The 1,153,433-nt window shown below is 40.3% G+C and overlaps 1 protein-coding gene across 4 annotated transcripts; it reads right to left on the reverse strand.

Annotated features, from left to right (window-relative positions):
• Nucleotides 1-271,058: 271,058 nt before the first annotated feature.
• Nucleotides 271,059-824,143, reverse strand: GRM7 (glutamate metabotropic receptor 7). 4 transcript variants are annotated; one of them, XM_030570392.1, is made up of 11 exons: nucleotides 823,425-824,143; nucleotides 636,029-636,245; nucleotides 551,751-551,892; nucleotides 546,345-546,499; nucleotides 495,811-495,951; nucleotides 461,094-461,294; nucleotides 450,604-450,743; nucleotides 388,719-389,654; nucleotides 330,703-330,949; nucleotides 320,310-320,402; nucleotides 272,118-272,195 (listed from the first exon to the last, which is right to left on the reverse strand). In XM_030570392.1, exons 1-10 carry the CDS (start codon nucleotides 824,001-824,003, stop codon nucleotides 320,332-320,334), a joined length of 2,829 nt encoding a protein of 942 aa, XP_030426252.1. In that variant the 5' UTR covers nucleotides 824,004-824,143; the 3' UTR covers nucleotides 272,118-272,195; nucleotides 320,310-320,331. The 4 variants fall into 4 exon arrangements, with proteins under 4 accessions (XP_030426255.1, XP_030426254.1, XP_030426252.1 ...); XM_030570394.1 differs by lacking the exon at nucleotides 320,310-320,402 and having other exon boundaries at nucleotides 272,051-272,195; nucleotides 823,425-824,070; XM_030570395.1 differs by lacking the exons at nucleotides 320,310-320,402; nucleotides 330,703-330,949 and having other exon boundaries at nucleotides 271,059-272,195; nucleotides 823,425-824,070.
• Nucleotides 824,144-1,153,433: the final 329,290 nt, after the last annotated feature.

Here is a 1,153,433-nt window from a genome sequence, read left to right on the forward strand (position 1 = left end):
AAATCCTGTCTGATGCCATTAAGGTCAGTGGGAGAGTTCTGTTATTTTCTTCAATGGAGCCAGGATTTCAACTCAGAAGTTAAAGGACCAGCTTCTTTGATGCTCAATAGGGGAGTGTCTCCTGGTGCCCTTTCCTTCCACTGCTTGTCTGGGTGTCAGTGCCAGATATAGTTAGTAGTCGTTGAATCTGCAAGCACCAGACAGCAGTGGCCCCATATCCTCCGAGATAAATGGTGTTGAGGAAGTGAGACATTTGGTTAGGTGATTAAGACAAACCCAGGTATCACTGTAAAGCCCTACTACATTAACCTTGTTCTACTCCTAGGAAATCATGCCACTACACTTGCAATGCTAAGTATGCAAACAGTCTGGGAAATTATCACATATAGCTTTCTTTTCCACTGTACTACTTTAAAATGCATCAACTCAGTCTCCAGACTGCACAGTAGGTATTTTTATTATTATGATCATGATGCCTTCAATTTAAATCTTAGGACTGAGTTATCAATGAAATTTGAAATATGATAAGGTAAAACTATAAATTCAAGGCTTAAAGTTGATTATTCGTAATTGAGTTACAGCTCATTTGTATGTCATCTCCATCCCATCTGTATAAAAGCAGTGCTAAGTTCTGACCACACCAAAAAGAGAAAAAAAACGTCATTTCTTTCCTGTTGGTTCATTTTTAGTTCTAGCTTCCCACTCTCCCTCTGAGTTGTGCATATGGGGAGTAAGCTTTCCCACCTGTCCCATTATTTAATTCTCTGACCCTCATCCCAAATGTCTGAATGCATGACAGATAATACCCCATCTTTAAATCTTGACAAATGAATACTAATATTGATAGAAAAGCAGTATAGATCTGCCCCCAAACTTTGGTTAGAGAATGTTGCAGGAATCAAAGGGGAAACGTTGTCTAGTGCAGTGGTGGGCAGCCTGTGGGCTGCACACGGTTCTTCAGGGTAATTTGCTGGAGGGCAACAAGACAGTTTGTTTACATTGACCGTTCGCAGGCACAGACGCCCACAGCACCCAATGGCTGCAGTTCGCCACTCCCGGCCAAGTCTAGGGATCACTCAATTCCAGGAATCACTTCTTCAGATCAGGTAAATAGTCATAGTTCCATGCCTATGTTTGTTTGTGAATCTAATTCTTTAATGGTGATTATGAATTTATAATAGAGAACATTTCTTATAATTTACTATAACTACTATCAGAGGGGTAACTGTGTCAATCTGGATCTGTAAAAGCAGCAAAGAGTCCTGCGGCACCTTATAGACTAACAGGCGTACTGGAGCATGAGCTTTCGTGGGTGAATACCTACTTCATTGGATGCATGTACATCACCCACGAAAGCTCATGCTCCAATTCGTCTGTTAGTCTATAAGGTGCCACTCTGCTGCTTTTATAGCTACTATATTTTCCACTATTTGTGTCCTACATTTTCTATTGTATTCATATTGTAATGGGGTGTTTTTATATCCCTAAGTAATGCTAATTTCTGAAATATATCAATTGGTTCTGAAATTACTTTATGGAATTTTACCTGTACTTATTGCATTAGGAAAGATAATTTCTGATTATGGATTAGCAGCCTCTGCTATATTCATATTTCATATGTATATCCATCAGTCAAAAATACCTGATAGATAAAAGCTACAATTGGTAGATGCTCCAAAAAGTTATAAATCTTTTAGCAAAATTAAAATGACCGGTGGAAGAAGCAATGAGGGTATTTGGGCTGCAACAGCTCTGGTTCCATGTAGAGTGGTGAAGTGGTAGGTACTGCTACAGGACTTTGGAAAATACATTGCCAAGCTACTGCTTAGAATATTGAATTAGTTCCTCCATTGAGGTTAAAGGTATTAAGCCAAATTCTGCTCCCATTGAAGTCAACAGGAGTTTTTATAATCACTACAGCTGGACCAGAATTTGCCCTATTTCTTCATGTCTATGTGTACATTTTTTATGAGATAAAAGGCCTCCTTTTCCATTTCACCCAATTACTGCTATCCAACTTGGTAATGGGGTAATTTTCATCACATCAAATGCACTCAAAGACATCTCTAGTCAGAAAATTGTGGCACATTTATACTACTGCATAGATAACAGGGTTGAAGTGACCTCCTGTGTCAGCTATTCTGTCCACCTAAATCACAGTAGGATCATTTCATTGCTTGCTAAAGCATCACTAATATTGCTGATTCTCAAGCCTTGCACTGAATATCTTTACTGACATCAAATCTTCAACCTTTCTTGGCTGCTAATTCATTGGCATTCTCTAATTGTCGGTATATATCTTAGTTGCATTTATTCTTTAATTATCTTGTAGGAGAAAAAATGAGTTCATGCCATTGTTAATAGGAGCACCATGATATTTACCCTCTTTAGCAATAAATATATTGCAAAGTCATCAACCCTATTAATTTTTGATGATAGAGAATATTACGTTATGAAGGTTCTAGAATCTGAAATGAATACATTTAAATTCATTGCTTATATACAAACCACATCAACAATCTTAACACTGAGTTGATTTTTGCTATTACTATGGCAATAACAATTCTGCCGAATTTCAGTTTACTGACTTTCAAAAATCCAATTTAGGATTAACGTGACAGCAACAACTAATGTGAAAAATTACTTTGAAATTTTGGGGGTTTTGAATGTTATCTCACAGCACTTAAGAAAGATGTTTCACTGCAGGCTTAAAAAATCCATACATCTCAGAGAAAAGAGGCAAGCAGTTGACTATTAAAGCACAATTTTACCCAACTGTCAAGTTGAACTGGGTATCTTGCTTTATTGCAATCTGATCATTGCAAGCAATACTTTCACATTAATACACTGCTTAATATTGATGGATATGTTACTGGATCCAGAGAAGATAATATTGTCACCGATATTCTCTTCTTAATGCTCATTGCAGTTTCATGTTTTTTCGTTAGTTACAGCAATGATTCCATCTTTTTTATTTCCTCAAACTTGATGAACAGTACCAGTGATTTGACTTGGAAAAATGAAAACACAACCCATATGATGGGAAAAATGATCCAAAACATGGATATTCTATACAAGGGTGAAGTTTGGAAAACAGCAATGCCAAAAAGACCTAGGGGTGATAGTGAACCGCAAAAGAGACCTGAGGTCAGATCTTCTGTTGGTGTAAATTGGTGTAGCTCCATCAACTGTGGACTTGTATTGGGATAAGGAGAAAATAGAGGCAAATTGCACAGCATGGAGAGGAATAAATCCTATCGTAAGTGCATGTGAGAAAAAAATGGCTACACTGTTTACCTTTCCCTGTCTTTCATGTAACTACTTTTCTAGCCTCTGCAAGTCATTTCTCACAGCCCCAGAGAAAAACTGGACAAGGCAGGAAGCTGTGTAAGAGGCCCCACTCTGAGCAGCATGCTCTTTTCCAACTTCAGCAGCTCCACCATGAAAAGTCATGGACAGCAACTTGTGGATCCTCTGAAAAATCAAAGGGGTCTGGCAGTTATGGGCAGCATTTGGCTGTTGACCCTTCTATGCTGCAGTGGTTGGTGGGGAGCTGGAAGGAAGAGAGGGGAGATCAAAAAGCTAGCTCCTCACAGTTGGGCAGGATCCACAGAGTTTCGGCTGAGTCTCTGGAGATGCTCTGCACTCTGCACTCCCTCCATTTCTGGCTGTAGGGGTTGGGATTAATATTCAGAATCCATTGTAGCCCAAGAGATTGTACCTTATTGTTTTTCTTGGCTTTTTGTGTAAAAGGGAATCATGTGAGCTAATGTGATTTTGAGCAGCATGAATTTGATCCTGCAATACGCTGAGCCCTTTTGCCCTGATTCAGCAAAGCCTTAAGTTATACATGTGCCTAAGAAGTGGTCTGTTGGATTGTGACCAGACTGCTTAGCATATTACAAGGCAGATCCTTTTTTCAGAGCAGAGAACTGAGCCTCTCTTGTTACAGCTTTGGAAGGGACATGCTTAGAATAACGCAGTCCCTTCTAAAGTCCTCATGCTGCTGGAAAGATGTAGTCAAGTTGGAAGAAATTCACAGATGAGTTACAGGAACAATTAACTGACTGGGGGGGAAGACTTGCTAAGATTATAAAAAGAACCAAATATGTAGACTGTCTAGATGCTGATTAAAAGAAAAATATCAAGGAAAGAATTCCACTGCTGTAAACTCTCCTGAATTACAAAAGAACTAAGCCTTATGCCGAAATATATCAGTGCACTTTGGAGTAATGATTTTTCTGTGACTTTGAAATAACTTCCCAAGGGAGATAGTGGAAGCCCAATCCACTGAGGCATTTAAAAAGTCAGATTTATGCTGTTGTGAACTGAGTGAATTTGGCTCAATGTGTTCAGTACAGTGCTTCATCCCAGGAGTTAAAAAGTATTTACAGGACTATTCAAGAGAGGCAGGATGGCCTTGGTGCTAGTACAAGTCTGTGTTCAGTCTTGTGTGGTCTTGGGCAAGTCACTCAGGCTAGATTATGAAATCTTTACTGAAGCTGGTGAGCATTTATTCACATGAACAGTCCATATCTTCTCTATGTATCAGTTTCCCCATATTCTAATGGGGATTATAACACTGACCTACCATACAGGGTACATACAGATGTGAGTTCATTCATTAATATTTGCAAAGCAATTTGAGATCCTTAGATGGAATCACGTAAGTGGAAAGCCTTATTAATAATGGGTCAGATTCTTAGCTGTTGACTCATTTTCTACTTGTTCTTTATTCAGGCAGATTCCAATTGAAGCCAATGGGGGATTGTCTGGGTTTCATGTATGCTTGCTGGGTAATATCATGAAGGACTCCATGTCTAAAAATAAACTGGCCTTTTATTATGAGATCAACATGCAGAGATACTGCAACTACAAGTATTCTGACCATATGCACGCCAACTTCTGGTTCCTCCTCTTAACTCTTCCCTGCTGCAACTTGTGCTCCTCCCTTCAAGTTTGATGCAAGTTGCTACAGCATAAATAAGGATTACAAAAATAGAGTGAGGAGTTTAGGACTTGAACAATGATGATGATCAGTAGTAATCCTAGTAATACAAATGACTAGTACATTCCTCAATATAATCGTTCTGGAGAGTAAAGACCTTCATGATTCTATGTGTTTAATAGTCTCATGTGCGTATAGTACAATTCTGATTTCATTTAGAACCATAGTATGGTTCTATAACAAACCCCCTTCTCGTCCAAAGGACCTGATCCAAATCTCATTGAATCAATGGAAAGATACCCCATGACTTGGCCTGTGATATTTGTGAGCTATACAGAGGCCTGCAATGGTGATCACCTTACACTCTTTGATGAAACTCAGAATGCTAGTTATGCGATTCATAACAAATTACTGAAGTCACAGCTGGGAGAAGAATTGAATTCTCTTGTTTTCAGATAAGTGCTCAGTAATACAGCTAATGGGAGAGCCTTATTAGCTTAGCCCAGTGTCTGCTCTTTTGAAATTAAATTTCCTGCTGCTACTCAGAGCACTCCAGAGATGAATGGCCAGGATTTGTGATCAGTTACACATTCATTGCATTCAGTGTAAAATGAACACAGGATATGATGTAAATTACCATTATACTACTGACCTCAATGGAGCTACACCAATTAACATTAGCTGAGATTCTGACTTGAAAAGGTGCAAAAATATATTGAGAATCACCCCCAAGTTTTTTAAATGATTTTGTCTACACAGAGTAAATGAAATGCGGGTGTTTTTAGCTTGCTTATCTCAACACAGGAGTCAATACTTTCTATTTAAGAAGGCGCTTTAAGAGGAAGGAAAACGCAACCTAAGTTGCTACTGTCTAGCTGAAATTACTCTTGCTTACAAAACATTTCATTTAAATGAGCCTTTATATACAGCTATGGTTTGGTACTACAAAGATGGACACCATTACAAAACTTCAAGGTAGACACAACTAGAATCAAATGACAATTTTTTATAAGCTTTGACATTTGTCTGACACAATCCCTGAAACCCTCTTTCAATTTTTAGAAAGTCACCCATCACCATGATATCTGAGCCCTACCACTGAGTATTCAACATCCCCTTGTTAGGACATACCTGAATGTTTCAAAATCCAAACAATGACATAACATGTCTAATGTTTGCTGCTGTAAAGTATTTCCCATAACCACATATTTCTATAGTAGTGATTGTAACAACACAGCACCTTATTAGTTCAAGCTGGCCACTATGCTTTAACATTACAAGTAGAACAAAAGTTTTCTGTTTAAATTATTTTGACTATATTAATATGCGCAAAGAAAAATATCTCAGCCTCTGAATAGGAAGTTGTGAAATTAATTCCATGTAGAATTGATCCAGTTACAAACTGTAACTGTCATAAGCAGAACTCCCAAAATCTATTACGTCAGTTTATGTTGTAACTTGGGCTGAAGACATTTAGTGTTGATGAAAATGACATTACACCATATTACTGCCTATCTAGTCTCCTACTATGAACTACACATTTTTATGATGATTTAAAAACACTTGAATCTACACACTGCATACATTTCAAAAAGTCAAGTCTTATTCCCAAGGGAGTAGTTTTCTAAGGAAAGACTCTTGGAAACTCTTAGGAATTTATGACCCAGATAAAGCAAGGTAATATACGTGGACAGATACATTTATTTAACAAGACTTTGAAGATATGGACATGACCAAAAATATATACTGCTTAATGAATGTTAATGTTATTCCCCAGGTTATTTTGACATAAGATCTATCAAATCTCCCATTGACTTCAGTAGAGTCAGGATTTCACCCATAGTGAAATCAGCCAAGATACAAATAATGGACCAGACTGTTTCTTGCACTATACACCCATCCAGAGGCATAAGGGGGAGCAAGACCAAATGGTGGAGTACAGGGATGATAATCTGCATTGTGGATCACAGTATGGTCTCTGTGTGGCTGCTGCTCCCTCTTCTATGGTGGGACACTGCTAGGCAAGGCTGGGGAATGTGTACATGCAGGGCTTTGCCTACCTCCATTCGATGCATTAGCCAACAGAACTGAACCAGTGCAGATGAAAAAGTGATCTGCTTCTGGTACTGTACAGCAGCAGATTAATTCTCTCTGGAGCAAGGCAGGGAACCAAGGGACAAACTTGAACTCACAGGATCACAATTTGTTCTCTGATCTGCTTCTGGGACAATTCAACTAGATGTTTCTGTGTACTCAGAACAGGGGTTGTGATATCTAGTCCCATATGGGAGGTTGTTGCTCTTCTGTTGTGAAATGGAGAGTTGCCAGAACAGTAAAGCAAAACCTAAAGAGGAGCCACTGAGACAGAAGTGAGAGCTGCTTTGGAGATGAAGAGCTCCATGAAGATAAGTTTATCTGGCAATGGTGAAAGAAGAGAGGAAGGGGGGTGTGCGGAAATGTAGATAGAGTTCCTGCAAGAGGCTGGGAGAAAATGTGCTAGCAAGAGTTTGATCCAGTTCAAGGTATGGAATGGGAGATTCAGCACCATGAAACATAGAAGAAAAGTGGCCCAAATTCAGATCTGGGTTTCAACTACTCCCAAAATGCAGAGGCGATGAGATCTAGGTTTTATTTAATCTCTTTAAATCTGTTCCCTTAAAGAACATCAATATCACTTCCAGGTAGCATACCAGGTGACAAGAACGAACTTGAAACTCAACTAGTGCGTAGCTCATGACAGATCCAACACCCCAGCCCCTTGGTTTTGACCTTCCATGCCCAGGGCTGCTGACAGTGGGTTCGGTCTCTGGTGAAAAAAATTTTTGGGTCCCCCTGCAAGGGCGGACTGGCTAAATAGGGCCAACGAACCTGGGGAAGCAGGGCCCCAGGCCCCCTTCCGGACTGCCAGGCCCCGGTAATTTGTACCAGCTTCCCCTCGCCCTTGTTGGCTCTGTCCATGCCATCTGTGGGCAAAGCTCAATCGCTTCAGATATGGCATGATCAGATGTGCTGCTAATGACTATAAGTGGGCCTTTGTGATTCTCTGTTCTGCTGCTGTGGCCTACTAGAAGATGTAGATCATATCCTGCAGGCTGCATCCATTGATAAGGATTGCCTGGTTCCCTCATGGACCTGCACAATGCCCTTCCCTCAGTCATTGAATAGGTTAAGATATTTAGACTAACATCATGACTTGAATGTCAGTGTATATGCAATCACAATAATAAAATAAAAACTCATTATAAAGACAAATTTATTTATGTATTTATTATGAGCCATAGTGTTTGTATTTCTATTGCAGTAACACAGTGAGGCCCCAGTATTACGCACACAGTGAAAAGGCAGTCACTTAGCCAAAGCTCATCCAGTCAGAGCTGGAGGTAATCAGAATCTGGATTCAGAATTTTGGCACTCTGAAATTCAGAGATAAGAGACAGGTTTGGTTTGGTTTCCTATATGCAGTGGTGATGCTGCTGCTGCTGTTTGTTGTTTTAAGAGAGAAAAATGCTCAGTTATGGGGGTTTAATTCCATCTTGATTTTTGTGTTAAACCATTCAGTTCATGAAAAGTCATGATACTACCATAACTACTCAATAGAACTTCATCCCAATAACTGTCACTTAGCTGTTTTTATTCTGTGAATAAGAAGTGACTGGAGAAATAGCTAACCCATTAAGAATTCACCTTCTTAAATATAATGCACACAAACCTATTGTGTTTATTTAAAATGAATAATATCTTGATTGCAAACTCTTCAGAGCAAAATCCTTGTGTTTATTTTTTTCTGGTAACTGCCATGCCCTTTGTGTGTGTGTGTGTGTGTGTCTTTAAATATGTTAAATAACAGTACATATATGTCTGTCTCTCTATTATCATCTCTACTGCTAACGCATTTCTGAAGTGCCCATTAATGTAGAGTCTAGGCACTGGCTGTAATGTTGAATTATATTTCTGTAACAATATTGCGAACCCAAATAAACCCCTAAAAGGCCATTAATATATCCTCACATAATATATAAAAGTTGAACTATAACATTAAGAGAAGATACTCTAATCCAGCATGAAGCAAGGATAAAAGAATTCAGCATATATCATGCACATGTTGGTTTTGAAAAAAAAGGACCCCCTCTTGCAGACATTTCCTTGCACAATCTTAAGGCATTTCCATACCAAAAGTTAGTGCATAACAAGCTTCAATGTAGATCCACCGTGCTCCAGGATGCTGTGCACTAACTCCTCAGTACAACGTCCCTAATGTACTTTGTGTATTACTGTGTGTTTTGTAAGCCAGCTTCCCGATAGATTCCATAGTCATCAAACTCATGTCATGTTTTTTTAAAGCTAAAGGGACCATTATTATCCTTGACTCTGCTGTCCCTGTGTAACACAACCCTGTAATTTCTGAATCAAGCCCATAAGTTCTGTTTGGCTATAGCATATCCTTTAGAAAGACTTGATTTAAAGTCTTCAGGTGCTCAGAATCCACCACAGCCCTAGGTAAGAAGTTCTAATAGTTAAAGTCTATCTGGATTATATATTATCTCTACTGCAGTCAGAAAGGAACCAAGACATTTTTGTGTCTGGGATATACACACATAGTCAAATATACAGTGCTTTTTCTCGTGTAATGGAAGTCACGGAAAGATTTTAAATGTACTAAAATTCCCTCAACCTCTTCATCCCCTGCTGAAGCTCTCTGTTTCTCTCTTTCCCCCACCATTCCCACACAGATTTCGTTCTCCAGTGCTTTACCCAATCTTCCTTCCTGCTCAGAAAGGTGAAACCATGTGATCAATGAACAGAAACCATTCCATCATGACCAATCACACAGTTCTTAAAGCAAATTCCATAAAGAGGCTACTGGAAGGGGTGCTTGTTGCAAACAGTTGCTGAACAACCCATTGGGTCAACAAGTGTCTAAAAATCCATCCTCCAGCAACTGTGAACAAAGAAATCTTTGAAAATCATTGGGTAGGAGAAAAAGGCCAAAGCTGATAAATAAATAATTCAGTATGAATAGTTCAAACAGTTATTTGGCCCTTACTACTATCTTTGGTTCATTTCCCATCCTAGTCCTATTCTGGGGAAAGGCGAGGAATGGATTCACTCTTTTTCTTTCATTCATGTGTTGTTACTAGCCTTCTGATGGTCTGTACTCTGGCAGAGTGTGCTTGATTTGGCTATTGCTTTTGATTGCATTGTCAATGTTTCCATCATTAGTGTGCTGTACATATTTTTTTCACCCCTTGAACTGGTCAATAGAGCATGTCAGCTGTATTTCACGTAAGTTTTAACCTATATGGAATGCATGAGGTAAACCGCATCCATCTTCCTCCTAGGTAAAGATGCCTAACTACAGTCCTGGACCAAACACAACTGCTGCAATACTAAACATGAGTGGCCAGCTGGAAGTCTGCTCATGGGCTAAAGGGAGCTTTCCTATGAACATGACAAGACATTTGCTCAAAACAACAGATCTCAGAGCACCAGGCTGGCTTAATATAGAGCCAACATATTTCCGTCTGTTTTACTTCTATCAGCTTAATTTCAGATTAAACATAATTGCTATCTAAACCTGTAATGGTTTTTCCCTCATCTATTACTCCATTTTCAAGAAGGTGTATCTATGCCAAGAAATCTCTTGCCTTTGGTGCTATTAACTATTGATACATGAATTTTACTCAGACCCAATTGGTGATTTCCCTCTGATGTTTAGTCTGAGCAGACTTTCCTTTTGGCTGCTAGTGGCTTACTTCAGCAAGTCATGATGCCATCCAGAATCTCTTCCTGATAAGATGTAAATGCTACTCTTGATCAGCAAAGCTTGCTATGTGAATTGGAGTATGTAGTTTACATCAAACTTAACTTTAGCCTGCTTTGACTTCAGTGACCTCTGGGAGTTTATGACATGGTAGACTTTGGCACTCAATGGCAAGTACAGTGCACTTCTATTTGATAATTCTTGATTGACCTTACATTACTCATGTAACATCATATTTATGTTAGATGGCACCATTTTATGAGGTGATGTGACACTAAGTAACACAATGTGACGTTCGAAATGCAAAATGGTGCTCTGGAAATGTGACATAACTTGTTCAACATAAATATACATTCTTAGCTAATCAGCATCCAGAGACATTGTTTCCAGTCTAGCAACTAATGTAACTTAGCAGACAGGAAATCACCATAGCAAACAAAAGCATTATTGCCTTTTTCGGCTTGAAACTGGTGAGAAGTTATGGGACAAAACAAAGTTTGCTCACTCTGATGAAGGAGTATGAACACTTTTAACTGGTTTAGAGAGAGAATAAAACCCAAAACGTGCATTTGGTAGGTCAAGGCAACCTTATTATGCTATTTTAAAAGGCTGCTCTCACTTTCTGCAGTTGTGCTCCTATTCTCATCTATATCACAGGACTCATTGAATCCTGAATTAGTGCTATCAGATTTGCATCATGAGCTCAGAAGATGGTCTGCTGGTTCCTTTCTTTTTTCTTTCCTGAGATGGTGTCTTGTATATTGTTTACTCTGTCTCTATATTTGTACATGTGTAAGTATATGAACAGTAGAGTTGGTAGAAAAATGCAAATTTAAATATTTTTCTTAAATAAACAGAGACACATTTTTAAAAAAAAAATCTTCAAAATTAATTCAATTTTTGAACATCTCTCCAGCCTGTTTCCTCCCAAAAAATGAATTTGGAAAGTTGTTTTTTTTTTCACAAAATAGGGACACATTAACCCTATGATTCTGATTTTTCCTGAACATTTTTGCAAAACCATATTCCCACTTTTCAACCAGCTCGGATGTGTACTCCAATTGACTTCAAAGATAAGAACATAATTAAATACTATGCTGGATTGATACCATTAGGTAAAGGCACTCAAAATGCAGTACAGAGTCCTACACAGACATTAATTTATTACCTTCACAACATCTGTATGAGATAGAGCATGTAAGTAAGCCCAGATTTCACTAGTAGGGAAAATGAGGCATGAACACTAACTTTTAACCAGATCTCAACACATCCTCCAATAATGAAGTTGCAACTTCATGCTGTCACTCAGAAAGTCAGAGCCAGAATCATAATTCCAAAGTTCCTACTCCCCAGTCTCATGTTTATGTCTCTAGTTTAAAAAGCTATAATAGATTATTTTAGAAAACCAACACTGAACATTGAGTATTTTGTTTTCCTGTAGCGTCAGTGTGTGACTGCATGTAACCAAATGCATGCATGTAATCAAAATCATAAAAACAGAACACTTCTCCAGAGTCTCAGTATTACTTATGAAGCTTTCCCTGCTCTGCACAGTCTCTGACTGTGTCAAACAAGGAAATCTCTGGCTACCGTTCTGTGAGCTGGCTGGGAAGAATCATATCCCTCTGTCTTTGCAGATGCTTCATGGAGCACTGTCTGCTGCCTGCAGTTACAGTGGGAAGCATTTTCCCCTCCTCTTCTGTGTTTTTTGTGTTATTTTTCTTCACATTCTTTCACTACTTTCTTTCATGTTGCTCATTTCTCCACAGGCTCAAGTTCCTCTGAAAATTGATTTGCTATATTTTTCTCTCAGCTGTGGGATGGACACAAAATCACTGACATTTCCTTTTCCCCACCCACACTGGCCTCAGTATTAACCTTGAATATGCTTAAACTAGTATTGCTTTTATTGCTGTTTCTCATTCTTGGTACCATTTGTAGGTCATTCTTCACCAGCAAGGCAAAAGCAACCTCCTCCAATAGGCTTAATTTCTGTGCTTGTTTTTCAATGCATTGCTTTTATCTGAGCCTGACCAAAGAGGGGTGGGGGGGATACCCAGTATCTTTGTTTACATTGATTTATTTATTCATACTGACAAGACACAAAAATCATCAGTAAATTATATTATTTCTGAAATTAAAGCATGAAGAATTCTATCCTGGACCTAAAGATAACCAATAGTTACACTGGAAAAACACATTTTGTTGTGGTGAAAATATGGGGTGTTCAGTGCAAGACATAAATCGGGAAAGTTCCAGCTGAGTCATGAACTATGATGAGTCATCTAGTCCACCCTCAGCTGAGCACAGGTCAGAAGGATCCTTCTGTATGGCTATATGGCCAATAGAATGGCTTCCAACTTAGTAAAACTGCATTGCCATTCAATAGTAAAAGCAAAACTACAAAGAAACATGAGGGAGGGGAAGGGAAGATGATCAGAGAATAAAATGAGTGAATCACAAAAGGTGCAGAAGTTCCATTCAGGTAAGGTTGGAAGCTTGCTTATCTGAATAGCTTTGAACTGCAAATAAGGCAGAATATCTTGAATGATAAGGTTTTTTCATTCAATTTCTAACTCTTCTTCTGAGTCAGAAGATATTTCAGAACAGATTTTGTTGTGGTATTTTGATATTTCCACTCTGTTTTTCCTGAAACTAAAGCAAGAAGGAATTTTGTTTTTGAATATAAACAATTAAAGGTTGGGTTTGGTTTCTTTTGAGCAATAGGCAGTTTAAGCCAGCTCACTCATCCCTCATGATGAAGTAGAACATAAGAATGGCCATACTAGGTCAGAACAAAAGTCCATCTAGCCCGGTATCCTGTCTTCTGACAGTGGCCAATGCCAGGTGCCTCAGAGGGAATGAACAGAACAGGTAATCGCCAATTGATCCATCCCCTGTTTGCCATTCCCAGCTTCTGGAAAACAGAGGTTACTGACATCTTTCCTATCCATCCTGGCTAATAACCATTGATGGACTGAAGGATGAAATACAAGGATGAAGACATCTTAGGTTTATCTGTCTTCTCTTGAAGAGGAATTAATGAAACCAGCAATATGGTGGGATTTGCCATCAGCCAGGTTGTACTTTCAGAAATAAACCAAATAAGATATTTATTTTCCTTTGTAAATGAAGAAGGAGCCCTCTCTGCCTATCACTGTCCATCTGCCTTTAATGGGCTTATCGCTATAATATCCATGTGATATACATATAATGAAAACAGCAAAATTTCTATCCAAAAGGAAAGTACTCTTCATCTCACCCTCATTATGCTGGTTTCTCCCTGGTGGTTATTTTATTATTATTATTATTTATTATTTGTAGTACAGTAGCTCCTAGGAACCTAGGCATGGACCATGACCCCGCTGTGCCTGACTCTGTACAAACACAAAACTAAAAAGATGATCCCTACCCCCAAAGAGCTTACAATCTAAGTATGAAACAGATGGGTGCAAACAGACAGATGGGGGAATACAAGAAAACAATGAGACAATATTAGTCGTCATGATAGGCAGTAGTCCTCAGCACACCAGTTGCCAACCATTGTCAGGTTTGTTTTAGGCATCATGGAAAAGGAGAGTTTTAATATTTTACTTTTATTTCATTGACTGTTTCAGTATCAAATGTTGCTGTCATCAGGGAAGCCCTGCACAAAGAAATGGATCTTTCCTTGTCCACTGAAAGTCACAATAGTTGGATTTTGTGAGAAGATCCTGCCGCTGACCACTGAGAGTTTCACCCTGGTCTTGGTTAGCCATGACATTGTTGAGGAGTGCAGATTTTATGACTGTGTGCTGAGAGAGGGGAAAGCCACTGAGATGCAATGCTTTAAATATAGGAACCAGAGCATTGAAACAGAGTTTGCACCTGTTCTCCAACAGACTGAGCTGACATTTCCTGGGGCACAGCCATTCAAATCAATCTGAATATAGCAAGCTCAGCTGGTTCACTCTATGGACTGCCATGTGACATGTCCAGCATGTTGGAACGTACTGCCCAAACTGTGATATTTCATGCTTTATGCCCCCTTAGGCCAACTGGGCTTGTCAACATTTTCAATGACCGGTGATGAACACAGTTAAAGGCTTTATGTTGACTGAACCATTAAACAGCCACCTTCCCTGGCTTACTGATGTTCAAAGGAAGAGCCAATAATTCAACACATCTAGAGAATAGCAATGCCAGAGGTCTATACTATATAACCTGCTTCTACCTGAGGACTGTGCTGAAATACTGATGGATCATAGTTAAAAAGTGGGTTGTTTTTTTGTTGGAATGATTTAATAGCTGTTTTACTGACAGGGACTTTTTTCAAGAGAACCATATGTTTCTGAAATTTCCATGTTCAATATAACCCAGGGCTGATGCTTCATTTCCAAGTATACTAGCTTGCCACAATAAGTTACCAACTCAACAAATACGCTGCAAAATCGAATGTTACATTTAGAATAACACAGTGCCCCCTAGTGGTCACTTATTGCCTAATTTCCTTTGCTTGACGGTGTCACAGTTGATATGCAAATAAAGTTGGCCACCAGAAGTACATAATCAGATGGCCAATTAGTGATCAAATGTTGGCTTCTTGAAGTCCAGATAAGTCAAGCCATGAATTGCAGACTCAAAGCAGGGAACAATGTAATTATAATAAACATTTTACCAGTTCAGTTTGTCAACCAAAGTTCTGGACAGGGATAGCTCCTGGGAACAGATGCATCCACCAGCTGCTTATTGTATACAAATGTCATCACCTTTAAAGCAATGATAAAGAGGTCATAGCAATTATGGAAGTGTCAGGCTGCTCAAATTTAATGTTAAAATACAGTGAACCATTCTATTGGTTAGATTACCTATACAAATACATTTTTATTGATTATCACTGAACCACAGGGCTCTGCCTCAAAGCACCTTAACTTTAGAAAATATCTCTTTTATTTAGTTTTCTAATATATTAATATAATATATTTAAAAATAAACTGCACACTCACATGAACAAACACAGAAAGGCACGCAAACACAAAAACATGCTGGACACCCTGAAACATTGTGTAGGGACCGATCCTCAGCTGGTGTAAATTGGCATAATTTTCTTGCCGTCAAAGGTGCTATGCCAATTCACACTAGCTAAAGCTCTGGGCCCAAATTTCTATACTGTCTCCTCGATGCACAGATCCAGAAAACACTTTCTGAAAGGAGGGAATTATAAGATAAAAGAGAAGAGGATAGTTTGATGGTGATAGCTATAACAAATTGACATAAGGCTTGTCTGCTCAGCTAGTTAGTGCACAGCAGGCTAGTGTGCTGTACAATCACATCCTGTCTTGCTGCACACTAACGAGCCATATAGACAAGCCCTCAGTGGCAAACAAGAGAGGTGCAGGGTTACAGATAACGAGCCATTGCCAAGTAGAAGTGCCATGCCACCCCAGCTTTGAAAAGTCTTGGGAATGGGGCATAGCAGAGGCTCTAACAGGAAGATGGTAGTAGATAGAAGTGAGAGGTATAGTGGATACGAAAATCAAAAAGGTATGGGGGAAACATAAAGAGTTTTTAGAACAGGACTCTGAATGGACAGTAAGTCAATGAGGGTGATAAAATGTACTTTTATTATCATATTAACAACATCATTGTTAATATGCTGTTGGGGATGCATTTTAAAGGCTTTTCCAGATCTTGAATGTTGTTTTCTAAAGTGGATTTAAACGAAAGTGAGAGTTAAATGTGTCATCCCCGATCATATTAACAAACTCACTGAATATATTTTTCCTTCTTTATTGTATCTTTTGGCCCTATGTTCCTTTTCATTAGGTGGGTTTTTCTTATTTGTTTGTGTTTTTTCAATAATAATCCTGAGTCCATTACAGTTCATGGACAAAATATAGTCAGGCATAATAAAATTTAATGCATAAAGTAAATATATCTGGGGATTTGATAATAATATATTTTCAGACTAAAACTTGATGGACCTATAAACATTTGGATTTCCTATAATCCAAAGACATTTTATAAAAAGATATTCAGAAAATGTCCCCTTTCTGATGCTTTCTGCCAAATGTCAGTCCGATTTTCATTTCTGTAACGACACTGCTCTTAAAACTGAAATCTTTGCAGACCCTTAACTACAGTGGTACTACTGAGCATCTCTAAAACAATACATTTCCATTTATTGTGTCAATATTAATGGTTAGCCCATGTCTCTACCAGGCTGTCTTTTGCAATCGCCATGAGTAAGCTCTGTTGAAGTTTGCATTTTAAATTTAAATACAACAGAGGCCATTATGTTTTACTGCCAGCATAAACAAATATATGATTTATTTATTTATATGAATTAATCAGTATTGCAGACAATAACTCCAGTCAAACGATACATTACCCTGATGTCTACTATGATTCTGAACTAGCAATTGCAAGCTAAATGGCTTCACAGTTAAGGCGCTTGATCCTGGAAGGCACTAAGCTGCTGACACGCTTGCTGATTTCTACTAGAGAGCTGGGCACTCAATGTCTGTAGGGGAGACGATTCATTCATTGAAAGAGTTAACTGGGATTTGCTACAGTATTCAGTTCTAGAGTTGCTTTAGTCAGTGATAAACACTGAGAAGAAGGATGGATTTGTGGTTAAGGCACTGGATTAGAACTCAGAAAATCTAGCTTTAATTCATGGCTCTATCTGTGATGTTTGAAAATGTCACTTAATTTCTGTGTCTCTCAGTTTTCCTTTTCTCCACACTTTTGTCTCTAATGTACATTTTGATTCTAAGCTCTCCATTAGTGGCTCTTGTATTATCATTTTGTACAGTACAAAGTCTAGTGTGATGGAGCCCCGATCTCAGTTGGAGCCTCTAGACTACTGTAATACAAATAATGAATAATATCTACACTCAACAGACATTCAATCCATTGTTCTAAAAGCTAATGCTAGGAAGGGGGGAATGATTGATTGCTTGTGTAGCTGGAAAGGTGGGGAATGTTCTCATCTGCAAACTTTTCTTGCACAAGTCCACTGGTCAGCACCATTCACTGGTTGGAGCACTTAATTATATTAGACATTTTCAAAATAAATGATTACATGTGATATGTCAACACTTCTGACAACATTGATCATGATGCAGGTATTTTTTAGTTAATCAGAAAAATACTTCAGTCCCAAAAGTCCACATGCAGAGAGTGAACATGACACAAGCAAAGGACATATATTGTAACAAAAGCAGAATTTAGATTCATTAGATTGCAGTTTTCCACATATGTGCCACTTCAGTGGTTCACAGCATGGATGAAAATAAATTAGGACCTTCTGAAATGTATAAAGGTGCTGTTTATATGATAAATAATTCAAAAAATTGCTGTGTATCTCTTTAAGAGTTTGTTTACATGGACTTTAGAATATGAGATAAGAATTTTTTTTCAGATTGATTTTATTCTGTTCTTTTATTTTTAACATTTCTTCATTGAAATGAAAATACAAAGTGTAACATACAAATTCCTGCCAAAACATTTAGATTTTTGTAAGCATTAGGCCAGTCTCTGCCCTCCCTTATTCCATGAGTAGCTCTGTTGAAATGAATGGAACTACTTGTGAAAAAGTCTGACCTAGAGAAAGAAACTATTTAATGGATTTATACCAATGTATCTTGTCATTTTTAAAATATTTTAAAATCTTGTTATTTATCCACCTGTAAACTATACATTTCTTAGAAGAACATTATGAAATCTCTGAAGTCCATTCGTGTAATTATGGGACTTCGTTTCTATTTGATATATAACATTGCAAAGAGAAAAAAAAAGAGTATGAAGAAGATTCTCCTTGGGAAGGTCAAAAAACTCTTTGATTCCCCATCAGTATTAATTAAAGGTAGAAGATAGTACAAAAAAAAACACATCAAAAGGCAGTTCAGAATATAGAGGAAGATAGCTCCCCACTGCCTTCCCCTGGAGAAGCATGCATGTAATATATCACCAAAATAAACACTTACAAAATCTTAACTCAACATATAGGTCACCCCAGCTAATCAGAGTGGAAAACTTGCTGAGTAGAGCTGGTTGAAAATGTGTCCTACACATTTTTTTAAAATCTGTTTTGTTTGTTTTGTTAAAAAATTAAAATTTCAACCAGTTGTCCAAAAAGTGGGGCAAAAAATTGCAAACATATCACAGAGAGTTTTCCCATTTTTTCTCCTGATGTTCAAATTTCAAAAATTTGTCAAGATTTGAAATTTCTATCAGCTGTATTACTAGATCTCGTCTTGGGTTAGTCATTTCAGTAATAGTCACTCTACTACTGACATTTTTCGTGGGGAAAAATAGAATCCAATAGAATCCAATATTGTTTCTTAAAGAGACATCCTATGGCATGGTGAGTTTTCCATTTTTTATTAATTTATGTAATATGAGCCACACAGTCTGTGACAGTAGCTTACTGTGAAACAAATGATTTCTAAGCAACAGAGTAACAAATATACAAATAACATCCTCTTTTGGCTTTTATGACCTCTTATTATTCTCTTCTGGATTAAATGACAAGTCTCATTGCACTGACTAAAGTAACATATAGCTTCTGTTTTGTAATTTAATACCACACACAAAGTTGAATGATGTTTCCCTTTTAATACTCAGTATTTGGAATAACATGTTGTCAGTCAAAAGACATGTGGTAATGTGGCAAACATATTTGGGGGAGAACATTCCCAGCACAAAACATAGCACAGAGTAATACCATAAAGGGATCATTAAAGCACCCATTTATGTCTGTACCCTAGAATTAAAATAGATAGTGCTCAGACTCTATAATTACTATCTGCACTGGAAGTAGCGCCTCTGGAACTCAGTCTTTATCTTTTATATTACAGTAGCACTTCAAAGCCCTAACCAGCATCAGCAGCCCAGGGCACTATGTGTTGTACAGATATACAGTCCCTGCCCCCTGAAGATCTTACAATCTGAACAAGCAAGACACATAAGGGGTGGTAGAGAGGAAGTAGTATTATCCCCATTTTACAGAGGGGCACACAAAATGAGGTAGAGCGAGATTAAGGCCCCAATCCGGTGAAGCACTTAACCGTGTGCTTAATTTTACATATGTGAGAAGTCCAATTGACTTCAATGGGACTACTCGTGTGCTTAAAATTAAGTACATGCTTATGTATTTTGGCTTACGCAAGATCTTGTACAAATTCTCTTCTGGAGCTAGGATTAGAACCTAGATCTACTGAGACCTCATCCCTATCTTAACGGCAAGATCATCCCTTCTCTCAGGATTGTGGTGCCCTTATACTAGGTGTTGTATAGACACAGATCAGGTGGTCACTGCCCTGAAGACTCAAAATCTAACTTAAGGGAAGAAAGTCACAACAATGGGTATAGCACAGTAGGAAGAAGTAAGGGAGGGAGAAGGGAAACAGCACTAAGAGAATGTATCATAGACCATCAATGTGCATACCTAGATGTATTATATTGTAACATGTAATTAAACTAGGTACTACCTTACCATGATTGGTAATGTAATAAAATCCTTATAACAGCTGCCCAGGTCTTGCTGCTATCATTAAATACACGCAGGCACTCACACCATCAATCACTCTTTCCAGGGGATATAAAACAGGCATAGAAACTGAGTGGACGGCAGCTTTAAGCAGGGGAAATCACAAAATAGTCGATGGGAATGCATTTAACAAAAAATCTCAAATACATAAACATATACATAGTAAAAAAATAGTTATTCATGGAAAAGACAACTTGTATTTGGATTTGTTTCAGTCTTTGTGAGAAAAAGGTGTTTAAAATAATCCCAAACACAACTGACGTGAAAAGGTAATTAAAAACTAAGCCATGTTCAGATTTGACTGCGGACATGCCAGCTATCATCAAATGGTAGGATGTTAAAGTAACAACAGATGTTGTATCCTTAGACCACCATGCAAGGCACATGAACCAGCCCAAATCAGTGGGTAGTAATGGGGGCAGGAGAGGAATCAGTCCCTCCCTTCAGGCTGCAAACGGACTGCAAAATGAAGGCTGGCATGGGCTCTGCAGGGTTCTTCATGGTGGGGGGAGTATGGAAGGATCCATGTAGGAACAGATCAGTCCAAGAACTGTCCAACATGGCCAGCCTCCACTTTGAGATTTCTATTTGTATGTATTAGAACAAAACACACAATTTATGTGTGTGTGTGTGTGTAGGTGCTATTAATTTATTACATTTTGGGGTCAGATTCTGCTTGTGACAAATCAGAGCTGACAACTTAATTCTTTATTACAGAGAAATTGTAGAACAGAAGATGTGTTTTTTGTTGTTTTTTTAAACTCTGAGTGAGGATTATTAGGTGCCAGGGTCCATCTGTGCTGAATGCTACCTCAAAGAGGTTAACTCACTAAAGCCACTGTTCGACTGTCATTTTCAACAGGAAGTCGATTCTGAGTATCTGTAAATTCCATTCCATTAGAGGCAACTTTCAATATGAGCTTCATTCTTGTACTCCTTTAAACATTCAGATATAATGATATTACTGTATATGAATCAGCAGATCTCCAGTACATAGGAGGAAGGATATTAGCTTTGAAGTAAAACGCTAATAATGGGATTCAGTGAATGGTGAAAAAATGCTTAGGGTATTTATGGAACACATAGTTAAAGTCTTCCTTAATGATGTAAACTCTGTAAAATATACTCAGCACCTGTTAACATATAAATCCAAATGTTTTGCTGTTACATTGCACCTTTGGGCCTAAGAAAAGCACTTATTTAAAAGGAAAGTTGCATAATGTGCTGACAGCAAAGCTCACTCACACTGCAATATCCCTTTAGTCAAGGACCAGGGTCAGTGTGGGTAAAACATGTTCAAACACCATCCTCTGGATGGTGAGATTGGAGGACATACATTTTCAAAGCGTCACATGACAGATGTATGTTCAGATGTATGGTTTTATATTGGTTACTATTTAACCAGCTTTGTCTGTTCATCTTTCACGCCTGAAATCTTATATTTTCTAGGAGGGAAAAAAGAGTGTTTTAAATACCCTATGATTTCTGTCACAAAAGACTTGAATTTTTTTCCTGATAATGTTGAGCCCCCTATATTTCTAGCCCAGAGAATGTGTTACTCTCTTTAAAACACATGGTTGCTATAACTACCAATCTAATGTGCTCCTGACTTACTATTTAATATGGCATGTGGGCTTAATCTAGAAGAGAGCTTGTCATATAAACTCATACACATATCATTAAATATATACACTGAGAATAAATCAGCAGTGCTCTATCATCTTCATCTGAAAAATGCTGCTACTGCCAGTGCAGGACCAAGCTGAGGATGGATCTTCCTGGATTCTTCTGCTTGGGAAGAAGTCTAAAGAAAAAGCCACATTTGGAAATGCCAGATCCTGTCTGGTTTTGCATATACCTTAAAGTCCTGAAGATGTAATAAAGGTTGGGTTTTGAGACACCTGAAGGAAAATGATTAAAAATGCTTTGCCTAATAATAGTCATAGCAAAGCATGTTCCTGGGAAGCCTCGATTATTGTTGATGTTTTGTTCCAAAAGGAGAGATTTTCAAATGTGCAAGTCACTGCCATTTGTATCTTTCAAAAATCTGCCCTCAATAACACACTAACTGCAGTATTTATATGGGGTCTTGACAACTGAATGCATTTCAAGACTTCCATATTTTCATGAAGTGAGTTAATAGTCCTTTGACCCTTTACTTCCAGAACCTTGATTACAATGGGTTTAAAATTAAATTACAATCTTCCCCTCACCCCCTGCGAATAGTGTTATAAAGAAAAGTGTTGATTTTGGTTGTCTGTTATTTGTGGTTATATTATTAACAGGGAGGAGTTTATGTTCAGAATTGTTTCATCTCAAGTTGACCACTCAGCTTTTCACTTTGGGCCCAACCTTCTGTCTTTACTTATCTAAGACTTACTTTGGGTCAACGCCTTGACTATGGCCAAAGTGCACACAGTACATGGGGGTGGGGAAAGGTGACACAAAGGAGGTTTAAAGTCACCTTTGCTTACCCATAATCCTCCTGCAGCTTTGTGAAGTGCCAGTCCCTGCTCTGAGTTTGAGCAGCTTTTGAGGCACTCCAAAGTACACTGACTGCAGCTATCCTTGGCGTCAGGGCTGGTGCAAGGAAGTTTCGCGCCCTAGGAGAAACTTCCACCTTGCGCCACCCCTACACCCAGCTAACCCCGCCTCCCTGCAGCAGCTAACCCAGCCCCCCACCCGCGGAGCCCACCATCTCCCTGCCCGGGGACCCCTCCCCTTCAGCAGCTACTCCCCTGCTGCAGCTAAGCCCGCCTGCGGAGACTAAGGAAGCTAACCCCACCCAGGGAGACTCCCCCCCTGTGGAAGCTAACCCTGCCTGGGGAACCCATCCCAGCTCACCTCGGCTCTGCCTCCTCCTCTGAGCACGCCGGTGTCACTCTAATTCTCCTCCCCTCCCAGGCTTGCCGCACCGATTGGAGGAGGCTTAGAGCAGGAGCTGTGCGCTCAGCAGAGGAGACAGAGTGGAGGAGATCTGGGGTGGGGAGAGGTTCCCTTGTGCTCCCCCACCTGCTGTTACTGCAGGTGACCCTCCCCGCACCCCCCATCCCAGCTCACCTCCACTCCACCTCCTCACCTGAGCGGGCTTTTAGGCGCCCCCAACCACTAGTGCCCTAGGCGGACGCCTAGTTTGCCTAAGTGGTTGCACCGGCCCGTTTTGGCATGATCAGAAACTAAAGCCAAGGACAATGTCCCATTTCCCTCACTAAATGAAAGCAGGGTGTGGTGCATGAGACTCTTCACTGGCTCTATGCCACCTGATGATCACCAGTACACGGAGTGAACTTCCTGGGTTTGGTTAAGCCAGTTTATATTAGAGTACTTTGTTGTACAAATGCATTCAGCTCAGAGGCTTCAATGGGAGTTTTGCCCAAGTAAGTTATTGAGAAATGGTTGTGTCCAGTATTTGCAGAGGTTATCTCCAACTATGGTGTAAACAACATCATAAAAGATATTATCCTATACGTTCACCGTTGTGTTAAAACATTTTAATTGCAAGGTCATATCTACTAGGGTATGATTGGCCTGGAAAATCTTAGAAAATGTGCAGTCACTTTCCTATTGTCAAAATATTGTTCGTTAAGACTTATTTGGCTGGAGTTCCTCTGCCCTGTGAACATATGAAACATTTGTGTTCACCAAAAACATTCTGCTCTAATGGAATCGTTATGATCATCACATCCTGCTCTTTAATGATGCACTGACCTTTTGCTAAATCGATAGTTGTCAATATTTCCCAAGTTAGTTGTGTGCACCTTATGGGTACATTATTTCCTAGTAATTTGTTAAATTAGCTACTGGCTGTATTCCTGTTTGTCTCAAAATAGAATCACTTGATGCAATTTAACCTTAAAACCTTGGAGAAAAAGAAGTAAGTTGCAAAGTGAATCTTCCCTTTCAGAGATTTCACCTTTGTTAACAACATTAAATGCACAAGTATAAACTAAATTAAATAACATGCCATTAGCAATCTTAAAGGGATATACATAGATAACCAAAATGCTTGTTTTGGGGGTGTTTGTTTGCTTGATTAAATACCACAATATATTTTTTTAAACCTTTATCTCAATTATATCATGTAATGTTTTCTCTGTTTCAATAATGCATTCACTGGAGAGGATGTAGAAGCTATGGAGATACCCCTTCCCCAGTGCTATGATAGAACTCATGTAGTTTTATGCCTGGACCCATAACTAGTACCCTCTTTCACATGGCCACATTTCTGTATCATACCGTATATCTATCTCTTAACTGAATTCATTTTAATCAACAAAAACTTTGCTTGTAGAACACCATTGCTTATCTACAGCCTTATAGATATTAACTAATAAGTCCTTACAATGCCCTTGAGAGGAATGGTGGTCTTATGGTAAAGGCACTAGGACTCAGGAGATCTGGGTTTTGTTCCCTTTGTTCTCTTCCTCTGTGACCTTGGGAAAGTCAAGTCAGATCTCTGGGCTTCAGTGCCAAATCTGTAAACCGGGGGGAAATAATATTTCTTTTGCTTAATAAGATTGTTGGGGCAGGGATTCAATCTTATTATGAGTGGTATCTTACGTGCCAGTATTGGTCAGAGCCTCTATGTGTTACTGGAATATATAAAAAGAAAAATAATCCATGAGGTAGATAAGTAACTAGATAATGGAATAGTACCCTCATTTTATAGATGGGGAAACTGAGGCAATGAGAATGTGGTGACACCAATTAATCTGTTGCCAGAGCTAGAATTAGAAAGTAGGAATTTCTGGCTCCCTTTCCAGGCTGTCTATTAGCCAGGCAATGTTGTCTCTCTGTGTTTCAAAGCTTATCATTTTCAATAAGACAATTTCAACCACCAAAAGACAAAGATATTTAAACAGCAGTTTTTCAGGCCATCTTTGGATGACACATTGGAGAAATGAGAGTTTGCACCTGACAATAGATACAGTACAAATGAGTATCTCGTTAATATGTGAAATTCTCAGAAATAATAATGTCACTCCGGAAGAACACCTACTGAAAATGATTACTGTGACAGGAGAGTCATTTGAAAGCATTCCACACTTTTCAGCACACCTCATGTCTTTACAGATTTACTTGTTTGTTCATGCACACATTCAGAGTTAAGCTGTCAAAATTGTCAAACTGTGAAAGTCATGCAGTGGTAAGCCTTTTTAATGCTTGACGAAGTGTGCAATCAGAATTATACAACATGACTAAATTCTTTCTTGGCATATGTAAATAAATGCATAAAGAATAACTTTATGTTTAATTCAGTTGTTCCTAATAATTTGTTTGTATGAAAGATAATAAAGTGCAATGATTTTTAAATTCATAAATGAAGCTAATCCCTAGTATGCCAAAAATATGGAAAGCTTTCGAGAGCTTTTGAATCTAAAGCTTAAATTGTAAATATGTGGCCATGCTCGAAATTGGAAGGATATCATTCATAAAGGGCTATATTGAATCTTTACGTTCAGCCCTGAGTTAGAGTGGTGGGAAGCCCTGATTCAGCAAAACTTTAAGCTTCTGCTTAAAGTTAACCAGTGCCCAGTTCCACAAAGGTACTTAGGCATCTGAGTCTGGAGTTTAGAGCCTAAATCCAAGTTTTGGCTATACTGCAATCCACAGATCACCCGCAGGACCCTTTAGAGACCTAAACTCACTGAGTGCCTACGTTTTCAGGGTAAAAGTTCCCTAGGTGCCTTTGTTTCTGCCTCTAGGCATGCACTCTGCTTCCTCCAGACACTATCTCCTACTTAAACCCCAGAGTGATGCACAGACTGGGGAAAGATAGGTTTTCATCCATCTAAGGCCTGTTACAGTAGGCACGCTCAGAGGCTGCCTACTGGATAAAGTTCCATACAAAATCTGGCCAAAGAAGGAGCTGATGGTGGTCATTTTATAAATTTTAACCCAGTGGTCAGAGCACTTGCTTGGGATGTGGGAGTTCCAGATTCAATTTGCCTCTTGGCCTGGGGAGGGATGGGAAAGGATTTGAACAGGGGTCTCCTACCTGTCCTCAGGAGAGTGCTCTACTGAGCTATAGGATATTCTAATATGGGGTTCCCTCAATCTCTCCCATCAAAGGTGTTCCACTGTGGATGAATAATGAAAGAGTGGGCAAGAGAGAGAGTAAGAATGTCTCTGTGGTCAGGCCACCCTAGGTCTGGTCGCCCTATGCCAATCACTGTTACATTATTTATCCACCGCAGAACAGCTTCAACAGGAGAGATTGAAGAAGCCCCACATCAAAATATCCAATAAGATCAGTGTTTATATTACCATCCTGAGACTCCTGTTCAAATCCGTTCTCTGCCCTTAGGCAGAGGGGGGAATTGAACTTGGATACCTCACATCACAGGTGAGTGCTCTAACTCTCAGGCTAATGGTTATAAAATTGGCTCTTCCTCCTCCAGCTGTTTTCTGTGGAACAAGGTAGGTGCCTAATTCACCCCGCAAGAAGGACCTAAGCCACCTGACTCCAGGTTCCTGTTCATGCATCACTAAACAGAGATGGACATTTCCCTGCAGCCTGGACTTAGGCTCTTAGCTCCAGAAGAGGGACAAATTTCAGTCCCCTCCTGTTGGCAGGACCTCCAATTCGCTAGCTTAGGCAGCTCCCACCTAATGTGCTGGCTTTTGTGGATCACATTCTATGGCACCTCTTTCTCTCCATTCATTAGACAAAGCAGTGAAGTGCCTAACTCAGGCTTTGCGGTGTTCCTGTGATTTCCTAGGTGCTACAATGCTCAGCGTTGCAACACTTAGGTCCCTTTGTGGAACTGGGCCCAGGTACTTAAGTCCCACAATGGCATTTGAATGATCAGATTCCATAAAGTGACTAATGTGTTAAAGTGTTTTTCTGAACAGGAATGGCTTTATGTTTGTGTTTAAAGCTCAGCATAGACTTATGCTTTGCTAAATCAGAGCCTTACATTGCATCTGAGTTGTGCTATCCAAGTTTTTATGTGTCCACTCACTTTCTCTAGCTCTATAACAAGAACAAACTTTCCCTATCACAAGCACACTGTATACAATAGTAGAAAATCTGAAGACTACAGACTACTACTTGACCAATATTTTTCAGATTTACCAATACATCAGCTGTGCAGAATATTTTTCTGTTTAAGAAATAACTGGGCATGGTAGGGCTGTAATACTGGTGTCAGTTCTAGCATTGTGATCCTAATTGGTCTGCTTGTTATCCTTCTGTGCTGTGTTAACTTTGCTGGGGAGGCAATTACCAATAGCCTCTTCTTGTTATTAATTTTTATTATTATTCCCATAATTCACTATGTGCTTTCCAAACAGAAAAGAAGGTATGGTTCCTGCCCTTAGGAGCTCATAATCTCAAGACCAGCAGAGAATAGGGGGAATGCATATTATATATACACAGAGTATTGTAGATATTTTCATGTGCAACAGCATGTGTAGAATTTGACAGGACCTAGTTAGAAACTGATTTGTTCTTTCTAAAGTTTGGTTCAGGGATGGGACATTAGAGCCAACTGAGTGGTGGGGACTTAATTTTCTTTCCAACTTTAGTTATTGTAGTGGGGTGAACACCCGTTTCAGCCCTGAAGGGGTTGGAAAAGACCTGCAGAGGGCTGGGGCTGCGGAAGGGAGCAAAACCTTGGCTGATTGGCGGAAGTGGCTGCAGCTGGAGCCATGCCCCAAACTGAGCAACTATCCCTTTTAAGAAGGCCAGGAAAGCCAGCAGCTCAGCAGGCCTTCTCTGGTCTGAGGGGGAGCAGGATCTGGCTACCTGTAGAAAGGCACTGGGTGTGAAGCAGGACTGGGGAAGGGCTAGAGGAGCAGGGAGGCTGGCAAGCCCCAGGCTGTGGGGCTTGGTTTCAGGACCATAAAGGTACTGGGTGATAGAGGAAGGAGTGGCTTACCCTGCAGTCTGCCCCCAGTGAGTGGGGGCTAGATGGGGACTGGCAGTAGCTGTACACTGAGGCAAGGTGGGGATAGGTGGGTGGGGAGACCCAGAACCAGAGAGTGTGGGGATACTGCAAGGGGGGCAGCAACCCTGAGGAAAGGGGCATTGGGGTCTGGGAGGGACATGGGGCTGATGGCATGTGGGACATCCACCTGCAGAGGGTGCTCTGGAGCTGGTAAAAGAGCTAATTCCTTGCACCACCTTGCAGGAGGTGGTGCAGGGGTGAGTCTGCTCTGTCACAGTTGTGAACAGATCTTTGTGCAACAGATCTTTGGCATCACATTCAAGGTGGGATAAAGAAATTCCATCAAGGCATCTATCCATCTCCTTGAAGCCTTTAGGAAATTGCAAGGAGCAAAATTGAGCCTTGAACCATAACTTTAGGTTTTATGGGTTTCTAAGGTCAGAAGGAGAATGGATGGATGATGTAAACTACTCCATTTTCCAAAAGGGGAAAAAATGTCTATTCAGCCTTAACTATGCAGTGTTGGTATAGCTGTGTTGGTCCCAGAATATTAGAAATAAATGGTGGGTGAGGTAATATCTTTTATTGGACCAACTTCTGCTAAGAAAAACAAGCTTTGTACATACAGTTTTTCTTCAGGTCAGGTCAAATCTGGTGAAGAGCTCTGCATAAGCTCCAAAGCTTGTCTTTTTAGCAACAAAAGTTGGTCCAGTGAAAGAGATTACCTCATCCATTTTGTCAACCTTAGTTACTCATTTAGCCCATGTCTTTTGGCTCAACTACTTAGCACCTGTGGTGGAGATTTAAGTCATTCAATTCCATGGACTATAGGCAATGCAAGCTGCAATTTGGCTGAATGTTTAAGCTCAACTCAAGTAGAAGATTAAAGCCTCTAATGGTCATATATGGACTCATCTGGTATGCTGTATGGGTTTTTGAATAAGAACTCCACTTATAGATGGTTAGGGGTGATTTATTGACCATGACATCTCAGATGCAGACATCAGGAAACAAAATGCCAGATGTGATAGCCCCAAAATTAAGTAAGAAAGGCCCTAGTATAGAGGAAACAATACTTATATAATTATCATGTTGATAGTTAAAGACAATACCATGGGCATGTAAAGATTAACATTGTGAAGAGATTTAGAGCAAACATATACATTCAATCCCCCCAATAAATGTTTTGGTTTGGGAATCTCGGGCAAGGTTTAAACCAGCATAAGCAATTGGAGTCAATAGAAGTTGATACTGTGTATCTGGAGGCAGAATTTGGTCTTCATAGGTGTAAGGTTAGTAACAGCAAGCTGGAGGCATCGTTGAGAGAGAATATCTGGGGAATGTGAATTAATACAACTAGTCAGTGTGCTTTAATAAAGGGTAAATCTTGTCTGACACAATCTGGACTTTTTTTTGGGGGGGGAGGGGATCAAATGAGAGAACTGTCTGAAGGTTTTTCAGGTCATTTAGAACTTGGTGTCTGGCTCCTACTAAGCTTGTACTTGCACTGTGTATTAAGCAGAAAAGAAAGAAATATATATCGTGCTTCTTTGTTTTTGTCTAGAAGTTATGTCCAGACAGAAATTCATTTCATTCCAAGATATTAATCTGTATTGAGTGCAAGGTCATATGCTACACTGACAGGAAAGGAGCAGAGTCTTGCTTTTTTATTTTAAATGCTTCTTCACAATTCAATCTAAATGGGGGGGGACTGATTTTCATTTTCATTCCAATGCAAAAATAAATCAATAAATAAACAAAGTAATTTGCTGTTAGGGTATCTTTTTAATTTCTCCTCTAGCATAAAACCACCAGTCATTAGAGATAAGCCTGAATATGAATGACCCTAAATTCCAGGGGGTATTAAAACTCATTCAGTAGCCACTTTCCACAAATGATCCCTTCTCTTCCTAACAGACTGTATCCAACAACCTAAATTTGGGATGTTATAAATCTAGACTTGGGTACAAATATGGGATCAGATCTTGCGCCCGCCCTGCCAAATCCACTCCCTTGTTGGCAATTTGGAAGGAAAAAACAATTGGGCAGGTGGATGTAATGGGGTGTGTACCTCACCTAGGTTCTGAAAGGGTTAGTGTGGACCTGAGCAGCCAATCAGGCTACCTGGCAGTAGCTGAAGGGTGGGCCAATCTTAATTAAAGATGAGTCCCAGCTGGGAGAGGAGCTGGATGATTAGTTTAAAGAGGGGGAGTTTGGAGCCAAAGGGATCTGCAGAGGGACAAGAGGAGGAATTCACTCTCAGAGGCTAGATAGTGGAGAAGAGGTCATGGAGGGAGCCTGGAAGAGAGCCTTGGGGCCCTCTCCTAAGTAGCAAAGTCTGGCAAGAGGCCAGGAGAGACTTGAAGCTGCCACAGGGAGTACAGCAGGCTTTGGTGATGAGCCTGGATAATAGGGCATGAACTGGACTTCCAGCGATAGAGCAATAGGAGGTGCCCAACTGAAGAATGGGAGGACAAAAGCAGGTTTATTTTTGTACTTCTCATTTGGAATTTTGTTGGGAGGGGCATTTGCAGGTGTGAATCCTGGTCTGAGAGAAGACTGAACCTAGAGGGTCTGTAGGGTGAAAGCTTGGGAAAAGGCTATAATAGGAGGTAGCAGGGGAATAGACAGCCCTTGCCTGCTCATTACAAGGCCCTGGTCTCTGATCCTAGGCTAGCCCCTGCGGATTGAGAAGTAGGATACATCACAAAGACACAAAGCTACCTTTTCCCTCACCTCAGCTTCTCCAAGTGCTTCTCTCCTGCTCCTGCGCCCATCTATTTAAAATGACATCATAAAGCCATGTATGCGGTGTTGTTGTAGCTGAGCTCTGTGTGGTTTGAAAGCTTGTCTCTCCCCACTACAGAAGTTGGTCCAATAAAAGATATCACCTCACCCACCTTATCTCTCTAATAAAGCCAAACAGTAGAACAATAACTCTAAATCGTTTCCTTGTTTGGCATTCTACAATTGGGCATTAATCACTTTCCGTTACACAGTTTGACCAACCAGAGGCAGTAGCAGTGTTTGCATTTTAACAATATTCATACCTATAAATGCTAATTGTTAGTCTCCTCTAATCTCATGCTCCACTACAAGCTAAATTGGATGGGTTTTCCTCTTAAATTACAGGAACAGAGCAGAGTCAACTGACAGTCTCCTAGCAAAGCTCAGATCCTCCTATGTGTGTTTATGGGGCTCACTCTGGTTCTTTTCCTCTCTTGGAAACTAGGCTTTATTATGTCAGTTAAATCAGTTTGTAAATAGATGGGTGAAACCCTCAGATGCAGAGAAAGCAGTTGAGGTGGGGGGAAAATTAGCTTTATGTCTCCATTATGGCTAAACTATGCTTGTTTATCCTCACACCCCTGTAGGTTTTTAGGTCATACCTACAGAATGCTGCATGGTACTGTGTCAGCATAAAACACTCATCACACTGATGGTGCCCTACTGATGAGAGAGGAATATTTCATAACAATAATAATTGGGATTAATGCACAGAATCTGAATTAGATGGATATGCTGCTGTGTTCCACCCCAAAGGAGGCTGCATTTCAGTGGCTGGCACAGTGTTCCCTGTATACAGTCTATACAATGGTTTAAGAGCCTTTTAGAGGAACAGCTATAGGTATGTAACTATTGACTATATTATTAACTTGTCCCTTTTCCTTTCCTGCTTAAGTGGCTTTTGTCATGTCACCCACAAGAACAGCGCAATGGCAATGCTGGCTATCCAACTATCAGACTCCTTTGGATGGACACTAATGATAGTACTTGTTGCTTTGCCCCCATCACTGAATGAGCTCTTCAGAAAAGCCCTAGAAATGCTGTTAAGTATTTGAATACCTTCCCACCTTAAGTTATATAAGCCATTACTTCTTTAATCAGCCTTTTGTGTTACTCGAGTGACTGCTTGCGAAGTAGAAGCAAAGAGAATCAATTTCGTATGGCTAAGGAAGTATAAAGCTGAAAAGAGGCTTCATTCCAGAAGGTGGGAAGACAGATATATTTTTCTGTAGAATTCCATTAGAAAATGTATCATGCATTTTTAAAAGACTCTAGCTGAATTGCTAGAGGAGGTTATTCAGAAGACAAAACAAAGCCCAAACTGTGGCAATATGTGAAATTTCCTGCATACACTTATCTGTCACTGTACTGAAATGCTTTACCTGCTTTTCCATTAGATAGAACTTGACCCTCCTAAAATGAATAATTAAGGAATTACTAACTACATTACACTTCCGTGTGGGAAATCAGTGACAACTCTGAAAACAAACTGAATTCATCCTTCAGAGTCTGCTCCCATTTCTGTTGTCTCAATGGCCTTGCTGGTTTCAAAAGCAACAGCATCAGCCCCCCATAAACTGCAGGGAGATAGGGACATTTGGGAGCTTTTCATAGGCAAAAATAAGCTCGGGGCCTTGCTCTCAAACATGAACTTAAACAGATGTACTCATTTAAAAAAAAATCTCCTGTATTCTAAGATGTCTGTTTGTCTCCCTCTGAAGCTTTGGGTTGTGACAATCACAACCCTTTTCTCATCATGACAATTTGCTCAATGTTATTTCCTTTTTTTTTTTTCTGGCCAGCCTCAGGTGATGTGACAAAATGAGTCACACTGACAACTCCAAAGCCTGGCATTTGCAATGTATATAAACCAGGACACTACAAGCAGCTTCCCACCACACTGCCCTGCCAATGTATCTCAGACCTTGTCTTCCCTACTGAAAAATGAATGGGAGGTAAATAGTTCTATAGAACCCTCCGTGGTTTGAACTCAGCAAGTGCCTGTTCTTCACTGTGTTAACCTCAACACAGCAAGGAGGTTAGTTAACCCAGGTAAAAAAAAGCAACGTATTTTTTAGCAAGGAAGACTTCAATCCTGATACAGAGGGTAAAGTGATGGGGTGCGGTTGGCACAGAGCTGGTGCTAGGCATAAGCAAACTAAGCAATTGCTTAGGCCACTGAGCAGCTCCAGGGCCCCCTCTATTATTAGTATGTGTTGAGTGTGTGGGGGGGTGTATGGTAAAATATTCCTACTTAGGGCCCCCAGTGGGCTAACATTGGCATGTATTTTCCCTGCTCTCTGATAGAAACAGAGGCAGATCTCTCCCTCCTCTTTGTTGGTGTTGTAAGAGTTCCTCCTCATTCAATCCACTTAAACCACCATGTGGAGGTTAACATCTATGAAATCCTCCCCTCACTAGCTCTCTGCAGGGAGACTTTACTGGTCAGAAGCACTGCCCAGGATTCACCCTGATCAGTGGGAATTTTGCCATTGACCTCAGTGCGTCTAGGATTTCACCCATGGAAGTCAGGTAGAGGTGTATGTGAACAACTACTGTAGTATTTCTAGCCCAACAGGAAGATGACTCTACCCTCATTTTTTCTCCTGCAAGAAGCATCAGCAGTTGAGTGCTAACTATTAGCTATTACAAGCAGAGCATCTATAACTGTCTTCTTACACAGGATATGCAGGGGAGATGTTATAGAAAAATACAGTTGTGAACTCCATCCTTTAGCCAGGATCCTTGCTCTAACTCGATATAATCCAAAGTGTTTATCAATAAAAGTCACAGCAGTGTTGTACTGCTTAAAATATATTTCCTTCCCCCCATATGCAACATTGCACAATTGCCTATTTAAGTGTGCGTGTTTGTATTTGCCTTCCTCTAAATCAGCAGCTATTGGACCCAGGTCAGAGGCAAGGTGCTGGATTGTATAGATTGATGACCTAATTCAGCATGACAAATCCTCTGTTCTTTTGTGAAGTGACATTTTAAAATGTGCATTTTTTTTTAAAATATACACCCAGCTAAAAATCAAGTGACCTACAGCTGGCATTCCCTGCACCAGTGCCTACAGTTAAAGCTTTGCTGATCTATTTTTAGCGGGGTTCAGGTCAAATAAAAATAAACCCAAACCTTTGCTTACACTTGACCCAAACATGGATTAAATATTCTTCAGCTGGTCTAAAAATTCATTTCATGTTTACATGCCCTTGAATTTCAGCTAGGACTGACAGTGGAATAATGGAAGAGTGGAACTGATACTCGTTGACAGTCTTGGACAAGCCAAGTTCTGTCCTGAATGATCATGGAGCGTGAACTTTCCTAGAGATAGTGGATGTGATGAGATTAGAGATAGCTGCAGCATCAGCCTCCCTGCACTTCCAGGGCTGTATGTGGTTTGCAGATGAACAATCACCTCCACTCTCCAGGACTGTCAATCCAGAAACACCTTTCACCAATTCTAAATGTACTTACATTTTTAAAAATGGGGGGGGGGGGGGTAGGGGAAATATCAAGTTGTTAAAAATGTCACTTTGCATTATTCATCTACCACTCACAATAAAAATATCAAAGATCAGGAGTCTGAGGCTGCTTTTCTGTAACAGTATCCCCAACTTTCAAACCTCTCTCCTGTTCACCCAATTGACTGAGCTAGATAGCACTTAGATCAGTCAAATTGCTCCTATTGTGTGCATTAAAAAAAAACCCTACCAAATTAACCAAATAAAACATTTATTTTAAAACATCTCAGAGAGGCTTAAAATAGGCATTATAGGCAGAGCATCTATTCTTAAGCTGCTATTTTACACTGCTCATCCATTCATAGGTTCAAACCTCAGGCTGTGTGAATGTCACATCCGAAATTATGGAAGTTTATTTCAAATGAGTCACCCAAGAGTTTGGTGGTGATTTCTGAGAAATCCTGGGTCCAACAGAGGAATCACAGTGCGATAAAATCTTCCTCTTAATGGGTGCTACCAGTTGCATGAAAATCATATTGATGAATACATACATATTTTTACTTGTTTCTGTTTTTAAAGTGATCCTACATTATGATGAGAAATCCAGTTTCAACCTCCTTGATTAAACACCACTTGGATTGATCTCTGACTGGCTATTTAGTTTATGTTCACCACTCACTATCTTATTATGCCACCAAAACTTTTGGTGACCACATGGCAGTCCTAGGTAAACTCGCTTCATAATTTGCTGGTCCTTCATCATAATACCTCCATACCAAGAAAGACATTAAAACTGAACCAGTGTTAATGGAGGCAGTTGCTGAGTTAGGATCCCAGTATCTTCATTTCTGATCTTTTCCTGTTAGTGTAATGTGGAACAACTGATGAAGAGGATAAGTGGAAAATGTCAATTTCCTGTTCTTCAGCCTTCCTTCGCACCTGTGTCATTACTGTATGTTGAGTTGGAATGCCCAGGTTTTTCTAGATCTTCAGCTTTATAGCAAGTTTGATGTCACAGCATCTCCAGAGTGACTGCTGTAGGGCTAGTGACTGCTGCTGGTATAGGATTGTCAGAATCTTTTGACCATCCTGCAGAACTGGACATAAAAAGTAAAGTGTTGGATACTTTTAAAAATGATTGCTAGCTAATTTGTTTAGATTGTTCCAGTTCATTCTATTCATACCTAGTTAGCAATCAGGAACCCCTGTTGTGTCCATATGCCTCAAATTTGGAAATCTTTGAGGTTCAAAACAGATGACTAACTTCCTGTCATATTTACACTTCTGATCATCTCTGAAGTTCCATGGTTTTGCAGGAGTAGAAATCTCATCAGAACTATCCTCTCAGAGGATGGAGTTTCAGGACTTAGACTCATAGACTCATAGGTCAGAAGGGACCAATCTGATCATCTAGTCTGACCTCCTGCACAAGGCAGGCCACAGAACCCCACCCATCCAATTTTATAACAACCCCTATCCCAGGACCGAGTTATTGAAATCCTCAAAATTGGTTTGAAGACCTCAAGCTGCAGAGAAATCACCAGCAAGCGACCCGTGCCTCACGCTGCAGGGGAAGGCGAAAAACCTCCAGGGTCCCAGCCAATCCGCCCTGGAGGAAAATTCCTTCCTGACCCCAAATATGGCGATCAGCTAAACCCTGAGCATGTGGGCAAGAGTCACCAGCCAGCACCCAAGAAGGAATTAGCCTACACTTGCGCAAATTTCATCTGCACTTTGCTTGTGAACACACTAGCACTTCCATGTTCCCTAGAAATAACCAGTAGCCTCTAACTGTAAAAGTATTTGAATAGCTTGTGAACACAAAACCTAAAGATTACATGCACAGAGGTGACAGACTATTTACAGTCTAGATTACATAACATGAGTTGGTGGGTACTCATACAAGTTGTTCTATTGACTTCTGTAGAAGTACTTGCGAATAAGTCCTCACTGTTTTCAGTAAGGGATGTACCATGTAGCCTTGAGTGTGTACAGGTATCAGCATGCACATGTATAAAGATATACCTATCTCCTAGAACTGAAAGATCATTGAGTCCAGCCCCCTGCCTTCACTAGGGAGACCAAATTCTCATTTTGCTCCAGATTCCTAAGTGGCCCCCTTAAGGATTGAACTCACAACCCTGGGTTTAGCAGGCCAATGCTCAAACCACTGAGCTATCCTTCCCCCCACTCATGTACTTACATCTGCCAAGGGAAAGTCCATGTTTGCATTTTGCACATATGGGGTAAAATCCTTGCCCTACTGCAGTTAATGGGAATTTTGCTATCTGGCTTCCATCGGTGAAATTCTGGCCCCATTGAGGCCAATAGAAGTCTTGCTGAATAGTTACTACAGTATTTCTAGTCCAACAGGAAATCACCCTCATTCTCGGTCCTGGAAGAAGCATCTTAACATTCACGTGCTATTCCAAATTGAACCAAACCCCTTCAAGGGTCTTCCTCTCCCATCTTTAAGGCAAGAGTATCTGAAGTGTAAGCATATTCTCCATTCATTAATTTGAACCAAAAAAAATCAATATAAGTGAAACAATTTTGAGCAAGTGCTTAGTAATTCATTTAAATCCATGAAGGCAAAAGTCCGCTAGTAGTTTGAGACCATTTAGTGAATTCAATTACCTGTCATTTGTCTTCTTTTAATGCAAAAGTTTTAAAATATTGTATTTTAAAACTGTGGTGCAGATGCTGAAGGGAGTAGATGAGACAGAAATTCACATCTTAATCAGGAATAAGTCATATACTGTACAAACTTGGCATAGTACAGATCTTTTCTCCAAGTTAATTAGGTTATCATGGACTAGAGTTAGATGATTGAATGCAGAGAATAGTCTTGAGTCTTTGCTGAATAAAAAATTATTCTTGCTCTCCAAAATAATGAAACTGAGGAAATGATTCCTGTAAATTGGTAATGATATGAGCTCTGCTGTAATGAATAATACTGGAGTTAAATCCCACCTCATTAGAAAACACTAGATTTAGAGGAGTCAAGTGTTGCTTTTGTTAAGGAATTTATATGGGAGTCAGGATATGAAGTATGTATGCGCTTTAATTTTAAAAATCTGTTTGCTAAGTTTCGTACACCCACAATGAAATGGCAATGTAGTTCATGTGTAGTCATCTGAAGGCAAACATTTTTCCCCTGGCTTTTACTTTATTTTTGCACTGTTCAGAGAGTAGAATTATGAGCTAACCTGTTCCAGAAGTTAAGCATACAGTTAGTTTTGGGTTCCAAGCAGGATCCTGGCAATAAACTTATCTGGTGATTTGTTTGACAACAGATAAACAATGAGCCATCAAAACCCTACCATAAAAGCTAGTGATACTTAATGTCAGTTACTCACTTTGGCAGTTCAAATACCCTGGCTCTAAGGAATGACACCAAACCACAGTGGTATCCAGATAAAGCAACAAAATATCACAGTGTTAAAGTCAAGGATTAAAACAACAAACAGAACTGCATGACCAAGATTCTCTAATAAATGCCATTAAATGAATGTTGGTGCTTTGGCATATTTACATAGAAGGAATGCTAATATGGTGTGGACCATGAAAAAAAGAATGACATGTATATACAGTGGAGTATGATGAACAGGAAGAGGTTAGGTGTGAGGGGGGAATGACAAACCCTGAGATTCTTAAGGGTTCTGGAATAAGGAAAAGGGGGTTAATCCTTATTCTCTTTTGATGCAAGAACTGGTGAAGTCTGAAACCATTTGACTTGCAGAGCCTGATGTAGTTTAAGCTAACTTTAGGTACCTGTGTTTGAAAATGTTTAGCACCTAAAGAAAAGTGAGGAGATGGATCATCCAATGGTTAGGGTAGTGGGACTCTGTTCCCTGCTCCACCACAGACTTTATGACCTTGGGCATGTGTCATAAACAGATAGCTAAGGGTTAATGTTCTTTTACCTGTAAAGGGGTAACAACAGTAACCTGAAACACCTGACCAGAGGACCAATCAGGAAACAAGATTTTTTCAAATCTGGGTGGAGGGAAGTTTTGGGTGTGAGTTCTTTGTTCTTTGTCTTGTGTCTGTGCCCTCTTGGCTCTGAGAGCGATTTTTCTATCTCCAGGCTTTCTAATCTTCTGTTTCCAAGTTGTAAGTACAAGGATAGTAAGACAATAGGTTTATATTGTTTTTTTGTATTTACGTGTGTGTAGTTGCTGGAATGTGTTAAATTGTATTCTTTTTGGATAAGGCTGTTTATTCAGTTTTTTTCCTTTAAGCAATTGACCCTGTATATTGTCACCTTAATATAGAGACTATATTTTATGTCCTTTTTCATTCTTTATATAAAGCTTTCTTTTTAAGACCTGTTGGAGTTTTTCTTTAGTGGGGACTTCAGGGAATTGAGTCTGCAGCTCACCAGGGAATTGGTGGGAGGAAGAAGTTAGGGGGAAAATCTCTTTGTGTTAGATTTACTAAGCCTGACTTTGCATACCCTCTGGGTGAGGGGGAAGAGAGATTAGCTCTCTCTTGGTACTTGTGTTTCCAGGGCTGGAAACAGGGAGGGTAGAATCTCTTTGTTTAGATTCACAGAGCTTGCTTCTGTATATCCCTCCAGGAACCCAGGGAGGGAACACCTGGAGGGGAGGAGGGGGAAGAGAAATGGTTTATTGCCCTTTGTTGTGACACTCAAGGAATCTGAGTCTTGGGGTCCCCCAGGGAAGGTTTTGGGGAGACCACAGTGAGCTAGGCACTGTATAATTCCTGGCTGGTGGCAGCAATTACCAGGTCCAAGCTGGTAACTAAGCTTGGAGGTTTTCATGCTAACACCCATATTTGGACGCTAAGGTCCAGATCTGGGAAGAAATGTTATGACAGCATGGCATCTAATCTCTCTGTTCTAGTTTCCCCTCTGTCCACAGGGGTGCTGTGAGCTTAAATGCATTATAAATTGTTAGATGTTCAGATACTTTGGTAATAGGGGGCCTTATAAGTGCTGGAGCTGGAAAAGTGGCTTGTTTTTTCTAAGTTTACTGGGTGCCCTTAATCCCCAGAGATGTAGGAGTTATCACTTAGCATCTTTAAAATACAATCAACACCAGTTTCAACATTTTCAAAGGGTTGAAAAGTAATTCAAATGAATGAGAGGGGAAAAACAGTGGAAAACCTTCAGCACTCTGGATGCCATAGCTAGTTCACAGTGTGCCATGCAGAGTAGCATTTAACTCAACAAATATGCTTACAAAAAGTGAACACATTCATGAGTCTTTTCATTAACTATAGTTAGTTAATGTCTAGGTGTATACAATAATAAGAAGCCCAACAATCTTTGGACCACATAGACCTTTTCTCAAGGAAGTTTCTGAGGTGTCTCCAATCTCGATACTAACTGTATGATAAATTTTCTTCCACTGCTGAAGTTAAAAAAGAACTGTGTTCAAAGTATTGGTCACAGCTTATGTCTGAAAAGTGACTGGAAATTGATATTCCTCGACTCCTTTGCTGCACTGAAGGATCTGCTAGTGCTTCTCTTTTGAGACATTTGAATGCCAAATTTCAATGTAGTCTCTAAGAAGTCATGCAAAATGTAAATGTGTATACATGATTCAGACTTTAGAGTTAACTGTCTCATCTGCCAGTACAAAAACACCCTTGGAATTTCTAAACATTATAGATGACGTTATTTTCTAACTCAAAAAGTGTTGCAGCCAACATAGGGGAATTCTATACGTGACCTAGTCTTGACAGATAAAGAGGAACTGATCACAGAAGTAAAAATTAATGGTAGATTATGTGCAACTAATAATGGAATGAATCATCTTTATAATGTGCAAATAGAGTAGTGTCTGAACCAGTAATGTATACATGTGCTTTAAGGTGGCCAATTTCACAAAGTGAAAACAATTATCAGTCAAATCAGCTGGGAGGAAGAATTTAAAAAAGAAAAAAAGTGACTGATAATTGGGAACTGTTTAACATCATCCTACTGGAAGCCCCAAAAGCCACAATACAGGAAGCAGTCAATTTTGGTTAAACAACTAATCCGGTTTTGGGGGAAAGTGAAGACAACTATTCTTTTAAAAAAAAATATAGCAAATAGAAGAAAGGCGTAGTTGATAGTAATGAATATAAATCTGAAGCTAGGAATTGTATAAAATTGGTAAGAGAAGCAAAAGGACACAAATAAGTCTATGGCCAGCAAACTTAAAGACAATAAGAAATATTTTATAAAGTAAATGGGGGTGAGTGGAGGGAGAGTCTTGACAATGGTAAGGTCCATTACTAGAGGGAAATGGTAGAATTATCAATAATGCAGAAGGTTTCATATTTCTGTTCTGTATTTGGGGAAATAGAAAAAGATAATATAGTCTCAGCGTACAATATGATAACACTTTCCATTCCACTAGTGTCTCAGGAGGTAAACAGAAGCTACTAAAGTCAGAAATTTTTAAATCAGCAGATCCGGCTAGCCAGCTCTTTTAAAACTCTTGGATGCAAGTTGAGAAGCTTGCTGGACTGTTCATGTTGATTTTCAATAAGTCTTGGAAAATCAGAGAATTTCCAAAAGACTGGAAGAAAGCTAATGTTGTGCCAATATTTAAAAAGGGTAAATGGGATGACCTGGTTAATTATAGGTCTGTCAGCCTATCATTGATCCCAAATTCTTAAACCTTGGGTCAAGTGCTGTAGCTATCGTTAGAAATCTCACTTTGGTACATAAGAATGGCCATACTGGGTCAGACCAAAGGTCCATCTAGCCCAGTATCCTGTCTAACTACAGTGGCCAATGCCAGGTGCCCCAGAGGGAGTGAACCTACCAGGTAATGATCAAGTTATCTCTTCCTGCCATCATCTCCACCCTCTGACAACAGAGTCTAGGGACACCATTCCTTACCCGCTCCTGGCTATTAGCCATTAATGGACTTAACCTGCATGAATTTATCCAGTTCTCTTTTAAACACTGTTATAGTCCTAGCCTTCACAACCTCCTCAGGTAAGGAGTTCCACAAGTTGACTGTGTGCTGTATGAAGAAGAACTTCCTTTTATTTGTTTTAAACCTGCTGCCTACTAATTTCAATGGTGACCTCTAGTTCTTGTATTATGGGAATAAGTAAATAACTTTTCCTTATCTATTTTCTCCACATCACTCATGATTTTATATACCTCTATCATATCCACTCTTAGTCTCCTCTTTTCCAAGCTGAAAAATCCTAGCCTCTTCAATCTCTCCTCATATGGGACCCATTCCAAACCCCTTATCATTTTAGTTGCTTTTCTCTGAACCTTTTCGAGTGCCAGTATATCTTTTTTTGAGATGAGGAGACCACATCTGTACGCAGTATTCAAGATGTGGGTGTACCATCTATTTATATAAGGGCAATAATAAATTCTCCTTCTTATTTTCTATCCCCTTTTTTATGAATCCTAACATCCTGTTTGCTTTTTTGACTGCCTCTGCACACTGCGTGGACATCTTCAGAGAACTATCCACGATGACTTCAAGATCTTTTTCCTGATTCGTTGTAGCTAAATTAGCCCGCATCATATTGTGTATATATAGTTGAAGTTATTTTTTCCAATGTGCATTACTTTACATTTATCCACATTAAATTTCATTTGCCATTTTGTTGCCCAATCACTTCAGTTTTGTGAGATCTTTTTGAAGTTCTTCATAGTCTGCTTTGGTCTTAACTATCTTAAGCAGTTTAGTATCATCTGCAAACTTTGCCACCTCACTTTTTACCCTTCTCCAGATCATTTATGAATAAATTGAATAGGATTGGGCCTAGGATTGACCCTTGGGGAACACCAATAGTTACCCCTCTCCATTCTGAGAATTTACCATTAATTCCCATCTCTTGTTTCCTGTCTTTTAACCAGTTCTCAAGTCATGAAAGGACCTTCCCTCTTATCCCATGACAGCTTAATTTAAGTAAGAGCCTTTGGTGAGGGACCTTGTCAAAGGCTTTCTGGAAATCTAAGTATACTATGTCCACTGGATCCCCCTTGTCCACATGTTTGCTGACTCCTTCAAAGAACTCTAACAGATTAGTAAGACATGATTTCCCTTTACAGAAGCCATATTGACTTTTGCCCAACAATTTATGTTCTTCTATTGCCTGGTCCACACTACGCAGTTAAACCGATTTTAACAGCTTTAAATCAATTTAACGCAGTACCGTCCACACTACAATGCACTTTATATCGATTTAAAGGGCTCTTTAAATTGATTTCTGTACTCCTCCCCGACAAGAGGAGTAACGCTAAAATCGATATTAACATATCGATTTAGGGTTAGTGTGGCCGCAAATCGAAGTTATTGGCCATTGGGCGGTATCCCACAATGCTGCTCTGGACAGGAATCTGAACTCTACTGCACTGGCCAGGTATACAGGAAAAGCCCCACGAACTTTTGAATTGCATTTCCTGTTTGGCCAGCTTGGAGCTCTCATCAGCACAGGTGACCACGCAGAGCTCATCAGCATGGGTAACAATGCAGTCTCCTGAGAATAGAAAAAGAGCACCAGCATGGACCACATGAGAGGTACTGGATCTTATCGCTATATGGGGAGAGGATTCAGTGCTAACAGAACTGCGTTCCAAAAGATGAAATGAAAAAACTTTTGAAAAAATTTCCAGGACCATGATAGAGAGAGGCCACAGCAGGGACTCAGTGCAGTGCAGAGTGAAAGTGAAGGAGCTCAGACAAGCCTACCAGAAAACCAAAGCAGCAAAGGGAAGATCAGGGTCAGGGCCAAAAACATGCCGCTTCTACGCTGAGCTGCATGCAATTTTAGGGGGCTGCTCCACCACTACCCCCCCCTTGTCCGTGGATTCCGAGGTGGGGGTTATAATCTCAACCATGGATGAGGATTCAGCGGAGGGGGAAGATGAGGAAGAGGAAGAGGAGGAAGAGCTTGCAGAGAGCACACAGCACTCCATTCTCCCCAACAGCCAGGAGCTTTTTGTGACCCAGACGGAATTACCCTCCCAGCCCTCCCAAGCCACTAGCCCAGACAGTGAAGCGACCTCTGGTGACTGTACCTTTGTAAATATAAAACATGTTTAAAAGCAAGCGTTTTTTTAATGATTGATTTGCCATGAGGGCTTTGGATGCATTAGCAGCCAGTAAAGTTACTGGAAAAGTTTGTTAACATGTCTGGGGATGGAGCGGAAATCCTCCAGGGACAGCTCCATGAAGCGCTCCTGGAGGTACTCCAGAAGCCTTTGCAGAAGGTTTCTGGGCAAGGCAGCCTTGTTCCCTCCACCATGGTAGGACACTTTACCACGCCATGCATGTAGCAAGTAATCGGGTATCATTGCATGACAAAGCCTAGCTGCGTATGGTCCCGGTGATTGCAGGCATTCAAGAAACATCCGTTCTTTATCTCGCTCTGTTATCCTCAGCAGAGTGATATCGTTCATGGTAACCTGGTTGAAATTAAGGAATTTAAGTAAGGGGACAGAGAGATGGGGGAGGGGAGGAAGGATAGCGCTGAGCTTTTTAGCGTTTGGCCGGCAGGAATCTTCCCAGCTACCAGCCACGCGGTGGGGGGGGGGGAGAAGTTTGGTGATTAGCAGTGATCTTCCATGATACCAGCCATGCGGTGGGGGGAGGGGTAAAGCAATTCTAGAGAATTGGATGGGGGGGAGGGGTTGGCGTCTGCTGCTCCTTGTTAACAGGAAAGAAGCAGCAAAGGTAGAAGGTATGCCTTACCATGACAGCATGCAAGCTGAATTGTGATGCCTGGACCTGCGTCTGTGTTGATCTGTAACACCATATCCACAGGCACTCAATATTAAAAGATTCCAAATGCGACCTTGGAGTGAAATCACATGTGCTATGTAAGGTGAATAGTGTTGTTCACTGTGAAAGAGTATAACCATTGTTCTGTAAAATGTATCTTTTATAATCCTTCTCTCCCTATTTTCCTCCACTCATGCAGCTGCACATTTTTCAAGCCTCCCTACTCCATCCCCAAGGATAGCTCAGATAAGGCGGAGGAAGAAATGGACGAGAGATGAAATGTTCTCAGAAATCATGGAAGTAATCCGCAATGAAAGAGCTCATCTGAGGGAGTGGAAGGACGTGGTAGCAAAGTACAGGAAAGATGCCAGTGAGCGTGAGGATAGGAGAGACGCTTGAGATGAGAGGTGGCGGCAGGAAGATCAGCGGTGGCGGGATGCAACGCTGGAGCTGCTGCGTGATCAAACTGACTTTCTCTGACATCTGGTGGATCTTCAGGAGGAGCAGCGGGGTCACAAAGTGCCACTGCAGCCCATGTTTAACCACCCTCATTACTCACCATGTTCCATGTCTTCCTCACCCAGACGTGTAAGAACACGTGGGGGAAGGCTTTGTGCACCAGTCCACTCCACTCCCGTGGACAGTCCAACCAAAAGGCTGTCATTACATTGAAATGTGCTTAATGGCCTTTTTCTTCCCTCCTATCCTCCTCCCAAACCACTCCCGGGATACCTTGTTAATTCTCTTCCTCTTTTTTATAATTACATGCTTTTTAAACGAAGGGGGAGGGTGGGTTGGTTACAGGGAATGACTTTTAAGAAAGAATACATGCTTTTTAAACGATAGTGACTTTATTTCCATAAGCAAGCTGTAATCGAAGGGGGAGGGTGGGTTGCTTACAGGAGTAGTCAATAAAGGGGGGAGGTTCATGAAAGGGAAACAAACACAGCAGTCACATCGTACCCTGGCCCATGATGAAACTCGTTTTCAAGGCTTCTCTGATGCGCACCGCTTCCTGATGAGCTCTTCTAATCGCCCTGGTGTCTGGCTGTGCGTAATCAGCGGCCAGGTGATTTGCCTCAGCCTCCCACCCTGCCATAAAGGTCTCCCCCTTACTTTCACAGAGATTGTGGAGCACACAGCAAGCAGCAATAACAAAAGGGACATTGTTTTGGCTGAGGTCTGAGCAAGTCAGTAATGTGCACCAGCGCGCCTTTAAACGGCCAAATACACATTCTACCACCATTCTGCACTTGCTCAGCCTGTAGTTGAACTGCTCCTGACCACTGTCCAGGCTGCCTGTGTATGGCTTCATGAGCCATGGCATCAAGGGGTAGGCTGGGTCACCCAGGATTACTACAGGCATTTCAACATCCCCAACTGTTATTTTCTGGTCCAGGAAGTAAGTCCCTTGCTGCAGCCATTTAAACAGAACAGCGCTTCTGAAGATGCGAGCGTCATGAACCCTTCCTGGCTATCCCACGTGGATGTTGGTGAAACTTCCCTTCTGATCCACCAGTGCTTGCAGCACCATTGAAAAGTACCCCTTGCGGTTTATGTACTGGGTGCCCTGGTGCTCCGGTGCCAAGATAGGGATATGGCTTCCATCTATCGCCCCCCACAGTTAGGGAATCCCATTGCAGCAAAGCCATCCACTATGACCTGCACGTTTCCCAGAGTCACAACCTTTCGTAGCAGCAGCTTAATGATTGCTTTGGCTACTTGCAACACAGCAGCCCCCACAGTAGATTTTCCCACTCCAAATTGATTCCCGACTGACTGGTAGCTGTCTGGCATTGCAAGCTTCCAGAGGCTATTGCTCCACTGTGAGGGCAGCTCTCATCTTGGTATTATGGTATTTCAGGGCAGGGGAAAGCAAGTCACAAAGTTCAAAGAAAGTGCTCTTATGCATGCGAAAGTTCCGCAGCCACTGCGAATCGTTCCACACCTGCAAAACTATGTGGTCCCACCAGTTTGTGCTTGTTTCCTGGGCCCAAAATTGGCGTTCAATGGGTAGAACCTCCCCCATTACCAGCAGGAGCTCCAAAGCGCGGGGGCCCGCGGTTAGGGAGAAATCAGTATCCATGTCCTCATCACTCTCATCGCCTCGCTGCCATAACTGCCTCCTCCTTGCCTGACTTTGCAGTTCATGGTTCACTATAGACTGCACGAGAATGCGCAAGGTGTTTACAACGTCCACAATTGTGCTATTGATCTGAGCAGGGTCCATGCTTACTGTGCTATGGCGTTTGCTTTCAGTTCACCCAGGAAAAAAGGTGCGAAATGGTTGTCTGCTGCTTTCAGGAAGGAGGGGTGAGGCTGTACCCAGAACCACCCGCGACAATGATTTTTGCCCCATCAGGCACTGGGATCTCAATCCAGAATTCCAAGGGGCAGGGGAGACTGCGGGAACTGTGGGATAGCTACGGAATAGCTACCCACAGTGCAACGCTCCGGAAATCGATGCTAGCCTCGGACCATGGACGCACACCGCCGAATTAATGTGCCTAGTGTGGACGCGTGCAATCGACTTTATAATATCTGTTTTATAAAACCGGTTTAAGTTAATTCGAAATTACCCTGTAGTGTAGACATACCCTTAGAGTCTGACAGTTTTTATTCTTAACTATTGTTTCAATTAATTTTCCCGGTACCAACGTTAGACTTACCAGTCTGTAATTGCTGGCATCACCTCTAGAGCCCTTTTTAAATATTTGTGTTACATTAGCTATCTTCCAGTTGTTGGGTACAGAGGCCGATTTAAAGGACAGGTTACAAACCCTAGTTAATAGTTCCGCAACTTCACATTTGAGTTCTTTCAGAACTCTTGGGTGAATGCCATCCGGTCCCAGTGACTTGTTAATATTGAGTTTATCAATTAATTCCAAAACCTCCTCTAGTGACACTTCAATCTGTGACAGTTCCTCAGATTTGTCACCTACAAAAACCGGCTCAGGTTTGGGAATCTCCCTAACATCCTCAGCAGTGAAGACTGAAGTAAAGAATCCATTTAGTTTCTCTGTCATGACTTTATCATCTTTAAGTGCTCCTTTTTTGTCTCAATCATCCAGGGGTTCTGCTGGTTGTTTAGCAGGCTTCCTGCTTCTGATGTACTTAAAAAACATTTTATTACCTTTTGAATTTTTGGCTAGCTGTTCTTCAAACTCCTCTTTGATAACTTCTTTGCCTTTTGCCAAATCTGGTGTGTGAGTGTTCTGAAAACTAACGTGCTGGGTCATCATCCAAGACTGCTATAACTTGAAATACATGCAGAATTGCAGGTAAAACAGAACAAGAGACATGCAATTCTCCCCCAAGGAGTTCAGTCACAAATTTAATTAATGCATTATTTTTTTAAGGAGCATTATCAGCATGGAAGCATGTCCCTGGAATGCTGGCCGAAGCACAAAGGGGCTATGAACGTTTAGCACATCTGGCAGGTAAATGCCTTGTAATGCCAGCTACAAAAGTGCCATGTGAATGCTTGCTCTCACTTTCAAGTGACATAAATAAGAAGTAGACAGCAGTATATCCCATAAAAGTAAACAAACTTGTTTGTGTAAGTGATTGGCTGAACAAGAAATAGGAGTGAGTGGACTTGTGGGTTCTAAAGTTTTATACTGTTTTGTTTTTGAGTGCAGTTATGTAACAAAAAAAATCTACATTTGTAAGTTACACTTTCATGATAAAGAGATTGAACTACCGTATTTGTATGAGGTGAATTGAAAAATACTATTTATTTTATCATTTTTACAGTGTAAAAATTTGTAATAAAAATAATATAAAGTGAGCATTATACACTTTGTATTCTGTGCTGTAATAGAAATCAATATATTTGAAAATGTAGAAAAGCATCCAAAATATTTAATACATTTCAATTGGTATTATATTGTTTAATAGTGTGATTAATTTTTCATGGTGATTAATTTTTGTGAGTTAACTGTGATTAATCAACAGCCCTAGTTTTTTATCACAGTGTGGTAGACATATCCTGAAAGGTAGGAGTTACATAGGAGATGAAGGGGAGAAGATTTGAAGCCATCTTCACTCTGTTGCTTTACCCAAGGGCCTTCCAAATAGTTGTCAGGCATTGCAGCTGACATTTCTGTACCTGTAAACGCAAGCAGTTGGTCACCCTGCTGTAGCCTAAGTAAACATTGCAAAAGCAGATGTTCTGAAATCCAGATCTTCTCTGGTTTTATGCTAGCAATGAGGGTTATTCTCATCCCTTTATTCAGGAACTTCCTGGAGAAGAGCAGAATAAGAGATGCCAGCAGATATAGCTCTGCCAGACAAATAACAACAAGCATGAAGATGTTTGATTACCCTAGACCTCAATTTCTTCAAACAGTTCCCTGCATTCTTTGCTTTATCCTAGGGGAGGAATGTAATTCTGGAAAATTAATTTGAAAATGAGGTCCTTTTATAGGGCATAAAATGAAGACTCAGTTGGCTACCTATCACTCCCATGCTTTACTTAACCTTTGAAAGTCATTTTTATTAGTCACAAATAAAAGCTTGCACAAAGGTTTGGCATTGTTTTCCTTTCCCCTTTGTTTAATGCCCTGTGGGTACGAAAAGACAGCTCTGGTTCAGGCAGAACTAATAGAGACTTCCCCAGGGACAGGGCATTAATTTTCTGACACTGAGATAAACAGCTCAGAAGCCTCAGAAGTTTGGATTCCATGTGGGAAAAGAAGCAGTACCCGGTTAGTTTGAATGTGATGTTTGCTGCTAGCTGTACCATTATTGCTTCATTTCCATCCTCCTGAGAGAAAGCTGTACTGGTACTAGCAATGAGATCTGTTCTTCCATCTGCTGCAGAGGGGGTTACAGGAACATCTGTCAGTGTTCCTTCACAGAGAGTTTTAAGTCGGCTTCTTTCTTGTGTTTGTCTTACCAAGGGTATTTGCTTTCCAAATAACCAGACATCATCTCTTCATCCGCATCACTGCCATTAGCCTATTATAACAACCCAATGCTGATTTGAGGCATTTTCCAGTCAATAAGCCGAGGGTATATGGTGGGGAGACAAATCTGAGTGTGATGTTTCCATTATACCCATCCCTCTGCTTTCCCCTTCCTATAGCATTATAGCCTATGCTATTGTTTTGATTTTAACGTTCTTACGGTTACTGCAGTTTGTGCAACATTCTTTTCAGAAAGTTAGCACATAAATGGGCAGCACTGTAAATGCATTTTGCCCTTATGTTCCAGAACCATCAAACGGCACTGAAGCAGACAAAAATAAGTAGCATTAGGTAGCCTCTGATCTTTTTGATTAACAAGTTGTTTCATTTTTTGAGTTCCCTGATATGTTAAAATTGGCACTTCTGTTAGCACAGGAGAATGGGAAAGAAAAGTCACCCCACTGCCTTTCCTCCACATGTTTCTAAAATACTGTCCAAGAAAAGTATATTGTTTCCTATCACTCTGCTATAGCAAACCTGACATGTCCTCTAGACTGTTATAGTCCTAGAGCAGTGTTTCTCAAACTGGAGTTCCAGCACCGGCTAATTTCCCTATATCATAAAAATTAATCAGTGTTAACAGAGGAGATAATATATATCTGGATGTCTTCTATTATATTTCTGTGGTTGTGCTGGGCATGTAGATCATTGGCAATTGGTTAATTCTTTCTCCCTGAACAGAGAAATTATCTCAGCTGTTAGCCCTCATTGCTGGAATGCCACAGAAACTAGCAGTGGGTGGGCTCAGCTGAAGGGAATTAGTCTATCCTGTAGGCTACAAGATAAGTGAGTTCTGAGGTGTCTCCCACTCTAGATTATGTTGGGTTAAGAACATTTTGGGATGAGAGGAAAATGCTAATGATAGGAAACTTATTTGAAATTCTGTCTAGGAGAGATACTTTTAAGTTATGGACCTGATGTAGGAATTAATTGCTCAAATTCTCTGGCCTGTGTTATGCAAGAGATCAGACTACATGATCATAAGGGTTCCTTTGATCCTTAGAATCCACGAAATAATTCATGTTCACTGAATTAATTTTTGTTTGTTTTTGTTATTTCTTATTTGAACCACAAACCCAAGAGTTCTGTCACCACCCCTTGTCCTGCTTGAGCTTTCACACAGATATTCCCCCAAAGAGGATTTTATTTGGTTATACTAATCTATTTTTTAGCATAGATATTCCAAATGGTAGTCTGGCATATATCCAATGTGCCATCCAAATTGCACTGTTTGGTCAGTAATGCATGCTGGCTACACTACACACTCATCGTCGGAGTCTTTTTTCACTCTCTTCCTAGCCTCGCTGAAACCATTAGAGTGTGTTGTCCTTATTTTGCTTTTGGATTTAATAATTATGATGTAGCATTAGTTACCCCAGAGGGACAGCAAACCAAACGGAAAAGCCTTTTGTTGCACTCCATTTCCATTTATTGGTGTCATCCTAATTGTCTGTGGATATCTTTGCCTGACAACCAGTGTGCATCACTTGAAATCCTGACTTGCACTATGTAACATTGCATCTCATTGTGTTAGTTATAGCCTGATGTGATGAGATTCAACAAACATTACAATTTCTAAATGATTAAATGCAAAGCCATGTTATACATCATAAATTCAGGGTGACACTTCAGAATTACAATTTGCAGTGTCCTTTTAAGAGACAAACCTATCCTGAACATGTACCGGATCCAGAAGATCCTAATGCTATTATCTATGTGCTCCCCTGATAATTGGCAGCCTATATATTTCTGTCATTTGACTATAACTCCTGAACTAAAATTCAGCTAAAGCAGTGATCTCATAATAATCTGAGTAGCTGAAATTACACATCCACCAGAACACATTGGTTACTGGTGTGATAACTTTACTTTTGCACCTAGACTTAATTTACTAGCTGTTCCCTCCTAAATGTATGCTGCAAGTATCCTTGGCCAGTGCTTGACACACACAATCAGTATTAACATCTCACTTTTAACCAAAGTGATTTATTATAGTAGTTACATTTTAGGAGAAAAGAAAACAAGATCTAGAAGTAGCCTTGCTGGAGTTAAGATTTGCCAGTCTTTGCATTTAATAATAGCTGGGGCTTTCTCCACAAGTCTGTCTAAGCACCAGGAATGTACTATTTCCCCCTGTTTTACACTCTGTACTCAAGGTCCTATTTCTCTCAGCCACCATCCTTTCAGTAAAAAAACTTGGCTGGAGCCAAGGCTGTTGAATTATATGAGGCATTCCATCACCTTGCAAGAAGTAATCATGGTGTTTCTTTAGGGCCTCAGCATTCTGAGCTTAATGATTGCCATACCAGACCAAGGAATCAAACCCTGATGCTCATAAAGGAAATACATGGAACAAACCATTTTGTTAAGGCAGAGATTCTCAAACTGTGGTCTATGGACCGATGGCGATGATATAGGGAGTTGGTTGGCACATAAAAGGTGTTGGCTTTTCAGTTTCTCACCCACTAAATCTCATTAAAGACAACTACAAATACATAAAGTGCTGAAGACTAATATTACAATTCCGTATAAGTAATTGCTGTAGTTTCCATAGAGGTGTTATGGCAATTGGAAACAGGAGGAAGAAAGCTGTGTGAGAGAAGAGATGTCCAAAGGATAACATTTTTATTGAATCTGTTCCACTCTATAAATTCATCCCATCCCATGAGAAGGTCCAAGAATCCAACTCACCTCTCCTAAGTAGCAGTGAAGCATATAAACCACTATGCCACCATGCTTTTTGTATCCATTGGAGGGGGGAGTTCCTATTTAAGCTAGTATTTCCTTTCTAAATCTAATTTGGAAATTACAGGTTACACCATAATCTTCTGCAGAATATGAAAGAGGAAAGTTGTTTTCACACACTTGCAAAAGAAAGTTACGCTGATGATAGGTCGTTTAGCAGCACCACATCTATAATCTTCTCTTTGAATGTAATAAGTATGAAACCTGAGCCAATTTAATCAGATCTTAGTTTATGAGAGAGTAAGTCGCAATGTTTATGGTTTATGCAGACCTTCCATAACACCTGTGTGACTCTGTGATCCTTCTCTCCTTTTGGGAGAGAAGTAAGTGGATGTGGGAGAAGGTACAGTACATAGTTTCCAAAGTGAAGTAAGTTTGTGGAGCATTTAAAATCCAGAAAGATAATTTTTAATTGAATGTAGAAGTAGTTTAGGTGTGTCTGTAGATGACAGAGAGTGAGGGATAGCTTGTTGCTTGACCCATAAGGCTGGTTTCGCAAACTGCACCTGAAAGACCCCCATTCCCTGCAGAAAGCATATGATGGTTTTGCTGCTTTCTTCCATTTCCACTAAAGAGGACGGCTATGATCTCAACAGCAGCTCCAGCAGAAGCTGCAACAGGAATGATAGAATTATAGGGTTAGAAGGGACCTCAAGGGTCACCTAGTCTCACCCCTTGCCAAGATGCAGGATTTGTTGTCTCTAAACCATTCAGGAAAGATGGCTATCCAGTCTCCTTTTGTAAACCTCCAATGAAGGAGCTTTCACAACCTCCCTAGGCAGTCTGTTCATTGTCCTAATGTTCTTACAGTTAGGAAGTTTTTTTCAAGATTTAATCTAAATCTGCTATGCTGCAGTCTGAACCCATTGCTTCTTGTCCTGCCCTCTGTGACTAGAGCAGTGTTTCTCAAACTGGGACCACCACTTGTTTAGGGAAAGCCCCTGATGGGATGGGACAGTTTGTTTACCTGCCCCGTCCACAGGTCCAGCTGATCACGGCTCCCATTGGCCACTGTTCGCCATTGCAGGCCAATGGGAGTTGCTGGAAATGGCGCAGGCCAAGGGATGTACTGGCTGCCGCAGGTAAACAAACCAGCCCAGCCTGTCATGGGCTTTCCCTACACAGGTGGTGGCCCTAGTTTGAGAAACACTGGGCTAGAGAGAACAACTTTTCTCCATCTTTTTTATGACAGCCTTTCAACTATTTGAAGATTGCTGTCATGTCCCCCGTTAATCGCCTCTTTTTAAAACTAAACGTACCCAATTCTTTCATCTTTTGCTCATATAGCTTGCATTCCATCCCTCTGATCATCTTTGCCGCTCACCTCTGGACCCTTTTCAGTTTCTCTACATACTTTCTATACAGAGGTGACCAAAACTGGACTCCATCTGAGGTCTAACCAGCACTGAGTAGACCGGTATTATCACCTCCTGTGACTTGCATGCTATGCCTCTGTTAATGCAACCTAATATTGCATTTTTTTTTTTGCATCAACATCACATTGCTGATTCACGTTGAGGTTGTGCTCCACTACAACTCCCAGATCCTTCTCAGCTGAGCCGCTGCTAAGACAGTTATCCCTCATTTTGTATTTGTGCATTCGTTTTTTCTTCTCTAAGGGTAGCATCTTACATTTGTCTTTGTCAAATTTCATTTAGTTTTCTATAGCCCAGTTTGCACCACCAGCCAACCTGGCCATTCCTTGGTAGTACCATCCACATTTGGGGATAAATTAGCCTTCTGTGAGTCCTCTACTGAAAAGGCAATTGCTAATATCTTGGGCCACTGTGATCCCTCCCCAGATGCATTTTCCATTTCTAGTGTTCATGCACACTGGTTTACTCCAGTAGAAACCAACATTAACTAAGAGTAAATGTAGCCCATTACATGTAATGGTTTCTGATTACCATAAAAGAGGTTGTTATTACCCATAGTCTCGGTTGAAAGTGATTAAGGCAACAGTGGGACTGCATTTCGGCAGAGGCAGGGTGAAGGGGAGGACATATTCTGGCAATGGGTTGGAGGTTTTGACAGGCAAATGATCAGGTACAGTAAGAGATGTGAGGGGAAATGTTCAGTTCAAGGTAAAGGGTGATTCCAAAGTTTCTGACCCTGAGGATAATTTTGAAATCTGAGTTAGGAAGAGTGAGAAAGGAATCAAGCCCTTACAAAGATAGTACTTTTTAATCCAGAAAACTTCAGGCTTCGAACATATTGATGAGAAGGATGCATCTTTGGAATACAGTTTAGTAGTAACTTATCTCTATAAATACACTAAACTCTTTCCCTGCAGAAATCAGCTGGTGAGATAAAAATACTTTACACTCAGTTCACTAGCTTTTCTTATCTCAGGATCTCAAAGTGCTTCAGAACAATATCTAATTGTCTCACACTGCCCTTGGGACTTACATAAGCATGTCTACAGATGCAATATAAGAAGTAGGTATCATTGTTAATATTACTTCATCTGGAGAAACTTGATGATGAGTCCTATATTCTCACCATTGGAGTATTCCTGAGTAAAGGTCAAAATATATTCTGTTGGAAAACTTTGGGATCCTTTAAAGTGATTGTTTTAAGACAGCGGTTTGCTGAACCATTGGATGAGAAGGTGGCTTAAATGCACAAACCTCTTCTGTGTTTTCTTGAATGCAGAAAAAACAGAGTTGCCCTTTTTTATCCATTGTGTTCTGAAGAATACCCAATCTCTCTTTCTTCCTATTTGAATTTACCCCATTATAGATTTCAAGAACTGTAGAAGCAACGTTCAATGTTTTACACTAAAGAATGTGTTTAGGAACTGTGATTTCTGTGAAAATGCAATGCTGTTAGCAATGTACTGTAGAGACGTGGATGAACAAATATGGAAATAGACACATCAGAGAATACAGGCAGTCACTAGAAGAGAGATACTAATTAAAAGTGACAGCCCCACTTCTGCTTACATCCATTCTCATACAATTTGCTGAGGAGAGAAAGTGAGAGTAAACACAGAAAGATCATTTATCAAAAAATATCCTGTATCAAAGACCAAAGCTCTATACCATCAAATGTGCATCACTGGAAACATAAGGGTCCTAATCTTTGCTGTTGTGAATCACGTAACTCCACTGAAGTCAATGCAACTATGACAATTTTACACCAGCTGAGGATCTGCCCCACAGACTGCAGTAGCATAGCAGAGAATCTGTGCCATTCCTAATTATACTTCCCTGAAATGGCAGTTGACAGAGACAGACACACCAATACACACTTTAAAAGAAAAGATTGTAGATTCAAATTTCCCAATAAATTCCATCATTACTAATGGATTACCTGGCAGCATCTCATAGTAGCTATAGTCTAGATCCTGTCTGTAATACATTGCCCTTGTTTATTGCTACCCCTTTGTGTTGTACTCTTTGCCCCACCCATATTTCTGTTAGCAGTGGTGCATGTTTCTATGGCTATTGTGAAAGCTGTGGGGAGACCAAACACCTCACTGTTTTCCATTACCCAAAGAAAAGACCAAGGAAACCTTTCCATTATTGTTTGTGTGTAGTGAACATCAAGCAGGGCATTTGTCCTCTAGTACGTGAGATCATCATAATCCTATTCTTGTGAAGGGTGACCAGATAGCAAGTGTGAAAAATCGGGACAGGGCTGGGGGGTAATAGGAGCCTATATAAGACAAAGCCCTAAGTATCAGGACTGTCCTATAAAATCAGGACATCTGGTCACCTTACTCTTGTGTCTCACACCTCAGACTCCATCAATGATCACAGTTGCCATAAAAAAAGAGTTAGGAGTTGTTAGTATTGCTGCTGAAGAAAAGTCATGGTGAGAAATAACATGAATAACAGCTGCCAGAAGCTAAATATCTCCCCTTCCCTCACAAATAGGTCTTCAGCCTGCTTATTGGCAATTCCTTCATTTATGACCCTTTTCCTCCCACTGAGAGGAACTCCTCTCAGACCATCCATAAAGCTGCTCTAACAGTACTCTAGTAGGTAATACTTTCATTTTCCCACACTCCTTCCTATCCTCACACCATGTCAAGACCAACTGGGTAAATGTATTTGGAATACCTGGGAGGAGAAAAAAAGTCTTTGTGTTTTAAAGGAAAGGATCAAGAGTCTCAGCTCTAGATTCAATTCTTAATTCTACCACAGACTTCCTGTGTGACTTTGGGAAATCATTTATTCTTTCTGTGCCTCAATTCCCAACCTTCAGCTTGTATGTTGTATTCCTTTCTCCTACCTTTGTCTGTCTTTCCTGCTTTGAACACAAGCTATTCAGAGCAGGAACTAAGGGTTAGAGCCTCTAAGTGCTACATAATTATACCTGGATAAGAACATAAGAATGGCTCTACTGGGTTAGACCAAAGGTCCATCTAGTCCAGTATCCTGTCTTCTGACAGTGGCCAGTGCCAGGTGCCTCAGAGAGAAAGATCAGAACAGGTAATCATCAAGTGATCCATCCCGTCGCTCATTCCTAGCTTCTGGCAAACATAGGCTAGGGACACCGTTCCTGCCCATCCTGGCTAATAGCCATTGATGGACCTCTCCTCCATGAATTTATCTAGTTCTTTTTTGAATCCTGATATGGTCTTGGCCTTCACAACATCCTCTGGTAAGGAATTCCACAGGTTGACTGGGTGAAGAAATACTTCCTTTTATTTGTTTTAAACCTGCTGCCTGTTAATTAAACCCGCTGCCTATTAAAGCAGTTGCACCACTGACTGGGCTTCAAATGCATTCTGCTTTCATTTTCATAAAATTTACCATTTAATAGCCATTTGAGAATCCCTCCTGTTGCTTTTCCCTAGATGCTTCAGGCTTCACTTTTTGAACCCTAAGACTTGCTGTGATAAAAGGTTCATTAAAGAATTTAATTCTTATAGAGAGACAAGGTAGGTGAGGTAATACCTTTTATTGGGCCAATTTCTGTTGTTGAATGAGACAAGCTTTCAAACTGTATAGATAAACCTGTTCTTAGGGTCTGGAAAAGGTACGCAGATAGTCAAGACTAAATACAAGGTGGAACACATTGTTTAGCCTAAACAGTTTACACATATCGGAAGAGACCATTCATGGTGAAATGGCCAGTTAACATCTCTGCAGTTATAGGACAAAAAAAGGTGGTATGTGGCAGAGGGGTTAGTGGGTTGCAGATTGTTGTAATAAGCCATAAATTCAGTGTCATTATTAAATCCATGATTCTTAATGACTAGCAAGGTTTGAATATAAGTTTCCATGCTTGTCTTTTAGAAGTGTTGTGCAGGTTTCCTTTGAGGACAATGACTGAGAGGTCAGATATGGAGTAATCATTTTGAGATAAGTGGTTGCCTGCAGGTTATATGGTGTGTTTTATAGTCGTTTTTCTGTGAGAGTTCAACATTCCAAATCTTCCTGTATTTTTTTCTTAAAGATGTATTGGTCTTCACATAAGGCGTCACTGAAAACTCCCTTGGATATTTTTCACTATGTGCGTGAACAGTATACAGTGTCTGACTCTAGACTCATTATTTGTCCCATGAAAACAAGTACCCTATTTTAAATAACTTGCAGCTATAACAGTAAAGAAACATTTTTTGTAAACGTTAATATTCAGGAGGAGAATGATTTTGGAGAGTCTTGCAAATTGACTCAGAAGCGGATATATTGTATATACTTCCATTAGTCTGTTATCTGAAAAGCTTTTAAAACATTGCTGGATATTTTTATTTGTTTGTTGCCAAAGACCATTTGGTTATTTCTTTATACTCGGGGGATTTTGAAACTGCCACTGTAAGAGATTACAAAAAATCAACTCAAGAGAAAACAGGTTTTTTTTTAATTTCCCTATGGGGTATGCTTGTCTGGGCAGGAAACTGAAATTTGTTCAGGGCTAGTCAGACTATGAAATGAATTCCCATAAGAATTAAGGACCATCCCACACCTCTGCACCTTCTGTGTGCAAGGCACACTTCTTCAGCTCGCCTTCTCCAATATAATCACCTAGGAGAATGCACATTAAAAACAAAATAGAACTCTCCCACACAATACCTCCACTGCACGCACAATCCTCCCTTGGGGAGATGATGAGAGCGAGATTAAACAGCACGTGAGAGTTGCTTGAGTACTGTGTTTATGTGGGTGGTATAAGAACTGAACTAGGATAAAATAGTATTTGAAGAGTTGAGAGGATAATTTTTAAAAATGTCCACAAAATAGAATATCCCATACAGGTTTACTAGCAGGAATGTTTACAGACTTGATAAATTTTAAGTTAATATTAGAGAATATTTACATAATGCAGATTCTGAACTTGAAAACACAAGTATGTGGGCCAGAAAAGTAAATCTAAGAATTATGCTCGGTAATAAAAATGGTATTGTGTGACCTATGGTAGGTGTCCAATCAAAACTAATCGACAGGGCTTACATTTTAATTGGAGTATCAAATATTTATAATGAACTGCTTGCAAACAATCAACAGACCAGGGATAAAAAAGAAAATCCCTAGTCTATGAATACATTTGAATAACAAATGTCAGAATATCATAAGCTGTTATGGATAGCAAAAGAGGAAAACAAATCAATGACAAAATCTCTTATTCTTAATTATTTGTTTTGTTCTATTATTTAAGAAAAACTCCCCAAGAATAGAAATTAAAAAAATATTAAAGAGATCACTGAAATCATTGAATTTATTTACTGAACTTTATTTTCATAAGAGCTGCCTGATCGAGAAAAAAAATTTGGTTCCCAAAGAAAATCCTGGCTGTATCAGACTTAAAATTATATCTGCCTTCTCGTGGTACTTACAGTCTTTTCCACATTCCAATAGTTATGGCGTCTCACATCCTGACGCATTTATCTCCTCAGTTCTTGAGAGCAGGCAATCCATGAATATTGCCAACAATCCTGTGAAGTCTGTGGAAGTTTATCATAATCCTGTCCCCCTCAGAGAGCAAGATTTTTTGTAAATCTCAGTGAACTACTTTCTCCTATGTATGAAACAAACAGGGATAGTTTCAAGGAGATTGCATCATTCATATGCTGGGTAAGGCTGGCCAAGCATACAAAAATTTTGGCCTGCAAGTCTTAACAGAAAATCCTTAATTAGAGTTACCAAAGGCTTTCAACTGATTAGGTCCAGTGAAGCATATCAAATAAGAGCAACTGTTTTTATCCTGGATTGAATTGGGTAAATCACTTAATCTCTCTTTGACTCAGGTTCCCCTCAGTAAAACAAAGATACTTCCTTTCTTCTATCATTTGCCTGTCTTATCTGTTTAGATTGCAAGTTTTTGGAGCCAGAGCCTGTCTCTTAGTACATGCGTATAGAGCCCTGAACACAATGGGTCCCTGATCTTGGTTAGGTCCCTGGGCACTAGCATAATATACATAGTGTGACAGACCCAGGCCAGTGGAGTACAGGAGTCTGGTAGAGGGCAAATATACTGGTCACTGAGTGAATAGTTTTCTGTTCCCTGAGTGACCAGAGCAGGGGCTGCACTACAGTAATCAGGAACTTGCTAGAACCAATTAAGGCAGACAGGCTGATTAGATCACCTGCAGCCAATCAAGGCAGGCTAATCAGGGCATCAGGGTTTAAAAAGGAGCTCACTCCAGTCAGGTGGGGAGGAGCTAGAGGAGAGGAAGTGCGTGTGAGGAGTTGGGAGCAAGAGGCACAAGGAGCTGAGAGTGAGAGGGTGTGCTGCTGGAGGACTACGGAGTACAAGCGTTATCAGACGCCAGGAGGAAGGTCCTGTGATGAGGATAAAGAAAGTGTTTGGAGGAGGCCATGGGGAAGTAGCCCAGGGAGGTGTAGCTGTCACACAGCTGTTACAAGAGGCACTATAGACAGCTGCAATCCACAGGGCCCTGGGCTGGAACCTGGAGTAGAGGGCTGGCCCAGGTTCCCCCCAAACCTCCCAACTCCTGATCAGACACAGGAGGAGTTGATCCAGACTGTGGGGAAGATCACTGAGGTGAGCAAACCTGCCAATAAGCGTAGGACCCACCAAGGTAGAGGAGGAACTTTGTCACAATAGTTAAGAACAAGAAGAACCTGGTCATAAAATTCTATGATGATATCTCTAATACTTCAAGATTTTTCTTTATATCATTTTTATATTGAACTGTATAAAATTAGGTGCTGTATAGGCATGCAGATAATGTTTTGTTCTTTCTGTGTAACTCTGGGAAACTTCTCTGAATGCTAGTGAAAGCAAAAGCCATTAATTTCCTTTGTCACACGTGTTTTAGTAATTAACCTCACAAAGGATATTTTTAATTGGGTTTGGACATTCATTCAATAGAAAAATATGCAGGGTCTGATCCTCAGCTGGCTCAACTTGTCATAGCTCCATTGATGCCAGTGGAACTATGACAATTTATACCAGCTGAGGATCTGCTCCCTGGTAGTTGTAAGAGTGACAGACTGCAGGGAGAAGCTATCTCTATCGATAACACTCCGCCTTGACCAAAGTTTTGTCTGACTCCTATTTAAAGGAATAACTAAATCAAACTCCTTCTTATTTTGTAATCGTTTAAATGTGAGGCATGGAGCAACTGGCTGGAGGAGTTCTTATTTCAAATAATTTGTCTCCCAAATGGTTTTTATTTCAGATATTTGCTCTGTGCACATTTAAATACAAAATTGTGCCTGCTGTCCAGACATATACTGTAGGAATATGCTTTCCCTCTCTTACCAGAAAGATTTTTTTAATTTAGTTTTTATTTTGCCTGGTCCAGTCCACTCCCAGTAGGATAAATGTCAACCTTTATTCTCTAGCAACTACACTACACTTTTCACTTGGATGACTCCACAGAAGAGATGTGCTACCCATAGGATAGCCACCATTTTGCAGGCTCATAGACAGAATATAAGTGAAAATAGAGTCATGGAGCTGAGTAAAGTCCACAGAAGCCAGGGAAACTGAAAAATAAGGCTGTTTGTTTATTGGTCCCCTTATGCCTAAGTATTATGTGGAATCTTAGAGCATAGTTGAACTGTAAGCAGTCTAGGGGTATTCTCTTTCTGCTGCAAAATACCTAACCAGAGTACAAATGGCTATGTGTAGAGTATCCGTTTAAGTTCTCTGCTTTTTAAACGTGTCTTAATGAGCACAAAATTTAAAACAGTCAAATGACATTTGCTTCATTTAACCTGGATATGCTGTGAATCGATGGAACCATTAGATTAATACGTGTCTTGATGTTGAGCTGTGCTACTTAGGCCGAAGCCACTGAGCCAGACACATCTCCTGGCAAGGTTCCCAACTAGGATCCTTTTCTATTGTTTTCAATGGATGTTAACAGTAATAATAACTTGTACAGCAACTTCCATCTGGGAATCTCAGTGCATTTTATACATACCTTGTGAACAGAACTTTGCAGAACTCCTGTGAAGCAGGCCAAATACTATCCTCTCAATTTTACACGTGAAAGCAAATGAGGCAGAGAGATTAAGTGACATAGGGGCCTGATTCTTCTCTCTCTTATACTGATGTAAATGAGGTACAGCACTAGCACACGTACAGCATAACTCTTCTAACATGAGCGCATGCATACACATGTATTTTTTTTGTTTTCAGGGAGAAGGGTGGAGGTAAAGGGACTCAGTTAACAAATCCTGTCCTCTCTCCTTCCTGCAGCCATTGGCATCCCATGTGCGGGGGCGGGGGGGAACGAGTAAGAAACGGGAAGCCCATGCAAGGGTTCCATAACATTATGCACAAATATAGAGAGGAGGTGTAGGATGGGTGGGCTCATGATCATATGAGGAAGAGTAGCCTTTCCCAATCTCCATCCTCTGTAGAACTCCTCACTACATGACCGTGTTTACATGAGCTGTGGGTGGGGACAGGATTCACCACAAAAGGTATTGCATCATTATTAGGATCTCTAGTTTTGATGTACAGTACCTACTACAATGGAAGTCCCTAAGTTTAATGATGTCCCCACTCACTGGTGTGTTAGGATCACTTTGTGCCACCTCTCAAGTCCAAAGTAGACCTAAGCTTACCTTAATTGGCCACTGGTGTATTCTCCATGTGTTGTGGAAACCTACTATGACCTGTCCACAGTATGCCGCAAAGGGGGCATGGCCAGGACTCCCTTACCCTGACAGATTATTGGCTGCAATAACAGCCCCCGGGTGCCAGTAGCAATTGAAACAAGTTAGAGCAGCCTTCAGGCTGTTCTAATTTATAGCAATTACTGGACCGACACTCTTGCAGCCCCAGGATTGGGGAGGAAGATACAAAGAAAGCTACATTTCCTTTCACTCCTTGCTACTGTGTATTTTCACCAATCCCTTCTCAGCTACACTAGAAAATGTCAACCCATGTCTTCACTCCTTTTTGGAGGCACTTAACACAAATTGGCTGAAAGCAAATTGTAGTAGTAAGGAAAGTTTAGTCCATCGAGAGAGGCTGTCTGTAAAGATATATTAGAAAAAACTCCAAAAAATTAAAGAGCTGGGATTTGCTGGTACCAAACCAGGTATCTGAAAGTATTTTTGGTATGATGGGATCTAATTAGCTCACTGCCTAGAGAAGTAAATCAAAAGAGATGGGTTATATAAGCAATCCTACTCATTGTGGGCCTGAACTTGTGAGGTACGAAATGCCCTCAGATTCTTTTGTTTTCAGTTGGAGTTGCAAGTGCTTTGCTCAGCATCTTGCAGCACCAGGCCTTGTATCATCAAATGATTAGTCAGATGGACTATATCCCTTCATGGTCCTAGCACTACCCCTGAGTATTGCAGAAGGGAAAGTCTGTCAATATCTTGGATAGTCAGCAGCTCACTGAATAATATTTCTGAGGAAAGGGCAATGTTTTCATAAGTATTTTATAAAGTAGCATTTGTTACAGAGAACAAGGAAAAAGAGAACTCCTGAATTATTTCTCTCCTGGGAAATGTTTTCCTAAACAGTGTATCTGCGCGCTGACATTCTAATGCAATTGTTTCTTTGTTTCTCAAAACAATTGGTTCAGAATATATGGAAAATTTTTGCTCTTTTTTCCAGCAGCAAAACTACTTGTACTGGGGTAGTGTATGAGAAATACCAGCATAAAAATGATTGTAATCCAAATCTGATCTTCCCCAGTCTCTTCTCTGCAATAGGCCCTTACCTCTCCAGGGAGTACATCAGCCGCATGGTGAATCCGAGAGGGAACTAGCATGTGTGTCCCTGAAAACATTAGGGAAAGACATAAAATAAGTCCCTGAGCTTCCCCTCCAGAAGATGACTCAAGGCTAAGGAAAGGATCAAACTAGGATTTGCTGGGAAGTAGTTCTGTGAGGAGGGCTGCTTACAGGACACTTCCTTCTGTCCTTTGAGGCCTGGTGGGGAGACCTTCACCTCTGCAGCTAGAGTCCCAAGATGAGGAAGTATGCTGTGACCTACTTGGGGTTGGGGTAGAGAATCTTCACTTCTCCCTTTTGAAGGTCCCAGGGAGATCTTTTCCCCTCCCCCTGTCCAGCGGGGTCCTAGAGACTGGAAAGGTAGGGAACATTCAGCCAGCAGTTGGCCAATGAGCCCCAGCTGGCCAGGCACGTCATGGCACAGCTAGGAGCACACATCAGTTTCTGTCACTTCTAACTTGTGGTAGCAGCAGCAAGGGGAGGGAATGAGCAAATGAATACTCAAATAGCATGAAGACTGTACACAATATTAGTCCCTAGTCATATATTTGAGTATGGCCAATATTTGTGCTTGTTTGGAAAATGAATTATTGGATGTGCTATTCCCCCAAATTCAGCAGCCACAATAATCTAACAATATTTCTGATGCATCCACTTTCAGCAGGCTTTTGGGAACAAATACCTCCATGAATGCCTTAATTAGAGAACCATTCCCCCAAACTATCAATATTATACTATTATAATAGCAGTGTAAGTACTAAATAGGTTGCAAAGCGATTACCGAATGCCAGTTCACTGGATAAAAGATGCCAGACTGAGAGTTCTATATTTTATATGCTGCAGAATGAGATTGTCTTCAAAGCTTCAGTTGGAGCATACATTTTGCCACTGGAGGGCGTTATGGTCCCAGAAAACAGAAAACTATTTTGTATTGATACAACAATCGAATTAGCAGGATTTATAGAGCTTTAATCTTATTTAGAATGTAGATTACCCCACTTCATTTAAAGTACGGGGAGGAATGAGGCAATTTACATGTGTTTGTATATTTAGCATGATTTATGCAAAGATAAGAACATCTCGCTGAAGCTTTTGGACACTCTACCTGAGTCTCATTCACAAATTTATTGTAACATCAGACACGTTAAAAAATTTGAAGCTCAGCATGGTCCTCTGTAAAATTCAAGATAATGTGAAATAAACGCTTCTTCTTCTCACAAACACATAAAGTTTCTTTATTTTTCTCTTCCACCAGCTGCTTTAAAACAAATATTAGCTGATAATGAGACCAACCATCCATTTGATTTTCTTCAAGCTTTTTGCTTCACTTTTTAGTCACAAAAACCAGATGCCACTCTCATTTTTGTATTTGTAAGTTCTTTGTGGCAGGGATCATCTTTTTGTTGTATTTGTACAGCACCCAGCACAATGAGGTCCTGGCTCATGACTGGAGCTCCTACATGTTGCCACAATGAAAATAGCCTCTCAGCACCACCATAATGCCCATACCCCAGTTCTAAAAGACTCTGCCAGAGGAGGATTTATCTTACAGAAGTATTGAATTTGACATGTGGACTGGAATCCAATATCAGAGGGGTAGCCATGTTAGTCTGGATGTGTAAAAGCAGCAAAGAGTCCTGTGGCACTTTATAGACTAACAGACGTCTTGGAGCATGAGCTTTCGTGGGTGAATACCAATAATGTCACTCCTTGGGACCCTCTTTGGTTTTTTTGAAAAAAAGGTGTCCAGTTTCTCAGTTGTAGCAATGAGGGTGTGGGGAGAAGGGCTTAATCAGGGAACTGGTTACAATTCCCACACTGAGGCCAGCCACATCTTGTTCCATACGAGCCAAATCCCTGACCCAGATTGCTGTAAACCATGCTACTTGGCAATGACCACCAAAGATCATTAGCCATCTTAGAACCATGTTCTGGCAACATCTGTTCCCTCCTCCTCCCCCGCCCCAATTCAGTCCCTATGGTGGCTCTACAACCACAGAGGACTTCTCCATGTTGGGGGAATCCCTTGCTAGGGAAATGTGACCACTCTCTGCTGCTTTTGTGACACCTCAGCAGCTCACCAGGAGCAGAGCAAGCTTCAAAATTTGGCCTTTAGTTTTCTTACCCATCCTTTATCATCCTACTCCCTTAACTTGGGAGATCAAAAGGCATGTTATGGATAAAAGTCACAGTAGCAATGAATATATGTTCGATATTGTGAGAGGAATAGCTTGTGCCTTCTGCAGTGCTGCTTCTTGTGATGAATCAGATGCTTTTCTAATGACTTCATTCTGATTTCTCTTAAACAATGACACTGATTATGTTCTAAACCTGTCTGTGAATGCCTGCTCTCCCCTTTCTCATTAAGCCACTTAATTTCACTACATTTTTTAATACTATGTATTTATTTTTTTACTATTCCTGATGGGTGGTTCCAAATGCAGATTAGAACATATTATACCCATTTTGTGGGTTTGCCAACATGTTTTTAGTTAACTGTATGAGTGGGTTGGTTATTTGTTTCATCGCCTTGCTCAGGTTTGTACGAATTAGTGATAATGCCACTTCTACAGCTTCTTTGTGAAACCATAAGGGTTGATTACACATGTGTTAAGAGAGGAGCCATATGAACCGACCCATGTGTCTGCATATACTCCACTAGACAGATGAGTTGGAGACTAAGGGCTTAATCCTGCTAATTGCTTAGCATTTCCTGCACATACAGAGCACTCTTCACTCCCCTTGCAGCACTTGCTCTCCAGAATCTTGTAAAAGGTCCTCCTCACCTTGTAGGAATTAGGCCCTGTGAATGACGATGTCATAATCCTAATGACATCTTAATACTATATTATGAGACTAGCTACTGTAAAATGTTCCATGAGGTATTTCACATCTGGGCAAAATCTTAATAAGGGCATAAAAGCTATGATTGAAGACAATAATAATAATAAATTATCTCTGCATGTACACATTGGAAATTGTTGCAAATTTCTGCTATTAAAGGGGGTTAAATCCATATTATCAAACCAATGGCACAATCTGTCAGTTATCTGTATGTACTATATTTTCCAACAGCATGCACCTCCTGGACTCCTCAAAACAATACTAATATTTTCTCAAGTGTTTTGTCATGAATAAAAGGAGGCTAGCATAAAGCTGAATTGAATTCAGATGCACAAAACCAAAGAGCTATATTAGAGCCATGAAAGCCGGTGGAGTTATTCTGGATTTATAGTGGCATAATTGAGAGCATACAGTTATCTGGCCAAAGTGCTTAGGGATAGTATTGATTTTAAATAAAAAATTAGAAGTGGAGTAAAATATTATGGGATGAGAGTCTTTATGAGTTTCTGATGTGTTTTGTTTTCCACCAAGTTCCATTCATTTTGTTTATGCTGAATTACTGCAGGGAAACAGGAATCTTAGAGTTTTATAATCAGACTCTTTGAGAGGATCCGTTTTTGTCCTAGGTTGCTGTTAAATATCCAGGTAATTCATCTCGTGATGGTTGTCTGTGAGTGTATAGTGAGAGATTGGCTGTTACAGCTGCCTTTGCTTTGAAAAATAAAGTCAGAAAAGGCATTATGAGGGTCACTGGTGAGGTGACAAAGTCCAATCTCTCATTTTGGATGAGATCATAATTCATGTGCACCTTAAATTTTGACCTCGTTAAACAATAAAGCTAAGAAAGACTGATATATCTGGGAGATTTACTGACCACTCTTCCAGAAGATGTGGGCTTTGTCACAGCTTAGTCCACAAATGCTTCTGTGAACTATTTAAAAAGCTATGTGTAAAAAATAAATGGCAGGTCTCCACCAGTTATCTTTGGCCAATAACAAGTTACTTTAGGCTTCCACATGAATCACTGAAGACTTCCTACAAGACATGATGGGATAATTGAGAATTACTGTTCAACACATACATACACTGTACTATGCCTTATAGGGGGATATTGCTCTTTAAACCATACATTATCAAGTACCCTGTTTGATCAAATAAATTACTCTGAGCTTCCTAATACTCTTAGATTACTCACAATAGAAGGCTGATTTTGTTCTTATTTTTAATTATTCTTCTCGTAGTGAGCCTTTGGAAGGCAATAAAGGACGGATACTGCTTTAGTGAAGCACCTCTAGTGATCATGCTTTTTTATATGCTCACACTGTACCATTTGGGGACAGATGATGTGAAGGATAAAGAGACTTTATTAGTACTTAGGGCAAATCATGGCTTTGTCATAAGCCCAGTATATAGACCTGTGAGTAGTTGTTCTGCCCCAATAGCAGATTAGGAAGGAGACTGACTCAGGGTCACAATTTGTGTCCAATTTCTCCCACCACTTGCTCTGGGTGGAGGGATATATCCCATGCTAGCCGTATTCCCAGCAGAGAATACGTTTCTTCACACTCCCAGGCAGCTGTCCTGGCCATCTCATTGTGTGATAGAGCCAATGCTTCTTCCACGCCCCTTCCCACCCACTCCCTCTCCATTAACTATTCTAATCCATCCTCTCCTACTCATGGAGGAGAAGCCAGAACAGAGAATTAAATGGATGCCTTAATGAGTGTGCAGGATGGGCCATTTTCTGGCCTCTAGAATAGAAAAGCAGCAGCAGTAGATACTGACTGGCAAATATATATAATTTCCTGTCAATTATTTTTTTCAATAGGTTCTTTTTTCCTCAAGAATCAATGAGAACTCATCCATAGTATTGATATAGCCTGGGTACTTGAGCAAGAAGTAGAATATTTTGAGGGAAAAAAGAGGGTTCCCTATTTCAATAAGGAATATGGCTTTGATGGATATAGTACTTGCTATAACTTTGATCACTTTCAAATCTATTTTACAGGCAGTATACATCTTGCAAAGAAGCAGTCGTTTACAACTAGGGAAATCAACACATTTAAAATGATAGTTTTCTGTAATGCCTGAGAAAAGATATGCTAAGTTACATGAACTCTGGGCCATGCAACTGCCTGTCAAATGTCAGGGACTCAGAATTGAAAACTCAACATTTATGCAGAGGTGCTGCTCAAACAGCACTGAACAGTGGTGACATAATCCTGAAATGCATTTGCATTGCATTTTCTATATATAGTTTTTTCTTCTCTGAGGAACCAGTGCATCTCACAAAGACCCACCAGGAACCTCTTACTTTTTTTTCTTTACTCCTCATGATCCCATCCTCCTTCAATATATTGTGCTTCAACCAGTCCCACAATGACAAAGGTGCAATGAATGAATGATTCAGTGATGATGCTTGGAATGTGTCTAAGCATACATAAGTTGGCATAGCCTTTAAATGTTCTTTGCAATGGACCATGCAAAAAAGGTAACCTTGTATCAGTCATGCACAGTCTTATGATTTTTTTTAATTCACCAATGCCCATTTTATCATTCACAGGGCCCACTGTTGATAATTCCCAACCTTTTATTGACTCAGAAGCAAAAAGCCTGATTAACTCCCATTAAAATCAATGGATCAAGACCTTAAGGGTTAATTCTTCTTTCACTAGTGTAAATCAGAAGTAACTACACCATGGGAGTTATACTAGTGTAAATGATAGGAGAATTGGGCTTCTATATTGGGGATACAGGTCTCCAGCATGACAATAAAGATGGCCTTTTGAAAATTACTTAAGCCGTTAAGGGTCACGTTGTCAGATATGCATGAGCATTTTCCTACTTCCAATAATTTGTTCCTTAATTTTTTTCACCCTTGGGGTCAGATTGAAATTGTGGAGTCAAGTAGAGAATCATAGATATCATACAAAAATAATACATAATCTATTGCTATCTTCATATTGCCATTTTTTGTTGGATAAATTCCACATACGCAAGATATTTTGCACTGGATCTTTTAAAACAATGAACTTCCTAAAATACACTGACATTCTGCTTCTGAGAACAAAGTATAAAATAAATGAAAAAAACCCACTTCTGTAAATGCAAATACTGAAAACTTAATTTGCAAATGCAAACAAGATAAGCTGCCAAGTTGCCAATATAGTTATCTAATTTGTTGACACAGAGATCGCAGGCAAGATTCTTATTTAGTTCCATACATCTACATTTGTTTGCCACCTGATCAGAACTGTAATCCAGCTACCTCAATCTTAAAGAAAATTGCTCTACATTCTTCTAATTTCTTAAAGCCAAGTGGCAGTGTGTGAGTTTCAAGTTCCATCACTGACATTTTCTGCTGGCTGAATCTGTTTACCTTCAAGGTTCCCTTCAAAGACTATTTGTTTTTCCAAGCATTTGGGGGAGGTGGAGTTATGATGGGTAGAGTAAACTTGTTTGCTCCATTGATTTGAATATTAAGTTAGTTGTGTTAGGGAATTAAGTATGTCTTTATTTACGGTCTATTATTATCATCCATTTTAAGAAATATCTCTGTGATATTTTAACTGAAGCCTAAATATATTATCTTGATTCTTGGCTTCAGGCAAGAGAGCTTGGCATTGCTCACCTTTGCCGTGACCTGATCGAGGGGCTGCCCTGCACTGATCTGGACCCCAGGGCAGATTTTCCCTCTAGAGGTTTATTTATTTATTTATTTTCATATGTTAAGGTAGTGTTGAAATGACCCAATGAAATAAGCACACTCACTCCCATAGGGGCACTGTACCTCACCATTAGGAATCTGGGGCAGCATAAATCTTCTTGTGTTGAATTTCATCTCACATGGAGAGTTATAGCCCTCACCAACCTCCTTAAAATTGCCGTTTGGCCAAGCCACAAAAATTCATTCCTTTTAATCGTCCCTCTCAAGTCATTCTCACCAGCCACTTAATCATTTTGTTGCTTGTCTCTATATTCTCTCCAATTTGTCAAAATGAATGGCTTCCACCAATTGGTGGCGTTGAGAAGGTGGAGGGTATATTTAACATGACAGTTATCTGCTCCACAGAGAAAACGGATTTGTTTTGTTTTTCAAAGAAATAGGACTTTATATTTTCATCAGATTAGAGACTAGACTATCCTGCATACTTACAAGACATTACACAGAGCTACCTTCTATTGCAATATTTTGTTCTTTGCTTTATTCTTCTGTTGCATGCATCTGATGTGTGTGGCAGAAATATAAGTGTTCAGGTTTTTTTATGCTCTGGAAAGGAACTCATTTCTCCATAGCTTGAGCAAAGGTTTGGCCTCATTACTTGCTATTTTCCTAAAGCTCATCCCATTTATCACCACATTTCACTTTAGATAAATACACCTTGAAAGTATTTTCTAAATTAAATGTCAAATAAAAAATTGCCTCATTGACTATTGGGGTATAAAGCAAATCACAAACATAAATGTGCATCTAGAGGAGTACTGTCACAGTGAAAGGTATTCATTCACTGGGGAGAAATCTAAAATTATTTTCTTTTCGGAAAGGAAGCACAATTTGAATGATATTCCAATGTTATATTACTTTGACCTCTGGCAAAGCTATGAGTTTTGATGAAATGTAGCAACTGTGCATCACACCTTCCTAATGCACCGATAGGCTTCACTTTGATTTATGGCAAGCAATAAATACATTTAGGAAACCATCTTTTTTACTAAAACCTGCACAAATAATCATCTTTACTGAGTAGTACTCTGCCTGGAGATCACATCAAAAGGTTGTCCTCCACCTTTATTAGAAGACCATCTGTTTGATCAAATCTCGTAAGTGGTTACTTAAATCACATTTTACTCTATTGCCATTGACTAAGCAGGCAAACAATTTAATATCATCAATATATAAGCCCTCTTTCAACCCTTTGTCTCCATGATATCTGCATCTCATCAGCATCTAATGAATCAACTCAATTTCTTACCTACCTTGAAAGACCTTCCAAAGTTTCCATTACATTAATTTACCTGGCAGGTTGGTTTTTGAAGGCAATGAAGTCACCAAGGGCCTCATCCAATGAAATCATTGATATCTTTCCATTTATTTCAATGGCCTTTGGATTAGGTCCTAATGCATTCCAATCTTTTGACCTCAATTTGGTATTTAATATATGGGGGGAGGGGAAATAATCCAATCATTGTAATGTATTGCCCTGTATTATATTAATAAATCTCTATCCTCTGCACTGGGACACAACATTCTGTAATAAGTATAGGATGGCAATACTCATAACCTTCTTCAAAATTTGTAATATAGCAGTGTCCGTCCTAATGGCTTTCATTCTTTCAAATATTATAGCAATTTTAAAACATCCAATCTAATACCAAGTCTGCAAACATTTAAATGACCAAATAAATCTCAGACAAACCTTCATGCTTTCATTCTCTTCGGTGTCTAGTTCAGTTTCTCATAAATTTCCTGAACTAATCCACTCAGTTCTGGACAAAGGTCATTGCACAGGAACTATACAGGGTCATTTTAATTTAATTGAAAGCTTTTGACATAGCTTTGGTATCTGAGCTCAAACACCATAGACTTAATGCTGAGTGAGCCCAAACCACAGCCTTGACGCTGTTTCTTTTGTCCTTCTCTCCCACCTCCTTCCCCCCTCGCCTAGCATTTTCAAATAGATTCATTCTGGATTTTCCCTGGGTGAAGTTTTCCCTCTATCTGTTTTTAATGAACCCCCTGAGTTCTGTGCTGTTTTTCACTTTCCAGCCTTTCAGTTAATGGCACAACGTATCTTTGCAATTTAACATTAACACATCCAAATGGCATTTTGCCTGTATTTGCCACTAAGAATGTGTTTTTTGTCTCTAACACTCTTTGCTCTAAAATGCCATATATGATCATCTGGCTTAGAAATAATATCTCTGTGTCTCAATCTTCATAAACCTGTAACCCAAAGCACCTTTGGGTTTAACATTTTTCTACCTAGAGAAAGGTCTGTAACCAATGACCCCTTAATGAGAAATTTGCAGCCCCAAATCAGACTTCCACTTCCACTTTGTTACACCTAGAGAATACCATGCAGTAAATTTTGATACGACCATCATTCATACAATTTTTTTAAAGCCAAATGCATCATTTTAATATTGTCTGAAGTGAGGTCTTGGATTTTACCCAGCATGAAATATGGTTACCCTGAGTCAACAAGGACAAGCTAAAGAAAAGCGATCCGTCTAACAACTGCAGTTCAACCGCTCATTAATACTACACAGAAGTCACACAAGATACCCCAAAATACTAAAATATTTGTGTGAATGAGGTCAGAGGAAAAAAGAAGGATGATATAATTCAAAGTTTCTGGTCATGCAAATACTTCATGGCCTATTATCCAGAGGCTCCTGTTCATTTCAGTTTGAGTTATGGATGCCTTTGAAAATCAAGCCCATATACTGCTTGTGTTCTTTCAGCTCCTGATTCAGAAACGATTTCAATGGGATGTAGTCTATTCCCACCGGTACTAAGCTCCCATTGCTTTGTGTGGAAATTAGAGCACTATCATCTCTCAGGATTTACTCAGCTACACTTTGCAATATCAAGCCCTATAACTTCTAGATAAAAGCCCTTAGTCACAAATATTCTCAAAGACTTCATCCCTACACTGAGGTATTTTAAAAAGTTCTCCTGGACCATCTCCATTTAGAAAACCTCTTCTTTATTTGAATCCCCAGAAAGGTTCTCAGCTCCTAACAACAGCATATCAGTAGCTCAGATATTAGTTCAGGAGATGTATTAGTTTAGGTAGTGGGATCGACTAGTCATGTGAAAAACCACAGTAACATGCAAAGTTTTAACAAACTAAACATATTTTGGCTGTGTTTTCCCATTAAATGCTTGGTAAATTTAATCTAATCTCTGCACAATGTTTTATGTTTCAAATAGAGCATTTGCTGAGTTGTGACTTACTTTTTAATTAAATGTTACGTAGTGCAAGGAATATATTTCAACAGTTCATCTCTTTTCATAATGCTGGATAAATTAAATATTAAGTTATGATTAGTTTATTATTAAGTGCCTTTCATCCTCAAGAATCCCAAATTGCTTTACAAACACCCCATAGACATTACTACTCTACTACTGGAGAACTGCCGCATGCAGGGTGAAAAATGGCAAATACTCAGTACTGGTCTTCACCACTACTCAGCACTTTAGGACAGAGAGTGATGAATATCTTTTCCAGTGGGGAATTTTATATATGGACAGTGTAATTATATAAGTATTCCACTTAAAATTGACTTTCAGAGAATGGTTTGAGAGCTGTGCTTTGAGAGGCATTTAATTTTGATTTCTTTCCCTAAGGGTTATTTATGTTAGGTTTAGTGTACAAATGATATATCATCCTTGCTATATCATAGCAAGATATCTTAGATGGAGGTCATTTCTAGACTACTCACAATTTACCTGTAACTTCTATTTTGTTATCAGTTACTTATGAAAGAGCTACTGCATCCTGGCATTTTTTAAAAAAACATTGGCATAGATTCTCAACTGGTGTAAATTGTCATTGTTCCATTGAAGATTTCAGCAGAGCTATATGATAGCTAACATTATCTGATAATCTGCCCTATAAACCCTGATCCAAAGCCCAGTTATGCAATGGGAGTCTTTCCATTGCCTTCACTGGGTTATGAATCAGTCCTATGTATTTACCATATACTTTATATTTTCCTTTCCAAGTTTGCTTAGTAAGGAAGATTTTATGTTCAACAAAAGCTCTCTGTTTTGTAAGCTGTTTTCTCCTTCTATATGATTGATTCAGTAGTCTCAAAATGGAATGTTCAGGATTTCAAAATTCACTACCATGCAAGAGGCATGAATTAATCAGACAGGACAGGCAGGCTAATTATAATGGAGAAAGCCTCTATTTATTTCCAAGTATCTTGTTAATCAGCCATAATGGAAAAGGAAATAGGGAGAAATGACATGGCAGTTAGGTGAGTTTTTGGTAAAATATATATTTTAAAAAATTAGTTTAAGTGTCTTTAAATCACAAAAATGTAATTTAATTTAATCCATTAACAATATGTAACTTGATGTTCTTTCCCATTATGTTTTCAACAAAGGAAGTAATAAAACGTATAGTGACAAGTAGATAATGTTTCTGTTGCAGACTTATTACCCCAAAACATGACAGTATTTATTTGTTAGCTTTAGTTTGCTTTGATATTAGATTTTTTTTTTAACTAAAGAAAGACTCGGGGGGGGGGAACAAACTTCAAGTAATGTTATACTGAAGTCTAATCTAATAGGTTACTCTCTTCCTCCATGAACTAGAAAGAGGTTGGATGTAGTGTAAATCAAAGCAGAATTTGGCCCAACAGAGATATATGACTATGGCTATTTTCCTTTTCTCACCCTTCTGAACTACTGTGTTGAAACACAATAACTTTGTACATAGATCAACAGAAATAATCAGTTCCATATGGTATATTTTAAAGTTAATTTGGGACAGAAAATCCTTATTTGATACTTTACTGATATTTTACAAAGAGGATTTATTATGTAGGTATATAAATACTAATACTCACCAGTGTACTGTCCATTCATGGCTTTAAAACAGTAGAAGACTGATACCTATTGGAATTACCTGGGCTTGAGGACAGCATTTCTTAGTTGAGTTGGGGAAACTGCATTGATGCCTCTCATTTTGGAGGAATATGCCCCTCATTTGCAAGAGAAGTGCACAAAATAGATATGGGGTTAGCTCCTGGGCTGCTCCTGGCTCTGGCCAACAGCACTTTGTTCCATCTGCTTACAGCGATAACAGTATAGCTTCTTCCTCCGATGCACACTTTGCTACAATCACCTTTGCCTTTGTCGCTTCAAGACCAGATTGCTGTAATGTGGTCTACCTTGTGACCATTCAGAAGTTGGAATTAATGCAGAATGCTGTGGTCCATTTAATTAAGTGGAGTTGCACACAGGACCCTGGATGGGCGCCTATTCAGAGTTCCTTTTTTCTAATTTTAAAGACATAATAAATAATTGTGGGAAATGAAATGATAGGCTTGTCAGCTGCAATTGGAAAAGTAAGGGGTTCCACCCTCAACCCCGTCACAAAATGTCACCCAAGCAATGAGTGCACATAGAAAAGACTCCTTTTAAAAAATGCAGGATATTGCAATGCAATAGGTAGCACAGAACCTGAAAAAGGGAAGTGGCAGTAAATAGAGGGCTGCTCTGAGTTATGCCATCCGCAGTCATCTCCCAGGGACTATTCTGTCATCCAGAGTACAGAACCATCTGTCCCATATTGCCCACATCCCCGTCCTATGTGGGGGCACATGGTGCGCAGCTGCCCAGGCTGGCTTTGTATCACCAGTGGTTTCCCTACATCAGAGCAATCTTGTTACAGGAATATTTGGTTGTTTTGCAGTGCATGAGCAGCATAAATCAACCCATAGAGCTGAGGATCCAGATATTTGCCCCTGGAGATATTTAACAAACGTTCCATTAGTCTTCATAGCTATTTCCATTGGATTGCTTTCCTGCCGTTATTTTCCTAGGGTTTTGTGTGTGTGTTTCCACTGGGTCTGCTTCAGACTGCTACCACCACAAAACCTAACTGTACCTATCTTCTTTTATATGAAAGCTGTAATTAAAGAAATATTCTCCACCCATCTCTAAGAAGGAATTTAAAAATATGAATAAAAATGCACATTCATTCCTCTCTCACTGATTCCAGTAGCAGTTTTTATTGAAAATAACAAGAGTAGGTGATGGGGAGGGGAAAGGAAGGGAAATTATGCCAGGAATATTAACAAAGCTGTTTTGTCAGAATTTGTTTTGCACCCTAAAGCTGATTATTCTAGGGTCTTGAATATACTGAATCACAGGTTTTGTAGAACATAATTTAATACATTTTATCCCATTCAAACTACCTGCAGGTGAATTATGTGATTACCTCTGACAATTCTATTTCTCTGCCCATTTCTGTGTATGGTCAGGGTCTCAGTGGAATTATTGCTATTATTCTATGAAACAGCAAAGTTTGCAATGCCAAGTCCCATCCCAGAGGATCAACTGACTCTCTTTCTCTGCAATGCTACTGACTAAAGTGTTTCATTTTCTTGGCACAAAAAGCAATAATCACAGCTTATGAGAGCTCTGAACAGTAAAACCATTCTTCTTTGGATATATGTTAGGCCCTAATTTTGGCAAAGATTTCTATGTCAGCCAGACTCCATTTCAGGATCAAGCTTTCAGTTTCCACTCAACATACGGCAATATTTGCTTTTCATTTAGAATCTGTTTTTGGAGGTTTATGTTTATCAGGATATATGGAGTTTACTGATTAGAAAAAATGAAGTGTTAAAAATCAAGCTTTGATCCCCTTAAGTTGCATAGAGATATTTAATAACAAATATCTTACGAGCTAGAAATTTAATCTTACAGTACTTAAGCCAAGCAGTCTAGGAAAATTATGATTAAGGCTGGAATTATGGGGAATCGGAATGAAAGGGTAACATAAAAAGGCTGAGTTTATTTCTACTCCAAATAAACCAAACTTTGGTTGAATACAGCATTTCTTTGAAATAATACTTGTGGGAAAAGTCTGGGCATAGATCAGCAAAGGAGTTAAAAGTATTTGCTCACAGAAATAGGATATTAAAACAGATAAGAACAAAGAAATGTTTTGTTTTGGTTTTTTTCGTCATAGTGCCTGACACTGGAAACCCAATAGGCGGTCCATTACCTGGGACACAGGAGGATTTGCTGCTGTTTCATGGGGTATGTATACAGATATTTAAGTCACTATTGTCCACATTCTCCACCGGTAGCATGCTGGAGATGCTACACTCCTATCCACTCTACCAAGACATGTTACAGCAACCTAAAGGAGTGGAAATGTTACCATGTGCCCTGGGTTACTAATCACAGAGCTTAAATAACAATTAATGAACAGTCAAAGCAAACAGTCCATGAGCAACCTATGGGCTGAAATCCTTTGGTAGAAACTATTTGGCTAATCCATATGATATTAACAGACCTCAAGATTGCTTTGAGAATGAGTCAGTACCCCAACCCAGGGGCTACATTTGTAAGCGAGATTGACAAAAGAGAAGATGATGGTAGGATTAATGAGGCAATGCGTGGCAGCTGTCTTGTGTGTGTTTCTTCACCACAGGCAGCATGCTACAAGCTCAGATTCTCCAACCCAAAGATTTTGTGCCTCCCTGCTCTTTGATGCTGCTTGAAAACGCTATAGGAGGCATTTTTTTCTGGCTGTTTTCTGACCTGTCTTCTGGCATCAGGCCCTAGCTTTGGTTGGTGAAATTTACTTTACACAGTTGCAGTTTCAGTTACCCCTCTTCCAAAAACTCTGGAGATTGTATTTGGATCCATTCTGCATCCAAAAGACAGGTCTGATTTCCAAATTGTTGAGAAATTTAGCCCATAACATTTTAGAAAGGTATCTGAAAATTGAGATAGCTCTATTATTAAGGGACTGGAGATTGTTTTGCTTTCACCTCTGCAACCAAACCATTAACATGCATTTGAGTTGGTGGTTTTGAATGTGGTTTTTCAGGCATTAATGTCCTAGCTTCTTCCTCATTCACTTTTGTGCTGCAATATTGTTCCTAGAAAAATGTCTTTTCGGAGCACTGCTTTGTAGTGTCAACAGAAAAAAAATGATGGTGCTGCTGACAAGGGTCCTGAAAAATGATAAAGTAAAACAAGGTAGTGTATTTGTGTGTTATTCATATCAAGCCTTATTTTAAAGCAACCTAAACATATTTTCTAAATATACACATTTAAATACCTATGATCTTGGTGCCTCAGAACATAGATTTTCATTTAGAACTCAGACAGACACCCTAGTGTCTGGCTTGCAAAGGTTAAACCCCTTTGCATGTATAGTGCTTTCTTCTGGAAAATGGAGCAAATTAAGAACCTAAAATAGAGCATGCGGGGCCATTTTTGATCATTTTGTTCATAATGCTTAACAGTTATTCATTGTATTGATTACTAGTGCTATTAATATTATAGTAGTGCCTACAATGCACTAGCCATTGCCCACACTCCCAGTAAGGTTCAAATAATTGGTTAGAAATGTGCAGCTGAACCGTCTTTGATCTAATCATTGTCCATATCTCTTAAAAAAAATAAATAAAAGCAAGATCGTGATACTCTGTCCATGTTTTGACCACAATGCACCACTTAGGAGCAAGACTAAGGTCCAGCTTGATACTTCCCCCAGCAAAGTGGAGCTACCAGCTGGCATAAAGTGTGGTAGCTGGCTCCTACCCCAAATGTCCCAATAGCTGGTGTTGGAGGCTCACTGGGCAGGGCAGAGTAGACATATGCCAATTTTCAGTTAGTTTATGGGGCCTAGGGTACAATGGTGCACTGTGGGATACTGCCCGGAGGCCAATACCGTCGATTTGCGGCAACACTAACCCTAATCCGATATGGTAATATCGATTTCAGCACTGCTCCTCTCGTCGGGGAGGAGTACAGAAACAGGTTTAAAGAGCCCTTTATATCGATATAAAGGGCCTCGTTGTGTGGACGGGTGCAGCGTTAAATTGGTTTAACGCTGCTAAAATCGGTTTAAACGCGTAGTGTAGACCAGGCCTTAGAGTTGTTATGGCAACTTACACCTTTTCATGTTCTCTGTATGTGTATATATATATATCTTCTTACTGTATGTTCCATTCTATGCATCTGATGAAGTGAGCTGTAGCCCATGGAAGCTTATGCTCAAATAAATTTGTTCGTCTCTAAGGTGCCACAAGTACTGCTGTTCTAGTGGAGAGAGCCACTATAGTCTTTCACCCGTTTCCTCTGCTAACATTGCTAAACATAATAGCAGTTAGGACCCAATGGGGAAGTGGTTTTGTAATAAGGAAAGCTTATCCACTAGGGACTGGACTGAGAGAACTAATTCAATTCACATACACCATCAAAACAGCCATTGGATGGTAATGGCTTTCAACTCACTAATGACCTGGGCTTTGCATTGTAATTACTTTTTAATTAATCAATAGCCCTTTGTCAGACAGGGACACCCTTTCAACTAAAATGCCAGAATATGTACTAAGAACAGTAATGAACTGCAAACAGAGGTGAGTTTGAGCTAGGATGACACAGACTCAATCATAATAGACATTTGAATTGAGATATTTTTAGACAATTTCTGTCATTCAAAACACCTAGTGCATTTTTTTGGTAAATTAATTTATACTGCATACTAAAGACTAAAATGATATTAAATACAAGCAGTATATAACTCCTACTGTTTCAAAGTGATGCACATGAGTTTAGATAGGCAGATCCCAGTGATCTTTATTTTTATCTTGCATGTCATTTTTTTATTTTAAATGTCCCTTCATAGTTCCTTCATTTGACTTTAGCATCTTTTTAATTCAGTCTTTATTATATCCAGACAATAAAAACCATCCTGAAATGCTGAGAAGCAGTTACGCTAACTTATATTAATGTTGGTATTATCTAGAGACAATCTCACTTTTTTTCAAATTTTGATGAAATTTAAAATTTTCAGAAAGATCAAGAGAAAATTTGATAAATACCCCAAATGTCTTTTCTCTCTTTTTTTCTGACTAGCATTTCTATTATTAATCGTCATTATATATTTATGTGGTATCATACATTTACAATTAATATAGCACTTTACAGAAGTATGATAAGACACATTCTCTGCTTGGAAGAACTAATACTTTATGGGATGGATTCGATGCGCAATGGGATGAAGTATAAGGAGCCCCTCACATGCGCACCTTGCACATGGTAAGTGGAATTACGAACTCTTCAGTCAGGAAAGCACAGGGACAAGTGCAGAGTTAAAGCCAGGCCTCCACTGCTTATGCTCAAGCTGGCCAGAAGCAGCCACATCCCAGATTGGAATAGTAGTACAAAGATTCTGAATAACTGGCAAATATGTAATATCCATCTGGTTCGATTTAACCATGTAATGTTACTATGCTAAAATAAAGGTAAATGCACAAGAAATAAAGCTAACTCTCCTTGAGTTGTTGCTAATAATTCATGTAACTCCTACTTATTGTATACACTTTAATGACTGTGATAGAGTTGAGATAGCTTATTTTAGTTGGGAGTGTTTTGTATTAGATGCTGTGAGGCTTTCAAGGGGAAACATCTGCTTAGCATCAGTATCAAAAATAAAACTTTCCTTTTGATGTACTTTACCTCTTTGCTCTCATGAAGATATTAGATGATCTGCTATCAGTGAATATTAATGAAGTAAATTATCTCAGAAAATATCCTGCTGTGTTCTAACTACAGGAGCCAACATGCCTCATTAGACTGCTGTTGATTAGAAATGTTAAAGTGGCTTTGTCTTTCTTTTAATTTTAATTAAAATAAATTTGATAAGCTATATTTTTTTTTAAAAAAAAAAAGGAAAGAAAAATTACAACTGGTTAAATCTCAAATCTTTTTAAGTTAGAAGAAAAGTACCACTTTCTTGTAAATAATTGATTTGGGCTCAGTTCTGCCACCCTTCCATCAAATTTTACCTGATGTGTGAGTAGCGCCATTGATTTCAATTAAACTGTTCATGGAGTATGTTACCAGTCAGTGTGGATAGGGGTTGGCAGAGTCAGAGACCTTGCTTAGCCTGCTTTTTCTTTTATTGCAGAATTTCACAGCAGCCAAAACCTTGGTTAAGAAACTTTCAGTTTTGGGGTAGATCCTAAGGAATCAATTTAAAAGGAGTAAGCTACATACTCTTAATCAAAGCTGTTACTTACACAGAAAAACAGACTGGGCTTGATTTTGCAAACTCAATGCATGCAAGTAGTCCCATTGTTTCCACTGGGAATAATCAACATGGGTAAGGACTACTTCCATGAGTAAGGCAAGCAGGGCTTGATCTCAGAGCATGATGGCTTTTGTCTTTTAATCTCCACGGAGAAGCCAGTTGGTATACATATTTATGTGAATCTGGGTGATTCTAAAGCTGGCACTGTGATTTGAACAAAAATAGACCTTATTCTATTGTTGATTAAGAATGAGCACATCTTACAAGAAAAGCCAAAGGAAAACATTATCCAAGAAAATCTGTACCCCCAGAGAGAACAGTCTGGGGCAGTCTATCCTGGAGTCATAGAATCAGAGGCTATGCCTACACTACCAAGGCAAGTTGACCTACACTAAACAACTCCAGCTACGTGAATAGCATAGCTGGAGTCGACGTACCTTAGGTCGAGTTACAGCGGGGTCTACTTCACGGGGGGTCGATGGGAGAAAATCTTCTGTCGACTTACCTTACTCTTCTCGTCAGGGGTAGAGTACAGGGGTCAACTGGAGAGTGATCTGCAATCGATTTGGTGGGTCTTTAGTAGACCTGCTAAATTGACCGCCAGTGGATTGATCTTAGAGCGTTGATTCCCTCTGTAGTGTAGACCTGCCCATACAAATATAGGGATGGAAGGGACCTCCAAATTTCATCAAATCCAACTGTGATGAGTGTTTGTCTACTCTAACCTGTTCTTGAAAACCTCAAATTATAGGCATTCCACAACTTCCCTTGGCAACCTATTCTGATGCTTAACTATCTTCACAGTTTGAAAGCTATTCCTAATATATAACCTGAATCTCCCTTGCTGAAAACTAAGCTGATTACTTTTTGTCCAGTCTTCAGTGGACGTGGAGAACAATTGATCATCGCCATCTTTATAACAACCCTTAACACATTTGAAGAATGTTATCAGGTCCCCTCTCAGTCTTGTATTCTCTAGACTAAACATGGCAAATTCTTTCAACTGTTCCTCATAAGTCATGTTTTCTAAACCTCATCATTTTTGTTGTTCTCCTCTGGAGTTTCTCCAGTTTGTTCTAATCTTTATTAAAGTGTGGAGCCCAAAACTGGATATAGCACTGAACCTGAGGCCTCACCAGTGCCAAGCGGAGTGAAACAATTATCTTTGCCTCTTACATTTGTCTTACATGCGCCTGTTAATATACCCCAGAATTACATTTGCCCTTTTTCACAACAGGATCACACTGTTGACTCCTATTTAGTTTGTGATCCACTGTAGCCCCCAGTTCCTTTGCTGTAGTATTACTACCTCTCCAGTTATTCTCCATATTGTATTTGTGCATTTGATTTTTCCTTCCTAAGTGTAGTTCTTTGAACTTGTCCTTATTGACTTTCATATTTGATTTCAGACCAATTGTCCAATTTATTAGTATCTTTCTAAATTTTAATTCTGTCCTCCAAAACTGCTTGCAACTCCTCCCATCTTTGTGTCATCCACAGAGTTTATAAACATACTCTCCATTCCATCAGTCAACTGCCAGAACTCTGCTTAATGTAGGAGATGGTGAATGAAGACGATTCCTGCTCCTTGATTCTGCTATAAGTCCAGTAGGTGATGCAGCGGGGCTAAGGCAGGCTCCCTACCTGCCCTGGCTTTGTGCGGCTCCGAGAAGTGTCCAGCATGTCCAGTTCATAGGTGCAGGGGCAGCCAGGGGGGCTCCCCCTGCTGCCCCCACCCCGAGCACAGGCTCCGCAGCTCCAATTGGTTGGGAACTGCGGCCAATGGGAGCTATGGGGGTGGTTCCTGCAGGCGCAGGCAGTACACAGAGCTCCCTGACTGCCCCTCCACTTCAGAGCTGGACATACCAGCTGTTTCCCAGAGCTGCCTGAGGTAAGCACTGCCTGGCTGGAGCCTGCACCCTGAAACCCCTCCTGCACCCCAACCCACTGACCCAACCTTAAGCCCCCTTCCATACCCAAACTCGCTCCAGGAGCCCCACACCACCTCCCATACTCAAACCCCCTGCCCCAGCCATGAGACCCCTCCTGCACCCCACCGCAGAGCCCACACCCTCAGCTGGAGCCCTCATGCCCTTTTGAGCTCCAGACTTTTGCTCCAGCATGGTGAAAGTGAGTAAAGGTGGGAGGAGAGCAAGTGACTGAGGGAGGGGGATGGAGTGAATGGGGGCAGGGCCTCAGAGAAGGGGCAGGAGCGGGGCCTTGGGGAAGGGGTGGGCTAAGGGTGTTTGGTTTTGTGCAATTAGAAAGTTGGCAACCCACAAAGGTTCCATAACTATCATTGCTAATCTGGCCCTCACTGTTTAAGCAAAGAGAGGTTTGCTTGAGGAGTGCGTAATGGAAATGAAAAGACAAACTTTAACTACAGTATCAGAGGGTAGCCGTGTTAGTCTGGATCTGTAAAAGCAGCAAAGAATCCTGTGGCACCTTATAGACTAACAGACGTTTTGGAGCATGAGCTTTCGTGGGTGAATACCCACTTCCTCAGATGCATGCATCTGAGGAAGTGGGTATTCACCCACGAAAGCTCATGCTCCAAAACGTCTGTTAGTCTATAAGGTGCCACAGGATTCTTTGCTGCTTTAACTACAGTGATGTGACTAGTGTGATTATAGTCATCATGTATATGCTTAAAAGTAAGTACATCTCTGCATCACTGACACACATTAACATGGTTTGTGTTGTTGTTGTTTTGGAGTCTAAACAGCATTTTATAGTACAAGTATTTACTACAAATAGTGTATCACAAACACAGTAGCATAGTTACAAAAAGATGGAGTTGCTTTTTGTTTGTTCACGAGGACAAAAATGTATTACAAACAACATCCCAAAAAATGAATTCTAGGCCTGGTCTATACACAGATTCTGTAATAGTATAACTATGTCGGTTAGGGGTGTGATTTTTTACTGACATGACTATATCAGCACAATCCACTAGTGTGGCTGAAGTTATGCTTTATACAGGAATAGCTTATTCTATTCCCTTAATGGAAATAGCTAAACCAGTATAAAGCATCTTGATTAGTACCTGATCTATACTAGGAGGCAGAGTTGATGTAAGATAGCATCTTCAGCTACGGGAATAGTGTAGCTGAATTTGAAGTATCTTATTTAGACTTACCTCCTGTCCTCACAGCGCAGGATCGATGTCCACTGCTCCCCCTGTCGACTCCGCTACCGCCGCTCGCCCTGGTGGAGTTCCAGAGTTGACGGGAGCGTGTTCGGGGATCGATATATCGTGTCTAGATGATCTGGTGGGTAGTGTAGACATACTCAAAGATATAAATATTTCAACAGTAGAGGGGCTGTGCTGATGCAGTTATGCCATTTCCATTAACTTTCTAGAGTAGACAAGGCCTTAGTGAAATTAGTATATACACAGAGGCAAAACTCACATACAGACAGTAATGATCCCATTGCGATAACAATCATTTTCTCAAGCTAAGAGAGTATTTACAATTTGCCTAACTCTATCAATGCTAGCAGTCTTTCAAAACACCACCGGTTCTTTTAGCAAGAATTTTGCTTTCCAATCTCCTTTAAAGAAGCCAGGCCATTTTGTTAAAACAACTTATTCAGGCATTAGGTAAGACAAATTTACTGTACACAAACTTGTTTTAGCAACCAGGGGTGAAAACTCAATGTAATAACATAGCATTGGCCCCTACTGTCACCAGATGCACAACATATTAGAGCCAATTATAATGTTCTCTGAATAAGAGGCACACAAGGGAAGTGGAGTGTTAGAAAGTACTTAATCACAATTTCCTTTGGGATTTAGAGACTAGGCAAGGGATAAGATTCATGGCAGATTACATCTTTTGTTGTGGGTAGGATCTAGGCAGATTAAGCACAGCATTCCTTGTGGTTACTTTTGTTCTCAAAATGTAGATTTGGGTCAGAAAGACTCTTTAATGCTCTAATAAAAAAATCATGATATGATATAGAAAAGCTTTACCCATCAATGGAGAAGCAAGAAATCAAGCAAGTTTGTTCTCTCTCTCTGTCTCTCTGTCTCTCTCTTTCCCCTTGTTAAATACATATAATTAGGTTAAAGTAGCTCTTCACATTTACAAACCAGAAATGAAAGGATAATCAAAGCACAAGAACCAAACTTAGGAAGTCCATGCCTATGGGCTCATTCCTACAATGTGTGGAACACTCTAGCCCAATCCTGCAAACCACCTAAGCACATGTTTAACTTCAAGCATGAATAGTCCCACTAAGTTCAGTACCAAAAGCCCTCTGCTGGGGATGTTACAGAACTACTGCCCCCCTGGGAGCACTGGGAGCCATTCTGTCCTAGGGGAGGTGCATGTGCCCTTCATGAGGTGCAGCCTGATCCATTTTACACACTGGTCTTGCTCTGCAAGCTGGAGTGGAAATTACAACAACCAGGGCCGGGTCTTGCTAGTAATCCATAAAGATGATGCTTGATTACGTTTCTGATCTATGGTGCCCAGGGCAGCCCTCACTGGAAATGTCAAGGTCAGGACAGGCTGCACAAGGGAGAGCAGATACTTCCAAGACTGGTGGGTAACATTGAAGTTAAACTCCCCAACCAGTCACAAACTGTGCTTCTGATCTCCCAGGCTCTTTACCAAGAAGCAAAAAAGAAATCACACAGCCCCCTTTATTGCATTCCAGTTCTCTGGCTCCCAATCAGCACCTGGACAGTGAGAAGTTATTTTAAACCCTACTCACATATAAAAAAATGTTCTTCTGACCGCAAAGGGGTAGCCACATTACCAGGTCAGTATAGGTTTGAATCGTCCCCAAAATACCATGTTGCCAGCCAATCCTTTATTATAAAGTGTGGTTCTCAAACTGGGGCCTCCACTTGTTCAGGAAAAGCCCCTGGCGGGCTGGACCGGTTTGTTTACCTGCTGGGTCCGCAGGTTCGGCCGATCGCGGCTCCCATTGGCCGTGGTTCGCCGCTCCAGGCCAATAGGGGCTGCAGGAAGTGGCGGTGAGTACGTCCCTTGGCCCATGCCGCTTCCTGCAGCTCCCAATGGCCTGGAGCGGCGAACCGTGGCCAGTGGGAGCCGCGATTGGCTGAACCTGCTGACCCAGCAGGTAAACAAACCGGCCCAGCCCGCCAGGGACTTTCCTTACACAAGCGGCGGCCTCAGTTTCAGAACCACTGTTATAAAGAAAAAAGAGCAAGAAGAGAGATGTTAAATGGTAAAGCAGTCACATACACACAAAAACTTCAAAGTCCATATATCAGGTTCCTAGCAGTATTGGTGAGTTTGCTGGCTTGGAAGTCCCTCTGGAATACATCCGCAGCTTGGATGGGTCATTCAGTCCTTTGCTCAGAGCTTCAGTTTGTAGTAAAGTTCCTCCAGAGGTAAGAAGGAGGATTGAAGAGAAAATGGAGAAGCAGGAGCTGCCTTTTTAGAGTCTTTTGCCATTCGGCTTGTGCTTCCTTTGTTTCAAACACAAGCTGCCCAGCAGCACATGGCTTGAAAACCTTGGAGTTCTGTCCATAGGCATGCCTTGCTGAGTCATGAGGTGTATCCTTTGCCTTCCCTCAATGGTTCAATTGTATAGCTGCAGGTGAGGCAGGGTGAATGCAAAACTGTCTGATGGTGTCACTGTCTTAAACAGATAGTTAAGGGTTAATGTCTCTTTTACCTGTAAAGGGTTAACAAACAGGGAACCAAACACCTGACCAGGGGACCAATCAGGAGACAAGATACTTTCAAATCTTGGAGGAGGGAAGCCTTTGCTTGTGTTTTTTGGGTTTTGCTTTGTTCTCTCTGGGCTCTGAGAGTGACCACACATACCTACAGGCTCTCTAATCTTCTGTTCCAATTTTGTAAGTATAAAGGTAGAAAGGCGGTATAGTTTTTTTATTTGTTTTTCTTTATTTGCAAATGTGTATCTGGCTGGTAGAGGTCTAATGTGTATTTGGCTAAAAGTATTTTAAATTGTATTTCTGCTGGAGGAGGTTTTTTTTCTCCAATTTCTATAAGCTGACAGACCCTGTAATATTCCATCTTGAATTTACAGTGATTTTCTTTATTCTTTTTTTCTTTTATTAAAAGTTTTGCTTTTAAGACCTGTCTGATTTTCCCCCTTGTTGAGGCTCAAGGGAATTGAGTCTGTACTTAACAGGGAAGGAGAAGGGAGGGGGAGAGAAATGGGGGGGAACCCACCTGATTTCTCTGTGTTGTGATTCAAGGAGTTTGAAACACGGTGATCTCCTAGTGTACCCAGGGCAGGAAAGATCTGGGAGGAAGAAAGGAGAAGGGGGAATCCCTTTGTTTAGATTCACGGAGCTTCAATCGGTATATCTCTTCAGGAGCCCAGGGAGGGAACACCTGGAGGGGAGGAGAAGGGGAGGGAAATGGTTTATTCCCCTGTGTTGTAAGACTCAAGGAATTCGGGTCTTGGGATCCCCAGGAAAGGTTTGGGGAGGGACCAGAGTTTATCAGGCACTCTACTCTAAGTCCTGATTGGTGGCAGCACTACAGGATCTAAGCTAATAATTAAGCTTAGGGGAATTCATGCTAGTACCCATATTTTGGACACTAAGGTTCAGAATTGGGAATTATACTATGACAGTCACCCAGAAGCATAGCACAAGTTTTGTAATATATACATATCTATAACCCAAAATATAAAGGTTTCAGAGTAGCAGCCATGTTAGTCTGTATCTGCAAAAAGAGCAAGAGTACTTGTGGGCACCTTAGAGACTAACAAATTTATTTCAGCATGAGCTTTCATGAGCTACAGCCCACTTCATCAGATGCACAGAATTCTGCTCATGCTGAAATAAATTTGTTAGTCTCTAAGGTGCCACAAGTACTCTTGTTCTTTTTCCAAAATATAAAGGTGATACAAATATATACACGAGATTATATTTGGCAAATTATAACGTTTTGCCAGATATCTTACATGGCATATCTGGCACAACTCATTGCAATTTTACAATATTAATATTCATAATATCCTCAGGTGTCACCTAGATTCCATACAGCGTCACAATCTTATATGAGAATGTGTTGAAATATACGTAGGCCCTAAAATCTATTTTCTAAAAATAAGTTGCACAATAGTCAAGGGAGGCCTGCTAAATCTGAGTGACGTGAAGTGAGACAGCTCAGAGGCAAGTTAGAGATATAAGTTAGGACATACCCCCAGGTCACTTTGCAAACATGTTTTGATCCTAACTGGTTATTACAAGTGTTTTAGATAAATAGTTAATGTTTAGGCAAATGCTATCTAGATTGACAGTTATTGATATGGTATTTATGCAGATGCTAATTAAGATGATGTTAAATAGTCAATGAGAAAGTAGAGAATATTTAATTATAGTGAAATGGTGGGTTTAATGTTCATTAATTAAGGAACATGTGATTATAAAAAGCGTAGCATGCTAGTTTTTGAGTCAGTGTGCCCTTCTACCATCAAGGCACTGTTAGAGACAGAATTATACCAATTGTCCTCATTTAGACTGATCATCCTTAAGTGCATAATTTCATCTTAGAATGTGAGTATCGATACAGTACGTGGTTATATTGTAATGCCTGTTTGCTTAACTCAGCATTAGATATTAAATAAAGTCTTTAATTTTGTCACTTGTGTTATTCACAATTCTCCACTAAATTAAATTAGCTGTAACCACCCTGGAGGCTCGAACCTTTGGCTTTATTTCTTATTTTAACCATTTAATTGGGAACACACACATCAAAAGTTGCATGCTCCTTCTCAATAGCCCATAGACTTCAATTCAGCCAGTTTCTTAGTAATGCTCTGCCTGCACCCCTGTGGAGTAAATAAATATTATTATCCTCATTCTCGAAGACAATCAAACTGAAGCACAGAACACTTAAAGCCACTTTTTTTGTAAGTGGATTATATTTGGGGGTATCTTCATTTTTGGGGTGCCTTTTCGAGGCTCCTGAGCCTATTTTCAGAGATGCTGAGCAGCTCCAGCTGCAGCCAACAGTGTTCAGTAACTCTGGAAATCAAGCCCAAGGTGTGCCAAAATGGACACCCAAAATCAGAAGCTGCTTTTGTAAACGTTGGCCTAAAGTCACACAGAGATGCTGTGGTGCAGCCAGGCATAGAACCCACATATTCAGGAGCCCTGTCCTGCCTTTAATGACTTGGCCACAATCCATCTTTTAGCCTTATTACTTGTAGTAGGGTCACATGAGAGGCCTGTCACACAATCAGCTTCAGTCCTTGCACCCAAAGAGCTTATGGATGCTCTCTCAAATTTGTCCCAGAGAGGACAGTCATTATGAAGAAGGATGAGCTTGTGGATAAAGCTCTAGCCTATAATTTAGGAGATCTGAGTTCAGTTCCTGGCTTGTCCACAGCTCTTATCTTTAAAATGAAGATATTACTTCTTTTGTCTATTCTGTCTATTTAGAGTGCATGCTTTTTGGGGTAAGGACTGTCTCTTACTATGTGTATGTATAGTGCTTTGGAGCCTTCTAAACACTATCATAATACAAATAATAAGCAGTAATTCCAAGAGAGAGAATAAATAATGAAACTATTTTTTACAGCTTCATTTTAACCCTATTTTAAACCTGGTTCATTTCAACAAAGTAGAAACAAATACTTGCTCTTTTATCTCCACTTGAGTAATAACATTTTGGAATTTAGGGGACTCTTGATAAAGACTGTATTCTACTGAGTCCGAGGCGGATGCTTGACTCTCTGAAAGATAATTTTGAGCAGCAATCAGGATTTGATCCCTGTTATTGTGCTACTACCTTAGTCTTCTCTCTTTGGCATCTCCTTATTGAGATGAAATAACTGTTTTGAAAAATGGTTCTACACCTTCGGTGATTGCATTATTGAACCTCTCAATACTTTTCAACTTGTTCCAAATCCTACTCTCAGACTTTGCAGGAGCCTCTGGAGGCAACATTAGAGTGTAGGCATCTGCGAAGCCAGAATGAGGTTGTTTGTAACTGCAAAGCAAAATGGGCCAGGTGTGAGTCTAAAGGGTATATCACATGTTTTCCACCCTAGGCTGTACAGGGATTTGCTCACGAGAGTTTTAAACCATGAAAAATGGCTCATTACAGCCCTAAGAGATAAGCACTTCAATCATCAAAACATGCTATGTAAATGTTTCCACTTTCCATCATTTCTTCCATCCAGCTGCTGTGCTCCCTTTTATTTTGATGCTTGCAGGTACTGTTCTGCAGGGATTGAAAACAAATTTTAGCGCTCCCTATCTGTAATAGGGTCAGCTCTCTAGGCAAGAGCTGTCATTTAACTGGACATGGGGAAACAATAAGGTAACATCTCCTACCTAATAAGTAACTATTTATGTGCAACTGGCTGGGATTCAGATTCTTAACATCAGTAATCGAAAGGATGTCATGTGGCATGCACTAAATGGTTATGCCAAATGTGTTATAATGGCAAGCCAAAATGCTTATGCAATTAGTGCAGCCTTGGCCAATGGCCACAACCAGCAGATGTCTTGTCTGAATCCTCAATATACTTGGAGGAACAGTACATACAGAAAAAAAGAACAGATTTTCTAAAATAAGAAGGAAGTGTTGCATTTCAATAACTTCTAACATTCTGCATATATAGGGCCAGATCTTCAGCTGGCATAAATTAGCATTATTCTTCTGAAGGCAATGGAGCTAGAGTGATTTACAGCCTATCCTGTATAGTGCCTTTCATAGAGCTTATAACACTTTAATTGATTCAGCTTCACAATACTCATATAAGGAATGATTGATACATATGGGCATGCAGTGTTGAAGTGCCTGGCCCAAGGTCACAGAGCCAATCAAAGGCTGATCTGAGATAGAGCCCAGTAGTCCTGAATCTCTTGTGCTACATTAGATTACATGGGTTACAGAGGAGCAAGACTTTTAAGGGAGATGCTACAGTGCATCTCATTACTTTTGTAACCTTGTTGACAGTTCTGCACATATCCTCTTTCTGAAGTGCTTGCTCAACAACCAGAATCTACTTTAACTGTACCGATTTTGTAATGCTTTCATAAATTCAGACATTCTCAACACATAATATAGATTTATTATTAGAGCTGGACATTTGCGATAAAAAGAAAAGGAGCCAAATGTGCTAAATGTATTGATGGCTTTGTCCTATAATATGTTTGATATATTGCTGGAAAATTGGTGTTGTGCCTATTCTTCATTTGCTTTTGCTGCTGAGTACCAAAATCAACCAGCCATAGGTATTTTGAGGGTCAATACTAAATAATGGGAAATGGATAAATACAGCTGGCATGAGCAACCTGAGTGGTAATATGAATGGAGAAGAGAGAAGGAAGGATGTGTAAAATAGACTGTGGCTTTTAATGGAGCCAGTGGACTGTTTTTAGGCCCTGCTCCAGTTAAAGTGAATTGTGGAGTTTTGCCCTTGTCTTGAATAACAATATGTTGGGGGTGGGCAGGGTGGAGCGGGAGGAAGAAGAGGGGAAGTTTGTGTATTTCCAGTGTTTCTAAATTGAGAGTTCATGGCATTTTGTAACATTTTACATTCTCCCTACAATGTCACTGAAAATGACGTAGGGCAATTCTCATGTTTGATACTGTGGCTGGATGTTCTGTATGTAATGCAAATGCACTGCATTGGATGGTGTATTTACATATTTCATTGGGTGATCTTTGCACATTTTCTACATTGTCTTACACAAAGGGTTAGAGATGGTTCTGAGAACTGCTGGAATAGAACAATCATCTGGTCAAAGCACCAGATAAAATTCGTATTAAACATTGGTGTAATTTATAGACCATCTGAGTTTACGTGTTCATTCCTGGGATCGAAACTAAACCAGAAGTAGAAAATTAAAACATATCCGTTCTATTTTGTGTTTCTTGAAAAGGGAATTAGATGTTGTATAAACTTTGATCTGGCTGTACTACAACAGAGTTTGTTTTCATAAAGCGGCTTCAGGGTTTAAGGCATCTTGCAGCTTATAAAGTAGATTTTTAAAAGAATATATTGGGCAATGATTCTACAGGCAAACAGAGTCACCATTATTGATAACCTAGCTACTCCACAGACTGGAACATCAGACTTATGACAGTGAAAAGAGTTTGCCAGGAATCTTGAAGCCACCGGAAACCATGAATCTTTTCAATTCATGGACATCACGAAAACACATTAAAGGTTTAAGAGCCTGAGCTGAAGTTGTTCACACAGCCCTCCCAACTCACATACATACCATTCCAACTAACACAAGCCCTAGCCAGAGTCCTATCTTCCAGTTGGCCCTGCAGGCCTATCTTCATATTCAGATTAGCTGGTGACATCAGGAAGAGAAAGTCCAGAACTTTTGGTTGGCTTAGTGATCTGACTTCTTTATGATCCTTGCTTTTAGGGATGGGTGGCCTCCTAAGCCACCTCCTCTAGATCTTCTCCTTTGGCCTTTTACCCACCCTCCCACCATGAACTTCAGGGTATCTATCCAGCAAGAGCTGGTGCCTCATCAATCCATAAATGGTCATCAGGAAAGGCCCGTAAATCCCAGTCCAGCCCACAATGCCCCATGTAATATCCATTTTTTTCCTTTTCTCATCCGAGCAGTATTGCCTGAAATAGATCTGCAGTGCATGTAGCAATGTATGGATTTATATGGATTCACAGAAGGTGGGTTTTCAGTTGAGTGACTCACACTCTTCATGCCAAGCTTGTGCTTGGAGATCATTAACTATGACCCAAATATGTAAAAATCTGTATTTTCTTTAAATCCCAATGCACATTTTCAAAGTTAGAGTTTTTTGCATATTTTTGTAATACTAGTAGTACAACTAACTTGAAAGCCCTGCCTGAGGTCAGAACTCTCACTTTATATGCAGTAGACAATTTGGAAAGGATTACCATGCCTCTGTAAAGCTCATATTTTCCTGCCATTTGTAGTTGGCATTTAGCACAGATCATCATTAAAGTTAGGTTAACAAAAGAAGGTAGTGAATGGTTTTGCCATTTGGATTTTGTCTTATTGCTAGAATTTTAAAGAGGGCTGAAAAATATTTGAAGGAAAATCTGACACGCCTCATGCAACCCAGAATGGTGTGGATAGTTCTAAATCTGACAGAATTTGTGCAGTTTTATTGCGTTGGAAAGGGGAAGGTTCCGGTTTTGTGAGCTCAGGCAGGATTAAAGACCGCGGAAATAAGAATGTAAGAATCATTATAAATATCTGGCCAAATTGGTGAAATTAGAGACTATGTTCCCAATCCACAGTAAATCAGCATAGTTCCATTGAAGTCAATGGGGCTTCTGTATGTTTGTTTGTATTAACAGGATTGGAGTCACAATATTGCGATTTCTAAAACCACTCATATGACCTCCAGCTGGAATGTCAATTTACAGCAACTCGGCAGCTCTCCCTTGAGTCTTTCCCCCTGTTTAAATATCACTGTAACAGCTACCTATTCTCTTTAACTTATAATTGCCTCTTTTAATTAAGCACTTGATGATGGACCTTATGAAAAATTCTATATAAAATAAACTGTATTGTAAACATGCTTCTTACAGTGAGCTTTTATTAAAGGCTATTGCAGTGTTTCAACTCTTCCAGTCTCCTTTCTCAGTTTCTGAATCTGCCACCTTTCTTCTTATTCGGTAGTACCCATTGAAGTCAATGGGACTTCCCATGAATAAAGTACTTCCCAATGTAAGGGAATTGTACAGTTAGGACCCACCCCTACATCCCACTCCCCATGGACCTATACCATTTGCAGAGTATTATGGCATGCAGTGCCTGTTCACTTCTGCATATTCATCCCCAACATCTGCCTGTGTAAAGAAGATTCTTACTTCCCCTGCATATGCATGGGATTCCACTCACAAAATGAACCTTAAGGGATTTTCAACACGGCCAGCTTTCAGCTATCTCAAGGCAGTTAGCTCTATTTCTCGTTCAAATCAGACTATAAAGCTGAGGCACTCCAAATTTAAAAGAAAAAAAAACAACCTCCCCCTCCCCACACCTATGTTTTTCAAACCAAAAAAAAAAAGACAAAAATACTTTAGTTACAATTTTGGGAGAAAGTTCAGGAAGTTGAAGGGGGCTCTTTTTTTAACTGAATTGCTTGACTACGCCCCTAAATTACTTTCTGCAGATTATTTGCAACAAAAAGTCCATAAATAATTAATCATGTGCCCACAAAAAAAGCATACAATGGCTAAAAGCCCTGCATTCTGCCAAATGTGTCCCTTACTGTTGCCAGAGTTAGAACTGGGCCATTTATTTAAAAAACAAGTCTCTAATAATGCAGCCACTAAATGTATAAGCACATCTGCTTGCATGGGTCAATTGACCTTCGAGCACCCCACACAATCTTTGGACTCTGTACATCTATCTTCCTATTTGGATGCACTGCTACTTTTTTGTATGTGCCACTGCCCATTGTCACACACCGATAAAGATGCATCTGAGGGTCACAAGGAGTCTTTCTGGGGCCTGCTGGAAACCTGATCCACAGAATTTTACAAAATGATGCGTCTCTCCTGAAAAAATTCTAGACAAAATAATATAAATGCATTTTGCGAGCAACAAATGATAGGTTTCATATGCTTCTACTGATTGTATTCTTGCACCTTGGGATAAGAATAACATACATTCATTTTCAGAATCACATGTCAGAAAGTTATTTCTTTTATTTTCCCTTGTGCAAAAATATTTATTATGCCTTTATATCAAAGAAATGCCGCCCCTTTGAAGAACACAAATAGTGACTGTAGTGTACTGACAACATGAAATTATTTCTGTAACCCATGAAGACACAGTGACAATGGATATTATTCACTGTCAATTGGGTCTCAGAAAGTACTCTATTAAATTGCCTGCTGAGACTCAGTAATGGGTTTAATCATTTAGGCACCTTCATTTACAATATAACTCAGTCTTTTGGCCCAGCAATCTAAAACTCCTTTTGAAGAGACACAGAGATTAAGCAAACCACGTGAAATATCTGTTTAAATAGACACTACACACATGTATAAAGGATGTGTGGTTTGCAAAGCAAGAATTCAACCTGCTGCAGTGCATGTGCAAAATCTTGTTTAAGTAAAACAGATCAGTTCTTCCATTCGTTTTGATATGCAAGCTCCCAACATCCCCCAAGCTTCTTTTGATCTCTGCAAGTTAAAAAATACAAGTTAATATACATTCAGAGTGATGTTGTTAATTTTGTTTATTGTCCTCATCAGTTTGTGGTTGCGCCATGTGCAGGGGTGATGTCAGGTTCCAAGCTGACTTGAGCCAAATGTAAATTAAACTCAGGGGTTCACAGGTTTAACTCAGTTCAGGTGCTGTAAAACATGGGCAGCTGCAACTGATAGCTGATTGTTGATAAATGGAAATTGTTACAAAAATATAGATTTAAAATGCCAACCGTGAAATGGATGCTAGCTATTTGTTGCTAGTTAATTCAGCAGTGTCACTAGGTAACAAAGAGCGATTGCTCTGTGTGTGTATCATTATATAGCCTAGGGTAGAGTGTAAAACATTAATACTTGCTCTGTGGAAGCATCAGAAAACTATTTAGTGGGCACCTCTTTAAAAAACGGAAACAGCTTAGTTAGCTCCAACTCACAAAATGACTAGTGATATGGGCTATTTGTTTCCACTCTCTTAATTCTTCACAAGCTAAGCTATAGTCACTGCAGCAGTTCTTGGTGATTGCTTTCTAGAACTTCGGATGACTGATGAATGCAGTAATGCCACACTCTCCCCACAAGAGCTCAAAGTGAGAGGGGACCTGCTAAAGGTGAAGAAAAATTAAACAAGTGGAGAGGGAAGAAAGGCAGCTCCATTTGTTAAGGGTTTATTACCATTTGAATCCTGTACTCTACTGGTTCCACTTTTTTCTTTCAGTGTTGAATTGTTTGCTGGACTTTTACCCTTGCTGACTTTCTCCATACCATGTTGTTAGTCTCACAAACCTATAGCTGCTCCCCTACACATTACCAAAATGCCATCTCAGTGGAGCTTTATTTCATTTAGGATTAGATACAAAATATGTCTTGAGTATTTTTCTTCAGTTTCAATTCATTTTAAATTTATTAGTTTACTAGTGCATCTCAGGTCAAAACAATATCACGTGCTGCTCTAAGTAATTATACAATCTAAAGACATTACAGATGTGCACATCACTCAGTCTTTGAGAGGAACCGAATGTTGGTCAGACCTTCGACTTGGGAGAAGCATCATATCACTACACTTCTCGTCAAAGTGCCCCAGAAGATTCTTCAAACTGCCAAAGAAAATCAATGTGTCTGCCAGAAAAGACCCCAGCAAACAAGAAAAGTTGGAACAGGCACTGGAAACTGCATTAGTAGAGCACAGCACAGATATTGAGGAAAACTGACAGAAGCTCAGAGATGTCACATATAGTAGGGCATCCAAGGTTCTAGTTTTGTAAGATAGAAACTCCAAGACTGGTTTGATGAGAATGGCCCTGAGATTGACCAGCTATTGGAGACTATGCACAACACATACAAATCCTATATTTTGGACAAGAAATCAGCAATGAAGAAAAGCAGGTAGCATCAGGCCAAACAAACACTACAAACCTGATTAAGTCTATTGAAGAACCTCTGCTGGGAACAGAAAGCTGTAGAACTGCGGGAAGCGAATGACAAGCATGACATAAAGGCCTCCTACAAAGGTCTCCATGATGCGTATGGCCCAAAATCCAGTGGTACAGCCTCTCTCCTCACAGCAGATGGTAACCAGCTGCTCACAGACAAAGGCAATATTCTCTAGTCTCCTGAACTGTCAATCAACTATGTCTGATGGAACCATTGACTCACTCCCACAACATCCTGTCCTGCATGGATCCTTCTTTAAATGGGGTTACTAATGTGATCAAACAGCTGTCCATGGGTAGCTCTCTAGGCTTCAACAGCATTCCACCTGAAGTGTACAAATGTGGAGGTGCCCACGTAGTCAGGAAATTCACAAGCTTGTTCAAAAGAGAAATCAAACCAAGAAATTTCCCAACATGTAGGTCTTTGTTAAGAAGACAATAATGTATAAAATAACACAACTCAGTACATGGTTTAGAATTTTATTCTAAGAACATTTTTGAAGATTTCACTGAGTACCTAAAGTTTTGAAACCATCCATCTTTGGTTATATTTGACTATTTTCCATGGCTCTTAATCGCTTTTCACTTCTCTCAGTTCCTGGTCTTATATTGAAATCCATAGTCCATAAAGTGAGACCACTTCAGCCCATTCATAGAGTTGAAGAAGTTGGAGAGGGAAAAGACCTGTTACATTCTCCAGTCCATCTTTCTGCCCAGAATAGACTAGTGCTTTCTAGAATACATTGTGGAATTCTTTATCCCAGAGATCAGCAACCTTTGGCACACAACATCAGGGAAATCCACTAGAGGGCCAGGACAGTTTGTTTACCTGCAGCATCCGCAGGTTTGGCTGATCACAGCTCCCACTGGCTGTGGTTTGCCATTCCGGGCCAATGAAGGCTGCGGGAAGCAGCAGCCAACACATCCCACAGCCAGTGCCGCTTCCTGCAGTGCCCATTGGCCCGGAGTGGCGAACCGTGGCCAGTGGGAGCTGTGATCGGCCGAACCTGCAGATGCTGTAGGTAAATAAACCTTCCTGGCCCTCCAGTGGATTTCCCTGATGGGCCACATGCCAAAGGTTGCCGATCCCTGCTTTATCCAGTATTACTTTAAAAATCCCAAGCAATTAGTGCTTCTGCCACCTCTCTTGGGAAATGATACCACAATCTAATACATCTCTCTGTCAGAAAAACTTTCCTGATAATCAACCCCTAATTTTTCTCTCTTCTTATTCTATTACTGTTCTCCATTTATATCCCTGTGGGCCACACTAAGTAATTCATCTCCCTTCTTGGTGTTAATGCCTTTGAAATCTGTCACATTTTATATTAAGGTTTGTTTCTATTAAGGTTATCTTTACAAGGGGTTAAAAATGATTGCTAGATGTTATAAAAAAAATTACAGACATGAGTAGTGTGTGCTGTAGGTAGTAATAAGCACATCAGAATGATGATTATGAAAGACGTTTGACTCTGTGACAATCTATTAAACATTTATTAAAATGTCTAATAATCGTTTACTATCCCTTACAGGCTATTTATGAATGAAACCTTAATGTAACCTGTAACTGAAACATCTACAGACTCTTAACATGTGTCCGCTTATTAAGTGCTTAGCCAAGCTGTACATACTTAGGTCTTTAATCATTCCTCATCAGGGGGGCATTCTTTCCTAATTCAGTCTATTCAGCTCATTTATCATTTTTTGTTGCTTTTCTCTAAACTCCTTCCACCTTCTACATTTTTTTCCATTATTGTGGTGTCCAGACCAAAACAAAATATTCTAGGTGTAGTCACACTTGTATCATTTATGCAATATTGTCTATTCAATACCTTTGAGAAAGATTGGTAGACACAATATATTGTTATGTGTAACTATTTCAATTCAAGAGACACCTTCATTTATATTTTCTTCTGCACCCTGATTTTAAGAGTAGCTCTAATTTGTAAATGTTGATAGAACTTGTTTTCAGTTGTATAAAATCAAATTTTCACTTGTCAAAAGATATGAAGTGACTTTGTTACAAATAAATGTTTCAAAAATACATTCACTGGACCCCCTTCTGTTTTGTACTTTTTTGTAGATCACACTAGGACCCAGCTGGAATGTTTTACACCTTTTCCTTCTTCTTAAATTATATGTATCAGGTGTTCCTCAATTCAGTATTATCATTTTTTTACATTTATAAAATATCTTTCAACTGAGTTTCGTTTGTCAGATACAAGAGGAGTACTGTTGCAGATAGTGACTCACATTTTTTCCAGCAACTTTTATCTTTTGTTTCAAAGGGTTCCAAAGAATTTTGGAAGCTTTACATGCCACTGTATTCTTTATGTGTCCATACAAAGTACATGATGGGGTGTGCCAAAATTATGAGTCGGTTATGCAAAACCACCGTAGTGGTTGCCAATAAAACTTCTGCATCACAACATCAATATATTCTATTCAGCACATGCCACTGCCATGTAGGTTACAGACATGGACTATTTTCAGAATGATTTTAGAGCCTTTTTAAAAATTCTTTTTGGGTCTTAAAATGAAATAACCTCCAAAACCTTATTTTACTTTAGTGTCTATTAAAGTGTCACAACTTTGAAGTCTAGAGTCCATATCTGGGCTAGAACCAGGTGCTGGATCCCACTGGGAAGCTGGGAGTTTTCGAATCATAATTTGGACGATCAGAATACGCACATGTGGCGTTGCCATGCATGTGTAATGTAGGTAGCCCAAACTCATGCCGATAAAACATTTCTGCTACACCTCACTATCATGAACATTGTTCTGTAACCACTGGTCCCACAATTTATCACATGAATCAGCAGTTTATCACTTGGATAACAACTTCACATGGGGGGGGGCATAAAAATGAAAATAATTTTTGTATGTACACCATCACACACCATCTCTCTGATCTTGATCAGTTGTAATCCTGGTTCATGCCTATATGGGGCACAATTTTAGTCCTAGTATTTATTCTAGTGATATGGCAAGAATGATGTTCCATTTAACTTTATTTCAAACCACCACAATGAAAGGCCAGTATACTCAGCCATGGTAGACCTATTTTTCTTGATCAGTTCCTGGTATGAGTTAAAACATTTAATTAAAACTGCATGTCACTTATAAATATTTATTTCTTCTTCAGAGCAACATACATTCATTCTGAGGATCACCAGAAAGCTTGAACAAGACCTTCAATAAAAATTTAAAGCTGCACAGCTTACATTTTCCTGATTACTCAAGAATAAAATATAGGGTAAGTCATGAATGGACATTAAGCACTGAAAACCTCTGAGGACCAGGTTTGCTTGCCTGTCTGTGTAAAGAACAGAGAAGACATGTCCATCTTGTAAATAACTGAGATCTATTCAGTGCATGCTATGGCAATAATTGGAAACCACTGCACCTAATATATCTCATTATGCTTTCTGAACTATGAGTTTTGGATTAAATTACATAAATCAGATACTTTGTAGGCTCATTAACATTTTATGATACATATATAAAGTCGTTCCTGTTGGTGTGATGTGTATTATGAATTTGTTTTCTTGCTTTAGCCACAGGCATTGAGATGTTGTAAGACTAATAGATTACTTCATTAACGTCCAAGTTGGAAAGTGCTTACTTTAAACATATTGGTGATCTCTGCTATGGTGTTTTTTCTTCCCAAAGGAAAAGTAGGAATTGGGAACTTGCTTCTCCAATCTATTTATACTTTACTTTAAGGAATAAAGCTGCTATTGTCAAGCAACGAGAAATTCATTCAAAATAATAGTGAGAGACAAACAGAAAATCTGTAGGTTCAGTTCAGATAGAGATGGTATTCTGAATTTTTGTTTCAAATTTTGGCCAAACTTTTGAAGATTTTTTTATCTGATCTGAATAAGGGTTTGCTATTCTCCAGAAACTACCTGGTCTCTTTTAATCCCAAGGGGTCTTCCATAACATCCACCTATCTGTCAGCAAGGTGAAGAATCTTTCATTACTCACATTGACATTCAGCTATACTTGATAGTCTTACAATAAGCACAAATCTGTGTTCTCCATAGGCTGCTCTGCCACAGAAATACATTCACCCCACCAAGAACGATAATACAAAGCCAAAATGAAAGCTATTTTCCCTGCGATAGTAAACATAAATGTTTATAGTTTTTCTAATGAAAGTGAGCTTTTGCATACCACAGGGTGAGTACATACTAGGAGGGCAAGCATAAACTTGTATGGCACAAATATAAGTGCTGCTCACTATTCTGCTCTAAGCTTCAGAGGGTTTCCTTATCTCACACGGTGCTGAAACAGCTGGGGAACTGGTGGTTCCTGCTCATTTCAAATGTTAGGCACATATTATTATATTATGTGGCAGGCAGTAAGATACACCTTACAAACTGCCAGACCAAGTCTAGGGTAAGAGCAGAGGCTCCACTGGATTCTCATTCCTGGCCCCTAGATCTTATGGAACCTCTTCCCTGGATCTGGGATGGTGACAATAGTGCAAGTGTGAGGGAGAAGCATGGAACTTTCTCTGCTGCATTTAGTAGGCCTCAGCTACAGAAAAGAATCTGTCCATGATATCTGGGCATAGCCAGTCCTCAGAGTCTGAAGCAGAGTTGTGCAAAATACTTGCCTTGAAACTCAAGCTTGCTCTGGTTAATGTATTTCTACACTATAGCCCAAACTCATGAGAAGTACACAGATATTAAGGTAAGAGTTGTAATCACCACACAACCGAACAAGTCCTCAGATGGTGATGGACATCAGTATAAAACCTGAATTGAATAGATCTGGTTTTCTCTGCCCCACTTGGAGAACTCCTGGAAGGTATTCCCTTGCAGATTCAACCCCAGAAAGTGTTTGCTTTGGTTCTAATCCCTGTGAATCAAATACTTCAGGGTTTGTACAGCTTTGGCTTAATCATTAACATTTTGTGCAAATGGATTGTGCATATTCCTTTTCTTTAGCTATTGCTAAAAAAAATCTACTTAGTTAATTTTATGTAACCTTTTAAATAAATGAAATAAAGGCATGAGCACTAACAGCTCTGTTCTTCAAAATCCCTCTGTCAAGGTATACTAAACTCTGTTAACAGCCCAACTGTCTGATTCACTTCCACCTACAGGCTGTCTGTGTATGGGTTATAGATCAGATGATTTATTTTTCATCCAGTTATTTTTCACTATGTCCCACACAGCTCTGCTTCAGGATATCACCGAAAAAACCAGCTCAGCAAGACTCAAACGGAGATTAAGCACATGAATTAGAATAACCTCTGAATTTATATGAGGTAGGCTGAACGTTATAAAGGTTATTGAACCTCATGCTGCAAGGCACCAATTGGAGCAAATCTGGGGTCAGAAAGATAACTAGGACTCCCTGCCCCTTGTAAAATATCATAATGTGCATTGTGATTTATTTTCCTTTCCTTTAAATCTGCATTTGTAAGTCACTGGTGAGAAAAGGCTACTGGACTAGACAGACAACTGGTTTCTTCTATTGTAGTTCCTCTGGCCGTTCCTTTAGGGTTTTAATGATCAAACTAGCATCACCCCATCAGTGATCATTTGAGTTTCTGCCTCATTTCTTCATTAACCATTTTTCAGAAAAAATGTTCAACTTTAGTTTTGGGATCATTCCTCTGTGATGCAGTATGTCACATCTGGTTGGGTTTCTCAGTAGCCCCGTGGAATACATGCTTTGTGAAAACAGGATTGGTAATGGGGGAAAAAGAGAACACGGACAAGATCATTGATGAGGGAGGGGGCATGCTCATGGTAGACTTCTTGCTGGTAGGGATCTACAGTGCAGTTTTCGCCTGCGGAACAAGCAGAAACCATTGAATGAAAGAATCTGGGCTAGTATTTACATTTTTTATATATAGGGTTGGGTTTTCAGAAGCATTACGCAATGACCTAACTGCTCCCATTGAAACAAATGGGAGCTTTACCATTGATTTCAATGGGATCAGCGATAGGCCAAAGGTGAGTGCTTTTGAAAATACTATCCATAGTGAAGACAGTAGAGGCAGATTTTCAAAGGTGCTCAGCATCCACAATTGGGCTGCCAGTTGTGCTGGATCCTAAACTCTTTTGAAAATCTGGTTTTACGAGTATACATTTATGGCTCAGTCTTGCAAGAAAGCCCTCAGTATCTGTGACTAAGGTCACTTCATTACATTCAAGGGAAAGTTTTATGGTTGTCAGGTTCAAGCAGACATTTATTAATTGAGCAATTTATTCTGACCTTGATGGAAACTATCACTAACAATCTAATACATAAATTTGATGATAATATTTCAAGACTAGACTTACAGATGAATTGAATTTATCTGCTTTTGACTGTTTTCCATGGTAGGGTTTTTTAAATCTTGCACGTTTTCTTTCCTATTTGCACAGATGCATATATCATGCTGAGAACAATGCTACACCTAATTTGCTTCAGCAAATGAGATCAATTAAAAATAACTCAACAAAAATGATACTGAATCTTCAATTACTTCAAGAAGATGAAGAGCCAGACATACAGTAATTGACTTGTTCATCTTCTTGTCCTTTAAAACTCTGACATTAAACAAATTTTAACCTCGGATTTATTCATGAACTGGTATTTGCTGTTTATTATTTGCATTCTGTGAATGGTATCCTAAGTCACGTGTTATGATTTTTGTTCTCTGATTGAGTGACTTAAACTTTGGAAGAGAGAGGAGCACTTTTCTGTTCATAAATGTTACAGAAATGTTCAATTAATCTAGTATGTGAATAACAAAAAAGGTTTTGAAAAAGGATTATGAGAGTATTATTGGTATGTATAATCTCCAGAATATTTGTTTCGTTCCTACATTAATGATGACTTCCATTTGAACTGCTGGGTGCATAGCACTCCTGAAAATTAGGCCACTTATTAAGTGTCTAATTAGTTACTTTGAGAATGCAAATTTCAAAATACCTCTTTTATTCTGTCTAAACCACTGAAGGAGTCAGAGAATTTATGTTCAAATGAAATGTGATCTCCTTCCTAATATGTTCTACCTTGCTTGTAATCTGCAAAACGTTTCACAATTAAGGTCCCAGTCCTGCAAACTACTCTGTGCAGTTTGGACTTCTGAACCTATGCAAAGTCCCATCTAGTACTGCATGGGTTCAAGGGCCTACCCACATTCAATAGTTTTCAGGATCAGGACCCCAAAGTTTAGATGTCAGTCTAAAATGTATCTGAATTGTATGGTTATGTCAAATTGTCTGTGAATTATCATAAATCTTTGTCATGGTCCTTTGGCACTAGGATGTCCAGTGTTGCCTAGAATTTAGGAATACAGAGTCAGTTAAAAATATGTGGGTATAAAAGTTTAACCAAAGTCTTTCAAGTTTCTCCATTTGAATAATGGGTGAAGATTACCAGTGGGTGGGGGCGGGGGTAGGGAAGTGAACACATTGTTCTGATCTGTCTTTTCCTTTTAACCAACTCTTGCATAAGGCTATTGTGCCTTTACCTTTGCCTGTGATGCATTTTAACACCTCCTTCCTGACACTAGCATCGTGTGGGTCCCAAGAGGGTATTATGTTAAAGAACAATCTTATAAATACAGATGAAGTAGCTACCCTTCAGACTAAGGAAAATGTAGGTGCGCTATACATTATGCCTCTTCTTTTACATTTTCTCAGACTCATTGGCAGTGCAATTTTTCAATGGAGAAAAGCAACACAAACTATCAAAATAAGCAGCATGGCACAGTCAAAGGAAATATATCTTGAATCTCTAAAATAGGATCCTGCCAAACTCCCTCTGTTAAGTTCATTTCCACCAATAAAATTAGCAACCCTCATGTCACTAATTAGAAGGATTTTACAGAGAATGCACATTTCTAATTAGTGCTGCATTACACATGCTACTAATTCGCAGTCAAACTCTTTTTGATGAATAGTGAACAGCTGTTCCTGATAACACCATGATATTGATCTTCTTCCTTTTAATTTCAGAAGACATTCTCCATTGGGTTCCTGAAGGGTCTCTACATTAAGATAGACGAATTAGGTCAGCTTCCTGGAAGATCCCTGAGCTGTGAATTACTTGGGCATTTTATCTTGAAAAACAAAACTCATGAGAAGGGACAAAAGCAAATTACATTTACATACAGTACAGTGGTTTGAGCACAGTAATGGGAATCAGACATTCTCAGCACTGCCACTGACTTCGTAGGAGTGACTTAGAGAAAGTCATTTTGCACCAGATTCTGAATACCTTCAGTCAGGCTGATCAAATATCTAACTCCATGGTTGGGACTAGTCAGAGTGTTAGGGCTTGTCTACAAGGGGCACTCAGGAAAATTAATAGCAATTAACTAAAGGTGTGAATTTGAAGTAGATTAGTTAAACCACATTAAACCCCTGTGTGAACACCCTCATTCAGACTTCAAGTGGCCTTAATTCAGCCCAGTTTAATTCATTTCCAAAGTGAATTAAATGCAATAGGCAGATGTTCAGTTCATGTAAATTGTCATAGCTCCATTGACTTGAAGAAAATCTGCTCCCAATTATTCAACCTCAGTAACGTTATCAGAATATCACTTAAAGGGCCCATCCTATGAAATGTTGAGTAGAAATTATTTTTTTCCCATGGAAAATTGATTTACAAGTGTGATTTTGTAGATATTTTAGTTTATCCACAATTTTTGGGATGAAAACCTTTTGTGTGTTTGAGTGTAAATTTCCATTTAATCTAACAGACATTTTCCATCAAAAAGACATACTAATGAAAAACATCCAACTAGCTGTAGTGTTCAAAGCATCTTGGTCTTTAACTTCATTGCCTCCTTGTTCCACCATTTTACATGCATACTTTGTCTGCCATTATGGAGATGTAGCAAAACTTAATTGATGAATAGCTATTAAGATTTTTTAAGTCCTTGGATGAAAGGCACTATAAAAGGCAACATTGTATAATTGTTTATTCAGATGAGCATATTGTCATCTTCTAATTCAATTATTAAATTCATGTCCTTTTGTTCAGTTCTAAAGAAACATTTCAACCTTCACATAAAAAGGAAAAAAAGAAAAAGCTTTTATATTTAATGGGGGATGGCACACTAATTAGAGATGAACCTTCATCAGAAAACAGAAGTATTTCCACCAGAATAATTGTGAGACTTCCCTCTTGTTGCAGTCAGTGTAATCTTGAGGCCATTGCATATATCTGCTTTCTTTGATCAGACAATTAGGGGTTATCATTTTGATCCATGAAACTTCCAAAGTCCATATGTATCACATAAAACACCTCAATTTATATTCACAAGTCCTAGATTGGATTTCAAAAGCTTCATATGAAAGATGTCTCACCTCAGAGAAAAAATAATATGGGTCTAGAGATGTGAGTAAATGAGTTTGTTTTGGGACTTTGATTCTTGCAGATTCTTCTTGTTTTTTTTTTAACACTATTGAATATCTGTCATAATCTCCTGTGAGGTATCAGGATCACACAGGAAATCTATTTTTCTGTCTCTTATAACCCAAGTGAGATGGTTGCCTTGTCTACACTTCTAAAAAAGGTGTATTTTTTTACCTCAGGGTAAGTCATGCACATGAGCTATGAAGAAGTAAAAACACAGTAGGACCAGGGACTTTATTTCTACTATTAAATCACTGAGGTCAATACGTGGAGAGGGGATTGGGATATTTACCTTATATTTTACTTCAGGTAGAACTAACATGCCTGGTCTTCAATGTGTTTTTGACTAAGTATAGCAATGAAGACCATGCCAGCAGCTCACTTTCATTGTAAGAGACATGACTGTTACCTTGAGGTAAAAATGCATGTTTTTTAAGCAGTGAAGACAAGGCAAGCGTTTCAGTCTCACCTTGAGACACACCTACTATTCCTCATGCAAAGTGGAGAGATGATCTTGTGGTTCAGACAGTGGATTTGGAACATGGGGCTGGAGATCAGTTCCTACTTCTGCCACAGACTTCCTGTATGGCCTTTAGAAAGTCACTCCATCTCTCTGTGCCTGAGTTTCCCATCTATCAAGTGGGGTAATAATATTTACTTTTTCCTACCCTTCCTCTATCATGTCTATTTAGATTGTAATCTCTTTGAGGCAGTTACTCTTACTTTGTTTCTGTACACTGGCTATCACAGGGCACTGATTTACTGTAATACAAATAATAAATACTAATAACTGCAATCAGAAGTTCATTTTTGATACCTTAAATATTATAATATTCACAACGCCAATATTACCCCATCGGACACCAAAATCAAACATCTTTAACAGGAAAGTAGTCTATTCGCATATCTTCAAAGATATTTTTATATATATCGGAAATGATCATCTTTTATTTCCTTACGAAACTCATACAATAAGTACCTGTGTTTTGTGAAAGCAGATGGTGACTTTTTTCGCTTGATTAAGTTCAAGGTACAGCAGTAGGACATATTGTACCTTGAACTTAATCAAGTGCCAATCTTTGTGAAAGCTGGAAACTATAAAGTGAAACATCTTTGTTTGCACATCAGTCAAAATGTTTTCCCCTACTTAATACACTTCTCCTGAGTGAATTCTTTTTAAAAATGTGACTAGTAACACAACACTTCTATAGCACTTTTCCTGCTCAGATTTTTCTACATACATTAACTAAATGATCCTCCTCACAGCACCCATGTTAGGTAGATAAGCACACATTGATATTATTCAATAAATATTTGTATTGCGGTCACAAGCAAAACATAACTATTGTCACTCAAATTTTGTACCTCGAGATAGAGAGGCATTGAATTTAAGTGATTTGCACCCTCAAATCTGCAGAGGCAGCATTGGAACTGTGGAGTTACTACCTCCCAGTCCTCTACGCTAATTACTAGAACCCTCTTTAAAAGATACATGGCCAGATTCCATCCTCATTGATGCCCATTTCCTCAGATCTTCTGCTGGTAGTGAATGGCATAGCTACAGTGAATCCAAGGGAGTCATGATCATTTGCCCCAGTGGAGGGTGTGATGAATGTCTTTCTACATGTTACAAAACAGAATTGAGAGATTTTGATTAATCGTGAAATTGTCATTTTCTGGGCATTGTAATCCTATCTAAAATTTAACAAATTACATAAAAATAACATGGTGAAAGATGATAGTACAGTGGGATTGATATTTTATGTGATTCTTGTATGTGAAATGTCAGACTTTTTTGAAAAAAAGGGTTCTGCAATAGTCAGTGTGACCCTGTGGGATATTCCATTGGCAAATGCAATAAAAATCAATTTTATTGTTCCTACTATGAAAATTGATACTTTTTTGAACAAATATCTATTGTCTCCAGAGCTAAGAAGATACCACAATATGTTGAGTCTGGTTCCTGTAGATATAATTATGAGAATGAAATGGAGTACCAAAAAAACACTGCCCTGTGGGTTCATTTTTGAGAAATGGTGCCAAGGGGATTAATTTAATCATTTAGGGATATTAAGCAGAAATTAATTTTCCATGGTTGTGGTGGCTTAGCAGATGGAGAAGAATGCACAATGGAGTGTCTTTGTTGATGCTTTTAAAATAAATATGCCTGTTGTTATGTGTTTATATTACAAAAGCAAAGTCAAATAAATGCACAGACAAGCTTTACTCGTATTATTGAGAGTTCCATTGTTCCAGAGGAGTGTAGCTATCGACCATGATCTTCATCCCAGAGCATTAGACAATCTTTTAGGTATCTTGTGCCCAGGTGATGGAGTGCTTTGAAGATAAGGAGCAAGACTTTGAGCTTGACTGAAAATTATATGGAAAGCATAGGTCTGATGTGCTCACAATAGTCTGTGTTGCTGAAAAGACACACTGCAGCATTTTTGCTAGTTGGAGTTTTCAAGCTCTAAAGGTTTCATGACCAGGTATATTGCATTGCGGTATTCTGGCAGAAAAGTGATGAAGACATGAATAATTGAGGGGAAGTCTTCATCTGCCAGAATGGAAAGGAGAATCCTAGCCAAACAGAGATGATAGAAAATATTATTCTTGACTATTGCTCTAGTTCTGCCTCTCTTCATGCTACACTATAGAGATTCACCCTAGAAACTTCTCCAGTTCTCCTTTCTAGTTTCCTACTACCATGTTTAAAAAATAGATGTCACCACTGCACTCTCACCTATCTTTGTGTCCACAACCTTTAAATGCATCTCCTCCTATTTCTGTATATGGTTGGGAGCTACCCATGGTCTGAGGGCTAATTCTTTGTTCATCTGAAAGCCCCACTGAAGACAACAGGAGCTTTTGGTATTTAATTGACAAACCTTGGTGGGTTCAGTTCTTCACCAACTCATCCAGTCATTTAGCGGCTTATTCAAATGCATCTAAACTAGATGTGTTTGGATAATAGTGAGAAAATGATTATAGCCCTGATTGAACACTGAAATCCAACCTTTCATTGGTTGGTTTAAAAAACTCTTGGATTCTTTTGTGCTTATGTAACATCGATAGACCACCGGTCATCGGTGGGCAGGATCGAACCAGTGACCTCTGGAGCTTAGCGCATGAGCATCTACTGCATAAGCCAAAAGCCAACTGTCTCTTAGCCAAGGAAATAGAGCAGACTCCTTTACCTCTGTCTCTAAGTGGTCTCAGTGCACTAGATGGGACCCAGGATGTGTGTGGGTTACACTTAGTCAAATTGTTCCAAGCAGATGGCATCTTATCAAGAAACCATTTTGTATTAAACACACAGATATACAATTAACCATACATGCCAAAATAAAAGATCTAAGGAGTCAACCTGTATTCTGGGTTTTCTCCATTTCACCTGTAATCATGTGGATGTGCTTATATTTCTAAGATACCACCAAACTTCACACATTTAATATTTTCTGATCCTAAAATGCTGTTTTGTTCTTGAAGATAGAATTCTTCAGAGTTAACTTCCAGATTGAAAATGCTTTCATAATTATTTTACAAGAAGCGGTTTGCAAACAGCTGGAAGGATTTTGTTTGAGGATTTCCAACATTCCAGACTGCCTCCAGCATTTTAGATCGTACAGATTCTGTTGTCTCCCTGGAAATGACACATCTATTTTTGAGGAATTACTCATACTCCAAGCCTTACTTTTCTGCACTGTTTGCTATGGCCAACAAAATCAATGTAACTCTTGGAACAGTAAGTGACAAAAAATCACTATAAAAGACAAGTTTATCACCTGGATGTGACTCAATTTCTGTTCACCAAACTAGATTTCTTCAGGTAAATTATGGATAAGTAATCTGTGCCAACTTGGATTTTGACATTACTATAATAGTATTATTAAAGTTGAGTGCCTCAAACAAGCCAGTCAAAAGAATGAAACCTTGCTTCTTGAGATAACGTTCAAAATATTTATTAAATGTTACAATTGAAAAAAAAAGACCTTTACATTGTTCTAGTGCATTTATTTACAAAATATTATGTGCAGAGGGACACACGTAATCTCTTAGCTAGAAATCATTACAAGCAGAAGCACATTCTGTTCTCAGAGGAATAGAGGGACTTTGGCACTATAACATCCATTTGAAAGTTCAATGGATCCTGAATTCTTATTGGATAATAAACATGTGTACGTTATATACAAGCAGGCTTGAAAGGCTTAGATGAAAAATATTTCCATTGTTAATAATTGAAATGGATAGATAGGAAAGTAAGGAAAATGGTGCTTGAAAACTTATTAGAGTTTGATTTAAGGCTATTTACATTGTATATTTTAACATATACAACAATTTGACAATTTGTGTTTTAAAGGTTATAAAGCTTTAACTTTTTTAAACTGTCATTAAATAATTATTATCTGGCCACCACCTCTGTGATTTCGCACAACTGAAAATTTAACTCAATAAAAATAGAAAAAAAATGCTTAAAAATAAACTTTGATATAATTAGGTAAAATAATAAAAAATACTAAAAGTTAATTCTGCCAACCTTATATACAAGGTATTGCTCTTGTGGAGTGATGGACTGTGCCCCACTGACAAACTTCTTGTACCATATACCTTGTCCTAATATCCTAAAAACATTTGAAACTAGATCAAATAAAATTAAAAAAGAGAGTCACCAGAGGAACTTGCCGAACTTAGGATATGGATTTTTTAGCAGCATCACAATACCATATAGTGGATAGAAAATTGTCAGTGACCATATGGTAGTACCTAAGAAACCAGGCTATAGCAATATACAACAGTAGACGATTAGAGGACAGTATCAGTCATTAGCTACATCACAGCCTATAGTCTTCTAAGATTTCCTTCAGACCTTGAAGGACAGGGTAGAGGGGAAAGGAAAAGCTGGGAGATGTGGAGCCAAATTAAATGTACTCCGTATGAAGGAGTACGAGCCCATTTCTAGTGACTAATTGTATCAGTTTTTGGGATTCTCTGTTGCCAGTGCTTAAATTCCCACCCACAAATGACCCTCTAACTCTAGCCTGCTATCCTGTATTCCAACAGGGACTGGGCAATCTGTCAAGTGATCCATGCCTGTTATCCAGTGCCAGATTCTGGTAGTCAGAGGTTTAGGAACATCTGAATATGGGGTTGCATTCCTAATCATCTTGGCTAACAGACATTGATGGGCCTATCCTCCATACATTTATCTAATTCTTTTTTTAACCCAGTTATACTTTCAGCCTTCACAATGTGACCTGACAATGAGTTCAGAGGGCATTGTGTGAAGAAATACTTCCTTATGTTTGTTTTGAACCTGCTTCCTATTAATTTCATTGCATGAAGTCTGATTCTTGTGTTATATAAAGGAGGTAAATAACACTGTGTTATTCACTTTCTCCACACATTGATTTTATAGACCTCTATCATATAATCTCTTTGCCAAGCTGAACAGTCCCACTCTTTTTACTCTGTTCTCATATAGAAGCTGTTTCATAGCCCTAATCATTTTTGTTGCCCTTGGGCAACCAGAACTGCAAACAGTATTCAAGATGTGGGAGTATCATGGATTTTTATAGTGGCATTATGATATTTTCTGCCTTATTTCCAATCCCCTTCCTAATGTTTCCTAACATTCGGTTAGCTTTTTAGACTGCCCCTGCACACTGAGCAGATATTTTTAAAGACCTGTCCATAATGATTCCAAGATCTCTTTCTTGAGTGGACAACTAATTTAGACCCCATCACTTTGTATGTAGAGGTGGATTACATTTTCCAATGTGCATTATTAAATTTCACCTGCCATTTTGTTGCCCAGTCACCTAGCTTTGTGAGCTTCCTTTGAAACTATCCTCATTCAGCTTTGGCCTTAACTATCTTGAGTCATTTTGTATTGTCTGCAAACGTTGTCACCTCACTGTTAATCCCTTGTTCCAGATCATTTATGACTATATTGAACAGCATTTGCCCCAGTACATATACTTGGGGGACCCTGCTATTTACCTCTCTCCATTGTGAAAATTAAACCATTTATTCTTACTCCTTTTTCCCTACCTTTAGTCCTTCAGGTTAAGGAACTTGAGTGGGAAGGCAGTTTGAACTGTTTGTTCAGTAAGAATTGACTTGTTATTCAGGTTTCTGGGATCTATAGAGTAGCATAATCTGGTAGTGGGAAAATACATTCCTTCTCTCTGGTCTTGTTCCTCTAGCCTGTGCTGACTAGAATCCTTTCATGTTGTGCCAAATTAAGACAGTGTCCCTCCTGCAGTATCAGCCGTATAAGTAGGCCCAATTCTGCAAGGTGCTGTGAACATCCTGAGAGCTCTTGACCACCCTCAACACCCTACAGTGACAGATGAGGGTCCCGGCACCTTCTAGGTAAAGACTTTAAAGTAGGTTCTCTAGACATAGCATTTCTTTTAGCATGATGAGTTTTCTGTGCTCATTCAAATGAAAGGTGTTTCCACTGCACACATCAAGAAACAGTTGCAGATGTTGCCTACAATAAAATAAAGCACAAAATGAGAACAGGAAAAATAACTAATAAATAAAAACAATTAATGTTGCCCTTTGAAAGGAATTCTGTTGTGTGTCTAATGTAGTTAGAAATATTGACTGATCTTGGAAATTCTTCAATACAGGTGGACCACTTTAACTGCATGGACCCCCAGTAAGGTCAATGGGGCTCCAGGTACATATAGGAATCCACCTGCATGAAATAAGATGCAAGGGTAGTGGGAAGAGTATCACTTATAAAATCATTCCTTTAAACTGTTTATCTATATGCCCTCCATCCAGCAAAGCACTTAACGTTTAAGTACACAAGTAATCCCATTGGCTTTAATGGGACTACTTATATTGCTTCAATAAGATTTTACTTCCACGGGACTATTCATGTGCTTACAGTTAAGCAGGTGCTTAAGTGTGTTACTGGGTCTGTGAGCGCAGCTTGGAACCATAATCACTCACGGATTGCAAGTCCATTCTCTTGGGCAGAGAAATCTGCAGCAAATACATTTTTGAGCTCACTGGAGCTGAACAGCTAACTCATGAACTGCTGTTTACAGCGGAGAAGTGTGTATTTTGAATCCCAGTTGTTGACATTAAGTGCCTGTTCTTATTTCTGGCTTTAATCTGTTATACATGGATAAAAACATAAATTATAATGACTTCCAAAGAACTAACATATTTATCTAGGCAGAGCTGTACGTTCATAGACAGATACGTGCACCCACTAATATCCTGTAAGGGTGAACACTGCAAAGTTCTGAATGCATTCAAATCCCAGAGATATTAATGAGATTTGAAATCACTCAACATCTCTTGGGAAGTTCCCAGTTCCTTGCAGGATTAGGCAATTATAGACTTTATTTGCTTTCTGGAACACTATTATACCTTTCAGACAATGGCTATTCATAAAGAATGTTAACTACAACCATTTCAGCCTCTCTCAACTGAGCATTAATTCTGTATTTAAATTAATATGAGTGTTTTTGGAAAAAATTCTTTGCCGTCAGAGATACATTTTAAGAAATTAAGGATTTTTAAAGCAGATGTTTTCACCTTATCTATTTTTTCCCCATTTAGAGCTCTCAGGAGAAAATACTGGGAACATTTGGAAATATAATGCTTCAGATATACTGGCACTAATATACTCTGGCAACACATACAATGTGCTCATTTTTTAAGCCTGAAGTTTATGCATAGAGTGTAAGAATGTATTACCAAGCTCATATATACTGCAAATGGATTCCTCAACTGACAAACTGTGAATCAACAGTACAATACCTCTTCCCTCCTGTGGAGCTAGAGCATATCCTTCAATTGCCTCTGACAATTTCTGATAGATTTTTGCCAGTACAGAACATAGATTTAGCATAGTATTAAGGTACAGTAAATTATCAGTACGACCATCTCATTTTGTTGCCTATTTATACAGGGTTGGTAAAAAACAGTCTCGATATTGCTGGAAATTCTTTCTAAATATTTAGGGGTATAAATATTTAGGGGTTGCCTTGGTAAAAGATGCTGTTTCTGACTGGAATGACCACAGGAAAAGTTCTTGATTCAACCCTGAGTTATGGAGGCTGCTGTCAGAACAGCCCAGACTATAGTCCCCTTGCTGATAGAAAGTCCACATGGAAGGGAATTGTGATGGTAGCCTCTGCTCAGCTGGGAGGCCTACAATTAGCCAGGACAGCCTGAAAGTGGATAGAGAAAGGATATGGATAAGGTGGCTGGAGGCTGCATATTATCGTAAAAGCATGAACATGACCTGACTTCTGCTTGGGAGGAATCACATCCGGACACAACAGCCACCACTTGGGGAACCTTTTTCCCCCCAACCCTTTTTAAGTGATACATGTTGTCAGTAGACTTGCATGTTTGTGAGTTTTTTCAGTGTGCTTTCCCAGCTCTATGCAGATAGCTGGCTGAGCTGAAATGTTGTTGCCTGGGTAGTGCTGTTTAGGCTGCTCAGGGCTTCTGTCCTGGAAGTGTCAATGTTATTAGGAGGTAGTGCAGCATGTTAGTTCAGCAGACTTTGACGTTACTCATAAAGAAATACCACAGGCCTGGTTCAGGGACAAAAGTACTCAGCCAGGTTTATTGCTGTCAAGACAAGGTCCTAGCGTCCTGGCTCCATGGTTATAGGTATGCTAACACCTGAGTGCTCTGTGGTAAGAAACAGCTCAGTCAATGACAGGACTCTTCACTGCTCCCTCAGCTGAACAAAGAATTAAGGCAAACTAGCCCTACATTTATAGATGAAAACAAATAACTAATATACACAACCTACATACCATCTCACATATTTTATGACATCTGTTTGTTACCTCTCCTTGTTCCTGATATCTTAGACAAAACATCCCAATTCATTGTTTGGTCAAACCATCTTATCTTGTGCTAGATTGGGATGTATCTGTACTAGCTGGAATATATTTACATAAATATCTAGTGCCTAGTACACTGACAAGTATTTTGCCAAGTTCATGTACTGGACAGTGAATTTGTAAACATCTGCTTTAATACCTGGCCTGACTTTGGTTCACAGCCTCTGGGTCAGGCCTCAGATCTTTCACCAGGCCAGTGCTCCCAACTCTCTCTCTCTGTCTCTACTATACTACATTATTGATCATCATTTTGATGTTTATGTTTCATGGATTCCATGCCTATATCTTTGATTGAATAAACTCCACACTGCAGGTGCAGGAAAGGGTTAATTCTCCACATGGGTACAAGGGCTGAAGCTAGCCCTGTCCCACAACGCCTGTCAGCAGCATAAAGGCTGCAGGGGAAGGCCTTCCAACTGATGCTGCAGCCCTGTGGCAAATAGGTTTTGGAGGGTGGACTGGGCAGACCTGACCTAAAAACTCTAGTAGCAGCAGATTACAAAGGAAGCTTGGATGAGGCTTTATGTTTTCTTATTATCAATACATTCAAATCCCAGAAACACTGTTCACAGGTGTGTGGCCTCATACAATATTTTTTTGGTATTTTGCTTAATAAATCTAGTTTATTCATTTTCACTGAAAATTGCCTTTATTTCCTAATAAGAGTCAACTACAAACCAAGGAAGAACAAATGTACAGCCTGAGGGGAGAGCCCAGTGTCTGTGCCTCCTTTGTAGCAAGCTGCATCTGAATACAAGATGGCAGATCCCTCTCCAATTAAGGGTGATTATCTCTAATCAATGGTGCAGAGAACAAATAATCACAGATCCAAGCCACCTTGTGGCCTCATTTGCCAGGGTTCAGCTATTCTAGGCAGAGATCTATAATTGGATCGGCACAAACACAAAGCCTGCACATGTATCTGACACCAGGATTGGAGATGTAACTTTGGACTGAACTGTAGAAATAAAATAATCTTTAGATGATGTGACCTGAGAAAGTCACAGAATGTTCTCCTTATTATGGAGCCATTATTCTGCAGCAGGGTCATTTGTTGGTTATTACAGAGCTGTAAAGATTAGAGATGTTCAAATTCATTATAGTCAAATAAATATGGAAAAAAACTTGTGATTTCTTTTTTTTCCTGTTGTTTTTCCAGTTCTTACTGAGATGGCAAAAATTATTTAGCTAATGAGTTTCATCCTGTAAATTATGTTGCATTGATTTAAATAGAATGCTCCAAAACCCCAATCTATGCACTGCATTTCTTCCAAGCTATTTACAAATAACACACACTATATAAACCTAAAATGTATGTCTCCTGCATTGGAACTACATTGCATAATGCTTTATTGGCATTAATAATGAAGAGCCTGATGCTCACCTCCATCGGTGCAGGCAGAAGTGAGCAGAAGTTGAGTGGACAATGAGACAGAGAATGCAGGAGATGAGAATCTTTTACTGTATATTTCCCAATTTCCTCTACTCCATAGGATCAGGGATCTATGGAACAGAGTGGGGCCAGTAAGCAGCCAATGCCAATGTACACCCGTGTGTTGTTCCTGGCATCATTAGTGCCAACTCCACACCAGTTGGGGAGGGGCCTATTGCCCCATACTGCCCCCTAGTGGTGATAGAGTGCCAATAGCACATATTAAAGTAAGCTCTGTTTCCAGCAGGAGGAGGGATGCATCCCTTTTCAGGATTAATGTCTCCTTTCCCTGTGGATTTGTGGCACCTGCAGGATGAACAGTCCTACCTCCCTTGATCCACTGAACACTCCCTAACCCAAGGAGAAAGTTGGAAACCCTTCTGAGGAACCTTGAAAGCCTACATTACAAAGTGCTACTGTGTCTGAACAGAGTTGTCAAAAAATCAACATAGCTCATGATACCAAGTGAAGTTTAGTGGTTGACGTATACCAGGACAAACAGTGATCAGCTTCATGCTAGCTCATTGTGATAGAAAAACTAATTGGTCAAGTGTCCATCCTTGAGAGCCATGCTCAGAAACAGTGAATCATTGCCATTTAGACCAGGCCAATGAGGAGTTTTCTGACCTGTCAGTCCCCATTTACTATGGGAGGGTATGGTACAGATGTATATTTCTGGCCATTTGTTTTGTAAATGGCAAAACTAGAGTTTATTTATTAAAGATATAATATAAAAAACCCACAATCTTAAAACAGAGAGTGAATTTTTCAAGATCTGCCTCTCCACATAAACCTTTAGCCTGAGACCCAATTTAGAATGAATAAATAATCACTGCTAGTTCATTTTCAATCTTTCCAGCAGATTAACTGCTTGTCTGAACACCTGAAATAGGAATGATGAGGATCTGAAGAGATTAAGGAACTCCATGATTACCTCATCGGTTTTAGTCTGCTACAGCATAGTGAGAAGTTACTCCTCTGATCACAATGTCATGCTTAGTCCATGGGTATTGCAGTTCCATTTTCATGCTACATGAGACAGAAGAAGCCTGTTGCTCTTGCATTTTCTATTCTAAGTACAGTGTGGAGAAAAGATAGTGATGGTTTAAATTATTAAAAATAAGGCACTTTTAACATTGCTTTTGAATTACAGGCAGGCACCACCTAAACCACTGTGACAATGTCTTGTGAAATGACAAAATATGAAAAATTCTTGCAAATTCTGAAATGTTGAATAGAAGTTTTATGCAATTTAGGCCTCAAGAACACTGTTTCATCACGTCTGTCAATAAGGACAGGTTATGCATTCAGAAATTATTAAATTTCACTTAGAGAAACTATGAATTTTCATGACGTTACCTATTGGAGAAATGGTAGATTTTTGTCTGAAGAAATAAAAGAAACTTTTGCAATGTTTGTGTAATGTCTCCAGGAAAGTTTCCTTTATTTCCAATGTAATATTTCTCTGGCAGAATGCCATATTTATAGCAGTTTTACCATATTAATATCCACACATGAGAAATATGTTTCTTACAGGTGTAGTCTCTCTAGCATGATTTAGCTGCATAGTTTCCCAATTAGCGCAGTAGAAGTCTCAGAAATCAGAGGATATTTTGATACAGTTTCAGTGTTTCTGAAAACTATCAAGATGAAATTTTTCACTTAGATTACACTTCCGGCAAGTGTCTGAAGGCACTTTAAAAAGTTTAAAGATACAGTGTGAGTGGAAATTCTCTGAGAAATAACTAGAACAGTTGAGTATGAATTATGGAATTAACACAGGACGAGGAGAGAAGAACTCCTGAGTTATACTCACAGTTCTGAAAATGATTTACCCTGGAGACATGGGCAAGTCAGTTGACTTGCTTGTGCTTTGATTTCCCTATCTGTAAAGCTAGGCTAGTACTATTGGCTAATCTTCCTCACAGGGCCATTGAGATGAAATAATGTTTGCAGAGCTTGAAAATGAAATGTGCTAAGTATTAAAACCATTATTAACAGTGGTAAATATTGATCAGATTGAAATAACTTTAGCTCTAGAATCTAGCATGAAACTTAACCCTTACTTAGCCCTGTACATCAGGAGGAGACTTTTGCCCTGATTCAGTGAGATAGTTTGGTATGAATAGTCTCACAGGCTTCAGAGAATAGTCTCACAGGCTACAGAGAAACTACTCATATACCTAAAGTTAGAATTGCTTGAGTATCTTGCTTTAGGGGCCTTTGGGATTTAATTCTATGTGCGAAAGTCCAGCTTAATTTCAAGTCATTTCTCTGTCTTGATAGCCCTTCTCAGTCTTTAAATAGCCCCTGTGAAGCCACCAGCTGAACACTCCATTTTTTTGTTTAAAACAAATGTTATTCAATTCATAGAGGGACTGATTCTGCTCTCTTCACTCACATTGAATAGTAAATTGCCCTTTGAACAGTCTCCTTAAAATCACCTCACAAACCCACCTAACATACAAATGAAGTTATAATTGCAATTAAAGCTATTAAGGCTTACATTGCTGTGCAATAACTCATGCTTAGGTGTTGTGACTAACACAGCGTATCAGTGTGAGTAATTGTCCAATATTTCAAACCCTTGTGTATCTTATTAGCGAATTAAAATATCATTCATGCAGTAAATTATTCCTTGCAAATCTTGGTATTTTGTCAACATTTTTATTTGTTTTAAATTATGTAGTAGTAAAAAGAAACAAATATGGCAAACTGATGTTCTTCCTGAAGGTATATGGAACCTGCCTTTGGGATATACAGAAGTTACACACCAAAGAGAAAATAGATGAACTAGGCATTTCCATGTGTACTTTGTATTTATTTTAGTGTTCCACTCCCTTAGTTCCATTTAAGTCAATTCATTCACTGCAGGTGCCACAGATAGAGCACCCATGCCAGAATTCTGCATTACTAGTCTTCAGCCGATGGCACCAATTGCCACTATACATCTACTAGGTTTATTCATCAGCAGCAGTCAAAATCCTATGGCGCACAAACATCATTTTGAGGACCACCAGTAGTGCATTTAGTGACGTAAAGATACATTACGCCAATGAGGATGTAAGGCTGTTGATCTGGGCATAATGCACACCTGACTTCATTGTGAGCTTTTCCATTGACTTCAATAGAGCCAGGATTTCATCCCAAATTTTTTCTAAAGATCAGAGTCTGACTTCAGATGTGGATTTATGGCTATAGATTTTAATGGGAGTTTCACTTGTTCTCCTCTCAGTCAGCTAGTGTTTTTCGCTTTATGTCTTTTTCACACCTTTCACTTGATGCTTTCTATTCTGAGGTCCATTCTGTTTGGCTGGAACAATCTCACATTTCAGATCCACCAATGTCTCTTGTTCTTAAAACCAAATTTTTCCAATGATCTTCTCCTTGTCTCCTCTCTCCCCTCACTAAAATATTATCCTATGACTTGTGTTTGTCTTGTCTATCTCAGGCCCTGTTCCTGCAATGAACTTTGGGCAGGAAAACATAGCCCACAGAGGAATTTGGGACCCAGCATGGGCACTAGGGTCCACCCACAAGTATCTAGCTGCTGGGTGCTGGCTGATGAGTCTTGCCCACATGCTCAGGGTTTAACTGATCACCATATTTGGGGCTGGGAAGAAATTTTCCTCCAGGGAAGATTGACAGAGTTCCTGGAGGTTTAGCTTCCCTCTGCAGCGTGGGGCACAGGTCACTTGCTGGAGGAGTCTCTGCACCTTGAGGTCTTTAAACCACGATTTGAGGACTTCAATAACTCAGACATAGGTTAGGGGGTTGTTACAGGAATGAGTGGGTGAGATTCTGTGGCCTGCATTGTGCAGGAGGTCAGACTAGATGATCCTAATGGACCCTTCTGACCTTAAAGTCTATGAGTCTATAACATTTTGTTTTTCAGGGAGATGAACATAAAAGTCTTTCTGTCATGTACTAGTAATAATCAGAGTCTACAGACATATAAACTCCAGGTGTCACATTTTGCTTCTACTTCATTACATGGTATTTCACTTAAATTTATGGGTTCAACTATCTAGCAGAATGAAGTGCTTTTTGTTAATATTCAGATACTACCTTGTTTTAGCCTGAAAAAGAAAACTGTGAGGAGAGCTGCCTTTGTAACGTTACTGTTATTTATCTTAAATATTTCTTAACTGAGTTTTATCATTCCCAAACAACACTGAATATTAAAAGGTTCAAAGAATTCAAGGAGCAGGTTTGAACTAATTCCTACGGGTGAAATCTTGGCCTCATTTAAATCAATGGGATTTTTGCCATTGCATTGACTTCACTTTACTATATTTCTGAAAGTGTTTTGGGTTGGATAGATTGGGCAAGATTCTTAGCTGCAAGGTACAATGGGACAGAAAGCTGCCAGATCTGGCTAGCTGAGACTTCCCTGGTGTGAGAGCTCTCTCATATGGCGCTGGCTTCTGCACCACCCTCTACATCTCCTACTCAGCCCCAGTGCTGAGGCCTGTCACGATGGGGATAGGCATGGCTGGAAAGTGCTGGGCTCTGGCTATTCCCAGCTGGTATGTAGTTTCTTAGGGACCATAGCCAATTAGTGTAAGTCAGAGAAGCATCCAAGTTGCTTTAGCTAATATTAGTGCAGATTCACCCTGTGAATCAGGTAGTGGTAATAGGTTCCTTGCCAATCCCTTTTTCTCCTCTGCCAAGCTAAAGCTGGGAACATTGGAGAAACAGAACAATTATCAAATAATGCCCTGTGCCTGATTATAATGACACATACTATACTTAAAATCCATAGGCTTATCTGATCATCAGTCTTCCTCCATGATTATATTGTCAGAGATATAAGAGTAACCGTGCATTTAGTTCCTTCCATACGACAAGCCCAATTATTAAATCATTTCTGCCCAAGTACAATTCTTGTCAAACTTAAATTTAAATGAGATCAAATATTGCAGGAAAAAATACAAGACGGTCAATGAAAGAGAATGATTGTTCCTTATCTGCCTGCTCAGAAAACCAGATTAAAATTCTGGCAGTTTCAAATTCTGCATACATTTTACCGGACCCCATCCATGCTTTTTCAGACAAGGATTGTTGAATTGTAATAAGTGATAGAGTTGAACTCTAGAGGAGGGTGGAGATGTAATCAACATTTTATAATCTCATAATAAACTTGCTCACTTTTGTGGACAAATAGTTGAGGCCTTCATGACTGGGAGAAGCCAAAAATAACATTTTCAAACTTGGGTTGCCTAAAGTTAGAAACCTATAAAAGTCCCCTGATTTTCAGAGGTGATAAGCATCCGGTGGCTCCTACTTAAGTCAACTTGAGTTGTGGGTGTTTGAAAATCAGGTGCCGAAATAGATATAGATAACTCATTTTAGGCACCTGCTTTAATAATTTGTGGTGAACTTTTATGCTGTCCCTGTAAGAGGCACAGCAGAAGAGGAAAAAAGGCCCCAGAGGAGAGGGGTAAGTCAATTTTGGGCTGCTGTAGAGGTCAATGCAACCTTCACTGTAATTGAAACAGCCATTAGGAGCTGCTTATGAGTGGACTACATCACCTGGGATGCACCAGGGTCTCCTCTCTGATTGAACCGCTGCATTGTGTTATGGAAGTCCTATGACTGTGGTGCATCATTGAAGATATAGTCTTGCTGGGGTGCTTGGTCCATAGATGAGAATGGAGGCCTATGATACCTGAAGTGCAGCTCCCAAGAGGCATTGTGGAAGCTCAGGCAAATGCAGTTCAATGCTGACCCAAAATGAAACATGATTCAGTTCACCAAGCCAAACCAAAACACCAATATTTCTGAGCAGAAAAAGTTTGGAACTCTCCATGGTTGACAACTCTGTTCCTCAGGCTCAATGGGATGTCCTATCATCAGGCTAAAGCTCATGTGTGCTGGAGACGGTGCTTTCTCAGGGACTTCGGAATGAACTGTCACAGGAACTAAGGACTCCAAATCTTGCCACCTTCAAGGTGCACTTTCACTTTTCCTTGTCAAACATGAACACAGAGCAGTGGGTACATTAAAAAACAAAACATATCAATCCCCCTCCCAATCCTACCAAAACTAAATACTGTACTGCACACACAATTATCCTTCTGTGGAGAATCTGAGAGGGAGAATGAACCGCATGTGACAGATGCTAGTCCCAGTGCTTAATGCCCTTCTGGACCAGGCTCAAATACCATGGTCTGAGAGTAGTATAAGAACTTTGGGGGACTATAATAGAGCTTTCAAGACAGGAGGGACATGGATCGAGGTTACCAGAAAAAATTTCTTCAGAGTAACAGGCAACAGAAATGACTGACATTCAGCTAAAGGATATGTTGAACCTGAGCCCAGTGGATGTAAATTGGCATGACTACACTGGAATAAATAGATCTATGCTGATCTACCTCACCACATTTGTTCCCTCCAGACACTCAAGCACCCAACCTGACCAAAATTCAATTGATTGAATCTGTGAGGGAAATACAAAATTCCTCAGTGTGACAAATCTTATCACTTGTCTCCTTCCCATCCTGGCTTGACATTCATCTAAGTTTTGGACAATCTTACTGTGATAACATCTATCTTTTGATATTTTTGTTGTTACTTTTTCCTCACCAAGCTTAGGAGAGAATGGAAAGAGCGCTATTTTAATCAACCCCACTTTCTGATCAAACGTGATGATAGACTCCAAAGTATAGAGTGGGCATCTACATTTTGTGAATGGAGCTGCAGAGTAGTGTCTATGGATTTTGTAGCTGCACTCTTTGAGGATTTCCGCTCTGACATTTTGCCCCAAAGGACAGTATAATTCAGCTTGAATGTGTATGTTTGACTACAGATCTACCACTTAACACTGCTTCCCACAGAAAATAATTTGCATTTGTATTTTTCTTTTTATCCTGTGTTACGGGTGACAACATACAATATCTATCCTAAGATGAGAGAGATCTGTAGGAAGGATGTGGAGATGAAAATTTCTTCCTATTTATTTTTAATAAGCTCTATATAAATAATGCAGTTTGGAATTTAAGATCAGAGACTTCTTACATTTATATAGAAGGTTTGTAATCCTGTCATAAAGTAATGTGTATATATATATGTCATTCATTTTGCAAGATTTTGTTCTGTTAATCGGGAGGTACATTCTTTATCATCCTTTTCTCTTTACATTAGGACAAATAGCTAAACATCTTATTTTTACAGTGAAATTCTGGGATTTGGCTTTGAACAGTACAAAATAACTAACAGGTGAAAGGAAATCCTAATGATATACCCTCAGTTACTCTGAAATATTTTACAGCCTGAACTACAAATATGGGAAATTAGGGCCTGATTCTTACCAGGTATAAATGGGTGTAGGGCTACTGAAGTGAAAGGAGCTGTGCTCATTTACAGCAGCTGAGAATCTTGTTCTTACCCCTCACTTTGAACCACAACTATTTTTCATTTTGTGTTCCTAGTGGTGGCTACTATTTTAATATGGAAAAAGGGATATGAATAAATCATGATAGAAGCATGTCTTTACTATACTGCCTGCGATCTTATATATATATATATGAGACAGTTGTGTATTTTTTTGTTTCTCAAGATAACAGAATTAAAAGGATGTTAATATTATTTGTGCTGAGAGATGATCAAAACCAAAACTACAGTTCCAAACACTGTTGTCCTAAGGGAAATTCAACTCCAGATTTTAACTGTGCAACTGTTCCCCAGATATATAACAGGCCAAATAAAAGCCCAGGATTTGAACATCGGGGAAGTTCAGGTGAGAAATTCTGGCCCCACTGAAGTCAAAGGAAAAACTTCCATTGACTTCAATGGGGTCAGGATTTCACAACAGGTCTTGATCCAATTTTTGCAACTTCGGTCTATCTCTATTTGTGATATAGTATCAGAGGTGTAGCCGTGTTAGTCTGGATCTGTAAAAGCAGCAAAGAATCCTGTGGCACCTTATAGACTAACAGATGTTTTGGAGCATGAGCTTTTGTGGGTGAATACCCACTTCGTCAGATGCATGTAGTGGAAATGTCCAGGGGCAGGTATATATATGCAGGCAAGCTAGAGATAATGAGGTAGTTCAATCAGGGAGGATGAGGCCCTGTTCTAGCAGATGAGGTGTGAAAACCAAGAGAGGAGAAACTGATTTTGTAATTAGCAAGCCATTCACAGTCTTTGTTTAATCCTGAGCTGATGGTGTCAAATTTGCAGATGAACTGAAGCTCAGCAGTTTCTCTTTGAAGTCTGGTCCTGAAGTTTTTTTGCTGCAGGATGGCCACCTTAAGGTCTGCTATAGTGTGGCCAGGGAGGTTGAAGTGTTCTCCTACAGGTTTTTGTATATTGCCATTCCTAATATCTGATTTGTGTCCGTTTATCTTTTCCGTAGCAACTGTCCAGTTTGGCCGATGTACATAGCAGAGGGGCATTGCTGGCATATGATGGCGTATATTACATTGGTGGACGTGCAGGTGAATGAACCAGTGATGGTGTGGCTGATCTGGTTAGGTCCTGTGATGGTGTCGCTGGTGTAGATATGTGGGCAGAGTTGGCATCGAGGTTTGTTGCATGGATTGGTTCCTGAGCAACAGTTCCTATGGTGCGGTGTGCAGTTACTGGTGAGAATATATTTCAGGTTGGCAGGTTGCCTGTGGGTGAGGACTGGCCTGCTACCCAAGGCCTGTGAAAGTGTGGGATCTTTGTCCAGGATGGGTTGTAGATCCCTGATGATGCGTTGGAGAGGTTTTAGCTGGGGACTGTATGTGATGGCCAGTAGAGTCCTGTTGGTTTCTTTCTTGGGTTTGTCTTGCAGTAGAAGGTTTCTGGGTACACGTCTGGCTCTGTTGATCTGTTTCCTTATTTCCTCATGCGGGTATTGTAGTTTTGAGAATGCTTGGTGGAGATTTTGCAGGTGTCGGTCTCTGTCTGAGGGGTTAGAGCAGATGCGGTTGTACCTCAGTGCTTGGCTGTAGACAATGGATCGTGTGATGTGCCCGGGATGGAAGCTGGAGGCATGAAGGTAGGCATAGCGGTCGGTAGGTTTTCGGTATAGGGTGGTGTTAATGTGACCATCACTTATTTGCACCGTGGTGTCCAGGAAGTGGACCTCCCGTGTAGATTGGTCCAGGCTGAGGTTGATGGTGGGGTGAAAGCTGTTGAAATCATGGTGGAATTTTTCCAGAGTCTCCTTCCCATGGGTCCAGATGATGAAGATGTCATCAATGTAGCGTAGGTAGAGAAGGGGCGTGAGTGGATGAGAGCTGAGGAAGCGTTGTTCCAAGAAAGAAACCAACAGGACTCCACTATAGCAGACCTTAAGGTGAATGGCTTGCCAATTACAAAACCAGTTTCTCCTCCCTTGGTTTTCACACCTCACCTGCTAGAACAGGGCCTCATCCTCCTTATCCTACCTCATTATCTCTAGCTTGCCTGCATATATATACCTGCCCCTGGACATTTCCACTACATGCATCTGACGAAGTGGGTATTCACCCACGAAAACTCATGCTCCAAAACGTCTGTTAGTCTATAAGGTGCCACAGGATTCTTTGCTATTTGTGATATAGTCCACCAAAAGCATGGAAATTCATTTAATCCATTACTTTTTGCAAATCATCTGACACTTAAAGCTCCATCTCTAGTTCTGCACAGCTCCAGTTCAATAACAGGATTGTTATGTATTGAAATTAAAGGGCACATTTTCAAGTCAGATTTTGCTTAGCTGAAGCAGCACACATGCAAAATTATTCACTCACATACTTGTGCCTTCGCTTTTCAAAAGCAAAACTACACAAACATGGCATAAAAATTCCCTTACTTGCATTTGCTCTTCCAATGATGGTCATGCAGAAGCCTGAATTTGCACCAGTAAAAGTGAATGGCCTTTCTGGGTACAAATTCAAACTCTTGGATGTCCACACATTAGTTAATATAAGTTGTCAAGGTTCCTTCCCCACTCTGAACTTTAGGGTACAGATGTGGGGACCTGCATGGACACTTCTAAGCTTAATTACCAGCTTAGATCTGGTATCGCTGTCACCACTCACAAGCACTACTTTTCTTCCCTGAGTAGTCTTGAGAGACTTCACCAATTTCCTGGTGAACACAGATCCAAACCCTTTGGATCTTTAAACAAGGAGAAATTAACCATCCCCCCTCCTTTCTCCCACCAACTGGTGGATCCAGATCCAACCCCCTTGGATCTAAAAATAAGGAAAAAAATCAATCAGGTATTAAGAAAAAGGCTTTTAATTAAAGAAAACAAAGGTTAAAGAAAACCCTCTGGGAGAGATTAGCATACCAGCTACTCTCACAGACAACAGATTCCAAACACAGAGGATGTTCCCCTGGGCAAAAACTTACTTAAACAAAAAATACCCAAATACCCAATTTTGATAATTCCCTTAATGGTACCAAGACAAGTTACAAAGAAAATAAACAAACCTATTTATCCCTTTCTGAAACTTACTACTCTGATAAGAGCTGGTTCCTTGATCTTTGTCACTCTGGCTGAAACTGAGACGCTAAACCAAAGGAAAACTTCCCTCCTTCCTTTGGAAACATCTTGTTCCCCCATTGGTTCCTCTGGTCAGGTGTCAGCTAGGCTAGGTGAACTTCTTAACCCTTTACAGGTAAAAGAGGCATTAACCCTTAACTATCTGTTTTGATATAAGTGTAACCCACTCCTGGGTGTGGTGTTCTGTCCCATCTAGTGGCACCAAGTCCACTTAGAGAGAAAGCGATTGAGTCTGCTCTACAGCCTTAGCTAACAGCCAGTTGGCTTTTAGCTCATGTGATACAGGTTCATAGGTTCATACACTAAGCTCCAGAGGTCCCGGGGTTCGATCCCACCTGCTGAGGACCAGCGTCTGTCAGCATTACATAAGGACACAGGTGGTTAGTTTCCTTCAGAAGCCAAGGGTGTGTGCACCTGCCAATGATAGGCATAATTATGTGCAAAAGCAAGGCTGGCCTTTAAAAACAATAGGACTATTTGTCCAGCAAAATTATCTGTTGTGTAATTGATCTCATCTTGTATCATTGTCTAGTGATGTTTTCCTTTGGGTTAGGGCTAGGGGAGCATTATAAACAAAGAAATTATCATTTCTGTTCTTATTTGTCCCCAGATTGAAGACTACAATCAGATAGGCAAGAAAATAGCTCCTAATATTTATGATCTTTTTATAAATCATTACCAAAAAATCAGATATTAGAAAGCTTCTAATTCTCAACTGCATTGAGACTGTAAGATGTCTGTTACTAAGGGGATTTCTATGTCAGTAGTAGGTTATTTCATTTTGCCTTTTCTGTTCATGGCTCCTGTCTCTGGTATCTTTTGTCTTCCTAGAAACCTTTTTTTGAATCTATAAATGAAAATGGTTTTTTTTCTTTTATTGTAGGGATAATTTAGAACGTTAATTAAGCTAACTGCTTATGTATGTAAATAATGGCAATTTCTCCCTACCTCCTCACCCATATCTAAAATAATGAATGGGCTTTGTTGCACAGATCTAACATAAGAACATAAGAACGGCCGTACCGGGTCAGACTAAAGGTCCATCTAGCCCAGTACCTGTCTACCGACAGTAGCCAATGCCAGGTGCCCCAGAGGGAGTGAAGCTAACAGGTAATAATCAAGTGATCTCTTTCCTGCCATCCATCTCCATCCTCTGGTGAACAGAGGCTAGGGACACTATTCTTTACCCTTTCTGGCTAATAACCATTTATGGATTTAGCCACCATGAATTTATCCAGTTCCCTTTTAAACATTGTTATAGTCCTAGCCTTCACAACTTCCTCAGGTAAGGAGTTCCACAAGTTGACTGTTCGCTGTGTGAAGAACTTCCTTTTATTTGTTTTAAACCTGCTACTTATTAATTTCATTTGGTGACCCCTAGTTCTTGTATTATGGGAATAAGTAAATAACTTTTCCTTATCCACTTTCTCAACATCACTCATGATTTTATATACCTCTATCATATCCCCCCTTAGTCTCCTCTTTTCCAGGCTGAAGAGGCCTAGCCTCTTTAATCATTCCTCGCATGGGACCCTCTCCAAACCTCTAATAATTTTAGTTGCCCTTTTCTGAACCTTTTCTAGTGCTAGAATATCTTTTTTGAGGTGAGGAGACCACATCTATACACAGTATTCGAGATGTGGGCGTACCATGGATTTATATAAGGGCAATAATATATTCTCAGTGTTATTCTCTATCCCCTTTTTAATGATTCCTAACATCCTGTTTGCTTATTTGACCGCCTCCGCGCACTGCGTGGACATCTTCAGAGAACTATCCATGATGACGCCAAGATCTTTTTCCTGACTCGTTGTAGCTAAATTAGCCCCTATCTGTACATGCCAGTATGTACTATTGCAGCAGTTCTCAACCAGAAGCCATTTAGGGGGGCTGTGCAGCCCTGCGGCTGAACCCTGGTGCCCCAAACCTCAGCACTGAAGCAGAGAGCGGCATGCGGGATTGAAGCTGGTGCCCCCCTACCCCAAGCCGGGAGCAGCATTCCCCCCAAGCTGGTAGCGGTGCGGGGCTCATGCAACTTCCCCCCACCCAAGGCCCCAAATCTGGGAGCGGTGTGGGGCTGAAGATGGCAAACCTCCCCCCAGAAGCTAGGAGTAGCAGGGTGCTGAAGCCGGAAGCCCCAGCACTGCCCTGAGGAAGCTGGGAGCCCCCACCTACCCAAACACAGCCCTTAGCTCCCCCCTCCCTGCACCCTAAGCTACTCCCCTCCCTGCACCCTGAGCTACCCCCCTGCTCACACACAGCTCCAGCTCTCCCCTCCCTGCACCCTGAGCTACTCCCCTGCCCGCACACAGCCCCTAGCTACCCCTTCCTTGCGCTCTGAGCGATTTTCAAACTTTTTGAGCTGAGTCCCCTCCTTTGAGTTATATTTTTGGTTGCTCCCCCTACAACCCAGACAGGCTGGGTGGCCTCGTGAGTGAGTCAGGGATGGAGGTGGCGCGCCCTCCCTGGACCCCGCTGTGCAGAGCTGGCTTGAGCCCCGCCAGCCCTTGCATCACCAAATAGAAGTAAAACTATGCCTATACCCAAGGGTCCCGCCCTGGCCCAGAGTCCCGATTTCCCCCCACCCTGCCCCATTGGGCCCTGGCATTTTTATAGCACGTTGATGTGGGCCTCAGCAAGAAAAAGGTTGAGATCCCCAAATCTAGTCTGACCTCCTGCACATTGCAGGCCACAGAACCTCACCCACTCACTCCTGAAATAGACCCCTGAATCTCTGGCTGAGTAACTGAAGTCCTCAAATCATGGTATAAGGACTGCAAGATTCAGAGAATCCACCATTTACACTAGTTTAAACCTGCAAGTGACCCATGCTCCATGATGAAGAGGAAGGCGAAAAACCCCAAAGGTCTCTGCCAATGTGACAAGGGGGAAAATGCCTTCCTGACCACAAATATTGCAATAGCTTAGACTCTGAGCATGTGGGCAAGACCCACCAGGCAGATACCTGGGAAATAATTTTCTTTAGTAACTCAGAGCCCACCCCATCTAGTGTCCCATCACTGTGTAAGTGTGAAGAGAATCTGACTTTGGTAAAACAGAACTATCTGCCTAATTACTTGGTGGATCAAAGAGTAATATGAATACAAGTGAAGATCTGTTCTTGGAGACATCTGTTTATCCATGATTGGGCAAATGTAAAGGCTAAACTCCCATCTTCCCTTCTCCCCAGCTGAGTTGTCTTGTGTGTTCCTCAGCTGTTGCCAAGGATCTAGGCCTTCACCTACAATGTAAAACCCTGATCCTGCAAACAGATGTACTAGAGCATTCTGCATAGATTCTCACTTATTTTATTGGGACTCTGGGGGGCTTACCATTGACTTCAATGGGGACAGCGTTTCACCCTGTGCATGGCACAGGGACCTCCATTAGTACATATATTTGAAGTCCCGAGATATGTACTCTGCTTTTTATGCAATTCTTGCTTTCACTTGACTTATTACAGAAGCAGCATGAAACTGTACTGTTGTCTTGACTTTTTTCAAATATTAGCATAATTCAGATGATGATGTAGCATCATATTCCTTATGTACAAAAATTTCTAAAAACTCAACCCACTTAAAATACACATTTAAATATTCATTGCTTTAAATCAAATGCTACAAATTTGCTGAATTAGCAAAATAATTCACTACTGAATTTAAAACAATTATCAGTCTAGGATCCAAGAGCATCTTTCCTCTGCCTTCATGTTTGTAGACAGAATAATAATGGGCAAGATAAATGTTTAAGATTTTGGGTTAATTTGAAACTCCAAGTGACGGTGATGGAGTATGACCATGAACTCAAGCGGATCAAAAACCAAAACTGACCCCATCCGGATTCAACCACCCTCCTCCATTGAAATCAACCTTGCTTTTGAAGCCCAGGGGACTTCTTGGGTAACAGAATCTGGTCCAACATCTTTGGGTAAACCAATGGTGTTTGCTCTGAATGATCTTTTTGCCCTCTACTGAATGGCATATTGACTACAGTAGCTTGTTACATATAACTAAAGGACTTCTCCTTAAGATCAGTGCTAGGGGGTTGTATTTGTGGTGCATAATACAAAGCCCACTAAAGTCAATGGTAGTCTAACTACTGATATGAAAGGGCTTTGGATCAAAGCTTTTATGTTGAAGGTGTGATCTTTGCTTACAGCCATTGGTTTGTGGACAGTGTTACGTTCACATGAACCCCTATGTTGTGAAACCACTGAGTTTCTCATACTTCTAGCAGACCATTACCAAACACCAGTCCTGATTCTGCTCCCACTGGATGATATCAATAAGAATTTTACTGCAGATCTTAGACAAAGCAGGACTAAGCCAATGTTATACTATTTAGCAGCTATTTTGATTAATCCTAAAATATGAACAAAAACTAAAATGTTAAGGCTGAGATTTTCAAAGATGCCTAAGGGGTCTGAATGTCCAATTTCTCTCAGAATGAACAGGGATTAAGTGTTCAAATCCAGAGAATGACTGAAAATCTCAGGGAATAACCACTACAACATATTGTCTTAATTAAATGTTATTAAATGTATAAATGGCCTATCTAAGGGTCCAATTCTCCAAAGTTAAGTAGGATGTCTTATGTGAGTAAATATTACTTACTGGTGAAAATTAGTTCATGCACATATCTTTCCACCACCCCACTTCCCCTTTCCCCACCACCTGAAAAGATACTAGCAAGGAAAACAGCTCGCTTTCATGTATACCAAGGAAACATTAACATTATTTTTAAAATGATAAATGAAGTAGGACAGATACAAATTAGGGAGGATTATTTGTATCCTCTGTAGCAAAGCAAAGCAATAGCCTAGAAATTATTATGTGGGGGAGAAATGGATACACAGTAAATACTTGCAACTTCTGAGTGGCTCAGCAGCTATTTCTGCTGCTGCCTATAAATTATTAGTTTCAGCCTTTCTGCACCCTCTCTTCCTAACTGGCATAGTATGAACACAAAAAAAGATTATTATTGCTCTTTTATGAGTGAACCAAACTCTCTGCAAAGAATAAGCAGTTTTCCATCAGGGGTATTTGCTGTTTATGACATTCAATATCAGTTACTAGAGCTTTGGATGATTTTGGATGAGTTGATATATTATTTCATTGGATTAGCTATTTCATGTGCCATTCCTCTTTATTCATGTACTGAGCAGCAATATCATGCCCTCTTGCATGGCTATTACATTCTGATGGAGCCAATTTTGCTCATTATACTAATGCTTCAGACATCTCTGGTGCTTGTGTTTCTCTGTCTGTTTAATGGCAGTAGTGCTAACAAGACTGATAAACATGTCCTGTAGAAATAATGTAGCTGAAGCAGGATTCATCAGTAGCAATATTATTGCTATTCATAATTCATATTGCACCAACAATGTGCTAGATACTTTGCCGATAAGTCTGTAAACAAGGCCCCAGATTTAAAGAGCTTGCAATCTAAATCTAACAGTTTGCAAGTTCTATACAGCTTTATGAATATTACAGATTATAAAGAAAGACGTAGGGAGTATAATGAGGTTCGAAGCCACACTGTATGTTGCAATGTTTATTTGAGAAAAAGTCTTCTTGAAATGTTTGTTAGTTTACTTCTACCCTTCCTATACACCTGTACCCTGATATAACGCTGTCCTCGGGAGCCAAAAAATATTACAGCGTTATGGTTTGATCCACTGGAGTGTGCAGCCCCACCCGGAGTGCTCTTTTAAGGCGTTATATCTGAATTTGTGTTATATCAGGTCAAGTTATACCAGGGTAGAGGTGTAGTTGTAACAAAGTCCTTTTTAATTAATGTCACAGATATGTGCAGAAACGTGGCACAGAATGGGTCAAGATTCAGCCATTGATATGAGGCATCGCCCCTTTATTCATCCTCTGAACCCTTTTGTTAAATGTGCCTAAAGGTCTGTTGCCTGCCCCATTGATTTGGAAGCAAAGAGAATGTGCACAATTGGACTCTGTTAAAGCTAATGTGAATCTATCATTGGGGCTATTACAGTTCAGTACATTTCAGCACCTTCTCTTAGAGTTAATGCCAAGCTAAAGCCCCAGTGGCTGCTAGAGGTGTCATCTTTTGGGGAAGATGTAAAAACAAAGCCCTGACTACATCTTATGAGGGGCAGCTCCAGGTCCCAGCACACCAAGCGCGTGCCTGGGGCTGCAAGCCGTGGGGGGGTGCTATGCCGGTTGCCGCAAGGGCGGCAGGCAGGCTGCCTTCGGCGGCATGGCTGCGGAGGGCCCGCTGGTCCCGCGGCGTCGGAGGACCTCCTGCAAGCACCAGTGGACCCTCCAGAGGCATGCCGCCGAAGGCAGTCTGCCTGCCGTGCTTGGGGTGGCAAAATGCCTACAGCCGCCCCTGCATCTTATAACTAAAAATCACACAGCATAAGACTAAGCATGTTAATCCCAGTATCCTGACCAAATTCCAGCTGGTTAATTACACTCTTCCTGCTTGAATTTTTCCTGCTGTTTCTTTAGAAGCTGTTATTATTATTTCCCTCTTGTCCCAGATTGTTATGTATTTTTGCTGTGTGTGGCTATATGCTCTTAAACAACTGCTGTGTTCCACATCTGAAGTAGATGCATTTCTGTGATGGGGGAAGAGACCTCTAGATATTTTCTAGACATCGCCAGTTTTCTTAGCAATGTTTAATACCCTACATTGTTATTTTTTCCTGTGAGATACCTCCCAACCGCAATGAAATGTTTTGAACTTCGTTCATTAATGTTAATCACATTGAGATTCTCAAATGAAAGGCACTAGTGATGGGAAAGCATTATTCTTACTGGGCTAAATACAAGGACCCAGCACCAGTTGTTGGGCCATGAGCTGGATACTTCCATGGGAGGGTTGGATGAGGGTGGGGTTCTGGGAAAGAATGCTTTCCACCAGCTTGGCTGAAGTAGCCAGCCTGGCCTCAATACACTCTCATTTCAGGGGCGGTAAGCCGAAAATATCTGTGCAGATACTATTGTCCCCATACACCACTCTGTATGCCTCCCCCTTCACCCATGCATTGCTAGAAAGGGAATCCCTTACACAATTGGACTCTGTGCTGTGCAGCAGATGGGCCCCTGCCCCCTTTCATGGTTACTCAAGTGCAAACCTCTCTGCACAGTTAAGGTGCATTGGTTCAGATACTAAAGAGACTCTTACAGCCACGGAAGTGAAGGCCAAATTTGCTCCATTATCATTAGTCAGACTCCAAAGAAACCTTTTGCTGACACCTCTTCCCCCGCCTCCACATCACCAGAAAGTTTCAGGTAAGATCAAAAGGTCCATAAATACTAGGTATCTTTCCAAATTTGAGACTACAGGGCTATTCTTGGCATGGAAAGGGAGGTTCACATCACTAAAAGGAGAGGAAGCATGTAAATTTTTCCTGGTAAGTTGAAGCCAATGGCAATTCAATGGAGAAATGAGGTTTTCAGCTAATGAATGATGTGTCCTGACAATTCATCAGTAACACACAATGGTTTGAAAATAAAATATCCATTTGAACCTTAAAAATGAGTGAATGATTAAAAGGTCAATTAAAAGTCACTCGCTATTCTCAGCACTAACTCACTTACTAGATAAATATGTAGGGTGCTTTGCAGTACTGTCAATTGTGTGCATTCAAAATCATGAGTCAGGTATCAAAAATCATGATTTTAGCTTAAAAATCATTAGATTTTTTTCAAATAACAAATTTTTGGTTTCTTTTTATTTGCCTTCTGTTTTCAGAGCCTTTAGGGTGCACTCAAGAGACATTTTCAAGCTTTTCTGTGCAGCCAAAGAGATAGAGATTTACCTATTTTAAAACTAAAGCTGAAATTCTCACTGTGGATATAATTTGGACTGATAGACAGTTGTGTCCTCTCAATTCTCCAGCCTGGGGTGCCTTTTACCCTGCTTTGCTGTGAGAGCAACCACTCCGGATTTGCTACATGTTTCAGCAGTCTTACTGGCTGAACCTCTTTCAGTCAGGATCTTCCTCCAAGTCCAATGCTGCTTCCTTGTACTTCAGGGCTGATGATGCCATGTAGAGAGAGCAAAGGGAAGACCATTTGCGGTGTCTGCCATCTCCTCTTATAGCGCTTTCTTTTACACAAGAATCATCTCCAGCAGATGTTTAGGATATAGAAGCTCAGTGTGGCCAGGAACCTTAAACTGCTTCTTTGTCAAAATGTAGAGCCGTTGCCCACACTCTCTCGCCAGCTGAAGAGAGACCACTTAATAAGATGATGGTCCATTTGATCCCATTGATACCTGGCTGAGGAGTTGGCTAAGCCTTTATCTCTGGGGGACTTGTTCGTGACTTCCCTCCAGAACATGTTAGAACATGTCCTGGGTAATATCATATAGTGAAATCTTATATCTATACATACAATATTGCCACACATATTTTACCAGGACAATAATGATCAGCAAATGATGAATTTTCGAATTACACCTTACATAGTATGCTTTGTACAAAATTTAACATAGTCTTGTACAAGGGTGTAGCGGGATGGTTACCCGCTCCTGCACTTTGGGGCTTGGGATAACCCAGGAGGGGGCTGTAGCTGGGGCAAGAAGGGCTTGAATGCTGCAGCTCTAAAAGCTGGGCTGATTGGGGAAGCAGCCGCAGCTGGGCCACACCCTAATCAGGCCACAGCTGGCCTGTATAAAAAGTCCAGGGAAGCCAGGAGCAAACAGTCTCTCTCTGCCTGTAGAGGGAGAAGGGCCTGGCTGCAGGGAGTTAGACAGAGGGTACCTGAGTGGAGCAGGGCTGGGGAAAGGCAGAGGAGCTGGGAGCTCTTGCCTGGAAAGCCCCAGGCTGCAACCTAGCATAAGGCCAAGAGATACTGGGGATTGCAGGGGGCAGCCCAGGGGTAGGTAAAGGCAGCAGGTCCAAACCCCTTTGCCTATGATTACTGGCTGATACTGCACTCTGCCCCAGTGAATGGGGGCTAGATGGAAACTGGGCAGTAGCCAAGAGTGGGGATAGCGGGTTGGGGGGTTCCCCAGGGACAGGGCTGGCTCTAGGTTTTTTGCTGCCCCAAGCAAAAAAAATGTTGGCTGCCCCCTGTCCCAGGCCTGGGCTCCCCCCTGCACCTCCCTGCTGTCCCAGCCCTGGGCTCTTCCCCCCCACCCCCAACACACACACCCTGCTGCCCCAGAACTGGGCCTCCTCCTTTCCCCCCTACCAGTGCCCTCTCCCTACACCCCTGCTGCCCCAGCCCTGTACCCTCCTTCCGTTGCAGCCCTGAGTCACTAATAAATCGCTCCCAGGGCAGGTCATTCAGCAGGAATTTTGGATGTGCACAAAACACAGAAAGGATTGGTTACCATATGGTTACAGAGCTGCAGTAAAGTGGAACAATTTTCAGCTTGTATGATTGGAGGATATCTGGGTGCATATTATAAGATTGTCCTCCATAAATGAGGAAAAGTTGAGGTGCCTTTATTATTCTTTTGTTCCACTCTTTCTTTCTATGGGGAATTTGCCAATGCAATATTACTGTCTTCCTTTTAAACAAACAAACAAAAAAAGACAATGGCTGTTGAAAATAGTAATTCCTGTCCTAATAACCACTGGGAAGCATTTCTTGCTCAATTTTATCCTGCTTTTTCTACAGCAAGTTACAGTGGATCAGTATATTTGATTTGTGAAAAATGAAGTAACAGCCACCCAAACTGAGCTTGAGCACTCCTGAATTTTGAGGTGTTCAAATCTGGAAGGCAGGTGCTGGGTGTGTGGGGGTGGGGGGGGGCTGTGGGCTCCATGGGTGAGCATGGCAGCATGTATGCAGCAGCGTGTCTGGCGCTGCACGGAGCCAGACACGCTGGTCTGAGTGGCACGGTAAAGGGGATAGGGGATTGGAGAAGAGAGAGGGAGTTCCAGGGGGGACAGTCAAGGGACAGGGAGCAGAGGGCATTGGATGGGGCGGAGATTTGGAGGGGCAGTCAGGGGAATGGAGAAGGGGGGTTAGATGGGTCAAGGGTTGGTGGGGGCAGTCAGGGGACAGGCAGCAGTTGGATAGGCATGGGAGTCCCAGGGGTTTGTCAGGGGACAGGCAGGGGGTGGGATCCTAGGGGGAAGTTGGGGGGGGTCTCAGGAGGGGGCAGTTGGGGACAAGGAGAAGGGAGGCTTAGATAGGAGGTGGGTCCCGGGAGGGGTGATCAGTGGACAGGGAGCGGGGGGGGTTTGGATGGGTTGGGGTTTCTGTGGGGGGAAGTTGGAGGGAGTGGATGGTGGCAGGGTGGGGTTACCCTCCCTCCCCGTGGAGTGTCCTGTTTTTTTTAATGTTAAAATATGGTATCCCTACCATCCACAGTGCAACTCTCCACTCACAGCACATTGCCACATGAGGTTCCCCTCCTTCCTTTCCAGTTGGTGGTGGCCGTGGGAATGCTGGGAAACATAGTTCTTTCCCTGCTCCAGGGCTGGCTCTATAGGCAGGGAGCTAATCAAGGAACTACAGCTTCCAGAGCCCCCTGTTGGTGCAGCTCCCATGCTGGATCCCTGCCGCCCCTGCAAATGGGCTGCCCCAAGCAGGTGCTTGCTTTGCTGGTGCCTAGAGCCGCCCCTGCCCAGGGACGGGAGACCCAGATTGGTGGGGGAATGCCAGGGGGAAGCACCCCAGTTAAAAGGGCACTGGGGTCCAGGGAGGGACACAGGGTCCAAGAGGACAGGTGGATCACTGGCCTGCAGAGGGTGTTCCTGTCTGGAAAAGAGCTAATTCCGGAGGAGGCACCACAGAGGTGAGTCCGCTCCTCTACAAAGGGGTGAATTCAGGAGTACAGACTGCCCCCTCACTTTGCCTTCAGAAGCTGGGGGCCTTAACAAGAACACCAAATATTGCAAGATTCAAGAGCTGGCAATGCGGGCTTTGTGCTCCAGCTTTCATGTCTTGGTTGTACTAACAGAGAGAACCATGTGCAGTAGTTTGGTGTTACTTGTGATAATAATTACTTAGAGAGCAGCTCAGGATGTGGATTTAATGTGGTTGGGCTCTTTGGGATTTAGCAGGCAGATCTGCCTGTGTATGACATATATATATATACATATATAGAATTAACTACATTTTATGAAGACATTTACAATTCACTTACCAATTAAATGCAATGAAGCCAATGAAGACACATTCGCATAAACCTGGATTAACATAGTAGTGAGTCAAACCAAATAAAATATAAATGTTTAGATGGCCTCTTTATCATTAACTAAACCCAGGACACTTTTAACCGTCCACTAAAATCTGTAGTTGTCATTCATTATAACATTAGCACCTCACATGTTGCCAGTATTTTTCTCTTTTCACCACTGCATGCCCTGATACATGCTCCAACTTTGGGTAATTCCAACTGTTTTTTTTTTCTATACATGAAATACCTTTCCTTGTGCTGGAATCTCACTGTTTTTCACAGTTATTTAATTTGCAAAATGCCCATAGCAAACACCAGCCTCTTATAACATTCTTATGGATCAATAGAACCATTAATCTGTTAAAAAAGATTCTGAGCCCTCACTAACCAGAGAGATGTTTTGTGCCAATCACTCTTTGCTTTAGATGTCGGCTTCTCCCAAATGAAGTTGAACATAGAAAAAAGAAAAGAATTTAAACTAGAGTAAACTAAAATATATATATTCTAGCCCCCAAAATCTGGAATCTTCTTATTTGCTTTGTAAATCCTTCAAGTGGCATCAAACATTTGTGACAAAACAGCTAAGAATTTTCTGCAGTTTTAGTAATTTATAGCCACTTTAATTATAACAGAAGAGTCTCTATTATTTTATAGGTAGGTGATTAATCTCTGACAAAGATTAAAGATTGCACCTCAGCACATAGTCCTATTTTATGCGCTGTCATTTCACTGATTACAAATGCATACAAATTATATAAACAGAAGAAGTGATTTTACTTTATGCTAATTTTGGCTTGGCCACCTGCACATTACCCAGTGTTGGATTTCATTGCTGAAAGACAGCTCATGACAGGTTATGGGAAGTAGTATGTCATTTTTGCAGCCCCCTCCAACTTTACTTGTACTTTGTTATGAAAATATATGTGTGTTCTACATACTAATTAATTATATAGAGAAAGGCCTAAACAAAAATCCTGAATACGAGTATGGATCTGCATTCACTCATTCAGTCTAACTATGAAACCTTACAACTCAAACTTTGGGGAAGTTTGGATTGCAATGTGGTCTTCAGACTCCCAGTGTAAGGAATTTACTCCTTTAAGGAAACAGGAAATTCAGACCTGAATTTCAGATCTTTCTAATCCATCACTACTAATATAATACACATTGTTGGGATGTAGGAAGAATGTTGCCTGGTGACTGAAGCCACAGAGTCAGGACTTTTTGATTCTGTCCCTGCGTCTGTCAGGGATTTGTTGACCTTGACTACACTAGATTCATCAGACCTATAATTCCCAGTGAGCATAGTTACACTAATAGTAACAGCTCTGGAAACTGTAGACTGGACAAGACCCAGGCATTTTTAGCTCTCTGTGCTGTGTTGTTTAAATCTGCTCAAAACAGGATTAGATGACACCGTATTAAAAACATCAGACTTGCTTCTGACTTATTGAAATCAATGGGAGTTTTGATGATGAGTTCAGTAGGGCCAGGATTTCACTCCTAATGTATATAAGGTCATTTGAGACCTTGGTGGGTGTGGCCAAGGCCAGGGTTTGACACCATAATGATGCTTGGGGTACAAAGATGTTGTGATAGTTGATATTTGTTAATTAATTGGGATATTTTAAATCAAGACTGGATGTCTTTTAAAAGACATGGTCTAGTTCAACTACAAGTGATTGAGTGTGATGCAGAAACCACAGAGAATGGGTTGCATAGTATGAATTGGGATGCGTCAGGGGAGGTATTTCCAGTAGAGATAAGGAAGTGTTAGTACTGTTATACAAGGAACTGAGGAGACCTCATCTGGAATACTGTGTGCAGTTCTGGTCTCCCATGTTTAAGAAGGATTAATTCAAACTGGAACAGATACAGAGAAGGGCTACTAGGATGATCCGAGGAATGGGAAGTCTGCCTTATGAAAGGAGACTTAAAGAGCTTGGATTGTTTAGCCTAACCAAAAGAAGGCTGAGTGGAGATATGATTGCTCTTTATAAATATATCAAAGGAATAAATACCAGAGAGGGAGAGGAATTATTTAAGCTCAGTACCAATGTGGACACAAGAACAAATAGATATAAACTGATCATTAGAAAGTTTAGACTTGAAATTAGATGAAGGTTTCTAACCATCAGAGGAGTGAAGTTCTGGAACAGCCTTCCAAGGGGACCAGTGGGGAAAACAGACGTATCTGGCTTCAAGACTAAGCTTGATAAGTTTATGGAGGGGATGGTATGATGGGCTAGCGTAATTTTGGCAACTAATTGATCTTTGACTGTTAGAGGTAAATATGCCCAATGGCCTTTGATGGGATGTTAAGTGGGGTGGGATCTGAATTACTACAGATAATTCTTTCTTGGGTTTCTGGCTGGTGAGTCTTGCCCACATGCTCAGGGTTTAGCTGATCACCATATTTGGGGTCGGGAAGGAATTTTCCTCCAGGGCAGAATGGCAGAGGCCCTGGAAGGTTTTCACCTTCCTCTGCAGCATGGGGCACGGGTCACTTTCTGGAGGATTCTCTGCACCTTGAAGTCTATAAACTATGATTTGAGGATTTCAATAGCTCAGACATAGGTTAGGGGTTTGATACAGGAGTGGGTGGGTGAGATTCTGTGGCCTGCCTTGTGCAGGAGGTCAGACTAGACAGTCATAACAGTCCCTTCTGACCTTAAAGTCTATGATTCTAGTAAAATTTTATAGTCTGTGTTATGCAGGAGGTCAGACTAGATGATCACAGTGGTATCTTCTGGCCTTACAAGCTATTAGTTGATGTTTCTGAAGTATCTTGAGATCTTTCTATGAAGGGTTTAGTATCAGCCTCAGATGAAAGGTGCAATATAATTGAAAAATATTCTTTATTCTTCTGTGTTGAATCATTTAATCTTTGCAGTCATTCAGTTCATGTAAATGTTAATTGTCCCTAAATTCCAGCTAATATAGTTAAATTGCTAAAAGTACAGTATTAATATAAAAAAATCCAAAGTTATACAAACATCCATATGTTTGTCCTAATCCAAATGTCTGAACAGACTTTAAATGCCATTAAGATATTTTTGTATCATCTCAGATAATCCAGTGCGTGCTGTAAGCTTATAGCTTTTGTATGTAGTCCATGGTTTATGGCCAAAAAAAAAAGCCTTGAAAACCTTTTTTGTATTTATAGCATAGGACAGTTCAATAATTTGCTGGGTATTAATGAAATAAATGAAAATGCCACATGCCTGTCTGTTAAAATATTACAGTTATCCTTCGCCTGTATTTAACTGGATGTGTTACCTCTGCCATGTATACTATCGTGTTTTAGGTTTATCAAATGTAAAAAGGAATATTTAATTTATGTGATCTACATACTCTTATTTTTTCATTTATATTTTTATTCCCCAAAGCAGCTTTAGTCTTGTGTACTTTAAAATTATTTCAATGCTTTGGAGCTCTTCTAGCTGGTTTTGTTTTAATAAAATTTAATTGACTCTTCTGTCTCTTTAAGATATATCCTCAGGAGCCTTAGACTTTTGCATTTTATGCATAATAAAATGAACTGTTTAGAATAATATTAAGGGTGAGTAAAAACTAAATGTAGTATCTTCATTTCCAAGAGAAAGTGCTTTAATGAGGACAAGATACTTCGGTCTTCCATTCTGTAATTAGTCTTTTTATAGATAATGTTTCCTTTTGGAAACACATTTTAGCACTGATGTTTTTGAAAGGTTCCAAACCCAGCCTCCAGTTTTGCACACATTATTTTGAACCCCCCAAAAACTGTGCTGTGAATTAAATGCCTACAATTCTAATCACAATTCATGATTCTAACTTACATGATTTATTGTTACAATCTGAAACTGGACTAAACTTCACCTGCTATTTTGTAAAAAAAAAAAGTGGCCTAAGATTTCTGAATTATTATTTGATAATTATTGTTTGTCAAAAGATGGCTTCCTAAACATTAGTTAAGACTCATAATATGAGGGAGGAAACTACTAGAGCTGATTGAAAAATAGAATTTCCATTCCACAGGAAATTCCAGTATTTTGACATTTGCTTTTGTCACAATTTAGGATGAAAAGTCAAAATATCCAAACTTTTGTGAAACAAAAAATTCCAACCCCCACCCATTTCCTCCCCCCCAAATAGATTCAGAAATATTTAAATGTTTCTTTTTGACATTTCAGATTGAAACTAAACATTTTGAAATTCCCAGATCAAAATGTTTCATCTCAGTTTGTCAGCTCCCATGACACACTGCATAAACTCAAACACAGTTAGAGACTGATGTGCATCACGGGAATTTTAATTCATTTAAGGGGCTGGGCCAATATGGGTAAATGGGGACAACTGGAACTCAGAACTACAACTCACAAGACAGACACAGAGATTAAATTCAACCAAGTCTGTAATTAAATGTTTCTTTTCAGTTCAACAAACTAAACCAAAATGTTTCATTTTGATTTTCCTGACTGAAAATTCCTCTAAAAATCAGTCTTTTCCTGTGGAAGATTTTGATTTTGACATGTTCTGATAAGAAAATATTTTGTTTGTCTTTTCTACCTGCCCTAGTAAATATTAGAAAAGAACAGTTAAAGAAATTCCAGGTCCTGACTCTCATTCCATGGAGTTCACCTCAGAGAACAATCCCTCAAAATGTATGCGTATGCTTCTATTTGTTCTGCTTTGTGAGTTATAGTTGTTTTATATTCTAACAATTTGTAGGCTCCACATTATCTCTTAGGAGCTGACCTATTTCTTGTTCTTCCAAAATAATAAATCTCTCAAATTTATAGGTTCATTTCCTCTCCCAACATATTGTATATAGTTCAATAGAGGATTTGCTGCCTAATATGAATGTTTCTCTTTAAGCTTATTTCTTTGGATTGCATTTTTCTGCACTGATTTTTCAAACAGATTTTTTCCCCAGGATACAGCACAGAATGATGTTCTTATTTTATCATTTTAGGCAAAAACGTAACTATTGCTTCCTCCCCCTCAGAAAATCTCACAATTTTCTGTTGTCTGTAATTGTTTTGGCTGTAGTTTTATTAGCTTCTATTTATTTTCAATTTAACGTGTTTTTGTAACGTTTTTCTCACTACAGTTACCATACCCTGCAGTTTTATTAAATAAAATGTAACTGTAAGAGAATACTGTTCACTTTGAATCTCTCTTGGTCATTTTTGGTAGAGTTACAGGGATATCTGCTGTGTGAATTTGGGCATCACTTAATTTGGGCAAGTCTATTCAACATCTTCATAAATGATTTTAATAATGGCATAGCAAGTGCACATACAGTTTGCAGATTATACCAAGCTAGGAGGGGTTGCAAGTGCTTTGGAGGACAGGTTTAAAATTCAAAATAATCTTTACAAACTGAAGAAATGGTCTGAAATAAATTGGATGAAATTAAATAAGGAAAAATGCTAAGTACTACACTTAGGAAGGAATAATCAATTGCAAAAATACAAAATGGGAAATAATTGCCTAGGAAGGAGTACTGCAGAAAAGGATCTGGGGGCTATAGTGGATCACAAATGAAATATGAATTAACAGTGTTACACTGTTGCAAAAAAAAAAGCAGCAAACTTTGGGGATGTATTAGAAAGAGTGTTGCAAGCAAGACACAAGAAGTAATTATTCCACTCTACTCAGCACTGATAAGACCTCAACAGCAGTATTTTGTCCAGCTCTGGATAGCAAACTTCAGGAAAGATGTGAAAAATTGAGGGAAAATACAGAGGAGAGCAACAAAAATGATTAAAGGTCTAGAAAACATGACCTATGGGGAATATAGTCTTCAAGTACATCAAAGGTTGTTATAAAAAGGAGGAAGTGCACAAGGACAAATTCTTCTCCTTATCTACTGAGGACAAGACAAGAAGTAATGGGCTTAAATTGGAGCAAGAAAGATTTAGGTTATACATTAGGAAAAACCTCCTAACTGTAAGGATAGCTAAACACTGGAACAAATTACCTAAGGAGGTTGTGGAATCACTATCTTTGGAGGTTTTTAGAAAAACTGGTTAGACAAACACCTGTTAGATATGGTCTAGATAATACTTAGCCCTGCCTCAGTGCAGCGGTCTGGACCAGATGAGCAATCAACGTCCCTTCAAATCCTACATATTTAAGATTTAATTACTTCTCTGTGCCTGTTTCCTTTCCCATCCTTTCTCTGTCATGTCTAAGGCTCTGATTTTGTTGGCGGGGTACAGCAAGTGGTGAGCGTATCCCTCAGCTCCTGGCCACCATGGGTGGTGGTGGGACCCCACACCAGAGTTCCGGGCTGCTGTGGGAACCCTACAGCTCCTAGCTGCCCTGGGCACCGGGGGGCCATCCAGAGCTCTGAGCCACCGCAGGCTACAAGCATACCTCACTGACCCTGGCCAACACGGGCAGTGAGGGCCCCCCCACAGCTCTGAGTGACTGTGGGCAGTGGGAGCCCCTGGAGCTCTGAGTGGGGCCTCCACAGTTCCTCAGCCACTGAGGGGATTTGGGGGACCCAGCAGCTCCCCATGGATATTTTTAGTAAAAGTCAGGGACAGGTCATGTGAATTTTGCTTTATTGCCCGTGACCTGTTGTGGTGGGGTGTACGAACCCCACACTGAGCAACAAGGGCTTAAGGGCTCATTTTGAGCTCAGGCAGCCCCACCCCACCACACCTGCAGCACATGCTTCGTCTGCTGATGGAATTAAAAGGCAGAAAATTAATTCAGTTGGTGAGCAGAGCTGAAGGTGAGCAGACATGCAGCCCACAGCTCCAGCAGAGAAGAATGAAACCTAAAGGCTCTGAGAAGCTGCCCAAAGGGACCCTCCGTGAGGACAGGGAGGACCCTCCACAGAGGCAAGCAGAGAGGGAAGTATCCTGTAGCCCTGGACAGTGGTAACTCCCTCTTGCTTCCTTGTGATCTGGATTTTCTCACCAGGCGAAGGTCTTGGACTGAGCTGACCTCAGGAGGGGAGATGAGAGGAAGAGGTTGAGGGAGGACAGCCTTAAGAAATCTTGGTTGCCAGATTACTGGTAGTCCAAAGGGCCTTAGGTTGGAGCCTGGTGGAGTGGGAAGGCCTGGGGTCCCCTCCCCACAACCACCTTGGCAGTCCATGATTGTGCCTGTGACCACTAGGCCATGCTTCCTAACCAGACCCTGAGTAGAGACCATTACACTTGTCCATGACTTTTACTAAAAATATCCATGATGAAATCTTAGCCTGAGTCATGTCTATTTAGAATGTAAGCAAGGACTGTCTCTTTCTACATACATTTGCAGTACCAACAACTAGGCCTCAATCTCATCTGAAGACTATAGGTACTACCAGAATACAAATAATAATAATTTATTTTATTAGTGATTTTTATATTACTAATATTATTAAGCAAAGTACATATATTTTTCTTAAAACTGGTGTCTTATCAAAACCCAGTTGACTTTCGTCAGTGGGTTTTGGATAAGGACCTTGAATCGTTTAGTACGGTTTAATTACTGTTCTATGTTGCCATATTTCTGAGAGTTCTATAGAAATTTCTCAGGCAAAATGGTGTACAACAAATTTGTGTCGTATTTCGTCTTGCCTTGAATAAATAAGCAATGTTCTAATATACTGCATTTTTTTTAATATTGTGTCGGTGGTATGCAGGAGATACATATCCATCCTGTGGCAATGCAGTAGGCCACGTAATACCCCACAAAATGTTTGTATTGTTTGTTTGTTTTTGTCAGAGCCAGTTCACTGGTTCTTGAATTTGCAAATGTCTTATCCCCTGGTCAGAACCACATAGCAAATCCATAGATTTGGTCTTGCACTGACTTTCACTTCCCGATGGGAACTAGAATGAGTCTTATGGTATGTCTACACTGCAACAAAACATCCATGGCTAGCCATGGGTTCGCTGACTGAGGCTTGCAGAACTCAAGCTGCAGGGCTATAACATTTCTAGTGAATTTTGAAATCAAAACCAGCAGCCTCAGACTATTTTTAGATATTAAAATAGGAGGGAAAGAAATTCACAAAAAGCTTTGCTGGGTTCAGAAATGCAGGAAAACCACTGGTCTATAGACACAGGCTGAAATGTCCAATGCAGTGTATTTATGAACATCTTGTGATTGTACAAGATGCTAAAGCAAGTGAGCATTGTAGGAGAATGGAGAATGGAATGTGATAGTTAATATTACCAGCCAGAATAGCATTACATGTAACATACATAATCTTATTTGCTATTCTAAACTATAGATGCCAAAATGTTAAAATCAGTCATTACGGGCCTGATTCAAAATACAGTAAAGTTAATGGGAGCCTCTCTACGGATTTCAGTGTGCTTTGGATCAGGCCACTAATGGAATAACCATATGCAGTGTAATAAAAATCTGCAAGTCATTCAAATCAATCTAGAATTCTTGTTTTACATCAGTTAAAAAGAATGAAATAGCCATTTCAGTATTTAGCAGCGCTATAGATAAATATATTGTGCAGAAACACAAAAGACCTTACACTGCACAACCTTGCCCGCACTTTAATTATTGAGCAAGTTACTCTCAAATGGCTTTGACATGTGTACAGTCTGACAAGCCTACTCTAAAGTTCAGCCTTTCCAGAAATGTAATTCTATAAGAAAATTGCATGTCATAGCAATTGTGTGACTCACCTGGGTGACAGCCATCTCACTACAATCGATATGAAAAGAAAAATCAAATATTAATAAAAATGGTTGTGGCTTGCCCAGGCACTGTATTTCTTGAAAATGCTTTTTTTCCAGTCAGGGTATGACTGGGTATGAGGTCAGTAACACTGAACTCAAAGTGACATTTCTCATTTCAATTACATCCCAAGATGTCCTCCTTCCCCTTTCTCTCACTCATTGCCAGGGCACACAAGCAACAAAATCAGATACTGCATCAAACGGGAGTTTGGGGTTCACTGAGGAGCTGATGGATTGTTGTTATTTCTTCAAAGTAAAAAACTGTCTCACACTCCACAAAGCCACCAGGAAGTATTGGGCTTTGTTGCAGCATTGATTTATATGTACACGGTCAGCCCCTAACAACTCTGTAAGCCAAATGCCAACCTTCTTAGCAACCACAGGCCCAGAGTTTAAGTAGTCATTCTTGCCCTGGCGAGGGCTACGTTAACTTTCTTTCGAATGCAGCCTCCTTTGTAAAGTCTACACAGGGACTGCTTAGAATAGCAGGCCCTGCTGATACATAGCAGGGAATAATTGGAGCCAGGGATTCTCCTCCTTCTGGCAGTGAATATTATGCTGCAGTCTAAGGGATGCATATCACTCCCATATTGCCTTTCTCCAGCATAGTAGCAACCAGGGATTTTGGTAAGAAACTAAGAGGTAATTCCCCCCCACCCCAATATCCGCTTCAGAACTCTGCATCACCCATTACTCTGGTCTTTGCCAAATTGGCATGATATAAATCAGCATTTTGCAGTGGACAAAGCAGTTTTCCTGTTAAAGAAACGCTATGCAAGACCTGTACAAGAAGACCCTTTAGGATTACATACACCACCACTCCCAAGAGCTGATTGAATGGCAAGTGCCCCCATACCATTCCCTTTAAATGTCCTATTGACTTCAATTGGATTACTCCTGTGAGTAAGGCTCACCACAGTAAATAAAGAGTGCGCAGTTGGGCACTTGTAAGTCCTAGCAATGGGGCTATTAGATGTACAATGATAGAAAGATACAGATATGTAGATAGAGTTTATACAATTGCCTCGGTAATTTACTCCTTTTAAACCCACCTAGCAAAAGAGACCATTTCATAGATTATATGGTACAGTTACTGGTGCTATGGAATGAAAAATCTGCTGGTGATTGTTCTAATTGAAAGTTTATTTCTTGGGCTAAAACAGTTTAAAATATCCTACTTTAATCAATTATTTCAGCCCTTGAGGTGGAGGTGAATGTGTTATTTTATTAATCTTTTCTCTGCACTTATATTTGATTTGTGAGGACAAGTCCAGAAAAAGTACTGAGAATCTCTGTTGTGCCCTCAAGCTTAAATCTCCTGCACTGCTTCTGAAGACCATAAATGAAATTATTTATGTCTTGCCTAGGTTTGCAAAAGAACAGCCACCTCTGAGACTAAGGTCAGTGCCATGTTCATTTCACCACCAACCAGAAGGAGACAGAGTATTGACTAGCCATTCTACTCTGTTCCTGCTTCTAAAAAAGTAGGCATGCTAATTCTAGTCAATATATGGGGTGAAACTCCTGCCCATTGAAGTCAATGGTTCAGGATGTCACTCAGGATCCTATCTAACCTTATGTCCAAGATCCCTTATAGGAAATGATCTCTCGCACTATATCATACCGTTCAATAATACAAGTCAAGATGCCTGTCTGTGTATCTAATCTATCTGTCTATGTACCTTATACACAACAAAACCACATTTATACAAGATTATGAAGGTTTCAAAGTGAACATCAAGTTAGGAAATGTCAGAATTTAGGTTGCCTGGACACACTTTATCACAGATATTTGCTGATAGCAGAGGAATGGTGAGACTCAGAAATCTTGCATTCCATTCCAGGCTCTGGAGGGGATAGAGGAGATGCTCTAGTGGGCATAAACTCTGCTAGTTTCCCCTGAGTTTGACCCGTACTGCCTCATCCCCTTCAACCTGTCATTGTCTTAGTCCTGTTTCTTTTCCACCCATCTCCTTGTCCCAGTCCCATTCTCCCCATTCCAACCACCAGTCACAGTTTCTCTCCCCTTCAGTCCCAGTCTTATTAGACTCCTTGTCCCAATCTATTCTTTTCCCTCCCGTGGTCTGACTTTTGCCCTCCTATGCATTAAGATTTGACAGCTTCCTCCTTTCTGCACTTCCAGAATGCCCACAGTGGGTCACTGAGAGCACAGGAGAGACAGACTCCCTGCTTTCAATTTCAGTGCCCAGCCAAACCCAAGACCAGAGAAACCATTAAAAGGAAAGTCTTTCTGAGTACCCATAGCCCTGAGCTGGAGGATGCTCAGTTGCTCTGCCAGGGTTGCTCATTTGTCGTCTGGTCAGCACTAAGAACTGTGAGAAGCTGGAGTATACTCAGAGAGGATGGACTCTTCAGAGGTTTTAGCGGTTTACATCAAAGAAGTCTCTAAGGAGATGGCAGCATGTGGTTTTTGAAAGGTTTAAAACAGTGGTTCCCAAACTTGTTCTGCCACTTCTGCAGGGAAAGCCCCTCATCGGATGGGATGGTTTGTGTACCTGCCGTGTCCACAGGGACAGCTGATCGCAGCTCCCAGTGGTTGCAGTTCACTGCTCCAGGCCAATGGGAGCTACTGGAAGCGGTGCAGGCTGAGGGACAACTTACATGAATTGAATGACTGCAAAGATTAAATTATTCAACACAGAAGAATAAAGAATATTTTTCAATTATATTGCACCTTTCATCTGAGGCTGGTACTAAACCCTTCATAGAAAGATCTCAAGATACTTCAGAAACATCAATTAATAGCTTGTAAGGCCAGAAGGTACCACTGTGATCATCTAGTCTGACCTCCTGCATAACACAGGCTATAAAATTTTACTAGAATCATAGACTTTAAGGTCAGAAGGGACTGTTATGACTGTCTAGTCTGACCTCCTGCATAACACAGGCCACAGAATCTCCCCCACCCACTCCTGTATCAAACCTATGTCTGAGCCATTGAAGTCCTCAAATCGTGGTTTAAAGACTTCAAGGTGCAGAGACTCCTCCAGAAAGTGACCCGTGCCCCATGCTGCAGAGGAAGGTGAAACCCCCCCCCCCAGGGCCTCTGCCAATCTTCCCTAGAGGAAAATTCCTTTCTGACCCCAAATACGGCGATCAGCTAAACCTTGAGCATGTGGGCAAGACTCACCAGCCAGACACACAGGAAAGAATTCTCTGTAGTAACTCAGATCCCACCCCACTTAACATCCCATCAAAGGCCATTGGGCATATTTACTTCTAATAGTCAAAGATCAATTAGTTGCCAAAATTACGCTAGCCCATCATACCATCCCCTCCATAAACTTATCAAGCTTAGTCTTGAAGCCAGATATGTGTTTTTGCCACACTACTCCCTTTGGAAGGCTGTTCCAGAATTTCTGATGGTTAGAAAAGTCTAAACTTCCTGATGGCCAGTTTATATCCATTTGTTCTTATATCCACAATGGTACTGAGCTTAAATAATTCCTCTCCCTCTCTGGTATTTATTCCTCTGATATAGTTATAAAGAGCAATCATATCTCCCCTCAGACTTCTTTAGGTTAGGCTAAACAAGCCAAGCTCTTTGAGTCTCCTTTCATAGGACAGGTTTTCCATTCCTCAGATCATCCTAGTAGCCCTTCTCTGTACCTGTTCCAGTTTGAATTTATCTTTCTTAAACATGGGAGACCAGAACTGCACACAGTATTCCAGATGAGGTCTCACCAGTGCCTTGTATAACAGTACTAACACCTACTTATCTCTAGTGGAAATACCTCGACTGATGCATCCCAAGACCACGTTAGCTTTTTTCATGGCCATATCACATTGATGGCTCATAGTCATCCTCTGATCAACCAAGACTCTGAGGTCCTTCTCCTCCTCTGTTACTTCCAACTGATGTGTCCCCAGCTTATAACCAAAATTCTTGTTATTAATCCCTAAATGCATGACTTTGCACTTTTCACTATTAAATTTCATCCTATTACTATTACTCTAGTTTACAAGGTCGTCCAGATCTTCCTGTATAATATCCAGGTCCTTCTCTGTATTGGCAATACCTCCCAGCTTTGTGTCATCTGCAAACTTTATTAGCACATTCCCACTTTTTGTGCCAAGGTCAGATTAAATAAAATTGGTCCCAAAACTGATCCCTGAGGAACTCCACTAGTAACCTCCCTCCAGCCTGACAGTTCACCTTTCAATATGACCCGTTGTAGTTTCCTCTTTAACCAGCTCCTTATCCACCTTTCAATTTTCATATTGATCCCCATCTTTTCCAATTTAGCTAATAATTCCCCATCTGGAACCATATCAAATGCCTTACTGAAATCGAGGTAAATTAGATCCACTGCATTTCCTTTGCCTAAAAGATCTGTTACCTTCTCAAAGAAGGAGATCAGGTTGGTGTGGCACGATCTACCTTTTATACATATTGTATTTTGTCCCAATTACCATTGACCTCAATGTCCTTAACAACCTTCTCCTTCAAATTTTTTTCCAAGACCTTGCATACTACAGATTTTAAACTAACAAGTTTTTAGTTACCCGGATCACTTTTTTTTTCTTTTCTTAAAAATAGAAACTATGTTAGCAATTCTCCAGTCATACGATACAACTCCTGAGTTTACAGATTCATTAAAAATTCTTGCTAATGGGCTTGCAATTTCATATGCCAATTTCTTTAATATTCTTGTATGAAAGTTATCTGAGTCCTCTGATTTAGTCCCATTAACTGTTCGAGTTTGGCTTCTACCTTGGATATGGTAATATCTACCTCCATATCCTCATTCCCATTTGTTATCCTACCATTATCCCTAAGCTCCTCATTGGCCTCATTAAAGACTGAGGCAAAATATTTGTTTAGATATTGGGCCATGCCTAGATTATCCTTAACCTCAACTCCATCCTTAGTGTTTAGTGGTTCGACTTCTTCTTTGTTTTCTTCTTTTTTATATGGCTATAGAATCTTTTACTATTGGTTTTAATTCCCTTTCCAAGGTCCAGCTCTTCATGACTTTTGGCCTTTCTCACTTTATCTCTATATGTTTTGACCTCAATAAGGTAGCTTTCCATGCTGATCCCTCCCATCTTCCACTCATTGTAAGCTTTCTGCTTTTTTTTTTTAATCACCTCTCTGAGATGCTTGCTCATCCAGCTTGGTCTTCAACTCCCGCCTATGAATTTTTTCCCCTTTCTTGGGATGCGGGTTTCTGATACTTTCTGCAACTTTGACTTGAAGCAATTCCAGGCCTCCTCCACCTTTAGATCCATAAATTCTTCAGTCCAATCCACTTCCCTAACTATTTTCCTTAAGTTTTTAAAGTTAGCCCCTTTGAAATAAAAAACCCTAGTCACAGATCTATTTTTGTTTATCCTTCCATTTACTTTGAACTGAATGAGCTCATAATCACTCCAACCAAGGTTGTCCCCTACAACTATTTCTTCTATGAGGTCCTCACTACTCACCAAAATCAAGTCTAAAATGGCATCCCCTCTTGTTGGTTCAGCAACTACTTGGTGAAGGAATCTATCAGCGAGTGCATCCAGGAAAATCTGAGCCCTATTATTATTACTAGCACTTGTTCTCCAGTCTGCGATATCTCAGTGGTTTGAGCATTGGTCTGCAAAACCCAGGGTTAGAGTTCCTCCCTTGAGGGGCCCATTTAGCCATTTAGGGATCTGGGGCAAAAATTCATCTTGGGATGGGTTCTGCTTTGAGCAGCAGGTTGGACCAGATGACCTCCTGAGGTCACTTGCAACCCTGATATTCTACAATTCTATGAAGTTAAAGTCTCCCATGATCACACAATTCCCATTAGTATTTACTTCATTAAAAAACATTAAGGCAGTTTCTATCTGTATCCAGATCAGATCCCAGTGGTATATAGCACTCCCCAAGCACTATCCCGGGGGACACTCTAGTAGCTTTCTTCCCCAATGTGGTTTTTGCCCAGACAGACTCTGTCTTATCCATTCCATCCCTTCTTATTTATTTACAGTCTAACTCATCATGGATGTAGCTTCATTCATTTCAGTGAACTTACTCTAATTTATATTGGCATAACTGAGAAGAGAATAAATCCCTATCAGCACAACTGCATGTGCAAAAATGCACATGCATTCCCATGCCTCATTTTTGTATGCCTTTATAATATAATATTTACCATATGCAGTCATGGTAAATTCATTCTCAGATGAGCAATTTCCCATCTCACTGGCCATTTGTGCATATAATTACAGTGATTGTGCACACAGGGAAATGTATGCAACTGCACATGCATTGTTCAGAAGCAGTTGTGAAAATCTACTTCTGGATGAATATAGTTTTCTCTAATCCCACCAATTAAAGCTACTTTTATTAATTTGCTTGTGAATCTTGGGCTATATTTTGCCCTAAATAAAACCCATGTGAATCCACTTACTTCAAAGGTGTTGCACAATTTATCCATAGATTAATTTAGTCCCAACTGTTTACTCAGGCTTTTGATGTAGACAACTTCTTGCTATTCCACATATTCACAGTGAATATTAGAACCTCCCCTGATAAGCTGCTTCTTTTTTTTCTGCTCCCTTCTGAATTTTAATTCATTCATGTTTCAGGCCATTATTTAAAAGAATATCCTTTAGGGATTTAAAGTTTTGTTGGCTGTCAGAACTAAGAGCCTCTTCCATAATTCTATTATAATGTAATTAATTAGAGAGTCTAATGAATTTTCTCTGTAGAAACATCATAAGAGAACATTATATGGATACTTAGATATTTATCTTTACCTCTTTTTTCCTAAGAGAATCATTCATATCATTTTCAGAACCCTTAGGATTCCATCTGATATTACTCTCTCTATTAGCATCACTGGTGTTTTCATCCACTGTAATCAACATCATTCCAGCCAAGGACTAGAGATGGAGAGACATTACTGGGAAGTGCAAATACCACAAGAGGCATCTATCAAGTTTGTAGCCTGCAGTACAATAGAGTTTTCTTTTAAAAAATCTGATCTTAAAAATAATTCTTTGATTATAATATAGATAATATAATATAGTTACAGGAAGGTAAATTAGGGAGTAATGATTGCATGAATATTTTTAATCAGTTAAACAAAGCCAAGTGTTAGGTGAGCGGAACACTGCATCGTAATCCACAGTATATTACAAAGGGAAGAGAGTCATTGCTGCTGAAGCATTAGCATCTATTACTCTATAGGTGTGAAAAAGAGAATATAAATACAAAAGAAATAAACACATTCTTGTACGGTCATGACAAATGCTCTCTGCTTACAAGATGATAAAGAAGGACCCTCTGCAATGTAGAGGCAAGACCACATTTTCATGGGTTCTGATAGAAACACAGATAAGACTGATTGACAGAAACATATATGGGAACTGAAGCACAGAATGAATTTGTTGTGAAATTTTTACCTTCTCAGATGTATGGGCTTCTAGAAAGGCATAAAATGAATCGATCCAGTTAAACTTTTAAATGACTCATTCCTACAAATCAGTTCAGCAGTCAGTAATAGCTTCAGGCCAATACTTAGGAAAGTCTCTAACTCTCCAGTGCATAAAGGCACATTAATTAAGGTTACACATGAAAGTGCACCGCAGCCCTTTCTGTAGCTTCCAGAATCTGTTTAATGATACCTTGCTGCTTTGGAATACACCTATTAGAATATGTATGTGCAATTTCAGGTGAAGGTTGGGCTGCCATCTCCTGGATACTTCATTTTATTAAATTAACAGCTCTTAACATAATATTAACCTCTCATTTTTCTAGAGATGTAATGCCCCAGTTACGGTTCTGAAGGCAAAAGGCTCTCTGGTATCAATTCATTTTTAAGGTGCATAGCTTTAATTTCCTTGCTCACCCCTTCCCCTTCTCTGAACTGACAAAAAAGATAAGGTGAGTGAGGTAGTTTCTTTTACTGGACCTATTTCTGTTGTTGAAATAGACAAGTTTTGAGCACACTTAGAGTTCTTCAGGTCTGGGAAAGGTTCTCCAAGTGTAATAGCTAAATACAAGGTAAAACAGATTGCTAAGCATAAGGAGTTAACACTTGTTGCAAAAGATCATACAAGGTGAAATGGGTAGTTAACATCTCTGTAGGACAAAGGAGGGTTAGTGGTTAGTGGGCTTCAGATTGTTGTACCAAGGCATAAATCCGCTGGCTTTCTTGAGTCCATGGATTTTAGTGTCTAGCAAAGTTATAAATTTAACCTCCCCAGCTCATCTTTGGAAGGTGTTGTTTCCTTTGCAGGTTTCCTTTGAAACACATCTACTTACAGTGGCCATAACAACACAAGCAAAATCTGCAGACTTTTCTGCACTCCTACTATGTTCAGTACCCCCCACAACACACCTTTGAAGACCCATGGGTCCTACATATGCCTATCACAATGGATGCACTTCATCCAGTGCACTACACTGAAATTAAAGACTTCTGACTGGCCCATGTCAGCTGACTCAGGCTCCCAGGGCTCAGGCTATGGGGCTATTTAATTGAAATATAGATGGAGCTTCAGATCTGGAACCCCATGAGCAGGGACAATCCCAGAGCCAGGGCTCCAGCCTGAGCCCAAACGTTTACACAGCTATTGAACAGCCCCATAATTTGAGTCAGCTGACACAGGCCAGTCACAAGTACTTATTTGCAGTGTAGACATAATCTAAATGCCCCAATAATAACTATGTGGGTTCAGCGAGATAATCACTGTACTCACAAATGAACTCACACAGAAAAATGACAAAAGACAAAAAACATATCACCCATGGGCAACTACTTTTCACAAAATGATCACTCCATATCTGACCTCTTTGTCTTTCTCCTCAAAGGAAACCTGCACTACACCTTCAAAAGACAAGCCTGACAGCTTTGATTCATAATTTTGCTAGACACTAAATATCATGGACCCAATCAAGACACTGGATTTATGGCTCATTACAACAATCTGTGACCCACTACCCTTCTTTGTCCTATGACTGCAAAGGTATTTACCCAGTTCACCTTGAATGGTCTCTTGCAACATGTGTTAACTCCTTTTGCTTAGCAATCTGTTCCAACTTGTATTTAGCTCTGATACCCTGAGTACTTTTCCCAGACCTGAAGAAGAGCTCAGTTAAGCTCAAACTTTTCTTTTAACAAACAGAGATTGGTCAAGTAAAATATTACCTCGCCTACTTTGTCCCTCTAAAAGCCTGGGACCAACACAACCAGAACAACACTGCAAATTAAAACAGATGTAGCCAAATATAAAGATGTGCCTTTTATTTGGGTTTCAAAAGAGATATTGTGGCTTTCTAGATTTTATTAGAAAATAACAAATTTGCTCCTTCCTTTCATTATCAGATAATCATATTAAACAAATTCTATTGGGTCTCTTTTGAAGTAATAAAACGGAGCAATTGCTAGTGAGATTTTTCTTTCTTTTTTTAACATTGTCACTCTTGTTTTCCTCCACAATATCTTTTATGGAATAACAAAGATAACTGTAGTGTCACATTAAAATGAAAACAGAGGAATGCTATTATCTGTGAAGGAAAAACTGAAACAAGTTGTTTTTATCTTTTAACATAGAAACACACTTCTTGGTAAAGCAGTCACTAACCTGGCTGCCTTGTATTAAAGTATCTCCTTATTTTTTTTAACCTTTCAGAGGTGATGTAGGAGATGACACACTACATTTGCGTAATCAAAATTATAATAACTACAACAGATGAGTTTAAACCAACAGTACTTGTTTTGCAAAGGTGTGAAGGTAGAAGGAGAAAATAAATATTCTGGGCCAAAGAATATTGATTCAGAAACATTTTGACAGCAGATAATAACATTGTATTGTCTTCCAAAAAGCTGAAGCAAGATGAGTAATTCTATGCAATCTCTTCCTGTAAAGCTCATCCAATCAGGGAAAAACAGCTTATCTATAATCAGCAGATCAGCATTCATACTTTTACTGCTTGTTGTGAACCACAGAGAAAAGAAGATTTTTAAGGCTTTATGAACTTGTCTCCATCCGCTATATGGATGTATTTCCTTGCCATTAAACGAGAAAATTGCAGTGTGAACTATTCATCTAAGCCATGCACAGGCTACATTCAGCTACGGCATTTGTCTATGCATCCTTAACTGTTGTCAAAATCTGAAGTGGAGGGAATAGGCACCTAATATTGGGGGTGCAAAAGATCACCTGGAAATAAATGTTCTTTGCCTCCACAGACAAGATTGGATTTGTGGGGAGGGGATGTTTTAGTGCTCTTGAATGGTGCTAGATTTGTGTCACTGAAAACTGTGATATCTGCTGTTTAATCACAGACCAATGAAGGGATGAACAATGGAAATATAAGGTCTTCCCTCCCCCATTGATAGCATGTCTAAGGTGGACAAGCAAGAGCGCTTGTGTATAAGTACCTTCATGGGAGGAAAATACTGGGTGCTAAAGGGCTCTTTAATCTAGCAGAGAAAGGCATAACCAGAACAAATGGCTGGAAGTTAAATTCAGACAAATTCAGATTAGAAATAAGGTACACATTTTTATACAGAGGGTGATTAACCATTGGCACAAACTAACAAAAAAAGTGATGGACTCTCCATCTTTCAATGGCTTCAGATAAAGGCTGGATGCCTTTCTGGAAGTTATGCCTTAGTCAAACATAAGTTATTGGGCTAAATACAGGGGAAATCAGCTGACATTTAGTGGCCTGTGGTACAAAGAAGGTCAGGTTAAATAATCTTTCTCCCTTGGTCCCTTCTGGCTTTAAAAATCTGTGAAACTAAGAAAATTCTTAATGTGAGGGACTTGATCTGGCTCTATGGTTAGTCCTTGGACTCCATGGATGCCAAAAAGTGCTGTTTTTCAGAATGGCTTTTGTGATGTTGTAACTGGTTTGAAGTATTGCTAATTAGAACCAATGCTAAGTGGATACAAAACAAAATCCTATACAGTGTGAAGTCCTGTCCTAGATGAATTGTATCTAGTCTGACAGATAGTTGGTGGGGGCTGGTTTTTCTTTTTCACATCTTGGCCGCATTTATATAGCTCGTCAGACCAATTGAGTCATATTGAATTGAAGTGTAAACACTTAATAATTTTTAAACTAACTTGCCATTAAAGAAACCAAATACTTTTATGAATTTCCTAAACTCCAAGAAACCAAAACTGTTGTGCATAAAAATGCCTCTGGTCAGCACTAATATGTGCTTGAACTCCAAGCTGCCTTTTTTCTAATTTCTATTTTATGTTGTTGTCATTCTTCTGATAAGAGGTAGCCTATATGTGGGAGAAATGACTGACACATGGCCTATGTATCTTCTAAGAATAACTTGTCACAGAGGTGGTCAAACTGTATATAGGACAATCCCTGATCTAAGGAATCTCAGCCCAACACCAATGCCATTTTCCCAGGGAGCAACTTTGCCTCAAGAATTGTCTTTACTCAGAGACCAAGTATGAAGGGATGGAGTAGGCCCTGAGGCCCCCTACTGGAGGCCTTGTGGGCCTGCTGCACCCTGTCCCGGAAAAGGGCAGTGGAGAGGGTCCTCCAAGCTGCCTAGAGTGGCTGTGTGGGATGCAGCCAAACAGAAGAGGCTGCAGAGAACAGCTGATCAGGGCCCAGCAGGCTAATATAAAAAGAGCTGCAGGGCCAAAGTGAGTTCAGATCTTGAACAGAGCAGTGCTGGCAGAGACTACGGGGAGCAAGAAGAGCTGGTTGCTTGGACTCAACCAGTTCAAGGCCCTGAGGTAAGGGTGATAAAAGGTGCTAGGTCCTTGGCAAAGTTGCCCAGGAAATTGTAGCAGTAATGCAGTTTATTTAAAGATATGCAGTGGATGGCTGCTATCTATAGGTCCCTGGGCTGGGATCTGGAGTAGTGGGTGGGCTTGGATGTCCTCTCCCCTCCATTAACTACTGGGGAAGTGGCCTGGACTTTTGATGTATCCTAGAAGGGGGAACTGAACTCTTTTAGTGGCCAAGCAGTAGAGCTAAGGCCAGAAAGGTCAAGAGAGGATGAAATCATTGCTTCCAGGGAAGGAGCCCCGTGGCACTGCTTTATACCAGAATAAGGACAATTTGAGAGAGTGCAGAAGAGGCTGAAAGACCGTTTAACCAGGGTAATGTGATAGGCCCTGCTGGACTGATTGAAGAAGAGTGAGCCCAAGGATAGGGTTGCAGATAAAGAGACGTGACAGAGGGTAATGGCAGAGGTCACTTTTGGACTTGTTCCCCGGAATGGGTTTGCTTTTTATTTCACATACAGACTGTGTGTGACTTGGCTGGAGGGCTGAGTTGCTGAAGACTCACCACAAGGCAGAGAGAAAGTGCAGGCACACTTGCAAGAGGTGATACCATCCTATTACACTAAGGCTCTGAGCAAATGCTCCTGCTGCTCACACTGCCCCATCTCTCAAATCTGCCCCTGTAGAGAAACTTGCAAATTCCAGACTAACAACAGTACAGTATGTCTTCCCAAGACCGAACATTTCCTTAAAAGACTATTAGTGTCACAGATGATGCCTGCCATAACAGTATCATCATATCTATTGGACAGTGATCCTCATGGGATGCATAATATTTGGAGATTTGATTCAGAGAATTTCTCAAGCATGGACAAATTGTCATGAAATTTTAACTAACTTCATAATGAAATTTGATTATTTTTTTTTGGCAGGTTCCTTTGTTCTGGGAAGAAAATTATTTTGTGTAGCTTTCTCTACCTGTAAAAAACAGCCTGATGTTTATAAGAAAAGTTCAAAGCAAAATGTGAATTGTTTGCAAAAATATGAAGACGTATTTTAAACTGACTTTGCAAAGGAGGAAAATGTATTTGGACATTAATATAGATAAGTCTTCAGAACTCAGAATCTTAAGTCACATTATATTAAATACACTCTCTCAATTAGAATTCCCTGTTGAAATAAAAAGTTTGTAATTAGTGATATCTCATATATTGTACATGCATTTGAATAGCATCCATTCCTAAAAAGTCATATGAAATCTAATAGCAATGGATCAGCCTTCTATAACATTTTAGAACAATCTATTGAATTCTGTAGCAGGGATAAAATCTATAGATTTTTAGAGTAATTTTTTCTAACTGCCTATTATGGGCTACAGGGCCAGCTTTAGCAAGTGCGGGGCCCAATTCGAACAGTTTCAACGAGGCCCTGGCAGGGATGACTATTAAAAAAAAATGTAAAAAACCACATGGGGCTTGTACTCACCGGGCGGTGCTCCGAGTCTTTGGCAGCACTTCAGCGGCAGGTCCTTCACTCGCTCCGAGTGTGTTAGGTAACACTGAAGGACGTGCTGCCGAAGACCCGGAGCACAGCCAGGTGAGTAAAAATTAAAAAGGCGTCTCTAGCCAGGGAAGAGATTCTCACTGGGCGTGGGGCCCTCTTAGGCTCGGGGCCTGATTCGGGGGAATTGGTGGAATTGGCCTAAAGCCAGCCCTGATGGGCTACATGACCAGTTTGCAATCTGCCCTGAAAAAGAGGCTTCACGTTTCTCTAGGGGGAAGTACTCGGTTGCACACTAGCAGCACATTGGAGTCATCTGTGAGTTGTTCTGGCTGTTGCTTTAGAGGTGGAATCCAGGCTCCACCCATTCCTGGAATGCCTGTCTGCCCATCAGTGTGCACGTGGGGGAGCAGTAGCCCATGGTGAAGATGTCCTATGTGCTGGCCTTAAATTTCCATAGAGCTCAATTGGTTTAATCTCTTTAAATTCCAAAGAGCAAATTCCTTAATGAATTTATGTAGCTGTCTCTAAATAAATATTAGATATTCAGGGCCTGCTCTTGTAACATGCTAACCATAGGAATTTCAGGATCTACAACCTTTCCAGATCAGGCTCTTGCAGAATGCCAAAACCTGTCCACCTTACTCATAATGAGAAATACTAGGGAAGTGTATGGGTTTGCTCACATGAGTAAGGGAGCAGAATTGGACTGGTAGTTAGATAACACAAGAAAAGCAAGAAATGCCAGGATAGATGTATCCTACTGCATTACTCCACTTTTTTTCAGATGAAACTCTAGCAGATTCAATAGTGACATTGATGTAAAACTGGTGCAATGTGGCAGTGATACAAGCCTAGTGCATTGAATGGCTATTAGAAAAATAATCATGACCAGGGTCAAACTCTGATGTTGGTTATATGCATAGAGCTCCCAGTGAAGGTCTGTGGGAACTACGTTTGCTTCTCTGGTCATACTGGGGCTTATTTACTTAGCATGAGGAATGACTGTATTAAAATGGCTGGATAATATAGATCCATATCTTCCAATTGCTATCTGAATTGTTCTGAATACATTTGCTGAATAAGTGGACTCAGAATCAGCTTGTGCTTCATTACCTTTTCCACATAAACTTGTCCTCCCTTGGCACATTTTATCCTTTTTATCCTGAATGACTTATAGCAGGTTCCTCTTGTTCCTCTTGGGATCTTTCCAAGCTGGAGGACCGTGTAAATTAATTTCTTGCTGACCTCATTCTCCCTCACTATTACTTTTCTTTCCTTCTCACCCGTCAGCCCTCACATTTATTGCCTTCACTTTATTTAAGCTAGTCCTGGCTCCAGAATGTTTCACATTTTGTTTAAGCTAAAAATAAATACGTATACATGTCAAGCAGATTCTCCCACGTCTTCAGAATCTCAAACCTGGCACCAGCTACATTTGGTGTGTCACTTTGCATCACACTAACCACACTTCTCAGATACGAAACCTGCCTGAAAAGGAGGCTGAAAAGGAAAGTGAGCACGTAATGAGGTATGCATAGTTTGAGAGCAGCAAGCTCAATTTGGCAGATAATTTGCTTCCTCCACATCTGTATCTATACCATGATAAAATACATTTACTAATTTTTTTTCCTGAAATGTGTGGCAGCACCATCAACTATTATGTTAACAGTAGACATGTCTATAAATATTTCAGCAGACTGGCAAAACCAGGTTGTCACAGCCTTAAATCGGTAGCCTGGCAGGTATTAAAAAATACTCATCCTCTTCTCCTTTTGTTGCTGGTGATGACTTAGTGATGGTTTTGTTTGTTTTTAATATTTCATTATCATCTTAACATGTAACACAAATAGACCAGCAAATGCTGGGAGTAATCAATATTTTGGAGGAACTATAAAGTCTTTAAAATATTCAGCAGTTTTAGGAGAATTTCACATGAATTTCCCTGGCATAAAACAGCCAACCATGGTAAATAATGTATTAACAATCAGTAGGAGCTAAATCCCTGAAACTCATCTCCTCAGATCAAGTCCAGGTAACTGGGCTTAGCATAGTTTGGGTTTTGCAAGACCTGGGAGAGGTGTCCTTCCCCACATGATGTAACAACAATGTAGGAACTCCATAGGCATGGCTACACCTCTGATGTGACAGTAACTCTCATTACTCCTGCATTTCAATGTAGGGTTGATTTGTGTAGTGGCTGATCTGCCAAACCCACTTCCCCCTGCTTCCTCCTCAAATCCCTGTAGGTAAGGATGTGCAATGAACCTTCAAAAAGCACCTTGATCAGTGACACTATCTTTCTAGGAAGCGAATATTGCTGCAAGATCTTACATAGTGACTCTGAATTTAGTAGAAAACTTTAGTGAAATCCATGAAATTCAAAACTAATCTCTGGTGGGCAAGACTTTTCTCAATCAGTCAATCTACGTACCACATTTTCAGTCTAAAGCATCCTGCTCATTACACAGTTTTTCATGTATGAACAGTTTGCTTTTATTCAATAGTATGCTGCAGAAAACTTTTGCATGTACTGAAAGTAATGTTATCACACACCAGTTGGTTGCCTTTTCCCCATAGTAGATTACAAAATTTGTTTTCATGTAGTGCCAAATCCTTACCAGCTTTAAGCATTTAAGCAGCGATTTTATGTTGACCAGGCACTTTGTTACTTAGATGCTTAATTACTTTCTCTATTTCTCCTTCTGAAATTTCTAGCAGTGAAATGTTTATTTTTTCACCTTCTTTGCATCTACTGTTTCAATTTGATGGGTCTGGTTGGCTGAACACTCCATTAAAATGTTCTCACCACCATTCCTTTTGTTCTGCTTTCACTGTTAACTAACTTCCATCTATCACTTTACTAATACCACTATGACTCTGGAACCATGATGACAATTCCTTACATACGTAAAACAGTTTCTTAGAATCATGTCTCATTGATGCTTCTTTGGCTTCCCTTGGTTTTTTATCAAACCATTCTCGCTTATCTTTCCAACATATCTTCTTTACTTTTTTCAGGACACTGGGTTGTAGACAGTCAGGCTTAATGGTAGTCTTGCCTAATGGTCAGAGTCCAAATGCCAAAGCCCAAGGTCAAAGCAGAGTCCGAACCAGGACTGAGGAACAGAACCATAGTCAAAATCCAAATGCCAGAGCCAAGAATCAAGACAGAGCTGGAGTCAGGAATTAGAGCCAAGGATCAGAACTGGATTACCTGAAACTGGATATGGCAGGAGAAGGGCTGATTCCAAGGCAGGATCAAGGCTGGGACTAGGACTGGAATAAGGTTGGATGCAGGACAGGGTCCAGGCTGGAGCAGGGCTTGAAGTGAAGTGAGCATAGGGAGACAGAGAATCCATGACCATGTGCATTGAGAAACTGCTGGTCCCCGGCAGCTGATTAGCTTAAGAGCCAGTCAAGTGGTTCTGCTGTGGGCTTCCTGCACTCATTGATTGCCTGAAGACTGGTCAGGCATAGCTACAGGCCTTCATTCCTGACAACTTCTTTGAATGTTCTACATACTCCCATTGCAGTGTCCTTTGTTCTTTCTTCAATAAATTTCCACTCTTCTGTCCTGGGTTCAAGTGAAGTTGTGGCAGCTTCCAGTGGTAAACAAGTTTAAAGTTAGCCCATTGTTTCTCTATAGCATCACTGCTGCTCTTGAATCTGTTTGAGGGCTGGGTTTTAAAATAAGACCCTCTATGGCAATTATTGGACACTTTCCTAGACATTTTATGTAATGGGAAGCAAACTTCCACAAGGCTAGAATCAGAGGCAGTGGATCAATGTTAAGAAGCACCGGGCTAGTAATTTCAAAAAGGACGCAGTGTGACAAAAATCAAAGATAAACTGAAGAAGGATCTCATGGTTTTCAAACAAATTGTTTTGAAACCATTCAGATATTTAAATATTTTAAATATATAAATGTGAAACTACAGTGTGTGGAGGTGGGTATACACTGATTGAGATGAAAATAATGAAACAAAGGACCTCTGTTAGATAAAATGCAAACACCAAAAGCTTTTCATCATGTGATTGGAATTAGAATCTTTTTGGTAGTTAACACTGAATGAAGTGGGCACTGGGGTCAGGACTAATCTTTAGAAGCATAGAGCCCTCATTTTAAAACCACATTTGATTGGTTTAATGGGAGTTCTTGAAATGCTTGGATAAATAATAAATGTGCCATTCAACATACTTCCCATATTCAGATTACTGCGTCCCTCAGAAAAATCTGCTTAGATGTAGAATTGGGAACCAAGAATAACTCTCCAGGGGCTCTACCCAGCACCTGGGAGTATCGGAGTCTAGCCTTTGGTAGCATTTAGCAAAGAAAAATAAGACAAATCATGAGGTCCTTACTTTTTTTTTTTTAGGAACACTCCTGTTGACTGGACCCACTAAAAATGCAGTTCAGATATAGGCTGGAGCCCTGGCTCTGAGACTCTTCCCCATTCTGGGATTTAGAGCCCAATCCCCATTGTCAACACTGCAATTTTTAGCCCCACAGCCTGAGTCCCACGAGCCTATATCAGCCAGATGAGGCTGTGCTGTGGAGCTTTTATTTATGTGTAATGTATCTATTGACTCTATACAGACAGTGAATTCTCTTAGAAGTAATGTATTACAGCCAATAATGTTTGCTTCAGCCTGTTTTTCTTTAACTGTACTTAAAATTTATTGTTATGCCTCTTTCCTTCACCTTAACTTAGAGAAAAATGTCTTCTCTATACAGCCATCTATGTTTCAAAAGTTTGTTGCTCATTTAAGGCAAGCTTGTCAAACCAAATTTCCAGATTTATATGTAAATGCACTATAGATCAATTAAAAGATAAATATGACTTTTATGTAGGAATAATCTCAAGAAAAATGCAATGCTCAAATCTTGATACAATATCTAATGATCACCAAGTAATTAATTAAGTGGAAGATGAAGATGGGAAATCCCTGTTTTGTTGGAAATTTTACTTTCTAGTAATTGCCTGGTTTATGGTCTGAGATTTTAGTTTGTTTTGTTCATAAATTTTAAATACTTTTATTAAAGTCTTTGAATAGATGACATGTTAAATATTTGCAAGAAAATGATCAATTCTTCTAAAAAACCCAGACCAAAGATAACACATTGAAAAAAAAAAACTAATATCAGCATGATATCTAGGTGTATTACATAGTAAAAGCTAAATTAGAAGAACATTGAGGTTGCTAAGTCAAGCACTCAAAGTGGGGACATGCCAGCATCTAGGTTGCCCATACATTGACAGTAGAGGAGAAGGGGAAACTAAGTCTCTGATCCTGCAATTAACTCTGTGGGGAACCTTGAAAGGAGCTCACCTGCATGGAGTAAATTATAGGACCAGAGACTAAGATAGAAAGATTTTTTTTAAGTGCGGTGAAATGTTTAGTTATTCAATATCTTGAACACCTTATTGAAGGAAGGGAGTTATAATTTTATTTATAAGCATTATTATATTTTAAGATAGATATGGAGACTGGTTTTCCACTTTGCTACATATCTTTTGTGTTGGTTTCATTTCACTGACCCAACAGGGAAAACACCCATATAAAAGAGCAGTGAATCAAGTCTTTATAGTGTATTATGTGAGAGTTTAGCAGCACTTTTACAGCAAGAGAAAAGGCATTTTTGTGATTAAAACATTGGTGTGGGACTCAAGAAACCTGGCTTCAGTTTTCAGTTCTAACACAGATTTCCCATTTGATTAACATGTGACACTTAACCTCTCTATGCTTCAATTCCCCATTGCTAAAATGGAGGTGGTAATGTCATTGAGAGGTGTTATGAGGATATAATCGTCAATTCTTGGGAGACACTTAGATACTCTGGTGAAAAGAAGCTAGATTGAAATGGGAGTTAGGAAGAAGTCTGTCATATATGAGGATAGATTATATCATTCATAATTCTATGGATTATAAAGCCAAAAGGGACCATTATGAACCAATTAAATTTAATAACCAATCTGTAACTGAGAGATTGCAGAGGTGACTTGCTGAATTGGAGAACAGTTGCTGACTATCACTCACTGTTGATTATCCTCCTGCTGGGTGAATCCTGAAGGATTCTGATGAGGATGTTTCGCTTCTCCTTAAGCAGCGAGAAGGGAGGCACAGAGATGGCTTAAAATGTATTCCGTGATTGTGAAATTGCTCGATCAACAATTGTAGACCCTGAAATATTCTAACTGTTATGAAGTTGGTCAGGAGTTAAGTGAACTAAAACTACTGAGTCAGGCTGTGTCCTTGATCATGTAAGACCGCAGTAAATCAATGTCAATTGAGGAATTGACCATCCCCCGTTGTTGCAAAGCAGATATAGTTTCATTTGACTGTGCACATAACAGAAAGTTATCGAGCAAAATCTCCAATTCTGATCAGAGTGGCCGTTCACAGTGGACACAATCATACTTTCTTCCCATCTTGACTCCTCACTGCAACCAGGTTCCATTACATTCCCAATAGTCTAAAAAGAAGATAAGACAAGCTAGCTCCTATTCAATGGAGTTGCTGAAATGGATGGTGGTGTTCAGACTCAGCTCATTGCCTCGGTCTGGTCTGAACATGACTGTCTTTTAAAAAGACCCATTTTTCAAGCTGACTGATGTACAACATTATGGAATAAGACATAACCTGTTTGTGTTCTGAATGCAATTTGAATATGAATAACAGATCATTGCTGCACTATACAACAGAGCAGATCAGCTGAAAAGGTACAGTGGTCACCCTTAGACATCTTTCAATTTTGGAAAATGTTACCTTGGTGTTTGCAGTATTCCCTACCCTTTCCTATGTTTATTATGTGGAATGACCAGAGAATACTGCAAGAATGGAGCTAACATTACTTATTTATCTAAGGCAACTGGGAGGTTTTTAATAGGTTTTAATAAAAAAGATCACTGTAATCTTGTGGCGCTGAAATACCACTCTTATAATAAATCTATTATTCCTCTAACAGATTTTTATCTAACTTTTGGCAGGGGGACTAAGCTATAGTCTGGAGAGGCAGGAACCTGAGGTACACTGATTCTGGGAAGTGTTTCAGAATCAGGAAGATCCAAGTGCACTGGAATCTCTTCTCGAAAACATGGGTCACAACAGGAAGTCAAATTCCCTGTAGTGGCGTGTGGAATGGGAAAGGGAAGGAAAGAGAAGGGGAATATAAAAGTGACCTGGGAAACATAAAGCTATTTGGGCAAAGGGGAAGTACAGGGGTAGACCAGGGTAGGGAGAAAGATGGGGAACATGCTTTAATGTCTGTCTGTCTGAAAGTCAGTGACCTACATTTTTCAGTGGTAGTACACCCACAAGGAGCCCTGACCCTTAGGGAACAAAGTGTTTTTAAACTCAGTGATACCTGGGAACGGGCTGTTTCCTAGGGATTACTTAAGGACTGACAAAGGACAAAGAGCAGCAGAGGAAGGAAAGATTCTAGACAAGAGTCCATCCATGCTCTTGCTTCTCTACTCTCTGTTCCTATCCCCTTGTTGCAATTCTCTGTCACCTGTGGCTTAACCTACTGACATGAATTTCCTCCCCTGACATTTTTTAATCTGACACTATGGTTTGACATTTGCAGCAGGTCAGGACATTGCTCATCTTGGGAGTGGAGACTGGAGTGGAAATGCATTGTGACCAGGACCACTGCTGAGCAAAGAACTGAGTGTGGTGGTGAACAGGAAGCAAGCAGCCTACTAAGAAAGGATATATGTGCGGGCAGGGGGATGAGGGGGTGTGCAGTTTGCAGCTGAGAGCTAAGGTAGCAGAAGGCAGGGCCGGTGCAAGGATGTTTTGCGCCCTAGGCGAAACTTCCACCTTGAGCCCGCCCCACGCCCCCACCCTGAGGCACCCCCCCTGCAGCAGCTCCCCCGCTCTGCCCTGAGGCGCCCCTCTTGCAGCAGCTCCTCACCCCAACCCTGAGGCACTCCCCCGCCCCAGCTCACCCCTCCTCCACCTCCACCCCGAGCACGCCATCACTGCTTCACTTCTCCTGCCTCCCAGACTTGTGGCACCTAAGCTGATTGGTGCCGCCAGCCTGGGAGAAGGGAGAAGTGAAGATGCTCACCCCTCCCCCGCCTCCTCCCCGAGCACGCCATGACTGCTGCACTTCTCCCACCTCCCAGGCTTGCAGCACCAATCAGCTTAGGTGCTGCAAGCCTGGGAGCTGGGAGAAGCGAAGCAGCCACGGCGTGCTCGGGGAGGAGGCGGGACAGAGTTGAGGTAGGGCAGGGAGTTCCCCTGCATGCCATTCCCCCCTTACTTGCTGCAGGCGGCCCTCCCCACGCTCCCCTGCCCCAGCTCCCTCCACCTAAATGCCGACGGCAACCGGGGCGGCCGAAGATCCGTCCGCCGCGGTCACTGCTGAAAAAAATGGCTCCCCCCAAATCCTAGTGCCCTAGGTCGCCTAGATGGTTGCACCGGCCCTAGCAGAAAGGGTTTGTTTGTTTGTTTGTTTGTTTTTTAGCTTAGAGAGGACAAAGAAGTTGAAGACAATATCAATCTTCAATACTTCAGTGCAGAATACTAAGAGTAATTATGATAAAGTCAATGCTGATAATGATCCTACATTTATACATTAATACTTTACATTTACATCAGGCCTTTTGTTGCATGGACACTTTTTTCCAGTGTAAAGAACTGCGCTCCTAAATTTCCAGTGGATATGAACAAGGGGACCATACTAGCTCTTCTGGACTTCTAATGTGTATTCTTTTTGTCGGTGCATGAGTCAGCAGAGCCCAACATGTTATGCACCAAAACTTGTGAAATTAACTGTATGGAGTAACCTAAGGATGTGGAATGTGTAAAAAGTGAGATTAAGACATGACCAGATCATTCTGCACTTGGCTAAATGACCACACAAGATACAAGTGCAAGTTGACTGTCTGGCACTTTGATCCCACTGCATGTATTATCACGTACCATGCCACACTACATGTTGCAACACCCCATTTGTCTTGTGTACCATGGTATCAATGAGTTGACTCTTTCCTACATTTCTTTTCCCCTTCTGTCTGTTGTATCCACTTGTCATTTAGATTGTAAATTGCTTGGGATGTTTACAAAGTCTCAGTAGAAGGGTTTTTTCCCCAAGGTATTAGCTTTTGTCTTTCAATCCGAGTCCATCAAATGCAATTACGCAGCAGCATGGTAATGGTTAGGATGTGATAAAAGGGCTAGCTTTCTAATACATTCTTAATGTGATTCTTTCACATTGAGGAGATGCAGTAATAGCTGTCTGTATAGTTTTAAAGCAAATTATGACACTTCACACTTCCTGTTTGTGAAAGAACACTTTGTGCCTGAAAGAACCCCAATCACTGAAATTTGATACTCAGTATGTCCTGTGATTGTGTTCTACCCCATACTTTGCATAGCAGAAACCATTAGCAATTTTTTTTCCCAAGCAATTGAATCCAATAGCACTGCATTTTGTAGAATGAGTACTTCTATTAAACTCCTCACTGGAAACTTATTAGCCACTGTTGAAAATAAGAGCAAAACTCAAATGATAATAAAGACCTATGACACCTAATCTATCCAGTAGCTTTATTATATTTAACATAGAGGCAGCTATGTAGAATATTATTATGTACGTAGCTTTGCAATTCTCTTGAACATGAGTGCTTATCTCTGTGTTGTCTAGTACTTATCTCCCTGTTTTAGAATTTTCCATAGGGGGTCCATGACTATAATATCTAATTACAGAGATGGTGAATATTTTTTTCCTTTTATTCACCCCTTAAAGGGCCCCAGATACAACACATGAAAATTATTTTTTTAGAGCAAATAAGTAGTGTAAAGCAGTCTAGACCTATGTCCAAATTTAGATCTAGAACTAAGCATTTGATTCTTCACATACCCATCATAAGTGTCGATTTTGGAATCCTGTTTATCAGCCCTGATGCAATCATCTTTTTAGTATATACCCACAACCGCATTGCCATTCAGAACTCGGATGCACAGGATATACAGGGTCAGATTTGGAAGTGATTCTAAGTCTTGTGAAACTGTAAGGTGATTTTACTTACCAGTCCCCTCAATGCATACATTAGACCAGCTTTTACTTTCTCTAGGCTCTTGGGCCAAACTCAGAGGTGGTATGCAATTTCGATCCTCTACCACTCAGACTAATTCACACTAATTAAGAATCCCTTAGAGCTATATACACTCACTCCGCTAATGTCTAAAGGAGCGTATGGCACTGTGATTTACACAATGAGGAGCCAGAAGAAGGTTTAAGCACATTCAGCCTCCTCCCCCCACCAACACATAGACACTTCCTGGACTAGCTTTTGTTTGTTCCTGCTGCTGTGAAAAGAAGGGTGGTCCTATGGTTAGCGTGCTAGTCTGGATTTGGGAGACTGGTGTCCAAGTCTCTCCTTTGTCACAGCCGACTGTGGGCAAGTCACTTACCTTTTTTATGCCTCAATTCTCCTTCTGTAAAAGGGAAAGAATAGTGCTTTCCTATCTCACAAGGGTGTTATGAGGAAAAATATGTTGGATGTTGCAAGGTTCTCAGATGCTGTAGTAACAGGGGGCATAGAAGTACCTAAAATAGATCCTGGTTTCTCAGTAAGTAGGAGGTTATAGCAAGTTAGATTACATTAGAGTGGATATAGTAATTCTAAGGATGTTTTACAAGCATAAGACACTCTAAGTAAGTAAAATGGCTCTAAATTGCCCATCAATTTGGCCAATAGTATCTAGCATTAGAAAACCACGGTATTACCCACTTATACTGTACTGTAATTACCTGATATAATCACTGAACATGTAGATAATCTTTGCAGAGTTGTTATATATTTGCTTTGTAGAATCAGCCTAAACTGTTAACTTCACACAGTTACCTGAACCATAGCCAATAGCATGCCTTCATTTTTTTGGCTGTGTATTTATATGGCTAGTAATGAAATTATATTGAAAATCTAAAAAAAAAATAAAAATCCATATCTCATCATGGCCTAATCATATAAGCTATTTTTCCTTCTGATTAACACTGCTGCAGGCAAACTAAAGTTTTCATTATCTTTGAACTTCCTATTTGCTGTGGATGTGTCTCAGAATCTAAATTCTTAAACACAGAAACACATGCCCTAGTCGATAGTGGGAGGGTTTTTTGCCAGAGCAGATTTGCCTGCAGATTTTCTATTGAAGCATAGGGAATTTTAGCTGCACAAGGGAACAATTTATCACAAAGCTCAATGGCAGAATTATAGATAGGGCTTAAAAAAAGCTCTCAAGTCATCTCCCTGCATCAAGATGACTCTCCCTTTCTACTAGTGCTTCTCAGATTCTAGGGCAACACATTCTTGCTGTCTCCTGCAGAGAGCAGTGCCATGTGCCCATTTGTTCCCTTGTATTTCCCTACCTCTTCTGAGAAGGCAAGCACTCCAAAGAGAAGTCCCTAAGAACATTGCTCATCAAAACGTGGCACATTTGGTGGTAGGAGAGGAAGAGAAGGAGTTCCTCTTTTTAATACTATTCCCATGTTTGGAAATGTCCATTAATCACATGACAGACTAAGGGGATCATTCTCAAGATCTCTCAAGTCCATTTCACAACTGATTTAGGCACCTGCCCTGCTTAAGCACTTTTGTAATTTAGGTGTTAAGGACCTAACTCACGTGTGCTTTTGTAAATCTCAGTAGGTACCTTTGTGCATCATTAGGCACCTAACTACCTTTGTACATCTGTCCCTAGGAACTTGAGTCCTACTGTTTTAAATGAGATTCAGGGTCCTAAATTTGTGCTCTTTTGAAAATGGAATATAGGCTCCTAAACCACTTGGGCACCGTTGACAATTCTACCATAAATTCCCAGGTCAATGTGCATCCACTTGTGATGACCAGTTAGGGTTGTGATGAGGTGAGTATCCTGCACAGGTTCTGAAAGGGTTAATGTGGGCCTGAGAGGGCAATTATTATACCAGGCTGCAGCTGCAGGCTGGGCTGGACTTAATTAATGATGAATGCCAGCTGGGAGAGGAGCTGGGTGATTGTTTTAAACCCAGGAAGTTGAAGGCAGAAGAGGAATGCAGGGAGAGAAGGAAGAACTCTGCAGTCACTAGGATTAGAGACAATGTGAGGAGAAAGACTAGGGGGAAAATCGATCCTGGGATTCATTCTTGGGTAGGGTAGGCTAGCAGCCACTCAGCAGGAGCAGGCTCTAGGGGAAAGCCCCAATAAATGGACAGAATCAGAACATCCTGGAAGAGACCCCTGGGAAGTATTCAGCTGAGCGGGGAAAAAAGCAGTGGAGACAGCAGCAGAGAGGGATAAAAGGTGAAGACTGTGGAGGTCAGAAATTGGGTTTATGTTTGTACTTTAAGTTTGGGATTTCAAGGGAGAGCCCTACGGGTCCTGGCCCTGAGAGAAAGATGACCCTAGAGAGAGGTAGTTGATGAAAAGGCCTGAGGCTATGGTATAAAGTCAACCAGCGAGGCAATAGCAAGGAGTTCAAAGGAACAGACCTGGGCTGCTGGTTATGGGGTCCCTGGACTATAACCTGGTGTAATGGGGAAGGCCAGGATTCCCCTACCAGCTAGTAAGGTGGTGTGAGGCTAGAGAACAATATAAAATTTACAGAAATCTTGAGAGAAGGGTGTGAGGACTATAGGGTCCAGAGTTGGTGCCACAGACCTTTTCGTAAGGACCTTTGAACTTGCATTTGTCCACTACAGAAGGAGTGGAAATCAAGCATGACCTGGCCAGAGTTACTAGAACAGAGACCACTTCACATCTAAAGTGACTGTTGGTCAGGGGCACTAGAGAGGAAACAGCCTGATATGCCATGAGGCTAGGGTTGCCAGTTTTGGTTAGTAGTATTCCTGGATATTTCATCACATGAGATAATCTTTAATTCAAGATTAATCTTGAATTCCTGGAGACTCCCAGACAATCCTGAAGGGTTGGCAGCCATGCATGAGGCTGTGAGTTCATTCTTCTACAAGGGCTTATACCTTCTTTGTTATTTGGGAAATCAACAGAGAAGAAAAAAAGATACACATGGGAAAATTAAAAATAAACATCAGACTAGAAGGCCATGATGGAAACACTTCCTTCTCAGGAGAATAGAGAAGAACATAGAAATTCATTAAAGACATTTTTTTAATTTAGACTTGCTAAGGTACTTCTTATATATATTTGGATTTGGTAGCTCTTTACTATAGATTTTAAAAAAGTGTACTGGCCTAGTTGCTATAGCGACTTCTATATGACATGAGACATTCACTGTCTCCAATATACCAGCGCCTTCCCAAAGAAACACAAATGCGCTAGCATTATTTTTTAGGTTTAAGGGCTAAAAATATGGGATAATGCTGACTTTCAACCCAGTTAGATTTCAGAGTGTTTCGTTTTCTTTATTTTCACCTTGTGAGAAGCCTCCTTTCTGGAAGGCTTGGATGCTCCTCTGAAAGAGCAGGAGGAAAGCTTCCTTACACGCATGGGAGTCTTACAAACATGGACAAAAATAGCAACAGTCACATGAAATGTGCAGTGGCAACATCAAAATATGTTGATTCTGTGAATCCCAGTATAGGAAATTTCAGGAAATCAGGGCGTGACAGATTTCTTTGATTCCTTTTAGGATCCCACAGAATCAACGTGTCCTCTGGTTTAGGAATTCTACTTTTCCACTCTGTTTCATCATAATCTTTCCCTTCATTTGCTGTGGACAAAGGGCCAATTCTGCCCTCCAATTATGACATGGTCAGGTTGTCAAAACCTAGTCCCAGATTTGGACCTTAGCGTCCAAAATATGGGGGTTAGCATGAAAACCTCCAAGCTTAGTTACCAGTTTGGACCTGGTAAAGCTGCCACCACCCAAAAAATTAGAGTGTTTTGGGGCACTCTGGTCCCCCCAAAAACCTTCCCTGGAGGCCCCAAGACCCAAATCCCTTGAATCTCACAACAAAGGGGAATAAACCATTTCCCTTCCCTTCTCCCTTCCAGGTATTCCCTCCCTGGGTTCCTGGAGAGATAAACAGAAGCGAACTCCGTGAATCTAAACAGAGGGATTCCACCCTCCCTGTTTCCAGCCTTGGAAAACAGAAGTACCGAGAGCTAATCTCTCTTCCTCCCTCACCCAGAGGGAATGCAAAGTCAGGCTAGTAAATCTATCACACACAGATTTCCCCCTGACTTCTTCCTCCCACCAATTCCCTGGTGAGCACAGACTCAATTCCCTGGAGGTCCCCACTAAAGAAAAACTCCAACAGGTCTTGAAAAGAAAGCTTTATATAAAAAGAAGAAAAATACATAAAAATGGTCTCTCTGTATGAAGGTGACAAATACAGGGTCAATTGCTTAAAAGAAATATGAATAAACAGCCTTATTCAAAAAGAATACAATTCAAAACACTCCAGCAACTACACACATGTAAAATACAAAAAAACATATAAATCACTATCTGATCTTTTGCACTTACAACTGGGAAACAGAAGATTAGAAAGCAAGAAATAGAGAAATCCTTCCCATAGCCGAGAGGGAGATAGGCAGAAGACAAAGAACTCAGACACAAACTTCCCTCCACCCAGACCTGAAAAAGTCTGGTTTCCTGATTGGTCCTCTGGTCAGGTGCTTCAGGTTACTTTTTTCCAGGTGAAAGAGATATTAACCCTTAGCTATCTGTTTATGACACAGGTGTAGCTCTGAGAGCCCTGTGAAACTACTAATGATATCGGTACCAAATGTTTGTACACATCCTTGGTGTAAACAAGACCCATGCAAATACCGAACACTTTTATGGTTATGCCAAAAGGCATTCTCAATATGCACTACATTTTGGATCAATTTGAAAGTGTTGGGGTTTAGTGGGTATGAATAGGTGCATTTCAGATAGAACTGTAAGTTTGTAGACCTGACTTTCTATTGCCCTGCACCTAGTGTTGTCATTTCACTGCATTACGGTGTAAAGTGGGTGTAAAACATTAACAAGTCAGAATGGTAGCGGTTTGCATTTTTCACTGGTGTCAATGGCTACACGAGATGCAAGGTTACTGAGATTCATGCTTTGTGTCTAGTTGCAGACTTTGAAATCACTTTTTTAGAGTAGATTATTATAGCAGGTGTTAAATATTTATTCACAATGAATTATGTATCTAATATTAGTAGAGCTCTCACTGACTACTTGGGTATATAACACAAGTGGAAACTGAGACATATAGTAATAAGGACACTGAGCTGTCCATTTAATAAACTCATGAATCTCTGTGCACCGAAGGTCTTTACAAAGGAAAACAAACCCCTAGATTGTACCTGGGATACCAGGACATCCCATATTTCCTTTGGACATTTTTAGTCTTTAGTTACTTAAACCTGGTGTTTTGTGTTTCTGAATAACTGAGCTAATGAGGATGCTCAGGTGAATGAGGCAAGAAGGATCTGACCCCACATCCTCTAGAACAGTGGTTCCCAAATTTGTTCTGCTGCTTGTGCAGGGAAAGCCCCTGGCGGGCCGGGCCGGGTTGTTTACCACTTGTGTTACCTCTCGCCAGGAGCGAAGCCAGCTTTTTTGGCGCCCTAGGCAGTGGAAATGGCATCCCCAACAGAGGCGGTGGACAGTCCCGCCCCCGAAATACCGCTGATGCCCAGGGCGGCCACCGCCCCCCAAATGTTAGCGCACTAGGCGACTGCCTAGGTTGCCTAATGGGTTGCGCCGGCCCTGCCTCCTGTTTCCACAGGTTTGGCAGTTGCGGCTCCCAGTGGCCACGGTTCGCTGCTCCAGGCCAATGAGAGTTGCTGGAAGCAGCAGCCAGTACGTCCCTTGGCCTGTGCCGCTTCCAGCAGCTCCCATTGGCCTGGAGCAGCAAACTGTGGCCATTGAGAGCCGTGATGGGCTGAACCTGTGAACGCGGCAGGTAATCAACCTGGCCTAGCCCGCCAGGGGCTTTCCCTGAACAAGCAGTGGAACAAGGTTGGGAACCACTGCTCTAGAGTCAAAATATTCCATTTAAATATGATGAGGTTTTTGACTGTCAATTTCACTCTAATGCAGTGGTGGACAACCTGCAGGAACAGCGAACCATGGCCACTGGAAGCCATGCCTGCAGACGGTCAATGTAAACAACTGTCTCACAGCCCACCAGCGGATTACCTTGACGAGCCGAGTGCAGCAGGTTGCCCACCACTGCTCTAATGTAACGTTTTTAATATTGCTTTCTTTGAATCTCATGCCCCTCTGGCATCACACAACTGCCAGCCTGTTCATGGATCTGTATTACTGATGTTGATTCATGAGAGAGAAATGAACCAACTGAACTTTCAGATCCCAAGTTGAATTTGAAAGACTGGTAGTTTACTGAACAAGTTTAACCTAGAACCCTGAGACAACAAAACTAGAAGCATATCATGTCATTTTTTACATGGTCACTATTCAGAATAAACTTCATTTTAGACTCCAAGATAAACTTTTTCTGCAAAGTGAAACTTGTCTTACATTTACTCCATAAATAGGTACAATAGGCAAAACCTGGCAAAATTAGGTCTGTTTCCCCCCAACCTTTTATGTTAGAATGATAGAAAAGGTGTGTTTATTACTTTACCTAGCTTTGTTCTTTCCCCCAAACAACTGGAGAACACGGAAGATAAATAGAAATAGAGGTGACATTTTGGGGATAATCCAGACCAGTAGGGGATCCTGTCACCACCTGCCTGGTGACTGTGTGCAGCCTTAATGCTATGCTGCTGTGGCTTAGAGGCCTCAGACTTGCAGCCAGCCTACAAACATAAAGGCCTCACTCTGATTTCCACTAGTCTAGTCATCATCCTGGTAGGGTGACCTCAACCAGCCTTCTAGTCCTGAGTCTTCCCAAATCTGTCCATCCAGAGTTCTTAACCAGCAGAAACTTGGACTTCCCCCTCTGGCTGGTAGCCCTGAAGGTGTGAAACTTGCCCCCATTTATGAGTTAACTTTGGCACACTCATTCCACACAGTTTGCAAAACAGAGACCTACTTGGGGGTAAAAATAAGCAAAAGGTTTGTTCAATAGAAAAATCACAGATTCGAAGATAAAATAGCAAGGGAAAGCAAACATATACAAGTTACACAGAAAAAGTTATCTTAGAAAAATTCCCTTTTCTAATTCAAGTTACCTAATACCTTTGAACGGTTCCCCAGTGTATCCCCTGCCATACAGGGGATCCAGTGTTCACAGACAGTTCTGTTCTTCAGTGTCAAACCTCCCTTTAAAGGGGCTTTTTCATGGTTTTTGTTTTGTCTTGTTTTTTTCCCCTCCTGGCACAGTGACTCTTGGCTACTTAGGGTGGAGTAATTCTAGCTGGGATGTCTCAGTGTTTTCCCATTAATCCTAATGGCCCATCTTGTGCTTTTGTTTTTCCAGAGTTGTACAATGCTAGGTGCTTGGAGCTAGTCTCTTCTGGTTGGAGAGGCAGCCACTCCTTGCCTGATTGCTTCACTGCCCTGTTGTGCAATGATGTTGAACTTGCATCACAGTTACAATTCTGTGTGTGTGTGTGTGACATATTTTCATACACAATAACATAAACAACCAGTTGATCAACAGCTTTGGAGTTCATCTTATTTTCCCCTTGGAGTGTTTGGACTCTGATTGTCAGACCCTACTTGTGCCTCTCATGCTCTGTGCCATTCCAATTGGGACTGGGAGGAGTCACTGCCTATGCACTTACATTAATCTTTTGGCTCCCAATGCCCTATGCAACTGGTGTGGAGAGATAGCTGCAGTATTTCCAGCCAATAGGAGTGGGGAGCTGCATAACAGACCCACAACATGGGCCCCACATTGAAAATAGGTTTCACTCCATCCCTATCCCACCCTCCACTCGTCCAGAGACCAGTTGCTTGGGAGTGAATTATGCCCTCAGTGAATAAAACATGTAATCTGAATCTAAAGACGCTTCCAACAACCGAAGGGTAAGATTTTTTTTATTATTGTTTTTTTAGATGAGTTTCCTGAGAAGGACAAGATCTGACTCTTCTTAGCAGCAGCCACTAATGCTCTGTAATGAAAGCATTAAGCACTGTAGCAGCATTAGATTATGCTAATTTAGGATGTATTCCAGTATATTGCTATTACTGTATCTGGATCCTGAGGGTCTTTTTGCTTGGTTCTTGAATCCTTTTCCCCCACCCTATGTCTGTTCTTTGTCTTTTTAGATTGTAAGCTATTTGTGATAGAGATTCTCTCTTCCTATATGTTTGTATAGTACTTGTATAGTATACTACACAACGGGACCCTAATCCTGACTGAGATCTTTGGATGTGATGTTAGTATTGTTTTTAAAATAGAGACTTTGCTGATAGCTAGTTTGCTATGCAAGTAATCATGACAACAAGTTCATTTCTTGGGGTTTAAAATATCTCAAAATATATTTTTCACTCCTGCTTTATGGCTGCTCCAGAATGGAGAATCCAGGCCAAATTCAGTCATGGAGGAAGCAGGTCTGAGTTACCTTGTGGCAGGAGGCTGTACGTGGCCCAGTAACTCTACAAATGAAAGTGAGGATTCCATGAGTTTCAATTAGCTACAATGGAACAGGCTCACAGACTGAAATGAAGTCGTAGTAAAGTTGAAAGAAAGATTTCCCATTTACCTCACTGAAGTTTGGGTATGGCCTGAGATCTACCAAAACATCAGATATTCTTCTTTCCCATCTACTGTAATAAAGTCCTTACAATGGAAAGTGCAGATTCAGCAGAGAAGATCACGTTCATGGTTAGCAGCATCAGCATAGACTGTTACACTGCAGGAGTTCCTAGATGGCGTTGACTTACATTTAATAGATGGCATTGACTTATCATAGCACAACTCCTCTCACTTACGTAGTTGCATCAAGAGTAATATTACGTGTAACATTCTGTACACATCTGATGTTTGCTTCTGACAAGCACTGAGTGCCTCTTGAAGACAGCTCAGCGCTCCACTCCCTTTAACTTCATCAGGAGATGTCAAGTTATCACTAGGAGGCATTCCAGCAACACCTTATAGGATAAGGCTATTAATCAATGCCCCTTCTAACTACAACAGAATATGGGCACAGAATTGCAAGGTGCTGAAAGCCTCCTATGAGATCAATATATTTGGTTCTCCTACAACTAAATTAGGACCTAATCCAATATCCACTGGTCAATGGAAATACTTCAGTGGACTTCAGATCAGGCCTTCTAATCACCACAACTGCTTTTCTTTTAGAAAATGTATAAAAGAAAACCCATTTCAACTATTTATTTTAACAAGAGGAAGAGGGAAGGGGGAACTGATGGTAGCTAGTCTATTTTTCATTTATGTGGGTTTTCTTTCTACGTTAAAAATAAATTGCTAAGAAATTTCTTTTAAAATGTTGTTGTATGTTAGTTGTGAATAATTTCTCCTGTGTGTATATTAAAGGTTTTTATATCATGCATATAAATAGTAATATAATAAAATAATATCATCAATAAAATCATGCAAATAATAGTAATATAATAAAAAAAAACCCTCACACTTTTGAAGAGATGATTTGGAACTTAATAAATCAAACAGCTAAATACAGATGGTAGTTCATTTTCTCACTTTTATTCCACATCAGTCAAAACTAACAAAGCTTTCTGGGAATTAGGAACATGGCATGCCCAACTGGAAAAACACATTTTCAATTATTGCACACCCATTGATCAAAACTCAGCGATCTGTATCTCGGAACATTTTAAGAGTTCTTTCTAAAGATGAATTAATTTCCTTAAGCTTAATTTATCACTGTAACAATGTACTTACTTTTCCAAAGAACTTCTAATGTCATGATAAGGGCTAACTTATGCCATGAAACCAATGTTTAAAAAAGAAACTTTTGAAAGTTATATCCCTTGTATGAAAACTAAAACCACCTGAATGACATGGGGCCTGAATCCTGTTTCAGAAGTGACTCAGACACTGCATGGAACTTGCATCACTTTTGAAAATGGGATTTAGGCTCCTAAATCACTTAGCTGTTTTTGAAAATTTTACCTTAAGTGCTTAATTCTTTTGACAGTTTTAAGCAGATGCACCAAAGACTGAATGTGGAAAGAGACTGCGCTGCCTCATCCAACCTGATAGGACTGAAACACATTGGTGGACAGTACAGGGGAGCTGGCACATCTGCTGGAACTTTTGTGGATAAAGATATTTATCTACTCACTGAGGATGTCAAAGATAGCACTAAACCATGGGTGGGGGGAGAGACACTTATTTGACATCTTAAGCACCTAAAGCAGTATAAGAAAACCATCCACTCTTTTTTTTTTTTCCCCTTCAATGTTTCTCAGAGTGAATGAACTGTGCCAGTTTTGACAGCATGGAAGGCTATAGCAACATGGAATCATGGCCTAGCTTCAGAGTGAAATGAAAGAATGACTGTAACATATGTTAAGATGTGTCCATAATTATGCCTATACCTTGGGTCAAATTCAATTGTGGTGTAGTGCAAATGAACTTAGTGGGATGAATTAGCCTATTGTCAATGACTTTTTTTCTTTCTCAAATTAATATTCCAGTAGCGCATTGCAACTTCAGCTCTGATTAGCACCCCATTGTTTTTAGTGCTGTTCATACACAAGAAACAGACCTTTCCCTGAGGAGTTTACAGTCTAAGGCAAATACTTATGCACATGTTACTACTGATAAGGAGTAAAGATAAGCATATTCATAAGCCTTTGTAGGTTCAGGGCCTACATACAGACAAAGGGTATGAGAAGAGAAATTTTTTTTTAATTTTTTATACTTAATCCATAAGATTACCAAAATGTCAAATATTTGGTTTTAGCAGGCAAGATATGCTCTTCTTCACAGAAAATGTGTTCATGCGATTTGTTTAGCATTTTCCCTAAAGTAGCAATTGAGGTTTACAGCCCCTTGTGAGGCTCCTGAGAAAAATTCTAGTGAGCCGCAACTTCTTAATGTTGCTATAGTAACCGATCAGCAGTTAATGAGGTTTTTGCTTTATATTTCAACACACATCCAGGAAACCTAACAACCAGTTAAATTACTTTTAATAAACATCTTACACAATGTACCCCTGAATGTAAGACAGATTTTTTTCAAAACCAAGTTGGGTAAGCTTCTTGCTATTAGTACAGTAGACACACCTTGCTTAGAACTGTCCTTTGAGGGAGCAATGTCTTTCTTGTTCTGTCGATGGTGCATTTATTTTATGAACTGCAGTAATGCATTTATCACTGGAATTTTGGCAGGGTGTGTATCTCTCTGAAGAAGCAGAGGCATTTACAAAAGAAAATGTAACTCCAGAGATGCATAGAGTGGATCACAGAAGACTGCTACAAATGCATATCGAAATTTTTAGCTTAAGCTTTGTAAGTTATTGCCTAATGCCTGACTGAATTTGAATCAGAACCCTGCATTTTTATTTTAACCACAGAGCTTCCATAAAGGTGCATGAATTATTGTCCCCTGTTGGATGTTGCTTCAAAGGGCACACTACATATTCAGAGATTTCTGTATTTATTTATTTGTGGCACCATTCACTACATTTTTTCTGCATAGCTTCCTCCTACTGTTTAGTGCATTGCCCTAAATAAGCCTTAACATCACATTTCTGCATTTTATTTTATTGTAAGTAGACATACTGCAGATAGTTTGGGGGAATTGTGAGTACCCTCTGCTAGTCCTTTGCATTAAAACCAATCATTCAATTTCCGGTAGCAAAGTTCTTGGTCCAAAATGCACAAGCTAAAAACTTCGGTGCAAGTACAAACTATCATTAAAACAATAAAAGAAAGGACCTGCAATTCCTATCCCCACCATATATATCACGTAAATAAATGAGAAATAGGCAAAGTAAAAGTTTTAAAAGCTTGAACTCTTTTTGTGGAAGGAAGTTAATATTTTCAGTTATAACAGATTTGCAATATTCTTCTGTTGCATGGACCTCTTAGTAGGAGTTAGCATAAAGCCACTGACCATTTCCTGCTGACTCCTTTTCACAGATGCAGCTCTTCCGTGCCAGCCTGATAAGAAGGGGAGCTATTGTGGCTTTTAAGGGCAGAGAGATCTTGTGATGAATGGGGAATATAGCCATACAACCGATGAATTCTGTTTGAAATTATTAACCCCATGTACCTCTGAGGCTGCAAACTCCATTTTGAATGTGTAGTATTTTTGCTTTCTCTAGGCTGTGTTTGTCTCAATGTTGGGTTGTATGCAGTGTTGTTGTAGCTGTGTCGGTCCCAGGATATTAGAGGCAATATGGGTAAGGTAATATCTTTTATTGGACCAACTTCTGTTGGTGAGAGAGAGAGACAAGTTTTTGAGCTTACACAGAGCTATTCCAAAGGCTGATGGTAAAAGAATAACAATAGAGTGTATCTGACTCTTAAGCACCCAACCTTTGGAAATCTATCCAGTCTAGAGAAAAGGCTGGTCCCTGTCCAGAAGAACTAGTTTTTTGTTTGTTTGTTTGTTTGTTTGTTTTTTATTTTGGGGGGGAGGAGAAGGAGGTCAGTTTGGCAACAAAGCCATGTAGCAGGGGGTTGTGGGAAAGCTATCAAGGGTGTCACCTGACACGGTGCTGAAGATTTTAAAAAGGCAGAGCCTGGTCTAATTGGGTCAGGGGCCATTTTCTCCAGTGTGTGAGGGAGGAGACCACTTACCATGAAACATGCATAAGGCAGGGGGATACCCCACCTTTCTGTTTTCCTGGACCCAGACTGTCCCCCAGGGAGTGGTGAGGTAACTGAGACCCCGGGACATGCATTCAGTGTTTATTGTTGTGTATGATCTATACTCTCTTGTGCTTTACATGATTAAGAATAAACAAGCATAAAGATGTTATGGCAATGTGTGTGTGTGTGGGTTGACTGCTTCACAGTGGTTGCATACTCCTGTGAGAGATAAATTGTAAACCAGAAGCTTCACATCTATTGGGTGGAGTTCCAGGAGAGGGATGTGTTTAAATACAGGGGAATGGGAAGGCTCAGCCCTGTGCCCAGAGAGGCTAGGCAACTGGACAGTGTGTTGCAGCATTCAGAGAGGGGTGCCAGACACAAAGCCTGCACCCTCAGTGAGTGCCTGGGAACCCCAAGATTGGGGGAGTGGCTGGACTCCATTCAAACTCCAGCAGCTTCAAAACCTCAGGGATACAGAACAGCAGTCTTAGATACTCCTCGCATCAATCCTAGTGGCCCAGGCCAGGAAAGGTTGCCCACTGTGATCTGTGACAGGTCTGCTCATGCTTTATAATGTTGTTGGTGTTTATTGTGTTACTAGTAAAATCTGCTTATGTCAAATACAAGTTATTGAGCTCAATACAGGAGTGGCAGTCTATGGCCTGTGTAAAACAGGAGGTCAAACTAAGTGATTTACTGGACCTATACAGCCTCAAAATCTATAAATCCGTGAAACTCATAGGAGTTGTATCCTTACCTGTTGCAATGAATGAGCCTAGCTCCAATAACTTCACTGGAAATATGTCAGTTTTATAACAACTGAGTCTCTGGCCCTGCGTTTATAGCTTCTGTTCAGAGCAGGGTAAGAAAGCCACATGCTTACTCTGGTCTATTAAATACTGTCTCTTTTACATTGTTACAGTGTAGTACACCAGCCCCTCACATTGGTCTCTTTTTGACAAAGGTTTCCAGATTTCAACATTTAATTAACACCAAAAAACAAAACAAAACCCTAAAAAATCTCTCTAGTGAGTGGCGCTGTCGTGCATGTGATCTGTATTCTGATGTGTTACTGTAAAGCATCTTCTGGGGATTATTTAGTGTTCACCAGTTAGCTAGGCACAAACACTTGGGGTTGATAGAGCCATGTCCCCATCCCCATCTCTTTACCACCTGTGGATGTTATTGTCAATCCAGGTGCAGTATTAATGCATTCTCACTCCTGGTTCTCCAATCCCAGTCTGTGTGTGTGAATCATAACCACACTCTATCTGAGCAAAGAAACATATTACTAGCTCTCTCAGCAAGACCTACAGTAAGATTTTGTTATATGGAAGTTGTTTTTACCCTTTAACATGCATCAAATGCAAGCTGCAAAGGAGATAATATGTAAAACTATAATAAGGAGGAGCTGGAAGCCAAGGCTGCTCAAATGAAAAATTGGAGAATAGCTAAAATACATAGTTTAAATACTTTAATAATGTTCTTTTGGAAGGCCATTCTAACATATTGCTATCTGTACCTGAGTCTCTCTCACTGTTAACTCTTTGCTTAGTTTCAGTGGCACACCTCTACCTTGATATAATGCTGTCTTGGGAGCCAAAAAATCTTACCGCATTTTAGGTGAAACTGTGTTATATTGAACTTGCTTTGATCCGCTGGAGTGCGTGCACCCCACCCACCCCGGGGCACTGCTTTACCGCATTATATCCAAATTTGTGTTGTATTGGGTGGAGTTATATCGAGGTAGCAGTGTACTTATATGCTGGTCAAGCTGACAGAGTCGCTTTGATTTACGACTCATTGACGACAATGCGAAAACTCTCGTTTACAGACTTGGATCCTTAATGTAATATCCATCTCTCAAATCAGCTCCTCAAATCCCTTGCCACTTGAGCACCTTGATATAGTTTGGATGTATTGCTTTTGCGGGCTAATGGCTCTTGAACACTAATGTACAAAGACAAAGTTCCAGACTACTAAAGATTCAGTTTTATTGCCAGTGCAGCCAATACCAATGGCAGCGAGAAAGTGAAGATACAGAGGTTTCTCATTGTTGCTTGTGAAAAGGTCATGGTGCCACCCAGGCTCTTCCAAAGGATGACCCATGCTGAGCTTTGTAGTGTTGTTATAGCTGTGCTGGGCCCAGGATATTAGAGAGACAAGGTGAATGGGGTAATATTCTGTAAACCTGAAAAAACAGACACTGGACAACTGGCACCCATATAGCTCCCCCTCTCTCAGCACTGCAGCTGCTAGGCTTCTTGTACTTCCTTCAGCTATTTCTTGTTTTTCTGACATTGCCCTCCCACTACATCACTCAGTATCTGAGGCATGACCTTCAGCTGCTTCCTGCCCTTCCAGACTTGTCCTTTCCCTCCATTTCTGAGGCCCCTCCCATCTCTCCACCATGCACATATTTTTCATGAGATGGTGAAACTGACCAACCTTTCCAAAAGCTGGTAAACCCAATGGATATGATTTTCTCCTGTCACCTTTTATGGTGCAGCACTCTGCACTTCCAAGCTACATTCTGAAGGAGTATACCCAAGGATCTTGGGGGGAAAAATGCTTTCTTAACCCAGTAGAGTTTCTGATCAACTGAATGTTGTAACCAAATCCATTCTTTTCCATACACGTTCACCCTCATGTGAATGGTTCAATGATATGTGAGCCAGTTTTAAAAGATGTTTACAAATTCATCTGATATCAGTTTGCCTGGCCCGAATATGCTTTTGAGATTAGCATGGAACACATTAGCTCATTGGCTGTGATCCAGAAAAACCTCAGGCAACAGATATTAAGAAAGATGTTTCATAAATGCAATATCAGTTCAAAAGTAGATTTAAGAAAACATCAAAGCTGTAAAGAGAATGCAAAGCCTTATACAACATGTGAGACAAGCTACAGAAAATAAAAATCATTTAAGCTCTCTGCTCATTTTGAAGAAGTTAGGGGAAATAAAATAGAGACCTATCAAGATTAAGTTTATAGTAATGGGAGAGAGGGAGATGGGAAATATATATTTTTAAGGGTTTTGCAAGTTAAAAAAAATTGAATATGTTGCATTCTTTTTAATCATCAATAATTTTTTTTAATATGTGAAAAACTAACTTAAAATGAAGCTGTCAAGAAAAAAAAGCAAACACGTTTTCTTGTAAATTACACTCTAGATTTTTAAAACAAAAATGTTTTTTTCCTGATTTAAACTATTAATTAAATGTTATATTTCATTCAGCTGGGACAATGAAACACCAGTAGATTATCATGTTTACAGTGCCAAAAAGTATGTGTTTTACAGAAGACAAGGCTCTGACCTCTATTGTTTTGTCATTTAATTCACAAATATAATAATATTCACATCCACAGAATGTAACACTTTTGTAGTTTTATGTCAAATTCACGATGTCTACTGGTAATGCATCTTCATAAGATCTAAGATACCAAAAAAATTCACTTTTTGATCTGCATGATTCACTGAATTATTTATCTGGAATATACCAACCACCACCAAGCCCAACTTCCCAGCAAAAAATCTGACACTAATCTGTTATTTGTGCTACAGAAAGGAAATTACTAAATGGCTGTCATAAAGTTCAGAAATGCTGTACAAAAAATAAGAATAATGCAACTAAAACAGAGCATCAAAAGAAACTTTTAGTATCTGTTTGTTTAGTGCTTTTTGGTTTCAGTTACAAACAACCCCTTCCTTAAGGAGACCCTTGAGATATATGCCAGGACAATATGTGTTGACATTGGAGAGACAAAGCCACAAGTCTGTTGTTAGAGGTGGGAAAATCTCATAAGGTGAGTTACCATTATTTATTATGATCCTCACCATCTTGGGGGGGAAAAAAGAGCTGAATGTGTATCATCTGTTATCTTGTCTTTTAACTTAAAAAAGAGTCTCAAAATAAATTTTCTATGAAGTAGCCTTAGGGATTTCAAGACCAAATGAATTATTACCAGAGCAGTATGAGCTTGGAGGCACCATATTTGCTTCAAACCTGGCAAAAGCTACTCCAAGTCCCTGAGCCTTGCTCGTCTGCTTTCCTAATGGAGAAAAGAATGATCTTAAACACAGATGGTTCTGTGTGAGCCTGCTACCCTACCCAAACTTATAACATTTACAGGCTGGTGAGTGCATTTAGCCAAGATCTCTAGAGTCCAGAACTGCAGCCTCAATAGCTTTGATGGATAGATTAGATGTTAAATATCCATTCTAAATTGGCAGCTACACTATCCTTCCATTTAGTAAATTGAACTGAAGTGTTCTTAAAGCTTACTTTGGTTTATATTAACCTTGTGCTGCTTAATCACTTTTAAAGAACCGAGAAGTGCAGAACAGGAATGGAAACGTAACTTCAAATAGCCTCTTAGCTGAGAAAACAAAGATGAATAGAAGAAAAGGTTGAAAAAGAAAAAAACTCTCATACCCACTTGATCACTTTTGACCTATAAAACCCTCTCTACACAAAATCAAATTACTTATCTGTGCTGGAGCCCAGCACAATCTTGTCCCAAAAGTCATGACTCATTGGTCTCTTCTTTCACCATTGTGCAACACTTGTGTAAATATCCAGAACATACTCCTCATCCTTTTGCTGTTGCTGTGGAATGAATTATAGAAAATTTCTACAGTAGATTTCTATTGGTCAGCAGAGAATATGATATTAGTGGAAGGCACCGAGGTGCTTGCCTGTTTGACTGCCGCTGCTATAGAGATTTACAGCATGTTTAGCCCCACAACTAAAGCCTAGTAACAATCCACTCTTTAGAACACCCAACCTAGATAAAGCCACCCTTTAAAATGTTTTTTTTTATTTCAAAGCCCAATTCTTTAGTGCCTTGACACCACCACAAACCACTGAGGTTTCAAAGAGCATGAGGTAATTTTCAAACTGGTTTATAGGCGTTCCAAGGATGTTCTCAGAGTGACTTCTCCAATCTCTTGGGTTGATTGTGTGATTTGACTATAACCATGGATCTTAGCCTGAATGCCATTATTTTTTTCCCAGCTAGGTTGCCATTGCAGTTGCCCTGACACATTAATAGCATTGTCTTCATGATTTTCAAAAGCTCTCACGTAATTCCTGATTGTTCTGCTTTGCCACAAAGTGGAGGATCTACTGTTCCCATAAAAAAGTCACCTTCCAAGCCAGAGATGTGTAACCATGCAAACAATTCAAGAGTTAATGGTTCCTTAATATTTCTAAGGCTGTGAAGCAGAAAGCAGTGTCTTTTGATTAGGACAAGTTTGGGGTTTTGTATAACCATTTAAACATAAAGTGCCCTTTGAAGACAATAGGAATCTTTCATTGACTTCAGGGAGTCCTGGATGAAGCCTAAAGTGAATGAAATTCCTTTTAAATATGATATACCTTTCTTATATCTGGAGTGCAAGTGTTTCTTGCTATGATAATTGAGATAACCTTTTGTTGAAAGATCTGGCCACTATACTACTACATTATATGCTGATGTGAGAATGTTTTCAATCTGAAATCACTCAATGAAATACTTTGAGATGATCTTTAAAGAAATTGAGTCACCCATGAGTGTCACACACATAATGTGTGCAATGTTGTTGTAGCTGTGTCGGTCCCAGAATATTAGAGAGACAAGGTGGGTGAGGTAATATCTTTTATTGGACCAACTTGTATTGGTAAAAGAGACAAGCTTTCCAGCTTACACAGAACAGATCCCAGTCAGCCACTTTTGACAGGTGAAATGTGTTGTGGGGGTTTTTTAAAGCACTGGTGTCTGAGTAGTACCATATTTTCAGTGAAACGTTCACGCAGTAAATGGAAAGTCCTGGAGAGAACATGGCATTACTGATTTTCACATAATGGGACCAATATACATAAAAGTCTTGTGCCAGCCCATTCATTCTGGAATGAAGAACTGAGAATAAAACTTTATATCCCTCCAAAGACAGAGTCAAATTCCAGTATCACGAACAAGATACAAAGTCTCACTCTTCTCAAATAGATGTGTTCAGCTAGACAATTTTGCAGAAGGCTGTAATGTTTCATGATGATCATATCCGTTTGCAGTTTCCAAATCCTGTTATCATAAAGCAAGGAGGCCTTTGTGTTACACTACAAAGTAATTAGAACAATAAAATCAAAGCACTTAGAGTTGTAGTTATTTGGCCAGATTATCTTTCCACAGGAATTTGGGTGGAAGGCTCAGAACTTCTCTTCACAGTGCAAAATGTAGACAGCAGCAGCTGACAAAACATTTGGGATTTGATTCTCTGACCATATCAGTTTTAGAATGATAATCCCATTGATTTCAGTGAAGTTACTCCTGATTTACATTAGCGTAAGTAAGGAAACAAGCAGGCTCTTGGCCTTTTTAAATGATCTTTAAATGATACTTGCTTCACGTGCATGCCAGGAAAATCCCACTCGCATTTGAGGCATTTTGTCCTAAATTGTTGTGAAGCAATTTTGCTTTCAAACATTTTCTGCATTTGACTCCAGAAGCAGTTACTTTTCAGTCCGGGATGAAATGATTCTGATATATTGGGCCAATTCCTGTGGCTCAAACAAGGGTTGTGGAACTCTTTAAATTTTATACAGAAGAATGGATTGGGAGAGATTTAGTGAGCGCAGAAGCTATGCATGTCTTGCACAGCTCTGCAGGGATGGCTTCCATGTTGTTGCAGACAGTCATTTTGAAGGAGTCCTGAAACATTGTGCAACTAGGCCACACTGCCTGCTGTGCTGAATGGGGGACTCTCTGTATGACATGGGAGAACACAGCAGTGGAAGGAATAATGCAGCTCTAAGTCTGCATTAGCAACTGTGAAGAGGCTTTGTTATCTCTCTGTAGGCAAGGGAAACGATTCTGGCCTCCCCACTGTATGGCTTATTTCCTTCAGCTGTACACAAAAGACATAATATGTCAGATTGGAAATGGTCTGGGATCTTTCTGAATAAAAGGTGTTATACAGTAGAAGACATGATTATGTTAATACGAAAAAAAGAGACACTTATTTTATGCACTGGCGAGAAAAAAATAATTTAACTAAACAGGCCAAATTTTCAAAAGAGCCCTAAGCTCCAATGAACAGTTCTAAGCATCCTCAGCTTGCACAATGCAAGCTCCAGTGTGAGTGCATGCTAGCCATGGGTCATGCGTATCCATCTTTCTCTCTCTCTCTCACACTCTCTCTGCAGGAGGAAAAGATGCTTTGTGTGCGCAGAGTTTAGCTGCACCGTTTTAAAAATGTGTCCAAAACTCCCATTTCTTTTGTTGGCTTGCAAAAAGTCACACCCTAATTTGATCCTGGGTCTGCTAATTACTGGAATGTCTGAGGGCACATAGTGCCTTTTTATGGCATCTGCTGATTGTTGTGGTTAATGTTAATATAACATTCAATCGATTTGATTTTTATAACACCTTTCCTAGACATCAAGACACTTCACAGACTTAGAAACTACACACGTCATTTAGAACTGAAACACATCCATTCCTGATGAGACTTGTGGTCACCATTCACAGATTCATAGACTCTAGGACTTGAAGGGACCTCGAGAGGTCATCGAGTCCAGTCCCCTGCCCTCATGGCAGGACCAAATACTGTCTAGACCATCCCTGATAGACATTTATCTAACCTACTCTTAAATATCTCCAGAGATGGAGACTCCACAATCTCCCTAGGCAATTTATTCCAGTGTTTAACTACCCTGACAGTTAGGAACTTTTTCCTAATGTCCAACCTAAATCTCCCTTGCTGCAGTTTAAACCCATTGCTTCTTGTTCTATCCTTAGAGGCTAAGGTGAACAAGTTTTCTCCTTCCTCCTGATGACACCCTTTTAGATACCTGAAAACTGCTATCATGTCCCCTCTCAGTCTTCTCTTTTCCAAACTAAATAAACCCAGTTCTTTCTGCCTTCCTTCATAGGTCATGTTCTCAAGACCTTTAATCATTCTTGTTGCTCTTCTCTTCACCCTCTCCAATTTCTCCACATCTTTCTTGAAATGCGGTGCCCAGAACTGGACACAATACTCCAGTGAGGCCTAACCAGCGCAGAGTAGAGCAGAAGAATGACTTCTCGTGTCTTGTTCACAACACACCTGTTAATGCATCCCAGAATCATGTTTGCTTTTTTTGCAACAGCATCACACTGTTGACTCATATTTAGCTTGTGGTCCACTATGACCCTTAGATCTCTTTCTGCCATACTCCTTCCTAGACAGTCTCTTCCCATTCTGTATGTGTGAAACTGATTTTTCCTTCCTAAGTGGAGCACTTTGCATTTGTCTTTATTCAACTTCATCCGGTTTACCTCAGACCATTTCTCCAATTTGTCCAGATCATTTTGAATTTTGACTCTGTCCTCCAAAGCAGTTGCAATCCCTCCCAGTTTGGTATCATCTGCAAACTTAAGCGTACTTTCCATGCCAACATCTAAGTCGTTGATGAAGATATTGAACAGAGCTGGTCCCAGAACAGACCCCTGCAGAACCCCACTTGTTATACCTTTCCAGCAGGATTGGGAGCCATTAATAACTACTCTCTGAGTATGGTTATGCAGCCAGTTATGCACCCACCTTATAGTAGCCCCATCTAAATTGTATTTGCCTAGTTTATCGATAAGGATATCATGTGAGACCATATCAAATGCCTTACTAAAGTCTATACCACATCCACTGCTTCTCCCTTATCCAGAAGGCTCATTATCCTATCAAAGAAAGCTATCAGATTGGTTTGACATGATTTGTTCTTTACAAATCCATGCTGGCTATTCCCTATCACCTTACCACCTTCCAAGTGTTTGCAGATGATTTCTTTAATTACTTGCTCCATTATCTTTCCTGGCACAGAAGTTAAACTAACTGGTCTGTAGTTTCCTGGGTTGTTTTTATTTCCCTTTTTATAGATGGGCACTATATTTGCCCTTTTCCAGTCTTCTGGAATCTCCCCCGTCTCCCATGACTTTCCAAAGATAATAGCTAGAGGCTCAGATACCTCCTCTATTTACTCCTTGGGTATTCTAGGATGCATTTCATCAGGCCCTGGTTACTTGCAGGCATCTAACTTTTCTAAGTGATTTTTAACTTGCTCTTTTTTTATTTTATCTTCTAAACCTACCCCCTTCCCATAAGCATTCACTATGTTAGACATTCCTTCAGACTTCTCAGTGAAGACTGAAACAAAGAAGTCATTAAGCATCTCTGCCATTTCCAAGTTTCCTGTTACTATTTCTCCCTCCTCACTGAGCAGTGGGCCTACCCTGTCCTTGGTCTTCCTCTTGCTTCTAATGTATTGATAAAAAGTCTTCTTGTTTCCCTTTATTCCCATAGCTAGTTTGAGCTCATTTTGTGCCTTTGCCTTTCTAATCTTGCCTCTGCATTCCTGTGTTGTTTGCCTATATTCATCCTTTGTAATCTGACCTAGATTCCATTTTTTATATGACTCCTTTTTATTTTGTAGGTCATGCAAGAACTCGTGGTTAAGCCAAGGTGATCTTTTGCCACATTTTCTATCTTTCCTACCCATCGGAATAGCTTGCTTTTGGGCCCTTAATAGTGTCCCTCTGAAAAACTGCCAACTCTCCTCAGTTGTTTTTCCCCTCAGTCTTGATTCCCATGGGACCTTACCTATCAGCTCTCTGAGCTTACCAAAATCCGCCTTCCTGAAATCCATTGTCTCTATTTTGCTGTACTCCCTTCTACCCTTCCTTAGAATTGCAAACTCTATGATTTCATGATCACTTTCACCCAAGCTTCCTTCTACTTTCAAATTCTCAACGAGTTCCTCCCTATTTGTTAAAATCAAGTCTAGAACAGCTTCCCCCCTAGTAGCTTTTTCAACCTTCTGAAATAAAAAGTTGTCTGCAATGCAGTCCAGGAACTTATTGGATAGTCTGTGCCCCGCGGTGTTATTTTCCCAACATATACCTGGATAGTTGAAGTCCCCCATCACCACCAAATCTTGGGCTTTGGATGATTTTGTTAGTTGTTTAAAAAAAGCCTCATCCACCTCTTCCACCTGGTTAGGTGGCCTGTAGTAGACTCCTAGCACGACATCACCCTTTTTTTTTTACCCCTTTTATCCTAACCCAGAGACTCTCAACATTTCAATCTCCTATGTCCATCTCCACCTCAGTCCAAGTGTGTACATTTTTAATATATAAGGCAACACCTCCTCCCTTTTTGCCCTGTCTATCCTTCCTGAGCAAACTATTCCCATCCACACCAACTTTCCAATCATATGTATTACCCCCCAAGTTTTAGTGATGCCAACAATGTCATAGTTGTATTTATTTATTAGCACTTCCAATTCTTCCTGCTTATTACCCATACTTCTCGCATTTGTATATAGGCATCTAAGATACTGGTTTGATCTTGCCTCCCAGTTTTGCCCTGACCCTCCTTTCTCTCTGCCATTATAGCCCACGCTCCCTCTTGTTTCCGACCCATCTCCCAGGTCTTCATGTTCCCCACTTACCTGTGGGCTTTGCTCACCTGTCCCCGTCGAACCTAGTTTAAAGCCCTCCTCACTAGGTTAACCAGTCTGTGTGCAAATAGGGTCTTTCCCCTCCTCGAAAGGTGAATGCCATCTCTGCCTAGCAGTCCTTCCTCCAATAGCATCCCGTGGCTGAGGAAGCCAAAGCCCTCCTGGCGACCTTAATACTGTCAGCAACACTACAAAGATGAGGAAGACTACTGTATGTAATTGAGGCCACAAGGCAATGCAAATGAAATATCTTTTCTTATGGTGAAATCTGATCCCTTCTGACATCATCTTTCCAGCTAGCACCACATTACCCAAGAGAATAAAAAGTGGCAGCAAAGTGCCCTCCCAGACAGAAGACAAGGCTGTCCCCTCTCTCCACACACCACAGAGATCAAATGCCTTCATCTCCACTGGGTCAGCACTCTGCAGTTTTGGCCTGGGGTGGAGACAGTGGAACAGAGTTGCAGCCACACCATGTTGCAGAGATCCTGGCAAGCTCATCAAACTTATTTTCTGTGTGGAAATATGCTTGGAAATTACTGCCCCTTTGCACCTTCTATCCCTTTTCCAAAGCGGGGCAGGATGCATAGTGTCTTGTGGAAGTAAATCTAGGCACAAGCACAGAGTTTAATGCTCTTTTATTGTATGTCTACAATGCAGCAGGGAGCGTGTTTCCCAGCATTGGCAGAGAAACACATACTAGTTCCACACAAGCTCATGCACTAAACTCGAGCCACGCTAGCATGTCTCTGTTTTTCCACATTGGAAAATCATGCTCCCAGATACTGTTTAGACATACCTTTGTTGGCTGGGCTCCAGTAATCTGCTTCACATTTTAATGATTAGTGTACAGGGCTAATTTGCAGTAGGATTGGGATTCTCAAATTACAACAAAAGGCAAAATCATTAAATTCCTCCCTCAGAGCTTCACAAAACTACAAGTAAGTGTGTGTGAATAATAAACAAAAACAACCAAGATTTTCAAAGCTACTTGAGGGGATTTAGATCACAATATGAATATGCAAATCTCAGGCCAAACTATTGCAGCTCCGTTAAGCATGTCATATAAGCACTGTCATTATTACAGCCCCATAGACTTTCATCATTGGTCACACTCAAATTCAAGATAGCCATGGCGTTAGAAAGGTCTGCTTTTCAAAGATTCCCAAAGAACTGCTAAGAGTGTTGCAGTCATTTTATCATCGATAGCTTCCTGGTGCTTTTTTGCTTCTGCACATTTTATTTTCTCCATAAATAACCTGCTTGTTTCCTCCTTTGGTGCCTCTGAATGAGCACAGAATAGACGTCAGGATGTATTTATCTTCTCTGTTCAACCTTTTCTGTGCTACATAACTCTGTCAATGCACAGGCCGAGTTTCTCCCAATAGCAGTCTTAAATTTCCTTTGTCTTTGTTTACCATTGGATGTCAGCTTGCACTCTGTGTTTCTGTATGCTTTAACCTCTCTTTACTCTTCCTTTTTGTAAATCCTTCACTCATTTCCTTTGCCAACATTTTAAAGCACTTCCTTTATAACCTGCAAATGCTTGAAGTCTTGAGTCTGTGTTGTGAGAGCTATGAGCCACCAATGTGATATGGCCATTAAAAAAGCTAATGCGGTTTTAGGATGCATCAGGTTAGGTATTTCCAGTAAAGATAAGTAGGTGTTAGTACTGTTATACAAGGCACTGGGGAGACCTCATCTGGAATACTGTGTGCAGTTCTGGTCTCCCGTGTTTAAGAAGGATGAATTCAAACTAGAACAGGTACAGAGAAGGGCTACTAGGATGATCCAAGGAATGGAAAACCTGTCTTATGAAAGGAGACTGAAAGAGCTTGACTTGTTTAGTCTAACCAAAAGAAGGCTGAGGGGAGATATGATTGCTCTTTATAAATATATCAAAGGGATAAATATCAGGGAGGGAGAGAAATTATTTAAGCTTAGTGCCAATGTGGACACAAGAACAAATGGATATAAACTTGACACTAGGATGTTTACACTTGAAATTAGACAAAGGTTTCTAACCACTAGAGGAGTGTCGATCTGGAACAGTCTTCTAAGGGGAGTAGTGGGGGCAAAAGCACATCTGGCTTTGAGACTAAGCTTGATAAGTTTATGGAAGGGATGGTATGATGGGATACCCTAATTTTGGCAATTAATTCATCTTTGATTATTAGCAGGTAAATATGCCCAGTGGTCTGTGATGGGATGTTAGATGGGGTGGGATCTGAGCTACTACAGAGAATTCTTTCCTGGGTGCTGGCTGGTGAGTCTTTCCCACATGCTCAGGGTTCAACAGATTGCCATATTTGGGGTCAGGAAGGAATTTTCCTCCAGGGAAGATTGGTGGAGCCCTTGGAGGTTTTTCACCTTCCTCTGCAGCATGGGGCATGGGTCACTTGCTGGAGGAGTCTCTGCACCTTGAGGTCTTTAAACCACGATTTGAGGACTTCAGTAACTCAGACATAGGTTAGGGGTTTTTTCCAGGAGTGGGTGGGTGAGATTCTGTGGCCTGTATTGTGCAGGAGGTCAGACTAGATGACCATAATAGTCCCTTCTGACCTTAAGTCTATGAATCTTCATTGTGGCTTCCAATTTTTTCCCATATTTTCCTTCTTTTGTTCATTCTTTGGCAGGAACATATTCCAGATAACATTTCTTATAAATGTTGATATATTTCTTTCTCCTCCAGTCCTACTTTCAGAGCACTGTAGTTCTGATAGACTGTAACACGTGGAGGTATATTGGGTATCTATTCTCCAATAGTGAACCTGGAGTTAATGCACCTTAGCCGTACATCTGCCAATAGTGGATGTCTTTTTTTTTTTTTTTACTTGAGTTTGAATTTTGTCATCTGTTACCTTGTCTAACTATAGTAGGAAACTTACCCGTTGCTAACAATGGGTATCAATATTTGCTGCACCTAGTCTGGTGTTGAAAAAAGCTTAACTTCATATATAAACAGGACCAAACTGTGTCCAGCATCATTTCAGAAACTGTGGCTACACTTTGTTGTGCTCACAGCTCAGTTTCCTCACTGTTTCTCATTGTGGGCTGAGGTAACTTGTTCTCTTGGGGAAAGTGCTGTCTGACTGCAAATTTGTCACACTTGACTATCTTCTATCCATCCAGGTTCCACAGTAGTGTTGTGTGGAAGTAAATGCAAATACGATGCTACTCTTCTTTGATTAGCAGAGCTCTAGCAATCTGTTCCACGCTATCAGCTCCTAGAGAAGATTAATATCCAGCAGTGCTAAGCATCTCATTTTGCTTTACAGTAGACTTAAAGGAACAGACCATTACAAGGCACAGGTAGGAGGAGCCAGGAGAGCAGTACAGAAGGTTGGGAGCTTTAGGGATGTCCAGAAATCTGCAGGACTGTCTTTTGCATTTCATATGTATCCTTGGACTACTCTGAAGTTGCACATCATACTGCTAGCACCATGCAAGAGTCAGTCCTCAAAGAATTTAAACTCTGAGTTTGTACCTGTTATTTTCCCCCCAAAAGAGCAACATGGGGGCTAAGGTTAATATGCTTTTTTGAAGCACTGAAAAATATCACTCATATCTCCCTGCATGCAAACAGTGTCAAAACTGAAGCTGTGAGAAAGGCCAAAGAACCTTCACTGGAATAAGAACATAAAAATGATTAACTGATGCTGTAGTTTTAAATTCCATGCACAGGAGCAGCCTGTTCATTTTTCTTTCTTTCAGGGTCATTCCACTTTTACCTCAGCAAATGAGAAGTGTTAGAGTAGTCGTGAGGCAGATGTCACAGGGGATTAGACTCAGCTTGGATAATTACATCCTGCCCACCTACATTCCCTTGTTGCTTCAATTCAACATGTAGCAGTTGGCACTAGATTCCGTTGTTGCTTCAGTTAAATGCATCGGGCCAGATTTTTAGAGGTAGCCTCTGATCTTGTGTCTGCATTTTTTGCACTTGCAGATAATTGCATGCATAGATAATTTCAATATTCCAACTCTTGTGACTTTATCATATTACATGTTTTTTATTACAGACTCAGTGCTTGGAGTGATGGGATTACGTGAGAATCTCAGCTTTCATTTAAAAACAAATGTGATATTTTGGCTTGAAAAAGTGGCCCAAGTGCACCATAAAGGCTTAGAAACCAGAAGGCAAATGAAAAGAACCCCAAATGTTTTTTTTTAAATCTCATGAATTCTAAGCGAAAATGTATCTGTAATTACTGTATTGTCAACCCCAACTGTTCAAAAATCATATCAAGCCTCAAAAATCATGAGATTAAAAAAATTTTTGGAGCACACTATAGTAGGAAGTAGGTGTACTAGCGAAGTGACTTGTACAAGAGCTTCTTTGGAATAGCCAAGTGCAACTGTAGTTATAAAGGGATAGATGAAGATATAAACATTTCCTGTGGGCAGTGGTTGGCCATGCCGTCTCCAAGCAAACCAAGGAACGCATTGTGACTGGCAGTCGCAATTCTCTTCTTGCTTCCTGCAGGCAAACTGCTCTGCTGTATTGGTCAGTGCACTGTGTGGGTGAGGAGTACAATCAAAGCTTCTCCCACTCCCTGCCCAGTTATCTCCCCAGTGCTGTGAACCACAGAGTGTATGGAACCTATATGTCAATTTTGACCCCAAATATGCCATTTTAATATTAATGTAGCTGGCTGTTTATAAGGTAGCTGTACTAAGAATGAGTTTGATTTTAACTGGAAAGGAAAGGCCTGAAATGTAGATGAAAACTACCTTCAGATGAATTCTGGATGTTACCACTTCATATTTTCCTTTATCCTGAATTATGGACTTTTTAGAACAATGCAATCCTTATTCGCAGCTTTCAGGGAAGGGAATATATTGTTATGTGAGGGACATGTGGTTCCCTTGACATCCTTAAACATTGCAAATGCTTCAGAAAGAGGGAAGAAATGACAATCTATACTCATTTTCCTTTTCCCTTTCTTTGGCAAATTCCTATTTGGGTATGTTAGATAGGTAGGAGATGTTGCTTGATCTGTTGATTATGTATTAATTAAACTGGTTACTTAAAAGTTCCCAATTAACATTCTGAGGTTTGATTGGTTCTTATCCCAAGATCAGGCTCAGTATTATTACAATTCCTGTTTAATTAGGAACCCCAATGTGCAGAGTGGCAACACTCACACTTAGGAAAAACCTCCCGTGTTTGTAATAGTTTTATTAACACAGTTAGCAAAATTCCAAACACTCCAGCCCTGGAAGGTAGGTAGAGAGAATACAGAATGAGCTGAGAATCCATATACTCACACCATCCCTTGCAGAACAATTTAAAATGTCCCCCCTTCTCTTCCCCCTCATCATCACCAGTGGTCGTCACCCTGGTATCCCCAACACACACACAGGCTGGAATACAGCTGTTACAATGTGTTATACTGACACCACCGTGCTTTACGTATATACAGTAGGGGTTTCAGCCCCTTTTCTTTGTTTGTAGTTCCTCACTGTACTAAGGGCACTAAGGGTGCCCTTCCCCCTTAGGTTATTAATCCTTTTGCCTCAAGTTCATTAACATGTGCATCCATTAGTTACCATAGCATCTCATGCTGATACACATGCTGATGTCCCTAACTTAAAATATCCCAAGCTGGTATAAAGTAGCATCTTGTGATTACCTGTCAGCAGTTTAGCCATTACCACATTCTATCCTGTGCTATCTTACTCTTGGAGAGCTACTTATTCTAAAGCTTTTGGGGGCTTTGGGCCTTGATTAGTTTAGCTATTGTCTTACAGGCCTCATTGCACTAGTACCTTAACTTACAACCATGCATAGGTCTATGCACTTATACCTATAGGCTACAGATATTGAATGGATACATTGATAAAAGTGGGAAATAAGATTTAACCCACCAAACATATCAAAATATGTTTAATTCCTAAACCAGTAATTTAATGTCTCAAGGGATTGCAAAGAATTTACCTACAAAGATTGCTTTAGTTTAATTTGCTTTGTACAAAAGCAAATGAGGAATCCTGTTACAAGTGTTCAGACTCAGGTATCATTTATCCCTCATTAGTATATCAACCAAACGTTAAGGCCACATGCTTATAGTTATTCCTGAAAGGAAAGAGAGAGTCTGATTTTTTTCCAGCGGGCATTTCCTTATGTCTGAACAAGTAGGCAACCTGGAGCCATTCTTGATATTTAAGATATTTGAACAACTACAAATTCCTGTATTATAATAAGGCATGGAACTTTGAATTAAGTCTAGTAAATTCATGAATATGTAGCTAAATTTATGTACCTTATATTTGTAAGTAGGCATTTATATTAGTGTAGGAAAAATAATTAAGTTATTAGTATAAGTGATGGTGCTGAGATGCCTAGTGACATACTATTGAATATAGGAATGTGTATACAAAGATTAACAGGAACAACTGGGAGAAACAGTAACAGGACACCTGGAAATGGCAGAGATGCTTAATGACTTCTTTGTTTTGGTCTTCACCGAGAAGTCTGAAGGATTGCCTAACATAGTGAATGCTAATGGGAAGGGGGTAGGTTTAGAAGATAAAATGAAAAAAAGAACAAGTTAAAAATCACTTAGAAAAGTTAGATGCCTGCAAGTCACCAGGGCCTGATGAAATGCATCCTAGAATACTCAAGGAGCTAATAGAGGAGGTATCTGAGCCTCTAGCTATTATCTTTAGAAAATCATGGGAGACGTGAGAGATTCCGGAGGACTGGAAAAGGGCAAATATAGTGCCCATCTACAAAAATGAAAATAAAAACAATCCAGGAAACTACAGACCAGTTAGTTTAACTTCTGTGCCAGGGAAGATAATGGAGCAAGTCGTTAAGGAAATCCTCTGCAAACACTTGGAAAGTAGTAAGGAGATAGGGAATTGCCAGCATGGATTTGTAAAGAACAAATCATGTCAAACCAATCTGATAGCTTTCTTTGATAGGATAATGAGTCTTGTGGATAAGGGAGAAGCGGTGGATGTGGTATATCTAAACTTTAGTAAGGCATTTGAGACGATCTCACATGATATTCTTATCGATAAACTAGGCAAACACAATTTAGATGGGGCTACTATAAAGTGGGTGCATAACTGGCTGGATAACTGTACTCAGAGAGTACTTATTAATGGTTCCCCATCCTGCTGGAAAGATATAACTAGTGGGGTTCCACAAGGGACTGTTTGGGGACCGGTTCTGTTCAGTATTTTCATCAACGATTTAGATATTGGCATAGAAAGTACACTTATTAAGTTTGCAGATGACATCAAACTGGGAGGGATTGCAACTGCTTTGGAGGACAGGGTCATAATTCAAAATGATCTGGACAAATTGGAGAAATGGTCTGAGGTAAACAGGATGAAGTTTCATAAAGACAAATCAAAGTGCTCCACTTAGAAAGGAAAAATCAGTTTCACACATAGAGAATGGGAAGAGACTGTCTAGGAAGGAATACGGCAGAAAGAGATCTAGGGGTTATAGTGAACCACAAGCTAAATATGAGTCAACAGTGTGATGCTGTTGCAAAAAAAGCAAACGTGATTCTGGGATGCATTAACAGGTGTGTTGTGAGCAAGACACAAGAGGTCATTCTTCCACTCTACTCTGCACTTATTAGTCCTCAACTGGAGTATTGTGTCCAGTTCTGGGCACCGCATTTCAAGAAAGATGTGGAGAAATTGGAGAGGGTGAAGAGAAGAGCAACAAGAATGATTAAAGATCTTGAGAACATGACCTACAAAGGAAGGCTGAAAGAATTGAGTTTGTTTAGTTTGGAAAAAGGAAGACTGAGAGGGGACATGATAGCAGTTTTCAGGTATCTAAAAGGATGTCAAAAGGAGGACGGAGAAAACTTGTTCACCTTAGTCTCTAGGGGTACGTCTACACTACAGGATAAATTCGAATTAGCTTAAACCGATTTTATAAAACAGATATTATAAAGTCGATTGTGCACGTCCACACTAGGCACATTAATTCGGTGGTGTGCATCTGTGGTCTGAGGCTAGCGTCGATTTCTGGAGCGGTGCACTGTGGGTAGCTACTGTAAAAGAATGAGGCCAATAATGTCGATTTGCATCCACACTAATCCTAAATCGATATAGTAATATCGATTTTAGCGTTACTCCTCTTGTTTTGTAGGAGTACAGAAATCAATTTAAAGAGCCCTTTAATTCGATATAAAGAGCAGTGTAGTGTGGAGGGGTGCAGCATTAAATCGATTTAACGCTGTTAAAATCAGTTTAACAGCGTAGTGTGGACCAGGCCTAAGGATAGAACAAGAAGCAATGGGCTTAAACTGCAGCAAGAGAGGTTTAGGGTGCACATTAGGAAAAAGTTCCTAACTGTCAGGGTAGTTAAACACTGGAATAAATTGCCTAGGGAGGTTGTGGCATCTCCATCTCTGGAGATATTTAAGAGTAGGTTAGATAAATGTCTATCAGGGATGTTCTAGACAGTATTTGGTCCTGCCATGAGGGCAGGGGACTGGACTCGATGACCTCTCGAAGTCCCTTCCAGTCCTAGAATCTATGAAACTGTGAATTTAACAAAAGGTGATATTATTGATTAGAAATAGTGTTTTTGTTTGTATTGCTAATATTTTAGAAGTTATCTAGGATAATGCCTAAAATAACAAGAGTACTGTAAATACTTGAAGTTACGATATTAATTTCATAATGATCCCTGGAAGTTGTTAGAAATTAGAATCAATCTGGGGAATAAAACCTTTCTAAACTTAAAGGCAGGATAGGATAAAATTCTCCTGTAATTAAGGTAATTGTAAAAAGAATGAAGAATAAAAATTGAACTCCAAGATTGAAGAAATGTCAATAAAATACCACTCAATTTACAACAGAATATGAAAAAGACTATTACAATTGTTGTTAAACGTTTCAAAAAGAATGAACAGAAAACAGAACTAAAACATTTCTTAAATAATTCTGTTAGTATTAGATATTTTAAGTGAATGCTAAATAGAAAATAAAGAATTCCAGGAAGAACTGAAACTATGCAGAAAGACATACTTTTCTGAGGTTGAGCCACCACCTTCTGAAATGGTAGAAAAATGCAATTACATCTGACCTGCCTAAACAAAGAATTTATCACCTGTTACCCAAGTTGTAGCATCTCAAAATTTGTAATGCCTAATGAAAAGGTACCAACATCAAACAATTTATCCTTCTAGAGGACAATTTATTTAGTCAGTGCAACTGAATGAAAGAAGAATGCATAAAAGAAAACGCATGGGCACAGATCAATAGTAGCATCCTCACCTAAAGATCAACAGATCCTGAACACAGAGTTATCTTGATCAATCCAAAGACTGCCTACTGCAAGCAAGAAGTGATCAATTATTTGATTCTCCTCTCTCAATGGAGTGATTTGCTTTTAAAAAAAGAGAATTTCTGTTCTTCAAGGGACATCAAGACTTGGCCTTGGATAAATGAAAATATTGCTTTCCTAGATTATTGAATGCATTGGCATTTAGATTTTTGTTCCGTGAATCTAGACTATTATGCTGGTAGGATATAAACGTTGAGGGATGTCTGAAATTAGTAAACCCAACATCTTCTATACATATTCCTGAGCTATCCTGGTTTCAGATAGTAGACAGAAAAAACACACTAGGAAAATAGAGAAAAGCATTCAAATTTGGACAACTTTCTCCTAAGAAAAATAATTTGACTGTTATATAATTTAAATCCAACACATTAAAAGAAGTGGTTTTGGTGCATGATTTAATTGCTAGTTTCCAAATAGAGTACACTGTATCCTTAAGAAAATATTGTCTTCATTTTTCACATTACGGCTGATTTAACCATCACCCAGTTAACTAATGATGTCTTCTTTACTACTTGAAAGAGAACTGACACTGCGTTTATAACTGTAAATGTGCATGTGCCTGAATCACTAAACTGTACTCATTTGCATCAAAATATCTTTGTGATAGTTCATGGTTTATGGTGATCTCTTGTTCCATTGTCCTACCAAAATTAACCCCTAGACTTTAGTATTACTATGAACTTATTAGTATTACCAAACACCACCATTTTGCTCTCAGCTACGACTAGTTCACCATTAACCCCTTCTCAGCAGCTACACTGTTCTGCCTGTGTGAGAAGAAAACTTCAGATTACAAAGTTACACTGTGTGTGAGAAAGGAAGAATACTGGGATGCTTGCTTACAAAGCACTGAAAAAAACAGTGCAAATAACAATTCCAGAACACTAGGTAGGATTTAGACGTCCTACCAAACCTTTCCTCACTAACACATAATCAGATACAACAACATGATAACAGATAGGACAACACTTAACACTAAGAAAAAAATATAGTGCCATCTATTGGTGGAGGTACTGCCTTCACACTCATCAATACAATACCTTATAACTCTCACCTTGCTTCACGCTTCGTATGTGCATGCTACAAATGATCAGTTACTTTTCTGCATACCTTTTTGAAATAATTGATTTACATTGGTCTTGCATTTCATTTCACCTTGCACATAGACTTGCTATAAGCACGTTATTATAGGCTGTCTCTGAACACCTAGAGATTGTACAGAAATATTGAAGATCACCATAGCTTTGGCTTGAAGCCCAGTACTTTGCTCAGTTTAGTGATCCATGATTTCTTTTATTCATTTTTAGTGTCAATGTGCATTGTTCTTACAAAGCTTATTGGACTTTGAAGTTGCATCTCTGGAATGCAAAGCACCTTTTTCATCCACAGAACATAGTTTTGCCACCTGCTGATTTCTCAGGCACTTTAATTCAAAGTGAAAAAGTCCTCCCTTATCAAAAATAATTTTATTTGTGTCATGCTCCTGCCCTTTCCCAGGACCAGACTGTATCACAATCATACTATATCATATTGCATATTGGGAAGGGGTGGTTTGCGAAGAGATGGATTTATTTTCCCTATAGCTATGCTGAGACCATCAGATGCCTTCTCTTAGAGTGACTCCTCCAAGCTTTTATCTAGTAAGTTTTAAGTAAAATGAGCTAAAAGTAGTTTCAGTGGCTAATCTGCTGCTGAGTCTCCCTTCCAGACTTTGCAGTTTTAGAAACACTTTTTCCATATTTTAATTTTTTCTCAGCCCTGTGATGTGTGAATGACCCAGACAAACAATGGTATGTGAAATGAATGACTGCAAAGTGCATATATTTCATTATATCTTTCTCCTAGCCTTTCATATGTCATTTATTCTCTTTGACTTAAGGTCCTTGGGGCAGAGACTATGTTCTCCTATGTGTTTACACAGACCCTAACAAAATATGGACCCGATTTTGATGGAGACTGTAGGCTCTACTATAATACAAATAGTGATTAATGATAACACAACTGACTATAAAAGAGGAAATATTAAATTGACTATATATAGTTCTGTCAAATCACAAAGTAAATGAACTAGAAAAATTGAATTTTTTTCCTCATTTTGGTTCTAGTCATCTTAGATGTCACTTGACTTATAACAATCGTAGGTAAACAATATTCAGGCTGACCTGTAACTTTTAAGTTGACAGTGTCGTTCTAAGTAATAAACAATGATTTCTGAACTGTGCTTTCAGTTGCACTTTTGTAAATCCAAAATAAATATAGTGACTGTAATGGAGTTATTCCAGATCTACTCCAGATTTACATTGACCAGTCAGAATAGAATTTGACTCAATATCAGACAGGCAAAAGGCCAGAGGTCTGAATGCCCCCTTCCCACTTGCAAATGAATTGGCAGGGAAAATAATAGGATTCTAATTTTTACTGTTAGACTAAGCCCTTTAAAATTCTTCCTGTCCTGCAGAAAGGGAGTGTCTTATTTGCAGGAGCTCAGTGTTATTTAGTGGAATTCACCTTGCAGGGACAGAAACATTTTCAAGGACCAGGACTTGAAGGACCAGGACCGTGGAGCTATACCAATTTAAACCAGTTGAAAATCTGTCTCATTTGAGTAGGATTGTGCAGATCTGATTTGACTAAGATGGAAGGATGGAGGACTAAATCTGTACAAAAATCCAATAAAGCAAATGTTAACCTAGAAGTAACAAATCTTAGGTATAATTTCCCCCATGTAGATGCACTGCTGTATCTTAATTTAATTTTATTTAGTCAGATAATTTCCAAACATTTCTATCCCCAAAGTTACCCAAGCTTGATTTTGTTCCACGTCATACATGCCAAAAAACAGGATGAAAATATGTAATAAATGTAATGAAAGGCAGTGTTTTAGCCAGTGCATAGTGATAGGTCTCTCTTCTAAAAATAAGCTGCTTATGTGCACATTTTGCCAAAATCCTTGACACTGCAAGTGCTTAGAAACCATTTGTGTGCATGTAGCAGTTTAATCTGGATGCAGATGTATCTCACTATGGATACAAATGTGTGTGCTGGTGAGATACAATGTAAACTTACTTGCAAAATGAATTTGCCATGTAAAGATGTGCTGAGTTGTACAATAGCAAACATGCATAGGGGCGAGGGCAGATGTATTCACTCCTCCACTAAAACACAAATACAACTTTATACCAAGGACAGCTGGTAGTCACTCCAGGAATAAGATCTTTGATGAAATGTAACTTGTATGCTGCTCATTGATGCTGAGAAGGTGCAAAGCTCTTCCCTGCTGTACCTTGCACCTCCTCACCATGCAGGGGCCAGCCATCATTACAGACCTTGTGCCTATGTGATTGGATATGCTACTATGCAGACTTGGTTAGCACCACTAATATTTCTAGCCACACAAACAGGAGAAGCAGAGAGGAGACAGAGGTCTGTTCCTTCTTTCAGGGCCAGTGGAGCTGCTGATGACAGAGGGGCATGCACATTACATCCTCTTAATACTATAGCTCTCTGCACAGCTGGGGGCTCTGGGAAGCACCACGCTTCCTGCAGCTCCCACTTGGGCAATGTAGTTCCACGCTGGGTCAGGTCCTTAACAGCATTAGTTCGATTGAAACAGGAGGAGTTCTCACCAATAAGGAGAGTGTTACAAGTATTCTACACTGAAGATCTGTGTGTATGTAGATATCTAATATAGGAACCAATCCAAAGCCCTTTGTAGTCAATGGGAGTCTTTCCTTAGTTTTTTAATGGACATTAGATCAGGCCCCACATAGAGTGCCAGCTACTGATAAATATAATTGTGTAGATTTGTTCATAGGTTTGTAAGATCAATAAAAAATTACTCTTGGGGGGGGCACTGAAAATGGCTACCTGATTACACAGCTCATGACAAAGGGAGATCTGTAAAGGAAGTGCTGCTCCCACAAGCTATGCAGAGGAGGCGGGGGCTTTCCCTTTATGCTTGTTCCTGCTCTCTGTTACTTTAGGCCCTACTTAGAAGGTGTGATGTATTTGAATGTATTGAGCAGAGTGTCGAATCTGTTTATATGAATTTGCAGTTATCGTTTCTTAAGAAGTTGCTTAGGCTGAATCTGTTATATAGTGCTTACTGTGTTTCTTCTTCTCTCTCCGTGATACAGAGTCCATCAGCCATCATGGCTCCAACCATATGTACGTGTCTGTGTTTCTAATCAGGGATTCATGCTTTGTTTGCAATACACAACAATTGCTGATGAGAATTTCAAGGACCTTGTGTACATCCAAGTAGCAAAACAAGCTGTGACATTACTTGCAGTCCTGGTGAGAAAAAGAGTCTGCTACAACGAGTACTCTGAACTACTAAACTAACAGCAATGAGGTGAATCGGCAGGCAATATTTGCAAAAATGAAGGTCTTTGACAATGCCATGGAAGTCTGGCCTATACAGAGAGTCTGGCAAAGTATTGGAAATAAATTATATTCCCCCAGGAAAAAAACAAACAAACCATGTAGCAGCATTACTGACAGTGACGGGAGGAAAACATACAGTTTAGTATGCAATCTCATGGCCACAGAGAAGTCATCAGTGCAAATTGTTCAGGTGCACTTGTGAGCCAATCTCTTGATGATAGGCGAAAAGTTCAGGTTTCATAAGTGGAATCAGCTTGAAGGTAAATCTGTTTCCTCCTTTGCAACAGTGTTAAAAAGATTGTCAGAACACTGTGCTTTTAAAGATGGGCTTAACGAGTCCCTAAGAGACAGATTTGTGTGTGGCCTGCTTAATGAAAGCATACAGAAGAGCCTTCAACTGGGAAATATCTTACCTTTAAACACATAGTAGAAATTGGAGCAATGATGGAAACTGCAATAAGGGATGCAACAAAATTGTGTACTGGCATTAAAACAGAAGTAGGAATACATAAACTATCCATAACCCAAGCAAGAGCTGGTTCATTCGGCAAACAGACACGTTATCAGTGTGGAGAAAGGTTCCACACTCCTTGTTATTGCCAGTGTAAACATTCATATTACAGAAGCTGTAATAAATAAGATCCTATCCAAGTGGTTTGTCACACTAAGAGAAATAAAGAAGAAGCCAAATCAGGGCATAGAAAAAGGAATATCAATGTATACTTTTTAGACCAAGATCAGCAACCTTTGGCACGTGGCCTGTCAGGGAAATCTGCTGGCAGGCCAGGATGGTTTGTTTACCTGCAGCATCCGCGGGTTGGGCCGATCGCAGCTCCCACTGGCTATGGTTCACCGCTCCAGGCCAATATGGGCTGCGAGAAGTGGTGCAGGCCAAGGGATGTGCAGGCTGCCACTTCCCGCAGCATCCATTGGCCTGGAACTGCAAACCTCAGCCAGTGGGAGCCGTGATCAGATGAATGTGCGGACGCTGCAGGTAAACAAACTGGCCCAGCCCGCCAATGGATTTCCCTGATGGGCTGCATATCAAAGGTTTCCCAATCATGCTTTAGACAAAGGTAGTAGTGGCACATACTGTGAGAGTGCAGTAGCCAGCCTGGTTATACTTAGTGTGAGCAAAAATGACAGTAAGTAATCTGTCAACCACCGGGGTGGTGGGAAAAACAGTCAAAATGGAATTGGACATAGGCTTCATGGTATCTGTTATCTCATGTTTGGAAACTGAGACTTCTAAAAATACCAAACTGAGGAAGACACCGATGCTACTGAAAACTTGTAGGAGAGAAAAGATAGTGTCAGTTGGAGTGATGCAAGTGCATGTGGAATATAAAAATAAGTAGTTTTTATTAGACTTATATGTTGAGAAGGGGGCACTGCACCTATGGGGCCATTAATGGTTACAAAAGGTTCCTCTGGTTTGGAAACCCATAAAGATGCTTCAAGCACTTTCAGAAGGCTCTGCTAAAACAGTTGAAACAGCTGGAAGAAATAATAAATCAGGCATCAGGAGTATTCACAGAGGGCAAAAGAACTCTAAAACACATGAAGACTAAAATAATCCTAGCTGAGAATGCTACTTTAAATGGAGTTCTACAATTCACAACATTGGATTAGTTTTAGTGAAAGAATGAAACCGATTTATTTACTTACAAAGAGAATTTAAGTGAGTACAAGTAATGAGGTAGTAAAGTCAGAAATGGTTATAAGAAAAATAAAGATAAAACACTTACAAAACTAAACAAACTAGACTTGATTCAAGGTGAAGTCCCTCACCACAAGTCTCCAGTAACATTGCTGACCAAAGTCTCAGGCCAGGATTTGCTCCTAAAGTCCAATGGCTGCTTCTTTTGTTGTATTAGGTGAAAAGAGAGAAATGGATAGAGAGAGAGAACTTTTTTATAGTCCAGACCCCCTCTGAGATGTATTTTCCCTCAAAACAAAGTTTATTCAAACAGTAAGAGGGCGACATGGTGTCTAGTAAAAACTAAATTCCATGCTCTTTCTTCTCACCTGTTTGCTTAAATGTAGATTTTCTTTGTCTCCTGTCTTCTCCCTCTCAGTGTCTGAGAACCCTGTTTACAACTTATATATAAATTGAGGTAAACACACAATCCTTTATTTAAGACCTGCTTGACCAGTTCTGGCCAATTGGCACTATGTGGGTTTGAACATGTGCCCCCAACATCATTCAGGGGGAATTAATAGCCTTACACCTAATGTTGCTACATACATTCCACCAGGATATTATTCTCCAGCAAGTTATTAGCTTTCAGATGATACCTTACATGCAATATTTTGTACAGAGGTGCATTTGTCATGTAACTGTACCTTGGGTTGTTCCTTACAGGTACTTCTGAAGTTGTTTACCTGTGTTCATTTCATTTCAGGAGAAGGATAGATGTGATGTAGTTGAATGTACTGATCAGAGTTTGAACCTGTTTGTGAATTTGCGCTTATAGTTTCGTAAGCAATTGCTTGTGTTGAATCTGTTGTTATATAGTGGTTACTACGTTTCTTCTGCTGCTGCTTCTCTCTTTCTCTAATACAGTCAGTCAGCTATCATGGCTCCAACTGTATGTACATGTCTGTGTTTCTGATCAGGGATTCATGCTATGTCTTCAACACACAACAGATACCATTAAATCTAGTTAGATGTGGCACCACAGGGTAGTCTAACATACACTAAGTTATGTTCTGTTCAGGTAAGAGTATGACTCATAGATTGTTGGTAGAATATTCAAAAGTGACAGTGTGACGGTGCGCGGCCGGGGCTCGACCCTCCCTGGGGAGGAGGTGAGCCACACCGCCTCGCTACACGTCGTCTGAGGGCCTCTGCCCTCGAGGTTGAGCGGTCAACAGTTTGGGCAGCTTGGACCCTGTAGACAGGACCGAGCAGTGGCACAGTCAAAGGGGGCCCAGCCCTAGGTTCGGGCGGGGCACCAAACCCACAGATACAGTAGCTCAGACCCTTGTGACTCAGGGCCAAGCGGTTAGCAGTTCAGGCATTGATGGCCTCCTTAGGCTGGGGAGAGGGGGATTCTGCCACCCGCGTATGGGTGGCAGGGGGAACGCAGGCCCACCCACTCCATTGCGTTCCAGCCCGGGGCCCTAGCAGCGGTTAACGCCATTAACGGTCAGTGGGGAATCCTGACCAAAACACACTGACATGGGTTCCGGCATACTTGCAGTCTGACTGGGGTCAGCTGCCCCCGGGCTACTTCCTATCTCCCCCTCTGGTCCTACCTGATCAGGGCCATCCGTCCCTGGGAAGCTTAGTAGCATGGGCTCCTCCCGGCCAGGGTTGGGCGGCAGATCCGGTAGTACCTCAGGAAAGTCCAGCCAGGCCTGGTCCAGGGGTTCCTCGGGGTAGTAGCAGGGACGGGGCGGCTCTGGCAGCTCCTCGTCATAGCGGGCGTGGGGCAGGTCCGGCAGCTCCTCGTCGTAGCGGGCGTGGGGCAGGTCCGGCAGCTCCTCGTAGTAGCGGGCGTGGGGCAGGTCCGGCAGCTCCTCGTCGTAGCGGGCGTGGGGCAGGTCCGGCAGCTCCTCGTCGTAGCGGGCGTGGGGCAGCTCCGGCAGCTCCTCGTCATAGTGGGTGCGGGGCAGCTCCAGCAGCTCCTCGGCATAACAGGGAAGTTCTGGCCAGTCAGGGCAACGGCCCTGGGCCTCCGCAGCTTCCCAGTCAGGAGCACCCTCTAACAGGTCCGCTCCCGACGGCGGCAGGGCTCCAGCTGAGGGCCCACTTTTATACTTCCAGGGTGCCTCCTGACCCTCTGAGGGGCGGGACTACCGCTCAGTGGCCCCGCCCCTTTTGGCATCTGACGGGGCTCGACCCTCCCTGGGGAGGAGAGGAGCCACACCACCTCGCTACAGACAGACATTTAGAAAACTGTCTCATAGTCAATGGGACAAAGTGTCCTAAGTGTCTACGTCCCTTTTGAAAATGGGACATAAACATTTTTGAAAATTTTATCCCATCTCCCATGTTAGAGTGTAATCATTATAAACTAAGGCATACATACAGACTGTTTTTATAAGACAAGCACAAACATCAAAGAACAAAGCAAACAACAAATCCAGGCAAAGCTTGATGACAAGCTGACTGTGCAACACTGAGAACTCAGGAAAGCAATATGAACTGAGTGACCATCTGGTCCAATTGTAAAACCCATTAGTATTTCATCATCACTTCCAAGCAAGGCTTAGCTAATGTTTAATATAACATGACTCAGTTCCTGGAAGCTGTGGTAGCAGTAGGTACAATACTAGGAGTGATTGAACCATTTTCATTTCTGGTGTAGTCTCACTGAAGGTACTGAAACAGAGAAGAATTGTTTGTAAATGGAGAATATACCTGAGGTTTGATTCTACTAGCTTGGTGGGGACACTGATGTTTAAAAATAAATATATCTTCAGACACATAGCCACATTTTGAGCAAACACAGATGCATTTGAAAATCCATGTGGGAAATGAAAACATTCCTACCATTTTAAACATACGATGTCTCCACAATATTTAATAACTAGTTAGTCCACCTGGTTAGCTGACATTTACAGCAAATCTATAGCAAATTTTCAAAATTGTTTCACCAAGGAAAACTGCTATGGTTTCAGTGTGGAACTGAACCAAAGTCCATTGGAATCAATGGAAATACTGAAATTGATTGAACTGTTACTGAATGAGGACATAAGTCAGAGGAGACTGGGGCCCAGAGTATAATACCGAAAATAGAGATGAATAATAGTTTCACACTTGGTTAATTTTGTCCCGGGTTCAAGCCATGAAGTCCCAACATTCCCCATAGTGTGTACCACATCTTGATAGATATGTCTTCTCCCATTGGTATCCTGGATGTCCTCTTTCACTCATGTCCCCTCTCTCATGATCAAATAATATCCCTGTGGCAACTACATCAATGGAAAGGTAGTATTAGGAAAATATTTAATTTAATGTATAATTTTAATTTATTTTAATGAGATCTAGCACCTGTCAACAGGAGGAAAGAGAGAGAGAATACTGTGTGACTGCCAGCTCTCCTTGGACCAGCAAGTTCCATGGACCATAGATAGGAAACTGCCAGTCTAAGCATTTGAGTAGATGAATACCTTCAATCCATATATAGTACAAAATTAAACAACATGTCTTTCAAAATCCCAGTCAGGAAATATGTTTCTTAGCTCATTTTTTTTCCATTATAACTTTCCATAAGCTGTTAAATGTTTAATGAAAATAAAAACAGTTTACAATCAGGCTACTTTACATTGTCATTGAATGGATTACTTTGGCATCTGGAGGTTTCTTTCTGTGTATTTATTTTAAAATAAATTCACCTGCAGAAAATCACTTAATCTCATTTCTAAATATTACAGATGCAATGTACCCAACTTCAATAACATATGGTAGATGGGTTGCTTGAGAGAGAAGGTTAATACAGTTCGGCAGAAGAAGTGAATTTTTAATACAGCAGACAATTCCAGAAGTGAGCCATAATGTCTCTCCTATTGGACAAGTAAGCAACCCTGCAGAAATTAAAATAATTCATAGCGTTAATACTGCAAGCGACCCAGGTTGAGCAGTAAGCAGCACTAATATTTATGAAAAAAGAGACCTATTTAGATCCAAAGGGTATTAACTGGGTCATATTAAGAATTGGTAGGTCTACTTATTTTAGGTATCTGACAAGACTGGTTTAGTCAAAGGAGTTCTTTGCTGTTGCATGACAGGAACAAACATAATTACCATCTGCTTTGTATTCCCACTAGAAGCATAAAGGCATTTCTTTCTTTTTCTTTTTTTCTTCCAGAGTCTGCTACATGCCACAGAATTGTTCATTGCCTTTATTCAGAAATCTGTATTACCATCTCTGGAGAATATGTTGATATCTTTTCCAGTTGCCTTCAAAGAACTGAAATGTTACTCAGGGAGATTTAGCCTCCAATTTAAAAGACATTTTTGCGGCACTTGATGTTGGTTTTGCTAGATTTGTTCTTTATGTCAAAACCACACTGATACAAAAGCAGGGGTATCTGACCCAAACTGGGAATTGATACTTAAAAATATGGATAGCTAAATATTGCACACATTGTAAATGGCAGTTGCATAGATGGTATTGGAGAAAGGCTATGTCTAAATCTGACAGATGTTAGTGCCATGGTATTTACACATGGTACATGTGTAAACAGGCTGGTTATAATGGACATCTGTTTTCCTAGCTTTTTGCCATTCTTCCATCCTGTGTCCACTTTAGAGAATAATGAGAGAAGAATAGACATGGTGGTCCAGTGAGCTGAGGTATTTAGGGGGATGTAGATTGGCTTGCCTAGCTCTATAATTGTAGACCCCTACATCCAAGGTTTTGAATAGTATGTCCCTGCCCACCTGAACTGGGGCTGTTGTATATTTTACCAATCTTTGATTTCCCCTCTCAATCTCCATTTATCTCCAGGTTTAAAAATGCTTGAATCGAGCTAAACAAAAAAAGATCCTAGAAGATGTGATTTCTTAATTCACTGCAGCTGACCAATTACACTGCTCTACAGCCAAAATGCTTCTGAAATAAATGTAGTCCAACTTTACTAATTCAGGGACACTGAGAACAAAAATGATGCTTAAAATTGTTGATTGGCTCTAGTTTTCAAGATATGCTATTGGGTCAGTATATACGACCCTTGACTTGGAAATGGCGGAGGATAAGTGAGTTATAAAGGGAAGGGATCTCAATTTAAACCAGAAATGACTAAAATACATCTTTGACTGGATCTATGAATAAATCTATGACTAGGTTTGGACAGTACTTTCTTTTTAGGCAAAACAATGAATGATGCAATCTGAAGCTGGTATTGCATCATACATGATATGAATTGAAGTCGTGGATGATGCAATCATAACAAAGCTTACATCACTCTGCTGAACAAATTGCCCTATATCAGCTCTAGAAATCATACAGTGTCGTACTCTCTTATTTGTCAGTGTTTGATTTTGCAAAGGGACACATTTCTGTTTAGCCAAAGTGAGCAGAGATGCCTTGTACTTGTGTGAACAGTGCAGATAACTTCTGCTGTTTGTGGTGAAGTGACTTTTGCATCACAAAAGCGCAGTCTAACCACTATGGTTAAGAAAGCCTATCACCTTTATTTTGGCTGCAAAATTGGAGATCAGGACAAGAGGTGGGCCCCACACATATGTTGCAACACTTGTGCAACAAATCTTTGCCAGTGGTTGAACAGGAAAAGGAAATCTATGCCTTTTGCAGTGCCAATGATTTGGAGAGAGCCAACAGATCATAACGGCAATTGTTACTTCTGCATGGTGCCTCCAGCTGGGAAAAGTGTGTCAAAGAAGAAAAAGTGGACTGTGCATTATCCGAACATTCCATCAGCTATACGCCCAGTACCCCATGGAGAAGGATTGCCGGTTCCTGATGCACCACAATCACTCTCACTTGAGTCAGACGAGGAAGAGGAAGACGATGAAACTTCTGGTCCTGAACCATCAATGTCACAGGACCCACATTTTCTCCCATCCTCCTCCTCTGAAACGCACTTCATAACACAAGGTGAACTGAATGACCTTGTCAGGGATTTGGAACTACCCAAGAGTAAGGCAGAGCTGTTGGGCTCCAGACTACAGCAGCGGAATCTCCTGGCAGGCTATCAGGGCAAATGGAGCCCATCAATTCTTGCAGACTATTGCTGGACAGTGACAAGAGATGCTCCATTTAATGAATACAAGAGACAAGCCAAGAAGCGCCAAGTAGACACTGAAGAGGACTAAACTATGTACATAATAGTTTTTTGCTTTTTGTTTCATAATACATTTTATTTATATAACCCTTTTGCTGATTTTTAAAGTGTTACATAATCAGGACAGGTGAAATATTATCATGTAAAGCAACCATAAACACATGAAAAGACCTAGGTTTACAATTTATGATTAAAACTCTACTATCTCCACAATATACATAGACATAAAATGTAAAAACGTAAAGATCTTAGAAACAGTAGTCAATCAGTTGTTTTAATTGTCATATTTGAATTCAGCACATCAAAATACATAATAAATATCACACTTTATCTCTGAAGCAGACGACTTCTCAAAAACTGTAGACCAGTGTTATTTGAAAGTAGCTTTTTCATCTACTCTTCTCAATATCCTCTGCCATTCTTCTCTGTTAGTCACTTTTGCTCTCCAGCAGTTGCTAGTGGAAGAGCACAGTGGTCTGCACAGACTCCTTGGCAATGACCCTCATTTACACGGCTGTAACATGATGCTGCATCCTTGGTGCTTGTAGATCCAGGGATTTAGGGGCAGGCGAACCAGACAACTGCCTGGGGTGCTGGGCTTGGGGGAGTGCCAGGCTCAGGGTGCTGTTTTTGTTGTTAGTAACAAACGGGAAATAGAATGTTTGAAATAAAATGTTTCAGAACATCCATATGTAGATTCATTTTTTCACTAACCTCCTAGCATGTTCTGGACCTATGTAGAATCTCGTGGAACTTTCCAGACTTTCTGAGAACGCATTTTCCTTAAACCTCCTAGAATATTGTCAGCCATGCCCTGGCGGTACATTACGTGAAGGGCAGGGCATCGCCAGTCAATCAGTGAGATATAAGAATGAAGTGAAGTGAAGTGACAGCTCAGCTGCAATATTGTGAACCTTGTTTTATTGTGTAATTGTGAAAAGGTACTTGTGTTTTAAGACTTTTATGTGACAGGAATAAATCATGCATGAAAGTTCTGAAATAGGCTAGAAATGCAATACAAAGAAGGTATTCAGAAGTTTAACAAATGGGAAGGGAACAAAGATGCTCCTTGCCTAGGGCACTATTTGGTCTAGGACCATCCCCATGTAGACCTATGTAAGCCAGTCTATATTTCCAGACTACACAATGAAGGTGAAGTCTTACAGCAGTCTGAAGCACAATGTTTGCAACAAGATCACTGGTTCTGCCTGGATCTTCAGACTCCACACATGCTCTCTGGTTTTGATTTCAAATTTGGGGCAGGAGTGTCTTTTTTAGAGCTGAAAAAATTATCCATATATTCTTCCAAGTTTTGTCATGATTTCAAAGGAGAATTCAGCTGGAAAAAAGCAGTGAAGGTTGCTGGCAGCTCATGGAAATACCTTTCAGTCACACCTCACTATCTATATAATTATTATTATTTATTAGGTGTAAAACATTCAAAAGCATCTAAGTCACTTAGGAACAAAAATCTCACTGAAAGTCAATGGGACTTAGGATACTAATTTCATTGGATGCGTTTGAAAATTTTACCCCATACCTAAAGTAAACTAGGTGCTTTACAAGTTCTCTACATCAAAGAGCCTATGATCTGGATTTAGATATTACAAACATTAGACATACCTTTACATGCTAGATCGGAAGAGCAAAGAGTACCAGTGGAGGAGTTAGAAGGGGGGAAGGAGAGAAGAGGAGGTTTAAGGTAAGGAGAAAGATGGGAATGAGTGAAGTATCGTGACTCTTGGGAAATTGTAGAGTGAAGGTGGCAGCAAAGATGAGGGTTCAAGCAGCTTCATGTGAGGTAGTTTGGCAAAGTAAAAGGGCCTGGCATTCAGTGAAATACAGCATGCCCTACTGCTAAATGACAAGTTTAATTGGGGCATGCTCTGAGTAAAACTGCATGAAACAGTACTCACTGTGTAAGAACAGCACAATAAATTTATGCTGCAAATATTAGGGACCAGATTCTAATATCCTTTCTACTGCTTAATAGTACCCTTCTCTACAAGTGTTCTCATTTACTTAAGTAGGGCCACTGATAGAGTAAGATATTGATGAGAATCTAGACAAGAAGTGAGTTCCTTGAACTTCAGTAATTAAAAGGCAGATGGTCACAGCCTATAAAAAATAGTGTATTGGATCTTTAAATTCCAAGCAAGAATAGCTTTAAACCAAACCAACAAATCAAACAAAACCGAGGTAATGTATAAGGAAAATGAGAAAGTCACATTAAGACTTTATGAGCTCTATCTGCATACTCAGATTCTAGCTACAGGCTAGGATGCTCAGATCTGAAAGCAGTGCAAAGTACAAAGCCATCAGCACAGCAATGACTTGTTATCCCATAAAATATAAAAAGAGGTACCGGGGAAGTGTCTAGAAGAATGATAGTCCCAAATTCATTGGCCTGTAGTTCAGCGAGAAAGAAGGTGGTGGTGGGGAGAGGAGAATAAGTTCTTTGCAATTTTCTCTAACTGGTTGGATTGAAGGGATGATATTATTATTCCAAGTGGAAAGAAATTCAGATGCAGTCACTTACATTATGCATCCAAATACTATATTAGGGTACTTAAGTGTGTCATTTTGCATGTCAAAAAAGGAGCTATGGATGTCCTATTAATGTGCCCGCATTTGAAAATTGGGCTCTTATGCTCTGATATCAGTTATAGCTGTTCTATTATAAAACACAACATTATCTAGTTAGAAGCAGTATGAACAACTTCTTGGAAAATGTACTACTGTACAGTATTCGCTGTTATTAATTTCACACATTGATGGATAGCGCTCACTTAAACCAAAGCCCATTCTGCCAAATCTATGGCTTCTAACACTACTCTGAGTATAACTAGAAATTATGTGGATGAAGGTAAAAGGTTGCATTGTGTGCCTGTGTCTGCTGTACAGTCTATCAATGATATGATTTCATCTTCATGTTATGTCTTGACTATTTAATTGGATTTTTTTTTATAGTGAAGAAACCGATCAATATGAAACTAAACCATCTAGACAAGAAATACCCACAGTTGTGAAAGCCGTTTGATGGTGTGGGTAACTGAAGCATTTACTATAGCTGTGCCTGAAGAATCTACTTATGTACCAACTAAACCTATGTGCTCATTTGCCGCTTAACTGGACAGGTGCATGTCATCATTATGAACTGTTGATTTACAGTACACAGCTTGAAGCAGTGTACAGGAGCCTTGTTTTATATGAGACTTTTGTGATGCTGTTTTACATTTTGTACAATTTTATCCTTGCTTGGAAGCCCTAGTAACAAGAAAAAAATTAAGGGAATTGTACTGGTGCTGAAATTGCAAGCAATATATTTGCTTGAATTATTTTCTTCTGCGACAAAGAACCTAAGTGGTCCTGACTCTGTTAAGCTGAAGATTCTTTAAAAGAGGCCTGCTCATGGTGAGTGAGAAGCAGAGAAAGACTTTACCTCTTCCTTCTGATTATGTCCCTTGTTTCTGGATTTTTAGACTGCCCTTTGTATCATTTCCAGCAGATCTTGCAACCTCGTGCAGGTTTCTCTGAAGTCAAACAAAATGTCATGAGGGTGTTATGGTCCTAAAGAAACCAACTGGTAGATATGATGTAACAAGAAGCCCCTTTTGTCCGTCTAGATCAGACTTCTATATTCATATCGTCATGGTTTCCATACATGAAGAGCAACCATATATTGTCATTTCAGGCTGAATGGCTGTTTTTTAGATGAGAGGAAATCACAAAACAAGAAAGAACAAAGGTATAATCTCAGTGAAAGAGCACATTGTGTGCTTCCCCTGTAACATAATGCATCTACTATGCCTAACAAAATTGCAAGTACATCTGAAGGCACCATATAAATTTAGAAGTGTAGTACACCAACAAAATCAAAATTGTTACATACACACACATGATACAAATGCCAGGGAAGATTACTTATTTTTAATATCACTCACATTTTGAAATGTCTTGAAATCTTCTAAAATGCAGAAATTTGTTTCCAGAATTTTGAAATTGTCAAGCAAAGACTCTAGAATTCCATTCTATTCCAAGTTCCTTCATCTCCCCATAGACTTCCCATGTCTTTTTTGTTTGTTTGTTTGATTGCTTTTGGGTTTTGTTTGTTTTTGTTTGTGGTCCGCTCCTGTCCACTCCCCACCCCCCAGTTCAAAGCTTTGATTTTTTAATCATTATTGTAATTCCTATTATTTTATAATTTATGTGTCTTCCTTTCCAAAATAACATTTTCTCTTTTAAGGAATAAAATTATGTGACTGCTATCCATACAGATTGTTAGTTGTAGTTGATATCTACGCGTGTATCTAGCTGGAATTTCTAAGTTGTCACTTTGTTACTTGGATCCCATACTCTTAGACATAACTTTCTAAATAATACAAATATCTCCTTACTTATGTACTATGTGTTACTTTGACATGAATGCTTCTTGTTCTAGGTCAGTGAAAATGAAATGTATGACCAGCATCCCTAAAGTTTCAAAATAATAACACAAGAATGTTTCATTGCCTTCATATTTTAGTATTTCCAATATAAATAGTCTTAGGGCAATCAAGACAGCAAGTTGGGAATGATGCATGAAATGAAGAATCCTAGAATGGCTATTCAGAAACAACAGTGATTCTGCAGTCAGTAGGGTGCTATTAAGATTGCATTTTTTAAATCTTAGTGAGCCTATTTTTCTTGACTGATTTCCAGACTGTTAATATTATATTAATCACAATATAAGCTATTGCCTTCATACCAGAAATATATAAAAATATTATTCTTCTATTAATAATTCTGTTTAGCATCAACAGTATTTTCTTTAGAACTCAAGGAATAATATTGACTTAATTTTGGTTTCTAAAATGAAACCTGAGAGGTAAGCCAAATACTGTGTGAATTTCTCTTTGATAGGATACTTAAAAAAAATTAATAATAGAAGGAGTGTATCTAGTGGTTAGAGAAGGACACTGCAAATCAAGATGCCTGGACTCTATTCCCATTTCTGCAAATGACTCACCATGTGACCTTGGGCAAGTCATGTCACACTGTGCCTCAGTTTACCCATCTATAAGGATGTTAAAGCCTTATTAATTGCTATTTAGTAAGCAATTTGAGATCCTTAGACGAAAGATAGTATAAAAGCACAATGCAGAGGTCACCATTACAAGTCAACATTTGCCCAGCTACCATATGTTGTTGTTTATATTTATTGTTATTTGGGTTCTATAATATTTTAGCATGTTTCAAACATAGTATCTCCTACAAAGGCTGTTAAGTAAATGCAAAGAAACCCATTGATATCAATAAACGTTGGTTCCTGGAAATGGAAGTAGGGAAGTAAGAGATCAAAATGAAAGACAATAAATTATATATATATATATACACACCTAACCAGATCAGCCACACCATCACCGGTTCATTCACCTGCACATCCACCAATGTAATATACGCCATCATATGCCAGCAATGCCCCTCTGCTATGTACATCGGCCAAACTAGACAGTCGCTACGGAAAAGGATAAACGGACATAAATCAGATATTAGGAATGGCAATATACAAAAACCTGTAGGAGAACACTTCAACCTCCCTGGCGGCACTATAGCAGACCTTAAGGTGGCCATCCTGCAGCAAAAAAAGCTTCAGGACCAGACTTCAAAGAGAAACTGCTGAGCTTCAGTTCATCTGCAAAGTTGACACCATCAGCTCAGGATTAAACAAAGACTGTGAATGGTTTGCCAATTACAGAACCAGTTTCTCCTCCCTTGGTTTTCACACCTCAACTGCTAGAACAGGGCCTCATCCTTCCTGACTGAATTACCTCATTATCTCTAGCTTGCCTGCATATATATATATACCTGCCCCTGGAAATTTCCACTACATGCATCTGACGAAGTGGGTATTCACCCATGAAAGCTCATGCTCCAAAACATCTGTTAGTCTATAAATTGCCACAGGATTCTTTGCTGCTTTTAGAGATCCAGACTAACACAGCTACCCCTCTGATAAGTGAATTATATTATTCAGCTACAAAGGACAAATGATCTTATTACAGTTTTGTTCTTATCACCAATCTGAGCAGCAACAATGGAAGAGTGAAAATATGACTACTTCAACTGCAGCTGATGCTCATTGTCCGTAATACAGATATCTAAATGGCAACTGTTTTTATATTGTGGAGATAACAGTTTTGACGCCATGGTTAAGGCTGAATTGAGTTCCATACTTTAACACGTGTATGTCAGATTTCTCTGAAGTTCAGCCTTGCCTCTGAATTTCCTGGCTTTGTAATGCTTGGTTCTGGGATAACTACAACATATCCTTTTAATGTGTTTTATGCTAAATTACTGATATGTACTCTGAACCTTTACTCCATTTTAGTATAGTTTTTTTATTTGGTAATATATATATATATATGTTTGTAATTTTTCTGTGTTTGATACAGGTTGGATACGTCACACACTAAGTCAGAAAGGATGTCACATAGGTATGAAACTAAGAACGTGATGCTCACAGAAAGTCTGAAATTATTAGTAAAGCTGTACACACACACACTAGGTGTTCTTCACATTCTTTGTATGAAAAAAATACATTGGGAGTGTGTAAGATAAGTCAGTGAGGCTGATATACCTTTCAAAGGAGTTTAGGAACAGGCAGTTGACATTTGTCACCTGCAATTCATTTTGAACACAGTGGATTAGCCTGATAACATTTACCATTTCAAATCTGTGTTTTAAGCTGCTGATGCACTTTGCTTGTTCACTTTATCTACATGGGTACTCCGTTTTCATTTTTCAGTTCCAGGTTAATTTCAGATATCTATTCCTTTTGGTAAATTTGAGTGACCAAGGAAATCTACTGTACATTTTATTTTCACAATGGAAGATCTCATTTTGGCTCCAAAACAACTAACTCAGAATGGATATCAACTTCTTGAGCTGATTTGCAAACACTTCAAATGCTGAATCACAGAAGTTGAATCACGAAGACTGAAATTTGGAAAATTATATAAAGTTATAGCTTTACATGAAATAATTATATTGCTATCTTAGGGCTTGGCTACACTTGGCTGGAGCGTTCTTGCGGCAGCACTTTGAAGTGTGAGTGTGGTCGTGGCGCCAGCGCTGGGAGAGAGCTCTCCCAGCGCTGCAGGTACTCCACCTCCCCGAGAGGATTAGCTTACAGCTCTGGGAGCTGCACTCCCAGCGCTGGGACCCTGTTTACACTGGCGCTTTACGGCGCTGTAACTTGCTGCGCTCAAGGGGGTGTTTTTTCACACCCTTGAGCGAGAAATTTGCCGTGCTGTAAAGCGCTAATGTAGCCAAGGCCTTTAGACAGTATGGAGTTCTATGAATCATTGTAATTATACAATCTATTGCGGTACATCAAAGGCTGTTAGGGTGAGTTTTAATATGCTGCTGACAAACACATATTTGTTGGTCCTTTCTTTTTAAAGCTAGCAATAATTTATCTTTCCTTAAAACTGACAGTCTTATCAGAGTCACACAAAAGCTGAATTACTTTGGGCCCATTTCTAAAATCTAAAGGCCAGTAAAAATGTCATGAAAGTGACTGAACCCAAACCTGCTCTCAGTTACTCCACAATAACTCCATGGAAATCCAGATTAACTCTGCTGTAGCAGAGAGCAGAATTTGGCCAATGGTAGTGTAGTTTACTGTGAAATTACATTAAATGAATATTTAAGGGATCAGGGGCTTTATGGCTAACTCTGCGTTATCTTATCCATGCTGTATTAAACACAGAGAAACTGCAAACATTTTTTCTAAGTATTTCAATAGCATGCATTGTTTCTGAAACTGAAAAAAACAAATCACTGGGGGATTCTTCCTGCTAGGGTCTCTGAATAGATAACTTGTATTGATATTAATATTCTGAATATTACACAAATGAAATAAGTGCAAATAATATACATAAAACTAGTACCTTAATGCTTAATTAACCTTTTTTCTGATTAGAGTTGTTTGAGTATTAATTCCTAATGATTACTTACCAAATATTTCCATAGTTTTTTTTTCCCCATGGGTTCAGAAAATTAACATACCCAGGAAACAAACTGAATCACTGAAGACACTAGTGGGAATTGAGTTATCTTGTATTTATAATATGATTGAAGATGTTGTGTCTGTGCCCATGATTAATTTATATTAAACCATGACTATTATGATTCCCTGCTTTGGGTTTTCATTTTAGGCAATCAGTGAAAGTATAGATTATGTGCAAAAATATTCATAATAGCCTTAATTTGGGTTAAAAACATAAGTCTTGGGATCTCACATGAATTTTTTAAAAAAATCTTACTGTAGATATAAAAAATCAGCCTAATTTAATAAGAACAGAAGGAAAGGGTGAGCTTGTTGTATTCAGGAATGTTATTTTTGCAATGTCACTATTCATTTAAACAATTTTATAGGCCAAGCTTAAAGGGTAAGTATAAAAATGTGGTTTATGTGCATTCGGAGTTACAGTATGACTGAATTAACGTAACATACTCTGCCTGGAACCACCAATAGTCACCACAGGGAAATGTGGTCTAATCTACTCTGGGATAAGAAAAGCATGTCCAAATAACTTAAGAGTAATGATTATATGTACTAGAGGCTCAGCAAATAGTAAATATGTTAGTGTGCAATATAATTTGGATCTAATCTTTCGCTCAAATATGGGAATAATGCAAATGCAATTTCTTAAGTCTGATTTGCAAAAAACAAAAACAGTTGATGAGAGTACCCTAAGGGGAAGATACAGGGTGGATATATGCAAGGAAATTATAATTTTAATCTCTCTCCATCGAAATATACAGACATGTACAATACCTTTGAAGCAATGAAATGCCAGCAAAACTATATATCCTACTCCGATTAGTTAACCAAGAGCTAGACAATGATCCCAATCCATTCTTTTTGGTTCTGTTTAGGTTTTTATACCACACATCAATCTGTGGTTGTCAAAGGCCTAAATAAAACAAGGATTTTCAAAAGGGGCTAAATGAGTTAGGCCCTCAAATCCCATTCTTGGGAGTTATGTGGTTTAGTGCAGTGCCTAGCACAGTGGGGTCCTCATTTGTAATTGGGGCTCTCCTGGGAGCTACAGTAATACAAAAAATAATAATAAGGATGTTATGATAATAATCATCATCCCAGCCTAAGTCAACATTTCATAGAATATCAGGGTGGAAGGGACCTCAGGAGCTCATCTAGTCCAACCGCCTGCTTAAAGTAGGACTAATCCCCAGACAGATTTTTGCCCCAGATCCCTCAAGGACTGAATTCACAACCCTGGATTTAGCAGGCCAATGCTCAAACCACTGCGCTAACCCTCCCCACAGAAAGATAGATTTTTTAAGATCTTGGTGAGTAGTTTATCATCTGACCAGGGACATGACCCTTGGACCCTCAGATTAAGAGTCTGATGCTCTACCAACTGAGCTAGCCAGTTCTATTTCCTGAGTTAATGGTGCTTTTGCATGCCATATATATGTTTTCATTGTAGCACGTTCTCATTAGCATCCCATTTTCTCTAAGATAAAATGTGGGTATACTACCAATATCAAAGAATATGTTTATTGAACAAAAATATGGAATTCTAAATGTGCACATTAATATGAGACCTGAACTAAATGACTTTTGTTACCTTTTCTCTTTACAGCTCTGTGTTACTCAGCAACTTATTCATAAAAGAAAATACTAGTGGGAAAAATAACTTTTGATAATTATATACTAAAGCAAAATCAAAAGGTTACCTTTTGCTGAGTGTGTGGGTCAGTGAACATAATAGCTGCTTATTCAAAACATAGCACAGAAGGAGTTGCAGATTTTTGCTTTAATGAAACTATATTTATTTCCTGTAAATATGTTTTCAGGCTAGTAGTCAAGATGTTTCTATGGTAACTGATATAACTTCATTTCAGTGATGGATTGCAGAGACTACAAGTAAATTTGAGATCACTGGGTTTTATCTGACATGAACTCTGACAGTCTGTTACACCAGAGTTAAATAATTCCAGTTATATTGGTAGCAAAAGGTATGTAACATATTTTCAAAAGATAACCAGCATAGTTACTATAAGAACATAAGAATGGCCACACTGGGTCAGACTAATGGTCCAACTAGCCCAATATCCTGTCTTCCACCAGTGCCCGGTGCCAGATGCTTTAGAAAGAATGAAAAGAACAAGGCAATTATCAAGTAATCCATCCTATGTCATCCAGTCCCAGCTTCTGGAAGCTAGAGGTTTAGAGACACCCAGAACATGAGGCTCCATCCCTGACCATCTTGGATAATAAGTTAATGGAGAATAGGTCCATCAATGGCTATCTAATTCTTTTTTAAACCCTGTTATACTTTTGACCTTCATAACATGCCCTGGCAACAAGTTTCACAGGTTGACTGCACAATTTATGAAGAAGTACTTCCTTATGTTTCTTTTAGACCTGCTGCCAATTAATTTCATTGAGTGACAGCTTGTTCTTGTATGCAGTGTAGTTGTAGTCATACTACAGTTTGCTTAAGAGCCTTTGGTAAGGGACCCCAGCAAAAGCTTTCTGAAATTCCAAGTATTCTACATCCACTAGATCACCCTTGTCAATATGCTTGTTGACACCCTCAAAGAATTCTAATAGATTGGTGAGGCATGCTTTCCCTTTTCAAAAGCTGTGTTGACTCTTCCCCAACATATTTTGTTCATCTATGTGCCTGATAATTCTGTTCTTTACTATAATTTCAACCAATTTTCCTGGTACTGAAGTTAGGCTTATTGGCCTGTAATAGACATGATTGCCTTTGCAGCTTTTTTTTTTTTCAATGGCATTACATTAGCTATCCTCCAGCCATCTGGTATAGAAGCTAATTTAAGAGAGAGGTTATATACTACATTTAGAAGTTCTGCAGTTTCATATTTAAGTGCCTTCAAAACTCCTTGGTGAATACCAACTGCTCCTGGTAACTTATTGCTGTATAATTTATCAATTTGTTCCAAAATGTCCTCTCCTGACACTTCTGCTTGAGATAGTTCTTCAGATTTGTCATCTAAGAATGGCTTCAGCGCGGGAATTTCCCTCACATCCTCTGCAGTGAAGACTGATGCAAAGACATCCTTTAGCTTCTCTGCAATAGCCTTGTCTTTCCCGAGTGCTCGTTTAGCACCTCAATCATCTAGTGGTCCCAATGAATGTTTGCCAGTCTCCCTGATTCTGATGTACTTACAAAAATAACAGCAGTTTTATTTTTGTCTTTTCCCAGTTGTTCCTCAAATTATGAGACAAGTTGTAGATTTTAGTTGGGTAAAAGCACAACGGTCAGTTCACTCTTTGATTGCTGATGTCATTCTATGGAGTAGAGGGGATACTACAGAGAACTGTGAGTCACCAAGAGTTCAACAATCTTCAAATAACTCAAATTTCCCCCCAAACAATTCCCACAGAAATGTATTTGTTCTTCATTTACTATTAATTATTCTTCTCAGAAATATTTTTCACGCTTTGGTCATAAATAACCATTGTTATGTGACTCCCACTGAGGGCTATATTTTGTGTATCACTGAGCGGGAGCACAAAAGGAACCTTCTCTCCCTTACATCCCTCTACAGGCGTCAAGTACAATCCTGGTGCTTGCTGACCTGGAGTTCAAACATCAGAACAACCTAGTTTTGTCAGGTGGCCCTCTCCTCTAGGAATGTAGAGAGGGGCCCACACATAGGTTCAGAGGCAATGACTGGGGATGGCAATCTCTTCTCACTCACAAAGTCATAATCAGGCCTTTTATATTTACAATTTTCAAACTGCAGCTATAGCTTTTAAAAGAACACTCATCAGACAACACAGCCTTTTTGAATTCAAACAGAAAGCATTGAACTGGAAAAAAAATTGAAGCTTCTGTATGAAATATCGCTGTCAAGAGTTTTGAAAAAAAATCCCTCCAAGCTGGTGTGGTGTAAACAACTAATTAAGCATTTAAAATTTAAAAATAGCTTGTCAATGGATGTTATACTTATCTACATGATTCTCTTGTAAGGAACAGCGTTCAAGGCTGGAGAGAAATCTTGGTTAGTTTAATTATGTTAGTGAATACAGTCCAGTGCATAGATTTTAAGCAAACAATCTTCTCATGAGCAGCTGTACATTACTTCTTTTAATTGAAATGTTGTTACTGTCCTTTCCATTTAACCTTATCCATGGAAATATGTCTCCAACTTCTCTTTGCTTTCACATGCAATACCACCACTGGTATTGGTAGCCCAATGACAGAAGAGTTGGCTAAGATTTGTGTTAAAATGTTGCCATTCAATGGAGACTTTTTCTATGTTTTGATTTCTTTTATGCTTTTTTATAGACATCAGCTAGTCAGGTCAGGAATAAAGGCCCTTGATAAATTATTTTTTTCCTCAATGTTCTTTAGTCCCAGAAAATGATCATTGGATGTGTGTTAACATTAAGGGGCAAGAGTTTTTTGATGCTATACATTCATTCATCATGAGGAAGACATACTTCCTAGCTAGATCCCTTCTAATCTGTTAGCATGCGTGTCGTGAGTTAAGGATAGGCAAACTTTGGAGTCCTGTTCCTCAGATATACTCCTCCCTTTGTGCCACTCCACCAGTGCAGCCCCTGGCAGATCTCCCCTCTATAGGGAAATCCTTAGCTGGCATAGAACAAGAATAGCAGCTCTTATTCCACACCTTGTTTAGCACTTGGCATAGGAGGCACAACAAAGGGAAAGGCGCATGGGCAGAGGAAAGGGGTAATGAGACACAATTCCTTTCCTGTGCTACACCAAGGGAGTGCAGTTCTATCCCTTACACAGGCTAGAAGCAGCTCAATCTAACCGTATTACTTAAATAGAGCTACTCTGGTGAGAGAGGTCTGCAGGCTCAGGTCCTTGGGTATGTCTACACTACAATAAAAGACCCATAGCATGGCTGTGGTTGGCTTGGGTCAGATGACTTGGGATCTCTGACTTGGTGCCATGGGATTTTTATCGCAGTGTAGATGTACCCATAATAGATGTTTTTCATGTGTAATTTCTAGACATTTCTTATACTGAAGTGGATAGGAGTTATGAGTAAGTAGGGAGTTCAGGAATGGCATGGTACTGAAATCTTTCTGTAGGTCAAACTCTGCTTTCATTTACAAGAGTCAGTGATGTTGTTCCAGATTCACACTGTGGCAATTGAGAGCAAAATTTGTCCATGCATGTGTAGAAAATGATTTTGAACAAAATGTTGCCTCAGCCATCCACTTCATAATTGATTGCTTTAAATTTATAAAATACTTAACAAGCAGCCAACTCTGGGGACCGTTAATGTATTCTTAAGGAGCAGATATTTCTGTTGTAGGTGTAAACACAGTGAAATGAATAAAATTGATTTTCTTTCTTGAGAGAATCAGTACTCCACGGCAGGAAAATAGATGTCCATTCCTGACTATGGCTTTATAAACAACATTTCACTATTCTCATTATCATAACAACTCACTTTATCTCCTTTGTCAATATTTGTCTCTATCATGCAGTGTCTTATCTCTGAATCTCTTCTTTTGGAAAAAGGAAAAAAATACATTAACAATGGACTACCTGCTGAGTTATAAATGGAGCTTGAGGCCCAAATAAATTGTTATTAAGCATTTAGATGGAAGAATAGTGGGGTTTGTGTTAATTATGTGCTGGAAACTGCCAGTGCTTTTTATTGTTTGCAATAAGTCATCATTGTGCCTGCGAGGTTTGGAAAAAGAAGCCTGCAGCTTAACACATAGTTGATATGAGCATGAAAATCAGTCCTTCTTTTCTGTACCTCAACAAGACAGTGTACATTGCTGACTAAATAATGTTTTCATATAAGGCCTTGCCTTCAATAGGAAAAAAGACATGTTCTGATTTCGAGTTGCATAATGAGATAATTAACACAAGGTAAAATCCTAGTGAAGACAAGGCACTCTGTAGGTTTCACATGAGTTAGCAGCAACTACAGGTTGCCTTGTCTTGTCTAGGATTTTACCTCATGTTAGTTACTATGTGTTAGGAAACTTGAGTTAAGAACACACCCTAAAAGGCTAAAATGTGCAGCCACTGTTTTGGTAACATATACTCTTCCCTACTGAAGCCAAAAATGGGCACACTAAGTTTATTACATCTGTGATGTGTATTACTCTATAGACACTGAATAACTGATAGTGTGAATATGTGTGTGTGGCTGTAGAATTTCTGAAGCCAAATGATGGTTCTGAAGCTACTAGAGTGCTGCAAGGGGCAAGCTAAACTACTGTAAACCAGATTTAAACCAATGTAAGTGTGGTAAAGTGGCACTGGTTTAACTTAACCAGTACAACACACTTTTAGTTAAACCAATATAGCTCTGTGTGTATACCAGGCTAGGGTGGGATGGAGGGAGCAGCAAAGGAGCTTTGAGGCAGACATTATGCTGGGAGGAGCTGAGGAATCTCTTATTGTACATTTAGAGATATAGCCTGCAGGATAGCACTTGCAGTGAGATATAGTGTGGAGCTCTTTTGGTCAGATTCACAACTGGTGTAAATCAGTGTAGCTCCATTGGGGGAAGTGGAACTACACCAATTTATGCCATCCTCAGATCTGGCCCTTAGTGTTTAACGGCTTTAACATTTGTCCTCCCTTTTCTATTTCCTTCCACTCCGCTTTCTAACATTCTCCATTGTACCAAAGTCCCAGAATTTTATGATCTCATACTAACTAAAACAATCATACCTTGGATTAGTCACCATGGAGTACTGAAAGCAGAACATTACACTGCTGTGATGTTTTCAGATTCGCATAATCTGAATTTTAGGAACCTTTGTCTGCTTTTCTTGCTACACTGTAATACTTTGTTGCTAGCTATGTCATCTAGCTTATTTAGTTTTGTGAACAGTTTGTTAAAACCTGGAAGAACATCAAACCGTTCTCCTTATAATAACTAATATGAGGTGTACAATATAAATCTTTCAGAACTTGTACAGAACTTGTGTAGGATCCCTTTAGATAGTTTGGGAGCCCTCTAGTGGCCCTACCTGTCTTTGAATGCAGAAGCCACCACAGCCTAACAGAGGAGCTGTGTATGTATGTAACAAGGCCTTGTACATTTGTATATAATTAGAAGACAAGATTATTTTGTGTTGTGTTGTTTCTGGGCTATCAGGTACAGAACATAAACCATACCTCCAATACCATCAATATGATGACAGATGCAAACCAGATTTATCAATTTAATACAAAATTATTAATTATTGACAATTTCAACTTTGCAAAGAGAAAAACCATGCATCTCCTTGTTTGCTACAATCTTTTCATAGACTCACAAATAATATTATTTGCATTAATGCAGCTACAGTACATTTGTTAGGCTGTGTTCTGATCTGGAAATAATCAGTTGCTGACACTAGAAAGGAACATCCTGACAATAACAGCAAATGAATGAATGAATCAGGCTCAGTTTATTCCTGGTGTTGCCCCAATAAATTCATTGTAGGAATGAATTTAGGCTATGTTGTTTAATTACAACAGAAATGGAGGGTGATGATGTTAATTTTTCATGGTAAGAGGAAAAAAATCCGCAAATAGGTTCAAATGTGTATCCCTGTAGAAGTGGCCTGAATTGGTGGAAAGCAGTGTACTGTCTGTGCCTTATTAACTACTAGCAGTGCATGTACAAAACAAATAAAGTTTGCACAATGTACTGAGAAGATATGACAGATGAGCAATACGCATTAGATGTGATTTGCTGCAAAGGTGCATGACGTATATGAATTTTTAAACATAGTGGGAAAATACCACTTGGGTATACTAGACAGGTTTGTAGTAAGAATCATGGAAGGATCTCATTTTACTTTACAGTACACATTGTTAGTAATAATCATTTATATAGTGTGGCAAATATATGCAAGACATGATAATGATTAAGATATATTCCTTGCTTTAAAGAGCTTCTAAACTAAGGACTTGATTCAGCTAGTCCCTAAGCACATTCCTGACCTGAATCATGTGAGAAGTCCCATTGAAGCCAAATAATTCTTTAGCTATACAAGCACTATGGCATCAAAGTACCACAATGAAAGAGAAAACTGGGTGTATAATGGAAATGAAATATCCTGGATCAGTTCCTGGATACAGTCAAAGAACATGGAATGCAAGTCTAGAGGGAGATGCACAAGTATGTCACCATCTTGTGAAATGCCAAAAAGAGGGGGTGTGGGGGGCAGGGAGAGAAAAGAGGTTTCGGTGTCTATAAAGTTGACCTGGTATCTGGTTGACAAGCCAGAGCTAGGCACCTCCCTCCCCTTGGGATCCTCACCCGTGTGCTTGCTTCTGGAGTTAGGTGCCTAAGGCAGGTCAGGTGCTTAAGTAGCTCGTGTCTCGTCTCTCCGCTTTCTCCCTGAAATTGTATGTATCTCTTTCTCCTACTCTCTCTCAGTATCTCTCCAATGCCCCGCCACTTTCTCCTAAAACAGGCCCTCCTGCTGTAGCTCTTCCCCACTGAATTGTCTGCTGGATTAAACTGTTTTCTGCCTCACTCACCCAAGCTCTTGTCAGTGCTAGCTGGCTCCTGAGCTGTTGCACACAACAGAGCCAGCTGGGAGAGGAGGAAGCACAGACACATCAGTGCTATCTGGAGGTAGAGTGGGGGTTGAATCTGGGATGGTGCTATGGCCTGGGAAGGAGGAGATAGAAAGAAGCTGAGAGGGGTGAATAAGGGGAGAAAGAACAGTGAGCTAGGTGGGAGGCAAGACAGTGAGGAAAGGGAGAGGCAGAATGTATGTGTGGGGGGAACATTGAGAGAACAGCAGGAGAAGGCAAAAACTGTGCATACGATGAGGGTCAGAATGGGAGGGTAGGGGGCAAGTGAGAGAGAGAGCATGCACGTGAGAAGAGTTGACTGCTTGTGCTGGAGAGGAGAGGATGTGCGTTTGTGATTTCTGGGGAAGGAGGCCTGTATAAACAGACCTGTGTGAGCTGGGAAGCCAGTTTGTATTGGTATGAATGGAACTGGGGAAGGAAGAGGAGGAAGAGGAGGAGGCCTGTGTGTGGGAATTCTGGAGGAATCTCCAAGTGTTTGCCCATTCACCTGATTGTGAAGGGAAGGCTTGTATGTGAAAGAGAGATTGTGGATGTGAGACAGAGGAGAGTGTGTGTGTGTGTGTGATTTGGTCAATGGAAAAAGAAGAGTGTGTGAGAGAGTTCTTGGTGGGGGAAGTGGGAGTGGGTGGTTAGAGACTGACATTTGGAATAGAGCCAAGTGATGAAGGGAGAGAGATTGGAACACAGGAGCGAAAGAGGAGTAAAGAGAACAATTACAATACACTGTAGAAGCATGATACTGAGGGGAAATAGAATGAGAAACAAAAGAAGACAAACATGAAAGCAAATCAAAAAAAGACTGAAAAGAAAGGGGAAAGAACAACTGCAAGGGAGACAAAGTGAATTAGAAAAAAGTTTTCTATAATAGAAAGGGTAGCTGCAAAAAACTTCAAGATAACCGGGGAACATGCAAAGGAAACACAAATGTGTTTGTGCCCATTTTTGCCTCTTTATAGTGTATAGAAAGGGTCTGAATTCATTTTTCCCCATTTCTATTTTGCTAGGCAAATATCAAGAGTGTCAAGACTTGACCTTTGAGTTTTTGCTGAAAGATTCCTTGGAGAATGAGAGACTGGAGTGAGAAATTTTTCAGCCTTCAATTACAGAGACAGGAGCGTTGAATATTTAACAGAGAGCTCTTCTCCCATTGCAGTTAAATGAGTATTAACAAAACCAACATTCATGCCAGTAAAACTCAATGGTATGAATATTTGAGGAAAGCAAACACAAAAGGGCTGTGAGCATGGCTGAAACAAGTTGTTTAAAAAAGTCAGAGTGAAAATGTGCAAAAATGTTCTATTTTCCCAAGTGTAATTAAGCAAAACTGTTTTAACAGTCCCCAGTTTTCCTATAGAAGTCTCAAATGTTTGTCCACATTCCTCACTTTCTCCAAGAAATAGATAAATAGAGGAGATCCTGAAATGTGCACTGTTTTGTGAAGACGTGCATGCAGTCATATGCCCATGCATATACACAATCTCTGCATTTATATATATATATATATATATATATATATATATATATATATACACATTCCTTCTTCAGTTGCTTTGCTTCTGTTACAAACTTCATTTAGTTAGTAATACCCAGTTTCTCTGAAAGAGATAGCAGAGTAAGGCAGATTAAAGAGGTTATCACAGACACCATGGTATGTGATTAGCCATTAAAGCATGAACACTTCACAATGCTTTTAATACGATCAGCAATGCCACAAGGTAACATATAATTCAAAAATACATCCAGTCATTTGAAGAATTCAATGTTCTTTTCTTCCTGATTGTGAACAGTAATCTTTATTCAGCACAAAGGGTGTTTGATTTTTGTCAACAGAGTCATTTTTCTACTGATATTCACTCTTTATTCTTAGTTCAGTTATCCTTTATTTTTGTTTTACTGGGTAGAAAGAGGAAAAGCTCTAAAACTTTTACATAAAGTACTTATTGAAGAAGAATCTGATTTACCTGTTCCCTACCTTCCCCTTTCTTGCGGCATGACTCTTCTTGACATACCTTGAAGTCTTGGACTAGTGACTCTCATGGATATTTCCAAATCCAAATCAGGTTTTGTCATCACTGACTTCACTCCGAGATGTTTTCCTCATTTAAATGAATTCCAAAGGTGGCTTTGTATTTAAAACATAATGAAAATAAAAAGCAGCCTTTGCCGAATTTCAAAGTGCAGTTGCATTGGAAGTTATAAGTATGTTAAGCAGAATAACATGGCACAAACACTTTGTCCAATTACCTTCACAGTACTTACTGCATGCATTTAGACATCTACATTTGCAACTTGAAATGTACTAAAAAACTGTCTGAACAATCAGACGGGAAATAGAAAAACTTACTTAATCCCATAATGCCTTTCTGTTCAGAGAGAAGCCGAAATTTTATAGACAGAATGCCAGGATAATTTTACAAAAAGATTATTGCTCTTCAGGCCTAATAAGATATCACTTGAAATCAGTTGGCAGTTGATTTCCAGAGTGTTACAAGGTAATATACAAAATAGTCCTGGGATCATTGTCTTTTGGCTTTCCTAGGTATTTTCCTCCTTCAGAAGATCCTTTTGCATATATACCATTTATTTTCTCAACAAAGAAGACATTTTTACTTTGTCTCCAAGGGATATACTTTACTCTCATTTTACACTCTGGCAACCAAGCAGCTGGGTGTGAAACACAAAGCCCTTTTCATTTGGCAGGGTTATTATTTTGCTACTTAGAAGTTTATTGGTAACATAAGATAAACAAAGTAGGTTCATCTCAAAATATGAGCACATTCATGAATTTTTGACTTGACCTGCCATTTGAAAGATTAATAGAGCAAATTTCTTAACAACTTTCAAGCCATAACTCTCATTTATCAGAAATATAGGAACTTTTTGCATTATTAATAGTAGTAGTGGGGTTACTGTAGTACCTAAGAATTCTAGTTATGGACCAGCACCCCACTGTGATAACCTGTTAAGGAGAGCAAGATAGGTGGACTAAGTAGCTAATCAAAGAAGAGAACATTGAAAACCATGAGAACAGGGTATATACGTCTGTAAAGCAATGCATGAATGGTAGACTTAGCAACAAACCACCAATAAACTTTAGCAATGAACAAAGAGACATCTGGAATGCTTTACTATCAGCAGGATCTGATCACGAATGAGGAAGACGACCTTTCCAGCTTCTATAACTGTTCTGTGTATAGACTGAAGGACTGATGAGAATTTAGACCAACCCATAATAAACTGTCCAAACAGAGAATTTAATTATCTTTACTTGCATATAGCTTGAAAATTTGAGTTAATTGCCTCCTTAAACAAAATGGATGTCACCTAAAAGTGGATTTTAAAGTAGTCGTATCCTGATATATAAACAGGTATCCTTGTTAAAGTAAAAAAATCTCTTCCTGTTTAGGTTTTCAGTCAGGACAGTTGGTCTGTGATACTAGACTTTAAAAGGGATATCAAGGGCTCCACCAGAAACATCAGTAAACAGCATAGGAAGAAACCTAACATACAGGTTTCCTCTCTAAAATGCTGAAGGGTTTTATGATTCATCATTTCTAATGTCAACAATTTGTAGCAATTTCCTGAAGCCTGGATCACTGACAAATTTTCCCTTTCAGACAATGACATAGTCTTCCAAGCATTCAACTCTTGGATTTAGAAGGCTATTACTATTATCATCGCTTCAGTCCCTTCTTAAGATCCCTGTTTCAAAGACCTCATGTGGGTTCAAACAGACCTGCTCCATACACTGAGCCAAATTCTGCACACAGAGATAACCTACATTATTCCAATAGGCAGCTAAAGCTTTCCTTTGGAGAGCGGATTAGCCCTAGACTAAAGCAAAACTATAGGTCAGGTGATTCAGTAACTCAAATTGTTGCCATAAAGGGAGAGATCAAAAATTGGTACTGGAATTACCAGTGTGATTGGCACATGTTCAGCTCCTTGTTGAAAGAGCTAACATTGCACTGTGGTTTACTGAACACAGAACATAAGAAGGGGATGAATTAAGCTAGTAAGCCCTTAGGTAGACTAATTATGAGTTACTGAGATGCTAAAGCAATACTTGTGGATAAGGAAACAAGAGGATTAGGGCATACAAATGTTCCTCTAGTCAAGAGATGTTGTACAGTTATGAAAACACCTGCACATCTTGAAGAATTTAGGTCCAAGCACTTTTTCAACAAATGCTTTTTACTAGTTTCATGTACCTGAGGGATTGCCGAAATATTTAGTGTTACAAGAAAATAAACGCCAGATCCTCAACTGATGTAAATTGGCAAAGTTTCTATGAAATCAGCGGAGCCACCCTGATGTACAAAAGCTCAGGAACTGGTCCAATATCTATTGGGTACGCCACTTATTCCTGTCTCTCTCTCTCTATCAAGCTTAGGAAGGATCTGATAGATTTGGTCTTGACTGTTACACATAACTGGATAATTATTTGAAGTGTCTTCCTCCAGTTTAGATGTTTCTAATTTCTATGTGAGTTGGGAAGCCTCCTAGGTACTTTAATTCCAGCAATAAGGCCTTTTTTCCTTAAGGATAATAGTTTTTGTTTCTGGTTGTGTTTTTTTAACCAACCTTTTAGCTGTGTGGTTATTTTTGACCCATATTATTTATATGTCAGCCAAAGGTATAACAAGGAGATGATACCTAAACAACATGGCTTTCTGCTCCTCTAAGCATGAAAGCATGCAAAAGGCACCAATTTAAATAACTGGAAATACTCCTTTTGATTTCAACTGACATTGAATCAGAACCTAAAATTGGTGCTTAGATACCTCAGGACAAGCAATAGAGGAGCTACAGAGTTGCCCTGCAGAGCCTGCTTCAGCTTAATAGCTGAAATAGCTTCTGTAGACCCTTACACAGACCTGTGAGTAGGGCAGCACAGGAAGATCTGCTTAATATTGGATCATCCAGCCTTGTCTTTGATCCCCCACGTCGAAAGGGAGATCAGAAGAAGCTCAGTTTGAGCACCATGAGGGTGGCTGCACCCTCTGCAACCCATTATCCCAATATCCAGCTGCCTCTTTGTGAAGTGGAAACATAATCTTCTATTGCCTAGGGAGCCTCTGCTGCCATGGAGAAGGATCTGGCTTTGACCCTTAATGAGAAATAAGCAATTTGTGTCACTACTTGTTTATGTTTCTGAGTATTTCTTTGAGGTTTGTGTACCTGTGCAAAGTCCCTGGGATCCAGCCAAGGAGCATTCAGCACAAATCAAGAGTGAGAGGAGAGGGCAAAAAATGGATATAAGCTACCTTTGTGTGCACCTGATGCTACATTAGTTCTGCACTGGCTCAGTTGCCAGCTGCAAGTTAGAGCAGCTTGAAGACTTCTTTATCTTGTGCCAGCCAGCCACCAACCCAAGAGGCCAATATTGAGTCAGGGACCACCTGAGCATAGGCATATCATGGCTCTACTCTCTTTCCTATAGGCACAATCCATTCAATGGCTTCAGGTACCAGGAGTGCTATCATGGCTTTGCACTACCAACGATTCCCTCTATGTTTGGGGAAATATATCTCTAGATGAGTTAAGCTGGCTTTAAGGGTGCCTTCTGCTAAAGGAGGAGTGCTGCCGGGGAGAATCTGGCCCATCGGTCTTAAATAGTTAGATTATTTTATGTCTGCATTTAGCTATTATTTTTCTAATACATTTTCAGACTTTGGCTGAACATTTAAATAACTAATGCCTTTAAAAAATCCTCTGGTGCATAATACTTGGAAGGAATGAGAATTTCACAGAAAGCTGAAAAAAAGAGTGCACATCATTTGTAAGAAATGTCAGTATCCTAACTCCCCCTCCGTCCACCAAAAAAATCAATGTACTAAATGCAGACACGGGCAAATGCTATGCCCTACAAGTTAGAGGTGCCAAGAAATACACAGTACAGTTGTCAACAGATCTGAAGGTACCAATTTTCACAGCTGGTGCTTCCACATACCTGCACAGTAGAATTCAAAAAGGCCACTATACCACAAGATGGCCAGATGAGAGATAGAAAGTAAATTCACTATTAAAGCATGCTTGCAACAGAACGATGAGGTAAGTGTAACTGATGAATTGTTGCTATCTGGCAAGAGGAGATAAAAACTATACAGACGAGGAAAACAATTCTAAAGAGAGTTTCTACAAAAGTTATCTTAGAACTGGAAACAAAATTGAAGGCCACAGATATAATAGTTTGGCCTAGCACAATAGAACAAACTGATGATAACATCTAGCTGTATTCTATTTATGCAAGTGGAAAGAGGAGATAGTAACAAGAACCACAATATTCAGACTTGCATACACAGATGAGCCCATAGAAAGGCTGGGTAATTGTTGAATATTTTATTGACTATCATAACTAATCTTTCTCTATACTATACTGTACTCAAAATACGATATTAAAAGCATATTACATGTGCAAAGCCAAGCAGTCTAAAGTTAGGAAATGCCAGAATTAAGGTTACACGTACAAACGTAATTCAGCCCCCTTGTGCTCATGTATTCTGAGACAGTCCTTAGCTCCTGGGTTCAAGTCTAGGTTTTGGAGAGAAGTGTCCTCTAGTGGGTATGGACCATTATGCTCCTGCAGGCTCAGCCTGGCTTTCTCCTGCTTTCTTCCTATCCTATTGCCTGGGGTTGCTAAGTTTCATATATATTTATATAATGCATAAAAGAAATAGACACAGAGGCATTTTGTGTTTGCTTTGACTGATTTTTTTGGAAAAGCTTTGCGTCCTCATACTTTGGGCGTTGCTTTGGGTCAGGGATGCTCATTTTGCTATCCCCATGAAAAGCTGACCTGGGTTTGAGCAGAACTTTCCCTTCAATTGGAGCTCTTGGGTTGCTGTGGGCTGTGCCAGGTCAAGGTCCAGGTATCTGAACTGAGAGAAGGAACTTCACTCTCCTATGTGATCAGTGATCCCCTACCAGGCTTAGGCAAGGTGGAGGAGGAAGCTGTCTGATTCAAACGCAGAAGGGACAAGAACTTCAAGGGTCAGGGAAGGCAGATGGAATTAAATGGGACAAGGAGCCTGGGAACAAGGGTGGGAACTGGGACTAGGGGCTGGTAGCAGGGGTGGAAACTGGGAACTGAAGTTGTGGGAGACCGATCAGTAAAGAAAATGGGAAATGACTGGACAAATAGACTCAAATTGGGAAGTGGAGAGGTCAGGGGAGGGGGGAGGGTTTGGGAGTCAGAGTGTGTATATGGAGGTGAAGGAAGAATGAGATTGGATTATGATCTTGGGGAGAATTGGGATTTGCTGGGCAAGGGGACCAGGACTAAGAAGCACTGGGAATGGGAGAGGGGAGATAGCTCTGACAGGAAGCCTGAGTATGGGTAGGAACTGGGACTGACTAGGCGAGAAGACTGGGACAAGAATCTGGGGGAGGAGGGGATAAAGGAGATACTGAGATTAGATGAGAAGCCTAGGAATGGGGATTGGGACTGGAGGTTCCATTGAGGAGACCTCCAGTACAGAGGTCAGAGAGGCCTCTGTGGTCAGAGGCCTAGAGCTGGCTGGATAATTAGTCCCACTGCTACACCTGGGAAGAGATTGGCTGATCCCTATAAAAGGAGGAGCAGGAACTGAATGGGGGCTGGAGCAAGTGCTGGGAGGAGCAGCTCTAAGAAACAGAGGCACAGAAAGGTGATTGGGGAAAGTCCTGTTATCAGAAAGGCTCTGAGGTAAGAGCCAGGAACTTTGGGGCTAATGAACTCATGGATGAGGAACAAACCTGGGGAAAATGACTTTCCCTGTATAACCTTTGAGGATAGAGGCTGTGAAGCTTTGATCTCCTTTTCATTATGAAGGTTTGAAATAAAACCCACAGCAATTAATTGGACTGGAAACTGCTCTATCTGGATTCTGTGAGAGGGCTCCAGGCAGAATTTACCCAGGGAGGGAATGAGCTCAGCAGGAATAACCCTGGGTCCAACTGGAAGAGGATGCTATAAGATAGGCTCCAAACCTTTACAGGGATGATTTCAGGTTACATGAGCAATCTTAGTCTGGCATTTCCTAATTTAGGAGTTCTTGATTTTTGAAACCTTAATGTTCTTTTCATGTAGTTTTGTGTGTAATACATATAGTATTTTATTTTATTTATCTAAAAATGTGTGGATAAGTAAATGTATCGTCAAATAGTTATAGAAATGTTTGTGTATATATATATATATATATACACACACACACACACACACACACTCTAAGTTCAGCAAACTAACAAGACAACAAATAAAGGCAACCCATCTTGGCAGTGGTGAAATAGCAAAGTCCTTTCAAGAGGACAGTTTGCACATGTAAGGGTAACTCACATAAGCAAAAGTGCAGTATCAGGTTTATTATCAGGCTGGTTCTCTGAGTACCAGGTGTTGTACCTGATTCACTACTGTGGAAGTAGAGAAAGAACTGACAGGGATTTGAAGGGGGTTTCAATGCAAACAGTCCCCTCTGTGAGCAATTGTCAGGCTAAGCTGTAGGAGTGGCTCCAGAGTTTCTGACGCCCTAGGCGGACGGCCATTTCGCAGCCCACCGCGGCCCCGGTGGACCTACCGCAGTCATGCCGGCGGACGGTCCGCTGCTGGAAAGGCTCCGGTGGAGCTGCCGCAGTGATGCCGGTGGGCAGTCCGCTGGTCTAAAGGCTCCAGTGGACCTGCCACAGGCATGATTGCGGTAGGTCTGCCGGAGCCTTTAGACCAGCGCGCCATCCGCCGAAATGACTGCAGCAGCTCCACCGGAGCCCTTCCAGCAGCGGACCATCTGCCAGCATGACTGCGGTAGGTCCACCGGACCCGCGTGCTGCACCCCCAGCAAAATAGCCCCCCCAAAAAATTCTGGAGCCCTAGGCCATTGCCTAGGTCGCCTAAATGGTAGCACCGGCCTTGCTAAGCTGTAACCCTAATAACGAGAGATAACCTAATAACCCTTGCAGAAGAGAGGATTGTGTGAGGCAAGTAGGAAAGAACTGTGTGAGAAGTTGCTGCAACCTTGCGTTAGATAAGCATGGAATGTAGACTATAGTTTAAACTGGTGAGAAAAATAAGATATCAGGATGACCTATGTATAAATAAAATGCAGCTGTTGCACATTATTTTTTTTAACAAAAGGTATAAATGCTTGCTGTAATTGTTTGTCAGAGAGAGACCTGTTTAGCTCTCTCCCTCCATGCAATTGCTAGAGATAATAAAGTATCTGACTTTGCTACACCCAGAAAGAGAGTGAGAACTCTGATTTTCTCCAACACTACTTGTGCTACTCTCTAGCAATTGGCATTCAAAATGCAGACACTAGAGGGCAAGTCTGTATGTGATCTTTTCTTATCTAAAGCAAACACTTCAGTGTTTTGTGCAGTGAAAGACATCAACTCTCCTAGACAATTTCTTTGTTTTCTATGTGTTTTTTTGAAAGACATACCATATTAGGAGTTAGGAACAGAAAATGCTTTTATTGTTAATGGAACACACAAGTCAGAAACCTGTTAGAAAATGGAGCCCCCTTTCTACGTCATGCAAGGTTATTCCCAAATTCTGAATTTAGTCTTAATTCAGCTTTTAATGGCTACTTGAAATTCTCACAAAATAGCTTTTAGCCTCCACATACAGTGTGTGTGTGTGTGTGTGTGTGTGTGTGTGTGTGTGTGTGTGTGTGTGTGTGTGTGTGTGTGTACACACAGATGCAACTATATAACTTACCCTTTATTATTGTTTCTATAAGACAGAATGCTGGCTGCAGAATAGCTAATATGGAAGACTGTAGAAGATGCTTACAAAGTTAAGATTTTATGTATATTCAATCCCATCAGTTTTCACTGTCCTTCCTTGGGGCTCAAATGCACCAAAACAAATAAGGTCCTGCCCAGAAGAGTTTAGCGTCTTATGGTATGTCTGCACTTTATCTGGGAGAGGTGATTGCCAACTCTTGTAGAGGTATCTGTGCTGCGTTAGCACCTAAAATAGAAGCATGTCTGTGGAAGCATGGAGGTTCCTCAGGCTAGACACACCAAGTACAATTGTGCTTGACCCCCTTTGTGCAAGGGGCGTTAGATCAAGCCACTGCCTGTGCTGCTGTGGACACATTGCTATTTTTTAGGTACTAGCTTGATCACTGCTAGTGGACGCACTTCTACACAAGCTGGGAATCACATGTTCGATCTCAAATGTAGACCTACCCTTGCAATCCTCTCCCCACAAGCCTTTGCTCACCCATGTATTTCCATTGAAACCACTCGGACTAAGCAGGTTTGAAAAGGTTTCTTATGTGAGTAAATCCCTAAATGTAAGTCCTGAATGTAGTCTAATATCAACCATGATAGGTACTGAGACTCAGGACTAGTCACCTGGCATATCAACCCTGCTGCATTTCTGAGAAGAGGAAGAATGCCTTTCTTGTTGCAGTTTGTTCAATAAAATTCTGCATGTTTCTGATAGCTCTACATGCCCACAGGGTAGAAAGGTAGGTCTGTTCAAACATAGTCCTCAGCAAAAAGAAACACCTACTATATTCTGCACCTTAAAACAAGGCATACATTTTGCTGTCTTCAGGACTGTTAAATCATTTGGCAAACCTTTCATCTGATGAAATACTGCTGGTTACTACATTTTTCCCCGCCTGTAATATATATTTTAAGTTTACCTAAAATTCTTTCCATTTTCACTCTTATTTCTTCCCAGAATGCCATAAAGCATAAGATATAGACACTTTGTAAATTCTTCAATCCTTTTGTGTATCTGCTGAGAATTTTTCTAGCATTGAAAACTCTCTCTTACTAGAATGTGACAGCTAAAGTTCCCTAATGATTTTGTGTGATTTATCATGTTGTTCCTATGAGAAAATCGAGATATACGCACATACAGCACCCATTCATACAGCTGTGTATATATAAAGCTTTATTTATAGAGCCACATTAAATAACATGTAGGGTCTAGTGAATGGGCAAGGCTAATACAAGCAAAGGAAGAAAATACACACACCCAAAATATAGGATGATAAAAATACTTCACACTTCCCTATCTAGCTCCTTTCATCTGATGAGCTGTACGCACTTTACAAATATTAAGAGTTAAGTTATGTGCTTGGTGCTGCCTGGAGGAAGGAGATAAGGGTGTGGCTCTCTAGCCACCAAGTGGAAGTGCTCAGAGGGATTATGCCTTCACAGGATCAACACAGAGAGAATACTTTAGTACCCAGGGAACTAGGGGAAGCATCGTAAAACACATTTTACCCCAATAGGTGAAAAGTAGTAGTGTAAGGCCAAGACTATAACAGGGTTCAAAAAAGAGCTATATAAGTTCATGGCGGATAGGTCCATCAATGGCCATTAGCCAGGATGGACAGGGATGGTGTCCCTAGCCTCAGTTTGCAGAATTTGGGAATGGGCAACAGTGGATGGATCACTTGATGATTACTTCTTCTGTTCACTCCCTCTGGGGCACCTGGCATTGGCCACTGTAGGAAGACAGGATACTGGGCTAAATGGACCTTTGATCTGATCCAGTAGGGCCATTTTTATGTACTTATGAATTCAATAGCCCATGGGTAGATTCTAGCAGACATATATGGGATTGCGGCCCAGGCCAAGGTGCCAGAAAAGCTGACTTCATCTCATTGAGGAAATGGAGCAGTCAGCATGGTAGCTCACATCTACATGCATCCTTCTTAGATTCTCTGGTTAAGAGCACATATTGCATGTGCTTTCTTTCACTCACACCAAGAGCACCCAGGACAAGTCCGATTTAGCCCAGAACAGCTCATCCTGTCAACATCCTTGAAGTATCAATTTTATCCGCTGCTGAAAAATAGATGCTACACAGCAATAGTGCAACAGTGCACAGCAACACTACACCAGTTTATTGCAAGGAGTGAAGAATAATTCTGTATCACGTCGAAGCTACAGCTGGAATTTAAGAGGGAAGAATTTAATTATCTAAATTGATATTTTGACCAGGACTCTGAGATTAACACCTTTGCCAGTTTTAAGAAAAGTGCCACTGGATATTTAATGTAAAGATTCTGGGATGTGTGTCGTTAATTGTGGCCCAAACAAGATGCCACAGCTAGCAGCATTAATCTCCTTATACCGTGTGCAGAAATTAGTTTGTGATTGACTCAGAAAGGGCCACCTACTAAATCTTGCAAGTATATCTAAGTATCCCTAGAAAGTCTGCTACCTAAGTAATGACCCAGCCCAACTCAGACAGTATCACTTACAAGACGGTATGGGTGCAAACAAATCACAGTAATGAACTTAAAACCAAGAGAATAATATGTACACATCAGTGCTAAAGATTCTATTCACCTAGGATGAAATTCTGGTTCCACAGAAGTCAATAGGAATCAGTGCTGACTGTGCAGTAAAAATGGCGGGGGGGGGCAATTGGGGGGGGACAGTGCAGTAGTCTGTCTACAATAGATGCTTCTCAGATATTTAAACGACTTGCTTGGGGAAGTAATGTGAAATATAAGGAATTATGTTACAAAGAGCAGTTCTATCATCCCTGCCTGATTCCCAGCTACACAGCTTGTAAGTAGCCCAATGAAGGGTTTTTGAGGGGACTTGAAGGAAGGGGCTGGGTGGGGAATCCCACCCACATCTACTGAATTTCATCCCCTGTGTCAAAGAGCTAGAGGGAGGAAAGGGAAATATGAGGTGGAGAGGGGAAACATTCTTGGAGGAACTCATGACAAGGATGAATATACATGGGAACAGGAATTTCATTCCCATGAAATTTAGACCTAGTTTCCTATTAAGTAGGGTTTTTTTCCTTATGAGATAATCTAAATAATTTATGAAGGGGAGAGGGAACTAATATGTCAGAAATCCTCACAACTGCCCAAGATGACATATTTGAATAACTGAGTTAGTGATCTTGTATCTCCAAAACTTTGTTTCTAATTCAATAGTAATTTGGAGACATGTGGAGCAGCATAGCCTTATTTCATCAGTGGTGATGAACAGCTGCTATAACACATTTATGGTGAAATAGACATTTTAAATCTTGAACCCAAAATAATCCCAATGACTCGGTACTAAGAGGAACTACTAGTTAATTATGACAACTAATGCACGCACAACTCTTCAGAACTCATTACTATAGTATCTGGGCACTCTGTGTATGGAAACCAAGCTAGATTCATAAAACAACAGTGTGTTTGTGTGGGTTTCTTTTTTCATTCCAAATTTAGCTTTTAAGGCTTCCTTTCCTTGCCATTGACTACTGAATCTCTTAGAGGACAGAATCACTTTCACAGTGTCTGATGTGTGATGCTATGTTTGGCTAGGGGACATGGAGTCACGGTCCCTTTTTGTTTAATGATGCAAGTATAAGAAATCTGGTTATTATTGTACAGGCCATATGCTTCTCCCTCCTCTGCAGCTATGGAAGGCTCTAAATATAGCGGAATTGTTGGATTTCTGCTCTGAAAGTGTTCAGGCCAATGGAAAGCCACTTGCTAAGAGACTCCTCTCTCTCTTTCTCTGAGCTGTACGGAGCATGGTGGGATAGGCTATTGGAATGGCTGGAAGATCCATCACTATATGGATAAACAGGGGTGTACAAGGATCCTGGCTGTTGATACAACACAGAGATCCCACCTTCTAACTTTTCCTAGATCCCCTGTATAAAACTCCTTGGGCTTTGCAAGAATTATGGGTACCATTTGGGCTGTAATTATTAAATCTCTTTAATAAGACAGAGTTCACTATGTAATGATTTTCAGAGTGTTTTAATCTCTGTCCATGCTCTATCCTTGGATTGTGTCAGAGGTGGACATGAGGAAATCCCACATGTACTTTGAAGATGGTTCTTAGGCAGGGCCGGCGCTACCATTTAGGCGACCTAGGCAATCGCCTAGGGCGCCAGGATTATTGAGGGGGGGGCATTTTGCCAGGGGGGCGGCAGGCAGCTCAGGTTGACCTGCCGCAGGCATGCCTGCGGAGGGTCCACTGGTCCGTGGCTCCGGTGGAGCTGCCGCAGTGGTGCCTGCGGAGGGTCCGCTGGTCCATGGCTCCGGTGGAGCTTCCGCAAGCATGCCTGCGGATGGTCAGCTGCTCGAGCAGCTCTGGTGGACCTCCCGCAGTCATGCCTGTGGCAGCTCCACCAAAGCCGTGGGATCAGCGCGGGGGGCAGCGAAATGGCCGTGTGCCTAGGGCGTGAGAAACCCTGGCGCCGATCCTCTTCTTAGGTGCCTCTGCTCTGACACCTCATGCTCTCAGCTCATTGCCACTCTTGTATTAGTTGAGCTATGCTCCCAGAAGCCTTTGTAACTTCCAGCTGGCCCTAGAAACCAGTGATTTGATTTCTAGATAGAGGAATGCAGCACTGAGAACGTATGCTTCTGTGAACTGCAAGTTTAGGGCCAGGGAGAATTAGGCAGATCTTGGCCCTTTCCCTTATTTCCCTACACATGAGGAGAGAGGAGGAATTTGTGTAAGCCATGGGCCCAATCCTATGGTCCTTACTCATCTGAACACAGGCGGCAGGATTGGACTCATTACTGTTACTGTATTGTTCAAGGGTTATGTCTATTCAAATTATATTTTTTTCTTTTGTCTTGCAAGATGATTTTTCCCCTTTTTTAAAATTATCTTTATAAAAGCAACAACCTGAATGTATTGTCCGACAGGTTCTGCGGCAGTGACCCTCATGCCAGCAGCCAAACTGTAACGTAAGATATTTTTCAATGGCATCTGACTGCTTAGCAGTTCGGATAGTTCTGTGTGCAGCTTCAGAGTTGCTCTTGTTTCTGGGATTAAGCTACCATTGTGCTGCTGCCTATGCTGTTTACATTTTTGGAGGGCATAACTGCCTTGGTTTAAGGAAAAGCTGCTCTGTTTTATTTGTCTGGGATTTAAAAATGTTTTAGTTATTGAGAGATTTGTTTGTATGGCCTATTACAAGTAGACCCAGAGTTTCTTTCATATAATGTATATTTTCTCTACCCTCAAGATATGAACCTTAGCCCTGGAGAATTCTGGACACATTTCAGATCAGGGCAGACAGACACTTTACAGATGCAGCATCAAACAGTTGGTGTGGGTACATGTGACTGTGTGACTGCCAGCCTGACTGATTAGGGTATATATTCAAGCTATTCATTAACATAACAGTAAGCTGTTTCTCAAGGCTGTATGCTTGCTGCATACTCAGTTCCTTTTCATTCAATATTTCCTCCTATTTCCATTTGAATAACATAAGGCTTAGTTCCTTGCTAGCCTTTGAAAGCTCCTTCATGTCCATGCGCTTCCCTATTTGTTCATTCATGTAATCAGAGGACACCCCTCTCTTACCCAGGAAGATACTGAGCTACACTCTTAGGAGGAATGCTGCTAAAATAGCAATTGGGATGTCAGGGTACAAGTCACAAAATAAGCTGGTATGTAGGTAAACATGGAAGTACACACAGTTTTTGTTTAAAAAAAAATAAGCAAAACTCTCTCCCTTAAATACTTCTGTCTACAGATCGGCCAATGAGACTTAAGCATTAAGTCAAGACAAGTTAAACCATAAATAAATACAAATAAAGCATATGCAGCAATAGCTAATACTGCCAGTATTTCCATTACAGAAAGATAAAGCTTTTTTTGCAAAAGAATTCACTACTCCGTCTCTATAGCCATTTTGTTTCTCTTTCTTTGCATAGACTTCTAATTTTCCTCTGAAAATGGTAGTGGTTCAGACTCTGGAGATTGTGTCCACTGCTTTTACTTGTAGCTCTCTCTGGTCTTGGCAGAGGTAGTAAGCCAATAGCGGCACAGATAGGATAACCTGTCTAGAGTGCAGACAACCAAACCTCCAATAATCTTCCCTGTTTGACTTTCAGTTCCTCTGCCTCTGTGCATTTTGAATCTCCATTCTTAGCCAATTCATCTACACTGCCAGCCTCACCTCCCAGTGGGGGATATGCAACAGAAATTATTGCTCCTAAAGCAATATGTGAAGGGGCAGATGTAGGTCTAAAACCTCTTAAAAGCTTATTAAGACTTAACACAGCAATTGTCATCCACGTTTTATGGGTTAAACAAGACATACTAGGGATTATTAACTAAATGCCCTTCTTCAAGGTACTCATTGATACAGACATGATGTTCATTGTTATCTGAGATGTTATTTAAGACTTTAATGATAAAATAAAAACTTGTGACTAAGAGTAACTGCTGTCACTTGCTGGATTTAATACATCTTGGCAGAGACAGTAAACCTGATCAAACCAAGAGTCTATTACTTTAAGGTTATTTTACCAAGAATATTTCTCAATGTACAGAGAAATCATTCTGTCACATTGTTCTATACAATGCATATGTATTCGCCTACAGAACTAGCCAGAAAATGCAAAGACAATGCTATTTAATGTTAATGCTCTCCAGCATCTAGGTAACTTGGTGGATTGGTTTGTTATTGGGTGAAATTCTTTTTAAAAAATCACCAATTACTTGTAGTCATTGAACTAAAATAGTCAGATACACATAAATACAACAGAATTGTGCTTTTGGCTTGCTTGTTTTTTGTGAGGGACTAAAATGACAACTATTGGTATCTCTACACTCCAGTTAGGAGGTGTGATTGTAGCACATGTAAATATACCACAGATCGCTTTGATTTAGCTAGATCACGGTTATTTTTACTCGCACTAGCTTTGAAGTCATGGTGGTACAGTCTAGCCAAATAAGCATGTACCCATGATCACAGGGCTAGACCTATGCTGCCACAGCTTCACTGCTGTTGTTACTCAAAGCTAGCTTGGATTTAGCTAGATCAAAGGAAGCTTATGTCTGTCTACATGTGTTGCAAGCACACCTTCTGATTGCAGTGTAGATATACCCTTTGTATATAAAGATTGGTCATGATCTCCTTAAGCACATACTCATGTACACAACTGTGCATTCCCTACAAAGGCCAATATCGCATAGATGTCAATGAGAAATGTGTGCACATGACACGGCCTATCACATTCATAGAATATATATAGCCTGCAAGTGTAAATTTGGACACAGCAGTGTCATTAAATGTATCTTTCTCCCTGGGACTGAGAATGTTGATTCCCCACTTGGTATCTGATGCAAGTCCCATTGAAGTCAGTGGAAAGTTTACAGTGACTTCAGCAGGTCTTGGATTGGGCTTCAGCAGGTCTTGGATTGGGCTTCAGTGAAAGTCAGCTTTGAGAGGTACCTCAAAAATGAATTTACGAATCTCACATCACCTCTGGCTCTTAACATTTCATTTTCATGAGCATTGAATTAGCCAATATTAAAAGAGAAACACCTAAGATCTACGTATGTCCAAATAAAGCTTTGGATGCACTTTGAAATGGCAGTGGAATACTTATGAAGTGAAAGTCTTCCTTAAATAGAAGGACAACATAACGTTTATATGTCACTTCTGCCCTATTCTAAGTAGGTCTGTGCTGACCATCCGCACAGGAGTGAATTTAACCAGTGTGGAATAGCTCAAAACATTTGAATCAGTAGAACAAGTTCTATCACAACAATTGGATCATGCAGCATGTAAAGACATGGGAAAATAGGTACAGAAGAGAGAGCACAGAACAGATGCTTAGTGATTTTTTAAAAAAAAGATCAGTCAAAAGATGACTCAGATTCATGATTGCATTATATAAAATATCAGTAATCTAACCCTTAATGAACATCTGACTGTATTATTAGAAATTCCTCTGAACATGTACTGTATCACCATCAAAGTTCCCTGTTACTCTGCCTTAGGCGGACACTGACTCACATCCTTAGTTATTTATCTATCCTGAATGGCTTCCTATTTCCAAGCACTGCCTGTAAAACATAAGTAAGTCGAAGCAGTGAAAAGCTTAGAAACCTCTGTGTGTGTATGTTGGTTTTTCTTTTTTTTTTCTTTTTAATCTAAGAAATATTGTGGAGGAAGCTCTCTTTCATTTGAACAGCTTGCCTCTTTCGCTAAAAGCCAACTGAGCTAGCACATTGGTGAAGCCAACAAGTTCAACTTTCATCTGGTTACAATTCCCTGAGAAGGTGCAATGCATGTGACTTCCTTATCCAGAGTTATATTGAAATCAAAGTCTACATTTAATCACAATCCTAAATGACTCACTGATCTGGATGGCAAAGGCATTGCAATCAATTCTTAGACATTTTGAAGCTGTTAACTTTAAGAGTCTTTATTTTTTTTTATTCATCTGTCTACCCCATGCATATTACACCTCTGTGGCACATTTTTGAACTTAAACAAATGAGCCCATAGATCTACTTAGATTCTTTTGTTTTATTATCGAATATACTATGGGCAATTGCAATGCTGTCTTCATCTTTTTACCATTTCATTCTACAGTACTATAATAATACTATTTTGCTGTCTATCAATGTATTATTATACCTATTAGCCTGAAGTACGCAGACATGTCTGATCTTTTCTTTTCATAAGAGTGTACATTTTTTGTCACTTAAAATTATATCTATTGAAGAAAAGCCACATCCAGAATCCTTTAAAAAAAATCAGAATACCTGTTATTTTCGAGGGGGGGCTGTCTGTAGTCTCACTACTATTTTTTATATTGTATGTAGTACAGTAGCCTTCACCAGCAGAAATCTGCACTAAAGCCCCATTGTGATGGGTTGTGCTATATAAATAATAAAGTTAGTTGTTAAGGTTTTCGTGCAGGAACTAAGGAATGGCCTACACATCAAATGTAAGTTGACTAGCCATGTTCACATTCCTGAAAGACATAGTTAAGCTGACCTAAGTTCCAGTGCAGACACCGCTAGGTTGATGGAAGAATTCTTCTGTTGATTCAGCTACTGCCTCTCAAGGGTGTGGACTTCCTACACAGCCACAGGAAAAAACACTTCTGTCACTGTAGCACGTCTACACTATGGCGCTACAGTATCAGCACCTTAGCTTAGCTGTGCCACTGTCACAGCTGTAGTGTAGACATAACCTGCAGGTGGATGTAGCATACAGCAAAGTAGGAATAAGCAGAATATGCCCCCAAATTTATTTCAAGATCATGGAAGTTAATGGGAAGTTCAATGCTTTTGAAAATCCTTCATGTTTACCTTTAAATAAACTGGTCTTTAATCCCTCTACGCATCAGTTTTCCATTCCTACTTTGGGAACAAATTGTACTTCCCTATCTCACAAGTGTGCTGAGAAAATAAATACATTAAAGATTGTTAAGGTGCTTAGATGTTATAAAAATTAAGGGCATATAAGTTCCTCAGGTAGAAAAGGTTATTAGTTAATCTTATTGCTGATAGTTCATTCTAGCACTACAGTTGCCTGGTCTACTTTCACCCAAAAGTATAATTAATTCAATCTCATTGTTTTGAGGCAGAGCTGGCCCATTCTCAGAAAAATCTAAGGCAATCCATCTCCAGGAAATAAACTGAAACATGTACATTCAGTGAGACGGGAAACCTGGAGACATATCTAGTATAGCAGGAAATATTAGACAAGAGGTTGATATGTGCTTAGAATCTCATGGTGATAAATCTGTTGTAAAAAATTTAAAATAGATAGTTAGATGAAATGTGATAATAAAGGACTTCCTCTGTATTTTTTCTCTTTAGTCTGAATTCTACCCAAATTGGTTTTAGTACTATAATTCCAGGTTAATTGTTCATAAACATCATTGTACAGTCAAGCTTCCTTAGAGCTCTATACAATATTTAATGACAATTTTTTAGGCTGAGTCAGAGCTTAGTCTTCATTTATGACATTAATTGCATATGCTATATAATTAAAGGCACTCTAATTCTTCCATTACAAAATTTATGCATCCAGGCATGTGCTAATCAAATGTATTTATTAATTTCAGAGGGTTTTTTTTAAAAAAAAAGTCTACTGTTTTTGTGTATGGAGGCCTTGTTGATAGGATTTTTTAAAAAATATTGTTTTAATTGTTTTTTGGGCTGTGCACTCAATTGAAATTATTTACACTAGTTTAATCAAAAAAGAAGTCCTGTCCTCAGTGAAGTCAATGGGAGTTTTGCCATTGACATCAGTGGGGTAGGATTTCACCCTTTCTCATTAATAAATCTACAAAAGCAAGGACATTTTAGCCTGAAACCACGGGCCTAAAAAAGGCAATACTCTCATTGACATAAGTGGCAGCTATGTACACAAAAAGAAAACCAAAGATATACCCTACTCCTGCAAGGACTTCTTAAAGTGTTTTACTTTAAGTCAATGGGACAACTTATGTGCATAAATGGGACTATTCACATGCACAAAGCTAAGCACCTCTGTCTTTGCAAGATTGGGGGTGTAGCTGGTAATAACTTGGCAGGTGGTGAGTGGAGCTCTCTGCTTAGTGCATAGTAATTTTTCCCTTGTGTCTCCTCCATCATCACCATGAATGTACGTGTCATACAAAAAGGAGAACTTGTGGCACCTTAGAGACTAACAATTTTTTTCTCTTACTTAATTGGCCTCTCAGAGTTGGTAAGACAACTCTCACCTTTTCATGCTCTCTGTATATGTATATATATCTCCTCAATATATATTCCATTCTATGCATCTGAAGAAGTGAGCTGTAGCCCACAAAAGCTTATGGTGAAATAAATTTGTTAGTCTCTAAGGTGCCACAAGTACTCCTGTTCTTTTTGCGGATACAGACTAACATGGCTGCTAGTCTGAAACGTGTCATACAACTGTCACATATTGTCTTTACCTAGACTGTTGAGCTCCCCAAGGGAGAGTTTGTCTTTTTACTGTGTGTCTGGCAGTCCCTAGAACTCCAAGACCCTGAGTAGAAGGCCGATAGCCTAGTCTACACTACAAAGTTAGGTCAACACAAGGTGACTTATGTCAACCTTTTTTTTGCATGTTTCTACACTCAGATTTGCTTCTGGCAATCATAAGTGTCCCGTTACGGTGATGCAGTAAAACCACGTTCTCGACTGGCTTGGCGCCATGGTCAATCAACTGAGTGTAGATGCTGCATGACCTATATCAACCCTAAAAATCCTCCGGCAGCTTTCCCACAATGCCCCATTCCCTGCCAACAGTGATCACTCTGGTCGCAAATGTAAACTCCACTGCCCAGGGATCACAGAGACCGGAAGCCACACACAGCCCCCTTTAAAATCCCCAGCATATTTTTGAAATGCCTTTTTCTGATCGCCTAGCTTGGCAAGCACAGATAGCAACTCTTCTTTCTTGTGTGAGAGTGCAGTAGACAAGAGACATTGGATTTCCTGTGCTTGTGGACAGAAGAAGCTGTGCAAGCACAGCTATGGACCATCTATGTACAGATTGCACAGGGGATTCAGGCAAAGTGCTATGGCAGGGAGCAGCAGCACTGCTGCGTGAAAATGAATGGATTGTGCTAGGCATACTACAAAGCCTGGGGAACCATCAAATAATTTGGTGCTGAGCTACAGACCTGCTGCTTTTACAATGAGTTGCATGACCCAACACCACCCTGCTGACCACTGTGGATGCCTTGGAGGAGCTCAAGACAGAGACCTATGCTATGAATAGCAAGTGGAAGGGGGGAGAGGGAGATGCAACAGCAGGCTCCAACCAGTCCATGAGGACCTACCTGTTCAAGATGTGGACACAACCTATCCACCAGCTGAGCCCAGATGAGGCTGATGAAGGAGAATGGACACGGGTAATTGTGCATGGATTTTTTCCAGACAAAATTTAAATTGTAAAGATGGCTCCCTGGCCCATCCTCAAGTTCATAAGATACAGGTATCAAAGTCTCATTGTTTAACTCCTATGAGAAGAGGTAGCGGTACAAACAGAGGTAGAGCTGGCATCTGTGTTTCACTCCACTGTTGGGTTAGACAGAGGTGGGGGGAGCATGTGGAGCCATTTGTTTGTTTACATAGGGAGGTCCCTTGTATCCTGCTGAGAGGTATATGGCAGCACACAGTATTCAAGGTGTGGGAGTACCATGGACTTATATAGTCGCATTATAATAGCTACTGTTTTATTATCTATCCCTTTCCTAATGGTTCCTAACATTGTTATCTTTTTTGACTGCCGCTGCACATGGACATGTTTTTACAACCATCTGCAATGACTCCAAGATCACTCAGCTAATTTAGATCCCATCATTTTGTATGTATAGTTGAGATTGTTTTCCAGTGTGCATTACTTGGTGCTTTTTAACATTGAATTTCATCTGCCATTTTGTAGCCTAGTTCCCTAGGTTAGTACAATCCCTCTTTAACTCTTTGCAGTCAGCTTTGGACTTAACTATTTTGAGTAATTTTGTGTTTTCAGCATATTGCCACCTCACTGTTCGTCTCCTTTCCAGACCATTTATGAATATATTGAACAGCACAGGTCCCAGTACAGATTACAAGTTCTACGTATTATACAGGAGGTGTGGTTTAAGGTAAAACTAGTAAACTGGGGCACACTGATCATGTGGGGGCAGAGGATCTGGGATTTCTGTAAGTAGCTAGTGTCAGAGGCGAGATACACAGGGGAATGATTCAAAGGGACTTGGAGACTGGGGTGCACCTATTGTTAACCTGCAAGGCAAAGATAGCATTGGCATAGCCCAGAGGTCAGTACTTGATTGGCTGACAGGCTGGTGATGTCAGGAAGCTGATACCCAGCTGGGCACAGGAAAGACTCCCTCATACCAATGTACCTTCTGTTCATCAAAGCTTGAAGTGTAGACATGGTCTAAGTGCTGCACCAATACAATTATATCACTTGTCAAACAAATTATTTTACCAATGCCATGATCCGGGCTTAAATTCCTATGGAATATTTCCCAGAGCTCCCCACACCTCCCCCAACATGTTACAAAAACTCCAGTGGGGATGAGTGCTTACAGATTTCCGATGGGCTGTGAAAGTAGGTTTGTTCTGTTCTAAGAGCTGAGTTACTGGGTGGGCATTGACCATATAAGTTTATCAATTGTTTACAGTGCCCTTGGCTGAAGCATTCTTGCTTGCTCTGTGGTTTCTCTCTTAGCTGTTAGCTAAATTTTAATTCTTGCCTGACAACTTCAATTTGCGAGCCAAACTTCTTCAGTTGCAAATGTCATCCTAGCAGTAATGTATAGCACAGGCTTCACCTGAAAAGGAAATATGGTCACCAGATCATATTCCCTTCTCTTTTATTTCATTCTGTCAAAGTTCTTATACTGTGCCCAGCTCCATGATATCTGAATGCCAGATATGATTTATATTATTTTTGTGTGTGAGAAAAGAGCTCTGTTATCGCAAAGTTTTACCTTGCTGCCCATCACTGTAGTATCTGAGCTCCACTCATGTAAAAATCAATAGCAACAGTGAAGTCCCAGATGGGGTCCATGGATTTCTAGCATTTCTTTCTTTATGAGCTCAGAACTTTGCTTGAGGTGAGGAAAGGAGTATTTAGCCAGATCTAAACAACATAAGTTTGAAACTCTAGAACATACCTTGTTCTCATTTCATTATCACCAAATATAACTAAAGAACACAAAGCGTGCAGAAGAAATTGATTCTCATATAGACATTAAAGAGAAAAGTGTCTGTCTGCAGTGGGCCAGCGCTTCTGTTATACCCATGTGCCAACAGTTTTGAAACACCAAGAGATTATATGGTCATAACTGTGACAAGATTACAATAAAGATGGGCCTATTCCACCCAACTGGCATTGGCTACCAGCAGTCAGTTTCATTTCTCTCTTGCCCATAATCCCAATTCACTTGCTATCAGTTAACTAAAGCCATGTCACAGTTGTTACTGTGTGCTGAGTACATTATCAAATAGCAGTTTTACAAAGCTAGCTCTGACCCTGGGACACCACTGTGCTCTACCTAAGGGCATTGCTCCAGGCGTACACCACAAGTACAAAAAGTACATCCCTTGCAAGAGCACTTGTGAGTTAAGAATCTTTAAAACTGCAAGTTAAAAAAATGAACTGGGTAAGTATCTTGTTCTCCTTAATGACTATGGGTCAGATCGTGATCTTCTATAGTAAAATTCACTGAACAGGGTCAAAACTCCAGGAGGTTCCCATTTCTGAGTTACCGCAAAAATTATTCCATTGGGAGTAGGGTAGGGGAGACAAAAGAGGGTTTTCCCCTCACTTCTATGGAATAAGCAGCAGATCTGTCTCCCCAAGATTGCAAATTCCTTAAGTTCTACACTGAAGTTACATGGTTTCCGTTTAGAGGCCACGTGGAGTTGCACTGGCTTTGTAATCCTCGCTTGCCTCACATGGCACCAAGGCTCCAGGAGAGTCTACTCTCAGGAGTCCCAAGAAGAAAGAAAATACAGTACGGGACTTAATTACCTCTTTGGTGGGCTGTATAGTGGGTGCCATGGATAACAACACTTGTAAGACCTCTGTCATATGCCTCCCCTCCCCTGGACATGCCAAGTGTGGAGCTATGGAAGTAGAGAGTGTGATCCATGACATCAAAGACAGAGGGATAGTTATCGCACAGGCTATTGGCCACATTACCTTTGTCTTCAGAGGATGGTTGAGAGGCCCTGGAACAATTTGTATAGTGGGGATGCTGAGAGTCATTGAACCAAACTGTAAATCCTAGATATAATGGAAACCATTTCAAGCCAAGGGGTGCTACAGCACCCCCGTACCCCTAGTTCTAGCACCTATGGGTGTTGATTTTAAAGTCTGGCCTTACAGAATGAGCCACAGAGAGAAGATCTATTTCCCAGTGCACTCTGCCTGGCTAGATTAATATATTCATCTTACTCATTTTCCAGGTGGCAATAAAATCACATAGTGAATATTAATGGTTCCGATTTTATTCTTGTGTTCTTTAAAACTAAAGTAGCAAATGTTTCTTTATTTTTAGTCAGCTGGAATTTTCCTTTTATAATATGGATCATTTCCTCCCAATAAGGAAACTCTGTTAGAGAAGGAGAGGGGTCTTTGGGGGGATGGGTGAGGAACGATGAAGGAAGGTTGTTGAAAGTCTTGGCATTTCTACTGAATAACAAAATAATGCTCCACTCTAATAAGATAAGACTGAGAGCAATGCAGTGCTGCACTATTTTACACTGATCTGCTGATTTGTTGGCAATGGGTATTTATTTTTCAGGCCCCAAGTTCCTAATGCTAGAAAAGTCTGGAAGAACAGTGATACAGAAGTTTCAGAAAATGATCCAAAAGCAAATACTTTAAGTTTATCCAGAAGTTCATCATTATGGACTATGCAGCTATAAAACTAGTATGTATTTTGTCTTCTGTGTCTTGAACCTTTAAACTTTTAAGCACTGCCCCGAAATAAGAATTCAATAGCCATTTTTGTTCTCAGAACTCAGTTCAGACTGTTAGAGATACTTACCCTGTGCTTTCTCAACACAGATTTAACCTCCCCAGTTAGTACAGTGTTCTATGTACTTATAGTGGCGGCTGGGAGACCTATAGTTGAGCATGCTAAAGCCTTGACTAACACAGCACCTTCTTTTAGCTAAGGCTTTAATGGATCATAGTTTTCAGAGCCATAAATACTAGGTTTTGTTCCCTGCTGCTAACAATCCCTCCCAGGTTATGACTTAAGCCAGACTTTATTTTGTTCTTCCTTTCTTTCTTGCTGTTATTCTCTCAATCTTACATAAGAATTATTCTTAGTGAAAATAGTTGTATGCTCTTTTTGCACAGAGAAGCATATCATCCGTGGTTAATGGGAAACCCAAAGACTGAGTTTTGGGGAAATCTTTGCCAAGTTGCAGATGAGAATCCACGTTTCCACAGATTCCATTGGATTTGCTGTCGCAGCTGAAACAATGGCTAGATTTTTCTTGCTATTTTTCAGGATGTTATGATCTGAAAATGCAAAACAACACTCAGAGGGGACAAACTCAGAAAGAAATCAGGTACTTGTTGCACACTGAAACCAGAGTGCAGTAGCTCTAGCTAGAAGCATTTTGGAGGCAGCATTTTCAGCATTGTTGTGGGAAGATGTCAAGAATTATTCACTTCAGGCTTTGAGTGAGAGCCTCAGATGCTAGGAACAGTTCTGATGGGCTCCAGCTTCAGGTGCATCTCCCCTCAATCTAAAGAAGGTACAACATGATAAGTTATGGGGGCAGTAGGACAGAAACAAGGGAAAACACAGAAGCTTCACTGGCCCCAAAATGAATCAGCCATTTAGAATTCTCTTCACTGAAAACCTGCTTACTACTTTCCCTGTAATGCTTTACAGGCTGAGTCTGGCTGTTGAACATGTGGGTGTGTGTGTGGAGTTCTTAATGAAATATGAATGTATGCATAAGACTCATATATGGAACACGTAAACACTCCTTATTTTGTCCATAGGTAAATACCTCAGTAAGAGCTTCTGTTCCTTTTGACATTTTAAGAGAGGAGGATTGCAAGGAAGCTTAGACAAATACTTAATAATAGACTAAAGGTAGGAATGTAGTAAATTGGTTATAAGCCAAGTAAACTTCTATTCCCAATTTAGGATGAATGAATTATTTTAATGAGAACACATTCTGCTAACACTTGGTTTTATATCATGTGTCTAATTGTGCTCTGATCAAATGGAATTTTTGATTTGCCCAATCTGAGCTGTTAAAATGATGTAGTTTAATTTAAGGAATTTTCACTGGAGCGCAATACCAACTAGAAAATAAGAGTGGCTACATTTGTGTGGTTGTGTTTCATTTAAAAACATTTTGGAGAAAAATAATTTAGTGAAATATAACATCTCGCCCCAGTTTCTTGCTCAGTAGTGGAATTAATTGTATAAATAATTTGTCCTGAAGTACTTGCAGTGTGCGTAGCATGGACAGTTGGTGATAGTCAATGAGCAAATGGGTTTTCTCAGCAGCCTAATGATCTGTGTAAAATGTGTTTGAGTAGCTTTAGCTATTTTCCTGAACCCATCAGCCACTATGAAAATCTTTAGTTAACCTAAACTTTAGGATTCCATCAGTCATAAAGTGTCATCAGATCTGTTATATGGATTCTGTTAGGTCTTAGGCCTTATTTTACAGGAAATCTTCAAGAAAACTCTCCTTTTCATTGGCCCTGATTCAGGGAAACATTTAATCACAGGCGTAAGTCCATCCCTGTTCTGCACAGTACTTAAGCACATGTTTAAAGTTAAGTATGCACTTAAGTCCAATTTTCTTCAATTAGACTTAAGGACTTAGTTAAGTGCTGTGTTGTGAATATGGCTTTTTGTTTTTTTTTTCCTGATTCGGTGCTACCATTGGGTGGGATACTGGGTAAATTCCTGGCTCCATTGTAATCAATAGCTTTTTCCATTGATGTCCATAGGGCAAGGATTCACTCCCTCTATTTTGACTTCTTTACATGTAGGCTCATTTTATGATACTCTTATTTATAAAGTGTTAATCAACAAGTAATCCTGTACATTTGAATAGGGCCATTAGTGGAGTAAGGTGCTATTCAACATGGATAAAAGGCTCAGAATCTGACCCAGTGCTTTTGGTCAGAGTCTTTCTCAAGAGTTCTGTTATGATGTTTGTATCTCGCCTCTCCTATTTTCTAAATCCAGTTGAAGTCAGCAGTTTTGTCATATTGGTAATATACATGACTGAATATCACTTAGTATGAGATCATAGCAAAGTGAGTTCATTCCAGTTAAAGTATAATTTTTTTTTTAAAGTGAACAAATGGATCACATAAAGTCAATGTTCTGAGGGGGATCTGAAACAAATTTTTCATGCTGGCACTTATTATGTTTTTATTTTACTCTACTTAGGAATAATAGATTTGTTCTGAATTTTTAAATAAAACCTGACCATAAGTGTATCAATGGTACCATTCAAATTTTAATAGATACTTAGGTGATAACTCAAGGTTTCTTACTCTTTAAGGGGTAACAAGTGTAGTTTAGGCTATATAAACTCGGAGGCCTCAGTCGACCAGACTACAATTATTAAGTTGATAGGATACACCCTCAGTTTTAATTATACAGAAATATTTAAAGCTTATTGATTTTCCAGGCATAATTGTAATAAATATAATCTATATATTAAAATCCAGAAAAACTTCCTAACAATTAAAATGCCATGTGTCTATGGCCACGTCCAGACTAGGGTATTAAAATCGATTTTAGATACGCAACTTCAGCTACGTGAATAACGTAGCCGAAGTTGAATTTCTAAAATCGAGGTACTCACCCATCCAGATGGCGCGGCATCGATGTCCGCGGCTCTCCATGTCAATTCTGGAACTCCGTTCGGGTTGATGGAGTTCCGGAATCAATGTAAGCGTGCTCGGGGATCGATACATCGCGTCCAGACTAGACGCGATATATCGATCCCCGAGCAATTGATTTTAACCCGCCGATGCTGCGGGTTAGTCTGGATGTGGGCTATGATCATACAGACACTGGGTATATTCAGGCCCAGCTGTCGAGAGCCTTTACAAAGCTACAATGGAGTTCCTGCCCTTAAAACATGTCTGGGCAGATTCGCGTCTGTCTACAGTGGCATATTCAAAGGAGATAGTTGTGGATCCCTAATCCCTGGACCAGTTACTGAGATCTGGCTCAGCCTGAGGGCAACTCTTAACTACAGCAACTAGCTATGGCCGCTCTGACAATTACATCAAACAAGTGTGGCTAGAGTGCTATGGGCCCCCCCCAGTCACAGCCCTGATTCACATGCTGGGGAGTGCAAGACTATGCTGGCTTTATTCAATGTGAGATGACTCTCCAGTGGAAGTGATATGTTAGCTTTCTGCTGGTACTTTCAGACCACCAGAATACCACAGCAGCTTTGGATTATCATAAAGAATCTGGCCCTGAGTTCTGACCACAGACATAAACAAATGTGGAGGGATATGGACACTATACTATTGTTTGTCTGGTACATTTCATTATAACAAATGAATTCAAGGAATAAACAGCCCAATACATAGATGCCAGTGAGAGAAACCCAGAAGCAAAGCTGTTTATTCAGAGCACAGTATATTGTTCATCCATGCATTAGTGCTACTTTATGGCAAACTAAGATTGTTTTAAAATATTTATTATAGTCAGTGCAATGCCTATTCTTAATGCCTGATGCTTTCTATTATCCATTGTTTATAGCTATGCCAAACTTTAACCATTTTGGCTGATAATTTCCATGCTAGTTGTCTGCCTCAAGCTGAATATTTCAGGAAATTTTCAGCAAAATTGGGTCAGTCTTTTGAAGGAATAAGATATGGGGTAAATACATTGTTTTGCCCATCTTTACAAATGTTTCATTGAGAAATTTTTGTACCTGCATTCTTTGGACCAGGGACTCAAAATTTGGCAGAGGAATTGGGAAATGCTATGAGGTAGTTAACAGCTCCCAGGCGCTCTTGGACCATGAATGGCCCTTCCCATGATGCTTTCATTTTATGGGCCTGTTGCACCTTCAAGACCATAACATGGTCTCCTACCTTGAAGGAACGTTCTCTGGTATGTTTGTCATACCAGGCCTTTTGCTCTTCCTGAGCATTTTTTAGGTTTTCTTTAGCAAGCGCTAAAGAGTGTCGGAGGGTGCTTTGTAGGTTGCTTACAAAGTCCAGAATGTTAGTTCCTGGAGAAGGCGTAAAACTCTCCCATTGCTGCTTCACCAACTGTAATGGCCCCTTAACCTCATGACCATACACAAGTTCAAACGGTGAAAACCCTAAACTGGGATGTGGTACAGCCTTGTAGGCAAAAAGCAACTGCTGCAACACTAGGTCCCAATTATTGGAGTGTTCATGGACGAATTTACGTATCATGGCCCCCAAAGTTCCATTAAACCTTTCCACCAGGCCATTGGTTTGATGGTGGTACGGGGTGGCAACCAAGTGGTTCACCCCATGAGTTTCCCATAGTTCCTTCATGGTCCCTGCCAGGAAATTAGATCCTGAATCTGTAAGGATGTCAGAGGGCCAACCTACCTTGGCAAAAATGTCTGTTAATGCCTGGCACACAGCTTTAGCCCTGGTGTTGTCTAGAGCTACTGCTTCCGGCCAGCGGGTAGCAAAGTCCATGAAAGTCAGTACGTACTGCTTTCCTCTGGGTGTCTTTTTTTGGGAAAGGACCCAGAATATCCTCAGCTACTCACTGAAATGGGACCTCAATTATGGGGAGTGGCTGGAGAGGGGCCTTGACCTGGTCTTGGGGCTTTCCCACCCTTTGGCATACCTCACAAGACCGGACATACTTGGCAACATCCTTGCCCATCCCCTCCCAGTGGAAGGACTTCCCCAACTGGTCCTTGGTTCTGTTCACCCCAGCATGGCCACTGGGATGATCATGGGCTAAGCTTAAGAGCGTTTCCCTGTACTTAGTTGGAACCGCCAACTGTTTTTGTGAATGCCAGTCTTCCTGGTGTCCACCAGAAAGAGTCTCCTTGTATAAAAGTCCTTGTTCTACAACAAACCGGGATCGATTAGAAGAGCTGAGAGGTGGTGGGGTGCTCCGTGCCACCACTCAAGCTTTCTGAAGGCTGTCATCTGCTTCCTGCTCCGTCTGGAACTGGTCCCTTGAAGCTGGAGACACCAGTTCTCCCTTAGATTGTGGACTTGGGCTTGGTCCCTCTGGAAGCGATGTAGGTGATGGGGTTGTTTTTGTTGCTGGTGAACCGCTCTCTGCTGGTGCACCAGGGGGTATTTCAGGCTCTGGCTGAGCGTCTTGGGTGTGGTTGTCTGCTGCTTCTGCCAGTTCAGGCTTGCTGGCGCCCTCTGGTGTTGGGGTTGAAGATGGATTTGCAAGCACTGTCGTCAGTGCTGGCACTGGTTCTGGTGCTGGCTGCTTTTCCAGTTCCTAGTCTGGGACTGGAAGCACTGTGGCTGTTTCCGTGGTTGGCATGGGATCCGGGTCCACTACCTCTGTCTGGGTCTCTGGTAACACAGACGGGGCCCCTGTGGACGGCTCAGTAACAGGTATGGGTCTGGAAGCTTGCCTGGTTTGGCTATGTGTAACCATCCCCACTGTCTTGGCCCACTTCACCTGGTTGGCCAAATCTTCCCCCACTAGCATGGGGATGGAATAATTGTCATAGACTGCAAAAGTCCACATTCCTGACCAGCCTTTGTACTGGACAGGCAGTTCAGCTGTAGGCAAGTCTACAGCTTGTGACATGAAGGGGTAAATTGTCATTTGGTCCTTTGGGTTGATGAATTTGGGGTCGACGATGGTGGATAGCTGACACTTGTGCCCCAATGTCTCTCCACGCAGTAACCTTCTTTCCGCCCACTCTCAAAATTTCCCTTCGCTCCAAGGGTATTTGAGAGGCATCTGGGCCTGGGGATCTTTGGTGTGAGGATGGTGTAATGAACTGCACTCGGTTGGGGTTCTTTGGGCAGTTGGCCTTGATATGTCCCAGTTCATTACACTTAAAGCATCTTCCAGCTGACTGGTCACTGGGTCGAGGTGGGTTACTGGAGACTGGTGAGGTGGAAGAATAGGGTGTCTGTGGCTTTCCTTGGGTTGTAGGAGGGGTCTTGGGTTGCCCTCGGTTGTAGGGTTTATTGTCGGTGTGCCCCCTGGGGTATTCATTCCCCTTGACAGTAGCTTTCTTGCTTTCTGCCACTTCCATCCATTTGGCTCCAATCTCCCCCGCCTCGGTGATATTTTTGGGTTTTCCATCTTGTATGTACCGTGTTATGTCCTCAGGAACACCATCCAAGAACTGCTCCATTTGTATGAGGAGGTGCAGTTCATCCAAGGATTTAACATTGGTTCCTGATATCCAGGCCTCATAATTTTTCCCAATGTAGTAGGCGTGTTTGGGAAATGACACATCTGGTTTCCACTTTTGGGTTCTGAAACGCCGACGGGCCTGATCCGGGGTTATCCCCATTCTGAATCTGGCCTTGGTTTGAAACAGTTTATAATCGTTCATTCTGTCCTTTGGCATTTCAGCCGCCACCTCTGCTAAGGGTCCACTGAGCTGTGACCTCAGCTCTACCATGTACTGGTCTTCAGGGATGCTGTACCCAAGACAGGCTCATTCAAAATTTTCTAAGAAGGCCTCAGGGTCATCACCTGCCTTGTAGGTGGGAAATTTCTTGTGCTGTGGAACCAGAATTGGCGAAGGGTTGTTAGGATTGGCTGTGTTCTGTTGCTTAGCCTTTTCTAATTTCAGGGCCTCCCTCTGGAGTTCCAGCTGTCTTTGGTGGTCTGCCTCTTTGATTTGTTCCTCTGCACCATTTTTGCCTTGGAAGTCATGGTTCCTGTTTTCTTGTGTTGGGGTGCCCTCTGGTGTTTATTGTTTGAACTGCTGGCTCTCTGTTGTCTCCTGGGGTTTGCCTAGCAACAGTGCCTTTTTTTTTCTCTAGCTAATCTTTTAAATGTAAAGTAAACCAGAAAAACCACTTTATTTGCATGTGTGTTGTGCTGGGTACTTGACTCTCAATCGGAGTTCTATAGTTTAACAAAAGACCCTTTGTCAACCTTAATAGTTCCTTGCTTAATATGCAAGCCAAACTGCCACGAGAGAACAGAAATTTTTTTTTTATCTCTGGCTCCTTTTAAAACCAAACTATTTTTCTCTGCTTAAAAGCCCTAGCAGAGAAAAAGAAAATAATATTCCTACTGGCTTCTGGATTCTTATCTTATCCCACACCGCTGTCACTCATGTCATAACTTTCCTACTCAGATCTGAACCTTAGAGTTCAGAACATGAGAAGCTAGCATGAAACTGCCAAACTTAATTACCAGCTTGGATCTGATATTGCTTCCACCAGTCAGAAAATTCCACTGTCTGGCTCACTCTGGTCTCCCCAAAACCTTCCCTGGGGGACCCCAAGATTCAGATGCCCTGAGTCTCACCACAAAGGGAAATAACCCACTTTCCTTTCCCCTCTTTACTTCCTCCCAGATTTCCTTGTCCTGGGTACTCTAGGATATTTCCTGCTTCAAGTCCTTGAAACACGAGTACCAAGAGATCAAATCTCTCTCTCCCCTCACACAGAGGGTATGCAAAGTCAGGCTTAGTAGATCTAACACAAAGAGATTTTCCCCCTCCCTTCGTTTCTTAGCCTTAACCAGTGAAAAAACTCAAACAGGTCTTAAAAAGAAAGCTTTATATAAAAGAAAGAAAAAGACATAAAAATGGTCTCTGTATCAAGGTGACAATATACAGGGTCAATTGCTTAAAAGAAAAAAATGAATAACCAGCCTTATCAAAAAAGAATACAATTTAAAACATTCCAGCAACTACACACATGTAAATACAAAAAAAAACACAATATAAATCTATTGTCTTACTATCCTTGTATTTACAACTTGGAAACAGAAGATTAGAAAGCCTGGAGATTCCTGTGGTCACTCTCAGAGCCCAGAAAAAGAACAGACCAAGAACAAAGGACTCACACCCAAAACTTCCCTCCACCCAGATTTGAAAAAGTCTTGTTTCCTGATTGGTCCTCTGGTCAGGTGTTGTTTGTTACCCCTTTCCAGGTGAAAGAGACATTAACCCTTAGCTATCTGTTTATGACAGGCTGTACCTATGTATTTGAAAAAGAAGTTGAGGCTTACCTCACACCAATGTAAAGCAGAAGTAATTCCACTGAAATAAAAGGTAATACAATATTTTAAAACTGGTGAGACGAGATGCAGGTTCTTAGGGCCAGAATCTAAGCTGCTATTAAAAAAATACACCTAGTTATCCTGGTTGAGTGTCAGGCCCATAATTTTTTATTAGACATTTTCTTTCTCTAGTGCTGTGCTCTTTCCCTCACAATCTCTCCTAAGTGAGATGCATACCCAATTAGTGTAAAATTTGAGGCAAATTTTCCAACCTACAGAGGGAGAGTATTCAAAATTAGGTAAAATCAGTTTCCACATCCTTTTAATTAACTGCAAATACTTTAGAGATTTTTGTAACTATGCAAGAGCTGCTAAACTAGTTACCAAAGAGAAAGGGAGAGAGACTCCCCACCCACTCAAAGGAAATAAATCATCATTGGAGCTGATGATTTTGTCTTGTCAGTGAGTCTGTTAACTGTTATTGAAAGCTTGGGAATGATTCAAGAGGGCATATAGACCTGATTACAGCTACTTCATTCTGCCAAGCACAGGTTTTATGACAATTTCTGATAAAAGTTTTCATGCATTTCCTTCTTAAGTAGCTTTTAAGCATTTTTTCATTGTATTTGAAATCTAATTTAACAGAAAGTTTAAAGTGTTTAAACATGATTGTTCCTTCAGAACTTCGCTGTGTTTTGGTTCACTGCACTCTGCATCACAGTGACGATTTGGGATTAGCACAAACTTCAAAAATGTAGGGCGTTGCAACGTTTTTGGCCATTTTTTTTAGAACTGTAAAACAGGTGCACGTAGTATATATAACTAAAGCCCTGTATAGCTAGCAATGACTGAGCCATAAAGGGGCTTGCAACTATTTTTGGCGGGGAGGGATCAGATGCAAATCAGACCCCACTGGTAAACTCAACTCTTCAAGCAAAGCAGTCTCAAGAGGAACCCAAACCACTGATCCTCCAGCTTTCTTCAACTGGTCCCCCAACTCCTGCCCCATCTTCCTTCAGATAGGTTCAGAAATAGTTCTGGATGCCAACTGAATGACATTAGGGTCGATCATATGTTATTGGACATCAGCAGATGGTATTGAGACATATAATTTACACGTTCCTTTGAACTGAATGTATAGGCACTTGGGTCTGCAAGAAACATCTGGCATTAGGCGTCAAGCACATAAGAACAGCTTTACTGGATCAGAGTAAATGTCAATCTTGCCCAGGATCCTGACTTCTGACAGTGCCCAATCCCAGGTGCCGCAGAGGGAATGAATAGAACTGGTAACCATCAAATGAACCATCCTCTTCTGCCTATTCTTCTGGCAAACAGAGACTAGGGACATCATCGCTGTCCTTCCTGGCAGTGGTGCAGGAACATTTTGAATAGTAGGAGTGCTTAAAGCCAGCCACCTTAAGTGTGTCCACCCCCTAATCTCCCACTCCAGAGCCAGCAGCTGGGACCCAGGAGCGGGGAGCCAGTTCCCATCCCTATGCATCCTCACTAATAGCCATTGATGGACCTATCTTCTATGAATTTATCTTATTCATTTTTTTAACCTAGTTAGTGTATTGGCCTTCACAATAGCCTCTGACATGGAAGTCCACAGATTGACTGTACTTTTTTAGAAGCTGTTGTATTTAGTAGTAAAGTTGTCTTTGTTCTCTTTCTAAATCTTTCTGACTGAATCCTCTCTTAAGGGTAAAGCTGCTGCTATAGCACACCGTGAAAGCAAAACAAAATTGCATGTGATTTTTCAGAAATATAAACAGATAGTGGTGAAAAGGAAATTCACAGGCATTACAAGTATACAAACAATTTCAGGCTAAGAAGAATGGGGAGAGTGCCCCTTCCACCTAGGATAATTGCCAAAGTGGGGTAGGAGGCTAACGGCATCTCAGGTGTTTGCCCACTCCCATTTGATGGTGCTGACCTTGGAAAGGAAGGAGAAGGAAACCTGCAAGAAGCCAAAGTACCATACTGACTGATACGTTTGTAGATCCTTTTTATGTCTATTCTCTAGCCTTGAGTAGTACCATAATGTAAACAACACTGGATATGACTGTATGTACATCATAGGTACCAACTGTTTTGGATCATATTTACCTGAGTGACCACCTGTCTTCTCTTATAATGCAACCACTGGCATGGTCATCACCAGGAAGACGAAAAGGACACGTGAAATGGATTTTAGTCAGGACACAACTTTCTTAGTCCAATTACATCCAAAGTTCTTGTTGGGAAACAGCCCAGTGTGCACCCCAGAGCCCCTTCTTGCCCCACTAGCACTACCATAAATGTCATTGGCTGGGACAATCCCCTGGTGTAGTGCCATGACTCCTGGTTCACAGCTGCACACCCCCACCCAAATTGTGCTAGACCCGATGCCCCCATCTCGTAAGAAGATGGCTTTGGGTTGCCCACTATTACCATTTTTTTGGAGCTGGAGTCTAAACCACTGAGTTCCTGATCTGTGCACTTGCCATAAGGAAATGCCAGCACCCGTTTGGCTTCCTCTACCCCATCCCAGCCAGGCTACCCTGAAGTTTGGCCAGCCCAGTACCAAGATTGCCTAGGAACAAATTGGCACTTATAGCAGAGACGTGCACACTATCCTCTTGCTAAAGTTTGACGATACTCTGGGCTGTGTGGCCTTAGCCAATAACCAAGCCAGCTCGAGACCTCATCCATGTCAATATTTTCCAGTTGGCCTTCCTTCAGAACCTATCCACCTTGTATGGGCATACTATAGTCCACCAAACCATACGGTGAATGAGACAATACTCACCACGCACGTTCTTGGACATGGTGCATGGTGGTGATATGGAGCTTAGGCAACAGATTTGTTGTAAAGTACCTCCTACCCCGCAAAAACAAATCACCTTTGGATATCAACCTCAAGAATGGATGGCACAGCCAAGGACATGTGCCACACTGTGTACCTTCTGCCCTTCATTCAACACTCTCTACCCTGAACAAAATCATCCCACAAGTATAGTGCAGCCACCTTGTTGGGATAATCCCTTAAACCACCCATGTTAATTGGCACCATTGCCTTTGCAGTCATGTTGGCCCTAGCCCCACTTGTCAGGAATTTGGGCTGCTGCCTATGCCTGGTGGGGAGATGCACTTAATGTTGGGGCAGACTTCATAGAGAGATACTTAAGAAATGCTCAGGATAGGAGTAGGGTGACAGGGCCAAGTGTGCATGGGAGCACTCAGGGCAGTACAGGCGCCTGAGACCACAGAAAACTCATCTAACTCACTAGTTCACAAGCCAACTGTGTCTTTCAATCAGGACAGTTTTTTCCAATAACGATGGAGAGGAAATGTACGCTGGACATTTGAGGCCATTTGGAGGTGGTTTCTTTACATGGGCAGCTGCTTAGTGGGAGTGGCCGCTTGGCTGGGTGTTACCATCAGTAGCAATGTTGGTATTTTAATTGCCTGGCTACAAAACATGCTCCAGGAATCACTGGATGACCCCTTCTGGCCCAGGAATACAGGTCAGACTAGGTGAGCACAATAGTCATGTTTGGCCTAATCCCTCCGCCCCAAAATAAGAGACAAAACTATGGATCACACAGGCCAGCAAATGTCCCTCCCCCAAGTGGCAGGCACTAGCCTGACCTACTACATAAGTAACACAGTCAAATGGTTCCCTCCAGCCAATGTCCCAGCTCACTGAGCAGCAGATTCCCAGAGGCTGGTGTAGGAGTTGGGACCCGTGCAGAAGCAACTCACCTCAGGTGATGTATTAGCTCAGCCGCATACAGATAATTTTTCGCTATATCAAACACCCTGCCAACAGCTTGACCTGGGGCAGCCACACCTCTGAACTCTGGTTGTGCAGGAAACCCTCAGCCTTAGGGGGTCCCATTTAAGGCACCCTGGGACTTGGGACTGGCCCTTCCCTGTGAGTCAGGGGCTCTCACTGGTGGTGGTGAACACATAAGGAAGGGTGGGGGCCACTGGGACTCAGATACAGCTTGGGCTAGTGGGGTTCCAGGGCACCGAGCCCTGCACCTGGACCCCAAAACCATTTTCCTTCTACAGCAGTCCCCTCATCAGCCTACCGGTCTAAGCAGCAGAGTCCCAATGCTGCCTCATGGTCCTTCCATTGATGTCATTTGCTCTGGCTTCATGCTGCTCAGCCAGGCTTGGTGTGAAGGGTCAGAGGCAAAACCCTGCCTGGATGAGGCTTCTGCCTGCACCTGCATTTAAGCAGCTATTGACACACTGCTGGACAGAGCAGCAAACAGGGAGCTCAGGGATCATTTGTGGGATCCAAATCTCATACCATAGACTGCAAGACCCCCGCTCCTCTCCTGCAAGTCCTGTGGGGGCTGGAAATCTCACAGGGACCTGGCCTGTCTGATCCTTTCATTCCCTCTCCCATTGTGGAAGCCACCACACTCACCCTTTGTTTGGTTTGGGCCCAGGGCCGGCGCTACCATTTAGGCAGCCTAGGTAATCACCTAGGGCACCAGAATAAATGGTGGGCGCCGTTTTGCCGGAGGGGGCGGCAGGCGGCTCCGGTGGAGCTGGTGCAGTGGTGCCTGTGGAGGGTCCGGTGCTCCGTGGCTCTGGTGGAGCTGCCGCAGTCGTGCCTGTGGACAGTCGGCTGCTCACGCGGTTCCAGTGGACCGCCCGCAGGCACCACTGCGGCAGCTCCACTGGAGCTGCGGGACCAGCGCGCGGGGCAGTGAAATTGCCATCCGCCTAGAGCGCTCGAAACCCTAGCGCTGGTCCTGCTTGGGCCCCCCCTTTTGAGTGCCAAGTCACTTGAGTGAATCACCTCCCCCCGTCCACAACCAAACCTTGACTGAAATAGTAGGGGCTTGACGGTTTGTTATTATTGGCTCTGAGATTTACTTTCCCCGGTGGTTTACTAAATTCCGGATCACAGGACATGCTGCTGTTTTTTTCCTGGTGGAAGAGAATGAGCAGGCATTTGGAAACAGGAGTGTTGCTTGAAGGGAGAGTTATTTTCAATGGGACGAGTTCATGCTTTTATAAATTGGACCTTAAATGATATGGATGTACACCAGCTGAAGCTCTGGCCTTGTGTTTATGGATTTTGCACAGAGTTTAGATAAGTACCACTGAGAAGAATTTTTTTTTTAAATAATGAACACAGGCTTTTCTCCCATTATTAGTCACTACCCAGATACTCCTTTCCTACCAGTAAATCCCTTAATTGGGATTTTATTCATTTAATTCTGCTATAATTCAATCCACCTAGCTCTATAGTTGAAAAAGTACCAAACTACTCCTCTTATGTTATATGCATAAAAAGTCAATAGAATTGGCAAACAGAGACTTTCATACCCTAACTATCTGTTGTGGGCAAAGTACGTTGCAGCTGTCAAATTTTCTTTTGATGCTGATTACGTTCATCAGTGTAATTTATCAAGTTGTCTAGATAAAATGGGACGCTAAATACTTTGAAAACTAATCTTCAAATTGCCCTCAAAGTATTTTTGCTTTGCCAAAGGTAGCATGCAGGTGTGACATATTTTTTCTCTTGTGTTGCAATGGAAATTTAAATGAATTGCTTCTCCCCGCCTGTATCACTTTATCACCTTTTTCCTATGATCTCTCACTCCAAAAATGCCCTGCAAATTGACCTTTGATTGTTCAGGAAGGTAATGATCTTCACTTATGAGCCAGTTTATTAACTTTGATATTTTTCAAGACATAGGGAAGATGCAGTCATTTCAGGCTGGCATTGGACAGCTCAAGCTATTTAGCAGAGCCCTTAGTTTACTTATGTTCTAGATCACAGGAATATATACATGGCTTCTTCTAAGATGAGGATATAGAAGAGTACTTGAGATCTTGCATGGTTGAGATCTAAAGAACAAAGGCTGTAGTCATACTAAAATATTTATAGGAAGGAAGGAGAAGGATAGGAATGTTCTGATCTATAAAACCAGGTTCTATTAACTCCTTCCAAATAGCAGAAACAAGGAAGCATTTCTTCATTCTTACGGTTACTGTGTTCAATTCTGTGGTCCCTACTCTGTCAAAAAAAAAAATATTGATCCAGTTAAGAATATTACCTGCAGTATTAGGTGCTCACTTTGTTGAAGAGATTCAAGGTACAGATTATAACACCTGCACAGGTCTTTCGCCCGTCTGAAGGGCACTGATAATTGTGTTATCTTTTGTCATGGTCCTCTGAAGGCTGCTGTGGACAAGAGAGGCTGCACAAGAGCTTCTGCCATTAGTCCCCAAAATGTGACCAAATGCCTCCAATCACTTAGAGCCCATCCAACCAGTCCTAAATATCAGCTTGGCTTCAGAGCTGCTAATATGTTAAGACCATAAAGGCACCAGAGAAGTGAACAGTGTTTAAGTTTTATAAGCCCAGGTTGAAAGATTTGGAAAAAAGAACAACCAACCCCAGTATTCAGGAAGCAAAGAATGTCTAAGGAGCATCCAAGTTAAAATAGGCTTAGCAATGACTGATTGAAGTGATTTTCAGCTCAGTTTTGATCTTGCCATCAGCGTTCTTCAGGTACAAGGGATGCTCTTGTAGCCACTTGAAATGAGGAACTACTTGTTTAGCTTTGGAGGTTGGAAAAATGCTGAAACAACAAGAACAAAATTCTGCCCATCCACAATTACTGCTCTCACTTTTCAAGGAAATCTGAGTTTTGGTTCTTGATCCACATTTGGAAAGTGTGGATCTCATTCACTACTGACAACTCGTGTTGATTACTCCAGTTTTGCATCGGCATCATTCCACTGAAATTAATGGAGCGACATTACTGAACCACTTTAGTATCTCAGTGTTAATCAGGCCTTGTGCCTACATTTTCAAATGTGATTAGTGATTTGGAGAACTTCAATTTTGGAGGGTCCACACTGACACACATTGGAAGACCTGATTTGAAGAGGGTAGGGGCTCGGCTCATTCTGAAAAAAACAGGCCCCTTTACATTGCCCCAGGTTGAGTGCCCAGTGACTTTTCAAAAATTTAGGCCCAATCTGGTTAAAGTACTTCTACATCTTTTTCAGCTCCACATGTGACAACTCTCATGAATAAACTAACTAAAAGGGGGAGGGGAAGAAACAACTAAAGATATTTATTGCCGTAAATAAAAAAAAGTTAACCAAAACCTTTTATTGTTACATTCTTGGACAATATCACAGGATCGAGAGAGAATGGAAAGGGGGGAGGAGTTTGCCAGAAAGATTGTTTTCACTAATTGGCACACAAGCAGCAAGATTAACGAAATTACTTATTACAAACAGTATAAAACATACATGCTTTTTTTTTTTCAAGTCCTCATCACACTGGTCAATCATGGTGGGGATCAACAAAGAAAAACCTTAAGACATGTAAAAGCCATATTCCTTCTTCCAAATATTGTAAGAATAATTGAAATTATTGCAAAATAGTCATATATCTTAACTAAAATAACAAAATAGAACACAAATACAAATATCAAACAAATTATTAACATGTACTATAAAATACATTACTGGCATGCATTCCACATATCAAGACCTCTATTAAAACCAGGCAATATCCGTCTTGCTTCCTCTGCAGCCCATCATACTTATGAAAGGTAGGGGCTCACTTTGCCAGCACAGTTTTTGGTCTTTAAATAACTTTTTGTTGTTGTTGTTGAATTTAAAAAAAAATATGGATTGCAGTGATACAATAAAAATTATACAAGTCATGTACATAGTTCTTTTAAATCCTCAGATTTGTTTTTAATGTGCTAACATCTGAGAGAATAGGTCTTCAATGCAATTGTGCATTCAAAACAAACAGTGAATCTTTGAAACAACATGGATGGAAATATGCAAAATTCCTCACAAACTGTACAGAAATTTCAAAAACTTGCAGTCTGGAAGTACATATAAAGACAGAATTAGCCCCTGTAAAGTCACTGTTGCTAAATGCAGTTCACCCATAAAGAGCTGGGTACTCATGTATTCGAGCTGGGTATTCAGTTTTCATACTTCCCATACATAGAGAAGGTCCAAGGTCACAGCCCACAGTGCCAGTGACTTATTAAGCCAAGAATAATTAAGGATATTTCATATAGCAGTGTTCAGAACGCTTGGTCCTCTGACATTGATCTCCATATTAACTGCCTGGCCTTTAAGCTTCTCCAGTGGTGGATACACTCCAGGTCAGGGAGAGGCATATGGCAGTTTGGATGACTGAATGGATGAAAATCTTCATCCTTCCTCAACTCTGTCTGAAGAAATGGACTAGATAACCAGGTTATTATAACTGACATACTTCTTTTTTGCAGCAGGGCCTAAAAGAAAGGAGGAAGATGGAAAAAAGTCACTGACCTGGAAATCTGAAACTGTCCTTAAAAAGGCCTACAATTATCCCCTAAGTTGTCGACACAGTGATGAGAGAAGATAAGCAAATGGTGACCCCTTTGAACTGATATCTTTACCTGGCAACTACTTCCTCTTAGAAGACATCAGTTTATTAAAATTAATCTAAGAAGATTACTGATTAGATCAATTTAAGTGGTGTCCCCAGTACTGAATATAACAAACAAAATTACCATAAATTGATTTTTCATAGTTTTGCAGTCTCTATCTTTGCAGCACGGAGACACAAGGACTAGATTCCATTAAGGGTTTTTTGTTTTTATGTTTTACGGTAACACATTCTCTTCCTTCTTAACTCTCACAGACTCGTATACTTTAAGGCCGGAAGGGACCATCGTGATCATCTCATCTGATCTCCTGCACTTTCCATAGGACCACACCCCCCCCAATCCTGTAATAGACCCATAACAGAAGGCAGGAGCAGGGGCGGCTGTAGACATTTCGCCGCCCCAAGCATGGCGGCATGCTGCGGGAGGCGCTCTGCTGGTCGCCGGTCCTGCAGCTGTGGTGGACCTCCCGCAGGCGTGCCTGCAGAGAGTCCGCTGGTCCCGTGGCTCCATCGAAGCAGCGGGACCAGCAGACCCTCTGCAGGCACGCCTGTGGTAGGTCCACTGGAGCCGCCTGCCGCCCTCCCGGCGACCAGCAGAGTGCCGCCCGCGGCGTGCTGGGGCCTGGAGCCGCTCCTGGGCAGGAGGACAGCTGGGGAGCAGACTCCTGAAGCAGACCTAGGAAAAGAACCGCTTCAGGAAACATTTGTGGACTAAATTTCACTTTCTCAGATCTAAAAATAAATTTTTTTCTATTCAAGTTTAATGATTGCTGGGGACTTTAAATGTTCATTGTTGGAGATCAAGAAATCTGATCCATTAGGCCCATAATTTATATCTGAGTTTGCAAAATAAATAAAACAAATAAATAACCAGTCAATAAATAAGTTATGAATTATGCTACTTTTTGATAGTAAAAAAACATTGTGAACATTTGTGCAATGGCAACCGCTCATGCAATTCAATTGACATTTGAATCTATAGTGTTTATCAAGTAGCTCCCATGTGGAACAAAAATATTTGAACTCTGTATGATTCAATATATAAGCGTATAAACATATGATACTTATATAAATATGGGCTTTTCATATATCACACCCTATCCACGTATGTAACATAAAAATGAGCATTTGTATGAAACACATACAAGGTTTTTAAAAACCTTTGAAATCATATATATAATATAATACCATAAGACTACAATGAACATTTTTCTTTTCTCTTGATATCCCAGAAGTTTAAAATTCATGTTTATAATCCTGCTTACTAACTGATGCAGTTATTAATTATTATTATTTGATAATTGTGTTCTTTGAGCAACTTGAATTTAACACAAAACATCAGAAAGGTGTATCATAAAAGACATGCACAGAAAGTAACACAACATGCAAGTAAAAATGAGCTTTGATGCATCTTCCTGATAAGAGTTAAACTTGCAAAATGTATACAAAAGACACAAGGCCTGAGTTTCTGGGATATTTAATATTTGCTGCTCCCTTTGATGTCAGATACAATTGTGTGTGCTTAGCACCTAGGAAAATCAGAAGCCATTGTAATACTGAAGCTATTTAAAAGCTACCACTTAGAAAAAGTCATTAATATCTGCCCTTCAAAAAGAGTTAGACCACATTTATAAACATTTATATTTATAAAACTAATTGTCAGAAATGCCCGTCTCCACATATACCCACATCCTTTGTAGATAGCTTTGTGCATCTTCACAAAATAATACAACTGAGCTGCCACATGTTTTTTAGTCACACAAGCCTAAATAGCTGGGGAAAGGTCCTCAGTTTGCATGTATATGATAATTTACCCCTGAGAATCCACTCCCAGTGTGTTTAATCAAGTTAAATTGGGAGGACTATTAATTCTTTCCTCAAACTTTGATATAATGGATTCATGAGTTGCCAAACACCACGGTTTGGCGACTGTGATATTTCGTTCTCATAAGGAAGGTGTTCACCAACAACACAGACTGTTTCAAGAATATAATGTTCAAGGATGCAACCAAATAAATACTCTTGTAAAAATGCTCTTTTTCTTCACTGGCTACTTCCCGAACTGCTCAGATCATGAGAAATAAGGAAACAATTTTACATTTAGGTATTTTTAACAGTGTCATTTAACAATCTTGAATATAACTTCACCATTTTATATTATTATTCTAAATCTACATTTAATCTCTTCCAGATTCACTGTAAGTGTCAAAGAAATCTATTCAATCCAACTCAGGAAAAACTAAGAACACCTTCAACAATATCTCTGGGAGTGGAGGGTGCTCAGCATTTCAGAGGATGCATTATACCTTGACAAATCGGGCTAAATGGGGGTAACAATTAATGGGTTAAACAATTTTATTCGTAGAAGATTTACATAGTAATTACCTGTATTATGCTATAACACACCCTTTGGCTTTGTATTACATTTTCAGGATTTCAAAGAGCTTTAGAGAGTTTATTGCATTTATACCAATAAAGAGATGGAGATTTAGATAAACTCAAATCTTGGTCTGTAAATTATCATCCCTTTCCAAAGCTTTCAGATTTTTTCCTCTCCCACCAATGAAACAATTATTTTCTCTGCAGCTGAAGCTTTGCTGTGACTGGTTATCCTCCAATATCAGCCTAAATATCTCATTTGTCATTTTTCAGCCTGCCTAAGCACCAATATCAATCAAATACACCAACACCAAGTGAGCTCAAATAAAAATAAGTTTTTGTCAGTATATATTTCTATTTGCTCACATTGAAAAGATAGAATACAAACAATGAAATCAGAGATCATGAGGTTCTCTTTAGTACATATTTGCCCCGTTATATTTTAACAAAATAATGCTTTTCTACCGTTGACAAATACAACATAACTGATCTGGATAAAATAATATCCCAAGCCTCAGGGCCGCCCAGAGGATTCAGGGGGGCTGGGGCAAAGCGGGGCAGCTGCGGCGCTTGTACTCACTCAGCGGCGGTCTGGGGCTTTGGCAGCATTTCAGTGGCGGGGGGGCCTTCAGTTGCTCTGTGTCTTTGGCAGCACTGAAGGGCCCCCCCCTGCCGAAGACCCGGACCACCGCCGGGCCAGGATTCACGGGGCCCCTGCGGGGCCCAGGGCAAATTGCCCCCCCAGGCAGGCCTGCCAAGAACAGCTATTTATTTCTTAAATTCTGTTGGGGAGGAAAAGGAATTTCTCTTGATCCATCAATTTTAAGGCCAGAGGGATTAGTGAATATCTTCTGTATAGGACAGGCCTTAGAATTTCACCCAGTTACCTCTGTAATGAGCCCAATAATTTGTGTTTGAGTAAAGTATATCTTCCAGAAAGGCATCGACTCTTATTTCAAGACTTTAGAGATGGAGAATTTACCACTTTCCTTGTAAGTGATTTACTATTGCTGTCTCAGCTCTTCAATGTTTTGGGGAATTAGAATGATGAAGCAGGTAGGGATAAAATTTTCTCAAAGAAAGAAATGTCCATGCATAGAAAGTGTGCAAAAAAAGCCCTCAGCATCTACCAACAGTTACCATGCTTTAATCTGAGATACCGGAATATTCCCCTGTACTTAGAATAGAAAATAGGTAGAGTATCAAAGATACTGTGCTATGCTGATTGTTCGTAAGTGGCGGCATTTTAATGGTAAATCCTGACTCTCCTCTGTGTAACTATATGTCTTTCCATCTGTAAGCTAATATACTTTCACACTATATACTATGACATTTTTAAAAACAACATTAAAATGATGTTTTTTAGGTTAAGAGTTGAGAACTCATAAGATAGCAAATGCCAGATTTACAGTTGCCCGTGCAATATTAATTTGTCCCTCCCGCCTTTGGGTGTACTCATGATGATACAGTTTTAAATTACATTATCATCTATATTTTTTTCCCAAGAGGACTCTTGCTTCATTCAGAATGCAGGATGGTCCATGGTCCCTCATTGAGCATCTATTCAAAACAAAAACAAAAACAAAAACGTTCAAATAAACTAAATAAACTACACATTACCATTTCCTGCGTAAAGTGCTATCACTACAGAACTGGGCTCCATCCAGTCTTTAACTTAGATTTGCAGGTCCTGATCCTCAGTTGGGACCGGGTGCACTGGGAACTGTTGATCTACCTATCTGTTTATTTCTACTATTATGTTTCCAGTATTGTAATTTCTTTAGGGCAGGAACCAGGTCTTTGTAGGTGTTTTTATTATACTCAGCCCTGATCCTGTTTGAGGCCTTTGGCCACTACCATAATATGAATATTAAATAAAATGTGTGCAAATTACTGGGGATTTCAATGTTCAGCTCAATTCACTTCATGAAGTAACAAATTACACACAAATACACACAAATGTATGAAGAATATCTATATGAACATAGCTCTCATCCTTTTTTCACTGATATAAATCATTATCTAGAAAAGTGGAACATTTGTGACTTTATAGACATCTGCTGATGCAAAAATCCCTTAAATCTAATAAGACAGGAACAACTGGTAAGCAAGGTCCAGAAAATATAACAATATTTTAATGGCGTTGGATGTATGCAGATAGTTGCAAGTAATAAATTATATCTTTGGATTTGCCCTTCCAGCTTTGTAAGATTGAAGTGAAATAAAATTTACAGATAGTATATCAAATCTCTAATATATATAGATTGTTGGTGAACATGCAGAGATTAACAAAACATTAAAAGCAGGGGTCTTGATTAAAGGACATGCACCCCATGAAAAGAATTCCTGCAAAATTATTCATCACAGAATAAAAGTATTAAAATACAGAAGTGCTTTGTTAATAGTGTTACTTTACAATTCTACAGAATCTTCTTTCCAATGATCTCAAAATTCTTTCCAAATTGTAATGAATTAAACTTAAAACTCTGAGAACAATTCTAAGCGTGGGTGGATAGGTATGCATGTGCACACCGTTCCTCCAGTTTACAGATGGAGAAACTTTGGCCGTGGTGTGTGAAACAAACAAGTGATTCTTATTTCATTTCAGATAGGTATGTATCTATACCACAAACCTCACCTCAATTTGCCTACTTACTGATAACCTTAGCAGAGAAGATAAAAACTGCGTAGGCCATTTAGACTACTCTTTCATCCATAGCATGCCTGCAGTCTTCTGGATGAGAGCAATTATAACCTGTGCAACCAACAAAATGCTTGACCCATCATGTAAGTGAAAGGTGTACTTTAAATAGTAAATTTACTTTAAATATTGAAAATACCTTTTTGATTAACTGTAACAGAACAAGCAATGATAGAAAGGAAACTACTATTATATACATAGTACTCAAAAATGTATTACATATACCATTTAACCCAGAGGATCCCTGTTTGCTCCCTCTCTTTCCCATTGTCAGTTCTAGATCCTGGCACTAGAGCAGCCCAAAGCATCTGGGAGCAGTAATTGCTGGGAAAGTCTTGCTCAGCCCCTGTAGCTGGAGCACGCTCAGTACAGACAGAATCTTTGCTGAATTTAAGCTACTAAAAACTAGCGTATGTGAATTGAGATTTTTCAGCTGCTCATACCTTGGTCTTATTTGGATAGTTTTTCATGGGAACTGCAAAAGGCACATTTTCAAGCCTTGGTTCCAAAGAATGGACGTGCTAAAGCTGCTCAGTGAAACAGTTGTAAGAATTTTCTTCATTAATCTGGGCAAAACAATATTTTTTTCTAATCTCATTCTTGGAAATGGTTGAACTATTTTTGCTGAAACTTTCTAAAAGTCAGCCTGAGACAGGAAATCAGCATGGGATATTACCGTCAGAACAGTTAGGGTTTGGCAAAGTTATAAACAAGTGAAAAGAGTGTCTTATAATGGAAAGTGTTGGACAACTTTAGCTATAGACAACACTGCTGGACTTCCCTATAATAAAAGCTAACAAACGCTACAGGTTTAATTTCTTTCAGGCAGAAACAGGCATTCATTTTCAGTTATGTGCTTTATTCCAGGAGCACTATAACAGATTCATGTAAAAAATCATTAAAACTTTGTTTTCCTGTTAAGCATTGTTGAATACCAAATGTGATGATTGTCCCTGCCTTAAAATGTCCAACTACAGTGCTGTCATCTCCCTCGAAAGTGTTCTACTCAATGTCCTACACTCTCTTACACCACATGCTAATTAACATGTCTTCCTTTACGACATCCCACCACTTCTTGCTGGGTCAGCTTCTCTGTCTTTTTCCTTCACTTTTGATCTGTTGGACTGTGTAATCCCCTTGTCAGGACTGCACATTACAAGACCAAATCCTCTGAGCCCGCACACCTTCATTTCTTTTCATTGATGGGTGTTACTTTGAGTATGTCTCTAACATGCACATTCCTCATCGGATCATTTTTTTCTGACTCCACTCATCCTTCTCAACATTTGCATTTCCGTGACACAGCTCTTTTGCTCATGTTTCTTCTGAGTGCCCAACACTCAGCGCCGCTGGTGGACTGGTTATCTGGGTTGTAAAACGATATCTTCTTCCACTTTCACAGTTGTTAGTTTCATTTGTGTAACCTGTTTATTTACGTTTCCGAGGCACGTATTCTCCGTATTTACTATCTGGGACACTGTACAAGATTGAAAGAAAAATCAAACCAAAATTGGAACCATCATAAAGTGAATCAAGTCACTTTCAATTGGGCAAAATAAGTTTCTGTGTATTTCTCTTTCCTCATTTACCCTAATTTTTAACTTAATCTTAACTATTTCTGTACTTTTTGATCACTGCTTTGAGTCTCAGCACTATTTTTTTTCTTTAAGCTATATCTTTCCACCATGAGTGATTTCCTCCCCCACCCAGTTTTATTAATAGGTATTGTTGAAATGCTCTATTGAATCATCTTGGTATTTGTAAATGTATTCCATACCTTTTTAAACTTCACTGAGTCATTTATGGGAAGATTTCTTGGTATTTTCACCATCTCACAACTGAAATATCATTAGAAGATTATTTTGGGGTGGGGGGAATAATTTAATCACTAGATTTTATTTGTATCACCTTGTCTTCCTTTTACTTAGAGGGTAAGAAATATGGAGCTCTGTCCTGTGATGAATCATCTGTTGTCTGATTGGAATGGGCAAGAGAATGAGGCCGCACTTATTTTACTTGCCAATATTTTTCAAGTGTATACTTTGTGCTATTACACAATGCTAAACCACTTTTATCAGCTAATCAGGTTTCAACTATAGCTCTCAACACTTTATCACTACTTCTACTTATAACCAAAAGGCAGAATGAGCCAAAAAACAATCTCAAGTGAACTTGGGAAATCTGTGTTTTATTTTTACAGAGAAAAGAGAAAACAAGTGCATCCAGTGTCCCAAAGAAAACCTAATTTGTGTTATAAGATGTAACACTTCAGAACAACGATTGACGTGATTTTAAAAGATTCAATTTACAACATGCTTTGAAGTACATAGAGAGTGTAAAGCAGTCTGTGATATTTACAGTTAACTTGATTGACGGTGTAATTTAGTAGCATTTTTGAGTGTAGAAAAACCAAATAAACAAATGCAGCAGCAGCAGATTCCTAATGCCACTGTGTTTATTCAGTCTGCTGAGATAGTTGCAGAGCTCCAATTCTAATATGATATTTTAAAGTACAGTGCTGTATTTTAAATTTGGACATTGAAAAGTCACTCTAAAGTACACCAGACATCCCAGGAGATCACAGCAACAGGATTACAAACAGCTTTTCTAGTAAATGAGAGTAAAAGAGATGCCTGTTTAATGGGTGCTGTTTTATAAATTATATACTGCTATTTGGGATTAACCAAATACAATTTGCAGCAAAACCAATACCCCGGGCACATTACTTTTTACAGAAAATACTTTTCCTTTCAAATAAAGGACAATTATATTTTAATAGTTTTACCTTGATATTGCTGTGTAGTAAAAAAGAGAAAATTAAAAGATCAGCAGTAGGAGCTACTAAAATGTCAACATTTTCCACTCATTGTTACACAGTCAACCATAGACACTCTTTATTCTAAATACAGGGGAGAAATTCCACTGGGTGCTAACTGTTGGCAATTGCTTTAATGTTCATCACTGAGCATGTGAAGCTGACTGCAAATATGTTATAGCATTGAACAGTACATATTCTGAGTCAATATTAATCTGTTACTCTTTTTTATTTTAAACTCTCATGATTTCTTAGCCAAATATCCCCAAATGTTTTCTGTGATAGCCAAAGGTGCTGACTAAACGTTAGAGTGTTTTGTTTTAGAGAAATGAATCTTTTTGTCCTGGTGGGCCTGTACTTTATTATCCATTCTCATTTTACCCTGAACTTTACCTGACCCGACTGTGTTATCAATAAGCTGAATTTTAGCTGGATCTTAGCATGTTAGTAAATAACAGAGTGTGTGTCATTTTACTGTAGCCCTTGACCCTTAGGGAAACGTGTCCAGATATTGAGAAAGAAACTACTTGTAACTGATATGGTATTTTCTGTGCTTAATAAAATAATCTATTGAAACACACACTCAGTTTATAGATTATTTATATCATGATGACTTGGTTACAGATATCTTTTGGAATGATAAAAATGGATTGTTCAACAGCTGTCTTTGGCTTATCAATTACATAAGCAGATACCTTGAAAAGAAGTCCACAATCAATAATTCATTTTCTTTGTCTCTTTTCTGTTCACATACATACTATATAAAGACAATGTTGTTATAGCAATGTCTTGAAATGGACAAAATGGTGTAACTGATAAAGATGCTCATAAATTCTCTGTAATTGACAACATGGACAAGGAACATGTGGCATAGCATGTCTGATCTATAATCAATATAACAGCTCTTAGTTCTTAGCCATTCATCCATCCATTAATGTTTTGCTAATTATTGTTACATATTGTCCCACTAGTGATAATTTAATTACAAATACCATTGGCTTATTAATTCAAAATAAGATCAAGCATGAGAAAGGATTTTTCTTTGTTCTAAACTAGTATATAAAAGATGAGTTCTAGGAAGTTAGTCAGAAGTGAACTAAAATACACTGCCATCATTTCTCTAGTTCCAGAGATCAGTATGTATGTTTCCTTTTTGTATCCTGTATAGTTCAGTACTAAGTGTACTTTTCTTAACTAACTCCGTTGAAGTTTTATTTAAGTATTTGACATCCTGACATACTGAAACTGGACTCCCAACAATACCATTCAGTGTGAAAACAATGTAGAATTACTGAAATATGGTCCTCCATCACATGGTTTTCTCTTAAATTACAAAACCCCATAAAATAAGACTCATTTTGAAAGAGTGAAGACTCCATTAAACACTTTTTGGAATGCTAAATATTGATAGTTTGGTCCAAACCAAAAAGATTTGGATCCAAAGAACCCAGATTTTGTGGCAATTTTGATCTGTGCCCAAATTTCACCATGCCACTATCCTAAATCTCTCTCTGTCACACAAAAATTAACCTAGACAATTCTAGGTTCTTCATTGAAACGCTTGTTTGCCAAATGTCAAGATTAAAATCAAACACTGAATGATAAAACAGTGGAATATCAGTCTTGCTTTTAGTGGAGACTACTAGTGGTGACCTTACCCATGGAGTGGATACTGAGGCCTTCTTAATGATAGATTGAATAAAAAATCCCATATCTCAGCTCTGGAGAAGCCTGGCTATATTCTGTGGTCAAGCCCATGTCTATTAAATATATATTCATAGACTTGAGCTTGGGTTTTCCCTGCTTGTGGCTTTACATAGGTGTTTCTATTACTGCCACATATATTTTGCTTCCTTTCCCACTCTGCATGAGCTCAGTTCAGTATAATTTGCAGAGGCAGAACCTGTACCATTATAACAACACAAAATCAAACTGTTGCAACCTAATCTTTCAAGCCATAAAGTAATTTAGTTCCAAAATGCATTCTATAGGGCCTGAATGAATAGCGCTCAACAGTCTGATTTTCTATTGTTATTTCTTGCTAAATGTTAGCATAATTTTCTTCTTATTAAGGAGCAATAGTGGCTTCAAACTCAGAGTTAAAACACGAAAGTGACATTCTAGCAGTCTAGCCACACCTAGTTACATAGGAAAACAATTCATAACACTATGGACATGCTGTCATGGTATAATGCACAGCTACCTATGTTATATAAGTATGAGCCCAAACGCCAAATGTTTCTATCAACATAGTTAGTACTATTGTTACAACAGAACACACTACCAGGAGTCTTACTGTATTTATAAAATGTGCGTCTCTTTCTTCCTTTTTCTGTTTTGCCTTATTTGCCAAAAGAATGTGTGGGAAGCCAGCTAGAATCACAATAGATTCTACTTGTCAGTATGCAGGGTGTCCAGGAAGAAACCTTGTACACATTTTCAAGTACTCCAAATAGGTGCACTGTAATGTCTACCTGAGAGATCCCAGCTCACAAAGTTGCTACTTCCAACAGAGATAAGAGATTCAGCTCATCTTTATTTCCTATACAAAATATGAAAAGTATGACTTTTAAGAAAAGTTATTTTTGGATTTGAGGCTTTAAGATAATGCATATTTCCTTAATGCCACATAAGAGACAATGCAATGTAGGTTTATTTACATCTATATAAATCCACTGTATATAAGAATGCTAGTAGCCCATACCAATAAAGAGAATTTTAAAAATCAGTAATATTAACTGATATTAATAAATGCATATGGCAAGATTTTGAATCAAGTGCCTACAGCTAAATGCTTAACACTTAAATAGTTATCTAATTTTCAGGGTTGCTGAAGACCCTCAGTTTCCACTCTGGCCTGTGTGCTTTAAGAGGTGCTAAGCACTTTTGAAAATCAGTCCATTTATTTAGTTGCCTATCTATTGATTTAGGTATGTAACAGATATCCAACTCTAAACATGCTGGCCTATATATGTAATACTAAAATATACACCACCAAAATATGTAAACTCATTTCTTGACCTGAATACAGAAGAGTGACCACACAACAAACCTGGATCTAAACTGAACTGACTCTGGTCTGGCATGGTTATTTCTAAATATTGAATACGGATATGACGGAAGTAGAGTGGGTTGGTATTAATCACCTGCACAAGGTTAAGTGTACAAACAAACAAGCCATTGAAGTACACAGCAGTAATGCAGAATTTCTCTGATAATGAACCTCCACATTTACACATAAGAGCTACATTTTGCTTTCGGACTGTCCCCACTCAGTTGACTTTAATGGAGTATGTTGACTTTTATGGGGTGTCATGCACTTTTACAGTTGTACATTGGTTTTGCATTTACTGTTCTGGAGAGCTGACTTAAAATCCTAACTCAGGCCATATGTGAAAATCAGTTTGCATGTGTTACCAGTGGAAACTGGGCTAAGACATTACACTTTGACATGGGTAGCAATATCTGCTCAAGGGGTTGTTGCATAGACTAACAGAATGCCGGAAGGTATTATTATTATTAAGATATATAATACTGGCATGGCAGCAAGGCACAACTGGTATATATCACATGCTTGTAATTGGCAATAATCATTACTTTTGGTCTGTAGTTCTTCTGAACATTAAATTTACAAACAATTTGAAAATAAACAAGAAGCCTCAGTTTTGCTTTGTTTTCAGATGCAGCTAAACAACAATGAGGTAGCGAGATTTTTACAAAAAGCTGATATGGGCCTTTTGCTAACTAGAATTTGATTCTCTGATGAGCCAATTTAGAGAAGCCATAATAATAAAGCAGGCATCTTGATCTTCACAAAATCCTACAGGTTCACCATCATGATGTTTATCTTAAGGAGATGATCATGTATCAATAGTCAACTTTTCTGACTTTTACTGTGAGCTATCAGTTGTCCTCTTAGTTGCATTCCATCCCTCTCCACCATTGCCCAGAGGTTTGTTGTCTGTCCCTCACCCCCAGAAAGATATTGTCCTTTCACTTTCACAAGAAAGTATCTACTGTTTCACTAATGGGGTCTATTTTAAGATATACTTCACATGCCACTAGACAGACCAACCTAATAGAAAAGTCTTTTTCTTTCATGATAATTAGTGGAGATTGAAGTGAAGATTGCCTGTGTCTAAGTACATGAAAAACACAAAAGCATTTAGCTCAACTCAGCATTTAATTCAAACAAGTGATGAACCAAATAGGCATCTATGTGGCACCTTTTCAAGCCAATAGCTATAATGAAAGTGCCAACACCAATGAATGACCCATCACTCTTCCCAGCTCTCCAACTGCTCGAAAGCTGCCTTTGGTACTGATTCACACATATTTCATTTTCTTTGTTAAATTACTTGTAGGTCAACCAACCAGTGGCACAGGTATTTCATGGCTTCCCACAGCAGACAATGGTTTAACAGTCTTTTGAAATAACTGCACCTCTTGTTCTAAAATCATATTAAAAATATGCACAGACCAAACTCCTCTTTGGATATAAAGTTAATCACTTGATTGGTTTTCCTTATCTTGAGCATGGGCCACAAACAAAGAAGCTCCTGCAGAGTCCAAAAGGAAGGCTGATCTGTCAATAGAGTGAAATTTTACTCATTTTCTCTTCAATTTTATGCACATTTGTTACTTTTTCCAATCCTGAAAAGAAAAGATTTACAGCGCAATAGATGAATTTTATTACAGCCTACAGGCATCTCAAGCTATTAAAAGTATGAACCATGATTCTCTTAGTATATCTGACGTTGGCAAGAGCCCCATCATTGCTATGATGACGAATTTGAAACTTCAGCCCTTATTCCTGACACTTGATGTTGTAGATTACGTACTAGATTCAGGGGCAAATGAAGCTGCTTCTTGTATCAAATGCTGAGAAGGCCACAGTTACACCTGGTTAGCCCTGTGGATTAGTGATTGGAAAATTGTGATATTCATTTTAACAGTTATGTTGATGACTCTTCCTGTTTTTCTTTACTTTTTTTGTCAGGGTGGGTGGATGTATGTTAGAGAGAGAGAGAGAGAGATGATAATGGGGTCCTGAAATGCTCTCCTAATGTTTATTCTAATCCTACAAATTCAAAAACTTAAAATGCTAATGCTTCGGCTTTAATATTTAAATGGAAACATTTTTTACTGCTCATACTATGTCATCATCATATTTTCAAATCTACACTCTTTTCTCATTATGAAAGTATGTCAATGGCTTTTCCAGTATATACATGCCTGAACTAGGATAATCTGTAAATGTGGTAGTGGTTTTTGTTTTGTTTTTTGGTTAATTGTGTGTTTCTGTAACCACAATCTGAAGCGAGTGTTGGCTTTTAAGGATATCAGTGTACAGAACCTCATGCTTTAATAATTAAATATAAATATATTAAGCTACAAATAAAATATCACCAAAAATGGTGTTTCTCCTTAAATTGCTTTATGGCCGTCTCCTCTCATCAATTACTCATTAGCTGGCATGGCTCCTTGTCAGTCGTGGTAAAGCAGAAACAATTAGCAACTCAACACTAAACACAGCCAGAAATAGCAGTGCTGTCCTAGTTGCCTTGGAGGTTTATCAACAGATCAGAACTTGCAACAGGGAATCAGACGTTGCTAAAAATGGTTTCTTTTTCCTGATTTCTAATTAATCTAGTGCATAAATACCATAAGAATAACCTAGTGCCAAGTTCAGTGGCAACAAAAGCTTTCTTTCTTTTTTTAATTACAGCGCCAACACATTTTGCCCTGAGAACTGTTAGCTGAATTATCCCTCCTTACATCACATTGTAGTCCCATTTGTCTTTGCTCTCTGGGTTTTGCTATGCATACACGGAACTGGTGTGTAGATAACAGCCTAACATATGAGCCTGAGCACTGTACCAAGTGCAGCTCATAAAAATGGGAATATAAAGATAATCTAGTATTTTTAATTAAAACAGTGGCAATACATTGAGTTCTTGTGGCACTATAAAAGGAAAAGCACTGACTTGAAATAAACAGAGTGTGGGCAATCACTGAATTAATTCCCCTAAACACCTGTTTTCCAGTTCATGCCCTCTCCCATGCATGCATAGTCTCCTTAATATGGGGTTCTTGTGATATGCATAAAGGAGATGTAGCTCATATGAAGTTAGCTCAGATTTATATTTTGTTCCAAAAGAGAAGAGTTTCCATTCCACTCTTCTGGCCAGTATTTTTCACTGAGGACCAAATCCAATAAAATCCATAAGCAAGGAGAGAGGCAGCCTATGTTCTCTGTCTTTTATACAGGTTTCCATGATGCGGAGCTGGATAAAGATTTGTTAAATATAGTCCTTAAACTCTCAATCCAACAAAGCACTTCAGGCATGTGTTTACTTTTAAGCATATGAGAGTAGTATGAGAGTAAGCCATAATGTTTAAATGATTTGCTAGACCAGGGCCTGACTGAACAGTGCATATTTTTTACTCTTTTTAAAAAAAAAACAAAAAAACATGGGACTATAGAATTTTTTGTGGGGAAGTTACATGTGAAAACATTCCAAAACAAGTATCCCACTGACATACACAGAACGACTCTGCATGGATTCCTTACTCTAGCTGGGATCACTCGGTTGGTATTTGCTAGACTTAGCCAAAGTCCCTCCTAAGGTAGGGAAGAGATTGTAGGAGGAAAGTGATTAAAAGAGCAGGTTGTAAGACTGTGCATACAATATTTCAACCTTGTTTATAAAACAGGGTTTATAAACTAGAATTAAACAGAAAATCATGGGCCGCTCCTCAGGTGGGTTACGGTGTAGCTCTACTCACTCCATTTAATTAAACAGCGTAAGTTATGGGTCAGACTTTGTGTGTGTTATTAACAACCAAATATTTCCTGTCACGGAATCAATTTTGTCTGATTACAGGGCCGGCACTTCCATTTAGGTGGCCTAGGCAATCACCTAGGGCACCAGGATTATTGGGGGGTGGCATTTTGCCGGGGGGGGGGTGGCAGGCGGCTCCAGTGGAGCTGCCGCAGGCATTTCTGAGGACGGTCCGCTGCTCCTGCGGCTCCGGTGGACCTCCCGCAGGCACGACTGCGGCAGCTCCACCGAAGCCGCGGACCAGGGGACCCTCCGCAGGCACGATTGCGGCAGGTCAACCGGAGCCCCGGGACCAGAGTGCGGGGCGGCGAAATGGCCGTGCACCTAGGGCGCTAAAAATACTAGCGCTGGTCCTATCTGATTAGACATTGTTAATATTCTTTGGTTATGTTTGCTACTATCATCTCACCTGACTACACCCCACTTATTTTAAAGAAATAAAGCAGGTAGAGAAGAAATGTGAGTTTATACATGTGTGAAGGGCATTCTGGATATTATAATAATGAGGTGGGGGAGAGACATGTAACAAGGGAGGCATGAGGGTTGATTATTGTTTTAAAAGGTCAGGAAATTGCAGATACCGTAATTAAATGCAGATACCGAAATTGAATGCTAAATGAAAGGCTGAGAGTCCTGTGTAAGGATGAGGGGCAAGGCATGAGGGGATAATGGAGTTATGATATTATAGCAGCAGATTTAGTATTCCACATGGGTTTCAAGAGACACAAACCCACTCTTTTTATTCCAGTTTCCCAAGGCACAAAACAAAATGTAGCTTGTTAATAGTGTGATGCTTTTAACATTTCATGTGAATAGGTATCCAAGCTATAAGGTCCTAAATTGTCACTTCAAATAGGATCAAATTAAGTAGCTATAGACCTGGAATAGAAAGCTGTGAGGGACTAAAATGGCATAAAAGAAGAAAGAGTTCCAGGTTGCCTAGTAACTGCTACCTTTTCAGTGTATTATATGAATGGAGTCTAGATACTTTTGAATTTTTGGTATTTCTTCTTGTAATATGGGAGAGATTTGCCATTTCACTGTGCAACAAATTAAGCTACTTGAGGTAGTGTAAGGACCACAAGACTATGCCATAGGACTGAGAGAGTAACCTTTGCTGCCAGCAATGAGAAGTACAGACCAAGACTGAATGGCTCAGACCCTTGTGCCACTAGTAATACTCTTTCACCACAATGTTGCTTGTTCTGATTTACTCCAGGGCAGTAGTTACTGAAAGTCAAATGGCTGTTCACTGGCATGAGTGAGATAGGTTGGTGGTATCACCAATGACTTCATTTCCAAAGGAAAGTCACTGGTGAACTAAACTACTCTTTCATGACTAAAGGTAGTCTTTTTAGAGTAGGTTTAAGGCTCTTTGGCAAGACAACTTTGACAAAGTTTGCACTGTCCCTGTTCTCACCTATGGATAGAGAACTTCAGCCTTACATAAGCACTACATTTTTTGAATTCATTTGCATTCTTTCCTTTGGCGGCAATTCAACGGCAGGTCCTTCCTTCCAAGAGGGATTGAGGGACCAGCCGGACGTGCCACCCCTCTCCGTCGGCCGCCCCAAGCACCTGCTTGCTGCGCTAGTGCTTGGAGCCGGCCCTGGTTCAGATGAACAGGCAGCTTCTTGAATGGTTTAAAAACATCCAGCTATAAGGTTGCCAAAGCCATCTCTCCATTTACAGTCCTGCTGGTAATTCTTCAAGCTCACCCCATTAATCGGTTTCAACTGTTTTCCTACTACAGATGTGTGAAGTTCTCTGTAACTTTGAGTCATCAAAATCTGTGTTCAGCCAGAATTCTATCAATTTTCCAGGACTGGTAGTGCTGAAATAAAGGCAGATTCTCAAATTTCTTCCTTAACTTGAACTGGAAGGTGGTCATTATAGTTTAATTTTAAATTGGCTCCTGTAACTTGCACCTGTGTTTTAATGGCCCTTATGGGGCTTTGATTTTGCACAGCTGCACAGATACAGATCCATCCCCAGCTTTGACTCCTCTCTCCTCTCGCTCACCCATGCCTTAACTGTGCTCTGGTAGGGCTGTTGCAGTGATGGTGCATAGTCACTAGCTGCGCCTGGATGCTGGAGTCCCCTGCACTGTCTATATTCCTTTGTGGGCCTTCAGACCTGTGTTACATGGCTATGATTAATAAGGCTTCGGATGTATAGAGCCAGTAACAGAAAAAGCTGCTTGTTCAGAGTAATAATCAAGATTTATTTCAAGACAATCTTCTAGAAGACAGGTCAATCCTTTCCTGACTACAGTTCTCCACTTAGTTTGCTCACGTGCAACATGTGTGTATTTAAGTGAACACTGAGTCTGCCTCTACATGGCATGTAGACCTGCCGTTTTCATTTTGTGTTTCACATAATAGCAGCGTGCCTTTACACACCATTATAACAACAAACACAACAACCATTATCATTCTGCAAATCTAATTTGCAGAGCCTCGGCCTACTGAAATAAAAGGAGTCAACTGGGCTTCTATGGTGTTTAGAGCTCTTGGATGGCTATATATTAGGTCTCCCCTTTCATTCACTGTTGGGAATAATGCAATTTTGGAGACATTCATTTAAGATCCTTCTGTAGAGAGAACATTAAAATCTACTTACAAGCTAAACTGATATTTGCCTTCTCAGCTAGAGTTGGTTGCAGAGAACTTTAGCACTATGATAGAGATTATGAGTTTCTCTTTTTTTATTCGATATTGAAAGCCCCTGAAGGAGTTGCACCTGCTTTTTAAATTCAGTACAGATTTTCCGCCTTCATCTTGATATTAATTTAATGTATTTTCTTGCTGTGTTGTTTATTTAAACTGAGCTGATGCAGGTTGCCCCTCTAAGAAAATGAAACATAACAACCCTTTAGGAAAATCTGTACAAATCTATTAAATGCAATTTGAATGTTTCCCACCTCTGTTATACCAGAGGTGAATTTTATACCCAAGAAATTACTGAAGGGTCATTTGAAATTTTGATTTATCTTTGTTGAGTCTGATGGACGAGTGAGTACTTGAGTACTGCAAAACAGTATTCACAAACATTTGTTTGAACAGCTGTGAACTTCAACCATGTTTGTGCACCTTTTTATTCACTAATAGAGAATGTTCACATATAGCCGATTTTGTTTACACAACTGTTTGGGGGAAAGGTCATTCTCTGAACAAACACCATACGAGCATTTTCGTGCAGGTGAGAGTATTCATATTCTAAAAAGAATGTTTGTTATTCAATATACTCCTGTTTGAAAAAAAAATCAACCAGGAAACAGCAACAACTCTATCTGACTTATGCAACCAATTAGACTGTTCAAATAAAAAATGGTGCATATAGACAGAGCAAACAGTTCACAGACAATCCATGTGCTGACGTTTCTTCATGTACACTGTTCAAACAATTAGTAAAAAACAAGTTGTGAATAAAAATATCAAATTCTTTGTCAGATAATTCACAAATAGAAAAAAAAAAGCTAACTGCTTCAGATAACTTCATAACAATAAGATTAGCTCCAACAGATTGGAATTTTGCCTCTTGTGAACGTAACTGAGACAATAAAAGTTTGGAGGCAGCATACTCCGGGATGTATTCCTTGTAATTCTCACAAATATGTTAGTAATTCATTAGTATGAAGAACAGCTCACTTTCAGCCCACAAAAGCTTATGCTGAAATAAATTTGTTAGTCTCTAAGGTGCCACAAGTTCTCCTGTTCTTTTTGGGGATACAGACTAACACGGCTGCTACTCTGAAACCTGTCATTAGTATGAGTGTCTAATTCTCAGTCTCTGTCTGCTTAAAGATTATGCATAAAAATACATCTTCAGTTCCCAGGCTAGATTCACTGCAGGGATTGTGTTGCTATTTAATACAATAATAAGCTTATATACAAGAGAAAGGTGCAGGTGAGACACTAATTCCCACTCTGACTCCTTTACACCATGTAAAAGGGCAGATACCCTAATAGCATTGTTTCAGGCTGTGTAAGGATGTCCTGGCACAGTCACTGTGGAGGAAAACCCTATGGCTTCTGTCATAAACAGACAGTAAAGGGTTAAGAAGTTTACCTAGCTTAGCTGATACCTGACCAGAGGAACCAATGGGTGGGGGTGACAAGATTTTTCAAGAGGAAGGGGGGAAGTTTTTCCCTTGTCTGTTCATTAAGTTCTGTGCTGGAGTGAAAAAATCAAGGAATCAACCAGGGTAGTGAGTATTAGAGAAGGAATGAATTAGCTTATGTTTATTTCCTTTTGTGACTTTGTCTTTTTGCATTAGAGGGATAATCAAATTGGGTTTTCTTTTGCGTAACTAAGGTTTTTGCCCAGGGAAACATCCTCTGTGTTTTGAATCTGTTGTCTGTGAGAGTAGCTTGTATGCTAATCATTCAGAGGTATTTCTTTTACCCCTTTTCCTTAATTAAAATCTTTTTAAGAACTTGATTGACTTTTGTCCTTGTTTTAAATATCCAAGGGGTTTGGATCGGTGTTCACCAGGAAATTGGTGGAGAAGTCTCTCAAGTTTACCCAGGGAAGGGTTACAGTACCTGGGAGGGAGAGATATTTTTTTTGGGGGGGTGGGGACGGGGAAGATAGAGTTTCCCAAATGACTCACAAACAGGTGTTTTAAACAATTTGGGTGGTGGCAGCAACCAGATCTAAGCTGGTAATTAAGCTTAGGGGTTCTCATGCAGGTCCCCACATCTGTATCCTAAAGTTCAGAGTAGAGGTGAAACCTATGACAGTTCCCTTCTGATGACTCTTCTAGGGGACATGTACGGAAGGGGATGGGCTGCAGCAGGTAGCGCTGCAGAGATTCTGGCCAGCACTGTGGTCCATACAACAGGTCAGGAGAAACTGAAGGAACTGGGATGCAAGTTCTGTGCTGTGCCAAATCTCATACAGAGAGCTCACCTACCTATAAGGCACCTTCAAAACACAGAGTCCCTGCTGCAAAGAACATATAATCTAAAAACACAAAGCCAAGTTCTCTGCTTTTACAACTCCATTGACTTTTTGACTTTCCACTGACAACACATAAACACAAAGGCATTTATACCTAAATATAAATGATATACGTCTCTTACCCTTCAGCAAAGGGTATAACCTCAAACTATGTGCAGGAAAGGCAGAAAGAATAGTAAGCCAATAGGGTTCCATCAGGAGCTCTTTCATGATCAGAAAATGAGAAAAAGAATCCTACAGAAAGTGGAAACAACGGTGAATTGCTGAGGAGTACCACAAAAAAAAAAATAGCACAAGAACGTAGGAACAAAACTCAGAAAAGCTAAGGCACAAAATAAGTTACACCTAGCAAGGGACATAAAATGCAATACAAAAAGGTCCTTTAAATACATTAGGAACAGGAGAAAGAGAAAGGGAAGGAGAGCTAATATTTGATGACATGAAGAAGGCTGAAGAGTTTAATGCATATTCTGCTACAGTTTTCACTAAAAAGATTAATGGTGACCGAATACTTAACACGACTAATATTTACATGGAATGGAAATCAAAGTAGGGAAAAAAACTGGTTAAATAATATTTAGATAAGTTCGATGTATCTAAGTTGGCAGGGTCTGATGAAATTCATTTTGAGGCACTTAATGAACTAGCTGAAGCAATCTCTGAACTATTAGCTATTATCTTCAAGAACTCGTGGAAGATGGGTGAGGTTCCACAGGATTGGAGAAGGGCAAACATAGTACCTATTTTTAATAAGAGGAGCCATGGAATTATAGGCTAGTCAGCCTAACTTCAATACCTGGAAATATACTTATTAAACTATCAATTTATAACCTAGAGGGATATAAAAAATAGCCAACATGGATTTGTCAGGAACAAATCATACCAAACCAGCCTAATTTCCTTCTTTAACAGTGTTATTGGGCTAATGATTAGGGGGAAAGAGTAGTTGCAATATATCTTGAATTTAGTTAGGCTTTTGGCACAGTTCCACATGATGTTCTCATAAGGCAAACTAGGGAAATGTGGTCTAGATGAAATTACTGTAAGGTGGTGTCATGGTATAATTCCCCACTCTGAACCTTAGTGTCCAAAAGATGGGGTACCAGCATGAATTCCTCTAAGCTTAATTACCAGCTTAGAACCTGTAGCGCTGCCACCAACCAGGAATTCTAGTGCCTGGTATACTCTGGTCCCCCCAAGACCTTGCCCAGGAACCCCCAAGACCCAGACCCTCTGGATCTTACCACAAGGAAAGTAAACCCTTTCCCCTACCGTTGCCTCTCTCAGGCTTCCCCTCGCTGGGATACCCTGGAAGATTACTGTGATTCAAACTCCTTGAATCTTAAACAGAGAGGAAAATACACCTTCACACCTCCTCCTCTCTCCCCCTCCCAGACTCTCCCTGAGAGAGACAGTAATCCTAACACAGAGAGAAAATAACATCTCTCTCCTCCTTCCCTCCTTTCTCCCCACCAATTCCCTGGTGGATCCAGACCCAGTCCCCTGGGGTCTCACCAGAATAAAAAAACAATCAGGTTCTTAAACAAGAAAAGCTTTTAATTAAAGAAAGAAAAAACAGTAAAAATTATTTTTGTGAATTTAAAATGGAATAGGTACAGTGTCTTTTAGCTATAGACACTGGGAATACCCTCCCAGCCTAAGTATACAAGTACAGATTAAAATTCTCCCAGCCAAATACACATTTGAACTCCTCCCAGCCAAATACACATTTGCAAATAAAGAAAACAAACATAACCTAACTCGCTTTATCTACCTAGTACTTACTATTCTGAACTTATAAGAGCCTGTATCAGGGAGATTGGAGAGAAACCTGGTTGCACGTCTAGTCCCTCTGAGCCCTCAGAGTGAACAACAACCAAAAACAGCACACACAAAACTTCCCTCCCTCAAGATTTGAAAGTATCCTGTCCTCTGATTGGTCCTCTGCTCAGCTGATAGCCAGGCTCACTGTTCTTGTTAACCCTTTCCAGGCAAAAGAGATATGAAGCACTTTTGTTTTATTAACTCTTACTTATCTGTTTATGACAGGTAGGTACACAACTGATTGAAAGATCACACTCAAATCATAGTTATCAATGGTTCACTGGCAAACTGTGAGGGTATCTAGTAAGGTCCCACAGGGGTCACTCCTGTGTCTAGTACTGTTCAATATTTTCATTAATTACTTGGATAATGGAATGGATACTGTGCTTATAAAATTTGCAGGTGATACCAAAGCTGAGTGGGGTTGCAAGCACTTTGGAGGACAGGATTAGAATTCAAAATGACCTTGACAAATTGGACAATTGATTTGAATTCAATAAGATGAAATTCAGTACAGATGAGCGCAAAGTGCTTTACTTAGGCAAGAAAAATCAAACACAAAAATGACACTAATATGAAGCCCTATACTCTGTGACTCTAAAGTGAGGTAGTTTGTGGTCTAGAGGTCTGAATAAAGGGCTGAGATGCAGGATGTTCATCCTGTCTAAACTGATGATTCACTGCATGGCAATGGGCAAGTCATTTAACATCTTTATGGCTCAGCTGTAAAACTGATATAACCCTTATGTGCTAACTTGCCTCAGGGGGGTCTGTGTTGTGAGGATTAATTAATATGTAGATAGTAATGAAATGTAAGGCTAAAGTATTAGTGTCGCCAAACAACATCCAGCAAGATATCTCCTACATTCTATTACTGCTATAGTACTTTATATGCTATATTATCTGGAACTGTGTCTGGTACAGTTTTTAACTGTTCGGATCTTGCTTAAAGATCTGCTGACATTCAGCAGATGATTTAGTTCACTTCAAATATTTTAATAATTTACAATTAATAATTGTATTCACATGTATATGTAATATATTCTGTATGGTATAAAATGCAGCATATATATAATAAGCACACTTGAAATATTTGTTGATATGTTAGTCATTTCACATGAATATGTGTATCACTTTTTAAGTATTTCTTGACTTTTCCATGGTTAAATTTTACCCACATGGCTTTCTTATTAAGTCCTTTCAGAAATGGATATTCATCATGTCTACTGTTGTACAACCTCTAAGGAAACTCAGACTGCATATCTAGTGAAGTACATTATATAACTATTCTTGAAGTGAGCCTGATACCCAGGGGACTAGTAAAATACCGCATGGAGCAGTGTGAGTGCCATAAGTAACAATTACAAATATCCAAAGTAATGATTTCTTTTAACTGGGATTGCTTTGAAGTTCCCAAAAGGATTTCATAGGAAGCAGAAGTATAACCTTGTCTGATCCCCAGAACATCTTGGGATTTGAAGTAGGCTTTTTCTTTAAACCAAGTCTATTTTTTATAAATTTTTTAGCTTACAGGACAAATTTAAAGCAGCAGCTCTCATCGGATGACCATGTTTTCAAACTTTTCCAGGTACTTCATATTTCTTACTGTACTTTAAAAAAAAAATAGCAAGGACCATATACCCAATACAAAATTAGAAAGAACAATAAAAAAGCATTTTCTTGGGTAAATGGCATTCAAAATTAAGATATTAGCTTTTCTGATGAGAGTTGCCACCAACTTGGAAACAGAATTTAGCAACAACACTGCACTAAAGCTAAAGGGATAAAAGGCACAATGACAACTAATTGGTATTGCTCAAACAACATGATGGCATTTTAGGAGATGTATTGGGTAAGCTCAATTCATGTTCTACCCATAGGCCTTCAGTGATACTGCATGAAGCTAAATATTCAGTTCATCTCCTATAAACAAACATATTTGGGGCCAAATCTTTGTTCCTTCAAGTCAAAGTCAAATCAATCATTAACTTCAATGGAACCAGCATTTGGCTCTTATACACATATGAACACTCTAGATATGAACATAACTTATATTGATCTAACAATAATTCGGGTGAGTGACTGTATCATTAGAATCCCTTATGGGAGCTCTCAAGGGCTAACTCTAACAACCTGGGTTAAATGATGAATGTCCAAGAACCTTAGACCCCACTCCAAAGAGTTTAATCGAAAGAAATTTGAATTGAAGAATTTAGGTCTAAGAGAATAGTGAAAATGGGGTAAAGAAAACTCTCAATAGTAGATAATATAGAGGGAGCAACTATGCTGGAGAGGAGTTGCCACTGCTATACAAAGCCATGAGTGAAATCCTGGTTCACTGAAGTCAATGGCAAATTTCCCATTGACTTCAATGAGACCAGATTTTTCACTGCAGGAGTCCAAAGGAAGGATAGGCTGTCTCTCATAAAGATCATAATAAAACTGAAGTAGATTGGACTGGGAGAAACAAAGAGAGGAGAGAAGAAGATTTGCTGTGGGTTTTTATGACAACAAGCATTGGTGGAATTAACTTTAAAAGTGAAAAAATAGAGTTGGTACTGTAATTATTAAAATAAGTTTTGTGGGGTTATTAATATTCTGACAATACAATAAGCAAAACACTTGCATAAATGAGTGTCTTTTTTTAATCTTAGTACTTCATAACCACTCTGAAATTGTTGATGTCTTTTCTGTACTGTAAGCAGACTGTGAACCATTTGTAGTGAATGTATACGTTATTATGCCATCTGGAACATGCTAATGTCTGACTGACTCTTTATAACTTTATACACAACTAACCAATGCGCTGTAAAGACTCAGTGGGACATAAGCACAGTACAGCTGGTATCCATTAATGTACATAATCCCTAAAATAATGTAAAATCCACTTACAGCACAGAAGAGACATCAACTACTATTATGAGGGAGTTTGCTTCATTAAAATCACTGAACATTTCTTTACAAATGGTTTAGCTATGTCCAGATCATTTTTATTATTACATGGACATCCGTTAATATAAAGTAAATGCATATATGATGGTTGTCAAACTATTTAGGAGACCACTTACTTTAAATTAAATGCAGGCATTAGCCTGCTGGAACTATTTAATAAACATTTCTAACGAAACTCTCAATTCTGGTAATAAAGGATTTTCTAGGGGAGTGAACAGAAACACGAGATCTTCATTGCACATAGGATGCTGGCAACATATATTGGTTCAATAAATAATCTGAAATGAACTGTGTGCTGATATTAACATGAAAGGGCTTGATAGGCCTTTTTTATATGCAGCTTTTTCAGTAAAGAACTGAACTTGTTTGCCATGCTACAGTGTCAACCATTCTTAAAAATCACTAAAAAAATTATGGGGCTAAATTCTGAAACGTAGCATAGGGCGTTTACATATTTACCAGTGCCTAGATTGCGCTCTTAGGCCCTTGCATAAGGGGCATTGAGCCACCATATGTGTAGCACCAGGAGTCACAATTATTTCCCTTCTGCTCCAGGGAGGAAGTAACTTACTCTAGCCATTGAAAGGGTGCAGTTTAGCTCTGCCACTGATCCAGATATCTTCACTAGAATTTATTTTTTCCTTCTGTGTATTATTCCCCCGAAATGCTATGTTCCGGTATTTTGTTTCCCCATTTTAATTCCATCCATGTATTGCGATGATGGTTCTATCCACTTGGTTCTGGTTTAGGGTTTTCTAATAGTGTTCATCCTTATTGTATTTAAGAGCTCTCTGTTCCCTTTTCAGCTCTATAATATACAGAAAATAACTTAATATATTCTTCATTGACTGTTCATAATCCTAAACCTTCTATAAGTCAGAGGACTTGATCCATTTGTTTAAATCTACTGAAATTTGTATTACTTCTATATTATTCACTGATAAATTTGGTGGCATTATTGTTACTAATTATTTACCTTATACTAGCAAGTAAAGGCCCCAAAATGTGACTGGTATGGCTTTCTAAGGCACTGTACATACACATAGTGAAAGAGAAATGTTGCCTTGACGACTCTAAAAAAGCCAGAAAGACAAAGGGTGGGAAGGGAAACAAAGGCATAAGCAAAGGGAGATGAAAGTGACTTGCCCAAGTAACACAGCTCATCAGTGGCAGAGGCCAGGAATAGAACCAGTATTTCCTGAGTCCCAGTCCAATGCCCAATGCACCGAACACACTAACTTTTAATATAGCATCTGTACACTCACACACTTTTCTAGCTGTACTTTCATCTAAACCATTTATTCACACAGTGACATGGATCACACCTTTGTCAAGATCAAGTAATGACAATAAAATTGGATGACAGAAATATAAAATGACTCCACTGCTAATTCTCGTGAGATTCTTCCTCATTTATAACCCACATCACCTTTAGTCATTAGAATCTGCCCTTACTCACCTAACCAGTATTTTATTAATTCAACAACAATGCTTTCTACACCATGCTTATTACTCTTCTCTGTTCTCTACTCTTCAACTTTGCTATTTGCTCTTTCAAAATCTAAGCAGATTATAGCCCCTGCATCACTCAAATCTGCTATAATGATTTGCAATTTTTTATCTATATAACACCATAAGTGAGCTGGGAGTTTTGCAGGCAATGAAATACTGTAGTATTGCCTTAAAGAGGTTAGAATGTAAGTAACAACACGGCCTGAAAAGAGAAGGTAACACAAAGAGAGATTAGGTGGAGAAAGGTTACAGCTATAAAATCATGCAGTTGTTATTCATACACACATCCTGAGTGATATGCAGAATAGTAGTTGTTGCTGTTTTCAAATCTTTAAAAATAACAAGAGAAGATCAAAGTTCTTAGTGTTTAAAAAGTATCAAAGACTTCCTGGGCTCTCTTAATTCCACCTATTTTGGGGGTTATTCCCTCAGATCAGTAGGGAATCATGTGCAGGGCTGGCTCCAGGCACCAGTGCAGGAAGCAGGTGCTTGGGGCAGCCAATGGAAAGGGGCAGCATATCCAGGCCTTCAGCGGCAATTCGGCGGCGGGTCCCTCAGTCCTTCTCAGAGGGAAGGACTGGCCGCTGAAGAATGAAGCGGCACGGTAGAGCAGCCGCCGAAGTGCCGCCGATCACGGCTTTATCTTTTTTTTTTTCCTCTTTGCCGCTTGGGGCAGCAAAAAAGCTGGAGCCAGCCCTGATCATGTGCTTAAATTAAACATTGGACTCAAGTGTTTTACTGGCTTATGGCCAGAGTGCTCAGCACCTTGTAGGATTGAGACTTTGGTGAGCAGGATTTGGGCATAACTAGATCCAGAATTGCTAAGTAGCCAGCTTAGGAGTGGAGAGTGGATGTGCACAAAGTCTTTAGGGTTCATGTTTTCAAGCTTTTATCTACAACCAGGAGGGCTAGAAATTTATTTAAAAAAAAAATGCTAAGATTGTCATGCAAACACTGGACTTCAGAATTTGGAATTTTCATGAAACATCAAATATTGCAAGAGTCAGCTATGCTGAATCACACTGGCTTCAGTGCAGTTATTCCTAAATTATGCTCATTTAAATTCGCTCAATCAAGACTTCTGTGTCTTCTGTACAACACAGAGAAAATACCACAGCACTGGACGCATCATAAAAGTTTTCCATCAGCGTGGGCTATTTTTTTCCCATACATCATTAGCCATGTGATGTAGGTATTATTCCACAAAGTCAGTAAACACATTCCCCTTGAGATGAAGGAAAGAAGAATGAAAAGTATATTTTCTTTTTTTTATTTGAATGAGAGGCACATTTTGGCATAGATCTCATTTTCCATCTAGTGCACCATCTCAAGTACTGACATCAAAGTCATATCTCCCTAACACAAGGGAGAAGAAATACTATTTTATGTTTGAGAGTTCTATTCTAACCACACTGGGTAGCAATTTCACTTTTATAGCATCTCATTGATAATAGCAAACTATAGTGGCTTATGCACAAGCAAGTAATAAATTAAATAAGAACCATTCTGGAAAAGTCCTATAAAACTCAATACAAAACATCAAACTTTCCATTTTTAAGCCATCCCATAGAAGTAAATAGAGAATTATATCCTAAATATAGCCCAATGGAAAAGATATTATTCTTCATTAAGTATGTGTGCAATCTTAGGCCCATTGAAGTTAATAGCAAAACTTCCAGAGACATTTGTGGAACCAGGATTTCACCCTTTAGAGCAATTTCTATAGATCTCCTATAGTTTTTTATATATGTTATGAAATCTTATTAGTTTCCTCCCTATTTCTACAGAACCTTTCTATATGGGAAACTAGAGAAGAAATATACTTTAGTGTCTATTCTGCTGCTTTTGAAATGTTCTGCCATAACGAAATCAGTGCCAATAGAGTCCTATTTTCATAGCCTAGAAAATGGATCATAAACAGAGGGTCTAGATTCTGCTCTTACGTAAGTGGTTGTGAATGAATATCTCCAATAATACTGCCGAGTAAACTTCATACATAATTAGGAGGATGCAAAGCTTCACTTCACAGTGGGAGCAGGGTTAGTCCCTTGATGGGAGCTGATGAAGCTTCTTGCAGCATCTGCCCATAGCACAGGTAATAAATTCTCTAGGGAATATTTTTATATATCCAATAATATCCTCTTAATCAGCAGCTTAATATTGACCCATGAGACATGAGTTTAACAGTGGGACACACCAACCTTGGAAAGAAGCATATGTAACTATAGAGCTGTTCAAAGCCTGCAAAATATGGCTTGTGGTTCAGGCATGCTTGGTCTCCCTGATTGTTTCATGAACAGTGAGCCCTTGTACAAATGGGGTTCTGTCTGTTCCACATATGAAATTGGACATGGGTATTTGTGTGCAAAATACTCGCCATTCATTATTCCTAAAAGCTTGTCTACATGGTGTTCTATTTCATAGCAAAGGGGTGTACCTCTTAGGCTGCATGTCATACACTAAGTGGCCCACATGGACCCTGTTGTGCACTAGGGAACTTTTAGCATATGCCAGCAGGGTCCACACAGGCCAGTTAGTGGACACCACACTAGGGTGTTCTGGAAGGTACACCCCTCTTGAGCAGACCAATGGACAGTGTAGACAAACCCTTAGTAAGTCCAATCGTGAGCAAAAATGATGTCAGAAGCCTCAGGCACCCAATTCTAGAGCAGAAATACTTAAGATAATCACCCCAAAAGCTGATATTTGCTTAAACTTTTCAGCAAATACTTGCAAGTAACAAGTGAACTGGTTCATGAAGAACAAATAGGGTTAAATTAATTGGATAATTTATTTACAGTATATAATTCAACCAGCTCTACTGCACAATGACTAACTCAATTACTAAATGTAATCTGAGTGGTTACAAGTTACAGTTTTGCAACAATTAACGTTTTATCTCAGTGCAGAAAGTCTTGTTTTAAAATCTCCTGTCTGATATTTGTAAGTGTGTTGATTTAATAGGAGGCCCTTTAACCCAGAAGCATGATAGGCATTCTGTCAAGTGGTAGTAACTTTAGCAACTGTCTTTTTTTTTTTTTCCCTGATGTGTGTGTATTATTATTGAACAGCAAGAACAGATAGTACATTAGCCAGAGAGTCACGACTTCTGCTCTCAGGTGAGGCTGTGGAAACTCTCTCTATACACTGAGTTAGCACGGGTATAAGTAAAAGCCAAATCTGATTCAGAGAACATATTCACCCTCCTTTATTTCCATTTGTATTATTTTAATGGCTATTTCTGGGAGTGCAGTGTTTAGCCATTTTACCTAACCCTCCTATATTTTCAAGTGTTAGCACGAAAAGGAACTGTATATACATACAATATACATACATATATTTATATTTAGATGGAGGGATCATGAACTGCATAAAAGATCAAAATCGTGTTTCCTTGACAAAAATGATTCTTTTCTCTTTATCTTGTCCATTTTTTCCCCTCAGAAAAAACACAGCTACATTTTTGTATGTAGCAAAAAAGAAAATAAAAAGAAAAATCATATTTTCAGAGAAGTTTGCTGGTATAAGAAACAGTTGTACATTTGCAATAAGATAGAAACAAAGAGAGAAAGAGATCAATTTCTTATGTACCATTCTTTGATTTGCTGCTGCTTGAGTGCTGCAAAACAACAGCAATGCCAGAGCTGCACAGACATATTTTCTATTCATTTGATCAGTCTGTCTCGAGGTAAAATATCATGTCTCCTCATTTTATGGTGTTATTTTGTTTCCACGCACAAATAAAAGCTCATCTGTATCTCTACCCCATTTTCGGTGTACGCTCCCCTAATTCATCAGGACACAAATTTGCAAGAGTGTCTGCACAAAGAATAGGCTGTTCTTTACACGAACTACACAAACAATATGCTAGTATGTTCATACATATAGATCTACTAAAACAGATTTTTGCTTTTGTACTGTTAAAAAAATCAGGTCATTAGCTTCTGTACATTTTCCTATAAACTCAATAGCAGAGGAATGCCCAAAGCAGCAGATTTTTAATATCTGGCCTCCTTTTCCGGCACGGCAGTTCCCCACAAGTGTTATGCACCATCCCTGGGTGGGCTGTTAGTAGAAAGGATGGACTCGAGAACCTATGGCTCTTAAAGCCTAAGCCACTGCTGCCTGAGCTGAAAGACCCAGCTGTGTTAGCTACTGCAATTGCAAGCTCAGCAACTTCTGTATAAAGCCAAATAGTCTTTATGAAAGGTCTTTGGCATAAAAAAAGGCATTTTGAAATGAGAGCAGAACATTGTTAAGTTTGAAACCCTGTCATGCACGCAGCAACAGCTGGAAGCACAACATTGCAAATGCTGACTTGAATGTACATATATGAACGGATTTCTCTTCAGCTTGTGATAGGGCAGAGGAAATTCATTTAGTCTGACTTTCCAGACTGATGTCTGAAAGCCAGCTAGTCGTCCTGCAGGGTTAGAGTAAGCACTGTTAGGTGAACTGTTGAAAAGCTGGGCCCCTGCAATACAAGCCCAAGCACCCAGAAGTGTTTTTTATTTGTATTTCTGAAGATGTCATCTAATTCTCACCCCTGACACTGCAGAATTCTTGCTTTTCTGGATAGTTCACTCCATTAAGTGTTTTGTCTTCTGGAGCTTGTTTGCTCAATTTTCAGTTTCTGTGCAAAGACCACCCTTTGTGATGAACCAGTGCAATCGGCTCCTGACCTTGGAAACACTTCCATGTCTGCTTAACTTTCAGCCAGAGGCAGATTACAGTTTTGTGGGGCCATGGGCCAGAACAAGTGGGGGCCCCTCCCTATCCCTTCTGCCTGTAGTCTCCCTGCCTTCTGCCGGGGTGCGGTGTCGGGGCATGGGGGCTTCTCCAGTCTCTGGCAGGAGCGCCATGTGGACAGAGCAGGGCAAGCCCGCATGCCCCAAAGCTGCTCTCCAACGGGAATGCCAGGCAGGTGGAGGGAGCAGGGGTGCCCATTTTTCTGGGGAACCCCCATTGGCCAGGGCTCCTGGGCACGGGCCCTGTTGGCCCAGGGGCTAATCTGCCACTGCTTTCAGTGCCCCAGTACTCCCACTGAAGATATCACTATAAAGACTTCAGACTGTTATCCTGAACCAACGAGAAAACATATGCAGCCTCTTCCTTCAAAATAAACACACAGAAGAATCCTCAGCCTTACAAGCTAATGAAAATTTCAGTGAACAAATCTGAAAGCACTTGAGAGTGAGAGAAAAAAAATGTCCAGAAAACAAGTGGCAATTATTGTCAGTGGGTGTGTGTGCGTGGAAGTGGGAGAGTGAAAATAGAAGAAGGAAACCACAATTTTGTTTTCCAATTTTTCCTTATTTAAAAATGTCATTAAAATCTGGGAAAAAAAAAAAAACCTGAACAGCTTTCATGTTGGTAAATATATTTTTGAAAATTTTGTCACATTTACCTGGTATAAATTTTGAAATGTCATTGATAATCAAAACGTTTTTTCAGTTCAGTCATTGACTCTTTAATGCAACTTAGATCCCTATATGAAAAATGTATATCTGAGAGCTGATACAAAATGAGATTCCATTTCTCAGTGGATAGCTGGCCAATTATGAGGCTTAATTCATGGAATTCAATGTGAGCACTTCCATCAACTTCAGCAGGCTTTGAGCAGGTCATATTCACTAGCATTAATAGTAACTGGAAGCCATAGTGACATTCTCAAGAAGAAGGCAAGAATTGAATGTGGGCTGGAGACTGACCTAGTCAGTCTGCCTCAGCTGATCCCTCTAGGTTCCTGTTAAAGCACATTGTCATACAAATGTGAAGAATCTTACACTGCAGATAATCTGTTATTTAATGTTATTTTGCAATGTCATTTTAGTGCTAAATTCACTTAAAAAAGTTGTAAAAAGTATAGAATGGATTCAATGAAAAACAAAAATAGTTTCTTTTGTCGAATCTACATTTCATAAAATAACTTACTGTATTCGGATTAGTGGACATGAGGCACACCACACCTATAAAGGAACCTGCATATATTCATGCGCCCTAAGGAAAGGACAAAGCACAAGTCTCCACCCAGGCAAGATCTGACTAGCTTTTCCTTGGCAAAATAAGCAACAAGACTAAGTGTTACCTAGGCACTGCTTCACTAGACTAAAAAAAAAAAATTGTCTGCCAGTGAGGAAAGAAAACCATCTAAGTACTCACAGGAAAACCACAACTAAAGACCTCTCTCTTACTGTAAGCTGGGCACTCCTGAAATAAAATGAGATTTTAAGTAAGCCTCATTTTTATCCAAATCTAAATCCATATTGGCAGAGAGGATTCAGTCAATTCTGAACAAACTCCCTCCACCCTCCCAAACAAACAGAAAAGTCAGTCATTGCGCTCTTAGGCAGCAGGTAAACAGAAATCACAGTCAAGTGAGGCACATCTGAACACAGTACAAAAAGCCTCCTCACCCCGCTCCCAACCACCTTGTCCATAATCCCAGTCACAAACCTGAAGGCTGGTCCACAAACATTTCAGAACCAGTTTAAATAATTTCAGCATTCTTTTCTCTCCCCAGGGGGGGCCTTCTCATTTCAGATACACTTGTGGGATTTTTATTGATTGAACTTTACTATCACATATGTCCAGTTCTGTTAGCTTCTGTGGTGAATATGAGGAGAGCGTTTCTCATACCTAAGGGGAAAAACAAGTCACCCATTTGATACAGGTTTTGCACTTAACCCTATCAACTATATATTTTTCCTTCACAATTCTAAACTACTTACATTCACACTAGCTGTTGGCCATCCTCAAAATATGCGATCTTTCCTTCCTCAAATATGCTACAGATGTTCTGAGACTAATGTCCTTAAATATCCTTTCTTCAAAGCAAAACACAGTGATTCTTAATATTTTTTATTCAACCAATAAGGCTTGAAGATTTATCATATATAATCAGAAATTACAACTTGCTTCCACAATAATAAAAATAAATAATGTTATTACAAGGAATTTATTACTAGTTAGAGTTTGGCAAAAATTGGGAAGTCCAATATGCTTGAGATATATGAAGAGAATAGGCAAAATCCCTCACTGATATAACTGTACAGAGGCCAATGGAATTACATCACAGATATTTTATAGACATAGAGTAAGATTCTCCTAGAGGAGCAGCACAGAACTTGCAGCCTGAGTGTAGGTTTGTGGGTGTGAGTGGATGGGTGTCTTTAATCCTGGGCTGCTCCAGTCTGCTGTAGTCCCCAGAGTGATTTAGAAGCACTTGAGCCCTCTCTCTGTTCCAGTAGCCTCCCTGGACTGCCCTATGGGTAACAATGATGACCAGAATTTACACAGCCTTGAGTGCTGTGGCCCATACCCTAACATGCTCTTCCTGCTACCAGCCCCACCCTCCTACCAGGGTTTGCAATGGAGAGCTCAGAGGGCTGTCTTGTGCCTGTCTTCCACAGTCACTGTGCCAGGAGAAATTCTTCCCCTCCTCCTGCTGGACAAAAAGTGGGCTTTTAGAGCTCATTTACTCAGTTTTGGCCCCTTTATCTGCATAAAGGAACAGGTATGAGGATCTCACCCAATGTGATTAATCCTTAAAAGCAACCAGGTACAAAATATTGCTAAAACCCCTCAGAAATTAAGTATTTCACAATTTGTTAATGAAAATAAAAGAAAAATGATTTAATTATGGTACAAGTAAAGAGAATGTTACTAGAAATAAGCCCGATTCCAACTTCTGAGCAGCATGCACCTTGTTCTATGTATTATTAAAAAAACACACACAAATATTTTACATATTAAAGTAAACTATTGGAGCATGATATTCAGCACAGCTGAACTAGGGCAGGAACTAGGGGTGGGATTAGTAGCTCTAAATCCCTTTTCCATTCTCTCTTGGCCAGCTGGAGGCCAACATAGTCTCTGGTGAAACTTAGAGCAGCCTACATATGCCAGCTGCAATGGAACGATGGGGACCAGATAGCCAGCTGGATATCAGCCTAGTGCCATGTGCTCTGCCATGCCTTCTATACAGAAGCGGTGTAGGCAGCAAGTGCCATAAAGAAAGATCTTCATTACCTGAGGATTCCTTATATCAGACAGGGAATTCTCAGCTGTTCCATCCTGAGTGTACCCAAGGTGAGTCCCTAACACATTTTCAACAGAGCACACAGACCCTAAGCTATTGTCCAAACCCACATTCTTCCTAGAGTTTTGCTTTATTTGTAGCTCAAAAGCCAATAACACAACACAAACCTCCGACTAAACTTTGTCCGCTCTTCCGTTTAGTTGTCCCTGGACACTCTAGCTGCAGCACTTCTACTTTCCTACCTCCCTCTCTCAGGAATCACTCCCACCTCTCTTATCTTCTGGGTGACCTTCATGAGCTTCACTGGACACCATGAGTTAGTAGAACTTCAGCAGGATTCCATAAGATCTCCTAAAGTGGTGGCTCACTGGAAGAACCTTCTTATCTTATTACACAATCACATGTGCTATGGACCTCAACTTGAATTTTGGTCTAACGCTGCTGTATTTGGTCATATTTGTTGTCATACCTATAGTACCAATAATAATAAAAAGCACATACACCTTGAGAGCTGTGAAAAAATGTAATAGTTTTCAATGTGAGTCGGGGGGGAGTAGAAGAAGAGTTTTTCAAATCACACAGGGAATGATTCTAATCTCATAAATGCTCTACATTAAGGGTTACTCTAGCAACTTCAGTGAAAGAAGGCTCAGACAGTTTGTTTTCCTGATCCTGCAACCCTTATTCATCTGATCTTACCACCTGAGAATACTATAAAGTTAGCTCCATCAAGATGACATTTACTCTGCACAGAAAAAAGGGATTAATTATAAATATCTGGAAGATAAGGGAGCCAAAAGCCTTTGTCTCCTTCATTGATATTACAATTTATGAATTTGACAAATTCTCCCTGAGAGCATGTAAGACCAATAAATTAGTCAGAGAGGTAACTTCGAAAAACCAAGAGTTTATAAGGCCAGAGAACAACAGCAGAACTAGCATAGAAGTCATACCATATACGCAAGATTTACAGCTTGCTTTTCTTTAGTATCTCTTTGGAAAGAAGAAAACTGACAAAAGAAAGGAAAGAAACAGTCTATTCATATAGATACCAGGTTTGAAGGAAAACCACAGATGTACCCTTTAAGCTACATATATCTCCTTTAATATGCCAAAGCACTTTAAGGAAAAAATCTACATATAAAAGTAGTCAAGCATAGAATATTTTAGTTAACATGTTGCCCCAATCTCACTCTGTAGGGAGATCCTTTAAATACAGAAAGAATCTCGGTACAAGAAAATGTGGATGTTTGCTAGATTTTCTCCACATACAGAAGTTTTAGTATAAAACAAACATAAGAACTGCCAGGCTGAGTCAAACCAATGGTCTATCTAACCCAGAATCCTGTCTCTGACAGTGGCCAGTGGCAGATGCTTCAGAATAAACAGAACTGGCAAGTTTGAGTCATCCATCCCATATTATCTTGTCCCACCTTCTGCAAGTTGGAGGTTAAGGGACACTCGGACCATCTTGGCTAATAGTCATTATGGCCCTATCTTCCAGGAACATATCTAATCCTTTTTCTAACCAAGTTACACTTTTGGTTGTACGTTGTGTGAAGATGTACTTTCTCTTGTTTTAAACCTGCTACCTGTTAATTTCATCAGGTGACCCCCTAGATCTTGTGTTATGTGAAGAGGTAAATAACACTTCCCTATTCACTTTCACCACAGCATTCATGATTTTATAGATCTCTCTCATATCCCCCATTAGTCATTTCTTTTCTAAGCTGAAGAGTCCCCTTTAAAAAAAAAAGTATCGGGGTGAGCCGTGTTAGTCTGTATCCACAAAAACAACAAGGAGACCGGTGGCACCTTAAAGATTAACCAATTTATTTGGGCATAAGCTTTCGTGGGTAAAAAAACCCACTTCTTCAGATGCACCTTTTAAAAAAATCTCTCCTGTGTGGAAGCTGTCCCATATCTCGGATCATTTTGTTTCCCTTCTCTGTACCTTTTCCAATTCTAATATATCTTATTTGAGATGGTGTGATCAAAACTGCACACAGTATTTGAGGTGTAGGTGCATTTATATAGTGAAATAATGATATTTTCTGTCTTATTATTTATCCTTTCCCCATTGGTTCCTTACATTTAGTTAGCTGATCTGTCTGCTGCTGTACATTGAGCAGATGTTTTATGAAAACTGTGCAAGTTGATGCTAAGATCAATTGCTTGAGTGGTAACAGCTAATTTGGATCCCATCATTTTGTAAGTATAGTTTGGATTATTTTTTTCCACTGTGCATTACTTTTCACATATCAAGATAGAAGTGTATCTGCCTTTTAGTCACTCAGTCGCCCAGTTTTGTGAGATCCCTTTGTAACTCTTTGCAGTCATCTTTAGACTTACCTATCTTGTATTGTCTGCACATTTTGGACTTCACTATCATCTTTGTATCATCTGCATACTTGCCACCTCACTGTTTACTCTCTTTTTCCAGATCATTTGAACAGCACAGGTCCCACTAAATTGACTGTAATTGACATAAAATTACAATTACAATTAAAGACCTAAAAGTTGCAATTCTCCAAGAAAAACCTTAAAAAACAGACTCCAATGAGAAACTGAAGAACTGGAATTAATTTACAAACTGGACACCATTAAATTAGGCTTGAATAAAGACGAGAGTGGACGGGTCATTACACAAAGTAAAAACTATTTCCCCATGCTACTTTTTCCCCTACTGTTACTCACACCATCTTGTCAACTGTTTGAAATCAGCCATCTCGATTATCACTACAAAAGCTTTTTTTTCCCTTCTGCTGATAATAACCCACCTTAATTGATTAGTCTCCTTTGAGCTGGTATGGCAACACCCATTTTTTCATGTTTTCTGTGTATATATATCTTCCTACTGTATTTTCCAATGTATGCATCCGATGAAGTGGAGTTTAACCCACGAAAGCTTATGCCCGAATAAATTTGTTAGTCTCTAAGGTGCCACAAGTACTCCTCGTTCTTTATATCAGTGGTTCTCAAAGCAGGTCTGCTGCTTGTTCAGGGAAAACCCCTGGCAGGCCGGGCCGGTTTGTTTATCAGCCGATCGTGGCTCCCACTGGCCACATTTTGCTGCTCCAGGCCAATGGGGTCTGGGAGAAGCAGCAGCCAGCACATCCCTTGGCCCACACCACTTCCTGTAGCCCCCATTGTCCTGGAACAGCGAACCACAGCCAGTGGGAGCCGTGACAGGCCAAACCTGTGAATGCAGCAAGCGGCAGACCAGCTTTGAGAACTACTGCTTTATATCACTATGAGTAGTTCTACAATTTCATATTTAAGTTCCTTCATAACTCTTGATGACTTATTTTTAATTTATCGGTTTGTTCCAAATCCTCCTCTACTGACACCTCCATGGGAAATAGTTCCTCAGATCTGCCACCTAAAAAAATGGCTGTGGTGTGCAGATCTCCTCCCATATCCTGTGCTATGAATACTAATGCAAATAATTCATTTAGTTTCTCTGCAAAGGCCTTGTCTTCCTTGCATGCTCCTTAAGCACCTTGATCTTCCAGTGGCCTCACTGACTGTTTGGCAAGCTTCCTGATGTTGATGTACTTAATTGTTTTCCTGTTACTTTTTCAGTCTTTAGCTAGTTCCTCTTCAAATTCTTTACTCGTCTATGTTTTTATACTTTTACAGTTAACTTGCCAGAGTTTATGCTCCTTTCTATTTTCCAATTTTTAAAAGATGTCTTTTCACCTCTAACCACCTCTTTACTCTTCTGTTTTGCCATGGTGGGCTTTAAATATCTATCTATCTATCTATCTATTTTTGTTCCCTACTGTGCATTTTTTGCATGAGGTACACATTTAGTTTGGGCTTCTATTTTGGTGGTTTTCTAGAGTCACCATGCAGTTTGCAATGTTCATTTACATTTAACTAGCCTATTTATTAGCCAGTTCCTAATAAATCTTAAACACTCCTCCCTACACCATTATCTCATCCATTCATGGAGACCCTGCAGCTCTGTCTGTCTGGTCCTATGCGTGGAACTGGAAGCATTTCAGAGAAGAATACCATGGAGGCTCTTGACTTTATTTTCTTATACAGCAGCCAAAATTTGGCCTCCAGGACCTCTCTCCTACCTTTTCCTATGTCATTGGTAAGTACAGGTACCATGATTGCCAGCACCTCCACAGAACTGCACAAAAGTCTTCCTAGATGTCTCAAGAGGTCCACAACCTTCACACCTGGCAGGCAATTCACCATGGGGTTTCTCCTGGTCACCACAAACCCAACTATCTATATTTCTAATAATCAAATACACCATTACTATTACCTGGTTCTTCCTAGTACCTGAGGAGGGGTAACTTTAGTGCAAGAGGATACTACGACATCATATGAAATGAGGGTGCCAACTATGGGATTGTTTCCCTCTGCTGCAGCTTGATTTTCCCCTGCTCCAAGACTTTCATCCTCCTTAACAGCACAGAGACCATCCAACTGGGAGTGGAACCAACCTAGTGTCCCTAAAGTCTCCTCTATGTACTCCTCTGTTTCTCTAAGCTCCTCCTGTTCAGCTACCCTGGCCTCAGGAGCCCATGTTTTTGAGGGCCATGAGCTGCTTCCACACATGCACACATAAGCTACCTGCCCAAAAGTCAATTGAGTATACAAGCTGCACACAGTGCAATAAGCTGGATAGCCCTAACTCTGCTGCTGAACTTCTGCCTGCATTATTTTTACTCTTGCAAGGCTTCTTGAGAGGAGGGTGGGTGTGGTTATTAGCCTAAGTTTAGAGTATGTTTGTTAGGTATATCGGCCTCTCATACTCCATTTCTGGTCTCACTTACAGTTTCTCTGTTCTCTAGCTCCTCTGGTCACTTAGGAACCGGCTTTTTAAACCTTAGTTCTCCCAGAGTAAGCCCCACCCGCTTGTCAAGGAATCCAAAAGGGGCTAGAGCTCAAAGGATAGCAGGTTAGAGATTTGTTAGGAATCTTTCAGTCTAGTCTGGCTCAGCACCAAGCCCCCCAAAGAGACTACACTGTAATCTTCAAACAAGCAAGCACCTAAGCCAAATAACAGACATGAAAGATGGGAGGGATTTGGGGCTGGGGAGTAAATTTGGGAACATTCATTTATTTAGACAGATGAATGCACTCTATCAAAACTCTTTCTTTTCAGATATATAGAGGCCCAATCTCAATACACTGAAATCAATGGGAATTTTACCATAGACTTTGGTGGGAGCTGGGTTGTGCCCACAGTTTGTGAATTCTAGAGGCTTGGTGATATTTACTCATTATCAACACAGAGAAAACAAAATTAAGTTGTTTCCATGTTTCTATAATAACAAAATCACATAGTTAATCAAAACCTATCCATGCTTAATATGACTTGTTAATAAAGTGTGTGTGTGGCCGGGGCGGGGGGTAGGGAAATGACAAAATGTGTACAATACAGTCATTGGAAAAGCACAGGTCTCAATTTAAGGCCACATTCACATGATATCCAGTGTGAGCAGAGGATGATCATGACAATCTGCTGCCCTAGGCAAAACTTCAGTGTGCTGCCCCGTTCCTCCACCCTAGATCAGAGGTTCTCAACCAGAGATGTATTCGACTTTTTCGGGGGCGGAGGGAGATGCGGCGAGCCTTCTGATGGTTTGTTGGTTATGGAAGAAGTGGAGGGGGCGGGGGGCAAGCACCAGGTTGCAGTAACCCACATTCAGGGTTGGCCTGACTGCCTCCCTCCATCATAAACAGGGGGTGGGGGCAGAGGAGCTAGGCCAAATTTGAGTGAGTGGTGGAGTGACCCGGGCATACAGTATCACAGTGCCACTCAGGTCTGGTCCTGCTTCCTCTGCCAGCATACTCTAAGAGTGTTAGGAGGAAAAGTCCCATTAAAAGCCATTGGGACCTGTGCTTCTAACTTAGGTAGGTGAAACCAAGTTCCATCAAATATCAAGCAAAGTTACTGTAGTAAAAATGAGAGTGGGCATTATTACAGTACTTACACAGCATCAATCGCTGCATCTGACTTATTTATGAGGGATTGTATAAACAAACTTTAAATCATACATTGCGTTTTTAATCACATACATTACTCTGTGGTTACTTGGTATACATATTCTAAAAGTATACAAAGTAGCAATGTGCTGTCTTTCAAACTTAGAGATCTTGTAAGAAAGAACCAAACTTGTACTCAGAAGAGTAACTGCAAAATCACTCGATAACACTCAGATGATTAGAAAAAGAGAGGCTGTTTGACTTTAACTAGGCTACTGAGCAAGAGGATGTTGCCATGGATGCATAAAACCTGAAAAAAAACAATGACTCAAATAGGTACTCAGACCTTGATCAACCAGAGACAATTAAAATGCAAATCCAATGTGCAAATGCAACTGAAATGTGGGAAAGAGGAATTAAGTTCTTGGAACAAAACTCCAGACTTTCGTTGTTTTTAAATGATAAACCTGAAGCCTGGTTTAATCACCTGCCCAATTGACATAGATAGTAATGACTCTATTGCTTCAACGCTTTCCTGAGATGTAGACGGAAGGAGCAGTTGGATAAAAGAGAGAGGGAGCTGCCTCTTCTACTTACAGTTGTCACAGGCATCGTCAGACTATCCAAATCCTATTAAGCATTTAGTTTGAGCTACAATTAATGATATTACATCAGGAACAGCAATAGCTGATGACTCGCTTGCTTCAGATCAGTGCATACACTATCTCTCCAGCCCATTCAGGAGCAAGTTTTCCCCCTTTTAACTGACCTGCTAAAGGCTGTACTGTTGGCAAATGCGGTATGGAGAAGATGGCTGAAGAGAGGAAACCTAAAAAAATCCAAGTAGTTCATAAACACACGTCAAATAGACCACACAACCTGCTGAAGTTCACAAGTCACTAGGTTTTCTTTTCCAAAATATTGCCTCAAATGCATTTTAGCTCTCCTTATAGCCTTCCTTTTAAGCCTTGTTTACCCACTCATGTACACCTGTAACTGAATTATGTTAAATAGCTTCCCAATAGGGGGCAGAATAGTATGAGTGTGTATAGGAACTTGGAGGAAGTACACGTTGAGAGAACCCAATGTAAATGAAGGACAGAATAAAGTCTGAATGTTGCACTTAGTTCTCCCTCGTTCTGTTCACAAAGAAAACTACCGATATAATTAAAGGGGTACAAGTGGATGCATTCATACCACACTAAGGCCTGGTCTACACTACGCGTTTAAATCGATTTTAGTAGTGTTAAACTGATTTAACCCTGCACCCGTCCACACAACGAGGCCCTTTATATCGATATAAAAGGCTCTTAAAACCAGTTTCCGTACTCCTCCTCCCCGACGAGAGGAGTAGTGCTGAAATCGGTATTGCCATGTCAGATTAGGGTTAGTGTGGCCGCAAATCGACGGTATTGGCCTCCGGGCGGTATCCCACAGTGCACCACTGTGACTGCTCTGGAAAGCAATCTGAACTCGGATGCACTGGCCACGTAGACAGGAAAAGTCCCATGAACTTTTGAAATGCATTTCCTGTTTGCCCAGCGTGGAGCTCTGATCAGCACGGGTGGCGATGCAGTCCTAAATCAAAAAGAGCTCCAGCATGGACCATATGGGAGATACTGGATCTGATCGCTGTATGGGGAGACAAATCTGTCCTATCACAGCTCCGTTACAGAAGACGAAATGCCAAAGCATTTGAAAAAATCTCCAGGCTATGATACAGAGTCCATAGCACAGTGCTGTGTGACAAGCGTAACGGAAAGCCAAAGAATCAAATGGACGCTCATGGAGGAAGGGAGGGGGGACTGAGGACTCCAGCTATCCCACAGTCCCCTCAGTCTCCGAAAAGTATTTGCATTCTTGGCTGAGCTCCCAATGCCTGTAGGGTCAAACACATTGTCCAGGGTGGTTCAGGGTATATCTCATCAATTTATCCCCCCTCGCCCCACCATGAAAGGAAAGGGGAAAAAATCATTTCTTGACTTTTTTCAATGTCAACCTATGCCATAAGCATGTAATGTGTCGCTATTATATAGCAGTTTCTTTTTACCACCAGATCTGCATCAGTTAATCCAATGTAACCATTTGGTAATGTATGTGTGGTGTGAAAGAATCAGCAATGAAAATATACTCCTGATAGGTTTCCCATTTATTTCTTAGTCCTCACACTATGTGTGAAGCAACTGTAAATAGCAGTTGAAGTGTCAGCTGAGAAACATTGGAAAATGCTTAAGTTTAGCAATATAATGTAGCTGAAAACAAGATTTAAAGCCAACCTAATATACATGAAGAATGAGGAGTACTTGTGGCACCTTAGAGACTAACAAATGTATTTGGGGATAAGCTTTCATGGGCTGTGGGTTTTAGCCCATGAAATCTTATGCCCAAATAAATGTATTAGTCTCTAAGGTGCACAAGTACTCCTCATTCTTTTTGTTGATACAGACTAACACGGCTACCACTCTGAAACCTACTACTATACACAGATGTTATTAGCTAGTTTTTAACCCTGATATCATGTCCTACAAGATGCTCAATGCCTTCAGCTTCACTGGAAACAGAGGAAGTTGAGGGCATTCAGCTCTTTGGAAGATTGAGTTTTTGGTCATCAACAGAGTTGAAAAAATACCACGGATATTTACTCAAATGAGAAAGTCTATGGCCTTCAGTTCATGCATGTTGTGTTTGCTTTCAATGAATATTTTATAGATCAAGTTTAGTGTTAGGAATATTCATGGAAATGGTGATTTTTAAGCAAATATCAGGGAATATTCAAGGGAAATGACTTGTTAATTTGTAAACACGAGTATTTGCCCCAGATAGAATCCTGATTCTGAGGGGTAGCCTCATCCAAATCATGTGATCTCCATGTCCAAACAAAGCCAATCAACAAAGCCCCGGTGCTGAACTTCATACAGTTTATACTCCCAAAGTCTTTAATCACTACCAACTAAGAATTATGCATACAAATTATGTTGCAAATATTCTTCTATAACAAATACATTTGAATAAAAATTCTTAAATAGTTTGTGGAAAATTTACATAAGAATAAGATACGTAGGGAAAGATCCTGCCACTTGAAAATCATATTGAATTGTACTTTCCATTGCCAATCTCAGTGGGACTATTTATGGAGTAAAATACTGGGTAAGGGTCGCAGAATCTATTGCATAACTAGGTGAATAAATTATTTACTGAAAATTATTCACTTAGTTCTAGTGATTAGAGTTAATAAACTTGGGCTTTAAATAGAAAATGAATCCATTGTTTTGCTTTATATTTATTGTGACACATATTATTAATCATGTTTATTACAGAGATGTCTAGGGACCAACTAAGAGCAGGGCCCCACCGTGCTGGGCACTGTACAAATACAATGTGGTTCACAATCCCTGGCCCAAAAAACTTACAGTCTATTAGAAACTTTTATTGGTATTATGATTTTGATAAAGAATAAAGCCGAAAGATTTGACAAACAGCAAATATGTGGAAATGGGAGCATTAGTGTTATACAGCAAATAAAAATATTCATTTATTTCAATTAATTTATTTTTAAAAGATTTGTTAAATGACTAATGGGGAAGACTTGTGATTTTATCATGTTAATACCTGTATCTCCAAGTTGAGAAATTGGGATATGATAAAATAAATATTAGGGATTAGTGTTACCTTAAAGTACACTTGGAGGGTTCCATATCTGAGATTTACTTACATGAATATAGATCTAAAAATTTTAAAATATGACCAGATTAACATCATTAGCATGTATCCATGTTAAAGGTCTAGTTTTTCAGCCATCAATTTTAAAATACAAATAGATGCAGTGGAGACTTGTCAAAACCTCTTTATGTCTCAGTTTTGACTGCCCACTTTCATCTCTCATCAGTCTGTGCTGAACAGAAGATCATTTAATAGTGGTTAGAATTGAGCACTATTTCTGAACATGAAACTAACTTGTTACAAAGTGAAAATGAGGTTTGAATCCAGGCTATATTAGGGTGTCATCATTCTGTTCCAAATAGTCTGAGATACAACAAGCTCCGGAACACATAAATTGCTTTAGCACATTACTTGTGGCATGATCTTGTGAAGTGCTGAGTGCCCCTGAAAAGTGTTCCCTGTTGGGTGACCTGGCTGAGAGATGAGGGTGTACAGCACATCCCCCAGAAGGAAGAAAGGCAAGAAGAGGATTGTTATTATGATATAATAGCAGGCAGTTCACAAATAATTTTACTCTTCAACAAAGGACACATTGGATTAATTCTACTTTGGAGTAAACATCACAAGAGCATCATCTTATTGTGCATAATTTTAAATAACTGTGTAAATGTATTCTAAAAAAAGCTATGACCATAGTATGGAACAATTTCTACCAGCATGTTGTTGCATTATAAATGATTTCAGTGCTTAGCAATCACCACAGAAACTTCTGTGCATATAGATTTGTTATTTAGCAAAAAATTACTTTTAAAGCAACTGAAAATCTGCCTGAAGCAGCATACTGTACCCCCAGTCACAGAACGTAAGAGACCCAGCCTTGGATTAAGGCTAAGCTACTGTAACTTCTAATATTATAATTGTTTAACAGTCTCACTGGTGTTAATCATCCTGCTTTGTATAAAAGCTTGCTCTCACAGCTCTTTAGCAATTCTAAAGAAACAGAGGTGCCCTTGCAGAGATATTCAATGATTGGCATTTTCAGATTAATTCAGTTAGTACTGCAGACTTGCTTTTAGCCTAAAGCAGCGCACAAAACAAGCTTACTCTAAACTGACTCTAAAAGGAACACCAAGAACAGGGTTCTTCTGGAAGGTTCCAGTTGTAGTATCTGGTTCACATGTTATTTTTGCTGGGTGATAGCCTCAAATATTTTTGTTCTTCACTTCTTACAACTGAAAGCTGCAAAACCTAGCCCAGCTGAAAAAGATCATTGGTGTTTGAAGATATGTGGCCAGAGTCTCAGCTGGGGCAAATTGGCATAGCTCCAGCAAAGACAATGGAGCTATTCTGATTTATACCTGCTGAGCATCTGTTCCACAAGATGTCATAATTCACTGGAAAACAGACTCAAATGATTAAGGAGTATTAATGGGTTGCAGTGTTTTTCACAATCACCTCTGCTGAAGGAACGTGAAATGTCGAAGGACTGCAGGTACAGCCTTGCTGCAAATAAATGTCCTATTTAAAATCTAGGGCAAACCGTATTGCTATGAAGGAGTGAAACAGCTGCTTGAATAAAAATTATAGAAACTAAAGTCCTTGTGATGTCAGTACATGTCCAAAATTTACAAGGCACGCACAATAGGCTGAATTTGTATTTCTCTAACTATTCACTGAGGAAAAATGCAAAAGTATTTACTGTAGGAGTGAATAAACACAATTTGCTGAATGCCTAATCCACTTAGTTTGAAATTACGAATAAAACTCAGCTCATCTGAGGTTCTTGTTCTGAAATGAACTGACATTTTCCCATTGCCAGTTGCTAGCAGGCAATACCCGCTTTTCGTACGAACGTACATTTGCACTCATTGCTTCCCTTTCTTGACTATGAGCTGGGGGGTTGGAAGGAACATACCACCTCAGTCCACAGGAGGAGCCTCTCAGACTGTGGAGAGAGAATAAATAATGCTTCTCTTATAAATGATCTCCCTTTATACCTAAAAAGAAGCCCTTCCGAACCCTCAAGGGAGGGTAATATAACAATGGATACTGACCCCCTGTTGACTCCAGAGGCTACAATTTAGAAAATAAAGTTGCTTCTTTCCCTTACCCTCCTTTTAGCTGCACAGAAGTCTTCTTCAGGTGTCTGAGGAAGAGCTTTGTGGAGCTCGAAAGCTTGTCTAGCTCACCAACAGAAGTTGGCCCTATAAAAGCTATTACCTTACACATGTTCTCTCACTCTCTCTCATTATTTCTTTGCATCATTCAGGTAAAACACAACTTTAACTACCCTTTCCTAGACACTGTATAGAGTTTTTGCGTTTTATCAATTTTAAAAGTAAAGAAATAGATATTTTTGTCACTCCTGGGAAACAATTGAAAAGGTTTATAAATACACGTTTCCATACATCATTTATGGGAAATTGACATAGTCAGGTAATAGGGTAGTACAACAGTTATGTGTAAACACAGATTGGTTAGTCAGCAAAAAAAATCTGTTAATAAGTGTTGATTCCCCCAAGCCCTTCTGATAACATTGTGTTTGCTTGTAATGCAGCACATGAGGGAATGCAGATTTTTTCCTGTTCTTTTATGGAAAAGCAAACCAAAAGGTTATAGCATCCAGACAAGCAATCAGCCCAACTAGGAAAATACTTGTTGTAGAAGGATGCAAACAGAACAGTTCTACAGTTTGTGCGAGAGTCTAAGGATCAGATCGTCGTCATCTTCATGCTTAGCACTTCCATAGCGCTGTCAGGCTGATATTTTCAAATCCGCTTAAGGGGTTTGAATGTCCTTTAATTTTTAATAAGAATCAAGCATCTGAATCTCTTGCATAGTTTCGACAATACACCTGGACGTGTTAAAAGCAGTGAACAAGAATCAACTAATTAATGCCTATCACACATCAGGATAACTATGGTTTTCACAATGTAGAGGAGCATGCTGTGCCAATTCCTTATATCTGCCCATTAAATGTAAAAAATGGAGATTAAAAAAAGTTATTTCTTTCTAGATTGGCAACCTCATTTATTTATTTCTACCTTTCTAATTTTCTTCCATGGCAATTTGGTCTTCCTGTGGTTACCTGCTACCCCTCCAATATCCCTATCATTTGACGTGAAGTAACATCTTGCACGTCCTCTCTGTTCCAGGCACTTGTTCCCCTCCCCACACTAGTTATTTTTGACTTCACTGATTATGCTCCTTTAGTATCTCTCTGCTTTCTGATCTTCATATATATAATAAATCTTTCTGCTTTAAGTTAGGATTATATGAATGGATTCAAAAGAAATAAGGACCAATTAGAATGTTCAGCCAGAAGTCAAACTGAATCCAAACTTATTTTCAATATTGCTATGCTGATTTATTCCAGCTAAGAATCTGACCCTTTATCTCTGATCTTTCCCTTCGACAATATAGACACAATTCAAGTAATATCCCTGTTAACCGTTCCCAGGCTTGCTATTGTAAGTTCTCAGGTATTCTGGCTCAGCTGTCCAGACCCTGTAGCTCTACCAAAAAGCTACACAGATTTATTTTCCAGCACATAATATGAGTAACACCACAACAATGACAATGTTTTTCATCTATGGGCAAAATCACAAAGAAAAGGCCACAACACAACACAAACACACACACAATTTCAGAAATAAAAAATGTTTATTAACAGTATCATTTTTCACAAAATTATCAAATGGACTCTTATTACCCAAATTCCTCTGAAACACCACAAGTCCTCTTTGATAAGTCCAAAAACACAAAATTAATTCACCTGTCCACAAAGTGTGTAGTAATAACACACAGTAAAACCAACCCTCAAAAATTACTCGCAACCCCCTATTCCAGAGTAGACATCAATCCACTGGCATTCTCTACCCTATAAAAATACTTGTAAATCTGTTTATTTTAATACCATCAGAAAGCTGGCCACATACCAGTGCTATATTACTTTTATGCTCCCAGAGAAATCATTTTGCCAGTTCTTAGACATAATTGCTGTAAATAATTTTTGAAAACTTTTTATTCATATATAATTTATAGTGAATGGGCTAAATCCTCATCAGGTTTAAACTGATGTAGCTACAACAAGTTCAATAATATCACCACCTAGCTCTAGAGCTATAGCAGTTTACATCATCTAAAGTTTTGGCCTAACATTTTATTTTTTATAGTCTTTCCTTTAAACGTGAACACTTGCTAGTGGAAATATGAACAATTTTTAGGGTAGATTCTTGTTCCAACACAACTAAACCAGTGCACAGTTCTAATATTTTTTATGTTAATATAAAATATATATAATAAAGTAAAAAAGCTCGATTATTTCTTACCTTCTTGGAAAGCAGGCAAAAGCTATACTGTAGGTGGAATAGTGTACCAAGTAACAGATTTTTGTACACTCTTTCTTACTGGTGGTATGCATTCTACAGGAAAAGTAAATATATTGATATGTACAATATGTTCACAATAGAATCTTTTTGTCCTGTCCTGTCACTGAGATCATAAAATTATTCGATTGAAGATCTGGGATTAGAACAGTAACAGTGAAAAGCTTGCAGTATATACAATTTGCTGTGGATTAAAAATAAACAAACCAGTTCACAAAAGTTCAGGTACCTCTGAACATAGGAGCAGCTGCCTACTACATATGAGAGGGACTGGTTGGATACTTCCCATCTGCACCAACCCTAGAAAAGCTTTGCTTTAGTTCCCCTTTCTTTCAGAATACAGCCACCCTCATCCATGCAATAGCTCTGAGGTTTCCCAGCAACACTAGCAGCCATTTAAGGTTTTTCTCAGAAAGACGTAACAGGCAACGTTGTGTCAGTGATGTTAGGGTTCAACACAAATGAAGAAACAAAAACAAAACAGCATAGCACAGTAGCATTTGCGCAGCAGTGTCTATAACTCTCTCTGAGACATGGGATGTTTTCATTTCATATACACCACTCACAGCTTGCTGATGGGAATCAATACAGCCAATATACATTCTTAGCACCCACAAAAATGAGGAATGACAAAGTTGTATTCTTATTATCTTGCATTTCTGAGACAGAGAGGCATGTCAGAGTGGGGCTTTCATTTTTGAACTGCTTATACTTCACTAAGAGAGCCACATATCTCGGATAAAATGTAATAAAGAGTTATTTTATAAAGGAAACAAATACATCAAGTTTTGTTTAGTTATAAAAGGTACCAATTATGTCTCACTAAAAACTGCAAGCTATATTGATTGCCTAGTAATTTCTATTCAACACGAAGTCAAAGGGAAAGAGAAGAAGTCACTTTGGACAGATTTGTAGAAGTGCTGAGCAGCAGAAACCCCCATTTACTTCAATAGGAGTTGCTCAGACTTCTAAAAATCAGGCCATTTTGAAAGTTCTGCCATAGATAGTTGGTCACACCATTCTTTTTGCCACATCTCAACAAACTACAGTACCTCATCTCCAAGTGAGGCGAGGGGATCCGTAACTGAACAAACTACTCTGTTTTACTTCGTTTTGCTTACTATACCTGGCTTATATCATACTGATGTGTCACCTCTGCTACCCACTATCATAAGTTAATAGACTACTCTGTGAGAAAGACCACAGTCAATCACAAAGCAAAATCTAAGTAGGGAAATCACAAATGTGAAAAAAATTGCCCACAGCTATTTCAGTGGGTCCAATTTCTTGAACATGTCAGAGAGTGGCACCTGCAATTGCAGAGCAATCCATTGATTTAATCAGTCACAAAAAATCTTTAGTCTGCTCCTGCAAAGAAAACAGCTTGCCAAAACACTGGTCTCAGGAGTTCTAGCTCATTGGGACACTATGTGCTATATGCTTGAGAGGGTTTTGAAAAAACAAAAAGGCACATAGAAGAAACTTCAGTTGGCACGTACAAGATAAGAAAGCCAGCTGTTCTCCTCGCAAGCTATGTACTGGAATCACATGGCCAGGTTAGTTAACATTCTCCACTCCATTTAGAATTCTTGCTTCAGGAGTCAGCTATGATAATCTGAGTAAATACCATTAGTCTGGTTCTTTTATTTATCTTGCAGGTGCACTTTTTCAACATGAAAATTGCTATGTGAAGGGAACACTGGAAAACTCTAAAAAAGGAGGCAGTTTTGCAGTCACACTGATGGAAAAATGCAGAATACCTTGCTACTCAAGGATTCTTAAACACTAGAATCCTTGAAAAGCAAATGGCCTGTCAATAAGGTCTACTATTTCTAGCTTGTTAGATAGACAATTCTCTCACCACCAAACCGCTGAGATCTTGATTTCCTGTTGCTGTATTTTGCAAAAGCCATACATTTATGTAAGTGGCTAAGTATAAGCAGTAATTATACATAAATCCTCACCATAAGCTAAGTATGGGTTGGAGATTTTTATTTTTGTCCAAGTTTGACATTCTGCTCTTGCAGTGGAAACACAAATACATTATGAATAAGGAAGAATGGGAATTCTCTGTTCACTCAATTTAAGACATGATGAAGAGCACCTTTTCAAATACTGTGAAATTCAACCAAAGAAACGCACGAGAGAAGAATGAACTTGTTAAAGGAAGAAAGCTGCTGTGCACCAATTTCTGCTCATCTTAAGCTGCAGGAGAACATTTTTAATGCAAACATGTAATCGCAGAACAAAGTTGTTAAATGAGTAAAAGCATGCACATACCAGATGTAATGATTATCAGAATTGTTAAAAATGAAATTATTAAAGATTGAAAAGCTTGGTCTTAAAGAATTCTATTGATCATGAAACCTCTTTCAATTCACATCAGGAGAGCACAGCTTGTGAAATTTCCTACTCCTCTCATATTCCAACCCAAGACTAGTAGCACTCCTTATGTCCTCCACTGGATGGGACATATAATCATTGCCCCTATATCGTAGGTTGTTTTTCTTCCTCCATGATTGCAGTTCCACCCTTGGCACTCACTTTTAAACTTCCACAATTAGGTTCAGTCCTGCTAAGTGCTGAGTGCTTCTCTACACAGCTCTGAGCACCTTCAAGTCTCATGGGAGTTGGGAATGCTCAGCATTTCTGAGGAGTTGCTCAGCACGATGCAGGATCAAGCCCTTACAGAATGCCAATAATGCTAAGAAACCTTTGGGCTTACAAATATACTGGTGTCAATGTTTTACATGAAACATTTCTGGTCCACTGTATAATATCTTTTATTTTTCTTTGGATTAAATGCCAGCAGTACACACGAAGGTTTAGTAAAACATATTGTCTCTTTCTTTCATTTGGTAAAGTTATTTTATTTTTGATCCTAAGCTTTCGGCAGCTAAATAGCTTGGGCAACCAACATCTGGTTTACTTGGGTTCAGTCATCAGTCACCCCAATGTTTGGAGGTACATGAATCTCATGCTGGTGGTTCAGCACAGAACTACTCTCAGTATGAAACATTCCCCACTCCCCAAAATATAAATGGCACCCTCACCATAAAATGTTTGAACAAATTTCAAAGCAGTAGAGTTACCAGGAAATGCCTTTGAAAATCAAACTTGCGAACAAAACTGTGTTTATTCACTTGAAACAAATAAAAACTTTCAATGTGAAAATAAGATCTGTACCCTAAGGCAGCACTTTCTAATACTGACTGTATGGGCTCCTCCTCATCCTTCAAGCCTCTTTCCATTTTTGCCTTCAGATATAACATACTGTGCAATGATGGAAACTGGGAAATGACAATCTATGTTTAATCATCTTTGTGTTACCTCACAACAATTCAGAACTAAGGGGGACATCCACTGCTTTTGTCCCAACCCCCTTACTTTTCTCCACTGATAACAATTAGCTGTAGTCTACTCACTGGAAAAATATTAGAGTGGGTCACAAAAAGAGGGGTGGGAAATAGGGTGTCGAAGAACACTTACAGTAATTTTAGGGGGGAAATCAACTTTTTTTGAAAGTCAATGTTTAGAAAAAAAAATTACCAGCCGATAGTTTGAAAAATGGGGGAGGAGGACCATTGTTGTATATTTTTCAAAATTCTGAAATTTCATCAAATGTTTGTTTCATCAGCGCTAGAAAATACATTTTATTATTTAAACACTGGTAACATTTTCCCACAAACTTTTCAGTGGTTTTTTGATATTTGAAGTTTTTCAACATTTCTTTGAAATTTTTTTTTAAATGAAACAGTTCTCATCTGTTATAGCTGTCCAAAACACCAAAATAGTTGCAAGAATTCGACCAATATTTCTTTTTAAATATTTGTACATTGAAAAGTGAAATTTCAACATTTTTCACCAAAATTATCCAATCTAGAAGTTCACAGAATATGTCCTATGAGTTTGAGCCCATATTCATTTAAGTCAATGGCAAAGCTCTCATTAACATTAATGTTGCAGGATCATGATGCTAAAACATCTTAAGCACGAGTTGTCAAGCTTGTTAGATTAGATTTTCTAACAATTGTCATTAGTGCCTATATTCTATAAATGAAGAATAGTAAATGCCTCTATTAGTATTAACATAGAATAGTATTGCATGTGTATACGTACACACACACACATAAATATACTTCAAAGAAAATTTCAGTTTGTTAATCATGTAAAATTACACAAAATAGTATTTGCAGAAAGGCTAACACAGCATATAGTTATACTGCTCCTGATGAGACAACTTGAGAAATGTATGTAGATATGTAAGAGTACGATATGCATATGAAGGAGAATACAAAAAACATTCTTCCCATATATGTAAGTTAGAATTATTATTAATTTATTATTACTTGCATTACCCTTTGTGAATAAGATTCTGCTCACAGTAACAATGTACTCAAGATTTAAAAAGTAGTATAAAAGATCAGAAATTGGTCCTTGAGGATGGGATGGGATTTTCAAATGAGACTGAGAGAGTTAGGTGCCTAAACCTCATTGATTTTTATGAGATTTGGACACCTTTCTCTGTTAGGTGCTTTTGGAAATCCCAGACTAGAACATAGGAATGGCTAAAAAACTGTTTTTCCAAGGAATACTGGATTTTAAACTAGACAAAATTTTTCATGAAAAAGTCTCCTTTTCATTGAAAATTTGAATTACACAAAATTCAAAACTGAAAATACAACAACTGCAAAAGGGTCAATTAAGTAATACCATCAAGGTGCACCACAGCAGATGTAAATCCCAGGACCTCCATAGTAGCATTCTCTGAAATGCTTCCAGTTTCATGCACAGGGCCAGAAAGACAAAACAGATTTTCAGGGTCTCAGTGCATGGATGCTGTAGGGAAGAGGGTTTTAGCTTTACTAGGGACTGGGTACCTTTTAGGAATAGGAGGGATGGGCCCCACTTTAATTTTACATGACAAATTTCTGCTGCCATTTTATTTTAAAAGTTAGAAGAGGATTTTTTAAAGTAAGAGCTGGAGTAAAGCTGACAAGTGCAGATGAGCACATGGTTCTGGCAGAGATATCCCTTAGGGATGAATTTATTAATGGAAGAACTCTATCTCTTAATAAAGAGGATAGGAAAGAAGTTGGTAAAATATTGGTAGGAGCTAGTGAGGAGCAGTTAAACGTAACACATGAAGGCAAGCAACTGAATATTGAAAAAATGTACAAGTGCTTATATGCAACTACTAGAAGTCTAAATAGTAAGATGGGTGAACTAGAGTGCTTGGCATTAAATGAGGGTATTGATGTAATAGGCATCATGTAAAGTATGTGGAAGGAGGATAATCAATGGGATGCAGTAATAGCAGGGTACAAAATATACAGTATTGACAGAATAGGTAACATTGGTGGGAGAGTGGCACTATATGGGAGTGAAATCATAGCGTCAAATAAAGTTAAAATGTTAACAAAAGCCAACTGTACTATAGACTCTTTACGGGTAGAAATCCCATTCTTGAACAATAAGAAGATAGCATTAGAAGTATACTACTGACCTTCTGACCAGAATGGTGATGGTGACTATGAAATGGTCAGGGAGATTAGAGAGGCTACAAAGGCAGAAAAGACAATAATAATGGAGATTTCAACTATCCTCATATTGAGTGAGTATATGTCATCCTAGGAAGAGATGCAGGAATAAAGTTTCCAGACAGCATGAAATGACTACTTCTTGGAGGAGCTCGACTTGGAGCCCACAAGAGGAGAGGCAATTCTTCATTTTATCCTAAGTGGAATACAGCATCTGGTCCAACAGGTGGATACAGCTGAAGCATGTGGCAATAGCAACCATAATATAAACTAAATTTAACATTCTTTCAGGGGGAAAATGCCAAAGAAACTTATCACACTAGGATTTAACTTCAAAAAGGAGAACTACAAAAGGCATGTTAACTAGTTAAATGGAATTTAAAAGGAAAAATCACAGGACTGAAATGACAGCAAACTGTATGGAGACTATTTAAAAACACTACAATATGGCTCAAAATGTAAGTGTAAATAACTAAATAAAACACTAAGAGCCCCAAAATAATGCTACCACGGATAAACAGCAGAGTAAAAAATGTATCCTTTAATAATTGGAAATAAAATCAAATCCCAGTGAGGAAAATAGAAAGGAGCATAAACTCTGGCAAGTCAACTGTAAAAGTAGAGAAAGATAGGCCAAGAAAGAATTTGAAGAACTAGCTAAAGATACAAACAGAAAGTAACAGCAAAATAATTAAGTACATCAGAAGCAGAGAGCTTGCCAAAGAGGAAGTGGTGCCACTGGAAGACTGAGGTACTGAAGGAGCACTCAAGGAAGACAAGACCTTTGCAGAGAAACTAAACAAATTCTTTGTATCGGTCTTCACAGCAGATATGGGGGAGATCCACACACCAGAGCCATTCTTTTTAGGTGGCAAATTTGAGGAACTATTCCAAATGGAGGTTTTGGAAACAACCAATAAATTAAACAGGAATAAGTCATCAAGAATTCTGAAAAAGCAGCAAAGAATCCTGTGGCACCTTATAGACTAACACACGTTTTGGAGTATGAGCTTTCGTGGATGAATACCCACTTCGTCAGATGCATGCAGAATTCTGAAGAAACTCAAATATTAAGTTGAAGAACTACTCACTGTGGTATGTAACCTTAAATCAGTTCCCATACCAGATGACTGGAGGGTAGCTAATGTAATGCCTATTCTTCAAATAAGGCTCTAGAGGTGATCCTGGTGATTACAGACTGGGACACCTAACTTCAGTACCTGGCAAATAGGTTGAAACTATAATAAAGAATGGAATTATAAGACATCTAGATAAACGCGACAGGTTGGGGAAGAGTCAATGTGGTTTTTCTAAAGGGAAATCATGCCTCACCAATTCTTTGTGAGAGTCAACAAGCATGTGGAAAAGGATGATCCAGTTGACTTAGCATACTTGGACTTTCAGAAAATCTTTGACAAGGTACCTTACCAAAGGCTCTTAAGAAAAGTAAGCAGTCATAGGATAAGAGGGTAGGTCTTCTCATGGAACTGGTTAAAAAATAGGAAACAAAGATAGAAATAAATGGTCAGTTTTCAGAATGGGAAAAGGTAAATATCAGGCATCACCAGTGATCTCTATTGGGACCTGTGCTGTTCAACTTATTCACAAATTATCTGGAAAAGGTGGAGGAACAGTGAGGTGACAAAATTTGCAGATGTCACAAAATTAATCCAGACAGTTAAATCTAAAGCTGACTGCAAAGAGTTACGAAAGTAATCTCACTAAACTCGGTGATTGGGCAACAAATTCAATGTTGATAAATGCACGCTAATACACTTTGGAAAAAAAATAATCCCAACAATACCTACAAAATGATGGGGCCTAAGTTAGCCGTTACCACTCAAGAAAAAGATCTTGGAGTCATTGTGGATAGTTCTCTGAAAACAACCACTCAATGTGAAGCAGTAGTCAAAAAAGCTAACAGAATATTAGGATACATTAGCATCTGAGGAAGTGGGTATTCACACACGAAAGCTCATGCTCCAAAACGTCTGTTAGTCTATAAGGTGCCACAGGATTCTTTGCTGCTTTTACAGATCCAGACTAACACGGCTACCCTCTGATACAGGATACATTAGGGAAGGGGTAGATAATAAGACATATAATAGCATAATGTCAGTATATAAATGCATGGTACACCTCCACCTTGAGTACTGTTCTGGTTGTCCCATCTCAAAAAATATATATTAGAATTATAAAAGGTTCAGAGGAGGACAACAAAACATCATTAGAGTTATAGAACAGCTTCTATACAAGGAAATTAAAGTCTGAAACTGTTCATATTAGAAAAGAGATGACCAAAATAGATATGACAAAGGCCTACACAATCATTAATGGTGTGGAGAAAATGAATAGGGAAGTATCATTTACTCCTTTAAATAACACAAGAGGTCATCTGATGAAATTAATAAGCAGCAGATTTAAAACAAACAAAAGGAAGTACTTCTTCACAGAACACAGAATCAACCTGTGGAACTCATTGCCCTGGGCTGTTGGGAAGGCCAAAAATATGCATCTGGGTTCAAAAAAGAATAGATAAGTTTATGGAGGACAGGTACATCAATGGCAATCAGCCACAATGGTCAGGGATACAACGCCATGCTCCTTGTGTTCCTATACTTCTAACTGCTAGGCGATGAATCTCTCAAAATTACCCTTTTCTGCTCATTCCCTCTAAAGCATCTGGCCTTGGCCATTGTCAGGTACACAAATACTGGGCTAGATGGACTATTGGTTTGACCCAGTATGACTGCTCTTATGTAGTTCAATCAGGGATATTGACCCATGGAGGAAAGCAAGGTCACGAGGCACCTCAGATATGTATATCATGAGTCACCGTGGCAGTATTTCCCAACTGAATTTTTTCCCGAGCATTTGACTGACAATTTTTGTTTTTTCAGTTTTTGATTTTTTTTTTTACTGAAAAGTCAAAATTTTCCATGAAAAAAAATTCCCATCAGCTCTACTAGAATGATAATCTGTGAAAATGCAGCTCAGTTACACATTCATTTTCTCATTCCCTTCTCTAGCTATATTTTATCTTAGTACGTTCCTTTTTCCTACTCTGTTGTTGTTGTTGTTATTGTTCCTCCTTCCCTCTCTTCCCCCATTCCTCATTCAAAAGGCCAATTTAGTGCATCTCAGGCTTGGCTGTGTTAGGTGTTAAAATCGGCGGGAGTTGAAGGTGCTCAGAACATTGTGGGACTGGATCTTAGCAGCACAGAAATCACAGCACTGGGTGGATTTAAAGAACAGGGATAATTTTGGAGGGGAGGGATTTTATATGGTGAAATAGATGGATTTACTGTACTGAATAATGGGAATTTAATTTAGGGTAAATTTCTGCCTCCTTAATTCATGCTGGGTAGTACCTTACTCTTCAAGTAGTCCTATCCTGTTGACTTCAATAGCAGTCATCACGAGTAAGGTTCTATTCAGCCTGAGTAAGAACGTCAGAATCTTGGCCTTGACTGATTATGGTTGTTTCCTTTACTGATTTGTGACTCTACAACCAATCCTTAAGGGTGCCCATCCCTTTTGAAGAAAAAATCCTGGTTTCTCTGTTCAATTAGAACATATTTTTTACAGCTGTATGATACAACCACCCAGGGGAGATACACAAGGGGAGTGGTGAATGAAGTGGGGAAAATGCTGCGTTTGCTAGCCATTTCCACTTTGCTTTGGCAGCAGAGTTTCTACTTCAAGGCAGCTATTCAGACCATAATTTAATAGACAGGAAGCGGCAGGGGTTTCAGCAGCAAATGGATTAACTGAATCTGAGCAAAGAAAGGGTATTTCTTCACATTCTGTTCTGGTTTACACGAAAATTGCAGACATGCCTAAACCTTTCCAATATGCTGTGCAGCTGTCTCCCTTCCTGAATTCCATCCATGTTCAAATACAAATGCAAATAAAATGTGATGGTCTCAGTATGTGATTTCGAGCTACAATATACCATGACATCCACATTAAGGAAATTAAAGGAACTGGAAACATCCTTTCTGTCCAGATTCCTCTAAAATCAGTGGAAAGATTCATATGAACTTCAGTGAGATGTATCTTTCTTACAGGGAGCTGGATCAAACCTTTAGCTGGGAATTGTCTCAGAGCATTTAACAGAGTTTTGTCTGTGTGTGTGTACATATAGAATCATAGATTATTAGGGTTGGAAGGGACCTCAAGAGATCATCTAGTCCAACCCCCTGCTCAAAGCAGGGCCAATCCCCAAATCCCTAAGTGGCCCCCTCAAGGATTGAACTCACAACCCTGGGTTTAGCAGGCTAATGCTCAAACCACTGAGCTATCCCTCCCCCCTACACAAGTATTTGGCTATGCACATCATAAGTAAATAACCACAGCCCAAGTACATTAATGAGGAAAGGATTGAAATAACCCACTGCTCATGAATACTATTGTTTGAGTCCTGCCTTCAAAGTTCAGACTGGAAATTATAGCTGCAGGGATTAGGATGGAAGTTAGATCTCTTTACATTGGGGTGCGTATGATTGCACAGTGGTGGGGTCAATATTCCCAGAGGAGGAGAAGGAGGAGGAGGAGTTGCTCCCAGCTATCAAGCATAGTCTGATGAGTTTTTCCCAGTAGGCAAGCATCAAAAAGGTGGGAAGAAAAGAGTGAACGTCATAAAAAGGACATCCACGGAGATATTAAAAGAAATATATTACATAAAAACTTTAATGGAGGAGATCAGATTATACAAAAGATCTAAAAAATAGACTATTGGTCAACACATTCCCAGAACACACAAACAGCCAAGTAATAGGTTTAGAAATACTTACTGTTTGGATCTACATTTTCACAAAGTTCTGTTTTTGCTTCCCCATTGGGCCTGTCGCTAGCTTTGTGTGAAAGCCGTGATGACATGGTCGCTGCCGTCACTACGGCCTTGAAGCTGCGTTTCCGTTTCTGGACATTTAGTTCAGGATGGAAGATGATGATGTACACTTTCGGCATGTAAAGCATCCCCAGGGCCACCGAAGCACTTAAGTTCATGGATATTGTAAGTGTGGTAGTTTGTATGTAGAGCTAGGAGACATAACACATGAGACACTATTACAAATAAAATGATTGGGAAATAGGCAGTAGCACTTAAAGAGAAGGTGTTATGTATAATCATGCGTCTTGAGATGGGCTAAACGTCTAGGCAACAAAGCATCATGCTTTGTGAGATGCAACAGAAAGAGGAGAGTAACACTTCAGTGGGCTTTAGTAATTTATTAATGTTCTAAAAAACCTTATATTGAGTTTACAAATAACTACTACTAACTACTCTCTCCTAGAATCTGATCCAGCAAACTACTGAGAGCTCTTATCAACCAATGGACATCAACTACCATGAAATCAGTAGCAGCTGAGGACACTCAGGATCTTGCAAAACCTCTTGCTGCTCTGATTTAGGGCTTAGACTTCAAGTATAGCTTTATTTATTTTATTTTGTTTTATATTTTATTCAGAGTGTGAAGGTCAGATTCTGCTTTCAGTTACAGTAGTGTAAATCTAGAGTTAACTCTGTTGTAACTGAAACCAAATTTCCCCATTAGGGAAGATGAACACTATAAATGTAACAGTACAACTTGTTTAGAAATGTTATTAAAGCTATCTTTTACATTTCGGTAACTTTTCAACAACCATATTTCAAATTTCTGCTATTTATTCAAAATGAGTAATATAAGTACCCAAAGAATATAAAATGGATTTACATACTGCTGACTTGTAGTTAAGCTTGTTAGCAAAAACAGTGTGTGCAATAGTCAGAGAATGCTAGTACTGTAAAATATGAATTAAAGAAATCCATAACGTCCTCCGTTTAAGGATGTTCTGCACGTACATAACTAGAAGTGCTGTAATTTTGTTTAAAATAATCTTTTCAGAGGATATTCAATACATAAAACGGAACAAGGCGTGGGATTCAAGGATTGTTCTAATTACACAGGCTTAGACACAGTATAATAAATATGTGAGTGCGAAAAAAGGAACAAAATATCTGCAGGTGCTCCTTGCATATACTGTATGCCCACATCCAGGAAAAATGTTCACACCAGGCAGTACTACTTCTGGGATGCAATATATCTCACTGCAAACCAGTCTCTACTTATAATATAAAGAAAAGTGCAGTTGCAGAGTTAAATGCCCACACTGCCCTCATTTCTCCAAATACCTGTTCTCAGAAGAACCTGAATGTTCCCAAACTTGCTAGGCTTTATCTGGATAACAGTTGCTATTATATTGATTAAGAACACCAGTGGAACACATAAAATATTTGCAGTAAATGAGTATATAACTATAAAGAAGTATAATACTTAAAACTAAAGTGCTTACTCAATTTCTATTCACTCCATACTCAGACCAAACTCGTATTATCTTCAATAGACTTTTGCAAGAGAAAGGACTTCAAGATTGTGAAAATACATGATGGACCAAAAACAAATATCTGTCTATATTTCATATGTTCAGAGACGTATATTTATCTCTATTTCTATCTAGATATACACCATATATATTCTTTTACCCATATATAACTACACTGCCATTTAAAAGTATGTAAGATAACCTCTGCACAGATTTCTTAGTGTCTCATTCCCTTCTGAGTGACAGTAGTATAATGAGGAGAAGCACCACTGATGTCAATGACATTATAGTGATGTACTTGAAAAGAGAAGTGGGTCCCTTAATATCTCTTTTAGACTGGTAACAAAATATAATAATTCATAAATAACATCATAATAATAATGGAAAACATATAGAAAGATCTGTTATTAATGGTTTGTTGTAAAACTGAGAGGGCATCTCTAATGGTCCTGTCTTTTTATTCATGACTTGGATAATGGAGTAGAAAGTATGCTTATAAAATGTGCAGATTACACCAAGCTAGGAGGGGTTGCAAACACTTGGAGGACATGATTACAATTCAAAATGTCCTTGATAAAATAGAGAATTGGTCTGAAATCAGAAAGATGACATTCAATAAAAATAAATGCAAAGTATAACACTTAGAAAGGAAACATGAAATGCGCAGCTACAAAATGGGGAATAACTGGTTATAGATTAGTAATGCAATGGAGTCATGGCCTCCCTCTGGAATCAGGACAGAGTCATATATTCAACATTATGACTTTACAACAGCCTCACCGTATGAGAAGCAAATGTTTTGGGGCAGACACAGTGCAAGTTTCAACACAAAATGTTTTAGAGTCTAAGAAAATAATGAAAAGAACAAAAGGAAATCTATCTAGTTGTATCTAAGAGATATTTTTTTAAAATCTTACCTAGAATGAAAGTATCTTCTTTTTCTTTTTTTAACATGGATCTTAGGTAAGAACAAAATTAATTAGATAAATAAAGAGGTTCCTGAATTTTTGAACACACATTTGGAATTTTGTGTACAATATAAACGAAAGGCAAAATTCTCCTGTCAGGTCCACACGATGGACTCTGGTTCATCTGACTTCCCACTGGTGCCAAAACGTGGGCAGGGAAGACCATGTATTGGGGTTGAGATCCATCATGCAGGTCAGAAAGCAGAAATCTCCCAGTTATTCAAGCATGTTCATATCAGTAGCTTATAATCATTGGCTTCTCTACACGACAATATGTCACAGTTTTTAAGAAAAGTCAGTGGGGCTACACCAGAACTAAATTTGGCCCACTGACATAATACATGAGTATAACATCAAACTACTTTTTCTTTCTCTCTGACTAATTTCCTCAGCTATAATGTCAACCGGGCTTAGTCCTTTCATGTAAGAGGTTATCGAGAGTGATACTGGCACACCCTGGCACTTGTGCTATTTGGGACAGCCAGAAATGGGAGGCAAAAGCCACTATCCTCTGGTGTGCAACTGTATTGACATCAGTATCTTACTGACTTTCTGCTGGAGATGGGCTTCTGGATGGACCACGAGTTTGTCGTCAAGGGCCATGTGTTCTGCAAGGGTACCATGAAGATTGTAGTGTACAAGATCTTCCACATCCTGGTTCCAGGAAACGCTAATAGCATTGAGCTCTTGTCTCTCTCCTACCTTGTGGAGCTGAGTGTTGTAGCTCCGGCAGGACAAGACGTAGTTTCTGATGACATGCGAAACTTTGCTGAGCAGCTAAAGCCCTTTGTTCACCTGGAGAAAATTGGCCCCAAAAGGCTCACGTGAGTGAAAATGACCCAGCAAGTATGTCTAGGTCCTTTCTCTCTTTTTCTCAGTGGTCCTGGTGACCAGCATGTAGACACACTTCTTCCAAAATGACTCTAGCAAGAACTGAGGAGATTAAAGGTTTTAGTTTTGTTTTGATATATATATATATATATATCACTATCAAAAACCTCTTATATATATCACCCTTGACATAAATCTATTTACTGCTTCTCTAAGCCAGATCTCACTGACTGTGTAGCTAGTCCATGGCAATGAGTTTCCTGGATTAATAGTAAATTATACAGATCCTTTGTAACGCATCAAAATAAGACATTCTGATAACAGGAGAGCATAGCGTTTGAAGGCAGCAGGCAAGATTCTCAGTTGTTGCACAGTGGTGTCCTCAATTGACATCAGTGGAGCAACACTGATTTACATCGGATGAGGATTTGGTCTAAAGCCCTAAAGCATAAATCAGCAGTGGTGCAACTGCAAAAGCTGTAATCAGTCTGCATGACATGATGCTTGCACTCGTTTTCATCAGAGCAGAGAATGTCAGTAACATTTTCATTTGGGTGCACAAGGTTGTTCATTTCTATTCCCCACAGTTAACTGGTGATCTTACAGTGATATTTAGTCAACAGTGCCTTTTACAGCATCTGGTTCTACAATTCCAGTGAGGCTCCCTAACTCACGCATTGCAAAATGAAGGAAGGAGGAGAGGGCGGGAGAAGAACCTTTGAAGAACGAAACAAACTGAGTGATGCACAATGAGTCTCACGACAAATGGGAACCATAAGGGAAATTTCTAGATATAATTACACATGAAATGCAATTTACATGCAAAGATTTCACTGCTTGTTTCATGTATTTGATAACTTTTTGCAAGTACTTTAGGTGAATGCAAATCAATACTTTGAAACACAAAGATTGAGATGTAAATTATGCAAGAAACCTCTTACTTCATGAATGCCTTTTATGGGTGACCAGTGTAAGGCTGAACAATGGGAGCCCAAAGCAGTTTCCAATCTTAGGGCTACATAAGGTGCAGATCGGAATAAGGGGTAGTGTGGAGCCACTCAACACAAGTGGGTGCTCTGGCAGAGATTGTGCCTCAGGAGGTACAATTCCTCCTGAAACTTCCCAGTGCTCAGGGATGCTGCATTATCCATTAGGATAGTAAATCATGATTCCCTATTTGGGCCGCGATAGCTCTGCTGGCTGTTGCAGAATGAGGACTGGGAACATGGTCCTGCCTCCTTTGTGCTGCATGAAGTATTAGTAGGAGACGTATTGCACAGGAATAGGTCTCCTCTATTTTTGCACACTGTGAAAGAGCGAGCAGTGAGCTGAAGATCAATTGTGCCATACATTGGCCAATTGTGCACATACATTGCGAGGATTTAGCAAGAAGCATGTGAGAGAATAAAACCCATTTTATTTGAAATCTGATGGACACTGTGGCCTCCTTATACTTAAGTATAATGGGAAGGGATGATTCTTACTTACTTAGTGAATTGCAGTATATTTCTGAAGAGAACAAGAGTAACCTGTGCTAAAGTTTGTTTATTTTGGGCCCTGATCCTGCAATGAGGTCTTTGTGGACAGACCCTATTCCCACATGGAACTCACAGCAGAATTAATTAGGGCAGAGGGAAATTGTACCATACCGTATGCGCCACAAAATAACTAGCTTTGCTGCTAATAAAGGACTATTCACATGAATAAGATGTAGCGGGATAAGGCTCTAAAAACTTTACAAATTTTAATTTTGTACAGCTTAAAACATGTCGTGCTGGCATCAGAGATCAGACTTTGAAGGAGCACATTAGAGAAAATTAGGCCCTAAGGATATAATTCAGATGCAAAGGCACCCAGATTTTATCATTTATTTTACATAAAGGATTTTCATCTGAATTTTAGATTCCTATGTTTTCCACATTCTTGTTTTATTCATGCAAATGATGAAAATTGCCTTAAAAAGCTCAAGAGAAGATTAGATTGGTCTTGAATATACAGGTCTATTAGCTAGCAATTTTTAAAGCACATATAATATCAGTGGCACTGCTGGGGTGAATAAGGATTACTACCATGAGTACTGCAGGATCGGGCCCTTAATTCTTTTGCATCCAGTGATTAGATATTGGTGAACGTAGTCTGAATCCAGGAGCAAATTGCCTTTTTTTTTGGCTGACAAAAAAAACCTATCCACTGAATTGTTTCTCCTTATGATTATGAGAAAATAAGTTTAGTACTTTGAAATATTTTTGCATTTCTATTAACTCACAAATGGACTAAAAAAATATTTTTCTTAGCCTGATTTATTTCACATTTATATCAGTATTAAAATCAACATTGGTACACCTCATTGAGATGAATAGACCAGTTCAAAGCTGTTTCAGATCAGTTGTGTCAGGTTGGTTGAAGACAACACCCTGTTACTAATTATATAACCATAAAGGTGAGAAACATCTTTTTAATGAAAATTTAGATTCAGGAGCCACAATTCCTGGATGGGGATCATATTCAGTGGCTACAAAATGATGGAAAACAAGAGAACTTAAATATAAATGGTTTATAGATTTTTCTCTTTTGTCTTGGTTGCTATTCCCATCGCAGAGAAATTATCTTGGCATTCTGCAGACAATAAAAAAGGATGGAAATATTATCTTAAACATGCATATGTATATTGTTTTTACACCCATCCTACTAAAAAGTACAACTAACTTCTGGATCCAAAGATGTTTAATAATTTGTTCAGTGCCTGAACTAATGCAAAAGAAAAACAATAATCTTCACAAAAAGCAACTCTGCTGCTATCCTGACCAGTGCAGACAAAACCTTCCTTTAACATCTCATGAAAAAAGGAAGAACTTCAAGCAATACATGGATCAGATTAGCACTATTAATCAACAACACTTCCTGCATCAAACTGAGCTACCTCCATGACCTATCTGCATATGCAAATACTCAGATTGAGCATGTACAACATTGCACACAGGGCTTTGGAAGTCAGGCCTACATGTTTCACTTTACTATTTGATACATGCAGGAAGTTAATTAAAAACTTCCTTCTTGTTGGGTATGTACAAAAAGAAAAATAAGCACAAATGTCATGTAAACATGGACAGTCAGGACCTGATCCAGAAAGGCACTCAGGAACCTGTTTAAGATTAACTATGTGTTTGGTCCCTTTGACGTGTTTAAAAACTAAACACATGATTAAGAGCTTTGCTGCATCTGGGCCTAAGTGAGGAATTAGTGAGTTGAACCTCGGCACTGCAGTGCTTCCCCTCACCTAAGAAAGACAGAGCAATTACATGGGAAAACTACATAACTGAGGCTCCATGAAAATGTTTAGGGGAGAGAGTTGATAAGGGAGGAAGAAATAGTGCCCAGCTGGAAGGAGGCAGAGAGTACAGCTAGAAAGCACTTCCTCTTTGTGGATAAAATTCACCACTATGCAGGCGGCAGGACAGGGGCCTCAGATCACTTATATTCCACTTAAGCCTTTTTGTGTGTGTGTGTGTGTGTGTGTGTGTGTGTGTGTGTGTGTGTGTGTGTGTGTGTGTGTGTGTGTGTGTGTGTGTGTGTGTGTGTGTGCTAAAAAGTAGAATAGTGGTGATGTAGTGAATAATCAGGCACAGTATTTTATACAAAAAGTCTACTCTTCCCCACGTTTGCCTACATGATGTTGACATTACCCATTGTTAACATTTGTAGTGGGACAGACTGATTTATTAGTAGTGTGCTTTAGAAATAGCAAGATGCTAATTAACCTGATATCCTAATTTGACATGAGAAACTTGAAGTGCTTTAAAGTAACATCCCAAAGTCCCAATGATGGTTTTTCTACCCCTCCATGTGACCAACCTTTGCATGTTGCATTTCATAAGTGGCAACAGAAGTGGTAAGCGGTATTGCGGCTAACCCCATCCGCAGCAAAATAATTTATCTGACATGCTTCTGCTGTGCTGTCAAGGACAAATACATCCCTTATCTGTTACACATCCCATCAGTGCTTTCCTTTCACTAATACTATAGGCTATTAGCAACTTTGTGTAGTACCTGGGTCAACATCATATACAATTTGTTAAAGTGGCACAAAAATCATAAATAAATCTGCATGTTATAAAACTTATCAGCATAATCCTATGTAAGCAAAAGTGGTACAAATGGTTTTAAAAAATCCATACTATTTAATTTTGGGTGATTTTGCATGTGGCACATTTCATTTTCCCCCAAATTTCTTTTAAATTACTAGTCCAAGCTTTCTGCTGATGTACCTGGGCACACTGGCTTCAATGCAACTGCACCCACTGACACCAGCAGAAGAGTTGTCTCATTATATTTCAGTTAAGAAAAAAAAGGGGAAACATTTTTTTGACATTTTCAATGTACAGACATCTTCATTTTTAATGTACAGACATATTTCACAAGCACCTGTAATCAAAACTCAACTTCTATATCAAAACAAGCAAGCACAAAAACTAATGTGATTATTAATATTAGTGCAGTATGATCATTTAGAATGATCAATTATTATATTTTCATTAGCATATACATTTATTACTACAGAGCTATGGAATACCAATTTCTGAGCATGGTGATATCAGAGATAAAACATTGACCCTGCTTACAACTACTTCTTGACGTGCTGTTCTAGTTTTCTACCTGGAAACATGGTCTACTTAGCACACAGTACATCCCAGGGGAGAGAACTGTGAGTGGATAAGACTGGAAAAGATCGGACAACAGGAAATTTTTTAAACCTGTCTATTCTTCATTGCACAGTTACACAGTAATATAGGAACACATGGAAAGCATGAGTCTCTTCATGTCTAGAACTGTCTGATAACTTTGTCATCTCTATTCTATATACACACATGCGCGCGCGCACACACCTACACAATTTTTAACCTTTTTCATGCTGACGTGTGGTGCAGCTTTGTGTTTTAGTTGGGAACAATAGAGGGAAGACAGACTAAAGGTTCATTGGCCTCTTACAAGTTTGATCTGTACTAGGGAGGGGATAAAGTGCAATCTTAGCCACCTGGCACGCATATGCCCATGGTCCTCCGCTCTCTCTCCTCAGATTACTAGCACTGCTTCCCAGATGAACAGAAAAATTATATCTGACCCCTGAGTAGGTGTCTATAGGACTGAAGGTAGAAAAGGCCCCCTACATCCTAGCTTCTCCCAGCTCACCATGCTGAAGCAGCCTGAGTTTTCTCCTCATTATTTAAAAAAATGACTAGTGTCAGGATCTAGAAGGCAACCACAGTCACTAAACAAATCCTTGCAATGAAAAGTGGCCCTGCACTTCTCTCCATCCCATGATGGAGACAACAACTGTGGGTTAGGATCAATCTTCTCTCCCACCAGATGGCAATTCCGTGGCTTTGACAGCAAGCCAGTTCTCCTAGCCCTTGGGGCACCAGCACCATTCCTCATCCACTATCTGCACAATCACACCAGTTATATGGCAATGAGAAGGTACATTTGTGAGGCTCAGGTTTCCATATTTTTCTGGTGGACATCAGAAACTAGTTGGTGAAGTTCTTTGGGATACCTGATGGGGGATGGTGAATAACCAGCTTACTCTTCAGGTCCAATAGAGGGATGAAGGGAAGGGTAACAGGTGTCCTGGCTTACAGTACCAACATTTGAGCTAGAAATAGGGAAAGGAAGAGGCCAAAGATAGGAAAAGGATTGAGTTTGACCTGGTCTGCTAGAATAAAGAACAACTCTGACCATGAGTAAAGCCATCTGTACTGTTCATTCTGATCCTCCTGCATATTTTTCAGTGCTTGAGATGTAGTGAAGAGTTTCTTTGTGATAGGCAAATGTTGAGAATGGTTTGAAAACAGAACTGGATGTCCAAGCAATGTAGGTATTTCTGTGCAGATTATTATGTAGAGTACGAAGCTTTACAAATGACAAGGATGCCAATGCAGGGACATTTGATAAACAAATGGTAGTAGCTATGATGATGCAGCTATTACTGTAGAAAACAACAAGGCATACAAATGGTCTTTCTGAATTCCACTGGTAGTGTCATGGAATCATTCACACTATTTGATGATATAAATTCAAATGCCCTGTAATTAAACAAAAGGTGATACTCTCTTCAGGGACAAGAAAATGATAGGCATTTACCATCCGCACATTTTCTTTTTAACAGTTGGTAATTTTGCAAGTTGGATGGAAGGAATACTGATTTGCTATTAAAAACAAGAAAGATCATAAAGGAATTGGATTAATATGTTCTGCCAGTTGATAAAATGTTGCAAACTTAGCTGGTTGAGGACTAACACAAACACATTTGAAAATGACTTCTGATGTATTTTCACATTTTCTTAGATGTTGTGGGCCCCATAGAAGTCAATGGCAAGACTCCTACTATGGGGACAAGATTTCACCCCCTGTATTTTTTTTTCTGAGCAACATTCCTGGATATGCATATATATATTTTTTAAAATCTTCCTCCTTTCCAGAATTTATATTGTACATTATTTTGATCCAATGAGTTCAGAACAAAGTGGTTTTGATTCTAATAAGAGCTGTGAGAAAAACTGGTTCTCTCTCTATTTTATTATTATTGTTTATTATTATTATTTGGTTCACTATCCAGTCTGGAAAAAAATTAAAAACCACCACCATCTTGGTTTTGGGTTGAAAACAGTGTTTTGGTTTGGGTTGGGGTTTTCAAAAAAATATTTAAAAAATAAAATAGAAGGATATATAAAAATGAAAAGTCATTTTGAATAAAAAACACATTTTGTTTAAAAAAATGTCAAAATGAAATGTTTTGATTTTTTTCTGAGGGGATATGACAAACAATTTGGCCACATGAATTCAAAAAAAATTTCAGTCAGCTTGAATCTGCACTTTTCAGCAGGAGAAAAAGTTTCATCTGAAAAATTTTGCCCATCTCTAATTCTGAGCTTGAATTGATATAAATCAAGAATGACTCCCTCCTCTACAGTCATGGAGTTGCAGTGTTTAAAACCAGGATGAGATCAGAAAATAGCCTGGGGTTTTGATGAATCACACGAGGAAGACACTTTGCAATCAATAGACCCCTGACATGGACTCCAACATGATCCATTAGTGTCGACAGCAAGCAATGCACTAAAAATCATATTTTATAAATTCCATTGGCTAATGTACACATGCATGATACATTTATGACTAAAGTAATTAATTAGCTGTCAAATGGACCCCAGCAGGATTAAAAGGTGATGAGGGCAGACAGCTATTCTTTGCATGCTAAAACAAAATTCTCCTTCTTATGAATTGGTTTGATTTTCAACCTGATGTGCCTATTTACCTACTTGAAACTCATCCCACAAGTTATGTACATTGAACAACAGGTTTTCAAATTTTATCAGACTTCGCAGCTACAATAGGTTGCATGATTTTGCTCAGTGCAATAAACTGGTCTGTTAAGTTATTCCGCTGAACTGATAATTTACTACTAAATTATTGCCTCCTGTGGAGATACTCAATGAAAGAGGTTTGATAGGCTAGGAACCTTTGTGAGTTCAGCTAATGGATATACCTTCAAAATGAACAGGGAAGGGGGCAGGGGATGTTCATTGAAGAGGGAGGAGCCACAGTGTCCAAATCCGGAGAGTGTCTGTTATAAGGAAGGAAAGAAGACTCAACTCCCCTGTAAGGCTGCCCTTTTCTCTTATCTTTCCATCATGCAATTTGGTTCCAATGGGGAGGCTCTCCGTGTCTACATAAAATCCACCTCAGAGATAGAGGTGAATTACTATTCTTCTTTTCATAATAAATAAAAAATACTACTACTACTAATAATAATTGATAATAAAAATCTAGCTCTCACAAAAAAATATCTACACAAATATCTATTGGGCTACACAGAAAACAAGCGTTGCAGCAACTTGTTGATCAAACCGAGCAACTTATGATATAAATAATTGTCTTATGCTGACATCTAAAAACAACAAAAAAAGATGGAATTGAAACATACACAAACAATCAATGTATCACTGATACTACAATTAAGATGAGAAGCTTGGACAGTAAATTGAGAGCAGAGGAAGCTCAGCTCAAAGCTTATGAGCAGGGGTCGGGGGAGAGGGGAGGGATTACTTTTTCTTTAAAGGTTTTTTAAATTCCCTTCTTGGATTCATGAGAAAACACTTCCCTTGCTGATGCTGGCTTTAAACTAGAAAAAGGAAAATTATAGCTTTTAAGTCCATGAACTGCAAGATCGTGCCATTTATCATGATTAGTCTTGAGTACTATAAAGAAAATGAGTAATTCAGACAGTGTGCGTTGAAACAAGAAGCAGCAAATTTCCTTCTTCACTACTTTCCTTCCAAAATATTTGTTAAAAATACTTATTTCTTGAAAATGTGAATTTTTTTTATTTTTTTTTTGTATAACCTGGTGTTAGAAGACTGTGACATTTCCAAGGCTTTGAAGAAACTGAATTTTCATTACTGTGTGATTTAGGATAATTCTGTTTTCTTCAACATATTATTATGCTCCTGAAGCATTGTATTTGTGGAAAAAAAGATAAATACCACAGACCTGTGTGTATCTAGTCTTAAATAGTGATCTCTGTCTGCTCCTTGCTCTCCTGAAATGAATATGAAATATTCTTAAAAATACTATACACACAATAAATTATTTCTGCTTATACTGCTTGACAAAGGACGTAATAAATATATCATTCAAAAACAATGGTGCCTGAGTGCGTTTTCGTATGTACTTTACTGTGAGGTGGATTTTTTTTATTCTTGCTAAAATAATGAGGTGGGACTTCAAAAAAGGTTCTGACTTGAATCACCATCTTTGAAGCAGAAAAACAAAACACACCATTTATCTTCCTAGGAAACTAACTGTGCCTCCCATGTTGTATATATAAACATACTTTGGCTTCATCAATTAAGTTTCCATGCTTTTATCTCTTGACCAAAGGCACAGATTTTGTTAGCAATAAGCACAATATTCAAGAGTAATGTTCACTTCTACTGGGCACAGAAATATAGAAACAATTCATACAGTTACTTCTTTGAACATTGCGTTTGGACCACAGATATCCATCTACCATTATTTGATTTAATTACAATGGATTTCACTTAATTTCCTGTAATAGCGTAAGTATTTAATCAACAGACTATGTAGCACAGAATTTGGGGTTATAAAACATTCATACATAAGGTGTCCTACTAAGTGTTTTACAATAATGAGTAAGATATTTGGTACATCCGTGATTATCTGGTCCCACATAGCAACGACTACATGCTTAGCAACAGTTCATGGACTGGCCTGATCCTCAGATGGTATAAATTATCAGGGTTCCATTAACTTCAGCGGAGCTACACCAATTTACAGAGAGGATTGGGCCCATCATATCTGACATCTACTCTTTTCAAAAAACGCTGATCAGGTTTTTAATTTCTGCCTGAAAAAGGCCACTGAAAATGATCAGAATGGCCTTTGTTTTAATGCTGCATCTAGAAGAGGACATCTCTGACAGTGCAGCACCCCTTTGTCCCATAAAATAGCTTAAATATCCTGTATTAAGGTATTCACTGATAAGTGATATGTGTATACACAGCAGTGGTTCTTTTTCTTCTTTTTATTTGTTAGAGATAAACGCACAGACTTTCTGTCCAGAAGGTAACAAAGGGACCATCATCATCATCTAGTTTGATGACCTGCATGTTACAGGCCATACACCCTCACCTACTCATTCGTGCAATAGGTCCATAACTTTTGGCTGAGTTACTGAAATCCTCAAATTTTGATTTACAAAGTTCAAGTGATGCAGAATACACCATTTCGTCTAATTCAAACCAGCAAGGGGCCCCATACTGAAGAGGAAGGCAAAAACAGTTTGATAAGATGTGATATAATCAATAGCTGTTTCAACAAAACGAAAGTGAATAAAATGATTATGATCTCAAAATACTGATTTCTTGAAGCAACAGTAACTATTCATATAAAGTTCTGGTGGCCTGATTTTCAGAGGTGCTAAGCACCTTGTGGTACCAGTCTATTTAAGTCAAAGGAAGCTGCTGGTGCTCAGCCTGTTTGAAAGTCATGCCATGGGAATATTCTGAGGGTATTAACTCTCTGGGATTCAGACAATCAAAACTCCGATTTTAGGCAGTAACAAGGTACAGATCAATTCAATATAAATATCAGTTTTAAAATGAACTTCTAAACCTCTCAAGCTTATCTCAATTATACCAACTTTTTCAGGCTAACCTGCCACTCGTGGTCAACTTGGTGACTTTTCTTTGTGACCTATCCCAAGAAACAATCTTGTTACTCTCTAAACATCCCTTCAACAGATCTCCAAATTTTCCTCCCTTCTCCACCCTGCCTCCCAAGGAGAAGGAATAAATCTCACCAGTCCTATATACGGAAAAAAGAGAATAGCTTAACACTGCACTTGGGAATGTGTCTCTTTCACACACACACATGCAGAGCATTGAATCTTCCTCACAGCTCCAGGCAAACTACAAATGCTAAAAGATTATACAGCAGAAATCAATGATTGCTCTAAAACACATGGTTCCACTCTGCCCAGAGAAACCAACAGATGTCTAACCAATATTACTAGGAACTTTGATATTGGATGTGACAGTTCTGGCCACAAATCGACTGACTGAGATGCTCTGAAAAGCCACTATAAGTCACATTAAAGCAGAGTAGTTCAGGAGAAGAACATAACCAATATGGTGCTGTGGCTGTGAAATTCCAGTTGGCACAAATATTGCTTCTACTTTTGGGTGAGCTCTTACTTCCTCCTAACAACGTGATAAAACATGACAGAGAACAAAACAGAGTTATCCTACTGGGGGAAGAAGAATGCGAGTTTGATAATGATGGTAATGCCTAAATATGCTTACAAGCATACATGCCTCCTGTTTTAAGGTTCTGGCAGATACTAGCTTTGCAGTGACAACATTATATACTATAATTATGCAGGTAATGGGTGTGATGAATTATGTTTCAATATGTTGCTAGCAGCAGTAGGGCTTAGATACCAAAGGGAAAATTGGGGTCATATTGTGAAAGATTACCACCTGCAGAGGCCAAGCACAAATGCAGACAGTACAGCAGTAAACAGGTCCACAAGGACTAATTTTCGATTTCCCCTACCCGCATTGTAAGAACTGTTTCTTCGAGTGTCATAGTGCTGTAGCCAACTTAAATTTTCATGTCTTACATCAGATCGCCTGGCACATGGTTGGTTTTTTAGACTGTATTTCACAGCCCTGAGAAAGGCAAAAGCAGAGAATGCAAAGATAAACTACTGTATATATTTTCTAAGGAAGTCTGGCTCTCTTTTGAGCTAAATATTTTATGCAGCTTGTTCCATGATAATAGGAGCTTTTTTTGCAAAAGGGAGAAAGAGAAATTTGCCTGCTTAAGTAAAAAAAGAATGAATATTTATAGATCTATAGTTTGTGTGATAAATCAAAACAGTTTATTAAATGTTACAGCATTTACCCTGATGATTTTAGTGCAGAGGAATAAACAATTTGGTCTCTCTCTACCCCTATCACAAAGAAACTACAATAGCTAATCTGGGAGGAAATTAAATTATTCAGGTAATTGGACAGAGCAATGAAGCAGAAGCATGCAGCTACTGTCAAAGGACATCAAATGGCTACCAGAGAAAATTGCAGCAGTATTGTAAAAAACCACCACCTTCCAAAGTCAAATTGCTGATACAGAGTATGCACAGTATTAACTGTGAATCCATTAAGAAAAGGTGTAGTATGTGCTTGTATGTCAGCTTTATAGCCATTAAAATGGATTCTGTAAACTACTTCGAAGCATTTAAAAATACCCAACTCAGAAATAAATAGTGAAGGCCTTGTCTTAAATCAGGAAGAGATTAAACTTGTCATGAGCCTATGCCTTCCACGAACAGACTGCATGCTGTGATATAACATGGATTTCATAATTTCATGGTTTCTTAGAAGCAAAAAGTTTGCACATAAGAATGTTCCAACAAAATAATCTTGCAAGTCTAGTAATGTCTGAATGCATTAAAAAACTCACTGAAACTCATAGAAACTATTGAAAAACGGTTTATATAAAGATGAAAAAACTGTTATATAATATACTAGCCTTTTTTACCCTAAAATCGAACATAAACCAGCATATCTGCCAATATTTTTCTTTCCTTATGCCTTTTATTAATAGAGTGATTTATATGAAACCAGAGAGACACACACCCCTCAGTGGGGTAAATTGTCATAGTCCCAGTTAAAGTTAATGGCGCGAGGACAGATAAATCAGCTGAAGGTCTTATCCAGGATCTTTGATCCTTTGGATTTCTTGTGTTTTGCTCCTGACCTGAAGTCATAGTTCTGGGTGCAATATCATAATCCTTGCCACTGTAATTAACTGAGATACTAAACAAAGAAGATAACCTGGTGAACTAACAGGCAGTGGAATCAGATGACTATGTCCGTTATTTATGTTTTGAATTGTTCATTATTTTAATATTTGTGGGCTAATAGAGGATTTGGGGACTAGATTAATATAAGATTTAGGCACCTGTCTCTGAGCACCCCTATTGGATCAGTCCTCACAAAACTAGAGGAGAATGAGGAGGTGCTGCTGCCCCCCCCCCAGTACCCAAAGCCCAGTGGTTAAAACATGTGCCTGAGAGATGGGAGCCCTGTGCCAGCATTCAAATCCCCATTCTGTCTGACTCAGCACAACTTGAACCCAAATCTCCCACCTCCCCAGTGAGTGCCTTAGCCAGGAAACTATAAATTATAAGAGGTTCACCACGACCTCCATTTTTTGTGAGAAAGGCACCTAAGCTATATCTGCCCTAACTGCAGAAGAGGATTCACGACTGTGAATCCCAAGTGCAGAAAGGTGCCTCCCTCCGGTCCAGAGGTGGGCACATAACTCCCTTTGACATGCAGGGCTTAGGCCACACTCCTCTCCTTGGCATTTCCTGTTGGCTAGCTCAGGCAGCTTGCTGCTCGGCCTGCTGCCTTTTGTGAATCCCTTTCTCAGGCACCTAACTCTCCCCAACTCTGCCTGGGCACCCAACCTGGAGCTGTGGATTCCACTAGGCAAACACAGTGCAACAAAAGTTATTTGTTTCCCCAAAATTTAGTATTAAAATAAGGACTTTGCCCACTCCCTCATGCCAATCATATGGCTTTCATTAGCTAAGCATAATTCTTGAGGTGTGATTTTCCCTTTATTCCCAAGGATTACATCACTGGAAGGAATTTTCCAGCTTTTGTTTCATTCTTTGCATCCACCAATGCATCACTAAAGTGCCTGACACACAATCTTGGAATTTTACGGTATTCAAATCCACACTTCAGCTACTGTTATAAATCACATTTCTCTACACTTACTGCATTTTATTCATTTTATACATGACCAGAGATTAAAGTTTAAAAGAAATAGATTTTTCTATCCTTCTTATATTCAAAACATTTCTAGTCTAGAAATCTTTAATTTTAGTAACTTTATCTATTGAAAAATCCAACAGAAAAAAAATTAATGCAAAGTTAAGTTTGAAATTTTAAGCACAAAAAAGTGAGAGTTTGACTGCAGCAACTTTATTTCTGTGCCCATATGTGTATGCATTACTTGGGTCTGTGTCTTTCTTAACCAACAGAGACTGTATGGTGTCCCAGATATCTCACTGCACATATGAAACTGGAGCCTGCATGGAGAATAGCTGGATCAAGAGGACCTGGGAAAGACTGAATTGATGCTACTTAGAAGATAGAAATGCTTAATGGAACTGGCTAGTTCCAAAATCTCACCCTGAGTTAATGACATCTTCTTTCTGGTATTAAGATAACATCATGAAATCATGCGGAATCTTTATTTACAAAGGGTACTTTAACAGCTGAAGTCCCTAAACCCAGTGTCTTCCACCTTCAGTTTTTAAGAATCAGAGGGGTAGCCGTGTTAGTCTAGATCTGTAAAAAGCAACAAAGAGTCCTATGGCACCTTATAGACTAACAGACATATTGGAGCATAAGCTTTCGTGGGTGAATACCCACTTTGTCAGACGCATGTGGTGGAAATTTCCAGAGGCAGGTATATGTATGCAAGCCAGAATCAGTCTGGAGATAACAAGGTCAGTTCAATCAGGGAGGATGAGGCCCTCTTCTAGCAGCTGAGGTGTGAAAACCAAGGGAGGAGAAACTGCTTTTGTAGTTGGCTAGCCATTCACAGTCTTTGTTTAATCCTGAGCTGATGGTGTCAAATTTGCAAATGAACTGAAGTTCAGCAGTTTCTCTTTGGAGTCTGGTCCTAAAGTTTTTAAGAAGACTCTCTGCTTTTCTCAGTGCTGATCTAGCCAAGGCAGTCCATTTGTTCATCATGTCTGTGACACGTTATTGCTATTCACTATTCTTTGGAATTAAAAAGACCCCACAACCCTCTAAGCTGGTACATAACAGACTGGTACATGCGCTAAAATGAACACATATTACATTATACTGTACCAACTAATTAAAAAAGCAAAAAAAAAAGCTCTAACACAATGTTGGGAATCATTAAGAAAGGGATAGATAATAAGGAAGAAAATATCATATTGCCTCTATATAAATCCATGGTATGCCCACGTCTTGATTACAGCGTTCAGATGTGGTCGCCCCATCTCAAAAAAGATATATAGGAAATCGAAAAGGTTCAGAAAAGGGCAACAAAAAATATTAGGGGTATGGAACGGCTTTCGTATGAGGGGAGAAAAATAAGACTGGGACTTTTCAGTTTGGAAAAGAGACAACTAAGGGGGATATGATTGAAATCTATAAAATCAAGACTGGTGTGGAGAAAGTAAATAAAGAAGAAGTCTTCTTTATTTGAAGAAATCTGAAGAAGTGGGTATTCACCCACGAAAGCTCATGCTCCAAAACCTCTGTTAGTCTATAAGGTGCCACAGGATTCTTTGCTGCTTTTACAGATCCAGACTAACACGGCTACCCTCTGATAAAGAAGTGTTAATTATTCCTTCTCATAACACAAGAACCAGGGGTTACCAAATTAAATCAATAGACAGGAGTTTTAAAACAAACAAAAGGAAGTCTTTTTTCACACACAACACGGTCAGTCTGTGGAACTCTTTGCCAGAGGCTGTTGTGAAGGCCAAGACAATAACAGCGTTCAAAAAAGAACTAGATAAGTTCATGAAGGATAGTTCAATCAATGGCTATTAGCCAGGATGGACAGGGATGGAGTCCCTAGCCTCTGTTTGACAGAAGCTGAGAATGGGTGACAGGAATGGATCACTTGATGATTAATTGTTCCGTTCCCTCTAGGGCACCTGGCATTGGCCACTGTCAGAAGATAGGATACTGGGCTAGATAGACCTTTGGTATGACCCAGTATGGCCGATCTGATGGTCTATGTTCTTATTATGTTCTTATCTGCATCCAGTTTGTCCTATGGATCTATAAAACCCTAAAGGGGATAGGATCACACAATTTCAGAGAATACATATCCTGCTCATCACGTCATTTATGTTGGTCCAGTTTGTTTTGATCCCTGGCTCAGGGTTGTGGAGCCCCTTGCCATATCCAATTCATGCTACAAAATGAAAGCATTCTCCAAATACACTCTGAGAGTGGGGTCCAATCTAGAAACCATTTGTTCTCATCTTCCAGACTCAAAGTTTAAGGTTCTGATCCAAAGCCCACTGAAGTCAATGGGACTCTAAGAAAACCTGAATCTTTCAGATCTGTCTCAAGATGATGTTGTTGGAGGTGAGTCAGATCAGATCCTGCATATGCCCTGTTGACTAGCGACAGATGCTTAACCCTTAGAAGCACCAGAAAGCTCTGAGCAAAATCCTAATAATGTGAAACTTGGTGGTGCTTCTGTGGGAGCACCCACAGGAAACGTCCAGGATCACAAGATGCTCTTACTCAAACAGACCCATTCTATTGTGTTATAGAGATAGCTAGAGCAATAAGCTAATGTTTAGGATCCCAGATTATTGTGCTAAAGTCATACAGCTTCAAAATGCATTTGGGAGTCCCAATCTCTCTTTATCTCCTTCTCTCCTCCCCATTGTTGCTTACCTGCACAGCCCAAGAGATAACCTCTGGAAATATGGCATTCCTTTTTAAAGTGAGAATTCGAAAATATCAAGCTATTGAAAGCCAGAGAGCGTTAGGGTGACCAGATTTCCCATTTTTATAGGGACAGTCCCGTTTTTTGGGACTTTTTCTTATATAGGCGCCTATTACCCCCCACCCTTGTCCCACTTTTTCACAGTGGCTATCTGGTCACCCTAGAGAGTGTGGGAACCACATCCTAAAGGAGATTTCATCAGTTAGATAGGTGGGAAAGACACAAATTAGTTTTGAGTATGCTTGACTATGCCTGAGATGGACAGCAAGCTACAACGCAGGGGACATTTTTTACAATATTGGTATTGCTGTTATTTTTAATTCTCAGGAGGTGCTCAGAAAATAGGGTGAGTGGAGACAAATAGAAACCTAGTTAAAATTGAGGAAGAGACCAGGACTGTTACAATATTTGGCTACACACCACAGGACTGTGGTGCCTGTTCCTTTTCTTTTTCCTATTCTTTCTTTTTTTCAGTTATATTGTTAACAATAGTTAATCTATATCATATTTACTCATTTGATTGGTTAATATGTTGTCATACAGACACAACTTCTGTACCTCTAGTGTGTAGCTCAAAAAATGTCCAAAACTAATATTTAAAGTATTGGTATAATGTCACCTGTAGCCACTCATTCTCATCTGCATGTGATGCTGCTATTTATGATCTGCACTTATTATGATATACTATATAAAAAGTGCTAACATATTCTTTAAAATTATAAGCTCCTGTGTTAGTTACTGTAATATATTTCCACGACAATAAATAAATCTGAAGCCTGGTTCATGTCATACCACCTGTCTCCATAGATGACAATCATTATTGTGAAATACAACCCAAGCCCAAGTTTAGAGATAAGATGATATATTTAAGAAAAAAATATTGTTCTGACTGAGATCAGTCAGATTTGTGCTGCACTTGTGACTCGGGGACAATGTATAGCTTTTAGTTGACAAATAATGATTTTAATTAGAAATATTATTGACTGTATCATGGAAGATATTGACAGGCTATATCATTTCATTAAATAGTTCAAGTAGATATGACAATATTATGTCCAAGCTATATATCCCAATATTCTTGAGACAATGGATATATTTCTTGTTACTGCCACCAATATTCTATTTGGTTTCTCTCCAAGTTCTCTCATGTTGTCAATCAGTTTAAGAGTACAGAGCTAGGCATCTTTTCTAGTGACTTTTTTCCAGTTGTTACATACTAATATGAAGACATTCATCCCGCTGATAATTGATCACCTGCTCCTGCTTAGCCATACAGAGCAAACTCTACAGTTTCATAGAGCTTGACTTATATAGTCATCTATATTGTAGCAACAGACTTTTTACTCTGCAATTTTCAGACTTGATAAGTGGCCTGGTTTTCAGAAGTGCTGAAGACTTACTGCTCTCATTGCTCATCATGTCTAAAAAGCAGGCAAAAGGGGTTTAACTGAGTGACTCCGCTTGGTTTTCAAAAAAGGCACAGCTAAAATTATAAATGACACTTTTTAAACAACATTCTTAGACACTCATCATTATAGTATTGTGTTGGCAACCAAAACATATGCAATTCCATTGTAATTGTCCATAAATGGCTCTGCTCTCCTGCACAAATTCCTTCACCCCCTTTTTTCTTTTCTTCTTTCTGCTTTAATCTTTCTGTTCCCTTAGTGTCACCTGTCCATCCTCATAGCTTTATGGTACAATTCTTTGGTGTAAAACCTCAAGTAAAATTAATTAGCTAACCTGAAATTATACTGTTCAACCTCATCTTAACTGTGAATGACATCATTTTATATAATCTATCTCTGAAGGGCCACTAAAATGATGGATATTCTGCAAAATTATTCAAGAAAAAACTTTTACATAAATTTCTTAACAAAATATATATAACTTATTTACTCTGGGTTACCAGTACTGTCACCAAGAATTCAGCTGCCAAAAGAAGAAGAGGGGCACGCAGTATCTTATGACACATTCCATGGCAAAGACTAAATTGCCCTGATATGTCACATCTGAAAAATAAGTGGGTCATATAATCCATGTCAATGAAGTAAAAGTGATGAGCCTCAATCATCTCCCATTTGGGGGGATAATTTGGGCCTATTTTGTTCTCTCACAATGGATCATTTAACATTGTTAACTGAAAAAAAATCTGACTAGTTCATCCCTGATTTCTGAGATTTCAAAATACAATACCAAATACACATTTTTAATTTATACACACACAGACGCATGTGCCTGTATATTTGGTATTTAGATACGTGTGTGTATGTGGTATTTGTATACATACATACCAAATACATATACGTGTATGCATGTGCGTGCGTACACACACACACACACACACAGAGTTTGAAACTTGGTTCCCACAATATTAAAAGGGAAACTGTACCTATTTGCTTCAGGTCTGCACAATGGCACTCAGGTACTACTGAGATGATGTGGGCCATGTAAGTGTGTAGTAAACAGTCCAAACTCTGCCTTTGGAGGGGTAAATGAAAGCCAAGTGTACACGCTGTAAGGCTGAATTAGAAATAGAGAAATTTCAGAAGATGGACAATTTAAGTCTGCTTTTGTTACTTATGCCAATTAATTATTGAAAGTAAGTACATTTGAGGGTTTAACCTTTGAAATTAGATATCTTCCTCATTTGTGCTACTGAAGCTAGGAAGGATTTGAAGGTGTTTCTGGAAGAATATAACAAGGTATTTATTGTCAGAAGCATGTCAGTGGATTGAGCAGGGCTGGCACTAATATTTCATATTTCAACTTCAAAGTAAATAATTTGCCAACTGATGACGTTTACAAGAAAAGAGTTAAAAAAAAATAAAGCTGGGTAACCAATACAAAAAAGCTAATCACATGAAATTGTTAGCGTCTGTCCTGTATCTGTTCATGCTGCAATGTAGCATTGATTAAGAGGTAGATTTCTCCTCTCTGTGAAGATAGCAATTGCTTTGGGTTCTGACTCCATAAGTTCAAGTACTATGACACTGAATCAAAAAAACAGAAGTCTTGTTACCCGGAAGACAATTAAGTCTAACTTGCACTGGCTGTAGAAACATGCATAAGGAATGAATAATAATGTGGAGGCATGAAAAATGAAGCTGGTATTACCTGATTTCATTTATGAATCATATTTGTAAATGACAAAAGGTAACAGCTAATGAAATGTATGATTGTATGAATTCCCAGGTATGCAGTAGCATATGAAGAATGTGCAGAAAGTACAGTATTTAAAACTTCCCTTGCTTTAAAGCCACCTTGCCATTTTACACAGGTTTTTATTGACCTGAATTTGTCCTTAAACGTGGAAATTGGATGTGATAAGCAATCTCTCACTGAACGGCTCCTAATCTAATCTATCTGCTACTACAATTGGGCAAATACTGCAGCCACTCACCATAAATTCACTTTGATGTTACTTCATCTAGTCAACAGGCATGTATCAGTGGTATGTACCAAACTCCACTGTGTAATTCACTTCAACAGCACTTGCAGCTGCTGGGTATTGGATCTCTCAAGAGGCCTTAAGCAGATCACTAGAGATGTAAAACCTTGACTTTCTATAGCATCACAGAAGCACCAAGGTCAATGACAGCCTCAGTAAATAATATATAATAATAATGAAAACATGAAATAGTATTGAAAAGTTACTAATTTAAATACTGCTCTGGGGAAATTTTCTAATACTCTAACTTTACGTTTGGAGAATTTAGGATAAATGGTGCTATATAAAAGTAAGAGTATTATAAGGTTTTGTTTGTGCAGTAAGCATTTTGATTCTATGGTACTGGGCACTATAACAACTAAGATGAACAGATATTATTCACTAAACTTTTAACAGGAAAAACAGAAGGGATTTGTGATTAGAGATTGTTCTAAGACAAGAGCCACTCCAGAAAACACTCTATCAGATGCAATCTTCTCTGATTTTGTTGGGCATATTTCAATGAGATGAAACCATGGGAGAAAATATGGCTAAAAAGTAAAACCCAGGCAGTGGATAGGTGAGCAGTATTTTGGGCACAATTCACATCTGATACAATTATGAAAGAAATTACTTCCCCCTGTGTAAAGATGAAATTCACCCCACCACAGCACCAAGCTCAGTAACTGGCTTTTTTAAGGGTTGGATGATACAGAATACAACTCCTTGTGTAAGCAGGCTATGAGGCTAGCATGCAACATTTCTGCAGCCATTTTTCCAGCCTAAGGGATATAATAGCACCTTGGCATCTCCTCTGCATTGATGTGAAGCAGTTGGATAAAAGCCCTTTGTAAGATCAATGTAAGCTCTCTGTTGTCTGGTCTATTTGAAAGCCCCTCTGTGCCTGCACAGTGGGTGCAAAAATAATAATACCTAGTTTTATATAGTGATTTTCATGAGTGGGTCACAAAGTACATTATAAAGGTGGTTAGTATCACAATCTTCATTTGACATATAGGGAGACTGAAGCACTCACTGGTTCTATTCCCAGCTCTCCTGAGTCCCAAATCAGTGTTCTATCCACTAGGTCACACTGCCTCTCCAGCACAGCCTATGTCCTGTGTCCCCTAGCATAGTCTAGCCAGCCTCACCCATCAACTGTTGGTGTGTAGAGGGTCCTGGAGCAAACCCACTGTGAATCTCATAAATCCCATAAAACAAAGGAGCTTCTGGAGAACAAGTCTTTGGTTCATATAATTGAACATCCTGTGAATCCCTGAAGGTGGCTGTCAGGGCTGAGATGCTATGATCTTTGATTTATGACTAGAGATGGCTGACCTTGTAATACAGAAAACTCCACTCCACTCCACCAAATATTCCTGTCTGTAAAACAAGCTATAGGGATGTACGGACATACACAACTATAGACAACTGTCCCTCCATCTCCACTATCCTCATCTGAGGAGTCCCACAAAGTTCAATGTTCTCTCCAAATTATCCCACATCTACATGAAGCCGTTCAGAGGGTTGGTGTGACAACACAAGCTGAAGTGCCAGTAGTAAACACAACGCACAGTTCTACATCTCTTTATACATCTCAGTTTTCTCAATGCCTATTGAAAATCAACATTTAGATGAAGAACAGCCAGCTGATACTGAACTCAGAAAGACAAAGATGATATTGGGAAGCATTTGGAAGAATTATTTCCCTCTAAACATCCCCCACAATTGAATTCATCTGCGCCCATTGTTAAACTGGTCTGTAGCACTTGGCTCCTTTTGGATTCCTGATGCTAGTGGATGCCCACACAATGATGGTAACAAAAACATCCACTGCTATAGGTGACTGCACAGAAGAAGGTGCCACATGCTACCAGAGACCTGGCCTTGGTGATCCATGCATTCATGAACCCCACACTACAATGCTGCAATTTATTATATAGGAACGAAGCCGCACACCTTGACATTTTTCCAAGAGGTACAAAACCCATCTACTTTGTTATACAGCTCACCATGGACACCTCACCCCAGTGCTGCGCCCTCTGTACTGTCTCTCGACTGAATACAGTTTAGTTCATGATCTCCATGTTGAAATTTGAAGACAAGCCTCGATAGGATTGGTCCTGGCTATCACAATCTCCTATGGCAGCTACATTCCACTGAAACAATGAAACTATCAAACAACAAAGGGAAACTCAAAAGTGCTGAAGACAGAACTTTCACAAGAGCTGGACCTGCATTATGGAACTGCAGAAGATAAGGGTGACCAAAGATCTAAATATTACACTTGTTTCTTCCATCAAGCTTTCCTTCAAAAAGGCCTCAATTCAGAAAAGCACTTCATGCATATGTTTAAATCCATCCTTATAAATAACACTCTTCAACATGTGATTAACTTTACACTTGTGCTTAAGTCCCCCTGATTTCAATGAAATGTGTTCAATTGCTTTCCCAAACCAGGGCCAAAATTATTACATGTGCAGACATTAATAAGCAAACAAAGCCTGCCTATAAATTAATCATGTTATTTCTTCTGCAGGCTTGGAAGAAAGAAAGATTAAGAGGTCATTCCTTTTCTTTCTATTTTTGAATTCTTAGGAGATGCTCATGTACCTAGTTAGGAGGAGTACATCTCTTGGAGCTTTCTTGATCACTGATCCTACTATAAGGCACAAAAATAGAAAAGCCAGGTTGCCAGACATTCTCAACAACTCTGTTGCAAGTGCTCCTATATTTGTGTGCACCTGGATTTGAATTAACACAACAAATTAACAGTGGTATTTACTCCTTATAAAAGGAGCTCTCAGAATGAGATTCCTTTCTCCTTCACTTTTCCCCTCAACCCCAGCCAGAGTCCGCACACTCCCTGCACCCCAACCCCTTGTTCCAGCCCAGAGCCCCATGCTGAACTCTGAACCCTTCATTTCTGGCTCCACCCTGGAACCTGCACCTCCCCCAGCCCAGAGTCCATACCCCCTCCCACATCCCAACTGAAATGACAAATGTAATTTTTCTTACATGTTTTTAAAACTTATGTAACCGTGACAGTTTCTAGAATGAGGTAAACAGCTGCTAGTATATTTCATTTTAGCTTTGCTAGTAATAATAGGTCAAGCCAACAGACGTCTTTATGTCACAAGATAAAATTCAGTCAATTTGCACTCATGTAATCTAGCTCTCTGAAGACTAGAACCCACAAGATCTGAGTCATGTAGAATTTCTGTGTAAAAAGTTAAAATTAAAACAATGTTAGTTCTCTGTTTGCATACAAAATTCTGCAAATACAACAATTTCAGGTAAAATATTTGCATCCACTCAAACTTAGCCTTGGGTTCAAGGTGCAGATTATATTTTGAAAAGTACAGTATGTGTGCATTGAAGTTATTGACACAATTGGAAATAGTTGTATGCTATGCTCTGAAAGTTTCCAAAGCTGTTCCAGAAGTTCAGGGAGGCGTATAACTCCCCCCATTCTCATAAAAATTTAGTTTAGAGATTGATAAATATAGATGGCGCTATGAGATTAAGAAAGGCTGAGGTAGCTAACATGCAAGTATCCACACTTTCATGCCAAGTTTAAATGTTGAAACCTTAACAACTCAAATCATGTTCATTAATCCCTTGTGGTCATAAAGCACACTTGTTTGTGCAAACTGTGTATATATATCTGGTTGGGATACCTGGATGCATCTGTTCTGCACATACAAACACACATTTTGCAGGTGCAACCGGGGAATTCTATTACACTGTGGCTGAAACTTAAGCAATGAAGTCTGAAAATTTAGTTATGACTTAAACTCACTTGTACCCAAAATACCATAAGGCTTCTCTGATTACTAGAGGACAGGTGAAACACAAGTACATTGTTTTTAGCAATGACTGTGATAAATTCAAGACACATTCACCGTACGTGGACAGCAGACCAAAAATCCCTTTGTGCATGCTTTCCTCACTGAGCCATCATTGCCAACAGCTCAGTAAGCCATGCTATGTGTGTTGCAGCATTTATAGACAGCATGAATCATGAACTGACATCTTTTACCCCAGATGTAGCTATTAAAAATCTACAAGCAAACCCTGACATTTTCCTTTCTGAAAGCAAAATCGGGCTCTCTCTGATTTTAATACTGTATCTGTGATATTACAGTAAAGGGTGTGTTAGCTTTTTCCATTATAAACCCTCTGCTTTCAGTGGTTAAATGCACTAGTCAAGGAATTGTGGATTAATCATCTGGGATAATTGCTGTAAACCACACTTTCCTCATCCTCACGCCCCACCTCTCACCCTAGCTGAAATCTCACATTCTTTATTGGTTTGAACCAAGGAACGTTTTTCATTGATCAGTGATGTCATACTTCATCCCGCTAAGCACTTAAAAAAAATGAGAAGACATCCCCATAGTAGGACATGTAAGGCTATGAAAGATGTGCTGAGAATCCATAAATATTCTGTAAAAAAAAAAAATCCTGCACAAGCAATGACGTATTCATATTATACAGGTGCATTCCAGTAGGTGCTCATTTCATCTATTATTCTTTCGGCAGCGTCCAAGTTTGCATTTAATTAACTAAACGACTTGAGACATCCAATTCTTGCTGCTACTAATGTACCCCAATTAGAACAACTGTAACCATGGAAACTGCTAAATCTATCATAATTCATAAACTGAAGTGGGCTTGCTTTTTAGCTTATGGAATCCTTGAGTTTCTCTGACATGCAGATGGGCATTTATTGTCATGCTAAATTGGGATTTGGTAATCTCAGAATACAAAATGATTTAGGTGCTTATTTAAATAAGATTTCATGATAAGGAGCCTACCATTTTAGATCCTGGTGCCAAGTTTCAGTCATTATATGATCCCTCTGATTTGTGTGTGGTGAGGGAGGTATCAATGTGCAAGTCTGAAATAAAACCCTTCTCCTTCTTAATTTTCTAATATTGCATTTATTTATTACAGTATATGGTTTAACAAACAGATTTCTTTTCTAAACTGTGGTGCTACAGTGGTGATCATTGGTAATGTCCAATCTATTTGACCAGTCCTCTAACTCTGACACTGTATTTTATGTTATAGCATGACAGATCATGATTTCTTGTTCCAGATCATGAGGCAGCCCAGAAATTAACTCCTGTGTGTTGCTGTAGTAGTACACAGTAGTTGTACCTAGATCAGAGATAACACCACAGGTAAGTAAGTATTACTTGTAGCTATTTCTCAGCAGATAATTTAGGGTATTTACAGAATACTACATGAAATATTATTGAGAAGTCAGAAAATGTGTATTTTAAGAAAAGATAGTATGTACCCTTCACTAACCCATGAAGTGAATAAAGCTAATCAACACACAGACACTAATCTGCACCTATATATTTAAATATTAAGTATATATTTTAACAAACTTTTCTCTCTGCCTTTATGTGAGACTAGGACACATGCATTTACACCGTTCTACCTCTGAGTATCAAATACCTATAAATGCCTGTTGAATACCCTGGGAATCCTCCTTCCCATAGATGAGGAAGCAATTCCATAACACTAACACCAGAAATGAAAATAAAAACTTGAATTCTTGAAAAACTATAAATAAGTCAGAGAATATGAACCATTGGGTTCCAGAGAAAGATAAACCAAACTGCCTATAGTTAACATTTCAATGAGCCTTGCATGAATGCATTTTGGGGAGATTATAATCAGATCTGGACACATTTTCTCCTAGACGGAAGTTCACTTTTGTAAGAGTTGTCTTCCCCTTGCCACATTTCTCGAGTCAGTTATATAACACTTGGCATTCAATTACACTCCACTGTTGCCAAGAGAGTACCTAGGCATACATCTAAAAGATATATTTTATTTTCTCCTAAACAAGCCCTTGCTTGCTTTCAGATCAGACTGCATTTGCTTCCTGCACTGCCACTCTGTCTGAATGCCAGTGCTCTTTGCTCTACTCTGACTTAATCTAACATAATGTACAGCATCTTTAAAGGCTCAGGCCTTTATTTCTGATCCATGAAATCAGCTAATGAACTACATTGATTTAGCAAGTACTCAGGTATGAAAACACTAGGGTTTTTTTTCCACTGAAACCTGCCACAGTCCTGAAAGGAAGGTACCACTATAAAACAATTTATTGTTTTACTCGCAGAACATCCCATCCCCATGGCAGATATGTATTTCAAGCACTGACCGTCTCAACTGTGCTAGTCCATTTTTCACCCCATATTAGTGACACTTGACATCAGTTTATGCTTTTGCTTTTAAATGTATCTTACTTTTCACACTACCTAGTGGATTATCGTTGATAGCTCAGATTGTTATCAGGATCTGCTCCACTACTAAAAAAAGCAGACATCTTCAAATTACCTTTAATTACCTCTATTAAACTGCAGCTTGCTCTGATGTGAAAAATATAAATCACAGAGAATAAAGAAAAGGCCAGGGCACACTGTTCATGTAATATTTTATCCTCCTACTCCCTCACTAAGTCCTTAAACAAATGATCCCTCTTAGACCTATAGTTTGACTAATATGTTGTGAACAAATAAAAGGGAAACATGGTTGCTTCTGCTTATGATACATATAGATTTTGTAGCTCTTGCAACACAACCTTCAGACTGCTTTATCACTGGGACTGGATGACTCAAATAACTGGTAATGGATTACATTGTATGTTGTCTTTCTCCAGCTCAAGGTAGGTAATGACTGAAAATGGCTACCGGTTGATGGATGGTAAGAGGCTGAGAGGAAATGGCTAGAGCTGGGAGAACACAGCACAACATTTTTTGCAAGTTATCTGTTTTAATTTAAAGGGCCCATCCCTTTGGTTGCACTCATGCTCTCCATGAGGACATTGGAGTGATGGAGTTTTACTTGCACAAATGCTTGAGCACGATGAACTTTAAACTCACAAGGATATTATATTAAGTGATATACTTTATCACAAATAGAAAAAAACAGCTTGACACGGTGATGGACAGAAGCCCTGAAAATTAAATGAGTTACAGACAAGGTTTTAATGCCCCAGTCAGCACAGATTTGGGGCAAGAAGGTATATGCTAGCTAAGGGGACTTTGTACATGGAGTTGCTGATCCTCCCCTTGTATACCTTGGAGGTCCCAGGCAGGTTTCCAGTTGCTGTGCCTCTCCTTCCATGCCCCTAGAGTTCATATTAGAAGAGAGGCGCATATAGGCCTTGGTATCTTTGGTGATTAGAGACTACTGTGACAGGCACATTAGCAATAGCAAAGATAAACAGATAAGACAGCTCAATCACATCAATGTAGCATCTTTCAGAAAAAAAATGGCACTTTTTATATATAAGAAAAAATATTACCTTCATCTTGTAATGAACTGTGGTTGTACTAATCATCAGCAGAGATCGAACCTGGGATCTTTAGTACTGGAAGCACAAGACCTATATCTATCTGAACTCTATACTATAGGTTTCTTACAGATAATCTTCAAATTCACATACACAACTGGAGAAGATGTTGAGACAGAACTGCCAGAACCACTCCCCTATCCTTCTTATACCACTCTCTTTCAGGTGAAAATAAAAACTTTCCCCCATGGCAAAAGACTGAAAACTCCTGGACCATGGACAAATTTCAAAACTTGGCTGTAGAAAAATGTCAAAAAATGCAGTATAGTATAGGTATAGTGAGTAGGCACTCCAACCACTTCCCAATCACTGCTAAACACACTAACACCCTCCCACCCAGCCACCCATAACAATGCCCTTGATTCTTGGATGACTTGTAGGAGAAAAAGCAGGAAGGAGGAAAATTCAATCATTGGTTGTGGATAATAGTCTGATACACAATCAGATTCAGATACAGAATTTTTCCCAACATCTAATGCTGCCATAAAGGAGGCAAAGACAGCCTATTTCTCCTCTACTGTAGATGCTGTGAAATCATGCCCCCAGAACTTTTCCAGGATGCAATTCAGTTAATAAATCCAGCCTTCCTTCCCTCAACCCCAGAACACAGCATGTCTCCCCGTGAGGAATGGTTACTTATTACACATAGGCTAAGAAGAACAATAAGCTAAAGGCAGGACTGGAATCACAATGCTCTTCTTCCCAAGAACTTGACCTGTTCTCTGAGGAAGTTGTCCTGGCAGCAACCACAACAATCAGGGCCCACCAGCTATGACTCTGACCCTTGCTCATCTTGTGGAGTAGAGAACACTTGGGTTATCTCCACAGTAATTCAGATTCTCGGCATCTACTATATGAAGTATTCCAGGCAATGCTTTTTTAAAAAAGGTGTGTGAGGAGGGGGAGGGCGGGGGGAGTGGAACATGATCATCAGGTCAACACAAACTATCTGTGGAAGCTCCAAGTACTTTAATTTGGATTTTGTTGGGTGCTAGTTGTGCAGAGTGTCTCAATCTCAAGCCCAGTTCAGTGGGGAGGTCAGGTGGGGCTTAAATCAATTTGGGGCAGGCCACATGACAATCTAGGTGTCAGAATTGGAATTTATGTACTCAAGTTGATTGTTTAGGTCCCTAAATACAGATCTGGACACCTGTCTTTAGGCGCCCCAATTTAAAAATCAAGCCCTAACTGATGTTTTTTATATCTTCTCACATATAAATTGGGAGATGGAAAGATTTTAATAGTACAGGCAAGATTCTTCTTTTTCCCATTTCTTAAACACACCTATAACAATAAGGAAGCACAACTGCTCTGTAGGCTATTTTAGACCTAACAGAATGTCCTGCTTTCCTGATGGTTATTCCACCTGTATTTTACTGGTAGAGAAAGATCAGGTCAGTACTTTAAAGCTGAGCATGATGTTCTTTTTAAACATTTCAACACATAAAAAGATAATTATATTTTTCCCTTTGCAATTTTATATTTGTACAGTTTATAATGGCAATGACGACCACTGGGTCACACATTTCTTGGCAGTTAATGACCAACCTGGATTAAGGTCCAGAGCTTTCATCTCCTATAGCTGGTCATTATCGGGAAAGAAATACCTGATGAGAGGTCAGTGTTGCTTAAGTATAGATTTTTCTGAATGAAATGCAGATATGTTCACTTGATTATAATAACTTTCTTGGTAGAAAATCATTGATGGACAAAACTTGCTTTTCTCGGTTCAATTTTTTGTTTTGTTTTGTTTGCATACATCCTGCCTCTTTCATGATTTTTTTTCAAGTGATTCAAAAAACAATGCCACCACTTGATTAATATAGCCAGCTAAAGCCCATTCATCATCTGGCCATCCACAAAGTATTTCAAAATGTCCTGGCAGCTCAGATCAAGTGACCTTGACCTTTACATGGCAGCTTGACCCACTGGAAATGCATGCACCATGTTCAGTCTTTCAGAGAAAGAATTAGATAAGGATACCAATAAAAATGGTATTGCACCAGACAAAACCAAGTGCTTCCTTTATGAGACTCTTTTAGGAATTCCTCAAGTGCAAGTCTTCTGTTAAAAAAAGGAAGAAAACCAATATTCTCTCTATTTTCTTAGGTCTCTTCTAACAGGTTTCCTTTCCACTTACAGTTCACTTCTTAACCTTTCCTTCTTATATATGCTAGCGTGCATGTCTGTTTCAAAAATCTCAGATCAACTTTACTTTTTCTGAAAGGCTTTTAATTGATGGTGAGAGACTATTTCTCTGAAATTGGTTCTTAGAGGCTTCATAAGAAATTGAAATATAACATAAACAAAACAATATAAGGGATTTCAAAAGACACCTAGGAGAGATGAATGTCCAATTCCCATAAGTGGCCACAGGATGGTAGTATGAAAATTATCAGGAGAAAAAAGACTTTTCTTCAGGATAAAATTTAATTATGAGCAAAACTGAGGATTCCTCACAATTCTGTTTAAGGGCAAATTTAATGATTTTGGAGGGGAAAATCTGCCTCCCCCCTCAGTAAAATGTCAGTTGAAAAATAGAATTCATAGCTCAACTTAAATGTACGTGTTTACGGTGCTTTATATATCGGTAGTTATTCGTAGCAATAACAATAAAATGATTACCAGTAATAAAAGCAACACCATGGCCAGCAGTGAGACTTGGATTGTAGGCATCCCACAGAAATCAATGGCACAGTTCCATTTGACTTCAAGGTAGCAACATTGGGCACCCATTGCATCTAATCTTTTCAGCTTCCATTTGGTTTCTGCTATTCTGAAATGAGCGGTAGAAAATCTAGCTATGAATGTGTGACTGCACCATGCAAGGGCAATGAAAAACAAAACTTTGGCTGCCATTTGAGTTCGTATGCTTTTTTGCATGCTGCTTTCATAATCCATTCATATGCAACAGCAAAAATACTGAAGGCCCTGTTCTTACTGTTGAAAAGGTTTTATCAAATGAAGCTCTGACTCCTGAAAGTTCAGCAAGAAAATCAAGGAACATCTGCATAGCTTGCTTTGTATTAAATAAGCCCTTCATGGTTTTCTTTATGCTCCTGGATGAGCTTAGAAACAGCAGCCATTATTTCTTACTCAAAATAACATTATTATGTTCTTACAGTACCCAAAGGGTTCAGAAACTGGTTAAGATACACTCTTACTAAATGCTACTTTAGTCTCTGGCATTCAGCTTATAATGTTAGCCGTGTTCTAAAGGATTTCTCTGAAAAGATTATTAATTCTTGTTCAAACAAAGAAGCATTAATGGGAACCAAGGTTTTCCACAGCAATTTCAAAAGCAAACTACACTATATATAGTACATTTCTGGTAGAATATGTTATTCTTTGGCTAGTCTTTGTGGAAAAGCCCCATAGAATTTAGTATAGAATGCAGACCTTTCTATACATATTTTAAGCCATCCCACATTTATATCTCTGCAATAGAATCCTCAGAGAAAAAGTCGAGGTTGAGAGAACAGATCAATACTTAAGGGGCAAATATATTTCAGGGATATTGTAATTGCCTTCTCCCCAAAGAAGTATTACAACTCAAGAAATTCAAAATTCCTGTTAAACTTAACAAAAATTAAAAAAAAGGATAGAAACACAAAGTTAGGGCACCCAAACACTTTATAACTCTCCTTGTATTGACACAGTAAGCATATAGTGAGGTTTAGTGTTTGTGGTCCTAAAGTGCATGAAACTGATCTATAAAGACATTCTATTTTTCCCCTTCTCAGTAATGTAACTATCTTGCAAAATCTTTATGTGGTTACTCCTAACTCACACAAGGAGCCAACCTGAGGTGGATGGGACTGTTCATGTAAAAACTACTCATGTACACAGATTTTGGTGGATTGATCTCTTAATGCTGTTAGCACCAAAATACATTAAGATAGAAATTAATCTTCCATTGATGCCATAACAGTAGTTGTATGGCTATTGTAACAGCTCTGCAGGAGAAAATTACACTGTCAATTCAAGAATGTTTGACATTGTAAAGATTTCAAAATGCAAGCAGAGAGGAAAATTTCATCAACAAAGTAATTACTCTTGTGGACTCAAAACACTGTCAATGGAACAGTAATTATTTCATGTTAAGGTTTTGCCAGCTTATGTTGTAGATAAAAAGTGTTATGTAACATTATTGTGTGCATATGCAACAATTGCTTTGCAAATGTAAAACTCCCCTGGCGGTTTTAAATTTCCTAAAGAAAAAAAACTAAAAGGCACATGTCAACACTATGCATTAAATGCTTGCATTTTAGCTTTTAAAATTAATTTGCTTTTTAGCTAGAGGCAGTTAAATATGCACCAGAAACCAAAACGGAAAGCTACTTTTCCCCCTCCCTAAAAGTTTCCTTTAGCATTAATTTAGTATGTGTGGAATGTTCCAGAATGATGTGCATGCGCGCGCCCACACACACACACACACACACAAAAAGAAAACACAGTGGAGGCACAAAACTCTCAAAATATTTGAGTACTTCCGAGCACACCAAATTCCTGACGAAGGTCCACTAGTCAGGAATGTGCGTTATCTACTTTTTTTGCAGACATGCACTGATTGCTGTGAAAGTAGCATGTGACACACATGAACATTTGAAAACGGGGGGTTGCAATCCCATGTTTATTCATACAACATGAACTATGATAATAAAAGGCTCCCCACACTCTCAGACTAATATACATCAGCCTGGAAGAACCACTTCAGTACGGTACATCTAAACTGCAGATTCAACTCACATTACTACACTCAAGCCACTTCTTGCAAGTTAGCACAGCTGCATTGTGAAATAACACTTGAGCTGCTGTGGGGACTTATGGGAAGGCATTGGAGAACTAGTGGCACTCAAGCAGAGCTAGCCTGCTTTCACTCTGCAGAGTGATTGTGTTTGCAACTGACGAGTCGCACTACCTTGAGTTTTAGCCTGTACACCTGACAAGCCAGGCGACTTGAGTTAAAAGCACCACTACAATCAAGTTAAGGGTTTGTGTGTGCGGATGGGACTTGAATTAGGGGCAATGCTTGAGTTATGACATGAGGCTTCTCTTCACTGCAAAGTTAACTCAAGTCATTTCAGTTCTTTGCCTCTCTACTGAGACTGCCAACAGGGATATCAGTGCCGGTTGATTTTTTGGGATTGCGGAAGAGAGGGAGATTTTTAAGACATAGGGGACAGTTAGGTGTCCAACTCCCATAGAAGGTCAACACCTATTTGTGCCTTTGAAAATCTACTCCTAAATCAACGACCACAGTAGATTTGAACTGAGCCATCAGCTGGTGTTTGAAATACTCATAACAAAATCTAAGGGCTTGTCTACCCTGCACTTCAGTGGTGTGAATTGTGGAGTGTACCAAAGTGTTGTGCTCTAAGTGCCCCACATGGACACTGCTGGCACAAACTAAAAGGTACCTAGTTCGCATTAACATAGTCCTGTTCAAAAGAGGACATAACCTTAAATACTTGAGGTGAAGTCTTCTTTTCCCTATTTCATTGAAACTGATTTTTTATTCCATCTTCATGAACTGTTTATATCAGGTCTTTAACTTGATCCTACACTCATGACATCTTTTCACAATTTTTTTTTCTACGCATGATTGTTTGCATTACGAAAAACATGAAAAATTGCTGATTTCAACTGTTTCTGTAGCCAAATTTCAGTTTCCAAATAACTTTAAAAAAACATAGAATTTCTTGGGGTGCAGTTTGCAGTAATAACTAAGCCTGTGTCTACACAAGCATTTTTTCTTAAAATTCCTCATTGTTGCCAGGGGGATGCGGGACCCGGTGCGGAAGTGATGAATCTATCACTTCTGGGACTGACACGTCATTTCCAGGACTAAGAGTGCTGGCCAACTGCACCTGCCCGCAGAGCCTCCCAAAACATGGGGCCTGGAGCAGTCTCCCCAATTTGCTGTACCCAAGGGATGGCACAGCCAGAGCTGCAGCTCCAGTGGAGTACCAACAGCGCATAGCACATGACTGGGTCTCCTATCCCCTATTGCCATACAAAGAATAAGTATTACACCAATGAGAGCACCGGAGTAGACCGGCCACCTGTATTTTTACCGCTGTGTCATCTAACCCTGCTCAGAGCAGATCGTGACAACACAGCATACAAAGCACAGATGGATGATCTACCTTTTTGTTTTCAGCATTGCTGTGACTGATGAAGCTGCACCAGTGGGAGTGCACCAGTGGGTCATTTTAACAAAATTGTTAGTCTAGACTAGGCCTTCCTGAGCTGCAGTGACTTTGAATAAGTGGCCTGACACTGGGAGAAATGCTGCATATTCACATTAAAAAACATTTTGATGGACATTTATTTTATACTTTGCAAACATACATGAGCTTGTAGAATCTGTAGGAAATTATTCCATATTACCCTTTAAAGCAGATAATTGTTATTTATCATTTACAATGTTGTGGCACTTGGAAGGCCAACAAGACAGGGCCGCACAGTACTAGATGATGTACAAACATATAGCAAATGACAGTACCTCCAGGGAAACCAGAACAGATTTAATAGAGAAATGGGTTCAAGAGTGATCCATTGCTGTCAACAATTTCAGATGACTAATTACAACATCTATGATGCACAACTTTGGCAAATTTTCATCTGAAATAGTGACTGTGAGGCGAAAAAAATAATAAGATTCACACAATGAAGTTCACTGAAGGCCAGGGAGGAAGGCTGGTCTTGTGATTAAAGCACTGGATTTAAGCCAGATGACATTTAGATTCAGTTTTCTGACACAGACTTCTGAGATGTCCTTGGACAAGTCACTTCATCTGTTTGAGCCTTAGTTCCTTTCAACAATAAAATGAGGATAATCAAATATTTTCTACCTATTGTCTATTTAAATTGTAAATCCCTCAAGTCAGGAAATATCTTCTACTATGTGTTCATATGATTCATAAAAACATAAGAAAGGTTATACTGGGTCAGACCAAGGTCCATCTAGCCCAGTATCCTGTCTTCTGACAGTAGTCAATGCCCCAGAGAGAACAAACAGAACAAGTAATCATTAAGTGATCCATCCCCTGTAGCCCTGTCATAAACAGATAGCTAAGGGTTAATGTCTCTTACATCTGGAAAGAGGTAACCTGAAGCACCTGACCAGAGGACCATTCAGGAAACCAGACTTTTTTCAGGTCTGGGTGGAGGGTGTTTTGTGTCTGAGTTCTTTGTCTTGTGCCTATCTCCCTCTCGGCTATGGGAAGGATTTCTCTATTTCCTGCTTTCTAATCTTCTGTTTCCCAGTTGTAAGTACAAAGGATCAGATAGTGATTTATATGTTTTTTTGTATTTACATGTATGTAGTTGCTGGAGTGTTTTGAATTTTATTCTTTTTGAATAAGGCTGTTTATGCATATTTCTTTTAAGCAATTGACCCTGTATTTGTCACCTTAATACAGAGAGACCATTTTTATGTATTTTTCTTTCTTTTTACATAAAGCTTTCTTTTTAAGACCTGTTGGAGTTTTTCTTTAGTGGGGACCTCCAGGGAATTGAGTCTGTGCTCACCAGGGAATTGGTGGGAGGAAGAAGTCAGGGGGAAATCTGTGTGTGTTAGATTTACTAGCCTGACTTTGCATTCCCTCTGGGTGAGGGGGGAAGAGAGATTGGCTCTCGGTACTTCTGTTTTCCAAGGCTGGAAACGGGGAGGGTGGAATCCCTCTGTTTAGATTCACGGAGCTTGCTTCTGTGCATCTCTCCAGGAACACCTGGGGGGGGGAGGGAAAAGGTTTATTTCCCTTTGTTGTGAGACTCAAGGGATTTGGGTCTTGGGGTCCCCAGGGAAGGTTTTTGGGGGGACCAGAGTGCCCCAAAACACTCTAATATTTTGGGTGGTGGCAGCTTTACCAGGTCCAAGATGGTAACTAAGCTTGGAGGTTTTCATGCTAACCCCCATATTTTGGACGCTAAGGTCCAAATCTGGGACTAGGTTTATAACAAGCCCATTCCCAGCTTCTGGCAAGCAGGGCTGCCTAGAGCAGGGGGCAAGTGGGGAAATTTTCCCCAGGCACCGCAGGGGCCCCCAGGAGAGTTTTTTGGGGCCCCTGGAGCAGGGTCCTTCACTTGCTCCAGGGGCCCCGGAAAACTCTTGCGGGGCCTGGGCCCCTGGAGCTTCTTCCACTCCGGGTCTTCAGCAGCAATTCGGTGGCGGGGAGTCCTTCCACTACAGGACCCGCCGCCAAAGTACTAGGTCTTCGGAGCACTTCGGCAGTGGGTCCCAGAGAGGAAGAGCCCCCTGCCATTGAATTGCCACCGAAGTGGGGACCCCCGCTGCCAAAGACTCCAGGCCCCCTGAATCCTCTGGGCAGCCCTGGCTAATAGCCATTGATGGACCTATCCTCCATGAAATTATCTAGTTCTTTTTTGAACCCTGTTATATTCTTGGCCTTCATAACATCCTCTGGCAAGGAGTTCCACAGGTTGATTGTGCGTTGAGTGAAAAAATACTTCCTTTTGTTTGTTTTAAACCTGTTGCCAATTAATTTCATTTGGTGACACCAAGATCTTGTGTCATTAGAAGGAGTAAATAACACATTTTATTTACTTTCTCCACACTAGTCATGATTTTATAACACCAGTCATGATTTTATAGCACAATAGCACAATTTTATAGCACGATTCTTAGCACAATGGGGTAGAGATCTTGACTGGGGCCAGTAGGTGGTACTGTAAGAGAAATAATAATAGTAATAGAGTTAGGACAATTGTTTATAGTCAAAGATAGTGTAGTTGTTCTTGTGTTCCTTCCTTAGCATTGTGTAATTTGACACTGCTCAACTTAAGAGTCTATCAGTAATTTTGATTGCATTAATAGTTAGTGAATACCAAAAAAGCTCACAATAACAAGCATCAAAATAGCACAAATGCTTACCCAGGGCTTATTTTCACTTCCTTGGTCTAGAAATAGTGCAGCTATTGTCACAGGGATAAGTTTTATCATGATATTTCCCGTAATTTCTGGCTCTACCTGGGTTAATTAAACAAAACTCAAAGCAGGGAGGTGAGGGACCATCAAGGAGCCTGTTATGGCTGCCTCTTAGGGCCTCACCTACTTGTGGCCTGAGGTGATTTAGAATAGCTGCTAAGCAGCTCTAAACTGTGCCACTGGTATAAGGCAATAGTCTTTAATGAATCACATGCTAGTGGAAGATTGGCAGAGTTTTTCTGTGCCTCATCCACTTCCTGACCCCAACGTGTCACATACACCAGGGCTGGGGAGGACATAGGCTCAGGACCAGCTGTAGCACACTTGAACTAGCTGGTTGCTCCCCTCCAAAAGATGTATTTTCTGCTGGGCATTTGTGGCCAGCTCCTCTGTGCTGCTTGAGCAATACGAAACAATCACATAATACAATAGAGAATCTGGCCTCAGGTCTCCACTGGACCACATTGGGGAACTGTGATTATTCAGGTCACAGCGTACACTCTCTCTTTGTCACACAGACTCTTTTTCAGTTACATTTATTTTTCTCTGTTTTAACTCAGACTTTTTTTTTTGGGGGGGGGGAATTTACTACGTTCCACATTTATTTTTTAGTACAGAAGGGAATGGAAAAAAAGAGGCTAGAATTATCACAGTGAAAATATCCCTCACTTTCTGCATCAAACATCAAAGCCCTAGTGCTTGCAGGCTTCAAAGAATCTCTCCGTGACTGAAGACCTACCTCGGGGTGGGGCGGTGCTAACTTTAAAAAAAGTAATTTCTGCCTAAATGAATACATCACCATTATGAGACAGTTCTATACAAATATAAATGGAATATTATTGTTCCATTGTGAAGATACATGATTCAATAATTGAAAAATTCAGAAAATGAATTTGTTGTTAATTATCCTTTAGTATTCACCTGTATATTCCTATTAGAGATTCAGGAGGCTATTATTGCACGAGCACGCTGCGTACATTTCTCATGCCATCCTAACAGATGATGGCACCTCTTCATTGGAAACGTGCACTCTACTCCTTAGGTAATTATGTAGAGCATGATTGTGGCCTTGAGCTCTATCTGTTCAATATTTTAAATTAGATTTTTACCACAGAAGTGCATATTAACATTAAAGGGGTATTACAATGCAGCAAATGTGATAAAACAGATCAACTTTAAACGTATGTATGTTTTTTCTGTTGTTTTAAGAATCATAATTCCATTAATTTAAGTCTTCTAAGAGGATCTAATTATACTAATCAGCTCTTACTTCACTTGGAGTAGCTCAGGGTTTTCTGCATTCTAAATCTAAATATGCACCTTGATAAAAGAGCCCTGCAGTTCTACCACCTCTGGCTGTGATCTTGTCAGCTCTTATAAACTAAATGGGGTCAGACCCTATCAATACTTGGATGAAAGACTTCCAAGGAAAAGCCTGTGCTCTAGGAGGTAGTATGCTGATTCAATAAAGTAGTAATCTTTCCTTTTTCAGAGTATTTAACTGATGACTTGACATTGTGTTTCTGGATGTGTAAGTCTCTTGAATAAGAAAGGAAGAAAGTTAGTTCTGACTTCTTCCAGTCAGTCATTAAAGATCCCAAAGTACTATTTGCAAGAACAGGGGTGCTAACTCCATTACCCTTGTCAAAATTACAATTTAAGTGATTATATGTTGCCTAGTTTAAATTCCTCCTGCTGCTCTAGCTGGATATGCTCTTCTTAACTGGCTTAATGTACTGCCAAAAGCAAGGTGATGAGTGCAGAATGAGAACCTGTATAGAATATGTGACAGATAAGGCAGTATCCTGCAACATCTTTGGTAGAACTTATTGAAGTAAGTTTAAATAACTTTGGAGTCCATTGTATTATAAAATGCAAAATGTATTTATTGTTGAGGGATTGTATGTAATTTCTCTAGGGAGGAGTTTTGGCCAATGTAAATCCCTGGGAAGTGTTATGAGTTTCAAATAATGTGCCAGGCAAGAAGGAACTTTTGGGACAAACAAACATAAGTGAGTTTTCTTAGGAAATATCTGGAAGAGAGGTCCACCTCTGGAACCAACCTTTTGAAGCTATGCCTAAGGAAAGAATCACTGTGTGACTGTTTACTTATTCATGGTCTATGAAGATCTAAGATCCCAGCTGTATAAAGGCGAACATATAAAAACTCTTATGAAATGGTAAGCAGATGAAAAAATCCTTTGTGAGGTTTGAAGGGCTGAATCTTACGACAGCCATTGATGGAGTCAGGAGGTGATTTTTGGTCAACTTATTGGTATGAGTGTAAGTTCTTTCATTGTATTTAACATGTTTTCTCTGTAATACCTTTCCCTTAAGAATAAATGTGCTTGCTTAGAAAGGGCTGCAGGGTAATTCTGGAGCAGCGAACTGCAGCCAGTGGGAGCCACGATCGGCCAAACCTGCAGATGCAGCAGGTAAACAAATTGCCCCAAACTGCCAGGGGCTTTCCCTGAACAAGTGGTGGCCCGCCTTTGAGAAGCACTGGTTTATAGCATCTGAGGAGAAAGCAAAGAGCAGACACAGACCCAATTAGGCCATCTGACTTGCTGAGGATATCACAGTGTAAGCAAGAAACTATGCAGTCTGGAAATATCCCAATCAAAAGGGAGAAAGATGCAAGTCTTCCCTCAAAAGAAGTGACAGCCGAGGAGCAGGGAGCTAGAGGGGTGCCCTGGGTGGGCCACAGAGGGGGGGAAAGAAGTGCAGGTGCTCTGAAATGTGACAGAACAGAACAGAATTTCCTGCTTTACTCTGTAGTACTGTGTTTCTGAGTGCTATTAAGTTGGTACATTTCAGTGGTAGGTGAATGTTTTATATACATTGCATACCGCTTATAAATCCATCTGTAAAATGCTTTAGGGTTTTTCTGCATGCCAGGGAGCCATTTATTATTATTATAATAGTAGTATTTCTAAAGCATTCTACAATATACTCTAGATACATCATATAAATTGGTGATGAGCTATATGGGTCAGGAGGAGAAAAAAAAGGCCCCTCTGTACCATTACACATTTCTAGAACTAAATTCTAACTGAAATTTAATATATTAAAATATTCAGATACATTTTTCTGACTTTCTGTTTCCTGCTGAGACTAGACGTTGAGGTATAAAAAAAAGTCATAAGAAAGTAGTTTCTTATGCAATGTGCAGCCCAGTTCTGCAAATTCTAGAGCTGTAGAGAAGCACCAGCAATAATAATATTTTGCACTTTGATAGTGCCTTTCATCTGAGGGATTCAAAGTGTTCTGAAAATATTGTATCTTTTTTTTCCTTTCAGTTATACTGGTAAACTCCACTGATATTAATGGAATTACTTTAGATTTACTGATGTAAAGAGGGGCGGCTAGATTTGTCCTCCAGAATAAATTTTACAGCTTGAAAAACTGAGGCACAGAAAACTGAAAGGATTTGTTCAAAATTCAGAGAGATTATACAAAAGACCTGAGAATATAACCCAGTTTCTCTGCTTCCCTGTATTACACTTTAACCACTAGACAGTACCTCCTTGCTTATTCATCTGAACATTGGGATTTGTATGTGAATTGAACTCTTAAGACCAAACATTGTGAGGTTCACTCTGCACAGGAATAAGTAAATGTCACTAGATGCTGAGGCATGAGTGAAGAAACTTACTAGAGTATGTGTGATGGGAGTAGGTAGATGAGAGACAGGGGATTCTCTGGTCCAAAAAGAAACAAAAAGGTAAGTAAATGTTTCAATAAGCAAGTTTCCTCATCTATGTCTCTCTTTGTATATTTTAGGAATATAATTTACAGGTGACTCTAGCAAGATTTAATACATGCTCCCAGCAATAACTCATGAAAACACAATAGATCTTACTGACCCATGCAGCCTTAAAGGAATATACTTTCGCATGGGTAAACTATTCTTGAGCAGTTTCTCAAAAATAGTAAAGCAAAAAGAGGCTTTCCTTCAATAACCAAAATGCATAATAGCATTTGCCAGTTTGTGCTTTTTTGTATAGGTCAGTTTAAGAAAAAAATTACTCTATATTCATTTCCGAGTATATCTTGTACAGGCAATATAAGCATAATGTACATCAGCTTAGTAAGTGGGTAGGGAAATTTTATATATGAACCAGTGGAAGGGTTTGATTATTGCTAAGCAGAGGGAATATTGGGAAAAAATTGTAAGCATTTACCTAAATTTTAAATTAAGTTCATTTCAGTCATGCCTCAACTTATTTTGCATTTTATTCTACAACGATTTGATTGATCCAGCTTCTCGCATACTGTACATGCTTTGCAGACACTGAATATTAAGCTTGCACACGCAGTAAGACATGTTAATACTTAATTTGCATATATGAGTATTCACAGTGGATGTTTTCTATTCAATTTAATATATGTTCTTATACTGCTCTCATCATCGTACTACCTGGGCACCGTCCAGCAGTGTATTAAGTGACATGACTAACATCGGTCACACATGGTTTATTCTTTCTCTCATTCTCTCCCCAGGGGTACAAATGTGTGTGCAGGATAGTGCTTTGTTTTTGTAGGTTTAGGTGTTTTTTAAACATAAACACATAGTGTGTATGTTAGAGAGGCAAAGTCCAAAAGATCTCTCTGCACTTGGAGCAGAATGTGGTGAGCTTTGTGATGGTCCTTAGTCAGTGGGAATTCATTCCACATGTGAGATGCATATTTTACAAGGAATGAGTAACTGTGAAAGAAAGCACAGAGTCAAATAAGGCAAAAATCTTAAATGGATCAAGATGTGCCATAGAATCTCTATGGATAGAAATTCCATGCTTGAACAGTTAGACTATAAGAATAGGAATGCTATTGACTATAAGATGAGCATGGAGATGATGATTGTGAAATGCTCATGGAGATTACAAGCTACCACTGCAGAAAACACAATAATAATGGGGATTTCAGCTACCCTCATATTGCCTGTGTATGTGTCACCTCAGGAAGGGATCTAGAGATAAAATTTCTAGATACTATAAATGACTGCTTCTTGGAGCAGCTTGTCTTGGAACCCGCTAGGGAAGAAGAGATTCTTGATTTGAGTTCTAAATGGAGCACAGGATCTGGTTTAAGAGCTGAATATGCTGAACCATTTGGTAATAGTGACTATAATGTAATGAAATTTAACATCCTCATAGGTAGGGAAATGCCAAAGAAACAAAGTCGCGTTTAATTTTTAAAAAGAGGAACTACACAGAAATGAAGAAACTAGTTAAATTAAAAGGAATAATCACAAGGGTGAAATGCCTGCAAACTACACAGAGACCACAATAGAGGCTCAAACTAAAAGTAAACCACAAATAAACAAAAAAAAAAAAACAGTCAAAGGACCAAAGGTTCTTAAACAAACTAATTAGTCATGGGATAAAATAGAAGGTACTTTTGTGGATCAGTAACTGGTTAAAATACAGGAAGCAAAGGCTAGGAATAAATGGCCAGTTTTCACAATGGAGAAAGGTAAATTGCAGGGTCCCCAAAGATCTGTACTGCAACTAGTTCTGTTCAACATTTTCATAAGTGATCTGGAAAAGGGGAGTGAACAGTGAGGTGGCAAAATTTGCAGAACATGCAAAATTATTCAAGATAGTCAAGGTCAAAGCTGATTGTGAAACATTGCAAGGTATCTCACAAAACTGGGTGAGACAGCAACAAAATAGCAGATGAATTTCTGTGTTGATAAGTGGAAAATAATGCACATTGGAAAAAAATAACCCCAAGTATACATACAAAATGATGGGGTCTGGAGTAGCTGTTGCCACTCAAGAAAGAGACTTTGGAGTTATAACAGATAATTCTCTGGAAAAAAATAACCCCAAGTATACATACAAAATGATGGGGTCTGGAGTAGCTGTTGCCACTCAAGAAAGAGACTTTGGAGTTATAACAGATAATTCTCTGAAAACATTCACACAATATGCAGTGGCAGTCAAAAAAAAAAGCTAACAATGTTAGGAACCATTCGGACAGGGATAGATAATAAAACAGAAAATATCATAATGCCACTATGTAAATTCATAGTATGCTCACATTTTGAATACTGTGTGCAGTCCTGTTGCTCCATCTATAAAAAAGAGATCTTAGACTTGAAAAAGGTACAGACAAGGGCAACAAAAATGATTAGGGGCATGGAACAGCTTCCATACCAAGCAAGATTAAAAAGACTGGAACTTATCAGCTTGGAAAAGAGATAGCCAAGGGGTAATATGATAGAGGTCTATAAAATCATTAATGGTATAGAGAAAGTAAATAGGGAATTGTCATTGACCCCTTCACGTAACACAAGAATTAGGGGTCACCTGATTAAATTAATATGAAGCAAGTTTAAAACAAACATAAGGAAGTACTTCTTCACACAACACATACTATGTGGAATTCATTGCTATGGGATATTGTGAAGGCCAAAAGTATAACTGGCTTCAAAAAAGAATTTGATATGTCATGAAAGACAGATCTATGGATATTAGCCAATATGGTCAGGAATGTAACCCCATGCTCCTGGAAGGCCCCAAACCTCCAACTGCCAGAAACTGGGATAGATCATTAGAAATCACCAAATTCTGTTAATTCCCTCTGAAGCATCTGGCATTGGCGACTGGTAGAAGACAGGGCACTAGGCTAAACTGACTTCACTTGCTGCACTGTGGACTACACATGAAAAGACTTGGTGTCAGTGATTGTGGTGAATGCAGTAAATTCAACACCCTTACTATATTTTATATGGGATGAAACAGGGTTTGAGCCATCAAGCGCACAGATTTTCCAAAACCCCATAACAGGCAACTAAACAAGGCAGACTAGGGTCCAACCATGGTCTTTAGTATATGCACACAACTCTTCTGTAATCAGAGAAAAATAAATTAAACTCTGCACCCAACCAATAAATCTCAAAGTGGACTTTTTTTCCCCCCTAGAAAAGCTGTCCCGGGTATGTCCTACATTGTCCTTAGATCAAATGATTTAATATTTTTTTAAAAAATTCCTACTCCAGTATATCTGCCACCTCACCTTTCACTGAGAGTCCCAGACCCCCTGGGACTTCTTCCAGCCTTCCCTATTAGGAGGGGGTCATGCTCATCTAGACAGGAAACAGATATACCACCATGTCACAACTAACAAACCTTGAATTCCAAAACTGAGCATTAAATGTTGCATGTAAACTTAATCCAGAGAGAAGAGAAAACAGTGTCAGTAGCAACAACCACCCACTACCCCTTTTGGAATCCTCCAGCCTGTCATCTACCTTTCTATCCAGGCCCCCATCAGTAAAACACTGGAGCAGCTCCCAATAATTTAAAAATAGAAATAACAATTTACATCTGTTTACATGAGTGCACCTGTGTTAGTGCTGATGAAAAACTACTTTGGAGAAATGGGTTTTGCATTTAGCTCTGAATATGCAGAGATCAGTTGTCACTCTCTATTGCAGGAGTGAGGTCCATGGTGTTGTGAAAGTTCTGTTTTCTGAACGTGTTGTAGAGTAGTTAGATTCCTTCATCAAAGGAAGTGTGGACAATCTCAGCTAGCAGGTGGTCCAGGGGTTTTCTTCTCTCATTTACCATTCAGGAAGAATTGGGGTAAGAGACTCAATTGGTGGCTCTAATTGCTTTCACCACTTATATTACTTGTAGATGTATGAAAGCATCGTTTTCTTGGAATAAAAGCCTTATGTTTCTGATCCTTCTCTTGGCTTGTTCTTTTCATAGCCTGTATGTCCCAGGCTGGAGTGAAGAGGAGTCACTCTTCAACAAAACAATTTTTAGACCATAGAAGGTCTACAAGGCATGATTTCACACTACAGCAGCGGAAAACTAGGGTTTTTGTTTGTCTCTTTTACAGCAACGCTATAGATTTGTAGAAATGCTGTGCTTCTGAGTCTGCCTGCACCAGGCAGCATTTTCCACCACTGTTGCTCAGATTTGCTCCTTTATTGCTTTCTGTGTCATAGAACATCTGTGAATCAGGTGTGGGCATGGACAGGTGCAGTGGTGCTAACAGCAGTCAGCAAGTAGCTATAGCACTTCACTAATTTATTTCCAGCCCTCTTGGTTGGGTAAGGTATGCTATATAGAATTTTAAAATGTGATCATCTCCGCTGAGTCACACTCTGCTGTAGGGGTTCTTAGAACCAGATGCTTAAAGGGCATAGGACATCTATAAGTGGATGTAGGGATAATTACTGGTTTAGGGGATGAACCCACTGCCAATAGAACAGTGAGAGGGCAACTTGTCCTTTGAAAAATCAGTGACTCCAGAACTAGAAACTCCTATTCAGTTCTGTGGTGCTTACATAATAAATAACATAGATGTAAACAATCTTATTCACAGCAAGACAAAGTTACTGCAGCCAATTGTGGGGTATATCCCTTTTGTGCTACTCTTGACTTAACACTCCTTAACAACCACCCACTGTGCTGAAAGAAAAATTATAGGAAGAAAGCAATCAATTAAATAATAAGTTTAAGAGCAGTTGCTACGCTATTACTGTTGTGCTATATAATTAAGGATTTTGAGTGGGTCTGAGCACATTTTAAATCTTTGAAACTTTTCTATAGATATTTAATGGTATTCAAACGTTTATACTGTATACACATTTTTACATGAATGAGGCTATTCTGATAAAATATATAAAATCACAATCCTTTTAATCAGTCCTCTTTTGTAATCTAAGTATTTAAATTATTATTCATTTTCATGTGACAGTGATTTGAAGGGGATTTCAATGCAAACAGTCCCCTCTGTGAGCAATTGTCGGCTAAGCTGTAACCCTAATAACGCGAGATTTGTAGAAGCGAGGATTGTGTGAGGCGAGTAGGAAAGAACTGTGTGAGAAGTTGCTGCAACCTTGAGTTAGATAAGTACGGAATGTAGACTATAGTTTAAATTAGTGAGAAAAATAAGATGTCAGGATGACCTATGTATAAACAAAATGCAGCTGTTGCACATTATTGTTTGTAACAAAAGGTATAAATGCTTGCTGTAATTTTTTGTCAGGAAGAGACCTGTTTAGCTCTCTCCCTCCATGCAATTGCTAGAGATAATAAAGTATCTGACTTTGCTGCACCTAGAGAGTCAGAACTCTGTTTTTCTCCAACACATCATTTGTGGGGTTTAATTAATGTTTATTTTTTTGTTATTAAAAGACAATGTTCCCATTAAAAATAGTCCAGCCTTCAACAAAACATTGTCATTATATACTCTTTTCTTGAAGGAGCACCAGTTCTATTCTGACGGTCTTTAACTGAAATTCTTGATAGATCTTTAGCAACGGTGGCAAAAATCTTTTTCCTTGAGATTTTTTTTAAATGTGGCTTCTCTTAGACCAAACACAAGTATCAGCTCATTAAATTCCATGATGATCTCTGAAAGATACTGTCTTGAAGCTTAAAATTAAAAGCTACAGCGCCTGAACATGCAGACCACTAGCAGCTAGCTAAAAACACAGTTCTGCAAAGACTAACTGACAGAATAATGATGGGGGAAACGTGACGTGCCATAATTTTATACTGCTATTGTCATCAAAACTCATCTTTATTTGTGTTACCAATTTTAGGGGCTTTCGTTTTGGGGTTTTTTTGGTAAATTGTCCCATTGTTTCATATTTGTCATTTAAAAAATGGTTTAAAATTACTTTCTTTTTAAGTGAAAGCTGAGATTCTCCTTTATATTTCTTTGTGCCCCAAATTATGGGAAGTCTGCAGTCACAGGCTGCATGATCAGCAGAAGCTAGTTCTCTCTCTCTCATACAATGATATACGCAGCAACAAATGTTTGACTCTGACAGACATCCACAAAGATATAGTTGCTATAGCAACTGCCATATCAAGCATTCCTCGGTGAGAAATATATGCTTGTTCTACCTGGTTAATCAATATTTATATTGCACAGAATTACAGAGTATCTTACTTTTACCAATTGTAAAATATGTAAAGTACCACTCCCATGTAGTTGTTTAATCTGAATAAGAATCCAGTTGGTATGTGCCTGTGAATTATTGTATTTATGTTACTTTTAAACAATAAATACAAATGTGTGCTGCCAAATGTAACGGGTATCCTGATAATTCTATCGATTTGAATGAAATGGCCATCCTCAAAAATGTCAGCAGAATAGGAGGCAGGAGGTTACACAATAAATGGGATTAAGGGTTTCACATTTTGCTCTGGTGGTCATACAAAGAAATGGAAAGGAAAAAGTGACAGAGATTTGTGTAATTTGGGCAAAAAAGCAAATTCTTGGCTATGGTCAAAGAATACAAGATGCTAATTGTCCCCGCCTATCTGAATTCATGGGTAAAATATACCCAAAGAAGGGGATCATATTGGGAGAGAAGCCATCATTACTCATTTAGAGTAATAGTTACAATCTTCTTACTCTATAAACATCTCCACAGTAGCTTAAAAAAATCCTATAAGGATAACAGAGCTAGGGGAATGGAGACAATTTTGTATCGGTTTTGAGGAAGTGACAAAACAGAGCAACTACCAGCCAGCACAGCAGGGATTAAAGACAGCCTCTGGGCCCAGCTAGCTCCACCCTGTTATACCTGCAGCCAATTCCTGCCCTCCTGAAGGTGCTTGGGACCGTGACCAGGCTCACAACAGGACCCCACAGGAAGCAGGCCACCCAACTAAATGGACTAGAGAGGCCATGTCCCAAACTAAACAGACATTAGTAGGAAGTAGCCCAGGGCAGCAAATTTAGACTCCCTGCTAGGAGGGCTACCCCTGTTCAGGGGTTGAAAAACACCAGGCCTGGGGCTGGAATCTGGTGGAGAGGGCAGACTTAGCTCCCCCTACTTTCAAGACTGAGATCTGCAACTAAGCCAGGGGCTGGAGGCCATGCTCTCTAACTACTAGGATGTCTAGCCACCCAGAATGCCCAATTGCAGTATGACTTTGATATTAACAATTAATAAAAATAAAGAGTAATCATAGATATCAGGTGATAAAATTCTCAATACAACATATCTAAACAGAATGATGACCGATCCCTATGTAGTACTTCAGTCACCTGATTTGAGATTTTAGGTGCATAGTCTATATCAGTGGTGGGCAACCTGCTGACTGTCAGGGTAATCTGATGGTGGGCCATGAGACAGTTTGTTTACATTGACCATCCATAGGCAGAGCTGCCTGCAGCTCCCAGTGGCTGCAGTTCACCGTTCCCGGCCATGGGAGCCACAGGAAGCAGAGTGGGCCAAAGGGACGTGCTGGCTGCTGCTTTCCGCACCTCCCATTGTCCAGGAATTGTGGACACTTGGAGCTGTGGGAGCCCATGCTTGTGGATTGTCAGTGTAAACAAACTGTCTTGTGGCTCACCAGCTGATTACTCTGATGGGCCACATGAGTTCTACTTGCACAATTCCATTTTTCATATAGTTCCAGGCTATAATATGACCTTTAAACTTGGGTAAACCAGAATTTCTAGTAACATAACATTTATAGATATGGCTTGTTTCCAAATTGCATTTCTTTTTAGAAATGTTAAGAGGGTGGTCACAGGAAGACATATTTCTGTACATATGAAGAAGCTATGCAATTATTCTCAAGTCTATGCAAGCATTCTGAACATAATGCTGAATGTACTAGTGTAATAATGCAAAGGGACATTATATTTCAGACAAATCAGGATCCACTTGGTTTGTCTGCTACATAAAACATAGATTGATATTCAGGATTGCCATTAAACGATCTAATTTTTCATTATTACATTCTAGACATTCAGGGAATTTAATTTAAGTAACAGAAAGTAGATGATAGTTTCTTCCTCTACAGTTATTCAATATCAGTTTGTGATTTCACAATGCCTTCATTACATAGGCCTAACATTCGTAGCAAAAAGGAAAAAAGTGATAGTGCTAGGCAGAGACGCATGCAATTTAAAAAAAAATCCTGCCCTGGTGATCTACTTTTATGCCCAACATTATGCAGAAATGTGACTCAAGTCAACCATTGTACTCTGAGTTCAAAACAATATAGGTCTGGGACATTTCCCAGAAACCTAAATTAAATATGAGGTAAGATTGCAGAGGAAAGTTTACAAGGCCTTTGGTATTATGATCAAGGGGTTCTGCCACAAACAAAGGCCCACAGAACAAAGGAGGTAGCTGCTGGGAAAGAAGACATAGTCCTGAGGTAGCAGGTTTTAGTTGTTTGTTTTGACATTGCTACCAGATCTCAGACTCAGGAAGGCCTGGGTTCTCTGAAGGAAGAACCACACACTAAGAGGTGCCATATTGTTTGTTTAAAAGAAATATGGTTTGATCTGGTCTGCCATAATTGCCGATAATTGGGCAGTCTGACACTCCTAGTTCTATAGTCTGACTTGATACAAAGCCCACTGAAGTCTGTGCATGTCTTTCCAATAACTTGTATGAGCTTTGGATGAAGCCTAATTTTCCCCAGCCATCCATCACCTTTATCTTGTTGGGACTAAGCCTTAGCTGAGTCTGTCTCTGCCCGCTCCTGGAAGATACCATCTCACCTAGGTTGTCAGATCAAAGAACATATTGGTTGCATTTTTGTGTTTAATTTACTGTATAGAATTTGTGCTAGGTTAGTCAGGGGGTCAATGCAGGAGAATCATTTCTGTAAATATTATTATAGCTCTATGTGAACTGAAGATTTATTTAAACTAAATAGTCTATCTGGATTTGATATGTACATTTAGTATCTGTCTGCTTTGCCCTTTATGTTACTGAAATTGGTAATCAAATTAGATTAAGTGGAAAAACAGAAATGTAAATTAATGTTTCTAAGATGAAGAATTTTGGAAGTTTCTCCTTCCTATGCAAACCGTCTCCAAGAGCTATCAATTGTGACACAGACAAAGTAACCAATTAAACAACTTTAACCAATGAAAAAAATGAGAAAAAAAAATCTGAAAGACCTATGTACCACAATTAGTTAATTATACATTCATTTTTTCAGTTCATATACTGATCTTTGTTTTATTTTTCTTCACCTTTATCATAAATGCATTGCCTCTGAGAAACTTTTCAGTTGTAGGTCTAAAATAAAATCTACATTAGGGTACATTAATAATAAAGAAAGCAATCTATTCTTATAGAATCATATAAAATATATTTCCATACTACATTTGAATAATTTGCACCATATGATATGATGTCTCTCTGTACGATTATATCAGTGAATAGAAAATAATCAAAATAAAGTGGGCAATGAATAAATGTAACAAGGACTTACTAATTCAATCTGTACTATATCTTCTATGATTTTGTATAAACATCGCTGCACTGCCACGTGTACACGATCGTCTATCTAAAATGATAAGTAAATCTATTCCAATAATGTTAAAGGATTGTAATCTCTGATATTTACAACTAGGGACATGAATTTTGGGTAACAAAAGGCTCTTGCACAATATAAGGATTCAGCTACTCAATTGGTGTAAATTGACATAGCTGCACTTACGCTAGCTCCATTGATACTAACTGAGGATCTGCCCCAATAATTCCTATACTAGATCAGACAGTGGTCATCTAATTCAGTGTCCTGTCTCAAGTAGCACTGGGGATAATTTAAAGAAAAGCACAAAATCTTCATCTAAAAAGATCATACAATTTGAGGTGCTGGGAATTTCTGACTCCAAATGACATCTTTACATCCAAGAACACGAGGCTACTTACTTCTGATACTCTACCATTTATCTTATGCATAGGACATCTTAATTTACTCATCCTGAATGTAAAATTGCTTTCACCACTACCTAACACACAAATGTAGACTGTCCAGTCACAGTACAACAGAGAAACTATAATTCCAAGTAAAAATTGATTAGCAAATAAAGAGTAAAGTGTCAGGGAATATTTACATTTGATGTTCTGTACAGCAGTCACACACAAATCAAGTTTTTCAGATGAATATGTTGTTAAACAAGCTACTTGTATTACTTCTCTCCTTATCTTTTTACTTTTGTAGTTTAAAGTTTTGACTCAATTTGGCTTATTGATTTACTGTGCTTTACTTGACCTTACAGACCAGTCTGTGTTCTTTTCAAGTGCCATTTGTACTGATTCTAGCATAAACCTATAACAACTATAAATGGCTTATCAGTTCTTTGAGGCTGCTTTGTTTCTGATCAAGGTCCCACACGTCCACTGAGAATTTAAAATAGCTTTGTTGTCAAAACCAATTATGCCAGGAGAGTTGAAACTAATGTTTCTTTTGTACAGCCACTCTCTAAAGGTACATGTTAACAAGCCGTGCTACACCATCATGCTTAGTTGGACAGCAGATGGTGTATGAACATTGTCAACTATCTTGAACCCTGAAAACCCATGAGCACTTCAGTTGAGGACAGCTTTGATCATTAGAAGTTGCTTAAAGTTCAACAGCAAGTGACCCATTATTCTCAGAAGGAACAAGCCAGTGCCAGATTTAGGGACATTGTACCAAATATATCTTCAAGAAAGGATGTTTTTTATTCTAAGATGATGCATGAATGGATACAGGTTTCATTGAAATAGTTACTCTAATTCCACCCAAATCAACAATAGATGAGCATATTCTGTAATAGATAAAATATAATTTATAAACATAATTGATTTATATTGTATGTAAGAAATCAGTATGTGGATACTTCAGTCAAGAACTAAATAGCCTCAAAAAACTGTTAAGCCTGTTACATATAAGGATATACCAGATTCACCAAAAACATAACAAGCCCCATAACAAATCAAACTATAATAATTCACAAAGCACATGTAGCAGATCAGATATTAAATAGCAAGCAAAAAAAATGGTCAAATGTGTAAATGACAGTCTGAATGAGATGTGAATCAACCAAGTTAATGTAATAGCTCAGATACCAGGGATGGTCTCCAGATAAGTTTTTAAATAATATTTTCAGTACAGCCTCCTCCCTTTCTGGCCTTCCTTAAACCCCATACTTCCTCATTCCAGTCTGTTAAAACACAGCTGTTGAGATCATCTTTCTCGCTCACTGTTTTACTACAGCATTACTTATATCATTTTTCTCTGCTTCAGTTGCCTCTCTTTGTCAGAAAGAGCACAGATTACACACCCCCTAGTTATATTATGTTTGTGCTTGTTAGTAAAAGAATAAGCCCACACAATGAAAGTCAAAACACTACATAGAACTTCACTTCCCAGTAAGAGTTAAATGTTGCATGGAATTTTGTCCTGACCCAACTCCTATTCATGGCTGATCTTCCACACAGTATGTTCAAGAGGAAACAACTGACAGGAAATCATTAGTGTTCATAGGAAGACCTTTTTCAGACAAATAGCTAACAGACTGATCTCTGCACTGATGGCAGATTTTGTAAGTAAAGAAAAAAATATGCCATTCAAGTTTGGTGGCATCTTGTTACTGTGCCTCTAATAGCCCAGTATTCATGAATATCTGTAGAAGATGGGCAGAACAAGGACAAAGAACCATTGGCAACAATTTGTTGAGATGACAGGCAAACTGTAATATTCTGGTTTTGTGATCCTATTGCCCTCTAGGCTCCGATAGAGGATAAGGGGCCAACTACTAGCTAGCTAGGAAGATCTCCTTTAGCTCAAGAGGTAAAGGCCTGTGTTTTACTAGCACTCTTCTCTGTTACAAGAAAGATTAAGCTAGTAATTGTCTCTGTTGTCTGCCGTGTATGGATTCAAAGAACTGTGTTTTTAGCTTTACAATTCTCATTAGCTTTAAACCCCATGACTTCAAAGTTTTGACAATACTATCTGAGATCAGCTAGTTTTTATATCAGTTTGCTTAAATCTTTTCAACCAACAGTTTAATCAACACATTTAGCCACCCCTTCACGTGTCAACAGTAGACTCCATTCAACACAGCTCAGACAATATTTGAGCATTGCTATTGTGAACAGTGCAATTGCTAATTAAGAACAAAGTTATGAATGATCAAGAAACGGACTCAACACTGTTTAAAGCTGCTTGCATTACTTACTTCTTGTCTTTCCTATCAATGCCTCACTGGTGGAAACTGCACCAGGGATACACTCAAAATGTGCATCCCCCTCCTGTTGAGATAACATCCCCTTTCTGAGCTAGCACTACTCCCCTGTGTGGCTGTGATGGCTGTCATGGGGCTCACTACAGAAAGGAGACAGTGTCCAAGCTGAGCTGTTGCAATCTTCCCACTGAAGATGTTTGCTGCTGGGGACTCTGCATCCTACCCAGAGCCGGCTCTAGCTTTTCTGCCGCCCCAAGCAGCAAAACAAAAAGCAAACAAACAAACAAAAAAAAGACGAGTGGCAGCACTTTGGTGGCAGCTCAATCGAGCTGCTTCTTCGGCGGTGGGTCTTCCCTCTCTTCGTCTTTGGTGGCAATTCAGTGGCAGCTCAAAGAGGAAGAGAAGGAATGAGGGACCCGCCGCTGAATTTCCACCAAAGACTCAGATGTCCCACCCGGATACCGGATGGAGTGCCACTCCTTTGAACTGGCCGCCCCAAGCACCTGCTTGCTATGCTGGTGCCTGGAGCTGACCCTAATCCTACCAGTGTAACCGAACTCTGAAATTAGCCTTAAACTGTAAATTTTAGTAAGACAAAAATTTATGAATTCTAAAGAACCATTTTTTCACTGTTACCTTGCCAAAACATCAAGTAACCAAAGTATCAGCCTGCAGAATTTAATTTCCATACTGCTGTACACACAAAAATGTGTTGTGTCATTGATATTTTTAATGATACTTTAACAGATCGTGTGACTTTCATGTATCAGATTTCAGTGGTACAAATTTTTCATTGTAGCACATTGTACTGCGGGTGTAAAATAAACCATTTTACTGGGGACATGAACTACCCACTTGCCCATTCACCTAAGAGAAGAAGAAATTTTGTATTTATGAGTGGGCTGAGCTGGGTCAGTCTGTGATTCTGGGATCTATGGGGAGCAAAGGAGCAGAATGATTCAACTCCCACTTCTCCTTTAATGGGAGAGGAAGTTGGGAGTAGAGCAGCCAAGACACTAGCTAGTTCTTTATGAAGCAAGGAGAAAAATGGTTGTATCTGCTACTTTTTTTTTTTTTTTTTTTAAAGAGGATGGGACAGAGAAGACCAAGCAAAGCAATCCCTGAGCCACTTTTCACAGGATATTGGGAGGCAGTGAGGATAAAACTGGCTTCTGAGCTGCTGCTCCTTAAGAGGATGAAGGGAAAGCGCGAAGCAGAGGACCCAGTTGGACAAGAGGAAGAGGGAGGCTGGGATTCTACAAATGCAATAGGAAGGCATCCAGCAGGAGAAATTTTGCAAAGCTCACACTATAGAAACCCTTTTTCACACTCACAAATGGATGCAGTTATGCAATACATTTCCAAACCTGCAATCACATTCCTTAGCACAATTAAAGTAATCTAAAACTCAAAACTTCACTTAGTCCTGCTCATTGTAGTGGTGAACAAAAGGTTTTTTTGCCTTTTTCATAGTGCTCATGGACCAGGAAAACACAGCTTAAGGAATTTAATAAGGAGAGATAGGTAACATGAAGCCACAGTTAAAGACTGAATTTGAAAGGATTCCCTGCATACACAAAATTTTGGAAAATGCATCATTTTTGGACATGCTATCTCTGTAGAGATTAATGCCTCCCTTCTTGCTGTGCATTGCTCTGCTGTGTAAATAAAATGGGAACAGAAGAATTCATTTTTGTTTGTTGGTTTGTTAAGGGAAAAAGAAAGCACTTAGGCCTAGATCCTCAAAGATATTGAGGTGCCTAACTCCCACTGATTTCAATAAGAGTTAGGTGCCTAAATACCTTTGCAGATATGGGCATTCGTGTTTGGTTGAAGTGTTACAGCAACAATTGCAAACACTAAGCTAAACTCTCAGGTGGAGCAAATTAATGCAGGCCCACTGATTTCAACAGAGCTATGCCAGTTTGCACAGGCCGTTTAATCCATAAATTGTACCTTAGAATTGATTATTGATAGTGGCATAGTTCAAGGTTATCCAACTTGCTCTTGTTTGCCTGAGTATCTTTATTTTTAATGTAATGGTACTTTTCCCTCAGATGACTTGTCGCCTATCTTTGTATGGGAGAAAATATGCAGTAGAGTGGAGTGCAAGTCAATTGCACATAGGTTTTAGAACAACAACAACAAAATCAGGTTGGGTTTTATCTAAAGCCTAGTGAAGTCAACAGGAGTCTTTTAATTCAGTTTAATGGGCTTTGGGTCAAGCATGTGGATTAGATCCCAGTGTTTTGATGCCTATTCTGCAGCAAGTAAATGGGTCAGATTCAGTCCTGGGTATTAGCAGAATGTGCTCCACTAATTTTAATGGAATTGGCTTATGCCAGGACTCTGTGTTGCTCTGGATGATTTAGAATTCTATTCTTTGTGAGACAGAAGACTCATCAGGACAGCTATTTGCTGTCCTTAGTGATGAACTCCAGAAGTGCAGACGTACAATAATTGCCATGTTTTTTTCCCCACAGATGCTAAGTTTCTATCTCATACTCAAAATAACTTACTTAAGAGTCATCATTTCAGGTAGCATGACAGCTAACCCCATTCATCTTACTGAAAAGGTACAACTGAAACAGACAACAATGAAACTAATGGTTCAACTGATTCCTATTGCTCACCTGCCAATTTATCAAATGAATGGGCCACCAACTAATTGGAAGAAAAGTAAGGTTATAGACTGCTACATGTAACAGTAATATATTTTATATAGCTAGCTCATTTTTGGTCTGTTCAGACCGTAATTTATAGCTGCAATGACTCCTGATATATCAGACTAACAGTTCATTTTCACCTACCTTTTCAGCTGACTGTGCAGTACCAAAAAATATTGGAATGAAGGCAAGCCATACTATACAGGTAGTGTACATAGTGAATCCAATGGGTTTAGCTTCATTAAAATTCTCTGGGACACCCCGAGTCTTGATGGCATACACAGTACATGTAACCATTAGGAGAATGCTATACCCCAAGGAGCAAATGATTTGTAGATCCGTAATGTCACACTTGAGAACTCCTCTGGCTTGGTCAGGGTCCATTGTCTTCTGCTCATCATAATCTATGATGATGTTGGGTGGATCAACCGCAAACCAAATGAAAACCCCTAGAAGCTGAACTGATATTAAACTCGAAGTGATCGCCAGCTGCGATGTTGGGCTTATAAGCCGAGGTGCTGTCACTGACTTTTTGCCCTGTTCAAATATGCGGTAGATGCGGTTTGTTTTAGTTAAAAGGGCTGCATAGCTGATGCACATCCCCAAGCCCAGGAAGATACGTCGGAAGGAGCACACTGCAACATCTGGTTTGGCAATCATCAGGAAAGTAATTATATAACAAAGAAATATTCCGGTCAACAGGACATAGCTGAGTTCCCTTCCAGAAGCCCGGACGATGGGAGTGTCATTATATCTAATGAAGGTCGCCATTACAAAAATGGTGGCAATAATTCCAAGCATAGCCAAGAAGACTGGTATGACGGCCCATGGAGAGTGCCATTCCAATTTCACAATGGGTATAGGGCGGCATCCAGTGCGGTTCTCATTAGGTCGCTCGTTATATGAGCAGAGCAAACATGTCACCTCATCAGCTTGGTACTGGTATCCATCACAGAGCTCACAGTGCCAACAGCATGGCATCCCTTTCACCATCTTCTTCCTTTCACCTGGTTTACAAGGCAGACTGCAAACAGAGGATGGGATCTCGCGTATTCCTTTACCCCATTGCATGTCTTCAATCTGTGAAATGAGAAATGTGAAATACAGAGGGAGGTTATTTGTATGTTGCTGTTGGGTACTGCTAGGGAATTGAACTCAGTTGTTCGCAAAAAAAATCAAGCAAGCAATAAAAACACAGATGGCTTCCTGTGTTTTTGTGGGAACTGCAGATGTCAGCATTTTCACATACAATTCTGCCTGCATGATTAAATTACAGTAGTAATTGCACTATTTTTATTATTAACAATCTCATTACAATATACATCATATGGGAAAAAGAGAGATATTATCGAGAGATATTAGGAGCACAACACCTTCAAAAGGTATAGGAAGCCATTGTTATGAAAATTAATAGGAATATGTAATGATTTAATGGAATGCAGCAATACCATAAAACAACTATATGACATGCATCTACAGCTTGGGGCTTGATTTCATTTCTTACTAAAACTAGAACACTAGATACATCCAGTTCATGGGAAATGCTGGCAGTGATGATAACATTTTGAATGAGATGAAAGACACATACTTCACAAGGAAAAAGTGGGAATGGAACCAGTGGAAATGTAGACTCTCTTCTATTCTATCAACCCTATAAGAACCAGAGTTTGAAAGAGTTCATGAGAAACATTTATCAGTGATAAAAGAACAGATAATAGATAGCTAAAATTTCATTTAAGTGACATTTTATTCTATTTTGAGAGGCATCATGCATACTTCTGGGCACTAAAATCATAAAAAAATTCTTCTTAAATTAATGGTAATTCCTGTTTGATTTCCTTACTCACACTCTCTAGTCTCGCACTCTTCCATGTCTCTGGGCTGATAAACAAAGGATTCAAGTACTAGACAAGATGAGAACTCTAGACATCTTCAAAATATGCCAAAGTAGAACCAAAATCAACCACTTTACAGGTCCTAACAGACATAATGTGAATTTATCAGGCCAGATTCTGATCTTAGTTGCCACAGGGTAAATCCAGAAAAGCTCCACTGTCTTCTTTAGCTAGGAAAGAAAGCTGGTTCCAAAGAAAAATGGGTCTATTGGGATGGATATAGATATGGATATTATAAAAAACAGTACCCTGATAACATTGTATAGTTAATATCAAACATCTCTCTCTACTGTTTTTTCTATAAAAGAAGATCTCTAAGAATTCATGAATTTAAAATTTTTATTACTGAGATTGGCACAAAAAGTGAGAGTGTGCTTATAAAATTTGTGGATGGCACAAAGTTGGGAGGTATTGCCAATATGGAGGAGGATCAGAATATCATGCAAGACTATCTGGATGATTTTGTAAACTGGAATTATAGAAATAGGATGAAATTTAATAGTGCAATCATGCATTTAGGGACTAGCTATTAGAATTCTTGCTATAAGCTAGGGATGTATCAGTTGGATGTGATAGAGGAGGAGAAAAATCTGGGTGTATTGGTTGATCATAGGATGACTATGAACCACCAATGTGATGCAGCCATCAAAAAGGCTAAAGCAGTCCTATGACGCACCAGAGAAGATAATTCCAGTAGACAGAGAAGTGCTAGTACAATTACACAAGGCACTGGCGAAACCTCATCTGGAATAGGGTGTGTAGTTCTGGTCTCCCATGTTTAAGAAAGATTAATTCAAATTGGAACAGGTGCAGTGAAGGGCTACTGGGATGGAAAACCTACCTTACGAGAGGGGACTCAAAGAGCTTAGCTTGTTTAGCCTAACCTAGAGAAGGGCGAGGGGAGATATGATTGTTCTCTATATTAAATCAGAGGGATAAATATCAGGGAGGGAGAGGAGCTATTTAAGTTAAGCGCCTATGTGGACACAAGAACAAATGGATATAAATTGGCCATCAACAAACTTAGGTTTGAAATTAGACAAATGCCTCTAACCATCAGAGGAATGAAATTCTGGAACAGCCTTCCAAGGGAACAGTGGTGGCAAAAAGCCTGAATGGCTTCAAGACTGAGCTTGATAAGTTTATGAAGGGGATAGCATGATGTGACAGCTAGCAGCAAATATCTCCAATGACCAGTAATGTGCCACTAGATGGGAGAAGGCTCTGAGTTACTGAAGATTATTCTTTCCAAGGTGTCTATCTGGGGGGTTCTTGTCCACATGCACAGGGTCTAACTGATCACCATATTTGGTGTCAGGAAGGAATTTTCCCCTGGTTATATTTGCAGAGACCCTGGGTTATAGGTTTGTTTGTGTTTCTAACCTTCCTCTGCAGCATGAGAGAGGGGCACTTGCAGGTTTAGACTCGTGTAATTTGTGGATTCTCTATAACTTTAAGTCTTTAAATCATAATTTAAGGACTTCAATCACTCAGCCAGACACCAGGTTAGGGGTCTATTATAAGAATGGGTAGGTGAGGTTCTGTGGCCTGCAATGTGCAAGAGGTCAGACTAGACGATCATGATGGTCCCTTCTGACTTTATGAGTTAGCTTTTTGTGACTATTAATACATATAGGAATTCTAGGGTTTGCAAGTCTTAAATGAAGGATTATGTCATACTTTCGTAATTTAATTCAAAATCGGTCCTGGCTCAACTTAATTTCATATATTTAAAAAAATAAATAAAGTCACATGCTGCTCAAAATGTTTAATCTTCTTGCTATGCTACCAAGGGACACTGCTGAGAATGTTAGAAAAATAATCCCACAATAACAGAAATTCCACGGGTCTGGCACTGTATTAGAAACTTCATTAACCTTCAATATACACAACTTATATTGGAAGAAAAAAGACCCATGAGTTCTTCTTTCATCCTCTGCTGAGTTAAAGGTGCATAATTTATAGAAACCAAAGGGATATTGACTCCAGTAGCTTAAATGAATAAATACAATTATTTAATTATAATGATAAAGATGATGAGGTCTCACTGAAAAGCCGGGCACTAGACGCCAGGAACTATGGAGTTCCAATCCCAATCTGCCACCAATTTATCAGATCAACTGAGGCAAGTCACTTACATTCTTTGGGCCAAATTGTCAGATGATGTAAGTGTTGGTGTAAATTACATAAATTGGAGTAAAGTGGTGAGTGTTACATGCTGAGGGGGTAAATTACATGCTGAGGGGGTAGAATGAATTGTTTCAGAAGGAAAAGGAAGCAAGAGGGAAATATAAGAAGCAAGAGGTGCTGGAACAATTTGTATTAAGGTGGTGCTGAGAGCCATTGAACCAAACTGTAAATCCTGTATATGACAGAAACCACTTCAAGCCAGGAGCTTTGGCAGCACCCCCAGTATCCCTAGTTCCAGCACCTATGATAAGAAGTTGAAATGGGACAGGATTTTTAATTGTCTGAGTATACTGCAAGAAGGACAGGAGACTTGTTATGGGTTTTAATCAGGCCACAACTTTATTTTATAGATGTCTGGGACTACCCGGCAGATAAAGTGCACAGTGCGTGCAAATCCATGCTTATTCAAATCAATTCACTGGGGCTTCCACCGGCCCCCCTTTGTTTCCATCCAGGTCCCACAGCCGATCCATGGTGTGGACCTAACTATTCACCAGCCTCTCAAGAGGCTTAAGGAGGGCTATGAGAACGGGGATAGGGGGGTTTGGCTTCCTGCTGTATCAGTCATGGGAGTCCCTGAACGCTCGCCCCGTACTGTTTCTTTATCTGGTACCTCCTTTTAAATCCTTTACCAGGACATTTATCTGGTCACTGGCCGCCTTCCCTATGGAGTACCTGCACTGAACATCTGCTACCAAGAGGCACCAGCCATTTGCTTGGCTGCCTCCCCCCAACCCCGTCTGGGGCTTCCTCATCCCTTTGTTTCCATCCAGGACCCCCATCCAACCCATGGTTTGAACCTTACCATCCACCAGCCTTGCAATAGGCTTAAGGAGGGCTATGAGAAGGTGTGTGGGGAGGGGGTCAGGGAGGCTGGCTCCCTGCCATACTGGTGATGGGAGTCTCCAAACTCCCTCCCCCATTCTGTTTTCTTTATCCTCCTTCTAAGTCCTTTACCAGGCCATTTATCTGGTCACTGGCTGCCCTCCCTATGGAGTACCTGCATTGAACATCTGCCACCAGGAGGCACCACCAATTTGCTTGGCTGCCTCCCCCCAACCCTGCCAGGTTCTCAGACATCCGCAAATGGCCTCTTGGCTAGCAGCCCTACTGGGGAGAAAGAACCCATTGTCCCATTTGTGATCGTCAAGGGACACCAGCAGCAGCATTGTCTTTAACCTCGTACTGCAGCAACCGCCCTTAACGGAGGGCCATATAGGCAACTCAGTCTCTGGATCCTTGTATTGACAAGACTTCTTAAAAGAAAACAAAACAAACAACTTGTAAGCTGGAGCCAAAGAATCTGCATTTTGCCAAAGACATGACATTTCGAGGTTCCAGAAAGCCTGTGGCAAACCAGAAATGAGACAAGGCATCTGCTTTGCCATTATCCATGCCCGGAATGTGCTTGGAAGAAAAGAAACAACCAACAGATGTTGAAGGTTAAGCACTGGGGAACAAATGCCCTTATCAACTTTCCAATCCTGTGTGATCTGGAACTTTGGTGATTGATAACCTATACCACTGCCATGTTATCGCACAATGGCACACCCAAATTAATAACCATTTGTACCTCCACAATGATACCCCCTTAAATTGACTTAGAAAGCTTTTCCACATCCACAAGTCTTATTACATCTATGTATGCTCAGGATTGAACAAAGACTGTGAATGGCTTGCCAATTACAGAACCAGTTTCTCCTCTCTTGGTTTTCACACCTCAACTGCTAGAACAGGGCCTCATCCTCCCTGATTGAACTGACCTCGTTATCTCTAGCTTGCTTGCTAGCGCACATATATATACCTGCCCCTGGATATTTCCATTACATGCATCTGAGGAAGTGGGTATTCACCCACGAAAGCTCATGCTCCAAAACGTCTGTTAGTCTATAAGGTGCCACAGGATTCTTTGCTGCTTTTACATCTATGTAGTGACTCATATGTAATTGTGTGGTTTGCCTATGCCAGCCGTTGCCGCTGCTAGCCGGGGACAAAAAGCCCGCCCGGGGGCAACAAGCCTGCAAGCAAAGTTCAGCTCAAAGCCCAGATAGATTAATGTCATGAAAAAGGCTTCTGTTTTGTCCTTCGCTAGGGGTTTTTCCCAACTATTTAGCCAGGCTGTGAACTGTGTCCAACAGGTGAAAACACTCATTTGACCCAGCTCGCCTTGTGAACAAAAATTGTGCAAATAATGCACTATTTGGTTTAGTCTCACTGACTGCACCACTGCCCAATGAAACATTTTACTAAACTTCTGAAAAGCTGCACAGGATACTGAACAGCCCATGGGCATACCCTTGTCAAAATAAAATTTCCGGCGGTAGGTGTCTTAAACAACTTCCCTTATTAAATGCCCAGCAAGTACTATTATGTGCATGGGGCCCTTTTCGGGATGGTTGTGGTATGAACAAACCTCTGGCGCTCTTGGTGTTATGTCTTTGATCCACAGTGTGTGATGCCACCTTATTCTAATTTGTGTTGCTGCCCTGAATAGAAACTGCTTATGACATGCCCTCAAACATACTGGGTGCCCGCCTAATTATATTCGTATAATTAACAAAGGCCGGGCTGCTGTCTGGATAGGCCTGTACCATAACACCCGCCTAGACGACAAGGGCAGCCTCCCAATGTTTTCATGTTCTAGGCACCCTTGGTCTCTTGGGCAGTTCACTGTTTTGCTCGCCTTGTCCATGTTTACTGTCTGTGAATACCTTCTTGTGCCATAGGGATATTACATGCCCAAATTGCCTGTGAGGATTCTATATTTAGTTGCACTGAGTAGGTGAACTCCCATTGCATAAGCTACCCCGGCATAGCCGTACTGCAGAGCCCTGTTTCCCCATAGGCCCCGTGGGAGTGTCTACCCTGTCCCCTGATGGCCGATGAGTTGCCATGTGCCCCTTCCTAGTCCTGCTGCTGAAACTTGAGCCCATGCTGGGCCTACCCTGTCACCCTGTGCAGACCCCTCACATCTAGCTGCCTGAAGCTGCTGTTGTAAATGCAAATTAGCTTGCAGCAGCTGTGTAATAATGTCAATGTTCCCCACTGAAGGTGCCACCCCTACGTGGTTCTGTCCAGGCTTCTCAACCTTCTACTCCTGGGCCCAGAGTACTTACTACCCCAATCAGCTGACTCCTGTTCCCCACAGGTGAACTCACTGAGTGACTGGTTGAGCATGGTCCCTGCACCTGGCTGTGGCCCCTGCAACGGCCACCCTTTGCCAGGCTGGAAGGCCAGATACCACATCTGCCACCCATTTCCCCAACCTCTGTGTGGCTTACATTACATTCAACCCCGGGATCAGGATTACCGTCATCCCTTCCCTCAGGTGGAAGAAAACATCCTGGTTTTTTAGGTGACCTTGCGCCCTTTGAAGCTTTGTAATGCTGTGGGGAAAACCTCAGAAACAATGTCACTGACCATTTGCTGCACATCTTAGCTAACAACCCCATCAATGCACACAGCCAGCTCATCTGAGTGCATGACACTTTCCTGTGATCATTTACTAAGCCTCCCTTAGTCCATGAGGCTGTCCCAGGTTATGCCTTGGGTTATTAAACACACCACCCTGGGCAGCAGCAGTCCACATACTTGCGAGCCCCCTTGCCCCTGCTGCAATACTGTTTGTCATGGGTTTCCTTCCAGTCCATGGGCTCCCTTGGGGCTGCCCTGCCTGTGCCTGTCCCCTTTCCAGCAAAGATATAGGCACGTGAGCAGCAAGCAGCACACAGCCATGAAACAGTTTAATTTTCCTTGCCTTGCTCTGTCCCTCTCCCCTCCCACCCCCCTTAATTGTCCCATGCTTTACTCGCTCCCCCTCCCAGGCGATACTCAGCTTGCTCCAAGTGAAATGAGAGGAGGGGCCAAATCCATGCTGATGTTTATAACTCCTCATTCCTAGGTGGTGAGTCATCCACCACACTGACTGCTTTTCCAGCAGCTGTATGTCTACCCTCATCCCACTAGCCAGAAAGCACTGGCCTTATCTCCTGGCCAGCCAGAAAACACCCCCACCCCCGCTTAAGGTGCAGGGTGGTGACTATGAGCGTTCCTTGTTATGTTGTACTTGCATATTTTGCATCCTTGCCAAGTCCCCTTCCCCGACTGCAGCTTGCAGCCTGCCTACCGAAGAATTGGAAGGCCAGCCGGTACATGAAACAGTTACATTCTCCTTGCCTTGCTCTACCCGCCTCCCATGCACATTGAATTCCTTCAAGCCAGGAGGTTCGGCATCACCCCCCAGTATTCCTAGTTCCAACTCCTATGATAAGAAGTTGAAATGGTACAGGATTTTAAACTCTACAAATCACATAAAAGCCAAGACCCCATTAAAAAAAAAAAAGAACCTAAAAGAGCAAAGAAAAACATGATAAAGAATAGAGGAGATGTGGTCTGTCTTAAGCTTCACAGTTATATGCCCTTTTAGTTCTATTATAACCATTTAATATGTAGGTAGACTGAGAAGGAGAGATCTCAAGCTAATTTATATAAGGTTGCAGAACAAGAAAGTTGTGCAACAAAATTTATGAGTTTTGATTCCCATCTTCCCTGTTATAACTACCATACAGAGTTTCATTGATCTCATATTTCTATTGTAACCTAAGCTGCAGTAGTTGACGGACTTGTACTAATTATGCTAAAATCTCAAGGAATCATATAACTGAATCCTTAATGCATTATCATACTTTTCTTCTACTATAAGCTTATAATAGGTGAATTTCCATATTTTCAAAAGTATTCTATAGCATGGCCTGATATTTGAGACAGCCTAAAGGTATCTCATTTTGTACATATACTGTGTGTAAAGAGATAAACAGCTGATCAGGCAAAATTATAGAAAGTCCTTTATTTGTTTACTAGGTATACACCATGATAGCTCTATATCATTGGCCTCAAAGATTTGCTAGTGTTCTTTTGCTTCTGGTTAAAAAATTAGTAATGAAACACTGCCTCTCAGATAAACTACCTGACATGGAAGTCTGGCATAGTGAGATTACAGATCTGATTGTAACTAAAGACACAAAGAAAAGAACATATCTGAGACATTTTTGTCTTTAAAATAAATTATTGGTTTATAACTTTAAGAAACCCAAACAAAAACAAAATGTTTGTTTACAGACTACATATTGTCTATACATTAGGTCTTAGGTATTTCTAAGGTTATCAGTTTGTTTTTCAAGAGATGACAAATTATGCCTAGGTTTATTATTATTTATTCTCTCAACTGCCTTGCATCTAATTTTGGTTTTGAAATCCTGCATCTGAAAGAGAATTCTGTTGCCACAGTAATTTCCATTTGTCAAATCATATTTGATTACTGCTTGCACTTACGTTGTTTACAAAACTGGTAGCTCTTTTTATGCCACACTTCTAATATTTTTTATTCATTGCAAATAGGATCCTACCCAGGTAAGATGCAGTATTTTCAAAACAGTTCACCTAAACATATGTGCTTCTAAGACTTTTTTTTTAAAGAGGTGAACTGAAATGCTATTTAAAAAATCACTTTAGTTGAGAAACTAAACTATTCAAGGACCCTTATAACTTAAAAAGGACAGTCATTTTAAAAACAAAATATTTTTTAAATCTGTTCTTCCTTCACTTACCTGACATAACCAAAACTCAAGGTTTTGCTTCTCTTGTTTTAGTTAACGACACTGCTAAAGTCAAGAGCAGCGTAAGCAATGGGAGAGAGTTAGATGTTAGAGAGAGCATCTCAGCTGTTACTGGAGAAACACAAAAACTGTGTCTTGGCCAGAGAAAAAGCTTTTCATTTCACTGTTACAAAGAAATGTCATTATTTCTTTTATTTGCCCATTCCTTGGGACCCCTTATTTAGGCCAAACACCCATCAATGTCAATGGGAGTTTTGCTTTCATAAGGCCTGCAGGGCTAGATTGTTTCTTTTCATGTTTTGAAGAGATGGAGGCTTCCACTGCATTTTTAACTGTTGAGTATTATTTCTTTCAGGCCCCACTCTGCTGATGATGACAAGCTAATTGATAGGAAAGACACATCAGCAATTAGAGTTGAAACAAATGAACAAGATATGTTGGAGAAGAGTCAACATGGCTTTTGTGAAGGGAAATCATGCCTCACCAATGCATTAGAATTCTTTGAGGGGGTCAACAAGGACATGGACAAGGGTGATCCAGTTGATATAGTGTACCTGGACTTTTAGAAAGCCTTTGACAAGGTCCGTCACCCGAGGTTCTTAAGCAAACTAAGCAGTCATGGGATAAGAGGGAAGGTCCTTTTGTGGATCAGTAACTGGTTAAAAGATAGGAAACAAAGGGTAGGAATAAATAGTCAGTTTTCACATTAGAAGTGGTAAATAGCAGGGCTCCCCAAGGATCTGTATTGGAATCTATGCTGTTCAATATTTTCATAAATGTTCTGGAAAAGGAGGTAAACAGTGAGATGGCAAAATTTGCAGACAAATTACTCAAGATAAAAGTTAAATCCAAAGCTGATTGTGAAGAGTTACAAAGGGATCTCACAAAACTGGGCAGATAAAATTCAATGTTGATAAATGCAAAGTAATGCATTTTAGAAAACATAACCCCAACTATACATAAAAAATGTTGGGGTTTAAATTAAGTGTTACCACTCAAGGATCATTGAGGGTAATTCTCTGAAAACATCTGCTCAATTTGAGGTGGCAGTCAAAAAGCTAACAAAATGTTAGGAAAAAGATAGATAATAACAGAAAAGATCATAATGCCACTACATAAATGCATCATATGCTCACACCTTGAATAATACATGCAGTTCTGGTCACCACATCTCAAAAAATATATTAGAATTGGGAAAAATACAGGCAAGGACAACAAAAATTATTAGGGGTATGGAACAACTTCCATATGAGGAGAGATTAAGACTGGTACTTATAAAAGATGCAACTAAGGCAGGATATGATAGAGGCTGATAAAATCATGAATGATGTAGAGAAAGTGAATATTTACCCTCCACCTAACACAAGAACCAAAGGTCACCGAATGAAATTAATAGGCAGGTTTAAAACAAACAAAAGGAGGGGGGCCAAGAAGCACGTCACTTGCCTCCTGGCGGAGGACGGCACCCCCTTCACGGATCTGGCAGAGATGTGCAAGAGGACCAGGGCCTTCTATGCGAGTCTTTTCTCCCCAGATCTGACCGATCCTAATGCTTGCAGAGTGCTCTGGGACGGTCTCCCGACGGTCAGCCTGGGCAACCGGGACCGGCTAGAGCTGCCTCTCACTCTGGCCGAGTTCTCAGAAGCCCTCCATCGCATGCCCACCAATAAATTTCCGGGCATGGATGGGCTGACTGTGGAGTTCTACCGTGTGTTCTGGGATGTCCTCAGCCCAGACCTGGTCACCGTCTGGGCCGAGTCTTTGCAGGGTGGGGTCCTCCCTCTCTTGTGCACGCGAGCCATGCACACCTTGTTTCCAAAGAGGAGGGACCTCCGCGACTTACAGAACTGGCGTCCCATCTCGCTCCTCAGCATGGACTACAAAATCGTTGCAAAGGCCATCTCGATGTGGCTAGGGTCCGGGCTGGCGGACGTGATCCACCCAAACCAGACCTACACTGTCCCAGGCGGCACGATCTTTGATAACCTGTATCTGGTCCAGGACCCTCTGGAATTAGGGTGTAGGGATGGTCTGTCATTCGCCCTCTTGTCCCTGGATCATGAGAAGGCGTTCGACAGGGTGGACCATGGGTATCTCCTGAGCACTCTGCAAGCGTTTGGCTTCAGACCCCGGTTTGTGGGTTTTCTCCAGGTACTGTACGCTTCTGCGGGTGTTTGGTAAGGCTCAACTGGACCCTGACCAAGCTGGTCAGCTTCGTGTGAGGAGTGCAGCAGGGGTGTCCCCTCTTGGGTCAGCTGTACGCTCTGGCGATCAAGCCCTTCCTCTGTCTCCTCCGTCGGAGGCTGACGGGGTTGGTGCTTTGAGAGCCGAAACTGCAGCTGGTCCTGTCGGCGTACGCCGACGTGCTCCTCGTGGTCCAGGACCCGGGCGACTTGGTGTGGGTGGAGGCTTGCCAGGCCATCTACTCGGCGGCCTCCTCCACCCAAGTCAACTGGGTCAAGAGCTCTGGCCTGGTGGTTGGGGACCGGTGGCAGGCGAGATCCCTCCCACCCGCGCTTCAGGCCATCCAGTGGAATGCGAGTCTGCTGTTCTATCTCAGTGTTTACCTTTCTGCCACACATCCATCTCTGCTGGAGAACTGGCACAGTCTGGAGGGCAGGGTGACAGAGCAGCTCCGGAAATGGATGGGACTACTCCGGTGCCTCTCCCTTCGAGAGAGGGCACTGGTGCTCAATCAACTGGTCCTGTCCATGCTCTGGTACCGGCTCAACACTCTGGTCCCAGCCCCAGGTTTCCTGGCCAACCTCCGGACGACGATTCTGGAGTTCTTTTGGCCAGGGATGCACTGGGTCTCTGCAGGGGTCCTTCACCTGCCCCTGGAGGAGGGAGGACAGGGCCTGAAATGCCTACACACAGGTCCATGTCTTCCACCTCCAGGCCCTGCAGGGACTCCTGTATGGTGCAGGTAGTCCAGCGTGGAGTGTATTGGCACATGCCTTCCTCCACCGCTTCCGAGGGCTCCGATACGACCAGCAGCTCTTTTACCTCCATCCGAGAGGTCTTCCGCAAGACCTCTCCGGGCTGCCAATCTTCTACCAAGACCTCCTCCAGACCTGGAAGCTCTTTTCAATGACCAGGTCCATGGCGGTCACCGTGGGGGCCAATCTTCTCACGGAGCCCCTGCTACACAATCCCCAGTTTACAGGTGGCGGAGTCCCCCGCGGTGCGCCAGAGGCTGATCTTAGTGGGAGTCACCAGTGTCGGAGACCGGCTGGATTCCCTGAGGCTCGCTCAGCGCATGGGGCTCTCCAGACCTCATGCTCCCCGGCGCGTACTTCAGGAGGTGAAGGCCGCTTTACTGCCTGCTGCTCGGGCTTACCTCGACCAGGTCCTGAGAGGGGGTATGCCCTTCCCACCCTCCACCCCAGGCTCTGGGGACATTTTTATGGGGCCCCTGCCCCGTGGACTCAATCGGCCCCCTCACCCTTTCACTGTGAGCTGGCTGCACAATCTGCAGCCGGTTCTGTCCCAGATTGTGCCACGGAAACACCTGTACACGCTCGTGCGCCACACTCTCTGCTACTTCACCCTTGCATCCCACCCTGATACCAAATGGTGGGACCTCCTGCCACCTCTTGAGGGTGAGAGGCCCTGGTGGGCCAGTTTATACTCTGCCCTGGTCCCGAGGCCCACTGGGGATGTCAGTTGGTGGCTCCTTCACGGGGCCATGAGCACAGGCGTGTACTTGGCGCAGTTTAACCCTGTCCCCAACACCTGCCCTTTTTGTGGCATGAAAGAGACCCTGGCGCACATTTATTTAGAATGTGCCAGATTGCAGCCTGTTCCGGCTCCTCTTGAACTTCTTATTGCATTTTTGGTTGCACTTTTCCCCTCATCTGTTTATCTACACACTCCCCATCCGTGGCCCCACAAAGACGCGGGATCTTCTTGTCAACCTCCTCTTGGCCCTGGCCAAACTAGCCATCTACAAAACCAGGGAGAGGAGGTTGGCCAGTGGGATTTCCTGCGACTGTGGGGCCTATTTCTGCTCCTCCGTCCGTTCACACATCCAGGCAGAGTTCCTCTGGGCAGGGTCCACTGGTTCCCTTGACACTTTCGAGGAGCAGTGGGCGTTGTCTGGGGTTCTCTGCTCAGTGTCCCCATCAGGTTCCCTTTGTTTAGCCCTATGACCTCACTCCTGATCCTGTTTTTTCATTAGTTGTCTCCCGTACTTATCTGGTGTCACAAACCTGTGGATCCTCCCCTTAGGCTGGGGGGAGGTCCTTTAGAAGTGGGCGGGCTTCGCCCACCCACCTCCTGAATACCAATAGGACCAGACTCCTGTACCCCACTGATTTGGGTCTGTCACAACACACATTCACATGATTAATAAGGTAGCGAGCAGGACTGCATAGAGTAATACATAAGCGGCAGGGGAGGCACTTCCATGTGTTCAATTTTTTTTAATTAAGAATGGGGCTTAGAGCTATCCAGCCGACCTGTTCAGTGTAAAGAAGAGTCTGGTTCAGTAATACTGTCTCTTTTTTAAAATCATATTTATCATTAAAATAGTGGAAGGAATTTACATCTTTCTATGCTAATAAAAATAATCCTGTTCAAGCCAGTTTTTCTCCTACCAGAAAGACAAGGAGAGAAGAAAAAACCTTTTATCCTGGCTGGATTTGGCTGGCTTTCTACCTTTGAGGAGCATGCTTTAGGAAGACAAATGCTGCCCATCTACGTGTAGAAACTTGGCCTGTCATGGTTTGTGTAGGCACTACAACGCAATATCATCAATTCCTTCCTATTCACTTAGCTTAAATGTGTGAATGTTTGGTCTCTGTTCCAGATATAGACCCAGATTTCTGCAAATGCATGCCTATTTTCTGTGAATAATTACTATGATGCATGCAAATTTTAATTGCATGCACTTTTGCAGGTGCTACTGCATTCATACCGGTCTGAAAAGCTGAAATCCCAGTCTCTTGATTATGATTTCAAATTTGTCTATCCCTTCAGTCCTGAACCTTCCTTTTAATGTAAAAGTGATTGAGAAAGAGTCTATTCTAAACACATCCAAAGGCATCTGGAGAGAGCCTAGTTGGTGTGTTTGATGGATGACCTCAGAGTGATAATCCATTACTTACACACCAATAATGTAAGATTTCCCCATTGGTTTGGACACTGTTGGTCAGAAAGTAATACTGATCTGAATGTGAGGACTGAATTGTTCTAAGTCAATATTTTAGGGTAAGTGCTATTTAGTGCCTTTTATCTGCACCAGTTCCACTTTTTCCACACAGAGGTCTCATGTGGTTGGTTTTATTTCCATTGTTTTACTGTGTATGCAAAGTTAGATGGAATGGACTGGCATGATGCCGAGTGTTGATAACCATTATCTTTATTACCACAGTAACAAAGACTTAAAGGCAACGTTATTGCAAAGTGACTTCCAAATATTATCTGTTGAAACCCCTCTTCACCAGGATGGACTGGCAGGGCATTCACCCATGATCCTTTGCAACATACCCTCTGACACAGTTGCCACTGACTCTTTTTCCATCCTTTTTCTCCCTTTCTTTTCCTTTCCTGTTTATTCTGGTCCCTTTGTGGCCTTGTTTACATGTATTTTTGGTAACTCTTCTCTCCCTTCTATTTGTTAACACTATTTCCCCCTTCTCTTGCTGCTCCCTCACTCACCAGAAGGATACCTGCAACTTGTGGCTGGGAGCATCCTTTGGTGACACTCGAAGCATTATGAGAGCAGCAAGGTCGGCTCCAGGCACCAGCAGAGGAAGCACATGCCTGGGACAGCACATTCTAAGGGGCAGCAGCTTTTTTGCCTCCACAGTCATGGCAGCTTTTTTTTTTTTTTTTTTTTTTTTTTTTGCCGCTTGGTAGAGCCCGGCCCTGGGGAGCAGACAAAAGAAACTCAGGCTGACGGGCTGCTTCCTGAGCCTTCCACCCTGTATGTCTGAGCTACTCCTTGCCCCCAAATTACTGTAAGGTAAGGGAAGGTCTACACTTATGATGGTGTGTAGAGTACAGACACTGCATGCCCAGCTAGCATGTTTATAAACAGCAGTGTCGATAGTAAGGTACTGCTTAGGTGAACAGAGTAAAGTGCCCTGCGCATCTTAACCCTAGGGTATATACCCTACACTGCTCTCTACACACCCAAGCAGAGCGTCCCACATATTTGTAGTAGTGTAGGTCCCAGCTGATGACCCACTGCTGGAGTCTTTCTTCACTGAAATTAAAGACTCCAGTAGTGGGAAAAGGTTCTAGCAGGGGGAAGTAGAGAGAAAAGCTCTGGCAGCTCCCCCATGCCAAAACCATACAAAAGGTTACAAGTGTACACAAGGTCTAAGAGGCTGTACACACGGCTTTATCTGAAGAACCTCTGGAAACTTCAAATGAAGCAGCACTCCTGCTTACCTACTAGTACTTCTTGCAAGAAATACATTATAACTGTACTCTGTACTAGTTGCTAGTTCATTTTCTGGGTGCAATTCAAGATCTGATTTTAATAAATAAGGCTGCAAATTGGTTTGGGTCCCTAGCTACTTGAAAGTTGCCTCTGCTCGTGTGGGACCACAGCAGTTGTGATCAGCAAAGGTGATCAAGCTTCCACTCATATAGCTTTTGCTGAGAGGCCAAAACTGAAGCACAGAGAAATGAAACGGCTTGCCCAATGTCACACAGGAAACCTGTGACCGGGCTGGGATCTGAACTCTGCTCTTGAGTCCCAGTTTAAGGTCTTAACTACAAGACCATACTTCCTAATGAATTATTTTCCCTACAGCAGAAAAGTCCATTTTGGTTCTGGGTTATCTCGCAGTCATAATCCCATTCTCCCTAAACTTCTGCCCATCTCCTATTTCAGAAAGGCTCAAAGTTAAGATTTATTTAATCAATTTCTAATATGTATTCTAATTATGCACACTGTGAACAAGACTTTGTCCTAACTGTCCATTTTAATGAATAAAACTACTGTTACTATACGTATATAATGTAAACATTCCTTTTTTCCTCTCAATGTGAACATTTGTATTATGAGACAGTTGTACCAAACAACATTATTTCACACAATGTTTTGCATAAAAATCAGTTCAGAAATAATTTAGTGTTAATATACTCTGCTAGAAAAAATAAACCCAAAAGATGCAAAGTGGTTAACAACTATGCCATAATTTTTATGGACATATTGGAAAATAATTGCTGAGGATTGTTCTCAGCTTTATTACTACCTTTCAGATTGGTTGCAGACTCCAGTTACTAAGTCAGCAGTTCAAACAATTTTTGTATATTCAGCCTTACAGATGATAATATTTGCATGACTTAGCTCCTAGGGTTTAGCCATTAATGTCTTCTAATTAATTTCTAAATCCTGGTCTTTAAAATGATAATGGTTTTAAGCTAAGCATATGTCAACAATACACAGTCAATATATTCAATGGCAATATCTGAACTAAACTTTCTTTTATTAAATAGATCACAAGAAGAAAATAAACCAACCTACCTAGGAAAAGATGCAAATCTGCACCATTAACATCCCTATGCATTGCAACTAAAAGGGGTTTTCTTTTTGCTGTTGTTTTATTTTAATGTCACTGTCTGCATAGGATTAACTGAAAACAGTTACAGAGGAATGGGAGATTTACAGATTTAAATCTTGGAGATTTCTGATTCTGCCTAATCAATCACTTAATCACAACAGCTCAGGTTTGCAAAGTTCTCAAGAAATCATAGAAGACTATCACTGAAAATTATAAGAATATGTAGGTTAACTCTAAAAAGGCTTTTAAAGTTCCTTTTTTTTTTTTAAACAATAGTAAGGCACAGACTATATTTGAAAGTGTGGTGGTTGTAAGACAACTGTATTAATCCTTTCCTGGTTTCTGTGAGAATACTGAAGAATAACTATGTGAGATTCCAGTCCTGGAATCTGAACTGGACTGGCAGGGTGCCCCTGTGCAGACACACCATGACTTCAGTAGGATTCTGTGTGGATGAGAAGACCTGCCTGTGTGGATCATGTTGCAGCATCAAGACCTTGATTATTTCCTACAGTTTAAGAGTTTGGTCTCCAAAGGTGTTCAGTGTACCCATCTCCAACTGATTTTAAATTTCATTGTTGTTAATGGCTATCGTGGGATGGAGTGGCTGCAGGTGAGGTTGGAATTTGGTTGTGTGTGTAAATATATATGTATGTATGTATGTTACACATGGGAGACATTTTCAAGGTAACTAATAATGGCTCCAGTAAGAGCAGCAGTATAGGAATAAAGTTACTGATGAACTGATGTGCTCTAAAGTACAAGTTGTTCTCCCTTATTTTGTATCCCTTTAAAATATATATTTTTAAAAAGTAGCTTTAAAATATTTAAGCTTATTTTAAAAAGTATAATACTCTTAGAAGATAGTATAGCACCTGAGAGAGGACAGTCCCATGTAACTATTCCTGCTAGTGTTTAGAATCAGACTTTACATTAAAAGAACAAATAATTTCCATTTAGATCATTTATATATATAAAATCTATGTCTCCAGGTGGACGGCAGTACAGATAAAATCCCAGTTAACAACAGGAAGACAAAACCAGACACTTAAGGTGGCAGGTTTTTCTTCAGTCATGAATATATTCAGTCATTCATTGCACTCTTATTCTTCCTGTCCTGTTCCTGTAAGTAAGCTGGTACTAGAATTCACTTAAAGAGCAGAATGCTGGCAAATGTCAAAACTCTGACTGATGACGAGAACATAGCAGGCAGATAGCGGTGGTTAGTTGCTATTACAGGTAAGCTAGGATTGTCACCTTTAAGGCTGTATTCTCCCTCGCCCTATGTAGATGACTGGGGGAACAAAGAGCCTTCTGCACACTCTATGCACTCGCACAAGGACCATGAATAATCATCATCCATAAGCTCAGGTGAGCACATGGATGGTTCACCCCTAGGGTGAACATAATCACAAAGGGAGTAGGGAGGAGGCAAGGTATGACTCAGTGACCAGTTTTGGACAACCAGCAGGGGGCACAGGAATACATAAGGGTTATAGGAATCCCCTGGGTCTGGTAGCTACATACTAATCCACCAAAGAATGTCATGTAAGGTCTCTAGTGAAAGCCTATATGTCAGAGGTCATTTCAAGATGTATGTATGGAAAATGATGTGCGCATATATATGCTGAAAAGTACCTTTCTCTCTCTGGCTGGTCATGTGAATATTGTGTATTGTATAGTTCACAAAGGACAGACATTTACCGCAGCCCTTTAAATCACCACCAGAGCCCCGCTGCTGGAACCCCAGGCCCTTTAAATCACGATTTAAAGGGCCAAGGGATTAAAAGGCTCCGATCCTTCTGGTTGAGGCCCTGCATACCGGTCCCTGCTCAGGACCCTGGCCCTGCATACTAGTAAGTCCCTTAAGTTACTTTCACCCTGTTTCAAGATAAGAAAAATGAATCATGCTCACTCTTCTGTAACACGGTCCCTCTTACGAATCCTAAAAGCAAAGACATTCTGCACCAGCTCTACTCAGCATTCTGGATAAATACCACAATGTAGCCCTTAGTACAAAGGACAAAATCATTGTGTCATGTCATAAGTCTGTGTCTGGGCACTTGTGCATTCATGACACCAAGTCTGCATTTGATGATTCTGCAAACTAAGACATGCAGCAAGGAATAGGTCCCACGAGATCATAACACCATCCTGTTAATAGCTTTATGGCTTCAGTATACAGAGAAAATGCATTCAAATTCAACTATTTCACTCTATCCTCAAATTACACCCGAGTTCTTAAGTAGGATTGACAAGGATGCTCTGAGCACACTGGGTTTCAGTGGAGTTAGTCTGTATTTACACTGGTGTAACAGAAAGCCAGTGTCTAACCTTACAGAATATCTCTATATGCTTCTAAAACCAGGCACAACTGAATGAGTTAAGGATGCAGCTGTGTCCTTCTCTCATTTATTTTTCTGCTTTTTGTTTTAAATCAGAAGTCTAAATCTGGTTACTTTCAAAATACCCCTTAGAATACTATTGACAATGGCTGAGAGTGTGACACATTAACTAATGCTTCCCAAGCAACAGAAACAAGATACAGTGTCTACGTTGACCACTACTTTCTGTAAGAACATTTTCTGTGTGAAGATAAAATGATTTCTAGAACTCCAGTGGGCACCAGCAGAGCTCTAGGCACTGCTATTATATTCCAAAAGAGTATTGATTATATCACTAGAAATCCGATCATGAATTCTGCAATTGACTGCTGGATTTTCTTTCACAGCTTCTTTTTCTATTTTCAATGTGATTCTGAATGAACAATTTATCTCCCTTAATTTCCTGAGCAACATTAATGTTGTGGTCAGGATTTTTTCTTAGCCAGCATGTTTATTCTTGTTTAATGAAAGCATTACTACTTCACAATATTACTTATTCACTTCTCTTGGGTTGTGGATCTTGTCTGACACTGTTTTTCTCTCCACTTTGTTGCCAACCTTTATGGATGGACCTTTCAGCCCCTTCGCTTGATTGCCCAGACTTTTCTTGACACATCTATTAAATCACAAGAGATTCAGACAGATGGATACATTATTAGTGATTTCCATTCCACCTGACTCAAGAGGTGACAGAAAATTTTCCTTGGTGAATCTAGCAAGGCTCAGTTCTCTCCATGTTCCTTTTCAACATCTACATGAAACCACTGGGTGAAATAGTCAGATTACATGGACGCTAGTGTCAGTAAAACTCAGGTGACACATAGCTTTACCTACTACTATTCTAATAGTGCTCAACACCTCACACTCAGGGCCTGAAATTTAATATACTTATTACTGGGACATACATGAATAAAGTAGTATGCCCTGAAGGGTTTCCAGGATCAATAGATTGGAATATCAGAAACTTGGTAGGGTAACTCACATGACTGGAGCACTGTCGTGGAGGGATATAAACCGTTTAGGAAGGACAAGCAGGGAGAAAAGGTGGAGGAGTTGCACTGTATGTAAGAGAGCAGAATGATTGCTCAGAGCTCTAGTATGAAACTGGAGAAAAGCCTGTTGGAGAGTCTTTGGGTCAAGTTTAGAGATGAGAGCAACAAGGGTGATGTTGTGGTAGGCATCTGCTATAGACCACCAGACCAGGAGGATGAGGTGGACGAGACTTTCTTCGGACAACTAACAGAAGTTTCCAGATCACAGGCCCTGGTTCTCATGGAGGACTTCAATCATCCAGACATCTGCTGGGAGTGCAATACAACAGCAGTGCACAGACAATCCAGGACTGAGGCACATGACTTATGAGGAAAGGCTGAGGGAACTGGGCTTATTTAGTTTGCAGAAGAGAAGGGTGAGCGGGGATTTGATAGCAGCCTTCAACTACCTGAAGCAGGGTTCCAAAGAGGATGGATCTAGGCTGTTCTCAGTGGTGGCAGATGACAGAACAAGGAGCAATGGTCTCAAGTTGCCATGGGGGAGGGTGGTGAAGTACTGAAATGGGCTACCTAGGGAGGTCGTAGAATCTTCATCCTTAGAGGTTTTTAAGGCCCAGCTTGACAAAGCCCTGGCTGGGACGATTTGGTTGGGATTGGTTCTGTTTTGAGCAGGGGATTGGACAAGATGACCTCCTGTGGTCTCTTCCAAACCTAATCTTCTATGATTCTATGATCAGGGTCCATATCCTCAAGTGACTCTGGAATTACAGGGTCTACAATATTTTGGGGTCACTACGTTTCTTTAGGTGACACTATTATTTGTACTGTAGTAGCACCTGGGAGCCTGACTTATGGACCAGGACCCCATTGCACTAGGCACTGTAGAAACACTGAAAAAAGAAAGATGGTCCCTGCTCCCGCAAATTACTCAGCTTTAAGACCTGATTTTCCACTGGCTCACAGGTGGAGATGCCATTCACATCTGTGCTAAGTGGGTGTGGCAGTTCACCAGAATTGAATGGTGGCATTTGAAAACCACTTTGCATAGGTGCAAGTGATCACATGTGGTATGAGGCAGTAAAGAACCTGGCCCTTATTTCCCCTAACCTTCTTTGCATCTCTCACGCCATATCATCATTTCAAGGTGCAAGTTGTCCTCATAATAGTCCTCTGTGAATTTTGCTGGAGCAAAAATGAAGGCAAACATTGGGCGTTATTTTATTGCCCTCTCTTTTATCTTTCAGTACCTTTCCTGTTTTGAAATAGGTAATAAAACTATATTGACTAAAGACTTGACACACACTTTTGTCACTCACTCCAGAATTCTGTATTCAGTACTCCCTGGTTTTATTGTTATGTCATGTCTCTAATTAGTTAATTGCTTTGTCTGGTTAAGATACAAACATCTTTTTGTGATTTGTTCTTCTTCCCTTAGACAATGGTGCCTTCTGGAACTTGTTTCCCCATTCCTCTCTGTGAACACGAAGGCAAAAGATATAATATTATAAAATAAAAATCATATATTTTATACAGTTTTGTGGGAAATTTCACCTATATGGGAATGACAGAAATATTTCTGTAGAGGGTTTCTTTTAACTAAAACTGTAACCATTTGAACCAGCTCAGAGGATTGAATTCTTCCGTTACCCTAACCATTGTCTCTTGGGGAAGTGGATTACCCACAGCAATAGGAGTGCTCTGCGCACCTATCGTCGCTATAGTCAGCGTCTGTACTGAAGCACTTCAGGAGTTCCAACACCACTGTGACACTGTAATGGTTTAAGTGTAGACATAGCCTAAATATCACCTTTATTTCTACACTGTATTTATTTCTACTCTTAATGATCTTCCTTCTTACTTCGTGGTAAGTTCTTGCAAGGCTAAGGGCTTCTTTGAACATTTTTTGCTGTGTGTGCTAGAACTGTGTGAATAAATGTTTTCTTTAAATCATTGGCTGCATACCCCCTCCCAAAAATAATTGTTTGGGTTTGACCAAAATATTTTTGGTGGTGTTGTCAGGTTTTTATATAAATATATATATTATACACACACACACACCTTTTTTAAAAAATGATATTTATGCAAAATTCAAAACAAAATGTTTCAAAACAAAAAACTGAAATGTTTTGAGATTTTGACTAATACAATATTTGTCCATAAAGTTTCACCCAGCTCTATTCTCCTTCTGTTATTCTTTTTTCTGCTTTAGTATTTGTTATCATTTTCCACCATTTAGCTATTGTAACAGCCAAAGCTAATCTAGATGTACTGAGAGCTTCTAATAATGCCCTTAATGAGATCCAAAGGGCTATTAATTCTACATTCAACCCAGCACATTTTTAGTATACTTACTGCACTCAGAAAACTGCTTCATCTGCAATTTCAAAGAAAATGCTTATTGTCATAAATTTGTGTTGATGCATAGTAAACCTGTAGATTAATTATTTAAATTCTGTTAAGCCTGACTATAACTTTTTGTTTTATTTTCAAGACTGCAAGTGGGTAGAAAGTGTGCCATGGCCTTCTATTACCCTTCTTCATCCTCATATTAATTTTCATTTTAATATTTGGATGACCAAAACATGACAGTATTCAATATGAGTTTAAACTGAAATGATGCAGCATATATTTTCCAGAACAAAAAACAAAAACAAAAACTCACTATATTAAAATGGAGATAAGATTGAGAATACGTATCAGGTACTTAAGGCAAAAACATTCCAAGGATATTGCAATTATCCCAAAACTAAGCGTTACAAACCTAGAAAATTTAGAGTGAAAGTTAGACCTAAAAGAAATCTAAACCCATTAATGTGTGTCAGGTATGGAAATGAACCGCTAAGCCACACAAACAATTTAACTCTATCCATGCAATAACATTACAGTCATGACTAAGCCATTCCACTGTTTGTGCTCCAGATAAGATTACACTGATTTTTAAAGATGGATTAGAGTTTTTTTCCCTTCTATCATGGTGACACTATAGGACAGACATGAGGTTGTTTGGGTGACAATTTAATTTTCTTCCTGACAATTTTCTGGTTTGGGGTTTTGATGACTCCCCACACTCCCAAATTGCCTTACTGTAATATAGATAAGACAAAAACAGTAAAAAGGGAAAGATTTTAAAACACAGAAATTTTAGCTGAGGCAAAATTCTAACCCCTACCTGACATTACATATTTTCTCATCCTCCATTTGACATTGTTATATAAATCAAATTTCTTAATAAAATTTTCCTTTATCCTTTCTTCTGCCATAAATCCCCAAGATTTATACAGATACTCAAATATTGGGGACTAGGATGGGATTAACAATTAAATTTTTGTAGGTCATCAAATGAAGATGCAGATAATGGAGCCACTGCCAAATAAGCGAGGCTGGAAATGATATCTAATTACTGTTTCCACGGTGTCCAACCATAGCAGCCAAGCCAGCACTAACCACTAACCTTGCTGGCAATCTCAGAAAACAGTCGAATAATTAAACAGGCATGGAACTCAAATACCTTCATACTCTACAGATGATCCCTTCAGGGACTGCACGTAGACTGTGACCTCTTTGGTCAGAAACTGTCTTTTTTGTACAGTGCCAGGCACAATGGGGTCCTGGTTAACGACCAGGGCTCTGATAATACAAATAAATAATGATGTCAGTGGTAAGTCTTCCACTGTTCTGCAGATAAACAGAAACATTTTGGCTCCTTACCAGCAAGCCCTTAAGCATATGCTTAACTTATAGACCAGGATATCTCATTTAAGATAATGGGACCGCTCCATGATTAAGTTGCTTTGCTGGACCAGGGCCTAACTACCCAGCATTGTCTTTTCAGCACCTTTCATCAGGACTACATTGACCAAAACACAATCCATTCCAACAAAACCCACAAACAAAACAAAATGAGCAAAAGGGCAATGCCTTTTAACCTCATGATGCTCTGATGAAACACACCCATACAGAAAATTACCTGAAGATCCCAAGTGGAACGCTGCATGCTGCATTCCTATCTCCTGGACTTAAGTTCGGAATCCAGTGCATCCATTTAAAAATGACTAAAAACAATCCGTTTTCTCTATTAGGTGTTCATTGTATTGCAGTCATATCTTCCCCTCATCAACACATGACAAATATTTTCTAGGAAAAGTTTACCCCTAGGCCCCTCAATAAGTCATGTTGTTTGCTTACAGCTGAAAATGTACCCAACCGCATACCTAGCTCACATGTGAACATACGACATCTTAGGTTTTTATTTTTTTTTAAAACATTTCTGATTGCACCAGCTGCTCAAAAGAAAGGAGAGACTGTTGCATTTCATTTGAAAGATATTTAAATACAAAAATTCAGCATCATGTAGGGAAAATGACAGCCTGCTACGGATCCAAAATTGAACTCTTTAATCAAATGACATTCCTCCTGATTTCAGCTGGAGTGTTGCCTGAGTAAAGACTGAAGGATTGCTGTTTAATTATCACATAGATTACCTTCAAACCTCTAGCAGAGTACTTCAGTGTTGCAGAGTTATCTTTGAGCAACTGATATCAGAAATGGTCTGTACGTTGATGAAATCATTTACTATTTTCTTTTAAGAAAGTGTGATGTAGTGACTAGGAGAAGAGTTTGCATTTCCACCTCTATTACTGACCAGTTATTTGACTACAGGCAAGTAATTTGTCTCTAGTAGTTCTGTTTTTCCATTATAAAATAGATGCATGATTAGTATATGTTTCAATAGAATATTTATTAGAGATGGGTCTGAGCTTGTGAATTTCACATCAGAATTCCTAGTTCAATGAATAACCTCAAAGTTTGTGGATATTTGGATTTAGGATTTTAATTCAACCCATAATAGAAATGGTGGAGCTGTGAAACTCAGTTCTGGAAACTGGGTCAGAAGCTGAACCTCCTTTAAAATTCTGTGGTGTTGGGAGCTCAGGTTTTGGTTCAGGATTAGTTCTAATTTTTATTTTCCACCTGTAACGATAGAGATTATCAATAGTTATGGTATCCTACAGTGGCAAAAGTTTAATAGCCCAAACTAGGATTTGCAGCTTGATAGGTAAGTCTCTAATGGTTAATAGTTAACATGCAAATACATCTCCCTGTGTCCCTCATTATAAAGTACTTTTTACTGTATTGTGACTGTACTTTGATATGAAAAATAGAAAAACTGTAAAAAAAACAAACCCAGTAAACACCATTCAGAGGTATACAAAACCAATTCTGTGCAATACACTGCAAAACCTGAGACTCTTTTCAATGCCAACAGATCAAAAATATTTGGAAGAAAAGGGTTTGTTACCACATTTCCAGCCAGAATTCTAGATTAAGGGGATCCAGCAAATCTCAAAGTAATTCATGCATACTGAGCTTGCAGCTACATTAAAGCTCACTAGCACTAGCAGCAACACGCTGGTTTTGTCACAAATAGGGTGACCAGATGTCCCGATTTTATAGGGACAGTCCCGATTTTTGGCTCTGTTTCTTATATAGGCTCCTATTACCCCCCACCCCTTGTCCTGATTTTTCATACTTGTTGTCTGGTCACCCTAGTCACAAAGTACTTGCTATAAGAAGGGCACACGTGCTGCAGAATTCTAATTGTCAAGAAATGTAACCCTGACAACAAAAATTTCTAGAATCAAATAATTCTGTCAGTCCTTTTAATTCACAAATAACAAGGTTCCATCTTCTTTCTTTAAAATATTTGATTTATAAATGAGAGCTTTCTCGGACAAAATTTGGATGAATTTGGAGCTGTCTGTAATATTATAGCTCTTACATAGTGCAATGCATCAGTATATCTCAAAGCAAATGCATCCAGGAATGAAGGTGTTGATCCTGATGTACACTTCCTAGCAAACACTAAAGATGCAATGTAAGAACCATCTGCTTTGAAGTTCCACCTTCAATACCCTGCTTTGCTCACCAAACAGACATTGGGCAGCCAGCTTCCGAAAGTGTGATCTGGGAAAACAAAGACTTAGGGCTCAGTTTAGACCTTCTCTCAGAATCAAACAGAATGCAAAGATGAATCCAGAGGTAGAGATTCTGGGTGAAGTTAGAGGGGGAGGATGGATAGACTCTAGGTAAGTTAGACTTGTGTATAGGCCTTTTGCTGATTTCAAAACTTCTTCTCTTCCGTTATGCTTTATTGCTACTGTAAAAATTAAACAATAATTACAACATAAGAAGAAGTCTGGTTTGGGCCACTATATTCATAAGCTCGCAAAGGGGAAAATGGCAGGTACTGAGTCCATTTGGACCTGCTTGGCAAGCACAGTTGATACACTGAGTACTGTAGCATAGCACACAGTCTAAGAATGGGAGAATCATGGGATTCCATCTCATAAAATGGGCCTAACACCTGTGGCGGTGCACTCAGAGAGACCAGAGATGTGGTCAAAAGGCGCAGCTAGCCCTCTAACCATGACAAAAGTAATAATATTTGGGTAAAATCCTGATGTCTTGACTCAGGTAAGAGTTATCTAAACTTACACAAAGGTATTTGCCTCACTAACAATTGAGTAAGATCTGAGTAGGACTTTGGGGTTTGACCCAATAACATTTAGAATGTCTGTATTTATTTACAAATATTATCTAGCTGTTACTTTAAAACACCCCATTTGAGATAACTAAATAAGCACCACTAAACCTTTTTTATACATGGGGAAATTAATGGAATGGTTAAGTAATTTAGTAAAGTTCAGAGGAAGAGTCTGGCATCATTCACACACTTTAGGTTTCAAACAGGAAAATTTGTATTTGTTCGGTCATTTTGCACAAGCTACACTTCTGCACACTCCTGATGCTTCTCTGATCACATACAACAAGCTAAAATTCTGCTTAGCTAAATAAGTGATTTACAGCTTGTCTGGTTAGTGACTGGGACAATCAAACATACCTATGCAAAAAGTGGCCTGAGCAACCCCCAAGTGTTTTATGCTCTTTTGCCATAAAATAGCTTGTCCCTAAGTGTCATGAACTTATGTGAAATAACAGCTGAAAAAATGAAAGCTGGCATCTTTGATGAATGAGAACACACACTGTAATGAGGAATCCACTCCATCATAATGACAACAGGTCACAATGCTTGGCTTTTTGCGACCGCTGCACTGCAACTTAAGATTGTGCCTTTTTTGATCTATACAGCACACATCATCTGATATTAGAACATGTCAACATGTCAAGTACCAAAATACCCAGTATTAGAGGTCTGATCGAAATGGGATTCATATACTTTGTGTGATACAGAAGAGAATAAAGGCAGCAGATGAAAGATTCCCTTTAAAAATAGCTGGTCAAGTTAGCTGGTGCAATTATAAACACACTTAAATTCAGAGAGACTCTTCAGAATTTTATGATTCATATTGCATGCAGAGAGAATGGTGCCATTTACAAATATGGATGTGTGAATCAGCTCAGATAGTAAGAGTCAGACTGAACCTTCATTCAAATGGCGAAATTGCTTTATTTTTATTTTATTTTTTGAGATTTGGAAAACTTGGATAAATTTTGTTTGTGTTTAATTTCAGAACCTCTGCACAAAAAAATAGTGTACTGAGTATAGAAAATAATCAAAGGATAGATTTGGGTTACTCCTTACACAGGCTAAAACAGCAAACACTAGGCAGTTGCACTTTGCACTTCTGTATTGTTTTCTATCCAGGGATCTGAAATGACTAGACAAACATTCATTAATTTAATCATATAGTAAATTAAGGAGAAGGTAGGAAGATAATGTTATGCCCAATTAATAGATATAGAAACTGAGGTACAAGGAGATAGAGGCCCAAATTCAACAAGACAAGCATTTGCGTAACTTTGTAAGTGTGAGAGTCGTCTCATATTGGAATCAGAGTGCTCAGCTCTTGCAAGCTGGTTCCAATATGGCAAAGTATTTAAGCACCTGTTTAACTTTAGTACATTCAGACTGCTCGTGTACTTACTCACAGAGTTAAAGTTAAGGAGGTGCTGAAGTGCTCTTCTGGATCTGGACCAGAATACTCCGCACCTTGCAGGATCGAGCCCTAAATGACTTGGTCAAAGTCACCTCGGAAGCTGATGGCAAAACTGGAATAAAACCCAGAAATTTTAATACAACTCCTTTTCAGTGCTCATGTGATGGTACTGCTAGGTACTGCCTTTGCCCCAGGCTCTCAGGAAAGGATCTAGTTCTTTCTGGGGTTTTTTATCTCTGCTCATCAGCTGAGATTTTTCTATTATTTATGGTTGAAATATGAAGGCATCTGCCAAAACTAATATATTTCTTTTTTTAAAAAGCGGAAATGGTAATAACTAGAGACATACCAAATGGCATGCATGCAATTTGGACAGCATTCATCTTGAAGTTCCCATTAACTCAAAGTACTTCACCCTATTCATCTCACCAATTCCCAGATTGATTCAAGACCAATATTTGCTAGTCAAATGATTTAGTCCTGGTTTTCCCTTTTAAAACAGATCAATATCAACATTGTAGTAATTTTCGTATCATGTCTAGCTTTACATGTCATCGGCTTGGGCCAGGAAAATAACATTAAAGAAAGTAATACAAAATTCAGAGTGAATTCCCAGTACCTGACTTTTCTAGGACATAAATGGATTGCAGTGGTGTTATTAAAACTATTAAATTATCTTGCTTGAGTTATACTGATCAATCGATCAGTCCCTAAGATAACTAAAGTTGGTACACAGAAAATTAGGTTTGGCTGATTGGATTTTAATTATACTTCATTTGGGGATAGTCTCCCATCAACACTGCCGTCATGTCCTGCTGATGTAGCACAGAAGGAAAGAAAAGACAAAATAGCATGGCTTGTGACAGTTACTAAAAAGGAGGATGGATGAATACTAAAATCACATGATTACTTTTATGCTGAAGGCTATGTGAATTGTCAATTTAGTATTTGCTTTGAAAAGTAGACAGAAATGGGCTTACACATTACAGCAAGTAGCTGAGAACAGCATGTAAAACAATCTAAGAACATAACTGAATAATGGAGTACAATTTTGTAGACCACTATTTGCGAGTCAAATGATTGCATTGGGTCACAACAATAGAGTAAATAAGAATAAATAGCTTGCTCATCCTTTATCATCCATCTGGAGAAGACAATGGCATGATGATTGCAATAGTGACTGTTGAAATTCCACTAGAATGTTCTAGTAAATACATCCAAGAAGATTTAATCTTTTACATTAAATTCTCAAAGCTAAAGAATTATGGGCCTTACTGTCTTTTTTGTATAATAAACTAGATCTTGTACATCACTTTCCATCCAGAGATCTCAAAGAACTGTACACAGGAGGTCAAAATTGTTATCCCTATTTTACTAATGGGGAAAATAAGATGCAGTGATTTGCCCAAGGTCACCCAGCAAACTAATGGCAGAGCAGGAACAGAACATCAATCTCCAGAGTCCCAGTCTAGTGCTTTATCCACTAGACCATACCCATGAAAGTAAATAGTTTTTGCTTCTAGAATGGTTTCCATCTGTATATTGCAAGACACTTTACAAAACCAGTAAATAATTATTTTCCATATAGAGAAACTAAGGTACAGAGAGGTTAAATGACTTGTCTGGAGAGTCAAGGTCAGGATCAGAACTCAGGTCTTGGAATTCCATTTGCAATCCACTAGACCACAAATGCATTTTCTCAGTGCATACTACTGTACCAAAAGCTCCGTTCATAAAGGGCCTAACTCTGCTTTCCTTACACAGACAACCCTACTGAACAACTTACTAAAGCCTGTTAAAAACAACTTCAATTTCTAGCCAATATTAAAGCTAGGCTTTCAAGCAATATGTTTGATAGAAGCAACTGTGGTCATATATATGATTTCCATGTCATTAAAGGGTAACAGACTGTGTAATTAATAAGCAAACATAGGTGTGTCGTGCATCATTTAATGAAATTCTTTCATATGAACAAGCAGCAAAGAGTCCTGTGGCACCTTATAGACTAACAGACGTTTTGGAGCATGAGCTTTCGTGGGTGAATACCCACTTCATCAGATGCATGTAGTGGAAATTTTCAGGGGCAGGTATATATATGCAGGCAATCTAGAGATAATGAGGTAGTTCAATCAGGGAGGATGAGGCCCTGTTCTAGCAGTTGAGGTGTGAAAACCAAGGGAGGAGAAACTGGTTTTGTAATTGGCAAGTCATTCACAGTCTTTGTTTAATCCTGAGCTGATGGTGTCAAATTTGCAGATGAACTGAAGCTCAGCAGTTTCTCTTTGAAGTCTGGTCCTGAAGTTTTTTTGCTGCAGGATGGCCACCTTAAGGTCTGCTATAGTGTCGCCAGGGAGGTTGATGTGTTCTCCTACAGGTTTTTGTATATTGCCATTCCTAATATCTGATTTGTGTCTGTTTATACTTTTCCGTAGCGACTGTCCAGTTTGGCCGATGTACATAGCAGAGGGGCATTGCTGGCATATGTTACATTGGTGGACATGCAGGTGAATGAACCTGTAATGGTGTGGCTGATCTGGTTAGGTCCTGTGATGGTGTCGCTGGTGTAGATATGTGGGCAGAGTTGGCATCGAGGTTTGTTGCATGGATTGGTTCCTGAGCTAGAGTTACTATGGTGCTGTGTGCAGTTACTGGTGAGAATGTGTTTCAGGTTGGCAGGTTGCCTGTGGGCGAGGACTGGCCTGCCACCCAAGGCCTGTGAAAGTGTGGGATCATTGTCTAGATGGGTTGTAGGTCCCTGATGATGCGTTGGAGAGGTTTTAGCTGGGGACTGTATGTGATGGCCAGTGGAGTCCTGTTGGTTTCTTTCTTGGGTTTGTCTTGCAGTAGGAGGCTTCTGGGTACATGTCTGTCTCTGTTGATCTGTTTCCTTATTTCCTCATGTGGGTATTGTAGTTTTGAGAATGCTTGGTGGAGATTTTGTAGGTGTTGGTCTCTGTCTAAGGGGTTAGAGCAGATGCGGTTGTACCTCAGTGCTTGGCTGTAGACAATGGTTCATGTGATGTGCTCAGGATGGAAGCTGGAGGCATGAAGGTAGGCATAGCGGTCGGTAGGTTTTCGGTATAGGGTGGTGGTAATGTGACCATCACTTATTTGCACCGTTGTGTCTAGGAAGTGGACCTCCCGTGTAGATTGGTCCAGGCTGAGGTTGATGGTGGGGTGGAAGCTGTTGAAATCCTGGTGGAATTTTTCCAGAGACTCCTTCCCATGGGTCCAGATGATGAAGATGTCATCAATGTAACGTAGGTAGAGAAGGGGCGTGAGTGGACGAGAGCTGAGGAAGCGTTGTTCCAGGTTGGCCATAAAAATATTGGCGTACTGTGGGGCCATGCGGGTGCCCATAGCTGTGCCACTAATCTGGAGATATATATTGTCATCAAATTTGAAAATGCTGTATAGGATACTGAGGAACCACCTGATCAGCATCCTATACAGCAAACAGGAAAACATCAGAAAAGAGCTCTCCAACCTGGAGACTCTAATTAATAACCAAACTTCCATACAAACGGACTTCCATACAAACGGACTTCACCAAAATAAGACAAGAGATCTACATTAATCACTTCACCTCTCTACAAAGGAAAAAGGACTGTAAGCTGTCTAAACTCCTACCTACCTCATGGGGCCACAAACGTGGTACCCCCAACCCACCCAGCAATATTGTCAATCTATCCAACTACACACTCAGCCCAGAAGAAAAGTCTGTCCTACCTCGGGGACTCTCTTTCTGCCCTGCCACCCCCACCAACATGATACAGTTCTGCGGCGATCTGGAAGCCTACTTCCGCCGTCTCCGACTCAAAGAATACTTTCAGGACAACACTGAACAGCGCACTGATACACAGGTACCCTCCCACCAACAGCACAAGAAGAAGAACTCCACATGGACTCCTCCTGAGGGTCGAAATGACAGTCTGGACCTCTACATTGAATGCTTCCGCTGATGTGCACAGGCAGAAACTGTGGAAAAACAACATCGCTTGCCTCATAACCTAAGTCGTGCAGAACGCAATGCCATCCACAGCCTCAGAAACCACCCAGACATTATCATCAAAGAGGCTGATAAAGGAGGTGCTGTTGTCATCATGAACAGGTCTGACTACCAAAAGGAGGCTGCCAGACAACTCTCCAACACCAAATTCTACAGGCCACTTCCCTCAGATCCCACTGAGGAATACACTAAGAAACTGCAACATCTACTCAGGACACTCCCTACACTAACACCAGAACAAATCAACATACCCTTGGAGCCCCGACCAGGGTTATTCTATCTACTACCCAAGATGTACAAAGCCAGAAATCCTGGACACCCCATCATCTAGGGCATTGGCACTCTCACTGAAGGACTGTCTGGATATGTGGACTCTCTACTCAGACCCTATGCTACCAGCACTCCCAGCTATCTCCGTGACACCACTGATTTCCTGAGGAAACTTGCAATGCATTGGTGACCTTCCAGAAAACACCATCCTAGCCACCATGGATGTAGAGGCTCTCTACATGAACATCCCACACACAGATGGAATACAAGCGGTCAGGAACAGTATCCCTGATGATGCTACAGCACAACTGGCTGCTGAGCTCTGTGCCTTTATCCTCACACACAACTATTTCAAATTTGATGAGAACACTTCAACCTCCCTGGCCACACTATAGCAGACCTTAAGGTGGCCATCCTGCAGCAAAAAAACTTCAGGACCAGACTTCAAAGAGAAACTGCTGAGCTTCAGTTCATCTGCAAATTTGACACCATCAGCTCAGGATTAAACAAAGACTGTGAATGGCTTGCCAATTACAAAACCAGTTTCTCCTCCCTTGGTTTTCACACCTCAACTGCTAGAACAGGGCCTCATCCTCCCTGATTGAACTACCTCATTATCTCTAGCTTGCCTGCATATATATACCTGCCCCTGGAAATTTCCACTACATGCATCTGACGAAGTGGGTATTCACCCACGAAAGCGCATGCTCCAAAACATCTGTTAGTCTATAAGGTGCCATAGGACTCTTTGCTGCTTTTACAGATCCAGACTAACATGACTACCCCTCTGATACTTTCATAGGAACAGGACATCTGCATTTCAGTGGAAGGAGAAGGCAGGAAAACAACATTTTTAGCGCAGGTTGAAGATGCTTTACAGCTATTTTCTGGGCTGTTATTGCCTATCATGTCAGTATGTAACTAGAGACTCATTAAAATGCACATTATATAGCAAATATAAGAGCCTTGCCTCAAACCACTAAGGTTTACTATGCAAATCAGCATTTAAGGATTTCTTTAAAATGATTATTTCTGACCCACTAGCTGCAAGGACTCCTTTGGGGAACACTATGTTGCACTTAATTCATTGAGACTTTGTGGATCGTTCAACTAATGCTTATATATGCTGGCCTTATCTTCTAAATACTCTTTGTTTTTGTCTTGTAAGAAAACAAGATAATACTTTGCAAGCATCATAAATTCTCTTTTAATTCCCTACCAAAAAAATGTCCATGACACTTGCATGTGTTAGTTTTCAAAATTTCACTTTACAAAACACACAGTTCATTTTTTTTAGGAGTGCAAAAATAGTAAGATGCTAGTAACTACTATGTTAATACACTCACCTTAAAAATAGTCAACACCTATTTAGCTTGCAGACATGGTAAATAAAATTAAAGACAAATTGGCAAATCTTTAGTTGCTGTAGATTATCACAACCCTGTTAACTTAAATGGAGAAAGGACAATTTACAGCAGCCAAGGATCTGCCCCAAAGCACAGTCTCTCCAAACAGAGGTCTGCAGAGCCAACTGTGAGCCCAGACTTTGTAATATTTTTTTACATTAACTATAACAATGGAGTTTAAGGATGGAAGTTTTAAAAGTACTCAGTGTTGGCTTAACTCTGCTCCCACTGAAAGTAATAGTAAAACTGCAACGGAACAGAATCAAGGCTACTCCTGAGCACTTTTAAAAATGCCATCCTAAAAGAGAACAACAAACTTTTTGTTTTAAGCTATTGAAGATGCAGCTGTATTATAGACCTTTCTCTTCTCTTTCCTCAGTGACACAAATGTTTAACTTCAACCCAAAACTACATTCATGGCAAACATCTGATGGAACTCATGTTCATCTGTTATTTTATTGCAGTATACTTTCCTGTGATGTCACAAATGCATTTTATACATTTTACAGAACTGCTATACATGCTATTCATGTTCTATAGATTCACACTACAAAAATTAACGGAAAGAATATATCTAAATTCATTAGGACTGCTTTGAAACTCACCCAAAATATTTTGTATTTTAGGGACTTTCCTTGTACAAGCATAATAAAAGATAAACTTTACACTTTATATGGTAATGCTACTGTATCAGTTCATGCCTCTCTAACACCTTCCATTAGAAGATCTCTTAATGCTTCACAAATAACAGTGCATTATTTCTTACAACACACTTCAGAGCAGGTGCTCTTATACCCATTCTATAGATGGACAGAAGAATGATTCCTGATTCCTTGTTAGATTGTAAATAAGCTGAGTGGGAAATGGACTATATCCCACAGGGAAAATAAAATATCTGTATATTGTAGAAAACTGTGTTTTCTGATTTCATTGCCTGTAAATAACTCTGGCAAATAAATAACTCTGCATTATTGGCTGCTTGTTTCCATTCAGTGTGATTAAGAGACACCCCACTTTCTCGCTATCATCTTATGCCTCCAGCCATGACTAGACCTCTTGAAGCTGAATGTAGCCATTTACAACTCACAAAGATATTAAGTGAACACATTCTATCTCATTGCAGACCTGACAGCAGGAAAGAGAATATACATAAAGAGCTGGTTCAATGTTTTCCATAAACATGTCAAATATCTGCCTCTTCAATTATGCCAATTCATTTACAAATGTAGGCATATTAATTCATACATCCAGAGCCAGCTCCTACTAGGGATCTGGAAGATCAGTCCATGAGTATTCCCTAGAGCAGCCTACTGGTGGCACCACATCCTGTGAGTAGGTGTAGGCCTGCTGTATTACTGATTATTATTAGTTGTATTTGAGTAGCACTAACAGTCCTCAAGGAAAACAGGGCCCCATCATACGGAGTACTGTACAAACACAGAGTAAGGGTCAGTCTTTACTCTCAAGAGATTAAAATGTAAAGCAGTGTCTAATGCCACATGCTGCAACTGCTTGCCCAGGATTTGATCAGCTTCTGCTGAGCTAGGCACACCTGCCGGCCTGCATCCAAATAGGCAATAAGGATATGCTGGATGCGGAGAGGAACTGCATCCAGGCCCAAACGGCTGGAATTCCAAAGTTTTGGGTCACATCCCATCGGCAGTTACTTCACTCCTTGAATGACTTCCCTCTCTGTTCCATCCCATGGACTCAGGTTAGCTGTGATTCCTTCCACCAGGACCTCCCTATGGAGGGGACACAAGTCTGCAAAGACTTCAGGCTCTTTCTCCTTCTCTCCCTCCATCACTGCATGCTCCAAGCATGCAATCCCAGGTTTTGCTTACCACCGGGAGCTGGGGCCCTCATAGCCTTTTCCCCCACTGGACACTAGTCACTAGTTGCAATGAGACATTAATCTAAACCGCATTATATGACCCCCAAATTCTATCATTTCTAACCCAACTATGCCAGGAGGCTGTAAGAAAGGCAAAAAACTCACTGGGGCACATGCCAGTTTGGCCCAATGGGGAAAATTCCTTCCTGATCCCTAATATCAGGGAATCAGTCAGACCCACAGCATCATAAGGAACATGGCTCGGCTCCTGATCTGCAACAAATGGGAAGAAGGGTGGGGCACCTAACTACAGAGTGGAGAGGCTTTTGAGGAGTCCAAGTTTAGTTTAAATAAGCAAGGTGTGTGGGAGAGAGGCACTTGACAGCCAATCAGCTGGCCCTATTCCCATTGCCCAGCCAATAGCTGAGCAGAGAACTGGCAAGGGGAAGTGGGCAACCCCACTTCCTGCCACTCCTGCATTTTGGGCTTCTTCTATCCAGTCAAAGTCCTTCTACACTAAACCAGTGAGAGGATACTCTATTATACATTATAATTACAAATACCCATGTAAATGATGTTTCTGATTAGAAAGATTGCATTTGTAGGTATATGGCCCCTACCTGATTCTCTGATATGGAGCCACCTATGCTTGGTTAAGCCAGATTGGCAAAACTCCTACCTCAGAGGAGTGCAGATGGAAAAGGAATGAAATATAAAGTGCATCATTTGCTATGATGTAAATATAAATCACTAGATTTCAATTCCCATGAGCCACAGAACCAGGGCAAGCCTTTGGGTTTTTTTGTCATCAAGGGCAGAGACCTTTTTAAATGCCCCTAAAACAAAAGTCACAAGCAAGCAAGGGGGGTAGTTGGCACCCAAGGCAGCATCCCCTGGTTATCCGTAATGACTTCCCAGCTCAGAACTTCAGATGCCTGGGGATAAGGGATTACATTAGAGAGAGAGAGAGAGAGAGAGAGATGTTACATCCACTGGCTGGACCACAAAGAGGTTAATGGATACACCAGTAGTGCTAAACAATAGAGAACTTTAGCTCAAACGGTAGAAGCCTAAGCTTCTGGAGCTGAAGCAACAGAATTTTAGTTCCAGCTCTCTGTGTGTGAGCGCGTGGGTGAGAGAGATTTATCTAGTAATTGCCTCAACTGAATGCATCACATGGATTTGTTACGGGGAGGATGGTAGCAAAGGCATCCAGCACATGCAGTGGGTCTAATTGTTTTTATACCTCCAAGCAGATCTTTGGAACAGTTTCAAGAAGCCTGAAAAGACAGATTAATGATCTCTTTTAACTTTAAAAAACATTTAGACCCACTGCAAGAAGCATACTCCACCTTCTATTAAAGGGTGCCCTGTAGCTGCACAGGGGGCTCCTGGCTCCAATTCTGCTGTGGCAGACTGCAGATGTTATTCACAAGAAAAACTGTACAAAAGAGAAAAGCAGCAATTTTTCAGTTCTCTCAGCTGTATGGGAGAGTTTAATTTTTCAGCATCAGGTAATATTTCTTTTTACTGATTCTAGGAAGAAAACAACCCACAAAATTTAGGAGCTACATTAGATAAACCAGAGAAATATTTTGTGTGACAAACATTTAGATGCATATGCCATCCCCTTGCTACCAGTTAGATATTGGGCTGGTGATGGTACAGAATGTATCACACACAGAGGGTGCACAAATCTTCCCTTAGCAGCACAGCCTCTCACCACAACTCCAAAACCCTTCCCTGGTGAGATATGTCCTCAGAAATCTCTTACATTTGGGCCAGGTAGGTAGTAGGCACAAGACTCACTGCAGTGCATAAGATTTTTCTTGGGTATGGAATTAAGCCCCATACCATCTCAGATGTAAAGGAGTGGGGCCCACCACATCAGTGTCAGCGATGGATTCTGCATTGGTTTACAAAGCATAAGTGAAAAAAACCAAATCTGTTCCTCCATGCAATGGCTCTCCTAAAACCCAGAACAGAGACACAACAAAGTCATCCAAAATCTCCTTTTGAAAGTTAAAACCACATCACTCGTCTGCAGCATAACATGTATCCTCATCCTCCTTTGTCCCACAGTTGGGTTTATCTCTCCCCTCCTGTTTAACCTCACTCCGCTATGGTTCCTATGCTGCCCATAAACATCAGCAATGCTACCTCAATATCCTCCTTCAAATCCCTCCTTAGATTGCAAGCTCTTTGGGGCAGGGATGGTCTTTTTTGTGTTTGTACAGGACCTAGCACAATGTGGGTCATGATCCATGATTAAGATTCCTAGGTGATATGGTAATGCACATAAATATGAATAGTAAAGTAACATGGTATTAGAATGTCTGCTGTGTTCATGTTGGCTATTCAATTTTTATTCACGTTAGGGCAAAATTTGGAAGGTTTCTCCAAGTATTATATATATCCAGAGCCCAAGGGTAAGAAAGATGTGTTATAAGTCCTTTTAAACCACATATTGTAGATTCTGCTTATGAGCAACCTCTTAGTTCCCAGCAAAATGTTGCTGTTATCTGAAGGCTGACAATAACTGAAGGCCTGGCTTGTGGGGCTGCAGCCAGGGCAGGAAGCCCTGGGCCATGTGGAGTCTGGGCCCCCTGTACCAGCACAGGACGCAGCCCAGAGAGTGCAGGGAGAAGTTCCTTGCACATCCCAGTAGTTCCTTCCCTGTCTGCAGCCACACAAACCTGCTTGCAGTTTGAGCTTTTCTTCCAGAAAATGTTGTCAATAAGAGGCAGGCCTGTTGGCAATAACTGAATCCGATTAACGTTATACTCAATGGGACGGGATTGGTTCCTGGCAAGACATTACTCTTAACGGACCATGGTTAATTTGGGGATTGCCATTAAGCAGTATGGTATAGCACCGCTATCTTTTTTACATGATTACTGAATTACAGAGTGCACATGGGCTTCAACCCTGAATTCAGTATGTCCTCAAGTTTCTATGTTTCTCTATCTAATGCCAGGCCTAATGGCTCCCTAATGAATATACAGGGTTAAAGCCATCTGTGAATGGCTGTAATGCATCACTATGTTCCCAGAGGTGGCTGAGTTCAGAGTCATACAGTGGTGCAAGTAGGACGGTACGGTCAAGTACCTCGTACCATTGAGATATTTACTGCTGGTACGCCGTACCAGAAACACAGAGGAGCAGAATGTTGGGCTGCCTGGCAGCTCCTCTGGTGCAACCCCCCAGCCCTTCCATGCAGCTGTCTTTCCTGTCTGGGGTCTGTGCAGCCCTGCCAGAGGATAGGGCTGGAGGCGGTTCTGCTCCTTTCACCACTGTGATTCCCGAGAAAGCTCTGCGGTTCAGAAGTCTGTATCCAGCACAGTGGGAGGACAGAGCCTCCCCCAGGCAATGTGAGATGGGGAGGGGACAGGGAAACCGCAGGGGGCTGGGGGTGGGGAGGAGTCATGTGGGGGGTCACGTGCCCCTCCTCTTTAGCTGATGCCCCCTCTTTGTGTCCCTCCCTTGAGTCTCCTATGCACAGCACACCTATTGCAAGTGATTTGAGTGGTCATACACAGTGTTCTTGTAGCCGTGTTGGTCCCAAGATATTAGAGACACAAGGTGGTGAGATAATATCTTTCATCAGGCCAACTTCTGCAGACGAACAACAGAATTTGGTCCAATAAAAATGTTACCTTCCCCACCTTGTTTTTCCAATTGTCATCTAAGCAGGTTAGCTGACATCCCCAGAGAAGAAAGTCTCCTGTTTCTTACAGGACAGGAATGTGTAAGCTTCCTAGTACATATCATGGGTTGTAGTTGGGTAAGTAGTCTAATAACCCAGTCTGCTAATGGCAGGTAGGTGCTTAGGCGAGTAGAAAAACAGCTGTATTTCTCATACGTATTTCCATTTCCAGGTAATAATAAATTCTCTCTCCCCCACCCCACTTCCCTTATTTTAAACAAGTAGCCTAGTCTGCTGATTATCTGCTAAAATTCCAGCAGGTATTTCCCACTAGAATACATTTCCTAACAAAATAATACATTAGACTTGTTAAGAGGAACCCAAGAAGTGGTGTGTAGGTAGAAAAATATTAACTGTTTTAAAAATATGTGTTATTTGTTGTTTAATCTCCTATTATTTACATTACTTTATTCATTCTGCCTGCTTACAGGTTGATGGATATATAAAAGAATAATATAGGAGATGAGGCAAAGTATTGTGCTATACTATATATTGTATATACACCTCTACCTTGATATAATGCTATCCTCGGGAGCCAAAACATCTAACCGCATTATAGGTGAAACTGCGTTATATTGAACTTGCTTTGATCCACCGGAGTGCACAGCCCCGCCCCTGGAGCACTGTTTGACCGCATTATATCCAAATTCATGTTATATTGGGTTTCATTATATTGAAGTAAAGGTGTATACACTTTTATTGCATTATAGCCTGGGTGTGAGCTCCTGACATTTTTATTTTTTTTAATATCACTGAGACTCATGAAAATATTTCTCTGATATTCTCCTGGCCTGATTTCCCTTAACATTTATATTCATATAATTTCTTTTTCTCGTGACATTTTTAGAGCTGCAGGAAAATTATAATGATGCTCAGAGTTGCCAAAAGCTGATATACTTCAATTCACTCCGTTGTGCTTAAGATAGTGCAGCTTATATGATACACATTACCACCCAGGTAAAATAGGTTAATAACAGTGAAGAATGAGATTTCTTATCCTTAATTCTGAACTTCTTCTTGAGTCAGTTTTAGTGTGATGTGCAAGATTTAACCAATGCATTCCCATCCCTCTACAGCTAAGTCTCTAGCCAGCAAGCTAAACATACCCTGTAGTCCAGTGGTCCCCAACGTGGTGCCCTCTAGGGCATTTATGTGTGCCCGCCTAGTGCTCAGCAGAGGAGAGAAGCCGTGGCCCTGCGCCTGCCGGGGACAGAGAACTCAGGCTGTGGGCGCAGTGTTCTCTGTTCCCGGCAGGTGTGGGGCCTGCCCTAGTGCTCCACAGGGGAGAGAGGCTTTGTCCCTGTGTCTGCCAGGGACAGAGAGCTCCAGAGCTGCAGGCTGAGGTTGCTGTTGTTCTCCGTCCCCAGCAGGCGCGGGACTCACCTAGTGCCCAGCAGAAGGGAGAATCCAGGCCCCCGCGCCTGCTGGGGACAGAGTACTCCAGGGCTGCGGGCGCCAGTGTTCTCTGTCCTCGTGGCTTCTCTCTTCTCTCTGGATTTATATATTATTATGTAATATTGAATATGTTTTTTTGTATTATTTAATGTACAAATACAAAATAAGCTTTGAAAAACTGTTGGCGCCTGCCACACTCTTTTGAAAACATGAATGTGCTACTGGTCATAAAAAGGTTGGGGACCACTGCTGTAGTCTTTCATTTTAAAAAATGCTGTTTTTCAAGGTTCACAGGTAGCAGAGAACAACTATAAAAAACTAGGGAAAGGAAGGGAAAATATATCTTTTGGTCTCCTTAAGAATTTACATCAGTAGGTGCTCGATCAGGCCTGCCTGAATTATTTTGCAAATGGATATAAGGGGAAAAAAAGTATCAGAATTTCAAAGCATTCAGCAGTCACTTCATATGCTCACAGTCAATGTATTACAAAATAATATTCTCGTAAACCCCTTTTCTACTGTGGTTATGATTTTCACAAGTGTGACTGTATATGAATATTCCGTAGGCCTCCATAGGACTGTGCATAAGCGACATTTGAATGTACTGTTGTAATACACACATACACACACACACTCTCTCTTTCTCTCTCTATATATATATCTTGTGTACACACAGGAAAGATATATGTATTATTATTATTGCTGTTTTTTCAAAGCACATAGAGCCCCCTCTTAGCAACATTAACTTTTTGACCACTTTAATGCAGGGTCATAATGTGATAGCGTATTTGATATTCCTTGCTCAAGAAGCAGAAACCCTAGAGCTTGTGAGGCAGATTCCCAGCTAGTGTTACATTTCATAGCTCCACTGAAATCAATGAGGCTATAACAGTTCACACCAGCTGAGGATCTGCTACTATGAGCGAGTGTGCTCACGCAAGTGCCAAAAATCTTAACAAAGCCAATAGTGTATAAGATGGAATGTCAGCATTAGCTTTATAAAGTGTAATGAAGGATTACTGTCTTCAGTTTGTCAGCTTTATAATTCTCAGACAGAATAGGTTCCTAACTATTCAGCCAATGGCATTACCACAAAAGCATAACTCTTGTAAGTGATCGGTTAACACCAAAAGAAGTTCACTTTAAGGTATATTTACATTATGGATATCATGAACAACATACTGAGAAACAAATATTAAAAACCCAAATTCCAAGAATCATATGGAATCATTAACACTGCAAGACTTATAGCCTCCAAATGCGTTTTGAGAATAGCAGTGTAAAAACTCCAGAAGGCCTCCAGTATTTCAGACAGGAAAGGAAAACATAATTCAGACTCCACTGAAGTGCCCTTTTTAATTGCTAACTCACTGCTCCATCTGCTAATACCAGCTACTGGTGATGGAAGTCTGTTTCACTTCTATTGCATTTGGCATTAACGCTGAATGCAAGTAAAGTCGAGCAGACTTACAGAAATAGTCAGTGGAACAAATAAAGCAGCAACAATAAAAAGACAGAAGTTATGGGCCAAGACAGGAGAAGATGTAAAGACATATATTAAAAGTGGTGGAGTTCTATAACATAAAGCTCAGGAAAACAAATCAACAAAAACTCACACCTCCCTTGGTAACAGCAAAAAGAACAGGAGTACTTGTGGCACCTTAGAGACGAACACATTTATGCATCGTGGAGGTGAATGCCTGGCTGCGAAGACCACGGGATGCTATTCGAGGAAGGACTGCTAGGCAGAGATGGCGTTCACCTTTCGAGGAGGGGAAAGGCCTTATTTGCGCACAGACTGGCTAACCTAGCAAGGAGGGCTTTAAACTAGGTTCGACGGGGACAGGTGAGCAAACCCCACAGGTAAGTGGGGAACAAGACCTGGGAGATGGGTCGGAAACAGGAGGGAGCATGGGCTATAATGGCAGAGAGAAAGGAGGGTCAGGACAAAGCTGGGAGGCAAGATCAAACCAGTATCTTAGATGCCTATATACAAATGCAAGAAGTATGGGTAATAAGCAGGAAGAACTGGAAGTGCTAATAAATAAATACAACTATGACATTGTTGGCATCTCTGAAACTTGGTGGGATAATACACACGACTGGAATGTTGGTGTGGATGGGTATAGTTTGCTCAGGAAGGATAGACAGGGGGAAAAAGGAGGAGGTGTTGCCTTACATATTAAAAATGTACACACTTGGACTGAGGTGGAGATGGACATAGGAGATGGAAGTGTTGAGAGTCTCTGGGTTAGGCTAAAAGGGGTAAAAAACACGGGTGATGTCGTGCTGGGAGTCTACTACAGGCCACTAATCAGGTGGAAGAGGTGGATGAGGCTTTTTTCAAACAACTAACAAAATCATCCAAAGCCCAAGATTTGGTGGTGATGGGGGACTTCAACTATCCAGATATATGTTGGGAAAATAACACCGCGGGGCACATACTATCCAATAAGTTCCTGGACTGCATTGCAGACAACTTTTTATTTCAGAAAGTTGAAAAAGCTACTAGGGGGGAAGCTGTTCTAGACTTGATTTAACAAATAGGGAGGAACTTGTTGAGAATTTGAAAGTAGAAGGAAGTTTGGGTGAAAGTGATCATGAAATCATAGAGTTTGCAATTCTAAGGAAGGGTAGAAGGGAGTACAGCAAAATAGAGACAATGGATTTCAGGAAGGCGGATTTTGGTAAGCTCAGAGAGCTGATAGGTAAGGTCCCATGGGAATCAAGACTGAGGGGAAAAACAGCTGAGGAGAGTTGGCAGTTTTTCAAAGGGACACTATTAAGGGCCCAAAAGCAAGCTATTCTGATGGTTAGGAAAGATAGAAAATGTGGCAAAACACCACCTTGGCTTAACCACGAGATCTTGCGTGACCTACAAAATAAAAAGGCGTCATATAAAAAATGGAAACTAGGTCAGATTACAAAGAACGAATATAGGCAAATAAACAGGAATGCAGAGGCAAGATTAGAAAGGCAAAGGCACAAAATGAGCTCAAACTAGCTATGGGAATAAAGGGAAACAAGAAGACTTTTTATCAATACATTAGAAGCAAGAGAAAGACCAAGACAGGGTAGGCCCACTGCTAAGTGAGGAGGGGGAAACAGTAATGGGAGACTTGGAAATGGCAGAGATGCTTAATGACTTCTTCAAGAAGCAATGGGCTTAAACTGCAGCAAGGGAGATTTAGGTTGGAGATTAGGAAAAAGTTCCTAACTGTCAGGGTAGTTAAACACTGGAATAGATTGCCTAGGGAAGTTGTGGAATCTCCATCTCTGGAGATATTTAAGAGTCGGTTAGATAAATGTCTATTAGGGATTGTCTAGACAGTATTTGGTCCTGCCATGAGGGCAGGGGACTGGATTCGATGACCTCTCGAGGTCCCTTCCAGTCCTAGAGTCTATGAGTCTATGAGCATAAGCTTTCAGGGCTATTATTATAGAATGGAACATATAGTAAGAAATATATATACATACAGCCTATTTCGGTTCTCTCTCTCTCTCATTAGGGTCCATGAAAACATACCCTAGGCCTCAAGGGAAGTTGGCTGGATATTTTAATAAACTTCTGTAATTTTATTTCTTGGCAGGGATTTAATAAGACAATATGTTTAATTCATTTAGAACAAAATATCTTGATATTTTCTATACAGTCCTGTACAAATCTCCTATTTCAATGAATTGGCTCTGCCCAGAAAAACATGGCAGAAAACAGTAGCTGCCCCAACAGTACACCGTGGATTGATATGCTCTGTCTTTATATGATGTTCTATGGAATGTTTATTTGTTATGGTTGCATTAACAATACATTTAAAACATACTGATTTTAGAAAAGTCTTGATTTTTAAATGAGAATTTCCTATTGGCTTGGCTGAGCCATTGCACAAAAAGCTACTGTTATATTTTTAGCAGAAGTCTTTTCAGTTTTATATTTTGTAGCCTTAGTGCCTCACTCTCTGTTGGAGTTATTTCAATATATCAAAAAAGTAGTCCTTCAAAACACATATAGATATAAAAAACAGCAGTAATGCCTGTGTTAATATTTGTTCAACATACAGAGAATGTTTAAATACACCAATCATTTCTATATTCATCATCTGACATTTTAAAGTTGTTTTGTTTTTGTTTTATAGTTTGAAAGACTCTTTGTCTCATGGATAGTACGCAAAGCTCCGTCTACAATGGAAAGAAACATGAGACAGGATGTGACCTAATGGCAAAGAATTCTGTGAGTGGTTGGCTACGCTGGGGTTAATTCTATCGGATGGTCACTATAAGCCAAGCATGGTACAGAGACCATTCCAGTAACAGTGGTAAGCAAATGCCTGACAATGGATGAAACTAACTATACCAGAAGGAACATGGGGGGGCCTAATTCTCCACTTGCTTAGACTTTGCATCGTCCTTTAACCCTTGTACAAAGGGAGTGCAAATCCCTACCATTCAAATTTAGTGGTGTTTTATACTCTACCCAGTTGTAAATAATTACTCATGCTTCAAAGCAGTGGAGAATCGGAAAAGCAGGGGAGAATCAGACCTCACGTGGCTATCTGATATTGTTAATCCAACCCACCCCCTACGATACTGTTGACTGGGATGTGTTACTGGCTCACCTATGAATTCTAGCAGGAGCAGATTTGACTAATCTTCAGTGGTTTTGCCCTTCTCTTTGAAATCTCAGAGTAATTGTGGGCAAAGGCTCTCTCATTTGCATCTTAATTTTGTTCCCCCTCTTCTTCAACATGCATCTGAGGCCCCTGTAATAGATAGTGAGGAGACAACAGCTACTCTCCAAGGGTCTGTTTCTGTCATCCAACTCAGTCAGTCCTTTCAAAGAACCTACCCAGTGTTTAGATGAAGCACTGAAGAGGTCTAGATGTTGGAAGGCTTGAGGAAGCAAGCAGGAGATACAGTAAGGATTATATCTTTCCTTTTAATTTGAAAACACCCAACATTTGTTGTGGGACTTACAATTCTGCAGGCACCAATGGATCCATAGGTGCTATGGGATTATACTATAGGAACAGTGGCAAAGATGACTTCTTTTATTCCTCATCTTGATTTGATCCAGAAGCTAGGTCTGCACTACAGCTTAAATAAGCATCACTTATGTCGCTCAGAGATGTGAATAAATCACCCCTCTGAGCGACATAAGTTACACCGACATAAGTGCCAGTGTGGATGACACTATGTTGGCAGGAGAGCTTCCCCTACTGACATAGCTACTGCCACTTGCAGGGGCTGGAGTAGTTAAGCTGATGTGAGAGCTCTCCTCTGTCAGCTTAGAGCAGTTACATTAGAGAGTTTACAGCAGCACAGCTACATCAGTGCAGATGCGCTGCTGTGAACTCTCTTGTGTAGTTGTGCCCAGAGATTGTGACAATTTCTTACAGTTATGAACCTGACCACCATGATCCATGACTCATTCACCCCAAGCTTAGACTATTGCAATGTTCTCTGCAAGGGAACTGCAACTTAAATCATCCCCCAAACTGGAGCTGGTGCAGAATCTGGCTTTCTATTTATTAATGGCTGTATATGGCCATACATTTGGAATCTGTATGACTGCTTCCTAGTTTCTAGGTGGTGTTGCAGGTGCTGCTTTTGATCGACAGAGTCTTAAAATGGTTTAGAACATGCCTGTCTGAAAGACAGGCCATCTCTCCAGGCCACTTTGCCACAGATGCCATCAGCACAGACACTTCTGCTGGAGCCCCCTTAATATAAAAGAGTGAGGGCTGCTGAAAAAGCATTTCCCATTAGTAGTCTTCAATCTTGGGAATTTACTCCCCCAGGCTAGGTTTAAAATAGCCCAAATCAGCTGAGCTTCAGATTCATCTGTTTACTGAGGCTTTTGAGGAAGGTGGGGACACAATAAGGGATGGTGTTGGTGGGCAAGGCAAGTTACTGCAGTGGTTTGGTTTAATAATAATAATTGGAGATATACCTATCTCCTAGAACTGGAAGGGACCTCGAAAGGTCATCAAGTCCAGCCCCTTGCCTTCACTAGCAGGACCAAGTACCAATTTTTGCCCCAGATCCCTAAGCGGCCTTCTCAAGGATTGAGCCCACAACCCTGGGTTTAGCAGGCCAATGTTCAAACCACTTTAATCTCTGAATGGTTATTTTCCTAGTCTCTGGTTTTGTGGTGAGGGGAAGGAGCAGCTATCTATTTTTACATTATTTTGTTATGTCAAACTTTTCTTTTATGTCCATTTAACTATGTCAAAGACTTGTCCAGGACTGTCACTTAAAAAATAAAATGGTCCTATAAATAACGAAGTATCAACTAAATAAAAAAGATACCCTAATAAGATTTCTCCTGCTTCTCATCTAAGATGTTGCTGCAGCACATTCTTTTGTTCTACAGTACTTTATCTGTAGTATGAATTTATACTGTCTATTAATGTGACAGAGAGAAAAGCTAAAATTTTCTATTGTGTGTGTATGTTATCAGAGTCCATATCTCATTGCTTGGTTTAAATTTGGCATTTATATGCAAAGTGTTTGCATGTGGGTGTCCAAGGAAATGCTGAAGAGGCTTGAGGCATTCTCTGGATTATGATGCACATTTGGTGAAATTTTGAAAGCAGCCTCAGGGAAGTAGGAAACTAAACCCTAATAGCTTCTTTGAATATCCCAGCCATGAATTTGATTATAATGCACACAATATTGTTTTGCAATCTTTGCTCAATTCTTATCTGTGGAATATAGCAATATAGCACATGATCACTTGCATGGATAATATTGTATTTTCAGGTTTTGTATTTATCGGGGTAGGAGCAGACATGCCAAACCCACAGGAAAAAAGCAGAAATTGGGCTTGTTTTTGGCTTAATTGGCTTGTGAGTTTTTTGTTGGCTAGTTTTTGACTTGCTGCTTCTTTTTTTTTTTTGATCGGTTCCTGGCAAGCAAAGGCAAGGATGGGGAGAGAATCAGGGGTGCACAGCGGGTCGAACACAGTCATATAAAGTGTTGGCATTCTTAGAGATAGGCTTATTTTGGCCTTGCTTTGAAATGGGATTAGCTTGATTTTTGGCTTATTGTGAAAGTCAGGGTGCTTATTTACTGCGTGAAAGTTGGCAAATGTGGGTAGGAGCTCAGCTATTGACCTTCTTTTACTTTACTATGGCAGTATGTAAACCTAGTTAGTTAAAATATCTATTGTGTTACACCCATCATCAGTTTTATTCCATGAAAACTGAAATCAGATCCATAATCACAGCATGTGAGTGGGACTTATGTGATTTCTATCCTACCTACTAATGTACATTTTAAACTATGATTGAAGATTAAGGAATAAGCATATGGACATTCAGCAGCCCAATGGTTTGAAAAATTCCCATCCAGCTGGCTCAGGGAGATTAAGACTGCACAAGTTAAGACCAATTTACGGTATTCATGGTGGTCATGGTTGATATGAACAATGAAGGATAACAGAAACTAATGAGAGAACAAAATATCAGATTAGATATATAGAGCATTTGTGTGGCATCCATGGCCATAATATCTCGGAAGCCAAAGTACTTGTATGATGGTGATAATGTATTATAGTGGCACACTAAATATATTTTGTACAATTTCATTTTTTACCTGGATGATATACAATGTGGCTGAAAGCACAATGGAGAAAGCAGAATTCTGAAAAAATACCAATAAATACACGGTGGGAAAAAGACCCTATAAATAGGGAAGTTCAAATGAAAGAGTAACACTGGATAATGCAGAGATGCAGGAGAAACTCAGACTTCAGTTACAGACGGCGAGAGAGAGAGAGAGAGAATGAAAGAGTTGGTGAAACTCCATCATGCTGAACAGGAAAAGCGAGGACAATTGAGATGGAGCAGTATCACAGTGGGGCCAGGGAGCCAAACAGATGATCAAGAAGGGAAGAAATGCTTGGGTCTTATAAAATTAGGCTTTTCCTCTGGGAGTAAGAAGTAGAAGGTTACTGAAAACTACTGTTTTGTTTATGTTATGTTTACTTTGGTTAAATAAAAGTTTAGGGGGAGGTGTCATTTTTTTTAAACCCAGAAGCTGGAGACATAGTCGGTGGGATATTGAAGAGAACTCCAGGGCCTTCTAAACTGTTAAGAAAAGTAACCAGGATCACCCAATATTCACAGGCAAGTGTCCTGGAAGGAAGTTTAGAAGGATATAGGACTGTGCTAGAGACCCAGAACTAATCAGGTTTGAATGAGGTTTGTGCCAAGGAAGGGACAGGACATGATGAAATACGTTAATCTAGAGATACAGATAATAAGACAAAATTATTAAGATGTTGTATTTACGCACAGATATTCCGTAGACTAATTTCCATATAGCCAGCCATACATCTTTGACCAGAATTTCAGATTTTATGTGAACTCAGAACACCATTACCTTGGAGAGACCAGTGATTCATAAGAACAATGATCTGGCCTCAAAAACTCATTAACCACACCAAATTACAACTTCATATTTTCTTTTCTTAAAATACAACAAAAATGCACAAAAATATTCCTCCGCAATGCAAACTGGAAAAAAAAGTGCCAAAAGTGTAATGCAGACCTAATTATACAAGTAACAAAAGCCGGGGAACTCAACTCAAACTGAATCACCAATCAACCTACATAACTGTTGCTTTTAACTGCTGTGGAATTTACATTACTGAGTACAAACACTAGTGAAAGGTGAGTCTGAAAAAGTTGAAGCAGCACCCAAAATCTGGAAGCTTATTAGAATCTGTTGGGTCAGAAAAGTCAGATTGGCAATTTCAAGAGAATAGATTTTTTTTTTCTTGAGGCTTACAAATTTTATGCTTCCAAATGACCAAGCAATAACACAAAACCAGCCTCTCTTTTGGTACACTAGCGCTGCCACTTCTAGCCCTTCAAGAAAATATATACTCAAGAATACCAATATTCTCCTCTTCTAGCTGCAAACACTGCAGTATCTCTAAACAAAGACATCATTTTTGGACCATTACTTTAGGGCTTTGTGTTCGTTTGGTGTATGTGCAGGTACACAATGAACAAATAGTGGAGTCTTTCCTTGAGATGCTTCCAGGATTGGAGATGAGGACTGTCTAAACAATAAAAGATATAGAACTAGATAGATAGATAGATAGAATGTATGTTTTAATGAAAGACATGAATTAATCAAAAGAGGAATTAAAATATTAGCCATTTCCATGAACCAGGCCTTTATACCTTCCCACAATTTTTTGTGCGTGTGCAACAGAAGATAGTGACCCAATCAGTAAAGTGTTTTTGCTGTACCATATGTTGCTGAGAAATTATTTGGAAAGTATAGCTGAAGTGTATATGGCCATTTCTAGTTCCATATTTTTTCCATCTATCCTAAAGTTAGTTATCTCTAACACAATTAAATCTCCAAAGATTTCATTATCCAGTAATCCACATTTAAATAAATATGAGGAAGTCTATGGACTTTATAGACTCATAGACTCATAGGTCAAAAGGGACCAATATGATCATCTAGTCTGACCTCCTGCACAAGGCAGGCCACAGAACCCTACCCATCCACTTTTATAACAACCCCTAACCCGGACTGAGTTATTGAAATCCTCAAAATTGGTCTGAAGACCTCAAGCTGCAGAGAATCCACCAGCAAGCGATCCATGCCCCAAGCTGCAGGGGAAGGCGAAAAACCTCCAGGGCCCCTGCCAATCCACCCTGGAGGAAAATTCCTTCCTGACCTCAAATATGGCGATCAGCTAAACCCTGAGCATGTGGGCAAGACTCACCAGCCAGCACCCAAGAAGGAATTCTCTGCAGTAACTCAGTTCCCATCCCATCCAACATCTCCCCGCAGACCATTGAGCAGACTTATCTGGTGATAATCCAAGATCAATTGCCCAAATTAAACTATCCTATCATAACATCCCCTCCATATACTTATCAAGCTTAGTCTTAAAGCCAGATAAGTCTTTTGCCCCCACTACTTCCCTCGGAAGGCTATTCCAGAACTTCACTCCCCTAATGGTTAGAAACCTTCGTCTAATTTCAAGTCTAAACTTCCTAATATCCAGTTTGTACCCATCTCATCCTTGTGCCTACATTAGTACTAAACTTAAATAATTCCTCTCCCTCCCTAACGTTAACCCCCCTGGTATATTTATATAGAACAAGCATATCCCCCCGCTGCCTTCTTTTGGCCAGGCTAAACAAGCCAAGCTCTTTGAGTCTCCTTTCATAAGGCAGGTTTTCCATTCCTCGGATCATCCTAGTAGCCCGTCTCTGGACCTGTTCCAGTTTGAATTCATCCTTCTTGAACATGGGACACCAGAACTGCACACAATATTCCAGATGGGGTCTCACCAGTGCCTTATATAACAGTACTAACACCTCCTTATCTTTGCTGGAAATACCTCGCCTGATGCATCCTAAAATCGCATTTGCTTTTTTAACAGCCATATCACATTGGCGGCTCATAGTCATCCTGCTATCAACCAATACCCCAAGGTCCTTCTCCTCCTCTGTCGCTTCCAACTGATGCATCCCCAACGTATATCTAAAAATCTTATTATTAATCCCTAAGTGCATGACCTTGCACTTTTCACTATTGTATTTCATCCTATTACTATTAATCTAGTTTACAAGGTGGTCCAGATCTTCCTGAATAGTATCCCTGTCCTTCTCCGTGTTAGCAATACCCCCCAGCTTTGTGTCATCCACAAACTTTATTAGCACATTCCCGCTCTTTGTGCCAAGGTCAGTAATAAAAAGGTTAAATAAGATCGGTCCCAAAACCGATCCTTGAGGGACTCCACTAGTAACCTCCTTCCAGCCTGACAGTTCACCCTTCAATACGACCCACTGGAGTCTCCCCTTAACCAGTTCCTTATCCACCTTACAACTTTCATATTCATCCCCATCTTTTCCAATTTAACTAACAGTTCCTTTATGAAGGATTTTAAACTAGTAATTTTTAATGAGAACCATAAGCTATGTCAGTGGAAGGCCTTCAGTGCTGTGATGATACTAGAAAAAAGAAAAGATCCTAGTCATATATATAAAATCTTAATTTTAAACAACACTCAGACCTAATTTGCTGAATTGACTTAATAAGGATTTTTAATGCATGAATTATGCATACCATCATGAAAATCTTTCATCTTAGTTACAATCTTAAAGCTGAAATCTTATAACACAAATGTAGTACCTTTGTACCATCAGCCAGTCATTACCCCCTGTAACAAAAGTGGGAAATGGCACTACATGGGCCAATTTAAGTGACAGTAACTAAAATGAAGAAGGAAAATGATACCAATTTTTTTACCCATTTTGTTGAAATCTTGAAACTATCATTTTAAAGTCTGTTGGATGCTATAAAATAATATCAGGATCTAAAATAGTCTCAACTGTGTGTGTGTGTCTTTGCGCAGAATATATGTGTGTGCCTGAAGGCACAGATGTGTGCACACACTTGTCTGCGCATGTGCACACACACACATACACACACACACACACACACACACACGTGTAGATTATAGGGTAAGCCTATAATTAACATTGTCTAGCTCTATTAAAAGATACCATTTTCTTTTCCTTATATCTTTTCCAAATTATACTTGCTTGGGCTGAAATTTTCCATGCTATTTTAAGTTTCAGCTAAAATGGTTCGTCATTTCTGAGAACCAAGTTAAGGAAAACTATACAATTAAGAAACATCTACAACCATTTAGTTGAGCAGCTCTTGTGCCTCCATGCTTTGATGTACAGATATTTTATCTGGCAGGTGGTCTCCCTCCAGATGTTTCTTTTCCTGTTCCCATGAAAATTCACCCCAAATTTGACTAAATTACATGACTTCAAAAAAGCTCAGTTTGCACATGCTCAGTGATGAGTTGTTACTTTATGGCCACTAAATTTTCTGGAGATTCTGGCTGCACTAAATATTCTCCATTCCAGAGACAGACAGACAGAAAGATCTACTAAACCTGAATTTTTATATCTACCTATCTATCTATCTATCTATCTATCTAAAAATAACCATCTGCTTGTGAAATGTTATTCTGAATATTTCTCCAAAAGTGCCAGGTACATTCAGGCTCCTGCCAGAAGCTTAGACCTTTTATTGCTCTATTCATTGCTCTAATATTCATAACATTTTATTTCCAAATTCGGTAACAGAGATGTTTATAACACTTAAACAGATTAGTCCAAGCACAAAGAGATTCAAGAGATGTTGAAGTACACAGTACATAAACTGCACACATGAGTGCAAAGATTTTATAAATTTCTACTTGGGGCAACAGAATCACAGTATGCAAGTTACATTGTTCCCTTTGTCAATCATTCCCTTACAAATGACATTTCTGGTTTTATTTAGCATCCGCACAGATGAGATTCAATCTCTTCACTATCCTTTGCTTTCCATGTTTCTGTGCAGACAAAAAAGGTAGACCATTAATCCATAAGCTATGCTTATGTGTGTTAAGACCAGTCAGACACTATAGTACATGCATATTGTTTAATGAAAACCTGATTTCTCTTCATCTTCCCATTCCTTTAAAATACTGCCCAACCCTGTAGTGAAGAAAATAATGCAATTCAGTTATTTCCTCAAAGAACATGGATTCTACTAATAAACAAAGTGATTTACTTGGCCAAAGCAATGCAAACAGGGATTTACTGGGGTGCTATATCTATAGAATGTACATGTTTGCACAACTATATTGATAATTATAAGTACTATTAATCTTCCAAGCACTTTGGTAGGAAGATTGTAGTAATTCATCACCGATTGCTGGAGGAGATTCTGAAAAGGAAAGGAATTCTAAGCACCCGGCTAACTCCTGAATGTAAGCTGATCCATTTAGTGGCAATCATATTTCAGGCTATGCCTATCTAAGTATTACTAAACAATTTACAATCTAGAATAGAACAGATTTATTTATACTTTTTATTGCTGTACATAGTAGATTTGGGGCCCTTTACTGTAGAAATTATCTTTCTGAAAACAAATTAACTGGAGGGAGATCATCCGTTTATTTGGAAAGTAAAATTTTACATTAGAAATGAAAGTTTCAGTGTGGACAATTCAGGAACTCTTGAAAGCAGCGATAATGGGCAGAATGGCATATTTTCCACCATCCATCTTTATCGAGCTAGCATATAGCATCTTCCGTCTTCCTGAGAATATAATGCAAAGTCTGATCAATACCCTCGTGCCCAGTAGCACCTTTATGAGCTATAATATTGAACTGGAAGAGTGCATTTGACAAGTTGGAGATGCTGAGGCAATTAAACAAAATGAAGCAACCTGTAAAGATGCTACCAGGCTAGAAGTAAAGCATTAATTAGATAAACAGACTGAAAAATGTTAGCTGCTGTAGGAATATATTATTCTTTAGTGACGTATGTGCAAGTTTTCTGTAACAGTTTTGTTACTCACAAGTACAAGCATGAATTTGATTATAACAAAATGTCATGCATACTGTGATACTGCAAGTTATAGAAGGAATGTTGTGTACTGCAATAAGATTAAACACACATTTTACCAGGTACTAAGCCACAAAATAAAACCACATGGATTTCTTTAGCAGAGCCCCATTCTGAACATCTGACCCAGAGACCTCCTCCCTAGCTCAGGTTCTACATGTTCAAAATGCTTAAAGAAAAGCCCAAGGAACTTAGTGTACAAATGCATCAGTCAAACCTCCTTCCAGACAGCTCTTTTCTGTTATCTAGTGACATATGCACAACCAGAGTAAGTCAGAATCCTAAGGTGCAGAAAACTAGTGTACAAATGCATCAGTCAAACCTCCTTCCAGACAGCTCTTTTCTATTATCTAGTGACATATGCACAACCAGAGTAAGTCAGAATCCTAAGGTGCAGAAAACTATAAACAAGCTTCTCCTGTCAGTTACTCTAAGAACTTCTAGCCAATAGGAAACAGGCACACACTTGGGTGTGAAATCCTGGCTCCACTGATATCAGTGGGAGTTTGCCATTGACTTCAAAAGGAGCCAACATTTCACCCTGGAATTCTACTTTCACCTATGTGCATATATCTCAGAATTCATTAACTCTAGTTCAGTGGTGGGAAACCTGCAGCCCGTGGGCTGCATGCGACCCATCATGGCAATCTGATCGCGAGCCACAAGACATTGTCTGCAGGAAGAGCCCTCCATGGCTCCCACTGTGTTCACTGTTCCAGCACTACTCGAGTTACTGGATTAAAATTTGGTGCAAATCACATTTACAACATTCTGTCTATTAGCTCAACTACTTCCCCTACTCCCCCAATCACCACATCTGACAGTATGGGAGTTCGAGATTTTGCGGTACTTTTTTTCTTCCTTATTTTTTTTTTTTAATAGATAAGAATTTTGAGATTTTGGGATACTTGCATGGGGTTTGGTGAATCTGAAACTTCAGACCCGCACAGTTAAGTCTCAGACTGCAAGGAACATGTTGTGAGGGTGAGGGTTTCCAGAGCCCAGACACCAGCATGAGGCTCGATGTCTACAAATTCAATTTTATAATGCCGCAGCCTGAGCCCGGGTCAATTGACACAGGCCAGCTGTGGCTGTTTTACGGCAGTGCAGACATACCTTAAGAGACAACATGTTCTCAGCAACAATGCTGAAGTGATAGTGGCCCACAGCACCAAATTCCCAGTGAAAACTTCCAATTCTTCCCAGAGTGATGAGTTTCTACCTCCGCCAAATGCTTTAAAATATCTGGAAAGTTAAGTGGTGGTTGAAAAGGTCAGCTGTGTTTGACCAACAATGTTCAATCAACCACAGAGTTGTAGGAATGGAAGGGACCTGGAGAGGTCATCTAGTCCAGTCCTCTGTACTCATGGCAGGACTAAGTATTATCTAGACCATCCCTGATAGGTGTTTGTCTAACCTGCTCTTAAAAATCTTCAATGATGGTGATTCCATAACCTCCTTAGGAAATTATTCCAGTGCTTAATTACCCTGACAGGTAAGAAGTTTTTCCTAATGTCCAGCTTACACTGCCCTTGCAACAATTTAAGCCCATTGCTTCTTGTCCTATCCTCAGAGGTTAACGAGAACAATTTTTCTCCCTTATCCTTATAACAACATTTTATGTACTTGAAAACTGTTATGTCCCCCATTTAGTCCTTCTTTTTTCCAGACAAAGCAAACTCAATATTTTCAATCTTCCCTCATAAGTCATGTTTTCTAGACCTTTAATCATTTGTGTTGCTCTTCTTTGGAATTTCTTCAATTTGTCTACATCTTTCCCAAGATGTGGCACTCAGAACACACAATACTCCAGCTGAGGCCTAATCAATGTGGAATGGAGCAGAAGAATTATTTCTTATTACAAAAGAATTACTTCTCATGTCTTGCTTAGAACATCTGCTTATACATCCCAAAATTATGTTTGCCCTTTTTTTTTTTTTGGCAACTGTTACATTGTTGACTCATTTATCTTGTGATCCACTATGACCCCCAGATTCCTTTCTTCAGTACTCTTTCCTAGGCAGTCATTTCCCATTTAGGATGTGTAAAACCGATTGTTCTTTCCTAAGTGGAGTACTTTGCATTTGGTCCGTATTGAATTTCATCCTATTTACTTCAGACCATTTCTCCAGTTTGTTCAGATCATTTTGAATTTTAATCCTATCCTCCAAAGCACTTGCAACACTTGGTATCATCCATAATTAACTGCACTTCTACCATGCTTTCTTCCTATGAAGCTCACCCTTCTTTACAAAGATCACTTAGCAAATATGTACAATGCCCCTCTCAAGTAGGTTAATATTGGTTTTGTACCTATTTTATAAATACAGAAAACAAAGGCACCAAGAAGTTAAATAACTTGCTTACTTTGACACAAGAAGCTTGAGAAAGAGCTGGAAATAGAACACATATCTCTTGCATAAGTATTAGATAACTTTTATTACTTGCAATAAATGTCCTATTTTGTTTAAATGCAAAATAATAATAAAAAAAATGCCCAAGACACTTTTTTTCCAGTTGACATGATCTCTTTGGAAGGTTCCTAAAATATGCCATGACAAAACAACGGGCCCAACAATAGATAATCACAAAATCAAAAGTTAAATAGAAAAGTACGATAGTCAACCTGAAGTTACAGTGCCTGAGGCTTAATGAATAACCTGATGATAACCTGCTTTTCTGGTGTTGATATGTCTTATGACATATCATATATCAAATATGATATATTTATGGAAAATGTGTGAGCATCTCTTATCGAAAAAGAAAAGTTAATTTGTAATAATATAATTAACATCTGGAAGACACTATTCCATGAGTAGCTCTGGCTTTGCACATGTTCTTTCTATTCCCTATCCTCTCCTCTTTCCTTTCAGGACAGCAAATAGCCAACAGGAATAATTTCTCAATTCATGCAGCTTTCTATCAAGAAACTTCATCAGAGTTTAAACATGCTCTTTCCTTGAATTTAAATTTTATAAAAAATCAGAGCCATTGGTAACATACACCCGTGATACTTGATATACTGCACCATATGCATTGACAATCCAACTATCCTATTTTACTGTAGCTGAATGATGATTCATTTAATGCTAAATATATTCAAGGCATTTCTCTTCCTTGCAATGATGCCATTCTCTCTACATTATTTCATATTATGCACAAGTGTCCCCTCAACATCAGCAAACTGAAATACAGACCTGTTTTCATATGATAACATTACCATGTTTAACACTTTTATTGTCTAATTACAGTAGCTTTAATCTGAGCAATTTGGCATGTACTGTAGGTCAAGATATTGCATTTGAATGGGTATGGAGCTGGCCTGATTACTGAGTCTAAAATCGAGGATTAGGCATTTCAAGCTGCAGAGAGGAGAGAAAATATAAATATTGTATATCAAATATGTGTGAGGGAGGTCACGAGGGGGGTGAAAGAGATGTTAAAAATCTTCAAGAAACAGTGGGAGACAGGATGTACTTGCAGGACCTCTTAGTGGGAGGTAGACTGATATTCTTTTAATCAGAACTCTGCTTGACTACAGGGTGTATGCAACAGCCAACATTTTTTCAGTAGAATGTTGGTCAAACCATTTAAAATTAGACATCAGCTCATTTTATCCTCACTATGAAATGCAGCCAGAGTGTCCACTAAATCGTGATTTATGTCTCAGGAAGAGCCGTTTTAGGTGTTAGAAAACAATCACACCATAAGGAGATTTGGTGACTATGCTACCTTCTCTCACTCGTGGAAAATTCATAATTTATGTCCAGAGTTTGTTGCAGCAAAAATGTTACAAGATATTTTCTCACTTGCTTTTCAGTCAGATTCTGATGTCAGAGACAGTGATGTAAATCCAGGATAACTCAAGAGAAATCCGAGAAGGTATTCCATATTTACCCTGACTGTAAGAGAGCTCAGTATCTGGCCCTGTGAATGCACAGAACAAAAAGTATATGTCTTTAGCGTAGTGCTCCAATCCTAAAAAAAGAGGTGCTGCAATGTACTTCCATACTAAACAAACAAGTGCCAGAAAACACTTCTAGCAAATGATAGCACCAAAACGCCGTTACAACCTCCCCCCAGAAAAGTGCCAGAACAGTATTCCAGCACAACTTCAGCCCTGCTTTTGCAAACATTCCTAAGTGTGAAATCAACGGTAACATAAAGATACATAGAAGCAACCAGGCCTGAGAAAAATGCCCAGACAGTCTCAGACACTTCATTAAATTGGCTCTGGAAGTAGATTATGATAAAAAGAAAAACATACAGAGCACCCAGAGGCCTGAATGTTATGCCTTAAGCCTTTTTCTGTTTATCTAACAGGTAGCCCGTCCAGGTGCGCTTCAGAAAAATGAAAGAGCTCCATATTGTAAGGAAAAAAGATTTACTAAATGGACATAAAAACATACCCTAGAGTTATCAAAAGTATCAATAATAAAACTACCCACCTTCAAAAAAAACCCCAAAGAACAAATGTGAATGTGAACGTAAATTGCATTTTGACCTCTTCAATATAAACTGAATATACTACATCAGCCTTGCAAAACTGCCATGAACATTTAATAGCAAAATCTATTTTCTCATTCTTTATCAGGGGGAGGTGGTGAAAATGAGAGAGGAAAAAACCCCAAATATGTTATTTATTTACTGCAAAAAAACACAACAACCCAAAACAAAAAAACAACCTTTGCTATTACATCACCAGTTGGAGAACACTTCAATCTCCCTGGTCACTCAATTACAGACCTAAAAGTCACAATATTACAACAAAAACTTCAAAAACAGACTCCAGTGAGAGACTGCTGAATTGGAATTAATTTGCAAAATGGACACCATTAAATTAGGCTTAAATAAAGACTGGGAGTGGATGGGTCCTTACACAAGTAAAACTATTTCCCCATGTTTATTTCTCCCCCAACACTGTTCCTCCCATCTTCTTGTCAACTGCTGCAAATGGACCATTTTGATTACCACTACAAAAAGTTTTTTCTCTGCTGCTGATAATAGCTCACCTTAACTGATCACTCTCAGTAGAGTGCATATGGTAATACCCATTGTTTCATGTTCTCTGTGTCTACATATATACACACACATCTTCCTACTGTATTTTCCACTGCATGCATCCGATGAAGTGGGCTGTAGCCCACAAAAGCTTATGCTCAAATAAATTTGTTAGTCTCTAAGGTGCCACAAGTACTCCTGTTCTTTTTGTAATGTCTGAGTGCCTCATGTACCATACAACAGCCATGTGAAGTAGAGAAGTACCATTTTTCCAGTTTTACAGTTGGGAAACTGGGGCACAGTTTGCCAAGGTCACACAGGAAGTCTGTGGCAGAGTAGGGAATTGAATCTGGGTCTCCTGAGTTCAAGGCTCGTCACTTTTCACTGGACCATCCTTCTTACATTTTCCCCTTTTGCACATTGGTGGGAAGAAGTTTGCAAAACTGATATAAATCGAGAAACAGATACATCCAGGGAGTCATCCAGAGAAATAAACCTTCAAGACGAACTACAGGATTTGGCAGTTTCTCTTGGGACCTATTTAATAGCAGCCAGTAGTCTGGTCCCCTTGGCTAGAGAATTTCTAGCTACTTTTGAAGCTGCAAAAGTTACCTTGTTCTTGAAATGCTCCACAGAGAACTAGCAAACCAATGGTAATTCCTGGAGGTATTTGGCCTGTGGAACACACGAGCAGACAGAATGGAAGTTGCTGTAATAACCTCACCCACTGATATACAGGCGAGTCTCATTTTACACGGAGGTTCCGTTCTGCGGTTAGCGCGTAAAGCGAAAACCGCATATAGTCAAAATTACATTGAATTGAATGGTGGGCAGAATTGCCTGCACTACAGGTACAGTATTAAAATGGTTATTTTTCTCTTTTTTTGTTTTTGTTTTTGCCAACCACGTAAAGCTGAAATCGCGCATGTTAAATACACGTAAGGTGCGACAGACCTGTAACACAATCCAGCCAAACCCAGACCAGGGGGGAAAGTGCTTTGTATGGAAACTCTGAACCCAATTGCTTCAGAACAACAACAGCGTAATAAATTTCTGATTTCAATGATATTAGGTCAAGATGAGTAGTTTATATTAAGTAGTATTTAGATAATAAAATATTGATATTTTGGTAGAAAAGAATTGTAAATTGCAAGTTAACAAGACAGTGTATTTTAAATTAAACACAGCAGCATGAATAGTGCTGACAAAACACGTCACATCCCTTAATGAGTATGGAATTTAAGAGGAAGCCCAATATTGTGCAAAGAGTGACCCTTGGTTCCCCACATTAATTACTGGTGTTACTTGGTTAAGATATGGACTACATTAATTAAAGTGAGGAGAAAATGTACTAGATTAAGTTACATTTCCAAATTATAATATTTCCACCTGTTTAGGAGTGTAAATATCATAGGATATGAGATCCATACAATCAACAACAGACTTCACCCTCACAACTCCCCTCTGAGGTAGGCACAGGCTAGTCCTATTCTACAGACCAAGGGGCAGGTATTCTTTATCTATGTGTGTTTTTGTGCTGGACTTTGGTTTGTAATGAAAAATGTATTAAAAATTAAAGACTCAGACTCCACAGATGAACAAAGTCTGCCTTTTCCGGAGGAAATAACAATCATATTCATTCTTTCACATGGGCAACGTCAAGAATAACTCATTATGAAAGGACTGCCACATATGTAAGGGCTGCCTCACAGCTAAGTGCATAAAAACAACCCCTGGGAAAGGAGAGCCACTCAGAAAAAATCTGCCCCCCAAATCCATTTCTTTTGCACCAAGCTGGAAACACTTGGAGCAATTTGCAATTCTAAAGATGAAATCCCAAAGGTTTCAAGCAGCTATGCATTACAGAGAAAAAGCCACTGTCCCAGTTAGCGGCTAGAGAGCTCTGATGAGCAAAAAATAAATAAATAACAATAAAAAATGGCAAGGTCATCAGAACTCAGTATAAATAAGTACAGATAGGGCACCAGGTGAGAACAAACTGCATACAGAACAAAAGAAGATATTCTACAAAAACATTAAGTACTGTCCCCTATGCTCAGGGGGGGCTCCAGCCGCCAGCACACCAAGTGCATGCCTGAGGCGGCAAGTCACCGGGGGCGCTCTGCCGGTCACCGCGAAGGCGGCAGGCAGGCTGCCTTTGGCAGCGTGCCGGCAGAGGGTCCGCTGGTCCCACGGCTTCTGCAGTCCTCCCGCAGGCTGCCGCCGAATCCGCGGGACCGGGGACCTCCCACAGGCAAACCACCAAAGGCAGCCTGCCTGCCCTGCTTGGGGCAGCAAAATACCTAGAGCCGCCCCTGCCTACCCTGACTCCTTCTTGGTGACAAAAGTCAACCTAATAACTATATCCTGATAAAAGTGAGCAAGTGAAGAGTAAATTGGACTCACGTTGAGCTGTAGGTCATCGGTCCACTGGCCAATCAGGTGGTAGCCTGGAGTGGTAGTGTTTGTTGTGTGATACTGAAAGATGTCATAGCGCCCCGGTGCATCACCGTTTTTATTAAACATCACTGGAGTGCCAGCACTGCCTGAGGAAGGAAGCAAAAACAGCCAAAGCTTTACAATGTTTGTTTTATTTATTTTGTCATGGCTAAAAGCTTTAGACTGGCATCACAGCTCAGGCAGAGGCCATCCATCATCACAGCAGTTTAAACGGATGCTTTAGGACATAGTGCCATAATCCTATCCCTCTTTCTGTGATTAATTATCATGACTCATACCCACTAGGTGAAAAGTAAAAGTAAAGTAAAGCTACATGAGTCTTGCTTCATATCATGAAATATCACACGTTTCCCTCCCCGCCTCTGCCCCGCTCCCCCCAAGGGAGTTCTTTAGTGAACATCAGTCCTGTGAATGGAGCCTCTAAATGATTCTTTTCCCCCCAGAAAATGTTCCATCTGCTTCTGAGAGATACTGCCATCAGAAGACAGCCCAAGTTTAGTGAATCTTGACTGGCATCCAGAAATAGCTTCCTCCTCCATAATTTGTTTTTATTCCAGTAATCAGCATGCAACTGAGATGGAACAGAACAGAGGACATTATAGGAAAACTATTCCTAATCTCTCCTTGTATGCTGCTTTGTTTAGATCCTAGGACACTGATACCTGCCGAAAAGTAGCTTAGTCATGAACAATAGGGGCCAGATTCTGGACTGATTCTTGTGAAGCATCTAGGTAGAGTGATGTGAGAGAGGCAAGTGACAGCAGCAGAGCTAAGGATCTCAGAATAACCTTGCTTGGATGGGTCAGGGCCCGAGTGCAACACACTCTACAATGCTTCAAGCTGCTAAAGTAGCTGAGTGCACGCCCCTAGTGCATCATACGTGCAGAATATCCATGGGTCTGGCCACAAACCCCAAGCCACCCCCATGGCAACAATCCTTTTGGGGCTGTGGACCAGAACTGAGTATTAGTGTAGCCTCCCACTGGGCATAGGTGCTGGAACTAGGGGTGCTGCCAGAAACTCTGGTTTGAAATATCTCCCTTCATATACAGGGTTTACAGTTTGGTTCAATGGCTCTGAACACCCCCACTATACAGATTGTTCCAGCGTCCCTGCCCCTGAGCTTTGTAATATGTGCCTATCCTGAGCTTCACCTATCCAGGAGCTTTCTAGGAGGTGGTGGTCTCCAGCACCTAATCCTCTTAGTGCAACCAAACAAGACAGGTTAGAATAAGAGGGCATACCTTATATGACAGACAGGCATTGAATTATGATAGCTAATTATTATGTTAGAGATGCTGTTGCGAAAAGAATCCCAACCAGAAAATTTGCAGCTCAGTTAACACTATAGGGCTGTATGGCTACTTCTTAAATGAGACTTCAAAGAAATTTAGTATTTTCAGATAGATCTAACTGAAAACTTCCAGGATTACATGAGTTTCAAGATGTATTAAAATAGGTTTCTGTGACATAAAGCAATATTGTGTCAAGACAGAAAATCATTAGTATATGTATATTCAAAACTTTCTCCTATCACATTGCTTGGGGGGTGGTATGAAATATCTCTTCAGTTGTAGCACTGAACTTTACATTTATGGTTTTCCTCATGATTCGTATTCTTCACTGAATTTCAGTGAGTGAAAGAAGGTTTGAAGGAGTGAATTAGCATAGTAAAATTATTTCTTGTCTGTACTGCAGCCTCTCTGAGATCAGACACTGAATAAGTTCAAAGACCGGTACAGAAAATCTTCCACAGAAATCTCCTGTCTCTGACTCCTTACGGGTACTAAGCAGATATGTAACTGTTATATATCGGATTCATGCAGCTGGAATATGTTTATGGTGGGAAAACATTTTTTAGGTGCATAAGGGTGATAATTCATAAATTCCTTCTCAAAGTCAGCAAAAATAGTAAATGGGATTTAGCTAATCATGACTTTTTAAAGCATTTATATGATTAGCCAAGCTACATGTTGTTGCAACTAACATAAAATAATACAATTCAGAGCATAAGAGCCCAATCTGCCCCCCCCCAATGCACCATCAATATTTGTGGGTGTATCCTTACGTTCCAAATAAATGACACTGACACAAAAAATGGGTATTTTTACACAATAGGGGTCAGATCTTCACCAGATGTAAATTTTCACCACTTGAGGATCTATTCTATAAATTGGGCAGTAATGCAGATAGGGTATTAACTCACATACATACATCTGCATGCATAAAACTATAGGTTTTTTTCTCCTTTTAAACAGATGCAGAATAAACTTGGTGTGTATCAACAGAGTCTAGGTTAAAAGTTGCCCTATGAAATAACAAAGCTCTCTACAGTCATATCTGCAGATTAGCGTGATATCTAGTTTTTAAGTGGAATTTATAAATGAAAAAGACCAAATGACAGCTGCTGAAGGGAGACTGTTGGGGAGCAAGAAGGTAGGGAGCCCCTTTTCACTCCTGGGCTGTTAAACATAAGTAAATAGTTTGGCTGCTTGCACTTGCTGGTAGTGATGGTGAACCATTAATTTTGCTGACAGTGTTCAATGCCCTGCAGGGATATGGCCCTGTGCAACAGTCAGGGCCTGGCAAGCTTTCCTAATGACAATGTGTATTGTCACCAGAATGCAGTATAAGAGAGACATGCCTGTGTATGTGTAAATAGTTAACTGGGTAAAGTGCCAGTAGCTAGTGTTCAAGAATATACAGCATTATTGGTGGGTTTTGTAGGATCAATACAACTTCTTGTTGTGCACTGAAAATGGCTTCCTTCATGCAGCTTTTTAATGCAGTTCTTAAATATCACTGCTGCTCCACAGGAGTGGTTACTGCTGCTGGTTAGCCTGCTCCCTGATTCATGAAAGTCCCGCTGTTCAAGAATCTCTTGAGTATGTGATCATTAAGCATGTGCTCAAGTGCTTTTCTTAATCTGGTGCTGGATGCCTACTCCTGGCCTCTAAATGCATAATTCTTCCAGACATCCTCTATGCAGCTTGCCCACCCTACCCAGTGTGGTTCTCTCTCTAGAATCATCATGTGTTATATTCTAAGTTAAGTACAGCAAAATAATTTTAAATGTGATTCTATATTAATATGTATTCACCATTAGTATGTATTTATAGTAATAATTAGCAGCATAATTGATATTGGCTACTTTTTCAGGTTTGTCCTCTTTCATGAGTTTAAATTTACTTCATCTGGAAATCTACCCACACACCAAAAGGAAGTGGAAAGTGGGGGCAGCTATTCAGAGTAAGGAATGGTAGGTACATAGTTGTAATCATCTCAGGGTATAATTCAAGCAGATGATTTCTGAGTTGCCTGTCTTTGATCCCAGTGTGGGTCTGACAGCACATTTTGGTGCACAGTGCCCACCATTTGATTGCAAGCGTCTAACTCTTTCATGTGCCTGTTTTAAAGTTACTACAGTATTTTATTCTGTGCTCTGTTTATTTATTCAGACTATAAGAAACAATGAGAAGTGGTACTAGGAAACCTGCAGGCTGAAGCATATTATTTTCATAACTGGTGCTATTTATTATTTTAATTTTTCTTATTATAACAGGGAGGGGGAAGATTTTTGGGGAGATACAGGCTGACATACATCTTTTTTTTTTCTTTCATTAAGAATTGTAAGACTCCACAGTCCCATCAGGCAACTTGGAAACCTAGTAACATGCTCTTCCCTGGTGCTGCCTGCACATTCAGTAGTGTTATAAAATATTAATCCATCTGTTCCCAAAGAACAAGTCACACACACACTAAATTCAGTACATGATGCCCCTTTCACATGAAAAAATCTCACTGCAAAGACACAATTTATTGGATTTTGCAGGATTTGTGTCTCTAAATCACCACAAAAAACTCATCATGAAAAAAAGTGCAATAGGAGAAGGGTCAGAGTCTTGTTAAGTGTGACAAGCTAGTCTTTTTATGACTCATAGTCACTGCAGTTCTGAGGAGCAGCTGTGGTTCATATAAAAATAATCCATCATTTTTCAGGTCATTTTGGAGGAGAGGGAGAACACAGACACTTTGCATCATGAGTTTAATATTCAGAATCTTACTGCATCTGGACTTTTAAAAAAATTATTCTCAACACTGTGAGACAACAATTGAATTCATACTGTGCTCTGACTACAAATCCACAGTCTATTCATTAAAATATCGCTTGAGTGATTTCTTTATGAATGTCATGTTCTTTGTAAGGGGGGAAAAGTCCCTGAAGCATGCACAGGAAAGAGGATTTCAGCTGCGTAGTTACAAGGAGATCTGTCTGCATACCTAAATAGGATTGAATCATAGGCTTAAAATGCACGAGAATGGGATACACATTTTTTTCCCTTCACACTGTCAGGAGAAAGGATTCATGTTGTGCCATTCTCTGTTCTCATTAGAAGTCTTGTAACAAGAATGAGAAAGCAGAAGTTTAATGATGTATATGTCAAATGGTGACATTCAGCCACTGGCCCTCCCAGAAGCAGTGTGTAGCTGTCCTACCCTCCCTGGACGCTGCACCGAAAGGGGGCACTCAGCTGAGTGGCTCAATATGTAGGAGAACAACACAGTTTGCAACACATTTAGGCCATGGACTCTGCTTTTTCCAGATCCAGTTGGGATGGCATGCACCATCAGAAGTATACCAAAGGATTGATCTTGGTGCTCTCCAAGTGCAAGGACTGTAGCAACAACAAGGGCTTGGAATGTACCATGCCACCAGGAAATAGTGTCCTCGTGCTCTGCCCTTCCCATCCCTCACCCCTGTGCACTTGTCACAGTCTGGCTCTATCTTTTTAGTGAATTATAGTAGTGCATAAGACATTCACATCTGACGTGATATCCCAAAGCAGAAAGGAGAAAATATGGCAACAAAAATTCTGTGTATTCACTCTTCACTTATGTTCCTGTAGTGCTGGGCAATTGAGTTTCACTCTCACTGATGCAAGAAGAAATTTTAGGCTCATACCAGCAGATGTTCATTTGGGAAGGGGTATACTTTACATAGGATAGGACACTGCTTGACTCAGCAGGGAGACAGGGTTCCCAATAGCCCTTCTGCAAAAGGCCTGGCACAGAGTTAGACAAGCCAGACAAACAACTGGCCCTACCCCTTCACAGCTATGAAAGCACACACATTTACTGTGACTACAGTAATAGAACATTACGGACCTGGTATATTTTATAATAGATGGGGGCATGAAATAGAAAGGGAACAGTGCTCCAAGAACATCTCTCCAGAGGCTCGGCAATGAGCCTCGGATGTGACTGCACCCTTTGCAGCTATGTGCACAAATATGTATGCAATTATTTCATGTGAATGGGCCAAGAGAAAGTAAACTCTACATATGAATAATAAATCTTAAAGACACCTAATGTTTCCAGGAATATTATCTAGGGCCAGCCTTAAATGGCCAAGAGAACAAATAGGTTAAAATTATTATTTTAAGTTCTGCTACCTTCTTGAAGCCTCCATGATGTTTATGAGTTGTATTAAAAAAAAATACCTATGGCTTATGTAACCAACCACAACTAGAGGAAAGATCAAACCAGTATCTTAGATGCCTATATACAAATGCAAGAAGTATGGGTAATAAGCAGGAAGAACTGGAAGTGCTAATAAATAAATACAACTATGACATTGTTGGCATTACTGAAACTTGGTGGGATAATACACACGACTGGAATGTTGGTGTGGATGGGTATAGTTTGCTCAGGAAGGATAGACAGGGGGAAAAGGGAGGAGGTGTTGCCTTATATATTAAAAATGTACACACTTGGACTGAGGTAGAGATGGACATAGGAGATGGGAGTGTTGAGAGTCTCTGGGTTAGGCTAAAAGGGGTAAAAAACACGGGTGATGTCGTGATGGGAGTCTGCTACAGGGCACCTAATCAGGTGGAAGAGGTGGATGAGGCTTTTTTCAAACAACTAACAAAATCATCCAAAGCCCAAGATTTGGTGGTGATGGGGGACTTCAACTATCCAGATATATGTTGGGAAAATAACACCGCTGGGCACAAACTATCCAATAAGTTCCTGGAGTGCATTGCAGACAACTTTTTATTTCAGAAAGTTGAAAAAGCTACTGGGGGGAAGCTGTTCTAGACTTGATTTTAACAAATAGGGAGGAACTCGTTGAGAATTTGAAAGTAGAAGGAAGTTTGGGTGAAAGTGATCATGAAATCATAGAGTTTACAATTCTAAGGAAGGGTAGAAGGGAGTACAGCAAAATAGAGACAATGGATTTCAGGAAGGTGGATTTTGGTAAGCTCAGAGAGCTGATAGGTAAGGTCCCATGGGAATCAAGACTGACGGGAAAAACAACTGAGGAGAGTTGGCAGTTTTTCAAAGGGACGCTATTAAGGGCCCAAAAGCAAGCTATTCTGATGGCTAGGAAAGATAGAAAATGTGGCAAAAGTCCACCTTGGCTTAACCACGAGATCTTGCGTGACCTACAAAATAAAAAGGCGTCATATAAAAAAAGTAAACTAGGTCAGATTACAAAGGACGAATATAGGCAAATAACACAGGAATGCAGAGGCAAGATTAGAAAGGCAAAGGCACAAAATGAACTCAAACTAGCTATGGGAATAAAGGGAAACAAGAGGACTTTTTATCAATACATTAAAAGCAAGAGGAAGACCAAGGACAGGGTAGGCCCACTGCTAAGTGAGGAGGGGGAAACAGTAACGGGAGACTTGGAAATGGCAGAGATGCTTAATGACTTCTTTGTTTCGGTCTTCACTGAGAAGTCTGAAGGAATGTCTAATATAGTGAATGCTTATGGGAAGAGGGTAGTTTTAGAAGATAAAATAAAAAAAGAGCAAGTAAAAAATCACTTAGAAAAGTTAGATGCCTGCAAGTCACCAGGGCCTGATGAAATGCATCCTAGAATACTCAAGGAGTTAATAGAAGAGGTATCTGAGCCTCTAGCTATTATCTTTGGGAAATCATGGGAGACGGGGGAGATTCCAGAAACTGGAAGGGGGCAAATATAGTGCCCATCTATAAAAAGGGAAATAAAAACAACCCAGGAAACTACAGACCAGTTAGTTTAACTTCTGTGCCAGGGAAGATAATGGAGCAGATAATTAAAGAAATCATCTGCAAACACTTGGAAGGTGGTAAGGTGATAGGGAATGGCCAGCATGGATTTGTAAAGAACAAATCATGTCAAACTAATCTGATAGCGTTCTTTGATAGGATAACGAGCCTTGTGGATAAGGGAGAAGCGGTGGATGTGATATACCTAGACTTTAGTAAGGCATTTGATACGGTCTCGCATGATATTGTTATAGACAAACTAGGAAAGTACAAATTAGATGGGTCTACTATAAGGTGGGTGCGAAACTGGCTGGATAACCGTACTCAGAGAGTAGTTATTAATGGCTCCCAATCCTGCTGGAAAGGTATAACAAGTGGGGTTCCGCAGGGGTCTGTTTTGGGACCGGCTCTGTTCAATAACTTCATCAACGATTTAGATGTTGGCATAGAAAGTACGCTTTTTAAGTTTGCGGACGATACCAAATTGGGAGGGATTGCAACTGCTTTGGAGGACAGGGTCAAAATTCAAAATGATCTGGACAAATTGGAGGAATGGTCTGAGGTAAACAGGATGAAGTTCAATAAAGATAAATGCAAAGTGCTCCACTTAGGAAGGAACAATTAGTTTCACACATACAGAATGGGAGGAGACTGTCTAGGAAGGAGTATGGTAGAAAGAGATCTACGGGTCATAGTGGACCACAAGCTTAATATGAGTCAACAGTGTGATACTGTTGCAAAAAAAGCAAATGTGATTCTGGGATGCATTAACAGGTGTGTTGTAAACAAGACACGAGAAGTCATTCTTCCGCTTTACTCTGCGCTGGTTAGGCCTCAACTGGAGTATTGTGTCCAGTTCTGGGCACCGCATTTCAAGAAAGATGTGGAGAAACTGGAGAGGGTCCAGAGAAGAGCAACGAGAATGATTAAAGGTCTTGAGAACATGACCTATGAAGGAAGGCTGAAGGAATTGGGTTTGTTTAGTTTGGAAAAGAGAAGATTGAGAGGGGACATGATAGCAGTTTTCAGGTATCTAAAAGGGTGTCATCAGGAGGAGGGAGAAAACTTATTCACCTTAGCCTCCAATGATAGAACAAGAAGCAATGGGCTTAAACTGCAGCAAGGGAGATTTAGGTTGGACATTAGGAAAAAGTTCCTAACTGTCAGGGTAGTTAAACACTGGAACGGATTGCCTAGAGAAGTTGTGGAATCTCCATCTCTGGAGATATTTAAGAGTCGGTTAGATAAATGTCTATTAGGGATGGTCTAGACAGTATTTGGTCCTGCCATGAGGGCAGGGGACTGGACTCGATGACCTCTCGAGGTCCCTTCCAGTCCTAGAGTCTATGAGTCTATGAAAAGATCTTGCAAAAAAAATGGGTGAATAAATTGAAATAATGAATACACTTGAGAAAACTGAAATCCAGGCAAAATCTACTAAGTCAATTATTTCCTCAGCTCTCTTAAAATGATAGGATGACCATTGAACTGCGCTACTTTCCAAGTGCCTCCTTGAGGCTTCTGGAGGAGAGAGAGATAAATGATCTGCTACAGAATTCTAGGATGGCCAAATTAGTAAAATTTACACAAAGACCATATTTCTCTGAAAATAGGATTTTCCATATCTTCCTATTTCTGGAAAAAGAACACAAACAGAATGTTATAAAGCAAAAAATACTATCTGCTCAGTTTATTAGTCCAGCAGTATTTGGCTTCTGGCAATAGCTAGCACCAGCTAATCCAAAGAAGAGGGAAAAATATCTCCTGCATCTCATTTGATACTCTATGCCAGTTCTGCAATGCTTTACTTGGAGGGAAAAAATCCTTCCTGACTACAGTGATGAAGTTAGACCACGAAGTACAAGATTTATCTTCCTCATCTGCGTCTCCCAGTCCCTTTTCTTTTCTCTCTCTCTCCCTCTCTAGTTATTAGATTGTAAATTCCTAGGAGCAGAGAAGGTGGCCAATGTTTTCAAGCCTTATGGACCCAAAGTTAAACACTTCTATCCATAGGCAGGCACCTAAATAAAACCTTGATCCAGCAAAGCACTTTAGCTCATGCCAAACTTTCAGTTTGTGAATAGTCTCAGCAGAGTCACACAACTGATTTTCAGAGGTGCTGAGCATCTTTGGCTATCACCAAAACTTCACTAAGAGTTGCATGACTCCCATTCATCACTTTTGAACATGAATCCTCATTTAGGCCTAAATATGGATTTAGATGTCTAACTTTAGGCTAACAGGTTTTAAAATGTAAGTCTGGGTCTCCCTCTTGCAGAGTGCTGAGGCAAACAGTTTAAAAAACTCTTGCTACATGTATTAGCAAAGTTTATAAGGAGGAAAAAATGTTCGTATTACAAGCTAACTTCTGTGACTGTTCAATTGTCCTGGTGGTGGGGGTGGGCTCACAGGAATCTCCTCATGTATGTTAAACAAAGTTTTCAGAGGTTGGGAAATCCTGCTATACTATTTAGGCCAGATTCATAGACACTAGCACAGGGAAGTATATATGAAAGGCTATCCTGTACCTCAAGGAAGGGCTGGTGTTAGGGTTGCCAATGTCCTTATTGGGATCAGCGGGAGCACCTTTATTAGCAGGATGAATCATAGGCACCTGAGGTGATATACTGGATCAAACTAACTTTAGCTTGTCCACATCCACATTTGCCTTTTGTGCTGTATTCTCACTATAAGCCTTCTAGAGAAATGGAAGTTGCAACAACCTTCACCACAGGGGACTTTCTGGTTAGCAGGTCTAAATCACTTGATTTGAAACCTGAAAATGAATCTGTCCCTTACACTCTAAACTGTTGTCCTAGTGAAAATGACAGACAGGCTGAGTCCTGTGTGACAAATAATTACCTTTTTTTTTTTGCCCCAGGTAGGTGGAAATGATACACATCAAAGGATATGGTTTGGATGATGCTAAAAAACTATGCATTGCCCATAGTTGCTGTGGGTTTCTTTTTTAAGCAGTGAGGTCCAAATTAGGCATTATATAAATCAGACAGATGGGATATATATTTTTGCCTATCACCCACTTTTGCTGATGAGAGAAAATTTTGAGGTTATTAGCAGACTTCAGTGGTTTCATCCTAATTTCTAAGTGCAGCCACCATAAAATGGATGCACAGTTTAGTACCTTTTGTACAATATAAGCTAAGGACACAACTAGCTGGAGTACTGCACGTCAGAAATATAATCATATATATAAAACTCACTGCTTCAAAGGAAGGCAGTACACAATCAAATGAATGCTAAACATGAACTACATTAATGATGGCCACTCCATTTGCTAAGAAATCCAGTGAAATAATAAATAATTGATTGACTAATTAAATTTAAAAATCTTACATTCTCTGAAGTGCTTTGGATACATATTGCTTTGGACTCACCATTAAAGTTAACATTGCGTATATACTTCAGCAATTTCTTGCCTCCTGCTTGTTCCATCTCTGGACAGATCCCAGGGTAATCAGCACAAAGATCCTTGTTCATATGATGGAGGGCATGAGCCATGGCATACACAGCATCAATCACAAACTGAACTTTCCCCTCTTGTTCATAATGGGAATCTTTTCCAATTCTCTCCTGCCCTGCACATAAAAACAACACACACACACACACACACACACACAAAGAGAAGGATGGTGAGGAACAGAATTCTCTGGGTGCTGAATACAAGTCAATCCACTTCATGCAGCATTAAAGAAATGAAGGTGGTTAGCCAGGACAGGATTTTGAAGAATGTGGTTATGATTTCATTTTTTTATTGCATTTTTAAATGAAAAAAATGAATCTTCAATCCTTGACACTGTGACCATTCAATTTATAGGCAAAGAATTCACAATGGCAAATCAGGTCCTAACCACAGAAATGGCAGTACAATCAGCAGGGATCCATCTTAGATAGAGAGAGGGAGGCTGGACTCTGTATGCTGAAAACATTGGAATCTCTGAATGAAGAAAGCACATTAAAACAATGCAGTGATGGTATTTTAAAGTCTGATGCTACATTCTGCCTTTCATATACCAGTCTCTCATTGAAAGACATAGCCAAACAAAGAATGGAAAGAATCAAACTAAAGGAAGCTCAGGAAAATTCAGTTAACATGCCTACTGTACATGCAACCTGAAGAAGCATAGTATTCATGCATTTACTATGCACTTCTCTCCTCTTCCTTTAGGAATTAATGAGTCCTTCAAAATCCATCGATTGCCATCAAAATGCAGAACCTTAGCTTAAAGATTCCAAATGTATACAGTCAAATGAACTAGTGCTGTCACCAAATACCAACAAGAAAATAAGCAGTGATGCTTCAAGAATAATTATTTTAAATGTTTTATTATTTCTTATTTGTATTACATTAGCAATGGAATTAGGGTCCCATTGTGTTCGGTGCTGCACACATCCTGCACCAAAGAACTTACACTCTAAATATTATCCCCATTTTACAGGTAGGGAACACGGGCACAGAGAGATTAAATGATTTTCCCAAGGTCACACAGGAACTCCATAGTAGAGCCTGAAATTGAACCCAATACTCTGATACGAGTATAGTGCCTTAGCCATTGTTCCTTTATGTCACAGCAAATTGTGATAAACAAATAATGTGACTGACAATGGGACTACAAAAATAGTTATTTACTGGATTTTAAAAAAAAAATCATAGTTTAAGTCAAAAAGTAAAGAAACAAAACTAGGGCTAGTAAAAAAATATTAATCCAATATAATATTTGAATAATACACCTCTACCTCAATACAACGCTGTCCTCAGGAGCCAAAAAATCTTACTGCCTTATAGGTGAAATCGCGTTATATCAAACTTGATCCACTGGAGTATGCAGCCCTGTCTCCCCAGAGCACTGCTTTACCGCATTATATCCGAATTCGTATTATATTGGGTCACATTATATTGGGGTAGAAGTGTATTTATGAAATTTCTTGTATACTTTATTCAGCGAATATTACCTACTTGTCCCTAAACTATATTTATATACCTTTATTTATCTATCTATCTATCTATCTATGCATCCATATATAAAATGTGTGTGTGTGTGAGAGAGAGAGAGAGTGTCAGCATTCCTCATGTACAAAAGTGTACACAACTGGACACATTTGTGACAGATATGGGAAAACCTTACGAATTCAGTTAATATACCTTACTGAATTTAATATCTTTGGGGTCCATTGTATTGAAAGTATAAATGTGTATGCTTTTGTGGGAACTTTCTTAGTAGGAAGAAGGATTAATACAATCTTTGGGAGATAATGGGAACTTCAGAAGAGTGTGTTCAACAATATAGCAGATTCTGATCACCTGTTACCAGAGAAGAGTTCAAAGACTCAGTCTGGATTTTCCAGGGACCAACAGACAAAAGACTTTTTTTTTTTATAAACAGTCTGGTTTTACACAAGTTTAGGGCCGTCTTCCTGATATATCAAAGGACAAGACCTCTGGGCCATGCAGGGCCTTAATCCTTAGGGAAGGGTTGGAAGGACTTGGCTTACTGAGGCCCCATAAGACTGCATACTAGTTCCAAGCTAACACTGTTATGAACTTGTGACAACAAAAGAGACCTCTTTTGAAAGAGTCACCTACCAGAGAACTTGATGGAGCAAGTAGGGTGAGCTCTGGTAAGCTTATTTGCTTTTGTGTAGGTTCTTCTGTTATTTTTACTGTGTTTTCTCTGTAACGTTTATACCACAAGAATAAAACAGGATTGCATAGGAAGTGTTGTGTGGTAACTTATAATTGTGACAATTGCATTATTCACCATCTCTAAGGAGAAAGACATAGTGGGTTTACGTAGGCAATTTGACTTTTGCTGGTGAATTCAGAGTATAATCAGGAAACGGTGCACCCTGAAAATACCCTGGTCATGAGGGAGAGAGGCGTATGTCTCCATCCAAGAGAGGTTACAGCCAGGGAGCTAGAAGCCTGTGAGTAGGTGCCCTTGCTGGACTACAGAGGGGGAATACAAGTGCAGTTGTTCTGAACCGTGACAACATCTGCCAGTAATAAATATGGGACAATGATGTCTGAGGGGCAAACAAAGTACAATATTAGGAGCCAGGACTCCTCAGTTTTATTCCCCAGTCTGCCACTCTCTTGTTGTTTTACCTTTGGCAAGAAACACTCACATGATTCAATTTGTCCAGCAGTAATAAGTGTTGTTATACTTATCAGTCTCACCAGGGTTTTGAAAAATGTAATTACTGGTTGTTAAGTGTTCCCGGATACTTTGATGACATAATGGTATGGCACTGCAAAATATTACTTTTTGAACAGCTGTAATATCACAGTCCACTTGTTCAATTACTTACTATATGACACCTTCTTCCAACCTCAGCTTGAGGATCCTTCTGCAGTTACAAAGATCCCAGTCTTACGATGAGCTGTGTGCAGTCAGACCCATGGTACTTATGTAGAGTCCCACTGAAATTAGTGGAGCTCTATATGGACTTGGTTGTGGTATCTGGGTCTAAAGAGGAACTGACTCACAGTGGCAATATGGAAGAATAAATATGCAGGCTTTTAAAGACCCCCCCTAGCCCCCAACAAGTCCTCACAAACATTTCAGTGATCTTTAATCATTTAGGATGGAGATTTAGGTGAAGAAATTATTTTTGCTATCATCCTTAATTTGAATGATACTGACAGAATGACAAGCTCTAGCTCATATCAATTTCCACTTTTAGAATGGGTATGTGAAAAGTCACACTGTTTTTGGAGTGAGTTTTTGGAAAACACATTAATGTGGCAGAAGACAAAATTCACCATTTCTGTTGCAGAAAAGGTTTTGTTTTGTTTTTCCTGATAATAATAAATCAACCAATCAAACATGGCAGAATTCCACCTTGGAGTGTGGTAAGAACTTGATTGGGTTAATGAATTGCTTCTCACTCCCACTCACATGGCCAGATTCTCAGCCTTGGGCTGAGAAAGCACAAAGACAACAGAAGGCTGCTCTAAAAGATCAACCAAGGATTTCCCAAAAGCTGTTACCTCCTGCGGTGCTCTCAATTACTCAGAGCCATTTAGGTCCCCAATCAACCCAAGATCAGGGTACAGAACGGAGTATTAGGGCCTTTTTTAACCTTACACTCTGTTCAGCTGCACCTAGGCTAAATTCACTGCACCTGACAATCAGGCCCACAGTAGCACAAATTGAGTCTAAATACATCCAATAAATTATGTGCAGTGAATTCTGCTTATATTTTCTATTATCCTTTTCCCCTGTCCTGTCTCTGTCTTGTCTATTTAGATTGTAAGGACTTCAGGTCAATCACTTTCTCCTTTCTCTCTGTTTGTATGGTGCCTGGCAGAGTATGGCCTCGGTTTTGGTTGGTTTGTAGGCACCACTGTAAAAAATAGGATTAATAATAGTTAACTTTGGGCACAGAGGTTGTAGGCAAAATCTCCTAAGTTTTTTTTAGGTCATTTCTGCACTGAATGCAGCCTATTTTTGTGGGGGAAACCACAAAGATTTAACATATGATCCACCCAACTTGAACCAAACACCCGAACGGCTTACAATTAATCCACAGTGTAACAATAAAACATAATTGAGTAAATGTTGTATAATGAGGACAGCCAAGGAGATCACTGTCTTCCTATGGGTATTTCATTACCAGAATGAGAGTCTAAATATGTTCAGGAAATTATTTGCAGTGAATCATTCACTCAGTTGTACCCGAGACCAGCAAATATAAAATTCCTCCATATACATTTTCAACATTTGTGCAATTTCCCTCCCCCACACAGGCTGCCAAACTGCAAAGGATCAAACTGCAAAGCTCTGTTCTACCAACCTATACATTATGATTAAGATATTCTCTGGTGTAAAGCTCAATTATAATTCAAATCTAGACTAGCAACATCCAGTTCCTTGCAAATAATTCAGCAAGGTGAAATAGGTTCCAGGTTTTGAAGATTTACCTACTGCCCTTTTTTTATCATTCCACTCTCCTCTCATTGATTACAGACCAGATTACATTTCCAGACACTGACAAGGAAAATGCTTTTAAGCGGCCTTAGCTGAGCTGAGCTACATAACCAAATTAGTAATGCAACAGAAAGGCAAGCCAAGGGAAGTGATCTTGGAATTGAAACTCTGAACACAAACAATACTGATTAATCATATTAAATTCTAGAAGCATATGCATGGAAACACAGAAGGGGGAAGAAAACCTTTACTAGCAAAATTATCTGTGGAAGGAGACTGAGCAAAAATCCATAAAACTCAGTTGCATGCATGAATATGAAGGCAAATAAAGGGCTGAAAACCTGAGAAGAACTTGCAGTGATCATATGATTATTTACAGATCAAAATAACCATTTCTAATCTATATACCATATACTCAACACATATGCATACTATAAACCCCAGATCTGTAGAGCTGTGCATGCAACTTGTGCATACAAAAATGTATGCATACAATTTGCATGTGTCATTTCTGGACTCGCACATGCAATCACAATAATTACTTATTCTAAAAGAATACTTAAAAATCCACTCAAAGAAAATTGACATATCTTTGGAATAAACTTTCCATTTCATACCTATTTTAAATTGACAGAAGCCTCTGCAGAACAATGAATTCTTCATATATATACATAGTATAAAAATTGTTTTAATACAATTTTATGGTAAATTCATCTAAAACTATATATACACACTGTAAGAGTTGAGTGGCATGGACCTTTTATTTTAAGTAATTCTCAAGCAAGAGATGGAAATTACTGCACAAAGCATTGCACAAATTGTTGGTAACAAAGCACAATTTAGAAAATAACTCAGTGATCATAATAGAGTTTTGTTTGGTTTTCAGAACTCAGATACCTGTACCGCTCAAACAGGTGCAAGCTAGAAGAGGTTTCTGGGCATTAGTGTGAAGATAGGAACGCAACTTGAATAATCACTATGTGGCACAACGCAGCAGCAAGGTTGTCCAATAAGCAGCAAGACCCAGTTCGGAAGTGTTTAACAAAAATAATGCCCAGGTTTTTTTTTTTCAAACAACAAAAGAAAATACCAAAACCACAAGGAATAACAGCTCCAGTAGGTCCAGACAGTTTTCAAATGACTACTCCTCATGCAGCTCTCTCACCCAGAAGCTAAGGAGTTTTATAGAAAGTTTCCCTAGCCAGGATGGGAAGAGAAGTCCATCCCCTCACTCTGAACGGTTGAGAGCCCAAATGGCCAATCAGCTCTCTCTCTTTCACTTCATGCTCCATCACTCTATATTCCGATAAATGGACATTTGGGAATTCAAGTTTAATGAGTCACACTGAATTTATTACATAAAGTCATTCATTTACTTAAAAGTAAATTATATCACCATGTTAAAATTGCTACTGTATGACTGTAAAACAATTCTCAAACAGTCAATCTTTGAACATGCAGAGCACTTCTAGAACGCAACAGTAAACCCTGGGCAGCAGCAAAGGAAAAAGAGAATCCATGTATTAACCTGTCAGATTTTTCTAAATGGAGCAAAATTATAATTTTAACAATCAGCTCACAAAGTTACAGCCAGCAGCTGTAGGTGGTTATATAATAAACTCTATTAATATCTACCTGAGGACTCCGTATACAACAAACTACTATGTAATCTTTTAATTTAAAAAGAAATCCTCTAAATAATAAACAAAAATTGGTCCATTTTTGGCAGTTTAGGCAGAGAAGAAAATTTGAAGGAACATGGAAAAAGGCACCTCAGAAAGGGGAACTTGAAGACAATTTATTATAATGTTACTGCAGTATTTTAGGCTATTACTCTGAATAGTTTTTGGTGGCATGTGAGAAAGGAGGATGTTTGTTTTTTGCTTCTGGTTTATTCTCACGGCTGTTAATACCTTCCATGAACAGTAAAAATCAGTAGAATTTAAATATGTACAATATTGGTATTGATTGTGCATACTGTCCTGATACATTTGCTATTCACATTTTAAAATTTCATACACAATCCTCATGTTACTCCTCCCTTTTGTGATATTAGGGGAGTAAAGCATATGGACTGGAAGTTCAGCTTGAATCTCCTTCTTTGCTTCTATTAAAGCCCTGGATGATGCTGACTGCTACCTCAGTTAAAGAGAGAAGATAAAGTTGGTGCTGCTTCCATATTGAAGCCTCCTATAGCATGCTACCTAGGAATGGTCAGAAATTCTTTGACAGAAGATGAAGAAATGCAGTTCCCTTCTGTAACAGACAGAACTGCTGTTGATATCAGCCATTGCACAATACTGAGTGCTGTAATGTACATATGCCAAAGTAATGAAGAGGCATCCAAAGTTCATCACTACAGTCAGGCTGGGCTACTTTAAGAGTGATGTGAAAGAGCACAATCAAAGATTGAGAAGTCGCTGGAGTCTGGTTGAAAGAAGGGCAATGTTACATGGAAGGCTGCATAGGCAACCAAGAGGGAGACCACCTCAAACACTTATTCAAGCCATCGTCAAGAGACTGATAGTAAAACCAGGAAAGAGTTATTGAGAACTAAATAAGAAGGACATTTAAAAAGGTGACACTGATGGAACATGTAACATCAAAAAGCATTTCTGAAACTTTGAGGTTTTTAGTATTACTCTAGCAAGCAAGATACATTCAAAATAATTAAAGCTGGGGCTGACCCTACAATTATGTCATGTTGCTATGTGATGTCACATAGAAAATATGGCTTTTAAATATTTATGTTTGAAACCACAGGGCTTAGGGAAAAAGATGAAACCCTAAACATTATGTGAGAGAGTGCCTCATATCAATAACTCATGTATTCTATAGCCATTGCTGATGGCCATTAAACAGAGCCTCAACCAGACTTCTTCAGATAAAGGTTGCTAATCACAAAGTCTTACATAAGAGCTGAAAGGGAAGAAAAGTGGTAGAAATCTCAAGAATTAGGTCAAAAGCCCCTCATAGAAAAAAGAATGAAAAGCTATGTTAAAAGAGATCTAAACATGGGTATTGCACAGAAGTTTGGTGGGTAGAACTTTTACAATTTATCTTGTTACTAACATGCACTATGGAGCCAAAAGATAATACAGAAAATATCCTTAACATTCATTCATCTAACCACCATCGGGCCTGAGTAATCTCTGAATTACTGCAGTTTACTCGGTTTCTGTGGAGGAAAACCAGTGTAACACTCTAGTAACAGAGAGGTAATCTGGGCCCATTTTTTGCTTTCCAAACCCAGTATCTGTGAAGATATCCTAATCACTCAGTCAGTTGGGGTAAGGGCAAGTGACAGCCAAGCACTCTTACCTCCAACCCCATCTTCAGCATCAGTCTTGCAGATGCTCTCCCCTTTCATGCCCTCTGAAGTAGCTAAGCAGAATGTTGTATCCTGCTGTACATATGGCTCCAGAAGTAAATTCACTTACATGCTCTGCCTCCCGCAACTATTATTGTTAAATATACCTGGAAAATACAAAAGCCATTAGAGTGTTACAGATAACGATTTTTTTTTCTTCTGTAGCTTCAACATCATACATTTGTGTGTCTGCTGGGAGAAACTCTTCTTGAATCCACAGCTAGAGAGCATTAAGATGTCCCTGGAGAATCTCAGAAGAGTAAGGGTTGACATGATAGAGAACCAACAGATGGGCTCAAATTTCAGGTATAAAATGAGAAGCCATGACAACTCTCCATGCTGCCATAAGATGCAAAAATAGAAGCAAAACATAAAGCCTATTCCCATTATGATCTTGAATCTATTGTTGTTTCTATCACACAGCTGGTTTTGTTTGTTTTTCTAGTTAGAGATATATTCCTGGTCATGCACCAACTCTATTTCCTGCACTCTCACCACACCCGACAGCTCAAATTTAAAGACAAAACACGGTTAAAGGAGAGTGCATTACTGTCCCACTGGATTTGAAAAGGAATATCTAAGTACAGCAGGAGAAGGAGAAAACACAGTAGCTATTTATGGACCAAGAGTGAAAATCACTTCCAAAAGATTTATCTGCAGGTGTTGACAGAAAGTTTAATCTCACCTCTCACCATATTCTCAGCTGTACATCATTGTGATTCCTACAGAAGAGTAGGAAGGACATGATCCTCCTATCAGTTTCATGCAATCCTTTTGAATAGGACAAAACTGGAGAAGAATGGAAAACAAAACAGTGAGGAAGAAGGTCTCTTCCATGAGCAATTCTAGACGATGTAGAAATTGAACACTGGTTTACATTTGCTCATTCTCTTTTGTCTCTTCATATAGCAACATTATGTTTTCTGTGAGAAAGTAGCCAACTGGATGATTTCTATACCTTCTCTTTCTTAAAATCTCTTTCAGTTTTTGGTCTTTCGTATTCAACCTTTGGTTAATCCAGGTCTTTACATACTTCAGTCTGGCATGACATGCATCATGTAGAATACAGCAACTGTAATTTTCATGGCATGCAACTCTTATGCTGGGCAAGCATCAAAACCTTGTTTCAGTGGCGCTCTCATTATATTAATTCAGAAGTGACAGACTTGTGACAGACTTCTTGTATTTCTGAAGAAGTCATTAAACAAGCCTTCAAAGGGAAGTCACAGAACACTCAACATTATTAAGAACTGATAGCAATTATTAAAAGTGATTTAATTTAAAAAATGCAGCATGCTTATCGTCTCAAATAAGCAGCCATAATTTATGTAAACAATATTTCAGCAGCTGGCTAAATGCTAACATCAAAATAGTCACTCCTCATATGTTTCTGAATCCAGCATATATGGTAGAAATTATAGTCACAGTCTACATATCCATAAATTCTGTGAATGCTGTCAAAATTCTTCCTATTGCCTGTATACCTTCTTCATCTGTAAATGGCACCGTCCAGACAGAATACAATGACATAACAGCATTTGTTACTGGTGTCAGGTATTTCAAATATATTATTCTGTAATGACATTTAGAGTTATGTAACGCACACACTATATACAAAGAAACCTTAATCTGTGTAATTGCTTCTGCTCTTCTGTTGGCAAGAATACATACCTACATGTAGGACAGGAAGAAGGAGACAAGTGTGACACTGATCTATCCTGCTCCCTTGAGATCAAGTACTGTACATATATTTAGGACATCAATCCTCTCCAGGGTAATGTTAGAGACATTACTTTCCTGTAACCCACAGTTGATATAGACACAGCTATAAATATCGGAAGTGCAGGGGGTCTGAAGACCAATTCTTCTTGCATGTCAAAGAAGCTAACTCATATGATTTATAGCTCTGTTTAAAATTTTATAGAATACCCCTCTGAGCTCTAGACATACTAACAACAAACTGATGAGTGAATATAATTAATTCAAAATACTAAGGATCTGACAACCAAGCCACTTTATAATATAATCCTGTCACGGGATGCTCTGCTCACTGCTGGGTGGCACCCCTTCCTCATGATTTGGGGAATTAGCGCCACCCAGGTCAGCACCCTCTTTCTGGTCTTCCAACATGGCTGTTCTTATGCTCACAGAATCACAGTATGGCTGCTTCATGACTTAGCCCTCTGGCCAGGTCACACTGTAACTTCCCCTTCCAGGGACATGCTGGCCGCCGCTTACCGCAGCTTCCATTGTCCGGGAACGGCTGCGGGTGGCCATGTCAAGTATTTTCTCTCTCCCCCTCACCCAGAGGCAATACAAGCTTACCTTTCCCTCCTTCCTTTCCTTTCTCCCACCAATTCCCTGGTGAGTACACAGACTCAAGTCCTTTGAGCCTTAACTAGGAGAAAACTCAAACAGATCTTAAAGCAAAGCTTTTAATAAAAAAGAAGAAAAAAAGTAAAAGGTTTATCTCTGCACTTTAGATGGTAAAAAGTTACAAGGTCTTTCAACTTATAAACAATAGAAAAACTTTCTCCAGCAAAAACACAATTTAAGCTACTTCCAGCAAGTACACATATGTAAATTAAAAAAAAACAAATTAAAAGACTATGACGGCCTTTTCTTACTCACAATTCTGAATAGATAAGAGACTGTAGCAGGGAGATTGGCAAAAACCTGGTTGCACCTCTAGCCCCATTCAGGACCCAGAGAGAACAAAGCCAAAGCCAAACCCAAACCCACAAACAAAGGCTTCCCTCCACGAGATTTGAAAGTATCTTGTCTCCTGATTGGTCCTCTGGTCAGGTGTTTGCAGGTCACTGTTTGTTAATCCATTATAGGTGAAAGAGACATTAACCCTTAGCTATCTGTTTATGACAGGCTGTGCCTGAGGACTTTCAACGTAAACAACTATCTTGCGGTCCACCAGTGGATTACCCTGATGGCCCGCGGGCTGCCCACCACTGAGTTAAACCCTTCCTTACGAGGTTCTAGCCCTTTTCTGAGGGGTTCCCATCACCCCTTCTGTCTCCCTTACTTCAGGGGGAGAAACTGCAGGCTTCCTCCCTGCCTGTCCCCTCCCACTTTTTCCAGCCTTCTGGCATTATAGAAGCCCCGCCTTTTCCATCACAGGTGAGCTTCCTTCTAATTAACTCCCTCCATTTAGCCTACATCTCTCCCATTTGCACTTAAGTAGCTGATTGGGCTCACCTGGCCTAATTCCTCACTCTCAGGGCCAGTGTGAGGAATGCACCCCATCACAAATCAATATGGGATAAGTTCGCATGACGCCACCATCATATCCCATAACACAACTGCATAATAGAATTTATATATCAATCTAAAGTCACCATAAATAATAAGACCTTTCGGTCCCTACCTCAAAATCCTCACTCCATTCGGTAAGATCCAGAAGAATGCTTTCAAGTTCCTATTCAAAATTAACAAAAACATCTCTTTCAGACCAAGGAGGGATGCCAGTTCTACTCAAAGACCCCACCTTTCTAGTCCAGAGGAGTTGTATGCTCAGGCTGTGCTATAACCCGGGGAAAGAGAGAGACAATCCCTCTCAGTACCCAAACCATTTGTGGCTTAATTGTAATGACTGAATAAGCCTCTCCTCTAATCTGTTCTGCAGGCAACCTTCAACATCAAACTATATCTCCAAGGTACCATTACTCTAATAAATAGAGATAACCTCATATCTGAAGACAAATTTGGAAATCGCCATGATTGCCATATATAAATGATGGGCAGGAATCTCTTTTATACTGTGGAATTTGCTAGTTAATGTCCATTTTCACTGCGTTTCCTGTAGGTTATATGCAATAGTAGACATTAAGAACCTGATTCTACTCCCAGTAACACTGAGGTAAATAAGAGGTAACTCTACTGAAAATGAATGGAAAACTGGTATAAGTAACAAGAGAATCAGGCTGTAACTATGCCTTACAACTTATTCCTCCATTGAAATCATAAGGAAATGTCCTGTACTGTAACTGGCCTTCACAAATTACTAATAAAGTTAACAACTATTCTGGAGTTATTAGCACTGAGTCTTCTAGATGTTATTGCTAATATTACCAATATTCTGTAATACAATCATCTTGATTATATTAATTTATAACAGCACCTTAACCCTGAGTGGAAGTGTTCCATATATCTAGCTTTACCTTACCCATTTGGTGTAATTCACCTCTCTGCCTCACCTGAATCCTGCGATGGGCCTGCATGGGAGCACTGTGACCAGACAAAACTTGTAAAGGAGTGGGCTAATGCATGCCTCACATGCTCAGTGAGAAGCATAGAGGATACCCCCCAAAAGTCCTAGCTTTGGGATGGATGAATCCCAGAATCTCCTTCTGGGGCAAGTGGCAGCAGCCAATCTTCAAGTTTCTGGGCTGGAGCAGTTTGCACAAAGCCTTGATGACATGAAGCTTTCATCCATTAGGTCACTTTCTATTCTCAGTTAGGCTGATACATCACTGTAGCAGGGTGGACCCCTGCTCCTGCCCTGAAAGGGTTAAAAACAGTCCTGGGAAGGGGCTGTGGCTGGAGAAAGCAGCCTTTAGGCTGGGCTGATTGGGGAAGTGGCTGCAGCTGGGGCTATGCCCCAAACTGAGCAACAGGTCCTCATAAGAAGGCCAGAGGAGCTAGAAGCAGCCAGTCTCTCTTTAGCTGTAGAGGGAGATGGGCCTGGCTGCTGGGAGCTAGAGACAAAGTACCTGAGGGGAGCATGGCTGAGGAGCAGGGGAGCTCTAGCCTAGAAAGCCCCAGGCTGAGGCCTAGCATTAGGCTAAAAGGTTCTGGGGGTTGCAGAGAGCAGCCCAGGGGTAGGCTAGGGCAGTAGGTCCAAACCCCATTGCCTATGATGAGTGGTTGATACTGCAGTCTGCCCCAGTGAATGGGGGATAGATGGAGACTGGGCAGTAGCCATATACTGAGGCAAAGTGGGGATAGAGGGTGGGGGTCCTCTGGGAAGGGGAAACCCTCAAAGAAAGGGGTGACTGCTTGGGGGCAGCACTCCACATAAAAGGGCACCGGGTCCAGGGAGGGACATGGGGCCAGAGGACAGTTGGATCACCGGCCTGCAGAGGGCTCTCTAGAGCTGGAACTGAGCTAATTCCCAGAAGTAACCAGCAGGAGGTGCTGCGGGGGTGAGTCCACACATCTACAATCACCAATATGCCAGCTGCTGCACTTGGTTACATGTGTGCATGTATGTAATATGTTATAGGTTAGATATAAGATAGACCTTTTATACTTTCCATCTGTTACAGCCTGAGCCATATGCAATACACTTCATATTCCTGTCTAAACATCCCATGTAACACTGAGAACCACAGCCATGAATATTGTTGGCATGTTAATAGATTCAGCATACTCAAGGAACAGTGGACTCAGCATGCTATACTACTGAAGTGTAACATGGGCAAGCAGAACAAGTTTCTAGTGAATGGCATCAATGATCAACAAAATAAACATAGGGAACAGAGTCGTGATTTATAATTGGACCTACAATACTAGCTTTATATTTGTGTCATAGGAAAAAAACATGTAACATGAGTGAAAATGGTCACATTAGATGTACAGAAGAAAGCCAAACTACAACTTGGTTTTGTTGTTGGTACGTCACTTCTGGAATGTGGAAAAATACGCAATGCAACAGCTTGCGTTTCAGGAAAATGAACAATTTTATAACCACAGAGAACTTTTACATTAAAAATGGACATTTCAAGCTTGGTTAAACTTTGGATGCATCTACCTTGACAGTGTCCTTTTTGAAATTAAGACATATATTTGAAGTCATATAACCCTAAAAGAGTTATTAAAATGAAATTTCACAGGTCATTAGTCATAATGCAGGATTATTCACTGGGGTATTATAGAGAAAATATTTTGTTTAGAAACAGTTGCACATAGCCAGTCAACTTTCAGATTAGGGTTCCACATTCCACTTATTCCTGAACCAATCCACATTACTTTTATCAAAGAAGCTGACTTTTCATTTCCATGATGATGTATGTGATACGTATGGGCACATTAGACAATAGTGAAGCAGTAACAAAATAAGGAAGAGTGCAACCTAGTCTTAAAACCATGGGGCTGGATACCAGGATTCTTGGATTCTATTTCCCACTCTACCACTCTCCATGCAACCACGTACAAATCAGATAAATTAATTCCTGGTGAAAACAGTGAAGTCATTGGATTTATGTCAGGGATGAACTTGACCCAACAGGATTCAGTTAACTTATCTCTTAGAAGGGTACGTTTTAGGGTTCCCAACCCTCTAGGATTGTCCTGGAGTCTCCAGGAATTAAAGATTAATCTTTAATGAAAGATTATGTAATGTGATTAAATCTCCAGCAATATATCCAACCAAAATTGCCAAGCTTAGTATGATTATGTTTACATATCTCAAAGGAGAGCTGTTTACAAAACACTGGATATCTAAGTAAAAGGCAGTATTTAAGTGTAAATGATTGCGATTGTGATCATTATAGTTGGTATGGCAACACCTATTTTTTCATGTTCTCTGTGTGTGTATATATCTTCCGACTGTATTTTCCACTGCATGCATCCAATGAAGTGGGTTTTATCCCACAGAAGCTTATGCCCAAATATATTTGTTAGTCTCTAAGGTGCCACAACTACTCCTGTTCTTTTTGCTGATACAGACTAACATAGCTACCAATCCGAAACCTGTGATTTTAAAGTTGTTAATCAGCATCAAATTTATTAAAAAACTTTATGATCACGTTTGTGTTAAAGATTTAAAGTGAGAATGAAATTTAGAGAGAAGAAAACAAACTCAAAAGAAAGAATGTCATCCTTAATATTTTATTTTTATATTTTCCTATCATTTCCTACTTGAAATGATTGATTCAGCTACTGTATTTTTAATAGAGCTTTACATTAACAATATTTTGCTTATTTGTTCTCATAATTAACAATGGTTCCAGCACAACTTTGAAAATTGCCAGGCAACTGTTGCTGACAAGTCACCAGGTGGAACATATGAACCTGAAAACATTTTTTTCTTAGGCCATGTATAAATAGTGCTTATTTTATTTGAATATTCACTAATTCAGAAGTAAATTCCAAATAGTATTAGAATTTCAAAGACTTAAAATACATAATGTAGTAGTGTTTTTAAATAGATGAATATTGCACCTAAAGAAGTCAATGGTATTCTTTTAACTCATCAGTTGCACCTCTAATTTTTCACAGGAGCATAACCTAAATTAAGAAATCGATAACAAAATCAACTACCACTCACAAGAACTATGCAAACAGCAAACAAAGAAATAAAAAATATGACAGCAAATATAAAAAAGAAATACAAATCAACCACACACCAAAACAAACCAACCAAGTGTAACACCCTGCACAGCATGCCAAAAGGTTAACATAAAATGCAATTGAGTTCCTATAGGATGCTAGGCAAGGCACTTAAACCAGACTTTTCATAGGCAATCACTAATTATGTGTTCCTCACTTTCTGCATGCTCAACTGCTATCCTGGGGTCTGATTTGCACAATTACTGAGCACCCACAACTGCATCTGAAGTCAATAGGAGCTGTGTTAAGAAAATATGAAGTGCTATATAATGCTAAGTACTCCGAAAAATGAGATTCTAGGCATCCCAAATTGTGTATCCAAAACCAGTGGAAATTTTTTACCTTAATCTGTGCTTCAGCTCCTTACCTGTAAAATTAAGATAATATCACCTCCCCTTATAGGGAATTGTGAAGATGCATTTAGATTGGTTGTAAAGCACTCGGATACATAGCGATGAGCAACATAGAAATTCTCACAAGGAAATTAATAGTTCTGTCTCCAGAGCAGAATTTGAATAGTGTGCAGGAAATAGTGAATGGGTCCACCCACTGAATGAGGAGAAAACAAATAATTGAAAAATTACTCATTAAACAATCTGTTCATCTTGTGCACTGAATGAGGCAGGGTTCTGTGGGGGGAAAAAGGGTACGTGATCATGTAATTGAAGACTGTATTATAATGCATACGCACAAAGGAGGCTGAATTTAAAATTGCACAGGCAACTTTAATTTGGCATTTCTAACTTTTGAGTGCTTGACTTTGAAACCTTCATAACGCTTTTATAACTTAGTTTTTGCTTTTGTAATTAGTATCGATATTATTGGATTGTAAGCTGTTTGGGCCATCAACCATCTCTTTGGTCTGTGTTCATACAGCTCCTATCAGGGGAGGGACCTGATCCATGACTGGGGCTTCTAGGTGCTACAGCAATAAACAGTAATAGCAATAATGTTTTTATTAACAATTTATTATTATTATAATAAAGTGCTGAGAATGGGTTTAATGCTATTCTAGGCAGCAAATGAAGAAGGTCACTGCAAAGGCTCTGAAATTGCAATAGGATCTGCAAGGCTGGAGTTTTCTCCAGTGTGGGGCAAAATGAAGGATTAGGGCCTCAAAGCGTGAAACAGAGGGAACAGGATTCACTGGCAGCCCAGAGGAAGAATAAACTTAGAACACTTATTTATCTGCATTAGAGCACATGATGTAATTGAGACTACGTCTAGACTACCTGCCGTATCGGCGGGTTAAAATCGATTGCTTGGGGATCGATATATCGCGTCTCATCTAGACGCGATATATCGATCCCCGAGCATGCTTATATCGATTCCGGAACTCCACCAACCCCAGCGGAGTTGCGGAATTGACAGGGGGAGCCGCAGACATCGATCTCGCACGGTGAGGACGAGTGAGTAATCCGATCTTAGAGATTCGATTTCAGCTACGTTATTCACGTAACTGAAGTTGTGTATCTAAGATTGATTTCCCCCCGTAGTGTAGACCAGCCCTGAGAAAATAAATTTCACACCATGGGCTGCCCTTTAACCTCACTTATAGCTATCAGAACAGCCAAAGAAAGACCCATTTTATTTTTACACTCTCTGCAATGAATTATTATGTATTTTACATGTATACACACAGAAAGAGCTTCATTTAATTCATCAGAGTTTGGAAGAGAAATAGCAAACAGCAATCTTTAAGAAAGTTCTAATCAAAGGATTTCTTGTTCCTTTTAAAGTCATCAATCACAGAACACATGCTGGGCCATAATCTTCCGAGATATGTACTGAACTCTTGCTGAGTTCAATGGGAGTTGTGTATGTGTACCAAAGGGAAGAATTTGACCTTTTCCAAATTATTCTACAATTTTGCACACAAGATCAATATCAAGCTCAGCTAAACATTATCTTAACTATTTCTAGACATAAAGACCTCAACTAACAGACATTATGATGTTTTAGAGATCAGTTTTAAGGACTGATGTTTAAATAGAATTTAATTATACCAAGTACCGAAGATCCTACTATGATGGGCACCAGGGGATAGCAACCGCTATAGATACCACTCGGGTTACAAAACCGTTTTCATGTAGCAGTTTAGGTCCCACAATATTAGATAGACAAGGTGGGTGAAGTGATGTCTTTTATTGGACCCAACTTATGTTTGTAAGAGACCCACACCCCTAGTTGTCACCTACCATCCCACAAAGGAACCCATACAGGGTATTGTCAAACAAGTACAACCCATACTTGATGGGGACCCCATCCTGAAAGAGACCTTTCCTGAACCCCCACTTTTGGCCTTCAAACAACAACCAAATGTCTCCAAGTTCATCATCAGGAGCAAGCTCCCCACAGATCAAGACACACAAACTCAAAGCAGCCCCAGACCCTGTCAGAAAAAAATATGGAAAACCCACAGACAGAATCTCCATTGCTGCAACAATCAACACCCCCCACAATACACCTTTCAAGATCCAGGGATCCTACACATGCCTGTCATTACAGGTTTTATACCTCATCCAGTGCACTAAATACCCCAATAACTACTATGTGGGTGAAACCAGACAATCACTACACTCTAACAAACTCAGACAGGAAAATGATAAAAAACAAAAACACCTTATCACCTATGGGTAAGCACTTTTCAGAAAGTGATCACTCTATTTCTAACCTATCAGTCCTCATCCTCAAAGGAAACCTGTAGAACAGTTTCAAAAGATGATCCTGGGAGCTTAAATTCATAAATCTGATAGACATTAAAAATCAGGGACTGAACAAAGACACTGGATTTATGTTTTATTACCACAATCTATAACCCACCTACCCCCTTTTTAAACTATAACTGCAAATGTGTTAACAGGCCTGTCAGGGTCTGTTTCCCACTTTGAACTTTAGCATCCAGAAAGTGGGGACCTGCCTGTTGCCTTCTAAGCTTAATTTCTAGCTTAGATTTTATCACGCTGCCACCAATCCAAAATATAGTGTTTGGGTACACTCTCTGTCCCCCAAAACCTTCCCTGGGGAACCCCAGACCTAAACCCCCTGGGTCTCAAAACAAAGGGAAATAAACCATTCCCCCCTCCTTCTATGAATGGTTGAAACAAAACTTCAGGAAAGAACATCTCTGTGCTTTGGGGAAATTCAAATAAAATGCATCTCTTTCCATTGTGGTATGGACTTCTTTCTACTAAAAACTTTAAAGGATGAAGCCTTTTTTTCTTATATAAAAAACATGGATGGCAATAGCAATACCTGCAGTCTGCAACCTTCCCTACTATACTGCCAGATAATCAAAAAAGGCTGAATTCTGCCCCACAATATGTAAAGCTGCTAAACATCACAGACGTTAAGAATATCCATAATCCATCCTTCTCATCACACTGCGGCTCAGCAGTGTCACAAAGTGACACAGATTCAAAATGAGGGACATCCCTTCCCCCCAGCCCTATTTATGCAGGAAATGTAAAGTGCTTTGGGGTACATTGATTTATTGTCGATAAAGTATTCCATAGTTGAGGTATTCAAATTATTTCTGTTGTAAATTATTTTTACACTAAACTTATGTGGAATGTAGGTAGTCTTGGGGCTGAAATGAGTGACACTCCTCAACACAGAGTAAATTTGAGAGGTACTGCAACAATGACACTTGTTTGTGCATAAGAAATGGCATTCTTGGGGGATGGTTCAAGATTATGGATTTTACTCTCACAGGAGCTAGTAATAATCTTAAACGCTGGGGCCTTAGAGTCCCAATCAAAGCATTCCTCTTCCACATTGTCTTCCCAAACACCACCACATTAGGGTTTGTTTTTAAATCACATTTAATTTTTCTTCATGTTAGTCACTGTGATTGTCTTATATTTGGAACCTACTCAGAACCACAGTGATAAGCGATGTGTAAAAACTGGATTGCCATAGGAACAGAGCACACAGATTCTCTCCCCTATTGGCCTACCCTGTAGATATTTAGCAGCACTCTCCGCTGAGGGAAGGATAGAGACTGACCTGATTATTTCAGACCTCAAAGGTAGTGATTCTAGAATCTCATCAAGATGCATGGTTTCCTAAGGAAGCATCATGCAGGACATCTGAAAGATTACTACTGAAAGCCTGAAAAACACATTTCTAGTCCTAGTACTGATATTAATGTGTTTATTCATTTACATTATCAAAAACATATAGTAAATGGAAAGAATGAATTTTCCCTTGGATTCTAAGTTTAGACTGCAATCTGGCTATATAAATTAGTATTACAAAAGTGCCATAAAAGAGGATCCTCTTCATCTTTATAAACACACACACACACACACACACAAAACCAACCCCCCCCAACACACACAAACCTTCTTTTTAGACAGTGCTGAGTAACTCAATGATAGATTTGTGGGTATTTAAGGAGACGGGATTGACAGATACTTCTAGAAACAGATACAGTAAACTCTGCCAAGACACATAGCAGGACATTTATATTTTGTCTACAATTTTATTGTCAAAATGAATGTACGTGAAATGAATTTCTTGCCAGTATAACTAAAGTTTTCTTATAAAAGGGAAAATTCTGACCTTTCCTTACTCTTCCCAAACTACAGGCAGTAAACCAGTAACATGGGAAACTATCCACCACTATTGCACTAGTTCTCTGAATCTGTTTTAAAGGCATCCATTTTAAAACCCAAGTGCTTTGCCCCAAAGGACTGTTACAGACAAGTTCAAGCATATGCATACATACTCAAACAGCATTCCTATTACCCAAGCCTTCCTTGTCTTCCAGTGCTTTTCAATCTCAAACTGAAAGGATTTTCAAATAAGTGTATGTTGTGCTCTGTACTGCTGGGACAGTTGGAGAGAATATACAAGAACCAAAAGGCTTGCTTGAGCTTCTGAACAGAACTTTGTCGCAATGAGACTGGCCATTTACAGTAACTTCTAGTTGTGCTCTTTACCTGCCCAGAGCAGGGCTCTCCTTTCTGTACAGAGGTCTTCCACATCTTCATTTGCCCTGAACCTCACCTTTACGATTAGGCTTCTCTGACAGCTTACCCAATAAAGTAGAAAATCTTACAGTCCTTCTGAAGAGCCAAGTCATTTCCCCACATCTTTATTAGTCCCTCTTCTTTTCTTTCCCCTTCCACAATCCTTACATTTCAGACCAGCACTGCTGGTCTGTTGGATGAACACTATAATTCATAACTCCTCCAGTTATCTGGTTTGGATATATACATCTCATTTCAGCTTGCACTTTGAACAAAACACTGGATTTAACATTATTTTAAACATGTTTCTAGGATATGGACATAAGCCTCCTCAGCATAAACGAACACCGAGATTAGGTTCAGGGGTCTGATTCTCATTTATACCAGTGTAGATCAGGAGTATCCCTGCTGAAGACAGTGGGGTTACACTGGAGTGAGAAGGGAATCAGGTCCCTTGTAGATATATTTCTGGTTTGGATATTATGTCTTTTCCAATTCTGTCTCTAAGAACATGTACAAAAACTCGGCATTTTACAAACTCCCTTGCTAAATGTCTGGCCTTTTGCTATGCAAGAACCTTCCTCCAAACAAGTCCTTTAGAGCAGTTTACTGTATGAACCATCATCTGGGCTGCACCTTCAGACCGATTACATTTCCAGATAATTAGAAAATCTCTCCAAGTAATAGACATTCTGATAAATGACATCCAGGGTGGCATAACCCTTATATCACTTCATTATGTCTTGGCAAGTGGGAGGTAGGCTAAATTAAAACCTATGTTTAATGAGTGGAAACTGCTACACCTACAGTCAAGTGTTGGGATTTTTCTTTTCAGCCCTTACTATACCCAATAGTCATAGTTAATTAAAAATGAGTTGATGTACATGTGTATTTGTAATACATATATTCCTTCTTCGCTTAGATCTTCTTTCAAAATAAAATAAATAAAAGAATCCTACAGCCACCATATTAGCAGTGTGCATCTCATATAATTGGAAATATGCTACTTCTTCAGGTGAGGCTATATTTCAAAACACCAGCAGCAAGAAATATTCCATTAAAAAATTCAGAGGTTAGGTTCTGGGAATATTCTCCTGTGTTGATTCAAAATTCATGGTTTTCATAGATTCAGAGATCATAAAGGCAGCAGGGACCACTTGTCATAAACAGATAGCTAAGGGTTAATGTCTCTTTCACCTGAAGCACCTGACCAGAGGACCAATCAGGAAACCGGATTTTTTCAACTTTGGGTGGAGGGAATTTTGTGTCTGAGGTCTTTGTTTTCTGCCTGCCTGCTTTCTCTGAGCTTTGGAGAAGTAGTTCTGTTTTCTAATCTTCTGTTTCTAAGTGTAAGGACAAAGAGATCAGATAGTAAGTTATATGGTTTCTTTTCTTTGGTATTTGCATGAATATAAGTGCTGGAGTGCTTTGATTTGTATTCTTTTTGAATAAGGCTGTTTATTCAATATTCTTTTAAGCAATCGACCCTGTGTTGTGTCACCTTAATACAGAGAGACCATTTGTATGTATTTTTTCTTTCTTTTTATATAAAGCTTTCTTTTAAGACCTGTTGAAGTTTTCTTTACGGGGAAATTTCAGGAAAATTGAGTCTGTACTCACCAGGGAATTGGTGGGAGGAAGAAATCAGGGGGGAGATCTGTGTGTGTGTGTTGAATTTGCTAGCCTGATTTTGCATTCCCTCTGTGGGAATAGGAAAGTCCTTTTTGTTTCCAGGACTGGGAACGGAGAGGGGGAGTCACTCTGTTTGGATTCACAGAGCTTGTGTCTGTGTATCTCTCCAGGAGCACCTGGAGGGGGGGAAGGGAAAAAGGATTATTTCCCTTTCTTGTGAGACTCAAGGGATTTGGGTCTTGGGGTCCCCAGGGAAGGGTTTTCAGGGGGACCAGAGTGCCCCAAATCACTCTAATTTTTTGGGTGGTGGCAGCAAGTACCAGGTCCAAGCTGGTAACTAAGCTTGGAGGTTTTCATGCTAACCCCCATATTTTGGACGCTAAGGTCCAAATCTGGGACTAAGGTTATAACATGGTGTAGCAGCGGTTGGGATATAGACAGAATCCAGAAGCCCGTAGGAATATTATATTTTTCTTTTCTCTGCTAAGGGCTTTTTAGCAGAGAGAAACAGTTTGGTTTTAAAAGGGAACCAGAGAGAATTTTTTTTCCTGCTCTCTCTGGCAGTTTGTGGCTTGCATGTTAAGCAAGAAATCATTAAGGTACTATTAAGAGTCTTTTGTCACACAATAGCACTCCCATTGAGAGTCATTACCAGCACTATATAAATGCAAATAAAGTGGTTTTTCAGGTTTACTTAACATTGAAGATTAGCTAAAGGCACTGTTGCTAGGCAGACTTCAGGAGGCAACAGAGAACCTGCAGTTCAGAAGATAAACACCGGAGGGCACCCCAACACAAGAAAACAGGAATCATGACTTCTAAGGCAAAAATTAAGGCCGAAGAGCAATTCAAAGAAGCTGAACACAGGCGACAAATGGAGATGACAGAAAGAGAAGAACAAATCAAAGAGGCAGCACACAAAAGAAAACTAGAAGAAGAAGAGGTGGCCCACCGAAGGAAACAAGCAGAAGACGAGGCAGCCCACAGAAGACAGATAGAACTCCAGAGGGAAGCCCACCAAGAGGCCATGGAATTAGAAAAGGCTAAGCAACAGACTCCAGCCAACCCTAACAACCCGGCGCCAATTATTGCTCCACAGCACAGGAAATTTCCCACCTACAAGGCAGGGGATGACACCGAGGCCTTCTTGAAAAATTTTGAAAGAGCCTGTCTTGGGTACAGCATCCCCGAAGACCAGTACATGGTAGAATTGAGGCCACAGCTCAGTGGACCTTTAGCAGAGGTGGCAGCTGAAATGCCTAAGCAGCAAATGAATGACTATAAACTTTTTCAAACCAAGGCCAGACACAGAATGGGGATAACCCCAGATCATGCCCGTCGGCGCTTCAGAACCCAAAAGTGGAAACCAGAGGTGTCATTTCCCAAACACGCCTACTACATTGCAAAAAACTATGAGGCCTGGATAACAGGAAACAACGTTCAAACCTTGGAAGAACTGCACCTCCTCATACAAATGGAGCAGTTCTTGGATGGTGTTCCTGAAGACATCACACGGTACATACAAGATGGAAAACCCAAAGATCTCGCTGAGGCGGGGGAGATTGGAGCCAAATGGATGGAACTGGCAGAAAGCAAGAAAGCTACTGTCAAGGGGAACGATTACCCCAGGGGGCACACAGACCATAAACCCTACAACCGAGGACAGCCAAAGACCCCACATACAACCCAAGTAAAGCCACAGACGCCCTACTCTTCCACCTCACCAGTCTCCAGTAACGCACCTCGGCCCAGTGACCCATCAGATGGAAGATGCTTTAAGTGTAATGAACTGGGACATATCAAGGCCAACTGTCCCAAGAACACCATGCGAGTGCAATTCATTGCACCACCATCACCCCAAAGATCCCCAGGCCCGGATGCCTCTCAAATACCCTTGGAGCGAAGGGAAAATTTGAGAGTGGGCGGAAAGAAGGTTACTGCGTGGAAAGACACGGGGGCACAAGTGTCAGCTATCCACCAATCCTTCGTTGACCCCAAATTCATCAACCCGAAGGCCAAAGTGACAATTTACCCCTTTATGTCACAAGCTGTAGACTTGCCTACAGCTCAACTGCCTGTCCAGTACAAAGGCTGGTCAGGAATGTGGACTTTTGCAGTCTATGACAATTATCCTATCCCCATGCTACTGGGGGAAGACTTGGCCAACCACGTGGGGCGGGCCAAGAGAGTGGGAATGGTTACACGTAGCCAAACCAGGCAAGCTTCCAGACCCATTCCTGTTCCTGAGCCGTCCACAGAGGCCCCGTCTGTGTTACCAGAGACCCAGACAGAGGTAGTGGACCCAGATTCCATGGCTACCACTGAAACAGCCACAGCACCTCCAGTCCCAGGCCCGGAACTGGAACAGCAAGCAGCACTAGCAAGTGCAACCCCATCTTCAAACTCAACGCCAGAGGGCGCCAGCGAGCCAGAACTGGCAGAAGCAAAAGACAGCCATACCCAAAAGGCTCAGCCAGAGCCTGAAATACCCTCAGGTGCACCAGCAGAGAGCAGTTCACCAGCAACGGAAACAACCCCATCACCTACATCGCTTCCAGAGGGACCAAGCCCAAGTCCACAGTCTGAGGAAGAACTGGTGACCCCAGCCTCAAGGGAACAGTTCCAGACTGAGCAGGAAGCGGATGACAGCCTTCAGAAAGCTTGGGCGGCGGCACGGAGCACCCCACCACCTCTCAGCTCTTCTAATCGATCCCGGTTTGTTATAGACCAAGGACTTTTATACAAGGAAATTCTTTCTGGTGGACACCGGGAAGAATGGCAGCCGCAAAAACAGTTGGTGGTTCCAACTAAGTACCGGGGGAAGCTCTTAAGCTTAGCCCATGATCATCCCAGTGGCCATGCTGGGGTGAACAGAACCAAAGACAGGTTGGGGAAGTCCTTCCACTGGGAGGGGATGGGCAAGGATGTTGCCAAGTATGTCCGGTCTTGTGAGGTATGCCAAAGAGTGGGTAAGCCTCAAGACCAGGTCAAGGCCCCTCTCCAGCCACTCCCCATAATTGAGGTCCCATTTCAGCGAGTAGCTGTGGATATTCTGGGCCCTTTCCCAAAAAAGACGCCCAGAGGAAAGCAGTACGTACTGACTTTAGTGGACTTTGCTACCCGATGGCCAGAAGCAATAGCTCTAGGCAACACCAGGGCTAACACTGTGTGCCTGGCCCTAACAGACATCTTTGCCAGGGTCGGTTGGCCCTCCGACATCCTTACAGATTCAGGGTCTAATTTCCTGGCAGGGACCATGGAAAAACTGTGGGAAACTCATGGGGTGAATCACTTGGTTGCCACCCCGTACCACCATCAAACCAATGGCTTGGTGGAAAGGTTCAATGGAACTTTGGGGGCCATGATACGAAAATTCATCAACGAATTCTCCAATAATTGGGACCTAGTGTTGCAGCAGTTGCTGTTTGCCTACAGGGCTGTACCACATCCCAGTTTAGGGTTTTCACCATTTGAACTTGTGTATGGTCACGAGGTTAAGGGGCCATTACAGTTGGTGAAGCAGCAGTGGGAGGGGTTTACGCCTTCTCCAGGAACTAACATTCTGGACTTTGTAAGCAACCTACAAAGCACCCTCCAACACTCTTTAGCCCTTGCTAGAGAGAACCTAAAGGAGGCTCAGGAAGAGCAAAAGGCCTGGTATGACAGACATGCCAGAGAACGTTCTTTCAAGGTAGGAGACCAGGTTATGGTCTTGAAGGCGCAACAGGCCCATAAGATGGAAGCATCATGGGAAGGGCCAGTCATGGTCCAAGAGCGCCTGGGAACTGTAAACTTCCTCATAGCATTTCCCAATTCCTCACTAAAGCCTAAAGTGTACCATGTTAATTCTCTCAAGCCTTTCTATTCCAGAGACTTACAGGTTTGTCAGTTTACAGTCCAGGGAGATGAGGCTGAGTGGCCTGACGGTGTCTACTACGACGGGAAAAAAGATGGTGGCGTGGAAGAGGTGAACCTCTCAATCACCCTGGAATGTCTGCAGCGGCAACAAATCAAGGAGCTGTGCACTAGCTTCGCCCCATTGTTCTCAGCCACCCCAGGATGGACTGAACGGGCATACCACTCCATTGATACAGGTAATGCTCACCCAATCAGAACCCCACCCTACCGGGTGTCTCCTCATGCCCAAGCTGCTATAGAACGGGAGATCCAGAACATGCTACAGATGGGTGTAATCCGCTCATCTACCAGTGCATGGGCATCTCCAGTGGTTCTGGTACCCAAACCAGATGGGGAAATACGCTTTTGCGTGGACTACCGTAAGCTAAATGCGGTAACTTGTCCGGACAACTATCCAATGCCACGCACCGATGAGCTATTGGAGAAGTTGGGACGTGCCCAGTTCATCTCTACAATAGACTTAACCAAGGGGTACTGGCAAGTACCGCTAGATGAACCTGCCAAGGAGAGGTCAGCATTCGTCACCCATGCGGGGGTGTATGAATTCAATGTCCTTCCTTTCGGCCTTCGAAATGCACCCGCCACCTTCCAGAGGCTTGTAGATGGTCTACTAGCTGGACTGGGAGAATTTGCAGTTGCCTACCTCGATGATGTGGCCATTTTTTCAGACTCCTGGCCCGAACACCTACTACACCTGGAAAAGGTCTTTGAGCGCATCAGGCAGGCAGGACTAACTGTTAAGGCCAAAAAGTGTCAAATAGGCCAAAACAGAGTGACTTACCTGGGGCACCAGGTGGGTCGAGGAACCATAAACCCCCTACAGGCCGAGGTGGATGCTATCCAAAAGTGGCCTGTCCCACGGTCCAAGAAGCAGGTCCAATCCTTCTTAGGCTTGGCCGGATACTACAGGCGATTTGTACCACACTACAGCCAAATCGCTGCCCCATTGACCGACCTGACCAAAAAGACCCAGCCAAATGCCGTTAAGTGGACTGATGAGTGTCAAAAGGCCTTTACCCAGCTTAAGGCGATGCTCATGTCTGACCCTGTGCTCAGGGCCCCGGACTTTGACAAGCCATTCCTAGTAACCACAGATGCATCTGAGCGTGGTATAGGAGCAGTGCTCATGCAGGAAGCAACAGATCACAACTTCCATCCTGTCGTGTTTCTCAGCAAGAAACTGTCTGAGAGGGAAAGTCACTGGTCAGTCAGTGAAAAGAAATGCTATGCCATTGTGTACGCCCTGGAAAAGCTACGCCCATATGTTTGGGGACGGCGGTTCCAACTACAAACTGACCATGCTGCACTAAAGTGGCTTCATACTGCCAAGGGGAACAACAAGAAAGTTCTTCGTTGGAGTTTAGCTCTCCAAGATTTTGATTTTGAAATTCAACACATCACAGGAGCTTCTAACAAAGTTGCTGATGCACTCTCCTGTGAGAGTTTCCCAGAATTCAGTTGTTAAAAAGTGTTCTTAAAATGTAAAAGTCTGTTAGTTATATACTTAGGGGTATATGTATGCATGTATGCATGTGTTGTATTAATCTGTTTATTTTCAAGTTCTAGAAGGAAATCGCCACCAGTGAGCTTCCCCACTGTCTGCAATTTGGGGGGCGTGTCATAAACAGATAGCTAAGGGTTAATGTCTCTTTCACCTGAAGCACCTGACCAGAGGACCAATCAGGAAACCGGATTTTTTCAACTTTGGGTGGAGGGAATTTTGTGTCTGAGGTCTTTGTTTTCTGCCTGCCTGCTTTCTCTGAGCTTTGGAGAAGTAGTTCTGTTTTCTAATCTTCTGTTTCTAAGTGTAAGGACAAAGAGATCAGATAGTAAGTTATATGGTTTCTTTTCTTTGGTATTTGCATGAATATAAGTGCTGGAGTGCTTTGATTTGTATTCTTTTTGAATAAGGCTGTTTATTCAATATTCTTTTAAGCAATCGACCCTGTGTTGTGTCACCTTAATACAGAGAGACCATTTGTATGTATTTTTTCTTTCTTTTTATATAAAGCTTTCTTTTAAGACCTGTTGAAGTTTTCTTTATGGGGAAATTTCAGGAAAATTGAGTCTGTACTCACCAGGGAATTGGTGGGAGGAAGAAATCAGGGGGGAGATCTGTGTGTGTGTGTTGAATTTGCTAGCCTGATTTTGCATTCCCTCTGTGGGAATAGGAAAGTCCTTTTTGTTTCCAGGACTGGGAACGGAGAGGGGGAGTCACTGTTTGGATTCACAGAGCTTGTGTCTGTGTATCTCTCCAGGAGCACCTGGGGGGGGGAAGGGAAAAAGGATTATTTCCCTTTCTTGTGAGACTCAAGGGATTTGGGTCTTGGGGTCCCCAGGGAAGGGTTTTCAGGGGGACCAGAGTGCCCCAAAACACTCTAATTTTTTGGGTGGTGGCAGCAAGTACCAGGTCCAAGCTGGTAACTAAGCTTGGAGGTTTTCATGTTAACCCCCATATTTTGGACGCTAAGGTCTAAATCTGGGACTAAGGTTATAACACCACTAATGTCATCTAGTCTGACCTCCTGCATGCCACAGAACTTCCCAGAAATAATTCCTGCTTGAACTAGAGTATATCTTTTAGATGTTTCTGTGAACATTCTTGCCAGTAAACCTGAATGCTAATGTTGTTTAATGTTTGTGGGGGGTTTTATTTATTTTTTATTTTATTTTTGCAACATTCACTAAACCCTAAAAATCACTCTGATCTCCTGCTCATTTGGGGACCGAGTGTTACAGCTTGATCACCACACAGGTTTCACATCACTGCCAGTGTCAAGACTTCAGGTTTTGATTTCGAAGTAGCAAACAACGTGAATGATTGGTCACCAAATACTGTATCCCACAACCGGAATTCATAGAGAGAATACACCAAAACATGCTACAATTAAGGCAGCTTATAGGCACAGTTCGGCCTCCTAAAAGATGGTACTAAGTTCTAATAAGGCATTGAAATCACAGAGATGACAATATATGGCAGTATATCTGGAAAGCACTATTCTATCATCTATTAATTCTAAGAAATTCCATAATTAAATCTTGCTGCACTGGCTGATCAATAGAATCTTAGTGTAATGTATATTAACTCCAACCACTATTTGAGAGAGACGTAGCCTTAATTATTCTCATCTCTATCCCAGTCTATTCATTTCTTCTCTTTTATTTTTTGAGCTTAATGGCAATGACTGTAGTAGAAAAACGTTCTATTGCAGTAGTAAAGTTTGTGCCAGATTATAGCTTAGAATTGCACGCAGCTTCATTTCAGTGAAGAAGTGATCCATATACAGCCATCAGACTATATGTGTTGGCTCCACGCCTGCAGACAGAACTGAAGATCCTTGTACCATTGTGGGTCTCTGCAGAAATGGGGCCACAATCTGTAATGGGCTCATTGTAAGGCATTATTATCTTCACCTATTCAAAGGCTTTTCTATGCAAAATAATTATCATCATAATTATCGTTCTTATGTCCACCTGGTGATAACATTGCTTTTTTAAAGCATTACTAAATTAAGCTTCAACAGCCTGCTGTAGTAGGGCAGATGCATAAAGATGCATAAAATCAGCCATCAAGAGGTTAAGTTACTTTCCAAAGCAAAACAGTAAGTTATTTTAAATACTGATGCCCTGATTCAGCAAAGTATGTGTTTAAGTACTGTGCTGAATCAGGGGTTAATTTACTTTAGATGGCAGGGAAAAAAAGGGATATAATCTAGGAGTGCTTGTTTATAATCCCTTAATTGAAGCACCTGATTGGTTCCTCAACCATAACACAATAAATCAATTTGAAATAAAAGATGGAAATTCCTAATGATACTATTATTAATAAATAATACATTGGATCTAATGTTGTCTAGACATATTTCATGCATGTGCAAGTGTTCTATTTCCCCAAATTCTAACCGTATCTATCACAATCAAAGCAACTTTCCCACGCTTAAATACATCTAAATTATATTCATTCAAGGCTCTGAAACAAATGTTTCAAAATATCAGGATACAGAATGCTGTGGAAAATATATAGCAAAATTCCATATTAGAAGTCAACTAGTTCACAAAAGTGTATTCTTAGAAAAACTTTTCTTTTTTTGCTTAAGATTGGAGAACCACCTCCCAAAAAGGATGAAGAATGGGGACAGGCTTAGGGAATCATTTTCATAGGTTAAATTAATACAGAAGATCCTAAATATATGGTTGGTATCTCTAGCTAGATTAATGGAGTGAGGTAGAGGTGAGTAATATTTTTAGCTGTCTACAAACTAATAGCAGATTGAGATTCAGTGTTGGTTGGGGTAGGGCGAAAAGGAGGAGAAAGTTTTGGAGTTCTTCCTGGGTGGATCAATTGGTTAAGGCAGGGGACTGGACTCGATGACCTCTCGGTCCCTTCCAGTCCTAGAGTCTATGAGTCTGAGTCTTTTTCAGGGGACTGCGAGAGAGATTTGAATATTAGTCAGGTGCATCATTCATTTTCTCTATTGGAATGAAATTGACTTCTCTTGCACACTGCCAGAGTAACTCAGCTTTATGTAGGTGAGCTGGAGGGTGCTGAGGGAGCAAAATCCTATGCCTGTCAAGGTGAAATTCATCCACTCCTGGAGACAGGGCAATGGGCTACATGGTCCCCTATGGCTGCTACTCTGGCTTACTCCTGCCCCTGGCTCCCAGACCAATGCTTCCACTTGTGTTCACCTGCATGGGGTTGGCCTGGAGATCCCTGCACAGCTGCTCCGCTGTGGCCTCTTTTCATAGACATACAGTGGAATTGTGGAGGACTTTGGACAGCTCCTCTGTGCTGGGCTGAATTCGCCTTGAAAAGTATGTGCAAGGAAGAGACACATTTGGCTGAATCTTTCCCTGGCTGATATCTGACAAAGCCTGGCTTACAATTGTCAGTGCAGTTCCTAAACTTGTTCAGAGGAGTCCTATAGTCATGAGCAGCAGCTGTCTGTATGATAGTCATCATATGGCAATGAAACCAAGAAGTGCTACAGGCTCAGAGATTAAATCGGAGGCAGCGTGGAATGTCTAATGTGAACTCTGAATAGTTTCCACAGCAATGAAGCCCAAGAGGCCTATGGAGCTCTGCAGGTCAGAAGCAACACAGAGTAATCATTTTCTGAACACTGCCTCTAGAAAGCCAAGGCTATATTACTAGCATAGGACAGATTCCTGTTCACCTTAGTTACATGACGAGTCCCACTGTAATCAATGCTCTTATGGAAAACCTTCATAGAATTTAATAGAAAATGGTAACGTCTCTATTTTTTAAAGGATCCTCTAGAAATCAATAAAGCATTATATTCCTTGTTACAGAATGTGTCAAAAAAGGGCAGAAAAAAGGTACCACTAGCCAACTACAATTTTCTAGGATTTTAGAACAGTAGTTCTATAGTTCTACAGCTTTTTATCCCTGTATGAAGTTTTCTTCTAGAAGAGTAAGATTAGTAGGATTTCGCCCTAGAGCTATCAAGAGTACTTGCATGGCCCATATCACCCTTCAAAATGTTTAGTGTATTTGTCCGTGCAACAATCCTGTGAGATATAGAAGTGCTATTATCCTCCTTTTACAGAAACACTAAGTGTTTTCCCCAAGGTCACACAGGAAGCCTGTTGAAGAGCAGGGAATTGAACCCTGCGCTCCCAAGTCTAGGCTCATATACTAACCATTGGACCAATCTTCCTCTTGGAAGCACATTGTTTACAGTCTAACATCTCACTTGTTCACAAAGTGTCATTGTCATGGTATAATCCCCCACTCTGAAACTTAGCGTACAAAAGATGGGGTACCAGCATGAATTCCTCTAAGCTCAATTACCAGCTTAGTACTTGTAGCGCTGCCACCAACCAGGAATTCCAGTGCCTGGTACACTCTGGTCCCCCCAAAACCTTGCCCGGGGACCCCCAAGACCCAGACCCTCTGGATCTTAACACAAGGAAAGTAAACCCTTTCCCTCACCGTTGCCTCTCCCAGGCTTCCCCTCTCTGGGTTACCCTGGAAGATCACTGTGATTCAAACTTATCTTAAAACAGAACCAAATCTTAAAACAGAGAGGAAAATGCACCTTCCCCCCTCCTTCTCTCTCCCCCTCCCAGACTCTCCCTGAGAGAGAAAGTAATCCTAACACAGAGAGAAATTAACCTCTCTCTCCCCCTTCCCTCCTTTCTCCCCACCAAGTCCCTGGTGAATCTAGACCCTGTCCCCTGGGGTCTCACACCAGAATAAAAAAAACAGTCAGGTTCTTAAACAAGAAAAGCTTTTAATTAAAGAAAGAAAAACAGTAAAAATTATCTTTGTAAATTTAAGATAGAATATGTTACAGGGTCTTTCAGCTATAGACACTGTGAATACCCTTCCAGCCTCAGTATACAAGTACAAATTAAAATCCTTTCAGCAAAATACAAATTTGAACTCCTTCCAGCCAAATACACATTTGCAAATAAGGAAAACAAACATAAGCCTAATTCGCCTTATCTACCTAGTACTTACTATTCTGAGCACATAAAAGCCTGTATCAGAGAGACTGGAGAGAAACCTGGTTGCACATCTGGTCCCTCTCAGAACCCAGAGAGAACAACCACCAAAACCTAACAGCACACACAAACTTCCCTCCCTCAAGATTTGAAAGTATCCTGTCCTCTGATTGGTCCTCTGGTCAGGTGACAGCCAGGCTCACTGATCTTGTTAACCCTTTACAGGCAAAAGAGATATAAAGTACTTCTGTTCTATTAACGCCTACTATCTGTTTATGACAGTCATGAATGAAGGTTTAGAAAGAACAACACAGGAGAAAATTATTCCAATGTGGCTTTAAGAGTCTCAATGCTGACGTGCTGGCAAATCATTTTAATAAATTACCTTAAAGATAATTTCTTAATTTGTGGCCAAATTCTACCATTGGATGAGAGACTCAGCATCTCGCTGACTTTAATGCCAACATTTTCCTTTCAGACCCAACTCTGGCATTTGCTTTCTTTCTATGTGCAGGAGTTGCACCGGGATATGGGACACGAAGCAGAAGATCATGGACAAGATCTGCCAAATGAAAGTAAAAGTAGTATTTTGCCCAGGAGAAGCCCCATATGCATTCATTTCCCTTGGACCAAATTCTGAGATCCTTGTATCAAGCCAAATGTCCATCATTAATCACAGCTGTCAAAACTGAAAGGGAAGATCTTAATGGCCACACCAAAGAAACCTCTAGCACAGAGATGACTAAGGTGAATGGGAGGTCCATTCTGTCAATCAGTGCTTATGTATGTATGAAACCTAACATGATACTCTGCTTAGCCTATCGAACAAAGAGTTAAAGGAAAGAGATTGTGAAGAATGTGCAATATATCTATGTATAACCTCAGGGATAGCTTGTGGTCCAGCTTGACACAAGTTATAGAGATGGAATACCACTTGTCTATCTCTGAAGGATATATTCGTGAAACTGGGTGACCACTTTAGGAAATTTGGGACTGTTTTTGCAAGTGCAGTATTCAGATCAATAGATTCATCTGATTTTGCATTACTCTTAATGGTATGTGGAACTGCAGCCTAACTCAGCATAAAGTAATCATCCTGTCAATGTGAGGTTATTCCTACAGAACATTCCCCAACACTTAGTTAGGCCCCTGTGTGAATAATTCTAGGAATGGGCATTTTTTCATGCATTTTCTATAGAAATATATACCATTGTCCAATGTACTGTATCACTACATACAGCATGGACCATTTGTCCTCCTAAGTTTAAAATAAAGAAGCTACAGTTATATTAGATCAAAAGACCACTCTCAAAGACTTTAATTTTTCACTCCATGAAACACCACTTGTGTCTCCAAACACATTCCAGAATTCCTTATCACTGTATTTTCAAAAATAAAAAATAAAACTGATCTCACAGCACTTTAAAGATAGCTCATCGTACCTGATCCAGGGTTCCTCAGTGTGTTTTAGGAAGTTATTGAAAATGAGTGTCAAAACTCATTTCAGTGGAAGACTAGAATGGGGCCCACAACACCTAAACAATCCCACCGAGGATGGAGAACATAGTGGTGGAGAACTGCTGGATCGGTATGCTCTTGTGAGAGATGGGAGAAGAGGAAGGAGGTTATGAAATTCCTATCATCATCTTAGCATCTTTCTGATGAAAATAAACCTCCTGAACCAGACTTTAACCATGAAGAGAACCTCCAAGAAAACATTACACTTTAAACGTCCATTACATTTTTCAAAACCAAAAAATGGGAAAGACATAAGAAAAGGAAAAGGGCAATGAATCTGTCAGTCATAGCTGACCCATAGGCCCACCAGGCAATAGAGGCAAGATGGTTACAAAGTTGAGGCTTTCTGTATCACTGTGGCAAAACTAGAAGAACACTTTCTTATTCAAATGAGAATCTTGATAGCAGTGTTATAGTAACTAAATTTAGAATACATGATACCAAATTATCACAATTTCTACCGGTATTGTTTCCTCAAAAGCTGAGTTCAAATACAGAACTTATTGTAACATTGCTATTCAAAACATTCTTAATCAGGAACATACAGTCTGTATATGTCCAAATGTTTTATATTTCATGGCCAGATGACAAACCAATATTTATGAAGATATTTGTTTTCAAAACAAAACAAAACCAAAATGCAAACCCAACCAGCCACCATATATTCCTCTGAATCCACAGAATCAATAGAAAATGTCAATTATTTCTGGATGGACAGCAGAAAAAGAAAATGAAAGAATGTATTTTTGTCTCTCACCATCTATTTCTCCTGTCCTGCAAGGCTTATGCTCTTGTTCCATTTTCTCTACAACCTATTGAAAAACAATTTATTTTTTCAATTTGTCTCCAACTAAGCTTCCATGCATCAACTATGCAGACATTCCTATATGGACCACGTACAACAGAAGAAGAAGGGTGAAGTGAATGGAATTACCTGTGCATTTACGGTCTGTGTCTTCTTTTTTTGATCCGCTAATCGTTAACTTGCAATTGAAGTTTTCCTCCCAATACTCTGCAAACCACACATTTCTTCTATTGTTCTCCAGGGTGCGCGAGGTAAAGTAGGTATCAAATCCTAAAAGGAAATGAGCAGAAAGCTGAAATACGGAAAGTGTTTTTACTGGAACTACTGAGACCCTAAAAATAATACATAGTTTACATTTTCTTGAATATAGAGTGGACGTTTATATAGTTTGCGGAGAGAGAGACTAAAGGAAAGAATGGACATTAGTTTCATGTCTTGTATTATCAACTATGCTTTATAAGTAGATGATTCTGTTGTAAGTTCTCAAGTCATAAAATTGTAAATTATGAGATTTATTAGATTCTATAAGCAGTAAGTATGTATTAAATATAGATTGATAAAGAGACAGAAATATAGAGATAAATGAAAATATGCTGGGAACTAAAAGTGAGATCAGAGGAATTGTAATTCTGTAATTAACATCTCCAGCCCTTGAGAGGACATAATTTTACTGTTATGTATTTCTCGTCCATTGTCCACTGGGTACATAACCTATTTTGGCCTATGTTCTCTTAATACATATTTTCTGCTCATCTGCTTCACACAGGTATTGGTCAGGGGATAGAGGAAAAACTTCTGCAAGGCAACTATAAATTACCTCCAGTTACCAGACTCTTGAAATATATGTCCTAATGTGAAAACAGTAAAAGTTTCTCAGGTCAGACTTGTGAGAGTCAGTTATTAAACCTAGAGAAAAATCTTGCCACAGGCACTTTCCTGGGCTGCAGGAGTAAAACAGCTTTCCTCAGGAAACCTTCATACAACATTATTCTGTTATCAGAGGGACTGGTTCAATAAAAAGAAAAATGCAGTGGAAGTTTGTTCAAGATTTCAGAAACCTTGATATTAAGGCTTCCATGGCTGAGCTATGTGCAGCCTTCCACACTTATTGATTATGCATAGCAATTACTCTATTCAACTCTTTCAGTTTTATTATGAGTCTCATGACTTTGTATGGCTTTTCTAAAGCTTCTGAAGGCATGTGATATGAGAATGTCAGCTTTCCTAAAAAAAAATGAAGTGTATAGCCTATGTGAATCCAGATACAAACACAATGCACCTGGTCCTTCAATACTGACAGAGCCACCAAAAGAGCATTCACAGAGCAGTAGCACATGGAATGCCTGTTCTAGACTGAAGCAAGCACAGACTGGTGAGATCACATCATTATGCAGGTTTGGGATGACAAGCAGTGGCTGAGGAACTTTTGGATGCGCAAGGCCACATTCATGGAACTGCTTGCCCCAACCCTCCGGTACAGTGACACTAAAATGGGAACTGCACTCACGATGGAGAAGCGAGTGGTGATTGCTGTGCAGAAGCTGCCATGCCAGATTGCTACCGATCAGTTGGGAATCATTTTGGAGTTGGGAAATCCACTATGGGGGTTGGTGCGATGCAAGCATCCTGCTACAAAGGATTGTGATCCTAGTTTAGTACCAGACCACCTTGACAAAGAGTACATCGACAGAAAGGGCTACTTTTCTATCATACAGCAAGTGCTGGTGGATCACTAGGGATGTTTTACTGACATCAACATGGAATGGTCAGGAAAGGTGTACAATGCATGCATCTTTAAAAACACAGGCCTGTTCAGAAAGATGCAAGCAGGGAATTTCTTTTGAGACTGGCAGATTACCTTCGGAGATATGGAAATACCAAGAGTGATCCTTGGAGACCTCTTACTTCCATGGCTTATGAAGCCGTACATCAGCCACCTCAATAGCATCAAGAGGTGCTTCAACTACAGCAGTGGTGGGCAACCTGTGGCCTGTCAGGGTAATCCGCTGGTGGGCTGCGAGACAGTTTGTTTGTTTACATGTGCAGCTGCCCGCAGCTCCCAGTGGCCACCGTTCGCCATTCCCGATCAATGGGAGCCGCAGGAAGCGGGATGGGCCGCAGAGATGTGCTGGCTGCACTGCTTCCTGCAGCTCCTGTTGGCCGGGAAGGCAAACTGCAGCCACAGAGAGCTGCGGGCAGCCATGCCTGTGGACGTCGATGTAAACAAACTGTCTAGCAGCCCATCAGTGGATTACCCTGATGGGCTGCATGCAGCTCATGGGCCAGAGGTTGTCCACCACTGAACTACAGGCTCAGTAGGTGAAGAATGACTGGTGAATGTGCCTTTGGCCATCTGGAAGGGTACTGGCACTGTCTACTCACACAATTAGACTTTAGTTTAAAAATATTTCCCCGCGGTTATAGCTGCCTGCTGTGTGCTTCATAATATCTGTGAAGCAAAGAGGGAAAAGTTTCTGCCTGGTGGAGCATGGAGGTGGAATGCCTGGCTGCTGATCTTGAGAAGCCAGATACCAGGGCTATAAGAAGAGCTCAACAAGGAGCTATACTGCTCATGGAGGCTTTGAAAGACCATTTCAATAGTTAGCCACAGTAATACGTCTTATTGTAGTGTGCTCTGCTTGGCATTGTTTTAGTACCCTGCTATGAACCTTGTAATGAATTCTGGGGGGGGGGTAATATAGCATTGCAAATACACCTATTGCTATTATTGTTGAATGATGTCAGCCCCAGACATCTTATCTTGTGAACTAATAGAGATGAACTAATTTTCCATAAATATAGTTTTATTCCAAACACGTGCAAACAAAAATAATTGAAACTATAAATACAGGGAAAATAAATTTTGAAGGGGAAGAACAGTCGTTTTTATTTCAAACACACAAAACAGCAAGTGTCTCTCTCACAGGTGAGTGTAGGTGCAGCTGTGATTGTCTGTACTCTCCCTTGGGTTGGAGTGGTATGGGTACTGCAGTGGGCCCGGAATATTTGTGGAATGTTGGGGGTGGGGTGTAGGGAGGTCCCAGAATGCAGTTATTGACAAGCTTCAGCAGGAGGTGAGCATGGGTGACATGAACCTGAAGATCTATAAGAGTCTCTAGCGTGTCCATCTGGTGCTTGAGAAGTGCTATCATGTCCTGCTTCGTGTCCTGTCCTGCTGCTGTATGCTTCTCCTCTCTGCACTTTCCATTCTGTCCACAAGGGTGCTCCTCCAAGCCCGCTGCTTGGTATCCACAGGATTTCTTGGAACATGTCATCCTGCATCCTCTTTCTTCTCCTTCAAATCTGGCTGAGTTGCTTCCCGATGGTGGATGGAGGGACATTCACGGCCACATTTCCCACTGCAAAAGACGCAATGTACAGAGATACCATTGTGTGTATTTTCACAACCATTGATCCACACAAGCTACAAGCACTACATTCTTGCTTCAGCTTGGGATTCATAGAGCCTGGTGGCAGTCCCAGATGCGGTAAGTATGGCCTGGTGGGGTAAGAGGTGATTTGGGACAATGGTGGGGGGGCACATGGCCATCAGTATATGCAGATAGGACAACTGAATTGCACTGTTTTCCACAGATGGTGGTGCTTTTAGCTTACATCTCACTCCTGAGAGTAACAGAGGCTGAAAGGGAACATCTCCAGCATGCATCTGGCTGCAGACTAGGTCCATATGCTGCTAGCCTGTGTGCTGCAATGGTGCCTGCTGAAGTAACTGCTGATTGGAGTGGGAAAGTGTCCTACCATGGTGGAAGAAATGAGGCAACCCTCCCCAGACACCTTCAGCATAGGATTGCAGCAGACTAACCTCAGGGATGTTTCCTCAAGATCTCTATAGAGAATTCATAGGACATATTGATGCACATAAACTGTTCCTCAAGGCCCCCTCTGCCTAGCTGTACTGGGGAATAAAAAGCAGATAGCAACTCTTCCTCAATTAATTATTTCACTACCTCTTCTAGACAGATTAAGAAGCAGTAAATGATGTGTCCCTGCAATATCAAAACAAACTGTGTACTTACCAGAGGTTCCTTCACCTTCATCAGGCTCGCCAGTGCTGGACTGTAGGGATTGGCTCATCCGCTCCGGCAGAAAGAGGTCCTGTCTGGCCACACCACTGGATCCCTCAGACTCCTGTCCACCATACTCCTCCTCGTCGTCCATCACTTCCTCCTCACTATGCACTGCAAGGGCCTGTAACTCCAGTTCCCCCAAAGTATACATGGGGCTCTCGGTGGGGTGGTGGTGGGGTCTCCCCCCAGGATGATGTGCTGCTCCTTGTAGAAGCAGCATGTTTTTGGCTCTGCTCTCCCTTGCCTTCTGGTACATCAGCCGCAGCACCTTGATTTTCACACAGCACTGCTGTATGTCCCTGTTGTAGCCCTTCTCCCACATGGCTCAAGAAATGTGCTCATAGATATCAATGTTTCTACAGCTGGATCAGAGATGTGCGTGGACAGCTTCCTCTCTCCACAGAGCTGGGAGATCTACCACCTCTTGTATTCTTCAGGCAGGAGCATGTTTTCTGTGTGAAGTTGGTAAGGTCAGCTAGGCAGTTGCTATGTGAGATCTACACACTGAGCAAACAGGAAATGGAATGGAGTTCAAAATGGTGACCAGAGCAGTCATGATTGGGCATTGCAGGACACCTCCTGGAAGCCACTAAAGTCAACGTAAGTAACACAATGTCTACACTGATACTAGCAGCAAAGAATCCTGTGGCACCTTATAGACTAACAGACGTTTTGGAGCATGAGCTTTCGTGGGTGAATACCCACTTCGTCCAGATTCTTTGCTGCTTTTACAGATCCAGACTAACATGGCTACCCCTCTGATACACTGATATTGTCGACCTAAGAACGTCAACCTAAGCACTATGCCTCTCATGGAGATTGAATTATTAAGTCAGCATAGTGAGCGAGTTACATCAGCGGGAGCAACATTTTAGTATAGACGCTTACAGAGTTGGAGCAGCATCAGCTGCCTTGTATTGACTTAACTTTATCGTGTAGACCAGAGTTCAGTGTCAAAGATAAATGCAAAGTGGGACAAATGTTAGCATAAGCAGTTAACACACATTTCAAGGGGCTATCCAAGACAAGTGCCCTTTTAACATCTCTCCAGTAATGTGGGGGGGGGAGGAGGGAGAGAGGCTAAGTAGTTTATAGATTGTTGTAAAAAGCCTTAAATCTAGTGTCTCTATTCAGTCCATGATTTTTAAGTGTCCAGCAAAGTTATCAATGTAAGCTCTCGGGGTCATCTTTTGAAGGTGTTGGGCAGGTTTCCTTTGAGGATGAGGACTAAGAGGTGAGATATACTGTGATCCCTTTGTGAAGAGAGTTCACACATAGGCAATATGGTGGTTTTGTCTTTTATCATCATGTTTCTGTATGAGTTCATTCGAGGGTCTCATTCACTCACCTAGTTGTGACTGGGGCATTTAGTTCACCAGACGAGGTACAAAATGCACTAAATGCCCCAATCACAACTAGGTGAGTGAAATGAGACAATCTTTATGCTCTCATACTGAAAAAGTATTGCAAATCAATGGACAGATAACCTAACCACTGGCCTGATGTCAGAAATCTGACCTAGAGTCCAGTAACAAATAAAGATCACAGAAAGGCCTGGTATGAAAACAAAATGAAACAAAAAGAATCAGAATGTCAGTGTGGTTCAAATGCCCAGACAACAGTATCAGTTTGGGTGATACTACACTGACAGATATTAATGGGACTTCATGCAGCATGAGAGAGCAATGACAGCAGTGATCACTACACTCTCAAAACAAGTCATACATTACAGGATTAGAAATTTCCTGCCCAACTAAATGGTGCAGTGTGCCTCGGGCTTATGGCTGACTGGTCTCTGAATGGCCTGTTTCAATCCATCTTTTTATTTTAACACTAACCTTTTTTTGTCTGTTTGTTTGGTAACGAAATAATCCATATGGAGCCAAATAAAGAAGGACAGATGCAATTACTAATCTTTATTATTTTTATAGCCAAGGGATAATCTATTTTAGAAAGATGTTAACCAACATGAAAACGTGAAAGACAAAGAGATCGATTCACTCTGACCTCCTTTCAAATATTAATTGAAGATAGGTTGAGACAAGGTGAGTGAGGTAATATCTTTTACTGAAACAACTTCTGCTGGTGAGAGAGACAAGCTTTTGAGCTACACAGAAAGCTTCTCTCTCTCACACACACACCAATGGTTATTCCAATAAAATATATTACCTCACCCACCTTCTCTGTCTAATATCCTTGGACAAACATAGCTACAACACCACAGCAGACATTGAAGATAGGCTGTAATTTAACTACCAGAATGCACATGGGTATCCCCCTGCTCCCCAAAAAAGATATCAGAACTCATCACAACAGCCAATCACTGTTTCTACTGCTTTTATTTCTTTAGCCATACTACTTTGTGACTAACTCCATTTAGATCTCAGAGGCTAAGCTGGATAAGACTAGGTCAATACTTGGATGGGAGACCTCCCAAGAACATGATGCAATACATGCTCTAGGAAACGACAATAGTGGTGTGGTGTTTTGGGGATCACTCAGACCAATAAGGAATTTTGTCACCACCTGCCCTGCAATCTTCGGCACCTTAATACCATGCTGCTATAACTAAGATGCTTAATACCAGTAGCTAGCCCGTAAGCATAAAGGTCTCACCCTGGCTTCCACCAGCCTGATTGCTCCTTGCATGGTAACCACAACAACCCTTGCTGTCCCAAGTCTTCCCAAATCCATCTACCCTGAATTCTTAACCACCAGCCACTGGTCCATTGCTGAAGAAGTAAAGCCTGCCCCCAATTAGTTCACTTTGTGACCCACACCGCACACAGTTTGCACACCAGAGAGTTGATTGGGGTAAGGCAGAAAGGAAAAGCAAACACATACAAGTTACAAAGAAAATACACAAAGCCACAGCTTCTGGCTTTACACTTCTATACTCGCTAAATTCTCTTTTCTAATATGTTGTCTACTGCCTCTAAACAATTTCCCAACCTACCCCCAAACATAGAGAGGACCCAGCCTCTCACAGACAACTTCCCACCTAGAGGCTGTCCCTGTCTCTCAGTTTCTGGATGTCCTTCACTTCAAACCCCTCCTAGAGCTATGTCTACAGTACTCAGCTTTTAGCAACAGGGCTGTGTCACTACAGCTTTGTCGCTAAAAGGTGTGCAGTGTAGCCACTGTCTGTCAGCTCTCCTGCAAACAAACAGCTGTTCACATTGGCACTTGTCCTTGGCAAAACTTTTGGCTTTTGGGGTGTATTTTAACACCTCTGAAAGACAAAAGTTTTGTCCTTCAGTTGTCAGTGCAGACCTAGCCTTAGGGTTTGCAGTTTTTTCCCTTTCTCTCAAACTATGGGGATTCCTGATGCGGGAAATTCCTCCCTCCCAGTTTTCCAAGACAGGGGTTCTCTTTTCAGTTTCAAGTTGTTTCAGTATTTCCCCATTAACTCTCATGCTCCACCATTGTCTTTTCCTGGCTGGACAATAGATGGGTATTTGAAGTTAGTTTTATGTAAACAACTGGCATGGGAGCAGCTCCTCCCTGCTATGAGGTGTGCTTGGAATTGTAATACAGGTCATGAGCACAGTATTCTGTATACATAAATACACTGATTCGTAACCACTGTCTGCATACATAGCTGATAAGGACCATCCAATTCAGAACATTACAAGTTTTCATAAAAGACCTTGGTATACAACCAGTTGATAAAATGCTTATTCTTCAGGGTTCAAACCCCCGTGTTTCCCTTAGGATGTGAGAACCCTGACTGTCACAGGTGGCTCAATTGGTGGCACTCTGCCTTCTGCTGAAGAAAGAGCGAGCTTGAATATCGGCTTGGTTCAAGGTCTGAGGCCTGAACAAAAGTCAGCAAAAGTTATGCTATGAGCAACAGTCAAAAAGCAGATGCTTGCCTTCAAGTTAGCATCTGGTACATGAACACCACACCAGTATTGCTAGCATTGCTTAAACACATTCCAGCAGGCTAGCACAAGAACACCCCAACCTAGCGCATGATAAAATGTTGTGACAGAAGCGATGAATAGTGATATCTTGTCTGAAATACCAGGAGAAAAGTACAAGGGGACGTTAACAAATATGTCATGAAACACGTAAGGTGATACATAAGTTGTTTATCCTAGATTATCTCAGTCTATAAATGTCTGGATACCTCACTTTAACCCTTCGTCCAGCTTATGGGGCACTGGAAAATCCTACCACTGACTGAGCTGCCTCCATAGTCACAGGCATACATGTATTAAGTGCACCTGTAGCAAGTACAGGGCACTAATACTGTGCTTCATCGACAATAAACCGACCAAATGCCTTCGCTACTAATGGATCTGTGGTTACTGAGCAGTTCAATTGGAGTCTGCTATACGGGCTATCTGGCCAGAGCCAGTGTAGCATGCAGAGAGAACGCATGCATGTAGCCCAACATCTGATAACAAATATACCACAGGCAAAGATAATCCAGACATAGTGACCAATATTCCCTCTCAGTAAAACAGTTTGAGAAGCTGACTTAATCTGAATATAAGAACAGCCATACTGAATCAGACCAATGGTCCATCTAGCTCAATATCCTATCTTCTGACAAGTACCCTGTGCTACAAAATGGAGTCAGAGGAAAAACATATGGCATAATTCAGTTGGCATACCAGTCCAATCATTTTAGGATAACAACAGAGCAGGCAAATAGATGTTTTCAAAGAAAAAGGTGGATTAAACAGGGATGGATCCTCAGCAGCAATATAACTTAGTACATCATTGACCTAACTGCAGTACAAAAATTCATTTTCCATTTATGGTTTCACCACTAAGTGTAGAGAAAAGCAACATCATGATCTTGCAAAACTACCCTGAAAACAAAGTCAGCCTTTACTTCACGGGCGTAGAACTAGACCACATCATAAACCACACAATAAATGTCTAACAAGAAATGCAATCAGGATGTTCCAGGATGACTATAAAAGCACTAAAGAAAAAGCACTACCAGCTTTCTGTGCCTGAGATACCTAAAAACCTGCAATCAGAATCCCGCTCAAATTATATGATGGTATAATCCAACCCATCCTATTTCACAAGAGTGAAACTGGCAAATGTAGCTGCACACTCCAATATAACAAATGAGACAATGTACCAAGAGAAATCTTACACCTGCGGTTTTGCGATCAAACACTGCATTCAGAAATTCTTTGATCTATGGCACTAGGGCAGAACTAAGACAATTATTCTTGCTCATCACCAAACAGAAAAGATAATAAAATATCTAGTGTAACATCAAAGTACTACATTCTACCACCACCAACACAAGGTGTTAGAGGGCCAAAAACAAGAACAAGACACATGAGTGCTATGTATTATTGTATCAGCAACTCCTCAGGATTTAACTATACTAAGTTCTAAACCAGTTGAGCAAATAATCCTGCTGAAAATCAAACAATGCTCAGTGCTACACAGATATCTAGGTTCTAGAAGGAACAAATAACCCATTGAAATCAATGAAAAAGACTCCCATTGACTTAGATGGGCTTTGCATCAAGCCCTATTGGTAAATAAGACACTCTTCCATCCAAAAGCAAGAAAGAAAAACTGTGTAACTATAGTAGAAAGAACAAGACAGGACAAAGATAATAGCGAAACCCTAAAATATCCTGCCACTAAGAGAGAAATGGAAAATAGCATCAAATGAATAACTAGGGATAAAACCTCAGTTATTTATTTCTCTGCTAATATGAAAGCTCAGTTCTGGCTGGATACTTGATGTATTGAGCCAGTGCCAGTCAGAGGCTCAATGTGATTGCCATTTACAACTTGGCACCACATGTACATCTTATGCCAGTAATGGCTTTTGATGCATTTTGAAGTTTAAGACCGGACCAGAGTTATATTTTTCTATGCAGAGTGGCTATGCTTGTACCATACTTACTACTGTAAAGTTCACAGGGATATCTCCAGGAAGAAAGGCACGATGTTACCCAAATTCCATTGTATTTGGCAACCAACATATGTAGCCTCTAACACTACAACAATTAGTTAAGATTAATTTGCAACCAGCAAGACTTTCTGGAGAATGGCAGTGGCTAGCCGGAAGCCCAGCTGTGAAGACAGCACTGCCACAGCAGCAGGACAGAAATAAGGGTGGCAATGCCCCCCCCCAATAGTCTTGAGATACCCACCCTGCCACCCTCAATACCATTTTGGGTCAGGTCTCCCATAGTTATAATAGTGTGACATTTCAAATTTAAATATCTGAAACTGTGAAATTTATGATTTTTAAAGTCCTATGACCATGAAATTGACCAAAATGGACCATGAATTTGGTAGGGCCCTACACCTGATATATATCCCACCAGATCCTGGATTGTGTTGCTGCCCTCAATCAAAACTGTCCATCATAGTTAAACTAAACCATGCTCCCCCAAACATATTTTATATTCACTTGCTTGTATCCATATATTTGAACAATGCTGGGCTTCTGTCCGGGTAAGCCTCTGCAATAATGCCTGCATAGATAATGTTTTTAAGTTAACAATTTGTGGTAACAAGTGCACAAAATGCAAACTTTCAAGGGTACTTTACGGGCTGTGATGTTATAAAATTTGCTGCAGACTTTGAGGTAAGAGGAAAATGGAAGGAAATAATACCTGCAGGTACTAACCAAAATATTTCTATTGAGAATACCAAGATGTAGGTAAGCCAATTTCAGTACACATAGGGTGAAATCCAGACCCCATTGAAGTCACTGGCAAAACTCTAATGGGGCCAAAGTTTCCTCTAGAATCTTCATTAGGAATAGTTAAGACATCAAAGTTTTGTTGCTTCAGACTGAATTCAGTAAAGATGAGCTTCAGAAGCTGTAGCTATTACTTATTTATAATGCCCACAGGTCATTATCTGACACTCTTACATCCAGCTATAGGGGAGGAGAGAGGGAGGAAAAAGGAATGCAATGTATAGGTCATCCTAAAGTATTAGCCAAATATTGACTGACTAGAATATATATTTATGAGACCATATATAAGGTCACTTCTTACACGTGAGACCCCAGTCCTGCTATACTATGTGGGTGGATATCTGTGCCCCTGCAGAGTTTCATTGTCTTCCCTGGGGTATTAGAAATGCACAGAGGATCTGCCCCTACATTGCATGATCAGGACCTAAAAAAAAAAAAGTTAAGGATGGGGGAGAAATGTCCGAAATTCCAGTAACTAATTACATTTTTTTCACTGACTGCCCATTAAATAGGTAGTGGTTTTAATTTTCCATATTACTTTGTGTTATACTTTCTTTATAAATGTTGGTATTTCCTGATGATAAGGATTAAAAACCAACCACAGGCAGGCAATTTTTGTAAGCATTCTCTTTAGAGGAATTTCACAAATCTCATAACGATGAATATTGAAATGTTAGACAACATGTTGGAAGCTGGATTCAAACTAACTTGTAATTTGCTAATCCTTAGAAAAATGCCAGCTTGTAACTGCTCAAAAAATATACAAGAGAAGAAGTTTTCATTTAAAATGAATTAGATGAGAATGTGAAGTAATATTCTAAATCTCTTTTCAAATATTCTATTTTTTCTTAAGAAAAACAATAAAAGTACCATCAGTCATCACCATTTCTAATGCATTTTCCATAGTTTGGGAGGAAAGATGGTCCACATTGGGTACTAGTCTAGGACTCGGGAAATCTGGGCTCAGTACTCTGCCTCCTTGATTTTAAAGCTGGCTACTAAAAATCTGCCAGTAAAATAGATGTGCTCTTAGGTATGGGCCTGAAGTTAACATTTATAAGATGCTGTCCACATAGCTGTAAAAGTGACTGACATACTTCACAGACAGGCTCACTGGAAGTCCTAGTATAGTCTGCTTCTGTCAGTTTCTATTCTATTTGGTCAATTAGTTCTACACTGAAACAGTCTAAAGGCTGGAACCATTTAAAATATCTTTCACATGTGTGTCTAATATTCATGACTTAGCTTTTGGCTCACACAGTATCTCAGGGAGTATGCTGCACTGTACCTGTGTCTTCACCATCCTGGCACGTTTGCCTGTTTCTGCAGTACGCTGAAGAAAGTGCAGTGTCTGACACTGAATCAGACACTTAAGGGATCAAACTACATGCATCATCCATAAATAGCTTGAAAAGGGTACAAAAAGTTCCAGACAAATACTAACAGAAAAAAAATAGAACAGATGGAGGAGGAAGGACAGTAAAATGGTTCAAAAGTGGTTGCTACTTTAAAGAGAAGTAGGAGAGAGAGTGGGAAGACAGGAAAAGAAAATGTTCTTCTCTCTTCATTAAATGGAGTACTGAAAACATTAACTAAACTTGGCAGGGTATGGCAGAGAGGACCACCTTTAGGTTAAAACAGTGACAGAAGGAGACTACAACAGAACTCCAGTGAGCCTGTGTCAATCATTGTATTCGTATGTTGGTCACTTTTACAACCACGTGGACAGTGTCTTGTAAATACTAATTTCAGGCATATACCCCAAAGCACATCTATTTTACTGGCAGATTTTTAGTAGTCAGCTTTAGACTCTACTGTCATACTATAGACAGATCCGTTGTAGCAGTGGTGCTGAGTTTCTTTGATCAGAACTTTAAAAACTAGACAAAGTGTATTGTACCTGTTTTGTATCTAACTGGTCATTTGATTATGGTCATTTAAATCAAACTGTACTGAAGACTATAGTATGAATGTCAAACACTGGATAAGAAGATAGTGATGAAAAGTCATTACCATCTGATGCTTCAAATGTGACCTAGCATGTATGTGTCAGTCTTGCTCTCTGGTCTTAGTTTGGTTCAAAGTGGACAAATATTTACCTCACAAAAACACCACTGTATCAGCTGTCATGCTATGCTGGTCAGTAGTTTCAATGAATGGCACTGGCAAATGATCCATGCTCTCACTGCAAGGGGCAATTTCATCAGAATAAGCATCAAGTACTGTTGTAGAGCAGCACCACTGCCAATATTGCACAGTGTCCATATGGATCATAGAATGTCAGGGTTGGAAGGGACCTGAGGAGGTCATCTAGTCCAACCCCCTGCTCAAAGAAGGACCAGTCTCCAGACAGATTTTTGCCCCACATCCCTAAGTGGCCCCCTCAAAGATTGAACTCACAACGCTGGGTTTAGCAGGTCAATGTTATCCCTCCCCTCATAGATTTTTTTCCCCCCAAGGGCATTGCTGGTATCATGACCTGCATCTTGTTTGAGGAAGGTGACTTCCAGCTGGGGAGAGGAGCTGGCTCAATGCCATTGAGGAGCCAAATCCCCTCTCCCAAGAGACAGAGGTGGCAGCAGAGCAGGCCCCTCAGCCTCTCCTGTCCAGAGAGTGACAATAGTACCACAACCTCCACTGCTGTCCCCACCTCCCTGTGCAGCCAGTGCCTCTGAAAATGAAAGCAATGTCACAGATCTGTCATCTATTGGCACAACTATTTGGAAATTTCACATGTGATTGCTGTGTGAAATGAACTAGGAAATAGATAGAGATGATGATGGAGTCTTGACAAAACACCTGAAATGTTAATCACCACAGTAGCCTAACACTAAACTGGAAAACAAGACCTGCTGACTTTAGTTGTTTTCAATGCCCCAAAGATTATTGATCTGAAATGTTAAACTCATGTCTTTCCCTCCAGCTGATGTTATATTTTGCCCATTTTCTGCCTCAGAACATAATGCTCAGCTTCCTTGGTAGAGATGGATGAAGGAGTTGTACACGGTTTAGAGGATAATATGGGCTTCACAAGTAGGAATGTAGGTTTCCATGGACAGCTGCATTATGGAGAAAAGGCAAAGGTTCACAAAGGAGCCATTTATCATGGTGAACCTGCCAAGCACATGCGAGTACAAAAAGTACAGCCTGCAAATGAGAAAAATGGATGTGTTCCGTGGAGCCATGAATGTGCTACTGTACTTATATTCCATCTCTGCCTTGCTATGGGAGCTCAGTAGCATCCCTGCTGGCCCCATGCCTCTTCTCAGATGGTCAGAGTGGGAATAAGAGGTGTAGGAAAATTTGACTAATTCCAATTTTTTTTTAAATTGGCCTAAATCCTCATCTGGAGTTAACTGGTGTAGATCCATTCAAGGCAGAGGAAAAGGCCAGTTAGTGAAGAGTGCTAAGGAACAGGATTTCCGAGTTGGAAAATGAAGAGGTGCAGCAGGAAGTAATAGAAGGTAGCAGGGCAAAGAAGATGAGAAAAGCAGCTAGTCCTACAAGAAGAGAAGAAAAGTCAATGGAGATGGCCAGAGTTCAGAGTTCCAAGAAAACAGAAGATGACTCAGAGAAGATTGCAAATGAGAATAAAAGACAAGAGGACTTGCAATCAGAAAGAACAGAGGGAGGAAGGCTGGAGAATTACACAAACACCAGGAAGACGCAGGTCTAAATGACTGGGGACGCCCTATTAAAAATAGGAGACTGCCCTGTCACCAGAGCTGATCCGGAGAACAGAAGGGTACACTGTCTTCTGGGAGCTAATATACGGGATGTGGACCTGAGGCTGAAGAGGATCCTAATGGGGGCAAGATAGAATCCACTGGTTCTCCTGCATGTAGGAACAAATGATACTGATATAGTCTAGCTGGAATGCACTGGGAAAACTATGTCAGGCTGGGGAAGATGCTTAAAGAAATGAAGGCTCAGATCATCTTCCGTGGGATTCTGCCATCTCTAGGGGAGGAGAGTGAAGGCGAAAGAAGATTATGATGATTGACAGGTGGCTCGGGCAGTGGTGCTATCAGTAGGGCTTTGGGATGTTCAACCACTGGGAGGCATTCATGGACAGAGGACTGTTCTCATGGGATGGACTCCACCTGAGTAGGGAGGGAAATAGACTTCTGAGATGGAGGTTCATACAACTGATTAAAAGAGATTTAAACTTAGAATTTGAAGGAAAGAGTTGGGAGATGCTCATGTAATCTCTGTGTCTGATTCTACTATTTAGTGGGCGGAAAAGTAAGTAAGAGAGGATACAGCAATGGAAAAAAGGAAAAAAATTGATGGTAGGAGAATGGATATCAAGAGAATGGTGCAAGTACCAGTGACATCAATAGTCAGGTAGGCGATACTTAAAGTAAAAAGACTACCTAACTGAGCAAGAAATCTGGGTGAGGCAGAAACAGCTAAGATGTCTGTATACCAATGCAAAGAGCCTGGGTAACAAAATGTAGGAACTAGAATTACTGGTGTAGGAACTGAAAGCAGATATTATAGGGATAACATAAATAAGGTGGAATAGTAGTCATGCCTGGAACACGGATATTGAACGGTGTGTGCTGTTCAGGAAAGATGGGAAATAAAGCTAAAGGTGGTGGGATAGCACTGTATATTAACGAGGTAGATGGTAAAGAATTTAGAAGTGACAGAATGGATAAAACAGAACCTGTTTGGGTCAAAATCACTTTGGAGAAGATAACATAGGCTCCAGTGGGATAATGCTTGGGGTATGCTACAGACCTCCAATATCTGATTTGGATATGGATAGAGACCTCTACGATTTTTAATTAAATAAATACTGCTGGGAATTGTGGGATTATGGGAGACTTATTTCTCAAATATAAATTGTGGGGACAAGTGCTGCTAATAATATTAGGACCCAGATATTCCTGGATGTGATAGTTGACAGATTTTTTCACCAAATAGTCACCAAACCAACAGGAGGTGATGGCATTTTAGATTTAGTATTGGTAAGTGGCAAAGACCTCACAGAAGAACTGGTTGTAGGTGACAACCTTGGTTTGAGTGATCAACCAGTTTGAGTGATCAGTTTAACTGAATGGAAGGATAAACAAAAATAAATCTGCAACTAGGGCCCTTGATTTCAAAAGGGCAAGCTTTAAAAAAAACTGCAGGGAAGTAGAGAAGTGAAGTGGACTGAAGAACATAAGGATCTGAATATGGCAGAGGACTGGAATTACTTGAAGTCAAAGTTGCAGAAACTATCTGAAGCCTGCATTCCAAGGAAGGTTTATAGACCAAACTGGATGAACAAACACCTCTACTGGGTTATTAAAAGAAAGCAGAAAACATACAAAGAATGGAAGAAGTGAAGGATCAGCAAGAAAAGCTACTTCTTGGAAGTCAGAAGTTGGAGGGGAAAAGTGAGAAATGCCAAAAGCCAAGAAGAGCTGGACCTTTCAAAAGTAATTAAAACCAATAGTAAAAGGTTCTTTAGCCATATAAATAAAGAGAAAACAAGGAAAGAAGAAGTAGAACTGCTGAAACGGGGTGGTGATTAAACATAAACTAAGCATGGTCCAATTCTTATATGAATCCTTTGCCTCAGGTTTTAATATAAATAATGAGGTTGGGGGAGTGGCAGGGTGCTTAATGGGAATGAGGATATGAAAATAGAAATTATCACATCCGAGGTGGAAGTTAAATTCAAACAGCTTAATGGGACCAAATTGGGGAGACAGAATAATCTTTATCGAAGAATATTAAAGGAACTGGTACATGAAATTGCAAGCCCAATAACAAGGATATTTAATGAATCCGTAAACACGGCAGTCATACTCTATGATTAAAGAATTTAAAAAGTGATCCACAGGAAAATATAGGCCTATTATTTTAACCTCAATTGTATCCAAGGTTTTGGAAGAAATTTTGAAAGAGAAATAGTTAAGGACAGAGAGGTAAACGAATTGGAATAGAATACAACATGGGTCTACAAAAGTAGATTGTTACCAGACCAACCGATCCCTTTCTTTGAGAAGACAACTGATTTTCTAGACAAAGGAAATGCAGTAGATCTAATCTACCTGGATTGTAGTAAGAAATTTGATACAGTTCCACATGAAAAAATATTACTTAAATTGGAAAAGATGGGGATTAGTAGAAGAATTGAAAAGTGAATTAGGAGCTGGTTAAAGGGGAGATGACAATGGGTCATACTTAAGGTTAAGATTTTGTCATAGTTATTTTTAGTAAGTGTCACGGACAGTTGTGGGCAATAAACAAAAATTCATGGGATCCGTGGCCTCTTCTGACTTTTGCTAAAAATAACAGGGGGAGAGAAGTCTAGGGTAGTGGGGTGGGAAGTAGGACAGCTGGAGTCCCCTGGGGAGGGGGATTGACAGTCCCAGTCCCACCACCATGGGGCACGGGGGAACAGCCCCCACTGCAGCCATGGGGAGGAAGGTGTGTGCATACAGCCCCAGCTTCAGCTCTGGCAGAAGTCATGGGGTGGGGAGACACAGCCAGGGGCAGCTCTAGACATTTCGCCACCCCAAGCAGGGCAGCATGCCGCAGGGGGTGCTCTGTCGGTAGCCAGTAGGGCAGCAGGTGTCTCTGGTGGACCTCCTGCAGGTGTGCCTGCTGCCCTAGCGGTGACTGGCAGAGCGCCCCCCGAGGCATGCCGCCCCAAGCACGGCCTTGGTGTGCTGGGGCCTGGAGCCGCCCCTGCACACAGCAGCAGCTCCAGCTCTGGCCCCAGCCAAAACTGTGAAGTGCTGCGGGGGGGAAGAGTCATATAGCCTTGGCTCCGGCTACAGGTGACTGGGAGGCAGGCACAGCCCAGGCTCCAGACACAGCCGTGAGGGTGGGGGGAGAACATAGATTCGGCATTGGCCAAAGCCATGGGGTAGGGGGTGCACACACAGACCATGCTCCGGCCACAGACACAGGAGGGCGCACATCCCTGGCTCTAGTCCTGGATGAAGCTGTGGGGTACACAGCCCAGTTCCAGCCCTGGCCACAGCTGTGGGGCGCACAGCCCAGGCTCCTGACACAATTGTGAGTGGGTGCACAGCTGCAGGTCAGGGACACACAGCTCCAGCTATGGGTGGCGGGAGTGCACAGTCCCAAAGCCTTGGGTTGGGAACACACAGCCCTGACTCTGCCCTCGCCACTGACAGCTAAAGTCAAAGTCACAGAATCCATGATTTCTGTGACCTCCATGACTAAATAATATCCTTGGTCATTCTGAAAGATGAACTATCAGAATGGAGGGAGGTTCCTCAGGGATCAGTCTTGGGACCAATCTTATTTGACATTTTCAATAATGATTGTGGCACAAAAAGCTGATGTGCACAAAAAAAACCTTTGTGGATGACCCAAGTTGGGGAGATATGTCAATATGTAGGAGGACAGGAGTATCCTAGAAGAGATTTGGACATAAAACTGGAATAATAGGAAGAGGATGAAAATTAACAGTGCAAATATGCACTTAGGACTAACAACAAGATTTTTTTTTTTTGTAATCTGGGGAAATATTAAATTGGAGGTGACAGAGGAGGAGAAAGACTGGGTTTGTACGGTCAATCATGGGATGATGATGAGCCACCAATGTGATGTGACTTTGAAAAAGCTAATGCAATCCTAGGATGTACTCAGGAGGCATTCCAGTAGAGATAGATAAGCATTATTACCATTATACAAGACACTGGTGAGACCTCATCTGGAATACTGTGTGCAGTTCTGGTCTCCAATTTTTTAAAAAGATTAATTCAAATGGGACCAGGAGCAGAGATGGGTTACTAGAATGATCAAAGGGAATGAAAACCTATCTTATGAGAGGAGATTTGAGTTTGGCTTGTTTAGCCTAAGCAAATAAGGGCTGAGGGAAGATATGATTGCTCTCTATAAATACATAAGCAGGATAAATACTAGGGAGGGAGAGCAGCTATTAAGTTAAGCAGCAATACTGGCACAAGAATAAATGAATATCAACTGGCCATCAAAGTTTAGGCTTGACAATAACCAAGGTTTCTAACCATCAGAGGAGTGACTTCTGGAACAGCCTCCAAGGGAGCAGTGGGGGCAAAAAACCTAAGTTGTTCAGACTGAGCTTGATAAAATTATATTGGGGATTATATTGCCTGAATGGCATGTGGCCCATCTGCAACTATTAGTTGGCCAGAGATGGGCACTAGATGGGAGGGCTCTGAGTACCTACAGTGAAGTCTTCCCAAGGTGTCTGGCTTGTGGGTCTGGCCAACATGCTCAGGGTATAATTGATACACCATATATGGGGTCAGGAAGGAATTTTCCTTCAGTTTGGATTGGCAGAGACCCTGGGATTTTCACCTTCCTCTGCAGTATGGGGCAGGGGTCTCTTGCAAGTGTAAACTAGTGTAAATTGTGGCTTCTCTGTAACTTGAATCTTTAAATCATGATTTGAGGACTTCAGTAACTCAGCTACAGGTAAGTCTATTACAGGAGTGGGTGGTAAGGTTCTGTGGCCTGAAATTGTAATACTGACAGACCCCAGTCATTGGCAGATAGGATTGAACCTGTGACCTCTGGAACTAAATGCATGAGACTTTACTGCATGAGCTAAAGCACATGGCCTTTATCTAAGGCTGTAGAGACTTGTTAATCTCTCTCTAAGTGGTCTTGGTACACTACATGGGACAGAGCACACACCCAGGAGGCATATGGGTTACACAATGTACAGGAGATCAGACTAGATGCTCCACGATGGTCTCTTCTGGTCTTAAAGTCTATACACCTATGAAGTTATTGGGAGCTACACAAATTTACACCAGGTGTAATTCTGATGGCGCTATTTAAACCACTTGTAATCATCTCATCTTGCTTTGAACTGCAGGCTTGCTTTGGACATCTATAACACACTGAAATCACTGAGGCAAATAACCTGATTTTTTAAAAAATTAAAAGTTCTATAGGGCTTAGTACTCACATATTGTTGATCTGCACTACCAAGCATCTTTCTTTATGAGTCAATCCCAATTTATGGGACAGTGTGCTAGAGTCAGATATTACAAAAGATGACAATAATATGGTCAAATTTAAAAACAAAATTGTTGACCTACTTTATTTCTCTTGTGCCTAAAGTAAAGTGTTTCATTCTCAGGCAATGTGGTTATGTCTAAATATAAATATTAACCCAATTTCAAATGGTGCTTTTTCTTATGCTCTTATTTCACCTCTGCTCTTCTGAAAGTAACTAAAGACATTCAAACTGTCATAGACTGTGATCAAAATACAAACTTTACTTATATGCCCAAAGATATTGCTCTGGTAAATCAGCACTTCCTACAGGACTGTTGAGCCTGTGAGTTGGACTCACCTGCTCTCAAATAATTGTCTGATTTCTTTAGCACTCAAGTCAAAGTAACTTTATTTATAAGATAATCAGGAAGAAAATGTAAATGTGGAATGACTAAAGCGACAATGTTAAGGTATTCACTCATTTTCCCATTTTTATTATCTTGTCTGTGCAGTAGACTACATATTTTTATGGAACTATTAAGATACTTTACAGAAGCTCTCTAGACCTCCTTGCCCAATAAAAAAGGGAATACTTCTGAGTGATTTTAATAACTTACTAGTATAAAAAATGCTTTCAGATTGTCAAAATATTAAAAAATAGGCACTCTGGGGCAAAATGGAAAAAAACCCCTTGTTTTGACATGTTTTTGATGTATAGAGGTGAGATTGTCTAAAACAGATGCAGGTTCTTGTTCTTAGGGCAAATCAGCAAAATTAAATTATTGGCATCACTATTTTGGGAATCGCTACATAAGTGCTAAGTACTATTATCATAATCTTATATGGTTATACAGAACATAGTACAATGGGATTCTGACCTGACTGTCCTCTAGACACTACTGCAAAATAAAGGTTAATACACTAACAGATTATTAATTATTCTACATTTTAGGGCCCCAAAGCACTCCTTACTTTGAAAAAACTCCCACAGGTATCAATATAAAGAGAGTAAAATAATCTGAAATTATTACTATTTATTATTTGTATTGAAGTATCAGCTAGAGGAACCAACCACGGATCAGGTCTCTATTGTAATAAGCACAATGAATAGATAATCCCTGGCTCAAAAAAGTTTATATTCTCAACAGGGCTTCCTTACATCCAGAGGAAAGCTTCAGGCACAATATCCCACAAGGTGTCACATCTTTCAGTCTGAAGGGGACAGGACAAATTTTCTCTATAGATGATGTACCAACACCAAGCCTCAAAGCGTCAACAGTGCTCTAGGAAGGAGAAGACAGAAGAAGCTGCGTTCATACTCCACAGGACCTCAACACCTGAAACCACAGACCTGGTCATTCTCGGTAGACATCAATATGAGTCATCTGTGTTGTCTTGTGCACACTGTGTACTTCTCAACCTGACTACCCCAGTTCTCATTCAAATGACCTGTGGCTTGATAATATTAAAAAGGCACTGTGCACAGATCCAGGCCAATTTAAGTACAGACTCTCACTGCTTTAGCTAATGGTTGCCAAAGTCTGTCCTAAAACCTTTATTGCCTGAATCTGGTCAAGTGTATAACTTTAAAAACATGATGGGGAGAAAAATTCCCCCACAACTCATCTTCCCTACCTGCACTTTATAGTCTTGGCATCTTTCTCATCTAGCATATGCATTGCAAACTCTCATTTGCTTTGTCTTTATGGTCACTAAAAAGTTGCCTTTGGCATCAGTCAGTGATCAGTCTTATCTTTTTCTTTGCAGCAGGATCATTTTGCATTTCAGCATTTAACCTTGCTGTAATGATCTAATGTTATTTAATGTTCACAAACAGATTCATCTCTGCTTTCCCTATTTATGTCAGGATAACTTGAATAAAATTAATGGAGTTTCCCCAGTGTAAAACTGGAGTAAAGCAATGATAAATCAGGCACAGAGGCTGAATGCCTAGATTTCAGTTACCGCCCTGTTCAGCCGATAACACTCATCCCCAGCATCCAGTTGCTATGGCTGTTCTTTTGGTATAGCTTCTACTTTTTCTATCTTTAAGCTATTTGGGTTATTATTTGGTTTTTTGCTTGTCTTTGTTCTAGTATGATGTTGCTCATCACCTCTTGGAATCTAATCAGACCTTACAGTGCTTGGCCTATGGATTTTTAATAACATGTGAAGATAAGATCAAGAAGGGACACTAACTTCTAAAGTTCTTTGTTATCAACAACAGATAAAACATCCACAGCACCTCCTCCCAAGTGAGTAAATACAGAGATACCTTTAGGTAGTAAAAACAGCAACCCAGAGCCAACATTAAACATGATCAAAAGCTAAAGCAATCAATTAACACACAAAATGAAAGTGTCAAACTCAGTGGGACCCCAGGTCAAAGTACTACACTAAAAAGAGGAAATGCTGCCATCACAAATCCCAACACCTCAGCTGAGGAAGAACTGAGGTTAACTGATATGACCTGTTTTAAAAGAATTCTGCAGAAACTTAAGAGAAGAAAGTGAACATGAATACACACGTGCTGTAATTTGGGCATTAGGGTAAAAATGATTGAACATGAAGATGGCTCAGGGGCTGAAGGTCATGCCACTTGAAAAGTAATTTTCCATTGTTTTGTAATAAGTTGTCAGACTTAAGTTATGGGCTTGAAGTCAACAGGGAAATAATTATCTTCCTGCAGGTAAGTGTAGAGACCAACAGATACACTTTTTTTTGATAGAGTTACTCAAATATTACCAATTTATGAGAACAAACTCCCTGCTCAACTGTGCTAGTTAGGCACAGCCCTTAGGTACACCTTTCAAGATGAGCATGGCAGAGAGCAAAACATCTTCTGGAGTTCCCCACCTTTACTGGGTAGGAGGAGTAGTGGTTACACCTCCCTTTATAGGGAGAAGCATACTTCAGCTCTCCTGGCTGGGGTGTAGGAGGCATGATGCTCCATCTACCTTCTGCCCTTCATTTGGTGAGTTATTCTCTTCTCCACCTCACTAAGGGCTAGAGACAATCTAGGCATCAATTAGCAGATTTTATTCATTTCTAAAATGTTACTTATTTATGCTGAATGTGTATTCTTTGAATAGGTAGGGCACACTCTTTTTCAGTTGATAAGTAATACCTTATCAATAGAAAAAAATGATGTCTATAAACATACATACACACATTAGATTGGAGATTGATAGATAAGACAGGCTAGATAGATAGTTAGATACCAAAACTGTTGACATGGAAACACTTAGCTAAATTAAACAACAATTTTAGAGGAAATAGTCACTATAATGCAGTGCCTCCTTTTTTCAGCTGGAACATCAATTACACAGTGTGCATGGTAGACTTGCGCTAGTGGGTTTTGTGAACTGCAATCAGGTAAAGCTAACATGTAAGTAGACACAATAGTAGCAACCCACATGGTTACTGTATTGGATTTATTATAATTGGTTGTGGCTACACAGGAAAGTAATTTCTCACTGTTTTTGAGGCTGCTCCATCCACTATCAATCTTACTTTCAAATTCTCCTGAGATAATGAACTGAGAACAAACCAAAAAAACAAACAAACCCTGAAACCATAGTTGCTTTGCTTGCTCTTATTTTTAACCATAGATTTTTATTTAAAATATTGTTTACCTCTTTTATTTTTGGCAATTGATTTATTTTATGTGAAAAAGTCTTTAATAATGGCATCCAACTACAGTATGTTGTGACGAAGGGCAGTTCAATATAATTATTACTGTTCTTTTCCTCCCACTATACAGTTCACACAACAGGAGCTGCTAAAAGTTTCAGCTTTCACTCATACTGTGCCCATTAATCACAATATACAATTACTATACATAAAGGTGATCGGACATATTTTATGTGGGGAAAACATATTAAAATGTTATAGAAACATTTCTAAGACCAGAAGGGACCATTATGACCATCCAATCAGATACCCTGCATAGCACAAGGCGGAGAATTTCACCCATTAACTCCTATTGCGCCTAATAACTTTTGGTTGAAATACAATGTGTCTTTGAGAAGACATCCAATTTTGATTAAAAGCTCTGAAGTGATGAAGACTCTACCATATCCATTGGTAGGCTTTCCAATGCTTGGTTATGTTTGCTGTTGACATTAACCAAAGGTTTGTAACCATCAGAAGAGAGAAGTTCTGGAAGCCTTCCAAGGGAGCAGTGGGGGCAAAAACACTAACTAGCAACAAGACTAAGCTTGATAATGCCTACAATGGCATGTGGCCCATCTGTGACAGCTGGTAACAAATATCCCCAATGGCCAGAGATGGGACACTAAAAAGGGAGACATCTAAGTTAGTACAGAGAATTCTTTCCCAGGTGTCTGTCTGGTAAGTCTTGACAACATGTCCAGGATCTAACTGATTGCCATAACTGGGGTTGGGAAGCAATTTTTCTCCACTTCAAACTGGCAGAGACGTTGCCAGAGACGGAGCTGCGGGGGGAGAGGTCACCTTCATCTTTAGTCGCCACTCCTGGGGTCATGTAGTAATTTTTGTTGTCAGAAGGGGGTTACAGTGCAACAAAGTTTGAGAACCACTGCCTTAGTAGATGCTTCTGCAGATGCTCCAAAGTGAATCACATTGATCCCTCCTTAGCCGGAAGTCCTGTGTGTGCAACAGAAGACTTGAAGAACAAGGGATGATGTGGAATTCACAGGAGTCATGCACATGAGTACCTGGAGAGAGGGATTCAGAGCTCTCAGAGGTTTAGGGGTCCTGCTCCAACCAGAAATGTATTTATTACTGATGAATAAAGCACTTTAACCAGAAAGAAAGTTTTAATAGCTCTCTAGTTGTAAGATAATTTGTATTCACCTCTCTTCATACCAACACATTAACTAACTACATTATTTCCATAATGAGTAGATGAACATCTGTGTGGCTTCCCAAAATTTCAAGTGGCAATACTTGAGTCAAGTACATTCACCTTGGGGATTGATACACCAGCATTTTAAATAATTGCAATAGCTAAAAACAAAATTTAAATTATGAAGACATTCTAAATGAAAGAGTTAAGGTGTGGATGAGATTTTTGGACTTTTTATTAATACACTGTTTCTCAAACTGGGGCCGCCGCTTGTGTAGGGAAAGCCCCTAGTGGGCTGGGCCGGTTTGTTTACCTACCTCGTCCGCAAGTCCGGCTGACCGCGGCTCCCACTGTCCGTGACTCACTGCTGCAGGCCAATAGGAGCTGCTGGACGCGGCGTGGGCCAAGGGACCTACTGGCCGCTGCTTCCAACAACTCCCATTGGCCTGCAGCGGCCAGACCTGCAGACAGGGCAGGTAAACAAACCGGCCCGGCCCACCAGGGGTTTTCCCTACACAAGCGGTGGCCTCAATTTGAGAAACACTGTATTAATACAACTGGTTTAACTTCTGTGTTTATTTCAAAGATCAGAGTTGTCTCAATTAATAACTTTATATTGATACTATCAAGAGGAACTACTTTAAGAATGAGGTCGCTTCATCTCTGGGCGCTGTTTTGTTATACAGAAAACAAATGTAACAGGTTAAGCACAGAGATGTAGCCATAACTAGTCTGACTTTGTTTCTTTTTTGTTTGCTTTTGTTGGTATAATATCTGATATTTCCAGAGACACTTTGCAAAACATCCTAGGTCTCATTGCCAAATCCTCATTTAGGTTTCATTTAAGTAACTGCTTATTGCTCTTGGAAAATATTGAAATCCTTTCTATTTGGACATACTCATGCTTATTTACAAAGCGGGTGTGTAGTTCAGAGATGTGTGTGCACAACATAGCTAATGCATGCCTATTGGTCTGTTAATAACTTGACCCTGCATTTGTAAACAATTATCCCACCAGCTGATTTTTTTTTTAAATTTAATGTTCCCATATCATGTAGCTAGGTATTTGCATGAAAACAGAATCTTTCAACATCCCTAGTCCTGTGTGCCAAGCATTTTTCTCCCCATCTTTAAATCCCTCTTTGGTGACTTGGCTTTACGATGGCTGTGAAAGTGATTAGGATGCTATGGGTATTATGAGCAAACCTAAGGAATAAGCATGAAGAACAAATGGTACATTTCAATGCAAATATATTTAGCAATAAGGGCTCAATGAAAAATACACCCAGATTTATATGATATAAGAATTATTGCTAAAGGATTTCTATAGTTTCCAGAAGCCATTAGCAACTCCTTAACTGAGATCCAACAGAGTTCCCTTATATTCTCCAGGGGTTTGGGAAGCTGGAAATGGTAATTAAACTATGAAACACTGATATACATTCAAAATAAAGGTTAAAATCACTTGATCCTTAAAGAATAATGAAATAATATATAAATCATGCTAATCATTGTAAATATTGCAGTGAAGAAACTGAAGAAAGAAAGAAAACAGAAAGAAAAGTTTGGTTTGCTGTAGCTATAGAAATATTTGGTTAAGGCTTATTCAGCCGAAGGAGTCAATGGAATTAAATCATTTTTGCACAGTAAAGAACCAGGCCCAACATATTCACTAGATAAGAGATAGAAGATGTGATCTACTTGTGAAAAAGCATATTGAAGTCAAAGTTTTACCTGCGTGATGACTCAGGATCAAGCCTTAAGAGGTAATCTTCAATGAATCATAGAATATCAGGTTGGAAGGGACCTCAAGAGGTCATCTAGTCCAACCCCCCTGCCCAAAGCAGGGCCAACACAACTAAATTATCCCAGCCAGAGCTTGTCAAGCCTGACCTTAAAAACCTCTAAGGAAGGAGATTCACCACCTCCCTAGATAACCCATTTCAGTGCTTCATCACCCTCCTAGTGAAATAGTTTTTCCTAATATCCAACCTAAACCTCCCCACTGCAACTTGCGACCATTACTCCTTGTTATGTCATCTGGCACCACCGAGAACAGTCTAGATCCAGCCTCTTTGGAACCCCTTCAGGTTAGTTCAAAGCAGCGATAAAATCCCCCCTCATTCTTCTTCTTCTGCAGACTAAAAAATCCCAGAGCCTCTTCTCATAAGTCTGTGCTCCAGCCTCCTAATAATTTTTGTTTCCACTGCTGGACTATTTCAAATTTTTCCACATCCTTTCTTATAGCGTGGGGCCCAAAACTGGACACAGTGCTCCTGATGAGGCCTCATCAATGTCGAATAGAGGGGAAGATCATGTCCCTCAATCTGCTGGCAATGCCCCTACTTATCCACCCAAAATGCCATTAGCCTTCTTGGCAACAAGGGCACACTGTTGACTCATATCCAGTTTCTTGTCCACTGTAATTCCCAGATCCTTTTCTGCAAAACTGCTGCTAGCCATTCCGTTCCTAGTCTTTAGCAGTGCATGGAATTCTTCTGTACCAAGTGCAGGACTCTGCACTTGTCCTTGTTGAACCTCACCAGATTTCTTTGGCCCAATCCTCTAAGTGTCTAGGTCATGCTGTATCTTATCCCTACCCTCCAGCGTATCTACCACTCGTCCCAGTTTAGTGTCATCTGCAAACTTGCTGAGGGTGCAATCCATCCCATCATCCAGATCATTAATGAAGATATGAACAAAATCACCCCAGGACCGACTCTTGGGGCACTCCGCTTGAAACCGGCTGCCAACTAGACATGGAACCGTTGATCACTTCCCGTTGAGCCCAACTATCTAGCCAGCTTTCTATCCACCTTATAGTCCATTCATCCAGCCCATATTTCTTTAACTTGCCAGCAAGAATACTGTGGGAGACCATTCATGGTCACTGCTCCCAGGTTCCCATCCACTATTGCTTCCCCTACTAATTCTTCCCTGTTTGTGAGCAGCAGATCAATACTTAATACTTGGCCATTCCGAAACAGCCAGCATGGATACAAATCAGCATCAATTGTAATGGTGACTAGTTATGGGGTATGCAACTGACACTTTTGACAAAGAACTGGACCAAGATCAACGTCACAAACTCATTTCCCATAATCCATCTAGCCACTAGGTGGCAAGTACTTATGGTAACTTCCCCACTACATGGCATTCATACCAGTGCCTTCAAGATGTTCAGATAGCATGGTGATGAGTGGAACTTGTTGGCAAATATCAACTATTTTCCTGGAAAATTTGAAAAAAAAATGGTTTACCTTTTTTTCCGCCCCCCAGGAAACCCAAACTGATTTTTTTATTGTATTTTGAAAACGATTTTTTTTTGGGGGGGAGCATTTTCAATAAAAGTTTGAGCTTTCAAAATTGTACATTTTTAATTACTGAAAATTGAATTTTTACTGAAAAAACCTTGATTTTCAATTTCCTGTTGTTGTCAACAAGGACTATTTTCTATAACACCATTTTAATCTAAATTACTTCTTGACAACAAGTATAAAATAAAATCTAACCACTCTATTGTGCAGTGTGATAAAGTACTTAGGTAGAGTAGAGAGATCGAACCTTTCACTATTATCCCATTTCCTGTGACATCTAAATTCAAACCTCTTGTAAGCAGAGATTTTCAGGTACCTTCATTAAAGCATGTTCAGAGCAACCTAACAAAAAGACCTCCTAAACAAACCAAAAAAACCAACAAACAAGCAATGTCATATTTCAATTAAGTCAGTACTAGGTGCCAGCCATAGGATAAAGTTAAAGGCTTAACATTAAGTGCAGTAAACGTTAAGAGCTGTTCTGGGCCATGAATGCCACTAGCGTTGATGTTCTATCTCTAATGCAAAAATATTGTCCACAGTTTGGCTTACTCTTATTCACAGTCAGTTATTGTGAGGGGTTTTCAGTAACAATAACCAATTTGGCATCAGCCGGTTCTGTCCCACACTCTTTTGTAAGTTCTGTTATAATTCATTTTTGAAAGATTAAAATAGATTACGAATATACCTAACAAATCTCAATGACTATTAAACAGGAGTGCTGAAAAAGGTTTGAGATTTTTACAATTTTGTATTGGTTAGTGTAAACCTTTAGGTTTCCCAGTCCCTTCCTCAAACAGCTTATTGAAATGGCCCACATTATGAAACCTAAACCTTCTCTCTGCCTTAAGTAAAAGACTTAAGATGTAAAAGCCTTTGCTTGATTTTGGACTTGATCCCTATTACCAAGCTAATAGTGGACCGCACAAAGTGCAAATAGACACTAACATCAGCATCATCGGAATATCTGCAGCTCTAGCAACGAACTTACAGCATTTGGCTCCTGAAAACTAAGTCCATGCCAATGACACAACAGAACTCTTCTGGCTCAGCTACTAGAGAGAGTGGATACACTATGGATGGGTTTTGCATATTAAATTCAGGAGACGGATTACAGACAAGCTAGTCCACCTCCCCACTTCCTCCTATCGTGTAATTAGAAACAGAGCTGATTTCTAGTATCTGAGCAGATAAATTTGTGTTCAAAAGAGCCAAGTCTAAACCGCTAGCAAGCCATTGCTCTATGACGACACCTACCCTCAGACAGAGAGAGAATAAACTTTATAGGAACATTAGCAATGTAATAAAAAAGGGAGACACTAGACACAAAATAAATTGTGGGTACATATTTCTTAGCACACTCATTGATAAATCAGACATATCACTCCATACATGGAGCTTAATCAAGAAACTACAGAGCACCTGTAGCAGTCTCCTCACTGGTGCCAGAAATTAAAATATTGTGCTGTCGAAGGTACTTTGAGGTCTTTTAAACCACGATTTGAGGACTTCAGTAACTCAGACATAGGTTAGGGGTTTGTTACAGGAGTGAGTGGGTGAGATTCTGTGGCCTGCATGTGCAGGAGTTCAGACTAAATGATAATTAATGGTCCCTTCTGACCTTAAAGTCTATGAGTCTATGAGTTTATGCCCCAAATACATTGCATGCATCAAAGCAAAACAAAATTTACTCCACCAGCAACTAAGGTCTAGCAGAGAAGTTGCTAGAGATGCTGTGCTCTGAAAGATTTCTCCCATGATTGAAGAAGAGTTATCTCACGTAAGGGAGAGCATGGTGAAACAGAAAAGAGGTTGAGGGTGTTAGAAGTCTTTTATTGACAATCCTTGCTAAAACAGATAACAGCCAAGGGAATGGAAAATAAGACAAAATTGCCTGAACTTATCTACATTTAAGAATCTTTAGGGAAATTAATATAGATATCTATAAAGGACAAGTGTCATTGAACCCTTAAAATAAAAGAGATGGGGAGAAATCTCAATCAGTTCAGATAATCTGGGGGACCAGAATCCTAGTCCTGTTCCAGCTAACGAACATTTTTTTTTATCTCAGTTGACATCTTTCCATGGAAATAAAGCAGTGACAAACAATTCTGAGCTTCATAAAAACTACTGAACTAATTTTACTATCAGGTCAGTATGAAAAAGTTTAAATGCACATGGTGCTATCTTCATTTACAAACATAGTTTTTCATCTGTGCTGAAATTAAATTTTAACTCTGATGAGACAAAATGGTTGTATTTACCTTACTTCCTCAGGATATCAAGTTTGACACCTATCCTTATAGCTCTTGATATTTAATTTCCCTCATGATTCCTAAACAGATACACTTGGGCAATTTTTTTCTGTATATTTCCATTCCCTTTGGCTCTTAATATGCGTTCAGCAGTGACTGTCAATAAAGTGAAAACATTCTCTTAAGTATTTTTGTTAACCCAGCACAAACAAGGTTTGCACTTGACATTCACTGTGTTATTTTTCTAAATGAAATGACAACAGGTATCTTTCTTAACATATCATTTCAAAAGCCTGTAATCATGCCAACATTAACAATGCAAACTTAAAAACCAAAACCAAAAAGTCTCTGTTCATTTCCTGCAATTCTTCAATTAGTATTGTTTCATACTTGATTTTTCACCCCTTATTGCATCATTTTCCACTTAGCTCAGCCAGTTCCTGAAGCAGACAACTCAGACAAAATAAGATGTGTAAATTTAGCCCAATATTCTGCTGATTTGATTCTTTAAGCCTATTCTCACATTTCCTGCTGCAGCAGATACTGGAAGTTAGGACGTTATCAGCATACTCCACCTCTGGTGGGAAAAGGAATAATTCGTCTTTCAAAACTGATCTCTGTGACTGAGAAAGGAGAAACACTGACTGATTGTAAAGCAGATTTGTGGTCAGTGCTTTGTATTGAAAGTTACATACAGAATGTGATTCAGATCTCAAGGGTAACAGAAGAAATGGTGGGATCCTCAACAACCCAACAGAAATGTCAAGGATCCATGGGGGAAAGAAACAAAACCTAAGGACCATTATACATGAGGTGTGCAAAGGCTGTGAAAGGCAGAGAGTGAAACATTTGCTATAGTAAAGTTCCTTGGAAGAAAGTTTACCTATATGTTCAGCAGTATATCTGTCCTTCAAAATCATTCATGTGTGAAGAATGGCATTCATCTAAACTGCAAAGAAATGTATCATGCAAGAAATCAACACAGGTGACTGGAGCAGCTGGGATACCACTGATGAAAAGAACAAGCACTGCAGAGTGTGAAGTAAAACTTCTAAAAATTCCCATTTTTTTAAAAAATGTGAACATTATAGACCAAATTTCAGCCTGGACCTCCACGATTATCTGCAGAAATGAATCTGCATCTACTTTGTACAGACAGCCAAACAGATTCATGCAATATTAGCAAATGGAGTAGAAATGGCCATAAACAAGTAAATAAATGAAAGGGGCAGCTGGGCATAGAAATACTTGATTTGCCTGAAAAAATATGGGTTTGTATGTGCACTGTTAGTGTATTCATAATTTGTGAGTGCATCAGGGTACACCAAAGCAGAGACCAGACTGAGATTTACTGAAAATTTGGCCCTGGGAAGACAATATTTATTAACTCTTCACTTATGATGACCTTTATGGAGAAGGAATAGAATACCACAGTTTAACTTGAGCCCTCTTCTCCAAAAAATAATAATTCCAGCAAGACACATTGAAAACTTGTTGCTTGAGCATTTCAGAGTAACTAATTGCATTCTGGTACTTTTCAAAGCTGAGCAATTTGTTTCCACATTTCAAGGCAGATCCCTGACCCCAAAGATTCAGAATTACACCTAAACATCTAGACAAGAAAACACTTACCAGTTCTCATATATTGCAGGAGCTGTTTGCTTGATATCTCTGGGCAAATTAATGTGTGCAGAAGTTTTTAATTGGAGTGGCCCACATCAGTATGACTCAGACACTCTGTGCCAGACTTAAGGGCTTTAGCTATATTTAGTCATACAGGGAAATGTAGGAGCTAACAACAGGGAACACATTTTCAATGTGAATGTGAATCCATGTGCTTTCACATTTGCAAGAGCATAAAGTGTAAATTTAGTTGTAATAAATGCCTGGAACTTTCAACTTTTTTCTTTGAGTGAAGATAAAGTACTGCTGATTTGCTAATGCAGGAGAAGAAGAATAAGGTGTATCAAGGAGTTCAGATGCTTATTTAAAATTACCTGAATTTCTTATTTGGATATTTGTATAGTTATCTCATGAGATATGACTTTCATGAAAAATATTTGCACTTCTAGTTTCTGAAGGGTCAGAAATACCATAAGAACACATTTTCTTGTGATATTTCAGTGGTAAGTTATTTCTGTGCTTTCTGCTTCCATATCTGCCAAAACCAGAGAGGTATCAATTAATACAACATTACTGAAAAGCAATAATTGTTTATACTGTTAGCAAGAAAGAAAGAAAGAAAGAAAGAAAGAAGAAGAAAGAAAGAAAAGAAAGAAAGAAATAGATAAAGAAAAAACGGAAAGAGAAAAGAAAAGAAGAAAGAAAGAAAGAAGAAAGAAGAAAGAACAAAAAGAAGTAAAAGATAAGAAAAAGAAGAAAGAAAGAAAGTCTTTCAATAAATTATTACTATCATTAGAAAAGATCTCAGTGCATGATTTTAACTAGTTTAGTCCACTTGCTCAACATTCCTCAGTTAAAACTGTTAACCCCAACAAACTAACTTAGCCTTTTTGGGTATGTGTATTCTTTGCATTACCTTAGATTAGCAAATATGATGAGCATTTCAATATAACTAAAATGGCAATCCTGTATTTATATGACAGTCAGCTAGATGTGGATGACAGGTCACTTACAGCAAAACATTTATTTAGAGGTAATGCCATCCTAATAAAGGACAATCTAAAACTGACTAAGTCTCCTGTTTGCTCTGAGTTGTAACTGGATGTTTGTGTGTTTAATACATTTAGATTTCACCTGGCTACCAACTAATGATCCTAACTTAATGTTTTAAATACACTATTCACTGATTAAAAGTAGTACTATACTTGACATGGTTTGCTACTGTATGAAAGTGAGACAAAATAAAGGGGTATTTTCTAGTGCCCAATTACCAAGAGATTCTCTCTAGCTTGGCTTCCTCTTTCCCTTTCACTGATGGCTCAGCAGAAGGGCTACCATGGTGACTGCTTGGCAGATGGAGAGGAGAGAATATCTTTGGGAAGGTCTGACTTCAGATCCGAAGGACTGAGTTTAACCACAAGGTCAGGGACGTCTTCTTCAATTTTAATTTCTAATTCTATTAAATTATTTTAAATTTCTTGTTATAAAACGTAAACCCTGGAGGAAAAGACTGCCGATTGGAACCTTTATTTTTCCTGTTCAGACATCCAATCAGCTTGTGGTACAAACAGACTTTATGTGCACACTATATTTTTACTGGGGCCACTTGAAATAAAATATAACAAGAAATATAGATGAGATGAAACAACTCCCTGTTTTCCCTGACCCAATCCCAAAGTCCTTATTTGGGTGCTTTTTATTGAACCAAAATATGTGCTAATATGAAATCTGAGTAAATTTCTTAGGACCATCTTGGCTCTAAGAAGATACATTTGGTCATGGATCTTGTGATGTGTATAGTTTGTTCATTAAACATTGGGCTAAAACTACCAACTTATGTCACATAAAACACCAGACAGCTGTCTATTACTGGACCAGATCTGAAGCAAAATCCTAATGATTCAAAGTTCTCTATCCCATTAGCAATACCCTATGAAATCTTCGTAGAACTCTATTTTTAAAATCTAAGTAAATTGGATCATTTATGAACACGTCCATCTAACAAATAAATCCAATTATTTAGTCTGATATACACAATTCTGACTAAGGAGTAAGAATTCTTTGTCTTTTCTCAAGTGTGTTAGAATCTTCCCCATCTGAGGTATAAGAAAATAAGGATATGTGCAATGTGAAGAGAGAATTTGCAACACTGGCAATGTGCTTTTCTTCCTTTCCTGTAGGTGAAAAAGGGGAGTGTTATATTCAATCTTGTAACAAATACCCATTATAAACTAGCTATTTTCACACTTCTCTATGGTCTAAGGTTTGGTTCAGCAGCCCAGAAATTTCACTATTTCAGGGTCAAGTGATTTATCCATTGAGTTCCATCATTCCCTCGAAGCACTGAATCTCAAAAGGAGATTGATGCAAATTCAAATCAGCCAGTGAGGCTTTGACATTTCCGAAGTGTTTGAAACATGGCTCAGCTCATCCAGGATGGAATTCTCCTTTTCTGCAAGTCAAGTTCCAGTAAAGAAGGGCTGATTGCTGACACTGCCTATTGCCAAACCTGGAGGGCTTCACTATACACAAAAGCTAACCCAGTTTCCTGCATTTCTTGACACACACCATTATTTTATTGAGTCATTGTCTATCTGCAGAAATACCATCTTTCAAATCACCAGATGGCTGTGAGCCTTTTTAGTGCATTCATCCAGATTGCTCTTTACTCTTGGCTATTATTATGTAACAGAGACTCCCAAAGGGATTAAATAAAACACTTGGCTCCTAAATCCTTCTAGATGAGCATAGCCAATCCCAGTGGGAATTGTAGATTCTGGAAACACTTCCCCTTTTATTACCAGACTGAAAACGAACTCCCATCAAGCCAATGAGTCTTACATCTCTGAGCCATTCTAAAACCAGTAAGGAAGTGTATTGCCTGAGTAGCTATGCCCGCAGACCTTATGCTTTTCTAATGGGCACTGGGGTTGGGTGTAAGGTACGCTTTTGGGCATGCTGTACCTGTAGCAATGAATTATTTGGCCTCCCAACCCAGCCCTCCACCTGTTAGCTAATGTGTAAGGGCCACTACCCACCGACATTCTTCCTGGACACCCCCTCACAGGGATAGAACATTTTCTTTGCTGTTCTCCGCTCTGCTTGCTCCCCAGGATGCTGGGAAAAAATCTATGGTTGTCTCCTGTGGAGGAAAAATGATCTCGCTGTGGACACTCCCTCCTATAGCATACCCCTGGAATCCTTCTGTGTGGACTAAGGTCTTTTATTAACTATACTACAGCATTCCTCCCCATAAAACATCCCTAATGAACCATCATCTTGATTCTTCTTACCAGAGAACCTGCAGATCTGGAATTCTCTCAGGATATCCCTATAATACACTCTCTGTCAATAATATCTTTGTATTTGTTGATGGAAATATTCCTTCTGAACATCACACAGCAGACCCCATCTAATATTAAATTGGTGCAGGATACATATAGGTTAACAGATGGGATTTAGGATAAATGAAAACTATCAGCTCCAGCATCCTGACCGTGACCCATCATTAATGTATCTCCGCAGTTGAATAAGTTCTTGTCACTGTGCCAGTCATACTATTGGTCACAACTACATACACACACTAGCAACAGCAACAAACCATGTATGTCAAGGAGAATGCAATTCCAAAGGCAATACCCTGAAGAGGAAATATCCCTAATATAAATAAGGGATACATCTTAGTCAATAAGTATGTTTAATGTGAACATGCAAATTTCTTCTATGTCTTTGGCAAACAGTTTCTTTCATTTCAATGAACTGAAAAGGAGCATCTTAAATCTTTGTTGTGTGGTCCAATTTGAATCTTATATAGAGTTACTTTTTTCGTATGGCAATACCCTCTAAAAAAAGCATCCCCTTTTGGTATTGTGATAGTACTGGTTAAAACTCACTGCTTTGGATTAGGGAGGGGGAAATCTTGATAAAGCTGTTCCCAACACTAATCGTCTCATGCATTGATTTGTGGTAAGCAACTCTACACAGAGAGTTCTAAAAATATCAGTTTTGTAAGCTTTTTCAGAAAACCTAAAAACCTAGTCATGGAAGATGATCAAAGACCACAGTGATACAAAGCTTTTACTGAAATTTAGTGAATATAATTATTCTGCCTCTGGTTTTCCATGTAGGAAGTTTATTCTTATATATGGCAGCTCAACACGTAAAAACGTACAAAAGAAGTTCTGATCACATAATATGGAATCACAGATGTAGAATCTTAAACATGAAGGCATTTGCTTTGCCACATTCAGGCTTTCAGTGTGCAACAAGCTAACAATTAGCTCTGATATTGCGTTTCTCGGTGACTTTTTCTGTTCAAGATAGAGGAGATCTTAGAAATAAGAGAGAAGAAAGCAAGCTGCACTTCCTTGAACAAGTTATTCGGAGCTGAGAAACTACATTAAGTTGCAGAGTACCAGCCATGTTAGTCTGTATCCGCTCACGAAAGCTCATGCCGAAATAAATTTGTTAGTCTCTAAGGTGCCACAAGTATTCCTGTTTTTTTACATTAAGTTGATAACAGCCAACTTCACTGTTGTAAAATTGCATTTCCTAGCCTCCCTATAGCTGCATATCAAAAAGTAATACTCCCCTTAAGCTCCTGGCTCTCTGAAGGTACTCAAACTTTCCCCAAAGCCTTCTTTTCAACCTTTTAAAGTTAAGCAATGTCTTGCTCTGAAACTCTGCACTGAGTATGCAGTTTGTATATGTAATTTGGGAATAGACCTTGTCTGTTTGGCTGGATCTCAACATCATTACCATATTTATCAATCTCCTGAGACCGTGCATCACTGAAAAGTGGCAGTAAAGCCATTACTTAATTGCACAGTGTTTTTCATGATGAAGCTGCAAACTGGCAAACCATGAAAGAATGCAAAGGGGGAAGGGAGGAAAGTGTCATACGATGTCTGGCTCACAAAACGTTGCCCATAATACTGATGGAGTGCATTATTTTGTGGTGCTCAGATCTGCCCTCCGTCTGGCCAGTTCTAAACATTTATATGGACAAACAGAGCAGGCTTATGGTCCTTCCTTTGAACACTGCAACCCAGGCAGGAGGAAACAAGTTTCAGCACTAAGTGAGGGGGAAATCAAAGTAGACCTTAACTCCCAGAGTGACTTTTCAAAATGTTTAAATCAATATGCAATAAATTTCTGGCTGGTACAAGCGTTTCTCAGATCTGTAGGTAAGTGCAGTATTAATTAAAAATCAATCAAAAGGTTCCTCAGCACTGCAAAAGCTATATTCCCATCAAATTGGCAGACAGAATGACTTGAAACATTGCACTGATTGAGACAGAAAGAACAAAGAGCCAAAGTCTACCTGCATCTGCATCTGTGCATCCCAGTGGTGTCAGTAAGGAACAAGCAACTTCAGCTGAGAGTAGGTGTTCATTAGAATGTACTGTGGATTAAATGACTGGATGAAAAGACACAAACATTCATTTTAAAGGTGAGAACACTAATTAAGCATGAGCACTGAATGCTGCTAGTAGGTGGACTCTATACATAACAAGGGCAATGTTCCAGGGGGAAAAAATACAAATAAGTACATATTTATTCACGTTGTATTTCAAGCAAACTTCACCTATAACCAAAAGACAATATCCTAAGTGAGATAAGCACCGGCTCTCAGACTGTGGGTCCTGGATAGTATTTGAGTGGGGCCTGAAACTCTTTTCTTTTCAAAACAATTGTATCCCTTACATCCTGACAATAAGAAATTTAAAGCCATTGCATGGAATTTCCCAGCTCCAACCAAAGCCTCTCTCACACATGCAGCAGGGCAGGAACAACTGAGTGAGGTTTCCCAGTGACTGAGTGAAAGCATCTAGGATAGAGAGATTCTCTCTCCTGCTCTGCTTTGAGTTAGCATTTGGCTGCCAAAGAGGACAGAATTTGGGTGTTTCAGGACCTTGGCAGCACTGAGCAGAGGGGGACAGAACAGCAGGGAGAGTGTAAGGGGGCACAAGCTGGGGTAAGGTGGTCATAAAAGTGTCCATGACAGAAGGAATAAAAGAGAGAAGACTTCTCCAAGATCCTTCCCAAACAACTCATTGCTCCTCATTCTCTCTCACCTTCCATTGACCCCAGACTCTTCCTTCCACTGCCCAATTCCCACCCAGTAACCTGCTCCCTAATCACTTCTTCCACTGTTGCAAACTCTCACGATTTTATTGTGAGTCTTAAGATATTTGGAGTATTGCTCACCACCCCAGCTGGTGGAATCAAGAGGCCGCAAGTTAATCACAGCTGTTATTTATTTATTTATTTTTAAAGTAAGTTTCTAGCCCTCCTGGTTGCAAAGAAAACATTGAAAACCTGAAAGGAGTGCACCCTAAAGGCTCAAAACCAGAAAACAAACTAAAAATAACCCCAAATATATTATTTTACAAAAAACCCTACATGATTTTTAAGCGAGTCTCATGATTTTTTGGGGGGTAGGACTGAATCACTTGGTGTTGTCAGTACTCATCTCCTCCCTCATTCTCCCTTCTCCCCCCCAAAAATCTTTTTAATGATGGATAAGCTGTGCACAGAAACAAATCCATCCATCTCACTGAAATATGTTTGTGCACAGGTAGTTCTAGAGGTAGATAAGACAGCATTCCAGTTTTTCACTACCAATGAATATAGATATCTAACTGGATATGGTTTCTACCATGTGGGAGGATGGAACTTGAACTGTTTAGCTTTGATAGGAGTCGAGTATTTAGATAAAATATTTGAGGACTGCAGAATTAGTGCAACGCCGACTTACATCTGTGAGAGAGTCATCTGTATTATTCTAAAGCAGTATTTCCAAAGATAAACCAAACATATCTCTAATTTGAAAGAAACTGTTCCCTCTCCCCTTAAACTAGCTAAAGACAATTCTGAAGTCCTTGCCCCAGAGCAATCAACGGCAGACTTCCCAGAGTATAATGACTAGGTAGAAATAAGGACAGAACTTCAGGATTTGGCCTTAGAAGGCCCATTGATTAATGAACCTTCATTTTCTAAAGCTGATTAAACTGTTTATTCACAAAAAAACTCTTTGCTGCTTTTCAACAGAAGCTAACATTTTTAATTACAGTAATTATCTCATATCAAGGATGTGTTTCCTCTTTACCGTGGAACAAGCAGGGAATCAGACACAAAGAGAGGAGATGCATGTTTGCATATGTATATAGTTTATAGAGAAGAGACACTAGAATTACTACATTAATATGTTTTTAAGAAATGAATGTTTGCAATGGTCCAGAGCAATGGACACTGAGTAGTTCTTCACTCATAGCTTTGTTTAAGTAGCTATCCTTTCATTGCCTAAAAAGAAAGCAGAAAGCAAAAATAATTGGAAATAAAGAAAAGCAAAATAAAATCTTGAGACCTCAATCCACCACCTGTTTTGAAGACAAACAAATGGTAGATAAAGGGACAACTAGAAAATTCAGGGCCAGCTTCCCAGCTGGTGTATACCGGCATAGCTCCACAATATAGCTGTACTAATTTATACCAGCTGAGGTGATGGCTCTTGGCATTTAATAAATATGTGCCTAATTCTGCTGGGTTTGTGTCACCTGTAGCCTCATATCTGAGAACTTCATGGGACCACAAACATTAGTCACATGCATGCTGCTAGCTGGCTTGAACTGAATCATTAATCTTAAATGTGTTTGAATCCCATTGTTTACTTACATTAGGCTTTGAGCTCAGACAATAAATTATATTTTCTCATTACTGCCCAAAGTATTTCCAGACACTTAAAATAATCAATTTTGCATTCTTTATCAGTCTCTAGCTTTCTCCTCTTCTATCTGTTCTCATCCCCTCTCCTCCACTTCTAGTCCTTATTTCACTGTGACTGAGTGTCCATTAAAAACCAATCACATAAGTAAGAATGGAAATTAGGATTTTTTTTTTAAAGAAGAACAAGACATCTTGGAGTGCAAAGCCAGTAGCCCAGCTAATTAAAAAAACAAGAAGAAATGAGCTGTAACAGCCCCATAAAACATTTTATGACAGAAAATAGGAAGTAAATCAAAAAGGGCGGGGTAGGGGGAGAAACCAGAGGGAAGTCAGCAGATGAAGAATAATACTATGAACATTTATCTTTCTCTTGTTTCAATGGCAGAAAGAAAGTCAGTAATCATTTAAACTACCTTCGCTTGGGATGGTACAAGACAAGTATCTGACAAGGAAGTCTATCTTAGTTGCATAAAATTACATTAACATACGTACATTACATTAAATACATTAAAATTAAAAAAAATCTTGCAGGAGTTATTGGAAAGTCCATTTGATTTAAAAATGCTAATCAATTTACTTGCAGCTCTCGATACTCTGAAAACACCAGCCAAGATTTTTTGGCTGCTCATATTTTGCATGCCTACCTTGAGGCTACTGGAAGGATAATGATTCTCACTGGGTGGGAACTCAACACTTTCTGAGTGTTAGATCCACTAAAAGATGACTCAGATTGGGCATCTCAAACTTGAGGCATGCATAAATCACTTTTGAAAATACTGGTCATTGCTACCAGATCAGTTTCCCATACACGATACAATAAATCACAAACTTTTGTCTTGGGTCTAACACCTTATCTCAGAGAAAAAAAAGCCTCTCAACTGCAAAAACTTGAGCAAGAAAGTTGGAGAGGACAACCAAGGAAACCATCCCATCTAGGGACAGTGCATTTTGGAAACTCTGCCCAAAGCCCACTCAATGGATTTTAGGGATCCATGGTAGAAGGACACATTGGAGGGGAGAGACAGGGGCTGCCCTGAAGGTATGGTTGTTGTTCTGCTGGTCCCACACTGCAGCTAGCCACGCTGCCATTGCTGATAGGATTAGAGGATGATAATACAACACTGAGCTGTATAATCTCCCACATGGATTGCTCCTTATAGACACAAACTCCTGTTCCACTCCCTCCTTTCCTTTTCCTCCACAGAGACCCATTTAAAATCAAGACGTCAAAGTCCGTCCTTCCTCATCTTGTCAATGATCACTATTAATTTAACAGGGCCCACAGAAGTTTGTTGGATCCTTTAGAGAATAAACAAAGACCCATGGCTTGTCATGGAGAATTCACAATCTACATTTCAGAAATGATAATCAGTGAGATCAACAAACCATGGAGAGGGGATGAGGTGAGGACAAAAGAACATGTGGTTACTCATTTTAACATATGGCTATGTACAAACACATGTATTGACTTGCTTATTACAGATGTGACAGAAGAAGTGAGCTTCATGGGAGGTGAGGAATGAGAAGCAGAAAGATAGTCATTTTTTGGTACTTCATATACCCAAGCCCATATGCATAGTATTTTATTGGGGCTGAGATAGACCAGTATGGATGCAGCAGCCTTTTATCATTAAGGATGTGCCATACTTAACTTAATAAAGCATTGTAAATCTATTCTAACATGTGGTCAAATCCACTTTTCCCTCTTTCCCTTGTGCAATGGATGCTTTATCACTGGCACGCGCTTTTCCTCTTGCAACAAAATTTAGGAAGTCCTTGCTTAAAAATTATTATCTGACAGGAAGAATTTAAATGGACATCAGGACCAGCAGTATTATCCTCTTTAATCAGAGGGACATCCTGTTAGCTCCCCTATATAGCTGTATGGCAGCATGAAGATAGCTACCCCAGGCAGTTAAAAAGTATAATTAGATTTTGGTATCATAGTGATAACAAGAAGACAGAAATGCTTTAAAGTTTATTAAATCTAGTGCAAAATGAAGAAGTAAAAGTGGTATTCTTAAAGGTCAGTGTGTGATTAAAAAGGATACCATGGAAGAAGTTCACTTAAATTTATAAAGGAATAGCAGTGAAGTTGTTAGTTCCTGAAGTAGTGGCACTTGGACTTGTTCTCAAGAATAGTACAGCAATGGTAGGACTTATAGGAATCCAGTGTGGTGTTCCCATACAGTATTGTTTTTTCTAGTCCTGCTGCTTCAGGAAATTCAAATAAAAATGTTGCAGATGAACAATATTCCCCTGACTAGCATACTAAGAGAAGCTACCCATGGATAACCAACCATTTGTAAAGTTGAGGGAACAATGCCCAGCTGAGTTGTAAAAACAAAACCTTCAAACAAAACCATTCACCCATTTACACAAAGCTACCAAAATCCTTATGCTATTTGGACAGATTTTATACATTGGCCTGGATATCTCTTATTTCCCCTGTGACTGTGAGCACATTTTCATTTCTAAGTCCCCCCACCCTCTCTTCTCCTACTTTACAAACATTCCCTCTTTTCTATTCCTTTGTCATTCCGTTATCTAGATCAGCACTGGCTTCTCTCTGCTCTTCCACAGAATCTTGCCATGGAACTAGTTTCTTTGATCAACAAGGCCCATCTTTTTGCCAAGCATCTGAAGACACTGGAGCAGGATGTTGGGGAGGGGGACTGTTTACAGGGGACAGAGCTGCAGTGGGGAAAATCCTGTCAATTGGGTTGGGGGGTGGAGTTTTGCTGCTGTTTTGTTTCTGTTTAATTGTAATTTTAATTAATGTCAAAGGCAACCAGAGAAGCAGATGGGCTGATTTATTATTATAAATTGAAAAAAAAATAATAATGATGAGTATAGATCTTATACCATCCCAAATTTATTTAGAAAATACCTCTCTCTCTCTCTCTCTCTCTCTCTCTCGCCTAAACTTCTTAATTTCTCTTACCTTCGGTCACCAATATGCACTTTACAATAGTATTACCTCACTCTGGCAAGCGTTTGGGGGAATATCATCTGTGTAAAATATTATACAAAATTAAGTCCTGAGACCATAAACTCTAACACACAAGTATTGTGCTTGCAATATCAAGGCCTAATGTACTGCATGGATTCCTGCAAATATACACATTGTATTGCAGGACTGTAGCTCTGTTTTTTCTTGTCTCCTGTAACAGTGAGGACAAAGTTCCTTTTTATCCAAGAGTTCAGGACAATGATAACCAGTGGGTGTTCCAAAATAAATACATTATTTTTTTTCCTATATAAGGTTTGGAAACCATTTAAGTGAAGAAAATCAAGTTCTGCCCCAAGTTCTGATTACTGGTCCAAGTTGGGTATGAGCGATTGGTTACTAACACCTAGTAGCTCTGATTAAAACTTTTCATAAAGTGATTATTATTTAAGTGTGAACTCCCTCTTTGTCCCTGTTATCATATAAATCAGATGTGACTTTATCCTTTCATTTACATCAAACCTGACTGGGGAATATTAAGGCTGACTTAAGCTGACTAAATTCAGTTCATGCAATAAGAACAGGAGTACTTGTGGCACCTTAGAGAGTAACAATTTATTTGAGCATAAGTTTCCGTGGGCTACAGGCGACTTCATCGAATGCATAGAATAGAACATGTAGTAAGGAGACATATATATACACATACAGAGAACATGAAAAAGTGGGAGATGTCCTACCAACTCTAAGAGGCTAATTCATTAAGATGAGCAATTATCAGCAGAAAAAAATGTTATAGTGATACACAAAATGACCCATTTCAGACAGTTTGACAAGAAAGTGTGAGGATATTTAACATGGGGGAAAAGATTTAATGTGTTTAATGGCTCAGCCATCCCCAGTCTCTATTCAAGCTTAAATTGATGGTATCTAGTTTGCATATTTATGCAAGCTCATCAGTTTCTCATTGCAGTCTGTTTAAGCTTTTCTGTTGCAAAATTGCCACCTTTACGTCTGTTACTGAGTGACTAGGGAAGTTGAAGTGTTCTCCTACTGGTTTTTGAATGTTATGATTCCTGATGTCAGATTTGTATCCATTTATTCTTTTGCGTAGAGACAGTCTGGTTTGGCCAATGTACATGGCAGAGGGGCATTGCTGGCACATGATGGCATATATCACATTGGTAGATGGGCAAGTGAATGAGCCCCTGATGGCATGGATGATGTGATTAGGTCTTATGATGATGTCACTTGACTAGATATGTGGAGAGAGTTGGCATCAGGCTTTGTTGCAAGGATAGGTTCCTGGGTTAGTGTTTTTGTTCTGTGTGTGTGGTTGCTGGTGAGTATTTGCTTCAGGTTGGGGGGAGGGCTGTCTGTAAGCGAGGACAGGTCTGTCTCCCAAGATCTGAGAGAGTGAGGGATCATCTTTCAGGATAGGTTGTAGATCTTTGATGATGCACTGGAGAAGTTTTAGGTGGGGGCTGAAGGTGACTGCTAGTGGTGTTCTGTTATTTTCTTTGTTGGGCCTGTCCTGTAGTAGGAGACTTCTGAATACTCTTCTGGCTCTGTCAATCTGTTTTTTTACTTCATCAGGTGGGTACTGTAGTTTTAAGAATGCTTGATAGAGATCTTGTAGGTGCTTCTCTGCCTGAGGGATTGGAGCAAATGTGGTTGTATCTTAGAGCTTGGTTGTAAACAATGGATCGTATGGTGTGTCCTGGATGGAAGCTGCAGGCATGTTTTCCCTAAGTCAACCAGTGAGATAGTAACCAAGGAAATCTTGTCCCATGGTTGATGTCAAGCACCTGAAGAAATACTACCTTACCTGGCCCCTGTTCCTGCAAGATGCTGAAGGCCCTCAATTCTGACTGAAGCCACAGGGTGTTGAGAATACTTGGAATCTCAAAGTTTAGGGCATTCAGAGCAAGATGTATTTAAGCAAACATCTAGGAGGATTGTTTTCATTCTATAGTTTGAATTGAGAAGCTACAATTTTGGGGAAAGGAAAATTCATTTTGAAAATATTTTTCAGAAAAATGATGCATCATTTTACTGTATGGACTATGCGGGTTGATATTTTAACAGAAGCCCTTACTCTATAAAATGTTGAAAACTCAGGAAGCATATATTTCCTATATTTCAGTATGCAGCCACATTCAATTTAAGTGAGATTTAACATTTGCTCACTAGCCTAATATTTCTTAAGTGTGAGGAGAAGAGGCTGGCAGCATCACACCTTTAAGAAGAAGAGATGTTATTCTCACATTATCAGCAAAAACACTCCAAGGGAAAAAACGGTGCTGAGATTCAAGTTTCCATTTAAGTTGTGGGAAAACTTCCTCTAATGTGGCACAAATATAACTTGCCATAGTGATAAGACGAATTTGATGAGGAATGATATGGGGTGCTCTTGGGAGTTAGAGTAGTTACCCAGGAAGAAAAATCTGAAATGTAAGGTCCTTTTCACACCATTAATCTGGCACAAGATGTGAATATCACTGAATACTATGTAGGCAGCCTTCAGAGCTAGCTTGTAAAGTAGGGATTAGTGGAAAAAGTTGGCCATAAACAGCAACTTAAAAAGACATTATTCTACTCTTGTGTATTCTTAACACACACAGTGGGGCTAGATCCCTGAGTATATTTATACTTTGTCCAGTGCAGCCTAAGAGAGGGTGTGGCAAAGCTGATTTTGTGTCACTTGTGTTTTGCCCTGATCTTGGAGGTCAATCTGCTCTGAACTGGACCTCTGGTTTAAATCAGCCTGGATGCTGCTCTACTTCATATTGGCAGCCAAAAGTCACAAAGGACCCTACCAGTAAACCCAACATTCCATCTTTTCCCTTGATATTGCACCTGCACCAACAGCCAAAAAAGGATAGATGTTGGAACCACAGGAGCATCACACCACCCAAGCATTTACAGAAAAAGGGGGATGTGACGGTGCACCCCATAAGGCTTTATGGAAATATGCTTATGAATGCAAATATGACATAACTGGAATGTTTTATGCTACATATGCCATGCAACAAATCTCTGTAAAGGTTGTGGTCTACTGAATCTATTCATCCTATTTGTATGCATGTATCATTGTTGTATTCAAAGTTATGAATATTGGCTGTATACTTGTTTGATTTTAAATAGCCTTAGGAACATATTTGGTCAACTTCTTTAGAAAGGAATTTGCAAGTTAAGTGCAAGAAGCACTTTGCGGACAATATATCTTAGAAGGCGCCAATCCACATAAGAAGTCTACATGAGGACATTCAAGGTAGCATGTGAACCATGGCTGCTACCTGTAAGCTCTGAGTCATGCGTGGACATATGACTTGCCCATGGGACTCCAAAACTCCATCTTGTAGCTGGAATTCTATACAGGGTGAGGGAGGGGTATCTACCCACAAGAGAAAGTCTATTTAAACCCCTGGGAGACCCCTCCATTTTGTGTTCAGCTGGCTCAAGAGATAGCCTCTCCAAACCCAAGTATACTGGAAAGAAACTGGAACAAAGGACAGTAACCACAGGGGGTGTGAATAATTGCTGGACCCAGACTAGAAGGAGACTGAGAAAGCTTACTGGAACTTCTCTGAGGGTGAGATTTTTTCTGTATTCCGTTTTCTCACTGTAGTAGGCATGTGGGTTATATTTTATTTTACTTGGTAATTCACTTTGTTCTGTCTGTTACTACTTGGAACCACTTAAATCCTACTTTCTGTATTTAATAAAATCACTTTTTACTTCTTAATTAACCCAGAGTATGTATTAATACCTGGGGGAGCAAACAACAGTGCATTTCTCTCTATCAGTGTTATAGAGGGCAAACAATTTATGAGTTTACCCTGTATAAGATTTATGCAGGGTAAAACAGATTTATTCGGGGTTTGGACCCCACTGGGAGTTGAGCATTTAGTGTTAAAGACAGGAACATTTCTTAATCTGCTTTCAGTTAAGCCTACAGCTGTTAGGGGACGTGGTTCAGACCTGGGTCTGGGTTTGCATTAGGTTAGCAGTTTGGCTAAAACCAGGCAGGGCATTGAAGTCCCAAGCTGCCAGGGCAGGAAAGTAGGGGCAGGAGTACTCTTGGTACATCAGTTGGCAGCCCCAAGGGGGTTTCTGTGATCTAACCCGTCACAGGGGAATGCTAATGTGGCTCATTAAGATGACTTTAAATGCATTGCCTTAGAATGCACTGGTGGGATCAGGGTGTAATATTTATGCAGCCAAATGAAAGTGATCTTTATGGGAAATTCTGAAGCACATTTACTCCACAAAGTAAATATAAATTTGAACATGTGTGCATATATCTCCATATATGTACATATTTATACAAGATATGTATGTATGTACTGTGGCAAGGCACCTTCTTGGTCTCACCAGCCTTGGCTGCTCTTAGCCTTGGTGAGACAGGCTTGGGTAAAATAGTATCTCTTGGTGGCACAGGGGAAGTCCAGCCCTTCTCTCCACTAGTCCTTTTAGCTTGTTTTTCTCCCTTATGGGAGGGAATGCAGCCTCCTCTCCTGGTGAGACTCCCTGTCTTGCTGCTACCAACCTACTAGCAGAAGGACTCCTTCCCTCTCTCCTTCTCCCCTTTTCTCCCAACAGGAGAGGGTTTAAAAAGGTCTCTGGCAGCCCTTAGTTGGAATCAGCTGATCCTAATTGACCTCAGGTAACTCCCTCTCAGCGGATCCTAATTGATTCTCTGGTAACACCTTCTCAGCTGACCCTGATTGACATGAGTTACCCCTCCTCAGTTGATAGGGAGGGGGTATTTTAACCCTCTGAGACTGTTTTCTACCCCCATGCCCCCTGCAGCTGTCTGTCCTGAGTTTATCACAGTACATACATACTTTAGAGGGAACTGATTTTGAAAAAGGCAGCAGCATCTGCCTTCTGAAAATCAGAACTCTGAGTGTCTCGAGTTAGGTATCCAAAAGCTAAGACATCGACATATGTTTAATTTAAGAAAATGTAAGCCAAAACAATTAAAAAATATGATTAAGGAAAGTCTACAGTAATATATACTTTTCTAATTAATTCAGCTTTTGGTTATATGAAATAAAGCAGATCATCAGTTGCCCAGACCAGATCTACAGTCTTTGTGAGCTACACAAGCACATCCTAGCATACACAAAGGGAAGTATTTTACGGCATTAAATCTATAACTTTTGAATCTCTAAAAACTGACACATGGAATTTCATGTGATAGTAATGGATGAGGAAAATCTGCCACGCCTGAGCGAAGCCAAAGTTAAAGAGCCTTCGGCAAGGCTGCTGCCCAGGCCAAGGGGGATGGTATCCTCTCCTGCAGAAAAGTGCTGGCAGAACCATAGCTTCACCAATATAACTGTCCACTGCCATGGCTCCTGCATTAGACTTCAACCACTATGAGGCACAGGTGATATCTCAGCACCCCATTAGGGCTGGCCATCATCTGCCACCTCACGGACTCTCCATACCCTGCCCATTATGCAGTAAAACTGCACTGGGTCTACTGCTATCCAGACTTTAAGACCCCCATTAATCAAAACACTATATCCCTATTGAGCAGAGCACTTATAAGCATGTGCCTAAGTGTTGTTGACTTCAGTGGATCTTGCGTAGATGTTTAGGTCTTTTATTGAATCAGTGCCTAAGAGCCCAAGGCACAGAGTGCAGCATTTTTACACAACACTCTATTAAAAGTAGACTATACTAAGTTATGATACTGTAGAACATAAGACCCTTCAGGGACAAATTCACTTACATTTTATCAATTTCATTTCCTGTCTATCAATTTAAATGGAAAATATAGCTTCTTGTTTTATTTATTTATTTTTGTCAGAAGAAATGTGCTGGTAAACTTTTGGGAGCAGATGTTTCCAGCTAGATGATAAAAAAAAATGACATTAAAATGTCTGTTCTCATTTCACTTAGCTTCATAACCAAACGATAAGAAAGAAAACACGGCAGTCCAATTTATAAATCTGGAAAGCTTTCATGATAAGAAACACACACACACACACAAGCAAAAGGTAACAGTTTCACCAAGCGAAAAATAATACTACATAACGGTGATTGACATTCTATAATTAACAGAATGCTCTGAAACTTTATCATCAGAGATCAAATAAGATGGTATAATTGGTCTGAAACAAGACATTCTTAGCTATGGAAAACATTTTATACCATGACTATTATTCACTGTGAACATTTTGAAAATTGTTTAGAAAGAAGGTGCACACTCCAAATAAAAAAGGCCTTCTCCTCCTTACCCATCATCCTCTCGATAGGACTAAGCAGATGGCAAATACAGATGGTAATTACGGATGGATGAAATGGTTTGAACCTTTTCATGTTTAAAGAAAGTTCAGGAAACATTTGCTGTTGTTTTTCTTCCCATATATTCATCCAGCGCCACAATTTTTATTTTATTTTATTTTTTTTTTTGCTTTCAGATTTGAAGCAAAAATATCATTACAATGTGGGCAAGGAAGATCTATTCTTACAGTATTTTTCATGCAGCTTACACCAAGATGTACTGGAAATCTTGTGAGAACATGTTTTTTCATTCTAGAGATACTCAGACCAATTTCCAAACAGAAGAAGTTCAAAAAAGTTTGACTAAACTCCAAAGCTCCAAATGCTTATCCTAGTATGAAGGTGCCTCTCCAGTCATACTGATGTTCATCCATAACTAGTATGAACACTATTAGGTTTGAAAAGCTAGGCCATCTTACCATGCCTTCCCACTATTATCAAGCTCTTAGAGAAAAACTGCACGTACACCTTATTGACTATATTTGAAATATGACTTTAAAGACCACAATTCCAAGTGAACATGCAAAATGGGTAACTGCAGATCAAATCAAACTTAACTGACTTATGGTTAAACACTGAATTCCACATTGAGAAGTAGGAATTAACTGGATCAGTGGACACATTTTTGGAGATGTATCCATTGTGCTGACATTTGAAATGTGGCTGCAAGAGTTTAATTTATAAAGTATATACCTTGACCATGTCCCTGTGTCAACCTAACTTACTGCTTGCAACTGAATATTCAATGTTTTTCATTATGTATAATGTATATAACATGTTTAATACACAGTAAAGATATTGTTGGGAAATATTGTAGAAGACTTTCATACAAGTTACCACTGTCTGCCAATTTATGTGTCTATATCTGTGGTGAAATTTTAGTATCTTTGTTAGAAATGCCCAGGGATGCAATATAGACAATATGATGGTGACAGAAATTGCTTGTTTTTCACAAACAATATCCCAATATGTTCTTTAGGTATTTACAGGAAACTGAGATGTAGTGCATTATAGTTCTGAGAGGAATAATTAATGAGGCAGTAGTGTAGACAGAGTAAAAAGGAATGCAAATATTTGATCTTCCTTTCAGTGAAGATACTAGAGCTCATTTTAATGTGTGAAACATGTTTTGCGGATTCTTTGGAGATCTGGCCTGACAGACAAGAACTACAAAACAACAGACCAACAAAGGAGGGTTTTTTTTATTTACATAGTGTCTCCTTTATAAAGAGCTTTTCTTTTCAAATTAAATGAGAACATAAATTCTAATCAGCAAGTTTTATTACCCCAGAAGGATGCCAATTAGGTTTCTAAACATCTGTACAGACACAAAGGGGATAACTAAGAGAAGCAGGATTAAAAAGTAAAATCATAGAAAAAAAGAACAAAATAAACAAAAGTTGAGAAAGGAAAAAAGCATTAGCTGGAAACCTATGTGTGTGTGTGTTTAGTATATATCTACTTTCTAATATATATACTTTTTATACAAAAGTGTGCGTGGGGAGAGTGTATGTATGTATAACAGATAAACAGTTTGTGTGTGTGTACACACACATACACACACACACGGTGTTTATCATATATATCCCACTACTAGATAACTGATGTATAAAAACTTACACATTTTATTCTTGCAGAAAATGTACCACCACAAATAGTATAGAATAGCATAGCATAGCATGACAGGTGGTAGATAGGGAATATCCAATTTTAGGAGAACCTCAGGGTGTTTAGATTTAGCTTACTTTCTGTTGAACTGATGTCAAGTCTCTGAATCGTACCATATATACATTTTTGTACATGGTCAGTGTATTTGTACACCACTGTATCAGTTAGATATCAACAATGTTCAATGAAATGAGGAAACATAAGAAACTGTGACAGAAAGACTATCAGAATAGAATTCTTACCCTCTATGGTTGCTCTCTTAGGCAGAATGGTGATTGCTCCCTCAGCAATGTCTTCTTGCTGAATTAGCGGATTTATTTTGGAGCCCCAAGTGTCTGATCCCACCCACAGAAAATGACCAACTTGATCAGCTCTTTTTGCTGCTGCAAGGATCTGCCTGTAGAAAGACACATATAATTCACACATGAATGCAAGATGAATGGAACAGTACTTAATCACCCAGGAAAAATAACAAGGAGAGCAAGACTGCTGAATGAGCAAAATAACATATTTGTAACTAACTTTTATCTCAGAAATTTAACAATCCACATGATAATGACTATTTCAGAACAATGTATCTTCCTCTGTTTTTTTTTATTCTAAGTATGAACTCCTGGCCCCATTTAAATCAGCTTGAGTTTTGCCACTAAATTTCATGAGGACAGGATTTCATCTCAACTTTTTTGTGAAATCTTAGTAACAATTGGTATAGTTACACCACTATAAATTGACAGAACCTTCACAACCCTCTGATAATTTAGAAATTACACCACAAATGACTCTGGAATAAGCAGATGTATTTCTGGTGAAGGGTAGATAGGGGATTTAATTGCTTTTCAGTTAAATTATTAAAATAGCCTGAAAAGCAAATGAAAGCTGATCAGTGCAGGTGCTACTGAACGACCAAGTCATTTTATCGTTAACAGCTGCAATTAGCAACAGCAAATATATTGTTTATTAATATTAGCATTTATAGGGCGCCCATCAGTGCACTGTGTATAGCAACTTCCAAGAAACTCAAATGTTTTCCAAACATTGAATAATGAAGTCTCACAAACTCATTATCATTATCCTCGAGTCATAGAACTTAAAGCTCTGAGCCTGCGACCCCTTGCACACTGGTGGAGTGCTGCTCCCACACAGAGGCCCCCACTGCAGTCAATGAGGCTCTGCACATATGCAGCTGTCTGCCTGCACACAGAATATTCAAGTGATTAGTAATTTGCCCATAGTTGCAAAGTGAGTCAGTCACAGAGTGAGGAACAGAACCGAGGAGTTCTGATTCACAAATCCTTCCCACAGCCAGCTTATATTGAATTAAAACAAAACAATATCTGGATATATTTAATATTTTGCCATAATTACATCAGTTTTGTTTACACACACACGTTAAAGTGAAGTTACTAAAATGAAGAAATATCTATAGATTGTAGGATGGGGTCAAATTTCGGGGAAAACAAAATGGTGGTACTCTCTGCACTCTACTGCAACTCAGTCCCCACCAGTGCTTAATTTGTAATGAAAGAGGTGCCAGGGCAAGCTCAAGAGGTGCCGGGGCTCTGCCCTGGTACATATTAAGCACTGGTCTCCGCCCACTCAAAACCAATGTGCTCATCACTAGGGTGATGGCTAGAAGCTGCTGAGGCATAGCCGAAATAATTAGATATCATAGAAGAGCAACATCAAATTTCACAGGTACCAGTGATGGTGCACTGAGATCACTTACTGGGACTTCAGGTCCCTCTTTGGGGCCCCACACTAGGGTACGGCACTGGTATGTTCAAGGATCTAGGATGTCTGTTGTGGACCTGCAACAGAATGAACTAGGGTCTGGATTTTCTCAGTGGGATGTTTCAGAGGAGACCTACATAGGGTCTGGGGGCTCTCACTGGAGTCCCTGCACTGTGATCTGATGGATGTCCTACACTGCATCTTGGGGTCCTGCACTGGAATGTCCTAGGGTCCCAGTCTGGAGTCCTGCACAGGGGTGTCTCACCAGGCTCTCTCAGGAGCTCTGGCCTTTCTACACTAGGCTCTGGGGTCCTGCACTGGAATATTGTAGGATCCCAGTCAGTAGTCTCTCACATGTGAGTGCTAGAGTCCCTCATTGGTGTCTGGGGTCCTGCACTGGGTTGTACTCCTGCTGCAGCAGCAACAGCAACAGCTCCTTGAACCTGTTCCTCTAGCTGCCGCCCAGTAGGGAAGGGACTCTGGTGGCAATGGAGCCTCCAGCTCCAGTACCAGTAGAAGCTCCAGGCATGGTAACTTTGGCAATGTACATGTTGCTTCCCCACCAGCAAGGCATTCCAGATACTATTGTAAGAATCACCACTGAGTCTGGTATATCTTGACTTTAGTAAGTCTTTTGATACTGTCTCGCATGACTGTCTCATAAACAAACTAGGGAATGGTGGGGAAGCAACTGCCTGAGCTGAGGCTCTTATATTAATGTCTCACAGCTGCATTGCCAAAGTTTGCATGTTCACTTGGAATTGTGGTCTTTAAAGTCATATTTCAAATATAGTCAATAAGGTGTACATGTACATTTTCTCCAAGAGCTTGATAATAGTGGGAAGGCATGGTAACTCTTGCCAAAGTTTCATACCATTTCTCATACAGGCCAGTGGAATCAAAGGAGTTGGAAAGGAGTAGAGCAAAATGTTGGCAGCTCAGCATGGTTCTGATATGGCATTTGCTTCTAAGCCCTCGTGAAGGAATCAGTGCTCCTCGAAGTACGGATGGCTCTTGCCTCCAGGTCAAGGCATTCCAGATACTATTGTAAGAATCAATGGCCTTTCCCTATTATTTATACTAGACTGAGTCCTTTGAGCAAAAGTCCACATCTGTCCAGGTGAAAGAGTAGTGATATTATAAATGATCTTGCTTAGAATAGTAGTATATGAAGGTTTAAGATATGTTTGGACTTATTTGTGCATTAACTAGTCACTCTAAGATACAGCTTGGTTAAACTCAGCCCTTCATCCTTCCCATGTAGATAAGCTGATTTTGTGAAGTTTATTGAAGAGGGTGGTGTTTTTCAGATGAATCTTTAAAAACCAACATGCTGTCTGCTATGTGAAAATATTAATGATCCCTTGATGTTGTTTATAATACTAAAGATGAGGTCTTGTGACCTTGGTCAAAATTCCTTTCCCCCATCCTTGTGCAGAATTCTGTGTTTGTTGCATGGCTTGCTACCACTTTCCTATAGCAGAGGTGGCTGAATGTCAAAGTTGGATAACATTATACTGTAGCCCTTCCATGAGGATAACTTCCATTTAGATTCAATGGGAGTTTTGTATTCAAAGCAATTGCATAATCAAACCCTCAGATTGTAAAGAGCTTTGGGATCACCTGGGGTGTGATAGGATACAGGAAAAAATTCAGGACAATATTCATTTTAGACTGATTTTGAAAATGTAACAGTTATGCACATCTTATATCCTTTCATTATGAAATGAATTTCTTATCATAAGAGTAAAAATACCTACCAAGAAATCCTTTTCCCATCTAGAGTATAACGAAATATAGAATCATAAAATCATACAACTGGAAGGGACCTCGAGAGGTCATCTAGTCCAGTCCCCTGCACTCAAGGCAGGACTAAGTATTATATAGACCATCCCTAACAGGGGTTTGTCCAACCTGCTCTTAAAAATCCCCAATAATGGAGATTCCACAACCTCCCTAGGCAACGTATTCTAGTGCTTAATCACTCTGACAGTTAGGAAGTTTTTCCTACTGTCCAACCTAAACCGACCTTGCTGCAATTTAAGCCCATTGCTTCTTGTCTTATCTCCAGAGGTTAAGAACATTTTTTCTCCCTCCTCCTTGTAACAACCTTTTATGTACTTGAAAACTGTTATGTCCCCTCTCAATTCTCTCTTCTAGAGACTAAACAAATCCAATTTTTTCAATCTTCCCTCATAGGTCATGTTTTCTAGACCTTTCATCATTTTTGTTGCTTTTCTCTGGACTTTCTCCAATTTGTCCACATCTTTCCTGAAATGTGGCACCCAGAACTGGACACAATACTCCAGCTGTAACAATAATCAGTGTGGAGTAGAGTGGAAGACGTCTTGCTTACAATACTCCTGCTAATACATCCCAGAATGATGTTTCCTTTTTTTGCAACAGTGTTATACTGTTGACTCATATTTAGCTTGTGATCCACTATGACCCCCAGATCCCTTTTCATGGTACTCTTTCCTAAGTGGTCATTTCCTATTTTGTATGTTTGCAACTAATTGTTGCTTCCTAAGTGGAGTACTTTGTATTTGTCCTCATTTAATTTCATCCTATTTACTTCTGGACAAACAGGAGAAATGGTCTGATCACTTTGAATTTTAATTCTACCATACAAAGAACCTGCAAGTCCTCCCAGCTTGATATCGTCTGCAAACTTTGTAAGTGTACTCTCTATGCCATTATCTAACTAATTGATTAAGATATTGAACAAAACTGGACCCAAAACTGATCTCTGCGGGACCCCACTTGTTATGCCCTTCCAGTATGACTGTGAACCACTGATAACTACTCTCTGGGAATGATTTTCCAACCAGTTATGCACCCACCTTATAATAGCTCCATCTAGGTTGTATTTCACTAGTTTGTTTATGAGACAGTCATGCGAGACAGTATCAAAAGACTTACTAAAGTCAAGATATACCACATCTACCACTTCCCTCCATCTACAAAGAAGGCATTAAGCCCCTTTGCTAGTTTGATCTCATTTTGTGCCTTGGCTTTTCTAATTTTGTCCCTACATACTTGTGTTATTTGTTTATATTCATCCTTTGTAATTTGACCAAGTTTCCACTTTTTGCAGGACTCTTTTTTGTGTTTTAGATCACTGAAGATCTCCCAGTTAAGCCAGGGTGGTCTCTTGCCATATTTCCTATCCTTCCTATGTAATGGGATAGTTTGCTCTTGTACCCTTAATAATGTCTCTTTGAAAAATTGCCAACTGTATTCAATTGTTTTTCCGCTTGGACTTGCTTCCCATGGGATTGTACCTACCAACTCCCTGAGTTCACTAAAGTCTGCCTTCTTGAAATCCATTGTTTTTATTGTGTTGTTCTCCCTCCTACTATTCCTTAGAATCATGAAGTCTATCATTTCATCATCACTTTTACCCAAGTTGCCTTCCACTTTCAAATTCTCAACCAGTTCCTCCCTCTTTGTCCAAATCAAATCTATAACAGCCTCCCCCTTGGTAGCTTTCTCCACCTTCTGAAATAAAAAATTGTCCCCAATACATTCCAAGAACTTGTTGGATAATCTGTGCCCTGCTGTCTTATTGTCCCAACAGATGTCTGGGTAATTGACGTTCCCCATCACCACCAAGTCCTGTGATCTGGATGATTTTGTTAGTTGTTTAAAAAAAGCCTCATCCATCTCTTCTTCTTGGTTCGGTGGTCTGTCGTAGACCTCCTACCATGACATCACCCTTGTCTTTTACCCCTTTTATCCTTATCCAGAGACTTTCAATAATATACTATGTATTCTTCTGCTATCTCTCTATAAAGTGATACACAGGTTCCTACAAATAGATCACTCCATTCCATTGCTCTGTACAGTCTTATTTACTTTGTCTACTCCATAAAGTCAGCAAGCACAAATGTATTAATTTTCTCAGTCACACTTACTTTATGTCCTCGTCGTTGGCAAAAATAACAACAGCCCTGGCATTGGGAGTGTCCAGGAGCTGCTTGATAATTTTATCAAAGTCGATGGTCTTCTCTTTGTGATCCTGGGGAATTTTAAGTGACTGGGCAATGCAGAGGCCACCTGTTTAGAGAAAAAGAAGGAGGAAAAAAAATCTGTAAATGAAGAGCATTGAGAAGAGTGTGGAAAATACACAGAAGTTAGAAATTGGAGGAGAAAAAAAAAGAAACCAGTACTCGATCACCATCCTGAGGAAGTAGGAAAGCTTCATGTTAAGCCTAGTCAGCCCTTCTTGCAAGTTTTGTTTGTTTGTTCTTTTTTTCCTTGGGAAGTTTATACTATGTGACAGGATACATACAATGTGTGTGGATGGATAGAGTAACAGATGGACAAAAAATAAACCATGCAAAAGAGAAAAGCAAACTAACCAGACAATAAAGAGATGATGGAAATGGACAAGATAAAAAAAGACTGAAATAAAAAAGTAAACTGGAAGGCAATACAGGTGGATAATGGCATAGACAAACACACAAAATACCGAGCAACTTTATTTGCATAACAGCTTTAATTTTTTTAACAGCATAAATAGAAAGAAAATCCAAAAAAACAGCTCTGAGAAGTTAAATCAAAACAGGAATAATACAGAAGTCCAAATATTGTGAATACACAGAGCTCAATCTCACACATGCTTGTTCATGCAGGTGTCCACCTTCAAAGTGAATGTGGTTACTCCATCTGAATAAAAACTCAGAGTAAATATTTGCAGGATTTAACCCACAGTTAGTAACTAGAATTAAAGAACAACAATTGCAGCCAGTATAATGGTAGAAAGACAGAAAGCCCTGATGCAAAAGCTACTCAACGAACATAATTCATATAATTAGATTTAATTTACTAATCTTGTTTTAGAAAAATAGTTTCATTTACTATTTTACATCTTCTGTGGGGTTCTTCACATCAAGGGGCGATGGATTCATACTAATGTCTTTCTTCTTTTGTTTCCTAATTATAGTATCTTTAATCTTTTATACCATCTTAGATACAAACTCTCTCCCTCAAAATACTTCATAGTGTTAATTAATACATTCTCAGTGATGCATAATAGGCAACAGCAGTGAGGATGAGTAATTAAGTCGCTGAAGCAAAAAAGAAAAGAGGTATTTTCAGATAAAGTCTGTTTCAGAGCAAAGGAGCAGTGGAGAAGACACCACACACGCAGCCATGGGAAAAATCTCGGACTATATTCCTCACTGCAAGAAAATAACTTCCTCGTGTGGAAATTTTTGTGTGGGTGGGGACCACTAAAGAGAGACTAAATACTCAAAGAAAAACTCTCATGTAGCCAAGCACATCTGTGAATACATGTGTGGATTTAATACAGGCAGACAGCAGTACATGGGCCGTACATTGAAGTGGACAGAGAAAGCAATTAATATCTACTTGGCACTAAGTGACTTTAGCTCAGGGCCAGTGCAACCATTTAGGCAGACTAGACGGTTGCCTAGGGTGCTAAGATTTGGGGTCGCCAAAAAGTGGCGCCCCCACATTTTTTTAAGTGGTTTAGCGACCGCTGCTGCTGGGATGGAGAGGGAATCTGAGCTGCCGGCGGCAACGGCAGCCTGCAGCCCAGGGTGTCCTGGGTCAGTGCGCCGCCGCAGCAGCCGGCAGCCCAAGGTGTCCCCTGGGTGAGTGCGCCACTGCGGGAGCCGTCAGCCCAGGGGGTTCCCTGGGCTGCCGGCAGCGGCTCAGAATCCCTCTCCCTCCCACAGCAGGGGCTCCAGCCTATGCAATTTTTCTCATTGCCGGCGGGGGCACTGGTGACTAGGCAGAGCTGTGCAGCTCTGCTTAGGGCACGCAGCAGGAGCTCTGCGATGGCGTGATACCAAGGGCTTCTGGAGGAAAGGGGCGACTGCCTCCTGGATTAGCCTCCATGTCAGCCCCAGCAAGGGGCACGGAGAAGAAAAGAGCCTCAGCGGTGGTCTGGTGGAACGGAGGAAGAAAGAGGACCCCGACGCCCATGCGTTGGGCAAGGTAAGCAAGCGCTTCCCCACAGCTTGGCCTCAGGTGCCTGTGCTCCTTCCCCCTTGGTCCTTGGCTGGTCCCTGCTCCTGCTCCCCTTGTGCGTGGGCAGCTGGAGAGAACAGCAGCCTGCAGAGCTGAGCTGCCCCAGTGCCCCCCTCTCCCTGCTCCAGCCTCTGTCATGCCTGATATCTGAGTTCAGAGCTACCCGGAGAGTGGGCAAGTGGGGCAATTTGCCCCAGTCCCAGGCCCCGCAGGGGTCCCCACGAGTATGTCGGAGGCTCCCCCTGCCCCAGGAGTATGTTGGAGGCTCCTGGGAGAGGGGGTAAATGGCATGATAAGGGGCTGGGGCCAGGAACCCCCCTGACTCCATCCCCCCCACAGCCCTGACCCCCAGCTCTGAGCCCAGCCCCTCTGAGTCGGACACCCCCCTAACCCCGTCTCTCCACATCCCTGAGCCCAGCCCCTGTGAGCTGGGCACCCCTGAACCCAGAGCCCAGCTCCCCACCCAGCCCTGGGCAACAGCAGCACCACCCCCAGGCAGCGACAGCCCATTGGTACCAACCATCACCATCACCCAGCAACAGCCCATTATGTAATTGCAAATGTATACATACCATTACAGCTTTTAATATTTTTAAATAATGTATTTAGTCTATTTTCAAATTATTACAAATAAATTTTTGAATGTATTTCACTAGTTATTTTTTACATTTCCTAATATATGTTACTATAGTATTGCAAATGTTTTATGGAAGGGGCCCCCGAATTTGCTTTGCCCCAGGCCCCTTGAATCCTCTGGGCGGCCCTGTTTGAGTTTTAAGCCCTGCTGCTGTGTTATGCCTGCAACAGGCAGGCCTAAGCCTGTGAATGATCCCCATAGCAGCTGCCAGAAGTGCTTAGGGGAATAATGCAGAAGGAGCATATTTGTTTGAGTTCTCTCCTCATGGAGACTGCACTCCACTTGGTGCAGGACAGCAGTGACAGCAGTCTCATCAGGACTCTATGCTCAGCACCTTGCCTCAGTTTGTAGACTTGTAATGCACACATCACCGGGCTCAGTCTGGCACCGCTACCCCTCACCAGTGCCCAAGAAGCAATCAAAGAAGTTGGAAGGAGTGGTTAGATTAGTTGTCATGCTGTTGCTTGGCCAGTGTAGAGACCACTGAATGCATACTATTTCTCTATGATGTTCTGTCCTAAGCAAAATTGGCATGTTATGAGGTAGTGCCTGTGAGGGACAGGTGTCTGTTTGTGTCATCTAACCATCATGTCTTAGGTCTTCTAGAGCTTTTCCATTCTGCTTTCATTGGATCAAAGTCAAAGATTATTTTCACAGAGAAGTTAGTAGGCATTTAGAGCAGATGAGCATACCACCACAGAGAGCACTTGGCAACCATTTGAGTGTGTGTGACCTATTTAGTTAGAAAATGGAACTTTTCATTCAAATTGAGTTTGTACCATTTGATGTTTTTAATCATTTGGAGGTGCATGGCTAGTTAGACAGAATGGGTTCCGCAGCACTCCCAGTCAGATTTTGATATGAAGGAAGGAAGTATATGTGACTAAAAAAGGTGTATTTCTGACTACAATCAACATTGCTTAATTTTAAGGGAAAGCCATCTTGATCTCTTAATCAATATTTATGTCAAACAGTTGATGAAATTCAAATAGTGAATTATAGTAAGTGGCATGCATTCTCTATCCTTTACTTTTAATAGTGAACAAGAAAAAGGACTGATAGGAATAAAATTTCATTTTTTTTCATTTGCAGTTGATGCAGCCTCACGGTAGAGTAAAAAAAAGATCTGGGGCACAATTTCGTAAGCAGAAGGCTGATCAGCAAAAAGAAGAAAGAAAGCAAGAAGGTTCATTTCTGAAATATCTCCATCCACTGGCCAGAGATGAAGGTAGTTCAATGCCAAAGGATCAAGCAGAGATGGAGGTGGAGGTGGGAGTTTCACAAGTTGAAGAAGAGTTTGAAGAACATAATCTGAATATTGAAGACGAATCAAATGAGACACGTGAGGATCAAAACTTGAAAAACCATGAAAGTGAAAATGTCACTCGTTTGAATTTGAGCTTTAGTGATCCTGCTACTTGGGCCAAATGTGATGATCAAGTCCGACAAATTCTGGTGAAACATGCACCGGAACAAGTTCAGCAGTTCGATTTTCCCAAAGATAGTAAGCAAAGAAAATTCTCGACAATTCATTTCATGGCTGCAATTCTTTCACAGCATGAGAAAAGCAGTGAACATTTGATGAACGTTCAGACATGGAAGGAACTTGAACTGCAATTGAAATACAAGAGAACAATTGATGAAGAACATTTGGGCTTGATTAAGCAAGAAGAAAAGTATTGGCAGCAAATACTAAAATGTCTGATTGCTTTGGTCAGAGTTCTTGGTGTGCAAAACCTGGCCTTTCGGGGAACACATGAAAAACTGCACACTTCAGGTAATGGGAATTTCCTCAAATGTGTCGAATATCTCTTTGTTTGACCCACTTACGGATGAGCATCTTCGCAGGATTAAGGACCAGGATATGCAAGTACATTACCTAGGGAAAGACATACAGAATGAGCTTATTCAGCTTCTATCCAATGCCATCAAACAAAAAATCCTAGCATCTGTTCATGCTGCAAAATACTTTTCGATCATTCTAGATTGTACACTAGATGCAGGCCACGCTGAACAAATGACCATGATCATTCGGTTTGTGGATAGGCCTACTTCAGAGACTGAGAATGAGACTGAATCAGTATGCATAAAAGGAACGCTTCTTGGGATTTGTGTCACTTACGGAGGCAACTGGAGCTGGTATGACAAACTATTCTTCGCCAGTTAGAAGAGATGTCACTGCCTATAGAAAACTTGCATAGTCAAGGCTACGACAATGGGAGCAATATGAAAGGGAAAGAAAATAGGCTCGTGGATTAATATCCAAAATTCTTCGCTGGACACTTTTTCATTCCTCGCACTGCACATTCATTGAATTTGGTTGTGAATGATGTTGCAAAGTGTTGCTCAGAGGCAACTGCCTTCTTTGATTTCGTTCAACATGTGTATGTGTATTTCTCAGCTTCTACACATCGCTGGGAAGTTCTAACATGCCATGTATCTAATCTCACAATTAAACCATTGAGTGAAACAAGATGGGAAAGTCGAATCAATGCCTTGAAATCTCTTCACTATCAGCTTGGTGACATTTATGATCCTCTAATAGACATCTAAGACGACACTACTCTGACAGGATCATCTGGCAATACATCACAAATTGATGCAAAGGCTCTTACAAAAGCCATTTCTAGTTTCAAGTTTCTTGTTTCTCTTGTTTTGTGGTATGACATATTGTTTGAGATCAACACAACTAGCAAACAACTTCAGGCAAAAGAATTTGATATATGTGATGCCATTAATCAACTTGGAGAAACCAAGAAGCTTCTTGTGGGCTGCAGAAGTGACGCAGCCTTTGAGAAAACATTAGTAGATGCAGGTGAACGTGCGGAGGAGTTGGATGTACTGGCATTTTTTGAACCAGATCCAATCCGTATTAGAAAGAAGAGGAAGCAGTTCACATATGAAGCAGATGACGAATCTATTTATAATCCGAAAGAAAAATTCAAAGTGAACTTTTACTTTGCAGTCATTGATACAGCAATACATTCGGTTGAAGAAAGATTCACATTGATGCAGCAAATTAGTTCACTATTTGGCTTCATACATGATGTTTACAGTTTGCAACATAAAACACCAAAGCAAATTACAGAACACTGAATCTGGAGAAAGCTTTGCAGCATAGTGAATCCAAACATATTGATGCCTTTGACTTGTGCAGTGAATTGCAAGACGAGTCCAAAGGAGTTCATCACCGCAAGATGTATTGAACTTCATATGGGAAAATAAACTGGCAGTGTCCCTAACACAGTTATTGCTCTTCACATCCTCTTGACGCTCCCAGTTTCTGTGGCCAGTGGTGAGAGAAGCTTCTCAAAGCTCAAGTTGATAAAAACGTACATGCAAACATCAATGTTGCAACAAAGACTTGTTAGGCTATCTACCTTGTCAATAGAACATGACATTGCTCACAGTATTGACTTGGAGGAACTTGTTTCTAAATTTGTTAAACTTAAAGCGCGGAAACACAAATTCTAAATTATAACATGTTACTCTGTGACCGTGTATTGTGTATAATGTATGTGATTTTTTTAGGGGGGGGCAGGGGCACGCAAGGTGGAAGTTTCACCTAGGGTGCAAAATATCCTTGCACCGGCCCTGCTTTAGCTTGATGACCAAGCTCGCTCACTCCTCCTCTGTCTCTCACAATGAAAAAGCTCTCTGTCTAAGGAGAATTTAAATTTATTAGCTGTTACTTTAAGGCATTGTTACTTTAAGGCCTCTCTGGCACTCCATCAAGCCATACTTTCCACTTCGTGTCTCCCTCAAGAGCCTCCCATTTCTCCTGTAAGTAAGATTTGGGGATTTGGGAGAATTCATTGAGGGAGGGTGCGGGGGAGATAAAAGCAGATTGCTGCAAAGTGCCAGACTTGTCACTTGAAAATATATACACTCCTGCTACAATGTTCTCTCAAGAGGCTCCTACTCTGACATAGCAGTGAACAGAAGTAGGCATATTTCACAGTGTCAAGACTAAGGAGCCTTAGTGTCCTGGATGGAATCATTATTTAAACATCTCTGAAGCTAATACTGAGGTGCTCTGTAATCCAATATAATGCTCTATAACTTAGATACAGAGATAAATCAGCAAATTTCCAGATACTATCAGAGGGGGAATCAGAGACGTGCACAGAAAATGATGAATGTGGACAATGAGCATATTTTTAAGTCAGTGTCATCAAGAAACTTTAAGATCTCTTTAGGCTGGGGGAGGAGATTGCTTTACAACGGGCTTTCCTAAGGTATGTACAAGAAGATATAGATATTGTAACTTTTCCCTGCTCTGCAGGGTTGATGGGAGGAGAGAGTAGCGATAAAGACACAGAGGGAGGTGCGGGGAGATGAAGTTGAGAGCTGTAATCAATGACAAAGGCATTTCTGTAGTTAAGGCTCCAGCTGCATTAAAGATTGCTTGAATCCATAGAAACATGTTTCTTCAGACAGACCAGTTGATATACTGTTATGACAAAGCTGGTAATGAAATTACTACTTGATATTGAATAAATGGGTTATATTTCCTATATTATATTTCCTATATACTTGATAGAAAAGCTTAAATACTAAGGCAGGGGTCAGCAAGCTTTCAGAAGTGCTGTGCCGAGTCTTCATTTATTCACTCTAATTTAAGGTTTTGTATGCCAGTAATACATTTTAATGTTTTTAGAAGGTCTCTTTCTATAAGTCTATAATATATAATTAAACTATTGTTGTATGTAAAGTAAACAAGGTTTATAAAATATTTAAGCAGCATCATTTAAAATTAATGGCCAGGACCCGGGCAGTGTGAATGCAACTGAAAATCAACTCGTGTGCCGCCTTTGGCACCCATGCCATAGGTTGCCTACCCCTGTACTAAGGGCTTCAAATTTTGCAGCCACACTCCAGATAGATATTATGTATTCTGTGGGTCACACACTTTCTGCTGCCTGCAAGGAAGAGAGGCAAAATCCAACTGCAATGGACATCGGTTACAGCTGAATGTGTCTGAGGAATCTCTTTGTGTAGGGCAGCTGGGTAGAGGAGAACTATATCCAGGCCCATCTGAACTAGAACCAAAGGCCAGGCCTATGGTCGATACTGAGAACAAAGGATTTGGGACTAAAGGAATTTCTAGGTGATAGCACAGAGGCCAGAAAGCCCTAGGGTTCTTAAAGCAGGATAATGTCTGAGTGTGCTGCTTTCTTTGGCTACACACAGAGGTATCTTAGCTGAACTGGCGTTCAGTTTTCAAAAGCATCGGCCATCATTTTTGCTACCTCTGTTCAAGGATAATAGGACTTACGTACATTTTGTGAACATAAATAGCTAAGGGGAAAATACTCTAAATTTATATCACCAAAGTCTATTCCAATGAGAAAACAACCCACCAACAAACAATCAAACAAACAAAAAAAACCCCAAATCTGCTACCATTCTGCAAAGGGGCAATAATATTATTTGTTTTCTTGGCCCTTCTTTGTCTCCCCCCAGTCCAAATAGACCAGCATACTGCAAGAGAGCGCATACTATTTTAAAGTAACAGCAAGGTGACACACACCAAACACAAGCTAATGTCATTAGTCTGGTGTTTCCATTCAAGGTTATAAACTCATTCCAAAGAGTTTAAATCTATATTGAAGAGCTCATTACAGATAGAATCATGTGTTATTTTTAATTCTGTAACAATAACATATTCTTAATGAATGGGATGGGGAATGCACACAAACATGGCTTACTGTTACAATTTGTCCAAGTGGCATATATAGAATAAATTTCACTTTCTTGTACTCAACTTGCACTCCTACGACAAGAGGAAATGCACAGTTATTTAAACTGTCAAATGAATTCACAGTGCTCCTGAGGTAAAGCCCTCAGAGGGAATTAAGTGGTAAAATTGTGAAAGTTGCAAATTAAGGATTTTGTCACAGGACCACTGCAGTAATATATCACCCTTCACTGAAGAAGAACTGGCAAATGCTCTGCCTTAGCAATTAGAGTGAATATCAGAGTTCTTCAAGTTAAACTGATCCTGGATTATTCCACTGATAAGTAACTTCCTGGCATACCCACAGCAGTTGACAATCTATAAACTCAGCAGTACCAAGAAAACCTCGGAGTCATCTCACAGATTGGTTTCACTAAGAATAATGCTCTAGAACCACTGATCCATTGCTGTTTTTCTCTAGTGACTTAAGAGGGAAATAATTGACATTTTGCAACCTAATGCAGAAGTCCTTTAGAGTGATAAGTGGCAAATGGAAGGCATCTGAAATATGTGGATTGCAGTACATTTGAGAAGCTTGCTAGCTTTCAAGCAATGCTGCAAGCAGACACCATGCTCCTCGCATCTTGTTATTCTCAGTACAGTATGTTCATCTGTGATGTTATTGACATAAACTGTGACCATATAGATCATTGTTGCAACCACTGTTACATATTTGCAGCAAATATTGTACAAAGTTTGTCATGTGAGGTAAAAGGTTATGCTTTGCTAGTTATGATTATGCTATCTGTATGTGTGTATCATTTTTGTATTTGAAGTTATGAACATGGGCTATGTACTTGTATCTCAAATATATTTGAGTCCAAGTAGCCTCAGTGAAGCATTTGGTCAGATTCTTGAGAAGGGATTATTCTCAGTAAGTGCCCAATCAATAAACACTTTAACTGACAATGGACTTTGGGAGACACCAATCCAGATCTGAGCTTTCCTGGGAACATTCAAACTAGCATGTAAACAATGGCGTCGGCCTGCAAACTGAGTCATGCATGGACATGTGACTTGCCCATGTGACTCCAGACTCCATCTCGCTGCTATGAATTTCTATAGTAAGAACAAAGTGGTGTCCTTCCACAGGCAGAAGATATAAAAGTCCCTGAAAACTCCTCCATCTTGTCTTCAATCCTGCTTCACACCTCTGGAGGAACTTTGCTACAAACTGAAGCGCTGAACAAAGGACTGAATGACCATCCCAGTTCTGGATGTACTCCAGATACTTGACTTAAACCTGCAATTGATTCCATCACTGCTACAAGCGTGAACAAATAACTTTGCAATTACTGTAAGCAATTTATTCCCTTTAACCAATTTTAGCTCTGATCTATATCTTTTTCCTTTTATAAATAAACCTTTAGATTCTAAAGGATTGGCAACAGGGTGATTTGTGGGTAAGATCTGATCTGTATATTGACCTGGGGTGACGGGCTTGGTCCTTTGGGATCAGGAGAACCTTTCCCCTTTTACTGAGGTATAGGTTTTCATAACCATTCATCCCCATAACGAGTGAGACTGTTGGTGATACTGGGAAACTGGAGTGTAAAGTAATTGCTTGTTAGCCAATGAGGTAAAAACAAAGTCCTCTCTGTCTGGCTGGTTTGGTGTACCTTAGAAGTAAAAAAAAACAAAACACTCTTGGGTTGTAACTGCCCTGTTCTAAGCAATTTGTCCTGAATTGGTACTCTCAGAAGTGTCCCACCAAGGGCATCATCCCAGAAGGCAGATGATGGATACTCATATTTCCATTAAGTTTGGAAAAAGGGAGATATAGTGTTCTGAAAGCATAAACATGGTCCCTTTATATGTTTGTACAAGCAGCTGCATTATTAAGATTTTGATTCATTTTAGCACTAATGACATCATTCAAATATGAAAGGGGAGTGAGTAGAAATGGAAATGTCATGGAAACATTGAAGGGCATAATTCATTCTCCCTTTGATGTGTACTGAGTCTGTCCTATCAATGTCAACAGGAGTTCTGCAAGTACGTCAGCTTGGAGAATAGCTCCTTGATTAATACAAGTATATTTTTATCTTTTTTTCTCCCCATAGGAGATGTTGGGGAGATCTGTGGCTAGTAATATAAATTATCTTTAAGAATTCTGTCATTTTCCTAACATGGTCAGATAGATGGTTAAGAGGACCACAGTTCAAGATGGGTTTCTGATTGTGTCCTCAAATATTGGTACATGGCCATTTTGCATGTTTTTTGGATAGCAAACCTGATTCACATATACAGAATCTGATTCACATACACAGAATAGCTGTATGCCTTAGTGGAACAAGCAGTTGCATTCATGAAAACAGGTGCATTAAAAGGAAGGTTGAGGGTAGCAATTTGACACATGTATATTCCTAAAGTTTCCCAAATCATCATTCCAACAGCCAAACAACATTACATAGCCCTGATCATTGGGAGACCTGTTCATGTGTTTGCAGGATGATGGCAACCACCTCTTGAAACTATTTATTTTCTCTCCCTTGCTGTTCATAGAATTCTACCAGAGTCTTCTTTCTGGCATCTTTTTTAACCCCTTCCCTGGCACAACCAAATAGTTTTGTGATACCAGAAATAGACCTGACAGAGACATTCTCCAATTATGCCTTTGTTCAGCTTATAAGGTGTTAGGATAGTACAGTGATCCACAAAAAGGAGAGAGCATAAGAAATGGTTTTCCCCAAACAATAACTTGAAATTTGCTTGGTTTTACAAGTTGCTTGCTTTCCCACTGGTATGCGCCTGTAAGGTAGACAGACCCACTTGTTTTAAATTGTTTCAGTCATTACATTTCCCAAACCTGCAAGACCCTAGCAGTAATGAGAGTAAACCCACGATGACGTTTAGACTGAAACTCCAACAAGATCTCCCAAACTTTTTTTTAGAAAACAAAACACAAAGCAAAGCTGGTCTTTCCTGTCTTGATTGGAAGAAAATGCAGAGGGTTCTGATTAGCCACTCTGGGGAATTCTGACACAAGTAGGGTTAGTTCTTGGGAGTCTTGGTAACAAGCTCAAGCACATGGGAAAAGCTGGAGGCTGAGACATTTCAACAGTTCATTACTGCTTGAAGGCCTGAGCATGAAGAGATTATGGGACTGATCAAGGTATCTGTCCAGGTTATGGATCCTTTGCAGGTCATCACTGTGTTGAACTGAGTAATTTTTAAGACATCACCTCTGGTTTTGTTTATAAAATACAGAGTGAATGAATACCAATCACATAATTTGTTTGCTCCCTAAAGCTTCTTAATCCGGTCTGTTTTCAAATGCTCCAATATAACATTCTTTACTTCATAGCACACACTGTGTCATTCTGCAGTAGGTGTCAGTGTGCTATTTATTTTGCCATTCTCCACTGTGGAAAGGCAAAGACATTAACATCAGCCCAACTATACAATGTCACAGTTGCCTCTCCGAGTGGTGACTGCAACATGTAAGGCCATATGAAATCTGGGTGAGACATGAACTTTAAAACATGAACGCAATAGCAGAGCCAATGCCAGTCACGTCAATGCGAAGGAACAACCACTGCTGTGAAAAGGATTTTAAAGGTCTCTTAACATTCAGCTAAGTGTATTCAAACTGGAGCAAGTCTGCTATGTGCTGTTATTTAAGAAATTGACATCTATGTGATTCAAGCTTAATTCCTGTGGACCCTCAGAGATAAATTAAAGAGCATCTTAGGAATTACTCTGTTACACTGCCTCTTCATTCTGCGCAACCTTTCTCTGGCTTTATTGCTTGTAGTTTTCCTAGGTCACTTTTTGACATTTGTGCACCTGAAAGAACCTACTTCAGACTGGCAAAAAACCTGGCTTAGTCCATTTGAAACCATGTTTGAACTTTGTAACCATTGCAAATGTTCCCCTTCCTTTTTTCCCTAAAGTATGCCAGAAAGATGCCAGAAATATGAGGAAATAATTTAGGGGGGGAAAGAGTTTGGCTCTCATAGGTATTTATTGAATTAGATTTAAAAACCAAAACTTCAAACCATGTATCCAAGACTCTGAGCAGCCTTTTCATATATTTAAAAATAATGTAACATAGGGCTTTACAGACCACATAAGCGCTAGGGTGGCCATCTCCAGGACCTTCTTCCTCAGGCAGACAATGCTGTTAGAAGATAAATCAAGCCCTTCTATTGTAAAAAATAAATGAAAAACCTAGGCATTTGGAACAGGAAAGAGCAAATGGGCATCTGCTATAGACCATCAAACCAGGAGGATGAGGTAGATGAGACTTTCTTTGGACTACTAACAAATTTCCAGATCACAGGCCCTGGTTCTCATAGGGGATTTCAATTACCCTGATATCTGCTGGGGGAGCGATACAGCAGTGCACAGACAATCCAGGAAGTTTATGGAGAGTGTTGGGGACAACTTCCTGGTGCACATTCTGGAGGAACCAACTAGAGGCCACACTCCTCTTGACCTGCTGCTCACAAACAGTGAAGAATTGGTAGGGGAAGTACAAGTGGGTGGCAACTTGGGCAGCAGTGACCATGAGATGGTCAAGTTCAGGATCTTGACAAAAGGAAGAAAGAAGAGCACCAGAATATGGACCCCTGACTTCAGAAAAGCAGACTTTGACTCCCTCAGCAAACTGATGGGCAGGATCCCCTAGGAGGCTAATATGAGAGGAAAAGGAGTCCAGGAGATCTGGCTGTATTTTAAAGAAGGACTTATTGAGGGTGCAGAAATAAACCATCCTGATGTGCAGAAAAAATAGCAAATATGGCAGGCGACCAGCTGGGGTTGAGGGGGGGAGGTCTCTAGGGCTTAATGTTATGTGTCTGTCTTTTATATCCTGAATACAAGTTACAGGGATTCACTGCGCAAGTGTACACATCTGTAGCGCTGTTGAGCTCTGAGGAATAACAGTAGCTCCAGCCCCCAGGCTGGGCTTCTGACAGATAGGAAAGTATGGTGTTTCTGTGCTGTTTCTTCATTAAAACTGGCTGGAGTCTCTATCAAAAGGAGCAACCATCCACAACAGAATAATTTTCGTGACACTCAGGTCCCCCAAGAAGGCCTACACAGAGTATGTGGACTTGGGTAGCATTTCTAATTCGTCTCAGTTGCTGGCTGAATGTGAAAGCTTGCAGATTTCCTTATAGTGCTTAAAGGTGCCTTGTAGAATATAGCATTAACTGAGTCTGACTGGCATTGAGATGCTGTTACACATGCAAAAAACATGTGCTCTATCTTATTTACGAGGGGAAATTTATGGGTAGAAAGGAGCATGCACTAACCATAACATGCTAGTTATTGTTAGGCTAAAATTCACATACATGCCCCACATACTTTCCCTCTTCTTTCCTCTTCCAAGTCATTCTTGTTCCCCCAGCCTCCCCTTCCCCGCACACACCCCGAGCTGAAGGTACACATACATTACCTGCACAAAACTCATCCCCCGACACATGCCCACACTGCTCACTCCCTTCAGCTAATCACCACACCCTCTCTTGTTACCCAAGAGTTGTCTAATAAAACCTTTCCACCGCACCAGCATATATTCAGTATATGCTACATGTGACAGAGAAGCTATTTTAGGAATGTGGGGTGGCTGTTGATGTTAGTGCTGGATTCCTTTGGGGAGCTAGGCATCTCTCCCTTCCAGCTGTATGCAGATTCTATTTTGAATCCCACTAGGTCACAAATTATTGGACCTTTAAAAAAAGTGACATTATTACGTGTTTAAGAAGCTCTCTCTAACCCAAGACTGAAACTCACCACTCTGAGCCTCGGGCTGTGTTAATTTGATGGGATTCCCATCAAACTAGGGACTTTTTAAATATCAAAACCATAAATCCTACCCTTAAAGCAGGGTTATGACCCCACAGTGAAAAGTACATTAGACCCCATGAAGTCCACTAGGGACTTTATTGTTAGTACTAATTTTATAGAGAACATGCTCAGATACCATGGTGAAGAGCAGCACTATAGAATGAAATAAAACAAAACTAAGAAATATACCACATTTGGGAGGAGGAAGGAGAATAGACTTCTCTAGGAGCTTAATTTAAGAAGCTTTTCACATGCTTGGGATATCACATGCAATCCAAGGAAAGAGAGATTAGTTGGCAGAAGGCAGGCAAAGAGGTCAAATGTGTACATCTCTGTCATGATTCCACAGTTTATCAGTACCATTTTCAAACATGTAGTACAGGCTTGTATACTATGTATGCACAATCAATTTTGGAACTAATTTCAGCATTATTCCTTGTATATTGTACAGCAGAACTACTGTTCTATGGAATACAAGACAAAAATCATTGTAGTAAAGACAAATCTTAGTAAGTGTAGTACTGCATTTAGTAGCCCCAAAGACTGACATTAGAGAAATTGCACGGGGGCACTTAAACCACAATTCAGTGTGCCGTCTTTGGAAAACTGAGCTACAGAGTGAAGGAACTAGAATGATAAAGAGTACATCATAATCTTGACATAGAACCAAGCCCTGCAACTCAGAGATAGAGTTATTTAAACTGACACAAAACCTACAAACTAACCTCAAAGCAATTATTGAAAAGTCAATACAGAACTCAACTGTCTGTTTGGGAGAAAGAATAAACGTTATGAGGCACTTGGTCAGGTATGAAAAAGAGATTTTAGGGTGATTTGATTGGGATATGTTGGGCTAGGTGAGGGCCTCTCATTCACTAGAGCACTGGTTTAAAAAACAAAAAATAAACAAAAATCCCAGCCTGATAATCCTAATCCGCCGACCCAGAGCTTCAAATCTGTCCAGAAAGGCAAAATCTCTCCTGCTCTAGGGACAGCACTGCAATGCAAACCTCATGGCTACTACTCCAGCCCATTGCCTACAAAACTGCCTGCACCCTCTCTGTGTTGCTGGTTATGGTGTTGGGGCCACTGCCCTCCTCAGCCTGCCCCCAACACCGCTCATCATACTGGTATATTTAGTGTGGGACCCTTGTCACTGACAGACTCTCCCTGTCTGGGATCTCACCACAAGGCTTAAACGGTGAGATCAAGACAAGACAAGACAAGCCGTCTGCTCCTGGCTGATCTTTCACTCTTGTTGCATATGTCACTGTGCGAGATAAAAGACCCCACAACTAGTCTCACAACTTTCATCTTCTAGGAGAGAAAAAAAGTCTCCAGAGTAAACAAAATGAAGATGCTAAGTTAGACTATAACTACCTTGGTTGGTCAGTGTATGATGACCATGCATTTTACAGGTCAATCTTCAATCCCACCTCTTAGCGGATACATCACAAATTAAGATGAACGTGTGGAAAGCCAGCAAGTATTTGCCTGTCATTGCACCATTTGGCCACTAGAGGCCACCTTGGCATGAACAGATAGCTCAATGTCTCCTCTTCTGTATCACAGCGTGGAACCAGCCGCTAGAGACAATGACAAGAATAGGCTGCAAGGGCAGTAGAACAATTTCCAGCTCCCTCCCTCCCACATAAGCTGTAGCTATGTGCACCAGCTCCCTCTCAGTCGTTCAAACAACCCCCTGTCCTCCAGCAATCCCCTAAACCCCAGCATCCATAGCCCACCTTGCAGCTCCAAGTCCTCTCCCTGCTACACACACATTGCTCAGGGCAGGGTGTATTGACCATGAGCCTGTGACTGTGTGCAAATTAATTTAATTTGCGTATTTTCAAATATTTATATTAAATAAATTGCATGCAATGTCACCCATGGAGCAGAACAATCCTTGGCAATTATGAACAGTGGGTTTTGCAATTGAAATAGCTCATCAAAAAGCAGGGATAGTTCAGATCTGGGTTCCCTATTATCTGAACCATCAAAGCTCCTCCTCATCAATCCACAGTCAATGCCCCTCCTTCATGCTACCTCCTTCCACTGAATCAAGACATATCCTCCCCAAGCCCTCGGCATCAGGCCTTCACTCTCTGTTGTTCCCTTCCCTTCTAAAGGGACCACCACTGCCAACCCATCCCCGACAGCAAAGCATGCATGAAACATTTATGGACTGGTAGAGGGGGAGGATCTAACACGACTCCCCTTCCTTTGCGCCTCCCAGTGTGTTTTGTTGTCTCCATTATAAGCCAGTTTTTCCCCAAACAGTCACAGGAAGGTTTTAGATGGGTTGTGTGCCTCGGTGCTGAAAGGAGGTCCCAGTGGGAAGGACCGACCCTGAAAGCAGCGGCTCTTGAGCCACAGGGCTGGGCTTGGCTCACCACTCCAATGTTGTGATTTGGTACATGGGGTCACCGCACCACTTAGGTTTGGCCCAGCTACCTCTCCGTGGTGCTGTGACCCTGTGCACCAGGCAGTGATGGCCAGAGTAGAGATCCGGGCTTAGCTCCATGGGACAGGAGCCACTACTGTGCGGTTAGAGTGGGGCAGGCTCATTTTCCAACTCCCCACAACAGCCCAGGTTAGGGTTGTGGTGCTGGGGCAGAGGGTGCCTCTACAGGTGGTCTGGGTCCCCTTCATGGGATGAGGAGGGCAGCAGAGAAAGAGAAGAAACTTTGTGTATGATTTTCATTTCCCAACACGCGTGCGCTCTCACTCACAAAAATTGGACCCCAGGTGAGTCGCCGAAAAAATAAAAAGACACAATGCAGTTGGTGGGTTGCCTTAGTATCGAGTAAAGTCTCCAGGACATGCCTCTCTCAATACACCTGTTTTGTATAGCAACATAGTATTGACCTTTCATAAACATAACAATTAATAATTATATGACTTCATAATGACATGATCATTAACAGCCCTGGATGCTGACATTCTTTTTATCCACAGGACAGGTTCAGCACAGGCATCAGGGCTGCAAAATTTTGCATGCTGCCCAGCCACTGTGCCTCAAAGTCTGGTCTGGAGCCACCATTTCTAGAGGAAGGACTAGTCATTTTCAACCTCCAAATTATTCAGTCTTTGGCCTTTCTGCCAAGACTGCCAACTATAATTCAACAATTAGTGCTTGGACAGCCATTTCAAGAAGTGACAAATGGCACTGGGTGCTTTTGTTTTCGGTTGCTCGACTTGAGACATCTTGAAAAGGTCTGATTTTCAAAGAATGGGGGTAGAGTACTTTCTGGCGGGTCCCTTGAAAGTGCCTCAAAGTTGGGTACCCAAAATCACTAGTCTCTTTTGAAATTCTGGGCTTAAGCGCTTTACACAGAAACATAAACATCTTTACCTCATTTTACAGAAGTTACATGCCAGGTTTTGTAAAGGGACTGCTCAGTGCACAAGAAACAAACTTTACTTACAGGACTGTAAGTGGAGAATGTGCTGTTTTATTCAGCTACATAATGATTAGGGAAGTGGAGAAAACACCCATTAACTAAACAGCAAGTGAGGTAGGGGCATAGCTCCAATCTATAACATTCTGAGTAATCTAGCTAATACCTTGATGACCACTTTACTACACAGAGTAACACACAGAAAGTGATTGTTAGCTATTCTATGTTATTCCTAGTATATACCACATTAATATATACTACACATAAATTAATGTTTCTAGCAATATGAAGGGAAATTCAACCCACACTAGTCTAGAAAGGGTTAATGGGGCTGGGAAGGGGCCAGACAAGCTGACAGTCCACACCCTGAGGGGAATTAGGTTTGCTATACAACACCAATTGATGATGGAACCCAGATGAGAAGAAACAAGCAGAGCTAATATAAAACAGACTGGGCGGGGCTAATCCCCAGAGCAGCCAGGAGGAGGCATCTCTAGTGGTGATGAGAAAACTCTGTTACAAGCTATTAATATTGCATACATTATATCACATATGAATGCTGGGTAGCTGTGCTAACTGAATTTTATTATGCTTTCCCAGAATAGTGTTTTTTCCTGTTCACTCATGCTCAGGTATATATGCCATAACACTTCACAAAGCTGAATTCAGCTCTTGGCATGGGCAAAATAAAACCTCTTAGAGACAAAATACACAAGTAGTTTGTCTTGGAACAGGTTGGGAGGTACTTCCACAGCCCATTGGTACCTGGAAAGCAGTGTTCAAAAGAAAGGTACAGAAAAACAAGACAAAAAGCTGATTGGCGGGTTATATCTTGAATAGCATATTGAATGTTATCTAACTTGTAAAAAACCATGCTATATACTCAGCTAGTTTTGAATACATATTTCAGAGAAAAATTGAATTTTGTGAAGCTCTGTTCTCCAGATCATATTGGTAAAGTATTAATCTTTTCCTTTCTGTATTGTACTGCTTCATCTTTGATTAATTTTGCTTATTTGGACTCTATAATTTTGAGCTGCAAGTATAGTTAAGCAATTGGCTGTTAGCATTAGAACTTTTAAACATTACTTGTAACCTCTAACCCTGGAGGTTCTCCCATCCCTATTTGTGATGATGGCTTTTGTAAGGTGGACACAAGTTGTGTGGGAACTGAACTAAGGACACCCAGGCACTTCATTTAAGCTACCAGTCATCTAGTGGCAAAGAATTACACTTACTACCAATCCATCTTGCATTATTAGCCTTTCAACTGTACATTACTGGTTCTATGTATCACAGTCCCAGCCCTCTGGGCAGTTCAGTCTGTGATGTCACAGAATAATTTTCACAACCAGCATGAACCAAAATTTGAATCTAATTGTATAGGAATTAGCTTGTTACTACTAACACTGTGTGACGTTCTGTCAATTCATGGACTGTTCATTGAATTTCTGAAATGAAAATAGATGAGTGCTTTGGCTATGATACACTGTGGCCAAGACTGGAAAGAAAATATGAATGCAGCTTTCTTCGTGTTGACCTCTGATGAGGACAACTGTGGAGCGGACTCTGCTTCAGTGTTTGCTGATGTAAATTAGGACCGACTACCACTGAAATCAACACATCATAAAAGCAGAGAATCAGGCCTATCCTGGACTCAGAAAATAATAAAAAATGGGACCACATATAGAGAACGTGGAGGTTTTGTGGAAAAATCTGCAACTCAAACAAATATTGAATAGAAAACATTCAGAAATGACACTCAGGTGTAATCCCAATCACAGAATCATAGAAATGTGGGGCTGGAAGGGAACTTGAGAGGTCATCTTGTCCAGCCCCCTGCACTAAAGCAGGACCAAATATACTTAGACCATCCCTGACAGGTGTTTGACTAGCCAGTTTTTAAAAAGAAATCCACAACCTCCTTTGGACGTCTATCCCAGTGCTTAACTATCCTTAGAGTTAGAATTTTTTTCCCTAATATCTAACATAAATCTCGCTTGCTGCAGATTAAGCCATTATTTTTTGTCCTACCTTCAGTGGATATGGAGACAGTATCTTTGTGACAGTCTCCAAATGCATTAAGAAATGTGTATTATCATGTCCCATCTCAGTTTTCTTCTCTCAAGACTGAATATGCCCAGTTTTTTTTTTAACTTTCCTTGTGGTGCAGGTTCTCTAAACCATTTATCAGATTTGCTGCTCTCCTCTGGATTTTCTCGAATCTGACCACAACTTTCTTAAAGGGTGGTACCCAAAACTAGACACAGTAATCCAGTTGAGGCCTCACCAGTGCTGAGTACAGTAGGACAATTACCTCCTGTGTCTTACAGATGACACCCCTCTTAATAAACCCCAGAATCATATTAGCCTTTTTTTGCAACTGCATCACATAGTTGACTCTCATTCAATCTGTGACACACTATAACCCCAAGATCCTTTTCATCAGTTCTACCACCTACACAGTTATTCCCCAATTTGTATTCTATATTTGATTATTCCTTTCCTAAGCAGGGCCGCCCAAAGGATTCAGGGAGCCTGGGGTTTTTGGCGGCAAGGGGCCCCCACTGCCGAATTACCGCCGAAGAAGCTCTGGGGGCCCAGGCCCCATGAGAGTTTTCTGGGGCCCCCCAGAGCGAGTGAAGGACCCCGCTCCAGGGGCCCTGAAAAACTCTTGTGGGGGACCCTGCGGGGCCCGGGGCAAATTGCCCACTTGTCGCCCCCCCCCAGCGGCCCTGTTCCTAAGCATAGTACTTCATGCATGTCTTTATTTAATTTCATCTTATTGATTTCTGACCAGTTCTCCAATGTATCTAGGTCTTTTTGAATTCTAAACCCGTCCTCTGAAATCCTTGTAACCCTTTTACATGCATACTCTCCACTCCATCACCCAAAAGTCATTAATGAAAACACTGAACAACACTGAACCCAGGACAGACGTGTGAGGGACTCCACTAAATACACCCTCCCAGTTTGACAGCAAACCAAAAATAACTACTCTTCGAGTACAATTTTTCAATCAGTTTTGTACTCTCCTCATATTGATTTCATTTAGACCACATTTCCCTATTTTTTTATGAGAATATCATGTAGGACTCTCTCAAAAGCCTTACTAAAGTCCCATCAAAGGCATTCAAAAGAGTCCCATTGGCTTACGTTAACTAGGGGACTGATCTAAAATTATTTCAGTTGAGCTCTCCAAAATGCATTTGTGAGCACTGTCTAGAAGTCCAAGGAAATCTCCATTTTATCAGACATCTGTTTGTAAAGGTTAAAATATGAACTAATGGTTAAATAAAGCTGAAACCAACTCTTTCTTTGAAAATATAAATTCAATGAGCATTTGAAGAAACATTATCTAGTTCAATGAGATCATGAAAAACATCTTTGTGGATGAAAATGAAGCTTGTTTTGGAAAGTGTCCATAAAGATTCTTTACATAAAATATTTTTCTAATGTATTTTTCTTTTTATTTATTGATTGGGTTTCTCAGACTCAGACTCTAGGACTGGAAGGGACCTCGAGAGGTCATCGAGTCCAGTCCCCTGCCCTCATGGCAGGACCAAATACTGTCTAGATCATCCCTAAAAGACATTTATCTAACCTACTCTTAAATATCTACAGAGATGGAGATTCCACAGCTTCTCTAGACAATCTATTCCAGTGTTTAACTACCCTGACAGTTAGGAACTTTTTCCTAATGTCCAACCTAAATCTCCCTTGCTGCAGTTTAAGCCCATTGCATCTTGTTCTATCATTGGAGGCTAAGGTGAACAAGGTTTCTCCCTCCTCCTGATGACACCCTTTTAGATACCTGAAAACTGCTATCATGTCCCCTCTCAGTCTTCTCTTTTCCAAACTAAACAAACCCAATTCCTTCAGCCTTCCTTCATAGGTCATGTTCTCAAGACCTTTAATCATTCTTGTGCTCTTCTCTGGACCCTCTCCAATTTCTCCACATCTTTCTTGAAATGCGGTGCCCAGAACTGGACACAATACTCCAGTTGAGGCCTAACCAGTGCAGAGTAAAGCGGAAGAATGACTTCTCGTGTCTTGTTTACAACACACCTGTTAATGCATCCCAGAATCACGTTTGCTTTTTTTGCAACAGTATCACACTGTTGACTCATATTAAGCTTGTGGTCCACTATGACCCCTAGATCTCTTTCTACCATACTCCTTCCTAGACAGTCTCTTCCCATTCTGTATGTGTGAAACTGATTGTTCCTTCCTAAGTGGAGCACTTTGCATTTATCTTTATTGAACTTCATCCTGTTTACCTCAGACCATTTCTCCAATTTGTTTAGATGATTTCGAATGTTGACCCTGTCCTCCAAAGCAGTTGCAATCCCTCCCAGTTTGGTATCGTCCACAAACTTAATAAGCATACTTTCTATGCCAACATCTAAATCGTTGATGAAGATATTGAACAGAGCTGGTCCCAAAACAGACCCCTGCAGAACCCCACTTGTTATACCTTTCCAGCAGGATTGGGAGCCATTAATAACTACTCTCTGAGTATGGTTATCCAGCCAGTTATGCACCCACCTTATAGTAGCCCCATCTAAATTGTACTTTCCTAGTTTATCTATAAGAATATCATGCGAGACCGTATCAAATGCCTTACTAAAGTCTAGGTATATCACATCCACCGCTTCTCCCTTATCCACAAGGCTCGTTATCCTATCAAAGAAGGCTATCAGATTAGTTTGACACGATTTGTTCTTTACAAATCCATGCTGGCTATTCCCTATCACCTTACCACCTTCCAAGTGTTTGCAGATGATTTCTTTAATTACTTGCTCCATTATCTTCCCTGGCACAGAAGTTAAACTAACTGGTCTGTAGTTTCCTGGGTTGTTTTTATTTCCCTTTTTATAGATGGGCACTATATTTGCCCTTTTCCAGTCTTCTGGAATCTCCCCCGTCTCCCATGATTTCCCAAAGATAATAGCTAGAGGCTCAGATCCCTCCTCTATTAACTCCTTGAGTATTCTAGGACGCATTTCATCAGGCCCTGGTGACTTGCAGGCATCTAACTTTTCTAAGTGATTTTTTACTTGCTCTTTTTTTATTTTATCTTCTAAAACTACCCTCTTCCCATAAGCATTCACTATATTAGACATTCCTTCAGACTTCTCAGTGAAGACCGAAACAAAGAAGTCATTAAGCATCTCTGCCATTTCCAAGTCTCCCGTTACTGTTTCCCCCTCCTCACTGAGCAGTGGGCCTACCCTTTCCTTGGTCTTCCTCTTGCTTCTAATGTATTGATAAAAAGTCTTCTTGTTTCCCTTTATTCCCATAGCTAGTTTGAGCTCATTTTGTGCCTTTGCCTTTCTAATCTTGCCTCTGCATTCCTGCATTATTTGCCTATATTCGTCCTTTGTAATCTGACCTAGTTTCCATTTTTTATATGACGCCTTTTTATTTTGTAGGTCACGCAAGATCTCGTGGTTAAGCCATGGTGGTCTTTTGCCACATTTTCTATCTTTCCTAACCATCGGAATAGCTTGCTTTTGGGCCCTTAATAGCATCCCTTTGAAAAACTGCCAGCTCTCCTCAGTTGTTTTTCCCCTCAGTCTCGATTCCCATGGGACCTTACCTATCAGCTCTCTGAGCTTACCAAAATCTGCCTTCCTGAAATCCATTGTCTCTATTTTGCTGTACTCCCTTCTACCCTTCCTTAGAATTGCAAACTCTCTGATTTCATGATCACTTTCACCCAAGCTTCCTTCTACTTTCAAATTCTCAACAAGTTCCTCCCTATTTGTTAAAATCAAGTCTAGAACAGCTTCCCCCCTAGTAGCTTTTTCAACTTTCTGAAATAAAAAGTTGTCTGCAATGCAGTCCAGGAACTTATTGGATAGTCTGTGCCCCGCGGTGTAATTTTCCCAACATATATCTGGATAGTTGAAGTCCCCCATCACCACCAAATCTTGGGCTTTGGATGATTTTGTTAGTTGTTTGAAAAAAGCCTCATCCATCTCTTCCACCTGATTAGGTGGCCTGTAGTAGACTCCCAGCACGACATCACCCGTGTTTTTTACCCCTTTTAGCCTAACCCAGAGACTCTCAACACTTCCATCTCCTATGTCCATCTCCACCTTAGTCCAAGTGTGTATGTTTTTAATATATAAGGCAACACCTCCTCCCTTTTTCCCTTGTCTATCCTTCCTGAGCAAACTATACCCATCCACACCAACATTCCAGTCGTGTGTATTATCCCACCAAGTTTCAGTAATGCCAACAATGTCATAGTTGTATTTATTTATTAGCACTTCCAGTTCTTCCTGCTTATTACCCATACTTCTTGCATTTGTATATAGGCATCTAAGATACTGGTTTGATCCTGCCTCCCAGCTTTGCCCTGACCCTCCTTTCTCTCTGCCATTATAGCCCATGCTCCTTCCTGCTTCCGACCCATCTCCCAGGTCTTGTTCCCCACTTGCATCCCTTTTCTCCCCCTTTCGGGGCAAACAATCAAAACCAAACAGAAGATGCAGTAAACAAATTGGAAGAGAAACTAAAATTTCTAGCACAGATTAGTTAATTAAAACTTTATTCAATTAAAGCTGTCATTATAATTTTTAGTGCATTTTTAATGCAGCTCCCTAGTGGATTTTATCATCTCAAAGACTTCTTTATTATGACAGTTATATCAGACACCCATAACATAGAAAAAATCAAGACAGTCACTGGAAGACTAAATTAAAGGCTAAGAATGGTATAAAATGATAATTATGAAGAGATGGGAAAGATAGCTTAGCTTAGTTTGATGAGCTGATTCTGATCTCAGAAAGCTGTGGGTTTACAGTGCCTTGTATCTTATCAAATCAACTACCTGTGCTCATGAATTCACATTTGTTCATTTCTCAAGACACTCAGTGATACACTCTAGTGTGTCAGAGATCACAAACAGTCTAAATATTTGTTTTACAATGAAGGAAAGCATATGGCCAATCCCAAGATCCTGTTTAATAGAGAATATATATAATTGATTTAAGCCTTTTAACATAGGTATAACAAGAAATTCCCTAATTTTAGGTTTGACATTAAATAGACTCAATAGTGATAATGTATTTGTATTACAGTAGTGCCTAGTGGCACCAGCCAAGACCTGGGCTCCAGTATGCTAAGCGCTGTGTATAGAAAAAGATAGCCCATGCCCTGAAGAGCTTACAGATCTGTTTGGATTCTGAACACCCCAAGGTTTGGGATTGTTTAGACCTACAGTTATGGTGCAGGCCCATTTCCAACATCCTATTTCAGCACTCGCATTAGAGAACTGGGACCCTAGAGTTCAAATATTGCAGAGATGCTGAGAAAAAAAATTGTAAAGGATTCTTGGGTATATGCTCTGGTCCCCTGAGGGAGAAATCATGATAATACAAACCACTTTGTGCAATCTAGTACATTCCAAATCCAAAAATAATGCATCTCTCCCTCTTCCTGTGCAATGTGATTCAGACTGTCAGACTAAGATTGGCACCCCATGCTATGGATCCGAATGCACAAAAATAGCTAAGGTAAAGTTCTCGGAAATGGGGTCAGAATGTTTTACAAACTAAATCCCCTAACTCTTTATGAACTACCACAGCTGCCTGCCATCAGAGGCAGAAACAAACAAATCCAAAATATAATGCAAAAAGCATGCTGTACATCCAGACAGCAATACAAAGTAGAGTCCAGCCCAACCTACAACTCCATTTCAGGATCCAGCTTTTGCAGAAGGCCCCTATTTCTATACTGGGTTTAACCAAAACCCCTCTGAATGTTGGGGTGTTTGAAGACCTAATCCAAACTTTGCAGCTCCCTCTGTAATATAAAATAAATAATAATACCCCAATACTGCACCTGGGCCTGTTCACTGATTAGGACCCTATTGACGCCAATAGGGCAGGATTTTCCTGCAAAGATCTGATTGGGGCCTAAATTAGGTTCCAAAACAGTGTATCACCATGGCAATCAAATTACACAATAGTTCAGTGCAGTATGTCAGTTCATATGTTGCTTTCTAATTATTTTCTTTTATGCAAGTGTTCCTCTCAAAATAAAAGTTTATGTAACTGCCAGAGTTGAGCCATTGTGGAGTTTGAAAATAACAGAGCTGTTACCTGTCAAAAAAAAGGTTCCAGCTGAGTGCTTGTCATCACCCAGCATGATGTAAATGTGTGCAGTGGGCATCCATGCTCACCCATTTCTAATTTTCAGTTATTTGTTTGCTGACTATAATGTCTGGGTGCAACACTGCTCACAGACAATACCTTCTGAGGTTGCTTTGGCTACCTTGCAAAAAGCAATTTCCTGCAACTTACACACATACTAAAGAACATTATGCTCTATGATACGGTTTTATTTGTCTGAACCATGTCTTGGAACTTCACCCTGTAATTGAGGAGATTGTTCAGTGCTGTGCTTTTCTTACAAGGATTTTTGCCCACTAGTAATAATGATACCACCTCTGGGTGGTGAATCATTATAAATTGCAAGAACAAAATGATCTCAAATGGTGAGGCTTTTCTAACTATGTTTTGGAGTTTTTCAACTTTATTTTTTCTTGAATGTGCATAGCATTTTAACCTTTTCGCAGTGGACTGTATTTTCTTTGGTTGTTGTTCATTCATTAGGCTAAGTAGAGCCAGGCATTTATCAATCAAAAATAATAGTAAATGCCTGGCTTGCTGAAGATCCCACAGTGGATTAGGAACATCAAAAAGGTAGGTGGGGACTTCTGGCAGAACAGGTCTTGGGTTATGAAAAATGAGAAGATCAAGACATAGAACCAGAGAGCATAAAGAAATGGAAAGATAAGCACTCAGGGTGGACAGGACATGGTACTCATTAGAGCTGCATTAGGAAGATCAGTAAGTGTGCTTCTTGGCAGGAAAACAGGCCAGGGAAAGTAGAGGGGCAGAGAAGACAAAGATGCAAAAAAAACAAAACAAAAAACCACTTATCTGCTCTGGAAGGAGGACAAGGTACAGTAACAAAAAATATGTTGATAAACATCCAAATTGTCTCATTTTATCCAAAATACACTTAATTCCCAAATCTTTTGAGATTTGCTTATCAGTCCTGTATACTTAAAACAGGACAAGGAACTCTTCCCCATGTTCTACAACCTTCTCAGACATCGACCTTTGAAATAGGTACAAGGAAGGGGTAGAAAAATAGAAAGAGCCACTCTTCCCCTGTGTTACAGCCAGCATAGCGAATGGTGCACATTGGTGCGTATGATTTATTTTAGCAGAAGATTTGGTTCATTGAATTTTGTGGGAGTTTTGCTGGAGTAAAGACTGAGCTCAACAGAGGGTTTGTCTACACTACTGTGTGGGGTTGATCTAAGATATGCAACTTCAGCTATGTGAACAGCGTAGCTGAAGTCAGCGTACTTAGATCTACTTACTGTGGTGTCTTCACTGCAGTAAGTCAACAGCTGACTCTTTCCTGTCAACTCCGCTTGCGCTCCTCATTCTGGTGGAGTACTGGAGTCAATAGGAGAACGCTCAGCAGTCGATTTATCGCATCTATATTAGATGTGATAAATCAACCCCCACTTAATCGATTGCTGCCTGCCAATCCTGTGGGTAGTGTAGACAAGCCCAAAGTAAAGACATCAGGATTTGGCCCCAGAATTAGCCACTGTTGTAGTAATTAAGAATTTTGGCATCGTCTTCAATTGCCATGTATCCTTCATGTACTGCTGCACTGACCAGCGATCAAAATGAGCTAACAAGAAATGAATAAGCTGTTTTTATTTAACGTTTTCCAGAGATGCCTTTCAGTGAAGAGCCTGGAAAAGACCATCTGCATCTCTTCATTTGGAATCCTAATTTTTTCTTTGCACAGACACCAAACTCATGAGGTGGATGAAAGATATGTCAATATTTGGACTGCCTTAAGTTAGACAGTCTGACTTTAACCAAGTGAAAAGCGATGACTGATGAAGTGTTCTTTGCAATTCGTCCAGTGAAACCCAAATTGCTCAAGAAAGCATATGAAAATATTAAGCTTTAAAGGCTTCGTTGCCCTGTCAATGGAGTTATGAAAGCCAAGATTTTAAGAAGTCATTCTATTCCTTCAAAAAGGAAGAACAGAGAAGGATTTGATTTTTTCCTCTTTTGGTGGGTGTGTGATAAAGGTGCCGAAAACAAGTGTTAGCAGTTACATAAATTAGACAGGCATCTCTAGGGCTGAGGTTAGGGAATCCTGAGAGATGTTTTAACTATACAGCTCACGTGAGCATTTCCGGGACACAGGTTAGAAAAGGGAATTCCAGAGCAAAAATATCTGCTACCAGTTCACTCGAATAAATCAGATTTTTGTAAGTCGGTAAGTCAAAATGTGTGTGTTGTAATAAAGAATAGAAAGAAAAATGCAAGAACAAGTTTTCAGCATTTCTACAATGATCTCTGCCAGGGGTAGTGGAACTTTTCTGAATCAACAGTAAAAATGTTCACATTTTCTTAAAATGGACACTGTGGGCAAAATATCGGGCAACTGCTTATCACAAATCATTCCTCGTCCAGTAAGTTTTAAAGGTGATATGCAAATAGGAGTAAGAAAATGCCATTGACGTTAAATTAATATACTGAATGCCCCAAAGAGCAAAGGGGAGAAGGGGGATCAGCACGTAATTAACATTAAAGGCCTGATTCTCCTCTTTCTTACCCTGTTTTATATTGGACTCTATTGACTTACATGGATTTGGTCCTCATGCAAACAACAGGAGAATCAAGCAGAAAATGTGCTTTCTCCATTTTGTCTTTCAGGTCCTGTGAAGTCATGATTCTGTGGTTCCTGCTTCTTATGATGTTACAGCGTGCTAAGAACTGAAAGAATCACACCCACCACAAAAGTTCACTACAACACAATACTAGCCTCCTGAAAGGTGACTTTTCCCCCAAAAGTATTTTTGGGGGTGTTGCAAAATGTTTAGTTTCTATGTTTTGCTATCTCCCATAGTATGACACGAGCAGTCACAAAAACTCTGAAGGCTTTATAACATGCACTAGTTTAGCAGCATTATTATCCAGTGAACTTCTACGGTGACTTCACTACTATAGTGCATCATGGGATGTTCTATGGAGTGGAAACCAGTAAGTCTGGAATTCATGTTTTATTAGTGTAGTGTAAGAATTCTATTCATTTTCAATCATTTAATCCTTGGATTTTGGTACTAAGTGACTGCAATTGAAAATGCTTTCCTTAAATCTTTTGTAAACGGTGGGCTTTCAAGGCCTGTTGAAGTTAATCAACTCTTACTGGGCAGTTTCAGCAGCCAGGGAAGAGAAATAAGGCTCCAAGCATTAATCCTTTTAAGGCCCTTTCCTTAGGGCTTGTTTTATTATCCAAAAACACAGAACAAAAATAAATCAGCTGAAAAATAATGAGCACTAGTCCACAGAGGCTTTCCCTGCTACAGCCAGCCATGAAGGAAGAGGACACAGCGTCTCTTTGATCCAGCTTCCCCTTCCTTTTATGCTCTGCCATGAGAAGCCATGTGAACAGTTGAGATCTGTTAAGGTTTTAGCCCCTTTACCATGGAACAGACATTAAATAACTTGATAAACTCATAGTGCTGCATCATTTCTCTTGCATGGGTGAAGGAATCTAAGTGACATCTTGGGTAACCAGTCTAAATGTTTGAATTTATTTTAAACAAATTCCACTTTTACAAAAGAGAGAAGAAAGAGTTAACTTTGCCTCCCGACAAAATGATTGGCTTCACTTATTTTTTGCTCACTTTGTGCTGGGAAGATTACCAAAGTAAACCTTCTCTCTCATTTCCTACCTCAACATGTGTAGGAGAAATTAGCATCGAGATATCATTTCAAATGTTCACTTCCTTTTCAAAAGGACTTAATTTAATCATTCTTAATCATATTTTGAAATTCTAGTTATTTCATGAGGAAATGTGAGAGGGTGGATTTTTTTTAATGATTTGCTGAAGAGAGCTCACCACTATTTTAGAACTTCATTGCAATATTTTATGTACAGTCATTTTAATGGCTCCTTTACCAAGCACAAAATGCTACATTATCATCAACCTTTTTTGAACTGAGAATACTTAATTTTGTATATAATATTAGTTCTTGAAACAAGAAAAAAATATCAGATCACTTCATGGTCCACATTCCCAGGGGCATCATAATATTTGCATAGTTACCGCCCATTTGGAAGTTTTTCAGTTAAAGTCAAGGTTAATCATTAAAGTCAATAGTTAACCATGCCAATTTTTCCTGTGATTAATACAGGATCTTTTAATCAGGAAACATCCAGAATAAGTTGGGGACTCTTTATATATTTGTGAAGATGAACTTTAGAGTCTTGTTTTAACATTAATGTGGGCATGTCTTGTATATCCAAGTCTCTGAGCATTGAGACTACATAGTTAATGTATTTAAAGATGGGGAGTATAAATACAAACAGATGTTGCACACTATCATACCTAGTAAATAATGGTATCCTAGCCACACAGAGAAGTAAAATGTGTCTGAAGTTGCTGTAATTAGATCCACAGCTACCTAGTCTTGGGTGGTGATCTCACAAGATATTGCCAAGTGTTTTGTAAAAATTAGTTATATAATCCATATTTGAATAGGAAACTTGCAGGGAAAAGACAAACTGCTGGAAGCTAACCTGACGAGTCAGAAGTTTGTGCTGACCGACCCCACCTAGAGTTAGGGAATGTTGTGATGATGGAGATAATGTGGCTTGGATAATAGGTAAAGGAGGCATTTAACATACATGGTCTTCAGAGATACCATCGCACTGGTAGCCCTACAAAAAAATGTTTGTTAAATTCACTATGGAGCTTCCTCTGCACACAGTATTCTTCCTTAGCTTTCCTCTTGAACAATTGTCTATTTCTTCTGTGAATTTTTAAAACATATTTTACCCCCAAAATGCTGCATTTCAATGATGAGAGAAATTATCTTTGACCTATCTCAGAGGAGTGCATGTGGGTTAGCTGAAGAGTCTATTTCTGCTGTCATTTTCTACCAGGAAACCCTATTGAACTCAGAGTCACACAGGTGTAAATACAGTAACAGAATCTGGTCTAGTATTTGAATCAGAAAAAAGTACAAAATAAATGCATAGAGCACTGATGATAATATACATATACAAACAATAAAGTATAGGCCATATTGTGACCTCGCTAGTGGTGCTGTCCCTTAAGTCAATGTTTCAGATACCCATATCATAGGTAACAGGCCTGGAACAGAAGCCCAAGCCGCATGCAGTTCACACCCTATGACTGGGACTTTCTGGGTTGCTCCAAGGGTGGTGTGAAAATATGCCACATCTTACTCAGATCTTATGATCGAGCTCATAATGAGCAATATACAGCAGTAATAATTTGTACGTTAAGAGGAGATTGCTGACTGGGAACTTGATTCCCCACCCCATACACTTTTCAAATTGCCTTTGATGCCAGCGGAGAATCAGGCCTGAGGGAAACAATACAGACTTACCATTCTGTTTCCCTAGAAGATCTTTGACGTTAATTAGGGATGGATGTACAATAACCAGTTTAGACAGAGAAATGCACAATTAAAAATATTTCTTTTCTTTGCTGTCCTTTAATACCATATTGTCCTTATGAGTGTATTTTTCTTCATGACATGGCAGGGATGCTGTACACAGAGGAGACCATATATAATCTCATGTTCTTGCAGGCACTGTAAGTCACCAAAAATCTTATTTATTGTTTAACTTTTCCTTAGTTAAAGATGGACTTTTTGTGGGGAGGGGGAAATCAGACAATCCCTCCTCTTTTCTTATATCTTCATATACATATACACACACACAAACCATTTTTGCTAATTTTCAAGACGTTTGTGCTTCATCTAGGACATCCTCTTTCACAGTCTGGCATCCTCTCATCTGACCCAGCTGTGAAATCACAACAGTATGGAATCTTTGACATTAAAATTGCATTTCCAAAGCAACAGACTGATATCACAAACACCACCTTAATTTCTTTTTCCATGCAACTGGGAGTAGAGGGATATAAAAGCCAACAAAATACAGAATGGGACCGGTTAATAAAGAGTTTGTGCTATAACTGTTCTTTCCTCCTCTCTTCTCAAGTTTGATCCACAGTGAAAGTCACACTTTGATTCGAAACCTCTATTTTTTTCTCCCCCGGTGAACTAGCTGTGGTCACATACTAGCCATTTCTGCATTCAGTTTCCAGCAAAAACTCCAAGAGGAATGTCTATACTTTCCTAAACATACTGTTAGAGGAAATAAAAACATCCATTAACTTTTCGGCCTAAATAAATATCCTTCCCCTTCTCTGCAACACTCTTTTCACTTTCTATGAACAAGAATTCATTATATGCGACCAGCACCTTCCACCCTTACTCATATTGAATTAAATCTAATTCCACAAATAGTTCAGCTGAAATCAGTGAATCTACTTCACAGTCAGATTCTACTAAGCACAAGTAAGTGTGGCAGAATCTGGCCCACTGAAAGCAAAACTACAGAATGTGTTACTTATATGCATTAATATGCCTGAAATACACCTCTACCCTGATATAACACGGTCCTCGGGGGCCAAAAAATCTCACTGCCTTGTAGGTGATACCGAGTTATATCAGGTTCAGTCCAGCACGCTTCCCCGGTGGTGATTTAAAGGGTCGGATGCTCCAGCCGCTACTGGGAGCCCCTGGCCCTTTAAATCACCACCGGAACTCTGGCAGTGGGGCTCTGGTGGGGATTTAAAGGTCCTGGGCCTCCCTGCAGCGGCTGGAGCCTCTGGCCCTTTAAATCACTGGCCGAGTCTGGCTGCCAGAGCCCTGGCGGCGATTTAAAGGGCCCGGTGCTCCACATGAATTCGGATATAAAGCTGTAAAGCAGTGGGGCTCGGGTGGTGCTTCAAAGGGTCCGGGGCTCCCCACTGCTTTACCACGTTATATCCATATTCATGTTATATCAAGTCGCATTCTATCAGGGTAGGGGTGTATTCGTGTTTATAAATAACTGCAGCTTTAAATTCTAGGAGAACTTATATAAGGAGAATGGTTCTAGGTCAAAATTTTAAGTGGTGCACTGTAACTTGCCTTGGGTGTAATGCTAGCTCCATTTAAATCAATGGCAGAAGTCCCATTGACTTCAGCTGAGCCAGGATTCCACTTACAGATGTGCCCCTGAGCACTCTCATAGGCTGCCAGGTTGTACATTGCAGCTGTTGCTATTTTGGAGCCCTCCTCTGGAATGTACACTATAAAATGTGAAGCAGTGCAGCAGCTGCCCCTGCATGGATCCTTCTATCTAGAAGAGCTACTCCATTCTGAGCTATTAGAATAGAATATTTGACTCTTACTGGAGTATCACACAGGTAGCTCCTATGCTGCTAGGGAAACAGGTACTAAAGAGAGGAATATGTAAGTAAATTCAAAAGATTTGTGCTTTTTTTTGTCATTTAGGTTTTTACTTAAATTTGTTCCTTTTGGGGGATGAGTGCTTTTAAACTAAATCGACTGCATATCTGTTTAGCTGGACAGGTATTTGGCTTAAATACTTTGAACAGCTCCACTTCATTCAAGTGCCATATTTGCACCAAAAACTTTACTTTACTGTGGTAAAGCAATTTGTTGAGTCATGCTCTTTTTCCTTCTACATCGAATATCAATTCCCCAGACAGTGTCAGTTCTCAATTTGTTAATCCACATTTAATTTTAAAATCACAAAACACCATGGTTTTAAAGATAAGCTTTTAAAATACCCTCCTACACAGTCTTTCTTGCTGTCTCCCAGGAGATCACTGATAAGAAGTGAAAATCATACGTTTCAAATATTAATAACGAGGCTGTTATTGCAAACCAGGAGAATCAAGGCAATGTGTCTGTGGTGTACAGATGGGATTCAAACTAAACAGATCTGTCCATGAATATTGCAACTTAGCACTGTTTCACCTGACTAAAAACTAAGGGTATTACAGGAAGTCTCACAGCTTTTGAGTATCATCTGTGGCTGCCTAAGGGAACACACCCAGTTGACAATCCAAGAAAACTGTCACTGTACACCTCTTCAGCTGAATCCCCAACATTTAGGGTGGAAAGCTCCATGAATGCCCTGGCATCTTTCATTCCATAGGTTTATAGATCTGTCGGAGGATTCAGAAAGTGTAAGATTCATTCAGTTACTGATTTCAGCAGCAGGAGAGGAGGATGGGACAGCTTGGGATTTTCAGCAGAGCACAGTACCTTTCACTTCTAGGTCATGCATTCAAAACAAGCCTAAATTGGTACAGATTAAAGTTGGTGAGAAAATATTTGCAACAAATATGTGCGTTTTTGGTGAACTTTCATCTGAGTGGTAATTTCCTGATTAACTCAAGTAGTGACTGCAAGCTATCGCTATCTGATGATGGCTGTTCAGTAGCCTGACATGAGTGGGTGGTCTCAGCTCATTTCCTAGTGGACAGGTATTGATATGACTTGACATGCTGGGTTCTCATTTATGCCACTCTGGTGGTAAAAGGGATTTTCAGATGGGTGTAACTAATTTATACCCACTTTAATGCCCCTTTACACTGCCAGAAAGGGGTAAAAGGAACCTTAGTGTGAGAATCAGGATCACCATATTTGTATTCTTAGCAGAGGCCAAAGTACAGCATGGACACGGAGACTCCACTGCAGATGTGGTCTCTGCAAGTCATGTTCAGCAAGGTGTTGTTGGGATTCTTTCCTCATCTTTCAGTGTGCTACACCTATTCTGTGATTAGCTAAACATCTTTATTCTCCAGGATTGTCAGCCAGGCACCTTTTAAGAGTACTGTGTTCACTTAAAAACACATTCTGTGAGGTATAAAGGGATGCCATGAGCTGTAGAGTTCAAACCATTATTTTAGTGGTCGTTGAGCACAGAATAGTAACAGCTATTCTCAAAGCTAAAAACTCACTGAAGATTTTAGTAAAGCCTGTGAAGATGAACTTTGATTTTTGTTACACTGTCTAAAAATTAAAATCATTTTGATAAAAAAAAATAAATTACCTTGTGCTTTCTCATAGCCATGAAACAAGTTGGTGGATAAGGTAAAGTGAGTTTAAGAATTGGCAGATATAAATCCTATAATTCTTTAACAAACATTAGAAGCAAACTTAGAAGTGTATCCTCTGTTTTTAATTTCCTAGATTTAACTGAAATATTTTAGGACATTTCATTATTGTTACTTATTATTGTTAGTAGTAAGATACTATTGATTATGAAGGATAGACAAAACCCTTTTTTTAGCACTATAGTGTGTTAACTGCTAGATTGTTTGGAGATTTAATCTATTTTTTCCCCTTAAAGTTAAGGTTCATTTGTTCTTTGATATGGTAGCTACTCTTGGGGATGGGGGGAAGTGATAGATGTGGTATCTCTTGACTTTAGTAAGGCTTTTGACACTGTCTCGCATAAGCAAACTAGAGAAATACAACCAAGATGGAGCTACTACACGGTGAGTGCATAACTGATTGGAACACTAGTCCCAGAGAGTAGTTTTCAATGGTTCACTGTCAATGAAGGGCATATAGATGGGGGTCCTGCAAGGATCATTTATGGGTCTGGTTCTGTTCAATACCTTCATCAGTGATTTAGATAATGGCATAGAAAGTACATTTATAAAGATGATACCAAGCTGAGGGAGGGGGTGTTTGCAAGTGCTTTGGAGGATAGGATTAACATTTAAAATGATCTGGACAAACTGGAGAAATAGTCTGAAGAAAACAGGATGAAATTCAATAAGGACAAACGCAAAGTACTCCACCTTAGTGCATAGTGAACATCAGTTGCACACATACAAAATGAGAAATGACTGCCTAGGAAGAAGTACTGCAGAAAGATATCTGGGGGGTTATAATGTACCACAAGTTAAATATGAGTGAACAGTGTAACACTAACACTGAACACACTGAACAGTGTAACACTATTGCCAAAAAAAAAAAAGTCAAACATAGTTCTGGGATGTATTAGCAGGAGTGTTGGAAGCAAGACATGAGAAGTAATTCTTCTGCTCTACCGTGTGCTGAATAGGCCTCAACTGGAGTATTACGTCCAGCTCTGGATGCCACATTTCAGGAAAGATGTGTACAAATTGGAGAAATTCCAGAGAAGAGCAACAAAAATAATTAAAGATCTAGAAACATGACCTATGAGAGAAGATTAAAAAAAAAAAGCGTCTTGTTTAATCTGGAGAAGAGAAGACTGAGGGCGGACACGATAACAGTTTTCAAGTACATAAAAGGTTGTTACAGGGAGGAGGGAGAAAAAATATCCTTGTTACCCTCTGAGGATAGGACAAGACACAATGGGCTTAAATTGCAACAAGCGCAGTTTAGGTTGGACATGAGAAAAAGCTTCCTAACTGTCAGGATTGTTAAGCACTGGGATAAATTGCCGATGGAGGTTGTGTAATCTCCATCATTGGAGATTTTTAAGAGGTTAGACAAACACCTGTCAGGGATGGTCTAGATGGTCCAGATAATACTTAGTCCTGCATTGAATGCAGAGGACCGGACTAGATAAACTCTTGAGGGCCATTCCAGTTCTAGGATTTGATAGTTATCACTGAATACCTGTAATTATTTTCAAAATATTAACAGAAGGGAAGAAAGTAATCCAAGACATTGGGTTTCTTCATTAAGGATGACATACTTCTTTTTGTAAAATGAAGGTGTTAATTCCAGTATCCATTCAGATATTTATATGGCCCCCAACACTGTAATATCTGAGTATCTCAACAAATTCACAATACCTCTGAGAAGCAGGGACATATTATTATCAAAATTTAGAGACAAGAAATGAGGCAGTCAGAGGTTAAGTGACTGGTCCAAGGACACATGGAAAATCTGTATTTGAGCCAGGAATTCAGCCCAGACATCTCGTGTTCTGCGCCAGTGGCTTAACCACAAGACCATGCACCCTTTCAGTTCCCTGGCACAAAAACAGTTGGAGGAAACACTCCAAATCATATTATTCCCCCCTCAGCCACATGTGGAGGGGAAGAAAAGCACTTAGATCCTGATGGAAGTGACACAGAATGGGAAAGTGGACACCCTCTGTGATGCCATTCCAAGCCACTCCATACATCTGCTCATCTTTATCTTCAACTTAGTTACCATTAACTTGCCAAACTCTCTCTCTCACACACACACACGGACCCTATTACCACCCTGAGCCAGGCTGCTAAGGGACTTGCAGGGGTGCAGAATGAGGGCCAGTGTGTAAACCCAGGACCTCCACACAGATTCTCCTTGGTCACTGTGAATCCTTGGAGATATGGAGCTCAGTTTGTGGAGGAGGAAGTGCAAGCCCCATCCTTCGATGAAAGCACTTGTAGGAAACAAGATGCATGCAGCCAGAGTTGTTTGTTCCCTAGATGTGAATATAATCCAATATGGCCCCTATAATATCAAGTGGATATGGAATACTCATCCTAAATTGATGTATGGTGTTGCTGTGCACTCTTAAATAGCTGTCATATTATATCCCAGAGGCAGCTTCATTTCATTGGTAAGTGAGGCAGTTCCTATGTATATAATGTTTGTGAAGTGTGAAGTGCTTTGGGCTCCCACAAGATGTAACTAACTATTACAAGTAATATATGCTAATAATTATCATTACTGATACTCCAGCCTTTCCCCATCTCCTTTCCCCCAACAGCTTCCTAGAAAAATGGCAAGCAGCTCTATTATTTTTAAACTGTACTCAATAGTTCAGAAACTACATTTTGTGTAGTGTAAATGCACATAGTTCAAAGCCTTTCACTTGATCTCACTGGATTTACTGAATATTAATGCACTCTACGTTTCAGGGCATTGCGTTTGTGCAGCAGAGGAGATGATAGTAAAGAGGAAATTTTGGGACATTTCAACTGCATAATGAATGTTCCCACAGGCTTTCAAATAAGAAAAATAAAACCATTATTCTTACTAAGGCACTTCCTGCCAAGGAACTAGGGACACGGTACGCCATATTCAAAAACATGCTTTTGCTTCTGAAACCCACACTGAAATGTCACAAACAAACAAAAAAACAGGTAGAAATCAATTTGTGAGTCTGAACGTCATTATCTCCCCCACCACTTTGTAAAGGATATGATGTTCTCATGAATTTGATATAGCGTACAGTCAAGCATGGAAAGCACTATAGAGATAATACATTCTCCATGCTGATTTATAGATCCTCTTCCTCTTTGTCATCAGAGACCGTCCATTGAAGAATCACTCCCCTCCCCACAGAATCAATATGCAGTGGAAACGTGTTGAAAATTTTTATTTTTCTTTAGACAAATAAATGGTTAAAAATAAGGTTTCAAATGAATCACTCCGGGCAAGTAAAACAGTGTATTAGAAACAGGAAATAATATTGCAATGTTTAGTCTTATATTTCTTAATACTGTCTGATAAAAACATGTTTTAAAGGCTCATCAAATCTCAGTTTTCAAATGTGTCCTTAATATTTCAGTTCAAGTTCATTAAAAAGAATGTTGGAATTCATGACAGCATTCAAATTCAAAACACAAGCCGCTTAAACCCTCTCTTACATGTATACTGGCAGCACTGGAAATATACTTCAAGAAGATAAACAATATCCTTTGTTCATGCACAATCTATAATGCTGTTGTCATTTACGTCATCATTTCAGATATAAAGCCCTTTTTAAAAGCAGTTTAAAAACCTCAGCTATTAAATTCAAACTGGGATGAAACTTGTTATAAGGTTTCATAGGACCGTTTTAGTCTTCGGATACATTTGAAGGGCAAAGAACAAAATAAAGGTTTTTTGGAACAGTTTTGAATCATTTTCTGTTGTTGTTTAGCAACTGCACACACAACATTCACACACATTGTTTGCATGTGAAATAAACATGATTGTGTGCACAATTGCAACCATTACACATAAAACATGAGCAGAAAGGAGTCTAAATGATCACATGCATTTGTTTCATTTACACCTGTAAATGTGGTGATTTTGCATACAAGTTATGTGCACACATTTCTGAAAATATGTCCCTCAGACAAGAATGGTAAGTGCTTTGAATTCATTTTTAGTAAGTCTTGTGTTTTTCATTTTAGGCCAACATAAAAACTGATCTTGTGTAATTAGAAACTGCATTCAAACTGCCCATACAATCCCTGTTGATATCATTGAGAGTTGCAAGCAGTAACTAAGGGCAATATGTGGCACAGTAATAGTTCTTTATAAAAAATAAACCCTGTCCAGCCATGTAAGGAAAAATGTTTGCAAAAAACCCCCAAACTTTTATATCAATTTTTAGCCAACAAACCCCTTAGAACAGACATACAGCAGCAAATAGCTTTTGCAATAATAATGCAAATAACTAAGAGAAATGAAAAGATTAAAAAGCATGTTTGTAACCTATCTAAAATGTTTGCATTAGAACCTAACTTATAGCTAAGCATTTCAGGTAGCTTCCCAGGCCTCTCTGTAATTCTCTTATCTATCCGATACCTCTGAGAATAAATGAAAAGAGTGTACATTTACAGAATGACTAGATATACCAACTGACTCTCCTCTACACTTTGATTCCAACTTTTACTGCAGAAAAACTTGGAGGATGACAAAGCCTTTGGAAAAATAATAATTAAAATAAACCATTTAAAAAGAGTTAAGCCCCACATCATACTGCAACATTACCCAGTGGAATCATAGATGGTTTAATATTTTCATCAGACAATGACTCTGCAGACAAGTGTTCCAACTGGACTTCCTAGAATTCTCTGAACCTTCCTATCATTCCCATACTACCCTCCTGCTATTCTCCAGCCTTCTCACCTGTCAAGTGTCACCTTAAGAGAATTTTCCCAACAGGATAAAGTGGAAATAGTTGCTATCAGCACAGAACAAACCACAGATGAATATTTGTCCAGATAGCACTCCGCTATAGTGTATCTCTGTCATGAGAGTACTCAACGAGGTCAATTCAAAACAGAGGCAGGACTGAATTACATAGCTTATTATTAGAGGGCTAAAGGAGAAATAGTTGTAGAACTTTGTTTTAAATTAAATTAAGAAGCTACTCTGTTTGAGTGCTTCCTTCCTTCTTTCTATCCCTGTTTCCCTGAAGCATGTCTCCTATATTTGGGTGTTTAAATGGCTTGTAAAAGATAATTTAAAAAAACAATCAGGAGGACACAAGAGAACACTGCAACTTAGGTCAACATAGGTTGCTTGCGCTCTGAAGTGGCCCACGAGGAATCTTCAAACATCATCCCCTAAACTCCACCATCCAATCCCAAGAAATATTGGGATGGACTACTGGAACCCTCAAGATGCCCTCTAGCTCCGCAATTTCCTCTCTGAATCCAAAAACCCCAAAGAAACAGGGGATCTGCCTCTTCCTCTTCTATGACAAAACGGTGCCTGAGCTGGATGGAATGCAGCTGATGACTGTGCTACAACAGATGGCTGCAGATACACCCTACAGACCACCTTGATTGAGATTCAGAATCACTACAAGCTCTGTCCAGATGGATGGATGAAGCAGAAAATGATTTCTGAAGTGGAAGATGATTTCAGAGAGAACAAATTACAGTTCATGAATAAAGTTAATGATATCAAAACTATTAAGACCAAGCTAATACATCTAGAAAGCAACTCAAGATTACTGTGGGTGTGCCTGAGGCAGAGGAGAAAGGTAAACAACCTGAATATGTTATTAAACTACTAAATGAACATAAGAATGGCCATACTGGGTCAGACCAATGGTCCATCTAGACCAATATCCTATCTTTTGACATTGGCCAACTGGTGCTTCAGAAGGAATGAACAGAACAGGTAATCATCAAGTGATCCATTCCCTGCCACCCATTTCCAGCTTCTGGCAAACAGAGACAAGGGACACTTCAGAGCATGGTTTTGCATCACTGCCTATCCTGACTAATAGCCATTGATGGATCTATCCCCTAAGCCAGCTCTGGGAGGATGGCCTAGAACATTGATTGTGAAGTTTCTGAAGTTCACCACGAAGTAGCTTACATTGCAGAAATAAAATAATAATAATAATAAAACATGGAGCTGTTAGGGGAAAACAAGCAATTGAAATACTACTCTTTCAAGATTATGCCTGTAATGTGGTTTCAGTGAGGGAAACTTTTAACCAATTAAACTGGCTAGGAAGATGGTGTTGAAGTATTTTATTAAATACCTGGCACTGCTCCATATTAGGAATGGTGAGAAGATAGCATCATTCAGTTCTCCTCAACAGGCAGAAAAATATCTCAAAAATATGCAAGCTCCTCCTTCACAAGAGGAGATATCTATGGAATCATCAGACCACATGGAATTTACGAATTGCTTTCTGAGATCTGACCAGGTTACTCTAAACTAGTTGATGGGTCCTAACTGATATTGATATGTCAGTTCCTTTTTCCCCCCTTCTTCATTGAGATGGAAGGGTTAAAGGATTATCAATTTACTCCCTATTGTCTTAACTCATGGGAAAAGAGCATCAATCTGTCATTTGATTAGTTTTTTATATATATATATATATATATATATTAGATGATGTTATCTTGTAGAGTAATGTATAAAGATTCTATTGGTAATGTGTGATTACTATAGTTGTAATGTCTGGGAACCCAGAGGCTGTGAGGAACTTCAAGTTTCACCTGATTCGGCTGCCCACTCTGGGTGTCAAGTATGTATTTTTGGATATTTTAAACAGATTCTTCCTTCATTTTATCTTGATTTTATGGTACCAATGGATATTTCTATCCACTCTCTTCTGTTTTATTTCACTTATTTAATTCCTCTTTCGGTCCCCCGCCCCTTTACTCTCCTATGCTGGGAATTTCCTTCCCTCTCATGTAGAATATGTGCTGGGAAGTGACACCCTATCCCTGGATTATATAACTTTGGCTGCTTGGCTATTCAAGAACTATATGCTGCTCTGGGAAAATTGCAATTTCTCGTTTATTCACAAAGTGACTTTATATTTTATCCAGTATATTTTAAACATGATGTCTCTGATAATTAAATGTGTCACCTGGAATATAAAGGGCTTTACTAACTCCATTAAAATAAAAATATATACTTAATGTTTAAAAAAGAAAGAGAGAGAGACTGAGTGTTGGTGTTGTCATGCTCCAGGGGAGACATCTGACAGAATTTGAATATGGTAAACTGAATAGAGATTGGATAATCCTTGGTTTCTAGTTGCTTTAATTCTAAAGCAAAGGGCATTGCTACACTGATAAATAAGTTAAATGTTAATATTTTGACACAAGATCTGACAATGAGGGCAGGTTTACTGTCCTCAAAGCAGAAACTGGCAATTCTGTAATCAACTTTGCATATCTCTACAGGCCAAACCAGGATGACCCCAGATTTTTTCAGATTTGTATGTGTATAAAGGACATGGGCCATTATCCTGTTACTGTAGCTGTCATCCAGTTCTTGATATCTCCATCTTGATATAAAAACACTAATACTGATCAGGTACATACATGGTTCATTTAGGCTCACAAGGTGGGTGGACTTTAGGTAATCCTATATTTTCCAGAGACTAGAGGGTGTGGGTATGGTGTTTCCTGTAACTCATTCAACATAATCAAGTTAGGACTATTTCTTACTCTTTCAAGACTTGATTAATTCAGTAATTGATTGTGGCATTGGTACTATTGTTATATCTAATCATACTCCTATACACATCTTTTAGGACTCCAGGGTGCATATCCCCAACTAAAATCCCTCTCTGCTGTTTGATCCATCATTTGTTAACTCTATCCAACAGGAGTTAGAATTAAGTAATGTCCCTAACGCTTCATCAGATGCTACATTTTAGGAAATCTTTAAGGCCTTTATCAGAGGCTGTATCAACTGTTATGCCACCTTTAAAAAGAAATGGAGAGAACATAGAATTGATACCCTTGCAAAGGAATTTAAGGCCTTGGATGTAGACTATGATTTCTCCCCCCTCCTCAGAGAAACTCAGAACCCTCATCAACCTAAAATAAGAAATCAACAAACTTCTATCCCAAAAGGATGAATTTGCATTATTCTGTTTGAAGCAAAACTACTGGGAATCTGGAAAGAGAGCTGGCAAGCTATTTGCATACAGACTTAAGCAAATGGCTATCAGAAATAACATTGTTGCTATTCATGATAGTAGCAATAAATTATATACAACAAACAATTTCAGCAGTTTTATTCAAAACTATATTTAGTGGAAGAGGGAATCAGTAAAGATGCCCTAGATCGCCTTTTTAGTGGATTGTCTCTGCCACAGATCTCTGACTCAGAAGGAATTTTTAGATACCACTCTAGAAATCGCAGGACTGACTCAGGCTATAAAAGAAATGAAGATTGGAAAGACTCCTGCTGTAGACGAGTTCCCAATTGAATTTTACAAAAAAGTTCTCAAATTTTAATACCTAGTTGGAGTATGTTCACTGAGGCAAAGAATGGCTCAATTCTACCTCCTATTCTAAGAGAAGCTGTAATTTCACTTATTCCTAAACCTGGGAAAGACCTTGAACTATGTGGTAATTAAAGGCCAATTTCTTCAATCAATTGTGATTCTAAGATTTTAGCTAAAACTCTTGCTATATGATTGGACAAAGTTCTCTTACAGTTATACACATAAATCAGGTAGGCTTTCTTCATAATAGACATGGCTCAGATATTTTGTATCAACTGATTGATATTACTGCTGCTTTGAAGAGATTCAAAAGAACCCTTAGCTGTCATTTCTTTAGCTGCCGAAAAAGACTGACTGTACAGCCTGGGAATATCTTTTTAATGTGTTAGTAAAATTTGGATTTGGTAACCAATTTATTGCTTGGATTAAGCTTTTATACTCTAACTCGACTTCCAGAGTAGTTACCGATGGTATTGTTTCTGCTCCATTTCCATTACAGAAAGGTAGGATGCAGGGCATCTCCCTCTCTCCTCTTCTGTTTGCTTTAGCTCTAGATCCTTCAGCCATTGTCATCCAAGCAAATCAACATATTTGTGGTATCAGGGTGAGTAAAACAGAGCACAAAATTATGCTTATGCAGATGATGTTCTTGTATTTGTATCTAAGTCCAAAGTTACCATTTTTAACCTTCTAACCACTATTAATAAGTTTAGATTTCTCTCATGATATAAAATTGAGGTAAATCAGAAATCTTAGGCATTAACAAATATGCCCACAAAAAGACTTTCAACAGCAATCTTATTCTATGAAATATTTAGGGATACTGGTTCCCCAAAATATTCAGGACATTCCTAAAATAAATATAGAACCAATTATTGTCCAAGTGGCTACCAATTTGGGGAGATGGAGTGTGTTAACCCTCAGTTTGAAGGGTAAAATAAATATAGTGACAATTAATGTCCTTCCCAGAATTCTGTATGTCTTGAGGGGTCTCCCTATTTCTATTCTTCAAACTTATTTTAAGAAATTCAGTAATATTTTCAGAATGTTCCTTTGGGGTGCAGAAACCTAAACTGGCGCTGTACGTATTACAACTCCCCTTATCTGTGAGAGGATTTAATTTTCCCAGCTTGGAAAATCATCATGTCTTCTTTTTGTTAAGCCAGGCATTTTAGTGACTTATTGAAAGAGAATTGGTACACCTTATTCTCCCTTTCAGGCGCTGAAGTATCCAATTATTACAGATTTGATGGCTCAAGAACTCCCACAATAATGTCTGTGATTCAAGCTTGGTCAAACTGGACTAAGAAGTTCTGCTTCCATCCATTCTTCTATGAAGAGGTGGTCCTATGGAGCAATCCTATTCTTAAAATCAGTGGAAAAACCTTGATGTCGAGTGATTGGATGGACAGAATAGCCATTTGTAGATCTTCAGCAATAATTAGGTTTGCCCTGATCGCAAGCATGGAAATATCTTCAGTTAAAGCATTTACTTATGAATGTATTTGGACAGGATGCTTTGGGAGCTCCACAACCTCCAGAACTTTTATCATTTTGGAGGAAGCTTCCTGGATTTCCTTGGTCAGAAGTATCCTTTTACCAGTATCTAGCTCAGAAAACTCTGCCAAATGTTATTTGAGAGATGCTTATAAAAGAGATTTGTATACACAGCTATCTCTGATCCAATGCAACAGAATTTGTATTTGGAAAAATTATTTTAAAATGATTACAAATAAAAAATAGTAATGGGAAAATGAAAAATGTTGGGGGGGGGGATTGTGAAAGATCAATGTAATTTTTTTTTTAATATGCTTTTAATGTCATGCCAGGAAGGGTGCAGTTCAATCATCCACATGCAGCCAGAACAGAAGGCTTATATTATTGGAGTGTTAAAAAGACTTTGGACTGATTACATTGCAACTTGAGACCTAATGGACCCATGGCTTCAGAAGGCCAGCTCTTCCCCTGGGAAGCAGCATCTTCTCAAGGTAATAGTCACTAATTTATGTTTTGTTACTTTTTCTAAAGATGGAATTAAACTCTCTGCAACCCACTTAAAATAAATAAAAATGTAAACTGTGTAGCAGTAACTCATCGGTGGTAGAGTAAGTATCTCTATACAATGCCAACAGTCCTTCCACAGAGGTGAATTTTCACATAAAACATGAGTGAGACAGACCTGTTCATCATTTGAGGACAGACACCAGGTCAGATCTGTCAGAGAAATACCCTGAGAGAAATTTCCTTTTAGAGGAAAATTTTTGCAAGAACGGTGCATTTTACTTTTATTTTATTTTATTTTACTTTACTTTACTAATTCACCACTCTATGTATGAAACTTTGATAGGACTTCCCTGTATGGAAAACCACATTTTTACTCTAGCTAGGATAAAATCTACAAGAGCAATAAATCTTCAGCTACAGGGAATAAGATGAGGATAAGCTCCAGTTTCCCCCATGGAATGATATTGAACTGTTAGGATTGTTATGAGGAAAGGATTATGTCACCATTTTCTGAAGCATCCAATATTGAGCCAAATATTGATCTCAGTTACTCTAGTGTAAATTAATGGAATTAATTCATGTTTATACCAGTTTAAGTGAAAACAGATTATAGCCCATTGTCTCCAGGAAACAAGGCTAGATCTTGCAAGTTATTTTGTGTGGATGACCCCTTCACCTCTGGGGAATCACACTGATTGCACTATATTGACCTCAATGGGAGAAGAGGGTCTCTGCGCAGTGCAGAGTTTCATCCATGTATGCAGAGTAACTTGCAGGGCGAGTGCCTTAGTTTGTTCTGATATGTCAATTGCTACATTCAAAGGTTTAAACTACTTATTTGTCTCACAAACCAAAATGTTTTATTGCCCTCCTCCCTAATTCTAGTCTGACACAAACAGGCTTCCTTAAATAGAACGGTCACTGCACATCCCCAGTGGTGAAAATGAGATTCTGATGAGATCTCTCCACTTCAGGTGTCAAGAGATCATACATCTGAGGCACACGGAAGATTCAGTGGGCGATAAGAGGTATGATAGTACAGCTTGACAGATGACGATTGTCAGAAAGCTAAAGCAGCACACAAGGCATATAAGAAGACAGCCTAATCTTTTTGTAAGCAGTAGCCGTATCAGAAGAGTATGAAATCCAATGCAATACAGATTTGGAAATCAGGTAATGCTATAGATGGCTACATTGATTCAAAGATTCTTTTGTGACAGGGTAAAAGCCCCAAGGGAATTTAATCTTACTTTCTTGGCAATCATCCTTCACTAATCTTATTGCTGAGATTTTGCCATGACCTACATAATATCTACATATTTACTCATACGAGTCTTCAGCTCTTTTCATGCTTAGCTCCTCTTCCTTTCACAGGCACTTGATACTAAAGCTCCTCCGCTGCAGATCAGTTGCATGCATTGCTGACATTAGATTAAATCAGTCAGTAGCACACTGCAAAGCGGAAATATCCCTTATGACTAGGGTGACCATCCGTCCCATTTTTAAAGGGACAGTCCCGTTTTTGGGGACTTTTTCTTATATAGGTGCCTATTACCTCCCACCCCATCCCATTTTTTCCACAGTTGCTATCTGGTAACCCTACTTATGCCATACGTCTGGATGAATTGTAAACACTGCATTCTCTGGGGAACCTCAAACAGTCATAAAAGTCAAAAACTCATAGCACCCAAAATTAGAAGAAATTTTTAAAATTGTTATATAGCTGACTGAGAGGAAAAAATTCTAAAGTTTAAATACCTAGCGTATCTGTGAAGACAAGGAATTAAATTACCCTAGACTGTAATTATTTTTCATCTGGCTCACCGTTATTGGAGACACACAAACTCAGTAATCAGCCCCTTCTTGGAGAAACCTAAACTAGATGAAGTTCACATCCCTGTCCAAAGACTGGTTACATAGACTCTGCACACGTGAGTAATGCAGGGGGATTGGGAGGGACAAACCTTACTCACCACCTAAAGGCAGGGATCAAGACATCAGCACAACTAAGTTACAATTGCTGTTACGCTCCATGAGTAATGCCTATATGGACTGCACATAGGGGTGGACCTCTGACCATCCCTTTGACCAGTCTCCCCACTACACACACACACACACCCTCTCCCTCAGGAGAGAGCCATTGCTGAAGTGAATTCCGTAGTGAGCAGGGAGCTGTGAAGTCCTCCTACATGATCTCACTGATTTCCAGTTGTTCACTACTTGGCTGTGCTTGAGATAGAAGGATTTTACCCCTAGAGTTGTGTATTCCAACACAAATGTACCTGCCTAGTTAAGTGGGGCTGTACTGTGGGTGAGACTTGTCCCCACCGCAGAGGGCCTGTAGTAGATCTATATACCACGTAAGTCCCACAGAGGCCCTCAAAACAGGATTTTGATGGTGCACATGTCTATCTCAGGCTCTTGACTTAGGGGTGAATTCCACTGGCATGTGATGAAATTGTGACTAGGCAGTGTGAAATATATGCAATGAAATTTGAAAACATAAGCAACACTCAGAATTGGAGGTTTTTCACATTTTATTTCAAATCTACAAACTGGCCAAATTTCATGAAAAATCTGATTTTTCTCAGTTGAAAACAAAACCCATTTTTGAGTATTCTACTTTTGACAGAACATTTTTAAATTTCCAAAAGGACTAAATTAATACTTATTCCATCAAAAAAAATCTGTGTTCACTTCATAAGGAGAAATTGAACAATTTGGTCTATTTAAAACAAAAGCTAGCAATTGGCAAAAATTTCTTTAAAAGCAAAAATTTGAGGCCATGAAATAGCCAGCAATGAAAAGTACTTACTTTTTTTTTAAACTAATTCTTACTTTGCATATCAGCTGGGCTTGTATGACTAATTTGTATAACATACTAGAGGTTATGAGTTAAATATTCTTTTGTTTTTAAATATCAATAGTTTGTTGGTGTGCTTTACAACATAAAAATATTAGAATAACCATACAGGGTCAGGCCACTGGTCCTCAAGCCCAGTACCCATATGCTCCAGAAGGAACAAATGATCACATTGGTCCCTTCTGACCCTAGAATCTATGAATCTATGAATCTATGAATAGGGCAATTATCGAGTGAACCATCCTGTCATCCATTCCCAGCTTCTGGCAGTCAGAGGTTTAGGGAAACACAGAGCATGGCTAAAGGCCATTGATGCACCTATTCTCCATGCACTTATCTAGTTGGCACTTATCCTATGGCAATGAGTTCCAGAGGTTGTGAGAACAAGTACTTCCTCATATATGTTTTAAACCTGCTGCCTATTAATTTCATCAAGTGGCCCCTGCTTCTTCTGTTAATGTGAAGGAGTAAATAACTCTTATCTATTTACTTTCTCCATACTATTCAAGATTTTATAGATTTTTGTTATGCTCCCACCTGTTAACTGTCTCTTTTCTAAACTGAAAAATCGCAGCCTTTTTAACCTGCCCTTTTATGGGAATGGTTCCATACTCCTAACCATTTCTGTTGCCTGATTTTCAAAACTACATGGACAAACAGGTGTGGCATTGCTTTGTGTAGCAATCTGCAACCATGTCAGAAATGGAGAGTAATGACAAATGGACATGGGAACAAACCCCAAATCAATGCATAACCCTACCAGGAGTAAATCTAACCTACCAGAATACCGGAAAGTCTGTCTCTTTTTGTAGTTGTATAGTTGGTGATACCCATATAGTTTACCTTTTTCCTATTTTAATATATCTATATGTTTGAGATGGGGTAACCAGTATTCAGGGTGGATACGCTATGGATTTATACACTGCAATATATTTTCTGTTTTATTATCTGTCCCTTTCCTAATTCTGTTAGCTGTTTCGACTGATGCTGCACATTCAACAGATATTTTCAGAAAACTATCCATGATGACTTCAACAGCTCATTCTTGAATGGTAACATCTAATTTAGACCCTATCACTGTGTATGTATAGTTGGGATTTTGTTTTTCAGTGTTTGTTACTTTGCACTTATCGACATTGCATTTCATCTGCCATTTGGTTGCCCAGTCACCCAGTTTTGTGAAGTCACTTTGTTAACTCTTCGCAGCCAGTTTTGGACTTAACGGCCTTCAGTAATTTAGTATCATCTGCAAACTTTGCCACCACATTGTTCACTTTCTTTTCCAAATTTATGAGTATGCTGAACAGGCCCTAACACAGATCCTAGTCATAGATATAATGTATTCCATCCTGCAGCTCCACTAATCAAGTGGTTCTCAGCTGTTTTGTACTAGTCATAGCTCAATAGTCAGTTTAATGCAGCAAATGATATATTATATGCTTCAGAATAATACATTGGTTGATACGTTTTGGGTTTTTTTTTTCAGCCAGATTTTATTTTGATTCTTTTTACTTTAAATAAAACACAGGGAGAGATATAGAAATAAAAAGAAGTGTTTAACTGTCAGTGATAAAACAAGAAGAAACTCTTTAATCTGAGCATAGTTGTAGTGAGGCAGCTGCCCCACTCCCTAAGAATTTAGGCCGCAGGAGGCCAGTACACCTGCACAGGCAGGCGGCCAATTGGAGAAGGACTTATTGGGAGCCAATCATGGCCAGGCTCAGCCCTATAAAAAGCTGCTCAGGGAGATGAGAGTCAGTCTATCCCAGGCCTTTGAGAGGGGAAGGTCTATCTCCAGAGTGGGGAGACTAGCACTAGGGACAATGCAGTGCTTGGCAGGCCTAGGGGAGTAGAAGGAAACTCCAGCCCAGTGTCTGCCAGGCTGCAGGCCCTGAGGGGAAGAGCCTAGCTGGTCCAAGGGGCCGAAGGGGAAGCAGCCCAGGGTCGTGGACAGATGGAGGGAGAGAAGGAGAGCAGGACAGCTGCCACCAGAGAGTCCCTGGGTTGGAACCCAGAGTAGTGGGTGGGTCTGGGTTCCCCCCCTTCCCCCTTGCCTTACATCCGGCCAACAGGAGTGACCGTCTAGGGCTGCGCCAGACCCCTGCCAAGAGGGGTGTTACCTTTGGGGAGCAGTGGCCCACTTTGGCTGGGGTGTAGAGAGACAGCTGCTTGACCACTCCCCCCGGAAGGGGGTGAGGATGGACTAAGGGGCACTGCCAGAGGGCAGTGACTTGAAGAGGATGCCACAGGTTGGGAGCAACGCAAGTCCACACGCCAACCAAAGGCGAGACAGCGGACGGGACACCACCAGGAGGGGACATTCCACTGAACTGAGCTAATTCCCAGAGCAACCAGCGGTAGATGCTGTGGTGGTGAGTCCCAACCCTGTCACAGTAGTCATATCCTATTGTTTTGCCATAAGAGCATGAAGTTGACTGGGCAAAACATGCACAAATCAATGAATTTGAGACAGCTGATATGTCCCATATCTCATATTATACATCCCCAGATGTGTAACAGGGGCCCATTTGTTCTCCTTTATAACCGCCATCAGCTGCATCTTCTCCCCATGCCTCACAACTTGTCTACCATTTTAAATGAGTTACTTCTGCTAAAGTTAGGATCAATGGAATTTCCCTAGTACTTTTAACTGCCTAACAACAAAATTCTTTTGCACACTGCACTAGTAAGCCATTTTCTGAAGAACTGAATAAACTTCTTAGTGGTTGAGCCCCAATGGGGAAGTCTCTGTGGTTTGTCCGTTTTTGCTTATTACACCTTTTTAATGTTGGCTGTCTTGCATTAGTCAGAAACCAGTGATGTATGGAATTGCTGTGATTTGAAAGATATTAAAAAATAATGATAAACAACCCTTGGTGCTTGATTTTCATTTAGCTGAACCTGCACATAAAAAGAGCTATCAAAGAAAGCTATCCATTACTTGCCAAATCACAATGACTTCAGAAAGCAATCCCCAAGTCTCCAATGATATATGTCCAACAGAACTACCTCCTAATCTCTGCAAATTGTTGGTAAGAACTCCATTAAACCAGCCAGTCATCAATCCTTGTTCTCCTTGCTATAACTCAACTAGATGTACTACCTATGAACACTTTGAAAAAACAATTGCAATAAACCACTGTGGTACAAGGTTAGCAACATGCTTTAGAATTTTACTTGCCGATCTTCAGTACCTGCATTAAACAGTTATCACACACATTCATATCTGGAGCATAACCAAAGAATGTAAATAAAAGTAATGTTAGTATTTGTGAGACAAGGGAGATGGGGTAATATATTTTATTGAAGAAACTTCTCTTGGTGAGAGAGACAAGTTTGCAAACTAAACAGAGCTCTTCTTCATGTCTGGGAAATATACTCACCATATGTCTACACTTGATGTGCAACAAAGGCACAGGTAGCAGTAGACACTACCTATGCCAACAAAGAGACGGAGGGTCCTCCCATCAATGTAAGAAATCCACCTCCCTGAGATGTAGAAACTAGGTTGACTGAAGAATTCTTCCATCAACCTGGCATTGTCTACCCCAGGGGTTACATCAGTATAGCTATGGCCACGTCTACGCTAGTGAGCGTACAGCGGCACAGCTGTACCGATGCAGCTATGCCGCTGTAAGATTGCTCATGTAGCTGCTCTATGCCCAGGGGAAAGAGCTCTCCCATCAACATAATTAAACCACCTCCAACGAGCGGCAGTAGCTATGTCAGCTGGTGACATGGTTATGCTGATTTAAGTTCCCAGTGTAGATCAGCCCTCGAGGTGGAATAGATCATTTAGCAGCCGTAGTTACCGAGGAACCACTCAAGAAGAAGTAGCCCATTCATACCTTTCTAGACACAGGGGGAAAAGAGAGAAAAAATAGGCTTAGGGAGGCTGTTTAAGTTGGTTACAGGGCCTGGTAGCTTAAACTCATTACTTTGCTAAATACTAAAAAATCATGGACTGAACAGACACATTGGATTTATGGTTCGTTACAATAATCTGTAACCCACTTAAACCCTGACCCCCAGCCTCCTTTTTTATTTGCTCTTCTATCCTTCCTGTGACTGGAGATGTGTTAATTGGCCACTTCACCTTGAATGGTCCCTCAATATGTGTGTTAACTATTTAAGCTAAACAATCTGTTCCATCTTGTATTTAACTGTGACACTCTGAGCATATTTCTGAGACCTGAAGAAGAGCTCAGTTTGGCTCAAAAGCTTGTCTTCTCTCATCAACAGTAGTTGATCCAATAAAAGATAAAAGATTTGCATAATTGGTCCAGAATTCATTGCCAGAGATTTTCCATACTCACTGCTATAGCTACTAAAATACTGTGTTCACCTTACATCAACATTTAAATGCTTACCCAAAAGACTAATTCATTAAAATAAGAAAAATCCAAAGACCCTCTGACACTGGCAGACTAGCCAACCTGTGTATGACCTATAACAATGTAATGAGAGGCACTGAAATTGAAATCAGGACAATCCGCTTATGTATGGGTATCAGATAAACGTTAATTAGGCCTGCTCTACACTACAAGTTTAGGTCAAATTTAGCAGTGTCAAATCGAATTAACCCTGCACCCATCCACACAACGAAGCCATTTTTGTTGACATAAAGGGTTCTTAAAATTGATTTCTGTACTCATCCCTAACAAGGGGAGTAGCACTGAAATCAACATTGCCAGTTCAAATTAGGGTTAGTGTGGACACAATCTGACAGTATTAGCCTCCAGGAAAGTGTAAATTGTAGAAATGAGACCCTCCATATAGTTATTTGGAATACTTTGGAAAATGCAAGGAAAGACTATCAGACTCTACATCTAAGCTTCATTTTGGTTTTGAACCTTTTGGGATGATTCCAGAGAAACTTTTACAAATCAGCAGCCTCCCCATCTCTGCTATAAAACTGACCTAAGGACTTTACACTCATTTGTATGTATACGGACCTCTTACCCATTTCCTCTTACATTTCTTACTTAGGTAAGATCTGAGATTCACATTGACCTCAAGATAAGTGTCCGATCCTTTGGGATTTGTAGAACTTGAATTACGGTGAATATAGTTTTTTGTAACCTCTCACCATATTCGACTTGTTTGTCTAGATGGAAACCAAAGGCTGGGATGCCTAAAGGGGACTGTATTTGGCTTCTTGTTAACCCGTGTGATACTACAGAACCTCTTTTGTTGCTGGCTTGGTAAATCTATTTATAGAATAAGCCACCAGTTTTGGGGATTGTCTGCCCTGTTCTTTGCAGTCTGCCGTGAGCATGGCATCCTCAATGTAGCCCATCCAAGCCTCCTGTCATAGACCCATTTATAATCGGTCACTAATTGAAATCCAGCCTATTTCATCAGTGTCTGAATGGTTACTATCTGATGACTTTTTAGTTCTTCTGTGAACAGATTGGCAGTATAGTTCTTCCACACTGACATATAAGCTTAGTTTAAATAGATTTACGACGTATTGATTATACTCAGCAGAATTCTAGTTTATTTCTTCTGTTTTATGCCTGCCACTTGGAAGATGATGTATGTTAAGATACTGCCCTCCCACTTACTCTGAAGAATGATTCCCAAAGGTTCCCTCATGCTATTTAAAAAACACTTTCATTCATAAGATAACTTACTTGATCCCTATTCCAAGCAACCACCATCCCCAGCTATTGGGAGGACTGCACCTTGGCTGTATATTTTTAGCCTCTCTACGAATCTAGTAATAGGTATGATTGATTGTAACATTTAAAAAATGTTCAAGTGATGAAAATAAATTGGTAGCCTCTGTTTAGTTGTCTGAAGCAGAGAGATTGAAGATTGACAGACACGGAGTCCGAACTTCCCTATAGATATCACTTCAAGAACAACGATGGACAATCTTAGTGGGATATAGCTAGGGAGGCTGCACTGCTTCTACCCAGGATGTATCTTTTTCTCTAGATAAAAAGAGGAGTGTCCTTTTCTAGTGCCACCATTCTGTTAACTTACACAAATATTAAGTTCCCTTTCAGTATTGTACCAAGATGTTTAGCAGAAAAGAGTGTTGGATGGTGTAGCGAGTGAAGAATGTGATTAGAGCTGTGCAGAAGGGAAGATATACCCCTATGCTAGTCCCTTTTCAAATTCAAGACACATGACATGAAATTTGGCATATTTTTGCACTGATTGATTTGTATGAAAGATATTTTGAACTTTCAGATATGAGTTTCACATTTTTAATATTTTTGCTAGACAATGAGGTTATTTTAGAATGTAAGAAATCCCAGAGACTTCATGCAACTGAGGGATCTCAGCCCTATCGCATCCCCTGGCTGTCTGCTGTGGTTATCCCTGCCTCAGTTTCCCTGAGTTCCTTCAGTGATGGAACAGCTATCCCTCAATCCTCATCTATAACTCCACCCAAAGTTCTACAGGTCCCTTTTTTTTTAATCTTTGCTCAGTAGTCTCAGGAGTTTGGGCTTTTATATGAAGGCCTTTCCTAACCCTTTTCCGGTGCTGCTCCCTTTACAAGTTTTTTTCCCCTCTTTCTTCAAGAGGGCAGAAATAAAGTCTGTTAAAGCAGGAACACAAAGGCAAAGTGAAATATTCCGTTTATTGTTGCAATCTCTGGTCTGGGTTCTTGGCCCTATCTACTGCTCTCTGTGTAAAAGATGTGAGTGAGGGGACCCAGGCCCACTCTCTCCTTTGAGTCCCAGCCCAATTCCCCTGGGTGGTGCAGTCAGGGACTTATTTGTTTAAATCTTCTGCTGTTTCCCTGGGCTGCTTCCTACCTCTAGACCTTGCCAGTACTGCCTACCTGACAATCATATCTGATTCCTTCTTGCAGAGAACTACCATAGTTTCTCTGGGCAGCTTACTCTGGTCTGACCTTACGGAGCCCTTTCACTGCAGCTCTCTGTCTCTTCCACAGCTGCCCTGTTCAGGTGGGGTTGTAGCAGCCTTTTATCAGTGCTGCTGTTAGCCTGCCCATAGGGGGGTAGTTTATAAAATTGATTTGATTCTTTAAGATTTACCTAGAGTAAGAGTGCAGAATTTGGTCCTACTCATCTTCACCACGTAATAAAAGTCTGCCAGAGGCCAGAACAAAACAAAACTTTCAAATCAAGATGAAGACAAATCTTTATATGACTTTCTATTACTTTTTTTGGTGACCAGTTAGCAGCCCTGGTAGAAACTCTTTACTTAAGTGATCATTTCATGAAGATTTGAAAGATTACAGGAAACTGGCTCTGGCCCATATATTTGTGTAGCAATTAAGTATTTAGAGATGTGATCAGTGGAGCTAAATTAGTTCCACATACCAGTGAAGGTTACTGGTTATTTATGAAGCATTGAGAAAGAATGGAGCAGAGGTCCTTCTAGACAAAGAAGTCTCTTTAGTATATGCTATCCTATTAAGGCTCATGAAATGACATTTTAAGTATGATACTTAAAACTTTTAATCTCTCATTAAATGTGGCATGAATATTTAGAATAATTACTTGCAGTCAGCCTGGAAGCATGAGTTCCTTTATATTGGAGCTGGTATATCCCCAGTTGTGCTACCATATTCTTCAAAGAAATGACAGTTGAGGAACCTTGTCTCATAAAGTACCAGATCTAAAAATACTGTCACTTCACATCTTTGGCTATGATGTTCTCGTTAGAGGAAAATAAAGGATTTACCAATTTCCCATTAACCATAATAACTCCATGCACATTAGAAACGTCCCCTGAAATGTCAGTTTCATGTCACAACTGTAGCATACAGTAAAATATTTCAGTAGGATTTGTTCTAGCCCTTAATACAGTGGAAGATTAACATCTCTTCAGTGAGGACTGATTCTGTTTTGCATGAACCATTAATACAAACCCACAATGCTTTTAGGATAAGAGTCAGAAGGAGAAAGAGGATCATTTCTACGTTAAGATCCTTCCCCTTAAGAGATAATGTTCAAGACGGAGTGTACAAATCAATAGTCAGCTTTAGAATATGATTCAAATCCAAGTTGAGTTTGTTGATAAATGTAAAAGCTGTTTATTGAGAACTTGCTCCAGGAGCTTGAACACAAACAAGTTTAAAAAAAATCCTCTTTGGCTTCAGGAAGGATGGAAAAGTCTGCATTATTACCCTCTTGAATCTTTGACTGATTTTAATTTCAATGTCTGCCATGTTCACAAAGAAATACATGCTGGTCCAATAACACTCAAAAGGAATTTGTCACTGACTATGAAAGAACCAGGATTTTACTCAGTCAGTAATTGCTTAAGGGAGTAGTCTACAGGAAAAAGAAATGACAAGAGGGGATGAGAAAGATTGTTTGGCCCATCAGAGTTTGGTGTTCAGAAATTCTGCTTATTGTAAGGTAACTGAACAAAGTATCTTCAAGAATTTTGTGTGTGAAAACCGACAGTTCACATATGAAAGATTAGTTATGACTCAGACCTCATTCTGTCTTTGATCTCTACACTACATTAAAAGTATAAGGAAACCTTGGACACAACTGAGTTTCAAACAACACATTTACTAAACTGATATACATACAGGACTACATATATACACTACTGCTCTATTAGGTCCTTGTGGCTTCTGCAGCAGAAGATGAGGTCCACTAGATAGCTCTAACGGGGCACTAAGCAATTCTTCTATATAATAGATTTTCAAAAGGTTATCTGTAAAAAGTAAGAGTCAAAGAGATATTTGACTAACACCTTTATTTTGCCTACTCCAACAGATTCTATGTAAGAAAAAAAGTTGTAAATTAAAAAAAGTAAGTTCAGTTAACTTTTTACTCCCTGTTATTTCATCATACATTTTGCACACTCAAGATCTGGCTGAGAACAGATGAAACAGATGTGGGCATTCCAGAAATATGTAATTTCTTACAATTTCTCTTTTACAAACAACACTTAGGGGAGGAGAGAGAGAAAGAACAATCAACCTAGTAAGCAGGGGCATGTCAATCTTCTGCCTGTTCCCAGAGCTCTGACACCAGCACTGCTGTGAAGCAGCAAGGACCAGCAAAGCATTTAGTTATTATTAACACACTACATTGCACAACAGACTCATACTTGGCTTCCTTTCTGTGCAGAGGAAGAACACATGAAACAATTTTTTTATCCACCAAAAAATTGTTCACATCAGTTAATTTATAATGTACAAAGTGGTAAAAGATTATTCTGGGTCCATCTGGCTTTATCACATCAAATCAATTCTAGGCCATTGCAAGGTCCTCAGGCATTGACACATCTTGGTCCCTCCTATTCTCTGCATGTGGCACACAACAGATTGGTCTTTGGAGGACTTCAAAACTTTAGTCTAAGCTAGGTTATTGGGCTCAATGCCAGGCTGAAATGCCAAAAATCTTCAAAGGCCTACTAGTTATTTTCTTTTATATGCATCATTTTATTAGGTGTTAGCGTATCTTTAATGGCAAACTGATCTTTTTTTCAGAACTTCAGTGTTCCTCTTTTCCTTGGAGTCCTCTATATTCCTGCCACCACCCTGAGAATCCCTCCATTTCTCATCAGCTTAACTCTTCCTTAATCTAAAAATTGCATATCAAACAATTACCAGTATTCCTTGATCCAAAGGACACAAGATAGGCGGTCCCTTTGAAACCCATCCATATGTCCAATTCCTTAATCAACTTCAGAAGAGGCCCCTAACAGTCAGAAGGATGATGTTCTGGAGCAGCCTCCCAACAGGAGTTTTTGGGCAAACAGACAGAGGTGGACAAATGTATGACTGTAATTGTGTGATGCAACTGCTTATGATTGTAGGGAGCAGGGCTCAACAGCCCTGGATCTCACTTCCAGTTGACGTCTTATGTTCCTAAAGCTCATACTTCAGGTTTCAGACAACCTCCTATAGAGGTCAGGACGGGATTTTTTACCCCCAATGTATCCTGGGTTTCAGGTTTTGACCTCCTTCTACGAAAGTATCAAGGGGTGTCTATGGGTTGGATATGGGACATTGGACAGGGAGGGTCAGGGATTTGAAGTGGCATCAAGCGTTCTCTCTGGTACTTCTCTGGCTGGTTCTTGCTCTCATTCTCAGTTTCTAACTGGTCACAATATGTGGGGTTGGGAAGGAAATTTCCTCCAGGTCAGATTGGCAGTGTTATTTGGGTATATGTTGTTTAACCATTTAACTGTGATTGCGGGGCCTTAGGCACTGATGCACCTTGATTCCTCCTATTCTCAGCCTGTGGCAAATAATAGGGTTGTAACGCTTTGGTATAAGTTCAGTTATTGGGTTTAGCAGGTGGGTGCTGGGTGGTGTTGGGGCCTGTGATATACAGGAGGAGATCAGATTAGATGCCCTGGTGGTCCCTTCTGGCCTTCAGTTCTATGATTCTGTTATTGGACCAATTTTTGTTGATGAAAGACAAGCTTTCGAGCTCTACTGAGCTCTTCTTCAGGTCTGTGTAGCTCAAAAGCTTTTCTCTTTCACCAACAAATGTTGGCCCAACAAAAGATATTACCTCACAGCTACTACAATACTGCAAACATGAATCTATTACATAATTTTCCAGGCACTTCTCTTCAAATCCCAACCACTCTGGGAAATGAGAGCACACACTGGCATTTTTTATTTTTATTATTATTATTTTGGAATTGGAATGTAAATGTATGCAGTTTGATTGGTTATCATTGCAAATGCCTCTGACAAGTGACAAATATGTCATTTTAATCAAGCAGTTCAACAAATGTAGCAAACCAGTTCAATTTGTACAGCCAATGAGTTCCTAAAATTCATGTATCTATTTTCTTCAAAAAAAGAATTTGCATGCACCTGTATATACACACACACACACACACACACACAATTCTGCTACTTCAATACCTTGGGGCTTAATATTTCCTAACCTCTGTTTTGTTTTTAATACTTTACACCCTTAAGACTTTGCAACAGCCATCTCTGGTCTGAGGAGAGACAGAGACACAGCAGCTCTAGACCAGCACACAGCAACATTAATTAGTTTAGCACAGAAAATAAATCACCATAATGTATCAGGCAAACTGCAGGGGAAATTAAAAGAGAAAGAACAAAGTTACCCAAATTAGAATGTGGAGGCAGCACTCTCCATTAGCAAAATATAAGATGTGATTTTTTTAATGACCACAAATGGTCAGGATCCTGGCGTTAAATCACATTTAAAACACAGCATAGCGCCAACAGCACTGCTGCGTTTCTAATACCATGCTGGGGTAGTACGGGCCCAATTTAAAGCTCACTGAAGTCAGTGGGAACACTTATTGACTTCACAGGATCAATGTGGCTCAGTAAAGGCTCATGGAAAAATGTACCACATATTGAATTGCCATCACCATCACTATTTTCTGCTGCACCTGGAATTATCTTTTGAGGTGTCTCAGCCAAAACACAAAACATGCTGATCTTCTGAGGTCTGAGAGACCACAGCCCATGTGGTCTCACGGTTTTGAAGAGAAAGCTGACAGTACTTACGCATAGATCAGTGGTTAACTAATTTCAAGCCTTTTTCTATCATTGTATTGCCTATATCAATCATTTTTTCACCATCAATCACATTTGTAAAGTGACACCCATGTAGCCTATAGGCTAGCCTGCTTGCTTGCCTATATATATTTTCTAAGTTTCTTATGTGTTTATTTGTTTTATTAATAACTTTATAGGAGTATATTTTGGCTGTAACACAAGGGACCTGCAGGCCACATCCTGTACGTTGAGCTTGGGCAAAGTTAGCATGCATATATTTGGGACCTTTCACATAGATTTAAAGGTCACACCTCTTCCGGTTGAGGCCATGCCTCTTCTGGTTGAAGCCACGCCCCTGCTCAGGACTCCAGTGTACTGATAATTCCTTTAACTTACTTTCACCTCTGAGTTAAAGTGTAAGGTCTATGTATGGCTCCAACCTTTAACATAGAGGATGTGCTAAAGCAGGTTAGCACAGGGCTTTCCTTAGTTCATACCCTTTAAACTTATCAGGCACACCACAATTTGCAACTTGGAAGGAACCAAAATAACCGGTTAGGACAGAAATAACAAAATGTGATACCTAACCACAAAGGGCCATGACCACGAATTGACGTATATGATAATAAGTTGAGATGACTGATCTACTAACCTATAGGAAAAAAAAGACACTCCAACATTAGTAAGGTGAAGAAATACAAATAAGGAAAAGGGGGAAAAAATCCCTCCTGAATATCCATCAAACATAATGGCGTCAGCGTAACATATCATAAAAGTGGCAGCCCAGCCTAGGGGCAGTAGAAGTGAGATGTAGATCTTAGGAAGTGCCAGAATGATGGCCACTGGTAATGATGGGGAAAGTGAAGGCTAACATTTCAGGTTGTTCTGCAGGAGACGGTGTGAGTATATGGAGGTGCAGATGTACATTATGTAGTAGTTCTATCTACCTTACTGAGTTGGGGTGTTTGTGACTGTGCTAAATGTATTAATAAACTATATTTGTAAATATAAAAGGAGTTCCTATCATGTGAGTGTTGCAACTGTGCACATTCGGTTTTCCAACTATTTAACAATTTAAATAATACTGGACCTGAGCTGGAACAAGAACCTGTCAACCTTCAATGTGATAAGTAATATATATAGTTAATACACAATCAAAAGATCAGGCAAGATTCCTGACCCTTTCTTTCTGCTTTTCCTTCTCCCTAAAGTTTAAACAAACTTAGAGGTAGAGCCTCTGTCTGGCACTTCTGTAACAACTGGGAACTGGCTTCCAGTTCCATGTTTTTAAATCTCAGTCCACAAGGACTATGGAAAGTGGCTACTGCTCAGCTCAGTTGGATTAGCTCTTGCACACTAGTGTGTAGAAATGTTAGGATGGTTATACTGGCTGTCTTATAACATGGTATTTGCAACAAATATTGGCATTATGTTGTCTTTATTTAGCACCATTATTTTCACAAACCCCCATTTTTATGCTGAAAAATATTCTGAGTGGCACATTACATAAGAAATCTCAAGCTAATGCCTATCTTTAGTAATGGACGGGTAGTTAATGGGAATTAGCTTTATCATACACAGCACAATTGTGGAGTGTTGTGCACACAAGCACAAATTACAAAGGAATGAGCAGGATCAGGGGAACCTGTATCTGGACTACAGAGAGCACTATGCAACCACCAAATTACCCCAAACAGCAGAAGTAAGGCCAACGACGGATTCATGAGTATCTCATTTGGATGCTGAAGATCATAAATTCTTTGCCCCCGCTAAGCCTACGTAATTGCAAGTGCAAACAGGATCTGAGGCATATTATCTGTCCGTGCAGGAGAGCACGCCGAGTGCTCAAGTTTATTTGCATCATGTCCACGTAAGGGTTTGTAGGACCAAAGCCACCACCAGGAGTGGATTGCTCTTCTCCTCCCTGACAGACCTGAAAACATCTCTATTTATAAGAATGGAAAAATCTGCAGAGCAAGAGCACTCTGAGGCGCAGCTCAGGAGTACAGGTCTGCTATGGCAACTGGAAGTCAAGCATCTTTTGGTTATTTGACAGAAGAGCAACCACTTCATAGTAGAAATACATCTCCCAGTGGATGACCTATGCAGTGCCAGTTGGAGTGCCATGAAGTTATACACTCCTTAAATTTTTATTGCTGGATATGCACTTTAAGAATACAAAAGAGGAACAAGAGAGATTAAAGTGTCAGGGTAAGTAACGCTATGATATTACAAAACACTAGGTAGAAAAGGGCCAGCTTAAATCTCATCTCTATATTGGCTGGTGGTCTGCTTGCATCCACATTTACTGGTCTGCAAAGCATAGTACAAGCCATATATTTCTGGATCATCCGTGGAGAGGATTTTCCACTGATGGATCATACATCCAAATGCCATAGAGATGGGCACAAAAAATGACTAAAATAGACAAATTAATAAAAAAAATTGAAACATTACTGAAGAGATTTAAAGTTGTTAGGAATGCATCTTGACTGGCTGAAATTATAAAGAGACAGATACCTACTGTTCAGGGTTCTTCTGTCTACAGCCAATAGATGTCTATTTCTATCGTTGCAAAATGACTTCAGAAATGTGGTTGAGCAGAATCAAGAATTAAAAGAAATGGAAGTAAATGACTGCCAATAATAGCTGAACAACTCAACTATTTGTGGAAAGATGAGCCAAATGGGATGAACAGATTTTTTTTAAGGGATTTGCTCATAAAAAACAATTTATATACCTACTGTAATTAAGAATCCCATAATTTGCCAAAGCTTTTTGGTATTTCCTGATATACTGTATTTTCTGCCTTATGGGGTGAAATAATTTGTGCTGTCACAAATCTTGTTTATCTCTAATGAAAAAAAAAGGCAGTAGCTAAAAAGAAAATCCTGAGGAACGTGAGCCATGATTCCCTGCGACTAGTAAAAAGCAAATATTCAGTCAAAAACTTAGCAAATTCCCCATCTATTAACATTTCAGTATTCCCTCAATGTACCTGATTCAATCAATACCACTCAGAAAGATAAGGATAAACTACAAAGTTCTTTTTAAAAAATACAACGTTCACAATTAAGGAAAGGTCATTTGTATGTAGGAGAAATGTCTGAGTATGGTCTATCTGAATTAATTAATTGCTGTAAAAATCTAAAGATGGCTAGGGAAATTTATCAAACATCAACTGACCCAAAATGATACACAATTATCAAGGCGCATCTTGACTTATAAAAGGTTAATGTTTTTTCACTGAACTCAACTGTGACCAGTTAGAATATAGTGATTTGTATATGCAAGCTGATTGGTCACAGTTGTTCCAGACCTCAGCACTAATCGCCATCAGAGAAACAGACAAAAATTACTGCTGTCATAAACAGATGGTTAAGGGTTAATGCCTCCTTTACCTGTAAAGAGTTAAAAAGTTCACCTAGCCTAGCTAACACCTGACCAGAGGAACCAATAGGGGAACAAGATGTTTCAAAAGGAAGGAGGGAAGTTTTTCCTTTCTTTAGAGTTTTCAGTTTCAGCCGGAGTGAAAAGATCAAGGAGCCAGCCTCTTATCAGAGTAGTAAGTTTTAGAAAGGAATAAATACGTTTATGTTTATTTCTTTGTAAGCTGTTTTATGCAAATTGAGATAGAATCAAATTGGTATTTGAGTATTTTTTTTTGTATAACTAAATTTGTGCCCAGGGGAACATCCTCTTTGTTTTGAATGTGTTGTCTGTGAGAGTAGCTGGTATGCTAATCACTCCCAGAGGGTTTTCTTTTACCTTTTCTTTTCTTTAATTAAAAGCCTTTTTTCTTAATACCTGATTGATTTTTTTCCTTGTTTTTTTAGATCCAAAGGGATTGGATCTGGACTCACCAGGGATTGGTGGGAGGGGGAAAGGAGGGGGGATGGTTAATTTCTCCTTGTTTTAAGATCTAAGGGGGTTGGATCTGTGTTCACCAGGGAATTGGTGAAGTCCCTCAAGGCTACCCAGGGAGGGGAAAGTTTTGGGGGGACAGGGAGTGCTCCAGATACTGAAATTCTGGATGGTGGCGGCGATACCAGATCTAAGCTAGTAATTAAGCTTAGAAGTGTCCATGCAGGTCCCCACATCTGTACCCTAAAGTTCAGAGTGGGGAAGGAACCTTAACAACTGCCTTGCATGTAAAAATATAAATAGGATAGCAATAGACAACATTTAAAGAAAAAGAATTGTAACATGCAAGCAGCAAATATATATATTTAAATATTTGTGGCATTGAGATTATACAAACAAGATAATTGTTAAAAAAATTCTCCCCTTTTACCTCTTGCTCCTCACTTACAAATCTGATTGTCTCTCTAACCTGTTAGCGAGTTCACAAGTATATACCACGTTGACACAGTTGAGTTCATGACTAGCAGAGGCATAGAATTATTTTCAACTTCAGCAAAAAAAATTGATGCACTCAAACTTATACAGAAAGATGTTCTGAGCTGCAGGCAATTTAATGTTGATTAATTTATTTTTTCAGTTATTCAAACTGGTTTTTAAAAAAAATAACTCTGCAGAATCGAAGGAACCATGCAAGTCATAAGAGAAAGCAGTAAGACTGGAACTACAGGGGGCTAGATTCACACTTAACTTGAATGGATGTGTAAGGTTGGGGAGAAGATGTGAGTAGCATGCACCTTATGCAGTCTTGGGAATAATTGCATTCCTGTGTTCCCATGTATGCAAGGACTCTGCAAATAACTCACAACAGCACTAGACTCCACTTTGTGGAGAGTAAGTGACAGGGCTAAGGCCAGCGGTGTTGGTCCCACTTACAGAGAGAGTGCATAGTACAGGTTTGTCAAAGAGCGTCTAACAATATAACTGCTGCCTACCCATGGTTCCTCCTCTACTTTTTTCCCTTGGAGCCATGTTAGGCTACAGACAAGTGTTTTAATATAGGCTGTGATTTAGTAAGTACTTAAGCATGTGTGTAAATTTAAGCAGGTGAGTAGTCCCACTGAAGTTAATGAGGATATCTATGTACTTAAGTGTTTTGCTGGACCAGGCCAGAGCATTCAGCATCTTCTAGGATCAAGTCCTTAGCTCTTCAGCTGCTGCTATTTTTATTCTGAGTTTGGATTTCAAAAAGTATCCAGAAGCTTCAGATATGTGGGAAAATAAGTTAAAATATTGTTAATCAACATCTACAAATATTCTGTTGAAAGCTTTGACACAGTAGGCAATATCTGCCAACAGACTAATCATTTTTTTGTCAGTAGTAAATGGGAAAAATAAGGAAATAAAACTATGGAACATCCATCCACCCCTTTCCTCTCTCCTTCCCTCTCTCTCTCTCTTTTTGTTTGTTTGTTTTCACAACCTCTTTTCATAGACTACATGAGAGAGAAAAACTGCTGAAAAAAAATGAAAAGAAGTTTCTCTTTTGGTTCATCCATGCAAGGAAAGAATTTGGATTCCCTTCCAAAGAATTTACAGAATTCAGAGAGCAATTTAGTCTTTCAATACAGTCCTTAAAGCTCTCTCACCATGAAACACCTCTTTGCCTTTTGCTCAATGGCTCCTAAAAGTATGGCTAAAAAAAGTAACCATTCACTAGGATATGAAGAGAAGACAGAAAATATTCAGTAAAGTGAATGCAGATTGTTAGAATTGGCTCAGAGCCAATCCAGCTAGTTTTGTGGTTTTTCAAAGTGTGAATACAAACACAGCGTGACAACATGTGTAGTGATGACAAGACTTGGACAGACTGGTCAATTCTTAGAACGAGTATTTGTAACAAATCACACAGAAACATAAAACTTGCCATTCTTGCGGTTTTCTTTGGGTTTATTGAAAGTCCAAGAATATTCGAAGTTTACCCTGACCCCTGTTCAAAAAAACCTGGACCAATTTATGATTCATGTAAAGTTCAGAGTCCCTTATGATTTTCTCCCCAAACCAGAAGAAACTATATATTTTGGATTCATTTTAAAGTTAATTAATATCTAAAATGCAAAATGGTAGCCAAGGTTAAAAATCCACACAGATCGCCACTGAAGAAATGGTTTAGGCAAGAACCATTGTGCAGAGTAATAACTGAGTCTTGTATAGGCCTGCTAGCATTTGTTGGAATAGTACCTAATGTGCTACACATTAGTAAAAATATTAACAACAATGTTGTTACATTTCTGTAGTGCCTTCTGTGAGGATCTCAAAGCCATTTGTCAACATTTAACTTAATTGTCACAGTCCCAATATGTAATAAGTAAGTTGTATCCCTATTCTACCATCAGGAAAGCTGAGACATACTGGTTAGGGGCCTCATCCAAAGACCACAGAAGTCAAAAGATCTCCATTGACCTCATTGGCCTTGGAATAGACTAAGGAAGTTGGCCAAGGCCAAACTTTTAAACAGTGGCAGAGCTAGAAATACAACCTAAGCTTCTTACTCCTATCACTGGATTTTTACCACAGACCACCCTTACTCTCATCCTTTGATGAAGCCCAGGGATATTCTGAACATGTATTATATTACTTTAAATATATGGAGGTGAAGGGGTGGGAGAGCAGCTGGTTAGAGAACAGTAACTACACTCTAAATTTTATTGAATGATTATTATTTTATTATTGTTTTAAATATCAGGGTAACATCTACTCAAGGAAGCTGGCCAGACAGTATATTTAACCAACTGGGTTGTCTGCCTGTCTGTTAGCCCCTTGTGTGTATAATTTTGATAAAGAAACGACATATTCTTACAGCTCACGTACATCTTTACTCAGCAGCTCGTTTCTAAAAATTTAATATACCAAACAAATCGGTTAAGGCAGCCCAGTAACAAGCATCTACTCAATTCGCTCCCTTTCATGTCCACAGGCACTCCATTTCTCTGCATCTCTCTTCCTATCTTATCATGTTCGTTTCAGAAACGAACACCTGACACTTTCAATGCTATTGCTATTGTCAGTTCCCCTGCAAAATCTCCACTGTGCAGACTGAACTCCCGCTACCTGTGTGCTATAATGAGACAAAGACCGAACTCGATAAAAGTTGTCATTTTTGTTTCATGAATTATTCACACTGAAAAATACAGGTCTGGGGTTTTTGTAAAATTGGAGGTGAACAACAATGGCCAATATTTGCCTGTGCAACTGCTCCACTGACTAAAAACTTCTCAAGAGTTAGGCTATGGATACCACACATGTATCACATACAATCTCTATGCAATTAACTAGGCTAATGCCTGTGTACTAACTAACACACAACCTCACCAGAAAATCACAAAGAGAAAAAAGATCTGGGCAGTTATTAAACCTTATCCTTGTCTTAACTTTTCAGCCCAAATACACCTCTTCTGTGATTATGCCATTAATCTAAGGCACTCAAACTGGTCTGGAATAGCCTAATGGAACGATGTTTAAAGACACATTATAAAGCCCATCTCTATTTTGAGGTTTTAGAAAAGCAAGCTGGGAGTTGAATGCTGGGGATGTTTTTGTGTGGCTGGGAATGGTTGTGAGATGGAGGAGCTTTTTCAATCTGTGTTGGTTTGGGAACATGGCTGGCTTGATTTCTGTTGTTTATGTTGGAATTGCCCTTTTTAAATGGATGTCAAAGGTGGATTTCTATTTTTGTAAAATATCCATTAAAATAAATACAGAATAGGTAACACACAAGCAGACAGTACTATAAACCCAGGATATTTTAGAGTTTTATGCAACAATCAATAACTTGCTTACAAAGAACACCAGCTTCTGGTATCTTGTGCTGTCTCTCACACTGAAAACAATCCCTACTACAACTCAGAAAAAGACTTTAGGTTCCTTGCAGCTTTCCTGTGCCGAATGCCATATTTTATATTCCCACTTCCTTGAGTTAAACACTGCATTGTTCCACAGTATATAGTTTACTCAGTGCAATATTAAAAAAAGCCAAAACCAATAATTTATTTTCCTAGAGTCACTGGACTTGATAGCAGGTACCCAGAAGAAAAGTGGAGATTTTTATTCCACAGTTATGTCTAATACATATTCAGCACTTCAAAATGCTTTGGTTCCTGATCCCCATGCTACACAAGGTCTGGATCAGACAACTTGAAGAACAGTTACTGTACCCCCCTGAGGAATATTACTACCAGGCAAAACTGTCTACAGTGGCATATCAGCATCTAGTTCCAATGTAAAACTAACTGAGGTCTCTGAGTAACTGAATCTGGGACTTTTCTGTTTCTGAACTGAGTTGAAATTGTCTCCCTGTTATTCTCATTTACCCACTAGACTTCCTTTTTCTCAAAATGCAACCTGTGCGCAACTTCTGCTTTGTTTCACAGCCTGGTTAACTGGTTTGAGAGCTAGCCACTTAGGATGCATTTAATCCTTTTGAGTAGAAACTGGTGGCTATGCTATCTCTCCATCATCAGCTGTGCTGGGCTATGCTTAGCAGTGTTTATTAGAATTGGTCACTAATGGAGTCAAGCTAGAAGTGGATCATCTTATTTAAGAGTAGTTTAATAAGCTGTCTTGGACTTGCCATTAGCTTGAGAATAATGGAGGGCTGTTGTATTGTGGAATAAAATATACTTGCGCAAAAATTAAATTAATTCTTCTGCCACAAATTGTGGGCCACTATTGTCCGTGCCTAGTTTGTTTGGACTTCCCTACTTTCCAACATGCTGTGCATGTATATCTGCGTGATTTCTAACTATCAGTCAATTGAAGCCAAATACCTCTCTTCCTGTAAACTACAGATGTCAGCTCCCATGCTCATCCAGGGTCTATATGGCAGCCAAACTGTTTAGGTTTCTTACACTGGGTAGGCTTGGTTTCCTCACCGCACCTGGGTGTTGTAAAGACTAATATTTGTGAGGAGGAGTTAAATCACTGTTGTGATAGGGTCTATATCAGTATGTATTTTAGACAGACAGTAGTCTGCATGGACTTTCCCATTCCCTGGCTACCAGGCAGACACATTTGTTGGTTCATGACATTTATAAATCTTCAAATGGTCATCACAGAATCTTATAGGGTTATTTTGACACTATCCTGTCTCCATGACATACAATTCCCTTTTGATTCTACAAGAATACTTTGAGAAAAGTATCTGGACTTCATTCCGGGACTACATTTCTAATATATTGAGTCCAGCCATTTTCCCCAACCTCTAACGCTATCTGAAGTTCCATTTTTCTGTAGTGGCCTGTCTGATGTGTTGTGACAGTGAATCACATATTGATCTTAAGGTTTGCTGTGTGTTTCCATAAGCTTCCACTTTCTCTGCCATTTGCTATGTTTCTGCATCAGTCACAGTCTAAGGCTGAATTTCCCCAGCAGGCGTAGAAAAGATAGAAACTGTTGCTGCACCTTGATATGCACTTTCTTTCCCTGTGGGTCGTAGGTCATCATATACAGATGTTGTCTGACAGGCACATGATGTAAAGCTTTGCTGTTTGCTATGGCAGTAGCAGCTTATGCCTGATCACACAGCCGTTTAAGAGAAGTTTAGCCAAGTAGATGTTTTACGTGTTGGTTTGCATGCCTGTGCTGCATTCCTCAACTTGAAGACAATGGGTCAGATTCTCTGGTCCACTCTATGCAGAACAGTGCAAAGCTACCAAAAACCAACTTCCTCCCCAGTGAGCAGAGAGTTCTGCCCAGTGAAGCCATGCTGGGGCAGAGAGGTTGTGGACAGATTTCAGTGCACTCCAGCAATCTTTAGCTGATGGATGTCTTCTCTGGAGCTGTTATTAGCCAGCATATATTAGAGTCCCCTACCCCAACCTTAACAAAACAATTCTGTTTTGAGTCAAGCTTTGGTAAAGGTATTTTCTTTGGGAAGAAACATTTATATCACTAATCAAAGTGCAAACTCATGTCTCTATTTTTCAGTGGCTAGATGTGCACAACTCACATGACTGGAAACCCTGGACTACCTCCCAGGGTGTTACATGTATCTCATGTACCTAACCTGTGTGAACTGAAGTTCAGTATTTATGCCGTTACAATGCTCCTGCCCCACCTTCCATCTGACACTGGTGCCCATCCACTAAATCCTTTTCAGAATATCATCTGCAATAACTTGCAGTATTAGAATGCCCGTGCAAACTATAACTGAGCATTCTATTTAGCCTATTAAATGCTTGTGTTATTTATGCCATGCTTTTCATGCTGGTGTCTGAACACTTAAAATACTCTCAAGTCACTTTCCATATAAATTCCAGCAGAAAATAATTTTTGAGAATAAATCAAAAACAGTTGGTGAATTCTGTCATTGGAAAAATCTCTCTCCTCAGTAAGTGGAATTTTCTAATAGGCACAGAAAATATAGGGACAGTTGATATGCAGTGTTCAATTACGGAAGAAGGGATTCAAAATATAAGAAGTCCAGAAAGAAGAGGTGAAAGTAAGCCGGTACGCCCCCATATGGTGCACCAACAACAGCCCCAGCCCCTTTAAATTGCTGCCAGAGCCCTGAAGTAGCAGCAGCGCGGCTCTGGGGCTATTTAAAGGGCCTAGGACTCCCGCTGCCTCTACGGCCCCAGCCCTTTAAATAGCTGCCAGAGCCCCGCCACCGCTACCCCAGGGCTCGGGGGGCTATTTAAAGGGCCGGGGCGGTAGAACCAGGGGACTCCTGGCCCTTTAAAAGCCCCCAGAGCCCCGGAGTAGCGGCGGGGCTCTGGGGGCTATTCAAAGGGTCCAGGACTCTAGGGCCCTGGCCCTTTAAATAGCTGCTGGAGCCCTGGGATAGCAGTGCCAGCCGGGGGCTCCAGCAGTGGTTTAAAGGGCCCAGGGCAGTAGTGGCGGCTGAGCTCCTGGCCTTTTAAACTGCTGCTACCACCGGGGGAGGGGAAGGGCATTTACTGGTACAGAGTGGGCCGGGGCTGGCTCTGACCCCCCCATCCCCACCCCTTCCAGGGGCCAAAGCTGGCCCCAACGCAGCCCTGTACCAGTACATCTCTATTTCTGCTTTCACCCCTGCCAGAAAGCAGCAGATGGATGAACAAAACTACATAGGATGAGATTTAATTTGTTCTTTTTCCTTTTAAAAACCATTTCCTCATTTTAGCATCTAATGCATTTTCTGTCTCCTCTTGTAGAAAATGTATGCTTGAGTGTCTATGATGCATATGATTTAACTGGTGAAAGAACACATTTCATCTAGTTTAAACAAAAGGAGTATGACCATGTTTTATTTAAATTACATGAAACAAAATACACAGTAAATAAGTGTTGACTAAACAGGTCCCTCTTAAAAGTATTTGATTTGTAGCTTGATATGGAACTGAGAGCATCAAAAAGCTTCTCACTGTTAGTATGTCATTTCTACAAAAGAGTTAATTTTTCAAGAAAGACATCAGCTGCCAAAGCAATGAGACATTTAAACTTGATCAGGATATTTAGAGACTTGCAACAAGAACTTTAGCCATTCAACAATAATTGGATTAGAAATCCCTTGGCAGGCTAGACCAGCTGGAATCCTGCCTGAAACAGATCAGATCTGCATATCTTGCATTACCATGGACCACGGTAAAGAGACACAAGATAGAACTTTCAGATATGCATAAGTGATTTAGGAGCTGAAGTCCCACTGTCAAAAATGACTCATTGAGAAAGTTGGCGAGACTTAGGCTTCTCAATACCAAATCCAATTTTGAAAACATGACCTAGGCCCCTATGACACTTAGGTGCTTTGGAAAATCTTGCCTGCTGTCAGAAAGATTAGTCCCATAATTCAAGTTTGGTTTTTACCAGATATATTGAAAACAATTTATTTTCATGATTAAAAACAAAAACAGTTTTCACAGATAAACAAAAAATTTGCTAATTTTAAATGTATTTGTGGTATTTATAGCCCATATCATTGCAGTATGAAGGAGGACCCATGGTAGGGCATTAGCTTAGCACTGGGGTGACCTGAGTTCAAGTCCCTGCTATGCCATGGACTTTCTCTATGACCTTAGACATATTGCATAGCCTCTCTGTGCCTTAATTCTCCCATTTGTGATATGGGGATACTACTACTCCCCTACCTAACGGAGGCATTGTGAGGATAAATACATTGTACACTGGGAAATGCTTGGTTATTACCATTTCAGTAACTTGGGCTACGTGTACATTATGAGCTAGGAGTGTGATTCCCTTGCTTGTCTATTAGCACTAGCTCTCACCGAGCTAGTGAGCATAGAAATAGCAGGGTAGCTGTAGAGTCGTGGAGGTGGAGGCACAGCTGAGCCCACCAAGTTCATACTCACTGGTGTCAGGTAGGTTTGTTCTTTTGTCTCCGCTGCTGCTACCTGTGCTACCACAGCTGCTCTTTATCAGGGGTGACAGTAACTTAAAGGACTTATTCCAGAGTCCTTAGGAGACAGGGAGGTCTCAACTGGAAGAGGCATGGCCCTGATATTCTATGATTCCCCTCCAGTAAATCCAAAAGGCCACCATTAAACTCACCTTCCCTCCTAAGTCATCCCTATCAATGCCTCTGTTTCCCATTTTGCATCAGTTTCAAGTTCCTTTTCTCCTCACTTCAAGCCTCTGTCCTTATCTACATCCCTTTACTGGCCTCCAGCCATTCTTCTGTTTGGACCTTGCTTTTTACCAGTTCCATCCTTATCCATCTCAGCAACTTGAACGTCCTCCCTGGCCCTATAAACAGCCTCATCTCCTCACACTCCATTTCCCATAATTCCTTGAACATCCTCTGATTCCCTTTATTTTAATTATTAAAATGTAATTGGAGAGAATGACAGAGAGGAACTAGAAACAAATATGGACCAGTGTTTTAACATATGATCCAACCTTTAACCTTATTCTGTGTTTTTCATCACCACCTCCCTTCATTCTCCTGCCTTGTTATTCCCCTTGGTGTCCTGTCTTGTTATAATAAATTTAGATTATAAAGCTCTTTGGTGTCGAGACTGTACACCAAATTCTTTTGCACAAGCTTAAATCTGGAATAGCTCCAATTAAGTTAATAGAGTTACTCCTGATTTATGCTGGTGTAACTGAAAGCAGAATTTGGCCATACTTGCCCTGTAAAGGATCGTGAATATTTACTACACTAAATGCAAATATAAAATAATAATAATGTGACCTCTGGTACTGCAATTAAAGCACTTGCCCAGGACATATTCAGTAAAAGTAATTAACAGAGCTCTGTTTTTAACAGAAGTAACACAAAATATTTTTCAGTTGTACATGTAAAACTGGAGGCTGTACCACACTAACCGATCTGATCAATATCTGGACTTCCAGTGTCAAAATATGTATGCTATATGAACACACGCTGTGAGTACACCTCCAGCTTCTGCATTCTGCCAGCAAAGGTATCTAAACTAAAAGAAATATCAAGACTTTTATTCTCTTCCCTTAGATCCTGTACATCAAGGGTTTTCATGACTTTACCCTTCTACCTAGGGATATCACTGGTTGTCATCAGGTCAAAATAGTACAGTGAAATGGCTCAATAACAAAGCACTTTTTTCCTGTAGTCCTCATTATATACTCTAAACACTTAGGGAGAGTTTGCCGTTACAGTTTAAGGGCCCATCTTCTTCACCCCTGAGTGTTCTGCTTTGGTAGTCTCATTCATTTGCCTTTTAAAGAGGGATTTTAAACACAAAATAGAGCCAAAACAAAAAGAAATTTGATTGCAGAATGTAAGTGGGCAGAATTCCTGATCTGCTTTTAATATAGAGACACATACTGAATTAGCGTCCAGAACTATTGCCCATTACAGACCATTTCTGCAATTTTTTAAATTTTTTCAACTTAAGTATATCATCATAAAGCTTAGCCTGAAGTTCCTCCTGTTTCTGTGGCTTTCTTTGCAAAATTCTCTTGTTTCACTCACAAGCCAGCTCACTTCCATTAAAAACTCATCCAGACAGTAAGGTCAGATGAGTCAGCAAAATAGCCCTGTATTTCCAAGCATGGTTCTAGAACCCTCTTGCATATGAGTTAAAGGAACTTAAATCCAGAATCTAGTTTCTAACAGAACACTTTTATGAGAAAATAAGAAGCTTCTCCAAATTTTCCATAGATTCATAGACTCTAGGACTGGAAGGGACCTTGAGAGGTCATCGAGTCCAGTCCCCTGCCCTCATGGCAGGACCAAATACTGTCTAGACCATCCCTGATAGACATTTATCTAACCTACTCTTAAATATCTCCAGAGATGGAGATTCCACAACCTCCCTAGGCAATTTATTCCAGTGTTTAACTACCCTGACAGTTAGGAACTTTTTCCTAATGTCCAACCTAAATCTCCCTTGCTGCAGTTTAAGCCCATTGCTTCTTGTTCTATCATTGGAGGCTAAGGTGAACAAGTTTTCTCCCTCCTCCTGATGACACCCTTTTAGATACCTGAAAACTGCTATCTTATCCCCTCTCAGTCTCCTCTTTTCCAAACTAAATAAACCCAATTCTTTCAGCCTTCCTTCATAGGTCATGTTCTCAAGACTATGAAGATAGTGATAGAGGGTAACATTTTCAGTCATTTAGGGGCCTAATTCTATGGGACTTACTTCATTGTGAGCAGGAATGCTCTTGATATTTACATACCATAAATCAGAGGAATAACTATTTCATAGGCTAGATCTGCAAAAATTCACATGCAGCTGAGTGACTCTTTCTAGAGAAAATTAGACAGTGATATTTACATAGCAGAATGGTACCTAAGGTACTGCTGTCATCGTCATAAATCAGTTACTTGCCTTGTTTTCCGATAATTATTAAAAAAAAGGTCATGTCACTATCATCTTTCTGCTGGGTCATTGCCATTTGCCAAAAATATTTTTTCAAAAACCAAATCAAATCTTTTGTTCATAAGATCATCTTCATTAAAGTTCAAAGATTATTAATGTAATAGGCAGATTTCCTTCCTAGATACGATATATATATGTTGACAATAACAGTTGTCTTATCAATTTTGCCTGGCAACCATTTCATCTCTGGTTGTAATGCCCAGCAGTTAATCATCTGTTTTGGGTTAAATCTTACTGATGTACTGACATTACTGATCTTTGTTTTAAAACCACTTTCCCCAAGCCCATATACTGGATCATAGAAAGTGAAAGTTGAAAGGATAATTTGTTTTTTCTCACTCATGCAAATTTAGCTACCCAGAAAAAAATGTTCTCTCAGGCTGTTCTAAATATGGGTCTTTGTTAAAAGAATGTGACTCTTTGTCTGATCATGTCATTGTCATACATTTTGCCTTTGCATATTTAAGATTCTGCACTTTCTTGATCCATTTTCTAGATCTTTGGATTTCTCTATGCAACACTCTTATTTGCATATTTTGAGCTGTCAACCAGTCTTTTGCTAGATTAATTCCCTGCTAATGCTCTTGTCTATAACTCAGCTCGTAATGAAATCCACTACTGCAATAAACAATCCCAGAGGCAGAATGTAGCCTTGTTAGCATTTTTCTTTTTTATAATGGGGGCCAACTTTGTTTCCCTAATAAAAATACCATGGCAAAAGAACTCAAATTTGTCCTTCTGGTCCATATTATTACTTTGAAATGTGAACAGTAGGATGTGCATCTGAGAATCATAGCTGTCCTTTGGGTCCTGCAGAGCCAGCTTGCCCTGGGAGCCTCAGTCTGGGAAGGAACTAGAAATGAAGTAGTAGTTCTGCTTTAATCCACACTAGTACATGTATTCGCAAAGATAACCTTGAAATATAAAATGATGTAATCCTATCCCAAAGGCTGCAAGGAAAAAAATGACTCTATTCCTATTTGTAACTATTGTGCTTTGACAAGTGTTGCACATGTCCATTCCACTTCAGGCGTGTGCATGCCAGTGCACTGTGCACACACATGAAGTGGAATAGACATGTGAAAACACTCTAAGAACTACAAACAGATAGACTTCACTTCTGCAGCAGAAGGTGGGAGAGAAGGAGGAGGGGGCAGGGAGTAATCCCACCTACCCATTTTTTTAATGGTATAGTTAAGTTTGAGTTGCACCCCAAAGTATGATCTTGCTGATTCTACCTAACATCTCTAACATCCAGTCCTGTGCCCAGCAAAATGATAATAGTGGACATGAAATGGTTATATTTGGTGGGTGGGAGGGGCAGTTTGATCTCCAATTAAACGTCTTGTTGGCATGCCTAAAATTGCTAAAGGCTGTACTGTTGACAGCTATAGTCTTCACCCTGCAAAGATAATATGTGGGTACAACAGTCTACTCAATCTAGCATTAGTCACTGCTAGATCAGGAATTTAGCTGGTGAAGGACTTTCATGTATGTATTAGCCACATTTGAATACTTTTTTCAGATTTAAAGAAGAGTTTGGTGTAGCTTGAAAACTTGTCTCTTCCATCAACAGAAGTTGGTCCATTAAAAGATATTACCTCGCCCACCTTATCCTTCTCTTAGCTGCATAAGGCAAAGGTATAGACCTGGGGTGGTTTGTTTGTTTTTTTTGAGAGGTGCAGAGGGGAAGTAGGAAAGAAGAGGAGCTCATGCTGGGTGGAGCTTACTTTACAGTGATCCAAAGAAATGTTCAAGAGTCAAAGACATCTCTAACAATAGCCATATAATATTTGCCAATTTCCAACTACTTCTGATATGGAAGTAGGGTAGGCAGAGTCTCCACTCTCAAAACTAAAAGCAGTCTTGTCAATGTGACATAGAGCCCTGATGATGTATTAGAGGAAAGCCGCTTATGTACTAATGACATCCAAAATACATCTTTCCCAACTTGAATGTCTACGATTCACAGCATCATTTCTTTTAAAGAGGGCATCACAGCTTAATCAATAGCTCTCTGCTTTAAGGAAAGCCTTTAATAGCTGACAAGTATAATGCAGGTTTTGTTGTGAAACCTGTTCATGTTAGAATATGAGAATAATCTGTTTTGCTTTTAATATAGGGCAGGTCACGTAAATTTATCCAACAAGGCCTCTAGAAAAAGTTATTTTATTTTGCTTTGCTTACATACAATGCAAACCAGAGAACCATGCAAAAAAGAGTTGCACATGCTTAGAATGAACACAACTATATGATAGCTTGAGGTTATTTCCTGTCTGCCAGGTAATGTATCCTGAATGGGGAGTGGGTGTACCAAAGGCCAAAGATCAAGGTATTAATAGGAAATAAAATAAATGGTTTGGTTAAAACCAGGGAGTTTGTTATCCTGGGACATAGTTATTACATTACTCTGGGCCAGATTATGTCACCTCTTGCTTCCATTGAATAACATGTTGCTCTGAGAGGAGACCCACTCATTTCAAAACAAAGTTCTACTCAATGTGTTAAAAATGGCAGAATCTGACTTTTTAAGATTGTAAAGCTTTTCTGGGCAAACATCAGCATCTGGGTCTGGCACAACACAAAGGACACTTACCACTTCAGAAATACTAAAAAGTAGCAGGACCATGCAAGGGGATAATGGTGTGACGGAGACTAAACCCCAGCTTCTGATCCAGCACAGTTTCCTTGACCTTTGTCTATGGTGTGGAAGGCGCAAAGGATGAAATCCTGATACTACCCCTCCCTCTGCACAGGTGGGCAGAAATTGAGCAGAGAGTAATAGGGAATGAGTGGGTCCTTGGCTCAGTCCCCTAATCATCTACTAAAAAGGCCCATTAGCAAGGTTACTAGCACCCAAGAACAAGGGAAGAATTGTACCACTCTAAGGCACGATTCCTACATTGGGATGATTTTGCTGCACTTTGGGGTTACAAGTAAATGCACAATCAAGCCCAATGTAAATAATTCCTAACCCCGCTTTTGCAGGAGTGCCATTGACTTTTACATTTTCTCAGTGAAGCATGCCACTGCATTTGAGGAACTAACAGCATCCGAGATACTTCATTCATCCCTGTGATAGAGAAACCTTCTTTCCTCCATAGCAAAAAGTCTCTGCTGCCCTTTTCTTGGAGAACCACAGCAGTGCAAGTAATGAGGAGAACGGGGTACAGTGCCACTTTAAAAGAGATGGTGTGTTAATGGGTTTTGAAATGAAGAGCTAGGATTGTAAACAAACCCTGGATTTACTGCACTGTAACTTCATCTCTTTTTTATTGGAGAAGACAGAAAAAACACTGCATCAAAGATCTTCAGTGAAACAGCATTATTTGTAAGAGCCTCAAGAGGCACAAAACTAATAAAATTTTGCAAAGCACTCAAAAGTGCTAATTGCTTTTTTAGTGCATCTAACGGAACGCTGGTACAATAGAGCATCTAAGTGTGAAGAGCCAAAAAAAAGCCACAGCTTCCGCCTGCTTCTGTGGAGATGTTTCAAAGATGTTTATTTCAAGGAGCAACGTGACAGCTTGCGTATTATATTCTTTAGTTAGCTTGTGCAATGCTTTTCCTCCCTCGAGTGCTGAATTCCCCTTGATGCTACTAAATTCAAGTTATTTGATTAAAATAATTGGAAACAATGAAGTGATGTTTGTAGTGATAGCTCTGAGCTTTCTTGTAAGGAAAGGACATGGGAGGCTAGATAGTTAAGGGAAATGCTAATGGACTGTTGAAGCTTTCACTGATTGGTCTCAGGTTCAATTGTGCAAGACAGGCATTGCTCTGTAAAGACTTTTCACCAATATGACATGAACGAGTGGTCTCGGCACAACTCTTAATGGCCAACTTGCATGCATCACAAAATAGATTATTTTGCCATAAACCAGAACCCTCAGTGAAGAGATAATGTATTTATGGATATGGATAACTGTTTTTCATCCCCAAAGAGAGTTCCATTTGGACAGTTTCCCTGTTGATGTGCATCAGTAAGGGAGCATGTGAAAACCTGTCCTATAGATGTTCATACTGTACCTTCCCCATGGTTAGAAGACTTCACTTCCCAGGGGTGCCACCTTACGCAAACTCAAAGGCCAAATTTTGAAACCCAGGTATGTAAAGTTAGATCCTAAATAAGAACCCTGATTTTCAAGGGTGCTGAGCACCTGAAGCTCCAGTTCATTTCAATGGAAACTGCAGATGCCCAGCATTGCTGTCAGCCAATACATTTATATCCCACATATGGATTTAGGTGCCCAAATGTAGGCACTCAGGTGTAGAAAGTATTTTTAAAGCTATGTAATGCAACATGAAGAAAGCCATACCAAGCAGTAATAAAAGCAATCTCCAAGTTATGCTGAAAGGCACGGGTTACAACTGAGCTCTTTGCATGCGGACAGCATTGCTCCAGGATTAGCTTCCCATGAAAGGGCAACTACACAGTAGATATGTACAGGTGTTTTTTTTCTTCTTCTCCCAGTGTGGAGACATGTACCATTATCAAAGTATAGTTAGAGAAACTGTTTAGTGAAAAAACATCACAATCTGGAAGTTTCCTCTGGATTCCAGTGGGTCTGAAGTAGTAAAGAATCCCTCACCCTGTGTCTTGTCCTATCTGCAGGAGGGTAACAAGCATAATTTTTCTCCCTCCTCCTTGTAACAATCTTATGTATTTCATGTCCCTCCTTAGTCTTCTCTTCTCCAGACTAACAAACCCATTTTTTTTCCATCTTTCCTCATAGGTCATGTTTTCCAGACCTTTCATCATTTTTGTTGCTCTTCTCTGGACTCCCTCCAATTTGTGCACATCTTTCCTGAAATGCGTGTCCAGAGCTGGACACAATACTCCAGTTGAGGCCTAACCAAATCAGCACGGAGTAGAGCAGAAGACTAACACCACTCCTGCTAATACATCCCAGAATGATGTTCGCTTTTTTTTGCAACAGCATTACACTGTTGACTCATATTTAGCTTGTGGTTCACTATGTCCACCAGATCCCTTTCCGCAGTACTCCTTCCTAGGCAGTCATTTCCCATTTTGTATGTGTGCAACTGATTGTTCCTTCCTAAATGAAGTGCTTTGCATTTGTTCTTATTGAATTTCATCCTATTCACTTCAGATCACTTCTCCAGTTTATAAAGACCACTTTGAATTTTAATTCTATCCTCCCAAAGCACTTGCAACCCCTCTGAGCTTGGTATTGTCCGCAAACTGTACTCTGTATGTTATTATCTAAATCACTGATAAAGATATTGAACAGAACCGGACCCAGAACTGATCCCTGTGGGACCCCACTTGTTGGCCCTTCCAGAATGACTGTGAACGGCTGATAATTGCTCTCTGGGAATCGTTTTCCAACCAGTTTGGCACCCACCTTATAGTAGCTCCATCTAGGTTCCATTTCCCTAGTTTATTTATGAGATGGTCATGCGAGACAGTATCAAAAGCTTTACTAAAATCAAGATATACCATGTCTACCACTTCCCCCCCATCCACAAGGCTTGTTACCCTGTGAAAGAAAGCAATCACAATTTGTTTTTGACACATCCATGCTGACTGTTACTTATCACCTTATTATTTTCTAGACATTTGCAAATGGATTGCTTAATTATTTCCTCCATTATCTTTCAGGGTACAGAAGTTAAGCTGATGGCTCTAATTTCCTGGGCTATTTTAGCCTCTTCTGATCCTACCTTATTTTCACTGGCATTCACTATGTTAGACGTCCAGTCATAACCAACCTACCGAAACAAAGAAGCCATTAAGCACTTCTGCCATTTCCAAATATTCTGTTGTTTTCCCCCAATCATTGACTAACAGGTCTACCCTGACCTTGGTCTTCCTCTTGCCTTCTAATATCACAATTGTGTATTCATATGACTATGAATTTAAGAAATACAGGGAAACAATCCAGAATTTGAAAAGTAGCTGCCAGGTCTCTCACTTCCATGCAGAACAAGGTGAACTCTGAGCTGCTACCTAGCTGCTCTTTAAAGTGCTAAACCAGACTGTATGCTCAGAGACATGCATCTCTTCAGAGGGAGAGAGAGAAGGAAGGAAGAATATCCATTGAAAGATATTCAACTTACAAAGTTATATAGAAATAACACTCCACAATGGTAATGTATGGTTCTAAACCTAAACCAGAACATCTAATTCTTAGTTGGGATTTTGGAGGGTAAATGCCCAGTCTCTTCAATATCTTGATTTATATGTGATTTTTAGGATCTGCCAAGCAAACAGCAATGTAGGAAAATCTATTGCCATTTACCAATAGCATGGCAGTAGCTGCAAAAAGATTATTGCAACCCTTTTGTTCCTGAGAGTTGTCCTATGCAAAGACAAAATATAGGGGTTGATTCAGGAGTTGAGCTAAACATCAAATGAATTCTGGTTCTTTTCTGTAAGTTGGAGTTCAGTCTAGATTTAACAGCATGGCTAGTCACTTCTCCAGTGACACCAAGAATAGGACACACAACCAATGTTTACTCTCAAGATAATCCTCACACTGCAAAATTATGCACTCAAAGCACTGTACCTCATCAATAGCTTCACAATTCAGTCATTTGCAGAGCTATGGTACTTAAATATAAACAGAACTGCTAGAATAGATGACAGCTCTGCTACCACAAGATCATTTACAAAATACAAGAAAGTTATCATTTACATTCAAGCTCCCAAGGGTTTACGTTCATGATCAAACTGTAGATTTTAACAGATTATGGTCTAGATTAGCACTTTGCTCCTAGCCCATAGCAAGGGGTGACACAGAGCTTGTGGTATCCTGCAGATTTACGCACATTATATGTCATTGGCGGGGGCAAGGCTGCCTTGAGGAGTGTGGGGGGAGGCACAGTTTACCCTGTGCCCCCTCATTTGAGAAGGCCCTTCCGCTGTTTTTTTCTTACCAGAATAGGATTTCTCATCTTGCTATTATCATGGCATCACATATTCTATCTGTGCTTGAGTGTGTTTTTGAAGATATTACGCATGATCTACTCTTTTCAGGCCATAGATATTTGATCATATTCTAATACACTTACTGTTCTAAGTGCATATGCCTTATGATGGCCCTTTGATACCAAGATGCATTTCTCACTATCTACTGTTCTTTCTGTACTTCTTTATTACAGTGACTTGTTTTTTCATCAGGTACGGCTTCACTGCTGTTCACTTGAGTGTTTTAAAAATAGTTCAAACTAACAGATACAAGAAAAAAACCTCACCAACTCAATAAAAATACTTCCCTTTATCACCTCTTCAGATGGCTCATAATGCTGATATCACAGTGCGCAGCCAAACATGGCTGGTTAAACATTATATTTTACACAATATGATGAAGGCAAATCACCAGAGGGAGTAAATTCCATACACACAGGCCCACAGCTAAGTTAAGAAGTTTGGCCCATTCTGCGTACCTACCGAGGAGAAAGGGACTGTTTTGTATCCATACAATGTGTAGCAACACAGACAAGAGATTGACCTCCACAGAACAGTTATGTCCATCCTGTGCCTGTGGGTGGGGAGTAGTTGGGAGCTTTGGCTTGGCCCCCCAGTGACCCGGCCAGTGGAGCTGCACCTGTGAGCTGGGGAGCAGGTATAGGATTTGTGCCCCTCAGATTATAAGGTCAACACAGTTACCCAGTGCCCCATAACAGGGTTTGCGATATACCTAGAATAGATCCCTGAAGTAACAGAGAAATCCTTTATCTGGACACGGTAGTGAATGAAAACAGACACAGGGATGGATTTTAAGCAACAGGTTTCAGCTTTTGCCATTAACACAGGGGAGGGCTACCGCCAGCCCCATCACACATACTCCCACATAGCAGGCATTTTAATTGGTTCCAGTACACGGGTCATAGTACTCACACCGTTTAACTTGGGATAGACTCTCCTAAGCTGACCCCTCCCTCAACTGGTCAATGAGTAGAGACAGATTCTAGAAGGGGAAGTGTCACCCCAGCATCCCTCCACGTGTGCTCTCCTTCCCCTTTCTACCATTGCTGGTACCCTCAAGGTTTCCACCTGTTGAGGTGGGTCAGAGGCATCCATTTCATTGCATGTGATTACTGTGATCAATGTCTGTCGCCAGTAAACTATACCTGAAAATTTGGTTCTCATCGCTGTGAAATATTTAGGAAATGGGACCACCTAGGATATTCTTTTCATTCTAAACTTTTAAAAGAAGCAGTTGAAATATGTTAAATACATGGAATGTCACCTAAGCTGTTTCAGCTATCAGTGCAACACGTATCAATTCAATGCAACCTTAAGAAAAAGATGCTGCACAGTATTTGAGGTAGCACTGAAGATTATGAGTTCCAAGACAAGACAAGCTGCCTATATTAAAGAAAGTTTATGCACTATACCTGCCAGATTCTTAATGTTGTAGGAGTAACCTACATTACTATGCATTTCACATTGGTTTTAATAGGGTACCCATGCAGTTATCATGCTTTATTTTTAGGTTTGTTTGTTTTTATACTCATATGTTTCATTTCATGTTGATTACATGAACAACTTTCCACTAAGTTATTTCTGTAGTGCATCTAAAGCACAAAATTACTACAGAACTATAGCTTGTCCTTCATGTGGAAAACACATGCTCACTACTATGTTGCAAGAGTGTTTGTGATTCATTTCCATTTTAAATTATAATGAATACTGCATATTGTCACTTCCTGTGGTATTAAATCCAAAATAGTTTTAATACCACATAAATATGCATTCAAATGAACAGAGGAATTTATGAAAATTCCATCTTCTTCAGCAATATCAACCTAATGAAACGATTCCAGATTCCCTCTTTCTAAGGCCCCAAAGTGCAGCAGCATCACCTCTGCAATTGTTATATGGATTATGTTGAGAAATGAAATTCAGTGACTTACTCAATGGCAGTTTGGGGAGTGAGCAAACAGGCTAACACCCTTCGACTCATGGATAATACAGGCAATCTGCAAACGCATGACATATGCTTCTCAACCAGTTTTATAATGATGGACAATACAAACCTCAAATGGTTGTTTGAGAGCACTATACCCCACTATAATCTCTGCATTTCAGAATGCTTTCTTCTTAATGATATAGAGAGAGAATTATGCTTTGAAGTCCTGCAGTGTTTACTCTAATGCAAGTCAATGGACGTTTTACTTACTTACAGATGGTAGGCTCAGACACTGCTCTCATAAAAATAATGAAATGTTCATAATAAAACATTCACTTCTATTTAACATGTTAACCTTTTCCAGGACATATCACCATATGTCTATGGAAGTGAATTTTATTTACGGGCACTGAAAGTGAATAGCAGCTTCTGAGTACCCTACCCCTAACTGGCACATGAGGAATCCTCAAATATTTCAGCCTCGAAAAACCAAAAACAATGACTTCCAAGAAGTTAACTTGTGGTAGATTAATCTTCCTATGCCCACAGATGCCTCCCAGGCCTATCTAGGGAAATCTAAGCCAGTGTGACATTTTAATTCCCTGTTCGCTTAGAACATCGGTATTACCCAATAGACATGTTGAAGTATTTCTTCCTTGAAGTATTTCTTAGGAAGGCTAGACTTGAGGTAAATGTGATTTCATCAGCCACTGAAATCATAGGCAATCCTAGCATCAAAATATCATCACATGCCCTGGGCCCCAAATACTCCTATGCCATGAAGTATTTTTTATTGAATAAACGTGTTTGACCTCTCCCCCAGGCCAGCAAGTTTCCTCCCTTCAAATAGAAGAGAATGGATTTCCTCAGTGAATTTGCCAAAATAAATGACGAAGAAGAAAATTGATACAATATCTCATAACTGCTTGAAAGGTGGACAGGTATAGTATGGCATGAGTCAATGTCTAATAATTTTCTGCCTCCAAAGAACTTCTAGCTGTGTTGAGATAAAAGCTCAGTATTTCAAAATCTGTCTTGTACCATATCATAATACAGTATTTTCCACTAGAATATCAGAAGCAATTCAGTATTTCATATTTTCTCCAAGAGTGCATGAAAACCATTCAAGTTTCAAACCCTTGAATACTTTGTTTCCGGAACCCCATGAGCAGTTTAAGAATGAGAGTATAACGGAGCCATTACTGAGGAATTATGAAGTCAAACAATTTTAGAGTCAAATTTCTGTTCAGAGAAGAATAGTACAATGTGTAATACATAAATATCTATCCAATCCACACAATTTATTTATTTTTTGCCTACCTGCCTCTCTGGAAATCTGCATGAAGGACTCCACTCCTTTTTCTCCATAATTTCCTTCAGATGCCAACGTTGACACGTAATTCCACCCCAAAGCTTTTACAATGTCAACCATTGCCTGTGCTTGGAAGGAATCTGGAGGGACCACTCGTGAGAAGAAATCATAGCGCCTGTCATCACTTAACTCTGGTGCAGTTGAGGCATAACTGATCTGGGGAATCTGTACGGGAAAAAAAACAGTTGTTCGTAAATAATATGTTCATAAATTCACCAAACTTCTGGCATTAGCTTCAGCTGAACCTCTGTTAGTCCACCATATAGCCATCTGTTATTTTCTTTCTCCTTCAGTACTTCACTACAAGTCAAATAATCCATCTCTTAAATTACTTTTCTTGTAATTTGTTCACTTCTGAAATAATCAGTGAATTAAAATATTTTCAGTTCATTCTGAAAATTCTCTTGCCCTTTTAAGGGAACGATACTCAAAAATGTCAGTTGTGCTATTGAATGACTAGTTTGCATGCAGAATTACTGTTGGTGCTGGTGCATAGCGAGTGTAGCATATACAAATGGACAGTTGTTCATCTAACTGGTCATTTACACCTACAGATACTAATTTGTAAATGAAGCCATATTAGTATGCACAAATTGTTCGTGCAATTGCACAGTTTTGCACCATACATTTTCAAAACCAGGCCCTAGATATCCCAGTCTCGTATTGACAGTTTTGTTCTCTCCTGTGGTGGAGGTTTAAAGGGTGACACTTCTTTAAAAAAAAAAAAAAGCCATGATCTCCAACTTCCAAGTTAAAACAAATGGTTCATTTGTAAGAAAACCTGAGTAGAACCATTTAAAAATAATGATTCTTCCAAACTCGCCTCTGAGTTCTTGTATCTTTTTGAGATTAAGCTATTTCAGAGCAAACTATTTATATCTTCCCTTGAGGATACCACGGCCAAACATAGCAGTGAGCAGAAACCATCTGTGTACATGTCCATTTTACTAGTAATCAGATTGCATTAGTATCTGGTCATTTGGGATCCTGAAGTTCAGCTCAGAAGCTGAGAGAGGACTCCTCACCACATGCCCAAGAATGATAATAAATTTAAGATCGTTTCAGCCTGTGGAAACATCAATATTCCATGCTACAGTACAGGCATATTCTGTATGCTCAGAGTCATCTTCTATCTTAACAAAAGCATTCCTACCAATATATATTGCTCTTTTCTCCCTCTCCAAAGAGGGAACAATACTATATACCCCAGGGCTCAATCCCGGAAAAGTCTCTGTTCCTTCAACTCCCACTGAGATCAGTAGAAGCTGAGAATTACTCAACTTCTCCAAGATTCTTGCAGGATAAGGACCCAAATATGCCTTTAGATAACTATGGAAAGACAGCAGCACAACAACAATAAAGTAGCCCAGCAGATATATACATTTACTGAAACTACATAAAGTGTTAACAATTCCAACCATTGCTGAAACATATAATGCTTCAAATACCTCTATAATGTAGCCCATTATGAGGTCCATCACTTAATGAACAGCTGTTAGTTCCATTCCACAAAAGTTTGGCCCTGATCCTACTTATGCTCCTCGTGCAGAACTCCCACTGAAGTCCGTAAGAACTCTGTTTGCAGAGAGATTGCTGAATCTTACTCTTCGTTGCTATAAATTATTAACCTAAAAAAAATACTTAAACTTTCCACTGGGGTAATAGAATTCTTCATTGTAGTATTCTGCCTTTCATTTCTGTTATATTGAGGTTTTGGTCACACACTTTAAAAGACTAGTTTCAAAAATCTGAGGCTTAGTATGTTGAGAGCTAGGATGCTGCAGATAGTGGTCACCCATAAAGACTTGCCAGGGTTTCCTTAGATCGATATATCTATTGCATCAGTTTCAGCAGTATTCCTTATACTGACTATAGGAGATACCTACAGGCAGATTCTCTGCTGACATAAATTGTCATAGCTTCATTTATGACTAATTTACACCATGGAAGATCTGCACCCTAATGATTATTCCAGGCACCTGCATTGATAATATTGTTACACTTACAACTATTGGCAATGTTTTAAAGGTGACCAGAGTGCTCTTTTTGGTGTATTAAGAGGGATTTTCTTTTCCCAATCTGTAAAATGCTGCAAACAGAGTTTATTTGGTTGGGTACTAGCTAATAGGATGGTATCAGCAGAACACAGTTAACCATGGAAATGGTATGGCATTGTATACACACTACTAATTAGATTAAAGTCTGGTCCAATATGCAATATTGTGTACTGAACAACTGTGCAATGGGCTGAATGCAATACATAACGTACAATACATAGAAGTTAAAAAGTGTATCTTTCATATTCATATATGTGTGAACAAAAGGAATCCTAATGTATGTATCAAATTGACCGTAAATGTTTATTAACTAAAATCAAAGGATACACTTTTCACTTCTATATGAAGCAAAACTTCACTGAATTTTGCCCAATGCTTTCATTATTTAAAAAAAATGTTTTGCTTTCAAAATCTTTTTTCTCACTTATGAAATGTTAATCAGACCTGTCTGTTTCAATCTGCTTGGAACAGTTACAACATTAAAACCAACCCTGTTGTTCACAGTTTCCTTCAAAATGTCTAAGAATGTTGTACAAAGAAATGAACTTAAGAAAAAATTTCTTAACGTAGCAGGAGAAAAAAACAAAAGCCAGGTCTAATATGCACTGCAAGCATTGCAATTCAACTTTATATAATATGTCAGAGCTTCCATTCCATTACAGGTACTCCGGAAGGATATCTGCTATTCCCATGCCCCCTTCCCTGCACACAGTCAGCATCCCGGATATACAAAATGAACATCTGTTCAAGTCAAGTGAAACCTATAGGATATATTACTTATTTTGCTGCAGAATTTTTAAAAATTCAGGCCTATCTTACTAAGATATCAAATAATTAAAAAGGTGACAGCTGTAGGCCAGACAGAACTGGACTCTTGAGAACTACAAATTATCCCTGGAATAACATGAGATGCTTAACTGTTGAAATAACTGTTGATAGGTTTATGGACAATATTCTGGCTTCAGCTAAGTGGACACCTCCCCCATTAACTGAAACAGGAACCCTCTGTCATAGTGTTATTGTGCTGTTTTGAGGGAAGATGATATTAAGATGGAAAAATAGACAGTCTTATGTAAGAAATAATGAAAATAGAACATTTAAGTTTCTATTTTCTTCTTTGAGATGTCTCCATTGAGTTTAAACAAACTTTTTCAGCTCAGAAGATTAAGCACATACACCTCTACCTCGATATAACACTGTAAGGAGCCAAAAAATCTTACTGTGCTATAGGTGAAACCACGTTATATTGAACTTGCTTTGATCCACCAGAGTGTGCAACCCCGCCCCCCCTCACCCGGAGCACTGCTTTACCGCATTCTATCTGAATTTGTGTTATATCGGGTCGCATTATATCGAGGTAGCAGTATATTTCAGTGTGGTTTGAAGTTTTAATGACAATTCATAATACATTTTTTCCTCAATGGAGATGCCCCCAGAAGGTAGCATTTAGAGTCAAATTAGGATGAGTCTAAGCTTCTAGTCTTAAACCAATTCAGATGTAGGTTTCACATCTGGATTCAATTAACCTGTCCACGTCAGATTGCAGATAAAAATGGCACTGCTTTAATGAAAATCAGCCATTCTCTACCATCTTGAACTAAAATATTGTGAGATTTCAACCATGCCTAAACCAGAACAAGAAAAGATGTATATTCTGGGTTTGGAACCAGTGTAGAATAGAACAGAATACACACACACACACATATACATATACATATACATATACATATACATATACGTATACATATACATATACACACACACACACACACACACAGGGCAGAATTCTGGTCCCACAGAAGTCAATGGGAATGTTCTCACTGACATCAATAGGACCTTAATTTTAGCCATGAATCCTGAAAATCAGATCTACCTGCTCATTGAAAATCAAGGGAATTCAGATCTAACATTCCAATAATGGCCATTTTACTTCCTATAAAAGGAGATTCACAGCAGTCAGAGTTTGGTAAATGTGAATTTACTGTTCAGAAAAGATGCTAACTTGCCAGTCCTACCATCCAAAATCTCCTATTTATCCCCATACACAATATAGAATAACTCAGAAAGGGGCAGTGTAAGTAACACTGCGGCATTACTGTTAATGAATCTTGATCATTAGGGACAACATTTCAGAATGAGAAAGGTTTATTGTGCATGATACAATCAGTCCTTAGCCTATTTTCTGAAACTACCTACAATCGTATCACTAAGTGTCAGTTCTGATCATGTTTTGTGATGTAGACACTTGGAGACTGACACCATTCACCTGTGCCACTAAGAGCCATTAGATGGTAACAACTAACGTGCACTGGATTCTACCTGAAAATCAAAGGGAAGCTTTTGTATATCCTGACCAATCTAGATTCCTAAAAAATTAGCACTACCCTCTCCGCCCATACTTCACTTTTAAAAATCATCTCTTAGAATTAGAGTTTTCTCCCCCTCCTAATCCATATTTGTTGTATGTTTAAGAACACAAAAACGGACCTTTAATCTGACCCATTATGGCTATCTAGCCCAGTATTCTGTCCTCTGACAGTGGCCAAAGCCAGGGAATGAACAGAACAGGTAATCATCAAGTGATCTATCTCCTGTTGCCTAGCCCCAGCTTCTGGCAAACAGAGGTTAGGGACATCATCTCTGCCTACCCTGGCTAATACACGTTGATGGACCTGTTTAATCCTGCAGTGCTCCTAGGTTAGAAACATCACACCCTGCTGCACTGGGAATGATTGGGATGTCAACAAATCCAGCATTACAATGACTTCTCTGAAGGATTTAAGAAACAAGAGAAAGAAGGTTGAAGGGAAGACAAAATTTGTTTAAGCAAAAATGTATCAGATAACTCACAAAAAAGGCTCATAATAAATCTATTTTATAAGCCATGTATAATCTATATGTAACACCATCTCAGCATTAGAGCCCAATCTTAAATCTATATAGTATGTGTCAGCTTAGCTAACTTCAAGGATTCTCATCCAGAACTCTTCTAAGCAGGGATAAAATGGTGCATATTTATCAAGTAAATAACTACTCTCCATTTTTTCCCTCATCCTAACAATGTATCAAGAACAGCTAGAGTCTCTTTTCATTCTAAGCCTGCATTTTAATGAAAAAATATCAATTCTAATGAAAATTTTCAATTCCCTGGAAAGAAATAGTGAACCAAAAATTATAGTTTTAAACAGCTATTTGGAATCAAAGTGATAGTATTCACCTCATTATGATGGCAACATGTCTTTTTTTATTGCTTTTAAAAAAACCACAAAAAAGCATTTTATGCCAAAATGTCAATTTAAAATGACAATTTGGTTCATTTTAATCAAAATTATCACAACTTTTCATTCTGGAATTGAAACTTTTCAGAATGTTTAGTTTCATTACACCCCCCTCCTATTTTTTTTTTTTTGGTGTTTTGACTTTCTATTGTGATTCAGAACAGAAACTAATTTTCAAATGTCAGTATGTCCCACAGGATGAAAATTCTGTTCTCTTGGTAGCAGACTTGTGTTCTGCAAGCACAAGAACTTCAATTCTTGCTGGTCTTTGCAGAGTCTGAAAAAGAAGCGGGGAGGGAGAGTATTATTATACCTTCCTCCACATCCCATGGAAGAGAGAGGCACAATCTAACCCAGCGTTTCCCAAAGATAGCGGGCACAAGGTCTACTGCGATGTATACAATAAGACACACAGGCCTTTATCAGCATCATAGGCGAAAGTGGTAAGGCCGTACAACTGACTTCATTTTTCTGAACTTTTCAAAAGTCTGAGAAATGCTGATCAAGCCCACAATGAAGTGTCAAATTTTATAAAGTCACTCTGTATTTGAGGTGTTATATACAGTAACTCCTCACCCAACGTTGTAGTAATATTCCTGAAAAATGCAACTTTAAACAAAACGATGCCAAGCAAATCCAATTTCCCCATAAGATTTAATGTAATGAGGGGGTTAGGTTCCAGGGAATTTTTTTTCACCAAACTAAAGACATATATACACATATATATATATATATATATATACACACACACACACACACACACACACACACACACACACACACACACACACACACACACACACACAGTATATGTTTTGAACAAACAATTTAATACTGGTACACAGCAATGATCATTGTGAAGCTGGGTTGAGGTGGTGAAGTCAGAGGCTGGGATATTTCACAGAGAATGCCTTACTGCTAAATGATGGATTACATTTGGCTGAGCCCTCAAGGGTTAACTGGTTGTTAATGTACAAGGCAGCAGGCATGGAGGGAGGGGAGAGAGCATAGCAGACAGACACACACCCTGTGTCTGAGAGCTAGAGATGCACATTTCTCCTTTAAGTAGCTGACCCCAGTCTTAAGTACACTGCCTTGTTAATTAAATCAGTTTGCTGAGACCGCAGCTGCTGCCTGAAAGCTCTATCCATCCTCGGGAATGGAGGCCTAAGCATGAAGAGGCATATGAATGTTTAGCATATCTGACATGTAAATACCTTACAATGCTGGCTACAAAAGTGCCATGTGAATGCCTGTTTCAGATGACATTGTGAATAAGAAGTGGACAGCATTATTTCCCGTACATGTAAACAAACTTTTCTTAGTGATTGGCTGAACAAGAAGTAGGACTGAGTGGACTTGTAGGCTCTAAAATTTGGCATTGTTTTGTTTCTGTGTGCAGTTATGTAACAAAAAAAATCTACATTTTTTATCTGTACTTGTATGAAGTGAATTGAAAAATACTTTCTTTTGATTATCATTTTTACAGTGAAAATATTTGAAATAAAAATATAAAATGAGCATTGTTTACTTTGTATTCTGTGGTGAACTGAAATCAATATATATGAAAAATGTAGAAAAACATCCAAAATATTTAATAAATTTCAATTGGTATTCTATTGTTTAACAGTGCAATTAAAACTGTGATTAATTGCAATTAATTTTTAATCACAATTAATTTTGAGTTAATCACGTGAGCTAACTGTGATTAATCGACAGCCCTAATTAATGTATGTTAAATGTTTTTTTAGTCTGATAAGGGTTCACTTTTCCTCTTCATTTCATCTCCTCCTCCCTTCTGTTATGTATCTCCCAGCTGGAAGCAAAGAAGAGAGTCAGCACCATGAGATAAGGAAGCTTTCAGTGGAGCATCAGCGAGGGCTCACCGAATACAAATTAGGAATTTGTTTCACCATTCCTGACATAATGATCCAGATTCTGCATAATCCCTACAACTTCATTCACTCACTCCCATTTTTCCTCTCACCCCTTTTGCCTCTCCCATTATGCAAAGAGCTGTGCATATTAATGGTGGCATTAAAAAAAATTAACAGCCATGCTACTTTAAGTGTGATTGAATTATGCCATCCCCTTAGTCACACAGTAAATGTTTAATCAAATGATGGCACCTGACATAGGACAGCTGTCACAAAACTTCAAAAAAGGCATTTAAGATAATGCGTAAGTGTACCTATTGAGCTATTAATGAGCTCCTACTGGAGCATTATTAAATTCACAGTTTGTTGTCATTTCACTTTCAACTTCCTAATAAGTTTTATTGATATGATTTCCTGACAATTAAAAAAAAATCTGAAAGTCTCTTGATCTTATCTTATTTGGAAATGCAGTGTCAGTCTCCTTGCACCACACAACTCTGCCAATAACTGCTTTCCAAAGTGAGAGAAGTGCAGAATTTTCACTTGGTTGTAAAACTCTTTAGTGTGGACTGATGCATGACTAACACCATGAATCAGTTTTGCCCTGGATTTTACTCATGTAGAAATTTCTTGTGTCAGGACTTAGTACAACTTTCTTTGTTCACAGTTTACTTCTCAAGTTGCATAAGAAATGCTTTCAGCATCCTGAGAATTGTATATAATCATTTCATTCCCAAGAATTAAAATTACACGAAGTTTTGTACTAGCTATTTTCTGCGGGCCAAACTCAGAAGGCTTTCCTGAGTTTTTACTGATTCTTAGTCATGAGAAAAACTTCCACCAGTGGGAGTTTTGCCTGAGTAAGGACAGAGTAAAAACAGAATGGACGGACCTGCCAGTTACTGAGTAGCCAGAGTTTCTAAGCTATACAGATACTAGACCAGAAGGCTCCATTGAAGTCATCTAGTGTGACTCCTGTATAATACTGGCCATAGAATTTCCCCAAAGTAATTTCTAGAGTAGATCTTTTAGAAACACATCCAATCTTGATTTAAAAATTGCCAGTGATGGAGAATCAACCAAGACCCTTGGTAAATGGTTCCAGTGTTTAACTACCCTCACTATTAAACATTTACACCTTATTTCTTGTCTAAATTTGCTGCCCTTCAATTTCCGGACACTGGAACATGTTATCACTTTCTCTGCTAGACTGAAGAGTCCATTATCAAATATTTGTTTCCCCCATAGGTACTTACAGATTGTACTCGAGTCACTTCTTAACCTTTTGTTTGATAAGATAAATAGATTAAACTCCTTGAGTCTCTCACTGTGAGGCTGGTTTTCTAATTCTTTAATCATTCTTGTGGCTCTTCTCTGAACCTTCTCCAATTTATCAACCTCCTTCTTGAATTGTGGACCCCATATTCTAGCAGTGGTCACATCAGTGCCTTGGACACACAACCTACTTGAGAATCCCCTGGTTGTGTGTCCAAGGATCTCATTAGCACCACCCCCAGGATGGAGTGTCTTCCATTGTATCAGTATGGCCTGCATTCTTTGTTCCTAGATATGTACATCAAAATGTTTATTGTTTACTTGCACCCAATTTATCAGTTGAACCAGATTGCTCTATATCAGTGACATATCTTCATTATTTACTACTCCTCTAGTGTTTGTGTGGTCTGCAAATTTTATCAGTGATGATTTTAGGTTTTCTTCCAGGTCATTGATAAAAATGTTAATTAGTGTAGGGCCAAGAACTGATCCCTGTGGAGTCTAGTGGAAACATACCACACGGTAATTTCCCTTTTACAATTATATTTTGAGACCTATCAGTCAGGCAGTTTTTAATCTATTTAACATGCACACTGTTAATTTTATATTGTTCTAGGGTTTTTTTAAATCAAAATGTCATGCAGTATTAAGTCAACTGCCTTATAGAAGTCTAAGTATATTATGTCAACACTATTAACTTTCTCAGTCAAACCTGTTATCTCACAGAAAAAAATATCAAATTAATTTGACAGGATCTGTTTTCCATAAACCCATGTTGATTCACCACTGAAAAAAGTTTAACAGTCTACATACACACAAAGTTCACCTGTTTTACATATCCCTAACATACAATTTATGCTGTTTATATATGGAAATCTAGTTGCTCTATGTGAAAGTTAGACTGAGGGAAAATTGATTAAACAAAAGCAGGACCTAGGGACCATCATATAATGGCAAGTTTTCAAAAAACAATCTATTTATAGTTCACATATTTTCCCCTTATTTTTTCTCACTGTTTGCCAATTACCAAAGCTATTTGTGTTCAAACATGATCGTGTTTGCTCATATCACAGCCTATTTTATCCTTGCAGTGAATTCATGATGGTGAATTACAGATTTCACACAATCATCTAGAATCACATACAGAAAATGGATAGATTTCACAAGGTACAGGAATACAAATATAAACAAGATCAAACTCAATGAGAAGCTAACTTGGGAGGATGGAGGAAGCATTTAATAAACCATAAACTATCTTCAACAGCAACAATATAAATACTAAGAACACAAACCAAGTACCTGATCATATTTTGTCTGTGTGTGTGAGAGAGAGAGAGAGAAAATGTTCTGTAAAATAGTTCTACAGTATAAATCTCCTCCCTCTGCATGAGCTCACAAATAAACTGCCTATTAGCACATGTAAGCTAAGCTTGCCCCTAGAGACTAAGACTGATATTGAAAGATCAAGTAAACAGTCCATTCCCCAAACTGTAAAAACACCTGAAGTGCTCAGCACTCACAATTGGGAACAGATTGTCAAAAAGAGCCCGGCTCTCATTTAAGCTCTTTATTGTTCTGCGTTTGTACAGTGCTTCCTAGAACAGAGTGGTCCTGGTACACGAACGGGGCCCCTAGGAACTCTGCAATGTAAGTAATACTAATTTAGGGTTACCAGATAGAAACTGTGAAAAAACGGGACAGGGGGTGGGGGATAATAGGCGCCTATATAAAAAAGTGTCCCAAAAAATGGGACTGTCCCTTTAAAAACAGGACATCTGGTCACCCTATACTAATTTATGTACCATTTTATTACAATATGTACAACTCTCAAGAAAATTCAGATCTACTTATTGAACTCCCCTCCACGCCACCTCAGTATTGCATGTCTATTGGGATCCTGGATTTTAGTTAAACTAGAACATAAATAGGGACTAGCTGTGAAATTAAGATCTGGGTCCAAGTTTAGTTGCAATCAATATGCACTCATGCTTCCACCTGCAACTCAAGAACACCCAGATTTCAGTGGAAGAGGAAGGGCTTCACATTTCTCTACAAATTATTATCTATATGTAATGTTTTATCTTCTGTAGATTTGGGTGCTTAGCTACCCAGCAAAAGTGCTGATCTGTATTTACAAGTGAAATAACTGTTAGATTGTCTCACACAAAGGAAAATATGCTATACATACAGTGTTATAGCATAGAGCACTGTACAATACTGTATATTGCTATACAGTGCTAGACAATATAGTTTGTTGCTTAATTTAGTTTTGTACTTTTCATTCATGCAGCACTCTTTCTTACTTTGCATGCATCTTCCCATCAGTCTACACTAATTAGCTGGCATCTTAGGAAAAAATAAATTGAAACAAACTATATGATGGATAGGATAGAAAATAATTTCCATGTTATTTAAATGGTACTATGATTGTGCAGGGCATTTTAAACATATACAAGAAGAGAAGGTCCCCACACTGAGGAACTTCTAGTCTCAGAAGATACAGGAGTAAGACAGCACAATATGTTGGTGAGGGGATAAAAGGGAGAATAGGGAAGAAGTGAGATGACAAAGCCTGGGAAGAAGAGGAGAGGGGGATTAGCAGGGAGTTCATTATCTGTATCAATAATTTGCCTTTTCTGAATTGTCTTGCTTTGCATTTTTTAGGTAAGCTTAAACATAACATGGTTAGATGCTGGAGTAGCCACGGGGATTCCACACTGGAGATTAGCTGTGGAAAGCTCGCTACAATAGAGAAGCAACTGTAACAGACAGATACAGTAATAGACCATAATAGAGCTGTTATGAGATAGCGGTGCTCCAATGACCTGACCATCCTGAAATGATCTGACAACTAGTGGTCTTGGTGCATTAGAAACTATTATTCTGGTTAACAGGAGCTTGACAAAATTTACATGCCTTCCAATCATGATAGTACAATTTATGCACTATGTAATAGTAACAAATAATTCACTCTACTTAGGTTTCTCTCTGTATGTGGCATTAGCCTTGAAGCAGAACTGTTCCACATAAATGTACCCCGAAGTGCACTTTTCTTTTTTAACCAAAACATCTGCAGAGAGTCTAAGAAAAGAAACCACCTCCTGGTATATAAATCAAGCTTCATGCTCTAGCATAAACTGGGGCAAGCTCAAATGGAAAAACATCTTGACTAATATTGGTCCAGCTGGGAAACTTTGTATATGTATAAGTTCTCCTTTGCCTCCCTCTTTCTAAAAAGTGAAAAAGTGTAACAGTGAATTACTGAGGTGACAAATCACAGTAATTAGTACTCTCCACACAGCTCATAAGAGGCTTTATCTGCTCAAAGAGAACTAGGCAGGAGAGAAATCATAGCTATAATATATAATAAGGATGCGAGTTTTCAGCTATTTCATACTAACAAGCATGTTCAGAGTGAAGTGCCCTCAACACCTATATATTTATAATGCAATTTTGCAAAACAGCTGGTGACCAAGAATAAAAGTAGGGTTTGGTTTTTCAGTTCAGTGCTTTGAGGTCCCTGGATGGACAACCATTATGGCAGGATTGATATAATGGAAATATGTATTTAATACTATCACAAAAACAAACACTTTCTCTTTGTTATTAAAAAACATTTTAAATAGTACCATAGGTAGGCAGAGATTTTACATGGCAAACCAAGGCATGGTACATGCCTCAAAGAGCTTACAATATATGCATTAAGATATATTTATGATTTTATCCATTATATTTTGTGTGCGCGCATGCAGGAATGTTAGACACTTGTGTCTTATTGAAGCTAACAAGATGACTAAGGCCTAGCAAATCCTTTAATATGAAGCAGTTTATAAATGAATTTACAAAATCATATTCCCTCCCTCTCAGTTACAAGGCAATGTGTTAAAAATCTCTGCCGCTGCACTACATTATACTGCTGCCCTCTGTTCTTCTTTCATAACAATATCCTTCCATTTATTGCAATGACAGCTACTATGACCTATTCCCCTCTGACCAATCAGCTAGTCATGGCTCTTGAACACTGTCATAAAACACAGTAAAAGCACATGGAGCAATAAACTACTACTCATTTCAGAGAAACTGAGTGACATCAGACACCCTATATATTAGCCAGGTGGGACTTGGCGCAATAGAGGAAAGAGCAGCATGAATTATAGGTTTGAATTCAGAATTCAAATTCTCAACACAAGCCTTCCTTTATGAGCTTCAAACAAAATATCTGGCCTTAGAGAATTAATCGAAAACCTGATACGCACACAGCAGCTAGCAACAGACTGGAACAAAACAAAAAGTCCATGTTTAATTACCTAGAAACAATTGTGAAACCTATTGATCCAAAAGGGCCAGAGTCTGCAGTCCTTATTTGTGTGAGTGTTCCTGTTAAAATCAACAGGACTACTTGCTTGACTAAAGGTTATTCAAGTGTGGCAGCATGTCAGTACCAGACCAGGACTCAGAAGACCTGGGTTCTATTCCCACTTATCAGCAATTGACTAGCTGGCCCTCATGCAAGTTATTTCTGCTCCTTAGTCTGTAAAATGGGGATAATGATAGCAACCTTGTAAAGTGCTTTGAAATCCATGGACGAAATGCTACATGAAAGCATATAAGTAGTATTTGTGGTTATTAAGAGTATGAATCGTAGAATAGGCTATTAGTCTTTCCCCTTGTAGTGAGGCAGAGTGGCTTCCCATAGACCTGGAGTGGGAGGAATCCCTCACTGAGCCCTGTTGGGCAGAACCAGACTCTGCTTGCCACCCCCACCAAAAATCACTGGGCAGGACAGGAAGTATAAAAGGCCGGTCTGGGAGCTAAGTTCTGCTGCAGCTGCCAGAGGAGCCAGATGCATCCTGCTTGCTCCCAAGCTGGGAGACTGCCACAGGCCCCTGTGGAACTGAGTATTGGCCAGAGCCGCATGCTGACCCACGCTGAAGAAGTTGCCAGGATTGCCACAGGCCTTCTACCCTGATGATCTGGAGGACCCTCTACCAATCCAGGTAAATCCCGAGGGGGAGTTAGGAAGTGGCCCAGGGGGAGTTGACTCTCATCTGGATGCAGCACTGCTAGAGATTAGGTCAGCATGTTGCAGTCAGGATCCCTGCTGACCCAGCGGCAGATCACTCCACCACTTGTAGGGCCCTGGGCCAAAATGGAGTGGAGTGGGTGGGCCTGTGTCCCCCCATCATCTCAACCCGGGGGGGGGCCTAAGTCTTCCCTTCTCTAGGCCACGGAGCCAGTGTTTGTCAGCCATCTGCAGGAGATAGGATGCCTGAACCCCTTGCTGCTCCGCCCTGACTACAGGCCTGAGATATTTACTCTTATTACCCCACCCTGACTAGGTCTGGCTCCGTAGCTGTTTGCTGCTCTGCCCTGACTCTGGTTGCCCCACCTTGACTAAGGGACAAGGCCCCTAACTGTGTGTATTGCTCGCCCTCTGAAGGTAGGTCCAAGCTGGAGACTGTTATCACCTTGCTAATTCCCCATGATAGGCGACACTCAGGGGCGTGGTGATGCAGACTGGACTCCCACGGACTCGGAGTGGGAGGAACCCTGATGCCAATCCACTACATCCCTATTAAAAATTCATTCTCTCTATAGATCTATGTGGAAGATGTGACCTGAACTTTAAACTCAAGCCAAGGCTGATTCAATCTCTATTCCTGCACCAGCAAAGATCAACCAGGATTCTGCAGTATGTTTGACGTGCATGTTCAAGCTTTCGAAGAGCTTACATTTGAACAGGATATGAGCGTAAATCATATAGCTTTTTCTGCTATACTTTGAGTACAACCTATACTAGCTCAAAAGGGACAAGTCAAATGTGGATCTCTAATATGGCCCTTGTTCCCATTTCTAATTCCAGCAAACTTAAGCAAATCCCATCTGAAACGATGAGGACCAGAACATACAATTTCCCTATGAGTTTGCAATGAGATTCAAGCATAGGAATGGCCACACTGCACTACACAATTAGTGCATCTAGTCCAATATCCTGTCTCTGGCACTGTCCTATACCAGAGAAAGGGGCAAAAAATGGACAGAAGTATTACACATGTACACATCGTCTTTCATGTCTCTATTGTGTTTTCTTCTCTCTAAAGAGAACAGTCCTAATAATTTCAGTCTCTTCACATACAGAAGTCTTGGAAAATACATCTCCCTTTGAAGAAGGGTCTGTGACTATGGCGGGCCTTGTACCTCGATGGCCCCTTAAGTCAAGGGGGCAGTAGATAACCCAGCCTCTCTGTGCCCAAGTGTGTTCTAAACACCGTTATAGTTAGCACAGTGTGGCCCAAGGGCCAGAGTCCATCTAATTCCCCTCTGATGGGGTAATGTGACCTAGCAGCCAGAGTCCATACAATGTGTCCCTAGGGCAGTGCAGCACAGTGGTCAGAGTCCATCTAATTCCCCTCCTCTGGTGGGGTAATATGGCCTAGTGGCCAAAGTCCAACCAACTCACTGTGTGGGGCTACCTCCTTTCAAAGGTGGGTGAGAGAGGTAGGGGGAACCGGTCCCACCTCCTGCCTCAGGTCTCAACGCAGGGCCCTATTGGTGGCGAGTTCTCCTCACCAGTGATCTGTCGGGGATCCTCCTGAAACATGCCCAACTGAACGGTCTTCATACCGTTCCCCTTTAAGGACTCCCTGGGTCACTTCCTACCCCTTCCTCAGATTCAACCAGATATGCGGTGTCCTCTGCTTCCCCTCTGCAGCGCATCTGGGCATGTCTAATCTCTGCATCCTGGTGTGCGGGCCACTCTTCTGCTGGAGAGAGTGAGAAGCCTCCTTCCTCTCCGGCAGTCCGCCCTGACTGAGCAGCTCTTCAGGCTTTTATACCCGACTTCCAGGTGGAAAATGCCTGGCAGAGCCTCAGGGGCAGGGCCCCGTCAAAGTGACCCAATACAGATTTTTTTTTTTAAATCAGAACCAAAACACATACACCTTTGAACCAAACTTGTAAGGATCTGCACAAGAAAGCACTTTCTAATGTTTCTATTATATGTACAAAAATTGCAATTGATGCCTTTGAGGAAACTGGAAAATAATGTTGACGTTGTTAAAAATGTTGCATATTGTTTCAGAAAGAGTACATGTCCAAATGGAATTAAACTGTCTCTCGCTTGATGTCCTTTAGGGAATTTCGTAGGGGGAAAAAAAAAAAACCCTAAACCCACACTGTAGCTGGACATGGATGACTCATTGAAAATTATTCTGTTAGGAGGCTTTTGAAAATGGGTCATCACCCACACTATTTAAAGAGCCTGTCATATTGTCTTACATTTCAATGGGCTCAATTACCACACTACAGTAACAGACACAAGGATCATAAATTGAATGCTTCCATTCATTCTGAGGTCAGTAAAATCAAAAGCATTATTCTCAAACAGTATTTTTTTCCTTAGTACATAATTAAACTTATTCATTAAATATAGTAAACACTGGGTGACATTTTCAAAAGCTGACTCTGAAACTGCACTCCCAAAATTATGTGCTCATCCAATTTGTATTTATAAAGAGCACTTGAGTACACAAGTTAGATACAAAATTACCCACTTTGTGTGTGAAAATTCCTCTTTGGTTGTAAAGTATCAGGTGTGCAAGATTTCAACAGCTTAATTTTCAAAAGTAGCTTAAGAATTATTTTAACCACTAATAAACTATGGAGGAAAAAGGGGCTGTTTGAAGATCAAAATTAGGAATCAGTAGCGTATATCTAGATTTATAATCTATAAGACGACTGTCACAAACATGAGATTTCATGCTGTGCCTCTAAGATCAAAGTACAGAATTCACAACCTGACAGGAGGGCCGTGTAAGGTGGTTTTAAGTCCTTCTGATCCTATGCTGCTCTGGGAACTGGAGCAGCCCTTGGGAGCTTGCCTGAGTTACAGGAGGTTTCTCAGCTGCCACAGAACAGCCTAGAATTTCCACAATGTGGATAACAGAGTGTTACACTAAACTTCTATTCCCAGATGCAAACAAAATTATTTCTCCACCATAACAGATACATTCTTGATAATTAAGTTAAAAAGAAGTTTTATCATTCAATATTTTAGAGTTAAATATTTATAATGGTGCAGTATTTTAACAGTAAGATAATAAAGCTCTACTGATTTGTATCATCTTATAAGATATGGTGAATTTATACAAGATATGATCAACACAGATCACTGGTATGTATGCATTGATTTTATAATATTGACTATGTGATTCCTCCTTGGACATATCCGTTAAAATATTAGTGGTGATTGCCCATTATTTGTACTGTGAATATGCACAACTCTGCATATTTTAACTCCAACATTGATAGAATGAGAGTTTGAGAACAGCATTAAAATAATAGATGGCACTGTGCTAAAGATAATTTCAAATCTCAACAAAGCTTCAAAAGCACTTGTCTATTTTGAGCTAATACTTCAAACCAATCATTAACTTGAGCTCACATATGGTTGTAGGTGTATTGGGAACCGCTTCCCCATTCTAATTAACACCTTTTTGTAATTACAACAAAGTTGCTTATACCGTGACTGTTTTTTATTCTCACATCAACATTTCGATTCAAATTCAGTCTGCGACATTATATATATATATATATATATACACACTCACACACACGAATATATATACACATATACACACACACACACACACACACCACAATGTAAAAATGTAATGATGCAGTGTGTGGGAGGAGTAGAAGGAAGGAGCAGAGGAGGGCCCTACCCTATCTTCATTCTGCTTGTCTCACGATTAAATGTTCTTTGCCAGACTCTTGCTTCTGCTTCTCTAAGGAAAGCATAATAGATTTCTCCAGCTCAGACGCTTGGTGAAGACATTTCAAAGAGTGAAGAAAATAAAGCCTGGTCAATGAATGCTGTAGAATCATGTGTTTAGTGTTAGAGATGTGTCATTGTTCATAACAAATGCTTAGAAATTAACTTAATGTTAACAAATCTGAGAAGCTCATGTAGATACTACTTGAAGGAGAGGAGGATTGTATCAAGATTTGCCATGCCATGCACAATAAAAAAAAATAAAAAGGCATTTCTGACTGTTGTATCATTTGTACCATACATCCAGGCTATTTCAGTAAATATGTATTCTGAACATAGAAAAATAATGAAGATGTTTAAGTGAATATAATGTATGGATCTTTGCCAAACTTGATACAATCTCCAAAGACATTTTCCAAACAGGCACAGTTATGCTGCAGAGAGAATAAGGAACTATGCATCCCAACCTAAACTTTACTATATTTATTCTCAGCCCCCAATCAACCTTCTACACATACTGCTCTTGTGTGCTAAAATCTACATACCATGAAATTGAGAACACCAAGGGCACCACACTTGAATGAATGCATAGGTGAGGTTACATATTTCAAGAATCTTGTATACACAGTAGAGTCAGAAATCCTAATTCCTTTGAATAAAAATCAGAACCAGTGAACAAATACAGCAAGCTAACCTAAGTTGTAGGTACACATATGCATTTTTCCAGCCATCGTAAACATAATATTATTGCATATTTTATTGGTCATGCATATTTTTAAAAAGATGTTTTAATCTGTCTGTATAAATTTGATGCACTTTAAAAGTAGCCACACAGACCTATCAACAGAAAACAAATGTAATAGTTTATGGGTAGCTGGTTTGGTATGGAGGAAAGCATAAAATGTAACAGTTTTCTGAAACTACATACACAATTCCAGTAGAAATAAAACATTAATGTGGTATAATGTGAAACATAATTATCTTTCAAAGTACAGTTATTAGACTAAATGAAAGCTGTCAAGTCAGCATATTGAACACATCGCTGCATTCATAGTTAAGTGTCCTTATTCCAGTGGTGGAAATTAAGTAAATCTGCAGGTTGTGATTTCAGTATTTACATATGCCAGAGTATTCCAAACTGACTTACAGTGAAGATGAATGAAGCCAAAACCTTCTTATATTTAGCTAGGTGTAAAGAAGAGAAACATTATACCTAAAAAGTGACAAAAAGTGTGCATCTGACAAAGTAGGTATTCATCCATGAAAGCTTATGCTCCAATACGTCAGTTAATCTACAAGGTGACACCGGGCTCTTTATTGCTTTTTACAGATCCAGACTAACACAGCTATCCCTCTGATATTATACCTAAAATCTGTCAGTACCAAAAAATTTGCTAGAGTTTACTGACATTTTTAACAGCAAAGGCCCGCCTTTTGCCAGCATGCGGTTTTCACGATTAGCAAATCTAAATGTTCCAGACAACAGCTTTTATTGGTTAGATTCAAACTCACATTACTTCAGTGGAAGCAGGCTGAGGCTAGCTCTTTCAAAATGAGACATTTTTCCCTCAACTTTCTGTGTAATGGCCAGTTATCAACAAATTGATCCCAAGAGTGTAAGCTGTGCTTTTTAATAGTAATGCATAATGTTGTAACAAGATTTCTGGTCTTCTCTTTGTATCTCCTTATATCCCTCCATCAGAGTCTTCCCATGTTTTTCCCACTTAAGAAAACTCAAGTGATTTTTGGTGGTAAATGATGACAGTTGGGTCTCTGTTCAAGAAAAAACCCGACACTTTAAAAACTTGATCAGTGCCCAGCTGGGTAGGATTTAAGGATTCCTTTTCTCTTATGTGGACTCATGAAGCACAGGTATGATCGGACTCCGGTATAACCATCACATATTATTGCAAGAAACTATAGGTTTTACTCATTCTGTCGGTCAAACCTTTAAAAGGTTATTTGGGTATAAAAGATTGAGCTGTTCACTGCCTCAGGCTCCATCTATACTAGGGACACTTTCTGTTTCTCACTGTTGCTTGTTCAGCAGAGAAAGAAATCCTACAGTAGACAAGGCACTGCAGGTGTTTTTAATACGGTCATGTAGCAGATCTAATCAACAGAGTATTAAAAATGCTGGCAGCATCCACCCAGCATCTATATTACATTTCCCAACATCACTAACCTCAGCAGAGTTGAACTGGTGTTAGCAGCCAGGAGGAATTTTACATCTGAGATGAGTCTCCGTAGAGGAATGTGAGGCGAAAATGGGCATGTTGTCAAAGCACGCTGTGACCAGTAAATCCACACACAGGACAGATACAGGAGGCCCAACTCTTACATAGGTGCTGTGCAGTGGACTTTGATGTTCACCATCAATATACAGCAGTTGGCCAGGGTGGGTCAGATATGCAGGTGACATAGTCCCAGATCATAGAGCTTCTTAGCCCCATTGTGTTTTTGGCATATTTTTGTCTAAGTAAAGCACTTTTACTTGGGATTTGCTCATTTTTACAGGCTTATCCGTATAAGAAAAACATAGGCATTGAGAGCTCTGTTGATAAGACTTAGTGAAAGATCTGCCTATTCTGGCCATTTACGCCTACCTGTTTTACCAGTCCTTTCACTGAAGGCTCTTTCCCCCGCCTCCCTCTTTCCCATCTTCTTCTTGGCCGAGTAGCTGCTTTAATCTGGGCCATGCTACTTACATTATTGGGTGTTAATTTTTTGTTTCAATAATGGAAAGCTTTATGCCAGGAGTCAGTATACGAATAGAAAAGATAAATTAAATCATTTATATATCCCTCTTGGACATATTCAAAGGGAAAATATCCTCTGCCCTCAAACAGCAACCTTTATTCATGGGAGTAATCATTACTCCAGCAAGAAGTCTCATTCATGTCAAGCAGGTGAATGTCACCTTAGGGTACAGGCTCCTCAATACATATAAGGGTGGGTCCTACATACTACAGGAGGACCTGGTAGTAACTCTCATTCAAAAAGCGATTGAACACTTATATGGATAACAATAATATGAAGACGTACAATAGTTACTAACAAAAATTTTGGAAAAGATATTAAAAAAAACTCAGGCTTCAGGGCGTAAGCCAATAATATTTAATTGTTAGGATGAGACCTTATGTGCAGGGCAGATTATCCTACATCTGCCAACTGCAGCAATCTTGTATCTGCCTCCAAAGCATCTGGGGATGGCAGCTGTTGAAGAGACACTGGACTAGATGGACTTTTGGTCTGATACAATGTAATAATTCCTATGTTTCTTATTTAGGGTGCCTAACCACTTTCCATTACTGAAAATGCATGCATCCTTTTTTCAGGAAGAACTACCACCATCATGGTTTGGAGTAGGCCTCTTAAATCTGGCAGGGAGAAAGCCCTCAGATTAGAGAAGCGCCTTTACTTTGTTCCATTCAGGTTTAGCTAAGTTATAAACCATTAAAAATGGCCATTTCCGTTCTCGCACTTGCATTGCTCAGAAAAAAAAATTGGCAGCATAACAAAACAAGAACTGAACACAAACATTCTAAATTGCTGGGACCACACTGCCACCAAAAGCAACAAACAGGATGCAAACCCTGCACTGAGAATGCCCAGGAGAGCCATACCTGGCACATGACCACAGCATCTCATGATCTTTTTGGAGCACCACATATGGCAGGCATCCCTCCACACCTTACATCAGTTCTTAATATATATCTCTTTATATAAAGAGGGTTGATTTGCTACTGCCTGAATACTTTTTAAAAAAAGTGCAGTGGGCCCAATTAAAAAAAATCATGTAATGTTGCACATAGCTGTGCTAACAACTGTGTCTCCTGTACTTAGAATAAAAGATGTGGTGTCATTGAAATTGTTACATTATGAGTTACAGTGGCAAACGATATATATATATATATGGAAAATATATATATATATATATGGAAAATGACTATTTAAGCTTTGTGGGGTGACAAAACAATTAATTGGGAGAAAGATTACAAAACACTAACCTGTCTTAATTGTCCTTTATTTGCCATTCCAATTCTTTGATTAATAGTATCTCTCTAACCATAGTATTTAAATTTTTCTAACCCTATTAGAAATATTCTGGCAAAACTGCAATACACATGTAATCCAAACACATCAAACATTTGGAGCTAAAGCTCAGTCTATTCAAGGACAGTGTCTGAATGCCTTCAAATCGCTGAAGCATTAGTCTGGAATATTTGAGTTTGTCTGCGTGTCACAAAATCCATCCAATTATTTGCAGCACTCTACTAAAAGCCATCCGATGCTACAGGAAAGACAGTATGGGGGAAAAAAATCTATTAAACCATAACCAGACAAATATAATGTAAGTGCATTTTACAGTAGATAAATGAGATATAAACTGTAACTATGAATAATTTTGAATTATAAACTGTATACCAGGATGCATAGGATATTAACTCATGCTGAAAACAGAGAAGACACCTCAAGAAATACAAGAAAAGCTGATTTTAAAAAAATTAGATTAGATTACAAACTAAGGTTCCATTTCAGCATGTGCCAACTTTTGAATGGGAGAATAGTCCCTGGGACTATTCACATGTTTAAAATTAAGTACATGCATAATTAGTTGCAGGATTGGGGCTTGTGTGATTAAATTTAGTTTAAGGAACAATGGTCTTCATCCTCCCATCACTTACACATATGAGTAGTCCATACGCTTGGTGAAATTCAACCTAGAGTATTTCAATCTAGAGTAAAGCGAGCCATAGAATGCCTATACTCAACTTAAGTCCCATTTAGAAGCTCAGTGCAATACTTAAGTGATGTTTAAATGATGCATATGGCCTTGTGTATGGACTCAGCTCTGCAATGAATTTCACCCAACAGTGAGAAAGTGGAGATACTCCTGATGTTCATTGGTGTAAATGAGAAGAGAATCAGGTACATAGTATTTAGCTCATGGCTTTATAAAATGATTTGCGGTGTCAAAGGCACCATCTGCTGGTTTATTCTATTTCAATTTTAATTATTTTACATTAGTGTTGAATGAATTTGATGCTCAGAAAAGTGAGGCGCTGACAGAATTAGCAAGAATTGGGGATTTAGCCTCACCTTGAAAAGCACAACTAACTCCCATTAAACACTAATGATAGAAATGGATCAATAGTGGCAGATCAAATGGATCAACAGAACAGATTGGAGCCCAGTATAATCTTCGGTCACCTGAATTTTGGGTTTCAATACAAAATGTGGAACCTGACCCACATCCATCAAAAGACTCATGTTCTCATATCTTGTTCCCAGTAACGCAGGGCAGACTTTGCATTTGCATCAAAATTATATGGATGTGTGGTTTTTCCGTAGTTTTGAAGTGAAACCAGATTAAACTTGCTGGTTTCAAATAAGTTTCACTTTGTGATGTTGGGTTTCTTTCAAAATGAAATACTCAAAACAAAATTTCACAAATGGGGCCAGAGGGAAAACTCATGGAGACAAAAAACAAAACAAACAAACAAAACAAAAGAAAAAGCTTTTTGGAACCCCTATGAAATGAGCATGCCACATTTGGCACAGTTCCACAATAGACCCCAGGGTGCAGGTATGAACTCTCCCATCTCTAGCACACAGCATCAGTTAAAACATTAGAAAACTGGAGAGCTTAATCCTTGCCTCTGCAAAAGACTCTGACTTCAGCTGAGTAGTTACAGGTGATTCTTTTGGCTGCATGACTGGGACAGGATGTTGTGATGCTGCATGGAATCATACAAGTGTAGGACTGGAAGGGATCTCAAGAGGTCTTCTAGTCCAGCTCTCTGCACTCAAGGCAGGACTAAGTATTATCTAGGCCATCCCTGACAGGTGTTTGTCTAACCTGCTCTTAAAAATTGCCAATGAGGGAAATCCCACAATGTCCCTAGGCAATTAATTCCAGTGCCTAACTACCCCCACAGTTAGGAAGTTTTTCTAAACCACCTTTGCTGCAATTTAAGCACATTGCTTCTTGTCCAAGCCTCAGGAGGTTAAAAGAAAATTTTTCTCCCTCCTCCTTGTAACAACCTTTTTATGTACTTGAAAACTGTCCCCTCTCAGTCTTCTTTTTTTCCCCAGACTAAACAAACCCAAGTTTTTTAATCTTCCCTCAAGGTTTATCTTTTCTAGACCTTCAATCATTTTTGTTGCTCTTCTCTGGACTTACTCCAGTTTGTCCATATTTTTTCCTGAAATATGACGCTCAGAACTGGACATAATACTCCAGCTGAGACCTAATGAGCATAGAGTAGAGCAGAAACAAATTACTTTGTCTCTTGCATGCAATACGGTGCTGGAACTGGAAGTGCTGCCACACCCTCTGGCTTGAACAACACACCCACTATAAAAATTGTTCCAGCACAAATTCTGCACATTATATGTCAAAATAACACAATATAATCATACTAGGTTCAATTATTTCGATAATTTATTTCAAAATGCCTGTGAACAAGTATGTCTTTAGCAATACAGACAAAAAAGACTGAGGAAATGTTTTTGACGAATTGATTCCTTACTAGGCATATTAATACAGAACTTTGAGTAATAATTCATTTAAACTAAAATACAGAAATGGATTTTCTGCACCCCTCAAAAGCAGTGCAAAGGCTTGGGGGAGTCAGGGGTAATGGAGGAGCTAAGAGATAGAGAAGTAATTGCTGGCGAAGAGCCTGGGTATGGGTCAAAGTAGTACGGAAATTTTCTTTTTTGTTGTTTTTTTGTTTTGGGGGGGGGGTGGTAGGGAGTCTATGGTATCCATGCCATACTCTATGATAGGCCCCTCTGAGTCGTCTCTTTTGTGAAGTGAACAGTCCCAATCTTTTCAATTTCTCCTTGTATGAAGCTGTTCCATACCCCTAAAGAATTTTTGTTGCCCTTCTTTGCCCCTTTTCCTATTCTAATTTTCTTTTTCTGAGCTGATCAGAACTGCACACAGCATTCAATGTGTGGTATTTATATAGTGTCATGATGATATTTTCTGTTTTATTATCTGTCCCTTTCCTAATGGTTCCTAACATTCCATTAGCTTTTTTGACTGCCACTGCAGATTGAGTGGATGTTTTCAGGGAGCAATCCACATTCCCTTAGCATTAACTTTGCCAGCTAAACACTTGCCTTTAATTTTTATCTAACTTTTGGGAAAACAAATTTAATAACAGAAATACAGCTAGAAAGACAAATACTTAGGGGAGAATAATTTTCAGACTTAACTTTGCCAGCTACATAGATATTCCAGACACTGGATAATTACTAGCCATGTCTTTATCTCAAAAGTGCCCAAACATTCTAATTAATTCAAATTGCTTTCTAAGAGCCATGTTATTAGAAATAGGCAGAAGCAACTTGCTACAGAATAACTGAGCCCTGTCTTATAATTTCAAAAAAAAAAAAAATCTCTCACAGATTCTGTCATTCTATATCCTAACAAAATCCAAACCACTAGACGTAATCAGCTCCTCTACTCTCATTACACGGTTATAAAGTCTGATGCAATAGAAAGAAAGGAGTAAAATATCAGATTAGAAAAATTAGAAACAAAGCATATCAGGCTGTGTTGAAAGTCATGCAGCAAGAAACAGGCATAACAGGTCACATTTTATTTTTATGTTGTGATTTCAAAATTAGGATATCAGGACCAAACTGCACAATCCTTACTGAGGACAAAATTATGTCCCCTGACAAAAATTGTTGTGCATGGAGAACCTAACAGATATAAAATAAGGAATCTGCTTTATTTCACTGGCCCCAGCTTTATGGTTTGGTGTAGATCTCAAAGATCTCTTTGGTGTTCTCAAAGCCTGTCCCCCTTTTTTTTTCCAGAGAAATCCCTTAGCGGGCCAGGCCAATTTGTTTACCTGCCACATCTGCAGGTTTGGCCAATTGCAGCTCCCACTGGCCAATAGGGGCTACGGGAAGCAGTGCGGGCCAAGGGATGTGCTGGCCGCCACTTCCTGCAGGCCCCTCTGGCCTGGAGCGGTGAACCACAGCCAGTGGGAGCCATGATCGGCCGAACCTGCGGACGTGGCAGGTAAACAAACCAGCCTGGCCCACCAGGCGCTTTCCCTGAACAAGCGGCGGACCGGCTTTGAGAACCATTGGTGTAGATGACACAAGCTGGTGTGCTTCCACTGCTACGTGGGTTGTAAGAGTAACGGGCCCCTATGCACCTTCACCACAGATAAGAGTTGGATGGATGAAGGTGTAGGAACCCATGCACTGTTCTGGAGCCTTAAATTCCACCCATCATCTTATGTGAATCTCAGTTAAATAGTACTTTTTTCCTGCAAGTCAGATGGAATTGTAATGGCAACTCCAGTGGCAGACTTGTGATCACTTTCTGTTTTAAAGCATTCATGACATGTCCTCAAAAATCACTTGTGTCATGTTATAAACGAACAAAACTAGGGAAATACAACCTAGATGGAGCTACTATAAGGTGGGTGCATAACTGGTTGGAAAATCGTTCCCAGAGAGTAGTTATCAGTGATTCACAGTCATGCTGGAAGGGCAAAATGAGTGGGATCCCACAGGGATCGGTTCTGTTCAATATCTTCATCAATGATTTAGATAATGGCATACAGAGTACACTTATGAAATCTGCAGATGATACCAAGCTGCAAGGGGTTGCAAATGCTTTTGAGAATAGGATTAAAATTCAAAATGATCTGGACAAACCGGAGAAATGGTCTGAAGTAAAAAGGATGAAATTCAATAAGGACAAATGCAAAGTACTTCACTTAGGAAGGAACAATCAGATGCACACATACAAAATGGGAAATGACAGCCTAGGAAGGAGTACTGTGGAAAGCGATCTGAGGGTCAAAGTGGATCACAAGCTAAATATGAGTCAACAGTGTAATGCTGTTGCAAAAAAAGAAAACATTATTCTGGGATGTATTAGCAGGCGTATTTTAAGCAAGATACAAGGAGTCATTCTTCCACTGTACTCCACACTTATTAGACCTCAGCTGGAGGATTGTGTCCAGTTCTGGGCACCACATTTCAGGAAAGATGTGGACAATTGGAGGGAGTACAGAGAAGAGCAACAAAAATGATGAAAGGTCTGGAAAACATGATCTATGAGGGAAGATTAAAAATATTGAGTTTGTTTAGTCTGGAAAAGAGAAAACTGAGTGGGGACATGATAACAGTTTTCAAGTACATAAAAGGTTGTTATGAGGAGGGAGAAAAAATTGTGTTTTTAATCTCTGAGGATAAGACAAGAAGCTGTGGGCTTAAATTGCAGTTTAGGTTGGACATTAGGAAAAACTTCCTAACTGTCGGAGTGACTAAGCACTGGAAAAAAATTGCCTAGGGAATCTCCATCATTGGGGATTTTTAAGAGCAGGTTGGACAAACACCTATCAGGGATGGTCTAGACAATACTTAGTCCTGCCTTGAGTGCAGGGGACTGGACTAGATGACCTCTCGAGGCCCCTTCCAGCTCTATGATTAGCTGCATGTCGCTCTAGAGGTACTGAGATATGAGATCTTTGGAGAGAGGGAAGAATTTATTTTAGCTTAAGTAATATTTGCCAATCACTACTGGTTATAAGTCTCAGTGTGTGCTATGCCTTGGACCCTCTGCAGTCCCATGAGTGCATCTTTTCTAGTGATAGACCCTCGGCATATCAAGGGGTGTCCCAGCATTCTGCTACCTCTCAGACTGGGTCTCTAGGCTTCAGAACCCTATTTAACACTATGGCTCCTTTAGCAGGGCCAATTTGGCTTAGCTCCCTGCAGGAGTCTTCATTCTTGAGAGCTTTGTAACCAGTTCAGTCTTTTCAAACCAAGTATAATTTCATTGTTAACAGGAGCACAGTAGTCATAAATATGAATTAAAATAAAAAAGAAGGTGACACACAGGGCTTGTACCTAACCTTTTAATTTCTCCTTGATTAGTTAAGTAGGGCCTACTTAGTCCAGGGAGTCTTCAGTCTAGGGTTGCAGGAAAGAGACTGCAGCTGCTACCTCCAACTCCCTGAAAGCATATCTCTCAGTCTTTCCCTTTTTTCATCTTGTCAGGGCTGTTTTTTTAACAGAACCAAATCCATTTTTTTACCTTTTCCACCTCAGTGATTGACCTTTCCCTATCTCAAGCTAAGAGTGTGTGCCCTGCTAGGCCAGACACATTACTTTACAGTCCTTATCACCTGTGTGGTTGGGGAAGTATTAGGTAATTGGGTTAATTCAGATAATTGTCACTCTTCCTGGTCTCCTATGTGGAGAGTTTCTGGCAGTAGTTAACCCTTTGACTCCATGTAGACTACAACACAAATGTAGGTAGGCAAACTGAGCCATACATTCATAAAAGTAATGCAGAAATTTCCCATGTTCTTCACTGTATTATTTGTTACCCTTCCCCCACCGGTATTACATTTGTTTAATTCATATATATTAACCAAATATTGGTTTTATTTTCAATGCAGCAAATACTGTTCCTTTCAGAGCAGGTAATATATGCAATTCAGTCCTGTGGCACCTTATAGACTAACAGACGTATTGGAGCATGAGCTTTTGTGGGTGAATATCCATTTCGTTTGATGCATATAGTAGCACTACATGCATCCGAAGTAGTGGGTATTCACCCATGAAAGCTCAAGCTCCAATATGTCTGTTAGTCTATAAGGTGCCACAGGACTCTTTGCTACTTTTACAGATCCAGACTAACACGGCTACCCCTCTGATATATGCAGTTCAGTACAGTTACAGTTATATGTTCAAAGACAGCAATAAATTTCTATCCCACAACTTTGAGTTCATACACAATGATACAGATGACAAAAGTCTGCATTATATAATCTTTGCCACCAACACAAATCCATAATACCCACATAATTATACTGTATATAAGAGTCTCTCTTACACTAAACCTGCTATTTTCAGTTTCTCAAAAGCAACGCTACCATGGAATGGCTTCTATTAATACACTCATGGTGACTAATGGGTATCATTAAAATAATCCTCCAAAAATTAAATGTTTGCTTTCCCTCTGCACACAATGAGTTGGATACACAGATTAAGGGATCCAGTACTGATGGGGAAGAAACCCTCGCTTTATGTAGCAGAAATAAAAAAAGACAGAAAACATATTGTAGTACTTGATGCTGTATAGACCTACTAACAGTGTTGTTAAAATAGTGCTGGGGGGAAAAAAGTAAGAATTCTCCCCAACATCTCCTCCCCCTACTTCTACAAATAAAGTGAACTTTAAAATAAATCAATAATATCCAAGTGTTCAGAGCTGCCTAATCAAACATATGACTCCTTCTCGTCTTCTCCCTTTTCCACTGCCTTGCCTGAATGTGACAAAATATGGTGTCTGTGTCCCATGTTAGTCTTATCTCCATATCATTTGCTATTCTTCAGAACGTATTCAGCCTGATGTGACACTGTCTTGCCCCCTGTCTCATCATGTACAACTATGCAAAGTAGGTTTGAAATGTTACCAAAAATAAGAATTACACCCACTTTGTACTGGTGTAAATGTCTATACAAAAGTACACAAGAGCAGAAAATGGGGGCCATTGTATTTCCCCTTTCAATACATAAAGGGCAAAATCCAAATCTCCTAGAATACCATTATATGAGCACTTATATATGCTACTTTTTGCACATTGACACAGTTCTATGTATTTTTTTTAACTTGAAAACAAAAAAGGACAGTACATTAGTTCAGCTATTAAGGTGATTTCAGTGCAAATTTGGTAGCCTTCCCTGCACCATCCTTCCATCCCTCTTCTTTCGTTTTCCTCCTCTAGCTGTGGCAAAAAAACTCAGAGTACTGAGGAAAACAGATCAGCCTGGCAATCACAGGACCCAGATGACAAATTCTGAAATTTATTTTTCTTCAGCAGAATGACATGTGGGACTTTTGTTGGCTGTTCACTTGCTTTCTGGATTGGCTTTTTGGCTGGTTCACTGCTGTGTCTGCAAATTGTCTCTAAGCTCTTCAGGGATCAAACTGCTAATGGGCTGACTGGGCTGTCTTGTACTTTTGTAACCTTTTTTCCTGTTTGACTCATGTTCAATTGGGAGGATTTTGCTGTCAGTTACAGTCTGAAGTTTTGCATAATATTTCTCATCTTATCCGCACGCAGGGCTAGGAGCCTCTGTTAAGACGAAAGAGCTCATTCTGACCCCTAGCAGCACCCAAAACAAAAGGTGAAGCAGCTGATTCTGGAAAGTGCTTGACAGTTCAAATTTCTCTTTCAAATAACCTATTTGAGTGTTAGGTAACTTTCAACAAAACGTTTTTTGCTCCCAACTTCTCACTAGGCAGTGGTGAAACATTCTCTGAGCCTCACAAGCAGTGTACTTTTAGAACATGCTGACATTTGCTTGAGGAGTGGGTTCTTAAACGTGAGAATAACTGAGGCCTGGTCTACACTACGACTTTAGGTTGAATTTAGCAGTGTTACCTCAATTTAACCCTGGACCTGTCCACACAATAAGTCCTTTTTTTCAACTTAAAGGGCTCTTTAAATTGATTTCTTTACTCCACCTCCAACTAGATGATTAGCACTGAAATTGGCCTTGCCAGATCGAATCTGGGATAGCATGGACGCAATTCGACGGTATTGGCCTCCGGGAGCTATCCCACAGCGCTCTGGACAGCGCTCTCAACTCAGATGCACTGGCCAGGTAGACAGGAAAAGGCCCATAAACTTTTGAATTTCATCTCCTGTTTGGCCAGCGTGTTTGCAGAGCTCATCAGCATGATGTGCACATTGCCAGGGCACATTGCCTGGCCCATTCTTTGTGAGAAGTCTATGACAATGTCCCTCTCATCACTGCGCTGCCGTCGCCGCCTCACCTGGTTTTGCATTAAATAATCATTTGCCGTTGCTCTGACGAAGGAAGGGGTGACTGACGACATGGCTTACAGAAAATTAAAATCAACAAAATGGGTGGCTTTGCATCAAGGAGAAACAAACAACTGTCACACAGAATGGCCCCCTCAAAGACTGAAATCAAAACCCTGGATTCAGTAGACTGTTGATTTCACAAAACAAATCGGGTCAATTTCTTGTTTTGATTCATCTCTCTTTTACATCGTAGGCTGGCAGCACATGGTGCAGTATGACTGCAAGCCAACGTCATCTCCTGGGTGCTCGGCAGAAGATGGTGCAGTACAACTGCTAGCCATCGTCATCTCTTGGATGCTTGGCTGAAGATGGGAATGACCTGGCTGAGTCACTCCCATGTCTGCCCAGGTTCCCTGACTGACCTCACCAAGGTCGGCTAAAAGAGCACCCAGGAGAAGGACGATGATGGCTACCAATCATAATGCACCATCAGCTGCCAAAAGGCAATGAGCTGCTGCTGTGTAGCAATGCAGTCCTACACCTGCCAGCACCCAGGAGATGTATGGTGACAGTGAGCTGAGTGGGCTCCATGCTTGCCGTGGTATGGCGTCTGCCCAGGTAACACAGGAAAAAAAGGTGTGAAATGATTGTCTGCCATTGCTTTCACAGAGGGAGGGAGGGAGAGGGGGGCCTGACAAAATGTTCCCAGAACCACCCGCAACACTTTTTGCCCTGTCAGGCACTGGGATCTCAACCCAGAATCCCAATGGGCAGTGGAGACTGCGGGAACTGTGGGATAGCTACTCACAGCTACCCACAGTGCAACGCTCCAAAAGTCGACTCTAGCCTCAGTATTGTGGACACAGTCTGCCGACTTAATGAACTTAAAGCATTTTGTGTGGGGACACACAAAATCGACTGTATAAAAACGATTTCTAAAAAACAACTTCTATAAATTCAACTTAATTTCATAGCGTAGACATACCCTTATTTGAAAGGTCCTCCCCTTCCCCTCCCCAGAGATTTCAGTTAATGATTGTGAGACTCAGGCTTGCTTAACTGGCAATTAGTTGAGCCATTGTTATTATTGGGGTTTAATGGGGGTGGAGGAAAACTCTGGGACAGCTCACTTCTCTTCCAACTGCCTTTTGACTGTTTTTGTAAAGGAATGAAATATTTGGATTTTCTGCTGCTGCATGTGTTTACTACAGAAATAAATGAATTTGGTGAGTCTTTACATGAAGTGATATTTGAAAAAATGGAAAGCGTTCTCTTATAGACATGTGCCAGTGTGTTGCTACAAAGCACACACATGCTCATTCTGGACTTGATCCTGCAAGGCGCTAAGTACCCAGGGCTCTGATCCAGCAGGGTACTTAATGCTTCATCTTAAGCAGCATTGAAGTCAATGGGACTACACGGGTACTTAAAGTTAAAGCACATAATTAAGTGCTTTGCTGGATCAGAGCTGGCATATAGGGCACTGCAGGATCAAGCACTTACTGCTGAAGTATATTCAGATAGAAGTGCATCAAGTACAGTTATAACAAACAGTAGAAGTTAAAGATCTAAACACAGTCATCCACAGAAACTAGATTGCATGGAGAATATTTCCTACCTAGACAACATTTCCTCATAAGGAATCAGCTGTTTGTAAACCAAAGTGCAATGTCATTTTTCCCACTAATTTTGAGAACATATTTTCATTCATATTTTAGCATTTTTATTTGTTCCTTTTTTAAGGAACTGAAATGTTATGCTTAATTATATCCTATCAGCCCCCAGGACAGATGATGATCTAAACTGCAATATGCAAACAACTTCTGTATGTTAGAAATCTTCCCCAAGTTTTACTGAAAAAAAAAAAAGAAAAAAGATGCACTTACGCAGTAATGAGACTGCAACTGAGTTGTTTAAATGTCTCTCTCCAAACAGACAAGACACTGTCTATAGAAAACAGGACAGAGCGCTCAGGGAGTTGGTAACCTTTCTCTTCTAGGTCAGTAGTCCTCAATCAATGTCCAAAAGAGTTGATCCTGTCTCAGTGGTGTCATTCTGAACTGTAGCAAGGAACTCTACCAATTCAGCAGTGACACTTCCTTCTAGTTGTAGCCCCATCCAGTACCCTTCTAACCATGCTGGACTGCGCTGGAACTAGCAGAAGATCCACAGATGCTTCACTGATCAACTCAGTCAACCAAACCCAAACTTGTGGGGGAACAAAAGCAAGAGCAGTTAGAACCAAAAATTAAAAGGGTCCTGGAGAGAGATAAGCAGTGAAGTCTGAGGGCAGCAAGGAGCGATTTTGGTACTAATAAATGTCAAATTCTACCCCTCAAGGACAGAATATGACACGACACAGGGTCAGACCCTCAACTGGTGTAAATTGTCAGACTTTAGATGATCATAATGGTCACTTCTGTCCTTAGTCTGACCTCCGGCATAGTGCAGGCCATAGCATCTCACCTTCCCACTCCTGTAGTATGGTCAAAACTTCTGGATGAGATACAAAAGACCTCAATTTTTTATTTAAAGGCTTCAAGTTACAAAGAATCCACCATTTACTCTTCTTCAAACCGGCAATTGACTCATGCCCCACACAACAGAGGACGGTATATATCCCCCAGGATCTCTGCCAATCTGATCTGGGGGAAAATTAGTTCCTTACCCCAAGCCTGGCAATCAGTTAGATCTTGAGCATGTGGGCAAGACCCACAAGACACACATCTCAGAATGAATTATCTGTAGTAACTCAGAGCCCTCCTCATCTAGTGCCCCATCATCAGCCACTGGAGATTTTTGATAATAGGAGTCACAGATGGACCATATGCCATTGTAGGCAATCTCACTATACCATCCCCTTCATAAACATATCAAGCTCAGCATTGAAACCACTTCATTTTTTTGTCCACAATACTCTGTTGGAAGGTTGTTCCAGAACTTCACTCCTACGATGGTTAAAACCCTTCATCTAATTTCAAATATAAATGTATTGATGGTGCATTTACATAAGTTTGTTCTTGTGCCAACATTAGCCTTTAACATGAGTAATTCCTCTCCCTCCCTGGTGTTTATCCTTCTGAGGTATTTATAGAGAACAATCATATCTCCCCATATCCTTCGTTTTGTTAGGCTAAAAAAACGAAGCTCCTTATGTCACCTCTCATAAGGTAGGTTCTCCATTTTTCTGATCATCCTAGTAGTCCTTCTCTGCACGTGTTCAAGTTTGAATTAATCTTTCTTAAACACGAGAGAGCAGAACTGCACACAGTATTCCAGGTGACGTCCAACCAATGCCTTGTATAAAAACATTTTCCTATTTCTACTGAAAATACCTCATCTGATGAATCCTAGGATTGCATTAGCCTTTTGCACACCTGCATCTCATTGGTGGTTCATAGTAATCATGTGATCAACCAATATGTCCAGATCTTTCTCCTCGTCCATTGCCTCCAATTGATACAGACGCAGCTTATAGAAAAATTCTTGCTGCTAGTCCTTAAGTGCATGATGTTGCACTTTGCACTATTAAATTTCATCCAATTTATATTACTCCATTTTTCAAGGTCATCCAAATCTTCTTGTAGGATGTTCTGGTTCACCTGCATTTTGACAGTACCTGCCAACTTTGTAACAGCCACAAATTTTATTAGCACACTCCCACTTTTTGTGCCAAGTGTCCCAAGACTAATCATTGAGAAATTTCGCTAGTAACTTCCCTCCAGCCTGACATTTTACATTTTGGTACAACCAGTATAATCTCCCTTTTAACCAGTTCTGTACTGACCTTTCAATTCTCGTATTAATCCCCATCTTCTCCAAATGAACTAATAATTTCCCATGGGGAACTGTATCAAATGTTTAACTTAAATCTAGGTAGATTAGATCTACTACATTTGCTTTGTCTAGAAAATTGGTTATCTTCTCAAAGAAAGAGATCAGGCTGGTCTGGCTTGACTTAATATGTTGGATTTTACCCCAATTACTGGTTACCTCTATGTCCTTAACTACTCTCTTTCAAACTTTGTTCTAAGACCTTACATACAAGTGAGGTCAAACTAACAGGCCTGTAGTTTCTGGACCACGCCCTCCCCTTCTTAAATATAGATACTATATTTGCAATTCTCTGTCCATACAGTTCGACCACTGAGTTTACAGATTCACTAAAAATGCTTCCTATTGGGCTTGCAATTTTATGTGCTAGTTCCTATAATACATTAGGATGGAGACTACCTGGGACTCCTGATTTGGTCTCATTAAGATATTTGAGTTTGGTTTTCAATTTGGATAGGGTAATTTCTACTTCCATATCCTTGTTCCCACCCTGCCACAGAGCTCCTCGTTAGCCTTGTGACACTATACCCCATATTTATCATAGTAATATTATGATATGAATATGGTATAACTATGATGCACACAAGATGGTCATGTAAGGTGTCATTGGAAAAGTTGTGATTTGCGGAATATGGTTATCGTATTTGTATGCATCTATCATTTCTGTATCTGAAGTTATAAATATTGACTATAGATTTGTATTTCAAATGGGCTTACTCTGGAAAACACTCATAGCCAGCCTTTCAGGTACAACAATGAAGAAGCCAGACAGTGCTAATGGCTCATCAACAAAGACAATGGGCTGTGGAATAGCTTAGCCTTCCTGTGAATGTGTCTGTCAGCCTGTAAGTAATGGCTGCTATGACTCTGCAAGGACATGTGACCAGACCACATAACTCTGAACTCCCTTGTGGGTACCTGTATTTTTTTACAAACTGGTCTGGGAACCAAGTTTGAAACAAAAGAGTTCCTGCCCTTTGGAAAAGCTTTATGAGGCAGGGAATGACAACATCTGTTGTTCTTCACTCCCTCACAACACAACACTTGAGAGAAGCACCCAAAAAAAAGGAGTTGGAATGCGGGTGGGGAGCTCAAGTTGCAAGGCAAGTGTAGCTTGTGCCTGCTTGTATCATCAGTCAGGGTGAGAAATTGCTAATTCATATTCAATATTTCTAGTATCTTAGGCTTAGTTTGCGGTTTTGTTTATTTACTAGGTAATCTCCTTTGATCTATTTGCTATCACTGATAATCACTTAAGATGTATCTTTTTGTTAATAAACTTGTTTTTGCTTTATCTAAACCAATATACCTTTGAGTGAAGTGTCTGGGGAAAAACTTCAGTTTGGTTAACACAAGCGTATTGTACATATCCTTCCCACATTGAGGGGAGGGCAAACGTTACACGCTTACATTGTACAGATCCCCGTGCGGTGCAAGATCATACAGTTTTAGATTTATACTCCAGCAAGGGTACAAGGTGGAGGAGCTGGGAAATTGGCTGCTGTCTCCTGCCTGTTTTTGAGGAAGGAACTCAGCTAGCTCTGTTTGGGTGTGTGACGCCACCTGCTGTCCTGCTGGGTGATAACAGGGCCTGAAGCGTGAGTCACCAACAGAACAGGGTAGGAGACGCCAGCCCAGCTGGGAGGTTAAAGTGGCACAGCAATTGCCACAGCTCCCAGACTTCACCCTGGGATGACAACCCATAATAACCCTATTAAAAACTTAAGCAAAGTATTCGTTGAGGTGTTGGACCATACCTAGATTATCCTTAATCTCCACTCCATAGCTCTATTGACTTCAATGGAGCTATAACAGTCAACAATTTGAGGATTCGGGCCATACAGTTCATTGGTACTCTACAAAATCGATGTAGATACTATCAAGCAGTTATACCCATCATATTCAAGTGAACTTTTCATGTTTTTACATCATCCATATGTATATACAGACACTCTAAACAACATTTTCCATTTCTCATTGAAACTGTTTTTCAGTCATACAGATCCTCAAAACATTTGATATTCAGTTGAATATACATGTCTTCATCAGTTACAACCTGAAGACAGAGAACTGCTAGAATTCTATTGATCAGAGTTTTTAAAATATATTATTTGACAGATCTTAAAAAATTGATCAATGTTAAGCTGTCCTAGTTAATGTTATTTAGACTGAACTTAATGCCTTGCATAATTATTAGAATCTTCTCAAAGTGGAGCCAGAGAATTTGATGATTAAACTATCACTTGAAAAATAAAAACTGTTAAAATAAATGCAAGGTTAGTTATGTGTAAGGTATCATTATTTGCTATGACAATTGAGCCACTTACCTTCTCTAAATGCAATGTCTTATTAAGATGTGTTGGGGCCAATGAGTGCAGAAGGGTGGGTGTTTGCATAGGGGAGCTGGAGTGTGATGCACCCTGCCAATCCCTAGCTAGCAGACCAGCCCTTATTGGATTATTGTCACTGATCTAAATTAGGGCCGCCACAGGTTCCTGGGAGACGTAAAGAAGGTTTAGAGCAGGGGTTCTCAAACTGGGGGTCGGGGTCCCTCAGGGAGTCACAAGGATATTACATACGGGGTCGCGAGCTGTCAGCCTCCACCCCAAACCCTACTTTGCCTCCAGCATTTATAATGGTGTTAAATATATGTAACCCTTCTGCCAGGCCGAACTGATAGCAGAAAGGGCCGGGTTCAATACATAGGGGTCCCTTCCCTACAACGTAATGCAAAACCAGCTTGAGCCCCCACCTAGTGACCTAGGAAAATCTTACACACACCCCTGGGCGCCTCGAAGAGGCAATACTTCCCCTCTTGGAAGCACAGAGTCTCGGTGTAGCGGAAAAGGTTTAATTACATGAGATAAATGACAAGCATTAAATCGGGGAAAACACCTCTAGAGTTCATAGACCAAACCATGAGCAAAGACCCACCACAGGAAATTGGGCCGTGTCCTTTTCCCTGGGCTCTTGAGCCCAGCAACCCCCAAATCACCCCAAGACTCCAAAGTCCAATACCCCAAATGTCCCTAGAGTCCAGCAACCCAAAGATCACCCACAGTCCCAAAAGTCCCACAATCCAAAAGTCTCTGTCCCGGGTCAGTGCAGCCCCAGTTTGAGAGTCTATCTGCAGAGGTCCCTGCCCCGCAACCTGAGTAGAAAGGAGCACCTTACGTGGTCCGGGGCCAACTGCTCTGCCTCTCCATGGGGTTCTGAGTCCGTCTTGTCCACGAACTGCTCCGCTCTACCAGCCACTCCACTCTGCTCCTCCAGCCATCCTCACAAACTGCTCCGTTCTGCCAGCTGCTCTACTCCACCAGCTGTCCCATGATCCGCTCCAGCCGTCCCCACAAACTGCTCGGCTCCCCTCACTCCATGGCTCCACAAACTGCTCCACTCCGCTCTACCAGCTGCTCTGCTCCGTAATATAGCTTCAGGCTCCCCTACTAGTTAGCACAGTACTCATTGCTCTCAGCTCAGCAATTCCAGCTCTTTAGTGATTTTAGCTCAAAGTAGGCGAGCCCCAGTGCTAGTGCACCATTAGCCCTAAGTGAGTTCAGCTCAGTAACCTGTATCTAGATTCTTAAAGGAATCAAAAATCAAGTCTGACATTTCACAGTGGAGAGAGGAATAGGTGGAACTAGTGCTTCTGGCTCACACAAGGCGCCTACACCACCAAGTACAGATACCTGTCCCCATCCTCTCTCAAGTCTCTGGGTTTTGGAACCGATGTCCCTTGTCTAGCAAGTGCTATTTAGTTGATAGTGAAACGCTTCATCATAAAACAGTTTCATAGTTCCTCATTTACTTAATCAGGGTGACAACACTTTATTCCTCCTGCCCCAATAACAAAGAAATTGGGGATCCCACAGCTGTGAAAGTAACCATTTTAGGCTGCCATGGGCTATGCTAGGCGGAGTGGGTGTGCCTATGCAAACACAATCAGCCTCTGAAATTCTTTTCCACACTTGCCATAATTCACCACCAGATGTCAGGGCAGAGCTCATCCTGACTCTGCTTACATATATAAAAAGTGTTTTTAGTTTATAAGGGAGGGGGGGTCACACTCAGAGGTTTGCTATGTGAAAGGGGTCATCAGCACAAAAGTTTGAGAACCATTGGTTTAGAGCCATCTAAGACTTGATGAGCTCCATTCTTAGTAGCTAAGGATTAGGCTGCACTCCCCTTTTGGCATATGGGGAGAATTATCCTAACCCTCCTATGTGACGTTCTTAGAGCTTGATGGATGAAAAAGCAGTGCGAGTGCTAAGAGCAAGGGCCGACAAGCTTGCCTACAATGGAAGCTCACTGGAGCCGGGACTCTATTTTTGTGTACCGTATAGCAACAAAATGTTGGTGATACTCAAATAATAATGAAGATGTGTTTATTAAACATTCAGCATAGGATTTTTGCTGCTCTTAGTCCAATTTTTGCTATGATTCAGCCACATCTTTACCTACCTACTAGTGGCATTTCTAATACAAGTCCTTTTATACTTAAATCTTGCAAATGCCAGTCAGATTCCCAGGCACCAAGCTGCCTAAATAAAATATGGGCTTTTTTCAGTTGCCTACCCTCCAGTTATTTATTCCTCCAGAGGGTAAAGGAACAGGTCCCCTGTGCATACTTCATCAAGATCTGTCAACTTGCTACTAATTACTGCAGTCACAGTTATCAACCTTACAAGCAGTTCAAAAGGATTAAACTGGAGTTCCTTCACTGAAGCTCAGTGGGTATGCTCACCCTGCAGTTTACCATCAAGCCACCTTTACAAAAGTTGTGAAAAACAGGAATTTCTGAAATGCTGTGTTCTCAGATCAGGAGCAACCAACAGGAAAATTAGCATTGTAAAATGGCAATCTAATTTAGATAAGCATTATGTAAATTTGTCTAATTTGTATACAGAGTCATTATATGGTCACAACTGGGTGACTCAAGTCAACCCCCCACTTCCCACCCCCCACATTAACACTGCTCTGCCAGTAGCTTTAGATGGTTACGCATTACTGTTTGTGACAGAGCACTGCCTGTTCAATAGCAAGAGTGAGTGGCAGACATCATGAATAACTCAAGACAACGGTCAGTCTGAGGTGAGGTAGGTATGTAGCAGATCTTATCAATTTCTGTATAGCCATTCAGCAGCAGATAAGGATTCCCAGCAAGAGTGCAGTTGTTTCGAATTTTTAAAGCAAGTGTCAGCTTCAAAGTACTTGTGAAGGATGCCAGTCATTGCAATGTAGGATGCCAGCAATGCCCCTCTGCCATGCACATTGGCCAAACTGGACAGTCTCTACACAAAAGAATAAATGGACACAAATCTGACATCAGGCATCATAACATTAAAAAACCTGTAGGAGAACACTTCAGCCTCTCTGGTCACTCAATAACAGACCTCAACGTGGCAATTCTTCAACAAAAAAACCCTTCAAAAACAGACTCCAACATGAAGCTGCAGAACTGAAATTAATTTGGAAACTAGATACCATCAGATTGGGCCTGAATAAAGACTGGAAGTGGTTGGGTCATTACAAAACCTAAACTTAATTTCCCCAATACTAATTTCTCTCTACTGTTACTCATACCTTCTTGTCAACTGTCTGTAATGGGCCACTCTCTTACCACTTCAAAAGTTATTTCTCCTCCCTTGATATCCTGCTGTTAATTGATTTACCTCATTAGACTGACCTAACATTTGGTAAAGCAACCCCCCAGCCTTTCATGTATTTATACCTGCTCCAGTCTTTTTCACTTCATCTATTTAAATGTTATATGCTTTCAGTTTTATAAACTTATACAAAAGTTTCCAAAATGTATAAAAAATGTAAATTTTAAAAATGTACAGAAAAATCTTAACTTGAAATGAACAAAAAAGTACTGTATTTTTTTACATTGATGAAGTGGGTTCTAGACCACGAAAGCTGATGCCCAAATAAATCTGTTAGTCTCCAAGGTGCCACAAGTACTCCTTGGTTTATTTAATTTTTGTGGGTTTTTTTTTTGCCAACCTTTAGTTAGATCAGATTACATTTCCCAATAAACTACTCTGCAAATGGCTTGCAAAGGGTGTCTGCTTTAATCATTAGCTATGGATTTCCACCAGCTACTTAAAATGGCAATCAGCTGCTCACCACTACATTTACTATTAAAATCTCATTGCCATGTATTTGGTCATCAGGCAGGATGAGGCAGTAACAGGCACAAAAGACATACAAGGTCCTCAGTCATTTAACACTATCTGCATCTATTTGGAACCTTGGTTGTTATGGTGCCTTACTGCCTTGCCTGCGGTTCACTCCAGCAACCCTTCCAGGCAGCCAGTACTATTATGCAGTTGCTGATTGCCAGCTGAACTTGGAACTAAGTATAGAACTTGTTTGGGACTTTGCTTTCTTAACAACTATTTTATAGCCATACCCAACAGAAAAGCCAGGAAATTCTAACAGCCATGATGACAGATTGGAAATCAGAAAGTTTAATAGCACAAAGCTGTGGTGAAACTAGGTACACAGACTATTGCATGACTTTAGAGGAGGTATTTGATTCCCTCAGACAATGGAAGTGGAGGTATTAGATATTCTCTACTCTCTTTTACTATCGAGGAACAGCAGTGTTCAGAGTAATATCTTGTGGCTTTGATTGCTGCCAGTGTTTCCATGACTACCACTTGAATAGCCTAAATTCTTGGAAAGAGGGTGCTGCTTTTGTGGTCCTGCTTTCTTGCTGTTCTTGGTGGCCTATGAAGCCACTCAGATATGGGTAAACTTCTGCATGAAATTAAATCATTTCTGAGCTCAAGAGGTGTTGGGTTCTGGTATGAGTGGAGGCAACAGATGAAGATCACTCCTTGCTCATCTGAATATCTAAACATGATTAGATACCACAGAAACAGCTAATATTATATACAGAAAATATCAGATAAAAAAATAGAACTACTGGGCCCAGCTTTTAAATTTGGACATTCTGCCTTTATGTTTCCAAAACTGGGTGCCCAAATATCTACTTAGGCACATACGTGTCAGTTTGAGCACCCAAAGGTGGAAATCTGGTTCCCTAAATTAGGTGCCCACATTTGAACATTGAAGAAAAAACTATGTTTAGTTTCAAGTTACTTTGAATTTGCAAATCATCAATGTGCAGAGTCATCCCACAAATCTGTTCACTTTCTTATTGGTAAGTTTGCATTTTTTTAGCCCAAATACAAGATACTTAGTCAAAACACACTCTGAAATCCATGGGGATTTCTCCTGAGTAAGGACTGAGTAAAAACTTCAAGGTATGGTCCACTAAAAATTAAATAGTATAGGAGATAAGAAAATATCTTAGTTTTTCCTCCTGCATTTGAAAAAGTTAGAAATCCTAACTATTGGTTACTGAGGTAAAACAAGAGATCTTAAAAAGGTACCAGTTTGTATTTATGCTGAATGGTTGCTATAGAGCATTTCAAGTTTCACTGCTTTTTTGCTGTCAAAACAAGTCTTCAGTCTGTGACACATTAGAACATGATGCACGTTAGTAGATGTCATGTAATAAGGCTGACTCTGTTTGAACAAATATGGCATTGATGCATTGAAATCAGATTCTGGGTGTGCAGGCAGCATTTTAATTGAAGCTATAATGAAAGTGAAGGTGAAGCTAGATAAACAGACCACTGCATGACTTTAGACCAGTTGTTACTGGATTCCCTAGCTCAGTAGTTCCCAACCTGCAGCCCACAGGCTGCTTGCAGCCCAGTCAGCACAGAGCTGCAGCCCACATCACATCCTCCAGGCCATACAGGTAGTATTGGATGCGGCCCACAATGGTAAATGCGTTGAGAACCACTGCCCTAGACAATGGAAGTGGAGGTCTCAGGTACTCTCTCCTCTCTTTTACTATCTAGAAACAAGCAGGAAAAAGTGAGGTGTCCTGCCTCTTAATCCTATGAATCCCAGTGGCTCACATGTCAGGCATGAACACCTGACCTCACAGTGGGATTCCACTCCTGTTTCTGGAAACGGTGCAGCTCTCATGACCTACAGAGACACTCCAGGGAAAAATGTACTAATGGAACCAAAGTGATGGCTGACTCCACATCTGCCCTTCCACATGAGAAGGAATGATCTGGCTATGATCACTTACAGCTCTCAACCTGCCAGAAACATTTGGTGAGCAAAGCACATCATTTCCAATATGAGGAGACGTATCATTCATGTTTAGATACGTTTGGTTCCATTTAATAAAAAGCAATGCTTTAAAATGAATTATGTGAAGGGGAAGAATTTGTAGCTATTTACCTATGCAATATTAGTGGAACTTTTCTTTTCGATGGGTGTTGCTTGAAGAACAAAAAAACTTTGACCACCTTTTCTGGGCATTTTGTAGATACATAGAAACTACAGGTAGAAGAGATCTTTCAGGCCACCTGTTCTATCTCCAGGCCAAAGCAGGGGAGTATTCCTTGCATTATATTTACAACAGCTTTACCACACCTCCTGTTGAATAAAATGATTTCTGCCCTTTCCCAGGAACAAGCTTCCATTGGCTCTTTGATATCCAGGAATCATATGGTTCCCATTGCCTTAGTCCCTTAATGTCTCTATAATATGATATTTCAACACTGATAGAGCTTAAATGGGCAACAGTGAGATCAAGTGGTATATCTCAAACCTGCGACCAGAGTCATTGTAGACTCTTACACTCTGACTTACACTATTTCTTATTGCCACCATAAAAGGGGCAAAATTACTAATTAGCATGATGGTAATGCAGGAATGCATAGATATTCATGAAAAAGCAGCAAAGAATCCTGTGGCACCTTATAGACTAACAGACGTTTTGGAGCATGAGCTTTCGTGGGTGAATACCCACTTCCTCAGATGCATGTAATGGAAATATCCAGGGGCAGGTATATATATGTGTGCTAGCAAGCAAGCTAGAGATAACGAGGTCAGTTCAATCAGGGAGGATGAGGCCCTGTTCTAGCAGTTGAGGTGTGAAAACCAAGAGAGGAGAAACTGGTTCTGTAATTGGCAAGCCATTCACAGTCTTTGTTCAATCCTGAGTTGATGGTGTCAAATTTGCAGATGAACTGAAGCTCAGCAGTTTCTCTTTGAAGTCTGGTCCTGAAGTTTTTTTGCTGCAGGATGGCCACCTTAAGGTCTGCTATAGTGTGGCCAGGGAGGTTGAAGTGCTTTCCTACAGGTTTTTGTATATTGCCATTCCTAATGTCTGATTTGTGTCCATTTATCCTTTTCCGTAGAGACTGTCCAGTTTGGCCGATGTACATAGCAGAGGGGCATTGCTGGCATATGATGGCGTATATTACATTGGTGGATGTGCAGGTGAATGAACCAGTGATGGTGTGGCTGATCTGGTTGGGTCCTGTGATGGTGTCGCTGGTGTAGATATGTGGGCAGAGTTGGCATCGAGGTTTGTTGCATGGATTGGTTCCTGAGCAAGAGTTATTATGGTGTGGTGTGTAGTTACTGGTGAGAATATGTTTCAGGTTGGCAGGTTGTCTGTGGGCAAGGATTGGCCTGCCACCCAAGGCCTGTGAAAGTGTGGGATCATCGTCCAGGATGGGTTGTAGATCCTTGATGATGCGTTGGAGGGGTTTTAGCTGGGGGCTGTATGTGATGGCCAGTGGAGTCCTGTTGGTTTTTCTCTTGGGTTTGTCTTGCAGTAGGAGGCTTCTGGGTACACGTCTGGCTCTGTTGATCTGTTTCCTTATTTCCTCGTGCGGGTATTGTAGTTTTGAGAATGCTTGGTGGAGATTTTGTAGGTGTTGGTCTCTGTCTGAGGGGTTAGAGCAGATGCGGTTGTACCTCAGTGCTTGGCTGTAGACAATGGATCGTGTGATGTGCCCAGGATGGAAGCTGGAGGCATGAAGGTAGGCATAGCGGTCGGTGGGTTTTCGATATAGGGTGGTGTTAATGTGACCATCACTTATTTGCACCGTGGTGTCAAGAAAGTGGACCTCCCGTGTAGATTGGTCCAGGCTGAGGTTGATGGTGGGGTGGAAGCTGTTGAAATCATGGTGGAATTTTTCCAGAGTCTCCTTCCCATGGGTCCAGATGATGAAGATGTCATCAATGTAGCGTAGATAGAGAAGGGGTGTGAGTGGACGAGAGCTGAGGAAGCGTTGTTCCAGGTCGGCCATGAAGATATTGGCATATTGTGGGGCCATGCAGGTGCCCATAGCAGTGCCACTGAACTGGAGATATATATTGTCATCAAATTTGAAATAGTTGTGTGTAAGTATAAAGGCACAGAGCTCAGCAGCCAGTTGTGCTGTGGCATCATCAGGGATAGTGTTCCTGACAGCTTGTATTCCATCTGTGTGTGGGATGTTTGTGTAGAGAGCCTCTACATCCATGGTGGCTAGGATGGTGTTTTCTGGGAGGTCACCAATGCATTGTAGTTTCCTCAGGAAATCAGTGGTGTCGCGGAGATAGCTGGGAGTGCTGGTGGCATAGAGTCTGAGTAGAGAGTCCATATATCCAGATAGTCCTTCAGTGAGAGTGCCAATGCCCGAGATGATGGGGCGTCCAGGATTTCCGGGTTTGTGGATCTTGGGTAGTAGATAGAATAACCCTGGTCGGGGCTCTAGGGGTATGTTGATTTCTTCTGGTGTTAGTGTAGGGAGTGTCCTGAGTAGATGCTGTAGTTTCTTAGTGTATTCCTCAGTGGGATCTGAGGGAAGTGGCCTGTAGAATTTGGTATTGGAGAGTTGTCTGGCTGCCTCCTTTTGATAGTCAGACCTGTTCATGATGACAATGGCACCTCCTTTATCAGCCTCTTCGATGATAATGTCAGGGTGGTTTCTCACATATTCTCACCAGTAACTACACACCACACCATAATAACTCTTGCTCAGGAACCAATCCTCGATGCCAACTCTGCCCACATATCTACACCAGCGACACCATCACAGGACCTAACCAGATCAGCCATACCATCACTGGTTCATTCACCTGCACATCCACCAATGTAATATACGCCATCATATGCCAGCAATGCCCCTCTGCTATGTACATCGGCCAAACTGGACAGTCTCTACGGAAAAGGATAAATGGACACAAATCAGACATTAGGAATGGCAATATACAAAAACCTGTAGGAAAGCACTTCAACCTCCCTGGCCACACTATAGCAGACCTTAAGGTGGCCACCCTGCAGCAAAAAAACTTCAGGACCAGACTTCAAAGAGAAACTGCTGAGCTTCAGTTCATCTGCAAATTTGACACCATCAACTCAGGATTGAACAAAGACTGTGAATGGCTTGCCAATTACAGAACCAGTTTCTCCTCTCTTGGTTTTCACACCTCAACTGCTAGAACAGGGCCTCATCCTCCCTGATTGAACTGACCTCGTTATCTCTAGCTTGCTTGCTAGCACACATATATATACCTGCCCCTGGATATTTCCATTACATGCATCTGAGGAAGTGGGTATTCACCCACGAAAGCTCATGCTCCAAAACGTCTGTTAGTCTATAAGGTGCCACAGGATTCTTTGCTGCTTTTACAGATCCAGACTAACACGGCTACCCTCTGATAATAGATATTCATGTAACTATCCCAACTCATTTCACCAATTACTCCTGTTACTTAAACTCTATTACAAATTGTAAATTCATCATTGGTAGGAGGGTAATTTTTTTATGAAAAAAAGAGTGAAAGCTACTGGCATGACATTCTACTAAAGCTCCAAAAGCAGTAAGAAATTTTTAAAAGCATATATTATATGATAATAATAATAATAATAATAATACCCGAAAGTGTTTGTTTAAACATAATATCCATCACATACACAGAGTAGAGACCTCAAAACCTAACATCTAAAAGGAGCCTTAGACTAATGGTGAGATCTACTGTACACGTCCTGCAATTTATACCAGCTTTGGTAGCAAGTGTCTTAGCAACACAGGTCCATGTTTGGGTTCATCAGCTAAGCCAACAGTAACAGTGTTTTTTTGATTCAAAACAATATTTAAGAAGGATATTTTTCTGTGAACAAGTATATACGGAGCTTCTATTACTGCAAAGTGAATGGAGATAAATTTGTCATCTCTTCTTGCCAAATTCTAATGCTGAGAGTGCATCACACTGGGCCATAATGAGTAAGTCTTCATTTCATTGGTTTAATGGGACTTTATAATTTGGCACCTTTGTTCTCTTTCTACATTTCACATTGGTACTTTCCTTTTAAAGTATTTGATCGCAAACAAGTTTCAGTATAAAAAATGGCTGATTGATTGTACAACATGTTAAAGCTTAAATGCTCTTTTATTGTAGGTATAGAAATATGCTTATACATTTATTTCCTTTTGTAATGTTTTCTCACCCACCTCCCACCCCCAACAAATGGAAGTTACAAGCCTGGAATCTACTGAAAACAGAGCGAAATTAAATCATTTCATGGGGAAAAAATATGATAATATATACTTAGCCAGCATTAGCTAATTATACTGATTCAGAGCAGACTGAGAATTTTCACTTCTATTCACAAACTGAGGATGACCATTGTTTTGCAACTGCCCACATTGCATTAAATAATGAGCACTGATGTATATTCATTATATACTGGAAATCAAAAACCGTCACCAAATGGTTGAGATATAAAGCAGATATCTAAAAGAGTTTAGCTTACCATGAAGAAAGCAAATGTTAACTGCTAACTCATCCAGTAAACATATACAGTAAATTAAGTGTTTCTAGCTCGCCACACATTAATCATGATTCAAAAGTCAAAATTTGCCACCAGTTACCACAATGCAGCATGTAAAATATGGAGTATGCGATGGTGTTTCTTTCTGCTTTTCTAGTGACACATAGCACTGCTATACCAGTCATCATTTATAGTACAGTGGTCCCTACAGGTCCCTACTGAGAATGGGGCTCGATTGTGCAAGGTGCTGTACTGTATCTGGTGAAACTCAGTCCCTGCTCTGAAGAGCTGACTGTGTAAATATGCAAGTGAGACAAAGGGCAGATGGGGAATAATAAAAAGAGGAAGTTACTTGGTGACCACCAGCAGTTTTTCCCCTCTCTATGGTCTGTTAAAGCTACAAATGAGGATTACTGCTGCCTTGAACATCTATAACTTAAGAGGCATTTGGCACGGCAAATGGTACTGAATTTAAAGGGAATTTAAAAAGGGACCACACCAACTGAGTAGCTGTTCCCAGTTCTACCCCTTTGCTCTCCACTTCAGCATGTCTTCGATCACAGCATGTAACTGAGCACCTGTGCTGCAGCCACAGTGAGGATGGAGTGAGGAGTACGCTTGACTGCTTACACATTTCATCTGTGTGAAGCAACACTCCACCTCACAGCACTGACAATGCTGTGGGCCTAAATAAATACAAATTTGAATATCTACACAGCTTTTTTTAAAAACTTACATCGTTCATTTTTTTCTGGAGCCTATGGAAAGACAGATAGTTACAGTGATAGTACATGGGCAAATATCTATATAGTAAAATTATTCTTTATAATAATGGGGTGGATGGGAGTTAAGCAAAGAGTTTGGATTCAGTGCTCATATATTCTTTGCAGAAGAGGGGAATGGAATATTAATAGAATCTCTGTGTAGCCAAGATCGTGGTAGATGAGTCACTGTGATGTATTATAGTTCTGCAGGGCAGCAGCTTCATTTAATAAATAATAAACAAAACCGCAGAATTTGACTGCAAACTTGCTTTTTCATTGTTTATGGTGCATAGAAAGTGAAAAAGAACAGTCAGCTGTTAAAAAAAACACACTAGGCTGTTAGAGGCTGGTAAGGAAATTCACAAAAGTTATACAATGTAGTTCATTCACAATTTAAGATGAAAAATGGGTTTTGTTTTGTTTTTTATAGACAGTGATGAATTTCATTTTTTTCTGCTTCCACCTGCTGGTCAGATGGTTACACTGATCAGATTGGGATGGGTGACTTCAGATGCAGTTAAAATCAGTTGTGTTCTGATTACAGATGGGCCATGGTTGTGGCAAAAACACAAATCAATGCACTGAACTTTGCAGAAATTCACAAAGCAAAATATCAATAATTAATGTGGCTTTTTTTCCCCCTTTTCAAATTTTGTGAATTCATCCATAGGGTAAAGTTTTACCATTATATTATGAAGAGCAATGCAATGTTCACATTTTATCTTCATTTTAATAATACCTCATGAAAGAAACACCATAAACAACCATATGTATACACACACATATGTACACATTATTAGATATATAATAAGTCAAAATGAAAACAAATCCATTGTCAAAGTAAGTCCATAAATTCAGTGGAGTCACAAAAGAAAGGAATTTAGCAAGTGGTCATGATCTGAAAGAATAGCTTTCAGATATATTTCAAGAGGAGCTTCTCTAAGGTATTAGTCTGATGAAGATTTTATTTATGACTTTATACAAGAATGAACATTCAACTAAGACCAAATTCTACCTTGATGCGTACCCCATCCCACACACATATACCTCCTCATTGCCACATGATTTACACCCACAACGAGGGTGTAAATCAAGGGAGAATTTAGCCCTTTATGTATCCCTAAGTAACCACTAAAAATCAAGTTTCATCTGCCACTAATCGGATCTATGGTTGTCACCATCCTTAACATTTCTGTGCCATTCTCTTCTACCCTCAAACTATAATATGTCATAAGAGACATAATGTGATAATATAATGTGATTAAGTCCCCAAAAGACTGCCACACAGTGAATGTAGAAGAAAAATAGTAATAACGAGATGAAACAACTCATTTTCCCCCCAAAAACCTCATTTTTAGAGTGCATATACTGCAATTTGAAGTAGTCTTGCTGTATCACACTAAACCTGGGATGAAAACACAGTACATGTGAACATACATAAATCTGAAATGCAGTACTCTGAAGCTATAGAGTAGAATGTCCATATGAAATATGTTATAAGATAGCGGTGGTAGCCCAAGAAACATGCATGTGTAGGTCATATTAGGACATAAAGTCTGTGTTGGCTGCATTTACCAGATAGCAACATAACTCTCATAGTTTGAACCTTGTGACACTTTCCATTGAGCAGAACTCGGTGCGACATGAAAACAAATTGGTCCAATCCCAATTCCCAAATGGTTCCAAGTTTCTGACTTCAGTGTTTGTGTTGAAAGTGCTCACCACTACTAATGATATGACCCACTGTGAGAAGACAGACAGGTCCAGCATTTTATATAAAGACACTTGATCAGCCCAGTCTAGCCCTATATATGACTTATTTGTACAAGAATCCTGAAGCCAGAATTGTTCTCAGAGGCGGCTCCAGGCACCAGCGTGCCAAGCACATGCCTAGGGCAGCCTGCCGGTCACCATGAGGGTGGCAGTCAGGTGGCTTTTGGCAGCATGCCTGCGGGAGGTCCGCCGGTCCCGTAGTTTCGCCAATAATTCGGCAGTGGGTACACCAAAGGTGCAGGACCAGCGGATCTCTTGCAGGCATGCCACGGAATCCACATAACCAGAGGACCTCTCGCAGGTGCGCTGCCGAAAGCCACCTGCCTGCCTTGCTTGGAACAGCAAAATACATAGATCCACCCCTCATGCCTCTATACACAAATAGCAGGAAAACATTCTCTCTTGTAAAATATTCAGAAAAAGCTGCATAAGAACAGCCATCTAGAATTTATAACACAAACCAGCTTGTTAGTTAATTGCAACACAGATCAGGAAATATCTGTTGTGTACAGTAGCTAAGTGGGAACCCCAAGTCTACAGTTATATTACAGCTGAACCATTCAACACCTCTTCAGTAATTCTAGCTTTTAACTCCACTCTGCTCCACTGTTAAACAAAACCCAACACATAATTTGTCACTAAGTGCCCATTTTAATTAAGAGTTATGACCTATTTATACAGGTCTGCTGCCAAATGTGTTCCTATAAAAGGTTGGAAAACATTAAGAACAAATAAATGATGTAATTTTGCTATTCATACAAGTCTTCCTTCTGCTGTACACAAATGACTTAATAAAATAATGGGACTCCAGATGTGCATGCAAGTAAAAATGGGAAGAGAGGCTGCCAAAAAGGGTCATTCCTACACCAAATAAACGATGTTATGTAAGGAGGGAAAAGGAACACTTCAAAAAAGGAGCATGCTGCTCCCTTCGGGGGTAATTTTATTTTGTTTCCTAGTCATTTATAAAGGTATTTTAGATAGCTAGTGTAGCTAAGTAGCATTCTATTAGAATTCTTTATGTTACAGGGAATGCATTGTACATTACCAGCAAGAAAAAATAGATTTATTTTGGGGGGCCAGATTCTCAGCTCCTTTGTGTCAGTTTGCCACCAGAAAAGGGGTATTCTAGAGTGGGCTGGGAGCAAGGAGCCCCTGGTGTTCCAATGACAATGGCCAGAAGAGAAGATCTCAGGGAGCTGCTATCCACAGATGCAAGTTATTTCTGCTCTGACTTGCACTGAGGACGCACCAATCCCCCAGGATCAGGGGCAGTAAGATGGCAGAAAACCACCAACGAATCCCTATCTCCTGGGGACACAGAGTGCTTCTTTGGCTTTTCAAGAAAACCACCTTGCATTGCATTTTATATTGAGAAAATAACTAATTTAATAACAAACTATACATTTTCAGAAAAGAAACAAGGAGTACTGACAACCTTTGGGTTAATACAAAATAATTAATCTTTATGTATCAGATTTATTTTTTTTCTTCAATGCCAAGATACTACAGCATCAGAACTCAAGTGGCAGCATGCTATTCCATATCATTGACTACAGTGTTAATGGCTCAGAGTCCAAGTGCCCTACACAGAGATGAGCATTTCTTGTAACACCTATTGGTCCCAGTCACTAACTGGAGAGGGAACAGGTGAACACTACATAGGTCTTATATTGAGAGCGGTTATATTATATAACTATTATCTATTTCTTGGCAACACAGGCAATGGATTTATTTAGACTAAGGAAACATTCTCCCCACAGTGACATAACTAATATTGTATATAGGTATAAGGTAAAAAACTTTCAAAAGCACTTAAGTGATTTAAAAGCACAAGTCCCATTAAAAGTTAGAAATTAGGCTCCTAAGTGACTTAAGAGCTTTTGAAAATTTTACACATAGTTTCATAATCTTTCCTGTTAAAAATCAATGACTGAATTGTTTGGGTTTTTTTGATCTTCTCTGAATTTCTCTAATTTCTTAACGTTTTTCCAGCATTGATATACCCTTAATGCACAGGATATGAGGGTGAGTTTTCCCCGGTGCTGAATAGGGAGGACTATATTTCATAGATCCTTCATCTCTCTGAATCCACAGCCCTCAGTCATGCCATATGTTTGCACGTCCCATTTTACTAGAGGTGACACAGGTCGACAATACCATTTCTCAGAAACATTCAACATTTGTTTTTATTCCAATGTGGAACAAAAAAATCTTAAATATTTGTGTGACCAAAATTGCATTGAAATGTCCATTTTCTATCAAAAATTGAGGTTTTGGATGGGTTAGAGAGACTAAGGTCTTGCCTACAGAGTTCTGTCGATGAAAGTTACTCTGTAATTAAACCATTGTTGTATATCCATATATGCTCCTTGTGTTGGTGGAGCCCATGGACACTAGCAGCTCTTGCATCGACAGAAAGCAGTGCATGGTGGGTAGCTATCCCACTGTGCAACTGGCCGCAGGGTACTTTGGGAAGGTTTTACAATGCCTCATGGGGGCAGAGGCAACATCTCATGATGCGGGTTTCTCAGTCTATCTTTCCATGGGCATCCTGCTACATTGCCAGCTGCTTTTCAAATGCCTTGGTAAAGTGCAACCCAGCCATCTCTGGCTGAAAGTATGGATCCTGCACTATTGTTCTGCATCATGAACACAGGCTGTAAGAGGAGTTCAACGGGTGAGGGGCGTGGCTGTTCAGTAGGAGGATGCCTTGAAGGAGCCTATTAACATGGAGCCACAGTAATGTGCATTGCTGTTGTGTGCTGAGCCTGGCATTATTTATTGGCACCATGCTATGAGCCTTATAATGACTGATATGTGCCCAAAAAGTAAAACATTTTAAATCAACACTGGGTAATATGACCAAACTCATATTGTTGAACTGTAACATAAGAAGCCCCTGGGGGGGGGGGAGAAAGACAGAGAGAGTGAGAGTGTGTGTTGGGTGAGTGTGAGAGAGAGTGGAGGGGATGCATGAAAGAGAGTATGTGTTGGGGGAGTGAGTGTATCAGCAAGTTGTCTCTAAGTTCAGACCTAAGTTCCTCTAAGCTGCGCGGCCGTGCAGGCAGGCAGAGGAGCCTCTCCCCGAGCCCCAGAGCTGCCCCAGTGGGGATAAGCGGTCTTCCCTGGACCTGGGCTGCTGCAGTGAGAGGGGGCTGGGGGAGTCCTCTCTCCCCATCGCAGCGCCGGGGCAGCCTGTACCCCAAACCCCTCTTCTCCAGCCCCACCTCAGAGCCCACTCCCCCAGCCAGAGCCCACACCCCAACCCTGAAATGCCTCCCCACTCCAAACCCCTCGGTCCCACCCCTGCCACATATCACGTCCATATTGGTGCACATAAAATTCATCCCACACATGGACGTAAAAAATTAGAGGGAACATTGCTCAGACAGCAGCTGGAGCAATCAATTTTGAGGCAGAATCTGGTTCAGACAGCTGGTGTGCCCCTGTCCCTCCACCCCAGTTCAGTGAAGACCAGTACACCAGCGAGGGGAGCGGGACACCCCGATATGACTTCAGCCAGCACTTCCCTCCCTGGCTCTGCCCAGCACCAAGGAGTCTCTTCTACCCCATCTGCCAAGTAGCAGTCCATCTCGCCTGCCACTGTGGTCCTAGTGCTGAGGAGAGCAGGAGTCTGTATTAATGTTTTGATTCTGTGATTCTCTCCAAGTTCTCCTACAGCCTCCTCTCACCACAGACAAAGGAGATTCACCCTGTCCTCCGTAGTCCAGGTAAGAGTGCGTTTGCTGCTTGGAGCCGGCCTGCTTAGTCGGGCAGTACCTATGTGAGCTCTCCACGCTGAGCAAACTTCCTGGGGCTTTGAAAGCAGAGGTGCATATGCCTTTGTAACTGGATGCAGGGCAGTGGAGTTCAAAACAATGAGCAGAGAGGTCACAGTGGGCATTACGGGATACCTCCTGGAGGCCAGTTATGGTGATGTAATGAATGCAGCGTCTACACTGATGCTTTCTCGATCTAAAGTTGCCACAAAAAGCTCCATGCCTGGTTTTATTCTGTCAGCATAGCAGAAGAGTTTTGTCGATGGGAGGAGCGCTATAGTGTGTACACCTCCACTGTTTTCTCAACAAAACTACTTTTTACCAACAAAACTGTGTAGTGTAGACAAGGCCTAAGGCCAGAAGGGACAGCTAATCTGACCTCCTGAATATCACAGGCTACCAACACCACTTAGCCCCCGCTCACTAGATCCAACTTAGACCAAAGTGTTACAGCCCACTGGAGACTAGTCTGTTATGTGCCATATGCAGAGAATAGGAAAGACCAAAGTGCACTGGTGTCCAAGGTCCCTGCAATGGCAGGGAAATGATTATGTGAGATATACTCAGATAATCCTGCCAAATGACCCACACCCATATGCTGCAGAAGAAGGCAAAAACTTCTCAAGGTCACTGCTAATCTGCCTTGGGGAGAAATTCCTTCCCAGTCCCACATAGGGCCATCAGATAGACCCTGAGCACTTGAACAAGAATCAGCCCACCAAGCACTTCAGAGAGAGAATACTCAGGGCCACCTCAAAGCTCTGTCCTACCCCACCCACTTTCCCATTCCATCCCTGATGCTTCAGAAGAAATTGTGGGTTTTTGTAATCTATCCACAAAAATTACTTTTGTGGGGAGAGGAAATCCCTTCCTGTGTGCATGTCCGTCCATCCATCCTTTCATGGATGGGGTACTGGCCAAGGAAATAAAAGAGAAGGACTTGAAGCTAGGCTGCTCAAGTTCCACTCTGATTCAGAGCAGAGATTTTCATCTTAGACCACTCTAAATCCGGCAGAGCATGGTCTTGCACCTGGATTTCCCACATCCAAGCTTGGTGGCTTAACCACCAAACAAGCAAGCAAGCGAGAAAGAGACTTTCTTTCCAAATGCAACCTTTGTCAAAACTGATGTCTCCAGAAAATGTTGTGATTTCAACGAATCACTATGAAGTATTTAGATAAAATAAAATTTCATCCAAAACGTTCCAACCAGCTCTACAATTTACTTTCTACGTTTAGGTCTTTTGGGCATTGCAACTTTCTAAGTATCTCTTTCCCACAAATGACCACTAGTTGGGATACTTTTCCCCTTCATGAGTGTTAAGCTTTTATTTCTTCAGGTTGAACTTCTATATCTCTGTTATGTCTCTGTCCTCTCTGGCATTTTCAACACTTTCCAATTTAGATTCATCTGCAATGAATTCAGTGATAGCTTCAGAAATACAGAAACAGATGCTTTAAACTACATCTTTTCCACCTTTTGCACTTCTGGAAAAGAAGGGAGCTGTCAGTATTTCCAGTTCTGTGTTTTGCAGAGGAACACTGAAAGTTCCTAGTCATTGGCACGTATTAAAGTTAAGTGTGGCAGGCCTGCTTTAGGTCAAAGGGTGTGATAAAAGCTGAAGCTGACTCGGATCATGCAGCAGCGAGAAGGAACTGAAGACATGATCAGTCCACCCCACTCTTTATCACCTCAGACGAAACCACAAGGCAATGCAAGGGAGCATGCGCGGACCAACGAACACGATTACTTTGCAAACTACTACAGGCTCTGGGTGCACAGTGTATGTGCATAGCACTTGGAATACAATAGGGAACATCACTTGAAGAAGAACCACTCTAGTCCACCCCATCTTCTTACTACCCTGCAAACAAAACATGCATCTACTCGTTTTCCTAATTATCTGTCACCTCTGCCCCACTCTTCATATTTACCAAGTGTGTCTAGCCATATTCCCTTCCCTCTGACCACATCCATTAGCAGAGGGCAAAAGTGGCCACTAGGTTCTTTATGCATGGGTTACTTTCACGGCTGTGTACGCCACAAGCTGCCAGAATCAGGGCCTGTCATAAACAGATAGCTAAGGGTTAATGTGTTTTTCACCTGAAAAAAAGTAACCTGAAGCACCTGATCAGAGGACCAATCAGGAAACCAGACTTTTTCAGGTCTGGGTGGAGGGAAGTTTGTGTCTGAGTTCTTTGTCTTGTGCCTATCTCCCTCTCGGCTATGGGAAGGATTTCTCTATTTCCTGCTTTCTAATTGTCACAACCTAGTCCCAGATTTGGACCTTAGCATCCAAAATATGGGGGTTAGCATGAAAACCTCCAAGCTTAGTTACCAGCTTGGACCTGGTAAAGCTGCCACCACCCAAAAAATTAGAGTGTTTTGGGGCACTCTGGTCCCCCCAAACCTTCTCTGGGGACCCCAAGACCCAAATCCCTTGAGTCTCACAACAAAGGGGAATAAACCATTTCTCTTCCCTTCTCCCTTCCAGGTATTCCCTCCCTGGGTTCCTGGAGAGATAAACAGAAGCAAACTCCGTGAATCTAAACAGAGGGATTCCACCCTCCCCGTTTCCAGCCTTGTGAGTACAAAGATAGGTTTGTTTTTTTTGTATTTACATGTTTGTAGTTGCTGGAGTGTTTTGAATTGTATTCTTTTTGAATAAGGCTGTTTATTTATATTTCTTTTAAGCAATTGACCTTGTATTTGTCACCTTACTACAGAGAGACCATTTTTATGTATTTTTCTTTCTTTTTACATAAAGCTTTCTTTTTAAGACCTGTTGGAGTTTTTCTTTAGGGGGGAACTCCAGGGAATTGAGTCTGTGCTCACCAGGGAATTGGTGGGAGGAAGAAGTCAGGGGGAAATTTGTGTGTGTTAGATTTACTAGCCTGACTTTGCATTCCCTCTGGGTGAGGGGGGAAGAGAGATTAGCTCTCAGTACTTTTGTTTTCCAAGGCTGGAAACGGGGAGGGTGGAATCCCTCTGTTTAGATTCACGGAGTTTGCTTCTGTTTATCTCTCCAGGAACCCAGGGAGGGAATATCTGGAAGGGAGAAGGGAAGGGAAATGGTTTATTCCCCTTTGTTGTGAGACTCATGGGATTTGGGTCTTGGGGTCCCCAGGGAAGGTTTGGGGGGACCAGAGTGCCCCAAAACACTCTAATTTTTTGGGTGGTGGCAGCTTTACCAGGTCCAAGCTGGTAACTAAGCTTGGAGGTTTTCATGCTAACCCCCATATTTTGGACGCTAAGGTCCAAATCTGGGACTAGGTTGTGACATGGTGTGCAGTGGTGAGATAGATAGAATCCAGAAGCCAGTAGGAATATTATATTTTTCTTTTCTCTGCTAGGGGCTTTTAAGCAAAGAGAAACAGTTTGGTTTTTAAGGGAACCAGAGAGAATTTTTTTTTCTGCTCTCTCTGGCAGTTGTGGCTTGCATATTAAGCAAGAAACCATTAAGGAGCTATTACGGGTCTTTTGTCACACAATAGCACTCCCATTAGGAGGCAATTACCAGCACTATACACATGCAAATAAAGTGGTTTTTCTGGTTTACTTTACATTGAAAAGATTAGCTAGAGGAAGAAAGGGAAAAAGGCACTGTTGCTAGGCAGACCTCAGGAGGCAACAGAGCCTGTAGTTCAGACAATAAACACCAGAGGGCACCCCAACACAAGAAAACAGGAACCATGACTTCTAAGGCAAAAATGGACAAAGACGCAGACCACAAGTGAGATATGGGAAAAAAAATACAGGAACTAGAAATAAAACAAAAAGAGATGGAGCTAAAAGAAAGAGAAAGAGAGGCAGCCCACAGAAGAGAACAAGAAGACAGAGAGGCAGCTTACAAAAGAGAGCAAGCAGCCAAAGATGCAGACCACCAGAAACAGCTGGAACTCCAGAGGGAACCCCTCCGGCAGGCCCTGGAATTAGAAAAGGCTAAACAAAACACAGCCAACCCTAACAACCCTGCGCCAATGATTGTTCCACAGCACAGGAAATTTCCCACCTACAAGGCAGGTGATGACACCGAGGCCTTCTTGGAAAATTTTGAAAGAGCCTGTCTTGGGTACAGCATCCCTGAAGACCAGTACATGGTAGAATTGAGGCTACAGTCACTGGACCTTTAGCAGAGGTGGCAGCTGAAATGCCTAAGCAGCAAATGAACGACTATAAACTTTTTCAAACCAAGGCCAGATACAGAATGGGGATAACCCCGGATCATGCCCGTCGGTGTTTCAGAACCCAAAAGTGGAAACCAGAGGGGTCATTTCCCAAACACGCCTATACTACGTTGGGAAAAATTATGAGGCCTGGATATCAGGACACAATGTTAAATCCTTGGAAGAACTGCACCTCCTCATACAAATAGAGCAGTTCTTGGATGGTGTTCCTGAGGACATAACATGGTACATACAAGATGGAAAACCCAAAAATCTCACCGAGGCGGGGGAGATTGGAGCCAGATGGATGGAAGTGGCAGAAAGCAAGAAAGCTACTGTCAAGGGGAACGAATACCCCAGGGGGCACACCGACCATAAACCCTACAACCGAGGGCAGCCAAAAATCCCACCTACAACCCAAGTAAAGCCCCAGACACACTATTCTTCCACCTCACCAGTCTCCAGTAACTCACCTCGACCCAGTGACCCATCAGATGGAAGATGCTTTAAGTGTAATGAACTGGGACATATCAAGGCCAACTGTCCAAAGAACGCCATCCGAGTGCAGTTCATTACACCACCATCACACAAAAGATCCCCAGGCCCAGATGCCTCTCAAATACCCTTGGAGCGAAGGGAAAATTTGAGAGTGGGCGGAAAGAAGGTTACTGCGTGGAGAGACACGGGGGCACAAGTGTCAGCTATCCACCAATCCTTCGTAGACCCCAAATTCATCAACCCAAAGGACCAAGTGACAATTTACCCCTTCATGTCACAAGCTGTAGATTTGCCTACAGCTGAACTGCCTGTCCAGTACAAAGGCTGGTCAGGAATGTGGACTTTTGCAGTCTATGACAATTATCCTATCCCCATGCTACTGGGGGAAGACTTGGCCAACCAGGTGAAGCAGGCCAAGCGAGTGGGAATGGTTACACGTAGCCAAACCAGGCAAGTTTCCAGACCCATTCCTGTTCCTGAGCTGTCCACAGATGCCCCGTCTGTGTTACCAGAGACCCAGACAGAGGTAGTGGACCCGGATTCCATGCCAACCACTGAAACAGCCACAGCACCTCCAGTCCCAGGCCCAGAACTGGAACAGCAACCAACACCAGCAATTGCAACCACATCTTCAAACTCAACGCCAGAGGGCGCCAGCGAGCCAGAACTGGCAGCAGCAACAGACAGCCATACCCAAAAGGCTCAGCCAGAGCCTGAAATACCCTCAGGTGCACCAGCGGAGAGCGGTTCACCAGCAACGGAAACAACCCCATCACCTACATCGCTTCCAGAGGGACCAAGCCCAAGTCCACAGTCTGAGGAAGAACTGGTGACCCCAGCCTCAAGGCAACAGTTCCAGACTGAGCAGGAAGCAGATGACAGCCTTCAGAAAGCTTGGGCGGCAGCACAGAGCACCCCACCGCCTCTCAGCTCTTCTAATCGATCCCGGTTTGTTATAGACCAAGGACTTTTATACAAGGAAATTCTTTCTGGTGGACACCGGGAAGAATGGCAGCCGCAAAAACAGTTGGTGGTTCCAACTAAGTACTGGGGAAAGCTCTTAAGCTTAGCCCATGATCATCCCAGTGGCCATGCTGGGGTGAACAGAACCAAGGACCGGTTGGGGAAGTCCTGCCACTGGGAGGGGATGGGCAAGGACGTTGCCAAGTATGTTCGGTCTTGTGAGGTATGCCAAAGGGTGGGAAAACCCCAAGACCAGGTCAAGGCCCCTCTCCAGCCACTCCCCATAATTGAGGTACCATTTCAGCGAGTAGCTGTAGATATTCTGGGTCCTTTCCCAAAAAAGACGCCCAGAGGAAAGCAGTACGTACTTACTTTCGTGGACTTTGCTACCCGATGGCCGGAAGCAGTAGCTCTAGGCAACACCAGGGCTAACACTGTGTGCCTGGCCCTAACAGACATTTTTGCCAGGGTAGGTTGGCCCTCCGACATCCTTACTGATTCAGGATCTAATTTCCTGGCAGGGACTATGCTAAAACTGTGGGAAACGCATGGGGTGAACCACTTGGTTGCCACCCCGTACCACCATCAAACCAATGGCCTGGTGGAAAGATTTAATGGAACTTTGGGGGCCATGATACGTAAATTTGTCAACGAACACTCTAATAATTGGGACCTAGTGTTGCAGCAGTTGCTGTTTGCCTCCAGGGCTGTACCACATCCCAGTTTAGGGTTTTCACCGTTTGAACTTGTGTATGGTCACGAGGTTAAGGGGCCATTACAGTTGGTGAAGCAGCAATGGGAGGGGTTTACGCCTTCTCCAGGAACTAACATTCTGGACTTTGTAAGCAACCTACAAAGCACCCTCCGACACTCTTTACCCTTGCTAAAGAGAACCTAAAGGATGCTCAGGAAGAGCAAAAGGCCTGGTATGACAAACATACCAGAGAACGTTCCTTCAAAGTAGGAGACCAGGTTATGGTCTTGAAGGCGCAACAGGCCCATGAGATGGAAGCATCATGGGAAGGGCCAGTCACGGTCCAAGAGCGCCTGGGAACTGTGAACTACCTCATAGCATTTCCCAATTCCTCACTAAAGCCCAGAGTGTACCATGTTAATTCTCTCAAGCCTTTCTATTCCAGAGACTTACAGGTTTGTCAGTTTACAGTCCAGGGAGATGATGCTGAGTGGCCTGACGGTGTCTATCATGAAGGAAAAAAAGACGGTGGCGTGGAAGAGGTGAACCTCTCAACCACCCTGGAACGTCTGCAGCGGCGACAAATCAAGGAGCTGTGCACTAGCTTTGCCCCATTGTTCTCAGCCACCTCAGGACGGACTGAACGGGCATACCACTCCATTGACACAGGTAATGCTCACCCCATTAGAACCCCACCCTACCAGGTGTCTCCTCATGCCCAAGCTGCTATAGAACAGGAGTTCCAGAACATGCTACAAATGGGTATAATCCGCTCATCTACCAGTGCATGGGCATCTCCAGTGGTTCTGGTACCCAAACCAGATGGGGAAATACGCTTTTGCATGGACTACCGTAAGCTAAATGCGGTAACTCGTCCAGACAACTATCCAATGCCACGCACCGATGAGCTATTGGAGAAGTTGGGACGTGCCCAATTCATCTCTACAATAGACTTAACCAAGGGGTACTGGCAAGTACTGCTAGATGAACCTGCCAAGGAGAGGTCAGCATTCATCACCCATGTGGGGGGTGTATGAATTTAATGTCCTTCCTTTCGGCCTTCAGAATGCACCCGCCACCTTCCAGAGGCTGGTAGATGGTCTACTAGCAGGACTGGGAAAATATGCAGTTGCCTACCTCGATGATGTGGCCATTTTTTCAGACTCCTGGCCCGAACACCAACTACACCTGGAAAAGGTCTTTGAGCGCATCAGGCAGGCCAGACTAACTGTTAAGGCCAAAAAGTGTCAAATAAGCCAAAACAGAGTGACTTACCTGGGGCACCAGGTGGGTCGAGGAACCATAAACCCCCTACAGGCCGAGGTGAATGCTATCCAATAGTGGCCTGTCCCAAGGTCAAAGAAACAGGTCCAATCCTTCTTAGGCTTGGCCGGGTACTAGAGGCGATTTGTACCACACTACAGCCAAATAACTGCCCCACTGACCGACCTGACCAAAAAGACCCAGCCAAATGCAGTTAACTGGACTGATGAGTGTCAAAAGGCCTTTACCCAACTTAAGGCGACGCTCATGTCTGACCCTGTGCTCAGGGCCCCAGACTTTGAGAAGCCATTCCTAGTAACCACGGATGCATCTGAGCGTGGTATAGGAGCAGTACTCATGCAGGAAGGACCAGATCACAACTTCCATCCTGTCGTGTTTCTCAGCAAGAAACTGTCTGAGAGGGAAAGTCACTGGTCAGTCAGTGAAAAGAAATGCTACGCCATTGTGTACGCCTTGGAAAAGCTACGCCCATATGTTTGGGGACGGCGGTTCCAGCTACAAACTGACCACGCTGCGCTAAAGTGGCTTCATACTGCCAAGGGGAACAACAAGAAAATTCTTCGTTGGAGTTTAGCTCTCCAAGATTTTGATTTTGAAATTCAGCACATCTCAGGAGCTTCTAACAAAGTAGCAGATGCACTCTCCCGTGAGAGTTTCCCAGAATCCAGTAGTTAAAAAGTGTTCTTAAACTGTAGAAGTCTGTTAGTTATATACTTAGTGGTATATGTAACGGTGCATGTGTTGTATTACTCTGTTTAGTTTAAAGTTCTAGGAGGAAATCGCCGCCAGTGAGCTTCCCCACTGTCTGCAATTTGGGGGGCGTGTCATAAACAGATAGCTAAGGGTTAATGTGTCTTTCACCTGAAAAAAAGTAACCTGAAGCACCTGACCAGAGGACCAATCAGGAAACCAGACTTTTTCAGGTCTGGGTGGAGGGAAGTTTGTGTCTGAGTTCTTTGTCTTGTGCCTATCTCCCTCTCGGCTATGGGAAGGATTTCTCTATTTCCTGCTTTCTAATCTTCTGTTTCCAAGTTGTGAGTACAAAGATAGGTTTGTTTTTTTTGTATTTACATGTATGTAGTTGCTGGAATGTTTTGAATTGTATTCTTTTTGAATAAGGCTGTTTATTTATATTTCTTTTAAGCAATTGATCCTGTATTTGTCACCTTAATACAGAGAGACCATTTTTATGTATTTTTCTTTCTTTTTACATAAAGCTTTCTTTTTAAGACCTGTTGGAGTTTTTCTTTAGGGGGGAACTCCAGGGAATTGAGTCTGTGCTCACCAGGGAATTGGTGGGAGGAAGAAGTCAGGGGGAAATTTGTGTGTGTTAGATTTACTAGCCTGACTTTGCATTCCCTCTGGGTGAGGGGGGAAGAGAGATTAGCTCTCGGTACTTCTGTTTTCCAACGCTGGAAACGGGGAGGGTGGAATCCCTCTGTTTAGATTCACGGAGTTTGCTTCTGTTTATCTCTCCAGGAACCCAGGGAGGGAATACCTGGAAGGGAGAAGGGAAGGGAAATAGTTTATTCCCCTTTGTTGTGAGACTCAAGGGATTTGGGTCTTGGGGTCCCCAGGGAAGGTTTGGGGGGACCAGAGTGCCCCAAAACACTCTAATTTTTTGGGTGGTGGCAGCTTTACCAGGTCCGAGCTGGTAACTAAGCTTGGAGGTTTTCATGCTAACCCCCATATTTTGGACGCTAAGGTCCAAATCTGGGACTAGGTTATGACAGGGCCAAGGGGCAGCAACTAGCAGATAGATAGGATGACACACCACTGAGGTAGCTGAGTGCAGTATATACCCATGGTGTATATATTTTTAAATAATATCTTCACTAATCACATAAATTTCTAGTCACAGGTTCACAACCACCTACTCAGTATATATATATATATATATCATGATTTATTTAACCAAGCCAATTTTCCTCTTTATCATTGTTTCCTTTCCATCATTATGAGTATTACATTTTATGCTTTTCACACAACTACAGTATGACACTACATCTATAATTCAGAACAGAGCTCCAAAACTTGCTCCTGTTTATAATTACAATGCTGTGTGGCATTATGAGTTTAGATTCTCTTAATACTGTAAGATATAAAAAGAACTAATAGTCCTCTCTTTTCTAATGTAGATATATATCTGATAGTCCAGTATAGTTATGAGACGAAGTTTTGCTAATTTTTATGGTACGTATAGAAATCAATTTTCCTTTTTCCCTGCTCTCCAACTTCAAACCAGGCAAACAAAACAAAGCCAAACTTCCTCTGCGACAAGTGCCAGAATGCAATTTGAATATTAACAAGAAGAAATTATACTCCTCCATACAGCATAACTTCAGGACTGGGGCTCTTCAGAATTTCAGTGTTTTGAGCAAATTAGGATTTACGGACTATGACAACGACTGATGCAGAACAGATTTCACAGACAATTAGAATCCCCTAGTAGTTTCTCCATAAATATGCCACTCTCTATGGACTTCTAAAGCAACCAGCCCTAACAGGAAGCTATTCAAACAGGCATGTTAGCAGAGGATATAAAAAGTCCATGACACCTTTGTCATTTTAGATAAGAATGATTTTAATTGCTTAAACCATTAAAACACATTCACTCTTTTCTTAAAGAGATCCTATTAGCAGATCTAAAGCATATAATACAAAGGAAAAACATTAAAAAAGTCTCCCCCCCTTGCATTAATTTTTAATAGATTGCTGTTGATAAATCCTGTAATCCCCATAGGTAGCCTTACTATTTATATCCTGTTGTTTAAATGAAAGGCACAACATAATTAACATAGTTTGCACAGACAAACGGTTAAGAAACCATTCTAAATGTACTGATAATTTTTAACAGAATCTTCCCCATGTTGTGCTCTACAGTGTAAATAGAGCCAAAATTTTTCTCTTTCTGGCCTGTCTGAAGAAGTGTACACATGTCGATGTGTTAACTCCTCTTTAGGCCTGACCCAAAGCTCATTTAAGTCAACAGAATGACCCCCACTGATTTGAATTGGTTTTAGACCCAATTTTTGGGCAACCACTTAATCACTACTCAGACACCTGGCACTTCTCCTCATGCACTAGACTGACCATCCTGATGAAGAGGCCAGTATGGAGTTACTCCTGCATAGTCCAAGGGGCATTACAACCCATCATTCCTTCTTCACACTCATTTGAACCCTTGGAATGTATTCCTCTCCCATAGCACAGTGTGAATTTATTCATAAGCATAACTGCAGTGGCACTAAATAGGTCACAAAATTGGTAATAAGAGTCTTTCACCTCTAGCTCACCAATTCAAATCTGGCCAGGCTCAGGAATGACTGGAAGTTGTTACTACCAGAAGGTTTCCCAGAAGCTTACATATAAGTGGTCTCAAATCCTAATAAGTAAATCACCAAACCATCACTATGATTTACTACCTTACTGACAGTCTTAGCAGTGAGACCACAAACTGAACAGGCCATTGAAACTAGGATATTTTCTCAGCCCTGAAGGTGGTCTCCTCAGCTGAAGACGGAGGCATATTTCTGAGGACTAGTTTGGGAAGCTTATACTGCCACTATTTGTGCTTTACATGTTCTCTCTAGAGCCATTTGTTTGCCATCTTTCATGGGTACTAACTTCACTAAACATTTAACAAGTGAAAACACAGCATGTATAAAGCAATCCACTAGTATTTAAGAGCATTAACAGAAAGGCACAGCTAATCCAGTTACAGAAAACAAAATTCTGCAACGAACCTACTCCATGTACAGTATGAGAAAAATAAATCTGAGCACATAAAACAATTTAAATTATGTGAATAGCTTCAACATACCCTAAGGTAAATGGAAGCATATCTTCTAAAATCAGACACTGCACACAGCGGCTAATTGTGTAAGATGTGTAAATGCTGCATTGTGTACTTCAATACACATTTAAGCTTTAAGGGGGGGGGGAAATCACACAATTAAAAATACACAATGAAATACATTGCTATTCTGAAGAACATCTTTCATATGAACTTCATCCCAAAATGCTTCACGTATAATTAAATGACACAGTTAATAAAAACAAAGTATTAAAAGAAAAACAAAAAATAACATTTGTAAGCTAAGAAGAAGAGGACTGTTTTCAGATGTGATCTGAAAATGAATGGCGAGTTAATGAGCTGGAGGTATTTTAATCTCACAGAGTATTGTTGAGAGAAAATGAGAAGAGGGTTGTTCTTCCAAAGTTTCATTATTTAAACATAAAAAGCCACTTAAAATAAAAAGAAATGCCTTGTTACAAAGACCACCAAGGTTCAAGTGAGCTACTTTCAACCTGGCTTGTTGGAATTTTGAGCAAAGCTGTAACTCCTGGAAGGTTCCACTTAAAAAATTCATTACCTAAAAAGAGCATGTTTTGACTAGTATAGGGAAGAAAATAAATTTACCACTCAAACCACCTGCTGAGATGCAAAAATTATTGCATATTCCAACTCAAGAAAAATATTAATCTGGTCTCTCTGTGAACTGAGCCAAAGGGCACATCAGAGACTATTTCAGGCATGGATTTTATTCATAGTGAATTAATTGGCCAAAGGTGTCATCTGCCTGTTGGCTGCCAATACTGGCTTATTGAGCAGTCATATCATTGCTGATCTAATACAGTCATAGTTATACCCAGCTTGAAATTTTAAAAAGACATCCTAGAATAGGTTCAGCTCCTGCCATCTCATTTTTTTCTTTAGGGAATGGAAAATGAGTTGACATTTACCATAAAAGTTAATGGGTAAAATACAAAAATATAAGGTGTTTGCCATCCACAGAAACTGATTATAGTCCAAAGCATTCTATGATCCAGAATAAGGTATTTGTTTATTAACTACCTTACAAAAAAGAGATGCAAAATGACTGTATCTTGACCGGTCTTAACTCTTCTGCACCTGTATGCAGAATTCCCATTAACTCCAATAAAACCTCTTCTCTGGAGCAAGGGAAAGCTATGTTTATATAGGAAAGAAGAGTATTTGTCAATATAAACATTGGTCCTTGTATAAAGAGAAACTTGTACAAGGACAACAGTGGCATTCAAGGCAAGATTATAAAGTATTATATTGTGTTCACAAGATGAGCTGCAAACAATATAGTTTTGATACCATTACTATGTGTTCTGCAGATCTAGTCACCCCAAAATGCAGATAGTAAGATTCTATTAATAACAGATATTCTGCAAAGTATTTTCTGGAGAAGGAACAATTGTGCGGTGGATAAAGAGAGTGATGTTATCTTTGAAGTAACAAGTATATATCCAGAAGGGCTTCTCCCATTAAAAAAACACAAAGTGTTGGCGTTTTTTATTATCTTTCATAGGTACATTTTGAACATGCCTGATCTTTCTTTGTATAAAAGGAAATATGTATTGTTTCTTAAACTATCTTATTAACTTCAGTGTTCTCTGACAACTATAAATGATAATGTAGATTTATATAGTAACGTTAATCACACATGAGCTTGACGTCTGCCTTATGCACCTGACGGTGCAGGAAGAATGAGGAGGATGATTCATCCCGCAGCACTTCACAGCTACACAGACTATATAAAGAATTTACTTTACCTGCCACTGAAAGGCAGCCAACTACAAAGGTGACACCTTCAGTATCAGAGAGAGCTTCCCACCTCCTAACATCATGTTAGGATATTGCACCATTGTTAAACGGGGAGAGGGGAAGGGAAAGAAGTGTCATACAATGCTTTCTGGAGCAACCTGGGGCCCTTTCTGGAAGTTTTCCATCCAAGTGCTGACTAGGTCTGACCCTGATTGGCTCAGGAGATCTAAGCCCATGTTAGTTTAACTGCAAGTTTAAGAATTCTATGGCCCAAATATACAAAAATACCATTAAGTAAAACAATCACCACAATTATCTTATTTGCACAATGCGATGAGTTTTTTTTTTTAAAGTTATATTTTTAAATGACAGAAGCATGTAGGCCATAATTCAGTGAGATGCTTAAGCATGTGTTTAACTGTAAGCACAAGAATTTCATTGAACTCAATTGGATTATTTGCAAACTTAAACTTATGCACATGCTTCTGTATCTTACTGAAAAAGGGCCACAACTATTTCTATATAAAGTATACCATACTACAGAGATAGAGAGAACAGAGAAAAATCACTAATTGTCTCCTGTTTAAGATCCTAGTATAAGTAGGGGGAAGTCAGGTAAAAATTCACACACATTATTTAAGAAAAATAAATGTACATCCCTCCCCCTACAACGCACACCTCTTCTCCTGGCCAGAATCTAATCTGCCTCATTTGGTCTTCAGCCATCAGTGACTGCTTAGAACAAATTATATTAAAAATAAAGAATATTCTATTAATTTATTTCAGATCTTAGTATGTTCAGTTTTTCTTTTTCTATCTGTATTTAAATTTCAAATCACAGTAACAATCCTTGCAAATTGAAGAGAACAGCTATGATATGACGAGGCCTCAGATTGTAAACTAGTATGAAACATCCAACTAGTAACACCTTTCTATCCAAACTAACAGCCGCTGCCACATTTTATCCACTTTAAAATGTTTTGAGTCTGTTATCAAGCCAAAATTTCCCCTGCAACTATCACATATTTTAACATTCCCAATCTTGCAAGAATAAAACCTTGGGGTGAGTAGTGGATGTTTAATTAGTTACGCTGGAAGGCACTTTAAGAATTAATAAAAGTCTCACTGCAACTAGAAATGACAATGATTATGGCTCTAATCCTGCTATGCGCTCTGCATGAACAGACCCCTACATCCATGCTGACCCAATTGTTTGCAATGAGGCTCCATGTGGGTGCAGGAATCCACCCGTCTGCATCACATTGCAAAACTGAGGCCTATGCATGTAATTTCCAGATTACTACCAATCAATACCTTTGTTGCAACAAGAAGTGCCTCTACACCACATGACATGGCAGAGTCAGCTGGAACCCAATTCCAGGAAAAAGGCAGAAGCAGCGGAAAACAACAAATCAGGGCTACTCTTCCGCAGAGAAGAGAGGTATTGTTTCCCTCAGACTTGGACAGCCTGCTTGACATGAAATGAGGCAGCAGCTAAGGCATGAAACGATCTGCATGGGAGAAGATGGCATACCCCATCCCAAAGAAACAGCAGCAGCAGAGCGAAAAATGGTAGCTCCTGCAGAGAAACTGGGCTGTAGGTCAGGAAGAGAATTGCAACAGCAAGAAAACCCACAGCCAAGGCAACAGAAAGTGGGAGGGGACCATCTCCACAGGACCAGAGAAAGACAGACAAACGAGCTGCCTTAAAAGCATAAAAGCATCAAGGAAAGACATTAAAACAAAGAGGGCTATATTATCACTTGGAGTAAACTGACATTGCTCTAGTGAGCTCATTGGAACTATGCTGTTTACTCCAGCTGAGAAGCTAGCCCAGAGTTTGTAAAGGAGAGAAGTTACTTTTTTTAAAAGACAATAAAGTCAGTTATGCTAACTCTCAGGATTTTAATCACAAGTCTCACAAAAGTTGCTGTTTTTCTCAAATCCCCATCTCCTGGAATCAAAAGATCACATGAGAATCTCAGCATTTTTTTAAAATACATTTTTAGCCCTCATGATTGTGTACCCCAGTGGTCCCCAACGTGGTGCCCGCGGACACCATGGCGCCCACCAGGGCATTTATGTGAGCCCACCTAGTGCCCAGCAGAGGGAAGAAGCCGCGGCCCCAGGGACATAGAACTCAGACTGTGAATATGGTGTTCTCTGTTCCCAGCAGGCGGGGGCCTGCCTAGTGCCCAGCAGGGGAGACAAGCCGCGGCCCCGCACCTGATGGGGACAGAGAACTCCGGGGCTGCAGGCTGCGGGCGCCGGGTTCTCGGTCCCTGGCAGGCACAGGGCCGCAGCTTAAGCCGGAGAGAAACAGCCGCACGCCTGCCGGGGACAGAGAACTCCAGGGCTGCAGGCTGCAGGCGCTGGTGTTCTCTGTCTTCGCAGCTTCTCTCTTCTCTCTGGATTCATATATTATGTTATATTAAATATGATGTTTTTTGTATTATTTAATGTACAAATACAAAATAAGCCTTGAAAAATTGTTGGCGCCCACCACACTCTTCTGAAAACATGAATGTGCTACTGGCCACAAAAAGGTTGGGGACCAGTGGTGTCCCCTAAAGCAGGGACAAGCAAACACTTTCGCCTGAGGGCCACATTGGGTTTCCAAAATTGTATGGAGGCTGTGTCTCCCCAAACAGCCAGACATTGCCCAACTCCCATTCCCTATCCAACTCCCCGTTTTTCACCCTCTGATGTCCCCCTGGTCTCCAGCCCCACCCACCCACTCCCTCCCTGTCCCCTGACCACCCCCTACCCTTGACTATCCCCAGCCACCCCATCCAACTCCCACACTCCTTCCACTCCTGCTCCAATTCAACACCCCTCCCGTTTCCTGCCCTCTGACCGTGCTGCCTGGAGTACCAGTGGCTGGCAGCACTACCGCTGCACCGCCCAGAGCACCAGGACAGGCAGCTGCACCTCCTGGCCAGAGCCAGCCACGCCACCATGCAGCATAGAGCACCGGGTTAGGCTGCAGCTCTGCAAGACAGGAGCATGCAGCTCCGTCAGAGCATTGTGCCAGCGGCACGGCAAGCTGTGGGGGAGGGGGAACAGCAGGAGAGGTGCCAGGAACTAGCCTCCTGGGCAGGAACTCAGGGGCTGGGCAGGACGGTCTCGTGGGCCGGATGTGGCCCTTGGGCCATAGTTCCCCCCCCTCTGCCTTAAGGGTACATATAAACCCAGGGTTCAAACTTCAGCTCAAGCCAAGTCCCCCCCTCCACCTTCATATCTACACACAAACTGTGCAAACCTAGGATTCAGACCAGGGTCCCAGGATCCCACGGGGTCCAAGCCTGCGTCATGCCAGGACCTAAGTTTCAAACCCTCTATTACTTTGCAGTATAGAGACAACCTCACTGGACTCATGCTCTGGGAGTCCACCAAAAGTATTCCACACTCCCGCAGGCTGACTTTCTGAGTCCTCTGGATAGTCAAGTTTTCCCACACTGCACCATGAACAAAGGGCTGGAATGGCCAAATTTTGGGAGGCTGCTAGGAAGTCTAGGATATTGCTTTTTGGACTCATGCCTGCATAATGCAGTGTAGATGCTATAACCCGAGGGTGGGATCCAGGGTTCAACAATTCCTAACCTGAGGTTACATATGAGTATAGCCGCTCAAACCATAAGTTAGCACGGACGTTCCCAGACTTGTTCTGCTGCTTGTGCAGGGAGACCCCCTGGCAGGCCGGGCCAGTTTGTTTACCTGCCACATCTGCAGTTTCGGCCAATCACGGCTCCCAGTGGCCACGGTTCGCTGCTCCAGGTCAATGGGAGCTGATGGAAGTGGCAGCCAGTGCGTCCCTCGGCCCGCGCTGCTTCCAGCAGCTCCCAATGGCCTGGAGTAGCGAACCGTGGCCATTGGGAACGGCAATCAGCCAAACCTGTAGACGCGACAGGTAAACAAACCGGCCTGCCCCGCCAGGGGCTTTCCCTGCACAAGCAGCGGAACAAGTTTGGGAATCACTGGGTTAGCAAATTCAGGGTCTGCTGACTTGTGTGCTGCCACCCTTGGGCTTATGTTGCAGGTGCAGTGAGCCTTTCAGGGAAAGTCTACCAACACCAAAAAGAGAAATAAAATATATATCTTTTTTTAAATCTCATGATTTTTAGGTCACTCATTATTTTGGGAGCCTGGTGTGTAATTTTTTAACGCTTGGGGTTGGCAATACTGTATAGTCAATATTTCTTGTAATCGCTCTAAAAAGAGTTAACTTTGCTGATAAATCAGCCTGGCCAAAATGCACAAGCCATTCTGAGCAGTGCTGAATTGCATCAGGGCTTATCAGTACCAAGTAAGGTCTCAATCCTGCATACTTTACACAGGGTTGATTTCCAACGGAACTACTTATTTACGTTGTGCAAGTATTTATGAACCTTACACGTGAACCAGGACCCCACTGTGCTAATAACCGACAAACACAGAACAAAAGTTGGTCCCTACCCCAAAGAGATTAGGCCCAGAACCTCTAAGGTATTAGGTGCCTAGATCCACAACTACATACCTTTGGGGATCTGGGTCTAGTCTAATTTGCATCAAGTTGTCTTTACGCTTCATTGCTTGCAGAAACAGAGCCTTGATTTCTTCATCAACTTCATGGAAGATGGGGCTGATGACATCAGGCCTAACTCCAGATTCGAACACGTACAAAAAAGAGTGGAGAAGCTGTTTGACATAGATTTAATTGTGAAACATGGACAACAGTAACGGAAAAGCCATAAGGAACCCAAAGGTGCAAATTTTGGTGTAATGAGGTTCAATCAAAAAAGTCTAAAGAAACAAAAGAAAAAAAAAAGTTTGACAGAAAACTTAAGGCAGGGTTTCTGAAACAGGGGTCACTGCTTCTGTAGGGAAAGCCCCTGGCAGGCCGGGCTGGTGCAATTACCTGCACCATCTGCAGGTCCGGCCAATCGCAGCTCCCACTGGCTGCGGATCGCTGCTCCAGGCCAATGGGTGTTGATGGAAGCAGCGGCCAGTACGTCCCTCGGCCCGCGCTGCTTCCAGCAGTTCCCATTGGCCTGGAGCAGCAATCTGCGGCCAGTGGGAGCCGCGATCGGCCGGATCTGCAGACGGGGCAGGTAAATGCACTGGCCTGGCCCACCAGGAGCTTTCCCTACAGAAGCGGCGACCCCTGTTTCAGAAACCCTGACTTAGTGGAAGAGAAAAAAATGGAGAATTACTGGCGGATGTTGTTGTCGGAGACCTCCATGTTCCTGGAAAATATGGCCAGTTTGAAAGGCTGAATGCCATACATGTCAGAAAGAAGGGTCACTATGCAATATTATGATGCTTTTCAAAGCAGATGGGAGGTATAATGCTGTGAGAAAAGAACCAGAGGAGGAAAGCTGGGGAGGGAAAAAATCAAGGAGGAGATGAAGCCTAGCACACACAGGCTTGCTTATGTCCGATGGCAGGAATGCTGAGAATGAAGGCCCACCATCATTTATGGCCACATCCTGCAGAGGAGCAGTTTACAACCTTCCACAATCATAGCTCAGTAGCGGACTGAGTAGCAAACCTAACAACAAAATGAACTACAGAACTCTGACACAAGCCAAGCAAACTAGATTTACTAATGTGAAAGTCTTTGTGCTCCTTGCTCTTTCCTGTAACTCAGCACAGCACTTAGCCCTCCCCTCCCCGCTGCCCAGAGTGCCTCATCTCTGCACATATTCTGGTTCTAATTTGCTTAGAATGCTCCAAGTTTGCTGTCGTTATCAAGAGGTGGCTAATCATACTATTTAGTAGGCAAGCCTGATGTGGCTCACCTCTACCTACATTTAATCTCACATGAGCTACAACAGTGAGTTCAAGGAGAGATGGGGACAGGTTAGGCAGTGAAATAAGCAGCTGAAAACTAATATAAAAAGTATTTAACAACATTTACATAGTGCTTGATATCTCTGTAGTGCTTTACAAAAATTAAGTAATCTCCACAACACTCCCATGAGGTGGGGCTATCATCATAATTTTCAGAGAGATGAAGGCTTTAATCCACTAAACACTTGCATATGGTGTGTAATTTTATGCATGTGAGATTATGCTCCCTTCATACTTAAACTATTTGGGGTGGCGGTCCAGAAACTGCCTTTGTTCTTGTACAGCAAGTAGCACAATATAGTCGAAGTCCATGACAGGGGCTCCAAGGTGTTACTGCAAATAATTAATACAATGACAACAACAGACCTAAAGTGATGCACTTAAGCCATAGAAGGCATCAGAGGCAAAGCATCATACTCAGCATCACACTCAGCTGCATGCTCACATGATACTTCTGTCTCAAGTCAAAGAGCATAAATAATAAAGAGTCAGTATCAGAGAGATGACTGTGATCATTACAGGTGATGAAGTCACATGCATCTGACGAAGTGGGTATTCACCCACGAAAGCTCATGCTCCAAAACGTCTGTTAGTCTATAAGGTGCCACAGGACTCTTTGCTGCTTTTACAGATCCAGACTAACACGGCTACCCCTCTGATAGAAGTCACATGTGTCACACACAGATTCCAAACATCTGTGATCCTTTAAGTGAATAACTTTCCAGGGCAGCGGGCTTAAAATATAAACGTGATTTTTTGCCCCTCCCCTCCCCCCCGAATTTACCAAGAGTGGGAACAATCCAGCTGTCAAAAACTCATGTGTACTGTTATAGCAAGTGGCAACAGCTGGTGCTGGTATTTATTGTCTTTCCAGTATCTTGTTCCTCCACATGTGAGCAAGTATTCAGTATTTGGAAGGCAGGCTGTGTTGCTCTTTTGGCTTATGTAAGGTTCTGGTAAAAGCAGGGTCCGTGAAACTGGGCAGTGCTAGTACCTGGAGAGTTTGCACTTTGCCTCCATCCCTTATTACAGTCAATTCTTAAGACAGAGTTGCTGTCTGGAATCCTAGCACGCGTGTAGGTTGACCGACAGCAAGTGTGAAAAATTGGGACGGGGGTGGGGAGGGGGGTAATAGGAGCCTATATAAGAAAAAGACCCAAAAATTGGAACTGTCCCTATAAAATCGGGACATCTGGTCACCCTACATGCATGTTAGGCTGAGATTCCTGAGAGAATGGATTGTTTTACATGCTGTTTGACAACCTCTGTTCCAGGATGGTGCGTGTGTCTAAATAAAACACGTAACACTTACACTATACTACGCACTGCCACACTGATTTCTTTACAGGGAAGCTAACCAATAATGCCCCAGACATCTCAGTCATTCAGCAGAGGGGCAATACTGGCAGCAGAACAGGATAGTGATATCAGAACAATTCATCTTAGGGAAGTACCGATCCCTAGATATAGATGCTTTTAATATTGAAAAATACATGTATTACCAAGAATACCTCCCCCCAAACTTGATGAACTCACCATATCCTAGGCACTGCTAGGGCCCCCTTCCTATAGTATCTGAGCACTTCACAATCTTTTATGGTATTTGGCCTACAATTCTCACCATTTCACAGATAAGGAAACTGAGGCACGGTGTAGCTCATAGGGCTAGCATGTCTATTATATTCAGCAGTAATGCAAGGAACCTACAGACCTGTAACCTGTAAGACATTAGCTTCAGAAGTTAGCATAAGGCTTGAGGCCTATGAACGATGGTACAGATGAATGGCTTAACAGTAACCCTCAGCTTTTGGGAAACTGAGACTAGTGTGTGTAATGGAGAAATTTGCCAGAATTTATAGGAATTTGCCATCGCACCACCAGCCAACCATAGGAATATGAGCTGACATCTGCAGCTGTCTGACCACAAGAGTGCCGTGGCAACAAATTCACATATATGGTAATAAGTTGAGATCATTAATATACTAACCTATAGGAGAAGGGCACTTCAACATTGGCAGGGAGAGGAAATACAAATAAGGAAGATGGGAGAAACCCCAATTGAATATGCAGTAGACATAGGGGCATCAGCATAACTATTATAATGCTGTGTTCCAACCTGTGTGCGGGAGGATAGAGAGATGTGGCCCCTGGGAGGTGCCCGAATGATGGCTACTGGTGATGAGGAAGGTGGTGATGGCAATGAGGAAGATAACGGCTAACATTTCAGGTTGTTCTGCAAGGAATGATGGAAGTATGGATGTTCAGATGGACAGACTGTATTATCTCTATCTTACTGAGTTAGAGTGATTATGACTTCGCAAGAGCATATTAAACTATTTTAAATACAAAAGGGTTCCTATATTGAGTGTTGCAAATGTGAATATCTGGGTTCCCACCTATACAGTAATTTTAATAGTAGTAGGCCTGGTTTTTGGGACAAGAACCTGTCAACCTTCAAAGTGATAACAGGGAATTCTTAAGTAATCAAATACATACATAAACTATAGCTCAGGCTGCATCAGGGAGACTAAGGCCAGGTCCACACTACAGCGTTAAATCGATTTAAACAGCGTTCAATCGATTTAACGCTGTAACCGTCCACACTACAAGGCACTTAAAATCGATTTTAAGGGGTCTTAAAATCGATTTCTGTACTCCAGCTAAACGAAAGGAGTAACCCAAAAATCGATATTACTAAATCGATTTAGGGTTAGTGTGGACGGATATCGAAGTTATTGGTCCTATTCTTTTACTGAGCTACCCAGAGTGCACCGCTCCGGAAATCGATGGTACCCTGGGACCATGGACGCACACCACCGAAGTAATGTGCCCTAGTGTGGACGCGTAAAATCGATTTTATAAAACCTGTTTTATAAAATCGATTTTACTAATATCAATTTAAAGCTGTAGTGTGGACGTAGGCTAAGTGACATGCCCAAAGCCACATAGGAAGTTTGTGGCACAGTAGGGAATTGAACCTGCATCTTCTAAATCTGATGGTACTACCCTAACCATTGGACTATCCTATCTCTCAAGGTGACTACAAGCACAATACATAGTCCATGGAAATATCAATAGCAACCCTACATCTGATTGCTCCATATACCTTTGATGACTCTGTTTCCAATTTCAAGAGGAAGAAAGTGAGCTCTATACGTCCAAACCATCTTTTTGACTCTTCATTTATTGAGCAGGTGATTCACTGAAACTAAAATTCCTGGTGGCTGATGAGTGTTTCCCAATACCATGAGTTCTTGCAATGGCCTCTTTCAGTGACCACCAGTGAAACATTGTAAAACATACAGCACATTCTGCCTAATGAAATGCTAAGTGCATTTATGTGCTGCTGAAGATCTTAAAAGGCTATCTTAATTTTAAAAAAGGGTATTTTAAAACAAAACTGAGCCAACTATTTTAGAAACAAAGGCAATGGATTGAACCATCTCCTGTTAAGTGGCTTCTCTGCAGTGACGAAATGGAAGTGAACGGAGATTTTGTACCATATGCATGTATGCCTTTCCTAATTGTGAAGCAATTTGTATTTATGGGGGGGGGGACACAGGAATCATTTAGCAAGAGATTCACACATTGTGTTTTTAAAACATGAAATGTAGTTCCATGTATAAAGGCAGCTTGTCAAGACTGCAGCTGCTGTAATGGAAATACAATACATAACAGAGTCTAACATCATGACAGCAAATCTTATTTTCTACATTTTACAAGGGCAACTGCATTTCTGAAAGGCAAAATATAAAAAAGAGATGTCTGAGCAATAATGGAGGTGAGATTTTGGCTACCCACTCACTGATTCAAAATGAACCCACACAACTATCCATCAGAGGGTAAGTTATGCCACAATGAAAAACTGGTAGAGGCTTCAATGCATAGGAAGAGAAATGCGTGTGTATGCACACGCCCTCCTTTGTACTATCTGGTAAACAGAAAAACGAATTGCTCAGGATGACTACTCACTTGTAATACTGCAGAGACTTTATACTTTTCTGCATTAAGGATTGGTGAAATCCAAACAGTTCCGAGAAATGGTTTAGTCTCAGTAAGAAACTCATGTTGGATAGTTCTGTGAACTTTATCCAATCAATCTGAACCTCTCGGAGAATGTAATATTGGGCCAGAAATCTTTGAGAACAGCATCTCTCACAGTTTTTTCCACTTCTCCTTTGATTTCTCTTGCAGTTCCCAGAGGAATAAAATGGTCAGATGCTGTGGTGACTGGTGTGATGTAGAAGCTCAAATAGAGTGCTCTTTTGATTCTCTGAAAGGGCTTGAGTCCCGAGTAAGGTCTCTGGTCACTATTACTCCTTGTTACATGCTGGCACTGCAGAAGACATAGAAAAAGACAAGAGCCCCCACACCCTAGTGCTTTGTCTGCCTGATGGTTTTTAGAAATTCTCTCACCATGTCTCTCTAGAACCATTGTGACTGCTAGACTGCTGTGGAGAGAGCTGCGAAGACACACACAGACAAAGAACTTATGTTAAAATGAATCCTCACACAAGCTTCAAAGGGAGATTCTATTTCACAGGAAGAAAGCATAGCATAGATTTTGCATAGCATAGATGAGGGAAGTCAGGGCCAGAATTACATTCAAGTTGCTTCCCCAAGACACCAACTTACCAAAGAGGGATGGGGCAAAGTGAGTAGACAAAGCTCTTGCTTCACCCGTACTGTGTGCCAGCAGCTGTGTGCCTGCCTGGAGTAAGGAAGGAGCATTCTGCACCTTTAAAAACCAATGTGGCAGACTACGCTCCCATCAGCACAACTGGGGAACTCTGGGAGGCATTTCTAATGCTCCTCTGATTCTGTTCAGCACTGCTCTGCCCCCATTGTGGGGCTGCAAATAAATGAGGGTGGCCACTGTGAACCCCTAGAACATTGAACAGGTACAGCTACTTGTGTAACGGAATGACCGCAGCTCTGCTGGCGGGGGATGCAAAGTCAAACCGGTAAGGGTGGAGCAATGCACTCTGATATCATCAAAATTATGTTCGGTACCAGCTGGGTTCTAAAGTTACCAAAACCAGGACTACCTGGCTAAAAACTCAATGACTGGCTTACCTAGCCACAATCCAGCTCTTGTTCATCTGCTGTTTCTGTGCCAGAGAGGAAAACCTCATTCTGAGGTGTTAGAATGAGCTTGAAAAATGTCCAGACTTTTACATTTAAAATCCAATAATATCAACCAGATCAATGTGTGTTACCTTTAATAATAATAATAATAATAATTTAAAAAAGGATTTCCCTTTAGAGCTTAATAATAAAAATAAAATAAAATAAAATAGTAATAATAATGTTGGTCTTTTAAAGAGCTTTTCATCTATACTTTTTTGAGAAGTACAAGGGGCTTATTAGAATACTTCCCTGCAAAGACAGACAGCTTTGAATGAACTCTTACAAATCAGAGAAGGTACAAGTTCAGACTGAGATCAAACTTTTATATTGTAATAAAAGGCAGTCACTCCTAAAGAGGGAGGTCTAGGGTGCTAGCCTGAGATTCAGACTTCTTGTGTTACCTTGGTCAAGTTACTCAACTTTTGTGTGCCTCAGTTCCCCAGCTGTCAAATGGGAGGAATAGCACTACTTTTCCTCACAGGAGTTGTGTGCGCATAAGAATGCCATAGTGGGTCAGTTCAAAGGTTCATCTAGCCCAGTATTCTGTCTTCTGACAGTGGCCAATGCCAGGTGCCCCAGAGGGAATGAACAGAACAAGTGATCCATCCCCTGTTGCCCATTCTCAGCTTCTGGCAAACAGAGGCGAGGGACACCATCCCTGCCCATCCTTGCTAATAGCCATTGAAATACACTATATACACCCATAAATACACTAAAGACTGAAACACTCAAATACAATGGTAATGGGGTTCATATAATTACCTAAGAGAGATGATACATCTATTTAAATATGCCTTCCAAAAGTAAGGATTTCCTATTTTCAGATGATATGGCATAAATCTACACGCTCAGACTCTAGAAGTGAAAAGGAATGATAGAATCTGAAAATAGTTTTCTAAAAAAATAAAGAAACGAAATGACCAGGGTTTTTTCCCCCTTCTTCCCAAAACCTCCTTCAATTTAGATTGTATTGGGGTGAAGACAAAGGATGTCTGCTTAAGAGGCAAGAGGTTTTATCTTGCCTCTAGCACCAAAGTATTAAAAATTAAAACACAAATATATTTTACAGTTTGGAGAGTTAATTAGATTGACTCCATTTACTTTCAAACTATTAAAGTTTTTCATTGATTTATAGATTATAGGTTGATATCTCTCTCCTGCTTTCATTGCTCCCATTGTGTCCCCTTTAAAATATTAATTTGTCTGAAACCAATAACTATCCTGGCAAAGCAAGAAAAATATTTTATTTTAAAGGTCTGGACTTTAAATCATTGGGGTTAATCTTAACCCAGAAAGCTTTTGACTGATTTTTGTTGATTTTCTCTATTGGAAGCTAAGTGAATGGAGCTCAAACTAATCACCTAGAGATACTCTAAAGATGTCCTCAGTGAGGCTGCTACTGATTAGAGATGGTCAAAAATGAAAAGCTATTTTCATACAAATGTTTGAGATTTTGAAGTTGTTTTAATTTCACAGTACTGGAAACTCATACATTTTTGTTTTTTTCTGATTTTTGTGTGATCCCTCCCCCATATTAAAAACAAATATTTAAATGGTAATCACTATTTTTAATGTACCAAAAAACCCTGGGTTTTTGGCAAATGATATTTTTATATTCATTTGAATAATGTTTTCAATTAAAAATGTTTATTTTTAGAAAGATCCAAAATACCTACATACAGTGAAAAAAACCCACCAACACTTACAATTTTTGGTGATTTTTTTTTTTGACAAGTAAACTTTTGGTTCAAAGAATTTGAATGACCTCTAATCCTGATACTCATTGGGCTACTAGGAGATAATCAACACTGACTACTTTAAGTTATTTCTACCTTCTTTAACAGGATTCAATACTGCAAGATGCAAACCAGCTTCAATTCTAATATGATACCCAGAAGTGGTGAGAAATGAGAAATTCATGTCTTCCAGGAGGTGCTCAGGATCTAGTAGAATTAGATTCTTATTCCTGGGTTCTCCTGACAATAAAACACTTACAAAAACAGTATGTCCCAGGCTAGAGCATTTTTCATCAAATGCAAAACCACAAAAAAACTAGAAATTCATTTTCATTAGATTCATTTGGCCAGAGCCTTAACTAGTGTAAACAGCTATCTCTCTACTGACTTCAGAGAGAGGCTGGTGAGGATGTGGCCCATGGAGATAAAATATCTGTACAAATAAGAACAACAATTTTTTCCAGTTCTTCCTCTCTGCTTCCACTGCCAGTTAGCAGCAGTGTGCTATTTCTTGCACTGCTAAGAACTCTGCCAATGCTGTTCCTCCCTGCTATTTCCTGCTCACATGCCCTCTCTTCCAGCATGCTCACTCATGCACTCCTTGTCTCCATCGCAACAGGCGATCATCACACCTTCTGCTGGTGGGCAGACTGGCAAGGTGGTGATGGTATTTACATTGCAATTCCCTATTGCCTTTATTAGAGGTATCAATATTAAATTAACTAGTACTACTGTGATTTTCAGACAGGCTGTATATACATTGCTGGAATAACCAGTTTCAGTGGATGGGCACACCTTTTAAGCAAGTGGTAAATTCATCCCATAGGCCTTATGCAGTGGTAGGTTATTTTAGGGAGGATGTGAAGATATTATGATGCTGTTGTCACTTAAATCAATGCCAAAGGGAGGGATGACATGTTTTTCCTGCATCATCAAGGAAAGAAAAAGCAAACGTATTACAGGATAAAACCATAAACTAGAGTCCTGAATTAATTCAAATTCACTCTGTGTTATTACAGTTTCACTCTGTATTATTACAATTTCTAGGCAATCATGTTCCTATCAAGAGTGCTCTGGCAAAAAGAAGTTTCAATTAATAACGTAATCTCTCATTTCACTTAGCTCTGATACTGGACAATGGCTTCCTAGTAAGTCCGAGATAATTAAATATACAGGAAATCAAACAATGGCAGAGGATTTTTATATTAGAAGAGCGGAACTCAGGAGATCTGCTGGGTTCTGGAATGATGAATGCATCATGGGGATCAAAACTGCAGTTTAACTGCTTTCATGTCATGGGAAGTTAATTAATATTAAACCTCTACAGTTCCCGTCTATTTAACCAATATTTTCTTGATGCTAATTTGATTAATTGCTTAGTAAGAGTGTATCTGTAATTTACTAGGGATATTTCTATTTTATTTTAAGAAGAGAGATTTCATCAATAAATAGAGAAGTTATTTGGAATGGAGGCACTGACACCTTTCCATCAGGGTGGAGGAGTGTCAGCAAGAAAGGAAGAGAGCAACCTAGCTGGGGCCTCCCAAGTTCCTCTTTCCTACTTCAAACCAGGGACTGCCTCATCTCTGTGGACATACATATGTCCCTCATGGCCTCTCCTCCTCTACCCAAATGGGCAGCAGCATATTCATCTCCCTTGAGTGGCACAATGACTTCTCTAGCTGTAGGAAGAAGGAACACCAGGTATCTTCACAACCCTTAGACATCGGTGATGTCAACAAAAGACTACATTACTCAGTCACTTTCTTCACACTCTGGTGATGGCTGGTTGCTCAGAGTTTCTCCTGACCTTCTACTATCAGAGTCCATCTGCTGCCAGCCTCATTTTTCATGCCAAGCTCAAAGAATTCTAATAGTTAGAGATGCATGATTTTCATTTACAGAAGCCAGGTTGGTTTTACCCTATCATCTCATTTTCATCCAGGTGTTTTACAATTCTATTTTTAATCATTTCAGACAAATTCCCCACAGTGAAATAAGGCTTAAAGGTTTGCAATTCTCAGTATATTCTCTAGCACTTTTATAAAACGTATGTACATATTTAGTTACATCTGGAACCAGCTCCTGTCTGTTGCTTAAGATTTAAGTTGAGAATACTCTTTCCTCTTGTGAGTTCTTGGACTAACTGTTTCAATAAGCAATTGTTTATGTTGTCAAATAAATCTTGTCTTGTTCTGACATTTGAACTAATCCATTATCACAGTTTTATTAGAACTTTTCGCCTCTGGACCTTCCTTCAACATTGCACACTCATTACCTTTTTCCTGATTAAGACACCAGTAGTATAACTTTACTAATATGCTTATTCTTATAAATTGGTATTTGTATTTACACACAGATTCTACTATAGACTTTTCTTCTCTTTAGAGTCTAAATTTTTTTTAGATCCAGTTCTACTACCCCCACCTCTTTCAACCTAGTCTGGCCTTCTTGTGTATTTTATGATCACATACAACAGTATCCTATTGATTTTGTCATTCAACCATGTTTCTCTTATGCCTATTATGTCAAGTTCCTCTTCCATTACTAGCCATTTTGTTCACCTATTCTTGCTTTTAAGCTTCTCACATTGGTATATAGACATTTAAAACTTTTATGTCTGGCCACATGTCATGACACATCTTGTTTCTCCAGAATTTATGTCAATTAGCAAAGCCAGCCTCTCTTCCACTACAGATTCAATCTCTATCCTTTCTTTACCATAGGCAGAAGTTTGTGTTGTTGACCTTGTACGTGTCCAGAATTAACCAACTTTCCCATCTGCAATAAATTCCCCAGTGCCTAATAAATTTTATCCTCATTCTTGTTTATACCATCTTCTCATCCACACATTGAGACAGAAGTTTCTCCTATTTAGGTTTCTCTACTTGTGCAAGTCAGCGTACATCAGAGAAAGCTTCCTCAGACATCCTGGTCCAAAGCCTTTTCTGTATTAAGCTACATTTTAGCTTCTAGAACTTTTCTCCTACACATCTCTGGGTTATTAGTGTCCATTTGAACCACAGTCACTGTCGGCTTCACAACACACTCTAGATGCTTCCGTGTCTCATGAGATTTCTTCACCATTGCCTCAGGTAGATAAGTCACCAAACAGTTCTCATGGTCACCACATATTCAAGCAGCTATATCTGGTGACCAGCATGAAAATCATAAACACACACAGGATTTTTGAGTAAAAAATGATTAATAAAAGCGGTTCTGAATTGGATTTTTAACCAGCTGCCCACCATTATTAGAGTCAGAACTTGAAGTATGCCATCAGTGACAGATTGAGACATAAGGGCTGGCTCACAGTGGCACTGCCCCAGCAGCAGCCTAGGGAAGGAACTGACTTAGGGAAAAAGGGGGATATGATCTGCTACTGTCTCTGACCAGGATCAGATTTATTCAGCTTATCAGCTGTATCTTTACTGGCTGGGGCATTAGTGGCACAGAGCCAAGGCTTCACCGTTTCACTCTTTTCATCACCTCCTCCACCAATTTACCGTTGCACAGAGCCCACTCCTTTTCTCACACCCAGCACATGCAGCAGCAAAGCTCAGGAAATTAAAGGGGTGGATTTATGGCCTTTACTCCCTGGTGAAGGCACAAAGGGGAAATTACAACCTTGACTACTTATTGAAAGCAAGTTAGAATGACTCGCTCTGTTCTGCACTTCAGAGACTGCACTTACCATTTTGTTATAAATGGGAAATACCTTGACTATTTTGTCCTCCATCCAACAAAATGGTACCAATGCAGCATTAGTATTATGCACTTTAGCTCAGCCTAGCTAAAGAGGAAAAATTATTAGTAATTCCCATTATAATGAAGAGTTTGTTTTTTTTAATTTGAATTCACTTCACTGAAAGAATGAAATCATAAATGGTACTTTTCATCTAAATAGTACCTTGTCAGAAATATATATATATACACACACACATACACAAACAATAAACAACTGTTCACTTAAAATGAAATCAATTTGCTTTCTACTGTACTCCTTGAGGGACTGATTTCTTCAAAAAGTGACATGCAGCATTCTGTCAATACTGTGAATACCGAGACACACAGTAGCTTAGTAGACCTAAGTTTTCATAGTGCTCTGGGCCGAGTCCTTTTGAGGTTCTATTAGGGCAACCCCCTACCTATCACTCTAGAATTATCTATCTTGGATAGTTCTTAAGGACCTGTTACTTGGTATCTAATTGTTGAAGATGGCTCTCTGAAGGCCCCCAGAAATTAAGCTTTTGTGGTACAAAATGTGCTTCTACAGTTTCATCAAGCAAGGAGAAAATTAACCCCAGTTTTTATATTCAAATGAAGATAAATGAAGTTAGGGTGGCTCGGTCTAAACCTGGGACTAGAAGCCAAAATATTCTCATGGCTAATCACAAGTCTCACAGTTGTTCCCTCTGTGGTTTGCAGTAAGTCATAACTTCTCTGCCTCATCTGTACAATATGAGTATTGGTATTTCTTTCACATGGCTGCTATGGAAAATAGTTAGCTAAAGTTTGTAAAGCTCTATTATGCTTGATTTTTCTTTATTTGTTTGCCCCGATGATTCCATTCTATTGCAAGCAACAGTTGCAAGGATGATTGTTATCACTCCTATAATGTCTCTGACAATTAGACTCCCTTTACATGTAATGGGCTTAATTCAGCACCTCAGATCATCTCCACCTGTGCATAGTAGGTATAAAATGCTACCAAATCTGGATTCTCTACTTCCATGCACTGCTGTTATTGTTTCAAATCACCATGAGCAGGTGGAAGTGATGATGCAAGGTGGAAGGCCGTGAAGAAATGTGCATTTCCTCAGCAGTCACACTTGTATATTTACCAAATTTGCATTAGCTAAACGGATCAGACTCATTACTAGAGGTATTCTCTATACTTACTGTAGGAGATACTAGTGGAAGGTACAGATATTGCAGTGCAATTATGTATGGCTAATTTGTGCCAGAAGGATACAATTAAATCTGTAGTACAGGGCAGTACAATACTGCATGACCCCAAGAGCATCCCAGGGAAGGCAATGTCTTTTCTTTGGCAGTTACTCCCCTATACCTCTTTAGCTGCAGGGTGATGGAGATTTCCTGCTGGTCTGCACCAGCAGCAAAGTACATCATCATCATACCGACCCAGTTCTTCTGGCCAAGGTGTGTGCAGTGGGGGTTGCCCATCTCATGAGGGTTGGGGGGTGGAGAGAAGGATGGTTCTTATTCATCCTTAATAGACAAAACCACAACTTACCATAATCAAAGTCATTATTGCCTAAGGAAACTGATCCTTCTTTCAGGGTGAGCACTTCAGAGAGGAACCCTTATCTCTCCTCCTTGCAAATTGGGCTTCCAACTTACTGTTTATGAATTCTCTGTTTATCATTTAATAGGAAATTTTGAAACTCCTTACTACATATTTTCTCACTGAGGATTCTGTGACTACTCTTCCTTTTATTATGAGGATTATATTAGAGCCATACATCACGCTTTTATAACAGTTATTCTTTCTCCCCCACCTCACCCCATCCCCTGTTTCTCAGGGAATTTTCAAGTGTTCTACTCAATGTGCTCTATCCTTCATTTTCATGCAGGCATTTAAAGGGATATTATACAGATGCTTGTCTGAGGCAAGCTTGTTAATTGCCTCCAGTCTTTGACACTGTCCTGTTTTAAGGATCCTCCACATGCTGTTGCTGCTAAAGCACACACACTATAACCTCTGAGCCCTCTTTGAATTAAACAACTGGTAAAAACAATACACAATGAAGCACACATTTCAGACTGACAAAACAATTCACATCAGCTGCCATGAGAAACCCTCAATTATCACATCGATTCAAATCAGATCCTTGTTCGTGTTGTTTAAATAAATAGTCCCTTTCAGTGGTGTTTGCTAGTCAGTGGCATCTTTTAAAATAAGGTCTATTGAGTAATGCTTGCTGAATCTGAGATTTCACCATGCAATTAATATAGCTCATGATTTCAAACTTAAGAAAGATACAGGAGAAGCATGCTATTTAAGGTCTTTGCATAGTATTAGAGGCCCTGATTCTGCAAAGCATTTAAACATGAGAAACAATAGATTTCTAAACTTTTTAGAAGGGACGGTAAACACAAACAAGCCAAGAATACAACGCAAGTATCATGAATACCAGTGTAATGCTCTATCCACTGCTCCTATACTACCCTGGCTATGTAAACAAAACTGGTGTTCAGAGGAACTGTAACATGGGAACCACATGCACACCTGGATCACAAAGGAATCATGACACATCTATAGACTAATTTTTTTATAAATACTGTAGATAGATTAAAAGTGTCCATCAGAAAGGTTCTGCTTTTTGGCTTCAACTGCCACACTGAGAGTCAAGAATTTAGACTGTTTCTAAGAGAAAAAAAAAAAGTAATTTAGTGGATCAGTTTAATGGTGGGGGAGGGGAAGCAACTGTTGGTAGGTGTGAAATTGTGCTGATCAAATGTCAAAGAGTGATTAAAAAGAAAGGAGGTTTTGTGTGGAATTGAATCTATAATTAGGAAGGGAGTTATAGTTATACTGACACTTGGCTTAGTAATCTCATTGTAGAAATAGATAAAAGTTGCATTCAGGGGAATTTTTAAATTATTTGGAAATGGCAGCATAAAAATGAAATTAAAAATGGATGCTTGTACTATTAAATGATGTACAACTCTTCTGAAAGGAAAGGTTCTCAATTAATATACTTGCAATATAGTGCCATTGCTTATTAATTCAATTGCATTCTCACTGCTTTTCTCTCAGGCGATGCAATTTCTCACTGAACTGCGCAATTAGGGGTCTGAACCAGTGAGGTGCTGAGCACCTCATATCCCAAATGCAGGACAAGGCCCCATCACTTTTATGGGCTTTGGATCAGGCCTCAGATGGAGATTCTTAATATAGGAGTGTGGCATCATAGCAGGACTCTGGATTCCTTAAAGCCATATGATGTCTTTCTTCTTCCATTTCATATCCTTTTGGATATAGCCCCACAGAAGCTGGGTGTTGAATTGGGACCTTAAACAGGTCACATAAATGATTTACATGCAAATTTCCTGTCAATGAACAGAAAGCCCCAGGATTTTCACTGTGAGCAGTATTTTAGCTTGTCTACATTTTAATCAGATAATCCATAAATTTTACTCTCACTCTTTATCGCCTCGATGCAAGCAGCATTCCTATTGCAAGTTAGGGCATGGCCATACTCTAGGGCTGGTCCTCAAGAACAAGAAACAGAGTACTGACCTGGTGAAGATAAGAACTGACGAGGGCAATCCCAAAGACAAATGAAGATCTGTGGTTCAAAGAAAACATTGCAGCAGACAGCCAGTAGATGAGAAATTAAATTGCTGTGGGTGCATATTACTAATTGTTAATAAGTAGGCACACACTGGTATTAAATTACATATGATTCCAATATTAGGGTCTGATCCTGAGAGGTGCTGAACATCTATGCAGTGAAGACAATGAGAGCTTCAGGTGCTTACCACCTCTCAGAATCAGGCTTTTAGCAGGAGAGTAATGACATTTAATATATCCACATTAGGAACTACCCTTTTCAGTTAAAAGGATAGTTGCTGATGCAGTGCTGTAGGCAGGGATCTACTTGACCTACTAAACCCACATCATGCCCCTTAGATCCATCCATGGAGGAGGGAACCTCCCACACTTCCACGTGGCCACTTACACAGCACCCTCAGCACCTTGGGCACTATGGAAGCTTCTGCTTGTGGTCTGGGTTCTGTGTTGAACAAGAATTGGAGACTGGGTGGGTCTGAGGGAGAACAGGATGGAGCAAGGATGCACATCGTCCTCTCTTTCAGCCCCGCAGAAATGAAGCTAAAAAGAGAACACAAACTGAAGTGGTGTTACCTTTTTTGTATAGCCACCTAAGAAGGATCAGGTGCATGCACAGAAAAGGAACTGGAAGTGAGTGGCCTTTGCAGCCTTAGCTAGTGTGGAGGTATAGGTCCTTTTCACATATGGAACCTAGCCAACCCCAGATCTGCAGACTAGGGGTGGGCCCTGCAGACTTTTCTGTGTGGGAATGGAGGAAAACCCCACCTCTCAAAGAATAATGGAGGGTGATTTCCAGAAGCCAATCACCACAGAGATTTCCTCCCTCAGAGTGCTTGGACCCTCTTCATGGAAGAGGGTGATCCATGCACCAACCAGGAAACTCACAATACTACGAGTGTATAGGTCACTTAGCCTGATGGCATTAAACTTTAACACAGTTAAACAGTTTAACACAGTTGCTGTATAAAGTCTATGGGCCAAATCATCACCACCTTATTCCCATGAGTAAGTAGCACAAGGACGTTGAAAGTGGTGACACAGGTTAATATGCTATATTGATCACTACAGCATTCTTAGTGCAGACATCCCAGAACCTACAATTCTTAAAAAAAAACACCAGAGGTGGGCAGAGACTCAGACAGAAATCTAGGCCAGCCTGAACCAGGTAAATTCAGGTCTGCTGAACTGAACCCAGACAACATGGTTCAGAAGGAGCATCACTGCTTTGGTATTATATCTATGTAACATTTCCTTATGCTGCTGGCTCACAATAGCCTTACCCTTGGAGATTCCCACCAGTGCAGGTTTGGATGTATGGTTATTACATTGGAGTTTGTTATTATTTGTATTAGACTAGCACCTAGAGGCCCCATGCAGGATCAGGTACCCAGTATACTAAGTCCTATACAACATAAAGGTCTGGTCTACACTATAGGAGGATGGATCTAAGTGATGCAATTTCAGCTATGTGAATAACGTAGCTGAAGTCGACGTACGTAGACCTACTTCACTGCGGTGAGTTGACTGCTGCCACTCCCCCATCGACTCTGCCTGCACCTCTCGCTGTGGTGGAGTACAGGAATTGACAGGAGACTTCTTGGGGCTCGATTTATCGAGTCTAGACTAGACGCAATAAAATCGACCCCTGCTGGATCAATCGTTCGCTGCCCGACGATCCAGCGGGTAGTGTAGACATACCCAGAGACACATACCCTGCCCCAATAAGCTTATGATGGAAGAGCTTCTTTGGGTGTGCCCACCCCAAAATGTGCAAGGAAAATTCTGCTCTCTAGTGAGTTTACCAGCTGTTAAAGACATCAGAAGGAAATGCACAGCCTTTAGAGAAAGGCTGGCCAGAGTCATCTTTCAGCAAATCATTTAAGCCGGTGCTTAACTTTTAAATCCATCCATCCCGGTCTTTAGCTTTAAGCACGTGCTCCACTTCCGTTGGCTTCGATGCTTAAAAGTTATGCACCAGCTTAAGTGTATTGCTGAACTGAAGCCTAAATGCACATTACTGGCACTCAGAAACTATTTCCAGTTAATATTGTGACTCCCAGTACTAAATAGTGTCAACAGAAACTCACTTGTGGCACTATGATGAATTGAAAAATGCCAGTGAACATAATACAGAGCCTATTCCCGTCTCAGTCTCTGTCCATAACTCCCATTAATGCCAGTGGGAGCTGCAAACAGTGAATCAAGTGAAGTTTAGTTCAGCTCAGTATTTTTCTTGGCAGAGTGTATACCTGAGTGCTCCAGAACAAAGAAAGATTAAACTCTCTGCTAGCTGTGTTTCTCCTTGCCCTTGCGCTAAATTATAGATGTTAGACAATTCTAAGACAGGAGTGTTAATTATTAATGGGAATTATTTGAATTGATTTTCAATTACAGAATATTATTTTCTATCACATTCCTATAAAAATGTAAGAACTCCATTAAATCCAAAATTATCATCATTCATTTCTATTAAGACACATGTAAACCAACTACATTATATCTGTTAAAGTCAATGCTTTCCATTATACATTTCCATTCACTTGAAGTGATTCCATTTCAAATGAGCTAAAGTAACTTATCAGTTTCTGGGCCCTCTAACTGGACAGGGACACAACCTAGCTCCCAGCACCAGTTTCTGCAGATCCACAATTTATAAACCTCTATTGGGCTTCAAGATTGACTGAACCAGGCAGCCAACTCATTTAGATTGTTGTCTTTGGACAACTGAGACTTCTAGACTTGCATTAAATCTCACTTCAGAATCCTGATACCTAAAAAGCAAGGCTTTTTTTGCTGCCTAGAAAGGAACTGTGTTGCATTTTGTCTATTTTACTCTATAAATGCTTGATGCAAAGACAACTGAAGTCAGTGGCAGAGGCTGCTCAACAAAAGCTGACACTCTAGACAACACTTCAGCATGCCACTGTCCATGCCACTCAAATTTGGCCCAGCCATCCCTTTCTCAGGATAGCATGGCCCACTCTACCCCCTAGCCAGCTGCCCAGAAACCTGCCCCCATAGGCAGCAGACTAGCTTGCCTCTATCTATAAAAACCTCTGGTCAATGGCATAACACCCATCTACTTCAACTGTGTAAGGTCAGGAATTAGAGAGCCTGATGCAAAGTCTAGGGCAGTCAATTGAAGTCTTTCTACTGATATCAATGGGCTACTGATATCTATGGGCTTCAAATCAGGCTTTATACTCTACCAGAAAAGTAGCAGGTCTTTTTCTATATTTCGTACAAATGTACCTATGCTGTATGTAAATGTTTATTAATAACATAATAATGCAGAGTTTGCGGGAAGCACCACAAATAAATCAGATAATTTTCATAGATCCTTATTTGCTAGAAAGCATGACAGGAAATTAAAAATTAAAGAGCCTCTCAATCATTTATTCTAATTGCCTGCTTTTAAAGTATATTTATAAAACATCCACTTTCTGAGGAATCCCAACATTGGTAGGAGTTCCGCTTAATCTTTACTCTGCTTTATAAACTCTTCAAAACACAGTGGGCAAGATTCTCCCACTGTTACTCATGCTGAACAGTACCTTAATGAGTGCCCAGTCTCACTAATTTCAATGGGACTACTTTACAATTTACTGGGATTAAGGTGCTACTCAGCATGGGTAGGGGTATCAGACTCTGAAAATATTTGCAGGGAATCACTTCACTTTTGTGCATTTACATATAAATATATCTGGATTGATTCATGGGCCATTTGATAGATTACAGCACATGACTACTGTATTCTAACACAGGAGATATAGAAAATGCTTACTTCTCTGAATCATTCTGTTTGTAGCTCTTAGAGAATGTGATTTGGACATGGGGAAAGAATATTAGCTTCATTTCAGCCTCTAGTTACCCTCAAGCTGGGAATGTGATGTTCATTTGACTGCATTTCTTAAAACAACAACCTGGAGATCTGTTGAACTATAAGCCATTAAGCCTAGGTTCATTGACCACAGGGTGCCTACCAAGTTGCAGGTAGCATTGTTATTTATCTATCTCCAGTGTCACATACCTACAGGTTTCCTTATAGATATAGATATATATTTGATGCAGTGTGACTCATGCGCCCAAATGCATCAGGTTATGTCAACCTGTATTATGCCATTTCATGTGACAAACTATACTGACATGACCTATTTGCTCCTTTCTATTTGAGTAGAAGCAGGTGATAAGAAATGAAAAAAAAAACAGATGCTTAGTCATTGTCTGGGCCCAGAGAAGTAGATGGCAGATACACATATAAAATGCATATACAGGTGAAGATTATGGGTCTGAGTTTTGGAGGTGTTAGGGGCAATTGTGGATGATCAGCAGCTCTGGGGAAAAACAAAATAAAAAAAAAAAGCAAGAATGAGAGAGACATAGGCAGGAAGGCAAACAGAAACAGAGAGAGATCTATACCAGTGAAAATGGAACAAATAGGTTATATCAGCACCGCATGCCTTAGTAGGGCAGGACATAAATATTTCAAAACTATTCACTTATTATTTATAATATTAATTTATGATCATTTATTATTCATTTACGTACATGCTCAGTAACTTCATTCAGTGCTGTTACTTTGGAGCAGGAAGGAATTATACAGTAGCATCCAATTTTCACAGCGATCAATAGCAGCAAGGGATAATATAATGTTCAGAAACCTGCAAGACTGAAGTTAATCTGTAAAACCAGAGATCAAAACAGAAGGGAAAAAAATCATACTAGTCTCATGTACCCTACACAAACCACTTTGCTCGAGAACCTGGCTTCCAGTACTAGCTACTATGTACGCAGTTCTGCTTCGCCGTCACTCTGTTCTGCTCTGCTCAACGATACAACAAACCCCGATCTTCCCTGCCAGCCTCAATTGCTCCATCCTGCTAATGAGACCCACTCTGCTTCACCACAGGGAAGATGCAGTCCCCTCCATCATTTTAAATTGCTTTACACAGATCATTTTAATTCTATTTCTTCTTAACTCACTGTGCTCACCAACTACACATTCATATTCTTTTTTTAAAAACTCCAGATAAAAATGAATATTCTAAAAAGGAGTAAGAAATCTACTTCATCTCAGAATGACCAGAATACACACAACACCCGTATAAACAAACGTAGAGTTAGCCCTAAGTAATATCAATTTGATTTATTTCTATTCTCTCTGGCTACATAGGACAACTCACTGAAAGTTGACAAAAATATTTCTAATTAGAGTTGGCCAGGAATTTTCTGATGAAGTGTTTTTCATCTGAAAATACCAAATTTCATCAAAAACCAAAACTTTTTGTAGAGCCTTTTTGGTTTTGTAGACTCAGGGTAGAATTTCTGGTCAAAAGGAGTAAGAGAAAACACTCCTCTCTCCCTAGGACACTAACCCTGGCACTCACCTGGGATGTTGGAGAACCAGGTTCAAGACTCTACCTCCCAAACATGGGTCACCCATGTAGGTGCCCCACCCACCAGGTTATTCTGGAAGGCAGGTGTCTATCTGCCCCAGAAAAATTACAATAGTTCTTAGTCTCATCCCAATGCAGAACAGGATTTTTTTAAAAACTCTTGAAAATGTTTCCCACCCACATCTATGTCCAATGCTTCTAACAAGAAAATAGGATCCTCAAGGGCCCAATCCATCCCTACTGTGCAAAGTGCTCTACAATCATAGCTAAAATTATCAGCGGGTTTACGGTCTAAATGGCAAAACAAATGAAGTAGGACTGATAGCATTATAGCCCTTCCATAATGAGAATTATGTAGAATAATTTAGGAGCTTTGCTAACATACAATATTAGATACAATAGTTAGAAGTCACAGGACAGCATCCAAAGCCCATTGAAGTCAATGGGAATTTCAGCTCTGACTAAGTCACTGGAAATGTATAAAAAAAATACACTGCTTCATTGTTCAGCCTGTTGTCTTTAACTGCAGCTTTGGCCCAAATTTAGAAGTGTATGAATTTGAGAGTTGATCCAAAGCCCAGTGAAGATGCCAGGAAGCCTCCTGCTGACTACCATGTGCTTTGGACTTTTATGCACTGACTTTGCAATGTGAGAAAATAGAATTTAGTAGACAAGTTGTTCCACTGCAGCATTCACGAGTTTGTTGGAGAAAGACTTTGGGTCTATGCCATGTTTTTACTGTTAGTTTCTAAAATGACTGATCTTGTATTGTTTTCATAAATATAAGGAAATGCTGAATAAGCACAGGCATGTTGTGTGACCAAATAAAGAGAGAATTATTTTTACAACAGCACTGGCGTTTGCCTTCAGAGAATGTTTAGGAAGCAAGAGTGGGAGACAAGAACTAACAAAGTATTGTACTGCCTCTGTTCTTGTGATTTATATATCCATGTAATATATTATAGGTCATTGAGGCCTGGTATGAATGATGCGTGCTTGACATGAAGCAAGGTCAAGGACTATTAGAACTCTTTGTGTAAAAACAATCTTGTGTTCTGAGAAAAATACAGAAGATCATCAGAAAAAGGAAATAACACCAGCTGGACCGATACAACATTGTATCAGAATTGGAGGAAACGACACGCCTTGGATCATGGGAGCCCACCCAGGATCGTCTCTTTGGAATTGCATGGGAAGAAGACTAGTAAACAAAGGCAAAGAACCAACGATGCAACGAAATGGACTATAAATGGATGCCTATGATTTCTGCAAATCAGAATCATTTATTGATCCAGAGATCCAGATAGAATTAAAACAGGCAGGATTTACTAACAGTTTGTGGAGAGACAGAAGAAAGAGGACTGAACATGAAGCGAAGTTTGTGAGCCTGGTTGGAATTGTCAATGATTATACAGAAGTAAGGAGGCCTTTGATGGAAAAAGGAGGATGAAATCCTGGCTCAACTGAAGTCCATGGGAAAACTTAATGTCATTGACTTAAATAGGGCTAGAATTCTATCCCTGGAGATCAGTTTCTGCCCTGTTAATTTGAGTTGAGGACAGATGATCTAACAACAGAAACTGAGGAGGAAGTTGGAAATGCAAGACTAAACAGAAAATGTTTGGAGATGTGGATCTGTGAGTCTATCAAGGAGGTGGTAACTGAATCTATGGGTGGATTAAATTGCTCAAAAGGATAAAGTACAAGAGGAGTGGCAAAGAACAGAGCTTCGAGTGATAGATAGAGAATGAAGATTGGGGGCAGGGGTTGTGCTGAGAAACTACGAAAGGAAGAGACACTAGAGGAATTGCCTAAGAGATAGGGTAAGATCCAGGAGAGCTCAAAGTCTTGGAAACCAAGGGGAGAGAGAGAGAGAGAGAGAGAAAGCATGCTTCCAGGAAGAGGGAACATCAACTGAGACAAAACCAAGAGAATGGAAGCATCATGGCAGGCATTTTGAGGTCATCAGATGAAAAGCACAATATAAGCGCAAATAGTCACTAACAGAAAAGTCTTTTAGAATTTAGTAGGGATGAAATTGATAAGGTTTTATAGCAATTATTCTGATCTTCTTGAATTTGATATCAAATTCTTTAGCAGAGATCTGATTCTCTATCAAGTGGATGGTTTGTATAGAATAGTTATAATTCTTTTGAATTTTGTAAGAATTTTCCAAAGGGGTAATATTTCTCTAAAAAATTTAAAGTATAGAGCAATCAAAATTTTTAAATCCTAGAACACAAGTCCATTTTCTGGTAAATTTTTCATCAAGTCATCTAGTATTCATTATAGTATAACAACAAAGTGTCAAATATATTATAGCTGAATTTCTATTCAATAGCACTGGGAGCTTAAGAAAATGAATTAACAAAGTATATCTTCCTTGTAAAATCAATACCATTAAACTTTTTTTTACTGCTTGTCTTTTTGACATGGCATAGGTTTTATGCAAGAGGGTTCCATTATGCCTTGCCAAAAGAAATAGCTATGAAATCCTGTTTGGCTTTGAAGTGGAATTATCTTAGCATAAGAAATATTTGTTTGTGTAAATAAAATGAAAAGTTATATTCAACATAACATTATTTTTTCTGTTGTATGAATATGACATTCAATGCACATTTCACACTCCATTCCATACAACTGGAAGAGGTAATATACGTTGTGTGTAACCTATTACTGAAAAAAAAATCAAACAAACAAACCAAAAAAACCCACCACATTATTCTTCAAGAAAAACACATTATGAAGGGACATTAATTTGCAAGACTATATGAAATTACAGTGTATATACAGCATCAAATTACTTTATTCTGCACGGCACTTTCTTACAACTCCTGTGCAAGACTGTACCTTTCAGAATATATAAGCTAAACTGGGAAAGCAATATATTACTTTCTATATTTATTGCCCATATAAATAAATAATCCTTCTATTAAGATCCTTAGCTTGGTGGCCTCTGTTGGCAAAAACAGATCTCAGAATCCAGATGTCCGTTACATTTGGAGAATGATTTACTAATGGCTTCATGGGGTTTCTTAACTTTCTTTTTGGAGATAATAGAGTTCGCAGTCAAGACAACATTTGCACTAACCTTATTAAGACCTCAGCAAATGGAAAATACTAGAGAATTAATATTGCTACATATTACCTATAATACACAAAATTGATAGGAAATTTACACGAATACTTTTAGTATTTTTATTACCTTTAGTCCTGACAATAGGTCATAATTATTGAAACAGAAAAGATATGAAAAATACCCAAATCTTAATCTCTCATCAGTAAAGACAATATGCTATGGCAGCATTCAAATTTTTTCCTGGCTCTATGGCAAAGCTGAAAAGCTGGATCCACTGATGGGAGTTTACATGGAATAAGTCCTGAAAGATCTTCCCCTCGGTCCCTGTTACAAAGAATTTACAAGCAAGGCATACTACAACAAACGTGAGCCAGCACAGTTGATTGGGACAGGATAGCAGTGTTGCAGACTCATGCGATTTTATCATGAGCCTTATACTATTTGGTGTTTTTCTTAAATCCTTGGTGTCATAAACAGATAGCTAAGGGTTAATGTCTTTTTCACCTGAAGCACCTGACCAGAGGACCAATCAGGAAACCGGATTTTTTCAACTCTGGGTGGAGGGAAGGTTGTGTCTGAAGTCTTTGTTTCCTTCTGCCTGCTTTTCTCTGAGCTTTGGAGAAGTAGTTTCTGCTTTCTAATCTTCTGTTTCCAAGTTGTGAGTACCAAAGAGTTTGTTTCTTTTGTATTTACATGTCTATAGTTGCTGGAGTGCTTTGAATTGTATTATTTTTGAATAAGGCTGTTTATTCAATATTCTTTTAAGCAATTGACCCTGTATTTGTCACCTTAATACAGACAGACCATTTGTATGTATTTTTCTTTCTTTTTTTTATAAAGCTTTCTTTTTGAGACCTGTTGGAGTTTTTCGTTAGTGGGGAACTTCAGGGAATTGGGTCTGCAGCTCACCAGGGAATTGGTGGGAGGAAGAAGTAAGGGGGAAGTCTGATTTTGCATTCCCTCTGGGTGAAGAGGAAAGTGCTTTTGTTTCCAGGATTGGAATTACAGAGGGTGGACTCCTTCTGCTTAGATTCACGGAGGTTGCTTCTGTGTATCTCTCCAGGAGCACCTGGAGGGGGGAAGGGAAAAAGGATTATTTCTCTTTGTTGTGAGACTCAAGGGATTTGGGTCTTGGGGTCCCCAGGGAAGGTTTTTCAGGGGGACCAGAGTGCCCCAAAACACTCTAATTTTTTGGGTGGTGGCAGCAAGTACCAGGTCCAAGCTGGTAACTAAGCTTGGAGGTTTTCATGCTAACCCCCATATTTTGGACGCTAAGGTCCAAATCTGGGACTAAGGTTTCAACAAACGTGAGCCAGCACAGTTGATTGGGACAGGATAGCAGTGTTGCAGACTCATGTGATTTTATCATGAGCCTTATACTATTTGGTGTTTTTCTTAAATCCTTGGCTCCTAGAGTAATGTAATTATGGGAATCACACTATTTTTTAAAAAGTAAACATCTAGCCCTGATGGTTGCAAAATATATCATATATACACATACACACACAATTACAGTAATCAGAAAAATAATCTCAAAAACCTCAAAATGTAATATTTTTAAAATGTCATTTTTAATGGAGCCAGACTCCTGATTTTTGAATGTTGGAAGCTGACAATATAAGGATAGGCAGAGGAAGTCTATAAAAATAAAGTAGCTTAAGCACTTGCTTAAGTGCTTTTCTGGACAGACATTTAGTTACATGCAGATCTTATGTCAAAAGGTTCCTACTACACAAAAATCCGCCTCTGGCCCACCCTCCTTACATATCTCTCTCCTCAATCCACAGGACAGCCTAGGATAAATCATCCTGAAAACAATCCACAGGTCTCCCAGGCAATACACACCTCCTTCAGCCAGGGCTGGCCCACAAGATTTTGGCACCTGAAGCGGGGAGCTCAAATGACACCCCCATGCCCCCTCGCTTGGGCCAAAACTTTGAAAGGTCTCAATTCTGCCTTCTTTGTGTTCTACTCCTCTCCTGGTACTTCTCTGCTACTTACACGAATAAAGGAGAACTAACAACTTAAAATGCCTTGTTCAAAAATTGTACTTCAAACTTTATTTTAAGTAACAAAAGTTTCAAATGCTTGAACAGCAAATGCTCCCGACGAAGTGGGGTATTCACCCCGAAAGCTCATGCTCCAATACGTCTGTTAATCTATAAGGTGCCACAGGACTCTGCTTGAATAGCAAATGTAACTTTTCTTGTCTGCATAGTAAACACTGGCATTTTTATCTGTTTGAATAATCAAAGTGGTGCTTTCTGTGCCTTCTTGGTTGCAAAGATTTGAACTGCTTCCTACCGCAGGTCCACAGTCTGGGCCAGCTCAGGATCTATTGAGATTGTTGCAAGGCTGACCAGCCTCTCCCGTGTCATCGTGGAGTGTAGATGTTTTTATTAACTTCGGTTTGGAGAAGCTGCTTTCTCCACTGGCAACTGTTACAGGAAGTGTTAGAAGTATGCGCAGAGCAACATACTTGGATGTTGGGTGGTCAACTTATTTGTGAACATATATTCCAAAACAGCCTTTGGAGTTGATCCTGCTGAAATGTATCTTGAAAGGACTTTCAGTTCAATCACTCGCATCAATATTGCACGTCATCATGTGTCAGCACTGTCTCTAGTGCCTTATATTGCCAGTGTAGGTCTTCTTCAGGTATAATGAGGACTTTTGGAATATCCTACAACATCCCAAATATACTGCTGTGTTCCTTGAGCTTCATAAAACATTCAACTGACTGTATTGCACAATCTAGCACATGGTTAAATAATTCAACTTTGAATTGTTGTTTGGGGTCTCATGGGATTATCCCATGCCTTGTAATCAAAATGTCTTCTTCAGTGACTCTTGTTTTCTGGAATGGGTGGGGAAATAGCTTCAGTGTAGAGTTCCTCTGCCAACTTCTGTGCACTCTTCAGAATGTTTTGAAATCCCTCAAAGGGTAAGACTGTAGGTATGACTTTGCTTTGTCCAGTTGTTCCATTGCTCTAGATATATCAAGGTGAACACCTTGGAGTCTCTTGCTTACAACATTTATTTCAGACAGTATGTCATGCCACAACACGAAGACAAACAGAAATGTGAAGTTATATATGTTTCTGGTGATTCCATTTCCCTCTGCCACTGTTCTCCCATGAACAATTCCTGTCATAGCATTATCCTCCATAATGGCAACAACGGCATCATCTATCTTCCCAATGTGGTGTTTGATAGGCTTTATTGCCTCTACTCAACTTTCCCATCATTTGGCAGTCAGTGGTTTCAGTGTCAGAGAGGATGTTCCCAGATGTTGCTTCAAAGTTTGCCATCGATGAGTTAATGCAGAGAAAAATACACAGATGCTTTGAATTACATTAAAAAATTCAGCAGCCTCACTAGAAGCTGATGCTGCATCACTGACCACCAAGTTCAACAAATGAGAACTGCATGGGACAAAAAAAGCTCGAGGGTTTAACTCTCAGATCCATGTCTGCACTCCTCTGTTCTTTCCTCTGATGTTGGCACCATTATTGTAGCCCTGACCTCTCATGTCAGCTATCGCAATTCCTGTATCTTCCAGCTTTTTTAAGAAGCACATTTATCATATCAGCTCCTGTAGTATCATCAATGTCAATAAATTCAAGAAAATGCTCTCTGACAGTCACTGTTGCAGGGACATTTTCACAAAACGCACCATTAAAGTTATTTGTTCCATATGGCTGATGTCAGGTGTGCAGTCCAGAAAAACAGAGGAGTATCTTGCTGACTTCGGATCTGCAACAATCTTCTGTTTGACTTTTGTTGCCAGAACTGTATGATCTCATTTTGAATTGTTTTTTCCAAGGTACTAGTGTGTATACATTTTTTCGGTGATGACTCTTCTTAGATGCTCCTGGAGTACAGCATCAAACTCAGCCATCAGCTCCACAATTTTAAGGAAGTTTCCACTGTTTGGCCCATACAGCTGATCTGAAGTGCCATGCAGTGCTAGGTTTTGGGTAGCAAACTGTCATAAACAGATGGTTAAGGGTTAATGTTTCTTTTACCTGTAAAGGGTTAAGAAGCTCAGTGAACCTGGCTGACACCTGACCAGAGGACCAATGCGGGGACAAGATACTTTCAAATCTTGGTGGAGGGAAGTCTTTGTTTGTGCTGTTTGTTTTGTTCGTTGTTCGCTCTTGGGGCTAAGAGAGACCAGATGTGCACCCCAGGTTTCTCCAATCTTTTTGGATCAGTGTCTCATGTTTCAAAATAGTAAGTACTAGCTAGAAAAGGTGGATTAGTCTTATGTTTGTTTTCTTAACTTGCAAATGTGTATTTTGCTGGAAGGAGTTTCACCTCTGTTTGCTGTAACTTGAATCTCAGGCTGGGAGGGGGGTTGCGGGGGAAGTCCCCCTAGTCTATATGAGCTGAATACCCTGTAAACATTTTCCATCCTAATTTTACAGAGATAATTTTTACTTTTTCTTTTTTTAATTAAAAGCTTTCTTTTTTAAGAACCTGATTTTTTTCCCTTGTTTAAGACCCAAGGGGATTGGGTCTGAACTCACCAGGGATTGGTGGGGGGAAGGTTAATTCCTCTCTGTTTTAAGATCCAAGGAGTTTGGATCAATGTAGCCTCTCAGGGTAACCCAGGGAAGGGAAAGTCTGGGAGGGGGAAAGGAGGAGGAATGGTTTATTTCTCCTTGTTTTAAAACCCAAGGGGGTTGGGTCTTGGGTTCCCCAGGAAAGGTTTTGGGGTAACAGAAAATGTGCCAAACACTATATTTTGGCTGGTGGCAGCGTTATCAGATCTAAGATAGGAATTAAGCTTAGAAGTGTCCATGCAGGTCCCCACTTTTGGACGCTAAAGTTCAAACTGGGGGAAAAATACCTTGACACAAACAAACAAACATTCTCAGAATGGCAATGAGCCTTTTCAGAACATTTTTCCAGTAAAGAGACTCTGATGCAATCTTCTCTTGATGCTGATCATCTAACCTTAGCCTTGAATCTTAATCTCATCTCAAGCTCTTTCCACCTATGGAATGCTCTCTGGTGATTTTCTGCCTTCTCACGGCATGCCAGATTTCTAGGCAGATTTTTCCAGTCCTTTGTTCCTGCAGAACCCAATGTGGCTGGAACATTAGACTGGAAGAGTTTGCAACAAATACAATATGCAGCATTCTGGGGTTTTGAGTACATAAGCCATGGCCTCTCCATTTGTCACCATTGGGGATTTCATGCTAGTAACGTATTGGATGGAAACTTCTATTTTCATTGTCTTTGGGAAACATGAAGTTTTTCACTTGCTGTGTCCTATGCAGTACAAGGAAGTCCCTCAGGCTACTGCTCAAGTGGGTCCACAGTCCTGGATCATCTAGACTTAAGGAACTAAACTCAGCAGCAGCTGTTTCTCGCACCTCCACCACACTCTTCTCTGATCTACACTTTTCTTCAGGAATGTGCATGGTTACATCTATTTGAGATGTAGATATAGATGCTGCAGTAGCTACCAGGTCACCTGCACTCTGACTAACAAAGATCAGGCATCTTCTCACCTCTCACATCCTCACTGGGGCTGGAAGGCTCACCGGGAACATTTGTGTCTATGTATCTCAGCAGAGCTCCTTCCTGCTTAGATAGAAAAGCTTTCTTTGCTTGCTTTCTTTCTTTTTCTGAATGCTGCCCCAGAGGGGCATTTTCTTCTTTCACTCATGACTGCTGTTCTGTGCCAGCTATAGTGGCTCTCAACACTCAATTGAAGGGGACAAATAAGCAGGCTGGTAACAGGGCTTGAGTGAGGGAAGATATCAATGTCTTAAGGGCTTAACTGGCTCCTACTACTTCAGTTGACTGCCTGTCCTCAGGACCGACTAGTGCCCTAGGCGCACAGCCATTTCACTGCCCCGCGTGCTGGTTCCAAGGCTCCAGTGGACCTGCCGCAGTCATGCCTGCGCAGGGTCCGCTGGTCCGCGGCTCCGGTGGAGCTGCTGCAGGTGTGCCTCTGGGAGGTCCACCAGAGCCACGGGAGCAGCTGACCATCCACAGGAATGCCTGCAGCAGCTCCACTGAAGCTGCGGGAACAGGGGACCTTTTGCAGGCACAACTGTGGCAGGTCCACCGGAGTCACGTGCCGCCCCCCACCCCAGCAAAATGCAACCCTCCAATAATCCTGACACCCTAGGCAATTGCCTAGGCCACCTAAATGGAAGCGCCGGCCCTGCCTGTCCTCTTCAAATGGGTTCAGGGAAGCAGCAGGAAACAGGAAGCTCCCTGAGAAGCTGGTGTTAATCAGCCCAGGCTCCTGGGGGTGCTAGAGAGGTACATAAGAGGCTCCTCCTCCTCTCTCCCTGCTGCTTTCTGTTATTCCCTCTCACCTTTTCTCCTGCCTGCCTGTTATGTCTCTTGTGCCCTCCTTCCTCCAGCACAGCACTCCACCATCTCTGTGCATCTAGAGTAGAGAGAATACATATGCACCAGCAGCAGACACAATTTTCTACACTCTGGGTCCTAGTGGTGGCCCCACACAGTCTGGCACCTGAGGCAGTTGCCTCAGTTCACCTCGTGATAAGGCCAGCCCTGCCTTCAGCACAAGTCCACATCTCCTCCACAGCAATCTTGACCTCAGGGATTCCCATAGTTACATCATCTACTCCCCCATTCCTCTCCAGCGACTCACCAAATTGCCTAAATGAACAGATAGGTGGCAATATCTCAGGCAAAGTCAGCCCACAGGAAGTGGCAGGAGAGGACAACAGCCTTATGTGTTGTCTAAAGGTCAAAGCTACCCTGATGCTGTCTCATCCCCCATGCAAACATTGTCATAGTCATCAAGTAACAAGACATTATATGGTGTAAAGACCCCAACATGGCCATATTCATCCTTGTTCTACTTGTGAGATAGTTCTGATAAATGGCGCAGTTTCCAGATAAATGTTGAGCATCCCTATTCACCTTCATAGGGTCTGTTACTGTAAAGGGGTCAGGCCCTTCACCTCTAAGATTTTCACAGTCAGCTTACTTTCTATAGGACTCAACTTTTCTCCTGCCAAATAATATCACTTCATCTGCATCAAGCTATAATAAAAACAGCCCTAAAGTTGCTGCTATCCCAGGGAATACATCTACACAAGGTTTATAGACTTCTTTTTCCATAATCAGCAATAAAGTACATTTAAATGTGAATTCTCCTCCAAAGAGTAGACTTTCCACACATTGTCCTCCATAGTGAATTGGACAAGAGATTCCTGAATTATAACCCTCTAGTGCCATAGAACAAAAACACTAAGTGTCAAAAAAGTGTCAAAAGACTATTTCTCAAATAAAAAATAGCTTTAATTAAAAAGTTAATCATCATAGATTCTGTATATGGAGATATAGTTCATTAGATGATTCCTTATGCCCCAACACTGTATTCCTTGGAATCAACAGTAAAATTCCTATTGACAGAAAAGGTGCTAGGCAAGACCCAGAGTTAGCAAATGTAGCCTTATAGCTAAATAGTTTTAAGTACATACTTGCACACACTTGCATGCTATTTTCTTGTAATTTCAAGGTATCTAGGGTCCACCCAGACAGTTATCGCATTATAAAACATGCAGCACCTACTCTATTCTGCACTTCTTATATGATAGGTTCCCTTCCAGCTTGGTGAAGCCTTTTATGATCTGGGCTTTTTTTTTTTTTTTTAATGAATATGCAGTTTAGATGATTTCCTTCCTGTGAAGCTTAGATTATAATGTAAATGGGTAAAAGCAGAACGGACGTCCCCAAACTTCTGAACATTCAGAATGGATCCAAATCTGAATACCCAGCAAAAGCAGCCAGGGAAAGAGAATGTTATCCAAATGTGACTACACTGATGCACTACTATTTGTTTTAAATTATTCAGCATCTGTTGCCAGTTTTAAGTCTCCTCTCCATCATCACACTCAGAGAGAGTGTATGTGTTTGTAAGTATATTTTGAAGCAAGCTTTGTTCTCAGACGTGACACACGGTATAAAATTTAGGAATAATTGCAGGTTCAGACTGAGGCTATGCTGATTTACACCACCTGATGATCTGGAGCAGTATTCTCATTGTCTTTCAAAAGACATGCACTGCACGCTCCTCCTATGTCACCATGAGGCTTATTTCCCCCAGAGCCTACAAAATCATTTTTAAGTGCTTTGCAACTATACATAAAAGGTCACAATTTAAATATTAGTAGTGTGTAATGGAGAGACAAGGTGGATGAGGTAATCTCTTTTATAGGACCAACTTCTGTTGGAGAGAGAGACAAGCTTCCAAGCTTACATGGAGCTCTTTGTCAGGTCACTGAAGAAGAGCATGCGGTGTGTAATCTAATCTTGGGGTTCTGCTACAGCTCATAACAGTCCCCAATTTTCCTTCTGGAGTTCAGGACCTGAGCAAATCCGCTAACTGACTTATGTTCTTATATTCATTTAAAGATCAGGCCTTATCCTACATGCAGGGCTGACTCTAGGCACCAGCATTCCAAGCATGTGCTTTTCAAGGGGCGTCACTCTGGCCTTTTTTTGTTTTGCACTTGGGGTGGCAAAAAACCTGGAGCCGGCCCTGCCCACATGCTGTACTGTAAGTTAATTAATTTATTCCCTCATACAAGAAAGGTGCACGAGACTAAGAGCAACATTTCTAGCTCAACCAAGTACAAACAGCGGTGAAGATTAAAATAAAAACTAAAGGAAAGAGGAGAAAACATGTACGACTGTTACACAAAGGCCTCTTTATACAGCTCCAGCAGCATTAAGCAACTATAAAGAGAGTAGATATGCACCTTCCCCCAACCCCATCCCTGGTAATACTCTAGGTGCTTAGGACTTCTCTGACTGGTGCAAAATTGTTATACAGGCTCTATGCCACCCCAGGGTCCAGCCCCATGGCATAGATTTGGGGCCTGTCAGGGTGTATAATCAGAAAGCACTACACTGCACCTGAGTTCTCCTTCCTGGGACCTATCATCACTTGTATCATCTCAGAATACAGGGTGCATGAAAGTGACTTAAAGATTCAGTTTTCATCCCTGTCCCAGTTGCAGGAATGGAATGAATGTAAATCAGGCCCAACGTATTTCAGATTAAGCCTCTGAAAGTGGCTTACTAAATTTTTCCAAGTTCAACAATCATTATCCCTTATGTATTTCTCTGGACAATCCATGTGTCCTCCTGAAATATGAATCTGATAGCAGCAGCTTCAGGAATACAAAATATTTTACTGAGTTTTAGAACATCTATTTTCTCAGCCTGAACAAAAAAAGGAAGGTCTGTTTACAAACTGTTAGGAGAATATGCACTCATTAGCAAAGCCAAGTCATTCTTATGCAGCTTTCTTCATCCACTTTTTTGATTTAATAATTTATTTATTACCCATCTCTCACAACTCAGCTCACCAATTTTATACTTCTCGTGTCAAGAGAAAATGTGGCTTTTCTCCCTACTTTTTTTTAAGAATCTCATATTTCATATTATTTTGCCCAATCAGCTTCCTCTTTACTGAAATCTTTTCTTCCTGATTGTTCATTTTTTTCTTTGTTTTGTTTTGTTTTTTTGGAGTATGAGGAAAGCATAGTTACCTGGCTCTGTTTATGTTTTTAAATGACATCCCTTTTTCATTGATGATTTTTTTTTTTAGAATGAGAAGAGAGGCTCCCTCTTCTATTGCTCATATAATTACAGATTTATTACTACCAATTTCTGATTTGACAGACACCAGCTGTTCTTGAGTTTACAATATAGAATATTTACTGTTATATTTTGCTACATGTTGGATAATCCTGTTCATAGAGTGAATCAATATTATAACTCAAATTTAAATCCCACAGTACTGACATGAATATTTCCTTTGCACTTTGCATAAGCATGACATGATGAGACAAACTTGTACAAGTTACTACTGATTTGACTTATGTTGTCCTTCTTGTTTACAGATGTTTTGATAATCTTCTGTAAGAAGACAGAAAAACGTCTTGACAAATTTCTCCAGAAAAATCTTTTCACTAGGTCCCAGTACACTGTGAATGCTAAGCCCTGTAATGAGCTGCAGATTTTTTTGGCCTTTGCACTGATTCATTGGGGGTCTTTACTATTGCAATGCACAGACATAAATATGAAGGATTTCACCCAGCAACTATTAGACAGAATTATAGATTGCCATATCCACAGAGAGTAAATCATCCACCCTTTTTCTGTCATATCTACTATAGACTGAGAAAAAAATATGACTCATTCATCTTTTATAATACTTTGATTCTTGTAGGTGTTCTTGTGAGAATTTATGGAAATCAATGAGTAATAAAACCAGATCCTGTCTCTCTGTAAACCGGCAGAGTTGATGTCAATTTCAAATTAGCAATGAATTTGCACCAGCTGAGGCTCTGGCCCATTACTTTGAGAGCCATTTTTAACTTTGGATCACTACCTGACCAGTTGTTCTGTTTTGTTTTAACTAGACAAGACCCAGGCTGGTCTTAATACACTTTTACTATTGTTCTGACGGAAATGGGTAGGGAAAGAGAAAAACCTCACACGATCATTTACTCTATATTGCCAGTAAAATACGTGTAACTGTCCATTGAATTATCCCCCCTCCATCCCTAAACCACATACAACACCTATGCCACAAGAACCAAAACTTAATAACTTTGCCTCTTGAACTCCTGTCACTGCTTCATTTACAGCTACTGATAAAGCATGACCCACAGGCCATTTCTGAAAAATTGGCAGGACATAGTTGAAGCAATCTTAACCTTTAAGGAAGTAACATTTTCTAGACTGTCCTTCAGGACCTTGTTCTTTCAATGCATGTATTCATTTGGATGTTCAGAGCAATGTGTAGAAAGTGAACAACTTCCACATTTTAGTGTCAGAGGAAAAAGTCTGCAACAGCTTCAAAGCACCTATAAAGGTGTAGCGCTGGCCTCTTGTGATAAAATATTCATTTTTAATTTTAATTCACTGCCTTCTATTTTGTGGGGAGTGATTGGTTTGGGTTTTTGTTTGTTTGTTTTACGACAGGGATTGTATCTTCCCAATTGGAAGAACTATATAATGTCAGAAATCAGAAACAAAGACATCCTTATTGGGCAAGAAATTCACTCCAGGCCTCTATTAATCATTTAGGCCACCATGTAGCTATTCACACCTACAAAGATGATATCCTTCTATCAGGGGAAACAGCATGGTATCAAATAATTATACACAATGCAATTTTAACTAACAGATACAGGGAGCTATGATCTAGGCTAACTTAAGTACCAATTGACAGACAGCAATTCATAAAGGATTCTTCATTACCCAGGAAAGAAGTGAAAGGAATTTCCAAAACTCACTCTAAGACTACAAAGCCCACCGCATATGACATGAGCTACAGTCCACAGTGGATGTCTTTGCTCTATTTGGGGATTATTGGTAGCTTCAGCGAGACAAACATTTCCATGAAGATAAACTGAAACCTTCACTTTGTGATAATGTAGCTTCTTGGGATTACAGGAAGTTGGATATTTCAGAGACGGTAGTAGGAAGTTTCACAGCGTTTCAAACATCTAACAGTGGTTAGCAGACCCTTCATAACATTCCTATTCTTATAGAAATAGTGTTTAAAGAATGAAAAGTAGAGGAGTGTCTCAGAGTCTGATCCTTCGTATATGCAATGGATATTACATAGAGGAAAAACTGCCTTGTACTGAATGGGACGCACTTAGATACTACAGTGATGGGCACTTATGTTTGTCCACATGGGTAAAAAGAATGCATGAAGTTTGGGCTGCCAAGTCCCAAAATGTGGCCTGTGCATCATGCTTTGTATATAACTGCAACATTGCCCCTTGCACTCTGATGGAGCAATAGACAGAATGTCAGACCTGCTAAATTGTATGCAGTCATGTCTTTATAGTGTCTGGCGTCTTACAGGGCTTATATACCTATATACCTAAACACAAATATAGCAAACAAAGGTTATTCTTTATCTCAAGTGGTAGGTTTTCCAGTGGTCTCAAACATCTGCACTAATCTGATACTGTGCCCAGCAGAAAACATTATACATGTCAGGACATTCTACCTACATGGTCATTTCTCTCAACCACATTTGCAACTTACATGTTCTGAACCATTAACTCATAGTGGCATCTCTAGTTCAGTGTGCTTTGCTTTCTTAAAGTGCAAAGATCAAATTGGCCTGATCAGCTACTCATGTGTTCAAAGAAACCAAACCAACCAGTGATGCCATGGTCATTTTCGAACCTGAAGAACAACCAACCAACCAACATCATCATCTGGTTGCCAGGCTTCTCAGTGAAATGCAGCTGACTTGTTACTGCTTTGGAGACGCCCTGCCAGAACAATGGAGCAACTTCACCTCTGTGGATCATTTAAATAGAAGAGCTACATTCACTCTAACTTTGACAGATTTGAACTGGAATGCAGACACTTGCATTGTGTTTTAGTTTTTAAATGTTTTAGGAGTGCAATAGGAAGTTCATGATACAACGGCCCCAACCACCATCCTTCAGGCTGAGAGCAGGTCAGGGTTCCTTTCAGAGTCCTCAAAATGCCTCTGCTCAGCCAGCAGCGTTGATGTTGAGCAATGCCAAGCACAACCAACTGCTCTAGGGGCTGGCTGCAGTGATTTCCTAGCACTCGGAGACCCAGCAGCATCAGAAGCACAGAAATCCTGCTATCAAACATGTAGGGCTGGAAGGGATCTAGAGAGATATAGTCCAGCCCTCCATACTGAGGCAGGACCAAGTATACCTAGGCCATCCCTGACAGGTGTTTGTCTGAACTGTTCTTAAAAACGTCCAGTGATGAGGATTCCATAACCTCCCATGTTAACTTATTCCAAATCTTAACTACCTTTATAGTTAGGAAGTTTCTCCTAATATCTAACCTAAAATCTCCCTTGCTGCAGATTAAAATGATTACTTGTTGTTTTACCATCAGTGAACATGGAAAACAACATATCACCATCCTCTTTAAAACAGCCCTTAACATATTTGAAGACTATCAGGTCCCCTTCAGTCTCTTCTCAAGACTAAACATAAGTTGCTTTAATGTTTCCCTCATAGCTCAGATTTTCTAAACCTTTTATCCGTTTTGTTGCTTTTCTCTGGACTCTACTTTGTCCACCACTTTCTTAAAGTGTGCACCCAAAACTGCACACAATATTCCATCTGAGTCGTCGCCAGTGCCAAATAGAGTGGAGTGGACCAACTATATCTTGTGTTTTACATATGACAGTCCTGTTAACATACCCAGAATATTAACCTTTTTTCACTACACCACATTGCTGACTCATTCAGTTTGTGATCCACTAGTCTCCAGATCCTTTTTTGCAGTATTACAGCATAACCAGTTATTCCCTATTTCATAGTTCTGCATTTGATTTTTTTCATCTTAAGAGTAGTGCGTTTCACTGGTCCTTAGATGAGCCCAGGCTTCCTGCCTGGCAATACAAAACACTTATAAAGGCTACTAATCTTCGACTAACTCCCATTAATTGAACATATAGCCATGAACCCATGAAAGTCTTCTGGGTTCTATAAGAATGTGTGACATCCTGGTTTGACTCATCATTAAACACTAATTCCATTATTGCATTGATACAAGATTGAAAGAGGTTTTGATTAAACATACACATGATCATTTCATTCGATCTTTCAGCAAAGAGAGCACACACAGGTCAAGACAATCTATAAGAGCAGTTGCATACTGTGTTTCAGCTTGGGGGTTGTTTCCTTTTCTTGAGAGAAGGTATTATAAAAGAAATGCATGCTAGAGGCCTGGTCCTGGCCCCTTTAAAGTCAGTGACATAACCCTATTGATTTTAATGGTATAGAATCAAGCCTAAAGGTTCAGAAATAGCGAGACAAGTCTCTCATCCAGTCCAATCTATTGCTGTTAAACTGCCTACAGAGTAAGCCCTGGCCTCCGGTAACATTCTTTACAGCACAGCCCCAGACACTCTAAAGGAAGCCTGGTAAAAAGCAGGATCTTGTAATATGCACTTAGATACCCATTCTTACATAGCCCAACTTTTGTTTGAGGGCTTATACATAACTTCTGGTTTATTTAAGAGCACAGAAACCAAGAATGGAGAAACAGAGGATAGGAAAAAATAAGTAGTGAGAAAAATAAATGCTGCCCAATAGCTTACAAACCAAACCCAACCACATTTCTGACTGAATATTTTTCATCCTACTGTATAGGGATATGAATGACATAATAAGAATGAGGCAAAGTAGTTGGTAGGGCCTCCATTATCAGTATCAAATTTCACATAAACAGTTCTGCCATGTTTGCCAAGAAGATTGTAGATCTTTTGCCTCACTCTCATTGTGACATTATAAGAATCAGTGTACAGCGTCCCTGAATATCATTTCCCCTTCCTATCTAATATAACAAAAGCCAGCCTGGACAGCACTTTGAGGAGTCAGTAAAACAGGAAAAGCACTGATACAAACTGACCCCATCTTGGAGTGATGAGATATTCTACTCTCTCTCCACTGAGGAAGTGTAGAGAGCATTGAGCTGCATGAAAGCAGGAAACAGAACAAGATTTCCCCAGAAATGCTACTACACCTTGGTAAACAGAACATAACATGGCAGTAAATTTTGATATTCCACGTTATCCAAGAGAACAAGATGCCTGAGATGTAGTGGAAAGCTACCATGATAGCTATACCAAAACCAGGGAAGGACCGTTCCTTTCCAGCTAGCTACTGGCCAATGTCACTTCCAAGCTGGGCTTACAAACTTTTGGAACCACTATTTCTGCAAAGAATCATGCCTACAGTACAGCAAGGTCTGAGTGATGACGAGACAGGATTCATAGTTAATAGGAGCACTTGTGACCAAGTTCTTCCTCTTATCACCTGTACGGAAAATGGTTTGCAAATGAAGGAAGACAGGATCTGTGCTGCTTGACATGACAACAGCATAGGATACCAGCTGGAACATTAACATCTTGACCAGAAGGCAAGTGATATTACCTCAGTGGGTTGTCACAGCTACAGAAATGATTATTTGAAACAGAAAATTCCATGCAACATGAGGCAATAAACAGAGCATGAGGGACCCAAAAAAAGCAAACTCATTCAGGGAGGTGTTCTTACCCCAGTATTTTTCAACCGAGTTATGAACAATCTGCTTCCAACAATCTCAAGACCATTCAAGTATGCAGATGTAATGTCCTTAGCTTTAAGAAGCAGAGACTTCAAAAAGACTGACGACAACTGGAACCAAGATGTGGCACCCATCAGTGGCTATTTCAAGAAGTGCAGATTTAAGCCCAGTGTGTCGAAGACTGTGTTGTCATGCTTTCAGCTCAATCCTGCTAATGCTTCAGAGAACGAAACATCTTCGCGAATGGCAAACTACTGGCATATGATTCAAAGCCAGCATATCTAGGAGTAAATCTAGTTTGCACTCTTCCTTATAAGGACCACCCCACCATAAGATTAAGAGCAGAGAGGCTTGTGGGCTTAATGGAGGGAGCCAAGGCACAAACATTGTGCATCTCACTGTTAGCTCTCCGCTACTCACTTGGACTCTCCGCACAAAAAAAGTTAATTGATGTGCAACTGAATCAAACAATGAAAACAATGGGGACTATGGAGACTAACAAACACTGAGTGGCTACCAGTCCTTTCTACTATCTTGCATCTTAACATCAGGCATTATATTGGACCGCAGAATCACCATGACAAAAATCAGGAGATGCCCCAGCTGTTGCTTTTCAAAGATATATGGGATGCATCCACCATTGACTCATCAGCAGAAGACCAATCTGGACTATGTTACCAATTGATTCCATGGTAGATGCTGTCACATTGTGGAGAGCAGAATTGGAACAAGTGGCTTCCTGTGTAAGAAACTTCTTCCTCATCACTCAGCCAGATGAGCAACTGTCTGGCTTTGTACTACCATGCTCTCTCTGGTGTAAGCTCAACCATTTAAGGTGTGAAGTGATGAGATGTGTGGCAAATGACCACATCCAGGGACTCAGGAACTGTCTTCTGTGTAGCTGCAGTGCAATAGATGATGCTGTACAACTGCTGAACGGCTGCTCGTCTCATGTTGCTCCATCAGGATGACTTTCCAAACTTCGCGTTGCTGATCCTGAAGCACTTTTGGCATTTTTTGTCTTATACATCTCTCTCTTGCCTTTATATTTTGTACTTTCAACCTTTCCCCATCTTTATTGCACCATTTGTGAATTCACTAATAAACTACTACTAATACGCTTTTCAAACCAATTAGATTCCCAGACGGCCTAATTCTCTGCTGCCTTGCAACTTGTGTAGTCATTGTACTCAATCTTTGGGTCTGACAAACAATATCTTCAATCTGTGGGGTTGTTGGGGACCAGCTCAGCCTGTGGAGTAAGTTACAGCATCCCCAGTACTTCTCTAACTTATCTGAAAATATTTCCTTTGGGGATGAGCTCTGAGGATTGTGACTCCCACCAGCCCTACCAGGCTGATGGGAAACTAGGAGCCCAAAAGCCCTTGGAGCCAAGGTTGAGCCACAAGTTATGGAGCATGAAAAGCAGGATTTCCCAGCTTGGAAACCCTAGGGTCCCCAGCCCCAAGGCAGTTCACATGGCAGGACCCTGAAAGCCCAGGCTTGACAGCAGCTTGCCAGGAATTCTGCCTGTGTGTCAGAAGTTTGTCAAACCCAAAACATTTCTACTAAACCTTCTAGGTTTGACAAATTGGTATTTTCCATCAAAGCCTTATTTCATCAGAAAATTCTTTGCTAGCTCTAGATGAAATTGCACTCATTCACTGATAAATTTGTGCCAAATGAGAACAGAGTGGGTTTAAAATTGACCCCGCTCATCTGCCTAAGATCCTCTGTGCATAAGTCTCCACCTGTAGGAAGAGGGCTCAATGACCTCCACAAAGCTGCCTTCCTATACCTCCCACATTCTGGAGGCCTTTCAGCAAGGTCCAAGTCCAAGGCAGGGGGACATGTGCATCATTCCTTTTCCCAGTTCTGCAGAGAATTTCAGAAGATATAGCCCCATGCTCTATTATTTTTCATTGAGTCTTCCCAAAGTAGTGTTGGGGGGCTGCCTCGTGGAAACTGATTCCCACCACAACCTTCCCCCTCAACTTTACCCTGGGAGTTTGTGATCTGGGCCATTCTGATTGGTAACATTTGCATACAGATAAACACCAGAAGATTCAAAGCAGCAGGGAGCCAGAGACAGCTGTGGAAGATGAGAACTCCTTTCAAAGCTTTTCTCCAAGAATTCTTTTTTAAATATGTACTTAAGCCTTCACCTGTTCCAAACAGTAAGCTGAAGATAAAGAGAACACAACTCAACGCTCACCCTGGGAAAGTGATGTTTCTGTCTCTCTCTTTGTCTCCCACAATATTTTAGCCTCTTAACCATTGGGTTTTATCATATTTTTAGCTGCAATGCTCAGCAGGATAGAACTTGTAAAGGCCCAATGCTTACGCTGACTTAGGAGAGAGAATTTGAGTTTCATCTGAGGTGTTTAGGCAGTACCTGCACTGACCATGGAAAAAAATAAAGGGGAAGCATTAAGAAAGAGAGTTGGCGGCCTTGGGAAGCTAATAACAAATGAGATATGGAACTTGATGGTCTACTGCCTTGCACCTTGGGTCATCCTTTATCCCTGCGCAAAGAGGGTGTAAAATTTACTCTTGATTCAGTAGCATCTTTGCACTGACTTTATCTGACTGTAAATGGCAATGCAACGGACTGAATAAAAGCCTTGTGAGAAAGGTGCATTCTAGGAGTTAATGAGATCTCTCAGAAGACCTCAACTTGTGGGGCATGATCCTCAGCTGGTGTAAATCAAATGTAGCTTCACGGACTTCAGTGGACCAACTGAGCACTGGCTTTCCCAGAGCTCACCCTATCACATGGCTGATCATATAGTCATTGCCATTAATAGAAATCTTGCCTGAAATCTTTCCAGTCAAAGAAAACTATGTCAATAAGGACCTACTGAAGCAGGAGGAAAGGCAGTTCAACTGGATTTGAACAGGTCTTCTTTCTACAGGAGAGTAACAAAGACACACCCTGAAATGGAAAAGTAGATGGGTGTCATTTCCAGTCCAACCCAGTAACTGCTGTGCCTCTACTTACTTTAGTGTATGCCTGCTGGTTTGCTACTTTTAGATGCTCGTCTAAGAAAAATCATGACCATTTGCTTTTTAAATGGCTGCAGAACAAAATTGTCCTGTCTTTTTATCCTTCAGACTGCCAAATGACTTCAGTTTCATCATGTGTCATGACCCAATTTAAAAACAAACAAAAAAACAAATACTTTTAGAGATTGTAATGGACTGAGCAAACTGGTTTGGTTAAAATAAATCACAGTCTGAATTTAAGCAGAAGCTTTGAGGTTAATAAACTCCCCCACCCCATCTAGTTTTAGGTCAAGGCTTTTGTTGCACACATTTCCTACCAGAACTGAAAGCACAGATGCCAAGATACTATGAGGAGAAGGGCTTTCCTTGTAGGAATTTTCAGCCTAGTTGTCTTCAGGAAGCACTAGGAACCTTCTGAAAAGGTCTCACTTGATTTCCAGATCAATACAGCATTGCAGATGGGAAGTGCTGAGGGTTTGGAAAAGCAACAGAAATTTAGGCTGCTTATCCAAACCAAGCAAAAACCTAAGCCTTTTGAAGTTCGTCCATCACTAGAAATTAGCCTTAAGTGATAAACATTTGCAGAGCCAGTGGGTATTTTTGCAGCCAACACAAGATTGTCTTTCCATTTATTTTCATAACAAAAAGGAACAAAAAAGATTTCAAAACCACACATGAAAGTAGCTGACTTATCAAATACTTTCATTTAAAAAAAACAAATTCAAAGAAAAAAAGAATTGTACAAAATACAAAGCAACACATTACATTTGCACTGTGTGAAAACAACAGGCACTGAGAAGAAATAGAAGTGACACATGGAGTTTTGACATATATGAGATCAGAACATGTTACACAACAGTTACTGTCAGCTTTCTTGAAGAATCAGTGCAGATGCCCTGCATACTCCATTTTACAAACAGTCCTTGGATGCATTAGCTGCATATTACTGCAAGGGCTCCAAGAGAAATTAACTATCATGTTCATTAATCACTAAACTCAATTATTCTTTATAAAATCCCTAATATGAATAATTAGTAATATGGTCCTATTATATTTGAGGGGTTTTTTTCCAGAAAACAAAAATGTGTGTTTTTCCTTGTAGACATCAGAAACAAAAGAAAATTTAATTCACATGAAAAGAGAGTAGAGTGCCCACTACTGGCTTAAATAATGCAGTTAGTAAGAAGACAGAAAAAGTAATATTTTCAAGTCATTTGGATGGTTTTATGAGTGCTTTTGAAATTCCCTCCCCTCCAGAAATACATCAAAGCTGACATTCTTTAGACATGGTAACAAAAATACCTCAATATTTAGTGTTTTGGAATATAGCTGTTAAACATACTACCAGTGTTATGATTATACTTAGAAGCACCAGTTAGGATCAGGTCCCTATTACACTGAATGTTGTACAAACATATAGCCAAAGACAGCCCCTTCCTCACATAGTTGACATCTTAGGCCAATTTTGTTAGCTTCTGTATATGGGTGGAGCATCACTGGTATTTCATGTGTCTGGAAGTCACCCTCCAAAGCAGCGTGCAGGTCTGGGGCCCTTGATACACTCAGTTATTGCTTGCTGTGAGCAGAACTATGGAACAGATGTCACCTCTCCCTTTGAAGCAGCATTCGACTAATGTAATCGTTAAGAAGCGGTTTCAACAAGTAGAAAGCTCAATATATCTCTAACGCAAGGGCAGGATGGGGTTCCCTTCTTCGAAAGATATTTACCTTAAAATAAAAGTTTTCCTATTATCTGGTAGATTAAAAAGAATATTTTCTGCACCTGCTGATTATTTCCAAAATGAACAGATTTGGCAGAGAAAAGTTTGGGCAAAGTTTAATTTCATAAACCACACAGCTCTCTCCCTAGGACACTGTTATTAACACAGGAGTTCTCTACACAAGACAAAGTGTTCATACTTTTAGAAAAAAGAAATGCTATGACTTGTTTATGTTCACTGAGACTGCATTTACAGTACATGCAATCTAATTTAATATCCATTCAAAACCCTGAACCTACAATAATAAATAACACCACCACCACTCAACCTACTGACTCCATTGTTAAAATTGACCTATTAGTAGGTTACAAACTGATTTTCAGTAAATCTCATTTTAAAATGCTTTTTCTGTCACAGTAGCACTTCAGATTTCTGTAATTTATAACAACCACTAATCATGACTTTTAAATCTATTGCTCCTTTCAATGGAAGGCTCTCAAAGTGCTTTACAACCATTAAATAATTTGGCTGTACAATACCAGGTATGAAGTAGGTTACTGATATGATGTACCGATCACTTCATCCAATATTAAAATGTCGACATTTCTGGGGTAGAACCCAACAGTTAACAGAACCCTACATAATGTAGGCTATCAAGTGAACAATGATGTGTACAATATAAAAATGCAAATGAAAAATATTGTTTCCAATTCAGAGAGGAAATTTAGCAAGGGGGCATTTAATTATTTGAGTTGTGATTTGATATAAAAGACACCATAATAAATATATCTATTCTTTGGAAAAGTGCCATGGAGTCTTTAATGGCCAGGCTGGTAAAGACCATAGTTTTATGTTTCATATAAGCGATAACAATACAAACAGCATAGTGTCCATAAAGCAATGTTAACAGAGTCAGACATAAAGTTCCTATATGTTAGAAATAAAACCTTTTACTCTTTCAAATTCAAATACATCATAGCCAGCTAGAACATTCTGTTGACTGCCTAAACCAGCAGTAGAAATTTAGTAAGTTCATCTCACTAGTTAAGACGGTCAGCCAGACTTAATATGGCCTCCATTTTAATACATCCACTTGGGTGTCCGTAATTCATTGCACTTGAAAAATCTATGTGCGCACAAATTGCTCACCGTTGCTGGGCCCAGAGTCAGACTGGCAGTCTGCTTTCTACTTGCCATTTATCTATCTAACTTTCTGGCCTTCAGGATTAAAGGGGATGAAACATGGGTTAGATCTATGAATACTGCCTATAGCACTTGCCAAGTAGAAGAAAAATGTGTGACTGTGCATCATCAATACGGATGTCTGCAGTGCAAGAAATTGAGAATGTTAAAAAAAAGTCTTTGATTCATCAGCTTGTATTTCAAGAATCAGCAGAGCCAGAACGAATATAAAAGTTTCTGGTGTCGTTGCAACTTACATATGACTCTTCACACTTTGGGGGAGCGGGGACGAGGGGTAGGGTGCAGGGTTGTTATATTTGCTTTCTGTGCTTGGAAGAAGGAGATTATTCCTGTGTGCCAAGAATCCCTCATCTCCTCCCTCAGACAGCTACTAATCCACACATTTCGCTTCGCCTACTGTGGCTGACTTCAAAAGAATTGTTTCATCCTACCTGCCCACATCTTTTAATTTGTAAGGAGGAGAGCAGATTTGTCTGTCAAAATTTGCTTGTAATGTCCTCGGGTCAAGCACGTCTGATTTTCTCCACACAAGATGCTATAGGCCCCTACAGCATTGTACAATAAAAAGTAATAATTGGCTAGATTGTACCAGTCACTTCTAGTGGACAGAATCTGAACTGTGTGTCATAGATCCTATACTGCAGACAGCTAAAGGAAATATGCCTTTTTAGTTCAGGACTTTGCCTGGTGTTTAAAGTTCAGGTGGGGCATACTGTGTAGCATAATAAAGACCTCCATTTGTAACAATATTTCACTTGCAAAACATCGTTAAAATTTTCATTACATAATCCTATAGTGACAACTTCCTCAATCTGTAATAAACCAATTATTTTGTCAAGTAGTAAGCAGGACTAGCAGGCCAGCTGTGAAAGTACAAATTAAATAATAAAACTGTACACAGACAGCATTTAGATCTTGTCAAAGTGCTCTACAAACACTAATTAAGCAAACCACAGAACAGCCATGTGAGGTGGATAAATGGAGTCACAAAAAACTTGGTTGGCTGTCCCCACCCTCAAGTTTAAACACAAGTCAATGTTAAAGCTAGAAGTCAAACCTGAGTGTCAGTATTCCTAGTTCCCATTTCTAAACACTAAACCATGGTCCCTATCAAAATGTGGAGGGAGGGATAGCTCAGTGGTTTGAGCATTAGCCTGCTAAACCCAGGGTTATGAATTCAATCCTTGAGAGGGCCACTTAGGGATCTGGGGCAAAAATTAGTACTTGGTCCTGCTAGTGAAGGCAGGGGGCTGGACTCAGTGACCTTCAGGGTCCCTTCCAGTTCTATGAGACAAGTATACCTCCATATTAAATTTAAAAAAAATACATTCATTAATTTGTTAAACAAGTGTGGTTTTATACTACTTTAAACTGCACCTGAAACACTGAAAGGTTCATGAACCAATTTTCAAGACTGAGGAGTTATCTTTCATGCTTATTTTTCCTCACAGCAAAAATTTAGTTTTTCACAGGTTGGAGGATCATAATCACTTTCCTATTCCTATTCTTGTTGCCTGGGTTTAGAATGGTACATGCCTTCACTTTTGTTAAGAAAACACGAGACCTTTTTCTTTTTATATTTTTGATATTGATGTTTAGCTCTGGATAAAAGACAACAGGTGCATTCTGGATATAGAGATGAAATCTAAGTATTAATTAATGTTGTAACAGGGCCTTCAGGCCTCAGGCCTGTAAGCTTAGCTAAACAAGGCCTCAAGCCTAAAGATATATGGTCATTCATCATGTCAGCCTATCACAAGATGAAACATTTACACATATGGAAGTATTAACTGCTGATATTTAGAAAATGTATATTGCAAAATACAAGTTAGTCTGGTTAGAATATTTGGGGGATTTTCCCCAGATATAGGATGTCAGCAATGTATTAATCACCAGTTGTTATGGTGAAAGAGTGACAAACAATGACTATAAAAGGACTTAAGAAGTTAGCATCGTTTTGAAAAAACGGCACCCCAAATTTAGTGAGGTGTGAAAGTATAAATAAGGAAAAGGGGTTAAAACCTTCATAAATACGTATGAACCTCAGTGGGTGTCAGCCTAGCACATTATAAAAACTGTATCCTGTCTTCAATGCCCTGGGATACATCAGGATGACACCCACTGGTGATAATGACAATGATGATGATGAGGGAAATAACGACTGACAGTTCTGGGTTCCCTGCAAGGGACAGAGGGAGTAATGCAAGGGCTGACCATTCTGTATTCTCTCTCCTCTTAGGATCACATGCTACATTGTATCAGTTTAGCTTGTTGAATAAAGGCATTGGATTGTTTCTCATTAATTTTATTTTTGTGCACTCCTTGGGTCTCTTATTCTAACAACATTGGTGGTAATCTTCCTGATGCTGTAACAGCTCAGAAAACTAAACCCTTATTGCCTTCTGTGGACTAAGAGATTAATCAATATACCAATCCATCATATAGGGTACAGTGTAAATAGGTATAACTCAATCGATTTCAATGAACTCATGCCAATTTACACCTGCTGAGAATCTGGTTCAAGGTTTGGGTCATTTTCCATGATAGTTTGCAATCCAGAATGGAACCTGGCCAAAGTTTATAGGTATGCTGGGTAAATGTTTCATGAAGATGACCATATTTCCCTATGCTGAATATGGGACAACTGGTAAAATTACTCATATTCAAGCAAGTTTAATGGCAATCAATCAAGACTATGCAGTACAAATATTCAAATTAACATCAGGTTGACTGAGTCCCTGTTAAAAAGATATACTGAATAGCTGGATTCTTTTTATTTACCTTCTTATCTTTAAGGCTTTAGGGTTCACATGGGAGAGGTGACACACACATACCCCTCCCTCACATGGGGGTTTGACTGACCCGACCCTCCCTGCCTGGTGTTCTCTGCCCTCCATGCCTGGTTGGGCTCCCAGGGATGGACCCGCTTCTCCTGGTACCTGGTGCCACATCTTCCAAAGGCAACGTGTGTTTGGGTAGGGGGAGAGAAGAGGGGAATGTGGAGTCACATGCTTCTCCTACCCATATTTCTGCCAAGATTCACACCAGAATGTGTGGCCGGCAGCAGCCTTTCAGCATTGTGCAGGAGAGAAGGGATGGGAGCTGCTTCCAGCCACAGGGAAGGGGAGAGGGGAAGGGATGACCTGGCCCATGTCTTCGCAGAGCTCATCTCTTTCCCACCCCTTCCTGCCTGCACAGTGTCAAAAGGCAGCTAACACCTCCAAGGCGCTGGCCACCTACATAACCCAGCCGCCTCATGCCCCCTGGCTACAGCTCAGGCAGGAAGGTGTTTAGCTCTAAGGATGCATGATGCACCAGTGCCTAGGGAACCTGGCTGCAGGAGCTTCAGCAAAGCCAGCCAGAGAGGAGGCTCAGCAGGGAGGATGCCTAGGGAACAGAGCAGGGGGTAGGACCCAGGGCACGTGAAGAGGGTGCTAAGGCCCGGTCCAGCGGGCTGCTGTGGAGACTGCAGGGTAGGGGTGCAAACAGGCTGAAAATGGCTTCCTCCCACTCTTGCCACTCCAGAACTTAGCTGAGAGGCTCCCCCATGTCAGTGCTGTGCAGGACTTTGGCACATGTGGGGCTTGGTTCCTCCTTGCCAGTGCCCCAGACTGGAGGGTCTTGGGCTTTCCCAGGGCACTAGCCCAGCCAGATGCAGTGGGAGAAGGAAGGAAGGAACCTGCCAGCCAGGCTGTTGGTGAGCTGAGCACTCTGAACAGGTGGGGGATGGGCCCCACCATGGGGGGAAACATGGAGGAGCAGCAGGGCTGGCAGGGGGCAAAGAGGCTGTCATAAACAGATAGTAGGGGTTAATAGAACAGAAGTACTTCATATCTCTTTTGCCTGTAAAGGGTTAACAAGATCAGTGAGCCTGGCTGTCACCTGACCAGAGGACCAATCAGGGGACAGGATACTTTCAAATCTTGAGGGGGGGAAGTTTGTGTGTGCGCTATTAGTGTTTGGTGGTTGTTCTCTCTGGGAGCTCAGAGTGACCAGACGTGCAACCAGGTTTCTCTCCAATCTGTCTGATACAGGCTCTTATAAGTTCAGAATAGTGAGTACTAGGTAGATAAAGCGAGTTAGGTTATGTTTGTTTTCTTTATTTACAAATGTGTATTTGGCTGGGAGGAGTTCAAATGTGTATTTTGCTGAAAGGATTTTAATTTGTACTTGTATACTTAGGCTGGGAGGGTATCCCCAGTGTCTATAGCTAAAAAACCCTGTAACATTCCATCTTAAATTTACAAAGATCATTTTTACTTTTGTTCTTCCTTTAATTAAAAAGATTTTCTTGCTTAAGAACCTGATTGTTTTTTTATTCTGGTGTGAGACCCCAGGGGACAGGGTCTGGATTCACCAGGGAATTGGTGGGGAGAAAGGAGGGAAGGGGGAGAGAGAGGCTAATTTCTCTCTGTGTTAGGATTACTGTCTCTCTCAGGGAGAGTCTGGGAGGGGGAGAGAGAAGGAGGGGGGAGGGTGAATTTTTCTCTCGGTTTTAAGATTCAAAGAGTTTGAATCACAGTGATCTTCCAGGGTAACCCAGGGAGGGGAAGCCTGGGAGAGGCAACGGTGAGGGAAAGGGTTTACTTTCCTTGTGTTAAGATCCAGAGGGTCTCGGTCGTCCCCGGGCAAGGTTTTGGGGGGACCAGAGTGTACCAGGCACTGGAATTCCTGGTTGGTGGCAGCACTACAGGTTCTAAGCTGGTAATTAAGCTTAGAGGAATTCATGCTGGTACCCCATCTTTTGGACGCTAAGGTTCAGAGTGGGGATTTATACCATGACAGGGGCAAAGCAGGGAGAGCACAGCGAGAGGGGAAGCATGTAAAGGGCTGATGGGAGAGCAGCAGAGGCGACATGTAACCAGCTGCCGCCTGCCCACACTCACCAACCACTGCAGCTCGCAGCCCATGCCAGCCAGAAATGGGCCGGGGGTGGGGCTCTGCTGGCCAAGAGCTGATGTGCAGTGGGGGCTGCTCTGACTGACCAGCAGGGAGAGCGGCTGGCGCTGCATCTTTGCCCCACCACTAGCCTTGCACACCCACCCCCATCGTCGGTCCCTGGTTCCACGACCCCCACTCAGTGTGGGTGGGTGGGTGGGTGGTGAGCAGCGATCTGGTCAGCAGCAGGACCTGCCAGTACTGATGAGGAGACAGAAAATACAGGACAATTTGCCCCTTCTTAAGAAAAAAAGTCAGGATACTTGCAGAAGGGCTTAAATATGAGACTGTCCCTATAAAAAACAGGACATCTGGTCACCCTATGTTTGATGTACATTTTGATAATGAGCATGAGTAATTTGGTAGGTAACATTCTAGTTACATTTATAAAGATCTGTCCAAACACCCGCCACCAAAGTTAACAATAATCACAACTGGGGCTGGCAATTGCAGAAGAGCATCTTAAGATGTGATGGATATTGAAACTGAATTCTCAATGAACTACCTCTTAAGGTAGTCCCTCCAGAGTAAGACCGAGGAATTTTGGTGATATGAAGAGGAAACAAGTACAGTTAGTGTGCGTTGTACCTGGTCCTTGGATATATTGAGATCATTTCCCAGATTTCATTATCATAAAAATGTACAGATGCTGAAATTTTTTTCCAGTAGAATCACTGCCTTTTACCACTTGGTACACAAAAGGTTGTATGATTTTCTAGAGCAGCACACTGAGGTAATGAGAAGTTATTCGAGGTTTGGGGGAACTGACAAAAAGTTTTTTCCCCCCGATTTACTGAAGTTTCTAATTTTGGGAGGCTCTCTGCTTTAATAATTTTGCTTTAAAAATTGATGGTTTTAATTGTGCAAGTTTGGATTTTAACTGAGTTTTCACATCCACAATGGAAAGCACCAAATCAGCAATTTTCTGCCCCCCCCACCAACAGTTCTCTGTTGATTTTATCTCCAACTCCAATATATACACTGGTAACTAATCTACAAAAATTCTTAAATGAATGATATTCTAGATCTTACCACCAAAATTACAGAGACCAAAAATCTGCTAATAGATCAATATAACAATACTTCCACCCAGAATTACTTACATCTATAGTATCAAAGTGTGTTGGTGCTTGCTTTGAAACAAAAACACTCAATGGGTAGCAAAATGCTGACCACTTAAAAAAATCATGATAAAAGCAAGCCCTTTAAAGGGCAGTATGGGATGTCAAGATGTATTGTAATCTTATTTAATTATATAGCACAGTGGACCTGTCTTAACATGGGCCCTTTGGCAGGTTTTTAGAAAGAAATCATTATTTCACTCTATAGTTAGCCTTAAAGAATTGCTTCTCCATAATCAAATTGTGACTGATAATAGCAACAGACAAAGAAGCTGATCACATTTGAACAGTAAAATAATAATGGTTAAAAACTATTTTTCTGCAATATTATAGCATTGCCACTGCACAGTGCTTAAAGCACATGATCTTCCAGAGTGATCGTTATAACTGCATTGCTCTGCAGAGGGTTTACGATTTTGCTACGGAATTTTCCTGTTGGCTAATATCTCTGGACCACTCCTAGAAGACAAATTACCTTGGCTGTAGTTTTGAAACTATAAATATTTTTTAAAAACGGTTCTTACAAGTTCTTACAAATTCTGCAAAAATGGTTTCATTTAAATGAAACAGGTTGGCAAAAGATACATTAGTGTGTATTAGAATCACTTATTTTTTGCCTTCAGGACACACAGCATTTTTCATGAATGAGTCCCAGAGAGATCTGGAATTACACCCTCAAATGTTTTGCAGGAAAGGCAAAAGTAGTGGGTACCAGAAATGACTGAGAGCAGTGAACTGTGTAAAACGGGGATGGATTTTGCCCAAACTTAAATGCTGCCAAAGCAAGGAGAATGAAGCACAACTGCAATGAAAATTATTAATACATGGCATTTCCCTTGGGAAGGCCGTACACTTGTAATTGGTGTGGGGTCTGGGAAGGCCAGAAAGGTCTACAATAAAGCCCTGTCAGAGAAAAAAAGGTAAGTTAGAGGTACCATGATTCATATTTTTCCTCTAGAAATTCAGATCGAATACACTGTACATAGTTTGCCTCCCCACACACACACACACACACACACACCTGTATTCATATAAGAATGACTGAATATGGTCCATCCCTGCAATGTAAATTATATTCCTTCTCTTAAATCAATGAGGATTATTAAATGTCTACTGAAAAGTTTAAAGTTTCAAAATAAAGGATTGAACTTCATAGGTAGTGCACAATGGATCTATGACAACGTGGAGTGAGTGTCATCCTCTCCACACACTCTCTCCCTGTTGCTAGTTTATATTCTCCATCCTCTCTAGGGAAATCAGGTGACTGCTGCCAGTTAGGGTGAGCAGACAGTAAATGTGAAAAATCAGGACGGGGTGGGAAGCTAATAGAAGGCTATATAAGAAAAAGACCCAAAAATCAGGACTGTCCCTATACAATCGGGACATCTGGTCACCCTACTGCCAGTTAAGCTTCCCCATATCTCCCCCCCAAGGAACTCCAGTTGGTTTATTAAGTTTAAAGGCAATATTGGGAGCAGTTGCAAGACTACAGATCGTCTGAAGTCCAGGTTTTTTGTTTTTTGTTTTTTTAAAGCAGCCCCTCATTATTCTGACATTTTGTGGGCAACACCTACCTGCCATAGTAGGAGTGGGATTATTACTCACACTTCCTCAATGCTAGATGCTAGTAAATACTTCTTCTCAGGGTAGGGAAGGTGTCTTCCATAATGACAAGCTTACTGAAGCTAATGGATACACCTTGTAACTCCAAAGAAACACATTGCACGTGAAGAGAAGAGAAATATGGTAAGTGTAAGCAGAGTCAGGATAAGCTCTACCCTGACATCTGGTGGAAAGAATTTCAGAGAGTGTATTTGCATAGGCACGCCTACCCTATCCCAGACTCCCAAGCTGTGGGACTGCTTGGTGACAAATTGCTCACCCTCAGTTGGGCGGTACTGGCTAGACATGGGACATGGGTTCCAAAACCCAGAGAATTGAGAGAGGATGGGGACAGGTATTTGTGCCTGGTGGGGCAGTCTCCTTGTGGAGCCAGAAACACCAGTTGCACCCCCCCTCCTCTCTCCACTGTGGAATGTCAGAGATGATTTTTTTTATTCCCTCAAGAATTTAAATACAGGTTACTGAGCTGAAATCACTTTGGGCTAATGGTGCACTAGCACTGGGGCTCCCCTACTATGAGCTGGAATCACTAAGAGCTGAAAGCTAAAATCACTGAGCTGAGAGCACTGAGTATGGTGCTAACTAGTGGGGAGCCCAAAGCTATACTGTGGAACAGAGCTGCTGGAGGAGTGGAGCAGTTTGTGGGGACGGCTGGAGCGGATCACGGGACAGCTGGTGGCAGCAGAGTGGCTGACAGAGCGGAGTAGCTGTGGGACAGGTGGAGCGGCCCACAGAGTGAGCGGAGCCGAGCAGTTTGCAGAGAGAACCGGAGCAGCTCATGGAGCAGAGCAGCTGGTGGAGCGGAGCAGTTTCTGAGGACGGCTGGAGGAGCAGCGTGCAGCGGCTGGTAAAGCGGAGCAGTTCGTGCAGAAGGCGGAAGCAGAACCCACGGAGAGGCAGGGCAGTTGGCCCAGGACCACGTAAGGTGCCCCTTTCTATCCAGGCTGGGGGGAGGGACCTCTACAGATAAACTCTCGAACTCTGGGGTGGCATTGACCAGAGACTTTTGGGTTGTTGGACTTTGGGGTGATTGGACTTAAAACCCTAAGGGGAAAAAGGACAGTGCCAAAAGTACTTGGAGGTGGGTTTTTGTTTATGGTTTGTGTTATAACCCTGTTTGTGGTGTTTCTCCAATGGGATGCCGCATTAATTCAATTCCTTCCTTTATTAAAAAGATTTTGCTACACTCAGACTCCATGCTTGCGAGAGGGGAAGTATTGCCTCCTAGAGGCGCCCAGGGGGGTGTGGTATGTGCCGGTTATGCATTGTGTTACTGAAACGGAACCCCTGGATACTGAACCCGGCCCTTGTTGCTACCAACTCAGAGGGGCAGAAGGGTTACATAAGCATATTCCTGAAGGTGCACAACCAATACTTCTAAACAGAGTCACCAGATACAGTTAATGTATTCTCACCCAGAACTAAAGGCTTAGCTGCTGAACTGACTATCTTACTGCCCTATATTACAGAGCAGCTGCTTCAGTCTCCAGTTAAGGTTTTCATTTTTAAGCCACTGAGAAATGTGAAGGATAGTTTTATTTTCTTTCTTCCTCACTTCAGATGTTCGAATCCTAGAGAAAAAAATGAGTGTGTTTTCCTTAGCAGCACAAACATTATCCTGGGTTCTTAGGAATAAATAAATATTCTACTCTGGAACTGTACTGCCCTGCTAGTGACACCAAGAGCAGATCTTTCTGTTATTAATTGAAGCCACTGCAGTAATTGTTTTCATTTCAGTTACAGTTAATCAGTCTCTGAAATCTGCAGTGGAAAATGTAAAGCTCTTCCCTGCCCCAAAATATAATAAATAAAAGCACTTGCATAAAGCATCTTTATCTTGAAACCTAATGGAGTAAATGACTAATTATAATTAAAAATGAGTGACATGTAGGCTGATGCTTCAAGACAGTGGAGTGAGTTACACATACACAAACCTCACTAGAACTCATGATATAGTTTATTTATATTAAGTATGTTTTTCTACTGAAATGATCTCTGATTTGGGAATCGTTCAAGAGCAGCAGCAGTTAAAAATTTATGATGAGCCACACAAATTAGATAATATAGGGCAATCCGTTACACAGAATTAATGTTTTACTCCTGACACTTTAATTTCAAATATCTGCAGCCACACTTCCTTCACTACAGTACATCAATCACCATTATGAAGGGCAATTTGATGCTACAGAAAAATAGGAAGTGAGGCTAATGAGAAGAGATGCATAGAAAGCTTGGAAGAGAGTCTTAGAGAAGACCATATAAAACTTCTGGGAAAGCCGTATTTCTCAAGATTCATCACTTGCTAATAATGCAAGAGAAAAGACTGGAGGGACATATGAAAAAGGCCAGAGAACATCTAAGAAAGCCAGTAGGAACATCAAATTCTCTTATTATCTTGGACATATTTCTAGAGTGGACAACTTGTCCTTTCCTAGATGCCTCTGGCTTAGTTTATGTACATATAGAACAACTGAAGGATCTTATAAATTATGCCCAAGATTTTCAGAGTGAGAGCCAATCTCTGTCAAACTCATAATTAGATTCATAGACTCTAGGACTGGAAGGGACCTCGAGAGGTCATCGAGTCCAGTCCCCTGCCCTCATAGCAGGACCAAATACTGTCTAGACCATCCCCGATAGACATTTATCTAACCTACTCTTAAATAACTCCAGAGATGGAGATTCCACAACCTCCCTAGGCAATTTATTCCAGTGTTTAACTACCCTGACAGTTAGGAACTTTTTCCTAATGTCCAACCTAAATCTCCCTGGCTGCAGTTTAAGCCCATTGCTTCTTGTTCTATCATCAGAGGCTAAGGTGAACAAGTTTTCTCCCTCCTCCTGACGACACCCTTTTAGATACCTGAAAGCTGCTATCATGTCCCCTCTCAGTTTTCTCTTTTCCAAACTAAATAAACCCAATTCTTTCAGGCTTCTTTCATAGGTCATGTTCTCAAGACCTTCAATCATTCTTGTTGCTCTTCTCTGGACCCTCTCCAATTTCTCCATATCTTTCTTGAAATGTGGTGCCCAGAACTGGACACAATACTCCAGTTGAGGCCTAACCAGCGCAGAGTAGAGCAGAAGAATGACTTCTCATGTCTTGTTTACAACACACCTGTTAATGCATCCCAGAATCACATTTGCTTTTTTTGCAACAGTATCACACTGTTGACTCATATTCAGCTTGTGGTCCACTATGACCCCTAGATCTCTTTCTGCCATACTCCTTCCTAGACAGTCTCTTCCCATTCTGTATGTGTGAAACTGATTGTTCCTTCCTAAGTGGAGCACTTTGCATTTGTCTTTATTGAACTTCATCCAGTTTACCTCAGACCATTTCTCCAAATCATTTTGAATTATGACCCTGTCCTCCAAAGCAGTTGCAGTCCCTCCCAGTTTGGTATCGTCTGCAAACTTAATAAGCGTACTTTCTATGCCAATATCTAAGTCATTGATGAAGATATTGAACAGAGCCGGTCCCAAAACAGACCCCTGTGGAACCCCACTTGTTATACCTTTCCAGCAGGATTGGGAGCCATTAATAACTACTCTGAGTATGGTTATCCAGCCAGTTATGCACCCACCTTATAGTAGCCCCATCTAAATTGTATCTGCCTAGTTTATCGATAAGGATATCATGCGAGACCGTATCAAATGCCTTACTAAAGTCTAGGTATACCACATCCACCACTTCTCCGTTATCCACAAGGCTCGTTATCCTATCAAAGAAAGCTATCAGATTGGTTTGACATGATTTGTTCTTTACAAATGCATGCTGGCTATTCCCTATCACCTTACCACCTTCCAAGTGTTTGCAGATGATTTCTTTAATTACTTGCTCCATTATCTTCCCTGGCAAAGAAGTTAAACTAACTGGTCTGTAGTTTCCTGGGTTGTTCTTATTTCCCTTTTTTTAGATGGGCACTATATTTGCCCTTTTCCAGTCTTCTGGAATCTCTCCCATCTCCCATGACTTTCCAAAGATAATAGTTAGAGGCTCAGATACCTCCTCTATTAACTCCTTGAGTATTCTAGGATGCATTTCATCAGGCCTTGGTGACTTGCAGGCATCTAACTTTTCTAAGTGATTTTTTACTTGCTCTTTTTTTATTTTATCTTCTAAACTACCCCCTTCCCATAAGCATTCACTATGTTAGACATTCCTTCAGACTTCACAGTGAAGACCGAAACAAAGAAGTCAGTAAGCATCTCTGCCATTTCCAAGTTTCCTGTTACTGTTTCTGTTAGGCACCCACCTGATTTTCAAAAGCACAAAGGACTCAACAGCTCCCACTCAGCTAGAAGCTGTTGGTTGGTTAGGGCTGGGATTTCCAAATGCATTTAGTTGACTTAGGGGCACGAGTCCCATTCACTTCCAATGAAACATGGATTCCTCACAATTTAGGCAATTTCAAAAATCCAACTTTAGAAGCCTAACCCTAGGCTTCTATTTTTTGAAAATCTTGGCCTTAGGTGACACATGCATCTAGGCCAAGGGAGGATGCAAAGGGAGGATTCTAGGCAAAGCAAAGGGAGGATTCTTCTGAGGCACAGTATGTAATTCCACCAAAAATTAAAGTTGATCAAAACCCCTCTCAGTCAACAACGTTCTTAATCTCTACAAGAGACAGGCAGAGGATTCTGTTGGTCCATGTCTGGATTATACTGAGGCTAGATTGTAGATTTAAGGCCTAGGATTGTTATTCAAGATCAAAATAATGATCTGTTTTATTTTTGATATTAAAATACTCTCTGGGAGCCCTTTTCATAAGCCCCCATCAAAATTAATATATATTTTCAAAAATGGGTTCAGATTTGATATTGCCAAAATCTGGTGAGCTATTCTTGTAGGCTTGTGTCCTCAAGTAGTGGATTGAAAGAGCTCAAGTCACAAAATTCCAACCATGAAATTCCCACGAAACTGGCTGCACTCTAAAGAAAATCATAATGGGTCTAGTTTTCCAGTTATAGATCTGGCCAAGAAATACAACTGTAGAATGGATGGTTGGAGTGATAGGACTGTGCGCTAAAGCTCCCACATTTCCATTAAGAGTTCTGACCAGAATTCTAGCTTCAGCCACTTAAGGTGGGTCACGCAGAATGAAGGAGTAAATATCCTTCCATTTACCTACGATGGTTATGTTACTTCAGCAGACTGTAAATGATTGTTTGGGTTCATGGAAGGCACAAAAGTGATGTCACCCATAAGGATGCAGCTGAACTTTCAACACAGTTCTAGTCTGGTAAATTTGATGGTGTAAAAAAAAATGAAGTTTTGCTGACATATACCCATGAAGAAATATATCTAAGCTGTCTAATAGTCAGAGAAAGGGACTGCTGGGACTTTAGACAAAATCACTTAATTGTTCTGTGCAGCAGTTTCCCCATCTTCAAAACTGGGATAATTTACTTCCCATAAACATTTAGAAAAAAGTTATGTATTCTGTAAATCTGTGTGCTTTTCTCATGAAAACAATAAGAAATGCAACTGTGAATGATATATCTTAAAGAAGCCCTAGAAATGATCATGGAAAAACTACATATACAGCAGAGTTCCCCAGCTTTTAAGAGACAGCTTAATTTGTATGTAATAATGGTATCTCTTCTTCATTACTAGCGTTTCACTCTGATGTTCCTCTGCAGGTAAGAATGTCATCTTGACAAGCTATGATGAGCGAACACAACAGTGAGAAGCAGCTGAACAGTTCAGAGGCTGCGTGCAATTTTACATGTTGATCAATCAGAGATTGAGGCATGACCAGCATATTATTAAGCAGAAATTCTGCATAAGAAATAAAGGTTTAAAAATGTGACAACAACAAAGACATGTTGCAGAACAAACTTTAGACCATGTAGGATGATCAAGATTTGCAGAGAGGGCAAAATGAGCCTGAATATTAGCGCTTCAGCTATGCTCACAGGTACACCAGAATATTTGGTACTTTCATTACATTTGTTTTATCTACATAAATCTTAAGTGCTGGTCATATTTTGCTCATTAGCTTAATGAGAACGCTGCGCACACAGAGATACAATGCCTGTCTGTGACTGAGGCTTTAACAAGTTGTTACCGAACACGTGGGGGGGGGGGGATTCATTCTTAGACTGTATATACTGAATTTGTTACGGCAAGATGATGAAGGCAAATCTGATGTCACTGGAGCCTAAGATTTACTTTAATTTTTAATGTAATCTACTCAAATCCTAAACACACTATTCTACAGTGCCTTGGTTGTTTGTCAAGCTGATGATCTGCTCAAGTGTGGGAGATACAAGCATTTGCCCCCTTAAATATGCTTCAAGGCACTACCCACTGAAAGCAGCACTGAAGATGGTGCTAATTTCATATAGGTTCAAGTTAGCTGAGCATGAGACTTCCAGCAAGGTCTCTGAAATGCCAAGCATACAAAAGCTGCTGAAATAAAACATACCTTCTCTTTGGTTTCCTGCCAAACCCAGGATTAAATGACAGAATTACTTTCTGTTAATGTCTTTTACAGCCTTTCCATTTTTCCTATATAATAGCTAATTGGTGGTATAATCAATAGCTTTTCCTATCCCCTTCTGTTGTCCCAGGGTGGGCTATTGGCCCCATGCCTCTGTTTGCCTTTTGGATGTTGGCTATCATATTAGTATGCCTAAGAAACAAATATTTAATTCCTATGGGCTTTGGATCAAGCCCATTAAAGTCAACTGGAGTCTTTTCCTTGACTTCACTAACGTTGGGATCAGGCCCTATATACAAGGGAACAATCTGGTACGTGAAGAGGGATTTACATTCAGGACTCTACATTGAGGGCTGGTAGTTATGGTGGTGATTAAAGTGTGTAAAAGTGTTCTTTTTAAAATTTGTTTTCAACAAATGTTATTCTGATTAGCACACAATCAGTTTGGTGTCAGAACTTCTAACTTAACTTCTAAGAAGCCAACTAACATAACATTTAAAAATAAAAGGTAGAGGGTTCAAATCACACATCCATATCAAGTACTTGATCCTGCAAGCTGCTCAGCATGATTGGACACCTATGCTGAGGCAACATTGAACTGACTTCAATTCACCTGGGCACAGGATCCATCTGTGTGGAATAGAATCGAATTTTCTATTTTAAGTATATATTTCAGAAGTGTTTTGAAGTTTCCTTCACTTTTCTGTTCTGCCTGGGAAGAGCAGAAATTACATTACATCTATAAAGCCATTAGTGCAGATTCTGTCTCAAGTGATCTCCACTGCAGTGAACTTTTAATACTCTAATGTGAGACTTTATACTGGGGAGGGAGAGGCGGAGAGGAGAGAGACACACAGAAATATAGGAGGTTTCTAACCTATTCATCGGGGAAATTTAAAGTAATTTGGTGTCCAATAAGCACCTTTCATTTGCACAAAGGATAAAATAAAAGATGACAGACAGGGGAATAATATATATTGCATACCTATATGGGTGCAAGTCTGTACCCCTACATTCACCCATTTTACAAGATGATGATAAATTTTGTACAAAGTATACCTTGTGAGATATTACTTGAAAATTCAATTTCCTGGTCATTACTGTCCTGGTACAATGTGTGGCAACTTTGTATGTAAAGTTATAAAATTCTACTGTATAATATTAATAAGACATGGTCTAAGTCTGGAGATAAGTCACAATCCAGTACCCCAGAGACAATAGGCTAGCTGACACCTCAGCCAGGTGTCAACAAAATCAAATGCACTATCACCTGCTTAAGTGGCCATTCTTTGGCAGGAAAGAAGGGGTCATTGAAAAAAATCTATGTATTGAAAAACAAACATGTTGGGGTTCTCTTTCACAAAGACTTAGTGTCCTGAACTTCAGCTGGACAGGATTCTCGAAGAAGGGATAGCTGATACCCCAACTTCGCTCTCCTGATCTCTCTACTCAGATAATCTTCAAGTATGCAGCTATGGCTAAGGATGCTTTTGGCTGTTTTGCACTAGTTACAACACATGAACAAAGAAAGCAGCATTGGACTGAGGGAAGGATCACTGGCTGAAAGAAATTCAGCCAGTAAGACTGATGAAACATTTGGCGAGAGAGACCTTTGTTTTGAATTAACTTAGTTGCTTTTTATTTTCTTGCAACCAATTCTGACTCTTATGCGTCATTATTTATAGTCACGTTATATCTATCCTTCTGTAGTTAATAAATTTGTTTTAGTGTTTTATCTAAACCAGTGTGTTTGGATTGAAGTGTTTGGGAAAATCCATTTGGGAAAACAGGATTTGTGCATACCATTTTCTATCAATAAAATGACAAAGTTTATGAGTTTGTAATGTCCAGGAGAGAGCTGGGTAGTACATGATGTACATTTCTGGAGGAAAGTCTGGGACTGGGCATTTGCTGGTGTTGTTCTCAGTATAATTGATGAGTGGCTGGCTATAGCACTCATACAATATATCTGGGAGTAACATATATGCACCAGGAGCAGACTCTCTCTCTCACAGTGGTGCAGTGAAAAAGGCACCCCATGTTGAAAAACTGACAGGACACAGCTGTTAATCAGTCCATATTATACCCTAAGTAATGACATTGAGTGTAGAAATCACTAGAATGGTTGTTGGACATTGATTTCTCTCAGCAAAGCCATTGATGGCCTTATATATTCTACTTTAGGAGATAGATCCTGGGGAAATTTCAAGTATCTAAGGCTATATCTACACTATAGACTTTACAGTGGCGCAGCTGTACCACTGCAAGGTCTCCTGTGTAGCCGCTCGTTGTCCGCAGGAGAGACCTCTCCTGCCGGTATAATTAAACCACTTCTAATGAGTGGGGGTAGCTATGTCAGCAGGAGATGCTTTCCTGCTGACATAGCACTGTCCACGGTGGTGCTTTTGTTGTTAAAGGGAGTGCTTTCACTCCCCTAACAAAAGCACTAGTGTAGACATAGCCTGAGACCTGCAAACTTTGCTTAAATCTTTCACTGTAATCTGGGGCAGTTAACATGTTGCTGAGAATAGAAAAAGCTTAATCACTCAGTGTTAAACATAATTAAAGACCCAGAACATCTGATTTACTTGCCTGGGTGAACTGAGCTTGTCCCTGTTTAGACCGTTCAGATATAAAAATGATGTATGGTCAAATAACTCCTCATCTGTGAGGGGAAAAAATGGCATAAATCTCTATTTTCTGTATTCTCTCCTGTTACCATGGAGAGTACAATTATATCACTGAGCATTATTTGTTAAGGTGATACAGTAGTCTCCCATTATAGCACTGGTATTTACACACAGCCAATGCCCACATAATGAACACATCTCATATTCTTAACAAAGAAAGAAATTCGTATTGTATCACAACCTCCTTAACTGTAACCCAATGCTGCTAATTCACCAATAATCAGAAAAGCCTTGCAAAAATGTAAATATAAAAATTATACATGAACACATCAATTACATATCTTGATCAGCCACGAATGCAATTCTACATACATACTTTTCCTGTAAATTATTCACTTTGTTAAACTATATATAAAACATTTCCAAGAAACAGCAGTTGTACTATTACCAAAATATTCCAACATCAATTATAGTAGCTGCTCAATTTTTCTAATTAGCAGTAGCCTATAAAAGAAACCCTTTTATTTTGGTATCACAAAATAAGAAAAAGCAACAAAATAAATTAAAAAAAAAATCTATGGGCCAGAATTACAGTTGTGTTGTGATGAAACAGGCATTTCTCACCATACTGTAATTGGGATGACAATGTGTGTCTTATGATTACTTAAAAAAAAGGAGGACATAAATAGTTCGGAATTTAGGTTTTTGTAAATTATGGGATAAGTATTTACAGTTTTATCACTTTGCAGCATAACTGGTTTTTGAAACTGTTTTGAATAGTTTACGCTAGAGCTGGTTTTGGCAGCATAGTTGAGGCTGGGAGAAAGGGTTCAGTCTACTAGGAATTGAAAAGCTTTATTTTGTAATAACCTCATGAAAATGAAAAGTTTCAGTTTATGAATTTTTCATGGCAATTTGATGAAAAAAATGGATCAATAGAGAACAAGAGTTCAAAAATCACCTCGATTTGAAATTTCTAGTGAAGTATCTCACCTCCCCCCCCCACACACACCTTTTGCAAGAAATGTGAGACATGCTGAGCTCCATATGCACCTCAAACTGCACGGTCAGTTATAATTTGTGTTTATCTAACAATGTGAGAGGTTTTCGAAATCATTGAGTTATTGTTCGCTCAGCTCAGGGAAATTACAAAAGACCCCAAACACCTCCCCTCCGATTCTTCATATTCCCAGGCATTTCACCACTCTGATGATTGATCAAGGCATTGAGCTCCAAGCCTAGATGACAGTTGGAGACTGATACCCAGCTCCCCCATTTTAGGAAAAAGGTTCAGTGAGATTAGCAGTACATGCCCCAATTTCAAACAAATGCTCCAATGCAGAACTTTACATAGCAAACTCAGTAACATTAAGTCAAATTAGCTTCCCAAATGAATGGGCTGTGTGACAGGCAATTGTGCTAAACTGTCGATACAAGGTAACATAAGGTTGCCATTAAGGTTTTGTGTTAGAGTGAAGCACTGGATGAAGTTGGGTTGTGCTTCCGTTTGTTGGCAATGCAAGTGCCTTATGAATCACTGGAGTTTATCATCAACCGATGTATCAGCAATGTGACAATGGCAAGGGATGCAAGAGACTTTCCCCTTCACTTCTTATTTCCAGACGTTCAGGCTCTGGGTGAGTGCGCTGATGAAACCTTGTCCTTATCTATCACTAAAAAATGTTTGTGTAAACACACCAATAAAATGGCCCAGATGAACAAGAAAGGAAACACGAATAATTGAAATGGGTAAATCCACTTACGGGGGGGAATTACCAACCCATGTTGCTAATATTGCAGGAACACAACAAGCCAGGAAGATTTGAGTATATAATTTCAGTTGAATTCCTATCACTCTGGTTTTGTAGGTGCTTTTCAGTCACAGCATTACTAGTATGTTTCTGACATATAAGAGGCTATTCAGAATCTGATTTGCATTTAGTATATTTTTGTTTACCTACAAATGTTCCGCTCAGGCACCTGGACTGCATGGCATTCTTCACCGCAGTAACAATATGCTTGTGAGGAGAGTGGGAGACAGTAGAATGACAAGTTTATTCAGTTAGTACTTGTATATCTCTCTCAAATGATTTGGAAACATTCTGAGGTCAGATTTCTATACCCTTGCTTACTTTGAGTAGCAACTTATTCCCCAAGCAATTCTACCAGCTACTGGAAGTTGCTGCACATCACAAGAGGATCACACTCTAGTTAAGTACCTGTTTAAGATTTAATAATAATTTGCATTTAGTGTCTTTTATCTAAAGCATGAAATAAACCTCACAACATCTTCGGAAGGTGGATTTTATACCCAGGTTACAGAGAGTAATTGATTTGCCCAGGGTCAGAAAGTGAGTCAGTGGCAAAATCAGGGTTGGAATACAAGACTGCTGATTAACTACCTCTCATCCAGCCAATTAGCTAGAGACTTTCTGTGGTTAAATATTTACAAACCAATTTGTGATCTTTGTGTCACAGCAGCTACAGAAGTGAAGATAATCAATTTTTCTTAAATAAAATCCCTAGTCCTTCAGAAACAACACATGGTCAGAGTGTGATCCTCTCCCTCAGCCTCCCTCCATAGCAGCGTTAGCACTCCCCTCATCAGAGCTAGAGCATGCGGGGAGAACAGAGTGGTTGTGTGGTGCTCCCAACAGGGAGATTAGAGAGCCACAGCATTGCCTCCCCCAACACAGGCCAGCAGAGCTGATCCAACACAGAGTTGGGGTCATTAACTTGCATCCATTATAGGACTGAAATGAGCTATTTCCTCCAGGGCCAAAAAGGAAGTAAACCACTAGAGGAACTTTTGAGCCACAATTCCTTCCAGGTCTCCTTCTGTGGGTCAGTCTACCCCATAGTTACTACAGAGTCAGTTCATTACAATGATGGGTGATGCGGACAAGAAGGACGATCCATGGAGAGGAAGGACAGTCCAGTGGTTAGGGTACTAGCCTGAGACTCAAGTGTCCCAGCTTCAACTCCTTGCTGTGTCACTGGACTTTTTACATGATCTTGAGCAAGTTACTAAGGGTATGTGGACTATGCCAGCTGACTCAGGCTCACAGGACTCTGGCTAAGGGGATTTTAAATTGCAGTGTGGACATTTGGTTTCAGGCTGGAACCTAGATTATAGAAGCCTGTGAGAGAGGGTCTCAGAGCCTGGGCTCTAGAATAAGCCTGAACATCTACACTGCAATTAAAAAGCCCCTTAGCCCAAGCCCCGGGAGCCTGAGTCAGCTAACATGGGCCTTCCACGGGTGTCTAATTGCAGTATAGCTATACCTTTGGTGTCTGTGCTTCGATTCCCCATTTCTAAAATGGGATAATGGTACTTTTTGAGGACAAATACACTGAAGATTGTTATGAAACCTGAAAACCTTGGACCAGACGAATTTGCATTTAAACAATGGATGCTAATAAGAAAACTTTTCTTGGTGAAGGGCAGCAGAGCACTTAACTGTCCAGCTGGAAAGTTAGCACAAGATGGTATAAAGCTATAGTTGTAAGAACAGGAGGAGCAAGAAGCCCTCAGAAACCTCTGTTTTATTGGCAAGTGTTGTGTAATGGAAGAATGATTTTGATTTAACCATTACGTAACTGTTACAAGCAAAAGACTCGTTACATAACCTCTCAGAAGACAGCATCTGTTGCCAGAAATCCAAAGACAATAGTGTAATGAGATTGTAAAATACTTTACCCTGCAGTAGAAGATAAACACTTGTGAATACTTTGAAGTGATGAACATTGGTCAGGCAGCAACTACTTGACTTTTGGTAGTTTGTCATCACTGCCCTTCAAGCTTTTGTGCATTAGTATTTACATCACGGGAGAGACTATGGCAAACCTGCATAACCATAAAGACTTGAATATGGCCAAATGTGTTCTTATACAAAGTAGGTTAGATCCATGGGTCATGGTCAAGCTGTGCTCAGTGAAGGACTCAATGGGGAGATAAGATTGCCCTGTTTCTGGGGCTAGCTTGGAGCTGGTTCAGCTCCCACACAAGCCTCAGGGCTGCTTTAATTTGTACCTAGTTTCAAGAGCCACCCACTCCCCGTGCCCTGTTCTAGTGCTGGAGCACCACACCCTTCTCTATGCTACCATATCCTGTCTCAGGAGGGAACCAGGAAGGTTGAGCCCTGCCTTTGCTGACTGTCACCACATGACTCTCTCTACTCAGATAATCTTCAAGTATGCAGCTATGGCTAAGGATGCTTTTGGCTGTTTTGCACTAGTTACAACAAAGGCCATGATCTAGCTCAGAGAGGGAAATTTAGAAGAGACAAGGGTCACATACTCTGATTTCTTGATGTGTGATCTGCTTCTAAAGTCTGAAGCCTCCAATTCTTAAGCGTGTGTCTACTACAGGAAAGCACCCCAGGAGCATTACCTCTTAATCTATTGCATGTTCAAAAAAGTTCCAGCCCAATGAAAACGTGTATCATTTATTCACGCTAACCTAGACTGAAGCACAGGAGCACTTTAATTTTCAATTTCTCATTCCATTTGCAGCGTTCCCATCTCCTACCAAAAATAATTCACTTCAGTTCTTTGGTCTGGGAGAGTGCCAAGCATTTCAGGTCAGACACCAAGTGTCCTTCAAGAGGGGTAATCCTTCATATGAAATACCAGGAGGCCTAGTTCTAAAATAGATACGGACCCCCCCATTGAAAATACATGCATAATTTCATGGAGTAACAAGGGCTTCTACACACACCCACATGCCCACCATCTTTAGGAAGTGATATGCTCCCCTACACAAAAATGCAGCAAACTCCTCTAAAAGTAGCTTTTGTTGCTTTATAATAATTTGTCAGTTTGTCATTTGATATTGTTTGTCTTTCAGAGAGATGACAGGATGAAATTGTAATCGATGTTTGTACCTGCTAAAGGCTTAGATAGATGGGGGTGGGGGAGAGCATATTGTTAATGGTGGGGGTGTTTTGTGTTTGTATTTACTAACTTTGCTTATTTTATAGAGCTCATGAACTTGGATGAATATTAGGCGATCAAAGCATGTGCAGGTCTTATGTCATTTCTTTTTCAGCCATAAATAATAAATAGGATTATAACAAAATTGTATAGCGTATGTTATGCTGGAAGATGTTAATGGCTGCCAGCAGGGGAGTGTTGGATCCACAGTCACCCAGACTTCTTTAAAAGCAAAGCCTGTGCCAAGCACTCTTTCAGGCTCAGAAGGGCTGTGAGTCACTCTGTATTGTAAAAACACCTGGGGGTCTACTGTCTGAGGCTCTAGACTGAGCTGTGTAGACTGTGTTGGAGGCAGGGGAAGTTGTTACACATGTGATCCTGAGAGGAAGCAAAGTAATGGGTTCTTCAGCAGAAAGCATGCTGGATTGTCAGACTTGAGGATTTCTGAGCAAAGCACTCACTCAATGCCCGTTACCCCAATCGGGGTATGGGCCGCCAACAACAGATCTCCAGAGTCCTCTATCCTGGGCCATTCATTCTAACTGGTTCCAGGTATAGCCCATTTTTTTTGCTATCAAAGCAGTTGCCAACTATTTTTTGTTTCTACTGTATTCAGGAAAACAGTACTTTATGTATGTTTGTAAATAGCACTACATCAAGAATATACCTGATTTACGTCACTGATTTCTCATTCTAATGGAAACATCCTAGCAAAGACCCAAATTTTGGCTAACTGTGTGGTCCAAAAAGGGAAACATGGTACATGCTATGATGCTTCTAATTTAGATCACCTGTAGGAAATGTATGATATCTGTAGGAAATCTGCTAGCTGGCCTATAACTCATAGCACGAAGTATGACTCTACACACTGTCTGCAAGCTTGGGCCACTGATTTGCAAGTGTTCACATGTAGACTTAACCCTTTTATCTTTTGTTCCTCTTTGATCTGATTTCAGAGTTCATTTACATAGTCACTGTAACAGTCTGTACGCAGGAACTGCCTGCAAGGATGACATCATCAGTCCCCAGTTATCTTCACAAAATGTATTTGTGTCATTGTAGAAGTGATCATTCTAGGACTACACAGTGCTTGATGAGATTTTACAGCAAGCAAGACAAATCCTACTTTTAAAAAAAAGCAAATCTGCAAATGCATTTGAAGGAGAGCAAAAGTCATATATCCATCCTTGAATGCTGGCACATAATGTTCTTTGCTTGAGCTTTCCTTTAGACAATACCGCAAATTAGTCAGCATCCGTCTAAGAGCAATGCCACAGAACTTGAGCCTCAGAAAGAATATTACCTACACATGTATTCTTCCATCCAATGAGGTTATGACTCAGACTTCAGGGTCAGAAGGGACCAATGTGATCATCTAGTCTGACCTCCTGCACAAAGCAGGCCACAGAACCCTACCCATCCACTTCCATAACAAACTCCTAACCTATGTCCAAGTTATTGAAGTCTTCAAATTGTGGTTTGAAGTCCTCAAGCTGCAGAGAATCCACCAGCAAGTGACCCATGCCCCACGCTGCAGAGGAAGACGAAAAACCTCCAGGGCCTCTGCCAATCTGCCCTGGAGGAAAATTCCTTCCCGACCCCAAATATGGCGATCAGCTAAACCCTGAGCATGTGGGCAAGACTCACCAGCCAGCACTCAGGAAAGAATTCTCTGCAGTAACTCAGATCCCATCACCGACCACTGGGCATACTTATCTGCTGGTAATCAAAGATCAATTGCCAAAATTAAGCTATTCCATCATACCATCCCTTCCATAAACTTATCAAGCTTAGTCTTAAAGCTAGATATGTCTTTTGCCCTCATTACTCCCCTTGGAAGGCTGTTCCAGAACTTCACTCCTCTAATGGTTAGAAACCTTCGTCTAATTTCAAGTCTAAACTTCCTAGTGTCCAGTTTATACCCATTCGTTCTTGTGTCTACATTGGTACTAAGCTTAAATAATTCCTCTCCCTTCCTAATATTAATCCCTCTGATATATTTATAAAGAACAAGCATATCCCCCCTCAGCCTTCTTTTGGCTAGACTAAAGAAGCCAAGCTCTTTGAGTCTCCTTTCATATGACAAGTTTTCCATTCCTTGGATCATCCTAGTAGCCCGTCTCTGAACCTGTTCCAATTTGAATTCATCCCTCTTAAACATGGGAGACCAGAACTGCACACAGTATTCCAGGTGAGGTCTCACCAGCACCTTATATAACAGTACTAACACCTCCTTATCTTTACTGGAAATAACTCGCCTGATGCATCCTAAAACCGCATTAGCTTTTTTAACGGCCATATCACATTGACTCCAAGTAATGTTAGTTTAAAAATTTGGAGAGACCCAATAACAGGAAGCTTTTCTTTTACCCTGTTAATTAAGCACATTTAACTTTCAAAGATGAAGACACTACTTTAGAAATCTCATAGGCCACAAAAAGCACTACAAAAGTTACACAGATTCATAGACACAAGGGCAGAAAGAACCATTATACTCATCTTGTTGGACCTCTGGTATAATAACAGGCAGTAGAATTTTACCAAGTGAGTCTTATATTCAGTTGGTGAGATGCAGTTTTGTAGGGTGTGAGTAACTAGCTCATGGGATGCACAATTGTCATAAACAGATAAGAGTTTTGCCTGTAAAGGGCTAACAAGATCAGTGAGCCTGGCTGTCACCTGACCAGAGGACCAATCAGGGGACAGGATACTTTCAAATCTTGAGGGAGAGAAGCTTTTGTGTGCGCTGTTAGTGTTTGGTGGTTGTTCTCTCTGGGTTCTGAGAGTGACCGGATGTACATCCAAGTTTCTCTCCAATCTCCCTGATACAGGTTCTTATAGATTCAAAATAAGAAGTACTAGGTAGATAAAGCGAGGTAGGCTTATGTTTGTTTTCTTTATTTGCAAATGTGTATTTGGCTGGGAGGATTTTAATTTGTACTTGTATCCTTAGGCTGGGAGGGTATTCCCAGTGTCTATAGCTGAAAGACCCTGTAACATATTCCATCTTAAGTTTACAAAGATAATTTCAATGTTTTTTTCTCTTTTATTAAAAGCTTTCTTGTTTAAGAACCTGATTGTTTTTTTATTCTGGTGATACCCCAGGGGACTGGGTCTGGATTCGCCAGGGAATTGGTGGGGAGAAAGGAGGGAAGGGGGAGAGAAAGGTTAATTTCTCTGTGTTAGGATTACTTTCTCTCAGGGAGAGTCTGGGAGGGGAGAGAGGAGGAGGGGGGAAGGTGAATTTTCCTCTCTGTTTTAAGATTCAAGGAGTTTGAATCACAGTGATCTTCCAGGGTAACCCAGGGAGGGGAAGTCTGGGAGAGGCAACGGTGAGGGAAAGGGTTTACTTTCCTTGGGTTACAATCCAGAGGGTCTGGGTCTTGGGGGTCCCCGGACAAGGTTTTGGGGGGACCAGAGTGTACCAGGCACTGGAATTCCTGGTTGGTGGCAGCGCTACAGGTTCTAAGCTGGTAATTGAGCTTAGAGGTATTCATGCTGGTACCTCATCTTTTGGATGCTAAGGTTCAGGAGTGGGGATTTATACCATAACAATACTGAAATTTGGTTTTAAATCATAACTTGGGGAAGAAAATATTATATATATCCAAAACCAAAAATTCACAGCTGGTAGGATAATTGTAATTCATGTCAAGTAAAAAAATATATACACAGACAAACCTGAAATAATCAAAAGGGGAAAAAATGAACTGCCACACAAATGCCCACAACTTTCCAGAGTCCTAGTTTTCTTTAGGTTATGCTTGAATTTGGCACTGTTACCGCATTAGGTGAATGTTTTGCCTCGAAGCAGCACCTTCAGTAAATCACATTTTTAATCACGTTTGAAACTGCTAGCAGCTGTAACAAATTACCCTTCTTAACTTCAGACTAGCTCAAACTGATAACTACTATTTGCCTCTAGGTATAGGCCTTAAATAGATGAGAATAAATGGCTCTCGAAACAATAGTTTTTCTTATCCAGCTCTATCTGCCACAGAAAGGAGTGACAGATTCATCTGCACTGCTTCCTGTCCACATTCTCTTCCATACCCGCCCCCTGCCAATCACAATGGGGATTATACCAGTCTGCAAAAACTGCTTTATTGGAAGGTACAAAAATAAGGCCCTGCAGGGTATGTCTACACAGCATTTTGGACTGAGCAGGAGCAGGCATCCCAATCCAGCTCAGACTTGGGTTAGCGGAACTCACGCTAGTGTTCTCTATATAATCGTATAGACACTTTGAAGTTATGCCTTGGGCTGAAGCTCGGGCTCTGAAGGCTAGGAGGGAGGTCAGCTTCAGAAGCACTGTCTATACAGTTATCTTTAAGGCACTAGCACAACCCCCACAAACCTGAATCTTTCAACCCAGGCTGGAGGCTCACCCCTGTTCAGTCTAAAATGCTGTGTAGACATCACTGCAGCAAGACTAGATTACAGGAAAGTCTAACAGATATGGAACAAAGCAAATTCAAGAAACAGTATACATCTGGTTTTTTAAAAGATGTAATTCTGCCATTTTAAACAAATATCAGTCCTTGGTGTCAATATTTTATTACTGTGTATACTGTTGATTACAGTTTGATCCAAATCCCACTGAAGTTGATTAAAATCAATGGAATGATATCCATGGGCTTTGGATCAGAACCTTAAACTCTGCTGCCAACTCTCTGGTCTCACCCACATATAATACTATCTATATTTACTTTTCGGAGGGGTAGCCGTGTTAGTCTGTGTCATAAACAGATAGCTAAGGGTTAACTCTCTTTCACCTGGAAAGAAGTAATTTGAACCACCTGACCAGAGGACCAATCAGGAAACAGGATTTGTTTTCAACTCTGGGTGGAGGGAATTTTGTGTCTGAGTTCTTTGTCTTCTGCCTGTATGCTCTCTCGGCTATGAGAAGTTTTTCTATTTCCTGCTTTCTAATCTTCTGTTTCCCAGTTGTGAGTACCAAAGATCAGATAGGGATTTATATGTTCTTTTGTATTTACATGTCTATAATTGCTGAAGTGCTTTGAATTGTATTATTTTTTAATAAGGCTGTTTATTCATATTTCTTTTAAGCAATTAACCCTGTATTTGTCACCTTAATACAGAGAGACCATATGTATGTATTTTTCTTTCTTTTTCTATAAAGCTTTCTTTTAAGACCTGTTGGAGTTTTTCTTTAGTGGGGAACTTCAGGGAATTGGTGGGAGGAAGAAGTCAGGGGGAGGTATGTGTGTGTTAGATTTACTAGCCTGATTTTGTATTCCCTCTGGGTGAAGAGGAAAGTGCTTTTGTTTCCAGGACTGGGATTACAGAGGGTGGACTCCCTCTGCTTAGATTCACGGAGGTTGCTTCTGTGTATCTCTCCAGGAGCACCTGGAGGGGGGAAGGGAAAAGATTTATTTCCTTTTGTTGTGAGACTCAAGGGTTTGGATCTTGGGGTCCCCAGGGAAGGGTTTCGGGGGGACCAGAGTGCCCCAAAACACTCTAATTTTTTGGGTGGTGGCAGCAGTACCAAGTCCAAGCTGGTAACTAAGCTTGGAGGTTTTTCATGCTAACCCCCATATTTTGGACGCTAAGGTCCAAATCTGGGACTAGGTTATGACAATCTGGATCTGTAAAAAGTGACAAGAAACCTGTGGCACTTTATAGATTAACAGACGTATTGGAGCTTAAGCTTTCGTGGGTGAATACCCACTTCATCAGATGCATGCATATTCACCCATGAAAGCTTAAGCTCCAATACATCTGTTAGTCTATAAGGTGCCACAGGACTCTGTCACAATTTATATTTACATAATTCATGAGTATTTCTCCCCGCACCCCCAACATACAAAGAAATTGTGTCTGTGGTAGTCGGGAGGAGAATGGGCTATATCAAAGCATCTATTTTAAAGCAGAAATTCCAATGACGACCAAATTGATGCTACTATATTGCCAATAATTTGTTAGTTTTATAAGCCAACCTTACCCTGCAGTTGTTGTATAGTAATATGTAGTGGTAATGTCTTATGTTTTGTCTTTGATATAAATTAAGTCCAATCAAATTCATTCCAACCAAGTACAGGAAAGATCAATCAAATCCTGTTGTAGCTCATCATATGAGCTCCTAATTTCTTTTAGCCTAAAACTCGGTCCAGCTCTGTTTTGAATTAATTGGTGTTACTAATTACTGGGGAAGTTTGTTAAACACTCCAGCCACAGTACTTCTGAATCACATACTGCATTGCATTTTCAATATATTCCAAAATAGTGTATGGGTTTTTTTTGTTGTTTGTTTTAACTCTCTCGTCTTGTAAATTAATTTGAACAGAGATATTCACATAATTGAGGACACTACATAAATTAATTTTGGGGGGTGGGGGAAGTATGCATAGTTTATGGAGAAACACCACATTTCATCACAGACAGATTTGTTTATATGGATTGTATAAGAGCTTACAAATAAATCACACTGGCACAAAGTTATTTAAAGATGAGTCAAAGGAAAATAGTGCCCAATAGATTAAAACAGCCATTGTGAAACCCAATCTGTTCAAAAACTACTGAACACAACTGTCTGCAAAGCCTGCCAATGTGACAGATGTTGCTAAAAGATTCCATAACTTAGCATCTGGATTGTGTGTTTGCTGTCTACAAAGAAACGAGGAAGAGTGACAAAGTGCCAAAGAAAATGCTGCTCACCTTTTCTTGCCGTAGAATTTAGTATTAGCATAATCTGGATAGTAAAGTACTTCACTGGATAGGACTAAGGTCTGGCACTCAGGAGACTTGGTTTTTATTCTTAGCTCTGCCACTGAAATGCTGCATGACCTTGGACAAGATACTTCACCACTGTGTCTGTTTCACGTGACCTGCATGACTGTCTCTGTATTCATACAGAGCATAGCACAATGTGGTCCCAGTCTGAGCTAGGGCCTCTATATGCCCATGAAATAAATAAAAGGATCATTTAGACACGACACTCAACTTCAGTAACTTTGCAAACGTCTTTTGGGGATGGAAACCATCTCATTAAAATGCTCATTCAATCCTAAAAAAGCCAACAAAGTCAATGAGAACATTTCCATGGACTTCAATAACCTCTGCCTCAAGCCCAGTAAGTTAAATGGGGTTAATTTTGCTTCCATTTTTGGCCCCTGATGTCCTCTAAGGAGGTGAGAGGTCAAACTAGCCTCTAACACTACAGGTTTAAAATCCTGGAAGTCCAGAAGAAAGCAGAGCTTTTTACAATCTGTGCAATGTTCTGTTTCTTCAAGTACAATGAGAGTAAAAAACTGCAGTGAATACACTCGTGGAAGCCCCTCCACAGCAGACAGTGGCAAAATGTGTAAATGTTCACATTTCTTCAAATGTTAAGATCAGGGGTAGGCAACCTATGGCACGCGTGTCAAATGCAGCATGCGAGCTGATTTTCAGTGGCACTCACACTGCCTGGGTCCTGGCCACCGGTCCAGGGGGGTCTGCATTTTAATTTATTTTAAACGAAGCTACTTAAACATTTTGAAAACCATGTTTACTTTACATATAACCATAGTTTAGTTATATATTATAGACTTATAGAAAGAGACCTTCTAAAAATGTTAAAATGTATTACTGGCACGCAAAACCTTAAATTAGAGTGAATAAATGAAGACTCGGCACACCACTTCTGAAAGGTTGCTGACCCCTGGCTAAAATAATCTAATATTTCCCTACTTTGTCCCCCCCGAAAATCCTATTGAGTCAAACTGAACTAATGACTGAGGAGTCTTATTGCCTCACTGAGCACAGGTCCTTATGTATAATTTTGAGACGTACAAAAAGGACTGTAGCAGTCAGTTTTGCTCAGGTGATTAGAGATATCTTACAGCTGTACAGTATGATGAAAGATCTCTAGGTAGGTTACTACTAAGATAAAGTCTGCACTTACACAACCAGACTTCCCAAACGTATTTTGCCTCTGTTTGAGATATTATACCAAACAAATTGAATTATTACTGGGAGGTCGCACAGTTTAGCGGTTATCACAGGATGGGTGGCTAGCAACCTGGGATCTATGCTCAGCACTGCTGCTGATTTGGGGGAAAGTAACTCTCTCTCCGTTGTGTATCTGTAAAATTCTGGAAACAATGCTCAGTCACCGGTGCTAAGCAATTTGAGATCCCTGGGTGAAAAATACCATCTATGTTTATTATTGTTGTTTTACTATTAAAGATGGGTAAAGCCATTATAATAAAATAGGGACCAACTTTTGTCCCAAAATCCAGACTGAACCTTGAGAGGGTTGAGGAAGTTAACATTTAGTTATTAAGTCTTGAGAGGGGTTGTGGGGTTGGCTGATTTCTTGGCTTCAGCTGACACCTAAAGTGCAAGACAACAAAAATATTTTCAATTCAGCCAGAACTGTGAAGTCCAAAACCCCTTCTCCAGTGACATTTGCTTTTTGACATCTAAGGGTATGTCTTCACTACCCGCCGTATCGGCGGGTAGCAATCGATTGTTCAGGGATCAATATATCGCATCTCATCTAGACGCAATATATCGATCCCCGAACGCACTTATATCGATTCCGTAACTCCACCAACCTGAACGTTGCGGAATCGACAGGAGGAGCCACGGACATCGATCCCGCGCCGTGAGGACGGTGAGTAATTCGATCTTAGATACTTCGACTTCAGCTACGTTATTCACATAGCTGAAGTTGCTTATCTAAGATCGATTTTTCCCCGTAGTGTAGACCAGCCCTAAGAGTCAGCGAAGTGTGTATGAGCTTCATATGAGCATTTGAACTTTTGTCTTTACATAAAGAGGAAAAAAGTTTATGTCTCAGCATTCAGGATTATAAAATCTTGTTTTACCACATCAGAATGGTAGGCATATAACATAAGATACAAATGTCTACTAGGATCAGTATGGTCGTGACTAAGCTGCACCATGGCTGTTCAGAAGTTCCCAGCAAGAGCAAGTATCAAATTCAGAACACAACCTGCTCCAAAATCCCCTGCACACATGTTACTTGAGCTAAAGGAGACTTTCCTTCCGCTGCTAACAATACATGGCATATGGAACACAGTTGAGCAAGTCAGATTCAATCCTGTGGAGTGAAGTGGAACACACAGATAAATTATTTTCTTTACACAGGAATAAAAGTGTTTAGAATAATTAATAGCTCATCCCTCTCCTTCACCTCTACGTGCTCTTTATTGACCATGAAAAATACATGTTCTTTACAATAAGCTTATGTATTTGTCTTTCTTGGACATGTCTTCCTTGGACATGGTTCCCGTTTAGAAACCACTTACAAGCTATGATTGTAGCTTTACAGGACATCTTCATTGTTAATATCCACTAGCCAGGTCCTATAGCCTTTGTTATTTCAGTAAGGGTCATTTTTTCTTTCACAGTTCTATATTCTAGCAGCAAGCCCTCCAGTTTGGTCTGCAGTTCTCTTCTCCTCTGGGTTGGGAATAGAGGAAAAAGTCCAGCTGTCTGTGTGTCTCACTGACATTCATACTAAAATTAAAATGCAAGAACTTGTAATTAACGTCCCAAGCCAACTGAGGGGAATTCAGGGAGCTTCAACTTTGAATGAATTCCCAATTCATTCGAAAGCTTTCATCCTTAAGCAAGCAGCATCTATTTGGTTTAATCTGTCTCCAATTTCATCTCTCCTTGTCCTGAAACTTCATAGAATCATAGGACTGGAAGGGACCTCGAGAGGTCATCCAGTCTAGTCCCCTGCACTCATGGCAGGACTAAGAATTACCTGTCAGGGATGGAATGATGTTTGTCTAACCTGTCATATACAATTCCAGTAAGGCAAAGCCTAATTAAGGTAGTAAGCATTTTTCTCCATGGCATCTCTTCACCGTTACCTGTGCCCCTAACTCATAGCTAATTTTCTGCACACTTCTATATTTACTGCAGAAGCAAGAGTCCTCGGGTTGTACACCCCATAAGGCTCAGAATTCCTTGCATGAAAATTATATTGGCAAATCATGATATTCCACCCTGATAAGTCTAACCTCACCCAAACACAGTCCTAGTGGTCAAAAGCTGGGGTCCAGTCAGGAGCCAAGATTCAGGCTGGGGTCAGGACACCAGGAAGTCAAGCCAAGGGAGCGAGAGCAGGAGTCAGAGCAGGAAGCACAAGGTACACAGTCCAGAGCAGGGTGGATCCCAGTTATTCTGACAGTTTTCTGTTCCTGTTTCTGACTTAAACAGGGCTAGTGGGCCAATCAGCTGCTCTGGAACTCTGCCAATGGGACGTGAGGGATGGAACCTCAAAATTGGGCCTGTCCCAGCAGTTGTCAACAGATTGTCAAGTAGAAAGTTGATGAATGGCTATTCATGTGGACCCAGGTTCAAAGCCCATGGGTCATGACGGTACATTGATGAGTGTCCCAAATTTCTTTCATAAATAGTTTACGAGCAGCAGAGTTCTCCTACAGTGTAAGGGAAGAAGAAATAATACGGCTCAACTATATGAAATTGAACTTCAAAAATGCATTTGATTTTAAGAATCCTGCATTGTCTTGATAAATGTGATGTGTCTACGTTATAAAACCTATGCTGGGATGCCCTGGTATAAATAGAGTAAGCCAACACAAGTTTTTTCTGGTGGCAAGTAACCGCCCCAAATGACCTTTTCTATGCTGACAGTAGCACTCTGTTCGTACAGTTGAATCTACACTAGCAGTTTTGCTGCCCCTGCCATTGCTTACTCTTAGCTAACTTAGCTATGCTGGCAAAACTGAAGTGTAGGCCAGGCCTGTTTCTCTCTTTCATCCTCCATTCAAAAATGTTTTAAAAGTTTGTAGAAATGCATTATCTACTCCTGCACCTGGCTAAGGACTGAATGTTTAGCCCTGTGAAAGGAGATGTGTAACTGCACCATTTGAAGTCCTTTTTTGGCTCCCTTTTGCTTCAGGAGAGAATTAAGTTACTGTAACGCTTTACAGGGTGCAGCTTTCTTCCTCCTTGTGCTGTTGAAGATCAGGTTGAGTAAGTGATTACCTTTTTCTCTAGTCCTTAACTTGGATGGTCACTTAAAAGAAGTTTCAGTGTATTCCTACTTGTACATTGGTGAAAAACAGTGGACAGGAAGAGATTCTCTATACCTAACTAGACTGACTCAAGTATCTTTAGTTCATTCTCATCTTCTTGCTTACTTTTCACTGCATCTTTCACAAGTAAGAGTGTATTGACTCTAATTTTAATAGAAATTAGAGTACAATGACTTTCCTACAGTCCTATGTATCACTTAACCCCTGTAACACATGGGATAACGGGGGGGGGGGGTTATGTGAACTTTCTGCATGGAATAAATTTCACTGACTCATTCTCATCAATTTGATGGCAACATTTCATGATATGTGCAACTACATACCTGAAGTATGTGTCTGAATTCTGATTGTGCCTCATGGATTTGAGTGGTGGGAAACTACTCTAAGATTAGAAGTAAGGAAAGGGGGGAAAAACTAGAAGAGGAAACAAATGTGGTGTTATATAAATCTAAATGTATTTGTCTTGCTCAATTTTATTCATTTTTTTTTAAGCATAAGAAAATGTTTTGGCTTGGAGCTTTGCTTGCAAAAACAGCACAAACTATTAAAACTGGTATTAGGCATTTGTAGAGAACCTGGCACTGGTCCACGAGTTGGCTCCCACATGCCATTTGTAATATGCACACCCACACCTCCCCCGCCACCCAAAAAAAGAATCCATTTGGCCTTCCAGTCCAATTTTGGCCCTAATTTTCCCCAGTACCTACATTGATTTGCAGTAATATTTCATTTATTTGCTATCAAAGGCAACAGATCCTTAAGTGCTCTCTCAGTGAAATCTAATCACATTTTTGCTACCAGACATGTACAAAGAAGATAGAGCCTTCTGCAATTATTTTAATAATATGGGATTTAATGCCAGTGAAAGCTGCCAGTTCAACAAGGACCCTATTCACAGGGACTAACAAACAAGCACTCAAAAGACACTACTTATTAGTACAGCATCTTCCACTTAGAGACTCTCTAAAAGTAAATAGATCAGAAGGCTACAAGTATGAGCTTTAAGTGGCTACAGTTCGTAATGAAAAGCAATTTAGGAATATATGTGGTGGGGGGGGGGAGAAGAGGGAGAGAGTATCACCTGTTTGATCAAAGCTTCATCAATTCTATGAACATTGGAAAAGTTGGAATTCATCCCAATATTAATTATGTCTATTTCATAAAGAGTTCCCAGATTCATTTCACATAAATTGTGACTATTAACAGTGAGACTGTTGAATGTACACAGGCACAACCTATATTCATCATATTTATAAGTTTTGAGTATAAAAATTATATACTATCAGTAACGCCTAGTAAGAATCCTGGCTTGTTTGCAGTCTCTCATGCAAACATTTCCTTCAGTTTGGTTTCAAGTGGGTTCACACTGAACTTTGCTTTAAGTTTCAGATAAATCCTAAAGATCAGTGCAAACTGCAATAAATCCTATAGATTTCACCATTTTCATGTATTAAGCCACAAATTTGCACAGGAAAAAAATATGTGCAAACAGATCGACCTCAGTTCACCCAAAAGGATCATAGCACTTTGAGTGAAACCTCAGCCACTTTAAGTTTGTAATATAAATCACAAAGACAGGCACATTTCATTTGATTTGGGTGTTTGCTTAGAAACCCTTTGATGTAGTTCTAGTCAATGAAACTCTGAAATAGACAAAGTAAATGAAGTCCTAGCAAAACAGAGTTTATAGAGTAAGTGTTCACAATATGTGATTTAACAATCTGTGCAGAAAAGGACAAGAAAAAGCAAATTGCAGGGTAAAGCCAATATCAGTCACTACATTTGATACAAACATCAACACAGAAATTCACTAATTGGATATAATGTTATTTCAAAACAGATACTGCAAGGATGAAGGAGCATATATCAGAATCTCCTTATTATTTTGGAGCTCTCCATAGTGATTGATTGGGAACTCTGCTGGTTCAGGAGACTGGTCATGAAGTCTGGAGCCTTTCACTTCCTGATCAGCCATTCAACTCCTTCCATGCTGGTAGCAGCCGCCATTCCACTGCTTCCCTGCTGGTAATTACTAATTAAATCAGAACTAAACCATAAATACCTAGAAATCCACCCCTAATAAACAATACATAAACAAATACAGAGTAAACAGGCCACAATGGAGCAGGGAGAGGATGCCAAGTGGGCATTACACAGAAGACAGCAACAGAGACTCTGGGGAGCACTGACAGGTGTGGGAAGAGCATTACATGATTTTGTGCCTTCTGTGGTGCCCTATTTTAAGATTGTTCCTAAGGCTCATTCATTTTACCAACCCTGCCACCCTCTTGCCATTGTTCTATGTAACACTCATATGCACAGCTTTTGGGTCCATGAAGATGGGATTAGAAACAAAGTCTAATCACAATTCTGAAAAAGTTTCTAGCCCTTTTCTTTGTGAGCATGACCTTGAGACTCTGACTCACCTATGATGCAAGTGGTACTGTAACAGAGCACTTCACCGCTTGTCCTAAAAATCAGTCAGAGACCACTTGATATGCAAGCTCCAGTGCCCTTTTATTCCTTGTGTCAGTTCCCACCACTGTTTATATACAGTTCATTCCAGCCAGCCCCCTGGAAGACATCTAGCTGCTGCTGCTGCTGCTGCTTCTTCTTCTTCTTCAGCCAGCTGGTAACTCCCACAGGCTCCTCCCTTTCCTGTTCCCCACCCCCACTTCCTTCCAGCTTTATATAGTCTCCTGGCTAACAAGGCCTGCAGGTGTTTTTCCTAAAACCCTTCGGCAAGCCACACCCAGCCAGCACCAATTAATACCCCGTAATTGGAGCTAGACTTGCAGGGGCCTGTCCAGAACCTTTTTGGCCAGCACCCTGTTATAGGCTTGTAGGAGGCTGGAGGACAAAAGCTCTCCCTCCCCACAACATTTTCAATACAAGGACCCCCTTGTATGAAGAGCCAAGTGTTTTCTTCTATCACTGAAATGACTTGTCCTTAAGTAACAGTTCCTATCTTGTTTAATATACACATAGTATAGATTAAAAGCAGCAAAGAGTCCTGTGGCACTTTATAGACTAACAGACGTATTGGAGCATGAGCATTCATGGGTCATTACCCGCTTTGTCAGACGTGTGTAGTGGAAAGTTCCAGAGGCAGGTATAAATATAAATATAGCTTATTTTGCAATTGTCATCAATTGACAATAGAACTTTTGGGTACATGTCTGTTCTGAGCAAAAAATATGGAACAGTTTAAGTCAAATATTTTTGCAGGTTGTAATACTAGCAATCTAAAGACTAAACGTGTGACCCAGTGTGCAGTTTTCACTGAGCTGTCTCTTTCTATTACATTGTCACAGAAAGAAACACAGTCAAGCCTTCACGCATGTCCTTTGATATATGCAAATCTGCTCATGCCGGTACACTTTTTAGAATGCTATATTTCAAAACACAATGCATCTCTCCAGCATGGGGATTCCTCACACATGTAAATCCTGCTTTGACATTTTTCTGTGACACATTGGAACTTGCAGAGAAAAAAAAGACTTGACTATAATAAGTTCAGTGGAGTTACACCAAGGATAAATTTGGCTTATGGTTTCAGTGGGAATGTCTAAATTGCAATTAAAAACCCACAAGCTGATGCAGACTCACAGGGCTAAGGCTAAAGGGATGTTTAATTGCAGTGTAGACTCTGGGATCTTCTTACCTCACAGGGTCCTACAGCCTGGGCTCCAGCCCAAGCATCTAAGCCATAATTAAATAGTGCCTTAGCCCAAGCCCCATGAGCCTGAGTCATTTATTTGAAATGTAGACATACCCTAAGTGACTCTAAATGGCAATGGGTTGGAAAAAACAGTAGGTTGAATTCATCCTGTGTACAGTACTATTGTTATTAATACAGTAAACCAGGAATAAATGACCTAGTATCTGTACACACTTTTGTACAAAACTTCATGTTCATTGCTCTCCCAACACGTCAGCTTATGTTTCGAACCATGCAGATATGTGTTATGATGTTGCTTGAAAACGCTTCACTTTGTATAGATATCCAACCAAACATGTTGCCTTTAGGCTGGCTTTGTTCCTGCTTGAGACAATAGCTGTACTGTACCAATAAACTGAAATGAGGATGTAAGCATGTGCCAGTTGTCTGGCTTATGAAAAAAAGTTGACTTTTAGCAACTTAGATTGCTTAAAAAAAAAAAGAAAGAAAAAAAGAAAACACTTGGTGTTGCATATTTTCACATGGATTCCTGTTTAAGTCATATATGAGGTTACAACACTCCCCCCCCCTCCGCCCCTGCATTATCAGTGCAATATTGATTAGTGGGCCCTGATTCTACCCTCAGATACGAACATGCAAGTCCAATTAAAGTCAGCAGAGACTGTGTGCATATTATACACAGGATAGGGCCTCTCTCAAGTCCATAAGTGTCCTATTAAAAATGTCACATCTATGGGAAAAGGCTAGAATAATGGTTCAGGCAAAAAGAAGACCTGGCTAATTTTCAGTGAGAAATTTGAACAGAACCTATTTTGAGGTTCTGAAAAGTGTTTTCATCTCTTGAAGCAGGAGGGGTTTCATCCTCCTCCCTCCCACCCCACTTCATCCCTCTAAAGTTAATAGGACATGGACAGATTTTTTTTTGAGGGAGCATACTAAGGGAGGGTGGGGGAAATCATAGGAGCTCTCTGTATTAGCTCCCAGTCTCCGTCATCTGTGGTGCCAGGGGCTCTGCCATCCAGCAGCTGACCTTAGAGCCTCACTCACCATGAGGGCTGAGTCTTTTCCTCTCCATTCCTTGGCATGGGAGAGAAATGTCACAGTAAAGTCATGGAAAGCACCTCAGCCCCATTCCCTCACACACATACACAGCTCTGGAGGCTTGGGAAGAAATGAGTATGATGCTACCTTCCCCCAGCAAATCTATCACAATCTGATGCCTTAGAGGAGAGCATACTTCTTAAGGTCCTGCTACTAGCAATCCACATATAAAGGTCTAAACATGGTTTGGGGCTTTTGCCATGATTAATATGATATTACTTCTCTGGGGTCTCAGAACACACACACAGACTATTTTATTCAGCATGTTGTACATGGGATGCCATGTGTGCTGAAATGGCCCTTTTTACTTTTGAATACAACTGAAAATTCCTCAGTTTTCTCAGGCACTCCATACAGGCCACTAGGCAGACCACCCACCACACATATAGGGTTGTCAACCCTCCAGGATTGACCTGGAGTCTCCCAGAATTGACATAAAACTCCTGGTGACTATTGCAAGCAACCCAGGAAATATGAATATTTAAGAAAATGACATTATGTCATATTGAGAAAAAAATAATATTCTGGAATAGTCAGAGTTGGCAACCTTACACACAGACAGATCATGAGCTTGGAATTGGATTGGTTTATCTCTGCTCTAAATAAACAAGTTGGATATTTATTACCAGTAACACACAGTTCATTTTTATTTTACTCAATAAGTGTAGATTTATTTGAATTATTGCCTCATTTGGAGAATGCAGAGATATTATGAAATGTAGTTTTGAAGGAAAGAGCCTTTTTGCGGATGAGTGAGAAATTCATGATGATAGAACACTGAATTCAATAGCCTTGTTGTAGAAAAAACTAATGCATCAGTTTTTGATCAATCATAAAATGGCTTGAATGTATCTCATTTATGGCCAATTGTCCTGATAGCACTTAGCTAATAGAACAATTCATGTCTGGTTACTCATACAAAAAGTAAATTTAATTATGGACTTCTTCACAAATAAAGTTGCTCATTAAAAATAAATACTGTGCAGTTAGGCACATTTTCTGGAAAATACTTTGCAAGCTGGAAGAGAGAGTAAAGTCTTGAGAAAGATACATAGAGATGTATTGAGGGAGGGAAATCCAAATTTTTTTCATTGGGGCAGATAGAATGCAAGGTATTAATAAATTACAAGAATGATCTTTTATTTACTTTCCTTCACCCTAAAGAAACCTGAAGTGTTTTACCCCACATCCTACCTTTCCCCCTCCCAAAAGAGAGAGATCAGGCTGTATCTAGAGATCACTTCTCTCTCTCTCTCTCTCTCTCTCTCTCTCTCTCTCTCTCTCTCTCTCTCTCTCTCACACACACACACACACACACACACACACACTGTCAAAGACAACTACTTCCGGGTGAAAAGCAGTTGCTGATCAACATACTGATTCTATGCTCATTCAATCATCCTATTCACTTCAATAGGCACAGAAGGAGACTCCAGCAAAATTACTCAACAGTTTAGAGCAGGAAGCAAAGAGGAATACTGTCTCAAACTAAACTTTGTTCTGCTAATTCAGATGGGTTTAATGTACAGGATTAGTTGGGTTCTAATGAGCAGGATATCAAAGAAATTACTGCAAAAACACACATTCACAGGTACTTTATAACAATGGGGGATTTTTTTCTGAGACTGTGCTACTAGCTTTCTAATCAGTTCAACTCTCATAAAGTACTTTATTTCTCAGCATCAATATCATTTATCCACAGGTGAAACAGATTCTTAAAGAAGAATTGTCTTTGGGAACTCTCAACCTTTTTCTGCAAGGACATTTGAGAAATCTTTGAGTAGGAAAATGAAAGAACAAATGACTTCTGAATTTTCTCTGGAAAAAAATATTTACATGCACATACGGTATATATTGAACGGGTTTGCTTGTGAATATTCATCTTCTCTTTGTAGCAACAGCAAATACGTTGTCTGACTTTTTTATATTGATTTTATAACAAATGTATGTTTCATCAATATTTGTGTTTATTTTTTCTTTTGCCAGTCTTACTCCCTCATCTATCATCTCTTCCCCCAATCTCTTGTTTGGCCCATTCTTTTCCAGCTGGATCTCATGTCACTGTTTTCCATTCATCTTCACCTTGTGCTATTTTGTCTTTGGTTATAAAGTATAAATTCCACGATGTGTTGCATTTTTAACAAACTGGTAGTTAATTTTTTCTTCTCTTGACATTTTGATGCCTGCTATTTAATATATCATTTGAGCACAGTAACAAAAAAACAGGACAGAAAACGAGGTGATTTAAGGACAAAAGTATGCTCTCAAATCCATACAACAAATATCAGCCGGTGATTTGCTGTTCTTACTGCAAAAAAAATCTGACAACAATGATGATGATCTGGGCACATTGGGAGAGCAAATCATTGTTGTCAAGACCCACTACTGATCTGGGAGCAGGATTTTGCCTTAGAAAGGAGAAGCGCTTTAAAGAGACCAAAAGGATGCTGAGGAAAGTATTACATGGATAGCCAGCCCACAGATCTTTTTCTCGGATCCAGGCCTTACTGTAATGAGCCAAATTCTTCCTTTACAGTCCAGGAGAAGAAGGGTTATCTTGTGTTTAAGACTCAGGATATCTAAATTCAATACCTAGCTCTCTCTCACACTTCCTATGATCTTCATCTCTCGGTCTCTCAGTTCTCTAACTGAGAAACTGAGATAATACAGCTTTCCACCTATCCTTTATCTTTTTCATTTATATTTCAAGTACTTTAGTGCAGGGACTTTCTATATCAGTACAGACTAGCATAATGGATCCCTGATCCTGGTTGGGACCTTTAGGGGCTATCATAATACAAAAAATAGTAAACAAATGGGCATCAAGGTACAATTCTGTCTATTTTCAGTATCAAGTGGAATCCAAACTGAATTGGTTGGAAACAGATTTCTCATCCTGTGAAAAATTGAGAGATATTAAAAATTTTCCCATCTCATACCAGGTCAAAAAGTCGAAATCTTAAATTTTTGGAAACCAAAAGTCCAAAAAAAGTTTCCTTTCAGGTCCATTGGAATGTTACATTACAGTAATTTGAGTTGTTTTAATCTATAATTGGCTTTCAAAAGTGTCATGAGAAAAATGTTATGACAATTTCAAACAGTAAAAAAATATTGTATTGCAAAAAAAAAATAAATCAAAATTGACCCTTTCTTGAGAAGAATTTGGTTTCCACAAGTCAGTATTTTCCAACAAACCATGTTCTATTGAAAAAATTCTGACCAACTCTAAATCCAAGTTGTTTTATTCATCATTGTGGTGTAGCAAGTAGCCAGAAGTCCAATTTTGCCCACCTTATAAATAACCTAGAGCCATCCTGAAAGTATGTATATTAATATTAGTCAGTCTTTTGTATCTGAAATGTGTCCTGAATTTAATTTTGCCCTGAAATGCTCTTTGGGGATTTTTCTAGTCATTTTAGTAGTCTTAATTTTAAATTCATTTAAATGTATTGGTTCACGTTTAGACTAAGCTTATTTAAACATTTATACCATAGTAATGAATTGTAAGACATCTGTGTCTACACAGAAAGAACCCCCTGACTTTTGTCAAGCATGTATTAGCACTGATTTGTAAATTCAATAGTCAAGTTCATTGGCATGCATAGAGTCAAGGGACCTTTGTTAAACTAGGACATTTGATGAGGTCTGTTTGAGCGGATGCACAATAAGGAGTCCTTCCTACTTTAAAGTCAGGAAATTAGAAATATTTTAATGAATTCCACTTGTTCATATCTATCATTTTTTCAAAAAGGTTGGTATTAAAAACATTTAAAGCCATTTGCCTGTTTTTTTGGAAAAAAAAAGTAAAGATCCCCATATTACAGAACCAAATCAATCCTATGGGTCATTTTCCATGCCTAATTGTCTACAAATTTCAGCATACAAAAGGAAATAATTTCAAGCCTAATGAATGTTGCTGTCACAGTAAAATTACTCAGTATTTACAGTTAATAGTTTACCTTAAATGAGTACTCTTTAAAACAACATATTCCATGTATGGTGATTCACAAATCCCTAACCAATCCAGTCTACACGAGTATGTGGGTAAACAAACAAACACAGGAGAACTGGATGGCTGGGAGACTGGTAATTAAAGCTGTGGAAATAAGTGGCCAAAAACCATAAAAATAATACAAAACAAAAAATTGTTTCAGGTTGATCCTAAACAAAAAAGTTTGTGTTTTTTTTATTTTATTTTCTTGGGGGAGGGGGAGAATCTGCATTTTGGTTGAAATAAAATATATCATTTAGATTTCAGGCATTAACCACTTTTTTTTAAAAAAAAATTAAAACTGAAGGAATTTTAGAAATGCCATTCACAAAAAACAGAGTTGATGGTGCTCCCCTGCCCATACCTTATAGTCCCATGGTTAGACCACTAGAATGTTTGAGACTGGTTTCAAGTCCCCACTCTGCCTGATTTGGAGCAGGAATTTGAACCTGGGTCTCCCACATTCCAGGTAAATGGTACCACTTTCTCCCCTAGTTTTGCAGATGGTGCCTCTAAGTCTCCTACTGAATCCAGACTCCCAAATATTTTAGGCCCTCCAACCTATTTGGCAAATTCATGATGAAAATGAAGTGACTTTCAGGGAATAAACTCGTTAAAAAAAAAAATATGTCCAGCAATGGGATATGCCTGCCTTTCACCTCTGAGTCACTTGTTCAGATCTGCCCAGAGTGGTAGTAATTAAAACTTGTTACTAGCTGATGGATGTTTGGTGGCCTATGAGAATATTTTGTTCAGGTGGGATAACCTCAGCATTCAGTCTTCAGAGCTGTCACTTTGGTAACTTTCATGGCAACCAAGTTCACAATGAAAGTTCAAGTTCATAATGAAATAGGTATTTCTGTATAAAGTAAAACTATGGTAACAGTAGGCCACCACATCCAACAACCCTGGCTCAGAGAGCTCAGTCTATTCTGCTATAGGCCCTGCCTGCCACATACAAGACCTCTCAGGATAAAATTGCAGATCTCTTCCTAGCCCTTTTCTGTAAGCTTAGCACCACTTGATCTATGGATTTTTTGTTCTTCCCATGAGGGTGGAACCTCTTTCATTGCCAACAATGTCCTGGGACTATGGAAATGAGGAAATTATACCAACAATCCCAAATCAAGTATACAGATATACTGCCCCAACCAAACCAATTCCATTACAATAGCTGTCAACCAATGTATACTTATTTAAGAAAGCAGTGCTACTATGGACTGGGAAACTGCATGTTACAAAGAGGAACAGATGGTAGAGGTATTTTTAAACACTAACAATGGTGATCTGATTCAGAGATGCTTCATGATGTGGACAATTTCTTGTTTACCTGATGGCTGTGTCCATCCATCCAGGACAAGACGGTTACTTACCTTTGTAACTGTTGTTCTTCGAGATGTGTTGCTCATATCCATTCCAGTTAGGTATGTACGCGCCGCGTGCACGTTCATCGGAGAAACTTTTACCCTAGCAACCCAGACGGGTCGGCTGGGCGCCCCCTGGAGTGGCGCCGCTATGGCGCCCCATATATATCCCAGCCGACCCGGCCATCCTTCAGTTCCTTCTTGCCGGCTACTCTGACAGTGGGGAAGGAGGGTGGGTTTGGAATGGATATGAGCAACACATCTCGAAGAACAACAGTTACAAAGGTAAGTAACCGTCTTTTCTTCTTCGAGTGATTGCTCATATGCATTCCAGTTAGGTGATTCCCAAGCCTTACCTAGGCGGTGGGGTCGGAGCGCGATGTGGCGGTATTTAAGACTGCTACGCCGAGGGCCGCATCCTCTCTTGATTGTCTGACCAGCACATAGTGCGCGGCGAATGTGTGGACCGACGACCAGGTCGCTGCACGGCATATCTCCTGCATAGGCACGTGCGCAAGGAAGGCCGCCAACGTCGCCTGAGCCCTTGTGGAATGTGCCGTGAGGTGGCCAGAGGGGACACGAGCTAAGTCGTAGCATGCGCGAATGCATGCAGTTACCCAGGAGGAAATCCTCTGTGAGGATATAGGCTGCCCTCTCATTCGTTCCGCGATCGCCACAAACAACTGAGGGGACTTCCGAAATGGCTTTGTTCTCTCGATGTAGAAAGCCAGCGCTCTACGTACATCTAAGGAGTGTAGCCGTTGCTCCCGCTGAGAAGCGTGTGGTCTCGGGAAGAAGACGAGGAGGAAGATGTCCTGGTTGATGTGGAAGGTGGAAACCACCTTAGGGAGGAACGCCGGGTGGGGCCGCAGGTGTACCTTGTCTTTATGGAAAACAGTGTAGGGCGGGTCCACTGTAAGAGCTCTCAGCTCGGAGACCCGCCTGGCCGATGTAATGGCCACCAGGAATGCCGTCTTCCATGACTGGTACGTGAGCGAGCAAGTTGCCAGTGGCTCAAATGGTGGGAGCGTGAGTCTGTTCAGGACCAAGTTAAGGTCCCAGGTAGGGGCAGGGCGGCGTACTGTGGGGTATAGACGTTCCAGGCCTTTAAGAAATCTGGAGACTAAGGGATGGGAGAATACGGAGCGACCCCCTTCCCCTGGCCGGAAGGCGGATATGGCCGCTAAGTGTACCTTTAAGGAGGCAGTTGCCAGGCCCTGCTGCTTAAGGTACCAGAGGTAGTCCAGGACCGTGGACATCGGAGTCTGTGTAGGGTTCACCCCTTGAGAAGCGCACCAGCAAGAGAAATGCTTCCACTTGGCCCTGTACGTTGAGCGAGTGGAGGGCTTCCTGCTGTTAAGGAGTATATGCTGGACCGGTGCGGAGCAACTGAGCTCCACTGTGCACAGCCATGTAGGAGCCACACCGTGAGGTGTAGCGCTCGTAGGTCCGGGTGACGAAGCGCGCCGTGATCCTGGGTAATCAGGTCTGGGTGGAGAGGAAGGGGAATTGGGTGGTCCACAGATAGGTTCAGCAAGGTGATGAACCAGTGCTGTCTGGGCCACGCAGGTGCGATCAAGATCAGATGCGCTTTGTCCCTGCGCAGCTTCAACAGGACTTTGTGCACCAGAGGGAACGGAGGGAAGGCATACAGGAGGTGGTGGGTCCACGGCAGGAGAAATGCGTCCGAGATCGACCCCGGAGAGAGATCTTGGAAGGAGCAAAACTCCTGGCACTTCCTGTTGGACCTGGTTGCGAAAAGGTCTATGCGGGGAAATCCCCACCTCTGGAAGATGGAATGGATGATATCCGGTCTGATCGACCATTCGTGGCAGAGGAAGGATCTGCTGAGGCTGTCCGCCAGCATGTTCTTGACCCCTGGGAGGACGGATGCCACCAGGTCTATCGACTGGGCTATACAGAAGTCCCAGAGTCGAATGGCCTCCTGACATAGGGGAGACGAATGGGTCCCCCCCTGCTTGTTGATATAATACATGGCCGTTGTGTTGTCCATGAGTACGGAAACACAGCGGCCTTGTAGGTGTCGTTGAAATGCCTGGCAGGCGAGGCGGACTGCCCTTAGCTCCCGGACATTTATGTGGAGTGACAGCTCCTGGAGCGACCAGAGGCCCTGGGTGCACAGGTCCCCTAAGTGGGCTCCCCACCCCAGGGATGACGCATCGGTTGCTAGAGTTACCGATGGTTGCTTTGAATGGAACGGCATGCCCGCACATACTAGAGATGGGGTCAGCCACCAGTCGAGGGAGCGGAGAGGGTCGGGGGGGATCGTCACTAATACATCTGGTTGGTCCCTGCTCGGTCCGAATACTGAGTGAAGCCACGTTTGGAGGGGCCTCATTCTGAGTTTGCCATGCTTTGTCACGTAAGTGCAAGCGGCCATATGGCCGAGCAGTGTGAGGCAGGTTCAAGCCGAGGTGAGTGTGGAGGCTTGCAAGCTCCGGATGATCACCCCGATCGCCTGGAAGCGAGGTTGAGGTAAGAAGGCCCTGGCTTGAACTGAGTCCAGAGTCGCGCCTATGAAGTCCAACCTCTGTGTGGGTATCAGGCTGGACTTCTCGGCATTGATAAGCAGGCCCAGCTGTGAAAAGAGGTCCGTAACGGCCTCGACATGCCGTCGCACCTGAGACTAGGAGGACCCTTTAAGGGAGCCAGTCGTCAAGGTACGGGAAGACGTGGATTTTTTGCCGACGGAGGTGGGCAGCCACAACAGCCATGCACTTGGTGAACACCCTCGAGGCTGTCGAGAGGCCGAAGGGCAGAAGTGCGAACTGGAAGTGCTGGTGTCTGACCGTGAAGCAGAGGTACTTCCTGTGTGGTGGAAAGATGGCGATATGGAAGTACGCGTCCTTCATGTTGAGGGCGGCGTACCAGTCTCCAGGATCCAGGGATGGGATAATGGTTCCCAGGGAGATCATGCGGAACTTCAACTTGAGCATCCATTTGTTGAGGCCCCTTAGGTCTAGGATGGGCCTGAGACCTCCCTTGGATTTTGGAATCAGAAAATATCGGGAGTAGAATCCCTTGCCTCTCTCGGCTAGAGGTACTTCCTCTATAGCCCCCGCCGCCAGAAGGGAACGAACCTCCTGCAGGAGGGTTTGCTCGTGAGAGGGGTCCCTGAAGAGGGACCGGGAAGGGGGGCGGGAAGGGGGAGAGGAAGCAAATTGCAGATGGTAACCCTGCTTCACTGTGCGTAGCACCCAATGGTCTGACGTTAATCGGGACCACGCCGGGAGGAAGTGGGAGAGGCGGTTGGAGAAGGTAGGGGAAGGATCCTGTGTTGAGACTGGTAAGTCGTCCCTGGGCGCACCTTCAAAAGCCAGACTTGGGGCCCGGCTGTGATTTGGAAGGCCCTTGGTTCTGGCCTCCCTGGGAGTTGGGTTGGCGTTTGCGTCCCCCCCGGCCACGCCGTCTATTGAGGTCCTGCCTCTGACGGGGTGGGAAATATGAGCGCCGTGCTTGGGGCCTGAAGGGTCTACGCTGGATGGAAGGGGTATGCATCCCCAGCGAGCGAATGATGACTCGGTTGTCCTTTAAATTTTGTAATTTGGAGTCCGTCTTCTCCGAGAACAACCCTTTCCCGTCAAAGGGTAGGTCCTGGATTGTATACTGCAGTTCTGGAGGTAGTGTGGAGGCTTGAAGCCATGAGATGCGCCTCATGGTTATCCCGGACGCCAGGGTTCTGGCTGCCGAGTCAGCCGCGTCGAGGGAGGCCTGGAGGGAGGTCCTGGCCACCTTTTTACCCTCCTCCAGGAACGCGTTAAATTCCGGGCGTGAGTCCTGGGGAAGCAGTTCGGCGAACTTTCCCACCTCCGTCCAGATGTTTTGGTTATAGCGTCCCAGTGGGGCCTGCTGGTTGGCCACCCGGAGTTGCAAAGCCCCCGCCGAGTATACCTTGCGACCCATGAGGTCCATCCGTTTTGCCTCCTTGGACTTGGGGGCCAGTGCCTGCTGGCCATGCCGTTCCCTGTCATTAACCGACTGAGCCACTAGGGAGGAGGGAGGAGGGTGGACATACAGGTACTCGTACCCCCGAGAGGGTACCATGTACTTCCTCTCCACCCCCTTAGCTGTCAGTGGGATGGAGGCTGGTGATTGCCATAGGTTCTCGGCAGTGGACTGAATGGTCCTTATGAACGGAAGGGCTACCCGGGTAGGAGCATCGGCCGAGAGGATGCTCACTACCGGGTCCTCCACGTCTGCGACCTCCTGGACTGGGAGGTTGATATTAAGAGCCACTCGACGGAGGAGGTCCTGGTGGCCCTTGAGGTCTATCGGTGGAGGCCCCGATGCCGACGACCCGGCCACTGCCTCATCTGGTGAGGAAGAGGAGGAGGATACCCCGGGGATAAGGGTCTCCTGTACAGTCTCTTGCTCTTGACCTGGTTCCTGCTCTTGTTGTCCCGGGGAGTGCGTGGGCGACTGTCTGTCCGACTCAACCACCGGGGGGCGGGAAACAGTGGCCTCTGGTACCCGATGCTCTGAGGCGGTGGGACGTATCTGAGGCACGGGGGCGCCCTGGGCCTGATGGTAAGCCCAAGGTGTCAAAAAACCCACTGTTGGGCACCCGAGTCCTGTGGTCGGGAATCTTGGAACACACCCAGCGATGCCTCGGGGTCCTGGTCCCCATAGTAACTGCCCGCCTGGGAGGATGCCAACGTGCCCCTTGATGGCCACGGTGGTGCTGCAAAAGTCGGTGCCGCGGTACCGACTGACCTCACACCTCTGGACAACGGTGACCGGTGCTGGCATCGGTGCTGGGATCGAGACCGGGACCTGCGACTGGCTCGGTGCCGGGAGGTCGACTGGGATCGCGAGCGCCGTTGCCTAGATCTGCTCCTGGAGGTGCGGCGCCCACCTCGGTGCCGAGAGCTGGAGTGGTGTCGGGAGTACCGAGTTGACCCTCGGGAAGTAGACCGGCGCCGGGAGCCCGACCGGTGCAGAGAGCGTGAGCGGTACCGGGGTGATCAGTGCCGGGAGCTCGACCGGTGCAGGGAGTCTGAGCGGTGCCGAGGCGACCAGTGCCGGGAGTCTGAGCGGTACCGGGGTGATCGGTGCCGGGAACTCGACCGGTGCTGGGAGTCTGAGTGGTGCCGAGGCGATCGGTGCCGGGATCGTGATCGATGCCTTGAGCCTGAGTGGCGCCTTGATGTGGAGCGTCCACGGGACCACGATCTGGAGCGGTGCCGGCCTGTTACACTGACCGAAGCTGGTCTGGTCAGGGTCGGTTTGCCCACAGAGCAGAGAACCCGCACCGATGGTGCCGGGGGTAAGGGCATCGGTGCCTCGGTGATCGCAATTAGCTCCCTCACCACTGCGAATGTTTCCGGGGTAGAGGGAGAGGCGAGCTCCACCACGGTGTGTACCGGGGAGCTGCCAGGTGCCGGACTCGACGGCCCGCGCGGGGTCGGAGTCAACGGTACCGGCTTCGGCGGTGCCGCGGCAGGTATCGATGCCAGGCGATCCACCTTCTGCGCAGGGTCTGACTGCGGGATGGCTGAAGACAAGATGATCTGTGCCTTTGCAGCCTTTGGCCTCGGGGAGAGGGAGCGGCTCTGGGCCGGTTTCGGTGCCGGCTTCTTGGTGGTGGCACTCGGTGTGGCGGTGCTCTTGCTCACCGGCTGACTTGCGCTCAGTGCCGAGGGCAAGGGTGTCAGGGCCGCTTCCATGAGGAGCTGTCGCAGTCTAATGTCCCGCTCCTTCTTGGTCCTCGGCTTGAAGGACTTACAGATCGCGCACTTGGCTGATAAGTGCGACTCCCCTAGGCACTTCAAGCACGAGTTGTGGGGGTCTCCCACGGGCATGGGCTTGTGACAGGCCGAGCACTGCTTGAAGCCCGATGAGCCGGGCATGGGCTCCGGCTCCCGGTGCGGGGGGAGGGGGAGGGTACCCCGATCCCCTCGCTACCACTACTAACTAAACTAACACACTATATAACTTACTAACTAAGAACTATATATCTATTTATGTACAATAACAACTATAACTACTATATACAACGGTAGCAAAACGAGCTGCTAAGGAGTGTGGAGGTCAGCGAAGCTGCGCTCCACAGTTCCAACGACTGACACGGGCGGTAAGAAGGAACTGAAGGGTGGCCGGGTCGGCTGGGATATATATGGGGCGCCATAGCGGCGCCACTCCAGGGGGTGCCCAGCCGACCCGTCTGGGTTGCTAGGGTAAAAGTTTCTCCGACGAACGTGCACGCGGCGCGTACACACCTAACTGGAATGCATATGAGCAATCACTCGAAGAAGAATAAACTCTTCAAAAGTCAAATGCATCCCTTAGTCCTTTTTCAATAATCTCCTTCTGTGTAACCCTTGGAAGTCCTTATCACAATACACATCCTATCTAGAGCTGAGTTTAAACACTCTGAGTTTAGGGAAAAATAAACTAGTCATCTGGAAAGAACAGATTATCTAAAAATAACTGCCAGGGAATATATGCTATATTATACATTCTGGGTTCTTTAATAGGTAAAAAATTATTCAAGTGTGACAAATAGCTGATATATGCAGAGAAGCATTTTTATCATCACATTTTTGCACCTTCAATTACTGTAACTTATTGCAATTAATCTAAAAACCAATAGTCACTTTTATAAACAGAAGCAGCTTTTCCTCTATCTGGATTTTAGACCTTGCATAAAAGATTTAAGAACAAGTTTCCAACTATCATTTAAGTTAATTAAAAACAAAACAAGCAAAACACCCTACAAGTCTCTAAGGTGCCACAAGGACTCCTCATTGTTTTTACAAAACAGTTGTAACCAAATGACTCTGTTAAAGCCTGAAACTTTTCCTGAAAAGGAAATATACAGTTTCTCTGTTTAAAACATCACTCTTCTAGGAACATTTAAACAAATAAATGCAGAAACTTTGTCTTTTAAAAGCTATTAATCTCAGGTTTGATCCACACTTAAAAGCTAGGTTGACATATCTCAGACAGGGATGTGAAAAAAACCACAGCAATGGCATTTTAATGTCCAGCATAGATGCAGCTAAGCTGACTGAAGAAATGGATCCATCAGTGTAGCTAACTTCCTTAGGGGAGGTGGGATTCCTACACAAATGGGAAAACACCTTCAAAATCAGTGTCAGCTGCATCTGCACTATGGGGTTAAACCAGCATAACTAAGGTGATGTAGTTATGCCAGTTCAGTCTCTGTAGTGTAGCTACAGACTCAAGACCTGTGTGCATATGAAATCAGACTATTGGAGCAGCTCCAAAGAGAAAGTGGGTGGACAACTTAAATGCAGTGCCTCATCAAGACAATTACAGGAGTCAATAAGAATTGGCAAAATCGAAAAAAGATTCATTAGACTGTTTGGTTCAATTTCCCTTTAATTCGAAGACAGATAGGTCAACTACAGCATGCAGTCATCTCAGTGGATTCCTGTGGTGCAGAGAACATTATGAAATTGGTAGCTACCTCTGTTTGCCATCTGACTGTACAGCTTAATGGGTCATGACAGAGTTTTGACATCTCACTTTCATTATAAATAATATAGCTATTTCTATGCACATACAATGTGGTTTTAATTATCTTAGTTAGAGACAGCAACAGATAAGTGACAAATCCACAATTGAGCTATGCAACACTTCCTAAGTGTGAGTTATTAAAATCTTTATACCACACCACCATATATTCTGAATAGTCCACGTGTAGCTAAAAACAGTTAGAAGTTGACAGTTTAAAGTACTGGAAATATATTCCGTACCCCTTTTTCTGAAAACCTGCTGTCTTTTCATGCCTCAGGGGAGATGGAAATTTCAAGTAATCAATTTTAGAAGCATTTATAATTGACCATCAATATGTTTTCCACACGTTGAACACTCAAGAAAGGAAAAATATTTGGGGAGGGGAAGACAGTGATAACAGATTACTGGGCCTCTCTGACCCAAAGGAAAGAACTCCAGGAAGACAGAGCCTGCTGGGAGAGAAGGATAGTGTAACTTTGTGGGACACTGTGACATTTTAGGGTCCAGCCATACTAATAAGGGGCTGTGTTTCATCTTCACATAGGCCAGCATGGAGACCCATTCCACGGTTCATCCTAAGGCAACCCTGGACTGCCTCTGAGCCATCTGACACCTGGAATAGATCCAGAGTGACGTAGAGGGCCTTGCACCTGCACTTGACACCAAGATTAATTTAGTCCTCAGAAGATATGAAATATATGAGCAGGATGGGTAAAAAAAAAATGCTTAGTTAGTGAAAAGTCCAAAAGGGGAAGGGGGAGAATCAAATCCTGGCATAGCTACCACAGCCTGAATAATGGAACCAGGTCAGACGGCATATTTACAAGACTTCAAAATACCAGTGGATTGTGTGCCTTTTACCATTTGAATCCCTCTGAATATGTATAATGAAGATAGAACCAAGTTTAACACACAGCAAACAGAATCATTCATACTCAGTTGTTGAATTATTGCAACTGTATTATTTCCTTCTATTTTTCTCTCTCCTTTAAATGTAACACACTTAAACAAAAATAATAAAGAAAAAGTAAACCATAGGCAAGCAAAACCCAAACACTTATCAAAAAGGGAGTCATTAAGTGGTACTCCTTTTCAACCTCTACCTAATTTTTCCAAGTGAAATAAACAAATGCAGTGCATAAATGTCTTTCATGCATCCCAATTTAAAAAGTGCCTCACACAATAAAAACAGAAAAGATGACAACACTTCTCTCTTGGTGCACAGACAATGACTCTAGCACTGAAAGATAGGTGTAGTCTATGGGCCAGATGGTGTAACACTTATTCCGAATGGTAAGTGCTTATTCACGCAGGTAGTCTTTTCGCCTATGATTCAGCTCTGCCTGTCAACAATAATTGTATATACAAAATGACCAAAAACAGAAGTATTTATTAATACTTAATCCAAACATACATGAACATCTTCCCATGATCCTCCATGTAATGTGACACTCAAGGGAGGAGTCATTAGATTAAGAATTGCAGTCCTGGTGGCCAGAGGTGTCTGGGCGGTGGGAGTGGGAAGGATGACAACAGAAATTTCGTCTACTCTAGAAGATGATTTCCCTTATTATCTGTTGGGTTTCTCTCTTTTGCCCAAGAAAGTTGGATCGTGGGGGGTGAATTGGTTGCTGGGAGAGGTTAGAGTTGGAGTTGTTTGCTTGCCTGTTTTTTGCTCACCTCTGAAAGCCAATGTGCTAAATTCTCAGATGGTGCAAATCAGCATAGTGCCACTGACTGATTTACATCAACTGACCATCTGGTCCCTGTCATTTCTGGGTATTTATCATTATAACTATTTATTTGTATTGCAGTAGCTTCTAGAGACCCCGGCTGAGATTACATATGCATAGTATTCACTAATCACTGTACATACATACACACAAGCAGACAGTTCTTGCTCCAAAGAGTTTACAATCTAACACATTATTTTAATTTATGCTTTGATGTCTAGGAAAGGGTGTATTTTATAAATCAAAATTAAATAGTTACAAATAGTTTCTTCACATGTGTTTTTAATCTGATGCCTGAAAAACAAAAAAGAAATAGGACTATATACCTTTAAATGACTGCAGGGAGCTAACCAACCTCCCCCGCATCTGTCAAAGAATTCAGGTTTAATAGTATGTGCCACATTTTGCCAACTGTTCAGAAAAACTGATTCTAAATGTAGCACACTTCATTTAATTTATTTGAGAGCTCTGAGAGTTTGGGAAAAAACCCACCTGGAGAGCAAGCTTCTCTCCTCCGCACCCCATGATATAAAAAAGAAAAGCTTGCCAGGTTTGTAAAGGTTGGAGAGCTGCTTTAAATTTGGAGGAGGGAAAACATAGCCAGATTCTGTTCAGATACACACCATGAGGTCAGTTCACTGGTATTTTAGGGCTGTTTTGCACCAATCTGTCATCACAAGGAAGCTTTAAGGACAATTTAGCTGACCACGGTAGGATTCCTGGATGAACACAAAACATCAGCGGAATGCCTGTGCTCTGGTGATCCCAACCCACCATCATGGCCCCTGGCAGCTGCTGACAGAGCAGATTTTGGGTAGATCTCAGCAGTGGGGGATAAAGGAGCATGTAGAGGTGTCAAAGTCAGGCTTCTGCCCTCTTCTAGACTGGCATCACATGCTTATCTGCTACTCTGCCCTCTTCTAGACTGGCATCACATGCTTATCTGCTAACTCAGATAATTTGGGCCATATACTACAATTGGACCTTGTAAAAATACACGAAAGAGATCCAGTGATTTTACAGGATGCATGTTTTTACAAAGAATCAGTCCTACAAAGATGTGGGGTTTTCCCCTTTGAGTTACCATAAAGCTCCGTAGAGTGGTAATTATCTGTGTCCCAGTGTAGCATGGAAGGTCACAGAGCTCAATTTCAAGGACAGATAAGGTATACAGCTGCATGGTTGTATGGCCAGGCCAGGGTAACTCAATGGATCAAGGCTGTGCGGATTCATGAAAGGCCTGAGGTTGTTGGGGTTTTTGTGTCTCATCAGAATTAGGATTGAGAAAAGTAATTATGCTCCTTGCTTGGAGATAGCCCCTTGATGGATCTCAATATCTGGTATGGGAGAATGGTAGCCAGATGGGGTTATCTCTAGATGCCTGAGTGCTCTGTACCTCCAGTCCATTTTCTTTTCTCATTGCTATTTTTAAAATCACTGTAGTTTTTAAAAATATTGATAGCTCTGGGCAATAACCTAGCTCTCATTTGGTTAGGGTATGTCCCTTCCCTGCAATAAAATATCCAGGGCAGTTTATGAAGCATGTAGTCAAATCTTTTGACAGTAGTAATAAAAGTCAAATTCTGGGGATTTGAATGGAGTCAATAGGACCAATTGTGGGCCCACATGCTACTTGTGATGGCATAAAGGGAATATTATGGGTTAAGGGAAAAATACCCAAGGTGCAGGAACAGTATAGAGTAGACATAAGCATCTCTGCCCATCTTGCATCCCTTGCTGCAGAGGCGACATGCTTGTTGCCTGGAGCACTACAGGGGATTCTGAGCTGCAGAGCAGCACAAGTAAAGTTGCCCTAATTTAGACTAGCTCCTACAGGTAGAGTCAGAGGGCATAAAGCCATGCAGCCGCCCTCCCTCAGACATCTGGACTCTCAAGAGAGAAGGAGCACAGAATCCTTTCCAGGAAAAACAAGAACTGAAGTTCTGTGGGACAAAGTGGACACCTCTGAGGGTTTTTTGGAAGACTAATCCCAGTCATAAGCCCAATCCTGCTGATTTTACTTAGGCACAACTTCCACAGACTGCAATAGGAAGTTTGCCTGAGTAAGGCCTATAATAGTAGCTACTGGGCAGTGGATACCAACTCCTGCCATGTAAACTGGCATATTAACTTTTGTGACCCTAACTTGTGGCACATGATTGGGGCCAGAATATACAAGCCATCTACCAGCATCCCACTTATAACATATTCTTGTTTGAGATCCTCCTCCCCCATCTCTCTCTCTATGACTGGTCTCAGATACAGTAACTGAAACAAATGTAAAAAGAGCAGATTTTAGCTTCTCTTGCCTCAGAGTCCTCCTCCCCAGCAAACTGAAGGACTGACTCTGCAAACCCCCATGAGTGTCATTTTTTTCAGTGGGACCAATTCATACAAATAAGGATGACTTATGTGCATAAGGGGTTGTAGAATCAGGATTTAAGTAAATGGGGCTACAGGGGGCATTTTCACACGAATGAATCTGGTTTGAACAGCTCACTGCTGCGCTAACTCACATCATTGCCAAGACTTCAGATAGCATGACTGATTAAGAAAAAATGACCTATTACTCTTACGTGCATATTAAATACAATGATTTGTTCATCAGGTTTAGGGGGGAAATGAGGAGAATTGAATGGGATTTTTTTTTAATACTCATGCTAATCAACTTATACCATTTAAAACTATTTGCTAGTTGTGCCATAAGCTAGGTTTCTGCTACTGTGCCAGGTAATGCCACCAACTTATTTATGATGCCTACACAGACTGTATTTTTGTTTCTAAAAAAACACTGCAATTCTATTGAGAAACATACACGAGTCTCATGTGCATGGCAAGGCATGAGTCAGAGAGCCAAGCAGTAACATTCTCAGTGCAACTCTGGAGTTTAATATTACATTTAATAAAACAGTTTTTTAATTTGGTTTCACAGAACACATTCACTGTTGTGACACAAAAACTCAAAGATGCCAAGGTCAGTAAAAGTACAACAACATTAAAAATAAGATCAATTTTCTCCAAAACATCTGCCTAGCGTTTGTATCTTCTGTTATTTTAAGGTATGCCACACTTATTGTAATTTATGCTGAATAAGGTTTAAAATGGGACAGAGTATGAAAGAAGAAAGAGCCATTTGCTGTCTTAGTTATGTCAATGATACTTTGTACTAGCACAAGCATATTTTTTTTTCTTTTCTATGAACTACACAGCATCTTATCTAAAATTCACCCTGGAGATTTGGATCAACTGTCAGATCAATTACCCAGACTACTTAGGAGTTTTAAGGGAAAAAAAAGAAATTTACCACATAAGAATTAAATCCAGAAGCAGCAAAAAAGGGAAGAAAAAAAAATGCCATTAAAACTAGACCATACTGAACACCAACAAACAAAATCCTGTGCATGAAAGAAACATCCTTGCACAACAACTTCTGCAAATGAACTGGTTCACACTATGAAATGGTTGATATTTTTGATAAGCTGTTGCAACATTTCTTGTAATCCAAAGAATGAATGGTGCTGCAGCTGATTTACTGCTGTGGAGTTTACTCTCTTATTAAGATGTGACTGTAATTTATTAGCTTTAATGGGAGTTCCACCCCTATGTCAAAGACATGCTGGAGCACTAAAACTGACAGCTTATTCTAATGCTGAACATGGTACACTGGAGCCAATGGGAATTTTGAGCACAGAACAGCAGCACAGTTGTGGTAACTAAGAAATAGTAAAGAAAAACAAATGTTTGATGTTATGGCATCACCCAGCTGACATGTAACACCACACTCAAAAGCATGTGCCTCGTATCTCTGATCAAGGCTGTCCCTTGAGCGGTGTGGGCCTGCTTGCCACTCGCCTCCCTGCTAGTCTCCTTGCTGCCCGCCTCCTCGCCCCACTCCCGCTGGACCACCTCTCACTCACCTTCTCACCCGTCCGCATCTTCAGTCTGATGAATAAGTTGGCATTATTCAAATATTGAAGAAATAATTAGAAAACACTTGGGCATATGAATTGCAGAATGCGGTCTTAAGAAAAAATGAGAAATCCAATATAGAGAGGACAAATCTACAAGGCACAAGTTCTCTCTCTGGCCACTGACCCAGGAGGCACAGGTTCCTAATGCTGTTTGAATAAACAGCTGTGCTGAAACACTGACTTAAATTGCCATTATAATGCACCAGCTGAGTTGCCGCTCTGTAGTCCATGCACAAGCAGGTGCACGTACCTGTATCACCACTTGTGATCAATGTTCTAACGCCTACTCAGGTGAATATACCCCATCTTCAGGCGTAGTGATGCATGTTTTCCATAGCTAGTTTTCCACTTTCATTTCCTTTCCTTTTTCAAAGTAACTTAGGTCAGACATTTGAAGGAATATGGGCCTGATCAGTTGATTTCAGTGAGAATCAGAAGTCCTACCATTCTCTCATTGATGTCAGTTATATGTCAAGACCTAAGGACTTAAGGTGAATCCATCACTTTGTGGGAGACACTGCACCTTTCATGATCAGGCCCCTACCTCAGCCAGGGGGAAATTCACTCCACCTGGATAAAACCTGAGTATTAATACTCTCTCCCCCCAGAAGCTGAAGTTCTCCCACACAAGGTCAAGGGCTGACCACTGCTTATACCCCAATTTATAGATTGAAATAGCTGCCATATCCCCCCCACCCTTCCCCCACTAGTATGGCACTGCAGGGACACCAATTGGTAAAAACAAGGCTTCGTGGGCCTCCACATGGCTCCCCTTCCACATTATCCCTGCAGAGGTCATCACAAACAGACTAGTTCTGTGGTAACCTGATTTGTGTTTCAGATGGCTAGCTCCCATAACTGCCTCTCCACAGAGTTTAAATTGAACAGAAGGACCTATGCCAGGCTGGCACACTTTGAGCTAAGAAGTGAAATCCACCAAAGAAACTTTTGCGGGCAATACGCATCACATAATTTTCATATTTGGGGCTTCATGTTTATACAGGCCCTCTCTACAGTGGTGGGTTTCAATCTTATAGATGAACCAAAAACCTCCAAGAACAGATGTGAAGAGCAGTTTTTGAACCACTTGGCATGTGAGGTTTTAATATTGTAAACAGGTTTGCTTCCATGTTTATTATTGCTACCTTTATTTCTAAAGCCAAGTGGAACAAGAATAATCAGAAGAGTTGCAGATAATTTTATTACTCAATAAGAATGGACTTCTCTTACCCTGGAATGGCTTTTTAAATGTTGAGCGTTAATGGCATGAAATAGAAGAGAACAACTACATCACAACTAGAGGCGGCTCCAGGCACCAGTGCAGCAAGCGCGTACCTGGGGCGGCAAGCTGCGGGGGGCAGCATACCGGTCGCCATCAGGGATGACTGCGGGAGGTCTGCCATTTCCACAGCTTTGGCGGCAATTCAGCGATGGGTACGAAGGTGCGGGACCGGCAGATCACCCACAGAAATATGGCAGAATCCGCATGACTGGCAGACAGCCTGCAGGCACACTGCCGATGGCTGTCTGACTGCCATGTTTGGGGTGGCAAAAAACATAGAGCCGCCCTTGATTACAATAGATGTTGCAGGAAGAATCTTGTGATAATGCTTGAGGGTCGAATTCTCTCTTTATATAATCATATGCAGCTCCCATTAACCTGAGGACAAGCTTTGTGTGGACAGAGAAGGGAAGGTTTGGCCCAATGAATGGTTTTAAATTATCAGAATTTTTGACCATTGGCATAAAGGCCCAATTCTGATCCCACTGCTGTCAACAGCAAAACATGCATTGACTTCAAATGACACTAGAAGCAGAATGCAAAATATATATATATACTGAGCAAACATCTTATGGTAAGTAACATTTAAAGGTTGGAACTAAACATGGGCAATGCTGTATAATGCATATGGTACCTAGATAATGTATCATAAAAACTAGATAAAAACTGATGTGTTAAGTAAAATACCTCAATTCCAAACTTAATGACTTTTGAAGGCTTAGGTCTTCTGACTCTTTACTCATTTAAAAAAAATGAAGTGAATATTAAGCTGTACTAGATTTAAGTTACATTAAATCCAGGATTCTGTAGTCCCTGTGGTGACAATTGAAGCAGTCTTTTTCTGGCTTAGCGAGTCCTGATGTTGTTACTCAAGCCAACAGGAGGTTTGGGGCATTGGAACAATAGAACAGACAAGTGCTCCATTTAGTCTAGAATTTTCTGACTGACAGCAGCCAGTACCAGCTGCTTCCAGCAAAAATGCTGGAAAATCTGCACTAGGCAATTATGGAGTAATCTACACATGAGGATTAGAAAGAAACGTCCCCTATCTTTAAGGCTTGTGTCCCCTAAAGCATTAGGATTTATTTTCACCTGGTAAGGACTTCAGGGATAGTGCCCATATGTGGGTGCATTAGGAAACTGCTGCTGTAATAATTATATGTGAGGTTCCATATCCCTTCTTTCACCATTATTTTCAGATCTAAAACTTGTAAAATCTTTGTAATGTTGTCAGACGCTGCTCACGGCTGAGTTTCAGATTGTGGGTTGAGTTTTCAGAGCTAGCTGGAAAAGCCATCCACTGACTTTTAAAATAGCATTTAGTGATGCAAAAGACAATAGAATCCCAACTTATTTTACAACAACATATGGACTCTGCAGTGTTAATAATAGTAAAGACTATTTGAGTCTGATAAATAGGCACTCAGCACTCACACGTGCTGCAAACATTGAGTGCTTCAGTACTGCATTTTAAACAGGGCCAAATTTTGCTGTTAGCAATGCCATTGGACTCCCTCTGCTGAAGTTAGCAGTGAATATAGATTTGTCACCATTACTGAGAGCAGAACTTGGACCAAAGTGGTGTAGTAATTTTTCAGTTCAACTTCAGTTTAAGGTTTTTAATCAAATGGGCATTTATCAGCTGCCAGCTGGTGATAAACCCACAGCTGAAAAGCCAGCATGTGTGAATCTTAAAACCTGTTCTTTAAGATTTGGCCAAAAATGAGAGGACTCACTTTAAGCACCCTGAACCTACCAGTTCAAGAAAGCAGCATTCATCTGGTGATACCTTTTAATACAGTGACTGAGAACTTCTCACATCAGCATTTTACAAACTTCTTCTTGTTACTTTATAGCCAGTGGCCATGTTTCAGCATGAGGATCACTTCTATTTTATGGCCGCATTGCCATTTGTATATATTCTCTGTGGCAAAGTGCTCCCATGCTCAATACAGTAAGGTACTTTGTACAGAGTAACAACTGTGTGATCACTATAAATTTCTCTACATTTCCAAGCCGTTTGGCACCAGCTCCACCTTTTAATGGGTACCTGATGTCAATCTCCACCTTCTCTCAATTTTTTGGCTCTTCTGAGGCCTGATATAACATCTACAGAGAAAGACACACACATACATACACACACCCCGCCATGGTCATGGAACCCCCATCCCTAGGACAATGCATCCCATGCCTTCCAGTCAGTCAGTGGGGTCTCCTTCTTATCCCTCCCTCAGATGACTCTTCCAAACCATTCTCGGCCATAGTACCTACGCAGAGAGCCTGAAAATGGTTTCTAACCTCTGTCTGCATTGGGTATTGTACATGGTTTCTCCTCTTTTCTTCTTCTGGAGGTCATATGCTGACAATTGTCTTTCCCATTCTGCAGTGCCCTCTCTGACTCTTCAGCATCCTTTGCCTGCAGTACCAAATGCTGGCTTCTATCCAGAAAACCTTCATTTTCCTATACGCCACACAGTGTTGATACTTGGGTCTCTAGTCCTTTAACCTTCTCTTCCAATATGGAGACCAGCTTGCACTTCATACAGACTAATTCACTTGTATCCTCTGGGAGAAAGAGAAACATGGCACATTCTATGCAGGTCACACCAGCCGATCGCTCACTATCCATATTGTCTTCCTTCTAAGAGCCTCTTCAGATGTGGCATTTTCTGCTCACAGAAGCCTGAAAGGCAAAAAAACTGTGGAAATTCCCCCCCCAGGTGAACTCCCTCTGTTTGCCTGTTCTCTGTTGGCCGCTCACTCAGTTCGCAACTGGCTGCTTTTTTTATAAGGCTGCTGGCTTGATTTTTCTTCAATTTGTTTAAAAAACAAACAAACAAAAACAACACTAGCCACTAGTATGTAGTGTTGGTCCCAGAATATGAGGAACAACTTGGATGAAGCCTTCAAACAACCCTCTAGCCTCTGTAACCTCTCATGAGCTCATCAGAAAGCTCTCCACAAACCAAGACCACCAATTCAAAGAGGCACCAGACCCCACCAAACCTGTAGAGATCTCTCTACTGCTATGATGATCAACACTCCCCACCCCAACACACATTTTGCAATCTAGGGGTTCTACACATGACTATCACAACCATATCACCTGAGAGCAAACAATTCTCACAAAGCAAAGCCATCACTCTATATCTGACCTCTCAGTCCTCAAAGGAAACTTGCACAACTTGAGTCTGGGAGCTCAGATTCATAATTCTGCTAAAATGGAAAACTCATGGACTGAATAAAAAAAAACCTGATTTACGGCTTGTTACAGTGATCTATAAACCATTGACCACCCCCACATCTTCTTCCTCCCCTCCCCCACCCCCGACAGGAGCAGGGGGTAACGGGCCACTTCACTTTGAACAATCCCCTGAAATGTGTGTTAATTACTTATGCCAAACAATCGGTTCCACATTGCATTTAGCTATGACACTGAATACATTTCCCAGACCTCAAGAAGGGCTTGAAAGCTGCTCTCTCACCAACTTTTGTTGGCAAAATAAAATGGATTGCCCACCTTGTCTTTAGAGCCACAAAGATGCATTTTCCAACAGCTTAAGCGTAGCTAGATATAAACAGAAATACCTTTCTAACTCCCAGAACAATCTTCCCACCCACTCACTCTACCCTTGGGGAAAACTTAGCCCTTGCTAAATGGTAAGAGATTTTATCTGCCAGGGCAAGCAGGAGAATGAGTTTCAGAACCAAGTGTCTCCTGCTAAAGCCACAGCTCCCTTTCCATTTAAATCAGAAACCTGTTAGTTCAAGTGCCTCAGATGATCAGGACACAAGGAGAAAGGCAATCTTCAAGTAAAGAGCTCTACAAAAGCATGCTTTTTTTGGATAATTAAGTATTCATTTTAAAATACTCTGAAGATTTCTGCTTGTAAAGCCCCTTCATCCAGAAAGTCACTAAATACTCCCTTTGTAACACATGCCTTAATATAATATGCTAATTCTTGTCTTAGTGACCTGAAAATGACACAGCAAAAGTATCAATGATGAAAATATAAGCTAAGCTATGTTAGAGAAGAATCTGGAAGCCCTGCTGCTGCAGTTAGAGTCTATTTAAAAATTTAACATTAAACATCAAGGTATCAAATGAAGTGCTCATCCTCTGAAGAATTGAGATATGGCCCCAAAAATCTATGACCTCTCTATTGTTCTTTAACAGCCTATTTTAGGAAGCAAATTCCTGCCAGTACAACACACATACTAAGGATGCACACACACTAGCTAGTGTCAGATCACAGTACACATGTGCATTGATGTCTATCAGGTTCTGTAATTATAAAGCATAACACTCACAAGCCTTGGACATCACAACCTCACACAAGTGCTAACATGCTCAATAGTCCCTGAGTTACAAAATAAAATAGGTCATGGAAACCCAGCCTCAACGAACTTCAGCTGTGCAAAGCCATCTGTGCAAAGATTCTGCATTACTTTACTGAGACTCAGAACTGCAATAGAAATTAAAGGCCTGTCGGTGAGCAGGAGGGGTTTCAGAGAAGAGGAACTTCTAACCCAAGCCTGTTATTTTTGAAATCACAGTCAGCATGAATCTTTTTCCAGCACCAGTTCAGCCACAAAGTCACCTTTTCTCCCTATCTCTTTCAGAACAAAAGACCTTCCTGCTAGTAGCTACAAGATGTGAGCACAGTTGTGTGGATGAAAAGAATGGCATTGAAATAGAGAGAATTCCTCCACACAACTAAGATTTATGGGAGATATTCTGTGCTGGGTCTCTAAGGTGCCCAACAGGTGACATGCAACCCAGACTGAGGAAGGACTAAGTCACCTTTGCACCTTCCACATTCTGAACTGCTCCAGGGGCTGGCCCCTGTCATAATTTAGATATCACTGAAGAGCTGTCTAAGTTACAGCAGCTTTCTCAGGCTCCTCAGGACTTCTACAGCACTGGTTGCGAGTGTCCTTGACACTCTTCCCCTCCGCCTCCTAGTCCCCTGTGCCAGAACTTGCAAGTAGATCTTCAGAGGATAGTCTATGGGCTGGTCCACACTACGGGGGGGAAATCGATCTTAGATACGCAACTTCAGCAACGTGAATAACGTAGCTGAAGTAGAATATCTAAGATCGGATTACTTACCCGTCCACACCGCGCGGGATCGATGTTCGCGGCTCTCCCTGTCGATTCCGGAACTCCGTTGGGGTTGATGGAGTTCCGGAATCGATATAAGCGCGCTCGGGGATCGATATATCGCATCTAGATTAGACGCGATATATCGATCCCCGAGCAATCGATTTTAACCCGCCGATACAGCGGGTAGTCTGGACGTGGCGTATGTGACTGCCTTTCATAGCTCCTGAACTGGCGGATCCTTGCTCAGCTGGAACCAGGACTTTCAGAGCCCCTTTATGCTGCTCCACCCCCTTTACCTGGCATGGAGGGGCCAGAGTTTTGAGTGAAGTGTGTTCACAATTCCACATAAGGCTCTGATCCTGAAAAGACTTACTCACCTGCTTAGCGCTATGCAAATGAGTAGTCTCACAGAACTGAATGGGACTAACTCATGCTTAAAGTCAAGCATGTGAGTAAGTCTTCGCAGGATTAGGGCCTACATGATGCTACTCCTTCCCCCTCCCCCATTACACTGGTGAAAATCCAGAGTAATTGTTGTCTTCAGTGGAATCAGCCCAGATTTACACTGAAGTAACTGAGAGCAGAATCTGTCATTATGAAACAGGTATGATTTTCCTCACAAAATTCCACTTTTTTTCCTCAGAATGCCCATCCTCTGCCCTATTACTCTGAATTTATTGGATACCTTGCTATTCAAATTGCTCTAATTACATGCTTCAGATCTTCCAATATTATGATAAAATTCATCATATTCCTATCCCTGGGACACTCTATATTGTCACTGGTTGAGATTAATTTGCATATACTATAAATAAAAATAGTGGCATCTGATATGATTCAATGTATTTTGTTAGAACGTTTTAATGCCTTCAGGCAAAACCGATATCCTAGGATAAAATATGAAATGTGTTATGTAGTTTTATACTGTTGGCATTGTGGGGCTCAAAATGTGAATATTCCTTATGAAATTTAATGTTTTAAAATGACTCCTGCTACATGTCATTTCAAATTGGTCACTTTACTAATGTATTCTTTGAAGTGAAGAAATTGCACACTTTTGTTTGCTGAATATATATTTTCACTGTAGGAACTGCCGCCTTCTAATTCCCACATCTCCATCAACAACGGATGCCCTGAGTCTGCCAATGATGTCAGTCTTAATCAACTGCTTGACCTTGTCTCCTGCAAGCACCATCATCTTTCTTCTATGCCCTTATGCATGCAAGGTCTCCCTGAAAAAAATCCTCTAAGGCCACTACTCTGTCTTCCCCCAAATCCCGTCTTAAGACTTGTTTGTACCATGGAGTCTGCAGACAGCTGTCAGCTGACAACCACTATGCTAGTGGCTAGCTGAAACTACTGCTTCTGATGTGCTTCTTTTACTCCATTAACAAACAAAATAAGCTTTAGCTCCAAAATACTGCACACAGCTAGTCTATGAAAAAATATGTTCATGTTACTCTGACCCTAAACTCTGTCCCATCTGTGAATTTCATCCACCTGTAACTTGGAATCTAAAATTGCCAACTCTTTGAGGGCAAGGATTGTCTTGTACTCTACGTCTGTGCAGCGCCTAGCAAAATGGAGTAAACAATAATAGAGTAAAATATGATTATTACCTCACCTTGTTAAAATTATTCAGGTAGAACAGTAAAAAAACAAGGAAAAGCACTTAAGATGGTAAACATAGCTTGTTGAAAAATGAGAAAACCATTTGGCGAAAAATGGCAAAACATTGAATTTGTTTCCATTTCACAAGCTTAAAACTAAAATATTTTCATGGTTTTGTCAAAAAACAAACTTTATTGAAGTAGTTTTGAAATTGAATTTTCTCGTTTACAAAAATGTCTGGAAAGAGTTCTGATCTGCTTCCAAACAAATCTTGATTAAAAATAGGCTAGGTACTTTCCAGTCAGAGGATGACTGAGTCCCTGCCCTTCAGAATGCATAATCCAGTAGATTCATTCAAATTAGTAATTTGGTATATTATTTGTATTGTTAACTCCAATCCAATCAGCTGGGACTCTGCATGCATGCAGGGCTCCCTGTGTGCAGATCTGATTTCAGGATCAAAGAGTATGGACCATTATCATGTTTTCCCTCTGGAAATGATGCGAAAGGCAAAGATATGAAGGAAAACTCAGTTTCAATTTCTGAAGTTCTAAATACTTTAGCAATAGGTGGAAGGGGCTTCGTGAAAGCACATTAAACAGGCACTATACAATCTAACTTAAAACGAACATTAGAATCATCTTTCCAAACCACACAGATGCTCCAGTATCTGAGGGGAAATTGTTTGGAAGATTAGCATGTTCTTCAAAGGGCTAGTCCCTTCCACTTAATCCCCAGAACTCCTAAAGGAGCCATTATACCATGCTTTTCCCACATGTTCAGGAGAGGGGCAGCAAATATACAACAGGAACTCCCTGACTGGGCCACCGTTACGTCGCACAGGCCAAGAGCTCATAATGAACAGAGTGGTTCTTCCACCCAAAAGCCTCCAACCATACTTTGTTCATGCAGAGCCACTGCTAGTTTTCCAAGGAGTAAGTTGCTTTTAGATTTCTTTCTTCCATTTTTGATGGATCTCTCTGAACTTATCATCCACAACTCTTAAACCAGTGATAATACCACAAAGCAGTAGTTAGACGAAGGAGAAAGAGCAGAAGGGGGACAGACACTGTGGAAGTTGCCAAAGGCCTGATCCAAACTCCATTGGAAAGAGTTCTACTGACTTTAAGAGGCTTTGATTCAGGCACTGTGTGACAAGTTATGCTGATGCTTAATACTTTTACTTCAAAAAGAAAAAGAGAAAATAATAAGTTAAACTACCCTTCCTGCCATACCCACTCTCACCTTAGTGTTCCAGTTGAGATTATTCCTAATCCTGTTATAGTTTTCCTTTCCCACAATCCTGTTAAGGCTTTCTTTTGTCCATGTCTATATCCAAATGGTAAGCATTACCATATTGGTCTCTCTTACAGAGCACTGAAGTGTTTACAGAAATGGAATATATTCAAAAGCATATTCAAAGGGACTTAAGGGGCACAAGTCTCACTGATTTTCTAAAGGATTGTGCTCCTAAATCCCTTAGTGATTTTGAAAGTCTCCCCCTTTTAAATGAACACTTCCAAAAGAATTAACATTGGTAAGGAAAGACAATATTTAGATAAAAATAACTGTCTATTAACCAGGAATTATACTTGCTGAAGACAGAAGCTAACACAATAATTTAGTTCAAAATTTTAAGTATGTTTGTGGATTCCAAGGGAAGTTATTTTTACAATGTTCTTTAAAGAAAAGTGTTTATTTTCCTATGCTACATAATTTCATTCACTAAATATGTAAAATGGATAAAATATTTGGTAATTTTTTCAACATAGTTACTGACTTTCATGAACACTACATTCATAATAAAATAAATTATATTACCTTGTACAATTAGGGCTAATAGTAGTGTTGTAATGCAACATTAGCAGTGTAAATAAAAACACTGTTTTAAAATCCATGATGCATTTCAAAACCGCTTTCCAAACTGATCCTCTTATTTTTAAACTGGAAGTTTAGTTTACAATTGCCATAATCTTTATTGGCATTTCCTAACAGAATTTTAGTCCAAAATCAATGATATATTTAACATATGCACTTATATTTACATTCCCTGCATCAGGTATACCCATTCAGTTATTGTCCAAAGTTTACTAAATGCTTATACTATATTAATGTTTACTATCCCTATCAAAGATAAGGGACCCATTCTGCCAGGGACAGTCACACTGTAAGAGACAGTGCCTACCCCCAAAAAAACTTGCAATATAAAAAGCCATTGGTCGGTGATGGGATGTTGGATGAGATGGGATCTGAGTTACTGCAGAGAATTCTTTCCTGAGTGCTGGCTGGTGAGTCTTGCTCACATGCTCAGGGTTTAGCTGATCGCCATATTTGGGGTCAGGAAGGAATTTTCCTCCGGGGCAGATTGGCAGATGCCCTGGAGGTTTTTCGCCTTCCTCTGCAGCATGGGGCATGGGTCACTTGCTGGTGGATTCTCTGCAGCTTGAGGTCTTCAAACCACAATTTGAAGACTTCAATAACTTGGACGTAGGTTAGGGGTTTGTTATAGAAGTGGATGGGTAGGGTTCTGTGGCCTGCTTTGTGCAGGAGGTCAGACTAGATGATCATATTGGTCCCTTCTGACCTTAAAGTCTATAAGTCTATGAGTCAATGAGTAAATACATCCTTTCTCTCTGTGTATTCACTGGACAGAGGAAATCCAAGGTGCAGAGACTAACCTCTTCAAAAGTGCCTACATGATTTAGGACCCAGTATACTATTTTCCAAAAGTGATTTAGGCAGTTAGGCTCTTAAGACATACTGACTTTGAATGACTCAAACTCTTCTGCTTCTAAGTCACTTTTGAAAATGGGACCTCAGCACTTTTGAACATTTTGCCCTAACCCAAGGTCACCCAGGAAGTCTGTGGCAAGCCAGCATATGAACCCAGATCTCCTAAATTCCAGTCCAGTACCTTAACAACAAATCCTTTAATGGCTACACTTGTGTGAGAGCAACTGATTGCATCTATCAAAACTTCACTCAGAATTTGGCATGAGAAATCATGGAATGGTGTGGTCTTATGGAACATATACTGCCTTTATTCCCTGTGCCTGACTATGATCCATCTCAATGCAAGATTCAAAGGGAGTGTAATGACCAAGTTTTGACTAGTGCATCACTCTCTCTTCCCCTGCAAAGAACCTCCCTACATCAGAATGAGCATATTAGCCCAATATGTTCATACTCTGGATTTGAGCTGCTTTTAGACTTCTGAGGGATCTGTGCTTGGATCTGGAACAAGAACACAATTCATAGTATTCTAAACATAAAATATCCAGATTATTCATATTATGTTTCTAATGATGGTGTAAATCAGTGATAGATGAACTGTTGTCTACACATGAAAGTTAATGCAGGATAAGGTATGGTGACTTTAAAGTAGACTAACTATTCATTAACTCTGTGTGTGGATGCTCTTATTCAAGTTAGTTAACTCCATGATGGTAACATGGATTAAATCAGGAACAGCTATTCCAGAATAATTCATCAGGTAAACAAGCTTGTAGAGTGGTATGCAAGTGGGGGAAAGGAGCAAGTTAATTGCCCAGTGTATGTACCCACATTATTTTTCACAAAATAGCATCCTCCACCACAGTAACTGCTAGGGTGAATTAAAAGTGAGAAGCATACAAACACTGTTTACCCTTGCTGATGCACCTGATGGTATCATTTGTGATGTTCCCAAACCTCTAGAGCAGATACCACGCACAGTACAGAAAATTGCATCCTAAACCTTTATTCACCTATTTACATGTATAATCTTCTCCCAGGAGTGGTGGGGACCACAGGCACACACAAAATATAGCTCACTGGAGTCATTAGTGATATGCACCAAATTGTGCATAGGCTGCATTAATATGGTTCTAATATAAAGGGTGAAATACAAGATCCTCTGCTCTCCTCTAGGTACTGTGAGGGAAATGGAAACAACAATGAGTGGGATTTTCTTTGCAATAGCCTCAACAGATGGAAAGAAAGAGTGATCTGCATGATGTTGAGGAAAAGCCTGTTTGTGCCTAGTGCATAAAATAAATGTTCAATAACTGTTCATCCATGTTAAAAATATAACCCCTGTAATGTTGCCAAGGTTGGAGAAACCTACGGTGACCTGTGGAGTATGTGCTGACTGCATATGCTAAAGCTGCTTGGGGAATTTATACAAGTTTCCCCCAAGATAAACTTTCTCCCCATCCAATGCTAGTTTGCATATTTACGCTATTTTCTTCTTCCAACTCCCTTTTTAGAGATATATCTTCCATTCTATCCTCTCTACATGACATGTTCTGAAATGCAACAAATACTGAGAGAGAGAAAATGGATAAGGAAAGCAGAACCACGCTGTAAAATATGTAGTTGGTACAATTACATAGCAATATTTAGAATTTCCTGTTTTCAGCATGCTGTAATTCAAGGACAGCTTTAATCATATTATTCTGGACATGTCTAAATATTTGTAATATGTATGAGTAAGTTAGATGTTATTGTATGCATTCAAACTCAGTTACATAACAGTACCGGAGATCTTACAGACATGGGTTCCCTACATAGAAGGAGCACAGTGCCAAGATTTGCTTTGGAATGATATATAAAGTAGGCTGGTTGATTTTGATACAGTTGCTTGTGAGAGCCTAAAGCAAATACTGTTTAACTAGGACCTCAGCATTTTCTAATGTGCATTCTCCACATGAAATGTTTCACACTTGTAGTTCGAATATAGCATATGATCATTTATTTTTCACAGTGTCCCTGCTATAATTCAGTAAGACGCCTTGAATTCATTAACCCCCACTATATCTAATTCTCTCTCTCTCTTTCTCTCTCTCTCTCACACACACACACATACACAGAGTTATTTGTATTTCTGCCAGTTGTGTGACTGTCCAGTTTCACCCAGGTCTATTGTTGCATCTACAGCTTTAATGCTGCTCTGTATTTAAGAAGTGGTACAAAATTGGATTTTATATTTGAGCTGGGCGGGGGTGGCTGGAGAGGAGAGTCTCAGCTAAACATTGGTCCTTGATGTTCTTCCAGGGGTGGCAAAAAGAAGACGATCCAACTCTCAATCCATGGAGGGGGGGAGGAGGGGGTAGGGACACCAATGATCAGGTGCTCAGTTTGTGTCTTGTAGGTGAGGACTGCCCCTGACACTGGCAGGCAGATGGTAAGAAAGGAGCCCCGATGAGTTTCTGAAACAGAACAGTGAATTTGCCATGACAGTCCTAGAAGTTCCCCCGTTTGTAGCCCGGGGGAGAGGGGGAAATTGCCGGTTGCAAAACAAAGTGAGGAGGGTTCGGGTTGGGGCGCGACAAACCCTGGTACCAGTAATGATGTCTCTGGCTGGGGTGGGGGGTCACTGTCACTCCATGGGCGCTCACGGGCTGGCAGCACTTCGCTTCCCCGCTGGAATCCCGAGGCATCCGTCACCGAAGAGCTGCGACCCTCCCCTACACAAGGCCCGTTGCGGGACGCGCCGGCGAGCGACCCCCGAGCCAGCCGCTGGAACTTGTTGAAGGCAGAGGAAGGCGCCTTCCTCGCTTCGCTTTTATTCCTTTTCCGGGGGGTGGATGGAAACCATTCTGAACCACCGAGCGATCCGCACCGGGTTGGAGGCAAGCTCCACTTTCCATCAGCCCTGGGCGCCCCCTTTCTCTCCGCCTGGCTGGGCACAGCCTGTGAGCGCGGCGGGCGCTTGCAGGCTGTCTGCATTACACTCCCTTCCACCAACACACACTCACTCTCTGCCATCCCCACCCTCTTTCTAGGCCGGTACCCATACTCCTACAATGCGATCTCTCGGCCGGCTGAACCTGGAAAACGCAGGGGCGAAGGAGGATGTGGAAAATACGAGAGCGTAAAAACAATGCGAGGTGCCTCAGAGAGCCAACTTGCACGCTACAAGTTGATGCATCTATTCTACCTGTAGCCCTGGCCCCTCGCTTTCAGCGCGGCGAGAGCCTCCCCCTCCCAACCCCCACCCCGAGATTTGGCTCCTCCACCCTGGGCGAACAGTGGCAATTTGCAAATTAGACTAAAAATGATAGTGTGCTGCACTTGGCATTTTGGCTCCACCCTCCCTGCTTAGCTCTGGTTTGCGCTTTTCTCCCTGCTGCTCACACTGCCATGAACGCTCCCAGCTCCTGCTAGCCTCCCCAATCCTTTCACATGCAGAGAGAAGGGGATCATCCAGCCTCCCGTCCGAAAGCAGCTCCGAATGATGGAGATGCTCCATGGGCCAGATCCCTTCGCAAACTCTTTGGCAGAGGCTGTGTTTTAGGTTAATTAAAATCACTTGCTGTCTTCCCCCCGCCAGCCCCATACACACTTCCCTGCAGAGATGGGGTGATTTCAATGAGGCAGGAGAAAAGCAACTGCCTGGATACAAGTCCAAAAGGAAAAACTTGGGGAGAGACTTGCCTCTTTGAATCTTTAAATACAGCAGCGCATGGACCCATGCAGGGGGGTTTCAGTACAGGGACTAACATAATGGGGACATATATATGAATGAAGCGGGGAGGAGAGAAACAGAAAGCACTGCAGCAATACACACACCCCAATCCTTTAATCCGTCTTCTTAACTCATCCTTTAGCACTTGAGAGAGGAATTAAAGCCTGAAGCAATCCAGCAGTCGCTGTCCCTACAGCCTCCCACCTACGTGTCTGGACGGGGTTTTAAAGAGTCCGAGGTTGAAATGGACTAGGGGTTACAGGCGCTAGGGCTGGGTTTTTAGGGGTAGGTTACTGCAATTTATTCCCCCCCCCCCGGGGGCGGGGGGGTTACTGCATTTCCTCCCATATTTGAATCTCGCTTAGAAAGAGATGATTTCCGAGCTGGAGTTCTGATTTATCTACTGCCAGCTGGGAGGAGAAAAATGTCATTTAAAGTAGATCAAACTGTGGCTTATCATTTAGATGGATGAAGATGTCTAAACACAGATCGACTTCTTCAGCCGTAAAGTGGAAATTAAAAGGCAAGTGAAATAATGAAAAAATCAAATGAAAAATGTACATATTCTCTCGCTCTCTCATAACACACACACACACACACACACACACACACACACACACACACACACACACACACACACACACACACACACACACACACACACACACACACGGCTGCAGCGATGTGCTCTCTAATCCCAGTGAAACGAATACTAAACTAATCGAGGGGGCTGTTCGGCAGAACCTGCGGTACACAAATGTGTCCTCATCAAAAACCTTTAATATTTCATGTTTGAAAACATTTGTGCTCGCGCCCGTTGCCTTTCTCAAGCATGTTTGCCGAGCCATATTTCACTCTAATGCAAACCCATTTAAATCACAGCCTTGTTTTTTCCACAGATTGCTTCTTGTAAATGGGGCGATAAATCCAGAAAGTGTCATGCACGGTGGAATAGAGAGGGGTGTGGCGTTGTTAAAAGAGAGAGGTAGGGGGTAGGAGGGGAACAATTCTTAGGGGGATTAAATGAAAAACACCTAAATGAAAATGGAGAGAGTAAAAATTGCATCGCAACTGCCCCAGCTATCCCTGTGCAAGTGGAGAAGCCTCAGTAGAGTAGAGACGACGAAGACAGCAATAAATCCATCCGTTTCAATGACAAACCCCAAATAAGTCCCCCTCCCCTTCCAAACAACCTGATGACTCTGGAGCCCCTACCTGGAAAAGCCTTAAGATGTTCGCTACCATAATGGACACTGAACTTCCAGATGCCCCAATCACTCCAACTACTTTCTCTGGCTTGACAAAGACCGGTGGTTCCCCATTGGTGCACCTCACGTCGGAGGTGTCCTTCTGGATCAGCGCCTGGACAAAAGTGAGCGACTGCTCCAACGCATAGGTGTCCCTGGAACAGGTGTCCAAGATCCGAGCCCCGAGCGTCACGTTGGGCAGCAGATCCGGGTCGCTGTTGATCTGGTCCAGCGCGTACAGCATCGCCTCGAGCCGGTGGATGCCGTTTTCTTTCTTGATGTCCCCGCAAGGCACTCCGGTGGGCCCCTTGGCGTGGACGGGGAAGAGCCCCCCCAGGGTGATGTCCCCCTCTATCCGGATGGAGTGGGGGGCGTACATCTCCTGCCCGTGAGCCACCGCAGAGAGGAGAAACTCCAGCAGGCAGCAGGGCAACTTGATCAAAGTCAGGAGATGGAAGAGTCTCCCCAGCCGGATCATGGTGCTGCCGCTGCTCGGGCGATGGCCAGATGTCCTGGCGTGGCCAGCGGGGCACCCCTGCGCCTTCATGGGAAGAGGAGGGGAGATTCCCTTCGGGTGTGTGGGGTGGGGAGGGGATAGGGTAGGGAGGTCTGGCTCCTGCCTTCCGCCCTCTCTGCTGCTGCTTCTCTGCTGCGATCTCCAGCGGCACAGCACTGGGGAAAGGTAAGGGCTTGCTATCGCTTTAAATGGTCGCTCGGCTGCTCTCCTCCTCCCACTCTCCCCACCTCCTGCTCTCACCCTCCCCATCCTGGCTCTCCAGTTCTCTCCCGGCGCGTCATTACGCAGAGCTGCGGGCTGAGGTAACTGGAGGCAGACGGGCAGCGAAGGAGGGATGGGGATGGGGATGGGGGGCTCCCGAGGCTAGGCTAGTTCTCGCTCCGCGCCTACCGCAGCCTCTCCCCCTGTGCTCTGGGTTTAATTCCCCCGCGCCGCCAGCTCACTGCCCTCTCGAGATCTTCAGCGTGGAGGGTCTGTGTGTGTGCGCGCGTGAGAGAGAGAGAAAATATACAGCTGGCTCTACCCTGCTGGATCCTCAGTTTTTGGCCCCAAATAGTAACATGAAAATAGAGAACAAGTCCAGCCACTTCTAGGTCACAAGAAGAAAAAAAAAAGGAATCCCAACCCTGATGCATCTAGTCACAAACACTCTGAATCTGGCACTCGGAGCTGCCCAATAATGTTTATTTACCCCCCAAATTCTAATGCCTAGCTAAAGAGCACCTCCAGCAGCTGCGAGTGCATTAAAAATAGCCAGATCTCACCACAAAACTCCCGATCCGGCACCTGATCCTGGCACAGATTCCAGGCTTTCTGCTCCCACCGTAGCAAAAAAGTGCTGATATAAAAAACCTGATAGTTGAATCCTGCTAGTTTCTGGCAAGTGTAGCTGCTTCTACTGCACAAAGAATCTTGACCTTGATGCATCCTGGCATAACAGCACCACAAAAACCTGTTTCTGGTACCTCGTACCTGGATCCTACCAATATTTGGTCCCAATACTTCACATTTTGCTGTCCAAAAAGCAAAAGTGTAGTCACTCCTATTGCCCCAAAACATCTGCACATAGGGTTTTGCTTTTTTAAAGTAACCTCGAAATTGAAGTGCAGCTGCTCCCATGTCACATCAGAAATCCAGATCCTGAGGCATCCCTGCTCCACAGTCGCCCCCGCCAACAAAAAAACCCACTCTTCTTCCCTCATGTCATGGTATAATTCCCCACTCTGAACCTTAGCATCCAAAAGATGGGGTACCAGCATGAATTCCTCTAAGCTTAATTACCAGCTTAGTACTTGTTGCGCTGCCACCAACCAGGAATTCCAGTGCCTGGTACACTGTGGTCCCCCCAAAACCTTGCACGGGGACCCCCAAGACCCAGACCCTCTGGATCTTAACACAAGGAAAGTAAACCCTTTCCCTCACCGTTGCCTCTCCCAGGCTTCCCCTCCCTGGGTTACCCTGGAAGATCACTGTGATTCAAACTCCTTGAATCTTAAAACAGAGAGGAAAATTCACCTTCCCCCCCTCCTTCTCTCTCCCCCTCCCAGACTCTCCCTGAGAAAGTAATCCTAACACAGAGAGAAAATTAGCCTCTCTCTCCCCCTTCCCTCCTTTCTCCCCACCAATTCCCTGGTGAATCCAGACCCTGTCCCCTGGGGTCTCACACCAGAATAAAAAAACAATCAGGTTCTTAAGCAAGATAATCTTTTTAATTAAAGGAAGAACAAAAGTAAAAATGATCTTTGTAAATTTAAGATGGAATGTTACAGGGTTTTTTAGCTATAGACACTGGGAATACCCTCCCAGCCTACGTATACAAGTACAAATTAAAATCTTTTCAGCCAAATACACATTTGAACTCCTTCCAGCCAAATACACATTTGCAAATAAAGAAAACAAACATAAGTCTAACTCGTTTTATCTACCTAGTACTCACTATTCTGAACTTATAAGAGCCTGTATCGGAGAGATTGGAGAGAAACCTGGTTGCACATCTGGTCCCTCTGGGCCCCCAGAGTGAACAACAACCAAAAACTAACAGCACACACACAAAGACTTCCCTCCCTCAAGATTTGAAAGTATCCTGTCCCCTGATTGGTCCTCTGGTCAGGTTATAGCCAGGCTCACTGATCTTGTTAACCCTTTATAGTCAAAAGAGACATGAAGTACTCCTGTTCTATTAAACCTTAACTATCTGTTTATGACACCTCATATCCAGCACCTGAAGCCTATCATTTAGGTGCCCATCCCTTAAATTGTCAAAATAGGCACGTCACCACTCCTCCTAAACCAGACAAATCCATGCTCTGACACATTCCCAGTGCAAGAGCATTCAAAATATTTTTAATGGTACCTGGGTCTTGCCAGATTGAGAACATTTTTTGCCATAAAACTCTACAGTCTATTGCATATTTAAAATACAAGTATAGCTGCTTCTAGTCCACTACAATAACCTGGCCCAGATACATCCTGGTATAGGAGCACTTGACAAATCCAGATATGACTGAAGAAACAGCAGGGTTGTGTCCATTCCCCAGATCCCCCAACTTTTACCTTTATTTAGCCAGCAGATAAATCAGATCCAATACACTGCCTTTCACTGAAGCCACAACAACCCATATCTGACATTCCTCTCATCCCTCAGACATTGCCAAATTTCATTCCATAAAATTGAAATATTTCAGTAAAACTGGTCTAGCAGATGTGGATGATCATATTAAATGTGGTTTTAGCCAAACTCTTGATTGATATTTTAAAAACAGTCTAGGGGATTCAGACATGTCTTTCATAAATTTTAAATGGAAGATCTGTTTTTACACCCCAAGATGCCTTGGGGGGGGCAGGGGGAGAGTCAGTGCACTGAATACAAGCATTAGATGAACTGAGGTCTAGATCTGAGACTAATTCTGAGATTAGATTTCTGAAATTGAGAGGATTTGGATGCTGAATACATGCACTAATTTGGAACATGGTCTGCATTTTTGAGTGCACTAGTAACTGCTACATTTTTACTCTATTTAAACAGTAGCATTTAGCAAAAACTGATGAATTCAGGGGCTAGATATATATGTAGCTGATGCTGTTGAGAGGCCAGAATTTCCAGTAAAGATGTATTGCTCTCTTCATGTAGTGAAATTTGGAAAACAGGGTCAAAAAGGGTAGGACCCAGCAGGATTGGGGTGGATTTTTTGAATACGATGTTTGGGGCTAAAATTTGGGAGGATCCAGATTCTGGGACAAATAATTTCTCGTGATTTCACTTTATCTGGTTACAATTTTAAAAAATAAAATAAAAATAAACTAAACACACACACACATCCCTAGACCCTCTGATTCAAAAAATTATTCAGTGACTAAAATGCTCAATATTCATCAGCTGTATGTCAGCTACTCCCAGATTTACTATATTTAAAAGTTTGATTTGTTATTAAAGCAAAGTCAGCCCCCTCAGACAAAAAATATTAACTCATGGGGTGGTTCAGGTGTGGGATTTTTTCCCCTCTTCTCTTTCTGTTTATATGTAGTTTAACTATTGCTCATCATCACATTGACACAATTGGGACAAGGTGTCAGCTTAAGTGGAGGAAGCAGGAGAACCTGGGATGGTGGCATAAACAGTTATCCAGATCTGGTAAGAGATGAGGCCAAAAGTGTCAGTGGGAATTTCACATCTCTACAGGCAACTCGACTGCTGTCCACAGTTTCTGACATGTACCCACCTCCCAAACAAATTACAACCCACCTACTGCCCCTTCATCATCCCTCACTCATATAACCTAGCCTATTAGTCAGTTCAGGTGTATCTCAATCGAATGCCTACCTTGTTCACCTTTACACTATTACACACACACACAGAGGTTGTTAACATCAACTGCTACCTTCTTATGCCCTCATACCTATTCCCACACAGAGTGGGGCTGCTCTAATGATAACAACTAGTATTTTATCTAAGTCTCCAGCATTCGGAATCAATTGACTAAGAGAAAAAAGCAAATTTCTAGCCCTTGCAGCAGTGGAGAAAAATCTTGAAAACATGACTGAGCCCTATCCTAAATACTCAAAAACCAGACAGCAAATACAGAGAAACATTTTTCAGTCCTAATTTAAGAAAATAATTATTTTTGAATACTTGTAGTTGGAAAATCTGCAGCTACAGTCACCATACCTATCCTCACACAGATACAGTAAGACCATCTGCTGTCTACCTTATGCTCCTTTTCCCTACAACCTGTCACCTCAGAAAATAGTCTACATAACTTTATATGAAATGTCCAATACCCAGTCATAGGAACATAGGAGTTGCCAGACTGGATCAGACCCAACATCCATCTGGTCCAGTATTCTGTCTCCAACAGTGGCCCACATCAGATGCTTCAGGAGGTGGTGCAAGAATTGCACATGTGGAAGATGTGGGATAGGCAGCCCCCGTGATAGTCTAGTTAGAGATTTGCTTCACAGTTAAACCAGATATTTAATATACTTACCACAGATTATTATATTAATAACCGGATATTCTTGAGATGCATGTAAACATCCAGTTCCTTTCTGAATCTTAAGTCCTTGCCTCAATGACTTCATATGGCAAGGAGTTCCACAGTTTTATTACATGTGATATGGATATTTATCAGTTTTGAATTTCCCCATCTTTAATTTTTAACCCTGTCATAAACAGATAGTTAAGGGTTAATGCCTCTTTTACCTGTAAAGGGTTAAGAAGCTCAGTGAACCTGGCTGAGACCTGACCAGAGGACCAATAAAGGGACAAGATACTTTCAAATCTTGGTGGAGGGAAGTCTTTGTTTGTGCTCTTTGTTTTGGGTGTTGTTCGCTATGGCTAAGAGGGACCAGACGTCAATCCAGGCTCTCCAAATCTTTCTGAATCAGTCTTTCATGTTTCAAAATTGTAAGTAACAGCCAGGCAAGGCGGATTAGTTTTCTCAACTTGGAAATATCGGTTTTTTTTGCTGAGAGGATTTTACCTCTATTTGCTGTAACTTTGAATCTAAGGCTAGAGGGGGTTCCTCTGGGCTATATGAATTTGATTACCCTGTAAAGTATTTTCCATCCTGATTTTACAGAGATGATTTTTACCTTTCTTCTTTAATTAAAAGCTTTCTTTTTAAGAACCTGATTGATTTTTCCTTGTTTTAAGATCCAAGGGGATTGGATCTGGACTCACCAAAGATTGGTGGGAGAAAGGAGGAGAGATGGTTAATTTCTCCTTGTTTTAAGATCCAAGGGGTTTGGATCTGTGTTCACCAGGGAATTGGTGAAGTCCCTCAAGGCCACCCAGGGAGGGGAGAGTTTTGGGAGGACAGGATGTGCTCCAGACACTGAAATTTCTGGATGGTGGTAGAGTAACCAGATCTAAGCTAGTAATTAAGCTTAGAAGTGTCCATGCAGGTCCCCACATTTGTACCCTAAAGTTCAGAGTGGGGAAGAAACCTTGACAAACCCTATAGTCATTATCTAGCTCATCCTTTTCCCGTGTTATTCCCATTGACCACATGCAGTCAGCCTCCCTCACCCAATCATTTACTGTCCACTCAGACAAGGAATGGTAATCTATGCATTTAGCACTTCTACTCATTTCATGTACTTGTAAGGAGCCTTTCATCATGGTATTGAAGCACTGTACATCACCAGGTGATACCACTTTGAATAATGAAGACCAGCATGAGTGTATCCCTCTGTAGCTACACGCCCTCCACAGGTTCCCACTTTGCTTCCCTGCTGGATCATTTACAAAGGCCTTTAACAGATTAAGCTCTGACTGTGCCAGAGACCATCCCATCATTTATGACCATCCACATACCAGTGCTATAAGTACAGTGGGAAAAACCCAGATTAAGATGCAGAGTGGTTTCCAAGCCAAAAAAAATCAGACTGTGTCCAATGGAAAAAAAAATCAAGACTCATTTCTCCTCCACCAGTCTTTTGGCAGAAGTTTAGGATCAAAATATCCCAATTCATGTTTAAATTGTGTCTGTAATCTGTACCAAATGACTGGCAACATTACACAGCCAAAAAACCTAACACCCAATAGGATGTTTGTACCATTTGACAACAGTATTGATTTAAGTAGTAGAAAGAGCAAATTTCCTTCACTTCTTCTACATACTCTAGTTAGGATGGAAACAAACATAATATTGAAATGAATATCCACTAGTCATTTTTGTGCTATACAGTGTACTGGGAAAGATTACAGCCTTCAACTATCACTGGATATTTTCTTTACAAGTCTTAAATTGGCATAGCTGGAGAATTGTGCTCCCAGCACTAATAGATTTTTAACTCAATATGATGTGAATTGAGCCATTATTGTTCCTGTTACTAGGAGGAGGATATGCAGGGTGGGATTTTTGCATTTCCATTTTTAATACATATGAACACACAACTACATATAATATTAAAGACATACAGGGAACCCACAAAGGTCAGTGCATTTTTACACCATGTATTGGCACACTTGACATTTTACCATGGTTTTGCATAGCAGGAAAATGAACTCATGATGCAAAACCTTGAGTGCATGAGACATATCTGTGGGGGCGTTTGTTACTGGAAGCTGTGGATGCCAGTCGGTTTGGCAGCTGAAGGGTGAGTGTAAGAGGGGAAATCAGCTTTTCATAGTAGGGGTTTCCAGAAGATTTGGCATCTGAAAGGAGGCTGAGATTGAACACAATAGGGGAGGCAGCAAGACTCAGCTGACAGTTGGAGGACGCACCACAATGGGGGGAGGGGTTGGGAGATGAGAAGAGCTGCAGGAAAATGGTTCCAACTGCAGATGATTGGAGCCTAAATCCAGGGTTTTCAGACCATGCACACAGGAAGCAGGGAGACTACATGCTGGGAGTCAGACACAGGTGGCTGAGCTGCAGCCAGAGAGGAGCAATGGACAGGAGCTTGAGGCCAGCAGGCACTGATGAATCCAGCCCAGTGGGACAACTTACACTTAATGCGACTCATGCAAGACTTGACAGGTCTGGGAATACTGTTTGACACAACAGTTCTGTACTGGATCCTTTGATCTCTGATGAAGAAATATCAAATAGGTGCTAGTACGCATTACGGATTAAATGGCTGCAAATGCTCAACGTCTTTTTTAAAAAAAAAGTGCTATATCTTTAGGGTTGTCAACTCTGAAGCTATTCCATGAGATTTCCCCCCATCCCTCCACGACGTAATGTCATTTTCTTAAAATATCCTATTAAAATCTCCCTGATTGTTTTCAATAGTCACTGGGAGATCAATAGTCACTGGGAGATCAATGACGATTCTGGGAATCCCCAGGCCAACCCTAGATGGTTGACAACCTGATATATCTTTTATATACAAGATCTCAGAAAACTAATTTTGTACAACTGATGTACAACTTAAGTGATGAGATAAATGGAAACTTACGTCTCTAGGTCACAGATTAAAATCTGGCTCAGAGTAGTAGATTTAGGTGATCGGGGAAAGGTTTGTCCTGCCTGAACCCTAAAGCAGTGACAAGGTGAAATAAAAAAAGGGTTTCATTGGACGAATAAATGAGTCTTGCTCCAGTAGAGCCTAAATGAACCTGAGCCTTATATATGGAAGGGGATACGGTTAGGAACATTGGGTAGCCCTAACCCCATAGCTGCTGATTGATGCCCAAGTTGAGAAAAAACTCTCTTGTCATTGCTTCAGCCAGAACTTCAGAGCAGCACTGCTGCTGAGAGCTATTCCAACTCCTGAAAGATGTTTAATCTTCTTTTAAATGGGGATGAATATACTACGGCACTGCCTAGAGGCCAATAAAATTCACCCTTGTTGTGCTAGGCATTGTACAAACATAGTAAGTTGTACTCCATTCAATCTAGAGTAGATCTGTGGGAATGCTCATGTCTACCATATAGAGAGGATGAACCCTTTCTGCTATGCTAGTATAAAAAAAAAAGAAACATGGACTTGGGTATGAAAATCAGTGTGAGAATTTTTTTTAGGAAAGACAATTTAGAAACCTTAAAGCTAAAGCTGAATGGTGAGTGATGAGTTAAACGTATCAAAAAAAAAATGGGCCCTTCTAACTTGTCTGTCAAATTGGCTGAATCTATCATCCTCTCTCTGTTGGATAGGTTCAGATGTTCATAGAATCATAGAAGATCAGGGTTGGATGAGGCTTCAGGAGGTTATCTAGTCCAACTCCCTGTCCAAAGCAGGACCAACCCCAACTAAATCATCCTAGCCAGGGCTTTGTCAATCCAGGCCTTAAAAACCTCTGAGGATGGAGATTCCACTACCTCCTTAGGTAACCCATTCCAGTGCTTCACCACCCTCCTAATTAAATAGTGTTTCTTAATATCCAAACTAGAATCCCCCACTGCAACTTCAGACCATTCCTTCTTGTTTGTCATCTGCCACCACTGAGAACAGCCTAGCTCCATCCTCTTCGGCAACCCCCTTCAGGTAGTTGAAGGCTGCTATCAACTCCTCCCTCACTCTTCTGCAGACTAAATAACCCCAGTTCTCTCTGCCTCTCCATATAAGTTGTGTGTCCCAGCCCCCAAATCATTTTTGTTGCCTTCCTCTGGACTCTCTCCAATTTGTCCACATCCTTTCTGTAGTGGGGGGCACAAAACTGGATGCAATACTCCGGACATGATCACACCAGCACCAAATAGTGGGGAATAATCACTTCCCTCAATCTGCTGGCAATGCTCCTACTAACACAGCCCAATATGCTGTTAGCCTTCTTGGCAAGAAGGGCACACCATTGACCCATATGCAGCTTCTGATCCACTATAATCCTCAGGTCCTTTTCTGCAGAACTGCTGCTTAGCCAGTCGGTCCCCAGCCTGTAGCAGTGCAGGACTCTGCACTTGTCAAACCTCATCATCTCTCTTTTGGCCCAATCCTCCAATTTGTTTAGGTCATTCTGGACCTTATCCCAACCCTCCAGCATATCTATCTCTCCCCCCTAGCTGAGTGCCATCTGCGAACTCGCTGAAGGTGCAACCCATCTCATCATCAAAATCATTAACAAAGATCTGGAACAAAACCGGCCCCAGGACCAGTCCCTGGGGCACTCTGCTTGATAGTGGCTGCCAACTATACGTCAAGCTGTTGATCACTACCGGTTAAGCCCGACGATCTAGCCAGCTTTCTATCCACCTTATAGTCCATTCATCCAATCCATACTTTTTTAAGCTTGCTGGCAAGACTACTGTGGGAGACTGCATCTAAAGCTTTGCTAAAGTCAAGGTATCTCACGCCCACTGATTTCCCCATGTCCAGTTGTCTCATAACAGAAGGCAATCAATTGCCAAAAAGTCAGCATAACAGCTGGCATCTTTCAGTGAAACTACAGATATGTACCCTAGCCAAGGATCTGGCCCTGTAGCTGTTGTTGAAGATAGAGTTTAAAACAAAACAAACTCTAAACACTGTCATTGGTTTTTATGCAGCTAACCAGCATAGTCCATATAATTAAATAAACGAACAAACAGACTAGTGGAAGCAAAGAAGATAATATAAATAAAACAATATTTTTAAAAACTGGTAGCATAGCATGACAATACAGCTGGAGATAGTTTCACACTAAATGAATGGATGTGGTACAAGCAATTAATTTTTTGGTTGAAGTCAATGGTAGAACTTGAGCCAGGGCTCCTGATTATCTGGCATCAAGCAAATAATGATTTTGGCATTGAAACCAGTAAAAAAGCCTCTGATCCTTAACTCAGAATGAGTTACAATGTCTGTTTATGGCCCCCAGTGTTAGAAAAAGCAGCAAATTCTCTGAGGAAAGTATCAGAGGGGTAGCCGTGTTAGTCTGGATCTGTAAAAGCAGCAAAGAATCCTGTGGCACCTTAAAGACTAACAGACGTCTTGGAGCATGAGCTTTCGTGGGTGAATACCCACTTCCTCAGATGCATGTAGTGGAAATTTCCAGGGGCAGGTATATATATGCTAGCAAGCAAGCTAGAGATAACGAGGTCAGTTCAGTCAGGGAGGATGAGGCCCTGTTCTAGCTGTTGAGGTGTGAAAACCAAGAGAGGAGAAACTGGTTCTGTAATTGGCAAGCCATTCACAGTCTTTGTTCAATCCTGAGCTGATGGTGTCAAATTTGCAGATGAACTGAAGCTCAACAGTTTCTCTTTGAAGTCTGGTCCTGAAGTTTTTTTGCTGCAGGATGGCCACCTTAAGGTCTGCTATAGTGTGGCCAGGGAGGTTGAAGTGCTCTCCTATAGGTTTTTGTATATTGCCATTCCTAATGTCTGATTTGTGTCCATTTATCCTTTTCCGTAGAGACTGTCCAGTTTGGCCGATGTACATAGCAGAGGGGCATTGCTGGCATATGATGGTGTATATTACATTGGTGGATGTGCAGGTGAATGAACCAGTGATGGTGTGGCTGATCTGGTTAGGTCCTGTGATGGTGTCGCTGGTGTAGATATGTGGGCAGAGTTGGCATCGAGGTTTGTCGTCTCTGAGGAAATAATATCTATGGGCCTTTTGATAGAGCTTATTTTTATTGGATACAATATTAAACAATCAATAATAAAAATCAATATTAAGGATCTATTTTAAATCTACAGAAGTAGTGAATGTATACTTATGCTGAACTACCACTTAACCTGGGCCAATTTCATATTGCCGCATATGGTATATGGTACTATATGCAAGAATATAATAGATGTATGGACCAGTTTAGATACAATAAGAACCAACCTCAGCTTTGCTTAGAGGTCTACATTTATCTTAATGTTTGGATAATTACATACATCTCATTTTTTCCATCTTCTGAGCTCTTGGATTCCATGTCCTATTCTATATCCCAGAGTTGAAATAGTTATTGCTTAACCAAAAAGTAGCATTCAAAGGGATACAAAACCTCATGTGTCAGAGATTAAACCAATCTCTAACCATGAGAGACTATGATGAGATTTTCCTTCTGGACAAATTATCCTATGTCTGCCTCCTGTGGCATTTTGGCAACTTCCTCTGAAGCATCAGTTGCTGGCCACTGTCAGAGACAAGATACTGGACTGAATAGATCACCATAGGAACAAAAGACTTAACATATAGGATCAATCATGCGATCAAACCCTTGTGCAGAACTCATTGGAACATTGGGGCTTTAATCTACTATTTTGTCTGCTACATTTCAGCCCATATTCAAGGCCTGATTTTCAGACCCTTTGTGAATACACAAAGCCCTAACTTTGCATGCATATATGGCTGAAGAGGATGTCATACACACAGGGCTGAATAGTCTCAAGAGTCAGAGGGGTAGCCGTGTTAGTCTGGATCTGTAAAAGCAGCAAAGAGTCCTGTGGCATATTATAGACTAACAGATGTATTGGAGCATGAGCTTTCATGGGTGAATACCCACTTTGTCGGATGCAGTCTCAAGAGGTTTGCACATGCATGCGCAGAGTAAATGTGCATTTGGCACAAAGGCAGACGTGCACATGCCCAAGGGCTAAATACGAGGCCCCAAATATTAACTTCTGAAAGTAAACTCAGTAGTAATATGCTTTGTGGAAACAGACCCATTCTTAAAGCAACAGTTATAACAGCAGGCACCACAGTACAGTAATAGTGGATGCACTTACAATGTAAGTCATCTCCCATACCAGGATCTCAATGGGCTTTGGAAACATTTCTTAAAAAAACCATTAAGCTAAAACTAAGAAAAAAAAAGCCCTAGAGTGTATACAAAGAGTGAATTTTCAACTATTTTGATGAATACAGGGCACTTACATAAAACAGTACTGGTCTGGTATTTAGTACCATGCAGGATAAATAGGAAGAAATAATTTAACTGTTCAAAATATTGGGCTCTTCATTTTATATTTGGTCAGCATTTCAAGCCACAAATGCTTCTCCTAGGAGGATAGTTTCAGTAACAAATTACACGAACAAGACAAAATCAGAATGTCACTAAATACTGGCAAGCTATTTTAGTTGTGAGAACCAAATTGCGTACCAGACACATTTAGGAAAATAAAAGATGTGCCACAAACAGTGTACATCTATGTAGCATATATTTAGAAGAGAGAGACCATCATACATCTGTCATTCAAGCCATTAAACTTAATGTTGACATATATGGTCAGTATTGCCAACCCAAAGTGTTTAAAAGTGAGTCAGACCCATGAAAATCATGAGTGACTTAAAAATAAGAAGATTTTAAAAATATATGGTGTCTTTATTTCTTGTCTGGTGTTTGAGACTTTCAGGAGTCACTTTTTCCAGCTTTTCCCCACAACCATGATAGCTAGAAACTAATTTTTAAATGAAAGTTGTGATTCTCATGAAATCACAAGACTCCAGAAGCTGCAGTTTTAAAGATAACATTAAATATCACAACACTCATCATAAAGAGTGACAATGGGCGACACTGCTAATAATCATCCCTTTGAAGCAAGGACTTTGTCCTTCCTCTCTTTAAAAGAGCCTGCTCATTCATGGTGCTGCTCCTTGAAAACCACCACAAAAATGAATGTCTCACATCTTCATGTACTCAGTCCTTCTCTTGCAGGCAGGAAGCCAGTCTGTCATAATCACTATTCCACCTGATCCCACTGAAGTCTCACTATGTGACAGTGGGAATTTGAGGACTTTTCTATGCTAAGGTTTTCCTTGGCATAACTCTGTTGGGTTGGGAGGAGGGGGATGATTTTTTGATGCAGTTATGTCAATAAAGGCCCTAGTGTGGATGCAGCCAGCCTACTCTTAGAGCTGATCAGGAATTTTTTTGATTAAGCATGTCATTAAAAACACCAATTTATCAAAGCTGAAACTTCTTGCATGAAACAGTCAGTTTAGTCTAATTTCTTGACTTGAAAAATTGTTTTGAGGTTGTCAAAACATCCTTACGTTTTGACTTTAATGAAAAAAATTGTTTTCCAGTTCAAAACAATAGTTTCATATTTAAGCTAATATAGTAAAATGGTAGAAATCAAAACAGGACATTTCAAAATTATTGAAATGAAACGTTCTGGCTGAATGTTTCCCTCTCCTCCCCCAATCCAGATTTTAGGTTTGGAAAGTTTTCATTATTTTGATTTTTGTCTCAATTGGGGATGGTAATTATTTTTGAAATCTCAATTGTGTACAGTGTGAAGACAGTTTCCCACCAGTTTATCAAGCTCTACTTGATGAGATTCATTATGCAGACAGGGTTTATTTCACTTTCCACTGGAATAAGCTGTCAAGGTGTAACTGTGTCCACGTTAGGGGAGGTGTTTGCCACTTTAACTATCCTGGCATAATTAAAATGACAACACTTATAAAAGAGTAGACAAGTCCACAATACTTGCAGATTTAAAAGGTGTAAATGGACAACGGGGATTTTGCTGGGTCACAACTGCCGTAGGTGGCATCGAAAAGTCTTCTGCAAACCCAGAAGATATCATCAAAAATTAACAGAGTTGATGGCAGCATTCGTTACCATGGATTACCACACTACACTCCCAGCCATTCAGTGTCCTTGGGGAGTTACTAGCAGCCTGGCTCCAGATCAAAACTGGTTTCCAGAGATCTCAGAATAGAATGGAAAGTCCAAGACACACATACACACATGAGAAACTCAGCCGTTTCTGGAGTCCTAGAAATTTTCTGGATTTTTCCAATGGATTCCAGGAAAGTCACAAGGTTGGAGGGCCTCACATCCTTCTTACATCATGGATTAGTGAACCCTGCTCTTTCTCCCTTCTTCCTCTCCAGCTTAATGGTTCCTTGAAAATTTTGCAATTGAGACAAAACCAATCAGACTGTTGCAAGTAGTTTTTGCCCCTTTAAAGACTGGTATTCTATGAGAGGACATTATAGTGATTCTATTGTCTTTCCCCTGAAGAGTATGAAAGTCAGCAAAGGATCTGGAGTTTTTTTTTTTTTTTAAATAGCAATCCCTACTTCAAAAAAGCAATTTGCAGTGTCACTTTCCTAAATGGGAAATCTATTTACCGCATCTATATATCTGGGCATCTCTGTAGTCATTCTCCTTGCAAGAGAAGTTTTTGGCGTTTTTTCAGGCCATGTAAAACACATGTCCTCCTCAAAGTCACATCAATGCATGTCGCATTGCTTTGAAAGCTATCCAAGCCCTTAAAAGGAAGAGATCAATCAATTATGCAGGGTAAAATTTTTAAAACTGTTCCTCTGGGATTGCAAATATTTCAAACAAGCAGGTATATTAAAGGAGCGCTCAAGCCAAATCAAAATCATTGCATTCTCAGGGAACATTCCCCCTCCACCCAAAAAAACCCAACACATAGTAAATTGGGAACCAAGATTATTGTAGGAACATTTGGCATCAAAATTATTCAATCCTTACTTGAAACACTTCCTTAGTTGCTGAAGAAAGCAGATTTATTTATGTGTATATATACATACATACATACATACACACACACACACCCCTCTACCCTGATATAACGCAACTTGATATAACATGAATTCAGGTATAACGTGGTAAAGCAGTGCTCGGGGAGGGAGGTGGGGCTGTGCACTCCAGCGGATAAAAGCAAGTTCAGTATAACACGGTTTTACCTATAACACAGCAAGATTTTTTGGCTCCTGAGGACAGCGTTATATCGGGGCAGAGGTGTGTGTGCGTTTGTGCGGGAGGGTGCACACACACACACACACACACACACACACGTATGTATTTCTCTCCTTCATCACCACTTCTTTAAAGCCAATAACGTGATATGCCAAAGGATTGGTTAAAAAAATTGCACAATTGTCTTCAGTGTGGATGCTCATCTAGCATATCACATGTCCATATTTCATTGTCAATCCCTGATTTAGGCCTAGTCCTGCTTTCCATGCACATCTCAAGCTCTCTTTTAGTTCAATGGCAGTTTTCTATATGCAAAGAGTAGAGGGGCCTTAGATTTTGATCCTCCAAACTGTTGAGCGATTTATCCTCATTCATGCCAGTAGTTAGCATTGGCAGAAATGTCAATGCGACCAATCACTGGAGTACAATCTACTTACCCAGACTACTCATATGGGCATAAGGATTTTCAGGATCATATAGGCTGCTACCTGAGCAAATCTTTATGTGCACATGGAGCACAATTCATGTCAATGCTCATTTGCATGGATTCAAGCATCTACCCACTAAGATTAGATTTGGAGGATTAGGGCTTTAGATGATAAGCTCCTTGGGTTTGAGTCCATGTCTCGGTAGTATGGTTTTCTGGAGATTTAAATTCAGATAAAAAACAGGTTTTATATAATGCTTTATATATAAAGGACATACAAATAACAAAACCCCTGCTCACTGATTTTTCATTTCACCTGGCAGGCCCACAATTAAATCTCACATACCAACTCTTGCAACTTCCAGTCCCATCCCAGCTTCAACTTAATCTCTTCCCCTGCACCCACCTACTTTTTAGATTTATGTATTTATATTTTTGAAGATGTGCCCTTCCACAAGACAAAGGGTGCATAAACGCAATTTAATAAATTGCGTGGATAGATATTCTCTACTACTTTTTTTATAAGAGCAAAAATAGATTCTGTTCCTCACAAACAACCCATACCCCTCTGACCTCATCTCACCTCACTCCCTGAAACACATACTTAAGGAAGCATATGCCTTAAAAGAAGCTTTTCACCTTTAAGTCACCTGTTCAAGTCAGGCTCACCTTAAAAGCAGTCAAAAGTCATCACCACCTAAGTGCTACTGAATAGTTTCAGTGTAATGGGTTGATAGTCTAAATTGAGTTCGCAGTGAACCAGGGACCAGATCACAAGACACCAACATCACTGCTAGCATTCTTGCAGTCAGTCTTATTCAGTTCTTATACTCTCTAACTATGAAAGAATTATCCTTTTATCAGGATAGGAATCAAGTCTAAGGGTACATATACACTATGGGATTATTCCGATTTTACATAAACTGGTCTTGTAAAACAGATTGTATAAAGTCGAGTGCACGCGGCCACACAAAGCACATTAATTCGGTAGTGTGCATCCATGGTCCAATTTCCGGAGTGTTGCACTGCAGGTAGCTATTCCGTAGCTATCCCACAGTTCCCGCAGTCTCCCCCGCCCCTTGGAATTCTGGGTTGAGATCCCGGTGCCTGATGGGGCAAAAATCATTGTTGCGGGTAGTTCTGGGTAAATGTCGTCACTCATTCCTTTCTCTGGGAAAGCAATGGCAGACAATCATTTCGCGCCCTTTTTCCCTGGATTGCCCTGACAGACGCCATAGCAAGGCAACCATGCAGCCCTTTCAGCTTTTTTTTTTTTTTTTTACTGTCACCGTATGTCTACCAGATGCCGCTGACAGAGGCGATACAGCAGCGCTACACAGCAGCATTCACTTGCTTTTGCATGATAGCAGAGACGGTTATCAGTTGTTCTGTACCGTCTGCTGCCATTGTAAATTGGCAATGAGATGACGGTTATCTGTCGTTCTGTACTGTCTGCTGCTATCATGGGTGCCCCTGGCTGAGCTTGGCTGGGGGCGCAAAGGCAAAAATGAGAATGACTCCCCGAGTCAATCCCTCCTTTATGGTATCTAAAAATAGAGTCAGTCCTGCCTAGAATATGGGGCAAGTGTACTAGAGAACCAGTGTATCAGACAGCACAGCTGCTCCATGTCAGATCCTGCAGAAATGACGAGCTGCATGCCATTCACGGGGGTTGCCCCTGCAACAACCCCACCCATTGCTTCCCTCCTCCCCAACCTTCCTGGGCTACCATGGCAGTGTCCCCTCCATTTGTGTCATGAAGTTATAAAGAATGCAGGAATAAGAAACACTGACTTGTTAGTGAGATAAAACGAGGGAGAGGCAGCCTCCAACTGCTATGACAGTCCAGGAAGGACATTAAGCGGTGTGGGGGAGAGGAGCCCAGCATCCCGCTGCTATGACTGTCCAGGCAGGACATTAAGCGGTGCGGGGGACAGGAGCCCAGCATCCCGCTGCTATGACAGTTCAGGCAGTACAGAATCTTTTCTTTACACAGGGAAGAGAGGGGGCTGATGGAGCTCAGCCCCCAGTTGCTATGATGAGGATGGTTACCAGCCGTTCTGTACCATCTACTGGGAATAACCGGGAATCATTCCTATTTTTACCCAGGTGCCCCCGGCTAGCCTCACCTGAGGCCAGCCAGGAGCACTCACGGGCTGATGACAAGGACGGCTAGCAGTCCTACTGCACCATCTGCCACTGGGAAGGGGAGAGGATCAGATAATGCTCTTCACTGCCGCAGCATCGCGTCTATCAGCAGCATTCAGTAGACATAGGGTGACATTGAAAGAAGTCAAGAAACAATTTCTTTCCCTTTTCTTTCACGGGGGGGGGAGGGAGTAAATTGTCGAGCTATACCTTGAACCACGCCGGACAATGTGTTTGAACCTACAGGCATTGGGAGCTCAGCGAAGAATGTAAATATTTTTCGGAGACTGCTGTGGACTGTGGGATAGCTGGAGTCCTCAGTACCCTCTCCTTCCCTCCATGAGCATCCATTTGATTCTTTGGCTTTCCGTTATGCTTGTCATGCAACACTGTGTAGCCTGGAGATTTTTTTCAAATGCTTTGGCATTTCGTCTTCTGTAACAGAGCTCTGATAGAACAGATTTGTCTCCCCATACAGCGATCAGATCCAGTATCTCCTGTACGGTCCATGCTGGAGCTCTTTTTGGATTTGGGACTGCATCGCCACCCGTGCTGATCAGAGCTCCACGCTGGGCAAACAGGAAATGAAATTCAAAAGTTCGCGGGGATTTTCCTGTTTACCTGGCCACTGCATCCGAGTTCAGATTGCTGTTCAGAGCGGTCACAGTGGAGCACTGTGGGATACTGCCCGGAGGCCAATACCGTCGATTTGCGGCCACACTAACCCTAATCCCATATGGTAATACCGATTTTAGCGCTACTCCTCTCATTGGGGAGGAGTACAGAAACCGATTTAAAGAGCCCTTTATATCGATATAAAGGGCCTCGTAGTGTGGACGGGTACAGCGTTAAATCGGTTTAACGCTGCTAAAATCGGTTTAAACGCATAGTGTAGACCAGGCCTAAGGCTAGTAGGAGTAGTCTGAGGAAGCATGCATTGATAGTATCCATGTCACTCTTGTTCTATGGATATCTTAACTCAGTCTCCAGGGTTGCTTTGGCATATTTCATGAAATGATCGGGGAATTTTTTTTTAAAGTTAATTTCTAAAAATCCTCTTGTAGCTTCATGCTTACTATAATTACAAATTCAGATTCTTCCACATTGCAAGCTAATCCGTCTACTTTCTCCATTAAAAAAAAACTATTAAAAACTTGCTGTTATATGATTTTATTTCTCATTTTTAATGTATACAGACTCAAAACACAGGGACATTACTTTATCCTTATCAGTCTCACTTTCATCCACATGGGTTTAAAATGGAGATAGAGTTTTACTTTTGTACATTTATATTGATGGGGTAATATTAGACATTTATCACCATGTTTGCTTCCTTTTTTATGGTTTAATATCAGCTATTTTGCTTTATGTCAAAGTTGATTGTCCCATAAGGTGAATATTGCCCTTATCTTCACCCTGCCAATATTCAGTTTATGAATCAATGAACGTTGACATTAATCTCAACAGACGTTACCATCTGGTAATTCCATGCTATACCATTTAGTGGCTCCAGTTTGTCCATTCTGCAGTTGCTCTTGTATAGCGTGAATGATGTACTTAAGTACTCAGCAGTATTCTGAGTTCAATTTAGTATCACTGGGCAGGTATGGAAGATTTGGGGAGCAAGCAAAGGGAGAGAGTCGAGCCTTTCCTGCTGCAAAACACTGAAGGGAGAAGACGGGAGGTTCAGAGCTCCTAATTCAAATCCAATGCTAAATTCCCTCTAAGCTGCATGGCCGTGCAGCAGGCTATTAAGTGCCACAGAGGCACTCAGGGCCATGGCCCCAACCTGGCCCTGCATACTGGTGCACATAACAAAATTCATTCTGCACAGGTATGAGAAAAATTAGAGGGAAAACTGGCAATGCATTTGGGGTTTATATTATGGTCACAGAGGATTTAATCCAAAACCCATAGAAATCCATTAAGTTTGGACCAGGCTCAGAGGAAGGAGCAAGAACAATGGAGCTGTTGCTGTGAGGATCCTCTAGGCCAATGTTTCTCAACTTTTTGATACCAGGGATTGATATGTTAACTTCTTGAACAATGTTCGGGAAATTTCAGGGACGGCACTGGTCCATGGATGGGTTGTTGAGAAACAGTGCTCTAAGCCAGCCTTCTGGCCCCTTGCATGAGGTACCTTGGAAGTGGGAAAGCTAGAAATATCCTGGAGTGCATACTCAAGCCCCAAGGATGTAGTGGCTACAGAGTAGATTAATTGCAGCTACCAGTTGTTGAGGTGGCCAACCTAGCTCTATGAGAGCATCACTTTTATAATGATTGTTGTCTGACTGTGCAGTCTCCCAACGTATTTTCAATGCCGCTGTGTTTTAGAGATCCCAAGGAGAGAACATTCTCCCCAATCCACTCAGACACCTTCCCTCTTCACTTCACTTACAATTGTCTAGGACGCAGTTATCTGAAAGCACTTTTTAAAATGAAGATGCACTTCAGGCTATGCTCATAAATCGTTCTCAAATATTGATATTTCCACATCAGAAGAAACAACCTAGCAATTGTTGTTGTGGATGTGCTGCATTTCTGTATCAAAAATGTTTATCACTAATTGGAAAGGTCTCTGACCTATGATTGTTGGAGTATTTTTTCCCGTTGGTTGGAATTTTTTTGTTAAATGATCAAATGAAATGGATCTAACGTCATTTGAGAACAGGAAGAAGAAAGAAAAAAAAAGCAAAATTTCATGCGTTAAAAAGCTTTGTTTATGGGTTGTTCAAACTCAAATGGTGTGAAGAGGAATTTGAAATAACCCAGGCTGAAGTTACTACAGAACAAAAAATTCATTAGTAGCACTCTTCCCACTACAAATAGCAGGATAGATACAGCTGATTTAATGTGATTAGGTAACATCAATTCAAGATCACATGGTCTGAGCTGTTGGACTCAATAGGTGAACTATTTTTAAATCAAGTGTCAATTGATATGGCTATTCAGAAGCCCATCCTGCTTCCATTGAAGTCAATAACATTCTCATTAATTTCAATCAAAGAAGAACCGGACATCAAGTTTGAGTGCCACTAAAAAAGGAAGCTAGAATGAACTGGAAGAATTAAATATGACTAAACCAAAAAAAAATTAGTCTTTCTGAGTGTTGCAAAATCCAATATGCATCAGAAATCCAGGGGGGGAAAACAGGGAAGGCTAACATCCCCAAGAACAAGTATTTTTAGTACAATATCTGATCCTCTCCCACTTCACCCCATAATGTTTCTGCATCCAAAAAGACAATGAGTCTGATCCTCTTCTAGTGTAAGGTTATGTCTACACTACACAGCTTTTAGCTGCAGTCAGCTGGAGCGCGCACCTGCCGACAAAGCACTGTTCACACCAGCGCTTATCAACAAAACTATTGTCTTTCGTGGCTTTTTTTTTTCTTTTTAAACACCCCTGAACAACTAAAGTTTTCTTTCATTTGCCAATGTAGACAAAACCTAAGTCAGTGTAGCTTTATTGACTTCAGTGCCACTACACAGGTTTACACTAGTAGAGGTTCTGGTCTAGTATCTCCAACATCACAGTACCCCATAATGGCAAGCTGATGAACTGGTACAGCACAGACTCAGAGGGAAGAGTACCACCTACTGAATCAGTGGCATTACCTCCAGCACCCAGTGGAATCATTTTTGGACAAGATAGTTGTTGGCATTGACACATCTGGAAATAAGACACAGTCTTCCCCCCTTAAATAAAGTTAAAAGAAACCTGCAATTTAATAACTATAATATACACAGACTTAGGGAGTGACTGTGGAACCACTCACCATTGTCCACACACAGCTGTCAGGCAGAATGAGTCCAGTGCAATTCTCTGACAAACTACTAAGAAGGCCAAGCCTAATCCCTACAGAACTTTGCTAAATCAATCCAGGACCAGTATGGAGGTTGCCCCAACATCTCCCTTACTTCTATTAATCTAGAATCTAGGCAAGAAGATCAACTTTCTGCAGACATTAAGCCCTCTTCTCATCCTGCAATGAAAAGCACAACCCCCAGTGAGATGCCACCTAGCCAATATGTTAGAATGCAGCTGCTGTTGACTCCCCCCGCTTCCCATTATCCTGCCCTCACCTGCAAAATGCTGGTGACAAACAAAAAGCACCCCTCCTCTTCCCATGTGAAGCTAAACCTCTTGGGTGTCCTGAGGAAGGCAAAAACACACACGGTATTGCATCAATTCTGAGGTGAGGAGAAATTCTTCCTAGCCCTGAAAGGAGCATTGGTAGAACCCAGGGCAGAACAGGAAGCTACTGAGAAAACAAACTCTGATAACAAATGGAGGGAGGTGAGGAGTGAAGGGGGAAGGCCCAGGGAAATGGAAGGAGAATAATTTGCTCACAATGTCCTAGACCCATGAGAAGCCTTTCAAGGCAGCTTTTCTCTTCTTCCCCTTTGGAAAAGGGGACTTAACCAAAAGCAGCCCCCTGAATCCCTGAAAGTGGGGCAGTCAAATCATGGGGGAAGGCAAGGAAACCCTGCCCACTATACAAGGCTGCTAGAGGGAAAGCTCATCATAGGAGCTGGAGCTAGGGGTGCTACCATATCCCCAGCTTGAAGTGGTTTTCAGGGTTTGCAGTTTGGTTCAATGGCTCTGAGCACCCCTACTATAAAAACTGCTCCAGTGCCACGGAGCACCCCAAACCTAGGAACCCAGATATGGCCCTCCCCTACAGATCCATCCAAACCCTTGGGAAGGAAGCTATATTTGAGGGTGCTGTATGATGATCAGCACTAATGCATCCCCATATTAATTCCTATTTTCTCTACTCCATTCAATATTTTTTCAAGACGACTGTTTTTATAATGTGGTTGCCATTACACTGCTGTAGATAATACAGCTGTGTCTGAAGCAACACATTTTCAGTTTGCCAGTCTTGCAATGCAGAACCTGGAACATACACAATTTAGTTTCTCTCAAAATCTTGATATTTTTAATAATATCAGGGGTCAAACTGTGCTAAGGTTGTTACAGCTTAATAAGGCTGGTGTTTTTCTGTGGTGGCGATGAGATGCCACAGGAGAAGGAAGGGTGTTATGCTCTCAACTTTACATCCAAACAGTCCAAGCTTTAATTTTATATTTATATATATAGAGAGAGAGAGATAAAAGTTTATGTCCATTATAGTTGCAAGGAAAAGGTTCAAATTCTCAACCAAAAATAATCAGATGCAACGATGCCTGGTAAACAATCTCAAAACAAGAAATCCAAAAGCTCAGCTGACCCAGTTCATCTCCATGGCATGTCACTCACCCCACTCAATGGCAGGTTTAAAAGTCAGCCTTGTTAACTATTTCACTGTTGATCAAAGCAGGAAGAAGGACAATGTTCAGCTAATATCAATTCTGATCAAAGCATGGGACACAGAACAGGGATGATCATATTACAAGATCAGTGAGGCTTGTTTTTGTGGGCAGCGCTACTTCTCATTTCTGGTTCAGCTTCTGTTCACTACTTTCCCAATTTTTATAAGCAACTGTAGAAGAGTCAGCTCACTGCTGATATACTCCCACCTGACTAGGCACAACTCAGGAGGCTCTTTTCTCTAGCACCCTCTGCAGACTGTTTATCCAGTGTAGGATGACCAAAGTCCTGATTTTATAGGGTCATGCCATGCTATTCAGGACTTTGTCCCAATTTTTCACACTTGCTATCTGGGCACCCTGCTCCAGTCTCACAGTGGTCTGCCTCTTCTTGTGACTTGGCTAGAAAAGACAGAAATAAAGGCAAAGGTGGTGGAGTAGCACTGTATATCAATGATGAGGTAGACTGTAAAGAAATAAGAAGTGATGGAATTGATAAGACAGAGTCTGTCTGGGTAGAAATCACATTGAGGGAAGGGATAGCTCAGTGGTTTGAGCACTGGCCTGCTAAACACAGGGTTGTGAGCTCAGTCCTTGAGGGGGCCACTTAGGGATCTAGGGCAAAATCAGTACTTGGTCCTGTTAGTGAAGGCAGGGGGCTCCATGAACTTTCAGGGTCCCTTCTAGTTCTAGGAGGTAGGAATATCTCCAATTTTAATTTTTTAAAGTTACTAGAGCCACCCCTAGGATAGCCCTTGGGGGTGTGCTATAGACCCCTGGGATCTAATCTGGATATGGATAGAGGCCTCTTTAATGTTTTTAATGAAGTAAATAGTAAATGGTGATATGGCTGTGAAAAAAGCTAACACGGTCTTGAAATGCATCAGGTGAGATATTTCCAGTAGAGATAAAGAGGTGTTAGTACCATTATACAAGGTACAAGTGAGACTTCATCTGGAATACTGTGTGCAGTTCTGGTCTCTCATGTTTAAGAAGGATGAATTCAAACTGGAACAGGTACAGAGAAGGGCTACTAGGATGATCTGAAGAATGGAAAACCTGTCTTATGAAGGGAGACTTAAAGAGCTTGCTTGTTTAGCCTAACCAAAAGAAGGCTGAGGGAAGATATGATTGCTCTCTATTAATATATCAGAGAGATAAATACCAGGGAGGGAGAGGAATTATTTAAGTTAATTACCAATATGGACACAAGAACAAATGGATATAAAGTGGCCATCAGGAAGTTTAGACTAGAAATTAGATGACGATTTCTAACCATCAGAAGAGTGAAGTTCTGGAACTGTGGGTGCAAAAGACTAAGCTTATGGAGGGAATGATATGATGAAATAATATAATTTTGGCAATTAATTGGTCTTTGACTATTAGCAGTAAATATGCCCAATGGCCTGTGATGGGATGGGATCTGAGTTACTACAGAGAATTCTTTCCTGGGTGTCTTGCTGGTGAGTCTTGCTCACATGCTCAGAGTTTAGCTGATCACCATATTTGGGATTGGGAAGGAATTTTCCTCCAGGGCAGATTGGCAGAGGCCCTGGGGATTTTTCACTTTCTTCTGCAGTGTGGGGCAGGGAACACTTGCTGGAGGATTCTCTGCATCTTCAAGTCTTTAAGCCACGATTTGAGGACTTCAATAGCTCAGTCATGGGTTAAGGGTTAGATACAGGAGTGCGTGGGTGGGATTCTGTTGTGAAGGAGGTCAGACTAGATGATCATAATGGTCCCTTCTGACCTTAAAGTCTATGATTCTATAGTTCTCTGGTCAGATCATGTTTAGTCCTACCCCTTCCAACATAGGGGACAGTACAGACAAACATACTTTCCCTCTGAGATCTACATTAACCCTTGCATTGCTTGCAAGGGGTACACACCCCATCAAAGATTATTAAAATTATGTCCTTGTTTGGAATGATGAGTGTTTCTGGTTGTGAAATAATCAGGAATTTCAAACCATCATCAACTAATTCAATGTGTTTTACTAATGAAGATGTTTGCTAGTTTTATGAGCAAACAGCATTAGTCCATTCTCTCTGCATACACTCACACTTGTGTGTATACACACACAATTCTGTTCCTTGAATTTAAAGTTTCTCTTGAAATGTATAAAGCACAGACAAAATAGAGTGATGAAACTGTAAGAGGAGAGATACACACGATATGTAATTGCAGGTATATGCAATACAAAAATCACAACTTCTATTCATATAGACAGCATTAGTTACAAATATTTTTAAAGAGTTTTTATGTAGTCATTCAGAATTTTCACAGAAAAATATTGGTGAAAAGATCCCTTCATCTGAATTATGTTAAAACTGTGTGACACACAAATAAAAGAGGCCAGTCTTGTTTATCCTCTGGACAGAGAATCGAGTGAAGTCAATGAGAGTTCTATGAATGGAAGACTGGCGGGACTGGTCCCAGAATGAACAGGGTGGCATATGGATTGTATTTGTACAGAAATGGCTTAATAGCTGAAGGTGATTTGGTATCTGTCATCCAACCTAGGGATCATTCCTGTTCCCAGTGAAGTCAATGGCAGGAATCCCAGTGACTTCAAGAAGAGCAGCATAAAGTCTTGAATTAAAACGTTTAAGACACTTTTGTTTAAAAAATTACCTTTGACTTTGGGTTGCTCCATTTCTGTGTGCTCAACCTGAGATACAATGGTGCTGATGTTCAGAAGTACAGAACATCTGGAATTCCGGTGAAGTCAATGGAAGCTGTAGGTTCTCAGCAGCAAGCTGAGCATCTAAAAATTCTTGCACTGCATTTGATTATTTTGGCATGATTCCTTTGTTTAGCCCCAGAAATGTGTATCTATGGATTAACAGTGGGGTAGGTGTTGAAATTCTAGCTTAGGCAGCAAAGAATCCTGTGGCACCTTATAGACTAACAGGTTGAAGTGCTCTCCTACAGGTTTTTGTATATTGCCATTCCTAATGTCTGATTTGTGTCCATTTATCCTTCAACCTCCCTGGCCACACTATAGCAGACCTTAAGGTGGCCATCCTGCAGCAAAAAAACTTCAGGACCAGACTTCAAAGAGAAACTGCTGAGCTTCAGTTCATCTGCAAATTTGACACCATCAGCTCAGGATTGAACAAAGACTGTGAATGGCTTGCCAATTACAGAACCAGTTTCTCCTCTCTTGGTTTTCACACCTCAACAGCTAGAACAGGGCCTCATCCTCCCTGATTGAACTGACCTCGTTATCTCTAGCTTGCTTGCTAGCACACATATATATACCTGCCCCTGGATATTTCCATTACATGCATCTGAGGAAGTGGGTATTCACCCGCGAAAGCTCATGCTCCAAAACGACTGTTAGTCTATAAGGTGCCACAGGATTCTTTGCTGCTTTTACAGATCCAGACTAACATGGCTACCCTCTGATAAATTCTAGCTTATTACACTAAAGCTGGTTGAATAAAGAAACACATTTGGTAAATATGCTAGCAACTAAACCTTTCACTAAAAAGTAATTCATTCATGTAAGATATTCAATTAAATTAAATATGCCTAATTTTACTGAATAAATTATTCCTACTGAATATAAGCAACTTTAGCCTTCATAGAATTGACAACCTTTAAAAAACATCTTATTCAAATGAGAAAACCACTAATATTGCAAGCTTTGAAGTCCTATCCATGCTTTCTTCTACAATGTGCAACATTTAAGAGTCAACATCTAACCATGCTGTTAACACACTTCATAGTAAATCTGGATAAATGTTGGCTTATGTATTACATTTCTGTTATTATGTCCACCTGCGTTTTGATCAATATAAACTATAAAGCAATTTGAAATAGTTTGCAAAATCTAAAATAAAAAAAATAAGTCATACACTGAGAAAGGTAAAAACACAAAGTACAAAATGCAAAGATGACAACAAAGCTAGTCAGTTTACGTTGGTATTCTGAAAGAGGCCTTTGTGCTACAGGCACAGATAGACCCATCTTCACCTGTGAGAGTAAATACTTGAAGCAAAATCCAAGAAAAAATAAAGAGACTTTCACAGCCTGCCATTGAAGTTTAACCTCTATGAATAGAAAACTAAGCCATCCCACTAAGGAATATGCTATCAGATCCTGCTAACAAATGTAACAAGATCCCTTGCAAGCAACTTAGTACTATGCTAGAGACAGATACAAGGAGAATCCAGGCATCTATCAGGTTGAACGACAATATCAGATATCTCAAAGCATCTCATGCTTTTGTATATGTTACTCCAATTGCCAAAAATATCAGTTGTTCAGAGAGTTTGTATATTTTCTTTTTTTTTTTTTAAAAGGTACCTTTTCCAGTTATTTGTTATTATATCAGCAGCACACATGTAGAACTGAGTTCTGTGGCTTGAATTTAATTAAGGTCCTAGGCTTCCTGATGTTGCCTATGGTGTGATAATTCTGCTTTAATTCTCTATAGACCTGCTTTAAAGTGAATTTAATATTAATGAAAAACATCAGAATTACAGAGCTGAACATTATATGAATTCAATGATCAGATAAACATGGCCAGTTGAGTTGCAAGGCAACCTTTCAGTGTAATACTGTTGTAGTGTTCAACTCTGCCTGAAGAGACTCCTTTAAGAAGGGCATGTCTACACAGCAGCTGCAAGCATGTTCCACCAACACAGGTGGACAGAGATGTGACTGCTGTGTTTGAGCTAGTGCACGAAAAATAGTGTGGTTGCAGTGGCACAGGCTAGCACCTGAGTACACACTCAGCGGATCGTGCAGGTTTGTACTCAGGCAGCTAACCCAAGCCACTGTTCATGTCACACTGCAGGCATACTATTTTTAGCATGCTAGCTAGAGTAGAATTAGCCTATGTCTAGCTACCTGCACTGGGAAGCATGCTCCCAATAGCTGGGTAGGCATACCCAAAGAATAGGAGTGCAGTTCTGCCTTTGGGCTAGATCCTTACCTAGCGTAAACCTCCATAGTTCCATTGATGTCAGTGGAGCGACATCAATTGGCACCAGCCAAGGATCTGGCATTTTATGTTGATTTTATCCTTGGCTTCTCAGCTGAAACTGCCAACAAGATAGCTAATTAACGCCAACTATGATCATGATTTTTTTTTTTCAGTGAGGTGAACACTTTTCTCACTAGGGATTGCACTGAAACCATCAGTATAGTCCTGCTAATAAGTTTGGTTCATCTCCAGTTTTGATAAAACTAGATTGACAGAGTGCGTTATTAGGACAATCTACATCTTAAAGGGAAAATAATTGCAGCCCTGCAATTATATTTGCCCACAAAGAAATCCTTGAGATAATTAAGGTTGCAGGTCTATTACCTTTCAAAAAGTTACCATTAAAAAAAAAACTCTCAAGATTTAGAAACCCAGCAGAGACTGTGATAAGGCTGCACTTCAACAATGCACTCAAACGATCTTCTCTCTTATCTGACAGAGATCCCAACCTACCATTTTCTCTTCTTTGTATGTAAGCTATTAGACTATGAGCATTTCAGATCATTTTTATTATTTGCTTATTACACATGCATGTACAAAGCATGATGATTGGTTGATACTGTAGCTTTTACTGTGTTCATGCACGTTCTCTAGTAGCATGATTTGGGCACATGATGTTTACAAACTGCTTTGCTCTATATCTAGTGACATTTCGCTTATTACTACCATATAACCAAAAACCAAACATGTAATCATAAGGCCCAATCCTGTGGCTTAGTTTAACACCTTCTCTGAGCTATCTGATCACATGCTCGTTGAAGTCAATGGGAGTCTGTCAAGTGACTTCAATGGCTTTAGAATCAGGATTTTACTGGACAATAGGGAAGGATTGCCTAAAAGATGCTTTTCTTCATCTGACTGGAAATTAGCAAAATTCTTGTATGTCTTCTGTGTATGACCATAAAGTCCCCTAATATCTAGGAGGCTCAGACTGAGGCAAATTGTTTTGTGGGCACAGATTAAACAGCCGGTTATGGATGAATTGTATATATTTTTTTCAAGAGTGGTAGCCATATTAGTCTGTATCAGCAAAAACAATGAGGAGTCCTTGTGGCACCTTAGAGACTAAGGAATTTATTTAGTTCATCAGATGCATGGAGTGGAAAATACAGTAGGTAGGTATAAATACACAGCACATGAAAAGATGGGAGTTGCCTTACCATGTAGGGGGATTAGTGCTAATGAGCAGTTCAATTAAGGTGGAAGTGGCATTCTCAACAGTTGACAAGAAGGGCCAGAACATTGCTAGAGGCTGAAATATGGGATGCCTTGTTTGAGGACTAACTTTCTGTGTGGGCATTTCCTTAACTTTGTAAGAAGTCATTCTGTGGGGCTGGATAACTAATGGAAACATAAAAGGTGTGCATGGGAGACTATTTTCCACTTGTTTTATCTTCCTTCTGACTTACCTCACTGATGTTCTTAAGAAAAGATCCAGCTTCCTCTGGGTCATTGCAGTTTCATTCCCCAGTGAGGCCACACATATGCATCATCTCCCCATGCTACTCTGGAAAATTAAGATTCCTTCCTTTAATGCAATCTCCCTAAAACAAAAATATCCGGCAGGTCTATGTCCAAGGGACTATATTTTGAAGTCCAGAGGAAGAATTTCAGCTAACTTATTTAATAATAAAATGTAGTGATAGAATTTGTACTAGATTTTCTCCACTTTAGTATAATTGATTAGTTTGCTTCCTTTCAAAGATACTGGAAAAGATCCTATATCGAATGCCTCTGTAAATTGCCAATAATCTCAGTTCTGAACCTGCACCTACATATGCATGTGGATAGTTGCATTAAACCCAGTGGGACTTCTCACGTGCATATGTAGGTGCAGGATCAGGGCCAAAGGTGTTATTTTAGAACATATTTAGGAGAAAGCTATCAGCTGGAAACTCATCACCACTCGAAGATAATTCACATCTGTTATCTCACTTTCCATCAAGACAATTTGCAATCTCTTAATGAACTTCATTCATTCGAGTTAAATCTAAACTTTTTAAAGTATTGCTTAATTTTAGCATCATTTTTCTTGATTTCTCTAACACTAAAAAAAAAGCTATTAACGGAAGCACTCTTGTTTTTCCCCTATTGTTTAATTCCAAAAATTGTGAGGCTCTCCCCTTCCCTTTTTAATTAGCTAAGCCAATAATGTTCCACTATTATCTCCATGTTCATAAATTATCTTGTATTCTGTTTTCCCATATGCCTTCTGTTAAAGCAAAGTCCAATGCTAGATAAAAGTGTTATTGATACTTTTCAAAACACAAACAAATGGAGATGTGGGATTGGCACTTGTGGAGAATAATTCCTGGCTCTGCCACAAATTTCTTGTGAGACCACTTTTAAAATGGGGATCATACTTTTTCTCCCACTAATTATCTATCATGTCCATTTTGACTGTAAGCTTTTGGGGCAGGGACTATCTTTATCATGTACATTTACAGCAGCTGGCACAACGGGACCATAATCTTGACGGAGGAATCTAGATATTGTTGTAACATAAAAAGACAGTCACAGGTCCACGTATGGATTTCTCTCTCCCATGCAAAAAAAGGGGGAAGGTGCCTTTGTGGCAGCACTTCTCTGCAGGCTGTGGAAGGCTCTGGAATTCTCAACGGACAGGGAGTGAGAAGGCCCAGAAAGCAGGGGTGCACATTGTCGTTCTAGCAGTTCTGTACAGACTCCCCAGAAAGACAACACAGTCCCAGACTGTGTTGAATTTCTGTATTCCATTCCTTGATGCTGAATCATCCTTACGGGGGGCCTGAAGGGCAGTTGTGGAAGACATATCAACGCAACACATTGCAGTGGTGCTGCACACAGTGCTATTGTGAGAGCTTCAACAGAAGAGGCAGAGGGAGCCCCACATCAGAATCTCTCATAGTGTGGTGGTTATTGGACTTATTGAGGAGATGGCAAATACCTGTTCTAATTTCTTCTCCCACTCAGGTGGAGACATGACTTGAATGAGGAGTGTCTCTCATTTCAGGCGAGTACCTTAACAACTGGGCTAAAAGTCATAAGGTAAGTCCCTCCCTCTTTCCTTGGCTGTTTTTTTTTGTCACTTGCCTATTGGATCAGGCCCCTCAGGCATGCTCAGAAAGTGCCTACCAAATCAAGCCCTGCATGCAATTGAGATGCTTGAACACCTATCTTTCCCTGCTTTGCAAATTGCTTGGGGCAGCGTTTCTCAAACTGGGATCCACGGACCTCTGGGGATCTGTGAGGATACTACATGGGGTCCATGGGCCCTGCTGATCAACTCCTTCCCCTCCCTCCCAGTGTCTCCTGCATGCTGGAGAACAGCTGTTCAGTGGCATGCAGGAGGCACTGGGAGAGAGGGGGAGGAATGGAGATGAGACAGAAAGAGGCAGGGAAGAGGTGGTGTGGGGCCTATGGGAAGGGGTGGACTGGGGAGTGTAGCCTAGCACTGAGGGGGAGGCTTGGAGGTCTGAAAAAATTCAAATCAAAATCAGGGTCTTGGGATTGCTAAAGTTTGAGAACTGTTGGTTTAGGCAGGAGATAGGCTTCCAGACACCTAGAACGTCTATGCCCAGAGACGGAAACATAAACGGCCTATTGACTCCCCCGCCCCAGTAAAACCAAACACTTTAGGTGCTGAGTAAGTTTTAGGCACCTACAGGATTCAGCAGGAATTTTGGGCATGACAGTGGTCCCAAAACTGGGACTTTGAGGCCTTAAAAAAAAAAAAGGGGGGGGGGGGACTTAGGTGCCTAACTCCTTCTGTGCATCCAGGCCCCAGTGCATATGAAAAGCAGGCCCAGCGTCAGGCTAAGACTGGCACATATCAAGGTTTAAAGAAAAAGCTCACAGAAATATGATGGGGCTAGTCCTGCACTGTCTACTCAGGAGGAAAAAAACAAAACAAAACAAAAACAAAAAACCTCTCTTTGAAATTTCAATAGGAAATTATGAAACATTTCAAAGACTGCAGGCCTAATTTTTCACTGGGACATATACATTACAAGTGAAATGCAGGGTTTAACTTGGCATGAGCATCAACTTGTGTGCACTTTGTTCCCTACCGTATCTACCTGCTTGTTACATGTCTGCATCACAGCAGCATTGGGACAGATGAAGTGTGTGCATGTGTTAGTATACACAAGTTGTGCGTGAACTGAAAAATGAGTCCCCGTAAGACTCTTGGAAAGGATGTGCTCAAAAAAGAAATTGGCCAGATGGAAACTGTCCTGAAAAAGCTCTTTGGAGCACAGATAAAGTCCTCCTGTAACTACTGACTACAGTTTTCAAGTCTAATAAGCCTCTTCCAAGTACCTTTATTGATCAATTGGTTATAAAGCTGGATCTACATCACACAAAATAGATTGTTTAATTACTACACAGAGTGGAGAAAAATATTGATTTAAATGGAAGATTTGCCAGAGCATAGGTGCAGGATCTGGTCCACCATCTGTCAATATATTCACATCAATTGCTAGAGGTCAATAACTAGACAGTCTCCCTTTTATGCTGCAAATCTACCTTTATAATCTCTTGATCAATCCAAATGTAGCTATAAAAGGTATATCAGACCTAAGAATTGTGATGAACAGTCATTACTGAATGAATTATACTTTTCAGAGAGGACTTTAAGGACAGAGTCTAATCTGGGCAATTCTTATTTCAACACTATGAACTCTAAGATTATGTTTCTATTACAATGAATTGCATACAGAATAGTTAGTATTCCCATAATGTCTTTCCTTTATAACAGAGCAAATCAGAATTCCATCAGGTTACATCTGAGCCAAATCCTGTATGGTGCTAGACAATCTGGATCTAGTCCAGCAAAGCATTCAAGCTGGTGTTTAACTTCAAGCATATAAGCAGTCCCAATGATTCCAGTGGGACTAGTTAAGTGTTAAAGCTAAGCATGTGCTTAAGTGCTTTGACAGATCGGGGGCAGGGTGCTCAGCACCTTACAGGGTTTGATCCTGCATTTGGATCACAGAATATACATAAATTCTAGATATTTATAATGTATAATTATTCCTATCATGTTAGCATTTAGAGGTCCCAGTCAGGAACAGAGACTCCACCAACAGTACATTGTACATACATATAACAAAAAGTCTCTGTCACAAAAAGCTTGCAGTATGAGTATGAGAGGCAACAGGAGGATGCAGCAAATATAGAAGGAAAAACAAGATGACAGTGAGAAGACTCTAGAATCTATTAGACAGAAAATTGTGGGACAGCGAGATAAATCATAGAATCGCGACTGAGTTTGAATATCTTTGAGTGCTATCAGTCAACTAATCTCTCCCTGTAGTTTCCAAGTTCTTGCCTTTCTCCATATTTGTACTTTTTTTGAATTACATCCAACATTCATAGACTTTAAGGACAGAAGGGACCATTATGATCACACAGTCTGACCTCCTGCATAATACAGGCCACAGAGATCCACCAAGCAGCTCCTGCATCAAGCCCATAATGTGTGATTGAGTTACCATATCTCTTTTAGAAAGATATTTAATCGTAATTTAAAGTTTTCAAGTGATGGAGAATACCGTTAAAACAACTTACCTAGGGACATGATGTAAAGGGTAATAAATACTCAGTATTAAAAAGTATACTTTAGCTTATACTCTGAATTTGTCTAGTATCAGCTTCCAGTAATTTAATCTATCAGACAAAGGCATAACAATATCCATGTGCCCTCAAAAACCTTCTCCAAATGTATTTACTTATAGATCATTATCAAGTCACCTCTTAATCTTCTCCTGAATAAACTAAATAGATTGAGTTTCTTTAGCCTCTCACAGCATGACAGGTTTTCCAAGCCTTGAATCACTTCAGTAGACCTTTTATGAACCTGTCTAGTTTATCACCAGTCTCTTAAATGTCTACTCACCCTGCTATTGAGAGCATATGAGGTGGATTTAATGTTTCAGATATAGCTAATAAAACAAAAACATTCAATTAAAAAAAAATTTTTTTTAAACAGAACCCAAACATGAAAAAATATTCAGTTTTTGAAGCTAAATACTGGTTCTCTTTTAGTTGTTTCTTCCCCACCATCACTCCTTTGCCCTGCCTCTCCCATTTTCAGTGGCAAATGGCATTAAAAAAGAGAAAAGGGTTGTGGGGCAGGATGCGAGGGGAAGAGAGGAACAAGAAAAAAAGGACCATGAAACAGACTTTTCTGGTTTTCATTTTTTTTAATTTGAAAACTGAGGAAAAATCAGTGAACATTTTACTATATCATCATTTTATAACTAATGAGTTTTCAGTACAGCTGTATAGGGTTCCTTCCTCTGCTATGCTGTATATGCAGAAGTAGAGCATCAGGTAATTTTTAGCTTTTATACCTCACTGCAATGAAACTGTGCCAGTGTTATTGTATAAGACCTGAGGGATCTGCAGATCCAATATACTGTGAAATGAAGATTAAAAAATAGTATCAGTATGTGTATCTCATGTACAGAGTAATATCAACCCAATTAGGATTTCAAGAAGATTTTTAATTATTTTTTTCCTTTCTTCTAAACTTTCAATAATATCAGATCCTTCACGATGTCAACATAAGTACCACACATTTCATATTTCCATTAAAAATAAACGGAGTGGAACAAAGAAAACAGGCTACACTAACATTAAGGGCAACTTAAATTTATAGGTACATATAGCAGTAAAAATGTATAATATCCCATAGAGTATATTCATCCTGATTGCAATTACACTATTTTATCCCATAGAATAAGTTTTAATTGTTCCCATTTGCCTAGATATAATTGTTTTTTATGCATTATTGGGTCTAAATTTAATTTAACTAATACATTTTCAAAGAGAGGTGGAGATTTAAATATGCTACTTCCATTAACGTTAATAGGAACTGCATGACGTAGGATGTGATCCAAAACCCACTAGAGTCAATGAATTTTTGGTAGGCTTTGGATCATGTCCATAGTCCACTGAAAGTGTATTCGTTATAATTAATAAAATAACCACCAAGAAAATTCACTGTTACATGTATCGCTTCATCCTCAATTTATATATAGTGCTTAAGTATTTAAATAGTGAATATTGCATACAAGAAGCAGTCCCTTAACTAGCAAGGATAACTATCATTGACTTTGACAGGGCCAGGAGTCAACCCCTGGCCTGTTTGTCCTCCATGAAGCCAATAGAAGTATTTAAGCACACCCTGCAACTCAGGTAGCATTCCATTGATAGCTCCTCTGATCAGATCAGATCAGAAAATTTGTAGGAAAGTTGACGATTTTGTATTCATTTAATTTTGCCAATGCACTTTATTCTAAACATGAATTCTGCTTCAAAACTTTGGCACATTTGTTTATGATCAAGGTGCATTTTACAGTAGGCAAGATTAAGATGTGTTGAGCATTAAGGCTACATAATTAGGAATCACAGTAACCACAAGCAATTCTTCTGAAAACAGAGCATTACCTTTGCCTTATATTACAAGAGAATGTGCATTTTCAAACTAATAAAATGTGTATCTCTGTTTTTATGAAGTGCAAGTTATAAATGCATTTGAAACAAAAAGTTTCAAACTTCTTTTTCATTCCCACTAGAAAGACTCAGACTTGCTAGATCAAAATATTTTGGAGTTCATATCTGTATTCATAAAGTAAGACTTTTTGCTTGTGGTTTAAACATTTTCAGTTTTAAGGCAATCAGAATAATTAAGGGAAGGAAAAAGATAGCCAGTAAAGCAATATATCAGACTCTGCTGGGTACAAACTTAGCACATCACATACTTTGACCTCTGACCACAGTTTCCTAACAGAAGTTCATGGTAGATCAGCAATACCTCACATTTTCAGTCAATTGTGCTAGTTTTCCATTTTCTGCACCAGCAATACATATGCCCTACAGCCAGCAATTTTGGAACCCTGTGGTAGGAATTATAGGTTCAGACAGTCAACCCCTGTGCAACACGTAGCTGTCTTCTAACCTTCAGTTCTGTTGCGTGCAATCTACCTTACAAAGAGCATGAACTGTTCCAGATCTCAGAACACACCGGGTCACATGGGGCTAGAATCTTGAGCAGACAAATCACCGTTGTGAGAGAGAGTGTGCTGTTTCTGTTTAAAAATGTGCACAAACAACTATGGTTGTCTCTCTAATAGATCTCAAGTTCAATAATGAAGGTGGTTTGGTGAAGGAGAGGGAGAATGGAGAGGCAACAGGTACTGCACAGTGACAAGGTAAAGTCCAGCATACACACAGTACACACACATACACTTTTAATGTTGGACCTGATCCAAAGCCTTTTGAAGTCATTACTCTAAAGCCTATTTTCATGGACTTAAATGGGATGAGCTCATGTGATGAGCAAGTACATAAATGTTGGTAGTAATTCATCAGTTTCACATCAAAGCTCTTTTTGTTTTAAAGATGTGGTTCTCAAAAAAACAAACCAACCAAGCACCTTTTCTTCCTATTTGGTTTGCAATCCATGTACTGCTTGCCTTGTCTGAAACACACACTTAAATATAACTGATGGAGGAAAGAAGGAAACTTAAATCTGAAAATAACTGCTCTAAAAAGGTCCAGTTTGAGGTGCTTCCAGCGATCCATCTGTTGCTGAAACTTCCAGTCTATTTCTTTGTGTGTCAAAGGGATTTGATACTTTCATTATCGATCAAACGGAAGCTTCAAGGAGCCAGGAATTTAGCAGCAGTTTGAAACCACAAACAAAAAGCTGAATGTCTTTTGGGCCCTCTTGAGAAGATTACCTACACATTACCTGTCTCAAAATTTGCTTTAATTGAGTTCATAAAAGTCAGTCAGGGCAGGTAGATTTCTGGTCTGCTGTTACGCAGTTCTTTTTAAGATCAGAGAAAGGATATAGTCTAGTGCTTAGGGTGCTGGCTTCAGTCTCTGGAGACTGAGGTTAAATTTCCGCCTCTACCACTAACTTCCTGTGTGATCTTGGACAAGTCATTTATCTCTGTGCTTCAATTCCTCATCCATAAAAAACAGAGATAAAGATACTTCCCCCTACTCACAAGGATGTTGTGAGAATAGTTACATTAGAGAATTGGAGTGTTCAGGTACTACGGTAAGGAGAGTCTAAGGTCAGGTCTGCACTGGGTGGGCGAGGGGGGAGAGAAATCGATCTAAGTTACTCAACTTGCTATGTGAACAATGTAGCTGAAGTCGACATACTTAGACCTACTCACTGCCAGAGTCGACCAGAGGTGGGGGGAAAGTGGGTCAATTTGCTCCAGGCCCCACAGGGGCCCCCATGAGAGCTTTTCAGGGCCTCTTGAACGGGGTCCTTCACTTGCTCCGGGGGCCCCAGAAAACTCTTGTGGGGCCCGGGCCCCTGGAGCTTCTTCTGCTCCGGCTCTTTGGCAGCAATTCAGTGGCGGAGGGGTCCTCCCACTCCGGGACCCGCTGCTGAAGTGCCCCAAAGACCCGCGGTGGGGGGTCCTTCCGCTGAAGACCCCAGACCCCCTGAATCCTCTGGGTAGCCCTGCTCACTGCCATGAGTTGACTGCTGCTCCTCCCCCATCAACTCTTGTAGCAGTGAAGTACAGGAGTCGACGGGAGAGCACTCGAGGGTCGATTTATCACACCTAGTCTAGATGCGATAATCGACCCCTGCTGGATCGATCACTGCCTGCTGATCTGGCGGGTAGTATAGACATACCCTAAAAGAAACAAGAGAAGGGTAAAAAAACAAAACAAAAAAAAATAAAAAACCAACCAAGAACGGATATGTAAAGCTGGGTATTTCTTTTGAGTTCACACAGTCCACATTGTATTGAACAGGTTTTCACTTTCCCTTCTTCCACAGTCCCAATTTAAGTTGTTTTCCCCACCCCCAAAAGCCATCCAGTTAATTTACATATGTATAGCAGCTCTAACCTCAGACCACTATTCTGTTATTACTAACCTCTGCATAACACTAGCAAGCTGCTTATTTGACCAGCTGATGCTACAGTTGTAACAGTACCCATCTACAACAGAGTGATTCTCGCTTAGCAGGAGGCTGCCCCACATTTCACAAGGTGCATTTGATGCCCAGCAACATTTTGGCGATACTATTGCACCTTTAAGATGTAAATAATCATGCAGTTTTTCAGAAGCAGCCTCCTACGTGGTGCATGCAAATCACATCATTTAAGTTAACTCAGGTAGCTAAATGTCTTAACGGCATCAATTGTGCCAACACAATTTAGCTCACAATTATTTACTAGTGCAAATTTTCAGCCACAAAATGGGAGGCTGTGTGGCAGCCATTTTCAAAAACTGGCCTAATATTCAAATTTAAACACACCATCTGCTAGAAACTTTGCTATCTAAAATATCTCTTGCTACTGAACAACAATCTTGGAGATGAACATATTCCTCCACTGTATACCTGATTGCATAGCTTTGAGATATATAACTGGACAAATTGCACCCCACCCCCACCCCCAGTATTTCTGGAACAATTTCCAGAGGATAGACACATGAGATACAATTCACTAACCTGTAGTGAAAAATACTTATCCCATTAGGCTGATCTCAGTAATAATTCATGACATTTGAATTATGTTGTCAATGGGGTGTCTTCTATCAGCTTTATTTCTGCTGGTAAATAACAATTCACTTAATTACAGAAATAAATCTGGCGTGGCATGTATGTGTCATTGAAAGTGATGAAAATGTTTAATAAAATATGTCCCAGCAATAGAACACAATTAGATGCAACATTTTGGCCACAACTGTTCTATTTTTTTTATTTGTTGATGGAGGTGTGGGGTATCCCCAATGACCTTACAGGGTGATTCCACAATGATTCTACAGGATGGCAAAAAGATATGGAAAATCATCATTACAGTAAGCATGTGTTTCTGGCCTCTGTTCACAGTGTTTATTACTTTGGCTTCCTATGCCATCAGTGCCATCACTTGCATTCTTTGGGGGTTATAAAATTCCTTATGACTTCTAGAACAGGGCACAAATCATTTACGCCACCGTCATTTGGATGGCAGGCCTTTGTAATTATTTTGATTTTTAAAAGAAGCTTTAAGAGACATTGTTTCCTTTTGTTCCACTTAGTGTGACACCTCTTTGATGTGATTGGCTATTAGACAGACATAAAATTTAAAATAAATACAACTGCATTTTAAAAAAACGTACTAATGAGTTAGATTATTGTTCCATCTTGATTCCAGCTACTTTTTTTCCCTAGAAGCTATGCATCTTCATCCGAAAAGGCATTTCTTTTAGAACGTGGTTTGTAAGACCATGGTTTGTTTACCACAGTGTTTTAGTGCACTTTGTGAAATTCATTGGTAGTTCTTCGCTTAACTCCAGGCTCAGCTTCACCAAAACCCACTAACACTACTGGCACTAATTCACACCTTTACTGAGTGTGGCTTAGATCCAAAGCCACGGGGAAGACTCCCACTGACTTCAATGGGTTTCAAATATGGCCCTGAGTATGCAGAGGATCCAGACGGGACTCACTTTTTACCTTCAGGTGATGGTGAGTGAGCTCCAAAGTCCATGCAGGCTAGGCAATGTCTGCCTGGTTTTATATCTAATATATCACAATCTTCACACACTGCTGTAAATTCAATCCAAAAATACAGGCCAGATTTACCTTCCCACTTTCAGAAGTCACTAGCCTCTATTGGGTCATGTTGGTAAATCATGGTGGGGAAATACCAAGAATTAAGTTAATTGTAATAATTTTCCTTAATTATTATTTTATCATAGGTATCTTAACACCACAGTAGGGCTAACTTCAAATTTCCAACTCTAATACTAGCTCATCAGGCACTGTTTTGGCCTGGTTTAATTCCTATTTCTATCCAAATAGTACTTGTGTCTCCTCATGTTAGGGATCTTTTCTGGGTCCTGTCTTATCAGGAAGAGACTTATAAGTACAGAACAACATTATACAATTCCTATAAACATCAATGTTGTATGAATGCAGCTATAAAGTAGTTTTCGGTAATTTATGACAACCAGGCAACAACTCTGTGTGTTGCCTGACTGCCTTTCTTCATAGTCAGCTTTGATCATCATCCAATTTCTCTCAAAACAGATATGGACAAAAATGGGACTATTGCTCCTTAAGTCTGTTCAAATGTTGTGGCCTCTTTCCTTTGAATATTCTCCCTGCATGACCACCATATCTTTCTCCTGTTACCATTAGCTTCTAACCTTGGGGTCAATTTTGACTTGTTTTGCCTTGGAGGCTCCCTCTAATCAGATTAAGACTTCATATTGCCACCTTATAGATGTAGGCTGAAAATTAAAATAAATTGTTTCATGGGGATGCAGATATTCTTATATATGCCTGTGACATTCTGCCTGAATTGTTGTAACTATATTACTCTTCCTTCCTCTTTGCCACACCATTTAAGCTGAATTCACTTACTAGAAGTCTCAGAGCAACCAAGATACCCAGTCATATCAGCTATTTTACAGATTCTCTGCTGTCATTCTAACTACATGCGCTGGGCCAGGAAACTTCCTCCCCTGCCATATTAAAGACAGCACAGAAGCAATGAAGGGGACAATGCTGGGCCCACAGAAGTGGGAAATACTGTTTAAAAAGACAGGAACCAATGTAAGCCAACCACTACATAGTCAAGAAACATGACTGATCTTCACACTATAGCCCAAGAAGAGGACTTTCAATGCCACTGGGAAATTGCCAAGATATTATGCAAGTTCTAAGGAATCCAAAGGTGAAATGCTAGAGGAGGACATGTAATTGGTAATAGCTTTCTATAAACTAAAGGGTCACTGCTTAGGGCTACAAGCATCTTCTAAGCAGTTGTAGCTTCTTTTCCTGTAAAATCATTTCTACTGAATGGAAACTTAGGGGAGAGCAGTGGAGGATCAGTCATCTTAAGGCATTGCAGGCAGAAGTGGAGACTAGAGTCATGTGATAGAACGCTGGAAAGAAAAAAAACTCTCCTTCTGGACTCTGTGGTTAGCACGCTAGTCTTGATTTGCTATTAAGGCCGGGTCTACACTGTGTGTGTGTGTGGGAGATATTAATCTAAGTTACACAACGTCAGTTACATGAATAATGTAGCTGAAGTCGACGTACTTAGATCGACATACTGTGGTGTCTTCACTGTGGTGAGTCAGCTGCTGCTACTTCCCCGTCGACTCTGCCTGGATTGATCGCTGCCCGCCAGTCTGGCTGGTAGTGAAGACATACCCTAAGTGTTTTTACAGGGACTCTGAATCAATAGTGCAAAACAAGTCTCATTCTGTAGGTTCAGGGGATTCTAAAATACAAGTCTGAAGGCCTATAAAAAAAGAGGAGAAAAAATGATTTTTAAATGCATAGATGATACAGCATGCTAGATTTATTTTGTTGGTATCTGGTCAGGGCATGGAAGTTAGACTCCTAGTACAAGATCTTTAAATTGCCTCCCATAAGAAAATCATTTAACGTTATCCTAGTTTTAATTTAAGATCAGCCAGTATTGAGTTATGGAGTCTTGAAGAATAATAAAGGATCAGTTCCTATAAGTGGAGGAATCTGCTGAACTAATAGCAAACCTGAAACAGTACCAGCCACTCCTTAGTGACCTTCACTAAATCACAAATAATAAGGAGACGTACCAAAAAAGTAGTTGCTAAAACCTTACAGGTGTGGACACTGCAATTTTAACCCTCCTAACTTTTTGAGGTCTGACCCCAACACACAAAAATGTAAACAAAAATTCTCATGCCTGTGTCTCTTCATGTATTAAATATACTCAAACTAGGTGGTTAATTTTTCTGCATTGGATTTATCTTGTTAGTTATGTTTTTTGCACAGTAAAAAAGTCACTCAAAAGGTATTAGAGTTAAACCCCAAATTATACAGGTCTTTAGCATCTATTTTTTTTTTTTTTTTTGGAGGCAGGAGTTATGGTTAGATGCATCTTTCAGTGTTGTTTTTATCATCATAGCCACAGTGTCCTCCCCCCAGAGTACAACAAAACTGAGTTTCTTTGAAGATAACATGTCTGATTGATTTTTTTGAAACCTACACTTGCCAGGAGGAGTTTCTGGGGAAGCCACAATTGTCAGATACATTTTCTGGCAAGCCCACACTTGACAGATGCTGATACTGGGAAAAAAGACTTGCTGTTTCTGGGGCAAAGACTCACTGTTGCATTGCACTTGCACATTGCTTGTCTGAATGTATATATTGTTTGGATTTTGTTAAATTGCACATGGCATAATAAACCTTTGAGTAAGAAACAGATGCTTCTCAGGGGCCTGGGTACAGACGTGGTGAAACCACTGGTACAGGAAGAGAACACTGCAGCCTTGTCTCAGGCTTCTAGGGCAGCAGCATCGAGTATACTGGGTATTGATCCAGAGTGAGCTTAAGAAATGGGGAAGATGTTACATTTGTTCCCGAGTCATTTATTTGTGCCATCTGTTTAAAGTAATAAGCCACTTTACTGCTTTTGTGACTTTTATATTGTAGTTCTTGCTATGTGTTTTCATTGTCTAAATATAGGGGACAAGTTTGACCTACAATATCTGCATAGTATGTACCTTTCTAAAACAATGTATTTGATCCTGGTGTAAATTACACACAGCACAAGTACTGTGTCATGTGCTTCTGAATCTAGGAAAGTTTCAACTTGTTATTTACAATAAAATCAATTTTAAATGCATTCCATGTGTTCCCTCCTCTCCCCAGTTTTGACAGATATCACCCAATTATTTCCATATTGGGGTCTTTTTTATTTAATATGAGGGTTAAAAATACATTCTTTGGACTGGGTACCAATGAAGATAAAACCCTTTTAATGGTTTAATGAGGAAACTTGAGAGAAGAGAATAACAAACATCAGGGCTGCCCAGAAGGGGGAGGCAAGCGGGGCAATTTGCTCCGGGCCCTGGGCCCCACAGGGGCCCCGCGAGCCCTGGCCCGGTGGCGGTCTGGGTCTTTGAATGGCATTTCGGTGGCGGGGGACCCTTCAGTGTTACCAAAGACATGGAGCGACTGAAGGGCCCCGCCCCGCCGAAATGCCGCTGAAGACCCAGACCGCCGCTGGGTGAGTACAAGCGCCGCAGCTCCCCTGCTTTGCCCCAGACCCCCTGAATCCTCTGGGTGGCCCTGACAAACATGCTAAAGAATCCTGAGCTGGGTTGCAGTTTTGAAATAATAGCTAAATGTAATTCAGTTCTTATTGGTTGCCTAGAAACTAACTTGGAAAAAAAAGTAAAAGCACAACTATAATGGGTACAGAGGGCTTAATAAGAAAATTATTGATGCCAAACTTTTAGGTTTTTCTTGTTAAAAACTAACCTGAAATGCTTCTTTGACATCCCAAGCAGCAAGATTCTAGGCCAAACAAAGTGAAATTACATAATGCTAGCAGTTAACACTATGCAGAGGAGCTTTTGACATTCAGACATTTTCCCATCAGTGCTACACTAGATCTTAACTTACTTGTCAAGTGGTCTCTTTAGGTAAAATTTTTATAGTAGGATATAGCTGCAGCCACAGCTATTGCAAAGAAACCAATCAATTTCATTATAGTCACAAAAGGGTTTACATTAGGCAAGTGGAACAGGTTGCAAAACCAGAAGCAAAGAGCTTTATAGATGCTTCTGATGGATTAAGATTCAATATATAGAGAATTATTGTCCACAGACTACAAAAAGCAAGGACATAGCTCTAAGGCTGACTCAAGTTGAAGAGGAACATTTTGGGATGAGATTTTTCTGCAAGCTACAGTCTATTAAGTGGTTATGAATATCATTTGTGTTGTGGGTGGGTAGTTGGGGAGGGGGAGACACATCAAAAGGGCCTGAGCTGCAAACATTTCATCATGTGTAGAAATTTATGCACCACTATGCTGGCCAATGCTCATTGAAGCCAATGGGAAAAAAGATTCCCAGAATATACTTCAATGAGCATTCAATCAAGCCTATTGTGCCTAAAATATCAGTGGGCCTAAAGCTGAAGTCCTTATTGTTAAAATGTTTGACCTGCAGGATTGGGCATCTGGTACTGATCCAAGATCTGCTCCAAAATGAGTCACACAGCATGTACTTATACAGTTAACTATACAGTATATAGCTCTCAAACATAAAACAATTAGACCACAGACTATAGTCTGCCCAGTTTTTTGTCTTGAAAGAGTTGTTTAGGGAGTACATTTTTTTATCCTAATTATTTGTGACAGGAATTAGGTCACTTTAATTATTTTAACATTCAGCCACATCTCTGCTAATTACTTTTGGGCAAATATGTGATTTATTTACAATAGCAAAGGAGAAAATACCATAAAAACTAGTTGCAAGCCTTTGAGAGTTAAATCCGCAAAACATAGTAATGTGCAAATGCTGAGCTTAAAACCCACACATTGCCAGTGTTAATTTAGGTAAGACTGATCATATGTTAAAAATAATCTTTAACAATGTGATTCTCTTCTGTCAACATATTGCAGTGCAAGTAGTCTTGTGTTGTAATGTACAACAATATTAAACTCAGGAATGGTGAATGTGAGACAGATTTACCTTTGTTAGATACCTATTACATGCATAAATGACATTTTAAGTAATCAGTAATCATAGGCAGTCATTTGTTACTATAAAAATTAAGATATCTAAAAATTACTAAAAATAAGTTTAATACTACTTATTTAATTCATAGAGCTCCTATTCCTAGTGCTAGGATAAGGAAAAACACATACAAATCAACAGCCCCAAACCAACTGATGAACTGCCCAACATACACAGCAGAGCCTGAGGTTTTAAAAAAGCCATTCAAGACTATAGAAACAACCCCATTCAATCAATCATGGGCACTGATTGGCTTCACTGGAAGATCAGAAAGTGAACAAATTAGAGGTCCTCTACAGAGCATCCTGCTGCCAGCTGCTTCCCATTTAAGGCTCTGATTTTGGAGAGCACTTAAAGTAAAGGATAATCTTAAGCATGTGCTTAAGATCCATCAAAGTCAAGGGGACTTGAGCATCCTTCCTGAAAAATCAGAATACTTAGCTCACTGAAGTCAAGGAGAAAACTCCCATTGACTTCAGAAAGTACTATATTGGGGCTTGAACCTGCACTTATCCAAGTCAACATAAAGCTCCCATTGACTTGAAATGGAGCAAGATCAGGTATCATTTGAGCCCTCAATCAAGGCAGCTCCAGCTGAATGTCTTGGCTGAGTGACCTCATACCTCTCGAAAGAGAAAGGGCGTTAGTCATTTCAGACTCAAAGCTTCCAGTGTTCCACAAAAATTTGCTACCTTTACTTTTAATCACTATTTACCAAAAAAAAAAATGAAATTACTCTGAGGTTGTAGAAAACATAATTTACTCGCAATGTGACAGAGATTTTGCCTCAGTTGCCCAAAATGCCTTAGAACACTTTAAATTGGAAATTTGTAGAAAAACCTCAGGACGGTGTTTAAATTTGGAAAAAATTATAAATTGCTTAATTGGACATAAAACAAGTGTTGATAGTATCAGGACCTCTTTAAATGCTCAGAACAGTAATTAGTTTTAGGAATAAATCTGTATTAAAAAATAAGAATAGTTTAAATTAGAAAAATCTAGTATTGGTGGCTATAGAATGATGTAATATAGTGGAAGATCCTATTTCTTGGTCACATATGGATCCACTGCCTATGATGTAATGAGTCCACTTCTTATGATGCAATGGTAAATTCCACTTCCTGTGAGGAGTAACTCAGCAAAATCCCACAGATGCACATTGAAGCCCATAGTAAACAGGAAGTAGCTAGGGTTCAACCAAAGGTCAGCTGAAAAACTCCATAGGAATAATTTGAGCCCATAGAAGTCTATGGGAGGAGGAGGAGCTACATGGCTAATTAGCATACATGTACGGTAATCTCTTGAAGCTAGTTAGCTAAGCTTGAGTGTCACATGTTGTTACACATGAAATTAGCATATGCAAATCCTTGAAAGCTGATTAACTATAATTGATCATCATAATTCAGTTTCCTGTAGCCTAATCTTTCTCTTTACTCATTTATTCCTGACATGTATGGGTTTCAAGCGTAAATAAAGCTGGATGCTTGTGATCTGAGTGAGATCCTCTCCTACCCATTTAGTAACCACCAGACCAGCGCTTACTACATACTTAGTTTTAAGTATTTAATATGGAATGTTAACTTAATATGTTGTTATGTTTGATTGTTATATTGTATTAAAGTACAGAGTATTAAGTGAATGATTCTACTATGCCCGAGTTAATTGAAATAGTTATTCTAGTGTTGCATTTTTATTTGCCACTTCTCTTCATTCCTTAGCTGTAATCCTATTTTCTCTCTACTTTTTTACTGTAACCACTCACTTCTAAATAAATAATATTTTTGTTTTTGAATAATTTGCTGCTTGCTTGACTATTCTTGATCGGAGGGCTTTATCCCACTCCTGTCAAGGGAAAGATAGCAAGATGTGGCTTTCCCTGGAATTTCCTTTAGGGCGGACCACATTATCAGATTCAAAAAGTTAGTAAAAGTGATTACAAATCTTCCAGTAACATCAAGGCATAAATCCCACAGCATTTAAAGTATCCTTCATGAATAATGTTGTGTGCCCTTTATTTTAAATCTGTCTCTCACTGCATTCCACATTTGGGACTTGGCAGATCTTGAGGCATGACTACTGTAATATCATACAGGGAGAGAAGTCATTTCCACATTATGGACCTATCTATGGACCAAGGAACTGGATTTTTAATCTCCCGATCACAGCTTTTAACAATTTTGTCGGTTACATTCTGCATTCAGACTCTTTATTACTCATTTAATTTTAGGAGATGGGTCAAGGTTCCCATAGCAAAGGGGTGGGTGGATGGAGAATATTAAATCAATCAATAATGGAACAAAATATACTACTAATCCCTGGATTCTTACAGGGATATATTATTATTATAGATGTGCACAGCTAGTGAATATTTTGATATTGATATTTTAATGATGTCGACTTGTTGTTTGTCTGTATTTTGAAGAATTCTCCCAGATCCTAAAGTAAATACACATGCAGCAACTGCAAAAAAAAAAGTTATTTTGATGCACTGAGTAGGTAATATGCATTGCAAAAGTTGTCTGAACTTCTATATGGGCAAGAATTTAAAAAAACAAAACGAAAAACCAAAGATAAACATTGTGGCCCTGATGCTCCTCTCAAAGTCAATGAGGCTTTAATCATCAACTTCATTGGAACCAGGACTGGCTCCTACTGAGAAATACATACAAGTTTCTGCCCTCAAATACACCACTCACCCCTCCCATTGAGCTCAATAGGAGCTGTAAACATGTCTGAGGGTAACATCTGACCTAGTATGATGAGTACAATACACAGCCACGACAATGAAAGCTATGAGGCTAAACAGTTGCTCCTGCCTTTGGCCCCTTGACTCCATTCCAACTGCCCTAGAAGGACAGATGGACATTCCCCAGGCTGAGGGGAAATCTGCTTGAGCAGAGTCTGTGTAGCTGGCTCTGCACCACACACTCCTAGTACAAGGGAGGGAGGAGGCAGGACAGGAGCTCCTTATGTTCTGCTGATTCCCACTGACAGTACAACTTCATGAATGGGGTTCACTTTGGATAGTGTAATCCAGGGATGCCCTGGTTTACACTAAAAGGTAGCCTGTCCCTCCAATTCCTCCTCCTTGAGTCCCTCACTGTGTACAGCTGAGCCAGACTCAAGAATTTGGCCCATGCTTTATAAGGGCCCAATTCTACTTACACTGCCTTCAGCACAGCAGATCTTTAAAGAGGGAGCTCTGGATTACAAGGATCAAATCCTTCCTTCAAATACACATTAATAGCTCTGACAGCAGTCCACAGGAGTTTGGCACAATTTAGGTCATGTTGTTTATGACTGTCCCAGTCGTTTGTAATTTCTGCTTTCCATTTCTTAATTCTGTTTCTTTGCATGAGGAACTTGTATATAAAACTCAGCATCTGTATTTCTTTACTCTGTTATTTGGAGTTTGTCCTCTGAAAAGAAGATCACTGAACCTGAGAATCAGCACACTTGTTAGTGACATTGAGTTATTTTCACTGAGTACCTTTAACTTGTGTGCAGAAATTTTATTTGCATTTTTATTAAAAATCTTGAATGTTTCTGCACCAATGTAACCACATATTATTTATCTGGTTGGTCAGCATGACTCATTTGTTAACATGTATCAAGTCAAAATGCATTTAAGGCTTCTAAAGTTGTTACATGTAGTCAATAGTCATTTGGATCAAAATAAACAAGTATTTTAAATGCTTGATAGGCTACAGTAATTTTTTCATAGCTGTCTTGATTTGATGGTTAAATACATATTTTATATTGTATAAAATGTCATTATGACCAGATCATTATCCTGCTTATGCTTCAGTTTCTAAGTTTGTTTATTAATGAGAATAATGTTCTTTTTAAGAAGAGGTGCTTCAGAGTTGTTAAAATATATACATAGCAATAAATGCTAAGGAACTTTTTATTTGATTTGATTCCTGATATGATTGGCCACACCAGTTCATGTAATCACTTAATATTTTGAAACATTAATATCAAATAATTCAGATGTCCTTAATGTCAGTTGTACATCTGTAGTCTAAAAAACCTTTTTAAGAGGTAATGTAAAATTGAACAAATGCTAAAGACTTACAAACTGTGGACATACATGTTTACATCTTTGTCTCTTGGGTTAGGAAGTAATACTGGACAGCAAACTTGGAAAATATTGACATGTGCAAATGTTTTATAAACCACACACTTTTTTTCATCCAAAACATATCTAAGTTTAAGTGAATCATTTAAGATGCATGTAGTTATCTTATTTAAAGAATGTTTGTATTCAGAAAATCATATATGAAAATGGCACCTTCGTATGAAACATCTGTGTCTTCCATACCTGAGACATTTATTTTACTGACAAAATGAGGTTTGATTACAGTGGAGTCAGACAGCTAGAAGATGTCAGGTTTTCTGTTCTTCCTCACAACATTTTTTTTTAATTCAGAAAAGATGTAAGAAGCAGAAAGAATTCAACTTCACTTTCATATCTGATATCAAGTTGAAGGGCTTGAAGTCAGACAACTTTTTACCTCTAAACTGAGCAAAATGGATCTGCAAGTCCTTGAGATGGAATACTTGACAAATATGAAAGCTCAGTACTATTTTTAAAGATTAATTTTGCTGACTGCTGAAGCACTTGAAACTATGGGAAGTGTGTGTATGTAGGGAGGAGACTTAGGCTGAAGACTTTATGCCACAGAGCATGCCTTCAAAATTACAGTTAAAAAACCATCAGAATCTTAACTGGTGTATATTGGAACCTCTCTATTGTAACTCCATTGATAGCAATGATTTACAGCAGGATTGTTCCTTGGTTTTTAACTTATAATTACTAGGCACTATAAAGGTATTTGTAAGCCCTGTCTTCTGGAAAGAGGAAGATGTCCTTTTAGATCTGAAAAATGAATACCGGTAAGTATTTTATGTTTATAGCTGTTGGAATACAGAGTCAATTCAGGATTAATCCTGTGCATATTAATCTTTAGCCCAGAATTACTGTTTAGAGACAAGATGAAAAATCCTAAAACCTAGTGTTTAGTGGGAATGGGGACAGGTCCTTTATTACAGCAAAGTGAACAGAATTTTTATAATTCAAATACCAAAAATTTTGACCACATGATAAACAAATGGTGAGATACTCATGTCATGCCACTTCCTTATGCTTTTTAATGTAAATTATTGTGGTGTTAAAAAAAAACTTCAATGTTCTCTTTTCCTATTGTTTAGCTGATTTTTAGAATTAGTTGAAGAAATTAAAAGATGAAAAAATGAATATAATTATAAGAATGGAACATGAAAAAGTGCTTATACACTGAAGAGCTTTTTGCCTTTTATGTCTTGACCGAAAAAAAAAAAAAGGGAAAGAACATTATTCTCATTAATAAACAAACTTAGAAACTGAAGCATAAGCAGGATATTGATCTGGCCATAATGACATCCATAAATTAAATGGAAATGCAAAACAGTTGAGGTAGGGAGGAAATCCCTAATGAAGTTCATTGAGAACTAATCAATAGTTATGATACACAACTTATCCTTTCCATTATGCTGCAAATAAATTTGCAGCAAGTATGCTACTCAGGCAAGTAAGGATCTCATTTGCTTCAGTCTAAAGCTAGTGTAGACTTATTCTCTTGGGATTATTTCAGATTAAGACTGGTGTAAAAAGAGTAGGATGTGTCTTTAATGTATTGCTTACTAATTTTAGAACTAGAAAGTTTATATATAGATATAGATATATATAGAGAGAGATATATAGAGATATATAGATATATCTCTCTCTCTATATATATATCTATATCTATCTATCTATCTATATAAACTTTGATAAATTAACTTGGATATAACCATCAAAACAAAAATCACAGCATGGGATCCTAATGGTGTTAATGGAACAAATCCTCACGCAGACAGTCAGAGAAACATGTTGACAAAGCATGTACATATCCAACCATCAATTATGCTACACAAATGTGACATGTATAATATAACTTGAAACTATAATCCCCAAAACACAGCTTTCTACCATTTGAAATTAATATAAACTTTCTTTAGCTGCTGGTACCATATTCACAGACAAATTTCTTCATTAAGGTCAAGGTGTTTGTATCCTGTTACATGAACCTAGATTGTTCTCACTTACCAATGAGGCATCTCCTTGTGGCTGGCTTTCAGGATTAGCTTTTACTAGTGTGACCAGGTGTCCTGATTTTATAGAGACACTTCCAATATTTGGAGCTTTTTCTTATACAGGCACCTATTACCTCCAACCCCATGTCCCAATTTTTCACACTTACTATCTGGTCACCCTACATCTTACAGGGCCTGGTGCCTTGATCTCTTTAGCCAGGTTACTATTTAGTCCTTCTTTTGTAGAGTATCAAAGTCTCACTGGACAAGCTGTCCATAAATCATGTCAGGCAGTCTTCCAGTCCCACTTATCCAGTGGCTAGTAGGATCCTTGGGCTGGAACCTAGAATAGCAGGCAGACCCTATGCCTAAGGACCACAGTCTACTCAATCTAAGACCCTGTTGCTATTTTCCAGGGCTCATTTTTACCTCACTTTTATCTCATGGGTCACCTCTGGATTTACCAGACCAAATTTCCTCCACTCCCAGTGGTTATGCCACCCCTCTCAGCTTCTTGCCAGACTCGGTAGTCTAGAGTAGGATCCCAAGGTTTACTGTCGCTCTGTAGTCTAGAGTAGGATTCCAAGGTTTACTCTCCTTAGCCAACTTCCTACCTTTTCAGGGTGACTACAGAATTCCTCCCTACAGTCACTGTCCAGCTTTGTACAAGTTCAACCTGCCCAGATGGACTTCAGCTTCAACTAGATTTTATCAGGCCCTGGCTCTCCTCCAGGTGCAGCCTATAAAGTTAACTGGTCCTTTTTAACCTGGTTTGGGAGAGAGAGAGTGTCTGGGGGGCAGTGCGGGGAGTGGGGGAGACACCATCACAGTAGAATATAGTGCCAGGATTAGGGAAGAGCTAAATGAGAGCAATGAAGGTAGTCTTTAGTTAATACCAGCCTTCATTAACACTGTACCCTACCATATAGTGATTTGATACCTACACTAACCATCTCCCCCACCTCCCACACATCAGGTACTCAGAGTCCTCCCCTTAATATCACGCGAGAACATCAAAACAAATAAAAGCAGATCCTTGGGATTTAGGTTCTGTGCTAGAAAGGCCCTTAAGTTTGCCAGCAGAAGGCACTTAGCTGATTAGCCAGCCAGCTGCCTGAAAGACTATATTCAGGACCCAGGTGGGGAAGTGAGTGCTTCTTTGATCTACTCAGCTCTTATCCAGTGAGTTGTTTTTTGAGCTGAATGGGCCACTGGAGGTTTGGATAGAAAGGGGGAATTGGTCTAAGATAGTAATTATATACTGCTTGAAGAGAAAAGAAGCTGGTAAGCAGGATCTACTCTGCAATGCTCGCTTTTCTCTTCACCGGGAGAGGGACAGAACTCAAGCCCCTAGCCAGTAGATCAATAATATTATGGAGTCATCTTGGGTCTATAGCCAGAATGTATAAACCACTACCACTCCTGTGAATTGTATCTGGAGAATAGAGGCTTGAATCCCTGATAGCAGCATAGGCATAATATCAACTCTGTATAAGGTAGATGGATAAGAGATTCTAAAGTTCAGTGGTAATTCAGATGAAGAAATCTTGTGGAAACTTAACTATTGGTCATAAAAATGGTAACATGGTTCATTTTAAATCTAAATATACCTGGAGTCCTCTGAATCCCTTAAGGCAATTGAGTAGCACACTTATTTGGCTTTAGAGCACAAAGCACTCGAACAAGAAAGCTGACTTACATAGCATCTATATCAGAGAATGCACCAATAGTTTCACTACTGCTGTTTGGGGGACGAAAGTGCAATAATTACTTATCCATGCTTCTTGTATTAATCAACAAAAGGTACCACCATGGTGAAATTAAAGTATCAGCCTTAAATATTTTGGCATTGTATCAACCTAGTTTATTTGCTTTGATCATCAAAACAATAGTTTAAACATATGAAATATTCCCTTACTCTTTTCATCCCATATATACTTAGTGTACTGTTACATGCTTGATTGAAATAACCGTAACCCCCTACAATCTTTCTTAGAACTGAACTCAAACTCTGAGTGTTGGAAATATTTAGATTACTCTTTCCTACCTTTTGTCTCTTTCTGCTTCTATGTACAGTCTGGAGCCCAGGGATGATGGAATACCAAAAGAAAGACTGTTCATTGTGGTATTTCTGGTGGTAGCAACAGCATTTCTAGACTGAGTCAGTTTTGATACCACTAATAAAAGCCTATTGACCAGGTCACAAGTCTGACGGAACTGAACTTTTTCAACATTACAAAAAAGACATCCACATTGATGCTTTTCAAAGTATTTCTTTTTGTTTAAATATCTCGTATGATTGTTAAATTTTCATTAGTGAAAATATAAAATATCAAAAACAAAAAAAACCCAAAGGAATTATAAAGTTTAAAAGTATAAAGGCTTATCCTAGCCTGTGTAATGAAGATAAAGAGATGCTTTCAGGACAATATTGTGCCAATCTTTGGTAGGAGTATCACATCAGACCTTTACAGGGAGCTTGACACACTCCATTAATAGATAAAAGTAGCAGGAGAAATAGGTTTGCAGGGTTCTCACAGTAATTAGATAATGTGTTTTTCTTCCATTATATGACAGATTTCTGCTAGTTTGATCTCAGATCATGTGTAGCAACACACTTGGCGTATGACAGGCATTAGCAATAAGTGATTTCTTTCACTTTATATTTTTTGCTTTCGATGGAGACTTTCCCTTAAATCAAAAGTGATTTTATAGTTAATTATCCCATAGAGTACAGAACCTGCACATTTGTAGTAGTCCATATAACTAGAAAGATGTAGCCATTTACCAAAATACAATACACAGATTGCTAAAAACTTGGTCCTTCCACTATGCCCATAAGGCTTGAGTTTACACTGCAAGTATGTTAGAAATAAAAAAAAAACTAACAAAAAAGTGCATTATTCCTACACCTGAATTATTCAGCATATCGTGACTTCTATGAGAATGAGGGGACTAGACCCAAGAAATTTAAAGGGACTAATCACAGTGCATATCATTAAGCATCAGCAAAAATTTTTGCAGGATTGGGCTTTACACTGGAATATGCACTTTCATTATTTTTGTTTTCTACATTTGAGTACATTATTAGCATTAAAAAATAAAAGTAATACATTAATAACCTCAGGCTAAAGCTATAAAACATGTTTACCTGGTCTACTCAGTAGGAAAATTAGCTGTGCTGATTATGATTATTTTTCATTAAATTTGAGTAGAAGCATGGACCAGTGATTGCAACATTGGACTGGGAATCACTAGACTTTTGGTTCCAGTCCTGTCTCTACCACTGATTTGCTTGGTGGCCTTCTGCAAGGCACTTTGCCTCTCTGACTCATTTCTCCTGTCTGTAAAGCGTGACAAAGTAAGGGTGCTAGGAAGGCTGATTGATTAATGTGTGCAAAACACTTTCAACATACATAGTATTTATTGGGAATTTTGTATTAGATGTTACCAAACTTTTTGTTTAGTCTTTTTCTTCATGGAATCATCACAGTTTGTTATTTTGTTCAATTCATTCAAGTTTATTTCTATAGCATAAAAATCCATTTTGTTTTCCAAATTTGTACATTTTGACCTCAACATGTAAAATAAGGAAAGCATATAAGCGTGTGCAGAATAAAAACATCATCTTTTCTTACTAGTACATGCATATATTCTTCCTCATAAAAAAGACGTGTGGTAATAATGCATAGTTAGCGATAAATACTATACTGTAATAAATATTTGCACAAATCAGCCTTTTTTAGAAGAAGTTTTACATCTTTGAAACCATGTGGAATATCTGACTTATTAAAAACTTATTTATTAAAGACATGCAAATCATAAATGTATTGATAGCAATCAATGAATAAACATAATTACTACTGTCAGCTGAAACCACTATATGAAATACACACATTAGCCAGTCAGAATGTGTTTCCTAGTAAAAGCACAAGTGTGCCCCCTTCTGAAGAAATTGATAACGGCAGAAGTCTCTCTGCTTCGGTTGAAGATACACTTTCCTTTTCACAGATTACTGATGTGGAAGCCATTTCAAAACTATATTTAGTTTTAGCCAATATTTTTCTGTATGTATAGGTTTAAAAACAGTTTATTATTATTATGCACACATTTACATTTCCTCTATCTGAATCCTGCGTGACAAAGTATAGGAAGAATATAATTGTAGAAGGCCTTTTCCCCTTTTGCTGTTTGAGAATGTTAAATAAAAAACATTGAAAAGGATCACCAACCGGATACCTATAAGTTAAATATAGGTTAAATTTCCCATGGTTTGATGTTAAATACATTGGTAAATCTTTACAGCAAACTGAAAGAGTTCTCCATTCTCTTGGCCAAATCCTGAGGACATTATTCAATTTGTATTCAGGACTTCACTCAGGCAGCTCTCGCATGGACTTCATGGAGAAGCCCATGGTAGATTGCCTGAGAAGGGACTTCAGAAATAGAGCCTGGTACGGGTGCCGGTGGGAGGGGCAAGAAAAACTGAACCACATTTCCACTCTGGATGCTAGAAGTTAGCATAGAAAAATTAATATTGAATATTAAAGGGGAAGGTTATTATAGTAAAGGTAGAGCACATTTGAGGCAATCAAAAAACAGAACTATGATGCAGATGATTCCACAAAACATAAGACTAGTTACTTCCCATCTTAGTTAGGCAGAGGAGTTAGTGGCAGCTATGTGGGAAGGGGAACAAACCACCTAACCACTTTATTTTCTTTGTGGGATTAAGTGCCTCTTCCGTCCAAATAAGAGGAAGATAAAATGCAGCCCAAGGTTTATTAGTAGAGTGGGCATAATTAATTGTTCTTTATGCTAATCTTTACATAGAAAGACTGTCTCATTTTTAATTATTCTATACAGATTGTACTTATTGATAGCGGATGCACTGAGGTTTAAATCAGTACAGACCTTCATTTACTAGGGTTTTTGTTGTTTGTTTTGGCAATGTAGTTTGTTGAAGGGAAAGCAGTTGCTGTTAAGAATAGAGAAAATTCAGAGGATTAGAACTTCATAAAAAAAGTGGGAATAGGTATTGCAAGATTTTAGATTTCAGACACATTGCCCTATACACTTTTTTACAAGGAAAACTCCCTGTCTGGCTCCAAATTCTATTTGACAGAAGCTTAAAGTATAATTATTTTCTCAATATAACTAAAATGGCATTATGGTCTCTCCAAAAAGATCCCAGGAAAAATTTCCTAGGTGGACAAGTGAAAAGAAAAAAGGTATGTTTGTTTTGTTTCATTTCATTTTTGCTTAAAATTACCCATTCTACAAATTCATGAAAAAATCAAGTTGTATGTTTTCTGCTTCTTACTGCATCCTCAGAAATAATGATTCTCCAGTCAGAACTCAGGGACAGAGGATGCATGAAACAGAACAGGACATAATTCCTTTCTCTATAGCTGTTACATGCCAAATGATTTTTTTTTCCTTCAACAGGTTATGAGATTTGACTTGAAGATACAGATAACACAGACCCGTGCAGTAAGAAACAGCCATATTTCCACGGTCACTTTTCAGAGCATAACTACACTAAAAAAATCCTTACTCTTGAAATCTTAGAACGCTAACTTCATAAAATCTTTGGATTCCTTTATCACTACAGGGCCCTGCTTTAAAAGTTTCTCCATTGTAAAAGTTATGCTGCTCCCCCTCCACAACTACTGTATTCTAAAGCTGTGGTTCTCAACCAGGGTTACACGTATCCTTGGGAATATGCAGAGGTCTTCCAGGTGGTAAATCAACTCATCTCAATATTTGCCTAGTTTTACAACAGGCTACATAAAAAGTACTAGCGAAGTCACTGCAAACAAAAATTTCATAAGACAATTACTTGTTTATCCGGGTCTATACGCTGAAGCATAAGTACAATATTTATATTCCAAATGATTTATTTTATAATTATATGGTAAAAATGAGAAAATAAGCAATTTTTCAGTAACAATATGCTGTGACATTTTTCTATTTTTGTCTGATTTTCTAAGCAAGTAGTTTTTAAATGAGATGAAACTTGGGGTACACAAGACAAACCAGATTCCTGAAAGGGGTACAGTAGTCTGGAAAGGTTTACCCCTCCGTAAAGTTTAGACTAAGCATGAGCACAAAGTTAGAATGGAGTAGAGAACTACAGAGTGCTAATCCAGGTTCTGTCACTGACTTGCTATGTCATTTGAGCAGGGGCGGCTCGAGGCCCCAGAACACCAAGCGCGTGGTTGGGGTGGCAAGCCACCAGGGGCGCTCTACCGGCGCCGCGAGGGCGGCAGGCAGGCTGCCCTCGGCGGCACGCCTGCGGAGGGTCTGCCGAAACCGAGGGACAAGCAGACCCTCCGCAGGCAAGCCGCGGAAGGCAGCCTGCCTGCCATGCTTGGGGCGGCAAAATTCCTAGAGCTGCTCCTGTGTTTGAGCAACGTTTCAACACTATGATTCAATTTCTCAGTTGCTAAAAATGAGGAAAAATATTTCTTTGCCTTCCTCACATAGTTAAGCAGCTACTTGAAGGAATGAAGTGCTGTATAAGCATTAAGAATTATTACCTTCCTTCCCCCCACTCCAATTCCTACTATCTACTTTGTCTTGCATTAAATGCATACATGAACACAAGTATTCTCACAGAAACGAGGAAAATAAATCCTGGAAGAGTCTATAGATCACATTCATCCCTGACATGACTCTTTGGATTAGATTGGAGTCTTGCTGCCTATTAAGGAGTTGTGAGGATAAATATATTTAAAACCATGAAAAATATTCCACATTCAAGTCACAGAGACAAATCCTGAGAGATACTGAGTATCCTGCAACAGTTGCTCAATGCCATTCAGGGTTTAGCCCATAAAGTTTGCAAGTATAAAATGAAAAATCCTCTCTCAATATTTTTCCCTTTCTAGCAACTGGATAGTTTCTTTCAGTTTATTATTGTGAAACTTTTCTTCCCTGCTATGTAAACACACAAATTTGCAACTTAATAGCTTTGCTTTGGAGTCCACATTTGGGATAGATGCCCAGCACTATTATAGGGTTATCATTTAATGAATTATTGAGTAATGTCCAGATGGTTTTCAGTAAAGGTTAAGGCATGCAGAAGTCATTTTATGTACTGTGACTCTAATATAAGGCTTATTTTACCCCCACCCCCACTTTTTAAAAGGCTTATTACATCATGGTATCCATACACCTCACAAACTTGAGCTTATTCTTCCAACAGCTCTTGGAGGTAGGGTAAATTTATGATAGTGCTGGGAATAGAATACAAATTTCCTTATGCCTAGTCCAGTGTCGTAACCATGTGGCTATCCTTCCTCCTTTCCAACCAGTGCTGCCATTTTCTAGAACAGCATTTACTTCAGAAATGTTGATGCAATGGAAACTCCTTTGAAAATATAGCAAATGCAGGGAAGTAGGCTTGCATCATCCAAAGGCAAAGAGTGTTTGTTCATGGCCAATTCTTCCCCTTTCCCTCACTCTAAAGAGAAGCAAGTTGACTTTTGACCCAGAAAAGAAAGGTGGATAGGAAGAAAGGCTGATGTCGCAGCTCTCTCTGAAGGGGAAAGGACGAACAAACTGAAAACCTCTTGCTCTGTTCTCCCTTAACTGGAGGAGAGGTCTGGAGGGACAGAGTCAGTTGGCCTGATCCTTCCTCCTCTTATGGGAAGGTAGTCTCTCAGGCCTCTACTTTCTGACTGCTGGCGATAACGTCCCCTTCCCCAGTGATCTGTAATCAGCGAGAGTAAAGTCCAAGTAAAGCGAAATAATAGCTGATGTGAAAAGAGACCAAACAAACATATGTCTCTGCTAACTTAGGCTTGTCTACAGAAAATGTTAACATGTGGCAAGCTCAAGTGTGAATTGACAGTGCACAAGCTTGCTGCACAGTAACCCACTATGTTGTTACCGTGCAGTGCTTTCAAGCAGCAGAAGCTAGGCTGTACTGTAGCAGTGTCCACATGACGAGTTACTGCACAGCAAACTGATGTATTATAGATTCACACTCTGGCTTGCTGTGCAATAGCTTGTCCCATAGACAAATCTTTAGAGGAACATTTTAAATGGAAGAACAAAGGTGTTGAAAGGAATTAACACTATCAAGTGCAAACACACTAAGCACCAAATCTTCCACCAATAGATAGTCAGTTCTGCCCAGAAATGTATTTAGGAACCCCCATTTGCCTCTGCAGATCCCCAGGTCTGAGCACATAAGTCTGCATTTTGCTGTGCAAATAATGACTACACGAACATGTGTGTGTGTGTGTGTGTGCAGTCCCCTGATTTGTGTAAGCCAATGTGAGGTTTGGTGCATTTAAATGATCTCTACCAGTATTGCAATTGCAATAAAATGAAGAACTGAAAAATGTTAGACTCCCAATAGTTCTGAGAGCACAACAATAGCATTGCCTCAGACATAGAAGAGCAGATCCCAAAATAGACACAACTTAACTGTGAAAATGCTGCTGCATATGATCGAAACTCAGATCACTGTTATGGAAACATGCATGAATGACCTTTTGTTTATCTTCTAATGATTTCTCTGTAACAGATGCTGAGAATAATTCTTTTAAATGGGTACTTTAAATCCTACAGCAAAAATAAAGGAATATTGCTTCTGTATCCAGAAAATACTCTAAAGGAGGACAACACTGGAAACTGACTATATTTTGAGGAGGACTTTTCAAACTACATTCCTCCCTGAATTTTAATCTTGTTTTGCCTGTTCCCTAAGGCAGTTTCTATTCATGCACTCACAAGGCTGTCATTAGGAAGTTTCTAGAAGCTCTGATAGATAAAGTCCAGCGCTGCTGCTGACTCCAAAAGGTTCAGTTAACTTGAGTGCTGTATGAGAGAGCACGGTATGGTTTGCATTCTCCCTCTCAAGCATATCACATTTGTACCATGCTCAAGATACAATGGACCAAAATCCAGTATCACAAGTCTATATTTGATCTAAGTTGTAGTCAGATCCAATTCCGTGTTTCCTCAGCCACTTTAACAGCAGAGGCTTAGGAAGAAATTTTAATATAAATAAAAATAATTTTTTTTAAGATCACACAGCCTTCCAATAACTTATGCGCTGTGTAAGGCATATTATAATAAAGTATTCATTCATTCACCACCAATTTATACTTATTAGCATGCAACGCAGGGGCTCATGTCAGCTTGTCTGATGCAAAACTGCCCCAGAGACAGTATGTGAGACAGAGATATCGTACCTGTCTCACATACTGAGCTACAGAAACATCTATTCGTGGGCTATAATTTTAGATCTTGACCTTCACTTAGATCTTCTCTAGCCTTAAATTGAGTAGGATTAACACAGCGGTGCATTTATGTGATTACCTGTTCTGTCAGTCTACGTGGCTTTTTTTGTTTTATTTTTCCCCATAGCCTTCCTTCACAGCACCACACACACACACACACTGTGTGTGCTTAAGAATAAGTATGTAGCAGTCACTAGAGACTAGTTATCACTGTCTTTAACCTTGATGTTTGATTGACTCACTCAGTTTTCTGATCAGTGTTACAGCTTGTTTGGATTGGGATCCTAAGTAAATATCAATTATGGAACCCATTTTCCCTCACCTCTACTGTTGTTATACTTATGGTGAGATCTCTGTCTACTGCTGCTGCTCACTAGCTACTGGCAATGCACTGAACAGTATACTTAGAAAACCTCAAAGATCACATAGACGGGGGCTTAACAGACTTGCTTTTGACATTAATCAAGAGAAAGTCCCAGAGAGCATAAGATTCAACATGGGCCAACTAGGACAATGGAAATTCTCCTATCAAAAACTGCTGTGATGAGGAGGAAGACCCTGAGCCTACCCACCCTTCAGATGAAAAAGTGGGCTGTCAAACTTCCTCTAGCCACAGAGTGCTGCTTCTGGGACAATGAAGTCTACTCACAACAAAAGGAGGAGGGAAACAAAGAACACATCATGGAAGGGGAGCACCTCAGTGTTGGGATGAGCAGCCAAACTTAACCTGCAAAACTCTTGAAGCTTGCCCATTCACAGGTTTTAGACATCTCAGTTATACAGCTACTATAAAGCTTATCCACAATATCTAGTTTATCTGTGTAATGCAGGTATTTAAATTTGGCCTAAGATTCAGACAAACATCTTATTGATGTCAATACTATAGGAGTTTCATGCACGCTGGCGATATCTATATGTGATCTCTACGTATTAGATCTTACATTCTAGAGCAGTTGAATGATGAAATTCATCTCACATTATAATTATAAAATCCCTGAACAATTTTACTGGCCTCTGAGTTTTAAGTCAGTGCATATTGCTAACAAAGACAGTAAATGAGTCTTCACTTGTACAGTGACTAAACTTATTGCAAATCTAAGTTTTGGGGCACATATATCACTTCTTCATTTAAGACCCCTTTGGGGGCTAATCAATCCATTCTCCAAATGCAAACATTAGGAGAATCACAATATTCCATTTCCAATGAGGATATTATGATTTCATCGTTATTCCATTGCTAGTGATATATTCCTGGGCAGTGCATCTCCCCAGTAATGCCCCCCATAGATCTCATTTGCACATTTTTATTACATCAACAGAAATTAGCTATTCATGCTTCTGTCTTCATTTTTCTCTTTCCTACATAGTAAAAATAAAGCCCTGTCAGACTCATAGTTATGATGCAACTAATATAATATTTGAACCATAGACAACTGATGCATTTTATTGGGAGACATTTCACAGTATTTGTATCAATTCTGCTTAAGCAATTAAAATAATATATATTGAACTTTTTCCAGTCCTATGAGAATAAGAAATTGACATGAGTACAGACAAGCAATTCTAAACCATGCAAAAAAAGGACTGAGCTGGAATGAAGACTGAGGCTCTCTAGATGTTAATTGATGAACTTTAATGACTGGTTATCTAAATAAAGTGCAACAGAGATTGTTGGTGGAGCATTGTTCTGAGAGAAATGCTGGTAATTAAAGGCTCCAATTCTGCAAAGACTTGCATGTGGACTTGATTTTAAGCAATTGCATAAGTTGTTGCAGGATTGGGGTTTAAGTGTTATGCATTCCTAATGTCTGCAAGCCATATTGAAAGGTTTTGCCTTCATGTCAGATCCAAAAGTAACAAACTGAGCTTGCATTTTGAATAAATGCAAGAAGCTACTGCAAACAGTCTATGGACAAAATATTTTTGGCAAAAAAATGTGATCAACACATTTTCAAAAAAATTACACAGAGCTTGTGGACACTTTTCAAACAGAAAAAATGCTAAATTCAATTAATTTTTTTTCCTCTGGATTTTTCATTCAGTTCTAATTTTTGTCTGGAGAGGTTTTTGAAAAAGTGATATCATGGCCAAAATTTTCAATGGGCCTCTGAAAGCATGCTCACAAAATGTGATGTAAGACAAAGCGGGTTGATCCTACAAAGACTTAAGCATCTGAGTGACTTTATGCACATAAAACTTGCTGGGGTCAAAATGGTTATTCAAGCACTTAGTTTTTGCAGTATAGGAACCCAAGTTTTGCATGCAGCACTTTTTTCACATGCTAATAATCACATCTGCAACCACAGATATTATGCTGACAAATATTGTCTCATTGTTTCCTTGTACTCCCCTGTCAATCTGTCTACATCCATCTGCTGTCTCTTGTCTTATATTTAGACTGTAAGCTCTTTGGGGCAGGGACTGTCTTTCTGGTCTGTGACTTGTAGGAACTATAAAACAAATAATAAAATAAAATTAATAATATTTTAGGTACTACTGTAGAGGAGGGCTGGTTTAAAAAAGAACATTCTAAAGACAGAACAGGTTTTCCAGCCAAACTATGTGGGAAGTATATTTAATTATAGCAGTAGTACAAAAGTAGTAATATTAGTGGCAATAAATGCTAGCACTGTTTGAGAAATGGAAATTCTTAAAAAAAGCAAAACAAACACACTCCTCTCCCGCAAATTCCAGGATTTTTTCCTTCATTTTTCATCCAAGTTCCAAGAGCTTGGGAATTTTACAACCCGCTCTAAAAAACTTTCCCTTTTTTGTAGTATTTTAAACTTAACACAGCACTGTACTGTATTTTGTTTTTCTTTCTTTCTTTCTTTCTTTCTTTTTTGTCATCTCTGCCTCTGCTTGATTCTTCGGGTTCCAAATGAGCTGTGTGGTCAGTTCATAACTCTGAGGTTCTACTGTAGTTTCAAATCATTTTCATTGTTAAAATGTTTCCTCTGAAATACATTTTTATTTCAGACTTTCATCAGTTGTTTAAAGACCATCTGATGCTTATGAAAGACTTTGAAAACCGTTCTATTTAGAGAGAGTTTTGCCTACATATCATGTCTTCTGTCTCTCTCTTCCCCTGGCATCACTTGCATGAAAGCGGGACGTTTACTGCTTCACAGTTCATCTGCTCCTGCCACTTAGTCTTCATTCAAAGTCATAATTCCCAATTCACGATACCACATTTAATGGAGATGATTATGCTATCATAAACAGAGTTAGGACTTCAAATGAGGGGAAAGCAGCAGGAGTAACTTAGTCCAATCACTGGAGTCCCTTTTTTAATGCAAATACCTATAGTATTAAAAATATGAAAGGGAAGAAACTGCCTTATACATAGTCAAATTTTGGATCAAAATCCATGTAGGCATAAGTACAAAACTAATACAGTAAATCAAGTAGTTAAATTCTGCAGAATCTACTATACACTGTTGAAATGCAGTCCCCAAATTCTAGGTAGCTGATGAGCACTTGTAAATACAGAATGGCAGACACTGCATGAGTTGGAACAAGGAGTGGAGAAAAAGGAAGAAGAAGGCTATATGGTTATGGTGAACAACAAAACTTGAAACAAATGAAAAAGACCTAAGAATTCCATCAACTCTTATTTAAATCAAGGTTACACTATGATTACATTGCAATATACTGTAATTAACATGGATATTTGCTCTTCAGAATGTAATTAACAAGGATTTTTATAAACGGAAGGTTAACTGCCTGACTGAGTTACTTATTCCCCCAGTTGCATTCTTTTAATAAATATATTGTTAGATTCTGGATATACAAATGGTTGAAAACTATTCCCATTGATGATAATGGAAATTTGAGAAAGCATAGTAAGAAAAATACTTCTTGAGAATTGATTAGAGTTTGATATAAGGAGATTTATTTTGTATATTTTGACGTGATGTTGACAATTTGTTTAACATTTATAAAACTTTATCTTTTTAATCTCAATGTCTAGTGTCATTAAATAATGAATGTCTGACCCATTCTTTCCACAGCTGTGAAAATTTAAATCAATAAAAATAGAAAAAATGCTTAAATCCATAATTTGTGCGACAGCAAAAAAATACTTAAAAATAAAACATTAATATTATCCATCAAAATTATACAAAAATAAATATAGAACTTTGCCAAGCTTGATTATATATGTGACTGCATAGTAGAAACCTCCTAACCATGTGGCTATAGATTTATGCAAAAATATTTAATCTGAGCTTACCCAGAATACAGACATTGATTATTCCCATTTCATGCACATGGGAATACACCTATTTTTTGGATAATTCATACCTTTCCCTATTGAACAACAAGCAGAATTTGGCCCACAAGATGTATTGGAAGAGTGATCTTGCCAAAGTTGTCCTTGAGGCATCAGTAGCTTCTTGGTTTACTAGTTTGTTGATTTGCAACTTGGTCAGTTTCTTATATCATTAGATTAGTCATGGGTTGATGGGAACTTGTTTGTATATAAAGCATTATAATTAACAATTATACAATATCTGACTTTGGTATTTTTTAAATATTGAATGAGGTCTGTTAGAAGTAATAGGAAATTCAGGTTAATCATAAATTAAAATCTGTAAAGTCAGTTTTTTTTCCTCCCCCTTGAATGAATAAAGCTGTACAATTAGCCCACTTTTATAAATGTTAACTGATATATAGAAAGTGCTTTTTCTAATGGGGAATTTTGTCATGTAACTAAGTTTTGTACTGAGGTTATTGCAAAGTTATAGAATGTGTGAACTGGAAGAGAATGAACAGTGGAATGTTCAGATATTTATATACATTAAACCTTTCCTTGTTACCATGACATCAAGGCTTCCAGACCTATTTTCTCAACATATACTCTATCTTGATATTCATCTTCCTCACAGAATCACGTGATCAACAGATCCTTTAAGTACTAAATATATTGCAGTGATTTAATATCAACCATAGTTACTAAATTATTTTCAACGTCAACACAACCTAGTATTTCAATATTCCAGCACTGTAGCACATCCACACAGCTACTGTGCTTGATTCTTATGTGTTCAGTATAGTTTAGGTTTTTAATAAACAACAGCATTCATTTCGAGGAAGTGAAAACTATAATGTAATCTTAGAATGACTAGCACTGTAAGGGATCTCTAGCGAGTGTGATAGTCATCCCACTGGATGATTATTTTTATGCTGTAATAGAAGAACATTAAAAATATGCATCAGCACTAAAAATTCAGTACAAAACTCGACCTTTCTATTGACTTTTCCTGGGGGGAGGAGAGGGAGGGAAAAGATAGGATACAGCTTCCTATTAATTACTGTTTGAGATCATTTGTTTCAAGTTGATGGCAAAGGACTCTTTTTTCTGGAATTTTTTCTATCTAAGAAGTTTCTGCAGGAGGTGTAGTCTTTTATACAGTATAGTAGTCTATGTTGTAAGGAGATGCAATTGACCAACTTTTCCCTTGAAAGCAAACATTCTATCTTCCTGAGAGTCTGCCTCTATAAGCAATGTAGATTAGTTTCAGGGATTCCTGGCTGCTGTTTCTTCAGGCTGCTGGCAACTGGCACAATTTAGAACAGCTTGAGGGTTTCTCTACCTCATGCTGGGTAATTGGAAGATGCAGAGTGAGTCCAGGGTGACGGGAGCACAAATAATGGCAAAGAGACACTTCTACAAACACACATTCCTCTTGAATTGTGCTGTGAACTACTTCACTTCTGCTTCCTTCTAGCCACTCAAGTGAGTTGCCAAGATGGATTCCAGACTTTTCCCCACTGAAATAAAATGCCTCTATTATAACCTATTTCTATGGTAAATAAAGTCAGAAGATGATTTAAGTTTTCTTTTTCTGATGTTTTAACATTAGTCTTATTGTGATAAGCATACTGTTCCAGTCTTTCCAAGCTCAATACTTTCCCCCTTACCTAATATCTGTCTGCTGAACAAAGTAATGAAAGTGCCCTCAATTAGAACTATAATAATTTAGACCAATAGTTATACCTGTATTATTACATAATTAAACTTTATTAGTCTTTCTGCTAACTCCCATAACAACAAAGCTGAGATTCCAAATGGGACAATTATTCATGATATGTATAATATATATTGTTTGTTATATATAGCATATACATTTTAAAAAGGGGCTGGCACTGATTTAACACACAAAATAGAATGTGTGTGTCACTTGAGGGGGTGGAGTTACAAATTTACCCGTTTCCTTGCATAGCAGGGTGAACTAACTACAGGAAAATATTTCAAATAATGCTTAAAGTAGAAATGAATCACTCTGTAGATTGAATTCTCACATGTTTTTCAGTCAGAAACCAGCGAACAGCAGCAAGTGGAAACAAATGTATTGTCATTACAATCTCATATTTCCCAGCCAGTGTTCTGGAAGAATGGTCTCTTTTAGCTGTTACAACACAGCCCCATTGTCCTAAAAATGTTAAAATATGCAAAACTAAGCCATGTACACATATATGAATGATTATTTTTATTTAATTTAGGCCTTAAAGATGCCACATTGACACCTGTGAAAACTGAACTCATCCATTTAGAGAACAAACACAGGAACAGAGAGTTTCCTCAAATTAACATAATAATTTGCCTGAAACCTGACTTGAACAATCTAAAGCTGAAACTTGCCTTCCTTTATGAGTCCAATTCCCTCCCACGATCATCCTGTAAAAGCATCAAAAAGAGGGCATTTCCACTTCAAATTTTGTATGGACACTCTATGATTAGGACTTTTTTGGCCCACTCTTTAGGTGTTTCAGACACAACATTATTCTGAGATAGGATGGAGAATACACCCGAACCGTTGGAAAGGTGTTTCAGTGGTTATTCTCAACATTAAAAATTTATGCTTTATTTCCAGTCTGAATTTGTCTAGTTTCAACTGATAGCTATTGGATAGTGTTATATACCTTTCTCTGCTGGATTGAATTAAATATTCCCCCCATGTAGGTACTTCTAGAGTGTAATCAAGTCACCCATTAACCTTCTTTTTGTTAAGCTAAATAGAATGAGAGCTTTGAGTCTACTGCTATATGACATCTTTTCTAATCCTTTAATTATTCACGTGACTCTTCACTGAACCATCTCCAATTCATTAATATCCCTGTTGAATTGTGGGCACCAAAACTGGACACTGTTTCAGCAGTGGTTATACCAGGGCCAAATATAAAGATAAAATAACCTCTCTAATCCTACTCAAGATTCCCTTGTTTACCCATCCCATTATTTTATTAGCTTTTTTTGGCCACTACATCAAACTGGGAGCTCATGTTCAGCTGATTATTCACACAACCCCCAAATCTTTTTAACTGGGACCAGCCAACTGAAAGTATCTGATATGATATGTTCTTTACCCTCAAGACTCCCATCATTGTTTCTCCTTCACATCTTTTTGCATAGAAGAGAATGCTCTGATCTTTCAATCTACCTGAAATAGGATCTTTATATTGCCAGGATTTGACTAAACAACATTAGAATAAACTCAGATTAAAGCAGTTTTAAATACATTTCTTACACATAAAGGGATTTCTTTAAAAAACACTAGATTATATTGCATGATTAAGCCAGATTTTCTTATGACCCTTTCCAGCCTCCATCTATATTTTTGACTGTTCATTGTCCCAAGGAGAAAGGAAATAAAAATAAAGTGATTTTATATAGAACAAACCTGGCAGCATTTTTCATGCACCATATATGGCAGACTAGTACACAGCTGAGAGAATATAAAACTTTCCCATTAAATCAAAAGGCTCACTCTTCAAAACCAACAATGCAGATTCAGCAGCAGAAACCCTGATGGAATCTATATAAAATTCAAATGGCCAGAGGTATAGCTTGAATAGTCATATTCCCTGCAGAGAACCCTACCAAAGAAAGAGCATTTTTCTTACTTTTAGATGTTTAGATAGCAGAGATACTGAATTACCCTTTAGAAGTGGCCCAGGCAGGGCCAGGGATGAGGCCTGTTGGTGCATAAGTTTGCAAGAAGATGTCAATACTTCATCTGTTCTGTGACTAAATAGAGGAACTTGGCATCGAGTGCTGCAATGGGCCTTCCATAGTCAGAAATTTAAAATGTGGCAAAACCCAGTCTCCACTTGGAGACACAAAGTACAACGTAACTGTTAAGAGCTGCTGCCTTGACTCACAAGTAGGCCCTTTGATTTCCAATGGAAGTCATTAATGGAGTAAAGAAATACTCAGGATACGTGGCAGAATCTGAACCTACATTATTAGAGAGCAACTACGATCTTCATTTTTGTGGTTTGAAAGTATGAAATCCAATTAGCTTGTGACTAGTACTGAAAGAAACATCAATTCAAGGTATGGAGCAACATAATGAGCACTATTACATTGTAGAGTTACACAACATCCACGCTCATATTTGCAGCCTTTGTATAATATTTCTGTGATATTCTCCTAGAGTTTCAGGTCACTAGGGACCACCAGAGCATTTTATAGACCACCCACACCATCCAGGCACACTAAACTCAGCCACTAAAATTAGACTAAAATAATATAGTCCACAGGAGACTAGACTATTATGTGTGGGTACCAAATTATACTGCATATACCTCACTCATTTAACTATAATGTGGGTAACTTGTAAATCTGTGTGTAGCCCCTCCCGAGGCGTGACTCAAGCCTCCTCCCTTCTCTCTCCATGGTGCTTGCTATCACCAATATTTGGAGGAGCTTCTCCCCTCTCCTGGCTTAAGTCTGGTCCTAAGTTCTTTTTCTTGGGCATGGTGCCTCCACCCAACGTGACTTCTCATGTAGAGTAGTGCTGTCCTTTGAGAAAAATCAATACAACTAGCTGGCAAGGAGTTTAAAGCTAATTATACAAAAGGACAATAAAGTACATAACAAAACTCTAGCAAATGAGCGACACGCCCAAAATAACAGTATAACAAAGGGACAAGCTCTTGAGAAGGAAATGGTTACAGTTAACTAATAAACATTAAATAAGCCAGTTCCCTGCCTCCCAAAAGTCACAAAGTCCTCCCAACCCCCAACAATCTGTCTGACACCTTTTCTGAAGATGATGATAGTCTGAGGTGCTGTCTAGAGAGACAGAGTGTTGCAGTGCATTGGGGATGGTCAGCTTAAATAAAAGGCACTTTATTTTATTCTACACCCTTGTGTTTGGATAATTAAAAGTAAGAAATACAAAATGGAGTCCGTGACGTGTGACTTCAGGATTCAATCCTTGTTTACCTCAGGGCACTGACTCAGAGCTAGCCCCAACTGGTTAGAACTGGATTTTCCCACCTTTGGGCTCTGAACATTTCATCTGTTTTCCCGCCCAAATCCCTGAAGGTTCTATTACCTCAGACGTATTTGGCACGGCCATTTGGAACAGTCCACTTTTTCCTACCTTGACATCTAAAAGGACTGACTCCTGTGTGAATGAGGCTGCTGTCCATCTGAGCGGCAGCCTGTGTGTGGTACATGCCTCATCCTGGTTCCGACCATATCGACGAGAGCGACACCTATCCCGAAGACACCGGAGAAGACCTTCAACACCTACCTGATCCTGCTGTTCCATCTCCAGAGGACTTCTCTTCCACAGAGATCACCACTCATCCATTGGACTCCCCAGAGTTCCTCCTTGACAGCTTTCCACTAGCCCGGTAGTAGAGGTCCTGAGCATCACCAGCGCACACAACCCAGCACCTAGACGGAGTAAGAAGACATCTATTTTGTTATAGGCTATTTGGCCAAGGGAGGGATTTGTCTGGGTCCGGGCTTCATGCCCCACTGAAGTCACTGTTGCTATTATTATTGTCACTGGTTCTAGTGCTGTTTGCATTTGTGGTTTTCGTCCCCTTTCCTATTAATTGTATTTTTATCCCTGATACTTCTCTCTTTGTTTTTACCTTACTTACTTGTTTGCTCTTCATTTTACACCACACCATACCTGGGGTATTGGTCCACTGGGTGATCAGATACCAGAGGGGGTCGTATCTGCACCTCTGAGTAAAAGGGGTATCCATTTTCTTTCCCTCTACCACATCTGATTATTTTAAGGGTTACCTTTTTCCACCTTTGAGGCTAAACTTGGGTGAGGCAGGGTCCTCTCCTGACCCCGCCAGACTTGCTGGCTCCCTGGTCTGGAATCCTCCTATGGTCTTGGCTGACACATTTTAGCTGAGGCAGGGTCAAATCTCTCTCTCTCTCTGCAGGATGCTGGTCACTGCAATGCTGGAACTACCTGATCCTTGCAGCTAGAGTCTCACAGCAGTGCAAAAATTAATTTTTGGTGGGGGAGTGGAAATTTATCAGGGCTCTGAGCTTGCCATCTGCCTAGCAGCTTCTAAATCAAAATCAAACTAATCTCTTTCTCATTTGCACAGAGTCAGCCTGTCTGCTCGCTGGGCGCTCTGCAGCCCTGGCTAATTTTCAGTCCCCATCCTGACTCCAATGATGCTGGGAAATGAAGGTCACCATTGCAGTTGTAATACCTTTTGGTAGGGCCCTCTAAAGGATCAGTCCAGAGTGCCAGGAGCTGGCAAACTCCAAATGGAGGTAACACGCCACTGCATACAAACACAATCGATGTGCCTCAGGTGCTTTTCATGGATACAGTGTAAGTAGTGGATGACACAATATATAGTATTTCTAATGATCTTAGACTGGGTCAGTAAGGCATTCAGTCAGGCCTCAGTCCTATAAGATCCTGTAATTAGTAGAAGTTGCCTTTGCAGAGTGGAGCCCTAAATAAATAGCTATGGCATTTAGAGGTTACTACATACAGAATTTTTGGGAACTCAGACACAGAGGATCCTACAATTTCCTTGGATACTACATATCTTTGCAAGTGTCACTGAATTTAAAGGGTGTTGTTTACATGTGTCTGAGGGCAGGAGAAGGCCCTTAACCCTATACCACACAGATGTAAACTACAGCTTAAGATACTGCTATAAGATCACCCTCAATTATTTTATTTATCTGCCATTCAGGGAACAGCCATCCTGGAGTAATGCACTGTTCTCTACATAGGTTTTTGTCTGGGTATACAAACAAGAAAATAACAATCAGCCAAATTGCTGTCGACTTGTATATAGATGACCAAATACAAAATTGACACTGTCAGAATCCTGCATTCACATAACTGCGGTTAAAAAAAAAAAGAAAAAGAGGTAGGGGAGGACCTGTTCTTTAATTCCCAATTATCCTGTTTTGTGTAACGCAATTGTATATATGTTTAAGAGAATTTCAGTGATCATGGATTAAAAGGGTAAAAAGCGAGTTAGGAGTATCCTGCAGCAAGATCACCCTTGTCCTCGCCCAGAGCTGCCCATGGAGATACTGAGGTAAATACCCAGTAACAACTGGCCTCAGTCCTCCCCGTGTGATTTGAGGTCCGTTCATACAGGGCCGGGAGAGGAAGTAAAAGTGGGCAGGAGCCAGAGTGAAGTGACTTGGATTGGGGATCAGATCCTTTTGTCACTCAGTTCCACTGGGGTACTCTATACATAGAGAAATTCCCCTGCTATGGTAGAACAAATTCCCTGTTTACATACTGCTGTGAGGAGGTCCCTGCAGGGAATTCAGCCCTCATAGTGCCTTCCCACGTGTGTTTATGTGGGGTGGTTTGATACTGCATGCTTTAATTGAACCGTCTACAGTTTTCCTTCAGGTGAGAAGACAAGTACAGAGCATAAAACAAGCAAAAGGAACTAAAATCTTGTATCCTTTTTAAAAAAAACATATTTTTAATAATGTTTGCTCTTAAATCCATGAAATCTTTAAGCAGATTTACTACACAATGTGTACATGTATCTAATTAAAAAAAAATCAGCATAATCAGTTGCGGATTATCTGATACAAGTTTAGCCCTCTTTTTCTCCTGCTATTTCTGTGAACAATGTTATTAAAAGAAAATCAAATTAAGGTTGAAAAATAAATGCATAATGTATCAGAGTATGAAACAGACAAGTGCACCGAGTATATAGCTGTAGGAAAAAGACACAAAATATGGTAAGAAAGAGCTTCAAAGAATATCTTATATTTCATGAACATGTTTATCTTTTATTCTTCCTTTTTATTTTTTTTATGTGAGACCAGTCTTAAAACAAGAAGATAAAAACAAATGTCTGCCTTCTTTTTTCAGATATGATACGAGTACCTCAGCTTCCCTCAATATGTAAACAACTGAATTACTTTCCTTAGGAGTGTCTCTTACCAGAAAACAGTATGGCTTAAAAAGAGGGAAAAAAAACAATGGCTAAACAATCATTTTTAATTTCCCTCAGAATATTTCACATTTCCCCCCCTCCTGTATGTAAATTGACTGTCAAAATAATTGTAGCCCACTTTGCAAAGTATATTCAACCATCTGTTCTAGATATTTTTAACCAGACACTAAAATAAAATGAAGGAGGTTCAAAGCAAACAAAATAAAACTCTGGCTGCTTGTAATCACCATTGGACAATGCTTTGCTGTTTGTAAAAATGAAACCACAATTGTGATCTCAGTGATATCACACACACATCAAATGAAGTTGGTGGTTTGAAACCAACTACTCAGTAATAAATACAACATTTCCATAGTAACTTATGAATGTCTTCTGTGCTGGTTCAGGGAATTAATGTAAGATGTCGCCAGTCACATCATATATGTCATATGTATGGTGAGGCTTTGCAAGGAACAAAGGAGGAGGAAAAAGAGGTCAGTCCCTCAAATCAGTCAAACTCAGCACAGAAACTGAGCATGCACTGATCTCTTTTAATGTAGACAAATATTTTGAGTGTGATGATTACTTAAGTCTACTGCTTATTGTCATAGCCCTTCTCAAAGGTTCTGGCTCCTTTTTTTAGATTTGGGTCCCACATAAAAAAGATCCTTTTCACCCCCCCCCCCCTTATAAATACAGCTATAGTAACAATGATAGAAAGATGACATTTACCAGTACACAGGCAATCCTGCAAAATAGCTTAGACTAAGTAAAATAAAATATTTCCATTTCCCAAGCAGGAATTTGTCAGCAGTCTAGGACTAACACCTCAACACTTGCAAAAATAGGGCTGTTAGATTCTATATTTGCATAAATGGTTGGGATCTCAGTTTTATGACTCATGGGTGGCAGCGGCTCAAGTGACAAAGTGTTGAATTTCTTTTATGCTTAATGTCACAGTGCATCACTCAGAGTGGGCAAATGCCTTCTCTAAATATGCTTGCAGCTATATTTACTTGTCACACAAGACAAAAACATGCACCCAGCACATTTTAAAATAAAATTGTATGTACATTTTAGTGCTCAAAAAAGGTATTAGATGATATCATGCAAGAATGAACAAGTATAATATAGACAGTGGAAATGCAAGCACTCTTATTTTGCCTTAAGAACATACCTAATCCCAGAGCTATTGGAACCATATTTATGGGTTCATTTCCCTTGACTGTTCAAAACCCGGACTGTCTACTTTGAGCACCAGTAATGACAACTGTGCTGATATTTTTAGTACTATAAATGGATTGACATTACCAGCCCACATTGACTCAAATCAGGAAGACAAAGAATTCACATCCAGTCTAAACTTCAGCATCAGCATTTCAGCTAGAGGTGGTCAAAAATTAGGAAAAGCTATTTTGTAAAAAATTTCAAAATGTTGAAGTTGTTTCCATTTCATTCAAAATGGACTAATTTCCCCTTTTTGCTCCACTCCTTTTTTGGCTAAGTTTTCCATAATATTTTTAAATCAAAATAATGTTTGCAATTGCTTTTGAAAAATCTTATTTGCTAAAAATCCAGTTTTCAGTAAGAAAATGTGAGTTTTGATAACCAAAATATTTAAATAATGATGTCCATAAAGTGGCTTAAAAACTGTGAAAATTTGGCAAAAAACTGAAAATTTGATTCTAGTGACAATTTTGCACAGAAAGTTTTATTTTTGAAAAACACTATTTTCCATTGATACAATTTTGTGAAAAAAAAAACAAATTAAACACACTGGAAATTCAGCTATTTCATTTTTTTCATATCTGTTTCAAATACATGCAAGGAGAAGCTAGTATACTGAAAATAATGCATCAGCAATTATAGAACCCAAAAGGCAACATATATCATTGAAGATAAAACCTCTTTTAGAGCCCGCTTTACCCTTTTTTTTTTAAGCTCAGTAGGAAGAAGAGTAAATGTTCATGTTGTGTCAAAACAAAACAATAACAAAAAAAACATGAACCAGGACAAAGTGGTGTCAGTAAGAACAACATGAGCTGTCAAACTATCTACAATGTGAAATCATCCAATGTTTCAAAAATGAACAAAACCTGCTGAAGACAGATTAAATAGCAAGTCAAGGACTGGAGCAGGGGCGAGGGCGAGGTAGAGAGAGAAAAAAAAACGTGCATTAAAAATCTTACACTAAGAGGTTCTAACACACAAGTAGCAGAGGCAGTCAAAATTAAATAAGTTCTAAAATTAAAATGTAAAGGCAAAAGTTAACAAACATAGTTGTATTGTTCGGTAAAAACTTTCAGTATAGGAAACTAAAAAAGAGGACAAACCTGATTCTGATATCACTTATATTGCTCATAATAGAATTACCATCATGGATTTAAATGGAGTCATGCATAGTTTCCTTCAGTATAAAAGAGATTTTAAAAAAAATAAATCAAGCCTTTATAAGTACACTATATGTGGAAGTTTGCAGCACCTGCCACAAAAATTCCTAAAAACAAGTTTTGCTGCTAACTTACAATTCAACATTTTATAATATTGTGGAGTATGAACATGGAAAAGGTGGACTTTTTATTGACCTCAAAGAGAAAAAAAATCTTGATAGCTGATCACAGTAGAAGATTGCTGAAGAACGGGCAGTTCTAGTTTGTGTAGTTATTAAGAAAACTACTGTTTTCCTCCTTTCATTCCTTGCTTCAAGCAATGGTTCAGCACAATTTAAGAGTTTCCAATTCAGTGAGTGAAAAGTTCAAGTTCCTTTATTTTTCTGGGGCAAGAAGGGCAAACTCTAAAGCAGAAACACCCCTGCCTTCAACAGATCATGATATTTGTCTGATAAATGAGCTCAAATTCTCTGTGTGTTTAAAACTAAAAAGCATCACCAGGACATAGTGCAGTTTAAAAAATGAGGCAGCCCCTGACCTAATCATAAAATTTACAATACAACTATTAGAAATTATGAAGCTTTTGTCAGAGCAAAATATGTCTAATCGCAAGAAATGGGGCCAAATACCCAGATCTGGATGAGCTTCTCCAATCTTAGGACCTGCTGGATGGGAGGAAAGATAATGCTAAGCCACCTATCACATGATCATTAGCCTGAAAGGAGACTAAACCAGCCACCAGTGTAACTTCCAACAATGTAAGGGCCATTCTCAATAATGGCAGCTATAGTTTTCCGCTGGTAACTCCTAGTGGAGCTCATTGTGCATGGGCTTTGTGCCTTCCTGTCACCATTCCACCTAGGAACATCATGCAATACCCCACATATGTGCCTGAGAAGGCTGGATTGGGTGGTAGAAAGATGGCTACGCCAGCCTCCTGCCACATGGAGATTCCCCCTTCATCAGGGGAATCTGAAGGCTGCCCTGCTAAAGTAGATTTCTATCACCTTCTTTTGGCTAACGAAGCCGGAGGTCGAGATTGGATCCATGATTCTATTACCAGCCCATGGCGCAAAGATTTTCTTTATTTAATCAGTATTATAAATAAATCATTAAGTCTAGCTGATAAAGAAGAATCTCACACTCAAAATAGCATTTTTTTCTTGAAAGCTGCATTTTCACATGGATGAAACATGCCTGTGACAGGGTGGTCGGCAAGAACTTCTGACTCAGCCTTCTGTCATGCCAGCTCCCATTAAGAGAAGTATATTACAGCTGGCCAGAGAAAATCTGCACTTAATTGTGGACTAGGAGACAGCTGCCCGCCCAGTTACCCTGGGGCTATATAAAAGGCTTGGAGGAAAGAAGCCAGGAGAAAAGGGAGCGGAAGCAGAGTGATAGCTCTTCCCTCCTGGAACTAGAACCCAAGCTACGCATAGTAAAAAGGTGGTAGGAGCACAATCTGTAAATAAATGGCACCAAGAGTCTCCAAGTGACTTTGTCAGCAAAGCAGAGGCAGTAGCCAAGAGGGTCCTGCAGCACCCTCTTACAATGCTCAATAAAATACACAGCAAGATGATAGAGGGAAATTCCTCCCCCTGCCCCAGTGGAGTTCCCCGAGTGAACAAGTGCCCAGGACTAAATTATCTCATATAGTAATAAATCACAAGGGACCCAAGGGACTTGACATCAGTGATCTTTGGGTGATGCCCTTGGAGTGTCCCAAGTACTCTATTCATGTAAATACATTTACCATTATAATAACGGTATTAGAGTTTATGATTTTGCCATAACTGACCATTGCTCTCACCTCAGTTTTCTACTGCAGTCACTGCTCTCTCTTTTAGACTTATAGATTGGAAAACATTAGACTGGTACACCAGCCTAATATGATATACTGAAGGCAAGAGTGCTCGCATTGTGGCATTTTTTCTTCTCACCTCTGAAAAATAAAGAAACTTGAACTTTTTCACTCACTGGAATTGAAAACCATTTAATGGTGCTGAGACATTGCTTGAAGCAACAGATTGGGGGGGGGGGCAAAAGAGGGGATAATGACTACACAAACTAGCTGTGCCAAGTTTTGTAGCTACTTTCAGCTGGTAGTATTTATCAAGAGTTTTTCTCTCTTAGATTTTTTTTTAAAGGAACATTTTCTCTCAATGCTAAAATATTTTAAAAGTTGCATGGTATTTTAATTGGCATAACTCTCATTTCACTAAATAGCTTTAATTTTACTTTTTTAAAAAAGTGTTTTATTAAAAAGAATAGTTTAAAAGTGTGTGGGGAGAGGGGTAATGTTAAGGTGTACGTGGACTGTGTCCTTCCACTAGTTAAAGTAGTTACTCACAGACTGATAAGAGAAGGGGAAAATGTTACAAATACATTTTCTCTACTATTGTGAATGTTTTCTCTCTTTTAAAGATATCTGGACAATTTTTAGATACTTTGCATTTTTACAGCACCTTTTATCAGAGGAACCATAACAGTTTACAAAGGAGGATAGCTATTATACACATTCCACAGATGAGGAAATTTAGGCACAGAGCGGTTAAAAAATTTGCTCAGGCCACACAGTGAGCCTGGAGCAGAATCAAGCTGGCACTCAAGTATCCATATTACTGTTTGTTTATTGCCTTTATTTAGACTCCTTGGCCTTCAATTCCAACTCTTTAAAAGCCCCGCTGCCCGTTCAGCAGTGGTTCGATGACGACTTTCAGCTCACATTTATTGCAGAAGCGATGGCCCTGATTCTGCAATGGGATCTCCACATCTGCAGTTAATGTCGATGGCATTCTGAGTGAGTGTAAGAATCTGCCCATAAGGTCTTGAATGAAGGATGGAGACCTACATTTGGAAAATAAATAAATAAAAATAAACAGGCTCAGACTGGATCTCAGGCTCTGAAGCCAACCCCATTCCCTTGGTGGTAGAGCCCAAGCCCCAGTCCGAGCCGCAACTCCTGGCATTGGCCACTGTCAGAAGACAGGCTCCTGGGCTAGATGGATCTTTGATGGACCCAGTATGGCCATTCTCATGTTCAAAACTGTCTATCCAGATTTTTTTTTAAGAGCACTAGGGTGAGTTCCAACTAACCAAAGTCTGTCAACCCAAGGCTAGGAGCCTTGCTCCCCTTTGCTCTGAAATGATGTACAGAAGTATTTTTTGATGCTAGTGTGGACGACTTGGGTTCATGTAAATGGAAAAACTTAAAAAATTAAATCTTATGATTCTGCGTAACACCACCAGTAAAATGTTTTTTGTGGATTTCTGTTTACCATTTTCAATTTTGCTTCCTCCACCATTTGGCAACATTGTCAGTATTGTTTGGTTTTTTGGTAGGTAAGCTTAGAAGTTCTGTTATCTCACTAAAGAATAGTTTGGGCTTTTGGAGACTACAAAAGCTTGGCAGGTTTTCCAGGATGGCCTGACTTAAGCTTGTTGTTTCTATTTTTAAATTAAATACATTGTTACAGGAGAGGTTAGGTATGACCTACTCTATTCATATGAAAGAAGTGTTAACTTTGCACACAATATGATGGCTCTAAAACAAGATTAGCGTTCATTCTCAGGAAGGCAAGACTGCCTGATCAGGTCACCTTCAGGTTTTAGTAGTTTGTTCAACCCTTTTGTTAGCTGATCTAATTTTTTTCTCTAGGATTTCTAAGGACAAGGTTGAAAAGAAGTTGCAGTACTAAAGATTATGTATTAGTCTGCAATGATCCGAATCACATCTATACAGGATCCAGTGCAAACAATGAGTCCAAATCAAAACTGTCTCCAGAACAAGATATTCTAGTATTAGAGACATATTTCCCTTTTTCTGGCTCCTTGCTGTGTAACTATGTCAGCTTGAAATAATTTGGAGATCTGTGTCTAGGTTATACAGCATAACTAAAGGAGATTCTTCCTGATCCCTTTAGGTCAGATGTTGGGGAAGGTGATATCAGACCCAATAGCCATTTTGCAGGCTCAAGTAAAGAGGAAGTGTCTGTAGACATGGAACCAATAAGAGATCAGTAGAGCACACTAAAGAGTCTAAAGTAACCTGTATAGTGTACCAAGAAGAGAGAGAGTCAGAAGAGGAAAGTATAAAATCTTTCTGGAAATAGTTTTTGTATGGTTCAAACACAGGTTGTGTATGCTGTGAATGCATAATCTCATTCTCACCTATGTATTCTCTCTATGCATCTTTCTATCATTTGTAACTCACTTACACCCTCTTATACTAGATTGTAAACTTCAGGGCAGATACCATATCTTATTTTGAACAGCACAGTAGGGTCCCTGATCCTTTTTGATGTAGGCATTACCAGATATAACATTAAAATAATAATGGGTTACATATTATATATTTATTTCATGTATAGTTTGGAATCTATAGGAATTCCAAGGTATGCTCAGAGCTTCAGCAGTAGATGTTTTTTGTGCAACTAGAAAAAGATTTAGACACAAGGATATTACATATTTACATTCAAATGCTTCACAATGGAGCAATGCACTTTCTTCAGGACTTCATCACAAGCAAAATATGTTATCTGCATATGCTTTATACTTTTTCCTAAATGATACCTGCAACATCTAAAACCAACATTTAGAATTAAATATCTGCCTGAGCATAAGATCTGGATATCTTACAGCCTCCTAGACTGTGATCATTTTGCCAGAGAATATGGAAGACCAGATGGTCCCAGCAATTTCAGATGAATATATGCAATAACTTCGGACATGTAAGAAGGATTTTGTGAGTTCAAGAAAAGGGTCCATTCCAAATATAGTAATGTAATATGGTTCTTTAGAGAAGGCTGACAATTTTTGAATAAAACTTAATTCGGTAGAAAAATGAAAGAGTTCATGAAAAATCACCAACACTGTAAAAATGTCTAATTTTTAGCAAATTGTTTTCCCCAGAATTTTATCAAACCTTGTTATAAAAAGGTTTTTTGCTGAGTCTAACTGATAATGAAGTAAACAACTAGAGAACAGACACAACAAATAGTCTGAGCCCAGTCAAAGATAACTCATGTAGCTAAAATTTCCAACGTTGAGAATGCTCACAAACTATTTTCCAAAATTATTTGGAAATTAATTGAAAAAAAATCAAGATAGTCATATACACTGTTCATTTAGCAAATGGGAAAATGAGGCAAAATTTATTAAATTATTTGCTGCAAATTATTCATTCAACTCTATTTCTACTTCATTGCTGACTCAGATTAATGATCAATATGGGGATTTTAGCCTACTATGAATATATGGGGATTTTAGTCTGCTATGAATAAATGGGGATTTTAGTCTGCTATGAATATTCATGCTATTTCCTTGTACGTCTTTAGATGGAAAAGCAAGCATATTAACTGATGGTGAAATGTTTATTAGGAGCCAAATATATCACAGAATGTGTACTGGATGTGGCCCTGTCACTTAAAGGCATCACTTTGATATGCAAAGTTATGATGCATTATGAAAAAGTTCCCCTCGCTGAAAATTTAGAGCAATAGAAAGTTGTTAAAACAATGAAATCTTCTAAAACACTTAGTCATGTGTGGAGCATGGCCTATGAAGGTGTGTACATGTCTCCTCCATAGAGCTCACACATTTCCTTCTTTATAAGTTATAAATAATAGATATCTGTAAAAAGACCAAAAAAATCCATGTTTTGTTTGGCTTATTTTGTCGATTCAGTGAGGAACTGTTTGCTGGAGAAAATGGTTCTGTGCTTAGCAAAATGAAAATTTGGGAATTACTGGGCACAGTGAGTACTGAAAGTTAAGAAATAGCTTCTAAGTGCTATAAAATATTTTATAGTCTTATGAGCTGAATTTACTTATATAATCAGCAACGTTTAGACTCGTAATAAGGAGAGAGTTTGGAAAAGGTGGGAATACTAAGTTTCTCAAGAGAAAAATCAAAAAGAAATGACAAAAATTGCACTTGGTGCCCAAATTGATAGAGGAATACAAGAATTGCCAAATCAGTGATCAGTTTCCACCAACAGCGCCTGACAGTCAGTAGTAGATATTTCAAGGGAAGAGTCAAGGAATTCCGCAACAGAGAGTTATGGAAAACCTGTCCATAAGGGAAGTTTATAAGGGATATAAACTAACAACTGAGTAATGACAGGAATAAATTAAGTTTACCCATTTTAATTAGATCAGCTTTCTCAACTGGGAGAAGACGAGGCCAGCCAGATCTAAGGTAGACCCCACTCTACAACGTTCCTTCAGACACACTCTATAAATAATTCTCTCTATATATATTCCAGTTCAGCCACTCTGGTCTCAAGACCCTATGGGTGGCTCTGAAGGGAAAGATTTGTTTATGCTGGTATTAGCAGAATCCTGAATAGAGTTGTCCTGTTGGTAGGAGATGTATTATATCAACAAGCTTTGAAAGAATCCTAAAAGATCTATATTTCAAAAGGGAGGGGAGTTACATTTCAGGAGGTGGCTAAATGTTACTTTGGACATTTAATTTTTTGATAGCTTAAAGGAGGATAAGTCATTTTTCCCTCTCTTACTTCACAGTATACATAACTATCCCAGTGCCAGGATTGTATGTACACAGGTAACATCTAGACAAGTAAGGAAATCAACTAGTGAATAAAATGCACCTAGAGTGTAAAATCTCCACCACTGCAAGATTTATTTGGCTGCAGGAGAAAACTTTGCTAGCTTTCCAGTGCATGCTGTTAGGCCCACATTGTCAGTGAAAAATGTATTAAGTTCCTAGGTTCCTTTGAAAATTCCAGCCACATTCAAAGGAGTGTAAGGAACTTAATACATTTTCCATTTCACACACAAAAAACAGGCGAAATGACTATCAGAGCCACATTTGTGCCCAGAGCTGGCTTACAACAAGACAATTTTGTTTTGACTTAATTAATCTTTGTGATAAATTAGCTTTCACAAGCTGGAGTACTACTTATCAGTCATATAGTCAGAAAAGACTTTGGGAAATTTTGGTGCTCTCGCCTGATGATACACAGTTCTCAGCAATCCTACATCAAGTCATATGTGGAGCCAAAGCATGTGCTCAACTGCACCACTGATTTCGTTGCACTGTGTTTAAACTACCAGACTCCCAGGCTTACAAGCTGCCTTGCACATGGCATACTTACTACATAGATGACAAGCAATGAGGGGCTTCCATGAGAAAATCTGAGTAATGTCCGTCCCTCTATGATAGCAATGGTGCTTCATCTAATTGATTGTATCTGTTGACAGTGAACTAAATACACTATTGGCAAAGGCAGCTGCAACATCATTGCCTAGTGTGACAGGGTGCACCACTCGCTTCTAGTCTGGGGCCTCCTCCTGGCTGCTCTGGGTATTATTTCATCAGGTCAGTGCCCATTCCTACAGTTGCATGCCATCACTCTGTCTCTCTCTCTCTCTCTTTCTCTGGTCTGCAGCCCCTCTCTCACTCCAGTAACTGCAGCATCCTCTTCATGACATCCCTCTGGAAAGGACACTCAGCATTTCCCCCCTTTCAGCATATATCAAAGTCTTTCCTTCAGCAGTCCAAGGAAGTCTTCCCATTCACTGCCACAGGTGCCACTCCTTCAGTGGCTGGTAGGGGAACCCAGGCCCATCCTCTACTCCAGGTTCAAGTCAAGGGACCCATAACCCAGGCTCTACTCTCTCAGCTCTCACTGTTCCTTCCCTAGACCGCTTCCTACTTGTCTGCTCTGCACTGTTTTCTCTGGGTATACCAGCTCCAACTCCCTTCTCCTATGAAGTGACTGCAGCCTTTCCCAGGAGCCTCTACCTCTCCCTGCCCAGCTGAGCCTGCTTGTAATCAATTCCCTGCTCCCTAGCTCTTCCTCCAAGTGAGCCTATGGAGTTAACAGGCCTATCTGGCCACCTTACCTCTTTCCAGCCCTTGTTGTATGGACACCTCACCATAGCTAGATGTGTGTAATGTAAATAGTCTGGAGAAAATGTGGGTGTTTTGGGATGGTGAGGAAACAAACAGAGACATATCTGTGCACCTGCAAGAACCAGAGAATTGGAAATAAGCTTGAAACACTGAATATTGATGTTGTACAAGACTGGAACCAGCAGAGAATTGCAAATAGATTGGCACGATCTTCTGAGAAGCTGAATATCGATGTCACATGAGGCTGAAATCTGAACTCTGCTCACCCTGTGGCCTTGCTAGCACTAAAATATTTTCCCCTTAAAATTCCCCCTCATTGCCACCATCGAGTATATACTCACAAGTGGTAGGAAAGCTGGCATGAACATTCTGGTATTTTAACCACCACACTATCCAGACTTTCTCTGAGCTTGTGTGAGATGGTGGTTAGAGTGTTAGTGGCTGGGCTACTTTAGCACTCCCACCCCTTATACTACTGCTGAAACAGCATTTGTAGGAAATGTTTAGGGGGGAAACGGTTAGAAGAGAGACAGCTTTACAGAAGAAAGGGTGTCCAGTCTAAATCTATACATCACTAAGGAGCAGCAAAAGACAAGCACAAGAAAAGATAGTTTTGCTTCTCAGTTCATGTTCATTAGGTAGCATCTGATATTTCCTGCTGCCTTCCTTCCCTCATGGGAATTGCTATTAATCAGAACATGTTCATGTAGGTTCTTTTGAAGATATCGCTCTGGTCTCTCTCATACTGACACATTCACATGATAAATTAAATTTTGATACACAGTAGTCAGGCATGTTTTTGTAGCCCAGATTTGCAGTCTAGCTGAGGTCATGCGAAACAACATGCGGGTATAGAATCAGATTATCCCTCATGTGGGCATAACCACAGAAGCATAATGGAATCTATGTCCAAAAGGACAGAAAACAATTTTGACTAAGACACAATCCTTCCTTTAGATTTAAATTGCCTTATATAAGGATAGCTATACTGGGTCAGACAAATGGTCCAACTAGCCCAATATTCTGTCTTCTGACAGTGACTGATGCCAGATAGTTCAGAGGGAATGATCAGAACAGGGTGATTTATTGAGTGATAGATCTATCCTCTGTCATTCAGACCCAGCCTCTGGCACTCAGAGGTTTAGGGATACTCAGAGCATGAGGTTGTCTCTCTGACCATCTTGGCTAATAGCCATTAATAGACCTGTCCTCCATGAATTTATCTAACTCATTTTTGAACCAGTTATACTTTTGGCCTTCACAAGATCCCCTGGCAATGAGTTCCATAGGATCATAGATTATTATTAGGCTTGGAAGGGACCTCAGGAGATCATCTAATCCAACCCCCTTGCTCAAAGCAGGACCAGTCCCCAAATGGCCCCCTCAAGGATTGAGCTCACAACCCTGGGTTTAGCAGGCCAATGCTCAAACCACTGAGCTATCCCTCCCCCCAGTTGACTGTGGTTTCTGTGAAGAACTACTTCCTCATGTTTGCTTTAAACCTGCTCAGTATTAATTTCCTTGGGTGGCCCCTGGTTCTTGTGTTATGTGAAGGGGTAAATAACACTTCCTTATTCATGTTCTCTACACTATTTATTATTTTATAAACCTTTATTATATTCCCCCTTAGTTGTCTCTTTTCTAACAGTCCCAGTCCCAGTCTTTTCAATCTCTCCTTCTATAGAAGCTTTTCCATACCCCTAATAATTTTTGTTGGTCTCCTTTGTACTTTTACCAATTGTACTACATTTTAACTTGAGACGAGGTGTCCAGATCTGCATGCAGTATTCAATATGTAGGCATACCGTGTACTTATACAGTGGCATCGTGATATTTTTCATCTTATTCTCTCTCTCTTTCCTAATGGCTCCTAACACTGTTAGCTTTTTTGACTGCTACTGCACACTGAGCAGATGTTTTCAGAGAACTATCCATTATTACTCCAAGATCTCATTCTTGAGTGGTAACAGAGGTTTAAATATTTCAAGGGGAAACGGAAGTGTAACTTGTGTAAAACAGTTTCTTAATGTTTATGGTTGGCTTGTAAGCACAAATACTTTGGGACACAACTCTAATTATGTATGCATTATAGACTCAATTCACCAAAAATTGTGACCTTAATTGTGATGCATAAATGGAAATAACAGTGTTACAAAAGAGTAGTTCTCAAAGTACTTTGTACTGGACCCTGGAGTCACCACTGAAAGCCTCAATGAATCATGCCAGCTGGCTTTCACAATGTAATGTGTTTTAAGCAGAACAGTCTGTTTTAACAATTAAGTGAACAAGACACATAATACTTGAAAATAGGGCAACCAGACAGCAAGTGTGAAAAATCGGGATGGGGGTGGAGGGGTAATAGGAGCCTATATAAGAAAAAAACCCAAATCAGGAATGTCCCTATAAAATCGGGACATCTGGTCACCCTACATGAAAATAATGTCCAGGTATGACATGAGAGACTGGTCGGGCAGTTAACGTATAGATGTATGTGATGTATTTATTTTACCAAGGCATTAAAATACCACAAGAGTTGACCTTGTGATATAATATATTTGTGATACTTTAATCAAAGCCTAGCACAAACCGCTGTTATTCAGACTAATGATGCTAAAAATGTCTTTTTTGAATTCTAAATAAACCTGGCAATTCAATCGATGTTTTGTACTCATTAATGTTGAAAGGGCTTATTGCATAATTTGGGATTTTACTGCCATTAAGTATTAGGAAACCTTTGCATATTTTATTAGCATAAACTTGTAAGGCAATTACCTAACACCATACATCACACCTCTTTTGAAAGCTTGGTAAAAGTCTGTATCCAACTCTGAGGTTACACAGACTTTCACCCCAAGATCTAAAATTTCATCTGAAAAAGCTTTTGCTTTATTCTTTCCTGCTGTGTTTTAATATTGCTCTTTGGTAACACCACTGCCAAAGGAAGCAGAGATGTGAAACATAGCCAATAGAGTGAAGTATCTGTATTGAAATACATTGCTATATTATTGTGCACCCAATACAGTTAAAATAGGTTTGTGCCCCTTTTGGGTTTGTTTTGTGCAAACAGAGTAGCAAATGAAATCAGAGCCAATAACTTTCACCAAGACAGTGAATTTTAAGTGAAAATAGAAGAATATTTTGAATTTCTAAGTATGAGTACTCACACCAAAACCAGATTCTAAAGTTTATTCTGGATCAATCATGGAAAATAAATATTCTGGAGAGATACAGGTCTAACCAAAAGATAAGCAATCACAAATGCTTGCAGTGAATGGCTTATGAACAAGCTACAAAGAATTATTTGCAGAGATCATTTGGAAAGTTATTTGAAAAAATGAATAATATCAACAAAACAGCAATCTAGCAATGCCCCTTTGCTATGTAAATTGGCCAAACTGGACAGTCCCTATGTAAAAGGACAAATGGACACAAGTCAGATATTAGGAATGGCAATATACAAAAACTTGTAGGAGAACACTTCAATCTCCCTCGACACACAATAGCAGATTTAAAGGTAGCCATCCTGCAGCAAAAAAACTTCAGGACCAGACTTCAAAGAGAAACTGCTGAGCTTCAGTTCATTTGCAAATTTGACACCATCAGCTCAGGATTAAACAAAGACTGTGAATGGCTAGCCAACTACAAAAGCAGTTTCTTCTCCCTTGGTGTTCATACCTCAACTGCTAGAAGAGGGTCTCATCCTCCCTGATTGAACTAACATCGTTATCTCTAGACTGATTCTTGCCTACATATTTATATCTGACTCTGGAAGTGGGTATTCACCCACGAAAGCTTATGCTCCAATACTTTTGTTTGTCTATAAGGTGCCACAGGACTCTTTGTCACTTTTTACAGATCCAGACTAACATGGCTACCCCTCTGATACTTAACGATCTATTTGTGGATAGTTAGGGAGCAAAAAGACAGCTGAAGTTAATTGATTAGTTAGCATGAATTATTTGCTGATATGGATGAGAGGAAGGATGATCCAGTGATTATTTAGGACTTGGAAGGCACAGGTTCAGGTCTTCTTGTGGGTATGTCTACACAGCAATGTAAGCCCAGGGTTAGCAGAACTCGAGTTAGCAGGCCTTAGGTTTGTTATCCTAGGGCTTGAGCATCTACATTCATTTATAAACTGAGGTCAGGAATTTTTGACCCTTGGTTCCCAATCTGGGGCACCAGTGTCTAAATTGCATTATGTGGGCTCAAATCTGACCACCCATATCCCTTATTTCCTAGCATCATCCCATAATGTGGCTGCTCTAGCCTTTTGTTTGTGGTGCAGTGTGGGAAAACTTCACTGTCCACCAAACTTGATTGTCCAAAGGGTAAAGGAAGTCAGCCTATGGGATACTTTTGGCAGACTTCCTGAGCTCAAGTCCATTGGGGCTGTCTCTACACCGCAATGCAATAGGGCTTGTACCCTGGGTCCCAGCTTGACTCAGACTCAGACACCAGTATGAAGCATGGCTATACTGCAATAAAAATTCATAAACTGGCCCGTGTCAGCTGACTTGGGCTCATAGTGTTGGGGCTATAAAACTGCAGTGTAGATGTTCAGGCTTGGGCTATATCCCAGGATCCCTGGCCCTGCAAAGCAGCAGGGGCCCAGACCCTAGGCTACTGCCCAAGCCTGAACAATTTTATAGCCCTGCAGCCTGAGCCCTGCAAGTCTGAGTCAGCTACACAGGCCATCTGGAGTTGTTTTATTGCAGTGTAGACATACCCTCTGTGACAGCTTCTGTGTGCCTCAATTCCCCACCTGTAAAATGGGGATAACAGCATTGGCCTATCTCACAGGGGTATCATGAGGATACATATACACTGCTACCTTGATATAATGCCACCCGATATAACACAAATTTGGATATAATGTGGTAAAGCAGTGCTCTGGGGAGGGTGGGGAAGGGGGCGGGGCTGTGCACTGCGGTGGATCAAAGCAAGTTCAATATAAGACAGTTTCACCTATAACGTGGTAAGATTTTTTTGGCTCCCAAGGACAGCGTTATATCGAGGTAGAGGTGTATTTGAGACTGAAACTCTCTGATTTTACCTTTACAGGGTCCATAGTTACCTACGGGGTACAAAGAGATCTACTCATTACTTTATAAAGAGGGAAGGTGCATGACATTCTACTCAGTCCCCCAGTCCTTTCTTTCCGAGGTGGCCATGCTTTGTTTCTCTCCTTGCAACATCCCTCCCCTTCTCAAATATTAGTGGCTAGCTTCAGACAGCAAAAAGATGGACAGAGTATTTAGTGTACTCTCTCCTGGGGCAGTATAGTTTATCTTCAAATACCTATGCTTTATATAAGAGATGCAGCCTCCTGACTCCTCAGCGGGACAGTTCCATTGTCTTTCACTCCTGGATAAGGAGGTTAGGTCGTAGAGGCAATGTGAGGTGCCTGGTGCATGCCAGTACTTGACATACCAATCAGCCAGAAACTCACCTACTGTCCTTTTAAAAACTGCTTTATCATGCTCATGAGAAAACTTATTTCCTTTCCAGTTTCCCTCACCAGCAAAAGGTGTAGAAGGCAGTTTCCCCTTACGACACCTTCTATGCCCAAATTTTTTTTTCCAGTCCTTGCTACTTCTTTCTCCAGACACATTAAATTTTTTTAAGCTTCTCTGAAACTAGGTTGTTCTGTCTCTAGGGTTCTTAATAATGTCTAAATAGATGTTCTCCTATTAGTTTGTGAAGTGCTGAGTCAAACGCTAAAGGTAATTTATTCCAAAAAGTTGTGTTTTACAGTGATATAATCAGTCACCATAGGGTATATCCCATATACATATCACAAAGCTATTAAAGATATCTGTGCATTTGTGTGTGTGTGTGTGTGTGTGTGTGTGTGTATGGTAGATTCTTCTTTACATAATTGCTCTGTAGCATATACATATTTAATATAAACAGATATTTTCAAGTATTTTACTTTTATGGGTTTGTGAAACACACTATTAGTTACTGGATATCCACAGTGTCTTAAATGTACAACCTCGACTGCAGCACGGTGAAAGTTGTATCCACAATAACTCCTGAATCCTTAATTTTCTCTTTAGTTTCTTCTCCATAACTTGTAACTTTGAATTTTGTTTGTGTGGGGTCTAATAATCATAGTAAGGCACTGGGAGCCAGTCAGGACAGTCATTTTCCCCTCTTTCCCCAGCTCTATCCTTTCATCCTTTGAAATTTACACCAAATAAGGGTCCTATTTTTCTCACACCATCCATGCAGCTCAATAGGTAGGGCAGCATATACCCCAGAAAGCAACCTGTGCTGTGGGAGGAAACAGAAGGAGCACATGATAATCATAGAGAGGCGGTGGGACTAACTGTTTATGTTGGCAGACAATTCACAGGGATGAGAAGAAACAGGGAGGTTCAGTACCAAGGTGGGATTTGAAGGAGAACCCCTAGTGTCAACAATAGTGCACATAGACTGGTCTTATCACCATACTTACTGCCTCTGGGTGCTATTAATCTGAGCAGGATTGTTATAAAAGTATTGCTTTGAATGTAATCCTCTGAGATGCTTTAGTCTTAGGATTTTTTTAGACCAACCTGTGAGCCCATGCAGATTATTCTTTCCTCAGTCATAATTCCCCCACATAATCCTCTGATAAGTGTTTTTGGTAGCTCCCCTATGGCTAAAGTGTCATTTACATGTCTGCAGTTTACTGAATCACTCAAAACTTTTCTTAAGCATGTAAATGTCACAGCAGGTTTTCATCCTCTTTCACAAGAATTTTACGTCCTGTTCCACAGGCGTTTAACTTCTATAGGTCAGCCATTTACCTCTTTTGCAGCTGCCTTTAACATTCCCAGACAGATCTCTCTGTCCCAGGAATTGTCACACTTTGGTCATAGTTTCTTGATCACCTGTTCAGACACTATCCTTATTTCTTTCAGTGGTTCATTGCTTCCTTCTGTAGGGAAATTAATGTCTGTTTTTGGCAAATGCCTCCCCCCACCCCCTCTTTGTGGGCAAGGAACACCAAACTCATTGACAAAAGAGGTAGTTGTGGCTAAAAATTAAATCAATTATCTCTTTACTCAGTTATCTCACTCACCTCTTCCTTCTCATGTTCTTGAATCTTTATAATCCTGTACCTCTTGCCCCAGATTCCTTTTCTTCTGTCAATGACCATATAGAACACAGGCCTTATGTAAGGCAAACCGGCAAACTGTTAACAGCAGCTTTGAGTCGCACAAGGTTCTTGGAGCTCCAGAAAGTCCTAGGGGCTTGTCTACATCACAAAAGTTGCAGCGCTGGTGAGGGGGTTACAGCGCTGCAACTTAGGAGGTGTACACATCTGCAGGGCATCACCAGCGCTGCAACTCCCTGTTTGCAGCGCTGGCCATACTCCCGTTTTGTCTCGGGTGTAGAGGATCCAGCGCTGGTGATCCAACGCTGGTAATCAAATGTAGACACTTACCAGTGCTTTTCTTGACCTCCGTGGAATAAGCAGGTATCCCAGCATACCTGAGGAAACCTCTCTGGTAATCAAGCAGGTCTCCTTCCCCGGTTTGCTCTCGCGTTCCCCGAACCCCCGTGCAAGCAGGTCTCCTTCCCTGCGGTTTGCAGGGGGGTTCGGGGAACGCGAGAGCAAACCGCGGGGAAGCTGGTCTCCTTCCCCGGTTTGCTCTCGCATTCCCCGAACCCCCGTGCAAGCAGGTCTCCTTCCCTGCGGTTTGCAGGGGGGTTCGGGAACACGAGAGCAAACCGCGGGGAAGCTGGTCTCCTTCCCCGGTTTGCTCTCGCGTTCCCCGAACCCCAGTGCAAGCAGGTCTCCTTCCCTGCGGTTTGCTCTCGCGTTCCCCGAACCCCCGAGCAAGCAGGTCTCCTTCCCTGTGGTTTGCAGGGGGGTTCGGGGAATGCAAGAGCAAACCGCGGGGAAGCTGGTCTCCTTCCCCGGTTTGCTCTCGTTTCCCGAACCCCCCTTGAAGCCGCCCAACAGCGCTGCAGTGTGGCCACATCTAACACCACTTGCAGCGCTGGTTGCTGTAAGTGTGGCCACTCTGCAGCGCTGGCCCTATATAGCTGTACTAATACAGCTGTAACAACCAGCGCTGCAAAATTGTAGATGTAGACATACCCCTAGACTCTGTCTTCATGGGAAGACTATTTACTCATTAGAAAGGCTGGCTCATTTGAGAATCAATCTCTGACCTCATACCGCATGACACCCTGAGTGAAAAGCAAATGTGGACATGTGGCCAATTACGGTGGGCCACTTTCAACTTTGGCTTAAGCAGCCAAAGCTTCATTGACGTGAGACAAGAATATGGTCTTTAAAAGATAAGGCTCGAATAAACACCTGCACAACCATGAAAGGGAAATACAGATATGTATGGCAGCTGCCCAAACACAAAGAAATAGAGCCGAGGAGGAGGTTGTTCTCTGCATGCTGGAGTACGGTGTCAGTGGAGTGGGAGGACTGCTGTCCTCAGGCAGTGTCATCATCATTATGCAGTGCTCCCTCAAACTCTCTTCCCTGGCTAACAAACCTTCTGATCCCAAGATCATTCAGCCAGAATAAATGAGCTATTTCATTCTACCACCACCTTGTCCTGAGGCAGAAGAAGAGTCAAATAACTGGCATATATTATTCCATGGCTCACCTCAGGAATGGAAATGTCATAGCTCAAAAGCACACAGGTTCCACAATTTGAGACTGCAGGGGAAATTCTTTGCTGGTGTAAATAGGTGAAACTCCATGGAAGAGAGTTTAACCATGCATCTTGAAAACCTCTCTGGCTCACTTCACATGATGCCTGATGTCTGGAGACTCACTAAACATATTAATTAAAGCCTTCATATGAAATGCCAAAACAATTTATGTACTCTGTAACCAAAAGCAGCAGGCTGAGTCCTTTAAAGTTGTATTTGATAATTAAATTGGTAAGACTAGGGATATTTTTCAATTTTCCCTGAGTTTTGGAGATTGCTTTAGATCTCAGTACTTTTGTGGGGGAGCTGCAAAAGCTATTCTTTAAACAGAGCTCATCTTCCTCATCTTGTCTCTCTCTGAATCCTGGTCTTCCATTATGCACAATCCATATCCTATTCTGAAAGTACATCTATACTGCACACGTCTTTCAGTGGTGTGTAAAGTATATATGTGCATAAGTCCCCTAGCATGGGTATAAATAGTAGTATAGCCAGTGAGATATGGCTTAGGCAAGTAAAGACACACCTGATTGGGTATGGGTATGTATGAGAATACACTGCCTACACACTCTTTTTGCCCAAGCCAGCATGGACGCAGCAGGCTTTTAACTGCAGCGTGTAGCTACATGTACCCTACATGTGCTGCTAGTGTACATAGCCTTAATTATCTCCTACAAATTTCCTCTTTGGAGAGCAGCATGGTCTAGAAATCTGAGCACAGAAGCAGCAGACAGGAACATTTCTGCTTCTGACTCTCCATAGAGACTTAGGCACATAGAGGAAGAGAAGTTAAATGTCCTGCCCTTCTATAAGACAGGGTTAATACTTACCAGACAGCAAGACTGGGAGATTAATGCTTGTAGAACATTTGGAGTATTACCATTTTTTGCCTTCACTTTAACTTCTCAGAAGGCAAGAGAGAAATCATTTTTCACATTTTCATAGGTATGTTACATTACACTTATTGCTGATGCATCCTTATGTTACTGTTTCCTTTTCTAATTGCATTTATTCAAATCCTTTCTGACTAGCATTGTAATATCACATCAGTCTATCTACATACTTGCATACAGTGGGTGGTGTGTTTAAAATACAAAGGTGTTTTTGTCATTTTTGGTTATTTTGTAGAGTACACACTGTGGAGATGAGACCTGCTTGGGCAAATCATCCCACACTCATTACAATTTCACAGTCAGAGCAGTAAGCTCCATTTCATAGTAACATAAAATGAAGCTATAGACTTAAAAGACCTGTATTTGGGTGAACACACATTCACTCCCTGGGAACTTCTATCTAGCAGCTGTGGTGACAATTGAGACAAGTATTCCTGACAGGTTTAAATGCAAAAGATAAAACTAGAATATTTTCACATGCTGAAGGCCACCATTAAAGCTACATACATTTTATACACATCCTGTTCTCTAGAGACCTGAACCTACACCCCATTAAATCAATGCAGTATTACCAATCCCAAGCATTCCAAAAAACCACCAAATGTCATCAATCTCATGATAAAATCATGAGAAATGGGAACAGTCAGTCAATGACAAAACTCCATTTATATTTCAGTGGTGTAGAATCAGGCCTCACACACTCATTAATGTCAATATACAGTAAAAAAAAATAATAAAAAAAAAATTTAAAAAAGCATTTATACCAGATTGTCTCCTAAGAAGAGCTGTGTAAACACTCACATTCAAATACAAACCATTGATTCACACACTGATGGCATCTCTGACCTTTTGCACTGAACATTCCTATGAGCAAAGTACATTTGTGGAAAGAGACAGATGTATGGATGTGTGAATATGGATTTACATGGGCATGCATGTGGAATAATTCACAAGGCTATGTGGAAAGTTCTTTGCGGGAATAGAGGCCAAAGCAAACCCCCAAAAACAATGCCCATGGAGTTCTGGTCAAGTAAAAAAACCTCCTCCTCAGAGGTTTCCTTTTCCCCAGTATTTCTTCTGGCATTAGATATTCTTTCATAGATTGAATTTTGTTCGTAGTTTTTGTGGAAAAAATCATCTTCCTAGAGTTCCCTTTTTCCAGGTTTTCCTCAAATCTGATCTTACTATCAGCATAAACTAAATATGGCCAAAACTACTTGGGTGCAATACTTCCCCCCTGGAAGTGAATGGGAATCTTCCCATGTTTTCTAATTTTTGCAACATCACAGTATTCCCTGACACTCAGCATGGACCCCTTGCAATCTGTTCTGGACTCTACAAACTGCAAATTTAGAAATAAAGATTTAATGCAAAAGATTGCTAGGTGGCAATTCACAGAAATTAGATCAGATTCAAAACACCTGCTGTCTGCCATTACTTGTTCCTTCTCTGGATAATACTGCCATATCATTTGTTCTCTAGTATTCTCTCTCTCTCTCAATGTATTTCTAGTGCACTGTTCTTCTGTTTCTTAGAGCATCTTCTCTTCCTCTTTTCCAGATCATTGAATTGTCTATTTCTCATCAAACATATAGTTAATAAGCCCCTCCTTTCCTTCCACAACCACTTCCCTTCTCAGCAACTTCTCCCTTTTAGAAAAAGATATTTCATGTCCAACTAAAAGATATTTAAAAAACCACAAAACAGTTACCTTATTGTCAGCAAAGTGGAATAGCAGTTAATGAGCACCCTGATAAGGACAACATAAATGTCAGATTGTTGCCAAACCAAGCCTCCCTCCATAAAAATTGAACTTTAATATACAGTTTATAGCCCCCATGATTGCAAAGAAACACCAGACTATGTGAATCAAATCCTAAAAGCTTAAAACCCAGAAGGAAAATAAAAAGAATGCTAAATATATTAATTTTAAAATAGAAATGGATCATATTAAATGTTCACGATGAGAAACATCTGCTTACTCCTTGTGAACCAAATCAGAATTGAAAGCAATAGGATGCCAGCTGACGTCAAACATTTATATGAAGGTCAACACTGAACTGATTTCTGCAAGATTTGGAAGATCCCTTTTCTTCAGAGATAAATCACAGATTAATGATAATTTCATCCACGTATGAATTATGCGCTCAGCTACCTAGCAACAGTTGAATAGGGTATGAGAGAGTGCACTTTATTTCTACTGCATGAAAGAATGGAACAAAATACTGCAGAAAGCCCTGAAACAAGATACAGCATAGAAATCAAGGCAAACACAGAAGAACTCAAATTCTAATTTATGTTGCAAACATTTTTAGCTATACAATCTATGGTGCATATGAGAAGCCTGAAGATGTAAATATTTCAGTGATGGGTTGCCAATATTTTAAATAAGGGCTCCCGTGAACATTGTACGCTTGGTCGGTGATAAATCCCAGAGTCCCAGAAGCACATCAGGTTCAAGAGAAAGTAGCAAAAGGGATGAAGAAACCTATTTATTCATATTCTCATTTCAATAACAATGCTCTCTTGTAATCATAACCAAGGTGTATGGAATATATGAAGGGGATGAATACTATAGAGAACCATAAAATTACACAGACAGGGAGGAAACAATCTTATACTAAATGCACTTGCTGGAAATGTTTTTTACTTTGGTTCCTGAAAATCTGATTTGAGTATAGTGATAGAGCAGCACAGTGCTCTGCTTGTGTAATTTCAAGAGAACTGATGAAAGCCTTAGAGTCTAGAGGCTTTCTCCTCTAGCAAATTTTGAAAATACCTGCCATTTGATGCAATCTGGTGCATTCCAGAGACAAAACATCTGCTCCATAGAAATATTTATATGCAACTCAGAGATAAATTGTCTCTAGAAAGGACGGTTTATCAGCATCACCTCAACTTTTCCTTCAACTGCTCCTGAATTTTAATACAGAGATCCAAGAAGCCCCAAGAAACCCTTCCACGGTATCTTTTATAATACTCTATATAAAAAGGTATAAAAGTACTATGTGTTTCTATTAACACTATTTAGACAACCCTGCCTTTCAATACCTCAGTACAGTAGTTACTCTAAAATACTTTTCCAATTGCCTTTATAACTAAACTACATTACCAGGTTAGTCCCTCCTGCAAATACAATGGCAACCTTTATCTAATTATGAAAGGCAAATCTGGGTTTCCAGGGTGACTGCAGTGTGCAAACAAACACAATAGAAGAGATTTTCAAAGCCATAAGTTTAGACAAGGGGAGTTAGGTGCATACCAATCTTTTTTGCCCCCCACCCAAATAATAAAATCCTTCCCTAGAATAAAAAGTATATCACTAAAAATAATGGGCTGAAATTAAGAAAGTGAATGCTTACATTGAATATCAAGGGAAAAGGGGCTTCCAGACAGTGAGATTGATTAGTTAATAGAGAAATCTATCAAGGAAACTGACAAAAAGCCCAAGCAATTGGTACATTTAAATTACACTGGCCAAAAATTAGGAAATATACAATAGGTATCAATCCTGAACTGGAAAGGAAATGGACTGTACTGGACTCATGTGCGAATGGCTGGAAGTTGAAGCTAAATGAATTGAGACCGGAAATTAACCAGTGGAATAATTTACTAAGTGTAATAGTGGATTCATCAGTGACAATTTTTAAATCAAGATTGAATGTTTTTGTAAAAGATCTGCTCTAGGAACTATTTTGGGGAAGTTTTACAACCTGTGTTATACAGGAGGTCAGACTAGATTATCACAATCATCCCTTCTGGCCTTGGGATCTATGAATACATTGTTTTCCAAATCTACCTTCTATTATTCCAGCCTCCTTTATACCACAGAAATGTATAATATTGTACCTGTGCCTAAACTGTTTTTCTTTAAATGCTATTCCAATAATCTCTAATTTTAGGAACCATGAATCATGGTTCATGGTACAGAAAAAAAACAAATTAGCATATAAAATTGATTTAATCTATTCAGGTACACTACTGTGAAATATGATATACAACACAGTGGACCCATCGAGTCATAAAACTTGACAAGAGTACTAAAATTTTATTACCTTGGAAGATTCGTGTAGCAATATTGGGAATATTTGATTTAGATATAAACAGGGTTTTATAATTCCCGTAGGCATGCAAACATTTCAGAAGATTTAAACACAAGAAATATAATTTAAGACAACAAAACAGCCTTCTCTCTTAATCAGATGAAATTGAAAAATTCAGTCCTGAGTGGCTTGAAAGATTTTTTTTTCTCTCTAATTGTAAACTACAGCAAATCTTTTTGTATAAATTAATCCCTTAAGCAAAAATGTTTTTACTACAATGAAGATGACCATTTCTACGGTACTGATGTCAAAGCAACACATACATTATACATAAGTGACATCCTTACATATATCCTATAAACTGTAGATTCAACTTAAAGCTGCAAAATGCATTAACCTCTCAAGTCTCAATACAGTGTGTATATGTATATATATATATATATATGAATTTAACCATGTTCTTACTTAAGCATCAGAATTAAATTAAATTAAATCCATAGGGATTTAACCACATTGAACCCAATGGACCAGGGCCTGCAGTTCCATTGATATCAACTAAAGTGCTGATTCTATTAGGACTGCTGCACACAGCTCATAGCTACAACCTCATACAGTTTATTGGCATAACTTTTGATTCAGGCTCTCTTTAATTAATACACTGTTAGTATGGACTGCAAATAACATTTAACCCTGACAGCAGCAAAGAATCCTGTGGCACCTTATAGACTAACAGATGTTTTGGAGCATGAGCTTTCGTGGGTGAATACCCACTTCGTCAGATGCACGAAAGCTCATGCTCCAAAACGTCTGTTAGTCTATAAGGTGCCACAGGATTCTTTGCTGCTTTTACAGATCCAGACTAACACAGCTACCCCTCTGATACTTAGAACCCTGACAGCTGCAATCTTAGTCAACAATAGGAATGAACATTGAATCAGAGCTAAAAGCATGAGTCTCTACAGCTTGACTTAGAGAGAGAGGTATTGTAGCTGAGAGCTGGAACAGACTCATGTCCCTGTGTATGGGACACAGAGGAGGACACATCCATAATTCACATGAACTACCTGCCTCATACTGGTTTTAGGTAGTTCTTTTGCTTTGAAAGGTTTTTCAGTCCAGATTTAGCCAGACCAGGCAAATTTTCAAACAAAAATGTTAGAATTACTGAGGTTTGTTTCTCAAAGCAGAAACACAACCACAGATGGAATTTCTTGGGGGGGTATTTATTTGTATCCTCAGCAAATTCAGAGATGGAGATGCTAGAGTTTTAGTGCTGAAATTACTGTATTGCTATAGAAAAAAATAAAACATTTAACTTTAAGCAAACTGACTTCCATAATTCCATACTTTGGCAACTGTTAACACAACTTCCTCCATATTGGGAAGTTCATAAACTCACTGCTTAATAAGTAATGGATTTGATGTTCAGAGCTGTATTTTGAATATACAAAGAAAGTGATCCTGTCTATGTTGGTTTCATGTTGAGACATTAGAAAAGAAGGCAGCAGTAACTTTGTGACTCAAAAGTTTTTTTTCCCTGTTCTGATTTGAAAGAATGTTGGGTGCTTAGAACTTCTGTTTGTAAAGCAGTCAGCAGAGGTTGCACACTATTCTGTTTGGAAGGAAGTGTGGTTCTTAATATTACTCATACTGTATACAAAAGTCTTGACACTGAATGATTTTGGGCACATATATGGATGATAAACGGCAGCCTTCAGTATCCATATCTCTGAGGAGTTGACGTGCAGCCATTGATCTTACTATCCTTGCACGCATACACAATACGCCTACATACTACATCATTATTTAACTAAGAAAGTTCTATTACTATTTGCAGTTAAATGTAAAATTTAATTAAATATACCCGGCATCCTGTAGTGTTAGTGAAAAGTCACAGGGGACAGTGTTAAACCTGAGAAACTGTTCTTAAAAACAAGATTTCCCCCTTTTACCTGCTACAACTGATCAGAATTTTACAGAGTTTTCAGATGAGATGAGATTTTGCAGCGAGTAAAACATTTTCAGACTAGGCTGTACCTTTGTGAGACAGGTGTCGCACTCCCCACCCACATACTGTCCTAGAGCCATCCCATTGTCAAGTGAGGATAAGCCAATGTGGGTCAGATTCTCTGGTGCAATGTGGCTGTTTTACACTGCCATATTGGCAGAATCCAACCCTGAAGCAGATTTAACCAGCCAAAAAGTATCACTCCAGCACAGGGGTGATCTTCCCACGGCACAGAGCTGACATACAAGCTCCCATATGACACTCCTCCAAGAAGGGAAAAGGGAAATGGCTAAGGTGATCCAACGCTATACACATCCTAGGCAATACTTTTGGCCCCTTGTGACCATTTGCAGATGGCATAAATTAGAGCATCCCTCATTATAAATGAGTCCCTCAAAGCTAGATGAATATATCCTCACAATACCTCATGAGGTCAGGAAGTATTCGTGCTATTTCCCCATTTTCAGAAGCCAACCTGAGGCACAGAGAGATTTAAATGACATTTCTAAGGTCTGAAGAGTTGTAGTAGCAGAGGCAGGATATAGAACCAAGATTTCCTGTGTCCTGGTCCGCTACCTCAATCACAAAACCATTCTTTCTCTGGCACCAGTCCCCTGCTTCCTTCACTACTCACTATTCCATGTCTGCAGTGAATGAGGGACAGCCTCCTCACTCAGGATACACAGTACAATTAATGCAGTCAATAGGTCTGCCCAATTAGACCAGTTCATTGATATAAACCTCTGTTAGTCACCATTCTACATGTGCAGTGAATGAAGCATAGTCTTAAGAGGGAAAAATACTAAGTGACCTTTTTTCCCCCCCATCTAAAAAGATGCAACTTTGAGAGGGTAATAAGCAACTGAAAATGGCAATTTATTATGGAAAGTCTTAGGCAACCACAATTACTCCACATGCCATCTATATCACCATCATCACCTGGCCAATAAAGTTCCCAACCTAAGAATTATCTTCCTCTTCCATTAATTTCAACAAGCCTTTAGCCAAAGCAAAATTCAAGGTGCTATTCTAACCATGTACATTTCTTTAAGAATTTTAACACAATAGAAAACCACCTTAGGTGTATTTATATCTTGAAATATAGCCAACCAGTATATTGGAAAAAATGATGCATTTTAAAATGTATACTATTTTACAATATTCTTTCAAAATGTGTTACACTTCCCCCTACACTGAGTAAGCAAATTAGTTTCTATTGTTAGCAATTGCCATGAAAAGCATTAGAATCTCATTTCTATTAATTATAAAGGAAAATATGAAATGGTGGCAATTAACATTTCTGCATGTTAATAGCAAGAAGTTATGGCTGAAGTGTTCTGTGTTTATTACTCTAAAGGAAAATCTGTGGTAACTGTGGTGAATATTTTCTACCCTGAGCTTGGTTTAGAAACTGAATCAATAGTGATTTTACTGTTCAGTGAAATACCATTCACAAAACTGACTACTCAAAGTTCCAACTTATAGTGAAATTAAAATCAGGGGAACAGGGAGGAGGAGTCTACATTTTATCTTTCCTCAATGTATGCACAGACAGTAATTAAGAGACAAAGGACCCTGTCTGTTTTCACGTATGCCAATTAAAATCCATTATATCCTACTGAATGTCAGTGGAAGTCCTGCAGATTTATATGGCTTTTACACAGAAGAACTTGGCCCACAAACTCTGGCTTTCTAGTTCAAATCACAAGGTGTCCCATTACTCACAAAGCACCACATAGGGATAATTTTTAAGGATATTTAGCTGCCTAAATTTGCAGCTAATTACCTAATGAAATTTTCCAAAGTGCTTAGGTCCCTACCTGCCTCTCTAGGTGCCCAAGTTCCTTTCAAAATATCACACATAGTCAATGGGAGTTTCGCTACAGGCTTCAACAGCCCATTGGATTAAAACTCTCGCCCTTAGAACATTGATGTTATATAGGCAATTTCGGTTGCAGATGAATTAGTCTTCACCATTGTCAGCATTAGAAACATATGAGAAGATGCTGAAATTTTTATGTTCAACAGATGTATAAAAAATGTAAGGGATTGCAGCGTATCATATTATTAATCTGTGCCATCATCTGTGATGAGGCCAAGTTCTGGCAAGAGACTGAATCCTACAATAGTTTGCTCAAGTTATTAACACAGATTCAAATGGAGCAAGACTAGCAGAAAGGTAAAATGCAAGTAAAGAGGGAAGGAAGCAAGAGTAGAGGTAGGAATGGAATTTCTCTCTCCAGGCCCTGAACAGGTAGCACACAACCCATCTACAGTCACTAGTCCAGTCAACATAGAAATTTTTGGGATCATGGCTCCCAAAGCACAAAACCAATGGATAATAGATCCTGATGAACTATTTGAAGCTGCTGAGGTGTGGAAAACTCCCCATGTAGTCACCCCACTCCAAGTCTCAAGTGTCACAGAAGGTCTTGCAATGACTCGACAACTGGGTGAGTTTACCCTAAAATGTACAGCCACAAGAAGCCCTATGAATTTCTCTGTCTTACTGCCACCATACCAATGTATCATTTCTTAGGATTGCCATCTTGGTATCTAGTACTGTAAAACAGAATATACTATAACATAAATATCTTTATTCAAGATACAGAATGCAGTATCTTCATACATAGTCTAGTATATCTTGCCTTGAAATTCTCAGACAACAAATAAATGAAACCAAGCTACCAACTTAGTAAAAAGAAATACCTATCTCCATATAGAAAATGCTCACATTAACATAGGATTAAAAACTCAGATATCGTCATGGATTTTCCACATGGGGTAAATTGGTAGGAAGATAAGATTATGTAAGAGGCTCATGTCTCTCTGTTAGTGAACATCTGGGGACAGAGCCTCAGCTGGCATTAAGCTGTCAGAAATCCATTGAAAACAATAGACTTTTACATTAGCTACGGAGTTGCCCGCTTGTGGTTTAACTAGAGAGGAACATGAGTTGCCAAGGTAGAATTAGAAGTTCAAGGGATGTTTGACTTTACGGTTTTGGGTTTAGGCTCATTTCTGGTTCTTTCAGGCAAGAAGCTTCAGCATCAAGTATGTGGCAAACATACTCTCTCGAACAATATTCTGTCATAATTTATAAAAGTAAATCCCATCTTCTCTGTCAGTCACACTCTATCTTTTGCCATTTACACTGAACCATATTCTGCTGTACATCAATATTTCTACACTTGGGCAGACATTTACTGTAATGCACTAAAGGCACAGAAGCATCATTTTCAATAAATTTTAAAGAATGCTATGGATCAATTAATGTGTGAATTTCAACAGGGACTAGAAAACCGATTGTTTCTTTCCTTCAATATATTTTTAGCTAAACAATTTATTCGACTGAAAAGTTTTGCAATAAGCTTTCCTCAATACCAAATGTCGGTTGATGTCCTTGACCATCATTAGGCAAGAAGTCATATCATTGTGTCCTATTCTTGTCTGAAAGGACATGCATGAAGCTACTAGACATGGCACAACAACAACAAAATCTCACATGTTCATAGCAAGAGAGTAACAGCTCTTCACTGAAGCCTTCCCTGAAGGAAGCTACCAGGCTCTCAAAGCTCCATTTTAATTATACACATCATAGAATATTCGCCCTACAGAAGTGCCTAGTTCATCAACTTTGGTCCTTCCACTCTCTTCAGAAACAATCAAGTTCAGTGCCCAAAGTGTTCATCAGTTTGTCATCTTCAAAACACTCCTCCCCAGAAGACCTCGGGTTATAGCCATTAACATCCAAATGCAGGGAAAACTGTTCATACATGAATCTTGATGGGAAAAATGATAGCCTTGTGGTGAAATGACAGGTCTGACAACCAGGAGGTCAGAGCAGTAACATAGGAGACAATACAGATATCCTGTGTGATCTTTTGGAAAATCACCTGTGGCCCAATTTTCCAAATTATGCACATACGAATGTAGGCCATACCTACAGCATAGAGGACACTAACCTGGGAAGCAGTGACTTTGTTAAAGACTTGAGTGTCATGACAGATAATCAGCTGAATATAAGCTCCAGGTGTGACACTGGCTAAAAGGGCTAATGTTTTACTTCCATATATAAACAGGAATATATCAAGTAGGATTAGAGAGGTTATATTACCTTCATATTTGGCAGTTGTACAACTACTATTGGAATAATATGTCCAGACTACTTGCATGTATGATTATATAATTATACGTGCATTCAGTTTGCACCTGTTGCCATCACAGTTGTGCATACACAGTTTAGAATATCTGACTCAATCACTTGGTGCCCAAGTTTATTTCCAGTGACAACTTATTTACCTCACAGTGGTGTTTGGAGCTTAATTTAATTAAATGTTTGTCAAGTTCTTTGAGATCCTAACATGCAGTGTACTAAATACCAGAAGTGTAGAGTATTGTAATTATTAATAAAGTGTATGTTTGTCAGCATTGTCTTTCCCACTCTGCTACTGTCTTTTTTCTATTATTCTAGGTGGCATTTCCTTTAGAAAATGTAAATCTCTCATTTCTTTAGCAGCTTAATCTCCATATGTTTATCAGCTGTAATTGCAGCTTGGTCACAGTAATTAAAACATACGACATCTATTTGTTAATGTAGGCAAGGGAAAGTAATTTTCTCTGTCATCACTTCAAAACATTTGTTCAAATTGTAGCCACAAAGAATATACAGGAATATATTAAGTGTATGCTGATGTATTAGTTGCCAAAAAAGAAAAAAATAAATTTCATTATGAATCAAGAGGAGCAAATATCCACTTATTCCAGTAATGAATTTGACTTAAAACAAAAACAAAACAAAATCACATTAAGAAAGAAAGAAAGAAAGCCTTCCTTTGCCTAACAGCTATAACCATTGCAAGCTTATATTATTTCTATGTACGAACAAGAAATAAAAGCCCACCCGCCCTAAGAATATGAGGCAGATCTGGTTACTTTAGTTTGAGACTAAGGCCCTGATCCTGCAAGCTGTTCTATGCAAATAAAACCCAGAACTCAGAGAGACCTGACAAATCAATGTGCATTTGACAGTGTAATTCAAACTGGCTCCACTTCAGTGGGGATCCTTGTAGGTATAGGGCACTGCGAGTGAGAAGAAGCTTGCAGGATTGGTCCTAAATTTGTTGCAAGGAAACCCAAGATCCATATAACAGAACAAAACAGTACAAGTATCCTGGATACAAATAAATTGCTGAACTACATCTGAATACTTTATTGTCCTTCTGACAAGAAACTCTTGTTTAAAAAGGAGGCATAGTCCTGGTTCTTTTAAAGAACTCCTGATGTCTAACAGAATGGGAACTGCTTTTAAAAATAATCCAGAAACTCACCTTTTGCCATTTATACTGTGGCCTGGTGTTAGTGGTAGAGACTTGCAATGAGTTCATTTAGATGCTTCGGAATCTCCATGTCTATCAGTATCATCCAGAGAACTCATGGATGGACGGTATCAAATATTTTTGAGTAGCCAATGAAGCACATGATCATTGTGTGACTGTATTCTGTGTTTTTCAGTCATGTGATGGATATTTGTGATTCAGTCATGTGTGCTTTGGTCTTCTCTTAAACCAGCTTCTTCTGGTTCTTCTGGTAATTCTGGTTTTGCTACCAGTTCAAACAACTTCTCAGTTAAGCGTGGTGTTGTCCGACATAGTTTTCTGGAATATATGTGCAGCCCAAGAAAAAGGATGGACTACTCCAACTATCAAAGAAAAAGATTTCAGCACCTAAATCATATATGATCAAGGCTGACAATGGAGAGTTCAGCAGAAACCACTGACATCTACAGTGTATTCCTCAGAAAGAACAATCAACAGAACGAATTCTACAGGTGGCACAAGCAGAACAAGATGACTAACCAGTCAGATGATGAAGTTTGTATATGGTCAGGTCATGTAATTAGAAAAACAGACACTTAGGCTGATATGTACTAACTTTGAAGACAGAATGATAGTGTAAATATCATAAATGGTAGGAATAGAACTTAAAGGGGGAGAGGCAATGGAATTCTAAACTGTATTAAACATTCTGCCACTAGGTGGCACTATGTGTAAAATACCTTATTTAAATAAAATTTAGCCGTATGTGACAGAGCGTTAAAAGATCTTATGATGAACACATCTGGAATGCATAAGCAAGGTTTGTGACCAGTCCATATCTGGTACAGCAGCATAACATAGTAGTGGAAGATCTTATATGTTTAAAGTGCTAACTAGTAAATATTCAAACACAAAATAAGAAATCTCTACAATTTGGCTGAAGTGTGGTGACGTTGTTGTTCTCATAAAATATATCCCAGCCATTTTGCTGAACATTACAATCATTACTCATCTAATAGGTCACATCACATTCTCCATCTTTTTAGGTAGTGCCTTAGAATTATTGATTCAATGAATCATACTGACTTGGAAGTACTGGATGCTGCTAAGATACTGCTGGGTATACTAGACCGCTGGAAAAGAATGAGACAAATATATTTGTTTTCAATTGACTCCTAAGGGGGAGGAGGAACCAGCGAAATTGGTGAATGTTAAGTATTTTTCTAAATGGCTGTCAAGTTGCTTCCAAAAGGCACATCATAAAGTAAGTTCCCCATAGTTTTCTCTCTCTAACCTGTAAACAAGTGCACTCGTACTTGAGATTTTTTTAAAAGCTCAGCAAACTCTGTGCATGTGGGTGACTAACTGCTTACAATTCTAGCACAATAGAACAAAGCTTAACAGTTATTAGTTAATACCATACCCTGTCCTCATTACGCCTCTGAACCCAGATTTGTGCATATTTTAAACAAAAAAACATATTGGGAGACTTTGGAATTCAAATAATTGGAAATAAGGATTGTGACATCCTTAAATTGCCTGCTGCAACACTGGCATCTTTAGTCTTATGGAAGGAAGTGCTCATAATTTATAATTACTAAGAAAAGGTGGGAAGCATGGAAAAGAGCAAGTTATATGTGATTCCCTCTTGGTAAAAGCAAATCTGAAACAGAGGTAAATTAATTTGAAACACACCTCTACCCTCCAAATTTAGTATAACCACATTAACTTCACCTGCAATTAGATATTCTTATCAGCTCTAAAAGTAGCAAGGCAGTTGTATACACGTCTCACGGGGAGGCAGTTAAATTCCTGTGTGTGTTTACACCACAGTACCACAATGAAATCCTTGATTTCTTATGTGTTTACACAACATTCAATGGTAGTTATCAAAATGTTTATATTAACAGATGGAAGGCGATTTTGTTAATTTGACTAGAAAAGCAAAACCCATCGTAATGGGCTGTCTATGATTAGAAGAATAAGCATAAACAGGAAAATCACTAATGAAACATTCTGCAGTTTATTCAGGCTCTGATCAGTGAAGAATCATGCATAATGTAACAGTGCAGTGGCTAATAATAGCAAGCTCACAAGAAATAATTTAAACTGTTTTAATGGACACGAGCAACCTACTGCCTTTTCTTCATCACCTTAAAAGTATCGACAGTAAATACTCTCCCCCTCCACCACAGAACCTTCCATCTCAAATTCTCCTTCCCACTGATCCCTCAAAAATCTTAATTCTGCTCATCATTGTGAACAGGCTTGGTAAACTAGCCTCAAGCAGCTGTACTGGTGGGATGCCTGCCACCCTGCTTTACAGGAATACTAACCGCTTCCGTTGAGTACTACTTGCCCCCACTGCTCCTTCTGCTGCAACTGGCCTGCATACATGTAATAAATCCAGTGCACATTCTCCTCCCATATAAACAGTCTTAAAGGGGCCTGTAAAGAATGCCACTCTCAGGAAGTACCTCTTGTAGTATTTTTTTTTATTAGCATGCAAACATTTCTTGTATTTGTACTTGTATACATAAAAGCACCATTGGAATTCCAATACCATGCAGATTCCAGTGTGAGGTAGAGACTAATCTGAATACAAAAAGCACATGGCTATCAAGCATACCACACAATGCACATTGGCAGTGAACTGAAGATAGACAATTTTCACAGCTCTCACAAATTTATACCCTGAGTGGTTTCAGAGGAATTGACTGTTTCCTTACAACAGAAGCATTTGATCTACATGAGAAGATGCTACATGTTGAAATCCTATTAGGAAATGAAACATGCTTCAGTTAGGTGGCAAAAGTAGATTTGCGGGGAGGGGGGCAGTTATTTTCCTTTTCAGTTCTGTTTCCTTGTAAATCACAGGGGCTCTTTTCTCCATTGTTTGGATACTTCCAAGAATGAAGTGAAGTTTGAGATCCTCAAATATTAAAGTTAAGCAAGAGATCATGACAATTTATAAGCAAGGGGTCACAATGAATACCAGAAAACCTAATTTAATTTATGAATGAAAATAAATCGGGCAAGCACCTGCTGCTAAGAAGATATCTATTTGGGTCTTGGCCCTATTGTGTGTCTGAATTTATTAACAATTGAGATTCTGAAATAACAGGCTCAAATGGAATTATTTAATCAAAGATTATTAGTCAGAGATTAGTACAGCACCATGACAGAATGCAGAAAGAATAGATAACCTTACACCAGTGGTGGCAATGTAAGTGTTTTCCTCTGTCTCCGGCGAGACGCTGGCAGTTTTGGTTTCTCTACATAAGTCCCAATATCTCTGTCATTTTATAGGGTACAAGACAGAGAAAACCCTTTTTGTGGATGGAAGAATACTTTCCCATTATTAATCTCACTATCTGTTGTGTTTTAAACATTTTTGTTAACCTCTATGGAAGTTCCATTATGGTATCTGTATGTTACATGACTGATAAGTAAAAAAGGGAATTCTAATCTGGTCACTATCTCTAACAGCTGGGCGAAGTGGCAATTCTCCAAAAACATTTTTTAATGGATCTCCATTTCATCATTAGAGAAAGCATCTGCAATAACTCTGGTTCTTTATCAAGCACGCCGCCTTATATCTTTGTAGATACTTTTAGTAGCTGTTTTACTGAACATCTATTTTCCCACAGACTTGGAGGTGCCAGCCACAATGGATTATGGTCCAATACTCAACCATCTGAAATTCCTGAATAGAGGTCACTCTGGTCTTACTATTCAAAACACATTCTTTAATAACACCATAAAGATTTTGGGAAAATATATAAACGAAATTAATACTCAAAAACGATGACTAAAGTGACCAATATTTATTAATGCATACAAACAATCCAAAGCCCATTGAAATAAATGGAAGAACTCAATTTCACTCTCCTTTGAGTCAGGCCTTTGATTGTTAAATATGAGCAACCTCATTGTACATGGTCACAAATGGGAGACAAAAGATCATAAGGGTTTCAACTAGACACACTTCATGGAGTTTTGCTCAGTTGTTCCTCCCAGAGTTATCTAGGACCATGGCTATGGAACATACATGATGCAAGGACTGGAAAACTGTGGAGCTGAACAATCTGTAGAAAAATCAGGTCAATTTGATAAAATTTCAAGCATTCTTCTTCCTGTCCTCCAAGTCCCACATCAACTTCAGAAGCCTTTTGATATCCCTGTGTTTTTAACATTAATCTAACAATATTTATGAGCTGTATTTTTTTTACCCAAACAGCAGGGCTTTATGATGCTGATTTCATGAAAAAATGTATGCTTCTATAAACTGCTTGAAGTACCAGTTACCATGGAGCATCTTTCTCTCAGGAGATTCTTGAAAATGAAATTGTTCATCTAAGGCAGCTAATTTCCAGATAAATGACTTTTATTAATCTGGTTTCCCTTGAGCCTCATCACTTAGACTGCTCATGATATTAATGTTCTAGTTGGTCAGCTTCCTCCAGGATACACAACTATTGCCTGAAGCAGACAAATCATTAGCAGCTAAATTTATTAAATTAATATTTTCATTGAAAATAAAAACATTTTAAAATATTAACGATGATTATTTCTAAGCAATATTACTTCTTCCCACATCCCTACTGCTTTAATGCTCTATGGCTTAGAGATACAGCTTGGTTTGTAGGTTTTATAAATCTGGAAGGCCCAATTCTGACCTCAGTCACACAGGAGCAGCTTTGTGGATTTCTGATTGGATCCTAGTCCCCTTGATGTCAATGGCCATTTTACCATGGGAACGGGGTAAGAGTCACACACTTGTAATCAAGTGCAAAACTGGGCTCTGACATAATAATGTTAAACTTCAAAGTATTGGATACTTTCCTTGAAATCATTGGAGTTTTGCCATTGGGAACAGACTCTGGCCCAGATCACAATCTCTAATTTACAAAATGTAATAGCTGTATTTCAAGAATTTTTTTTCTAAAGACATATCAGTGAAGTTGGATTATCTGAAGCTAATATCCCATTAAAATGTTATAATTCACTCTTAACCCTTATGATCTTAAGCCCTGCAGGAGTATCCACAGTGTGCCTTATGATATATCTGAGCAAATACAAGCCCTGGAACTCATTATGCAACCAATTTTTCAATAAATGGGGCTTTCATGCTACGCTAACACACAGCAGGATCTGAAAAAAATAATCCTCATTTATTTTACAAGTGGGAGGAAAAAAAAAAGCAGACTGGGGTCTCATCTTAGACCTATCATCATTACAGACATTTTAGCAAATGTATTTGAAATGTTAAGCTAGTTCTTTACTCAGGAAACAGCATGGAGGTCTCTCTCACTGATGGCTATGCAGCATCTCACTGCAGGCACTAAACCCAGCATATTAGCTCTGCAGCTCCAGGAAGCTGTCTACTTAATTACTTCACAAGAAATCTCAACTCCTAGGTCTTGTGCAATATTTATTAAGAAGTTTTTTGAAAAAGAAAAAGAAAACTTTGTCCTTTGTCACTTTAGACCAGAAAAGTATCAAAAAAGGAGAGATATTTGAGTCCAAGGAACAATTTGACCTTGAAGCAAGATGCAGTCGGGGTGGGGAGCGGGAGGGGAGAAGAGAAAGAGAATAGTAAAACCTATGATTAAAGCAAACACCAAGAGATTGGCAACCTTTAACTGAATTTAACAGCCTAATATTCTAAGGAACTGTTGTAATATTCTAGTACTGGTCATTTCCTCTCAAGTACCCCCCCCACACACACACACACCAACTGCCCTCTTTATTTTATTTCCTCTAGGACTTCCAGTTGTACATAAGAATGGCCATACTGGGTCAGACCAAAGGTCCATCTAGCCCAGTATCCTGTCTTCTGACAGTGGCCAATGCCGGGTGCCCCAGAGGGAATGAACAGAACAGGTAATCATCAAGTGATCCATCCCCTATTGACAACTGTAGTTATGGCAGCTGAATGGTGAAGGTACTTGACTACAATCCTAAAGGTTGTGTGTTTAAATCTCTCTGTTTCATACTTCCAGTTCACCCAGCTGCAAAATGGGTACCTGATCCATCAGATGAGGAAAGTCAAAAGTGGTTGAATGTGATGCTGGCCCCCTCACTCCTTGTGTACTGTTGGATATGAAACTGGTGTATGTTAACTGGGTCAGCGTGTTAGCTTGGGGGAACTTTGACTTCCAGTTAAAATGATGCAAAACCTTGATATTTCTCAGCATAATATGTACTCTTGTGCATTTTAGGGAATTTTTGTTGCCTTTTTTCTTAGTCTGAAAAAATAAAAGAAGGCTGGGGTTTTTTTTGATTGTTTGGTTTCTTGGGTTGTTTGACCTGAAGAAATAGAGAAGGGGCATTTCCCATGATTCATTAGTATTTATTAAAGAAAATATTACTATGACAAAGTGCTGTGTGTATAGTTTGATGTAGCTTAACCTTTAATTCATAATGAATTGTAATCTTTTAGAAGTGTTTTGCCAGCCTTCTTTTTGGAAAAAAATCTGTTGTGCAGCCAAAGTTATACTGTGGACTTGATTTGTCAAGGGGTCTTAAACCCAAATTTGAATATTTTATTCAAATAAATGAAATTTTATAATTTCAAATAATTGCACTCACGGTTATTTGCCAGTAAAAAATATTGAATTTATCTGATTGCATCACAGGGGTTTAAAATCACTGTGCATCATTTGCATATTTAAATCAATTATTTGCACTCTCAACACTGAGTTCAGATTCAAAATAGGAGCATCTAATCAATCAAAAATGGCAATAGTAGCTACTGCATGTATATTTGCTTTAACAAAGACTGGATGCCTTTTTGGAAGATATGCTTTAGTCAAACAACTTTTGGGACTCAGTACAGAAGCAACTAGGTGAAATTCTCTGACCTATATTAGGACCTTCTGCCATTAAATATCTGTGAACTTTTATAAACCAGAATTTTAAAAGGATTGTTTGCTACCAAAACAATTGTAAATAAAGGTAGGCTTGAACTGATATCCCATATTTGAGCAATTTTCATTCCAAATCAGATCCAAATGGAACTTTTGTACAGACACTCCAATACTATAAAGGACCAAACCCCCAGATCCAAATATCTTCACCTCATCGCCTTCATCTCCCTAAAAAACCTACACACAACTTCAAATTCCCAAAGCAACAATTTCTGGTGCATTTGAGATAAAAATCTGGATACAAATTATGCTGCTTGAGCTCATCTGTAGTTTTATAATATTACGTTACTATGGCTTGTGTTTGTCTATCTATTGCAAAAATAGAAACAGACACAATCTTTAGAAACACGGCAAAGAAAGGCAGCTACACATAAACTAGCCTCTTTAGCCATTTAGTTAGCTGGTGGATATATGCAAGTCTTGTAATTTTAAAGGGGATAAAATGGATTAGCCCATGAAAATACTTAAATTAGGCTGATTACAGTATCTTGCATGGACTGACTAGCTTCATATTTAAGTTTTAGGCAAAAGATGCCTGTTCCAAGAATGGACTTCTTTGACCGTACAAACATTATAAAAATGCAATTAAAACACCATTTGGCACATTCAGTGTCAGCAGTAACTTGGCACCAACACTCCAGCATCTTGTGTTCATTGTGCACCCTCTTTTCATTCCAGTGTTTGTTCAAGCATCACAGCCAACGCCAATGGCCAAAAATAAGCTTGCTTTGGCAGCTGCAGGCAAATGTTTGCATTTAGGGCAGTGTTTCATAGCTTTGTATCTTAATTACTTGTTTGGGGGTATGGCTGAGAAGTTGTGTGATTGCTACACTTGCACTGTTTGTTTGGTCTTGGAAATTGTTCTGTCAGAGTCCAAACAGACATACCCTGGCATCTCTGAACAGACTCAACCTTACACAGCTGATATCTTAATACAAAGAGCTGCCACAGAACAAACATACAAGGAATTGCCCTTCTATTTCCCACAAAAGATGTATCTTTATGAATTGAAAGGATATTTGGAGCCAAAAATACTGTTGCGCACAAGAGTTGAAGACAAAAAAAACTGTGAACTGAATTTTAGCCACAGTTAAATTGTGGACACAAATTCAAATACTTGAAACTCTGATTTACTGACTGGACACATAAGAGATCATTATAGGTGGAAACACTCTGATTTGCATGCCCAATTCATTTAAAGATAAAGATGTAAAGATGCATATTGTGCCTGAAAAGAGAGGGGACAGACAAAAATTTACCACTTCATCCTTTCTGTAATTTTATTTTTAATTTTTTTAAAGTGACCCTGTTGATTATGTACAACTAGTTTATGCCCATGTATATTATCACCTGAAATCTTGTCTCCTTTTCCTTGTGTTTTCAGAGGACCCTGCCTACAGCAGAACCACCGAGGTTCCATTGCACTGGGGAAGGAAGCAGAATTTAAGATGTATACAGATGTTGGATACACTTTGTGCAGCATGGATTTCAGTTATGTGGGAGTTCTCACTGTGTGGATTGGAGAGGATGGTTTGGAGGCAGGAGAGAGAGGGCATTTGTATCACCTAAGGACAGTGATGAGCTGCCAGAATGTTAATAACCAGTTCCCTACCAGGTCTTCGGCGGAACTTCAGCGGCGGGTCCTTCGCTCACTCCAGGTTTTCTGCAGCACTTAAGCGGTGGGTCCTTCAGTGCTGCCAAAGACCTGGAGTGAGTGAATGACTCACTGCCAAAGTGCCGCCGACAACCCGGCAGGGAGCAGGTTATTAAGCACCGCCCGGTGAGTACAAGCCCAAGACCCCCCAGCCTAACTGCACCCCAGGGCCCCATCCCCTACCCAACTCACCCAGCTCCTTATCCCCTGACTGCGCCAACACCATCCACCACCGCCCTGACAGACCCCCAGAACTCCCATGCCTACCTAACCCACCCTGTTCCCTGCCCCTGACTGCCCCCTCAGAACCTCCACTCCCTCCAACTGCTCCCTGCCTCTTATTCAATGCCTCCCTCCCAGCCCCGGCCTGGCCCCCTTACCATGCTGCGCAGGGCAGTGTGTATGGATGCTGCACGGCCCACTGGAGCTCACAGCTGCACCCCCTTACTATGCCACTCAAAGGAGCAGTCCAGAGTGCTGGCGCCGGGCTCTGCGAGAGGGGGAAGGCAGGGAACGGGCAGGGGGAGCCTCCCCAGCCAGGAGCTCAGGTGGGCCGGGCAGGACAGTCCCACGGGCCGGATGTGGCCCAGAGAGTTTGCCCACCCCTTTAAACAACTGGTTCTAAATCAGCTTCTACATTTAACAGCTGGTTCGTGTGAACTGGCTCCAGCTCACCATTGCCTAAGGACCACTCTATGGCTTAGAGCAGCGGTAGGCAGCCTATGGCACGCATGCTGAAGGCAACACGCAAGCTGATTTTCAGTGGCACTCTCACTGCCCGGGTCCTGGCCACCGCTCTGGGGGGCTCTGCATTTTAATTTAATCTTAAATGAAGCTTCTTAAGCATTTTAAAAACCTTATTTACTTTAAATACAACAATAATTTAGTTATATATTATAGACTTACAGAAAGAGACCTTCTACAAATGTTGAAATGTATTACTGGCACGCAAAACCTTAAATCAGAGTGAATAAATGAAGACTTGGCACACCACTTCTGAAAGGTTGCTGAGCCCTGGCTTAGAGGATGGGGATGGAGGAGGACAGCTCTTATGGGGACCACCTACCTTCAGCCAACCATAGCCATTGCTGGTTTTGTGTCATTTTATCAAGAGGACAGGTGAAGATGAAAACAGAAAAAGGGCATAGATAATAGAGCAAACAATAATACAGAGAGATAGATAAAATGTGATATATAAATTACAAACAAGAAGAAGATGGGGCACCAGGCACTGTATATACAAAGCATGCATAAATACAATAGTTTCAGTCTCATGTATTGGACTATACATGAATCTTTTGATCTTCCGTTTCACTTGTTTTTATATATACATTTAAGGAACTATTTCAAGAAGGAAAAACTTCCTTTATGTGCGCACAGGAAGTGATTTTGATTAAAGGCAATAGTAAAAATAGTGTTAGTAGTAGTTTGATTCACTAATATAAGACAATTTTTTAGCCATAGAGAGATATGCACCATGCCAGACATTGAACCACAGGATCTGAATCTATGATACCAAGGAAATGGGAAAAAGCAACATAGGAACTTAAAGGGTTATGGGAAATGTCAGTTAGGTAGAATGGTTATATGATGTAAATGTACAATTGTCAGGACATAAAATTCTTAATGTAAAATGTGCTCTTGTTATTGGTTCCAGCGGAGTTAGCCACAATTATCATATGGAAATAAAATGATATTACAAACAAAATATTACAGCAACTGTGTCATTAATAACAGTGCTTCTTTTATTTTTTAAAAAAAGGAAAGCGGAACGTGTCTGTGATAAATTTCTAATTGAAACTGTACATTTTAACTTAGTTCAGAATTTGAAAAAACTATTTCAACAGTTCTGGCCATTATTTTATGTAACTAATGGTTCTGGACACTAGTTCCTCATACCATTTTTCCCATTAAGCAACTTTTTTTAAAACATGGTAACACAGTTAGATATTGGAAATATTGTACCATCCTACACATGCGAAGATGAACGTAAATGCTAATATGAGAACAATCTATTCTCTAGTACCGCATAGATTATCAACAAATTAAAGGTACTTTCTACCCAATGCAACATTTCCTTTGTTCTTTTTCTTTACTTGCTTGACCACTATTCTACACTCCTGTTTTGATTTGATGGGCCTGACTCTACTTTCTCTTCAATAGTGTAATCAACAGTAACTCCATTAAACTCAATAGAGTTACCACTGTAAAACTAGTGATAGAGCAGAATCACATTTTAGAAGATTTCGTCAGTCATTTGTCTTTAATTTGCATCTTTTTTCTCCCAATGTTTACAAGGGATAAGAGTCTGAACAATAAAATCATTTCCTGAGTTTAAGAAGGTTTATTTTCAGAAATACAGGACCTCCCAGTTGAATACTTTTAACCAGTAACCCCATTTTCTTAAGTGCCATCTTTTAAACTAGCAAGAGCAGAGCCATCCTCCCCAATCAATTACGGTGCACAGAGAGATATCGTAAGCAGAGCTTCCACATCATTGTAAAGTCCCTTTATCGCTATCTACTAAATTCCAGCAAGTATATTGCCATATGTACAGGGGAAAGAATTATGGACAAGAAGTTTTATAGCCTATTTTAAAACTATTTTACATTAAACTATTACACACAGTAAGCAATGAGAAGATTTATTTTATGAATGTTACATAGATGGATCTGAACCAAATTTGATGAGATATCAAATTTTAAAAAAGTATTTAAATAATATTTTCCAGTCTTCTACTTTTCCTCCCTTATTTGCAAGATTTTTGTTATTTGATTATGACATACCATCTGTGAAGGAAGCTGAAAAATGTTTTACCAATGTTATTTCTTCTTACTGATTTGAGCTTCAGTAGGAAAATCAAATTTGCCTAGTATGGAAAATAGCTAACGTTGACAGTATTGTGCAATATTTTTGCCATAATTTGAGAGATGAGAATATTGTAATGGGAAAGACTCCTGCTTTAAGCTCATCAAAACAAAAATTCTCTAAACACCACATGGAAGTTTTTTCAGAATAACTAGAGGCTAGACCAGAGGTTCTCAAACTGTGGTGCATGGACCACCCGTGGTCTGAGAGCTCCATTTAGGTGGTCTGTGGATAGTTCCCTCTAAAGTGCGTGCCTGGGCCACTGCACACAAGAAAATGAAGTGCCACTCACCTAATTAGTGGAGCCATGCAGGTGTGGCTCCACCAATTAGATGCCTGGACCCTGGAGAAGATGTACATGTAAGTTAAGGTGGTGGCCATGTGGGAAATAGGGGGTAGGTGGGAGTGGGGTGAGAAGAGGGGATGAGGGAGCAATTTGGAATGTGCAGGGCTGCAGTGGCCAGAGGCAGAGACGATTTTCCCCAGCTTCAAGACTGTGGCTGCCGGGGAGAGATGACCCTCCTTCCCCCAGCTTGGGTGCTGCCACAGCAGGGGAGAGAGAGCACATCCATCACATTAGAAAGGTAAGACTACTGATATTAAAATATGAGTTGTGTGTTTTTATTTGCAGAACAAAAATTATTATTATTATTATTATTATTATTTTTATTTTTATTATTATTATTATTAAGGGTTTTTTTTAATATAGTGCTTTACAATAGTTATCTAACGGTACAAACAACATTTGGAAAGATCATTAAGTGGTCCACCAAGATCCTCAGCAGTTTTCAAGTGGTCCGCAAAAAAACCAAAACCAAAACAAAACAAAACAAAAGAAAAAAACCCACAACAACGTGAGAACCACTGGGCTAGACAGTGCCCTGATTGACCTGTCCATGGTGCTGAAAACTAAAAATGAATGAAGAAAAAACTAATCCAAGTTGACATTTACAGGACTCATGCCACTGACTTCAATGGGAGCTGGATCAGAACCATAACAATGAGGTATAAATGGTAAACTTGAGAAGGTCTCCATCTTTCCTGTACTGTTCTTTATAAAGCTTGCTTCTGTGAACCTCATAAAGGAGTGTAAATAAATATGAATATTCTGATTACCAGGACTGGACTATTACCCAGTCTCCAAAGGCACCCAACTCTATTCCCTACCACAATTGCTCTCCCCCCTCAATATTTATGGGCAGATTAAGATATTTTCATTAAGACTGCTTTTGTCTGTGTGTTTGTTATTTCCCAGGAGAGGTAACTGTGAAGATAATCTCACAGAAGGATCAAAAAGATAATCACTCATTCTTGAGCAGTAGGACAACTTGGGATTTATGTACCTTTCTGTGATTGCTTTATTTTTAATTGTTCTTGTTTTTATCATTTACATTAGGATTTTGTGGCTTGTACATTCACGAAAATGTACTGGAAAACAGTCACCTGCAAACTGCTGGAATAAAAATACTTAGTAAAGTAAGTACTATATGTTTGCAGAGTAAAGCATCCTGCTTGCTCGATAAGCTGGGATCCCTGTGAATTAGAATCCATCATGTGTGATACAAAGTATGTGAAGTTTCAATAGTTTTGTGATCTTGTTAAAAAAAACAGACATAACTGGGGGTGTAGAAAGAATAATAAACATGGCAGGTGACTACCTTGGCTTAACACTGAAATCCTTGGTGATCTTAAACACAAAATAGAAGCTTACAAGAAGTGGAAGCTTGGACAAATGACCAGGGAGGAGTATAAAAATATTGCTCAGGCATGCAGGAGTTAAATCAGGAAGGCCAAATCACACTCGGAGTTGCAGCTAGCAAGGGATGTTAAGAGAACAAGAATGGTTTTTACAGGTATGTTAGCAACGAGAAGGTGGTCAGAGAAAGAATGGGCCTTTACTGAATGGGGGTGGCAACCTAATGACAGAGTATGTGGAAAAAGCTCAATGCTTTTTTTGCCTCTGTCTTCACGAACAAGGTCAGCTCCCAGACTACTGCAATGGGCAGCACAGTATGGGGAGGAGGTGACCAGCCCTCTATGGAGAAAAAAGGGGTTCAGGACTATGAGCACAAGTCCAGGGGGACAGATGCACTGCATCCAAGGGTGCTAACTGAGTTGGTGGATGTGATTCCAGAGCCATTGGCCATTATCTTTGAAAACTCATGGCGAACGGGGGAGGTCCCGGATGACTGGAAAAAGGCTAATGTAGTGCCCATCTTTTAAAAAAGGGAAGGAGGAAGATCCGGGGAACTACAGGCCAGTCAGTCTCACCTCAGTCTCTGGAAAAATCATGGAGCAGGTCCTCAAGGAATCAATTTTGAAGCACTTTGAGGAGAGGAAAGTGATCAGGAACAGTCAGCATGGATTCACCAAGGGCAAGTCATGCCTGGCTAACCTAATTGCCTTCTATGAGGAGATAACTGGGTCTGTGGATGAGGGGAAACCAGTGGATGTGTTATTCCTTGACTTCAAAGCTTTTGATAAGGTCTCTCACAGTATTCTTGCCAGGAAGTTATATAAGTATGGATTGGATGAATGGACTATAAGGTGGATAGAAAGCTGGCTAGATCGTCAGGCTCAATGGGTAGTGATCAATGGCTCCATGTCTAGTTGGCAGCTGGTATCAAACAGAGTGTCTCAAGGATCGGTCCTGGGGACGGTTTTGTTCAATATCTTCATTAATGATTTGGAGGATGGTGTGGATTTCACCCTCAGCAAGTTTTCAGATGACACTAAACTGGAAGGAGTGGTAGATACGCTGGAGGGTAGGGATAGGATACAGAAGGACCTAGACAAATTAGAGGATTTGGCCAAAAGAAATCTGATGAGGTTCAACAAGGATAACTGCAGAATCCCATGCACTGCTACAGACTAGGGACCGAGTGGCTAGGCAGCAGTTCTGCAGGAGCACTGCCAGCAGATCATTGCCCAGAGATGTGATCATTCCCTTCTATTAGGCATTGGTGAGGCCTCATCTGGAGTACTGTGTCCAGTTTTGGGCCTCACACTACAAGGAGGATGTGGAAAAATTGGAAAGAGTCCAGCAGTGGGAAACAAAAATGATTAGGAGGCTGGAGCACATGATTTGTGAGGAGAGGCTGAGGGAACTGGGATTGTTTAGTCTGCAGAAGAGAAGAATGAGGGGGAATTTAATAGCTGCTTTCAACTACGTGAAAGGGGGTTCCAAAGAGGATGGATCTAGACTGTTCTTAGTGGTAGCAGATAACAGAACAAGGAGTAACGGTCTCAACTTGCAGTGGGGGAGATTTAGGTCGGATAGTAGGGAAAACTTCTTCATTAGGAGGGTGGTGAAACACTGGAATGGGTTAGCTAGGGAGGTGGTGGAATCTCCTTCCTTAGAGGTTTTTAAGGCCCAACTTGACAAAGCCCTGGCTGGGATGATTTAGTTGAGGATTGGTTCTCCTTTGAGCAAGGGTTGAACTAGATGGACCTCCTGAGGTCCCTTCCTACCCTGATATTCTATGATTCTATGAAAAGATTATGAAAGAACAATTTGCGTTAAAGGAAATTTTGCATCCTTAATATAGGTTATATGTGTGAGAACTACTGTTAATGGTTTAATTTTCTATTAATAATAATTTACTATGGGCCCCAAGCATGCTCTCCCATGTCTAACATTATGATACCTCTAGTGAATGGTGCTGCCAGGAAATTCTGTAGTACCTTTGCAGAGCTTAAAAACCTCAGTTACAACCCCCCGTAGGCTGGGTTGAAATGTGAACCTTCCCTGAACCTCCCTGCAAAAGGAACAAAAGTTATGGGAAAGAAGAGTTACTGACATGTAAATAATTATACACAGAATTCTCCTCAGAAATTTAATGAGTTCAGAGTGAGCCAAGCCCCCTGGATCCACCCTTTGTTGCCCTGGAATCTTGAAGCCTCAAACTCCTGAGGCTAAGAAAGGGATCTCTTGGACTCAAGACAGGTGATTCGAACCCTAGCTGCTACAGCCCATCCCAATTTTGTGTCGTGATGTCTAGTTACACCAGCTTAACTCTCTTCCACCAATGCAAATGGAGAGGAGCATCCCAACCTACATTATGAAACAAGAGCTCTGACAGCAACAAAACATAGTGACTTTTCTAAAACTAGAAATTACTAGCTCATCCAGGATAAATAATCAACCAACACCCTAACTAACAAGAATACTACTTTACCTGTGTGTGTGTGTGCACACTTATGTGTGTATATTATTACTGATGATCAATCACTGCTAGGGTAACTCCATGATCAGCATCCTATTGGTTTAAGGTTTTTTTTTTCTGCTTATATAATCCTCTACCATTCACTTCATTGCAGCTGGAACATTGCATGGTGAGATCTCCTATCTTCATGGGCTTTTACAAGCTGTACTGTAAAATTTCCAGTGTCATATTTAATCCATGGGGCACACTTTGGCCAACCACAGTATCAAGGTTCCTTCCCCACTCTGAACTTTAGGATACAGATGTGGGGATCTGCATGGACACTTCTAAGCTTAATTGCCAGCTTAGATCTGGTATCGCTGCCACCACCCCCAAGCACTACTTTTCTTCCCTGGGCAGTCTTCCCCCAGAGACTTCATCAGTTTCCTGGTGAACACAGATCCAAACCCCTTGGATCTTAAAGCAAGGAGAAATTAATCATACCCCCCGTCCTTTCTCCCACCAACTCCTGGTGGATCCAGATCCAACCCCCTTGGATCTAAAAACAAGGAAAAATTAATCAGGTATTAAGAAAAAGGCTTTTAATTAAAGAAAAGAAAGGTAAAAGAAAACCCTCTGGGAGAGATTAGCATACCAGCTACTCTCACAGACAACAGATTCAAAACACAGAGGATGTTCCCCTGGGTAAAAATCTTAATACACACAAGAATACTCAAATTTGATAATTCCCTTAATGGTACCAAGACAAGTTCCAAAGAAAATAAACATAAACCTATTTATCCCTTTCTAAAACTTACTACTCTGATAAGAAGCTGGTTCCTTGATCTTTTTCACTCCAGCTGAAACTGAGACTCTAAACAAAGGAGAACTCCCATTTTTAACTCTTCCTTTTGAAACATCTTGTTCCCCCATTGGTTCCTCTGGTCTGGTGTTGGCTAGGCTAGGTGAACTTTTTAACCCTTTACAGGTGAAAGAGGCATTAACCCTTAACTATCTGTTTATGACACGCCTCCCAAATCTCAGACAGTGTTGAACCACACTGGCAGTGATTTCTTCCTAAAACTTTAGAATAAACAGATTAACAAAACACATGCACCTGTACATATACTACTAATTATGTAAAACTACAAGATCTTTTACATTTTAAGGACAATGTAACCAGTCAACTCTGGGAAACTTTCACAAGAGAGTGCATCAGCTACTTTGTTAGAAGCTCCTGAAATGTGTTGAATTTCAAAATCAAAATCCTGGAGAGCTAAAATCCATCGAAGAAGTTTTTTGTTGTTTCCCTTGGCAGTATGAAGCCACTTTAGCCCAGCATGGTTGGTTTGTAGCTGGAAATGCCATCCCCCAACGTATGGGCGAAGCTTTTCCAGGGCATACACAATGGTGTAGCATTCTTTTTCACTGATTGACCAGTGGCTTTCCCTCTAAGACAGTATCTTGCTGAGAAACAAGACAGGATGGAATTCTTGATCCAGTCCTTCCTGCATTAAAAGTGCTCCTACAGCACCCTCAGACGCATCTGTGGGTACTAGGAATGGTTTGTCAAAGTCTGGGGCCCTTAGCACAGGGTCAGACATGAGTGTCGTCTTAAGCTGGTTAAAGGCCTTCTGACACTTATCAGTCCACCTAACTGCATTTGGCTGTGTCTTTCTGGTCAGGTCTGTCAGTGGGGGTGATTTGGCTGTAGTGTGGTACAAATCACCTGTAATATCTGGCCAAGCCTAAGAAGGATTGGACCTGTTTCTTTGACTTTGGGACAGGCCACTTTTGGATAGCATCTACCTTGGCCTGTAGGGGATTTATTGTTCCTTGACCCACCTGGTGCTCCAGGTGGGTCACTCTGTTTTGGCCTATTTGACACTTTTTAGCCTTAACAGTTAGTCCTGCCTGCCTGATGCGCTCGAAGCCTTTTCCAGGTGCTCCAGATCTTCTGTCCATGAATCGGAAAAAATGGCCAGATCATCAAGGTAGGCAGCTGCAGATTCTCCCAATCCTGCTAGGAGACTATCTACAAGTCTTTGGAAGGTGGCGGGTGCATTTTGCAGCCCAAAAGGAAGCACATTAAATTCATACACCCCTGCATGGGTGATGAAGGCCGACCTTTCCTTGGCGGGTTCATCTAGCGGTACTTGCCAGTACCCCTTGGTTAAGTCTAATGTAGAGATGAACTAGGCATGTCCCAATTTTTCCAATAACTCATTGGTGCATGGCATTGGATAGTTCTCGGGACGAGTTACAGCATTTAGTTTACAGTAGTCCACGCAAAAGCGTATTTCCCCATCTGGTTTGGGAACTAGAACCACTGGAGATGCCCATGCACTGTTAGAGGGGTGGATTATACCCATCTGTAGCATGCTTTGGATCTCCCGTTCTATAGCAGCCTGGGCATGAGGAGACACCCGGTAGCGTGGGATTCTAACTGGGTGAGCATTACCTGTGTCAATGGAGTGGTATTCCCGTTCAGTCCGTCCTGGGGTGGCTGAGAACATTGGCGCAAAGCTAGTGCTCAGCTTCTTGATCTGCTGTCGCTGCAGACGTCCAAGGGTTGCGGAGAGGTTCACCTCTTCCACGCCACCATCACTTTTTCCTTCGTAGTAGACACCTTCAGGCCACTCAGTGTCATCTCCTCCCTGGGCTGTAAACTGACAAATCTTTAATTCTCTGGAATAAAAGGGCTTTAGAGAATAAACATGGTACACTTTAGGCTTTAGGGCTGAGGTGGGGTATGCTATGAGATAGCTGACAGCTCCCAGGTGCTCTTGGACCGTGAATGGCCCTTCCCATGACGCTTCCATCTTATGGGTCTGTAGCACCTTTAAGACCATAACCTGGTCCCCTACTTTGAAGGAACACTGTCTGGTATGCTTATCATACCAGGCCTTTTGCTCTTTTTGAGCATCCTTTAGGTTTTCTTTAGCAAGGGCTAAAGAGTGTTGGAGGGTGCTTTGTAGGTTGCTTACAAAGTCTAGAATGTTAGTTCCTGGAGAAGGCATAAACCCCTCCCATTGCTGCTTTACCAACTGTAATGGCCCCTTAACCTCATGGCCATACACAAGTTCAAATGGTGAAAATCCTAAACTGGGATGTGGTACAGCCCTATAGGCAAAAAGCAACTGCTGCAACACTAGGTCCCAATAATTGGAGTGTTCATTTACGAATTTATGTATCATGGCCCCAAAAGTTCCATTAAACATCTTCACCAGGCCATTGATTTGATGGTGGTAAGGGGTGGCAAACCAAGTGATTCACCCCATGAGCTTCCCACAGGTTTTTCCATTGTCCCTGCCAGAAAGTTAGTTCCCAAATCTGTAAGGATGTCAGAGGGCCAACCTACCCTGGCAAAAATGTCTGTTAAGGCCTGGCACACACTTTTAGCCCTGGCGTTGCTTAGAGCTACTGCTTCCGGCCATCGGGTAGCAAAATCCATGAGTCAGTATGTACCGCTTTCCTCTGAGGATCTTCTTTGGGAAAGGACCCAGAATATCCACAGCTACTTGCTGAAATGGAACTTCAATTATGGGGAGTGGCTGGAGAGGGGCTTTGACCTGGTCTTGGGGCTTTCCCACTTGTTGGCACACTTCATAAGACCAGACATAATTAGCAATGTCCTTGCCAATTCCCTCCCAGTGGAAGGACTTCCCCATTTTGGTTCTGTTCACCCCAGAAAGGCCACTGGGATGATCATGAGCTAAGCTCAAGAGCTTTACCCGGTACTTAGTTGGAACTACCAACCATCTGAGGATGCCAGTTTTCCTGGTGTCCACCTGAAAGAGTCTCCTTGTATAAAAAAGTCCTTGTTCTACAACAAACCGGGATCAGTTAGAAGAGTTAGAAGAGCTGAGAGGCGGTGGGGTGCTCCGTGCCACCACCCAAGCTTTCTGAAGGCTGTCATCTGCTTCCTGCTCAGCCTGGAACTGTTCCCTTGATGCTGGAGACATCAGTTCCTCCTTAGACTGTGGACCTGGGCTTGGTCACTGTGGAAGCAATGTAGGTGATGGGGTTGTTTTCGTTGATTGTGAATCGCTCTCCGCTGGTGCACTATGTGATATTTCAGGTTCTGGCTGAGCCTCTGACGTAGGGTTGTCTGCTGCTTCTGCCAGTTCAGTCCTGCTGGTGCCCTCTGGCGTTGGAGTTGTAGATGGGTTTGCAAGCGCTGGAGTCAGTGCTGGCAACGGTTCTGGTGCTGGTTGCTTTGCCAGTTCCGGTTCTGGGACTAGATTCACTACGGCTGTAGCATACACGGGTAGAAGATCCGGTTCCACCACCTCTGTCTGGGTCTCTGGTAACACAGACTGGGCCCGGGTGGATGGCTTAGGAACAGGGATGGGTGTGGAAGCTTGCTTGGCCTGGCTGCGTGTGACCATTCCCACTCTCTTGGCCAGCTTCACATGGTGGCCCAAGTTTTCCCCCAGCAGCATGGAGATGGGATAATTGTCATAGACTGCAAAAGTCCACATTCCTGACCAGCCCGTGCACTGGACAGGCAACTCAGCTGTAGACAAGTTTAAAGATTTTGAAATGAATGGGTGAATTGTCACTTGGGCCTCTGGGTTGATGAATTGGGGATCCACTAAGGATTGGTAGATAGCTGACATGTGCCCCAGTGTCTCTCCAAGCGATAACCTTCTTTCCGCCCACTTTTAAGGTTTCCCTTCACTCCGAGGGTATTTGAGAGGCCTCTGGGTCTGGGAATTTTTGGTGTGATTGTGGTGTAATGAACTGTAATCAGTTGGGGTTCTTGGGGCAGTTGGCCTTTACATGTCCCAGTTCATTACATTTAAAACATCGCCCAGCTGACTGGTCACTGGGCTGAAGTGGGTTGCTGGAGACTGGTGAGGTGGGACAGTAAGGTGTCTGGGGCTTTCCTTGGGTTGTAGGTGGGGCCTTGGGTTGCCCCCGGTGATAGAGTTTGGTTTCGTTTTTCCCTCGCTGATATTCGCTCCAATTGCTAGTAGTTTTTTTTCTTTTCTGCCACTTCCACCCATTTGGCTCCAATCTCCCCCACCTCAGTTACAGTTTTGGGCTTCCCATCTAGGATGTACCTTTCTATTTCCTCAGGAACACCCTCTAAGAACTGCTCCATTCACATTAGGAAGGACAGTGCTTCCACAGATTCAACACTTGCTCCTGATAGCCAGGCATCCCAATTCTTTCCAATGTGGTAGGCGTGTCGGGTAAATGACACATTTGGTTTCCACCTTAGGGCTCGGAACCGCCGACGGGCATGCTCAGGTGTTATCCCCATTCTGATTCTGGCCTTGGTTTGAAAAAGTTTATAATCGTTCATATGTTCCTTAAGCATTTCAGCCGCCACCTCTGCTAAGGGTCCACTGAGCTGTGGCCTCAGCTCTATCATGTACTGGTCTGTAGAGATGCTGTACTCAAGGCAGACCCTTTCAAAATTTTTAAGAAGGCCTCAGTATCATCACCTGCCTTGTAGGTGGGGAATTTTCTGGGATGGAAAGCAGTACCTGGAGAAGGGATTGTTAGGGTTGGCTGGCACATCCTGCTTAGCTCTTGTTAATTCCAGTTCATGATTTCTCTCTCTTTCCCTCTCCTCCATCTCTCTTTCTCTCACCTCCAGTCTCTTCAGGGGCATGGGTTTGAATCCCACCTCTGCCACCATGTCAAGGTTCCTTCCCCACTCTGAACTTTAGAGTACAGATGTGGGGACCTATGGGGACCTGCATGGACACTTCTAAGCTTAATTACCAGCTTAGATCTGGTATCACTGCCACCACCCCCAAGCACTACTTTTCTTCCCTGGGTAGTCTTGAGAGACTTCATCAACTTCCTGGTGAACACAGATCCAAACCCCTTGGATCTTAAAACAAGGAGAAATTAACCATCCCCCCTCCTGTCTCCCACCAACTCCTGGTGGATCCAGATCCAACTCCCTTGGATCTAAAAACAAGGAAAAAATCAATCAGGTATTAAGAAAAAAGCTTTTATTTAAAGAAAAGAAATGTAAAAGAAAACCCTCTGGGAGAGATTAGCATACCAGCTATTCTCACAGACAACAGATTCAAAACACAGAGGATGTTCCCCTGGGCAAAAATCTTAACACACAAGAATACTCAAATTTGTTAATTTCCTTAATAGTACCAAGACAAGTTCCAAAGAAAATAAACATAAACCTATTTATCCCTTTCTAAAACTTACTACTCTGATAAGAGGCTGGTTCCTTGATCTTTTTCACTCCGGCTGGAACTGAGACTCTAAACAAAGGAAAGCTTTCCTCCTTCCTTTTGAAACATCTTGTTCCCCCATTGGTTCCTCTGGTCAGGTGTTGGCTAGGCTAGGTGAACTTCTTAACCCTTTACAGGTGAAAGAGGCATTAACCCTTAAATATCTGTTTATGACACACAGTTAGTGGAAAGCAAAGGTTAATGAATCAAGCAACACACATACAACAAACACACAATGATGAGAGCATCCCATGAGGCTCACATTTCTTCAGTACAAGTTAGGCAAGGTCTGTGCGAAAAAATGCAGGATTTTCTGAAACATGAAAGCTAAAGCTCTTCTTGTAGCATCATTCAGGGATGTAGGAACACTGCCAGTCAGTTATTGTAAATGATAGAATCTGAGCAATTCACAAGAGGGTAAGTTTAAACATTAGTTATTAGTAAACCTTAAGATAGCCAGTGGTACCAATTAGGACTGTCAAGCAACTAAAAAACTAATTGCGATTAATCACACAATTTAAAAAAGTAGTGATTAACTGCACTGCTAAACAATAATATACCATTTATATAACTATTTTTGGATGTTTTTTCCATTTTCAAATATACTGATTTCAATTGCAACACAGAATAAAAAAAGTGGACAGTGCACATGTCATAGTATAATTCTCCACTCTGAACTCTAGCGTCCAAAAGATGGGGTACCAGCATGAATTCCTCTAAGCTCAATTACCAGCTTAGAACCTGTAGCACTGCTACCAACCAGGAATTCCAGTGCCTGGTACACTCTGGTCCCCTCAAAACCTTGCCCGGTGACCCCCAAGACCCAGACCCTCTGAATCTTAACACAAGGAAAGTAAACCCTTTCCCTCACCGTTGCCTCTCCCGGGCTTCCCCTCCCTGGGTTACCCTGGAAGATCACTGTGATTCAAACTCCTTGAATCTTACACAGAGAGGAAAATGCACCTTCCCCCCTCCTTCTCTCTCCCCCTCCCAGACTCCCCCTGAGAGAGAAAGTGTCATAAACAGATAGTTAAGGGTTAATAGAACAGGAGTACTTCATGTCTCTTTTGCCTGTAAAGGTTTAACAAGTCCAGTGAGCCAGGCTGTCACCTGACCAGAGGACCAATCGGGGGACAGGATACTTTCAAATATTGAGGGAGGGAAGTCTTTGTGTGTGTGCTGTTAGATTTTGGTTGTTGTTCACTCTGGGGGCTCAGAGGGACCAGAAGTGCAACCGGGTTTCTCTCCAATCTCTCCGATACAGGCTCTTACAAGTTCAGAATAGTGAGTACTAGGTAGATAAAGCAAGTTAGGCTTATAGTTGTTTTCTTTATTTGCAAATGTGTATTTGGTTGGAAGGAGTTCAAATGTGTATTTGGTTGGAAGGAGTTCAAATGTGTATTTGGCTGGAAGGAGTTCAAATTTACATTTTGCTGAAAGGATTTTAATTTGTACTTGAATACTTAGGCTGGGAGAGTATTCCCAGTGCCTATAGCTGAAAGACCCTGTACCTATTCCATTTTAAACTTACAAAGATAATTTTTACTGTTTTTCTCTCTTTAATTAAAAGTTTCTTGTTTAAGAACCTGATTGTTTTTTTATTCTGGTGTGAGACCCTGGGGGATGGGATCTGGATTCACCAGGGAATTGGTGGGGAGAAAGGAGGGAAGGGGGAGAGAGAGGCTAAATTCTCTCTGTGTTAGGATTACTGTCTCTCTCAGGGAGAATCTGGGAGGAGAAGAGAGAAGGAGGGAGGAAGGTGCATTTTCCTCTCTGTTTTAAGATTCAAGGAGTTTGAATCACACAGTGATCTTCCAGGGTAACCCAGGGAGGGGAAGCCTGGGAGAGGCAACGGGGGGAAAGGGTTTATTTTCCTTGTGTTAAGATCCAGAAGGACTGGGTCTTGGGGGTCCCCGGGCAAGGTTTTGGGGGGACCAGAGTGTACCAGGCACTGGAATTCCTGGTTGGTGGCAGCGCTACAAGTACTAAGCTGGTAACTGAGCTTAGAGGAATTCATGCTGGTACCCTATATTTTGGATACTAAGGTTCAGAGTGGGGAATTATACCATGACAGAAAGTAATCCTAACACAGAGAAAATAACCTCTCTCTCCCCCTTCCCTCCTTTCTCCCCACCTATTCCCTGGTGGATCCAGACCAAGTCCCCTGGGGTCTCACTAGAATAAAAAAAAAATCAGGTTCTTAAACAAGAAAAGCTTTTAATTAAAGAAAGAAAACAGTAAAAATTATCTTTGTAAGTTTAAAATGGAATAGGTACAGGGTTTTTCAGCTACAGACACTAGGAATACCCTCCCAGCCTAAGTATACAAGTACAAATTAAAATCCTTTCAGCAAAATATAAATTTGAACTCCTTCCAGCCATATACACATTTGCAAATAAAGAAAACAAACATAAGCCTAACTCGCTTTATCTACCTAGTACTCACTATTCTGAACTTATAAGAGCCTGTATCGGAGAGATTGGAGAGAAACCTGGTTGCACATCTGATCCCTCTGAGCCCCCCGAGTGAATAACAACCAAAATCTAACAGCACACACACAAAGACTTCCCTCCCTCAATATTTGAAAGTATCCTGTCCCCTGATTGGTCCTCTGGTCAGGTGACAGCCAGGCTCACAGATCTTATTAACCCTTTACAGGCAAAAGAGATATGATGTACTTCTGTTCCATTAACTCTTAACTATCCGTTTATGACAGCACACTTTATATTTTTTTGTTACAAACATTTGCACTTTAAAAATAAACTTCAGTGCACCTCATTAAAGTACTGTAGTTCAATCTCTTTATCGTGAAAGTTGAACTTACAAATGTAGAATTATGTTAAAAAAAACCCTGCACTTAGCAATAAAACGATGTAAAACTTTAGAGCCTAGAAATCCACTCAGTCCTACCTCTTGTTCGGCAAATCACTCAGACAAACATGAATCCAGTTTTGGGAGAGGTCAGGGGAGGAGGGAAGTAAGCAATCACTTGTGCAGGAGGAGAGTCTTGGAGGACAGGAGGTGACAATTGGAAGGAGCAAGAAATAACTTGTACAGGAGGAGGGTGAGGGAGGTGTCTTGCTGCTGCTTCTGGAAGGGTGGTTTCTGGTACCGGGCTTGCCAGGCTCTCTTCCTTTTACTGAGCTAGGTGGGCTCCCTTTGCTGAGTGAACCCTTGTTTTCAAGGGAGGGTGGATTTTACCTCAGGGACTCATATTGCAGAGGAGGAGAGGCTGGTGCAGGAATGCTGAGATTTCCAGGCCCATGTTCTATATGGGGTACCCCTGGAGCAAGCAGCTGGCTAAGGACAATGGTGCATGACGCAAGGTCATTGGTTCTGGCAGTGACAGACCAGCTGGGAACAACAGGCCCGGGCTGGCTAGGGTGATGAAACATCCTGGTTTAGCCAGAACAGCCCCATTTTTCAGCTTTGTCCTGGCCCTCCCTAATTTTTCACTCAAACTGAGCATTTGTCCCAGCTCTGAGGCAGAGCAGAGAGTGGCGGCTGCTGTCAGGGGTCAGCTGAAGGCAGCACTGCCTGCTAGCAGGAAAGCTGGAAGGCAATGCTGGCTTCAGAGCTGACACCTGAGCGGCATGGCGCTCAGCGGGAGGGGTCAGCCTCAGCCAAGGGAGGTGCAGAGCTGGGTGGAGGAGGGATCAGCACCAGCTGTGAGCATCACGGGGAGGGCAGCTTGGGTGAGCCCTGCAAGGGGAGTGGTGGCTTGGGTGAGCCCCTGGCCATCCTGTTTTTACTTAAAGAAATATGGTCACCCTGGGTGGGGAGGTGTTAAGATTAATACTTCTCCGCTGGAGCTGAGATGAAAACCACATCTTTCTCTAACCTCTTCTCTTCCCACCCTCTGGTGATGGCTTGCATTACTGTGCCTGACCAGACATAGGTTCTCTGCAGCAGGTGATGCTGCCCTCCCATGCAGAGGGTGTACAACTACCATGCATTAAAAAAAATATAACACATTAATTATACTGTGTGCTAATCGCATGTGTTAACAGTGACTAATTGGCAGCCCTAGTACCAATACTTTGCCACACTGTGGCTGAAGTGTACTGTTCCAAGATGGGCTTTAAGCCAAAATTCTGACAATTTAAGAGGAGCAGGGCAACTGTATAGCACATTCCCTAAGAGAAATCCTGTCCAGACTGGCTGGCTTTGAGACTCAAAAGAATCATATTCATAGATTCCAGGACTGGAAGGGACCTCAAGAAGTCATTGAGTCCAGTCCCCTGCCCTCATGGCAGGACCAAATACTGTCTAGACCATCCCTGATAGATATTTATCTAACTTACTCTTAAATATCTCCAAAGATGGAGATTCTACAACCTCCCTAGGCAATTTATTCCAGTGTTTAACCATCCTGACAGTTAGGAACTTTTTCCTAATGTCCAGCCTAAACCTCCCTTGCTGCAGTTTAAGCCCATTGCTTCTTGTTCTATCCTTAGAGGCTAAAATGAACAAGTTTTCTCCCTTCTCCTTATGACACCCTTTTAGATACCTGAAAACTGCTATCGTGACCCCTCTCAGTCTTCTCTTTTCCAAACTAAACAAACCCAATTCTTTCAGCCTTCTTTCATAGGTCATGTTCTCAAGACCTTTAATCATTCCTGCTGCCCTTCTCTGGACCCTCTCCAATTTCTCCACACCTTTCTTGAAATGCGGTGCCCAGAACTGGACACAATACTCCAGTTGAGGCCTAACCAGAGCAGAGTAGAGCAAAAGAATGACTTCTCGTGTCTTACTCACAAAACATCTGTTAATGCATCCCAGAATCATGTTTGCTTTTTTCTAACAGCATCACACTGTTGACTCATATTTAGCTTGTGGTCCACTATAACCCCTAGATCTCTTTCTGCCATATTCCTTCCTAGACAGTCTCTTCCCATTCTCTGTGTGTGAAACTGATTATTCCTTCCTAAGTGAAGCACTTTGCGTTTGTCTTTATTAAACTTTATCCTGTTTACCTCAGACCATTTCTCCAATTTGTCCAGATCATTTTGAATTATGACCCTGTCCTCCAAAACAGTTGTTATCTCTCCCAGTTTAGTATCATCTGCAAACTTAATAAGCGTACTTTCTATGCCAATATCTAAGTCATTGATGAAGGTATTGAATAGAGCTGGTCCCAAAACAGACCCGTACAGAACCCCACTTGTTATACCTTTCCAGCAGGATTGGGAACCATTAATAACTACTCTCTGAGTATGGTTATCCAGTCAGTTATCCTCCCACCATATAGTAGCCCCATCTAAGTTGTATTTGCCTAGTTTATTGATAAGAATATCATGCGAGACCATATCAAATGCCTTACTAAAGTCTAGGCATACCACATCCACCACTTCTCCCTTATCCACAAGACTCGTTATCCTATCAAAGAAAGCTATCTGATTGGTTTGACATGATTTGTTCTTTACAAATCTATGATAGCTATTCCCTGTCACCTTACCACCTTCCAAGTGTTTGCGGATGATTTCCTTAATTACTTGGTCCATTATCTTCCCTGGCACAGAAGTTAAACTGTAGTTTCCTGGATTGTTTTTATTTCCCTTTTTATAGATGGGCACTATATTTGCCCTTTTCCAGTCTTCTGGAATCTCTCCTGTCTCCCATGATTTTCCAAAGATAATCAAAAGATTAAAAAAAAAAAAGCAGCAATATCAGAGCTCCAGGAAAATGAAATTGAATATATAAGCTGCCATCATGGGCTAAATTTTGTCTTCAGATATATACATCTCCTGCTTACATCAAGTCAGAGCTGCATGCCACTACATGAGGAAGCATTTGAGAATTGCTGCTGTTACATTTTCAGGCTAACTGTACCTGTATTCCCATGGTCCACTAAGGGCACCCACTTTTAGACTCTCAGCTCCTAGCTGTCACCTCTCTTGGGCAAAGACCCATGTCTCACTCCAGGGCTGTCCCTAGCTATTTTGGTGCCCTACGCAGCCCCCCCCATGGGGGGGTTTGTGGGGCCCCAGGACTCCACAGGGCGAGTGGGGCTGTCCCCAGACCTCCATAGGGACCAGGCGGGGGCTGGCCACTTCCTGCGGAAAGTAGAGTGACCTGGCTCCAGCCTGCTCTGCTCCCCTGGCTCTCAGATTTGCACGGAGGGGGGAAACCATCCCCCAGCACTCGCCAGCAGTGTGGCTAGAAGCCAGGGGAGCGGAGCAGGCTGAGTCTGGGTCACTCTACTTACCGGTGAGTGCAGGTCTGACTGCTTCTGGAGTCCTCAGGGGGGTAGGGGGCAGGGCTGGGGTGGGGCAGGAAGAGGCTGGGCTGGGTGGGGAAGAGGTGGGGCAGAGCAGGGCCTTGGGGAAGAGCTGGAGCAGGGGCTGGAGCAGCACACAGCTGCGCAGGGCACCAGGAAATTAGTTGCCCCAAATTTCCCGGTGCCCTACACAGCTGTGTACTTTGCATATGGGTAAGGATGGCCCTGTCTCACTCCCTCCTGACCTGGGTTGTAAGGCTGCACAGCTCCCTGGATTACACTGTAACATCCCCAGCAAGCCAGAGTGCCTGAACAGGCCAGTGCCTATGCTCTGCATTTTCTCCAAAGGCTATGCCCAGTATATATTGCCTGAAGTCACAAGTTACCAAATTGTTCCTTCTAAGCAAGCACATTTATTCTTAAGGTGAAAGCATTACAGAGAAAGCATATCACACCAACAGTTTACCAGGTCTATATGGGTCTATAACAGGTCAAGTCCTTCCACCCTTCTATAAGAATTGTTCCCCATCTTTGGGCACAAAGTCTTGTCCATTTGCTGGATTGGTGAGAAGGCACTGGATCAACTGAAACTCAGGCTATTTATCCAAAAATCATCTAGTTGTCTGTTGACCTCTACAGAATCTAGTTTTAACTAGTACATGAAAGAGTCTCCTCAGGAGCTTGTGTGTGTTTGTTTGTTGGTGGGGGCATGGGAGGGAACAAGAGGTTAATCCTGGCTGAATCACCATCCACTGTTTTTAGTTCCTGAAGGAGCTGTGGTAGCCCTCCTTCATGGAGTAGAGCACATTCTTACATAAACCATTCATTTAAAACAATGGAGACAAAAGGTACTGCATGGGGTTGCAATATCTGTCACAGCTACATGCTGACGATTGAACTGCAAGGGAAAGTACCTCTCTGATAGGAATTAACACCACAAAATTTAGCTCACACCAATGGTTTCGTCTATTCTGTTCATATTATCTTCTGAATATCTGGAGTTTCCTTTCTGAATTTAAAAAAAAAAAGCCCACTGCACGCCATGCTTACAATGAACTATGTGGCTTCCACATATGACTGAGGTACTTGAATTGATCTGCTAAAATTCAAATCCAGCTAGTGTGAAGATCTGTGTTAATCCTACAATTTGATTTCTAAAATAGTATAAATGGGAGGAAGAGATAAAAATAGCAGCAGGTATGAATTTTGGCTTCTTCTGGAGTAGTTAGGAGTATTGTCATTGTTCGATGTGTGAATGAAAAGCATTGATCACTTTGAGTTTACCAAGTTTGTCTTAAATAATTAGATAACATTACTGCAGCACTAGTGTCTTACCTGTGGTTAGCACAGATAATATTGCAAACGTTGAGGCTAAATTATGTAGTTTTCTAGTTGTGCTATCGGGCTGGGGGTTGCAGGAATCATGAATATTTTTGACTTATCAATGAAAACCCAGAAGTTTTTCTCCAAAATGTTTTTCTTATAAAGTAAAATTCTAAATTTTCCAAAGAGAAAACACTTTTCACAAAAGTTAATTCACTAAATAATGAATAATTTTCTACTGAAAAAAATTGCTTGGACAGATTTTTTTTGATCTATACTATTAAAAAAAAATCGAAGATTTCTATTTTCCAAACATCAGCAGAAAAATAAATACTGAAATGGAAAAAAGGATTTGGTACATAGTTTCAAATCACTAAAATCCCAAATGTATCCCTGTTGTAACTGTATAATGTATCCATAGGCTACAACAGATACAATTACTAAGTGAATCACATATACAGGTAACAGAGACTATAATCTACATTATTTATATAATGGTAGTCCCTAAAAATCCCAATCAGAGGTCAATTTTGCTAGTACTATAAAGACCAGGGGTGGCCAAACTGTGTCTCAGAGCTTCAGCCCTGCAGGATATGCCCCAACTCTTAAACTTCTGAAGATTGTCTTATGTGGCTCAGAGGGCCAGTAAATTTGACACGCCTGGTATAGACATCTTACAAAGGAGACAGCTCGAGCTCCAGGGCGCTCAAAATCTACATTAGAGACAGGACACCATAGGAGGACAAAACAGACAGATTGGGTGCGAGGCAGAGGTAACAAAACCAACAAGGCTAAGCAGAAAAACAGAAATCACAGCTTATCATTTGCCCAGCCAATGACACTGGGGAGTGATTTGTAAGCAACACAGCAGATATACATTGTAAGGAGGGATTAAAAGGAAGATTAGTGAACCACTTTACAAAAAATGATGGAGAGTTTTCCCTACCTATAAGGGTGTGGCATGGTAGGAAGTACAGAGATGCTTGAGGGAGAAGTGGGTAAACAGGTGATTGAGGCTGTCATCACGGGCAGGAATCAACAGCTCAATAAGCTAGTGGATGTGATAGAGTGGGACTAAATAGTGCAGGGGGACATTAGTGAGGTATGCAGAGTGGAGTGATGTGGCTGGAGTGACAAGCCAGAAAGAGGATCCTAGCAGCAGCAGATTGAATGGATTTAAGGGGAGGGGCAACATGGGTGGAATTAAAGCCAAAAGAACAGATTACAGATGATGTGCTTTCTAGCACAGTCCGACAGCTGAGTGGGTCTTCCTTCTGGTGTGCTGCAGCCTCCATATCTCAGGGACCACGGTGAGCCCTGGGATAGAAAGTTTAAACCACATTTCTCTTTATTAAATACATAACAAGATGGCACATACTAATTCTGAGCATGCAGACCCTGAGTGTGCCTGCCTCATATAGTGGCCCTCTGGTGATTACACCCAGGAGTCAGTACCATACTATATAACAACAGTCATTGAGGCAAGAGATAGTGAGGACCAGAAAAAGAACTTTAGTAAACTGAACAGACTGATTAGTAATTATGAAGCTGCAAGTCTCAGGACTTGGATGCAGCCTGGATGCGTGAGTCTAGAGAAAAGGGTGAGCTGAAGATGAAACCTCTTCTACTTGAGCTATAGAAGAACTGACACTTCAGTAGCTATAAACTGCTTATCCCCTGGGTGAACCACATTGCTCATTCACACTCACAAAGCCTGTACATCAGAACCATACCAGGAATTAAGTGCGCCCATTTCTTTTTTATTTTTAAGTAGTGAAGAAGCCCAGTTGTTCCAGAAGTTTTGAATGCTTACTAAAGAATGGATGGCAAAACCTAGAGATGGAAAGACCTAGCACCAGTGTAGGCTTGTTCCCTACATAACATTTAGGCCCCAAATCACCACTTATTTTGGTGCTTAAAATAATCAAATAATAATACATATTCTAATGCTTTGTCTAATCTTCTTTAAAATATTCCTCCTTCTGTCCATTCCTTTTAAAGGACACAATCCTGTGGAGTACTCCTTAGTCAGGGAAGTCATTGTCAAGAAGATCCCCAGCACTGGGGTCTATGTAGGTACACAGAACTTGGAAAGTTAGAATAATGTATTTCTAAGACTACTGGAGTTTTTGAGCATAATTGGTCCCACCTAAAGCCAAAACACAATAATTCTTAAATACAAGGCACCTTTAATTGAATTATAGATACTGTTTTATACATTGGAACTTTCCAGAGTGGAGGTAACTGCCAGTGATGATCCAAATGGTGTGAGTGTCATTACCCAAGACCCATAGAGAGACTTCATTTGACTAGAACAAAACACTCTGCATTATCTGCCCTGGGGCTAGCTCTCCTAAGTCTGTTCATAACTCTCCAAACTGGAAACATGTGGCATATTCAACATATATTGTTTGGGACTTTAACTGAAGTCACCTCTTCTGCTCAATGAAAATATATTTGCTTGATGTATGGTCTATTTCTAGTGAAATGGAGAAGCGGTGCTCACTCAAGTGTATAAACACAAGCAGTTATTGTAATATGTCATATGTTAACTGCAAGAGATACATCTATAGGTGTGAAATATAAAGTTCAGTCATAAATATCTTTAAAAATTGCAGATTTTAAAGAGGCACTGATATTAATACACTTTTGTAGTTTGAAAGAAATTTTGAAAAACTACCTATTCACTCAATGAGTCCTGTGGGAAAAAACTGCATGTAATCAAATAACTACAGACTATCATAATCTTAAGAACAAAGGAGCTGAATTAAGGTTGCACAGACAACATTAAACCTGGCATTGCCTAACTTTTGAGTGTCTGACTTTGCAGCTGTAATGCTCTTTTATTTGGTATTTGGTATTTAAGTAAACAAGTCCCGTGACAGAATTTTAAGCAACCCTTCTTTTTGGCCAATCTCAGCTCCCACTGAAATCTGTGGGAGTTTTACCATTGTGTTCAATGGGAGCAGAAATTAGGTTTATATGGAATGCTTTCTAAAAGTTCATTTGTTTATGAATGACGAACTGTACAATGAAAGAGGGTATTTCAATAACAGAACAAAAAATATATAGAGAATATATCCACAAGTGCCTTTTAAAAATCTGTACATTTGGAGAACAAAATATACTTACAACTAGATGACTAACATGCCTATGCTGAAGACATGGAATGCTCATTGTAAGAAATCTGTGTCCCTCTCTTGGCCCAATCTCAATCTGTCCCCATACCTGCCACACTGAATGCTACCATGGAGGAGTGCTCTGTGGTACACAAAGGTTGCAGAATCATCTGGCTGCAGATAGGCTGTGTGAGAACAGTTCCATTGTGTGGTGAGCCACCTGTAGCCCTACCGCAGGCCAGAGATTTGTCTCCTTATAGAGTTTTATACATTGTCATGGTTGCCAAGTACAGTTTCTTACTAACAGCAGTCTTTGTCTGATGGAGTTTAACTGTTTCTAAAGGATCACCACTGTCCCAAGGGAGTTAGCACAATGATATTAATGTTTTCTGAATTCTCACAACGTAGTGCCATCACTTAGATTGGAAGAAAGCCAAACCAAACCTCATATATTCTGACCTCTCTTTCCAAGATGCAGCATTTCCCCACTAGGTTATCTTAACATTGTATCGTACCAATTGTTCAAGCAATGACCTACAGTTCTATGACAGGAATGCCACTTTCTTATTTCTTCATTTCCAAAAGAAATGATCGCATATTATAGTAATGGCACATAAAGCTACAGTAACAGATGTATTATTAAGCTAACAACAATTGAGGTCTGCTTGTGCACTGCTCATTGTTTCCTAATTATTTTGGGACCATTGTGATAGAATATTGTAATGTTCTTTGCTTTGTGTTTTTAAGTGTTGACTTCATGCAAGACTATTTTGTCAGTAGTGATTCCAATTCATCCTTCTATTTTTAAGAAAATAATGAATATCAATAAATTGACAAATACTATTAAGTATGCAATCAAAATATTTGCCTACAAAACAAGTCAGACACTCATTCTTTATGTGCACTAAGGAGAGTAACGCAGAAAACAGTCACAATATGTTGTCTTTCTTAAGTTCACTGCCAATGTGTATTGTGGTAAACCTGATAACCATCTGCTTTTTTTGTAGACCAATTTGTCCCAGCTTAGTGTTGGGAGCTGCATGGCACAGTCACTTATTAATTATGCATTTGTTCTACAAATACAAAGCAATAACATTTTTATGCTTACAAGAATTTCACAAGTCATTACAACTCATGCTGGTATTATTTGGGGGATAAAATTATATTTTCATTAAGTTATGATATTTGTGTTACACTTTGGATGGTGGAGGGAAGTGTGGGAGTTCACACACAGCTCTTTAACTGGAATTTGTCATTGTACAACAGAGAACCCAATGTGAGAATCATTTTGAAATAATCAAAAGAGAGAGGTAGAACTGTCTTGTAATTCAGACACTGGACTTGGACACAGGCAGTGAGAGTTCAATTTCACCCGCTGCTACAGACTTCTTGTGTAAATTTGATCAAGTCATTTAATCTCTGTACTATATGAAAAATTAAGGGAATACTTTTATATTTTTCTATATTGGCCATTTATTTATTTGTGTGTTGTCCTTTGTTTTCAGAGCAGGAACTATTACTTACTTTACTTACCTATCGCCATAAAGCTCCAATCTCTGTTGTGGCTTATAAATATTAGTGTAATACAAATATAAAATAATAATTTTCCCCAGAGACAAAACAATAAAGTATCCTTCCTGTTTTCCTCTTTTCTTTATTAAATTCTCTTCACAGACATGTCTCAAAATACTCCACTGCCGCAGTAATTTACAAACAAGTGGATTAAGTTTAGGATCCTTCAAAATTCTGCTGGCCCTAAAATATATTCAAGTGTTTCATATTCTGCCATCTTACCTGAACTGACTTGGACCCAAATTTAAGGTTTGTGCATTACTGCTGATTTTACTGAGATTAAGTTGTATGTATAAGGCTTCTCAGAGTCTAGCTATGGAATTTCTCAGCTTTTACACCTACAGACTAGTAGTTTTAGAATTTAAGATATTATTGTGTCTTCTGACAGAAGCTTATCAGTGATTACTGATATACCTAATGTAACAGGCTATAGCTATAAAAATTGGAGTGTACTTCCTATATTCCTGACTGGATTAGATTACTCCATTAGTTTTGCAATTTCCTCTGTGAAAGATCTAATCTTTTATTGCCCATTTTCTACAGCTATTTAATATCACAGTCTGGGAGAATACACCACATGAGAATGGAAATTGATTCTAGAGACTCTGGTAATAAAAAACATGGCAGGTAAACTGTGTGCCCAGGGTTTTTTGTTCTCAGAGTGGTCCTGATTAAGATCAGAGTCATCAGAACTCAAAGTGTAAGGCTGCTAGACATGAGATCACATCAGTGGATGGGTGTCACTCTGCAGTTCACAAACTAAAAAACAAATAAAAAATTCAGACTTCTAAATTTCAGACTCTTTTTTTAAAGTGACATAATGACCAAAGCTTATCTGAAATAGCCCTGTCCTTCTTGGGAAATGACTAGCATTAGGTTAGAATTAATTAATTTTTGGTTTAAACTCTAGGACCAAACTGTTAATTAAATCACAGGCTTTCATGTGTTGGATAGAAAGTGTTTCCTGTTTCTGAAGCTAAAAGCAAGGAGTTTATTAGCCTTAGATATTGTTGTTGCCACCAAATTAACAGCCTACACAAGTTATTCTACTGAAATATGATCTTCATTCCCCTCCCCATGCAATCTGATTGGCTATTTTTCTCAAAATCTCTATCCATATGCCAACAACAAATATGGCTCTCTCACCTTCCCCTTTAACATCCTGCTTCTCTTTGTTCCTTGGAGAAATAGTAATCTTTGCTGCGAATAATTCATTTTATAAATTATATTCAATACAAAGAGATAGATAGGGTGACATAATGGACATTTATACCCCCTGTTTTGAGTTGTCTGTCTTAGATTGGTGCAGGATACGTTTTATAAAGAACCAAGCACATCTATTAATTGGCATAGGGTTGTTGGGTTTTTTTGTTTTGTTTTTTTAAAATAGCATGCCTGGGGCCTGATTCTTCACTGCCCTGCCCTTTGTGTAGTCATTTACATCCATGCAAAGAGGGTACAAAGTGTTACCATTCTGATTTAGTAGCATTTTATACACACTTGGCACATGTGTATGTGACGATACAAAATACAAAACACTAGAGAACCAAGCCTATGGAATTTTTGAACATTATATATTAGCCCTTTCTAATAATACCCACAATGTGATGAGCACTCTGACAGAAGGAAGGTACAGCACTCACCCTGTACAGCTTCCAGTCTGAACAGACAAAGGAAAAAGCTGTGCCAGGTACGTTTTGGCACATGCAACAGTCATTTACTATGCACGCATTAATTTAGGTGTTCTCACAACCAACAACTCTGATTTATATTCTGCCAAATGCTGTCACTCTAATACTGTGGAACAGGACTCTGGAGAGAAGTGCAGGATGACCTCCTCTACACACACAGCTAGTCTCTTTTATTTTATTCAGTACACTGGAAGTAAGGTGGAATATATACAATTAGCCTTATTTGGGGGCTGTGCATTTAGATTATGTTTCATCGTTATCGGATGACTCAAGCACTAAAGGGCATATATTGATAGTACAAAAATATTCAGAGGGTGTTAACCTATGCCGCCTAATGGAGGCTATCTTGTCAACTCTTTAGAAGACTAGTTACCATTTGCCTGCTTTCTGGGTTCCTCCTCCCCCAAAGGAGTACACTGAAAACAAATCTATTTGTCTGATACTTAGCCAACATTCTGCTTTCCCCAGAAGTGCTTTAGCAGCAACCAACACCCAAGTCAGTGTGATTCATTGGATCAATAATTCTAAGGTCTACACCTAAAAGGTTGAAAAATGTGATATAACCTGGCAGAAGAGTAATGATTGTGATGTTCAGCAAAATAATTAATGAGGCTTGGGGGAGAGAAATATGAACAGATTCAGCCTTGCACACCAGCTTCAGCAAAGCATTCTGTATTTTGTGTTACCTCTGAAGTCTCCATGGTTTAACGGCATTACAAAGGCATCTTTATCTTCCTTTTGTTTTTATTCTTTTACTGATTAACATTTCTCATTACCCCAATTTCTCGTATTGACTAATGTAACAGAGTAGGGCACCAGTGCCTGGAAAGGATAGCTCTAATTGTGCCTTGCTAAATAGCTAATTGATTTAGGCAGCACTTTTTCCATTAGAGAACAGAAGAGGAGTATACTCATCCCTCTCCACTAATTAGAGTCTGTCTGTCTCATCCCTTTTTTTAAATCACTATCCCCTATAAAAGAAGACAAAATCCTTCCTCATTTTTGCACTGACCCATAATTCAACCTCTCCTTGCAAAAAGAAAAAAGGCTCCCCTCAAACACTGCAACAATAGCGATACTGCAAAGTTTGAGGCTACTAACTGTAGCTTTTCATTGTTGTAAGATATGAGGACTCAGGCAACCACCCTTTCCAACCCTAATACATGGTTATGACTTTATACTCCACATCTCTCCTATTTGCAAGACCCACCTGCTCCATAGAACCACTCAAGCTCCAAGCTGGCCCTCCTTCTCTGAACCGGGCTTGAAATTAGCAGTATGACCTGTCCTGGTGCGTCAGATACTAGCCCAAAGAAGGAATGAGCTATTGGTGACATCATCAGACCAGGAAATGGGAACTTCTGGACAAGTTGGAACCCAAACTGCTTCCTAGCAGCCAAAACCCCTCCTTCCTCCCCAGCACAGAACTCCACTTTAATTGCCACCAATAAACCCTTCAAACTTAGTTGGTTTCTATTTATAATCTGCGTGGGAACTACTTAATTTTCTAGCCCTTGAACAAAGGATATGTATTTCACCACCAACTCATTTCACAATTTCCCCCTGTATATTTCCGCCTGGATTAGCAAGAAGTCCTCAGGAAGAGGCTATGAGGTGTAATACTTTGCTATGCCCACTTGTATTTACCACACCTGATACTAGCCAATGCCGCTGTGTAAGTCCTATGCTCATCCTATAATGCTTTTTTAAAGCATCATATCCATGGTGAAGGCTATTAGATGTATCCAATCTCTTTTGTGCAGTACAATTTCTCATCTAACCAGCAAAGTTGACATAATGAACTTTCCTTTGCTAGTTGAGACTCAGCACTTTTCCCTCTCTAATGTGAGACAAAGAGGAAACCAATGGCAAGTGGTATATCTATATATACTTCATGAACTAGTTTCTTAATACCACACTTTAGTTTTAAAGCTGTTTTAGAGTCAGAGCAAATGTCAGTCAAAACAGAAAACGAAGAATACAGATTCATCTGGAAACACCCTTTACTATAGTAAGTCCCCATTGCCATTAGGGTGTAGGAATGCATTTCAATTGGAAAGCAGTTACATGTGATATTTCTATACCTTTGAAGACGTAGGGTGGTAATTAGAGTGTGTTGGAGAAGGAATATTTGGACCTAGCTGAAGTTACATGTAAGGTCTCAAGGGATTTATTAACCTTGAAGTTTGGTTACCGCTTAGAGAAAGAAGTAAACCAGCCTCTGTAGTTTTTCTTGGACACATGAATTAATCCATGCTTGAAGTTCCAATGTCAAGCTACTCCAGATGCTCCTTCCCACCAAGAAGCTTCAGGATCTTTCAGACATTCTGAGGGAGGGTCCTAAGAGATGGGTTGGATGCACAGGAGGGAGACATGCTGCAGTAAGGAAATAAATTCAGTAGGTTCCCAGTTCTGTTCACAATCTCAGCTCATGTTTGCTGAATTTTCATTAACCAGTTCCAAGGTTCATGAATGCATCTCATCCCAGAACCAAGGTTCAGTGTGAACAGGCTTATAGCTTCATACAGACTTTGAACAGCTGTAGTCTTGGCCCTTTTTTGATTTCAGGTACATATTTTGCAAGTGAAATATCCCAAACAGAGAGCTGGGTATTAAAAAAAGAACTATAGCAGTCACTGGCTAGACAAGCTTAAAATCAAACTTCTTATAAATACCAACAGCCATTGCTAACAGTTGTCCATAGCTTTGCTACTTCTTGTTGGGGTTCCCTCCCAAGACCTTTTCCACTCAGTTTCCCAAGAACTCAATTCGACTCCAGTCTCACCACTCAGGTTCCTTTGTTTGGCATACAACAATGCTATGTCAAGTTGATTAAAGTCAAGCATAGGGGGGTGAGTATAAGGCATACCACACATCCAGTGTACATAATCACAAATCAGCTTATAGACACACTTGCACCTAATACTATTGGTTAATGCATCATAAAACACATTTTATGAGCAGTCTGCTAATGTTTGTAATCAAGTCCTGTACAGATGATGCAGCTGCAAGCTTATCACACCTTACTTTTCTGACGATTTCTTTACTAATTATCTGTTATCTACAAATCTACTTGTGAATTTATACTCTGCCCATTGTTAACCTGTTTCCCTGCTTCTGTTTTCTTTTATTGTTCATGCAGGGCCTAGAGTTCATCTTAAGGAGAAATTTTATTTGTCATAAGCAGGGTCGAATTAATGCAGGGGCTTTAAGGGTTGCAGCCCAGGCCCCCGGGCTAAGAGGGGTGGGGGCATGGCAGCAGGGATCAGGCAGGCTGCTTGCATGCCGTGGCCCCATGCTGCTCTGGAAGCGGCCAGCTGCTGGCACATCTCTGCAGCCCCTGGCAGGGGAAGGGGGAGGCAGCTCCATGGGCTGTCCCTGCCCTCAGCACCATCCCCACAGCTCCCATTGGCTGCGGGCATGGGCAGCGCATGGAGAAATGCTGCCCCCTCCCCCTAGGGGCATGCAGAGATGTGCCAGCAGCCGGTTGCTTCCAGGAGCAGTGTGAAACCAAAGCATGCAGGTACCTGTGGTATCGCCTCCCAGCCAGAGCCTACACCCCTCACCCTCTCCTGCACCTCAACACTCTGTCCCAGCCTGGAGCCCTCTCCTACACCCAAACTCCCTCTCAGAAATAAACTAATATAACAGCTGTTCTAAGGTAAGACGCAGGCTATTTTGAATTAACTTCACTATATTCTACATGGTTTTAAGACTGAAATGTAACCACAGAATGGCTTTATGTTAATTAAAAGGCAAGTTTAGTATAGCATTAATAGCCTCAATGCCATAATTCTGATCATTTTGTTTTAAATCAGGAAAAAGAGTTGTATACAGGGCCCCACAAAATCTAATAGCCCCAGGCCCACAGGAGAGTTAATCCAGCCCTGATCATAAGGATGGAAGTAGCAACAATGGTGATGTTCAATTCCTCCAAAGCTGTCTGAAGTGAGCTTGGAAATGTGCATATCTTCCTGCAATAATGCTGTTTTTATCCACTGAATTCTAACAATAAGGATCAATTTTTCATAAGAAAAATCACAGAAACACAGAGGCAATAAGTGACTGTTTATAGATTTCAAGAGAAGGACTTTGCTAATTCTGCAAAGCATTGAATGTCCCCAAATGCTCTGAATGCAATCGAGTCTGAAAGTATCAACCCATTGAAGGATGAAATCCTGTGTCCCTTACAACCTATACCTTTACTGCTTGTTTTAAATACAAATGTGCTAAAAAGCCCCACCTAGGAGAATTCCTCTTCCTTAAAGCCTTCTCTATATTATGCCATTCTCAAATACTGTGAATCACACTCACTGCACAGCTGTGTGTAGCTGAATGATTATGTTCAAGGCCATTTTGATCCACATAATAGTCACAGAATTTAGTTACTGTGGGTGTGGATTCTCCCCTCACTTTTGCTGATGTAAACCATTAGTCATTCTTTTTCAAGTCAATAGAGATATAAGTGAGAAGACATTCCAGCTCTGTATGAGGCTACAGCTGGTGGGAATATTTTTTTCAGCCACCAAATATTTGAGTTTTCAATGAACAATCAGAAACTGAGATATTTTGATTCTAAATTCTCCCAAGGTGCTTCATGAGAGCTGGAGCTCCGGTGCCTCATGCACCTCTTCTCCTCTATCGGCCTGACACAACAGTTGGACTATGTCTCCCATAATGTGCTACAGTCTCCCCTCTTTGTGAGGGGAAGTGGTGCAACATGACAGTTCCATGGCAATAGTGCATCATGGGAGACTGGGGCATTTTTAACCAGCCCTATACAGGCTACTAAATTATCCATGGAAATGAATTCACAGTCAGAGTTAGTCACCTCCTGTTTTTTCCACTAACAGCATGAGATACGGTAACTTATTGTATTTATGATACAGTATCAGGGAGGATACTTTTGGCTACTTATATCACCTGTAATTGTAATGGAATGTGTCCTGAGCAGCATCATAACAACATTTTCCCTAAAAATGCTCTCAGGGAAGAAGTACTGTGCTCTGCTGGCAGGCAGCCAATATATTGGCCTGGCAAGGAGACATACAGTTTGTCTTTCCTAGCCTGGATGTGCCTGTATTTAACACCAATCTCAACTTGATTGTAAAGGGTCTGCTTAAAAATAACTAATTAATATTCTCTCTGAAACCATTCAACAATGGTGGAAGAAAGTGGTACTCCCAAACCAAAACACATTTTTTCTTGCATCTCTCTCTCCTGTGAAAAATTCAAGTACAAATTGAAATATTTTTATTTTCATCAAAAAAAGTTTGTTTATTAAAAAAAGGTTTGACAAAAACAATTTTTTCTGAAAAAACAAAAAAAGATATTTCAACTGAACAAGTCAATCTTAGAGCTCTTTGAAAATTATTATAATGGATATCCATCAAGGAAGCAGAAAATAATAGAAAGCTAAATGCACTGCAGATATTAAAATACTATATTAACGATAGTACAAATATTAAAATTGCTGCTTGCACGTATTTGCCCACTTATATTGCTGTCTATGGCATGTTTGATTAGGTACAAAGACAAAAATAAAGAACGTTTGTTCTAAAATACCCTCAACTGCCTGTAAAAAAATCAAGGAACAGAGGAATAATAATGGAAGCAGAGATTCTATTGGAAGACCCTGCAGGGGAAGAACAAAACTGTAGTACAAACATCAAGCACAAAATAAATAAGAACGCTGAAGAGGAAATACTTGAGGGAGTTATGCGTGATTGATGGTAGGCCCCTTATATTACTCAGTCAGTTTAAAAAGACATGTCCTTTGAAAAACAATTATTTAAATTAAGAGAAAGAAAAATCTTTTTGTGAGCCTCAGTAAGGAAAGTTTAGCAACAGCCAGAACCTTTTGAGCTTTCCAACAATCCTGACCACCTCCCAAGGTCTAGCCCTACTTCCTGGTATAAAAACGACACAAGCACTGATATGCAGTTGGCTATAAAGTTGAACCCATGAATCTGATAAATGCTGTGGTTCAACTGATTTTACTTCCATGAATACTTTTCTGCACAAATACCTTTATTTTTGGAGAAGGATGACTTCTGGCAGCCCTTCTCTGAGAAAAAGGGTGGCTCTGAATCACCCATCTTCTTACTCCCCTGAGTCTCAGCCCAAGTGGGAGTCAAATTGGTAATCCCCTATTTGGCTGGGCATTGCATTCTGGCTTCTGTCCCTCGCCATGTCTACCTAGGAGTGCCCTGCTACACCTAGAAGTAGTGGGGGGACACACTGGGCTTTACATTACCTGGGAATTTTCCTTTCTGCATCCCTTTTGGTCAGGGATCAAACCATGAGCTAAATCAAAGAGAAGAACTGAAGGGTAAGGAGAAATGTCTAGGTGGGTTGCAAGTAGAACACAACAGAGAAAAGCTCCACCATCCAACAGCAGATAATAGCATTGAGAGAGTCAATCAGACAAGCCTAGCGACACAACACGTGTAAGCATATTCCTATTCAGTGCCAACTGACATGGAAACAAAAAACTCGACTACTCCATGATAGTCATAGCTTGCTGGGTGTCTGTCTAAAAAAAATAAACATCTGCCTCAGTCCTAGTGGCATCAGCTTTGAGGAAAATAGACGTTTCTGTGTCTAGATTTCACAAGGCTCACAGAGCAGCTGACATGTTATCAAAGCTTCAAGAATAAATCAATGTGTGATTTGTCTCAACATCTTCCATTTTGATTATTACCACAACCGAGCCAAACAGATAAAGTAACAAGGCAAATCAGCTAGCTCCCACGCTGCTGATCAATGATAACCCATTAAATAATGATGAGGGTGAGTCATCTGAAGGAGTTTACCAAGGATCAGATTGTGACCAACTGCTCTCCAAGGTAGGATGGAGGGAGATTGGAGTAGCTCTCCTTCTCTTGAGCCCCATACAGCAAATGGGCAGATTCCTACATCCAAAGATGTTTGGTTTATCATTAGTAAGGTGTGGGAAACCAAAAGTTGAGTCATTTTCAAAACTAAGCATTTTTATCTTTAGCAGACTGAATTAATACAAGTGAATTTTTCAGCTTCTTTGGAAGAACACAAACCTGCAGGTAATTCACAAGATTGGCAAATGCTAGTGAATCAGTCACATGGACAACCTCTCTCTAGGCCTTTCCTGGTATTCCGCTCCCCCAGGCTTCCTCTTTACCATTAGATGTCTCCATGGAGCCATGGTCTGCCAGCATCTTGCCTCCATCCCCTAGGTCTAAAGCAGGATCTCTGTCCCCCATTCTGCAGGTCATCAGGAATTACCAATTGATGGTACTCACCTGTCATAACCTAGTCCCAGATTGGACCTTAGCGTCCAAAATATGGGGGTTAGCATGAAAACCTCCAAGCTTAGTTACCAGCTTGGACCTGGTAAAGCTGCCACCACCCAAAAAATAGAGGTTTTGGGGCACTCTGGTCCCCCTAAAAACCTTCCCTGGGGACCCCAAGACCCAAATCCCTTGAGTCTCACAACAAAGGAAAATAAACCTTTTCCCTTCCCCCCTCCAGGTGTTCCTGGAGAGATACACAGAAGCAAGCTCCGTGAATCTAAACAGAGGGATTCCACCCTCTCTATTTCCAGTCCTGGAAACAGAAGTACTTCCCTCTTCACCCAGAGGGTATGCAAAGTCAGGCTAGTAAATCTAACACACACAGATTTCTCCCTGACTTCTTCCTCCCACCAATTCCCTGGTGAGTACAGACTCAATTCCCTGGAGTTCCCCACTAAAGAAAAACTCCAACAGGTCTTAAAGAGAAAGCTTTATGTAGAAAGAAAAAAAATACATAAAAATGGTCTCTCTGTATCAAGGTGACAAATACAGGGTCAATTGCTTAAAAGAAATATGAATAAACCGTCTTATTGAAAAAGAATACAATTTAACACATTCCAGCAACTACACACATGTAAATACAAAAAAAAACATATAAAACACTATCTGATTTTTTGTACTTACAACTGGGAAACAGAAGATTAGAAAGACAGGAGATAGAAATCCTCTCATAGCCGAGAGAGCGTACAGGCAGAAGACAAAGAACTCAGACACAAACTTCCCTCCACCCAGATTGGAAAAAGTCTGGTTTCCTGATTGGTCCTCTGGTCAGGTGTTTCAGGTTACTTCTTTCCAGGTGTAAGAGACATTAACCCTTAGCTATCTGTTTATGACATCACCCGTTAAAAGTCTTCTTGGGGATGAGAAATTCCCCGTCCCTCTGCAGTTACATTAGAAGGGAAAGTGTTACCTAATAAACCTCACTGTGGTGTGATTAGGGATTCTGGGTATTCCCTACCAACAATTCAGTGGGCAAGACAAGGCCTATTGGTTTATTCAGACTTACTGTTAGAATTCTCCTTTCAGTTAATACTTCTCTGGCTTATGGGCACTTTTTATAGGCATTATAGTCCACAATAATGAAAACAAAAATCTCTCCTCCTATAAATATTAACAGTAAAGGGCCCTCCACAAGCACTTAAATGCCATGAATGTATTTGTTCCCATTGTAGTAGGAAGAGAGCCTGAGACATAACTCCTTGTATCAGAGGCTGGTATGAGGCAGGTCCTGCTCACAGAACTTGGCAAGAACGGGGCTGAAAATGCAGAAATACACATCCTAAATGTGCTAAGCACACAGTACTCACTCAAACACATCCCAATATCAAGTGGGACCAGAACATCCCAATATCACAGATGGTACAAAAACATTCCCCAAGGATAACAGGAACACACTGACCTCCCCAAAAGATAAGGTCAGGATGACAGTATGTAATAGAGATGTTTTGATCAAACCATCATGTACAAAGTGATGGTAATAACTACCACATCAGGGGACAGTAACTATGTCAGAGGTAGTACTAACTTGTTTGTATCAGGGTATAAATATCAAGTATCAGAGGGGTAGCCGTGTTAGTCTGGATCTGTAAAAGCAGCAAAGAATCCTGTGGCACCTTATAGACTAACATGTTTTGGAGCATGAGCTTTCGTGGATGAATACCCACTTCGTCAGATGCCTGTATAAAGATGTATCTCAGAGGGAGTATCCTTGTCCAGCTGAGGGAGGAATGGAAAGTTCAGCCTTTCACTGAGCTGCATTCATTATCCAGGCATGTGTCTTAGTAGCCTCATAGAGTCTGCTGGATGCTTTGTTGACAATAAACCTGGCCTAGTGCCTTCATACCTTAATGGATTTTGTGGTCATTGGGCAGTCCGCTCAAGGTCTGCTGTGCTGGCTGTCTGCACAGAGCTGAGGCAGCACACAGGGAGAACACATAGCCAAACATTAACCACACCCATGACTGCTTTACCTGTAGCGAGTAAGTTCTGTTTTTAACTGTTTTGTGTTAGATGTCAGGTACTCTTGTAAAAATACCATATTCGCTGGAAATATTTCATTAATGCATTACATTACAGACAGGAAGAGTCTTCTTTCCTTAGGACTGTACTGGTATCCTGTGGTGGGTGTGACACAAAAATCTTTTCTAGAAAATAAACAAGACAAGGACCTGTAGTCCTCTCTCAGTGAAGATTCCCGCTGCATCCAGTGCCTAGATAGGAGGGGGGAAAATGACTCTCTTATACAACCTCCTCAAAAGACTGAAAAACAGCAAACAAAGTATTGGGAAATTATGTTTAAAGGCAGGTCTGGATCAGGCTTTTAGAAGGGAGAAATGTAATCCTCACAGCTACATATGAACTCATTTTTTAAAGAAATTAACTCCCCCTTCATTCTCTGATCTGTTACTGCCAAGCTGTTTTATTCATTTCAGGTATACTCACTGATTTTTCCCTTATTCTTACTATAGAGCTCTGGGAAGGGCTGAATTTTTACCTTATCCTCAAAGGAGCACACAGACAGAGTTTGTACCCAAACTCACTCCTGTCCCCAGACTTTAGCTGCACTGGTAGCTCAGACACAACACAAACATCAGCCAAGGTTTTATCCCTTGGCATACCCAGCCTTCAGAGCTACTCCTCTCTTAAGAGTTAGTTACTCCCATCTGCTTCTTATCCAAAATTGATTAAATGAGCCACACCTGCTGCTATGAATCAGCAGGTTTCTCTCACCTGCCAACAGGCAAAATTGACAAAGGAGCAATTGCAATATTACCAACCCCATGAATGGGGGGAGGGGCGGACCCAGGTTCCCCAAGGACCAGCTTACACATAATGAGATTTTAAAATAATAAATTTGGAGAGCTTTTCATTTGAGCCTTTTGGCTTCACATTTTCAAGTTCTTGCAACAACCACGAAGGCTAGTCATTTACTTTTCTTAAAAACGAACACTGAGATAATCATGTAGTCACATGATTCCAGGAGCTGCACCTTTAAGAAATGCACCAAATATCACAAACGTTGGCAACATTATCTCTGGTACAAGCCCCTTGGTATAATGTGTACTGCATTACTAACACGGATAATTTAGATAGCACTTTTAATCTACTTAAAGGTGTTTTCAAATATGGGTCAATATCATTACCTGCATTTTACAAATGAGGAAACTGAGGCACTAAGAGGTGCTCAAGATGGCATGGTGAATGAATGGGAGCATAGTTGTCTGTATATCTAAGGTACTGGCACGGTCCCCGTTACCGTTATATCAGGGCATTTCACACTTTTTAATGTATCTGTTCTCCTATCACTCCTGCAAAATAGAAATGTGTGATTATATCCATTTTACAGGTGAGGAACTGAGTCACAGAAAGGCCAAGGTTCCACAGTAAGTCTAGGGTGGAGCAAGAACTTGAACGCAGTTCTTCCCGGCTAGTTCCCTAACCATTGGCCCATCCTTCCTTCTCCTGATTCCCAGTTCAGTGCCCCTTTTAAGGGATCATGCCACCTTCTGGGCAATTTCTGAGAAGCTCCATTCCTTATATGGCTCCTCATCTGGATGATGGAAGGGCAAAGCTGCCAAGTAGCTCACTTCCTAATTTTTCTGATGGGCACTGCATCAGCTTCCCCAGTGTAAAGCCAGTTTAAAAGCCCCAGGGAGGATCATGACATCATTGGCATGATCCTCTGCTGTCACAAAGCTTATTTTTCCTCCTATCCAGGTTCCTCTGAGGAACCTGAACAGGTGGGAAAAGGGGCCATAGCTTCAGGAAAGGGGAGGTGGCGAGGATGCCCTACCTTTCTATCCGTCTTCAGCTGTGGATTCAGCCCTTGCCTCTGTTGAAACCTAACATAAACTAGAGCAACCCGTCAAGCTGCTGTTCCATATCATGGCAGGAAAAGCCTGACGAGAGCAGCAGCAGAATCAAGGGAGTGTAAATGTGAGTTTTATGCCATCGTTGTAGGTGATGTTCCATTTGCTCTGTCCCAGCTGTGTCTGAAGTCCTGGCCCTATATTTATTAATTCTCAATAATACTATTACCCAATGTAGGGCTAGATTGTGACAGCCTATCTGCATGTGCAAAGGAGTACGATAGCTCAAGAGTTCTTCTTACACTCCTGGATGGTCTAGATAGATCTTATTAAGCAGGTGCTGTGTGGCGTTGCCCTCACCCTACCCAGAAGGAGTGGGTGAAGTGGTGAAAAAAATTAGGACAATGATGGCTCCACCCCTCTACTTGCTGGACAGCACATCTCAGCTAATATGGAAGGTGTCAATTTGCTGGAAGTATCAGCCAGCCAGCAATAAATTACTACCTTAGTGGAACAGGAAAGAGTTATGACTTGGGGGAGGGGGGGTTTTCTGAGTTACAGAGATCCCTTTCCCATCCCCTTCATTGCTATTCCTGAAATGGTGAGGCTTACATACCCCACATTGGAGAAGACTCTGCCTAAAGTCATAGTCTAGCCTGAACTCTTTCAGCAGAGTGTAAAAAATAAATAAAAATAAAAACTAATTTCCACTGAGGGCCTAATTCTAACCTCTTACATATGTGAGTAATGCCTTATTCCACAATCCGATCGCTGATTTCAACACAAGCGAGGTCGCCTTATCTGGGCCCTTACTGTTGCCTTCCACATATAAGAAAACTCCATTGATACTGAAAAGTTCAGAGGGTAGTTACAGTTCACAATTGTAAAAGGAAATACCCAAAAGCCATTGCTGGCAACTCTGATGAATTATTTCTAAGCAAATTCGATGCTGGATATTAACTGATAATATAAACACAGTATCTAGATGAAGAAAAGTACTTAATTTTAGCCTTGGAAAAAATTGCAATGCAGCTAAAATATATATTTTCCCCCAAGTCGTGAACATAAACTACCCAGAGAGCTAGAGATTCTCAGGCTAACCAGAAATCAATACATTTTCTTTCAAGTCATTAAATGTTTGAGGTAACCTATAATTTTCTTTTTGAAGACTTTCTTCCATTTTGACAAGTAAATAAATGTCTAACTCTCCCACTCCTTTATTGCCAGAAACAAAAACAAAAATAGCGTGTAAGAAGCCACAGTAGGTTTGCTGTATATTAGTACTCTTTTAATGAAACCCAGCAAGGATATTTTACAAACTAACCCTGCTTTACGGTGACCAGAAAGCTGGAGAGTGCCTTCGGTTTTGTGTTATTGGATAATTTGTCAGTTCTGGCATTTTTGGCAAGTAATAAAGTAGAGTATAACTACTGGAAGCCATAAGCAAATACTGAGTCGGATTCCCTTTCTTTTTCTTTATTGTACTCCATGAATAAGCTGATTTAAATAAAATGATTCTGAGGGGAGCAAAATGATTCTTTAGTACTTATGAAAGATTCTGTAATAAACAGGTTGATTTGGTTGGGCTTTTTTTAACACCAAATAGAGAGCATTTTCTCTTAAAAGCTTTGACCTGAAATAATAATGAGCTGTACTTACCATTCCAATCCTGTAGTTCTTACTAATCTAAAATGCCATTGGCCTAACTGGGATCTTTGACTGAGGAAGGACTGAACAAAGTACCTAGTTCCCAGATGTGAACACTGGAAATAGATATATAAACAAGGCTGTATCCTTATTATATAATGAGCTTTTTTTCTACCTTATGTTATAACCTTATTTAAAAATATTCAAGTATCTTATGTGCCTAGTTGTATTTTCTCATGTTGATATAGAGGTTGTCAATGAGCAACACATGAGACCCCCATTCATCCCCAGAGGAACCCACAAAGGCAGAGCCCATTAGTCCATAAGAGGGTGAGCCTGGGACATGTTGAGAGCATCCAGTAAGGTGTTCGGTGCTTCCAACTCCCACTGCAGTGAATGCAAGTTGGAAATATATAAGTAATTCCCACTGTGGCACATGATTATAGTGTTTGTACAATGTGAAGAACAACAAGATTTATTCAGCGTCAAAGTCCTTCTGATTAGGTATGAATTTATTACATCTTCACATAGTTAATTCTTAGCGCTTGGCGGCATGAGTTTTTATTCTTCAGTTTACAGCATGCTAAAGCAATGAGAGAGGCCACCAGTGCTGGAGCCAAGGCGTTAATGAACTCAAAAGATTAAGAATTATAAATTAGTTCTACAAGAACAAGAACCAGCAAAATATTAAATTAACGCTCCCTCTTTTAGTGAGGTACATATGTCAGTCCTTCACTTGGGAGGGAGGGTCTTGATCTCACCAAAAAGCTAAAACTGGCAAAAAGGAAACAAGAAAATACTAAAATACATATTTTGCACATTGAAATATGTTACTACAGGATCTAGATAAAAAAAAACCTCATTGGTGGGACTGACTGAAATGTATTAAGGCTTATAAATAGGCAGCTGTTTAAATGCTAGAGATTTTATTTAGCTGCCAAGGTCCTGCTGAATTAATGTGCACTAGCATTCATTAATTTCCCTTTCTTTATGGCTTTCATTGGGAATGGTGAGCAAATAGTAGGAAAGATGTCTGCAACATGTATTTTAATTCTATAACTGATTTCAATTTACCATCTTTGCAACCCAATCAGACAAGAGAAATAATAGATCAAGACTTATGTAACTACCCGAGGCAGCTCATACTCTGAAGTGTGAATTTTTGTAGTTAACTATTCATGCTAGTTCGGGTCTGACCCAACTCCCACTGAAGTCAGTGGGAGTCTTTCCACTGATTTCATGGGAGTTAAATTGAGCCCTGACTTGAGACAGGCTACAAGACCAGGAAAGATTGAGGCTTCGGATGAGGCCCCACAGGACCTGATCCTTCAATGTGTTGCTGCACCCGTAACTCCCATTCACTTCAACTGGAGTTGAGAGCACTCCAAACTTAACTGGAAATCCTTAATACCTTGAAGAATTGAGCCCACAAGCAGGAAAATATTGTGACTATGTTGAAAAAATCCCTATCTGCGAACACAAAGAAATGATGAAACCTGTCCAATTATTCATGATTATCTGCACAATCAATAGCATTTGGAAAGAGACAGCTGCCTAGGATGATATCATAATAGATGTTCTCAACTTGTCACACCCCACCCATGACTCAGAGGACTTTGAAATGTCTGTTGAGGACCCCACATTGAGAACAAAATTTAGTAAAGGCAAAATCTTGTATTGATGTGAGGCTCATTCACTTAGCACTAAGTTTTATGTGACTCCAATTCTGTGATTCATGCCTTTCTGATCTCACTAAATCAGAGTAATATAAAGTAACATAAGAGCTGAGAGCGGGTTCGGGCCTTGGTGAAACAAAAAATTTGGGCCTCCCAGCAAGGGCGGACTGGCTAAACAGGGTGTTAGGATATAGATATTCAGGCCTGTCTGCAAAGGCCTATACTTAAAGAATTTAGATGTATTCTTTCACTTAGCTAGTTATAGAGGTTTAAAAGAAAGAATCAAAAAATATTGTCTGTCTGTGTAATGGCCTTGTCTTACTGTGACAGTTCGAGGCCTGGTTCTTCAGCTAAGCAGCAGAGGTCAGCCATAAACTGGGAAATGTATGGTCATATCCTCACATTCCAGACTAGTCCCATTGAAATAAGTACTACTGGGCTGCTAGGAATACAATCCTGTCCTGATATTCCTATCACCTCCAGAGAAAGAGAAGAGCCTAGAAGATGTAAAAGGAAACTTAGTTTGATAGCATCCTGTCTGGCAAGAACTCACTTATCATAGCTGGGATGTGAAATCCTCATTTTTATATTGTTCTATCACTGTAGTCTCCACTTCTCTATTGTTTGTCTATATAATCTCTGTCTGGTTCTGTGATTGTTTCTGTCTGCTGTAATAATTAATTTTGTTGGGTGTAAACCAATTAAGGTGGTGGGATCTAATGGTTAAATAACCATGTTATAATATGTTGGATTGGTTAGTTAATTTCAGTAAAATGATTGGCTCAGGTATAGCTAAGCAGAACTCAGTTTTATACATAGTCTGCAGTCAGGCAGGAAGTGGGGGGGGATGGGAACAGGGATTTAGTATGGGGGGATTGGGATCATGTTTTGCTAAAGGGGAAATAGGAACAGGGGATGAGAACAGAAACAGGGACAGAGGCAAGGCTCTGTAGTGTCAGAGCTGGAAAGAGGGACACTAAGGAAGAAAACCTGGAATCATGCTTGCTGGAAGCTCCCCCCCATAATACATTGAATTGTTTGGCCTTGGACTTAGGGTATTATTGCTCTTTGTTTATGCGAGGGGATCAGGAAAGTGAGAAGGTGAAGGACTAAGCACAACACAAGGCCCAATGAAGCCGTGTCCCCCTTCCGGAACCGCCGGGCCCTGCTAATTTTGTACCGGCTTCCCCCACACTCTCCGTCGGCCTGTGTATATGGGACGGAGGGAAATTAGGGAAGCAATGCAGTTGAAATAGATATGAGGCAAACATACTTCAGGGTGAAACAAGCAGCATAAAACAGTACTAAAGGCCTGATGTGGAGAGCTTTTAGCACCTTGCAGGAGGCACGTGGCAGCTTAGCTTAGAATCAGGTCCTAAAACGAGATCTCTTTATGGAAAACATGTTACGATTTTCAAAGCTTCTAAATATACTGAATATTTGAATGTTAGGCAACGTTCAGACCAAAACGCAAATGCGTGTTCTGTGTTTTACAGAAGGGAAATGAAATGAAATGTCTAAGGGTAGATTAAACTTTAATCCCATGTCTGATTCACTGAGGAAGGTACCTCTCTAGGCCTCATTTCCCCTCATATGTAATACACAGACACTGAACCTATTTCCTGAGAGTATGTGAAGCAATTAGGACTATATTATAATCTTGCAATCTGTCCCAAATAAGGAGCAGTATGTAGTTGTGTTATCCCAGGAACAGACCAGGGATAAAACTGTGTCTCAGCCTGGTCCACACTATGCTGTTAAACCAATTTTAACAGCGTTAAATCGATTGTAATGCTGCACCCATCCACACTACACTGCTCTTTATATCGATTAAAGGGCTCTTTAAATCGATTTCGGTACTCCTACAAACGAGAGGAGTAACGCTAAAATCGATATTACTATATCGATTTAGGGATAGTGTGGACGCAAATCGAACATTATTGGCCTCATTCTTTTACAGTAGCTACTCACAGTGCACCGCTCCAGAAATCGACGCTAGTCACTCGACCACGGACGCTCACCACCGAATTAATGTGCCTAGTGTTGGACAGGCACAATCGACTTTATAATATCTGTTTTATAAAATCAGTTAAGCTAATTCGAATTTATCCTGTAGTGTAGACGTACCCTCATAGTGCTCTTTTTTTTTTTTTTTTAATTTGGTGAGGAAATAAGCTGTGCTAGCTCTTCTCCTGGTGTAACTTACGTCCTCCACACCCTGCACCACTCAGCTGTGCTGCCAGCACCCTGATGAAATGGAGTAAAAGCTCCATCACTCCCCACCCACCCATATGGGAAGGGTATTAAAGACCCAGCCACAGCACCCATGATACAGACAGCAAGCACAGGGGAGTGAGGGGGATCATTAGACTTTACTAATTCACTGCATGAGCATGCAACAAGGGATATGATCTGGCATGGCAGTGCTTCAGGAGGCTGGAGATTTTACTCATAGGCTCGGTTTACTCAGTTTTAGCATTAGCGTTCACTGGCATGTTGATGATTTCCTCACACCCCCTCACACTAATTAAAAAACTAAATCTTTGCTTAATAGCCATTTTAAAAACTAATCATAGATTTGCATGAAATATTTCTGGCCAGACCCTTAAGCAAAATAGAGCAAGAAATGCAGAATTGAAGAAGCAGTGCTCCAGAGGCTGGACAATTCATAAACAGATGGGATGCAGTTTCACAGTCATAAAACTACTAGCTGTGAGACATAGGAAAAGAGCCTATAGCAGACCAGGACACTCAGGAAGCCAATTATACACCCAAGATACCAGACATGTCAGGAAATTATATTCCACAGCTGGCACCTGTGCCTGACAAGCAGTCGCTACATGGACATTGACGAAGAATGTCATGGTTGCTGCTAAATCATGTGGAGGTGGAAATGGAGGTGAGATCACTGCTGCAAGAAATATGTCTATGTTCTGACAATTTACTAATAGAATTGCATGAAGATGCTGACAGGTATTTGCTTTCAATTCAATCATTCTATGAAAAGAAAAGTTTGGTTTAGAACAAATGTGCCTGCTAGGTGTGAATCATCTAAGAACTCACAACTTGGCTAGTCTTGCACCTTATTTTGATGATCATTTATTTTAAATCCATTGTCAACTGTTATCCAAAAATACAGAAAAACCATAGTATTTTCAAATCAATTTCCACATAAAGCCAGATCCAAAGATAAGAGTGAGAAAGGATCTGAACAACACTTAACTAAGTTTGCTTTATTCTAGCAACTTCGGATGACTCCCAATTATGGCTTGCTGGAAAAGAATGCTGTTTTGTGAAAAATTTAGAGGGTCTAAAATCATTTTTGTTCTCCATGGAATAAAAATGAGAGAGAGAGACCCACCCAGAATAGCCTGTGAGTCAGGAAACTCAGCTCCCACTGACTCTATAGCCTGGGTCCCTCTCACCTGAGAAACTGTTCGTCCAAACTGATATATTTCCACAAAGAGTTTCAGTTTCAACCAACCAGCACTTTCTGACCAAAAAAAAAAAAGTTTGGTTTGAAAAATTCCTGACCAGCCCTATTCCCAAAAGCGCTCTCAATGTAGGAAAGTACAAGTACCACCCATTCAGTGGTAGTTGGGTGCTTTGAGTAGACCCCTTTGAAAACTCCACCCAGTATTTGTTCAAGGTCCCACAAGAAGTCTGTGCAAAGATTGGAGTTGAACACAGATCTCCAGAGGCCCAGTTTAGTACCTTAACCACAAACTCCCTAGCTACCACTGGTCTGTAACTATGTGGCTGTTTAGATACTCCTTGGTGTCTCCTTCCTGACAGCAGAGGTCAAATCGAACCATACTTCTGAGGACTTCCTTTGGTCACAGCTGCTCTGGGATATGCTTAATGGGGGATTCCCCACCAAGGGGGAGGTTCTGTGGGAACCTTTCATGGAAGGAATGTCCCTGAGGCTGGATGATATATTATGTCCAGCCACCAGATCCTGATCCCAGTCAACATGTGGTTATCTATTCTGCACCCCTACTCTCTGCCCTACTCTCACACGGATTCCAAATCCCTTGGAAGTGGGAAGACAATGCCACAGCGGTGGCTGACTCTCCATGTGGGAGGAGAGAGATTCCTGCTTGGAACAGGTGTAGCATTGGAGGAAGCAATCTGGACCCATACACTTCAACTCTGACTTTCTTTCATACATCAAATCCTGCTGCACCCTCTCCATTCTCATCCCCAAAATCCTATTGAACTTTGGGGGAAACACTTCCTGTGACTAATTTTTTGCTAAGTACCAAATTGCTTCTAGGCCTTAATGTGTTAAAATAATCTAATGTCAGAGAGAGATTACTTTGTTATGCATCATGAAACATCTGGTTAGATCCTGGTAATATAAGGTGTCTGGTGAACTGAGCTACAAGTCAGTCATGCTAATTAAATGGAAAAACAGCTTTAATTTTCATTGAGAAGAAGAGGCAATCTCTGCATCTCTGTAAAAATTAAACCCTATTGTAATTAAATGCATTTGAACATGAAATGCCACAGTGACACAAAACAATTTGCAGGTGATTTCCTGCAGAGCAAAAAAGTAAACTGGATGGCGTGCCAAAGTAAGTTCTGTACACGCATTCTAGCACAGCATGCTGCGGATTGGAGAAGCTGGCAAAACACCTGCGAATAGCTGTTAGAACAGTATTGTATTCTCCACACTCTGTGGGTACGTCTACACATGGTTGACCAATGCTAGCTGGCTTGGGCTGTGGGGCTGTTTCACTGCAGTGTAGACTTCCGGGCTAGCCCAAGCCCCATGAGCCCGAGTCGGCTGGTGCTGATTTTTCAGTTACCGCTGGCAGCATAAAGGGGAGTTAAAATGGGAATAAATGGCCCCTGATCATACTCCCTATACAAAGACTGTTTTGGCCAGTGTAGAGTTGGTAAGGCTATACACTAGCACTAAACTCAGACCCTGCAGAAGCAGGGCACATCAGGGGTGTGGTCAGAGCACACTGCACTACAGCTGTTCTCTGCTTCCCAGGATCCATAGGGATCCAAAAGCTGCTCTAAATTACCAGGCCCCTCCACAACCCCAGAAGAGGGGGTGAAAAAGGGGCTTTGACTCTTATCACCTCCATCTCTGCCTCAAGCACAGAATGGTGTAACTGAGATTCAGGCCCTTATCTCCTGTATTGTTTGGTAGAATAAACTATAAAGGACAAATCTAGCTTCTCCCACAACCGCACCGGACCCGATTTATTGTTGTTTGTTTTGCCATTATGTAGTCATTTACACGAGTACAAAGCAGATGTACAATGCTACCCAATCAGAGTGGTAGAGTTTTGTACTTACAAGGTGCAAGGCAATGAGGAAGTGACTTCAAGTAATGGGACTGATTGGGATGTAAGTGAGAGCAGAATTTGCAGTTTTAGGACTGGATTTTCACTGGCCATCCAAAATTCCAATGAAAAAAAATCAGTGGCAGGCGTGTGCTCCCCGCCACCGCACCGATTTCAGTGGGAGTCAGGTCGCAAACCTGCCCAGATGCATTTGTAAACCCAATGAGGGTGCCTATTTGCATCTTTATTGGTACCTCCTCACTGTTGTAAATCTGGCCCTTACTGTATCAGGGATTAATATGAGTTAGAGAGAGTAAGCTCTCACGTGTCTCTTCATTTATTGTCCTTGTTTTGAGAGTTCAAGAAGTTTTTGGACTTACTTCTTGTTGGGAAGGAAATGAGAAACCCAGGCTTGGGATAACTTTTAGGGAGAGCTCTCAAAACTCAAAAGGCAGTTAGGTGCCCTAAAACCACTGAAAGTCAATGGGTGTGGAGAAAGTCAATGGTGTGTCTTTGAAAGTCTCTCCCATTAGTCTATATTTATTTCTAGTGAGAAATTCCGCTTTTGTTCACAATGGAATAAATCTGGGGTAGCCATTGACTTTGATATAGTTACTAATTATTATTAAATGTCAGCAAGAGAGGTTTCGACTCTGGCTGCCATGAAGTTCTTCCTATTACACTTCATATGGTTGGAAAACTAAAAAAATGTGAAATGGGTCAGCTGCTGCAGGCAGAATTCACTTGAATGTCCTGATAAATGTTGTCCTCAAGAAAGTGGCTAGATTAAGAGAGATATCCTATTCAATGTGGGTAAGAGTAGCATACTGTGACCCACAAACAGCTATCAGAGCTATGAATAGGTAGCATGGCTTTACCCTTGAAGATAAGAGCCACTAGAGGGAGCCATGATAACATATACACACAGCCCAATCCAGTAATACTGTATATAAATAGACCAGAGTTCATTTATAAGTATAGATGCTCCCCGACCTATGTAAGCGTTCCATTCTGGACTTGAATTTTGCATAACTTGGAAACATATCTCCAACTATTATGCCAAAAAAAAAACCCACAAAACAAGACAAAAAACCCTCGTATTCTAGTTTATGGAACTTTTTCTGTAAGCCTTGGATTTGCGGTACATTGGGTTTACGTAACTTGGGGGACCATCTGCGCAAATTAGTAAATAGACCACAGAGTTCTTGTATAAGTATAGACACTCCCTGACCTATGCAAGCGTTCCGTTCCAGACTTGAATTTTGCATAAGTTGGAAACATATCTCCAACTATTAACCAAAAAAAAAAAAACCCCAAACCAAACAACCTCCCCCCCCTCCTATTTACAGAACTTTTTCTGTAAATTTGGATTTGCATATGTTGGGTTTATGTAACTCGGGGACCGTCTGTACAAATTAGTAACTAAATAAATAAATTGCAAGTGTGTAATGACTACTGGTAAATGTTACTAAGAAGATTCAAAGTGTACTTTGATTGTCAGCTTTCAGGGAAGGGACCGTCTTTGTGTTCTGTATTTGTACAGCACATAGCACAATGGGGCCCTTATCCATGGCTTGGGCTCATAAGTGCTATGATAATACATATAATACATATGTATTAATGAAGTGTCAGCACTGAGTACAAACAGCTGGTGTGTTGTATTATCACAACTTATATTGAAATAGCATGGTTGAACATTATTAGGAGAAGGTTCAAATAACCAGGTACCCCAACTGGCATTAAAACTCTGAAGAAGTAAGTCTATTAGAAAAGAAGAAAAGAATCTTGGTCATGGAGTATACGCTCAGGATCAGCTACATAGCTTAAAGAGATCTCTCAAAAATAGGAGGCTCCAAAATTTGACCTAGCTTTATTTTTCAGTCCAAGGAGTTATTAAAAATTAAAACATCCCTTTAAGGAGACTTGAGGAAAAGTGTAAAATGTAGGACATGCTGTACTGTATGATTGGGATATACGGTATTTTGATAAGAAGGGACAAGATCGGCCCCACTGCAACTCCTCTGGAGTGACACCAGAATGACACTGTGTCATATTCCAGTGACTTTTATCAAACTTTATTATACTGAGGGCCCATTTTTCATGTACCAAAACTTCTTTCTAAGCTGTGACCTTTTAAGCATGTTATTAACCTTTAAGCACATAAATAGTCCCGGGCACCACCTGACTGCATGTGCTTTAAGTGGTTGAGGCCTAATCCATTAGTTTTCTCAGGTATTGCAGGATTAAGCCTAATTTAAAATTGCAGCGGGTCCCTGCAAACAATGACCCTGGCAAAACAACCACGGGAGAAGGCAAAGTGTGTCCTCTATCCTGCTAGCTTGGCCACCAGTCCAGATTAGAATTTGCATCCGGGCTGTGACAATTCCTATGGGACATTGTTCACAGTAGAATAACTCGAGAATGATCAATATCCCAGCTGTAACTACTTCCACTCTCAGTTTGTCCCTTTTGTCACCTGCTTGCCCAGAGACAGTTGTGGCATCGCTTAGTGCAGGGATTATGCCGATACAGTCGGGGTGCAGGCTAGGGATGAATTCATGCCACTGAACCCATTTCTGCCTTCAGATGTATGGGTTCAACTTCAATAGGAGCTGAAGCGTTGTGCCTCAGGGCAGGATCAGACCCACTGAGGCTGAAGGAGCAAATATTAGGAGAGCAAATTGCTGAAGAGGAATGAACAATACAGGAAATTTTTTTTTGTAATAGCTGAGGGGAATCATCAAATGCATATTGTACTCTAAACAGAAGCCTATACCTGAATCGTAGCCCAATTATTGTAATAGGTCGGGTTTATTTTACAAATGTTGTTTGAAGATTGCATACTTATCATTAAGCTTCCAGGAAAAAGTCTGTTAATTTGCTAGTACAGCTCAACCATTTTCTAAAATTGTTCTCCCTTTTCTCCTGTCTGCGTGTGATAAATTGCATCCAAAAATGGTGCAACCATTATCAATGAGCAGATACATTCTGTGGACAATGGACTTAAAGTACTAATTATCCATTTCTGCCAAGTACAAGCTGTTTCTTTCCAACCATCTTGAAGCAGTCTTTAAAATCAATATCTTAGCCCTGTAAAATGGCAGGAGCCAAAGGGAAGAGCAGCAGCTGCTGCTGCTGCTGCTTTCCCAGCACTTCTAGTACAGTAAATTCTCCTTAAGTGTTTGATTGTACCACATAGGAAGATATTGCTGGAATAGCAGGCATTTCCCCAAACATGATTCGAACTGAATGGGGAAATGTTTGAATCCTCGACATCACTCACTTTTAAATCACTACAATCTCATGGGTAGATTGTCAGAATGGTTGTGTGGGAGTGATTGTGCACAAATTCCATTAATCAATAATGAGATTTGTACGTGAAATTGTCGCCCCCAATTTTCTGCTGCTTGGCAGTTTCTTCTAGATCATCTCCTCAGTCCTGATTCTAGGATTGTAAAAACCGCAAGGTTTTCTGGAAGCTACTGTCTCCAGAGTAGCTGGATAGCATACACTTTATCTAGAGAGTAATTTAACATGTCAGTAAAAGATAGTAAGGCATAAAAATTGGGTTCTGCGAACTAAATAATATGGACAGGGTACATCATTCAGCATGCCAGGTGAGCAAAAATCTGGGACTAGTAAAGGATTCTACTCCACTCTTCTCTCCATCCTTACTCCCTCCCATAAACCAGTTTCCAGCAACTTTCTCCATTCATAAAATACGATGCAACCTTTAGAGGATTTTTTCATACAGGACACACTATTTGTTGTACGTCCAAGTCAGACTCCCTCTGTGGCTAATGTAGTCCTAAGGGAGACAGTTTCCCATTAGATACACAAATCCTTTTTGCATAGTGGAGTCACATTGTATACAAATGTGGTTCTTTTCACGGCATTCAGAAAGATGTGGTTTGACAACTATGAAAAGTAAGTAGCCTGTAACTTTTAAGCCCACAGAACGTAAGTGCTAGATGCTAAAGTGTGAGAAGCCATGGAAGGATCTACATAGATAGAACTGACCTGTGTGCTCAAGTATATACAAAATGGATCCTTGATGGGTGAATAACTTGAGGAAGCCCACTGTGGTCTTGCAGATCTCTGGGAGACAAAAGCCCTTTGTTCTATTCCTAGCTTTGCCACTGAATCCCTTTGTGGCCTTAGGCAAATCATTCAACCTCTCTGAGGCCTCAACTCTCCCATCTGTAAAGTGGGATAATAATACTTACCATCCTCTGTGAAATGGTTTCATATTACAAATGAAAATGTGATGGTGGCAGGTATTTATATATTATTAATATGTTGTTTTATTAATGCGAGGATCTACACTTTGGATCTCTTAGGACTAATATTGCTATAACTGTTAATCCTACTAAAAATAACTGCAGTAGGCAGCCTTTTGGGCAATTCAGTCCCAAATAACTAAAATAAGTGGGAAACAAGCACTCACCACTGTCTAGAGTCTAGAAATTAAACCTTTTTTGTAAGGAGCTACAATAAGATGGCCTGAAATCTGACTGCTCCTCATTGTCTGTTGAGACTGGGCATTATACTGTTTGCACTGCACTGAAGCATGCCTGCGTTAGAGTGTCCCTTGGCAAACTAAACAAAAAATCTGATGGTTAAAGGAGGTTATCCCTGAGAGGCACATGTTTTCTAAATCAAATTAAGACAGTTTGCATATGTAAAGACGTTCTGATTGTCTCCGATAATGAGGATGAGGTCATTGATATCAAGTTGTGTTCACTAAGGGAAGATGGCCCTCCCTTTATTATGACTCTTATTTATCATTTATGCTTTCACAGGCAAAGATGTGTGCTATCTGTGAGATGCCATTGGGGCTGGAAGATATTTCATACTACTATGTTTTTTTCAATGGAGTTGGAAGCATTACTCTCCTTTGTGTCCTTGGATATCTCCCCATTGTACATCATGTTAAATGCATGAAAACAGGGTGCAATTGTACACTTGGTAAACAAGGAGTTAACTCCAGTTTGGCTTCCCTTGCACAGTCCTCAGGGAATGGGCTATAGGCCTGTGCTATCAGAGAAGGTCTTTAAAAAGGTAGGCTATATTCAAGTGCCAATGAAAATGGGCTCAGCCTCACACTGGGAAGATTCTGAGATTACTTTCCGGCTTATCCTAACTTACTTTGCTCTCATAATGTAAAATAAGAAAAGATCTTGTTGCTTTTTTTGTTTTGTTGTGTTGTTGGTTTTTTAATCTGGCTGTCATTCCACCAGCATAGAGCATGATTTCACATTCGCATGTGGTCATGGGCGAATTAATGTCGGCCATATTGCAACATCAGATCATACTATGAGCAGATCTTGATTTCAGCGGGAGAATGCTACTTACAAATTAGCAGCACAATGTCTTCCATTCTTCATCCTGCAGAATGGGCAGAGGTTAGCTCTATATGAAGCATAGATGTTTAAATAATTGGGAAGCTGAGGGCCAGATCCTCAGTGGCGCAGGCACAGTGTTGTGTAATATTCTTTCAGAGCTTGTAATATTTATCTTCTCATTTCTCTTGAAAAGCCTGAACTGCGGGGGTTTTTTCACCTTGGGAAGTATTTTTGTTAATGCACTGCTTTTGTGTTTATTCACGTAGGAGGGCAATATTTCCTATTGAGTCAGCCAACAAAACGCACATACTCAATGAATTACTTTTCAGAGCCGGATCCTCAGCTGGTGTAAATCAAAGAAGCTGCACTGGTTTTACTGGAATGACACCGATTTAAACTAGCTGAAGAGCTGTCCCCAATAAGCTAAAAATCAGGGTCCAAAAAAGTCCACTTTCTAATTTCCGTAGCCATCAACAAGAAGTTAGAAAAATGTCAACGATATGAGAGGATGTAAAAGTAGTCGACGAAATGGATTAGTTCCTTGGAGAGTGTAGGAGGAAAAGCGAACACAGCATCTCCAAGCCCAGGAATCATCAATGTTTGTCTGTTGCAAAACAAGCAGTCAATTTGATGTATGACTAAGACAAAGAAGGAAAACCTTTTCAGACATTCCGTTCACCATCCTCACACAGCTGAGTGGGAGATGGGCAAAGAACTGCAGTTGTGTATGTTTTCAGATGACTTACAGATTTAATAAAATAGAGAGAAAGCCAATTCACCCTCTATCTCTGTGCCTAGACTGAAATATAAAAGAGAGAAGCCATCACATATTCCTGCACAATTTTATTTTATTTAATTGCTTATAAAAGGTGCGTTTCTTTGCATCGTTTCTCATGCTCCACCTGCTCTTAACTGCAGCTTCCTTAACAGAGGAATTTTCTTCCGAAACATAGACTCACAGACTCATAGACTTTAAGGTCAGAAGGGACCATTATAATCATCTAGTCTGACCCCTGCACAAAGCAGGCCGCAGAATCCTACCCATCCACTTCTATAGCAAACCCCTAATCTATGTCTGAGTTATTGAAGTTTTCAAATTGTGGTTTGAAGACCTCAAGCTGCAGAGAATCCTCCAGCAAGTGACCCATGCCCCACGTTGCAGAGGAAGGCGAAAAACCTCCAGGGCCTCTGCCAATCTGCCCCAGAGGAAAATTCCTTCCGGACCCCAAATATGGCGATCAGCTAAACCCTGAGCATGTGGGCAAGACTCACCAGCCAGCACCCAGGAAAGAATTCTCTTCAGTAACTCAGATCCCATCCTGTATAACATCCCATCACAGACCACTGGGCATACTTACCTGCTGATAATCAAAGATCAATTGCCAAAATTTATTGCCAAAATTAGGCTATCCCATCATACCATCCCTTCCATAAACTTATCAAGTTTAGTCTTAAAGCCAGATATGTCTTTTGCCCCCACTACTCCCCTTGGAAGGCTGTTCCAGAACTTCAGTCCTCTAATGGTTAGAAACCTTTGTCTAACTTAGAGTCTAAACTTCCTAGTGTCCAGTTTATACCCATTTGTTCTTGTGTCCACATTGGTACTAAGCTTAAATAATTCCTCTCCCTCCTTTATATTAATCCCTCTGATATATTTATAAAGAGCAAGCATATCCCCCCTCAACCTTCTTTTGGTTAGGCTAAACAAGCCAAGCTCTTTGAGTCTCCTTTCATATGACAGGTTTTCCATTCCTCGGATCATCCTAGTAGCCCGTCTCTGAACCTGTTCCAGTTTGAATTCATCCTTCTTAAACATGGGAGACCAGAACTGCACACAGTGTTCCAGGTGAGGTCTCACCAGTGCCTTATATAACGGAACTAACACTTCCTTATCTTTGCTGGAAACTACCTCCGCACCTGATGCATCCTAAAACTGCATTAGCTTTTTTAACGGCCGTATCATATTGGCGGCTCATAGTCATCTGCGATCAACAATACTCCAATGTCCTTCTCCTCCTCTGTTACTTCCAACTGATGTGTCCCCAATCTTATACACTAAAATTCTCTATTATTAATCCCTAAGTGCATGACCTTGCACTTTTCACTATTAAATTTCGTCCTATTACTATTACTCCAGTTTACTAGGTCATCCAGATCTTCCTGATGATATCACGGGCCTTCTCTGTGCTAGCAATACCTCCCAGCTTTGTGTCATCCACAAACTTTATTAGCACATTCCCGCTTTTTGTGCCAAGGTCAGTAATAAAAAGGTCTAATAAGATGGTCCCAAAACTGATCCCTGAGGAACTCCACTAGTAACCTCCTTCCAGCCTGACAGTTCACCCTTCAGTACCACCCATTGTAGTCTCCCCTTTAACCCAGTTCCTTATCCGCTTTCAATTTTCATATTGATCTCCATTTTTCCAATTTAACTAGTAATTCCCCATGTGAAACCATGTCAAATGCCTACTGAAATCGAGGTAATTAGATCTACTGCATTTCCTTTGTCTAATAATCTGTTACCTGTCAAAGAAGGAGATCAGGTTGGTTTGGCAAGATCTACCTTTTGTAAAACCATGTTGTAATTTGTCCCAATTACCATGATCTCAATGTCCTTAACTACTTTCTCCTTCAAAAATTTTTCCAAGACCTCTACATACTACAGATGTCAAACTAACAGGCCTATAGTTACTCGGACCATTTTTTTTCCCTTTCTTAAAAATAGGAACTATGTTAGCAATTCTCCAGTCGTACGGTACAACCCCTGCGTTTACCGATTCATTAAAAATCTTGCTAATGGGCCTGCAATTTTCATGTGCAGTTCCCTTTAATATTCTTCGGTGAAGATTATCTGGGCCCTCCGATTTTGTCCCATTAACTGTTCAAGTCTGGCTTCTACCTCAGATGTGGTAATATCTACCTCCACATCCTCATTCCCATTTGTCATCCTTCCATTATCCCTAAGCTCCTCATTAGCCTCATTAAAGACTGAGGCAAAGTATTTATTTAGATATTGGGCCATGCCTAAATTATCCTAACCTCCAATCCATCCTCAGTGTTTAGCGGTTCCCACTTCTTCTTTCTTTGTTTTCTTCTTATTTATCTGGCTATAGAACCTTTTACTATTGGTTTTAATTCCCTTTGCAAGGTCCAACTCTACCTGGCTTTTAGCCTTTCTCACTTTATCCCTACATGTTCTGACCTCACTAAGGTAGCTTTCCTGCTAATCCCGCCAATCTTCCACTCCTTGTAGGCTTTCTGCTTTTTCCTAATCACCTGTCTGAGATGCTTGCTCATCCAGCTTGGTCTGCAACTCCTGCCTATGGTTTTTGTCCCCTTTCTTGGGATGCAGGCTTCTGATAGTTTCTGGAACTTTGACTTGAAGTAATTCCAGGCCTCCTCCGCCTTTAGATCCACAGGTTCTTCAGTCCAATCCACTTCCCTAAACTAATTTGCTTAATTCTTTAAAGTTAGCCCTTTTGAAATAAAAAACCTAGTCCCAGATCTATTTTTTGTTTATCCTTCCATCTAGTTTGAACTGCATTAGCTCATGGAATCCACTCGAACCAAGGTTGTCCCCTACAACCATTTCTTCTATGAGGTCCTCACTACTCACCATAACCAAATCTAAAATGGCATCCCCTCTTGTTGGTTCTTCAACTACTTGGTGAAGAAATCCATCAGCAATCACATCCAGAAAAATCTGAGCCCTATTATTGTTACTAGCACTTGTCCTCCAGTCTATATCAGGGAAGTTAAAGTCTCCCATGATCACACAATTCCCATTAGTGTTTATTTCATTAAAAACATTAAAGAGTTCTCTATCCATATCCAAATCAGATCCTGGCAGTCTGCAGCACACCCCAAGCACTATCTCAGGGGAGGCTCTAGTAGCTTTCTTTCCCAGTGTGATTTTTGCCCAGACAGACTCTGTCTTATCCATTCCATCACTTCTTATTTCTTTACAGTTAACCTCATCATGATATACAATGCTACTCCACCACCTTTGCCTTTATTTCTGTCTTTCCTAAACAGCACATAGCCTTCAATACCTGTACTCAGTCATGACTACAATTCCACCTCGTTTCTGTTACTCCCTATAATATCCGGTTTCACTTCTTGCACCTGTAGCTCTAGTTCCTCCATTTTGTTACCTAGGCTCCTCGCATTAGTGTACAGACATCTTAATTTTTGCCGTTTGGCTTCACTGACATTCCTTTACCCAGTTAGGCACAGACATTCGACCACCAGCATCACCTATTAGACTGGTTTCTACACTACCCTTCCTCCTTATGTCAATTCTTCTGTCCATGGCTGTATCCTCTCTTACTTTGTTTTCTTCCATCTCAAGGTCAAATTCCGGCATGGAGATTACCTGGACATCTCCCAAACATCTTGCCCAATTCCTAGTTTAAAGCTCTCTTAATCAGTTGGGCGAGCCTCCATCCTAGAAACTTCCCTCCTTACTCAGGTGAAGTCCATCCCGAGAGAACAGTCTTCTGTCTATAAATGCTTCCCAGTGGCCGTACATCCCAAAGCCCTCCTTATAGCACCACTGCCTGAGCCATCTGTTGATCGCCATAATCTTGTCACACCTTTGTTTCCTTTCTATAGGAACCAGCAGAATCCCATTGAAGATCACCCTGAGCCTCGATTTCCTTACGCGTCTTCCCCAGTCTGGCATAGTCTCCCTTGATACGTTCAGCGAGAATCTAGCCGTATCATTCGTTCCCACACGAAGGACAATCAACGGATCTTCCCCGCTCCCATTAGGATCCTTTTCAGCCTCAGGTCCACATCCCGTATCTTAGCACCCGGCAGACAGCATACCCTTCTGTTCTCTGGATCAGCTCTAGTTACAGGCCTGTCTATTCTTCTCGGTAAGGAATCCCCAATCATGTAGACCTGCCTTTTCCTGGTGATTCTCCGGTCTATTCCCTGCTCCTACTGGCTGCAAGTCGTCTCAATTCCTATTCAACTTTGCAATCCTCTGCAACCCTTCCCATATCCTCCTGGGGCTCATATTTGGTGTTGTCTCCATTGACTCCTCCCTTCTTCCTGCAGGACTAGCAGCTCTTCTCTTTTTCCTTGCCCTCTCTCCTTCAGCAACCACCTTCTGTTCCCCTTCTTCATTTTCCAACTCTGCAAACCTGTTCCTGAGTTCTATTTCTGCTTCACTGGCCCGTCTTTTCCTCTGCCTGGTTCTCTTAGTCACATGCTTCCACCATCCACTTTCCTCACCCAGCAGTCTCTCCTCTGAATTCCTTGGTCCTGCTTCCACCTGCAAGTCTGAGCTTATCCCTTCAGCATCCTCATGTCTTTGCTCCATCATCTGCTCGAACCCCCTTCTAAACTCAACCAGAGTTTCCATCTGCATCTCCAGTCCTCAGATCTTTTCTTCCATCAGCTCTATCAGGCAGCACTTCATGCAGACAAAACTCTTTTCAGGAACCCCCTCCAGGATCATGTACATTCCGCAGCTTCCACATCCAGTCATCCTCATTGTGTCTTTCACTGCTGCCTTTGTATCAGTCATGGCCTTCCCACCTAAAACCTGTTAGTCCAAGAAACAAAACAAACCCCCAACAGGCACCAGAACACTGGAAGATCACCACCCACTCTCTTCACTAGCCTGTCAGTTCCTCTGCCTAGGTCTCTTAGTCTCCCCCGTAACCTCCCCCGTGTAAACTCCCTCTGAAACTCCCCTGTTTACAGCTCTGTTTGCTGGCTGCTGTGCTGCTGCAGCTGTCTGTGCCGCTGCCTGACTGGCTGGCTGGCTGGCTACTTTTATAGGACCTCTAAGCAGACAAGCCCCACCCCCTAAACAGGGCTCAGCTTCTTTCCCAACACACAGCCCCTAGCAGCCTCCACACATACAACCTACAAAATAGAATACACAAAATACAAAAAACTGCTCCTCCACGAGCACTCCCTCTGAAACTCCCCTGTTTATAGCTCTGTTTGCTGGCTGCTGTGAGAAGTTTACAGCCTATTCTATAACACACACACACACACACACACACACACACACACGCTAAAGTTTGGAGAATTTCATGTCAACAGACTAGTCTGCAATCCAGATGCTGGCTCCTCTTTGTGCGTCCCATGCAATAGCTGCATGACCAAAAATATGTTGAAAATCTGGAGTGTGAGAACATGGTTTCAGGCAAAAAGCTGGAGAAAGTGTTGCTTCAGAATAAAAAAGTCACTCTTTCTAATCTGCTGCTGCCATAGAAGTGAATCAGTCTGGTAACGTACATCGCTGCTAGGATGTGGAACAGAGGAAAAACGCTGACAGCCAAATCTTGGGCTTAATTAAATCATTTCTGGAGGATCACACATTTTGCAGAGGTATAGTCTAAACTTGAACCTCTGCACTTCTTGTTCAGGGGGCCACTTCCACTGCAATAAATGAGAACATGCTCTGTGAAGTTCCTGGAGAATTATAAAAGGTGAGGCTTCTGGCCCCAGATCACTAATTGCTTAATGTGTTAAGTACTCATTGTATATACATCTGTATATACATGTTAACAAGGTCCTGCAGTTCTCTGCCTGGGGGCCCCAATAGCCCAGAGGTCAGGAGGCAGGGTGGTCAACTGGATAGCAGCCAAGATCTCTTCATAAAACCATTTGAGACAGCATTTCAGAAGGCAGCACCCAGGATCCAGCAAGAGAAGAGACATTCACAAAATCATAGAAATGTGGGGATGAAAGTGACCTCAAGAAGTGATCTAGTCCATCCCCCTGCACTGAATCAGGAACAATATACCTAGACCATCCCTGACAAGTGTTTGTGGAACCTGATCTTAAAAATCATCAGTGATGGGGATTCCAGAGCTTCCCTTGGTAACCTGTCCAGTGCTTAACTATCCTTATCATTAGAAAGTTTTTCCGTAGCTGACTTAAATCTCCCTTGCTGCTAATTAAGCAGATGACTTCCCGTCTTACCCTCAGTGGACAAGGAGAACTGATCATCATCCTCCTTCTAAAAATCTTTTACGTATTTGAAGATTTGCATTCCCTGCTCCTCTCCCCCAAACCACCCTGCCCCCTGCCTTCTTTTCTCTAGACTAAAAATGCCCAAAACTTTAAAAATATTTCCACATAGGTCATCCATTCCCTGTAGGTGTCAATCATCTGTACTGCGGTCAGTTCGAGGGAAGCAGGGCTAAAGGAAGAAGAGAGGCTGGCTGAATGTCATGAGAAATTAGAGCCCAGGCAGATGCTTCCACACTTGGTACCTCCCTGTATCTAAACATGGCACAGGGAGGTAGGAAGGAAAGGAGGAGGGAGTGAGCATCTCCTTCTCCAGCAAGCATTACCCTGCCCGCCCACATACACACACCAAGTGCATCCAATGTGAGGCTCATTACCTGCATCACCCACCAGGCATTCCCTACTCCTCTTATTCTCATTTCATTCAGCATTCCTTCAGTCACCCCACCCTCCCCACAGCCAGCAGCCCTTCCACCCCACCCCCCAAAGTCTGCACTTGCTTCACGCCACTGCCCAATTTCATGGGCCAAAGGGGACAATAGGATGTGCCCACAATGGATTATGGATTTGGGGTCATTGCAAGTATCAGCAGCTGGTTTTGGAGGTCACTGGCAGAGAACAAATGTCACCTCCTGGTGTGATCCTTTACCATCCCTGATGGATCTTAGCATCAGTAAGAGGTGTTGTGTCATGAAGTCACGTTTACTGTGCCAGGCCCCCAGACTGGCACAAACAAGAATGGACAGGGACCAAGAAATCCCTCCATCCCTCTGAAGCCCCAGTGCAAGGCCAAGCCCAATGGAACTCTGCACCTTGAAGTCTTTAAACCATGATTTGAGGACTTCGATGGCTCAGACACAAGTTTAATACAGGAGTGGGTGGGTGAGATTCTGTGGCCTACGTTGTGCAGGAGGTCAAACTAGATGATCATAATGGTCCCTTCTGACCTTAAAGTCCATGATTCAAAGGGAAAGGGGCTATCCTACCAGGGCCGGCTCCAGGCACCAGCATTCCAAGCAGGTGCTTGGGGTGGCAGTCCCTGTGTTTTTGCCCCCGAGCAGCGTGCTGAATTGCAGCCGCAGACGGTGGGGGCAATCCGTGTGCCGTTAGGGCGGCAGGCACGTTTCCGTGGTGGCGGAGGTGGCTTCTATGTTCAGCTGTCTGCAGCAGTGCAGCTTCTGTCTTCCGGCTGAAGACAGAAGCTGCCACCGAATTGCCGCTGCCGCAGAAACGCGCGAGCCGCCCTAACGGCACACGGATTGCCCCACCACCATGGAATCTTCTAACTGAGCCAGCAGCAACGCAAAATACTTTCTCTACTCAGGGAACCAGCTCTGTCCTTAGGTTTATACAATGGGGGTTACACATCATCTTATCTGAAACACTGCTTTTTGGACCCCAGTATTTAAAGTACTTTGAATACAATAGATGTCATCAGCAGGGAGATTAATATAGCATGTAAGTAAAAGGCAATTGCAGTAGATTTATAACAGACAAAGTAGTAACCATCATCTATAGAATGAGAATAAAGTGGATTAGCAATTATTTGTTTAATGTATTCAAATGATCTACAAAAGATCCCAGTATCTCTAGAGATGGTATATGTGAGTAACTGTGGATAACATAGTGTAATTACAGGGATTATCATACCCCTGGGACAAAGAGTGAAAGCCAAGCATTCTTTAAACCTGCTGGGACATAATTAACTTGGTGATAACCATATTTTGTTCAACAGAATTATTTGTACTAATTGCAAGATGAAGATGGCAGTTCAGAACCCATTTATGGTTGTCATTTCAGACATGCTGCTGGTTTTACAAACATCAATCTCTTCCTCTAAGAAAGTCACAATCAAAATGCTCTCTCAGTCCAAGCAATGCAAGTCGTACCATAAATCTACGTTTACCCAACTGATTACTAAAGTTTTCTTTTGTGCCCTCTAATAAACCTAGCTAGCAGAATTTGTACTTGATGCCTCCAACGAAATGGAATTTCTTTAGTATGTAAATATTTCTGCAAGTATACTACATATCTAATAAAGTCACAAGAGTTTGCAGATACACTCCCTTTATTGGACCACAAAGGCCAAGGGCCAGATTTCCAAAGGTATTTAGGTGCTTAAAGACACAGATAGGCACCAAGTGAGATTTTCACAAGCACCTAAGCAGGTTAGGTGTCTAACTTCCATTGAAATCCCACTGTATCTTTTAGGCACCTAAATACTTCTGAAAATCCGACACCCATCAGTACATGGGTTAGGAGAGAGTTATTGAGCTATAGCTAGAAAAGTGTAAGATTCTATTAAATGATTTCTCAGTCTGATAATATAAAGACTGCTCACTGATACTAGGCTGTGTTGTTCCTCATGCTAAAACTAATGTTTTCTAAATAGAGTATGATCATAAACAGTGATGGAGATGGTCAGGCATAGTGGTCAGAACTATAGCAGTCATGCCTCATAGTTGGAGCCAGGGGTCAGAGACAGAATCCAGAATCCAGAGCAGAGTTGGAATGAGAGCAAGGCTGGAGTAGGACAAGGAACAGGGTGGGAGCAACAGCAAGGCTGGAGAGGGCTAAGGCTTGGAGAGTCTGTTGCCACTGTCACACAAGAGAGAGTTCCAACCCATGGAGTGACATTGAGCAGACTGAGCTGCTGTTCCTCCTGCAAGACTTTTATACATTCCCTGAGAGTCACCAGAGCAGTTCCTGGCTTGTGGATTGGCTGGAGCCTAGCACAGGGGTGACTCATTACCTTATAGATATTTGGAAATGCAACGTAACACAACCATGCAATATGTCATCATATTTCATGAGGCCCTGATATAAAGCCATAGAAGGAAGCAGGGTCTATACCCTTCCATATAGATGTACATATATAATGCTATATGGACACGGTTGAAACATTTTCTACTGTATATGGTTCTCCCAGTAAAAGCATCAATATGCTAACATTTTGGAGTTATTCTTATTCAAACTCCCATTAACACTAATGGGGGTGATCCTGAAAGCACCATGAATGGGGAACTCCCAATAACTTCCCTGAACTAGCTGATAAAGCCACTACCCTATCCTCTTTTCGATTTCTTCTGAAGATCCACTTCTATCCTGATGCTTACAGCAAACTGGCCACTAACAATGGCTAGGAGAAAGGTCAGAGGGTATTGTTCATAATTACTTACTTTTATACATGTAGAATTTAATTGAATAGGTTTATTACACACTTTGTACCCTCTCGTCAGTATGTTCTCACTGCATTCCCTTTCACCCCACATCACCACCCTGCTGTTGCTTGTCATTTTTCCTTTTTTGGTCTGGTCTTAAATGTCCTGCAAACACACTCAGGACAGAGACCTTGTATAGCTCTTAGCACAGGAGAACCATAATCCTTACTGTGGCCTTTCAGCCATACTACAAAATATCTGTAATTTATAATAACTAAGGGAAATTCTGAACATGGATCCCTTGCAGGCAAGGATACTATATCCTTAAGCTTATGGATCACAAGAGAAACATAAATTAACAGACTATTTAGGTAACGTAGCATCTTGGGGGAAGGCAAAAGTAGCCATCATGGGGAACAGACATGGTTAGTACCAGTCCCTACAAGGCAGACCACATATACTGAAGTCACAGATCCAAATTGCAACAAGAGTCAGTAAGTTTCAAATAAGGAGCTTACCACAAACTCATAATGCCTAAAGGGAATGGTAAGACTGAAAACACAAACTTTTTAATGTCATGATCACAGGGCTCAAAGGCTGGGCTTCAGACACTCCATTCCCTAACAGCACAAGTTAGTATGACGCCAGAAAATTTTGCACAGGGAAGCTGTCTGTACCACTTAATAAATTCTCCCTGCTAAAACAGATACATCACAGGAGTCCAGTTTGGGGGAAAAGAAAAGATTTAAAATCACCATTGCTAAAATAAACAAAGTTGTGTGGCTCACAAGACTAAAAAGCCAAGACTGTACATTCAAACAAAATCTAAACTGAAAAGAAAACTTCTCTCATTAATCCAAAGGAGGACAAGGCACTGTAAGAAGTCTTCTGTCCACAGATGTGCTGTTAAAACATTGGATAACAAACAACAAGATACAAATAATTTGAGTTCTTGGGATCCCCCCAGGAGTGAAAGGGTCTGATGCAGTTATCTTTGGTAAAGAAAAATGTTGTCTAAAATTGTGGTTTCTGATTTAAAGTGTGAATCCATCCATGTTGACAGGTGCAACAGCATTCCCATGACAGTGCTATAAAACATATGTGAGCCTGGTGGAACATTGACCTTAACTTTATCAAAATTCAGAGACAGGAACAACATTCTTGAAGCTGTCAAGGAAAAAAAAAGGTGGCCTCCTGTGGGTGAGATTGTTTCCAAGAGAGAGGGGCCCAAGAGGACAGAGACAGACAGACAGAATCTTTTTGGCCAAGTGGCAGCCACTTTACTACACTTTTAACTTCAAACAAGATAACTCCCAAATGCATCTTTCCTGGCAGCTGTGAAAGAGAGAGAAAGCAGCCCTTTCTCTGCTCAAATCCAGAATATCCTGGGTTGTCCCAGGTTTAACCAGTACCTTTTGAGCCACATCATTGCACGGGCAAACTAAGGCCTGCAGCCCTTTCATGGCCTAAGCCTCTCACATTTGGCGGTATGTCATTTTGAGTAGTTTATAGGCAGATGTTAAAAGGAAAGGAAAACAACTAGTATTTAGTTGAAAGAAATATTTAAAATAGTTGGACTAAATATGGCCAGCAATGAAAATTATTAGACCTGAGTGCATCACTCAGAGCAAATATATTTGATTAATTTTTGCTATTTTGCCTATTAATTTATGTTGGATTTTATAAGATCATCCATCTCAGCACCTGTTCCCATTTTTAAATTCTCTGAGAATCATTTAACATTTTTTTGTTAATTTTAAATGATTTGCCAAATAATTTCCATGTGTAATTCCTGGTCCATAGCGATTCTGGTTCATACTTTATAACCAAATCTGAGTTGTGTTTAGTTGGTTTTGAATGGACACATAGATCATATTGCAATATTGCTGTTAACTGCATGAACCCGTGTAACTCTTAGAAACAAGCTTCTGTTACTAATATTCATGTTTGAGTTCAAACTTCACTTTCCATAAATATTCTCTAATATTTGCTATGTCTACAAATATTCTTCCTAGTAATCACGATGGCTCGCATAGTCACAGAAAGCAAATTCAAAAGGAGTATGAAGAGAGAGAAACTAATTCATTTTTTTTATTTGAGCAAATATCCACTGAGAATGTTGAGATACTCACCCAGCTCTAACAGTGATCATCTATAGCTTCTTCTGTGCCAGGGGATGTGCTGGCTTCATGATCTGGAAAAGGAAAATATCCCAAGGTGGATAAACATGCAGAGAGATGTGATTAAGCCATTTTCTGTTCTTCTAACAGCAGTTATTAGATAACATGATCCTTAAAGCTACTTGATCCTTAAAGCTACTTATCAAGCTTTTACTGAGTGGGATAAATCATACAAAATTAAACTTTGTTGTTTCATAGAGAGCTGTTCAGAATATCCCTCTTGATTGACTGGACAGATATGATCTTGTTGGGATACCTGACTACAGGCCGGTGTTACCCAAATATTTTTTCAAGGTCAAATATAACACTTTGAAAGGAATTAAAGTATAATTTATCCTGAAAATATTTATGTAATCACTTGTAAATTACAAATTTGTGCATCTCAGTCTGAAAGATAAGGCCATCACTGTAGGCGAGGCTGATAATACATAACTAAAAATAAAAAAAATTGTGTGTGCTTGGGTCACACAGAATCCCACTTTCATAAACCATTTCAAGCAGCAGGAACAGAATCATTATGGGATTGTCGTGCCGGCATATCATTGTCTCAAGATCAACAGAACGAAGCATGTTCCTGCATCCTTAAAGCATTTGGATTTACATCTCAGCTTTTTCTTCCATGCTTCTTGTTAAACTGGATTCAGCTAGTCTAGTTAAAAGGGATAATATATCCTGTTTTTTCTAACTGTGAAACAGGAAGTACTGCTCATTCACTATAGCAGCTTGCTAAGAACTTCTGATCCCAGTTCTGAGACTCTCAGAAGAATTAAAATTGGTGTAGGTTTGAGGCAAGAAACATAATAATATCAGCAGCAGCCTTTCCTAGGACCAGATTCTGAAAGTCTTACTCAAACTGAGAGCTACCTTACCTTGAGAATAGTCCCCATGAATTCAAGGGGGAAGGTGTGTTACTCATGGGGTAAGATACTAAATATTGAGGTAAAAATGTCAGAAAATGGCCCCTAGTAATGTTAAGCCTGAAGCTGCTCCCCATGATTTAAATGGAAGAGATCCTATGATGACTTAACTCTTCTATGGGTGGGGAACTGCTTCTCAGCAGGTTCTGGTGGCAGGAGCGCTGCCAGCTTTTTTGGTGCCCTAGATAGCGGAAGGTCTCGCCCCCAAAATGCCGCCCCCTACAGAGGCGGCGGAAGGTCCCGCCCCCAAAATACTGCCCAACGACCGGGGCAGCCGAAGATCTGGCTGCCACGGTCGCCACTTCCAAAATGTTTGTGTCCTACACCTAAGTTGTCTAATGGGTTGCGCCAGCCCTGCCTGGTGGCCAGCCATACCTTGGGGAGGTTTGGCACTCTGACTGCAGTGGAGTCATGCTGTCAGGTAGGGTGATCAGATGTCCTGATTTTATAGGGACAGTCCCAATATTTGGGGCTTATTTTTTTTATATGGGCTCCTATTACTCCCCAGCCCGTCCCAATTTTTCACACTTGCTATCTGGTCATCCTACTGTCAGGAAGCATGGGGGCTCTGTAACTAGTGCTTCGTGTGGATGGCCCTGGCTTCTTGCAGATCCCTCATGACTCTTAAGGTTTCTGCATGGATCTATAGCCTAACCCACCTGAAAAGAGGGCTATGTCCACTCCCAACAAAATGATTAGTGAGGAACTCTGCAGAAGAATCCTCCCAATTTCCTTCTCATTCGCTTTTCTGTGGTATGTGGCACTCCAGCCATTTAATTTCTCTGATCATGACATTTACTATTTAAGCATTAGCTCCATGAAAGGTTGTGTCATACCCAAACCTTTCCTAATTCTTTGAAATTCCGTGGTGTACATGAAGTTGAGTATCTATTGCTTTTTGAATTCCATTTTCAACCATATTTTAACTTCACTCTATAGTGGGCAAAACTCTGGCCAGGTGGAAGAAATGGGGTTAACTCCTCCAAACACAGTGCACATATATCCATTGCACAAGTGGTGATAATGTGCCTCTGTACTCATCCTGCCAACATCTTATGCATAGTCTCTTTCTGCTGAGAGTAGGAATAATATGTGCTGAGATCTATGCACAGGGACCATGCTTTACCCCAGACATCTGCATATATGCATGCAGACCACACCCTCTTCTTTGGCCACAGCCTACTTCCCCTTTAGAGAAGTCAGTCATGCAGGGCACTCTCTCCATGGCTGTACACAGGAGGTAGAACTCATGGCCAGTTTTCACTGCAGTCTTTGTGCATTGTCAGCCAGAATGTAACACATTGGTCACAAATGCATATATTAAAATAGCTAAGAACTTTGAATTGAATGTTATAACCTTAAATGTAAACTGCTGAGAGTTATTTGAGAACCCAGGAAAATGTCAAACTTACACTTTACTTTGGACAACAGGAGTTTATGCAAACAACTAAGAACATACTAATGTGTTTGTGTTTTAAATGAAATTTCCTTCTTCCTTCCAACCCCCATTTCAGCCGATTGTGCTTTGTTTTAAATTAATTATGGTGAAATCTTCTTTTGAATGTCATTTTTTCCTGATACCATTTATATTCTTCATTGCGCTCTTTAGATTAAGTGAGAAATGTTCCATTTATTTGACTACTCTGCCCTCTATTAACCCAATGTTGCCTAATTAGCTCCATTCTTAGTAGTAGTTTTCTACACTGCATAGCACAACTGAGTCCAGTTAAAATGCTGAAAGGCATTTTTATTACAGCTAGTTTAGTTTTTTCTTTTCATTTTTTTTGTTTCCTTTCTCCATGCAGAGTGTTTCCACAAAGTAGATTTGTCCTTACTGATCCCCTCCAAAGGTGCAAGCAAGCAATTCACTCTTCTGACAAGGAAGATGACCAGGGCACTAGGGAAGCTGGATTTTCTGGTATGTATGTGTGGTATTCAGCTTTGGTAAAAAGACCAAAAGTAGCATTTTCTGATAGCCACAGAAAAGCACCCCTTTAAGTCCCCTTTAAGAGCCAGTCCAGTGAAGCATGTTATCAGGCACATGACCAGGCTCTGAAAATGCAACAGGAAGAAAAAATGAAAGCCAAAGCTACAAATACTATCCGGGCAAGCGAACAGGGTGTGTGTGATGTGTCTAGGAAGGATTTAGGACTGAGGGCAGATGAAGCTCTGAAAAAGATGGAAGAGAAAGGAAATAGGTGAGGAAGATAAGTGAGGAAGAACTGAAGAAGAGGAAAATGATGAGCATTTTATAACAGGACACTTTGATCGTGGTCCTGCAATGAGCTCTACACAAGTGGACCTCTGCACTAAACACAGCCCCATGAATAAAGGTTATTGTTTAATTCGGTGCAATGAGATACATAGCTACAAAAATCCAAAATATGATAAACACAAAAAGAAAATATCATGAAGGTCAATAACTGCCCAGATATTTGAGGTTATTTATGAATGAGTCAAACAAAAATGCTTGCCAGTGTGTATGACAGGAATGGACCAAACATTCTGCAATTTGAAAGGAAAGAAAAGAGGATTCATGTAAATGGCACCCTCTCCTCCGCCTGAGATAGAATACCTGCATGACACTTGAATGGAAAAGAAATTAAATAGGCTATGTCTGCACTACAAGGTAAGGGTGCGATTCCCCTGCCCATGGCCAGATACTTCCACTAGCTCTCATCGATATAACATTAGTATAAATAGCAGTGTTGCCACACTAGCACTGGTAGTGGGAGAAGAAGCATGAATCAACTGTATCAAGTACAAACCTGCCTGAAACTGGTGGGTATGTACGCACTACAGCACAGCTGTGCCCAGAGCCAGGGCTAGGCGTAAGAAGACTAAGTAATTGCTTAGGGCCCCGAGCAGCTCAAGGTGCCCCCATTCACTTTTGTAGTATGTCTTGTGTGTGGGTGGCCCTCAAAAATATTCCTGCTTAGGGTCCCCAATAGGTTAGTACCGCTTCTGACTGTGCCTAATGCAATGACGCTGCATTAACCTTGCGCTGTTCCCAAGATGGGTTGGCCCTAAAACTGGGATCAACACAGTATCGTGAATCACAGCATAATGAAATAATTCTGCATCCTACATCACCTTACAAAGATTTTGAATTAGAAATCTAATCTGTGCTCTATGATTAATAATTTCTTTCTTAGTATGTAAAGTACTTTGTCAATGTATGTAAGCCTCATAGAACGGGAAAAATTCCAAGGGGTAGGTAAATCATTCAGGAAAAATAATTTGAGCCCTCTCAGACATTATGGGCAATAGTCTCATGATCTTTATAAAAGTTCCCAGCTCCAATTTCCTATTTTCTCTATACATGGAGCTCTTTGATTAATGTAAATTGGAGAACCAAGGGTGCAGAAAGAGTAGAATATTAAAGTCAAGATTCACCATGAAGATCAGAGCAGAAAACTGTGCTCTATAAATAATTTAACCTGAACTAAACAGGTCTCAGTTGGATATCTGACTGAAGGCTCCCAAAAGGAACATATGAAATGTTACTGGGCTATTAATAAATATATAGCCTTTCCCATGGACTTGGAGTCATCGTGCAGGGAACTATATACTCATAAGATTTCCTTTACATAGTTGTATTGGTTAATTTACTGATGACTTTAAAAGAAAACTTATTTTTGTGTAAACTTTTCACAGTTTAGCTGAAGCTTTTTCACATGGCAAACAGTGAGTAAATGTAAACACTGGATTTTGAAAAACGCAGAAAGTGAGATAATTGTGACATTGAAAGCACACAATGATTTATTATTATATCTATGTCTGTGACAGAACCTCCTTTAGATTTTAATTAATTCCACTGAGCATTTAAGTGTCCTATATATCTGCGGACATGAGTTTAATTCCTAGTTGGTGTTTATTAGCAAGATAATTGTGCTTATTGCTTAAGCATAGTGCCTATCTGGCACTCAGCCCAGATGAGACTTTCATCTATATTGTATCTGCAGAAAAAAGTTGAATTAATTTCAACAAAAGCAGATGTTTTACCAATTAGGAGGAACTTGGCAAAATCTTGCAGCCACAAAATAAGTTTGCATCTGCACTCCACACATATTCAAAGACGGAATGGCCATGAATGGAAACACGAGAACTGGCAGAGCCATAATGTAACACAGTGAATTTTCTCCTCTATTATTTGTAAAATGAAGAGCATGAATTGCACCTAACAAACACCGCTGTACATCAATGGTAGCTCTGTTGAAGTCAATGGGGTTTTGTTAGTGTAAAATCAGTGTGAGAAAGAATCAGCCCTGAGAAGTCTTGGGCTGTGATTTTTCATTTTCCGTATTTTGGGGGTGGGGTAGGAAGAGAGAGGTTAGTTGGCTGATATTAAGGAGTGAAAGCTCTGCCAACAGAATTCTCTCTTAGCGTATGTCGACCCTGCATTTAAAAACTCATGGCTGGCTTGTGCTATCTGAGGCTACGTCTTCACTACCCACCATATCGGCGGGTAGCAATCGATTTCTCGGGGATTGATATATTACGTCTCATCTAGACGCGATACATCGATCCCCGAACGCGCTCCTGTCGACTCCGGAACTCCACCGGAGCGAGCGGCGGTAGCGGAGTTGACAGGGGGAGCCGCTGACGTCGATCCCGCATCGTGAGGATGGTAGATAATTCGATCTAAGATACTTCGACTTCAGCTACGTTATTCACGTAGCTGAAGTTGCGTATCTTAGATCAATCCCCTTCCCTAGTGTAGACCAGACCTGACTCAGGCTTGCGGAGCTTGGGCTCAGGGGCTGTTTAATGGCAGTGTAGATGTTTGGACTCAGGCTCAGCCTGAGCTCTGAGACCCTTCCACCCCGCAGGGTCCTAAAGCCCAGGCTCCAGCCTGAGCCCAAACATCTACAATGCAATTAAACAGTCCCTTAGCTGGCACAGGCCAGCCACAGGTTTTTAATTGCTGCGCAGACATAATTTTAGGGCCTTATCCAAAGCCAAATGTAGTCTTTCCATTAACTTCAGTAGTTTTGGATCAGGCATTTTTAATCCATAAAACAAATGCAGCAGCCCCTGCTCCCTCCTCCCACTAATATGCTTCGGTGTTAACCTGGAAGGACCACTTCCAAGGATGAATCAGGGATCAATCCTGCCCCAGTCCTTTGGGCATTTAGCATGTATTTAAAGTTAAGCGCATACTTAAGTGCTTTGCTGAATAGGAACAGACTGCTAAATTGCGGGCTAGATAGTTTCCACAAAAGAGCCACTTTTATTTTAAACAGAGAAAGAGTATAGGATGGGAGGCAGGGGAAACATCTGGTTTTGGGATAATCCTCAATTGAACTCACCACTGTAAAAATCAATGGGCTGTGATTATAACAATTCTCCTTCCAGATATGTGACTGACCATGTCCCATCAAAATAGCAGATTTCAACGATAAAGATAAATCTATTTCTCTTCTTTGCTTATCTCCCTGTGCCTTCTGACTCACCTCAAAAAGCACTAAACAAAAACCCCTTACAGCATGTTAGCAAGAAGTCTTCCCACATCTTGCACAGCATTTCCAAAGGATAGAAAAATACTTTCTCTCCTCATGTCTTTCTTTCAGTACAGCCAGAGGCAGCTCCAGGCACCAGCACACGCCAAGCATATGCCTGGGGCGGCAAGCCATGGCGAGGGGGGAGGGCGCTCTGCCGGTCGCTGCAAGGGCTGTAAGCAGGCTGCCTTTGGCGGTATGCCTGCAGAGGGTCCACTGGTCCCGCAGGTCAGCAGACCTCCTGCAGGTGTGCCGCCAAATCCGCAGGACCGGGGACCTCCCGCCGAAGGCAGCTTACCTGCTGTGCTTGGGGCGGCAAAATACCTAGAGCCGCCCCTGAGTACAGCCCTTGTTTCTATCTCCCTTCTTCATGTCTCTGCGGTGTTACACAGCAGGTGAACATCACCTTAACTTTTTTTTTTTCAAAGCTCAGTACAAGCTTTTTTTCATGAGATAGGAACTGACTGGCATTTCTATTCTCTATACATTTTATCTAGAATCAAACACCTGCTCATTTTTTCTAGTTTCTCATTTTTCTGTGTATTTTCAAGTACGCAGCTGAATTTATTTCTATTGTAATTTTTTATTTTAGCAAAACTGGCTAAGCCTATGTGGACAATTGCCATCTGCTAGACAGCATCAGAAATGCTCACCAATGTGATATGTCTCTTATAACGTTAAGAACAAATGAAGATTTTCATTCTCATTTAGCTCTAGCTCAAGTGGCATGAGCATATATACTTTTCAACTATAAATGATTTGGAAAAAGGTGGCAAAAATGTGCAGATGAGACAAAATTACTCAATACAGTTAATTCCAAACCTGATTGTGAAGAGTTACAGAAGGATATCACTAAACTGTGTGATGCGGAAACAAAATGGCAGATGAAATTCAATGCTGATAAATGCAAAGTAATGCACATTGGAAAACAATCCCAGCTATACTTACAAAATGATGGGATCTAAATTAGCCGTTACCACACAAGAAACAGATCTTGGAGTCATCATGGATAGTTCTCTGAAAACATCTGCTCAACGTGCAGTGACAGTCAAAAAAGTGAACAATGTTAGGAACCATTAGGAAGGGGATATATAAGTCACAAAATATCACAATGTCACTATATAAATCCATAGCATGGCCACATCTTGAATACAGCATGCAACTGTTGTTGTTCCATCTCAAGAAAATAAAATAAATAAAGGGCAACAAAATTTAGTTTAAAAAGTCTGGGACTGTTGAGTTTAGAAAACAGAAGACTAGTGGGGGCTATGATAGAGGTCTATAAAATCACTGTCTCCACATCAATCATGATTGAGGAAATGTTATGTATCCGGTCACATAAAACAAGAACTGGAGTGACCCAAGGAAATTAATAGGCAGCAGATTTAAAACTAACATAAAGACGTATTTCTTCACACAACACGCTGTCAACCTGTGAACCTCATTGCCAGTGGATACTGGGAAGGCCAAAAGTATAACTGATTCAAACAATAATTAGATAAATTCATAGAGGAGAGGTCCACCAATATCTACTAGCCAAGGTGGTCATGGAGGCAATCCCATGCTCTGGATGTGCCTAAACCTAAAAAACCCCCAGAAGCTGGGAATGGATGAAAGGAGATAGATCACTTGATAATTTACCCTCTTCTCTTCATTCATTTGGAAGCACCCAGCACTGGGCACTGTCAGATGACAGGATACTAGGCTAAATGAAATACTGTTCTGACACAGTGTGGCTGTTATTTATGTTCCAAAAGGTGTGATATGAATAACATCCCAACTATCATTGTAAAGTTTCATATGGCCATAGCGTGCAGCTCTAGTGGCAACGATGAAATCCTAGGTTGTACAGTATTATGTATCACAGTTACATTTAACATTTTCCCCATCCCTGTTTAATGCCTAGTGCCACAACTTGAAAATAATCCATTTGTTTCCCATTTTCTTGTATTGCGGGAAACCCCCTCCCACTAAAGAATTGATATAAAGCGTGGCTCTACTCTGAAACAAGACTCTAAAATGACAGTATGGTGTTCCATATTTATTGGAACTATAATTTCTATATCAAATATACTCAGTTTACAAAAAAAAAAGTACTGCTGGTTAAAAAATGGAAAAACCAGATACATTTGTGAAATTTCCCTCCATTTTTCCCAGTCAAAGTTTGTCTGAAAAAATTATCGAAAAAGTAAAAAATAAAACAAATAAAAATAAATACATAAATAAATCCATACACAGCTTCAGTAAAAAAGTATTGTAACTAGTGCTTCAAACTCAAACTGCCATCTGAAAGTCGTTGATTCTCTGCTAATGACAATAGCAACAATACGTGCCTTCTGTTAAATTAAGACTCTCTCTTAATGTGAAAACAGTGATGTCATAGATGCTGGAACTAGGAGTGCTGAGCATGCCGCCGCAACCCCTGGACTCCACTGGCCATCACATACAGCCCCCAGCTAAAACCCCTCCAACGCATCATCAAGGATCTACAACCCATACTGGACAATGATCCCACACTTTCACAGGCCTTGGGTGGCAGGCCAGTCCTTGCCCACAGACAACCTGCCAACCTGAAACATATTCTCACCAGTAACTGCACACCGCACCATAATAACTCTAGCTCAGGAACCAATCCATGCAACAAACCTCGATGCCAACTCTGCCCACATATCTATACCAGCGACACCATCACAGGACCTAACCAGATCAGCCACACCATCACTGGTTCATTCACCTGCACATCCACCAATGTAATATACGCCATCATATGCCAGCAATGCCCCTCTGCTATGTACATCGGCCAAACTGGACAGTGTCCACGGAAAAGGATAAATGGACACAAATCAGACATTAGGAATGGCAATATACAAAAACCTGTAGGAGAGCATTTCAACCTCCCTGGCCACACTATAGCAGACCTTAAGGTGGCCATTCTGCAGCAAAAAAACTTCAGGACCAGACTTCAAAGAGAAACTGCTGAGCTTCAGTTCATCTGCATATTTGACACCATCAGCTCAGGATTGAACAAAGACTGTGAATGGCTTGCCAACTACAGAACCAGTTTCTCCTCTCTTGGTTTTCACACCTCAACTGCTAGAACAGGGCCTCATCCTCCCTGATTGAACTGACCTCGTTATCTCTAGTTTGCTTGCTAGCATATATATACCTGCCCCTGGAAATTTCCACTACATGCATCTGAGGAAGTGGGTATTCACCCACGAAAGCTCATGGTCCAAAACGTCTGTTAGTCTATAAGGTGCCACAGGATTCTTTGCTGCTTTTACAGATCCAGACTAACACGGCTACCCTTCTGATACTCAACCCTAGAAACACTGGGGTTGGCCAACACATTCTCAAGAGGAAACTATAGGTGGGTATTGGTATATCTCTGCTCTCACTGACATTAATGGTCACAGTTAGTCCAATGCCTAATGCTTTTGAAAATTCCACCTTATACAGCACCTGGCAGGATCCAGCCCTTGAAGTAGAGAGATCTACCCTTTATAAACAAGGATATTTAGTGACTCAGTTTAAAATTAAGATTTGATGTTTCTACTTTATGGTGATTCATCTTCGCCAGCATCTAAGAGTGACAACATGTAAGCATGTTTACAGCCCGTTTTAATATTATAATGCATAGGTTTCATTGGCATGCCAGATTGTGAAATGACACTTTTCCATTGCGCCGGGACATTCTTTTAATTGTTCATTACTCAAAAATAAACAGCTACAGTAACATTAGCTTCCTGTGCTAGTACATCTCAAAATACATTATGTGCACTATAACACCGCTTTGTGGTAGAAATAAAATTGTCAAGTGGCATACATGGAGGATTCGTTACATTACTTTATTTTATTTGTATTATAAACCATTTGTATCTATGATATTTTCATGAATGTGATCCAGTGCCATAATAAATTTATAAGACAACTGTGGAATCTTATTTTCCCCTCCCATAATCCTACCAGACACGATTCTGTTGATCTGTCATGTCATATTCTTGAAATTTCTATCATCAAAGACTTTTTGGTTAAGTCCAAGAATAATTATCTAGGGTTCCAGTTGGGTTTGCAACAACCCATGCTGATGCTTATGTTGCTGCAGCTTCACTGCTGTAAATACATGAAAGCCCTTATATATACACAACTACTAAAAGTGCTGAAAGCCAAAATGCTGGCTGACAGGCAACTTGGCCCAAAGTTGTTACTTCCTAAAGTGCTTCTAAGGGAAAGTCTTGAAAGAGACTCTCACAACTCTATATGAAATTAAACCAAAATCTTAAATCCCTTCAGAGCGAACCAGCCCAGGGTTTCTCAGTGGATCACTTCAAAATATTCTTAGATGCAAAAGTAACAGATAGCTACAAATAGCTTACATATTAAATGCCTCACATAATCTTTCTCCATGCTATATATGATATCTATAACTACCAAAGTATTAGATCACTAAATTCTTCATATTCATTTTTATACACATTTTGTCCCCTTGTACTGTATATTTTTCCTTGCACAAAATCATGTCCCCATTAAGTATTGTGGAATTGCAAGAAAACGAGGAAGTGGCCTCTTCTGGCTTCCATTAGTTCTTACATTAATAACTTTTAGTTAGGATTGTCATGACAGAGATGAGGGCAGTCACAGCTAGTGGTCTGGGCAGGAGTCAGGCACTGGGAGGTCAGACTCAGAGATATGCCAGAGGACAAATCAAAAGGCAGGAGGAAGGCAAGGTCAGGTTACCAGGAGATCAAGGTCAGGCACCAGGTTATAGACAGCAGTTGAGACGTGAAGACAAGGACAAACCAGGGTTGGAAACCAGAGCCCTTGGTTTATAGCAAGTAGGGTCTAGAGCAGACACACGCAGGCAGGCTCGGTTTTTGCTCAGACAGCTCCCCTTCCTGTCTTAAGTACTGGTATCAGCCAATCAGTGGGCTATAAGGGGATGCCACTCAGGGGCTTGCTGGGTGGTACTTTCTGATGAGCCCAGCCTCACAGGGTCCTCCCATGGGAGCCCAGCCTAAGCCTCCAGTGGCATCAGCATCCTAGAATACCCATGGCCCCAGGTTCCAGCCCTGCACATTGTTACAAAAATAAACACACGCAGCATGGCATGCAAATAGTAAAACACATAGAATCAGGAATGTATTTAACTTGCACCCTTTTGTTTTCAATATTTTTATGATCTGTAAGACTCTGCCACAATATTCTATCTCAGATTAACACCTAATGCATTTTCTACTCCATTATTTACATTCATTCTTTTCTCGGCTCACGTTATTTAGGCAGCTCACGTTGCTCCAACCCTAATGTCCTCATCACTGCTCTACCGTTACCTTTGCATCTGAGTTGGGTTTGGCATTTTTTGGAGGCAAAGGAGAATTAAATTTCTTTGTGTCAACTTCTCCTTTGATAATTATGCTGAAACAGATAGTGAATGGTGGAATTTTTTTCTCTGTGAATCACTGAAGCACCTGATGGAAGTCTTCTGTGATTTGAAAGTTCTAGCTGCCAAAATTTTAGCTTATCTAATAGAAGCCTTTGAAGGACATGGCACTACATACTTTTATTCATAGGGCTAGTCTCACGCACAAAGCTCCGCAAGAAGCTGCTTTATCTCCTCACTTTTGTCCTGTGCTTATTTTGGAACTCACTGAACTGACTGATTTTCACATCATCATGATGACCAGAAAGAGAAGTAACACACACACTTATTGAGAATCCCGACTTCATCATGAGACTATCGGAGGAAGCAATTCAGAGCAATTCTCAATCTGGCTCTTTGGCAATTTGGAGCATTCAAAAAAGCATTCAGAAGAGTATTTCCTACTTTTTCAAACCTTATATGTAAAAGGGAAACATGGGAATTGATTTTTCCAGTCATTAAGGGCCTGATCCTCCCCTCATCAGAATGAATGGAAGGCTTTCCATTGACTTTAATGGGATTTGGGTCAGAATCTGAGTCCCATATGTAGGACTCAGTTCTAGTTAGTGGCAAAATATAATTTTGAGCTTCACCATTATTAAATGCACATACAGTAGGTTCTGCTTGTTCTTAATCCATAACCATGAAACTGAATAGACTTGAGCACAGTTTGAAATTAGGGTTCCATTCAATGAAGAATATTTTACATGCCTCTGAAAGCACAAAGTAGTCAACATTTTGGCTGATTGTGGAAAAAACTGGCCCTGATGAAGGTTTATTTCTATAGAAGAATATCACTATTCAAGATATAAAAACCTGAGTTTATCATCATCGTTTTTTTTTCCAGAAAGCCATTTATTTTAGGTTCCTTTACCAGTGGCAGTTTAAATTTCAGTGACATCTGAAAAATTGCTCATAGAAAGGAGAAGAAAAAAATAACTAAAATAGATGAAAAAGTGTAAGTCATTTTTTCTTCCACTGGCATTTGATCTATTTTACTCATACTTACTAGGTGTGACGGGATCCCTGGGGTACAACCTGGAACTGTGGGACTGCTGTGCCTCCTTAACTCTCAGGCCTGGATTGTCTCTCACAATGTTGTGCTAGTGACAAGCAGCAAACCCCTCCAGGCACTGTGATCACTCAGCCATCAGCATGTGGAGCCCCTCACTCAGCTAAATTGCATGAATCATAGAGAGAGAGGTCCCAGCCAATCACCCCAGTCTTGCAGCCTAGAAATATACCATCTTATATGGCTCAAACATACTTGGACAGTGCAAGCTCATTAGTTAGCTTGCCATTCTGACAAAAGGGTAATGGATGGGCAACAGCCCTTGTTAACTTGGCTTGAAATTCCCCAAGCACTTTAACCAAAACCGCATTGTTTTGGTAATATAAAATGGATTAACTACAGAAAGATAGATTTTAAGTGATTATAAGTAGCAGGCACAGAGATCAGAGTTGGTTATGTAAGAAATAAGAGTAAGTTTACAGACTAAATTCTACAGACTAAGCAAGATTTGAATCAAGCAGTCTCTCACCATAATAGATGTTACGGGCAGCTCATAGTTCTCAATACACAGGCTGGATTCCCTTCCCAACCTGCGACCAATCTCCTGGTTTAAAGTCTTTGTCTTCCAGACTATCTTCCAGGTGCTGTGATAGGGGAGGAGAGAGGCCACATGATGATGTCACTGTCCCTCTTTTATACTTTCTTCCAGATGCTAGAAATATCCTTGCTGTGATGTGGGGAGGGTATTGTTTACATGCCCTCTCCAACAGCCTCTGGGATAGTGGATTCTTCTTGATGGACCATCAACACCTGTCTGGTCAGTAATAGTTTCTCCTTTGTCACTACTGAAAGGCCAGTTGTGGGTGTCTCCAACCTCCCAACATATTTCAGTAACACATATAGCAATACTTCATAACTTCACATACAATTAAACATGATATTAAGGTTCAACAGATCAAGACTTTTAAAATGATACTTCAACAAGGCATTTGTTGTACAAAAATATCATAATCATATGACAGTGGTGCATATGCGGATTCCAGGATGCTACTTTGAGGTACACAGTGTCACACTAGGAGCTCAGTACAAGCTACAGTTGGATCGCCCAAATGTAAAAAATACTCCGCTTCGCTGTATCGAAAAAATGAATTAAACGTGCAGAAGTGTAGCCAGTTTAGTGACTGAATACACTAAGCTGATGAGGCACGGAGACCATTGCTCTTGAGATATTTCTATAAAATACATGCAAACTGAAAAAAACTGAAGAGTGCTGGTTACAACAACAACACTACATATTTTAGGGGTCTATGCATATTTTTTTCTCAAAAGCAGGTTGCTATGAGAGAAGGAAAAAATAAGTTACTGGACAGGTTAAAGAGAGGAAGCTGGGAGAATTTTAATATTCCCTGTCATGGAATTTGATAGATATGAATCCAGTTGTATTCTACAGAAATTAGTCTGTAATATTTGGATCCTGATTCTTATTTACACTCAGTGTCCCTTTATACCGTTCTGGCAGTGTCAAGGGGCCTTAAAAGGACATACATTTATGCCCACTTTAAGGCCTCCTTAGTCTACAAAGCACACTGATTTGGACCCAGGAAACAATGAGAGACAAATGTCACAATATCATTAATGCAGAGGACTTCAATGTTATTTAAAACTATTATCTCACTGGGCTAACTACCACAAAACTACCTGGCAGGGTTGTTCCATTCTGGATCTCAAGTGGCAAAAAATGATTCCTGGTGGACTATAACCAGAGGGTGAGTACACCTTCAGGCTTGACAAGGAATCCTAAGTGAAAGTCAGAGTCCCAACCCTCTCCAGTCCTCCTGACTGGAAGTAGGAGAGATAAGACAAGGGGAAGCCACAACCTGCATGAGACAGAAGCACAGCCCCTCACCTTGCAATGGCGTGCCCAGGACTAATGCCCAAGCAATCCATTAGGTTATAGGAAACTCAGTCTGACACCTTGTAAACACTCAGCTGCATTGTAACCTGCCAAAGTTGAGATGCATGTTATTTAAACCATCCAAACCAGACCTTCAAGATGTCTAATGAAGGGTAAAACAAACAACCAACCAACCCCACACAGCTGTTTGCCAGTTTTGCCCAGGGCCGTCCAGAGGATTCAGGGGGCCTGGGGCAAAGCGGGGAGACTGCAGTGCTTGTACTCACCTGGTGGAAGTCCAGGTCTTCGGCGGCATTTCGGCAGTGGGGGCCCTTCAGTCATTCTGCATCTTCGGCAGCACTGAAGGGCCCCCTGCAGCCGAAATGCCACGAAGACCCGGAATGACGGAAGGCTCCCCCGCTGCCAAAATGCTGCCGACGACCCAGACCGCCACGGTGGCCTGGGGCAAATTGCCCCACTTGCCCTTCCCCTCACCCCCGGGCAGCCCTGGTTTTGCCATATGGGAAAAATCTCTTCCAGGCCCCAAAGCTACTTATTTACCTAGTTCAGCCTGACAAGAGGTCCAGCCCAGATTTAGAGTGGGACGGATGGAGTTCAAACAGGCAAATGTGCAGTGGCTCCCCTTAGAAGCAAACTGTATCAGCCCTCTCATGCTCCACTACCAAATGGAAGCCGATCACCCACCCAGTGGCAGCAGCAGAGTGTGGGTCAAACCCTAGAGTCCAGATGCAGCATGTAGCCCCCCTTTTACTCCTCCCACCACCAGTATGAGAAAGAAAGAGGCAATAAAGGGGCACGGGGGAGAGACACAGCAGACCCCAGATGCTGTCTGAAAAAAAAGGGGAGAAGAATGAGAAAAAGTGTGTGGGAGGGGGACGTAGAACGCTGCCTCAGCTGGTTCCAGTTGAAATGTGCCCTTCCCTTCCTCCTCCACTCCCTAGACCTATAAGGCGCATCCATGGCTCCTAGACCCATTGAAGGTGAGGTGAGGATTAACATCCACTGAAAGGCCCAGAGCTACGTAAAGCAGCCTTAGTGCAAATGAGAATCAGGCCCATACAATTTAAAACAGAGTGATTACCTTTTGAGGGGGTTTTTGAGTAATCTTGTAGAATATAAATGAGAATTATATTCCTTTTGTAGGTTTTAAAAACACCTATAGAATTCTACATAGGGGTGTAATCAAGAGGATTGTTCAAAAAACCTATAGATATTTTCTCTTTTAAGTTCTGAGACTTTCCACAACGGATAATACCAAAAAAAGTGGGTTTTTTAAAAGCACGGTATTAAAAGTTCAACTTCCTAAGCCACACAACAGGAACTATACATATTTTTTCTCCATAAGACATTTAGAAGCAGCGCTTGCTTAAGATATTTTCAGTTATTTCCATCCATCAAAAGGAGTGGATGAAAAGTCAGCCAATTAAATCCAGGCTCTGAACAGTTCGGCTGAGAAAAAGTGACCTTTTTGGGCCATTGTGGTAGCTTTGCCAATTTTTAAGCACAAAATCCATGCAGTTTGAGGAAAATCTATTCATTACTATTTTCTTATAAATGTTAAGACACCATCTGATCTTAAAAGAGAAGCATCCTCTTCTCTGCTAATCATTATATCCAGGTGATTAAAGTGCATGATTCAGTCTGGTCTATAAAGGGGGGGAAAGCACTTGGCTACCCAAAGATTACTCATCCACCAGGAAGCATTTCCTTGTAATTCACTGATATGCTCACTGAGAGTAGTACTATGATGAACTAATCTACAGATCAAGAACAGATGTCACTCATTACTTACATTGCTGTGATACAGATTTGTATTACGTGTTTGTATAAAGTAACTAGTATGTCTCCAGTTGGTTCACATTAATGTTTAATAGAGTCTGTGATAAAGAACATCCAGCAGCCAGAATGACAAATGAAAGCACCAATTGAACTTTGCCAAGCAACTGCTGCTCACCAGAGATTTCACAGCTGCAGAGATAATTTCATAAATCTCTGTTGTCTCTTCACTCACCTCTGACCTTTTGATCTTAGCCCATTTCCTACAGGATAGATGTCCACATTATAAACATGCTCTACTTCCTTTTATCTCAGCAAGAAGGTCAAGCACTAAATGGAATTTGAATGATTCTCTCAACCTCTAGAGGTGGTCTTGCAAAATCAGGATTAAGGCGCATCAGTGGGGCAGGAGCAGAAACTGCCTGCAGTTAACAAGAAGATTAAAATCCCTACGGCTCTGAGCTTTTCATGAGAGACTTATTTTTTTTTTTTCTATTTAGGGAAGGGGAGGTTAATTTAACTCTTTACATAAAACAAAACAGACAACAAATAAAAATTATTGATGATCTAGTCTGAACTGTCAATATTCACTGAATGTGCCTTTATGAGGTAAAACATAGCATGAGTTCAGGATGGTGAGGTTACTCAGAAGTACTGAAGCCATAAATATGTTATTTAATGAACAAAGGTAAAATTTACACTACACCATCATGTGTTTTGCATACGTCCAATATATTGCAGAAAAATATATTATATACATAGGTTTCCATAGCCTCTGTTAATATCATATCTAAATGTTGCCTAGGTACATTAAATCTGTATGGCAAGGCTTCATAATAGACCTTATGGCATTTTCTGCTCTTCTCCCTTTCCTAGTTAAGGGAGTTTTTTGCTTGGCAAATAATAATATAGGTGCTTTGTCAAAGAGGAGGGCCTGGCAAAGTGTTTATACAAACACGTGCACTCACACACTCACATTACAGCTGCTCAGAAAATGAATACTTTCTTCAGAAACGGACTGAAATCAAATTCATCAATTTTCTGAAGAAAGTTTTTAGTTTATAACTGAATTCTTTGGTTTACAATGAAAATTCTTGGGTTTCATCTATACACTTACCTAATGAACAATAAAGAAATTCAAGGAAAGCATTTCAGTTTCATTTGCATAGAAAGTGACTAAAAACCCCAACTTTCCATTAAAAACCAGTTTTGATGGACATTTTTGATCAGCCCTCACATACACAAACTCAAAAAAATACAAGTGAACCTCTCCTTCTTTAAAGGGATAACGCTCAGTAATTCTATATGAAACTATTTTAATTTCCACTAAAGGAGAGGCTTCACTGCATTGTTTAGAGTGGGTGCTGCATGTAACAAGTTGACTCCTATTTCATGTTTACTAGCAGTTTTCCTAAAAGTGAGGCAGGAAAGCATCAATTGATTTGTAACTGGAAATGAATTCTACGGGAAAGCACTCATAGCTGGCAATGGACAAACCAAAACTGACAGTGCAGTTAAGAATGTTTAGTTCAGCCAGAATTAATGGTGAAATTAGGGAAGATGGTTGATAAACTATGGAGAGGCTTCTATCTAATACAGTGGTTTGAAAGTCTGGAACATTTCTGCTAATGAGCAATTAGACACAACAGAATGATATATAAAGCACCTTCCACTTTTATAAACAAGCAATACGACCTCTGAAATAACCTCTCCACATATTAAGCAGTGGGAGGGCTGTTGTCTGGCTGTTGGGGAAAAGTGTGTACCCCTTTAAGAGGCAGAAAGCCATGGAGTGACTTTCTATTGCATTAGCAGAATAGGTCAGCACAGGGATGCTGACTCATTCCCCGCCCACCAGGTGACCAGAAAGGTGGTGGGACACTATATTGGTCCATGCTGGTGCAGGAAAAGCCTTCTTTTACCTGGACCAGTATAATGACAGTCAGAAGAACAACTAGATCAATCAAGCTGGGTGACATGATTTTTTTTTTAATTACACTTGACAGAGATTAAGCAGTTAAATTTGCACATGAATAGTTGCACTGAATTTTCTTCATGTAAGGAAAGTTACTCATATGCTTAAGTGTTTGTAGAATCAGGCCCTGCAGGGACTACTCTACCTTAGGTCCTGAATCACCAAAGCACTTAGGACCAGAATTGTAAAGATATTAAGTATATAAGATTCAGATAGGCACCTAGTGGGATTTTCAAAAGCATGTATGTGCCCAACCCCCATTGAAATCAGTGGAACTTTGGTGACTCAGAATCTTGGGGTATGTCTACACCACAATATAAGCCCAGAGTTTGAAGTCAAGTTCAAGCCTAACCTCCTCCACTTCCATCCACACACAAATTGTGCCAACTCAAGGCTCGAAACGTGAGCCTTGAGGCTTTCGTGGAGGGTCTGAGCCTGAGTCAAGCCAGGGACACACAGGGTTTCAAGCCCTATTACTTTGCACTGTACATGCAACCCCACTGGACTTGTGCTCTGGGAGTCCACCAAAGTATTTTACAATCCTATAGACCAACTTCCTTTGTTCTCTGGACAATCAAGTTTGGTGGACTGCCAAGTTTTCCCACACACCTCCATGAACAAAGGGATAGAGCAACCACATCTTCTGAGGGCAAAAGGAAGTCTGGCATATGGGTGATTGGACTTGGGCCCACATAATGCAGTGTAAACACTGGAGTCGCAGTTTGGGACCCAAGGTTCAACAATTCCTGACCCCAGGGTTACAAATGAGTGTAGACATTCAAGCCAATTAACAAACCCAAGATCTGCTAACTCAGGGGCGGGCAAACTTTTTGGCCTGAGGGCCACATCGGGTTTCGTAAATTGTATGGAGGGTGTCATGGCACGGTCCCCACCTCCTATCTGCCCCCCCAACTCCTGCCCCATCCAGCCCCCCAGTTCCCTGACAGCCCCCCCGGGACCCCTGCCCCATCCATATACCCCCCACTCCCTGTCCACTGACCACCCCAGATGCCCGACACCTCATCCAACACCTCCTCTCATTCCTGACACCCCCTCAAGATCCCTGCCCCATCCAACCACCTCTTCTCCCTGTCCCCTTACTGCACCCAGAACCCCCTGCCCTGACTACCCCCTGCTGCCCCATCCACCCCCCCTCCTTCCTGACTGCCCTCCAGGATCCCTGGCCCCATTTAATCCCCCATTCCCACCCCAACCCCTATCCACACCCAGCCACCAGCCCCGAACTCCTCTGTCCTCTATCCACCCCCCTGCTCCCTGCCCCCTAACCGCGCTGCCTGGAGCACTGGTGGTTGGCAGCACTACAGCCGCCGCCCAACTAGAGCCAGGATATACCACTGCTGCCACCACGCAGCTCAGAGCACCAGGTCAGGCCGGGCTCTGCAGCTGCGCTGCCCCAGGAGCTCACAGCCCCATTTCCCAGAGCATTGCGCCAATGGTGAAGCGAGCGAGCTGAGGCTGTGGGGAGGGGGGACAGCAGGGGTGGGGCCAGGGGCTACCGTCCTGGGCCAGGAGCTCGGGGGCCAGGCAGGACAGTCGTGCGGGCCCTGATTTGCCCACCTCTGTGCTAACTCAAGTTCGACTAACTCTGGGCTTACACACTGCAGTGTAGACATGTCCTTAATGACCAACTTCATTAGCTGTTTTTCATTTTAAAGCTGAGCAAGAATTTACTATAGAATAATATTTATTTTTTCCTATTCTGGAATACACATGAAGAAAATTATCAAATGCATTCATTACTTTTGAATTTATTCAGTGAATAATTCTTGGCTTCTGGTGTAGCAAGTGCAATGGTTACTATTACAGTCAAATATATAACTGTAGTTTATGTAAATAAACTTGAGTTGTAATTTGCTGTATTAACTTGCAAATTATTCACCACATAAGTTAATTTGTAACTGCATATTAAAGTATAATATTTGCAATTCACACACCATGGGTTAAGTAATCAAGTCAACCAATCATGGAACAATGCTATACCATATAACATATAGAGGTAACTACATTTTGAAATTTCCCTTCAGTGATTATTCAAGCACAAGTGTAGGTACCAATAAAAAGCTTAAATCCAGAGATATTCACAGACAATGAACTCAAAAATGAACTATGAATAAATTCAGACTTGAATTCACTTACAAATTTCAATGACTATTCTCTGAAATTTCATTCCACTATCCCGTCTAGCCAATATATACTATTAGTTAGATGTTGCCACCTTGTTTATCACATTTATAGAATCATAGAATATCAGGGTTGAAAGGGACCTCAGGAGGTTACCTAGTCCAACCCCCTGCTTAGAGCAGGACCAATCCCCAACTAAATCATCCCAGCCTGACCTTAAAAACCTCTAGGGAAGGAGACTGCATCACCTCCCTAGGTAACCCATTCCAGTGCTTCACTCCCTTCTTCTCATGAAAAAGTCTTCCCTAATATCCAACCTAAACCTCCCCCACTGCACATTGATTAAGTATTCCCATTGTCAATCGTGTGCACCTTTTAAAAGAGTTGGCTTAAGACCTACAAGCCTGTTATGTCATTTTGGAATCACATCCTTTATAATCATTCCCATGACAGCCAAGATAATACATCAAGTTGAAGATACAGCTGAATGGCAAGCCTGTAATGTTCTGAGTTTCACAATAATAATAAGCTTGAGCAAATGTTGTGTAAAGCCATTAGTCTGACCTACTTGGTGAGTGTTGTGATAAGAATTTATGGATAAATTACTACCACAATACAATACAACTTTATCCCACATAATGTATTTCATAGAAATTATTTCTGAAAATGATTTAGATTTATACAATGCTGTATAAAGTTAAAATAATAGCAGAAGAAAGAGAATGAGGAGGCATAACCACTGAAGAAATGTGTTCAGACGTGATTGAAAACCAGTGGTGAATCAATGAGGAGGGAGACACTGAATGTGTGTACTTGTAGAGGGAAAGCGGCCATGGAATGAAAAGTGGGGTGTTTGACAAGACTTGCATACTCAGTTAAACTACTATTTTCATGTGTATGTCTACAAGTAGTAATCTGTAAATTATCATTACTGGATCCAAAGATTGCTCATTAAGTTATCACTACTAGAATTGATTTCTGCTGCTTCTAACAACTGTGAAAATCCAGACCAATTATATATGATGGGCACAGAAGGAAGTATTAGCCAATGTAACCACCTGAAACCACAAAAATGGCTGCGGTTCTGTACTGATCTCGTAGTCATGTGAGGTAGAGCTAATCAACCTACTTCAAAATTCATTTCACATGCATCTTGCTTGCACACACATTCTACAGCATGGGGTCTTAACCATTTTATTTCTGAGCCCATCCTCCTCCTCCCTCAACATATTATAAACACTCCTTGGCCCACCTGAGCCACAATAACTGATTTTTGGCATATAAAGCCAGGGCCGGCATGGGGTATAAGCAGGGCAATTGCCCGGGGCCCCATGCCGCAGGGGAAATGGCAAAGCTAAGTTGCTCAGGCTTTGACTTCAGCCCATGTGGCAGTGCTCAGGGTCCCTGGCTTCAGCCCTATGCGGTGGGACTTTGGCTTTCTCCCCTGGGCCCCAGTGAATCAAACACTGGCCCTTCTTGGAGGACCCCGTGAAACCTGTTTGTGGCACCCCAGGGGGGCCCTGGACTCCTTGAGAACCACTGTTCTAGAGTACAGATGTCATTCATTCTTGTAATGACTTGGCTTTCAGGTACATAGTTCAAAAGAATAATTATGCACCTTTTGTGTGCAAGAATGCATTTCTGAATTACGTTTAGGATTTACCCATGTATGCATCTTCCCTTAAATGCATAATGAAAAGTCTGAGATGGAATATATCCACTACATATTAGAGAGAAAGGCAGGCAATAAGGAACCTGAGACTTAATAGGGATAAGGACAGTAATATAGATAATAGGATTAGTTTCAATGAATCACATACACATTACAGAATTGCTTCAATGGTGATGCAGAAAAGAAGGATATAAGTTAGAACAAATTTAAGACCTATTTAAATTCCATGGGTAATCTACTGAATGTTATCAGAATACAGCAAAGTAAAGGACATCTTCTATTCTGTTACCAACAACAGGTAAACTTTAAAATTTGTTCATTGTTAGACACCAGACAGTACTAGGAACAATCATGCTTTTTTCACTCTGCAAAACACTCCTTATGGCTACTTACTTAAATGTTCACTTTACAAACACATAATAGAATATTTTGTTCCTAAATCATGTGTCGGTTGCTCGTTCTATCTTGTCTGACCATGGAATTCTCCAGCCAAAGGCACCTAAGATGAAATCCTGATCCCACTAAAGTTAATGGCAAAATTACCATTGATTTCACCCTTAGTGTGACAAAACAGTAGGCAATCTGACATGACTGTGCAATAGAGGCTTGTCTGACCCAACTCTCTGAATCTGAATATCCACACCACTGGATAGGTTTGAAACCCAAACCCAGTTTTGAATTTTGCAAATTGTCATTATAGTCTGCCTCAAAACTCCAGTTCCTAACATCACTGAATTTAGGGGTATTCAAAAATCTGTGTTCCGATACAAATTGTCAGCTTGAGCTCATTTCTCTGTCACAACGACATGTTCTCATTAAAGCTACTTAAATAAAGCTACTTTGTGGGCTGCCTATACAGCTACACAGATGTGTGACACACAACACATCCACAGTCTTTTGCACAGTCTTCCTGGACCATGGGTCCAAGTGTGTCGTGGTAAAGCAGGAACTGCATGTTGATGCTTTTCCTCTCAATAAGTCGGCAAAGCTTTTGGCTCTGCCCCATCTAAAGCAGTGTTTCTCAACCAGGGGTATACGTACCCTGGAGGGACTCAGAGGGCTTCTGAGGGTACATCAACTCATCTAGATATTTACGCAGTATATAAAAAGCACTAGCAAAATCAGTACAAACTAAAATTTCATACAGACAATGATTTGTTTATATTGATCTATATAATATACCAGGGGTCGGCAACCTTTCAGAAGCGGTGTGCCGAGTCTTCATTTATTCACTCTAATTTAAGGTTATGCGTACCAGTAATACATTTTAACATTTTTAGAAGGTCTCTTTCTATAAGTCTATAATATATAACTAAACTATTGTTGTATGTAAAGTAAATAAGGTTTTTAAAATGTTTAAGAAGCTTCATTTAAAATTAAATTAAAATGCAGAGCCCCCCGGACCGGTGGCCAGGACCCGGGCAGTGAGAGTCCCATTGAAAATCAACTCGTGTGCTGCCTTTGGCACGCGTGCCATAGGTTGCCTACCCATGTACTATACACTGCAATGCAAGTACAGTAATTATATGCCAATTGACTTATTTTATAATTATATGGTAAAAAATAAGTAAGCAAGCAATTTTTCAGTAATAGTGTGCTGAGACACTTTTCTCATGATGATTTTGTAAGCAAGTAGTTTTTAAGTGAGGTGAAACTTGGGGATACACAAGACAAATCAGACTCTAGAAAGTGGTACAGTAGTCTGGAAAAGTTGAGAGTCACTGCTCTAAAGCACCATCCAATGCAGGTGACTGGTAATCTGCTGATGGTAACAGTCAGTAGTGGTTTACTTTGCCCCTGAAACACGTGACAAGGTAAGGAATCATGCCCTGTGCTACTCCGGGGCTAGCATAAGCTAGTATATACGCACCATCTAGCCCTAAATGAAAAGGAATTCCATAAGTTCTTAACTGTGATTTGATGTCTGATGTCACTCCCAGTGACTTCATGTAAATTGTAACAGGGATGTGTTTGTCTCTCAGTCTTTTCATTCCCTTGATGGTTCACAAAAGACAAACCTACTCAGTCCATGAGGACTGCTCAAAGAGGTCCATGACAAAAAAACAACCCTACAATATGTTCACCAAAATTTTCTTTTGGACAAAGGTGGCTGTATTCTAGTCCATAAGACTAAAATGGTGAGCTTCCCTCTTCCCTCATTCACTGTCTTTGCCCAAGACACCTGTTTTGAGGATTCACTTCACAGTCCTCTTTTAAACCTTCCGTATCCTTTATTTTCCTCACTTCCATTGAAGAGGTATATTTTCAGTGCATTGGTCATACTGTTAAGGGTTCTGTGTTCAGCACCCACTGATAGCACAGAGAATATGTGACACTGACTAAACTCAAGTAGAAGTCTCAGAACAACATTCAGTGGTGGAGTTTAGAAAGGGTTTGGAAAAAAATTAGGTACTTTTCAGAGTTGTTCACTTCCTACAACCTCTCTCTTCCAATATATATATATATATATTACTTCACTTTAAACAATACTATAAGCTGTTGCTGTGTCAAATAATAACTCTCCTATGTGCTGTGCTGAAAATGTATCTGAGTGAGTCTATTTTTGACATCAGACATTTTGTGAATAATCTGAGGTGTCTGATATCTAGAGGATAACGATATCAAAGACTTCATATTGAGGAAGGAACTTAATAAACCTGAATATTTTTTCCTGAAATTACTCATTTCAGGAGTGGAGGAAAAAAGATATCAAAGGCAAGAACTACAATTATATCAGAATTAGATTAATGGGAAACTTGCTTTTTTGCTTCAGATAATTTATTTGGTTTGCAACTATGCTTCTCTTGGAGTTTGAATCTGAAATCCAAGGCAAAACTCTGTCAAAAACTCTGATTTTTGTTTGGTTTTGATGAAAAACCTTTCTTTGAGCAGCAGTGGGTTCGTTAAAAATGTGTTAGTTTCACCATCCTACAACAATTGGAAACAGATTATATGTGCCTGGTGTAGTTACAAAACTTATACAGTCTTAATCATGATTCACTTACCTTGGAGCAATGCAGAGAAATAATCAGCCGGATACATCTTACTGAGGAGTGTATAAAACTCTCTCAGATGCACTGACCTATCAATAGGATAAAAATAATAAAGATTGATCTCAACTTCTGACAGACAGGTCTCAAATCAAACAGACATGAAAACTTGGCTATCGATGTAAAAGAAAAAAATGTCAATCCATTCCTCCACTCAAAAGTCACAATTAAAACTGGTGAAACTTGGAATTTCCATTCAGAAAATTTTGAAATTTCAAAGTTGTTTGTAATAGAAAAGAAAAAGTATTTTTGAAGTAATCTGAGAAACAAAAATTCTGAAATTGCCATTTTTTAAACTTTGCTTTAGAATTTAATTTTTCATTTTTTTAATTTTTATATTATTTCACATGAGTAGCAGCAGTGCATAACATATCAAGTCATGATATGACATTGTATTATATTATGCATATAGTGAATATAGCTACTGATATCATAATGACAGTGAAATGGTCAATTTTTATTTTATTGTTCAAATTACTTTTAATTTGCACATCATTAAGGGCAGATCCTCTCAGTTTTTAGATGAAAGTGTCTTTCCATTTGCATTGCAATGTAACAGTTTGACACTTTGAAACAAATTCAGATAAGCAATCTGTGTGTAATTAGAGAAGCAGCTGTTTTCACAATCCTTATGTTAGTCTGGAACCATTTTTCTAAGTAATAAACAGTGAGAATAAAAATACTGGAGGTTTCTACATCTTTACCTAGGAGCAGGTTATTGTACAGATTATTCTGGTATTTGTCATTGTGTTTTATGATGTTGTTACTGTATGTAGAAATAGTTGCATCTTTTTCCTAACTATTCAGGCAGGGGCTACAAATGAATATTTTTTGTTCTTCTGTGGTTTTCCATTTATTCCGATTCAAGACGAGTCTGCTCCTCAGTGTTCAGATCTGGATTTTGATCTGTCCTTATTGGCAGGCTGTATGAGATCCTAGGTTCTGATCAGCACCCATCAATGGTTTTGATATATATTATTGAACAATATCTTCTTTATAGCTTACTTTGGCAAAAGGAAAAAGTTCTAGGTTAAACAAAGTGGATTTATAAGAAGGGAATCATAACATCAGAGTGATGCCAGATGTGACTGTAATAGCAGCTTTGTGAAGGCATGAGAGGTTTCTGTGACATTAAAAACAACTTCCAGCTGCATAAAGCTGAGGTGTAATACATAATTTTAAAAATAGGTGTTTCGGTCTGGACAAGGTAAGACCTTTGAAGCCAAATGCATTTTTACACATACAAGGTTAAAACTGGCATTAGCTGCTCACAGTGTAACCATCCTTTCACCCGCCCTCTCCAGCAAGTCTGTGGTTGTTAGCATGAATCACCTCCATAGTGATTCACGCAACAGCTCACATGCGGAGGTGGCAGATAATTTAACTGGTCTGTTTGAATTCAGAGTTGTCTTTTATCACAGTAAGGCAGCACTTGGAGCTACAATACTTCCCTTTGACTCTTGAAAAGAACTTCTGCATAATAAAAGCATGAGTGGTCAAAATAGAACAAGTGGCATTTATAATTGGATTATACAGAATGGCATGAAAATGTTATCAAAGTGAGAAAACAAAAAGTACAGCATGTGATGCTAGAGCAGAGCATGAGAGCCCCACCTGGCCAGCAAGCTATTTTTAACTAGAGTCTTGTGAAACTCAAATATTTTGGAATTCAGTTGAGCATGCATTCTTGGGCCCAATCCTGGTATACTGAAATTAGTAGCTAATGCTATTAGCTTCAACTGAAGCCAGACAGATCCCCCTTTTTAGACACTTTGATTCACAAGTGCTTCCTTTCAAGTTACCTTACTGCCACTAAAGAAATGTGTGAGGTAAATTTTTCAAAAGTGCCTAAGTGACTAGTCACCCAAGTCCTTTTTTTTTTCAAAAGTAATTTATTTGAGATCCTAATCCCATTAGATTTTTAAAGAGCTTTAGGGTACTAAAAGCTAAATTACAAAGGTATTTAGGCACCTAAAGATACGATAGATGCTTAATGGGGTTTTAAAAAGTGTCTAAGCAGGTTAGGCATCTAAATCCTGATGGACTTTCGATAAGAGTTTGGTGCCTAACCTGCTTAGGCACCTTTGTAAATTCCACTAGACACCTGTCTGCATATTTAGGTGCCTAAATATCTTTGTAAATGTGGGCATGAGGGCCCAAATCCACAAAGGTACTTAGGAGTCACAACATCTACCTTTCAGGCACCTAGAAATAAATCATAGGAATATCACTGAAATCCATGAAGCCAGCATTAGTGCCTATATATAGGTGTCCTATATAATGAATGGGGAGAGATCAGTGTTTTAAAATGGGATTCACAAAAGCCAGCGTGCTAGGAAGGGAGCCGCCCAAATTAGCCAAAAGAAGATGTTGAGAAGAAGGGTGTGTCCTAAACCCACCCCTCTCCTGAAGCTAGATGCCTAAATCCAGAATACAGGAAACGGACTGTCTCTGCTAGAGATCCACAACTAGAATCTCATCTCCTAGAGCAGGGGTGGGTAAATTACCGCCAGCCATTTTAATCCAGCCCTCGAGCTCCTGTTGGGGAGTGAGGTCTGGGGTTTCCCCGCTCTGGTGCTGCAGCCGGACAGCAGGGTTGGGAGCCGCTCTGCGTGGCTCCCGGAAGCAGCGGCATGGCCCCCCTCCAACGCTCCAGGCAGGGAGAAGGGTCAGGGGACAATCCATGTGGCTCCTGGAAGCAGCGGCATAGCCCCCCTCCAGCTCCTATGCATGGGGCAGCTAGGGCCCTCCACTCTGCACACTGCCCCCACCCCAAGCACTGCTCTCGCAGCTCCCATTGGCTGGGAACCATGGCCAATGGGAGCTGCAGGGGTGGCACCTGCAGATGGGGCAGCGTGCAGAGCTGCCCGGCCATGCCTCCATGTAGGAGCCAGAGAAAGGACATGCTGCTGCTTCTGGGAGCCACTTGAGGTAAGTGCCAGCCAGAGCCTGCACCCTTGAGCTTCCTCCCGCATCCCAAACCCCTACCCCAACCCTGATCCCCCTCTGGCCCTCCAAACCCTCGATCCCAGCACAGCACACCCTCCTGTACCCCAAACCCCTCATCTCCAGGCCCACCGCAGAGCCTGCATCCCCAGCCAGAGCCCTCACTCCTTCCCCGCACCCTAACCCCCACACCTGCCCCAGCGCCTCCTCTTGCACCCTGAACTCCTCATTTCTGGTCCCACCCCGGAGTCTGCCCCCCAACCAGAGTCCTCATCCCCTCCCGCATCCCAACTCCAATTCTGTGAGCACTCATGGCCTGCCATACTGTGACATTGCACTTCATAAAGCTTTATGGAAATATGCTTATGAATATGACATAACTGAAATAGTTTTATATGATGATGTAAATATCTCTGCAAAGGTTATGATCTACTGAATATATTCATCCTATTGTATGCACGTATCATTTTTGTACTGAAGTTATGAATATTGGTTGTATACTTGTTGATTTTAAGTAGCCTTAGTAAGGCATTTGGTCAGCTTCTTTAGAAAGGAATTTGCAACTTAAGTGCCCAGTCAAGGAACACTTAATGGACAATGGCCTTGGAAGACTCCAATCTGCATAAAGAGTCTACATGGGGACATTCAAGGTAGCATGTAAGCAATGGCTGCCACCTGTGAAGTTCTGAGTCATGCAAGGACATGTGACTTGCCCATGTGACTCTAGAACTCCATCTTGTAGCTGGGATTCTACATGGGGGGGAGGGGAGGGATGGGTCTCCACCCATAAGAGAAAGTCTATTTAAGCTCCTGGGAGACCCCTCCATTTTGTCTTTAGCTGCTCAAGAGAGATCCTTGTGGAGTGGAGAGGCTACCTGAAAGAAACTGTAACAAAGGATTTGAACAGGGGTATCCCAGACCAACCAGGAGAGCATTCTAACCATTAAGCTATGGGATATTTTGATGTGAGGCTTCCTCAAACCTCTCTTGTTGAAGCTGTTCCACTTTGTGTACATAATTAAAGAGCCATTGGAGGAGGGGCACTGGACTCTGGTTCACCCCATCACACACATACCTGGTGAGAGCCCTAACCACCAGGCTATGGAGTCATTCTCATTTGGCCAGAGAGAGAGAGGATGCTAAATATTTATACACAATTGTACAGCGTTAGAACAGCAGAGACTGAAGGTGCCCCTAGCAGAATACTTGATAGCTCAGCGTCTAGAGCTCTCAGAGGTATGGGTGATCCCTGTTCAAATCCTTTCTCCCCTCTCGAGGAGGGAGGAATTGAACCTGGGCCTCCCACATCCCAGTTGAGTGCGCTAACCACTACGCTAAAAGTTGAGGCAGGTGGTACCCCCTTCTCCTACCAGATTTTGAATGGGATCTGATTATGATTAAGCAACCTCTGAACATGCTTACTGCTCACAGGTAGAGGGATGAATGCCTATCTTCCCTCACTGTAGGAGTTAGGCAGGAGACAGGTGTCTGGATTCATATAGTGGAGAAGCAATGTATCTGCCCAGAGGCAGAAACGTAGGTGCCTCGGGACCTTGTACTGCAAAAACTGAGCCGCCAAGTGACTTTAGGCAGCAGTCAAGCAGGAGTTTTGTGGAGCACGGTGGGGGTTAGGTGCCTGAATACCTTTGTGGATCTGGGACCTCCATGCCTAAATCTGTTTTGAAAATGGGATTTAGGAGCCTGAAATGCTTTTAATAATGTTATCCACTGCCCACTTTAGTGCATGTCGCTGTAGCTGCTGGTTGTTCAACAACATGTAACTTTCAAACACACCATATTTCTGCATGTTATTCTTTCAGTCAGAGTTCTATGGCTCAGCATTAGGCTCACTGGCAAAATATGCCTGTGCTGTGACTATGGAAATGGAAACTTTCAAAATGCTGAAGAAACTGTCCAAGACTGATGGTTACTAATTGTCCCATTCTTCAGCGTCACATGTTCTGTGCCAGAACAGGTCCTTGCTCATTGCTATGTACTTTGAGTAGAAAAACAATAGGGAAAAAATACATAATGGAACAAATATGAAAGTTGTCACAGACAGTTATCAAATAAAACATATCCCTAACCACATTATCCTCATTATAAAGTATCTTTATATGCAACATCACTATGCATTATTCCTCACATACAGATTTCACTGGAGCCAATAGTTCAAACATCACATTTATTTCAATTGTGCTCTACCATTTGTAACAAAATATACACGGCATACATCAAAAGTTTCTTTACTCAGTAACAATGTTATAGACACTGTAAGAGGAACAAATGAAAAAGAAAGTTTTAAACTAGAGAGCATGCATTTTGCAGAGATGGTACCCATGTGACCACGCATGCACATTTTGCCATAGGATCAAAACTGAATACTTCCAAGTACAGGACTTGATCTTGCAATGAGGCTTTGAGCAGGAGAAAGGGGCCCTCCCATACAGCTGATGGCTTTCAAGTGAATTAAAGTGGTGTGAGCTGAGTAAGGTGTAAATGGATTAAGGGGAATGTCAGTCCTACTGGGCTGGATGGGATAAGTTTGCAATTTAATCTTGGCTTCGTGTGTATGTCTGTTGTTATTTTTATAATGGACATGTGACACGCACATTTTTTAAACAAACAAATAAGCCTAGAATCAGTTTGTGGAGAACTTATGGAACCGGGCACTGTGCTGCAGTATCTGCCCTTGTAACAGTGCCTGAAGACCATCCATTCTCCACCTCCCCAGGAGGGTTGTCATCTAATGCAGTGGTTCTCAAAGTCAGTCCGCCACTTGTTCAGGGAAAGCCCTGGCGGGCCGAGCGGTTTGTTTACCTGCTGCATCCACAGGTTCATCCAATCATGGTTCCCACTGGCCGAAGTTCCACTGCTCCAGGCTAGTGGAGGCTGCGGGAAGTGGCGCGGGCCGAAGGATGTGCTGGCTGCCCTTCCCGCAGCTCCCATTGGCCTGGAGTGGCTAATCGCAGCCAGTGGGAGCAGCGATCGGCTGAACCTACGGACGCGGCAGGTAAACAAACCAGCCCGGCCTGCCAGGGGAGTTCCCTGAACAAGTGGCAGACCGGCTTTGAGAACCACTGGTCTAATGGATCAATACAGCTTTGCTACTCCACAGCCCTCTCACAATCCTCTTTCCCATTCCCTCAGCGCAAGCTCAGCACCATACTGAGAGAGTCCACTCTGCTAGACCTTCTGCTTCCTGAGCTCCAAACACAGCAGAAATGTGACATTTGCTTTTTGTGTCAGGCAATGCACAACTAGGGAGTGGGCCCCAGGACCTGCCCTTTCTGAATACTTGTTAATACAAGGATGTGTGCTAAATATTAAGATGCTTTTTCTATCTCAGGTTTTAAAGCTAACTATATTCAGAACTCCTGTTCTCTATAGATTAAAGTGTGAATTTCCTGGGTCAAAGAGTTTTCTCACAAAACAATATTTTTCAGTCATTATTATATTTAATACAACTGGAATGTCTGAATGCTATTGATCTGGGTTTTGTCTGCAGGTATTTTTGTCTGCAGAACTAAAGTTTTCATCTAAAATACAATTCTGCTTGTATCCTTTTTGGTTGTAAAGATAGCCTTCAACATATAAATCAATACATCGTTGTCTTGATTCTTCAGCAAGCCAAACAGACCAAATCATCCAATTTCATGTAGCATTAAAGGGGGTGGGAACTTACCCCTCTTAACTAATGAAGCTTTTGCCATTTAAAATCTAACAGTCCAAACGGCTATTCACTCAAAATAAAGCTTTAAAATTAATCATAAAACATTTTGTATTGCTGAACAACAGTAGATTTTACAGTTCTTTTCACTGCATATTACACCGATTGTGGAATAACGTAAGCTTAAGAATCATGGCCAATGTTCTCAAATGCATACACTCAAATTCCCCAAAATGCACACACATATAGATGAGACCAAGAGATTTGTGACAGTCTGGTTGAAAGTCTCGGCCGTGATATTTTTCCCCCTGTATTAATGACACTAGATGATCAAAACATGAAAAAAAATAAAAATCTAATTTAATTATTATAACTGGTTTAGCTCTTAATTTCTGGCTTTGAATCCAACTGGAATCAAAATTGAAAATTCAAATCCGGAAGTGTGACTCTACCTTCTGGCTTCAGGCCCTGATTCAGCATGATACTTAAGCAGGTGCTTTACTTTCACCATGTGAGTAGTTAAAATAAATATTATGCCAATTATTTGTACTACCATCAGTAAAATAAATACCACTGAAACTATTACAGTTGCTCATTATTAAAATATTATTCCTGATTAAAATCTGGCCAATGGTTTAGACTCATATTCACAGATAAGCTGTTCAGTGAGTTTTCTATGCAGCTTTGTTATAAAACAAGGCTGGATTCATGAATAAGCAAAACCCCTGATATTGTGATGCGCTAACAGGAGAAGATAGGATATTGCAGACATATTATTCCTGACAGGGCTAAGCAACAGGTGATGGAGATAAGTAGGGCTGGAATAAAATATGATTAAACCAGTCTTTTCCATTCTGTTTTGATTTAAAAGTACACAGAGAAAACTATTCATCTTCTGCCTGGAAGCAGTAATCAACCGATAAAGAAAAGTGAAATATAAGTGGGGTGCCAGGAAAGTCAAATCAGCATGCATTGGTAAACAGCTTATGCAAAGGAGGAAAATGGGATAAGTAACAATGCAGAAGTGCTGCCCTATCTTACCAAACATCTGATTTATGCAAGATTAGCATACACACACAAACAATAATAATAAAAAGACAAGAGGGAAAGAAAGCAAAAGGAATTGACATCAGTACAGCCATGGTATTATGCCCCTGAAGAATTAATGTCAGCTGAGGGTCTAATGTAGGTTGGCAGTTAACTTTTTCTTTTTGACTGAGCTAGCTTTTTATACAAGTAATACATTTTAAGGAGCATTTAGAAAGCTCTGCAAAAATGTCAAAAAACTGCAGTTCCACTGGAGTTTCTCTGTTATGAGACACTCAAACTGTGCCCTGAGTTATGGGCTACCTCCAGGAGATAGCCTAATGATGCCCGTTTCCTGTTCTAGGGAGAACGCGCTAACGTTATATGCCCCCAACTCCTTTGATGCTTGATTGTGTAATTATAACTGCAGAGCCAGTATGTTTCTTACTCAATAACGGAGTCTCCCAAACTGAGTGCAAGTAAAATGAGATGAGCGTTAACTAATTTCTTCAAGTGTAATTCAACAAACATCCTTTGCCAGCACAAAGTCCTACACTTCATTTGAGATCCACATTGAGAGGCATAGTGGGGAGACACTATGTGTGGGGAGGTTTCTGCATCCCTTATGAATCACAGGAAGTTTGCCACACAACCAAGGTGGCATCGGGTTGGGTTAAGCAGTATGTCAGGAATGCACAGCTACATAGCTAAAGTAGCCTGTACATTTCATACAAATGGGATGGAAGGGCTACTGCCCTTGGGGGGTCAGGACTGGAGTAGCAGCTATAGGGAGCCAGAGGTAGTGAAGCTACTCTGCAGTCCCATGTCTTGGCCCACATGCACCTCTCCCAAAGAAAGCCTGATAACGCAGGGTACAGGGGATTTCTCTCCCCCAATAGTAATGAAAATTAGAGCCAATTGGAAAAAAAAATACAGGGGAATATTTTCAAACACACATTTTGATTTTTTTTCAGGACCCCAAGGTTTCATTGCAAGCTCTGCCACTGAGACAGTCGCTGGTCAAGTCTCTACCTCCTATTATCTACCTCCACACACACTTGTAATATTTATAAAGAAAGACCTTTGAGATCCTGGTACAGACACTTACACAGGAGATCAGAGATAATAATACATAAATAAATAAATCCAATTCACTAATCAGAACATACTTTAAGATTTCATTTATCTTGACTGTGACATCAAAACATGAATTTGGTAAATCCTGTATCCAACCAATGCTCCCAATCCTATGCTGACAGATAAGATTTGTCCTCTTCCTTTGGAAAGGGGTTTAGAATTTGGGAGAATTGGCATCCATATTTTTTTAAGAAACTTTGACACCACATTTGAATTGCTTTTCTCCTTTACCAATATTTTAACCCAATAATATTATGAGAAGCCCTTATGTAGCACTTGTTCACCAGTAGATTGCAAGGAATTTGACAAAGGGTAGGGTAAGTATTATTATCAACATTTTATAGCTAGGACAACTGGGGCACAGAATGGTCAAATGACTTCCCCAAGGTCACACAGCAGGCCATTTACAGAGCAAGAAATAGGCACAGTCTCTTAAGTGCAAGTCTACTGCTCCACTAGGCTACACAGTCTCACCAATTCCAAAGGAATCGTCAAATCAAACCAACTCCAAAATGAATGATCAGAAAAATAAAATCAGTTCTATTTTACTTACAATCATTAATGTAAAATTAAAAATGTTAGCGGCAGATCCTCTAAGATGCTCCACTCCCTCTGTGCTGCTTAAGAACTGCAAAGAGAGCAGAACCTGGCCTGCAGCTGGGGATTCCCTTGAATCAGGGACAGTCTCCAGAATTTGTAGAATCCAACAGAGCTGGCTCCTATCCCTAATCCCCCACAGGCTCAGTGCGGGGAGCATGTCAGGTGGAAGGGTTTGACAATTTCTTAGAGATCCTTGCCAGGTGATGCTGGGTCTAACCTGCACCTTGCGCCAGTTGTAGGATTTGGAAGCCATAGCCAGCTCTTTGATCTCATTGCTCTCTGCTATATCCACTGAAAGCTGAACCTAGCAGAGAATCTAGCCCTTACTATTTTATTTTTAATATGGATTTTTGGAGCTGTCGTGAACTTTCTGCTGAAGATGTAGACTAGTGAGGTGAGCAAGACTCCTTCAGGCTAATATACGCAATGTCATTCACCCTTTAAGTCTGTCAGACAAGACTGCCATTGCCACGACACTCTGCTGAAATCAGAACAGAGGTGCAGCAGCCTGCTTTGAGGCAGAGGTGGCAGAGAGGAGCTTTTCTGAGGTATTTTTGGTTTAAACACAGGGGAACTCAATTTAGGATGGGTATAAAAACTAGAAGAAACCATTAAACTGTAAAATAAATTTGGTCCCAGTTCTGCAAACACTTGATTCACATGCCTAAAGGTGCATGTGAATAGTCCCACTGAACTCAAACACTTGGTCCCTATTCACTTGGCCCTGAGGTGTGTACAAAGGTGTTCACATAGTTGCTCACACCTGTAAGTGTTTGCAAGATCAAAACCTTGATTTGTTAAAAGTAGTAGCAATACCTAGGAGCTGTAGTGTTTTTATGTCCAAATCATATTACAAATATTTATTCATGAGAATTACCTTTGGTCACTTTATTTTAATTGGACAAAATCTTAGGCTGTAATCTCTTTGGGGGCATGGAGCACATCTAGTACCACGATGCTTCAATCCCCCTCCATGCATAGCCCATGTTATGGCTGGCCAGAATTGCAGTGTATGCACTTGCAGGAGAGCAGAGACAGTTACAGATTTGTTTCCACCAAGAGCATCTTGCAGAAAAGACACTGGGAAGGGGTAAAAAATAGGTGAAGTCATAGCTCCAGCACCCTTCTTTACCAAATAGCATTGCAGTTTGTATGCTCCCCCGAGCATCCAGAAGCTCCACAAAACATCTCTGAAGCAGAATATCTCCCCATGTACCCCCTGGGATAGTACAGCTCTGCAGAAGGCTAAATACCATAAATGAACACAAACCACAACTATTCCAGCCAGCTCGCCCAATGTCAAACAAAATAAATATGCTTTGAAACTCAACAGACTTGAGCTGCAGCAGCATGGTCTGAGGGATGAGTCCAAGGGCAGCAAAGCTTAGATGAGTACACCTGGCAACCAACCTCACAGTTTTACTCCAGGAACTGAGAAGGAAGAGCATTCCAGCTGATCTCTGCCATCTCAGTGGGGTCTGAGGAAAACAACATCTTACAGAACCAGATCTTTAGACCCAGTCACTGATACCTTGAATTGCACAGATACCACAATCACATTTAAGTGAATAAAAGCATACAAACCAGAGAGAGATTCTGCATGGATAGATGCTTATGTTTCTCAATTGTGCTCATCAAACAAGTGTGAAGTAGGATGGTGTTATTTTTAGCTGTTAAATTAGGTTTTTGGAGAGAGAACAGAGGTTTAAGGATTTTTTTCCCCCTTTGCAAATCAGGAAACTTCTGGTTGAATAATCATATCCTAAAGCACAGTTTGCAGAGTGCTTGGCATTAATTCTACAGGCACATAGCCATGAGTATTCAATCACACTGTTCAATTACACAGTAACCAAATGCTGACACCTACTGACATACGAAACCATCAGACTATAACAACACTGTTGAAAGCTGATTGATGTCCATCACACACGTGGTCCACCCTCCCCCCCCCCAGCAACATTCGCTATAAAAATGGTATGCTGTGCATTGCCAAAGGAACTGTCTAGATACAGTAAAATAACTGCAGTCCTTTAATCCTTTAGACCAGGGAGTATTATATACTTTTAAAATGTATCTGCTTAAAAATCCAAACTACAGAGGTGGATTGAGAACTCCTCACTTATATTAATACTCACACTGAAGTCACGAACAGAGTTACCCATGTGTACATGCTTGCAGGATCATATAATCTACTCATGTGAGTAAATGTTCACCAGTGAGAGTCTGGCCCCCTCAGTGAGTGGTTATGGTAGAATGTTAACAAATTTTGAGGTTCAGCCACTCAGTCCATTCAAAGCTTTGGAGGCTCAGAATAATGACATAATTTAAATGCTATTTCAAAATACACCACCTTTTACAAACACTGTCTTAATGCAGTGTTTCAGCAAGCGCTTACTGCAAGCACCATTGAACCAGGAACATTTGTGTTATGAAGGGGCATATTTCAATTAAATTGTTATTACAAGGATGGAACAGAATAGTGCAGTATTTTGCATCATCCAGTCTCTCTCACGATATTTTCCCATTAGCCATACATCCAACAACCACACTGGAAATTTTCAGTGAAACCCTGAAGTCTTTATTTAATTTTACTCAGTTCCTACCAAGGCAAAACATCTGTTGGCTTCATTCTACAATCTCTCTACTACACTGGCTTCAGAGTGGGTTTTGCATCAATGAGGTCTCAGTAAGAAGTGCGTAAAACTTCAGAACTTGGATCATTATGAGAAATATCTTTCTGGTTTCATTTTGGGTCAGAAGTACTGCAAAAATAACTTTTTTTTCTGTATTTCATCTTTCAGACAAACTCAGAAAATGCAGAGACGCATAATTTTTTTTTTTTTTTTTTATAAAACAACATTAAGTTTTGGCTGAAAGTTGGAGTTGATTCTTTTTATATCAGAAGCAGTTTGTTCATCCCTAAAAATGAATAGAAATGATTTCCAGTACCATGCTAATACCATTGTAGTAAAATTATGGGACTGAGAGCAAATTATGTATCCTGTTTAGGAGTCAGTAGAGCTTCTGGCCTCTTCAGTATGCATCCAGACATTGACTGGGACATGCATTATGATTTATTGTGAAAATATAGAGGGGATGAAAAACACTCTTGGGTCATCCTGTCCAGCGTAATACTCTTTCTTTCAGAATATCTGCCCATATTTTGTCCACTCCAGTTTTAAATTGTGAAAGTGATTGGCTTTCCAATCCTGGCCTTCAGCGAGTACAATGATCTTAACACTGAGAAGTTTTTCCTGATAAATGTTAAACTCTCCTTAATAACCTGATTCCTAGTTATCACCTTGTGTTGCCATAAACAATTCCTGAGTATTTCTTGAGTTATGTTTAGACCCTCTGTGCTCTATTTTTCATTGCTTTCCCCCGCCCCTTCATAATTTCTCCTTAGTAGAACAACAAACCCAATGGCATCTGACCCAAATAAAACTTTATGCAGAGGTTTAATGAGTTTCAAATTGATCAAATAAGAGCCCAGTCATATGGTCACCCTTGTGCTTAGCAAAACCCTATTGAAATCAGGCCCCAAGTTAAACCACCTATAGTCACAACTGGCTTCAACAGACAACTATGAATGACTAAACTATAATTCCTTCATGCAGCATTTGGGATGTTCAAAGACAAGACTGAGCTTTACTACTTCCTCTGAGCTTGTACATTAAAAGTGTTTACTTTTTAAAAAAAAATATTTACCCCTCACGAGTAGCTTTAAAATAAAAAAGGTGGCATGACCTTAACAAGGGTTTTACAAGTTAATACTCTGTAAAATATGGATTACACGTCAGCCCACAACAGCAAACAGCTTCAGTCATGTCTTCTGAAGTTCCTGTATAATTTCAGTGGAACAGTGCAGGGGAGAAAAGGTTTGCAGGAATAGACCCACAGACAGTACCAACTAAGTGCTATAAGAAAGTTACAAGCTGCTTTTTAGTAAAAAAAATGTTATTTGATTAATGTTAAAATGAATTTTTTACAAGGATTCCACCTATGAATATTATTAAATGTGGCCGAATGTTTCTTTATTTCAGGACAGTCACCTGAAGTGAAAGAATTGAAGCAATGCAAATAAATCTGAATGTATTAACGTCATTCTTCTCAGACCTAAATACTCTCTTAGTCAATAGGATGCTACAGTCTTTAATGTTGCTGTGTTAAGAAAGCAAGTATTTACAAACTGGAGGACACATGCCAATCTCTATCTTTTAGTTGTTGATTGATTGCTTCTGAATTACGTTTATAGTCATTGTATGAAAGGCATTAAAATAATAATGGTTGTTATTATCAGGAGCACAGAATTGTTTGTCAGCTCTTTAACCACTTCTGGCTGCAATTGCTTATTGTTCTATAAAAAAAAGCATTTGCTACTACAGTATGTATTGAAAGGAACTTACTGTGGTAATTATTCAAAAGGTTTTCATACAAACAAGACATGAAAAACAAAATTATACAGCTATTTCTACAGGTTCTTGAGAATATTATTATTCTCAAACACCAAGTCTTACCACGGGTAACTAAGCACAAAATAAAGTCTGTGTGTCGTGAAGACCGCTATGACCTTCTGCTTATGGGGGAACCCTTAGCAGAGTTCCTTTACTGTTCTCTAACATCTCATTAGCAGATGATGATGTAAAGGTTAAAGGGTATCCCGCATGCAATTGAAAGAGAACAAGAGACATGTTAGACAAAGTTTGTCTCTCTCCCATGTTTTCATTACATTCACGTCAGTACTAGCAGAGCAAGACTGAAGGTTAGCAGTTTGCCTTACTTTAATAGGAAGGACAACCTCTTGACATTCCTTCTTATTAGCTGTTGGAGACATCAGTTAGGTTTTTTCCTCTATTGGGATGACTTCTCAGGTGACCAAGTCTAGCTGTCATCTTCATTAGGGGCCCAATGGAAAGCCCACTGAAGTAAATGAGAGCTTTACTACTGACTTCAGTTTGTTTTGGATCAGGCCCTCTCTTCTCTACTCAACTTATAAAAAACAAGGTAAGTCTAAACTTTTCTCCTTCTTCACTATCTCGTTTATTACCATCCTGCTGCCAATGTCCTCTCTTCCACTTACTGCCAGATGTAAGGAAAGAGTCTTACCCTTTTATCCATTCATCCCTTATAAGTTTTTGTTCCTTTTCATAGAATAGTATTAAAAGTTACAGCCATTTTTCATACTTTTGAAACTCTTCTGCACTGGAACTCATTTGAAAGGAGCCATGCATAGTGGCAATCAGCCTCTTCCATACCAGGACCCAAAGTTACAAACACATACATTTTCAGGACACCTCACTCACACAGTCAGGAGGTCAGGGCCTCTATGGAGATGTTAGAGATACCTCGGGGATAACAACCCCAATATTGAGAACCCATGAACTCTATATATTGTGGCAAACAACACAACATTGCTAGGTGGAGTCAATTAAAAAAAAAAAAAAAGACTTGTCAGCCATATAGATCTTTGTTTCACTAACTGGGTTGAGTGAATGCATACTACCCACTCCTAAATCACTAATAGAAGTAAGAAAAATAGTATACGAAGAACACTGAGATTCGATCCTATAAAAAGCACCAAGGTAATTATGACAGAAGGGAACTCCCTTCTTTGCATAATGAGTGATCTATAAAGAAGCAAAATTCACTTTATTTTCCATAAGTATATGTAATTTTCTATTTATTTATTTGCATTTTTATGAGTCATGAATTTCCATAACATTCCTGGAGATTCCAATTTCATATGCATTTCTACATTTTGTTAGTAGTTGTTTTATACCCTCCTGGAGATATATATTTAAGAGAAAAAAGGAGACACACAAGACAGTGATAACTACCGAACCATTAAATGCATTAGCCGCATGATGAAGATTTGGGAGAAAGTTCTCAATAAGAGACTACAAAAAGAAGGAAATGTCAGTTGAAATCAGTTTGGACTAACGCCACATAGGTCACCAATGGATGCTATCTTTGCTTGTGGAAAAAAAAGAGAAAAGAGGAAAACTCAGCACATATCATTCATTGATCCTGAGAATACTTACGACCACATTAGAAGAGAAGCCACCTGATGATGTCTGAGATTGAAACATATACAGGGAGACTATATCAGATTTGTTTAGAATATGCACCAGGGTGCTGCTGCCAGTTAGAAAGCCATGTGGCCTGATGCTAAGCCACTTTTGGACACATCGGTGCTCTATGCACTTACAGAAAACATCCAAAGAGTAGCACCCTAGTGCCTGCTTTTTTTCAGATGATGTATTGCTTGTGGGGAAGAGCAAAGAGGAAGTGCAAGAAGATTTAGCGATGGAAGTGCCCACCTAGAAGGAATGTCATTAATCAGCAGAAATAGAACAGATTATATGTTTGGTTGATTTGATGGTGCCTTGCAGGAAGACAACAAGACTTAAGTCAGGAGGGGGAAACCACTACCAAAAGGTACAAATGTTGTGGTACCTAGGTTTAATAGTACATGATACAGGTGAACTCAATGATGCACTTATAAGCACAACAGAAAAGCCATGGAGTAAATCATAGAATATCAGGGTTGGAAGGGACCTCAGGAAGTCATTTAGTCCAACCTCCTGCTCAAAGCAGGATCAATCCTCAAACAGATTTTTGCCCCAGATTCCCTAAATTTTTTGCCCCAGATTCCCCCTCAAGAATTGAGCTGACAACCTGGATTTAAGCAGACCAATGCTCAAACCACTGTGCTATCCTTCCCTGCAAGTGATCTGTGATAGGAAAATGATAGCCACCTGAGTAATTACCCTGGATTTCAAGACATGGCTCCATTATTCTAACATCTGAGCAAGTGAGATTAAAGCTAGCTCAGATATGACTACATGACCTGCAATCACACCCCATGACTGCAGAATGAAATCCTTCAAAGGGGCTAGTATTTCACCCTCAGAATTTTGTTTTGAGCTTCAGGTTAGAACAAACCCAAGGAGAAACTCACCTTCAGATAGAACAAGTCATACCTGGTTTCAAATCAGAACTGTGCAAAGTGGCTTCATTTTTTACCTGAAAATGGCACCTTTTAAATGTTGCTCAGAGGTATGGAAATTCAGCATATTCTTTGGGGGTTGGGGGGGGATGGATTAGTAGGGAGATTGCAGGTGGCAAAAGTAATAAATTAAACTGATTACATGGCTGTGCAATGCATCTATAACTATATCCTTATAGTGAAAGAGGATGCTGCTGGTAGTGTATTCCAAATGCAGGCCTGTGACAGAGTGGAATGAATAGTTAAGGACTGTCTGTCATGTGATTCAGCAGGGCTTTCTAGGAAGGGGTGCGTCCATTTCTGGGAAAATGGAGAAGTCTCTGGGTCCTGGCAGCCTGCCTGTTCTAGAGGAATAGCTTTTGGTTTAGATGTTTCTGTATTTATTAACAACCTGTGTCCTCAGGGTAGGACTTGAAAAGAGACTTGGGCATAGCAATGAATTCCTCTCGGGCTGGTGAAGAAGCCCACCAGCTTAAAGAGCTCTTTGGTTCTAGAACTTGCTCTCCTCTCCCCTGGTCCACAATAGCACACACATTTGTTGAACAGGAAAGCATGCTGCAAAGACCATCTATTATCCAGTGCTTGCGGTAGATTGAGGGTATGAGTGTCATGGGGTATATTTTGCTGTTTGGATTACTGTCTGGCTAGTTTAATGTTGATGCTTGGGGTCTTTGCTACATTGTTCACTACTAATCTTTGTATGGATTGTTGTTATAAAAATATTAAGGTTGAGAATAGGCTTATTATTCATTTTAGCTGAAGTATGTAAATTAATATGCACATCTTGAATCATTTATTAATAACTTAGTATTTATTTATGTTCAAGTGAATATTTCCTGGGCTCAGACTCCTCACCAACATTTCATTTACTAGTTTTGCTTACCTCTTGGTTTTAGAATAAAGATGTCTTTTATCAGAATATGACAATAAGTTCATTAATTTGCTTTTATAACAATTACAGATAATAATACCTACCTTGTATAAGTAACCTTAACATTTAATGCTTGCTGCTTCTGCTTCGTAGCAAGGATTCTGCACTGATCAGTAATTGGACATCAGCTACAGAGCATTCCGGTCAATAGAAAGTTATTCTCTTGGCCAGTTCTAATAGTCAATTCTGAAGGCAAAGAACCTTCCCACCTATATAGGTTCTTCCATAATTTCATCTCCAGAGTGAGTAAGTGTATTAATACCTTAGTAATTACTTAAATCATGTACAAATATGAAAGGCCCACAGGGCCCAATCCAACTTCCATTTAAGTCCATGTGAGCTATTCCATTAAATTCAGTAGGAGTTAGATTTGTCCCATAATGCATATTAATATGCTTTTTGTGCAGATATACAATAGCCCTAAAACAATCTCATCTCTGAAACAGATAACCCAATAAACGCTGCTAATTAATTCAGACTATATAACCTTTTTAGATTTTTCCAGGGCATGATTTGCTATTTCTCTTTTTCCAGATGATAAACCTGATTGTTGTTTCTGTAAATTCCAAGGGATAATAGATTTTAATGTCAAAAGGAACCTTTGAGATTGTCTAAATCTGACCTCTTGCATATGACTACCCTGAACTGATCACTGCTTCAAGACCAGTAGCTGTGGTTTAACTAAAACGCATCTTTCAGAAAACATCTAAACTTAGTTTCCAGTGATGGAAAATCCACAACATTCCTTGCTACGTTGTTCCAATGCTTAATTACCTACACTGTTAAAAACTTGCATCTTATTTCCAATTTGAGTTTATCTAGCTTCAGCTTCCAGCCATTAATTCTGTTACATCTTTGTCTGATAGACTGAAGATCCTTTTATCAAATTTCTGTTTCACATGTAAGTACTTATAGACTGATCAAGTCACCCCTTAATCTGCTTTTTGATAAGCTAAATAGGCTGAGTACACGGCTTTCACTATAAGGCATGTTTGCCAATCCTTTAATCATTTAGTCAACCCGTTGACAAATTGCATCTTCCAATCCCCACATGTGCACACACAGGCATCTCAAGGATCTGCAGCACTGGTCTCTCAGTTGACAGTTTTATTTTATGTTCTACATTTCATTCAGTCTAGGATTCTTCCCTCTCCCCCCAGAGATGGATAAAATTCTTTATGCAACCTTAATGCTCTGTTTTACATATCCTATGAGACAGAAGACTCTTGTCTACACACTTTAGAAGCTGCACAGATTTTACCCTTCTAACTGTGCACTGAAATTAACCTGAATGGCTCAACTTACTGATTGCTTATGTTACTGAATGAAGCTCCTGCAGGTCTTGTCTCCTTGGACTGTGGGGGCACCAAAGACAATGTGCTATGAAGTGGGGAGGGCATTCAATAAATTCAGCATACAGAATGCAAAACATAAGCCTCAGAAATTGACATTTTAAACATGTGCACCTTGAAAACACAAACACTTTATAGTATATGGCTCAGTCCAGTGCACAAAAACGTATATGGCCCAATGCACATTTTAGGATATTTGCATTGAATGAGATAGGACTGCAGTGGACACCTACTTCATTCATCATATTCTCTTCAACAAATTCACAGAATGAGTGAAAATGATAAATCAGTTTGAAAACACTGACTTCCCTTGTAAATTATTTAAAATATGACTATATAGCCATGTTTGCTTACCTATATTGTTTCTGGGGAAAATCTTGGGTATTCGAGATGTGGTATTATCACAGCCTGATTTTACTGCTGGATTTATGCCATAAAATACCCTCTTGGAAGGAGATCCGGGGAACTACAGGCCAGTCAGCCTCACCTCACTCCCTGGAAAAATCATGGAGCAGGTCCTCAAGGAATCAATTCTGAAGCACTTAGAGGAGAGGAAAAGCATCAAAGTCCTGTCGCACCTTATGAATTAAAAGACGTATTGGAGCATGGGCTTTTGTAGGTGAACACCCACTTTGTCAGAGCGGTTATTCATCCATGAAAGCTCATACTCCAATACGTCTGTTAGTCATAAGGTGCCTGTCATAAACAGATACTTAAGGGTTACTGCCTCTTTATCTGTAAAGGGTTAAAAAGTTCACCTAGCTTAGCTGACACCTGACTAGAGGAACCAATGGACTAGATGATCTCCTGAGGTCCCTTCCAACCCTGATGTTCTATGACACTATGATTCTAATGAGGGAACAGGATGTTTCAAAAGGAAGGAGGGAAGTTCCCTTTGTCTTGGTCAGTTTCAGTTTTGGCGGAACTGGAAAAGGTCAGATAACCACCCTCTTATCAGAGTAGTGAGTATTAGAAAAGAATAAATAGGTTTATGTTTATTTTCTTCTGTGACTTTGTCTTTTTGCATTAGAGGGATAATCAAATTGGGGATTCTTTTGTGTACTAACTTTTTGCCCAGGGGAACATCCTCTGTGTTTTGAATCTGTTGTCTGTAAGAGTAGCTGGTATGCTAATCTCTCCCAGAGGTTATTTTTACCTTTCTTTTCTTTAATTGAAAGCCTTTTTTTTAAGAATCTGATTGATTTTTCCTTGTTTTTAGATCCAAGGGGATTGGATCTGTACTCACCAGGGACTGATGGGGGAAACCAGGAGGGGTGGGAAATGAATAATTCTTCCTTGTTTTAAGATCCAAGGGGTTTGGATCGGTGTTCACCAGGGAATTAGTGGAGGAGTCTCTCAAGGCTACCCAGGGAGGGAAAGGTTTTTTGAGGGGAAGACAGAGTTTCCCAAATGACTCAAATATTTGGGTGGTGGCAGCATGCTGATCTAAGCTGGTAATTAAGCTTAGGGGTTCTCATGCAGGTACCCACATTTGTACCCTAAAGTTCAGAGTGGGGGTGGAACCTATGACAGTGCCACAGGACTCTGCTGATTTTACAGATCCAGACTAACATGGCTACCCCTCAGATACTTCAGGAGAGGAAAGTGATCAGGAACAGCCAGCATGGATTCACTAAGGGCAAGTCATGCCTGACTAACTTAATTGTCTTCTATGAGGAGATAACTGGGGCTGTGGATGAGGGGAAACCAGTGGATGTGTTATTCCTTGACTTTAGCAAAGCTTTTGATATGGTCTCCCACAGTATTGTTGCCAGTAAGTTAAAGAAGTATGGGCTGGATGAATGGACTATAGGGTGGATAGAAAGCTGGCTAGACTGTCAGGATCAACGGGTAGTGATCAATGGTTCCATGTCTAGTTGGCACCCGGTTTCAAGTGGAATGCCCCAAGGGTTGGTCCTGGGGCCAGTTTTGTTCAATATCTTCATTAATGATCTGGAGGATGCCATGGACTGCACTTTCAGCAAGTTTGCAGATGACACTAAACTGGGAGGAGTGTTAGATATGCTAGAGTGTAGGGATAAGATACAGAGGAACATAGACAAATTAGAAGATTGGGCCAAAAGAAACCTGATGAGGTTCAACAAGGACAAGTGCAGAGTCCTGCACTTAGGACGGAAGAATCCCATTCACTGTTACAGACAAGGGACCGAATGGCTAGGAAGCAGTTCTGCAGAAAAGGACCTAGAGGTTACAGTGGACAAGAAGCTGGATATGAGTCAACAGTGTGCCCTTCTTGTCAAGAATGCTAACAGCATTTTGGGCTGTATAAGTAGGGGCACTGCCAGCAGATCAAGGGACATGATCATTCCCCTCTATTCGACATTGGTGATGCCTCATCTGGAGTACTGTGTTCAGTTTTGGGCCCCACACTATAAGATGGATGTGGAAAAATTGGAAAGAGTCCAGCAGGGGGAAACAAAAATGATTAGGGGGCTGGAGCACATGACTTATGAGGAGAGCTGAGGGAACTGGGATTGTTTAGTCTGCAGAAGAGAAGAATGAGGGGGGATTTTATCGCTGTTCTCAGTAGTACCAGATGACAGAACAAGGAGTAATGGTCTCAAGTTGCAGTGGGGGAGGTTTAAGTTGGATATTAGGAAAAACATTTTCACTGGGGGGATGGTGAAGCACTAGAATGAGTTACCTAGGGAGGTGGTAGAATCGCCTTCCTTAGAAGTTTTTAAGGTCAGGCTTGACAAAGCCCTGGCTGCGATGATTTAGTTGGGAATTGTTCCTGCTTTGAGCAGGGACTTGGACTAGATGGACCTCCTGAGGTCCCTTCCAATCATGATATTCTATGATTCTATTATCCTAATTGATTCTAACTCTTATGCAGTGTAATAAGATAATATCACCAGGTGCACTTTAAGCAAATTAAAGTAACGCAATCAAATACAACGCCCGATTTCAAACTGAACTCTGACCCACTGTCTCTAGATCACCAGGGAGACAGAAATCAGAGCAAAGAACTTATGTACCTTTTGCTTGTGCCTGAAAAGTCAGATAGTTATGGATGACCCAACAAAGGATGTACAGCACCTTTATCCTATGCTGCATTAAGTTTGCCCAGGACATTTAAAATTAACACACTTTACAGGCCGTGAAACAGAAAGCATGGAAAAGGAGCTTAAATAGTCATAACAGTCTTTCTAAAAGTAAACCACCTCTTTGTATGTGCAGATGGATGGGTCTTTAAACATCTCCAGCCTAGTGGCCCACCTGACCAGATCAAGCCCAGGAAGAAATCCGCTAGTACAAAATGTCATATAATGTCATATAATGCTAAGAAAAAATACATTTAACTTCCTCCTGCAACTAATGGAAAACCCAACCTCTCTCACATTCTGTGCCTTCCTTTTCAGTGGTGTTTCAGCTGTTATATTGCACAGGCAGATTCTGTAGTGTCAACTAACATCTCTTTTAGGAGTAAAAAGGAACTTAGAAGGGTGTATTTCTAAATATTTTCCGTGCAGGAAATGGAAGTATAATGTTGTAATAACATTAGCCTCTTTGGTAGCACATCAATGACACGATATTGTACAGTAACTTAAGAATGGGTTTCTGAAGAGATGGCATACATATCATTGCTTATCTAGACTATAAGCACTTTAGATGGGCTATGTGCTACATAGGAAAGCTCTTGAAAATCTAGCTCTAATCACAAGAAATAGAAATTTTATTCATCTTAGTTTATATAGATACTATCCCTCAACTACAAATGACTTTCTGTAGATGATTAAATTGCAGATAAATGAGCTGTTGTCTGATTCAACTAAAACATTATTTAGCATCAAAGACACAAAATGTATTAAAATATAGAAGGACCCTCAAGACTGAGCTATTTAGCAGTCAACCTATCAAAAACAAAATAGAGGGCTGTTAAGCTACTCATAAAACTCATGTGGATAGCATAAAAAGGCCAAACTCACTGAGAGTAAAGGTTTGATTCTGCTGTCATACTCATGAAAATCAGGAGTAAGTTCATGTAAGCCACTGACATTATATTAATGAAAAACAGAGAGAGACCAGAACCAGGCACTAAATGTGTACTAAACAGAAACAATAACAGAAGAGCAGGAAAAGTCCACCAGCACTATGCTTAACTATTTTATGTTATAGCTATCTCCACAACAACTTTACTGCTAGAGTTTGTGAGTCTCACTAATCTGTCGGTCTGACGGAGAAGTACAAGTGATGACATGGGCTAAAGTGACTCCAAGTCTTCCACTTTACTGACATTTCCCAAAGCTCTTTCATCTACCCTCCCACTTCCTACAAATAATTCATGCTCAGATACCCTGGTAGCTCTCAGCACTGCATCCTAGATTCGTAAATTCCAAGGTCAGGAGGACCATGGTGATCATCTAGTCTTACCTCCTATGTAAGCCAGAGGCCAAGGAACTTGCCCCAAACAATTCCTAGAGAATATATTTTAGAAAAAACTTCAAATCTTGATTTAAAAATGATCAGTGATGGAGAATCTACCATGATCCTTGGAAAGTTGTTTCAATAATTAATTACTCTCTTAAAAATATATGATTTCCAGTCTGAATTTGTCTAGCTTCAACTTCCAGCCATTGGATCATGTTATATCTTTCTCTGCTAGATTGAAGAGCCAATTGTTAAATATTTGTTCCCCATGTAGGTACTCGGAGATTGTAATAAAGTCATCCTTAACCTTCTCTTTGTTACGCTGAATAGAATGAGCTCCTTGAGCCTATAACTATGAGGCTAATCCTTTAATTATTCTTGGCATTCTTCTCCGAACCCAGTCCAATTTATCAACATCCATCTTCAATTGTGGGTGCTAGAACTGGACAAAGTAATCCAGCAGCAGTTACACATCTAGAGGTAAAATAATCTTGCTACTCCTACCCAGGAGTCTTTATGAATCCATGGATTGCTTTAGCCCTTTCGGACATGGTGTCGCCCTAGAAGCTCATGTTCAGCTCATTATCAACCACAACTCCTAAATCTTTGTCAGAGTTACTGTTTACCAAGATAGAGTTCCCACTGTGTATATATGGCCTATATTCTTTATTCCTAGATGTATACATTTACATTTAGACATATTATAACACATACTGTTCATCCACACCAGCATACTATGCAATCCAGATGACTCGGTCAGTGGCCTGCCCTCTTCATTATTTACTGCTCCTCCCCTGCCAACTTTTGTGTCATCTTCAGATTTTAGCAGTAATTTTATGTTTTCTTCCAACTCATTGGTAAATGAAAGTAGGGCCAAGAACAGATCCCTTCAGCACTCCACTGGAAACCCACCTGCTCAATCATGGGAGGCTAGCCACATAGCCCCACCCCTTTCACCCAAGGCCCCGCTCCTATCTCCCCCTCATTCAAGCCCTGAGCCCCGCCCACCCCCAGCACTGGGCTACCCCCTGGTCTCAATCAGCTGCTGGCCTCCGGCCAGAGTTGAGCTCCCGCTGGCTTGGGAGAGGGTGGAACGTTCGCATGGGTAGAGCCAGGGCCTGGCTTAGGGAAGTTTTAGTCTCCCTTGGCCTATTATACTCACTGCCCATGCATTCAATGATGATTCCCATTTACAACTGATGATTCCCATTTACAACATTGAGACTATCAATTAGCCGTCTTTTGATCCATTTAGTGTATGCCATGTTAACTTTATATTTCTCTAGTGTCTTAATCAAAATGTCACATGGTAACAAGTCAAATGCTGTACCGAAGTCTATTACATCAAGACTGTTACCTTTATCAACCAAACTTATCTCACCCCCAAAAGAAAAAAAAAATCAAGTTAGTTTGACAGGAGCTACCTTCCATGAACCCACGTTGATTGGCATTAAATTCTATTATGCTGCTTTAATTCTTTATTAATTGGAGGTCCTATATCAGCCACTCCATTATGTTGCCTGGGGTCAATGTCAAACTGACAGGCCTATGATTACCCAGATCATTCGTTTTACCCTTCTTAAATATTGGCACAACATTAGCTTTCTTCCAGTCTTCTGGAACTTCTCTGGTGTTCCAAGACCTATTGAAAAAAAATCAATATTAATGGTTCATTGAGTTCCTCAGGCAGCTCTTTTAAAACTCTTGGATGAAAGTTATCCTGGTATGCTGACTTAAAAATGTCTAACTTCAGTAGCTGCTGTTTAACATCCTCCTGATATAGTAGTGGAATGGAAAGAAAGTTATCATATGATGAAAACTATATCCTCTGTTTTTCCCCCAGATACAGAACAGAAATATTTATTGCACACATTTGCCTTTTCCATATTATTATTGATAATTTTACCATTTCCATCAGTACCATTATCAGGATTCTTTTTGCTTCTATTATACTTAAACAAGTTATTTTTATTGTCCTTAACTCTGCCGGCCATAGATTTCTCCTTGTGTCCCTTTACTTCCCTTATCGATTTCCCATAGTTCCTATCTTCTTATTTGTATTCATTACTATCAACTTCCCCTTTCTTTCATTTCTCGTATTTTTTAATAGCTGCCTTCACTTCCCCTCCAAATCATGTCTATCTCAAAGCTCTTTCTTCTAGCTATGCAATTTCAACATGATGAGAAAATGCCTGACTGAAAACACTTATACTCCACCACTAGGACAACTTAAAAGCAAAAATGCAGAAGAAATATTGCAGTGTATGACAAGTCCTGCTGTGTTTACAAGTGCACTCTGGACCTTTAGTTTATATATATTGATATATTTATCCAGCAAGTGTTCAGAAACCATGATTTCATGAAGGGATTCCTGGGTATCTGTCACATTCTACTCAGAGTGAGACAGCTAAAAGCTTACCTTACATACCACAAATAATGGGCCATATCCTCCAGTGTTGTGCAGCCACTTGCTTCACACTTCAGACATAAGCCTGTCTTAAGCATCCAGATAGGGAGGGTTGCCCCAGTGTAAGGTGGTGTAGAACTCTTACACAAGTCACCCTCCTTGCTGCTTGTGTTTCAAGAAACAGAGTATTTGGGTTTAGCAATAGGAGGTATGATGAGGATATTCCTGAAATATGCAGACCCCTCATCTGTGCTTTTTGCCTCTTGTGTCTGTTGTAGCCATGCACAAATTAGAGCACTTCTCCAGCTGCACTAATATAGTAAAGCAAGATGGACCTGTCAACAGCAGTACCCAGATCAGGTAAGTGCAAAATGTTAAGCCATCAGCCCCCAAATGTACATTAGGCACATTTAAAACTTTTTATTAAATTAAAAAACTCTAAATATTTAAAGATTCATAGATTCATAGACTCTAGGACTGGAAGGGACCTCGAGAGGTCATCGAGTCCAGTCCCCTGCCCTTATGGCAGGACCAAATACCATCTAGACCATCCCTGATAGACATTTATCTAACCTACTCTTAAATATCTCCAGAGACGGAGATTCCATAACTTCCCTAGGCAATTTATTCCAGTGTTCAACCACCCTGACAGTTAGGAACTTTTTCCTAATGTCCAACCTAAATCTCCTTTGCTGCAGTTTAAGCCCATTGCCTCTTGTTCTATCATTAGAGGCTAAGGTAAACACGTTTTCTCCCTCCTCCTGATGACAACCTTTTAGATACCTGAAAACTGCTATCATGTCCCCTCTCAGTCTCCTCTTTTCCAAACTAAACAAACCCAATTCTTTCAGCCTTCCTTCATAGGTCATGTTCTCAAGACCTTTAATCATTCTTGTTGCTCTTCTCTGGACCCTCTCCAATTTCTCCACATCTTTCTTGAAATGCGGTGCCCAGAACTGGACACAATACTCCAGTTGAGGCCTAATCAGCGCAGAGTACAGCAGAAGAATGACTTCTCGTGTCTTGTTTACAACACACCTGTTAATGCATCCCAGAATCACGTTTGCTTTTTTTGCAACAGTATCACACTGTTGACTCATATTTAGCTTGCGGTCCACTATGACTCCTAGATCTCTTTCTGCCATACTCCTTCCTAGACAGTCTCTTCCCATTCTGTATGTGTGAAACTGACTGTTCCTTACTAAGTGGAGCACTTTGCATTTGTCTATATTGAACTTCATGCAGTTTACCTCAGACTATTTCTCCAATTTGTCCAAATCATTTTGAATTTTGACCCTGTCCTCCAAAGCAGTTGCAATCCCTCCCAGTTTGGTATCGTCTGCAAACTTAATAAGCGTACTTTCTATGCCAACATCTAAGTCATTGATGAAGATATTGAACAGAGCCGGTCCCAAAACAGACTCCTGCGGAACCCCACTTGTTATACCTTTCCAGCAGGATTGGGAGCCATTAATAACTATTCTCTGAGTACAGTTATCCAGCCAGTTATGCACCCACCTTATACTAGCCCCATCTAAATTGTATTTGCCTAGTTTATCGATAAGGATATCATGTGAGACCGTACCAAATGCCTTACTGAAGTCTAGGTATACCACATCCACCACTTCTCCCTTATCAACAAGACTCGTTATCATATCAAAGAAAGAATTCCAGCACGTGAAGCTGCCTCCCCTTGATGGTATCTTTGTTACTAATTTCAACCTCCCCTGATTTATACTCTGGCCATGATTCTTTGGCCAGAAGAATCCCGATTCCCCATCAGAGATGGGGAGAACCCAGGCTATTGTGAGAAAGATAAAAAATATTGTTGTGTGTGAACAAACTAATATTTGAATAACAGTCCTCAAAACCAAAGTCAGAGGTGTGTTTGGTATCTCAAGTAATGGGTGAGATCTGTGTCTTTGGCACAAGGATTGTATTTTCCTCTGTGTTGGTACAGCACCTAGCACACCGAAGGTACTAATGCAATGCAACTAGTAACACAACTTCCATATTGTGTAGAACCCAAAGATGATGATAAACTATCAACTGTTTGCTATTGGTGCTTGCCATTGGTACTTTCTGGTCCTAGTGAACAAGGAATTTTAACTCAAACTCTTCCTCCTTCCCTCCCACAGATGCTTGGACAGAAGGCAAGTGACTAACAGAACTAAAACTGTACTAAAGAGCGGAAAAAAAAACCCCACACACAAACAAAATGCACTCTTCTGTTTCTGGCCAATGTAGTAGAATCTGTTGGATAAAAACCAGTACCTCTAATGTGAACTGATATCTATATACGTCTAGATAGACATATAGATATAAATATATAAGTTAAGCAATAGTGAACTGTATCACACAATGTTGTGTAAATTCTCATCACCATCCTAAACATCTTGCAGTATAGCTCTGTGCACACCCATAACAATGCATTCATCGCATTAAGATGATCTGTTAATCATAAATAAAATACAAATAAAAATGGGATGGAAGATGAATCACAGAAGGTATTCTAAAATCTGAACTAGTATTAATCTATAAATACTACAAAATATCTGACATTTAGCTATCCTGTTAGAAGTTTCGAGTTTTAAATGTTTCCTAAGCCAGGGAAAATTGGATGGATAGACTAACAGATGGATGGAAAAGTCCATTGAGTGCATTGTTGGCTGCCATTCAGTGAATGGTAGGCAGCTAATAAAGCACTCAAAGGAGTTTTCCATCCATCTGTTCTTAATAAAAATAAATGATGATGATGTTCTGAATCTAGTTGTTTTGATTTTTAGCTGCACTGTTCAATAATATAACTGATAAACTGATCCAGAAAAGTCCTTTACAGATTGTGACCAACCCACCAATATTGTTTCCTTTGGACATGTCTGTGCAAAAAAGTGTTTTCTCTCCTTTCTTCTGATTTATAAGAAGAAATTATTATGCTTGGATAAACTTAATAGCCTAGAAGTTCCATTGTTCTATTGCAAATAATGAAATTAGATTAGTGCTGCTCTGTTTAGTGGCATGAGTCTTTGTGGTTCTCCTATGTTTGTGGAAATATATGTTTATGAAACTCTCCTTGTTGCCCAAGAAAGCACAGCATGCTACATTAATAGAAAACCTCTTCCATTTATTTTAACACATTTTTAAAGTAGATTTTATTTCCCTACAGCAAACAAATGTCAGAAAGAGAAAAGTGGATATGCATCCTTCCTACTATAAGTATTTGCAATTAAAAAGAAAACAACCAATTACCTTTTCCAAGGGACAAATTCTGATATGCTACTCATTATAAGTGTCTTATTCTACAATAATCCCTATGTGGGGTAAAGTATTTTTCACCCAATACTCTTGAGGGAATTCTGCACAAACACACACAAAATTCTGTGCACAATATTTTAAAGTTCTGCATCTGTTATTTGTCAATAAATAATCTGGAGGCTCCAGCATGGCAGCGGGAAGCACAGGTCACTGGCTGCATGGAAGTGGGAGATCACCCTGTCGCCCCACCCCACCCCTGAGACACAGGTTTGGCAGTCAAGCTGCACCCAACTTTAACACAGCACAAGACTTGGACCTGCCCCAGAAACACCCTGGGGCTCTGGCCTTGCCCCTCCATGCCAGGCATACCAAGGTAGTAAGCGAGAGGGACAGAGTCTCTCTTCCATGCACAGCCAACCCTGGCCCTTGGTCCAGGTGTTGAGCATGAAGGCTCAGCTCAACAGGATCCAAGTGTGGAGGGGCTTAGTGTGGGGAGATCCAGGTGTGGGGTGAGAGGGCTCTGTGTGGGGCAATCTGGGGGCAGGCAAGTCAGTGGGGTGTCTGTGTGTGGGAGTATCTGGATGTACAGGGGTGCACTGGGGGGGTTGGGTGCAGGAGGAATGAGACTCTGCAGGGGGTTCTTGTGTGAGGGTCTCAGTGGGGTAATCTGGGTGCTGAGGGAATAGGGCTTGGTGGAGCGGGGATCTAGGTGCAGCAGGTTGGGGCTCAGTGGAGTGATGGCCAGGTGCAGGAGTGTAGGGGGTTGAGTTCAGGGGATTCTGTGGGGGATGGGGACTCCAGATGCAGGGGGTGGGGATGTATAGGGAGCAACTTCCCGTACAGTGATCCCTCACCCTGCAGCTGAGGAATGATGGGGGCAGGAAGTGGGAAGGGCAGCCAGGGGAGGTTTCTGGGGCTGGATCTGACCAGCCTCTGCCCCTTGTAGGGGAAGAGTAAGTCTTGTCCTCCCCTGCCCTCAGCCCAGATGGGACTAGCATCTGAGCCAAGTGTGGGGCAGGAGCCTCCAGTTGGGTCATCCACATCCCCACCCCTCTGCTGTGATTTCTCTCTTTGCCAACTTCTCCAGGCGCTTGAAATGATGTGCCCGCGCTGCTAGGGAGGGATGCGTGACTGCTCTTGTGGCTTCCCTTTGCTTCCCCGTTATAAGTCATTTTTCTGCAGGAAAGCAAAGAAATCTGCGGGATCATGAATTCTGTGCACACATAGTGGTGCAGAATACCCCCAGGACAGGAGTAACCAGGAGCAGCGCCAGGGTTTCTGGCACCCTAGGCAGAATTCGGGGGGCGACATTTTGTGCACTCTTCACAGGGCGCGCGGGAGCTTCCGGTTCCACTCCCATCACGCCGCCAAAGAAGAACCTCTGTCAAAATGCCGCAGGTAACAGCGGCAGTCATTGAGTTACTCAATTGCCTGCCACTGTATTCCACGGCACGTCGGCAGAAGGTCCTTTTTCAGCGGCGCAACAGGAGTGGAACCGGAAGCTCCCACGTGCCCCGTGGGGAGCGCACAAAATGCCGCCCCCCAAATCCTAGCACCCTAGGTGACCGCCTACGGTTGCCTAATAGAAGCGCTGGCCCTGGGAGTAACCCAATGTGAGTTTACTATCAGAATCTGGTCAAGTCTTTTCCTGTTTTATCTCAGATACCACTATGTGACCAGTCCTGACTTTGTAAGTGGTGATCACTGTATAATTAACATAATCATAACATAAACATACAACCAAAGATAGTAACTTCAGCTACTGTGCTCCCAAAAGCTTTTAGAAAGTCCATTATCTTTAGTAGCAAGCTTTAGAATGTGTCACTGGGAGATTGCTGGGGAAAGATACAAGAGTTTTAAATGGCTTGTCCTATGGAAGTACAAGGAAGCTCCTAGTAATATTACTTTCTTTATTTTTCCATTCTTTAATTTTGTTTTTCAGTGTCATCCTCAACAAGAGAAATAGCTGATAATAATGCAATTTAAAAGCAAAAAGAACACAAAGAAACAGTTCAAAACACCAGGTTAATGATTTTCACTTTGAGACAATTTTCAAAAATGGTCTCTACAATTTTGTGCACATAACCAGTTGTGAGCATACATGACATCTAGCTATGTGATTTGCAGGCATAAAACTACAGAATGCTCAGAATCAGAGGCCAAGTTAAAGAACCTTTCAAATTTTGGCCCTATGAGTTTAGATTGTCTGTCCTATAAAAGCAGTCTATTAAAACAAACAAATCAAGCTATTTGTTTACAGACACTAACGTCTGTTTGGGTGGAAAAAAAGAAACCCACTGACCAAGCAATCTCAATGAAGCTATGCCAATTCACACCGACTGAGTTTCTAGACCACTGCAGACCATGCACAGTGTGTGCAAAGGCAGCAGGGATGGGAACCTACACAACTTGAAGGGCATCGAATCCTCCCTGACCCACTTACTTAATGCACTGAAAGAAAAACTGGCTCACAGCTGGCATTCCAACCTATGTTTAATAGTTGCAGCCAGAGCCTACATCTATGAATTTCCATCAGGCTTTGTGGTGAGTGGATTTATATATTTGCAAACACCTAGGTCCTCTAACCACTCCTCTGCTCTGACCTAGTCACAAACCTCTCATGCACTTCTGTAGTGCTCTTCCATGAACTCAGCTCTGCGCTGTGCAGCTCACATAGATGGAAAGTTCTAGGTGTTAATAAGGATTAAACCAATAGAATACTATGGAAATGTCAAATGAAAAGGGTTCTCTAGAAAAAACTCTAAAAACCATGCCATAGAATTTAATACAGAATGATATTTCTTCCTTAGGTTTTCTTGAACAATCATATAGAAATCTGTAGCAGGCTAGAATATTGTACTTTTCCATAAAGTTGAAGACTGTGCATTCCCCATACATGGCCTCATTTCCCTGACAGCACCCCCCTGTTCTCTCTCTCTCTCTCACACACACACACACACACACACACACACACTGAAGCAGGACAGCAGCAGTCTGGGGAATTGCCTGGCAGAAGATCAGAAATATATACTGCCCTTGAATAACATGCAAACACGTCTTAGTGTCCATGTTATATTCATCCTAAAGTGTCACGAGACGGGGAAAAACAATAGCCAGACACACATTCCTCTTTAACATACCTGTAATTTGAAATAGCTGAGATATCACAACATGAAAATTGAAAAGTTAATACTTGACAGATTAAGACCGAGGTTTCAATTTGGCACTGATGCCTACAAAAAGATTACGAAAAGAAGGAACTGCACATGCTCAGAGGTAGGTTTTCACATTTAAATCCTCAGTTATTGCAAGATTTTTTTCTTAGAAAATAAATACATAAATGTTGGTCAATATTAAAAGACAATCCTTGTAATGTTTCATTTCAAGCTTTTTTTATTATTATTAAAACAAACATTCTAAATGGCTGAAGCCTTGACTATTTCTCTTGTAATATTGTTAAAGACCAATCCTTCTTCCACTGATGACAAGAGAGTTCTTTGCTATTGATTTCAATAGGATTAGTAGGTTGTAAATATGTTAATTTAAAATGTATGCTCTTTGGAATTAAGATTTATTTTTTGTTTATTGCCCCTTAATTCCCACACCAACGTGTAATTTTTGCTGCAGTACAGAATCCTCCTGCTTTTTGTATCTAGACATTTGTGTCACGTAAACGTTGAAGATCAAAGTTCCTCCTTCACCATTAAAAAACCCCCACCACCTTGGTGAATTTAGTGTTAGTGGATGGTGACTGAGCAGCAAACAGTGAATTTCTCTGGTTCTCAGCCTAAAGATAATTTCGCAGAGGAAGAGAAAATTCTTTGCGTTCTAACACTTTATAAAAATCAGCAATATTTTATATCAGAGGCAACACATTTATAGGGGTACTGGAACAATATGAATTGTGGGAGTGCTGAGAGCCATTCAACCAAACTGTAAACCCTACTGTAGCAAGGCGGTGTGGCTCCCCTCCTCCTCAGGGAGGGTCGAGCCCCGTCAGACACCTAAGGGGGCGGGGCCACAGAGCAGTGAGCCCGCCCCTCAGAGGGTTAGGAGGCGACCTGGAAGTATAAAAGCTGGTCGTCAGCGCTCAGTTGGAGCCCAGCCGCTGTCGGGAGCAGACCTGCCAGAGGGTGCTCGTGACTGGGAAGCTGCTGAGGCCCAGGGCCTTTGCCCCGACTGGCCGGAGCTTCCCCGCGCCCACTATAATGAGGAGCTGCTGGAGCTTCCCCGCGCCCGCTACGACGAGGAGCTGCCGGAGCCACCCTGTCCCTGCTGTTACCCCGAGGAACCCCCGGAGCAGGCCTGGCCGGACTTCCCAGAGGTACTGCCGGACTTACCGCCCAGCCCTGGCCAGGAGGGGCCCATGCTACTAGACTTCCCAGGGGCTGACGCCACAGATCAGGTAGACCCAGAGGGGGAGATTAGAAGTAGCCCGGGGGCAGCCGACTCCAGTCAGGCTGCAAGTGTACCTGAACCCATGTCAGTGTGTTGCGGTCAGGAACCCCACTGACCATCAGCGGTGATAGCTGCTACTAGGGCCCCGGGCTGGAACACAGTGGAGTGGGTGGGCCTGCGTTCCCCCTGCCACCCGTACCCAGGTGGCAGAATCCTCCTCTCCCCAGCCTAAGGAGGCCCTCAAGCCTGAACTACTGACTGCTCGACCCTGAGCCACGAGGGTTTGAGTCTTTTGTAACTGTGTGTTTGGTGCCCCACCCGAACCAAGGGCCTGGGTCCCCTTTAACTGTGCCACTGCTCGGTCCTGTCCCAAAGGGCTCGAGCTGCCGGAACTATTGACTGCTCGACCCTGAGCCACGAGGGTTTGAGTCTTTTGTAACTGTGTGTTTGGTGCCCCACCCGAACCAAGGCCCTGGGTCCCCTTTAACTGTGCCACTGCTCGGTCCTGTCCCAAAGGGCTCGAGCTGCCGGAACTATTGACTGCTCGACCCTGAGCCACGAGGGTTTGAGCCTTTTGTAACTGTGTGTTTGGTGCCCCACCTGAATCAAGGGCCTGGGCCCCCTTTAACTGTGCCACTGCTCGGTCCTGTCCCAAAGGGCTCGAGCTGCCTGAACTATTGTTGCTCAGCCCTGAGCCAAGAGGGTTTGAGCTTCTGTAACTTTTTGTTTGTTGCCCCGCCCTATAGCAGAAGGCTGGGGCCCCGAGCGATTGTGCCGCGTCGCTCAGCCCTGAAGAAAGGGGCTGACGTAGATGACGTGTATCGAGGCCGATGTGGCTCCCCTCCTCCTTAGGGAGGGTCGAGCCCCAGCAGTGTGCCTTTACACCTACATATGATGGAAACCACTTGAATCGGGGGGGGAGCTCTCCCAGCCCGCTTAATTTCAGCACCTATGCACTGTTAAGTGAAGATTATTGTTAGCCACAATCTCATAAACTTAGAATTTCAAACCACAGCCTTTTTGACTGTACTGTTATGCAAGACGAAGCACAAATCAATATCTTGTGTGATGTTTCCTCTCACCTCTAAAACTCAGAGTAAGAAAAGCTTTCAGCGTATTTCAACACACCAAGTACCTCACCCTCCTGAGGACAGATACATTGCACATTTGACTGGTTAATGTCTCTGAAACATTCCTCAGAGATTTCGCCATCCCATGCAACTTTGCAATTTATTCTGATGAAATCTCATTATAATGTTGGAAGGATATCACATTCAAAGACACTGACACAGACCATTTGGATTAACAATAGGATTTTGAAATCGAAGTGCACTGATGACTCTATCACACCAAATACCCAACCATGGAATGGCATCACCACTTAAACCAAACCAATGAGAAGCTTCCAACACTGCAAATACAATTTCTCAATGTTCTGCATTCAGTGCAATGCTTTCAGTAACGTACCAAAATAACTCCAACGTTAAAGTGAACACTGATAATTTAATAATATACCCTAGCACTAAACATTCTTTGGTAAGAGGAACTGTTGTTAAATTTTTAAACCTCTCTATCATCCTCCGACTCCTGGACAGAGACCAGCCTTACTATGTGTTTGTGCAGTGATTAGTACAGTGGGTCCCAATATCAATTGCGACCTGTAGGCGCTACAGTAATATGAATAAAATAAAATACATGCACGTATGGGGGTGGTGATATCTATGGTGATTTTGCAAAGCCTTCTGATAAATTAGTTTAATATGCACCTTTGACTGCCTCAACTGTTGTGTACTCACTAATTCATCTCCAGCACAAACACTTGCAACATTCCAAACCTCGTGCACTGGGTGTCCCTAAACCGCTGACTGCCAGAAGTTGGGACAGGCCGACAGGGGATGGATCACTCAATAATTGCTCTGTTCTGTTCATTCCCTCTGAATGATCTGGCTTTGGTCACTGTTGGAAGACAGGATACTGAGCTAGATGGACCACTGGTCTGACCCAATAAGGCCAGTCGTATGTTCTGTTATATAAACCTCTGAGTTGTACTAACTGAAAAATAGAGTAATATTTCTGTGATTTTTTTTTATAAGTGTGGGAAAATGTTTTTGAAATTTACAATTTTCAATATATTCTGACATGTTCTAACTCTAAAAATTGGTACCTGTTTGACTATGCTTAATCAATGTGCCAGGAAATTCTCTTTTCCCCCATTTGTAAAACTCATCTCAAAACCTCTTTTCTCTTTAAAGTAGGATTATTATGCATAATAAAAATGTTAATATGGAAATAAAATATATTGTAAATATTGCTTAATTGCACTAGTAATATCACACTATACTTTTCATGTATTATTTGATATGTACATTTCATATTTTTACACAACAAATTGAGGTCACAGCATTGATCATTTTGCTGAGTAAAGTTACAGTTGCCATCTGATATGCTATTTCTATAGAAGTGTATTTGCAGGCTATACAGAATTCTAGCAATATTATTTGCTTCTGCACGCTGTATTATAGTGTGTCTCAAATGCCGCTAACTTAGGGAACATTGGAGCAATGCCCAGCATGATAATCCCTGCCCAAGTGATGATATATTTGCATATGCCAGAGAAAGCAAGCATGTGTATATATGTAAAACATTCCAGAAGGTCTTCCAAGTAGCTTCATTTGTAACCATTAGGCTGTCACTGATATAGTATTTAGCATTAATAAAACAATATTACTTATACTTTCCTACACACACACACGCATACTCCGGATCCATGATTGGGTGTTTCTTGCAAATACAATAGTTCGCTCAGGGGGGTTAATGCATATTACTTCCTCTGCCAACTTAGCTGACGCTGACTCTGATGTCTGTGCTACCCTTATGGTTTTTTCTGCCTTCCTATTTAGCTGGGACTTCTGCCAGCTTGGCTGGTCCAGGTGCTGAAACCTGTTGCCCTCTGGTTTGGCTGGCTTATCTGCCAGCTGCTCTCCTGCTGTGATCAGGCACCAGCACAAAGCTTGACGCCTACCAGCCCCTACCATGCTTTCCTGGCTCTAGTTCCCTGTGCTCACCGTTCTTTTGCTTGGCTGATCTCCTATCACTGTTTACTGAGATGTCTGCTGAGCAGGGCACTTGCAGTTCCATTCAGCGACTTGATTAACCAGTTTCTTATGCCCAAAGAATGACAAGACCTTCTTTCTCCCTTCTCCTGATGGAGTCTATTGTGGATGAAGTTTTCTACTCTGCGACCTCACCTCAGTCATGTTCATCATCATTTCAACCTATTGAAATCCTATACTATGATAACTCAAATATATCCAAACCTGGATGGACCACACTCACTTCAATGTACATCCCACATACCCACACTGCTATAAAACACTTGGCACCGAGACTAGGTATTAGTATGCCAATGTAGCAATGAGCACAAATGCTCCATCCTTGTACAAAGTCATATGCTTGGGTCAGTACAGTGAGTGGTAACAAGTATGCATATGAAACTATCAAATGGTCAATTTTTTTCCTGTGTATTTTCAAACAACAAATCATAGTTTATACGGAATTATTAGTTCTTCGTATTTATTCAATGAAAGTTATGTGTAAACACATGGATTTCTTATGACCTGTTCATTAAGAGGATTTGCAATTTGATATTTGAGCTGTGGGGGCAGTCGTCTGAAATCCGTTATAGTATTATTTTTGTTCCCTGATTGGGTGATCATTATTTTTAGGACAGTAGGAAGTCTTAAATAAGTCATTGAGGCTCATCAGATACTGTGAGGAAGGAGTGTGGTATAAATATTTAGAAGGAGTTAGAGAATGGAAGGATTTTAACAGGAGTTTAGGAATTTTAGCATATGACTTTTTTTTTTTTAGTAAACGCACTTGCATTGTTACAGCTACATACATGGACTCAGATTCTAGTTGGTAGTTGAATTGTTTTGCTTCTGGCCAACCCTCATGAACTAATTTGGAGCTGGCGTTTGGACAGCCAGCTGCCTGAGTCTGTTACTGTTCCAGGTAGCACTGCAAGTGACAAGTCTCTGTGCGAACAGGAGAAGTTTAGAACTTTGTCAAGGGGTCACTTCAGTTCTCTCACTTTGTACTGCACTGAGAGATCTAGAGTAAGACTGTTCAGTTATCTAAAAGTGCAACAAAATGAGACAGCTAGATCACCCTCCATAGGACAAGAAAAACTATTATTGCTTTTAGTGAAAGAAAAGTTAGTTTAGTGTTTAGAACTGATAAGTTGAGACGGTCTTGGATTCAGAAAGTAAGAAGGGGGAAGAGTCTTTTAGAAACCCATTTGAGCTACCCATTTTTAGACTATGGGGAAACAAACAAAAAAAAATACACAAAGGCCCTGATTCAGGAAAGCATTTAAATGCATGCTTAACTTTAAGCATATGCTTAAGTCAATCTCTCAAGCACGTGTTTAAAGTTAAGCATGTGCTTAACTGTTTTGTCGAATCAGGGTCATTGACAGCATGTAGCATTTACTGAGTGTAAAGTAAGCAGTTACTATGTACCTTTACTAAAAATAAATGCCACAAAACATGCTGTTTTTAGTTAAACAGTTAGAATATATGCTTGAGTTAAAATGATTGACTCGAACGTCAAAGACTTGCACTAAAAGCGGTGTGAATGGAAGAAATTTGTCATCCTTCTATTATATTCCCTGATTTTTTATTGCAGTATTTGAAGAATATTGGACATCAGAAGATAGAAATACTGAAAAGACTTTGTAAATTTTTGAAGGTTGGGCATTTTCAGTATATTTTCCAGATATTATATACAATATTTATAAAATATTAACATAAAAACATACCAAAATGCATGTACAACTCTTAAGCTCTAATAGTAAGACTTCCAGCTGCAAAAAAATAAAGGAATGTTTTAAAACCACCTAACCACTCTCTAACTTATCTGGTAATAGTCAATGAAAACGTGTAGATCATCATATGAATTTTTCCTGTTATACAATAACAACGCAATATTTGTTGTTAGAGTCTAATCCACACTGCAAATTTACAAGCCACATAAAGTGATCATCTTTTCCCACATCCTCCATCCTGAAACTGAAACAACTGAATAATAGCTAATAGCTATACTACCCAGTAGCATAAGATAGAAAACAATCAATACAGTACCCTTTTGAAACTACGGGGCAATGTTTGAGAAAGGAGAATTTAATTATCTCCAGTTGGAACCGGGTCAGCATACCAGGATTAAACATCCTTCTTGTTAAAAACATTAACAAAAGTTCTATGGGAACTTTAACAACTGGTTTTTCTCCCTTGGGGTAGCCTTCTAAGGGCATCTCTAGTATTCTTTAAGGGAAAAGCAGATACATTTTTGAGGTGATGGTGTGCGGACAAGGGAGGCTGATAAGGAAGACAGGTAGGGGAATTATGTCTGTGAGAGAGTTTCTCCACAATTGTACATTTTAATTTTTTTTGGCCACTGGAAGCCTTGGGCCATGTGATACTGAGAAATAAATGAAAGTTATTTACTGGTAACCAAAGTTCTTCCAGACAATTCTGCATATTCCAGTTCTTCCAGATGACTCAGCAAATTCACACTTGTGGGTATTGCACCACCTGATAGTGCCTAACGGCAGAACTTTCCCCAGGCTGTGGAGTTTGAGCACACAGGCACCTGCCCCACTACACCTTCCTCAGCATTTTTGAGCATTCTGATAGCACTACACCTTTTACTGCCTCAATTCCTGTAATCGCTAACCTACAGAAACCATAATAAAACTGAGAAAGAGGGGAAGGTGAGTGGGAAGTGTGACTAGGCAGAGTCATATCAAGAAACTGCAATTAGACATAAGTTATCATTGAGTAGCTCTGCATTTTCCCACTTATGGGTAATAGGACAAGCAACGTTGAAAACTCAGGAGAAGGGAACAGAGTCCTAGTTAAGTAATGACTGAATCGCTGCTCTGCCAAATTGGACATCTGCACTCCAAGCAAAATCTAGAGCATAATATTTATTGAATGTATGTGCTGATTTCCAAGTAGAAGCCCTGCAAATTCCCCCTAGAGGAATACACTTAAGACCAGCAAAAGATTCTACAAGAGAGATAGCAACGTTAGATTGTACAACAGCAGGCACAGGAATTTCTGATAACTCACAGTATTCAATGATACACTGTTTAACTCATCTAGAAATAGTCTGAGCAGAACCCATATGATTCTTAGCATAAACAACCAACCAACCTAGGTCATTTTCTAAAACAATTTTATTAAATTTGTAAGCATTCTTTTAGCATCTAAAATATGTAACATATGCCCTTTTGTTAAGATGTAGCTTTGGGAAAAATACCGGAAAATTTCATAATCTGAAAGTCAAACACTATTTTCGTTAATGCCTGGGAGCAGGTCTAAGAACCACTTTGTTCTTATGAACATTTGTAAAAAGCAGACCAACCATTAGAGCATGCAATTCACTCACCCTTTTGGCTGACATTATAGCAATAATGATTACCATTTTAATAGATAAAGAAAATAAGGAACAGCCTGCCAACTGTTCAAAACATGGTTTCATAAACATAAATAAAACCAGATTTAAGGTTCCAAGAGGGAACTGGATTTCTCAAAGGAGGATATTTATTAGATAGCCCGTACATAAACCTTTTAACTGTATCATGCACGGTAATCTACTAGTCACCAAAACAGTGTTCGAATTTTGAAAAGAAGCTAGGGTTAACATATGTAAACAGAACATCCACATGTATCTGCATAATTTTCTTAAACTGAACACTGGACTGAAACCCAATCTATTTTTCTATACCAGAAAGTATCTTAAAAAAAAACCTGACCCCACAGATGTTGGGGTACCTCCTTGACAGCTGCTATCTAGAGCAATTTCCATACTTCTGAAAGTAGAATAATTTCATGAGAAGGTTCCCTGAAAAGGAAAGGGTAGGATGAATTGAAAGGGGGCAGTTTTTCAAATTGAGTGGCTTATTTCTTCTCTATAATTTCTAGTACACAGAAGTCTGATGTAATAAGCCTCCTTTTGTTGAAACACTGGTCTAGCTGGTTTCCAAATAAAGGAAGGGACAGGCCTCATTGATTTGTCCACAATTCATGATCCTCACATCATATCTGAGGCCAGGTATGCAATGGAAAAGAAGAGGAGGGAGCACACTGCTTCACCCTAGGTAGGGATCTGAAAGACCTCTTTCTAGGCTGACTCCAGAACAAAAGACATTTTGGGCCCTCCTCCGGGAACAGGATGTAATTGCCAATTCTTGATGATCTTTCGCAGCCTGCTAAGACTATTTGGTTGTGCAACTTTAAACGAGCATGTTCCCTAATTGATCAGCAATATAATAACGAAACAACATTAGCTGGGATGGCTAAGTGAGGAGTTACTGTATTTTATGCTTCAGATCTGACAACCATCTGGAACTGGAGGGTTTAGAAGCTAGAGCTTCCTTAGGGAGAAGGATCTCCGTGTATTCTGCCTTTCTTTGCATGCTCTGAGCATCAAAGTCTGGCAATGGAACACCCAGAAGGAGAATGATCTTACCCCAATCACTTTAGACACATAATATGGTCATCCCACACTGAGAAGACAACTGATCATAAAGCACATCTCTTAAATCCTGGTTTCTTCTTCTTCTTCTTCTTCAGTTCTGTCATGGAATCACAGAATGTAGGACTGGAAGGGACCTTGAGAAGCCAACAAGTGCAGGTCCTTGCACTGAGGCAGGACCAAGTAAATCTGGCAGATGTTTGTCCAACCTGTTCTTAAAAAACTTCCAGTGATGGGGATTCCACAACCACCCTTGGAAGCTTATTCCAGAACTGAACTACTCTTATAGTTAGAAAGTTTTTTCTTAATATCTAACCTAAATCTCTTTTGCTGAAGATTAAGCCTCTTATTACTTGTCCTACCTTCAGTGGATATGGAGAACAATTGATCACTATCCTCTTTATAAACAGCCCTTAATATATTTGAAGACTATTATCAGGTCCCCTCCCCCTGCAAGTCTTTTCTCAAGATTAAAATACCCAGTTTTCATAACTTTTCCTCATAGGTCATGTTTCCTAAGCTGGACTCCTCGGTTTCTCCATCTCTTTCTTGAAATGTGGCACCCAGAATTGAACACAGTATTAAATCAGAGGCCTCACCAGTGCTGACTGAAGCAGGACAATTACCTCTCAGGTTTTACATATGGCACACCTATTAATGCATATGTAATAGGTCTTTTGTGGCCTAGTGGTTAACATTCACCCAATGCAGGAAAATTGTTAGGGGAGCCCAGGTCCACACACATCTCTGGGCTCTGATCCAGGGCCCTAGGAGGATCAGCAGCAATTAGTGTGCATGGGGACCCTCTGAGTTACCACCCCTGGATCACTTCCTATTGCTTTCCTTCCATATCTTCTAGTCCCAGATATGGAAAAGAAAAGGAAACCAAAGCATCATCCCCAACCAATCTTAACATATAGTCTTATTCCCTCAGGGAGCCTTCTTCAGCCCCTTTCTCAGGAGCCTTCAGAATAGGTCTCTCTTCTCCCTTGCCCCCACTCCCTTCTGAACTGGGTTGCTTCCTTTTCAACCTTGTCTCCAGCTGGAGTATGTTTGCATGGTTGAAGGGATGAGGATACCTGGGCCCAGTTCTGTCCTTTAAAACTTTCTGTCCCAGTGTGGGGTTTGTATACCCTATCACGACATCCCAGAATGATATTAGCCTTTTCTGAAACTGCATTATGTTGTTGACTCATACTCAATTTGTGATCCATTAAAATCTCAGATCCTTTTCAGCAGTACAGTCACCTAGCCAATTATTCCTCATTTTGTAGTTGTGCATTTTTTTTCTTAAGTGAAGTCTTTGCACTTATCTTTTGATTTCAGGCCCACACTCCAATTTGCCAAGGCCATTTTAGATGCTAAATCTGACTTCAAAAGTGCTTGCAACCCCTCCCAGCTTAGTGTCATTCACACATTTTATAATTCCACTCCACTCCATTATCCACGTTTATTTAATGAAAATATGGTCTAGTTCTGGACTCAGAATTGACCCCCGTGGGGCCCACTAGATACATCTTCCCAATTTGATAGTGAACCAGTGATAACTACTCTGAGTATAGCCCTTCAACCAGCTGTGCACACACCTATAGTCTAGATAAAATTACATGTCCCTAGTTTGCTTATAAAAATGTCATATTGGACAGAATCAAAAGCCTTACTAAAAATCAAGATATATTGTGTCTCTTGCTTTCCCCCATCCACTAGGCTAGTAACTGCTGCCTATTCCTTAAAACACTATTATCCTCTAGGTACTTACAAACTCTTTGTTTAACAATTGCTTCCTGTATCTTTCCAGGTATCCAAGTTAGGCTGACTGGTCCATAATTCCCCAGTTCCTCTTAGTTCCTATTTTTAAAAAGGGGAACAATGTTTTTTGTTTGTTTTTTTCTTTTCCAGTGCTCTGGGACCTCATCTGCCCTCCATGAGTTCTCAAAGATATTTGCTAATGATTCCCTAACACAAAACCAAACCCACCATAGTAAACTATGTACACTTACTACAATATTTAAACTACACTACACACAAATAACAAAAACTACAAAAAGCACCAACGATGCAGGGGGGAAAAAACAGATCTGAATTTACTGGAGCAGTTCATTTCCAGCTGGTGCAAAGGTAAGAAGGAACTGAGGTGGTAGAGGATGTAGCACCCACTTATATAGTTGTACCTTCAGAAAATTAAAAAATGCTGAGGGAAGGACCAGGAAGGGGATTCTTGGAGAAGGGTCTACTGTTAGGTGCCACCTGGTGGCACAATGCCCATAAATAATAATATATACAGCCATACAAAGAACAATGATAATGTTAATATCTATTAATTGCATAACAATTACAACATCCCAAAATGAGTTACACCCTAATTCCACAATTAACATCAGAAAACATGTCAGGCCCCTGTGACTCGTTGGGCCTCATAATATTTTTGCAAGAGGTGGGGCACAGGCAATCCTCCATAAATACCCTTTTAAAGCCATTCTCATTAGCCTACACACTTCCTTCCAAGAGAACAGATCTGGACAGAGGTCCCTGGCGTGCCCGCCAATCCCACTCCTCAGTTGGCCCGAAGTGGTGACTTCAGTGCAATACCAAGCTCTTGACCTCCCTGAGGACTGAGGTCAGGGCCCAGACTCTGAACCTCACATGGCAGCATGTTACTCTGCCTACAGACGACTGAGCAAAGAGCATAAATAGAAGACAAATATAACAATATTGCCTGTCACACCACTCTCTTACTGGCAGACAGTATTGTTCTAGACGTGATTTGAGGAGTACTAGTGCTGAACTTCCATGTTAGAGTCAGTCAGTGCTTCAATCACTGAAGTGATGGTTGAACATAGAAACTTATATGTGAAACGGGCAGACTATATAAATAACTAAAACAGACCAACCTTTGGGTATAGCTTTTACTAAAAATTCTGTCAAACTGTATTGCTCAGAAATTAGCTTGATTTAGGGAAGTTATTAACGCAACTCAGTTTTAAAAAAGGTGTGTCACAGAGGCCAAATATTAAAATACAGCGCTCCAGGAATGCAAAGCTTTCTTGGCCATTCACATGCAGTGTTATAAAAGGCTTTGACAAAAGACACCTTGCTGCATTTTCTTCTTAGATATATAATCCTCTTCAGCATGGAAAAGACACACTTATTTTCCTGCTTTTTTACACTTCGACTGCTTGTCAACCCACTCCCCACCCACCCACATTTCACAATAGGTATTTTTAAAATCTGCAATAATCACAGACCAAACTAATTCATATATATGAATAGGGGAGAGAGACTTTTCAGAGACAAGCTGCATGTGATAAAATGGAATGATTCTAATTAGTTTTAATTAGAAATCTGCACTGAATTTTCCATGAATTATTTAAATTTTCTCAGTTTGAAAGATACCCAGAAAGTGTTTTTAAAAAGCCTTTTCTTCTGTATTCACTCTCCCCGCATTCAACATAAATTGCATATATCTGATCAAAAGCAGATATATTTTTTAATGGTTTGTTATGTAATGCTAGACTTTTTCAGACAGGGTTTGCAGGGCTGTGTGGGACATAGCTATGATTAATGAGACGCAAAGCTGCATAATTTAGTTTAGCAAAATGTACATCGGTTTCTAGTCTAAAAATCAGAAAATAAGTATCTGATGAGGCTGTGCTGGAGTAGATACAATCAAATCTCAATATAAAATGGCTACAATAGCCCAGTGCCTGAGGATTCCCAGGGAGTGGTACACAGAAGTGGTAGCAAAGCCCAGAATCTTGTTCACTGGATCCAAATTAAAAGTGGTTTTCTAACCAACAGATCTTCATAGAGTTTATAACTAGAAGACCATGTGGGAACAAAAATGGCTGTTTAGTGAATAAGAACTCCCATTAAAGTACATAAATTTAAAAGTGAAGCCTTAAAATAAGCACTGGCAAGTACTTATGTATGAGAACAGCATACCATCCAACTGCTAGTGATGATTCTTATGACAGTGCACTCTGCTTCCTAGACATAAAACCACGTCCTGAACAGGATCATAAATGGAGTATGCAGTGAACTAAAGCTACACATTTTCAGAACCACAAGTCCCCTAGAGGTCCAAGGGGAAACATGCTTTTAAGTAACTGAGGTGACTTTGAAAATCCCATTCTTAAGCCCTGATTTCAAAACTGTGCACTAAAATTTAGGCGTGCAAGTGATGTGCTGGCAGAACTCAGGTGGCTATGTAAGTGCATTGGCCAATTGTGCATACACATTTGATACACATATGAAATGGCAGGATGGGTTACAGTTACCCCTACACAGAGGGCCAGCACAAATATCACTTATTGCTCCGGCACAGGTCTGCGAGCACTATCCTTTCTGCAGGCATTTTTTCCCCATGACTGTTATGCACTCATTGTCACAGACAAAACAACTGTGCACTCTTCCACTAAACTTTGTACTTTGCACCAAGCTCAGACTAGTTCACTTTCTATATAGGCTTTTCTTTACTGCACTCATCACCCTGGTATCTGAGCATCTTCCAGGAGTGCATTAAGCAACATGATTACACATCTGTCATGTTTGTTCTCTCATCCTCTCCCCTGAACAGGCAGTGTAGTGTCATCTTTTGGTAGAGTGCATGTGTTAAATATATCAAGTTGCTATATGTATGCTAAAGAATGATATGTAAGGGTATATATTTGGAACAAAGTGGTGAAGTTTTTGATGGTCTTTAGTACATTTCACAATCTCCCACACAAAAGAACATTATCTTATTGCTGAGAGTATAATAATAGTATATTTGGAACGGGCAATATATTTGCCTATATTTTAAGTACTCTGATTATTCAGGTTTCTGGGGTGAATACTCTGAAGAACAGCATCTAAACTTCAGATTGGTATAGAAATAGCCAAACTATGCTAATAGCCAACATAGTTCGCTTCAGTAACAAGCAGCACATGCAGATCATTAGAAGCAGATCAGGACAGTTTGCATAATCTCTTTGGACACACAAGAATAAAACAACATGCACTTAAATGAAATGCACTGTATGTTTCAGTGCCACATGCTCAACACATCTAGATACCTTAAGTACCATTTTAAATGCATGTCCACCATTTGCTGACTGGGTTTATAACCTAAGGGTCTGGTTGGACTCTGAACGGCTACTTCAAGTTCATGTAGCTGCTGTGGCCAGGTTGACTTTTTAATCATTTACTGATGGTTGCAACAATTCTTTCTGGATGTCCATAGATTTCTGGGTGATGTGTAAGGTGTTGGTTTTGACCTACAAAGCCCTCAATGACTTAAGACACTATCTTTATGATAGAGACACTCTTTGCATATATACTATGGTCAAGATCGGCTAAGGTGCTGGATCTGAGGCTTCATGGTATACATAGCTGCATATTTCCTGTGAGGGCCCCGTGGAATTCATTCCCCACCATACTCTGAGATAATCTGAAGCTGATGAGATTCAGGGCATATGGTAAATTTATTTTATCCCCTCATCTGCAGATGAAGGTGGAAGGGGAAGAGACTACAAGGATGGGGAATATTATAACTTGCCTGTATTGCTGCACTTCAGTTATGTTTGGCCATTAATATTGTGGTGGTTTTGGTTAAGTCAGGGACACCCATAGACCATATGGAGTAGTGCTCTTGGTTACATGGGTGTGTATATCTAAACAAATACATAAAATAAATTAACTGAGTTGATACAACATTACATCTGCAGCAGAATATGCAATTGTAGCCCCTGTTGCCACTCTACAGAATGTTTTTATTGCTCCCATACAGCCAAATCTGTAGACCACTGGTCAATAAGCTTTGTATCAGGTCTTTATTCTTTACTAGTCTGCTTAGAAGTCTTGAGACAACTTGTGGAGCAGCATCAGTAAAACTACTCAACCGCTTACACTGATGGTGACTTGTGATAAACCAGTTTGATAGGACTGCATAAAGATTTAGCAAGGAGAAGGAAAAAGCAGTATTCTTAGTCGTGCACAATGTGCATCCAACAGGTATAACGTGAGCACGGGCAGATAGAAAATAATCTAAATGTCAAGATATTCCTGGATGTCATCATTTTTTTAAAACGAAAGTGAAGTGTAAACTCTGTGGGTTTACATGACTAAGCTTATGTAAAAATAGATTGATATATAATAACCAGGCTACCCTGACACATAGGTATAGCTATTCCTAACTATTAAACTAAGATACGAGACTGGTTTGAAGTACATGATGCCCTCAGAAGAAAAGCTAATATCTCCTAGAAAACACCTCCACAAGACAACTGACAATTGAGTTTAACAGACTGCAAAAGCAGAGTCAATCATTTATAGCAACAGGCTAGCGGCAGCGCTTACCTGCAGAAATAAACCAGGTGGCTTAAAGATGTTGCCACCCTCTTTTCAGAGAAAGTCAACAGTGCGGATATACACCCTTTGCACACATTTCCAGTGTTTTTTTTTTTTAAAAGGCACCTTACAATAAATCAAGTGGGAAGAAAGGTACCTCGGGCCTACAAATATGAAAGAGTAATCAGTAAATATTGCATGTCTTCTGAAACCAACACAATAATCCATGTGACAAAAGGCCTCCACAAAGACCCTTCTTACATTGTCCAGGAAGGATTACAATAAATCTGTCTAAAGTTTCCAGTGAGAAGGAGTTCAGTCGGCACCTTTTGCATTCTCATTTGTATTCAGTGTCTCAAGAGGAGATTAATCTTGAGCCATTCTCTGTTGCATTATTATCTTTGTCACACAAATGAGAGTGCTGTCCTACTTTAGTTTTTTTTTTCATACATTAGGAATGGGTGGGGGTGTGTGCAAATACATTTCTGAACCCCTCAAATTTAATCACTTGGATTTTTATTCATGGAAAGGAACCCTTTGAAAAACCGATCCTTTCCCTGGTTGAGTCTGAGCCCCAAGGGAATGGGGTTAAATTGCATTGGTGTCCCTGAAAGTCCTTATAATGGTACACAGACTATGTTATAATACACTTATTGCCCAAGTGCCTTGCCTCGAAATGGGTATATTGTAGCATAAATATCTTTAAAAAGCAATGCAGAGTGGCATCAGCAGCACTAGGAAGACAATCAAAAAAAGGTAAAAATGATACTGATGTGTCCAGGAAAAGAAACAGAGTCCGCAGAGGAAAAAAGAAAGGAAGGAGCAGAGAGAGACAGAGAGAGAAATAGAGAATGGAGAGAGTGTCCCTAATGATATGTGTACATTACAGCTTGGAGTATGCTTCCCAGCTTGACAGATACACGCTAGCTCCCTTCAAGTTAGTGCTCTAGCATTGTAGCTGTAGGTAGTTCAGGCAGCTGCTTGGGCTAGCAACTGGAGTACAAACTGGTCCAAACCCCTGTTTATGTATTGAGGGAGCTAGCCCAAGTTACTGCCTATGCTGTTATTTTTAGTGAGCTAGTGCGAACAGAACTAGACCATGTCTGTCTACTCAGACTGGGTGGGTAGCATGCACCCAACTACAGTGCAAACATATCCCAAGAGTGAATTTGAGCAGGCATGGGGAAAAAACCAGATTGAAATATTTAGATAGATCTGAGTACTTAGGAAGGCAGGTTAGGATAGGGGCCCATCTTCAGGTTAGTAACCCAATACAGCAAAACACTTAAGCACATATTTATACTTAGGGCCATGCCTCAGTGTTTTCCTGAATCAGAATAGGCTTGGAAAGAGGCCATAGGGAATATGCGCCCAGGCAAAGAGAAAAAGATATCTTTTGCTGGGAGCCAAGGCTGAGCAGGAACCTTCATAAGTTTCTTCTGTTTTATAAAACAGAACCAATATGTGCCAGTGCCTTATCTGCAGATCTTGTCATAGCCAGAAAACAGAGACAAATAGTACCAGCAAAAGGATAAGAAGGTACTCATTCTAGGACTACGCACAGAAATACTGGGAAAGCAGGAATGGGACTCTTTGGACTCCAAAGGTAAAGAAACTTTACCAGAACACAAGGGCTTTCTTATTTCAGCAAATGGTAAAGTATTCATAATTTCGAAACGGTTGACCAGTTCTCAGCTGATGTAAACTGGCATGGCTCTATTGAAATCCATGGTACTAAGCTAACTTACATCAGCTGAGAGGAGCTGGTTGTCTTCTTTATTTAAATCAACACTAGTTCAATGATATAAATTGGACTGAAAAAAGGGAGTGTTAGTAAATACGTGATCTCTTAGTATGTAATCCATATCCTAGTTATTAAGTGATTATAAGAATACTAATAATATATGCATACATTGTGGGCATAATCTTGCTCCCTTTGCAGTTTGTGTCAAAATTCCCATAAACCTGAATGGGAGCAGGATCAGGCCCAACTGGCATATCAAGTAATTATATTAAATATCTGTTGAAGATATTGATTAAATGCCAGAGTAAGGAACGACAAGAACAAAGTATTGTTCAGACACTGAGTATCTTGAAGATGGCTGGGGAGGCAAATGGAAAGTATAACGTTAATATAGGCATATTTTACTTAACAGATTTAGGGCAGGAAAAACCAAAGAGGGACCAGATAAAAAAATCAAAATCTTGTATTAAATATAAATGGTATAGTGATTTAGGGGCACAGAAAAGTGATAATCCGAGGCAGTTCATTTGGAAGGATAAATAAACTTAAGTAATATGAAAATTAAGGGTACATGGGATTCCAGGCTGCAGGAGCTTCTCTTGCAATGGATTATCATTAGATGCACAAAGGCAAATGAAGCTGACAGAGGGTAGATACAGTAAGCGATAAGTAGAAAATTATCTTTACAAAGCAGTAATACTGGTTGGTGAGAAAGCATGGCCTCTCACATTTACAGAAATACTGTACCGTAAAGGATACCTAGAAGCACATGCCTTTCCGTTCTGTTACAAAGAGAATCAATCACATAGAATGTTACTATAACAGTATTAGATGCTATTTAAATCCCACCTAGATTATGAAGGGCCTAATTTTTATAAGTGCTGAGCATCACAACCTGATTGTCATTCAAGATCCGAGGCAAGTGGCCAGCACCTCCAATTGATGGCAACTGCCAAGTACTGAGCACTTCTGAAAATCTGGCCACAAGTGTCACAAACAGAGCTTTTGGTTGCTGAGCATTTTTATGGGTGTTGAGTGCTTGAAAATCTGACTGTGTTTGACAATCTGGCCCTATTTGTTCAGATTTAGTCACTGGCTCATGGGAAGGATAAGATACAATGTCCAGGATAAAGCAGGCACCTAGGATGATCACATAGGCCTTAAAGCCTATTTTTTAGAGGCTGCAATTGTTCTCAGCAGAGAAAGCAAACTGTATAGCAACGAAGTAAAGGTGTTCATAATTATTAAGAGGAATGAGAGGAATTAGGAAAAGCCATTTAAAACATGACACTTTGGGTAAAACATGGAATTCAGGCCATTTTACTAAGAGCAGTAAATTTTAAGGCCCCAGTCCTGCAAACCACATAAGCATGTGAGTAGTCCTGTTGAAGTCAATAGGATTTCTCATGTACTTAAAATTAAGCACATCCTAAACTCTTTGTTAGATCTGGACCTACGTGTATTACAAGATAAGGGTTTAAAATGCCAGATCCGTGGCTAGGGCTCCAAGGCTCTATGGTAATACAGATAAATACTAAGTTGTTTCAGTAGCACTACAACAGATTTAAAAGATGGCCAGATAATGGCATGTGTGTGCACATAGCAAGAATACATAAGGACCAGTGACTGTCAGAGATACAAAGGAAGGCTCATGTGTAGCAGTCCACTTGCCTTAGATGCTGCCTACTGCCTGGAGAGGGAGTGCCAGGCACTCCTCTGGGCTTGCCATCCCCTGTTGACACCATCCCTACCCTGCAGTGGTCTCTCCCCTTCTGTGATTCAGACCTGGTAGCTGGGCCACAACTTGTGTCCATCCCTTCCAAGGTACATGAAGAGTCCTCCTCTGGCTAGCAAAAGGCTTCAGGCTGCCCCAGCCAAAGTCCCAGAGTCAGGACCAGTGACAGGCTTTTTGCCTCCAGCCCTATAAAGGGGTAGAGAATAGAACCCAGGCCACCACCTCTCCTCCAGGGAGATCTGGGCCCTAAAAGGTAGGGGCCATGAGGTCCTTCACCCTGCAGTGCTATGCAGCTGCCTCCCTCGATCATTTCCTACCTACCTCCCCCCACAAGTCGGGACAGCAAAGACATGTCAACAAAATCAGGGAATATGCCTCCGACCTTGCAAATGTCCAGAGTCCCTTTTCCTCAGCAAGTGAGGCAGATCACCAATCATTAGGTGCCCACAGCGCTTCTCTTGCAGAGCATAGGTCTGCTAAACTCCACTGGCTGCCTGTAAGCGAGCTACTCTGTTCCCCTTTAAAGTGCCTCCTCCAGCCTGTGCATGATTGCAGATGTGGCAGGTCCTTAACCCTTTCCACTCCAATGTGGGGTTTGTACACACTGTCACAGGTTGCTTTAGGGGTGATGCAAACTGAGGTTTAAGAAGTCAGAGGTGGAACACATCTGAAAAGAGAGGTCAATAGGAAGCTGTAATAAAGAGGAATAAAAGTTTAGGGTAGGGAGGCTATGTCCTCCAACGAGTTTATTCATTCATCAACGATGTGTGCTTTAGTGTTAGCTCATGAAGACTTGTATTGTTTTCTTTCATTCAGGAATATTAAACTCTCATATCCTATAGAAAAAAAGAGGAATCCAGAGTAGAAGCATTTAACAGCCAAATAAGCTATTGCTATAGATTTCACCCGTCTCTCAATTTGAATGGTTTGGATTTCATAGGAAATTGCAATATTTTGCAGTGTACCAGCCACCACTTTCTTTGCCACTATATTGTTCTATCTGCTCTACTAAAAATAGTTTAGAAACTAATGAAATTTATAGTGCTACTAACACCAGCTGTTGTGAAAACAATGGCTCTTAAAATATGATATAGGCTCCTAACAGACACCACCAAGTTAGCAACTGCTTTTTATTATAGCATATTCTGATTTTTCCTACCAATGTACAAATTACTTTCCAAACTAACACTAAATATTTTCCTAAAATACCACTAAACATTAATTTTATAAGATTAGCTGAATAATTGCTTTAAAATATGCAATTAAATTTTCACAATATATTCATGGCTTCAACAACATAATATTTTGAAACATAACAATTTTCCAGTGAGAAATTACTTGAGTAATCTCCTATGGGTATGAGAGGCTTGTTTACAGTTTATACTTTCTATATATTGTATTAAAAAAAAATTCAGCCAAAGCTGAGAGATGAACTTGCAGTGAATGACTTATTAATTTTGCTTATTTTCATGATCATATATATACTTGTAGTACTAAATATTCTCTAGTTTTCTAGATTCAAATTTGTCTGTGCTGATGAACTAAGTCACTATCCTAACCCTCTGTTTAGCGACCACACCACTGAAACAATGATTTACTAAAACATTCTCTTCCACTCCACAAACACAGACCTTTAAAATAGAATAAAGTTCTTTTACCCACAGGCTCTGTATTAAATCCATATTTCTTTTTCTGCACCACCCCTTCCTGCACACGCTCCCAAGCTTCCCCTCTCGAGAGCCTTTTTGAGTCTTTGGTCTCTATAGGTTTTTTCATCCCAGCACTCTTTCTCTTCTTCTAACGCTGTACATTGAACATTGCAATGTTCCTACAGAGAGGGCACAACTTTCCCACAGGTGCCCCTTTTAATTAAATTGGGAACCTGCGGGGAATGTACACCCACTCCCTAGGAGTCCTATATCAGCTATTGGCATCGCGTCTGATCATTCATTTTCTGCAGTTAGTTTCTCTCATCCTGGTGCTTTTGCTTTCTTCTAATTCCTGCTCATGCTGTTGATTTTATCTGCTATTTGTTGCTATCATGTCTGATGTGCAGTGCGGCCCCCACTCCATCACCCTTTTAATTTGACTGCATCTTTCTCTCTGGTTCTGTTTTTCTCTTTGATTTTTTAGTAGATTTAATGTCCCTTCAGAGATGCTACAGCATGTTTATGACTTTCCTCTCCTGCTCATTTACACATGTTAGAGACTGTACATTTCTCTTCTTTCTTCATTATGTTTCTTTTTGTTTTCCAGGACTAAGCTTTTAAAGGCCCCAGAGAGGATTTTCAAAGGCACCTAAAAGAAGTGAGCTGTCCAACACCCATCTACATTCAATACAAGCTTAGGCATTCTTGAACATTATTTTTCATGTGCCCAAGTCCTTTTCTATGCAGCTAGACATATGGCCTGATATTCAAAAGTAGTGAACAGATTTTTGTGTTGAAGTCAGTGGGGTCTGCTAGGTGATCAGCAGTTTTTAAAATTAACCCAGTTTATAGTTACCTAAGTAAGGGCTTAGAAACCAAGAAGGTCTTGTCCTTATTTTTCCATTCTGTCTCAAAGAACTGAAAAAGATGACTATGATTTTGTGATTGAAGCGTAGAACTCAGTTGGGTGATTTTCTGCATTGGGTAAGGCAGGTAGATCAAGATTCCAGCTCTCCTTGCATGGTCATGCAGTGTGCAGATGAGAGGGTTAAAAAGACATCCTCTGCCTAGTGTAAGCGGAGGCAGAGAATTTAAGCAAAGTGCAGGTCTGAACCTCCACATCTTTCAAAGTTCACTCATCTTTACTCAGCCTTGTCATTATACAGTTTGATATTATACAGTTTGATATTATACAGATAATGATGGTGAAACCCTTGGAGTGGACAGCAGCTCATCTGTCCTTCCACATCATCACTAATGTCTATAGGTTTGACAGCCTCTAATTATTTTATTTAGTAAATATGAAGCTGTATTGTCAGAGAGACTGGCAGACATTTTAGAAAAAAAAAACTATAATTGGATAGTCTTGCTCAAAGAAGCAGGTCCTTATGCTTCCTGAAGGCAAAACATATCATCCACAAGGAGAACTTTAAGGCTATCACTTGAGCTAGTCTGTAAAGTATAAGATTCTCGCAAAAAAATTATTATATATATTATATATATAAATAAATAAAATATTTGCGGGCTTTCTCCCAACATTTTCATGGAAATGTTCCATCCAGCAAACAAAGACATTTTGGCTTTTGAAAATTGATTTTGGTTTAATTAACTAAACAGAACATTTTTTTTTAACAATATGAAAATCTTCCACACAAAAAAATGGTTTTGAGAAAATGCCCTTATTTCTTCTTTAAATGTCTGCCTGCTCTAGACATCACAAAACAGACAGTAAACTACAAACATGACCATCACCACACACTGGAACCTATGATCACTGCAATTTTACCAACTGTGCCAGTTGCTGTCAACTTTCTATGCTATACAATACACAAAGCCAATACGTCACAGTTGCTGCCTATGGTAGGTCAAGGTTTACCATAGCATCTTGAATCTTGTTTTGAAACATTCACCATGCCTGCAACTGTACAACAATGCACTCACTCCAAACAAGACTAGAGGCAGAGTATGTGCACACCTGCATAAACACTACACTAGATTCATTTTACAATGGACAGTGTTTCAATTGAAATATACCTGCCTCAGACATTAGTAGTGAGCTACAAAAAGATTTTTTTTTACATTTACACAACAGCCAAGATATAGATATGGGTTATTCCTCAACATCCTTATTCTCATTGGCAGTTGAGAATTTCTTGCAAGTTGACATCTTCCTATACTTCATGTGCTTTGAACACCCTCTGACATGCTATTAAATAATTTTCTTTACCATATTATGAAACAGATTTAAAAAATCCATACCTTCCAGGTAAAGTCCTATACAATTCTTGGGGACCTACTGAAGAAAAGCAACTGGTTTGGCTGGTGGTAGACAAAGAGCCACGAACACAGATAGTGAGATGTACAAAAGCAAAGGACCAGCTGCAAAAGATTAATATTCTTTGCAGAAAGTCGCACTCATACCAGTATAATCCAGGATGGAGTCCACACACAAAAAAAGCCTTTAAAATTTAAAGGCGAGTCTTCAGTAAGAACTGTACATGTGTCTATGCACACGTCTAACTGTGCCATAACGTACATATTGTCCACACTTAAACCCCAGAACATGTTTCTGAAGGCAAGTGGAGGGAGAGTAAGCCAGCACACCTGAGGGTATGGATATGTACATGCCTCATCTGTGCTTCAGCCCATACCCATGCCAGTTTGCAGTATGGACAGAGGGAAGAGGCATGTACCAACCCTCGAGTTTCAATAGTATTCTACCCTCATTCCCACAATGCACTGAATGGTTTTCTCCCTGACCCTTACCCAATCCAGGCTAACCACCTCAGAACAGCTTTCTGCTGCACTCTTTACAGATCATTACAAGTGAACATGGATGCTGCTCCAAGAGCACCTGCCTGTACTGCTGACCACATCTGGGTACTGATCAAGGTGTAGTTAGAGTACACCATCCTCCATGACTGCCCCATGGAGTGGCAGGAACATTCACTTGTATTGGGAAATATAATGGTGGCTGAGGCAGGCAGGGATTCATTGGACACTTGCCCAGCACCAGGAACACATCAAGCACTTGAGGCTCCTGTATAGGAAGGCCACAGATTGAACAGTCACTTTGGAAGGGCACATCATACTAGCTCCATGACCCACTCCTCAACTCCATCAGCCCCACTGTCCTCTGGGATGCTAACGATAGCTAGGGTGAGGAGGCAGTCGGACCAGGGAGGATGCCCAGAGCCTGAGGAACATACCATTTTGCTCGTCTTCCCAGAGGAGCCGGTTTAAGCTGCTGTTGTGGATGCCATGGATAGAGAGAAAGGGAGGAAGTATTTGGGGAATCTCCTGCCTCCTTTCTTTTAGTCTTCTCTCTTCTTTGAGAATCATCTCCAGCTCAGGTTCAGGAGACAGAAAGTCTGTGTGGATGGGAACTCCCAACTGTTTCTTTGTCAAGATGTAGATTTTTGCCCACATCCTCTTTCCTGCCAAAATATGGCCATTTAACCAGGTGATGGTCCATTTGATTTTGCTGACACCTGGCTGAAGCATTGGCTAGCCCTTTGTCTCTGCGTAACTGGTTTGTGGTTGCTCCCCCCAGTCTTGGCACAAGTCTGGTAATACCATACAGAGGAATTCTATAACTTTACATGCCACACATTTTACAAGGACAATACTCATCAGCACATTGTTAGTTTTCAAATGATACCTCACAAGGCATATTTTGTACAAAAAGTTATCATAGTCCCGTAAAAGGGGTGAACACAGGGAATACAGACTGCCACAGAGGGGTTCCAGCACCAAGCAGAATCATCAGGAAACCCAGTGAATATGAGGTGTGCCTCTGTCTTTCCCTGTCCATTTCACTATTGTTAGTGAGGCATAGGGCCAAGATTTTCAAGTAAAACTGGGTTGGACGAGTGCAAGAGGCTCATGAGTCAGATCTCCTTTTGCATGAAACTTCCCTGTGCTAGCTGAAAATGTAGTCAATTTCCAGTTGAACTGCCTTCCAATCCTATAAGAACATACCAGCAAATTTCTGTTGCAACAAAAACTCCAGCTGGTTCTTCAGGTTCACCAGTATTGCAAATCTGCTTTTCCACCTTCATATCTAACCAAACCCACCCAGTCAGCAATATGTAGAAGGACGACCATTAGTAGAAACCTGTTGCTGGCATAGATTCCAGTCCTGCAGAGGAGATCTGGCCAAGTCACATCTTTTCCCATTCTGGTACTTTGAAAAATACTATGTTCTCCAAATGTTGGCCAGACTTAAGGAAAGAAATTGTAAACTAGTAACACAGCCTATGGAAGAAATTACCCCATCTCCCCTCACTCTCACTGAGACCTTATGGACATTGTAAACTGTTAAAAACACTAATGCACTTTTCTTACCGTTATTAGCCCCTGCTCCTTCCTCAAGGGCTGCAAAAGTTGTTTGAGATGCAAGAATAGTGAGGCAGCCACATTCCTGGAATGATCAAGAGTATCAAAATTGTGGTCTTCTAATGCAAAATTATTTTATGTGGGTGAGATTTCCCAGCTTCTTCCAAATATCTAAAATATAGTGTTCCTTTGCTCTTTGAATTGGCATGACCTAAGGCTCCCAAGAACAAAACCATGCCATCAAGAGGGCAGGAGCAGCACTCCAGAGATATCAGAAGCAGACAGAAAAGGCTCCTTGAGGAGCTGCTCATAGGGATGGGCAGGAGAAACCAAGGGCTATTTGTATTCTTCATGGTGTGGAAGGAGCTGTCTCTTCAGCAGGAGGAGACATGTATAAATCAGCACATGGACACTTAAACACAACATAGGGAATGGGAACATTCATTCAACTAGTGGCCAAAAGAGTGCAGTGTGGCCCTAAAACCAGCCCATCAGTCACCGTCTCCTCCAGCTGCTATCCAGGGTGCTGCAAACCTAGAGGATTTTATTGAAAATGACACTCCCCTGACCAGCCAGAAGGAGAACGCAGAGCCTGCAGAAATATCAGACCCACCACAATATACTGCCCCCCAAAACCACTCACAGGAGATGCTCAGTGAGAATCGGGGACGCCTTTGTCCATGGGCATTCATCCCTTCTGGATGACAATAGGAAGAAGATGAGTGCAAAAACATTAAACTATGGCAGTGTTCTCGACTGTGAACCATTACTTCCATAACAATATGTTGTAGTTCTGATATCAAAATATTTCTGTTAAACATTCCACTTCATACTTTTAATAAATGTAATGCTTTGTTTCATTGTGTGGGGGTCTTCCTTCCTAATGATGAACTGAAGGGGGGTTTTGGGTTCTTGACTAGGCCTCAAGCTTCCTACTTTGCATAACAGAATGATGTGTAAAAATCACATCCCATCAAGTATACTTGAATATTTTTGAGTCTCACCCACAAAGTCATTCAGATACATGGGAGAGATGGGGAAAGTATAGTGTAAAATGTTTTTTAAAAGCACTACTATTTTTCTATGTAGCAGATGCCTCACACACACAAAAGAGGTCAATCAATGTTTTAAAGGGCTTGTGAAAAATCAAAATCCAAGAACAAAGAAAGGGGAGCATACCAGCAACATCAGTGTTATTCAGTACATGCCCTTCCTTGCAACCTGAAGAGGTTTCAGCCTTATGGTTAGTGCTCTCTAAGACTAGAAATTGCACTTAGCACAGCTGGCAATAAAAAGTCAAAAAACACAATGGTGCACTCTTTCCCACCTAAAGAAAATGGTCATAAGCTCATTAAAAAAGTTGAAGTGCTCACAATAACAGAGCTGAAGAAGTGTGAAAAGCATTGAGAACAACAACTTGGCTGCTATCCTCCATGGCACAAATCAACCCCAATATAATAGGGCACCTTCATAGGGTTGTTATAATTGTTTTTCATGTGTGTAATGTCACATGCAAGACGGGCTAATGATCTTCGGCTACAAAGGAACAAAAGCTTCACAAAGCAACGTAGCCCCACAGATAGTACCAATGTTTGCTCATGTGCATTTCCAGCAGCAGTACAGGATGTGAAGGTGTCCCTCAGCACAGGCAGATGTCATCCTCTACCACCCTGCTGTGCCAAGATGTGTGCACATATGGCATCCCTGATTTCCCTTGCCTACTGGGATCCGGGACTCGTGTGCCTGTGAGTGGGATCTGACTGCCTTCACAGAGTCTGCAGACCTGACTTGTCCTGAGCCCACTTCAGATGGAAGCACTCCCCTTATCCCTCACTAATGTTCTGCAGTATGCAACAGGGGACATTTATATGAATGATGTTACCCATACTGGTATCCAGATAGATGTGTAGGCAGTGCCAATGAGCTTTCAGCCTACCAAATGCACACTCCACAACCATTGTGCAGCTATTTAACTTGTGACTGACTTCATTTTTTCAGGGTCACTGATGCTGGAGTACAGTTTCATGAGCCAATGCAAGAGTGGGTATACAGAGTCTTCCAAAACAGTTGACACAGACATGCAGAATCATACAGAATCGTATCATTTCTGAGGAATAAAGTCCCTTCTTCCCACTTCAGGCACAATCTTGATCTCCTCAGCATCCTGAATCTTTCAAGTGTTCCCTGTATTTGTATTCAGGATTCTGCCTCTGTGGTCCATTAATCCTTGCAGAACTGAATAGTAACCTTTTTGGTTCACATACTCACTTGCCTCTTATGGCAACTACCCATAGGGGAAAAAAATCACATTGTTAAATGTTTCACAAATCTGCATACCCCAAGTGATTTGCAACAGACCAGTAGCAGTCTGCTATAGCCCCCTTCCACAGTACAATAGCAATCCACTTCTGAACTGGCATAGCTTCCCTGAATCAAATGTTTTAGAACAGGACATTTCGTGCAGCCTTCTTACACAGCTCCACAAAGGTCTGTTACTTCACTCAGACATTCTGAAGCCACTGCTGGTCATCCCAGCATTATCCAAAATGATGTGATCCCACACCATGCTGGTTCTCCTGCACCAGAAGTGATAGTCAATAAAAGGGGATATGAGGACAATACTGGCATTCACCATATCTGTACAGTGAGAGCTGAATGACAGGTCAGATAATGCTGCCCAAATTCCAGAAAGCATTTTGCTGCATGCAGGGCTGCCCAGAGGATTCACGGGGCCTGGGGTAAAGCAATTTCAGGGGCCCCTTCCATAAAAAAAAATTGCAATACTATATTCTCGTGGGGGCCCCTGTGGGGCCCAGGGCAAATTACCCCACTTGCTCCCCCTCATGGGCGGCCCTGGGAAAAATAAACCTTCTGCATCTCAGCACAAACCTAGTTTTGAGAAAACTTCTTTACAAGGTATCACTGGTTCTCAGCATCAGTTACTGCTAAAAGGCACTAAACCTCATTAAAAGGGTTGGACAAATATTTTCCATCAAAACTTTTTTTGGTTCAAAAACTAGGGGTTTTTAAAAAGCAGAAAAAAAACACGGACAATGTCTGCTTTCCTTCTAAATTTGTTGTTTTTTTTTTAATTGAAAAGCTGAAATTAGTCTGCCAAAACCTGAATATGATTTGGGGTTTCAGAATTGTGTAGCCAAATATTTGCTGCATGCTGTGTTTGATTGTTTAAAGAAACAATAAAAAAAAATCTGCTTAAAAAAATCCAAAAAACTTTTGAACCACCACAGCTTGTGACCAGACGCCTGAGCCCATCCAGTCAGAGATTTTTCCAGGTTTCTGATACTCTGCTGGCTTCCTTGACTCATATCTGTCTCCATAACTTTGGGTTCATTTAGGTTAGAACACAAGAACAGCCATATTGGGTCAAACCAAAGGTCCATCCAGCCCAGTATCCTGTCTACAGACAACGGCCAATGCCAAGTGCCCTAGAGGGAGTGAACCTAACAGGTCAAGAGATCTCTCTCCTGCCATCCATCCACTCTCTGACAAACAGAGGCTAGGGACACCATTCCTTACCCATCCTGGCTAACAGCCCTTAATAGACTTAACCTCCATGCATTTTTCTGTTTCCTAGAGACTGCCTCCATGGGGTCCTTCACAAACTGAAAACAGTTACTGTGGGTTTGTCTTTGGTATAGCTTATGTACATACTCCACGAACTAAGCATTTGAGCTTGGTCCAGAATCCGGGATGAGCCTACATTGTGAAAACTGAAATGCTCAAAATAGCACATGCATGTGAATGGACACAGGGTGCTAAAATTAAATTAACCCTGGCGTTCTCAAACTGGGGGTCAGGACCCCTCAGGGGGTCACAAGGTTATTACTGGGGATCGCGAGCTGTCAGCCTCCACCTCAAACCCCACTTTGCCTCCAGCATTCGTAATAGTGTTAAATATACAAAAAAGTGGGGGTCACATTGCTATGTGAAAGAGGTCACTAGGACGAAAGTTTGAGAACCACTGAATTAACCCCTCTGGAGCCTCAGAGAATGTAGGGAATGGGGGTCTCCCATCGTAGGATTGGGAAGGATACTGCTCTTCTCATGTGATGCCTCCCCCAGTGGCTAATTTTAAATGAAGCTACCCTCCCCTCACATGTATCCCCCTATGGCACTGAAATTAAATATCGACTATAACTTGGCATGAGAGAAGTGAAAGGGATGGTAGCCCTAATGGAAAACCTAACAGCCTGGTTCTTCTGCAAGCCTCAAACTGCTGAATGAGCTTTAGGGTAAGGAAGGCTGTCCCTCCCAAACAGCCTGGCCCTGCCCCCCATCCAACCCCCACCCACTTCCTGCCCCCCCGACTGCCCCCCTCAGGATCCCCGACCCATCCTGCTCCTCGTCCCCTCACTGTCCCCCAGAGACACCACCACCACCACCACCACCACCACCCCAGGACCCCACCCCTCCTCCCTGTCCCCTGACTGCCCTGACCCCTATCCACGCCCCCCCGAGTCCTAACAGACCCCCAGAACACTCACAATCCAACCCCCATTCCCTGTCCCCTGACCGCCCCCACAACCTCTGCCCCTTCCCTGTGCCCTGACTGTCCCCGGGACTCCCTGTCCCTTAGTCAATCTCCCTGGCCCTGGACCCTTAAACCCGGCTCGCCCCTCACCCGAAGCCTCAGCGCGCCCTATCCAATGCCGTCCCTGACAAGCTGCTGCGTGGCTCCGGCGGGGCCTAAGCTCCGCCCCGCTCAGAGTCGCGTGGTCAGGGGGCGGGGCTGTGAGCTCCTCCCCGCTCAGATCCCCGGGGTAAAGGGGGCGGGGCTGCGAGCTCCTCCCCACTCAGATCCCCGGGGTAAAGGGGGCGGGGCTTCGAGCTCCTCCCCGCTCAGATCCCCGGGGTAAAGGGGGCGGGGCTGTGAGCTTCCTCCAGTCAGCCCGGAGCTCGCGGCCCCGCCCCCTTACCACGCGGCTCTGAGCGGGGCGGAGCGCAGGCCTCTCCAGAGCCAGGCTGCCGCTGTTCAGGGACACCTCTGGATGCGCTGAGGCTCTGGGAGAAGGGTGAAGACGGGTTCGGGTTGGGTTGGGGCAGGAGCTTCAGCCGTTCTCTTGGGGACCCCTGTGGAGCCCGGGCCCTGGTGCAAATTGCCCCACTTGCCGCCCCCCCCCGGGCGGCCCTGGCTGCATGCGTCCCTCAATAAAGAGCAAAACCAAAACATCACTGATCATCAGGGTGATGTGATCGGGAACTGCCACTGGCAAAATGTGTGAAGGTGGGGGACGATGCCAACACCACACAGCTAAACATGGGTCCTAGTGGGTCTCCCTGCGACACAGAAACCCGGGTTACTGCCCCCAAAATGGTAGCTCTAATGTTGCATATTAACAGCAGCAGCATGGATGCACATATTCATGTGCACACTCAGTGTTATACCTACGTCCAGCACTGCACACATGGTCTCTTGGGCATGTGTATGGGAAGCATTTGAGAACGTTCTATGCTTCACTACTCGGGTATGTCTACAAGTGTAGATACAGCTTTAAAAAAAAAATCAACCTGACTTAGAAGTGAAAGGACTGAAATCTTTAGGCATTTGGAATCTGATGAAGGGCTAAATTAGAATGTAGAACCGTTCTATGAACAAAAGTTAAACATGGAAACTTACCCATAGCTTCTGACTCCACTATGGGTGAGGGACAGCAATTTACAATCAATTGTCTTAAAATGAACGTGATGACATCATGTTATAACTGTAAATTATTGCCAGATGACTGTCTAAAACAGCATTTAATAGCGACAGTGCTACAAAATACCACACAGATCTCTGCTTCTCTTGGAATTTCTGTATTAAGTTTAGTTCATCAGCCTGCAAACCCTTAAATCAAGTGAATAGTCTTGATTCACACCAATAGCCTCACTGGAGCCAAAGGTTTGCTGGTCTGGATGCTTAATTTGGTAGAAGGAATGAAGTGTTTGATGATAGAAAGAAAGCTAGTACCCAGGAGGGCTTCTCATTTAGACAGTCAGAAAGTGAGCATTCTGTTTTTCATTTGAGTGGCTTAACCTTGCTTCAAGTTTTATTCTGCTTTCCTGCAGTTTCCATAGTTTCTCCCTCAGCATTTTACATCCTTCAAGCAATGCTGCCTCTGGCTTCTGCTGGGCTTGGGCCAAGAGACACTATTTCCTCCTTTTTTCTGTTACTTTAATTTCGTATTAACAATTTTTAAAAAAATAATAGGAAGTGGAGGACATTGCTTAAATTTAGTGTCTTCTGTTTTCTCTTCTGTCCTCTCTGCTGTCTTTTCCTCTATGCTTTACTGCTGTAAATTGCCTATCTTCAAATGGCTCCCTAGTTCAAATAGCACACTAAATCTAAGCTATGTGGGAATCAACTGCCAGCTCATCCATGACATAGCACACTTCAGGAAACTGATGTCTTCTAAATAAATTCCCACATTGCTAGAGCATGCTAAAATCTCTCCCAGTCTAATGTTTCAGATGGCAGAGAGAGAGAAAACTGAAGGCATGAACTTAAGTCTCATAAAAGGAAAGTAAATATTCTGCTTTAAGTAGGAATGTAAATGTGTGACTCAGTCATGCAGACAGTATTGTGTGGGGAAAGAGAGAGAACTGGGGGAAGATCCTAGAGGCATTCCATCTGTATGAGTCAGCCAGAGCACCTCTGGGGCTCCTATGGAGCAATCACTGAAAGAAAAGCTCATACTCTGGATGAGAAGGGTACACCCTTGGCTATTCACCCACCCACCCTGGAACACCTCTGACTGGTAAAGGAGGGAGTCACAGCCCCACTGTCACATTCCATCCCACCTTAGGGGCGGCAGTCACATCGAGCACCCATGTTTCCCCACTTCAAAAGTGGCTGACCTTAGGATAGGAGTAAAACAGATGTGAGGAAGCCTACTTGAGTTGTTCTCTCATCTCCTTTGTGCACCATCACAGTCCCAGCCAGACTGGCACCCAGTGGTTTAGAACTCATTATTTCTGGGCCGGTAGCTTATAGGGCTAACCTGCTTGCTTATAGTGCTAACCTGCTTGCTTATAGTGCTAACCTGCTTGCTTATATATCTTTTCTTATAGGTTTTTTATTTTCTTATGAATTTGATTGATTGTTTTATAATAATAGGTTTATCAGTTTATATTAAAATAGTTTGGCAGTAACACAAGGGACCTACGAGCCACATCCTGTATGTTGAGCTAAGGCAAAGTTAGCATGCATAGGTCTGGAACCTTTCACCTAGATAGATAGTGATGAGTTAAACCATAAGGTCTATATATGGCTGCAACCCTAACATAGCTAGATAAAGAACGTGTAGAAGCAGGTTGGCATGGGAGGCTTTCCTAAGTTCACACCCTCTGTAAATTTTACAGGTTCACCTCAAGGGAAGAACCAAAATAACTGGGAGGACAAAAATGTCAAATGTGAGAATGATCTAATATCATTAATATGCATATGTATATATCAAAATGTACAAACATAGCTGCCTGTGGAATAAGTGTACCCCAACATTTTGGTGGGTGAGGAAACTAAGTTTGGCCATAGAAGGAGGGCTCAGGTACCTATGCCCTATAAGAGGGATGACCCACCGTGCCAAGGAAGCTTGTTTTCTAAACTCCAAGCTTCTTTGTTCTTAGTTCTTTGTTTATTAGTCTGTTAGTCCGCTAGTCTTGATTGTAAGTTTTAAGTCAATCAGTAAGTTAGCTTCGATAGCGTTTTAGCTTCTCCTAAGCTCTACAGCTCCCAGGCAACAACTGTGGAACCTGGACCTCAACTCTCTTGGCATGCCAGAGGCCAGGCTGGTCCTTTGTCTCTTACCATCAGGTTATCAAAGAAGGATGTGAGTACTATACAGCTTTTGATTAATATATGAGATCACATGCATCTCTAGAACAATATTATTGCATTTGTAACTATGATTATTTTACCATTTATCTCAATAAAAGTCTTTAAGACTATACTTGTATCAGTGAGAGCATCCCGTCATACCCAAGGGTCCCTTGCAAACTCTATGTGGCCTGATCCTGGGACAAGAACCTTATCTTCTGATCAGAGATTGGCGAGTCTATAACCCATACTATCCAAATTAATAATATTAACCTCCTAAAATAAGGGAACAGGCCCTAAATGGTGGATTCCAATTAAGCAGATTTATCATCTCTATTTAAATCTCTACGATTTAAAAAATGATGGTTCTATTCCAAATGCTAAAAGGTCCCCAGCTCCTCTCCACATTTTTTCTCTCCCTGCTCTTTCAGAATAATCACTCATCTTTTCCTCTCAATAAGTTTTGCTCTGATGTTAACCTTAGACGTGAGTCAGTACAAAGTGTGTAGTAAAACTTGCACTGGCCCCATTGCCCTTCTCAATGGATACGGAGTTGCGTCTGTTGCTTTTTGTTTTGGATTCTCATGATTCAGTCAGTACCAAGTTTCTGATGTATAATCTTGGTCCATAGTTTTTTAATGCAGCAATTCATCAAAAAATCACCTCTATTTTCGCTGAGATTTCTGACACTATTGAGCAAACACAACTTTGATAACAAACAGCCTAGTGGGTTCACAGTAGGGCTCTGTGCTGAAGTAGAATACATCAAGATACAAGCCTGATAGAGGCTGAGAACTCTGCAGACATAACATGCTCAGTACAACAACAACATGGAACTTTCATTACATTACATTACATCCCATACTCCAGCCAGGATGATTGCAACATCTGCTATGGTTCAGAGGCTTTCAGGTCACCTAGGTCTAGTAATGCAAACTCGTTAGCATTGACTATCACTGAGCTTTTATGTATCTGAGCCTGGAACTCTAAGGAGAACTTCTGCACTTTGAGCCCACAGGAACTGAATTTTTTTTAAAAAGGTTTGAACAGATATTACAGATATAACTCTTTATAAAGGCACAGAACAAAAACAAAAATAGAAGAACTGATTGCTATGTATAACAGATATTCTTCAGAGGATCCTATAGTGCATGTTACTAAAAACAAAACAAAACAAAAAAACCCCAACAAATTGGTCAAAATACTGCAATGAAATAAAAATAGGTTCAGTACTAATTACTCAACCCTTTTCCCCTTTGTAGATGTCCAACTTTGCAGATGCAGTTATTTGCACATGCATTTTCACAGCTGTTGTATATGCAGTTAATTGCCTCTAGGGTTTGTACATGCAAGCAATAAAATCTGTAAGTGCCAGTCCCACTTGGGACAAACTTGGAGAGATCTGAAACAAGTGACAGTTCTTTAAAGTGCATATACACGTGTCCATCTACAAAATTACAGGTGTACAAATGAAACCTGAATAAGGCCTCCTTTAAAATTTGGCTCTGAAGAAGCATAATTTCATGTGGATTTCTCAAAATTTCCACAACTATAAACAAACATTTTAAGTGTTTTGCATAAATACACACACACACACACACAAACACACTCCTTTCCAGATATGGTTATATAACTAATGTATATATATTAAAGCGATCAGATTGTGATGAATGGGAAGGTTGTAATTGAAATGTATTTTTTAAGCTGAATGGCATTGCTAAATGTCATCAACTCTGGAGACTCTGACTGACACATTATTAAAAGGACCTGAGGAATACTTGATGAAGTACCACAGTTTAAAAGTACAGTACAATTTCTGAGATAAAATTGCATAAATAGGTCATGCAAAATTTTCTAATTTCGCAAGCATCAGAAAGGAAATAAATGGTCAGAATTTTTAACCAAATTTTCAGATCTATTTTTAATTATTGTTGCAGTTTTCTATAACTATATCTTGCAAGATAAGTCTTTCTGCAACTGTGAATTGACAAGCAAAATTCAAGGCTTTCTTAAAACTTCAGTTCGGAAAAAAATACCAAAATATTTTAACACCGGGCTGAAATACAGTAACCAAAGCCTATGTGGTCTCTCTTACTTTATTATTACTTATTTACTCATCTTATGATTTTTTCAGCCCCAAGTCAGTAACGCTTTTATGTATGTGCTTAACTTTGAGAACGTATTTAAGTCCCATTCGGTCAATAGGACTTAAATAAATATTTAAGTGCTTTAGTGAATCAGGGCAAATAAGCCCAATTGCATTCTTCTCTTTATCCCTCAAGCCCAACCATTTCTTCTCAGCCCTGATGCCATTCTACCTCCTTCCAGATGCTAAATATAAAATACATTATCTATTGGTGCCAACAGAGCTGGCCTTGGCACAGATGGGGAGCTTGTAAAAGATTTCTAAATATATTTCTATTATTATTTATGGGGCTAATATTAAATGCTTGTGTGCATTTATTCATACAGATTCGAAACGGACACTTAAACAAATCATTATGTCAATGAAGCATCCCTGCTGTAGATCAGATGTGATTAAAAAGAACTTTTTGCCAACGTTAGATCATTTTTTCATCTTTGCTGCTGGCAGCCTTTGATCTAGGGACCTCTCACTGGTCTCCATTTCATCATAAATTTAGCCCACCTTCTATTTATTTTTCCTTCCTACAGCATCCCTATCCCATTGCTGCTTTCAAGATGAAGGATGCCTCTCTCATGCTCTCTGGTGCAATTACTATTTAGACACAGTGGAACAAGAGAGATGGAGAAAAACCTGCACTAGACTACCGGTGGTTAGGGCATTCTCCTGGGAGGTGGGAGACCCATGTTCAAGTCTTTGCTCCTCATCCGGCAGAGGGAACATTTGAACCTGGGTCTCTTATTCTGGGTAACAACTCTAGCCACTGGGCTAAGAGTTATAAAGGGGGCACCAGTTCATTGCTTGAAAAAGGAATGACTTGGAACAGGTGCCTAACTCTAGGATGGGATTCACAGCTGTGATTCCCAACTGGAGATAGGTGCCTCCCTTTGCCCCAGATTAAGGCACCTAACTCCCTTTGAAGGGCAGGGCTTAGGCCCCACTCCACTTCATTTCATGCTGGCTTCTGTAAATTCCTTTTTGAAGTACCTAACTCTCCCTATGCATTTTACAGGGATCCTGGGCACTTAATTCAGGGTTGTGAATTCCACTAGGTGGCAGAAAACCTAAAAGTTAAGTGCTGCAATGCTCCTAATAGCAGCACCTAAATCTCCCCTGTGAAACCCACCCTTAGCCGGTCTGCCATTTTGCTCTGCATATTATACCTGGCAGAATATAAGTGTAAAGATTGAGGGTGTAAACATTAAAAGTGCTCATTGACTTCTACAGGCATTGAATCAGGTGCTCTGAAAGTCATCCATATGGGGAACAGAAACAATAGTGTACTAACTCATCACCAATTATCAACAGTATGGGTGTCAAACATCAAGAAGCGAATGCTACCAGTGAACTGTCGGTGACCAGTCTATAGACTAAAAAAGAAAACTCTTTATAAAAGGAGCATGCAATTGTAAAATCCAAGGAAATAATCTGCTCAGATACATTCAGAGAGCAGAAAAATAACACAGAACTATATAATAGGAGCCTCTTGCTCCTATTAACTCCACTGGCAATTCAGTTCACTATACCAGTTCATGAGTTCACTATAAATTACCTATTCAGGTTAGGGACTAGTATATTTGGCATTATATATTATAACTCTGGCCATAAACAGGAAGCTCCTTAAAAACACATGAATGAGATATCTAATAAAGACTCACTGGCTGCCACTTCACTTCAATCCCTTCTAAGAATGGTCTTCTTTCTGCACTTGTGTCTGAAAACAGAAAGGAGTATTTATTACATTTTGATTGTTAAGGAAAAAAGCAAATCTGGAAAGCACACCCAGTTGTAGTAGATTATAAGACCCATGTTGCTAAATGTAACGCTATGATAGCCATGGTCACAAATGTGCTGTATCAGCCACAGAAGGAATGAAGGAAAATGTTATACAATATTCAGTTGGCTATAAAGGAGCAAATGCAGATCAACTCTTGGCTGGGTGCAGGCACTCAAATTGAAGTGACACTCCCAACTCGGTGCCTTTGAAGGAAAGGTAAGAAAGATCCCTGCTCACATATGAGAAAGAGAAGAATACAGTAGAATTGGACCATTCTGCTCTCTCTTTCTTCTTCAGTCTCTAAGTCCAGTAATTGATCTGACATCTTTCTTTTGTTGCACATACACAAACGATCCCCTGTAAGAAGATACATATCCCTTGAGGTAGTAGATAGAGGGATAGCCCATCATTTATTTGTAAGGCCTAAGAAATAAAATAGGTAAGGATGTTTTCAGAATGATTAATAGGTTCTCTTTCCTTTTTTGTTAGGAATGTTCAGAACAAAAGACACATTGTCTTTGCTTTCCTACTAATCATGTTGGCCAATTCTATTTTAATTCAAATTGTTCTCTAGGAAAGCTCCTCATTAGAATACGCGGTGGTGGGGTAGATAGATTTTTTCAATATTTGAGGATATGTGCAGGTGTAATGTATGATATTTTAATAGCTCTAGCAATTATTTTTCTTAGTTCAAAAATAAAATAATTACTGTATTGAAGCGCCATGTAGCCTGTCAAGATATGTAGTGGTATCAGAGATGGGAAAATATTTCTGCCTTGTTTTCCTTTGTTGAACTCCAAGATGATCTTCTTCAGAGCTGGAAACACTCTTATTATCCTTTTTCCACTTCCTGTTCTCAATTTTCACACTTTTAGTGTGGTGTAGAAAGAGAGGCCCCTTTGTAAACAAGGGCTAAATCATTCAGGACCATTACTTGGAAATGAAATTCTTTATATTACGTACAATACAGTATGAAATCTATATGCTACAAAGTAAATTCATTTGGATTTTGGAATATCAAACTTCTAAGTGTATACAATAATGACTAAAGGTAAAAATCTATACTACTACCCTTTTCTGTAACCATTTTACACCATTTGTTATTAGAAAAAGGAGCAATATCCGAATGTATTAGAGCTCATAATTTATAAGGAGGTTAAAGTCTGAAGAGGAGGTAGAATGAGGAACAAATTAAATATAGACTAATGTAAAGGTAAAAACAGTTTAATAGACCTCTGTTTCCGAGGATACAATGTGAATGATATCAAAAGGTTTATGGTTTTATTTTCTGGACACAATTATAATAAAATCAAATGACAATATGGAATGAAAAAAATATGGCGACAATCCAAATCACAACAGCCTGTGGGTGGGATTTTCCAAGCACTCAGCATTGCCCTAACTCTGCTGCCAGTGAAGTCAAAAGTAATATCAGTTTTGTCTCTAATCCTGCAGTCCTGACATAGGCAAAACTGCTGTTGATGTTGATAAGTACAAAATCTGGTCCAGGGATTTATTTGTGTAGGACCTGAGTAAGGCTTTGTCTACATTGACAAGTGAAAGACAAAACTTTTGTCATTCAGAGGTGTTAACCCCTCCTCCCCCTGAAAGGCAAAAGCTTTGCTGAGGACAAGCACTGGTGTGAACAGTGCTTTGTTGGCAGGAGCACTCTCCTGCAGACAACCTACCACTGCTCATTAGGGGTGGAAGCTTTTTGTCTCAGGAGAGCTCTCTTCTGCTGACAAACAGCGGCTACCCAGCGTGCCTTTTAGCGGCACAGCTGTAGTGGCATAGGAAGGTCGCTAAAAGCTGCATATATGCTAAGAAATTTGAAAAAATAAAATGAGTAGGTTTTATTTTACAGAAATATCTCTGTATTAACATCTCCCAAACAGCCACACTTTTTCAGTAGCCTTAGTTCACTAAAAAAACCCAGAAAAAACAGATGGAGGCTTGTCTTAGCTGCACTTTAAAAAACAAAGATTCCCTTTTAACTTTCCAGTTGACATATGCTGCATTGTGGTGACTTACTTCAGGTTGCATGAGTAATCAAATAACATAACACAATATGACTGGTGTGAAGTAGTCTAATGGGTTGGACTTGATAAGATCAACCTGACAAGTGACTGAAAGCACCTTAATTACCACACAGATAATAAAGATCAAGAGGCCATTATTGGCAGAGAAAGTGCAGAAATGAAAGCTGCTTGACCTGCCCCACCTCACCAACTTCACCTTTTCAAGCACCAAAAAAAATCTTAAAGAGACAGTTACTTAAATGGCAGCACAAAAGAGATGAGAACGTGTGATCTCACAAAGAGAACCCTCCCTCTATGCAGTCCATTACAGTAGGCAGCCAGAGTCCTGTTTGCATCTTACAGGCCTTGAAAAAGGGGGAAGAGACAGAGGAGATGTCATAGAACCATTAGTAGTGCAAACCACCCAAAAGAGGGGCCTAAAGTGGGTTGGCCTTATCTCCTTCCCTCCATTTACAAATGGAGCATCCCAACCTAGATGAACAAACAGATTAAGAGTGGAAGCTGAATGAGGGATTGAACTTGCCAAACTATTTCAGTCTCTTTTCTAGTAAGATGGAGGCTGCAAAATATGCCACATATAGGATTTTTTTTTTGTTCCTCAAAAAAAGGCAAATAAAGTGAAATCACACATCCATCTAAATAGCCAGCATGACTGAACATGTTCACATTCCAACTCAGACCAAATGAGATAAAGCCTGCCGTCCTTATTTGTTCTTCAATGAAGACATCCTCCCAAGAGATATTGCAGAAACAACTACCACTAAATTGCAAAATAAATAAAGCAGCTGAGGACCTGGTGTCTATATCTAGTAGAGACTAGGAAATCATGTCCAGAATTTAGCTAACTCATTTCTAATCTACGTATAACTCAGGGAGATATTGGTACTTCATTATGATGATTACATATATCTTAACCAGGAGAAGGCAACCTATGGCACGCGCGCCGAAGGTGGCACACGAGCTGATTTTCAGTGGTACTCACACTGCCCGGGTCCTGGCCCCCGGTCTGGGGGTTCTGCATTTTAATTTAATTTTAAATGAAGCTTCTTCAACATTTTAAAAATATTATTTACTTTACATAAAATAATAGTTTAGTTATATATTATATACATATAGAAATAGACCTTCTAAAAATGTTAAAATGTATTACTGGCATGCAAAACCTTAAATTAGAGTGACTAAATGAATATTCAGCACACTACTTCTGAAAGGTTGCCGACCCCTGTCTTAAGCTTTAAGTTACCCCCTAAGATGTTTACTTAGAAGCTAAGATTGTTGCAATGGTAATGATGGCCATTTTGGAAACATATGTTGAACAACCATGTCTTCTTATTCTATGCATTTTTAAGGTCTCAAGCTTATCAGCAAAAAAATGTCATTGGTAATAATAATAATCCTATTTCTTTGCACTTCCACATTTCCTACTGTTTAGGAACACCAAAGAGATTTACAAATAATATGAAGTTACACAATTCTTATTTTATAGATGGGGAAACTAAGAGGTCAACGGACACACTGAAAAACTGTCGCAGAGCAAGAAATCAAACCTATTTCCATCTAATTCCTAGCCATAAAGACCATCTTTTCAGAATTCTGTCAATCATGGTATTTCATCACTTCTGCTTCTAACTGTAGTCATGCATGCAGACATGGTTGAAAGTGATGTGACACTGCACCCCATATTCTTTATTGTTGTATGATTATGATATGATTATGACATAATTATGATGAATTTTGTACAAGATACACCTTGTCAGGTATCTATGGAAAAGTTATGATGTGCTGAATATAATTATCCATTTGTATGTGCATATCATTTTTGTATATGCAGTTATGAATATTGACTATGTATCTATATTTCAAATGTAGTTACACCTGGCTGATACCCACTAGGCAAGATGCTTCCACTAGGCAGCTGATGTGAAGGGCCTATTCAAGGTAATGGGCCATTACTGAAAACAAGAGGGCTTAGGAGAAGCTTATCCCCCACCTGGTGAGCCTTCCTGAGAATGCTCCAGACAGCCTATGGATAATGGCTGCTATGACTCAGCAAGGCATGCAAGGGTATGTGACCAGACCACATGACACTGAACGCTATTTTGGTACCTGTATTTTTCCACAAATTGGACTGAGAACTGAGTTTGGAACAAACGGTTTCCACCATATAGAAAAACTGTATAAGGTGTGGAGTGAAATCTCTTGGCCTCACTCCCCACACAAAAGAACTCCTTGAAACACCAAACACTGAACTGTGGGAAGTGCTGATCCCAGGCTAAAGGGATTTCTAGCTGTGTATGGAAACTTGGTGGACAGCTTGTATCATCAGTGAGGGTGAGAAACTGCTAATTTAAATCCTATGCATCTAGTATGTTAGAATTAGTTTGCATTTTTATTTCTAGTCAATCTGCTTTGATCTGTTTGTCATTAATAATAATCACTTAAAATCTATCTTTCTGTAGTTAATCAGCTTGTTGTATGTTTTATCTTTACCAGCGTATTTTGAGCATCTGGGGAAAATCTCAGCTTGGTTAACACAAACTTGTTGTGCATATCTTTCCCACATCGAGGGGAGAGTAAACTATATTAATGAGCTTACTTTGTACAAGTCCCTGTGCAGTGTAAGACGGTATAAATCTGGGTTTATATTCCAGTGGGGGTGCAAGGCAAAGGAGCTGGAAAATTGGCTGTATGTCCTACATGGCTTAGGTAAAGCACTCAGGTTACTCAATTGACTGTGTGGCACCACCTGCTGTCATGTTCGGTGATAACAGGGACTGGTGAGGCTGGCTGAATCTCTGACAAAGCAATGTGAGAAAGGTCTGCCTAGCTTGGGGGGGTAGAGCCCACAGCACCTCCCATGGTTCCCAGACAACACACCGACGTGACAACCCATCACTAGTGAAAAATATATTTTTAAATTAACCAAATATTGTGAACTTCAAAAATATTTATTTTAATTTTGGAGCAAACACTTCCAGCTGCCTGTTGTTTTTCCAAGCTAATTTAATACCTAATGACAATAAATATTTGAAGGTTCCTGACTATTTTCTAGAGCAGTGGTTCCCAAACTTGTTGTGCTGCTTGTGCAGGGAAAGCCCCTGGCAGGCCAGGCCGGTTTGTTTACCTGCTGCATCCACAGGTTCAGCCAATTGTGGCTCCCATTGGCCCCGGTTCACTGCTTCAGGCCAATGAGAGCTGCTGGAAGTGTCAGCCAGTATGTCACTTGACCTGCACCACTTCTAGCAGCTCCCATTGGCCTGGAGCAGCGAATCGCGGCCACTGGGAGCCGCAAATCAGCCAAACCTGTGGATACAGCAGGTAAACAAACCGGCCCAGACAGCCAGGAGCTTTCCCTGCACAAGCGACAGAACAAGCTTGGGAGCCACTGTTCTAGAGATATGGCAGACCAGAATTCTCAGACCATGTCTAAACTATGAACTAAATCGGCTCTGCCCCAATTGATGTAGTGGTGTCAATTTAACGGTCTGGTGAAAACACGCTAAATCGATGGGAGAGCATTCTCCCACAGATGTACGTACTCCACCTCCCCAAGCAATTGAAGTTATATCAATGGGAGAGCATCTCCTGTCAACATAGCACTTGCTAGTAAGAATAGATAATGTGACATATTCATGAGAACGGAAGAAAGTGTGAATAGCTGACCTTGGATCTGGGTGTCTAGTTGCTTTACTGATAGATAGATTTTCTTTATTTTTTTTTTCCCACTATGGTTAGGGAAGTTGTTAACCCACTGGGGTATTGTGTGTTATGTGCTTTGTTCTGAGAAACTTATAAGAGGTTAGACTGTGCACTTTGGAGAAGCTTGGGAGAAGTCAGAGAGGATTTCAATGAGCTAGGAGACTAACATCCAACTCCCCAGTGGCTAGGAGGAAGGCAAACCGCTGGAAACCTGCTGCTGACCACTTGGTATCATCTCAAACTTTGGGTGACTATATCTGGGGTGCTCTAAACTACTGCTGTTTTACATGTGTGCTTTAGACTCAATAAAATCAAGGATTTGGAGTAAAAGCACTATTGTGTATACCAATCATTATCAACCAGAGGAGCTGTGTCTCCATTGATTGATTTCCTGCCACTACCTGGAAAACAAGGCTGTGTTACCATAATTTTCCGTTCAAAAAACTCCACTTTGTTAAAATCAGGACAGAAATTGTTATTCACAAAGTTGATGTGGCTCTAATATTTCCCAAATGGAAAGTATGATCTTCTGAATACCCATTAAGGACACTTAGAACGTTACAAAATCAACCCATTAGTGTACCTGCCATATGAGCAAATATTGTGCAAAATTATTCATTAAAACGATGATTACATTTAGGAAGATAAATACAGGTCTACTGCAAAAAATATGGGACTGAGCAACAATATCTTCCTTATAGTTACATTTTTTGATTAGTTTCTGTGTATGAAATAGGGAAAAAAAATCACATAACAGTCTCAACCCTTCATGTTGCTTGAAAATTTTTCATCAACAAGACCTATAATTTCTTGAATTAATGAAATCCATTTCCATGACTCCTTTGCTACAGTTCACACACAGCCAATATATTTGTATTACTTGTTCTTCCCATAAAACCACACAATAAAATTTCATATAATTAATTAGTAGTGGAAAAAATTCTATTGTACTGATGAAATTGTCAGGCCACTTCTCCATCCCAGAAGGGGCCATGCTGAAATATAGATCTGGTCTCACACAGTTTCCAATTCCTTATTCTCAGTGAAATTGCACCATGCACAGAGGACTAGTACAAGACCTGTGCAACAATTGTATCCCGCTTCAGCTTTCAGAACAAGGCTTACATGGGACTTACACGTTGCAAGGCACTTGTGATGACTCTCTATACAGGGACAAATTTAGTCCTCACTGCATTGTGTGATGAAAGGTATTTTCATACAGCATTGAGCATGTGTAATCCACATTGGAAAACTAAGAGGAGTTCATTGCTAGTCTATATAAAAATATTGAAATTGTAAAGACAATTGTCTACTAGTATCCCTCCTATCTATGTTGTATCTCTCATTACTGAGATAAGAATTTGTGATTTCACTCCTCCTTTCTCAAACTTTAGAATACTCTGCCATACTCTGTTATGATGGTGAGACGTGACAAATTATTCATTAGGACATGCTGATTTAGTTATCATGCACAGCAGCATTTGAAACCAGGACATATACCAAAATAAATTTATGTCACCTGCCTAACTCTCTAATGGTTTTGGATATCAAGGAAATAAAAGTTCAGAGGCAAACAAAAGGCTCCTTGGGAGTCTAAAATAACTCGTAAGGTTCCTAAAACACAACAGAGAGCTGGGTGAATTGCTAAGCCAAGAATATGAGAGTGGGAAACACTGATCTCCCTAATTCAGATATTTTGTAGTTTTGTTATAGGTTTTTGTCCATTTCACATAGAGGTTTCATTGGACACTTTCCATGATTATCATGCAATCCCTCTAGGAGCTGACAAACATCTGCAGCTTAATGGAGGTAGTTGTCCATTAAAAGGTGGAATAGAAATTTACTATGTTTGGAAAAAGAACAGGAGCACTTGTGGCACCTTAGAGACTAACAAATTTATTTCAGCATAAGCTTTCGTGGGCTACAGCCCACTTCTTCAGATGCATAGAATGGAACACACAGAAAGGAGAAGATATTTATACATACAGAGAACATGAAAAGGTGAAAGTATGTATAAATATCTCCTGTCTGTGTGTTCCAATCTATGCATCTGAAGAAGTGAGCTGTAGCCCACGAAAGCTTATGCTGAAATAAATTTGTTAGTCTCTAAGGTGCCACAAGTACTACTTTCTTTTTGCGGATACAGACTAACATGGCTGCTACTCTGAAACCTGTTACTATGTTTGGGGCAGTCTCTCAAGTTAGGCAGTTATCTAATAAGTTTTCTCACTTGTACAAGTATCCCTGTGCTTCTATACAGACTTTCAAAGATGCCTACAGGATTTGAATGCCGTGGGAAATGAGTGTCCATATCCCCAAAGTGATTTTTAAAATCTAAGCCCTAATTAAGAAGGCACATTTAAGATGGTATCTTCCAAATATACAGATTATTTTTTAATGGGCTTTCTACTGAAAAGGATCTGAAAATAGTTTGAGAACATAAAAGACTCCCTTAGGAGCTGCCACCTGATGTGCCCAGACTACTTCTGCTCCTGCTTTCCCTGCCAGCTCAGAACCCCAGCACCTGTCTTGCTGAGCCAGACACGCCCACCAGCTTCAACACAGACCCAGGGTCTGAATCAGTTGCCCCACAGCTGCAGGCTTAACCTGAAATCAGAAGTGTTCTTGTCTTTAACACACAGATGCCCAACTCCTAATGGGGTCTAAACCCAAATAAATCCGTCTTACCCTGTATAAAGCTGATACAGGATAAACTCATAAATTGTTTGCCCTCTATAACACTGATAGAGAGATATGCACAGCTGTTTGCTCCACCCCCAGATATTAAATAACTCAGAGTATGTATTAATAAGTAAAAAGTGAATTTATTAAATACAGAAAGCAGGATTTAACTGGTTCCAAGTAGTAACAGACACAACAAAATAAATTACTAAGTAAAATAAAATAAAACACGCAAACCTATGTCTAATACATTAAGAAACGGAACACAGATAAGATCCTCACTAGTTCCAGAATGCTTCCTTTTACACACTAATCTCCTTTTAGTCTGGGTTAAGCAATCACTCAGACCCCAGCAGTCACTGTCCTTTGTTCCAGTTTCTTTCTTTGGGGGTGGAGAAGCTCTCTCATTTTGAAGACAAAATGGAGGGGTCTCCTATGGGCTTAAATAGACTCTCTCTTTTGGGTGGAGACCCCCTCCTCTGTCCTATGCAAAGTCCAGCTACAAAATGGAGTTTTGGAGTCACCTGGGCAAGTCACATGTCCATGCATGACCGAGTTCCTTACCAGCCAAGCCACATTCCTGGGAAAGCCCAGATATGGATTGGTGTCTCCAAGTTCATTGTTGGCTTAAGTGTTTCTTGACTGGGCACTTACTGAGAATAGTCTTTTCTCAGGAAGCCGACCAACTGCTTCACTACAGCCTACTTAGAATCAGACACATATGCAGCCAATATTCATAACTTTGAATACAAAAATGATAGATGCATACAAACAGGATTAATGGATTCAGTAGATCATGACCTTTACAGAGATATATTACATGGCATACTTAGCATAAAACAAACACATTCTGGTTATGTTTTTACACACACACACACACACACAAGCACATTTCCATAAAGCCTTATGAATGGCACCGTCACAGGTTTGAATATGGATTTTAAAACCCCATTGTGCCTCCATCCACCTACCCCACTCTGCTTCCTACCACAGTTCAAGGATTTGGGGATTCAGCATTTCAGTACATATCTGTCTCTATGACCAAACATTTTAATTAAGTAAATGTTGAAGTGAAAGGACTACACTAATCTGCAGGGAACTTATCTATATCAAGTTTTTGTTTTGTTTTTGCTCAGATGGATTAAAGTCATGTTTAACACAGCTTGAGCTTATGATCACTAAAATTCCTGGAGATAAATTAACCAAAATGTCAGTACCTCTGTCAATCATTACTACCTCCCTTAGGCTGGGCAATCATGTCTCCAGCATAGGAATCTGTGTAGTTTCCATATCTCTGTTTATTTACACAGTGAACACAAATGCTTGCATGAAGCATATTGGGTTAAAGAACAATTTACCTGGATGTGTGAACGGGAATTGCCAGAAACAGGTGAAAAATATTATTTGCTTTTTCCTAAATCCAAGGGGGAGAAAAGAACAACAAAAATTCAGGCACTGAGCAGTTAAAGATATACCTTGAGGTATAAATATTTTCCTAAGGAGTCCCCACTACTATAACGTAAGGCCAAAAAAACCCAAAACATAGTTTTATAAAATTACATGTTTTCTGTTCCTGGAATATTCATACAACTAATTTTACCAATCGTATTCAGTTTGTATTTATTCCACAAATCTCTCAGATTTTTTTAACTCTGTGGAATGATCTTGATTATTTAACCTTCAAGTGATCCTTCATATCACAGGGCATCATTTCTGTTCCCTGACTGGATGAACATACAAGCACTTCCTTCATTAATTCCTGCATGTGCAAATTTATAATTGTACAAGCACTCTTGTACCAGAATAAAAATGTCCACAAAGTGAACAATTAAATGGATCAAACATTTGTGGAATATGGTTCAAGTATTGATAGAATAGCAACACTAAGAGGGAAGAAACACAAAGCACATTAGTTTAAAAGTGTGAAGACATTCACACCTATCCAGAGTGGGCATAATATGTTACCAAATCCAAACAGTACAATCCGTCCCCCAGCACCAGCCTTATCCCCACTTCGCACTCCTCTTGCACAGGTGGAAAGGAGTATGTGATATGCAAGATATCAGAGAATCAATCTCTTTATACTTAAAATGAGCCCTTCATAGACAAGTGTAGATTTGGATACACATTGCTGGCATGGCAAACTGTATCATTAATAAATAGAAATGGGCCTGAACTGCAACTAAAAAATTTTTTATCCAAATTCAGATCTGAATGTAGAGTGGTTTGGATCATTACAAATTAATACCATGATGATATACTGTAATGTAATCCAGCTGCAGACACATGGGGCCACTTTCTTACACCAGATAGATTCACTGCTTTCCATGGGAGCTGTATGCATTCCTTTAAGAATAGACTGTACAATGTGGCTGAACTAATGCTGATGCAGAAGCCTTGATGCTGGTATTTAGTTACTGTTTCAGATTTACTCTGTGAATCCTAGACAGTGCATAAACTCTCTCTTACTACACATATTAAACAATTTACATGCAAAGGTGTAAAAAAGTGGCAGCAACTTGACTCAGAAATTCTATTTATGGATGAAGATAGCCAAATCTGCCTCTTCAAACAATTCTTTAAACATTGCCATTAATCTGGGATGCCAAAGATCTCATATGTAGAGCACAGAAAAATTGAGACACCTAAAGCCAAAAGTCAATTCTGAAAATTGTTCCTGTAATGCATTATAGATGCTAATCTCTTAACAAGGCTTAAATTATCTTCCAATTTAAATAGGACAAATAAGAGGAAAATTGGTTTTGTGGTTAATATACTGGACTGGAACTCAGGAAATATGAGTTTAATTCCCAGCACTACCATCAATGTCCTGTGAAATTTTGGGTAACTCTCTCTTCATTTCCTGGTGCCTCATTTCCCCTTCTATAAAGTGAGGATAATATTACTCCTTTTGTCTAGCTTGTCAATTTAGATTTTAAGCTCTTTGGGGCAAGGACTCTCTCTGCATTTGTACAGTTGTAGCATAACGGTGCCCTGACCTGTTGCTGCTGTTGTAATAGAAACAACAAATAATAATGGAAGTACTTTTGGGGATAGCAGTTAACTGGATCAATTAACATTAGCTGCCCTCCCCAAATTACAAAATATTTACAGCAAATACAATTTAGATAATGTTTTCACCCCTCAGCCACAAGGCCGAGACATCCTAGCAAAAACACCAATGGTGAGTGTCTCACATTTACAAATCTAACAATTTCAATTATGTTGCACAGTTAGAAGACAACCTACAATTGCTTGTGAAATATGCCAGCAATATGTTTTACATCTATACTAAGTAATTAATAATGAGACTAGCTATGTAAATTGAGATGTAGTAGATAATGAATACCTATTAATTTTCACAATTTAAAATCCCCTTCTAAATCTACAAGTCAGATGGAGAAACTAGCCTAGGTTTTAATGATCACTTTTTTTGGTCACAAGATGTAGTTGCTGTTTAATAAGTACAAAATAGGAAGATAGAAATGTAATGGAATGAAAGCAGGTTGAAAAGTAGTAGCTATTTATACACTATAGGATGGGAGCATAAGCACGTAATGGGATGAAATCAGGTGAAAAGGATTGTCAAGTTTGACCTAGCTAATATCTGTAGTTATCAGTTATGAATACGACTGGGTGGAATAAGACATGACAGGGAGTGAAGTGTGTTATATTAATTCAGGCCTAGTAAGTTGTACAGTGAATGCAATTAAGCATGCATTAATAGTGGGCAACATTCATATATGAAGAGAATATTATCATTTATAGGGAGAACTCAGATACAACTCTGGCTGGTTTATGAAGTGTATTATAAATCCAGCATTTTAGTCATCCATTTATAACCATCACCAATGTGTTCTAATCTCCCATTAAAAAACAAACAAACAGTATTTGTGTGCTTTTATGAAAATAGCCAAACTATTCGTGATGGTTTCTTCATTTCTTTCTTATACTTCCAAGGCTAATCAGCAGGTCCGTATTCTGTAGACTGTGACTATTAAATACTTGTTCTCTTGAAACACAAACTTCATAATTGTATACTTCACTCACAGTGAGTTGAAACTTAGAAGCTGCCATCTGTATCATGCTTAAAGTGCTCAGCTAAAACTTGATGGTCATGTTATAAAATACACAGAAAGAGAGTTCAAATTCTGAACCCTCACATAAAACTCGGGACAGAACTCTCATTTAAACCTAATCTAGATCCAAATTCCCTAAACCAGATCACTAGCTTGTGTAAATCAATTTCACTGACTTCAATCAATCTACGTAAGTTGAGGATCTGATCAACTTTCTCTAGTTATGCATGCTTATATCAATGTTATTGATATGTTTTGAAGACCTTCAGATGGAAAGCACCGTAGAAATGAAAAATAAATATATGGAGATGTCCTAGAAAGCATAATGCAAATGTATAGTGCTATATCACTGTTTTATAATAATAAAATATTGCACAATTGCCATCCTCATCATTATGTCACCCACATTGGTAACTGATTTATCCATCCCTCATTATAATGAGATAATTACAGAGATAATTACTTTGGAATATATTATAACTTTCAATTTACATAAAATGAACCAATGTTTGTTAAAGGACTTTCACTGTCAGAAATGCAACTGCAGAACTTTTAATGAGATCACACTGAACAGAAAACAGTCTCCAGAAGTTATTTAAACAAACACTTTTTCCTCATGAAATTGCCAAATAAAGCTCTATGGGAAAGGACCACAAAGGCTGAGATTTTTATAAATAGGAACCTTACTTCAGGCTAACCCCTCATTAAGGCAGTGACCTGATATTCAAAAGTGCTGACCACTTCACAGACGCTACTTGGCCAGGTTTTGGCAACTAAACAAAATGCCCAGTTTTTTTTTTTTAAATGTGCACTTATTGAAAGTTGCTGGGTGTGGAGCACTCTTGGAAATCTGGTACCCATATGGGAAATGGGGCCAAATTTCCAAGATCACTCAAAGTGTGGTTGCTGAACACTGGCTTGATTTCAAAGGACATTTAGCTGCCTAAAGAAGAAATTAGGAACCACTCAAATTTGAAAACCTTGACCCAATACTTCAAGTCTGCAACTGGCCCTTTTAACAATCCGTGCCCCATGGTTAATTAAAATTGGTGAATATATAAATGTGCTTTATATTGGTTTTTTACAATTCTGACATTGATTCCATTCCACAACCAATGACATTAGCAAGCTATTGTCTGTTACGTGAGTCACTCCAGACCATTTTTTTGTCACAAAAGATAAAAAGCATCCTGCTTTCTCTCAGTATGCAAGTTTCTTTTAAATAAACGGGGATTTTTTTTGCACCATTTCATAAAACAAAGAACCATTGCAGAGATGTTAGAAGAAAACGCGGAGCCATGAAGCAAATTACAGTATGTATACAAAGACTTAGAAGATTATCACCTGAAGGAGACCTACATGGTTGCCAGAAGGCACTGATGAAAATGCTAATTGCGTGGAGGTAAAATTCCAACTGTCAAACAATTTGTCAGCAATGCCACAAGCACCTAATAATTTTAATTAGAGGGCATATATTGAGCTACTTTAGGTTAGACATTCAATTAAAACTCTACTGGACGCCACTAACTTCAATGAAATGCTTTGATGTTAAGAAATGCATAATTTTTTTTCCAGTGTGTTGTTTACATGTACAGCCAAACACTCCTCTATCATCCTTGCTAATAAAATCTTAATTACAGATATACTTTAATTATAATAAACGGCATCATTTTCCCAGGAAGGGGGGTATGGGCTTGCAGCTTACTGCCATTGAAAGAAAGGTTGATTGACAAAGCATGATTTATAATAATTAGCAAGCTTAAGAATCACTATTACAAGCAATTAAACAACAGAACTTAATGGGAAAAAGTGTCGTGCAGTGAATAATATACTCGTTGATGTACTTTTATGCAGCTGGGGAGCAGCAGGGATCAACAGACCAGGTCACAGGCTAGGATATTCTTCTATGTGTACAAAATACATCCATCAGGAAAGGGTGTAATCCGAATAGTGTGAGTTTTAAATTCTGATATTACATGATGCTTCAAAACCAGAAATTGCTATGCACCATTGGAAAGCTGAAATCCCTCAGTGTTCCATTGTTGTGTTCCATAGCATTAAATTTATATCCATGATACCTCATGAGAGGAAAGGGTAACCAGTATCTCAGACTAGGCAAAAACGTAGGTCATTTTCCAAACAGAATAGGATATTTTCCAGCAACTCACATCCTGGATCAGTCCACCTTGCAAATATATATTTTTTCTCCACTTCCACCTTCCTTCTCCTCTAACAATGGCTGCAGTAAATGAAAACATATCCCTTGTGGTCATTTTCTCTCTTCAACTCTCTGCTAGTTCCTGCCCTCCCATTTCCAGTCTCTCTTTCACCCAGAGATCAGACAGAACCAGGATGAGCAACTAAAGTATCTTCAACTGCTACTGCTCTCAGGCCCATCCATTAACATTGAATCAGATCAGCCAAGTTAAAAGAACAAAGGATTTTGACCCTGACTGAAATCCTCAGAGTAAATTCACTAATTCATTACGGTGTGGCTTAATAATGGGGGGATAGAGAGGGGAGAAAAGCTTTATAGAGTTTTTGCTTCTCTCTCTTCAAAATAATATTTGGAATTCACCTAGTGCAGTCTGAGATCACTAAAATGGAACGGGAGAAAAGCCGGTGGACCTGGACAGGGATGTGGAAGGGAAGACTGTCACCTCTCTGGCTTTATTCACTCCTCCTTCCGTCTCTATGGACCTCCTTCCGTCTCTATGGACCTCCTTCCATGGATGTTCTATGGAGTCCAGAACCATCACTTGGAACGACGGCTGGGGGCAGAAAAAGGTCAGGCTAGGAAGACAGTGGCTTCTCAACCCTATTGGGATACCCTAGCTATATTGACATTAATTTAGGGTGGTTCTCTCATGTTTGGAGGAAGCCAACAATGAGGTAACTATACTGTCTTATGCTGGTGTATTATAATGGAGGCACAGAAGAATTGAGGTAGGCTGGGAAACAGTGTAAAGGTACACAGTAGACCCATATTGTGGCATGCAGGTTCCCTCAGCTGACTGCCTTTGCCAATTCTGCTTGAAGGGAGGAAGGGGCAGGAAATCTGTCCATGGAATAACGTGAAGGAATTCCTTGAGTGAAGATTCCCTACAATTCCTTCGTGGAATTAATCTGAAAAGTAAACTAAAAACCACATTCAGAATTCTCTCAGCATAGGTATTTTTCTTTTCCTTCATCACAACTGGCTCCCTTACTGGAAAAAACCTGAATATCAGACCAGCATGATGGCGCAATTTTCCTTTTAGGCTCATGTTCATCTTGAAATGCTCAATGTGGGTATTCAGGCTTGCAGCAGAGAGCAAGATTACGAACGGGCAGTAAACTTCTAAATTTTGAACAGTTCACCAGCTTGATTTTGCCAGTAGGACAAAAACTTTTTGGAGCTCTTTGCCTCTCCTCATAGGTCTTGAATGATGAAAGAGATAGTCTGAACCAGATGTCAGAGAGACAGCCTCCTAGGAAGTGGGTCTAACAAAAATATACTGACTCTTTTCAGGTCCAAGACAAGAGTAAGGCCAGGTTTGCTTAAAATCTAGTCAAAAGCTTAAGCAAATTGATTCCTTGTTCAAGAGAAAGAAAGGAATCCCCCCTACCCCAAATCTGGCAGATGGGTCTATGTTCTGCCTACCTCTTACAGATAAGGGAACCAAAAATGGAAGAAGTTTAAGAAATTGCGTCAAACTTTTTTTATATATCAAAATGGTTTGAACCACACTGAATAGTCAATTCACAGTATATGTCTCACATCAGGATACTTAGAAAAGGCTACCCTATAAGCAATTGGAAGTTGTTATTAAAACTCCTTTTAACTAGCAGAAAAAGTCCTTGGCTTTCACACTTGCAATCAACAGACTAGTAGCAGGAAACAGCAATGGTAATATTTTACTCCAGCCAGTTAGAACAGCATTATCATTCCATGCCAATTTTGCTGGCAATCAGAGATAGTCTGGTTCAATTATACCTTCATATTAGACATTTAACCCCTTTAAAGAAATGCATTTGCATGTAAGTGACCTTGCAGCTCACAATAACCAAGCTTAATAAAACCGGTTCCTTGAACATGAGAAAAGTACTGGAAAACACATTGTAATGAATAATCTTGCACTGGGGCATATGTGCTAAATAAACTAATAGGTCTTTTACATTTCAAACCTCTACCACATTGTGCTCATGATTGGAGAAACAATTCCCGATACAAACTCACACATATTGCTCAGTGTTAAAGTTTGTTAACAAAAATATGATCCAACTGTATTCTACTGGTGAATTGTATGGACATTACAATGACTCTCTTTCTTCACTATTACTTTTTTTGACATCAGGTCACATAAAGCATGTATCAAATAAATGTGGCCTCACTGCAATTGCACACTTCTGACATCTGATCCTGCATTTCTTGCACACTTAAAACTCCCATTGACTTTGATGCAGATGAGTATAGTCTGAGGGTGGTTGGGATGCCAAAAGCAGATCCTGATCCATCAGTTTAATAGATTGTGATGACTTGTTACATTTATGCATAGTTTGAGAGACTAGTGGTCACTAAAAGGGATAATAGGTTATAACCCTCCATGGAAAAAACAGAATGCAATAATTGCAAAACTAGAAATCTTCGCTTTCCAATGCTGCCTGGCACACTCTATCACCTTTGGTGGTTCATGTAATATTGAATGTTTAAGGGAAAAAAAATCACATTCACATTGCAGAATACAGCAGATATCCACGAGCGAATCAGTACGCTAGCATTTTGGCTAGTAACTCAGCTAATCAATCCCTATTTCAGTGAGAGTTTTGGGTGATCAAGGAATTCAAGTTCATGCTGATAATTGGATCAGTACCACCAAAAGTTATTCATGTAATCCAAACTCAAGCCACACTAGGCTGTTCCCAAGATTAAATTCTGATTTTAGTTACATTGTGCAATAGATTGGCAATGTTTACCTACTAGCTAGTCTTTATCCCACTGGGAAAAACTATAATTCTGATTTATTGGGGATGGCTCATTATTCAAAGTGAAGGCAGTAGCTCTAGCGGGAGATAGTCTAGAATATGAGCTGAACATTTCTAGGGTAGGAACCAGGGTAGCAGTGAAACAGACAAGAACTTAAAGCAACCTTATTTTTTGTCAGTTTCTTTCTTTTAAAAAAAAAAGTCAAGAAAAAAGAATTTGAATTGGAACCTCTTAGGAAAGTCATCTGCTCACATACCGATTTAATCCTGTGCATCTCTAACAACTTTAATAGCATTTTTCTGGCAGAATCTGGCTCATAGTATCTGGACACAGTCATGCATTCCCACACCAATTACATAATCAGGTATGATGCTTGCTCACAAATATGTAGCTACTGATCTGAAGAGTCAGTTTTGGAACCTTCACTTCCTTTCCACAATATTCCAGCTTCAGAAGTCATTTTCACATGTGAAAAATGTATTTTTTTCTGTAAAATGTTTTCTCCTTTGCAATAAAAGAATGCAAAATGGTATTAAGAAGTCAGTCTTTTCTTTAGAAATTTTAAAATACCAAAATTACCCATAGGAACGTGGATAGAAATGCAGAGCCTGACCCAAAGCTCAGTGAAATACATTAAAAGAATCCTATTCACTAAAGTATAAGGGATCTCATCTTGTAACTTCTCACAAGGCAGAGCGTCAGAAATCCTATGAAGCAATGAAAGAAATGTAATAATATTCCACTGAAGTATAATATTTCCAGGTCTACAGCCTCTAAAATTAATTACTTTGTTTGACTCTTTTTTTTTTTAAGCTGTGATTAATCCCTTGAAGATTATAATTTTTTTTCAAAACTCAAATTTATTGGAATCAGTTTCATTTGGATCCCAATCTGAAATTTAGTTTTGCCATATATATACATGCACTCACTCAATTACATGAAGGTCCAAACTGCGAAACTTCAGAATAAGCTGCCAGCTAATCTTTCAACCCCATATTTATGTTCAATGGAATAACTGTATATTTAAGAACTATCAGAAATCAATTATTCAGAAGAGTTCTTATTTCACTTACAAAGATGTGATCTGAAGTATAGAAAGAAACATACATTTCGGATTTTTGATTAAAAGTCCAGCAGAGAAAATTATGTTAGAGTCAGTGCCCAATGTAATTCAGCAGGGGTCAATATAGATCTGCTGTGATTGGTTCCTTCTGTAATGCTTCCATAATAACGCGTACAATGTTAATTCCTTTTGAAATGTCAATTTTTTTCTATTTATTTCTGCTGTACTCATTATGGTAAGCTGAGCAATAATGTACTGGCTGGGATGTATGCTAACAGCTTTAGCATTCTACTAGACTCTATGGATATGATTCTTCATTTCCTGAAACTTGTGTAGTTATTTACACCAGAGGAAAAAAAATAGGTGTAAAGGCTACCATTCTTACTCCCAGTTTGCCCTGCACCTAGTGTAGTCATTTACACCAGTGCAAAGAAGAATCAAATTCTCTCTTGCAGGTTAACCTTCACTAAAAATCAGCATCTAAACAGACCCACAAGATGAAAAACGAAAACAAACTCCAAATTCTTTCATCACTTCGTTCTCTAAAGGTCGACAGACTTAAGATGGCTGCCATCATCCCACACTTTTGAGATGTACAACATTAGATTGGACACCTCACTGTGCCAAGCCTACAGTTGCTTGATATTTTTTCCATGAAAAAAAAGTGTATATAGAAGAAATGCCCTTTTGCAAAAATGAACAATTTTGCAAAACTCTTTATTTCTTTTAAATGAAACTTTGTTAATCATTTCAACAATGTCTCTGATAAAATAGATACAAATTAATAAGAAAATGCAATATAATTTCGCCAAAGATGGTTAAAAAAAATCATCTGTTTCAAATCTTGCAAAAGGAAAACAGCTTCAATTTTTTAAAATAAACCAACCACTTAGCAGAGCCACACTGAACGTCACAACTATACACTTCGTAGCAGGACATGCTAATAGGTAACACAGCCTTCTATTGGATGGCATATCAGATCCATGCAAAGGGCGACCAGATGTTAAGAGGAAAATATCGACACTGCTGGGGAGGAGGGCATTTTTTTTTTTTAAACACACTCACCCTTCTGGGAGTTTGGCGGAGAGCCCTTCAGTCATGGACGGTCTTCAGCGGTATTTCGGTGGGGGTTTATAAACCTTACCGCCAAAGACAGAAGCACCTACCTCCGAAATACCGAAGACCGTCTGCGACTGAAGGATCTCCGCCAAATTTCTGCTGAAGATCAGGAAACAAAATATCAGGACAAATGGCGTGCTGACTGTACTCTGGTTGAGATGCAGGACAAACTCCTCAAAATCGGGAGAGTCCCGATTTTATCCAGACGTCTGGTCACCCTAAAGTAGCGTGATCACTGCTATTACCAAGGCTATAACCAAAGATATCTTTAAAGTGTATGTGGTCTTGTTGCCCTCTAGAGGTTTCAGATTTTAGAGGCTGCATGCCCTAAAACAGGTACTATGAATAGTATTTAATAAGAAGTTAAGTGAGCCTTAATAGCAATACTGATAGCATAACTTATTTTATTGAAAAAATATAATTACAAAATATTATTAGTTGCAAACATACTACAATGCTGAGATGACAGACAAGACTAAGCATTCGGATGACCCTGTGTTATCTGTAGCAGGATTAACATACTCCTGAAATTTTATAAAGTGTTAATCATTTGCAACAATAGTTTAATTGGGGCCACCTCCCTCCCCCATGTAAACATACCAAATGTTCAGAATCATAAACTTGAATATTTGCATTTATGTGAAATGTATGTGAAAAATGTAAAAGGCTTTTCCTAAAATAAAAAAGGTCATTTAGCCAGGTGTGACTATTGATCCAAAATGAACACACAAGATTCAGTCGTGAAGGCCTTATCATAGGAAAATCTAAATAGGCTTTTTTATTAAGTTATGTATTACAACTGGTAGATTCTCACAGTAAATGCTTTAAAATACAGCTTTGTTCCAGACTAATGTTTACTAACCGTGAGGTTGGGAGTTGAGATTTCAGAAATAAAATGAAAGATAATTGCTTTTAAGATATGCATTCCTTTCATTGTAATCCACTGCTGGGAACTCAAAAGAATCTGAACAGAAATCGGATGGTTATTGGTCATAAGAAATGTGTACAACTCATCTGACTTGATGATGCCACAATCTCTAAATCATTGTTTCCTGCCTGCCAGTAAAAATTTCATTTGGTTGGGTAATCAATACAAGCTTATGTTTTAAATGAATATGTTTCACTTTTCATAATGAACCGCTGGCAAAGAAATTCATTTTAGTCCAATGCAAATATGCTTAAGAAAAAAATAACTACATCTGTTGCAATAGGGTGGAATTAGGCCTAGTAATTTTGCTTTTATGAGGTATATCAGTATGAAATGGGATAGTTGATTTAGTGCTACTTACCAATTAGAAATTACCTAGACCATGAAAGAAATTCCAGATAAAACTCTGAACAACAAATTATTTTACTTTGCATGGAGACATGTTAATCTTTTGCCCCTTTTAATGTACAGTGTTCATCGTCATGCTAAACTAACATTAGTGTTACTAATTGAATCAAAAGTATAGAATACCTAGAGCTTTTTTAGATCTGTCTGATAGGTAAACCATTTGGGAAATGAGCAACAGGCATCAGTTTAATTTAGCAGTATTTAGTAGCTAAAAATGTTCAGCACTTTGGCTAAATTCTAATTAGAAGCATCCAAAGAGGAAGAGCAATAAAGGTATAAGCTATTTAATTTAAACGAAATCCGAATAGTGTCTTCCATCCCCACCTCAGAGAAAACTGAATCAAGGAATTTAGTCTGGCTTTCATTGGGCAGGGGGTGGGGAGGAGTTTACAGCAAGTGTAACTCGTAGTGCAATTATTGATGTTATGGGTCACAATCCTGCAGTCAGGTCCAGCTCCAGCGTTTTTGCCACCCCACGCAGCGGAAAAAAGTAAAATAAAATAGGCTGCGACCACTGTCACTTCCTTCTTCGGCCGCCCCTTTGCATTGGCCGCCCCAAGCACCTGCTTGCTGTGCTGGTGCCTGGAGCTGGCCCTGCCTGCAGTGACCTCTGTGCGGGGAGTGGCATAAATCCACAGAGCCCCGTTAGCCAAAACCATTGCAAGAGATAATTTGTCAATTTAAAGAGAAAAAAAAACAAATACCCCACCCTCATTTTCAACTTTTTTTTTTGCTGTTTACCATATTTCTACCTTCAGAAATGTCTATACTCTTGTGACATTGTATGAGTCATCTTATGTCAAGTTGCCATTCAGGTATTTTTATCTTAATTTGTCACTACTATTCACACCAGTGACATGAAGCATGACAGAGAGTAGAATGCAGAATGATGCCACCAATTAAACTGAAATTCATGCAAACAGAGGAATGCTTTTTAGAAAGTTCAAATCCATTGAGGGATTAAGTTTGAAAAAAAAAAAAAGACTTTAGCTTGTCTGCTTCATTCCATATGTGAGTATGTAGGATAGAAGGGAGATGATGTTATTGGTCCACAGATAAGAAGAAATAATGAGTTCCTACCAGAGAAATGTTGAGTGATGAGGAAAATATGAGGATTACAGAAGTCAGTGTAATTGGGAAGATGACATGTTTCAGAAAAACCTCAGTCAGAATTCCTGCTATCATAATTTCATATACAGCATATGGAGCACATAGACTGTTCACTATCATGGACTAAGGAAGATTCACAGCATTTTAAAATTCGGCATAATTATCTGTATTTGGTAGTCACAGGCAGGAAATAATGCTGTTTGCAAACTATATCAAGACAGATCATGAAGAAAAATTTTTTTAAATACAAAATATAATTTAAAAGGCTTTTAAAGACGTGAACAGTGTTAAATAAACTATGGTGATATAACTGTTTACTGCAAAATAAAAAAAACAGCAGGACAAAGACTGTGTTTGCTGGGGAACGTTACATTTGCAGTAAATATTGTTTCATCATAATGCAAATTATATTCAGCTTCCTACTCATGAGCATACTTCTAGAGGTCAGAGACAAGGTGTGTGTGTTTGTAAGAAGTGAGGACAATTTATGCAAAATTGTGAAAACACCATTTGTTACCATGATTTTGAATCCCTTGCCCAGTTTTTCCCTCAGGGTTTCAGAAAATTGAAAAGTTTTACTTAGAGCCAGGGGGCGGGGGGAAGCCACCTTGCATGTAAAATTTTGTCCAGGAGCTATGGCCCCAAACCAGAAAGCACTTAAGTAGGCAAGTAGACCCTAAGATATGGGTGGGCAAACTATGGGCCATGTCCAGTCCATAAGACCTTTTAATCTGACCCTCAAGCTCCCGCCAGGGAGCGAGGTCAGGGTCTTGCCCCACTGTGGCGCTCCAGCCACAGAGCAGGGTCAGAGATTTGCCCCACTCTGCAGGTGCCGTGGCTCCACACAACTCCCGGAAGCAGCAGCATGTCCACCCTTCAGCTTCTACATGCAGCGGCAGCCAGGAGGTGCCGCATACAGCCCCCTTTCCAAGGGCCAGCTCTGTAACTCCCATTTGCTGGAAACCCTGGCCAATGGGAGCTGCAGGGACAGCACCTGTGCATGGGGCAGCGCGTAGAGCCACCTCCTCTGTGTAGGAGCTGGAGAGAGGACATGCCACTGCTTCCAGGAGCTGTGGGGGGCGGCGCCTGCAGATGGGGCAGTATGCAAAGCCGCGTGGCCACGCCTCCATGTACGACCTGAAGGGGGTACATGCCACGGCTTCCAGGAGCTGCTTGATGTAAGTGCCGCCTGGAGCTTGAACTCCTATCTCTTCCCACACCCCAAACCCTTGTCCCAACCCTGATCCCCATCTCGCCCTCTGAACCCCTCAGTCCCAGCCTAGAGCACTCTCCTGCACTCCACCCCCGCATGCCCAGCCCCACCCCAAAGCCCACTCCCCCCAGCCGGAGCCTTCACCCCCTCCCATACCCCAACCCCCAATTTTGTGAGCATTCATGGCCCACCATACAATTTCCATACCCAGATGTGGCCCTCAGGCCAAAAAGTTTGCCCACCCTTGCCCTAAGGGCTGTACTGCGGTTATAGAGTGACTTGCCAAAGAAGAAAAAACATGGTACCTATGTAGGTTTCACATGACACTAAGGATTAAGTACACGACTGGGAACCCAAATGCTGAATGCTATTCCAGTTTCTACCAGACTTTCTTAATAACGCTTATCAAAATAGTATTTTATGAACACTCTCTCTTTGCCTCACAATGCCCCACTAAGTAAGTATACATTACTTTCCCCATCTATAAAATGGAAGCAAAAGGTCCAAGATGTGAAATGACTTGCTCAAAATCATACAGCAATTCAGTGTCAGAAATAAGATAAAAATCTAGGGATAAAATCCTAGTCCCATTGAAGAAAAGGCAAAACTCCCACTGACATCAATGGGGCCAAGATGTGGCCCAGGCTTCATGATTTTCAATCCCACTGTTCATCTTTTACAGCAAATTGTCTTGCAAGAAAGTACCTTAATCTGATGGAGTCTTAGTTTCTCCATTTGTAAAATGGAGAAAATGATATAAAAAACTAGCAGAATCCAAAAGTATACTATATTTTAGGAGTTCTTCGCCACATGTGGCAGCTATTTTCTCCATGTGAAAGTCAGCCTTGTGAAGGAGCCCATCACAAGGCTTATGCACCATTTAAGCCCTTCATATAGGTTTGAAGCAGTACATGGTCTTTGACTAGAGAATTTCGTCCTCTATGCAAAAGCAGCAATAGGTTTCTCTCAGTAATCTGAATTTTCCAGATGCCTGGGATAAAAGGAAAATCCCTTTCAAACAAGATAAAGAATTATGCCAGATTCTGTGAATTAAATAATCATATGACACCAATGAACATTGGTATCTGCCATGTTCTCTGTATAGATTAGTAATGAGCAAAGTCTTCCCACTATAATTTTGCCAGATTTCCAAAGTCAGTCATAATTTTTTCAAGTTAGGATTTTGTGTGTGTTTTCTTTAAAAAAATACAGCCTGATTTAATTAGAATGTCAAGTAAAACACAGAAGCAGGATTTTCTGTTCTGTTTGCTGCTAGCATTTCTTAGAAAAAGATTTTGAGTTTATTTTTATTAAGACTTCAGACTCTTCATAGAGATTAGTCCCTGTCTTTGAAAGATTCATGTTAGCCTAAAAGAAACATGTTAGTAGCATTCATCATTAGCATTTTTAGTATTAGTCTAAAATATGTTAAAACTGCTGACTGAAATGCCTAAGTTAAGTATCGTCTCCTATGGTAACAGGGCAGCCTGGCTTGTCTTTATATGGCCTTAACAATTAAAGACAAGCAAAGACCTATCTTTCCATTTGCAATTCAAAGGGACTTTTTATTTCTGAGTAAAATGGCGAAGCTGAAATTCTTAATAGGGGTTACTTTCCATAATGAAGAATATATTCTTTCCACTAATCAGTAATTAGCAGCTTGCCTTTCTACAGAATATACAATAACTTCCTGCTATTATTGTAATAGTACATATGGTATCATTAGTCTCACACTTAAATACACATCTACTAATTGTCCTTTTCCAGACTCAGATTCTAAACAATTTAAGCAGCAGCTTTATTAATTAAAGGGAGGGGGAAAAAAAAAAAACCAGTTTCTTTCCCCAAACATACTCATACAAATCACTGTATCCACAAATACGTAGCAATATGCAAGGCAGAAACAGGGACTAAACACTCTTAGCACCCAGGCAAGGAGTCCATCTAAAACATCTGGCAACATTCCACAGTCCTGAACTAGTGTGATTATCCAGTTGGGCGCTGTCCTGCATGTAGGGATAGTGTTCTCACATTGTGGTCTTTTGCAACAGCAGTAAAGCGCTCATCAGGCAAGCCATATACATATTATAAGTACATATATGGTCCCCATTACTTTAGGATATGAGCACCTCAAACTTTAAATATATTTATTCTCACAATGCCACTGTGAGATAGGGATCAACTATTACCCCATTTTACAAATCAGGACTCAGGCATAGAGAGGCTTATTGACTTGCGCAAGGTCACACAGAAAGTCTATGGCACTGCAGGGAACCGAACACACATCTCCCAAGTCTGAAGCTAGTATCCTAGCTACTGGACCATACTGCCACTCCATTCTTTACTCAAGCATGATCACTCAGGAACAACTCAGGTGCTCTCCCCATCATGCCTAGTAAATCCCGAACTCATCTCTTCGTTTGTGTAGATTTCAAATATAGGTCATGATCCTGTAAACATTTAATATGAGAGATGAAGCTTTAGGGAATACCAGTGTGTACAGAGTTGCTTTTGGCAAGAAAATATCAGTCCTGAAATGACTTTAAAGTTTCAACGTGTAGTTTTAGTTTACTTGTGAGGTGCTCTCTCTCCCCTCACCCCACACCCAGGGGACTTTGTGACAAACTTACCATTCCACAAAAATACAAGATGGAAACCCATTACTACTTTCAGCTATTGAAATTAAACCCCACAAAGATTTTCAGTTTAAAAAATCCAGATTAACATTCCACTGCGTAAAAGTGAGAAACTAACGTGAAACAAAATCAAATCATTGGAATCTGTCCTACTATTAATTAAACATCATCTCTATACCTTGATATGCCACATACACCACTTAGCTTGTTAATTATGTCGTGCAAAGACTACAACACTGCACTCTTATTGAATGATTTATTAACTTAAGTAACACATTTTTTTCTAAAGTTTTGGCATACTGAAGACAAAAAGAGATAATGACTGTGCCCAAAGCACTTTTAAATTCATTTATACTCTACACACCGCAAGCAAATTATATAGCCTTTATGTGCAGCCTCCTTACTTAGATTCCAGCAACCTGATTTTTTGTAATATGGATACTTTCTCATCCTTCGCTTAATAGCAGAAGTGGGAAAATTCCATTATTATTTAAAAACACATTTCTTCTTGTGTGGGATAGGTCTGCAAAAGTGACACAAGTTAACAGACGTTGTCATATGAGAACCCAATTCCATTTCATTATCTTAATGCCAGTTTCCATGATGGAGTAGGACTATTGTTCCCTATCATCTCATTGATTGTAGAGTAAGATGTAGTGTAGAAAGTCTGTTTATCCACTTTGTTCACTTCTAAGTTAATTAAATTCATCCACTTGATTAGTAATTCTCCCCAATATTCAGGTTGCCAAGCTAATTTCTTGTTCCCAATAGCTTTGAAGCATCCATCTTGACATCCTTGAAGGGAACATGGGGAATAATGCAATACCTTCCAGATTATCTGTATTTATTTAAATTGCAGCATCTCCTTTTCTTTTCCTATGTTTCATCTGTCAAAAACCATCACAAAACGGATGAAATGTAGTTACCGTACTGAAAATTCTCTCCTGATTGTCACATCCCCAGCCAGCTGCAGAGGTACTTGTAATCTGTTCACTGACACTTGACTCTACTACATGCCTGCATTAATATACTGATGGGTAACTGACATTGTGGAGGTTTCGTTAAGGATTAATACAGTGGCAGATTCTATAAATGCTTACAAATTAACACAAGTAATTAAAACTCACTACAAGAGTGTCATTTTATTCCTGTTGTGAGTTTTGATTACTTGTGGGAATAAGTCTTCTGTGATCAACCAGCAGATACATCATTTCCCTGGCATCTACAGACCTTGAAAAATTGCAATACAGAGATTAAAATAAAATTTCTTTAAAGAAAACTAAAAGTTGTAGCTTTCAGGTAAAATAGGGTGAGCTAACATTAAAAAAAAAAAGCCTAATATTAGGTGCTATGGTACTCAGCTCCCTCTTCCCAAGGCTTCTGCTGTAATTGGCATGAGTCAGCCAAAATTTCATCAAGTCTTGTTGCAGAATTTCAAGTACTCGAGCAAACACTGAGCCTTGGTGACTTTGGCACTCAACACCTACTCTATTCTGACTGTCACACAAGATGACTCACATGAGTGAGTAATTTCCTTGGGTCAGCAAGTTCCTCTTGTTATTTTTCAGATGTTCCCTCCCATAAAGAGCTTACGGTCTCTTTGTCTTCCTCTCTTAAATTCTCTCTAGGAAGTATTCCTTCTCTCCTGGTTTCACAGCTATTGAGTTGCTCTCCACATTGGGCTATTTTCCAAGAGCTACCCTTCTTTCTCTTTAGTTCATTCCCCATTCTGTTTTCTAAATGGCCTCAATATCTTCAATTAAATTTAGAATTTAACCCAATTTTTATTTTCTTGGATGGGGAAGGAGAAAAAGAATTCAGATAGATCAGGCTGAATTAAATTTGGTTATTGCAGCATTATATCACCAGCTAGAGATACTGCTGATAATCCTGGTCATTCTGTTTATCTTAATGTTAGACCAGGGAGAAGTGATTGTCAGCTATGATGCAGTTTGCTTTACAAGTAGTTTTCTACCTGAATCTCTCTCTTCTGAAGTATGATTTTCTCAGGTGTAACTGCTGTGTTCAGCTTGTACCCACACAAGTGAACTAAACATTTTGTACCAAAATATTGTCTACATTCCTCAGATATAAAAAAAAATGTATGCATGTCTTTTAGACATTTTTAAAGAACAGTGTAATATTGATTGGCTGCAGATAAGTAGAATAAGCCCGTCAACTAATATAGGTTTTTATATAAACAGAGTGTTTATTCAGCTATATTCTACACTGTCACCCCAGCTGGACTTGTTGGTGTATTCATCATTTGAGGGATATTTAATCTGGCACATTTCTTCTCTGGACTCACATATCCTTCTTCCATAATGGCAAAAGAGTTATAGTGAAGTTAGTTGGAAGTAAGTAGCATATTTGTTTACAAAGTAGGGGGTTCTCAAACTTCTTTGCACCACAACCCCTTCTGACAATGAAAATTGCTACACGACCCCAAGAGGGGGAACCGAAGCCTGAGCCCATCTGATTCCTGTAGCCCTGGGCAAGGGGGCCAGGGGCAAAGCCAGAGCCCAGCCACTCTTGGTGGGGGGGAGGATGGGGGGAGGACAAAGCAAAATCCCCAAGAGCTTAAGCCCCAGGTGGGGGGCCTGTAACCTGACCTCCCCACACACTCAGGGCTGAAGTCCTTGGTCTTTGGTCCCGGGCAGTAGGGCTTGGGCTGCCCAGCAAAGCTAATGTCAGCCTTTGGAAATCCCATTAAAATAGGGCCCGGACCCACAGTGTGAGAACTGCTGGTTTAGACACACCAAATCCTCCATCTTGGAAGGGGGTTAACTAGATCAGTGATTCTCAAACTTCTGTACTGGCGATGCCTTTCAGATAGCAAGCCTCTGAGTGCACACCTCCCCCCCCCCCGTATAAATTAAAAACATTTTATTATATATTTAAAACCATTATAAATCCTGGAAGCAAAGCAGGGTCTGGGGTGGAGGCTGACAGCTCACAACCCCCCACGCAGTAGCGAATTTACCATGGCACCATTGGCGCTATAGCACCGGGCTCACACTCCAAAGGGGCCCTGGCCCGGCCTCTCTTCTCCATGAAGCTTGGTGCTGCTGTGCCCGGGGCTCTGTCCTGCTGTTGCATGGCAGCCGGCAGCAAAGCTTCCCCTCCCCTGCCTCTTCCCCCAGTGTGTTGCGTACTCGCCCCTCCTCTCACTCTCTCTCCCTGTTCCCGATCGGCTGTTTGCCAGGGAGGGAGCAGCAGCCACCGTCGCCGCCTGGACCCCGGGCAGGGCGAGTCGCCACCAAAGCTGCTTCTCCAGAAGGAAATGATTTTTTTTTACAGGCCGCCCCCTTTTCCCAGATCTTCCTCCCCGTCCTCCTCCCGCTGCACCCCCTCCCCGGCATGGGGCCCCTCAGCTCTCCACACACACACTTCCTCACTCCTTGCCCCTGGTGCCCCATCCTTGCTCCAACTCCTAACGGGAATGAGGGACCTTGCACAGCAGCACCCGTGTCCTTCCTCCCAGCTCCAGCCTGGGCTAGAGTAGCAGCCACGCTGTCCCTCCAAGTCCTGGGAGCATCGGGCAGCTTAACACTAGTGAGGGAAATGCCTCTTCCAAAAGCAGCTGCTCTCCTGTCAAGTGTGCAGGGGGCTCGTGGGGCACTTAACACTCCACCCCCACCTTTACTCATCCCCCACTGCCATAACGGGGAGAGCGGTAAAGAGCTATTGCATCACCAGCACTCACAAGTTTTCTTCAACCTTAGGTCCCACCCCACTGTGGTTTTGCCCCCAGCCCCTGCCTTGCTCCAGTCAGCAGGGGCTAATCCCCCTCACCATGCCTCACTGTGCTTATCTCGCCCCTAGCCCCTCCCTCGCTCCAGATGGGGACCAATCTTTCCCCCACCACCACCATGCTCAGCTGTCAGGGTGGATAAAAGTCAATGACTTTAAAAAAATCGGATTTTCTTAATTTAAGTAGTTTTTCCCCCTCAAAAATCCGATCTAAAGATAGTTTTAATGAAGATACATTATATCATGGAATAGGGATTATAAATTCTGATTCTATGGTATGAGACAATATATTCATGTAATGGTTAAGAAAAGTTTTGTAAATGGGTTCCAATAGTTCGTGGCTTAGGGACCCAATCCTATGGGGTTCCACAGGCTTCTGTATAGATTATTTAGGTTAATCCTTCTATCAGCCCAATGGGACTCAGTGCTCAGTCTAGAAGATACCATCAAAGATGCTTAGTTTTGCAGTTCTCAAACTGTGGATTTGCGTCTCCGTAGTAACGTGCTTGTTAACAACAAAAATGTTTTTAAATAAATAATGTATAGAGGTGAGAAATAACAGACCTCAACTCTATTGTCCCTCTGCAAATTTGTGTACACAGTGTCAACCCCTTACCTCTCTCTAAAAGTGAAAAGTTTTAATAAGTTCAATGAATAGAAGATTGTTGGGGGCAGAATAGATCTGGACAAGGAGAAGTCTGGAGATAAACGTGAAGTGAGGGACATTTTTTTTTGTTAAAATATTACGTTTGCTGTTGAAGCAAAAAATCCAGAATACTTAACCTTGTTGTTTTAGTTAAATAAGACAGTTTAAATGTCTGTCTGGTGATGTTCTCCTAATACAGCCTGGCAAGAAAATCCTTCAAATATTAATGATTAGCCTCTTGAGTTGGAGATAATTCACCTCCCAATGACTTCATAAATATCAGCTCAATTATCTTTGGTAAATGAACTAACCAAACATTCATTTTCTGATATAGCTATAAAACTAATCTGAAAAGTTTTCAAAATAAATCATAGTTAAAAAATGTATAGTGTGTACCTTCTAAAAATGAAACCTATATCTATCTCTGAATTGTGAAGAATATTTATTAATGTTATAACAACCAAGAATGGACTTTTATGTAGAAACCCATGATTAAATCGGGTCTTCCTAAGTAGTGATTTAAATCATGATTTAAATCAAATTCACCCTGCCCACTATGCTCTTGCCTCTGGCCTCTTCATTCCCTGGGCGGGCCCACAAATATGTTTGGCGCCGGTCCCACAGAAAGTTAATCCGGCCCTGCCCCCATGTAATAAGTTCACAACCCCCTGAGGTATCCCAGTCCCCAGTTTGAGAACTCCTGTTCCAGTGGATGTAATTGGCAGCTTGGCCATCTCCAGACATTCTGGATGTAATTAATAGTATGACAGAATAAAGGAGATAGGTGTGATGGAGGGAAGGAGAGTGAGTGTGATTGCTGAGCTGAGAGATTATTTCAGAGATACAGCCTGCTTAGGGGAGAGAGGGCAAATGAAAGTTTATTCACAGTTGAAGAGTATAAACATATGTGCTATGCATAATGTAATGTGTGTCCAGTTATACTTAAATATATTGTTTTCAAAACAATATTATTTTCTTTATATAAAATCACTAACCTGGGTTTTACAGTGGTTGTTACTTTGGCTTTTTCCTTTTTCCTCAAGTTAGAATCCTCTGTGGAAAAACCAACCCCCTGAAATTCCGAGATAGTTTTAGAAATAGAGTGGGGAAATCCAGATATAATGCCATACCTCTCCTTCCCTGACACCATTTGAACACTGCACTATTGATATGCTTTCATAAAGATTTCCCTATTTTTCAAATGATTTTTCAGTCAACCATGTGTGCTGCAAACTGTGCAAAGAACTGACTAACATCAAGCTGAAACATAAAGGATGAAAAGAGAAGCAAATGAAGCCAGTGCAAAATAAACTTGATTGGAGTTTGGGGGTGAAGAAGGGGGGAAGAAAGCCTCTCATAAAAAAAAAAGTCATAACAATGGAGATGCATTGAGGATCTAGTCCATATGTTCCTCATTAAAACACTCTGACATAATTTTGTACTGCTCTTGAATTTCACATCCATACTTACATTGTGTTAGATTTGATGTTAGTGTATTCTATAATATAAACCCAGTCATATGAAGCTACATTAAGAGTGCTATCTGGGAATAGCAAATTTGTTCTATTAATTCTATTTACCATACTTGTTATGAATTTCAGATCTTAAGAGCTACATTATAAGAGAGTAGGCCACCTTGATCTAATCAATACGATCAATTACCAGTCTTTTTAGGAATAACAGCTTGCCATGTTGACTTATTGAAGTGCATCTTCTTTGGTTTCTGTGTAGCCAAAAAAATTTTTATTTTTTGCTTTCAGTTTTAAAAGGAAAAGCATCTGAAAAAACCTCATGATTTCAATATTCTGAAATCAACGGGTCTAGGTTGAAACACCAAAATATAACATTTTCTGTTGGCAAAAGCTGCTTAATAATTAGTTTACAGGTTAACAGATGATACAGGGTTCATATTAAGGACAATCAAGTTTTAAGTTGCATTCATCAAGCAGAGCTGTTCATATAATTTCCCTACTTCTCAGATGCCAGGCTATTTTCTCCCTTTTAATATTTATAATTGGTATTAAATTGAGACTGAGCAAATTTCAAGGTGATGGGGTATTAATGTGTCTCCGGACCAAATTTCTGAAGGCATTTAGGCATTGTTCTGCCCAGCATTGCAATGCCTAATTGAGGCACCCAAGTCTCATTTTCAAGTGACTTAAGGCCCTATTTTTAGAACTACTTAGGTATTTAATTCAATTTTCAATGGGAGATAGGTTCCTAAATACTTTTTTAAAAGCCTAGCCATAGGAGCCTAAGTCTCATTGAAAGTCAATGGTATTTAAGCACCTAAGTCTCATTTTCAAAAGTGCCTTAGGTATTGAAATATTGAGAGGAGCAACTCTTAAAAATCTAGGCCTCAGTAGCTTGGACAGAGTAAGAAGTGAGATCAATTTAAAGTACCTGTCCTGATTTATAATATCTTGAGGCTACTATCCACAGTTCCCCATGCGTCCCTTTTCTACTTTTTCAGCTGGCCTGTTTCCCATAAACAAAAACCAAATTCCTACCCACATGCCCTTTCCACATACTCTTCTTTTCCCTTCAGTCAGAAGGCCCATATACCTCTACAGATGCTGCCTGCCTGCATTATTTTATTTATGGTTTTTTAATTAAAAAACCCCAGATTCCTGGCATTAAAAAATATTAAAAATAGCTTCCATAAGAATGGAAAAGAATTGAAAACAATTACCAAAAAGAAAACACAAAAACAATATTCTCAGCAGATCTCAGAAAACCAAGTCCTTTGGTAAAGGTCAGAATACTCATCCTTTCCACACTCTCTCCTATCCCCAAAATGCCCATCCAAGAGACCTTTGCTATATGCATTAGAGGTCACCAGATGCAGACTGCTCGACAGAAATGGATGGCAGTAAATTCCAATGTAAAGGGACTCACACAAGGCATGTTTCTGACAGCTCCCCATCTTGTAAATTGCCAAAGGGAGCTTCAACAAAAATAAATTAGTGTTACTACACTCTCCTTCTCTTTGCCTTTTCATGAGGAATGTTGGAATTGTTACCTCTGCAGTAAGAATTCCCATGACCTTGTACTTGTCACCAGGTTTAAAGTGATTTAAAAAACAACAACAACAAGATTCCACATGGTCTCAAGTTTTTCATACGTTATCAGCTGTTTTAAAGGTAGTGGTGTTACCTCTGTGATTCTGTGCACCGTAAGCCAGATCTGTGTATATTGGTATGCTAGCTGATAGCTCTCTGCTTCCAGACTATAACATTCAGTTCAGTATGGTGCTCATTAATGAAGGCAACTGGAAAACTGACAAAAGTGATATAGCAGAAGTGCTGATAAGTGTCTGAACCTGTCTGAAAGCAGGTCTTGCATTACATATTAAATATTTCAACTAATCCTAAAAGGAGTCTACCTAGTAAGGGAAAAATAAGAAGGGAAGAATCATTTTCCTTCACTTTTGTTGGGTAGTTACTATTCACATCAATGATATATAAGTGTAGGAACAATGTGATTTAAGGACCTAAGAAAGACGATTTTGCTGATATGGTTAGGTTAGGATGGCCAAACCATTCACCTTGCATTCACAGCAAGCTACAAACCTATGTGTCCCATTGAGAACCTACTACAGGGGTCGGCAAACTTTCAGAAGTGCTGTGCCAAGTCTACATTTATTCACTCTGATTTAAGTTTTCGCGTGCCAGTCATACATTTTAACATTTTTAGAAGGGTTCTTTCTATATGTCAATAATATATAACTAAACTATTCCTGTATGCAGTGGTTCTACATCATCCAACTATCATACAGTGGCCAGTTATACCAGCTTTAAGGCAGCTAAATTATATATAGGCTGAATTTCTTATTCCACTGAAGCCAGTGGGAGCTTTGCCATTGACATCAGTGAGGTCAGGATTTCATACATAAACTCACATCTAATACATGCAACCACACTTTAACAAATACTTACTTTTAGTAAATGATAATACACTCCATGAGATGATTACTGTGTACTTTGTTCTCATGCTGTTAACGGTTAAAGAAAGAAAGCACATTTTCATATATTTCGTTTACTGTTTTATTCAGATAAATATAATCTGTGCACACATGATCAGGGAACATATTGGCAAAGCAGAATATTCCAGGCAATATCTATTCCTGCCACACAATATTTACTATTGTTTCACTGGAAACCAAAAGGTGGAAAAATCACTTGGGGCCAAATGTTTGTCAGTTGTGAAAAGCTTGAATAAATGGCCTTCAGATAGTGCATAAAACAGAACACAGGTTTCCTTTGTCTGTATCATTCAGTTAGAAATAGGCAAGAAATAGCTTTGTTTTGAAGCCTTGAATTCGATATATAAAAATCAAGACCTTGTGGGCTTTTAAAAAAAAAATATATGCATAAAACAGAACACAGGTTTCTTTTTTCTGTATCATTCAGTCAGAAATAGGCAAGAAATAGCTTTGTTCTGAAGCCTTGAATTTGATATAAAAATCAAGACCTTGTGGGCTTTTAAAAAAAATAAATATATACATAAAATTATGAGTTGTATAGACACCTACCGGTCTGTGCTAACACTGCCTCTTCCCATAGTTCCCCTCTTCAAAAGTGAAGGACAATAATTTTTATTCTTGCATTAGGTAGGCTCCATTGTGGATTAATTGAAAGATTAAATATGTAATGCAAGACCTGCTTGCTAACAGGTTTACATACTTAAAAGCACTTTAATGTATTACATTGCCTTATGATGAACCCTCCCTGTTCCCTCCCCCCCCCCCACGTTGCTAGTGTAAGTCATGGGGACTGAAGTTACAGGGGGTAGCAAGCTTGCTGCTACCATCTGTTTGTGAACAGGTGAAACAATGGAGGGAAGCTGGATAATAGAAGGTGCTCTCTGCCACCATCTACTGGTGAAAGGCGAAGGCCAACTGCAGAGAGCTTGATTTGCATAAATTTCTGCCTAGAAATCCTCTAAACACCACATTGGCAAATCACCAGAACTGTACACAAACTCCAAACTGGTAGGGTAGTGGAACTGAATGAGAAAAAGACAAAGGGGAGGGAGGGAGTGAAAAGGGATCCCCTACCTGGTGGCAAGGACTTTACTTAAAGGGTTCTATATCCCACTGGTTCCTACTCCACTAAAGACTTTATGATGGACTGCACAGAAGGAACTTTGTGATAGGAGACAAGACATCAGCACAGAAATAGCCTAATGGTGAGACAACTCTTCACGGAAGCCACAGAGGAAAGACAGCAGCATAGCTGAGTGAACTCCCGGGAGAGGGCCCCCACATCCATATCACCACCAATAAAGCTGAAATCACTATAGCTGGGTAAGCTGGTCGAGCCTCAGAACTGGAGCGGGTAGCACTCCACAGGCCTGTCCAAGTGCACTCCTGGATTCTGCAAGGATGCTAACTACGGACGCCAAACTTCCACCAGAATGTAATGGAAGGAAAATGAAGATGTGTTAGAGGGCCATCTGCTTATTGGATATTCACACCTGCAGATGGGGAACTGAGTTAAAGGCCTACTGCCAAGATACAATGGTGGAAGTGTTTTACTTATCATCATTTTCTCTCTCTCTCTCTTTCACACACACACACACACACACACACACACACACACACTCTTGCTGTGTTTTCCAAGTTGATGTTGTGACCCCTTGCTTCATATACACAGTGCTTGTGAGCAGAGAGATTCTGCTATAAGGGTTCGCAGGGAAGATATTTTGTTTTCCCCAGGTTTCTGGGTGGGGACTCAAGCCTGTGATGTATGTTAAAGAGGACTCCCTAGGACATGGTCATGTGGGAAGGGATGAGAAAAATCTTGAGATAGATCTTTGCTTTGAAATCAGAATTAATTCTGGAGCCTTGGAGAGGAGAAATCTGTACATGAGGTTTCATGGTGAGTTATAAGGAAACGGTGTTTCCTTTTTAATAATGCCTAACTGAAGGATGCCATGCACTGAACATTATAGAATTATATCCACAGACTGAAAACGATTTTCCATTTCTAAACAATAAATACATCTTGGACCCAAACCTGTACGTCTTACTCAAGAATAGCTCCCACTGAAACTCAAAGCAGAAGAAGAGCAGGCTCCTTGTTAGTAATAAATGTTTATCCTTAATGCATTACGCCCCACTTCCACAGCCCCTCTCTCTCTCCCCCGCCTTAGCAAAGCACTTAGAAAGAGGCTTCGACAGATACTTAAAATGCTTGGCTGAATAGGTGAATTCTAATTATGGTACTTATATGTCCCCATTACTGAAGTATCTGAGTGTTTCACAATCTTTAAAATGTATCCATTCTCCAAACATCCTTTTGGAGATAAGGAACTGCTATGATCCCCATTTTATAGATGGGGACTCAGTGCTTGTCTACACTTACCAGGGGATTGACACACAGCGATCGATGCATCAATGGTTGATTTAGCGGGTCTCAGAGATTTCTCTCCTGTCCTCCTGAATGAGAAGCATAGTGCGGACTTTGCGGTAAGTAGATCTTAGTATGTTATTCATGTAGCTGAAGTTGTGTAACTTAGATTGATCTCCCCCCATAGTGTAGACAAGACCTCAGGCACAGAGAGGATAAGTGACTTGCTGAAGGTCACACAGGAAGTCTGGCATAGCTGGAAATTGAACCCATATCTGTCAAGTCCTAAATAGTACTGCACTATCTTTCCCCTGCATGGCACCATTAAGGTCTAATTTTAGTTTTAGTGCCTATTTTAATAGTCAGAAATATTAACTAACGCACCTTCCTCATTCAGTTTGAAATCCAAACCTTTTAGACAGTATTTTAACCTCGCTCTTTGGCAAAGCCAGATGGCAGTAAATGTGCAATGGGGATTTTTGTTTACTTCATGTATCCCTGTAAAGCTGCACAGATTACAGCTGGAATTTCTTGTAAGCTAGTTTCTAGCCCAATCAATTAAAAGACACTCTTGGTATACTGATGTATGGCTGAGGCTTTGGGTAGGAGACTAATAAATTGTGGGATCCTCTGTTTCAGCTACACATTTTATTGATGTTAAATTCAAGACGCTAAATATTCCAAGGCCAATTTAGTCTGTAGACATGGTCCCACTGAAGTTAATGCCAGTTTAACCATGGATTTTAATGGTACCACAATCCAACCCATGCTCAGAAAGAACTGCACTGCTGTTGTTCTTAATTAAATGCATAATGGCTATCTATGGTAATCCTATGGCCCATAGTAGGGCTCAAAACCTTTAATATATTTATCCTTGACTCCTCTGTGAGGTAGCATTATACCCATTTTAGAGGTGTACAACTGAGGCACAAAGAGTCTAACTGCCTTTACTAAAGTCACACAGGAAGTCTGTAGTAGGCCAAGAAACTGAATCTAGCTCTCCCAAGGCCCAGACTAGCCCCCTAGCCCCTGGACCAGCTTTCCTCTCTATTGCTGTATAACATATATTTGATAACATTCTATATATTCATCTTTCCTTTTCCTTATTTTAAGGATAGATACTTTCTTTCATTTGCTGGACATGCTAATGTTCCTCCTTGTTTTGTATGTAGATTATAAGCACACCACACATAGCAAACTGAGCATCTAGGCGGTGTATATTTTACAAAACCTCAGATAGACCATGGTAAAACATGTTTGAGAACCTTTGGAGGCCCACAAAAGAGGTTTCTTTTTATGCCTTTGATTATGAGGCCTCCATTCTAATTGAGCACTGCTCTCACATATAATTATTTGTGACTTGCCTGACACCAAAACGATTACATATTCTGGAAGAATTGATAGTGTTGGATGCCACTCATTAGCCAAGATTGAGTACCATCATCCAAGCAGTAAGCCACACATGCTAAGTTTGCCATTCAAGAGAAGAAACAGCATGTAAGAAAGAGCCACATCCTTATTTGAGAACTTGTAGGGTGACTCAGCAATTAAGATATTGGCACAGAAAAAAAGTAAGTTGACATAGATGGACTCCAAAATTTACCAAGGAGAGATTAGTAAAATTGATAATTACACATGAACTAAGAGAAATAACCATAATTCATATACCATACACTCACTTTCTCAGTTGGAGTTAAAGAATGGAATAATTAGATTGGTATAACCTGCAGTGGATGCTAATAATAATGTATGGTACTGCCTAAAGGGCCTGAATAGATGGGAGCTTCCAAAAAACAAACAAAAATAAAAACCTAGCAGTTACAGAAAGGAAATAGTACAGACCACACTGATGTTAGACTTTAGCAATGCCAACAATGTAATTGGGTTTAACAAACAAACAAACAAACCTTGTCTTGTGAGATATTTCTTCAGGTTAAATACCACCATTGCTACTAAAGATTTCATTGTTTTTATAAATATGAAAGTTCTTGGCATCAATGTTATTTCTACATGGAAAATCGCTCTCAGTTTCAGGTGTAAACAGCAAGGAGAGAGGCCTGGGCGGGGGAGGGAGGGAATCCATGTATGAAAACAATATGATCCATGCCAGTGTTGTAATTATCACATACTGGGACTTAACCACTGTTCCAGGATGTCTTCCTAGACAAAAGGGTCTTCATGTATCTACTTAACAGGCATAGGTGGACTTAGTCAAGAAATCACAGATTCTCACTATGACATTCCAGGGAGTGGAGTGCTAGATAAAAGATTGCCAGTCCTACTACCCCCTTAAGTCCACTGGAAATGAAGAAGAGGTGGATTGACTTGGAATTGTGAGGGAATACTTGTTCTCCATGAGGTCATGCCACCCCCAACCTCCAGGGGTTTTTGATGTCAACTCCAGTTCTCCCAGAGCCACATGAAACCCTATTTTACTGAAAGGGTTTTGAAGAGAGTAGTCTATAAAAGGAACCATATAGGGGAGTTCTTCGATGAGCCATGTTGCTATGGGAGCAGTAGAGTAGACATGAGAATATGGAGACCCAAATGTTCCAGCGGTCTTGGCAGCTGACCTCCTTTGATTCTTGCTGAAGCCAGCCTTCCCCACTTCCTTAAGGAAGAATGCCAAGGAAACACCCATGTAGGGGTAAGCACCTGGCCCTAAAATAAAATAATAATAAAAATCCCACTTCAGTTTTCCTAAGTCTGAAAAATATGTATGTAATTGAGCGATACCACACCTCTCTGAGTTGTCACTTCACTGTTGTATTTACCTGCTCTAATACAGAGAAAATCTGAATTGTATTTCAAGTCAAAAACAAGTTTATTTTCTGAACATACACGATCATTTAATATGGAAAGAATGACAGTCGCTATTGAGCCAATAACTTCCCATCCAAACAAACATACATTTCTTTGTAGTTGTTATTAACTAGTAAGAACCCCAGCAATATTCCTCCTCTCACCCCCCCAATTATCATTTTATTGGAGAAAGAATAATCAGTTCTATTTCCCCATTCCACACTTGTATATGAGGGATTTTGTACTTACAGACTAAAGTTATGATGTTTTGTTTTAGCTCTTGGGATGGGGACCAACTTTGCCAATGAAAGTTCAATTAATGTAGGTCCGCATCCTGCTCTATTATGTGAGAAGTATAACAAAACCCAGTGTAACCCTTCTGCCCCTTTGAGTTGGCAGCAACAAGGGCCGGGTTCAGTATCCAGAGGTTCCGTTCAATAACCCAATGCCAAACCAGCTCGAGCCCCCACCCAGTGACCAGGGAAAATCTTACACACACCCCTACGCGCCTCAAAGAGGCAATGCTTCCCCTCTCACAAGCACAGAGTCTCGGTGTAGCAGAAAAGGTTTAATACATGAGATAAACAATAAACACTAAATTGGGAAAAACACCTCAACTAGAGTTCATAGACCAAACCGTGAGCAAAGACCCACCCCAGGAAATTGGGCTGTGTCCTCTTTCCTGGGCTCTTGAGTCCAGCAACCCCCAAATCACCCACAGTCCCAAAAGTCCCACAATCCCAAACGTCTCTGTCCTGGGTCAGTGCAGCCCCAAAGTTCGAGAGTCTATCTGCAGAAGTCCCTCCCCCCAGCCTAGGCAGAAAGGGGCACCTTACGTGGTCCGGGGCCAACTGCCCTGCCTCTCCGTGGGCTCTGCTCCCGCCTTCTCCATGAACTGCTCCGCTTTACCAGCCACTCCACTCTGCTCCTCCAGCCGTCTTTACAAACTGCTCCGCTCCACCAGCTGCTCTGCTCCACCAGCTGTCCCGTGAGCTGCTCCAGTTGTCCCTGCAAATTGCTCGCTCTGTGGGCCGCTCCACCCGTCTCACAACTACTCCGCTCTGCCAGCCGCTCTGCTCCACCAGCTGTCCCGTGATCCGCTCCAGCCGTCCCCACAAACTGCTCCACTCCACCAGTGGCTCTGTTCCACAGTATAGCTTTGGGCTCCCCACTAGTTAGCACAGCACTCAGTGCTCTCAGCTCAGTGATTTCAGCTCTTTAGTGATTTTCAGCTCTTTAGTGATTTCAGCTCATAGTAGGGGAGCCCCAGTGCTAGTGCACCATTAGCCCGAAGTGAGTTCAGCTCAGTAACCTGTATTTAGATTCTTAACAGAATAAAAAATCAACTCCAACATTCCACAGTGGAGAGAGGAGGGGCTAGAACTGGTGCTTCTGGCTCCACAAGGAGACTGCACCACCAGACACAGATATCTGTCCCCAGTCTCTCAATTCATTGGGTTTTGGAACCCATGTCCCTTGTCTAGCAAGTACCACCCAACTGAGGGTGAGTAATTTGTCACCAAGCAGTCCCACAGCTCGGCAGTCTGGGATAGGGTAGGTGTGCCTATGCAAATACACTCTCTGAAATTCTTTCCACCAGATGTCAGGGTAGAGTTTATCCTGACTCTGCTTACACCAGCAATAAAACTTGCATTAATTACTGCAAGAAGGATTTGTCCTAGGAGAGCAGTATTCTCCTGGCATGAGGATGATAATGTCAAACTCATTTTATTCATGATCTAAGTCAAATCTACAGAGGTGGAAGACTATTTAGTTCATGAAGTCATCACTGCCACGGGAACGCCCCAATTTATTTAACAATTACCTTGAAACTTACTATTTAGTCTAGATCATTTCTGTTACAGAAGCACATAGACATGATGTTACTTTATGCTACTTCTTGACAGAGAACTCCCCATTCTTGGAGGCAGTGTACAGTAATCAAATTCACCAAACTTTTTTTTAGTGTGAAAAGTGACAGTCTGAAGGCATGTTATATTATATATAATTAGGTACTGTTAACCTGCCATAACTTGACATGCTATGCTTAGTAAGTGTCATATACTGTAGCAACGGGAATGTAAATCTTCATTCCATTTTCTAGCAAGAGAACGTTGTCTCTCTACTGAAGTCAGATGTGCACTTTTTTAAGTTAGAATGTATTTGTGAGTAACGAAGACTCAAGTTCATTTTATTTGTCTGAGAAGATACTATGAGTGTTAGAGAGTCAAGAACACCACAAGAATACTGAAACAAAAATTGTTGTTTAAAATAAATTTGTAAACTCACCTGGTTGTGTGGATACAATTGTGGATTTGTTTGTTGTTTTTTCTTTGCTCATTCGGAACCGATATGTACTGTTAAATAACTTGTGTTCTGACCCAGAGGTAGCAGCATTTTAGAGCTAGATGAAGGATGACAGAAAGTGCCAAAATCTGAACTCTTCAACAAGAAGTCTTCAGTTAGTTAAACACTGGTAGTTTTTGCAAATGTGCCTAACTTCGTTTAAAAATAAAATAAATAAGAAAGAACTGTTTTGGGTGAAAATTTAAAAGAAAAGCAAAAAGAGAAGTCTACCTGAGACAGCAGGACACATGAGATATTTCAGCCTGAGCAACTGAAGTTTGAAAATGTTGTAAATAATTGAAAACAGATTACTACAAGGGAAAGTGGTATGCAATCTTATTACTATACCAGACCTCCTTGTCGCACATGAAATAATAGTGGAGTTAGGGAAGAAGTATCTAGCCATATGTTTTCTGAAAAAATTTCTGTGACCAAGCTATAATATAGGAAGAAATTTTAAACTACAAATTCACTTACAGAAGATTTGCAAAAGTGCTCAGCATTTGTCTAACTTTGCTCCTATTCATGTCACAGGGTGTTTGACCATTGATTTCAAGGGGAGCAGAATTAGGCCAGTACTGTGTGATTTTGAAAATCCCAGTCTATTTTCCTGCAGTAAGGGTTGCAGGAAAGAAAGCTAATATTTTTCTGCCATTTAAAAAAATTTATAATATTACCAATTAAAAACAGATGAAAGTGGTGAGACGTTATTTACAATTCATTTCCACTTACACTTTGCATATTGTTGCTATGATTTTAAGCACAGGAAAAATCAAATGCAATCGAATACAAGGGTCAAGGATAAGTGGTAACAATGACATGAATCAATAGGACCTTGAATCATTTTTAGTATGCACAATAGATGTACACTGAACACGTCAATGTTTTGACAGACAAGACCTTAAAATAACAAAAGGGAAAGCGAACAGTAAATTGACTGTTCTCAATCTTTTGCTTGTATTCATTTAATCTCCCAAATCACAGAACGCATGCTCAGTTTGTTTACATCAATGATGTATGTACATACATACATACAGGAAAAATGATTCAAGGACTTCCCACATAAAAACACCTTACAAAATCCATTTTCGTTCTTTATTGCATGTTTTATTTTTAGTCTCATGTTTAATATGGCACAGCCTAAGGACCTACTAACAGTGCAGGCCCATTGTACTAGGTGCTGTACAGACAGAGTAGCAGACAGTTCCTGCCCTGTCCTCCAGAGTCTATAATTGGAATAAACAAGGCAGACACAGAGTGGGGGAACTAATAACACATAAGCAAAGTGAACAAGGTGAAGGCAGCAAATGTTATATTAGTTCTATAATATTTTGGGGTATGGGGTTAGTTAGGAGGGGGAAAGCTTAATGGAAAGAAAAGTGAAGGGAGGAGGATGAGAATAAAGAATGGGTGGGTGTGGAGTGAAGCAGAGGTAAAGAGACTATAAAGAAGGGAGATGGTGAGAGATGGGCATTCTACAATGTGGTTGTTCCCTCCTTTGGCCAAAGAAGTTACACAATATTCTGAGCCTTGCAGAATTGTTTCCATAGAAGGAAAAAATGATTATACAAGTCACATACATTCTTTCGTGCAAGCCTGTTCTCTGGACACAATACAAGACAATTCTGTGCCCCAAGAACACAATACTTTCAAGCACTTTACAAATCACACCCCTCTCATGCACTCGGCTGAAACTGTGAAGTAGAGCCCTGTGTGGGACTCGGATCCCACAGCTTCTGCAGGGCTGACTGCCATAATAGCAGAAGCAAGATTTTAAGAAGTCCTGTGCAGGGCTTTACCAGGAAGACAAGACCTGAAACTAGTCAGAGTACAGTATGTGATGAAGCCTGAAGTACTTGTACGTGTTTAGTACATATAGTCATTTGGGATCTCATTATCGCCATGTAGTTTCTTCCCATTATTTCTGTTGCGACCATCCTGATAAAGGGCTGAAGGCCAGAACGCAGTACACAGCAAGCAACCAGGAAAGAACCCTCTGAGCATGGATCAACTGAACGGCTCTACGGTGGCTACTGTCACCTCTTGTCCCTCTATCAACAACACAGGCAGGGCTTTCCCGGGAGGGGAGGGGGGTGTTGAACCCAGCGATATGTAGCTTTAAAATAAATGTTTTAGGTAATACTTTCATCTTCTAGAAGTGGTAGCCAGATCTGTAAGATCTGTAAGATCGTGAACACAAAAACAAACCACCAACAGGCCCAATTCTATGACCTGATGTGCACTATTCCAACTGCTTTTAATGACTCAGTACCATCCTACCATCAGGCCCCAAGAAACCAGACATGCTCTTTTACTGTACACATTTATAGTTTTAGCTTCTTTATATTTGGCATTAATAGAACTGGTGGACATTACAGCTAATGCAGCTAATGCAGCAATGGACATTTTACTCCCAAACATGTGACAGAATAGCTTGCAAAACATAAATAGTGGGTTCCCCCCACCCTTTTCTAGATGTACTGGTGAGAAAAAGCCACTTGCCTGCTCCTGTTGCAATCTTTTTTTTTTGTTTTGTTCCTTCTACTGCTCACGGAGCAGTTGCTAACACAGTGGCAGGAGATCCTGTCATTTATTTTCATATGTAAAATTTATGCGACTAGAACTGTGCTTCATTTAGAGTAATTTTGTACAATTTCAATTTAAGTCAATAGCACTTCTTTGACAGAAGGGATGAAAAAAGGCTCTTTCCTTTGCCAAAGATTAAAATGAGTGTGACGGTAGGAGCAGAGCTGAAATATTGCTGTGTCACTCAATACCATATCAACTTTTACATGTGTGATCACAAAATCATGCTCCTGTGATGGAGGGAAAAAAAGACACTGGTACAGGGAGAAGAAAGAGTTCATGAGGGTCAAATGAAGAACTCCAGTGACATCCACAGAAAAATGCAGCATGCAGGTAGAGTGGGGTAAGATAACCTTTTTTAAAACTAACACTACTTTAAAAAGTCACTAGGAACAGGCAAAAAAACCTCAAACTTGACATGTTTTCCTGTTTAACATTACAAACTACAATACAATAACTCTAAAAGCTAGCTATTGTGGCAGGTATTGGAGAGATTCTATGGAGGAAGGAAAGAATCCCATAAAAACATAAGAGGAATTTAAAAAATCTCTGTCACTGCACATGGGGAATTTATAAAATTCAATTATTTTAGTTAAAGCAAATTTTCTGACCAACTCCATATTTCCTCCTCACCTCCATAAAAATGTTAATGGAGAAAATATTTTTGTAACTTGTCTGTGGAAATCCAAAAAGGTTTCAGTTTTTGTTTTTTTGACAATAAGGGCATTTTCCCCCTACCAAAAGCAGACACTTTTTCAGGACATTTGTTTAATTGAAAAGTGATTTCCCCCCACCCACCACCAGAAAAAAAGGTTCAGTGGAAAATTTTCCAGCCAGCTTTATAAGCAAGTTTAACAGCAGCAGGAATTGACAGACCCTTCTTCCCATCATCTACAATGCAGGCTGAATGAGGTTAGAGAGGCTGGAGTCTGACATATTGCTCTGGATTTGCTGATTCTACCGTGGAAATGCTTCCACTCAACAAGATCAGAGCCTGTGCCACCACTGAACAACTGCATTTTAACTCAAGAGTTATCACAAGCTGAGTAGATTATGTATAATTTCCAGCAGAAGTTGAGCAGCCTCTACAATAAGTACTGCAGGATACAGAAGAGTTTGAATCAGAGAGGCAGGAAGTTTAGAACTCCAAGAAACTTAGTTTTTATATCCAGTATACATAGGATTTTATAGCTGCCTGCATTCAGTTTCTTACCTTGCATGTTTTTCCAATATAGCTGAAGTTAAAATAAAAATGAATGGCAAAAGTTAATACCTGTGCTTGAGAGAGTCTATGAGTCTATGAGATGCTGATTCCTGTACTTTGAATGAGAGTCAAACACAAATACATACTTTGATAACTGGCTAAAACATATAGTGGATACACTAAATGAAACATTTTAGCCTTCATCATGTCCAATCACTTTTCTAGAAGTGAGTCTTTTGGGTTTGTCCAAGGAATCTGAAAAGTTGTCCCATTACATTCATTCATGAGGTTTCATTTGAATGGGAACATCATCTAGCTCTGCCATTTAAATATTGAATGGAAACTTTGTTGAAGTACAGGAGTGTCCCCATTTGTTTCAATGGGAGCTGTGAGGATAATATGTTGTAAATTCTGTAGCAGCTCTATCTGTTTTAAAATACTCCAGGGAATTACAGTAGGTAGATGTTCAGTAACATCTGAAGGTTGGAGTATGGGATACTTGTACATATGCTTTATGGAACTCTTACTATGTACTACTTGAAATACACCAACACATTAAAATATGTAAAGTAATTTAAAGAAATAGGATTATATACACACGTACCTGTCACCTGTGTATTTGCAATTTTCTTTTTGATATTTTTTATGGGCTTAATCATTCTAAGATTTACTCATATGCTATTGATAGAGAGGGAAAGCCAATAACAACTACAGCTGATCAAAAACAGAGAAAGAAATGATTTTTCACTCCATGTTTTCATCAAAACGTAAAAGTTTCAAATGTAATTAGTTCCCCAAACATCAAATCAGCTCTCTGGTTGGTGAACTATCAAGTTCTCATTTAAAAAAAAAAGATCAAACTTTCAAATTGACAACACTATTAAAGTTTTGTGATTTGAAAAATGTTAATGACCTCCAGTAATAATCTCTCTCTGAATGGACTTCATCCCTTGTGTAACTTCCGTTGATCTCTCCACTGCCAAAAAATCAAGAAGTTGTTCAGCACACACAAATAAGAGAGGCATACCTACTATTTAAATTAGGCCAGGCACTATGCAATAGTGTCCTTTTATAAGCCATTAGCACTGTGAAATATTGCTCTTGATAATGAACATGACTATTAGTATTAAAATCTTTATGGCTGTTATTCACAAGTAATAACCCTAACCATGTTATTTCTTATATTAATAGAAAGATTACCACAATATGGCCATAATATGTATTAGGGAGAAAAGTAAAATTATAAATATGTTAATGGTGAAGAGTAATGTGTCAAGTTCACGTCACACAATAAAGTTAACATATCTGCAGCTTGTTTTTTTCCATTGATTGTGCAGGTTAAGTAATAATTTGTGTTTCATCTGAAAATTTTCATTACATTTTTTAATGAAAGTTTTCTTAATTAAAAGTATTCTCATCTCCAACTTCTTAGAATGGAAAAGGAGAAATAAGAAAATAGCTAATATGGGGGTAGGGGAGAGAGGGAGCAAATGAAGTAAAAGCATAGAAAGAAAACATGGGAGAACTCGGAGTAGACCAAAAAGATGGGCCAACTACAGAATGAAGGGAAAACAAGCTGAAACTAACTTGAGATGTGGAAGAGATCTGAGAAGAAGAAGAAGAAAAGTGATAGCAATGGCTCTGTGTACAATAGTTCTTGACAAAAGCTACACATTGTTTGTTGGGGTAAAGGTTAAGGACACAGAATAAAAGTAGGAGGTTTTATTTTAAGGCATATAAGAGGTCCATTGTGATACTATATTTGGCAATGAATAATGTCATGGAAAGCAATACTAAGATCATGAACAATTGCATTCAAACATCCTACAGTATGTGATGACTGATGTGTAAAGTGCTTCATTAAGTTTTCCTGCCAGTCAAAGATGGATGTTCTGGGTTGCGCAGCATATTTAAAAAGGGTCAATAATTGTTAAATGCCAAGTACAAAATATAAAGTATAGGATATGAAACAGTGTGGTAAAGGACAGTTTATGGCTCAATGGATAAAAGCTAATATTATGTCTGAGGAAGGTATTATAGCACATAAGAATGGCCACACTGGGTCAGAACATAGGTCCAATCTAGCCCAGTATCCAGTCTTCCAACAGTGGCCAATGCCAGGTGCCTCAGAGGGAATGAACATAATAGGTAATTATCAAGTGATCCATTCATTGTTGCTCATTCCCAGCTTCTGGCAAACAGTCGCTAGGAACACCATCCCTGCCCATCCTGGCTAATAGCCATTGATGGACCTACTCTCCATGAAGTTATCTAGTTCTTTTTTGAACCTTCTTATAGTCTTGGCCTTCACAATATTCCCTGGCACAGAGTTCCACAGGTTGACTGTGAATTGTGTGAAGAAATACTTCCTTTTGTTTGTTTTAAACCTGCCGCCTATTAATTTCATTTGGTGACCCCTAGTTCTTATATTATGGGACAGAACAAATAGCACTTCCTTATTTACTTTCTCTACACCAGTCATGATTCTGTAGACCTCAATCATATACCCCCTTAGTCATCTCTTTTCCAAGCTAAAAAGTCCCAATCTTATTAATCTCTCCTCATACAGAAGCCATTCCATACCCCTAATCATTTTTGTTGCCCTTTTCTGAACCCTTTGCAATTCCAATATATCTTTTTGAGATGGGGCGACCACATCTGCATGCACTATTCAAGATGTGGGCATACTATGTATTTATACAGAGGCAATAGGATATTTTCTGTCTTATCCCTTTCTTAATGATTACCAACATTCTGTTCACTTTTTTGATTGCTGCTGCACATTGAGTGGATGTTTTCAGAGAGCTATCCACAACGATGCCAAGATTTCTTTCTTGAGTAGTAACAGCTAATTTAGACCCCATCATTTTATATGTATATTGGGATTATGTTTTCCAATGTGCATTAGTTTACATTTATTAACATTAAATTTCATCTGCCATTTTGTTGCCCAGTCATCCAGTTTTGAGAGATCCTTTTGTAGCTCTTTGCAGTCTGCTTGGGACTTAACTGTTTTGTATCATCTGCAAATTTTCGCACCTCACTGTTAACCCCTTTTCCCAGATCGTTTATTAATACGGTGAATAGGACTGATCCCAGTACAGACCCCTGGGGGACACCACTATGAACCTCTCTCCATTCTGAAAACTGACCATTTATACCAGCCTTTTGTTTCCTATCTTTTAACCAGTTATCAGTCCATGAGAGACCTTCCCTCTTATCCCATGACATGCAGAACTATTATAATAGTAGAGTGTGTGGAGTGAGTTTGAATTGAAACAGTGAGTAAATGATAGTGAGACACTATGCTTATAGTTATAGGTTGGAAATAGAAGATAGATTGTCTAATGCTTATGCAGATAAAGGAGGATTGCAGAGATACCACAGCACTGATTAAGGGAATTTCAATTATCCAGACATTGACTAGTAAAAGGGATTGCAAAATGACTCTGAAAGGAAAGCAATTTTGGAAACACATCAGTGCTGTTTTCTTATGAGGCTTCAGAACTGAAGATTCTACTCTGCCCTATTTAAAACAAAACAAAAACAAAAATATAGGGCATTTATATGGTGAAAGTAACTGTGAATCTTGCCCATTCACCTTGTGTGGATAGAGAGGTTCCTAAATACACTGTTAATCTCTGCTATTCTGACTCTGGACAGATCCATTTAGCTCTGCTTAATGTGTATCTCACATTATCCTCTCTAAATAACATGCAGTTACTCATGGATGTTCACCAGTTTCCAGATTATAAAAATTCTAGCTCCTAGATTGGGGTGGGCACACTTTTTGGCCTGAGTGCCACATATGGGTATAGAAATTGTATGGTGGGCCGTGAATGCTCACTAAATTAGGGTTGGGGTGTAGGAGGGGGTGCAGGCTCCAGGCTGGGATTGACGGGTTCAGAGCATGGGAGTGGGGCTCCGAGCTGGGACAAGGGATTGAGGCATGGCAGGGGGGTGAGGGCTTCAGTTAGGGGTGCAGACTCTGGGCTAGGACTGGAAGATGAGGTGTTTGAGGTACAGGAGGGTGCTCCAGCCTGGGACTGAGAAGTTCAGAGGGCAGGAGGAGGATTGAGGTGCAGGCTTCAGCTAGCGCTTACCTCAAGCAGCTCCCAGAAGCAGCGGAATGTCTCCTCTCCAGTTCTTACATGGAGCCACAGCCAGGTGTCTCTGTGCGCTGTCCCGTCCACAGACACTGCCCCTGCAGCTCCCATTGGCCACAGTTCCCAGCCAATGGGAGTGGCGGGGGCAGTGCTTGGGGTGGGGGCATGCGGAGCCCCCTGGCTGCCCCTATACATAGGAGCTGGAGGGGGGACATGCTGCAGCTTCTGGGAACCGCACAGAGCTGCGGCACACACGGAGTGGCCCCCGACCCCTCTCCCTGGCTGGAGCACGAGAACGGGGCAAGCCCTGGACCCCACTCCCCAGCAGGAGGTCGAGGGACAAATTAAGATCAGCTGCTGGGCTGGATGTAACCCACGGGCCACAGTTTGCCCACTCCTGGCCTAGATACAGAGTTCTTCACCACTAGGCTATAGTTCAAATCCACATTAGTAGTGACCCAAAATAAGTATCATGTAGCTAACATGTTTTTTTATGTAACCTCTGTATAAAGAAGCCATCTTTAGAAACAACTTCTACAGACGACTGGTTATGCCAATCAATGTAGTAAACCAAATTCAGCGTGGAGGAAGCCAATGCAACTTCCATGAAGTTGGAGACAAATTCACAGGCAATGTTAACAGTGACACACATTTTACATCAGCTCTAAACAGGCTAGAAAATGGACACAAATAACAAAGTACAAGAGACGTCATTTAAAAAAAAAATCAGTATTGGCCCAAGAGGTAGTAGTGGTATTTGCAGTACCTCCATTTTCCCCTATACTTAAAACAGGTAATAACTTTGGTAACTAAGCTCTATTGCGATTTCAATTACACTAATGGCATTCCAGAGTAATTCCTCTGAAGTCAAATTTATCCCCTCTTGTTGGTTGATGTTACTGATGCCCCTCCCTTGCTAACTCCTTCATACCCTCTTAATAAGCATTTCTGTGCAAGCTACATTATTTTACTATTTATACACTCTTGAACTTGGCCTCACATTTTGCTTTGCTTGCTTGCTTACTTTTGACCAGTACCACTCTCTCTTTAGAGGTCAACACATTCTAATAAAATCTTTAGTGTTGTACCAATGGTTTTTTTAGTGGAAAGAAAAAACAGAAGGTCTTCCAAAAGTACAATTGTGAAATTTTATCATGGAATAATAGCACATTTGACACTGCAGAAGAGATCATACGGCAGTGAAAAATGGTAATGAACTACACCATAAAGGCATAATACTAGGAATAAGTGCATTCTAGTTTTACTACATTGAACTAAAGGTGATATCTAGTCCAAGAAACAAACAATAGTTAACCGAATGTTTATTGCTCTTTCTTAATAATTATGCATGGTAAATAAGTGTTCTTTTGATGGTCTTCTTTGACTAGACAATACATGGAAATGAGAAAACTAAACCCATGAACAATTTTGCAGTTGCTAGTAATGTTACAAGTGGCTACATATTGATAACACATGATGGCGATGAGAGTGATAAAAATAAAGCCTATTGTGTAACGTAGATCACTGGAAGGTTCTCAGATTCCTAATTCTGTTAGTTAGAGACATAATCTTTATTCTCCAAGACTTCCCTATTACTCATATCTTGGTCACCCTGATAACAGATTAGTGCAATGATCTCTACATGGGCCTACACATTTATACAACTCAGGGAATGAAACCCTTGTAGACTGTGGCAGTCAAATTCACACTGGGACTATGGTACACCAGTGCTCCAGCACCCCACACTAGTGATTGGTAAATTTCTAGGTAGAGTTCCAGCTGATGGTTTTAACTCCTAAAACTCAAAATGGCTTGAGACCTAGCTGAAAGACCATCTCTCTCTCTCTCTGTGTGCCATATTGATGCAGATGGGATCAATCAAAGTGTTCACAATGGTCCTGCTTCAAAATGAAAGATAGGATAGCAATAGGAGAATGTTTTCTCTGTTGGACCCTGAATTTTAGAATTCACTCCCCTCCTTGCCCAGATCTGTTAACTTTGAGAATGCTACAAAGGCTTGAGTTTTCTCTCAAGTATTTGGCAAAAGGGTGGGCTGAGGGCTAAAAAATGTATAATACTTTCTCCAGGAAAGAGGATATTTCCTACATGAGTTTATTTTATACTGTGAAAAGCACCCTATTGTATTTGAGTTTCTGATGTGATATTAAATTAGATCGTCTCTTTAGTTATTTTTATAAACTGAACTAATTAATACTCCCACCTCCAAGATCCCCGCTCAGATCTACAGTTTCATACTTTGGATTGCCAGTAACCTGTCATGTTTCATGCAACCATCATGAGAAGAGGTGGGAAGAGTTCTATGATATTAACACTGAAGCTCTGGAAGAGGAGTACCATATTGGTAGGGTGACCAGATGTCCTGATTTTATAGGGACGGTCCCAATTTCTGGGTCTTTTTCTTATATAGGATCCTATTACCCCCTACCCAGTCCTGATTTTTCACATTTGCTGTCTGGTCACCCTACATGTTCGGAGTATTCAGCTCCACATAGCAAACTGTCTTCAACTACCAGGACACATTCAAATGCAGATCTAGAGCTGCCAATATCACTTTAAAAAAAATGGTATCAAGCTTTTCTGAATAATTAAAGCTACCAGGTCACAAAGTTTTCATTTCCCTGGCTGACTCAAAATTAAATAGATGCACCATTCACAGAAACAACAATTTCAAAACAATCAGAAGAGCGGTTAAGAACAATCAAGTTTTATTTTGGAGTTTATTTTTATGATCACTTGAAGGATTGAGAGACTTCTAAGTATGAGTTATGTAACAAGCATTCCTATTTCATGACAACTGATGTAGTCAACCCTTGTATTAGAACTAATGAATAAAACATTCCATTCCCCATAAAGTATGATCTGGGATGTCTTAATAAAGCTTTCTTTGGTAGGGAGTGTGAAGAAGAACTTGCTGTGTGTATTTCAGTCTCAACTAAATTAAAAAAAATCTATTTAAAAAGAAATTAAGGAAATGTGTCACTTTTGTTCATATATGACTTGAATTTCATGAATGAAAAGCATCTATTATAGTATGTACAAAGAAATGAACCTTACATAAATGCCCTACATGATTCAGTCACTTTCTGATCTTCATATTCCAACAGAATAATAGCTGTGAAGAAATATTCATAGAAAAGTGTCCATTTCCTGTGATTTCTGCTAAAGTGTAATTTAACTTGTATGCATTTCTTGCTATGGTATTAATTTAGGTCAGGCAAGAGCCAACTATATATAAAATAAAAATAATGCCTGTATGACAGACTGTATAATGGACTGTCTGAGGTATTTGACCTTCTAAACAGGTATTGTTTACAGCAGTTATAGGCACTGTAGGCCTGATCCAAGTCCATTGAGGTCAATGTATTTTTTCCACTCATTCTCAGGGGGGGCCTTTGGATCAGACCTTATGGGCCAAATGGTGCCCTTAGTTACACTAGTGTGAATGTAGACAGAGGTATTATTCCATGTTTACGCCAGCTTAACAGGGTAGCATGTGGCCTATTATTAGATACCATATATGTACAGGACCAAACCATGCTACCTCTCTGAGGTAAGACTAGCAACAATGAAGTAAGTTTGTAAGCATAATTCAGTCAAAACTTCTGTTGGTTTCAATGAAAGGTCGTTCTGGCATCCTGGCTCTTAGAATAATTAATGAAAGAGAAATAAGGACAACTGATTTAAAGACTCAAATTAAATGAATGCTCTCAGCGAAAACTTGTAGTGTAACTCCAGGCTTTGCGGACTATGGGCCAAATGCCATAGTCTTTACTCCAACAAATTGCACATGGACTTCAATGGGGTTTCACAGGCACTTAAGGACACCTTTATACCCCTGGGAAGCCATTGTCTTTGTTTGAGGTTTTATGGGAAACCAAGGACATGATTCGGTCCTAATTACGGATTGTCAAAGGGAATAAATACCAGGCTGTAAAGAGTGTAAAAACAACTTGACATTTTCTCTTTAAGAAATTATATTTTGCATAGGAAATGTCTCTGCAGAGAGGTTTAAACTATACTTTTCACATTGATTTAGTGACCAAGATGGAACAACCCTTATGTTGCACAAACACAGCAACACCTACATACAGTTACCTTTTGGGGGCTCCCAGCCATGCTGCTTTATTCATGTTCTTATCCCAAGTTCCATGATGTGATCACTCTCATTCTGGCTAAGGAGGTTGCTGTCCAGAGCGCCTCAGTATTTGTTTGATGTAATGTGACATTTGACAGATAAGCACTATTCAGAGGGAGCATTTGAGAGCAACGTACTCACTCCCTCACAAGGTTCTCAGGGAACAAAGGATGGACACTGGGACCCAAACTCTAGACCCCACTTAGAATCCTGGACCATGCATATGCTTCATTTCTGACAAGGAGAGACACTCCCCCTTGGCATGAAATGGTAACAGTTTCCTGGCCATTCACCCTGAGCCTCCCTGCTTAGATTTGCAAAAGGACGGTGGGGGGAAGATGAGGAGAGTTTAACAGGGAGTGTCAGTTATTTATATATTTAAATTTACATCACGTATGTCACAATATCACACACTGGGCTGCCCTTCCCATTTCATAACATACCCAGCAACAATCAATTATTAAAACCTCTCAGAAAAGTGCATTTCATAAAAATTCCCCTCCTTCAGGTAAATTCATACAGAATTTGATAGGGATTTTAAGATCAGTAACTTTCTGTGGAAAATACTTAAAAAAACCCACAGATTTTAATACAAAACAGTTCTATAATTTGTACCATCCTACAGAAATCCATTATAGGGATTTTAAATTCTAGAGGATGGTGTCAGCCTAGCAGACATTTCTATGCCTCTTTTGCCTCAGAGTTTAAAGAGATGGGGCACATGTAATTCTTAGAGTTCTCTCAATATGAATTCTGCTCTCTATCAAGGTATGTTTTAAAATATAAATAGTCACAGAGGGTTCAAACCAAGTTAAAGCAAAGTTATTTTTCCTATTAAACTATCTTTTTCCATAATGGTTCAGCCTGCATCCCTAAAGGACAATCAGTGCAGCCCACCGAGTTTTTAGCACTGGTGCTCTTGGCATGAAGCTCTGCTCCATACCCCTGATTCTGCCCCATACAGTTTTCATGTTCTTGCTCTACTCTTTGTGCCTATCAGATTTATCTTTTTCTATATTTTATGCATATTTATAATTAAAAGGAACATTTGCTGCACAGTGAATTTCAAAAGGCTTAGTATACCTTATACATACATGGATAAGAACTGTTACATGTTTATTTCATTTTGTGAACACTAGTTTCTCATGATAAAACAGAATGCAGAATAATGTACCCTAACGTCAAGTAATGGAACAAGAAAGAACCTATTTTTTACATCAGGTTATCATTATCATTTTAAATAATACATCACCAACAAGAATTTTTCCACGTAATTGAAAGAAAGAAATACACCCAGGAAGCAGGTGTTTTTTCCCATTGCTACCAAATAATTCAGGATGACACATAATACTTTGACAGCATATATATAAATCTCACTCAGAAATGTTCCTGAAAGACATAGGTTCTCCTGAACATACAATATTTCTTGCCACCACATAGTGCCATAACTGTGCAGGTTGAGCTGACAGCAAAAATGTGAAGTTCATAATTAGACTGTGCCCAGTATTTATAAAAAGCCAACAAACAGGGATTTAATTTCTGATTGCCATTTCTCTGACTCGAGAATGGAAAGTGGAGTGGAGTGGTTTCTCTTCAGAAGGGTCTCTGGAAACATTTTCTTCAATTTTCCTCTTCATGGAATTATAGATAACAGATTTGACAACCAAAGCAGTCTATAGAACGCTAAGTTTCACCTGGTTTTGCATTGAAAGGAGACAGAACCATGAATTTCAGATGACTGCTGCAAAGCCATCTGGAATGGAACCTGAGCCCTCATTTGCTCATTAGATACACAAACTTCAACAAAATGGGTTCAGCTCTGAGTCAAGAGTTTGTAGTGAAACATGGTGTCTGATGGGTTTCACATGGTTTGGGGCTTTATTGTCAACACTTCTCGTGACTTTAAATTCTAGTAACAAAGAGAATAAATAGTGATAAATATGCCAACTGGGCTGTCCTCTTCTAACTAACATATATATAACCCTATATAGTAGTTTCATTAACAGATTCCAGAGCCAGTCAAATCATTGCATGCACAGACACAAACAGTCTGTGAACTTTTCTAAAGGAAAAATTCACCTCAGCCACTTTGCTCTGCACAAGTATCATGTGATCAAGCCTCACTAGCACGGATATTCAGAAAACCTGAATTATGAGCTCACACCCTGGAATGCTTTAATAAAGGAAATGTTCCGTTTCCTTTTCTGCATGTGTTCAGAGCTTAGATAATCTGTTTGTCACATTAATCAAATCTAGCTAAAGAAACAATATTATAAGACAAGCAACTACTCATATGCAAACAACACAGCTTAAACAGCAAGATAAGTAATTAAAATTAATGACAAAGTTGATCACATTTCAAACAATTAATATATTTGAGAAAGTTTCTCTGAACTCATAGTGATTGTATATGGAAAAAGAGGCTTAATCTGAAGGAATTTCTCTCTCTCTAATATCAAAACTTTGCAAAGAGGGTCACTGAAGCTCCCAGTCTAAAACTCATGAATTCAGCAATGCATATAAGTACTATGTCAACAATACTACTATTACACATATCAAAGAACAAAACAAAGTTATATCACCCTTTTCCCATACCCAAACCAAGTAACATGACGACTAAAATTAGACTGTAACCTCTACAGGGCAGGGACCTTGTCTGTCTACTTAAGGGGCACTATAAGTAAATAGTAAGCAAAAAAAAACCCAACAACAACAACAACAAGCATGGGATGAGTACCTGGGATGAGTGCCTCAAATGCCCTCAGTAATAAAAATGGTGATAATGTTTCTTGGGTTCTTCTATCCACAACATATAAAAAAATAAAACCAAAAAAATATTTAGGGGCAGATTTTCAAAGAGCTCGCCATTCCACAGCTCCCATTTAGGCACCTCAATAAAGGCCTGATCCCAACCCCACTGAAGATTTCCCAAAGACCTCATCTACCATTTAAGCATCTAAAAGTAGTAGCCGATTTTTCCAACAACATTAAGCACCCAGCAGATTCCATTGAGAGCAATGGAATCCACACATTTACTATTTACTCTTTGACAATAACGGGAGCTGTAGGCAATGAACTCTTTTAAAAATATGGACATTTGATTTGTGTGTCAATGGAAGCTGAGTTCTTTTGAAAATGTGGCCTCTTACTTTCTCTTTAAACTGAATGAAGTTGGTCAAATGCTATTTGATGAATATATGAGCCACATTCTGCCACTACTGGAGAAATGTATCAGTTGCTTTGACCATTATTTTACTAGCTCTAAAACTGAATTGGCCTTGAATAAACCCCAACAACATTTGTTTATATTGCTAAGAAAACAGACACAAACTATTTATATAAACTTGGGGGAAAAAATAGTTTAGGATATTTGCAAAAATCCACAAAGACTGTCCCATCCTCACTTAGATATTTTAGAATCTTAGTTTAGTGACTGCTATGCAGGGTCTCCAAATCCCCAGGAGGAAGGTATCTTACAGATATTAGTGCCTAAACTTGCTGGGAACCTCACTGCCATTGTCTCTGTTTCTAGCATTGAAGTTATGTGCTGTACACATTAATGCACACTGTACAGACCTCAACAACAATCAGCAGCTCTGCCACACACTAGAATATATCTGAGTGAAAAATATTTTTCAAAGGATAACAAAATGGCTTCTATCTTGAGAGTGAGTTCTGTATTATTTTCATATGTGACAGTTTTCTTCAAGGGATCATGATGCTCGAAAAACTGGATTACGGAATATTTGTATTTATCTAGGAGTGCAAATGGAGGCACACTCTACACCTTGACAACACAAATCTCTAACATGGTAGCTGAAATAAGAATGCAAAAAAATTGTACAAAAACTTGCATCATCGTCTTCCTTGGCCTCTTTGCTGCTCTGAGACTGCTGATCATACCCTCCCTTCTAGGCTTTTGGGCTCCTGCCCTTTCCTAGCACTCCTCTGACCTTTCTGGTGTTCCCTTCAAGATCTCTTTTTACATGTCCTTCTCTTTGAGACGTGCAGGATAAGACAGAGAAAAAGATGGAGGCTCAGAGATAGACGGATGTTCATAGGAGCTCCTGTGGTCCCTTCCTCTTATTTTACAACATATTTTTCAGTGATATCATCTGCAGTCATTGTTCCAAATGCCACCTTTAAAGTACCTAACTATTCCAACATCCCATCATGGAAGTCTTGCCGTTAATGTAAGTTAACGGTGACCAAAACTGAACTTCTAATCTTCCAGTCCTACTCATCCAATCTTGTCTTTCTGCCTCATGTTTTGAAATTTCATTTAAAACTTAGCACTCAGATTGAGATCCTTAAAGTTTTGATAACCTTAGGAGCACACCTGCTCTCACATTCTAGAAAACCTCCGGGCCAGCATACCATTGGGCATGCAAAATTATGAGAAGTCCTCAGTCTGACCAGCAAACTAGGTAAAACCTGTCAGTTTTAATTAATTGGAGAGCAAACTCAAAAGTGAATTCTGACAGGCTGAAGGGGGATACATCTAGCTGAAGGAAGGAAAACTGAGTTTTTGACAAAATCTGCTATAAACTGGCTTGCCAAGGAACACTCACTAAAAGAATATAAACCAACTGACTAAACTGTATCCAATATATAAAATCATAAAAAGATTGTTTGTCCTTCTCTTGATCTCTTCCACAACAGTACAGTATGTGGTGGAAATGCAAAATCTATTTAAAACACACAAAGAGATTTAAGTTTTAAGCAAAAGACATAGTGCATAGAAATTAAAGAAATATGCATACAAATTTACACTACATACACCAGGTACACCATGCCTTTAAATTCTCCATTTTCCTCTTATTATACTATTGCCTCAACCATGCATTCTCATTTTGCTATGTTACTTTAAACAATCAATATATTTTCACTTGTCTGACAAATTGAAGTGAAGGGACCATATCTTCTACTAGTCTGAATGTGAAATGCAAGGTCAGATAGAATATAAAGTCTGCGGAAAAGATAAAGCCAAAAGAAACCAAAAAACTTTTCCACTTCACAACAGCATTTTGTGTATTATGCCTTTTTTCCTGAAATGGAACTGATTTCAACATTAAAACCTCCCTCCTGGTAAAACAAAACCAAACCCCAGATCTGACTGATCAATCTGAAACTGAGGTTGCTGCATGACAATAGTTGTGTGCAGATCACTAGAGATTAGACAAGCATTACTCTTTCCTTAAAGGAACATTTTACCTATCTTTAATTTTAATTGAAATGTAGGAGATTGAAAATACAGCTCTCTGAAGAGTCATTTTCAAACAGCCCTCTCCCTAAATGCACATGCAGTCAACCAGTCTTTTTTCTTTTCAATGTTTTATACAAGTAAGAGGAGTTAGGGGAAAAGAACATAAAAAAAATGTAATGACTGAATATGTATTCTAATCAAACCAGGAAACACATTCCAACATATTGCAATCTAGTGTAAAAACCAAAACTATTTCACCTAGGTATGGCCCGAACTGAAAATCTGGATTCAAACATACCTCAACTTTGGAATGGGAAGGATCACTGTTGAAATCAGGGACCAGATTCTGTTTTAACAGCTGCATTTTAGCATTATAATGGGAAAAACTAAAGCCACAGACTTTGGAATGTTTGCTGCTGAATTTGGGGACATGAATACATTTCTCCCAAAGCTTGTAAAAAACATTTTGTTCTTCTTGTACATAAGCACAGCACAGTATACAGACTAGCTCATGATCACCTTCCATTTAACCCACAAATTCCCTGGACAACTTCCTTATCAATTTAAAAAAAAACAACACAACTCACATAACTTGCTGCTAACAGCTACAGAAAAGCTGTAAGCTACAGCTTACACAGTAAAAAAAAAAAAAAGTAATTTGTCATTGTGTTAATGTGGTTTACCAGCTAGAAACAAGCAGAAGACCAGCCCGAAATAGCCAGTCACTTTTGCACAGACTACCAGTGTCTCTGCCAGGGTAGGGCACTTGGAGCTAGGGTTAGGGTTCCTATGGTTAGAGCGTCCCGCCCTAGGGTTAGGGTTTCTAAGGATAGGGCACATGGAGCTAGGGTTAGGGTTCCTATGCAT

Source organism: Gopherus evgoodei, chromosome 7 (assembly GCF_007399415.2).
Source record: "Gopherus evgoodei ecotype Sinaloan lineage chromosome 7, rGopEvg1_v1.p, whole genome shotgun sequence".
In the NCBI taxonomy this organism is placed as follows: domain Eukaryota; kingdom Metazoa; phylum Chordata; order Testudines; family Testudinidae; genus Gopherus; species Gopherus evgoodei.

What these genes read in the sequence shown, in the direction of transcription:
- GRM7 (XM_030570392.1), bottom strand. Translation starts at nt 824,003, where the DNA reads ATGAAGGCGCAGGGGTGCCCCGCTGGCCACGCCAGGACATCTGGCCAT. An exon ending in GCAGATTTCCAGAGAGGCAG is followed by an intron (nt 551,893 to 636,028) that starts GTAGGCAAAAAA and finishes TTCTCTAAACAG; the next exon opens with GTGGCCTCTGCATTGCCCAG. An exon ending in TGAAAATGTAGATCCAAACA is followed by an intron (nt 320,403 to 330,702) that starts GTAAGTATTTCT and finishes CTTTTCCTGTAG; the next exon opens with AATGCATACCACCAGTAAGA.